This window comes from Chiloscyllium plagiosum, unplaced genomic scaffold (assembly GCF_037043375.1).
Source record: "Chiloscyllium plagiosum isolate Xiang-an unplaced genomic scaffold, Cpla_swu_hap1 HiC_scaffold_29, whole genome shotgun sequence".
In the NCBI taxonomy this organism is placed as follows: domain Eukaryota; kingdom Metazoa; phylum Chordata; class Chondrichthyes; order Orectolobiformes; family Hemiscylliidae; genus Chiloscyllium; species Chiloscyllium plagiosum.
In genome coordinates this window covers 11977951-12898135 of record NW_028270167.1, presented here as the reverse complement: position 1 = coordinate 12898135, position 920185 = coordinate 11977951, and the positions used below count along the sequence as shown (strand labels likewise).

The 920185-nt window shown below is 42.8% G+C and overlaps 11 protein-coding genes across 27 annotated transcripts; 4 read left to right on the top strand and 7 right to left on the bottom strand.

Annotated features, from left to right (window-relative positions):
* Positions 1-46508: 46508 nt before the first annotated feature.
* LOC148142251 (serine/threonine-protein kinase SIK2-like) lies at positions 46509-105079 on the bottom strand. 4 transcript variants are annotated; one of them, XR_015751974.1, is made up of 4 exons: positions 104334-105079; positions 98975-101888; positions 60005-60121; positions 46536-47210 (listed from the first exon to the last, which is right to left on the bottom strand). XR_015751974.1 is itself a non-coding variant. In XM_087976383.1 (4 exons), the coding sequence occupies exons 1-4, from the start codon at positions 104466-104468 to the stop codon at positions 47133-47135; spliced, it is 432 nt and encodes a 143-aa protein (XP_087832509.1). In that variant the 5' UTR covers positions 104469-105074; the 3' UTR covers positions 46871-47132. The 4 variants fall into 4 exon arrangements, 2 of the variants coding, with proteins under 2 accessions (XP_087832509.1, XP_087832510.1); XM_087976383.1 differs by lacking the exon at positions 98975-101888 and adding an exon at positions 79179-79280 and having other exon boundaries at positions 46871-47210; positions 104334-105074; XR_015751975.1 differs by lacking the exons at positions 98975-101888; positions 104334-105079 and adding an exon at positions 63009-65176 and having other exon boundaries at positions 46509-47210.
* Positions 105080-159900: 54821 nt separating this feature from the next.
* On the bottom strand, positions 159901-174594 carry trappc4 (trafficking protein particle complex subunit 4). The gene is made up of 5 exons (XM_043676641.2): positions 174388-174594; positions 166907-167081; positions 164109-164212; positions 163122-163248; positions 159901-160167 (listed from the first exon to the last, which is right to left on the bottom strand). Exons 1-5 carry the CDS (start codon positions 174560-174562, stop codon positions 160089-160091), a joined length of 660 nt encoding a protein of 219 aa, XP_043532576.1. The 5' UTR covers positions 174563-174594; the 3' UTR covers positions 159901-160088.
* A 3187-nt stretch (positions 174595-177781) lies between these two features.
* rps25 (ribosomal protein S25) lies at positions 177782-183917 on the top strand. Its single transcript, XM_043676643.2, has 5 exons — positions 177782-177839; positions 179155-179250; positions 182785-182968; positions 183325-183423; positions 183846-183917. The coding sequence occupies exons 1-4, from the start codon at positions 177837-177839 to the stop codon at positions 183417-183419; spliced, it is 378 nt and encodes a 125-aa protein (XP_043532578.1). The 5' UTR covers positions 177782-177836; the 3' UTR covers positions 183420-183423; positions 183846-183917.
* A 315-nt stretch (positions 183918-184232) lies between these two features.
* On the bottom strand, positions 184233-206828 carry cenatac (centrosomal AT-AC splicing factor). Its single transcript, XM_087976382.1, has 11 exons — positions 206631-206828; positions 200762-200928; positions 200450-200548; positions 199360-199426; positions 197945-198007; positions 194454-194515; positions 190612-190723; positions 188844-188877; positions 187689-187778; positions 185183-185315; positions 184233-184412 (listed from the first exon to the last, which is right to left on the bottom strand). The coding sequence occupies exons 1-11, from the start codon at positions 206778-206780 to the stop codon at positions 184361-184363; spliced, it is 1029 nt and encodes a 342-aa protein (XP_087832508.1). The 5' UTR covers positions 206781-206828; the 3' UTR covers positions 184233-184360.
* Positions 206829-209856: 3028 nt separating this feature from the next.
* LOC122540641 (E3 ubiquitin-protein ligase DZIP3-like) lies at positions 209857-328995 on the top strand. Of its 7 annotated transcripts, none has more exons than XM_043676635.2 (39): positions 209858-210013; positions 212369-212500; positions 216881-216914; positions 222135-222297; positions 233657-233744; positions 240778-240828; positions 243165-243294; positions 245107-245189; positions 253856-253950; positions 254977-255039; positions 256243-256297; positions 257972-258131; positions 262920-262956; positions 267939-268074; positions 268918-268972; positions 270825-270901; positions 272992-273026; positions 274028-274083; positions 276714-277025; positions 281079-281384; positions 282557-283246; positions 291826-292019; positions 295545-295616; positions 297200-297256; positions 298022-298086; positions 301583-301634; positions 303755-303865; positions 306286-306425; positions 306650-306718; positions 307876-307972; positions 309077-309180; positions 311114-311204; positions 313847-313948; positions 317215-317355; positions 317630-317787; positions 319130-319256; positions 320829-320981; positions 326370-326456; positions 328545-328995. In XM_043676635.2, the coding sequence occupies exons 2-39, from the start codon at positions 212477-212479 to the stop codon at positions 328623-328625; spliced, it is 4551 nt and encodes a 1516-aa protein (XP_043532570.2). In that variant the 5' UTR covers positions 209858-210013; positions 212369-212476; the 3' UTR covers positions 328626-328995. The 7 variants fall into 7 exon arrangements, 6 of the variants coding, with proteins under 6 accessions (XP_043532573.2, XP_043532570.2, XP_043532571.2 ...); XM_043676636.2 differs by lacking the exon at positions 209858-210013 and adding an exon at positions 210062-210164 and having other exon boundaries at positions 212369-212479; XM_043676634.2 differs by lacking the exon at positions 209858-210013 and adding an exon at positions 210062-210164.
* Positions 328996-333890: 4895 nt separating this feature from the next.
* Positions 333891-366274, bottom strand: LOC122540640 (glucose-6-phosphate exchanger SLC37A4-like). 2 transcript variants are annotated; one of them, XM_043676632.2, is made up of 10 exons: positions 366181-366274; positions 359608-360120; positions 357118-357350; positions 350426-350672; positions 346714-346872; positions 343504-343589; positions 341138-341251; positions 339643-339708; positions 338388-338526; positions 333891-336570 (listed from the first exon to the last, which is right to left on the bottom strand). In XM_043676632.2, the coding sequence occupies exons 2-10, from the start codon at positions 359747-359749 to the stop codon at positions 336404-336406; spliced, it is 1353 nt and encodes a 450-aa protein (XP_043532567.1). In that variant the 5' UTR covers positions 359750-360120; positions 366181-366274; the 3' UTR covers positions 333891-336403. The 2 variants fall into 2 exon arrangements, with proteins under 2 accessions (XP_043532567.1, XP_043532568.1); XM_043676633.2 differs by lacking the exon at positions 339643-339708.
* A 260-nt stretch (positions 366275-366534) lies between these two features.
* pcsk7 (proprotein convertase subtilisin/kexin type 7) lies at positions 366535-592281 on the top strand. Its single transcript, XM_043676630.2, has 16 exons — positions 366535-366972; positions 390799-391380; positions 392962-393096; positions 394576-394738; positions 398759-398849; positions 408993-409047; positions 435195-435333; positions 442948-443048; positions 514476-514643; positions 523380-523487; positions 528149-528251; positions 549276-549432; positions 571265-571359; positions 577087-577183; positions 578178-578295; positions 580207-592281. The coding sequence occupies exons 2-16, from the start codon at positions 390811-390813 to the stop codon at positions 580612-580614; spliced, it is 2508 nt and encodes an 835-aa protein (XP_043532565.2). The 5' UTR covers positions 366535-366972; positions 390799-390810; the 3' UTR covers positions 580615-592281.
* Positions 592282-600495: 8214 nt separating this feature from the next.
* On the bottom strand, positions 600496-618308 carry LOC122540638 (transgelin-like). 2 transcript variants are annotated; one of them, XM_043676627.2, is made up of 6 exons: positions 618164-618308; positions 607471-607669; positions 605471-605645; positions 603644-603746; positions 602788-602821; positions 601639-601779 (listed from the first exon to the last, which is right to left on the bottom strand). In XM_043676627.2, exons 2-6 carry the CDS (start codon positions 607648-607650, stop codon positions 601762-601764), a joined length of 510 nt encoding a protein of 169 aa, XP_043532562.1. In that variant the 5' UTR covers positions 607651-607669; positions 618164-618308; the 3' UTR covers positions 601639-601761. The 2 variants fall into 2 exon arrangements, with proteins under 2 accessions (XP_043532561.1, XP_043532562.1); XM_043676626.2 differs by lacking the exon at positions 602788-602821 and having other exon boundaries at positions 600496-601779; positions 618164-618307.
* A 14675-nt stretch (positions 618309-632983) lies between these two features.
* On the top strand, positions 632984-670756 carry LOC122540637 (palmitoyl-protein thioesterase ABHD10, mitochondrial-like). Of its 3 annotated transcripts, XM_043676624.2 has the most exons (6): positions 632984-633342; positions 640475-640779; positions 650663-650839; positions 658394-658505; positions 667915-668052; positions 670195-670756. In XM_043676624.2, the coding sequence occupies exons 3-6, from the start codon at positions 650667-650669 to the stop codon at positions 670540-670542; spliced, it is 771 nt and encodes a 256-aa protein (XP_043532559.1). In that variant the 5' UTR covers positions 632984-633342; positions 640475-640779; positions 650663-650666; the 3' UTR covers positions 670543-670756. The 3 variants fall into 3 exon arrangements, with proteins under 3 accessions (XP_043532559.1, XP_087832506.1, XP_043532560.1); XM_087976380.1 differs by lacking the exon at positions 632984-633342 and having other exon boundaries at positions 640430-640779; XM_043676625.2 differs by lacking the exons at positions 632984-633342; positions 640475-640779 and adding an exon at positions 648143-648265.
* Positions 670757-674501: 3745 nt separating this feature from the next.
* sidt2 (SID1 transmembrane family, member 2) lies at positions 674502-768880 on the bottom strand. 4 transcript variants are annotated; one of them, XM_043676618.2, is made up of 27 exons: positions 768281-768880; positions 761460-761581; positions 740301-740465; positions 737525-737570; positions 734774-734875; positions 733098-733181; positions 731577-731676; positions 730560-730625; positions 726971-727064; positions 723191-723246; positions 712298-712375; positions 710932-711003; positions 709234-709290; positions 704304-704419; positions 701583-701656; positions 700060-700126; positions 697209-697282; positions 696495-696618; positions 693390-693507; positions 691277-691413; positions 688926-689034; positions 686898-686974; positions 686622-686668; positions 684673-684778; positions 681949-682059; positions 681565-681678; positions 674502-680257 (listed from the first exon to the last, which is right to left on the bottom strand). In XM_043676618.2, exons 1-27 carry the CDS (start codon positions 768527-768529, stop codon positions 680195-680197), a joined length of 2628 nt encoding a protein of 875 aa, XP_043532553.2. In that variant the 5' UTR covers positions 768530-768880; the 3' UTR covers positions 674502-680194. The 4 variants fall into 4 exon arrangements, with proteins under 4 accessions (XP_043532553.2, XP_087832505.1, XP_043532556.2 ...); XM_087976379.1 differs by lacking the exon at positions 709234-709290; XM_043676621.2 differs by lacking the exon at positions 712298-712375.
* Positions 768881-780805: 11925 nt separating this feature from the next.
* Positions 780806-803272, bottom strand: pafah1b2 (platelet-activating factor acetylhydrolase 1b, catalytic subunit 2). Its single transcript, XM_043676616.2, has 6 exons — positions 803135-803272; positions 793285-793484; positions 791465-791554; positions 787470-787586; positions 787116-787238; positions 780806-785749 (listed from the first exon to the last, which is right to left on the bottom strand). The coding sequence occupies exons 2-6, from the start codon at positions 793363-793365 to the stop codon at positions 785471-785473; spliced, it is 690 nt and encodes a 229-aa protein (XP_043532551.2). The 5' UTR covers positions 793366-793484; positions 803135-803272; the 3' UTR covers positions 780806-785470.
* Between the last annotated feature and the right edge of the window lie 116913 nt (positions 803273-920185).

Below are 920185 nucleotides of genomic sequence, written 5' to 3'. Positions count from 1 at the left end.
GAGAGATTGAGAGAGAGAGAGAGATTGAGAGAGAGAGAGATTGAGAGAGAGAGATTGAGAGAGAGAGAGATTGAGAGAGAGAGAGAGATTGAGAGAGAGAGAGAGATTGAGAGAGAGAGAGAGAGAGATTGAGAGAGAGAGAGAGATTGAGAGAGAGAGAGAGAGAGATTGAGAGAGAGAGATTGAGAGAGAGAGATTGAAGAGAGAGAGAGATTGAGAGAGAGAGATTGAGAGAGAGAGATTGAGAGAGAGAGATTGAGAGAGAGAGATTGAGAGAGAGAGATTGAGAGAGAGAGATTGAGAGAGAGAGATTGAGAGAGAGAGATTGAGAGAGAGAGATTGAGAGAGAGAGATTGAGAGAGAGAGATTGAGAGAGAGAGATTGAGAGAGAGATTGAGAGAGAGAGAGAGAGATTGAGAGAGAGAGAGATTGAGAGAGAGAGAGAGATTGAGAGAGAGAGAGAGAGATTGAGAGAGAGAGAGAGAGAGATTGAGAGAGAGAGAGATTGAGAGAGAGAGAGAGATTGAGAGAGAGAGAGATTGAGAGAGAGAGAGAGAGAGAGAGAGAGAGAGAGAGAGAGAGAGAGATTGAGAGAGAGAGAGATTGAGAGAGAGAGAGATTGAGAGAGAGAGAGATTGAGAGAGAGAGAGATTGAGAGAGAGAGAGATTGAGAGAGAGAGAGATTGAGAGAGAGAGAGATTGAGAGAGAGAGAGATTGAGAGAGAGAGAGATTGAAAGAGAGAGAGAGATTGAGAGAGATTGAAAAAGGAGAGAGAGAGAGAGAGAGAGAGAGAGTGGTGTTTTAGGGGAGGCTGTCATTAAGCCTGAAATAAATAATCACATGACAGAAGCAACAGTGAAAGTCCCTTGGCTGTCAACTATTCTGCAGTCTGATTTGTATTTCTCAAGGGAAAGGAAGGACTGGGAATGTAAGGGTAAAACAACAGAAAAGAAACAATCCTACAACCTCCATGGGGCACCCGTTCTTTAAGAAGTCTCTCAACATGCTGTCTGGTTAATTGCACTGAAGAGTTATTACTCATCCCATATGCAGCCGGATGACGCTAATTCAAGCAGGATATTCCTGACTACAACACAATGTTCCCCGATTCAGATTAAACAGCAGTGATGGGAAATAAATGAAACAGAAAGAAGTTGTCTGAAAGATTTTAAATCACTCCACACTCCCAGAGATTCTACAGCACTAAATTTACTGTAAAAGGTCAGGTAGACACAGAATTGGACAAAGCCACATAAACATTAAGTCACCACTTTGGCCTTGACACTGCAAAAAAAAAGTATGTGAGCAGTTAATGCGGCTTATGCATAAATCCTTTATTCTACCTACTTTATAAAGAATTAACTGGCTTATTTTAAATGGATAAGCACCTACATTAAAATAGCAAGGACATGAAGGAAACTCCCTTTGCTGTTCGATAAAAAGAGGATTTTATTAATAGCCACCCAAATATAATATAGACAAGAAACCGGGTTGATTTAATGTTGGGATTTGGAGTTTCCTCAGACAATGCTACACTCTTTTGGTAGAGCATGCTTGTTTAAGTCAGATGAGTGAGTTATCAACGCTATTTCAGAGGGTCACTAGTGCAAACCGACTACTGCCCTTGACTAATGCTAAACTATGAAATGCAATGAGTCAAAATTTTGTTGTGCAGCACGCTCCATGAATATATGGTGCCACTTAATAAGAAATGGTCATTAACAGAGAGTTAGCATGACATGATTTGGGAAGTTATTGGTGTATGCCTCACTATGTCCCTTTCTGCGGCTCTCCTTCCCTTCCACCTTCACATGTTTGAAGCAGAGGTGGCACTTGATCATGTGCAAGGAATGATTCATTAAAGGCTATCACTACTTTCAGGTTCCAGACCTTCCAATCCCACAACTGTTGCCCACCTAGAGGGGCAAGGGCAGCAGATGCAGGTTCTGGTGGTGTTCCCGTGCAAGATCCCGTCCAAACCAACCACTCGCCATCTGAACTTGGACCTGTAAAGCCAAGGTGTCACTTGGTCAAAATCCTGGAACTCCCTCCCTAACAACATGGGTCTACCTACATCCCATGGTCTGCAGTGGTTCGAGGTGATACCCAGCCTACTCAAGGGTAACTAGGGACAGCCAATTGTTATTGACCCAGCCAGCAACACCCATGTCCCGTGTACAGATAAAGCATTTCACCTCTGGCTCTGCAACCATGACACACTGGCATCAAGCCTTTCGTGAAGATGTTCAGAGATGGAGATTTTGACCTGTCTTTGGACTGGCATTTTTATTTCTTTTTTGATACCGATCCTAAAGAGAGACTCCAGCAAAAGGATTCAAGGCAAACTGATGATGCAAATTCTTGTTAGTAGAGAATTCCGGATGCTCTTGCATTAGACAGAAATTTTACTGTAATGGCATTCCCGGGTGAGGCAAACGCTGTTGCACAAGTGTGGCTCCTTTCCATTCTTCCACCTCACCCCTATCTACAGGAGAACTAGAACGTTTCAATCAACAGTTTAAGAACAGACAACTAATAGTTGCTTGAATTCCATTTGCATATTGATCAACAGCAATTTAATGCTGCTTAAGTGTGCATAATAAAAACAATAAACACAGCAAGGACCAAATTATTGGCAGGTTCTAGGGCATCCACCCCCACCTTTGTTTTGTGTGTGGTGTGCAAGTTTACGGTAAGCATCAGACAATCTTTTGTTGCTAGAGCAGAGTTTTAGCTCAAGCTGACGACTGTAGAGATTCCATTTGGACTGAGCTTGGGTAGTCTCAGTTTTAGACGGTTTAGGGAATGCACTGATGCTGCACAAATGGGTAATTTCAGCCAGGAGCTGTAAACTGCTACAGTAAGTGATGCTGCAAGGGTGGGGCTATTGCACATTGCTGGATTATAACAGAGGCAGCATCTAAATCCACAATCTGCAGAGGTTACTTGAAATGAGAAAAAAAAAAGTATTTCACTTCCCCAGGATTACAATTCTTCACTTTATGAAACACAAAACTTCTCAAAGACAAAAGGTTCGATGTGCATTTGGTGTTGTTCCTGTTGCTGTGTGCAGTTGCACGTTAGTGTGGGTGCATTAGTACTGCACAATGCTAAGTGTATTGCACCTTTAATGTGGTTAGTGCATGCACTGGTGTGGCTGTGCACATGCAGTATGCATAATGATACTCCAAAAAAAAAATTCTCTTTTCCATCTTAAATGGGAGGTCTCATTTTGTAAAACAATGGGTTCAGGAAGAAGTGGTGGATGCAGGGACAGTCACAATGTTTCAAAGATTTTTGGATAAGTACATGAATAGGAAAGGTTTGGAATGCAGGAAGGTGGAACTAGTTTAGTTTGGGGTTATGGTCTGTGGGGAAATGACTCTAAACCCTCCATATCTCTAAAGAGAGCCATGGAATCTATTACCTTTTCTGAGACACCAGGTGGGGCTCTGGTTTAACGTCCTATCTAAAAGATAGTACGTTGTGCAGCACAGCACTCACTCTGCACTGTACTGAAGCACCTTTCTTGATCTTTCTGCACTGAAGTCCTGCTGTGAGACTTGAACCCACAATCCTCTGACTCAGAGCAAGAGTGCTACCAGGGGACAGCATGGTGACTCGGTGGTTAGTACTGCTGCCTCTCAGTGCCAGGGAGCTGAGTTCGATTCCAACCTCGGGCAACGGTCTGTGTGGAGTTTACACCCTCTCCCAGTGTCTGTGTGGGTTTCCTCCCCCAGTCCAGAGCTGTGCAGGTTAGGTGGATTGGCCATGGGGAGTGCAGGGTTGCAGGAATAGGATAGGGGGTGGATCTGGGTGAGATGCTTTTCAGAGGGTTGGTGCGGACTAGGTGGGATGAATGGCCTGCTTCGGCAGTGTAGCGATTCTATAGGTGAGCCACAACTAACACCGAATGCTAAAGCCACTGGAATCACCAACTGGCTAAAATCATTTCCAATGCTGTTCAGACTGTTTTAGAAAAGCAAAACCTGACTTCTTTACTAAATCATTTCAGAAGCCTTGCGCCTTTGAGATAGCCTAATGATGTTGACTACGCTCAACACTGGTGCTTTGTAATTTTATAAAAGAATTGTGGGCGGCACGGTGGCACAGTGGTTAGCACTGCTGCCTCACAGCGCCAGGGACCCGGGTTCAGTTCCCGCCTCAGGCGACTGACTGTGTGGAGTTTGCACATTCTCCCAGTGTCTGCGTGGGTTTCCTCCGGGTGCTCCGGTTTCCTCCCACAGTCCAAAGATGTGCAGGTCAGGTGAATTGGCCATGCTAAATTGCCCATAGTGTTAGGTAAGGGGTAAATGTAGGGGTATGGGTGGTTTGCGCTTCGGCGGGTCGGTGTGGACTTGTTGGGCCGAAGGGCCTGTTTCCACACTGTAAAGTAATCTAATCTAAAATCTAATCTAATTCTGAACTGAAATAGCTGCTGACTTTCAATTGTGCAGTTTGTTCAACTTACTTCGATTTCAATTATTTTAAATTGGGAGAGATTTTCATTTAACATAGGAACCACTCATGCTAATGTGTGCGTACACTGAAATTCCTGGTTTAATTCTTAGGAGATGCTTGGTAGCGCTTATGATTCCACAATTGCCAGGCTCTGCGGAAAGACAGGGGGAAGTCTGCCCAGCTCCCCATTGTGCTGAATGCAGTTATTGATAAATTAGAAGAACTTTTTGGAATGCATAAAAGCAATGAACTGGCAGCTTTAATGGCCTCTGCACCCCTCTCTGTGGAAACCTGTGTGGATTTGGTCATCAACAGGTGAGAAGTAAAAGAGCTTGTTAACTGCTACGTGAAGTAGAAAATTTTCAAAGCCGTGCAGATGACGCACACAAGCTGTCAACACTGCGGTGTGATTGTCTTCTTACAGCCAGGGGGCTGGTCTGTGCCAGACGGAACCATTTACATCCTGCTGGTTGCATTGCAAGATTTCAGAAAGCTACAGGAAGTTGGTTCTTTCCAGAGTCACCAAGACAGAGGATTTAAAGTGACAGCAACCCTTATACTGATAGGAACCGCCACAGCATTCAAGGCAGGTCAACCCACAGTATTTGGGGGAAGAGAGAGGTCTGCAGATGCTGGAGAAGTCAGTGCCGATAAAGTGCTAGAATGGCACAGCAGGTCAGGAAGCATCTGAGAAGCGAGAGAGTTGATGTTTCAGGATTAACCCGAAACCTTGACTCTATTGCTCCTTAGATGCTGACTGACCTGCTGTGCTTTTCTAGCACCACACTTTATCAACTCTCGACCCACAGTATACTTTGACTGACACACACACACACACACACACACACACACACACACACACACACACTTGGGTTCAACTTCTTTATAATGAAACCTCTACCAGGAGATCAGCAGATTGTGAGCTAGTGGATTAAGCTGCATACGAAATAGGAGATAAACAGTAGAGACAAACTGCCCTGGAATAAAGAAAGGTCTTTCATCTGGTTGGTGGGTTGGGTTTGGACAAACAGAGTAGATCAGTGTAAATTATTTCCCCTGCAATTCTCCCCCCCCCCCCCACCAACATACTCCCTTCCTTTCTCAGTTCAAGTAGCCTTAACTCTGAGGCAGAAAGCTTGCCCACTCCAGAGATTTGAAAACAAACGCTCAGCTGATTTTCCATTGCAGTGTGGCCAGAATGCTACACTGATAGTGTGGATGTTACAGCGAGGTCTGCCGTATTAGGTCAACATAAAAGATCCCATAACAAATACCTGAAGAACAACCAGTGATCTCTCCTGCTTGTCCCGGTTAATATCAATCCAAGGATCAACATAAAAAAAAACAGATTATCATGGTCAGTTTCACATTTCTGTTTATGAATCCTTGTTGTGCATAAATTAGCCGCCACCTATCCCTCTGTTACAAAGTGCTTAATTAGCCATAAAGTGCATTGAAACATCATGGAGGACACAAACAATGCTATATAAATACAAGTGCTTGCTTCCAAAATGCCTAAAGGTTCCAGTGGCCCTCTGAGATATTGCTTTCACGGTCATATCTCAACATATGAATAAGAGACTTGTTTAATCAGGGTTTCGTAACCCGTAAGCCCAATTCTGTTTTTCTGGAAGTATTTTCCAGAGAGCAGGACCAAACAAAACACTTGATTTCTTTTAAAATCCCCACCTTGGTCAGACTTGGAAACTTTGACAATAACTTTAGAGCCCACTCCAGTTTGCAACAGCTGCTTCAACACAGACCCACCCTAGGAAGGGATCTTGTCAGCCTGTGGGGATAAGTATTGTACTGCACCTGTGGACTAGGTCACTGGGAAGCCTAGTGATGCATTTTTTTTTTCCAAAAAAAAAATCTTGTCAAATAACTCCTTGAAGAGTCACCTTGTCATTAAAAAAAAAACTTGCCCCTCACACCCCTCTGCATCCCAAAGCAGTTTACAACCAGTGAAGCAATTTTGAAGTGCCAATTGTGGTTATGATGTAGAGGAAATGTAGCAGCCCACTTATACGTAGTGAGCTCTCACAAACAGCAACAACGTCACAAACCACAATCTGCTTGAGGGAAAGTTTTAGCCAGGATCTAGAAGAAAAGCCAGGATTAGGAGCGCATCTTCATTGAGCAGTGTCAGTTGGGAAGGGAGCTGACCCTCAGACACCAAATAATACCTTAGTTTAAGCTCAGAAATAGAAACCAAAAAATTGCTGGAAAAGCTCAGTAGGTGTGGCAGCAACTATGGAGAGAAATCAGAGTTGATGTTTCATGTCGAGCGGCCCTTCCTCAGTATAAGACCTCTTCATAACGACAGTGCAGCACTCCCTCAACACTGCATTGGAGTGGCAGCCTGTATTAGTCTGTATGCTGAAGGGTCTGAACTATTGGACTCAGAAGCAGGAGTAATACCATCGAGCTAAATCTGCCAGTCGGTCACTAAACCTGGCTGGGCTCTCTCTGATCAGTTGCCATTCTCATGTCAGTACATTAAAACCTTCTGCCCTCTAAGAATGGTAATATACATGACTTTGGTTCACTCACTAACCCAGTATTGGGTGAAACAGCAGTATGCTGTGCTATGATAGTATTGTGAGGCTGTACCTAACCATCCTATTAAGTTCTCAATTTCAGCTACCATACTTTGGGAAGGCACCATAGAGAGATAAAAAAGGTTAAAAACAAAAGAGCAGGAAAACAGTCTGCAGTAGCTACCACGTGTAGTCAGTTCAATGACCAATAGACGACACCTCAGGAGTATAAAACATACTCTGAGCAGGGAATCTGGAGCAGGTATTAATTCAGGAATCTCCGCGGGGCACTTCTGCTTGAAGGAGATTCTCAGCACACTGTCCAAATAATTGCACTGAAGACTCATTACTCATTTCACACGGAGCTAGATGACACTAATTTGTGCAGAACATTCCAGAATACAACACACCAGTCTTCAAAATGACAAAACGGAAAAATAAATGAAACAGAAAGCAGTTGCTTGGAAGAGTTTTAAAGTCACAGAACGCTCCCAGACGATGGTTAGGGAGGTTAGAAACAGGGTAACTGTTGGAAAGGAAGTGGGAAATTGGAAGTCTTGAAAGTAGAAATTTGAAAGGGGGGACAAATGACTTCAGCAAGCATCAGGCTGAGAAAAAGATGGGATGGATGGTTAATACTGGGTTAGGCCAGTACTCCTGTCTGTCTCAGAGACAGAGACAGTCTGTTTAAACGGAGGAAATCAGACAGCAAGGCAACGAAAGTTGCAAACAAAAATCGACAGAATGTAGCAGACATCGATAAGCACACATCCTGTTAGGGAAATGAGTTACATCCTGTAATATCTCCCCTCCACACTTAGACGGGGTGCAGTGCAGATCCACCTGAATGAAGTAAATGATGAGGAGAGTTGCCTCAGACTCTCTTTGAGTAATTGAAAGAAGGAGTTTGTGAAACTTCAACTCATAGAATACAGTACGGGAGAGAGAAATGACTTATTCTGGTGATTGAAGCCAGAACAAAAGGTGGCATAGACTTTTGAAATACAGTCAAGCCATTCAGGGGCAAACAGGACACCGGGGTGGGGTTAGCACTATTGCCTCAGTGCCAAGGACCCGGTTCAATTCCCGCCTCGGGCGAGAGCCTGCGTGGAGTTTGCATATTCTCCCAGTGTCTGCATGGGTTTTCTCTGGGTGCTCCGGTTTCCTCCCACAATCCGAAGATGTGCAGGTCAGCTGAATTGGCCATACTAAATTGCCTACACAGTGTTCAGGGGAAATGGTCTGGGTGGGTTACTCTTTGGAGGGTTGGTATGGGCTGAAGGGCCTGTTTCCATACTGTAGGGAATCTAATCTATAATTCACACAGTGGAAATCAGGAATCTTCTGAAAAATGTTCTTAGATTGGGTGTCAACTAAAGATATCAAAACAGAGATGGAGAGATGCAAGCTACTAAAGGGAAATGAAATGGAGGTGGATAATGAGAGTTGAGATACAAATCAGCCCTAACTGAAAAAAAAGGGATAAAAGGCCTACTCTTGTTCCTAAACTGCATCTGTATTACAGGAGTACAAGTACAGGCAAGGTTCCCACTCCAATTCCTATTCAGGGATTACTGTAGGATGGGTGCAGCAGCAATTCCACAGAAATGCCACTATATTTGCATCTCGGCACGGAAAAGAGGCTGCATTTCACTAACACAGGTGGGAAGGAGTGGTGAGAATGACACATGGAGTCTACACAGTGATAAACAGGTCAAGGGAGTGGGCAAAAACTTCACAAATGGAATAAAATGTGGGAAAAAGTGAGCTTGTGCAGGAAGAATAGAGGAGCTAAATATTATTTAAATGGAGAAAGACTGCTGAAAGCTATGGAACAAAGGGGGTTAGTGCATGAATCGCAAAAGTCAAACATCCACATTTAGCAGGTAATGGGCAAACCCTTGATAGGATTGCACTATAGGTCCCCTCCAATAATGAGAGGGAAATTGAGGAACAAACATGTATCTGAGATCTCAGATACATGCAAGAATAATAGGATTGTGATGGTCAGGGATTTTAACTTTGCAAAAAAATTAACTAGGACTGCCATAGTATTAAGGGCTTGGATGGTGAGGAATTTGTTAGATATGTTCAAAAAATTATTCTTTATCCATATGTAGATGCACTTGAGAGAAGGAGCGAAACTTGACCTTCTCTTGGGAAATAAGGCAAGGCAAGTGATTGAAGTGTTAGTGAGTAGCACTTTGGGACCAGTGATCATAATTCTATTTGTATTAAAATAGTGACAGAAAAGGATAGGCCTTGTATAAAAGTTAAAATTCTTCACTGGAGTAGGGCACATTTTGATGGCCTGAGACAGGAACTTTCACAAGTTAACAAGGCATTTCAGTGTACACACACATTAGCTTGAGTGGTTCATATTTTAAATGGAAACCACTCAGATTTAAAACAACTGAAATCAAAAGTAAGTTGACAAACAGCACAATTGCAAGTCAGCAGATATTTCAGTTCAGAATTCTTCTTTAAAATGTCTAAGCACCAGTGTTGTGAGTATTCAACAATGTTAGGTTATCTCAAAAGGAGCAAGACTTCTGAAACATTTCAATAAGGTGTGATTTTGTTTTTTAAATGATGAAAGACGCAATCACTGCTTGATGATCAGTGTTGGAAAGATTTTCAGTTTGTTGCTGATTTTAGTGGTTTAGCGTTTCGTGTTAGTTGTGGCTCGCTGTAGGGTGTGTGTGCGTGTGCAAAAACAGAGACCTGACATGACATCAGTACCATCCTCTGCCAATATTTACTCAGGCTGCACGGACACTGTGTGGGGTCATTCCTTCTGCTAACGCAATGACAAATTCACAATACAACTGGCACATTCATCACACCTGGCCCAATGTCACACCATGCCATCCTATTAAAGGTTTACACACCACAGTACTGTAAATCACTAATACCATCAGTATTAGCTGCATTATACCTCACTAGAATACAGGTCATCCTGCTATGACATGCGTTTCGTAAGTGAGAATTTGCTGTAACACGACTTACGAACTGGGGACACTGTTTCTAAAGTGCAAACTTTTTAAAAGTGTGTGTCGGCTGTAACACGATTACATCACCAATACTTTAAGCGCTGTTTCTAAAGCGCAATTTTTCTATAAAATGGGGTTGCAAAAGAACCGTCGCGCTATAGAAGAACTATCTGTATAATCTTCCTCAAAAGACTTCCACATAGCCATCATGTATGTCACAAAGACGGTGCATAGAAAAGAAAACTTCCCCGTATTCAGGAGAGCAGTAATCCAACAGCAGCTGTTGTAGTTTTAAGGGGAGTCGGAACTGTCTACAAACAATGAGTTGAAAGCTTGGCCTAGCTCCAGATGCATATGGAACATTGAGGTCACAGTGACAATGGGGAGGCCCAGGTCAAATGGCTGCATTAAAATCCAGACACTGAAACTCTCCCGTCAAGGCATTGCCTGGACACCAGCTGTTATATAGAGAGAATATTGAGGAATTAGCAAATTCTTCATTCCAGCTGCTGATGGGTTGGGCAATTTAACAAAAAAAAAGTAGAAAAATGTTAGTTGAAATAATGTGCAGAAAATGGAGGAACTGACCAAGACTAACCTTGACAACACCCACAATACTCCAGTCTTGAACAAGGAAAACAACTTGCATTAACCCTGCCCTCTCCTAAACAAGTGATACAAACTCAGGTTCATTCATGTCCATATACCTGACACTTGTGGATCACAGCAGACTGGCCATTGATCACCCCAAAGCCAAGTATAACCTCCCATTTTACCAAAATATTGGCACATGTACAGTTTCCAGCAAGTGCCTCAGATTGTGATGAGGAGTCAAGAATTCGGGCTAACTTATTTTCTCCTTCAGCTGTCGGTGACCCAGTGACCTGTGTCCTATCCTCCAGAGACTATGAAATAAATCTGAGACACGGTCTATGTGCTTTGAAAATGAAAACTCCTGGGAGATCACAGCAGGAAAGGCAACATTCATGGAGAGAAAGCAAGCCAACGTGGAGTCTAGATATTGCAATCCTTTCTTCCCCCAGCACCCACTCCCTATTCCCCTCCCCAACCCCTCTATTTAGTATATACTGCCCCCTCCATGTCAGCTCTGAAGAAGAGTCATCTTGACTTCAAACACTAGCTTGTTTTCTCTCCATGGATACTGTCTGTGTGCATCGTTACCCCACTGCATAATGCACTGTGCCACAGAGGGAGAAGGCAGTTGGTTTGACATGTTTGAAGTTGTAAGACTGTTGTCACAAATACCTTCTGAAGCACCTTCCACATGGATTGCCAGCAGTAGCACTGACACCCACTATACCATCCACAAATGGCACTGCTGTAAGGGGCACTTTTGGCATCTTCTGAACTCACCACCTCTACGACTTCAATGCACTAGGACTGCAGAGGCAGCTACCTGCATCTTGGAATAATATTGCTGCTTTTGCTCCAAAGACTGTTACGGCTTCAGAAGACAGCTCACCATCACCTTCAAGAGCAATTAAGGATGTGCAGTTAATGCTGGCTTTGCCAGTGACATCCACATCCCTTAAAATTAATAAAGAAAAAAAATGCAGTGAAATATTTCATCAACCAACAGCACAACAGCATGGATGTCCAAGTAAACAATTACAGAAAGGTTTACATCCACCATCCAAACACCGAGAGCACACACTGTCAGTATCGTCAGCTACTCTTGTACACTGTACTACAACAAAGGTCACAGTCATCCTCATCCTTTATGCTTAATGAATGCAGCTCGGTCCCTTTATTTAGAGTCATAGAGATGTACAGCACGGAAACAGACCCTACGGTCCAACCTGTCCATGCCAACCAGATATCCCAACCCAATCTAGTCCCACCTACCAACACCTGACCCATATCCCTCAAACCCTTCCTATTCATATATCCATCCAAATGCCTCTTAAATGTTTCAATTGTACCAGCCTCCACCACATCCTCTGGCAGCTCATTCCATACATGTACCACCCTCTGCGTGAATGAGTTGCCCCTTGGGTCTCTTTTATATCTTTCCCCTCTCACCCTAAACCAATGCCCTCTAGTTCAGGACTCCCCGACCCCAGGGAAAAGACTTTGCCTATTTATCCTATCCATGCCCCTCAATTTTGTAAACCTCTAAGGTCACCCCTCAGCCTCCCACACTCCAGGGAAAACAGCCCCAGCCTGTTCAGCCTCTCCCTGTAGCTCAGATCCTCCAACCCTGGCAACATCCTTGTAAATCTTTTCTGAACCCTTTCACGTTTCACAACACCTTTCCGATAGGAAGGAGACCAGAATTGCACACAATATTCCAACAGTGGCCTAACCAAAGTCCTGTACAGCCGCACCATGACCTCCCAATCCTGTACTCAATACTCTGACCAATGAAGGAAAGCATACCAAACGCCTTCTTCACTATCCTATCTACCTGCGACTCCACTTTCAAGGTGCTATGAACCTGCATTCCAAGGTCTCTTTATTCAGCAACACACCCTAGGATCTTACCATTAAGTGCATAAGTCCTGCTAAGATTTGCTTTCCCAAAATGCAGCACCTCGCATTTATCGGAATTAAACTCCACCTGCCACTTCTCAGCCCATTGGCCCAGATCCTGTTGTAATCTGAGGTAACCCTCTTCGCTGTCCACTACACTTCCAATTTTGGTGTCATCTGCAAACTTATTAACTGTACCTCTTATGCTCATATCCAAATAATTTATGTAAATGACAAAAAGTAGAGGACCCAGCACCGATCCTTGTGGCGCTCTACTGGTCACAGGCCTCCAGTCTGAAAAACAACCCTCCACCACCACCCTGTCTTCTACCTTTGAGCCAGTTCTGTATCCAAATGGCTAGTTCTCCCTGTAGTCAGTGAGATCTAACCTTGCTAATCAGTCTCCCATGGGGAACCATGTCAAACGCCTTACTGAAGTCCATATAGATCACATCTACTGCTCTGCCCTCAATCTCCTTTGTTACTTCTTATCCTCAGGATGTTGCTGATACAAAAGCCTTACTAGTTATTCTGGCAAATTGATGAGCCTTCATTTCAAATCACTCTGTTCGTACAGCAGTGGTACAACTGGCAACATCTTCCAACCTCAGGTGGGCATAAGAAACCTCAACATTGCCACAGCTGTGAAGGAGGTGGAGCGTCTTTGCTAGTATTCAGTCCAGCAATTATACCTTGAGCAGATTATCAGCTTGTGGATCTCTTATTTGTGGAAGCTTTTATGCAAATGGCTGTTGGCACTTCCTACATTATGACACTGACCATATCTCAAAAGTGCTGAACTGGCTGTTAACTACTTTGGAGGCATTATATAAATGCAGAGCCAGGGATAAGTATGACCAAATCAGGATGGCATAGAACTGCAAGTTATTGGCATTTTCTACTCTGCTTCTCCTACTTGATGGAAGAGGACCTCTGAGTTAGCGCACTGCATTGTGCAGATGTAATTAACCATTTAATTTAACAGGTGCTAAAAACAACAGAACTGTTACCTTGCACAAAAAGGAATGAGTGACATCAGTAAAAGGTGCTGTATTATGTAAAACAAGGAACTTTACACAAATACATTAACTAGCATTCACTTCAGCAGCTGCTGAAACTCTCGCTCATTTTAGAAACTACCGTTAGTCTTAACTATTCCCAATCTCCTGGCTGCGCGTCCATCTTAAAATCCTTCCACGACACCATTTCTCACCAATTATGGAAATGCCTTGGAAGATGATACCCCCGGACTGGCATTTACAACCCTCCAATTCCTGAGGATTGTTTATCCCCGCTTTATCCCACTGACTACCATTGGCTCCTTGGTTGTGAGGTCTGAAGTTTCTCCTTGACCTTTTCCACTTCTCAATTGCTCTTTGATTATGATGTTCTAAACCACTCCTAACCTTCCTTTATGTCAGTTGCTGTCAAATTTTGTTTGACAACACTCCTTTGACGGACTTGGGGATTTTTCCAATTGACACCAATATTAATTAAAGAGGCAACTTGTTATTTGCCTCACCATTTATGCCATTCAAAATAAAATAGGCTACATGCCAAAATAACTGATTTTTAAAATTAAAAAAAATCAGTAACAGTGTATTTAGCTTAGGATATAGACACTCAACCTTGAGTTTTTTTTTAAAAAACATGGTTGCATCGGGACTTTGTTAATTGCTGATACATTCTGCCTTTTACTATTTACCCCCGCTCCCCCCCCAACCACCCAATTTTCTATTTTTAATACTGTTCTTCCTCTGGCCTGACTCCAGACTCGAATTGTAAGCTCAAGTGCTCCGAAGCAAACTACAGCTTAGCATTCCAGTCTACTAAATATAAACAAGCATTAAACCTTGTCAATAAAAAAGGGAGAACATTTAAGGTGGCAGATTGATATATATTGCCTCAGTGCAGTTTACTTTCACGAGGAACACGAGGGGGTCAATAGCACATGACAATTCATCTCAACATCTCTTAGGCAGTCTCTTCAAAAAAGGTTCACACTACGTGTGTGTAGACTTGGGGGCAACCTGAAGGTTTCTTGGCAGCTAAGCATGTTGGCCAATGAATCACAGGCTCTGAGTGTGTACCCTCTCCGTTTCCCTTCTTTTGCTGTTCTAGCAAATACTCAGCATCTGTCGACGGAGTAGAAAAGATCAAATGCTAGTGGAGCAGCGGATTGTGTGTTTTTTTTTGATTTCCCGGAGCTGATCTGAAAGGCCTCCAACATTTTCACAGTCAACATGACAAAACTAAAATAACACTTGCCTTGCAAACTTTCAGATGTTTCCACAACAATTGCCTTTTTATTCTTGCTAGGTCTGATCATTTGGGAGCCTTAGTGTTCAGACGTTAGACCCCACTGCATCTTTTTATTTATTCATTCTTGGGACGGATGTGTCTCAGGCAAGGCCAGCATTTATTGACCATCCCCATTCGGTCTTTAACGGGTGGTGGTGAGATTTCTATAACTGAATGGCTTGCCAGCAGTTAAATGTCAGCCATATTGCTGCGGTCTAGAGTCACACATAGGACTAGCCAGATAAGAACAGCAGATTTCCTTCACCAAGAGACATGGAGTCATAGAGATGTACAGCACGGAAACAGACCCTTCGGTCCCACCCATCCATGCTGGCCAGATATCCCAATCCACTCTCGCCCCACCTGCCAGCACCCAGCCCATATCCCTCCAAACCCTTCCTATTCATATACCCATCCAAATGGCTTTTGAATGTCGCAATTGTACCAGCCTCCACTTCCTTTGGCAGCTCATTCCATACACATACCACCCCTGTGAGAAAAAGTTGCCCCCTTAGGTCCCTTTTATATCTTTCCCCTCTCACCCTAAACGTCCAGTTCTGGACTCCACCACCCCAGGGAAATGACTGTCTATTTATTCTACCCAGGCCCCTCAATTTTGTAAACCTAACCACATGAGCTTTTATGACAAATACCGCAGACATTATCAATTTGAAATGTCAAATAACTGAAGTGAAGAAACTCAGCAGGTCTAGCAGCATCTGTGAGCAGAGAAAGAGTCAATATTTTGAGGCCAATATGACTTATTCCATGCTGAAGTCATACTCAAAATATTCAGTGTTTCTCTCCACACAGATGTTGCTAGACCTGCTGAGTTTCTCTAGTACTTTGGTTTTTATTTCCCATTTTTATGATGTTGGTAGTTTCATGATTGTTATGAATGAGATTTTATCCCAGATTGTTTGGTAATTAGACATTCCTCATGGTGGGGTTTCAACTTATGTCATCAAAGTATCAGTCCTGGTTTCCGCATTACATCCCTGCTACCATCCCCATAATACTCCAGGTGGTCAGACGAGGCAGAGTGGGCTAATAATGTGTGCGTGTGAAAAAAAGTAGTGTGTTTGCGTGTGATGGACAAAGAATGTGTGCGCACGTGTGTTTCGGTCTGTGGCCACATGTCTGTGTGTATGTGGCAGAGAAAGACAATGAGTGTGCGCACCTGTGCAGAGGATACTGATAGGGAATTGTGGCCCAATAATCCCCTCACTCACCAATTGGAGAACAAAGCAATCAAAATAATACAGACCAGAGAAAAGAGGGAATGAAAACAGCCACAAGAGACAATAAAACACCCTCAAACCTTTTAAATCTAATAATGACTCTTCTGGATTGGAATTGAGCTTGGGTAACACTTAATTGTCATTCTACTGAAGGCTTTAATATTGTTTTTTTTGTTTTAACCAACCACATTCAAATATGAATGGTGGTATTTCACACAAACCAGTTATTGAGCAGTTACTAAGGAATGTTTGGACCCACGTGGTTCCAAGCTGCCCCATGGCAACTTTCAGCTGGACCTCCAACTACCCTTCGTTGATTTATGCAACAGGGTCAGGTGATGTCAAATATAAAAATATTGTAGATGTTAATAGTTGCACCCAAATAATGAACAACCGGTCCACCAGCTGAGGCCACAGAGCAGCCAAAATACAGTGGAGCCATAAAATGTGGCAGCTAGATAAAAGCAAACAGTGCACCTCCTTATTTACTGGCCCAGCAAGATTCTACAAGTATAGATGGACTGTTTATAGTCCACAATTGAACTCAAATACAGATACAGCTGAGCCCACCTTACCCATCTACAGAGATAGAATTTTAGCCTATCTCAGACTCAGACGCCTCGCAGCATGTGTACACTTTATATTCGCCTTACATATCTAAGTTCAATTGCATTATTTCAGACCTGCTGTGCTTTTATTAAATCAAATCTGGTTCCAGACTGGTTTGTTTCCTTCAGAGTTAGATGGTAGCTCACATTTTTTCCTGAAGATTTGTCCTCTCCTCTGCTGATGGTTTTCCTGTATATCTCCCACTTAGAGCCTGAACACTGGTAATTGCCTGTCCAGCATATACACTGGTAAAGCAATTGACTGCAGCAAGTTAACTCAATAGATTTGGATTGTGTCCATTGACAAGAATCAACAACATTGGGTTCAACTTACTGCCTGTTATAGAACTGTCTAATTTCCATTTTATAGAATGCTGATCCATAATGTCAGTTTTACGCTTGAGCAGCAAGTCAATTTCCGCATGCTAGATATTTCCTTGGTTCACCATCCCCAGCCACCGGCATTACTGGACATTATAGGTCCGCAAATCAAAGTATGTCTGACGTTTAGATAACTGCAGGGAGACCCAGAGGTCTTGTTACTGTGTTCCATTTTACTGGAATACTTCACATGCCACTAAATGATTTTTCCTTCAGCAAGGCATTTAAAAAGTACAGTCTATGCAGGCTATAAACCATCAGATGTAACATGCAGAATGTTTACAAAGCAAGTTGCTACAGTCCGGAATGGACAAGAGAGATACCAGGGAGAGGGTTTTCAGTCATGGTGGTTGTTCTTCCTGCAGCAAGGAAGGTTTGCAGGAGATTTAACGTGATCAAAACTATATGGGATTTTTGTTCAAGTAATTAAGGAGCAAGAGTCAGTCGGTAATGGCAAGAGGGTCAGTAATCAAAAAGATAAAGACTTAACGAGTTTTGAGAAGATTTGTAGCTCGGGTTGAGGTTCTGGATGTAGGTTTGCTCACTGAGCTGAAACGTCTGAAAGCGAACCTTCCAGCTCAGCGAGCAAACCCACATCCATAAAGATTTAAGATAATTGATACGAAGATCCAAAGGGGAAGGTGAAGATTTTTTTCAAACTAAAAAAAAACACGTAACAGTGACTGGTTATGATTTGGAATGCCTGGAAAAGTTGATTCACTAACAGCTTTCACAATGGGAATTGGAAATACTCGGGATGGGGGTAGAAAGGAGAGAGAAAAGGGAAAGATTTGGTGGGTTATAGGGGAAAAAATAGGGAATACTTCAGTAATTCTTTCAAACAATCAAAGGAGACCCCATAGTACAGATGGTAAAGACACAATGAGTCAAATAGAATCATAGAATTCTTTGGTAGTGTAAATTCTATGGCCTCTTTCTGTGCTTAAAGATACAATAATTTATTGTATGGTGAAAGTGTGGAACGTGCACTGGTGATCTATTTTTGTTTCATGTCTAGTTTTCTTTTTGCCAAGAAAAACAGAACTACTGAGTTGCTATTCAAGAAGAAGCAGATCGATCTCATTCCCATTGACAAAGCGAACATGTAAATTTGCAGTAGTCAGGGCAACCATAATATTCACAGAATGTGAAATAACAAGAGTGCCATCTGCTTCAACCTTTGATACAAAGCTGACCATCAAAACCAAAGTACTTTCCTCTTTTTGCAGCTATATCATCACAACAGGTTGAGTATCACATTTAAATATTTAAATTATTGCTTGCACCTTGCTAGAAAAGCCAGCAAAGACCGTCTCTGGGGATACTGGAGTCAGCCAGAAAGCATCAAATGGATAATACAGCAGGTTGAATGTTTGGTTTCCCTCATGTCCATTACTAAAAGTATAGATACCAAAATGTTGTTGTTTTTGTTGAGTCCCTGCATTAGAATAACATTCAATCATATTTCCATGCAATATACTCCCCAAGTACTGGATTTGCTATTTAATGTTAGCGAGGAAATTCAGCGTTCACGTGCTCAGTTGGGTTCTGCCAGGACCACTCAGCTGCTGATCTCATTACAGCCTTGATCATAGTATGAACCCGAGTGCGAGTGAGCGAGAGAGAGTGCGAGAGCGCGAGCGAGAGCGAGCTGAACTTCAGTGGCAAGGTAAGAATGACTACCTTTAACATCAAGGCAATATTTAACAGTATCAAGTCGCTCGAACAAAACTAGTCAATGTGAAAACATTCCACAAAGGACGTGGTTTTTGGAGGTCAATCACCTCAGTCCCAGACATTAATGCAAGAGTTCCTCAGGATAGTATCCTCAGCCCAACTATCTTCAGCTACTTCAATGACCTTGACACCAACATAAAGGTCAGAATGGGGCATATTCACTGATGACTGCACAATGGACAGTAGCATTTGCAACTTCTCAGATACTGGAGCAGCCTATGTCCATATGTAGCAAATCCAGACTGGGGCTAACGAGTGGCATTTAACACACGTACTATATAAAGTGCAAGGCAATTACCATCTCTGACAGGAGAGAATCTAGAAACTGGACACAGCATATAAATATCGTGGCATAAGAGGCTGAAAATTCAGTGAACAACTCATCTTCTGTTTGCACAATCCCTGTCCACGATCTACAAGGCACGGGAACGTATGCAGTTACCCACCAAGTCTCTGCAGCAGCACCTACCAAACCAGCGTCCTCTACCACCTAGAAGGGCAGATGTGTGGAAATACCATCACCTTACAATCTCCCTTTCACGGCCCACAATGTCGCTACTTGGAACTATAATCGGCTCTCCTTCATTGGCACTGGATCAAAAAAGTCAGAACCTTCCTTCCCAAGCAGTATTTTGAGAGTCCCTATACTTGAAGGACTATAGCAGTTCAAGACAGGTCACCAGCTTCTTTTCCAGGGCATTTAGAGTTGGACAGTAAATGCTGAGTTAACCAGCGATACCACATCCAGTGAACAAATTATGAAAAAAAAAGATCAATGCTCAGACCTGAATTTTCCCTTTTCAAACATATTGCAGATGTGCCATGTGGTTGCTAAGGCTTTCAATTTCCACGTGGTTCCTTTAAATAAATAATTGTAGCCAAGAAAAAAAAAACATTCTTTCACAATTTGTGAATGGAAAAGGGAAACATGCAATTCAAGTAATTTCCTTCTGGCTTATTTAAGGAATGATAAAAAGAGAAGGAATTATTGAAGAATTTCGAGAATCAAGTGAAACCGGACTATTTTCAACGTTTACTGGTGCAAATCATCACTGAACAGTTTCTCCAACTATGTAAAAAAAAACTTGCATGTGCTGATACATGGAATTTTCACAGTAAATAGAATTCCAACATCCAGAGCAGATGTGTGAAGTGCAGCTCCTCATAAAAACCCTAAAAAACTGAAGGCACACAAAAATGTGGTCAGGACAAGTCTACCAGGAGAGATTACCCTGCGTGTTGCAAATCACCAATAAACAGAAGAGGCTAAAAGTGAAGTACACAAAAACATCTGGATTTATCACGTGTTACTCTGATACAGAACACAAAATCCATGAGGAAAGGCCAGATTCTAGTTTCATGGTGCCAGTAACAGCAAGATTCCTAAACCCAGCTTCATCAAGGTACAAAGGCTAATCCTCTACTGATAGTACAATCATATACTAGACCTAATTTAGAGCTGTAATGATCCAAAGGGTGGTGACCTGCCAAGCTGAGGGTAATGGGATTGCAAACAAATCAGACTATTGGGCCTGGGCACCTGATTGTTTGGGTTACACAAGGCAGTGTTGTTCTCCTTGAAGCAGGACTAGGTCTGGCTCTGCAACTTGCAGGAGCGTTCAAGTAATAATATGGGTTGGATGGATGTGAAGCAAACCAAATTTGCCGAAATGGATCTCCTTTACATGGATATTAACTTTAAAATGCCTGACAAGACTATTAATTTTCACCCAACTGTTTCACTGTGGGACACAGTTTTCAAGAGCCATGAAAAAACCTCAAATCATCATCTGGTCCACTGATGTTCTTTCAGGAAGGAAATCTGCCATCCTTAGCTGGTCTGACCTGCAAGGTGACTCCAGTTAAACAGCAACACATTTGACTAGTGACTGTCCTCAGGTAATGAGGGATGGGCCAGATATTCCACAAAAAAAAAGCAACTAAAAACAAACTTTGAGAAACAGTATGAATGGAAAAGCAGTTAGAAGCCATAAGATTGGTATGTGACTTTATTTTCTACCCTCTAGCCTGCTGCCCTACCCGCTGGAGGCAGCTAACTTATCCTGAAGTTATGGTAACATAGTCATTGGGAACGCTGTAGTTTATATTCTTAAGCTCTTATTGTAAATTGAAGTGTTCAAGACATAGTAAATTAAAACCACTTTCCCCAAACCTACAAATCACTGGTGATCGAGTAATCTCCTTTAGGGGGATCATGAATAAAACTTGAACTGTTCTAGAATACTTAAAGATCACTTTTTTAGATTAGATTACTTAGTGTGGAAACAGGCCCTTCGGCCCAACAAGTCCACACCGCCCGCCGGAGCGCAACCCACCCAGACCCATTCCCCTACATTTACCTCTTCACCTAACACTACGGGCAATTTAACATGGCCAATTCACCTAACCTGCACATCTTTGGACTGCGGGAGGAAACTGGAGCACCCGGAGAATGTGCAAACTCCACACAGTTAGTCAGTCGCCTGAGGCGGGAATTGAACCCGGATCTCTGGCGCTGTGAGGCAGCAATGCTAACCACTGTACCACCCACTTGTCAAAAGCTTTAGGGAGGCACCTTTACATCTCCATTGAATTTTACATCCATTTAGCTCTCACTGAAATGCTACCTTTCCCACTCAAGCCCTCTACACAGTAGGAATTCTACATTCTAACCACTCTCTGCAAGTGAATGTTGCACCCAATTTTCCTACTGGGCATTTTTGTGACTTTTATATTTATGACCCTTTTAGTCCTGTAACAAATTGAGTTCTATGCATGAACTGACAGAACTATCTCCCAGAGTTTCTTCTGCAATGAACTCAATGCCTAAAGTTCTTGTGAAAAGTTACAGGTTTAATCATTGGCATCACATGTAACTGATAGTGCCACAGATAAAACGCTGTTCACAGATTTCCCTAGCGGATCAGACATTTCAGCTGGTGGTGTCAAGCATTCAGAAGCTGAAGCACTTATTTTTAATCTGGCTGTCGCTTCCTTACTAATTTACTTTGACATTGGGCTACCAGAGTCCATTTCTTCCGGCCTCTCAGCAGCTGCCTCAGCTCGGAATGCTTTCACCAGCAAGTGCCAAGCAGCTCAGAGCTGGGAACACAGGAACTGATTTACAACTCCAAGCTTCATCAGCTGAATTAAGCCAACAATGTGTAATTACATTTACTGCAATACACGTTATGCGACACACCAGAATTTATTTAGATTTGGTTCAGCGGATAACATGGAAGAGGTCACTAAGTCAACTTGCCATGGTTCGTATTGCTCCATTACCAAGCAACATCTTAACATCCACTGTAACCTCCACACAATCTCAGTTTGACATACAAGATCATTTTGAGACTCATCAAGGCTTTGGACAATGGCTCTCTTCTTAATAAATAAGGCTGAAAGAATGGAAGCCAACAAGGATAATAAACAAACGGTTCAAATGTCAAGAGATATTCTCAACGGTTGACTCCCACTCTCTCCCAGTCCTCCACTCCCCCGCTCCACTAAAGGCGGTGATTCATGCCCGAGGAATGATTTCTCAGGCACTAGCACTCTCCAGGCACTACATTCATACTTGACAGTTAAGTACGTGACATCCTACACTGTAACAGCAACTACACTTCAAACAAACATACTTCATTGTCCATCTGTCTTGGAAAATTCAAACATCATGAAATGCAACACACAAGTAGAAATCTTTTTTTCCTTCATTTGACCTTTCAGAGCCAAAGCTGAGGCACCCCTTATTCAAAGGTCACAGCAATAAATCAAACCCAGGAATAGTCATTGAATTTTCCCTCCTTTGGTCATTTAACAGTCAAACTTTAAAGTATTTGTGGAAGTTTCAAATATCACGACACCAGGGTCTTGCTTACATAAGGCACTAAGGGTGGCACAGGGATGCTGGTTTTGCACATTGTAACAGGCAGTTCAGCATGAGCTATTTGTCCAGAAAATTTATTGAGAGCCTATGGAGATGACAAAGTACATGTGGAAGCTCCTGATTCACATGGGGACCAGAATTGTGAAAACTTCAAATATGTGAATCCCACCACCAAACTTACTTCAGAGGTGAGCACTAGAATCCATCAGTGGTTGGCTTGTGACAGGTGAACTAGCATAAAGAGTGGCATAATGGTAAATTCAGATGTTGGTATACTCTCCATCATCTCTCAGGGTGTCTGGTGTGTGCTCCACCCTGCACAGAGAATTTTGATTTTTTGTCAACAACTGGTGCTCTGGATCTCTGCAGAATTATTTCATAGTATACTTGATACATCATAAAAGATAAATTTCCATTAATAGAGCACCTTTCACACCCAAACACTCCCAGAGCCAATTCAAGTACTTTTTTGGTGTAGCCACTATTGTAAAGGAACAGCTAATTTGCATATAGCAAGCTCCTACAATCTACAGTAAGGCAATAGTCATCAGTTAATCTATTTCAAATATTAGTTAAGCCGAGGGTTGAAATTTCTTGCAAGGCTTCTAACTGGTAATGTGGGACCTTTAGTCTTCCAACTGAGGGGGTTGTAATTTTATACCGTGCTATTAAGACACACAAGGCAGAGTACTGCGGGTTTTTCCAGTGAACAGCTGAGTCAATAAGGCAAGGAAGGACTTTGTTTTTCCAAAAATACTTTATTCATAAAATTTGTAAAACATTTGACTGAAACATTGAGAAAGTTCCAAGAAAATTAAAATTGTCCCCCATGCAGCAGGTTCCACTCTGTACGATTGCAATAATCTTTCATATTTATAAAATATATTTAAGGTCAGGTGCAGTCTGATGGCAAAGCATTTTATTAGTTATTTCAGAAAGAGCAAAAAAAAAAGTTCCTCAGTAGATAACAATCCAATTTGGATCTGCCTCAATACATTTGACTTACAACTTGGGTCAATGGCTAAGGAGTGGCAGACAGTTTAATTTGGATAAATGCAAGGTATTAGAGCTTGGTGAAACAAACAAGGGAAGTGGTAGATGTGAGTACAGACACAATAATTAAAACACATTTGGATAAGTTCATGATTAGGAAAGATTTGGACAGATATGGGCCAAATGTAGGGAAGCGGGACCCGTGTAGTTTGCGAAAACGGTCAGCGTGAACTGGTCAGATTGAAGTGCCTGTTCCCATACTGCATGACTTTCTGAATCTAATAACAGATTCGTTGCAAGACATACTTCCTACTACACTTTCCAGTACTCTTAATGGATTATGACTGAAAAAGGTCCAAAGGCAGCAACTGGAGACGAGGAAGGACAATTGAAGGGACACTCACTAACATAGTGACAGGCCAGAGAACCCTTCTCACGTTACAATGTGCCCATGTGGTGACACATTCCACAATCTCATCACTCTGAGCAAAGTCTTGCTGAATTCCCAGTTGGTTTTATTAATGATTTTAAATGTAGGGCCCCTTGCTTTGATATCCTCTAGAATGGCAAGTATCTTCATTATACTAACCCAGACATTTTCTTAACTTTAAATACCTTAATTAGAAAAGGTAGAGACAACCCTAGCCTTATCTGTCAATGCAGATAAATTAAGAGCTGTGCAGGGTAGAACAAAGGGAGGCAAAGAAAGGAGAATGACAGTGATGATCACAGAGCTAAAACTTTTAAGTTCTGCAAGGGAAATGTCGGTCTCTCCCATTTGCTGCTGTGTTGGCAATCCTTGATAAATCCTTTTTCACAAATAATATTTCAACACACTTCATAAGATGGGCACAAGGAAAAGGAATATGCTGAACAAAAGGAAGGGTAGAATTTTCCTTTCTTTGGAGGTGGTGAGACATGCAGCAAGAAGGGAGAATAATTAAGTGAGTTGGTCCTGAGCAAATACTGGCCTGCTTCTCAGCAATTAATTGACATTATTTGAAACAATCAAAATTTTGGTGAGAAGATCCATTAGGGACATTCTCGGCCTGTTAGCAGCTATCGCATTGAAATGGGGAATTAATGGTCACTTAAGGTCCTGAATGTGCAATTTGTCTGACTAAAAGAAAGATAGTGACTGATTTCCTAAATGGGAAACCAGTGAGATCCATCTGGCATACTGGAGTGAGGGTCTCCAACTGTCCCAATCTGAGGGCAATTGGAAACTTGGATGGAGTGGGTAGGTGGTAGGTGACAAGCCAAGGAGTTGGTCTCTGAGGCCACCCTCCTGACCTTGCATCACATTCCCATGTCTCTGTCTGCCAATAGCTCCATCTGACCAAGATGGAAAAAACTCCGTGGGGGTACCCAGTGGTGAAAAAGGGGAGTAGGCCTCAAAACAGGACCAATGCCCACCTCCTACCGATTGGGCAACAACTTCTGGTGACCTGGGAAGCCAGAGTCCTGGCCTGCAATAGGTCAAGAAACTGGCCCAATGATCACCTATCAGCATTGAAAAAACTGATTGGTGAGCAACAGAGCGTGCTGGCTCAGCAGTGGGAGTGGGATTGTTGTCACCTTCTAACAGAGCCACCAGCACACAGACTAAAAATGGGAAGTTACATCTGAAGAGTTTAAAAATGTGTAATGGAACACTCGGTCACTGATGATCTGCTCGAAGACTGTCTCATTTAAAAGAATGGAGAGGAAGGTGGAATGGTTTAATTCAGAAAGTCCAAAAGAGAATATTTCTGTTCTTCTGCTTTGCTTGGGCTATTCAATAATGTGAAAAATAGCAACAGGAGCTGGCAAAAATCAGTTGACATTCTGGCTCTACAATAAACTGTATTCCTTCCCCTGGCTCTGAACCAAACTCCATCCTTTCAAGAAAGTGCAAATTAGGAGAGAACCACCACAGAAATGGCAAATTAGAATTCACTCCGCACACGTTTGCACACTGGGCACCACAAAATCGTACTCCTAACCGTTAGGAACACATTTTAACGACATCGTATCTCATGCACAGAGGAAATCTTCCCTTCCCACCAATTACACAGTAAATTTTAACAAGGGCAATCGTAATTGGTATGTCACGACAATTATAGTTTAGCTAACTATCTAATTACAGAAAAGGATAGCAAGAAACTGGACTGGAATTATCCAGCACACAGTCCAAGATTCATGTCAGTGATTGAGCTTTAGACAAAGACATTGACCGTGCAAATCATCAACAACAGGAAACAACCCAAATGGGAATTATTCATCAAATCAGATAATTCTGTTCTTAGTCATCTATCTTCCAAAACTCCATTTTTTGCAAGCACCAAGAACACACATTTCACTCTCAATGCTGCCAATTCTTTATCATGAGATTGTGTCCATGAATTGGGAAAAATCTGAAGTAGTGTTCACTATGGTAGAACTCGAGAGTTATACAGCACAGAAATAGACCCTTTAGCCCAACATCAACCAGATATCCTAAACTGCTCTAGTCCTATGTGCCATCATTTGGCTTCTAAACGCTTCCTCTTCATGTTACCCACCCAGATGCCTTTTAAATAATCATCCCAGCCTTTATCACCTTCTCTGTACATGCCCCACCCATCTGCATGAACAAGCTGCCCCTCAGGTCCCTTTTAAATCTTTCCCCTCCCACCTTAAACCTTTGTCTTCTAGTTTTGGACTCCCCTATCTGAGAAAAAGACCTTGGTTGTTCACCATAACAATACCCCTCGCGATTTTATAAACCTCTATAAAGGATCACCCATCAGCCTCTGATGTCCCGGGGGAAAAAAAAACAGCCCCAGCCTTTTCAGCCTCTCCCTATAACTCAAACCCTCCCACCCTGGCAACGCCCTGGTAAATCTTTTCTGAACCTTTTCAAGTTTCATAACATCTTTCCGATAGCAGAGAGACCAGAATTTAACACAATATTCCAAAAGGGGTCTCACCAATGTCCTGTACGGCCACAGCATGGCACCCGAATTCCTATACTCAATGCCCTGACCAGTGAAGACAAGCAGGCCAAACACATTCTTCACCACCTTGTTTACCAGTGACTCTACTTTCAAGGAACTATGCATCTGTCCCTAGGTCTCTTTGTTTAGCAATACTCCCCAGGGCCCTACCATTAATGTAGAAGTCCTGCTCTGGTGTGCGTTGCCAAAATGCAACACCTCACATTTGTGTTAAATTAAACTCCATCTGCCACTCCTCGGTCCATTGGCTCATCTGATCAAGATGGCATTGTACTCAGATAACTTTCTTCACTGCCCACAATGCCAGCTATGTTGGTGTCATCTGCAAACTTATTAATCACCCTTTTATATAAATGATTTGGATGTGAATATAGATGACAAACGCAGTGAACCCAGCACCGGTCCTTGCGACACACCGCTGATCACAGGTCTCCAGTCTGAAAACAAATCTTCTACCATCACCCTCTATCTCCTACCTTCATGCCAATTTGTATCCCATTGGCTAGGTCCCCCAAGATCCCATGACATCTAACCTTACTAATCAGTCTATGATGCTTTTGAACCTTGTTGAACGCCTTTGGGGGAAACATTGAACCGAATAACTAATCGGTATAAAGTCAAAATCCAGGACCCGAAGGTACTTTCCAGCCTTTCCTTGGTGAATCCAGCATTAATCTGCAAACCAATCCCATAAAAAGAGATTAAAAACTAACCATTCCAATTATTGTGGGATCTTGCTGTGTGCAAAATATCTTCCACGCTTCTCTTTACAACAAATGGCTGTTGAAAAATAACGTATTGGGTGAAGAAGCATTTTGGTCAGGGTGTTCCTCTGGGCAATACAACAGGGATTGGAATTCTCTAATTACCCTTCCCTCTATGAAAAAGATGCCACTTTTTCCAGTGAGGAATGGGTCATGGTGATTGCCAATGCTGTTGGTCTTCCCCAAGGCAATACCCTCACCAGAGTCTACCTGCTTGTTCTGGATTTTTGAATCATTGTAACCTTGTGTGGACAGAGACCGCATGGTTCATACAGTCTGCGCATCAACCCTCTGAAGTGCATCCCAGCCAGACCCAGACCCTCACCCACAATCTTATCCCCATAATCCCTCATTTAGCGTGGCCAATCCATCTAACCTGCACATTTTTGAACTGAGGGAGGAAATTGGGGACCTGGCAGAAACCCACACAAAACGCGAAAACTCTGCACAGATAGCCGCCAGAGGCTAGAATCGAAACCAAGTCCTTGCACTGAGAGGCAGCAGTGCTAGCCACTATGCTGCTGTTCCTTTCAGCTTAAAAAAGAGAGATTGACAGTGAACAGCTTCCGCTGCATTTACATGCCAAGCATGGTCCAACTAATTAGCATCCTTACCTCATTTTGGAATATTTGGAAGATGCACAAAACGATAAATAAGTGCAAGTTATTTCATATTTGAAAAATATCATCAGTCCTAAAAAAGAAAGGGTGTAGTTGTTTGCCCTTCAGCAAACAGCCTCATCAGGAATTTGTGATTCATCTCAGGAAGGAGACACTAAGGCTAAGCTGTTTCACGTAATGCCTATTAAATTAACAAACACAATACTCCAAACACAAAGAAAACCAGTTTGGAGGCAGCCATCTCCACAGGCAAAACAGGCCCCAAATTGATTGCAACAATGAAAGATCACTGGACTGGAAACATTACCTCTGCTTTCTCTCCACAGATGCTGCCAGGTTTCTCCAGCAATTCCTGATCGTGTTTCTAAATAAAGAGGCAAGGATCTACACAGTGGCACAGTGGTTCGCACGCTGCCTCACAGCGCCAGAGACCCAGGTTCAATTCCCGCCTCAGGCGACTGACTGACTGTGGATTTTGCACATTCTCCCAGTGTCTGCGTGGGTTTCCTCCGGGTGCTCAGATTTCCTCCCACAGTCCAAAAATGCACAGGTTAGGTGAATTGGCCATGCTAAATTGCTCATAGTGTTAGGGGCAAGGGTAAATGTAGGGGAATGGGTCTGGGTGGGTTGCACTTCGGTGGGTCGGTGTGGACTTGTTGGGTCGAAGGGCCTGTTTCCACACTAAGTAATCTAATCTAACCCCCCATTCTTGGCATTCAGAGAGAGCCAAGCCCAAGTGTGACATCTGAGCTCACGGCAATGTCTCATTTAAAAAAAAAAGAACAGGTTTTATTAAAAAGTAACTAACAGATCCCTGCACACTGTATAAGCATCTGGATCACTGCACAACACACAGTGGCAAGTCCAACATGACCAAGAACTGTATTACATCAAATGTAAAAAGGGGCAGTGAGTTGAACAACATGCAGAGTCATAGAGGTATACAGTACAGAAACAGACCCTTCGGTCCAACTCATCCATGCCGACCAGATATCCTAAACTGATCTAGTTCCATTTGCCAACACTTGGCCTATACCTCGAAGCATCGATTTTCCTGCTCCTCGGACGATGCCTGACTTGCTGTGCATTTCCAGCACCACTAATCTTGACTATATCCCTCTAAACCCTTCCTATTCATGTACCCATCCAGATACCTTTTAAACGTTGCAATTGTACCAGTCTCCACCACTTTCTCTGGCAGCTCATTCCATACACACACTACCCTCTGCGTGAAAAAGTTGCCCCTTTCCCCTCTCACCCTATGTCCTCTAGTCTGGACTCCCCCCACTCTAGGGCAAAGATTTGGCCTATTTACCCTATCCATGCCTCTCATGATTTTGTAAACCTCTATAAAGGTGACCAGAGTCTCCGACGCTGCAGGGAAAACAGCCCCAGCCTATTCAGCTTCTCCCTATAGCTCAAGCCCTCCAACCCTGGCAACATCCTTGTTAATCTTTTCTGAACCCTTTCAAGTTTTCAAGAAACAGACAGGGTAAACAGGGTCTAATAATACATATTGCTGCACCTTTGCTGCTTTTATTATTCCTCCTTTTCTTTCAACCCCAGGCAGAAGAGAGTTTCATGGTGGGTCACTTTAAACAGCTCTCATTTCATCTCACCAATGATGAACACATGTCCTCCGCAAAAATTTTAGCCAATGCCTTACAATCAAGAGAGGAAACACCCAATTTACCAAAGAAAACACAACAAGTACTTAAGATTTTGTGAACAGGAAGCATGGATTACTCAAACATTAACCAAGAGGATTACAAGCACATCGCAGAATCTGCGCCCTCAATTATCTAGAGATTGACATTTACGCAAGGGGTCTTTCCTCTTATCCTGCCTGGTGACAGAATATAAAAGGAGAATCATGGGGGTTAGAGGGGAAAATGGGTAAAGCCAAAGTGGGCTGAAAAAGTGGTTCACAAATTCTTTCAGAAATAGATCAAAAGGTTAAATGTTTCACCCATTAAGTGAAAAGCAACAGGAAAAAGGAAGCAGTCTCCAACCCAGTGACTGAACTTTCCAGGAAAGCTTTTAAAAAAAAAATTGCATACGTGCCTTCACAGTGTTGCAAAGCGCAGGGTTCAAAAAACAAAACAGGCAAACTAAAGCAACGGCTGGTGTGGGAAACGAAAACGCCATGAACTGCCACTTAGGGCTGAGGCTATTGGTTGAGATACACGACTGGCAGGGTCATATACAGTCGGGGGGGGAAGGGAGGGAGGGAGGGAGGGATGGAAGGGAGGAAGGAAGAGGAGGGGGGGGGGGGGGGGAGGGGGAGGAGGAAAGAGAAAGAGAGAGAGAGAGAGAGAGAGAGAGAGAGAGAGAGAGAGAGGGAGAGAGAGAGAGAGAGAGCGCGCCCAATTCTCACCCTCCTACCACTATCAAGACTTTCCAGATGGTTCTTTCAACTATTTCAGGAGTGCTCCCTCTTTAATTCTACCCAGGAATCCACTCTTCAACCTGGTGCCAGGAACAAAGTTCCTTACACTTAGTCTACATTTTCCTTTTCGGTTGTACCGGTGCTTCTTGTCCCACTTGAAGTGCTTTAGATTTAAAAAAAAAACTGAAGCAACTTTTGCTCAAGGCTGATTAACCCCGCAATTACTTCGGTCTTTCCTGGCAACTGATTGCTAGAAGGACTTGTAGAATTGCAACTGCAAAACAAGCCCAAAATCAGATCATAAATTAAAAAAGGTTGAAGCTAAAGCAAGTTATACAGATGTATCAGAAATCTAAAGTTTTCATTCTAGCTTTCCACCTGAACAGGTCAAAGACCAAAGAGAAACTTAGTGTACAATTCATCCACAACCAAAACGTCAACTATTCTAGTGTCACTGCTCACCATGTAATGGCCCGCCAGCAATCCCTCCAAAACACCACTGGACTAGTCATGAGGACAGTAAATCACATGCTGAAAATGGCAAGTATCACCTTGACCAGCACAACGAAACCACACTATAGGCTGTTTCACACATTCTCATCAAGCTGACAGAGCAGTTCTGCTCAGACAGGCTCAGGAGCTTCTGGATAAACCTGGTAAGTATTCACTTCTGGTAAGTCACAAGGGTTATCTCGGAGACACTGAGTCCAACATAACTCCAGTGGCTTCCCGTGCTCGCACACATTGAAGGTGCCTCCTGGTGTCTGCGGGGAAAACAATTCTCCTCAAAGTTAAAAATCACAACACCAGGTTATAGTCCAAACAGGTTTATTTGAAAACACTTGTGTTCGGAGCACTGCTCCTTTATCAGGTGGTTACCAATTCTCCTCAAAATGTCACTGCTAGCCTAGATCAAACAAAGCCCATGTGTTGACATAAGACTTCAAAAAAAAACACTCACCTGTCTGAAATATCTTGGCTCCTACAGAACACACACCACACCCTTCAAATTGGCTAAAGCTCTGATGACACACCTCCCTATTGACAGTAACCATCACCAACTGCGGCCTGATAACTGACATGAACAGCAAAGCTCCAGGCTCCAGTCTTCTCCAGAAAGGCCAGGCTGAACAGTGACTAATGTCCATCCATGTAGAGAAAGAGTGGAATTAGAAAAGACATGGCAGGTCAAGCAGCATCAGAGGAAGAGGAGTTGATGTTTCAGGTAGGGACCTCTCATCAGGACTGATGAAAGGTTCCGACCTGCAACATTTGACTCCACCTTCTCCTCTAACCCTGCTTGACCTGCTGTGTTTTTTTCAGCTCCGCTCTTTATCCACACTCTCTAGCATCTGCAGTCCTCACTATCTCCATTATGCTCATCCATGCTAAATTTTCAATGTCAACGAAACTTCTGCTCTGGGAGATCTATACTTGATGGCCTCATAACCAGTGTCAGATGAAGCTCATGAATGGCTTATCGGCTTCAGCAGCAAACTATTACAGCTCCCATAGCCATTACTCCAACCTCAAAATCCTAAAGTGCCACACTTTACTACATGCTCAAGCCTTTTTCCTTTTTAAATTAAAAACTACTTAAAAATCTAGAAACCCAGCAGCTAAAATTGTTAACGGCAAGTTTGGTTGCTCCCCAATTGAAATATAAATCAACGTAGCATAAGAAAGTCAGCAAGATTTTCATATTTCTCAAAATCCAAGAGTGTATCTTACAGGAATGAAGGTAAAAAGACAATTAATTTAATAGTCACTCAATGGTCACGGTGTTCTACATAAAGTTATTTGAACAAAAGCTTTTTACAGCAATTTAATAGACAAGGAAGGAATGTATGAAAAGGATTCTTTGCTGCTTATCAGATAAATATTGCAATGTCTGTCACTTGGTTTTCCACCAACATAAAACAATCTTCAAAACCTCCCATTTGAAATTTTGGGCCTTTCCACAACCTTCACCAGCACTCTCACAACGGTTATAACTTTCTGCTGTAGCAAAGAGGAGGGGTTTGTTCTCAGTACAACCGGAGTGTTTTCAAAGAGGTGGAGGTAGATCTAGTTCTTGTGGCTAATCTGGGGCCCAAGGGGTTTTTTGGGGCAGAGGAGGTGCATGATTACGGTATTGAGCTCAATCACCAGCCACAATCATGTTGTACGGTAGAGCAGGGTCAAGGGATCGAATGGCCTCAGCCTGCTTCTACCTTTTATGTTTCTGAGCTAGCAGGTAAAAGCTAAGTGCCAATATTATTTGGCCTCAGTAGCTTAAAGTGCTAATAAGCATCTTACACAACGTGTGGAAGAGTGCAGCATGGATATGCACACAACTTGTAACCACATTCAGGTTAGTAAAAAGATATGCCAAGTCAGGAGAGTGATGCAATATTGCCCACTTGCCTGGGTGTGTGCAGCTTCAACAACGCTCAAGAAGTTTGTCACCATTCAGAACAAAACAGCCCACTAGATTATTACCACATCCATCTACTCCACACAATGTGTGTACTGTCTACAAGATGCACTGAAGAAATTCACCAAAGATCCTTAGTCAGCACCTTCCAAACCCACAGCCACTTCCATCTTGAAGGCCATCATCACTTGCAAGAACCTCGCCCCAAGCCAGTCACCATCCTGACTTGGAAATATATTGTCAGGGGTGGGGGAAAGAATAGAACTGAGGAAAAGGCATAGAAGGCAAAGCCAAGACCAAAAGTAACAATTACCCAAAGCGCAATGCAATTGAGGCTAAAAGGAAAGTGAGGGAAGTACAGTGTAGAAGTCTCCAAAGAAATTGAGGGATATCGTAGAATGTGAATTGGTGGGTTAGAGCAGGAAAGGCGATGAGTGCGTTCAGAGTTAACAGATGCTTCTTGCTTCTATAGATAGTTACACTCGACTGAAGACACAAACAGAACACAAGAGAGACTAGGTTAGTTTTTGGGAAAATAGAGAGGATATGCCAATTCCAGCTTCTTGCAAGTATGACCTGGTGATCTCACATGGCAGTCACACTTCTGCCAACCTCTTGCCTCAACAGGTACCTTCAACCCAGCAGAGACGGTGAGGTGGATCTTCCAGCTTGGTAGGTTGGAAGTACACTTCACAAATATGAATGCACTTAAATTTTAACAAGAATATGTCCACATTCTGGGCGCAGGTTTGTGAATAATCCAGCTCCTAAGAGAAAAATGCACACCCAATAATTATTTTAAAAACTAAAATTCAGCACCTTGAGAGACTGCTCATTAAAATGATTCATAAAATGAACAGGTTCTGGAATCTGTAATTCTGATGTGCTCTTAAGCCCCACATAAGCTATCCAGACAAGTTCTCATGTCACTATACATCTTATTGCTGTTATATTGATGCTGACATTTTTAATTTATGATATGTTTTGTGAACTAAACTTCAACTGAAGTAGTAGTAATACCTTATAAAACAAATCACAGCAACATTTACAGAAGAGGGACCTGGCATAAAGAAATAGTGCTTTGAACGTGCCAAGAACACAATAGTTAGTGAGCCAATAAAAACTGCCATAAAACTTTTTAAATGGTGATTTAAAACAGATAATCAATGCTTTTGCATTCGGACAAGATCCCCACATGGAAAAATTCAAGGAGTGGAGTTTTTATTGCTCCATAATAGAGGTTTAGTGTGTTGTCTAAGGCACAGGTTGTAAAGTTAGTATTAAACAATGCTGAGGTATATGAGGTAATCAGATTTCTGTCTTTGCAATTAATGCGTAACCATAGGTCTCGAGAATGCCAGATTTGTTTTTTTTTCTTGCCTGCTCTTTCAAATTTGTTAGCAGATTGTTATTCATATACAGTGATCAAAATAAACAAATACAGCCATGATCAAACCACTTCCTTTTGGGATGCTGATGCCACTTCCTAAAAGTGGAGAGATGTGATCCTTTGGAATCCACCCCTTTCTATAAGGAGGGCATTCCAAGGTAGCACGTTCACTCTCCGGTCACTTGTCAAGTGTATTCCCATTCACAGGGACCCCCTAAAAATAAGTTAGTCTTCAGAGGATCCCAAGGAACTTGCTCACAATCAAATCACTGAGTGTGCCGCGGAATAAACTCCCATTTGCAGGGCATCCCTAAAGATGGTCCCACCACTTGCAGAGGGTTCCAAGAAGCATGTTGCCATTTGCAGAGAGCCCCTAGGACTAGCGAAGATTACCTCAGTGTGGCACACTTTCCATTCCCGTTTAGGCTGGCAGCGGTGCTGTTGAGACTCCATGGAGGAGTGGGGAAATCTAGAAATACAGGTGGTCAAATCAGTGACCTCTGAAAAACCAGTTCCCTAACCGGGTGACATTTTCAGACCCAGGTCTAGGGAGCAACAGGGTCCAGTGCCCAATAGTCTAGAGTTGAGACAGAATGATAAAAGGCCAACTCACCAATGTACTGCTCAGGAGCTCCAAATGAATGGGTGACAATTTAAGCTCGTTTAACTGGGACTTCATGAACCCCGAAATTGACACATCAGGACCAAGATGGCAGCTGTTTTATATTTGTAGATATTGCGGTTACACTAGGGTTCTCTGTTTTACAATCCAATCTCAAAATAATTTGTTAATTCCGTGGCCAAGATTATTGAACACATTGACATCACATTGCTCATCATTAACCTGATTGGGGAAACAGAATTTGACAACACAAGTCCAACCTATCGTGGCTACGTTGGCTCTTTGGTAGACCTGTCCTTAGTTGAACACCATCACATCCCCTTACAGCTCTACAACTACATTCACTACATTAAGTACAAAATGTCTCCAGTGCTCGGAAATATTTACTTTTCACTTATGCCAAGCCATACTGTTCCCAGACTGAGAGAACATCAAGCCCAGTATTTGTAACCCTTCAGAAGGTGCTGGCAGCATGACCCAGGGCAATTCACACACCCCAAAATTATGGGGATGGAAGGCTGACTGCATCTAGCCTTTGCTCAGTACTCAGCTCTCAACCATTAGAAGACAGGAGTATGCAGAATGAAGACTGGGAATGCGAACACTTCCTGTCACCAATGTTAGGCATCGAAGGTCGACTTGTTCTGCCAGCCAGACAACCAGAGAACCTGATCTAGTGGTTGTGGAAAAATAGCCGTAGTTACTTCTCTGTTAGAGAGGAGCAAGTGGGGCACCACTCCACATTAGGCACCGGGACAAAGAGTCAGACAGCACAGGTGACATCATCCTTCACCATGCTCCACCTATCCAGCCAACTGAGCTAAACAGGGTGGGGGTAGGTGGCGGAACAATGGGAAAGTAATAATCCAGAGCCCCAGGCTAATTCTCCGCAGACATGGGTGCAAATCCCACCATGGCAGATGGGGAAATTTGACTTCAATTTCAAAACTCTGAAATTGAGATGATAGCTGACCTAACAATAACTGTGTGTCAATGGTTATAAAAACCTAACCTAGCTCACTAATCCCTTCAAAGAAGGAAATTTGCCAGCTTTGCCTGGCTCGGCCTACATGCGACTCCAGACACATAACAATTAGTTGATTTTGAACTGCCCTCTGGGCAATTCAGGATGGGTCATAGTGCTGAGGAGAAAGTGAGGTCTGCAGATGCTGGAGATCAGAGATGGAAATGTGTTGCTGGAAAAGCGCAGCAGGTCAGGCAGCATCTAGGGAACAGGAGAATCGACGTTTCGGGCATTCGCCCTTCTTCATAGTGCTGGCCTAGCTAATGAGGCCCATGTCCACAAGGAATAAAATAAATCTATAACTAAGACACAGGGGCTCATCAGTTACCAAAATTCCCCAGAAGGCAGATATTCCGATTTCTCTTTAAAAATATTGGCACTGGCAGGGAGCATTTCTACAGCATCTTTAACATACAGCAGCATCATCACAAGGGCTCCCTCCAGAAAACACTTCTCCAATGTTTCAGTTATTTAATGCACTGCATTGGATGAAACTCAATGCAAAGTCTGCACCTTTCTCCTTCAATCATCTCAGGAGCAGGGACAAAAGGTGGCTTAATCCACAAAATCCCAGAATTGTTACAGCACAGGAGACAAGACCTTTGGCCCATCTCACCAGCACCAGCTCTCAAAATGAGCAATGACCGAGTGTGAGTTTCACCAGAACCCTGCACGTTCTTCCCTTTAAAGCGAGCAGTTTCATGGCCTTTTGGACACATCGATTAAACCTGCTCCACCTCACTGGCCAAGTGAGCACTTCAAAACCTAACCATTCGCTGTGAGATAAAAAAGGGGTTTCCTCATTTCTACAATGGCTTCTTTTGCCAATCACCTCAAACCTGTAGGCGAAAGTGAGGATTGCAGATGCTGGAAACCAGGGTTTAGTTTAGAGTGGTGCTGGAAAAGCACAGCATGTCAGGCAGCATTCGAGGAGCAAGAGAAACGACATTTCGGGCAAAAGCCCTTCATCAGGAATGGAGGCAGGGAGCCTCCAGGGTGGGAGAGATAAATGGAGAGTGGAGGTAATAGGTCAGAGAGGAGGGTGGGGGAAGGCAGCAAGGAGATCATTAGTGGAGATGGCGAGGTCCAGGAAGGGGAGGGAGGTGCCAGAGATGGTCCAGGTGAATTTAAGTTCAGGGTGGAATGTGTTGGTGAAGTTGTGGTGCCGATGCAGTCATCAACGTAGCGGAAGAAGAGGTGGGGAGTGGTGCCGGTGTAACTACGGAAGATAGACTGTTCTACGAGGCCGACAAAGCGACAGGCATTGCTGGGGCCCATATGGATGCCCATGGCTACCCCTTTGGTCTGGAGGAAGTGGGAGGATTCGAAGGAGAAATTGTTAAGGGTGAGGACCAGTTCAGCCAAACGAATGAGTGTATCAGTGGAAGGGTACTATTGGGGACATCAGGAGAGGAAGAAACAGAGGGCTTGGAGGCCCTGGTCATGGCGGAGGGAGGTGTAGAGCGACTGGATGTCCATGGTGAAGATGAGGCGTTGGAGGTTGGGGAAACAGAAGTCTTGGAGGAGGTGGAGGGCGTGGGTGGTGTCTTGAACCTATTTGGGGAGTTCCTGGACGGAAGGGATTTGCTACTTTCCCCCACCCTCCTCTCTGACCTCTCACCTCTATCCCCACCCCCATTCACCTATTCTTTGCTACCTTCTCCTCAGTCCCACCATGCAATGCCACCCCCCCCCATTCATCTCTCCACCTCAAACCTGTGCCCACTTGATCCTGATCCTTTCATCAGTTGTCTTCCCTATCTACTCTGCTCACACATTCATGATTTTGAGTATTTCCAATAAATGTCCCCTCAAGTCTTCTCTTGTCCAAAAGCATCATCACTCCCTGGGCTGAGATTAGGAGTTAGGAGGAATGTCAACTTGGGTTTCCATTGCTATCCTGTGCATGTTCCCCAACCAAGTGCACTCTACTAGATCAAAAATCAGCCTCAATTATGATGCTCGCCACAGTCAAAAGGTCCACAACTACTCCTCACCAAGGTTTGTACATGAAGAATGGTCACTTGAACGATGAACACTGCAAAGTGACTACTTCCTCTGAATAACAGTCAACATCAAATGATTCAGCATAAACCCACTACCTTCAAGAGAAGAGATGACATTTTTGGGAGGTTTCATCATTCCAGAAATTGTTGGGTTAAAAAAGTTGCAAAGATGATTGAAGGAGGAATCTGACAGAGAAGTACAAAGTATGGCAAATTGGATAAGGCAGAGAAAGGAAAACGGGTCTCCATTGGTTAATGGTACAAGGACTAATGGGAAACAGATTTAAAACTTTGGGCAGAAGTGATGTTTTGAAAGTGAGTGCTAATGACTGGGACCTCACTGCCAATGAGGCACAATGGAAGCAGAATCAATGATTCTAAAAGCAAATTAGACACTTGAGGCAAACTAACTTGCAGGTCAACCGCAACAGAGCAAGGGAAGACTGGATTGCTTCACAGGGACCTGCAGGAACTCAACAGCCGAATTAAGTCTTTCTGTCCTGCAAACGACCACAAGACTAGAAATATTCTGAGGAAGGAGCGAGCAAATTTCCAGCATGGTAGCAGAGCACAAAAATTGACGTGCAGACAGCACTGAATAAGATGGGTCATAAAACAGCAGGGCTGAAGGTTATCGCTCAGTTTTGGATTGGAGTGACTCAGAGACAATTTTCCACTGCAGTGAGGCAATTGTGTTGCTGGCTGACACTGTAGTTCTGGAGTAGTGTGAATAATTGAACAGAACCCAAGGCAATTGAGCACAGACTGAGTACATTTTTCAGGCTGAACTCAAAGGTTAAAGTGTTCACCAGGAGGCACATGAATGTGACTGCTATGCATTCTTGACATTAAAAATATTTGGATCACCCCTGACAACAGGTATCGGTAGTCTGCTATTAAGAATGGCGGTTTTGTTAGAAATCTACTATTCCATAATTGGTAATGAATGCAATTTTCACCTGGTATGCCATACAAGTGCTGAAATTATTGTATCAGCAATTGAAATGAAAGAGAAAAATAAAGACAAAAAAAAAGGGAGAGACACAGGAACAAATCGTTGAAACAATTGAGTTTTCTTCTCTTGCATATTTTGACAAGATCCTAACAAAGAGGAGCGGTTGCAAAGTTTGGGGAATGAGCTATTTACATTACAAGATGACAATTTACATGTTTACATCACAATCAGATAATTCTGTATCAAAAACAGAAGTTGCTGGAAAAGCTCAGCAGATCTGACAGCATCTGTGAAGAGAAATCAGAGTTAACGTTTCAGGTCTGGTGACCCTTGTCAGAACCCAGATAATTCTGTATTCATTTGCTTTTTCATGCTTTCATGCAAAAAGCAAGCATTTATAAATGCCCCAACACAAGCCATATCGTGCAGGCTTCAATACTTATTATCTGCTCGCTCCATTGTTTACAAGTAGATGGAAGCCATGTCTGCATCAGTCAGCTAAAAGTCAACAGATGGTCAGAGTTCTGATTCTGGTAAAATAAATGTTAACTACCGTCAAGTACATACACAATTTGCACTCTGGACAAAAAAGCTTGCCAGAGTACAATTCTTGACTTGATTTATTATTGTCACATGTACCAAGAGACAGTAAAAGTATTGTTTTGCATGTTATCCAGACAAATCATACATTACCTAAGTATATCAGGGTGATAGACCAGAATATATTGTTACAGCAGAGAAGGTGCAGAGAAAGGTCAACTCTAATATGAGAGGTCTGATTACAACAGGGAGGAAGGTGTTCTTCAATCTGTTGGTACATGTTTTAAAACTTTTGTATCTTCTGCCTGATGGAAGAGGGTGGAAGAGAGTATAACTGGGGTGGGAGGAGTCTTTGATTATGTTACGATTTGGAGATGCCGGTGTTGGACTGGGGTGTACAAAGTTAAAAAATCACACAACACCAGGTTATAGTCCAACAGGTTTAATTGGAAGCACACTAGCTTTCGGAGCGATGCTCCTACATCAGGTGATAGTGGAGGGCTTGATCGTAACAGAATTTATAGCAAAGATTTACAGTGTGATGTAACTGAAATTATACATTGAAAAATTGATTGTCTGTTAAGCCTTTCATCTGTTAGTTTCACTTCTTTCATGTGTAAATCACAAAACTTTTTTTATATTAAAAAGTTGCATTCTTGGGTTAGCTGTTAACAATGGTGATAGCTAGACAATATGTTGAAGGTGTTGGCCCCCCGTGTTCTCTGTCTATGCCATGACGTTTAGATTGATTCTAATCTAAAAAGCGAGATAACGGAGTTCTACATGAATGCATGCAGTTTTTAAGCAAAGTACAATGTAACCCTGCAAATACAAATTCACCCCTCAAAATATGTGTGCGCATGTGGGTCTTTGTCTGTCTGTGCGCACCTGTCTGGGTTGGGAGGTTGAGTGTGAGAAAGTGTATGCGTGTGTGTAGTGAATGCAGAGTGTCTGAAGTCTGTGAGGGGGTGCATGTGAGAGTGTGGGAGTGTGTGTCTGTCTGTAAGGGTGTGAGTGCAAGTGCGAGTGCCTGCGCGCGAGTGTGTGTGTAGTATATATGTGTCTATATAGTGCAATGGTGGTCACCTGTAATGTGACATGTCATCTGTTAGAATACAGTGATAGTTTCACTTTGTTCTTTGCACTAGACACACACACACACTCCTATACACAGATACACATACACCCACACACACACACACACATACACACACACACAACCACCAACCCAGACAGACAGACACATACAGAGACAGACAGACAGACAGACAGACAAAGACCCACATGCACACACATTTTGTGGGGTGAATTTGTATTGGCAGGGTTACATTGTACTTTGCTCAAAAACTGCATGAATTTATGTAAAACTCAGTTATCTCACTTTTTAAGATTAGAATCAATCTAAACATCATGGCATAGACAGAACACAGGGGGCCAACACCTTCAACATATTGTCTAGCTATCACCATTGTTAACAGCTAACCCGAGAATACAACTTTTTAATATAAAAAAGGTTTTGTGATTTACACATGAAAGAAGTGAAACTATCACTATATTCTAACAGATGAAAGGCTTAACAGACAATCAATTTTTCAATGTATAATTTCAGTTACATCACACTAAATTTTTGCCATAAATTCTGTGTTACGATCGAGCCCTCCACTATCACCTGATGAAGAGTGTCACTCCGAAAGCTAGTGTGCTTCCAATTAAACCTGTTGGACTATAACCTGGTGTTGTGAGATTTTTAACTTTGATTATGTTGGCTGCTTTCCCGAAGTATAGACGGAGTCAATGGATGGAAGACCAATTTTCAGGATAGACTGGGCTGTGTTCACAACTCAGTATAATTTCTTATTGTCTTGGAAAGAGCGTTGGTGTGCTTTGCTGACTGTAGTGTTGATGTGGATGGACCAGGATGGATTATTACACTACTTGCACCTCATCCCCCATATTAACTCTGTTAACTATTACAAAACCAACATCAGCCACGGTCCTGCGGGTTTCTCCACTCCAAATCCCTTGTAGGATCAAAGCAGAGAATTTTGCAAGAGCTCAAATTTAAAATCCCCTTCCCCCACACTAACTCAATCACGTACTGGGCAGATCCCCGAGTTGGAGAAACAAACAGAGACCCAAGGTGACATTTGCAAATACCAATTGCGGCTTTTGTCTGGTTGGCTCAGAAAAGAAATCACCAGTCCACAGTGATGGAGTTGGTCAACCACTAACACCTCCAGATTAAAGACTGAGCAAACAAGCACATTTAAACAAAGTGAATTATTGGTGTGCAGGAAGTTTGTATGAACTGTCCTTATTCTTTTAAAAATCCCACTAGTGTAGACAGAAAACCCTTAACACTACTGATAATTATGAATTTCATATATCCTAAATTATTTTCCAGGAGTAAATTAAACATATGAAATAAAATAACCTTAAGTGGCAGAAGTACTGGGTAGCAGGTTGTCAATTGTTGCAGCATTAATACTCAACAACATGGAGTGCTGTTCTTCCTCTATCACTAACTGATCTCAGCCTGAAGGAAGCCTCTCCCTTGGAGACAGCACCGAACAGCTCTTTGGTAAAGGACTCTGATCGGACAGCTGAAGAGTGAATGATAGCAGGCATGCATGCAAAACAGGAAATGATAGCCCTTCAGTGGTGAAGCTACATGCCGCACAGGGTTCGTTACACATTCCTGCTGTTATGATTAATCTTGTGACCTGGCTGCACATCACGGACCACTTTGCTTAGTAAGTCAGCGCAGAGCTGAGGAATCTCACGCTGGACTGCCTCCGACACTTGACAGCAATAGGATGCAGTTGTGACATTACCTCAAAGATCTGGACAGTTGTGTTGTTTGAGCTGTTACTAACTGCCCTGGTGCAATAGCAAGTGACAGACGCTCCCTCTGTGTTGTTCACTGCTCAATGTAGGAAAGGGCACGAAGCACAAATCTGCTTTACAGAAGAGTAGCAAATTAAGAAGCCAGAGTTTTGACCAAGTTCATAGAGTGCCACAGTCCATTACGTAATGAGCATAGCATGAAAGGGAAAGGTGGTGTAGAGAGAACCATAACTCTCCCCTGTCCCCACCCCATGGTCCCCTCATTCTTAATCTCAGTGCTTTCATAGGAAGGGAAAGCACTTCATGGCAGGAACAAGTTTGCTGCAAGCTGCCATTTGTGAGCTGCAGAAGAGTCAGAGATGTACAGCATGGGAACAGACCGTTCAGTCCAACACGTCCATGCTGACCAGATATCCCAACCAATCTACACCCACTGGCCCATATGACCCCAGCACCAGGGATATATTTTCCTCCCCACCCCTTTCCGCAAAGACTGTTCCCTCCGTGACTACCTGGTCAGCTTCACGTCCCCCCAACAACCCACCCGCACCCCTCTTGGCACCTTCCCCTGCCACCGCAGGAAATGCAAAACCTGCACCCACACGAACCCTCTCACCTCCATCCAGGGTCCCAAAGGAGCCTTCCACATCCAAAGTTTCAACTGCACATGCACCAATGATATTTATTGCTCCCCATGTGGTCTCCTTTACATTGGGGAGACTGGATGCATTCTCACAAAGCGCTTTAGCATCTGGGACACCAGCACCAATCAACCCCACCGCCCCATGGCCAAACATCTCAATGACAAAGGTGAGGGAGCAAATTTTTGCAGATGCTGGAATCTGTATTGAAAACAAAAATGCTGGAGATCAGTGGGTCAGGCAGCATCCATGGAGAGACAACAAGCTAATGTCTCAAGGCTAGATGACTCTTCATCAGAGCTGACCTGAAGTGTGAAGGGGACAGTATTTATGCTATAGTTGAGGGGGAGGTGGACGAGTAGAGTGTGCTAGGGGAGAAGCAATGTTGATAGCTCCGATTACTTGGAGGAAGCTGGTTAACAGATCTATCAACAAGTGGGCACACTTGTTCTGATCGACTGTAATGCCAAACAGTCATATCCTGAGTGCAAATAAAAACACGCCAATGTTCAATGACAGCTCCGGGTGTGCCTGTGTACAATGACCACTGTTAAAATTTTCCCTTCGTAAGGTAGGGCACAGTTCAATTTCTTTTCCTTTTAAGCAGAAAGATTTTATCAGTATATATAATATGCACTTAAAAAGGTATTTGCACTAGTTGACAGTAGAGATAAATCTACTTTACATTATTCTTACCTCAATACAGGCACAAGTCATGTATTGTACCATTCTGCTTAATTATGACATGCTGTACTAAACAAAGATTAATATATTACTCCATTCCCTAATCTAACTCTATTTGTAGTATTCACTATTTCCCAGCTAAACGCGTAGGGCCACCATCCTGACCCTCAACAGTCCATCTCCATGTCTCCCTCCTGCCAAATCATCCTGGGCTCCTGACATTAGCTTTAATGAAGTGGGGAAGTGAATAACAAAAATACAAACCTAGGTAATCCAATATTTGATCCACGAGAGGCACAGTTATCTGAGCCCATCTGGGCCAACGGTGGGAGCGTTTTTCTTGACCTCTGAGCTTCGCTCACTGCCTGGCTCTTACCTGGGCTTGACAGTGACATGGCTGGATGAAGAATGGACCAGGTACGATAAACTTCCTCAACCAATACTGCTCTAGATAAGTGAGCAGGCAAGGAATATAGGAACAAAGACCATGGACAGGCAGATGGGATTAGTTTAGAATGGCATCATGGGCAGCACAAAGATGGTGGGCCTGTTCCTGTGCTGTACTGTTCGATGCTGCATGCTCATGAACAAATGGTCAGAAGAGAGAAGCATTAAGAGACAAAAAAACATTGCTGTCAAGCAGGAAGGAAAGAAAAGCAAATCAAAAAAGGAGAAGTATGTGATGGTAGAACAGATGCCTTGACCCCATGTGGTGCCATTATCAACAGTCAAGCCCACACTGAAGTTCCACCTAAAAATGGCCTTTGGAGCACCAAACGTCATGAAGAAATGATGAACTGTCCCATTCCCACTCTGGCTATCATCATCCTGAAAAGACCAGCTGCTGTTTTTTTTAAAAAGTTCTTTTTTGTTCATTCATTCTGGTTCAGCATTTATTACCCATTCCTAATTACCCTGAGGGCAGTCAAGAGCCAACCACATTGCTGTGATTCTGGAGTTACATGCAGGCCAGACCAGATAAGGATGGCAGTTTCCTTCCCCACAGGACGTTAGTGAAACAGATGAGTTTTTCTCCACCCCACCACCTCCCCCAACAATCGACAACGGATTCATGGTGATCATTAAACTCTTAAATCCAGATATTTATTGAATTCAAATTCTACTGTCTGCCTCAGCAGGATTCGAATGCTGGTCCCGAGAACGTTACCAGGGTAATTGGATTAACAGTCCAGTGATAATACCACTAGGCTACTGCCTCCCCTAAAATGTCAAATACTTTCTGGTGGAAAGGCCATTTTAAGAAGTGCAAGCCAGTGTCGAATCATACAAGTAGTCATCTAATTGTCACTTTGGGAGGTAACAGGCGCACCCTATCCAGTTTTGGTGACTGGTATACCCGAAAAAGGAATTTAAGCTGAAAAGTTTCCTTTTGTGGGTTCAGGATTCTTTCTTCAGCCCTTCACCTGAACACTGTCACTGTTGTCCTCTGCACTTGGTGTACAAAGGAAAAAGGAGCAGGTACAGATATTTGGTCAACCAAGCCAGTGTCGCCATTTTCCCCATATTATCCCCCAACATCCCTCAATATATTTACCGTCTTGAAATCTTAGAGTTGGTTGGTAGTAGAGAAATGGAGGACTGGTGGGGAAAAAAAAGCTGTTTTTCCCTTTTATTGGTATTTGTGCAAATTTTCCTGATGAATCCAAGACAAAAGGCATCGTTTTTCAGCAATACTCTAGAAGTCCACTGTTGTTGGTCTTCAACATACTCAGTGACTGAGCTTACTCAGCTCTCTCCCAAAAACCCAGCATCCTATGAGTGAAGAAATTCCTCATCATTCCTAAATGGCCTCTCTCTTCCTCAGAGTGTATCCCTTGGTTTTGGACCTTTGCAGCCAAGGGAAACATTCTTCCTGTATTTACCTGTCAGGCCCCGTAAGAGTTTTGTATGGGTCAATGAGATGCTTCAGCTCTTCTTCCTACAAGGTTTGCTGATCAGGACAGTGATGGGATTGTCTGCCTTTACAATGGCTCCAAGTGGGACACTGCATTGAACACTCAGCTGTGTCACAGTAATAAAGAATAAGCTGTCAAAACATAGCAATGCCATTAGCACCACAAGTCAGGTGACTATTCAATAGATAAAATTAACTCCTGCAAATCTGAAGTGTGCCACTGTGTCACAGGCAGCTCCATCATACATGTAATCATTTGCAGATTACACTCTAATACCAAGTACTTACAGGTCTCAAAATAAGCTGCAAGACCAGCAATGCTCACAAGGTCAAAAGGAAGTAGTTGTTAGTGTGGGTTCAGTTAATGTAAAGCACTGGTCTCTGGCAGGAACATATAATGGGATTATCACAACCAGGTCTTTGCCCTGTCTTCTAGATAGATCATTAGCATTACAAACCAACTTCAATGTAATACAAAGCTTTACATTCTTCAGAAAAGGTTTGTAGTTGCAAACTACAAATATTATTGAAGCAGCATAAAGTACAAGATGATTGTCTCCCTTGCACCTTCTCTCCTAGGAGGTATTTAATACCACAAATCCAGAACAAACTGGAAGCTACATGATGACATCTCAATAGATCTTTGGCCAGTTGAGTTCACAACCAATGAATTGCTTTTTTTTTGTCATCATTACGTAGACAAACAACAGACATTTCTGCACTCAGTATCCCAGTAACGAAATAGACCAGATAGGTGTTGTTCCAAATTATTGTGAATGCCAAGCGATGGCCAATGTGGCAGAGAACACTGGGGAACGCTGGTCTTCAAATGGTGCCCTGGCACAACATCCCCTTCAAGCTGTACAGCTGTCCAGCTTGCTCCAACATCCCTCAGGAGGTACTGTATACACAAGTCGTATACTGCAGAAGAATGTGGTGCTGGAAAAGCACAGCCGGCCAGGCAGCATCAGAGGAGCAGGACGGTCGACGTTTCAGGCATAAGCTCTTCGTCAGGAATAAGACCGGCTGTGCTTTTCCAGCACCACAGTCTTCAACTCTGATCCCCAGCATCTGCATTCCTCACTTTCTCCTAGTATATTGTCAGAAGGCAATCCTGCGACAATAATTGAATTAGAGTGCGTATTGGACCTATGATCTTTAACATCTACCTATCTGGGCAGAAGGAGCCTTGGCATCTCATGTGAAAAACAGCACCTCTGGCAATGCAGCACTTCTACAGTACAATTTGAAAAAGTGTTGCCCTGAATTATGTTTTCAAGTCATGCTGAACGGTTTGAACTGATGATTTACTGCTTCAGAAGTGAGAACATTGTTTGATGTAGTTGTCAATCAAACTTAAAAATCACAAGATAGGAAAAACAAACAATTCAAAGAAATAAAAGGTTTGGAAATTATTTCCTAACCTTGGAGAAAAAGTAAGTCGAATGGCATCACTACAACCTGGCTTTTCCAGACATCCCATAACTTTTAATCCACATCTGATACTTGGTAAGAATGGGAAAATGGGGTATAATCACTGAATGCCACTTCAAACCATTAAAAACAGGTGTCACAGTAGGAACCTAGCCTGCCTATTCAATTAATTCATTTTAACTTGAACACCTGCACCAGTAGCTTTTTGCACATTGAATTCTGCGGATCTGTTAGCCAGATGTGCAGGAAGTTGATATAAAAAAAATACATAATTAAAAACGCTTACCAAAGATCTCTCCATTCTTAGCGTACTCCGTCACAAGATACAGCATATTTTTGGTCTCCATCACCTGTAGAGAACAAAAGGCAGGAAGTCACATATAACACAATATATCGCTATTGAGTTTCTCCAAAAAAAAACGTTTACTGGTATTGGACATTACAGACCTCAAGAATCTTGAAAAATACATAATATGAAAGAACAACAGAAATAAAGGTTTCACTTTTTAGAGCTTCAATCATTTCGCTCAAAAACATTATCCCATTTCAACCAAGGGCCGAAAATCACCAGTTAGGAGATTATACATCAGCATGAAACAGCTTTAAAAGGAGAGAAGAAAGAAAACTATGTTTCACTCATTTCTCTTTCTGAAACCCAAACTCCACATTAAATTCCTATTCAGGAAATTTTAGACAATTTCAACACCACTCAGGAGCCACTTTGCTGGTGAGATCCCCTTCACAGGTTATAGGATGTGGCTGGAGGGAAGTGCATTGCAAATCCAAGTTCTAACCTCCACCCCTTACTCCAACCTGTAATAATGTTTAATTCTGGTGCCTTCAGGTGAAGGAACTTTGTTCAGAATGAGAGCAAAATGTTCTGTACTGACCCCTGTTGGTTTAACACAGAGTTATTAGTTATCCTTTGTGATCTCCACTGTTTTGTGATGAATCACCAGGTCCAGAAGCCTACTTTCAGACCTTCTGTTAAGCCATGCGACAATCAGCCAATAGGAAAGGGGTACATTATAGGGCACAGATTTGATTTTGGGACATTGAAGCCTGCGACACATTAAAGTCATCATACACTGGAGCAGACTCGATGGACTGAATGGCCTAATCTACTCCTACATCCTATGGTCTTGAAGTTAACTACAAACTGGAAAGCAGGCCTTTGTAGGAGAGGTGCAAACTCTGAGTTTACACTCAATTCAAAGATAGAAGAGAAGGAGTTGGTGCATGTTTAACCTGAGACGCTGTGTTCTCCAATCACCTTTCACACCTTATCATACCAACAAGTACCTCCAAACCCTTCCCCAACACGTCCCACACATGGTAACACGGCCCCATATCCAATCTGCACACTATTGATATATCTTCCTCCATCATCAACAAGACAGGGCTTTCTCACTTCAGATGCAAAACAGACAACCCTGGCTCAGCACCTTTCAGAATGCCCAAGGCACAAGGTTTGAATTCTACCCCTAAAACACATGCCAGGGCAGTAATTTTCAACCGAGATATTGAAATCTGGCAGTGACAGAGCAGCCATCCGTTTGGAACGTCACTCAAAGTTTTCCCATCTGTTAAACTCCACATGAAGCTCCAACCAGGTGCGAGAAAGGTGGCCGTTCTATTGCCTTCTGTTTGTAATTCAGCAATGACTGCCACCAGTAAAAACACACAGGGTTCGGGTGACGGAATTGACTGCATACAGAGTCACACAGTAATCTTTCAAGTCACATTAAATGCCAGCCAGACTAATGGAGCAAAAAAGTCTTCTTTGATGGCTAAATGTGGTTCTATTTGGATCATGTCCCTATTATGAATGCACCTATCGCATAAGACTATACTTCTTTCCCCACAGTTCAACACTTTTTAGGACTATTACCGAGGAAAACCAAAGGATGGTTGGGTGTGGGAAATAAAAAGAATAGTTTAGCAAGCAGTGGACATAATTTGTTTTTATTCCTTCAGATATCCTTTGCAAGGCCAACATTTGACTCCCATGCCTATCTGCTCCAAGTGGAGTAGCTTGCTAAGCCATTTCAGAGAGCAGTTAGGAATCAACATTTCTGTGGGTCCGGAGTCACACAGAAGCAATAGAGGCCAAGAATGGCTGATTTCTATCCCTGAAAAAGAACATTACTGAACCTGGTGAGCTTTCACAACAAATCAATGATGGTCAACTTTACAGAGATTATCTTTCAATTCCAGGTGGTTTTTAAATGGAATTTAAATTCCACCACCTACCATTTTGGGATCTGAACTCTTGTCTCCCTAAGTTTGACCTAGAATAGGTGTCCTCCCACTACGCAGCATCGCCCTGCGTTTAGGAGAGAGGCAGAGTAGACCTATGTCTAACTGTAGCTGAAAATGTGTTGCTGGAAAAGCGCAGCAGGTCAGGCAGCATCCAAGGAACAGGAGAATCGACGTTTCGGGCACAAGCCCTTATTCAGGAATGAAGGAACTTTGCCCGAAACGTCGATTCTCCTGTTCCTTGGATGCTGCCTGACCTGCTGCGCTTTTCCAGCAACACATTTTCAGCTCTGATCTCCAGCATCTGCAGTCCTCACTTTCTCCTCCTATGTCTAACTGCACTATGGCATTTGATACAGTTTCTGAAATTGGAAATGAGAAATCTTTGAGCAAGTTCACCAATGATAGGCCCAAGTATAAACGTGTGATGTGGAGGTGCTGGATGGACAAAGTCAGGGTCCTGCCCAAAACGTCAACTCTTCTGTCCTTCCGATGCAACACCTGTTGTGCTTTTTCCAGCTCAACATTTTATCATCTCTGACTTTCCAGCATCTGAAGTCCTCACTATTTCAAAGTCAGAAGTCACAACACTACTCCAAAAGCTGGTCATTTCAACTAAACCTATTGGACCAGGGGTGGGGAACCTGCGGCCTTCGAGGCCATTGTATGTGGCCTTTTGAATGAATCCAAATTTTGCAGAACAAATCTTTTTTTTATTTAATTTTTTTTGCCCTTTATTATTTTTATTTTAATCTTAAAATGAATGTATTTAAAATACCAGAGAGTAAAAAAAATTCAACCAAATAATCCTCACAGACTGACCGCCACAATTAAAAAATTGGTAAGTCATAAGGGCTATTTCGACACCTGCTATGCTCATGATTCCTACAAAAAGCAGTCACAACAAAGTCATTAAAAGGTTAGTTAAAAAAAAATTTAATTCTAAAGTTGTTAGTTAGTACATAGTAGTTAGATTTTTACAAAATTTTGAAGAATATATAATTAATGTTTCTTGGATGCGGCCTTATTAGATTACAACTAACATAATGCGGCCTTCCAACATGAAAAGGTTCCCCTCCTCTGTATTGGACTATAACCTGATGTAATGTGACTTCTGACCAAATATAAATGCATGCAGGTTTCTTGAAGTAGGGAAAAGCAGCTTTGGTCCATTGTAGACACAGATCCACAGTTTCACACATTCCACACAGCTTTAGCGCACAATGTTGCTGCACAAAGTCAGGGGCTTCACACATCTATCTGAATATTATAAACCTGATCATATCTGACCATTGCATAGGAACTGTCGACTTCTAACACAGACTTGGAGCATGCAGAAATTAAAAATTAATTGTCAGGATGTTACTGTGTGAAAGCCAGGAAAAAGCACAGGGTAGTTTACTTGTAAAAAAATAATTTTCTTCAAGTAATTTTACTTATTAGCCATAAATATACTGGGAAGAAGGGTCTTACAGATAATCATCTGGTAATATATAACTCGAGCATTGCTGAAAAGAGACATTTTAGTCAGAGTTATAGAACTCGAAAACAGTTTCTTGAATCTTTTTTATCTTGTACTCATCAGGGCAATTCACAAGAATACCAATTTAGGGGGAAAACCAACATTAAGACTGCATGAGAGGAAACCTGATTGGTCAGCAGGCGGACATTGACTTGTAAGAGGAGCTGCCTGCTTATCCTCCCATGAAGAATGCAGACAATGACTATCAGTTAAATGCTCAGCTTTGTTTAAAATATTGAGGCAGGCATCTTGACTCTGGCTGATTCTTAATGGCCATCCAACCATCACTATCCATGCTCAGACGGCTGGATGACAGCACTCCAAATGATGGGCCAGATTCATGTGGCAAAAATGAAAAGGTACACATCCAACTATAGTCTGCAACTCTGTGCATGTTTTGTTTGTGACGTGTGTGTGTTTGGTCTGTGTTTGTGGGTGTTGAGGAGGAGGGTGGAGCAAGGTGTAAATCTCAGAAAAACTGTTGCTATCTTGAGGTAAGATTCAGATGAAGGAAAGGAAAGGAACTCAGAAAGAGTAGGTGATTATCAGTCTTCACAGTCCAGAGGCTGGTGTGCAGATGCTCCACCTTCTCAGTCTCAGATGGACGAGGACAAGAGCAAGTGGGAGGAAAGAAAAATGGATTCATTAACTTCACCTCTCAACACTACTAAGAAAGCAGCCTTTCCCCAGGACAGTTCCCCAAACCCCCAGGAAACATCCATTGTCATAAGAGGTGGTGAAGGGAACAGAACTCATCTACAGCAATAGCTAATCTGATGCCAATTTTTCATCACACCCAGCGTTCTTTCTACTTAAGTTCTTCAGAAAGAGTTTGGACACTCATCTTGGACTCTCACGCATCCTTCTACTTTGTTTGAAATTGAAAATCTTGGCATTATTTTCCAAGTGAATGGAAAAGAACTGGCGCAGCGTATAACAGGCTGCTGCTACTTCACTACAAGGCCATGTCATTCTGCTGTCAAACCACCTTGCAAATAACTAAATCGAGTCATTAAAAAATCCACAAAGTGTATAAGATTTTGGCACAGAGTCAAGTCTTTGTTGTACACTAAATAATAGCTATAATGTAGGAGGGGGGGAAATGATCATTCATGACTATAACAGCTGGGCAATTGGAAGAGCTAGATGGTACCATCTCTGACAAACAGCATGATTCAAAACAGTATCACACTGCTAGCTATACAAACTCTCATCACAGGATGCTATTGCATAGGAGGCCATTCAGCCCACAGTCTGTGCCAACTCTTTGAAACAGTGACACAAATCAGTCCCACTTACTTGCTTTTTCTCAGAGGAGAGCAATTTTATTTTACCATTGTCTACCAGTCTTCAATTCCCGTCAGAAAGGCACTAAATGTATTTGCATCCACCACATGTATAGGCAGTGTATTCCAGATGGCAACAACTTGCTGTCAGACAGAGACAGAGACATTCTTCCAATTCGCTCTGGCTCTTTTGCCAATTATCTTAATAAACAGTGCCCTTTTGTTGCTGACCCTGCAATTTCTTTTCTTTATTTGATCAGACCCCATCATAATTGAGCATCTGTTAAATCTGCATGTAAAAGTTCCCTGCTCATAAAAGAGCAGAATTCTGCGCAGAAACAGAAATTGGCATCCTTCATCTCTGGTACCATGTCGATAAATCTCCTCTACATCCTTTCCAAGATCTTGACATGTTCCCAAAGTTTGATGCTGAGAATTATTTATGACATTTCAGCAGATGCTGAAGCAGTGTTTTCTAAAGAATTCCCTAAAAGATCACGGAATGTAGGAACAGAAATAGACCATTCAGTCCACAAGGTCTGCTTCACCAGTCAATGAGACCGGATCTTTTTCAACTCCACTTTCTTGCTTTTACCTTGGAAACCATAATTCTTTTACTGATTAAAAATCTCTCTCAGCCTTTAATATACTTAATGACCAGCCTCAACAGCGTTAAGGAACTCCATAGATTCACTACCTGCAGAAGAAATTTACCTCATCTGTGCCTTAAGGGCATGACCACTTACTCGGAGATTATGCCCTCTGGTCGCTGGCTCTGAGTCAAAGGGAAAGAACCTTTCTGCGTCCATCCTGTCAAGTCTCCTAAAAATCTTATGTTTCAGTACGGTTGCCTCTTAGTCTTCTAAACTCCAATGAGTACAGGCCCAACCTACTCAACCTCTCCTCGCAACAGAACCTCTATCTGGTGTAAGACTGTCTCCAATGCCAGTCAGTATAATGTTTCCTTAGATAGGAGGCCCAAATCTGTACACAGTACTTCAGCTATGGTCTGACTGGTGCCTTGTATAATTTCAGAAAAACCTTCGAGGGTTTATATTCCATTCCTTGTGAAATAAAGGCCAATCTTCCATTTGCCTTCCCTATTATCACTATACTACTATGCCCATTTCACTGGTCTATCTTCTATCATTCATCCTGTTTTTCCACAAGTTTTGTGTTAACTGCAAACTACACGCACGTTTATGCTATTAATAAATATCAAAAATGCAGTGGCCCTAAAACTGATTGCTGGAGACCACCACCATATACTTCCCTTCCATTTAAGAAGGGAGTATTCACCACTGATCCCTGCTTTCCATCTTTTACCAAATTTCTCAATCACACTACCACTCCACTTTAATCCTTAAGGCTTCAATTTTGCTAACAAGTCTAGTACATTTTAGACTAAACCTTCAGAAACCAGTACTTCACTCCCCCTTTCAGGGTTGCGGAGTCAGCACCAGTCATTAGACAAAGACAATAAACAACACAATTTGTACTCATTATGTTTGCTGGAAATCAAAAGTTGTACCAACATCAGTTTGTTCTGCCTGGATGTGTCACATTATTCAAATCACAGTTTCTCCTCCAGCCATCTGGTGGCTCAGTGGATAGCACTGCTGCCTCAGCACTAGGGTCGTAGGTTCGATTCCAGCCCTGGACATCTGTGTGAAGATTGCATATTCTCTGTGTCTGCGTGGGTTTGCTCTGGTTCCCTCCCACAGTCCAAAGATGTGCAGGTCAGGTGAATTGGCCATGTTAAATTGCCTATAGTGTTAGGTGCATTAGTCAGAGGGTCTGGGTGGGTTACTCTCCAGAGGGTCAGTGTGGACTGGTTGGGCTGAAGGGCCTGTTTCCACACTGTAAGGAATCTAATCTAATCATCTCTGTTCACCTCCCTTCAAGCCCGTGAGATGCTGGATTTCTGATATTCATTAGACACAACAGGGACCTAGCAGAGATGGCTGCACTGCAAAACCAGCTGGGTGACAATTGTTTCATGTTAGTCCCACATGTACATCCATATGATCCTATCCAGCTGGTTGGCACTGGCCAGCAATTGGTAGTGGGAAATGAAAACAGGAGTGCTGGAGACACTTAGCAGGTCTGGCACTTTTTTTTTGGGGGGGGGGGGGGGGGGGGAAGAGAGAGAGAGAAACAGAGAAAGTGTTGACAGTTTGAGTCCTATATTTGAAGTGTAGGGTGGAGAAAGCATTCGTAAGGCTTTGCGAGGTTTGTTACCAGCCTTGTTAAAGATCTTCTACTTTCCCAAAGTGATTTAGGTGACGAAGGTGAGGGATTGCAAATCAACTACCGCGTGGTGACCCACAGCTGGCAGAGTGACCAGAGGGTTCACATTTCCTCTCCTTCCTTCCTGGACAGGGAGGGATACAGAGACTCTAAGACCGTCAGACAGGCATCAAGTAAAAAGCTTTTCTTGCTATTGTATATATCTGAAATGTTACCTCTAAATATTTGTCCACATTCCAGATGCAGAAAGGCAACGTGAAGCAGCTCCAAGATAAGGTCACAGGGACCAAACGGACAGTCTCTTTTATGTCACCTTGGACTGAGGATGAGTGAAGGAAGGAGAGAGATTTATTCCGCGCGTCTCTGTGTTCAGACCATAGTGAACATCCAGGTGACCTCAGCATTTGCTAAAGGGAATAAGTAAGAAGCACAACAAAGAGAAAAGGACCAGAATTGGCAGCACGGTGGCAAGCATGCTGCCTCACAGCATCAGAGACCTGAGTCCAATTCCTGCCTCAGGCAACTCTCTGTGTGGAGTTTGCACATTCTCCCAGTGTCAGCGTGGGTTTCCTCCGGGTGCTCCGGTTTCAGCCATGCTAAATTGCCCATAGTGTTAGATGAAGGAATAAATGAATGGGTCTGGATGGGTTGCTCTTCGGAGGGTCGGTGTGGACTTGTTGGGCCGAAGGGCCTGTTTCCACATTAAGTAATCTAATCTAATCTAAAATCAGTGGGTAATAATCCAGGCTACCTGTGGCTCCCAAAGAGGTGGGAATCAAACTTTCGTACCTACGCTGGACAAAGTCAAGATCTGGTCTCTATTGGGTTTGGAAAGGCAGCCCCAACCCCATCACATGCAGGCACTGACTAATTAATTGGCTTCATATAAGGGCACCAGCCAGAGATTCCCACCAAACGGGGAGTGAAGTGAAACAGACATTCCAGGAGTTCCCAGCTGGGTTTCTCAGCTTCCTTTGATCCAAAAACCTGTTGCTACAAGTAAAGCCTCAAAATTATGTTTTAATTTAACCCTGTTGCACTGCATAGCAGCAAGTGGCTCAAATATGACCCATTAAGCCAGACACAGATGGAAATAATTGCATGCAAATTTGCCATTTTTACATGGTGACATACTTGGAGATGAACATTGCAGCATTGGCTGTCTCTCACTTCAATGGAGTTGCTCTCTTATTCACTCTGTTCCTGTTTCCAATCTGTTTTCTCTTCTTTCCAAAGCAGTCTTTCCTAGTCAACTGGATTTTCCCTGAAGATTGCAAGTCTCAGCACTCTCTCTCTATTAAGCAAATCTATAAATTGCTGTGGAAGTCTTTGGCTACAAGGGAATGAAGAGAAAGATCATCTTTACAGGGGTGGATGTTAAAGAGGCTTTTCTTTTCTCTGAAGTGTGTGCTCACTGTGAGAAATATCAATGGAGTACAGTGGATTGTGGGGCCTCAATATCACACCGATCTGTAGGGCCATTTACATTTTTAAAATAATATAATCTCTTATCTACACCATAACTGTTCTGGGAGCATCTGATGCAACCCTGAGGAGTGGACTTTCATGAACTCAAATGCCTGAAGATGGGTAGGCAGACAGAAAAAAAAAAACGTGGCGAAATGAAAAAGGCATGTAAAGTTGGTGTTCACTGGCTGCTTGAAGATCTCCCCCTACATGTGAGGTTTAAAGCAGGCACTCTGATGCTTCTGTAAGGTCTTCAACTCTGTGGATGAGCCTTGAAGTGCCCCAATTCCACACGCCTTCCACTGGTAGCCTGCTCAGCCTCATTGCGCAATCTCCTTCCTCACCAGTTGGAAAACGGCTCTGTTATCTAATCAGACGACATGAGACTGCCAGTCAACCTTTCTTCCCAATTCCTTTAAAATTTCCAAAATCAAAAACTTGCTTTTTTCTGCTCCTGATTGTTCTCAGTCATGTCATGGAGGTTCCAGGGCAATTCTAGAAGGTTGGCAGGCCTCAGATCCCTAGCAAGAAGCAGCTTTTCTTTTCAAAAAGAAATATGCTGTTTCAAGAACTGCTGACTATGAAGTTGGATGCAGAAGCAGCCGATACTTTTGCTTTTCCATCTTTGTGGAGTCAGGAGGAATCAGAGTGCAACTACTGACTGCACAAGAGGACTCCAGCCCAATTCCAGCTCCTGCTTGCCACCAGTCTTGAATCCTCTCACTTGTACCAGCCGCCGATTAAGTGTGGGAGCTAACCAATTTCCCATCCTCACACGGTGATCGTGGCTTGTTGGTTGCAAGCTGGTAGGGGTTGACCTTCCAAGTTCATAGCAATCTGTCACCATTGTAATTGGGAAGCAGTTCATTTGCAACATCTGCAGCTGTCCAATCCCCTCAGCAAACTAAAATCAGGCTCAGGGAAGGTTGCCATCATCACTCACAACAACACTCTCACAATGAGCCTTTGTACAAGACAACAAAAAAACTCAACAATTTATCCAAAGCCCTATAAATAATCTATGGCAGAGAATGTGACTAATGCATCAAGTTTTATGGCACTTGTCATTTACTGCATATTTCCTCGTTGCATCAAACCTGCCATGACAAAGTAATGTCAGACAGTCTAGTCAAGCTTCCCAGTAATTGGGAATCCACATAAAAGAAAAAAGAAAGAACTACTGGAATGACAAACAAAGTATTAAGAAGCACCACACTTAATAACTTGATTATAGGAGCCAGACGATTTTCTTCAGTAACTGGGTTGAGACATGACTGAAAGATTAGGTATTTAAGGTTATGTGCTTCGATAAATTCTTACTTTATCAGTTGGCACTTTACCGCTAGAGGAAATGTAATTGAAATGGATGTGTGGTAAATCAGAACAACCTGTCTGCCAAAAAAAATCCTAGACAAGATCAGCACAAACCAAAACATTAATAGTACAGACTGAAAACTAAAGCTTGTGAAAAGTCAAACTGAGCCCAATAAATGTCTGGTTCATCTCCTACTACATACTCTTTCAACCTGGTATAAATCTGTGAATAAAATGCACATCATTCAGATAGGACGATATTGGTAACGCCAAATGATTGAGTGTACGTTGAGACTACCAGGCAGAGATTGTTGAATTAATTTGCAATAGAAATGTAGAAGCTTCAATCCCATACTCAAAAGTTCTTTTTTTTTTCAGTTATTGTACCGACAAGTTTATGCCTGATTTTTAAACAGAAGTGTCTTCATCTCTTATGACCCCACAATTTATATTCTGTTTCCTGAACAGACTTCAAAATGACTCCAAAGGCCCTCAATGATGGTTCATGGGACATGTTCTTCATGAATGCGTCTTGGCATTACTCAAAAGGTAGGTGGTTGTGGTGGACATTTGAGAGATGTTGACACAACAAAGAAAGACAATTGGTGGGAGACTCTTCTGGGTTTGGTTCCAAAATTTATCTGCATTCTTGGATCATAGTGTTATTAGATGGCCTCTAAAGTTTCATCAGTCAATTGAAAAAAGCCCCAAAAATCTGTTTGGTTCCAAAGGCAAATGTAAAAGGAAGTATTCTGTATGCAAGACATATGATATGTTAATATTAAATTAACATATTATTCCAAATTAGATGAGTTGTAGGTATTCATGTCTGTAAGCATTGCATACTTGGCTCTATTCTAAAAAGACTGAGACAATCTTAAAAAAGGACAATATCCATTTAAGGTGATATATTCATCTCTGCAAATTAATAATCGACAGATGGAATAATTACATAATGCAATTTATATGGAAAATAGAACTGTTGCTAACAGCAACACCATGCCCCAGACAAAAAAAAAAGAGAGGTACCTTTTCACAATCTTACCAATTGCATACACATTGAATAGACTGGTCATGAAACAGGAAAATTAGACAGGAGACTAAACAATGGAGTTATTATATCCCATTATAAATCACTGTTTCGGCCTCAGCTGGCGCATTGTGTCCAATTCTGGTCACCTCATTTTGGAAAGGATGTCATGACCTCGGGAGACGGAACAGAAAACTTACTGAAGTGATGCCAGAGATGAATGATTTCCGTTCACGTGGAGAAGCTAGAATTGTTCTCCTTAGTGCAAACAAGCTATCGGGGAGATTTAGCTGCAGCTTTCACAACTAAATGAGATTTTGATAGACAAAAAGGAAAATTAGTTCCCACTAGAAAAACAGCTGGGACAATAAGAGGGTACCATTTTAAAAATTATTAGCAAATGAGCCAGAGGAGAGACTGTTTTCAACATGAGTTTTCAGGATCTGCGATGTATTGTCTGAAAGGATGGCAGATTTAATAATAACAACTTGAAAATGGGAATTTGATGAACATGAAAAGTACAAATACGCAGGGATGAGGAAAGAGTGAAACTCATTAGACAGCTCTTTCAATAGATCTGATACAGGTCAAATGGTCTCTTTCCAATAGAAACATTCCAAAGTTTGGTCACTTTGAATTTGGATGGACAAACTATGAACCATAAATCAGCAATTAGAATTAGTTTAAGCTTCAGTCTTTCTTGTATCCCATCAGCTTCAGTAGACACACAACTATTGCAAGCTTTGCAGGTGATTGCAATTGACATAATCAATCTTATTTTCAAACTCATTTTAAATACTGTGACCTATTCTTAACTTTTTAGGGCACACTTTCAGTCACCTTCCTCAAAATTCCTCCTTCGCACTTCCTGCTTAAGTCCTCACTTTGCCAGTAAATCACCTCGGGAGATATCTAATTTTACAAAATATGTATGGGTTAATAGTAGCAAAAAAACCCAAATGAGACCTATACTGTATATAGTGCTGTGGGCGGCACGGTAGCAGTGGTTAGCACTGCTGCCTCACAGCGCCAGAGACCCGGGTTCAATTCCCGCCTCAGGTGACTGACTGTGTGGAGTTTGCACGTTCTCCCAGTGTCTGCGTGGGTTTCCTCAGGGTGCTCCGGTTTCCTCCCACAGTCCAAAGATGTGCAGGTTAGGTGAATTGGCCATGCTAAATTGCCCGTAGTGTTAGGTAAGGGGTAAGTGTAGGGGTATGGGTGGACTGCGCTTCGGCAGGGCAGTGTGGACTTGTTGGGCCGAAGGGCCTGTTTCCACACTGTAAGTAATCTAATCTAAAATAAATGTATAGCCAGCGGTTTACTCCAAATCTATGCCAGTCTAGATAGGAATATAACATCAGATCCTTTTCAAATAACAGAACATTTTCTGAATTGAATTATGCTCTTGCAAAGTGAACAATTTCCCAGTCATTGAACTCCATAACGTCTCCTATTGACTGCTCTGATCACAGCCCACTTACAGTACAATGTCCCTGACCTGGGAACTGCACAGCTGGAAGTATATACCTGACCTTCAAGTGGCATGAGATTGGGTGGTGCACTGTCCAAACTTGCAAGAATGATACCAGGGTGGGAAAGGGGAAGAGGAGGATAATTAACTGATTGGACTCTCACCTCCAAAATAAAATTGTAGAGGGACGATGCCAATTGAAAACTTAGACATCAATTAATAGGTTTTTAAAGTTTAAGGGGGAAAAAAAAAAATCAGCAGATGGAATTCAGAAAACACAGAAAAGCTGTAATCTGAGTGAATGACAAAACAGGGGCTAAATAGTCCTGTTCATATGTTGTTTGAGAAGGTAATAAAATATACCAGATACAGCAAACAGGTTGGAAACAATTTTGCACAAGTCTAACTGGTTGGAATTGCTATCATCTTTGCTAAAAGGTTTCAGGGGAGTGTGGAACAAATTTCTCTGTCGATAGAAATTTCTACCAGAAGGAGGAGGTGACCATGCCAATAGCATTGGAATGATACATTTAGATGTGCTGTACCTGATAGAGTTTGATGATGTGTGGGTGATCCAGAAGCTTCATGATCTGCACTTCTCTGTAGATCTTCTCCAAGTTCACAGCATCCAGTTGAGACTTGTCAATGATTTTTATTGCAACCTGTGGCCGCCAATTGAAAGAGAAACTAAGTCAGTCCCAATTATTCTGAGCTACTGCTGTCTTAGGTTCTCAAAAATGTCAATGTCTCTTTCACCCTTCCACAAATATAAATTTTGAACATTAAAATTTTGACAAAAATTGCACAGCACATTCACAGAACTGTACTATAAGTCTGCATTAAATGAAAAAAAGTCAGAAAAGGTTGGAAACAGGAGAAATTTGACTGGAGTCAGGTAAGGCTTGCTTTTGTTGTTGTTACTTTTCTCATCAGAATTCAAACCCTAAGCTTGTGCATCCTGAAAACAAACTGTCTCCTACCATAAACCCAGAGGCCAAAACAAAAATCACACAAACCTGGTCAGTGGAGGTGGGGTAGGGTGTTGGGGCAGGGGGAGGGGGCAGTGTGGTTGGATCCGCAGCAGGGAGTGCTGCCTTATGGCTTGCAATGACAAGATTTCAGCTCGTGACCCCTTTTGGGTCCCCACTTTATTAACATTCTCTCTCCCTTCCAGATGTCATTTCCCTCAAGCATTCCCTATCATTTTCCATTTTTAAATGAGTTTTCCAGTATTTGCAAGCTCCTTTCTTTTGTTACTTAAAAAGGGAACATTTCTTTCAAGTTCATTTGTTCTCTTAACTGTGCCATTTACTTACAATTTACAACATGAACAAGATTAATTGAACTGAAATGCTTTATGCAAGCCAGGTGTGGAAACTGGAAGTGATGGAGTGTGCTCTCTGATACGGTGCTAGGTGACCCTCTGGCACCAGTTAACTAACAACACCAGGGTCCGAATCAATCCCAGCTCAATTTTCAATAATTTACCTTCCCTATCAGCATGCAGATCATTTGCTAGGACTAAAGCAGAACAGAAGAGAATGACTAAAGGCTATTTACTCTAAGTTGCCTACTTGGTGAAAGGCAAGTTTAATTAATTATTCACAGCTACAATTTGTTGCCCAGAATTTGGTGGAGGGCTTCCACAAGACATTCACATCAATTACGCAATGCAAGGTGCCTTGCTAGTGGCGTCCTGAACACTGGGACTAAAGGTTCAAATCTCATCTACCACAAAAGTGCTAGAACATGCAGAAACCGATTGATTAAAAAAAAACAATAAATCTGAAAACAACCCAAAATGGTGTGAGCACTGAACCAATTAATCATTCACTAGCAAGGCCATAAAGGCATTAAGGCCAGCGACAATGATAAAGCTCATCTCTTGGACTACACAGTCAGACCACAATGGAAACAAGAATTCAAATGTTTTGAATCTGAGCTCTGTTATATATCATGATTGGAGGTCCATTTTCCTCCTCAGTTTCCATCGGTTCATATTCATGAAGTAATGGGGGTACACCTTGTTAAAGCAGGTAAGCCACTGGTTTAGTGTGTCACCTAAAAAAAAAAATCCCTAATAGCATGACACCTCCACGCTTATGCTCGTTTACAGATTTGGGGGAGGGGGTGCTTGAAGCCACTATCTTCTCACTTAGAGACACCCGTATGACCTACTGAGCCAGTAAGTTTCAGTAATTGAAAGCTTTCTTTAAAATCTTTCCCCTTATTTTGACACAGATTAGGCGGTCAATATTGACTCCCCTTTGAGAACGGTGAAGGTTGTTGAGGATCTGTGTTAGTGATGGTGACTACATGTTACAACCACGGAATCTAGCACATAATCCCACACTGGCTGCACCTGGAACTTTCCTGTGTCCTATGGAGCAAATAAAGAATAGCTACTACACAAGATAAATACATTTGTGCAGAAAAAGGGATTTGTGAATATCCAGCACAGGGATCAACTCAGGGGAGAGCTCACATCTCCAGTTTCAAGTATTCAGTCGTCACATCGACAGCCCTGGAAATCATTTGGAGCAAGGTTAAACAGGCTACCCTACACACTCCACTCATTAAAAAGAGAAAAGTCAACTGAGTTGCGTTTATCTTAGACACTAAACAAAATGGCCAGCATTTTGATTTGATTTATAATCAGATGTAGTGAGATACAGTGAAAGTATTGTTTTGCGTGCTACCCAGCCAAACAATACCTTAAGTACATCATAGAACAGAATGCAGAATATAGTGTCATAGCTACAGAGAAAGATCAACTTTAATGTTTGAAAGGTTTGCTCATCAGTCTGGTAACAGCATGGAAGAAGCTGCTCTTACATCTGTTGGCACAGGTTTTCAGACTTTATCTTCTGCCCGAAACAAGAGGGTCATAGAGAGTATACCCGCGGTGGAAGGGGTCTTTGATTATGTTGGCTGCTTTCCAAAGGCAGCGGGAAGCATAGATGGAGTCAATGGGTGGAAGGCTGGTTTGAGTGATGGACTGGGTTGCACTCAACTCTAAATTTCCTGCAATCTTGGGCAAAGCAGTTGCCAAACCAAGCTGCGTTGCGTACGGATAGAATGCTTTCTATGGGACTTTTATAAAAATTGGTAGGAGTTATTGTAGACATGCTGAACTCCCTTAACTTTCTGAGGAAATAGAGAGAGTTATTGGTGTGCTTTCTTGACTGTAGCATCAACATGGATGGACCAGGACAAATTGTTTGTGATATTTACTCCTAGGAACTTTAAGCCCTCGACCACCTCCAGCTCAGCACCATTGATACAGACAGGGGTGTACCCTCCACTCCGCTTCCTGACGTCAATGGACAGCTCTTTCATTTTGGTGACATTGAGGGAGAGATTGTTGTCTTTACACTGTGGCCACTAAGCTGTCTGTCTATCCCTCCCTGTACTGTCTCATCGTTGTTTGAGATCTGACACTCTAGTAATGTCATCAGCAAATTTGCAAATGGAGTTAGAGCTGAATTCAGCCACACAGCTGTGAGCGTGTAAGGAGTAAAGTAAGGGGCTGAGTATGCTCAGCCTTACCGTGAATCGGTGTTGAGAATTATTGCAGAGGTGCTGTCACCTATCCTTACTGAGTGCAGTCTGCCAGTCAGGAAGTTGAGGATCCAGTTGCAGAGGGAGGAGCAGAATCCTAGATCTGAGAGTCTGAAGGTGAGTTTGGTTGGAATTATGGTGTTGAAGGCAAAGTTAAAGGAGTCTGATGTAGGTGTCCTCGTTATCCAAATGGGTCCAGAGATGAGTGAAGGGCCAAGAACGAGGAGAATCCGATAAGGTAGGTCATTGCCTCCAAACTACTCCCAAACATTTGGAAGGTAGGGGAGGGGTCCCCAGGCAAACATTTCAAAGTTAAAGATGGGTAGACTTTTGTGTAGCTAACTCTCCAGGTTATGGGGTATGAGTGCTATTAACTGAATGGGAATTGGACGACTGCATAACTGAAATACCAGGAGAGTCTTGCAATTTGGAAAAAGCAGCTGCTGCACATTTTTAGCTATGCAAAACAATATCGCATTTTTGGGGAGATGCTTTGAGCTGGAGTGGCAGCGAGCGGGAGAGTGAAGGAACTTTTGCCTGACAACAGCCCTCGGATTGGCTGTGCTGAGCAACAAATTGCAGCTCAGAGTGCAAGGGCAGCAGAGACAGCGAGACCGAATTGGAGGATATTTCTTTCTCTCTCTCCTCCTCCAGAGCAATAAATTCAAAAATCCTCCTTTTCTCAAACATCTATTACAAAGTGCATTATAATAAAAGGAAGTTTTTTTTGTTATGACAAAACCTGGGTGTTAGAAAGACCATACCTTTTGGTTTCTTAATTTTGGATTGTAGACAAAAATGGCAGTGAAACTGCATCAAACCAAGGAAACTGCAAGGTGACATTGTAGTTTTAAAACAGGGCACTGGTACTCTTTGTGAGTTGTATGAGACTGGTGCTTCAGGCAAGATGTGTGCACATGTGTATAGGAGGAGGAAGATTGCTGAACACATTGGCACCAGAAACATGTGCTCAGGGTAACAGCCCAGGGACAGGCTCTCGATTGGAAGAATCAAATCAGGACCAATTATATGGGTCAGGAGTCATCAGCCTGATGACAACTCTGATAGGCTCCCAGGTGGGTGGGCAGCCTGTCTTTGAACAGTACAGTGGTAGAAAGCCTCCAAATTCTAATAGGCAGTATCTTCATCTCTTTGAAAAAAAATTAACACAGAATTGGAAAATAGTTGGCTCTTCTCACTTGCCTAAAGGTTGCTGCCTGTAATCAGCAGAGACTGAACAATTAGTACATATAACAGAGGGCCTGCACTGCGCTGTACAGGCCCTTCAGCCCTCGATGTTGTGCTGGCCTAATTAGTGTGTTGACCTTCCTGTCTTTGCAGTAAAAAAAATTTTAAAACTTCAAAAAGATGATTGGTGATCAGAAGGATTTGCATGAAGTGAAAGAATATCTGAATGAATCATGTAGACTGCTGCCTTGTGAGTGTTCCCCGAAAAGTTTCCTTTCCACCCACTCCATATGTTTTATTGTTTGTCTATACCTGTCTGCATGTGCGTATAGGGGTTTAAGAATGATTAGAATTACAGGTTGATATTTGATATTTTGTTTGTTAAAACAGATTTATTTGTCATATTAAGTATGTTTTTAAGTAAAGAAACGTGGTCAACTGTTCTCCATTAACCTCGAGCTCATCAGATAGGAAAATTGTGACTCGAGTAATTTGATCAAATCTGTATCCATTGTGATGGGCTCAAATATCAGCAAACATTCCCAAATGGGTCATAACGGTGTTAACTACTTTTGCTTTTAACCGGTTCATTCAGGCAAATGGATAATCTTCACAGAAGCCCTACAGTGTGACAGCAGGCCATTCGGCCCACTGAGTTCACACCAGCCCTCTGAAGAGCGTCCCACCTGTACGCACCCCACTACCTTTTCCCTGTAAACCTGCATTTCAGAAGATAACCGACATCCCTGGACTGTGGGCAGAAACTGGAGCACCCATCGGAAACCCATGCAGTCATGGGGAGAATGGGGACTGTGTGGAGTTTGCACAGAGGCTGGATTTGAACCTGGGTCCCTGGGCATTGTAAGGCAGCAGTTCTAACCAATGAGCCACTGTGCTACCCCAATCAGATCTTGAGAGTCTGATTGGGATTCTATATATTTTAGGACAGTTTGTGGAACAATTGGGCATGGTTATTGGCGTCAAGATTAGATTAGTACTGGAAAAGCACAGGTCAGGCAACATCCGATGAGCAGGAAAATCGACTTTTCGGGCAAAAGCTCTTCATGAATCATTCCTGAAGGGCTTTTGCCTGAAATGTCGATTTTCCTGCTCCTTGGATGATGCCTGACCTGCTGCGATTTTCCAGCACCACTCTAATCTTGACTCTGATCTCCTGTCCTCACTTTCGACATGGTTATTAGATTAGATTAGATTACTTACAGTGTGGAAACAGGCCCTTCAGCCCAACAAGTCCACACCGACCCGCCGAAGCGCAACCCACCCATACCCCTACATGCACCCCTTTTTACCTAACACTATGGGCAATTTAGCATGGCCAATTCACCTGACCTGCACATCTTTGGACTGTGGGAGGAAACCGGAGCACCCGGAGGAAACCGGTTATTGACGCAGTTTTCCCAGTAAATTGTGACAGTGGATAAATGAGGTTTAGTAAGATATAGATCAGCTACAGTTTAAAAATAAAAAGCATTGAACTAGACTCAGGTGGTCAACTCCTGTTCCAACAATCCCAGGTACAGCTCTATTTGTTATATCGGCAAAGATGCCAGTTATCCTCAACGTTGCTACAAACGGTCAGGGGTCGAATTAAGTAGTTGTGTCTTTGGCTGGATGGTTGAAATTTTGCCCAAGATACTGGGAAGTATTAGTGATAATGCCTTCAGCCACTACAACCTTAAAGATGGACAAACTTCTCTACCTCTTCACAGAAGATGCTTCTAACAACACTACCTCATTGTCCAAAACTTCAGATTAAATTAGATTCCCCACAGTGTGGAAACAGGCCCTTCGGCCCAACAAGTCCACACCAACCCTCCGAAGAGTAACCCACCCAGACCCATTTCCCTCTGACTAATGCAGCTAACAATTTAACATGGCCCATTCATCTGACCTGCACATCTTTGGACTGTGGGAGGAAACTGGAGCACCCGGAGGATACCCACGCAGACACAGAGACAATGTGCAAACTCCACACAGACAGTTGCCCACGGCTGGAATTGAATCTGGGACCCTGGTGCTGTGAGGCAGCAGTGCTAACCACTGAGCCACCGTGTCACCCCTTAAGAAATGTGGGCTCGTCTGCGATTTGAACCCGGGATCTCTTGCACATCTGCGCAGTAGAAGACCCAAAGCGAGAATCATACCCCTAGACCAATGAGCCATTTGTTAAATTTTGCTTGCAATACACCTTGTGACATTTTACTACATAAAAGGTATGTGTTGTTCACTGTTCAATTAAAAAAAAACTTACTCAACACTCAGAACCTGCTCTTTGTTTTTAAGGTTTAATTCTAGGGTGGTAACAGTCCCAGCAGTGAGCCTCACTGGAAAAAATAATCTCTCAGGAAATCGCTAATACACAGACTGCAATATTCTGTCGATCAAAATGAAAGCTGGGAGATTTAGATTGGAACGCTATCCTCCACTTCAATCCCATTCAGCCATGCCTGTCTCAAGGGTTGATATTGCCATCTGCAGTGCAGGAAATAAGCCGCATAAACCTTTGTGGACAGTTAAATCCAACAAAAAAAATTAAAATATGAATAACATTGCTCTTCAAGAAAAAGGAATGGGCTGAATGGCCTCCTGCTGTGTAGGACGATTCTATGATTTTATGAAAAAAATAAAATGCTGTACTCATTCATGACAACAAAATGTTTAGTCTCATGTTTGAGGTTTCAAAGTATGGGAGTTATTGCAATCTAGAGGAGAAAACAAAATCAGATTTAACTGAAAGTGAGAGAGAAGCAGTGGGAGGGGGATTTACATGAAGCATATGCACCTGGCAAAGACCTGCTTGATTGAAAGACCCTTTCTGTCTGAGTTCCATTATGTGTAACGGTCTATATAATTCTATGACGTGTGAAAAGAACACAACCTACTTGTTCTGTAACTGATGGGTCAGTACGGAGAATACTGCATGAAGATTTCCTGGAAATGAGGGGATAAAACTCTTACTTTTCTGCCCGAGTCCAGCTACTGTATCTCTAAAATTTGTGCACTGTGAATCAGTTGAATGATTCATCCTTGACACAACATTAACTCTGAGAAAGTGAGGACTGCAGATGCTGGAGATCAGAGCTGAAAACATTAACTCTGCCAGACCTACAAATGTCATCCAACCCCTAGTAACTGGGAGAACTAATCAGAGAGGAGGAAGAACCATGAGTCACCACTTGGTCAAATCATGAGGTTTCAGTTGAAAACCCTGTGTAAAGCCAGAAGGAGAAAACTCTGCTTTTAACTGAACTTATTAAGTTCAAACTGAAGTTAAACAGCAATCTAATCTTCTGTGAAAGGTTTTTACAGTAAATTGTGGTGCATAAAAGAGGGAGGAATATATATAGTGTCCCTAACCACAGATTGCGGTGGCTCACGGACTTCCAAGCCCAACTGTTTGTTTTGTGGAATCCATCGACCACGTGTACATTGGTTGAGTGCTTCTAGTTACCTAAAGAGCCTTTTGCTATGTTCCTGTCTGCACTTACAGGCCCATGCTTCAGGGACCCAGGGGTGAGGAGGGAAAGGAGCAGGTCAGGGATCTCCTAGTGGGCCTGGCCAAACCGGCTACAAAAAGGCCCAAGCAGCAGGCCATGCTCACCATCTTCCCCTCTTCCGCAGCTATGCTCGTGCCCGGGCCTCACTGGAGAGGAAGCACACAGTGTCCACCGATGCGCTCAATGTCTTCAGGGAGAGGTGGACACGGTGGGGGAGTGGCTTTATTACACACACCCCCCCCCCCCCACTCTATTTTGATTAATCCCTATCCTTCCCCTTAAATTTCTTTCCCCTCCCATGTAAGCATTGTCATTATTGGGCTTTGCTTGTTACTGGATCCCTGGCCACATGGGTGTTTTCTTAGTGGTGGAAATATTGAATACTAAGCCACTGTGTACACACACACACATCCTGAGTGCTGTGGAGCAAAAATGCACATTACTGCTGTACAGTGGTAGTGCGGGGGGGGGGGGGGGGGGGGGGAAATTAAAAAAAGAGAATTGGTCTTTGGACAAGTTACTAACACTTTCCCCTCAGAGTCAGAAGGTCATGAATTTAATCCTACTTCAGGAACTTTAGCACCCATCTCAAAATTGCCCCTCAGCCCAGGTACAGAGGGAATACTGTTCTCTATCAGAGATGCTGCCTTTCAAAAGGGTGCGTTAAATGGAGGTCCAATCATCACTTCCTGCATTGAGATAACTACCCATCGCCTTGTTTCGGAGGAGGGAAGGTCAATTCTTCAGAGTCCTGGCTAATATTTACTCCCCCCAGTCAACATCATTAAAAGCAAATTATCTTGTTATTACTGTTTGATGTACCTTGTTGTGCATAGATTTGTGGCTGTGTTCGTGCCAGTACAATAGCAAACACACTTCAGGAGTACTTCATTGGCTAAGAAGTACTTTGGGTAGCCTGGGGTCATAAAAAGGTGCTATATAAATGCAAATTGCCTTTTCACTTTAAACAAGCAAACATCGAATTACCAGGCTGCTCCTCTGCTTGAAGTAGCAATTACTGTACTCAAGTGCTCAGGCTGACTTCAAGTAACACAGAAAGAATAGCTTTGATGGTTCATAAAGACAGTTTATTTTCCTCAGATTAGTTTCATTTTTTTGCGTGAAAAAGCAAGGAGATGCAAGGTTTTGACTCTCAATCCCATCCAGTTTCCAGCACTATTTTCTTTTATACTAAAAAAAACAGCTGTATCAGAGCTTTGGGGAACAGACTTGTTCTGAAAACTGATCATGTAATTAGTTCTCAGACTCAGGCGGGGGAAATCACTGGGGCAAACTGCAATGAAAGGAGAAACCTTTTCCTTATTTGATGTGTAAATCTGGATCACTTCTAATTTTGGGAATGCCTTACAGACTTTTACAGCATTGAAACAGACTATACTACCCGACAGGTCAAGTAATAGAGAGAGAGAAAAAAAAGAGGAATGGTTCCCAAAACGTCTCTTGCAGAGTCCAAGTGCTTTGGCAATTACAAGATCAGCCTAGAGACAGCTTTTCTGTATGGAATGACCTGATCTCTACTCCTGCTTATGCAGGCAAAGCAGCTAATGACAAACTGGATGTAGACCGTCTTTGGCAAGAACCAAGAAACCACAGGCTTCCAGGTTCTGGTGCACATAATAGTTACTCAACCTCCCCGTTTGACCGCAATTAATTACTTTTTCTTCACTAATTATCTTTTCAATCTTTGTTCTGTTCTTCATTCTCTTCTGAAGCCAGCCACTTGTAGATTTCAAACCTTGGCATCTCATCACATTCCAATAAAAGTGGACATTGGGTGAAGGAGCATGAATCTGTGTGCCAGCATATTTGATGTTGCAGATTTTTGCAACCCAATTCCAACTAGCCAGATAGAATGACTAGCTGAAGGAGCACCTTATCAAGGTCTCCATGCATTTGCCCAGCTAGCTAAGAACCGAAATTTCAGAAGGGAGTTAGTTAACATCCACTAGTTGGAGGGATGTCAATGGAAGCTCAACTGGAACTGAATTTAAAAGGAAGATAAACTTAACCAGGTTCCTGTTCCTGCTCTGTGATTTCTGCAGGTGAGGTGAGGATAGATAAGAAAAAAGGATAAGTCTCAGCTGAGAGACCAAACATTAAAAACGGAATGCGCACAGGTCAAGCTTCCAACTGGCAGACCTGTCATTTGGATGAGGGAAAGGAAGACATTAGTGAACCACAACAAGCAGTTTACAGTGTAATCTGATGGAGCCATTGGGCTGAAATTAATCAGGTATGGACAGTTATGGGCATGTTTAAATAGGGGCTCTCGAATGTTTCAAGGTAGCTACAGAGGACCCAGTTGCCCTTCATAAAGGAGGAGGAAGAGGGAAGGAAAAGGAGGAGGAAGAGGGAAGGAAAAGGAGGAGGAAGAGGGAAGGAAAAGGAGGAGGAAGAGGGAAGGAAAAGGAGGAGGAAGAGGGAAGGAAAAGGAGGAGGAAGAGGGAAGGAAAAGGAGGAGGAAGAGGGAAGGAAAAGGAGGAGGAAGAGGGAAGGAAAAGGAGGAGGAAGAGGGAAGGAAAAGGAGGAGGAAGAGGGAAGGAAAAGGAGGAGGAAGAGGGAAGGAAAAGGAGGAGGAAGAGGGAAGGAAAAGGAGGAGGAAGAGGGAAGGAAAAGGAGGAGGAAGAGGGAAGGAAAAGGAGGAGGAAGAGGGAAGGAAAAGGAGGAGGAAGAGGGAAGGAAAAGGAGGAGGAAGAGGGAAGGAAAAGGAGGAGGAAGAGGGAAGGAAAAGGAGGAGGAAGAGGGAAGGAAAAGGAGGAGGAAGAGGGAAGGAAAAGGAGGAGGAAGAGGGAAGGAAAAGGAGGAGGAAGAGGGAAGGAAAAGGAGGAGGAAGAGGGAAGGAAAAGGAGGAGGAAGAGGGAAGGAAAAGGAGGAGGAAGAGGGAAGGAAAAGGAGGAGGAAGAGGGAAGGAAAAGGAGGAGGAAGAGGGAAGGAAAAGGAGGAGGAAGAGGGAAGGAAAAGGAGGAGGAAGAGGGAAGGAAAAGGAGGAGGAAGAGGGAAGGAAAAGGAGGAGGAAGAGGGAAGGAAAAGGAGGAGGAAGAGGGAAGGAAAAGGAGGAGGAAGAGGGAAGGAAAAGGAGGAGGAAGAGGGAAGGAAAAGGAGGAGGAAGAGGGAAGGAAAAGGAGGAGGAAGAGGGAAGGAAAAGGAGGAGGAAGAGGGAAGGAAAAGGAGGAGGAAGAGGGAAGGAAAAGGAGGAGGAAGAGGGAAGGAAAAGGAGGAGGAAGAGGGAAGGAAAAGGAGGAGGAAGAGGGAAGGAAAAGGAGGAGGAAGAGGGAAGGAAAAGGAGGAGGAAGAGGGAAGGAAAAGGAGGAGGAAGAGGGAAGGAAAAGGAGGAGGAAGAGGGAAGGAAAAGGAGGAGGAAGAGGGAAGGAAAAGGAGGAGGAAGAGGGAAGGAAAAGGAGGAGGAAGAGGGAAGGAAAAGGAGGAGGAAGAGGGAAGGAAAAGGAGGAGGAAGAGGGAAGGAAAAGGAGGAGGAAGAGGGAAGGAAAAGGAGGAGGAAGAGGGAAGGAAAAGGAGGAGGAAGAGGGAAGGAAAAGGAGGAGGAAGAGGGAAGGAAAAGGAGGAGGAAGAGGGAAGGAAAAGGAGGAGGAAGAGGGAAGGAAAAGGAGGAGGAAGAGGGAAGGAAAAGGAGGAGGAAGAGGGAAGGAAAAGGAGGAGGAAGAGGGAAGGAAAAGGAGGAGGAAGAGGGAAGGAAAAGGAGGAGGAAGAGGGAAGGAAAAGGAGGAGGAAGAGGGAAGGAAAAGGAGGAGGAAGAGGGAAGGAAAAGGAGGAGGAAGAGGGAAGGAAAAGGAGGAGGAAGAGGGAAGGAAAAGGAGGAGGAAGAGGGAAGGAAAAGGAGGAGGAAGAGGGAAGGAAAAGGAGGAGGAAGAGGGAAGGAAAAGGAGGAGGAAGAGGGAAGGAAAAGGAGGAGGAAGAGGGAAGGAAAAGGAGGAGGAAGAGGGAAGGAAAAGGAGGAGGAAGAGGGAAGGAAAAGGAGGAGGAAGAGGGAAGGAAAAGGAGGAGGAAGAGGGAAGGAAAAGGAGGAGGAAGAGGGAAGGAAAAGGAGGAGGAAGAGGGAAGGAAAAGGAGGAGGAAGAGGGAAGGAAAAGGAGGAGGAAGAGGGAAGGAAAAGGAGGAGGAAGAGGGAAGGAAAAGGAGGAGGAAGAGGGAAGGAAAAGGAGGAGGAAGAGGGAAGGAAAAGGAGGAGGAAGAGGGAAGGAAAAGGAGGAGGAAGAGGGAAGGAAAAGGAGGAGGAAGAGGGAAGGAAAAGGAGGAGGAAGAGGGAAGGAAAAGGAGGAGGAAGAGGGAAGGAAAAGGAGGAGGAAGAGGGAAGGAAAAGGAGGAGGAAGAGGGAAGGAAAAGGAGGAGGAAGAGGGAAGGAAAAGGAGGAGGAAGAGGGAAGGAAAAGGAGGAGGAAGAGGGAAGGAAAAGGAGGAGGAAGAGGGAAGGAAAAGGAGGAGGAAGAGGGAAGGAAAAGGAGGAGGAAGAGGGAAGGAAAAGGAGGAGGAAGAGGGAAGGAAACGGAGGAGGAAGAGGGAAGGAAAAGGAGGAGGAAGAGGGAAGGAAAAGGAGGAGGAAGAGGGAAGGAAAAGGAGGAGGAAGAGGGAAGGAAAAGGAGGAGGAAGAGGGAAGGAAAAGGAGGAGGAAGAGGGAAGGAAAAGGAGGAGGAAGAGGGAAGGAAAAGGAGGAGGAAGAGGGAAGGAAAAGGAGGAGGAAGAGGGAAGGAAAAGGAGGAGGAAGAGGGAAGGAAAAGGAGGAGGAAGAGGGAAGGAAAAGGAGGAGGAAGAGGGAAGGAAAAGGAGGAGGAAGAGGGAAGGAAAAGGAGGAGGAAGAGGGAAGGAAAAGGAGGAGGAAGAGGGAAGGAAAAGGAGGAGGAAGAGGGAAGGAAAAGGAGGAGGAAGAGGGAAGGAAAGGAGGAGGAAGAGGGAAGGAAAAGGAGGAGGAAGAGGGAAGGAAAAGGAGGAGGAAGAGGGAAGGAAAAGGAGGAGGAAGAGGGAAGGAAAAGGAGGAGGAAGAGGGAAGGAAAAGGAGGAGGAAGAGGGAAGGAAAAGGAGGAGGAAGAGGGAAGGAAAAGGAGGAGGAAGAGGGAAGGAAAAGGAGGAGGAAGAGGGAAGGAAAAGGAGGAGGAAGAGGGAAGGAAAAGGAGGAGGAAGAGGGAAGGAAAAGGAGGAGGAAGAGGGAAGGAAAAGGAGGAGGAAGAGGGAAGGAAAAGGAGGAGGAAGAGGGAAGGAAAAGGAGGAGGAAGAGGGAAGGAAAAGGAGGAGGAAGAGGGAAGGAAAAGGAGGAGGAAGAGGGAAGGAAAAGGAGGAGGAAGAGGGAAGGAAAAGGAGGAGGAAGAGGGAAGGAAAAGGAGGAGGAAGAGGGAAGGAAAAGGAGGAGGAAGAGGGAAGGAAAAGGAGGAGGAAGAGGGAAGGAAAAGGAGGAGGAAGAGGGAAGGAAAAGGAGGAGGAAGAGGGAAGGAAAAGGAGGAGGAAGAGGGAAGGAAAAGGAGGAGGAAGAGGGAAGGAAAAGGAGGAGGAAGAGGGAAGGAAAAGGAGGAGGAAGAGGGAAGGAAAAGGAGGAGGAAGAGGGAAGGAAAAGGAGGAGGAAGAGGGAAGGAAAAGGAGGAGGAAGAGGGAAGGAAAAGGAGGAGGAAGAGGGAAGGAAAAGGAGGAGGAAGAGGGAAGGAAAAGGAGGAGGAAGAGGAAGAGGAAGAGGGAGGAAAAGAGGAAGAGGAAGAGGAAGAGGAAGAGGAAGAGGAAGAGGAAGAGGAAGAGGAAGAGGAAGAGGAAGAGGAAGAGGAAGAGGAAGAGGAAGAGGAAGAGGAAGGAAGAGGAAGAGGAAGAGGAAGAGGAAGAGGAAGAGGAAGAGGAAGAGGAAGAGGAAGAGGAAGAGGAAGAGGAAGAGGAAGAGGAAGAGGAGAGGAGGAGGAGGAGGAGGAGGAGGAGGAGGAGGAGGAGGAGGAGGAGGAGGAGGAGGAGGAGGAGGAGGAGGAGGAGGAGGAGGAGGAGGAGGAGGAGGAGGAGGAGGAGGAGGAGGAGGAGGAGGAGGAGGAGGAGGAGGAGGAGGAGGAGGAGGAGGAGGAGGAGGAGGAGGAGGAGGAGGAGGAGGAGGAGGAGGAGGAGGAGGAGGAGGAGGAGGAGGAGGAGGAGGAGGAGGAGGAGGAGGAGGAGGAGGAGGAGGAGGAGGAGGAGGAGGAGGAGGAGGAGGAGGAGGAGGAGGAGGAGGAGGAGGAGGAGGAGGAGGAGGAGGAGGAGGAGGAGGAGGAGGAGGAGGAGGAGGAGGAGGAGGAGGAGGAGGAGGAGGAGGAGGAGGAGGAGGAGGAGGAGGAGGAGGAGGAGGAGGAGGAGGAGGAGGAGGAGGAGGAGGAGGAGGAGGAGGAGGAGGAGGAGGAGGAGGAGGAGGAGGAGGAGGAGGAGGAGGAGGAGGAGGAGGAGGAGGAGGAGGAGGAGGAGGAGGAGGAGGAGGAGGAGGAGGAGGAGGAGGAGGAGGAGGAGGAGGAGGAGGAGGAGGAGGAGGAGGAGGAGGAGGAGGAGGAGGACACTTCTTAAAATTAGAGCTAGTCTAAAAGGAAAATTCACAAAGCACTTTATCCTCACAAAGGGTAGTAGAAATTAGGCACCCTCATCCATAAAAGTTATAGATTTTGAACATCTGAAGCTTTCAAAGCCTGATCGAGTTTTGTCAGAGAAAAAATAACGATGAAGATATAGATCAATTAAATGATAGATCAGCCTCAACTGGCTGAAAGGCCTCCTCCTGTTCCTGAAGAGGATCAATCTATCGTGGACCACTTTCGTTCTCTTCTTCCCTAAACTGCTTTGTTGCAATACCTCAGAAATCAATTTGGCTTCATTCTTTCAGTCACGTAGTTTTTCCTACTGTGCACAAACAGAATATTCACTCTCACCAATTAACTTTCCACACTTCTCAGCCATGTAAACTCTTCATGGTGACAAAAACAGATTTCTGGGAAAGCTCAGCAGGTCTGGCAGTATCTGTGGACAGAAATCAGAGTTAGTGTTTCAGGTCCAGTGACCCTTCCACAGAACTGATGGTAGCTAGGAAAAGGTTGGTGTTTATGCAGGAGACAGGGTTGGAGGGGAGGATAAGGAGTAAACAATAGGTGGGGATAGAGCCCAAAAGACAGGGAAGAACAGTCAGACTAAGGAGTGGATAACAATCAAGCTAAAAGAGTGAATAGCTTTTAATGGGGACAGTTGGCTGACAATGGATATGTGTAATTGCAAAATATGTGACAAGGCGTGGTGTGTGGAGATTGGGGTAAGGACATGGGTGAAACTCAAACCCTAAAGTTGTTGAATTTGATATTGAGTCCAGGAAGCTCTGCAGCTCCCAAGTGAAAAAAGTGAGGTGTTGTTATTCAAACGTGCGCTGAGCTTCGCTGGAGCACTGCAGCAAGGCTGAGACAGAGACATTGGCCAGGGAACAAACTTTTCGCTGTTATCATTTGAGTACATGTAACAAAAAAGCTAATTTATCAAGATATAAAGCACTTGGAGGTTTTAGTACACCTTGGAGAGATTTTGAGCTAGCAATCTTTAAACTCAAGAGTCAAAGGTTGGAAATCTTTAAATTACACTAGTCCAATTGTTTGGCTAGGAAGTACTGAACTATCCTTTATCCAACTGACAGATTTATCATGGATACAACCCTTCTGTTGGGGTGAAGGCTGGCATGTACAATCATACATGGTACAGAAATAAAAAAACTGAACAGACCATATTTTTAAGTCTCCTCAAAAATGACCTAAAAGAAAATATTTGTTGCTCCAAATTAAAATTTGAAGGTAAAGGATTAGCCATAATTGTCCTGAAATGATGGAGCAATCTTCAGCAGTCCTATAGCTCCATTTCTATTTTCATATACATATGATTAAAGTAAAATAAAAAGGACCATATAGACCCTTGCTAAGTTATCATAAACAAATGCTACACCTTCACTATATTCTTAGTTACATTTCCCTTGAGCAACAAAAATATAACTAAGGGCACAAGTATTCATCAGATTTATTCTTAAATGATCTACTTTACTCTTGTCTCAAAACACATGTGTGTTACTGGATTCCACTGCCTTATGACCTCATGTGAATTAAACTTCTCCCTCCCTGAGATGGAAGAATTAGACAGTATTTTTATTCGAAGAACTGATGAGGTGCCTCTAGCAGGTAGATTTTCTTTTGTCTGTACAGATACTAGTGGATCGATTGGATCCTGGGATAGTCAGAGATGGAGAAAACAAAATTCAGAGGAACTGCATTTGGTTTGCCAGCACAATTCTGTGATAATTTTTGTAAGCAGGATTAAGTATAAAAAGTAAGGATATCGCCCTACAATGGGATATTGGTGAGACTGCACCCACAGCATCGGTTATAGTTTTGGCCTCCATGCTTAGCAGCTCAGACTGTTCACCAAGCTGATTCCTGGGAAGAAGGGGCTGTCTTATGAGGAAATGTTGAGCAGACTGGACTTAGGCTCATTGGTGTTTTAAAGAATTGAATGGATCTTAGAGAAACATAATGGAGAGGTTCACAGGGTAGGTGCTGAGACAGTAGTAGTAGTAGTGGTGTCAGTAAATCCCTCAAGACATGGTTTCATTTCTCACCTCATTAGATGGTGAGATTCGAATTAAAGTAATTTAATGGTCATAGAATATCCTTCAGGGAAGGAAATCTGGTCTACATGGTACTCAGATCCACAGCGCTTGAAATGAATAGGAAGATGATCCCAAGACACAACAAGAATTTTGTTTGCGTCTAGATTAAATCTTCCTCTTCTGGACAACACAGTTTAAAACAGATAATTGGTCAGTCACCTGATTTGTTATTTGCCAGGAATTGCCTACATAACTATACTGCTAATAAATTCCTTTTGAAGTACCTTGAACAATATGGCAATATGTGATGTTCAATAGAGTACAAGTTACTTGTCTGAAAACTGCTTTATCTGGGAATCTACATATATCCTGGAGTCAGGTTGGGAAGGTTAATCCTTCTAAACTCCAATCCAACATTAAAATAAAATCTAATGCAAATTAGATCACCTGTGACATCCACCTCTCTCAGCATTTCTGAAATCTAGGTCACAGGGTTAATCTGCCAATCCACAATCTTTGGAAATGATACACACCTCACAGGCTCCTGACAGTGGTAAATACCCCAAAAATCAGCTCCCCAAAAAATGGGCAAGGTTCCACTTCAGAACTGCAGAGTTAGAAATCAAAACTGGCCTCATTTCTCCTCTCCACTTTCTTTAAAAGATTTGAGAGAGTTCTCACCAATTTATAACCTTAAATTCAAGAGTCAACTTTATTAATCACCTCTAAACTCTCAAATCTATCAAAGGCATTATCAAAGCTGGACTCAAATGCACACAATATTCCAAATGTGTCCTTAATGCTGATCTACACAAGGTTAGAACAATGTTTTTCTCAACTTATCACCAAATGTCCTTGGCGTGCTTACAGATTACAATATAGCCTTGTTGATAACAGTTTCATGTCAACTGTAAACTTAGACTGGATGGTCAGCTCTCCATTTGCCTTCTTACCTTTATCTTAAAGCACTGTCAAAGAGCAAAACTCTTAAGGGCAATTTAGCAAGTTAACAAGACAAAGTGGTTTAGCAGAAATAGTCGTTTGAGCAGCAGGCACAATAGCTGTAGGATTCATCTGAAACAACTGCATAATGAACAAGCACTAAACTGGAATCAGAGAAATGAGAAAAAAGGGTCAGCCTAAATGAAATAGCCTGGGTCGAGACCCAGGGAGAAAAAGCCATAAAACAAAACAACGTGTGGATACGATAATGGTCTGATTCGTCCTGTATTCTTCAAAATAGAGCTCCAAGTACTGTTGCTTTTCCTCTGTGGAATCAGTCAGAAATGATTATCTGCACAGAGGCACTACTGGGGAATTCCTGGAAGGATATGGTGGAAAAGTAATGAGGGCTGCAAAGTTCTAGGATAGCTGAAGTTTGTAAAAGGCAAAGGTGGGTTGGTTAGCACTTGGAAGACCAAATAATTCTTGAGGATTCAATTAAAAAGCCTCTGACTTTGAGCTGATTTTATGGAAGAACAAACTCCAAACAATTTTTTTTTGAAAGCAGCCTATAACTCATTGTTCCTTTGTATTGTTAATATGGTTTCTCACAAGATATGAGCTTTGACAGAAAAAAAAACTTGTAAATAGCCTTAGCCTATTTAGATCTAGTAAAAAAAAAGCTGCTCTTTTTGAAGATTATAAGGAAGCCATTTCTTTGGGAACGTGAAGTCTCCACATTAAAAAGTAATTAAGACTTTAGAATCGGAGAGAAGATTAATATTTCTGAGAGGTGACAGTTCTTGAAACTTAAGAAGCAGGGGCAGAAGGAACCTGGTATTAATTAAATTAAGTAATGACTAGTGGTGAGCGGGAAGAGGAGGAGTCCAGGATGGAACAGTTACAATCTAGATATTTTCTCACAACTAGTTTTAAATTTTTTCCTTTCTAAAGCATATTACAGCCAAAATAAAATACCTCTTAATGGAAGGATGACATTAGAAGATGGAATGTGTCCTTATCAAAAGCAGGAATCACAGGAAGTGTGTTCACAGTAAATGGTCTTTCCGCTATCCTAGCTACAGATTAAGTTAGAGAGAACAGATTTGTTCAAAAGGGATGTGGATACGTTTCTACAAACAGACTGAACAAATCTATCCAAATCACAAGAGTCAGTTTTTTTAAAAAAAAAATTCTCCTGTTAAAACCCTGATGCAGAGAGAGTGTTCAAACTACTATAAAACCTCAATTCCCTGAAAAGAAAGAATTCATAAGAATTCAGTAAAACAAGGAAGCGTTTTTCTTTCAAAGCCATGAAATCAAGGGAGTGGAAATCACCATTATAAAATGCATATTTTCACCACCACCACACCCCCGGGGAAAAGAAGGCTAGATAGTTTAATGCACACATTTTGACGTTAAAATTCCCCAAGGCCACTGACACATAGGAACTGTCACCAGTACTGGTCATTTTGGCAATGCGTTTACATACATAGGGGTTTTACTTTAAAAATAGAAATATAGATAAAAAGGTACATTCTTAAACCAGGATTTTAAATGGCTGTTGGTCCTAATTTGCAGGTCCATCTGGTCTTTGCCCCAGAGACCTCATTATGCTTGTGACATTCCTTCAGCCACACAGTCTAATTGGAAAGTACTTTTAGGATCTTTCCAGCGAGATGCAATACATTCAGTATCTTTTAAAAATAAGAAAAATGGATAGATTGAAAAAAAATTCAAAAAAGACTCATTTATGGATTTGCAAGTAAAACCTGTAAACCTCCACATCTCTATGGTTACATCAACAATATATTTCCCTGGCTGCATTAGTCACACAAATATCTGGATATTGCATCCTACTTGTGACACACAAGACTCAATTCATAGAACTAAAAAGAAAGAATGCTATACATACTGGGATGCAGCTCAAGTCTAAAAGACAGAGCATTGCTTCAAACGGACAGTTACTACAAACCAGCAGTAGTGTAAACCTCAGTTCAATGCTTGTGCAGAAGTTCTGTAGAATTAAAACAAAGAAAATACTTAGTTCTTGCTTTGCACAAGGAACCCTGAAAGAGCCAATTATGTCCAATTCTTGCACAAGTACAACTGCTTTTGAATTAGATTGTGTAATGGTGAAGAAAGGTTTGTAATTTGTGCATTTTCTTTTAAGAGTTGGGAATTTAAAGTAGTTGCTTATGGGTGTTGGTATTCTTTTGTTCAAAAAGGTTTAAAAATTAACTTGGTGAGTCTTTCCAGAAGCATGATTTCATACCAGTATGTGTTAAAAGTGAAGCATCGTCAGACTGGACTCAAAACATTAACTGCTATTCTCTCTCCACAGATGCTACCAGACCTGCTGAGTTTCTCCAGTATTGTTTGAGCTTAGCCCAGATTTCCAGCATTTGCAGTGTTTCGTTTTTATTCAAGTCTTTAAATACAATTTTTATTTCAAGCCTAATGCCTGCAACAAAGGAGATGAATACAAAAAGGTCCACTCCCAGGATCTTACCAATAAAATAATCCTGCATCCTCCCATTTGAAGAGATTGCAACTTAATGCATACCCTAAGTAGAAATAATGTACCTCAGTTTGAGAACAGATTGGAAAGAACTCAACAAAAACATGCCCTTTCACACCAATGCAGCAACATTAACACTCCATAGTGTGGCCCTTAGAGATTTACGCTCAAAAGTCCAATTTAGCTGTTTGCATTTTTTTTGCTACATATTAATAGAAATATGATTAAGACGTTCACTGTAATAAATGGTCCTGTAATTAACTTTAATACACTAATTACGTGGTGCATCATTTACAGACACAAGTAACTAAAGAGGCTACATGGTGGCAGTGGTTAGCACTGCTGCCTCATAGCGCCAGAGACCTGGGTTCAATTCCCGCCTCAGGCAACTGACTGTGTGGAGTTTGCACATTCTCCCAGTGTCTGCATGGGTTTCCTCCGGTTTCCTCCCACAGTCCAAAAATGTGCAGGTTAGGTGAATTTGATTAGATTACTTACAGTGTGGAAACAGGCCCTTTGGCCCAACAAGTCCACACCGACCCGCCGAAGCGCAACCCACCCAGACCCATTCCCCTGCATTTACCCCTTCACCCAACACTACGGGCAATTTAACTTGGCCAATTCACCTAACCTGCACATTTTTGGACTGTGGGAGGAAACCCACGCAGACATGGGGAGAACGTGCAAACTCCACACAGTCGCCTGAGGCGGGAATTGAACCCGGGTCTCTGGCACTGTGAGGCAGCAGTGCTAACCACTGTGCCGCAGCAATGCTAAATTGCCCGTAGTGTTAGGTGACGGGGTAAAGGTAGGGGACTGGGTCTGGGTGGATTGCTCTTCGGAGGGTCGGTGTGGACTTGTTTGGCCGAAGGCCTGTTTCCACACTAAGTAAGTAATCTAAAAAGTTTGTGCTCATTACATCTGTTCTTTATTGAGCTTGTGCCATAACGGGATTTTAATAGCTTTCCTTTGAAGCAAAGTATTTTTGAAAGACTTGAGTTTGCATAGTGCCTCACCCTTCCCATCAGGCACACTTGACAAGTGACAAATTACCAGCAAATGCACCTGAAAGTATGCGAATAAAGGTGACAATTAATTTGTTAATTTGGAAACTTCCATGCAAAGGAGATGCGAGATCAAATTGGTTTCTTCACTGATGTAGTTGAAGGAGCAAAGTTTGTCACCATGTCAAGCTCTTCACATTGTACTCGGGGTCTTGTACAAACACCTGGTGCAGAGGAGATTCTAGATTTGACATCGCATCCGAAAAGACATCACTTCCCATGGTAAAGCATTCCTCATTCTACATTATAATAAGAGCTAGACAGTGCACTCAAGTCCAATACTGAGTACGAAAAAAGAGTTTTTGATGGAAAGTGCCTGACACATTCAGTGATGTCCAGAATGTGATGCAGTTTGCTGCATTCATTCTTCACTCCATCCCAAGAGGGCACAGCATCTGTTGTACACCAACAAGTTGAACATTATACAGACTGGTTATGAAGATAGTTGGTATCAGACACGATGGAGCACTTTAGATTACTGAACAGTTTGAGTTATTGCACATTTCCCCACCAGATGGATTACTGTAATTAGCTTGGATAACTTGTACGAGAGGGCATAACTACAAATTGAGGGGTGATAGATTTAAGACTGATGTCAGAGGTAGGTTCTTTACACAGAGTGGTAAGGGCATAGAACGCCCTACCTGCGAAGGTAGTCAACTCAGCCACATTAGGGAGATTTAAACAATCCTTAGATAAGCACATGGATGATTTTGGGATAGTGTAGGGGGACGAGCTGAGAAAAGTCCACATGTCGGCACAACATCAAGGGCCGAAGGGCCTGTTCTGCGCTGTATTGTTCTATGTTCTAACTCTTGAACAACATAAACCCGGGTATTAAGTTAGTTATACAACATAATTCCTACTTCCCAATGTAACAAATCTGCTTTGCCTCTTCCATTCGAGGAAGGTAAAGAAAGATCACACCTATTCATGTCAATAGGGCACACAATAGCAGATCTCCATTTATTTATTCAAATGTGTGAGAAAGACATTCATAATCAATTTAGAAAGATAAATTCCTGAATTAGCAGCCCTGGTTTGCTGATGAACGAAGGGAAGGAAGAGTTATTGTCCCTTGTACTCTACAATGGACAACACAGTAAAGTACAGCGAAAAGCTTCAACTGTCACCACAATCCAGTGCTATTTTGAATATATAGCTGAAACAGGACTTCATTTTCATTCCGCCACCATGAGCCTGCTGACCAGCGATACCTCCACCCCTCCGCTGGACCATCAGTTGCCACTCTTCAGGCGCCATCTCTTCATCAATGGGCCCACCTTGCCGGCAGGCTGACAATGCCTGGTTGCATGCTGGACACACGCACCCCGGCACCATTGCCATCTCACTGATAACCAGGAGACCCCAGCTCTCAGCCTAACACAGCCATAAGCTACTACCACATTGATAACCAGGTTCTCAGTCTACCACAACCAGGAGCTACACTACCACCTTGTGAATAACCAGGAGCCACCCTCCAGCTGCACTGCCAACTCACTGATAACCAGGAGTCCCTGCTCTGGGCCTACCACAACCAGGAATCCTTGGCTCCACTGCCAGGCATTTAACTCACCAAGAGGCTTCTCTGGCCACATTCCCTGCCGACAGGAAGAAGAAGAAAAACAAAAAGAAAGACAACAAAAAGGTAACAGAAAGAAGGGACGATGCAGCTGGTCCAGTGTGGACAGACCCAGGAGCCCGAATATTGCCTACCTTGCTAGAGCCCCCATCTTGGTGGAATATGCCAGTGGAGTATTGGTTCTGTTTGTATTAACTTTAAACTCATCTTCAACTTAAAATTCTTCCATGGACTTCTGGCACCCCATATCAGTATTCCTTCCAACCAAACACTCCTACACACCCTCTTACATCAGCCAACTCAAATCCTCGCTCTGGGAAAGGCAGCTCTTTTAGTTACTTTGGAACTGCCTCCTGTAATCACTTTCCACACTACCTTCTTACCTGCCTTCAGAGGGCTCTTTAGTGTTGAATTCCACTGATCCCCTCCAAGCCCTTTCTCCAACCCTCTCCTTCATTCTGCTGCACTCTGAAGCAATTTTTGTATACATGAAAGAACTTCAGGAATGCAAGTTGTGGTATTGCAATTGAGTTTGACAAGTTTCCAAGTAAAATTAATTTTCAGGGAGTGGTGGAGAAAACGACAAACGTTGCATTGATGTAGTTGACATGTTGCATGGATCAGACTGCAGTTCAGAAACCCACACTGGTTAATGATCACCTTACGTTGGCTTCTGCAGAGTTAGCAGTCATTTAGATAAACTATGACTGATGCAAACAGAGACATGTTTTGCAATAATGCTGGCGTGAGCTTACTCAATAACCTAAAAGTAGGAAAGCTCTTCACTTCAGTCAATTTTTAGTTCTTCTGTTCAAACCACACTCAAAATATTGGAAAATGTTAATTTACTAATAAATCTGTCACTATTCATGGAAACTGAGGTGATACAGTATTTTTTTAACTCATCCATGGGATGTGGGCATTGCTGGCAAGGCCTGCATGAATTGTCCAAAGGACAGTTCTGAGCCAACCACATTGCTGTGCGTCTGGAGTCACAAAATCTGACATCCTTACCTGGACCAGGTCTATTTCCTAAAAGGTTAGTGAACCAGCTGGAACCTTTCCCCTCTCACAGCAAATGATAGCAATTACATGGTCACCATTAGGCTAGTTAATGTTCTGGATCTTTAGTGAATTCAAATTTTATCATGTGCCACAGTGGATTGAAACTCCTGTCTGCTGGCCGTTAACCCAAAGTTCTTAATCACTAAGCCAGTGACATTACCAATACACAGTGACTGCCCATTTGGGAATAGTGTTATAGACTGCATGTCGCACTGCTCAGAAAAGTTCTCATCCTGGTTTTCAAATCCCTCCACAATCTTGCCTTCGCTCCTGTAACACTGTTCCATCCCTACAAAGGGATTTTGGTGCTCTTCACTTCTGATCACATGCACATTCCCAATTTTCATCTCTCTTAACAGGAGCCCTGTCTTATCTGCTTGAATCCTGAACTCAAGAGAATCATCTCCCTAAACCCTTCCTTCTCCTTTGGCAAGGAATTAACTCCAAATAAATGTGAGGTGATGCACTTTGGCAACATGCAATGATTTGGATCTTGGGAAGCACAGAGGGTCAGAAGGACCTTGGGAAGCACGTCCACCAGTCCCTTAAGGTATCAGGGCAGCTGGATAAAAAAAAAGTGGTTGAAAAGGCATACGGGCAGCTTGCCTTTATTAAGGCACAGCGAGACAATTGCGAGCAGTTTTGAAATCCACATTGTAGGAGGATGTGTTTGCACTGGAGAGGGTGCAGAGGAGATTTACCAGGACACTGCCTGGGCTGCAGAGTTGTAGATACAAAGAGACCTGGTAGTCTGAGCAGTGGAGATGGGGTAGGGGGTGGAATATGATTGAGATGCATAAAAAGATGCAAGCCATTCACAGGGAGAGATCAATGAGTACTGATTTAAACGCAAAGGCGCAGGCAGTTTAGAGGGCATGTGAGGAAAAAATAATTTCACCCAGAATGGTGGGAATCTAGAAATCAGAGCCTGGGAAAGATGGTCCAGGCAGAAACTCTCATCGCATCTGAAGTAGAATTTAGATGCACACTTGGGATAACAAGGTATAGAATGCTATGGGCAAAGGGCTTGAAAACTGAATTAGATGAGTTAGGTTATTGTTTTTCACTAGCCCAAAAATGGGCTGAAGGGCCTCGTTCTGCACTGTCGACCTGTAACTCTATAAGATGCTCCTTAACAAGTTATCCTTAAATCAACCTGGTCAGACATATTTTGACACACCTCTGGAGCAGTTGGGAATTGAATGCTGGCCTTTTGGTCCAGAGGTCAGATCACTACCACTGCAACATCTGAACTCTCAGGACATTTCCAACATTATTCCCTTCACCAGGTTTCCAGTCATCTTTCCTAATATCACTTGTTGTTATGTAGCTCAATGTCAAATTACATTGGAAAGCAGGCCCATAAAGCACCTTGGGACATTTCACTACATTACAGTTACTATACCAATGAAAGTGGTTTCATTTGTCAAAACTTTGCAAGGTTATAGTGTTTAATTAGAATTAACACATTGCAGGAGTAGTTGTTGGGATGTGTCACAGAGAACATAGCTGAAACTTTATTGCTGGAACAGCACAGCAGGTCAGGCAGCATCCAGGGAACAGAAGATTCGACGTTTCGGGCACATGCCCTTCTTCAGGAATGAGCAGAGAGTGTTCAGCAGGAGAAGATAAAAGGTAGGGAGGAGGGACTTGGAGGAGGGGCATTGGAAATGTGATAGGTGGAAAGAGGTCAAGGTGAGGGTGATAGGTCGGAGTAGGGTGGAGGCGGAGAGGTCAAGAAGAAGACTGCAGGTCAGGAAGGCGGTGCCGGGCTGGAGGGATTCGGCTGAGACAAGGTGGGGGGAGGGGGGGATGAAGAAACTGGTGAAGTCCAAGTTCATCCCCCGTGGTTGGAGGGTTCCCAGTCGGAAGATAAGACGCTCCTCCTCCGACCGTCGCGTTGTTGTGGTTTGGCGGTGGATGAGTCCAATGACCTGCATATCCTCGGTGGAGTGGGAGGGGGAGTTAAAATGCTGTGCTACAGGTTGGTTGGGTTGGTTCGTCCGGGTGGCCCAGAGGTGCTCTCTGAATCGCTCCGCAAGTAGGCGGCCTGTCTCCCCAATATAGAGGAGGCCACACCGGCTGCAGCGGATGCAGTAGATAATGTGGGTGGAGGTGCAGGTGAATCTGTGGCGGATATGGAAGTTTCCTTTGGGGCCTTGGAGAGAAGTGAGGGGGGAGGTGTGGGCGCAAGTGTTGCACCTCCTGCGGTTGCAAGGGAAGATGCCGGGAGTGGATGTTGGGTTGGTGGGGGGTATGGATCTGACAAGGGAGTCGCGGAGGGAGTGGTCTCTACGGAAAGCTGATAGAGGAGGGGAGGGAAATATATCCTTGGTGGTGGGGTCCGTTTGGAGGTGGCGGAAGTGACGGCGGATGATGCGCTGTACATGGAGATTGGTGGGGTGGTAGGTGAGGACCAGTGGGGTTCTGTCCTGGTGGCGGTTGGAGGGGCGGGGCTCAAGGGCGGAGGAGCGGGAAGTGGAGGAGATGCGGTGGAGGGCATCGTCGATCACGTCGGGGGGGAAATTGCGGTCCTTGAAGAAGGAGGCAGTCTGTGTTGTGCGTATTTTGAACTAGTCCTCCTGGGAGCAGATGCGGCGGAGACGAAGGAATTGGGAGAATGGGATGGCATTTTTACAGGGGGCAGGATGGGAGGAGGTGTAGTCCAGGTAGCTGTGGGAGTCGGTCGGTTTGTAGTAGATGTCCATGTTGATTCGGTCGTCTGAGATAGAAACAGAAAGGTCTAGGAAGGGGAGGGAGGAGTCCGAGACTGTCCAGGTGAATTTGAGGTTCCGAGACTGTCCAGGTGAATTTGAGGTTTCTTCATGAGGATGAGTTTCTTCATCCCCCCTCCCCCCACCTTGTCTCAGCCGAATCCCTCCAGCCCGGCACCGCCTTCCTGACCTGCAGTCTTCTTCTTGACCTCTCCGCCTCCACCCTACTCCGACCTATCACCCTCACCTTGACCTCTTTCCACCTATCACATTTCCAACGCCCCTCCTCCAAGTCCCTCCTCCCTACCTTTTATCTTCTCCTGCTGAACACTCTCTGCTCATTCCTGAAGAAGGGCATGTGCCCGAAACGTCGAATCTTCTATTCCCTAGATGCTGCCTGACCTGCTGTGCTGTTCCATCAATAAAGTTTCAGCTTTGATCTCCAGCGTCTGCAGACCTCACTTTCTCCTCACAGAGAACATAGCCCCTCAGACTGTAATACTGGTTGCAGTGTTTGACTTACAAGGCTAGACATTTTAGACAATTATATCCTGGGACTCCATGCTTGGAGCAGAGACTTGCTGACTTACTCTTGGAGTTCACACAGGTAATTAAGAGAAGTTATCATTGTTAAATTAACATTGCTTGGGTTCATACAGCTGTCAGTTAAGAGATTACAGATGTGTTGGCTCTGAGATTTGTTTTTCCAATGAGTTACTTGGAGCCCTTACACTTGCAACATGAATGGAGAGGGTGACACTTGAAATGTGTCAGGCAGGAAACAAGATTCACTATTTCGACACAACATAACATGTTCTGCACAAAAACAAGCCATTTTAGCCTGACAGGTTTATGCCAAACATTTAGACTGCACACAAGCCTTCTCACCCAAAACGCTCAATGTAGTTCATCATGCAATGAACCAGCTTCCCACTGCATGAATATAGATCAATGCATGTGGTACAACTCCTCTACTGCAGAGAGATTGCCCGCAAACGCAACTACTTATTCAGATTTGCACGTATATATATATTTGTCTGTTAAGAGTACTTCTGTAGCACTGCAATGTTTGACTGACAGACTTGCTTGGCTAGCTGTACATTACTCAGCACTCGAATGTTCTCAATTGTAAAAAGAAATGCAAAAAAAAAAGAGAGACTTCCCATTCGATCGTATTTGGCTCAAGTGGTTTCACTCTTGACAATAAAGTATTGAGTTCACTGAATGCATCCATTGCTTCATTTAGAAGCAAATCTCACAGCTCAGAGGCAACTGTAGAATAGTTCAACAAGACAACAAAACAAATCACCCAAGTTTGTTCTTGGCTAATAGAGTGAAATAAACTTTGCGTTGCCTGTTCTGTGCGTCAGATCATTTGTTGAAATCCAGTGAGCAACCACAGTTTGTGCAGATTTGCATGATCTGTAAATGCTATTTTCTCTGTTTCTCTCAGAGTGGCATGATTGCATTGGGGATCAAGAAAAAGACAGAGGGGGTAGGAGAGAAGGGACAAGGTGGGAAGAAAGAGACATTTAGTCATGATGTTATGGTCACCCTGTTTAGGGACAAGCAAGCCTTTTACTGCCAGTCAACTTCCTAATGCTCATGAATTTGATATTGACACATACTCCTTTTATAAATCTCATCCCATCACAATTTGTTCAGTTCAGCACAATTGCAGTTGCTTAATAATTTGTCCAGCAGATAAGCAGGGGACACATAAATACCCTTTGGATAGTGAATCACAGGACTGTTTACAGTAAAATAAGGTCATTCAGTCCATCCTTTCGGTTCCAGCCCTCCAAAGGATTAACATGAAGTAAAATCCTCAGTGGGTTTTGAGTTAATTTGTGATCTCAATACACATGAAAAACCTGGAAACCTTGTTTGGATCTGACTGTTTCTTAGGCCTTTGTCCAATGTGGCAATAGAGTAAAAAAATGATAAAAAATTGAGAGATTTTCATTCAAGCGCTTTTCTGCAAATTGGCTCCCTTCCACATACAGGTTAAAAAAGTGCATTATTTACAAAATAGAAAGTGATTCCCACTATAAAACCACAGCTGAATAAAAACGTGTAATCTAGGTGCTGTTCTTCTGCTCTTACACCTCAAGATGGGACACACACTGACATCTTGCCCTAAAACCAATCACTGGGGCACTGAAGAGGAGCTTTAATATCTTGAAAAGGACATTTACGTCACTGGGTGAAATATCAAGCAATATCTTTGGAAGTCAGGAGACTAGGCATACATAGCGACATGACCTTCAACTATTAAAAGTTGGTTTTAAAAAAAAAACACAAGATTATTTCACGGAATACAAAATGGAACACATGCCAACAATGCAACTTTGTTCCAGTGTTTTATGAGCCTTTTTCAATCATTACTTAAGATAAAAAGATTGACAGAGGGCAAGAGGGAGAAGAAACAAAAGGCCTCAGAATGATCCGTCAGTAAGATAGTGCATTCGCCATAAAAGAATGGAGTCATGAGAATTACAGATAGCGCTCAAGTTGACTTTTCTCTACACCCCAGGCGGTTAGAAACATGCTAATTTGTTTCTCTTGAAAGAAAGGAAGACTAATCTCACTCAGCCTGCCTGCACCATCACTGGGTTCTATGTGAAGAGCAAAGCTTGCCAACAGTGCCTGGTGGGGCAACTGCAATAACCCAAACTAATCAAAGCTACGCTGGGGTGAAATAACCACTCCCTCAAATGGAATTGCTTGTGCACAGTTTTTGCTAATACACCATGTGAAAAGAAGCAATTTATTTCAGACTTATATCACTCGGGTAATTTCGTTTGAGGCTGTTGGTCTTTGCATTTACCAGCCACGCCCCTCAGATTGATACCAAAGTGACTGCAAGGCAGAACTCGCTGTGTATTACCAAGGAGTTGTGGGAATTGCTACTACAGAACAGCCAGAATTACATCACATGCCTATTAAACATAGCATGTGCATCTACAGGATGGTACTGTTACCTGCCTTTCTGGTTTGAGTGATACGTATAATGTACAGCAGAGACCTCAAATCCCCCTGGAGAAAGCTCATTGACAGCACCTCCACAAACTTCTGACAATCCCATCAGAGGGTAGCCCAACATCAGTGTTCATGCAGGCAAAACACTGACTACAGTGACTCGATCAGCTGGATTGGTTGGACCACACAACTGCTGTGCCTGACTCAAGACTGTCAAAACAAAAGATCCTTACTCAGACCTTCCTCACAGCAAGGCCATCCACAAAGTCACTCTGAAAAAGAAAACTCACTGAGTCTTGGAGTCTCATGGCCAAGATCGTCCAAACTGGAGAAGCAGCATCCAAAAAGGTGCCAACCATTACGCATGTGTGAAGCCAAGCACAAAGAGTAGAAGGAGTGTGTGAAAACCCATGCATCCCCATCCACCTGCCTCAAAAACAATACCACGAGCCTCAAGAGGTGGGGGGGGATTTTAGGCACCATTTCAGTCATCTCCAGAGCCAAAAAAGGACAGCTGATAGCATCTGGCAGCTAATTCTGTCTATGCCTCAAATTTTATACACCTCAAAATCAGATTCCCCCCTCAGCCTCCTCTGCTCCAAGGAAAACAAACTCAGCCTATCCAATCTCCCCACATGACTGGCAACATCCTGCTGAATCTCCAGTACAATAAATGTGGTGACCAAAAATGCACACAGTATTCCACATGGGCCCTAACCAATGTCTTATAAAAGGAGTAACAAGATTTCCTTGCCTTTACATTCAACGCTCTGGTTAATGAAGGGAAGTATCCCATAGGTCGTCTTCACCAGCCTGTCTACCAGTGCTGACACCAAGGGATCTATGAACTTGCACACCAAGGCCCTTTTGTTCCTCAGTATCATAGAATGCCTATAGTATGGAAACAGGCCATTTGACTCATCCAGTTCTCCGAAGAGCATCCCACCCAGACTCACTGTTCTACCCTATCCCTATAACCCTGCATTTCTCATGGCTAACCCAACTAGCCTTCATATTCCTGAACAGTGGGCAATTTAGCATGGCTAAACCACCCAACCTGCACATCTTTCGACAGTGGGAGGAAACCGGAGCACCCAGAGGAAACGCCCACAGACATGGTGAGACTGTGCAAACTCCACATAGTCAGTCTTCTGAGGCTGGAATTGAATCTGGCTCCCTGGTGCTGAGACAGCAGTGCTAACCACTGAGCCACCGTGCTGCCGAAGTACTCCTTAGGGTGTAACAACAGCACCCAGGCAGGGACTTGAAGCGCAGGCCCTCTGATTAAAATTCCGATGCTCTACAAACAGAGGTACCCAGACTCCCTAAGATGGGACATCAACTCGAGAAGTACTTGCTCAATTAAAGAGGATTAAAAAGTAATTTACAAACTGTCCTATCACGGCATTGAAATAGTTTATTATTTTGTTGGGAAGCTGTGATTCATTACATAGCTGGTAAAAGCAGTGTCTCAGTGAGCACAGACTTTGGTGCTCACAGGGATGGTTTTGGGTGGGTGTGGGGGGCCAGGAATGACTACACCCACACCAACCTGAAACATTAACTCTTTCTCCTTCCACAGAGGCTGTCAGGCCTCTTTAGTATTTCAACCATTTTTTTCCCTTATGAACATCACACAGTCTTTCGTGCTCCTGGTTTAGGTTCTAATTTGGGTGCTCGTATTGACCAAAGTTTGGAAAGGTACATGTCATTTGATGCCTTGGAGTAGGTATCCATGTATGAAGTTCTGACGGGGTCACAATTGGTGGTATACACACTACTCTGAATTAACAGCTTACTGCCTAGGTCAATACAACAACAACAACAACAACAACAACAGGTACTGGAACTCAAAAAAGGTTGTCAAGAGCATGAAGCAATACACTAATGAAAATTCAGCTTCTCTCTCTAGATGTTATCAGACCTGTTGAGCATGTTTCAGCATTTTCTAATTTTACCCCAGTATGAGATGCTGGTCTCCAGGGGGTAAATTAGTGAATTTAAAAAAAGCTTTAAAAAAAATATAAAACTGATTTTTTTTAAAAAAAACCTTTTCTCTGAAAATTCCAATTTTCAGGATGTAACCCCTTTTAAAAAACATTGAAACAGCACCAGAATGTTTACAATTTAAAAGTTCAAGCAGGACAGAGATTATTTTCCCAACTACTGGAAATAAGAACAAAGAGACACAGTTTAAGAGAATTATCACATGGGTTATCAGAGCAATGGAATGCCTTACCATATGCCACCATGGAAAAGGAGTTTATAGCATTTCAGAAAAAAACCTGAAGAATTTTAAAAGGAAGAAAAGAATACAGGGGTAAAATGTTAGAGGACAGACTAAAGGAGATAGTTTCAATTGAAGAACTAGCATAGGTATAATGGACAAATGACTTCCTTTTGTTCTGGTATTTATGATAATCAAGGTCAGACATTAGGAACAAAATCACCGAAATATGAACCTGGCATTAATATTTCCAAAAGAACGCAGTTTTTCCCAAATCTGTGGATGGGCATTAATAGCCAAGATACTAAACCACACTCCACTTCAGGATTGTTGACCCTCTGAGCTTCCTTAACTGAACACACTGGTTGATCCATGCATCAGCTTGAAGCGAGGGTGCAACTGCCCAACAAAGCACTAAGTTCACTGTTTTAGCCCTCAATTCCTTCTTCTCTTCTGGTTTTACCCAGAACTTAAAAACTGAACTGAACGAATACTCTTGGCCTGCCTGCTCAAACTCTCATTGCCTCATATGGATTTGAACAAAGACGTTTTTAAAAAGGTCAAGTTTTAAATTTGTGGTTCCAGTTTGGCCAGGGTCTTCATCGCAGACAAGAGAGAAAACACTAAGCTGAGCTTTCAAGTTTAAAATGTGTCTATTTCCTACCTGTACTCTTTAGAATGAGGTAAAACAAGTAGGAGATGAGATAATCTGTGGATGCAGAATGGTTTGGTTCCTCTGCCAAAAGTTAAAATCACAAAGTTTGTCCAAAAGTTCTGAATTGCAACACATTGAACCAAGTCTCTCATTATTGTACAGAAGCCAAATACAATCACCCTCTTCCTAACCCTAACCAAAGATTGCTGAGTTTTGCTTTTTATGAACAAGTACATGGAATCACGCAATCCCACTACCATTTAAATGGGGTTCACATCACTCTGTGGGGCAATGGATTGGAAATGGCTACAAGAAAAATTACTCATCCTGGAATTCTGGACAATGAAATGGTATTAGTCGTTTCAGTCACGGAACCGTTGCTCTGCTGATTACCCAATGAGCAAGTCGAAAGATGCAGCATCACAAAAGTAGCATATACATTTTTAAAATATAGTATTGTACATTTAACACTTAGTTCAGCTTATATATATTTGTTCATCAACAGAAATGGGATGCCCTTCCATATGAAAAATTGTATAAACATCTGCTTGCTTTTTGACTTGCCCGACAGCTTATATATCTGACAAGGGCTAGGAAGGAACTGGTCATGATGCACCAGGCATCAGAAGGATAGAATCATAGAATCCCTAAAGTGTGGAAACAGGTCCTTCGGCCCAACAAGTCCACACCAACCCTCTGAAGAGTATCCCACCCAAACCTGTTCCTCCATTACTCTACATTTACCCCTGATTAATGCACCTAACCTACACATCCCTGAACACAATGGGGACAATTTAGCATGGCCAGTTTGCCTAACCTGCACATCTTTGGATTGTGGGAGGAAACCAGAGCACCAGGAGAAAACCCACGCGGACACTGGGAGAATGTGCAAACTCCACACAGACAGTTGCCCCAGGCTGGAATCAACATTAACTCAGTTTCTCTCCGTACAGGTGCTGCCAGGTGAGTGGACTTTCTCCAGCATTATTGTGTGTTTGCGTTTATGATCTCTCATGTCCAATTGTCCCAAAATTCCACTTTCTGGTCACCCTGTTATCAGAAGAATATTATTAAGCTAGAGAGGGTTCAGAAGAGTTTTACCAGGATGTTGCCAGGTATAGAAGGTTTGAGTTATAAAGAAAGCCTGGATAAGCTGGGACTGTTCTCCACTGGAGCATTAGGAGGTTGAGATGTGACTTTATTGAGGTTTATAAAATCATGAAGGGTGTAGATAGGGTTAATGGTGGGTGTCTTCCCGGAAGAGGGGGCATATTTATTTTGAGATGAGAAGAGAGAGACTTTAAAAAGACATGAGGGACAATTTTTTTTCCACAGAGTAGGGTTTGCGTGTGGAATGAACTTATTGATGAATTGATGGATGTGGGCACAGTTGCAACGTTTAAAAGAAACTTAGGTAAGTACATGAATAGAAAAGGTTTGGAGAGATATGGGCCTGGAGCAGGCAAGTAGAACTAATTTAGTTTGAGATAATGTTCGGCATGGACTGATTGATCCGAAGGGTCTGTTTCTATGCTGTATGACTCTATGGTTGCTAAATTAGAAGTTCAAGTGTCCACCCAAAGTAGGCAGTGGATGCCTTCCTTATACTTATGAGGTTCCTCACTCCTGTCTCAAGCTCAGTTCGTACCCCATTCACTGTGTTCCTGGGTTGCATGTTGCTACGGCTGTGGACACTGAAGTAAAGTCTACTTTAGAACAGTTTTGTGCATCGGGGAGCCAGGCTTACACAGGAATGTTGCAGGCCAGGGTTAGAGTCAGTTAAGGTTGACTTTGCCTGCTGTCCGACAGGAAGAAATGTAAAGAAAAGTACAACCACTGCAGTAACATGGTGATCTTGGGCAGGGATCCCGTTGGGAAGTGGTGAAACCCAATCATGAAAATTGGGAGTAGAATCAATAGGAAACCTGTCACAGAGACATCACGACTAACAGACTTGAACAGCTGATGTCAAAAAGATTCAGAAGCAAAATCACCAGTTGTTTTTTTTTGAACACCAGAGTAATATGACACCGGTTGCAAGACCAACTACCCACTGAGGTGAATGAACTTTTGGAACAGCTTTTCTCAAATCTGAGCTGCACCCAAAAATTCCCCACTGGAGTTGGCTTCAACATTTATTACCTGAATCACTTCATCAGAAATCGGTACCATAAAATCTCATATTATTGCTTTGATGGAAAAGGTGATGTGAGCTTGGCTTCTCAGCTCCCGTCACGAAACCCTTGATCTCTGCCAGGGAGAACAGAACTAACCAATCCTCCAACTCCTCGGAGATGCGAGGGGAATTGGCGAGAGAAAGAGATCGAGTGGTGTGGGGAGCACAAGCCAATGGATGCAGTTGGTGGGGTGAAGCCGAGAAGGAAGCTGTTGCTAATCCATGGATGTTCTCACGAAGAGCTCAGTCTCGGTTTGCAATGACTCCTTTATCATGTCACCAGAGACCTGTTCTGTACATTGAAACCATGAGCCTACTGATGAGTGCTGAGAAAATGTAAGTTGGAAATCAGCCTATTGGAAGGCAGTGAAATGGAGAAAAATTGGCCAAGTCAATGTCACTCTAAGTGCCCATCCATCCAGTTTTCACCAGTTAAAGGGATAACATCTACAAGGATGGTTAATGCTAACATGAGTGTGGGAGAGAAATACAGGTACATTCAATATTCATCTCAATACAAGACAAACTTCCATAATATCAACAATGTCAAACTACTGTAGAAAAATAGGACAGATCAGAATTTCCTGGCACTGGTCACTTCCTAAAAAGCTGCAAGCCATCTTTGCAAGATCCATTCCGGTCTTCTTCCTATTGGAAAGATGTTGTGAAACTTGAAAGGGTTCAGAAAAGATTCACAAGGACGCTGCCAGGGCGTAGGACCCGAGCCACAAGGAGAGGCTGAACAGGCTAGGGCCGCCCCCCACTGGAGTGCCAGAGGCTGAGGGATGACCCGACAGAGGTTCACAAAATCATAAGGGGCACAGACAGGACAAATAGACAAAGTCCCCTCCCCAGGGCGGGAGAGTCCAGAACAAGAGGGCACAGGCCCAGGGTGAGAGGAAAAAGATACAAAAGAGACCCAAGGGGCAACCCCCCACGCAGAGGGTGGCATGCATATGGAATGAGCTGCCAGAGGAAGCCGTGAAGGCCAGCACAATAGTGGAGTCCTGATGAGAAACATCAGGAAAACAGATCCCCATTTATTCTTCATTATCTGCATAAGTTCTTCAGTCCTGCAATCAGTTCACAGGAAAATGAGATAATTTTCATCTATTAAAACAAACCTGTTTTATTCTTGAGGATAATGCCAGACCATCAACTCCAAACTCTTCTGCATTATACATCCCTCCCTTTATGGCTGACATAAGCAACCCCATATCATCTAAATGCCAATTTCAGAAAACCATTGAATATTAACGTGATTACAATCTTGCTTTGATTTCCACCTCTCAAACTCGATTGAGTTTTTTGAAGAAATAACAAAGAAGATTGATGAGGGTACAGCAGTAGATGTGATCTATATGGACTTCAGTAAGGCGTTCAACAAGGTTCCCCATGGGAGACTGATTAGCAAGGTTAGATCTCACGGAATACAGGGAGAACTAGCCATTTGGATACAGAACTGGCTCAAAGGTCGAAGACAAGATGGTGGTGGTGGAGGGTTGTTTTTCAGACTGGACGCCTGTGACCAGTGGAGTGCCACAAGGATCGGTGCTGGGCCCTCTACGTTTTGTCATTTACATAAATGATTTGGATGCGAGCATAAGAGGTATAGTTAGTAAGTTTGCAAATGACACCAAAATTGGAGGTGTAATGGATAGCAAAGAGGGTTACCTCAGATTACAACAGGATCTGGACCAGATGGGCCAATGGGCTGAGAAGTGGCAGATGGAGTTTAATTCAGATAAATGCGAGGTGCTGCATTTTGGGAAAGCAAATTTTAGCAGGACTTGTACACTTAATGGTAAGGACCTAGGGAGTGTTGCTGAACAAAGAGACCTTGGAGTGCAGGTTCATAGCTCCTTGAAAGTGGAGTCGCAGGTAGATAGGATCGTGAAGGTGGCGTTTGGTATACTTTCCTTTATTGGTCAGAGTATTATATACAGGAGTTGGGAGGTCATGTTGCGAATTGCGTGCAATTCTGGTCTCCCTCCTATCGGAAAGATGCTGTGAAACTTGAAAGGATTCAGAAAAGGTTTACAAGGATGCTGCCAGGGTTGGAGGATCTGAGGTACAGGGAGAAGCTGAACAAGCTGGGGCTGCTTTCCCTAGAGCGTCGGAGGCTGAGGGGTGACCTTATAGAGGTTTACAAAATTATGAGGGGCATAGATAGGGTAAATAGGCAAAGTCTTTTCCCTGGGGTCGCGGAGTCCAGAACTAGAGGGCGTAGGTTTAGGGTGAGAGGGGAAAGATATAAAAGAGACCTAAGGGGCAACTTTTTCCACACAGAGGGTGGTATGTGTATGGAATGAGCTGCCAGAGGATGTGGTGGAGGCTGGTACAATTGCAACATTTAAGAAGCATTTGGATGGATATATGAATAGGATGGGTTTGGAGGGATATGGGCCGGATGCTGGCAGGTGGGACTAGATTGGGTTGGGATATCTGGTTGGCATGGACGGGTTGGACCAAAGGGTCTGTTTCCATACTGTACATTTCTATGACACTATTAGAAAATTCAACAAATATGCTGAATAATTTTGGGCTAGAAATAAAGACATGGATATGTTATATGCAGTTACCAGCCTAATTCAAACCCCATCTACAAAATTACCTTAGCAATTTGTAGTGTACAGTATTTATAATAGGTATTTATATTCCCACACAAAGATACAGCAGTTTTGTTTGCATTGACAAGAGATTGCACTAACATGGTTGGAGAGAAATAATGCCAATTGCGATACTGGAACAGTTACTTCATTCAGCGCAATTAACTTCACTTCATTGATAGTAATTTTCTTTCAGCTGATTAATGACACATGCATTGAATCATGTAGCTCTTTGCCTGATTGACAGCTTCGCACGCCACAAATCTAGATAGAGTTCGCTCAGCAAATAAACCACAAACAGCTTTGTAACCTGCTCCTAACCACTCAAACATTTCAACCAGGATATTCATTACTATTCCAACTACCCATCAAAACCTGTACTGCCATTCTCACATTCTGATCAGTTAATCTGAAGTGTCAACATCCCTTCTCCCCAGCACACCCCAATCCCCCATCCCATCGTGCGAGTGTGCGAGTGTGCAGAGAGAGAGAAAAGACTACCTCGCCTTCTTTCCATGGATGCCGCCTGACCTACTGTGGTCTCCAGCACTTTTTTGTCTTCAGTACAGATTCCAGCATCTGCAGAACTTAGAACTACATTAAATTGGCTGGCTAAGTGTTGTACAAAGCCACTCCAGTTGCAACCAAGGCAGCATGCAACTAAGTCATAGATCAGGTTTGATTGTCAGCTTCTGCTGATCTTAGATAAGACAACAGTAGGGGTGCTATGACTGACCTTCCTACCTAGGTATCCTGGTGTGAGAAAGGAGATCTTGCTCTCTTGTTTACCACACAGTAATCTCTGTCAGAAAGAACACAGGATCAAACCCAAATGGAATACTCCCCAATGATCCAACAACACAACCATGTGAAATTTAATCCTATGACTGTTACATCATACAAGGATGACGAGTGGTCAGTGTTGGACTGGGCTGGACAAATAAACCTATTGGACTAGAACATGGTGTTGAGAGATTCTTAACATCATACAAGGAAACCATTCAGCTCATTACATCTTATAAAAAGACAGGAATATAAACCAAGCCATTCCCTCATCATCTCCTTGTTGTCATGCAATTTTCTCTTCAGATGATAATTACCCAACTCCTTTTGAAATCAATGTTCAAATTTGCCTCCATCACTCCCTCAGGTAATGTACCCCAGATCCTAAACACTGCATAAGAATGGATTTTCCCCATGTCACCCCTGGTTATTTTGCCAATCACCTTAAATTGGATAGTAGTCATGATTTGGAGATGCCGGTGTTTGACTGGGGTGTACAAAAAAGTTAAAAAATCACACAACACCAGGTTATAGTCCAACAGGTTTAATTGGAAGCACACTAGCTTTCGGAGTGATGCTCCTTCATCAGGCGAAGGAGCGTCGCTCCGAAAGCTAGTGTGCTTCCAATTAAACTTGTTGGACGAGAACCTGGTGTTGTGTGATTTTTAACTTTGTACACCCCAGTCCAACACCGGTATCTCCAAATCATGACCTTAAATTGGTGTCTGCTGGTTCATGCCAGTGGAAATAGTTTTCTCCTGGTCTACAATGCCCAGATACTTCATGACGTCAAGCACCCATATTGAATGTTATGTCAACCTTCAAGGAAAACAGCTCAGTTTTGCCATTCTACACACACAAAGTTTCTCATTACTAGAAATATTCTTGTAAATCTTTTCTGCATCTTTCCAATGCCTTCAACATGCTTCCATAAAGTTGTTTCCAGAACTGGATAGAAAATTCTAGTTGAGGCCAAAACAATGTTTTATTAATCTTCACACCAGAAACTAACCCTAGGAGTCCACATCCTCTTTCAAAAACAAAATTACAAAAGAATTTATGCCTCTGCATTAAAGTGTTTAGAACTTTCAGTATTATACAATTTGCGAAAAAGGAACAGGATTAGATTGGATTGCAGTTAGAGAGAAAACAGACCTCAGGTAGAAATAGAAATAATGCAATTCTACCACCATCTTCCATAAGAATGTATTCTCAGGATATCTACTTTCAAAATTGTATTCACCAAGCCTTTTTCTGAAATAAAAATTAGTTTGCATGTTGCTTCTGCACAGGTTTGAACCTAACTTATGAAGTATAAATCATTGGTGCTTACCATCTTGATTTGATTTGACTTATTGTAGTCGCATATACCCAAGCAGAGTGAGAAGCTTTGTTTTGTGAGCAGTACAGGCAGATCACAGCAAACAAGGTCATATAGATCATAGGGTGCTTAAACAGAATAAAGGTATACAAGTTTACAGCTGCACAGGAAGTGGCAAAGCAAGATCAATTTTATTTGAAGTTAGAGAGGTCCATTCAGTCTAATAACAGCAGGGAAGAAGCTGTTCTAAATTTGGGACAGCCACAACTTTGTTATCACAACCTTTCTACATACGCTTCTTATTTCAATCCCACTGTCTATTACATCTACTACCCTGCTTGAGTTTGAATATTATTCTGTGACTTTGGAGCAACAGGATTCCAAACAACAAATCCATGGGAATCACTTTGAAATACGTTCTTTTAAAGTTGCACGCACACAATTTAAATAAAGCACGATCGGAACAAAGTTTCTGAAAATTTACAGCTTTCTTATATCCATGGTTTAGAAAAAAAAAGGTCCGTGACATTCGAAATTGAAATTAGTCCAAATTATATTCTAAATTAGTTAGATGAAACAAGCTGTAATATAATAATTGATTCACTAATCAATGAGATATGAAGAATATATATTTCCCATTTGTGATCCGCTAATTTGAGCTTACATACACTGACCAAACCACTAAACAAGAAAGGGTTTGGAGGGATATGGGCCAGGCACTGACAGGTGGGACTAGATTGGGTTGGGATATCTGGGCGGCATAGACGGATTGGACCGAAGGGTCTGTTTCCATGCTGTACATCTCTATGACTCTATGACAGTGACACTAGAGTCCAGTAAACTGCTGTGGAGAAAATATTTCAACATTGTCCAGTTACTTCCCAAACAACCTGCTTTACTAGTGCATAAAAATGACTTTTAAAAATTGTGTTTCCTTTGCCCCTGTGGATTTAAAACATGTGCAACTTAACTGAAGGACAGATTGTTTTCAGCAATTTGCTGTCACAAGCTCACCACGTTTGAATGAGGGAATGTCTTTGTTTTTATATTTGACCTTTTAACCCAGCACAAACAAAATATGGTTAAAAGCAAGATTCTTTATTGAACAGTGACATACCCCTTCCCTCACAAATTTACAGAATTAATTGCAGGAGACAGGATTAATGCAATAAATTCTTTTTCCAGCACCAGATGAAATTGTAATGCAGCTTGTATGTTGTACAGTCCAAGAAAATCTAACCCTTGGTAATATACAGCACAGTACTCAGGCAGATTAAACATGCGTGAATCCATACTTATATCACATAACATTGTCGGCGGTTTAATTTAATATCTCCGTTCTATTTTCAATTCACTTGGGGTCGTGCGGGTCACTGGCTGGGAAGCATTTATTGCCCATCCCTAGTTGCCCTTGAGAAAATGATGGTAAGCTACCTTCTTAACCGTTGCAGTCCATATGCTGTAGGTAGGTTCGCAACACTGTTAGGGAGAAGATTCCAGAATTTTGTCCCAACAACAGTGAATGAGCAGCGAAATATTTCCAAGTTTGGATGGTGAGTAGCTTGGAGGGGAACATACATGGCAATTTAACTTGCACACTCCGGGCCACAGGAATAGATTAGGTCCTACTACAAGATTTTCAAAAAACATATTCCTTTTAGCATTTAGTATTAATACAAATTTTGTATTTAGATTTATATTTTCAACTACATGGGATTTTGACCTGGAGAAAAGAAAAGTTAATTATTTCAGTTTTAAAAATTTGGAAATGTCTTTTGAGAAATTTTGCATGCAACATGAGGGGCACGCCCACAAGGCTAGGACTCGAAAGAGTCTGTGGCCCTAGGCTGAGGTTGCCCAAGAATACGTCTTAATCCCAGAGGGGCGATAGAAACAAAAGCCACTAGACATAGAACTCTCCTCATTACGGATTCCCTACAGTAACAATTAACTAGCCTTTATTGCCTCGAGGACGCTTCCAGCTGTTGATAGCGTTCAACTTTGAAAGACTAGAGGAAAATTCCATTCCTGCAGCATTTTAAAAATATAGAAGCTAACTAGATGCATTGAAAACATAGGGCTGTGCAGAAAAGTGACCAACATTTGTACACACCTTTTGCAATACTGGTCTTGCATTGTAGGCAAGGGAATTTTGCTTTTATACCCTGAACTATTCCAATTGAAGGATAATCCCCAATTTACAGATCTGCCTTCTTCATTTGTTCAACGATTTACAGATTGAAGAAAATGATGTCCCAGGTACAAGTAATGGGAAAGAGGAGAAAAATCATTCAAATGTAAAGCCCTGTGCCATCAGATTTAGAAAATAAACAATTTTTGCACTTATATGCAATTCAACTGTAACTTAAAATCAACACTGTTCCTATATTAACCCCTATATAAAATGAAGATGGAAATCCTGCATATCTTGCATAATCGATTTTAGTCCATGAACATCCGGCTGAAATTCACGCTCATGGTGTTAAACGATTGGGCAGTGGGGTTGATATAAATAATACATATACATTCCTACTGCAAAAATAAAACTGAAAAACATCGAACCAGATCAGAGAATAATGTGAACACAATTGAGAGCCCTTTTTAAAAAGACGTGCCTCCTCACTCCTTAACGATATTGACTATGTTGCTGTGTGTTTCTCGCCGATAAGATGCAATCATTCAGAAAAGTACGGGGGGTTGGTGACATCTTTCACAGGTCAACTTTACATCCTCGGGCATTCCTGGTCATTATAAGTTTTGCGAGGAAATACTTCTGCAAAACACCGTGGAGCTTCACTGCTCATGTTTTAAAGGGATGGCTGCACTTTCATTCTCGCTGAGTCTGGTCCCTTCATTCCAATCATCTTTTGAGATGATCCAAATTAAAGAGTGCGTTTGATGTGTTCCACTCAACCAGAGACAGCATCTTTTGTTTAAAAAAAAGGGCGATGGGGGGGGGGGGGGAATGGGGTGACGGGTGGAGAGACAAAAAAAACAAGCATTTGGAACTCTGAGGTAACGTGAACACTCCCACCCACTGGCGACAAATTGAAACAAAGCGACTGCACCTTTTAATATTGAAACACTTGACAGTTACATTGAATTTTCAGCCTGTCTGAATAGGAAGGCTGCAGTTTATCATGAAACCCCAAGTCGCACATGAAAATCTAAACTCCTTTTGCCACATGAACTTGAAAATTGACGGACTTAAATATAAGTTGATCGTTGCTCCCCATTCATAAAATTGCCATAAAATTCGTGAGAACTCCCAAACCCAGTGAAAGTGTATTTTAAAAACAATTTTTCAAAGAGAGAGAGAGGTTTCAAGAGGTTGTTTTTTTTTCCCCTGCAGTTTTGAATCCAGAAAGTTTGGAGTCAAGTTTGCACTGTAATGTGTCGCTATCCACCTCAGTATCTCCATCAATTATTGAAAGGGGTTCTACCCGTTGGAAATCTGAGCGCCTCCCAAGGATCTCATCTTCTCAATCATCAAAATACATTGGGACTGTTGTTTAACGCACAGGGTAATCCTCACCTGTAAACAAATTGCAAAGCCTGGGAGAGACGCGTATAACAAGCAATATTTCAATCCCTGTGCGTGCCTTTACTATAACATAAATTGATTATCACGTTTAAAAAAAAGGTCAGTTTAATATGGCGAACTGGCCAGACATATGAGTTCATTAAAAATGTATGAACACAATGTTCAAATCCCTTAGACAGAAGGTTTCACAAAAGTAACTTTTTTGTTTTATTCCAAACTCTGTTGGAAAGTGTAATTTTCACATTATAGTTAAAGCAGTGGCCTGTGACACAAGGAAAATCAATTTAGCAGGAGTTACATAGCGTCTAATATCCCAGAACTGACATTAAAAACGTTTTACTGACCGACGCCCGCCCCCTCCCCCCAAAACATCATTTGTCCCACAAGTTTTAGCCAGACTCGAGCTCTCTATCGTTAGAAATTCTCTCGCTCCTAGGCACCACAGAACCCAGTAAAAACAAATCTTCTCGCACAACTGTTCCTTCCAACCTGCAGTACGACTCATTCTAAAGTTCGTTGAAGTATCGTCCCGCAGAGGATTGAAACGCGAGGATTTTTTTTAAGTCATCGTTTTATTTCTCAGCTGGCAAGGTTAACTACGATCGAAGCCGATTTATCTCCGTTCGGGCAAATTGATTTTGTCACCAGGGGATCAGCAGTCAGTCCAGAATTCCAAAAGAGGCACTCGGCCTAAAGTGGACCATCATTTCTACTGAGTAAATTGTGTCCAAAGAGACTACAACAGCTCCCACTTGCTAAAATCATTTTAACTTGCTACATTACTGGATACATGAGTACAATATAGGGTAGACAATTTTAAACATTGTTGCCTTTAGCCTCATTATTGCAAAATAACCGCCTTATGTTATGTTACGTACTGACGTACAAAGAAAACAAAACCAGACATTCTCGAAGTCAATTACATTTTATATCACGCCAAGAGGTGATTGACTTCAGGGTGACTGTCAAACATTAACAGTTTGGACAACTGGATACAATAAAAAAGCGAAATTAAGAACAATATTGTCTGAAAAACTAAAATTTAACAAGTTATGCTTTTGAGCCCAAAATAAATGCATTTCATTGTTATACTTTGATAAAGGACTCGGCGGAACCCTTTCCAGATATTGAATTCACCTACACAATTACGCATCGCTCTTTGCAACAACAAAAATCTACCTATTGCTGAAGGTGACTGTGTACTGGAGGGAAGAGCAAGCAAGCCATTGCCACAAGACCAACGTGCATGTACTCAGAATTAGTGTTTCCAATACAGACAGATAATCCATATATTTACAGAAAAACTCAAAACTACCAACACATTGCAATGCAGGGAGCACCAAATTAAAAAAAACGACTTCCCATGTTAACATGTGCAAATGATCTGAGTGTGCTCCTTTTGCAGAGAGAACTTGGCAGCTCTGAATTGAATGTCCCTGGCACGAGCAGACACACGACCGAATATGAACCAGGGTTTGCATCTGCTGCTCAAACACCGCGGCTGAGGAATTCTGAGAGACTCAATTCCAGTCCAAACCTGAAGCCCAAAACACTTTCAGAAACAAGAAGGCAGGGGGGGGGGGGGGGGGGGGAAGCGGTTTGTCGCAAGTGTATTTTTGGAGGGTGGGGAAGCACGTTCTTTGAGATTTTGTTTTAAAAAATGAAAACTCCTTAGACATGCCTCCCAACCCCAGTCTACTATCCTCGTTTTTTTTTGTCCCTATCCTCATTCGGCTGCGATAGTCTCCTTCCCCCTTTTCTGTCGACACATACACAGAAGCAAACAAAAGGCTTGATGCATTTTTTTTTAAAAATCCCCCCACTTACCTCAGTTTTGGTGATGCGGTGTCTGGCCAGCTTGACGACGGCGAAATTGCCTTTACCTAAAGTACGCTCGATATCGTAGAAACCCACCCGCACAGACGCCCGATGCAGTTGACTCGGGCAATCGGCCATGACCATGCTGGGAGCCGGTATAACACAGCTACTGCACTCATATACACAACACTGGACCCACAACAACAAACACACCAAAGTAAGTTTCTCTCATGTGTGTGCGTGTGTGGGGAGGGGGAAGCAAAAAAAAAGAAAATATATTAATTTTGGAAAAACAAAACAGGATCTAAGAAATGGTCGGAGGATACTTCAAGGAAGATGTGTGTGTGGGGGGGTGGGAGGAAAAAGGAAGCAAAATAAAAAAAAAAGGTGGGTGGAGGGCGGGATACTGGATAGTCTCAACCCCGATCTAAGAGGCAACAAAAGGGAAATAAGGTTCTAAGGTCCCGGTCGTTGCAGGAGAAATCATTGCTAGCCTGGCTGACGCATATTGACGTAAAAAACTCCGGACTAATGTGTGCAGAAGGCGGGTTCTGGAGCTTTTTCTCACAGCCCTGCGAATTTATCTCCATAGCAACCCTATCCACCTTTTACGTCAGAGACAGCCACTTCTATTCTCGAGGTTGTCAACTTTGAAGTCTAAATACTGCCACAGCGCTGCTGCTGCTCCTACAGAATGTGCTCTCTCTCTCTCTCTCACACACACACACAGGATTCAACACCTAAAGCAGGGGAGTTTCTGCTCTGACTTCACGTCTGCTGCCTCTTCGGAGATTTTGCCTCCTTTCTGCGCACTCACCTCTTCCCCCCCCCCCCCCCAACCCAAATTAAGAAACTGAACACCAAAAGGGAGTTGGAGACTTCTACTCTCTATTGTTTTCGAGTAACTTCCTGGTTACAAAGTACATCACGTGGCAGCAATTTGGATGTTCTACATTTTTTCTTGAAAAAAGGAACAAATGTTTTGCAACAGCGAGTCATCTCAAAATCCAGGCACAATGCGTTTCAGCCTCCCCTCCCCCCAAACACACAGACACATATCAGTGCACATGGTGATGCTGGAGGTTAGCATGATTGCCCAACTATATTTGAGTGAGCTCCAATTACTCTTTATTCTGCTGACCTTGCCTGCTTGGAAGTGGAAAAAGAAGCAGTCCTGCCGCGAAAGGAATGTGTGTTTCTGTAGCGCCTTTCACGACCACGGGCTATCCCCATCTTGCAGCCAATGAAGTGAGTCGTGAAGTACAGCCACGGATGTAATGTGGGAAACACAACAGCCGGTTTCTATGTGGCAAACTCCCACAAACAGCAAATATGTGATAATAATCCCATTAGGGTGCCTCCTCTTCAAAACAGCTTCATGCACAGTGCCTGAGCAGGCAAGGAGGATTCATGTGGCATTGTCCCGACCTCTGAGCCAGGAAGATTGGGTTTAAGTCCCACCTGCTCCAGAGATGTGTAATGCCATCTCTGAACACATTAATTAGGAAAATATACCTCTCAGGCCAAACAGGGCTTCAATTTAATGTCATATCTGAAAGTGAGCACCTCCAACTCTGTAGCGCTCCCTTGGTAGAACACCATCAGGTGAGTCTGTTGTGGTCAAGTCCTGAAGTAGGAGGCAGTTGAACTCAATGTTCAGATTCAGAAACAAGAGGACAATAACTGAGCTACAGCTGACATGTGACTGAGCTTGCCAATGAAGCCTTGTTGCTCAATATAAATGCCTCTTGCCTGCAGGTATCAAGTAAATATAGCCCATTTGTTCCACCAATGACACACTTCATTTCAGAGGGTGGTACAGTCGAGAGGTGATTAAAAACAACTCCATTATGCTAAAGATTAAAGGTATATTCAGATAAGCTGGGTGAAATATTAAAAACATTATTTTAATAGGGTTTGATCTCAGTGAATTCATCCTTCTCCTCCATGAAAGTGAAAACATGTCTAATGTACTGAACTTAGTAAAACACAAGAAAGAACTTTATCAAACAGTGAAAAACACACACATTTCCTCACATCGTAGTGCAATATAACATCCATAAAGTATTATAAGTTATATCAGGGAAATAAATGTACAAAAGTTCTGATGACAAATATTTCATAATGAGAGAAATGGATAGCCAGAGACTTTTCCCCAGGCCATTAATTGCCAGGCATGAGGGGTCATAGTTTTAAGATATTAAGAGAAAGATATAGAGGGGATGTCAGAGGAAGGTTCTTTACACAGAGAGTTGTGAATGCATGGAATGCATTGCCAGCGGTGGTGGTGGAGACAGAGTCATTCGGGACATTTAAGCAACAGCTGGACGTGCACATAGATAGCAGTGAATTGAGGGTTGCGTAGGTTAAGTGATTTTATTTTACATTAGGATTAGTCCTCGGCACAACATCGTGTGCCAAAGGGCTTGTCCTGTGCTGTACATTTCTATGTTTTATGTTCTATGTTCTACCTATTTCCTATAGTCTAAGAAGACATTTCGTCCCAATTTCTGCTTGCCAAACACTTCTGCGTACAGAATCTTTGCCACATTGTACAATAGCAACAACAACTTGCATTTATTTAACATGGTGAAACAACCAAATGGGCTGGACTTTATAGAGATGTTATGAGTCCTGCCTGCTGCCTGGGTGCTGGAAAGAAACCCGTGATGCCTTCTTTGACTGAAGTGGCATTTAGACATTTTAGACATTTTGCCACCAGTGAGGTTTTCCTTGGATTAAGATATACCTCCCAAGCCCTGCTAGCCAATCAGAGTAGACAGGCAGGAGGCTGGAAGAACACAGCAAGCCAGGCAGTATCAGGAGATGGAGAAGTCGACGTTTCAGGTGTAACCTTTCTTCAGGAAGGCCAATCAGAGGCCAACAAATCTTGGAAACAATAACATCACTGTGGAGGTAGCATTTGATGCCAGAAGACAATTAGAAGAAGCCCCCAAGAGTGAGGAGCAACAAATTACAGCTATGTAATGATGGGAGGGGTATGGGTGATGGGGAGAGGGAGTCAGGTGGGGGAGGGGGGATTCACCAGCAAGGGTTGGGGAGATAGCTCCGTGCAGACAATCCCACATTCCCAATGTCACATCTTTCACTGTGGCACTACTAAGACTGAGAGACAGAGCCAACCCTCCCTAGGAAACCGCAAGCAGTCTCCACGGTTTTACCTGTTGCTTGTGTAGCTTATGCCTTATGCAACTTGGTTAATACCAACAGTGGTGGGATGAGGACCTTAAGTCGCCATTAATTGCCAATCTAATTGCCATAATTGATGTCAGGGCAGGAGGTCCAAACAATGGGTTTCTGTCCTAAAGTCATTCTGTGGAGGAAGGGAGGCGGTGGGGTTCAGGCATATCACCACCCTGTGTAATTAAGTACCCTTCTGCCTCTAAACACAGCACAAGAGAGGCCATAAGCTGTTTTAACAGCTAAATTATTAAACAAAATTAGACACTGAGCCATATAAGGAGACATCAGACCTAAAGACAACTCAAAGTGTTATGCTGTAAGGGGAACATTTAAAAGGTGGCAAGTGAGGTGGAAAGGTTTAGGGAGGCAGTTTAATGTTTCAGTAGTTGAAGACACAGCCCCCAGTATTGAAGCAATAAAAGTCAAGGATGTGGAGGGGCCCAGATTAGATTAAATGTCTTTAACATAATTCAATGTACATAAAAAAAACATTGACAGCACTTTAAGTGATTGGATATGGTGCAACTTCTTCCTTCATAGTTATAGAGTCATAGAGATGTACAGCACGGAAACAGACCCTTCGGTCCAACTCGTCCATGCCGACCAGATATCCCAACCCAATCTAGTCCCACCTGCCAGCACCCAGCCCATATCCCTCCAAACCCTTCCTATTCATATACCCATCCAAATGCCTCTTAAATATTGCAATTGTACCAGCCTCCACCACATCCTCTGGCAGCTCATTCCATACACGTACCACCCTCTGTGTGAAAAAGTTGCCCCTTAGGTCTCTTTTATATCTTTCCCCTCTCACCGTAAACCTATGCCCTCTAGTTTGGGATTCCCCGACTCCAGGGAAAATACTTTGCCTATTTACCCTATCCATGCCCCTCATAATTTTGTAAACCTCTATAAGGCCTCCGACGCTCCAGAGAAAACAATCCCAGCCTGTTCAGCCTCTCCCTATAGCTCAAATCCTCCAACCCTGGCACCTTTTCTAACAGAAATGTGCATGCACTGCAAAGCATCATGTTTATTATTTTACTAGAACTTGACATCAGAAAAAGAGCCTCCCTGATATTTTTATGATACTGCTAATGCAGAGTGATCAAAGGAAAATTCCTGCAGACTTAGTAATTGGATAGTAATATTCACTTAGAGGTCTGTGACCAATTGCTATAAGAGCACTGGCATGAGACAATGATAGGTTAGGAGTGAAATAGTAGGCACATCGAAAATTTAATTTATATTGTAGATGGTCCCTCTGAGGCCTGTGGAGAAAGAGCCATGCTAAGCACCAAGATTCCTTTAGTCATGGGGCCACTGGGGGGAGAGGTTTTATGTGGGAGAAATCACAGACAATTTTTGCTCAGATCAAGATGCATTTGCAGTACAGATAATAATGGACAGATCTAAAATAGTTTGAGAGGAAGCATAAAGTTTGAACTGACCTAGCAGCAGGACCCATCTAAATATTTTATACTGAATACAGCATCCAATGTGAATCCACAGCAGACATAACTAGAATGAATCTGTCTTTATCATCACTATTAAGACATAGCTGTTTTATTGGATAAGCAAGAGGTTTGCCTTCTTTTAAAGCCTTTAACATCAGGGAAATTTTAGGAGTGAGATTTATCATTAAAAATCGTCAGACAGAATTAAAGCTCATTTTATAGAAAGCTATTTTTTTAAGTACTTTATATATTCAACAAAGTTGCAGTTTAGTCTGTATAAATGAGACATAGTAAGTTTGTTTTACGGTACATAAATCTATTTCTTTCACAGAGTACTGTTAATTTATCCATCAAATTGCCTTCCTAATTATGTCATGAGTACATTGTGGAAATGGCTTGCAATGAGAACGTAGAGCCATAGACACATTTCTATTATACTGTGAGATATGAACATTTTGTTTAAAAGAGGAGTGTTTTCAATGAGAATAGTTCTCAAGCTGTGCAATTGTTTAACCAAGTGGCAAAGCTTTTTAAGATGTTATCAACTCAATTCTGAATCTACAGATTTGTCTAGACATGTCAAGTTATATTCATTCACCATGATGTCTTTATAGTCGTCATTAAAGAGCACATCCTAATTAAGGGACTTAAGAATAATGTTTAACTTTAACATCCATATGTTAGTGATGTGATGATTCAGAACAATGTGTCATGGAGGAATTTAATGGAATAAGGTTCATTCATCTGCTTGACATATGGCACATTCCCAATTTTGGCTGGACTGTCTTAGTTTAAGCAGTGAGCATATCGATGATCATAGAGTCATAGAGTCATACAACATGGAATCACACATTTCAGACCAACCAGTCCATGTTAACTATGTTCCTAAACTAAACTAGTCCCACTGCCTGCGCTTGGCCCATATCCCTCCAAACCTTTCCTATTCATTAACTTAAACAAATGCCTTTTAAATGTTGTAACTGTACCTGAATTCACCACTTTCTCTAGCAGTTCATACCACACACAAACCACCCTGTATAAAAATGCTGCCCTCAAATCATTTTTAAATCTTTACCCTCTCACCTTAAAAATATTGCACCTAGTTTCAAACTCACCCACTCTAGAGAAAAGACCCTTGGCTTTCATCTTATTTATGCCCTTCATGATTTTGTAAATCTCAATAAGGTCACCCGTCAACCTTCTGCACTCCAGTGAAATAAGTCCCAGACTTTCCAGTCTATTTCATAACTCAAACCTTCCATTCCAGCAACCTCCTGGTAAATCTTTTCTGAATCCTATCCAGTTTAATGATATCCTTTTTATAACAGGGCAACCAGAACTGCACCTAGTACTCCAGAAGAGGCCCCACTAATGTCCTATACAACTTCAACATGATGTCCCAACTCTTATACTCAGTGGTCTGAGCAATGAAGGCAAGCATGCTAAACATCTTCTTAACCACCCTGGCTACCTGTGATGCAAATTTCAAAGACTTTTGTACTTGAACCCCTAGGTCTCTCCATGCCATTAATTGTAAGTCCTGTCCTTGTCTGTGTTACAAAAATGCAATACTTCACATTTATCCAAATTAAACTCCATCTGCCATTCCTCAGCCCATTGACCCAATTGATGAAGATTTTTTTGTAATCTTAGATAACCTTCTTCAAATCCACTATACCACCAATTTTGGTGTCATCTGTAAACTTACTAACTATACTAACTAAGGCTGGCACGGTGGTACAGTGGTTAGCACTGCTGCCTCACAGCGCCAGAGACCCAGGTTCAATTCCCGCCTCAGGCAACTGACTGTGTGGAGTTTGTACGTTCTCCCCGTGTCTGCGTGGGTTTCCTCCAGGTGCTCCGGTTTCCTCCCACAGTCCAAAGATGTGCAGGCCAGGTGAATTGTCCATGCTAAATTGCCCGTAGTGTTAGGCAAGGGGTAAATGTAGGGGTATGGGTGGGTTGCGCTTCGGCAGGACGGTGTGGACTTGTTGGGCCAAAGGGCCTGTTTCCACACTGTAAGTAATCTAATCTAATGCCTCCTAAATTCTGATCCACATTCTTTATATAAATGACAAACAAAAGTGGACCCAGTACTAATCTTTGGGGAACACCACTGGTCACAAGTTTCCAGGCCAAAAAACAACCTTCCATCAGCACTCTCTGTCTCCTACCATCAAGCCGATTTTGTATCCAATTGGCAAGCTCATCATGGATTCCATTGATCTGACTTTACTAATTAGTCTACTACGCAGAACTTTGTCAAAGGCTTTACTAAAGTCCAAGTAAATAATGTCTACCACTGTGCTCTCATCAATCTTTTTGTTTACTTCATTAAAAAAACGGTGGCTCAGTGGTTAGCATTGCTGCCTCACAGCGCCAGGGACCCGGGTTCAATTCCCATCTCGGGCAACTGTCTGAATGGAGTTTGCACATTCTCCCCGTGTCTGGGTGGGTTTTCCTCAGGTTTCCTCCCACAGTCCAAAGATGTGCAGGTTAGGTGAATTCATCATGTTAAATTGCCTGTAGTGTTAGGTGTAGGAGAATGGGTCTGGGTGGGTTGCTTTTCCTAGGGTTGGTGTGGATTTGTTGGGCTGAAGGGCCTGTTTCCACACTGTAGGGAATCTAATCTAAAAATAATCTCAATCAAGTTTGTGAGACATGGTTTTCCTCACACAAAGCTATTCTGTGGGAAAAACAAAGCACTGAAGAATGCATTGTCTTGCAAACTTTATAGTGGCAGGATTACAGCAACATTAGCTCAATCCTTGCAGCAGCTGATCTTTCAGCTCTCTCATATCCCGACTGATATGTATGGTCCAGGAGACCCAACAAAGGGAGAGATGACAAAATTAAAATCAAGCAGAGTAAAGTTCCCACTTTAGCCCTTGGCTATTTTTACTTCTCTTTTCAGAATTACCCAAAAAAGCTGGATGGAAAATAAACATTTCTGACATCATTAGAGGATTAGCTGGGAGTTGCAACTCATCCCAATTGTGTGATGCAGTTGAATTAATGTCAGAAGAGATGGTCATTAATTTAGGAGATGTTGCAATTAATTTAATGATGTTGTTATTTCAAATATGCACATTAATTCATCTCCCTCGTATCTCCTTGAAGCCAGCAGCTCAATTACAGTACCGGTATTTAATATTTAAATGAAACATTAAAAATAAAAACAGAAAAACTTGGAATAATATCAATGAGCTGAATAATTCAGTTTGAGTCTGTCAAAACATTTGTTTTCAGTGTGGGTATTGCTATGATCCCAGATTTGACCATCAAGTTCTTTATTATAATCACCAAATTCTGTTAACATCTGGTTAGGGGCCAATAGCATTTATTTTTAAAGTAGACAAAAGGGGAGTTACGAAGGGGAGTTAGACCCAGGGGAGTTACGAAGAGAATAAAGTCACATGTTTCTGTAATTTTGGACAAAATTTACTCTACAATGTTAGAATTGTAATACAGACAGTTCTAAAGAAAAGTCATATCAGAATGTCAATTCTACTTCTCGCTGCACAGATGCTGTCAGACCTGCTGAGTTTCTCCAGCATTTTCTGCATTTGTTTAGTACTTGGCTGTGATGGTAACGGTGGTTATGGACGTGAAGACATCAGTGACATGTAAAAGAAATTCCTCAAGCACTGCCTTCACGACTTTGTCTGGATTCAATAGGAGGACCATCAAACAAAAGTTTGTTTTCTTCTTCAATTAGCTCCACAAGCATTTCATCAACCATCCCCACAAAATCTGTTACAGTGGACTGGGCACTGAGTCGAGATGCTGAAATGTATCTCCGCTACCAGGTCTAATTTTCTCAATTCTTAGAGTCCAGAGTATGAGGAGAGAACAAAGGAAACCACCACAAAGAAACTCTAAATGAAGCACTGGCAACATTGACATTAATGACTGGACGGTGCTTGCTACAAATTGTTTAAAATGACAACAACTGCATCAAGTAGCCTAGCGCTTTGTGTCCAAACCCTATAATGATGAGGTCAAGCAGCTGCAGAAGAGGAAAGAAACGGAACAAAAATGCTGCATCCTGGATCCCCCACCTCATAGGATGTCTTGCTCCATGTGTCCAAAGATTTCAGAGTTAAGAATTAACATGTTCAATCACATGAAAGCCCACAGCAAAAACATATGACCATAAGTAGACATTGTCTTCAAATTGAGGGATACTCAATAACAAAGACAACAACAACGATGTTCATTGCACCATGTCCTAGTGTGAGACTGGAGAAAATTTGAGAAAATCGGGAGGGTGGGTTTAAATTTGTAAACACAATGGTGCAAATATTATGAGACTCTTCTCCTGACTAGGGTCCTGCTCGATTACTGGGTCAAAAGTAGCATCAGAAATTGGACACATTGTTAAATTCTCATTCCACATTCCATTGTCAAGAATGGTGTTTCCAAAAAGAAACATTGCAGAAGAAATATTTTCTCTTAGAGAGTTGTACTGGAACTCTGCCTCAGAAGTCAGAGAGTCATAGAGATGTACAGCACAGAAACAGACCCTTCGGTTCAACTTGTCCGTGCCGCCCAGATATCCCAATCCAATCTAGTCCCACATGCCAGCACTCGGCCCATATCCCTCCAAACCCTTCCTATTCATATACCCATCCAGATGCATTTTAAATGTTGTAATTGTACCAGCCTCCACCACTTCCTCTGGCAGCTCATTCCATGCGTGCTCCACCCTCTGTGTGAAAAAGTTGTCTGTTAGGTCCCTTTTATATTTTTCTCCTCTCACCCTAAACCTATGCCCTCTAGTTCAGGACTGCCCAATCCCAGGGAAAAGACCTTGTCTGTTTACCCTATTCATGCCCCTCATGATTCTATAAACCTCTATAAAGTTACCCCTCAGCCCCTGATGCTGCAGGGATCATTGAATGACTTCAGGCAGAGGTAGGATCCTGAGAATCAAAATTTATCAAGGGCAAATGGGAATGTGGAATTTAAAACGCCAACAGATCATCTCAAATTGTATTGACTGGGAGGGCAGGCTTGAGAAGCCAAATAACCAACTGACGCTCCTAATTGTATGTTCAAAGATAGAAGAAGTGCCACATTCAATAGCATCTTGTCTGTACAATTCATTTTGAATTGTTTATTGGCTCCTCAGGTTACAAAGTATTTCCTTATTGAATTCAGCAGGATGACTTAATCACACCCAAAACAAATGAGTTTGGGTAGGGTGCAATGAATAAACTCTACATTTCAAATTTGAATCCAATCTGCCTCAAGCCGATGTACTTCTGTTTTAAGGGGTCAAGATAGATGATCAACTAACTCTCAAGATACGATTCACTTGTTTGAACATCTAAATTAAGCTACATGCCTCTAATTTTATGCCTCTTTCAATTTTATTGCTGGTTAACCAAATTTCTTGGGTTTCAGGAAAACCCAGATGCTGAAGACAACTGCTACGTGGAAGAAATAAGTGTCGTTTCCTCATGGAAAGTGTGTTCATCACTCCAGCCTCTTCAAACCAACCTGCTTCGCTGTCATGCTGAGACATTTATCATTATGGAGTGCCTACCCAGAATTGGACCTCCTCATGCAGAGTACCTCTGCAATCATGGGCAGCCGTTTGATCACAACTCCCAATCATCTCATCTGTCTGGCTCCACCCAAACCCAAGCAGTCATACATAAATTCTCGAAATCATGCTGCTGCCACCACCACTCACCCAGTTGTCTTCAGTCCAAGTTGCCCATGCCGACCAAGTTCCCCAAACTAAACTAGTCCCATTTTCCTGCATTTGGCCCATATCCCTCTAAACCTGTCCAAATGTCTTTTAAATGTTGTAACTGTGTCTGCATCTACCACTTTCTCTGGCAGTTCATTCCAGAGATGGATTATCCTCTGTGTGAAAAAGTTCCCCCTTGGGCTCCTTATTAAATCTTTCTCCTCTTGCCTTAAAATAATGCCCTCTGGTTTTGAACTCCCCACCATAGGGAAAATACCTTTGCTATTCATCTTATCTATGCCCCTCATGACATTATAAACCTCTATAAGGTCACTCCTCAACCTTGACTAATTTCATTTACTGTTTTCATATTATAATGATGTATTAATAATTTTAGATAAATACATTTTCACTGTGTATATGTGTATAAAAAAGTTGTTCTGGTTTCAGAATAAAAGGTCCCAGCTTATCCAGCCTCTCATAACTCAAACCCTCTAGTCCCAGTAACACTTTCATTAAACTTTTCTGCACCATCTCCAATTTTAGATAAGATTACCTACAGTGTGGGAACAGGCCCTTCGGATCAACAAATCCACACCAACCCTCCGAAAAGTAACCCACCCAGGCCCATTTCCCTCTGACTAATGCACCTAACACTATGGGCAATTTAGCATGGCCAATTCACCAGTTCTACACACCTTTGGACTGTGGGAGGAAACTGGGACACCTGGAGGAAATCCACGCAGACACAGGGAGAATGTGCAAACTCCACACAGACAGTCACCCGAGGCTGGAATCAAACCTGGGACCCTGGTGCTATGAGGCAGCCGTGCTAACCACTGAGCCACTGTGTCATGTATCCTTCCTATAGCAGGGCAACCAGAATTGACTTCAGCTCCCTACATAGGGAGCAATGCCTGTCAGTCAGCATGGCTTTCGGACAGAGAACCAGGTAAGGAACCTTTGCAATTGACACGCTTCCAGATAGGGAAGCCCAGAGTTCCAAAACCCCTCCAACCTTGCTTGGGAATCTTGCCCCTGGAAATATCGGAGCCTAACTCCCTGTAAACTGTGTTAGATCAATGTCTGTAAATCCTGTGCCTGATTGGCCCCTGTATGAAGTTATATACTTTCCATTCTCAAGGGTAGCCTTGAAGTGAAGGTGCCGGTGTTGGACTGGAGTGGACAAAATTAAAAATCACACAACACCAGGTTATAGTGCAACAAGTTGGCAGTATCGTGGTTCAGTGGTTAGCACTGCTGCCTCACAGCACCAGGGACCCAGGTTTAAATCCAGCCTTGGGCAACAGTCAATGTGGAGTTTGCACATTGTCCCCGTGTCTGCATGGGTTTCCTCTGGGTGCTCCAGTTTCCTCCCACAATCCAAAGATGTGTAGGTTATGTTAACTGGCTATGCTAAATTTCCATAGTGTTCAGGGCTGTGTAGGTTAGGTGCATTAGTGAGGGGTAAATATAGGGGAATTGGTCTAGGTGGGTTACTCCGGAGGGTCAGTGTGGACTTCTTGGGTCAAAGGGCCTGTTTCCACACTGTAGGGATTCTATTATCAAAAAGTTTATTTAGAAGTCCAAGGTTTCGGAGCGCTGCTCCTTTGTTGAGTAGGCACCGGATGAAGAAGCAGAATTCCAAAAGCTTGTACTTCCAAAAAAAGCCTTTTGTACTATAACCTGATGTTGTGTGATTTTTTTTAACTCAAGGGTAATCAAGGATGGGCAATAATGGCTGGCTTAGCCAGCGACACCACCAAATCACGAATGATAAAATATTTCCTGCTGGAAACAAGCAGTTTCTCAGAACAGTAACAATGGGCTGGACCTTCCTTTTTTTTGAATAAGTGCCAATTGCTTTGAATGTTTTGGAGAGTTTTTCGCAATGAGGTCTATTCAGTTTTCACACCGTATCTTACCAAATCCACCTCATTAACTAGCTAACCCGCCCATTCCTGGAACAGCTCGCCACCGCTAGGATATCCTGGAATTAACCAGCATCCCCGGCACTGGTGCCATGTATAAAAGGCTGCTGCACACCTGGGCGACCACTATCAGCCTGATATTTGCTCCAGTTGTGGCAGACAGGGGAAATGTAGTGCCCTGCTTTGCAGACAGAGGAGTGGAGGTTCTGCCAATGGATTGGTGCAGAGTCAGAATGTTCACTTCCCCCAGGACTGGCATGGAGGCCACAACTCCAGACCATGTCAACCCATTGAGAGATTGCCACCTGTTTCAGTGCAGTCTTAGCATCTTAAGGAATGCTCGGAACTGCAGGAAGGTCAATGTCCTTCTCCATTCCTCCAGCATAACTGCCACCATCCTTCTCCTTGCGAACTCACTCTCCCCATAACTCGATTACTGGACTCACCTCTTACCAAGGCTCGTGCTCTACCACTCTTGTTAATATCTGTAACGTCTCTCTCGCTCATTATCATCCATCCCAACGTCTGACACCACTGCTGCTCACACCTTGTGAGGAGAGGATCCTGAGTCTGACTGTCCCAGGAACTCGTTCCAGGCACCTAGACTGCTTTCAGAGCCTGCTTTTCACTTACTGAGCAGAGATGCCCTGTGCAAAGGCATTCTACCTTGACTTGACTGAGGCCTGCTGATAACCATGAGAAGTTTCCTGGCTTTGTGTCTGCTCTGAACACCAAAGCAAATACCTCAGTACAGTGAGCCTGGTAACTCTGGCTGAGGGACAAAGTGAGATGGGGATGCTGTGGCGTGTGTTCCTGAGTGCACAGTGTCTTTACCGCAATATTATAATGGAAGTTGATGGTGTAGCCTGTGGCACAGTATTGCATTCAAGTGCAGAACTGTCCTGTAAGTGGATCATCAATGTGCCATGAAGGTTTTTAGAACCTGGTATGTCAATGTCCATGGATGTAGGGTGCATGTGGCTGGTGCCCATGGAGTGTTCCCTGAGATGTTGGCACCCAATGCCCAGTGTGGAGGTTCTTTGGAACAAGCAGTGAGGTGAAATTGCCAGGCATCTGCTCTGAGTTTCCTGTTGAGAATTCTTGAAGATGAACTTGTTCGGCATGCTTGGTAAGGTAGAAAGCAGAATGTTAATGAGGCAAGTTGTGCTGTTACTAAAGCATTTAACAAGTTATAATCCCCTATAATGGGGAACTTCTTAATTGCAGATGTTGTAAGTGGAGTTAATGAATCAAGGTATAATATACATCCACAATAACATCTGCAAGTAAACAATAACAAACAAGGGGAATCCATGTCTAGGAACAGAATGTTAGTGCAAACAAATGCACCTTGAAATGTCAGTAGTGTCCTTAGCTCAGAAGTAGCCAAAAATACCATGCACCAAGTGAACTGACCATTATCCCACAGCAGCTGTATGACAGGGTCTGGGAGTTTGAACGGTCTCTGAAGTGCCCAGAAAGAATATTGAGTGCAAGAAACAAGCACCAAAAATCTCCTGTTCATTTTAGGTACAACATGTGGTCCAGCAGTTGTTGATTCACTTACATGCAAAATGTATGACGAATATGTTGCTGTGTGACACAGGTGAAATACATTGCAAACACAAGTCAGGCTGATGTGCAGCAGAATAGACCTTTGCCTTATTTACATGTGCTTCATTCTTTACACAGTAGTTCTGTCTAGTCCGCTGGGTTGTTTGGAGATTTGTGCATTCCCTCTGATGCCTTGACTTGACTTTTGCAATTTCATGGCAGAACCCAATGTAACAAGAGAGAAATAAGTTGTCTTCCAGCCCTCAGGATTGTTTAAGAAGGCTCTGTAATGGATACAGTCAAAGGCTAATGAATTAGTCAATATATGGTGCAGACTCGAAATCATAATCCTATTTTTATTTCAAAGCCACTATTTCTCAATCCAAAACATTGCTTAGATAATTAAAAAAGGTTTTCTTTTCAATTTTCTTCTCTCGTCTCCCCTCATCAAGGCATTTGCTGTTGCTGCAAGGTACTTTCACAAATACCAACAATCCTCTTGTACCTTAGCTTTTGTTCATGTGTAAACGTGGACAATGAGTATTGGGAGAGTTTATTGCAGCTGAAAATGTGTTGCTGGAAAAGCGCAGCAGGTCAGGCAACATCCAAGGAACAGGAGAATCGACATTTCGGGCATAAGCCCTTCTTCAGGAATGAGGAAAGTGTGCCCAGCAGGCTAAGATAAAAGGTAGGGATTTAGTTCTTACCCTCTCCTTCATCTTTTTTACAATAAGCCTCACTGGCCCTATGCTTTGGAGAAAGTGAGGACTGCAGATGCTGGATACCACCCACGCACTCCACCTCCTCCATGATTTTCGCTTCCCCGGTCCCCAACGTCTTATCTTCACCATGGACATCCAGTCCCTGTACACCTCCATCCCCCATCACGAAGGACTCAAAGCCCTCCGCTTCTTCCTTTCCCGACGTACCAACCAGTACCCTTCCACTGACACCCTCCTTCGACTGACTGAACTGGTCCTCACCCTGAACAACTTCTCTTTCCAATCCTCCCACTTCCTCCAAACCAAAGGAGTAGCCATGGGCACCCGCATGGGCCCCAGCTATGCCTGCCTCTTCGTAGGATATGTGGAACAGTCCATCTTCCGCAGCTACACTGGCACCACCCCCCACCTTTTCCTCTGCTACATCAATGACTGTATCGGCGCTGCCTCGTGCTCCCACGAGGGAGTTGAACAGTTCATCCACTTTACCAACACCTTCCACTCCGACCTCAAATTCACCTGGACCGTCTCAGACTCCTCCCTCCCCTTCCTAGACCTTTCCATTTCTATCTCGGGCGACCGAATCAACACTGACATTTACTATAAACCGACCGACTCCCACAGCTACCTAGACTACACCTCCTCCCACCCTGCCCCCTGTAAAAATGCCATCCCATATTCCCAATTCTTTCGACTCCGCCGCATCTGCTCCCAGGAGGACCAGTTCCAAATCCGTACAACCCAAATGGCCTCCTTCTTCAAGGACCGCAATTTCCCCCCAGACGTGGTCGACGATGCCCTCCACCGCATCTCTTCCACTTCCCGCTCCTCTGCCCTTGAGCCCCGCCCCTCCAACCGCCACCAGGACAGAACCCCACTGGTCCTCACCTACCAACCCACCAATCTCCATGTACAGCGTATCATCTGCCGTCATTTCCGCCACCTCCAAACGGACCCCACTACCAGGGATATATCGGCATTCCGAAAAGACCACTCCCTCCGTGACTCCCTTGTCAGGTCCACACCCCCCACCAAGCCAACCTCCACTCCCGGCACCTTCCCCTGCAACCGCAAAAAATGCAAAACTTGTGCCCACACCTCCCCCCTTACTTCCCTCCAAGGCCCCAAGGGATACTTCCATATCCGCCACAAATTCACCTGCACCTCCACACACATCATCTATTGCATCTGCTGCACCCGATGTGGCCTCCTCCATATTGGGGAGACAGGCCGCCTACTTGCAGAATGGTTCAGAGAACACCTCTGGGACACCCGGACCAACCAACCCAACCACCCCGTGTCTCAACACTTCAACTCCCCCTCCCACTCCACCAAGGACATGCAGGTCCTTGGACTCCTCCATCGCCAGACCATAGCAACACGACGGTTGGAGGAAGAGCGCCTCATCTTCCGCCTAGGAACCCTCCAACCACAAGGGATGAACTCAGATTTCTCCAGTTTCCTCATTTCCCCTCCCCCCACCTTGTCTCAGTCCCAACCCTCGAACTTAGCACCGCCTTCCTAACCTGCAATCTTCTTCCTGACCTCTCCGCCCCCACCCCACTCCGGCCTATCACCCTCACCTTGACCTCCTTCCACCTATCGCATTTCCAACGCCCCTCCCCCAAGTCCCTCCTCCCTACCTTTTATCTTAGCCTGCTGGGTACACTTTCCTCATTCCTGAAGGAGGGCTTATGCCCGAAACGTCGATTCTCCTGTTCCTTGGATGCTGCCTGACCTGCTGTGCTTTTCCAGCAACACATTTTCAGCTCTGATCTCCAGCATCTGCAGTCCTCACTTTCTCCTCGAAGAGTTTATTGCAGACAAACTAATCCAACCCTCACCCTGTGTATTGGTCAGGACCAAATCCCTGGGTATTGGTCAGGACTGAGAAACTCAGTTGAGTTTATCCCTCACCAGTAACTGGCTGCTGAGACCAGGTTAGGATGCTGAAATAACTGCACAGAGGCTGGTATCTACAACCTAATCACCCTTTATTTAAGAATGCATCCGTGTATTGGCTGTGGTCAGCTAGCTTGGATTCAGTCACCTGATCTGAGGAGATTTTAAATTAAACTTTCTTTTTCTTCCAAGGAGATTCTAAACGTCCGGGTTATATATTTTTTCTTCTTCTTTTCTTAATACCCTACACTAGTGCCATGCAGCAATAGTGCTTATTTTCCCTGCAGCAACAGTGTTTTGTGTGTGTGTAAATGCAGGAGTCAGTAAAAACACAAAGTGCAAGATATCGTTATTCAACATTTCCACCATCAGTAGAAAAAAAACACCCATGCAGCCAGTGAATCAGTAACAGGCAAAGTTCTGAACAAGCAATGCTAACTTGAAAAAAGTGAAGGAAAGGTTCAAATTAAAATAGAATTGGAGGGGAAAATAAAGCACTCCATCCCCCGTGGTGACAGTGAGGATTGCTGATGCTGGAGATCAGAGTTGACATGGGGTGCTGGAAAAGCACAACAGGCCAGGCATCATCCAAGGAGCAGAAGAATCGACATTTCGGGCATAAACTCTTCATCAGGAATGAGGAGCTTATGCTCAAAACATCAACTCGCCTGTTCCCCGGATGCTGTTTGACCTGCTGTGCTTTTCCATCTCCTGTGGTGTCCACCTCTCCCATATCCTGATTATACATGTTTTCTTTTTATTTTGTGTACACTACACTGGCTATGGCCAGCCAGCTCAGAGTCAGTCCTCACCTGAGGAGATTCTAATTTCCTGATTATCTTTTTTCCCTTTGTCTCCCTCCACACTACTGTCATACAGTAGAAGTCCTCATATTTCTCAGCACCCATGTTTGTGTGCATGTAGGTGCAAGATACAGTGAAAAACACCCAGTGAAAATAACTTTATTAACATTCCACCACCAAGAAAGACACCCATGCGCCCAATGAACCAGTGACAAGCAAAGCCTTGAGCCAGGCAGCATCTGAGAAGCAGGAGAATCAGCGTTTTGGGCATAAGCTCTTCATATGCCCGAAACGTTGATTCTCCTGCTCCTCAGATGCTGCCTGACTTGCTGTGCTTTTCCAGCACCACGCTCTCGACTCTGATCTCTAGCATCTGCAGTTCTCACTTTCTCCAAAGCATAGGGCCAGTGAGGCTTATTGTAAAAAAGATGAAGGAGAGGGTAAGAACTAAATCAAAATAGAATTGGAGGGGGAAATAAAGCACCGCATCCCTCATGGTGTCCACCTGTCCCTATCACTTGGTTCTATATTCTAGTCAGTCCTGAAGTGAGGAGATTCTGAATTTCCTGTTCATTGTTTTTTCCCATTACCCCGACACTATCGCCTGACTGCGATATTTTCCCCAGCACCCACGTCGTGTGTGTGCAGGTGTGAGACACAGTGAAAGACAACAGGGTGTACAAATCTTTATTCACTTCCCACCACCCGGAAGAAAGGATACACCAGCGTGGCCAGTGACTAGCAGTGCCCTTCTCATCAGAGGGCAATGTTGCATTATCAAAACAATGAAGGGAAGGGTAGGGATTAAATTAAAATAGAGTTGCAGGGGGAAATAAAACACTCCACTCCCTGCGGTGCCAACCTCCCCCTGAACAGCCCGAGGGAATTGGTAGATACCGTGTGTTCCTTCTTCAGGGACACTTGCACTCGGATGTAGCCGTAATCACTTGGTTGTATTTCCTGGTTGGCCCAAGTTAACAACCCCAATCGAGATTCTTGTAGTCAATGAGATCCACCTAGCTCCAATCATCACAGGTAAAAACTGCTTTGATTGTTAAAATTAAGAATTTGAATTTACATCTTCAGCACCTCCCAAAGGATTTCACAGTTTTGACGAGTAATCGTAAATAATTTTGTTGGCAAAATCAGTGATTAATTTGCACACAGGCAAGATCGCACAAAAACAACAAGGTAACTAATCGGATAACCTTTTATTTCTTCATAGCATGAGTTAAGAGATAACAACAATGCATTTGCTATCCTTTAATTAATGCCACCTTTGAGATCAAAAGTACAGTTTTAGCATCTCATTTTCTGCAAGACTTGGAGTTAGGTTTGAACACAACTCTGTGATTTGGAGGCATAAGCATTACTTATCACTGAGCATTGCTAGATTTGGGTGGTTTTGCATTGATTACAAATCAAAATCAGGGCCTTCCGGTGTAGGGGATTTTAGAATCTCCCGTGTACAAAACCATTTTGGAGAGCGAAAGTGATTCTTAGCCCTGATCAAGGCCAATTATTTTCTGATGTGCTTACAAATTGGAATTTCTGTCAGGCACTTTCAGCCAAGCATTGCCCCTTCACCTCATTTGTAACATTCTAATTTACTTAAAACATTCAGCAACCTTTTCACTTCTATCAACTCCTCAGAGTCGTAAGTTCCAGAGGAGGCAAATTAAGATCTCAATACATTAAATCCCCTCCCCATCTAATTTAATCTTTTCCGATACTTGTTATGCATTGAGTTAAGTCTCTGTTTTGGAAAGCAACTTAATGACCATGATCTGATCATGATGAAGTGTAATCATTAGAAAGAAAGCAACTAGTTGTTACCCATAACAAGATCCCAGTATGACACAATTGATGCCTCCCATTTAAAGCACTATGAAGAAACTTACGCTAATCACACAATTTTTCAAGTTTTATTTCTTCACTTCACCTTTCTCTCCACTCTATTAAGCACCGGCTCTCACTGGGATACCGATCCACAGAAGCTGTCTTGTATTATACCCAAGAGTTCTCCTGCATAAATACGACTCTTAACAGGTCTCTAAATAGCATTGAGTCACTTCGCCAAAGGTAGTAAGGTACTATCTACACTGTCCTCTATATCAAAGTGCACATAATTCAAGTATGGGCCTAAATGTGGTCACGCTATTCAACTGTGGAAGCATCACAATTCAGCTTGATCATATCATCATCTGATGTTCTCCTATGTATTCTCCAGCAGCAATAACTTAATAGCAATCAAAAGAAGATTTCTGCTATCTATTGACTGATAGTATTTAAGTCATCATTGAAGAGGATTCAAACACTGGACCTTCCTCTTCATTTTATAGCAGATGGAGCCGAAGGGAAACTATTTGATTGAAGTATCGGCAGTTATTATTTTTAGAGGACAGGCGAGAGCTTAGGATGTCATCAAGCAATTGAGTGTAGGACTGATTGAATCTCCAAGTGGGTTGCTGATCTCAGTCACACAATAGACAGGAATGCCATTCACTTTGACAATTGAACACCTGTTATTCAGAAGTGTTCTTGTGCTCCTCTTAGTGGTCAGCTGTAAACACATTTCCTATGGCCTGACAGATGTATCCAACTCATCCTGTTAACCAGGATAACTGGCACAACCTAAATTGAACAGATGAAAATACATGTTAAACATGCAAGTGCCCTAATAATCCCCAAGGTTTCTGTTCAAGGTCTCTCACTGGCCATTTTGTAAAGCTCACGTATCATTACTGTGTACTATGAACAAGCTATACTGTACTCCATGAATGTAATGTATAGCAATGTGTTGTAACCAAAGAACAATCACAGTATTTAATGGAACATATAATTTCTCATCAAAAGACATTGCAACACACTGACGCATTAGTGCCTCTAGCACAGAATGGTCACACATCATTTCTCAGTAGTCTGGGGGGGATTTAGCTGCAGGGAAGAACAATTAGAGAGACACTGAGTTTATAAAACATGCCAACACCCTATGAAAGGGCAGAACGTCAACTCCCAGTGAACAGATTATTTGCTGTTTACAGTCAGAGAACAATATGTGTTGTAGAAACATGTAAAACAATAGGAGTACCAACAGGAGGTTAGAAGACAGGAGACGGGGAGCAACTAGTGCATACATTTTAATTTATTATTCCTTTAATTACTTTAGTTTTTTTTAAACAAGAATTCTAGCACAACCAATTATTCTCTACAGACCCCACTGTAATATAGTAGACAGGGCCAGTACTCATTTACAAAATATCATGTAATATTGGTTGTGATCTCAAGACATAATATAAACATGAAGCTAAGTTAAAGGATTCAGAAGTGGAAACACTAAATGCAATTCACCAGACCTTTCATTCCAAAATCTGAAAAATAAAATGGATTGAAAATCTGAAAATAGCTAGTCATTGTGTGACTAACTATGGGACGATTATTATAATTACAGTCCATGTTCCTCCCCATTTTAACCCCTGTATCAAGAATGCAACCATTGGTCCCAATTTTATACAAAGTAATTAATAGTGAATCTCAGGTTTTCCTGTGTAATCCCAAGGGTAATGGGACATAAATGAATGAGTTGAGATAAATGAATCAGTTTCTCTACTTCACCAATTTTCTGTCTAACCGTCTTATACTTGAGAAAGCTTTCATCAGTGCCTTCATCATTTTGATGAAATAGTTAACTAGGTTCCCATCTATTTCTGTTGATCAAAGGTTTAAATCATTTGATGCTATTTAAAGCAGATGGAGAGTGATTAACCTGGTTTCCCGACTAACTCTCTTTCTCAACCAATGTACAATGTATCCTGCACAGATAGAGGCCATAGTAGTATGTATGTATCACACAAGCCTCCTTCCACCTATTATCACCTCACCCTAACAGCCCATGCTTCTATTCCTTTCTCCCTGAAATATCTTCCAGCTTCTGCTTAAATGTATCTATGCTATTCACCCCATGGTAGCAACTTCTATAATCTCACCATCTCTGGACATATCCTGAATTTCCTATCAAGAGTTATTAGTGACCAACCTTAAGTCATAGCCCATGATCCCTTTTGCAATCATTGTCTTTGCCTTAGGGGAGACAGTGGGGTAGTGGGAATGTCACGCATGAAATTCAAATTCAATTAATAAACCTCGAATTGAAAACTAGTCTCAGTAAGGGTGAGCATGAAACTATCACTGATTCTCATTTAACAAATTCTGGGTCAGTAATATCCTTTACGAAAGGAAATCTATCATCCTCACCAGGTCTGGCCTACGTGCGATCTCAGACATTGACAATTTAGTAGACTCTTTATTGCTCCCTGAGCTGGCCTAGCAAAAGCCCTTTATGTAGAAAATCAATGCAGACCTTGCAGGGGAAGCTGACACCCCCTGGAAGAATGAACTTGAACAACTCCCTTTCCTAAAATCAAAGTCCTCCACCAGGTTATCCCTCAACCTCCTCTATTTTAAAAGAAGGAGCTCCACCCTGTTCAGTCTTTCCTGATGATTATGTTCATTCACTGCAGCTTAGAAGAATGAGAGGGAGATCGCACAGAAATCTATTCTATCAGAGTTACATGAGGTAAATGCAGGAAAAGGTGTCCCCTGTGACCAGGTGGTCATAGAATCATAGAATCCATGCAATCAGAAAGAGGCCATTCAACCCATCGAGTCTGCACTGACTCTCTTACGAGCTTCCCACCCGGACCCATGCCTCTACCCTGTCACCTAAATCCCACATTTCCCATATGCTAATCCACAACACATCCCTGGCCACTATCGGACAACTTAACATGATCAATCCACCAAACTGGCACATCTTTGGACTGTGGGAGGAAACCAAAGCAGCCAGCAGAAAACCATGCAGACATGGGGTGAATGTACAAACTCCACTATTATTGTGGCTGGACTCAAACCTACATCCCTGCTGCTGTGAGTCCAGAACCAGGGCTCAGTTGGTAAGGATTCAAAACTGAGATAGAGTCATTGTCATGTACAGCATGGAAACAGATCCTTTCGGTCCAACTCGTCCACACCGACCAGATATCCTGAACTAAACTTGTCCCATTTGCCAGCACTTGGCCCATACCCCCCTAAACCTTTCCTATTCTTATACCTATCCAGATGTCTTTTAAATGTTGTAATTGTACCAGCCTTCACAACTTCTTCCAGCAGCTCATTCCATACATGCACCACCATCTGCGTGAAAAAGGGTGCCTTTTAAATCTTGCCCCTCTTCCCCTATACCTATGTCATTCTGAACATCCAACCCCAGGGAAAAGACCTTGTCTATTTATCCTATCTGTGCCCCTCATGATTTTATAAGCCTCTATAAGATCACCCCTCAGCCTCTGACTCTCCAGGGAAAACAGCACAGCCTATTCAGCCTCTCCCTGTAGCTCAAATCTTCCAACCTGGCAACATCCTTGTAAATCTTTTCTGGGTGGGTTGCGCTTCGGCGGGTCGGTGTGGACTTGTTGGGCCGAAGGGCCTGTTTCCACACTGTAAGTAATCTAATCTAAGTAATCTAAAAAAAAACCCTTTCAAGTTTCACAACATCCTTCCGATAGGAAGGAGACCAGAATTGCATGCAATATTCCAAAAGTAGCCAAACAAATGTCCTGTACAGCCACAACACGACGTCCCAACGCCTATACTCAATGCTCTGACCAATAAACGAAAGCTTACCAAACGCATTCTTCACTATCCTATCTACCTGCGGCTTCACTTTCAAGGAGCTATGAACCTGCACTCCAAGGTCTCTTTGTTCAGCAGCATTCCCCAGGACCTTAGCATTAAGTGTACAATTCCTGCTTTGATTTGCTTTTCCAAAATGCAGCCCTTCACATTTATCTAACTTAAACTCCATCTGCCACTCCACAGCCCATTTGATCAAGTTCTTGAGGAGAAAGTTCCTCATCCATAGAGTGGTGAGCCCGAGCCATAGAAAGCAGTTGAGGTCCAAACATTTCATGTTTTAAAAAAGGACTTAGATATGATTCTTAGGGCTAAAGGAATCAAGGGTATGGGAAAGATACAGGAGCAGGGGACTGAGTTGGGTGATCAGCCATGATCATATTGAACGGTGGAGCAGATTTGAAGAGCGGAATGGTCTACTACTGTAGCTGCTTTATTTGTTTCTAATCTCTCAAAAAGCTAAATGGACATAGATCGTATTGTTGTTTTAATGTGAAATTGCAATGCAGAGTTTCTGTTATGGTTATCTACACAACAACTGCCCCTGCTCTCCAAAAGCTGATCGTGATGTGATGCAGTTTGAAGCAATTTGATGATACAATAACATTCCACAAAAACAGAAATACTTATTTACTTCTTCTTCATATTGCTGTGATGAACAACGTAAAGTGTCTTCCTGCCAATCAGCAAAAGGTGCAACACAGCACCTTGAGAAATTTCCAGCTACCCTTTGGTGAGGATTTCCACTCACTTGTTATGCTTGAGAATGCAGCTTTATATCGCAATGTGTCCCACAGTAGGAAGTAAAAATGAAATTGGGGAGAAGCAGGACCAGTTTGTATGGACTCCACTTGGATTTTGAATTTACCTGAGATAATGAGTAGCTAGTGACATTTACAAAAGGAGGCACCTCCTTAGAAACTATTTCACAGAGAACATTCTTCAATGCAATACATCATTTTGGCACAGGTATCTGTTTATCTTCCACAAAATATTTCTATTCCTTTGCTTTATGTCTAACATAAACAGCAATTTATTGAGGTGGTGATTCACTTTAGGAGGGAAATAAAAACATTTGTCTACATTTTAAGGCACTGATTGATGCTGGAATGTAGGCTTGCAAGTCTTGACCTCCATCTGCAATCTTACTGTAAAGTGCTATAAGACCGTTCTACACCAGGACTTATCTGTGTGATTCTGTCTTCACCTCAACATACACGCAGTCATGCACTTCCTATGATCACCTTTGAAAATGAGCCTGAATGATAGTCTCCATCCCTCAGTTGAAGATGGTGAGACCAGATGTAACATTCCACCTGCCTGCTCTGGAGAGCGATGGACTTGACATAGACTGGCTTTGTTATACATGGGTAGATGCCCCCTGTCACTAAGTAACCAGGAGGCAGTGCTAATTGTTATGGAGCCTTCTTAAAGTGATAGAGAATGAATATTGCGTCCCACAGTCCAGCTAAAAAAACTAACATCCCTGTGACATTGGATATAGATGCCCATGTTTACAATGCAACAAAAATGGCAATGAATTCTCCCTAAGTGTTTCAATACTAAGCCTGCATTACAGCACTGGGATTTAACAAAGGTAAGGTAAGCCCAGAACAGAGAAACAAAGAAAGAAAGAGAGAGAGAGAGAGAGAGAGAAAGTGAAGGAAAGACAGAAAGCTCTTTATTAGGCTGCTTATGGCTTGAGGATGTCTCAAAGCACATTACAATTAACTTTTGAAATGCAGTCACTGTTGTAAAGTAGGAAGATGCAAAAACCAATTAACGTACTCCCTGGTTGCACAACAGCAATGAAATATTGATCAGATGATAAGTTTCAGCAATGTTGATGGGGGAATAAATATTGTGGGATCTCGTCCTCTTTGAATAGTGTCCTGGGATCTTTTGACACAAACTGAGAGGGCAGAAACGGTTTATAATCTCATCTGAAAGACGCACCTCTGACAGTGCAGCACTCTTTCAGTACTTCACTGAAGTATCAGATATTACGTCAGGTTTCTGGAGTAGGGCTTGGAACAACAATCCTCTGACACAAAGGTGAAAGTGAATTGCTGCTTCGAGATTAAGTTCACATTCTGCTACACAGTCTGCCACTTATGACTCTGAAATGTGATTATCTGATCGATTAAACTGCTTTCATATTGCCATCATAAAGGTTGTCTTTTTATGTTAATGACCGTTCTGTTTCAATGTAATTATTCAATAACATCACACAGTGTTTTAATCCCTGAACAATGTGACTCCTTCTCTTTGCTATAAAATACCAAGCTTCAAATCATGTGTTCTTCAGTATATTGTGCGATTTCTCTTCCTTTGCCTAGAGTTTTTATTTTAGACAAATCCCTAGGAAAGCAGATGATCTACAGGATGCATTCTTAAAACAACAACAAGAACATATAATTATGTGGGTCTTTAACATAATATAACATCCTAAGGTGCGTCACAGGAACATTGTAAGACTAAGTATGGCGCTGAGCAAATAAGGAGATGTTACATGAGTTGAGGTAGGTCTTAAAGGAGGAAGGTGAGGTGAGATGAGAAGCAGAGAGGAGAGCATTCTGATCTCAGGACACAAGCAAGTGAAGGCAGTCAGCGATGGTCGAGGTGTTGTGTGACTGGAAGAGTTTCTACGAATGGGTAGGGATGAGGGCATGAAGGGATTTTTAAACAAAGATGAAAATGTGAGGCACATATTGGCTCCTGAACAAACATAGCTCTTGGGATTGTGATGAATTAACTCAATCTACCAACAGTTTGCAATGTCTTCGTTATAACATAACTAACCTAACATAGTACCATGTGGTAAATTGCACATTCTCTTTATAATTATATCTTATATTAATATGTATGTTATACATTTAAAAAAAACAAGATAAAAGGACTTTTTTTAAGAAAGGAAGGAACAGGATTCGGTAACAAGAAAGAACTCTGGTTAGTTTTCTGGATGGTATTCTGAACAATCTTAAGATTACTGCTAATGATTCGAGTCAAATTAACTTCAGAACAAAGCAACATTTTATGTTTGTTCATCCAACACAAGGATAGAGTTTTCTTTCTGTAATTTCCCCTCCCTAATTTTCAGCCTTCCCATTCCTGAAGGCTCAGATTCATGCTGCACAGCAACTCTCTGGAAATCAATGCCCTTTGGTATTTGAAAAGAGCCAAACTAATTGGGGGAAGATGTAACTTGTTTTTGTTCATTACAGATGTAGCAGACCTGTCTTACATTTAAAGCATTTTCTGTTTTCCTTCATCCTAATTGGTGTAATTATTTCCATTTTTGTAGAAGAATATGTTGTATTCTCATATCCACCCTCCCACAACACCATTCAAATCACTTATACCAATGTGTTTCCCTTCTGCCTCTCAGTTACCCCCAGGCCATGTTTTGTCCAGTAAATGAGTGGACAGACAAGTGATCTTTGTCCTGGTCAATGTCAATTAATGTATTGAACTTGTTGCCTCTGCGCTGAATTGCCTAAGGGTACGTCCAGCTGAAACTCAGGAGGGTTTTTAAAGACAAGAACCTATTTAGAGGTTGAAAGGAATGTGGGAGCTTAGCCACTGAGTTTATTCAAAACAAATCTCAATAGATTTCTAGGTCCTAGATACATCAAAAGATACAGGGATAGTTTAGAAAAATGGCACTAAGGTAGATGATCAGCCACATTCTAGAATGATGGAGCTGAATGTGTATTGCTGGAAAAGCACAGCAGGTCAGGCAGCATCCAAGGAGCAGGAGAATCGATGTTTTGGGCAAAAGCCCTTCATCAGGAAAGCCCTTTTGGCTTTTGCTGGAAACATCGATTCTCCTGCTCCCTAGATGCTCCCTGACCTACTCTGCTTTTGCAGTGCAACACTCTCGACTCTACTCTCCAGCATCTACAGTCCTCACTTTCACCTTAATGAGCTGAATGGCCTCGTGCTTCTATGTAATAGTCCAGCCTGCTGAGGGAAGGAGCCTTCAATTCTCCTATCTCTGAAAAAAACCCTCTTGATGTGAATCTAGTGTGAAATCTAATGGTCCTCTTGAAGAATGACGGGAAGACTTCTCAATACTGTTCTTCTGGAGCAAACTGCATCTATTAAGCTTCCAGGGAAAACTGCTTATGTTTGGTAACACCTGTCCACACATGTCAGAATGTCAGACCATCAGCTGCATATCCAATGCCTTATCCTTTTTGCATTCAAGGATTAACACTGATTGGCCAAAAGTGTTTTATTTTGCTAAGTGAACCCACTGTAAAGAGAAATCCTTTTGTCCCTCTTTGCTTGGTATGTATGTGTGTTTGTTTGTTTATGGGCATATTTAGGGTTAATTGGAGGGGTAAATGTTCATACTTTCATGTACCAAACTGAGTCTGTTAAACAACTGTGTGTCTCAGAGTCATATTAAACTCTTTAAAACAACCCTTCGGTCCAACGTATCCATGCCAACCAGATATCCTAAAGTAATCTAGTCCCATTTGCCAGTACTTGACCCATATCCCTCTAAACCCTTCCTATTCATTTATCTATCCAGATGCCTTTTAAATGCTGTAATTGTACCAGCCTCCACCACTTCCTCTGGCAGCTCATTCCATACACGTCCCGCTGTCTGTGTGAAAAAGTTGCCCCTTAGGTCCCTTTAATATCTTTCCCCTCTCACCCTAAACCTATGCCCTCTAGTCTAGACTTCCCCATCCCAGGGAAAAGACCGTGTCTATTTATCCTATCCATGCCTCTTATTATTTTATAAACCTCAATAAGGTCACCCCTCAGCCTCCGATGCTCCAGGGAAAACTGCCCCAGCCCATTCAGCCTTTCCCTATAGCTCAAACCCTCCAACCCTGGCAACATCCTTGTGAATCTTCTCTGAACCCTTTCAAGTTTCACAACATCCTTCACTGAATAAGTTTTGTTAATAATCTCTTAATTATTTTTCTGTTTATTACAGAAATACAGTTGATAAATCTTTTTGATTAAAGTCTAATATAGAGAGAGTATTTGATTAGCCATACCAGGAACTGAGAAAAACAATTAGATTTCTGTTATGACCATGGAGTAGTGGGATTACAGAAAGACAACGCATATCTCCCATCTTGGTTAAAATAAACGAGAGCACGTGTATGTCAACAAGCACCTCTGTTACCAGAGGCATGTCAAGTGTATCTCTGAATGTGATTAACAGTTGTCAGGAACAACAGAATTAATCGCATCTAAGTTGGAATTATGTTCATACTGACAGTTGGGGTTTATTTCTATTGATGTTAATAATCCCTGTAAGTGGGCTGGAGTTTAATATCTTGATGTTTATTAGATAAATCAGTGTTGTTTCTATGTCCAATTTAGGAGAGCTGGCCAAAAGTTTGGTAAATGAGGTGAGTTTTAAAGTGAGTTTTAAAATTTGGAGGTCCCAAAGACCGGGACTTCTACCAATTAAAGTGTTTGAGCTCAGGAGTAAATTAATTTGTTCAAACTGATAAATCAACAGAGGACTGGCCTGAAAATAACAAGGCAATATAAAAACATTTTTGCATGATGTGGAGTTTCGAGACCTCAGGCAGGTTTCTCAACTATGTGCATTAATTGGCACTGTCCTCTCTCCTTGGATCCACCTCCAGCTACAGTATGCTGTCCCGGCCAATAATCTGTCAGAATCACTCAGAGTAGTGTTTGCTTTGTTTCTTTTACGTCAGTTGCTATCCACAAATGTGAAAGGGACTATTTTTCATCCGCAGTGAGTAGAGGTTGGGTCACGACCACTGATGCATTTCCAAAAAAGGTTGGCAACTGCTGGAACAGACCATAAAATTATAAATTCGATAAGTTCAAAACTCAACGTCAAGCTAATTTGTGTTTGTAAACCAAAGGAACACGTATTAAAAGGACAATTTAGGACTGGCATGATGAAGTTTCTTAAGTAACAAACACATGGAAATCATTGTTGAGTATGTGTGTGAATGAGATAGCCATTAATGCTTTGATGGAGGATTGTTGGTTCTCTGATGAGTTGGAAATGTGTTGCTGGAAAAGCGCAGCAGGTCAGGCAGCATCCAGGGAACAGGAGAATCGACGTTTCGGGCATAAGCCCTTCTTCACAACATCATGTGAACATCACAACAAGGATGTTCTCTGATGAGTTGGCATGTGGACACCCTCAGCTCAATCCATTGCTCATGAAGTGGATAAAACAGCAGTGTTGTTTTTGGAGTAGAAAGGTGTAATGCTTGAACAGCTGAAAAGATTGGTAAATACTTACTCACAAACAATTTTAATTTATTATTTAAGAAGGAAGATAATTTAATTCAATTCCTCATCAGAAAAAACATGACTTTAATAATCTGACTCGCACATTTAAAAATGGGAAAAGCAATTTTGTCCTCAATATGCTTTCCCTTCTGGCCTCCTCTCATGGTGATGGTGATTGCTGCTGGGTGGATAAACCCTGGGACTGCCACAATTAAAGCTGCTCCTGTCCTTATTTAATATCCACACGTCATGAATCACTGCATAACAACTGGATTTGGAAAGGTTGGCAGCTTTGCTTTCCATGTCTAGATCAGAGATAAAAAGGCCAATTGCAGAGTTCCCACCATCAGCCCAGCTCTGACCACTCAAGTCAAGACACACTAGATTAAAATCTTCTATTTCCCACTCCCTTTGATAAGCATGCTATTGTACAGTACCTTTGGTTGTAAGATATTGATGTAGCCTTTGAGGTACAGTATCTCGGAAGAAGGAACTGGTATAATGCCAGCTCTTTTTTATACTAATTCCAATACAGCAATATTCCCTTGGCATCAATTATTTTCTACATCTGAAATAAGTTTAACACACCCCTGACTCAAATATCATTCAGGATGTGTTCCTCACAAAGAATCCTAAAGCTTTGCTAGAGAAGTACAATTATCATAAAGCCCCCACTAGTTCAAGAAATTATGACATGCCATCTTCTCAGGGCATGTTTGGATGGGCTACAAAAATTACAGCCTTTGTACTTTTGCCCATATCCCACGAACATATTTAAAAAGGCACTGCAAACCATTAAGATTTATTTCCATTTACTTTTATTAAAATCTTGCTTGATCCTTTAAAAAAGTGATCATGTATGATAATATTAGATTGCTATATCTAGCAAAGTTTATTGTAATTGAAAGTGGCACCAAAAATAATTAATTAACTTAACATAAAGATTTCAATACTCAGGTAGAAATTAAAATCACCTTTCTGTAGATTAAAATGACACAATTGGCCTTTAATAATTGTTTCTGATTCCACAATGAGTGGAAATGAGGACATTTCTTCAGACGCCATCTTGCCTTTTCCCACCTATGTTAAATTTGCCATCAAAAATCCAATTTTTTTTTTAATGAAGAACAGCTGGTGTAGTTTGTTTTTTGCTTTTGTGGACCTGACAGGATAAAGATTTGTTGGAAAATAAGAGAAAAAAATCACAGTCCTGTGGGAGAGACTGTGACACTATTGCCTTCCCATGTTAGGCTTTGAAAGATTTACTGATGAGACCCATTAAACTGGCAAATGAAAAAAAAACACTAAATCTATGAAACAAACATTCCCATTTAAAATAGTTTGTGTCACAGACATTTTTACTGTTTTGCACATCTACAAATATTTATTCTAGATCGGGGTGGGGTAATAACAGACGTCTTTAGATGTCTGATTCTGAAGGTCAATACCAGTGTGCAGCAGATGGACTGGTTATAAAGATGACAAATGTAAAACCTGGGTTTAATTTACAGCACACAGGATTAATGTAGAAATGATTGCTTTAAGGATACTCCTGAGCCCTCGCCTGTTGGATTACCCTGCTTCACCACCATAACAGATAGATTTGACCAGGAATTGCTCAGTCACTTTCCTGCTCTCCATCCTCACTTTAGCTTCGTTTATTTTCTTTAGGTCTTCTTTAAGATTACTCACCCACTCTTCCTCTCCCCCCTTCTGTGCAATAAACCATTCCATAGTGAACATAAGGACATTGATCTCATAAACTTGCTTATGTTGTTCTTCAGCTGATCAATAGAAAGTGCATAAAGGTGACACACAGCCCCATTTTGTGGAGTCAGTCATAGGAGCCAAGTGGCACAAATGATTAGCAGAAGGGCTTAGGAGTCAGGGATAGGTTCAAGAGTTCAGGGGCAATATGATGGCCATGGCCTCGGGCATTTTGCGAGAGTCCCAGGTAGCAAGGAGAGAGGAAGACTGAGAAATGAGGTGAAGGGAATGGTAGGGTCAAGAAATGGACTGAAAGAATGTAGTGTTGCATGGCTTTAAGATTGCAATGCTGTACGTAATGTTCACTTGAAATTGCACTATAGAACAGGAAAGCATGGAGCAATAGTTTACTGAAGGATCCTGATTGCTCATGCTCTATTAAACGCTGGCTTGTTTTGAGTTGTTCTCAAGTTCCATCAGCGTCTCGTTTGGCCAACAACTTCAAAGAGAGGCAGATTAGTGAATGAAATATTGGGAATAATGAGAGGAAGAAACTGGAAAGTATAGTGAAGGAATGGAGAAAAGTGGGGAATGGGATATTTAGGGGAGACTGAAGAATTAGGATAAGATCTCCTATTCCAAGTCATTCTTTGCCAGGTCTGGCACCTCGCGGTATATGCCTCCTTACCTTATTTAGTAGCTTCGTTCTATAATCTACAAGAATTTGTTGACCTCCTTCTCCTTCTTAAGCAGTCCTGCAGGATTGAGGATGACTTATTTGTGTTTTGATATGATCAGTTCAGAGATGGCTGGCCAATGTGTGAATTGTAGACCGCACTACAGTGTGAGAGAGGTGGAGCTCGAAGGCCTGGGCAGAAGAGCTGGGTAAAGGCTGGTGCACTCTGTCTGAAGTCTTGACTTTAACTCTACGTGCTCTCAACAAAATCTCTCAATTTGCTTGATATCTTCTCATATAATTCTTTTTGATTTTGGTTGGTTACAAGTCAGAGTCTCTCATGAGTCCGCTATAGCATGATTGACCTTATCACAAATGTCCGAACAGCATTGTCACTTTAGGAGTGCAATGTCAGGCATACGATCAACATGTCTCTCCTCAGCAAATCTGGATTTCTGGAGTTAACATTTGTGGCACCTATTGTCCATATGCATTGGCTCACCATGTCGTTTTTTTAAAATTCATTTTGTGGGATGTGGGCGTCACTGGCTGGGCCAGCATTTATTGCCTGTCCCTAGTTGCCCTTGAGATGGTAGGGGTGAGCTGCCTTCTTGAACTGCTAGGGAATTCCCAGATTTTGACCCAGTGACAGTGTAGGAATAGTGATATATTTCCAAGTCAGGATGGTGAGTGGCTTGGAGGGGAACTTGAAGGTGGTGGCAATCCCATGTATCTGCTGCCCTTGTACTTCTAGATGGAAGTGGTCATGGGTTTGGAAGGTGCTGCCTGAGGATCTTTGGTGAGTTTCTGCGGTACGTCTTGTAGATGGTATACACTGCTGTTGCTGAGCCTCAGTGGTGAAGGGAGTGGATGCTTGTGGATGTGATGCCAATCAAGTGGGCTACTTTGTCCTGGATGGTGTCAAGCTTCTTGAGTGTTGTTAAGGCTGCACCCATCCAGGCAAGTGGGGAGTATTCCATCACACTCCTGACTTGTGCTCTGTAGATGGTGGATAGGATTTGAAGAGTCAGGAGATGATGGGCGGCACGGTGGCACAGTGGTTAGCACTGCTGCCTCACAGCGCCAGAGACCCGGGTTCAATTCCCGCCTCAGGCGACTGACTGTGTGGAGTTTGCACGTTCTCCCTGTGTCTGCGTGGGTTTCCTCCGGGTGCTCCGGTTTCCTCCCACAGTCCAAAGAGGTGCAGGGTCAGGTGAATTGGCCATACTAAATTGCCCGTAGTGTTAGGTAAGGGGTAAATGTAGGGATATGGGTGGGTTCCGCTTCGGCGGGTCGGTGTGGACTTGTTGGGCCGAAGGGCCTGTTTCCACACTGTAATCTAATCTAATCTAGTCTACTTTGGAGGTTTTCCCACCTTGATCTTTCAGCTTGATGTCATAGGATCATAGAATCATACAGGATAGAAACAGACCCTTCGATCTGACTCATCCGTGCTGACCAAGTTTCTCAAATTAAACTAGTCCAATTTGCCTGCACCTGCTCTATATCCCTCTAAAGCTTTCCTAATCATGTACCTGTCCAAATGTTTTTTAAATGTTGTAACTGTACCTGCCCCAACCACGTCTTTTCGCAGTTCATTCCACATAAGAGCCACCCTCTGTGTGAAAAAAATTGCATCTCAAGTCCCTTTTAAATCATTTCCCTCTCACCCTAAACCTATGCCCTCTAGTTTTGAACTCCCCTATCTAAATTAGATTCCCTACAGTGTGGAAACAGGCCCTTCAACCCAACAAGTCCACACCAACCCTCTGAAGAGTAACCCACCTCCCTCTGACTAATGCACCTAACACTACGGGCAATTTAGCATGGCCAATTCACCTGACCTGCACATCTTTGAAATGGGGGAGGAAACTGGAGCACCCAGAGGAAACTCTTGCAGAAATGGGGAGAATGTGCAAACTCCACACTCACAGTCGCCCAAGGCTGGAATTGAACCTGGGACCCTGGCACTGTGAGGCAGCAGTGGTAACCTTTGCTATTCACCTTATCTGTGTGCCTCCCATGATTTTATAAACCTCTGTCAGGTAACCCCTCAATCTGGTCCCTCCATTTGTGTTTCTCCATTAAAATAAATCCCCAGGGAGGAAAATACTGACATTCTTTCATTTCCTCCCCACCCCCTTCCCCACAAGTAAATCTGCTGTGGTGGTAAACACTGCTAAATTTACAGACCAGATTTTGCCAATCCCAGTCTGAAGGAGGGTCACTGGGCCCAAATAATTAACTCTGTTTCCCTCTTGACAGATATTGCTCGACCTGCTGAGCTTCACCGGCAATTTTCCTGTTGTTGTTTCCCAGGCTCCTGTCATGTGGCAGCAAGTCTGTCAGACAGAAATAGGAATGACATGCGGGGCAAATCTCTGTAACACGGAGAAATGAACCAGTGAATTGGTGACTTCAGCTCGGAAGTCGCTCAGTCTCTTTGAACCTTTTCAAGATGTTCACAGCTTTCAGAGGAGCAATTTGCCTCCCGTGGCTCCATTTGCAGCTCGTTCTTGTGATGCAGAGCTGAGTCACAGAGATGAGGAAGATGCCTGAATCTGTGATGTGTTAGCCAATGCTGGGCCAGCAGAGTGGAGGAGATGAACGCTGACTCAGCTTGGCAGGTCAGGAGCAGCAGAGGAATTCAGACCCATTTAATAGGAATGGTGATGAGAAAGGTGTGATATTGATTCAGCTGTCCATGTAATTTCAACCACTTCAATGGATAGGTGAAGTGAACTGCTTGTCGACATTGTCATTTGGAGAATGGCAGGCAGCATGGTGGTTCAGTGGTTAGTGCTGCTGCCTCAAAGCACCAGGGACCTGGGTTTGATTCCACCCTCGGCGATTGTCTGAGTGGAGTTTGCACATTCTCCCCGTGTCTGCATGGGTTTCCTCTATGTGCTCTGGTTTCCTCCCACAATCCAAAGATGTGCAGGTCAGGTAGAATGGCCATGCTAAATTGTTTGTAGTTGTCTATGGATGTGCTGGCTAGATGGGTAAACACAAGTTAGGGTCGGGGGAGGTGGGTCTGGGTGGGATGCTCTTCGGAGGGTCGGTGTGGACTTGATAGGCCGAATAGCCTCTTTCAGCACTGTAGCAATATAGCATTGCCTGCACAGATTTGTGGGTGTTTGCCACGGACCTTTAAGTGACTGAACAGGCCAATAGTCAACGTGCCGAACTGTGGGCCTGTCAGGTGATTGGGACCGTAATGTGGGATTTGCTGTGTTACCTTCCCTTCTCTGTTAGCGTTCTGTCTCATTGCTGAGACAATGGAATTCGAAACACGATGCAGTTTGATGGATAGGTCCATCATTCTGAACGATCAGTAACAAGCTCCACCGAGACACTGCAGTCAGCGCTATTGTGCTTCAAACAGAGCTGCGGGTGGCTTTGAGCTATTTCTTCATCCTCCCTGAACCATTGACCCTTCGAGAGCTGAGAAAACAATATTCCTGCATAACATTATTTCTGAACATCAGAATAATCTCCCAGTATCATCACGTAAATACTCCAGCAGTGGTACATGTACAATGTGTTGGAAGGAATGAGTTTAGGTGTGAGAGTCTATTCATATATAATTGGTTGCACTGCCCTGGTATTGGTGGCCATGGAACTGTACATTGGCACAAATTAGCGATTTTTGAGAAGATTTGTAGCTCAGGTTGATGATTGGTATGTAAATTAGCTCGCTGAGCTGGAAGGTTTGTTTTCAGGCATTTCGTCACCATGACTAGGTAACATCATCAGTGAGAGTTTCCGGTGAAGTGCTGGTGGTATGTCCCACCATCTATTTTATCGGTCTTGGTTTCTTAAGGTGGGTGATATCATTTCCGGTTCTTTTTTTCAAGGGGAGGTAGATGGGGTCTAAATCGATGTGTTTGTTGATGGAGTTCTGGTTAGAATGCCATGCCTCTAAGAATTCTTATGCACAGATTTTACTTAAAGAATAATTAAAAGGGTGAAATTGGAGAACTTTTAGAGAAAAGATCATGGGCAATGATACTGTAAGCCCCATTTTGTACATAAATGTATTTGTCTGGATAAGACACTTAGCTCAGATTTCATTACCTTGTTGCCAATACGTTCATAGAATCCTTACAGGGCCACTTGGCCCATCGAGTTTGTACCAACCCTCCAAAAACCATCTCACCCAGACCCGCATACTTAGCATGGCCAATCCACTAAACCTGCACATCTTTAGACTGTGTGAGGAAACCAGAGTGCCCAGAGGAAACGCATGCTGTCATGTTCACCCGAGGGTGGAATCTAACCTGGGTGCCTGGTGTCGCGAGGCAGCAGTGATGACCACTGAGCCATCCTCAGGTACGAATCCACACTCCAACACCTTGATGTCCAGATTTTGGGACCACTCATGAGCGCAGGATATAGTGAGAACTGTTCCAAATGTCCAGACCCACCAAATTCAAACAGAAGAGGCTAACAGTGGGACACATACAAATGGAAACAGCAACAGAGTGAACTTAATGGCAAGAATATAGAGGTTACATGTGATCAATATACTACACCTTCCAGACCTGAGAACCTTACTTTAAATCATTTAAAACCCCGTCACTTAGATAGAGATAAGCCTTGAGAAATTCTTTCAAAAACAGAAAATTCATTTCTATTTGAATGTCCTGTGTCATCCTTTAAGCTGAAGATCAGGATAATGTATGCAACATGAAATTCACTGGGCTGATGGTGTGGCAGCAATGCTGGGATGACATCCATAAGACCCATAAGACATAGGAGTGGAAGTAAGGCCATTCGGCCCTTTGAATCCACTCCACCATTTAATCATGGCTGATGGGCATTTCAACTCTACTTACCCGCACTCTTCCCCATGGCACTTAATTTCTTGCGAGGATCCATAGCTGCCCTTGTATCCCTCGGTTGCATGGAAGTCTGGGTTGGGTCAATGTGAGAGTGGATTGCTCAGTCACTAACACCTTGTGTTCCAACCTGCCAGGAGAAAGTGATGATTGCAGATGCTGGAGATTAGAGTCAAAAGTACAACGGGTTAGGCCACATCTGAGGAGCAGGAGAGTCGACATTTCGGGCATAAGGTCTTCATCAGGAATGTGGGGGCAGGGCCCAAGGGAACTGAGATATAAATAGGAGCGGGGGGAGAGGGGTGGGGGCGTGGGGTGTGGGTAAGGTAGCTGGGAAGGTGATAAGTGGATGCAGGTAGGGGGTGATGGTGATAGGTCAGAGGGGAAGGTGGAGCAGATAGGTTGGAAGGAAGATGGACAGGTGGGACAGGTCAAGAGGGCAGTGCCAAGTTGGAGGGTTGGTACTGGGATAAGGTGGGGGGAAGGGAGGTAAGGAAACTGGGGAAGTCAACGTTGATGCCATGTGGTTGAAGGGTTCCAAGGCGAAAGATTGGGCATTCTTCCTCCAGTCATCAGGTGGCTTGGATTTAGCGGTGGAGGAGGCCCAGGACTTGCATATCCTTGGCAGAGTGGGAGGGGGAGTTGAGATGGTCGACCATAGGGTGGTGGGGTTGTTTGGTGCGTGTGTCCTGGAGATGTTCTCTGAAACACTGCATGAGTTGGCATCCTGTCTGCCCAATGGAGAGGAGACCACATTGAGAACAATGGGTGGATGGTTCTGCAGAAAAATCTCTGCCAGATGTGAAAAGATCCTTTAGGGCCTTGGATGGAGGTGAGGGGGGAGGAGTGGATGTAGGTTTTACATCTCTTGTGGCAGCAAGGGAAGGTGCTGGGAGTGGAGGGTGGGTTGATGGGGGACGTGGACCTAATGAGGAAGTAACAGAGGGAATGGTCTCTCATAAAGGGGTGGGGAGGGAAATATACCTCTAGTGTTGGGGTCTGACTGCAGGTTGGCGGAAATGGCGGAGGATAATGCACTGTATCTGGAGATTAGTGAGGTGGAAAGTGAGGACCAGTGAATTTCTCCCCTCCTTGTTGCAGTTGGAGGGGTGGGGTTCAAGGGCGGAGGGAGTGGGAAGTGGAGGAGATGCACTGGAGAGCATTGTTGACCATGTGGGAGGGGAAATTGTAGTCCTTGAAATAGGTGGCCATCTAAATGTTCTGGAGTGGAATTGCTCCTCCTGGAAGCAGATACGGTGGAGGTGGAGAATTTGGAAGTAAGGGATAGTGATTTTACAGGAGGGGTTGTGGGAGGGGATGGAGTCCAGGGAGCTGTGGGAGAAGATGGGTTTGAAGTAGACGTCCATGTTGAGTTGATCACCAGAGATGGAGACCGAGAGGTCCAGGAAGGGAAGGGTCCGAGATGGCCTGAGAAGTGTTAGTGAAGTTGATGAATTGTTCCAACCTGTCAGGTAATCAGAGTTCCCTTATCAGGTGCAGGTTGTTGGAAGGAAGACATTGAAAGCTGGTTCCCACAGCCCCTTTGTAAAGGAGACAAAGTAACTGTGGAGGAGATAGGGGAAGGGCCTCACCAAGAATCATTGGAGGGTCTCAAAGTTGGGACAGCTGTGGTCCCCACTTTTATCCATGAAATTGATGCCTTATACTGGTGCAGCAAATGCCAACGTAGCTCTGGGTACCTCTGAGGCCCAAGATCTGAACTCCTCCTGTGTAAAGAATCCCTGTCGAGCTCTTTTCAGGAGAGGCTGTAGGTGTCAAGGTGGTCCCAGCAGCTGCTGACAGCACAAGCGGGGAGCCCAGGAATTCAGGCTCCCGCTTGGTTCTTGTGCCTCCTGACCCCCTCCTATCAGTCACAATACGAATGTAACAGACGGTAGAATATCAGCCCCTTCAACCCCAGCTCAATGGGACCAACAACTATGGAAACAATTTCCGGGGAGTCCTGTAATTAATGTTCTCATACTGTTATATCCATGGTGGCTCGAACATTTCTGCCACTACTAACCTTGTTATTTCTCAACTGACGTGCAGGCAGTCACTTCACATCACACGAGAGATGAAGGGCAGGCAGTCTATTCAGCCCATCTTATTTCACCCACCCCAAGTATCACCATTACAGCATCCACTGTCTCAAATAGATTCTAGATTCTTCCTTCTCCTGCATTTATCATTTTAGATATTCATATATGTGAGGAAATAGTTGCTGACATCTGTTCTCTATATACTTTTGATAGTCTATTTAAACTCATGTCCCTTTATCCTATTAACATTGCATACATTGAAGCAGTGTTTCTGATTTTATTTTTCTCAACTGTTTAATGTATGGTATTCCTTGAGAGCAAGTCCACCCCATTGCCTCAGACCCAAGTTGTTCAAGTTTCCTTTGCATATTCTCTTCTTGGTGGTCATCCTCAGGCATTTAGGGCTAGAATATCTCCTGGTAACCAGAACTGAACACAGTAGCTGGGCTGTTATAATCCACATCAATAGACCAGAATGAGCCAGCAGTCATTGTGTGATTCATGGTCATCGCTATATCTCTCCCCATTAAATAAACCTTAAAAGAATAACAAATCCCATGACAATTAACAGCAATAAAGGTTCCATCATCAGTCTAGAAGCCATATAAAGCAGATGGTTCCAGGTTTAACTCAATGTTAATGTCATTAATCTCAATCTGGGAATCAATTGCGATGCTGCAGTCAGTGCAGGTACAGCCAGGTTTGCTATAAGCAGAAAGCACACACATAGTCCCTGTGCCCATGAAGACAAACCCTTCCTCAGCTGTGATGCCTACCACAGTCAAATATACTGACCTTTAGTGACTGGGTTCAGACACCAATGGCCAGTATAAAGAGAAACTGGAAAGCTGCTGACGCTGAGGAACTATGCATTGGTGGGAACGTTCATTTATAGGAATGAAAGGGAGATAATTAAGTGTGTTTGCGTGTTCGTGAGTGAGTAATAGTTTGTACATGTGTGTGTGCACGCGCATGTGGATGTGATATTTTGTGTGTGGGGATTATTTGATTGTGAGTGCGTAAGCATCTCAGCATTTACTGGAGTGTGTGAGCATATGTGTTTGTGCATGAGAGTGTGTGAATAAAGTGGGTATGTAAGGAGGGTGTGTATGCATATGTGTGAATGTCTCTGTGTATTCTGGTGTATGAGTGAGCGTGTGCCATGTGTGTATGTGAGTGTGTATGTGGGTAAGTATGAGTGTGTGTTTGTGTGTGTGTCTGTGTATGTGAATATGTATGAGTGTATATCTGTATGTGAGAGTCTGTGTGACTGTGTGCATGATTGTGTGTATGACTGTGTGCCTGTGAGTGTATTAGATTGTGTAAGTGTGTGAGTGTGTGTGTGTGAGTATATGAGTGTGTGTGAATGTGAGTGGTGTGTATGTGTGTGCACCTGTGTTTGTGTGTATACCTGTGTATGTGTGTTTGTGTGTATACCTGTGTATATGAGTGTGTGCCTATGCTTCTGTGTGTGTGCGCGTGTGTGTGACTGTGTGTGTTTGAGGGTTTGGTCATAAGTAAAGTAACCCAAGTCAATAAACTAAAAGGCATTAATGAAATGTTAAACATTCAGATCCTGTAGTATGATTGCAAAGCAAAATATCATCCTGAGATTTGGATAACAACGATAATATCCTCATTTATGAGATTTGAAACTGTAAAGAAATGAATTTCTTGTATTGGTTATTGGCCCTCAATGCACTATTAGCCTCATTCAAAACTTCTCTATCTGTTACATTAATAAAAGCCTGTTTATTTTAATGAGTTTATAAAACAGTAGTGGGGTGACTTTCAGTGTGAGACTACTAACATATTTGTCACTGTTAGCACACAGCACAAATACAGCCAGCTCTGGTTTTCTGAAGCAGTGAGTATTATGTGAACACACAATAACATCAGAAACAAAAGCTGCAAAAAAATAGGCAAGTGCTGTTAAACCAGGATCTTGGGATGTACCTGCCGTCAGAACCATACCTATTGTTGACATTTGCCCACATTGTCAAGTGAAAATTCTCTGAGAACTTCTCTTGCCTTCTGTTTTATTTTTGCTATTTATTTGCATTGTCTTCTTGATTTTTTAAAAAGTGAATTAAACAGTAATGTCAAGAATGAGTGGGATAATGTGGATCCGAATCAAGAGGCATTTACTGTTGCTAATGTTAGTCAATTCTAACTACAAGATCTTTTTAGAATTATGACTTATGTACCTGATAAGAAAATACTGAGGTACAGAATTAAATCCAATTCTAATTAAAATGTCAGTGGGAAAGAGAGAGAATAAAGGCTTAAAGCATAAACTCAGTATTAAAATACAATTCAAAATGAGATTTCTTTTGATGTGAAATTAAAAGTATGATTGCTGTGAAGGCTTTTGTCAGCAAACCAAGGACGATTTCAGCTCCAGGAAAAGTCCTGTTGACAGGTGACTGGGCTGTGTTTTCAGACAGCTCGTAGATTTTAAATGTCATAAAACGATAAGAGGAACAACATCATACATCAACAGCAAACACTTCAGTTACTCCAGTTCATACACCATATTTACAGAAAACGTTTTAGGATGATGTTTCTTCAGCCTATTTGACGACAAAATATTTAATCGGTTTCCATTTTCTTAATCTCTTTCCTCTCAAATACCTGTTCAGCCATCTCATCGTTCCACACAATCTCATTGTCTCTCAAATGAGTCCAGCTCATAGTTCGGATAGAGTTAACATTGAAGTTGCACTAAGCACCACTCAATCTGATGACGTCACAAAGCCTTTGGGTAGAGATTTGGGTGATGAAATTCCATGGTTTCTAACGCCTGACAGTCTGAAGTCATTATGTCAAAATCATTATGTTGATATCAATTGTAATAAGTTGTATCCAGCTCCAATCCCCGCTTCCCCCCCAACACCCCAAGTACTGTTGTGACATGGGCTGCTTTCGCACAGTCAATCCATTTTCCCGGGCTCATAACCCTTCCATTATCTCCAATCTAGCTTCCCTTCAGCCCTGGCTTACAATCAACCACCCCTTTATCTGCCCATCATTTTTTTTGCTCTCTCTCTCTCTCTCTCTCTCGCTCTCTCTGGGCTCTCTCTCCACCTCTCTGCTCAGCCAGCTTCCCACAACCTCCCCTCAATGGCAGACACACCACCATGTCCTATCAGTTCTGAAGAAGGGTCACTGGACTCAAAATGTTAACTCTGTTTTCTCTCCACAGATGCTGCCAGACCTGCTGAGTTTCTCCAGCAAGTTTTGTTGTTGTTTGTTCCAATTGTTCACCATTATCTGATAAAGGAATATTTCCTGGCATCTGTTCCTTAAGTTTCATTTCACAACCTTAACCCAGTGCCCTTTTGTCCTACTGCAGTGGTGTGCCTACACATACATAATTGATTTTAACCTTCCCCATCTATTCAGTATCTACTGTACCTGGATAAACTTCCCACAGAGATAGTACCTTGTGTTGCTGATTCTGCTAACTGTAACAGTGTCCTTGTTTGCCTCTACATCATTAGCTACTTAGACTGGCCTTTCTGCATTGGAAACTTGTACATAGTCCAACTGTTGGGATCTGACAAGATAATGAAAGTACAGAAAGGCTGTTGGCGTAATCTAAATGCATCAAACAAATTTCACTTACAAATCTCTTCGAGGTTGGGTTTTAACCTTCACAAGCCCATTTCCTTCAGAACTGCCCCAATGGAATTTCAACCCACAATTTTGTTTTTAATTTCAAAATATATTTTATACATAGAAAATGTATATACACACAGACACCAACATATGTGGGAAGCTGGCTGAGCAGAGAGTTGGAGAGAGAGCCCAGAGAAAGAGAGAGAGTTAAAAAAAAAGATGGGCAGATAAAGGGGTGGTTGATAGTAAGCTAGGGCTGAAGGGAAGCTAGATTGGAGATAATGGGGGGGGGGGTTACGAGCCCGGGAAAATGGATTGAAATTGGAACATTGGTACGACTTATTACAATCGATATCAACATAATGATTTTGACATAATGACTTCAGACTGTCAGGCGTTAGAAACCATGGAATTTCATCACCCAAATCTCTACCCAAAGGCTTTGTGACGTCATTAGATTGAGTGGTGCTTAGTGCGACTTCAATGTTAACTCTATCCGAACTATGACCTGGACTCATTTGAGAGGCAGTGAGATTGTGTGGAACGATGAGATGGCTGAACAGGTATTTGAGAGGAAATAGATTAAGAAAATGGAAATCGATTAAATATTTTGTGTCAAATAGGCTGAAGGAACATCATCCTATAAATGTTTTCTGTAAATCTAGTGTATGAACTGAAGTGTTTGCTGTTGATTAGATTATCCACAGGGTGGAAACAGGCCCTTCAGCCCAACAAGTCCACACCGAACCTCTGAAGAGCAACCCACCCAGACCCATTTCCCTAAATGATCCACCTAACACTATGGGCAATTTAGGTAACAGCAATGACTGCAGATGCTGGAAACCAGAGTCTAGATTAGAGCGGTGCAGGAAAAGCACAGCAGTTCAGGCAGCATCCGAGGAGCAGGAAAATTGACGTTTCGGGCAAAGGCCCTTCATCAGGAATAGAGGCAGAGTGCCTGCAGGGTGGAGAGATAAATGAGAGGAGGATGGGGGTGGGGAGAACTGCCCGGTTCTATCTCCTTCCCAAGATCCACAAGCCTGACCACCCTGGCCATTGTCTCAGCATGCTCCTGCCCCATTGAACTCATCTCTACCTACCTTGACACTGTCCTATTCCCCCTACTCCCCACATACATTCGAGACACCACCCATGCCCTCCACCTCCTCCAAGACTTCCGTTTCCCAGCACCCAACGCCTCGTCTTCACCATGGACATCCAATCCCTCTACACCTCCAACCGCCATGACCAGGGCCTCCAAGCCCTTCGTTACTTCCTCTGCCGACGTCCCAAACAGTACCCTTCTACCGACACTCTCATTCGTTTGGCTGAACTGGACCTCACCCTCAACAATTTCTCCTTCGAATCCTCCCACTTCTCTATGCTATTTTCTCCCCACCCCCACACTCCTCTCATTTATCTCTCCACCCTGCAGGCACCCTGCCTCTATTCCTGATTAAGGGCTTTTGCCCGGAACGTCGATTTTCCTGCTCCTCGGATGCTGCCTGAACTGCTGTGCTTTTCCAGCACCGCTCTAATCTAGACTCTGGGCAATTTATCATGGCCAATTCACCTGACCTGCACATCTTTGGACTGTGGGAGGAAATCGGAGCACCCGGAGGAAACCCACACAGACATGGGGGAGAATGTGTAAACTCCACATAGATAGTGGCCCGAGGTGGGAATTGAACCTGAGTCCCTGGTGCTGTGAGGCAGCATTGCTAACTACTGAGCCACCGTGCCGCCATGTATGATGTTGCTCCTCTTATTGTTTCACAACATTTAAAATCTATGAGCTGTCTGAAAACACAGTCCAGTCACCTCTCAACAGTTCTGTACTGTGGCATATCAGGAAAATAAACAAACGTTGGAGTTTGACTCCATTCAAACAAACCAAAGGAATCTCTTACTTGAAGCTGACTATATTTACATGCATTTGAAGCATTAGGAAGGTTCGATAATTGAATGGACCCCCATTTAACTTCAGCAAGCTGACCTCAGACAGTGATCTTTCCCCACTGTGCCTTGGCGGCAACTGCCTCGAGCTTTAGTACATCCCTCAGCACGCAGCCCTGGACCTTGAGATATGCCAGCCTGCAACACTCGGTCAGGGTCAACTCCTTGCTCTGGAAGACCAACACGTTTCAAGCAGGCCAAAGTTCAGAGGTGAGAATGTGACTACGGAACCACGGCTGAATCTGCAGACTTGCATTCCCTGTCAGATCACGTGAGGTTAACATTTCAGACATGGTCAGAAAGGTTTCACTGTTCTTCCTTCATTCATGATGTGGAGGTACCGGTGGTGGACTGGGGTGTGATGAAGGAGCAGCACTCAGAAAGCTTGCAATCTCAAGCAAACCTGTTGGTCTATAGCCTGGTGTTATGTGACTTCTGACTTCCTTCATTCAGACACTGGTTGACCTAACGTGCACCTTCAGCAGTATTTATTTCACCAAACACTAACATGAAGCTGTCAGAGTGCATTTTATGGAAATTTACACATAACCTGTCGGACAAATTAAGGACTAAGCCAACAGCGCAAAACCTCGTGAAATATATCCTACGCTCTAGCCCTCCCAGATAACAGCGCTGCTCTCTCATTAGAGATGGAGATTACCTGTGGTGGTCTAACCTGAGGGTCACCACACCTCATGTTGAGAAGGAGAGCCCTTCATATGAGCTACAGCTGGTGTGGGAATTGAACCCAGGCTGTTGGCATCATTCTGCAGCTATCCAGCCATATGATTTAATCCTGTATATTAAGCTGTAGGGATAAAATCAAATTCAATTGCAAACCATGTTGGTCTCCTACTTTTTATTCTTTATACAATAACTTCAATTGTATCAGCCACTGGTTCTAAAAAAGTTAATGTTGAGATTAAATTAAGCTCCATTCTTTGGACAACTTAGAGCAATGAAATCCTGATGGGGTCAGAAGAGTCGCCTCCTGTCTTTAAGTGATTATATCCGGTTTAGCAAGGACCAGGTTCAAAGTTCAAAGCCTGCCGTTCATGGAGAGGAACAGTCACAAGGAACTTATTGGTAATTTCCCATGTTTCCTTATCCTTCATCAAAAGGATGTGTTACTACACACAGAGCACCAAGGTGGACAGGTAGTAGATGATTGAACAAGTCATTGTGGACTGCAACATGGACTGGGGTATTTTTAGTAGAATCCCTACAGTGGGGAAACAGGTCATTTGGCCCATCGAGTCCACACTGACCCTCCAAAAAGTGTCCCACCCAAGCCCCCGCCCCCGCCCCATCCTTGTGTTTCCCATGGCTAACCCACCTAGCCTGCACATCCCTGGACACTATGGTGCAATTTCCCATGGCCAAACCACCCAACCTGCCCAAGTTTGGACTACAGGAAGAAACCGGAGCACCCGGAGGAAACCCACACAGATGTGGGGAGAATGTGCAAACTCCACACAGCCAGTCATCTAAGGCTGGAGTCGAATCTGAGTCTCTGGCGCATTGAGGCAACAGTGCTAACCACTGAGCCACCGTGCTGCCCCATGCATTTATTTATTCAGTCACTGGATATGGGCGTCACTGGCTGGGCCAGCATTTATTGCCTGTCCCTAGTTGCCTCCTTGAAAAAGTTGGGGGTGAGCTGCCTTATTGAACCACTGCAGTCCAATAATGCCCTTATTACAGAGGGAATTCCAGGATTTGACCCAGCGACAGTGAAGGAACGGCGATATATTTCCAAGTCAGGATGGCGAGTGGCTCGGAGGGGAACTTGCAGGTGGTGGTGTTTCCATATATCTGCTGCCCTTGTACTTCTATGGTCATGGGTTCTATTTTCAGTAAACAAAAGGACACTCCTCAACCAACCTACAAAATTCACATACATAATTTAGTTATCCAACCCAGAGTCCCCTTATGTGTCTGGTGCAATGTTTTGTTTTACAATAATCCTGTAAAATGCCTTGGGATGTTTTATCGCTTTATTGCATTAAAGGCGCTACATAAATATACGTTGTGGTTGCTGTTGCTATAGTTAAGCTGGAAAACAATCTATAAACACTGCACTATCTTCCAATTTATTTGCTGATCTTCAGCCTTGTTTACATGTAACAGTCATACCCTGCGTTGACATAGAAAGTGGAAAGGGAAATCTTCAAAACAACAGACATATTGTGACCATGTGATACTGTTCCATGAACTGCCTGTTGAAAGCACTTTAGGAATAGAGACTGTCAAGAGCCAGTTTAATAAGTAACCACCGAGCAGTCGAATAGTTGGTTATTTTTTATATATCATTTGCTTTTCACAAAATAAAACATTCTTTCCCATCGCAACTTCTCCCTAGTTGCAAAAAGGTCATTGAAGGCAAACAACAGTCCTGGATACACCTAGTCACTTACATTTGAAGTTAAAATCCACCATAATCACAAAGATTTACAAAAGATAACATTTAAGGAAGTTAACGGAAAATGGCAGAAGTCACACGATACCAGTTATAGTCCAACAGGTTTATTTGAAATCACAAGCTGTCGGAGCGCTGTTCCTTTGTCAAGTGAAGTCACTTCACCTGACAAAGGAGCTATGCTCCAAATGTTTGTGATTTCAAGTAAATCTGTTGGACTATAACCTGGTGTTGTGTGACTTCTGACTTTGTCCACCCCAGTCCAACACTGGTATCTCCACATAACAGAAAATGGAGCAAGGAAAATAGAAATACAGTAAAAATTGAGTTAGTTTATTATTTTAGCCATTTAACCATTAGCTTTAGTTAAAGAGATCCAATTATTTAATCTGTTTGTTGGATCAATGCCTATAAACAATTAAATCATTGAGGGTTGGTTTGTAAAATTAATGGATTATTACAAGCTATATAATAGGAAACAGAATTGGCAGAGACCAAATTAGTAAGAGCCACAGGCATTAGCGAATGAAACCTATTCAAAACCAGTATTTTTTTAAATATATCTTTGACCATGTGTACCAATATGTAAAGAAAGTTAATGAGAATATAAGTAAAGTTGCCATAGTCCTACTGGGCTGCCTTCTCATTGCACAGATGACTGGTGGTTGGTTTACCTGAGGGTCACTATGCCTCAGGTAAGGGGTAGAGGTTGAAAAGGTGAATCCTTCGTGATAACCAAAGTAGAAATCGCTGGAGAAACTCAGCAGGTCTGGCAGCACCTGTGGGATTAAAACAGAGTTAGAAGCAGAGTTCATCAGAACTTCACAGTAACCTAGTACAATTGTAACATTTAAAAGGGATCTGGATGGGTATGTGAATAGGAAGGGTTTGGAAGGATATGGGCCTGGTGCTGGCAGGTGGGACTAGATTAGGTTAGGATATCTAGTCAGCATGGACGAGTTGGACCAAAGGGTCTGTTTCTGTGCTGTACATCTCTATGACTCTATGACTCAACCGGTGCAGGAATGGAACCCATGCTGTTGGTAACACTGCATCACAAACCAGCCATCCTGCTAACTGGACCCATTAAATACAGAATATAAATTCATTCAAAACAAGGCTGAGAGTAGCTCAATGGATGAATATTAAGTACAGGAAAACCATGATTCAAATACACAGATTATAACAATTACCTGACAGGTTGGAAGAACATATTTGTGACAAAAACAATGTATCACAGCAAAATGAGTAAACAAGCCCAGTTTTTTCAGGCAACAGGCTGTCTATGGCCTTAATAATCATGAGTTATGAAGTACAACATCGCCACACCGTGGTTAAATCTGGTACTACGTTAAAATAAAATCTGGGTTTGTCCAGTCACACACACAGTCAGAGAGATGTACAACACTGAAACTCGTCCATGCTGACCAGGTATCCCAACCCAATCTAGTCCCATTCGCCAGCACTTGGCTCATATCCCTTAAACCCTTCCTATTCATATACCCATCCGGATGCCTTTTAAATGTTGTAATTGTGCCAGCCTTGGCCACTTCTTCTGGCAGCTCATTCCATATACGTGCCACCCTCTGCGTGAAAATTTTGCCCCTTAGGTCCCTTTTAAATCTTTCCCATCTCACCCTAAACCTATGCCCTCTAGTTCTGGACTCCCCCACCCCAGGGAAAAGACCTTGTCTATTTACGATACCCATGCTCCTTGTGAGGGTGGCACGATGGCTCTGAGGTTAGCACTACTGCTTCACAGCGCCAGGGACCTGGGTTTGATTCCAGCTTCAGGTGATTATCTGTCTGGAGTTTGCACATTCTCCCTGTGTCTGCTTGGGTTTTGTCTGGGTGCTCCCATTTACTCCCACAGTCCAAAGATGTGTAGGTCAGGTGAATTGGCTATGCTAAATTGCCCATTGTGTCGAGGGATGTGCAGATTATGTGCATTAGTCAGGGATAATGTAGAGTAATGGGGTAGGGAAATGGGTCTGGGTGGGATACTCTTTGAAAGATTGGTGTGAACTGTTAGCCAAGTGGCCTGTTTTCATATGAAAGTGGTCTGAGTTTCAATGATTTTATAAACTTCTATAAGGTCACCCCTCAGCCGCTGATGCTCCAGGGAAAACAGACAGTCTGTTCAGCCTCTCCCTATAGCTCAAACCTTCCAACCCTGGCAACATCCTTGTAAATCTGTTTTGAAACCTTTTCAAGGTTTATAACATCCTTTCGAGAGGAGGGAGACTAGAATTGAACACAATATTTGAAACCTTTTCAAGGTTTATAACATCCTTTCGAGAGGAGGGAGACTAGAATTGAACACAATATTCCAAAAGTAGCCTATACAACAGTGTCCTATACAGCTGCAACATGACTTCCCAACTCCTGTACTCAATACACTGACCAATAAAGGCACGCATGCCAAATGCATTCATCATTATCCTCTCTAACTGAGACTCCACTTTCAAGGAACTATGATTCAATTTACCCAGTTCATTGCTATTTCAGGGAAGTGGTTTGATGATTCAGTCCAGAGCAGGCCAACCAAGGACAGGAGAAGCCCATTCCGACATTTACAGGTGGGTTTCAAGGAACTATGAATCTGCACCCCAAGGTCTCTTTGTTCAGCAACACTTACCAGGACCTTACCATTAAGTGTGTAATTCCTGCCCTGATTTACCTTTCCAAAATGCAGCACCTCACATTTATCTAAATTAAACTCCATTGGCCACTCCTCAGCCCATTGGCCCATCTGATCAAGATCCTGCTTGTAATCTGATGTAACCTTCTTTGCTGTCCGCTACACCTCCAAATTTGGTGTCATCTGCAAACTTACTAACTATACCTCCTATGTTCACATCCACATCATTTATATAAATGACAAAAAGCAGTAACCCAACACCGATCCTTGTGGCACTCCACTGGTCACAGGCCTCCAGTCTGAAAAGCAACCCTCCGCCACCACCCTCTGTTTTCTACTTTCGAGCCAGTTCTGTATCCAAATGTCTAGTTCTCCCTGTATTCCATGAGATCTAACCTTGCCAACTAGTCTATCATGAGGAACCTCGTTGAACGCCTTACTGAAGTCCATATAGATAATGTCTACCAATCTGCTCTCGATCCTCTTCGTTACTTCTTGAAAAAGCTCAATCAAGTTAGTGAGACATGATTTCCCCCGCAGAAAGCCATGTTGATTATCTATAATCAGTCCTTGCCTTTCCAAGTACTTTCCCTCAAGATCCCTCAACAACTTGCCCACCACCGATGTCAGGCTCACTGGTCTATAGTTCCCTGGCTTTTCCCTACCACTTTTCTTCCTATCCTATTTTTACTGTCTCTCATTGGTGCAAAATGGGTTTGAATTCATTGTGAATGCAGCTTTCAAAACCTGAAATGATAAAAGCTGTGAGTAGAAATCTGAAACAGTATGATGAGATACTACAAGAACTGAGCTGTCTTATCTCTATTCAAAGAAAGTGTCCCTACTCAACAACTGAAGCTACATTTTCAAAGTCTCTTGTATCTGTTCTGTCCCTCTGACCTCTATTTCCTTGAAATATCTAGTTATTTCAATTGCAAGAACAGCTGGATAGAATTAAAATTGTCTGAATCTCCAACAGAATCTATGCCATAAGTTTAAATCTGAATGTGCAACTTATGCTGTTTACTTTGCATGGGGCACGTGTGCACCGGATGAATTACAATGGGACATGTGTGCACCGGATGAATTACAATGGGGCACGTGTGCACCGGATGAATTACAATGGGACACGTGTGCACCGGATGAATTACAATGGGACACGTGTGCACCGGATGAATTACAATGGGGCACGTGTGCACCGGATGAATTACAATGGGACACGTGTGCACCGGATGAATTACAATGGGGCACGTGTGCACCGGATGAATTACAATGGGGCATGTGTGCACCGGATGAATTACAATGGGGCACGTGTGCACCGGATGAATTACAATGGGACACGTGTGCACTGGGTGGATTACAATGGGGCACGTGTGCACCGGGTGAATTACAATGGGGCACGTGTGCACCGGATGAATTACAATGGGGCACGTGTGCACCGGATGAATTACAATGGGACACGTGTGCACCGGATGAATTACAATGGGGCACGTGTGCACCGGGTGAATTACAATGGGACACGTGTGCACCGGATGAATTACAATGGGACACGTGTGCACCGGATGAATTACAATGGGACACGTGTGCACCGGATGAATTACAATGGGACACGTGTGCACTGGGTGGATTACAATGGGGCACGTGTGCACCGGATGAATTACAATGGGACACGTGTGCACCGGATGAATTACAATGGGGCACGTGTGCACCGGATGAATTACAATGGGACACGTGTGCACCGGATGAATTACAATGGGGCACGTGTGCACCGGGTGAATTACAATGGGACACGTGTGCACCGGATGAATTACAATGGGACACGTGTGCACCGGATGAATTACAATGGGGCACGTGTGCACCGGGTGAATTACAATGGGACACATGTGCACCGGATGAATTACAATGGGGCACGTGTGCACCGGATGAATTACAATGGGACACGTGTGCACCGGGTGAATTACAATGGGACACGTGTGCACCGGGTGAATTACAATGGGGCACGTGTGCACCGGATGAATTACAATGGGACACGTGTGCACCGGATGAATTACAATGGGGCACGTGTGCACCGGATGAATTACAATGGGGCACGTGTGCACCTGATGAATTACAATGGGGCACGTGTGCACCGGATGAATTACAATGGGGCACGTGTGCACCGGATGAATTACAATGGGGCACGTGTGCACCGGATGAATTACAATGGGACACGTGTGCACCGGATGAATTACAATGGGACACGTGTGCACCGGATGAATTACAATGGGGCACGTGTGCACCGGATGAATTACAATGGGACACGTGTGCACCGGATGAATTACAATGGGACACGTGTGCACCGGATGAATTACAATGGGACACGTGTGCACCGGGTGAATTACAATGGGACACGTGTGCACCGGGTGAATTACAATGGGGCACGTGTGCACCAGATGAATTACAATGGGACACGTGTGCACCGGATGAATTACAATGGGACACGTGTGCACCAGATGAATTACAATGGGACACGTGTGCACCGGATGAATTACAATGGGACACGTGTGCACCGGGTGAATTACAATGGGACACGTGTGCACCGGATGAATTACAATGGGACACGTGTGCACCGGATGAATTACAATGGGACACGTGTGCACCGGGTGAATTACAATGGGACACGTGTGCACCGGGTGAATTACAATGGGGCACGTGTGCACCAGATGAATTACAATGGGACACGTGTGCACCGGATGAATTACAATGGGACACGTGTGCACCGGATGAATTACAATGGGGCACGTGTGCACCGGATGAATTACAATGGGACACGTGTGCACCGGATGAATTACAATGGGGCACGTGTGCACCGGATGAATTACAATGGGACACGTGTGCACCAGATGAATTACAATGGGGCACGTGTGCACCGGATGAATTACAATGGGGCACGTGTGCACCGGGTGAATTACAATGGGACACGTGTGCACCGGATGAATTACAATGGGGCACGTGTGCACCGGATGAATTACAATGGGACACGTGTGCACCAGATGAATTACAATGGGACACGTGTGCACCGGATGAATTACAATGGGACACGTGTGCACCGGGTGAATTACAATGGGACACGTGTGCACCGGATGAATTACAATGGTTGAAGGGAGCAGCTGACCCATCACCACATTCTTGAGGATAATCAGACGCATGGGCAACAAATTGTCAGTGATGTTCCAAACCATAAAATGATTTATTTATGACAAGTTACCACCATTTGTGCCCTGGTAATCTCAGGTACAAGAGATGTCTGTGCTCCCTGATGTCAAGCATTTAATGAGATTCAAATTAGAGGTTATATGGGTGATGGCAACATTTAAAGATTTAAACTACTGATTTCTGTATTACAATTAGATTAGATTCTCTACAGAGTGGAAACAGGCCCTTTGGCCCAACACGTCCACACCGACCCTCTAAAGAGTAGCCCATCCAGACCCACTTCCATCTGACTAATGCACCTAACACTATGGGCAATTTAGCACAGCTAACTTACCTGACATGTACATCTTTTGGACTGTGGGAGGAAACCGGAGCACACAGAAGAAACCCACACAGACATGGGGAAAACGTGCAAACTCCATGCAATGGCTGACAGATTTGATAACGACACATTTTTAGCTGGTTCGGTTGCATGGTCGCCCATTTTTATGGCTGTAAGGTGCAAGAGGTTTACTCTCTATCTGAAGTGGGGGCTCCAAGCCAGTGTTGAACGCCATGGTTTCCCACTCGAAACAAAAGTGAGCTTGGGTCAGGGTACAAGCGAAATGTGGTTAGAAGCTTTACTCAGCATTACGTGTGCTGTGAAACCTTGGAATTGTATGCAAAGGTCTCCTCCTGGCAACTTTGTAAACTGTGACAAAAAAGGGAGGAAAGCACATAATGAAATAATTTGTTCGCTGAATATGAACATCATGGGATGGCCAGCATTTGTTACCCATTCCCAATTGCCCTTGAACAAATGGTTTGCTCGGCCATTTCAGAAGGCCGTTACGAGTTAATCACATTGCTGTGCATCTGCAGCCAGGCCAGGAAAGACGGGCAGATTTTCTTCCTGACTGAGATGAGCTTTATACTTGAGATCTCATGAATTTCTTTTATATTTCACTGGGTGCGGTGAGATTCTGTATTCCCAAAGGGTTAGTCTGGGCCTCTGGATTACTGGCCCAGTAGGTAGGGTGAAATCTTTTCCTAATGGAGCAATAATCAGGGAGAACAGTTTGAAGGTAGGTTTTAGAGGGGATTTGAGAAAGATATTTTCATCGGGAGGGTGGTAGGCAGAACACACGACCAAACAGCAAGACAGAGGCAGGAACCCTCACAAATATTTAGGTGAGAAATTCATCTAGGGAAATCCTGAATTATCTGAGGGAAGACAATTTTAAATAAAATTACCTCTAGTTAGAAACAAATATTTAAGCTAACACTTTACGAAATGAGTTTGCTATAGTATTTAATTTACCAAAGTAGTTAAAATGTAAATCCACCTTCTGCGCTCACCCCAGCCCGGACGGAATTTCACATTGGCCCCAAGGTCCCGTACTTCCCACGGGAGCCTGTGCCCCACAACCTGAGCCGCCTCCGGGATTTTAATTTTGTCCCTTTTAAGGACGTAAAAAGGCGGGCCCTATATCGACAGTTGCTGCACACCGTCCACACCTTCTCCCTCATCCACCGTCTGGACATACCCATTTGCCACCAGGCAGTGGGGATCCCCAGTGGAGGGCTGTCTACACGGGAGTCCTCCCCCTTTCTCTCGGGGATCTGGGGTGGAGGGTGCTGCATGCAGCGGTCCCCTGCAACTGCAGATTGTGGTGGTTCACGGACTCCCAGCCCAACTGCTTGTTCTGTGGCGCTGTGGAGTCCATGGACCACGTGTATATTGGGTGTGGGCGTTTGCACTCCTTTTTTGATTTTCTTAAAAACCTCCTCCTCTGCTTTTGGTTGCACTTCAGTCCCACGCTCCTGATCTTCAGGCACCCGGTACGGAGGGAGGGTCTGAAGACCTCCTCGTGGGTCTGCTCCTGGTCCTGGCAAAACTGGCCATAAACAGGTCCAGGCAGCAGGCTGTGGAGGGGGTCGTTAGGGCCGACTGCCTGCCCCTCTTCCGTGGTTACTTTAGAGCCCGGGTGTCCTTGGAGAAGGAGCATGCAGTGTCGACCAACACCCTGGAGTTGTTCAGGGAGAGGTGGGCGCCGCAACTCTATTTTGATTTAATCCCTGCCCTCCCCTTCACTGTTTGATCACACAGCATTGCCCTTTGATATGAAGGGCAGTGCTTGTCACTGGCCACTTGGGTGTTTCCTTTCTTCCTGGTGGTGGAAATTGAATAAAGATTCGTACACCTTGTGTCTCTCACTGTGTCTCACACCTGCACACACACATAGGTACTGGGGAAAAAAATATGCACTTATGCAGTTAGGCGGTAGTGTGGGGGTTTAAAAAAAAGGAAAAAAATGTAAATCCACTTAATATTTTAGTTCAGCGTCCTCCATGAAATCCACTTTTCAAAAGCAAAAGAAAACTGCTTTTGCAATATTGTTGGCCTGCCTACTGGTGAAATCGCTCTGTCCAAGTGCTACATCAAGTGATGTTGGAAACATTCTCTTCTAAAACTTCTTGCTCGTTGCAAAAATGAATAATGATGTTCCTTGAATTCTGGTTAGGCCAGTCCAACAATGTGCAGGTCAGGTGAATTGGCCATGCTAAATTGTCCCTTAGTGTTAGGTGCATTAGTCAGGGATAAGTTTAGGGTAGGGGAATGGGTCCGGGTGGGTTACTCTTCGGAGGGTCGGTGTGGACCTGTTGGGCCGAAGGGCTTGTTTCCATACTGTAGGGAATCTAATCAGTCTATAGACACCATCAAGCTGCTTCCTTCCACAGTAGCCCCTTGCTCCTCCCTAGCGATCAGGCTCCAAACCTTTGCAGAGAGATACCATTCAAACATTTCCACTTGTCTTCCTTTTATTAGAGTTCTCTTTCAGCCTCACTCAGTTTCTTCTCTGATTGCTCTTTTCTCCACCCAGCTTATCCTGTACAGAGTAATAGTCCTAATGGCCTACTGTGATATCCTCAGCCAACTTGCCCTTGGGGTCACCCACAGGACAATGAGAAGGCATTCTCTGATTACGTCTTGGCTGGAAAGGTTGAGGTCTTTTAAGAAGAGGCTGAAAGTTGCACGAGACATTTGAAATTCAAGAGACGGATCTGAAAACAAACCCAGGTTGGCTGTGATTCTCCTCTGTACGTGATCAACCAGCTTGCTGACATCTACCAATCAATCGGCACAAATGATTGGCAAATTGGCTAAGGAGCAGATGATCTTTGTGTCCACAGAACACCAACTCCAGAAAACAAATGCATTCAGAAGATACAGAGAACCAAAGGCGGGGATTGGGGAAAGAAGAGATTAAAAAAAAGTGAAAACTTGTTGGTAACATTATGTTTATTCAAATATTTACATATCCCAAGTCCATATCCATATTACACTTTACTTGCAGGTAGGTTTCTGGTCAATAAGTTTCTGTATTTGCAAAAACTTTGAACAAAGTATATACATATCAATGCCAGGCACCAACCACTGGGAGGGTGAGACAGCCTCCCTCCCAACGAGATCAAGATCCTGCTCCGAATGTTCCAGCCTTTTCTGCTATCTCTAAAGCCACTTTCAAATTCTGTTCAAAGAGATCACACCTGCAGATAAAAGGCACTGTTTAAGTAAAAAAATAGATAGCAGTTGAGATGAAATGATTTACTTCAAATTTGACCACACTGTTTTAATCAATAACCTACATTTCTGTCACAGTTCCAACACTCCTGACTGATCCTGCGCTCTTTCACAGCCGCAAGTGTCTTCCACAAAAAGGTCAGCAAAAACCAGATGCTGTGTAGTTCCATCACTAACTGTGGCAAAGTTTTATGAATATTCCCCATGGGAATTTTCCACAGGAAGGACTAATGATGGGGAGCAAATCCATTGCCTACATGAGGGGTGCCCAACCTCCAGCTGCAGATCACACAGGACATGGCATTCCGTACAGCCTCCAAGGTGTGCTACTGGTGGATGAATTTACAGCTCATAGGTTTATATAACATTATACAGGAAGGACTGAAGACCAGGGGAAAACAAAAATACGTAAGATGGAAGTTTGCTTTCTTTTGAAAGTTTTTTCCCCCCTGTTTTATTTGAAGGTGGAGTTTCAAATACAGGTAAGTTTGAAGTGGCAGATTTTACAAGGTGTTGCAGCTCCTTGCCAATCAGAGGCTCTCTCTCTCTCTAGTGTGTACTCCAGGCTGACAGGTGAGTCCGTCTATCAGACAGAGATCCAGACTGTGACTGAAGGAGCAGCGAGCAGTCCAAGGCTCAGAGCCTGGGGCTGTGAGATGAGTCTGGGGGCCGGGCGGGGGAATAAGACGCTTTTAGGGGGACTCTCTTCAGGAGTAGGGGAAGGAGATGAGAGATGCACAATGCGGACAAGGCAATGAGTGTTAGATGATGGTGGGGAAATGCTGGTCAGGCCGTGATGGTGATGGGTTCAGGCAAGTGTTCAGGCACCAGATCACGCTCAGTAATTTCTCTTTCATTTTTAAAAATAAAATCACCTTTTACCAAGTTACATTGAATTCTCTCTGGGAAAAGAAACGTGGCCACTTTATAACTTTGATGCAATAGGATTGCTGGTGGGATTATAGGTCTGGTTGCAATTTTCAGAGTGGATAGTCCCATGGAGTATCCTTTTAAAGTTCAAGTGGACACATTAAGACAGAATGAGAGTGGTGAGAGAGATGCAGGAAAAGGTACGGGGACGGGGGAAGAGAAAGGAGTGAGAAAGAGGAAAGTAGAGACGAGTGAGAAAGAGGGAAAGGGAGAAGAGTGTGTGGGAGGGAGAGAAGAAAGGGAAAGGGAAAGCCAGCTGTGAGAAAAGGAAAGCCCCAAGCTAAACATCACCTTCCTTCCCTCTCTCATGCAAGTTTTGCCAAGTATGGCCTACTAAGAGTGAACCAAGGTCAGCATTAGTTAGACTGAACTCATTCGCTTGGCCCCAGCCATCACTCTCTTCCTGGTGACCATGAACTACAGCTGATTTTCCTTCTCTCTCTCGCTCTGCTTCTTAACCAAGCAGGCTAGCCTTGGCTTTGTTATTATATTTTGTTGTTTGACATGTTTTAAAATTGTCATTGCTATTAAATCACACATTTAAATGATCAATTGATTGTTTTTGATTTATTTTTGGCCAAGTTCAGATTTACTGTTGGTGGCGACACAATTCTTTCTGAAATTTACTCACCAGCCTTCCTGAGAAAAATAAAAAAATAATAAAAAAATGTCACTGTGTTATCCTCCACAATCATGTGAAAAGGTTGGACATCTGCTTGACAGTAATAGAAACCAAATCCCACTTTAAACCTGGTTAATCAGCAGGACAGTAATTCCCGATTGATGCTTGCGATCTTCGACTATGTCAATACCAAAGTGCTGTTGTGGTGGAGCCTAATGGCTTGGTTTCATAACACATTAAAGCAGCAGTACAGCTTGAATGACATTTCACCTGCACAGTTTTGTTTCCTTAAAAGTTGTGAACTTATGTAATTCTTCTAATTATCCCTTTGCCCTCAAATGGGTCTCAGGCCATGCAGCTGAGGGAACAGGCCGTTTTCCAGCTTGACATAACAAATATGGTCCCACCGTCCCCAAAGACAGTGCTGCCTCAAACAACGTACAAACCCCACCTCATATTCTCATGCAAAAATGCTCAGTGAATGGGATGTGCCAGCCTTTTATGTTCAATATCAAGTACACACTTCTCAAACGTCCTGGGTCCCCGGTCTACACACTAGTTTACAGAGCAGGACCCTTCCTCGGAGGATTTCATACAAAAGTGGGCCACAGCATCGTATATCAACCAACCCTTCATTAGGCTTTGCATCCACTTGGCACTTGTTTCAAAGCAGGGAGAAAGTGAGGACTGCAGATGCTGGAGATCAGAGCTGAAAATGTGTTGCTGGAAAAGCACAACAGGTCAGGCAGCATCCAAGGAGCAGGAGAATCGACGTTTCGGGCATAAGCCCAACTGCCGCCGCGACATTAACTGCCTCAACTTCTCCACCCCTCTCACCCACTCCAACCTCTCACCCTCTGAACGTGCAGCCCTCCACTCCCTCTGTTCCAACCCCAAGTCATTCCTGAAGAAGGGCTTATGCCCGAAACGTCAATTATCCTGTTCCTTGGATGCTGCCTGACCTGCTGCGCTTTTCCAGCAACTTGTTTGATGTTCTGAAAGAGACAGTGTTAACAGTGGGCAAGACTAGAAGGCAGAAAACAACCCCTACCTGTCATGAGAGAGAGAGAGAGAGAGAGACACAGATGGTAAGTCAAAGGAGCAATGCAGCAGGCAAAAGGAGTGAATCCAACTATTGTTGATACTCTGCTACTTCCCATTTGGTTCTCGTGTAAAATCTACCTAAAGAGGTAGCTTAAGCCAAAGCCTAATTTATGATGGTAACAGCAAATTGACGAAACAGGGCAAGATGTTGATCTGAATCTGTAGCCCACCTTTCATCAGACTGGTTAGTGGAAAACTGTCTATATATATATAAAAACCCTCCACACTTAAATTTCCTATTCACACCAAGTATTTCAGCCCTACCTGATGGGCATCTCAAGAGAGTAGAATGGATTTTTAAGAGCAAAGTCTGAATAAATTTCATAAATCTTCCGAAGGAGGGAATCGATTCCAGCTTGTCGAGGGTCTGCCAGCACAATGAACTTAATTCCTTTAAGAGTACAGGAAAAAAGAACATTTAAACTCAGAACATACAGTCAGGATAACTCACTTGTAATTTCAGCCCATTAGCAATAAACCTCCAGGACATGTTATAAGAATTACTTAGTATTTGATTGAAAATCCACTCAGAATGGAAATGAGAAACATGACTGGTCTTGATTCTCCAGCACATCATACTGCCTCACCTTCCACTGCATAGAATAATGCCACACAGGAGGCCATTTGGCCCCATATGTACCTGTACAACAATCTAGAATTAGGAATCACTGTTTAAAAATAAAGGGTCACTTATTTAAGACAGAAAAGAAACATTTTTTCATCTGACAGAAGGAACCTGCTTCCCCAAAAGACTGTGGGAGCAGGGTTTTTGGCCTTTGAATATTTTTAAATGCAAAGATGGATAGATTCTAAGTAAGGGGATGAACGATTGAGTTAAGCAAGAATGTGGAATACCCAGATCAGCTACAATTTATTGAATGACAGAACAGGCTACTTCTAATTCTTAGGAGTCCTCCTATTAAGGATATGGAGCAAGGCAGGTATAGGTTACAGACATGATTTCCTGTTTGAAAGTACAAAGGCTTGAGATTAACTACCCTCCTCCTGTTTCCTCAAATCATGACAATCACCTTCAATCAGTCTCTTATGGTCACTAACTCTTCCACCACTGGAAATAGTTCCCCCTTATCACTCTTACCAAACTATTTATGTTTTTGAACACATCACATGAAGAAGGGAGAACAAAATCCTTCGCCAAAAACATAACCACATTCTCTTTTCTACAAACAAAGAGAGATGGTTCGAGCTGAAGTAATCTGAAACTTCAGAAACAGGGAATGTACTACTCACCTGTCAGTGTTTGGAAACAATGCAGTTTGAAGGTGTCTGTTTCCAGCACTTCAATCCCAGAACTTCCAGGTTCAGGTGACAACTGGGAGCCAATTGCAAACAGCCTGAAAGTTAGAAATGGAAATATTTAGGTTCTGACATGTGGACAGTATAAAATCTCTTTAAAAAGCCTCAAAATGGAAAGATAGAGGTAATTAATACAATGTACTAGTACAACCATGTTCCGATCTCAATTCCAAACACACTATGTACAGAACATGATTTTTGCTGGTTTATAACATAATGAGGTACATGGATAGAGTAAATAGGCAAGGTCTTTTGCCCGGGGTAGGGGAGTCCAAAACTAGAAGGCATATGTTTAAGGTGAGGGCGGAAAAGATTTAAAAGGGACCCAAGGAGCAATGCTTTCACATAAAAGGGTGGTGCATGTATGGAATGAAGTGCCAGAGGAAATGGTGAAAACTAGTACAATTAAGACATATAAAAAGCATTTGGATGGGTATGTGAAGAGAAAGAGTTTAGAGGGACATGGGTCAAGTGCTGGCAAACGGGACTAGATTAATATCTGGTTGACATGGACCAGTTGGACCAAAGGGTCTGTTTCCGTACTATGACTTTATGGCAACTCTATGACTTTATGAAGTGTTAGTGTAACAGTGGTCAGGAATTTATGAGTCTAAGCAGAATATCCACAGGGACTGCTAACTTTTAAAAGTTAAGATGCTGGAAGCTTACAGGTCAGTCAGTACCTGGACAGAGAAGTCAATATTTCAGGTGAGATGTTGATCTGATGAAATTTCTCTCTGAAACATTAACTACATTTTTCTTCATGTGCTGATATGAATGCTGTGTATTTTTATTAATTTTGGCCTTTATTTCAGAGTTTCAACAGTTGAAATTTTTCTTTTTCATTCCTAACCCTGACAGGTTGGGTGTTCTCAGCCAGACCACCTTGTGAACGTGAGCATCTGCCTGACCCGATGTCTGTGTAGTTGAAAGGGTGAGACCACAGTATGACTACACATAGAACCTCCTGCAGTCAGTCCCTGGAATGTGCCAGGGACCATGCAGAGTTGCCGTTCCTTTTGCTGGGACACAGTGGAGCTTTCACTCTCAAATTGGCTCAGGTGAAAAATGGAGGCACAATGAATTTCAAATTCATGCTTTTTGCCCATTCTGAACACAAACCTAGCACGTTCATTTCCAACACAATATGCATTTGTGTCCTGAACACTGAGGAATAGTATAACAAGTCAGTGATAGGCCCTTTACAGATAAAAGCTTTAATAAGATCAAAGGAAAATGAGATTATGTTACTTCCCTGACTGTACAGGCATTGATCTTTCTCACAGGTTACAATAGGTCTGAAATCATAGCAAAGTTTAATTACTAGCACATTGTTCACAAAGCATTCAATTAACTCTCAGCCCCCATCGTTAGTGGTGCAACCTGATTCTTAAAGAGAGACGTTGTCAGCAGTTTGTAGCAGTTCCAGCTGACATCACTCAATTTTTGCAGCTTAATAAAGACATCTCATTGCATCTTCCTTGGGGCTAAGGAAATGCTAGAAAATTGTTCTCTCTATCAAAGCTGCCACATGGCACACATGAATACCACCGTAATTGGCTGTCGAGGGAAGTGCCTCAGCTTCTCACATGTCACAGTTGACAGTAAAAACAGAGCCACTGTAAATCCCATCATTCACGAAGCAGAACAATGGCTCACCCTCTGTCTGCTCAGACGGTTGAAACTTTGAGATTCTATAACAGAACGTATATGTAAAATCAAGGGGGACACTTAATTACCGGTGAGGACATGCTGCACTTTTAGAAGGATTGGACTTCAGAAAAGACTCTGAGCAAAGGACTTAAATGTTCATATGGGCACAGAGGTTTTAATCAAAAACCTGGGATACATACATTCTAAAAGACAAACATCAAAAGATCATTCAAACCTATTTTCAAAATCCCCTTTATGGAACATGGACACTGCAGGCTTGGCCAACATTTATTGCCCATCTCTAATTGCTTTTGGAGAAGGCCATGGTGAGCTGCCTTACAACTGATGGAGAAAGTGAGGACTGCGGGTGCTGGAGATCAGGGTCGAAAAGTGTGGTGCTGGAAAAGCACAGCCGGTCAGGCAGCATCCGCGCAGCAGGTGAGTTGACGTTTCGAGCATGAGCTCCTGAAGATGAAGAGTTTATGCGCAAAGCGTCGACTCTCCTGCTCCTCAGAAACTGCCTAACCAGCTGTGCTTTTCCAGCACCACACTTTTCAACCACTGCCTTGCGATTTATATCACATATGTTCTCTATTCCAAGAGGTGAACCTGTGGTTTGAAAAATCGGTAATTCTTTGAAACAAGAGGCTTGGGGGAAGAGGAGAGTGAATTCGACAAAATAGTCTGACATTGACCAGTGGAGTAACAAAATATTACACGTAAAGGTTCATTCACTTACATATGTTTGTCCAAAGAACCTTCTCTTATTGCCCACCAGTGCTTCTCTTTGAAATGCTCCACTGACAGTTTCAGTCAGTGATGGGTTGCGATTGCTTTCCACTCACAGGCTCAGGGGGAGGAAGCACATCCTAAGTGGGATATGGGAATGGGACTTAATTCCCATGGGAATTAAATCTGTGGCATTAGCATTAATCTGATCCCTATGCTAGATATCTATCCTGAACTAAGTGGCTCTTCATCACAGTTCATAGCCCATGTAAATCATACATCACAGTTCATAGCCCATGTAAATCATACTGCATTTTTATATTAACTATTTTCTCTGAAACAAAACTTACGAATGAAACATGGAGGCCAACATTAACTTCTCATTTGAGGTCAGGCGAGGGCGTCCGAAGCGAATGGCCAAAGGGTAATTGTAAGAGGTGTTCAGATATTCCAGCACATCTCGGTTATCTGCCGTGTACCTTCCATTTACATCAAATCCATTAATTGAAAGCACAGCATATCCAACTAAAGCAAAGGAAGCAAAGATGAACGTAGAATTTAAAATCAAAGCAACATTCAAAGTTCACATACACAGTTTGACTACCCTTATCAGTTAAGAAGTTTAGAATTTGACAAATCAAAGTACTTGAGAGTATTTACATTTAACTTGGAGATAGTGAGGACTGCAGGTGCTGGAGAGTCAGCATCGAAAAGCGTGGCGCTGGGAAAGCACAGGAGGTCAGGCAGCATCCGAGGAGCAAGAGGGTTGACATTTCAGGCATAAGCCCTCCATCAGGAATGTGCTCTTCCTATTGAAAGAGCTTATGCCCAAAACGTCAACCCTCCTGCTCCTCGGATGCTGCCTGACCTCCTGTGCTTTTCCAGCACCACGCTTTAAATCAGTATTTATATGAATATGAAAAATAGAATTTATAAACTGAAAAACGTAAATTTATAGATAAATTCAGGATCCCTCTCAACTAGCAGAAGTGTTCAATTCATGGAAAAACCCAAGTCAAACAGAGTTCTGAAGAACAATAATTTAATTCTGTGTTTGTAACCACAGATGCTGACCTCCTGAAATTCTCCAGCACTTTGTTTTTATTTCAGATTTCCAATGCCAGCAACATTTTTCTTTTAGACAAATCGAGCACTAGGTCTTAGTATTGTTTTGCTGTGGTAGGAAAACAAAAGAGAGAGAAAAAAAACAAATTTGTAGAGGACCTTTATATTTTTCAAGTGTATACGTTGAAGTGTAATCACTATTATTAGAGGCTTGGAGTCACTGTACTACATTAAAAAGGTGCCATGCAATTGCAGATATTTTGTAATAATCATGCATAACACAAGGTCCCATAAACAATAAAATAAAGCCCATTTTCAAAAGGAAATTGCCCATTTGCTCATATGAGGAGAATTTTTTTTCCCTCACAGGATTAAGCCTCTTGGAACTCTTCCTCAAAAGGTGGTAGAATATTTTTAAGAAGGTATAGGTGATAGACTTTGGTTAAGCAAAAGGCTGCTAAGGGTAGGTGGGGATGTGAAGTTGAGGTTACAATTAGATCAGCCATGATCTGTATTGAGTAGTAGAGTAGGCTGCAGTTTTCTCATGCACCGAAGGTATGTTGGGGATGTATGTCAGCCGAGATTGTGTGTTCCAGTGTCAGCTTGAATCTACAATATTCTAATTCAAAGGAAGTATGTGCTAGTGAGACAAATCTTACACACTTTCGGACAATTTGACATGTATTCCAACAAGGTAAAAACAAGGGCTGCAGATGCTGGAAACCAGATTCTAGATTAGAGTGGTGCTGGAAAAGCACAGCAGGTCAGGCAGCATCTGAGGTGCAGGAAAATTGACGCTTCGAGCAAAAGCCCTTCATCAGGATTCCAGCACCACTCTAATCTAGAATGTATTCCAACAACCCATTCATAACATTCCTGATCATTTCTTTACACTTACTGCAATCAGGGTTTAAGAAAAAACAGTAAAGGTAGCTTTACAAACTGGTTTGTTGAGATTAATGAAGTGACAATATCTACAACTAACCTCAACACCTCTCATTAATTCTGATTTCTCTCCATGGATACTGTCAGACCTACTGAGATTTTCCAGCAATTTCTGTTTCAGATTTCCAGCATCTGCAGTTCTTCAGGGTTTTTCATCTCGTGATTAGCTCACTGCCAAATCTCTCCCAGGCATGCCCACCTTGAAAAAGTTCAGCTCCTCTCTCCGAACAGATTTCAGTCCCAATCATTTTTCTTGCCCACCATCATTAATTGCACTGTCGCTCCTGGTGTTTGACAAGATATTTGCTAAAGCTCGTTTCCACTGCCACATCACATTCCTCAGTGACTGCCTCCAGCTCAGGCTCATTCCACATGGATTCCAACTCAGTTTCATCCTTTGTGTTCTGAATCCACCCAGGATCACAGGTATCTCTGTGATGTTCAACATTCCACAGACAGCTGCCCTCTCTGTATCCTGAGACCCACACACAGTGCCATGCTTCAGCAAATGCAGACTCTCGACCAGTCTCTCCAACAGCATCGTATCACACTGGCTCAGAGCTACACTGCTCCCCAGTTCCACTTCATCCTTCAGCTCATTCGACATGCTAACAAGAAACTTTTTCTTTTCTTTCCAGGCATCAAGGAACACAAGATGGAACAACTCAGAGATACCGACAGCCTTTCAGAACATTCCTCCCCTCCCCTGACTCAATCCTCTCTCCCAAACCCACCTTGTCATGTATTTATCATCCAATCTGACCTTCCACTCTCTGATGCTAAATATTCTGTCCTCAGCCAAGGCCTCAGTTTTATCCCTCTGCATCCCCACTCTAATGAATTTCAGGCAAGATATGACATTGAACTCTTCTTCCGCCGCTTTCACCTCTGTGCTCATTTCTTTGGGCAAGGGCCTCTCCCCATCCCATAGACCCCTTTCTCCACCTCCCAGCAGGACCCCTCCCTCTGGCCACTTACCTGTACTCCACCTGCTCAGGGGACTATCAACATGACATTGGTCACCTCAATTTCTCTGTTCCGTTCCCCCTACACCCATTCCAACCTTAAACTGACTGCTTTCCATGCTCTCAGATCCAACCCTGACTTTGTAATGTAGCCTGCTGACAAGGATGCTGCTGCTGTTGTCTGGCATACTAACCTCTGCATTGCAGAGGCTGAGTGCCAGCTCTCAGACACCTCCTCCTATCTCCCCCTAGACCATGACCCCACCATGGAACATCAGGCTACTGTGTCCACAACAGTCACTAACCTCATTTCACTTGGTGATCTCCCCCTCCACTGCCTCCAAGCACAATTTCCCAACACCGCAGTTCGCTTCTACCTCCTTCCCAAAAGCCCAGGCAATCTTGTTGTTTGTGCCTGTTTCTGCTCATCTCTTCCTACCTTAACTTCTTCTCCCTTGTCCAGTCCCTTAGCACTCACATCTGTGATTCCTCTGACATCTTCTATTAGTTTCAGAATTTCCAGTTTGCAGGCTCGAGCCCCACCTCTTTACCATGGATGTGCAATCCCTTAACAGATCCACCCCCCACCAGGATGGTCTCAGGGGTTTCTGAATCTTTCTGGAAAAAAAAAGGCCTGGACAGCCCATATCCACCATCACCCTCCTCCACCTGGCCGAGCTTGTCATCACTCTGAGCAACTTCTCTTTTCACTCCTCTCACTTTCCTCAGGTCAAAGGGATGGTCACGGGTACCACATGGGCCCCAGTTATACCTGTCTCTTAGTGAAGTATGTTGAATATTCCTTGTTCCTGTTGCATTCCAGCCCCCACCACAACTCTTTCTCCGGTATATCAATGACATCATTGGTGCTGCTTTCCACTCTCGTCCGGAATTGGAAATGTTTATCAATTTTATTTCCACTTCATATTCACCTTCACCTGGTCCATCACTGATTCCTCCCTTTCTCAACATCTCTTTCTATTTCTGGGGTTAGGTTGGCCACCAATATCCATTACAAACCCACTGACTACCACAGTTATCTTGACTATACATCCACACCCCCAGCTTCCTGTAAAGACTCTATTCCATTCTCTCAGTTCCTCCGTTTCTGTCACATATGTTCCAATGATACCAACTTCAACAAAGGGCCCTCCAAAATATACACTTTTTTCCCCAACTGAGGATTCCCAGCACCACAGCTGACAAGTCCCTCAGGCAGGTCTGACCCATATCCTGCACTTTGGCCCTTACCCCCTCTCTTCCCTCCCTCAACAGTGATAGAGTCTCCCTTGTCCTCACCTACCATCCCACCAGCGTCCAAATCCAGAGGATCATTAATTCCATTTCTGCCACCTTCAGTGGGATGCCACCACTAGACACATATTCCCCTCCTTTATCAGCATTCCATAAGGACTGTTTCCTCCAGGGCACCCTGATGCACTCCTCCTTCACTCCCAACACCTGTCCAGAGCTCCATTGCACCTTTCCCTGCAACTGCAGGAAGTGTAACACCCGCCCATTCTCTTCCTCCCTCCTCAGCATCCAAGGGCCCAAATGTACCTTCCAAGTGAAGCAGTGCTTTACCTACACTTCACTCAATCTAGTCTACTGCAATCACTGCTCACAATGTGGTCTCCTCTACATTCGATAACGAAGCCTAGGCTGGGTGACTACTTTGTCCTCGAGAGAGAGACCCGGAGCTTCCTGTTATCTGCCACTTCAACACACCAGACTGTTCCTTGCCCAGCATCTCTGTCTCAGGCTTGCTGCAGTGCCCCAATGAAGTTCAATGCAAGGTGGAAGAACACCTCATTTTCTGCTTGGGAACTCAACAGCTTTTTGGAATCAATATCGAGTTCAAACATTTTAAGGCTTAAGGCACCTCCTCCTATGTCCTTACCCCAGCCTCCACACACAAGGCCTTGTTCTCACATGGTCTGTTATTACACACTAACCATTGTTAGCCACAAAAAGTCCACATTAGCAGCCTTTTATTATTCTAGGAAGACTGTTATCCACTCCTTTGTCTGTCCAACTGTTCTTCTCTCTCTGTGGGCTCAATCTCCACCTAATATTTACCCCATAGCCCCTCCTCCAATCCTATCTTCTGCATAAAAACAAACTTTTTCCCAGCTACCATCAGTTCTGAAGAACAACCTGGAATGTTAACACTGATTTCTCTTTACAGATGCTGCCAGACCTATTGAGATTTTCCAGCAATTACTGCTTTTGTTTCTCAACACCTCTCAGTTCTCTGGTGGAGAACAAATCATTATCCAGTTGCTCTGTTGGAAATGCTTGTGGGTGTATCTTGGGTAAGGGCAGCATCTAACACGATCATGATGTTACACTGATAGCTGGCGAGATTCATTCGTAAACAACAACAATTGCAATGGAGATCAAAAAAGCAGCTACAAGAGTAGGTTACAGGCTGAAAATTCTTTGGAAAGTAACTCACCTGATTACCCCAAAACCTGTCCAATGCCACACATAAGCAGCTGTAATGGAATACTCCACATTAACAATACTTGAAAAGTCTCAACATCATCCAGGACAATGCAGTCCATTCAACTTGCACCATCACCTTCAACATTCGCTGCTCTGCCCATGCCACCCCCTTCCCCATAGTGGCACTGTGTACCATCTGCAAGATGTAGTGCAGCAACTCAAAGCCCCTTTTGACAGCCTTTCCAAACCCATAACATTTAAAAAGGCCAAGGGAAGCACATAAGTGGGCATAGCATTCCCTGCAAGTTCCCCTCCAAGCCACACGCTTGGAATTATATCCCCATTCCTTTCTTGTTGTTCAATGTGGGTAATTGTTTAGCTAGGACAAAATCCTGGAACTCCTTAACAGCACTTTGTGTGACCCTACAGCCCGAGTACTGGAATGTTTCAAGACGACTTTTGGATACAGAACTGACTCAAAAGGTAGAAGAAAGAGGGTGGTGGAGGAGGATTGTTTTTCAGAAGGAGGCCTGTGACCAATGGAGTGCCACAAGGATCAGTGCTGGGCCCTCTACGTTTTGTCATTTACATGAATGATTTGGGTGTGAGCATAAGAAGGACAGTTAGTAAGTTTGCAGATGACACCAAAATTGGAGGTGTAGTGGACAGCGAAGAGGGTTACCTCAGATTACAACAGGATCTGGACCAGATGGGCCAATGGGCTGAGAAGTGGCAGATGGAGTTTAATTCAGATAAATGCGAGGTGCTGCATTTTGGGAAAGCAAATCTTAGCAGGACTTGTACACTTAATGGTAAGGTCCTAGGGAGTGTTGCTGAACAAAGAGACCTTGGAGTGCAGGTTCATAGCTCCTTGAAAGTGGAGTCGCAGGTAGATAGGATAGTGAAGAAGGCGTTTGGTAGGCTTTCCTTTATTGGTCAGGGTATTGAGTACAGGAGTTGGGAGGTCACGTTGCGGCTGTACAGGACATTGGTTAAGCCACTGTTGGAATATTGTGTGCAATTCTGGTCTCCTTCCTATTGGAAAGATGTTGTGAAACTTGAAAGGGTTCAGAAAAGATTTACAAGGATGTTGCCAGGGTTGGACGATCTGAGCTACAGGGAGAGGCTGAACAGGCTGGGGCTGTTTTTCCTGAAGCATCTGAGGCATAGGTTTAGGGTGAGAGGGGAAAGATATAAAAGAGACCTAAGGGACAACTTTTTCACGCAGAGTGGTATATGTATGGAATGAGCTGCCAGAGGAAGTGGTGGAGGCTGGTACAATTGCAACATTTAAGAGGCATTTGGATGGGTACATGAATAAGAAGGGTTTGGAGGGATATGGACCGGGTGCTGGCAGGTGGGACTAGATTGGGTTGGATATCTGGTTGGCATGGACGGGTTGGATCGAAGGGTCTGTTTCCATGCTGTACATCTCTGTGACTCTATAAGACTGTTCATTCCCACCTTCTCCAGGGCACTTAACAATCGGCAAGAAATACTGTTTTGGCCTAACTAGTGACATCCACAAACCACAGAAATGTGAACAGACGAAAACAGAATTTACTGGATAAACTTAAGAAGTCTGGCAGCATCTGTGGAAAAGAAAACAGAGTTAATGTTTAGAGTGCTGTGACCCTTCTTCAGAACTTTTCTTAAATTAAAGTTTATTAAAGGCACAATAGCTCAGTGGTTAGCACTGCTGCCTCAAAGCACCAGGATCCCAGGTTCAATTCCAGCCTCAGGAGACTGTGTGGAGTTTGTACGTTCTCCCAGTGTCTGCATGGTTTTCCTCCCACAATCCATAGACGTGCAGGCCAGGTGAATTGGCCATGCTAAATTGCCCATAGGTTAGGTGCATTAGTCAGAGGGAAATGGGTCTGGGTTACTCTCCGGAGGGTTGGGGTGGACTTGTTGGGCCGAAGGACCTGTTTCCACACTGTAGGGAATCTAACAGAAGCAGGCATCCATGTAACAAACCAACCACCATCTTCAACACAGGAGAGTACAACTCATGAAAACATTGTAAGTATTTAACAGAGCTGCTTCCCTACAATCAACTGAAAAAAAATCCACACTTACTGAAATTCAGGTGCAGAACTTAGTAATACTGCCACACATTAAACAATCCAAAATACTTATCTTCAATTTCACAGAAACGAATATAAAAAGGGAGAGGCTGATACTTTTCAGACATTCCCCCAATTCCTAGTTGCAGGTGCAGCTAAACTTGAAGCGAAATGTTGTCACTTATTGGAAGAATGTGATGACTGAAAAACAGTAAATTAACTGCAATGAGAACATTTGGTATGATGTCTAACTCCTAGTGTCTCGTTAAAGCCCTTCTATCCACTAGGCCTCAGGATTCTAACGGTCTTTCCCAGCAGCAGGAGCCGCCGGTCGGTCCTCACCTTTGATACCGTCTCTCTGACCAAAGGACACCACAACACGCTCATCGTACACCTTGAGCACCAGATCGAGCGGGTAACTAAAGGTTTTCTCCACATCGTTGCGGGGCGAGTAATTGTCATACTGATAAATGAGGCCGCCGGCCTTATTCACCACATAAACACTGTAGACGACCATGGCTGCACCTGTCGACGGACGCCGGGAATTGTAGTCCTGCTCCGCGGATGCTCAATGGATTGCCTACAACTCCCAGGGGACAGCGGGGTGGTATTTTGAAAGCATGCTGGGTGATGTGGTCCACTGTCCCACATTCAACCAGCAGGGTGATAAGGTAGACTACAAATCCCAGGGAGCAGCGGGCAGCAGACGCTGTGGATGATGGGAAATGTAGTTCACACTCTCGATAGCGTTGCAGGGGAGCGTCGATCTCGTCCACGGACAACCAAGTCCCAGGAAGGTGGTGCCGGGAGATGTAGTCCTCTTGTTGGAAGCTGCACAGCACAGAGCCTACAAGCCGAAGGGCTACCGCGTGCACCTTGTAAGCTTTCGCATTGAATTGAAAACTTTCCATTCGTATAGCAACTTTCACGTTCACCAAAATCCCAAAGTTAGATTCCATACAGTGTGGAGACAGGCCATTTGACCCAACATGTCCACACCAATCCTCGAAGAGTAACCCAACCAGACCCATTTCCCTCTGAATGATGCAATTTAGCATGTCCAACTCACCTGACCTGTGGACATGAGAAGAATGTGCAAATTCCATGCAGTCACCCAAAATGGGAATTGAATCCAGGTCCCTGGTGCTGTGAGCCACCATGCTGCCCCACTTTTACAGCCAATGATTTAATTTTCAAGTATACTCTGTTTTAATGTCTTTACTACAACAGTTAAGTTATGCACAGCAAACTCCCAAAAGCAGCAATATGATAGTAGGGGTTATGTATTTATGATGTTTATTGTGGGATATATGTTGACCAGGCCATAGTCCATAACTATAAGCAAAATACAGAGTATTCTGGAGGTCTGAGATAAAACAGAAAATGCTTAAAAAACTCAGCAGGTTTAACAGTATCTGTTAAGAGTTCAACTCCAATTTAACACTTTTTAGTAGTTCTGAAGTATTATATCTTTCTTTCTCCGTACACAATGCAAGATCTGCTGATTTTCCATTTTTGCTACAGAGGTGAGTAGTTCGTTGCTTCTGTTTGAATAGGATATATTTTCACCGTGAGGGGCAAACAATGCCTCTACTTAATCCCTCATTTAAAATATGAAACTTGGGTCAATCTGTCCCTCTCAGTGTAGTATTAGGAGTGTTAGTCTTATTTTTTTCTGTTGTTCATCCTTCTCATTTGAGCTATGAAATAAGCCAGATCTGATTGCCGACTGGCTAATGCAGCATAGGTAATCCAGTCTGCCAGTAGCAGCTATCAACAAAACAACTACCCAAATAGTCCACTCTCTTCCTTCATCCTCATTTATTTTGCAACTCAAGTGTTTATCAATTAAAAATCATTAATATTTTATGTAAATTTATCAAAAAGCATCTTCAATACTTCCACTCATACTTTAGGAGCCATCTTGAAATATTGAGTCCCTTTTACTCAACGCAGTGTCATAAACAGGGTGGCACAGTGGCTCAGTGATTAGCAATGCTGCCTCGCAGTGTTAGGGACTGGGTTCAATTCCACCATCGGGTGACTGTCTATGTGAAGTTTGCATGTTATAGAGTCATACAGCAGGAAACTGACTTTTCGGTCTAACTTGTCCATGCTAACCAAATTTCCTGTCTGAAATTAGACAAAAAACAGTGGGCCCAGCATCGATCCCTGTAGAAAACTACTGAACACAGACCTCCAGGCTGGAAAACAACCATACGCCACCACTCTCTGTCTCCTACCAAGCCAACTTTGTATCTAGTTAACAAGGTCTTCCTGAATCTTGTGTGATCTAACTTTACTAATCAGTCTACCTTGTGAAATGTGAAACCTTGTCAAAGGCATATCTGCATGTGTTTCCTCCCATAATCTCAAGATGTGCGCGTACAAGGATTGGTTATGAGAAATGCAGGGTTTGGGGGCATAGGTCTGGGTGGGATGCTCTTCAGAAGGTCAATGCTAGAGGCAGAGCCATGTGCGAGGATAGTGGGCTGACTGGCATGTATCTACGCTGTAGACATTCTGAGGTAATGAGAAAATAAAATGCAAAAGATTGCAAGATAAATAGATAATAGGGGTTGGGGTAATCAAGAAATGATGTGGAGCTTGTACTTTAATATTGATGTTTATTGTGGTTTTCTTCCTGGACCAAGAGGCCTGGGTTCAAGTCCCACCAGCTCAAGAGGTGTGTAATAATATCACTGAACAGCTTGACTGAAAAACAGATTAATTTTTTTGGAGGGAGAGGTAAATATTAGGTAATTAAAGCCTTGGGGTGATGGGGTGAAAGGTCAATGTCAGGATCCTTTTGGCTGCAAAGTTAAAAATTACACAATACCAGGTTATAGTCCAACAGGTTTAATTGGAAGCACTAGCTTTCAGAGCGCCACTCCTTCATCAGGTGGTTGTGGAGGACACAATTGTAAGACACAGAATTTATAGCAAAAGTTTACAGTGTGATGTAACTGAAATTATATTTGAAAAATACCTTGATTGTTTGTTGAGTCTTTCATCTGTTCGAATACCATGGTAGTTTCACTTCTTTTATATGTAAATCCCAGAACTTTTTTTTTATAAATTACATTCTCAGGTTAACTGTAACAATTGGTGTTAGCCAGACAATATGTTGAAGGTGTTAGCCCCCCCCCCCCCGAGTTCTCTGTCTGTGCCATGTTTAGACTGATTCTAATCTAAAAAGTGAGATAACAGAGTCTTACGTGAATTCATCCGGTTTTTGAGCAAAGTACAATGTAACTCTGCAAGTACAAATTCACCCCACAAACGTATATGTGTGTGTACATGTGGGTGTGTGTCTGGGGTGGGGAGGTTGTGAATGTGAGAGAGAGTGTATATGTGAGTGTAAAGTGTCTTAAGTCCGTGAGGGGGTGCATGTGCGAGTACAGAGAAAGTGGTGGATGCTGGTACATTTACAACAGTTTGTTCAATACATTGCATCAGTTGTATGACACTTAGAATTTATAGAAAAAGATCAGTGTCCCATGATCCTGCCCCACTAACCACCTGATGAAGGAGCAGCGCTCTGAAAGCTAGTGCTTCCAATTAAACCTGTTGGACTATAACCTGGTGTTGTGTGTTGTAACTCTGTCCACCCCAGACCAACACCAGCATCTCCAAATCATCACTATTTGCTACAGGCTTGGGGGGGGGTCTATAGAGGGGCGTGACGTCATTTCCGCCAGGAGGACCGGAACTCGTCGCCGTGCTGGGGTTTCCCGGGCTGCTGTGGCAGGGGCTCTTCCTTTTCGGCTCCGACATCTTGAAGCAGCAACATGGTGAGGGAGCGGGGATCAGATACCGCGGCCTAAGGGGGGGGGGGGGGGAAACAGGCAGCCCCCCCGCAGTCAGGGGAGGGGGATTCAATAAGAGAGGGCCTCCCCTCTCCCCGGCCTCCCCTCTCCCCCGGCCTCCCCTCTCCCCGGGCCTCCCCTCTCCCCCGGCCTCCCCTCTCCCCGGGCCTCCCCTCTCCCCGGGCCTCCCCTCTCCCCGGGCCTCCCCTCTCCCCGGGCCTCCCCTCTCCCCGGGCCTCCCCTCTCACCCCGGCCTCCCCTCTCACCCCGGCCTCCCCTCTCACCCCGGCCTCCCCTCTCCCCCCTTCCCCCGGCCTCCCCCCTTCCCCCGGCCTCCCCCCTCCCCCCGGCCTCCCCTCTCCCCCCGGCCTCCCCTCTCCCCCCGGCCTCCCCTCTCCCCCCGGCCTCCCCTCTCCCCCCGGCCTCCCCTCTCCCCCCGGCCTCCCCTCTCCCCGGGCCTCCCCTCTCCCCGGGCCTCCCCTCAGCTCCATCCTCCGCCACCTCCTCCCGGGCCTTGTCTCCCGGGCTCGTGTTGGAGCTGCGGGGGGAGAGGCCGGAGCCACGCTTCCAGCAACCATCCCCTCCCCCCGGGAGAGCCAGCCTGGGGCCTCCCCTCCCAACAACCATCCGACTCCCCTTGGGCAGGGGGGGGGGGGGGGAAGTGCACGGCAAATTTAACATTTAGTTAATAATCACCGAGATGCGATTCGTTATGATCATTCCTTCTGTTACTGGGGAAGTGGAATACCACCTTGGGATCAGATCATCCAAGGTCTTACTGTATGGAAGGGCCAAATGGCCTCCTCCCTACGTTAAGGGCGGGTTTGGTTGATGTTTGCCACAGTATTACGGTCAGAAACTTGCTCAGACTCTCCCGGGACGGCTGTAAAAAAAAATTAAATCGAAGCCAGTCCCTTCAAGAGTGAAATGAACCAATATTCCTCTAACAATTCATCCACAAATGTCAGTTTTTTTTATTGTAAATTTTTAAACCTGTGATTTTCTTCAGTGATGAATCAAAGGGATGTGGAGGAAAGGTGAGCAGATGGGTGTTTGGACACAGGCCAGCTACTGCAAAACAAGCTGAGCAGTGTGGTCTCTTTCAAAGGTTTCTTAAATCACGTGGAAAAGGAGCTGATTTCCATGTTTGAACGACTGGTTTTTAAATGGTTACTTTGGGTTGTAGATTTAAGTTAATCCAGTTTTAGAAGTGTTTCTATTGAATGAGTGTGCAGTATGATTGTAAGTTGCTGTTATATGTTTGGTTTAATCTTTTATCAAATCTCTGATCTGCTCCTAGCCTCCAAAAGATGATAAGAAGAAGAAGGATGGAGGCAAAGGAGGCAAAAAGGATAAAGATCCAGTAAACAAGACTGGGGGCAAGGCCAAGAAAAAGGTTTGCATTATCTTGTTTGAGTTGAAAAGCAAAACATTCACACTGCAAACATGCAATCCAAAGTATTTCAGTTAGCATCTGCTGAGTGAACTGTGCCAAGAAAACTAATATTTACAATGCAAAGTGTAACCTGAGTTACCTTTTTCTGTCATTTTTTTTTTTTGCAGATGCTATCTGTCTTGTGGTTGCATGTTTATTTTCTGACCAAATGGGCGGCATGATGGCACAGTGGTTAGCACTGCTGCCTCACAGCGCCAGAGACCAGGGTTCAATTCCCGCCTCGGGCAACTGTGTGGAGTTTGCGCATTCTCCCCGTGTCTGTGTGGGTTTCCTCCGGGTGCTCCGGTTTCCTTCCACAGTCCAACGATGTGAATTGGCCATGCTAAATTGCCCGTAGTGTCAGGTGAAGGGGTAAATGTAGGGGAATATGTCTGGGTGGGTTGTACTTTGGCGGGTCGGTGTGGACTTGTTGGGCCAAAGGGCCTGTTTCCACACTAAGTAATCTAATCCAAATGCTGCTACATGTATGCAGATATCAACTTGAATTTCCTGACTTATGCTATGGTTGGTTATGGAATGGTTGGATCAATCAAGTTAGAATTTTGCCAGCTGAAGTAAAGGAGGTATAAAGTACATATGTTGCTGTTGGCAGTTTTCACTTTTTGATACTGCTTGTACCGGCCTGATTCTGGGTCAGGCATGGAAACTGGTGAGCTTTGTCTTCTGCGTTCTTGGAAAGTGTAACTGCAGGATCGCATAAAGTTGTAATGCCCACTTTATGTTTAAAGATAAAATCCCAATTTAAATGTGCCAATTAAATTCTTCCGTTAAATATGAGTACTTCACAAAAATCATCCCATATGTTGTTGTACAAATACTATTGGAAGAAAATATTGAACAAGATGGCACCAGTCAGCAAGGTTATTGGATTAGTCTTAGTATTGCTTACAAGATTGGGCAAACGAGTCTTAGGATCAGTTTCTTCATTTCCCTGTAGCCAGAGAGAGAAGAATCCCCTTCATGGAGAATCTTGAGCAAAGTGTTAACACTTCCTTTCAAATCTGTACCTTTTTTCTTTAAATGCGATTGGGCTCTGTGTGTTCTTTTGAGTAACGTGACCCATTCTTAATCTGTTGATTATCACATTGTTTAAATGTGGCTCCATCACAACTGAATCTATCCCTCTTCCTCCCTCAAAGTTAACCTAAATCCATTGTAAAATATGAGCAAGTGGAAGCTATGGTTATCTCATGACCACTTTTTGTATCCCTTTCCAACCAGTAATTCTTTACATGTCAGGATTGAACACTTAGCCACGTATACGTGTACCTAAATGTGTCTCTGAAACTTAAGTTTGAATTTATTTTGCTGCAGTGGAAGATGCCTTTCTCACGACTAGTTTCTCAAATGACCATTGTGACAAGTTACTCATAGTTAAAATGTGATGTCTAGATGCATACATGTCAGAGGTTTGACAGACCAGGTGTGTTCACTGGAGATTAGAGTAAGTAGTGTCTTGATGGAAATAAATTGAGGGTCCTTAACAGGGTGCATTTAGAATGGAATCATGGAGTCATACAGCACACACACAGACCTTTCAGTCCAACCCATCCATGCGAACCACGTTTCCCAAATTAAACTAGTTCCACTTGCTTTTGGGTATGGCCCATATCCCTCCTAAAACTTTATTATCCACGTACCTGTCCAAATGTGTCTCAAATGTTGTAACTGTGCCTGCATCTACCACCTCTAACCATTCATTCCACTGTGCAAAAAAGTTGCCCTTCAGGTCCCTTTTAAATATTCTCACCTACCCTAGGGAAGGTGCTATTCACCTTATCTGTGCCTGTCATGATTTTATAAACCTTGATAAGGTCACCCCCCTCAACACACTATGCTCTAGTGGAAAATATCTGTCTATCCAGCCTCTACTTATAACTCAAACCTTTCAATCCCAGCAACATCCTTAAATCTTTTCTGAATCCTCTTTAATCCTTTAATAATATCTTTCCTATAGCAGGGTAACTAGACTACACAGTACTCCAAAAGTGGTCTCACCAACGTCCTGTACAACCTCAATATGATGGCCAAACTCCTATACTCAATGATCTGAGCAATGAAGGCAGCAATAAACACCTTTTTTAACCAACCTGTCTACCTGTGATGCAACTTTCAAAGAATCCTGTATCTGAACCCATTGGTCTTTCTATTTGACAATACTATCATAACTGTATAAATCTTGCCCTTGATCGTTTACCAAAATGCAGTACCTCTAATTTATCCAAGTTAAACTTCCATCTGCCGCCACTCAGCCCATTGGCCCAATAGATCTAGATCCGTTTGTAATCTTGGATAATCTTCACTGAACCACCAAATTTGGTGTCATCTGCAAACTTAGTAACCCTGCCTCTTAAATTCTCATCCAAGTTATTTAATAAATTCCACAAGTGGACCCAGCACTGATTCTGGTGGTGTATCACTGGTCACAGGCCTCCGATCTGAAAAACAGTTCTCTTCCATTATCTTCTGTCTTCTACTGTCAACCAATTTTGTATCTAGTTGGCAAACTCTCCCTTACTAACCAGTCTACCATGTGCAATCTTGTCAAATGTGAGACAATTTCCCTACACACATATCAATTTTTTCCTCTTCCAAATCCATTTAAATCCTATCTCTCAAACCCCTCCAACAACCTATCCACCACTGATGTCAGACGCCGGTCCCATGTTCTGGCAGCCTTTCTTAAAGGCACAACAGTAGCCATCCTCCAGCACCTCAGCTGTGGCTGTAAATGATACAGACACCTCTGCTAGGGACTGTGAAATTTCTTGCATAACTTCCCACAATGTCCTGGGATACACTTGGATCAGGTACTGGAGATTTATCTACCTTTGGTTTTTTTTTCAAAGGACTCCAGCATCACCTCTTCTGTAATGTAGACTGTTTTCAAGCCATTAGTATATATTTCCCCAAGTTCTCTCTACAACCAGCAGTCACTCCTTAAAAATGAGTCACTCATTTCGGACAAAGATATTTTTCTCTCCAGTGTCAAGTTTTGGAAGTCTCCTTCAAAAATGGCAGAAGCAGATCCTTTGAATATTTTTAAGGCAGAGGTAGATTGTTGGCAAGCAAGGGGGTGTGAAAAAGTATCATAGGTAGGCAGGAATATGGAGTGATCTTGTTGGTTGGCAGATCAGGTTTGATGAGGTTGAATGGTCTACTCTTAATTTCTTTGACTATGCCTCAAGTTACAAACAATCGTGTTGTTTAGGGCATCTTCAATTCATTGATAAGTTTACCATGGTGTCAAATCGACTCTACTATAATGTTTTGGTTCGTTCAAATGGATCTGCTGCCCACTTTGTATGCCAGACAAATGTTAGCATGAACATGCTATTATATAGTGGGGTTGTAATTACTTGGTGTCACCAGATTTTTTTATTTCCAGTTGAGTGATCTGATCATTGTGTTTTTATTAAAGCTGTGGATGTGTTGCAGCCTACTAACCACAATCTGTTTTCTACAATTGAGTAGAAGTGGTCAAAAGGAAAAGTAAGAGACAAGCTGAACAACTTGATCCTGTTTGACAAAGCCACATATGATAAGCTGTTGAAAGAGGTACCCAACTACAAACTCATCACGCCTGCTGTTGTCTCTGAAAGGTTAAAAATCAGAGGTTCACTGGCTAGAGCTGCCCTCCAGGAGCTGCTTTCAAAAGGTAATCTTTCACGTTCCTATATTCTAATGCTACTTTTTCCAACATACCATTGGTGTATGATGTGGTTGAGGTTTAGCTAAGACCAGGTGTGGTCTCACAATTGGCGGAGCAGGTTTGCAGGGCTGAATGGCTACCTACTGCTCCTAACTCTTGTTTCTTTGTTCATGCCTCTCAAATGAAAAATTATTCAACCTGTTCATTGTCTGAGTTGGAGGAGATTAATCAGGTTTTAGCATATTCACCTGTTATCCTACAGTATTTCAACTTTAACTACCTATTTCATTTTGCACAGGCAGTAGTATTTGAGACTTGTATTCCAGGCCTTTTCAATATCGGTTTTGTTTTGTTCCCCCCAGGCATGATCAAGTTGGTGTGCAAACATAGAGCACAGGTTATCTATACACGAAATACCAAGGGTGGTGATGCACCTGCTGCTGCAGATGATGTGTAATAAGGTAGTGTTTCTAAATACATGCTAGTCATGATGCTTTTTAACTCTTGTGGATATGCTGATATGAGCAAATCAAGTTTGCTTTGGAGCTAGCTGTTAAATGTTTTACCCCTTTGAGGGATGAATGATATGCTCCTCTCTCATGAAGAGAAATGTTGTGTACATTCTGCATGTGTGTTCAGCACCCTGGGGCTGAGGGTCTCCTGCAGCTAGTAGTCTGTGTGACATAAATGTTACTATGGCACCTGCCCTCTGGTGGTCACCTTTTTTGGTAAAACTTAACTAACTTGGGACAGTGAGATGTAAGGCTATATTTGATGAATTAATTTACTTTATAGATAAAGATATTTATTAAATTGAACAACATTGATCACTTTTGGGTTTAGTTTTCTGCTAAACATTGATTGTAATTACTTTCTTTTTCAGGTTCTGGAATGGATTTCAAGTGATGCTATTTAGATATCAGTAAAATTAGAAATAAAATTGTCTTTAACAACATTTGCATTGGTGTTTTTTGTCACAGTCATGGGAAGTAAGTGGCACTGGCAAGGTGTGTATTTATTGCCCATCCCTAAATGTCCTCAAAGGTGGTGTATGGACATTTAGTGCTGTTAAAGGGAGAGTTCTGTCTTAAAGGTTAGTGTGCCCATGTGAGAGGTCATGGTCTACAAAGGACTTGGAGGAGCCTTGGTCAGTTACTGAAATGCATTATATTCAGTGAAGGGGGTGAATATTCTGGTTGGTGGCCTTGTCCTTCCAGATTAGTAGAGGTCATGGGTTTAAAGTGAGAGCAAGTGTCCAAAAGAGGTTAAATTGCAACTTAACAAAGGTTTTTAAACAGCTTATACAATGCATACAGCAGCAAGTGTGTAACATTAACATATCTTTAAAGCACAAGTCTTAACCACTTTCCTCTTGCCCCAACCCATTTTGTTGAACTGTCATCTCTTGTCTCGTTTTCTTTTTTTGCCTTCCTCTAATCTGAATTGATGCCTATAAAAATGAAAGCAGTCAATGAGATTGACAATACTCAACAGCCAAATAGCATCAATCAAGTACAAGGAAACAATCTTAATATCAGAACAATTAAGCCTTTATGGAAATACTATATTTTGGTAGGGCGAATCAGGTAACTTATACACTTAATGGTAAGGTCTTGGGAAGAGTAGCCAAACAAACAGACCTTAGTGCAGGTTTGGTTCCTTGAAAGTGGAGTCACAGGTAGACAGAACATTAGTGAGGCCACTTTTGGAATACTGGTCTCCCTGTTATAGGAAAGACATTGTGACACTTGAAAGGGTTCAGAAAAGATTTACTAGAATGTTGCCAGGGTTTGAGCTGTAAGGAGAGGCTGAATAGGCTGGGGCTATTTTCCCTAGAGATTTGGAAGCTAAGAGGTGTGGACAGGGTGAAGAATTAAGGTCTTTTCCCCAGAACTAGAGGGCATAGGTTTAAGGTGAGGGGAAAGATTTTAAAAGGGGCAACCTTTTCAGAGAGGGTTCTGCGTGTGTGAAGTGGTGGAGGCTGCTACAATTACAACATTTAAAAGGAGTCCAGATGGGTATATGAATAGGAAGGGTTTAGAAAGCTTTGGACTAGATTAACTTAGGAGTTGGATGGAAGGGTCTGTTTCCATGCCGTGCCATTTGGGAAAGGAAGATAAAACTAGAAATAAACAGGAAACCAGAACCAAATTAAAAGCAATTTTTATCTATTACACTGGGATCAGAAGCTATCCAGAACAACAAGAAATTAAAACTCACCTGGATTGCCACCTCCTGCCATCATTCCACACCCGGCCAAACGAAGGTAACCAGGAGTCGTCTGTTTCTGATGTGTGGTTGAAGTTTGCACCGACTCTATTTGGAGGAAGTTTCTTCAGTTTTTCTTTCTCCTCTAAAATTGAAATACATCTTGAATCAAGAACAATTAGTTAAACAAATATATAAGCTCAAAGCAAAGTTAAATATCAACACCCAGCTACAAGTTGAGCACTACTTTTACCTTCACTCGAGCTTGTTTGTGCCACCCAGTCTAAGCTGGTGTTTTAGCTCTGTTTAATTGAACACTTCATCTTATATACTCACCCCATTTCTTCTTAATACTTCAACCAGCTAACAAGCCTGGTTGAATGGTAATTTAAGATATGGCAACATTCACAGCTTCATTGGCCTGCTTTGCCCTAAGCCTCACCATTTTCATTTTAGACCCTGCTTACTGGGAACTCTGATCCTGACCATTTCTTTCCGAACACTTCCAATTCAAATTGAAGTCCCTTCAATAGCAGACAGCATTCTGATTAAAATAGGGTAGAGTACAATTGTATATGTCTATACAATGGAATGCTTCCAACTGTGGTTCACTATTGTTTAAGAAAGATACACTACTGCATCTTTTATATTTTAGCATTTGTGTAACCTTGTCACTGAATTAATAAGGAAACAAACAGTAAATGCTAATACCCTTACATATTACCCAAGTTTACACATTCAAAATGGAACTAATTTTTCAATGCATTTCCTCACTAAACAAAATCCAACTAAATCATTTACTTGGCCTAATTGTTACCTATTAGGTGGCTAGCATGGTGTCTCAGTGGTTAGCACTGCTGCCTCACAGCACCAGCATCCCAGGTTTGATTCCAACCTCAGACGACTGTGTGGAGTTTACACATTCTCCTCACGTCTGCGTGGATTTCCTCTGGGTGCTCTGGTTTCCTCCCACAGTCCAAAGATGTGCAGGTTAGTGAATTAGCCATGCTAAATTGCCCATAGTGCTAGGTGCATTAGTCAGAAAAGGGGTTTGGGTGGGTTGCTCTTCAAAGGGTTGGTGTGGACTTGGTGGGCCAAAGGGCCTGTTTCCCCCACTGTAGGGAATCTAATCTAAACAGGAACATTACAAAAGAACGTGCTTAACAGTGATAGTATCTACACTATGCAACTCATTCCCTTACCCTATATTTACCCCTGACTAATGCACCTAACACTGTGCAATTTAGCATGAATCAATCATTCACCTGACCTGAACATCTTTGGATTGTGGGAGGAAACCCACACAAACACAGGGAAAATATGCAAACTACACAGACAGTGCCTGAAGTAGGAATTGAACCAGGGTCCTTGTTGCTGTTAGGTAGTAGTGTTAACCACTGGGCCACCATGCTGTCACACCTTATTGTTTCAGACACAAATAGAAATGGGATGAGATTGGTCAGTTGAAAATCCAACAACAGATTTCAAAAATGGTAATTTAAAATTTAAGCTCATCCAAAATAGCTGCACCTTTCCTAACTCCATGTCCTCTTTACCCATTCACCTGTCATTCCATGGTATCCTCCTTCCCAGAGCTCACTGTGATGTGGTTGCTGGGTACACATTGCCCACTTTGTCTGACCCCAGTTGGCACATTGGCTGATGTGGTTTGAGACAGTATGCTCCTACATGCAATAGGGAAAAGGGGAGGACGGCAATCATGACGCAGAAATTGTGGAGCCAAAACTGACCCATATGACTAGGCTCAGAAGTGTGAGATGCAGTTGTAAAGAGAAAAGTAGCAAACAAGGTTGTCACTGTTGCTTCTGGGGAATCCACATGGTCAAGCCTAATGAGCAGGACTACAAAAAATACACCATTATGGTGAAGATTGTGCCCATGCAGACTGGGTTAATTGGGCGCTGCTGTTGGACAAAGGTCAGAGACCAAATCCTCGAAAGACAGAGACTTGCAGTTCTACCAGAGGAAGTTCAGATGGAGATTGTGACTGTGCAGCTGCCATAGATGTTGAGTAGACTGGTCAATAAATCAATTAAATCTTTGTTGTATCTACCTTTAGTGTGCAATTTAATGTTGATGCTAGTTCCCCTACTAATTCATGTTTAACAATCAAAAGGTTCACCAGGTTGAAAGTTCATTTTTAGGTATGACTGGTGCTGCTCCGGCACTCTCCAATAAATTATTTGGTCCATTAGTTTTTTTGTTGGGGTCATTTGGTTAATTTGCTTTTTTGAGTTGTGGTCCTCATAGGGGTTAGACCATCTGTCTCAACAATCTGGACAAATCTTGGTTACCTGTTCCAAAATCTCTTTCCTTGGCTTGGTGTTCAGTTTTGTTTAATGACAGATCCAATGAACCACTTTGGAATTCGTTTTTCTATTATACTACAAGCACTACACTAGTGTAAATATTGTTAGTGTATAAAACAATAAATGTTATTGTTTCATGACATCCTGGCCTGCTGTAATTAAGTGACCAACTATAATATCAAACATACTCTGTTGGATAAACTCTTCATAAGATGGCCCTATTGGTTTTGGCGCTGTGTCCAGATCATCATCATCAATAAGCCAGGGTGGAGTAGCACCTGAGATCAGATATAAAGATTAGTGGGAGAGGAAGATAGTCATTAGAGCATGATCCTAATTGAAATAAGTTCTACTTGGATTTTAACGTCCATTGCATATATAGTTATTTCCTAACAAAAACAAAAATAGTAAAACTTACCCGAAAAATGGCATATTTTATTATACAAAATAATTGGTATAATTTCTTGCATAATGCTCAAGTATGTTTGATTTACAAAAAATCTCAAATTGCAAAGAAAAAGATGCAAATACACACCAATACTATCTCCTACCAAATCCCACAACCCTGAAAACTCAAAATTAAGTTTGAATAGAAAAAAATTAAATGAGAAAAGTGATTTAAGTTAAGGCAGGGTAATTGATCACATTGTAATGTACAGCACAGGGATGGCAGAGTTTTCCTAGACTGGGAATATGCTATTATTCTGTTGAATGCAAACTGGGAGTACTTTCAGCACATGGATTATCATGGTTCAAATAGTCAAAATCACTCAATGATAATTCTCCTTGATTATTAGTGCTAGCTAATAAAGTAAATGCCAGTTTTGCTATTGACTCCCACATCCCAGAATACTAAAAAAAATTTTAAAAAGAGCAAGCGAAACAGAAAGAAAAATATAGTTGGCTAATTAAAAATGTTAAGTTTGTGTAGAATAGTATTCATGGTTCTGCAAAGACTCCAGAACAAAACTTTAAAAATACCTAACAGGATGCATCTATGACTTGTGTACAATGGTCTTTGTTATCCTCAATGAGGATAAAGGTGAAATTTACTCACCATATTTTGTAGTACTATAAACCAAAGTGGGCAATAATGCATTTGACTGTAGAGTTCATGTTGAATATTAATTGAGTGAAAGCTGCTGTTAAAGTAAGTATGCCAGACTAGTTTATACTCAGTGAAAAACTGTTAATTACTACTTCAGATGGAAGGTGTTTGTTTACCAATCACAGCTGGTTTCAAATATATAACACTTACATAATCATCTTTTGCCTAATTCCCACTTCAAAATACACAATCATTATATTACACAATTTAATCCCGCACAAAGTGACATCTTCACCTGTGTGAATGTTCTGAGTTTCTGGTTTGGATATCTGGAATTGTAGAAAGAGCCAGTCAGACACTAATCACAGATCCTGGCAAACAAATTGGTTGAAATATAAATTCGAAGTAAACTGTTAGAAGTTATCTTTCATATTTTCATACACCCAAATGACTAAGCTATCAGTTTTTCTTTTTAACAAATTCATTTGTGGGATGTGGGCATTGCTGGCTGACCAGCATTTATTATCTGTCCCTAGCTGCTTTCAAGAAGGTGGTGCTGAGCTGTATTCTTGAACTGCTACAGACCATCTCCTGTGGGTTGACCCACAACGTCCTTGGTAGGGAATTCCAGGAATTTGGCCCAGCAACAGTGAAGGAACAGGACTGAAAGGGAACTTGCAGGGGGTACCTGCTACCCTTGTCCTTCCAGATAGAAGTTGTGGGTTTGGAAGGTGCTGTCTAAGCATCTTTGGTAGATTTCTGCAGTGCATTTTGTAAATATTAGAATGTTGCTACTGAGCATTGGTGGTAGAGGGGGAGTGGTTGTGGTGCCAGTCAAGTGGGCTGCTTTGTCTGGTACTTCTGGCTGAAGATTGCTGGGCTCTTCTATTGTTGAGGATAGGGAGATTTGAGGAATCTCCTTCTCCAGTGAGTATTTTAATTGTCCACCATCATTCATGACTGGATGTGGCAGGACTAGAGAGCTTAGATCTGATCTGTTGGTTGTGTGGTTGCTTAGTTCTGTCTATCACTTGCTGCTTCAACTGTTTGGCACGCAAGTAGTCCTGTGTTGTACCTTCACCAGGTTGAAAGTTCATTTTTAGGTATGACTGGTGCTGCTCCTGCACTCTCCACTGAACCAGAGCTGATCCCCTGGCGTGATGGTAATGGTTGAGTGGGAGATAAGCCAGGCATGAGGTGGCAGATGGTGCTGGACTACAATTCTGCTGTGGTTGATAGCCCACAACCCCTCATGGAAGCCTTGTCTTGAGTTGCTAGATCTGTTCAAAGTCTGTTACATTTAGCATGGTGATAGTGCCACACAACACGATGGAGGGTATTCTCAATGTGAAGGCAGGGCTTTGACTCCATAAGGATTAAGTGGTGGGCACTCTTACCGGTAATGTCATAAACAGACACTTTCCACTCCAACAACATGAAGTGTTTTAAAATATTTATATAACATAACCGCTATGTAGGTACAACTGTATTGCTCGGATTTATTAAACATTACATTATAGAAATAAGTCAGAGGGCTAAAAAATCTACAAATCCCTTGTAAAGCTGACTTTATATTAGCATTATTTATTTCAGAAAGCCAAGTATTAGCACTTTCTCAATGCTTTATAAAATCCAAACAATTGATGTATGGAGTACATCTGATTTTTTTACACAAACCACAAAGGTTTGATTTGCATACTAACAAACTACCTCACCATGTTGGTCAAGTTGGAGTGAGAATGCAGTTTTACATAAGCCAGTGGGTCCTGCTCACACTTGGAGCACAGTTGCAGTTCAACTGTGATCAGCTCCAATTTGGTTCATGCAGCAGAACACAACAAGGCTTCAGAGTACAGAAAGGATTTGGATTAGCCAGTGCAAATGCTCTCCCCAGACCTGCTACAGACTCTGATTCACTTTCATTTAAATGTGATGCAAAAGAAACAAGGGTTTAGGTATCTTTGCACACAACTTGCTTCCATTTCAATAGGAATCAGTAATGTAGAATACTGTCACAAAAATACACCTATACTTCAGTATCTCAGGGAATATTTAAACATCACCTGGTCACCAATGAAAGTCAAGGTTTGTCCATTTGTCATGTCACCAGAACGGAAAGGAAAATTTACTCCACTTGGCCCAGGTTCCATCTCTTCAGCAATGTAGGTACCATGACTTGCACAGAAACAACAGAATTAGCAGAATAATTTCCGTAAAATGCATGCTTTCCCAATCCAACCCAACAACCACATCCCTGAAATAAATATTTGGATGGAATTTTCGTTTGAGAAAAATCAGCATTCAGAATACCACTGACAATTCAAACAAAAACAGTGAACCTATGCTCACTTGAAGTTTTGCTGCAACATGAATAGTGAAAACCAACATTTTCACCTCCACTATTTCTCCCTATCCCCCTGGAAGGCATGGCAATGCCATATGCTTTCATTAAGTCTTTACATCAGCAGCATCATCCAAGCAATTGCTAGACTCAAATTCCTTTCTTAGACACCCTTTCATCTCTGTGCTGTAGATCTTCTATTCTCACTGACAGTTGAGAATTTATTTTTCATGCCAATGTCTCTAAGTTGGGAAGTTTGATTTGGTCAGGAAGAAATGAAGAGGTAAACGTGGACATAGCCACAGAGCAGGGAGTTAGTTAATTTGTAGTTGGCCCGAGCAGAGTCAAAACAGATTCAAACCAGTCCCCTGAATTTCTCTCAATATTGCCCTTATTGTCGTTTAACATATAAAAAAATAAATCACAAAAACAAGAGCAGAGTCATAACTATGAATATTTTTAAGGCAGAGGTAAATACTATCCAAAAGCGAGAGAGTAAAATGTTATCAGGGTAGACATTTCAAGCAAGGTGGACCACGGGGACCCAATGGATGTGGTGTACCTAGATTTCCAAAAGGCCTTCGACAAGGTGCGCACACGAGGCTGCTCCATAAGGATCCATAGTTTTAGGGGTAGAGTATTAGTGTAGATAGAGGATAGAGTATTGGTTGACTGACAGGAAGCAAAGAGTGGGGATAAGTGAGTGCTATTCTGGCTGGCAATCAGTGACTAGTGGTGTTTCTCAGCGATTGGTGTCGGGACCACAATTATTTACAATTTATATGGATGATTTGAAGTTGGAGACCACATGTAAGGTGTGAAAATTTGCCGATGACACTAAGAGGAGTGGCAGAGCAAAGTGTGCAGAGGACTATGAAACTTTGCAGAGGAACGTAGATATATTGAGTGAATGGGCAAAGGTGTGGCAGATGGAATACAATGTTAGTAAATGTGAAGTCATACATTTTGGTATGAGTAACAGCAACATAGGTTATTACTTGAATGGTAAGAAATTACAGCATGCTGATTTGCAGAGGGACCCGGGTGTCATTGTACATGAATTGCAGAAGGTTGGTCTGCAGGTACAACAAATAATTAGGAAGGCAAATAGAATTTTGTCCTTTATTATTAAAGGGATTGAGTTTAAAAGCAGGGAGGTTATGTTGCAGCTGTATAGGATGCTGGTGAGGCCACACCTGGAGTACTGTGTGCAGTTTTGGTCTCCTTACTTGAGGAAGGATGTACCAGCACTGGAGGGGGTGCAGAGGAGATTCACAAGGTTGATTCCAGAGTTGAGGGGATTGGCTTATGAGGAGAGGCTGAGTAGATTGGGATTATATTCATTGGAATTCAGAAGAATGAGAGGGGATTTTATAGAAACATAAAATTATGAAGAGAATCAATAAAATAGAAATAGATAGGATGTTTCCACTGGTAGGTAAAATTAGGACTAGAGAGCATGGCCTCAAGACTAGAGGAAGTAGGAAGAAAGAACTAAGAAGAAACATTTTTACCCAAAGGGTTATTAATCTATGGAATTCCTTGCCCAGGGAAGTAGTTGACGCTACTTCACTAACCGCTTTTAAAGCTAAGGTAGATACTTATTTGAAAAATAAAGGAATTAAGGGATATGGTGAAAACACGGATAAGTGGAGCGGAGTCCACGAAAAGATTAGCCATGATCTTATTGAGTGGCAAAGCAGGCTCAAAGGCCTGGACGGCCTACTCCTGCTCCTAGTTCTTATGTAGGCGGCTACGTGGAGTAATTAAATCAGCCAGGCACTTGGTGAATGGCACCTCAGGCTCGAGAGGCTGAATGGCCTTGTCCTGCTCCTAACTCACAATGTTTCTGGATATCCATAAGGCACAGTCACAGAAGCAGACTATTGAGCCTGCTAATTAGCTGGTGGTCAGATTGTTTCATTGTGTGCCACCTTACCCTGTTTAACACTACTGCCATTCTTGGAAAAAGAAATAAAATTCCATCCATTAAAAGGAAAAACTTCTGGAAACCTTTAGGATTTGTGAAAATATGGATCTTCAATGTTATTGACTTTACTGTGAGTGCCCTTTTTATATCCGAATGTCATTGACTCCTTTTATTAAATAAAACCCAAGCAAACAAAATAAATCTGATGTTGGGGTTGGGGCATTTGATTAAAATGGCACTGCATTTTCTGTTGGTCAAGATATTTCAAATATAAGTAAAATACTGCAATTGTTATAAATCTGAACAGTTTTCTGATCTGTTCTGAAGAAGTGTCATATTGAATTCAATGTTAACTCTTTTCTCTCTCCACAGATCTTGACTGACCTGAGTTTCTTCAACTTTCTCAGCATTTGTTACAAGTTATTTTTCTCCCAAACCCTACACATTGGTCATCTGGAGGGAGGAGGAAGAAACTTTGAGGTGAATTCCAAGATTTGGAAGGAGAAATGGGAGAAAAGAATATGGTGACCGGGGTGAGGGGGGGAGGGGGGGGGGGGGGGGGGGGGGGGTGATGTGACAGAGAAAAGGAAAGATCACGATAGAGATTTGGAACACAATCAAATAACTCCAACCTCTTGTGGTTCAACCTGTAAACCCCAAGGGGCAACCTTTTCATGCAGAGTGTGGTGAGTGTATGGCATGAGCCGCCAGAGGGAGCTGGTACAACTACAATATTTAAAAGGTATCTGGATGGGTTTATGAATAAGACGCGTTGAGAGAGATATGGGCCAAATGCTGGTAAATGGCACTAGATTAATTTATATCTGGTCAGCATGGACAAGTTGGACCAAAGGGTCTGTTTCTGTGCTGTACATCTCTATGACTCTACAAACATGAAGGTGACTAGATTCAGATAATGCCATTGCAAAACCAGATGTCAGAAGATAAACAAGAGCAACCCATGGTTCTCACACATACTTTCTAACAGTGAAAGGTGAATAACCAGAGCCCAAATGTTACTCAACAACTAGCTGCTGGGAAGCACATGAACATAACTCCCTTCTGAATTAGGATTTTCCCTATTGAAGATGTGTGAATTTGGGATCTACAGCTACATATATCAACAGGGAGCGAAAGAAAAAAATACACACAAACCTTTCTGTATGGTGCTTACATGCTGACTTTCCAACATGGAGCACCACAATGGGTATTGCAAGTCTTTAAGGTTCACCCTACATGCTGACATTCAGCTAATAGTGATAATGTTGACTCGAAGCTTGCATGTTATAATTAGAACATAGGCAAAATTTACAAATATAAACAAGCATCTTCTTTAAGGACAAGAGATGGAGTGTGATATTTCGGGATATGGGATGTGTTGATAAAATTATAGCAGTGCCTCTTGATTGGTATGGTTACATCAAAGCCAACAGCCTTCCAGTACCATGTTAACCAATACCTGGCCCATCTTTAAACTCAAACGTTCCAATGTAGATCAGAAGTGCCTGATCCAAAACGTTCTTAATATTCACATATTACAAACTAAATCTCACAAGGAGCAGCGGCTTCAGCAATAATATTTAAGCATTTGTGCAGCATATCAGAAGAGAATGATTAAAAACAAGTGAATTTACCTCTCATAGTGGTCGACTGCAAATACTGGAAGTCCATCGATAGAATTCTGCTCTGCCTGTGGCTGGTTTTGATTCAGGAAAAATCAACACTTTTTTTTCTTAAAGTTTAAATATTTCAATGATAATTATTGCAATATAGAGATGAGTAAGCAACCAAATATTCATCTGTAAAATGTACTGCAAAAAAGCTATGCAGATTCCAGCTGTTTAACTTCAATGGTTAATATAATTAATATTTTTACAAGTCTCATCCCAAGATCAAGAGAGATGTTGGTGAAAAGGATTTAATCCACAACACATTCTACTTGGTTTTACAAATGCTGCCCTGCATTATTCAGGCAACAGGCTTCCAGGTATAAACCCATATTATATCCACCTGTACTGGCAAGATCTCAGGGCTGGGTACAGAAGCACATCTTTCTTACACTCCAAGGTTGTGTGAAGCATTGCTATATTCTCCTCATTTAGGTAACAGATATAGCAATGGTACCTCACCCAGCTTGAACCAGATGGCAACAGTGAATGCCTAAAACGGAAAACAGCAATTTCCCCTTGCCAGAAACTAAAACTATCCCAAATAGTGATCAAAGAGAAATAGCAAGGACGGGTAGGGTGAACATAAGCACTAGTGCAAATCATTGCCCAAACATTCTGATTTTGTTCTAGATTAGAGTGGTGCTGGGAAAGCACAGCAGGTCAGGCAGCATCCGAGGAGCAGGAAGATCAACGTTTCAGGTAAAAGCCCTTCATAACGAAACGTTAATTTTCTTGCTCTTCAGATGCTGCCTGTCCTGCTGTGCTTTTTCAGCACCACTCTAATCTAGACTCTGATTTCCAGCATCTGCAGTACCAACTTCTGCCATTCTGATTTTGTTTCATTGTTCTTTGTATAAAAGAAGATTAGTATTGAATGTACTGGTCAAGGAATATTTCCATGAATGAGTAATACACTATATAGAGTATTAGTGACAAATCATTGTAACCAAAGTAAGTAAGGTTTGCTTCCTGGAATTATCATATTGCAAATGAATGATTTTTTTTTTTACTATGCTGGCCCCCCATTTCATTTTTAAACACCTAAAGCAGAGGATCGGTTTTCCGTTAAACCCAGTGAAAGACAAAAAATTGTTTTGCATGAAAAGTGCACATATAAAATTTTAATTTGGAATTTAAGAAGTTTATCATTTCTGCTTCCCTTTAATGTACTGATTAAAATCTGTTTGTAGTCAAAGGTACTTGGTTTCCTTTCCTTAAAGTACACAGGTCAAAAACTCTAAATTCACACAACCTAATAAGTATATTTAGGAGCAATATTTCTACTGTAATAGGGGATACTGCCCTTTGTAATGAGGTATGTTCCAAAAACAATCCGTATGTTCTCATTCCTTAGATTCCTCCAGCACCACTTTCCTATCCCTAATACACTGAATCTCAACAGGTACATCCATTTTTTGCCTTTGAACCTACTGAAGTCTAGGATTAATCAGGTTGGGGGAAAGCAATTTTGCATGCAGGTTCAGAATTTACAAAAAAAAAACTCATTCAAGGGATATGAGCAGCTCGAACATGAACATTTGTACATTATTGGGTTTGAGGAAGACTTGGGACCACAAAATTGAGAACAAGGTGAGGCTATATGTGAGATGGTGGCTCAGTTGTTAGCACTGCTGCCTCTCAGAACCAGAGATTCAAATTTGATTCCCGCCTTGGAGTTTGCACATTTTCCCCATATCTGCGCGGACTTCCTCTGGCTGCTCCAGTTTCCTCCCACAGTCCAAAGATGTGCAGGTTAGGTGGACTGGCTGTGCTAAATTGCCCACAATGTCCAGGGATGTGCAGGCTTGGTGGGTTAGCCATGGGAAATGTGGGGTCACAGGGTTAGTGTAGGGGGGTGGGTCTGGGTGGGATGCTCTTCGGAGTCAGTGTGGATTCACATGGCCTTCTTCCATACTGTCGGGATTCCATGATGCAGCCCATTGGATGGAGTCTTTTAATAGAATCCTAATTTTCTGTTGTTTTTTTTATAGAATGGGGAAATAAAAGTTGGGTTGATACCATCCACTTCAGACAAGAAAAAAAAATAGTAGAAATCAAATGAATGACAAAACAAAAAAAAAGGAAAGATGTGAAGTTTCATGTATTAATAGAACTACATCCAGGGACATTTCTGCATAAAACTGCTCTAGTGTAAAAAAAACCCTCTCTTTTATCCTATTTTGTGTGAATTAAAGGAATTGCTTTGCATTGGAGACTTCTTTGTTTGGATCTGTTTTGTTTAAACTCAAGTGAAAAATGCAGTGTCACAAGATGTTTAAAATTCTATTTTTTTCCTTCCCAAAGGTGCCATTTCTAGGTGAGGGACATGTCCCTGTTGTCAATCAACTCTTGCTACCTCACTGAAATTGTCAAATTCTACAAGCAGTGACAGAATACATTGGGAGGTTGTGCTGAAGCTGATTAGAGCTGAATCAAGCCCAATCCTAGCTTTACGTATCATTCACTTTGACATTTAGGTGGTTTTGGGGGCACAGGGAGTGCACAGAAGGGCAATGGGAAAAATCACTGGATTGTGCTTGATGGAAAGATTCTAGTTTTCTGACTGTCCCCTCCAATACAAGTTCACTTGAAACCAATTGAAACCACCCTACACAGAAACAAAAAAAACTGCAGATGCTGGAATCCAAAGTAGACAAACAGGAGGAGGCAGAGAACCTCTACCAGCCTCCTGTTTGTAACTACCCTCCTGTTACCCTCACTGAAATTAGCTACAAACAGCACATTTATTTTATTCATTCACAGGATGGGAGCATCATTAAGCCAGTATTTATAATCCATCCTTAAATGCTCAGAGGGCAGTTAAGAGTCAACTACCTTGTTGAGGTCTGGAGTCATGTGGAGTCCAGGCAAAGACAGCAATTTCCTTCTATAAAGGACATTGGTAAACCAGATGGGCTTTTCCCAACAATATACAATGCATTCATGGTCATCATTAGATTGATTTGGAGACGCCAGTGTTGGACTGAGGTGTACAAAGTTAAAAATCACACAACACCAGGTTATAGTCCAACATGTTTATTTGGAAGCACTAGCTTTCAGAGTGCTGCTCCTTCATCAGGTGGTTGTGCTTCCAAGTAAACGTGTTGGACTATAACCTGGTGTTGTGTGATTTTTAACATCATTAGATTGTTAACTCATGATTTTTATTGCACTCAAATTCCACTATCTGCCATGCCAAGGTTTCAACCTGGGTCAGAACATTACCTGAGTATCTGGGATTAACAGTCCATCAATAATACCACTAGACCATCGCCCTCCTTTCAGGAATCAAAAATTTGAGGCTCTCTTATGACTTAGCCATGCATAGCCTTAAACAAACTGTCAAGAAAGCATCACTTAAAATGTTCAGGATTGTTATGTAATATACAGATCAGTACGTGTAAAATACAACAGTTGCCATGGATACTGTTCAGGCTCATCCAGGTAAAACCAACCTCAAAGGCAGCCTGCACTACTTCTTGTCTTCTCTGTTCCACTTCTCGAATATATTCTGCTTCCTGTTAGAGAATCCAAATAAATTAAGAATAATCAATCATTATTGGAGTGAAGTAATTAAGGTACACAACTGAATCAGGAAAGAAAAACAAGCCTGCCTTTGCAGACTCTATATATTATTCATAACAAGTATACTAGTGGATTGTATTAAATACTGCTACAGTATTTGAATGCCACTACAAGCACTGAAGAAAATGGGAACATTGAAATTCTACAAACGTTAATGTATCAATATGATTTTGATGGATCTTAATTATCAGAGACATCAATTTTTAATGAATCAACAAAGATGGTGCTTGAAAAAGCCTAGAAGGGCATGGGTTTCCTGATCAGCATTATTCTCATATGAACCAATGTTAATAAATACAGAGAACGTTTTTACAACGTTAATTCATAATGGTCACTGTGGTTTTATTTGAGTAATACTTTTTCTTCATAAAATTATACATCTTCTATAATTTTGACAATAAAAAAATGCTAAATTCAACAAGTTTACAGTATGAGAGAAACTGAGGACTGCAGATGCTGGAGAGTCAGAGTTGAAAAGTGTGGAACGGAAAAGCACAGCAGGTCAGGCAGCATCCGAGGAGCAGGAGAGTCGATGTTTCAGGCATAAGCCCTTCATCAGGAATGTGGATCATTCCAATTGTTTAAATAGTTGAGAAAGGCTTTGTTAGAGCTATTACAACAAGCAAACTCCTTTTATTAATAATCTGAAATTTTATTCTATCCAGATTCTCTCCTATTTTGTCTCTCCCCATCCATGCATCTCCTATGGCAGACATCAACCTATTTAGTCTTGTAGATGTTGCATTGACATGCCCAATAAAGTTACTGCCAATCTTGCCATTCCTCATTTTGGGGAAACCTTAGGATTCTGCTTGAGAATCCTTGCTACACTATTGTACAAGATGAGAAATATTATAAAGAGACATGTAGCACCCTTCACAACCCCAGGATCATCTAAAGTACTTTTCAGTTAATGAAGCAATTCTGAAGTGTCATCAGAGTATGAAGTGGCGCAATAAATTTGAAAGCTTCCACAGAACAAGGTAATAAAGGAAGATTTGTCCTTTTCTTTGAAAGAGTACCATGGGACCTTTTACATCCAATCAAGGTTTTACTTTTGGGTGGTTGCTTTGTTTAACACCTTATCTCAAAACCAACACCTTTGACCGAGTAGCAGACTTATACTCCTGCACTATGAACACATTCTACCCAGACACTCAAGTCTTTCGATCAGATTTGAACATTCAATCTATTGACCCAAAGGCAAGAATGCTACACAGGGCTAAATCTTAATAATAATACTACATAGAATGTCAACAAGTTAAACAGCTTTTACCTAACATACCTGTTTAATATATTCATCTTCCTTCTCTTCATAGCCTTCCACTGCCTTTGCAACAGCTGTTTTGAACCTTAACAAAACAAACAGAATTCTGAAAACCTGGGGAAAAATACACTTGGTGTATGTTTCTTTCATAATCGGTGAGCAAGTCCCCAGTTAGAATCCCAGGTTGGCAGTTTGCTCTTTAACTGCTGTAAAAAGTTTGGTGCAATCAGTGTCTCTGATACATAGTCAACACCACCATATGGGGGCAAAAAACATAGGAAACAGTTGCCAACTCAAGCAGCAAGCGTGAATTTGCTGCAGCAGTTCAAAAGAGTTGGAAGACCTTCTGCTGTACATAAGTTATCCTGGCAGTTATGTAGTTAACTTAGTGCTACAATGCAAGCCTGGAATCATATTACAGGGCTCCAGTAACAGATGATGTAGTGCATTGTGATAAGCTAGTTAAATCACTGATAGATGAGCTAATGCTGAAGACAATGGTGTTGTAATGATAGGTTAAGTGTAATGTAGGGAACCAATGCCACAGACGACGATTACTTTAGAAAGTCAAAGCAAGCCAGCATGATTGGTTATGCTAATGTTATCCAATAAGCGTGGGAACAACAACTGTATAACAACTGCAGAAGGAGAGATTGTGGGCAGTCAGGGAAGACATTTTGCTGGCTGCCACAGCTTTGATTTTGCAAAATTAAAGTTTAACTTCGTGAAGAATTTTCTGCGACTCCTGGTAATTTTTTTTTAATAGAACTTGAAGTGATTCTTCCACAACAGCCTGATGCCAATACTACTGCCTATACAGTTGGTTTACATCCATTGATAATCTTGTGAAATTTGTTTGATCAGAGTTAGGAAGTGGAATTTCCTGGGATTCCTTCAAATTAATTTTCTTCCCAAATAAAAATCCCTTTCTATCCGTCATCCAGGGGATTACATGGAGATGTGTCGTGAACATTAAAGACCATGATGCTTGGCTGTGGTATGTTTGTTAGACTAGTTGGTCACTCCCTGCCTGTCGCTTTCATATCTGTTTATCATCACTGTGAAACAGTGTGCTGAACGTGTGACTTGCGTGAAATTCACCACTTACTTCTCATAAGCCTCATCAGACAGAATAAACTTGTCTTTCAACTTGACGTCTGCTTTGTTTTCCCACCAAAATTTGTTGGTTTGCTTCAAGTGTTCTGAGCTATAAAAAGAAAAGTCAAAAAGTTAGTGTTTGAACAACTAACATATCAGTTGAGCAACTAGTGCTTTTGACTTTATTGCAAATCATGACTTTTGCAGCATTATCATTCCATGTTTATCAGTAGTGACCACTGGAATATTTCAATACTGCAGGAAATTCTTTATTCTATAATGGGATAGACGAGGTAAGAGGGATTTTCCTCTGATGCAGTACCTTACAAAGTGCTCCAGAAGCCCACCATACAGCACAGCAAGGCTCCCATTTGTGATGTGTTTCTTCACCTCCCTCTTGCAGCAGTAGCACCAGAAGTTCTGATCATGCTCAGTGAAGTCATATTTCTCCACTTGCACTGCTTTGAGAGACCGCTGGGCATCTTCAACCTGTGGGTTAACAGCAGCCACCTTTAGAGGAACCTTCAATTATTGGTGAGATGCATTATGTTATGCTCATGGAATACAGGGAGAACAAGCCATTTGGATACAGAACTGGCTCAAAGGTAGAAGACAGAGGGTGGTGGTGGAGGGTTGTTTTTAGACTGGAGGCCTGTGACCAGTAAAGTGCCACAAGAATCGGTGTTGGGTCCACTACTTTTTATCATTTATATAAATGATTTGGATGTGAGCATAAGAGATATAGTTAGTAAATTTGCAGATGACACCAAAATTGGAGATGTAGTGGACAGCGAAGAAGGTCACCTCAGATTATAACAGGATCTTGATCAGCTGGGTCAATGGGCTGAGAAGTGGCAGATGGAGTTTAATTCAGATAAATGTGAGGTGCTGCATTTTGGGAAAGCAAATCTTGGCAGCATTTATGCACTTAATGGTAAGGTCCTAGGAAATGTTGCTGAACAGAGACCTTGGAGTGCAATTTCATATATCCTTGAAAGTGGAGTCACAGATAGATAGGATAGGGAAGGCGGTGTTTAGTATTCTTTCCTTTATTGGTCAGAGTATTGAGTACAGGGGTTGGGAGGTCATGGTGCGGCTGTAGAGGACATTGGTTAGGCCACTGTTGGAATATTGCATGCAATTCTGGTCTCCTTCCTATCGGAAAGATGTTGTGAAACTTGAAAGGGTTCAGAAAAGATTTACAAGGATGTTGCCAGGGTTGGAGGATTTGAGCTATAGGGAGAGGTTGAACAGGCTAGCGCTATTTTCCCTGGAGTGTCGGAGGCTGAGGGGTGACTTTATAGAGGTTTATAAAATCATGAGCGGGCATGGATAGGATAAATACACAAAGTCTATTTGAGGTGGGGGAGTCCAGAACTCAAAGGGCATATGTTTAGGGTGAGAGGGGAAAGATATAAAAGAGACTTAAGGGGCAACTTTTTCATGCAGAGGATGGCACGTGTATGGAATGAGCTGCCAGAGGAAATGGTGGAGGCTCGTACAGTTGCAACATTTAAAAGGCATCTGGATGGGCATATGAATGGGAAGGGTTTGGAGGGATATGGGCTGGGTGCTGGCAGGTGGGACTAGATTGGGTTTGGGATATCAGTCAGCATGGACGAGTTGGACCGAAGGGTCTGTTTCCATGCTGTATATCTCTATGACAATGACTCTATGCTCACTGGATTCATTTTTACAAAAGCAATAAAGACAGAATCTTCTAAAAGTCAGGTAAATATCCTACTGCCAGCTTAACTCAATTACAACTGAGTTTGTTGAAAATTTGCAAGACTAACACCTTTCCCTTTATCTCCCCAAGCATTCCCAATAATCAGCTCTAAGTATGTTAAAATTGTTTTCACCTGGAGAAAGATTGCAAATGAGTATAGAAGAGTAAAGGGCAATCCAAGAGTAAGGGGTAATCCAATCAAAAGGCTTAAGATGATTTGCTTGGGTTGATATACAGAAACCATTTCCCTTTCATATGGAGTCAAAACAATGACGTAACCTTATAGTTCTAGACAGGCAATTCAGGAGTGCTACTAGGAACCACTGCTTCACACGCAAAGTTCTGAAAATCTGGAATTCTCTCATAAAAACTGTTGACATTGGGGGAACAGGGGTATCAATTAAAACGTTAAATTAGAAATTGATAGATTTTTGGTTAGGCAAGGTTATTAAGGTGTACAGAACTAAGGCAGTGAAACAGCTTTGATCTAACCAAATATGAAGTATTGTCGATTAATGTTCATCCTAATCAAGGGAAGTGCTAACAGCTATTGTGGAAATTAAATCAACTCGACTCAACTGCTAGCAAGAGCAAAGAAAAAGCTTTATTTTTCAAACCTCTTCATGCAGGGGACCGATACACAAGGCGTTTCCGCCAAGTGTAAGGGCCATGAACAAAATTCACATATTCTTTTATACTATTCTTATCACACGCTCAAGGAGAAGGGCTGGGAAACATTCAAGTTCTTATTTTCTCATTCCCTTGCCATGGACATAACTGTCTTTATGTTTTCCTTAGCTTTTTTGTTGAATTTGACTGCTCGCAGGGCCAGATTGAATGTTTACTAAGTTCAGCAAAGATAAGCTGTCTCCTTGACTAGAGAATACAGCAAAGTGTTTGCAAAGTTCAGCAAAGTATTAATTTAGCAAAGCATTCTCTTTTAGATTTCACAGTAAATATTAATTTTGTTAATTTTCCATTACACAGCTTTGGGAAGCACATGATTGAATTTCATACCCATTACCATCTATACAGTTTACTTCACAAACAGGCTTTGGGCTGGTCATTTTCATTGCAAATACCACACTTGGCACCCAAAAGGAACCAATGACAGCGTCTGGACACTCAACAATAACTTGTGAATCATTACACATCCCAATGCTCACCCTAAGATTTACCATGCCAAATTACTTATTCACTAGGTCACAAGATGACGTTTGCCCTTAAAAATGAACTTTTCACGTCAGATGCAACAGAGGATACCTGGAGCGAGGTCAAACAATCACATTGTGTTATTCTTTATTAGTTAACAAAAACAGATTTGTTGATCTGCATTCACGTTCACTAGGTAGTGACACTGAAATTGGATGTATATTGACTGAAGCACATTGACAAAGGTGCCTGCAGGAAACTACACCAATTTGTTGCTAAACCAAAAAAAATTCAAATTACTCACTTGTAATTTAAACAAAATATACAAGGTTGCTGTAAGCAATTTTTAAAAAAAACCTAACAACTGAAAATCCAATTAAGAAACTTCAGACTAAGAAGATTAAAAAAAGTGAAAAAAAGGCACTCAGCATACTAGTAGATTATTGACCTAAATGTAAGTGGGATGTGCAATTACATTTCACAAATCCCACAGCTGGAAAGGCACCAAGATGACTTCTTCCTGAAAGCTACAAGATCATATTAATCAATTACAATTTGAACTAAAAGTACTGCACTTGAATATATCATGAAGGTGAAAAGTGAGAATGATTGAACCTGACTAATGTAACTTGAAATGTCACAAATTGGTAGAGACGTTTTTTTAAAATGCTGGTTGATATTACTGAACAGAAAGAAATGAATTACTATTCATTTCTTGGTTAAAGCTGGCATTTATCATCCGTTCCTAACTACTCTCAAGAAGGCGGTGGTGAACTATTTTCTTGAAACACAGTAATCCGTGTAGAGTTAAGTGCATCCATAGTACTGTTAAAACAAACAAACTGTAAACCACTGCCCACAGATATCAGTTAAAAAGCAACTGGAAATTACTTTTTTCAAAGAACGTTGTAAACAGAACACAGTGGCATCTTGTACATTTGAAATAAGGAGCAAAGCACTGTGTGTCTAAGTTTAACTGCTAGCACAACAGTATTCATGTTCTTAGAGATACTGTCAAACAAGCTACAGTTGGTCTTTTGACAGCAGTAATGATAGTGGTCGGAGGATTCAATATTAGCGACCCTAATTTTCCAATTCCATTTAAAAACAGGAAAATGGGCATACACATTGACTCATCATTTGACTTGCAGAATTACATGATGGTCAGAGGCCTGTTTCAGAGTAACTCTGGTAAAGGTGTGGAAGACTGAGACCCTATCCATTAATCATTACACAAGACAAAATGTGTTGTCATGATTCCGTAGGCTTATACCATCAATTGTTGAGCTAGATCCAAACATCATTCTCTAGTCTGTGCTGAGGTGACAACAAAGATATGCCAACTAACCTCAGTGCCTTTGGATGACAGGAGGCAAATTAATCAGGATACAATCCTCTTCATAATTATTTAACTCCGTTTGCTTCGATTACACATGTGCTTTGTAAGGAAAAGATGGAGTTCAAATGTAATGCCCCTTGTAGTTCAATCATCAACACAGGCTTTATGAATCAATAATGACCATTTTGGGGCAAGCTTCTTGAAGAAATTACACCAGGAAGAAGTCAATAACTTCAGCCAAGATGAAGGTTAAAATAAATCAGGAAATGTAACTGGAGGTGAAAATACATTGAATGAAACAGATGCAAGTAGAAGATAAAGATATCTTAAAAGTGAGTCTCACTTCCATAAGTAATTGAAATCTAGTGGGCTGATATGTAAAACAGTCATTTTGTACATTACAAGCAAAGCTGCATATACTATAGATTGCCATTAATGTGTATCAGACAGTGACAAATAGTGGCAGACACAATAGGCTTGTGACAATCATTTCACCTTGCAGAGTGTGGGGGGGCTTGGTAGGGGTCACAGCAAAAACAAATCAATTTTTTGAGAAACTCCTGTTATTAACCTTCTGTTTTAAAAAATTCTCAAGGTCAAGGACCAGGCTCGCAGGAAAGTAGTCTGACACAGAACAAACAGCCAAGAGGCGAGTCTGCTAGAATATAAGTGTTTTATTCCCCGCAGCGTCGCCACAACCAGGTCTCGTACTTACAACGGGTCTGGTTTATACTCACTCTACGTGTTACCGGAACTGGGAGCCGTCAGTTCTCGTAGAGCGGTTGCCAACAACCCACGCTCGGCGGTTAAACGCAACCCCGGAGCAGACTCTACCGAACTGGAGACTTTTCCAGCTGATATACTCTTTTCCAGATATAAACATTCATGTGAACAGCAGAGCAAGGCTAAAAAACACATTCCATTCTGGTTACATACAGATAAGAAGATTCACACGGGAAGGTGTATAATAAGATTCACACGGGACTAAGCGACACCTTCCATTTTCGGTTAGATTCACACATGTATTGGGACACAATTTTAACCCTTTCACCACATTCCACTGCTTGGCCCAATACATGTGTTGCATTATGATTCACACATGTATTGGGACATAATTTTACACCACACCTTCCAACTGTTTTTTAAGATAGCAACCTGGTGAGGTTCCAAGCCACTAGAAAGTCACTAACCGATCTGTAATTGTTTCTAACAATATACTACAGAATGACATTCAGAATTGGCAACATCTTCCTTGATGAATTGAGAATTACAAAATGCAGACAAGTGTATTGATAAATAAATGACATAATATGATTAATTTACAGATTTTTGAAAATGCATTCTTCTGAAAGATTACTGGACCAAAACATTAACTTTGCTTTCTGGGTCCTCTTGTGGCACACTGCTAGTGGCCTAAGAGTCCTGGGTTCAAGTCCCACCTACTCCAGAGGTGTGTAATGACATCTCTGAAATGGGACTGGATTAATTTAGGATATCTGGTCGGCACAAACGAATTGGACCGAAGGATCTGTTTCTGCACTGTACAACTCTACAAGAGGGAGAAAATGACTCTATAACAGGTTGATTAGAAGAACAGGTTAAATTTTAAAAAAACCTGCTTTCTCACCACAGATGCTGCCAGACACACTGACAGTCTCTAGCAATTGCTGTTTCAAGCTTCCAGCATCTGCAGTTTTATTTTATTTTCCTTGAGCTTGTTATGTGCAGCATTGTGTTGGCTGTGAACACGAGAGTGGGTCAAAGCCCAGGTGTTGATCACAATGCTCCCCCAACTTCCCCTTTTTACCACATGTAGATAGAGCGCCTTTAAATGAAGCCAATCCACCAGCCCACACCATCCCAGTGAGGCCCGGCCTCCAGCTCCTCTTCCCCCCACCCCCCAGTGAGGCCCGGCCTCCAGCTCCAGCTCCTCTCCTCCCCAACCCCCAGTGAGCCTCCTGCTCCTCTTACCTTCTCCAGGAAGCGGCCTAGCAGCGCCCCGAGCCTCTCCTGGTGCTTCAGGCCGTACACATGTCCCCAGCCCCTGAACGAGGTCTGCCGGCAAACCTCGCAGTAAAAGGCGGCCTTCGACCGCGCCGCTTTCCTCTGCTTCTTCCCCATTCGGGAGACACCCCCCTGACACTCACAGCCTCCTGTCAGCCAAACCCTCCAACAGCTGGCCCAAGCCTTCACCGCTTACACCTCCTCCTCCCGCGCAGAGCGCCCCCTGGCCAGGAGGACCGCACCAACACTTACATTTCTATAGCGCCTTCCAGCACCCTCCTGAAGCATTTGGCAGATAATGAGATCTCACACACACACACAAAGATTGCACATGCTGGAATCCGAGAACACAGCAAGGAGAAAGTGAGGACTGCAGATCAGAGTCGAAGAGAGTGGTGCTGGAAAAGCCCAGCTGGTCAGGCAGCGTCCGAGGAGGGGAACACAGCAAGCCAGGCAGATTCAGGAGGTGGAGAAGTCCACGTTTCGGGTCGGGGACCCCTCATCAGGAATAACTTTCTGAAGGGAAAGCCCACACACCAGATCTTCTTATCACATTGTCTGCTATTACACACAACCCATTAACAGTCACCATTAATAGCTATTCATCCTCCTCACCAGATTGTTATCCACTCCTTTGTCTGTCCAACTGCTCTTCTCTCTCTTTGGGTAAAAACAATGACTGCAGATGCTGGAAACCAGAGTCTAGATTAGAGTGGTGCTGGAAAAGCACAGCAGTTCAGGCAGCATCCGAGGAGCAGAAAAATCGACGTTTCAGGCAAAAGCCCTTCATCAGGAATACAGGCAGAGTGTCTGAATGGAAAGTGGTTAAGTACCTGGAATGCGCTGCCAGATGTAGAAACAGAGACAATAGCAATGTTATAGTCATAGAGATGTATAGCATGGAAACAGACCCTTTGGTCCAACCTGTCCATGCTGACCAGATATCCCAACCCAATCTAGTCCTACTTGCCAGCAACTGGCACATATATCCCCAAACCCCTTCCTATTCTCTCTCTTTGGGCCCTATCACCTAGCATCATACAGCACTTACCATTTATTCCTTACCCCCTACCCTCACCCCGTCTTCTGCACATAAACTAACATTTTCCTAGCTACTATCAGTTGTGATGTCTCTCCACAAATGCTGCCAGCTTTTCCAGCAATTTCTGTTTTTTTTTCCTGATTTACACCATTCACAGTTCTTTTGGTTTTGCTTTCTGAAGTTTTGTGCCTGCTGTAAGGTGGGAGGCACAGCAGCCAATTTGCTCACAGCCAGCTCCCACAAACTGCAATGTCATCATTGCACTACCTGTTTTCGCAATGTTAGTTTGAGGATGAATATGGGCCAGAACATTGAGGATACCCATACATCTCCTTTGTCCCCTTGTTTTTCTTCCAAATAGTGATATGGGATATTTTGCATCCACTGGAGAGGGAAGAAAAGGCCTCAGTTTAACTTCTTATCTGGATGTCACTTCCAACAGTGTAACACTCCCTCAGTAATGCATCAGTCTTGACTTTCTGTGCTAAAACATCAAAAACGAACATCACATTTTATACAGAAAGTGGTTAAGTACCTGGAATGCACTGCCAGATGTAGAAACAGAGACAATAGCAATGTTATAGAGTCATAGAGATGTACAGCATGGAAACAGACCCCTCGGTCCAACCTGTCCATGCTGACCAGATATCCCAACCCAATCTAGTCCTACTTGCCAGCACATATACCCCCAAACCCCTTCCTATTCATATACCCATCCAAATGCCTTTTAAATGTTGCAACTGTACCAGCTTCCACCACTTCCTCTGGCAGCTCATTCCATACCCATACCACCCTCTGTGTGAAAAAGTTGCCCCTTAGGTGTCTTATATCTTTCCCCTCTCACCCTAAACCTATGCCTTCTAGTTCTGGACTCCCCGACCCCAGAGAAAAGACTTTGTCTATTTATCCGATCCATGCCCTTCATAATTTTGTAAACCTCCTCGCATTTATCTGAATTAAACTCCATCTGCCACTTCTCAGCCCATTGGCCCATCTGATCAAGATCCTGTTGTCATCTGAGGTAACCTTCTTCGCTGTCCACCAAACCTCCAATTTTGGTGTCATCTGCAAACTTACTAACCATACCTCTTACACTCGCATCCAAATCATTTATATAAATGACAAAAAGTAGAAGACCCAACACCGATCCTTGTGGTACTCCACTGGTCACAGGCCTCCAGTCTGAAAAACAACTCTCCACCACCACCTTTGAGCCAGTTCTGTATCCAAATGGTGTCTTGACAGATACATGAATAGGAAGGGAATACAGGGAAATGAATCACATAGAGACAATTTTTTTTAAGTTTAGAAAGACATCATGTATCAGTGCAGGCTTGGTGGGAGAACATAGTGACATAGAATGATTTTACCTTAAAACACTGAAGAAGACTATTCGACCCACTGGGTTTGTGCTAGTTCTTTGGAAGAGCTATCCAATCAGTCCCAGGTGAGATAGGGCAACCCCTGAAGTCGCTTGTGAAACAGAAAGTTTATTCAGGATTGGAGAGTCTAGTAATCCAAACACATAGCATACTCATCGGAGAGAAGATCAAAATTTCTTCAGGGTGGGCCAGAGGAGCATCAGAGGGAAGAATAGAACATCTTCCAGGCACTCAGGCTAATACTAAGGGGGACATGGGTTCAAATCCCACCACAGCATCTGGTACAATTTGAATTGTTAATAAATCTAGAATTGAAACTAGTCTCAGCAATGGTGGCTATGACAACAACCATGGATACTCGAATTAATCCATTCTGGTTTACTAAAGGCCTCTAGGGAGGGAAATCTGCTGGTCCAGACACAATGGGTTGAATAGCCTTTTTCTGTTCTGTAAATTTTAAATTCTACGGTCTTTACCTAGTCTGGTCTACAGGTGACTGCAGACCCACAGCAACGTAGTTAACTCTTAATTGCCCTCTGAAATGGCAAGGGCAATCAGGGATAGGCTACAATGCTGGCCTTACCAGTGACGCCTACATTCAAAGACAAAGAAAAATAGAAGTCACCCGATGGGAATTCAGTGGAGCTAAATCTCCTCTTTCAAAACAATCGCACTCCCTTTAGGTGACACCATATTATTTTTTTGTTGTGAACTGACCTGGAAGCAAAACCCAACCTTTCCTCTTTCAGAGGACGTGGGCTTTCACAAGAGGAGCAAAGCAGGATTGGCAGTCTAATTTCAGTCCGTGGACAGTAATTAAATCCGAGGGGTAAATTTAAAATAAAAGTGCCTCGCTAAAGCATGTAGATCGTTTCTTGAAAAAAAAATGCTAGAGGGAGCACATTTGGAGTTCTGAACAACAGAAGGTGCAATGCCTCTTTTAATCATTTTCCCTGTCTGAATGCTCGCGATAGCTTTAGTTCTGGTGTGTATGTGTATGTGTATGTGTGGGTTTTTCTAGTTGGATGAGAAGAGGAGAGATACAGATATCCGTGGGTGAAATTGCAGCGACATATGGTGAGGAGAGCAGGCAGCGTGCTTCAGTTTCAGAGCGCCGCGATGTATCAAACTGCCCGCGGGTTACATTGTAGCGAGTAGGGGGGAAACCCTGAAATTACCTCGGTCTCCCAGCGTGTGAAAGATTATCCACACCAACCTCCACCTTTCCCCCTCACTAGTCTCCTTCCCCCTTCTCAATTCTAACTGATCTAGCAGTTACAATTTTGTGAGATTCTCTCTCTCTCGCTTTCTCAAACCCCCGCCCCAACCTAAGTCCAATGTTTAAGGGTAGCAATTTTGTTCATCCCTCTTTCCATCTGAAAGTCATTCGGGGCTTTTATTTTGGAGGGGTGGGTAGGGGGGGGGTGCGTAGCGGGATTGATCTGGCCGGGTTCTGATGGATGAGGTGGAACGGGAAAGAGTTCTGCCCGAGTGCAGTTTGAATTTGCAGGAATATCTTCTCTGTGAGTGTTTTGTCTTTAAAGTCCCTCGGTTTCAGCTTGCATGTGTGGGGATTGGTTTGGGGGCATGACCTTAGCGTCTCTGGAACTCTGCCCCAGCACTGCCTCTCAGGTGTCGTGGAAATGCATAGGAAAGGAACAGTTGCATTTGTGTAGCGCCTTTTATGACACACCAATGACGTTTTTAAGAGCTTTGCAGCCTATGAAGTACTTTTGAAGCCTAGTCGCTTATGTATTGTGCCAAATGTTGGGGACAATTTGAGCTCAGCAAGCTATCCAGAAGCAACAATAGGAAAATGACCAAAAACAGATGACTTTGTGATGTTGATTAAGTGACCAACATTGACCAGGACACAGGAACACTTCTCTGTCCTTTTTTTGAAATGATGTCATTGGGTTTTTTTTCTATCCCAGCGTGTTCGGAGTTGTGTATATGCAGGTCTGTTCTTTCCATTGGTATTTCTAATCCAGGCCAGTCATCAGGAACACAGGTGCTGTTGTGCCAAGCTGGTTATATTGGCCAAAAAGTAAAATGCCAAATATTTTCCTGATTTGGAGGTGCTGGTGTTGGACTGGGGTGTACAAAGTTAAAAATCACACAACACCAGGTTTATTTGGAAGCACTAGTTTTTGGAGCACTGGTCCTTTGTCAGGTGGTTGTGTGGTATTTTCCTAGCACTGTACGGATCCCATATAAAAGAAAATACAATGTTGAAACAGGCCCTTCGGCCCAACAAGCCTTCACTTACTGTCCGAAGAGTGACCCATTCCCCTGACTAATGCACCTAACCTACACATCCCTGAACACTATGGGACAATTAAGCATAACCAATCCATCTAATTGCACATCTTTGGATTGTGGGAGAAACCCACGCAGACATGAGGAGAATGTGCAAACTCCGCACAGACTTGTCTGAGGTTGGAATCGAACCCTGGTGCTGAGGCAGCAGTGCTAACCACTGAGCCACCGTGTTGCCCTTTTGATACATACCACTGCCAATCCATGAGAATTTCACTCGCTATTGGAGGAAACAAACCATCCCAGGCATGGTGCAAGTGGTTTAACACTTGACATTTTTCCTAAATTTCATTGCTATATGTCATTTGCTACTTGTAAGTTACGTATTCATTCCTGCTTGCAAGTGGGCTTAAACAAAACCCAGCTATCGCCTCATCCCAGTGATGATTCCGTCAGAATAAAGCTAAACAACATTTCACATCTGGAGTCATTCACTATCCTGTTTTAAGCCTTCCTCACTGGAACGCTGTTATTCCTGAGACTGGTTAAAGTTTTAAAACCTCCCTTCAGAGGCTGAGGGGTGACCTTATAGAGGTTTACAAAATTATGAGGGGCATGGATAGGATGAATATGCAAAGTCTTTTCCCTGGGGTCGGGGAGTCCAGAACTAGAGGGCATAGGTTTAGGGTGAGAGGACAAAGATATAAAAGAGACCTAAGGGGCAACTTTTTCACACAGAGGATGGTGCGTGTATGGAATGAGCTGCCAGAGGATGTGGTAGAGGCTGGTACAATTGCAACATTTAAGAGACATTTGGATGGGTACATGTATAAGAAGGGTTTGGAGGGATATGGGCCGGGTGCTGGCAGGTGGGACTAGATTGGGTTGGGATATCTGGTTGGCATGGATGGGTTGGATCGAAGGGTCTGTTTCTATGCTGTACATCTCTATGACTCTATGACCTTACCTGGGCTCTCGCTCATTGCAATAATGAGTGTATCACGTTGTCATTTTTGAATAAGATGCTACACTGTGAAAGTAAATGATCTCCAAAAACAACATACTGCAGATGCTGGAAATCTGAAGTCAAGACAAAACAAAAAGCTGGAAAAGCTCACCAGGTCAGACAGATGGTGGGTGACTCACCTGAAATGGTAACTCTGTTTCTCTTCATAGATGTTTTCTGACCCAGAGACATTGTTAATGTAAAAGATTGCTTCTTGCAAAAGTAAAAATACAGGATAGTTTTCAAAAATAGTGCTGTTAAACCCAGTTGAAAACCAAAAAAACCGCAGATGCTGTAAATCAGAAACAAAAACAGAAATTGCTGGAAAACCTTCAGTTCTGAGGAAGGGTTGCCAGAGCTGAAATGTCAACTCTGATTGCTCTCCACAGATGCAGCCAGACCTGCTGAGCTTTTCCAGCAGCTTCTGTTTTTGTTTCTATTGAATCCAATGATCAGGTCATAGATCTCATTGCAATTTGTGGGAAGTTGTAACCCGTGCTGCCTGTCGCTTTTGCCTAAATTACAATAGTGATTGCACTTCAAACATACTTCTTTGGCTGTGGCACACTTTGGGAAATCCTTGGATTGTGGAAAAATACCGCTGAATAAATGCAAGGTCTGATTCTCAGATGGCCCTGGTGACAGAGTGGGTAAAGTCTCTGCTGCTGAGCTAGAAATGCCATGTTGCAGTCCTCCTCCAGGACATGATGGTTGAGGAAGGTGAGTTCATAACAAGATGGACAGGAAGGTTGCTTGTTAATCTGCAAGTCCTGCCCATATGTTGACAGCAGACTGTAAGAGTGGTCTACTGGTTTGCCATCATGCTTGAGCAGCATCACATCTCTCCTCCCTCTGGGGACAGGCTCGTAACCTGTGCTAAGAGATGCAAGCTACAGAAGCAGAGCCAACTCCTTTTTTTTCCCCTGCTTTGTGCATTACCAGATGATGAAAGCTTTCTATGTCTATCTTTCTTTGCTATATTTTCACGACCTGACGGCAGGCTCAATTGCAGAAGCTTTGGTGACCCCCTAGTTTTTTTCCACCAAGGGTTGGTTCACTCAGTTGGCTGGATCCCTGTAATCGCTGTGGTAGTTCATAGAGGTCCTGCCTGTTTATCTTATAGAATGGATACCCTTAAACTATTCACAAGCGATTGTCTCTCTTTAATGAAGAGAAATGTCTATGGTCCATTGTGGACTTGGTTCCTTACTTTACTCCATCAATCAGGAGTCTCTTTTGACGTGCCAGGCAAAACTAATCTGATATCCTCACATACATTTTTAACAGAGATGTTTGGCAGGTGAGCACAGAACATACTGCACAGAAACAGGCCATTCAGCCCAATTAGCTGTGCTGGGGAACAAAGCAGAGAAAACTAAGGCCCCACAACAAGAAGTAGTCTTTGGCCCGTCAACATTTTAATTGATTGATAAATCAATTGTGTTGTGAGTTTATACCTGAAATGGAGGCTGGTGCAATTGCAGCATTTTAGAGGCATCTGGATGGGTATATGAATAGAAAGGGTTTGGAGGGATATGGGCATGGTGCTGGCAAATGGGACTAGATTAGGTTAGGATATCTGGTCAGCATGGACGAGTTGGACTGAAGGGTCTGTTTCTGTGCTGTATATATTTCTATGACTCTATAAGCAGCACTTTGGAGATCTAACCCTTGTTTACAAATCAAGTGAAGAAATGACAAACAATGTTATTTTAAAAGTATTTAACATCCAGTCTAAACCTTGTCTGTTCTACATGTTTTAATTGTAGTCAAAAGTTGTATTGTTATTCTATTTATTTCTGGATTTATAAAATGGAAATTAGTGCAGAATATGTATTAATTTATGTTTGCTCTAACTGAAGGTTTATTCTTTAGCAGACCTTGGTTATCTGGTTTTAGAAATAAAGACTATTTTTTATCTAATTGGATGAATGCCTGTAACAGAGATTTAGAAGGGACAGTTTGGTCTTTTATTTGCCAATTTCCTTTCCTGTTGAGGTTAACCCTTTTACTGGGAGTATAGTTTCACAAGCAGCACAATCTCAGAACCTTGCTAAGATGAACATGATTCATTATGTGAGCCTTGACCATGAGTATCAGCCAGCTATTTGACCATGTGTGCATCACAATTGAATCTGATCCTTTACTCACTGTTTATCCATGCAGACCCTTTGCAGAAATTTCTGCTGAGTGATTCAGGACTTGTAATGAGCCTTGAAGCCCAGCTTGATATCTGCTTTGGCAGAACTCACCCAGTTTAGCCCTCACTGAGCATTTAACATCATGTCATTTTTGTGTTGTAGCTGTCAAGATATACTTTCTCCTTTAATTAAAAAAAAATTGCATTTGTGTAGTTCCTTTCACATTCTGAGGTTATTTCAAAGCATTTTACAGACCATGATCTGTTCTTGAATTGTAATCACTGTGAAAACACAGCGACCAATTTCCTCACAGCAAGATCCCACAAGTAGCAATGTGTTAATGATCACATAGTTTGTTTTTGTGATGTTGTTTGGTGCATTAATGTTGGTTACAACACTAAATGAGACCATTAGATATTGGAGCAGAATTAGACCGTTTGCCCATTGAATCTGCTCCGCCATTCAATCGTGGCAGATATGTTTGTCAATCCCATTTTCCTGCCTACTCCCTAAAACCCTCGATTCGTTTACTGTTCAAGAACCTACCATCTCTGTACCGAAGACACTCAATGCCTTTGCCTCCACAGCCCTCAGCAGCAATGAGTTCCATGATTCATCACCCTGTAGCTGAAGAAATTCCTCCTCATTTCCATTCTAAAGAGTTGTTCCTTCACTCTGAGATTGTGCCCTGTGGTCCTCGTGGAAACATTTTCTCCATTCCCTCTCTACCCAGGCCTCAGTATTCTGTAAATTCCAGTGAGAACCCCACTCATCCTTCTAAACTCCATAGAGTACAGACAAAGAGGCTTGAATTGCTCCCTATATGACAATCACTTCATCCCCAGGATCATTCTTGTAAACCTCTTCTGGACCCTTTCAAAGCCAGCATGTCCTTCCTTGAATAAGGGGCCCAAAACTGCTTACCAGGGAGAACCTTCCTGCTTTTCTGTAAAGCAGTCCCATGAGCGTTTCTTAATGTCTAACTAAAAGGGCAGATAGCAGAGATTTAGCACCTCATCTGAAAGGTAACATTACCAACAGTGCAGAATTTCTTCAAACCTGCACTGGAGTGTCATCTTTTAATTTGTTTTGTACCAGGCTCTGGCGTTAGTTGCTCAGTTGGTTGGACAGCTGGTTTGCAATGCAGTGTGAAGCCAACAGCAAGTTTCCATTCCTGCAATGGTTGAGGTTACCGTGAAGGACTCTGCTTCTCAACCTCTCCTCTTGCCCAAAGTGTGGGGACTCTTAGGGTAAACCACCACCTATGGTCCCTCTCTGATGACAGAGAAGCCCTGGTTAGACTGTGGTGACTTTTCCTTGTGTACACTGGCTTGCGGCAGTCTGTAATAATGTTCTACCTCCTCTCTCGTGCTGTTTCTAATTCATGGGACAGTTCAGGAATAAGGCCAAAAAGCAACATCTTGTGCCATTAAAAGAACCACTATAATATCTTGTGTATGTGTTATATTAGGTATAGAGCTATGCAGTATTACAGCACAGAATGAGGAATTTCATCCTACTGAGTCTGCACCAGTTATCAAGCACCTATCTATTCTAAGCCCATTTCCCTGTATTTGGTCCATAGTCTTTTATGCAATGTCATTTTAAGTGTTTGTCCAAATACTTTTAAGGATTTCTACCTTGATGAACCTTTCAGGCAGGGAGTTCCAGATGCTCATCACCCTCTGGATAAAATAAATTCCTTCTAAATACCCTCTAAATCTCTTGCCCCCCTACCCTAGATCCATGACCTCTGTTAATTGACCGGTCTACTAAGGGAGAAAGTGAGGACTGCAGATGTTGGAGATCGGAGTCGAAAAGTGTGGTGCTGGAAAAGCATAGCCGGTCAGGCAGTTCCTGCGCCTCAGATGCTGCTTGATTGGCTGTGTTTTTCCAGCACCACACTCCTTGGTCTACTAAGGGGAAAAGTTTATTTCTATTGACCTTATCCATGCTCTTCATACTTTTCAATCTGCTGCAAGGAAAATAGCTCTAACCTATGTAACCTCTCTTTGTAGCTGGGCGAGATCCTGGTGAATCTCCTCCGCACTTGCACCAGTGCAATCACGTCTTTGCTATAGTGTAGTTACCAGAGCTGCAAACAGTGCTCCAGCTGTGGTTTTACTAATGCGCTATACAGCTCAATCATAACCTCCCAGCTCTTGTATTCTGTGCCTCGACTAATAATGGCAAGTATCCCATGTCTTCCTGACCACCCGACCACCCTGTCCTGTTGCCTAACACATATTGAAGTGTGTTTGCATAATTTTAGAGCTATTTCAGGAAAACGTTTGTAAAGTTATAAAGTTGGTTGTTGATAGTGTCTTTACCTCCACTACTTGCAATGTTTGAATGCATTATTCTAACTTAGAACCTTTTCATTACAGAAATCTGTGACCATGAGGTCTTCAATATCAGTTGGTAAGTATTTTAAAAATCATTTTTGATATAATTTTGATATCATTTTTGGATCATTGGAATCTCTTTTGGGGTAGAAGTGATGAACTCAGGGCATGGTTAGGAACATGGGACTGGGATATCATAGCAATTACAGAAACATGGCTCAGGGATAGGCAGGACTGGCAGCTGAATGCCACAGGAAGGATCGAAAGGGAAGCAATAGAGGAGGGGGAGTGGCATTTTTTGATGAAGGATAGCATTACAGCTGTACTGAGGGAGGATATTCCCAGAAATACATCCAGGGAAGTTATTTGGGTGGAACTGAGAAATAAGAAAGGGATGATCACCTTATTGGATTGTACTATAGACCCCCTAATAGTTAGAGGGAAATTGAGAAACAAACTTGTAAGGAGATCTCAGCTGTCTCTAAGAATAATAAGGTGGTTATGGTAGGAGATTTTAACTTTCCAAACATAGACTGGGACTACCATAGTGTTAAAGGTTTAGATGGAGAGGAATTTGACTTACTCTTGCGAAATAAGGCAGGGCAGGTGACTGAGGTGTCAGTGGGGGAGCACTTTGGGGCCAGTGACCATAATTCTATTAGATTTAAAATTGTGATGGAAAAGGATAGACCAGATCTAAAAGTTGAAGCTCTAAATTGGAGAGAGGCCAATTTTGACGGTATTGGGCAAGAACTTTCAAAAGCTGATTGGGGGCAGATGTTCGCAGGTAAAGGGACGGCTGGCAAATAGGTAGCCTTCAGAAATGAGATAACGAGAATCTAGAGAAAGTATATTCCTGTCAGGGTGAAAGGAAAGGCTGCTAGGTATAGGGAATGCTGGATGACTAAAGAAATTGAGGGTTTTGTTAAGAAAAAGAAGGAAGCATATGTAAGGTATAGATAGGATAGATTTAGTGAATCCTTAGAGTATAAAGGAATTAGGAGTATACTTAAGAGGGAAAATCAGGAGGGCAAAACGGGGACATGAGATAGCTTTGGCAAATAGAATTAAGGAGAATCCAAAGGGTTTTTACAAATATATTAAGGACAAAAGGGTAACTAGGGAGAGAATAGGGGCCCTCAAAAATCAGCAAGGCGGCCTTTGCGTGGAGCTGCAGAAAATGGGGGAGATACTAAATGAGTATTTTGCATCAGTATTTACTGTGGAAAAGGATATGGAAGATATAGACTGTAGAGAAATAGATGGTGACATCTTGCAAAATGTCCAGATTACAGAGGAGGAATTGCTGGATGTCTTGAAACGGGTGAAGGTGCATAAACCCCCAGGACCTGATCAGGTGTACCCTAGAACTCTGTGGGAAGCTAGAGAAGTGATTGCTGGGCCTCTTGCTGAGATATTTGTATCATCAATAGTCACAGGTGAGGTGCCGGAAGACTGGAGGTTGGCAAACGTGGTGCCACTGTTTAAGAAGGGTGGTAAGGACAAGCCAGGGAACTATAGACCGGTGAGCCTGACGTCAGTGACGGGCAAGTTGTTGGAGAGAATCCTGGGGGACAGGATGTACATGTATTTGGAAAGGCAAGGACTGATTAGGGATAGTCAACATGGCTTTGTGCATGGGAAATCATGTCTCACAAACTTGATTGAGTTTTTTGAATAAGTAACAAAGAGGATTGATGAGGGCAGAGCGGTAGTTGTGATCTATATGAACTTCAGTAAGGTGTTCGACAAGGTTCCCCATGGGAGACTGATTAGCAAGATTAGATCTCATGGAATACAGGGAGAACTAGCCATTTGGATACAGAACTGGTTCAAAGGTAGAAGATAGAGGGTGGTGGTGGAGAGTTGTTTTTCTGACTGGAGGCCTGTGACCAGTGGAGTGCCACGAGGACCGATCCTCTACTTTTTGTCATTTACATAAATGATTTGGATGCGAGCATAAGAGGTACAGTTAGTAAGTTTGCAGATGACACCAAAATTGGAGGTGCATTGGACAGGGAAGAGGGTTATCTCAGATTACAACAGGATCTTGACCAGATGGGCCAATGGGCTGAGAAGTGGCAGATGGAGTTTAATTCAGATAAATGCGAGGTGCTGCATTTTGGGAAAGCAAATCTTAGCAGGACATATATACGTAATGGTTAGGTCCTAGGCAGTGTTGCTGAACAAAGAGACCTTGGAGTGCAGGTTCATAGCTCCTTGAAAGTGGAGTCGCAGGTAGTTATGATAGTGTAGAAGGCGTTTGGCATGCTTTCCTTTATTGGTCAGCGTATTGAGTACAGGAGTTGGGAGGTCATGTTGTGGCTGTACAGGACATTGGTTAGGGCACTCTTGGAATATTGCGTGCAATTCTGGTCTCCTTCCTATTGGAAAGACATTGTGAAACTTGAAAGGATTCAGAAAAGATTTACATGGATGTTACCAGGGTTGGAGGATTTGAGCTATAGGGAGAGGCTGAACAGTCTGGGGCTGTTTTTCCCCCGGAGCGTCGGAGGCTGAGGGGTGACCTTATAGAGGTTTACAAAATTGAGGGGGGTGGATAGGTATATAGGCAAAGTCTTTTCCCTGGGGTGGGGGAGTCCAGAACTACAGGGCATAGGTTTAGGGTGAAAGGGCAACTTTTTCGCACAGGGTGGTATGGGTATGGAATGAACTAGCAGAGGAAATGGTGGAGGCTGGAACAATTGCAACATTTAAGAGGCTTTTGGATGGGTATATGAATGGGAAGGGTTTGGAGGGACATGGGCCAGGTGCTGGCAGGTGGGACTAGATTGGGTTGGGATATCTGGTTGGCATGGACGGGTTGGACCGAAGGGTCTGTTTCCATGCTGTATATCTCTATGACTCTATCTGTTTTAAATATTTTAAGGTAGGTTATTAATTTCTGTTTGTCTGCAGCTGCCATATCAAACCCCATACTTCTGTGATTGTGGCTGTTTAAATGCTGCTCCAGGTATTAGCTTTAACCTGTGTGTGTGAGAGAAAAAATATTTCATTATATAGAGGCTGTTGTGCTGCAGCTACCACATGGTGATGGGTAACCAAGAAATTCTCTTGCTCCTAGAGTAGGCATCTTGGAAAGATTTATGGATTGATTTATCAATGTGTTTGGTTGCCTTTCACGGCCATCAAATTCTGAGGTGGGGCTTGAAGCCATAGCTTCTGATCCCGACGTAGTGGCACTACACACTGCTCCATGAGATCCAAGACCACTTAGTCACGACTTGTAGTGTCCATTCTTCACTTGGAATTATAGAATCCCTACAGTGCAGAAAGAGGCCATTTGGCCCATCGACTGTGCACCAATCCCCCAAAGAGCGTCCCAATGAGATTCCCACCCACCTTATTTCTGATTTTCCATGGTTAATCCAATGAGCCTGCGCATTCCTGGGCACTACGAGACAATTTATCATGACCAATCCATCTACTCTGCACATCTTTGGACTGTGGGAGGAAACTGGAGCACTTAATAGAAACCCATGCATACACTGGAGAAGATGCAAACTCTGCAGTCAGTTGCCCAATGCTGGACTTGAACCAGGGTCTCTTTGGTGTTGTGAGACAGCAGTGCTAACAGTGCCACCGTGCCACCTCATGTAGGTATGGATGGTACCTGAGACTGCTGTGGTCTGTGTGGTTCAGTTTTATATCAACCACAATTTCTATTGAATGTCAATAGATTATCTCAAGGTAATTTGCTGGAGCATTATAATTGCAAAATATGACAGTCATCCAGGCCAAAGAGACAGTTTTTAGAAGTATCTTAAAAGTGGAATGGAAGGTATTTCAGAGCTTGGAGCAAGGTAACTGAAAACACAGCTGTTACTGGAGGAGTGATTAACATCAGGAATTCTTCAGATACCAGAGTTACCAGAGATACCTGAGCAGATATCTTGGAGACTTGAGGGCCTGGAGGAGTTTACCAAGACAGGAAGGGATGAGGCCATGTAGGGATTTGAAAACAAGCAAAGATTTATAAAATTAAGGTGTTGTCAGTGTGGTCTGTGAGTGCAGGGGCACTAAGTGAACGGGACTTAGTGAAACTAAAGATGTGTGTTATACTTTGGTTCGCATTAATTTTATGAAGAGTTGAATGTCAGAGATGCTTCAGGAGTATGATGAAATAGCAAAGTATCGAGGGAATAAAAGAAGGAAAAAGAGTTTTGGCAGCAGATGAGCCAAAGCAGGGGTGAAATCAAATGATGTTACACAGGTGGAAAAAACTGGTCTTCTTGATGATGCAGCTATATGGTCAGCAGATTATCATGCGGTTACATAAGACACCCAAGGCTGCAAACATAGACTGGTTTAACCTCAGACAGTTGCCAAGTAGAAAGCTAGAGTCAGTACCTAGAGAATAGAGTTTGGAGCAGGGTGTGAAAACAATGTCATCAGTCTTCCCAACACTAATTAGAAGAAAATTCTGCTCATCCAGTTCTGGGTGTTAGAGAAGCAGTCTAATCACTTAGCAAGGCTGGGGGTGTCAAGAAAGATGGTGATGAGGTGGAGCTCAGTTCTGTCGGTATACACTCAACAACTAATTTTCAGGTGATGTCACTGAGGGGCAGTGCATATTTGAGAAAGAGGAGGGGGGGCCAATGATAGGTCATTGCAGAATGCCAGTTAATGACGTGGGAGCAAGAATTGAAGACATCATGGGTGATTCAAATCGCATGGTGGATTCAATAACCAAGTGAATTTGTCTGATTTGTATTAATGTGCCACATTCTCTGTTGACTGTTCTAGCCCAGAATTGTGCTGCAGCTGTTCTTTGGTGAGGATACTGCAGTTTCAGGGCAGACCACGAACCATTAAATAATTCAGCCTCCAGCACTGTATTCTATCATTAATCCAAAGTCTACAGTGTGAAAGATTATATTGTGTCCTGAATTTTGGCCTCAGAATGCAGGGCATTGCAAATTTAGTTTTGCAGGAGAAGAGATACTGTGTTCGACTGCCTGCTGCAAACACAGACTGTTGTGTGGTAGAGGCAGGCACAGCAGCTGAGACCATTGTTGTGCAATGTATTCTAACTCAATATGGTTCCACTATGAGCATATTGTAATAGCAGTGATTGAGAGAACATGCAAGCATCTAAGTTGCCAATTTTGGTACTTAAAACATAAGCCCCTGTTAATACACTGAAGTTGAAGGTGCCAGAGTTACATATGGGAAATATTAATATGCCATTTAAAACTCAAATGGGTGAACATAAAAGTCATTCTCCTCACATCCTGTTGTATTCAAATTTTCCCATGTTTTCTCATTTCTCTAGAAGAGATGGCTTCTGACTGGTGCAAGATGACATCAGAGCGCTATTTGCAACACTGTCACCTCACTTTTATAAATGCATTTAATGAGCTCCTCTTCAGTCAGCAACATGAGCCAACAAGATACCTCAAGTGGGCCCAGGAAGGACTGCTGCTCAGTAAAAAAGTGTAAGTTTTGTATTTTAAAAAAATGCACAGCACATTAAAGAGAGCTGTGGTCCAGATTGAAATTGCTAATGTTCTCCATCATTTCTTCTCTGTAACTGACAACATCTTTGGGAGTCACGTGTGTAGGACACTGTAGAAATACAGGTGTTCCTGTCAATGATTCCAGACGAATGAACTCTTGAGGTTGCTTCAGATTACAATTAACAGCAAAATTTGAATAAATGTGATCTTCCACTCTTAAATCCCGAGTCTCACTATAAACCGCTTGAATTATATTGGTGATAAGGTGGAAGTGACCTCATGGTTATAGATGTGACACATACACATGACTGTGTGTATTTGGTGTCAATTTCACTTGATGTCTAATTTCCACAGCAGTGAATACAAATCACTGGAGTCTTTGAAATTACATTCTTAGTCCTCAATGTGCTCATTAGTAATGCAGTGTTAAAGGATTCCTGTTTAGTGTGTGACTTTTCAATGGTTCCTGGATGATGGAAGAATCTGTTATCAGCTTTAATCTTTAGTAGATTCTAATAAATAAGAAGAAACACGTACTTCCAGGAAATGTCATTGTAAAGAAACCAGATATTTTAATTGCATCTTTTCATTTAAATCCTGATATGAATATGTTTTAATCCCTGTTATAATACAGTTCAGTTTCTAGTAGGAGGTCTGGGAATAGGGTGAAGAGGATAGGATTGATTCAGCAGGATAATACAATTGTGACAGCTTGAATGGTCTCTTTGACTGTGTTGTAAAAATGTTAAGATATATTCGTACATCTTCCATAGTGCAGGTCGCATTGAGTCAGAGAAGAGAGTGTTTTGTAGCAATAGTGGTGTTAAATGCCACGTATGAGACAACATCAGAGCCACTGAATTACAGTGGCTCAATAAGTCAAAGCCCATTTTTATGAAATGCTTTTGTAGGATTTCTAAAGGTTTTTTTTAGGATTGCATTCTGCGATTTTCGTTTTTAATTACGGTGTGAAACCATAAATGAATCAGCTTTGTTGTACATATACAATTCTTTTCCTATTTGTGTTTAATTGTTGTGTACTTTTTATTAGCTTTAGAGCTAAGCACAGACCGTGAAGTGCTGTGTAAGCTGCACCTGTTGGAGTTCGAAACAGTTGCATTGGGCTACTCTTGCGCTGGGGATGGTCTTGACCTTTGGTGGAAATGGGATGAAAGCCTTGGAGCTTGACAGCACTAGAGTCAGGTTTTGTAGATGCAGTGATACAATGGGTCATCCTTTAGTCTGAATATGACTTCCTTGTTATTTTGAGTTAATAAGACTAGAGGGTATGATTTTCAATTAGTGAAAGCTGCATTTAGAACTGATAAATTAGCAAGAATTTTTTTTATTGTAAGATAATGATTGTTTGGAATTTCTCTTTCCTTTTCCTCTCACAGGATGTGGGCCTTGCTGTCTAGGCCGGCATTGTCACTCAATTCTAATTGTCCCTGGAGAAGGCGTTGATAAGACACCTTCCTGGCCCTTTGCATTCTATATGGCATAGGGACACCCACACTGTGCTGAGGGAGGGAGTTCCAGACTTTTCAGACAGTGTCAGTGAGGAAATCGTGATATTGTTCCAAATCACAATGCTGTGTGGCTTGGAGGGGTCTTGGTGGTGGTGTCCCCATGCATCTGCTGCTCATGTTTTCCGAGGTAAAGGCCACAGGTTTGGAAGGTGCTGTTGAAGGAGCCTTGAGTTGCTGCAGTACTGTACATCTTGTAGATTGTACCAGCTGCTGCCACTGTGTGTCAGTAGTGGAGGAGTGAATGCTGAGGGTAATGGGCAGGACAGGACATTTAAAGCAGAGCTATTGGTCACATTCAGATCTAGACTGGGAAGTGTTTATGTATTGAGGGTTGAGCTTTGGTGGTCCTCTCCTTGGCTACCATGATGTCAGCACAGGATAATCTTTAAAATATCATTCTGGATTTGTCTTCTACACGCTATTTAATATGTTGTACACCAATGGTATTCACCCTTAACCTTCTCTTGAAACGCTTGAAGTTAATATTAAGAGTTGGTTTAGGAATTGAACAACGATGGCTCTGAATCAGAATAGGGAGCGGGGAGAAGAAAATAAAAACAGGATTCCTTTCTGTTGTTTCAGTCCAATTTTGTTAACCCTCCAGGAAGTGACGTGCTTTCCTTTTCCCCCAAGCGTCAGTCAAAGCAGGGCTCTTGATCCACTTGTGGGAATGTCCCTATGTCTGGACTTGGAGCCCTGAGCTCAAGCCCCAACTGCTCAAGAGATGTGTAATAAGAGATGTGATTAGGAAAATATCTGCATCAGTCAACTCTTGTCATAGAGTTATCATTAACAACCACTGAGTTATTAGGTCAGCCCTTAAACAATCCCTTACATAATTAGTCTAGTCCCTCTCTTAGCTTAAAAGCACTTCCAAAATCTCACCTTCTCCTGTTGCTGTGTTCCTTGGGAAGGCTGTCACTGTCCTTCTTAGACAGGAGCGATATCTTGGTTTGCACCGAATCTGTTGACAAAAGGAGCTGGAGCTGTGCCCTGAGCATTGTGGAGATTGTGTAGGAGTTCCAGCGGCAGTTTTCACACCCATTGCTTTATGTTAAAATTAAACACCCAGCTAATGACTGTGTGCAATAAAAATAAAATTCGTACCTTTCAACTCTTTGTCTTGTTAGTACACAAGGTTGCTTACTCTGGTTAGATGTATTCCTGGATCTTTCAGCACGTGAAGTCCCCCTCCCCCATCCAACCACCTTACCCAGTCAAATAGCCTTTATTCTCGGTCACCACTATTTTTACAACCAATAAACAAATTGAACAAAACCTCTGCGCTTTTTCACTCTGGCTGGTTGCGCCAGTGCTGAAGAGATTAAGCTTTAATGGAGACTCCAGTCTAGTCCTGGAGGGTTGTAAGTAGAGGTGGAAGTCTTTGTCCCCAGAGCATTGTCAAAAAGGCAGCATACAAGATTCTGAGGGGGCTTGGCAGAGTGGATGCTGAGTCTCCTCTCCTAGGAGATCCAAGGTTGAGGGGAGGCACACTTTCAAAATCAGGCTTCTCTCATATCAAAACAGGGATGACAAGGAATTACTTCTCTGATCATTAGTGTCTGGAATTCCCGCCCCCAATCAGGAGACTGGGTTCATTAAATATGTTTAAGGCTGATATAGATAGACTTTTGATTTTAATCCAGATATTTCCGAATCAGCCTATTCCGAGATGTTATTACACACCCTGGAAAAGGTTGCACTTAAACTCTTGCCTCAGAGATAGTAACACAACCACTGCACTGTCAGAACCCTAAAATAAAACCGCGCCTTGGTGTAGATATTTTTAATCAGCCTGTTCAGATGTGTTACAATATATTGTCTATGGTGGGTGAGATTTGAACCTGGACCTTCTGATCCAGAGGTAGGGACACAACTATTGCATAACATGAGACAAGTAGGAAAATGGAGGTCAAGGTCAGGTCAGATCAGCCATGAGCTTATTGACCAGTGGGCTAGATTTGAAGAGCCAAATGGCCTCCTCCTGCTGTAACTTCGTATTTTCTGAAGTTCTTACTCTTTCAAGGGTGATCAGCCCATGCGTCACAGCCTGGTCTCAAACCATGCACGCATTTTTCACCTTGCTTTGTTCGCTTGTCGTTTTTTTTATTTCCAAAGATGTGGCTCAAAACCTCTGGCAGCCTAAACTAGGCCCTGAATCCTAGATTGGTCTGCCCAAACATAAACATCCTTTCCCTTGCCACCACCACCCTCCCCTCAAATAAAATCCTGCAACTTGGTTGGAACATTGTGTTCCTGACTGAATTTAAAGGAAAACATTCTGTGGACAATTACTTTGCATCAAACTCTTTAGCTGTGACAATTGGGAGTTGGATTCTGTTGCAACCTCTCAGCAAATGCCATTTTATTGTCCCAAGAAATTTGGAGTTTGCACCCTGCCCTACCAGTTGGTGAGCTTATTTGGAGACTATATACTGCAGGAGACAAAGCCTAGGTAGCTCTGAGCTGGGATGGCCTTGTGCTCAAGTAGGGATTATGGACCTTTGGTCCGAGAAGGATCATTGAACAGCTGAAAGCAGGTGATTAATTAGTCTGGAAAAATTCTTCCAGTTGTTCTAAACTCTTCCCCAAAGGGGGTTGGAAATAATTGCAAACTGCAGGAGTTGGAAATCTGGATCCAGTTTATCTCCGTCCGTGCCAGTTATCTATCATCTTTATTTTATTCATTCTTGAGTGGGTGTTACTGACAAAACTAATGTTTATTGCCCATTTCTTGTTGCCCTAAAGAAGAGATTTTACTCGGTGACTCGCTACATTGCTGCAGTTAGGAATTTGACCCAGAGATCTGTGACTCTGAGCTGATGTACAGTATGGTGGAGTGTGTGTGTGTGTGTGTATGAGTATGAAAGAAGAAGAGTAAAGTCTTACATTTATGTGGCACCTGGCTTGAAATGTAGTCATTGTTGTAATGTGAGAAGCATGGCCTCAAATTGTGTACAGCAAGCACCCACAGCAGCGGTATGATAATGACTAGACAGGCAAAAGTGAGGACTGCAGATGCTGGAAACCAGAGTCTAGATTTAGTGGTGCTGGAAAAGCACAGCAGATCAGGCAGCATCCGAGGAGCAGGAGAATCGACGTTTCGGGCAAAAGCCCGTCATCAGGATTGGAGGCAGGGAGCCGCCAGGGTGGAGAGATAAATGGGGGGAAGGTGGATGGAGGTGGGGATGAAGGTGATATGTCAGAGAAGAGGGTGGAGCGGATAGATGGGAAGGGAGATTGGCAGATAGGACAGGTCATGAAGATGGTGCTGTGCTGGAAGTTTTGAACTGGGGTAAGGTGAGGGGAGGGGAAATGAGGAAACTGATGAATGACTCGACAGGCTGTTTGTTTCTTACGTTGAATGTGGGCTAAATATTGACCAGGGAATGAGGAATGTCTTCCCTGGTCGGCTTTGTGGGATCATTTGCACCAATCTGTGTAGGTAGCTTGATGTCTCCTCCAAAGGACACCGGTGACTCAGTGGTTAGCACTGCTGCCTCACAGTGCCAGGGACACTGGTTCGATTCCAGCCTCGGGTGACTGTCTATATGGAGTTTGTATGTTCTCTGTGTGTCTGTGTGGGTTTCCTCCAGGTGCTCCAGGTTTTCTCCCAAAGTCCAAAGATGTACAGGTTAGGTGGATTTCGCCAAACTAAATAGCCCATAGTGTGCAGGGTCAGTGCATTAGCCATGGGTAATGTGGGGTTACAGGGATAGCGTAGGAGGTGGAATGCACTTTGTGGGGGAGGGCCGGTGTGAATTGATGGGCCAAATGGCCTGCTTCCACACTGTAGGGATTCTAAGATTCTATGGCAGCATCTCTAACAGTGCATTATTCCTATTAACTTTTGAAAAAGGAACAGAATAGGCTGTTTACTCCAAGAGCCTTCTCTGCCATTCAGTAAGATCATGGCTAATCTCTGTTTTGAATCCCACATACCCACCTACCCCCATAACATTTGATTCCTCCTGCCTAACACAGATTTATGTATCTGTGCCTTAAAAATATTCAGTGACTCCACGTTTGCCCTGTTCTGAGGTAGAGTTTAAAAGTGAAACAAAAAGTCTCCTCAAACAAAGGTAAAGTACTATGTGGGTGCTGGAAATCGGAAGCAAACACGGGGAATGCTGGAGGAACTCAGCAGGTCTGGCATCATCAGTAGAGACAGATACAGTTAATGTTTCAAGCCTTGATTTCTCAAGAAGAGTCACAATGGACTTGAGACATTAAGTGTGACACGATCTTCAGTTTTGGAAATGGAATGGTACTTCCTGGTTCTGTACTGACCCACAAGAGGAAACATCCTTCCCACATCCACTTTTGTGAAGCTCACTCCCTCTGTCCTTGACTTTTGTGCTCAAGCACTGGAGTGGGACTTGAACTCTAATCCTTATAGCTTGGAAGCAAGAGTGTCACCCAGTGGAAAGTTGCCAGCAACTTAGTAATATCTCACCTAGATGCTCACCTAAAAGTGATGTGTGCCTTTAAGGGGATCTCAGAGGTGCTGATGTTTGCTTGCACATGCAATTGTCCTTCTAGCTAGTGGAGGTCACATGTTTGGAAGGTTCAGTCAAAACAACTTTGGCGTGGAGCAGGGTTTCCCAAAGTTGGCATACTGGGTTCTGAGGCAGCAGTGTCTACCACAGAGCCCTGCCTGAATCTCAATAACTGAGTGGCCCCTTTAAATCTTCTCAGCCATTTTTTAATAATGGATGTAGCCACAAATGGCTGTTTTTTTTTTTGTTTGTTTTTTTTTGAGGCCTATTGGTGCATTTTGCAAAACCCTCTGGAAAGGTGGGCTCTTTTTTGCTTAAAATATCTGGGAATTATACCATTCCATTTCCAATCGCAGCCTCCACTTTCACAGGTCTCTTAACCCTCCGATGCCATCCATCCCACTCTATGGTTGGGTTAAGGCTAATTTAGGCACTAAAATAGCATTAGAATTGGGAGACGTTTGGGAAACACTGGGGTAGGGTGTTCACAAAGGGGCTAGTCTTAGCTCAGTAGAGTTGTATGTGCGCCACTAGCCATCTGATCTCCAAGCCGCGTGTCTGAGACTTTTCTGAGACTTTGGGAGAGTCGAAACACGCCTTGAGTACACATGAAATTTGTTGCAAGTGTCACTAGAGAGCAACAAGGAACTAAGACTCCATGGCCAACCCTGAGATGATTGGTCTGATGGTAGTGGCCAAACAACCAACTGAGGTGAAATCTGCCTCATTCACTTTCACTGCTCTGTATTCAAAAGAGAATGTAAAAATCCCCCCCTCCTTTTTTAGGGACTGTCTGTTCTATAACACATAGGAGCAGAAATTAGGCCATTCAGCCCATCAAGTCTGCTCTGCCATTCAGTCATGGCTGATAAGTTTCTCAACCCCATTCTCCCTGTAACCCCTGATCCCCTTGATACTCAACACCCTGTCTATCTCAGTCGTGTATGCACTCAATGACCTGGCCTCCACAGCCTTCTTTGGCAATGAATTCCACAGATTCACCACTCTTCCGTTCTAAAAGGTCTTGCCTTTACTCTAAGGCTATGCCCTCGGATCTTTGTCTCTCCTATCAATGGAAAATCTTCCCAACATCTACTCTGTACAGTATTCTGTATGTTTCAATTCGATCCCCCTCAACCTTTCAAACTCCATCGAGTATAGACCCAGAGTCCTCAAATGTTACTCATGTTCATTTCCATCCTTAAACCACAAGCACGATTTGTTTTGGGGCTAGCTGGTCTACCACTTGCTTCCTGTCAGTTTCAAGAGAGTTTCCCGGCTGCATAGATAAAGTATTCCTGCACTCTGTGTGATTTCACTTTGTCCCCTGCCTTACGGGAAAATGCCCTCTTCTTCACAGTCTTGTGGGCTTGGGAGCTTGCCAGGCAGGAATTGAGTGGGCAGATAGGCATTCTGCCAGCATGTCGTGTGGGTTAGTGTTTCAACACTAGTGGGGAGCCTGTCATTTTATCGTTGCTTATTTTCTCTCCATTGTTGCATTACATCTCCCCCTGGAATATTTTTTTCAATATGACAAGTAGCAGATCTGCTGACAGCTGCCGAGAGGTACCTGTGAACAACCTTCCATTAGCATTTCATATCAAAATTATTTTTCTCTTTCTGCGGGGGAGCTGCTTGCAGCTCCCTCTTTCTTGATTTCGCTCTCGCCTGCAACTCAAAAGGTCGTGGGCTCCGGCCCCTACCCAGAGAACTCCACATTCAAGCTGGAGCTCCTATTGATGTCCTGTGGGAGTGCTGCACTGTCTGAGGCTCTGTACTTCAGATCAGGTGTGAAACCAAGACTCTGCCTCTGACCTGTCATGTGGATGTAAAAGGGCGACCTCCTACCACAGAATCATCAATGTAGAATCTCCTCAGTGTAGAGGCAGGCCATTTTGCTCATCGCGTCAACACCTGTTTGGAAACTGGACAGAGAAGTTCTCTCCTGTCTCCTGTTGGGGAAGGTGATGGCATTGTGGTGCTATTGCTGAATAATCCAGAAGTCCAGGCTAATGACCTGGGGCATGTAGAATCCCTACAATGTGGAAACAGGCCTATGGCCCAAAAAGTCCACACTGACCCTCCGAAGAGTAATCCATTCCCCATTATTCCACATTTACCCCTGACTAATGTACTAACCCACGCATCCCTGAACACTATGGGACAACTTAGCATAGCCAATTCACCTAACCTGCACATCTTGGGGATATGGGAGGAAACTCATGCAGACATGGGATAATGTGCAACTCCACACAGAGAGGCGGGAATCAAATCTGGGTCCCTGGCACTGAGAGGCAGCAGTGCTAACCACTGAGCCACTGTGCTGCACAGATTCAAGTCCCATCATGGAAGCAGGTGAAATTTAAATTCACCTCATAAATCTGGAGTATAACATTAAAATCTGTAAATGTAAATCTAAATCGATGGGTGTTGAAACTCATCTGGTTCACTACTGTCTTTTAGAGAAGGAAGTCTGCTATCCTTTTGTTGTCTGGCCTATACATGATTTCAAACCCACAGTAATGTGGTCGATGCACAGCTACCCTTTAGAAAGGATTTACCAGGATCTTACCAGGATTGGAGGGTTTAAGATATAAAAACAGACAGACTTCAATCATTGGAGGGTAGCAGGTTGAGGGGTGACTGTATTGAGGTATATAAAATCATGAGGGGCATAGATAAGGTAAATGACCAGGGCTTTTTCTCTAAGTGGAGGGAGTTCAAAACTAGGGGGCATATTTTTAAGATGAGAGGAGAAAGATTTAAAAAGGACATGAGGGGCAACGTTTTTTGCACAGAGGGGTGGTTCATGTGTGGAATGAACTCCCAGAGAAAGTGGTGGATGCAGATGCAGTTACAATATTTAAAAGACATCTGGATAAGTTCATAAATAGGAAAGGTTTGGAGGGTTATGGGTCAAAGTGTGTAGTACTGGAAAAGCTCAGTAGGTCAGGCAGCATTCGAGAAGCAGGAGAGTAGACGTTTCGGTCATAAGCCTTTCAGGAATGAATCCCTGAGGAAAAGTTTATGCCTGAAACATCAGTTCTCCTGCTCCTTGGATGCTGCCTAACCTGCTGTGCTTTTCCACATTTTTCGACTCAGCATCTACAGTCCTCACTTTCTCCTTTGGAGGGATATGGGCCAAGCGTAGGTAGGTGGGACTAGTTTAGCTTGGTATTATGGCTGGCATGCACTGTTTGGACTGAAGGATCTGTTTCTGTGCTGTATGACTCTCTGACTCTGACATTGTCTGCAATACCCACATCCCATGGAAGAATTAAGAAAAATAAAACATCCCTTTCCAGCAACACAATTGTCTGTCTGTCTGTCTGTTATGATGCTGCTATTTGTGGGATCTTTGTGCAGCATTTGGTTGGTGGGCTCCTTGTGTCACAACAGTGACTACACTTCCAAATTCTTCATTAGCTGGAAAGAGCTTTGGAATAGCCCTTCAGAGATAGGATACTTCGGCGATCCATGTTTTCTCCAGTGAAGATGATTTGATTGACTACTCTGGCTCACAATCTGATGTCCTCTTGTCGCTGTGCAATACATTTGAAGATGTTTCCCAGTGACCTACCACTGGCCAGAGGGTACCCAGGGACAAGGAAGAGAAAACCTGCCATGGATTGTATTGCCTTGATCACGTGTAGTTATAGGTGAAGAAGACTCATCATTCCACGCTTAACTCCTCCATCACACGCTCCTCATTTGTAGCCTGTAATTGTTCCTTAAATGATCCCAGTGCTTTTGCCTCTCCATAATTCTATTCCATATGTTGATCCCTCCTTTCAATGAAGAGTAGTTTCCTTTTTTGTCCTAAATGATCTGTTTACTAGTTCAAGCCTATCCCCTTAACCTCCTCTCTCAATATAATTTAAAATTGACAAGCTGGATTTACATTTCTCTTAAACTTAGGTTTCTGTAAGATCTCTGATCTCTCCTTCAGGCTGAAACACCTTGGTTTCTTCATTTTCTTTCTTCGCTTGTAACTCATTTTGAGATGAGGGTTTAGTTTGCTTTGGACTTCCTCCAGGTCACAGCAGCAGCTATTACCGGAGGTGGGTCTGTGTGGGTGTTAGCTGAGGGGGCACCCGTCTTTCAGCTGTGGCTGAATGGTGCCACATGGTGAGCTGCTGTAGGCAGCTGCTGCCCTGAATCCCAATGGATGGAGACAATGGGGTCAGGAAAGGAGGAGAGGGAAGCAACATGACCCGCTTGAGGATTCTGTATTGTACCATTCAAAGTATATAACAAGTATATAAAGGCTTCCTGACGATCCACACAGTGATTGTGAAGTGGTTGGAGAGTGTTTGTATTTTTTTCACTTTATTTTTTCAGGGGATGTGAGCATCACTAGCAGTGCCAACACTTGTTGCCCATCTCCAAGTGAATTGACTGGCTCTGCTATTTTCGAGCCCAAAAGGAAGATTTGCAAATGAAATATTGACTCGACCAGAATTGCATACAGTCAGTTTCACCACAACACACGTCCAACACGTGCAACCCCGTGCTGTAAGAAAGTTGTGTAATAGCAGTAACATTTAAACTAATGGGCCTGGAAATGCATTATAACCAATACGGAGGAACCTTGATTATCCGACATTCGATTATCCGAATATCAGATTATTTGGCAAGATCGCAAGGTCCTGATGCTTGGCTAAACAATGTTATTCGGCACTCGATTAACCGAATGAAATACTCCCCGTCCATGCCCTTCAGATAATCGAGGTTCCTCTGTATACATTTTAAACGTTCACGCTTTAGAAACTGTGTCCCCAGTTTGTCAATTGTGTTATAGAAAATTCATGTGAACGAAACGTGTGTTATAGTACAGCAACCTGTGCCTCCAATTAGAGTTCCAGTAATACAGTTATTTCCAAGTATTGTTAGTTCTTACCTATGGTTAAGAGTCAACCGCATTGCTATGGGTTTGGAGTCATGTGTAGGCCAGACTAGGTAAGGACGGTAGATCACCTTCCAAAAAGAGTGTTGTGAGCCAGGTGGGTTTTAACAGAAATCAACAATATTTTCATGATCACTATCACTGAGACTTGTCTTCAATTCCAGATTTATTCATTGAAATTACATTTCCCCAGCTACTGTGGTGGGATTTGACTGGGCATGGCATTATTGTGGGCCTCTGGTGTTACCACCACGTACTCGTCTCCCACTGTATATTGCTATATAAGTGCCCAGTTTGAAAATGGGGCTGTCGGACAAAGAGTAAAAAGTGGAGAACAATTGCTTTAGTTTGACTTTAACTTGGATTGACTTCGATTGAGCTGTGTTTTTCTCCTGTTTCTGTAGAAACTGCAAAGATGAATCTGTGGATTTAACTGTGATCCAGACCATGGAAATCTTGTGGACACTCTACGGGGAAATGAAAAAGAAGTGTGTAAGTTGGAACTTCCTATCTTGGTTACAGTTATGTCTCCATGCGGGTAACTGATGTATGTGCGTCTGAATTGTTCTCTCCCCCCCCCCCCCCCCCCCCCCCCCCACCACCCCTCAACAGGGTAGGTTTGCAGCCACCATCCTGTTTAATTGTAGGGATCTACAGGGATTGCTTGGTCTAGTGTGCGAGAGGAAAACTTAACTGGTAGTCTAAGGAGAAGTTGTTGGTGTTGTCTTAAACAAGATGCAGTTTATTACATATTAGTAACCAGTTACAGGTTACATTGATATGGATGTAGGCTTGCGAGCAAACCTACATCCAGAACCTCAACCTGAGCTACGAATCTTCTCAAAACTTGTTGTATTGATATGATTGCCATTGTTACAGAGACTATGAAGAGCCTGTGGGTGTTAGGTCTTACTCCTCCAAGATCCTACTGCCCCCAAGTCCAAATTATATCATCTTAAGATGCTCTGGGGACTCCTCAGTATTAGCTATTTCAGATGCATGTGCCTTGAGACAATATCTGCCACTAATCTTTCCACTCCCCATTGTTAACATTGTGCATTTGTGTATATAACCATTTGTACATCTCTTGGTTGGAGACTGTTGAAAGGGTTGTTTTTCGGGCCTTGTGAAGTGCCACAAGGATCGGTGCTGGGTCCATTGCTTTTCATCATTTATATAAATGATTTGGATGTGAGCATAAGAGGTAGAGTTAGTAAGATCACAGATGAAACCAAAATTGGAGGTGTAGTGGACAGTGAAGAAGGTTACCTCAGATTACAATGGGATCTTGATCAGATGGGCCAAATGGCTGAGAAGTGGCAGATGGAGTTTAATTCAGATAAATGTGAGGTGCTGCATTTTGGGAAAACAAATCTTAGCAGGACTTATACACTTAATGAAAAATTACCCGCACCAACCAACCCAACCGTCCCGTGGCTGAACACTTTAACTCCCCCTCCCACTCCGCCAAGGAAATGCAGGTCCTTGGCCTCCTCCATCGCCAGATCATGGCAACACGACGCCTGGAGGAAGAGTGCCTCATCTTCCACCTAGGAACCCTCCAACCACAAGGGATGAATGCAGATTTCTCCAGCTTCCTCATTTCCACTCCCCTCACCTTATCTCAGTCCCAGCCCTCGGACTCAGCACCGCCTTCTTGTCCTGCAATCTTCTTCCCGACCTCTCCGCCCCCACCACCTCTCCGGCCTTTCACCCTCACCTTAACCTCCTTCCACCCATCGTATTCCCAACGGCCCTCCCCCAAGTCACTCTTCCCTACCTTTTATCTTAGCCTGCTTGGCACACCCTCCTCATTCCTGAAGAAGGGCTTATGCCCGAAACGTCGATTCTCCTGCTCCTTGGATGCTGCCTGACCTGCTGCGCTTTTCCAGCAACACATTTTTCAGCTTATACACTTAATGGTCGGGTCTGTTTCCGTGCTGTACATCTCCATGATTCTATGGCTCTATTTGTTTCCTGACACTGAGGTAAGTGCCTTGCATTATCCATTTCCCCAATGGGGTTGTTCAGTTGAGCACTGGTGGATGAACAATCCGCAATGAGATGGGGTTCCTGTGGATCGTTCATGTGACCCCTTTGGCCGAACAGTGCAAACAATGTACGATCTTTGCAGCTCCTTGGATAATTGAACCTTTCCTCTTAAGATGCCTTAAATGACTTTGGAGTGGGGAAATTCCTTAGTAGTTTGAGTTTTCTATGGGTCCGCAATCATATCATATATCATGTTGAAAATGTGTCTCAAGAAATGAATAGATTTGTTGGAGAATTTACACATGTCATTAAGGGTGAGTCGTTCTTCTTGTAGGTGCTTAAAGGCACCACGCGTCCTCCAATCATCACCTTAACAATTTTCCAATGTATCAATATCCGTGTGGCATATGATTCCTTGAAGACCTTGTAAAAGTTTGGCACAGTTGAGAAATGTTTTGAGCTGAGGCGATCCCAAATGTTAGTCTGAAGAAAAATCTGAGTTGGTGGCCATGAATATGGCTAAAGGATAGAGGGATTGGTGAGTTCTTGTGCATGAATCACAAAAGGTTAGCACCAAGTTCAGTGGGTAATAGGGAAGGCTAATGTAATATTGGCCTTTATTTCAAAGAGGACGGAATATAAAAGTAGAGAAAGTTTGCTAAAACTATACAAGGCACTAGTCAGACTACAGTTGGAATACTGTGAACAGTCTGGGCCCGTTTCTTAGGAGGGATATTCTGGCATTGGAGACAGTCCAGATAAATTTACAGCCCAGGAACAGGCCCTTCTGCCTCCAAGCCTGAGCCGATCCAAGTCCACTATCTAAATCCAGAGGGATCTGCTCCCCACCTACTCAATTATCTGTCCAGACGCACCTTAAATGAATCTACCGTGCCTGCCTCTGCTACATCTGCTGACAACGTGTTCCAGACACCTACCACCCTCTGTGTAGAGTACTTTACGCATGTATCCTCCTTAAACGTTTCACCTCTCACCTTGAACAAGGTTCCCTAGGTTCATACCAGGTTTGGAGGTACTGTTTTATGAGGAGAGGATGGTGGGTTGGCTCTGTACTCATTGGAATGTAGATGAATGAGGGGCGACCTTATTAAAGTGTACAAGATTCTTTGGTTGCTTGACAGGGTAGGTACAGAGAGGTTTTTTGACATTGTGGGAGAGTCTAGGACCAGAGGGCATAATCTCAGAATGAAAGGTTGCATGTTTTAAACCAAGATGAGGAGGAATCACTTCTCACAGAGGGTAATGAATGTGTAGAATTCTTTACTGCAGAGTGCTTTAGAGGCTGTCTTATTGATTATATTCAAGGCTGAAATAGACAAAGCTTTAATCAGTAAGGTAACTGAAGGCTGTGAAAGGCAGGGAGATCCAATCAGTGTGATCTCATTGAATGGCAGAGCAGACCCAATGGACTGAATGGCCTACCTTTGTGTCTTCTGCGAAACAATTTTGATTGTTTGTCAAATGGCACCTTCTAGAGTCCACTGTTTTCATCAGGTATTGGGAAAACTCCGGTCTTGAATAACTTAGCTAACTTCTTGTTGACCATAGACAAAGCCGATTTCTCTTCCAACCACATTGTTGAGCTGCCTAAGGTCAACAGAATTTGGATTGACCCATTAGGTTTGAGTACAGTAACCATGCCCAAGTATCACTTGGTTGGTTTCATTACCCAGGAAAGGATGCTCTTCCTAGTCATCATTGCAAGTTGTTTCTCAACTTGTTTCATTAAAGGTGTAGAATCTTTAATGGTTTAGCATTTTTCTTCAGTGTCATGCTGTATCCTCTATTGAGCTTCCGTACCCCAATACAAAATTTAGGGTATTCTGTTCAAAGAAGATCTTTAGCTTTTGCTGTTTAATTCTTTGGACATTTAGAAGGTTCATGGAAACATGCAATCCTATTCGAGTGAGACTTCTTGTCATTGAAGTACATATGTTTTCTGCAATTTAGCATTCCTTTATATTAGTTTTGTAGCTTGCCTTTAACTGTAGACAGTGTTCTTTCAACTGTAGTTTACTATTTGATAATATTTACTTTGTATCTAACTTGACATTTTGAGACAGCCATTGAAATAATCAACCTCTTGCCAAAGAGCAAGGTCTGGTCCATCTATTTCCTCTAAGAGTATTTTGTTTTGTTCTTTTGTTGTAGTCTGTTATACCTTTTATTAACCTCTGTGTGGATAGTTTTTGACTTCTTGCTTCTTTGTGACTGTGTCCTGTTGGCACATTTTCTGAAAGTGACCTATTATATGATGGATTAAGCAGTCACTTTTAACAGTTGGGCACTGACTGTGCCTGTGAGGCTTTATTGCTCCACAGCGCTGACAAGGAGTAGTGTGATAGAGGAAAAGCACTTACTGGTCTAATTAGAAGAGGCTCTTGTATTGAACAAGAAACAAATTATTGTATGTTAGCAACTAATTACAGTTTACATTAATATGACAGACCTTGTTACAGAGACCATGATGTTGGATTCTCTTCCTTCAAAACCCTAAACTGTCCATCACAGTGGGTGAGATTGAGTAACTCCTCAACATAAACCCTATCCTTTTCTTAAACTCTTGTACAGCAATAACCATCCTGGAGCTAATTAATGATCTCGCATTAGTGTTCTTGCAGGAGGGTCTACTTTTTGTCATTTACATAAATGATTTGGATGCGAGCATTAGAGGTACAGTTAGTAAGTTTGCAGATGAAACCAAAATTGGAGGTGTAGTGGACAGCGAAGAGGGTTACCTTTGATTACAACAGGATCTTGACCAGATGGGCCAATGGGCTGAGAAGTGACAGGTGGAGTTTAATTCAGATAAATGTGAGGTGCTGCATTTTGGGAAAGCAAATCTTAGCAGGACGTGTACACTTAATGGTAAGGTCCGAGGGAATGTTGCTGAATAAAGAGACCTTGGAGTGCAGGTTCATAGCTCCTTGAAAGTGGAGTCACAGGTAGATAGGATAGTGAAGAAGGTATTTGGTATGGTTTCCTTTATTGGTCAGAGTATTGAGTACAGGAGTTGGGAGGTCATGTTGCGGCTGTACAGGACATTGGTTAGGCCACTGTTGGAATATTGCGTGCAATTCTGGTCTCCTTCCTATCGGAAAGATGTTGTGAAACTTGAAAGGATTCAGAAAAGATTTACAACGATGTTGCCAGCGTTGGAGGATTTGAGCTATAGGGAGAGGCTGCAGAGGCTGGGGCTGTTTTCCCTGGAGCATGGAGGCTGAGGGGTGACCTTATAGAGGCTTACCAAATTATGACAGGCATGGATAGGGTAAATTGGTATATGAATAGGAAGGGTTTGGAGGGATATGGGCTGGGTGCTGGCATGTGGGACTAGATTGGGTTGGGATATCTGGTTGGCATGGACGGGTTGGACCGAAGGGTCTGTTTCCATGCTGTACATTTCTATGACTCTTAAGTGGTTGCTGTTGAACTACAAAATGTCAGAATGGATCCCAGGATGAGCAGAAGAGCAAAGTTGTATACTTGTCTGATTTAATTCCTCCCTCGTCTGAACCTCTGTATATGTGTATTATGTTTCCAAAGTCAGTGTAGAGTCTTGGGAAATTAATACTGATAAGCTTTTTTTAAAAAATAACCCTTTCATGTGAGATTCCTGAATTTATTGCCCAACCATAATTGCTTCTTGTGAAGATGATGGAGAACTGTTTTCTTGAACCCTTGCTGTCTATGTTGTGGTAGATAACAACACCTTTTAGGAATGTAGAGAATTTCTCAAGATGATAAGCCTTTATTTGCAAGCAAAAGCTGTGGCCACCAGAGCAGACAACCCTGAAAGGCCGTGAACAGAGAGCATACTCTAATGTCTATGCTGTTGATGCGCTATCCCTGTCACATTAGCATAACCAATTGCACTAAGCCTACATTATATCCCCTTAACCAATCAGACTCTGCCACAATTGTCTTCTGGATTGTTGCCGACCCTCACATTGTGCCACGGTCATCTTTCTTCACCTTTTGTCACCTGACAGGCTGTAGTCACAGACCTTACACTTAGGCAACATCCCAACATGTACTACTTTGTAGTTATATATTCATTTTTACCATATCTGCATGGTGAAGGCACAGCCCTTTTGGGAAGGGACTTCCAGACTTTTGACCCACATCTGTAAATGAATGGCAGTATGGTTCTAAGTCAGGATGGTGAGTGACTTGGAGGGCAACTTTCAGGTTTTTTTGTTGTTCCCACGAATGGGTGATAGATATTGTGGGTTTTTGACGTGCAGTTGAAGGAGCCTTGGTGAGTTGCTACAGTGCATCTTGTAGGTGGTACACACTGTTGCTCCCCTATGTAAAGGCATGGATGATTAAGGTGGTGGTGTGAGTGCAATCAAGCATCCTGCTTTGGACTGGATGGTGTTGACCTTTTGATCTTGGACTGTCTCTGGGGACTCAGGAGTGAGTTGCTCACTGAAGAATTCCTAATTTCTGACCTGTTCCTGTAACCACAATAATATGGCTGGCTCAGTTCATTTTCTTATACATCGTAACCCCCAGGATGTGTTGCTTGTGGAGGATTCAGTATGAGTAATGCCATCACTGGTAATGCAAGACCAGTAGATAAGGTAGTTAAAAAGACATATAGGATACTTGCTTTTATTAGTGAAGGCATTGAATACAAGAGCAAAGAAGCTATAATGGAGTTGTATATAATGGTCGTTAGGCCACAGCTGGAATATCGTCTGCAGTTCTGGCCTGTAGGAAGGATGCAATTGCATGAGCGAGGGAGAATGCTCCAGCCCACGCCACATCCTGGTGCAACTCCGCTCTGGAGAGAGATTAGTAGACTGGCGTCATTTTGCTGAGAGCAGAGCTTGGTGAGTTGGAATCTGATTGACGTGTACATAGATCTGAGGGACACAGACAGGGTAGATAGGGAGAACCTTTCCCCTTGGAGGGGTCAGTATTAAGGGAAGGAGCAGGAGGTTTAGAAGAAAACTGGAGAAAGATGTTTTGACCCAGAGGGTGGTGGGTATATGAAGCTCACTGCTTAGAAGGGTGGTAGAGGTGGGACCCTTTAAGACATTGCCGAAGTATTTAGATGTACACTTGAAACACAATAGCATACAGACCAAAGGCTAAGTGCTGGAACATGGGATTAGAATCAATGCATGCTTGATATCCAGTGTGAATGCAATGGGATGAAGGGTCTCTTCCTGTACTGTGACAACTCTATTGCTGTATTTTTACTTGCAATCTTCTCGTTGATAAAAGCCATTCAACCTGCAGAACCCATCACCTCCATGTGTAATCTTGTGTTTACGCTACATTATTGTGAAATTTATAGACTACGAACATATGAAACTGTATCCTGGGGTGATTGAGATTATCCTCTAATTGAGGGGCTTTGTCAGCGGAGAATCATTTTGTTGGGCTGGGAGGTGTGGGACCGGTAAAGATGAAGCGTAAAAGGAAAACATGGCTTATTATATATGCAGCATGTCTGCAGTCAGAAGTCTTTGTCTTATTTTCTTTCTCCATTTGATTTCAGCATCATTGTGGTTTCGTTGCTGCCCTCCTGAAGACCTTTGAGCAAGTGAAGGTGAGAAATCAGGAAAGGAGCCGATTTTCAGCTATCCGTTCAGCTGGCTGGAGTCGCACAAGTCTGTGCGGTGTGCCCGACTCTGGGCATCTGCGGTAACTCAGGATGGAGAAAGCTGCCGTTCCAGAGCAGATGGCTTTCCCAAGAGATTATTGAGCGGTCACCCAGAGCATTTATTAGCGCGCAGAACTATTGGTCTGTCCTTTGACAGCATCCAGGAGAAAAGAGGAAAGTTGAAACTGTAGGTGGTTTCAGATGCTGCCATTACTGTGGTAAACACCAAGAGGATGAATCCAGCCTTTGGAGGAAACCCGTCCTGATTTGAGGTTCCTTTTGTGAGTGATTTTATTTTCCCTTGGTCCATGCCTCCTGAAGGTAGACTCTGTCTTGCTGCTGTTACACTCCCACAGTGAGAACCTGCAAAAATGGTCATTATTCATTTGTGACCCTCAGTAGTCTAAGATTCTGTGCCAGACACTTGGTCTTGGTGTCAGGAGGCTATTTGGCCCATCAAGTCAATGCTGGCTCTCTGAGAAATCCAGGCAGTCCCGTTCCCTGCTTGATCCTTGTACCTCTGAGTGTATTTTCCCCTCAAGTGTCCATCCCATTTCTTGCTATCATTCATCATCTCCAGCCTCCTCAAAAGTACTGAGTTTCAGTTGTGGTCATTGCTGCTTCATAACATTCTTCTCCCCTTGCCCCAAAGCATAAAAACTGGCGACAAAAAGAGAAAATACAGCAAATACTCAGCAGGTCAAGCAGCATCAGCAGAGGGAGAGAAGCAGAGCTAAGGTTTCAGGTTGATGCCCTTTCGCCAGAACTGGGAATTACCAGACAGGTTATGTGTAAGGGATGGTTGGTGCAAGGACAATGTAGGGTGGAAGGCTGCAGAGATGGACTCACTGACAGATGAGACAGTCCTGCATGACTACAGAGAATGGTATCAGGGCAAGAAATAAAGAAACAAAAAATGCACTGGGGCACGTGTGCTGATGGCTGGAAGGTGAAAATAATAAGAGAAAAACCGAAATGTGCAATGAAAAGGAAACAAAATGGGGTTACCAAACACAGATTGGGTAACAGCTGTATTCAGTCTACATGCATGATGTCAAGCTCCCCGCAGTCTCTCATTTTAATTCTCATCAATGGCCTGACATCTCTCTCCTTGACCTGAATGAAGATCAACTCAAGATTGAGGAGCATTGCTCACTTTCCAATGAGGCACTTTATATGGTCTTGGTCTAAACACCAAATTTAACCATTTCAGATCGTTCCCTCATTTTGCTCCCTCAGCAATAACGTCCATCACTCAGCCATGAATTTCTCTTGTCCAAGGTGGCCCTTACTTCAGGATGCTGTCCATATCACCTGACTTCATCTTTAGACCAGGCCAGAACCTAGCACAGGCAGCTGTAACTTTTCTAACCTCTGATTTACAAGGATACATTCCCTGCTGCCTAGCAACACTTGCTTGCCTTCAGTAATTTTCTCATTATCCCTAACCTACCTTGTCTACTGTTAATTATGTTATTTATTGTGGCATTGCAATTATAATATAAACATCACCCGTCAAAATTGAATCTATTCTATTACTCATGTCTTAATTTTATATTGTGCTTTATAACAAAACCTGTTGTTTCTCCTCATCTCAATAAAGATTTCAGTTACCTGATGACTGGAATGTTTTACCAATGTTGTCTTGGCAACCGCTCTTCACTGGAATGCTTGTCTTTCTAAGTCGAGTCAAACCCACGTTCCCACTGTACATATTATTTCAGCTATTATATGTCAAAAAATCTGTAGTCATTTTATATCCATATTTGTCTAAAATCTACAGTTGGCAGACCATTTGACATGTGGGGTCATCACAAACTCACCAAATTGATTCCCCATTGCCCTCAGACAGTGACACTTCCAAGTGAAAAGCAATAAGAATAATAATCGTGCCTTTTTCTTTAACCTTTCCTCCATAATTGTTGCCATGGTGACATGAGCAAGAAAAAAATATTTGGCATTGAAAGCTAGTCTCAGTAATGGTGACCATGAAACTAACATTAATTGTAATCAGAAGCACATCTGATTCATCCCTTAGAGAAGGAAATCTGCCATCCTTACCTGGTCTGGCCAACACATGACTCCAGACCAGCAGCAATGTGATTCACTCTTAACTGCCCTCTGAAATGGCTTAAGGAGCCTTTCAGTTTAATTGCAGCTAAGAGTAGGGTAATGACTTACCAATGTTTTTCCTGTCCTGTGAAGTAATCTTTTCAAAGAAATAACCCCTTTATTCTGACAAAAGAAGAATCTACTGCTTCTTTCTTGTGCCCTCTCTCTAGGATGACTCTGACCTGAAGGAGATCATCTGCTCTACCAAGCCTTTAATAAATCAAATTCCTATTGACAGCATAGCCCCTCATTGGACAGAACTTCAGAGGAACACAGCTCTCACAATACTGATGGCACACTGTAAGTTTTCTTCTCAGTCTGCCCAAAACTTATCATGCATGTTTTAAAAACAAATTGTAGCTTTTTGGAGATACTTTGGTGTTATTTGTCACAAATTTCCTCAAAGATTGTATCTTATTGAGGGATAAACTTGTATCAGAAAAAGTCACCTTTTCAGGAATGCTAGAACAATATTTTGGGATGTGTTGTAATTACTGTGGATGCTGGAAATCTGAAACAAACACAGTAAATGCTGGAGAAACTCAGCAAATCGGCAGCATCTGTGGATAGAGAAACCAAATTAACTTTTTAAGTCTGACGTGGTTCTTCAAACTGAAAGCTTTACTCTGCTTTTCTCTCCACAGATACTGCCAGACCTGCTGACTTTCTCCAGCATTCTCTGCATTTGTTATTGTACATGAGCACTTGGAGACGTGACACGTGGGAAGTTTAGAGTGTGTGGGAGCGACAGGTGTGTTTGCTCCATTGGGTTTTCGCCCCTTGTATTGGCGCCCCGGAGGAAACCCACGCAGACACGGGGAGAACGTGCAAGCTCCACACAGACAGACGCCTGAGGCGGGAATTGAACCCGGGTCTCCGGTGCTGTGAGGCAGCAGTGCTAACCACTGTGCCACCGTGCCACCTTGTCTGCGTGGGTTTCCTCCGGGTGCTCCGGTTTCCTCCCACAGTCTAAAGATGTGCAGGTAAGGTGAATTGGCCATGCTACATTGCCCGTAGTGTTAGGTAAGGGGTAAATGTAGGGGTATGGGTGGGTTGCGCTTCGGCGGGTCGGTGTGGGCTTGTTGGGCCTAAGGGCCTGTTTCCACACTGTAATGTAATGTAATCTAATCTAATCTAATCTCTTGACTAATGGTAAATCTCTGGGCGGGAATGCACGGGACCAATTAACGTTAACGCAGTAATGCACACGAGCAAACTTGCATGCCTTTGTAATCACACACACAGCTTTGTTTTCTCAGCAGCATTCACCAAGCTTTCAGTGTGGGTATCAGGGAGCACATGGGAAGCTTTTATTAAGTAACATAGCTCCTGGTCGTTGTTGTTGAAATACCAATGTGTTTATTTTTCTCCCCCAGTTTATTGGGGTCACTGAGTGATCCTGAGGTCATAGGTATGTTGTGAAGAAAGGCCATTCCTTCATGTACAATCCTTGGCAGCATGTGTTATCAGGGCCCTCAAAATTTCTCTTTGTATTTTCCTTTCCCAGTTGCTGAGGCCAATAGATTTTGGTGCCTTGGCGAATAAAGTGATATGGGGATTGGCCAGGAAGGTGACCGTGAGAAAGTCATCCATATCTTATTGAATGGTAGGGAAAGCTCTCAATGGTTAAATCGCCCACTATTCCTGTTTCTTAACAGAACAAAACCCAGTCTTGACTCCACACACACACATACATGCACACTACCTCTGTCTGTCTCTCTCTCTCTCTCTCTCTCTCTCTCTGTCTCTCGGTGTGTGTGTGTGTGTGTGGAGGTGGGCGGCGGGGAGCGGAAGGTTTCCATGGGGTGATAGGGAAAGGAGCCCTGAGGAAAAAGGTTTGCTCTGTCTGTTTTTATGACATCCATACAGCTGTCCTGACTGAGCAGGCCACTGAATACTGAAATGATTCCCATTATTCTATGCAAATGGATGATCAAGTGAAATTCCCAACTGAGTTACAAGGCAGCAAGTTACTTTTTTTAACAATGAAAGCCACAACTGGCAGCTCAGCTTAGTCAGGGAATGTACTCTTCTCTTCCATGTGCAATATCTCCATTCATAGCTATGGGACTTTGTTGCTGGAAGTAATGCCTTGCTATACCCTCTATTCAGTTGCAGATCACATCAAGAAATTTGCCACCGAGGGTGACTCTGTGCTCACTGACTTTGAAAAAAACTGTGAATCAAATGACCAAGTAGGTATCTTTTTGATTTCATGTTGGAACACAAACTGGTTCCATTGTGTTCTGGATTAGATGTTTCTTTGCCAATTCTGTTATACCTCACAGGAGTACTATGCTGAAAATAAAGCTCTGCTATTCCCAGAGTCGTCACAAAAGCTAAAGACTCCCCAGTTTCCCGGATATTTAGACCTAGAGTAAGCAAGGACTAGGTTTCTGTACTTAATGAGAATTTGTATTTATGCCAAGTAAATAGACTGTAGCTACAAGTAAATGATAATGAACTGTCAACAGGTAACACTAGTAGTTAAACCCCTAAACCCCTCCTTAAACACACACCCATATATACGCATTCACATATGCACCCACACACAAAAGAAAGGTGTTACGGATAGAGGGAGGACTGGGAAAGCAGTTCAGTGGTCTCTGTTCAAATGGTCTGCTGCGGTGATTCTTGTGCTGATTAGATTGCTGCTTCTTCTGATGCATCCACTGGTTTGCAAGAGGCATTGCGTAGCTGGTTCACTTATAAAAGGCATCTGACTTATTAATTAAAAATCACAGCTTACAGCAACTGCACATGGGAAGATAAACTAATTTCCTTCAAGCTGAACGTGGCTTTTACTGAGAACAGAGGGGATGAGTGAGCTGGTAGAGGTCTGATGACTTCTTGTTATCTTGCTTACAAGCCTAAGCTGTTCACCTGGCTGGCAGCCAATCACATAATTGTTGGCAAGCTGAAGGCCTTTATCATCAATGACTGCTCACTAGTTCACAGATCAATCAGCTACTTGTTGCTGGCTGAATCTTCATTTGTACACACCCTTGCCCCTTCTCCTAGTGCTTGAACCAGCAACTGTGTTATCAGTACTTACAAGGAGCATCAGGTGACTTGCTTTCAAAATCATGCATTAATCATTCAGCAGTCCTTAGTTTTTAGAGCAGTTCTTTTCCCATCTCAGTTCACAATTAAAAATACTGACAAATTAAAGACAGTCTTTACAATTTATAGAGTAATTAGAGCAGAGAGAGGCCATTCATCCATGGAGTCCATGCTAGCTCTCTATAGAGCAATCTTGTTAGTGCCCATGTCCTCATGTACTCCTGAGATATCTCCCTCAAATGCCTCAATTTCCTTTTGAAATTGCTGTCTCTGCTTGCTCCACCCTTGCAGACAGTGAGTTCCAGATTCTTGTCATCATATTAGTGAGGGTTAACAGAATGTTCCTCCTCAGCTCCCCACCCGCATCTCTTGCATAAAACCATAAATCGGTTTCTTCCAGTCCTTGTGCCATCAGCTTTTGGAACAGCTTTTCTTTTTGGCTACTTTATTTACACCTGTCATATTTTTGTAGACCTCAGTCAGATTTCCCATCAATCTCCTTTGCTCCAAGGTGAACAACACCATCTTCTCCAAATGGAAAATGGCTACATTCCCTCAATGCTAGAACCCTCTGTTCTTCACTCTGTCAAGGATCTTCACATCCTTCCTAAAGTGTAGTGATGAGATTCGAATGCAATATACTTGTACCCCAACCAGAGCTTGAATAGTGTGGGATTGTCTGAGTGGTGAAAACAGCCTCCTTATTGAGCATCTGCAGAAACACTGTTTGAGACAGTGATGGAATCCAAAGTACAGTTTCACAGTGGCACTTTTATACGGTTTTTACATACATTAAAATTTTAGCATTATGGTGTATTTATTGTCGACAAGTTTGGTTGACATCTGTCCTGGGGAAGCAGGAGGTGGTTTAAGTGCTTGCTATACACTGGCTGTTAATCCTGATGGGAATAGAACATCTGACAGTCTGAGCTTGCATAATTAGGAGGTATTTGTCCTTTTCTCTTTAAAGTTAGTAATGTTAGTAAAAATACTAGACCTTCATGATCTAAATAAGTGAGAAATTATATGTGTACAGCATAAAAAATATAGAGGATATTAAATTGATCTCCCACAGCTGGGTCATGAGATTTTATTTATTATTGCCGGTTTTGACAGTTCTTACACACACATTCATGCAGTTTCACAGAAGTGCTGTCGGATAGTAAGCTTAAATGGCTCTATTTAATACGTATTTAAAAAGTACATGCTAGTGGAGGAAACTGTTTGATGTTCTGCAACCTATTCAGGTCACAAGTGATAATTATTATGATCTTTCCATAATTTTGAGTGAGTTATGAAGGTAGGATGGTATTAACACATATTCAGCAATAGCCTTTGATACAGAAACAGGTCTAAACACTGCTTGCAGCATGGGACTAATAAGAATTGAAAGGTGTACAGAAACAGTAATGGTTTGGAAGGGATGTTTAATTTAGTTCATCTTGTAAGAGGAGAATGTACTGCAAAAATGCGGTTGTGTAAATGGAAACACAGGTATTGTAAACGTAATGCACTTGTATTACAATTCTCTTTACCAAATTAGTCACAATGTCAAACAATAGGTTCAGCTCAATGTTTCTGAGCTCAATGCCTCAGTCTGTGAAGCTTGAAGGTCCTGTATGCTTTGCTAACTGCTTTTCCAATGTGTCCTGAAAGCTTCAAAGTTCTATTCCCATCAATGTCTCACCACCCCCTTCTCAGGTCACAGAGTCATAGAGATGTACAGTTTGGAAACAGACCATTTGGTCCAACTCGTCCATGCCGACCAGATATCCCAACCCAATCTAGTCCCACCTGCCAGCACCCGGCCCATATCCCTTCAAACCCTTCCTATTCGTATATCCATCCAAATGCCTCTTAAATGTTGCAATTGTACTAGCCTCCACCACTTCCTCTGGCAGCTCATTCCATACACGCATCACCCTCTGCGTGAAAAAAGTTACCCCTTAGGTCTCTTTTATATCTTTCCCCTCTCACCCTAAACCTATGCGCTCTAGTTCTGGACTCCCTCACCCCAGGGAAAAGACTTTGCCTATTTACCCTATCCATGTCCCTCATAATTTTGTAAACCTCTATAAGGTCACCCCTCAGCCTCCGACACTTCAGGGAAAACAGCCCCAGCCTGTTCAGCCTCTCCCTATAGCTCAAATCCTCCAACCCTGGCAACATCCTTGTAAATCTTTTCTGAACCCTTTCAAGTTTCACAACATCTTTCCGATAGGAAGGAGACCAGAATTGCACGCAATATTCCAACAGTGGCCTAACCAATGTCCTGTACAGCCGCAACATGACCTCTGAACTCCTGTACTCAATACTCTGACCAATAAAGGAAAGCATTACCAACACTTTCTTCACTATCCTATCTACCTGCGACTCCACTTTCAAGGAGCTATGAACCTGCACTCCAAGGTCTCTTTGTTCAGCAATACTCCCTCGGACCTTACCATTAAGTGTACACATCCTGCTAAGATTTGCTTTCCCAAAATGCAGCACCTTGCATTTATCTGAATTAAACTCCATCTGCCACTTCTCAGCCCATTGGCCCATCTGGTCAAGATCCTGTTGTAATCTGAGGTAACCCTCTTCGCTGTCCACTACACCTCCAATTTTGGTGTAATCTGCAAACTTACTAACTGTACCTCTTGTGCTCGCATCCAAATCATTTATGTAAATGACAAAAAGTAGAGGGCACAGCACCAATCCTTGTGGCACTCCATTGGTCACAGGCCTCCAGTCTGAAAAACAACCCTCCACCACCACCCTCTGTCTTCTACCTTTGAGCCAGTTCTGTATCCATATGGCTAGTTCTCCCTGTATTCCGTGAGATCTAACCTTGCTAATCAGTCTCCAATGGGGATCCTTGTTGAATGTCTTCTTAAGTCCATATAGATCACATCTACTGCTCTGCCCTCATCAATCCTCTTTGTGACTTCTTCAAAAAACTCAATCAAGTTTGTGAGACATGATTTCCCACACACAAAGCCATGTTGACTATCCCTAATCAGTCCTTCTCTTCCAAATACATGTACATCCTGTCCATCAGGATTCCCTCCAACAACTTGCTTACCAACGAGGTCAGGCTCACCGGTCTATAGTTCCCTGGCTTGTCCTTACCACCCTTCTTAAACAGTGGCACCACGTTAGCCAACTTCCATTCTTCCGGCACCTCACCTGTGACTATCGATGATACAAATATCCCAGCAATCGCTTCTCTAGTTTCCCATAGAGTTCGAGGGTACACCTGATCAGGTCCTAGGGATTTATTCATCTTTACCCGTTTCAAGACATCCAGCACTTCCTCCTCTGTAATCTGGACATTTTACAATATGTCACCATCTATTTCCCTACAGTCTATATCTTCCATATCCTTTTCCACAGTAAATACTGATGCAAAATACTCATTTAGTATCTCCCCCATTTTCTGCGGCTCCACACAAAGGCTGCCTTGCTGATCTTTGAGGGGCCCTATTCTCTCCCCAGTTACCCTTTTGTCCTTAATGTATTTGTAAAAGCCCTTTGGATTCTCCTTAATTCTATTTGCCAAATGTATCTCATGTCCTCTTTTTGCCCTCCTGATTTCCCTCTTAAGTATACTCCTCTACTGCCTTTATACCTTTCTCATGATTCACTTGATCTATCCTGTCTATACCTTACATATGCTTGCTTCCTTTTTCTTTATCAAGCCCTCAATTTCTTTAGTCATCCAGTTTTCCCTATACCTACCAGCCTTTCCTTTCACCCTGATAGGAATATACTTTTTCTGGATTCTCTTAATCTCATTTCTGAAGGCTTCCCATTTTCCAGCTGTCCCTTTACCTGCGAACATCTGCCTCCAATCAGCTTTCGAGAGTTATTGCCTAATACTGTCAAAATTGGCCTGTCTCCAATTTAGAACATCACCTTTTCGATCCGGTCTATCCTTTTCCATCACTATTTTAAATCTAATAGAATTATGGTCGCTGGCCCCATAGTGCTCCCCCACTGACACCTCAGTCACCTGCCCTGCCTTATTTCCCAAGAGTAGGTCGAGTTTTGCACCTTCTCTAGTAGGTACATCCACATACTGAATCATAAAATTGTCTTGTACCCACTTAACAAGTTCCTCTCCATCTAGACTCTCAACACTATGGCAGTCTCAGTCTATGTTTGGAAAGTTAAAATCCCCTACCATAACCACTCTATTATTCTTACTGAGATCTCCTTACAAGTTTGTTTCTCAATTTCCCTCTGACTATTAGGGGATCTATAATACAATCCCAATAAGGTGATCATCCCTTTCTTATTTCTCAGTTCCACCCAAATTACTTCCCTGGATGTATGTCTGGGAATATCGTCCCTCTGCAAAGCTGTAATGCTATCCCTTATCAAAAATGCCACTCCCCTCCTCTCTTGCCTCCCTTTCTGTCCTTCCTGTGGCATTTGTAACCTGGAACATTAAGCTGCCAGTCCTGCCCATCCCTGAGCCATGTTTCTGTAATTGCTATGATATCCCAGTCCCATATTCCTAACCATGCCCTGAGTTCATCTGCCTTCCCTGTTAGGCATCTTGCATTGAAATAAATGCAGTTTAATTTATTAGTCCTACCTTGTCCCTGACTGTTTGACTCACTTCTGTTCTCAACTGTACCAGTCTCAGATTGATCTCTTTCCTCACTATCTCCCTGGATCCCACCCCCCCCCCCCCCTTACTTGCTTGAACAATTTTTAAAACCTGGATCATTATTTAAATTGGTTAACTGTCCACTTCTCCTCTTCTGCCAAAGTGTGTCATTTCACATGTACAAATGTACAGACTGTACCTCTGTAGTCTGGCAGCCTCCCTTGACCCAGTTCCCCTTTGAATGTTGCTACTGACTCTGCTTCTAACACCGTATAGGGGTGAGCGTTTCAGCCTGTGTTCCTACTCCTTCCTGCCCCAGCCCAATCAGTGCTGCCCCTGACCTATTCCCCTGCAAAACGCAAGCACTTCTTGCTGCGTCAGCCCTGCCCCTATCCTGAGCATAGCACCCCCTCCTGGACTGTAATGGAGAATGCTGGCTAAGGGCGGTAGAGCCTGTGTATTTTGAGCATATTTAATTGGTCACCAGATTCTAAAAGACTCCGCAACCTCATTTCATCCAACATACTTTTTTTTCTAGCAATTGTTTGGGGTAGTGTGTCAAACCTTAAAACTTTCTCTGCTGTCATTCATTTGTGGAACGCTGCTTTCACTGGGTGAGATTGCCTGTTGGTAGGGCAACAATATCCCCCATTTATTACCAGGAGTTTAGTGGGATTTGTTTTTTGGAGAGCATCAAGTCACAGACTTGCGTTCCCTGCTTCAGCATTTAATGGTGTATGCTAGAAGCTGAATACCAGGAGAAACATCAAGTGTCCTCTTAAAGGCTTAAGAGCACTTCACACTCCTGCCTCCCCTTTGAGTGTGCTTTCAGCAATTATTTGAATAATGCAGGCAGTGAGTCAATATTAATGGGCCTATGTTGAAATGCTTCCCAATGCTGCAGACTCCTATAGTTCCATTGAAACAAAATATGGCAGCAAATAGGACTCTATCTGGTCCGTTATGTCTCTACGGTAAAGGAATTTGATTAATCACACTCCCTTGCTCTTTTCCCGTAGGCCTGTAATGTATTTCCACTCCCTCCAAACATTGACCCAATTCCCTTTAGAATGTTGCTACTGACTCTGCTTCTGCCACCCTATAGTGGTGAGCATTTCAGATCATTATAAATCTGTGTTTTAAAAGTAAGTCTCCACAGAGTGACCTCAGTCTATTCTCTGCAGGTGAACCTTATACCCATGAATTGCTGTGAAATCTACTAGTTAAATATAGATGAAGATGTTCAATGGAGACTGCAGGAGAGCATACCAGGAGCAGCACTAGGCATATCTAAAAATGAGTATCAATTTAGTGTAGTTACAAAACAGGACTACTTGGATGCCACACACAATAATGCAGCAAGAGACAAACAGAGCTAAGTGAGTCCAGAACCAACAGATCAGATTTAAGCTCTGCAGACCTGCCACCTCCGATTGTGAGTGGTGGTGATCAGTTAATCAACTCACTGGAGGAGGCAGCTCCACAAGTGTCCCCATCCTCAATGATAGGGAGTGCAACACATTAGGGCAAAAGATAAGGCTAAAACGTTTGCAACGATCCTCAGCCACACGTGCCGAGTGCATGATCTGTCCTGGCCTCCTCCGGAGGTCTCCAGCATTACAGATTCCAGTCTTCAGCCAAAACAAACTCCATTTAATGTCAAGAAATGGCTGAAGACATTGGATGCTGCAAAGGCAATGGGTCTGGACAACGTTCTAGCAGTAATACAGAACTTGCCACTCCCCTAGCCAGGCTCTTACAGTACGGTTACAACACCGACAGAGTGGTAATTTGCCCAGGTATGTCCTGTACACAAAAAGCAGGACAAATCCAAACCGGCCAATTACCACACCATCACTCTACTCTTGATCATCAGTAAAGTGATGGAAGTTGCCATCAATAGTGCTGTCAAGCAGCACCTGCTCAGTGATGCCCAGTTTGGGTTCTACCAGGGCCACTCAGCTTCAGATCTCATTACAGCCTTGGTTCAAACTTGAACAAAAGAGCTGAGGTGATTGTGACAGCCATTCATGTCAAGGCCACATTTGACCAAGCGTGGAATCAAGGAGCCCTAGCAAAACTGGAATCAGTGGGTATCGGAAAAGTCTCTGGTGGTTGGAGTCATATCTGGGGCATAGGAAAATGATTGGAGGTCAGTCATCTCAGCTCCACAACATCTCTGCAGGGATTCCTCAGGGTAGTGTCCTTGGCCTAACCGTCTCCAGCTGCTTCATCAATGACCTTCACTTCATCTTAAGGTCAGATATGGGGATGTTCATTAGTGTTGTACAATATTCAGCATAGTTCAGAACTACTCAGATACTGGAGTAGTCTGTGGTTAAACTGTAAAAGACCTGGAAATATCCAGGCTTGGGCTGACAAGTGGTAAGTAATATTTGTGCCACACAAATACCAGGCTGTGACTGTCTCCAACAAAATCTGAACATCAGCCCTTGACATCCTAGGGCAGTTCCATCACTGGAAACCCCCACTTTCAACATCCTGGAACTTACAGCTGACCAGAAACTGAACTGGACTAGCCATATGCGTACTATAACTACAAGAGCAGATTAGAGGCTAGGAATCCTGCAGCGAGTAACTTCCCTCCTGGGTCCTCAAAGTCTGTCTACCATTTACAAAGCACAAGTCCAGAGTCTGACGGAATACTCTCCAGTTGTCAGGATGAGTTTAGCTCCAATAACACTTAAGATCCTTCACACTGTGTAGGACAAGAAGCTTAATTCTTCGTCTGTAAGTATTCTGTGTGATGCCATCATCCAAATCATCCTGGATAGAGAATGGAGTGAGCTGCTTGGCTATTCAATCCTTTCCTCATTTAGCATTGGCACTCATCTACCTTCAGATCAGGAGCAGGAACTTCTTCCTCTTCCTTGCTTTCTGTTGTCTTCCTCGCAGCCTATCATTCCTCATTCTCCATCAATAGTGCTGAGACACAGGTAGATTGCAATGTCCACTCTGCCACTTGAGTGGTTATCAGCCCATTCAGGACATTGGATCTCGTTGGCGTGTACAGGTCCAGCCTGTGCCTGGTTCTTTCATTCTCACCATCCCCATACCCCCCAATCCACAGTGAACTCTCCGTTTTTAGTTAAAAGCATTAAACCTGCACAAACTGGTGTACAACCATTCAGATTTGGAGGCTTTATCATTATATTCTCTCATCTGTTTTGTTCTTAGAAGATTGAGTATTTTCAGAGGAAAGGTGAAGATGAAGTGAATCTTAGCGAATTCAGAGCAGCCATTGCTACATACAGCAAGGCACTTGAAATAAGGTATGGTTCACCTCTGACACCATTAGTCTTTCTACACTGTTTCCTTATTCCTTTCCCAACATTGCTGATTTCAAGCACTGGTAATCACTTAAATGACACTTCTTCATTTCTTTGGGGCGGTAGTGGTGTAGTATTAACATCACTGGACTAGTAATCCCAGGATGCTAGATTAATGCTCTGGGCACCTGGCTTTGAATCCCACCCTCTAGGCAGAAATCTAAATGCAATAAAAATCTGGAATCAAGAACTGGCCTAAAGGTGAATATGTAGCCAATGTTGGTTGCTGTACAAAACAGTTGGGTTCACAAATGTCTTTTAGCGAAAGAAATCTGCAGTCCTTACCTGGTCTGGCTTAAATGTAACTCCTAACCCATAGCAATGTTGACACTTAGCTGCCTCTAGATAATCGGGAATGGGCAATAAATGCTGGACTAGGCATCGATGCCCACATCCCATGAACGAATTATATAACAAAAAAAATCTGAATGTAGATGTTGTACACCCCCAGAGACTGTTCAATGCACTGCACTTGAGCCTGTGCCTGTGCAAATGCACTTACAATGGGTCGTAGGCTATGTAATCACTGGCTGAGTCATTTTTCTTCATTCCTCTCTTAATCCAGATCATATTACAAGGCCATTAATAAGTACCTAGGAAGTCCAGCATTGTGTGATCCATTGTCCTAGTATTCACAAGGGACATTGATTTGTCACAAAATTGAGCAATTTTGCCTTTCTTTCCATACAGAATAAGTATGCCAAACTGCTCAAAACTTACTTGGTGTTGAATTCACAGCAGAATTTTCTCACCCCTCATTTGCACAATGACTTTGATATTTGTTTATGTGCATGTTCCTCACTTTTTGATATTTCTGTACTGCATGTGAGAAATAATAATTTAAGAACTTGACTATGTGCTGATTTTCATGATTTGCAAGGATGTTGGTGGGGGTCTTTGTCCTGGTAAATAATGGATGTTGCATTGTTATTATATCAGTAATTGCAATGCTTCCCTCTCCTTTCCTAGCCCTTATAATCATCACTTATACTGTCGAAGAGCCTGTTGTTATCTGCAGCTGAGTGATCACAGGTGAGTCCTGGTCGTGGCCACTTTACTATGCCAGAAATGTGCCATTTTTACTTCAGGGAGTTACAATGTGATTTGACAAAATGGTTCAGAATCACATTCCATGTTGGTGGAAGTGACTTTGTCTTTGGAACTTCAATATTTTGGCTGCTGTGTTGACCATACAGGAGTTTAAGTGGCATGTTGACTTGATGAAATTGCTCGAATCCTTTGTTGGCCATTGCCAATATGAACGGAAAACCCAAAGATCAACAACCTGGTTGAAGAGTAGAGGGAGCTGGGAGGTGATGACCCATAGACAAGGTGTCTGTTTTTCTAACACTGACAAGCTGCGCAAATACATTACAAGTGACAACCTGAATGATGTTTAAATCTCCATTTGAGGCTTAAACACTCAACTTTCAGTGTAATCAATCAATTCTGGCTATGGATAATTCCAAGAATTATGTAGCTGTTTTGGTGTCAGGTTTTTTGAAGAGGTAACCAAGAGGGTAATACTGTTGATGTGGTGCACGCAGACTTAGTGTTCTTCCTCACATTCCCTTTGCAAAGCAGACATCTCATATCCTTGGAGAAACATCCCCAGTGATGCCTTTGCAAAATTTGGCCAATCCAATGGCAGGAAAGGCACTGTAATAACATTATCCTCTCTCAGGTCAAAATCTCCATGGTCATCAGCTGTACTGGCTGGGCCACATTATTTGCATGCCTGAACTGCAACTTTTTCGATAAGATCTTAAACTAAGGACCAACCTGCCTGCTTAAATAGACGTATAGATCTTTTTATTGATGAAGGGCAGGAGTACTCTGCCCAATGTCCTGTTACTCCTCCACATAATGAAATGTCGATTATCTAGTAACCGACGCATTACAACTTCTGGGAGCTTGTTGTGTGCAAATCAAAGTGCTATGTTTCCTACATGACAACGATGACTAGATGTTGAAAGCACTTCTTTGGTGTAGAGTGCTAAGTGACGTCTTTGATAGTGACGGGCACTATATGAATGCAAGTCTGTCTTTTGTTAATAATAGTTGGAGAGGTAGAAAGAAACACATTTATATTTTACCTTTTTAGAAGGTGGATGATGCTCGGAGCAGATTCACAGTTTCACAGAACTGTTTGTATGACTTTTTCTCCTAGAGTTGGCTTTACTGGTGAAGTGTTTGGTTTGGTTATATTGGATGATGTTTTTTCTCTTCTTTTAGAATGGCGATACTAGACAGTATTAGAGCAACAGTTCTAAAGCCGGACTATTTTAAGGTATAAGTCAACTGCTAGTTCTCAAAAGGGCAACCTTACCTTAAACCTGTGAAAGTCTTGTGCCAACCTGTTATTCTTATGTTTCTTTAATACTCCTGGGCTCTGACCTTGCTCCTAACAAAAGGAACCTCTCTGTTTTTCACTAATTAAAATAAAATACAATTTACAATTTTAAAAAAACAACTCGGGCACAAATCATCACTTAGCAGGGATCTATATTAAATCCTCACACTGTTCTGAAAAGCTTGTGTGTTCATGTATCATGGGCCTCCTACTACTTGTTACAGAAAATTATGCATTATTTATAGATGCAGTTTTGCACCAGCTGGAACTTCCATTTTGCCTCTTGGCACGACTGAACTCTGTGTTCTCACTTCTTCTAGTTGGATAGTTTGAGGTCGTTATCATTCTCCCTGTGGAAACTTGCAGATAATAGCAGAGAAATAGATATACAGTTTGACTTTGTAATTTCTTTTGTTATAAAGTTTTAGTTCTCAGTTTAGATTGGAAAGGCTGGCAGTGGTGTTCTTGAAGTTGAGGTGAATGGGGCAAGATTTGATGGAGGTGTAAGAGGTTTTAAGACAAGGAAAAGCTAATCCCATTAGCTAATTCCGGCCTGGCAATGACCCAGTGGCGTTATTGCTCGACTGTCAGTCCAAAGATCCAGTAATGTTTTGGGAAACTGAATTCAAATTCTGCCATGTTAGATGGTGGAAATTAAATTCAGTAAAAATCTGGAATTAGGAGTCTGATGAAGATCATGAAGCCATTGTCAATTGTCAGAAAAACCCATCTGGTTCACAAATGTCCCATGGGGAAGGAAATCTGCTGTCCTTACCTGGTCAAGCCAACACATGACTCCAGACCCACTGCAATGTGGTCAACCTTTAATTGCTGTCTGGGCAATGAGGGAGAGGCAATAAATGTTGGTCTAGCCATCGGTGTCACATCATGTGATCGAATGTTTTTAAAATGTATGGCCCGGGGGATGCAGATTTTGGGCAAAAAGTGCAGGGGGGGTGTGAGGAAGAAGTTTTAACACATGACTGAGAATACTTCACTATCATAGAATCTCTACAGTGTGGAAACAGGCCATTTGGCCCAACAAGTCCATTCCGACCCTCCAAAGAGTAACCCACCCAGACTCATTCCCCAATCCTATTATCTTACATTTACCCTGACTAATGCACCTAACCTACATATCCCTGAACACTATGGGCAATTTAGTTTGGCCAGTTCCCCTAACCTGCACATCTTTTGATTGTGGGAGGAAACCAGAGCACCTGGTGGAAACCATAGCAGACATAGGGAAAATGTGCAAGCTCCACACAGACAGACACCCAATGCTGGAGTCGAACCCGGGTCCCTGGTGCTGAGAGGCAGCAGTGCTAACCACTGAGCTACTATGAGGGTGGCCGAAGTGAAGGTGATCAAAGATTTCCAAAGGAAATTGGATGGAAAATTTGAAGGAAATGTAGTTGCAGGACTACAGGGATAGTGGAGGAGGGATGGGGATTGACTAGATGGTTCCACAGGAAGCTGGCATGAAATCCAAATGGCCTCCCTTTGTCAGTATAGCTCTATAAAGCATGAATTATTGGTTGGAGGTTGGCTTTCTCCTTCGCTCTATGTTGTCTTTAGCTCGATGTCTCTTTCTGTTCACTCTGCTCCCAGGGTCATTATTTCTGTGCTAAATGTCTACTGTCGGCTGGCTACCCTGAATATGCTATGGTGGTGAATAGGAGAGGTACGGACCTCTGTCAGGCTGGAGGTGGCGATATCATAGCACTGCAAGAACAGAGAAGTGAGATTCAAGTGGAATTGAAAAATAAAGGTAATAAATATTTGTCTAATGTTGGTTGTATTAAAATTAAGGATATACTGATGGATGGTGTTGATTAATTAGGTACCTTGAGCAGACATAAAGAGAAAGAGGCTCCTCACGTGGCCATTGGGCACTAGGGTAAGAGTGCTCTGAAATGACACTTTACTTTGATAACTTTTTGATTGCAACAACTGTAAAGAGAGCTGCCTGGGTGGCTAGGAATTAATTAGAAAGGAGGCAAACATTTTGCAATATTATTTTCTTTAACTGGACTTAGTGTTAAGCAAAAGAATGGGATTTGTTTTCCTACTGGTCCAGCTGAGTTTGGGATTGTTACTGAAAAACCCTTTTCCATGGCTCTCTGTGGCTGGAAAGTGCAATGCACAAAGACTGAAGAACCTACAAAGCAGATATTCCCTTCTCCATAACTTGAGACTTGATTTTTTGTTGAGCAAGACCCACTGTCACGAAAGGAGCCAAATTGAGTTCTGTCAACTGTTTGAATGTTGTAGGTGTTTGATTAAACAATTTAATACAAGGACAAGACAGCCAGAAATGGGTTTGATTAAATGGCCTTTACATATATAAGGCTACAACAACAGGCCTACTAGCCTAGACCTACCCTGTATACACCCTTCCTACAGCTAGCCAAACGTTTGCCTACTGATGTCATCAATATCCCAGCATGCCTCTAGGTTTGTTTGAATACTTATCAGACCCCATTTTGTCAGGGGAAGTGGTAATGCAGTGGCGATATTACTGGATTATTAAAGCAAAGACCCAGGCTAATGCTGTGACGACACTGGATCAAATCCCATTATGGGGTGAATTTTTCAATGAAAAATTTTGAGTTTTAAAAAGATAAGCCAATGTAATGGTGACCATGAAGCCATTGCTGGAAATGTGTTGCTGGAAAAGCGCAGCAGGTCAGCAGCATCCAGGGAACAGGAGAATCGACGTTTCGGGCATAAGCCCGAAGAAGGGCTTATGCCCGAAACGTCGATGAAGAAGGGCTTATGCCCGAAACGTCGATTCTCCTGTTCCCTGGATGCTGCCTGACCTGCTGCGCTTTTCCAGCAACACATTTCCAGCTCTGATCTCCAGCATCTGCAGACCTCACTTTCTCCATGAAGCCATTGGCCTAGCCAGTGACACTGACATCCTATGAACAAAAACTACTGTAGGCACCCATTTCTGTGAGGAAACCAGTTTAAATCACTTGGATATTGTAGCATAGTGATAGTGTTACTGGAGGAATTCATAGGCTGGAAATGATGTTCCAGAGGCATGAGTTCAAATCCTGCCATGGCACCTGATGGAATTTAAATTAATTTAATTGATGTACATCTCTATGACTCTATGGCTCTATTTGGAATAGAATGCTTGTTTCATTGATTCTGATCGTGATTGTAATGGTCATTATTATAACTACTAGATTGTTGAAAAATGTTGATAACCAAAAGGGGGAGGAAGACTACTGACCCACATGTAATTCAGACCCACAGTGACAGGGTTAACTCTGAACCACCCATTGCTACCTGGTCAAGGGTGGTTTCTGGATGCATGGTAAATGTCAGCCTTGCCAATGACCATCACATTCCCAGAATGAATTTTTAGAAAGTTTTATTTAACATCCTGTGTGAAACTGCTCAGGAAGGAATTACCCAAAGTGCTTCACAAGAGCATTCTCAGATTAAAAAATTGACACTGAGCTAAAGAATGAATTGTTAGAACAAGTAACTGGGTAACAGTTAGAGGTGGGAAGGGGAGGAAGCAGGCAGTGCAGGGATCCCCTGTAGTCATTCCCCTAAACAATAGGTATACCGCTTTGGATACTGGTATGGGGGACAGCCTAGCAGGGGTAAGCTGCAGTGACCGGGTCTGTGGCGTGAGGTCTGGCTCTGAGACTCAGAAGGGAAAGGGGGATAGGAGGAGAGCGCTAGTTATAGGAGACTCTCTAGTTAGAGGGACGGACAGGCGATTCTGTGGGCATGGGCGAGACCCTCGGATGGTTTGTTGCCTCCCGGGTGCCAGGGTCCGAGACGTCTCGGACCGTGTCTTCAGAATCCTTAAGGGGGAGGGTGTGCAGCCAGAAGTCGTGGTGCACATTGGCACCAACGACATAGGTAGGAAGAGAGGTGGGAAGGTCATTCAAGAGCTCAGGGAGTTAGGCTGGAAGCTGAAAGCTAGGACAGACAGAGTCGTCATCTCTGGGTTGTTGCCGGTGCCACGTGACAGTGAGGCAAGGAATAGGGAGAGAGTGCAGTTGAACACATGGCTGCAAGGATGGTGTAGGAGGGAGGGCTTCAGGTATTTGGACAATTGGACTGCATTCTGGGGAAGGTGGGACCTGTACAAGCAGGACGGGTTGCACCTGAACCAGAAGGGCACCAATATCCTGGGGGGTAGGTTTGCTAGCTATCTTCGGGGGGGTTTAAACTAATTTGGCAGGGGGATGGGATCCGGACTTGTAGTCCAGCAAGTAGGCTAGCTGTTTGTCAGGATGTCCAAGTGTGTGGGGAGGCTGTGAAGAAGGTAGCACTGACAGGGAATACTTGCGGACACAGATGGGTTCAAGTGCATATACTTCAACGCAAGGAGTATCAGAAATAAGGTCGGTGAACTTAAGGCGTGGATAGGTACCTGGGACTACGATGTTGTGGCCATCACGGAAACGTGGATAGAAGAGGGACAGGAATGGTTGTTGGAGGTTCCTGGTTACAGATGTTTCAGTAGGATTAGGGAGGGTGGTAAAAAAGGAGGGGGGGTGGCGTTGCTAATTAGAAATGGTATAACAGCTGCAGAAAGGCAGTTCGAGGGGGATCTGCCTTTAGAGGTAGTATGGGCTGAAGTCAGAAATAGGAAAGGTGCATTCACCTTGTTGGGTGTTTACTATAGGCCCCCTAATAGCAGCAGAGATGTGGAGAAACAGATTGGGAAACAGATTTTGGAAAGGTGCAGAAGCCACAGGGTAGTAGTCATGGGCGATTTCAACTTCCCAAATATTGATTGGAAACTCTTTAGATCAAGTAGATTGGATGGGGCGGTGTTTGTGCAGTGTGTCCAGGAAGCTTTTCTAACACCAATATCCTGGGGGGTAGATTGTCCGACCAGAGGGGAGGCCATTTTGGATTTGGTACTCGGTAATGAACCGGGACAAGTGATGGGCTTGTTAGTGGGTGAACATTTTGGTGATGGTGACCACAATTCTGTGACTTTCACCTTGGTTATGGAGAGAGATAGGTGCGTGCAACAGGGTAAGTTTTACAATTGGGGGAAGGGTAATTACGATGCTGTAAGACGGGAGCATAGGCTGTCGGGGAAGGATGTCGTGGAAATGTGGAACTTTTTCAAGGAACAGATATGACGTGTCCTTGATATGTATGTACCTGTCAGGCAGGAAAGAAATGGTCGTGTGAGGGAACCTTGGTTAACGAGGGAGGTTGAATGTCTTGTAAAGAGAAAGAAGGAGGCTTACATAAGGTTGAGGAAACAGGGTTCAGACAGAGCAGTGGAGGGATACAGGATAGCCAGAAGGGACCTTAAGAAAGGGATTAGGAGAGCCAAGAGAGGGCATGAAAAATCTCTGGCGGATAGGATCAAGGATAACCCAAAGGCATTTTATGCGTATGTGAGAAATATGAGAATGACGAGAACGAGGGTAGGTCCAATCAAGGACAGTAGTGGGAGACTGTGTATTGAGTCGGAAGAGATAGGAGTTCCGCAGGGATCAGTTCTGGGTCCTCTGCTGTTCGTAATTTTTATGAATGACTTGGATGAGGGAGTCGAAGGGTGGATCAGTAAATTTGCAGATGATACGAAGATTGGTGGAGTTGTGGATAGTGAGGAGGGCTCTTGTCGGCTGCAAAGGGACTTAGATATGATGCAGAGCTGGGCTGAGGAGTGGCAGATGGAGTTCAACCCTGCCAAGTGTGAGGTTGTCCATTTTGGAAAGACAAATAAGAATGCGGAATACAGGGTTAACGGTAGGGTTCTTAGTGAGGTGGAGGAACAGAGGGATCTTGGGGTCTATGTTCATAGATCTTTGAAAGTTGCCACTCAGGTGGATAGAGCTTGTAAGAAGGCCTATGGTGTATTAGCGTTGATTAGCAGAGGGATTGAATTCAAGAGTCGTGAAGTGATGTTGCAGCTGTACAGGACCTTGGTTAGGCCACATTTGGAGTAGTGTGTGCAGTTCTGGTCGCCTCACTTTAGGAAAGATGTGGAAGCTTTGGAGAGGGTGCAGAGAAGATTTACCAGGATGTTGCCTGGAATGGAGAATAGGTCGTACGAGGATAGGTTGAGAGTGCTAGGCCTTTTCTCATTGGAACGGCGAAGGATGAGGGGTGACTTGATAGAGGTTTATAAGATGATCAAAGGAATAGATAGAGTAGACAGTCAGAAATTTTTTCCCCGGGTACAACAGAGTGCTACAAGGGAACATAAATTTAAGGTGAAGGGTGGAAGGTATAGGGGAGATGTCAGGGGTGGGTCTTTTACCCAGAGAGTGGTGGGGGCATGGAATGCGCTGCCTGTGGGAGTGGTAGAGTCAGAATCTTTGGTGACCTTTAAGTGGCAATTGGATAGGTACATGGATGGGTGCTTAAGCTAGGACAAATGTTCGGCACAACATCGTGGGCCGAAGGGCCTGTTCTGTGCTGTACTGTTCTATGTTCTAACTAAAAGTCTTGGTTAAGGAGGCATGTATAAAGGAGCAAAGAGAACTGGAGAAACAGTCAGAAATACTGAGAACATATGGGATCCCTGCAGTAACAAATATTCATTTTGTTTTCATAGGAAACTTTGAAACTGCGAATGGGCAAACCGGTTCAAGGTAAGCGGTGTGTTCAACACTTGACACCTCACTTTTAGCTCGGTCTGCTGCTGCACCTGTAGCATTGCAAAATTAAAGTCAGTGGAAAATGGGGCAATCTTTCCACTGGTTGGAGTCAAACCCAGTACAAACAAAAATGGTTGTGATTGTTCGAGGTCCGTCAGCTCCAGGATGTCTCTGAAGGAATTCCTCAGGGTAGAGACTTTAGCCCAGCCACCTTCAGCTGCTTCACCCAATGAGCTTTCCTCCATCATAAGGTCAGAAGTGGGCATGTTCACTGATGATTGCTCAGTGTACAGCATCGTTTGTGACTGCTCAGATACTGAAACTGTCCCATGACCAAATGCAGCAAGACTTGGACATTATCTAGGTTTAGGATGACATGTGGCAAGTAACATTCATGCAACACAAGTGTCAGGCAATGACAAGCGAAAATCCAACTATTACTATCACTGAATCCGTCATAATCAACATACTGGGTTTACCATTGATCAGAAACTGAACTGGACTAGCCAACTAAGTACTGTGGCTACAAGTAACAGGTCAGAGGCTAGGAATCCTACAGTGTGTAACTCACCACCTGACTCCCCAAAGCCTGTCTACCGTCTACAAGGCACAAGTCAGGATTGTGATGCAATACTCCCCAGTTGCCTGGATGAGTGCAGGGCCAGCAACACACAAGAAATTTGACACTATCCATGACAAAACAACCTGCTTGATTGACACGATATCTACAATCATTCAGTCCCTCCACCACCGACGCTCAGTGGCAGAAATTCTCCAAGATTCTTTAGGCAGCAGCTTTCAAATCCACTTCCGTCTGGAAGGACAAGAGTAGCAGGGACATGGGACCAAACAGGTGGATGAGGATAAAGCAGGTGGTGTGGTGTATATGGATTTCAGTAGGGTGTTTGCTAAGGTTTCCCATGGTGGGCTATAGCACAAAATACAAAGGCATGGGATTGAGGGTGATTTAGCGCTTTGAATCAGAAACTAGCTAGCTGAAAGAAGACAGAGGGTGGTGCTTGATGGGAAATATTCATCCTGGAATTCAGTTACTAGAGGGCTACCACAAGGATCTGTTTTGGGACCACTGTTGTTTCTCATTTATTTAAATGACGTGCTTGAGGGCATAGAAGGATTAGTTAGTAAATTTGCTGATGACACTAAGGTCAGTAGAGTTGTGGATAGCGATGAAGGATGTTGTAGGTTACAGAGAGATATGGATAAGCTGCAGAGCTGGGTTGAGAGGTGGCAAATAGAGTTTAATGCGGAAAAGTGTGAGGTGATTCACTTTGGAAGGGCCAACAGCAATAAAGAATACTGGACTAATGGTAAGATTCTTGGCAGTGTAGATGAGCAGAGAGATCTCGGTGTCCATGTACATAAATCCTTGAAAATTGCCGCCCAGGTTGATAGGGTTGTTAAGAAGGTATACAGTGTGTTAGTTTTTATTGGTAGAGGGATTGAGTTTCGGAACCATGAGGTCATGCTGCAGCTGTGCAAAACGTTTGGAGTATTGTGTACAGTTCTGGTCACCACATTATAGGAAGGATATGGAAGCTTTGAAAAGTGTTCAGAGGAGATTTACTGGGATGTTGCCTGGTATGGAGGGAAGGTCTTATAAGGAAAGGCTGATGGACTTGAGGCTGTTAGAGAGAAGAAGGTTGAGAGATGACTTAATCAAGATATATAAGATAATCAGAGGGTTAGATAGGTTGAACAGTGAGAGCCTTTTTCCTTTGTTGGCGATGGCTAGCACGAGGGGACATAGGTTTAAATTGAGAGGTGATAGATATAGGACAGCTGTCATAGGAAGGTTTTTTTACTCAGAGTAGTGGGGCATGGAACGTACTGCCTGCAACAGTAGTAGACTTGCCAACTTTAAGAGCATTTAAATGGTCATTGGATAGGGGCTTCAGATTGGTTCCACAGGTCGGCGCAAAATCGAGGTCTGAAGGGTATGTACTGCACTGTGTTCTATTTTCTAATGTCACCACCTGCAAGTTCCTGTCCAAACCACTTACCATCCACAGTTAGAAATATTTTTCTGTTTCTTCAGTATTGCTGAGTCAAAATCCTGAAGCTCCCTCCCCTAAAGCATTGAGTCTCCTTACAGCACATGGACTGCAGCAGTTAACTTTCTCAAGGACACCTAGGGATGGGCATTAGTTGCTGTTCAGCATGCTATCCCATGCAATGAAGTGAGGTGAACATATATAGAGGAACTTGAGGGAAACCCAGATTAACATCACAGGAGAGCAGAATAAACCAGGAGTACAGAATCTGAAAAGAGAGACGTGTTGCTGAAGGTTTTGTACTCATCAGGACAGATTCATGAATGCCACATTTTAAAAAAAATCACAATTAATATCACCGGGGTAAAGTCAAGTATTAATAATGAAAAGGACATAGATCTTGGTGTGCAGAGGTCAATTTCAAATTTTACAGATGACACAAAACATGGAAGCATTGCAAACTGAGAACAGTGTGGGACTTCAGAAGGACATTGACAAGTTTGGATAGTGGCCAGATTGGTGGTATTTGAAGTTTAATGCGGAGAAGTGTGAGGTAATACTGTAAAGAATATGGAGAGAGAGAGGGTACTAAGCAAAGGGTATTATTTGAAGGGTGTGCAGGAACAAAGAAACATTAGTGTATATGTCATTAAAAGTGACAAGATAGGCAGAGAGAGCTGATGATAAAACATATATAATATGTGGACATAGAGTTGAAGTGCAGAGAGATTATGTTGAACTCGTATAAGACACTAGTTGGGCCTCAGCTGGAGCATTGTGTGCAGTTCTGAGCACCATGGTTGAGGATTAAAGAGTGAATGAATTAAAGAGTGTGTAGAAGTGATTAAACGAGAATCATCCCATGGATATGAGGATAGATTGGAGATGTTGGGCCTGTTTTCCTTGGAAAGGCAAAGGCAGAGAAGAACTATGATGGAAGTTTTCAAGCTCTTGAGGATTCTGGACAGAGTAGGCATAGAATTCCCACTTGTAAATGTATGGAGAACCAGAGTATCAGTTTTACAATGTTTTGCAAAAGAAGTGAATGTGAGATAGGAAAAAAGTTTTTCACACGAGTGGTCTGGGTTTGCAATTCATTTCCTGGAATAGGGGCGGAGGCAGATTTTGTTAAGGTTTTCAAGACGTCTTTAGATGGTTTCTGTGTAAAAGCGTGTAGTGTTGTGGCAAAAAGACAAGAGTTTGGCATTGCCAAAGTGCTGAAAGAGTTGGTGTAGACCTAGTGGGCTGAATGGCCTCCTTTTATATGATAACCATTTTGTGGTTCCAGGGTTGATTGGCTGGCTGAGGCGTTGCCATGGAAAAATTAACAGGAGACTACAGGCTAACAAACCCCTGGGAAAGTCAAGCAAGGGACAAGGCTAAGACATAGATCACTTCTCGCAAGCATAGATGAGCCACGTTGTAAACTTGACTGATGTGGTCAAAGTTGGCTATTTGTATGGCAATGGATTGTTGAGTAAGTGCTCCCCAGTCACTTAACCACATTTGCAAATAGGTGATTTGTTTTGGGTTATAGAGTACCGTGGCCAGTCGAGAGTTGAGTTGTCAATCAGCAATCTTTTTCTCTTGCAATCTAAATTGTTGCGACTATTTAAAATCTGTCATTTTTTCATTTGTGCTGACTGGTGCAAAGCCACATTTTCAGCAATGTGAGGAGACAAGCGTCATAGAGTCATAGAGATGTACAGCATGGAAACAGACCCTTCGGTCCAACTCGTCCATGCCGACCAGATATCCCAACCCAATCTAGTCCCACCTGCCAGCACCCGGCCCTTATCCGTCCAAACCCTTCCTATTCATATACCCATCCAAATGCCTCTTAAATGTTGCAATTGTACCAACCTCCAACACATCCTCTGGCAGCTCATTCCATACACGTACCACCCTCTGCGTGAAAACGTTGCCCCTTTTCCACCCTAAACCTATGCCCTCTCATTCTGGACTCCCCGACCCCAGGGAAAAGACTTTATCTATTTATCCTATCCATGCCCCTCATAATTTTGAAATGTTGCTGAGGCTATATGATGGAAGGTCGGTGGCTCTGATTGAGCATTAACAGCTGTAAGGACACAGGTTGTCGGGTAGTATCTGCAGATTCATTGTCAGCAACTCTTCTTCTTCTTCTTTTTCTTTATCTTTGAGGCCTCTGTCAGGATCCTGCGCTCTGTAAGTGAATTCAGGAACTCACCAGCCTTGGACACTGAAGTTAAATTCCACAACTCCACATGCCATTTTACTTCCTGTTGTGAATGATTTGGTTCAAATCATTCGGGTGACTGACAGAGGAACAGTCCCATCCTTTAATTTCCAATTGTGCTCATTTCCCGTGGGCTGTTGGGGATTGTCGTCCAGCTCTAGTTGATTTGGAGAAACTCTCAAATAAATTTGAGCCAGCTGTTTTTTTTTATTCTTTCATGGGACGTGAGCAACACTGGTATGACCAACTCTTCCTGTTGCAGTCTGTAGTGGAGGTGGAACCACGGTGCTGAAAGGAATTTCCAATGTACTGCCCCAGTGACATTGAAGGAGCAATGATACAGTTTCAAGTCAGGATGGCTTTCAGGGGAACTTGAAGGGGAGTGTGTTCCCATGTAGCAGCTGTCACTGTTTTTCTTGATGGCAGGGATTTGGGAGGTGCTGTCAAAAAGTCAAGCGTGTAATCAAGAAGGGTTCATATGAAGGATTGTGGAACTTTTTTGTTTGAATAGATGATTGGTGATGGGTTTGTTGAAACTTTGAAGACCACAACAACATTTTGCTCGTCAACTCTTGAGGGGTAGAAAGCAAAGGCATGCAAATGAGGTTAAGGTGGAGATCAACATGGTCTAGTTCATTATCAGAGTTGGATGGCTGAATGTTTAACTTCTATCTTTGTGGTATCGTTTGATCCTGTCATCATCCAGGTCTGCCCCTATCCTATTCTCTCTGTTTTGCTTTGCTCAGTAAAAAGGGAACAATCTCGAGTGGTCAGGACAGCCCTATCACCGAGCTGGTGTCAGATTCAGATGATGGCCTGGATTATATTGAATCTCTAGAAGACAAGGAAGCAACCCGTGCGTTCAAAGGGGAAGAGTTCCAGGTAATGTTGCTGAAAAGAAAAATATGTCGCTGAAGCTATTTTGTTTGAAAATGCAAGAAGGCCAAATTTCAAGTGATCACAACAATATATATTGCAGGAGAAAAAGGTATTGGCTGGCAATTTGGCAACGAAATGTTCCGACTGTGAAAGCAACAGGGAATGATGGGCTCCCCAAGCTAATTCAAAAAAAGATGCAAGGCTTGAACATATTCCTTTTGTTTGCAGAAAGTAAGACTTATAAATGTATCTCACTTCTAGCCAGTGAAAGTGAGCCACAGTGACAAGGCTCGACTGATTAGCTTGAACTGGCTTGTTAATATAGCTATTAGCACACTCAGGACTGATCAACTATTGCTGCTCAATCCTGGAATCTGATCTAATAATAGATATTTTGCTTTCAGGCAAGGTTTAGATTTGTTTGGATTGAATTGCTTTCATATGTCCTCCTTCATTAAGTCAGGCCAGGCCCCTACCCAACTGTGAGCAATGGGATTGCAGTTTACTGCACCCTCTCACTAGTCAGAAAGCACAGGCTTTGTTCCTCATTCATTGGTACCTTGATCAGCTTTCAGGAGTGAACTGGTATCGAGCTGTACGTTAATTTAGATCGTTAGTGACATACAATTCACGCTTGGATTCAACATTCCTCTTTCCATTAAAATAATGGTGCTAACCTTTTAAAAATAAATAAGCTAAATAAACCCACATGAGAGAATGTGATGATTCTGAGTGGTTTGAATTGTTTTCATGGCAAGAACAAGTTTCCTCTCAGAGTTTTGGCGCCCAGTGATGTAGACTAATAAAAACAGATCATCCCACTTAATAACTTGCTTCTTTCTCCAGGCAGTCTGGGAAAACCTGATTGATGACTTAACAGAAAAAAATGTCAAAACATTTGGTGAGTCAGGAAGTAATATCTGTTGCACTTGCCCTTGTCTGTAATTCCGTTTTTCCTGTTTGCTAACTCATGCTCTCTCTCAAATTTTCCCATTTCTTTCCTCACATGATTTTCCACCCTCATCTATTCATATCTCATGTTGTTGCTGCGCAAAACTATGATAAGAAAACTTTCCAGTTGTCTTGCTGGGTGTTTAGCTGTTTCCTGTATCTCTGCCACAACTCTCAAACCTTACTGCGCACAGTCCCTCTGTTCAAATTGCCTGGTGAACCCATTCAGCTTGAAACTGTATGGGATACTCGTGCAGTTCATATGCTTGGCAGAAGCAGAGAGGGCTCCAGGTTGATGTCAAATGAGAGAAACTGCTTTCCTTCTCAACTATAGCCCCCTGCCCCGATAGCTGAGGGCAGCACTTATTGGAAGTGTGGATCCATTGCTGACACTCTCTTGTCTTGGAGTCAGAAAGTTTTACTCACTCCAGAGACTTGGAGATAATCCAGGCTTGCTCTTGCAATGCAACACTGTCGGGAATGCTGCCCTTTAGACATGTTGCGACTGTACAGGACATTAGTTAGACCACTTTTGGAATATTGTCTGCAGTTCTGGTCTCCTTCCTATTGGAAAGATATTATGAAACCTGAAAGGGTTCAGAAAAGATTTACAAGGATGTTGCCAGGGTTGGAGGGTTTGAGCTATAGGGAGAAGCTGAACAGGCTGGGGCTGTTTTCCCAGGAGCATCAGAGTTTGAGGAGTGATCTTACAGAGGTTTATAAAATCATGAGGGGCATGGTTAGGATAAATAGACAAAATATTTTCCCTGGGATGGGGGAAGTTCAGAACTAGAGGGCATAGGTTCAGGGTGAGAGGGGAAAGATAGCAAAAACCGGTACTAATGTAGGTCTTTTGTAAAAGCAAAGTGGCGTGAAAATGAACTTTTGAAAAGTGGGGTTACCTATTTCCTTTAACCACCGATTATCCAGTTATCATTTTGCTCATGGTGGGAGCTTGCTTGTCTGCAGCACATCAACTGCAGTGGTTTCAGAAGGCAGCTCACCACCACCTTCTCCAGGACAGTTAGGGATGAGAAATAAATGCTGACCCAGCCTGTGACACTTGCGTCCCAGTGAGTGAATAAAACTAAATTCAGCAAAAAACATGTGAAAGTACAGGAGAGAAACCAGAATACAGGCCAAGATCTGTCTGAATTGTCCTCAGTGCCCTTGTTACTTCAGAGGGAGCCACTTCATTGCCTCTTATTTTTCAGCCTCTCACCTTCCAGGGCGACCCCCAATAATTTTGAACTCCTCCAAATGTGTGTTACTTGCACCCAGGCTCCCATCATGTCCCATTCACCTGTCCCTTCTAGGTTTGGTGGCTTCTTATCTCCAAATGCGTTGATTTAAAATTCCTCTCCTCATTCAACTCCGTCCATTACCATGCCCCTCTCCAACCCTGTAAATTTGTCCAGTCCCATACCCTATTCTGTACGTCCCCTTTGTACCACCACATCCCCGTCCCTTTCCCTCACCTCCGTTAGAACTCAAACTCCTCCGATTCAGATCTCTTACACGATCGCTGTCTCCATTGCTCCATCATTAATGGTGCTTCCTCCAGCTGCTGAAACTCTGCCATTTCCTCCTTTTATCCTCTCCTGCCCCTCCCTGTCCTTCAACTCCGATCTCTTTAACCCAAGCCAGTGATCACTTAATATTTACTTGTTTAGGTGGTTGTCAGTCTTGTTTCTCTTTCTCTGTGATTACACCTTGTGACATTCCTTTGATATAGAAGTGCTGTTTGAATGCACACTTTTGTTGCCATACATTTGCCCTTGATTTTGTGTGTCTTGTTCTAGATGAACTTCTTGAAAAGGAGTCTGAGCGAAGTATTCCAAGCAAGAGGCCAGCCCCCAAAGCTGAAAAGACACAGCCGGTAAAAATACGCATTGGCATCGTGACCCTACCTTTTCCATCGTCATTGCAAAACCGGGGAAGTGTAGTCAGGTGTAATCAGCCGAGGCCAGAGCCAAATGCTGTAGATGCTAGAAAGCCGAAGTGCGAATCTAAAAGGCTGGATGTCTCAGCAGGTCCAACAGCATCTGCTAATGGAGGGAGAGTTAATGACCCTTCATCAGAAGGCAGGACCCTTCATGGGGTCAATTCTCCTGCTCCTCTGAAGCTCCTTGACCTGCTGTGCTTTTCCCAGCTCCGCATTTTATCGAGTCTGACTTCACAGCATCTGCAGTCCTCGCTACCTCCATGGGCATAGATAAGGTGAATAGTAAGGGTCTTTTCCTTAAGGTGGGGGAGCATATTTTTAAGGCGAGAGGACAAAGATTTAAAAATGAGGGGCAACTTTTTACATAGGCAGTCGTGTAATGTGGGTACAGTTACAATTACAATTACAACATTTCAAAGATTTAAAAGACATTTAGATAAGTAATGAATAGGAAAGATTTAGAGGGATATGGGCGAGGGACTAGTTTAGTTTGGAAACATGGTTGGCAAAGATTAATTGGACCGAAGGGTCTGTTTCCTTGCTGTATGACTCTATGATGCTGGGGAATAGACGAATGACTCTCTAAGAGTGAGAGTGTCTGCTCATCCTAGTGTTAAATTGATTGAGTCCAAGAACATTCTCTCCAGACTGCACTTCCCTCGATGTGCCCTGAGGTCTCCAAAACGCACTAGTGCCATGGAGCCCTCCTGCTGGGATCCCACTGCTCTTCATTGTACAGCGAGCCCCGTTGGGAACAGATTAACATTCCTTTGAGGAATGGGGGTGGGGAGGGTCAATAAGCCGTTCCTGCTGCCAGTGTGTATGTCAGTTCGCCGAGCTGGAAGTTTTTGTTGCAAACGTTTCGTCCCCTGTCTCGGTGACATCCTCAGTGCTTGGGAGCCTCTTGTGAAGCGCTTCTGTGGTGTTTCCTGCGGCATTTATAGTGGCCTGTCCCTGCTGTTCTTTGTTTCGCTTGCCCTATAATGGTAGTGTTGTCCCAGTCAAATTCATATTGCTTGTCGTCTGCGTGTGTGGCTACTAGGGATAGCTGGTCGTGTCATTTCGTGGCTAGTTGATGTTCGTGGATGCGGATCGTTAGCTGTCTTCCTGTTTGTCCTATATAGTGTTTTGTGCAGTCCTTGCATGGGACTAATGTAGCAAAACTAATGTAGTGTACAAAATCCCATGCAAGGACTGCACAAAACACTATATAGGACAAAGAGGAAGACAGCTAACGATCCGCATCCACGAACATCAACTAGCCACGAAATGACACGACCAGCTATCCCTAGTAGCCACACACACAGATGACAAGCAATATGAATTTGACTGGGACAACACTACCATTATAGGGCAAGCGAAACAAAGAACAGCCAGGGAATTCCTAGAAGCATGGCACACATCCACAAACTCCATCAACAAACACATAGACCTGGACCCAATATACCGGCCACTACAGCGGACAGCTGAAACTGACAACCGGAAGCGGCAGGGACAGGCCACTATAAATGCCGCAGGAAACACCACAGAAGCGCTTCAAAGGAGGCTCCCAAGCACTGAGGATGTCACCTAGACGGGACGAAACGTTTGCAACAAAAACTTCCAGCTCGGCGAACAGAACCACAGCAACGAGCACCCGAGCTACAAATCTTCTCACAAACTTTGAGTATGTATGTCAGCCTGACATCAGGTTCACAAAGCTCATGGTCCAATTCAGCTTGTGGCGTCTGAGAGGACATCATACACAGATATTTGTTTTTATCAGACAAATTCAGAATATCACTTTGAGTTAAATTGCTAGAAAAATGCCACAAATTCAAACTAGACAATTATTTTTATGGATTTTGGAGAATGGATCAAGGAAACAGCCTTAGAATAATTTTAATAATCTGCAGGAGCGGGTAGTTTTCAGGACTTTTGTAGCTGAACAAATTCCCTACCTTCACCTCGACCATTATTCTCTGGCCTCTTGCTGTATGATCTTTGTGTCAAATCATTAGCTGTATACTTTTATGTCATTTTAGGGTGAAGAACTTCCTCCAGATCCTAATGGCCACCCGTAAGTAGTGAAACCTGCCAAATGTGCAAGTAAATTATTGCTGACCTGTTCCATGCCTCCATCTCATCTCCCCACTGCCCTCATCTCCCCTTCCTCACTCCCCACCCCCCCCCCCGCCCCAGCAGACAGCCAGTTCCCAGCCTCTGTGACTGAGTTGTGTTACCTCGTCATTGGGATGGTAGTGGGTAGGTGATGGGGAGGGCGAGGGAAGTGAAGCAATTTCTGCCAGTGGTTCAGAAAATCCCCTGAGAAGCCTTGGGCACTGCATTCCTAATATGGCTTGACCTTTGGGAAGCTCCAAGGGGTAGGTAACTCTGTCAGCCTCTGTGATCCTGGGCTTAAGGTCATGCAGGATGCTGCTGTGTGTAAACTGCTGGTGCATCACAGTTCACTCAGAGTCTCTGTTGTAGTTGGGAACTACGGATGGTAGTGGCTCTGACTCGCACTCCATATCCTGGCTGACTAGGAATCTCTCCCACTCTTCCTTCCCGGCGGTGTGTGGCAAAGGGAGTTGCAGATCAGTACTTGACCAGTTTGTTTGCGTTTCAATCGCACCTTTGAGTGGCCAGGAGTGGGACTTGAACCCAGAGCACTGGGCTCAGGGACACTACCTATTGCGCCACAAAATCACCGCGATCGCTTCGCACAAGCCTGACTGGGTACAGGGTGAAGTCTGATTATTTGACTGAAGTGGCAATTGAAAACAGGAGGTGGGTTCAATCAAGGTTTTCAGCTGGGCATGGTTAGACGTGTGTGCAGGGTGTTGGGGGGGGGGGCGGGCGTGTAAAAGGCAGAGACTTGCACAAGGGATTGATGCTCATTCAAAGAGCTGGTGCAAACACGATGAGCCAAATAGCCTCATCCTGTGCCATGACAATTCCTATTCCACTGAGGAAATTAGTGCCGAAAAGTCAAGTGAAGGAGAACAAAGACGCGAAAAATAAAATGAAGGCGTTTTGTTCTAATTAGTTGCCAGAGCTTCACATATCTCTCTACTTTAGACATGTAGAGAAAGATGGATCGAAGAGGATGTCTCCCACAGAAGCCAAACCTGCAGGTAAATGAATCACCCCTCAGTTTATTTCTTACCCTTATATTCAACTACAACTTCTAACTAGCAAACTGAAAACCAACGCTACTTCTCTTCTACGTGCTTTCCATAGCGATTAAATTAAGCTCGGATTCCCTTTTTTTTTTGGAATATTCTTTCTGTACATCTACTCCATTACTTACTTTCTGCAAATCCTTATAAAAGTTAAAATTGGGAATGTGCTTGATCTGATTTTCTTGTCACACTTCCCTTTGTTCGGAGAAGTTGATATCTTCATTATAGTTTAAACTGGGAGAAAGTGAGGACTGCAGGTGCTGGAGTACCAGAGTTGAAAAATGTGGTGCTGGAAAAACACAGCAGGTCTGGCAGCATCTGAGGAGCAGGGGAATCGATGTTTCGGGCATAAGCCCTTCTTCAGGACTGAGGCTGGTGTGCTAAGTGGGCTGAGATAAAAGGTAGGGGGGAGGGAATTTGGGGAGGGAATTTGGGGAGGGGTGCTGGCAATACGATAGGTGGAAGGAGGTGAGGGTGATAGGCCAGAGAGGGGGTGGGGGCAGAGAGGTCAGGAAGAAGATTGCAGGTCAAGAGGGTGGTGCTGAATCCGGGGGTTGGGACTGAGATAAGGTGGGGAAGGGGAAATGAGGAAGCTGGAGAAATCTACATTCATCCTGTGTGGTTGGAGGGTTCCTATGCGGAAGATGAGGCGCCCTTCCTCCAGGCGTCGTGTGGCCAGGGTCTGGTGATGGCGGAGGCCAAGGACCTGCATGTCATTGGCAGAGTGGGAGGGGGAGTTAAAGTGTTCAGCCATGGGGCGGTTGGGTTGGTTGGTGCGGGTGTCCCAGAGGTGTTCTCTGAAACGTTCTGCAAGTAGGTGGCCTGTCTCCCCAATGTAGAGGAGACCACATCGGGTGCACCCCGCCCACTGCGCCTCATCTTCCGTCTAGGAACCCTCCAACCACACGGGATGAATGCAGATTTCTCCAGCTTCCTCATTTCCCCTCCTCCCACCTTATCTCAGCCCAACCCTCGAATTCAGCACCGCCCTCTTGACCTACAATCTTCTTCCCGACCTCTCCGCCCCCACCCCTTCTCCGGCCTATCACCCTCACCCTCACTTCCTTCCACCAATCATATTCCCAGCGCCCCTCCCCCAAATTCCTTTCCCCCTACCTTTTATCTCAGCCCGCTTGGCACACCAGCCTCATTCCTGAAGAAGGGCTTATGCCCGAAACGTCGATTCTCTTGCTTCTCGGATGCTGCCTGGCCTGCTATGTTTTTCCAGCACCACATTTTTCAATTATAGTTTAAATTGTTTACCTTGCACCAAAGAAACACAAATAGTTGCTAATCCCTTGGAGTGAGCCGATAAAACACACTGAATAGTTCAAATCTGCTCTCTGCCCCAGAGCCAATGGACCTTGGGCTACTTCAGAGGATCAACAGAAGAATCATAGAATCCCCACAATATGGAAACGGGCCAATCGGCTCATTGGGTCCACACTTACCCCCTGGAGAGCATCCCATCCAATCCTTGTAACCCTGCATTTCCCATGGCTAACCTACCTAGTCTTGCACATCCCTGGACACTATGGGCAATTTAACATGGCCAGTCCACCTAACCTTCACATCTTTGGACTGTTGGAGGAAACCAGAGCACCCAGAGGAAACCCACTCAGACACGGGAGAATGTGTGAATTCCACACAGACAGACACCTGAAGGTAGAATTGAACCCGGGTCCCTGGCACTATGAGGCAGCAGTGCTAACCACTGAGCCACTGTGCTGCCAATTGGTGTCAATTCAGCCCATCGTGACTTTATTTGGTCTTTGAATGAACCATTCAATCAGTTCCATTTCTCTACTGCTCCCTATAATCCTGCAATTTTTGTTTCTCTTTCTGAGTGCATGATGCTTTTGAAAATTACTCTTAAATCTACTTCACCCACCTTTTCACACAGCGTATTCTAAAACTTCATTACTAATTGCAAAATAACCCCAAACTTCTCACCATCCCTTGGAGTCACTATCATAAATCTATGTTCTTGGCTTGCGAACACTGCTGTTGAAGTAAGTCATTTCTCCCTGCCGACTTTATTCAACCCCAATAATCTTGAACTTAAAATTGGTTTTAAACATATGATTGCCCTTTTTAAAACATGACAGTTTGTCAGGAAGCTACGTGATCTGAATCGTTCTTTCAGATACAGAGTCGCAGGATTAGGGCGACACAGTGACTCAGTGATTAGTACTGCTGCCTCAGTGCCAGGGACACTGGGTCAATTCCACCCATGGGTGACTATTTGTGTGGAGTTTGCACATTCTCCCTGAGTCTGTGTGCGTTACCTCCATTACCTGTGTGCTGGTTTCCTCCCACTTTCTTAAGATGTGCAGACTAGCTGGATTGCTATGCTAAAAATTGCCTCATAATATCCAGGAATGTGCAGATTGGGGTGGGTTAGCCATGGTATGAACCCCATGTGGGGCTACGGGGATAGGGTGGATGGGATACTCTTCGGAGGGTCAGTGCAGACTCAACGGGCAGAATGGCCTCTTTCTGCACTGGGGAATTCTACGATTTCTCTGAATATGTGTTTGCAGCATCAGCCTTGTTTCAATCTCCTCTTTGACCTTCTCCAGATAAGATTGTATTTGACCCTTCCAAGTGTCGCCTGTGGAGGGCGGTGTTCTCGGAGCAGGAGCTGATCACCCAGGGCATTGAGGACGTCTCGTTTTTGCTGTACCGCTTGAAATTAAAGAAGTTTCTCTCTGAGACTGACCAGGAAGAGGTGGAGAAGCAGAGCAATGCCCCCTCAAAGCTTGACACCCTCCTTCGGGTCGTCTTACAGAAGAACTCGAACCTGGAGATACGCAAGTTCACCTCTGTACTGGTCGCAATCGACGGTCTCAAACCAGAACTCTCCAAATGGGTCCAAAATCTGGAAGAAATGGGTATGTGGGTAGTTCTGTCTCTTTATGAGATAATTAACTTTGTCACACAAAACGGATTAGAATGCAGCGTACCAAATTTGGGAAATGTATCGAAAAGTATTTTGGCAAAAGAGTACCCTAACAGCATCAGTGTGGTATACCATGTTAGTCCAGTGCTGGTAAATAATGGATTTGTCTCTCAGCCTGTGCTAGGTAACTCACAGGGGCAGATTTAACTGGTTAATATGCAAAATGAAAAATGCCAAGCCTGACCATTTGGATGTGAGCGTAAGAGGTACAGTTAGTAAGTTTGCTGATGACACCAAAATTGGAGGTGTAGTAGACTGCGCAGAAGGTTACCTCAGAGTACAACAGGATCTTGGTCAGATGGGCGAATGGGCTGAGAAGTGGCAGATGGAGTTTAATTCAGATAAATGCGAGGTGCTGCATTTTTGGAAAGCAAATCTTCGCAGGACTTATACATTTAATGGTAAAGTTCTCAGGAGTGTTGCTGAACAAAGAGACCTTGGAGTGCAGGTTCATAGCTCCTTGAAAATGGAGTCACAGGTAGATAGGATAGTGAAGAAGACTTTTGGTATGCTTTCCTTTATTGGTCAGAGTATCGAGTACAGGAGTTGGGAGGTCATGTTGCGGCTGTATAGGACATCGGTTCAGCCACTGTTGGAATATTGCTTGCAATTCTGGTCTCCTTCCCATCGGAAAGATGTTGTGAAACTTGAAAGGGTTCAGAAAAGATTTACAAGGATGTTGCAGGGTTGGAGGATTTGAGCTAGAGGGAGAGGTTGAATAGACTGGGGCTGGTTTCCCTGGAGCGTCGGAGGCTGAGGGGTGACCTGATAGAAGTTTTAAAATCATGAGGGGCAAGGATAGGATAAATAAACAAAATCTTTTCCCTGGGGTGGGTGAGTCCAGAACTACAGGGCAAGATACAAAAGAGGGTGAGAGGGGAAAGATACAAAAGAGACCTAAGGGGCAACTTTTTCCACACAGAGGGTGGTACGTGTATGGAATGAGCTGCCAGCGGAAGTGGTGGAGGTTGGTACAATTGCAACATTTAAAAGGCATCTGGATGGGTATATGAATAGGAGGGGTTTGGAGGGATATGGGCCGGGTGCTGGCAGGTGGGACTAGATTTGCGTTGGGATATCTGGTTGGCATGGACGAGTTGGACCGAAGGGTCTGTTTCCATGCTGTACATCTCTATGACCCAGTACCAGTGAGCTCTGTTGTGTTGCCAGAGAGAGAGCCTAGCCCCAATTTTGCCTCCATAAAAATCTAGGCTGGCACTCCAGTGCAGAGCTGAGGGCATGTTGCCCTGTCTGAGGAGCCACCTTTCGGATGAGATCTTAAATCAACGTTTAGCCTGCCTGCTGTGATGGATGTAAAATGGAAGTTAGTTTTTGAAGGGAGTTCACCGTGACATTCTGGCCAAAGTCCATCCCTCGGTCGACATCACAAAACCAGCTAACCTGGTCAGCCTCCTGGTCCTCTTTATGGGAGCCTGCTGAATGTGAATTGGTTTCCATGTTTCCACATGACAACAGAGAATAGACTTCAATACGTACAGCAAACCTTTTATTAACCATCACCAATGAGACCAAGCCAGTAGGTCAAATATCCTGGATGATCACGAGGTAGTTATAACCCTATGTGCCCTGATCAAACAAAACTTTGAGACATCAACATCTCTCAAAACATCAATGTAAAAATATCAACACACACCTCCTAAAATCAATGTGAAAACACACAATAAGTAGTAGAGATGTAATGCAAGGGGTATTACATCTCTATTACATACACGTCACTGTGATGTTTTAGTACAGCATAAATACTCACCATTTTTGAGGCATTTAATTTTTGCAGTATTATCTAGAATGCCGGTTCCACCCAAGTTTGCTGTAATTCTTCTGCTGTAAAGCACTTTGGGACAACTAGTGTCATGAAAGGTGCTATATAAATGCAAGGGTGTCTCGGGCACCTTTGGCTGACGGAACTGGGGAGCAGAGGAGGTTTATAATAGGGACAGAATACAAGTCCTCGCACTCCTGCCAACCATCACTGTTGCTCTCTGATTTTAAGGGAGGTGGGCATGGGGCCGTCAGCCGAAGGGTATATAAACACAGTGACACATTTCAGCCCTGAAGTGACTGTAATCTGACGAGTAAGACAAGAGACTCCCCTGGGGGTTTGGAAGGAGCAAGATTATTCCATTGGGACTCGACAGGAAATCCTTCCTTGCCCCTCCCGGTTCTTGCGTTCTTTTTTTGTCGTCCAGTGCCTTCCCTGCCCAACTGGTCTTCGCATTGAGGATCATTTGCTCAGCCTCCACTGCTCAGTTGCTTTGGGGGTAAGCGCCAGTTATGTTGGAGGGTAAAATGGCCCACACTCCAAGCCCATCTCTCTCTTGCTCGCTCTGTGCCCCTTCCAGTCAGCAACCATCCAGGATTAGCGTGGAGTGTCCAGGAATGGGAGGTCAATCTCCAGGACCCTACGAGAGAAACTGTGGTGGGAGAGAAAAATGCAATGTTGACATTTTCTTTACTTTCAACTGATTTTTAAAAACAAAATCAAAATCTGGGAAAGATGAAACTCTGTTTGGCAGAGTATCAAAGTTCCTCCAATTGGGTGATGACTGTTCCTCAGTTGGTGTCGGCACAGGGATGGATGAGTTCACTGACTAACAGTTGGAGTGTGGGGTTGGTATGTTTGAGTCTTTACTGTCATGAATCTGGAATTATATATTAAAAGAAATAAGAGTGTAAGTAAAGATGACCATAAAATTATCATCGATCATTGTAAAAAACCATCCGGTCAGTAATATCCTTTAGTGAGGAAATCTGTTGTCCTTACACTGGCTGGCCTACATGCAACTCTAAACCCTCAACTACAGGCATCTCTTAATTGCCTTTTGAAATGGCCAAGCAAGCCGCTCATTCAAGGGCAGTGAGTGATGGGCAACAATAGAGGGAGGCAATGGACTAGTGGTATTATCGCTTCACTGCTAATCTAGAGACTCTGGTCTTATCTTGGGGACCCAGGTTCGAATCCCACCATGGCAGATGGTGGAATTTGAATTCGACAAAAAAAGGAGTCTGGAATTAAGAGTCTAATGATGACCGTGATTCCATTGTCGATTGTTGGAAAAACCCATCTGGTTCACTAATGTCCTTCAGGGAAGGAAACTGCCATTCTTACCTAGACTGGTCTATATGTGACTCCAGTCCCATAGCAATATGGTTGACTCTTAACTGCCCTCTAAGCAATTAGGAATGGGCAATAAATGCTGACCTGGCAGTAACATCCTCATCCTATGATTGAATAAAAAAAAGCCACAAGTGCTGGTGTAGTCACTGACTCGTACATTCTAAGAAGGGATTTAAAAAAGAAATTCTAAGGATACATTTTGATTCCAGTTGGCAAAATCAGAATTGTCCATCTCTTCCCCCAGTATCCCAATGGCGTTCTTAGCCCTGTGTCCAGAAGTGCTTTAATTCTGAAGTTACATGTCAGAGATAAAAGGTATTTCATTCCTCACCCTGATGTGCACAGGATGAAAGCAACCAAAAGCCTCAGGAGCTGCTTCTTCGGGTGGGAGAGCCTGTCGCACTCCCAGCTTTGCCTCCAATTAAACTCTCCAACTCTGACTCTCTCACAATGAGAACATTCCGGCCTGTTCCAAGTGAGCGTTACAGGGGTGGAGCTGTGTCTGAGTGAGAATCAACGCTTTCAGGAGAGGATGGAAGAAGAAAATCTCATGATATTTAAAAAAAAATACTTGGATGAGCACTTGAGGTGCCACACCATTTAAGACTAATGTTAGAAAGTGGGACTCGTGTGGGTAGCAGTACGGACTCAATGGGCCAAAGGGCCTCTTTTGTACTGTAGGATTCTATGAATCTTAAAGTTACAGAGCTATAAGTCAGGCCTTAGAATGACACAAGGAGAAATGTTAACTCGGCTGTAATGTTATCAAATTAGGCAGAGTTCCAGGGTTTAACACAATAACTGTTCATTCTAAATGCTAATTGCTATTGACTTTGTTTTCATTTAAAGGGAACAGCTGTGCTGACAGTTTCCTGTACCTGTACTTGGAAGTCTTGGCAGAACCATTGAGTGGCCTCCCTTTAAGAGATCTTATTTACAGTCTGCAGACTCGAAATATTCTGACTGATGTGGAGAATGATCTGTTAATGAAGACTGCACCCATGCACAGGGGCCAGCGGCTGTTGGAAGTCATAGTCTACATGAAGTCAGCAGCGGAGAAAGCCGAGTTTGTCTTCCTGTTAGAAGAAGAGCGAGGGTCTTTCCCAACACTAAAAAAATATTTGGATGAGTTCCAGCAGGAGTTTGAAAAGCTGCGTAAGTAGCAGAGTGAGAATCTGACGGTGAGCTTAGAGCGTTGAAAGAGGTCATTCAAAATGTCAAACTGGCCCTCTGCAAGACTGACTCCCGAGTGCCATTCCCTCTTCACACTGTAAGTATTTCCTTCTCGTAAATACAACATGGAAACAGACCCTGCGGTCCAAGCCAACCAGATATCCCAAATTAATCTCGTCCCATTTGCTAGTCCCATTTGGCCCATATCCCTGTAAACAAGTTTCTGTTAATGAAACACACAGCCTAGCAGAATGACCTGTATATCTACATCTTTCTTGAAAGTCTTTTAATGCTCTGGCCTCAACAGTTTCCTGTGGCAGAGAATTCCACAGGCTCACCACTATCTGGTTGAAGAAGTACCTCCTCATCTCTGTCTGAAAAACACAGAGTTCTTGTTCTTAGGCTGTGACCCCTGATTCAGGACTCTCCAATTGACGAGAACATCCTTCCAGCATCTACGCTCCCTCGTCCCGTTAGACTGCTCATTCTTTTAAACTCGAGTGAGTATAGTCCGAACTCACCCAGAATCTTTTCATATGTCAATCCTGTCTGTTTTTTGTTTTTATTCATTCATGCGCTGGCTAGTCCAGCATTTACTGCCCATCGCTATCTGCCCAGTGGTTGGCTAAGAGTCAAAACACACTACAGTGAGTCTGAAGTCACATGTAGGCCAGACCAGGTAAGGATGGCAGTTTCCTTCCCTAAAGGGCATTAGTGAACCCAGATGGGGTTCATGGTCATCATTCGCCTCTTAATTTCAGATTTTTAAAAATTTGATTTCAAGTTTCACTATCTGCCGTGGCAAGATTTGAACCCACAGAACATTACCTGGGTCTCTGGATTAACAATCCAGTGATAATACCACTAGGCCACTGCCTCCCCCTGCCATCCCAAGGATCAGTTATCTTTACACTCCCTCAATAGCCAGGACACAATTGCTCCAATAAGGAGACCAAAACAATACTCTAGGCCTGTACAGTCGCAGCAAGACATCCCTGTTCCTGTACTCCAGTTCTTTCGATAACACTTTCAAAGAGCCAGCATGTGTATGATGGAATGAGTGACCTCTTTCAATATGCAACCTTAGCTACAGTTCAGCTGCATTTATTTGCCAGGTCAGTAACACTGTTGTCCTTCTCTCCCGCTTGCTCTAGGTGACGGTTACATACCTCGTTTTAAAAGGTACATGCCAATTAAAAGGCACCGAAGGCGCGAGGATTTGCCAGCTGACGAGCGGAACTCGTACTGTAATTTCTTCCGCCTGATGTACCTGGTGATCCTAGAGGGGACGCGGATAGCCCAGAAGGTTTTTGCTGAGCGGTTGCCAGTTAATGACCTGCAGGCGGAAATGAAGAAATTGAAGAAGCCGGAACTGCACCGCCACTTCCGGGAATTCCAGACCACCTTCCTGTCCCACTCCGACTGGAGTTTGCTGTACCCGCAGAAGTCGTCTCCACTGGAGTTTCAGAAGTACGACGTCACGCTAATCGTCTTTCTAATGATGCACATCAAGTCTTTCCCACAGCCGCGGAAAGGCTGGAAAGTGGAGCCCACGTCCGACGACACCTCGAAGTCCGGCTGCCTCCTGCGCCTGCTGTACTTGCGGAGACGCCTGGTCACCCGGGACGGCTACATGGGCGTGCCAGAGGCAGAATTTCTCTCCATGTGGAGCGAGGCCAAACAGTCCTTGTGCCGGCTTGGCAAAGACCGCGAGGAGATCGAGGACATTATGTTCACCCCCGGCTACTTACTGTGGAGGGACCACGAGCAGATTGCGGAACTCATGGGCAGGCAGTGCTCCGACATGATTGGCCAGTACATGGCTGCTATGAGGAACCACTTACGTAAGGACCAGCTCCTTTGGCTTTCTGTGCTCCTGGGTTTGTCTAGGCGGTGCGGAGCAAGGTGTTTGTGCTTGTATCGATATTTCTGACAGTGCAGAACTAAGCAAGGTGTGGAGGCAAGAGGAAGGTTGTGAATCCTGTATAAGACATAGGAGCAGAAGTAGGCCGTTCAGCCCATTGAGTCCCCTGCACCATTCAGTGGGATCATGGCTGATTTGATCTGATAATAGTCACAGGGGCTATACAGCAAGGAAACAGATTCTTCAGTCCATGCTGACCAGGTTTCTCAAACTAAGCTAGTCCCGTTTGGCTCATATCCCTCCACGCCTCTCCAATTCATGTACTTGTCCATGAAATGTATCTTAAACGTTGTAATCACCTGCATCTACCACTCCCTCTGTCAGTTCATTCCACAAGCAAAATCTTACTAATAGATAAAATGAATGGAATTTTGATGCGTGTTATTTATTTTGTATGCCCCATTTTTTAAAAAGCAGAAAAACCTTTAAATGCTCAGAAATGTCAGTCTAAAAAACGAAAAAGGATGAAAACAAATCATCTTTCAGCTTTGGCTGAAAGAGGACATAAAAGTGCAAGTGTTGCATCACTGCATGGAAACTTGCCACAGGACAGCACGGGATAGGTAGGAGAGTTTGAGGAATGGGCCCAGGCCTTTGAGAGAAAATAGTCCTTTTTGGAGTGTTGTGTGGGTAGCAGGGGGAAAATGGCATTCTGCACGAGGTGGTAGAAATGTCAGTGGCTGAGTGGTTAGCACTGCTGCTTCACAGCGCCAAGAACCCAGGTTCGATTCCAGCCTCGGGTGACTGTCTGTGTGAAGTTTGCACATTCTCCCCACTTCTGTGTGGGTTTCCTCCCAATCCAAAGATGTACAGGTTAGGTAAATTGGCCATGATAAATTGCCCATAGTGTTCAGGGATGTGTAGGTGTGGTGCATTAGACAGAGCAAATGTAATAGGGTAGGGGAATGGTGCGGGGTGGGTTACTCTTCAGAGGGTCGATGTGGACTTGCTGGACCAGATGGCCTGTTTCCATACAGTAGGGATACTGTTCTATGATTCGAACTACACTGTGTGTGAAATCTTTCTCCTCTCATCTTAAAAAATATATCCCTTGGTTTTGAACTCCAGTGAAGTAAGTCTCAGGGGAGGACTGTTGATGCTGGAGATCAGAATCGAGAATGTGGTGCTAGAAAAGCACAGGAGGTCAGGCAACATCCGAGAAGCAGGAAAGGGCTTTTGCCCGAAATGTCGATTTTCCTCCTCCTCAGATGCTGCCTGACCTGCTGTGCTTTTTCAGCAACACACTCTAAATTGAAATAGGTTTCAGCCTATCTAGCCTCTCTTTATAACTCACACCCTCCAGTCCTGGTAACATCCTGGTAAATCTTTTCTGCACCCTCTTCAATTTAATAATATCCTTCCTATAACAGAACTATCCACAGTATTGCGAACGTGGCCTCACCAACCACAATATAAAGTCCTAACTCCTATACTCAGTGGTCTGAGCAACTTCAGGTCCACTTTCTGCATCTCTTTATATTCAAGCTTACATTTTAGTGAGTAAAGGAAATTTCCTTTTTTTTATTTTGCCCTTGTTCAGGGTGTCCTGCTGTTGTCGATTTTCAGTTTGTAATCTGAGAGCTCTGGCTTCGCATCCCTTAAGAGTTTCAGACTCCGGTTCTATTCGATTTTTAAGAAAAAATGTACTTGACCACTTCCAAAATTCTAATTTGATGGAATTAACCAGCTGTTGTTGTGATGTAGCTGAAATTCTTTGCATGATATCTCGGATTGCCTTGTACTATTTCTGACGTTATGTAATCCCCTGCTTAGGAACTTAATAGCCCTTATTTTTGGAAGGTGAATGCAGAATGGGTCAGTTTTAAACAAAGAAGACGCTGGGTAATTCTGAGAGCTGATTTCTGAAGGGCTGGGCCTGATGACAACAGTAACTTCTATTTATATAGTGCTTTAGTGAGGTAAAACATCCCAGGGTGCTCATCAAACAAAATTAGACACTGAGACACGTACAATTCTATTAACTAAGAGTTGAACTAGGGAGGGGTTGCTGTTACTAAATGAGAGCTTGACTACTTAAGTCCAAGGAGAGGATAATTTTTACCTCCGTTTTGTGACTTTCAAACTTTCCTCACAAGACAATGGTATGAGTAGAGTCTTTGAATATATTTAAGGCAGGGATAGTTAGTTTCTTGAACAAAGAAGTGAGACATTGTCAGCAGTAGGCAGAAATGTGGAGTGATCAGATCAACTGGGAGCTTAGTGAATGATGCAGCAGGTTCAAAGGGCCAGGTGGCCACTTAAGCTTCTTGATTTGTGGGCGGCACGGTGGCCCAGTGGTTAGCACTGCTGCCTCACAGCGCCAGAGACCTGGGTTCAATTCTCGCCTCAGGCAACTGACTGTGTGGAGTTTGCACGTTCTCCCCGTGTCTGCGTGGGTTTCCTCCTGGTGCTCCGGTTTCCTCCCACAGTCCAAAGATGTGCAGGTCAGGTGAATAGGCCATACTAAATTGCCCATAGTGTTAGGTAAGGGGTAAATGTAGGGGTATGGGTGGGTTGCGCTTCGGCGGGTCGGTGTGGACTTGTTGGGCCGAAGGGCCTGTTTCCACACTGTAATGTAATGTAATGTAATCTAAATCTAATCTAATCTAATTTGTTTGACTTAAGGAAACTTTAGGACGAGCGATCAAAGGTTTGGTTGACGAGGCCAGTTTTAAACATTGTCTTAAAGGAGTCATAGAGATGTACAGCATGGAAACAGACACTTCGGTCCAACCCGTCCATGTCGATCAGATATCCCAACCCAGTCTAGTCCCACCTGCCAGCACCCGGCCCATATCCAGCAAAACCCTTCCTATTCACATACCCATCCAAATGCCTTTTAAGTGTTGCAATTGTACCAGCCTCCACCACTTCCTCTGGCAGCTCATTCCATACACGTACCACCCTCTGCATGAAAAATGTTGCCCCTTAGGTCTCTTTTATATCTTTCCCTTTCACCCAAAACCTATGCCCTCTAGTTCTGGACTCCCCGACCCCAGGAAAAAGACTTTGTCTATTTATCCTATTCATGACCCTCATAATTTTGTAAACCTCTATAAGGTCTCCCCTCAGCCTCCAACACTCCAGGAAAAACAGCCCCAGCCTGTTCAGTCTCTCCCTACAGCTCAAATCCTCCAACCCTGGCAACATCCTTGTAAAACGTTTCTGAACCCTTTCAAGTTTCACAACATCTTTCCGATAGGAAGGAGACCAGAATTGCACACAATATTCCAACAGTGGCCTAACCAATGTCCTGTACAGCCGCAACATGACCTCCCAACTACTGTACTCAATACTCTGACCCAATAAAGGAAAGCATACCAAACACTTTCTTCACTATCCTAGCTACCTGCGACTCCACTTTCAAGGGGCTATGAACCTGCACTTCAAGGTCTATTTGTTCAGTAACACTTCCTAGGACCTTACCATTAAGTGTATAAGTCCTGCTAAGATTTGCTTTCCCAAAATGCAGCACCTCGCATTTATCTGAATTAAACTCCACCTGTCACTCCTCAGCCCATTGGCCAAGATCATGTTGTAATCTGAGGTAACCCTCTTCGCTGTCCACTGCACTTTCAATATTGGTGTCATCTGCAAACTTACTAACTGTACCTCGTATTCTCGCATCCAAATCATTTATGTAAATGACAAAAAGTAGAGGACCCAGCACCAATCCTTGTGGCACTCCACTGGTCACAGGCCTCCAGTCTGAAAAACAACCCTCCACCACCACCCTCTATCTTCTACCTTTGAGCCAGTTCTGTATCCAAATGGCTAGTTCTCCCTGTATTCCGTGAGATTTAAACTTGCTAATCAGTCTCCCATGGGGAACCTTGTAGAACGCCTTACTGAAGCCCATATAGATCGCATCTACCGCTCTGCCCTCATCAGTCCTCTTTGTTACTTCCTCAAAAAACTCAATCAAGTTTGTGAGACATGATTTCCCATGCACAAAGCCATGTTGACTATCCCTAATCAGTCCTTGCCTTTCCAAATACATGTACATCCTGACCCTCAGGATTCCCTCCAACAACTTGCCCACCACCGACGTCAGACTCACTGGTCTATAGTTCCCTGGCTTGTCCTTACCACCCTTCTTAAACAGTGGCACCACGTTAGCCAACCTCCAGTCTTCCGGCACCTCACCTGTGACTATCGATGATACAAACATCTCCGCAAGAGGCCCAGCAATCACTTCTCTAGCTTCCCACCGAGTTCTAAAGTACACCTGATCAGGTCCTGGGGATTTATTCACCTTTACCCGTTTCAAGACATCCAGCACTTTCTCCTCTAATGTGGACATTTTGCAAGATGTCACCATCTCTTTCCCGACAGTCTATATCTTCCATATCCTTTTCCACAGTAAATACTGATGCAAAATACTTGTTTAGTATCTCTCCCATTTTTTGCAGCTCCACACAAAGGCCGTCTTGCTGATCTTTGAGGGCCCCATTCTCTCCCTAGTTACCCTTTTGTCCTTAATGTATTTGTAAAAACTCTTTGGATTCTCCTTCATTCTATTTGCCAAAGCTATCTCATGTCCCCTTTTTGCCCTCCTGATTTCCCTCTTAAGTATACTCCTACTTCCTTTATACTCTTCTCAGAATTCACTCGATCTATCCTGTCTATACCTTACATATGCTTCCTTCTTTTTCTTAACCAAACCCTCAATTTCTTTAGTCATCCAGTATTCCCTACACCTACCAGCCTTTCCTTTCACCCTAACAGGAATGTACTTTCTCTGGATTCTCGTTATTTCATTTCTGAAGGCTTCACATTTTCCAGCCGCCCCTTTACCTGCGAACATCTGCCTCCAACCAGCTTTCGAAAGTTCTTGTCTAAAACCTTGATGAGAGTGAGCCTTCAGATCACCGGAGGAAAATTTTATCTTTGCATCAGAAGGTTAGGAGGTTGCTCCAGTAAACATTTGGTCCCTTTAAGAGCAGAGAATGGATACATTAGCATGAGTGATGAGGAAACAGAAGAACAAATGGTTCCTGTCAGGGAGAGGAGTGAATCTTGAGACCACTGACATGGGATAATCACCAATATATCCAATTGGGAATTCAGAAGGACCTCCTTTACCCAAACTGTGGTGATAATTCAGAACTCATCACAACTGGAAGTGGTTGAACCAAATGTCATTGAGGTACACGATGACTGTATGAGGGAGAAGGGATTAGAAGGTGACGGTGATAAAGTTAGAAAAATGGGTAGCAGCTGGAGTGGAGCATAAACACTAATATGGACTAGTAGGCCGAATGGCCATATAGTGTAATAAATAATCTGGGATTCCCCCTCCTGAATTGTGTTCTGCCGTGAGGCCTTGGAATATAGTATGTCAGCCTCAGTGTGAGGCAAGACAATTCCTGGATGGAATTGTCCCCAGAAGGAGAGGGGAGCATCCTAAAGTTATAGATTCCACAATATGGCTTTCCCATAGACCAAGGGTTCAAATCTGTCTCAAACTTGTAGAATTTGGACCTTTTATATACACAGATTTTCAAAATATTTAGAAGCCTCAGGGTCAGCCGCAGCACATTTAGTAAGACACGCTTCTCTGAGTCATTAGCTTCTGGGTTCATGTTCTATTCAAAGGTTTGAACACAATGCTGAGGGGGCAACCCTCTGGCAGAGGTACCATATTCCAGGTGACCCGTTAAACCAAGGCTCCTGTCTGCCTCCTTGGATGATTGTGAAAGAAGGTGAGGCCACTACATTAAAGAGGAGTTGGGGAGTTATCCTCGGTGTTCATGCCAAAATTTATCCTTCAGTCAACCTCATTAAAAAGAGCTTGCCTGGACATTATCAGATTACTGTTTGTGTGGGAGCTTGCTGTGCACACATTAACTACAGAATTTTCCTGTATTGTAACAGTGGCGACACTTCAAAAGTATTTCATTGGCTGTGAGAGCACATTGGTGTTTGTGAAAAGGTTTTGTATAAATATCAGTATTTTCTTTTTAATCATAGGCAGCGCGCACAGGTCATCTTTGTGCTTGTTTATTTCTCAGACCAAGCCCCTTTCTGAGGTCAGTCAGAATTATTGCTGTTCCTCAGTGAACTACATTGAAGTCTCTCCTCTCTTTTGAAGAGGTGTTTCATTATTGTACATTTAAATATTTTCCTTCAGTTTCACTTTTTAGTTTGTTTCCTATACACAAGATCAGACTGTGCTCCTGTCTTATTGTTCTGACTTCCATTGATTCACACCAGGCTTCCCCTTGTTAGTCTTTCTCAGGCCATCACTCAGACTCGAGGAATAGTTTTGTGTTTCTGTATCTCCCTCTCCCTCTCCCTCTCCGTCTCCCTGGGGTCAGGGAGTCCAGAAGTAGAGGGTGTAGGTTTAGAGTGAGAAGGGAAAGAAATAAAAGAGACCTACGGGGCAACTTTTTCACACAGAGGGTGGTACGTGTATGGAATGAGCTGCCAGAGGAAGTGGTGGAGGCTGGTACAATTGCAACATTTAAGAAGCATCTGGGTGGGTATATGAATAGGAAGGGTTTGGAGGGATATGGGTCGGGTAGTGGCAGGTGGGACTGGATTGGGTTGGGGTAACTGATCGTATGGATGGGTTGGACTGAATGCTTTGTTTCCGTGCTGTACATCTCTATGACACTCGCTCTCTCTTTCTCTCTCTCTCCCTCTCTCTCTTTTTTTTCTCTCTCTCTCTCTCTCTCTCTCTCTCTCTCTCTTTTTCTCTCTCTTTCTCTCTCTCTCTCTCTCTCTCTTTCTCTCTCTCTCCCCTAGTAGTATCCATACTCACTTCTGCTTCAGAAGCTCCAGGTTCAACTCCCCTCTCAGGATGAATGAAGCTGTGTTATTTTGTGGCCACATAGGTTGGTTGTGAATCTGTAAATATATCTACAATACCCCTCTGGCAGACAGTAAGAAAAACTGAGTTTCTTAGTTAGCTAAAACTGTCTGGCAGCACCAGGGCAACAGTGTCTCCACACCAACAGAGTTCATGAACAGGCTCCTGGTGAGTTATATATTTTCTAATCAACCTGCTCAGACTTACACACCTCTGGATACAACGTTTTAATAAATAGATTAAAACAATGAAACGTGAATTAAACCAAATTGTGCCAAGTTAAACCGGCTTCAGGGAACCCTGTTAGAGAATTGAACATGTGATAGATGGGTATACTAACCACAAGAAACCAACTGCAATCTTTTGCCCAGTCTGTCTTTACACTTTTATGTCTCTCTCTGTGCGTCTCTTTATCTCTCTCCACCTCTTCCCCCCTCTCTGTCTGCGTCTCTGTCTCCTTATCTCTCTCCTATTAATTGTTTTTTTAAACCAGTTTAAACTAACTAAAGAAGTGATAGTCCTTTTAAAGGAGCACTGTAACAAAAGCAAATAGCAAAGCTGACAAACTTGATTTAGAATCAGGTTATGGCAGCTGATTAGACGTGCCAACCCCTACGCTGCAAACTGTTGGTGAATGGCCTGAAATGTATCCATGGACAATGCACACTCACTCTCCAAAGACACCCGGGTATTAACATAACCACAGAGGAGATACAGACAAGCATGTCTTACTACTCTGCCAGGACCTGTTTATCATCACCTTGACCAGGCCATAAACAACCCCCCCACCCCCCCGGCTCCCATCCCCCCCAAAAAAGGATTGTTCTCCCAACTTAGTCACTTCTCAAGATCAGTAGCTTGAAGCTGAACAAAAGCGGGTGTCTCAAACAAGTAAAATAGGGACTGAGATCATCAGCCTTCCTCTATATTATTTTGATCAAAGCAAGTTCAGCAAAATAAACAGTTGACAGCCACTTCAAAATGGAACGTAACAAAAAAAAAATCCCCAAAAGGAAACGTCTGAGTTTTAATTAGGTTATAGGGACTGATTATGCACACCAGCCCAGTGGTTGTGGGAGCTCGAAGAACACTGAAATGAACTGCAAACAAAACTTCAAAAACAGGCCCTTCAAAGAATCAATAAAATGGGTGCTAGTGCCTCAGTCTCCCTTCATAAGTTCTTAATAAAACAATGTCCTTCATTTGTGCTCCCTAACAATTGAACTAATACACCATTAATCCTGATTTGTATTTTGATTTTCGATTTTCTGCAGGTGTGGTTTCTTTTATTCCTGTGTATCTTTTTCTGCCTTTCTCATTGTCTCACTGAGGTAGTTCATGTACATCATCCACCATTTCCCAGCTCCTTTTACAAGAAAGACATATCTGATTGACCTGAGTAACTCTTGCAGTGGAATGTTTACTTCCCACACAATTCCCTCTTTTCTAGATCCCCCACCTGTCCTATCCTGTGGATTCTGGACAGCCCTGTAATGGTGCTCATGTATTTATTGATCTGTCCTTTCCTTTCTTCCAGGATGCTGACTGATCCATTGTGTGACTTCAGCATTTCCATGTTTTGCTTTTTCTAAAACTGACTCCTCCATTCTGAATGAACGGGAGGGGCTGGGCCTAATCGTGAAGCCCCAGGATTCCTCTAATGGTTTCTTTTTTACATATTGCAGAAATGGGGGCTAAACCCATGGAGGTTGTGAAAATGGGCGAGAGAAAAACAGAGTCCCCGCCGGCCGTGAAGGATAACCTTAAGCAGCTGAATGACATGTCCACCCACAACAAGAAGAGCCAACAGGAAACCACCAAGGAACCGGGCCCGGGGCGAGACCTTCAGAGTGGACCCGAGCAAGATATGACCGAAGAGGTAGGTGGAAACTTTCAGGCCTGATTCAGAGGCTTCTAAAACATGAGGTGGAGGTGTAACAATGTGGTAGTGGCACTGGCCTAGTAATCTAGAACCAGAGTTATTTTCAGAAGACATTAGCTCAACTCTCACTATGGCAGGTGGCGAAATTTGAATTTTTTTAAAAAAGAAGCATCTTGTGCGATGGCGACTGTGTAGCCACTGTCTATTGGTTATAAAAATCAACCTAATGTCTGTTAAGGAAGAAAACCTGCCATTTTCACCCGGTCTGGCCTACATGTGACTCCAGACCCACAGCAAATGTGGTTGATTCTTAACTGCCCTTCAGGTAATCGGGCATGGGCCATAAATACTGGCTGAACTGACAATGTGCACATCACATGAACAAATTTTTAAAAATACCCACTGCTTGGAGCTGCAAAAGTGGTCAATCAGCCTCATAAAGGGGCAAGTTACTGTAATGGGGGAATACATCTCTGTCTAGACTGGGATTCCACTAGTTTTTCAGGGCTTGTTAGTCTGCACTACCATTAGCAGCATGGACTGTGTACACGTGTTCAGTTTTAATTAACTCCCTTTTGTTCTTCAATCTCCTTGCACCCTCCAATGCTGTATAACCTCGATTCCCACCAATCATGCCCATTTGGATTGTGACAGAGACGGTGGGGGCAGACACCTGCCTCCGATGATTCGTGTGAGGAGTTTTTGCCGGTGGTAGTGGTGGGTGGGGCCAATGATGCAGGTGAAGCTATGTCTTCCACCACCTTCCTACCCCCACCCCCGCCCACTGCAGTAGGGACAGTATGCTCACCAATGGGTAGGCACCTGGCAGCAGACCATGGATGGACCAGCCCTCGTGCCAGGCTTAAATGCATCCCCTGTCCCCCAGGCAACTATAGCTGCACCTACGGATTTCACTGAGGTGTCCCCCTCTGTGGATGCTGGATCTGCTTTTATTTCAAACATCACAAAAGGTGGAGTGAGGAGCATCCATGAAGCAGTCAATGTTCAAATACAGCAAGATCTGGACAATGTCTAGTCTTTGGGCTGACAACTAACTTTGGTGCCACACAAATGCCAGACAATGATCGTCTCAAATAAGAGACGATCTAACGACTGCCCCTTGACATTGAATGGAGCTGCCATCACTGAATCCCCCACTATCAACATCTTGGGGGCTGCCTGAAGCACAACTGGACTTACTGTATACACACAGTGACTACATGGCCAGGTCAGAGGCTAGGAATACTGCGGCAAGTAACTCTCCTCCTGACTCACCATTACCCTTCCACCATCTACAAGGCACAAGTCAGGAGTGTGATGGAATGCTCCCCACTTGTCTAGATAAGTGCAGCTCTAACAACATTCAAGAAGCTTGAAGTATCCAGGACAAAGCAGCCGGCCTGATTGGCACCACATCCACAAGCATCCACTGCCTGCACCACCGATGCTCAGTACACAATGCTGCTCCTATCTACAAGATGCACTGCAGAAATTCACCAAAGATTGGACGGCATGGTGGCACCTGTGGTTAGCACTGCTGCCTCACAGCGCCAGGGACCCGGTATCATTTCCCACCTCAGGCAACTGTGTGGAGTTTGCACATTCTCCCAGTGTCTGCGTGGGTTTCCTCCGGGTGCTCCGGTTTCCTCCTACAGTCCAAAAATGTGCAGGTTAGGTGAATAGGCCATGCTAAATTGCCCGTAGTGTTAGGTAAAGGGGTAAATGTAGGGGAATGGGTCTGGGTGGGTTGGTCTTCAGAGGGTCATTGTTAACTTGTTGGGCCGAAGGGCCTGTTTCCACACTGTAAGTAATCTAATCTAATCTAATCTATTTTTGGCCATTACCTTCCAAACCCAAGTCCAATTCCATCTAGAAGGACAAGGGAAGCAGATAAATGGGAACATCACCACCTTCAAGTCTCCCTCTAAACCACTCACCATCCTGACTTGAAAATTTATCACAGTCACTGGGTCAAAATTCATGAATTCCCTCCCTAAGGGCATGGTGGGTCAACAGCGGTTCAAGAGGACAGCTCACCACCACCTCCTCAAGGGCAACTAGAGACAGGCAATAATGCTGGGCCCAACCAGTGAAGCCCACATCCCATAAGTGAATTAAAAAAAGATCCCTTTTAGGAACTTGTCCCACATTTTCCTGCCAGCACATTCTGCTGCAGCTTTAAAGTTGCTGGACTTCCGACTGGAGTTCTAGGTTGAAGAGCCTTCGTGCTTGTCTTCATTGACTGACTGGTAAAACCAGCTGAAAGGAAATAACAGAAATGGATGAAAACTAATGTACTGGTTCTACTGAAGATCCATTTTGATGTATACAAGATGCGTTGGACCAGTATGTGTCACTTGAGTATTATTTACTTGTAAATTTACTGGTAAGCCACATACCTTTAAAATCTAACCATGAAATGGTTAGTTCTTGAGAAATCGCCGATGAGAGACTATTTTGCGCACAGTACAGGCTTCCTTTCATGGTGGGCCTGAAAGCCTTTGAATCAGCATTGAGACCTGCTGGATGTCGAGCCTACACCGGGGTGACGCTGGGCCCAGGACATGTTTCATATTGACCTCCCATTCCACAGTTGATTTTATTTTTTGCCTTCCTGTTTGTGGATCATGAGGGAGCCTACATCATGTGTGATGTAGGAGTAGATGCTGGAATCCGTACTGAAAACAAAAAATGCTGGAGATCACAGTGGAGACAAAAAACATCTGCAGATACTGGAATCCAACGTAGACAGGCAGGAGGCTGGAAGAACATTGCAAGCCAGGCAGCATCAGGAGGTGGAGAAGTCACCGGTTCTGGAATTCCTCAAGGGTTACACCCGAAGCGTTGACTCTTCCACCTCCTGATGCTGCCTGGCTTGCTGTGTTCTTCCAACTTCCTGATTGTCTACTTTGGAGATCACAGCGACTCAGGCAGCATCCATGGCGAGAGAACGTTTAGAGTTGAGATGATTCTTCATCAGAGCTGAAAAGAAGTGTGAACTATTTACGCAACGGTTACGGGGGAATGTGGGGGTGATGGTGGGGTGGAGAGTGCTGGCAGAGAAAAGATGCTGATAGTGCAGATTAAGTGATCGGAATGTGAGAATGGCAGAACAATGGTGTATCTAACTGCCAGACTGGGAAGAGGAGACAGTCCCACTGGGGTGGGAGGAGGGGGGAGAGCACACATAGTGTCTGTTCATTCCAGTCTGGAAGTTGGATGCAGAATTGACCCCCATCCCTACTATTACATAAATGCTGCCCCCCCACACTTCACGTCAGCTCAGATGAAGAGTCATCTAGACTTGAAACGTTAGCTTGCTCTCTCTCCATGGATACTGCCTGATCCACTGTGATCTTCAACTGTGTTTTTTTTGTTTTAAGAATGTGACATGTTGTCTCAAGTGCCTTGGCCTTTGTCTTTGGGGGAATTTACCCTGGAATTTTCCAGGGCTCCCCTGTGTTTACCAGGATTAACTCACTGAACCACCAAGAGAGCTCACCCATTCTGTCAATCTCCTAGGAAGTCTCAACCTCATCGCAAGTGGCGGGGAAAGTGGAGGGAAGTTCGAGGCCATCGGAGTCACACAGTTCGGTGAGTCAGTCGAATGTCCTGTAATCCTTGGGTCATGGTAGCTCTTTGGGCAATTGGGATTGGATCTTGGGTAGGCCCTCTCTTAGTTGTCTTTCCTGTCTGTGAACATAGGAACAGGAGTAGGCCATTCAGCCCCTCAAGCTTGGTCCATGACTCAATGGCTGATCTGTGGCCTTACCCCATTTACCTGCCTTTGGCCCACATCCCTTTGTTGCTTTACAAAACTTTATCGATCTCCGATTTAATATCAACAATTGATCTATCATCCACCATCATTTGTGGAAGAGAATTCCAAACATCGCCCACCATTTCGTGTGTGGAAGTGCTTCCAAACATCTCTCCTGAACAGTCTGGCCCTAATTGTCGCACCATGCCCCCTAATTCTAGAATCTCCAACCAGTGAAAACAGTTTACCTACCCGGTTGTTTCCTGAAAATATCCCGGGAACTTCGATCAGATCACCCTTTAACTTTTCCAAGTTCTAGAGAAAACAGACCTAACAATCTCTCCTCGTAACTTTTAACCCCTGAAGTCCAGATATCATTCAGTTTGTGAGAAAGGCTGCCGTCCTTTACTGCCTCCCCCTCCCACTCTGGGAGCCCTTTCAGCTTCCAGCGGCAGAAGGTCAGAGACGGACAGGGACCTTCAGGATGGTGGTGCCACGCCCTCTTTGGTTTTATTTGAGAGTTTAAATTGCTTTTGCGGCCTTGTCACCCTTGGGAAAGCCCTTGAAGACATTCCTGGTGGTAGCTGCTGTTAGGCCACGAGGGAAGGCCTCTGGGTTTATCTGCAACACTGTCCTCTTCTGGTTAATGGTTGGAAGGCTGCCTTTGAGCTGTTAGACTGGGCCCTGACTCTTGGAGTTGGGCACTTGGTGGGTCAGGCGTCAAAATACCTCAAAAAAAGGAACAGCTCTAACAGCCACAATATTTTTCCCATCTTCCATCCCAAGTGGGACTAGATTAGGTTAGGATATATCTGGACGGCGTGGATGAGTTGGACCAAAGGGTCTATTTCCGTGCTGTACATCTCAGTAACCTATGACCAGGCCATTGTCGCTATCCTTAACCCTCGCCGACTCTGATCCCTGCCCTACTGGGGGCTGACAATTGAGTCCTTAAAGACAATAGCATCAAGGGTCCTTTCATTGCTTATTTTATCACTCCTCCAGCTTCTGCTATATTCCACCCTTTTTTTTAGATTAGATTAGATTAGATTAGATTACAGTGTGGAAACAGGCCCTTCGGCCCAACAAGTCCACACCGACCCGCTGAAGCGAAACCCACCCATACCCCTACATTTACCCCCTTACCTAACACTATGGGCAATTTAGTATGGCCAATTCACCTGACCCTGCACATCTTTGGACTGTGGGAGGAAACCGGAGCACCCGGAGGAAACCCACGCAGACACTGGGAGAACGTGCAAACTCCACACAGTCAGTCGCCTGAGGCGGGAATTGAACCCGGGTCTCTGGCGCTGTGAGGCAGCAGTGCTAACCACTGTGCCACCGTGCCGCCCACGATTCTGTTTTATTGGACAGAATCTTAATCTTTACATAAAAATTCAATTTTGAATTGCAGAATGACCCCCAGAAGGTCAGCCGGAGGAAAAAGAAGAAGAAAACCAAAGGGAGAAAGGTACTTTCAATTTATTTTTCTCTCCTCGTTTCCCTTGTCTTCTGCGAGTCATTGTGTAGTGTTGGGCCACAATTGGAAGGAGACTCAATGCTTTCTCTCTCTGTTCATCCAAGTGGTTCTTTGTTAAATGCAACTTGAAACAGTGAGTGCAGTGGACGAGTGTGTACACGGGATGAACCGAGTAAAACATCACTGGGACTGAACCGATAAGGGGATATCATAGTAAGGTGACTCAAATCTTGGTCACAGAGCTGGGTTTTAAGAAAGAAGAGTGGTGTTTCAGGGAGGGTGATGCACAGCACAGAGCCTCGGCAGATGTGGCCAGCGATGGACGGAGGTGACACAGTTTCAAGGAGCAGAGGCTCTGCCGCGTTGTCTGCTCCTCTGACTTGGCCTGCAGGTACTGAGGTCAGTTGGACCTCCCAATACTGGGGTCAAGCTCCCTCCCTAACAGCCCTGTATCTCCAATACATCGGCTGTAGCAGTTCAAGAAGGCAGCTCATCACCACCTTCCCAAGGACTGTTATTGATGAGCGATAAATGCTGGCACAGCCAGTGACACCCATGTCCCGTGAGTGAGCGAGAGAAGCTGATTCTGGGCAGGAATAAAGTTGCATGGAGCTGGGTTAATACTGGATCCTGGGCTGTGCATTTACTCACTCGGTCATCAGAGGGAGCTCTTCCTCACTGTACCTTTATGCTTTTAAATTATTGTTTTAAAAATAAAATACCTTTTTTCTTTCCCTCACGCTTTTTCTTCACCAGAAGGCCATCCATCATGTTGAGAACATCAGTGAGAAGGATGTGGAGAGCACTGCGGATGAGGACAGGTAGACTAACTGTAGTGAGGTAGACAGCCACTGCCAAGATTAAGTTATAGTTTCAATGTGAATCTCCGTAATGATGATGCTGGAAGTGAAGCTGTTGTGGTGGGGGGGAACGTGGCGTCATGTGTTTTGGAGTCCTGGACAGCCACCCCCCCAGCGCATGCATGCACACAAAAGTCGGGCATGAATTGAAGGCCATATGTCCTCTTTGATCTCCTCCATCTTTCATGACCATCATGGCTGATCTTCCGTCGCTGCTCCAGTATCTTCCCCATCCCCATGTACCTTGACTCCCCTGGGGCCCAGGGAAGGACACTAATAGAGTCTTCTCCAATGGGGAAGTGGGTCCTGCCCAGCGGGATCTGCTTGATCTCCTCTTGGCCTCCCCCACCTTCTGCCCATGGACACTGAGCACGGTTTCCATTCTCCTGTTCCTCCCTCTGCCCATCCAAGGCTGGTAGCCATTAGCTTCTCCCAGGTAGTGAGCAGGGCAGGACCGTCAGCACTGGGATTGACGTCTGCGCTGTTCGGTGTTGGCAGAGCCGCTTGTAATGCTGCTTCCAAAAGGTGAGCAACATTTCACCAAGCGCCAACCTAATCATCACCTGCAAATCACTTGTACTTCTCAATCTGAAATCAGCAGTAATTGGCCTTTCCTGGGGCATTGAAAGAGGTAGAAAGGGTTTATAGAGTGCTGTTGCCTGGGCATTGTGGATGGATCCCATCCACTCAACACTCTTTCTTTAATCTGCCCTCTGCTTTATAGAATCCCTACAATGTGGATGCAGGCCGTTCAGCTCATCAAGTCCACACCGACCCTCCAAAGAGCATCCCACTGAGACCCACCTCCATACTCTATCCCAATAACCCAATATTTACTATGGCTAATCCATAGGTTCCCTACAGTGTGGAAACAGACCCTTCGGCCCACCAAGTCCTCACCGATTCTCCAAAGAGTAACCCACCCAGACCCATTCCCCTGCCCTATTACTCTACATTTACCCCTGACTACTGCAGCTAACGTACACACCCCTGAACACTATGGGCAATTTAGCATGGCCAGTTCACCTGACCTGCACATCTTTGGATTGTGGCTGGAAACCGGAGCATCTGGAGGAAACCCACACAGACACTGGGAGGATGTGCTAACTCCACACAGACAGTCTCCCGAGGCTGGAATTGAACCTGGCTCCCTGGCACTGTGAGGCAGCAGTGCTAACCACTGAGCCACCGTGCTGACCCTAGGTTGCACAACCCTGGGCGCTGTGGGTAATTTAGCATGGCCAATCCATGCTAACCTGGGCATCTTTGGACTGTGGGAGGATACAGGGAGAATGTGCAGACTCCACACTGACTGTCTCCTGAGGCTGGTATCAAACCAGGCTCCCTGGCACTGTGACGCAGCAGCACCACTGAGCCACCGTGACACCGGTATGTCTGGCAACAAGTGACCCCAATCGAGACTGACTTGTTCTGTACTGACTCCTCTCTGTTATTCCCTTTTTTTTTAACTTGTATGAATCCATAAGGTGTGGGCATCGCTGGCTAGGCTGGCATTTATTTCATATCCCTAATTGCTCTTGAGGAGCTGAGTTCTTGAACCCAACTGAATAGCCTATTCTGCCATTTAGAGGGAGATTAAAGCTAGCCACGTTCTCGTGGGTCTGGAGTCACAGGTCAGGATGGTAGATTTCCTTCCCTAAAGATCATTCATGATCAAATGGATTCCTAAAACAATCCAGTAGTTTCACTACTACTACCAAAAGTCAACCTCGCTTCCTGTTATATAAGTTTATCAGTTAACTGCATTTAACATTCCCAGCTGCATTAGTGAGATCTGAGCTCATGGGACTGAGTTCAAATTCCCTCCAATTTTAAATAGGGTTGGAATCCACCCCCCTACCACCACCACCATGGTTCCAATCATAGCCCAGTCTTCTGGGTATGAACAGTTGATCTTCCGTAATTACACCGGCACCACTCCCCACCTCTTCCTCCGCTACATTGATGACTGCATTGGCGCCACCTCGTGCTCCCGCGAGGAGGTTGAGCAATTCATCAACTTCACCAACACATTCCACCCTGACCTTAAATTTACCTGGACCATCTCTGACACCTCCCTCCCCTTCCTGGACCTCTCCATCTCCATCAGTGACGACCGACTTGACACTGACATCTTCTACAAACCCACCGACTCCCACAGCTACCTGGATTACACCTCTTCCCACCCTACCTCTTGCAAAAATGCCATCCCGTATTCCCAATTCCTCCGCCTCCGCCGTATCTGCTCCCAGGAGGAGCGGTTCCACCATAGAACACACCAGATGGCCTCCTTCTTTAGAGACCGCAATTTCCCTTCCCACGTGGTTAAAGATGCCCTCCAACGCATCTCATCCACATCCCGCACCTCCGCCCTCAGACCCAACCCCTCCAACCGCAACAAGGACAGAACGCCCCTGGTGCTCACCTTCCACCCTACCAACCTTCGCATAAACCAAATCATCCGCCGACATTTCCGCCACCTCCAAACAGACCCCACCACCAGGGATATATTTCCCTCCCCACCCCTCTCCGCCTTCCGCAAAGACCGTTCCCTCCGTGACTACCTGGTCAGGTCCACGCCCCCCTACGACCCACCCTCCCATCCTGGCACTTTCCCCTGCCACCGCAGGAACTGTAAAACCTGCGCCCACACCTCCTCCCTCACCTCTATCCAAGGCCCCAAAGGAGCTTTCCACATCCATCAAAGTTTTACCTGCACATCCAATAATATCATCTATTGTATCCGTTGCTCCCGATGCGGTCTCCTCTACATTGGGGAGACTGGGCGCCTCCTAGCAGAGCGCTTTAGGGAACATCTCCGAGACACCCGCACCAATCAACCAAATCGCCCAGTGGCTCAACATTTCAACTCCCCCTCCCACTCTGCCGAGGATATGGAGGTACTGGGCCTCCTCCACCGCCGCTCCCTCACCACCAGACGCCTGGAGGAAGAACGCCTCATCTTCCGCCTCGGAACACTTCAACCCCAGGGCATCAATGTGGATTTCAACAGTTTCCTCATTTCCCCTTCCCCCACCTCATCCTAGCTTCTAACCTCCAGCAACTCGATCCCCTGACCTGTCCGGACTTGTCCGACCTGCCCAGCTCCTTTTCCACCTATCCACTCCACCCTCTCCTCCCTGACCTATCACCTTCATCTCCTTCCCCACTGACCTATTGTACTCTATGCCACTCTCTCCCCACCCCCACCCTCCTCTAGCTTATCTCTCCACGCTTCAGGCTCTCTGCCTTTATTCCTGATGAAGGGCTTTTGCCCGAAACGTCGATTTTGCCTGTCCTCGGATGCTGCCTGAATTGCTGTGCTCTTCCAGCACCACTGATCCAGCTTCTGGGTATCTTGTCCAGTGACATTGCTGCTACGTTTTTTCTATTTGCTAGCTCTGTCAGAAAATAGACCAAAGATTGAATACTGCGTGTATCTTGTGTTTCATGACAGGGAGGAGGATATTCCCCACATATCGCAGCAGGAAATCCGGGAGAAGAATGAGGTAGGAATGAAATTGGGGGAGTGGGATGGATTGATAGCCGGAGTGAGGTATTGCAACAGGCATGAGGGGCTGAATGGTCTCCTGAATATAACATGGAGGAAAATACTCTCTGCTTTGTCTAACTTGTCCTGCACACGTAATGGCGATATGTGCCACACCCAACCCCATCCGAAACTGTGTGAATTCTTGAAAGAGGTGAGAAATCAGATTTTTTAGAAACTTGGGCCAAATTGGCAGGGAGTATTCCAGTCTGTTCCAAACATTGATGGTTGGTGAAATACCTGCCTTCTCTGTAAGGGCTGAATCATCGTCCTGACCTGATACCATCCCAATACACATCATAAACTCGTCTGGAGCTCCCACTCCAAAGCAGGGGAGGGGTGGGGCGGAGCTGCCACTGGGAAATGTGTATTGGATGTAGGTCCTGGAGAGCATTCGTGAGTCTGTACCCCAGCCCAAATCAGGACCCGGGGGAGGAAGACTGTAAAAGAAAGGAAGCAGGAGAGAATTTTTCTTCAACTTCACAAAATAAGTGAAAGCTGTTCACTGGTTCATTTCTCAGGGCCGTGTTTGGGAGACGTCAGTCAACCTGCCTGATTTAAACATTTACACAAAGTGTGGCAGTTAACTGTCAATTGTCACAAACTGGTGCCTTCTCCATGGCAACACCTCCAATAATCTGAGGTAACTTGCCAGCCACAGTGCACTGATGCAGTATGTTTCTTTTTTTTTTCCCTTTGAGTCGATATTCTTACCAACTTTTCTTCCTTTCTCTTTTGTAAAGGATCTTGCTGGAGAAAAGTCCCATAATCTCATAAGCATGTGAGAATTGGCGGCCATTTGACTTTTTATACTTGTTATACCATTCAATGCAATCATGGCTAATCTACTTTAATCCCTTGGCTCACTTGGGGCCAAAATAAAATCTCTTGATCTCTTTCATCCAGCAGTTCTGGATTGGATAATTCTGAAGATTTGCCTCCTTTGAGTGAGGATGGTAATTTCCTTCTTTTAGTCTCCAGACTCCCTGTATTATGGTTTGATGGGACAAGGCATGTCATAGGATAAATGTATGGTTATCCACTTTGGTGGCAAGAACAGGAAGGCAGATTACTACCTAAATGGAGTCAAGTTAGGTAAAGGGGCAGTACAAAGAGATCTGGGTGTTCTTGTACACCAGTCAATGAAGGCAAGCATGCAGGTACAGCAGGTAGTGAAGAAGGCTAATAGCATGCTGGCCTTCATAACAAGAGGGATTGAGAATAGAAGCAAAGAGGTTCTTCTGCAGCTGTACAGGGCCCTGGTGAGACCGCACCTGAAATATTGTGTGCAGTTCTGGTCTCCAAATTTGAGGAAAGACATTCTGGCTATTGAGGGAGTGCAGTGTAGGTTCATGAGGTCAATTCCTGGAATGGCGGGACTAGCTTATGTTGAAAGATTGGAGCGACTGGGCTTGTATACCCTTGAGTTTAGAAGACAGAGGGGATTTGATTGAGACGTATAAGATTATTAAAGGATTGGACACTCTGGAGGCAGGAAACATGTTTCCGCTGATGGGTGAGTCCCAAACCAGAGGACACAGCTTAAAAATAAGGGGTAGGCCATTTAAGACAGAGATGAGGAGAAACCTCTTCACCCAGAGAGTGGTGGGTGTGTGGAATGCTCTGCCCCAGAAGGCAGTGGAGGCCCAGTCTCTGGATTCGTTTAAGAAAGAGTTGGATAGAGCTCTCAAGGATAGTGGAATCAAAGGTTATGGAGATAAGGCAGGAACAGGATACTGATTGAGGATGATCAGCCATGATCATAATGAATGGTGGTGCAGGCTCGAAGGGCAGAATGGCCTACTCCTGCACCTATTGTCTATAGCACAGTCCCAGTTCAGTTCTGCTGCTACCAAATCAGTGCTACCAAATCAGTGCTTCAGTCACTCAGTAGCAATTGGCAGAGAAACCAGAACCATATCCCCTCCACATTTCTGGGGAGCAGTGAGATTCATTGCAGTCACCCACCATTTTCAAGTTGAAAACCTCCCAGCCAACGGGTTCGGCCCCTCACTGTGTGAACTTGCTGAGACTGGTTGATGGGAAGGGGATAGGGATGTAATTAATGTAATTTATTAGTTTGCAGAGTTGGAGGCTGCAGTACGAAGGTGGAAGCTGTTGTGTGAAGAGAAGACCGCACAGTATGAGCAGCTGGTGAAACGGCAGGCAAAGACGCAGGACAGTCACAAGGTCAGTGCTGTAGAAAAGGGAGCCACTTTCCACATTACTGCAGACGAGGCTCACTCTGCAGAGGGCATGTTTCCTTTATGGGCCGACAGTAATCTCTTGACTGACATCAAACTATCTGATCATTATCATATTGCAGCTCAAATACAAACTGAAGGGGTTGCAACGGGGCACACTGAGGTTATGAAAGATGCTATATAAATAAAAATTGGAGAGTAGGACTCAACCATTCAGTTCCATGAGCCTCCTCAGCTATTTAATTTGATTGAGTGACCTACACTTTAACTTCATTTTACCCACCTTGCTTCCATATCTTTTTATACCTTGCTGAGTATAAGCTATTAAACCTGCTTTGAAATTTTCAGTTGACTTCCACTGGCAGGTTTGCTCCCGATTTAGAGTCCTAGATGTGTACAACATGGAAACAGACCCTTCACTCCAACTTATCCATGCCAACCAGATATCCTAAATTAATCTAGTCCCATTTGCCATCATTTGGCCCATATCCCTCTAAACCCTTCCTATTCATGTACCCATCCAGATGCTTTTTAAATGTTATAATTGTACCAGACTCCACCACTTCCTCTGGCAACTCATTCCATATATGCACCACCCATTGCTTAAAAAAGTTGCCCCTCAGGTCGCTTTTAAAACTTTCAAGTCTTCGCTTAAAAATATGCTCTCTAGTTTTGAACTCCTTGCCCTGGGAAAAAGACTTTGGCTATTTACCCTATCCATGCCCCTCATGATTTTATAAACCTCTATAAGGTCATCTTTGAGCTTCGACACTCCAGGGAAAATAGCCCCAGCCTATTCAGCCTTTCCCTATAGCTCCAACCCTCCAGTCCTGGCAACATCCCTGTAAATCTTTTCTGAACCTTTTCAAGTTTCGCAACATCTTTCCTATAGCAGGGAGACCAGAATTGAACGCAGTATTCCAAAAATGATCCTCCCCAAAGTCCTGTACAGCTACAACGTGACCTCCCAACTCCTATTCTCAATGCACTGACCTGTGAAGACATGCTTACTTTCACCACCCTGTCTACCTGCAACTCCACTTTCAAGGAACTATGCACCTACACCCCTCTGCCTCTTTGTTCAGCAACACTCCCCAGGACCCTACCATTAACTGTATAAGTCCTGCCCTGATTTGTCCTATCAAATTGCAGCACTTCACATTTCTCTAAATTAAACTCTATCTGCCACTCCTCGGCCCATCTGACCAAAATCCCGTTGTACTCTGAGAGAATCTTCACAAAAGTTCCGGGGTGAAGAAGCTCCAGTTATGAGGAAAGATTGGAATGGTTGGGGATGCTGTTCTTGGAAGAGGAGATTTGATTGAAATTTTTCAAAATCCTGAGATTTCTGGACAGATGGTCGTGGAGAAATGATTTCTGCTCGTTAAATGGATAGAGAATGAGATGGTACAGATGGAAGAGTAGTGAATGTGATGTCAGTTTAATGACTAGTCCAGCACTTCCCAAAGTGGGGGTCAGCAGCTGAAGCTTTGGGGGCGCGCGTCAGAGGCAGCAATGACTGTTGTGGAACTCTGAGTTAAACTAGCCGTACCCCTGCCTGAAATGGGTCGGTTGGCTGGATGGCTGGTTTGTGATGGAGGGTGACGCCAAAAGCATGGGTTGACTTCCCTCACTGGTTAAGATTACCATGAAGAATCCTCCTTAACCTCTTCCCTGTTGGTTTTCCCTCAGGTTAAACCACCACCAGTTGTCTCTGTCCGATGTGATAGCAGTCCGATGGCCCTCTGGTGCGATGGTGAAATGTTTTGCTTTACTGTTATCCCTGCTGTAACAGGCCCCCACTCTCTCAGTCTCTTCCCCCACCCCCATGTCAACCCATTCTCGCAGACATCACTGAGAAGTAACAATTCTTGAACCTCGAAATGGGTCACAGTTGGGAACGGTTTGGGGAACACCGACCTAACCTTAAAACAGGGGGGTGTTAAGGAAGTGCAGCACTCTGTCAGTAGCACACTGCCCTGTCAGCTTGATGTTTTGTGCTTGAGCAGTGGAGCAGGATTCAAACCCAGAACCTTAGAACACTTAGCAACGTGAGTGCTGCTGATTGAGCCAGAACAAGGTCATTTATTGAATGGTCATTGGATAAACACATGGATGAAAATGGAATAGTGTAGGTTAGATGAGCTTCAGATTGGTTCCACAGGTCAGCGCAACATCGAAGGGCATGTACTGCGCTGTTATGTTTTGTGTTCTAAGGACTATTCCTTTGAACCAAGGCCTGGGATGGGGGAAAGCCACCTAGCTGTAAATTTAAAACAAAAAAATGATTGCCATTTGTTTCTGTGTGGCCAGAAAAGGGGGCGGCCAGAGAGAACTGGAGGTTCAACTGCCGTGTCAGTCTGAGATCAGTCTTGAACTGTAGGGTTTTTTTTAATGTTCTTTCAGCATCAAACAGCAGAGCTTCAGAGGCTGAAACAGGAAATGGAGAACGAGCAGAAAGTGCAACAAAATGATAAGAAAGCTCTTCAGAACCAAATCAAAACTCTTCAAGATGCACTCCAGAGTAAAGAGGAACTGATCAAGAAGTAAGAAGGATTAAACCCCCCCCCCCCACTCCCCCCTCCCCCACCCCCAACCCCCCTGTTTAGCCAGAGCACCCAGGCTACAGTGACTGGGGTCTGTAGTGTGCAAAGCTCAATACTACACTCCCCAGCTGCGTGAGTGACTTGTGTTCTCAGCTTGTTTTGGCATTTTAGAATTTGGGAAGCAGCCAGAGGTGTAAATGGATTTTTTTTCTTTACTTGTCTAGGTCTGAGAAACAGATACAGGCTCAGCAGCAGGAGCTGGAAAGCCAGAAGGACCATTTCCAGCATGAACAGTGAGTGCCAGCTTCCCTCCATCACAGCAGTGATGGCAGTCTTCTCTGTAGTGAAACGGAATCTGTAAATGATGATGGTGACGTACCAGATGACGCTGCTGTAATGCCAGAAGAGCAGATTGGAGAGATGGGGAGAAGTGTGTAGACAGGTCCTAGACACTACACGAGAGAACTGTAGTCAGTAAAGCACGGATATAAATTGTGTGTTACTGTATTGAAGAGAACTTTTCAGAGGACTAGGGAGACACTCGGAAGAGGGGCAGTCAAATAGGGGAAGATAGTTAAGCCAGCAGCACCGTATGGTGTTTGTGGAAACATCCAGAGACACAAAGGAGACGTTTATATCTTGTTTCGAGGTCAGAGTAAAGCATAGAATTTTTTTTGTTGGTCCATAGGATGTGGGTGTGGCTGGCTATGCAAACATTGATTGTTTAACCTGAATTGTTAAGTCTCATCCATATTGCTGTGGGTCTGGAGTCACATATAGATCAGGCAGGTAAATATGCAGATTTTCTTCCCTAAAAGGGAATTAGTGATCCAGATGGATTTTTATGACAATCGACACGCTCACCATTCGGCTGCAGATTTTCATTGAGTTCAAATTATGCCAACAGCCGTGGTGGGATTCAAGCCCATGTCAACAGAACATGGGGACCTAGAGCTCACACATATGGTCCTATGATGTTGTCACTGCCTCCTCTTGCCTTCATGGGATCTAAAGCACTCCTGGATATTGTGAGGTTGTGAAGAATGCTAAGAAAACACTACAAGTCTTTCGTTCCTTGCAGTGCTCTGTGTGGTTGTGTACCTGTACTGTCCTCTGCTGTCTGATTACGGGTGGCTCCATGGCTGCTGGTGCTTTCTCTTTTTCTCACTCACGCATACTCTCTCTCTCTCTCTCTTTCCCTCTCTCTTTCTTTCTTTCTCTCTCTCTCTCTCTCTTTCTCACTCACTCACTCACTCACTCACAAACACACACACACACGTCCTCAGTTAAAGATTTACATGCAGGAAATGTGTTGTACCAGCAGTGGGAGCTGTTTCACAAATGCAGTTGTTTGCAAATGAATTTGAGCACGTTGCTAATTTTCGAGGCTGGTTTCTGTGTGAGTAGAACTGAACTGTACTCCATAACTATTGTGATGCTGTTTGTGCAGAGAACAGTGGGCACAGGAGAGAATTCGTTTGGAGAGGCAATCAGCGAAAAGCAAAGATGAGTTTATTGAGACCATGAGAAGAGCAATGGCTGCGGAGGTAATTCTTTAGCATGACTTGGTCACTGCAGCTAACTTTGGTGAAGTGTTTTGCTTTTACTCTCCCTCTGTCTGCCATGCGAATTGCGCTTTTTAGGTTTTGCATGTCCAGAACCACAGGTAGCTACACCCTTTCATTCCTCTGCTAGTAGAATCACAGAAAATTTGTGGCACAGAAAGAGGCCACTTGGCCCATCATGTTCCTGTCAACGTAACACCCCATCCGCCCCTTCGGCCATGCCTAACCCCACTGTCCAACATTTGGTGTGTAGCTGTATCTTTGGAGGTGCATGTCCAGACATCTTTTTAAATGAGTCAAGAGCTTTTGTTGCTTTTGGGCAGTGACTTACAGACCCCTAAAACCATCTGGGGCAAAGGTGTTTTCCTCAGCTCCCCGCTAATCGTTGTACTCAGCACTGACAGGTAACATTAGTAGCAAAAGCAAGGAGATGCCCCTGTTGTAATAGTTTTGAAATTTGACTGTGGGTGATTTCCTCATTGAATCAGATGATAAATGCATGGTGGTACTGAGCCACTCAGACCTGAAGAGCAGCAGGCTTGGTGCTGGCCCTGTGCAGGACACTTGATCGGCCCCCTCTCTCCATCCCTTTAACCATTTGCACCATCTGCGGCAGCAACCCTCCCGAGACAGCACTTCCAAATGTGTGACTACTGCCACCTGAAGGACAAGGTCAGCAGACACATGGGACCTCCACCCCATGCTGGTTCCCTTCCAAGTCACACACCATCCCAACGTGGGAATATATCGCTGTTCCTTCACTGTCGCTGGATCAAAACCCTGCAGCTTTCCAATGGCAGTGCAGCACTTCATGAAGGCACCTCAGCACCACCTTTACAACAGCAGTTAGGGGAGACCATCACTGCTGGCCCAGCCAATGACATTCTCGATGAAAAGAATAAATAAAACACAGATTATTGTGAGAGAGTGACTCAGAATAAATCGCCAAGCTCAGTGAGGGAATCGGGTGATGTACCTGGAGCAAACTATCAAATGTTGGTAGACTGATTTATTCAGTGGAAGGAAAGGATGGGGAGGTTGCATCCTGAATTTTTCTGAACCACAACTTTCTCGTTGTTCCTCCAGGTTCAGGTGCTGGAGGGCAGACGGGATAAAGGGATTGTTTTCCTTGAGCAAGCTGCAAAGGAAGGAGAGGTGAAACTGTCCAGCTTGAGGCAGAAGCTGATGAGGTAAGAGAGTGTGCGCCGAATGTGAGACTGTGAGCAAATCATGTCAGAGTCTGTATAGTTGTGTTGGTGACATAGTTAACACTTTGCAAATCATAATGACAAAATCTTAGATTTGATTGATTGCTAAAATTATGTTGCTGCGTCCATTATAACAGAGACTCTAAATATAGAGTGCTTTGATTTTGATTTGTTTTTTATAGTCACGTGGATGGTTTAGTAGTTTTGGGTGTCCTGAGGTTGTGAAGGGGTTCTGAGCAAGAATACTATCAAACTCGATACGTTAACTCTGTTTCTCTCTCCATGGATGCTGCCGGAATTGCTGAGTTTCTCTAGCAATTTTCTATTTCTATTTGATGTAAATGCACTTTTCTGACTTCTGTCTGCTATCCCTCCTTGTTTCATAGGCTCTCCACAGGACAGAGATTTTATTGCGTTTGTCATTCTTTTTGACCTCTGCTATGAAGTGGGATTGGCTGGGTTAATAACTAAAGAAACAAAGGCAGGCTCATTTGAAAATGAAATTTTCAATTCATTTCAAATGAACCAGGTTATACGTAGCCCCGGTGTCATATTTGACTGGGAGATGAGTTTGTGAATGCGTTATTAAGACCATCTATTTCCACCTCTGTAGCACTACCAGCCTTCTCCAGATGTGACAATCCTAATACTCACTTGGCTGGTCACCCACATGCTCTGCTTCATAAACTTGACATGCATTTGACACTGATCATTGTGTCCCTACTCATTTCAATGTCCTATTCACCAGTCACCCTAAAGCTCAGTGTAGACCAGAAATTCTGACAGGTTTATGGAGATTACCCAGCTATAACTTGTAGAATGTATCAGTGTAGAAGCCATGTGATGGGGTTCTTGTGGCTAAATGGTAGTGCTCCCACCTCTGAACCAGCAAGCCTGGGTTCAACTCCTGCATGCCCTGGAAGTGTGTCATAACATGTCCAACCAAGTTGCTTAAAATAACTGGAAGTCATGTTTTTAAAGAAAATGGGTTTACAGTGATAGGAAGCTTGCTATTTTTTGTGTATTTCCTGACTTTGATAACTCCACGCCCTTCTGAAGTTGGGGAGGGGGTAGAAACAAGGTTTTAGAAGTGGTCGATTTTTTTTTTTAATGCTGAAGATCAATTATGGGTTCATCAATATTTGTTCAAAAGATAACAGTGGGCTAACATTGCAGAGACTGAGTAAACTCTTTTTTTTTAAGATTGTGGTCACCCTGTTGCACATTTGCAGCTACTTCTCCGACTTTGATCTTGGATTGTGAGAGGGTAACCCCGGGTTTATGGTCACAGCACTCAGAGCGGTGCAAATGCAGGGTACAGGTTACTCAGAGGAGCTAAAAGAATCACACACAGTGGTGCTTTTTAAACCTGTTTGCACTGAAATCTCAAAAACACAGTTTCAAATGTTAAAATACTCCCCTTATATGAAGTAACAAAAATAAAAACATACTGTGACTCCGACAAATAGACAGCTGACTGTTTCCTTGTGTGAATGAGCTTTTACTTGCATTTATCAAAAGAAACAGTAGCAGGCCATACTGCCACTCAAACCTGTTCTTGTGTCCTAGTAGATCAGCCATGTTCTTATACCTCAACTGCACCTTTTGTGACCCAGTGACTTGTACATGTAGCTTCCGCACCTATATATTTTTGAATGCTGTTGTTTATTTGGATGCGTAGTACTCGCTGGTTCAGACTGTTGATACATCCCATGGGGTTGGTTTATCAATAAAGAGAAATATGAGCTGAACCATGCACAGCAACATTACAATCAAAATCGCAGGGTTAGTGCTTCGACTGTTTCTGCGTGAGCTGCATAGCCAGCTACATTAGCATTGACGGGGAGAGTGACCAGGATCTCTATGCTGTGAAGGTGAGGGGCTGGTTTTAAAGATCTTTCTTCTGTCCCCGCAGCACGCCTACGGTTCAGATTGACGTCAAGGCTGCGATGCTGGCATATGAGCTGGTGCTCGCTGACATCAAGTCAAAAATACACCAAACAGTGGTCAGTATTTGGTTTTACAAAGATTTTGTGGTCCGTTCTCTTGTGCGTCCTCCCTGTGTCAGACACGACTCCGTCGGTAGCACTGCGGTCTCTGAATCGCAGGGATTCGAGCCTACGTCCCCACTCCAGGGCTCGTAGCTCCGATTTGATCCCGAGGGAATGCCACACTATCAGCGCTGCCATCTTTCACGGGAAGTGTTCGGGTGGGACCATTCCTGGCTGAGATGTGAGAGATCCCAAATTGTGAGAGTGGAGGAATTATCTCTGGTGGCCTGGTCAATACTTATCCCTCCATCAACCATCAGAAAGACAGATTTTCTGTTCTTTGTCACGTAGCTTGTTGTGTACAAAATGGCTGATGGGTTTTCTACGTGGCAACAATGACGACACTTCAAGTACTTTATTGGTTACGGAAGCGCTTTGAGTCATTTTAGTGGTCATTTTTGTTTCAATTCCTCTGCTTTGCACTGTCTGGGAATGTCCTTAGATCCAGTGAGATGTGGAGCTGAGCAGTTTTTTTTGTTCCCAGACTCCTGTGGCTTACTGCGTCAAACATGGCCTACCAGAATGGAAGACAGAACATTCCTTTATCGCTTCCAACTAGCCCTCTGCCCCAACTCCCTTATCTTTATCACCGCACCTCATTCCTCTCCCCCCCCCCCCCAACTCAACTCCTCACCCAACACAATATAGTCTCCCCAGTGAAAAGACCCAAGGACAATAATGCACAATAACCTGGGAAACTGCCCTGTCTGTGTGAGGTCACCAACATTAGGCTTGAAGATTATGGACCAAGTGTTAACTATCAAAAAGTATGGTGCTGAAAAAGCACAGCTGGTCAGGCAGCATCCAAGGAGCCGGAGACTTGACGTTTCGAGCATAAGCTTTTCATCAGGACTGACATTGCTGATGAACAACTTATGCTCAAAACATCGATTCTCTTGTTCCTCAGATGCTGCCTGACTGGCTATGCTTTTCCAGCACCACACTTGTTGACTCTAATCTCCAGCATCTGCAGTCCTCACTTTCTCCAAATATTCACTATCCCAACGATTTCTGTCTGACACTGATCTCTGTTCTAACGTCTTGAGAGTTGACATTCACTGTTCCAATCGGGCAATACTTTCCAAAGACTCCATATCCTTGGAATATGAGAATCGGCCATATTCCAATCCATTTGTACTCGAACATCCCATGGCCCTCATTTTAGATTTTAGATTTTAGATTACATTAGATTATATTACAGTGTGGAAACAGGCCCTTCGGCCCAACAAGTCCACACCGACCTGCCGAAGCGCAACCCACCCTTACATTTACCCCTTACCTAACTCTATGGGCAATTTAGCATGGCCAATTCACCTGACCTGCACATCTTTGGACTGTGGGAGGAAATCGGAGCACCCGGAGGAAACCCACGCAGACACGGGGAGAACGTGCAGACTCCACACAGTTAGTTGCCTGAGGCGGGTATTGAACCCGGGTCTCCGGCGCTGTGAGGCAGCAGTGCTAAATCTGGAATAAGCTATCAGTCAGATCAGTATCCAGCCTTTTACTTATTTAGAATCCCTACAGTATGGAAAAAAGCCATTTGGCCCATTGAATATGCACCAACACTCTGAAAAGCATCCCAGACCTAGCGCCCACCCCCCCCGCCACACCCCACCTTGACCCTATTCCCGTAACCCCACGTTTCCTATGGCTAATCCACCTAGCCTGTACATCCCTGGACTCTACGGGGCAATTTCCCATGGCTAATCCACCTAACCTGTACATCTTTGGACAGTGGGAAGAAACCAAAGCACCCAGAGGAAACCCATGCAGATGCGGGGAGAACGTGCAAAATTCACACAGTCGCCTGAGGGTGGAAATGAACCCAGGTCCCTGGCACCGTGAGGCAGCAGTGCTAACACTGAGCCACTGTCCCGCCCAAAGTTAGCAGAGCTCTATACAACTCTCTTACTGTCTAAATCTTCACTGATGGAAGCAGACCAAGGTATGTGACCACGTCAGAGGTGGGTGAGATTCTTTAAGCTGCAAATCCCATCTTTATGATTGAAAACCTCTCAAGGTTCCCTTTTCTGTTTTCACAAGGTCACTCCCACTTTGCAAAAACGTTCATCCTTCTTCAAACCCTGACGTGGGTGTATTTTATGTGCCAATGCTGTACTCATTCTGGGCTTAGAACCTTGCTGTATCACACAATCATCACTTAAAATCTAAAAAGAGAGAGGGGGAAGACAGTGAATAGAAAACTGAGTCCACAGTTAACCCTTAGTGGGAGAAAGTGCTAGAGATCAGAGTCAAGAGTGTACTGCTGGAAAAGCACAGCAGGTCAGGCAGCATCCGAGGAGCAGGAGAATCGATGTTTCGGGCATAAGCTCTTCATCAGGAATGGTGATGAGGCGCTTATGTCCGAAACATCGATTCTCCTGCTCCTCGGATGCTGCCTGACCTGCTGTGCTTTTCCAGCACTACACTCATTAACTCTTAGTGATCCAGTTTCCATGATTTTCGAATGATTGGTTTAGCTATTGCAATAATAAAGCTACTTCAGCCAAATAAGTGGTAAGCATTGATTGTTCAAATAGTGCAAGAAATGCTTTACCTTTTGGTTATTCATGGTTGTTCTTTTGTTACATCAGAGTACCTTCAGTGAACAGATTGACCTGATTCGGAATGGAGCAAAGTTGTGTAACATGCCGCAGGTCCCTGTCTTCTTGCCTCCGTCTCAGACTGATTTCATGGTAAGTGTTGAGTTTGAACATATGGATTAAGAGCAGGAATAGTCCATTTGGTTCCTCTAGCCTGAACCACCATTCTCTAAGATTATGGCTGGTTTTAGCTCCACATTCTTGCCTATCCCGGTAACCAGCAACTCCCTCATTAGTCAAAAATTAATCTACCTCGGCCTTAAAACTATTTGATAGTTCCTGCTTCCACTGCTTTCTGGGGAAGAGAGTTTCTAAAAACTTGTGACCCTCTGAGAGAAAAATTCCCCGATGTCCCCGAGTTCCTCTCGATGCATTCTGGCAGTCGAGCCCCCACAGGATTTTGTATGTCTCCACATATGACTTGAAAATGTCCTAGAATCCCCTCCCTAACAGCATTTTGGGTCTACCCACAACTCGTGGACTGCAGTGGTTCAAGAAGGCAGGTCATCATCACGTTCTTGAGGGCAACTAGGGACAGGTAATAAATGCCCACATCCCATGAGTGAATAAATAGAAAAAAGGTCACCCCCTCATTCTTTTAAACTCCATTGGCTGTAGGCCCACCTATCTGATTCTTCTTCATAAAACAATGCCCCCAAGTATCTTCTCTGAACAAAAGTTCTAATAAATTAACATCTTAAAGGAGTCCAATTTAGTGAACAGTGATGTGGCCACATCAATACTCAATACAAATAGCCCTTCCTGTGCTATTCCATTGCCCTTGCAATAAATGATGACATTCTGTTTGCATTCCCAATCACTCACTGTAACTGTATGGACTTTTTGTGACTTATGTACTCGCTTGCCCAGATCCCCCTGAACTTTAGAAGTATATAATCTCTCCCCATTTAAATAACAGACTGCTTTTCTATTCTTCCCCTCAAACAGAACAGGCTCAAAATTGATGTCGAGGAGCGTACGGAGGTACAGGCTATTAGACTAGACAGGATTGAGGTTCACAAGGAGGGAGTGTTAGCAATTCTGGAAAGTGTGAAAATAGGCAAGTCCCCAGGGGCTGTTGGGATTTAGCCTAGGATTCTCTGGGAAGTCAGGGAGGAGATTGCAGAGGCTTTGGCTTTGATCTTTACATCATTATTGTCTGCAGGAATAGTGCCAGAAAACTAGAGGATAGCAAGTATTGTTCCCTTGTTCAAGAAGGGGAGTAGAGACAACCCTGGTAATTATAGACCAGTGAGCCTTACTTCGGTTGTCGGTAAAGTGTTGGAAAAAGTTATAAGAGATAGGATCTATAATCATCTAGAAAGGAATAAGTTGATTAGGGATTGTCAACAGAGTTTTGTGGAGGGTCGGTCTTGCCTCACAAACCGTATTGAGTTCTTTGAGAAGGTGACCAAGCAGGTGGATGTGGATAAAGCGGTTGATGTGGTGTATATGGATTTCAGTAAGGCATTTCATAAGGTTCCCCACGGTAAGCTATTGCACGAAATACAGAGGCATGGGATTGAGGGTGATTTAGTGGTTTCGATCAGAAATTGGCTAGCTGAAAGAAGACAGAGGGTAGTCGTTGGTGGGAGTTGTTTATCCTGAAGTTCAGTTACTAATGGGGTACCGCAAAGATCTACTTTGGGGCCACTGCTGTTTGTCATTTTTATAAATTACCTGGATGAGAGCGTAGAAGGATAGGTTGTTAAATTTGCAGATGACACTAAGGTCAGTGGAGTTGAGGATATTGCCGAAGGATGTTGCAGGTTACAGACGGACATAGGTAAGCTGCTGAGCTGGGCTGAGAGGTTGTAAATGGAGTTTAATGCAGAAAAGTGAGGTGATTTACTTTGGAAGGAGCAAAAGGAATAAAGAGTACTGGGCTAATGGTAATGGTACTTGGTGGTGTGGATGAGCAGAAACTTCGGTATCCATGTACATAGACCCCTGAAAGTTGCCGTCAGGTTGATAGGGTTGTTAAGAAGGCAAACGGTGTGTTACATTTTGTTAGTAGAGGGATTGGGTTTTGGAGCAATTAGGTCATATTGCAGCTGTACAAAGCTCTGGAGAGGCCGCGTTTGGAGTATTGCATACAGTTCAGGTCACCGCATTATAGGAAGGACATGGAAGCTTTGGAAAGGGTTCAGAGAGATTTACTAGGATGTTGCCTAATACGAAGGGAAGGTCTTACGAGGAAAGTCTGACGGACTTGAGGCTGTTTTCGTTTGAGAGAAGAGGGTTGAGAGGTGACTTTTTTAGACATACAAGATAATCAGAGGGTTAGATAGGGTGGACAGTGGGAGCTTTTTTTCCTCGGATGCCGATGGCTAGCACAAGGGAACATAGGTTCATTTCCAGACGTTTCATCACCCTACCAGATAACATCTTCAGTGGGCCTCCAGGCGAAACACTGCTGATAATTACTGCTTTCTATTTATATGTTTGGGTTTCTTTAGGTTTCAGTTAGTGTAACAAACACTACATTGGACGAACAGGCAGAAAACTAGCTACCAGGATACATGAACATCAACCAGTCACAAAACGACATGACCCACTCTCACTAGTATCCTTACGTACAGATAAGGAAGGACACTACTTCCTTATCTTCCGGAGGCCCACTGAAGATATTACCTAGTGGGAGATGGAACGTCTGGAAATGAACCTTCTAGCTCAGCAAGCAAATTTACATCCAGAACCTCAACCTGAACTACAAATCTTCTCAAAACTTGTCTTCTTCACTGTCCTCTCTACCTGCGACTCTACTTTCAAAGAGCTAAGAACCTGCCCTCCAAGGTGTCTCAGTTCAGCAACACTCCCTAGGATCTTACCGTTAAGTGTATAAGTCCTACTAAGGTTTGCTTTCCCAAAATGCAGCACCTCGCATTTATCTAAATTAAACTCCGTCTGCCACTCCTCAGCCCACTGGCCCATCTGATCAAGATTCCGTTGTAATCTGAGGTAACCTTCTTCGCTGTCCACTACACCTCCAATTTAGGTGTCATCTGCATACGTACTAACTATATCTCTTATGTTCATATCCAAATCCTTTACTCAGAGTACTAGGGGTGTGGAACACCCTGCCTGCAACACTTGTAGACTTGCCAACTTTAAGGGAATTTAAATGGTCATTGGATAAACATATGGCCGAGAATGAAATAGTGTAGGTTAGATGGGCTTCAGATTGGTTCCACAGGTCTGTGGAACATTGAGGACCGAAGGGCCTATACTGCGCTGTAATGTTCTAATGTTCTATAATTACAGAAATGTAAAAATCTTAAACATATACCAGATGCTTTGGGACTTTGCTGGCTAAGTAAAGCTTGCATATAAAAATTTTTAAATCTACTTTTGTTTAGCATATCTACATGGCAAAGCAAAAAGAGCTCCTGGCTGCCAGTGGATTTCCCACAAATAACACCAGCCAGGGAACATCCTCGACAGTGCCAGCATTTCCCCCGGGATTGGCTCCATTGAACAATCAAATAGGAATAACACAGGTAAGCCAGGACACGTTTCCATATGGATTTTATTTGTATTCTGATTGGGAGAAAGGAGTTTTACTTGATTCTGTTTTTATAGGAAAAGTCATAAAAGCTCAAGAGCCCATTGGATAGTAGTGGTTCTGGTCTCCACTTTTAACATAAAATCCATTCCTTTGTTCAATCCATGCTCTCCAGTTCCATCCACAGATGGCTGCTTCATTTCTGTGAACATTTACATTCTTAATTAGAACACTGCTCTCATTTAAAATCTGCTTGGAAATTGTTACAGCGCTCGATGTCCCCAGGGTTATCAGTGCAAACGTCATCTGGGTTACCGCATCAAACACCTGTTGGTCCGGGTAATCCCAGCCAAACTGGTGGATCAACTCAAAACCATTTGGAACGACTTCTGGAGCAATTGACTGAGCTGTTCCCGAAACATAACAGGTAAAACAAAAACTGGAGTCTGAAGAAGACTTGCTGGGACTGAGGGGCCCCATCGTGGATATTTATTTTTATAAGTCTCTAGATTGATTAGGAAACCTGACTGTTAGGAGTCAGAAGGGCAGTCATGTCTGTGGAAACACCGGGAGGTTTAAAACCTCCCTCTACCATCACAGGACCCAGTTATATTACCCAAGAGATGGGATTGTGAGCAGTGCATTGACTTCACTTTGCATTCTGAACTTGAGGCTACACAAAACTCTGTCTTAGCTCATTATGAACCAATTGATGGACTTGCACTCTCTGACATACATTGGCTCCCAGTCAAGCAATATCTTGTTTTTAAAATTCTTCCCCATGTTTTCAAATCCCTCTATGACCTCACCACTCGCCCTGTGGGTGTCCCCTCTCATATATTCGAAGCTTCCGTAACACCACTCTCTACGATCTGTGCTGCTGGAATTCTGGCCTTGGGAGCATCTCCAGTTTAAATCGCTTTGCCGTTGATGTGTTTTTCTTCACTTGCCTGAGCTTAGGACCAGCATTCCAAAGCCCCTCCCTTTCCCTTAAAAGCTGTATCTTTTACCATGTTTTCGGTTTCTGAATTAATCTCCTCGTGTGACTTGGTTTGGTAGTTTATACCACTGCTGTGAAGAGCCTTCCGTTATGTGAAAGGTGCCATATAAATGACAGTTATTATGAGCTACCTATTGGGTCAATCCAGTCTGTCAGGTGGTTTGTGAAGGTGTTATCTTCAGAATCGACTTGCTCCATTCACCTGTTTTCCTTCTCTCCTCTCTTGAAGGCACTTGGTTGTGCCAAGAACCATATGGTATGTCTGCTACAAGGCATTACCTCATCAGAATCCTGGTCAGACCATTAAACTATGAAGAGCGTTGCAGATCTGTGTGATTCTCCAATTTCCGGATCTACACGTACGGCAGTGGTGCTGATTGGGAGGGGCTGCTGTGGTGAATTGTTACTTCTCGGGGAGCTAACTGGATATGCTGCTGCGTGGTTGTAGCTGTGATGCTACTTATGGTGAAAGAGTCTGTATTGATTGCTTCACCTCACTCCTGAAGGAGTAAGCAAGTTAATGCTAGTTTGAGCAGGGGAAGAAACTGAAGACTGAGGATGCATTGGGTTGTAGTATCACGTCCTCTGTTTGAATCTTTTATGATTCTGTCCATTTCAATGTGCCATTTGCTCAGTAGTAGCATGTATTTTCCACAAAATTGTTTATTGTCTGCCCGGAATGGATGTAGTGAGAACTGGATGTATCTAGTCTGGAAGGAGCTTTCAGACATTAGCGTAGCCTCATGTTTCTTGATTTTTTTTTGGACAGGGAAACAATGATCATCTTACTCCGGCAGGTCCGAGCTATGAACAATAACTCATTGTCTGGACTGTCCTTTGAACAGATCATCAGCCAAGTATCAGTCCTTATCAAAAACCATCAGCCACTACTTGCCGTAAGTGTATAGGAGCTATTTGTGTATTATTACTACTTTAGATCATTAGTTTTTTTAAAATTTAGTCGTGGGATGTGGGCTTTGCTGTCTGGCTAGCATTTATTTTCTGTCTCCTAACTGATCTTGAACCGAGTGGCTCGTCCCATTCCCTCTCCGACATGACCATCCTTGGCCTCCTCCATTGCTACAGCGATGGAGAAACAACACCTCATCTTCCACCTGGGCAGCCCACAACCTGGAGGACTCAAACATTGAGTTTTCCAATTTCACTCCGTCCCTCTCCCCACCCAAAACCTTCCCCCACCTCCAGTCCTGAAGAATGGTGACACCCAAAACATTGACTTCTCCACCTCCTGATGCTGCCTGACTTGCTGTGTTCTTCCAGCCTCCTGCTCGGCCATTCTGGTTGAGAGTCCTTCACATTGCTATGGGTCTGGAGTCACATGTATGCTAGACCCAGTGAGGAAGCCAGATTTCCTTCCCTGAAGGACATTAGAGAGCGAGAAGGATTTTTCCAGCAATTGGCAATATGGTTTCATGGCCCTCAGTCGATTATTAATTTTGAAGTTTTTAAATTGAATTCAATTTCCACCATCTGCCATGGCAGCATTTGAACCCTGAGTCAAGAAGGTTAGCAGAGTTTCTGGGTTAATAGTCTAACGATAATACCACTAGGCCATCACCTCCCCTACATTACACCAAGGGAGCTGTACTCAGTTTGCAAGTTGCAATAAGTCTAACATTTGGAGCAGTGTTAAATGAAGTCATCCTGTTACACACAATGAAAAGAGTAATTGGTTGATTCAGTTATAAAATTTTTTAAAATTTTGTTTCTATTTGGATACTAGTTTTCACCGTAGTACTTAACATGTGCTTTATCGTATCTATAAAGCATGCAAAACTTATCGAGAAGTAGAATTTGAGCACTGTGCTAACTCTTGTTGGTCTGATGTAAGGGGACATGAAGGGTAATTTGCGCCTTTATCACTTGCGAAGTACATTGACGAAGAGAGCCAGCCATCAATTATAAAACTAGCAAGTTATAAGATCTATCTGATTTCCATCTCCATTGGTCTCTTTGATATAGCCAAAACTACATTCAGCAATAGGCACTATTTAAATACAGGTCGACTTGTTGAATATTCTGCTTGAGAGCATACAAGAACATTTGAGCCCCAGACCTGACTGACTCTTAGTCAGTCAGTGGCTCTGTGTAACTTTCCAGTTTAAAGAGCTGTTTGAATGTTAAATAATTTTGGCTTGTGAGTGATTTGACTGTGATGATGTTTCAGGTTCTTTTCTGTTAAGAAGGGAGCAGTCAGTTTGTCAGTCTTTTGTACAGGATTTACCTGACAGTGCAACACACCAATCGGTTGGGGGGATGGGGGGAGTGAAGGAAATCCCATTGCAGTGTGCTGAGATGTGGCATAATCTCCACACTGAGTTTCACTTTGGTTTTATCTTGGCTTACATCGGGCAGAATTCAAACTGATGTGTCATGTTAATTAGGTTTAATTACAGGTTACTGCATCAAAGTTGATATTGTTTGTGTTTCGTTTTGTTCTCCCACAGAACAGTAATCTGGACTTTTCGAGTTTACCAGCTGATCCGATGTTGCCTTCGACAACGTGGAGAAATATTACACCAGATTCCTTGACAAGTCAAACTGGATTTACCACAGGTTTGTCCCATCAAAGTGGGGTCAACCCTGAGCCAAGCCTTCAGGTATTCCTTTTTCATTTTACATGCGCATGTGTGTGTTTTTCATGTGTCGGTCTTGTTTCTTTTCCTGCAGTTTTCCTCCGAAACACATTAAGTTTGTGTCCCTCAAACTTGTGGCTTAAAACTGATCAAATTGAAAGAACTACAATAACCGGTAGAGTAATTTTTATTCCACAAACATGTCTTGGGTTGGAGTCTATGTGAAAGGATTCTATGCCAACTCATTATTACCAGATGGTTCCTCAGTGCTACTTCAATGGTGAGGACAAGTATCAGTAAGAATACCATACCATCAGATTAAAGGAATGAGGAATCATGCAGGAGGACATTTCTAACTCAGACAGAGAGGGTAGACAACAATTTAGACAACACATGAAGTTCTACAGATAAGATCATGGTCAACACAGGTAAAGGGAATGCCTAAATTCTCATACATTTACAGAAACCGAGATGCAGAACTTTCAGAGTGGAATTATAATTGGAACCAGGCAGTGAAAGATTAATTCCAAAGCAAAATATTACCAGTACTGGGAATGAAAACAGGAAGTGCTGGAAATTTTTAATACGTCTAGCAGAATCTGTGGAGCGAAAGTAGGATTTAATGTTTGAGGTTAATAACCTTTTTATCAGAATAGGTCTGATGAAGGGTTATCGACTTGGAATGCTAACTCCGTTTCTTTTCCCCAAGATGATGCCTGATGTGTTGAAGGTTTTCCGTCATTTTCTTTGTTGTTTCCTCAGAACAGGGTAGGTTGGATTCTGGGTCTGTACTCAAGACTGTTGAATCAGCAAAAGTAAGGAATTGGCACCACTTGGATTATTGGGTGTGGTTAAGGTCAAGTAAAGGTAATGGAACCACAGAAAATGACAGAACGCCAAACGTTGACAATGAAAACAGGAATGTGATGATACAGCTATAATGAGCATCTGGAAAAGTGAGGACTGCTTTCAGAGCAGAGAAGGCTAAAGAAGCAAACAAATGGAGCATTCGAAGGACCTAAGAGTTTAAATAGCAAAATATTATTTCCATTGGTTCCTAAGTGAATACAAGATATAAACTCCAGATTAGAATTAGAAGGATAAATGAAGTTAAAATAATTTTTGTACAAAAATGTTTGAGAATATAGATTGCATTACCACTAGCCTCCCTGGAAACCAAATTAATTGTAGCACTTGGATAGAGTCATAGAGATGTACAACATGGAAACAGACCCTTCGGTCCAATCTGTCCATGCCAACCAGATATCCCAACCCAATCTAGTCCCACCTGCCAGAACACAGCCCATATCCCTCTAAACTCTTCCTATTCATATACCCACCCAGATGCCTTTTGATGCCTCCACCACGTGCTCTGGCAGCTCATTCCATACACGTACCACCCCTTGCGTGAAAAAGTTGCCCCTTAGGTCTCTGTTATATCTTTCCCCTCTCATCCTAAACCTATGCCCTCTAGTTCTGGACTCCCTCACCCAAGGGAAAAGACTTTGTCTATTTATCCTACCCATGCCCCTCATGATTTTATAAACCTCTATAAGGACACCCATCAGCCTCCAACGCTCCAGGGAAAAAGCCCAAGACTATTCAGCCTCTCCCTACAGCTCAAACCCTCCAACCCTGGCAAACATCTTGTAAAACTTTTCTGAACCCTTTTAAGTTTCACAACATCTTTCTGATAGGAAGGAGACCAGAATTGCATGCAATATTCCAACAGTGGCCTAACCAATGTTCTGTACGGCCGCAACATGACCTCCCAACTCCTGTACTCAATACTCTGACCAATAAAGGAAAGCATACCAAACGCCTTCTTCATTATTCTATCTACCTGCGACTCCACTTTCAAGGAGCTATGAACCTGCACTCCAAGGTCTCTTTTTTCTCAGCAGCACTCCCTAGGACTTACCATAAAGTGTTATAAATCCTGCTAAGATTTGTTTTCCCAAAATGCAGCACCTCACATTTATCTAAATTAAACTTCATCTGCACTCCTCAGCCCATTGGCCCATCTGGTCAAGATCCTGTTGTAATCTGAGGTAACCTTCTTTGCTGTCCACTATATCTCCAATTTTGGTGTCATCTGCAAACTCACTAACTGTACCTCTTATGCTCACATCCAAATCATTTATATAAATGATGAAAAGAAGAGGACCCAGCACCGATCCTTGTGGCACTCCACTGGTCACAGGCCTCCAGTCCGAAAACCAATCGTCCACCGCCACCCTCTGTCTTCTACTTTGAGCCAGTTCTGTATCCAAATGGCTAGTTCTCTGTATTCAGTGAGATCTAACCTTGCTAATCAGTCTCCCATGGGGAACCTTGTCAAACGCCTTACTGAAGTCCATAAAGGTCATGTCTACCACTCTGCCCTCCTCAATCCTCTTTGTTACTTCTTCAAAAAACTTGATCAAGTTTGTGAGACATGACTTCCCACGCACAAAGCCATGTTGACTATCCCTAATCAGTCCTTGCCTATTCAAATACATATACATCCTGTCCCTCAGGATTCCCTCCAACAACTTGCCCACCACCGACGTCAGGCTCACTGTTCTATAGTTCCCTGGCTTGTCCTTACCACCCTTCTTAAACAGTGGCACCACGTTTGCCAACCTCCAGTCTTCCGGCACCTCACCTGTGACTATCGATAATACAAATATCTCAGCAAGAGGCCTAGCAATCACTTCTCTAGCTTCCCACAGAGTTCTAGGGTACACCTGATCGGGTCCTGGGGATTTATCCATTTTTATGCGTTTCAAGACATCTAGCACTTCCTCCTCTGTAATATGGACATTTTTCAAGATGTCACTATCTATTTCCCTACATTCTATACCTTCCAAGTTCTTTTCCACAGTAAATACTGATGCAAAATGTTTAATATCTCTCCCATCTCATGCGGCTCCACACAAAGGCCGCCTTGCTGATCTTTGAATGGCCCTTTTCTCTCCCTTTACCCTTTTGTCCTTAATGTATTTGTAAAAACCCTTTTGATTCTCCTTAACGCTATTTGCCAAAGCTACCTCATGTCCCACTTTTGCCTTCATTATTTCCCTCTTAAATATACCCCTACTGCCTTTATACGCTTTTAAGCATTCACTCGATCTATCCTGTCTATACCTGACATATGCTTCCTCCTTTTTCTTAACCAAACCTTAATTTCTTTAGTCATCCAGCATTCCTTATACCTACCAGCCTTCCCTTTCACCCTGACAGGAATATACTGTCTCTGGACTCTTGTTATCTCATTTCTGAAGGCTTCCCATTTTCCAACTGTCCCTTTACCTGCGAACATCTGCCTCCAATCAGCTTTTGAATATTCTTGCCTGATACCAGTTTAGAACTTCAACTTTTAGATCTGATCTATCCTTTTACATCACTGTTTTAAAACTAATAGAATTATAGTTGCTCGTCCCAAAGTGCTCCCCCACTGATACCTCTGTCACCTGCCCTGCCTTATTTCCCAAGAGCAACAGAATGTATGATATGGAAAGGAGGGGTTAGGAAAGGATGAGTAAATGGACAACTCCATTGTAATGTTCACATTCTCATAACTCTGATAGGAAGAGTATGCTGACACTTATATATACTATCCCATGAGCTCTCACAAATATAAATGACCAATTGAATCACTGGGATATTTAAATTGCCGACTTTGACCCATAGCAGGTTCTATCAAAAACAAGAAATCAAAAATTATTAATTATAAACAAACCGATTCTTTATTGAGTGGCAAAAATTGATTATTAACTACTGCTAAACAAAATTTGAACAACATGCCTTTTAAACCCAAATGCTCACGTTCATTCACAAATAGACCGCACACAAGCCAGACAGCTCTGTAAAATATCATGAGTGGAAAGCATGAGTCCAAGCCACAGCGTTGGAATGAGGTGACTTTCTCAGTTTTTAAATTTTTCATAACATTGCTTTGTTGCTGTCTGTGAGCGATCCTTAATTTGGTGGCTGGTCAATTTGCTTAAGTTAGATGTGCTTCATTTCAGAGGCTTTGAATTTTTTTTTTACTAGCAGAAAGTGAGGTCTGCAGATGCTGAAGATCTGAGCTGAAAAACGTGTTGCTGGAAAAGCGCAGCAGGTCAGGCAGCATCCAAGGAGCAGGAGAATCGGCATTTTGGGCATAAGCCTTTCTTCCTGAAGAAGGGCTTATACCCGAAATATCGATTCTCCTGCTCTTTGGATGCTGCCTGACCTGCTGCGCTTTTCCAGCAACACGTTTTTCAGCTTTTTTTTTTTACTCCTATTCAGAAGGTGAGAAAGAGACCCATATTTGCTTGCAGGGTTTCTGGAGGTCTAGGTACAGCTGACCTTTTCAAATCAGTGACAAATTGCAACTTAAAAATTTGAGAGCTGTTGCTAGGCAGCTTTTCAACCCAAAGACACCTGGGACCAGCTAGTCTCTCAAAAGTATTAAAGCCAGCTTCTGCAAAAGTTAAGTGACCTTATGTCAAAAATGTGAACCCCTTACAGTTCTGCTTTTTTAACCTTCAAGATTCATAATTCCTTGAAAGTGGAGTTGTAGTTAGAAAGGATAATGAAGAAGGCGTTCTGTACACTTGCCTTTATTGGTCAGAGCATTGAGGATTGGAGTAGGAGGTCACGTGGCAGCTGTACAAGATGTTGGTTAGGCTACTTTTGGAATTCCGCCTTCAACGTTGGCCTCCCTGCTAGAGGAAAGACATTGTGAAATTTGAAAGGGTTCAGAAAAGAGTTGCAACTATGTTGCCAGGGTTGGAGGGTTTGAGCGATAAGGAGAGGCTGAATAGGCTGGGGCTGTTCTCCCTGGAGTGTTGGAAGCTGAGGGATGACCTTCTAGAGGTTTATAAAATCATGAGGGGCATGGATAGGGTGACTGGACAAGGTCTTTTCTCCAGGGTAGGAGAGTTCAGAACTAGAGGGCTTATGTTTAGGGTGAGAGGGGAAAGATATAAAAGGGATCTAAGGGGCAACCTTTTCACGCAGAGGGTGGTGCATTAATGGAATAAGCTGCCAGAGGAGGCTGGTACAATTGCAACATTTAAAAGGCATCTGGATGGGTATATGAATAGGAAGGGTTTGGAGGGATATGGGTCAAATGCTGGCAAATGGGACTAGATTAGGTTAGGATATCTGGTCAGCATGGGTGCATTGGACCAAAGAATCTGTTTCTGTGCTGCACAACTTTGACTCTTAAGTTGTGAAACAAATGGTACATTCTCTGCAACACAGCAATGCCTAGTTTTTTGGATTATTTTCCAAAAAGAAAATATGCAGCCTTCACAACATAGGATGGTCACAGTGGCTTAATGGCATGCTGTGCTGAGATTTAGATGATACAGTGACAATCTGTGATGGTGTCAATGACCTGTCAGCACCTTGGTTAACATGTTCCTTGCTTCCTTGCAGGATGAAGATCCCTGTGTGATTTGCCAGGAGGAACTCACCGCCAGTCGTCTCTTTGTAATGAAATGTGGGCACAAATACCACAGAGAGGTAAAGGATTGGGCTGCTTTGACCTTTCTACTCTACCTCCTCCCCTCCTGTCCGCACTAACTCTCTAATTAGATTGTGGTTTGATACAGGGCGGACAGGCCTAAATAGCTGGGCAACTCAGCTTTGGATGGGGTCAAAGTCCAGTTAATCCGCCCTTCCAGAGGTACCTTTCCAGCAGGGTGTCGCTGTGTATCGATTGTTTGGGAAACACAGGTAGTTCCCATTCTCGGAAGGTGGCAGAGTTATGGTGGTATGAAGATGTCCACCCTTCTCCTCACGATGAGTAACGAACCCAAATACAGACCATAGGACAATTGGGATATGACGAGATCATTCAGCTCCTCCAGCCTGTTCTGTGTTCAGGGAATTGACGACAAAAAGCTGTTGAGAGGTTAGCAATGCCAACTCCTCCCCCTGCCAATGCCACCCTCCCACCCCAAAAAAACCATCTGGAGGGAGGCCTGATCAAGTCACAATTCCCCCTCGTGCCACATCGATCAGCAATTGGCCTAAGGGTGGGTGGTGGTGTCGTGATAATGTCACTCATAACCTAGAACCCCAGGCTAATGTTGTGAGGACATGGGTTCAATTCCCACCATTGGACAAATGGCCAAATTTTTTTTAAAAACCTGGTGGCTATGTAACCACTGCTGATTGTTGTAAAAACTGCTCTAGTTCATAGATGTCCTGTTAAGAGACTGAAGTCTGTCATCCTTACATGGTTGGGCCTGTATCTGACTCCAGACCCACCGTCCTGTGGTAGACTATTAACGATTAGGTAAGCGTTGGTCTAGACAGTCCTGCCAAGTTCCATGAATGAATTAAGAAGTTAATTGCGAAGTTCTTGTTAACAATTGCCATCTGTGTACCCCTTACTGTAGGGAAATTGGAAGCCACTGGTGTCATGATAATGTGACTCAGCATCCACATCCACAGCAAGGTGGTTGACTCTAATTGCCCTCTGAAATGGCATAGAAAGCAGTTCAGATCCAGAGAAATTAGATTTAGGCAGTAAATGCTGGCCTTGCCCAGCAATGCCCACAGCCCCATGGAAAAATCGGGTTCCCACCCATGTTCACTAAGGTAATAACCCTGTCTGGAGCAGCAGGGCTGTGGTTTTCATTGAGAATACGTTCAAATCCCATTGTTACCTTCTTCATGGTGTAATATTTTGTCAATGCTCAGTGACTCAGCACATGTTCAAAGAATGGTCACTGAATGACCAAGGACTGTATCTGTGATCTAATGGGAAATGAATCATTATGTTTAATAGAGGAGATTTAAAGAAAGAACATAAGCAATTTGGCTATTTTGCTGCTTCTATTCAGTGAGATCCTTCAAGCCTGCATCCTTAGTTTGTGTCCTTAGCTGGGGAGTTGATAACCTGGTTTAATACAGAGTGATACCAACAGTGTGGATTCAATTCTCATGATTATCATGAAGGTCCCACCTTCTGACCCTCTCCCCTCACCTGAAACAGGGTGGCCCTTAAGTCAAACCACCATCAGTTGTCTCTCTGTCTAATGGGAGAGCAGCACCATGGTCTTGAATGACTATGGAATCTGTTTTTATCCCTGCCTTGCACTTTACCTTCAGGTCCTTCAGTTGATTGTTTTCTAGCTGCCTCACAGCGCCAGAGACCCGGGTTCAATTCCCGCCTCAGGCGACTGTGTGGAGTTAGCACATTCTCCCCGTGTCTGCGTGGGTTTCCTCCGGGTGCTCCGGTTTCCTCCCACAGTCCAAAGATGTGCGGGTCAGGTGAATTGACCATGCTAAATTGTCCGAAGTGTTAGGTAAGGGGTAAATGTAGGGGTATGGGTGGGTTGCGCTTTGGCGGGTCGGTGTGGACTTGTTGGGCCAAAGGGCCTGTTTCCACACTGTAAAGTAATCTAAATCTAAATCTATTCTCCAAGCACAGGCAGGTAGGACTACTATAGTTTGGGATTATGGACTGGTTGGACTACAGGCTCTGTTTCCTGCGCTGTTTGACTCGATGGGCTGAATGGCCTGTTTGCATGCTGTAATTGCTTTGCAGATATTTGCAATAATTCCTCATTATGCTTTCTCTGTGCTTTTTCTTGGATACAGTGTATCTCTCTGTGGCTGAAGGAACAGAAGACCTGCCCAAGTTGCACACTTAGCTTTGCAACCTCGTTCTCGCAGTCCTAACCAGGTGACTGGAATCTGTGACCGTTGTCTGTAGGCTGACCCACCGGAAATGCCATCACTGGGCTTTTGCTCAGGAAACCTGTGACAGGAGTAAAGGCTCTTGTGGTGCAGTTACAGGAGTGTGTACGATACATTTCTGTTGGGGCAATGACTTTGGGGTTCAAGAAATAAATGTGGAATCCTGTCACTCGCATGGATTTCAAAACTATTTCATTGACGAGTTCCTATCAGACTTGATGATACTATATTGAAAGATTATTTTGTGAATTATATACCGTTTCCTTGGCTGTGCTACTGAGGCACATTTTACAAGTATGGGAGGGACCGTAATAATTTACAGTTTAAAAGAAATAAAGATTATCTAAACATTGGTGTAGACTGAGTATTGCATTAAACTTAACGCTGGATATGGAATCGCTTTGCTAAAAGGAACCTTCTGGAAAACGAGAAGTTTGTTTTTAACTTCCCATTCAAAAAAGGAGAGTTTATTTTGTTCCCAGGGTAGGAGGGATGATTGTGAGTAGCAACAAAGGACAAGCTTTAGAGCATGACTGGGTTTTTTTTGAGGTTTTATTCTTGCCTGTGTACTTGGGATCTGGCTCAATCCAGTGGAGTTCACACTAGAAAGGTTTGTGTTCTCTGCTTCCTTCCAGAATGCAAAGGACACTGCATCCTGCAGGGCCTTCTCCTGAGCAGCAGCTTTCGTATGTGGTTGGTCTGAAATTACATCATTCCATTTTGGTAAACTACAGCTTCTGTGGTCTTACACTGTCGGCAGCAGGTTCTGATGTGAACTCGTAGCTTGGATTAGAGCGCTTTCACTCCCTAGGCACTCAGAAGACCCTGATCTCATGGTACATCATACAGTCATAGTCATAGAGCTGTACAGCGGAAACAGACCCTTCAGTCCAGCCTGTCCATGCCGACCAGGTATCCCAACCCAATCAAGTCCCACCTGCCAGCACCTGACCCATATCCCTCTAAATCCTTCCTATTCGTATAACCATCCAGATGCCTTTTAAATGTTGCAATTGTACCAGCCTCCACCACTTCCTCTGGCAGCTCATTCCATACACGTACTACCCTCTGTGTGAAAAGGTTGCCCCTTAGGTCTCTTTTATATTTTTCCCCTCTCACCCTAAACCTATGCACTCTAGTTCTGGACTCCCCGACCCAGGGAAAAGACTTTGTTTATTTATCCTATCCATGCCCCTCATGATTTTGTAAACCTCTATAAAGTTACCCCTCAACCTCCGACATCCAGGGAAAACAGCTCCAGCCTGTTCAGCCTCTCCCTATAGTTCAAATCCTCCAACCCTAGGCAACATCCTTGTAAATCTTTTCTGAACCCTTTCAAGTTTCACAACATCTTTCCAATAGGAAGGAGACCAGAATTGCATGCAATATTCCAAAAGTGGCCTAACCAATGTCCTGTACAGCCGCAACATGACCTCCGAACTCCTGTACTCAATACTCTGACCAATAAAAGAAAGCATACCAAACGCCTTCTTCATTATTCTATCTACCTGCGACTCCACTTTCAAGGAGCTATGAACCTGCACTCCAAGGTCTCTTTGTTCAGCAGCACTCCTTATGACCTTACCATTAAGTCTATAAGTCCTGCTAAGATTTGCTTTCCCAAAATGCAGCACCTTGCATTTATCTGATTAAACTCCATCTGCCACTTCTCAGCCTTTTGGCCCATCTGGTCAAGATCCTGTTGTAATCTGAGGTAACCATCTTTGCTGTCCACTATACCTCCAATTTTGGTGTCATCTGCAAACTTACTAACTGTACCTCTTATGCACACATCCAAATCATTTATGTAAATGATGAAAAGTAGTGGACTCAGCACCGATCATTGTGGCACTCCACTGATCACAGGCCTCCAGTCTGAAAACCAATCCTCCACCACCACCCTCTGTCTTCTACCTTTGAACCAGTTCTGTATTCAAATGGCTAGTTCTCCCTGTATTCCGTGAGATCTAACCTTGCTAATCAGTCTCCCATGGGGAACCTTGTCGACTGCCTTACTGAAGTCCAATTAGATCACATCTACCGCTCTGCCCTCCTCAATCCTCTTTGTTACTTATTCAAAAAACTCAAAGTTTGTTAGACATGATTTCCCACACACAAAGTCATGTTGACTGTGCCGAAGCAGTCCTTGCTTTTCCAAATATATGTACATCCTGTCCCTCAGGATTCCCTCCAATAACTTGCCCACCACTGATGTCAGGCTCACTGGTCATAGTTCCCTCGCTTGTCCTCACCACCTTTCTTAAAGAGTGGCATATGTTAGCCAACCTCCAGTCTTCCAGCACCTCACCTGTGACTATCAATGATACAAATATCTCAGCAAGAGGCCCAGCAATCACTTCTCTAGCTTCCCACAGAGTTCTAGGGTAAACCTGATCAGGTCCTGGGGACTTGACATCTGGCACTTCCGCCTCTGTAATATGGACATTTTTCAAGATGTCACCATCTATTTCTCTACATTCTATATCTTCCGTATCCTTTTTCCACAGTAAATTCTGATGTCCCGAGTTCTGAGGAGCCAGCACGCTTGAAGCGGATGATGAAACACACACGCACGGTTGCCATCTACTGTTGTTTGAAACATGGAACCCCCACCCACGCAGAGTAGCCCGTACCCTCTGCAAGCTCACAAAGCTGCCCTGAGGCATGTTACTGACAGGCAAGCTTAGAAAGAAATAGACTGGAGGCCAACTCATCTAGTGAATGGAAGGATGCTACACCAGTCAGCTTTTCTGTTGAGAATATGGCAGACACATTGTTAGGGATTTCATTCCACATGGTATACGCAATGCCTTCGATGTAACTAAATGTCCCAAAGGGTTTCAAAGCAACAATTCAAAACAAAATATGACACCAAGCCATAGGAGGCAATATTATATCAGAGGCCCAAAAAACCTGGTTAAAGAGAGAGGCTTTAGTTACTTTAATCAACTTGTTATGACACACATCGGTGGCAGATGGGACTTTATACCAGGCCTCCTGGCTCAGAGGTAGGGACCACAGACCACTGTGGCACTTGAGGAAGATTTTATACAGTGTGTGAAAGGAGGAGACTAAGGGAATTACAAAACTTCATGTCCAGTAGGTAATGATGCCCATGCAACTGAAAGCATCAGATTCTGAGGGACTTGATAGGATTAATGCTGAATGTTTCGCTTTGTGGAAAAGACTGAAACTATGGGGCAGTTTAAAAATAAGGGATGTCCTATTTAAGATGGAAGACATTTTTCTTTCCATTCCACAGCCTCTCAACCCCGAATCCTCCTCAGGAATCCAGGACAGACTGGATCATTGAATATTTTTCAGGTGGAGATGATTGTGTGGAGTTGAAAGGGATCTGAGGAAAGCGGGAAAGTGGAGTTGAGGCCACAATCAAACCAGCAATAATTCCATCAAACAGCAGAACAAGCTTTCTGAATGGCCTACTGTTCCAGTTCTTGGGAGGTAGGTTAGCTTGGGTGGCTGTCTTGCAATGCAAGTGACGCCAACAGCACAGGTTCAATTCCCACACCAGCTGAGAACAAGAGTTCTTCACAGTAACCTGAACCCCTTCCCCCTTACCTAAGGTAGAGTGACCCTCAGGTTAAACCACCAGCAGTCGTCTCCCTCCAGTGAGAGCAGCTTCTGGTCCAGTAAGACTGTGGTAACTTCACCTTTACTTTACTCCTGCTGTTTATATGGTCAAGAGGCAAGAATTCAATGAGTGGAGTAGTTTTAATGGTGCTGGAGATCACAGAAATAGAGGGAAAGACTTTAACATTAAGATGGTGCTCTAACAGAAGCCAAGTCCGTGAGCATTAGGGTGAGAGAGGAACAGGATTTGGAGCGAGTTAAAACATATGCCGCACGATTTTAGATGTGGGGAAATCAGCAGGGATTCCTTGGGAATAGTCAGGTATCATGGTGATGACATGATTGAAGGTTTCACCATCTCTGTAATGGTGGAACGCATTGCCTTGAAGTCTGATGGAGGCAGGATTAATTGGGGCACTCAAGATGATATTGGATTATTATTTGGATAGAAATAGTGAGCAAGGATATGGGGATAAAGCAGGAGATTGGCACTAAGTCATGATGCTCATTTAATGAACTAGTGCAGGCATGGTGGGCCAAATGGCTTCCTGTGTCATGGCAATTTTGTGATGAGATCTGAACTGAGTGTTTGCTGCTGATACTGGGAACTCTGAAATAGAAAATCTTTCCATTCCTCAACATCCTGATGAGCACATTTTTTTTAAAGAAACTATTTGTACAGAGGTACAAGTACCAAACACATGTACACGTATTTTATTATGAGCTTTTTAATATCTTGTTTAAATTCAATATCTTGTCACATTGATTTCTACTCCATAAAAAAGTACTTATTGTACTCATACTTCAGCTTAATTGGTCAATACGGAGAATGAATTAATGAGAATGGTGTGTTCGAGCAGCACTCGTTATAAGTCTAACACGTTTGGTCTGATCACAATCACTGGGATATTTTCTTAAATTGTGACAGAGGGTGATTCTCAAACCATTCAATTAATCAATACCAAACTAAGCTGTATTGCCCAAAGTTGTTGGTCCAGTTCTGTAAAGTGGGGGTTATTTTTCTTGTACTCCAGTGAGGACAGCCAACTTCCATTCTAAGCAGAAGCGACCCATGTTTCTAGGGATTCTTGTGGTGCAGTATCCCTATCTCCAGACCAGGAAGCCTGGGTTCTCATCCTCTCTAGAGAGTTATAATAACATTGAACAGATTGATCTGAAAATATCTGTTCTGTCACGTTATTTAAAATACACCCATATCTAAAGGGCAGTACAAAATGTGATTGGAAAATGCGATTTCCAGCATCTTGTACCATACCTCATTCATACTGTAGTCTGAGCTCCAAAACAGTCACAGATGGAAAATTTGCTCAGCTTTTGGCTGCAAGACTCTGTTATTCAAGCCTCACTGAAGGATGTTGGCTCTGACACTTCTCACAGGCTTTACTGAACAGATTACTACATTCACTAGCACATACTGCAGTCTGGAAGCTGCAATCAAAATACTGTGTTGGTTCACTTGTATGTTTAAGGTGTAATTATTAATTCCTGTTCACATAGAAGTATTTTAAAGGTGTTTTCTTTTTAAAAAAAAAAATCGGTCACCCTCTTTCCTCTCAGTACAGTAAAAGGACTTTGGATATGTTTCAGTGTTTTCACCTCTTGCAGCAGCAGCTGGTATTACTTTACGACACTGACTACAGTTTCCTGTTTTTGTTTAATACATGAATTAAACATTAAAAACACAATTATATTTTCAGTTATTAAAACATTGAATCCTAATCAAGCATAATTTAAGAGTTAAAATTTCATTAATATAGTTAATTACAATTGTATGCTAAAGTGGAAATTCAAATTTAGGTGTACAAATGACTCTTTAAAGTTATTGCTACAATACGTAACTCAACAGGATTCGATACTCTACCCACCCATTCTCTCAATGTTTCATGTTCAATTGTACTAAGACGGATTTGACAATCCCCCTCTGCACTCTGGTATCTCAACACTGCCATTCATTTGTACCCTGGATAGGTCAAGTATTGAGACCAGAATCTCCCATCAGACTCGATATTGTCAATGGAAGTGGTGCAGAGTAGAGGCTCAACTACTTTACATTGAGAAAGCATTGGAAGGTGAGTCACTTAGCACTGCTTTCAATTGCCAGATGTACAACACAAGAATACTATTGACAGCAGCTGTGGGACAGAACGTCTGGCTTCTCTCCGGTACAGAATATGGTGTGCCAACAATCTTGCAAAAAGGAAAAGGTTGTTCCATATGGGACCAAATGGACCAACCACAAAAGTTACATGAATGGAGCCTTAGTTACTCCAAAGACGTTTCGCCGACACAGACTGTGATTGCACAGCACTGCATGACTTCTCACGGATGTTGAAATGCCATTTGTCTGCAATGGTTATAACTAGTGTTTGAATTCTTCCTGTGTGGTCAGGTGGTTCTTGAAACAACCACACATATTTCACGGAACTGTTAATATGACAAATTTTGAGCTAAGCTTGTCACTCCAGTACACATCAGACTTTATCCAAGCACCACCCCGAGGTAAACACACTCTTTCAACTGGATCACTGTTAAATTGAAATTAACTTTTTCTTTGTCCTTTAAGATGGTTGACTGTTAGGAAGAACAAGGTGTGGTTAATAAGCTCTATTTAACAACCAGACGGGAGAACAGACTGGGAAGAAATTGTGAATGGGACTGGCAACAAAAGTAAAAACTCACCAAAGGGAAGCTGCTGTCATGTCACATGGGTAATGGCTCACCAACTGAGCTTCACTAATTTCTGTTTGCACATTCCTGAGAGTGGTTATACTATCTGATGTCAGTGCTTGTTCGAATTACAGATTACACAGGCTGAAGACACCAGAACCAGAAATGAAATATACAAGACACAACACGGACAATCCTGAAGATTACATGTAGTGATCCACAAACTACAACATTTATCTCCCGCATTCAGAGTTTACTATCGTCGGGACCTATCAACAAATCTTAACTGAGACAGTCAAAGACTTGGACAGATGTGTAACATATCGAATGAAGCACATCACTATGTGGATATGATCACCTGATCCTACATTACAATGGCGACTATACTCCATTGGTTATAAAGTAATTAGGGGCACCCTGAACAACTATGGAGATGTAATTCTACTGTGTGATCTGCAAACTCCAAGGCTTTTCCTAGCGTGGGGTAGGGATTACAGATTATTAGAGTCAGTCGAGGATATATTTTCAAACAATAGCAGGAGTATAGACAGGAAATCTTATGGTGTCGTGGTAGCATCCCTGCCTCTGAACCAGAAGCTCAGGGTTCAATTCTTACCCCAGGACTTTACAACCACAGGAAATGCTGCAAAACAGGCTAATTAAGAGGATTTAGAGGGGGGGGGAGGAATTAGTGAAAAGTGGGACTTGAATGCATTGGTTATTCTGGAGTTCCATCAGTTGGACAAGTCAGAGCCGTGTGTCGTTTCCAAAGCTTGCTACTTCCCCCCCTTCTGGGAAATTAATCTAAAAATGCCTACAGCTGGCAGTAAAAACAGAAGATTCTCCAGGATAGTCAGGGCTGAGGTGGGGTCACCTCCAAGCTATAGCCTCTGGCAGGAAAAGCTAGCTAATGAAGGCAAAAAAGCGTATGCTCCTGTACATCATTAGATGTGATAACTCTTCCAAGGAGACAGATGGCAGCAAGGGGTTTAAGTGATGCTGGTGATGGGGTCCTATGGAAACCCACCCTTGACAATTGCATCCACCCCCATCCCCACCACCGTTATGTTGCTGTCTCTCCCACCCGCAGTGATTCCGAGCTCAGGTTACAGCAGTTGGTAGTTTGCACACTAGTAGTGAATGTGGTAACGATCAGGCCAGCCCAACATGACCAACCAAACCACTGAACTGGAGGAAGGAGGAACACTCTCATCTTTTAACATGAAGAAGAAATTTTCCAGGGCAGATCCAACCCACAGCACGAATACGTTACAAATCTCTTGGTTAACAGCTGAACCTTGTACAGCAAAGAGGGCAAAGAGTCTGAGATATAGATGTGGAAAATGGGCAAAAAGCATTTGGTGATGGGATTTGCCGAATACGGACTCGCAGTAATGAGGGTTGAGAATCACACTCTCTCATAGGCCTTTAGCAACGTGACAACAGCAGCAGGCTCTCTATTGGGTGAGTGTGGCTGAATTTCAGTCTAACTTCTTGGGAAGGCGGCCCATCTTGGTCCGGATGTTCCTCAGCAGGAAAAAGGCCACAGTGGTGACAGCACAGGTGAGCTCCGCGACCCAGAATGCCGTGTCCCAGCTGTAAAACTTGGCAATCGAGCTGAATGGGAAGCCCGCCAGGAACCCCCCTACTGCGGGACACAAAGCAGAAGGGAGTTATCAATGAATGTTGCAGAGGAAGAAAAACATTTGAATTAATTACATGGTCTGAATTCCCCCCAAAACCTATTAAAGAATTTCAATTTTTTAGCCACCACCAGCACCTCCCCTGTGAATGAGCGTGTGAACAGTGACGCAGCGTGCAAAGTATTATTGTTCAGGGGATGATGGCATTACTAGTGAGGCCAGCATTTATTGCCCATCCCTAATTGCCCAGAGGGCAGTTAAGAGTCAACCATGTCGCTGTGGGTCTGGAGTCACATGTAGGCCAGACCAGGTAAGGACGGCAGTTTTCTTCCCTGAAGGTCATTAGTGAACCAGATGAGTTTTTCCTTGAAAACCAACATTAGGTTCATAGCTATCATTAGATTCCTAATTCCAGACTTTTATTGAACTTAAATGCCACCATCTGTCATGGCAGGGATCAATCCCAGTTCGGCAGAACATTAACCAGGTCTCTGGATTAACAGTCCAGTGATAATACCACTGGGGCATTGCCTCGCTTAATGTTTGATAGAATCAAGGTAGATGTAACTTGGCCAGACACAAGGCAAAGCTTCCTTTATCCCAATAGCATGCAGCTTCATGTGTGAGCCAAGACTGGAGACATTCATTGTTAATTCACTGCATCAGCTATCTCCACAGTCAGTCTAGGATTGCTCATTGCAATTATTGGCTGCTGATTTTTTTGGTGCTCTGCCCAGCAGTGACAGGGTGAAGACTGACCAAACTACAGCCAGCAGAGGGAGCTGACATTTCATGGGCCATTGCCAGAAATGTGCAAATCTCTGGCTCTACAAGTAGCAACTGGAGGAAAGGGTTTCCATTAGTCGTATTCATTGAGGTCTACAGCACAGAAATAGGCTCTTTGGACCATCTATACACTCCCTGTGAAGAACTGCTTGATTTTCACTTTTTAGGCAACATGGTGGCACAGTGGTTACCACCGCTGTCCAACAGTGTCAGGGACCCAGTTTCAATCCCACCATTGGGTGGCTGTCTGTGTGGAGTTTGCACATTTTCCCCATGGCTGTGTGGGTTTCTTCTGGATGCCCTGGTTTCCTCCCACAGTCCAAAGATACAGAAGTTAGGTGGATTGGCCATATTAAATTGCCCACTGTGTCCAGGCTGGGTGGATTAGCCACAGGAAATGTAGGGTTGTAAGAATGGTGTGGGTCTGAGTAGGTTGCTCTTTGGAGGGTTAGTGTGGACTTGATGAGCTGAATGGCCTGCCTCCACATTATAGGAATTCTATGATTTTATATCCCAGCTAAGATGAGTAACTGTGTGTATCAGAAACAAGTCTCAGTCTGGCCTGGACTCCCTTCGAGAACACGCAGTTGAAATTTATTTTAGCCCTGAAGAGATTTGCTCTCTTCTTCACAAGCTTTCCAAAATACCCAACAATTTCAATTTAAATTCAGACTTATTCCTGCTCCACATGCCGTAAATTGCCAGACGCAGAGTGAAACTTTGAGAAACAAGTATGGGGATGGATTGGAGTGGAAACGGTCAGTCAGCTTCAACTATGTTACACACAGCACTACGTGTTGACATTAAATAGATAATCTTATGCAGGAATTTTCCTGGTCATCCACTGGTATGGAAGGATGTGCTGAAGAATCACAATGGAATTTCACTCAAGTCTCAAAAATGTGTTCCACTCCCTGTACCCCAGAAAAAATATTGAACCTCAATCTCTGCAACAGAAGTTGATATGAGTGCCACAGAATAGTACAATGCCAGGTATAAAAGTGAGAAGCTGCCCATGGCCACTTCCTGTTCTTACCATTTGCCATCAAAGCGACAATAGCATGAGACGTCCCCGAGAGGTTAGAAGGTGCAGATTCATTGGCTATCACTCCAAACAGTGCAATTGGCCCATAAGAACAGAAGCCAAAAATAGCTCCCAAGGAGAGAATCCACAGCTACCAGAAAAGAGAAAGGTGTTAAAAGTGCATCAAGATTGTACAACCCAAAGTTTGCTTTCATTACACATGGAGTTTTGGATCTCACTGGCAAGGCCAGGGCATATTGCCCACCCCCTAGGTGACCATGAAGATGGGTGAACCTCTCCAGTCCAATGTAGCGATGGCACAGCTCATCAGCCTCTTCTGAGGCAGCCCGTTCAGACTGAGGATGACTTCCTTCTACTCTGGAGTTGTGGGCCTAGAGATGACTAAGTGGTCCAACCCTGGATTTGTATCCGCAGCCTCGAGATTCCCACGTGTCGGTGGGGATGTTGCAATCTTCTCACGGAGTTGGCTTTTTAAGGATTTTCTCCTGGGAACAGCCCACTGTGACGAAGTGTGAAGTAGAGAGGAGCCGTCCTCGTGCTGCTCAATGAAGATCTCCACATTTCCAATCCAGCAGCAGTGAAGGAACAGTAATGGGTTTGAGTCAGGACGGTGTGAATCTTGGAGGGAAACTTCTCAGAGAGTGGGCTTCCAATGAATCTACTGCCCTCGTTCTTCTTGATGATTGAGGTAGTGGGTTTGGAATGTGATGTTGAAGGAGGCTTGGGAATTAGTTTCAGCACATCTTGTCGATGGTACGTGCTGCTGCCCCTCTGTGTCAGTGTGGGGAACAGGGTGTTGGTCATGTTGGCTGCTTTGACCTGGATACTGTCGAGTTTCTTGAGTTTATTTGGAGCTGCACCTATCCAGGCAAGGGGGCTGTATTCCATCACACTTCTGACTGTGTAGATGGCAGAAATATTTAGGGGAGGCAGCAAGTGAACCATCTGTATCTTGCTAAAATTTCCTCATGTTTGCTACTTCCATCAACCCTTGCAATTAATTTTTTTTGTATTTCTAAGCTATTGCATTTTAAGTTACAGTAAAGAACAAAATCACAACTCACTACATTGGACTTACAATCACTGATTGTAAGCTTTAAATAAATGTCGGGGAATGTTCATGCAAACAGATTTCTGCACATCTTGAAAGGTGACAAGGGTTTAGAAATGGAGGTAGAGAGAAAAAAGGGCAGGCAAAGGCAGAGGGAGCAAGCGATCACGGGGGAGAAGAGAGAGAGAGATAGACCTCGTCTTCAGTTAAGTTGGTAATTTGAGTCACAGGAAAGAAGATTAGTGTCCAGAGCTCAGTCTCCTGAGGAAATAAAGAGGAAGAAGAGGCAATCACACAGAGGCAAGGAAAGGTACAGCAAGAAAAGTTTCCACAAGAAATTTGGTGATTATTTGATCGATTGTGCCTCTCTCTGCATCAACTCAACTAGTCTGAATCTCGCACCGTTTCCCTGTTACCCTGGGCTTTGAAAGCTAGTGCTTCCAAATAAACCTGGTGTTATGTGATTTTCAACCCTGCAAATTGTTACTCTCCAGATATTGATCCAATTCCGTTTTGAAAGCCACAGCCGAATCTGCCTGTCCTACATTGTCAATCATTTCTTTCCAGATCCTAAACACTTGCTGCGAAAACCTCCCCTCCTCCCAATGTTACCTTTGTTTCCTTTGCTGGTCACTTTAAAATCAGTATCTTTTGATCCTTGACCCTTCTCTCTCTCTCTCTCTATATATTTTTGCCAGACTCCCACACAATTTTGAACACCTCTATCAAACTTCCTCTCAATATTCTCTTCTCCAAAGCCAACAGTCCTAGCGTCTTTAATCTATCTTGACAATTGAAGCTCTGCAATTCCGGAACTAATCCCAAAACTCTTTTCTGGACTCTCACTAATGCCTTTGCATCATTCCCAAAGTCCAGTTTCTTGAACGAGACAATACTACAGTTGAATCTGAACCACTGTTTTATATAAAGATTGCTATTGTACTGACTCCTTTATTTATAAACACCTAGCACTCGGAACGCTTTACTAACCAGTTCCTAAAATCACTGTAATATTGTCCTTAATTAGCACTGCTACCTCTTTTCCTTTCTTTCTTTCCCTACATTTCCTGAACACATTGTATCCAGGAATATTTAATATCTTTTTTAAAAACCAGGTCTCCATTATCCCTCACAATCACCCACCATCTGTCAACATCTTGGGAGACTCTGTTGCTCCCTTCCTTCCCAACACTGAAACAGGCAGGATCAGAAGCAGTTAAAATTTATGATAAATTCAACTCAAGGCCAAAAGTTTGAATCTGCTGAAATTCAGCTGCTCTGGAGTTGACCAATCTGGACCTGAAACATTAACCCTGTTTTCTCTCCACGGATGCTACCAGACATGCTAAGTTTCTCCAGCCGTTTCTGTTTTTGTTTCAGATTTCCAGGGTCTGCGGTGCTTTTTTTTTAAAACTCTGATGGCTGTCCATCGGCTCCATCTTGGTTAGATTCAATGAAAAAGCACTGACTAGCCAGGCAAAGGAGCTGGAATAGTTTAATAGACCCCTCAGGGTTATGGAGTGAGATTAATGCTGGTCAGGAAAATTCACCCAGACCATCCCATCCCACCCCTTGCTGAACCATAAACATCTGAGAAAGCTCAGACATCCACAACACCAGAGAAAACCAAATATTCTTTTGCCTTCGACAGAATAGGATCATGAATCAAAGCCTAGTTCATGATAGTTACCTTGGTAGACTCTGCAGTCACCGTGACTCTAAAGAGGTACATTGATATGGCCATTCCTGCCATCATGGAGAGCAAGAGTCCATGCCGAGGATTCCCATGGCTTCGAAGACCACTCTAGAAGAGAGATTGGCAGAAACAACGTTTTTCTTTGGGAAATGGTTTTGTTTTATGAAAGCGAGGGACAATGGCCTTTATAAAAACACAATACACAGAATAAATAAAAACTGAAAAAAACTGCGGATGCTTAAATTGGAAACAAAAACAGAGGTTGCTGGAAAAGCTCAGCAGGTCTGGCAACATCTGTGGACAGAAATCAAAGTTAATGTTTCGGTTCTGAGGAAGGGTCACTGGACCCGAAAATCTTTACTCTGATTTCTCTTCACAGATGCTGCCAGACCTGCTGAGATTTTTCAGTAACCTCTGTTTTTATTTCTGATACACAGAATAGAACTGTTCTATGTGGACGAGAATTTACTAACTAGCTTCAGGGACTCCCCCCACCCCTCTCCTTCTGGTAGTCTCTCAAAGTGAGGAGAATGCTTCCCATTGAACAAAGCCATGAAAAAAAATCTGATTGTGATGATTTCTAAATGAGGAAAGGCCATTGTGCTGCAGACACCAAATGGTTCTGACTGGCTAGGAGACTCGCTCCACCTTATCGCCTGTTACAGGTATATCAGAAGGGTTTACAGGTAGATAGTCAACCTGTTTGGCCATGTCATCAACACATCCTCCGGGAGTGGGACTCAAACCAAGATCTTCCAGCTTAGAGGTGAGATGCTTCCCGCTGCACCACAAGGCTGCTCAGGTGCATAAGCTAACTGCAGCTGGGTATGATTTGGCACATCACACTGTAAACTTTTGCTATAAATTCCATGACTTACAAGCTTATACTCCTCAACCACCTGATGAAGGAGCAGCACTCCGAAAGCTAGTGCTTCCAATCAAACCTGTTGGACTACAACCTGGTGTTGTGTGATTTTTTAAACTTTGTGCAGCTGGGTACAATTTCATACAAGGTCCCTTTGGTTTCAGTATTCCAGGCTCAATTGCAATGTGAACACAGTGGCCTCACCCCTCCCTCCGGCTAGGCTGCCTCTGCTCAGCCAAAGGAAGACTTAACAGTGTCTGAATAGGCTGGGGCTGTTTTCCCTGGAGTGTTGGAGGCTGACCTCAGAGGTTTATAAAATCATAAGGAGTATGGATAGGATACGTAGACAAGGTCTTTTCCCTGGGATGGGGGAGTCCAGAACTAGGAGGTCATAGGTTTAGGGTGAGAGGGGAAAGACTTAAAAGGGACCTCAGGGGCAGCTTTTTTCACACAGAGGGTGGTGCTTGTATGGAATGAGCTGCCAGAGAAAGTGGTGGAGGCTAGTACAATTGCAACGTTTAAAAGGCATCTGGATGGACATATGAATAGGAAGGGTTTAGAGAGATATGGGCCAAGTGCTGGCAAATTGGACTAGATTAGGTTAGGATATCTGGTTGTCATGGACGAGTTGGACTGAAGGGTCTGTTTCCGTGTTGTACATCTCTATGATGCTGTGACTGTAAATAATAGTGATAGAATCATAGAATTCCTATAGTGCAAAAAGAGGCCATTCAGTCTATTGAGTCTGTATCGGCCCTCCAAAGAGCTTCCCACCCAGACCTCACCCCCATCCCTGTAACTGCGCATGGGGATTTTACCATAGCTAACCCAGCTAAGCCATCTAAGCCTAGATGGGTTATCTATGGCTCTGCTGAGGAATGAATTCACCTGGTAGAACTAACCAAGAGGCACAGAGGCAGTGATGTTATCCCACTGAGGCTCCAGTTAACTGCCTGTTCCTTGCAGGAGCCCGTGATCATTGTTTAAGATTTTGAGCCAAACTTTACCAGGACTAAAATATACAATAATGTGCTTTATATCTGCTTGGAATAGCCAGAGAAATGAAGTGATGAAATATCCAACAGGAAAAGGATCATTCAGTCTCCACTGGAATACTGTGTCCAATTCCGATGCTTTAGGCAGGATGTGGAGGACTTTGAAAGGGCACACAGTGAATGGTTAGGATTCACAATGCATTTCCTGCATACCTTAGTGGCAGAATTAATCATGGCTTGGAACCGAATAAACAGCTGAAGAGAAAAAAAAAAGTAATTGCGGAGTTATAGGGTAAGGGTGGGAGAGTGGGGAATTGAATTAGCTAACGTGCTCCACCAAAGAGCCAGTACAGATATAAAAGGCTGAATGGCCTCTTTTTGTCCTGTTACAATTCCATGAAAACCGGTAAACACAGTTTCAGACTGTTGAACAGTGTAGATCTCTCATGCAATCCAATCATCCACCCAAAGCAGTCCAGCATGGGTCTGTACGTACATACCCGAGCAACAGCCTTGTCGGAAAAGTATCCAGCCGCCACACTGCCCAGCAGACCACCAACCTCCAGGGCACTCATGAATGAACTCCCTGCAAACAAAAGGAAGATGCTGCTACAGAGTTCACTAAAGTCAGGAAGGCCCAGGGTTTGATCTTCGTCAGCACCAAGGAAGGCACTATTAATGGTTTCATGATTGGGGAAAAGGATCAAAATACAAAATCAACAGAGATTGCTGCTGGTCGTCACCTCCCCTCGCCCTGAGATAAGCCAGCATGATCTAGACCAGGCAAGCAAGGCTGGATCTAACCTGTCTTTGTTACACATCACGGTCATTGTAAGAGCCTCGAGATCTTGTATTTGATTAATAAAAATAACTCATTCTAAAATAAGAATTGAATCCAGGTTTGTGTAATCTTTGCCTGGTATGTTGACCTATATTCAGTTACAATGCAACGCCACCACCAACAAACTGAATTTCCATTGTGATTTAAGGTTATAAAATGTCATCGGCGCTCTCAGTTCAGTGAGAAGGTTGTGAGTCCAAACTGTGCATCATGCTATTCGGAAGGATGTTGTGAAACTTGAAAGGGTTCAGAAAAGATTTATAAGGATATGGCCAGGGTTGGAGGATTTGAGCTCTAGGGAAAGGCTGAATAGGCTTGGACTAGGTGACCTTATAGAGGTTTATAATATCATGAAGGGTGCGGATAGAATGAGTAGACACGGTCTTTTCCCCAGGGTGGGGGAGTCCAAAACGAATGGGCATAGGTTTAAGGTGAAAGGGGGAAGAATTAAAAGGGACTTAAGGGGCAGTTCGTTCACTCGGAGGGTGATTTGTGTATGAGCTGCTAGAGGAAGGGTGGAGGCTGGTACAATTACAGCATTTAAAAGGGAGCTGGATGGGTACATGAATAGAAAGGGTTTAGAAGGATATGGGCTAAAAGCTACCAAATGGGACTAGATTAATTTAGGATACTGATCGGCATGGACAAGTTGGACCGAAGCGTCTGTTTCCATGCTATACATCCCTATGACTCTAGAGTGGAAGCATGGAGGAGATGCTTCAGCTATACAGGCCACTGGTGAGACCACATCTGAGTACTGTGTAAAGTAATTTTTAAAATTCATTTGTGAGACTGTTCAGCATTAGCTGGGCCAACATTTATAGCCTGTCCCTAGTTGCCCTTGAGAAGGCGGTAATGAGCTGTCCTCTTGAACCGCTGCAGTCCACCTGCTGTGGGCTGACCCACAATGCCCTTAGAGAGGGAATTCCAGGATTTTGACCCAGCAACAGTGAAGGAGCGGTGATATATTTCCAAGTCAGGATGGCGAGTGGCTTAGAGGGGAACTTGCAGGTGGTGGTGTTCCCATGTACCTGTTGCCTTGTCCTTCTCGATGGAAGTGGTCATGGGTTTGGAAGGTACTGTCTGCGAATCTCTGGTGAATTTCTGCAATGCATCTTGTAGATAGTACACACTGCTTCTGCTGAGCATCAGTGGTGGAGGGAGTGGATGTTTGTGGGTGTGGTGCCAATCAACTGGGCTGCTTTGTCCTGGATGGTGTAAAGCTTCTTGCGTGTTGTCAGAGCTGCACCAATCCAGACAAGTGGATCACACTCCTGATTTGTGTCTGTAGATGATGGACAGACTGTGGGGAGTCAGGAAGTGAGTTACTTGCTGCAGTATTCCTCGCTTCTGATCTACACTTGCAGCCACTGAGTTTCTGATCAATGGTAACCCCAGGATGTTGACAGTGGGGGATTCAGTGATGGTAATAGTAATGAATATCAAGGGATGGTGGTTAGATTGTCTCATATTGGTGATGGGTTGTGGCACAAATTGCTACTGGTAAGCCCAAGCCTGAATATTGTCCAGATCTTTTGCATTTGAACATGGACTGCTTCAGTATCTAAGGAGTTGTAAATTGTGCTGAACATTGTGCAATCATCGGTGAATATCCCCACTTTGGACTTTATGATGGAGGGAAGGTCATTGATGAAGCAGCTGAAAATGTCTGGGCCTAGGACACTACCCTGAGGAACTCCTGCGAAGATGTCCTGGAGCTGAGATGACTGACCTCCAACAACCACAACCATTGTCCTATGTGCCAGATATGACTCCAGCCAGTAGAGAGTTTGCCAACTGATACCCATTGATTCTAGTTTTGCTAGGGCTCCTTGATGCCATTCCTGGTCAAATGCAGCCTTGATGTCAAGGGCTGTCACTCTCACCTCCCCTCTGGAATTCAGCTCTTTTGTTCATGTTTGAACCAAGGCTGGAATGAGGTCAGGAGCCGAGAGGTCTTGGCAGAACCCAAACTGGGCATCACTGAGCAGGTTATTGCTGAGTAAGTGCTGCTTGATAGCCCTGTTGATAACACCTTCCATCAGTTTACAGATGATCAAGAATAGACTGATGGGGCGGTAATTGGCCGGGTTGGAGTTGTCTTGCTTTTTGTGTACAAGACGTAACTGGGCAATGTTGGGGTAGATGCCAGTGTTGTAACTGTACTGTACTGCTGCTGCTGCTCCTGGCGTGCCCTCCTGCACTCTCCATTGAAGAGGGTTGATCCCTTGGTTTGATGGTAGTGGTTGAGTGGGGGATATTTTTAAGACAGACGTAGATAGGTTCTTGATTAGCAAGGGGGTAAAAGGTTATCAGGGTAGGCAGGAACGTGGAGTCATCACAGCAGCCTTATTAAGAGGCAGAACAGGCTTGATGGGCCGACTGATCTACTCCTGCTTCTAATGTGCATGTTTGTGACCTCAACTTTTTAAGGCACTATTCCAGTACAGTGTGTGAAGATCCAATGTTGAAACTGCCTTTCTACAATATTGCTGTGTATATATTGTGGGGAGGGGGAATTTAAAGGAAACCAAGAACTAGTTCAAGTGGCTGATAGTCCACCCTCAAACAACACCAGCAAAGACAGAAACCTAAGCAGAATACTCCAGATGCTGCAGGTCTGAAATAAATGGAGAAAACATGAGAGAGAAACTTAACAAAACTGGCACTACCTATGGAGACAGAAACAGGGTTAACATTTCAGACTGAAGAGCATACAGCAAAACTGGGACAATTTAAAGATATTATCCACTTCCCTACATGCTGTTTCTCAGCGTGGAAAACAGAACTCAGCAAGACTCCTTTTGCCTTCTACATGATTTACATCCATTCATTTTAGTTAATTTGTCAAACCTGTGAGCCGTCTTACCAAGGAGTGCACTCTGTCCCTTCTCCTGAATGAGGAAGAGTTGCCCCCAGTCAGTGCAACAGGTCTTCACTCCAAACACCACCAGATACCCAATATTCAAGACCCACAGGTATGGGGTCAGCAGCAGTTCTTTCACAGTACTCTCATCCCCAGTAGATCCTGTGTCAAAGTAGGGAAAGGGGGTGGAACGTATAGATAATATGTTAAGAAAAGTAAATATTAATTGATTGATGATGTCCGATAACAACAAATCTCACAGCTTGGCTCTGCATTGGATACTGGGAAACTCACAGCAAATGTACTTTATTAACACATTACATACGTTTCCTGCCCACCTTAGTTTTGAAATCATGGTTTCTGGTCCTACCTTTCCATCAATATTTACTATAATGAAGAACTACATCAACATTTCCAATTGTAGTCAAACATTAACCAGCTGAGAACAAGACACTAACAGATCTGACCCTTCCCTTTGCTGAGTGACATATCTCAGTTATGAAACACCGTTCTTACTGATTTTTCCAGAGCAGTTTTTTTTTGAGTTTCATACTGACACGGACTAACAAACCAGGAAAACCAAGACAATCACATGTAAAGATTTAAAATCTCAACTGAACACTGGGAAAACACTTGATTCCAGACAGACCTGACCCCAGCTTTCAGCCATTAACTACTGTCTCGAATCCTGTCCCAAACAACGCTCTGTTCTCTTTATCAGAAAACTAGCTGCTGGCTCAATACCTCACCTCAAACGCTGACCTCCACCACCTCCTTCCAGTGTCTGTCCGTGTCCCCAGTACTTGAAGCTAATTGTTTATATGAATAAAGCAATGCTGGCGAACCTCCCTGACAGCACAATCGGTCAGCTTAACGCCCAATTTAATACTTGGGCAAAAACACAGGAGTTGTTACTGCACTCTGTGCTGAGTTGAATCCCTCAGCTGCTCATGAGAAAGGATCTTTCAGATGAGGAATTGCAACTTTGGTGAGCGCTTAACCAACAAGAGTCAGAGAAGTTTTACTCATTCCCTGGCCAGTTAGTGAATTATTAGACACTAATACTTTTTTTATTAGTCAGTTTATTTACAGAACACAGCATTACCTATGCCTGCTTCCTACATTGCAACCTCGTGTCCCATAGTCTCTCTTTACTTGCACTGCAATTGCAAAACTACACAATGCCCTTCACTTGTTTGGAATGGCAGAAATCTGCACATGGAGTCTTTCAGCCTTGGAAGCCTATTACACTGCAGCCACCATTGACCAAGAAACTCTCCTGCACTTAAAGCCAGCCGGAGGCATGTTGGATGGATCTGGAAGTTAATTATTGAACTGTTTGGCCTCATCACCTTTCTTCATCATGAAAGTCTTGAGTGAGACTTGAACCTGCAGATTCTGGCTGAGAAATCAGGACACCATTCGCTGTGCCACGTGGGCTTTTCACGGGCCGAAGCTAACTATGACAGAGTTAGCGATTGATGTTAATGACCAGTCTTTCAGCAAAAGGTGAAGTAGCACCATTTGCCTGACAACCCACCCTTCCCCCACAGAGAAAGGGGTACATGTGAAATTCAAACTCAAGAAATGCACGATACCACCTCATGTGCAACATCATAATATGTTATAAGGGGCAAAAAAATACCTTTATCACACACCAATAATTTTCTTATGAAAGTGGGCGGCACGGTGGCACAGTGGTTAGCACTGCTGCCTCGAGCGCCAGAGACCCGGGTTCAATTCCCGCCTCAGGCGACTGACTGTGTGGAGTTTGCACATTCTCCCCGTGTCTGCGTGGGTTTCCTCCGGGTGCTCCGGTTTCCTCCCACACTCCAAAGATGTGCAAGTCAGGTGAATTGGCCATGCTAAATTGCCCGTAGTGTCAGGTAAAGGGGTAAATGTAGGGGTATGGGTGGGTTACGCTTCGGCGGGTCGGTGTGGACTTGTTGGGCCGAAGGGCCTGTTTCCACACTGTAAGTAATCTAAGTAATCTAATCTAATTAACAAAAGGAGGGAGGACAGTGTCAGGACAGCATGGATGAAGAAGAGGTTCTGTTATTTACCATCCTCCTTGCCCCTCAGTGGAAAGGTTGGGTATTCCCTATGGGGTATACTAAAACCACTTCCATCATGATTAGTATCAAACAAGATTTCAATTTCCAATCCGTGCCAATATCCTCAACTTACATTAAAACATTCACTGACAAAATTTTTTAAAATGTGAAACTTCACCTGGAATTAACTCAACTCTAAGAACCCTCAAGCAAATCTCACAGGGCTCTCAAAAACTCCCCAGTAGATTTCAGAATAATCCTCACACAGACTTACCCGAACACTACCTACTAGACCACAATGCACCCACTGGCACAGTGATTCATGCAAATACCTGGAAAAGATCAGATGTTTTTCAACGGGCATTTCAGACAGACTCACTTGCCAATGCTATGTTATTGTAGGTTTCTGAGGGAACAAGGTATTTGTGTGGTTATGGATAGGGTCTTTGCCTGAGGAGTGGTTTGCATTGCTTTTCAGCTAATATAAGCAGATAGAATTTCTCCTCCTCCCCCTTCATTTTTCAAATGATTTTGTGGCAAAAGACAGCAGCACCACAAGCAATGTTTTTATTCTTGCAAATATTTGGATTCCTCAGTCGTCCTACTTTAACAGCCGGGGGGGGGGGTACATTTTTTTGTTTCTTACAGGATATTTCATACAATATTTCCCATTGGAAGAGTAGGCTATTCAGCTTCTCAACCTGTTCTGATGTCTTGGCTGATATCCCATTTCCAACAACTCCTCTGCCCCACTCAAAAAACACCAAAAAAACCGACTAACTTCAGACTTCAAATTAACAACTGATCCTGTATTAAGTTAAGATACATTAGTGATGAGGAACTGAAAGCCTATTCCTAAAGTGGACTTGTTTGGAAATTAGCAGAGGTCAGGATTGCTTTTGCTGTAATACATTTCAAATAATACTCAGTTTAAGTTCACATTTGTACAGGTTCTACTGGAGAAGATAGAGTCATAGAGTCCTACAGCACCGAGACCATTGACCACCAAACTGGCAATGCTGACTAAAATGTCTATTCACACTAACCCCATTTCCCTGCACTTGGCCTATATCCTTCTAAACCTTCCTTATCTGTGTATTTATCCAAATGCCTTTTAAACATTGTTAATGGACCCACCTCAATCACTTCCGTTGGCAGCTTATTCCATATGCGTACCACCCTCTGTGTAAAAATGTTGCCCCGAGGGTTCCCTTTTATTCTTTCCCCTCCAACCTTAAACTGAAGCTCTCAGAAATGGTGACCATGTCAACTGCCATCAATTACTGTAAAAGCCCAAAAGCCTTTAGAAAAAGGAATTCTCACCCAGTCTGACCTTACTCAAGACCCACAGCAATGAGGTGGATCCTAAAATGCCCTCTGAAATGGGCCTAGCAAGAAACCCCATTCAAAGGCAATTGGAGATGGGTAACAAATGCTGGCCTGGCGAGTGACACCCATGAAAGACTAAATAAAAACGGCTGGAGGGAGGGGGATATTAGAGAAGGAACAAACAGAACAATATTGATTTAAAACATTTGGGATAGGTTTGAAGGAAAAGTCTTGCAGGGCAAGAGGAAATGCCAACAGATGAACAATGCTGGGACAGAACTGGCACTTTAAATCACTAAACAATTTAACAATTGGCAGGAGCAGTACAGTACCTTTCTTATTTCCTTTCTTTAGGCTTGGTTCAATGTTAGGCAGTCCAACATCCATGGGCTCATTAACGATGAAGATCAGACATACGAATGCCAACCCAATAGCAATGGAACCAGAGAGTGAGAGGGTTACACGCCAGCTGTAGCTAAGGGCCATCGTGGTGGCGATGAGTGGGCCAAGGCTGCCTGCCAAATTCATGCTGGTCGACAAAACAGCCCACCATGTTCCAAACTGCGATGGCTCAAACCACTGTGAGGAAGCACAAGCAATCAAGCAAAAATAGAGAAGAATGTTTGCATTATATACACAGAGCTTGAACTGAATTCAAGGTGCTTTCTTCCCCATAATTTGGTCTGGTTGAGGTTTCAATTAATTTCCTTCCTCTTCCCACCATGTTTCCTGCCAACTCAGGCCAACAATTAACAATTGAGTCCAGTCTAAGAGACTCATCAGGAACTCTACAGCACCTTGAGTAACAAATTCAAGATGAACAAGGCCAATTATAACTAAGCTGAAAATGTGTTGCTGGAAAAGCGCAGGTCAGGCAGCATCCAAGGAACAGGAGAATCGACGTTTCGGGCATAAGCCCTTCTTCAGGAATGAGGAAAGTGTGTCCAGCAGGCTAAGATAAAAGATAGGGAGGAGGGACTTGGGAGAGGGGCCCCTCTCCCAAGTCTCTCCTCCCTACCTTTTATCTTAGCCTGCTGGACACACTTTCCTCATTCCTGAAGAAGGGCTTATGCCCGAAACGTCGATTCTCCTGTTCCTTGGATGCTGCCTGACCTGCTGCGCTTTTCCAGCAACACATTTTCAGCTCTGATCTCCAGCATCTGCAGACCTCACTTTCTCCTCAATTATAACTAATACTAGACTTCTTCCAAAAGGACAATGAAGAAGATAAATATGAGGGAGCAGAGGGTTAAATTACTGATACGGTTTAATGATTCTTACATGTACTTCATTGAAGATGCCTTAACCATCTCTAATGTTTTGTGGTGTGCCAGTATGTTAAAGATGTCACATAAATACAAGTTACTGTTATTGTCAAAATCTTTCACGTAAGATACTGTTAAGGACAATGTATAGCTTTTGAGTTTCATTTGTAGTTTGCTCTTGGATAAGGGAGACATGGATAATGTTGGGATAAAAGGAATAATGTGATTTTAATTTCTTTTTTTGGTTTTGTGATGAAGTCTTTCCAAACTTTTTCATCAGTGTATTATACCTTTATTTCAATCTCTCCCATTTAATAAATGTTTTACTGATTGAGGTCAAAGGTCTCCAGCAGCCTCTTGTGAATGGATTCATTGGCTGACCTTCATGGCCAAAAAACTTCGGGCCAAAATAGTCAATGATTGATTCTGGGATCTGATTGGTCCAGTTTTAGGATCCCAGCTAATGCTAACCAAACTACAAACTGAACAGGATGCAGAGGAGAAAACTGTTTCTTGAAGTACGGTACCTAAAACCACACAATATTCCAAAGCTGCGTAGACTAGCGTGTGTAGCTGTGGAATTTGAATCACATCCTTTACAGAAGGAACTCCTTACCTGGTCTGGCCTACACGTGACCCCAGACTCACAGCTGTCCTCAGGAATATCCCAGTGAGCCACTCAGTTGTGTCAAACTTCTAGCAAGTCTCAAAAATGAATGAAAGCAAATGGACCCAGCTAGCACCAACACACTGGCATAACAATCATGAGCTCTGCCCCTCCCCTGCTGATGAATCACAGCTCCACTTGGAGAAAACATCGAGGGTACCAAAGGTGTGTGATGTACTCCAGGTGCAGGATTTCAATGTCCACCACTGACAGTGTCTTGGCAGCAGCACTACTGAATGAGCAACTGGGTCTGTGACAGCTCGCCAAGGAACCAAAAGTAAGGGAAAGCATAGCTGACTTTACATGGACCAATCTGCCTGCTGGAGTTGCATCAGTTCATGACAGTGTTGATAGGAGTGACCACCACATAGTTCTTGAGATCAAGACCCTCTTCATCTACATCATATTGCAGTGCTATTACAGTGCTAAACGGGGCAGACTTCAAACAGGTCTAGCAACCCAAGACTGGATATCCATTAGGCGCTGTGGACTATCAGCATCATACTCCAACACAATCTGTACCTCATGGCCCAGCATATCCCCACCTCCAACAGGACCATCAAGCCAGGGAATCAACCCAGATTCAGTGGAGAGTGCAGGAGGGCATGCCAGGAGCAGCATCAGGCAGACCTGAAAAGGAGGTATCAATCTGGTGTAGTAGCTACTAAAGAGGACTACTTGGATGCCAAACAGCAAAAGTAGGCAGAGCACCAATGAATCAGATCTAAAGTCTGCAGTCTTGTGTGGTGATGGATAATTAAACAATTCAATGGAGGAGGTCCCACAAATATCCCCACTCCCAATGAAGGGGGAGACTGGCACATCAGTGCAAAAAGAGAAGGCTGAAGCATGTGAAGCTAGAAATGCTGAATGGATGATGTATCTCAGCTTCCTCCAGCGGTTCCCAGTCTCTCCAGCCTCAGTCTTCAGCCACTCTCATTCACTCCACATAATAGCAAGAAATGGTTCGAGGTACTGGACAATGGAGAGGCACAGATTCATAGAAATCTATAGCACAGACTAAAAGGCCCTTCAATTCATTGGCTCTGCGCTGATCAAAAATGACCACCTAAATATTTAATTCCCTCTTATTCTAATGGGCCTTGGCACCATTCCAGCAATACTGACTTGCTCCAGAACTTGCCGTGCCACTTAGCCAAGTTGTTCCAGTACAGCCACAACACTAGCATCTACCTGACCATGTGGAAAATTGCCCAGGTACCTTTACACAAAAAATCCAACTCGGCCAATTACAACCCCATTAGTCCAATTGCAGTCAGCAAAGTGATGCCATTAAGCAGCACTTGCTGAAGGTTGTTCAATGTTCAGTAACATTCACTACTCTTCAGGCACTAAATGCAAATGCAGCTTGACCTGGTTAAAATCCAGACTTGTCAATGCAAGTGTTAAGTAAGATTTGCACCATTCAAGTGCCAGCCAATGACTCTCTGCAACAAGAGATAACCTAACTATTGCCCTTTGACTTAAAATAACAATATCATTACTGAATACCCCACCATCAATATCCTGAGGTTACCAATGACCAGAAACCTTTGATTAGATTAGATTACTTACAGTGTGGAAACAGGCCCTTCGGCCCAACAAGTCCACACCGACCCGTCGAAGCGCAATCCACCCAGACCCATTCCCTTACATGTACCCCTTTACCTAATTTAGCATGGCCAATTCACTTAACCTGCACATGTTTGGACTGTGGGAGGAAACCGGAGCACCCGGAGGAAACCCATGCAGACACAGGGAGAATATACAAATTCCACACAATCAGTCGCTGAGGCAGGAATTGAACACGGGTCACTGGCGCTGTGAGGCAGCAGTGCTAACCACTGTGCCACCATGCCAGAACTGGACTAACCATATAAATACAATGGTTACAAGTGCAGCTGCCTCACAGTGCCGGGAACCCGGGTTCAGTTTCACCCTTTTGCGACTCTGTGTGGAGTTTGCACATTCTCCCATTCTGTGTGGGTTTCCTCCCACAGTCCAAAGATGTCCAAAGGTGGATTGGCCATGCTAAATTGCTCATGGTGTTCCGGGACGTGCAGGTGAGGTGGATTGGCAAGGGAAATGCAGGCTTGCAGGAACAGGGTCAGAGGGTTGGGTCTGGGTGGGATACTCTTTGGAAGATCAGTATGGACTGGATGTGCCAAATGGCCTGCTTCCACACTATGGCGATTTAAGAGCAGGCCCTCGGCCAGGAATCATGGTTGTCTGACTTGTCTGCCCAACATCTAAAAGGAGAAAACGAAGTCTACAGATGCTGGAGATCAGAGTTGAAAAGCATGGTGCTGGGAAAGCTCAGCAGGCCAGGCAGCATCTGAGAATTGGGCAAAAGCTCTTTATCAGGTGTGTGTGTGTGCGCGTGTGTGTGTGTGTGTTGGGTCGGGCGTCAAGCTGAAAGATAAATGGAGGGGTGGGGCAGGGTGGAAGGTAGCTGGGAAGGCGAGAGCTGGATGCAGGTGGGGGGTGACGGTGATAAGTCAGAACAGAGGGTGGATTGGATAGGTGGGAAGTGAGATGGACAGGTAGGACAGTTCAAGAGGGTGGTGCCAAGTTTGAGGGTTGGAACTGGGATGAAGTGGGAGGGTGGATGGGAAATGGGTGGGTGATGAGGAAACTGATGAAAATTGGTGCCATGTGGTTGGAGGGTCCCAAGGCGGAAGATGAGGCGTTCTTTCTCCAGGCGTCAGGTGGCTAGGATTTGGCAGTGGAGGAGGCCCAGGACTTGCATGTCTTTGGCAGAGTGAGAGGTGGAGCGAAGTGGTCGGTCACAGGGCAGTGGGATTGTTTGGTGCGTTTGTCCCAGAAATGTTCCCTGAAACGTTCTGCGAGTTAGCATCCCATCTCCCCGAAGTAGAGGAGACCAATCGAGAGCAACAGACACAGTAGATGAGGTGTTTAGATGTACAGGAAAATCTCTGGTCGGATGTGGAAGGATCCTTTGGGGCCTTGGATGGAGGTGAGGAGGGTGGTATGGGAGCACGTTTTACACCTCTTGTGGTGACAAGGAAAGGTGCCGGGAGTGGAGGGTGGCTTGGTGGGGGGGGGGGGGGGGGGGCATTGGCCTAACAAGGGCATCGTGGAGGGAATGGTCTCTACTCTGGAAATGAGGCATACAGCGCATCACCCTCCACCATTTCTGCCATCCACAGTCAGACCCCACCACCAAAGATATATTTCTCTCCCCACCCCTTTCAGCATTCTGCAGAGATCATTCCCTCCTGACAAACATCCAGGAGAGAGATGCAATATCCGGTCCATTAGTAAAATAATATTCCCTCAATGGTGATAGAATGCGCAACTCTCAGCCTCTCTAAAAATACTAGCAGCAAATGTCGTAACTTGAACTCTAGCCTGAATTTACAGTCAGCTATAGAATGCACTAGCAGTGTCAAAGTTAAATAGGAACGCTCAGCTTGGGTTATAGAGAACATTAGAACTGTGTCTATTATTTTCTCATACGTTGAATGGTCCTTCAGGTGATTTGTGAGGTCTCTTATGGAATTAGATTCTACAAACCATCATCTCTTTAACTCAATCAGCTGCCTGAAATCAGCCAATATAAACGCTGGGGACTTCAACTTCCCATTATCTCCCAGAGATATATGAATGGTTAATCAATAATGGCACCGGTGCATTGCTCCTTCACAGGGCCAGCTATACTTCAAATCAGTTCTAATCTTTAAAACTTTCCTTGTTATTTCCAAGGTTCCTTGCAAACACTTCTATAAACAAGGGAGGGAGTGCTCCCTGTTACCAAACTGTCACATATATGTTACACAGTTCCTACAATATTATAGTCATGATTTGGAGATGCCGGTGTTGGACTGGGGTGAACAAAGTTAAAAATCACACAACACCAGGTTACAGTCCAACAGGTTTAATTGGAAGCACACTAGCTTTTGGAGCAACGCTCCTTCATCAGGTGGTAGTGCCACCTGATATAGGAACGGTGTTCCGAAAGCTAGTGTGCTTTCAATTAAACCTGTTGGACTGTAACCTGGTGTTGTGTGATTTTTAACTTTGTACAATATCATAAGCAGCTTCAGCATCAGTCTGCTCTGAATCAGTTTTGGTGTCAGGCCATTTGGACCAGCTATGACAGTGTCTAAAATGGGGATAGATCAAAACTTAACTCCCTATAGTCAGAGGGAAGGGGCATCTTCAAACAACCAAGTGAACATCTGTGTTGGCTTCACCGTCAGAATTTCCTGCTAGAAAAAGCTCATAAGCTCTGATCTCAGATCATGCTCTTACTCCAAGGGGTCACCAATCCGCCATAAGTGAGTCACATGACATTCGCCAACTACTCATTCACTGCCCTCTGCCAACTGACTGGATTCAGATGCACATTAGTAAGTGTGGAAGAGTTGTTAAATGTGATATGTCCTCCATTCTTTCTAACAGTTGGAACTGGAGGTGTGAAAGAGAAAAGGACAGGTTTTGGGGACGCCATCTTGTGTGGGGCTTTCTTCAGAAGGTACAAAAGTCAGGAATTAACTGCTCCTGGCACAGAGCTAGATTGTGGCAATTCCTTATGGCATGAAATTACATCGGAAAATTGTGAAATTGGTTAGGATGCTATAACTGCCTCTGAAGAAATTTGGGCAATGCTTTTGGTGTAAAGTGCTAACAGAGGAATCAAAATTCTATTCTCATTTTAGGATGGATACAACAGACCATGCTGAGCAACTTTCCGCCTGTTAGAATTCCTGTTTTTGGTTGTCTCCGTGACTTTGACTGTAAATGTAACACCGAGCCATACTGATCATAGGATCACAATTTTTGACGTCCAGTCTGCACTCAGCTGGGCTGAGCCAGATGTCCAGGCACGACTGCTCCAATAGCCTGGTCCGCCTTTGTGTGGACGACAAAGTGATGTGGTGGTCTACCCTGCCCTGACCAAATACACTGCCACTTTTGTTCTGAAGCAAGGTACTGGAAGGTGCTCAGCAGATGTGGAGTCACACGCTGACCTGAGGTAGCACCCGCGAATAATTGCAAACATTTGTCACCCAAGCAAAACAAATTGACACCATGAGGTAACCGTGACATATCATTGGTGATTTCATACCTTGCGCAGTATTTTACCACAAGGAGGCCAACCAAAGCCTTGGGCCAAACCGTTAAAGAACCAGAGTACAGTAAAAGCAGTGACTGTGGAGCTCCATGAGAAGAACACATTTATCAGGCCGACCAGGAGCAGTCCAGAGCAGAAAAGCAGGCGAGCACTGATCTGATCAGATAGAACGCCACTGATGAATTTACTGATAGCGTAGGCTAGTGACTGGCTACTTGTTATCAGACCTGCAAGCAAAAGACAAACTCAGATTAGATCACCATCTTCACTGGACTCTAATTAATGCATAATTCCCTTCGCTCACTGAATAATTACTCAACCTCAATGCTGTTCTCCATGTTCTATTTAAGAAGTTCTGTGGTGTCTCTGGGCTGAACAAAGTGTATCTTTCAGTTCCTAGTTCGGTTTCAAAAGGATACCGGGTTTAGATAGGACTTGTAAAAGTTGCAATCCTAAAGTTATCTTTCTTTCTATTTGTCAGCCTTTTGATTATCCCTGAACCAAATAATATGCAGTCAATATTCTCGCGTGCTCTATAACCAGAGTGACAACATTGGATCCCTCTCCACCTTCCTCTCCTCACTCCCAACTTGGGATTCTTGATATTGTGACAATTCATATCATTACAGAGACCTACAACATACAAAAAGGTCCTTCGGCCCATCAAGTCTGTGCTGGTCAAAGACAACCACCTAACTAGTCTAATCCCATTTTCTAGCGCTTGGCAACACACTTCCTCAAACAAACTTTCAAAAACCTTTACTGCTATTTTTTGGTCAACAAACAAACATGATGTGATATTTATTGCGTGAATCCTCGGTTAAATCAATATTGGCTCTACCAATTCTCATACCAGACTTAACAACTGGCTTGAAAATATGGATCTTATTCAATTACTAATCACTCCACACTCATGCTTGACTTTCACATCAATATTGTATTAATTACATCAGTTTATGAAGAGGTTTTTCCTCTCATTCTTTCTTGTACTCTTTCCAGAAGTACCTCCTTGAAATTATGACAGCCACTTTAAAAATAAAGGGTCCCCCATTAAAGGTGGAGACATGGAATTTTAATTCTCTCTCAAAAGGGCCGTTGGTCTTTAGAATTCCCCTATTTTGAATATTTTTAAGGGTATAGATTCTTAACTAACAAGGGCATTCATGAAAATGGAAGCTACAAACAGGTTAAATGGCACAAGGGGCCGAATGGCCTACTCTTTAAGCTCATACATACATTCATGTATCCTGATGTATGGCCAATCACATATTCACGACACTTTCTTCCTCCCTGAGCTTTACCAAAAATAAAATCTAACCTCTTCTTCACCAGACTAATGACAGAATATGATTGTACAAGCATCATTAAACTCACTCCTTGGGGAATAGAAACCCAACCCTGTTCTTGGTACAAAAGTAAATTATTGCAGGAGATGGAAATTTAAAATAGGAACAGAAAGTAGTGAAATTGCTCAGCAGTGTCGGAGGAGCAACAAAAACAGAGTTAATGTTTCAGGTTGTTGAACTTTCATCAGAACCAGCTCGTGGATGCCAACAGCAGCTTTCTAATGGGCACAGGTCTCTTTTAGTTCACTACTACCTATCCAGTCATACAGCATGGAAATGGACCCTTTGGTCCATCCAGTTCAGGCCGAACATAATCCCAAACTAAACTAGTCCCATTTGCCTGCTCCTGGCCCATATCCTTCCAAACCTTTCCTTTTCACGTACTTATCTAAGTGTCTTTTAAATATTGCAATTGTGCCTGCATCCACCACTTCCTTAGATAGTTCATTCCACACATGAACCACCTGTGTAAAAAGAAATGCCCCTTGTGTCTTTTTTAAATGTCTCTCCTCTCACCTTCAAAAGGCCCCCCCGAATCTTGAAAGCCCCCATCCTTGGGAAAAGACACCAGCCACTGACCCTATCAATACTCCTCATGATCTTATAAACCTCAATAAAGTCACCTCTCAACCTCTTACATTCCAGTGAAAAAAAGTCCCAACATTTCTCAAACCCTCCATTCCCAGCCACATCCTGGTACATTTCTTCTGAACCCTCTCCAGCTTAATAATGTCCTTCCCATAACTGAGTGACCAGAACTGGACAATCAGAACTGGACGCAGTACTCCAGAAAAAGCTTCACCAATGTCCTGTACAAACTCAACGTGACTTCCCAACTCCTAAACTCAAAGGACTGAGCAATGAAGATAAGTGTGCTAAACACATTTTTAACCACCCTGTCCATATATAAGAAAACTTCAAAAGAATTATATAACTGAACCTCGAGGTCCTGCTGTTCTACCATACTACCCAAGACCCTACAATTAATTATACAAGTTCTGCCTCTATTTGTTGCACCAAAATGCAACATCTTGTATTCATGCAAATTGAACTTCATCTGCCATTTTTCACCCCATTTATCCATTTGATCAAGATCCTTTTGGAATCTAAGAAAGCCTTTTTCAAGTGATATACTCACCCAAATCATCTTTCTCCAAGGTCACTTCCTCCATAACAGAGGGCATCACAAATGAGAAGGTTTTTCTATTGAAGTAATACAGCGTGTATCCCACAAACATGGCTGTGAAGATGCTGCCCCTGTAGTAGCCATAAGAAGCCATCTTTGAATAGCTTTTGTCAATTGTTGACCAAGTCTGAAGCACAACTGGTGGCAGCAGGTTTATACAACACTGTCCTCTTCCTCAGTGATCAGATCAACCACACACGAGACAGATAACAGCACATTTAATGTCCCACGATGCATACAGTTTTTACGTAAAGTATATTTACGTTAAGTAACGAGGTAGGACAATTGTAACTTTGATAGTTAACGAGAGCAAAGAGAAAAATAACAAACGTCACTGTTCAATTCCACGTTATGTTTCTCTTGTCTATTTTCTGAGTTGATTGGATTTTTTTCTCAAAACAATCTTTGTTTGTTGCTGGCAAAACATTAACTCTGGGAGTCCAAGAGATTGAAGGAGTCATTACCCTGAAACAGGAACATTGAAAAAATAAAATAAATGAAAGATTTTTCAGGTTGTGAAAAATAATAAGAATTGTTAATAATTAGACAGCATCAATAAAGATGGCTACTGTAGGTCAAAGATGGAAATGCAAGGTGCAAGTCGGTCAATGGAATTAACTATAACAGCTCAGCCACAAGATTTTAGCTTATTTTCAACACTCTTTAACCTCACCAACACTTTATCTAGTTTCCTAATGAAGTTTTACAAAGAATCTGCAGTACAACACACTGGAATGGAATCATAACCAGAACTGTTTTAATGGGATCTATTTTTTTTAAATCTCAAAATAAATTAACTACATGGTTTAATTAACCATTCAACACCATTTGCACAGTGGTCTTAGGCAGAACTGCTACACACTAAGTTCCTGCTCTGAGGTGGTGACAATTTCCCATCACATAAGATGGCACATTTCTTTTGATTCCTGTGTGAGATTAATTGTTTGCAGTCAGCACCTAATCATAATCATTAAAGACACAGTATTTTCCTTCACATTTATATATGAAACACACAACATTGTCCTTTGCCAGCTCCCTCCCTGAAACTCTAACTCACTGTACAGCTTTGGGCTAATGGAACCTCTGTGACTTCACTCCAGTGAGAAGCAGTGTGGATGAAAGTTTGAAACGGAGTTAGCTTTTGGAGGTATCACTGCCAGTCCAATCTGATCCGATCCGATCCTCAACGAGAAGCACACCATCCAGATCAGGCATTTTGATCATCATCATCCTCACTCCTTTTCTCCTCAACCTGGATTTCAACTACAGTTTGAATCAGAACTGAGCCTGATTCTGTCCGCTGTTTGCCCACATGTTTCCTACTCACTATGATGACTGAGATCAGGAGCTGGAACACTTGCTCCACATAGGGTAACTGTTGTACATTCCATAATCAGCGCACTTGATGGGCTAATTGGCTTTCTTCAAAGGACTTCCTCCCTTTAAATGATTACAACATTGATTACACTTCAACAGTACTTCATTAGCTGCTTTTGGAACAGTATGATTGAAAGCAATTCTCATTTTGTGTTTTGATTTTTACTGGTGTTATCGAAACATTTAAAGATAGTTCCGAATGACTTAAACATTCCTTTCTTTAAGAGCTGTAAGGTTTTACAAACCAACACTTCCAGTACGGTGCAATTGAGTTGTAGCTTTGATCTCATGTTGCAGACAAACAGCATAACGATGGACTATCCGTATCTTATGGTTCACAGCATAGTCCCAAGTTGTCACACAGGTTCTGCTGCAAGCATCTGGGATGTTATTTCATGGTAACCTCGAGCAGTGAGTTAGTACAGGATTATTTGTGTAGAAACTGCTCCGAGAATTTGACCTAACATCCTGAGCAGCTTTTTTGATTTAAGTTCTTCCTTTCCCTTGAAGAAAGGTGTCTCACCTTTCAATGATCACATTCATTCTTACATTAAGTAAGGACTCCAGATCCTCTTACTGTCCATACAGTGATGGCTTCCTCCGTACGTAAAGAAACTTCTCATCTTTGGATCCCAGATTGTCCTGATTCCAAGGCAGAACTGTCAAATGTATTAGCATAAAGGATAAAGGTAAAATTGTCATAGTCTCAAAAGGACAATTGGGCTGCTGTCTCATCAGAGAGATTTGGAGATGATTGTGGTAGTTTAACCTGAGGGCACTAAAATTACACAGAAACAGCAAGCAATTCCACTCAAACTTCCTTTCTTTCCACATCTAGACATATCATTATAATCATCTAACCCCCTCCCCCTCACATGCTTGTCTAGCTGTCTCTTAATTGTATCCCCACTATTGATTTCAAGCACATAATGTGCTCCACTATTTTTTAGCAGCAATGGAGTTGGGAGCTGGGATCAAGAGAATGTGCTAGACTGAAAGCAAATATTATTTTTCAGGCTATAAAGTCCTACTGGAAAGGGCACCATTAAACCCAATCGCTGCAAAAAGGAGTCCCAAGGAAGGCAGCTTTATTACATTCTGCTGCTTCAGGGACGCGCCTTCCTCTCCCCTTCTGAAGAGGCGATGTGGTCAATGTACCAACCTGGAGTTCCGTTCTGGGTGCTAGACTGCAAGTTGCACATCTACAGACATTAGGTGAGGTCAGCATCAACTGTGATGGTCCAGCAATGCTCACAGTTTAGCAGTGACCATTTAAGCATATGTATTAGAATTTTGGAAGTGCCTTCAGGAAGGGAAATTCCCAAACAAAGACTAAAAATACAAGCTGTACCAAAAAAAATTGTAACACAACTGTATTATTTAAGATTAAAGACAAAATACTTATAAATTTCACACCCCCGCTCCCCCAGCCCACTGCTGTTGCTCTTGGTGAAAATGCACTGCCTCTAGTCTGAATTGGACATATTCATACATGTAAACGTAGGAATTAGGAGCGAGAGCAAGTCATTCATGCCATCAAACATGTTCTGCCATTCAATTATGTCATGGTTGATCTGATTGTCACCTCAAATCCACTTTTCTGCCTATTGTTAATAATCTTTCACCCGCTTCCTTAGCAAGAATGTCAGGAGAGAAGTTAAAATAAAACAGATTCAAGGAATCATAAAATGTTTAGGCACAGTCATTATTTCTTACATTCCAACAGTGAACACATTTGAGAAATATGTCAGTGACTGTGAAGTACATTGGAAAATTAAGCGGTTGTGACATGGACCAATTGCAGGACTTGCTTTTTTCTCTTGACACCTTGCTTTGCTACATGGGGTTACTGCGAAGCACCTACTCAAATATCATCAAACCAGAATCAGTTATATGTAGTAAAACATTGTTCAATTAGGAAGTTAGAGATGAGTTGTACACCACCTTGCACTGACAGCTTAATAAAAAGGACAGTAAAGTTGGACACTTTCTTTCTTCATTTTTCTTTCTTATTTTCTATGTTTTGGTTTTGTGTTTTAAGATGCTGCCAGACAGTGGTAACCCTATACAACACTTTTCACTGTATTTTCTAACAAGATACACATGACAATACATAAATCAAATCAAATATAATGCAATATTAACCGGTTCTCAGTTCTAGCAGAGATTTCTCTGTGGAACTCCATAATCAGACTGTTAATTGAACAAAATACAGAGTCGCTGCACATCAATTAATCTGACAAGGATGGAAAGACAACTCTGCCATCAGGATGACAGATATATGTTAATTATCTAGGTCACACTAATGATCTAAAAGACTTGGTGATGCAGTGTAAGATTTTGAATGCATGTCCTCATCACCAGCTTGTCACAGCCCAAAGTTACATTAACTACGACTATAGCTTTCAAAATGTCTCTCTTGCACCTGCTGCTGAGACTCTCAGTATTTATTATTGATAGTCTTAAAAATAAAAAGTCCATTCGGGATGGAGATTAAAACTTTCACCTTGTTCCTCTGGTTAAATGTACTACTGGTTAAATTTTCTAACTGAATTCAGTGATGCATTAAAGGATGCACACAGTGTCTGATTGAAATAAAGGATTCTAAAATCTCTAAGACATGAATTTAAAGTAAAAATGATTGATTTGCTAGATGAAGTGATAGATGCAGGTACAGTTACAACATTTAAAAAATATTTGGACAGATACATGGATAGGAAAGGTTTAAAGGGATATTGGCCAAATGGAGGCAAATGGGATGAGTTTAGCTTGGGAAATCTGATCGGCATGGATGAATTGAACCAAGGGGTCTATTTCCATGCTGTATGACTCTATGACGCTATACAGTGAGGGGGGGGGGGGAAGATTGAATTTAGAGTCACAGAGATATACACCACAGAAACAGACACTTCGGGCCAACTAGTCCAAGCTGAACAAAATCCCAAACTAAACTAGTTGCATCAGCCTACTCCTGATCCATAGTCCTCCAAATCTTTCCAATTCATGTACTTATCCAAATGTCTTTTAAATGTTGTAACTGTACCAGCATTCACCACGAGATCAGGAATTTAATTCCACATGCAAATCACCCTCTGTGTAAAAGAAATTTGCTCCCCATGTCTTTTTTAAACCTCTCTGCAATGATACAATACTGTACTGGATTAAATCACTAACCACAAACATGAAAATGGAGATAGTACCATGGTCAAAAATGGAAGGGAAGGTCAGACACCAATATTATGGCACCACATTGTCCAAGCAGCAGAATTAGTACATTTTCCTGGTCAGCACGATCACCAAATGTATATAACTAATTTCCAGTTTGCATTTCATGGCCTTTTAAACAATTATTTTCTTCAGCTGAAACACAACTACCTGTACTCAGGCTGTAAATTGTACAGCACTGTAACATGTCTTGAGCTTCTCAACCTCACGTGCAAAGAACAACTCTGAAAACAATTATTGTTATTATATAAACACAGTGAGATTGAACAAATAGTAATAAGCGGAGTGAACATTCAAAGCATTCATTGGTATTATTGGCTATTGAGGGAGAAATGGTTGCCATGGAAACTGGAAACCTTCCAGCTTTTTGAATGTGCTAGTCCACCAGGTCAGGTCAGGTCAGGACAAGGATTGGTTTGGATGGGTTGGAAATAAGGGTTCATGGGAGAAACATTCATCTGAATGATGCACTTCCAGTAATGGAGCACAACACTAGAGATTCACCTTAAATTATCAGCTCAAGCCTTAAAGTTAAAATGAGAAGCTTCTGCCTCAGAGGCAAGGGAGCTGTTAAAAAGGATGTCCCAATATTGCAAATGGGATCAGATAGATTGCAGGGTAGTAAGAGAGCTCATTGCCCCCATTTATCTCGAGCTTCCTCTCTTACCAATAATGTACAAGTTTGTTTTGTAAGTGTTCTCCGGACCACAATACATTGATGTCAGTGATCCTGATGTCAGTGATCCTTTTAAAAAAAAAGCTCTGCAACAATCAATTTTAAATACAGTTGCCCCTTAGGTCTCTTTTATATTTTTCCCCTCTCACCCTAAACCTATGCCCTCTAGTTCTGGACTCCCCTTTTCCCTAGAGTTGGTCAGTCATGTCCTTCACTAAAGATCTCTGCCACTTCCTGTGGCTCCATGCATAACTCCTCTCCTTTGTTCTTGAGTGGGCCTACTCTTTCCCTTGATACCCTCTTTCTTCTAATGCATACATAAAATGCCTTGGGATTCATCTTAACTCTGCTGGTTAATGACATTTCATGGCTCCTTCTAGCCTTCTTAATTCAATGTTTAAGTTCCTTCCTAATTTCTCTATTCTCCTCAAGGGCTTCGTCATTTTGTAGCTGCCTAGACCTATCGTCTGCTTTCTTTTTCCTTTCTACTAAGCTTACAATTTACTTTGTCATCCATGGTTCTTGAATCTTGCCATTCCTATCCTTCAGTTTTGCAGGGACATGTATGTCGTGCACTTTAATCAACTGGTCTTTAAAAGTCTCCCACATGCCAGATGTAGATTTGCCCTCAATAACTGCTTCCAATCTACATTCCCCAAGGGTCTGTTTCCATACCGTACATCTCTATGACTCTATATGCCACCAATCACTTAAATGGTCCGCTTTTCATCTCAAACACTATGTGATAGAAAGATCCACATTCTCATCGCTCCTTGTGTAAAACAAAACTTTTGAACTCTTTATTGCATGTATTGCTGACGATCTTACATTTTTAACCTAGTCGTGCATTAATACATAACATGCCTCCGCTAGGAATATTTAAAATGATCCTGATATTTAAGTTTGTCATCACAGGTTTTTGCCTGTGAAGTCAGATTAATTCATTTGACAATTCACAGTATTTTTCATACAACGGAAGCCAACTCTGGGAAAAGTTAATTGCATTAATAACCCGTTATTTGCATGCCTGAATACTTAGCAGCAATCATGCCAGGTCAGAACGAGGTCCATCAGAGCTGCACATGAAATATGTTTAAAAAAAGATCATAGTTCAGCCTTGTTCACTGCATTGCGGGAAAATTGCATCAAGTACATTAAGATTCCTCCTATACGGCAAACTGGGACAGCATGTTCTTCTCTGTACCGTTTCCCTGAAGTGTTTGAAGAGGTCTCTCACTCATTCTTACCTGTAAGAGTTTGTAAAAGGTCAGAACCCTCTGTTTCTGCCTGAGCCCCGGGATAGCGGCGGCTGCTCTCGCTTCCTTCCAGATCAGCACAACCAGCTGTCCCACCCACTCCACACGATTGGTCGCTCCGTCCGGGTATCTCCATATGATCGGCTGGGGGAGCTGTCAATCATTGACATACATGCGGGAAGTGGCCACTGAATGGATACAAAGTGTATCAATCCCAGGGAACCGGGAGCGGATTGGTCGGTGCAACACTTCGTTCTGTGTCAATCAAACTCAGGAAGGTGCAGAAAAGGAGAGATTTCAATGGGATTCTCGTTATTAGGGATTCATCTTAAACTGTGCAGGATTCAACTTAAACGGTGCATTATGCAGAATGCAACATTTTTCCACAGAATGGGGGGGGGGTGGGATTAAACTCCAGCCGCCCTCTTTGTTATTGGCGGAAATGAGTATTTGACTGCATTTCTCTCCAGTTTTATTTTTGCCAGGCAGGGTCGGAACTGACGTTCCCCGTCAGCGGAGCATCTCTGTACGTTGTCAGAGAGAGAGAGAGAGAGAGGGATCGAGAGAGGCAGAGACTTCCGCATCGGGATACAATGGAGTGGTTGAGCGAGCCTTAAGGGAGCCAGAGGCACTGGTTGCGGGTGTGTTCCCAGGCGATTCTGCCCTTCGCCCTGCTACAGCTCCCTCCTCTCCCTGCCAGCCTCCAGGCAGTGCCGTTGACATTCGGGGGAGCCGAGCTGAACTTGCCATTGATCAACCTCAATGCAGAATTCAAGAGGGCAGGTAAGTGCTGCGCGGAGCTTACCTGCTTGGGACTGACCCTATCCCCCCCCCCCAATGTTGATGCTGTTTTGGTGTTTTTGTTGAAAATAAAGTTCACATTCGGTGTATCAACTGGCAAGTTTCCAAGTAGTATCAATCCCTTTGCAGCCAGACGATCCGGATGGTAAGTGAGGTTTGGATTTGTTCCCCATTAATGCAGGCACACAGTTGCTGACAGTTGGGAAGCTGTAATTGTAAAGTATTGTGACTTTGAAATGAGTCCTATAACTGGGGAGTCAGTGCAAGAGATAAGACAATTGATGTCTTCATTGGAAAAAAATAGGATTTAATGGTTGCGATCACTGCCTTGAAGTAGGATTACATCAAAGGAGGAGAATTGACGTTTCGGGCATAAGCCCTTCATTCCTGAAGGAGGGCTTATGCCCGAAACGTCGATTCTCCTTCTCCTATGATGCTGCCTGACCTTTTCCAGCAACACATTTTTAAGCTCTGATCCCCAGCATCTGCAGTCCTCACTTTCTCCTAACAGTCAGATTAGCTCCACCCCTCAGCTACCTCACTGGAAGGGAAATGTTTTGGGGTTCACTTGCTTATTGAACGATACAGTATTCTTAGGTGGCTTGACACAACAGATGTTTTCTCTTGGGGATGAGTCTAGGACCAGCTGGTGTAATCTCAAAGAAAGAATCATCCAGTTTGGGCAGAGATAAGGGGAAATTGCTTCTCTGAGGGTGGTAAGTCTGTGCAGTTCTTTACTGCAGAGGTGTGTGAGACTAGATTCTTAACTATATCCAGAATTGAGCGAATTGTAATCAGTAATGGGATCAGAATGGCGAAAAGACAGGAATGTAGAGTTGAGGATTATCAGATTAACTGATATTTTGATGGACAGTGGAGCAGACTCAATAGGCTGAATGGCCAACTTCTGCTATGTCTTATGGCCTTATGGATCTGCATGCTGCTGCTCTGACTAACAGGCTCTCTCTCTTTCATTAATTCAGTGCTGCTTTCTTTTCTCTCATGGGGCCAAGAAAGCACTTGGTCTCTAGCACCAGTTGTTTATTTTGCATTTCACCAGGGCTGTTTTTTTAGAAAGTGTGGTGAAGCTGTCTGAATTTGAACAAACCCGTTTTCCGTGAAGCCAGTACTTTCTGGTTTCTCTTCGACCTGTATTTCTTTTTAAAGTCACACACAGAACTTATTTTATTAAACTAAAATAATTGATGGATGCAGGATCAAACACGATATAGCTTTGTTCTAATAAAAATAGTAAAGAATACAAGTAGGCAAAAATATATGTGTATTCCTTTAGTTCTGGTCTCTTGAGTATTCCAGATTTTAATTGCTTCATCAATGGCAGACATGCCTTCACCTGCCTTGTCCCAAAGCTCTGGAAACACCTCCATTAAACTCTTTGACTCTCAATATCTTTTAACCTTTTCCTTGAAACTCACCTGTTTGTTCAAACATTTGGCGATCTGCCTTAATATTACTGTGGATAGTGTGGTGTCATTTCAGGATGCCCCAGTAATGTATCAGACATTGTGATAAAATGTTTTAATTTTGCATTTGTCATACTCTTCTCTCTTTCTTGCTACTTACTTTTTGGTTTCTTCTCTATATGTCGTATATACCTTGTTTACTGCACTAAGTAGCAAATCTATTATCTCTTTAGTATTCCTCTCACTAACCTGTACATCTGTTTTGTAGAGTATATTTTTGAGATTTCCTGCAGAGAAATGCAGTGTGGTTTGTAGTTTATGATGAATATTGTTTCCTTCTGTGGCTATTTCTTTCTCAATGAGCTTGTCGTTTGTGCCAAACAGTTTTATGAATTCTTATGAACTTTACAAGCCAGTAATCTCTTGACTGACATCTTCCATCCTTACAATCTCGATCTCTGAATTGTACCCTGTATCTCTTTTGCTTGACTTTGCTCACAACTTTACCTCAGTTACTTGGTTTCTACATCTGCCTGTGTTTTTTTTAATGTACATTTTGTTGGCCGCCCTTTCTCCCTGTAATGGAGCAGTCTCTAGACCAAATGAGCAGCAGAATAAGGCAATGTTACAGCTTTAAATTTCCATCATTTCTCTTTCCTTTCTCTTGTTGAATCAAGTCCCATTCTGGAGGCTTGCCTTCTGAATTCAGGCTGACTGTTCAATGGAGTATGGACTCAGTGCTACACTATTATAAGTAATAGCGGCGGCACGGTGGCTCAGTGGTTAGCACTGCAGCCTCACAGCACCAGGGACCTGGATTCGATTCCAGCCTCTGGCGACTGCCTGTTTGGAGTTTGCACATTCTCCCCGGGTTTCCTCCGGGTGCTCTGGTTTCCTCCCACATTCCAAAGATGTGCAGGTCGGGTAGATTGGCCAGGCTAAGTTGCCTATAGTGTTAGGTGCATTAGTCAGAGGGAAATGGGTCTGGGTGGGTTACTGTTTGGAGGGTCGGTGTGGACTTGTTGGGCTGAAGGGCCTGTTTCCATCCTGTAGGGAATCTAATCTAATGCCCTTTTGATGTAGCATCAAATTAATGCTCTATCCATTCTCTTAGGTACAGGCATCCATACAATGGGGCATTATTTGCAAGAAAGTCAGGAGACTCTCCCAGAGTCCAGATCCATATTTAATCCAGAAACAACATCTCTGAAAAAAAATTATCTCAATGCAGTGTGTAAATTGGCATCTGTGTTTCACAACGTAACCAAATTGATTTAATATTTTTGTAAGGCACTCTGCGGTTGTGATAGATTCCTTGGAAATGGAATTTCTTTCTTGTACTTTTTTTGAATTCTAATAGACCTAGCGAACATTCTCCCCGCATCTCCCAAAGTTGTTGATATTTGGGTTGCTCCCTGTTACTTCCTTTCTCAAGTCAGCATGACAAGTGCATGATCCCTGATGGGGAGTGCCTGTATACAGTATTCAATCATCAAAGCAGCATTGTTAGCTTAAATCTGCCTTCACCCAAAACTCAAACACACGTGATTGCAATCAGTAGATACTGATCTAGATACTGATAACAGTCCTCTACCCAACACGATGAGGCAATTTGCATTTCATTTAAGACGAGTGACCTCTGTTCCATGGGTAGATCAGGTGACACTTATCTGGGTCGAGAAGGCTGAAAGGTGATTTGATCAAGAAGGGCCTGGATAGAGTAGAAACCGTTCCCATTGGCGGAAGGACTGAGATCTAGAAGACATTGACCTGAGGCCCAGTGGCAAAAGAATGTAAAATGACATGAGAGATGACGTTTTGTTGTTCTAGTCTGGAATGCACTGAGAGCATGTCAAAGACAGATTCAGTTATGGCTGTAAAGCATACCTGAGGAGGGAGATTTTGCAGAGCCATGGGGAAAGGCAGGTCGGTGGGAGCAGCTGTGTTGTTCTCGGATGTCCAGTTAGATGTGACCAGCCATAATTCATGCCGTAGTCATTCTGCTTCTGTGTCATGTTCTCCTGGTCCAATCTGGCACAGTGGGATGATTTGCATCTGGAGTCCCAGCCCAGGTATGGATGGTGGATTTATTTTAAGGACATTAGTGAACCAAAGGGGTTTTTATAATGATCAGTAGTGGTTGCTATTCAGATGGGTCTCAGGGTGTAGGTTTGCTCGCTGATCTGATTGGTTCATTTTCAGACATTTCATCACCATACAAGGTAACATCATCAGTGAGCCTCTGGATGAAGCACTAGTGGCATGGCCTGCTTTCTATTTATGTGTTTAGGTTTCCTTGGGTCGGTGATGTCATTTCATGTGGTGACATCATTTCCTGTAGTGATGTCAATTCCTGTTCTTTTTCTCAGGGGCTGGTACATGTAAATGGAATCCAAGTCAATGTGTTTGTTGATAGAGTTCCAGTTGGAATTCCATGCTTCCAGGAATTCTCGTGTGTGTCTGTTTGGCTTGTCCAAGGATGGATGTGTTGGCCCAGTCTAAATGGTGTCCTTCCTCGTCTGAATGTAAGGAGAGTGGGTCATATTGTTTTGTGGCTAGTTGATGTTCATGTATCCTGGTGGCTAGTTTTCTGCCTGTTTGTCCAGTGTAGTGTTTGTTACAGTTCTTGCACGGTATTTTATAAATGACATTAGTTTTGCTTGTTGTCTTTATAAGGTCTTTCAAGTTCATTAGCTGCTGTTTTAGTGTGTTGTTGGGTTTGTGGGCTACCAATACATTAAAGTCATGATTCGGAGATGCCGGTGTTGGACTGGGGTGTGCAAAGTTAAAAATCACACAACACCAGGTTATAGTCCAACAGGTTTAATTGGAAGCACACTAGCTTTTGGAGCGACGCTCCTTCATCAGGTGACAATCACCTGATGAAGGAGCGTCGCTCCGAAAGCTAGTGTGCTTCCAATTAAACCTGTTGGACTATAACCTGGTGTTGTGTGATTTTTAACTAAATACATTAAAGCAACAACTAATGAACTTGAAAGACCCTAATGTGTTGGTAGCTCACAAACCCAACAACACACTAAAACAGCAGCTAATGAACTTGAAAGACCCTATAAAGACAACAAGCAAAACTAATGTCATTTACAAAATATCTTGCAAGAACCGTAATAAACACTATATTGGACAAACAGGCAGAAAACTAGCCACCAGGATGCATGAACATCAACTAGCCACAAAAAGACATGACCCACTCTCATTTAGTAGAAGAGGAAGGACACCACTTCGACTGGGAAAACATATCCATCCTCGGACAAGCCAAACAGGGACACGCATGAGAGTTCCTAGAAGCATGGCATTCCAACCGGAACTCTATTAACAAACACATGGTTTTGGATTCCATTTCCACCCCCTGTGAAAAAGAACAAGAACTGACAGCATCACAGGAAAGGACATCACCGACCCAAGGAAACCTTAACACATAAGTAGAAAGCAGGCCACCAGTGCTTCATCTGGAGGCTCACTGAAGATGTTACCTAGTACGGTGATGAAATGTCTGAAAACCAACCTTCCAACTCGGTGATCAAACCTCCATCCAGAGCATCAACCTGAGCTACATATATTCTCAAAAGATAGGTCTCTATTTCAGGTTTTATTGAATTCACATTTCCTCACATTCCAAGATGTGATTTGAACCTGTGTCAAACCCAGGTTCCCTGGGGTTCTGGATTGCTAATACGGTGACATTACCGCAATGCCATCACCTCCAAATAACACAGTTTTGCAAAATGATAGTTCTCTGTGCTCCTCATTCAACTGTCCAAAATGAGTTCTGAATTTCTAACAAGCAGTGTGAAAGACCCTCATCCAGAAGGACATTTAAGTGGTGATATGCTTGTCTATTGACTGATTGGTTGGTTGTAAGGTAACAGAGGCTGCTTCATTCAATGGTGGGGAAAAAAATGTATTCTGTTGTTAAGAAGCTAAATATACAATTATGCCTCTTGGGCTTGTTTGTTCTGTTCTATTGTGTGATCAGTTCGTCCAGTGCTTGGCATCAGAAATTAAAATCAGCACTTGGATATTTTCTAAGTAGATCATAATTCTGATCTCCTGATGGGAGTTCATGAGTTTAAAAAAAATGTTTCATGCCAGTAGTAGGGAGGGAGATTGTGATGGATCCTAGGAATTGACAAGGGGTCACCTTTTACAGTTTGCGGCTGAAACTTACTGTTAATAGCATCTGTGTGATTTAGGTTCTGTTGAATTGTTTCATAACCAGTCTATTCTTTGTTTTACCCATTTTGCAAGCAGCTTTGTGATCATCTCTCTCTCTCTCTCTCTCTCTCTCTCTCCTTTCATTAATTCAGAATTAAACAAAACCTTCGTTTGGTTCAGCTGTCTTTGTTAATTCAGGAAATAATTCTAACTTAAAAACAACTGCTGCTAACATTCAGTATCGGCTGGGCGAGAAACAGATAATATTTCAGGTCAAAACCTACTTATCAATATTGAATTGCGCTACATAAAATGGGGAGATTTTATTTTGCACAAGGTGTTACAGTCTGAAATTTAGCTCAAAAGACAGACTGGCGAAATTGAGTATTTTCCCCGGAGAAAGAAAGCTGAGACGGAATCAAATCGTGAGACATCTCGGACAGAGTAATCCGGAGAAACTTTTCTCACTCATGAAAAGGGAATAGATTTGAACCAACTAACAAAAGAAGTAAAAATAACAAAATAAAACATTTTTCACACGGGTAGTTGGGCTTTTGGACTCACTACCTAAGAATGTGGTGGAGGCAGGTTAAACCAAAGCATTTAGAAGTTCTGATGAAGGATCAGTGGATTAACAGTGTTCAATGTGATCAGCTTTGTCTCAAACTGTCAGAAGTGCTGAACTTTTCCATTTTCTGATTTCCAGCATCCGCAGTCCTTGGTTTTATTTCAGTACCGACAGGATGAACCAGTGGCAATCTAGGCTGTACAATTGTAACTGGTCAAGTGGTCATTGACAAAGCCCTAAGAATAGATTGTCTGCTCACTCAAGTGAGTCATAGAGATGTACAGCATGGAAACAGACCCTTCAGTCCAATTTGTCCAAGATGACCAGATATCCTAACCTAATCTAATCCCGTTTGCCAGCACTTGGCCCATATCCCTCTAAACCCTTCCTATTCATATACCCATCAGGATGCCTTTTAAATGCTGTAATTGTACCAGCCTCCACCACTTCCTCTGGCAGCTCCTTCCATACATTTCGGAAGTGGAATGACAGGAAGATTGCATATTCTCTGAGTATTTGGACTACTTTAACTTAGCTCTTTTATTTAAAAAAAAATCCACAGCTAGAACTAACAAAAGTCAACAGAATTGAAGCTGCCATTAGGGGATCTGTGGCATAGTGGTACACTGAGCGAAGAGATCTGGGTTCAAATCTCACCTGTTTCAGTGATGTGTAATAACATCTCCGAACAGGTTGATTAGAAAATATCTTGAAACTGCCATGAGTACAAGATCAATTATTTTTGCGTTGTTTGACCCATGTCTCAGCTGCCTGTTCTTCAATACATCAGAGAATTGATGCTAGTATAAAGTGAGATGTCTCAGATTTGTGGCTCTTGGAATAAATGAGGAAAGAACCATACAAGTAAGTTGTGGGACAAATGGTGCAGTGTCAGACTTTTCCTGAAATCTGGGGGAAAAGCCATCAAGGAAGAAATGCAGGCTTCTCTGTGGAACTGGCAGAGAATACCTCAAAAGCTTGCGAAGCGGGAGAAAGACAATATTTGGCTTTGGTGTTTTTGAAGAGGCGTTCTGGTTTTATGTTGAGTAGCTTCCAATATTGAAAATTCCAACCAATATCCCCTCCAACCCTTGGTACAAATGAAGCAGGGTTGGCTCTGAGTTGATCTACAGTTGTTTGCCCAATGGTTAAGTCATGTTTGAAAACTTCAGGGAATCTCACTGAGGCCACAAGTTTCGACGAGAAAACAAACAATGCAATCCTCAATGGACCATTTACAAACATTGGATTAAAAATAGCATGTCACTTCTTCATTTACCATACACCAGTGGCCTTATCATAGATTTCTTTCCCCAAATGATAGAACAAAGTTATTATTTTTCTCTTTTTCTGCAAGAATCCATGACTGGACAGAGTCCGTGAGTGTGATTTTCCCCCCACACCACTGGTTTAAAATTAAAATGTAACTCATGTATAATAAGAGCAGAGTTTAACAATATCGATCTTCAATGAAATAGGTTCAGACTCTGCCTTTCCATTGGCAGTATCTGGGATGAGTAATGTATTGCTGCTACCTCACTCCCAACTTATTCGACTGGAATTTGCCACCCAAGTTTTATGTAGACATTTGACTCCATCCAGATATTCCTAGTTGCCATTTTTCATTTGGCAAATTGCTTTGTAGGGACTTCATTGGCCTTGATGCTGAAGAACTCTCGATACATGGTTGCTGTGATACACTGATTTTACTTCAGGGGATCACGTCTTCAGTACCTCCCGATCTTTACTACCACATCCACCATACTTTCAAACCCATCACCTCTACCACCTAGCAGACGAACTTGAAAAAACCACCACGCATCCCCTTCCAAGTCATGTGCAACTAACTTGAAAATATATCAGAGTTGAAAAGTGTGAACATGGAAAAGCACAACATGTCAGGCAGCATCCAAGGATCAGGAGAATCGACAGTTTGGGCAAAAGCCCTTCATCAGGAATGATTCATTTCTGCTTGACCTGCTGTGCTTTTCCAGCACTATGCTCTGGACTCTAATCTCCAGCATCTACCGTCCTCACCTTTGCCTTGGAAATGTATCACTAATTCCTTCGGGGTCACCAGGTCAGATTCTTGGAATTCTCTTCCTGGCTTTAGTTTGGATACATACTTTCCCTTTTGTGGATGTTCAAGAAGGAACTTTATCACCACCTTTTCAAGGACAATACATTTTTCCCTAACTAGTATTGTCCGTGTGCTGTGAAAGAGTTCAGGTGAAAGCACGTTGGATAATGGGTTTGTTCCATGCTTTGTGTGTTTTGAGGACCATTTGTTCCCCCATTCTAAAGGAAATCAAGTCATTTCCATGAAGATTGGCATTTGCAGGTGTCATGTGGCATGCAAGTTAGAAACTAATTGTCCTGCTGTATGGTATTTCCCACTGCTGGATGCATATCTCCCATTCAGCTGAACATGTTTCACTTTAAGGTAGAATTGTTGTTGGCCTGAAGCCTGAAACACTGCTCAGTTCAATAGTTTCGAATTAATGTTTTTATTTACAATAGGTGAAGGTGTCACTTTCCAGCCATTTCAAGGTTCCTGTTCTCCATGCATGAGAAGATTTAAATTCACTCCCTTTACAAGTAACAGGCAGCTGTCACATGGCGGGTTGCAGATTGGCGCCTGTTATTCCCTTTGCTCTCAAATTGCTGTTCTTTTCCTGTCCTCGCCCACAATCTCACCCTCACTATTGAACTGTACCAGATCTGATGGTAGTGAATGTGTTCCTGAGTGAATCATTGCAGAGTTGGTGAGGGTTTGAGGGCGTCTCACTTACCTCGCAGCCAATTTGAACTTGAACTGGAGGAGAACTCCCACCAGATTCCTGTCTAGTCTCTAGTACTGTGGATGGGGTAAGTTCATGGTAAAGGGAAATTGAAATCCTTTATTACTTAAAAATGCTGGGGCCTCTTCTGCAATTTCTCATTTCCATATGCTTCACTTTCTACATGATACTATTAATGTGTTTATATATCCTTCAATTTTTTTTTTGCCCTTCGATCTTCCTCTTTTGGTCACATCATGGTCTTTCAAAATGATTTTATGACTTGTTGTCTAGTGACCCAATCTGATGGCAAGTTGACAAAGGGCAGTTGCTCGTTATTATGTTTTCGAACCAAGTGAATTCCTCTGTCTCTGATTTGGCCTTCTCTCTTTCCCACCTCCTCCGTTCGATCATAACGGGGTTTTTCATTATTAAAAACATCCTACTTGCTCATTCTGTGAGTGGTTAGCTGTCCTCCCACTGTGATCCTAAAATAACTAACACGCACATGTTCTCGACATCGTTAGAGAGGGCAATACAACTAAAACTTGGGGTTTGTGCATTTCAAGAGTAGTTCATGTCTGCAAAATTACTGAGGACATTATCTCATGGCCCATGTGGTTTCTCAGGTTAATTTCCAATCGCCAACAGTTGAAAATCAGACGCTCGTCTTAAAGTATATGGGTCAAGAGCTGGGTGGTCTTTTGCATTTTTTTGAGGGGTTTATTACCTCTGTGTCTTCATAGAGTGGGCTTCTCTATTTGAGTGAGGTGGAACGTCTCCTGTGTAATGACACAAATAAGGGTAGCCTGTATATTTTTAGCTATATTCACTCATGGGATGTGGGCATCGCTGGCTGGCCAGTGTTTATTGCCTGTCTCTGGTTGCCCTCTTGAGAAGGTGGTGGTGAGCTGCCTCCTTGAACTGCTGCTGCCCATCTGCTGTGGTAGACCCATGGAGCCTATGGGGAGGGAATTCCAGGATTTTGACCCAGTGACAGTGAAAAATACACAGGAGAATCAATTTCTATTCTAATGGCAGAGAATAGTTTATCCACAGTGACCTATTTAATGAGTCATACTTTTGTTCATTTCAACTACCCTTCCATTCTATTCAGTAGGGAAATGTTTCCGGGCAATAGGAACACTGCAGTCTGTAGATCTTTGGGTGCCATAAGCAATGCAATGGTGGGAGATCAGTGAATGTGTGTAGAGTGATTTGTCAACATCTCTTGATGTGATACATCGTTGAAACACTGGATTTCCCCTGGTTTCTCGGGTTGCCAAGCTTATATCTTGGGACAGTTTGTGACGGTAATGAGTTAAAACTGAAGAACAGACTTGTCCCTTGCCCCATATGAGTATGATATTTGGGTATTGCTGAAAAAAACACACTGTCAAATCTTTTGCCTCAGTCAAATCAGGGTCGTCTTGCCAAAAATCAGAACCTTTTTCTCATGATGTATGAATTGCCGTCCCTTTAAAATTGGGCATTCTTGAATCTATCCCAGTGAGTGCAAGATGAAAAGCTTTGGCATGTCTGTTTTCCTGTACGGGTGAACCCCAACGTGTGGACATATTCAGGAATGCAATTTGTTTGTGACTTGATAGCCTGTACTATCAGATGACTATTTGGAATAATATTCATTGTGTGGAGAATATTGTAGTTTTGTTGCAATTCATTAAAATTCCACCATTTACTGTTCAAGTGGCGCCATTCAACTTGTGACAATCTTCCTCTCGAATTTATTCTACCATGGGTCAGACACTGAACAATGCAGTGTCAAAAACCTGCTTTACATAGTTCTATCTTTGTTTGCAGAGTATGCAGTGTGTGTGTTTCTAGCACTGAGCTATTTCCAACACTCTTGTTAACCATCCCCTCTACCTCTCTCCCTTTTCTTTTAAAACAACCTTCTTTATTTATCCTATTGCTGTCACTGCTGTGGTTCCATGTTTGGTAAATACAACTGATCAGTCTCACCCCAGGACAGGTAACATGAAAGTACAGAAGATTCTGTTTATTTGGAGATACGTGGCAAGATTACTCAGCATTATTTGTGATCAAGGTTCAACAACTGTTGTTCTGGGAAAACATACCTGTTACTCCTTAAAGCTACATGCTATAAGTTAGAGTATGGGCAATGTCTATTTGGGGAGAAAGTGAGGTCTGCAGATGCTGGAGATCAGAGATGGAAATGTGTTGCTGGAAAAGTGCAGCAGGTCAGGCAGCATCTAGGGAACAGGAGAATCGACGTTTCGGGCATTAGCCCTGAAGAAGGGCTAATGCCCGAAACGTCGATTCTCCTGTTCCCTAGATGCTGCCTGACCTGCTGCGCTTTTCCAGCAACACATTTCCATCAATGTCTATTTGGGTCTGGTTGAGAATCAGGCTGGGTGGGTTATTCTCTGGAGGGTCAGTGTGGACTTGTAGGGCTGAAGGGCCTGTTTCCACATTGTAGGGATTCTGTGATTCACAGAGTTTGGTGGTCACATGCTCCATGTTCTTTTCTGTCACTTTACATTTGTTTTACCATTTCATAACTTAGCAATTTCCTTAGTCATTTTTATTTTCAAGGGTATAATGTACCCTATCTCATTGTCACTGACAATGGGTTGAAAATGTGTTGCTGGAAATGTGCAGCAGGTCAGGCAGCATCCAAGGAACAGGAGAATCGATGTTTCGGGCATAAGCCCTTCTTCAGGAATGAGGGAAGTGTGTCCAGCAGGCTAAAATAAAAGATAGGGAGGAGGGACTTGGGGGAGGGGCTTTAGAAATGCGATAGGTGGAGGGAGGTCAAGGTGAGGGTGATAGGCCGGAGTGGGGTGGGGGCGGAGAGGTCAAGAAGAAGATTGCAGGTTAGGAAGGCAGTGCTGAGTTCGAGGGATTTGACTGAGACAAGGTGGAGGGAGGGGAAATGAGGAAACTGGAGAAATCTGAGTTCATCCCTTGTGGTTGGAGGGTTCCCAGGCAGAAGATGAGGCGCTCTTCCTCCAACCGTTGTGTTGCCATGGTCTGGCGATGGAGGAGTCCAAGGACCTGCATGTCCTTGGTGGAGTGGGAGGGGGAGTTAAAGTGTTGGGCTACGGGGTGGTTGGGTTGGTTGGTCCGGGTGTCCCAGAGGTGTTCTCTGAAACTGTCAACCAGAGGAATAAGAAAGTGTGGCAAGACTAAAGGCAATGGCAAGTGATGAAGAAGTTGTTCAGTAGTGCAGTGTGAAAGATTAAAAGCAGGAAAGTAGAATGGAATAGAGTTTAGAAAGATCTGGTGATGGTGAAACCTTTGTTTTGGAATACGTTATAGGAAAGTCTGGATTCTTTGTTGCCTTCTCAGCATGAATCAGTACGTTTTTAGTTTAGTTCTTTTTTGGGAGAGCAGAATTCTGAGAAAATTTGGAAACCCTCCTGTAAGTTAACAAGTACGTTTGTGGAACAGGTTATAGCAGATGCCAGAGAAATGAATTTCCTTTCTCAGGGCATCTCTCAGCTGAAGAATGAAGGCAGATCTGAAATGACATCATCAATGAACAAAGTAAGGTGTGATGAATCAGTAAATATAATTAGGCCGTGGCAAAACTGATGCCTGAGCTGTCTGCCCCCACAATATCCGGGTGAGAAGATCCACATATCAAACCAGTTACAAGTTCACTTCCATTGCTGTGGATCTGGGGGTCACGAGTAAGTGGGAATATCTGATTTCCTGTGAGCAAGATGGCAATCAATGATTGTTTTGTGTTCACTGTTGCTGAGACACTCTTTTAACTTCATGCTTATTAATTGAATTGATGAGCACAGCGAGAAGCTTAATATCATACAGCACAGAGCAGTTGGCTGGCTAGGCAGTTTCAATATTCAATCACTTGACCACCATCAGTACAGTAGCAGCCGTGCGTACCACCTACAAGACGTACTGCAGCAATGCACCCAGGCTCCTTCAAGAGCACCTTCCAAACCCCTGCCCCCATGCAACGTGGAAGGACAAAGGGCAGCAGATACGTGGAAACACCACCACCTGCAAGTTTGCCTCCAAGTCATTCACCATCCTGACTTGGAAATAGATCGTCGTTCCTTAAGTGTTGCTGGGTCAAAATCCCAGAATTCCCTTCCTAATGGCGTTGTGGGTCTACCTACAGGATATGGACTGCAGTGGTTCAAGATGGCAGCTCACCACCATCTACTCAAGGGGCAACTAGGGTTGAGTAATAAAAGTTGGCCCAGCCAGCTCCCACAAGAGAATTAAAAAAAGAGGTCATGCACTTGGAAACCGAATTGCATTTCCTTTACTGCTACTCAGTCAGAATCCTGGAGCTCTCTTCCTTGCAGCATGGTGGTTATACCTACCTTCATCTACCCTGCATGGATTGCAGTGGTTCAAGAAGGCAGCTCACCACCACCTCGTTGAGGGCAATTAGGGATGAGCAATAAATGTTCACCTACCCTGTGATGCCCACATTCATGGCCCAGTTTTTTAAAGAAAGCAAATGGAACCATCTGCTGTAGAGGACTTTGAATCTATGTCCCTGGAGCTAGAGCAGGGGTCTTTGGATTCCTATTCAGTGACATTATCACTGCACCAACCCATAATGTTTGTTGTAATTGCTGAACACCAAGACCAGTGGTTCAGAACATGTGTAAGCGCTTTTTTTCCCAAGGCATCAAGATCGTCAGGGATTGCAATGAATATATTTCTGGCAATCAGTTGATTAGTCCAGAACCTCCACGGCATTAGGTAATTAGGTAACCAGCGGTTATTAGATAGGGATGATGTTGGAGAAATATGCCAGTGAATGCACAGTCAGAAGAATTTTCTTTTCAGTGATAATGTAACCATGAATTAAGAGAGGGAACATATAGATGGAGAGTGAGAAATTGCAGCTTCATTGTGGTTTGAGTGACACAAGAATTTGGATGTCAGCTGCACTGCTGTGCTAAACACAGACTCCATGTGAAATCAAATTATAATTAAAGATTTGCATTAATTTAGCAATTTTCACAATCATTTGATTTTGAAGTGCTTCGCAGCCAGTGAAGCGCTTTTTTGAAGTTAAGTCACTATCATAACATAGAATGCAGAACAAGTGCCTTTTGAGGTACTCCACAAACAAATTTGATTTGATTTATTATGACTGTCACGTGTACCATGGTACAGTAAAAATGTTGTCTGCGTGTTTTACAGGCAGATTGTACTATACAAGTACATCAGGGTGATGGAACAGAGTGCAGGATATAATGTTATGGCTACTGCGAATGTGCAGGGAGGCATCAACATTATCATTAAAGAGGACCATTCACAAGTCTGATAACAGCAGGGAAGAAGCTGTTCTTGAATCTGTTTGTACGTGCATACAAACTTATCTGTAGCCACTGCCCGATGGAAGAGAGTATAGCTGGGCTGACAGGGGTCTTTGATTATGTTGGTTGCTTTCCTGAGGCAGTGGGATTATGGATGAAATTAATGGATGGGAAGTTAGTTTGCAAGGTGGACTGGGCTGTGTTCACAACTCTTTGGAGTTTCCTTTCAGTCTTGGGAACAACAGTTGCCAAACCAACTGGTGAGAAATTGTTGTAATCACTGTTGAACAGATCTTTCGGATTTATGCTATTTTTCATGTCTAGTTAAATATTAAAAATGTCATGGTAAGAACAGCTGACAGCTTGTCATATCAGCAAGCTTTGTGTTCTTAAAGCTAACCTAGTTAAAATCTGATTTAAGACGTCTTGTGGATGATACTTTTATCTGTTTTCCTTCTTAAATGCACCTGTAACCAGATTCAAAAAATCCTCACTGCACTGTATTACTTTGCAATGCAGTTGTAGCAGAATATGGCATTCAATTTGTGCACAATAGTTTTTGATAAGCAGTCATTGTAACAAACACTACATTGGACAAACAGGCAGAAAACTAGCCACTAGGATACATGAACATCAACTAGCCACAAAAAGACATGACCCACTCTCACTAGTTTCCTTACATACAGATGAGGAAGGACACCACTTAGACTGGGACAACACACACGAGAATTCCAAGAAGCATGGTATTCCAACTGGAACTCTGTCAACAAACACATTGACTTGGACCACATTTACCACTCTCTGAGAAAAAGAGCAGGAACTGACGTCACCACAGGAAATGACATCACCAACCCAATGAAATCTAAACACATAAATAGAAAGCGGGTCACTAACACCAACGCTTCATCCAGAGACTCACTGATGACGTTACCTAGTATGGTGACAAAACGTCTGAAAACGAACCTTCCAGCTCAGCGAGCAAATTTACACCCAGAACCTCAACCTGAGCTACAAATCTTCTCAAAACTCGCTAGTCAGTGAAATGCATGTCCCACCCAGTGGATCTGTTTAGAGGTTGTCGGTGGCGGATGAGCTGATGTGAGGTCCGCCACTGGAAATCGTGCTGTCGGCTTTTTTATAAATAGTGTCTTTTGATGTTTGCTTGAATCCCTGAAACAGGCAAGGCCAATTCCTGTTTATTGCTCCATTCTAAGTAGCCGTGTTTCTGATTTAATGCAGCACTCTCTCAGTATCGCAGCCGAGGTAATACTGGGTTCCCAAGGCACTGAGACCATTGGTGCAAGTTGCTACTTTCATTTTTTTGCCTGCAGAGGACAGGAAACCACCATTTTGACCACAAACCAAAAAAAAAGGCTGGTGAAGTCAGCCCACAGACCAGGAAAATCCCCACCCCCAGTAAGATTTGCTGCTTTCACCAGCCCAGGTGTGGCTGCACATTGGGTGAGTGGGTTGGTGAGCAGGAAGTTAGACTGAAGATGATCAGTCAGGGTTCCTGCATTGGCTACTGAGAATAACTCTTACTGGTTTTTGTATTACAGTGTTCCAAGTTGCCTCTTATTGTGAGCAAATATAGATCCCAACATTGAGTGTACAATTCTTCTTTAAGCATGAACTCTTCCTCCCAGATCATCATGAAATTATCATAGAATCCTTACAGTGTGGAAACTGGCCATTTGGTCCAACACGTCCACACTGACCCTCCGAAGAGTAACCCACCCAGACCCATTCTCCTATCTTATTGCCCTACATTTACCCCTGACTAATGGCCCTAGCCTATACATCCCTGAGCACTACGGGTAATTTAACATGGCCATAACCTGCACATCTTTGGACTGTAGGAGGAAACCTAAACACTCGGAGGAAACTCATGCAGACACGGAGAGAACATGCAAACTCCACACACAGACACTCACCCAAGGCTGGGATTGAACCTGGGCCCCTGGTGCTAGTAGGATGTGACAGTTGTTGGTGTTCAGCATTCCCTGGTTACCCTTAGAAAGTAGCAGTGAGGTAGATGGATAGGTTCAATGTTTCAAGGTCTAGTCACTGTGTTGTTTCACCCTGGAATATGTTCTTTACATTTGCTGCGTTACGTAGCTGTATTTATTTTAAGAAAAAAAAAATTCGGGTTCAAAGTTTGATGCTCTGTAGGTTGTGATCCTGACTGGGAGATTTGTTCTTGCACCAGGATCCCTATCTTTGCAAGCACCACCTCGGATTATTCACTTCCGGCCCTGTAGATGAGCTGGATTTCCTACGTTTATTCTTTCCTTGGGTGTGTGTCTGCATGAGCCACAGGAGGGGTGGAAGGGGGGCATGGGGGTTGCTTGTCCATCAAGTTAGTGACACCCAGAGCCCTGTGACCAAATGCATCCAGTCACAGAGCCCCCTGCAGTGCAGATAGAGGCCATTCAGCCCAGCAAGTTGGCGGCTAGCCCTCAACCCTCCACCCTGCTCTCCACATGTGAGATACAGACCTCCTTTAAATTTAATTGTTGAATTGCTTCATTTCTAACCGATGGTAGGATGTGGGAGTTGCTGGTATTTGGCAACCCTTGCTTACCTTTCGGAAGTGGCAGTGGGCTGAAAGCTGGATCTGTCGCAGTCCACATGGTGTATGCCTCACTGGGTGCCCGTGGTGGAGGTGTGAGGGCATGATGTTTAAGCTGGTAGGTAGCATACCAACATTAATGAACAGCTGAAACTAGGCCACAGTTTTAAACGTGAACTCGGCAACTATTGATGAACTTTCACCCCGATTCCACAGTAGGTAATTGTTCCTTTTTTTTTCCCCTCTTGATTCTGAGAGTAACCGCGTTGTATTTTTTCAAACCAGGGGATGAGCACGTTGACTGCAAAAAAATTTCCTTTTGTGGTTTTGTTGACGCAGAATGACCATGAAAGGTTATAATAGTCATGAGGTGACTGATGATGATCCCTTTTTGACTGAGAGCTGCTACCTTTGTTATCTGTAGTGTAAGGAATGTGTAGTTGTTCATCTGGAGCTGATCGACAGTTGCTGCCTATCTCTGTTTCCATCAGGTTTCTGTGTGGAGGTGAGTTGGCCTGTATGTAAAATCAGAGACATGAGAGGGATTGCAGCAATGCAGCACAAAGCTCTGAAGCTTTCCAGGGCTCTAGTGGAATGTTGCCTCAGTGAAGGAGGGGAGAGGTCCCAAACTAAACTATACTCACTCTCCCCTTTCTCAGAGAGGAGGAGGTGATCCAGATGTGCCCTCCCCAAGGTTGCCCGAGCCCAAGCCTATTTCATCATCTTGTGGTGAAGTCACCATAGTCCTACCAGATAATAAGGCTTGCTCCCTTGTGAGGTATTGGTGGTATTTTCTCCTGGGGGTCACCATACCTCAGGCAAAGGGAGATATTGAGAAAGACAATCCTTCATGGTGACCTCAGCTGGTGTGGGAATTGAACCCACACTGATAGCATCACTGTGCGTCACAAACCAGCAGTCCAGCCAACTGAGCTAACCGACCCCCAGCACCTTGTGCCTAGGAGCCAGGATAAGGGCTCTTTCATGTTCAGATAAAGGAGGCAGTGACCGTCTAATATACAGTTCTGGTCACTGCTCCATAGGAAATATGTGACAGAGAGAATACAGAGATGTACAAGGATGTGGGTGGCACGGTGGTTAGCACTGCTGCCTCACAGCACCAGGGACGCGGGTTTGCTTTTAGTCTTGGGTGACTGTCTGTGTGGAGTTTGTACATTCTCTCCGTGTCTGTGCAGGTTTCCTCTGGGTGCTCCGGTTTCCTCCCACAGTCCAAGGATTTGCAGTTTTGGTGAATTGGCCACTGGGAATGCAGGGTTACAGGGAGAGGGTAGCAGGGTGTGCCTGGGTGGGTTGCTCTTCGGAGGGTCAGTGCAGACTTGATGGGCTGAGTGGCCTCTTTTTGTGCTGTACGGATTCTTATGATGTTTCCTGGAGTGAGACTTCCAGTTATTTGGAAAGTTTGAACAGACTGAGGTTGCTTCTTTTCTGAGGAGATTAATGTAATTTTACACTCTTCACAAGGGGTCTAGTGGAGTGGATAGGAAGGTCCCATTCCCTATGTTGAAGGTTTCAACCCGATAGTAGAAGATTTGAAGGGATTTAAGGAGAAATGTTTGCACGATAGAATGTGCTGTCTGATAAAGTGGCAGAGGCAGAAAACCTCATAACATTTTAAAAAGTACTTTGATAAGGACTCTGAGTGCAATGACCAACAAAGCTGCAATCCCAAAGCTGGATGGCTGATTGACTCTATGGGCTGAGTGGCCTCACTCTGTGTTGTGCATTTTTCTCTGATTCTGTGACTAAGAAAATTGGGAAGAAACAAGGTCTGTGTCTTTCTTTTATGGAAAATAAAAGTGCAGTAAAAGGTAATCAAGTTCCCGAATACAAGAGCAAGACACTATGGATACTGCAAATCTGAAATAAGATGAGAACTGTTGAGGAAGTGTGATGACAACAGTGGAGAGAGAGAAACAGAGTTAACATCTTAGACCCTCAATTCTGATGAAGACCTGAAAATGCACATTACCTGGGATTTCATCCTTGCCTCAACATCCAGGCACAGATATTAAATCCAGTACCTTATTTTTAAATGATCCACAAATTTCTTTGATTTAAACAGCAAGTAGTTTTGACCCAATATGTGGCTAATGTGTAAAATTTAATGGAAAGTGCATGCAGTTTTTATTCCGTGAACATGTGACCTTCAAAAATACTCAGCGATTTGATTATAGGCTGTGGCCGCAAGAAAGGACCCTGCTTTGAGCCATTTGGGCCATTAAAGCAAAAATAAATTGTGTTTTTATGGTGTTTTGGATGTCCGTACAGTCAGTGAATTATTTCTGAAGGGTAGTGACACGAACAGCTGTGTTTAAAGGTGGTGTCGATTTGACTAAATATTAGCTGCTCTTTGAATATCACCACCAGGGGGAGCATGAGTCCACATTATACCGTCTCGAACAAAAGTTGACACCTTCAACAATGTAGCACTACATCTGCACTGTACTTGCATTCAAATATCCACAGTAACCAGCATTTATATAGTGCCTTTTAAAGCTATTAAAAATGACCTAACCACATTCCTGATGAAGGGCTTATGCCCGAAACATTGACTCTCCTGCTACTCGGATGCTGCCTGACCGGTTGTGTTTTTCCAGCTCCACACTTCTTGACTCTGATCTCCAGCATCTGCAGTCCCTCACTTTCTCCTGACCCGCATCACCCCTAGCAAAAACAGAAATTGCTGTGAAAACTCAGGAGGTCTGGCGGCGTTTGTGGAGAGAAAGCAGAGTTAACATTGACCCTGCTAGGTTTGTGATTGTGGCTAGGAAAGGGGTTGGTAGATAAATTGAAGGTGGGAGGGAGGGAGGATTGAATGATAGGTGGAGACAGAGCCCAGAGAAGGGGAACTACGCTTGGACAGACAAAGGAATGATTAAAGGTCAGCCTAGGACAGTCATGATGTGGAGGTGCCGGTGTTGGACTGGGTTTAAAAATCACACAACACCAGGTAATAGTCCAACAGTCTTATTTGAAATCATGAGCTTTCGGAGCAATGCTCCCTCGTCAGGAGATTCCGTAGCTGCTAGTGGGAACTATTAGTAGCTGACAATGTTTGTGGAGGCAGCCTATGTGACAAGGCCTGGTGTCTGGGTGTGGGTAAGGATGTGGAGGGAAGGTGCTCAGGCCCGGAAATTATTGAACTCAATATTGAGTCCTGAAGGCCGCGGGGTCCCCAAATGGAAAATGAGATACTGTTCTTCCAGCTCACGCTGAGCTTCGCTGGAGCAGTGCAGCAAGCCTGAGACTGAGATGTAGGCCAGGGAACAGGGTGGTGTATTGAAATGGCAGATGACTGGAAGTTTAGCATCATTTTGCGGATAGAACATAAGCGTTCCGTAAAGTGGTCACCCAGTTTACATTTTTATCTCCCCAGTGTAGAGGAGACCACATTGTGAGCAACGAATGCAGTAGACTAGATTTAGTGAAGTGAGTGGCTGGAACCTTGGATAGTGGGGACGGAGGAAGTAAACAGGCTAGTGTTACACTCTCTGTGATTCCATGGGAAGGTACTGTGGGGGTGCGAGGACATGATGGGACAGGAGGAGGAGTGGACCAGGGCGTCCCGGATGGAATAGTCCCTGCGGAAGGCTGACCAGGGAAAGGAGGGGAAAATGTGTCCGGTGGTGGCATCTCGCTGGAGGTGGCGGAAATGTCAGCTAATTATTCATTGGATGTGGACGGCAGTCGGTGATGTCAAAGGGCACCCTGTCACTGTTGTGGGAGGGAAGAGAAGGGCTGAGGGCAGAAATACAGGAGATGGGTCAGACCCGGCTCAGCAACGGTGACGAGGAATTCTCGGTTGAGGAAGAAGGTGGACATTTTAGAGGCTCCCTTGTGGAGGCTGGCATCATCAGCACAGATGAGGTGGAGAAACAGAGAATAGAGTAGTCTTTACAGGAAACAGGGTGTAAGGATGTACTGTGGAGGTCAGTGGGCTTGTAGGGGATATCGGTGACCAGCCTATCCCTAGAAATGGAAACAGCGATGTCGAGGAAAGGAGGCATTCGAGATGGACCAGGTGAAGGTGAGAGTGGGGTGGAAATTGAAGGTGTGAGTGCCAATGGTGGAGTGGTTTGGAACTGGCGATGAACAAAGACCAGACTTGGACGAATGTTGTAGGGCTGAATGTGGTTAGGGAACTAGGAAGGGGGCAAGGCCAGGAAGGCATTTGAAAATCAGGATATGGGGAATGGTCAGGCTGGCAGCAGTGTGGGGTGCCGGATGTGGGGCCCATCAGTGAACTAGACGTGGTCTGAGTGTGTTGGCTCAAGTGGAAAATGACAGATTTGTTGGGGAAGCACTGATGTAATCAAATGTATAAGTAAGAGAGATTCTGATCAGGGTTTTGATAGCTGCTGCGTTTAGGTTTTGAGCAGAGTCTGGTTGCGCTGTTGAAGTGGAAGTCCCCAGTTGTCTTGACAGAGCTGCTTGGAAACTCATCTCCCAGTCAGAGAGCATGTTGACCCATAACTAGCAATCCCCCTCCCAGCGATCAGGGAGCAGGGTGGAACCAGTGACAACCGATCAGAATTTGTCATGGGGACTGAAGCCGACTGTTTCAGTCTAGCCAACCTCTCCTTTAGGCGGAGGAAGTTCCAGGTCGGGAGAGGCAGTGAGAGAAATCCAAGATGGTATTCCAGTGGAATCTGCCACACTCCCATTGGATTCTGCAGGTGGGGCATTGTGTAAATGAGTAACAGGAAGGGGCCAAGCTGAAATCCTCATGGTCTCTGAAAAGAATAATGCAGACGAGAAACCGTTGGAGGTGATTTTTCTCGTGATAACTTTTAAATACGTTTTGTGCAGGGATGAATGTGTTAAAAGTCCTAATCGCTGATGAAGGAGCAGCGCTCTGAAAGGTTGTGATTTCAAATAAACCTGTTGGACTGTAAACTGGTGTAGTGTGACTTTTGACCTTGTCCACCCCAGTCTAACACCGGAATCTCCACATGGTAAGAGTCCTGGTGACCTAGAGGTTGACAATACAGCCCTTCGGCCCACCGAGTCTGTGCCAATTAAAAACTACCACCCAACTATTCCAAACCCCCTTTGTCTTGACTCAAAGTCTTGTATGCCTTGGCATGGCTAATCCACACCTGCATAGTTGATTTGATTAGATTAGATTAGATTAGATTCCCTACAATGCGGAAACAGGCCCTTCGGCCCAACAAGTCCACACCGACCCTCCGAAGAGTAACCCACCCAGACCCATTTCCCTCTGACGAATGCACCTAATACTATGGGCCATTTAGCATGGCCAATTCACCTGACCTGCACATCTTTGGACTGTGGGAGGAAACCGGAGCACCCGGAGGAAACCGACACAGACACTGGGAGAATGTGCAAACTCCATACAGTCACCCAAAGCTGAGAATTGAACTTTGGACCCTGGTTCTGTGAGGCAGCAGTGCTATCCACTGAGCCACTGTGCTGCCCCAAAAATAAATATTCTTGACACAATATGATTAGATTATGATTAATCTAATCATAATATTATTATGATTAGAATATGATTAGATTACTTACAATGTGGAAATAGGCCCTTCAGCCCAACAAGTCTACACTGACCCTCCAAAGAGCAACCCGCCCAGACACATTCCCTTACATTTCGACCCCTTCACCTAACACTATGGGCAATTTAGCATGGCCAATTCACCTAACCTGCTCATCTTTGGACTGTGGGAGGAAACCCACGCAGACACAGGGAGAATGTGCAAACTCCACACAGACAGTCGCCTGATTTTTGAGCGTTCTGTGTGTTTCTGCCTCTGCACTAGTGGGTTCCAGACTCTTGTCACCCTCCGGATGAAAATGTTTATCCTCACATCCCCTCTAAATTTCCCACCCCTTACTTCAATCTATGTCCACCCCACACCCTCTACACACCTCCCAACCTTCCGAGTCATTGATCCCTTTGTCAAGGGGAGAAAGTTTCTTCTTATCTACAACACCCCCATCAATTCCCTCTGTTCTGAGGAAAACAACTCTAGTTAAGTCCATTCTCTCTTCAGAAATAAGGCTCTCTAGCCCAGGCGACATCTTGGTAAATCTCCGAAACTTTAGATGCCATACTGACGAGGCCAGCATTTGCCCATTCCTGCCATCTTGAGAAGGTGGTAACAAACTGCCTTCTATAAACACTGTTAGCGAATGGACAGTGATGTAGAATTCCTGCAGTGCAGATAGAGGCCATTCAGTCCATCAAGCCTGCACTGACTCTCCAAAGGGCCTCCCACTCAGAACCACATCCTCCACCTTATCCCCATGGCTAACCCGCCTAGCCTGCATGCCCCTGGACACTACATTTCAATTTAGCTTGGCCAATGCACCAAACCTGCACATTGTTGGACTGTGAGAGGAAACCAGATCACCTGGAGGAAACCCACCGAGACACAGGAGAGAATGTGCAAACTCCACCTGGATAGTTGCCCGAGGCTGGAATTGAACCCGGGTCCTGGGCATTGTGAGGCAGCAGAACTAACCACTGAACCGCTGTTCCACACCAGGATAGATGAGACAGAAATGGATATGCAGGTCAGCCCAGAATCTGTGCTTAATTTCCGAAAGTTCATTCCTGAAGGGCCTGCCTCTCACAGGATTGAGGAGACTGGAGTAGACTGTAAGGGTTACGGGGTAGTTGTCAGAAATTGAGAGAAATTTGAGATGTCTGATGAAGTGTATCGCACACAAGGTGGGAACAGGTTGGTTCAATATGAGACAGTAAGGACTGCAGATGCTGGAAGTCAGAGTCAATAGATGTGAAGCTGGGAAAAACATAACCGGTCAGACGGCATCCGAGGAGCAGGAAAGTCAATGTTCTGACCTGAAACTCTGCTTTTCCAGCTTCACAACTATTCATTCCATATGACACTGGCATCATGAATATCGTCGGGTCTTGTGATAACAATAGTGGCTGGGTGTGTTTTTACATCCGATTTCATTCCCGCTATTTATTGTGACTCCTCTTGACTTGCAGTGATCGGATCTGATGCAGAATCTGAAGTGGACGTTGTCAATATGGCGAGCCGTGATGGGGACCCTACTGCCAACCTGCTTGTGCCTCTCCCTAGTAACTGTTTGGTTACCGCTGGTTACTAGGAATGGGTTTGCCAAGGCCTTGAAGATTGAGAGTTTGGGGTGCGATCCTGGGTCAGACAACAAGGGGGCACACACTGATGAAGCTGCCCGGGCCAGGACTGGGCTGTCGGACACTGGAGCGGGCACATTGACGTGGGCCGTGCACCTGACCCTGGCAGAGGGGGCGAGCGGCCGGGAGGAGGGGTCGCTGGATGAGCTCGCAGATGAGCTGGCACGGGCCACGGGTCTCGAGAACCAGGGTCAGATTGGAGAGTTGACTGGCCACTACCTCTTTGCCGTCCCCCAGCACAGACGGAACCGCCGGGGTCTTGAGGGGGAGACCGAGAGGATTCGGAAATCCATCGAGGCCGTCTTTGCTGGGCACGGCCGTGTCCGGTGGCACGCTGAACAGAAGCTGCTGAAACGTTCCAAACGCAGTCTGCATTTCAATGACCCGCAGTACCCCCTCCAGTGGCATCTGGTAAGTGTACGGGCCCAGCATAATCCAATCCGTGACTGTGCCCAGTAACGTGGTAATGGGTCAAAAGGTGTGGTGCTGAAAAAGCACAGCCGTTTAGGCTGTTACTGGCACCATTGAACTGAGAGGGTTGCCAGGCTTTTCAGCCCTGATTATAATGACATGCTGACTACTTGCCCAGGTACTTTTAAAGGATGTGAGAACCTCCCCTCTCCCACTCTCCCTGGCAGCGCATTCCAGACCGTCACCAACCCCTGGGTAAAAGAGTTTTCCCTCACATGCCCCCCTCCCCCCAATGACAATAGACAATAGGTGCGGAGGTAGGCCATTCAGCCCTTCGAGCCAGAACCACCATTTGTGATGATCGTGACTGATCATCCACACCTTGTACACCTCAGTCAGATCAGCCCTCAGTCTCCTCTGCTCCGGTGAAAGCAACCCAAACTGATTGAACTTTTCCTCATAAATTTCCCCACCCCAGGCAGCATCCTAGTGAATCTCCTTTGCAAACCTTCTCCAATGCAGTCACACCCTTCCTATGATATCGCGCCAGAACTGTGCACACCATACTCTAGCTGTGGTCTCACCAACGTTCGATGCAACTCCAACATGACCTGCCTTCTTTTGTAATCTGTGCTACGATTGATAGAGTCGAATGCCCCGCATGCCTTTTCTCACCACCTTACTAACATTCCTGTCTGCCTTCAGAGATCTATTGGCCAGCACACCAAGGTCTCTTTGATCCACAGAATTTCTGGTTCACCGAATACTTTCTTGTCAAATTACTCCATCCATACTATATCCCCTCACCCTTTTCAGGGTTGAATTCTATCTGCCACTTACCTGCCCATTGGACCATCCTGTTTATGTCCTTCTGTAGCCCAAAACACTTGCCCTCGCTGTTACCCTCCCACCCCGGTCACTTATGTTTTAATGACAAACAATAGGGAGCCCAGCACAGACTCTTGTGGTTCATCACTAGATACTGGCTTTCAGGCACAATCCCTCTGTCGTCACCCTCTGTCTTCTACAACCCCTCTGTCATCACTCTCTGTCTGCCTCCTACAAGTTAGCCAAATTTTGAATCCAATTTCCTGGGTGAGACTTGAACCCAGAATTGTCTGACCCTGAGGACCGTGCTTCAGCTGAACCCCTCAGATAAGACAGTAAGACAAAGGAGCAGAAATTAGGTAGTTCAGCCCATCGAGTCTATGCATCATTCAATCATGGCTGATAAGTTTCTCAACCCCATTCTCCCACTTTCTCCCCGTAACCCTTGATCTCCTTGACAATCAAGAACCTCTCTATCTCTGTCTTAAATATACTTATTGATGTGGCCTGCACAGCGTGCTGTGGCTGTGAATTCCACAGATCTAAAATCACTTGCCAATTCTAGGCTGCGGGCTGTTCTTGAAAAGGATTTGCCCGAATGTCTTTCCTTGGTTGTTTCTGAGAGACGATTTTGAGCCAGTTCTGTCAGTCGTTCGTTTGTTGATGCGGTTCACGGGGTGTTTTTGTCCTGAGAGATTGACACTTGGCAGAATGTGTTCACATGTTAAACAGACGATGTTCGTCCTCTTGCAGCACAACCGGAGAAAGCTTGGGATGGACATCAACGTGACAGGAGTGTGGGAACACAATGTGACGGGGGAAGGAGTCACGGTGGTGGTCGTCGATGATGGCGTTGAATACACTGTCCAGGACATACAAGCAAACTACGTAAGTTGTTGGTCACTAAGAGGAAACTGGATATTTTATAGAAGAGACAAAGTGATAGTTGGATGCACTGGTACAGCTGTGAGGTCAGGCTCTGACAATCTTGAACAGGAGAGAATCTAACCATCACCCCTTGCCATTTAATAGCATCGCCAGCACTGAATCCCCCAGTGTCAACGTCCTGAGGGCTACCATTGACCAGATACTGAACTGACTGTGACGACAAGAGCAGGTCAGAGGCTAGGAGTCCTGCTGTGAGTAGCTCACCTCCTGACTCACCAAAGTCTGTCCCCATCTACAAGGCAGGTGTATGATGGAATGTGCCCCACTTGCCTGGGTGCTGCTCCAGTAACACTCAGGAAGCTTGGCACCATCCTGGACAAAGCAGCCTGCTGGGTTAACACCACATCCACAAGCATCCACTCCCTCCACCCAACAATGCCCAGGGACAGCAGTGAGTACCATTGACAAGGGGTTGGTGGGTGTGGAACAGTGCAGCAACACCATGCACTCTCAATGTTTCAAAAAAAAAAGCAACCCATCCCACACTCCGATACTCAACAGACTCCAACTGTCTTTGTTATCACCGCCAAAAAGATGATAATCGTGTGTCGTGCAATCCTGCAGCACAGGATGGTCACACGGAAGTGCTTATATAAACAGCCAATTGTTTTGTGTGTGTTTCACATTGTGAGAAGGGCAAAGTTCACAGTGCAGACTGCACTGAGTTCAAATGAGTCATAAAGATGATAAGGTTCCCCATCAGTCTCCCAACTCCATAGTGAGCCCCTTTTTAAAACCATCCAGTGACCCTCGTATCGTCTTTGGTTTATCCGCCGTGATCATCTCGGGCTCAGTGGGGAGCATGCTTGCCTTGGAGCCAGAGGGTTGTAAGTTCCAGTCCCGCTTTAGAGACACTCTAGTGGACAAAATGGAACCCGGAAGCTGCAGCAGCAGCAGCAGCACCGTGAGAGTGCCGCACTGTCAAAGGAGCTGACTCTGAGATCGGGAGGACTGCAGATGCTGGAGAAATCAGAGTCGAAAAGTGTGGCGCTGGAAAAGCACAGCAGGTCAGACAGCATCCAAGGAGCAGGAGAGTCAACGTTTCGAGCATAACTCCTTGATGAAGGACTTAGCTCCCGATTTAACATGCAAATAGAGCTTTCTGATGGAGGGGTTTATGGGTAGAATGAGATTGGATTTGGTTGGGAGGTCCTCTGACCAATGTTTATATCTCAACCAATATCACTAAACCAGGTTTATCCCCTTGTGCTGACGCGGCTGTTTTGCGAGCTTGCTGGGCACAGGCGCAATTCCCATTTTCCAACAGTGGCTACACTTTGCAAAGTCAATTCATTCAAAATCAAGCATTTTCGGATGTCCTGAAGTCATGAAAAGTGCTACATAAAAGCAAGTTTAGTTTTGATGGGGATGTAATTAATGCAGTGGTTAATGCTGGGTTTTCTTTTTCCAATTTACCAGTCTCCAGAGGGCAGTTATGATCTGAACTCCAACGATCCAGATCCCATGCCTCACCCTGATGAACACAGTGATAATCATCACGGGACTCGGTGCGCGGGCGAAATTGCTGCAGCCCCGAACAATTTCTGTGCGGTTGGTGTGGCGTATGGAAGCCGTATTGCAGGTAGTTTAGTTTCTTCCCAAAAGAAAATATGTTTGAGCAATAAGTATGACTGTTGTTGTCTCCAGCAGATCAGTTTCCCTCTCTTTATCCTCCTTTCCTTTCCCCCTGTGTGACCGAGATGGCCAGCTACAGCTGATTTTATCCGATGTTGTGCCTTGGCCGAGTCAGGTCTCAGCTACTTTCACGAGTATCAGAAAAACCGAGGCAGTGAGTGTGAGAGGTTTGGGTTGGTCATCACTCTATGAGCCTTCCCCGCTTCAGTGTGACTGGGAGCGGGAACTTGGTAGGGATATTGAGTCAGTAGCTTTGTACTCAATCGACCTAGCCAGCTCGTTACCTTAAAGAAGTGCCAATACTGTAAGCATCAGAAATTGCTGGAGAAATGCAGTGGGTCAGTGCAGAGAGAAACATTTTGAATCCATTCTGGACTTGAAATGTGGACTCTGATTCTCACTTCATGAATGCTGCCAGACCAGCTGATTTCTCCAGCTCCCTCTGGTTTTATTTGCTTCAGCCAGCTTAGTCCTTGCTGCACTGCAAGCTGTTAATGGAATTTGAAATGAGAGGCTGATTCCTATCCTCAAATATTGCTCTTGATAAAAGATTTCCCCCTCACACCCAGTACATTCACCCAGTGAACTGTGCCCTGACAACAGAAGTCGGTCTCTTCCCGATCTCACTTTTAGCAAAATGACTCATCACTCGGAAAGGTGTAAACGATAAATGCGGCAAATTGATAGTGGTAAATTCTGCATGGTTAATATGATCGCTTTTAATGTAATATCGAAAGGGGCAGTGTGTTTTTGATCTGGACTGTTACTCCACAATTAAATTGTTGGTGAAATTCAGGTCAAAGAGGCAGCTTGCTTATCCAACTGGTGAAGTGACCGGAAGGAAAGTTAATTTTCAGATGTGGAGACGTGTGCAGTGATGTCGTGTATAAGAGTGACCTGTTCCTACTCCTGTCCTTCTGTTCCCCAGGAGCCAGCATTGGAACCCGCTGTTTAAATTGTGTACGTTTGACGTTCTGGTGGCTCAGTGAATGTTATGTTGAGTTGGGTTGTGAACAGTCTTGAAAAGCTGTCAACAGTGGATCAGGAGACAGCTGGGAAACACCGTGACTGAGTGAAGAGAGAGAGAGTTTGGCAGGGCGTAAGATCAGGGTTGGTAGAGTTCTCCCACACAGACATTCGAGAAGAGTGAGTGATGGTCACGGCTTTCCAGGCTGCGGAATGAATGAGAATATAAATAATGACAATGGAGAGCTGTTGTTGTAGTGTCTTTCCCTCTGGACCAGGGTTCAGGCCCCACCTACTCCTGAGGTGTGTCATAACAGATTGATTCAAAATATCTGTAAACAACAACAACTTGCATTTATAAAGCAAGAAAATTTATGAATTGGGAACAGACCATTCAGCCCCTCCAGCCATTCTGTAAGATCTTGATTGATCTGGTTGTGATCTCCATTCCGCTTTATCACCTACTCCCCCTCTTTTTCATCCCCCCCACTCCCCACCAAAAACATGTCTCACTAATGAGTCAAAACAAATCTCCCTTTGCTGTAAAGTGTTCAACGTCCCCTGCTTCCACCGATCTTTGGAGAAGACAATTCAAAAGAGTTGAGACCCTCCTTGAGTGAGCAAACATTTACTTAATTTCCACCTGAAATGGTAGACCTTTTTATTTTATAACTTTGTACCCTAGCTCTCCTGTCCCATGAGGGGGTGGGGGGAAGATTCGTTCAACATTCACTGACATGCCAAAGACAACGTCTGCTTGAGGAATCCGAGCAATTCATTTGAAATTGTCAGAGAAAGGGGTTAGGGGAAATCTTGGTCTTGTGAATTTGGAGTTTCAGGATGATTTGTCACGGGGAGTAGCTGAGGTGAAAATATTTTTAAGTGAAGATAAAAAGTTTGAACCAGAGGAATGTACAGGCTTACAGAAGGAACCATTGGCCGGTAGTGTCTATGTTAATGTTAGCTCTTCCAGTCAAACATTTTCACATCAATGTTTTTTTAAATACATAAATTGTCCAGGAGGTGGTGGTATTTACCACAAAATCTACAGGAAACCATAAAGCTGGAGCTTTTAGATTACTTACAGTGTGGAAACAGGCCCTTCGGCCCAACAAGTCCACACCGCCCCGCCGAAGCACAACCCACCCATACCCCTACATTGACCCCTTACCTAACACTACGGGCAATTTTAGCATGGCCAATTCACCTGACCTGCACATCTTTGGAGCTGTTAGATCTTTCCTAATATCGGTCTCGTGGGAGACCTTTCCGCCTTTTTAGTACAAACGGTCACTCTCCATCCAATATTCTTGAACCAGCTTGTCCCTTTTCTTGTCTGGGCGTCTTGACATATGTGAACTTCTTGGAGTTGGTGAATCTTGAGTTTTGTTGTTTTGCACTTGGTTCCCCTTTTGCCTGTTGTTCTATTTTTGTTTTGATTTATTATTGTCACATGTACAGTACAGGCAAATCAGACCATACAAAGTGCTCGGGTAATAGAACAGCGCAAGAAATACAGAACTGTTGTAGTGTCTTTCCTTCTGGGCCAGGGTTCATGCCCCACCTACTCCAGAGGTGTGTCATAACAGATTGATTGATTCAAAATATCTGTAAACAACAACAACAACAACTTGCATTTATAAAGCAAGCAAACTTATGAATTGGGAACAGACCATTCAGACTGAAGCAGGAAGGCTCACAGAGTGAAGACCAACCCAAACCTCTCACACACACTGCCTCGGCTTTTCTGAGGAATGTTTCGCGCGAGGAATGTTACAGCTGCAGAGAGCAAGGTCAACATTAGATTTGAAAGGTCCATTCAGAAGTCAAATAACAGCAGGGAAGAAGCTGTTCTTGAACCTGTTGATACGTGTGTTTAAGCTTTTGCCCGATGGAAGAGGTCAGAAGAGATTATAAGTGGGGTGACAGGGGTCTTTGATCATGTTGGCTGTCTTCCCGAGGCAGTGAGAAATGTAGATACAGTCAATAGACGGAAGATTGGCTTGTGTGATGGACTGGGCTGTGTTTACAACTCTCTATAGTTTCTTACAGTCCTGGGCAGAGCAGTTGCCATACCAAGCCGTGATGCATCCAGATAGAGTACTATCCATGGTGCATCTGTAAATGTTGGTGAGAATCTTCATTGACATAGAGTCATAGAGATGTACAGCACAGAAACAGATCCTTCAGTTAAACTCATTCGTGCCGACCAGATATCCCAACCCAATCTAGTCCCACCTGCCAGCACCCGGCCCATATCCCTCCAAACCCTTCCTATTCATATACCTGTCCAGATGCCTGTTAAATGTTGTAATTGTACCAGCCTCCACCACTTCCTCTGGCAGCTCATTCCATCACGTACCACCCTCTGTGTGAAGAAGTTGCCCCTTAGGTCTCTTTTATAATTTTCCCCTCTCACCCTAAACCTATGCCCTCTAGTTCTGGACTCCCTCAATCCAGGGAAAAGACTATTTACTCTATCCATGCCCCTCGAGATTTTATAAACCTTTTATAAGGTCAGCCCTCAGCCTCCGATGCTCCAGGGAAAACACCCTAATCAGTTTGTACTATAGCTCAAACCCTCCGACCCTGGCAACGGCCACGCTGAATTTCCTTATCTTCCTGAGGGTGTAGGGGCATTGTTGTTTTTGGGGGAGTGTGTGTCAGCCACCTCCACCTTCCCAGTGCTCAGCCCTGTCTCTAAGACAGAAGCAAAAAAAACAGAAACTCTCCAGACCTTAAAATGAATGGTCCCAGTGGCCGTCTCTCCTGCTGAGAGTCTCGGGTTGAGGTGGTCAAACGTGGGACTGTGTGTTAGGATTGCAGTTCCTGTCACTAGTGCCTTGAGCTGTGTCCAAACGGTAGGGAAATCCCCAGAATCCCCCAGCTGCCTCCTGAGAAAAGGTCCGGATTCATCTCATTGTGAGAATCCACGTCCTACCGCCCTCCTGCCTTCCTTCCGTTCCTAGTCACTGACGGTGTCTCTGTTGTCCTGTGTTAGGTATCCGAGTGCTGGATGGACCCCTGACTGACAGTATGGAGGCAATTGCATTTAACAAGCACTTTCAGATCAATGACATTTACAGCTGCAGGTGAGTGTCCCACATGGGGAAGGTAACAGGGTGGGCTGTAATGTATCTGGGATAGTGGTTGGGAGGTGTCTGTAATGGAGCTGGGTGCAAGGGACTGTAAATATCTGTGGTTACAGGGTTTTGCTGTAATATCCCTTGGGGGAGAGGGCCTGTAATACTGGAAGTGTCTGGGGGTGGGCGTGGGGTGGGAAGTTTGTTACAAAATGTGAGGGGTGAGTAGGCCTGTAATGTACTGGGGCTACACAGGTATGGGACTGTAAGGGGAAAGGGGCTGGATCGTAGGACTGTAATATTCCAGCCATACACATGACTAAAATGCAAGGCTGACATATTGCTATCACTAATTTAATAAATTAGTGTAATCTGAGCTCTAAATCATAGAATCCTAACAGTGTGGAAGCAGGCAATTCGGCCCATCGAGTCCAAACTGACGCCCCCCCACCCCTGCCAAATCATCCCACCTAAACCCACTCCCCTACCCTATCCCTGCAACCCTGCATTGTCCATGGCTAGCCCACCTGGCTGATCCATCCCTAGACATTACAGGGCAATTTAGCCCAGCTGATCCACCTAACCTGCACATCTTTGGACTGTGGGAGGAAACTGGAGCACCCAGAGAAGACCCATACAAACACTGGGAGAATGTGCAAACTCCGCACAGATAGTCAGCCGATGGTGGAATTGAACCTGGAACCCTACTGTTACAAGGCAGCAGTGCTAACCACTGAGCCACCGTGCTCTAAAGGAAATAATGAACTTTTACAGCTGATCATTTTAACAATGCACAAAGCATCATATCATATTTGATACTTGTGTCGTGACTCATGAAAGGATCACAGGAATAAGTTACAGTGATGAGGCACATATGTACGCTCAGTGAATAGTGTCATCATTTGCTGTAAGATTTTACTCTGACTTGAAAAATTACACATTGAGCGTTAAATTACATCCGTTGAACTTGTTACACAACCAGCCCTTCCAATTTTAGCTAGCCCATGAAAACAAATCTGTTCTCCTGACTATTGCAGTTTAAACAGAGGTCATTGTGCTTTTTAAAACAAATGTAATGTACTAGCAAGTTCCGGGACACAAACCATAATGAATTTAGGCACGTCCAATCCAGCAGCCCCTGTGCCGGGATTACAGGAACTCTCTGGGAGAGACATGAGCTTTACACAAACCAATGGTGTCAGGCCATGTGAACGAATCTTGAACACAATTCAATTTTCATCCATTTCCTTTACCATCAACCCTCCAGATAAAGTAAACTCTGACTGACTGCATTTGTCTCTCTCTGAGTGGGTTGTAAATTCTTCCGAAAGGCAGTTTGGTTTATTGGTTTGGCTCTCAGTGATTTATGAATAATGTACGGTTTGCTGCTCGGTCCGACTGCTCTGTTGGATTTGCAGCCTCCTGCAGAGACCGGAATTGCTCAGCAAGCCGAGCAGTGTCTGGGAAGAGAGAGTCCGAAGTCACACAACACCAGGTTATAGTCCAACAGATTTATTTGAAATCACAAGCTTTGGGAGCGCTGCTCCTGCGTTGATGCTGAAGACTGTAACCTGGTGTTGTGTGACTTCTGACTTTGTCCACCCCAGTCCAACCCAGTCACCTCACACTGGCGAGAGAAGAGAGAAACCTGATAAAGAGTTATTGATCTGAAACACACACTCTCATATCTCTCTCCCCACTCCCGATTTGGAGTGTATCTAGCCTTTTCTTTTTCACGGTCCATGCTGTTTATACTCCTCCCCTTCTTCCCCAGCTGACCCTATCGCCGCCTCCTTTAGTTTATTTCTCCCCCTTGTACATTAAGCCTCACCTTTCCTTTGTCTCCCTCAAGTCTTCATTCCCTTTTTAAATTTGTTTTTAATTGATCTATGGAGATGAGGGCATCGCTGGTTAGGCCAACATTTATTGTCCATCCCTAGTTGCCCTGAAGGCAGATCAGAGTCAAACACATGGCCGTGGGACTGGAAACACATGTAGGCCAGGCTAGGTAAGGATGGTGGTTTTCTTCCCTGAAGGACATGAGTGAACCGGATGGGGTTTTCTGACAATGGATTCACATCATTAGACTCCTAATTCCAGATTTTTATTGAATTCAAATTCCATCTGCTGTGGCAGGATTTGAATTCCGTTTCCCAGAGAACTCTCTGGGTCTCTGGATTAATATCTAGCTGTATTAACCTCCCTGCAGGGGCCTTGGCCACTCCTGTGGGAGTGAGTTCCGCGTTCTCCTGGGGTAAGAGGTTTCTCCTGAATTCCATTTTGGATTTATTAATGTCCTCCACAAACAGAAACATCTCTCTGTTAATCAGTCATGATCCTAATTGAATGGCAGAGCAGGCTCGAAGGGCCGAATGGCCTACTCCTGTTCCTATTTCTTATGGTCAGAGGGTCTAGTCCTTTCAAGCCCTTTCATTTCCGCACCTGACTCTTAAAACCTGACCCCTGATAATACTCACAGAATCATAGTCACTGAGCCGTACAGCACAGAAACAGACCCCTCGGTCTAACCTGTCCATGCTGACCAGATACCCTAAATTAATCTAATCCTTTTGGCCAGCATTTGGCCCATACCCCTCTAAACCCTTCCTAGTCATTACCCATCCACATGCCTTTTAAATGTTGTAATTGTATCTGCCTTGATCTAGAGAAAAGAAGACCATCATTGTCCTGATATCAAGGTTGTGAATCTTATTTGCATTTTTTTAAAACCAGGATCTTAATTATCACTTGAGCATGCGAATCAGGAACAGAAACAGACTCTTTGGCCTTGAGCCTGCTCTGTCATTTAATAGGATCACGGCTGATCTCATAAATCTATGTTTTCACCTCCCTTGATACTCTTTCACCTTGTTCCTTAACAAGAACCTGCCTACCTCTGGCTTAAAAATATTCAAGGTCTCTGCTTCCACCAGCCTTTTAGGAAAGGATTGCCAGTGACTGATGACTTTCTGTGACATTATAGGATGTTCATTAGTTTGTTCCCAGAGATGAAGGGTTTGTTGTATGAAGAGAGATTGAACAGTTTAGGCCAGTGCTGTCTGGAATTTAGAAGGATGAGGGAAGGTCAAATTGAGGCATTCATGATGTTAAAAGGTGTGCTTAAAATAGACGTGGAGCGAATGCTTCCTTTTGTAGGGCATTTTGGGACGAGAGGTCATAACCTTGGGATAGGGGTAACATATTTAGAATCATAGAATCCCTACAGTGTGGGAACAGGCCCTTCGGCTCAATGAGTCCATGCCTACCCTCCGAAGAGTAACCCATCCAGACCCATTCCCCTACCCTAGATTTACCCCTGACTAATGCACCTAACCTACACGTCCCTGAACACTATGGTCAATTTAGTATGGCCAATTCACCTACTCTGCACATCTTTGGATTGTGGGAGGAAACTGGAGCACCCGGAGGAAACCCACAGAGACACTGGGAGAGCGTGCAAACTCCATACAGACAGTCGCCCAAGGCTGGAATTGAACCCGAGTCCCTGGCGCTGTGAGGCAGCAGTGCTAGCCACTGAGCCACCATGCCGACAGAGTTGAGGAAAAGCTACTTCTTCCAAAATCTGTGGAATTCACTACCCCAAAGTGCAGTGGAGCTGGCACAGTGAGTAAATTTAAGGGAGTCAGACAGATTTTTGATTGGTAATGGGTTGAAGGGAGGTAGAAACAATGACTGCAGATGCTGGAAACCAGGTTCTGGATTAATGGGGCTGGAAAAGCACAGCAGTTCAGGCAGCATCCGAGGAGCAGTAAAATCAACATTTCGGGCAAAAGCCCTTCATCAGGAATGGGTTGAAGGGATATGGAGAGAAGGCAGGAAAATGGGGGTGAGGAGCATATCAGCCCTGATTTAATAGTGGAGCAGGCTCGATGGGCCAAATGGCCTAATTCTGCTCCTATATCTTATGAACTTGTAAAGTTCTCCTCATCTCTGTTTTAAATGGGTGACCCTTTTAATTTTAACCAGTGACTCTGAAACCTCTCCTCCACATCTCCCCTGTTAAGATCTTTTGTACGTCTAAATTAAGCCTTCTCTTACACTTCTAAACTCAGGCTATGTTTGAATCTGCTGATCTCCTTTTTAAAGTCGATCCCTATATCATTTTTTTACAAAATAGACATGTTCCCCAGTATTTCAGGACACCCCTTGATCGTTTTCTTGGTTAGTGTCCTGCCCAGTATGATATTGTGTGGTGCAGGTAATGTAGAGACATTGAATGGGTGGCAACCAGAGCAGGACACGCAGTTTAAAACCTTTCAGGAGCAGCCTTTTCCTGTCCAGAAACGTGTCGCCTCTAAGTGATGGAATGAAGGGGTTTTAAGTCCAAGTAAAATGGCAAAGTGGTGCGATTCCCTCAATCACTTGCTCAACTGTTTCCAGACAGAGTCATAGAGATGTCCAGCACAGAAACAGACCCTTTGGTCCACTCGTCCACACTGACCAGATGTCAGAAACTAATCTAGTCTCATTTGTCAGCACTTGGCCCATATCCGTCTAAACCCTTCCCATTCATATACCCATTCAAATGCTTTTTAAATGTTGTAATTGTACCAGTCTCCATCACTTCCTCTGGCAGTTCATTCCATACATGTACCACCCTCTGTGTGGAAAAGGTTGCCCCTATGTCCTTTAGCCCTATTCCCTCTAGTTCTGGACTTCCCTCTTCTTGGGGAAAAAGGCCTTGTCTCTTTACCCTATCTATGCCCCTCAGGATTTTATAAACCTCAATAAGGTTATTCCTTGTCTTCCGATGCTCCAAGGAAAACAGCCCCAGTCTATTCAGCCTCTCCCTGTAGCTCTCACCCACCATCCCTGGCAATATCCTCATAAATCTTTTCTTAACCCTTTCAAGTTTCACAGCATCCTGCCTGCAGCAAGGAGACCAGAATTGCACACAATATTCCAAATTGGCCAGACCCAGTAATCCTAGCCCAACTTCATTGAGTCCTCCCCTTCTGCTATTGGGCTCCCACAAGCCAATCGTGCAGATTTATGTTGTCCGAGCTGTCGCCGTGGTAACCAGCTGGAACCTCATCAGGATTTGGGAAGAAAAGGCTCATTTGCATGTAACAACGTTCCGTTTGGCAGCTCATCTCTGAGCAAAGAGAAATCTCCTGGAAAACATGGTCCTTCACACATCGCTCGCTGCTTCACCATAGATCCTACATTGCCCTAATCCGACAGGAGCGCAAGGTTCTGATAACAAGCAAACACACACATTTGGAAATTAGATCAGATTACTTACAGTGTGGAAACAGGCTCTTCGGCCCAACAAGTCCAGACCGACCCTCCAAAGAGCAACCCACCCAGACCCATTCCTCTACATTTACCCCTTCACCTAACACTATGGGCAATTTAGCATGGCCAATTCACCTAACCTGCACATTTTTGGACTGTGGGAGGAAACCGGAGCACTCGGAGGAAACCCACGCAGACACGGGGAGAATGTGCAAACTCCACACAAACAGTTGCCTAAGGCGGGAATAGAACCCGGGTCTCTGGTGCTGTGAGGCAGCAGTGCTAACCACTGTGCCACCCAGTTAGTGCGATTACAGCTGTCTAAGTAACATCCTGTGGCCTAATTTCTGCTAACGTGCCTCTGTAGGTCAATGCCCTATTTGCTGGGTCGGCCTGTTTCGAGTGTTATGACCTTGGAGATTTAGAAACTGCATTCGGTACACTCTTGCTTTTGTTTGTTGAGCAATCCGAAAGCATAGTGCCAAGGTCTGTTTGTGCACTTCGAGATGTCAGCAAATTCATCTTGTGGCTTTAAGGTTTATGAGGCCTTTTGGCAAGGACCAGGCACCTTGAGGGGGACGGAAAGCCCAGAGAAACACAGAAAGCATTTCAGGCTGAAATGTAAAAATCCCATTCTCTGCAAAGTCTAGTTACCCTCGGTAAATGAACAAAGCTTCTCTGTGCATTCAGTTCCTCTGCAGTGTATTTCAGTCATGCAACGACAAGCCAGTGTTGTCATCAGTGCAATCTACAAGGAGGTTCCAATGTAAAGCAACTGGAGCTTGTCACTCTATATCCTCAGTCTGGAGAGGGGCCAGTTCCTTCTTTGTAATTAATCCCATGAAAACTTGTTTTGACAATCTCTATTTGGCCTCCAACCAAAAGGAGACCTGTCTGGGAAAGCAGTTGTTTTTCTGACTCTCCTACCAATCTGCTGAGGGATTCATTGAACTTTTATTCAACGCACACACTGGTCAGTCAAATTTGGGTCATTCACAGGATGTGGACATCTCTGGTGAGATAAGTAATAAATGCCAATCTCCAAATAGCTCTTGGAAAAGCCGCTTACCAAGTGGCTTGCTCAGCCATTTCAGTCCCAACCCTTTTGGACTGGAGTCACGTAAGGCCAGACTGGATAAGCTTGGCAGATTTCCTCCAGTGAAAGTCATTTCTTTTCCCACAATCCCTCTGGTTTTGTGGTCACCACTGTGAGACTGGCTTTCTCACGGAGATTTACTGAAATTAAGATTCCCTTAAGCTGCTATCATGGGATTTGAATTCTTATCTTTGGACCATTTGAGTCAATTGGCCAATTGTTATGTCTCAGTGCAGACCGGTTGCAGCCATGATTACATTGTATGGCAGAGAAGACTTAGAGTCATAGAGATGTACAGCATGGAAACAGACCCTTCGGTCCAAACCGTCCATGCCGACCAGATATCCCAACCCAATCTAGTCCCACCTGCCAGTGCCTGGCCCATATCTCTCCAAACCCTTCCTATTCATATACCCATCCAAATGCCTCTTAACTGTTGCAATTGTACCAGCCTCCACCACATCCTCTGGCAGCTCATTCCGTACACGTACCACCCTCTGCGTGAAAAAGTTGCCCCTTAGGTTTCTTTTATATCTTTCCCCTCTCACCCTAAACCTATGCCCTCTAGTTCTGGACTCCCCGACCCCAGGGAAAAGACTTTGTCTATTTATCCTATCCATGCCCCTCATAATTTTATAAACCTCTCAAAGTTTGTGAGAAGATTTGTAGCTCAGGTGCTCGTTGTTGTGGTTCTGTTTGCCGAGCTGGGAATTTGTGTTGCATCAAGACACTATTCAAAAGGGCCACAACACACTGCAGTATACCAGAACTGCAAAAAGAGGAAGAAGAACACCTATACAATGTATTCGCCAAAAACGGATACCCACGCAATTTCATCAACAGATGCCTAAGGGAAAGACAACGGAACGAGGACATGCCGCAACCCAAAGGACTAGCCACACTACCATACATCAAGAGCATTTCCGAACTGACAGCCAGACTACTGCGACCACTAGGACTCATAACAGCACACAAACCAACAGCCACTCTCAGACAACTCACCAGAACAAAGGACCCGATACCCAGCATGAGCAAAACCAATGTAGTGTACAAAATCCCATGCAAGGACTGCACAAAACACTACAAGGACAAACAGGAAGACAGCTAACGATCCGCATCCATGAACACCAACTAGCCATGAAACGACACGACCAGCTATCCTTAGTAGCCACACACGCAGATGACAAACAACATGAATTCAACTGGGACAACACTACTATTATAGGATAAACCAAACATAGAACAGCCAGGGAATTCCTAGAGGCATGGCACTCATCCACAGATTCAATCAATAAGCACATCGACCTGGATCCAATATACCGACCACTGCAACGGACAGCTGGAACTGACAACCGGAAGCGGCAGAGATAAACCACTATAAATGCCAGTGGAAAGATCACAGAAGCGCTTCACAGGAGGCTCCCAAGCACTGAAGATGTCACCTAGACAGGGGACGAAATGTCTGCAACACAAATTCCCAGCTCGGCGAACATGCAACACAAATTCCCAGCTTTGTAAACCTCTATAAGGTCACCCCTCAGCCTCTGACGCTCCAGGGAAAACAGCCCCGGCCTGTTCAGCCTCTCCCTGTAGCTCAGATCCTCCAACCCTGGCAACATCCTTGTAAATCTTTTCTGAACCCTTTCAAGTTTCACAACATCTTTCCGATAGGAAGGAGACCAGAATTGCATGCAATATTCCAAAAGTGGCCTAACCAATGTCCTGTACAGCCGCAACATGACCTCCCAACACCTGTACTCAATACTCTGACCAATAAAGGAAAGCATACCAAACGCCTTCTTCACTATCCTATCTACCTGCGACCCCACTTTCAAGGAGCTATGAACCTGCATTCCAAGATCTCTTTGTTCAGCAACACTTCCTAGGATCTTCCATTAAGTGTACAAGTCCTGCTAAGATTTGCTTTCCCAAAATGCAGCACCTCGCATTTATCTGAATTAAACTCCATCTGCCACTTCTCAGCCCATTGGCCCATCTGGTCCAGATCCTGTTGTAATCTGAGGTAACCCTCTTCGCTGTTCACTGCCCCTCCAATTTTGGTGTCTTCTGCAAACTTACTAACTGTACCTCTTGTGCTCACATCCAAATCATTTATGTAAATGACAAAAAGTAGAGGACCCAGCACCGATCCTTGTGGCACTCCACTGGTCACAGGACTCCAGTCTGAAAAACAACCCTCCACCACCACCCTCTGTCTTCTACCTTTGAGCCAGTTCTGTATCCAAATGGCTAGTTCTCCCTGTATTCCATGAGATCTAACCTTGCGAATCAGTCTCCCATGGGGAACCTTGTCGAACGCCTTACTGAAGTCCATATAGATCACATCTACTGTTCTGCTCTCATCAATCTTCTTTGTTACTTCTTCAAAAAACTCAATCAGGTTTGTGAGACATGATTTCCCATGCACAAAGCCATGTTGACTATCCTGAATCAGTCCTTGCCTTTCCAAATACATGTACATCCTGTCCCTCAGGATTACCTCCAACAACTTGCCCACCACCGAGCTCAGGCTCACCGGTCTATAGTTCCCTGGCTTGTCTTTATCGCCCTTCTTAAACAGTGGCATCACATTTGCCAACCTCCAGTCTTCCGGCACCTCACCTGTGACTATCGATGATACAAATATCTCAGCAAGAGGCCCAGCAATCACTTCTCTAGCTTCCCACAGAGTTCTCGGGTACACCTGATCAGGTCCTGGGGATTTATCCACCTTTAACCGTTTCAAGACATCCAGCACTTCCTCCTCTGTAATCTGGACATTTTGCAAGATGTCACTCTCTATTTCCCTACAGTCAATATCTTCCATATCCTTTTCCACAGTAAATACTGATGCAAAATATTCATTTAGTATCTCTCCCATTTTCTGTAGCTCCACACAAAGGCTGCCTTGCTGATCTTTGAGGGGCCCTATTCTCTCCCTAGTTACCCTTTTGTCCTTAATATATTTGTAAAATCCCTTTGGATTCTCCTTAATTCTATTTGCCAAAGCTATCTCATGTCCCCTTTTTGCCCACCTGATTTCCCTCTTAAGTATACTCCTACTTTCTTTATACTCTTCTAAGGATTCACTCGATCTATCCTGTCTATACCTGACATATGCTTCCTTCTTTTTCTTAACAAAACCCTCAATTTCTTTAGTCATCCAGCATTCCCTATACCTACCAGCCTTCCCTTGATGGGCTGAATGGCCTCTTTTCTGACCCCACATCATTTATAGTTTTCTATAAGGTTGAGGGAAAAGGATATCCAAATAAGTTACAGCCCCAATTCAGTTTTCACCCATTATCCATACAAGGACAACTCTAGCAGAGACGTTGTTCTGAGCATAATCTCAAAATGAGGGCTTGAATAAATGTGAAATATGCCTCATTTTCTAGATTGTCACAGCCACTTTGAGTGGGAGAGCTCTGCTCCAATATTTGGAATCTGCCAGAATAGAATCTCTTTCCCCATCTGTAGCCGAACCACTTGAGCTGCATCCTGCAGCTGCTAGTTCCTGTGTCTTTTCTAAAAAGCTTTTCTGTAAATTGTCCTAATTTCTATTCCCAGAAAGTGAATTTCCTGACATGTTTTGAAAGGATGGGGGATCTTCCATCTTCCCCCGCTTGCCTTTCTAATTGTTCAGAAAGTTGTGAAGGCATGGATTTTGTGATAATTTCATTGGTTCGGTTCCCTCCTGCCCAGATGTCGGGCCTTGTCCTAACCTTTGGGAGACGTGATCGGAACATAGGGTCTGTTTGGTTGGTCCCTCACTTACCTCCTTTCTCTTCCCACAGCTGGGGCCCTGATGATGACGGGAAAACTGTGGATGGCCCACATCCCCTTGGGAAGGTAAGGCTCTGACTGGGGAATGTGGGCATGAGGGAAGTGAATCTGGAATTCTTGTGGCTGAGCTTTTGCGTATATTCAAGGCTGAGATAGATCTGGAATCAATCAAGGATTCAAGGGATATGGGGAAATGACAGGAAAGTGGAGTTGTGGATTATCAGATCAGTCATGATCTAATTGAATGGCACAGCAGACTCGATGGGCTGAATGACCTCATTCGCCTTCTGCGCCTTAGTGGGTTATGTAGGTTTGCAGAGCCAAGCTCTGGGTCTGTGATTGGGAGGAGAAAGTTAAACTCTGTCTGAATTCCTTTATCGCAAACTGCTTTGTTTTTATTTTTTTTTTGCATCAAAAGCCTTCGGGACTAGTTGACCGAATGAAATCATAAACAGCCGTGTCTTATCCTGACCTATCACACCCGTGGAACAGCACGCAATCATTATGAATGTTCACAGGACAGTGTCAACTGGCTTGTTTCAGTGTCCTGCGCCAGACAGGAAACAGCTGGCTAATAGGGGAGGAGACGTGATGCCACTGACACATTCTGTAGACCCTCCCCACCCCACAACGATAATTTCTATTAATGCTGTGCCTTTTAATGACCAAAACATCCCAAGTTGCTTCACAACAGTTCTCTAAATCAGACATTCAGCCACATAATCCATATCAGATGGCCCGAAACATGGTCAAAGACTTAGCTTTTGAGGAGCATTTGAATGGAAGAAGGCAAAGCAGGAAGACTGAGAGGCTAAGGGAGGAAATTCCAGCAATTGGTGCCGAGGCAGATGAAGCCATGGCCACCCACATTGGAGAATTCACATCAGGAATACGCTGAATACCAGGTTTGGCGGAGACCCAGATATTGCAGGTGGCAGCCCTGCAGGAGCCTACAGAGGTGGAGAGGACAGAGCCGACACAGAAGATGCTGGAGAAACTCAACGGGTCGAGCAGTATCTGTGAAGAGAGAAACAGAATCAACGTTTTGAGTCCGATTTGACTTCATAACTTCTGAAGAAGAGTCATACTGGACTCATTGTTAACTCTGTTTCTCTCCTCAGATGTTGCCAGACCTACAGAGTTTCTGCAGCATTCTCTGTTCGATTCAGATTTCCAGCATCCACCTCATTTTGCGTTGTATTTAAAAGACTCTCGTAGGACATGGGTGCTGCTGGCTGGGCCAGCATTTATCGTCTGTCCCTAGTTGCCCTTGAGAAGGTGGGGTTGAACTACCTTCTTGAACCGCTGCAGTCCATGTGCAATGCCCTGAGGGAGAGAATTTCAGGATTTTGACAGTGACAGTGGCAATTTTCCAAGTTAGGATGGTGAGTGTCTTGGAAAGGAGATTGCAGGGGGTGGTGTTCCCATGTATCTGCTGCCCTTGTCCTTCTAGGTGGAAATGGTCATGGGTTTGGAAGGTGCTGTGTGAGAACCTTTGGTGAATTTCTGCAGTGCATTTTGTAGGTAGCGCACACTGCTGCAACTGAGCATCGGTGGTGAAGGGAGTGGATGTTTGTGGATGTGATGCTTTGTCCTGGATGCTATCAAGCTTCTTTCGTGTTGTTGGAGCTGCATTCTCGTCTGGGCAAGTGTATTATCTTCGAGAGGAGCAGGGCCAAGGATGGATTTGGAAACGGGGATGAGGAGTTTACAATTGGTCTTTTCTGGAGGTTAAGGAAGATTAATGAGGGTGATGGGTGAATGGGACTTAGTACAAGTTAGGATCTGGGCAGTGGAGTTTCAGATAGCATAAAATCTCCGGAGGTTTGGATGTGGGATGCCCACCAGGGCTGTGTAAGTTGAATTCATCGGAAATCCAGGTAAACATTGCCTTAGGGAGCTGGGCACAATGGGGCCTTTTTATTCCTGAATAAATAAGATGTTTAATTTTCTGCAGCAATATCATCTGCTTATCATCTCACAATCCAGGGTGATCTGTCAGGGTGCAGTGAGCTCAGAGCTTGGGTGTTTTAGCTGAAGGTATGCAGATATCAATCTGACTCTTCAGTTACGCTGTAAATGTGCAAAAGACCAATCGGATATTCAAACTACCATGGGTTGACTGGGGAATTCAGTGTCTTGCTTTTCCCCTGATTTGATGCAAAAGACATGACAGTGCCTGCCAGGACAGGTCTCTTTACAAAGCACCACATAGAAATGCACTTATCTTATCCTGCATCAATAATGTTGTTCATTCCTAATCATCTCACATATGTCAGATGTGTCAAATACACCTTTAGTGACAAACTGAGCTCACTCAGTTGACAGAAGATTGTAATCACCCCACGGTCCGGGGAGATCTACCGAGAAATCAGCTCCTCTTGGGTTGAAAGAAACAGCAATATCTAAAGACTGAGATCAATTTTGAAAGGTGAAAGTGAGCAAGAAATCCCCAGTCGGGGTATTGTATATGGGGCTCCGAGTAATATCGGTAAGGTACGGCTGGAGTGAATAGGTTATTGGTGCCTTGGAATCACAGGGTATGAGGAATAGGCAGGAGACGCAAGATCAGCCATGATTAGGTCACGTGATCTTTTGTAAATAATAAGTTAAGCACAACACAGTTGACCTTCAAGTTCCAAAACGTCATCCAGTAAATTCTCAAAACATCCGTTTTCTGGTTTCATTCCAAAAAATAATATGGTTCTAACATTTGGCAGTATAGCCAGTCCCTGGGTGGCACAGTGGTTCATTGGTTAGCACTGCAGCCTCACAGCACCAGGGACCCTGGTTCGATTTCAGTCTCTGGCGACTGTCTGTGTGGAGTTTGCATGTTCTCCGAGTGTCTGTGTGGGTGTGCTCTGGTTTCCTCCCACAGTCGCAAAGGTGTGCAGGTTAGGTGGATTGGCCATGGGAAATTACCCAGTGCGTTCAGAGATGTGCAGGCTAGGTGGGTTAGCCATCTGAAACACTGGGTTACAGGGAGAAGGGGTGGGTCTGGGTGGGGATGCTCTTTGGAGGGTTGGTGTGGGCTTAATGGGCTGAATGGCCTGCTCCACTCTGTAGGAATTCTATGTTGAGTGCAGTGAGGAGTGCATGTCTCCTCTCTATCAGATTCTGTGTTTGGCCCTTAGTTGTTATTGGATTAGTTGACCTTATGGGTATATGGGATGTCATTACACTGGGACGACCTTTCCTGTTTCGTGTAACCTCACCCCAACCTTCTTTCTTTTCCCACAATTCTCTAGCCTTCTCCTGTCTGGAGACAAGGAGTGAAAGATTTGTGCTGAAAATCACTGTCAGCTTCACAGTTTGCCTCTAGGTGGCGTTTAAAGCTCATGACACCAATTTATTCTTGAGCCAGACCCTGTTTGCGTTGACTCCTGACAAATTACATCTTCCTCCGCTCAGAGTAGCCTCTTCCCCCTTTGATTTCCTTTTAAGCATTTTGAAAGCTGCACCAAAACCCTTCTGTGCTGCGCTGTGAGCTGCTGAAAATGAACAGCTCTTAATCTTCCAATGAGTGACCCAGACTGAGGTCTGTTTGCACTCCTATTCCCTCATAAGTCATCATCTGTAGACAGACAGTGCATTGTTTTGACAAGAGCTTTGCAAACTCGCTTCCCAAATAGGGAGGGAGCAGGGCCCTATCTCTGTACCAAATTTTTTTTGAGTGCGCCATTTGTAGATATAGCTGCAACGCGGAGGGAGGGAGCACAGAGAAGGTGAACCTGTTGTCACTCACCTCTTTGAAGACATTGCTTATCCCTTGAGGACGAGGGTGGCTATTTTATAAAGGAACTCCCCTTTCCTGTTCATCTATTTTGTAGGTTTTGGCTGTTTTAATCCCCAGCTGAGTGCAGTTAAAGCTGCATCCCTTCAGTGTGCCCATGCCAATGTTCAGGGACCTGATGGCATGGAAAGGAAGAATGGGGATTGGATGGGTGTCTGTTGGCAGAGTGTGTCTATAGTGCAGCCTTTGTAGGAGCCAAGACCTGTGTCTCCCCTTGTTACCAGCTCCACAGCAGGGGTTCAGTCTAACCTGGATCACCAGTGGAGTGCCACACATGGTGTCTCTGGGGTTAGCTCATAGCTATTCACCAGAACCTGCAGCAGTGGGTACAGATCCCTATCAATTGACACAATCTCATTATTAACTGTGTATTAATTGTGTTTGAGGGCAGGTGGAGGCCATGAATTGGGGTTGCTAGTGAATGCATATAAAGTGTCACATATTGAAACTGGTTTGGTTGAGGCAAGTGCTCGTCATATTTCGCTCTAATTAAATGTAAAACAGAGGAAAGATTAGTTCCAGTATTGTGCCTCACCTGCTGGCTTTCTGGACAGATGTCCGTTTTACCTCTAACGGGGTCTGCTACTTAGTGCGATAGTGTTTGTTATGCAATTTAAGAAACAGATATTGAAGGCTTCAGCACTTGGTTGTTGTGTACAGTTAGCACATTCACAGGTGCAGTGTCTGGGCTTGCATGAGGCTATTTGGTTGCAGTGGAAGAACATGTTTTTAGTAGCTTGCCGTGCTTCACAACGAATTTCGGTTGTGTAAGCAATCTTTTATACCTTTAGGTTACATGCCACTATATATTGATATTGGGGTCACGAGTGTGTCTTTTAAATAGATACTTACCCTGCCGCTTAAAGAGGCATAACACATCACAGATTGCAACACGCAGTCAAATTGTGGATTATTCAGGCAATGTTATAAAAAATCTTTGAGCTTTCACTTTGTGCTATTTGTTTTTCAGCTTCCCACTTGTTTTTTCACCTATTGGTTGAAAGAAGGGGCAGGTTTACAGGGAAAGGATGAGGGCTCTTGGACTTGTTCTCATTGAATAAGTGTCTTTGACGTAATTTTTCTTTCACTCACCAGGCCATTTCATTGTTTTGCAGAATTGTTACAGTGCAGAAGGAGGCCATTCAGTCCATTGTGCCTATGCCAGCCCTTCAAACGAGCATCATTACCTCGGTGCCAGTGTCCTGCCTTTTCCCCCATACCCTTGCCCACTTTCTATCCAAATGGTCATCCAATGTTCTCTCGAATGCCTCAATTGAACTTCCAGGTCGCGCTGTCCGTACCTTTAACTATTCACTGAGTGAAAAACATAATTTTCTTACATTCCACTTGCTTCTTTTGCATATCACTTTAAATCTATGTCCTTTCATTATTCTTTACTTTTTACAAGCAGAAACAGTTTCTCCCTATCCACTCTATCCAGCACATTCATGACTTTGAAACCCTCTATCTGATCTCCTTTCAGCCGCGTTCTCTCCAAAGTGAGCAGTCCCAACCTGGAGTCTCCTTATAGCGTCATGTACAGCCCAGAAACAGACCCTTCGGTCCAACTCGTCCATGTTAACCATGCCGATCATGACCCAATCTAGTCCCATTTTGCAGCATTTTTTCCATATCCCTCTAAACCTTTCCTATTCATATACCCATCCAGATGCCTTTTAAATGCTGTAATTGTACCAACCTCCACCACTTGCTCTGGCAGCTCATTCCATACACACAACACCCTCTGCGGGAAAATGTTGCCCCTTAGGTCCCTTTTAAATCTTCCCCCTCTCACCTTAGACCCATTCCCTCTAGTTTTGGATTCCCCTATCCTGGGAAAAAGGCATTAGCTATTCACCCTATCCATGCCCCTCATTTTATAAATCTCTATTAGGTCACCCCTCAGCCTCCAATGCTCCAGGGAAAATAACCCCAGCCTATGCAGCATCTCCTTATAGCTCAAACCCTCCAGACCTGGCAACATCCTTGCAAATCTTTTCTGAACCCTTTCAAGTTTAACAACATCCTTCCTATAGCAGGAAGACCAGAATTAAATGCTGAATTCCAAAAGCGTCTCAACTAATGTCCTGTACAGACACAACAGGACCTCCCAACTCCTATACTGAGTGCACTGACCAATAAAGGGAAGTGTACCAAATGCCTTCTGTACTATCCTGTCTGCCTTTTCAAGGATCTATGAACCTGCAGCCAAGGTCTCTTTATTCAGCAGCACTCCCCAGGACTTTACCATTAAGCGTATAAGTCCTGCCCTGGAGGAGGATGTTCTGGCTATGGAGAGATTGTAACAAAGATTTACCAGACTGATTCCACGAAGGCAGGACTGATGTATGAAGGCAGACTGGATTCACTGGAGTTTAGAAGAATGAGGGGAATATCAAAGAAATCTATAAAATACTAAAAGGACTACACAGGGTAAACGTAGGAAGGATTTTCCCAATGAAGAAGAAGTCCAAAACCAGCAGTCACAATCACTGCATACAGGCTTGACCAGTTAGATCTCTGATGAGGAGAAATCTCTTCACTCCGAGGGTGAGCCAGTGGAATTGTCAGCTGGCTCAGAAAGCAGTAGAGACCTAAACACTGAATGTTTTCAAGGGGTCAGATATAAATCTTAGGGCGAAAGGGATCGAAGGCTATGGGGAGAAAGCAGGAACAGGGTACTGAGCTGGATGATCAGCCATGAACATATTGAATGGTGGAGCAGGCTCGAAGGGCTGAATGGCCTACTGCTCCTCCTCTTTTCTACATGCTCCTTCAAACTGTCCACATAACTGAAGTTTCTCATTCCTGGAACCATTCTTATGAATCATTTCTGCACTCTCTGCAATGCATTCACATCATTTCTATAAAGTAGTGTCCATAACTGTACACAACAACCCAGCTAAGGAAGTAGTTGAGGTTTCTTTAGGTAGCAATCACAACTTCATTGATATTATGCTGCCAGCAGGAGGAGTGCATGAGCAGGCTGGGAAAACAGCCTGACTTTGGTTGTTTTTCATCCCTCCCTCCTTCCAATGACCCAGATAGGATTGACTTGTGTACTGCTGGGAGGAAGGCTAATGTTGGACATTTTAATTCCTGATTTGTGAAGCCTGAACAACTCATGGCATTGATACTGAATTGATCTTCAGGCAGTTCAAATATATCCTATATATTAAATTATATAAAATTCATTACTTAATGGGACATTTGTACACTGTTTTGTTTCTTGTGAATGTCGCCTAGGTAGCAATTCAGACCAGTCTCATCCACTTTGTGTTAATGAGTAACCATCGTAAAAACAGAACGCCTCCTCGATAAGGTCAGGCCGTTTAACACTAAACAAATCAAAGGGCAGTGCCAGATAATGAGATGTCCTTTTCCACACCGTCTGGTAGCATTAGGAACTTGGGATGGATTCAGCTGAGCTCCAGATATAAAAACTTGAGAAACACACGTTATTTTAATCAAAGTGACACATTTAGGAAGGCCTCACAAATCTTAGTGGAGGTTGTCAAAAGTTTTTGTTTTAATTTATTGGCCAATTCTCAATTGCTGTGAAATCAAACATAACCCTGTGTTCTATCTGAGAGTTCTCCGTTTAACAAATGGGAAGGCAGCCATCGTCAGTTTTCTGTTTATTGCATTTTCGAAATGCCTGTCTAAATTCTCACTGCACCTTCCTATCATTTTGATCTCTAGCCACATAATTGCAAAATCCTAGACTGTGCTGTCCTGGTCTGTGGTGAGTTAAGTGGGGCAGATGCTGGAGATCAGAGATGAGAGTGTGTTGCTGGAAAAGCACAGCAGGCAGCATCTGAGGAGCAGGAAATGCTGCCTGATCTCCTGTGCTTTTGCAGCAACACACACTCAACTCAAGATAGTGGAGAGGCTAGCATCTAACCTGTACTGCTTAAGCTTGTGTAGTTTGGCAGCAGTGACTCTGTAGGAGGTGGTTAAGGGTAAAATCCTCCTGATTTATAGCTCAGTGAAAAGTCAGGGGAAAGACAATAAAGCCCTTACCATCACCCCCTGGATTTTTACTCTACTTCTGGATATTTTCTAATCAACTTGTTCAGAGATGTTGTTACACATCCCTGGAGTAGAACCTGGGCCTCCTAGCTCAGAGATGAGGATGCTACCACTGTACTGCAAGACCATCTCTCTGAGTTTCTACACTGAGAGAACCCGCGAGCATTTCCCCTGGACATCTCACCCACCCTCATTACATACTGGTGGGCGTTACTGATCCGACTGTGTAGAAAAAGACATTTCATTAACTTGCACTGCACTCTCCACGTTGTGCGAAATATCCTGCTCTTATTGAGCAGCCATTCCATTTTCACAGAGGTCACTCTTAAAACTCCTGAGTGTGTAACTCAGCGCAAACAGGCAGAGACTGTCCTGCACTGCTACCTAGAGGATGTTCAAGAAGGAACAATATGCCCTATGGAGTACACCTTTTATACAACCCAACCTTGAATTTACTTGAATATGCTAGGTTGGAGGAAATCTATAGAAGATGGCTCTGTGTACAGCTTGTGTTTAAATTCCAATGTTTAGAGTTTTAAGGAGGTCTATACGAGCCTTTACAAACTGCCTTCCATGTGTAAATACCTGAGACAGGCAGCATTATCTCCCAAATGAAGCATTTAATTTCCATTTTACAGCAGTAGCAATACTGTGTTTAGTGGGTTTTTTTTGATAAGGTGTTACATCGCTAGTCATCCACTTACCAAAGCAAAAATCAGCTTTACTATTCCATAATTGCCTATTACATTTCAATACAAACTCCAGTCTGCTGTCTCTGCTTCAGGAAATTCGGGCTGGTTGGTGTCCCTGCACTTTTTTTTTTATGCTCCAATGACCATCAGCTGCTCTATCCAATCCCTGGGGCATGTCTTGGTTCACTCTTAAAGGGACCACCATTTTCAGGTGTCACCCAAGAGGTTATTGTATAACATTATAGCTCATGGAATTGGGGTAACATGTTTGTATGGATTCATGATTGTTTTGAGATGTAGAAGGAATAAGCAGGACGTTTTTAAGTTGGCAGGCTGTAACTAGCAGGGTACCGCAAGGATCAGTGCTGGGACCTCAGCTATTTACAGTTAGTGTTAATGAGGGGACCCAGGTATGAAATGCTTGGGTGTGATCCCAATACTTATGGATGCTTAGTTGGCAAATGAAATGAGTGAGCAAGAACATGACAAATGGACTATAATTTGGACAAATGTGAAGTTACCCATTGGGTCGAAAAAATATAGAATTTATTTTAAAAGGTGAGAGAGTCGGACATGTTGGAACTCAGGATGATCTCCTGCCACCCATATCACAGAATGTTATGGTGCAGGTGCAGCCTGCAGTTAGAGTAAATAAAATATAGGCCCTTATTCAAAAGGAATTAGACTATAATTATCCTGGGCTTTACACTGAGACTACGTTTGGAGTACTGCGGCAAGTTTTAGGTTACTTATGGTAGAGGAGTGGGCTTATTTACTTCATCTCTCTGTCTTTGACCAATTGTTTAACCTCATGAAACAGGGCTACATTCAATTCCTTCTGCTTTTGCTTCTGATTGTCTCTTGTGCCGAGTCTTATCAAATACCTTCTAAAAACTAATGTTGATGGTTTTAACAGCCCTCCCTATCCCCATGTCCAAATTCTCCTCAAAGCAACTCAGCCACATTAGTGAGAAATGGCCTAACCATTCCAATTCCTCGCTGAGTCTCTGATCACCTCATATTTGTCCAAATGCTCTGCCACTTCCCCCTATGTACTGGAGACGCTCAGGTTAGTAGTCACTATTTCTTTGCACACAATCCCTTCATGAGAATTATCAAGGGCTGGTGGTGCCTGCTTGTTGTATCAAAGGCTCGTTGTTTGGGGCAACATGGTGGCACGTTGGTTAGCACTGCTGCCTCACAGTACCAGGGACTCAGGTTTGATTCCAGCCTCTGGCGACTATGTGGATTTTGCACATTCTCCCCGTGTCTGCGTGGGTTTCCTCTGGATGCTCTGGTTTCTTCCCACAGTCCAAAGCTGTGCAGGTCAGGTGAATTGGCCAAGCTAAATTGCCCATAGTGTTCAGGGGTGGGTAGGTTCGGTGCATTAGTCAGGGGTAAATATAGGATAGGGGAATGGGTCTGGGTGGGTTACTCTTCAGATGGTCGGTGTGGACTTGTTGGGCTGAAGGGCCTGTTTCCATACTGTAGCGCTTTTAATATTCTAATCCCTAATAGTGCTTGCATGTACGGTTAAAATAGCTTAGCAGTGTTTTGTGAAGCACAGAAGCATTATGTATCAGCAATTGCCAGTGAACCCCATAGCGTGATGTAGAGTCATAATGACATAGCAGGAGGCCATTCAGCTGATTGAGCTCATGCTAGCTGTCTGTCAATGAACCTAGTCAGTCCCATTCCACTGTTCTTTTGTCACAAATTTGTTTCCCTCAAGTGCCCCTTCAGTTTCCTTCTACTTCCACCACTATTGTAGAAAGCGAGTTCCATTATCGTTATCGTTATCGCTTCCTGTGCAAAATGCTCTTCCTCTCAGTCTGTCCTGCATCTCTTGTTCAAAATCTTACATCTGTGACTGCGAACCCTACGTTAATGAGAACCATAGAGTGAACTGCAAGTAGTTCCAGATCTTCATTTAATTCATAGTGCCCTGTTCACCTTTTTTCTTGAGCTTCAGCAGTGTTTTAAGTGATTGTTCTAGATGCTTAGGCTGCATTTAGTTGAGTAGTAAATCCCCCCAACCTCAAGTCTCAGGTTAAATTTCAAATCGGGAAACACTGAAGTGGGTATTTGAAATTGCAATAAACATTGATTTTACACAACCCTTTAAACATCTTGTAGATATCAAATTAGTGAACATTGTAAATGTGCTTTTAAGTACCAGTTATTATCGATAGTTAATCCCTTATGGTTGGTTAAGAAACATTCCTCAATTTCAGATGTTCGAGCTGTAAAAGCCCCATGTCCTGTCTTCAGCATAAACGTCCACTGAACAATTAGAGTTTTCTTGGTGCCAAATGTTACAATTTATACTGGACTACATTGAACATATTGAAACCTTCCCAAAACTAAACGTTGCGCTCGTAAATGATTTGCAGGTAATTTGGCTCTTTAACTAATCAATCGTTTATTTTCATCCAGTGTTCCATTATGAGGCTGAATAAGCTCACATGCTTCGTAGGGAAGTAATTTTGTTTTGGGGGAACAGCCAAGAATCTGGTGGTTATTTCAGTTTAAACACAAGCTGCATGCTTCTATTAAACAGGCTCTGATTGTAGCATTGAAATAAGTCCAAACCAAACAATCAACAATTTTTGAAACAAGAAGAGGAATTGCTGGAAAAACTCAGCAGGTCTGGCAGCATCTGTGGAGAGAGAAACAGAGTTAACATTGTTGGGTCCAGTGACTCTCAACATTTAGTTTTTGTCTTTGGGATGAGGGACAAAATTAGCCATTTTGACCAAGAGTCTGACTGTTCAGAGGACTGTTCACTCTGCATCCGAAAGATGGACACAGTTATCAATGTAGAAAAAACAGATTGAGATCTGTCGTCAGACTAGGAGTGTCAATGAGAAACATAAAGTAATTATTTTTTTCCCAACTGCTGACTGTACTGTGCATTTTCCATTTTTGTTTTCAGCATTTGTTTCTTTGTTTCTTTTTCCCTCAACCTGAATTTTTCAATTTTTTGGGGGTTTTCTTAAATAAAAACGTCACCCCGACCGATTTCATTTTCCACTGTTTCACTGGAATTGTAAAAGAGGTTACACATTCACAATGGCTATCCACCTGAGGCAGCCTTGTCCCACTGTTCCCCAGAAGCGGTTTGTGCGCAATCGGCTTCAGACTTCAATCCTCTCATTGTCAAAGCCTGGCTATCCACTTACTGTAGCCAAGGAAATACCCTCTTTAGTGGAAGGCTATTGTAATTAGGAGGTGTTAGCATTCAAATGCCCCCTGTCTCTGGATAACTTCAAATGAATTGGAATCATGTTTGATTGGAACACTTGTTTAACTAGGCTGACATTAACATTTCAGCCACAGAATAAGTCCATGTTTTTTTTTTAAATTTGAGCCAGAGAACTATCAAATGATTCATTGTCTTGTGTATAAAGAGGGAAAAATAAGTGGTATAATTATTTTATATATTAATGTGGTTGACAAAGTGTATATGTTCCCTTATCCAGGAAAAATATTATTTCATTGGAGGCAGTTCAGAGAAGGTTCACTAGGGTGGTCCCTCTTGTGGAGGGATTGCCTTGTGAGCAAAGACTAAACAGGAGGGAATCCCCTCACTGGAGCTGAGAAAAAATGAGAAGTGATCTGGTTGAAACATATCAGATTTTTAAGGGGCTTGACAAGGTCAATGCTGAGAGGATGTTTCCACTCGTGGGGCAGTTTAGGATCAGAGGGCATAGTGTCAGAGTTAAGGGGTGCCAATTTAAGACTGAGATGAGGAGGAACTATCTTCTCAGAGGGTTGTGAGTGTTTGGAAATCCTTGTCACAAAGAGCCGTGGGGACAAAGTCCTTGTGTATATTTAAGGCTGAGATAGATTCTTGATCAGTCAGGGAAAAAAGCGGTAAAGTGGACGTGAGGAATGTCAGATCAACCATGATCCTATATTGAATATCGGAGCAGGATTGAGAGGCTGAATGGCCTTTTCCTGTTCCTATTTCTTATGGTCTTATTGCCACACTTTTACACATTGTACAGTTTAACTTTCTTTAAAAAAAAAACACTGACCTTCGGAGGAGCATTCCCACCCAGACCTGGCCTCCTACCCTATTCCCAGAAACCAGCATTTCCCATGGCCTATCCACCTGACCTGCACATAGAGTCATAGAGATGTACAGCATAGAAACAGACCCTTCGGTCCAACCCGTCCATGCCGACCAGATATCCCAATCCAATCTAGTCCCACCTGCCAGCAACTTGCCCATATCCCTCCAAACCTTTCCTATTCATATACCCATCCAAATGCCTCTTAAATGTTGCAATTGTACCAACCTCCACCACTTCCTCTGGCAGCTCATTCCATACATGTACCACCCTCTGCATGAAAAAGTTGCCCCTTAGCTCTCTTTTATATCTTTCCCCTCTCACTCTAGACCTATGCCCTCTAGTTCTGGACTCCCTGACTCCAGGGAAAAGACTTTGCCTATTTATCCTATCCATGCCCCTCGTAATTTTGTAAACCTCTATAAGGTCACCCCTCAGCCTGTGATGCTCCAGGGAAAACAGCCCCAGCCTGTTCAGCTTCTCCCTATAACTCAAATCCTCCAACCGTGGCAACATCCTTGTAAATCTTTTCTGAACCCTTTCAAGTTTCACATCATCCTTCCTGTAGCAGGGAGACCAGAATTGCACGCAATATTCCAACAGTGTCCTAACCAATGTCCTGTACAGCCGCAACATGACCTCCCAACTCCTGTACTCAATACTCTGACCAATAAAGGAAAGCATACCAAATGCCTTCTTCACTATCCTATCTACCTGCAACTCCACTTTCAAGGGACCTGCACTCCAAGGTCTCATTGTTCAGCAACACTCCCTAGGACCTTACCATTAAGTGTATAAGTCCTGCTAAGATTTGCTTTCCCAAAATGCAGCACCTCGCATTTATCTGAATTAAACTCATCTTTGGACAGTGGGAGGAAACCGGAGCACCTGGAGGCAACCCACAAAGACATGGGGAGAACGTGCAAACTCCACACAGACAGTCGCCCGAGGATGCGATTGAACCCAGATTGTTGGCACTGTGAGGCAGCAGTGCTAACCACTGAGACACCATGTCGCTATGGAGCCATATTTGCTACCATACCGAGACCAGCTGATGGAGCACAGGTTGGAGAACAAAGCAGCCCCTTGTTGTGCCATGCTGTGTGCTTAACTGCATCGTTTCTAAATAGCATGTGTCCATTTTCAGAATCCATCAGTAGCCGTAGTGCTGACAATAGGAAAGTAACATTTTGCGGCTCTTGTGGGTAGCAGTAATGTATCATTGGGGACACAAAGCATTGTCTCGCTTTTATGATGAGGCTGTGTTGGGTCACGTGCACAGCTGGGACCAATGGGTAAGAGGATAGAGCATTTGGATGCACCTGCTAATGATATAACATTCTTCAAAGAAAAGTAAATGAGTTTAGCCTCGAACAATAACAGAGTATGACTTTGTGTAATTTCTTTGAAGTTTTATTGTGGATTTTGCCCTCCTCTAACGTTTTGCAGAGAAATAATTAGGCAATTATTGAAACAGCTGGCCGTCAGAGAGCCTAATCACAACTTCAGATGTCGTGAGCTGACCTAAAGGAAATGGCTATTTCTGATATTTTTCTGTTGAAAGAAACTGTCAGTCATTTCCGATAGTGATCTAACGAATGTGCTATTTCCAAACATTGACATTCCTCCTTTTAATTCTTGCAAAAGAAAGCTTGTTGCCAAAATAGGTTATTAAACGTCTATCAAAACGTGCACATTACAAGATCTGGTGTATCTGAATACACAAGGGTTTTATTTCTTTCTGGTTGTTCTCCCTGACTTTGAGAGGGAGATGATTTGTGATGGACAGTCATTGCACAGACAACAATACTTCATCTAACTTTTATCTTCTTCAGACACATGTCTGGATAGTGAGCGCCAGCAGGCTGAGCGACTGCGGAGGGTATCACATCCCCATGTTGATTAAATAAAGTCAAGTAAGAAAGATTTCCATTGACAAAGCCACTTTCACCATTTCTCAAAGCACTTTGTACGATTAGCGAAGTGCTTTAAAAGTGTAGTTGCTGTTTACATTGGGAAGTCAGGCAACGAATTCATGCACAGTAAGCTCTCACAATGAGCACTGCGAAAATGACCAGATGATGTGTTTCAGTGACGCTGTTGCAGGTTAAATATTGGGCTAGACACCAAGGAGAACTTCCCTGTGTCTCCTTAAAATAACGCTGTGGAATCTTCTACCTCCTACCTCAGAGGGTCGGTTAGGTGAATCTCAAGCACAAAATGGCACCTCTGAAAGTACAGCACTTTGTCAATACAGCATATCTGTGCTGACAACCCTGGAGCAAGGCTTCAAGCCACACACTTGAAGTAGAGTGCTAGCAGCGAGGGAATGGCTAACCCTTGGTGTTCTAGTGCTGCAACATTAGCTGCACTCTGCACAGACATGGACTAATTCAGGAATGACTGGTAAAGAAAAGACAAATGCAATGGAGTGAGAGGAGCCCAGTTTAGACTTGCTTTATTAAAGAGCTGTGAGGGCAGCAAGGGTTTAATGCCCACCTAGTGTGACACCATTTCTGTTTTCAGAAATTGTTCTCAGAATATTGGTGGTATTTTGTGTTATTTATTGTCCATCTCTGGGCTACACTGATTAAGGATCAACCACTTTGTCTGGGACTTGTGGACGTGTGCTGACCAGAGTGGGTTAGTTTGGGGTTATTGTTATTATTTGACAAATGTAGATCCTCAGATCCAAGCGTAACCTCCTGGGTTTAAGATGATGAATCCACCACTGAGTCCAAAGAGAGGGCACTTCCTGGTAATGTGCAGCATTGTTTCAGAGTCCCCACAGTGCATGAAGGCTTTGTGCTGAGGCCCCCACAATGGATTTGGATTTGTGCAGCAGTCAGTCCTAGCTGGTCCTGAAACTTTTAACAAGGACCACTGTTGCCATTGCAATGGAAAGCCACAGATGGGATGTTCCCATTCAATAAATTGGAAGGGGATGATAGGTCCTTTATTTGACAGACATTGATGAACCATGATGACAATCCAGCAAGTTTTATATCTATTTTAACTAGGGTCACCTCACAAATATCATCTGTATTGAGTTCAGTTTCAGCAGTTGCCCCAGTTAATTTCATGACTCTCAAAACAAAACCGAAATTGCTGGGAAAATTCAGCAGTTCTGGCAGCATCTGAAGAGAATAAGCAGAGTTAACATTTCGGGTCCCATGACCTTTTTTTTTTAGAACTGATTGTAGCTAGGAAAAGTTTGGTATATATGCTGAAGGAGTGAGGGGGGATGGAAGGAGTAAATGATAGGTGGAGATGGAGTCGAATGGGTCAAGCTCAGCCTCGGAAAATGAATAGCTGCTTATGGGGATGATTAGTAGCTGACAATGGGTTATTTGTGGTAGCAGCCAATGTGATGACAAGGCCTGTGTGTGAGCCTTCTCCCATGGACACATTTTCCCATGTCCTTACCCCAACACACACACACACCCATACCATTCCTACCCACAATCCAGTTCTAAAGAAGGGACACTGGACCCGAAATGTTTTCTCTCCACAGATGATGCCAGACCTGCTGCATTTTTCCAGCAATTGTCAGTTTTGGTTCTGATTTCCAGCTTTCGCAGTTCTTTAGTTTTTGTTTAATTTCATGATTTCCGGGTTGCTCGTTGAATCAAAGACAGAAGTGGGAAGTCAAATGTGGACCCTTTAGAGATCAGAGAGGTGCTAAATGAATATTTCTCATCGGTTTTCACTCAGGAAAAGGAGAATATTGTAGAGGAGAAGAATGTGGTACGAGATATTAGACTAGAAAGGATTGAGGTTAGTTATGCACAGGTGTTATCAATTCTAGAAGGAGTGAAAGTAGACAAGTCCCCTGGGCCGGATGGGATTTATCTGAGGATTCTCTGGGAAGCTAGGGAGGAGATAGCAGAGCCTTTGGCTTTGATATTTGAGTCATCATTGTCTACAGGTTTAGTACCAGAGGACTGGAGGATTGCAAATGCTGTGCCCTTGTTCAAGAAGGGCAGTAGAGATGACCCAGGGAATTATAGACCAGTGAGCCCTACTTCTGTTGTAGGAAAGGTTTTGGAAAGAATTATAAGAGATGAGATTTATAATCATCAAGCAAGCAACAATTTGATTTCAGATAGTCAACATGGTTTCGTCAAGGGCAGGTCATGTCTCACAACCTCATTGAGTTTTTTGAGAAGGTAACCAAGCATATAGATGAGGATAGGGCAGTTTACATAGTATACATGGACTTCAGTAAAGCCTTTGATAAGGTTCCACATGGTAGGCTGTTAGAGAAAATGCAGCGGCATGGGATTGAGGGTGATTTAGCAGTTTGGATTAGAAACTGGCTTTCTGAAAGAAGGCAGCGAGTGGTGGTTGATGGAAAATATTCAGCCTGGAGTCCGGTTACTAGTGGGGTGCACAAGGATCTGTTTTGGGACCACTGCTGTTTGTCATTTTTGTAAATGACTTAGACGCAGGCATAGGTGGATGGATTAGCAAATTTGCAGATGACACTAAAGTCGGTGGAGTAGTGGACACTTTTGAAGAATACTACAGGTTGCAGGGGAATTTGATAACTGGAGAATTTGGTTGAGAGGTGGCAAATGGAATTTAATGCAGCTAAATATGAGGTGATGCACTTTGGGAAGAATAACAAGAAGGCAGTGTACTGGGTAAATGGAAAGTTTCTTGGTAGTGTGGGTGTGCAGAGGGATTTTGGAGTCCATGTACTTGGATCACTGAAAGTTGCCACCCAGGTTGATAGTGTTGTTAAGAAGGCATACAATGTGTTAGGTTTCATTTGTAGAGGGATTGAATTCTGGAGCTGCAATATTTTGCTGCGACTATACGAAACGCTAGTGCGGCCGCATTTGGAATATTGTATACAATTCTGGCCGCCATATTTCAGGAAAGATGTGGAAGCATTGGAAAAGGTGCAGAGGAGATTTACCAGGATGTTGTCTGGTTTGGAGGGAAGGTCTTATGAGGAAAGACTGAGAGACTTGGGTCTGTTCTCATTGCAAAGAAGAAGGCTAAGAGGGGATTTGATAGAGACATACAAGATGATCAGAGGATTAGATAGGGTAGACAGTGAAAGTCTTTTTCCTAGGATGATGACGTCAGTTTGTATGAGGGGACCTAACTACAAATTGAGGGGTGATAGATTTAAGACAGATGTTCTTTACTCAGAGATTGGTAAGGGCATGGAATGCCCTACCTGCCAAAGTAGTTAACTCAGCCACGTTAGGGGGTTTTCAACAATCCTTAGATAAGCGCATGGATGATGATGGGATAGTGTAGGGGGACGAGCTGAGAATAAGTCACAATAGGTCGGCGCAACATCGAGGGCCGAAGGGCCTGTTCTGCGCTGTATTGTTCTATGTTCTATGTTCAATGTTCTATCTGATACAAACCTGATCAAAACTTGCTCACCCAATACGAGCTAAAAACCGAACGGGGCATTATTTTGGTTTGTGTAGCTTTATATACCAGAGAGTAAGTGCACTCCTCACTCCTGTTCCCACTCTGTCTCATAGACAAATCTAGTAGACACTCAACTAACCTCCTGCTGAGGCAATGTGCTTATTCCGAGGACATAATTTTATCGGTCAGAGCGAAAAATGTTGCACAGTAACCTGAGTGATGGAGAAGTTTATAATTATGATGAATTAAGATCAATTAATTAGTGATTAAGGATTTCTACTTGGTCACTAAGGCAGTAATTGGCAGATATAAATTTTAAGATGAAAACAGAAATTAAGCAAAAACACAAATTTGTAAATTATTTGTTTAAACAGAGGATGGAGAGATTGTGAAGTTTTCTATCAGCCGTTGTTAAGTTCAGAAAGACTTCTAAATGGGACATGATGGTAAACAAGTTCATTCTATGGGGAAGTAACAGTCATTAGAAAAGATGTCTCAAATGATTGATGTTAGCTTGATGGATTGTATCAATTTGTGCTTGTGTAGACGACCTTAAACTGTGACACAACACCCTCCAAGGCAGAGTCATAGAATGGTTACAGCACAGTACCTTTCAGTTGTTAAGAAAGGCATTTGGCACACTTTCCTTCATTGCTCAGTCCTTTGAATATAGGAATTGGGAAGTCATAATGAGGTGGTACGGGACGTTGGTGAGGCCTCTTCTGGAGTACTGTGTCCAGTACTGGTTGCTCAATTATAGAAAGGATATTATTAAGCTGGAGAGAGTTTGTAAGAGATTTACCAGGATGTTGCTGGGTATGGAAGGTTTGAGTTATAAAGAAAGGCTGGATAGACTGGGACTTTTTCACTGGAGCATAGTCTGTTGAGAGGTGACCTGATAGTAGTTTACAAAATAATGAGGGGTATAAATAGAGTTAATGGTAGGAGTCTTTTCCCTAGGGTGAGGGATTTCAAGACCAGGGGCACATTTTTAAGGTGAGAGAAGAGAGATTTTAGAAAGACATGAGAGGTCTTTTTTTTTAACACAGAGGGTATTTCGCATGTAGAATGAATTTCCTGAGGAAGTGGTGGGATGTGGGTACAATTACAATGTTTAAAAGACATTTGGATAGGTACATGAATAGGAAAGGTTTGGAGGGATATGGAGCCAGGAGTAGGCAGATGGGACTAGTTTAGTTTGAGATTATATACGGCATGGACTAGTTGGACTGAAGGGTCTGTTTCTGAGCTGCATGATTCTATGTCTGGGCCAACCCTCTGTGAGAGCAACTCCATGAGTCCCATTCACCCACCACTTCCCCGTAGCACGGCTATAGTTTTTAGATTAGATTCTCTAAGGTGTGGAAACAAGCACTTTGGCCCAACCAGTCCACACCGACCCTCCAAAGAGTAACCCACACAGACCCATTTCCCTCTGACTAATGCACTTAACACTACGGGCAATTTATCATGGCCAATTCACCTGACCTGCACATCTTTGGACTGTGGGAGGAAACCGGAGCACCCGGAGGAAACCCACACAGACACAGGGAGAACGTACAAACTCCACACAGACAGTCACCCGGGGCTGGAATCGAACCTGGGATCTTGGTGCTGTGAGGCTGCAGTGCTAACCACTGAGCCACCGTGCCGCCCATAATTATACCTACATAACTATCCAATTCCCAAATAAAAACAAAGTACTGGTGAAACTCAGCAGGTCTGATAACATCTGCGGGGAGAGAAACAGAGTTTATATTTAGAGCCCATATGAGTCTACTTTGGAACCACGATTATTCAACTGCCCAGTTGAAAGCCTGTTTTGAACAAATATCAATTATTTTCTGGGGCAGGCTATTTCCAGATCCAAACCACTCGCTGCATTGAGGTTTCTCCATGTGGTCCTTGGCCATTCAGTGTCAGTTGGCATCTTGAACTCTTGATCTTTCACCAATGGTGGGGGAAGGGGGCGCAGTTTCTCCTGAATGCTGTGTCCAGACCACTCACAATTGTGCTCATCTCTCGGCAACTCTTCTCTCACAAGTCTCTCCTCATGTTTCCAGAATTTTCAAACGTTATTCACTTTGTGGTATAATGCATAAAAATGCATATTTTTTTTAAGAAAGAAAACCTTTATTTGCATTTGAATCCATTTGAGCTCAGTTACAGATTTAAGATAATTCTTAAGTAACCCACTAAGGATTGAGCCTCTCACCAGGAAGACAAGGGAAGAGTTAAACTTACAAACCCTTTTTTTAAATAAAAAAGTGGAAGTGCAAGGACAGGACTGAACTATGAGCTAAGAAGAGAAAAAGCTGTAAAGGTCACATAATAGAGTTTGGAACAGAAGCTTTTACATTTCTGATTAACTTACGCTAGTGTGCTTTTTAAAAAAGCTGAGGTTCAATGATAGGAATGTTGCATTTACTTCAAAGTCATTAATAACCAGACCAGCATCTGCCAACCCAATGACTAAGGTTCTTAAAGTAAACTGACTCCCTGAAGAAAGAGTCAGAAGAGCCACCGTAATTTACAAATGAGAACCCCATCTATCTTTTCAGGGAAGATGGTTTGGCAGCATTAGTTTAATAGACCAGATTTTCTTTTAGGAATCTTTATGGACTCTATTCCAGCAATAGTTTCTAACCAAAATTTGAACATTCTGCCCATCCTACCTATAAGGAAATGTCTTTCTAATCTCTCCCATTTGCTTTTTAATTGCTTTTATTTCTATTAAATTTAAATTTGTGTCCCCAGTCCTGGTGACCAGTAGTAATAACCAGTCACTATCTTATCTTAATTCTTCAAGATCTTTAAATTTGACAGATTTCAATCACAAAAAGCTAAATGTCTTTGTTTTTACATTTTAATGTGCTTCAGTATGAACCAAGACTGCCTTGCTGAAAAACTCTGGAACTACCTGGAAATTGTGTATTTCTGTAGAGGGAGGTGCAGCATTAAGGTACAGTGCTTCCTCCATTTACAGTGCCAGAGGGAGGTCACATAGGGAGATCATCCTGCAACTTTCACCACGATCCCCAGCTATTTGCCTGTGTCAGCATCCGTTAGATAATCAGTGTGACCTCCTGTTGGGCCGTTATTGTTCGGGAGGAGTCTGTCACTGGCAGAGCAGATGAATGTTTGGTCACATCGCTTCAAAGAGGCCGATTTTGTTATGAAAGGGGGTAGAAGCTCTCTAAATGCTATTGCACAACAAACGGAAAAGCGATGGAAGCTCAGTCATTGAGTAGTTTTCAAGACATAGATTGATAAATTTCAATGTAGTATAAGGATAACGTGGGGAAATGGTGTTGAAATAGATGATCAGCCAAGGTCTAGAATTATGGAGTAATTACAAGGGGGTGAATGGCCTACTCCTCATGTCTTTCACAGTGGTTAGCACTGCTGCCTCACAGCGCCAGAGACCCAGGTTCAATTCCCGCCTCAGGCAACTGTCTGTGTGGAGTTTGCACATTCTCCCCGTGTCTGCGTGGGTTTCCTCCGGGTGCTCCGGTTTCCTCCCACAGTCACAAAGATGTGCAGGTTAGGTGAATTGGCCATGCTAAATTGCCCCATAGTGTTAGGTGCATTAGTCAGAGGGATATGGGTCTGGGTGGGCTGCTTTTCGGAGGGTCGGTGTGGACTTGTTGGGCCGAAGGGCCTGTTTCCACACTGTAAGTAATCTAATCTGATCTAAAAAAAACTTGGAATCTGTCCACTTTCCAGTGATGAATCGTAGAGCTGCTGCTACACAACAAGAGGGCATTCAGCCCATTAGTCTATGGCTGCCCTTCTTCAGATCAATCCAGTCAATTCAATTTTCTTGCTCTATCTCTGAGGCTATGTAAGTTTGTATTTCCCTCGAATGTGTATTCAATTTCCTTTCAAAATCATTCTCCATGAGACTGGAGAGACAACGACTTCCAGTTGTTCACAGTCAGTAAGTTAAAGACAATGACTTCAAATCTTCCCTTCTTTCCATTACCTTCAAACTGTGTTACCCCCACCACCCCCCAGACTGGACACCACCAGCAAGTGGGAGTAGTTACTCCTGTCTGCTTTATCTACATCGTGGACACTTCCATCAAATCATCCCTCCAACCTCATGTGCTTCGAAGAAAGCCAGCTTCTTCAACCAAAGCTTGGAGCTAAAAATGAATCTTCCTCTCTGGAAACAATTCTGCCAAGTCTCTTGAATAGTCTGGAATTTAGTCGAAATGCAGACATCCACCTACCAGCCAGTCCTCCTGGCTTGGCCCCTCTCCAGCACCACCATCTTTTTTCTGAGCTTCTGTCACAGTAGGTAGAGTTGGCTGGGATGGGGGTGGATGGAGTCAAAGAGAAATCAACTAGAACCTTGAGGCCAGTCTTTATCTCCACACGCTGTAGTACAGACAAAAAAATGCGAGGGGTTGGAGGGACTTGTTTTATGGGGAATGCAAAATTTCACTTTATGGGTGGAGATTAAACAGTTAGTTTCCCATTTTCTTTGCTGAAAAACTCTGGAACTACCTGGAAATTGAGTATTTCTGCTGGAGAGTTCAGACCTATTGCTTTCAATCCAATATTTGAAATCACTGTTCAGTACATCGACATTTCTTATTTTGACTTGATTTAAAATGAGGTCAGATAAAAAGAACCATGAATCCAGTTACATATTTTTGTTAGTTCGTACTGATTTTGTGTAGATCATTTGCATATTGCACCCATGTCAAAATATTAAAAAAAGTACATGTGCTTGTGGCTATGAACAAATTTGGAAAAGTGCTCAGCTTATGCCTATTCTGTCTTGTAGAACCTCAGCTGCACCTATTTATAATGGAGACCATTTCAAGAATATTACGTGTATTATTCGTAATGTGCATATGTTTTCATTACCTGTCATTGCCAGTCTCATAGCAGTATGGAAGCTAACAACAGTTCATGTAATGATCAACAGATTCAATTTGGGGCTCCCTTCTGGTACACAGCTGTCAGATATTAACTCACAGTTACAAAGTAGATTTACAGCACATTGAAACTAAACACAGAAGAGCTAGTTGGTAAAATCATGAATTGTGACAATTTCTCCTAATGTGTATGTTCTTTTTACTGGGCAGGTTCTCTCCAATTCATTCTTGTTTTAATATTCTTGCATTGTGGTACAGGAGATTCATGTGAAAAGGAGAACTGAACAATGTTTTATGGTGGCATTTCTGACCTTCCTTTACTCAGTGATTGCTCCTGGTTTTGTAACTTGATCAGTTTCAAAGTGAGTGGTAGCGTAGTGTCGTCGTACATTGTCAACAGCCCAGAAATTGGAAGTATAAATCTCACTGTTCAATAGTACATTGGTTTGACTCAATGGACCTAGCAGGCTGCTTACTACTGAAGGTCTGCTATGAGCTTGTCAAGTCTGTATTAATGCTGCTCAAGTTCCTAGTACCAAAGAAATTTAAATGGCTCATAGAGTTAGAGGGCTGTACATAAAGGACCATCAAATTTCTCTTGCTGCATCTCTGCAGGTACAATGTAAATTAAATTTCATATTTATTATTTATTTGCTTTGTCTTTTGAGCTTTTATCCTCTATTACTTCTGCAGTACCCAGTTATTGCCTTGCTAAGGGACAATCATTTAGGACTGAGAATAGGAGATATGACTTTGCTCAAAGGGTTTTGAATCTTTGGAATGCCCTACTCCAGGGAGATCAGCTCTATATGAAAGCTGCATTGATGAATATACACAAGGATGGGAGATCCGTGGTTTCCCAGTGAAATAACAGGGAGCTGGTGGTGTAGCGGAGTTGAAACCCCAGATCAGCCATAATTGTTGTGAATGATAAAGCAGGCTCAGTGGGTCATCAGGTCTGTTCCTGCACCTATTACTGAGTTTCTAAGCTGTACTTTCACAGATACTAGATAATCCTCATCTTCTGGAAAGATGCCAGGTGAGTACTGGGGTTAGTTCTGGTGACTGCAATTCAGGAAGGATATAAAGACCTCAGAAAGACGTTTCCAAAAAGTATCAGGGAGGAAAGACTCCGTAGCACAGAGATTGGAGATGCTGATTTTGTTTCCTTGGAACAGAAAAGGTTCAAGGTTCTCTTTTTGTTTTTCAGTTTGTTTGTGTAATAAACTTCTGCTTTATTGTTAAAACCAAATGTACAGATCTAAAAGTGGTGTTTGAAACAATGAATGGTTTTGCTGGAGTAAGTAAGGAGAAACTGTTTCCATGGTCTGGAACCAGAAGTTGCAAATTTAAAGTAATTGGAGGGAGACACAGTCATGGGCATAGTTTTGAGAAGATAAGACCATAAGATATAGAAGCAGAAATAAGCCCATTGAGTCTGTGCCACCATTCAGTGAGACCACAGTTCATCTGATAATCCTCAACATCACTTTCCTGCCTTTTCCCCATAACCCTTGAATCTCTTTACTGAATCAAAATCTGTCCATCTCCGAGATGATCAAGAACCACTTTTAAAACGGGCTGTGTCTTGGTGGCAAATGCTTTAGGGTGTGTAATGCTGCCAACTGATGTTCTTACTGGACAAGTCATATCCCAGATTGAAATCTTACTTGATGGATCATGTTTTGGTTTGTTTTTATTTCTTGCAATGGCCATTCACTGAAATAAACACATAAGCTGGTTTTAATAATAAAGCAGAAGTCTATTACACAAAAGAAATGAGCAAAAAAAGAATAAACCAAGCTATTTATAAATAACTTAACGTGAAAGATGTCAAAATATGCAGTAAAAGTACAATCTCATCCATTCCCACCACCATCATTTTACAAATACCAGAGGGAGATCCCTTATCCATCATATCAATAGATTGGAATGATCTGTTTCCTTCATTTTGAGGTTTTGGGACATTGATAATCTTTTTCTTCATGAGTCATAAACTGGGCTTAAATTTTCTTGGCTTCAAAAAATCCCTTCAGGGTTCAACTCAAACATTTATGATCTGAAACTTTTAAAACAAACCCCTGTACTGAGTCACCTACTTCATAGATATTCTAAACTAATTCTTTTCTCCAGGAGGAACTCTTTCTTACATCTATTTTCCACCAACTGCTCTGAAAAGGCATTCAAAGCTGTTATTTTCCTTGAAGGAAAAATGTAAAATTCATTATTCATTTCAACAGTTAGATTTACTCTGTCCAATCGCAAAACGCTCACAATGGAAACAAGTTCACATCACTGCAGGATCTCTCCCTCTCTTCCACCCCCCTCCACCCTCTCCCTCCCCTGTCTCTCACGCCCCCTCCCCAACACCCCTCTCCCTCTCTCCCCCTTCTCTCTCTCTCTCTGTCTCCCCCTTTCAAGAACCATGGATGCAGAAAGCCTGAAAGGTTAATCAATAAACCCCCTTATATGCACACACTGAAACGCACATATCACTAGTTCAAAATCCAAACTCATGCTATTATGATTTATTTTAACCACACGCCTTATAAGTGGTAGCACAATGATAATGACATTGTATTAATAATCCCAAACCTTGATCTGAGGACAAAAATTCAAAACCCACCACAGCACCTAACTGAATTTAAATTCAGTTAATTAATTAACCTGGAGCCAAGTGCTCATGAATCATGATCATGAAAATGACCAGATTGTCGCAGAAACCCATCTGGTTCACTATTGTCCTTCTGAGGTGGGGGTCTGCCATCCTTATCTGATGTGGCTTCCGTATAACTCCAGGGCTACAGCAATGTGGTTGACTATTCATTTCTGTCTGAAATGGTCCAGCTCAACACTGCCTTCTCAAGGGTAGTTAGGAGCGGCCAATTGATATTAGTAAGCCCATATGTGAAGAGCAAATCTAAAGAAGAAGATGTAGGTTATAAGACAATCCCTGGCAGGAGCAATGTGACTACTACAAGAAAATGTCTTGCACTGCATAAAAGTCTATTGGCTTGTGTGTTTTGTTCTCTGAAACATTTTGATGCTCACAAACAATTGGCTAATACCGTTGCAACAATACAAAACTCCAAGTTATAAGTATAGTTTATAAAAAAAAGCTGGTAAAATAATTTTTCATTACATTCTTTCTCTCTCATTTCTTGGAATTGAAGCGAAGTGGTCTATTGCCTGCACCTCCTGGACCTTTAACCAGAAAAAGTTAGAGTAGCAAGAAAATACTTAAAACATTAATCTTATAGAAGCTTACACAATGAAAAAGGAAAGAATTGGGCATGTTTGACTCTACTTGCTTTTCTATGCTCCCCTCATGCAGGCTGCGTTACAGCATGGAGTGATGTCTGGTCGCCGGGGCTTTGGGAGTATTTTTGTGGTGGCCAGTGGAAATGGAGGCCAGTACGAGGACAACTGCAATTACGATGGCTACGCAAACTCCATCTACACCGTCACCATTGGTAAGTGGCAGTCTGAGGTTTCACCTAGTGAGGAGGAGGGTACTGAAGGAAAGCATTTCCTCGCTTGGACGGTATGACATCTCACTGACTCGTCTCTGAGGGGACGTGGGCATCGCTGGCTGGGCTGGCATTTATTGCCTGTCCTTTGTTGCTTTTGAGGAGGTGATGGTGAGCTGCCTTCTTGAACCTACCTGGTTGACCCACAATCCCCTTAGGGAGAGAATTTCAGGATTTTGTCCCAGCAACAGTGCCAGCCCCACCAGTAAGTGACTTGGAGAGCAATTTGCAGGGGATAGTGTCCCCATTAATCTGCTTCCCTTGTCCTTCTGGATGGAGGTGGTCATGCGTTTGGAAGGTGCTGTCTGAGGATCTTTGGTGAATTTCTTGCAATGCTTCTTGTTAATAGTACATACCGCTGCTGCTGCTACTATCTGGTGTGTGGCTTAACCAAAACTGATGGCTGAGATGTTTGTCCAACCCCAGCAATTCTAGACTGCATTGCTGGTGATCTTGGCTCATGGTGTGATTTAAGTAATTATACAGTCCTAAAGAAGGGTCACTGGACTCAAAATATGAACTCTGCTTTCTCTCCACAGATAATGGTGGAGCTTCTGAATTTCTCCAACGGTTTCTTGTGTGATATAAATAGTGTTGCCTGCTGATTCTTTCTGTTTAAAGGGCAAGTTGAAAATTAGGAGAAAGTGAGGACTGCAGATGCTGGAGATCAGAGTCAAGAGTGTGGTTGCCCTGCTGAAGGGCTTATGCCCAAAAAATCAATTCTCCTGCTCCTCAGATGCTGCTGTGCACCACACTCTCGCAGTTGAAAATTATATCCATATTCAAAGTCAGCATCTGCATATGTTGTTCAGAATGTTGTGTTTTGGACTTGTTTTGCTTCAAGACCCAAATAGAGCATAAACTTCAAGACCCTCCTCTCACCTTGTATCCTAATGGAAGTGGGAAGTCCCACTAAATTATTTTAAAATTCCCAATTTAATAGGTAATCTAGCAGAACTCCAGAGCACTGCTGTACAGGACTCAATCTGAGCACTTACATTGTTTGATGATCTTTCTGTGACCTGACAGAATTTGGACAATGATGTTGTCCTGGGATTTTGCATGGCTCCCAAACTCATGATGAGAAGCTTCTGTGCTGGAGGTATTTCTTTTCTGTCCATAATGGAGCTCAGCAGGCCAAATAATAAAGTTTGATCTATTCCCTGTCATTCCTCTTGATCAGAGGGCACAGCTGATTCTTAGCTTTGTGGTACCTTAAAGCCGTGACACATGGAATTTTTTGTGGAGAGTGTAAATAAGACACGGCAGAAGATTTTCTTAATGTTGATTGACTGGGAATTGTGAGGGAGCATAAAGTCATAGTCATAGTGATGTACAACACGGAAACAGATCATTCGGTCCAACTCGTCAATGCCAACCAGATATCCTAAATTAATCTAGTTCCATTTGCCAACATTTGGCCCATATCCCTCTAAATCCTTCCTATTCATTTATCCATGCAGATGCCTTTTAAATATTGTAATTGTACCAGCCTCCACCACTTCTTCTGGCAGCTTGTTCAATACATGCACCACCCTCTGAGTAAATAAGTGTTGTCCCTTAGCTCCCTTTTAAACCTTTCCCCTCTCACCTTAAACCTATGCCCTCTAGTTTTGGACTCTGCTACCCCAGGGAAAAGATCTTGTCTATTCACCCTATCTATGCCCCTTATGATTTAATTAACCTCTATAAGGTCACCCCTCAGCCTCTGACACTCCAGGGAAATTAGCTCCAGCCTATTCAACGTCTCAAAGCGGTTTGTATGTCTATGCTGACAACAAAAAAGACACAATGTGAAAAGTCTTCCAGATTGAACTTGGCTTTTACACAATGACCAGCAGCATTACCGACATTGTATAGAGCCTTAGCCTCCGTACCTTAGACAGGGTGTTATTGCCTGAGAGGGAGTGCAGCAAAAGTTCACTAGGCTGATGTTGGGAATAATATGACTATGTTTTAGGAGAGATTGGTTCAACTAGAGGGCATAGATTTAGGATGAGAGGGAAAGATTTAAAAGGGACCTCAGAGGCAACTTTTTCATGCAAAGGGTGGTGTGTGTATGGAATGAGCTGTCAGAGGAAGTGGTTGAGGCTGGTACAATTACAGCATTTAAAGACATCTGGAATGGTGTATGAATAGTTAGGGTTTAGAAGGGTATGGGCCAAGTGCTAGCAAATGGGTCTAAATTAATTTAGGATGTCTAGTTGGCATGGACAAGTTGAATTGAAAGATCTGTTTTTGTGCGGTACATTTCTATGACTATATAACTGGGTCTGTGTTCACTCAAGTTGAGAAGAATGAGAGGGGATCTGATTGTAATGTGTAAACTTCTAACAGGAAGGGTGTTTCCCTCTGCTTGGGGAGCCCAGAACCAGAGGTCACAGTCTTAGAATGCAGGGTAGGCCATTCGAACACAGATGAGGAAATTAGACCACACTGGGAGTGTGGTCTACCTGTTGAATTCTTGGCTATACAAGGCTGTGGAGGCTGGGTCACTGAATCTTCTCGAGAAAGAGATTTATAGCATTTTGGACATAACAGGCACCAAGGAATATGAAGAGAAAATGGGAATAGGCCATTAAGACAAAGGGTTGGCCATGATCGTATTGAATCTCAGAGCAAGCTCAAAGGGCCGAACGGTCTATTCTTGCTTCTAATTTCTATGACAAGCAGAATGTTGGACTTCCGTGCGGTTTGAAATATGAAAGTGAGGACCTGACATTTCCTCCCCTTCGTCAAGGCATCATTTGAAATACGGTATTTAATTTTGGGCATTTCACTTTAAGACAAGTACATTTGCCTTTTGAGATGATTCTGCATAGGCCAATCAAATAGACCAGAGCTCAGACAATTGGGGTTCGAATTAGCTTTAGTGTCACATGTACTCACATGAGAATGGTGAGAAATTTACAAGTCACCACCTGTGGCGCCATCTTAGGTACCAAGGTACCTAGCTACAGATTACCTTCCGTAAAAGAAAAAAACTGGAAAAATAAAGAATTGAAAAGTCCATCAATGAGTTAGTAAAATAGAGAAATAAGAGTTCAGAATAACAGTCCTTCCAAACCAGGCTGTGCCAGGCTTCACCTCAAAGCTGGGAATTGAAGTCCGCACTGGCTTTCACCCTGGACATCGCCAATGTTGCCTGAGGTAAAAAAGAAAAGGAAAAAAAATACGCAAAAAGAGAGAGGAAAAAAAAGAAACGTAATAGACGGAGCTCCCGCTCAGGAATCCTACTCCGTCACTATCTTGGCGATATGTTGTACTGGAAAGCTGGGTTAGATGTTACCGGATGAAGGGGAGATCTAATCATGGAAGACTTTTTGGGTTGCCCACCAAGCAGAGAAATGGTGAAGACTGATCCCCTGTTTTGAAAGTTCCAGGAGAGTAAAAGACCGAACAGTTGTCAGAGTGTGTGTGTTGCTTTCCTGAAGAAGGGCTTATGCCCGAAACGCGATTCTCCTGTTCCTGGGATGCTGCCTGACCTGCTGCGCTTTTCCATCAACACATTTTCAGCTCTGATCTCCAGCATCTGCAGTCCTCACTTTCTCCTGTGTGTTGCTTATGCAAGGCCATTCGATTATGCTCAAGAGACTGAGTTAAAGTTTTTGTTGCAAATATTTCGTCCTCTGTCTAGGTGACATCCTCAGTGCTTGGGAGCCTCCTGTGAAGCGCTTCTGTGGTGTTTCCTCCGGCATTTATAGTGGCCTGTCCCTGCCGCTTCCGGTTGTCAGTTTCAGCTGTCCGCTGTAGTGGCCGGTATATTGGGTCCAGGTCTATGTGTTTGTTGATGGAGTTTGTGGATGAGTGCCAAAACTCCATCAACAAACACATAGACCTGGACCCAATATACCGGCCACTACAGCGGACAGCTGAAACTGACAACCGGAAGCGGCAGGGACAGGCCACTATAAATGCCGGAGGAAACACCACAGAAGCACTTCACAGGAGGCTCCCAAGCACTGAGGATGTCACCTAGACAGGGACGAAACGTTGGCAACAAAAACTTCCAGCTCGGTGAACAGAACCACAGCAACAAGCACCCGAGCTACAAATCTTCTCACAAACTTTGAAGACTGAGTTAAAGGCATGCTTTTATCATAAAAGACACCAGAAGATTTGCAAGGAGGAGCAAGGAGAAGCTTTGGAGTGTAAACACAAAAATACATTTGGATGTGTTTGAGGAAAAGACTACAATCCCTTGGATACAGGACAAGTCAGCTCTTAGCCTCATTTGTGGCCTTCTCTATAGGAACTTGTAACAGGAGCTGATGTGCAGATGTGAATAGAGATTTGGAGAGGACTTGCTGAATAATTAATAAAAACTATTCTAGTGTAATCACATGATGTATTTTAATTAAAGTTATATTTCTGTGAAGGACCTTTTACTCTTATTATTTATTTATGTAAAAGAAATGAATGCATTGTCAATTGATAACTGTACGATTAACCCTAATCTTACCTCTATGGTGCAATGTATAAGTAACTCTCATTATTCTAGATCATATAAATTGATTGCTCGTCTAATCTAGCTTTAAAGCTTACAGCCTGAGTGAAGTGAAAGTGGAATGTGGAATTATTTATCAGTGATCTTTACATTTGTATGTACTTAAATCCTTCCCAAATGTTCGTATGAAAATGGTACAATCTCCAGTCACTCCTCCATTTATAATTCATTTTAAGATCAAATGACATTTTTATTATTTCTCCCAATCTATACTCGAACTGTGGGATGTCAGTCCTTTTGAAATATGCTCGTTGAGCTGCCTATAAATCGAATTCACTTCTAGCCATTTTCCTTTAATATTTAAATAAATATTTAAGCATGGTGAAGTATCCACTGAGAACAAGTCATATCAAAAACAATGGTTATTTTTAACGTGTGGCATGTTATACCCTAGTGTCGAAGTACCAAGAAGTGATGTACTGAGTAGTTGAGTCCTTTTGTTATGATTGATAAGCCTGCCACTAACTGAGGTAAAGAATAAGTAATCTGTGTAAGGGGTGAACTGCTCATTCTCTTTATTCAACTTGCTCAGTTTTAACATGAGGGAAATGGAGCTTTCAGCTCATTGTACTAACTTTAAGGCCAACTGTGAGAGAAAGAGAGATACTTGAAACCTGAAGTTAAACATAAAACCGGAAATAGGAATAAGAGTAGGCCATTCAGCCCTTTGAGCAAGCTCCACCATTCAATACAATCATGGCTGATTGTCTAACTCAGTCCCCTGTTTGGGCTTTCTCACCACACTCTTTGATCCCTTTAGACCTAATTTAACTCTTTCTTGGAAATATTCAATGTTTCGGTCTTAACCACTTTCTGTGGTGGTGGATTCCACAGACTCTGTGGATAAAGACAGTTCTCTGCATTTCAGTCCTAATTGGCCTGTCCAGTATCCTTGGGCTGTGACCCTTGGTTCTGGACTCCCCAGTCATTGGGAACATCCTTCCTGCCCTTTACCCTGTCCAGTCCTATTCATGATTCGGAGATGCCGGTGTTGGACTGGGGTGTACAAAGTTAAAAATCACACAACACCAGGTTATAGTCCAACAGGTTTAATTGGAAGCGCACTAGCTTTCGGAGCGACGCTCCTGATCACCTGATGAAGGAGCGTCGCTCCGAAAGCTAGTGTGCTTCCAATTAAACCTGTTGGACTATAACCTGATGTTGTGTGATTTTTAACTTAGTCCTATTCAAATTCTATAGTCTTCTATTAGATCCCCATTAATTCTTCCAAACTCCAATGAATATAATCCTAACTGATCAAGTTTCTCATCATAAGTCAGTCTTGCTATCCCAGGAATCAGTCTGGTAAACCTTTTCGAACTGTCCATAACCAGAACATCCTTCCTCCAATGATTCGCTTATTGAATACTGGAGCAGGCTCAAGCGGCTGAATGGCCTTCTCCAATTCCTGTTTCTTTGATCTTACGACCTTATAAGGAAACAAATGCTGGCAATATTGCACACAGAGCATCTGAAAGGGCAGGGGAGATCAGTACTTCAAGTAGGATCACTGTGGAAACGCATCCAAGACGTTAGTTCATCTGTCTTATTCTCTAACTCTCCCTCTTCATCACAGATGCTAGTTGAACAGTATACCTGCAGAGTTTTCTGTTGTTAATTTTAAAATCCCAACCCTACTTTGGCACTGTAGGGAAAGACTGTTCCCTTTTGCATGTTATCTGGGGTAGCCCTGACCTGTACATTGGAGGAAAGAATCCCTGAGGGTTAACATGGGCAGGATCACAACATCAGTATTGTTTTTCTGCTTCACATTGTGCTGCTGCCAGTCTCCTAATGAGGGAGCTAAATCAGTGGGAAGGCTGTAGTTTTGGAAAGATAAACGTAACTTGTGCCAACACTGTCTGTGTGTGTGTGTGTGTGTGTGTGTGTGTGTGTGTGTGTGTGTGTGTGTGTGTGTGTGTGTGTGTGTGTGTGTGTGTGTGTGTGTGTGTGTGTGTGTGTGTGTGTGTGTGTGTGTGTACCTCCCCTACATCGTTGTAGGGCAGAAGTGAATAAGGTTCCTCCTGGGACAAAGAAAGGGCTCCTGCACTTAATCCCTTCGCTGATGATAGTTCATCGCTGTGATGCCCTCCACTTAGGAAAAAATAAATTTTAAGTCCTGGCCCTATAAAATATTTCTATTCTTACTGTAACAACCACTTTTTTTGTTTAGCATCTTTAATGCAATAAAACAATGCACAGGGCTTCATAGGAGCATAATTAAAATGAGATTTAACACTAAGATACAAACACAGGTATTAAGATAAGGGGCCAAAAGCTTGGTCAAAGATGTATATTTTAAGGAGCATTTTAAACCTGGAGGGTGAAGTTTAGGGGGAGAATTTTTGGGCCTAGGGCCTGGATCTAGCCACCTGTGATAGAACTATTAAGATTGCCAGTGCTGCCTCACAGCGCCAATAACTATCTGTATGAAGTTTGCACATTCTCCCCGTGTCTGTGTGAGTTTCCTCTGGGTGCTCTGGTTTCCTCCCACCATCCAAAGATGTGTAGCTTAGATGGCTTGGCCGTGCTAAGTTGCCCCGTAGTGTCTAGAGGATGTGCAGACTAGGTGGATCAGCCATGGGAAACGCAAGATTGCATGGATAAGGTCAGGGGGTGGGTCTGGTTGAGATGCCCTTTGGTGGATCGGTGTGGACTCGATGGGCTGAATGGCGTGCTTATACAATGTGTGGGAATTCTGTGATAATGAGGCCAAAATTGCGGAAGAGCAGAGATACTGGTGGAAAAGGGCTAAAGAAAATGATAGCAGTAGAAATTACATGTTTTCTTTAACCTGGACAGCAATATTTTGTGTTGTCACTATCTACCTTGCCATTATAACTTATTTTTTTCCGTCAACAGTTATATTAGTAGCTTTTGTCATGGAGAGATCTTGCTACACCAAAAACATGTTTTATGGCATAAAGCTGCTTGAATCTGTGTTGGGATTTAATTCCTGATGTAGAATTAATCTCGCTCTTACTGCAGTGCACATGGGTTTCTGTCGTTCTAATGTTTAATGGTGTCTCCTTTTGTTTGTCCCTATCCAGGAGCAGTGGATGAAGAAGGACACATGCCATTCTATGCAGAGGAGTGCGCCTCCATGTTAGCGGTCACCTTCAGCAGTGGTGACAAAATGATGAGGAGCATTGTAAGTCTGTCAGTTGATGCTGTGCGCTGTAATACCCAGTGTTGGGTTAAAGCTAAGATCAAGGCACGAGTTGGTGGGGGGATTTGTTGAAATCATTCTCAGGTGAACGTTCAAGACCGTTATGGGTAGGAGTTTATAAAACCGAAAGGAAAAATTGAGAGCATTTTATAGGTTTCTGCCTTTAATATTGATGAAGAGAAACAGCTAGATGTATTGCACTTGCATTTCCAAAAGTCATTTGATAAGATGCCTCATAAAAGGCTGATACTCAAATTCCATCCTAGAGTTTGCGGATAACATATCAGCATTATGAAGCAAACCACATTGAACACCCAGAAACAACATCTCATTCACTTGGAAGGTGTGTTAGATGGTGAAACGGAGAAGCAAAGGACTGATGTTGCATCTCCTGCACTTGTATCAACTGCGCTGTAGGTAGCAGGGGGACTAGCTGGAGTGGCTGAACCAGGCATTGCAAAGGTACAGTCCCTTTCAAAATATTTGAGGGGAAGTTGTTTTTGGTGGTGGCATGATGTTAAAGACACCAGAGTTGGCAGAAGATAATCCACTGAATCAGAGACCGGTGGAGTGGAAAGTAAGGACTCCATTGTAGCTCTAGGAGGAAGGGGAAAGGAGGAAGGCAGATGTTATGTGACATTATCGAAGGTGTGCTGGCTCTGCTGGAACAAGGAAGAGTGGAGTTGAGTGGATGGTTACTTTGAAATGGATCAGAAAATGCAGGGATGCTGAAAGAGCATAGAATGATCAAACATTGCGCAGTTCTGACTTTTTTTAAATTTATTTTGTGGATTGTAGGCCTTGTTGGTTGGCCAGCATTTATTGCCCATCCCTAGTTGCCTATGAGGAGGTGGTGGTGAGCTGTCATCTTGAACCTCTGAAGTCCACCTACTGTGGGTTGGCCCACAATGCCTTTAGAGAGGGAATTCCAGTATTTTGACCCAGCGACAATGAAGGAACAGAGATGTATTTCCAAATCAGGATGGCGAGGGGAACTTGAAGGTGGTGGTTTACCCATATATCTGCTGCCTTTGTCCATCTAGATGGAAGTTGTCGTGAATTTGGAAGGTGCTGTCTGAAGATGTTGGGTGAATTTCTGCAGCGCATCTTGTAGATGGTACACACTGCAGAAAGACTAACATATTTGACGAGTCGTGACATTGGCTAAGGTGGTCTTGAGAATGTGGGCAGACTGCAAACCTGCCCACATTCAGAAAGACTAAGGTTTTTGAGGAAGAAATTTGGAAAAAGTGGGCTAAGAACAAACAACAACACATCGAGGGAATCTTGAAGCGAAGAAGGTGGATTACATTTGGGGCAGTTGGAAAAGCACAAAGGATTGAGAGTAGACTTTTCAAGGAAGGGATGATTGCACACTTTGAAGTTAAGGAGAACAATCGCTAACAAAAATATGCTGTTTATGATGTTGACGTTAGCCCATACCCAGTGTTGCTGCAGAATTACAGAATTTTGAAGCACCCCTTGTTATTAGGAATGATATGCAACATGTTTTACAGTCTGAATAGTTGGCCTATGTAAAGTACAGAAAAACAGACTGAACAAAACATTACTGCCTTATCTGGTCCTAGTTATTAAGTCACAGTGTTAAAAGGTGTATAAGGAAACTAAAGGATGCTGTGGTTTAGATTTTATTGAATATTATTGTGTTGTAATTGCATAGGCAGAAATATATGTATTTGAAGGGCTTGGCTAATCCTAAACATTATCTAATCAGTTATTGTCCAATCGAAATATTCCACTCCTGAAACGTCGATTCTGCCCATTCATTGTACACAATGATAGAAATTCTTGATATTCTAATTGTTGAAATTGCATAAGGTTTGTCTCATTTCAATATGCTTGTGTATCGGTTCAAACACAGCCCCTGTAAAGCTCTGGTTGAATTTCATTTTCAAAATCTTGTACCTTTCTCCACAGTAATCAGTTCAGGCCTGTGTTACAATAGAAGAGTGCTGTATTCACGTCGTTTCCTCTCCTGCTTTCTCCTTTTTTCTCTTCCCCTCCACCCACCCATCCCTACAACACCTCAGGCTGCTCATTTAATTCTGTCAAGTCATTTCACAATCTCTTCTCTTTGATTAGTTCCTGTTCATATTTAAACAGCAATGTTATCAAACAGTGGGAGAGGAAACTCACCAAGCACTGGCAAAAAAAATCATAATGACAGATCAGAGCTAATTAACTCTCTACTTTGGAAGTATTGTTCTAATCAGCTCAGTTGGTTGGGCAGGTGGTTTGTGATGCAGAATGATGCCAGTAACAAGGGTTTAATTCCCACACCAGCTTAGGTTACCATGAAGGACTCTCCTTCACAAACTCTCCCCTCACCTTAGGCATGGTCACCCTCAGGTTAACCCACCATCAGTCATCTCTCTCTAACGAGAGAGCACCTCTATGGTTTGGTCGAACTTCAGCAACTTCACCCTTACTTTTATTATAATCGAGGGAAATGGAATGACCATTTTATGCACAGCAAGGTCTCACAATCAGCATTGAAATTAATGGTTAGTATTTTATTAATGTTGATTTGAAGATAAATATCAAGGCTCTCAGAACTCACCCTTTCAATGGTGGAATGAACCTAAAGTAAAACTTTGGTTTAATGTCTCCAAAAGGGCAAAAGAGGAGAAGAGTTGGGAAGCGCTGATATCAATAAGATGTCAGCTTTGGCTCATTGATAACCATCTGATGGTGTGGAAAGAATGTAGAGAGTTCAAAATTCACTCCAGAAACTAGAATCTAATAGCAATGGACAGTCCGACCCTATCATTCAGAAATAAACTAGCGTGCTGTGGTCTACCTCTAACTTGGGCTTTTAAATCAAACGGTGTGAATCCCTTCTTTGGGAATATGATGGTGATTTGATCAAAATGTCCTTTTAAAATTAAAGCACAGTTCACTTAAAACCATGTCTTCAAGAGTATCTCCAGTGCACTAACCAGATCCCCAGTCTGTACTGAATGAGCTAGTTTCAGATGGGGCAGTAAATCAGGATATTTCATTTGAGGTTTTGCAAATTTGCAGAGCCATTTTGCCAGTTTTTTTGCTGTGAGCTTTAACACAGTCACTTCTGTGGAAAATGTGTGATACCCAGTGTTAGGGGTAATGCCTGTACAGTTCTCCCACCTTTTTCAGGATTACTTTTGAGGAAAATGGTCATTGGTGAAGAAGGGTTAATGTGTCAAAGAGAGATGGGGGTTTTGAAGGAGGTCAGAGATGATAAAATGTAGGGCTGGAAAGACACAAGAGGTCAGGCAGCATCAGAGGAACAGGAAAGTCGACGTTGCGGGTTGGGACCCTGCACCACGCAAGAAGGGGAGTTATTTGTGGTGGGACATTAATAAAGTTTAATGCATAAAATATGTAAAATATGCAGTGATAACAATTAGTGTGGTTTCTTGTTTAAACTAATACTCATGCCAGTGAGACCAGAGTGCATCTATCATCATTCCCCTCTATGCATCACAGATGTTGGACTTGTGTTGAGCAAGAGATTTATTTGGAGAATGGAAAACCAACAAAATAATGGCTTGAGCACTTTGGGATTCAAACTTTGCGTACCATGGAGTTAGGTGACAGATTTGAGTGGAGTTTCCTTGTTTAGATTTCAGCTATGAACAGTGTGGGGACGTGCCAAGTGAAGAATGGATTGTTTACTTGGAAAAGGGGAGGGAAGGGGAGAGTTGTACTGTTGCCTTGATAATCCTTTTTTTTTTGTACCCTCCTTTAACCAACTACAGATTAACAACGCTGAATGTTTAGGAGCTTGTAAGTCACTTACCAGAAATAGAGGGAATTGAACAATTCCTCAAAATACAAACCATCTGATTTGATTTATTTATTGTCACATTTTGTATTTTGTAACAAAATACAGCAAAAATGTATTGTGTCACCATTCTTTGGTGCCATCTTAAAACACAAAAATGGACCAAAACATCGTGGGCAGCACGGTGGCACAGTGGTTAGCACTGCTGCCTCACAGCGCCTCAGGTGACTGACTGTGTGGAGTTTGCACATTCTCCCCGTGTCTGCGTGGGTTTCCTCCCACAGTCCAAAAATATGCAGGTCAGGTGAATTGGCCATGCTAAATTGCCCGTAGTGTTAGGTGAAGAGGTAAATGTCGGGGAATGGGTCTGGGTGGGTTGCGCTTCGGTGGGTCGGTGTGGACTTGTTGGGCCTGTTTCCACACTGTAAATAATCTAATCTAATCTAATCTACTTAGATTATAATGGTATTATTTTATTGAACTACTTAAGCTTATTTGACTATTGAAGTTGATTCAAAAGCTTAAACGATGTAGATATAATAGCTGAAGTGGTAAAGGAATGTTTTTTAATTTAAAGAACTAAATGGACTTTGCTGCATATATTTCCTTTGACTAATTCTCCCCTTAAAGTGTTAGCATTGCTCGACCACTGCTTTTTTTATTTGTCCCTGTGATAAATTCAAATACAACACCAGGATTTGAGGTCATCTGAACTTGGGCGACACGGTGGCTCAGTGGTTAGCAGTTCTGCCTCACAGCGCCAGGGACCCAGATTCGCTTTCACCCCAGGGTGACTGTGTGCAGTTTCCACTTTCTCTTTGCACATTCTCCCCGTGTCTGCGTGGGTTTCCTCCCACAGTCCAAAGATGCGTAGGTTAGGTGGATTGGCCATGCTAAATTGCTCTTGTGTCCAAGAATGTGCAGGCTAGGACGGTTAGCCATGGGAAATGCCGGGTTGGGGGAATAGGGTAGGGGGATGGGTCTGGGTGAGATGACGTTCAGAGACTTGTTGTGGACTCGATTGGCCGAATGGCCTGCTTCCACACTGTAGGGAATCTGTGATTCATAAGCTAGCCTGACATTCTGAGGAAGCTGGGAAAGACCAGCTAACCCAATGAAAGTGGTTCCCTGGCCTACGAGAGCTGTCATTCAGAAGAGACATTAAACTGCATCTCTTTTGTGCAACAGCTTAAATGTTCAGCCACTTTTCACAATGTACCTTTTGGCCAAAGATTTACTTCTGAACTGTAGTCTGGGTTCTTATCAAGGCAGTTGCAAGGTCTAATTTGTGCACAGAAAGATCCCATGAACACCAACTGTGTTAGATCTGAAGCTGCAGAGAGGTTTGAGGGCATTCCCCCCCCGGCCCCCCCACTCAATCCCACATGATTTCCTATGTTAACCCAAACAAGCAGACAACGCCTCAAGTTAGCATCCTTTCTGACCAGCAGCTTTTCAGACAATGTAGCAGTCCCTTGTGAAGACACTGAAGTTTTGATCCTGAATTGTGCTAATGACCTGAAGTGAGACTTGAACCCACGAACTTCTAAGTTCATTTAAGAATTCTGTCAACTAGTTAGGCTGACACTTAGTAATTTGGTGGCAGGTTAAATTGAAGGAGAAACAAATGTTGTTTTAATGCTGTATGTCTGAGGCACCCCTTTATTGTAATAGCAGTCTGTTAACTCATGTATAAACTATAAAACATTTGCATGCTCCATCTTACACCTTTTTTTTCCATTTCATTCCTTTGAGACTTCATAATGTCCTATAAAGTTCAACCCAAAGAAAACCTAATTAGGTAAAGGTTCTTGGAGCCTTCAGCTGTGTGCATTTCAAAGATTTACTTAACAAGGTTTTTATGCTGTTGTCTGTACACTGTCACATCCACATCCATCTCTCGGAATGGTACATTGCAGTCAATTGAGATTTTAATTAAATGAGGGTTAAATGAGATGGAAAGCCAGCTCACAAACCTCATTTTAAACACCTTTGGAAAGGGCAATCTGGACTACGCGGGATATTTTTCATTTAACACCATATAAATAAGGATTCCAATTGGCGTACCATCCTGAAGTCTGCTTTCAACTGTTAAAGTGTTTTTAAAAATAATTTACAGTTTATTAGCTGTGATTTGTGAAGCGCGGCTGCCTCTCACATTCAGTTTCACGATCAGTCGATGAGACCATTAGTTTCTGGCAACACTGTACCTGCTGCTGCCTCCACTTCACAGAGATGTAATATGGAACTTCACGGCAGACAATGGCGTTTCTACTGATACTGACCGGGCCATTTAGTTTTGTGTTTTGAAACATCAGCCTGGGCTATTCCACATTGTAGAAATATAAGATTGAGGAGGAAGTGTTGGGCTACTTAGCTGTTCCTGCCTGCTCAATGTTTGATAGGATCATGGCTGGGCCGGTTGTGTTCTGCCCCCGCCACTTTCCCATCTAACCCCTTGACTCCTTCGTCCAACAAAAATCCACCTAGCTGAATCTTTAATTAACTTTAAGATCAGTCTTCGCTAAAAGTTGGGGAAGGGAATTCCTGATTCTGACAACCCTCTGAGAGGAAAAAAACATTCTCCTCGTCTTTGTTTTAAAAAGGCACTTCTTGATCTTAAACTATGTCTCCTAATTTTAGTCTCCCTCAAGAGAGGAGCCATGCTCCTTGTATCTCTTCCTAGCTAGCTTCCCCCAGCCACACCCCCCTCCCATTTATCTCTCAGTCCCCTTCCCACCCGCCACCTTCCTGATAAAGGGCTTATGCCCGAAACGTCGGCTCCCCTGCTCATTGGATGCTGCCTGACCGGCTGTGCTTTTCCAGCGCCACACGTTTTGACTCTGATCTCCAGCATCTGCAGTCCTCCCTTTCTCCATTATTCTGGTATCCGCCTATTTCAGTCTGCTTCATGCTAGGGAGCTGCCACGTGGACCAATGTATTCCAGATGTGGCCTCAGACTGGGTCAGGTTGGCTGTTCTTGTTGCAAACAGTAGTTCAGGTACAACTGTTACTTGGCGATATTAGGTTCAAGGAGAAAGTGAGGTCTGCAGATGCTGGAGATCAAAGTTGAAACTTTATTGCTGGAACAGCACAGCAGGTCAGGCAGCATTCGGGAACAGGAGATTCGACGTTTCGGGCACAGGCCCTTCTTCAGGAATGAGCAGAGAGTGTTCAGCAGGAGAAGATAAAAGGTAGGGAGGAGGGACTTGGAGTAGGGGAGTTGGAAATGTGATAGGTGGAAAGAGGTCAAGGTGAGGGTGATAGGTCGGAGTAGGGTGGAGGCGGAGAGGTCAAGAAGAAGACTGCAGGTCAGGAAGGCGGTGCCGGGCTGGAAGGATCCGGCTGAGACAAGGTGGGGGAGGGGGGATGAAGAAACTGGTGAAGTCCAAGTTCATCCCCTGCGGTTGGAGGGTTCCCAGTCGGAAGATAAGACGCTCCTCCTCCGACCGTCGGGTTGTTGTGGTTTGGCGGTGGATGAGTCCAATGACCTGCATATCCTCGGTGGAGTGGGAGGGGGAGTTGAAATGCTGTGCCACAGGTTGGTTGGGTTGGTTCGTCCGGGTGGCCCAGAGGTGCTCCCTGAATCGCTCCGCAAGTAGGCGGCCTGTCTCCCCAATATAGAGGAGGCCACACCGGCTGCAGCGGATGCAGTAGATGATGTGGGTGGAGGTGCAGGTGAATCTGTGGCGGATATGGAAGTTTCCCTTGGGGCCTTGGAGAGAAGTGAGGGGGGAGGTGTGGGCGCAAGTGTTGCACCTCCTGCGGTTGCAAGGGAAGGTGCCGGGAGTGGTGGTTGGGTCGGTGGGGGGTGTGGATCTGACAAGGGAGTCGCGGAGGGAGTGGTCTCTACGGAAAGCTGATAGGGGAGGGGAGGGAAATATATCCTTGGTGCTGGGGTCTGTTTGGAGGTGGCGGAAGTGACGGCGGATGATGCGCTGTACATGGAGATTGGTGGGGTGGTAGGTGAGGACCAGTGGGGTTCTGTCCTGGTGGCGGTTGGAGGGGCGGGGCTCAAGGGCGGAGGAGCGGGAAGTGGAGGAGATGCGGTGGAGGGCACCGTCGACCACGTCGGGGGGGAAATTGCGGTCCTTGAAGAAGGAGGCCATCTGTGTTGTACGTATTTTGAACTGGTCCTCCTGGGAGCAGATGCGGCGGAGACGAAGGAATTGGGAGAATGGGATGGCGTTTTTACAGGGGGCAGGATGGGAGGAGGTGTAGTCCAGGTAGCTGTGGGAGTCGGTAGGTTTGTAGTAGATGTCCGTGTTGATTCGGTCGCCTGAGATAGAAACAGAAAGGTCTAGGAAGGGGAGGGAGGAGTCCGAGACTGTCCAGGTGAATTTGAGGTCGGGGTGGAAGGTGTTGGTGTAGTGGATGAACTGTTCAACCTCCTCGTGGGAGCACGAGGTAGCGCCGATACAGTCATCAATGTAGCGAAGAAAAAGATGGGGGGTGGGGCCAGTGTAGTTGCGGAAGATGGATTGTTCCACATACCCTACGAAGAGGCAGGCATATTAGGTTCAATTCAGATAGGGGTGTTGCACACTCCTGATTGTGATTATTTCATGATTACTGGAGGAGCAAAGTAGATTGATGCCAACCAGGTAAAGTGCCTGGAAGGGTAATTGAGGTCGGTAACCTCGTAACCTATAAAAGGTACTTGGATAAACTCTTGGAAGTATCATAACATTCAAGGTTATGGGGCTAGTGTGTGAAAGTGGGACTAGTGTAGGTAGTAATGTATTTTTTTGTGGTACAGACTTGATGAGCTGAAAGGCCAATTGGATACACAATTTGTTAAACAGCAAGAGTGATGGTGGAGGGTTGTTTTACGGACTGGAGTCCCCTGACCAGCAGTGTTCCACCGGGATCGGTGCCGGGTCCACTCTTATTTGTCATTTATGCAAATGATATAGATGGCATGATTAGGAAGTTTGCAGATGACACCAAGATTAGTGGAATAGTGGAGAGTGAAGAAGGTTCCACCAGCCCTTTTAGCTTTTAAACCTACTGCGTCAAAGACAAATACTGAGGTTATCCCGCCCAGACAGCCTCTCACATCCTCTCTCTGCAGCCAGGCCAAAGTGAGCCTCCGGATTTATGGTACAAATTTGGTATTGGTAAGGTTTGGATAAGAATATGTGAGACATGGCTAGTACGTTTACAAATGTCGCCAAAATTGTTGTTTTACTAGACAGTGAAGAAGGTTACCTAAGATTCAAAGAGATACTGATCAATTGGGTCAATGGGCTGAGGAATGGCAAATGAGGTTTAATTTGGATTAATGTGAGATATTGCATTTTGGTAAAACAAACAAGGGCAGGACATATACAGTTAAAAGTAGGGCCTTGGGTCATCATAGAGTCAAACAGCTTGGAAACAAATCCTTCGGTCTGACTGGCTGTATGACTGTATGGCTTTTTCTGTAGTATATGATTCTATACAGTGTCATGCAGGTTTGTTTGTAAAGAATAAACATTGGTATAAGACATTGATTGGAGCCAGTGGAGGGTGAGCAACATTAAGGTGATGGAAAAAGAGATTTGGAGAGAGGAAGTGGAGGCTTTGAGTACCACCAATTGAAGTGGCTGTTATTTGTTTGCAAGTTTTCGATAAATAAGTGCCTCCTTCTATCTTGTTTGCTAATGTAGAATAGCAAGATCACTGAGATTCCAGATGTACAGTCTCCTGACATTACTTCTGAAGCCGGAGTAATGAATGTAGGACTGGTCTGCGTCCTATTGAATGATTCCTCTAAGAAAAAGAGGAGCTAATTGACTTTTAAAAGTACTTAAAGGCAACATCAATAAAAAGCTACTTCTGGAGAAAATGTCATAGAATAGAAGAAGCACTTCATAGAACCCCTACAATGTGGAAACAGGCCCTTCAGCCCAGCAAGTTCACACCGTCCCTCTGAAGAGCATCTCACCCAGGACTGTTCCCTAACCTATTATCCTATATTTACCTCTAACTAATGCACCTAACCTACACACCCCTGAATGCTATGGGCAATTTAGCATGGCCAATTCACCTAACCTGCACATCTTTGGATGGTGGGAGGAAACTGGAGCACCCCAGAAGAAACCCACGCAGACACGGGGAGAACGTGCAAACTCCACACAGACAGTCACCCACGGTTGGAATTGAATCCAGGTCCCTGCGGCTGAGACAGCACTGAGCCACCATGCTGCCATTCTTACAGTGTAGAGTAATCTTTCTAACTCAATGGAAAGGACACTGGAAAGCAATACCACAGTCATTTTGATAGCTTATTCTGTAGAATTTGAGGGAGTAAAGGTGGATAATTGACTCCATCTGGAAATTGCTGTTAATGAAATTTAGGTTAATATCTTTGGCAAATTCCCCTGTGAAAGCCAATGTACTTTCACTCCTGGATATGGTTCTGATGCCAAACTCTGCAAGAAAATGCAAGTGGAACAAAATATCATTTTTAGAAAAGCTTTACAATGAAATAATAACACATGAGACAGATTGCTTTTTACTGTGTCTACTCTCAGTTCCGGTGTCACTCTCTAGTCGTTACCCAGTTGAGACAGTCACTGAGATGGTACTTTATTTTACACAACACTATACTTTAGTGCCATAAACCATGATATGACTTTTGGCTTAATTTTATTATTTAAGCAATTTAATATAATAAATTTATATGTTCTATATGGAGTAGATCGAGTATCTAAGTTTTTAGCCTGTCATGTGATATATTTTTCTGTCATTCTCATGCTGTCTGTCGGTCTCTCTCTCTCTTTCTCTTTACTGGTTTCTTTCTCTCTCTCTCTCTCCTCTCTCCTTATTTTTAATTGTGTATGGTTGCCTATAGATGGTGGAGAGGGAAACAAAAGTATAACGACAAAATGTTTCCCACTGAAGCAAGGGAGGGAAAATCTTTTTAAGACATTGTTCCAGCCTTTTGGAATGGCATGTATACAATTTAAGCCATTTGTGGACCAATTGTATTTCTCAAACCCATTGACATTAACCACGTTTGGATTGTTAACGCATCATAAACGTGCCACAATGGAGGTTTCGCATTTACAGTGGTTTAACTGCAGTTTGTGGTTAGACCGAGTGACAGGGTACTGAAAACATTTATATCTTTACTGCTGTGTCTCAAGCTTAGATGCCTGCCTCACACTTCCATTTGCTATTGAGTGCCTTAACCTGTATGAAGCAGAATGATAATCTCAAAAATTCGGTTGGGATTTGCTGGAAAGGATTCACTCTGTAAAGCCTGAGTTAGTTTAGAGACTTTTCAGTCTGTAGAATTTAGGGAGAAAAGCTGACATTTGGTCCCAAATGTTTTGTTTTCATAGTGGTATTTGCCATGGTATTTCCATTCCTGGATTTATGCTGTTACTTACCTCTGTACTAACCCATGAGTGGAACAAAACATATCTTTTTTAAAAACCTCTGTTAAAATAGTAGCCCCAATCTATGTAATTAATCCACAAAAATTAACTTAAAAGCAATAATTTAATATTAAATGACATTTTGCCACATTCTCAAAATCCAAAATTTTTTTACCAATTAATTAAATATAGTGAAATGCAGTCATCTTGCAATGAAACCCCATAGCCAATTCTCTCAAACCTAAAGCTGACAGAGCAGCAAGTGAGATCGGTTAATCTGCCTTTCTTATGTTAGTTGAAAGACAGATGTTGGTCAGGACACTGGGAAAACACATTGATCCTCAAGCACTGACTATCCAAGAGGTACTGACAATGTAGCAATGCCTCAGTACTCAATTGAAAGTTACTGAGACTATGTGGTTCAGTCCTGGAGCAGATACTCACTTTAGACAAAGAAATTATAGGTATGGAAATACAGACCAATTAATCATTAACCCCCCTCCAATATGCTCAGAGTTCAAAACCCACATGGCACTAGTTCAAAATCCATTCACTCAAAATAAAAATATTAATATATATATCAGACATTATACCTCCCCCCGTAAAAGAATGAAAATGTATCTTTAAGACCTATTCTGATTACCTTACAAAATGATCTTAACATGACTTATATGTTACATTAATAGATGAACCATTTTGATGTTCAACATCCAATGAGTTACACATCAATCACAAGCTCATGGGCACCATGTCACTTGATGTCCATTATGCTCTCAATAAAGCAATTGCTACAACTCTTTCAAATTATGTGTATGGAGAATTAACCTCCAACTAAACTAATCATAACTTCTTATTTTTTTTTAAACAAGAAAATCGAAGGATTATGTTCCATATAAATCTATTTCTCATTGTTGATTCCACATACTTCCAAATGATGTAGAATCAACACTAGACTCAATGTCTCTTTTTCAGCTGTTAATTGTCTTTGTTGACATGCAATCAGTTTCTTTGTAAAGTAGACGACAGGCCATTCGATCCCCAGTCTGCAGTAGATCAACCTCCCACACCCTTGACCTTGGAGTTTCCATTAGCATTTTTCCTGTGTTCCCTAATTCAAAAAGTGAATTGTGGTTTTAAGGAACTTCTCATGATGTCATTGCAGCACAGTAGAAAGCCATTCAGCCGATTGAAGCCAGGCCAGCTCTCTGTAAAACGTTGTGCCCATTTTATCCCAGATCCCTGTCAAGTTTTTTCCATAAAATTCCAATAGTTTTATTTTAAAATATCGCTTTCTCAGTTTCCATCATTGTTGTAGATTACGAGTTTTACTTCTCATTGCTATTTTACTTTACCACTGAGTTCTCTAGGATATCACTACCGTACAGGAAATGATATTAGGGGGATGGGGAAGGGTGTAGGCATTGAGGAGATGGGGAGAGTGCAGAAGGATTTGGACAGGTTAGGAGAGTGGGCAAAGGAGTGGCAGATGGAGTACAATGTCTTAAAGTGTGAGGTAATGCACTTTGGTAGGAAGAATAGAGGCATGGAATATTTTCTAAATGGGAAGAAAATTAAAAAGTCTGAAGTGCAAAGAGACTTGGGAGTTCTAGTCCAGGATTCTCGCAAGGTAAACTTGCAGGTTGAGTCAGTACTGAAGAAGACAAATGCAGTGATGGCATTATTTTAAGAGGACTTGAATATAAAAGCAGGGATGTACTTTTGAGGCTCTATAAGGATCTGGTCAGACCACATTTGGAGTATTATGTACAGTTTTGGGCCCCATATCTCAGGAAAGATGTACTGGCCTTGGAGCGTGTTCAGAGGAGGTTCACGAGAATGGTCCCAGGAATGAAAAGCTTAACGTATGAGGAACGTTTGAGGACTCTGGGTCTATACTCTATTGAGGTTAGAAGGATGAGGGGGGAACTAATTGAAACTTATAGACTACTGAATGCCCTGGACAGAGTAGATGTTGGGAAGATATTCCATTGGTAGGAGAGACTAGGACCTGAGGGAATAACATTAGAGTCAAGGGAAGACCTTTTAGAATGGAGATAAAGAGAAACTTCTTCAGCCAGAGAGTGGTGAATCTATGGAGTTCATTGCCACAGAAGGCTGTGGAGGACAGGTCGTTCAGTGTAGTTAAGACTGAGATAGGTATGTTCTTGAGTAACAAGGGGATCAAGGGTTACAGGGAGAATGTGGTTGAGAAACTTATTAGCCATGTTTGAAAGGCGGAGCAGGCTCGATGGGCTGAATGGCCTAATTTCTGCTCCTATGTCTTATGGTCTTACAGTGTACTGGTAATTTCACTGGCTGGACTAATGCTCTGTGGAGACTGGTTCAAATCCCAAACAGCATTAGTGGAATTTGAAATCAATTAATACAAGTGGAAAAAGTCCATTACCATAAAACTCACCTGGTTCATGTATTTCCATTCATACTAGGAAGGAAATGTGGCATTAACTGGTTTGCCCTACATGTGAATCCAAAGCAATTGACAGCAATGTGGTTGACTCTGATCTATTCTCTGGAATGGCCTGATTAGCCACCCAGATCAAGGACAATTAGGAATATGCCACAAATGCAGACATTTTGGGCAACGCCTACACTTTGGGAAAGAAGAAAGATTAAAAAGGAAAGCCTTTGAAAGCAGCTACTCAGTCACATTATCACGATGAGAGGGAGTAAGAATTCGTATCAGTGAACAAAGTTACATATTTTCAACTTTGTCGAATGATGCTTTGGGGCATCAACCTGAATATTGTATTGAAAATGTAATAGTTCTCAAAGTTAGTCCAATTTCACCTTGGTGTTTTCCTAGACAAATCTTTGTAAAATCAAACACACCTACTTGCAAATGTAACTTCCTAAAAATATCAGAAACACCCCCAAGTACTTAATATCCAAATTTATCTCACAAAACCCTTCAACTCCTAATCTGAACTTCAACAGAGAATTTATATCTGCTCTCCAGGATTCTTCTTGATGCTAGAACTGGAGGAGACGTAAAATTTGGCAGCTTCTAGTTTCAAAGATTATAATGCCAACAAGCTTTAATATTACAACTTCTGCTGGCTTTGCCTCCATCACTAATGAGGACTTGTTCTAAAACCAAGTTGCTAGCATTTGCAGTAGTTGAACGATCTATTTAATGACTATTTTTATGAAGGCAGACTTGTCTCCTCGAGGTTTTAGTTTTCTGCTGCAGACTTTACCCAGTGTTTTGTGACAAATAGACTTTCTGTGAATTATGGTTATTAGTCTGAACCTATAAACACAATTTTCAGAGAAGCATTGAGTGTGTGATTTAAGCAAAGCTGGGAGAGAGCTAGCACATTATATGCATGCTGCTGCACGTACCACTGGAGGAGGGGATGGGATTGGAACCTGTCAGGTTTATCTGAGTACTTCACATTGACTTCTGAGTACAGCAAACTTTTTATTAATCGGCATTGATGGGACCAGGAGTGCGTAGTGGATCAGGTATTCCAGTTGATCAAGAGGTCTGTATAATCAGTGTAGAATCACACACTAATATAATGGACAGGGTATGCACATCACTATTATATTTTATTTACAGCATAAATCATTGAAATAATAATGCACCTTTGCCTTAAAACTTACTGGTGAGAGCTTTCTCACTCGTAGCCTCAACTGACTTTTGGACATAAGGATTAATACAATAAACCTCCGGTATTTCAGGTATATAATTTTTTTTTGCTGATTTATTGAGGGTGCTAGTTTGTTAAGGTGCTGGTTAAAACAAAGTTTACTGCATCCCCAACTTTGTTTCCCATTTTTCCTATTGCAGTGCATTCCCAATTTTGTTTTACCCAAAGCTGGTGAGTTGTGCTGCAGCTCTCAATGCTCCAGGATCCTTTGGTACCTAAGCACTTAGCTGACTTTTGTATGCTGGCAGAGTAATTCTCCAGGGTCTTATCAGGAACATAAGGAATAGGAGCTAGGGTGGCCTTTTATCCTCTGAGCTTGCACTGCCATTTGATCCAATTTTGGCAGATCTTTTGCATCCACTTTCCTTCCCTACATCCTTTGCTTCCTTGAGAGATCAAAATCTGCCAAACTCAGCCTTAAATATATTCAGCAAGGGAACATCCACTGAGATCGAAGGTCAAGAATTTTAAGGTTTCTCAATTCCTGGAGAGCGAGAATTTCTCCTCCTCTCAGTCCTAAATGTTTGACCCCCCTTTCCTGGGACTGCGCTCCCTTCTGATCTGGAATCTCTAGCAAGTACAGAAAAAAATCTTGGCATCTGCCCTGTCAAGTCCCTTCAGACTTTTCCAAGCTAAATGAGATGATCTTCCATTCTTCTAAATTCCAGAGAATTTAGACTCAATGGGAAATGCAGGGTTGTGGGGTTAGGGTAGGGTGGAGGGTTGGGGCAGAGGGTCTGGGTGCGATGCTCATCGGAGAGTCTTTGTGGACTCAATAGGCTGAACGGTCTACTTCCACAATGTAGGAATTCTATGATTCTACAATTCACTTGGCTTTTCATTACAGGACAGATTTCTGCCAATCCACTGCAAGTTCACTGTTGTGCCATCAATGCATTCTTTCTTTAGATATGGATGCCAAAATTGTGCACATTGCACCATGTGTAGTCTCTCCAAAACATTGTATGACTTGCAAGATGTTCTTAGTCCTGTGATCCAGTCTTCCTCTGTACAAGCTGACTTTGTGTTCATTGTGTGCTTGTGTGCACCCAAGTTTCTTTAAATATACGTCAACCTTAACACATTTCCAGCCCCTTTGAAAGAATGCGTTCTACTTTTCTATGCTCAGTCATGACTGAGATATCATGCTTAGTAATATCAACCTCCTTACGTTATACTCCATCTGCCACTTTGGGATTTTATTCATACCTGCCCCTTATATAATTGCAGTTTGCATTATAGCAGGGGTGAGGAATTAGGATCCTGACTGTATTTATTTTCTCTGCTTGTCCCAGAATAAGGTAGCTGCTTCCAGTTGCATTGGCCCTACCATTGCTATGAGTGGGATTGACTCAGAATGGCACAGATTAGGCATTTAAAGACATGTTCCTGCTCTAAATGAAACGAGAAAAGTCAAATCTGACTATCATTGATAATTTCTCCTTGGACATGGGCTATCTTTCACAAACCATTGAATGAAGCCCACAGCTTTCCCAATTGAAATAACAGAAACAGAAAATGCTGTAAATATTCAGAAGGCCTGACAGCATCTGTGAAAAGAGCATAAGAGGTAGTGGGCAGGATCTTCAGTCACATTCGAAGACAAGTACAGAGGTGGAGCGGCCACTTTATGGCCCACAGACTACGTTCTACAGCCAATGGGCAGCTCAGTAGAGTAAATAGTTAGTGAGCGGATGGTAGAGACGAACAGTAGGCCATTTGGTTGCTCGTCTTTACCCCGCCATTCATTAGGATCATGGCTATTCTGATGCTTCTGAAGACCCATCCCTGTAACCCTCAATTCTTTTTGTCTCCTCTCACTCTCATACGCTTGTGCGCTCTTTCACTCTGTCTCTCTCCACTGACGCTGACCTGTGTTTTATCAGCAGTATCTCTTTTTATTGTTTCAGCATCTGCATATTGTGCTTTCATGTCTATTGAACATGGCTTGACATAAAGTCAGTTGCTGATTAATACTTATAATAATCCAAATCTGTCATAAGTTTTTACTCAAGATTGTCCAGTGAAACAATGCTAGGAAATATTTCTAAAACAAGTTATGCACAATGGTACAGTAAAAAAGACTGCTGTAGCAACTTGACAAATATTGATTTCAGATGTGCTCTTCTGAACATGGACTGCCTTACCTTTCACACTCATTCCTCTGGGGAAATGTTCAGGTCTGCTATCAGTTAACCCCTACTGTGTTTTTCTCCCCTTTTTCCTGCTCCTTGACTTTACACCAATAGATTTAACAGCAACTCATTCATGTAATGAACTTTCTGACCATGACAGTTTTCTTTACAAAGGGGAACCGGCGGAAAAGTAAGAGTTGACCTGACACAATTAGTCATAGAGTCAAAGAGATGTATAGTGTTGTGGAGAAAATATAGAGAATCACCAGGAGATGCAGAGAGTTCTTCAAGAAGTAGGTCTTTTATTTGCAAACAAAAAACCATGACATTGAGAAAGCAGATTCTCAAATGCCCATGAACCTCGGGGTGCATGGATTTTTATATCTTTTTTTATCATGTTTCTGTTAGCTTATCAGCATGTCTAACTATATTAATCAAAGTACCTCACTCTAGCTACACAATAAACCAGTGATATTAGTTCCCATTATCTCTTTAGTTGTACATTCTACTTGATGTTATTCTAATGTCACGGTTAGATATTTATTGCTAACTTTGCTACAGTGATCTTCCATTACAGACTATTTAACTATTCCATCTGTTACAATAGTCTCCTGTCTCAAGCTGACTCTACTAACTATTAATTAGATATTTTAATGTCATGTCCCAAATATTTATTGTCCCAATTCTGTCATCATAACACTTAACAGAGAAACTTGCTTTATTACTTGTGTTATCTCATCTCGCCATAGTGACCTTTTAGCCTTGACCTTTCAGCCTTAAGCTTACTCTGCTAATTGGTGTAAGAGCATTCCACTATGGTTATCCCATCCTGCCTTCCACAGACCACAGATTGCCAGTGGTCTTCATGCTTTAACCCTTCCCATGCTTTCATGCTCTTTATTTTCCATAACAGCATGGAAAAAGACTCTTCGGTCTAACCTATCCATGCCAACCAGATATCCCAATCCAGTCCCACCTGCCAGCACCTGGCCCATATCCCTCCAAACCCTTCCTATTCATATACCCATCCAAATACCTTTTAAAATGTTGCAATTGTACTCCACCACTTCCTCTGGCAGCTCATTCCATACACCTACCACCCTCTGCATGAAAAAGTTGCCCCTTAGGTCTCTTTTATATCTTTCCCTTTTCACCCTAAATCTATGTCCTCTAGTTCTGGACTCCCCCACCACAGGGAAAAGACTTTGCATATTTACCCTAGCCGTGCCCCTCATGATTTTATAAACCTCCATAAGGTCACCCCTCAGCCTCCGACGCTCCAGGAAAACACCTTTCCCTATAGCTCAAATTCTCCAACCCTGGCAACATCCTTGTAAATCTTTTCTGAACCCTTTCAAGTTTCACAAACTATTTCTGATAGGAAGGAGACCAGAATTGCATGCAATATTCCAACAGTGGCCTAACCAATGGCCTGTACAGCCGCAACATGACCTCCCAACTCCTGTACTCAATACTCTGACCAAATAAGGGGCATCGATAGGATAAATAGAAAAAGTCTTTTCCCTGGGTTGGGTAAGTCCAGAACTAGAGTGCATACGTTTAGAGGGGAAAAATATAAAAGAGACCTAAGGGGCAACTTGTTCAGAGGGTGGTAGGTGTATGGAATGAGCTGCCAGAGGAAGTGGTGGAGGCTGGTACAACTGCAACATTTAAAAGGCATCTGGGTGGGTATATGAATAGGAAGGGTTTGGGCCGGGTGCTGGCAGGTGGGACTAGATTGTGTTGGGTTATCTGGTCGGCGTGGACGAGTTGGACCGAAGGGTCTGTTTCTGTGCTGTACATCTCTATGACTCTATAAGTGGGACTTGAAAAGGGGTATCCTGGCTAGAGGCAGGAACACTATTACTGCACCTCATAAGTTAATTATATATCATTTAAAACATTGTGCTGGCTAGTCTGGTGTTTTTGGAAACTTCTAGAGTTTTAAAACCGGATCTCCTTTTTGTCTCAATACTTTATATTGTGGGAGTTTGAGCAATTCAGAGTGTTGACTGAGCCTTGGTTGACAACTGAACCCAAACATGGGCATCCTGTTCCAAACTTTAACCCAATGCAGTGAACTGTATATTCATCTCTGACATCTCAGTACCATTAGATGCTTTGTAAGGCAGCCTGTCACTGCTAACCCTGGTGTAACAGAATGGGCAGCCTTTAGTAGCAACCTAGAATTATCACACTTATTGTTGTTTTCACAAATGTACAGTAGAGACATAGGCCTGTCAGTCAAATGGATCCACGTCAACATTTAAACTCCACCTGAGCCTCCTTCTCCCCTTCTTCATCTGACCCCATCTACATCCCATCCTAATTCTTTCTCCTTTATGTACGTGTGCAGCTTTCAATTAAATGAATCGATGTGTTTTACCTCAGCAAGTTCCACTGTCTGACCACTGTCTTGAGAAGGAGGTTTCTCCTAAATTTTAAGTGACAATATATAAAGTCTTGCCTGTTTGGTTTCAGTTATACAGGGTATTGGTGAGATAACATCCCAATAACTCTGTACCATTCAGGCCTGTCTATTTCAGGAAGGTTATAAATGCAATCTAGTTGGCTCAGAGGAGGTTTTCGAGATTAATACCTGGATTGAACAGGTTGTGTATCAGGAACAATTGGGCAGACTGGGCTAGTTCCCACTAGCTTAGGAAAAGCAAGCAGTGACTTGATCCTTGATGATCTTGAAAAGGTGGATGTGAAAAACAAGTCTCTTTTTGTGGGTGAGTCCAGATCTCAAGGGCAGCGTTTTAAAAATTTGAGGATGCAGTTTTAGGACAGAGTGGGCGGATGTTTGTTCTGAGGGTTTTGTGACTTTGGAACTCAGAAGGTAAAGGAGGCAGGGTTATTGAAAGATTTTAAGGCAAAAGTGCATAGATTCTTATTAGGCAGGGGAATCAAGGGTATATGGATTGGATGAGAATATGAAGTTTGGAAACAGATTGGTAATGATTTTATTGAATAACGAAGCAGGCTTGAGGGGCTAAATGGCTTAATTCTGCTCCTAATTCATAAGTATGCTCCATTGTTATGGTCTCTCCATCAGTGGAACTATTGATGCCTTTTCAATTGAACCCCTATTATAATTTTTGAGACCTCCCTCAACCTACCCTTACCATTTTTTTTCTAGTGAGTTGCCACCATGTTCAGTCTTTGCTGAGAGCTATAACAGAGCTGAAAATGTGTTGCTGGAAAAGCGCAGCAGGTCAGGCAGCATCCAAGGATCAGGAGAATCGACGTTTCGGGCATGAGCCCTTCTTCAGCCATAACACCTGAGTTCAGATATTAACTTGTAATAGCAAAGAGATTGCACCTTCTCCATTGCCTGTACTTCATGTCTATGTAATGACATGGAGCCTAAACTATGCAGCTCCATGTGTGGTCTAATTTAGAATAGACAAGGTTGGTGCAGGGAACTAACAACATTTGATTTACAAAGGCCACACACCATTAACAAATCATTGTGTTGTTTTATGCTTGTAAGCAGTTGGCTATTAGGAATATGCTGCTGACACGAACAGCAACACTCATTAAAGATTCACAGATCTGTGGAATGTAGTCCTAATCGGAACCCATCTGGATCCGAGTCAAGGTGATTTTATTCATTGGGAAATGGAGATGGATGCTTTGCTGTAACTGTTGGATACTTGCTTAGACTGTGGAATGAACAAAATCATGTGGATTTTCACATCAGGAAAAAAAACACCCCATTTTAAATTCCTACAGCCACATGGAAACTATAATGTTTTTGGCCTGACTGTTTGATAGAAATGATGCTTTTATTATTTGCAGAATGTAATTACCTTTTTTTCCTGGAAATTGTTCAATGTCTTGTGTTTTAGCATGAGGAACATTAATCCAGTCTCATAACAAAGAAAGTGGTTGAACAGGCTCATAATTACAGGAGAAATATTGATACAGTTGGGTTGTTTTAGATAAACTAGCACCAATATTATTTATTTTCAGTGGGCTAACATAGTTTGCAAAGTAGAATGGTTCATTCGCAGGGCAACGCCTTGATCAGAGTCAACCTTTAAAATTAAAAGAAGCCCTGGCAGTTAACTGTCAAGCATCATTAGCTGATGCATTCCTCAGTGCAACACCTCTGCAATGAATCAGCACCCTCCTCTCATTGTAGCATTAGTTTGAAATTGGTACTTCTTGTGAATTGTTTTGATGACTGCAAGATAAAAAGCTTTGATAAAACCTGTCCCCTTTTGGCGATGCTGAATAGAAATAGTATGCTGATAGTGGTCACTCAATCAACAGCCCCAAGTGCAGAGGAAAACAGGCTTTCACTTATTCTTGTATTTTGGATCTTACTCTGCACAAAGCCTGTCACACCTCATTCAGTGTGGTACTTTGAGTGAGAGGGTTGTGAGTTCTTGTCTCACTCTAAAGAACTGAGCACATAGACTAGGTTGGCATTTCAGTGCAGTATGCAGGTTAGGGAATTCACCTGGTATCCTGGCATTTAACTCTTAAAACCACCAAAGGCAGATGGGGTCACCTTTCTCATTGTTCTTTGTGGATGCGGGGGTCCCAATTTACGAATGACTAACTTTTGAACACTGGTACTTATGAACGAGACCTATACAGGGATGTAATTTTAAAATGAATGTTTCCTGTACTTATCAATGGCTGCTTTATGTTGTCCTGCATTATGTTCCGACTTGTGTACACATCAACTTGTGAATGGCTTCAGGAATGGAACCTATTGACAACCCAGTGCCTGCTGTACTGTGGCCCCTAGATTAATTATTTTGCTTGCCTGTAATACAATTTCAAAATCCATTTCAAAATCACAGAATTTCTTGTGAAGTGTTCTGATTACGTGAAAAGCATTGCATAAAATGAAACCTTTCTCTCAAAAGTTCTTCACACGTATGACTTCTATTTCAAAATAATTTCTTGGATTTGAGATGGTCTGGTGAAAGAAACTCTAGAAATATAGCTCTTTCCCTTTTGGTGGTCATCCTGAGGTAGTGAATTGTCCTCTCCTGTTCCCTTGTTTTCCCACTGCCTTAGCTTTGTAGAAGCTCTACTCTACACATTCTCCTGATGTTGGGAAGTCATAAATTGAAGAATCGCTTTGGGGGTTGGGGGGAGGACGGGGAGTGGGGGATAGCTTGGAATCTCCCTTGGTTCAGCACACATTGCCATGCCAAGGCACACTGAGGTTCAAAGAGGCTTGAGGAATCCAGCCTTATAATCATTCAAATCTCGTAAACAAGTGTTGTTAATCAGAAAGGCTGACAACATTGATGTAGAGAGGCAGAATATAAGTGGGTGGAAATCAGCGAAACAAAAACCTTCTTAGATCAGACACAGAGTCCTGTGAGCAGTCTGGGCACCAGCTCCGGGTCTACCAAGCTTGAAGGAAGTACAGCAGAGGTTTACTGTTGTGGTTCCCAGACTCCAAGAGGTAAATTATGAAACAAGTTTACACAAACTAGTGCCACATTCCCTGGCATTTAGAAGGGTTGATTTGATCAAAGTTTGATCATGGATATGAGGATGGTATAGGGAAATGATGTTAAAGTGGAAGATCTGCCATGCAAGCTTAAGGGACCGAATGGCCTATTTCTGCTTCTATGTCTTACGTATTCAAGGGCGAGTTACACTGAAGGGTCTGTACAACTCTCTAACCCTCTGAATGAAGGGGAAACAGGTAAGGAGGGTCCCATTTCTGCTGGTTGAGGAGTCTGCAACATAGTCCACATATTGGAGCCAGACCTTTTCAGAGCAAAACAAGGACACACGTTTTTAAGCACAAAATGATAGATGCTTGGACCTCTCTTCTGCAAATGGCAATTGATGCCTGGGCTATTCGTTAATGTTAAAACAAGGTTAAAAATCACACGACACCAGGTTATAGTCCAACGGGTTTATTTGAAAACACTAGCTAGTGTTTTCAAATACACCTGTTGGACTATAATCTGGTGTGGTGTGATTTTTGACCTCGTCCAACCCAGTCCAACACTGACACCTCCTCATCAATGTTAACGCAGACATTTTTAGGCTTTTGTCAGCCAAAGGATATGGGGCTGGGAGGTACAGAGGAACCTCTATCATCCAAAAGACACAGGGGGGGGGCAGTATTTTGTTATGTTAATTGAATTCCGGAAAATCAAATGCCGGATAACATAGTTTAGTCGAGCATCGGGACTTTGCAATCTTGCCGGATGACCCGATATTCGGATAACCAAATGCTGGATAATCAAGGTTCCTTTGTTGTATATAGAGTTTGCTCCACTGTAAGACGTAATCTGCTTGATTGGCTGAACAAGCTGGAGGGCCTGAATGGTCCCCGCTTGTTCCTTCCAGACTGTTTTGAATGTTGTTTCTCTGATCTGGAGGTTGCTGCTGCACTGGATGCAATTTGATGCTCACTGACTGAATGAATGTTGTTTCAATTGCTGTCTCATACCAAACCGAATCCGACCTTTGTGCTGTGAAATCCAGGAAAATGGAAAACTGCAATGTATGTTAGACAATATTTCTTTGTGAAGTCTTGCCAAATGTCATGACACCAGCCTGCTCATGCAGGATGCAGCTGTGTAACATACAACTTATTACAACAAAACTGATGCCTGTGCCAGAGACAGCAGGGTTTGTCTTCACTGTGACAGGGTGAAGAAACATAATCGACAGCTTTGCTGTGACTTTGTGGGGATTTTATTGCAGTTTTGATCAATCTTCTCATAAAGAGAAATCTGAAACTCATGCGTTCTGATTTTTATTGGCCAGTTTGTCTGATTAAAAGCACTTGCACAGAACACTGAAGGAAACATGGGGTAAATGTTGCATTTCAAGAACATCTGTTGGACTTGGCAAAGCATTTTCTTTGGACTAACCCTAACCTCAATGATAAAACTGCCAAGATGTCCACATTTTACTCCTTGCATTTTCACTGACGTTGGCAGATGGAAGAAAACAATATCCCTATTAATTGTTCTTCAAGGAATTAGTGCACGTTTTAAAAATGCACTCGGCAAGATTGTCACATCTTTAGCGGGTATTTTGTTGAGTGCGTTTCGTAGTGCCCAGTCCGCCAAGGGTTAGATTGAGTTGTCTCACCCACAACTTCCATTAATCAACCCATTAATTATGCAGCTTTGATACCATTCTTGGAGGGGTTGGGAGGGGGGTGGGAATCGCGTGGTGGAAGAGGTTACTTTCCTCGCTACTGCTGGAACTTTCTGGCGTTCAGACCCTTAATAGCATACTTAATAACCCTAGCTGCCGACCACTTCAGATACTGCAATGCAGGCTGACCTCACCAATTGTAGAGCTGGAGGCTCCGTGTTTAAGATATGGGCCAGAAGAAAGGAAATCTCACTCTCTGGATGGTTTGCTGGATGGGTTGATGGAGAGCAGGGCTATTATAAGAGGCCATGCGACTGGACGCAGTCAGCCTGGGTATCGATTGCAGACCCTCTGTTCTGTATTAATTGGAATGCCCAGTAGTGCAGGACAAAGTTCAGTGATCTGCATTCCCTGAGATTAGGTGCTACCATCTTCTCTCTGCTCCCTCCCACTCACAGAGCCACCACTCTCACACTGAGGCGTTTGGACAATAACTCTGGACAGGGTGCGCGCACTCAATCCCATCAATAACTCATCTCCCAAGCTACTAACCCTTCTGGCTCTCTGTGCTTCTTCCTCACTCACTGGGTCACCACACCAACCCTCCTGCTCCTGTCACAAAATCCTCTGTCCATTGCATTAACTCCCTCCCATTACTCAATGCAGGAGAAACAGTTCCATCTCCAGGACTGCCACCTCCATAGCAGCCCAACTAACCAGCCTGGAATTCCTGGCTTGTTGCACCTGATCTGTAGCACTGTCTGAAATAACTCCACAGAGGCCAATATCCAGTCACTAAAGCACCCTTTATTTACATGTGGCGAGTTCTTCACACCCAGCCAGTTCCTTCAGAGCCAGCTCTGAGTGAACACTCCTGTTGATATCTTCAGCCTGGGCTCCCTGATTGGAATGGATTAACATCCCCAATCAGGGAACTCATATTCTGGGAGGTGCACCTGGCTGATCTCGTTACAAATCACTACACTGACCATGGCCCAGTCCCCGGACTCTGGTCGGACCAAGCGACCGACTGATTGTGGTCGACCTCCTAGACTGTAATAGGACAAACTCCTGAACTGACTGTGGCAGTACACCCTGACTGACTGCAGTCTCCTTATCCCACAAAACATTTCATCTTTGAATTTCACACATTCCCTTTTGGTTAAATCACATACAGTGCTTTTTTTCATGTAAAAGTTTGATTATGCAGCAGATTTTTATACATTCACAGGATGAGGGTGTCACTGGCGAGGTCAGCATTTATTGCGCATTCCTAATTGCACAGAAGTATCTACCATCTTTACCTGGTCTGGCCTACATGTGACTCCAGACACACAACAGTTTGTGGGTCTGGAGTCACGTGTAGGCCAGACCGGGTAAAGATGGCAGTTTCCTTCCCTAAAGGACATTAGTGAACCAGGTGGGGTTTTCTGACAATCAGCAATGGATGTATGGTCATCATTAGACTCTTAACTCCTGATTTTCATTGAATTAAAATTCTACCATCTACCATAGCGGAACTTGAACCTGGATCCCCAAAACTCTTCTTGCACCATACCAGGGAGGGTGAGAATTTTGCCCTCATTGTTTAAGTATTCTTACTCTTTTATCCAGAAAATATCAAAAATCCTAGCTTTGGCAATTACCTCCTGACAACTAAGCTGTGTTTCTCACTGTCACTTTATTGTTGTATTTCTAAGTCAATGTTTTCCCTCAGTTAATTCCTAATAGGAATTTATTGGAATTGCCTATGTAAACCTGTCACACCGTGACTGTCCCTTTTGCCAGCAGTAGAGCTGCAGCAGGTCACTGTTCCTTCCTGCTCTTGATCAGCCTGCACTGTAAGAAACTCCACAAACAAAAGCTTGCATTTTGATAGCACCTTTTCACAAACTTGGGTTTGCACTTTTCAACCAACAAAGCTTTTTTTTGAAGTGTGATATAGGAAATTGATGCAGCCACTTTCCGCACAGTTAACGAAATGGGATAATGACCAGACACACTATATTTTTCTTGATATCAGGATAGATGTTGGCAATGGGTATAATTCCCCTGCACTTCTCAGAACATTATCCTGTAATTTTCCAGTATGCTCGAGGTTCAGTGGGGGCCCTTAGTTTAAAGTCTTATCTGAAAGTTGTCACCTCTGAGTGCAGCACTCTCCTGTGGAGTAAAGGGAATTGGACCTTTCTTCTGGAATGAGCCGGTATGAAAGGATCTATATCAGAGTGACATCAGATCACATGGTAGTGGATCCTGGGTCTGTTGGGCTCCAAGTAAGACATTAACTAGTCTGGACAGGACGAAATGTTTTGCCTTGGTGGAGGAATCTGTGACCAGGTGGCATAGATTTAAAGCAGGAGGTTTAGAGGGGATGGGAAGAAAAACATTTTCACCCAGATGTCGGTGGGAATCTGGAACTTGCTGCCTGTAAACGTGGGAGAGGCAGAAACCCTCATGTCATTTAAGGATTTAGATGTGCACTTCCAATGCCAAGTCCTACAGTGCTTTGGGCCAAGCTTTTGACCAATGATGAAGGGCTCCGGCCCGAGACGGCGATTCTCCTGCTCCTCAGCTGCTGCCTGCTGTGCTTTTCCAGCAACACACTCTCAACTCTGAACTCCAGCATCTGCAGACCCCACTGTCTCTCTGTTTTTGACCATTGCAGATTTAATGAGCTGAAGAACCTTCTACTGTACTATAGACCTCTATGAGCCTTGGGTGGAGTCACAGTGGGGAAATGTTTGAGAAACGCTGCCAAATGTTCAAATCTATAGTCACTGCAGTTTCACTTATACTCAGTTTGACCAATGGGTTAGAAGCATTAAGTTTTTAGATTAGCTTAGATTACTTACAGTGTCGAAACAGGCCCTTCAGCCCAACAAGTCCACACCGACCCTCTGAAGAGCAACCCACCCAGACCCATTCCCCTACATTTACCCATTCACATAATTTAGCATGGCCAATTTAGCATGGCCAATTCACCTAACCTGCACATCTTTGGACTGTGGGAGGAAACTGGAGCACCCGGAGGAAACCCACGCAGACACTGAGAGAATGTGCAAACACCACACAGACAGTTGCCTGAGGCAGGAATTAAACCCGGGTCTCTGGCGCTGTGAGGCAGCAGTGCTAACTGATGTGATACCATGCCTTCTTTTTGTGTGAGTGTGTCATATTCTTCAGAGTTCATTCATATAAAGCGTGCATATCCAGACTGGCAGACATCTACATTGCTCATCAACTCAGTTCATCATGCAGCAAGCTAACAATTCACAATCAGCCTACCTTGTCTATTCCAGTCTCCTAAACCCAGAGTCTCAGCCATTCTGCAGTGGCTATACAAGCTTGTTACACTGAGGATAACTGAAGTTTGCAATGGACGACCGTTACACCAGCTATTGAGAGAACTAGGTAGAGACATGATGTGTTCAGATGTGTTTGGAGCACCTCAATATTTCATTTCTGGTCAGTTAGTCAGAGAATTGCAATTCATTTTATGGTGCCTTATTCATTTTGTACAAAGGATCTCATGGTTCCTTGAGAGGGGCCTATTGTGGAGACTGTGGTTTTCTGTGTGGACTAGTCATGGTTTTGGGCAGGAGAAAAATCTGCCTCACTGAGTTTGCTAATAATAACTCATGGAATTTCTCAGCAATGTCATCTCCCTTTGTTCTGAATGGTTCTACTTTGTTCAGCTCCTTATAACCAAAGCTAATGGTGTCCAATCCAGCATATATGCCACAGTCTGTTTCCCTGAGGGTGGGGACAAACATTGTAAAGAGTGTGTGCAAAAGCTGAAATAAAAGTCACTTGTACACACCTTATGTGTCATTTGGGAATATAGGATAGAATGTGTAAATATTAAGCCTTAGTCACATCTGCATGCCTAGTTGCACCAGGATTGAATGAATTCCTGCAAGTTTAACATTATATGACTGGCAAAGCTCTGGTGTTATTGGTTATTTAGCATGCTGACCTCTCACTCCTCAGGTTTCCCTGAAAACCAACTTTGAGGGAATATAGGTGACAGGAAACGTTGTATGGTTGGGAACTGTGAAAGGTGTTGTGCCAAAAACTCCATAAACCTATTGGAACAGTCAAACTGACAAAATTGTCAAAGAACTGACAAACAATGTAAAATGTAAATGTAAGTTTTCATAACTGACTAGTTGAAGGAATATTGACATTTTGATTTTCTTTAATCAATGGGAGTGGTGTTTAGGTAGTAATGTTATTGAGAGATTTGTAATTTCATTTTATGTCAGTATTGCTCCTGCGGTTGGCCCATGATGAATATGAGGTGAGCAGACATAGAGGGGTGGCATTTCGAAGGGGGTCATTGGCACTAAGTTGGCATGGAGTCTATAATGGGCATGAATGGAGTGTGCAGGGTACAGATTAGCTACAGGGTGGGCCATGATGGGTTCAGGGCCTTGGATTGGCAAATAGCATATAAAAGTAAAATTAAAGCTGCCACAGTCCTACCAGATCATAGGGCTTGTGGTGGCTGGTGATGATTTAACCTGAGGGTCACCATGCCTCAAGCAAGGGGTGAGGTTGAGAAGGAGAATTCTTCATGGTTACCTCAGCTGGTGCAGGATTTGAGCCCATGCTGTTTACATTACTCACCAGCTGTCCAGCTAACTGACCCCCATATAGAATATATGAGATAATGGAGGAGGATAGAGGGGCACAGAGTTGTGTAAGGGTTAGAGAGGGGTCATGGGAGGGCACAGATTGGCATAGCAGGAATGAGGAGCCATTGCATTGGCATGGATGTGCTATGAGGTGTGTGTTGGAGGGGCAAGGTTGCAAGAGGTAAGGGGTAGGGGAAACTTCTTTATTTAGTTTTTCTTTATTATTAAACTGCAGCACAATGCATTCAGCAAGCTTGGGTCTCATTCTGGGATTGACCAACCCACCTCCCACATGATCACACACACTATCCCAGAATGAAATTCCAATCTTCTTTCTCCCAGATCAGGTTTGCGAAACCTGGGAATATCCCTTCTCTGTTCAGGAGTGGAAATTGGAAGTGTTTTGTGTGCAGCGAGGTCCCACAGGCAGTGGGGAAAAAGACTAATGGGGCAATACTGTAGCAGTTAGGTTGACCAGGCAATCCAGAAGGCTGTAGAGCAGTGGATTCAAAAACCTGCCGCAGTGGCTGGGAAAGTTTAATTAATTCATAAATCTGGAATAAAAACATTACACTATTAGACTGTCTTACGAATCCCTTCAGCAGGGGAAACTGGATATCCTGACTGGGTCTGGTCAACATGTGGCTCCATTTCCACAGCAAAGTAGTCGACTCTTAGCTAATGCCCAACAGGTCACTTGGCTTTATCAAGACATTGAAGAGCAAAGAACCATCAATTGTCCACAACATCTGGACATGAATGGTTCAAGGCCAGCCTCTTCTCAAGGGCAATTTGTAATGGGCAATTTATGTTAATCTTTCCAGTTAGGATAACTTATCATAGGTACTCCAAATTTAGGTAATCCATTGTAACATAGAAAGTGTAACATGGTATTGAAAGATCCAACAGAATCCAATCCTTCAGCACAACGCCACTGTGCCAGTCTAGGTTTTGTGTTCAAGTCTTAGTGAAGTCATCCAAAGCTGTTTGCAGTGTTTCCTCTGGTGACTCTGGCACTGATAAAGCACAGACCACCAGTCACCTTCTTGGTGGCACAGTGGCTCAGTGGTTAGCCCCACAGTGCCAGGGGCCTGGGTTCGATTCCACCCTTGGGTGACTGTCTGCGTTGTGTTTGTTCCTTCTCCCAGTGTCTGCGTGAGTTTCCTCCAGGTGCTCCAGTTTCATCCCACAGATGAAAGATGTCCAAAGATGTGCAGGTTAGGTGGACTGACCGTGCTAAATTGCCCAAAGTGTCCTTGGATGTGCAAGCTGGGGGGGAGGGGGGTTAGCCTTGGGAAATGCAGCATTGGGTGAGATGCTATTCAGGGGGTCGGATGGACTTGATGGGCAGAAGGGCCTGCTTCTACACTGCAGGGATTCTGTGATTCTATTGCAGATGGCCAGGAAGGACCACAGGAAAGCTGAACAGTTAACCTCCAAACCCTCCCAAACATCTGATGAAAGGGTTGAAGTCCGGGAAGCATTTTATTTCTGTTTAGTGACACAACTGGGAAACCCCAGGGAAGAAAGTAAAACATTTCAGATGTAAATGGTCTGCCCCGATCAATTACCTGAGTGTTTATTATTGAACTTCATTCTTCCTGTTTGTGGAGTCTAACCTTTTAAAATGATGACTTGTGTTGTAAAAATGTAATTAAATTTCTCACCCACTTTGAGAGTGGGAAGGGGAATGAAAGTAGACTATACATCCTGAGTCCAACATGTATCTCATACTTCAGCCCACATTACCTGACCCATTCCTGAATGCATTCTAAGCCAACCCAGCAGGGATCTCACTCTGATTTCAAACAGAATTTACTTTTTCAAATTCTCACTGTTGGAAAGCTATTTTTATTCATTCCCCACAGAAATAGTCCAGTCCTCGGAATTGTTTGAGTGATTTGGCAACTGAGAGTAACTGTTCCTTTTCCAAACTGCTTGGGAACATACAAGGTTCTAAGGGGATTTGACAGGGTCAATGCAGAGAGGTTGTTTCCCTTTGTGGGAGGGTCTTGGACCAGAGGCATCATCTCAGAGTAAGGAGTCACTCATTTAATGCAAAGATAAAGTGGAATTTTTTTCTCTCAGAAGGTCGTGTATCTATGGAATTCTTTACTGCAGAGGGCTGTAGAGGCTGGATTGTTGAGCATGCTTAAGGCCAAGACAGATCTTTAATCAGTAAGGGAATCAAGGGTTATGGAGATAAAACAGGAAAGTGGAGTTGAGCATTATCATTAAATCATGATCTCATTAAATGACAGAGCAGACTTGATGGGCTCAATGGCCTAATTCTGTTTCTACATTTTATGGGTTTATGGGAAAGAAATGTGAAATTAGGATATATAAATGCTACATCATAGAGTCATAGAGATGTACAGCATGGAAACAGACCCTTCGGTCCAACTCGTCCATGCTGACCAGATATCCTAAAAATAAACCTAGCCCCATTTGCCATTTCCCTCTATTCATGTACTGCCCAGATGCCTTTTAAATGTTGTAATTGTACCAATCTCCACCATTACCTCTGGCAGCTCATTCCATACATGCACCACCCTCTGCGTGAAAAAGTTGCTCCTCAGGTCATTTTTAAAAATCTTTCCCCTCTTCCCTTAAACCTACGCCCTCTAGTTTTGGACTCCCCATCCCTTCAGAAAAGACTGTGCCTACTCACCCTACCCATGCCCCTCATGATTTTATAAATGTCCATAAGATCACCTACAGGGAAAATAGTTCCCAGCCTTTTCAACCTCTCCCTGTAGCTAAAACCCTCCAATTGCAGCATATTGATTTTTAAGTGGCAATATAATATTAATGAATAACTGATTCAGTCCGAAGCCAGAGTCCAGTGGCCACTAATAAAACAGGAGGAAAACAAAACTAATTGTATTCATATAGCACCCTGCTAGACATAACGTGACCCAAAAAGTTTTACTTGTTGAAGAGATAAAACAGGGTCTTGATTTATTGCTGCATCTAACATATGGCACTTCTGAGAGGGCAGTGCCCCCTCAGTACTGCACTGGATAGACAGGATTACTGTACTTGAGGTCACTGGACTAATGACCTCCTGACTCCAAAGTGAGAGAACTACTCACTGAACCACAGTTGGAGTGGAAGCTTCAGTTGTGGTACTGCTCAGCAGAGGCAATGTAATAGCAGCTAGGAATAGGAATTCCAGATTTTGGCCCCAGTCTCTGAGATCACAGGGATGCTGAAGCTCTGCTTCCAACCAAGATCAGAAGACCTGAGCAGTCCTCATGAGTTGTCACTGGCCCTTCCAGTTACCATTCTAGTTTCCAGCAGAAGCATCCCTATCAGAAATTCAATGGTTAATACTAAAAGAAATGCTGGTATTCTAAACAGTGAAACGACCTTTGGTACTCATGTTAGGTATAATAATAAAATGACATACTGTTGAAGTTATCCGGTTATGGATAATTGAGGCATATGGCTTTAGTCTTTAATCTATAAACAGAGTGATTATGTTACTCTTTTAATCCTCATATGCGATTTAGTGTTTGAATTGCCTGAGATTTAATCTTGCCATTCTTTGAAAGCTCTTTAAAACATTTGGGACAAGTTTATGAGATAATATCTCATGGCATTTTTCAATAAGTTGAATTATGCACAGCACCCAACTTGGCTCTGATCTCGATGCTTCAGTCAGTTTTTCAGGTTGCTGTTTTGTTCAAATTACCCATAAAATGCAACGAGAGAAACGTTGAGTTTATCAAGCACTTTTCACATTCACAGTATATCCCACAGCAACTTGCAGATGATCAAGTATTTCTGATGTGCAGTCATCATTGTAATTGAAGAAATGAGGCAGCACAGTTGCAATGTGATAATGAGATTGAGGGATAAATATTGGCCTGGAGATCAGGAAGAGCTGTCCTTTGAAAGAGTGCTGGTGGATCAACCTTGATTTCTGATATTTCATCTGAAAGACCGCATCCTCTGTCAGTGCAGCTTTGCCTGAATTCTGCACAGAGACGTCAGCCCAGATTTTATGCTGATGGGTCTTGAGACTGATACCCATCAAGAAAATGCTGACAGTTCTGTAGGTTTAGCTATGACGAAGCGAAAAGCAACCAAGGAAGGCTCACTCAACAGCACCTTCCAAATCTATGACCTCTACACCTAGACTGGCAAAGGCAGCAGATGCATGGGATCACCATCACTTTCAAGCTACATACGATGCTGACTTGAAACAATATCACCTTTCCTTCACTGTCACTTGGTCAAAATCCTGGATCCCCCTCCCTTCTATCATGGTGAGTATATCTTCACCCCCAATGGACTAACGCTGAAAATTTGAAAAGTAAACTTTTCTTTAAAAAAAAAGTCCAAAGAAATGCAGGTGAGATGGATTGGCCGTGCTAAATTGCCGCAGTGTGCAGGGATATGTAGGTTAGTTGGATTAGCCAAGGGAATTGCAGGGTTACAGGTATTGAGGGGTTGTGGGTGGGGGTGTGAGCTGTCCGGATGGGATGCTGTGTATTTGATGGGCCGAATAACCTATTTGTGCACTGTATGGATTGTATGACTCAATTATTCCATTCTATGACTGCAGTGGTTTAAGAAAGCCACTCACCACCACTTCTGCAGAGCTATTAAAGATGGCGAGTGGATGCTGGCTTAGCCAGGAATGCTCATATCTCATGAGAGGATATCAAAAATTAAGGAACTTTTGTCATCTAAGTTCACAGGCATCATGCGTATTTGGAGGTGGGGATGGGTGGGATAGCAAACTATTCTGAATTTCTGAATAGTAGGCTTGAAATCAAAGGAGAGGAGAGATACAACAACTTTACAGAAGTACTTAAAATTGTTGGGTTTAGAACTTGTAAAAAAAGTGTTAAATTGAATGTACTCAAAGATTTTTCCAATAGGTTTAAGAATGTTGTCTCACTGGAATGATCCAATCGATTCCTCTTCACTTACTTTTCATTTTGTACTTATAAAGTTTGACGCGTCATTTAACCATTCCTGTATTTTATAACTTGAGAACTGTTGTAGCCTCTCTATTACCAAGTGAAAATCAGACCTCTGTTACACTGAAACGGTTCTTTGTAGATTCTAACAATGCAACCAATAAATTTGTCATTTGATGTCATGAACTAAAGCTTACTCCACACTAAAATGAGACACCATCTGGAAGAACAGATGATTTTTTAAAAAATGATTACAACAACTTGCAATTATTTATTGTGCTTAGGGTAGTAAAACCACCCAGGATACTTCACATGGAAATTGTTAAAATTTCACGCTGGGTCATATAAGATGTTAAGATGGAATGGATCAAAGAGCAGACTTTAGTGAATGCTTTAAAAGAGAAAAAAATGGGGAGGTTGGAGAGATTTAGGAGACGAACCCCAGTGCTTAAGATACACTACTGAAGACTTGAACTAATGGGGTCCCATTTTTTCACTTAAATTCTTTTAGCCGTCCTACATTTAAAGATGTATAACAACCAATTGTGGATGATCTGGTATACTGGGATTCTTTCAAAACTCCAATCCTCTAATTCAGTGCTAGGCACCAGTAGAGTCCCTCCATCCTACTACCTCACAGACCCCAGCAATCTCAAGATGAACGTTTTGGATTCACACTTGCTTTTCAAATGGCTTTTATTGAATGAATCTTCCAGTCAGTGAACCTGATGGGTTAACACACTTGGTGAGACCACTGCATTGGGAAGCTGTGATTTGAGGAACAAAAAGCTTGCTTTGTATTCAGAAAGAGGCAATGATTCATAGACTTTAATCATAGATCAATAACAGGCAGGAGTTCATTCATTGTAAAGACACCTCTTCCAAGAATTCTAATGTAAGGGTCGCCCAGCTTGACCTTTCATCCTTCGAGTAATTATCTTGAGCAAAGGCATTGCACAATTAGTTAATTGCCTTGCAACATTTTTTTGATTAGATTCCCTACAGTATGGTGTAGTTTCAATGTAAGTGAGCTGTAAAACATCAAATGATTCTTAATTTGAACAGTTTTTATTCGTCGAATCTGTTCCCAGTTTACAAATTACTATTAAAAGAGAGAGTGCTGGAAATGCTCAGTAGATCAGTATCTGTGGAGTGAGACACAAAGTTAACATTTCAGAGTCACTGACCTTTTGTCAGATCTGGAGGAAGTTGGAGATTAGATTAGATTAGATTAGATTACTTACAGTGTGGAAACAGGCCCTTCGGCCCAACAAGTCCACACCGCCCCGCCGAAGCGCAACCCACCCATACCCCTACATTTACCCCTTACCTAACACTACGGGCAATTTAGCATGGCCAATTCACCTGACCTGCACATCTTTGGACTGTGGGAGGAAACCGGAGCATCCGGAGGAAACCCACGCAGACACGGGGAGAACGTGCAAACTCCACACAGTCAGTCGCCCGATGAACTGGTTTTAAGAATATATTCCTGTACAGAATCAGACAGAAGACAAGGTGTAAAAAGTGTTAAAGGGCCAGCTAAAAATAGAGTGGAAAACCGGGGTAATTAAGTATTGTAAGGGATGTGTTGATGTATAACTGTTTATACTTAACGGGTCTCGTGGTCTGTCTGCTGAGGAACTAAGGAAAACTTGTTGATGCTAGAATTGCAGAGTCAGCGCCCAGAGAGAGCAAACCATTTATTATCTCAGACTCCAGGCCCTGGTCAGATCGAACAACATAAGTTCACTAGTTATCCCACAAGAGGTTCCAGCCGTGTTCTGTTTGTATTTTGGTTTTCAAATGGTTTAGAGCTCACACAGTAGGTTTGGGTGGCTACCAAGAAACTAATATGGGCCAAATGCTGGCAAATGGACGAGATTACACTAGGCTATCTGGTCGGAGTGGACAAGGTGGACCAAAGGGTCTGTTTCTGTGCTGTACATCTCTATGATGTAATAGATTAAGCTCATTCACTTAAACCTCTGTGTCCAACAATGCAGTTAACTACTGCATTGTTGGACACAGAGTAACCTTCCAAAAGGTAAAGAGCAGAATGCACCTTTCATAGTCTTAGGGTCCCTAAATGAAGTATTTTAATTAACGTATCGTTATAAGATAGGAACACAGCAGCCAATTTTACTCACAGCAAGCTTGCACAAACAGCAGTGTGTAAATGTGTGGATCATCTGTTTTTGGTGAAGCTGTGATAATGCCTCACGAGAAATGCCTCACTTTGAACTTGATTCCCAATGATTGAGTCACTGACCGCAATAGTAGCACCATGCCATGTATGAAACCAGAGGCCCAAATGAGGTAAAAGTTTTGTCTGTGTGACGTTAAGGGTGCCAAAAGCTGCTTTCCACTTCCTACTCATAGAGTCATTATCATATAGCAAGAGGTCAGGCTCTTCAGTCTAACCAGTCCACACTGCCCATGCTCCCAAACAAAACTAGTCCCACCTCCCTGTGCTTGGCCTATATCTCTCCAAACATTTCCTATTCATGAACTTATCTAAGTGTCTTTTAAACATTATAACTGTCCCTAAATCCACCACTTTCTCTGACAGTTCATTCCACACATTAATCACTATCAGTGTAAAAATAAAAAGTTGCCCCTCATATCTTGTTTAAATTGTTTTTCTGTCACCTTAAAAAAACATGCCCCCTAGTTTTGAAAACCTCACTCTAGAAAAGACCTTTGCTTTTTACCTAATCTATGCCCCTTATGATTTTATAAGCGTCAATTAGGTCACCACTCAACCTCCTACACTCCAGTGGAAATGTCCTTCCAATCTATTTTTATATCTCAAACACTCCATTCCCAGCAACATCCTTGTAACTCTTTTCTGAACCCTCTCCAGTTTAATAACATCCTTTCTGTAACAAGGCAACCAGAGCTGCACAAGGTACCCCAGAAGAGGCTTCACCAACATCCCGTACAATCTCAACATGACGTCCAAATTCCTTTACTCAACGGTCTGAGCAATGAAGGCAAGCGTGACAAATGTCTTCTTAACCACCCGGTCTACTTGTGACACAAATTTCAAACTATTATGTATCCGAACCCCTAGGCCTTGAGCTCTACAGCACTATCCAAGGCTCTACCATTAATTGTAAAAGTCTGTTTTACCAACATGTAATACCTCACATTTATCCAAATTAAACTCCATCTGCCATTCCTCAGTCCATTGATCCAATTGATCAGCGTCCCTTTGTAATCTTAGATAACCTTCTTCACTGTCCACTATACCACCAATTTTAGTGTCGTCTGCAAACTTAATAACCACGCCTCCTATATCCTTATCCATACCTTACCAATATCAAACTTGTGTCATAAACCTGGAGAGTCACCTTGCGTGGCTGCAGAGAGAAGCTGTGCCAGTCTGTCTGAATGGGATAACCTTACAGTGTTTGAGTCTGGCACAATAGGTTTAAAATGTGAAAAGAATGGCAGAACCATATGCAAAATCTCAAATGTAGAAGTGATATGGGGATGTCCTCAAATACAGTACCATGCTTCTTCTGACGTTGGACAGTCTTTTGAATTGAGAATGACTCTCCCGTCACCTCCACTAACCCTGTCTTCACATCGTTCCTCATTTAAAACTCTCTTGGTCCCTTCTCCTAGTGTCTCTGTCGGCAGCTGGCTGTCAAATGTTGATCAGTGATGCTCCTGAAAAGCACCCTGGGACGTTTTGCTGCATTAAAGAATTTTTATTAATGCGAGTTATTTTCGCAATTGGAGTCCATGTTGATTGGCTGATTTTTGTTACTTATTAAGGGTGTGATGGCATCATTGGCTTTGCCAGCGTTTATTACCCACCCCAAATCGCCCTTGAGAAGGTGGTGGTGAGCTGCCCTTTTCCAACCACTGTAGTCCATGTTCTGTAGGTAAACCCATAATACCATTTGAGAGGAGGTTCCAGGGTTTTGACCCTGTTGCACAGAGTGCTTGGTATTTGAAGATGAGTGAACTTGGGTACCACTGTCTCATCTGAATGCCCCCACATCTCTATTTTGTCAGAATTTTCGAGTTTGTGTCTTCCAAGCTTGACTCGCATTGTGTGTTTGCTTGGCACCTGCGCAGGGGTCAGTATATGACTGTACAATGTATACTGAGCTCATCAAAGCTCTCGACTTCAGCAATCTTGTGGAGCTCACTCAGTGGAGACATTTAAAAAGAGCAGTCCCTCTCCCTTTCCTCCAGTCTTACGGAGTATATAACTGGGGAAACATGACTCCCGTGTTGATCTGGTGCCTTGTGAACTACATATCGTGTCAAGCCCATGTGTTTTCAGTGGCATGTTAGGCCTCTGTGTTTCTGTTGACATCTTTAAGTAATGGAAATAAATATGCATAATATGTGCCGTGGCTTAGAACAAATTACTAGACCATGACAAAAATGAAATGAAATTATTTTGGGTTAGAAGGCATGACAAGTATATGCAGTTCTGTAATAAAGTTGGAGAAAAATCTTTCGCTGAGCCTTGATCATAAGCCATCCAGTTAACTTCCAAAATTGCAGCCCATGTTGTCTTTTCAAAGCAGCAACACATGTCGATCAAAGCAGCGAATGTAGAAGCCATTTGAACTATTCCAGATCTCCTCTAACTGGTGCACTTTTGTTGCTGGAGTTAAGGTTTGTGTGGTGTGTTCGGGGGATCACTGCACCATGGACAGTCCTTGGTCAGATACCTTCCTGACCAGGAGAAAGTGAGGACTGCAGATGCTGGAAATCAGAGTCGAGAGTGTGTTGCTGGGAAAGCACAGCAGGTCAGACAGCATCCGAGGAGAAGGAGAATCGACGTTTTAGGCATAAGCCCGTCATCAGGAATGAGGCTTGTGGGCCGGGGATAATAAATGGGAGGGGGTTGGGGGGGGGGGGTGAAGGTAGCTGAGAAAGCGATAGGTGGATGAAGGTCAGAGAGGGGAGTGATTGACAGTTCAGGAGGGCAGTGCCGAGTTGGAGGCTTGGGACTGGGATAATGTGGGGGAAGGGGAAATGAGGAAGCTGTTGAAATCCATGTTTATCCTGTGTGGTTGCAGAGTTCCAAGGCGAAATATGAGGAGTTCCTCCTCCAGGCATCAGGTGGTAACGGTTTGGCGGTGGAGGCGGCCCAGGACCTGCACATCCTTGATGGAGTGGGAGGGGGAGTTGAAGTGTTCAGCCACGGGGCGGTGGGGTTGGTGGGTGCAGGTGCCCCAGAGATGTTCTCTGAAACAATCCGCAAGAAGGCATCCTGTCTCCCCGAAATAGAGGAGACCACATCGGGCGCAACAGATACAGTAGATGACATTGGGAGAGGTACAGGTGAATTTCTAATGGATGTGGAATGATCCCTTGGGGCCTTAGATGGAGGTGAGGGGAGTGGTGCGGGCACAGGTTTTGTATTTTCTGCTGTGGCAGGGAAAGGTTCCAAGAATGAGGTGTGGGCTGGTGGTGGGGGGGGGGGGCATGGATTTGATGAAGGAGTCACAGACGGAATGGTCTCTCAGAACACTGATGGAGTAGGGAGGGAAATATATCTTTGGTGGTGGGGTTCGTTAAGAGGTGGCGGAAGTGGCGGAGGATGATGCAATGCATGCGGAGGTTGGTGGGGTGGAAGGTGAGGACCAGAGTGGTTCAGTCCTTGTTGCATTGGGAGGGCTGGGGTTGAAGGGCGGTGGTGTGTGAAGTGGAGGAGATGCACTGGAGGGCATTGTCAACCAGAACATCGTCAACCACGTGGGAAGGGAAGTTGCGATCTTGGAAGAAGGAGGCCATCTAGAACTTTCTGAGGTGGAATTAGTCATCCTGGGAACAGATGCGGCGGAGGCGGAAGAATTGGGTATTAGGGATGGCACTTTTACAGGAGGCAGGATGGGAGGAGGTGTAGTCCAGGTAGCTGTGAAAGTTGGTGGTAGTAGACGTCTATGGTTAATCGGTTGCCGGAGATGGTTACGGAGAGATCCAGGAAAGGGAGGGAGATGTCTGAGATGGTCCAGGTGAATTTGAGGTTGGGGTGGAAGGTGTTGGTAAAGTTGATGAACTGATCAACGTCCTCGTGGGAGCACAAGGTGGCGCCGATACAGTCACCAATGTGGCAGAAGAACAGGTTGTGGGTGGTGCCGGTCTAACTGCGGAAGATGGACTGTTCCACATACCGGACAAACAGGCATAGCTGGGTCCGATGCTGGTGCCCATGGCTACCCCTTTGGTTTGAAGGAAATGGGAGGATTAGAAGGAGAAATTGTTGAGGGTGAGGACCAGTTCAGCCAGGTGGATGCGGGTGTCAATGGAAGGGTACTGGTTGGGATGGTGTGAGAGGAAGAAACTGAGGGCTTGGAGACCATTGTTGTGGCCGATCGATGTGTACAGGGACTGGATGACCATGGTCAATATGAGGCATTGGGGGACGGGGAAATGAAAATCCTGGAGGAAGTGAAGGACATGGGTGGTGTCACGAATGTAGGTGGAGAGTTCCTGGACTAAGGGGGACAGAACGGTGTTGAGGTAAGAAGAGACCATTTCACCATGGACTCCCCAGTCATGAAGCACCCCCCCCCCCAACTCCCAAACACCTCCTGAAGACCATTTCCCACTTGCAACTTGATGAAAGGGTGTAGACAAATGACAAATTCCCCTGCAAGATTTATGTTTTTTATTTTTATGGTGAACTCTAGGAGATTCCAAGGTTGGCGACTGTGTCTATATGCCCCGGCTGCAAAAGAAGCAGCTGTTGGAGATTAAGTGTGCTTCGCTACACCCATTTCAAACCAATTTATAACTTATGGGTTTTATCATTTGGTGTGGACTCCATATCCCAGGCCTGGGTATAAAAGCTGATTGGTTGAATCATACTCTAGACGTCTTAAGCAGAATTAGAGCAAGAACAGTAAAGTATGGGAGTACAGATATTCACCCTGCCCTCTGAATATTACAGAACTGCCACCTTCCTGACCCAGACATCCTCTGACACTCAATAACGTAGCATTGTCAATGTCATAACGGGAGGTGGTGAACTCAGGAAACAATATAGATTCTGTATGGATCAGGATCACCATGCAATACTGTTACATTTAATTTCAGCCTCTCCATCTCAAACTGCAGGGTGAATTCTATTGTATGATGGTCACTGCCACCCAAGGTTTCCCTCCTAATCAAATCTGCCTCGTTACACATCACCAATTGCCTAAAAAAGCCATCTCATAGACATTCCACAAATTCTTTTTCTTGGGATGCACTACCAACCTGATTTTCCCAGTCCACCTGCACGTTGAAGGTGATTATTGTAATACTGTCTTTCTTATTTGCCTTTTCTACCTCCTGATTTATTTTCTTCCCCACATCTTGACTACTGCTCGGAGGCTTGTACACAACTCCCAACAGAGTTGTCTTTCCTTTGTGGCTCCTCACATGCTTAACCCACATGATGTGGATGGTTTATCCATAGTCTTCTGGGAAGCTGCTCATTTCCAAACAAAAGACTTATGACTTTGCAGATTGCTCTTGGCAGCTCTTATTTTTTTTGAGCGCAACTTACACTGGGGCTCATCATGCAGCCCATCTCCAAAATTATAGAGGGTGGGCAAGATTGGTCAGAGAAAAATTGGTGGGCAAGGTTGGTCAGATGACGTCAAACTTGGGTTTTGAAATATGGTCCAAATAAAGTGTTATTAAACATAATTAGATCTGGGAGTGAGTCAGTTTTTTTTTGCTGGCATGTTGTAATAATCATACTTGAATTTATTTAAAGTCTTGCCATGTCTTAAAGTGCAGCAAGCAATCGGGTGCACACAGCTACACAATGACGGAGCTGTAGGTATGGTGGCAGCTGTTTTGAACCAGCAACATCCCCCAAGTGGCAGCAGTGAACTCTGCTGTTCTTAACCAGGATAACAAACATGCCTTTTTAAAATGCCATCACATCCCTAAGACGTCCTGAGCAACATTTTGCTCATCATTAATTATAGTCATAGAGTCACACAGCTCAGTCTGATCAGTTCGTGCTGAACAAAATCACAAACTAAACTAATCCCACCTGGCCCATATCCCTCCAAACCTTTCCTATTCATGTACTTATCTAAGTCCGACCTGTGAAATCTTTGCCATGTCCTATTTCCCATTCTCCTGAATTGCTGGGGTTTTAAATGCCAAGTTTCATATCAGTGACCTGACTCTGCATTTTAACTTTGCCCTCTCCAAAGCCCTGTAAGAAACAAGAGTTACACACAGCATTGGTCATGCCATACCTGGAGCACTGAGTGCAGCTTTGGTCTCCTTACCTCAGGAAGGACTTACTTACCTGACAGGTGTTGTTAAAGACAGCTAGGACCTGAAAGGGTTTAACTGGCAACATGTGATGAGATTCATTTATCAAGTTATAAAGGCCTGTTCTTGGAAGGAACTAACCAGTTTCCTGTGACAGAATGTTTGGGTAATAAAAACATATCTCCAATCTAGAGTTAGGCCTGATGTTTCATGAGAGTCAATTGTTATCTTAGAGATAATATAGCTAACTAATAATTAATGAACCGTCATTGATAGTTTAGGTTGTAAGTTTGCTTGCTGAGCTGGTGGATTTGTTCTCAGACATTTTGTCACCATGCGAGATAACATTATCAGTGAGCCTTCAGAGACTCTAGCCACCCTACCACACCTCAAAGGCATCCCAGAGATGACAACCAGATTATTCCGGCCCCTAGGCATTATGGTAGCCTACACTGAAGCAGGTCCTGATGAATTTAAAGGACCCCGTACCAACAACCAGCAGAACAAACGTCATATACAAAAACCCCTGCAAGGGCTGCAACAAACATTACATTGGACAAACGGGCAGGAAACTAGCCACCAGGATACATGAGCACCAACTATCCACCAAAACGCATGACCAACTATCACTGGTATCTTCAGACACAGACAAAGAAGGACACCAGTTTGACTGGGACAATACATCTATCCTGGGACAGGCTAAACAAAGGGCATGTGCAGGAATTCATAGAAACCAGGCATTCAAACAGAACTCCATTAACAAACATAGATTTGGAGCCCATTTACAAACCTCTCAGAAACAGAATTGGAAGTGATATCACCCACCACAACAGACCGAGACAGATAAACAGCAAGTGGGACAGAACACCAGCGCTTCGCTGGAGGCTTACTGATGATGTTACGCAGCATGGTGATGAAGCATCTGAGAACAAATCTATCAGCTCAGGGAGCAAACTTGCAACCTGATCCACAACCTGAGCTACAAATCTTCTCCATAATCTCAGTCATAATAGTATTGGACTTGAGTATTACTAAAAAAAGACCATTTTTGTAAAAAGTTTTCATCAGGACATCTCACAAGAATACATATTCAAGGAGAGGAGAGTGATGATTGGTTGACATGTGGACTCTGATTGGAAGAGTTGCGCCATGGAGAATAATGTCTTTAAGCTGATTAACAGCCATGAATCAGTTAATGTTTGTTTAAATTTTAAACCAGGCAAGTTGACTCTGAATGGTCAGGGCTTGAGAAATGAAAGAGCAAATTTGATTTTCTTTCATGAAACAGGTGCAGTAAACGCAGTACACATTCTTTATCACTGTGAAATGCAGGTTCACTTCCCACACTGACTGAGGTTACCATCAAGGTCCTGTCTTCTCAATATTGCCCTTCACCTGAGGTGCTGAGACCCTCAGGTTAAACCACCATCTCTCTATACAGGTATTTCTTTTATAATGCGATGGTTGTGTTCTTGGACAACCCCATATTATAGAAAAATCGCGCTTTGGAAGCAGCGGTCAAAGTGTTGGCAATGTAATCACGTTGCAGCCAACGCACATTTTAAAAGTTTGCATTTTATAAATTGCATCCTCAATTTCTCAATTGCATTACAAGGGATTTGCATTGATGAAACGCAGTTATAGCAGAATGACCTGTGCTAGGAGAACAGTCCTACAGTTCTCTGGGATTGTGGCAACTTTACTTTTACTTTGCTTTGATCCATGAGGTGAGACTCGAACTGCCAGAAGGTCTATGCCTGCTCCTATTTCTTCTTATCGCCTAGTTTTATGGTCTTCAAGTACAATAGTCACTTGTCTATCCCTTCAGAGTATTTCTCTCCATAGAATTTTCAGAAAACTCTCAATGAATGTGACTAGAGATTCATTTGTTTTACTTTAATTTACGTTCATGACCCCCAGTCGGACTCTGGAGTGAGTGACCTCCTGCTGTTAGGTTCAGGTTTCTGGTGGACAGCTGGAAGGAGCTGCCAGTTGGGCTCCCTGGCCAGTGGTTTGCTTGGTAATATGGAGCAGCCTCAGGGTCTGAGATAGCATCAAAGCCATAATCTACTCCATGAGGTTGGAAGATCAGACCAAGATGTTCAGGAAATTAAGTTAGACTCTGTGCACGGTGTTGAAGATGATAATCATTGCGAGCATTGTCACAGAGCAAAAGAGCGGGTAGCCACAAGTATTGCAAAAACTAAGTAAGTAGCATTCCTGATTAGTTGTAAGTTTACCCTCCCAGATCTTAGCTCTGTCGACTTCATATACAATTCCCTGCAGTGTAATTGGCATCTAACTCTAGCATCAGGTCACAGGAGCCCAAGAATGTGAGATCATGTAGAAGATAGTGGCGCTATGGTAATTTCAATGGGTTTATAATTCAGAGGCCCAGGTTATTGCTCTGGGGATGTGGATTTATATCCCGTCATGACAGAGGGTGGAATTTAAATTTATTTAATAAAATATGGAATTGAAAGCAAGTGTCAGTAATAGTGAGCCTGAAGCTATCATTGATTGTCACCAGACCCCTCCAGGGAAGGAAATCTGCCATCCTTAACTGGTCTGGCCTAACGTGACTCCAGAGGTACAGCAATAGGGTTGCCTCCTTGCAGTTCGGGATGGGCAATAAATGGACCACGGCACTTCCTGCAGCACTTCAAAAGCACTACATTGGCAAAGTCAGCTCAGGTTCCGTCCAACTCCAAATACAACATGTGGGAGAAGACAGAGGTGCCAACTTTTCATGATTTTCCTGGAGTCTCCAGAGATGAAAGATCCAACACCTGCTCGCTGCTGTGAGTAACCCGTAGAGCCACCTCGTTGTTTTTATAAAACTCATTTTCCTCATAGTGGAGAAACTCAGCAGGTCTGGCAGCATAGAGCCATACAGCATGGAAACAGCCCCGTTCATCCAACATGACCACACCAACCAGACATCCCAATCTGACCTAGGCCCATTTGCCAGCATTTGGCCCATATCTCTCCAAACCCTTCCTATTTGTATACCAATCCAGATTTTTTTTAAATGTTGTAATTATATCCACCTTCACCATTTCCTCTGCCAGCTCATTTCCATTCATGCACCCACCCTCTGCAGGGAAAAAAAGTTACCCCTCAGGTCTTTTTTAAGTCTTCCCCGCTCACCTTAAACCTATGCTCTCTAGTTTTGGCTCTGGCTTTATAAACTTGTATAAGGTCACCCCCTCAGCCTCCGATGCTCCAGGGTAAAACGTCCCAGCTATTCAGCCTGTCCCAATAACTCAAACCGCCCAGTCTCGGCAACATCCTTAAATCTTTTCTGCATCCTCTCAAGTTTATCAACATCCTTCCCATAGAATGGTGACCAGATTTGTACTCAGTATTCTAAAACTGGCCTCACCAATGGCCTGTACTGCTGCAACATGACTTCCCAACTCCTATACTCAACCCGCTGACGAATAACATTACCTGCAACTTCACTTTCAAGGAACTATGAACCTGCACCCCAAGGTCCCTCTGTTAAATAACACTCCCCAGGGCCCTGTGTATTAGTCCTGCCCTGATTTGCCTTTCCAAAATGTAACACCTGCCATTTATTTAAATTAAACTACGTCTGCCACTCCTTGGCCCATGTGATCATGGTTCCTTTGTACACTGAGATAATCTTCTTCACTGTCCACCACGCCACCTATTTTGGTGTTATCTGCAAACTTACTAACCATGCCTCCTATATTAACATGAAATCATGTTTGTGTGTGGGAAATTGTGTCTCACTAATGGGTGGCACAGTGGCTCAGTGGTTAGCACTGCAGCCTTACAGCACCAGGATCCCAGCTTCGATACCAGGCTTGGGTGACTATCTGTGTGGAGTTTGCACATTCTCCCTGTGTCTGCGTGGGTTTCCTCTGGGTGCTCCAGTTTCCTCCCACAGTCCAAACATGTGCAGGTCAGGTGAATTGACCATGCTAAATTGCCCATAGCGTTAGGTGCATTAGTCAGAGGGAATGGGTCTGGTGGGGGTTACTCTTCGGAGGGCTGGTGTGGACTGGTTGGGCTGAAGGGCCTGTTTCCACACTATAGGGAATCTAATCTAATATAATGATGAAAAGCAGTGGATCCAGCCTTGATCCTTGTGGCACACTGCTGGTCATAGGCCTGCAGTTTGAAAAGCAACTCTCTATCTCCTACCTTTAAGCTAATTTTATTTCCAATTGGCTAGGTCCCGCTGAATCCCATGTGATCTAATCTTACTAACCAGCCTACCATGAAGAACGTTGTTGACAACATCTACCACTCTGCCTTAATCAATCTTCTTTGTCACCTCATTAAAAAGCTTAATCAAGTTTACTTAGAATCCCTACAATGTGGAAACAGGCCCTTCGGCCCAACAGCTCCACACTGACCCTCCGAAGAGTATCCCACCCAAACCTATTTCCCTATCTTATTACTCTATATTCACCCCGACTAATGCACCTAACCTACACATCCCTGGGCACTATGGAAAATTCACCTAACCTGCACATCTTTGGATTGTGGGAGGAAACCAGAGCACCCGGAGGAAACCCACGCAGTCAAGGGGAGAATGTGCAAACTCCACACAAACAGTTGTCGGAGGCTGGAATCAAACCTGGGTCCCTGGCGCTGTGAGGCAGCAGAGCTTACCACTGAGCCACTGTGCTGCCCATTAGTGAGACAAAATTTCCCACACACAAACTCAAGTTGACCATCCCTAACCTGTGGAGAGAAAAAAACAGAATCAATATTTTGAGACAAGTGGCCCCTTATCAGATCTCTGACTGGACTCAAAATGTTAACTGTTTTTCTCTACAGATTAGATTACATTACATTACATTACAGTGTGGAAACAGGCCCTTCGGCCCAACAAGTCCACACCGACCCGCTGAAGCGAAACCCACCCATACCCCTACATTTACCCCTTACTTAACACTACGGGCAATTTAGCATGGCCAATTCACCTGACCCTGCACATCTTTGGACTGTGGGAGGAAACCGGAGCACCCGGAGGAAACCCACACAGTCACGGGGAGAACGTGCAAACTCCACACAGTCAGTCACCTGAGGCGGGAATTGAACCCAGGTCTCTGGCACTGTGAGGCAGCAGTGCTAACCACTGTGCCACCGTGCTGCCAGATCTGCTGAGTTTCACCCACACTGTTTTTTCAGTATCCGCATTTCTTTGTTTCGATTTCTTTATGCATTTTCATTGATCATTCATGAATACTGGAGATAAAATGACAAGACATGCCTGGGTACAGGCAGGAGATTGTGCATTGGGAGTGTCTAGACAGAGTTGGCATCGCTGAAGCAGGAAGTATTTAATGTGAGGATTGGATAAGTTGCTGACACTTACTAAATAGGTTCTCACGAGAAGGGTGGGTGAGCTGTGGATGACTGTGGGTTTCTGTGGAATTCAGTGCAGGAGTGAGCCCAGTGCCCACAAGATGGGAGCAGCAACTGGGAACTAAAGTAATCCAGGAGGAGAGAGAGAAGAAAAATCAGTTCTGAAGCTATCGAGGATGCAGTTGCTCTGTTGATCTTGAACTTCACAAAACCAACCCCCGTGTCTCACATGAGGAGAAAAAAAAGACCCAATCTCAAGAAGTTTTATTCGTTTTGGGAGTTTATTAAAAAGAAAATTGATTTCTCAACAGCTCAGTTGTTGAAGAAGATTCTGTGTAAAGTATTATGTTCAGGCTTGGCTACAGTGAGAAAAATGCGCTGCCCCACCCTCGGGGGGATTAATTAGTGCCAGATGCTGGATGAGTTCTTAAAGTGGAATTTGTATCCTGGTTTGAGTTCCGAGGCATTGAGCTTTTGCCTGAGTTAGTTTCTGCCTTCCAGAGGCACCCACATTAGACGTGCAGTCCCATTGAGTACAGCGTTTAACAGAAACCAAGCACTTGCTTATTATAAGATTAAGCTGTGTTGGACTTGATTGCAAATATAGATTGCGATGTGGTGCATGTAACTATGACTACAGTCTTTACAATCAAACTGTCTAGGTCAAACTGACCCAGAACCCTTGTTTCAGAAATATTACTGAGATTTTCATTTGGCTTTGAAATAGAAGGGACTAGCATAGAAAATCTGTTTTTAATTTATGCTTTGATGTGGTATGGGCACTTTGGCTGGTCCAGCATTTGTCACCCATCCTTAGTTGCCCTTGAGGAGGTAATAATGAGCTGCCACCTTAAGCTGCTGCAGTGTGTTGGTTGAAAGAAGGTGTGGCAGTGTTGGGGAGGAGTTCCAAGATTTTGACCCAGCCGCATTGAACAGCGATACAGTTCCAGGTCAAAATCTTGATGTTTGACTCTTGGGAACAGGGGGAAATCTTGCAGGTGAAGGCATTCCCTGGCCTAAGACTAGATAGGCTTAATAATACATCATTTTTCTCAGAGATATGTTTCTGCTTCAAAGAGGTTGAGGAGAGAGAGAGAGAATTGCTTTGAGTTCTGAAAGTTGGGAATCATCCAAACACATTGTCCCATTAAATTACGCACAGGATATTAAGACAACTACATTTTCAACAAAACCGAAGCTAAGCGGACACTTGGAGAATTTGATCTGTCCCATTTTTGTTGGCTTTATTTGATCTAATTTGTTGTTGGCTTGTTAGCCAAGCTTGCTCATTTGCTCAGCTGGTGACGTATACTCCTATGTATGTAAATGTATTTTAACAAAAGCCTTACAGCACAGAGCAGTGTTTGCTAAATGGCTCTGTTCTGCGCTGCAAATTCTGTAAAACATGAGGAAAGGCTAACCCTGCAATGGGGGCAAAGAGAAGCACTCAGAGAGGTTCTACCCTCGGGCCAGCATTTTGAATGATTCTGAACAGATCCAGCTTCTGAGCAATTTGCTTATTTCTCTGGTCTTGTACAGTTGCCTGTGTAGGCTTGGATTGGTGCTATTTTTAGAACCAGATTCCTTTCAAAGGCCCTGAAGAATATTAACAATTACAATCGCCCTTATTTTGGGTAATGCCCATTTGGGACTTGGCACCTGTCATCTCTACTTTACCCCTCATGCCAAAAGGTGCAGGATAGGTGTGGACTGCAGACTAAGACATCTCTGTGTATTGACAGTGTTTTTGAATTCACTGACAAAAAATACAATTCCCCAAGCTAAGGCCAGCCTTTTCATTCTGCCTGAGAAACCACGTGGTTTTCCACTGGTCTTTAGTACAAACCCGAAAACTCCCAGCAGTTTTCAGTGCAATGCTTCCCTCCACTTCGCCATCTCTGTCTCAATGTTGTGCTAACTCTTGCTTCCTACTAGATTCATTGAAACATTCATTTTCTTCTCCGCTGAGGATTCCTCTCGAACAGAGTCAGCAAGACCCTCAACCCAATCCGTGATATTCCTGGCCTTGATATTTCCGTGGAATGAACATTCTGAGGAAGTGGTGGGTGCAGGTATAGTTACAATGTTTAAAGGTTGTTTGGATAGGTAGATGGATAGGAAAAATTTGAGGGATATGGGCCAAGCCCAGTGGGACCATAGACTGATTTAGTTTAGCATAGGTAGGTTGGTTGGACTGAAGGATCTGTTTCTATGATGTATGACTCTACGACTCTATCAACCACATTACTTTCATGACAATGATCATTAATTGTTGTAAAACCCTATCTGGTTTACTCATGTCCTTTAGAGAAATAAATCTGCCACCATTGTCTGGTCTGGCCTACCAGACTGCCTTACGAGGAAAGGCTGGATAGGGCTGGGCCTGTATCCTCTGGGATTTAGAAGAGTCAGAGGTGACTTAATTGAAAATCCTGAGAGGATCTGACCGGATGGAGGTGGAAATGACGTTTCTTTTTGTCGGAGAATCGGGAACTAGAGGTCAGAGTTTCAACAAAAAAGGGGTTGTCTGTTTAAAACAGCAATGAGGAAACTTTTTTTTTCTCTGAGGGTTATGGGTCTTTGGAATTCCCTTCCACAAAAGACAGTGGATATGGAACCTTTAATTTTGTTTTTCAGGTAGAAGTAGATAGATTCTTGTTAACAGGGGGATGAAAGGTTATTGGGGAAACGTAGGACTGTAGAGTTGTGGTTAAAATCAGATCAACCATGATCTTATCAAGTGGCAGAGCAAACTGAAGGGCTGAGTGGCTTATGTTTATTCTTTTTTTATATGTTTGTACATGAGTCTCCAGACCCACTGCAATGTGGTTGACTCTGAACATGGGACTAGATGTGGGTTAAAACGAGAGAAGCAGAGTTCTAGAAGATCTCAAGTTGACAGAAGTGGGAGACCAACCAGGATTAGGCAAGTCTTGCAGTAACAAAGGCATGTGGTGCGCAGCAGCAAATTAGCTAAATTTTTAATATACTTCATTCACTGCCTGCCTCAAACTTGGAGTGAGAATTGCTGGTACAACTGTCTGATTGTGTCAATCTAGTCTGTCATGCTGTGCCTTTCTAGAAGACTATAGTGAGATCTTGATCAGATGGGTCAATGGGCTGAGAGGTGGCAGATGGAGTTTAATTCAGATAAATGTGAGGTGCTACACAGGGGGAAAGCAAATCTTAGCAGGACTTATACACTTAATGGTAAAGTTGCTGAACAAAGAGATCTTGGAGTGCAGGTTCATTGCTCCTTGAAAGTGGAGTCGCAGGTAGATAGGATAGTGAAGAAGGCGTTTGGTATGCTTTCCTTTATTGGTCAGAGTATTGAGTACAGGGGTTGGGAAGTCATATTGTGGTTATATAGGACATTGGTTAGGACACTTTTGGAATATTGCATGCAATTCTGGTCTGCTTCCTATCGGAAAGATGTTGTGAAACTTGCAAGGGTTCAGAAAAGATTTACAAGAATGTTGCCAGGGTTGGAGGATTTGAGCTATAAGGAGAGGTTGAATAGGCTGGGGCTGTTTTCCCTGGAGCGTCGGAGGCTGAGGGGTGACCTTACAGAGGTATATAAAACCTCTGGGTAGGATAAATAGACAAAGTCTTTTCTCTGGGGTGGGGGAATCCAGAACTAGAGGGCATAGGTTTAGGGTGAGAGGGGAAAGATATAAGAGACCTAAGGAGCAGCTTTTTTCACGCAGAAGGTGGTACATGTATGGAATGAGCTGCCAGAGGAAGTGGTGGAGGCTGGTACAATTGCAACATTTAAAAGGCATCTGGATGGGTATATGAATGGAATGGGTTTGGAGGGATATTCACTGAGTGCTGGCAGGTGGGACTAGATTGGATTGGGATATCTGGTTGGCATGGACGAGTTGGACTGAAGGGTCTGTTTCCGTGCTGTACATCTCTATGACTCTAAGACACCAATGCAAGGTCTTGCCAAGCAATGATGTTAAAATGAAAAGTTGCTTACTCGTACACTGTTCAGTTACAGATGCCAATGAAAACCAAACTGAATTTATGTAGCACCTACATAGATGACATTTCACGCCAATGAAGAAAGGGTAAGCCAGGGTCAGAGAATGGAGCCATCAAATCATTCAATGTGTTTTGTGAACTGAGTTTGAGCTGGAATGATGAAGCAAGCTTACAAAAGAAATGTATTTTATATTTTGGTCTAGGTTTTGAATTGGGAGCGGCCTCTTTAAAACTGAGTCAGTGTGCAAAGGGAGTTGAACAAACAACCAGGGCCAAAGTCTTGGAGCAACCCTGTACTGTTATCATATTATTAAGTCTGTTGTTGTAGTTGCCCTGGGAACCAGCTTGAAAGAAAATTTTCCAACATATACAGACGTCATGATTGTTTCAGTTCATGTGTGTCAATTCCTGTGGCTAGTTTGCATAATCCATATATCACCCCCTTTGCTTTCTTTTGGATAAAAAGCAGCAGCGATTCTTGTCCAATAATGTGGTTGTTGTAAATTGTTTAAAGTAGGATTGGGCTTTGACAAACTCAGTGAGGCTTTAGAAGTTCTAGTATTGATGTGTTGCTGTTTGTGAGCAAGCAGGGAAGTATTCTGTATATTTAAAAATCAGTTAGAAAGAATTAGTTAATTTTGTTTGGAATTGCTACTTTCCATTGGAGTGTGGTGTAAGGTTTGCTATACAGTTAACTTATGCAGAGGTGTTACTTTACCTTTTGTAAAAATATTTAGTAGGTAAAATAATCCCTTGTGACTGATTCATCTTCATTGTTTTCCAAGTATTTGTTCCATGCCTTTATCTTTGTGTTTTTGTGTGATTATCCTGTAAATAAGCTTATTTTAGACAGTGTTTATAATATTTGCTACCTTGCAAAGCAAACAAGAGACTATGATGTGCTTCTGAAATATTCCCTATTGCAATATGCTGCTAATGCTGTGTAATTGGTACTCCTGATATCTAATTACTGTACTACAAGGTGCGGAGACTTTGATTCATTAGAGACTTGGTTGGCTGAAGGGAATTATCTTTCTGGTGTTGAGAGCTGAAGGATTCCAAACTCAAGCAACTAATTTTTCTTGTAACAGTAGAACTAGGGGCAGGAGCCTAGCACTCCCTGGAGCCTGGTCTGCCATCTGATACAATTGTGGCTGATATAATCTCGGCTTCAAATGCACTTTCCTTCCCGCTCATAATAACCCTTCAACTCATTATTAATTAATAAAATGTCTATTTCCTCTAGAATCATAAAATCCTGACACTGCAAATGGAGGTCATTTGGCCCATTCAGTTGGCACCGACCCTCTAAATAGCATTCCACCCTATCCCTGTATTTACCACAGTTAATCCATCCAGCCCACATGCTATGGGGCAATTTGGACATCTTTGGACTGTGGATGGAAACCAGAGCACCCAGAGAAAACCTACGCAGATGCGGGGAGAACACACAGGCACCTTAACTATATTCAGCACCCCAGCATCAAGGGTAGTGAATTTCACACATTCCCATCTCTATGAGAGAAGCAATTGCTCCTCATCTGTATTTGAAATCTGCCACCCATAGCCTGAAACTATAACCTGTCGTTCTAGACTGCCTTACAAGGGGAAACATTCTCTCTGCATGTACTTCATCGATCCCCTTTAACATCTTATAATCCTTAATTAGATCTATCATTCTTCTAAACTCTAATGAGTTTCAGCCCAAGTTACTCAATCTCTCCTCATATGACAAGCCTTCCATCTCTGGGGGAAGTTGTAGTGTAACAAACACAGAAAGAAAATCAGAGTAAAAGCCCTCTTCCCATTAGTACAGTTGCCATTTGAATCTGTTTAGATGTAATATTAAAAAGCTGTATTCAAGCTTGGTGCAACATCAGTGCCTGGTTTGGGATTTGCTAGATGAGCATCTGCTCCTGATGTTTCAACTCCTTCCAGTTGGCTGCAGCCAGTCAGTGCAAATCCTTTCATTTGTCTCTTGAATAGCAATTAAAATTGCCTTCTTTCTGAGTCTGATAAACAATAATCACAACTTGAAGCTGAAGGGATGGGCCGTAACTTTTTTTAAGAAAGACCAACAGGAAGACTAGCTACAAAACTCTATTTCGGAAGAGTTACAGCTACTTTCAATAGAAGCTTTGCTTCAGAAATAGCAAGGATACGTAAAACATCATGTATTGATCTTTATCCGAGGATACTTCAATAGTATAGGAGAAAGTGAGGACTGTAGTTGTTGGAGATCAGAGTCGAAGAGTGTGGTGCTAGTAAAGCACAGCTGGTCAGGCAGCATCCGAGGAGCAGGAGAGTCGACATTTTGAGCATTAGCTTGTTCCTGATGAAGAGCTTATGCTCGAAACGTCGACTCTCCTGCTGCTTGGATGCTGCCTGACCTGCTGTTCTTTTCCAGCACCACACTCTTCGACTCCTAGTTCAACAGTGTGCTTAACTCTAGATCAAGGGATTGCCCTTGAGTCACTCTAACTCTTTTCTATATAGAAGTACAACTTCCCAAAACAGAGCAACTTCCAACTTGTCACAAAAAATGGTGTAGGAGCGCTTGAATTTAATTGAGTTAAAAATCATACAACACCAGGTTATCGTCCAGCAGGTTTATTTGGAAGTACAAGCTTTTGGAGCGCTGCTTCTTCATCAAGCAGCTAGTTGGGCAGGACCATAGGACACAGAATTTATTGCTGTAGATCATAGTGTCATACAACTGATGCAATGTAGTGAACAAAGCTGGATTGCTGTTAAGTCTTTCATCTTTTAGAGTGGGTTGCAGTTTTCGATTCATTAATATGTAAATCCCAGAACTTCTTTCAAAACACATGGTGTGTGTTCAACCTGGGTGTTGTGTGATTTTTAACTTTGTCCACCACAATCCAACACTGGCACCCCCACATCATGAATTGAATTGAATTTGCTTTATTCCCACATATACTCAATGAATACAGTGAAAGGTTTATAGGTCACCACGCACAGCGCCATCTTAGATACAAAGCTTCCTCGGTACAGCTTGCTTGTAAGAGCTTGTATATTTTAAATTAATTCCCTGAATACTCTGTTTGCAGTTAGTGAATGTTCAGAAATAATTAAGAGCATTAAAGGTGATGCAGTAAATTGAAGGGATCTGAACTACTGTTTAAACTCTGTTTAAACCCCACATCTGGGTGGAAAGGATCGGAATCTTTCTTGATAACCTGTTTCTCAGAAAGTTTTAAAATTCTTCTATTGACCTGCGCTAATCCATGTGATCCTGATTACAAATGTTTGCTTGATTCTTGGCATCCCACCCAGTCCTTAAGTCATTGGTTTATTAAAAGGGATAGGTTTTTCTACTGCAATATAAGTAGACAATCCTTTGTTGTGTCTGTTTGATACTCGGCCTCTCTTGCTGCAGTAGTTGAACACACCTTAATTGTTGGATGAGATCACTCCTTGGTATAAGGTGATTTGTAATGAGAGTGACATAATATTGGGAGGGGGTGAATGGGTGAGAGAGAAATGAGGCAAAGTTGGAATGCTTTGACAGGAATTAGTAGTAACAAACAGCAGCAGGAAACATATGAGGTCATTGCTTCCTTCAAAGGAAAAGTGTTTCAGCTTTCACAGATGCAAATCCACACATCCTTTTAAGTGGAAAAGCAATTTGCCTGTGGCATGCAGTTTTGCTTTTCATTTCTGAAGACATTCTCACAGTGTAATAATTGATTTGCAATAGCAATTTCTGACACAGTGCTAATATTTATAAAATTACTCTTGTGTGAAATGTAAGTGTCGCTGGCAAAGCCAGCATTTTTTTTCCATCCCCTGTTTCCCCTGAACTAAGTGGCTTGCTCGGCCATATCAGAGTCAACCACATTGCTGTGCTTTTGGAGTTACGTGTTGGCCAGACTTTGAAAACTCCCTTAAACAGCATTAGTGAATTAGACGGGTCTTTATGAAAATTGCTGGTAGTGTTGTGGTCACTATTTCCAAGACTAGCTTTTCAAATCTCGATTTAAGTCCCATTCCCCGAGCATTAGGCTAGGCCTCTGGATTGCTGGTGCCATGACATTACTGCAAAGCTACCATCTCCTTACCCCAGCTTCCTAACTATCTCTCTTCCTGTATACAAATGCAACGTTATTCACAATGATAACAAGGTTTTACTTTTGTGGAGTTTGCACAGCCTTTTGCAAATTAGCACAGGAAATAGCCAAAGCTTTCTGGTTTCTCCGGGGAGTACATTAATATTTGCAGGGACCTCAGCATGTTATTATTTTAGAGGGATTCACCAGGAATATGTTAATATTTGTAGGGGCTGCTTGTAAGTATGTTAATATTTGCAGGAGGCCCCAGGAATGTGTTAATATTTACAGAGACCATTGCAATGCGTTAATATTGCTGGAGAGTGTGTTACAAGTTGCAGGGACCCCTGGGAGTGGGTTAATAATAATTCCGAGTGTCCTTCAGGATCGGGTGAATATTTTTTAAATGTCCCGCAGAGAGAAACTAATCAACATTTGCTTCTGTTTGTAAAAACAAGATTTTTTAAAAAGTGTGCTTTTATTTCCTGGGGTTGATGCAGCTCATCCTGGTCAGATAAGAGTGACATTTCAGGTGAAAGGAATGGGCCATCTAATTTTGAAATGTCTCTGAACGGTATCATCTCACATGAGGTGTATGTATGATCTGCCAGTATGTGCAGAATAGAATGTTAAGAGGATAGGTCCCATGTTTAGACGTAGAATCTCAGGACAATTCAGAACTTTCAAAGGACAAGTGATCAGAAAAGTTTCTTAACCTTGGACATTAGACACTAGTTTATATGAAGTTTCTCGCACCATCTGTGTGTTTATATCCCATGATATTTTAACCAGGGTCGCAGGGTCAGGGATTAACACAGATCAACAGAAGAACTTTGGAACTTTCTGAAAAACAGGGTATCAAGAAAGATTCCTTTCCTTTCCACCCAGATGTGGGTTCTAAACTGAGTTTTAAACAGAAGTTCAGATCCTTTCAATTTACTGTATTTTTTTTGCTAGTTAATTTGGAGATCTGGTGTCCCCAGTTACATTATACAAGGGGCCAACACTAAAGATAATGGGAAATATGGAAATGCTGATTATCTTCAACGTCCTTAACATTTTGAATCAAATTTCACTATTGTATTTCCATGGTTAAAAATCACACAACACCAGGTTATAGTCTAACAGGTTTAATTGGAAGCACTAGCTTTTGGAGCGCTGCTCCTTCATCAGGTAGTTGAGCATTCTACTTTACTGGTCTGAGGCCCTGTAAATTGTTGAAACTTCTACTCACTAATGGGTTTGTATCCAACCAGTCATTAAGGTGTTGCTTCCTGCAATCATAATTATCCACTTAAGACTGAGTCGACTTCCTGTTTATATCAATATTTATGTTGAAGATTGCACTCTGAAGTGCAGCAGTCGGTCTATAATGCTGGCTGTATTGACTGTTGTGGAATTGGAAGATAAATATCTATAGCAGGAAGTAGGCAAAGATTGGATGAGAGTTGTAGAGTTACTGTGAAAATATAACTTTTGTCTCTATTGACATTTGCTTGCAGTCCAAGATGTGTACAAGAAGGTAAGCTTATTGGATTTATCTCAGGAAATAAAACACACTAAATGGTGTTCTATAATTAATGGTGACTTATGCTTACACCTCACTTTTGAAGATTTCCCAGAAGATCAGTGTGAAGGGGAACAAAACAATTTAGATTCAATACGGGAGTGGAGCCTTATCAACCACAGAGGTAGAGGTTGACATATGTGATCAAAAGTGTGCTTGCAAAGAAGATTTTAAGAAGGGAGGGAGAGAGGTTTTAGAAGGGGAGTGAGAACCCAAGGGCTCTGTGGCCACTAGTGGGGACAAAGGGTAAGAGATGAGAGTGGTGGGAAGCCAGAGATTGTCGGAAATGTCTGAAGGCTGGGAGATATTGCAGAGATAAGGTGGAGTTAGACCATGGAGGGGTTTGACAAGGAGAATGAGCCCCTCAAGCCTGCTGCGAGATCATGGATCATCATTTACCTCAACAGCATTTTCCCACACTGTCCCCATATCTCTCAATGTCTTGTCAATCTAGAAATCTGTCAGTCTCTGACTTCAACATACCCTTGACTGAGTCTCCCCATTCCTCTGGGGTAGAGAATTCCCGAGATTCACCACCCTCTCAGTGAAAAACTCCCCCTCACCTCAGTCCTAAATGGTCAGCCTGTTACTCTGAGACTTTCATCCCTGGTTTTAGATCCCCCATTGTTAACCACTGTCAGAATGTTGATGTGTTAATGAGATCACCTCTCACTTTCTAACCTTGAGACAATATAGGCCTAGTCTCCTCATTAACCCAATATCACTCATGCACACTTTCTCACACACAAACTAATTCACACACTCTCTCACACGTGCACACATACACACAGGTACACTTACACTCTCATTCTCACATATGCGCTTGTGCACTCTCATACACAGATACTAACACACACACACACCATTAGATAAGGAGACCAAATAATCTCGGTGAGATTGTAGCAAGATATCTTTACTTGTGTAGTCAAATCCTCTGGCAGCAAAGGTCGCCATACTATTTGCCTCCAGAATTGCTTGCTGTACCTGTGTTTTAGCTTTCAGCAACTCATAAATAAAAGCACCCAAGCCCTTTCGTACTTCATCACTTATCAATCCCTCACCTTAAAAACAAAAGTACTTTTCAGATTTTCCTACAAAGGACAGTGGGGATAGACACACAGTCTGGGTGACAACAACTTATTTTAAAGGATGAACTTCCAGGGCTAGTTAAAGCCTGTCTCTTGCCTTAAGCACAAAATGACCTATGAAAAAAAGTGTGATTTTCGAAAGGCTTGTTCATAACATTTTGAGTCAAGAAGTAACAAAGTGTTCTTTTTTTTTCAAATCCCTTTGGGATTTAGTCATGTCAGTGCATTGAGAACATCTCACTGAGACAATTGATAGTCCATGCTGATGCCAAGCTCCTTTGACTTGTCTGATTTCTTAAGAATATCTACATGTATATGGTTGAAAAGCAGTAAACAGGAAAGTACTGAACAATCACTTCCTCTGCAGCAAGATTTATTTGAAGAGTAGATCCTAGTTTCTGTTTAACTATTAAGTATTAGCTGATACAGTTTTCCAAACTTGAGAATACCTCAGTCAGTAACTCTTCAATCCAACATTGACATTTTCCTAGCCTTGCTATTTGCGGAGAAAGCAAACATTGAGACTTCATACAAATTAACATGTCGCGGTAAATCTCGGGGTTCTTGAAGGAATTCGAATAGAGCAGCTTCCCCACACGAAGTGAAAAATCTCAGAGATGCATCTGAAAAAGAATCTCTTGTCCAAAGTTGAAAATAGTGCTTTTCCTTTTATGGGAAAATTGGGTAGAAAATGGAACAAAACAAATTCCAGTTAAAGCAGCATTGTTCTTTGGGACATATGCAAAGGAAGAGTGTCATTGTTAAAAACAAAGCTGTGTTAGAGACAAATTGTTATGATTCAACTGCACACACTGTGTAATGATACCTCTGCTTTGGTTGTTCTGTTGCTAGTTTCTGCTCAGCTTCTCTGCTACAGAGGATAAATGGATGGGTGTATTTGGGCCAATCTCCATACAGGAGAGATTTCTGTCCCTTCTGGCTATGACTTATTTATATTAGTTTTATTTTTAAAGAAAGTAACTATTAGTCCTTAAAATGACTTGTTTTTCTTGCCAAACCAAATCAATTCACAATTCTTCAGATCTGGGGTGGTGTGATGCATTCTATGCTGCTTTCATTGACACCATCTCCCTTATTTTATTTTTCAATCTCAAAAGGGATATGAGGCCCTAGGCCATGAGGTTTCCATAAATGAAAACAATTCCAATTTGCTTATTGTATCAGAGGATTCAGGGATACTGAGGTCAATTATAAGACCTCCAATTCTGCAGTAAGTTTGGACCTTGTACCTCCTAACTACACTGTACAAACTGAGCCATGAGAGTATCAGAGAATCTCCAGGATCCTGTTAAAAGTTATCCTTTCTAAATTGTGCATTCACCTCCCCTTGTCCCTCTCTGATTTCCATTGCCCTCCGTTACCTGGTTGGCAAGTTGTGGAATTGTCTCTCTAAAGCTGTTTGCCTCTTCCTGACTCTTCCTTGTTCCGTTGCCCCTGTCTACTTCTCTCTCTCTCCCTCACCTCCACTTTCGCACGTTCCCTCTCCCTCATTCTCCGTCTCTCCCTTTCATATATTCCTTAAAAACAGTCTGGTTGACCAAACTGTCCTATATCTTAATGTGGCTCAGTATCAAATCTCTCATTGATATCAGTCTTGTGAAGGTCACTGTAGCACTGCCAATTGATGTTTTAAAAAGAAGGGAATAGGGGGTGGTGGTGTGACTTTTCTCTGGTCTCCCACTGAAGAATGACATTCCCTAACTTTGTGGGGATTTCAAGGATTGCATATTGGCCCACAGATAGTCTTAATTCCTTCTCAGCATATGGGTGCCTCTGGCTAGGCCAATGTTTATTACCGATCCCTAACACTCCTGCATAAGGTGGTGGTGAGGTGCCTTCTCGAACTGCTGCAGTCTTTGAGGTATAGGGACACTCGTTATAGAGCGAATTCCAAAATATGACCCAGCGACAGTGGAGGAGCAGCAGTGTAGTTCCAGACAGGAGTTTGAGTGGCTTAAGAGATGAACTTGCAGGTGATGGTGGACCCCTGCATCAGCTGCCCTTATCCTTCGAGAAGTCTCTTCCCTGGCGTGGGGGAGTCCAGAACTAGAGGGCATAGATTAAGAGTTAGAGGGGAAAGATATAGAAGAGACCTAAGGGGAAACCTTTGCACACAGAGGGTGGCACCTGTATGGAATGAGTTGCCAGGGGAAATGGTGGACACTAATACAATTGCAAGGCATTTAAAAGGCACCTGGATGGGTATATGAATAGGAAGGGTTTGGAGGGATATGGGTCAGGTGCTGGCAGATGGGACTAGATTGGGTTGGGATATCTGGGCGGCATGGGTGGGTTGGACCGAAGGGTCTGTTTCCATGCTGTACATCTCTATTACTCTATGTGCAGAAGTCACGGGTTTTGAAGGTACTAGAACCAGGAGAAATCCAACAGATAATGGGAGAAACTTAGAACAGGAGACAATGGTGAATTTTGATTTCAACACTATCTTGTGAAATGGAAACTGAAAGAACTGCAGATGCTCTAAATCAGAGACAAAAATAGGAATCACAAGTAAAGCTCAGCAAGATCTGTGGAGAGAATCAGAGTTAATATTTCAGGTCGAGAGATCCTTCCTCAGGAAGGATTCTCTGAGGAACGGTCACTTGACCCGAAACATTAACTCTGATGCTCTCCTTGAGAAATGGGAATTTATTCAAATCAGCAATGTCAACAAATGTTCTCCGCTCAAACATAGTGACAGAAAGATCGTGAGTAGTACAGCGAACGAGAGGCCTGGGAACAGAATTCTCACTGACATTCTAGCCAGACACTAGGGAAATGAGACCCGAGGTTGCCATTTGGAAAAAAAAATGAGCTCAAAGTTGACAGTGAAGTGATGTATTGTGGAAGAATTAACTGAGGCATGATTTTTACTTAAATAAACTTAACACTGTTATAACACTGACATGTCGGTCAGTCATTGTTTATGGCTGAACTGAATAATGAGACCTAAATGTTTGATTTAATTTTTTTTGGCACTGCCATCAACAATTATCAGTACACCATCTTCATTCCTGATTGACAAACCTCATGACATATTAACATCTATGTGTTAATGGCGTCAGAGTTAATGTTGTCAAAGAGTATACCTGCAGTGTTCAATACATTAAATGTGATTAGTTACCCATCAGGAGTCATTGTTTTTAAGAGGCATTTGGGAACATTGGCTTACTGTCTCTGTGCTAAATGGACAATGTGGAAAAGTTGTTGGCAGGGTCTGACTAATGGTGTCACCCAATTCACGAAGTAGTGGATGTCATGTTCTGTCCGAAGGGTGGAAACCGATGACAGGCTGGGAGTGGGCTTTCATTGCTGCTAGCACTTCAGAAGCACCGTTTTGTTTTGCTCGTCTCCAACTTAAGAATCTATATTTAAATAATATTTCAATCTTTCATCCAGCCTTGTAAGTGCGTCCAGGGTTCTGCATGGAAGGGCGTTGTGTGGACACGTCATCCCTTTGGGAATGTGAATTAGTGGAGATTCCGGTGTTATAGTCCAACAGATTTATTTAAAAGCACAAGCTTTTGACTTCACCTGAAGAGTGTGCCTCACCCTCTACAGCTGTGAAGGTCCCTTCACCCCTTCCCTGCTTCCCTCAACTCCAGCTCTACCAGGAACTGCCTTTAAGTCCCTTACTCTCTGGAGAAACCTGGAGTTTGGCTGAAAAATCCCATTCTGCTTTCTTTAAGTAGCTTCTATGGGTTCGTAATAAACTTTGACAACAAGTTGACCCACACCCATGTTCCCCTGCCCCCTTGCCTTCATTTCCCTTGCAACCCATCCCACCCCTCCAAAAAAAAAACTGTAAGGTGGGATGGAGTTGATGAATTATAATGGGAGACTGAAATGAACAAGCCCAGATGCTCGTTGAATTATTTTCAGATGTTTGGAACTTGACTGTAGAATTGTAGAGAGCCGAGGAGCTGGTGGCTTTTTTTTTAATTTCAAAAATATACTTTATTCCTAAAATTATCTTGATATCTATACAATTGGTGATGCCATACATACGTATACATTCCATTTCTTTGCATAAAAGATCAGAATTAATCATTTGTATGTACAAATCTGTACATTGACTATCCAGATATTCTGCTGAAGTGTCAGCAGAGCCCAATTACTGGGTGGGCCCCCTGTTCTTCTTAGGCAGGCAGATGTTACACGGTGGTCTTTCCCCACCGCGCCTTGGCGGCAGCTGCCCCAATCTTCAGTGTGTCCCTCAACACGTAGTCCTGGACCTTGGAATGTGCCAGTCTGCAACACTCAGTCGTAGTCAACTCCTTCAGCTGGAAGATCAACAGGTTTCAGGCAGATCAAAGAGTGTCTTTCTTCAAGTTGATGATCCTCCAGGCACAGTTGATGTTCGTCTCGGTGTGCATCCCGGGAACAGGCCGTAGAGCACGGAGTCCCGCGTCACGGGATGAACCTTGACAAACACCACTGCATTCCTCTCCAGACTTCCTTTGCGTAGGCACATTCCAGAAGGAGGTGTGTGACAGTCTCGTCCCCCCCCGCAACCGCTTCGAGGGCAGCATGTGGTGGGGCAGAGAGTCCGGGCGTGTATAAGGGATCTCACCGGCAGAGCCCTTCTCACCACCAGCCAAGCCATGTCCTGGTGCTTGTTGGAAAGTTCTGGCAATGAGGCATTCTGCCAAAAGACCTTGACAGTCTGCCCAGGGAACCGCTCGACAGGATCCACCCTCTCCTTTTCCCGAAGGACACTATGTGCTGACCACTTCCTGATGGACTTGTGGTCAAAGGTGTTTTTCTTCATAAACGTCTCCACGAAGGACAGATGATACGGAACGGTCCAACTACTTGGAGCGTTCCGCGGCAGCGAGGCCAGGCCCATCCTTCGCAACACTGGGGACCGGTAGAACCTCAGTACATAGTGACACTTGGTGTTTGCGTACCGGGGATCCACGCACAGCTTGATGCAGCCACACACATAGGTGGCCATCAGGGTGAGGGTGGCACTGGGCATTTTTTTCCTCCCATTGCCCAGATCTTTATACATCGAGTCTCTTCGGACCCGGTCCATCTTTGATCTCCACATGAAGTGGAAGATGGCCTGGGTGACTGCAGCGGCAAGGGTTATGGGAGTAGGCCAGACCTTTGCCACATATAACAATACTGACAGAACCTCACACCTGATGACCAGGTTTTTTCCCGTGATGGAGAGCGACCTTTGCTCCCATCTGCTCCAGCCCACCAAACCAAATGCCCAGCACCTTCAGGTGGTCGGTCCTGACGGTGAAGAGGATCGAGGATTGGTTGGCCCAGTTCCCGAAGAACATGGGGGGGCCTTGATCTTGCCTCGGTTTACCTTGGTCCCCGAGGCCCGTTTGAACTGGTCACATATGCACATGACTCTGCATGGACAGCGAATCCAAGCAGAAAACGGAGATGTCATCCATGTACAGGGAGGCCTTAACCTGCAGGCCCCCCCTGCCAGGAACCCCTCTCAGGCTCGCATCCTTCCGGTTGGACTCGGCAAATGGCTCTATGCAGCACACAAACAAGGCAGGAGAGAGAGGGCAGCCCTGCCTGACTCCAGATCTGACTGGGAAGCTATCTGATTCTCACCCATTGTTGAGATTGCACTGACAATGTTGGCGTAGAGTAGTCTGATCCAATTGCAGATTCCCTCCCCAAAGCCCCTTTTGGAGAGAACATCCCTCATGTATGCGATATCCTGTCAAAGGCTTTCTCCTGGTCCAGGCTGATGAGGCAGTGTCCACTCCCCTGTCCTGCACATAGATGATCGTATCCCTGAGGATTGTGAGCTGGTGACTATTTTATGATCAGCTACCCACATGGGAAAGTGCATGAAGTTCGCTTTACTGTAGCTATAATCTCACAGTATTCCACCACATCCTAGATGTGTCGGTCAGGTGAACTGGCCATGTTAAATTGCCCCATAGTGCCCCATAGGTGCACTAGTCAGAGAGAAATGGGTCTAGGTGGGTTACTCTTCGGAGGGCTTGTTGGGTCAAATGGCCTGTTTCCACACTTTAGGGAACCTAACATAACCTAGTCCTCATCAGCCCGTCCCATAAACACACGACTCCCTGTACTCCACAAGCATGGTCTGTTAGAGAGAACCTCCCAACATTAAGAATGATGGATATGAAGCTGTTCTACATCACTCTATGTCCCAGCACACAGGAAATCATCTCCAGTTTCATGTTGAAATAAAACTTCATGTAGCAAAAGATCAATGGTTGAATGCTTCCCTCTGCTTTAGTTTTGGTAAATCTACAATTACATTTACCAGCAACAGCAGCATATTGGATAGAGCAATAGTCCCAGTGAAGACACATGCTTTGTCATGCTATTACTATGTCACATCATTTTTTTTAAAGTATTAACTTGTCATTTTAGAATATCGATTGAGCCAGTGGAGTAAAAATAATGTTCCTAATGAAACTAAAGAGTGGGAACAGCTTCTCTTCGGCACAGAATGAGGTGGATTGGCAGATCCCTGGTGTTAGTGAAATAATGGGGTGATTTCATTTATCCATGTAATACCGCCCTCGGGAGTTACAGAGCACATAGTGTGTTACTTTCAGTGAGATCACATTACCAGAAGGTTCAATACAGAGCTTCATAAACAGGAAAGTACTGCTCACTAAAAATCTTATTACAATGACAGTTGGTTCCTGTTATTGTGAAGATGTGCTTGAAAGTCAGACTTGACGTTTGACTCAATCTTTATTTGAATTCCTGTGGAAAATGCACATTAGGATAGATTAAACATGGGCCTTCTATGTCCACTACCGGAAAATTCCAGTTTATCAATTACATAATTGTCTCAGACTAAGAGTCCACAGATGAGCTTGAATAATCATCACTGTTTTTGTTACAAGAATTCCTGGAATAAATTACTCTGTACAGGATGTGACTAAAAAGCGTGTATTTTTGCTTCATGTTTCAAACCTGAGGTAGAAAATGGGAACTGATATTGTCAGTCTTTGAAGGATTTTTCTTTCAAAAAATATATTTTGCTCATTCATTTTTTTGAAATACATAACAGTTAGAATTTGGCATTATATCAAGTACAATGCAGTTTCTTTCAGTACAGTGCACGCATTCTGAAGTGTTCTCCAACACTTACATTTACAGGTCATATTTACAATATACATTGAGAAATGTAGAAAATAGGGGCAGGAGTAGGCCATTTGGCCCTTCAAATCTACTCCGCCATTCATTATGATATTGTCTGATCATCCAACTCGATAGCCTGCTCCCACTTTCCCTCCAAATCCTTTGAGTCACAGATCCAATATCCAACTCCTTTCTGAGATCAGACAAGATTTTGGCCTCAATCACTTTCTGTGTCTGCATGGGTTTTCTCCGGGTGCTCCGGTTCCCTCTCATAGTCCAAAGATGTGCAGATCAGGTGAATTGGCCATGCTCAATTGCCCATTGTGTTAGGTGCATTAGCCAGAGGGAAATGGGTCTGGGTGGGTTACTCTTTGGAGGGTCGGTGTGGACTTGTTGGACCGAAGGGCCTGTTTTCACACTGTAGGGAATCAAATCTAATCAAATTCCACATGCTCACCACTCTCTGAGTAAAAAGATTTTTCCTCATGAATGGTTTATCCGGTTTAATTAAACTGAGACCCCTGGTTTCGGACTCCCCAGTCATTGGGAACATCCGACCTGCATTTATCCTGTTTAGTCCTGTTAGAATTTTACAGGTTTTTATGAGGATCCCCCCCTCATTCTTCTAAAGTCCAGCAAATGTAGTCCTAACCGTAGAGATTTGATCTCTCCTCCTACATCAGTCTGGCCAGCCAGGAATCAGTCTGCCAAATTTGAAGTGCATCACTCTAGTGCAAGAATATCCTTCTCCTCTTAAGGAGATTTTGTGCCTAACACACGCTTGTGCACTGGTTTGTTTTCTTATGTGTTATTAGGTGACAAGGCGAGTTCAACGGGCTGAGCGGCCTACTCCTGCTCCTAGCTCATACGTTTGCATATAATTATTGATTTTATGTGATTTCCAGACCCTTGACATTCTCTGGTGGGGTGGGGGGATGGCATTCCACTGTAACCTCTCCCCAGTGAGACTTTACTACCTCAAATTCCCTCGGCAACCAGCATTGTACAGCATGTCAGTCTGTAATATACAATCATCAACACCATTTTGGCACTGGAAAACTGGCAGCCCAAAGAGCACTTACCAACAAGTTGATAAACGCCGACTGCGCCTCATTGTGTATTCCTGGCAACAGCCTGCACCATTGATCAACTTGGACAAGCCTCGAAGAAACCATTGCATCACTTTCCAGATCTGTTTGCAAAGTCACGTCCTAGAAGCAAATGGAAGATGATCATTTCCCCCAGCCGCTATCTCGGGGACAGCACATGGTGGTGCAGTGATTCAGGGTATCTGCATGAAGAATTGAGCATGGAGAAGCCTTCTCACCAATACCCAAACCCTGTCACAGTGGGACAAATATTGGCATTATCTATAATATGTACATAAGAAACACCCATATTGGCCTGAAACCTTTTTAGCTACCTGAAATCAAAAACTAATTGAATTGGTGGCTGGGCTGTCTGTCACAAAATATTAATATACGCTGTTCTGCCAGTGGAGAGGTTTAGAGGTGGGTGAAGAGACAAATTTATCATTGCCAATGGTGGGTTTCTTAAGGGAGACCCGTGGAAGGTATTAGCTCAACATTTGCACCAGCGGGAGGAAAAAAAAACCTTTTGCATAAAAACATTGAGCCAAAGACTGAACCTTGTGATGATGCTGTCACTTTAAGAGGTTGTTTTGTCCTGTTTTGTTTTAAAGAGAGATTGTAAGGCAGAGGTGGAGAGCCGACTCTAAGAAAGTAAATAATTTGTGAGGCCATGGGGTTTTAGTAAAGTTGGAACAATGGAAGCAGCCTGGGTGTAGCTAACTCTCACAGAACAAGCCTTTTAGGTTTTTTTTCATTTTTAGGTTTAATTTTGAGCAGAAGGCTTTGGGGTTTCAAAAGCATTGGAAGCTTCAGTGAATATCTCCCAACTGATACTTACCCTGAATTTTATTCTTGATGTTTCTTTCTGCTGAATTGGAGAACTGCATGTGAGAATCAGTGTCTGAATTTGCCTTTTTGCCAAGGGGTGTGTTTATGGGATGCTACTATGTTGTGGTTTTGTTCGCCGAGCTGGGAATTTGTGTTGCAGACGTTTCGTTCCCTGTCTAGGTGACATCCTTAGTGCTTGGGAGCCTCCTGTGAAGCGCTTCTATGATCTTTCCTCCAGCATTTGTAGTGGTTTGAATCTGCCGCTTCCGGTTGTCAGTTCCAGCTGTCCATTGCAGTAGTCGGTATATTGGGTCCAGGTCAATGTGCTTATTGATTGAATCTGTGGATGAGTGCCATGCCTCTAGGAATTCCCTAGCTGTTCTCTGTTTGGCTTGTCCTATAATAGTAGTGTTGTCCCAGTCGAATTCATGTTGCTTGTCATCTGCGTGTGCGGCTACTAAGGATAGCTGGTCGTGTCGTTTCGTGGCTAGTTGGTGTTCATGGATGCGGATCGTTAGCTGTCTTCCTGTTTGTCCTATATAGTGTTTTGTGCAGTCCTTGCATGGGATTTTGTACACTATATTGGTTTTGCTCATGCTGGGTATCGGGTCCTTCGTTCGGGTGAGTTGTTGTCTGAGTGTGGCTGTTGGTTTGTGTGCTGTTATGAGTCCTAGTGGTCGCAATAGTCTGGCTGTCAGTTCGGAAATGCTCTTGATGTATGGTCGTGTAGCTAGTCGTTTGGGTTGCGGCACGTCCTCGTTCCCTTAGGCATCTGTTGATGAAATTGCGTGGGTATCCGTTTTTGGCGAATACATTGTATAGGTGTTCTTCTTCCTCTTTTTGCAGTTCTGGTGTACTGCAGTGTGTTGTGGCCCTTTTGAATAGTGACTTGATGCAACTTTTTTTGTGTGTGTTGGGGTGGTTGCTTTCGTAGTTCAGGACTTGGTCTGTGTGTGTGGCTTTCCTGTATACCTTTGTGGTGAATTCTCCGTTAGGTGTTCTCTGTACCATCACATCTAGGAATGGGAGTTGGTTGGTACTATATTGGAACAATTAATTGTTAATAGGTCCTGTATCAGTTATTTGGTTAAGTTTTCCAATAGTTAGGTTATTCTGAATTCTTCTTTCATTTGTTTAGTGTTTAAATAAATTTGTGTTTTGCTTACTGTTGAGTTGTTTGACTCTGGGACATGGCACTTCCCATCTACCTTTACAATAAGAAAAAGTTATGGTCTAGGCTACCTTGGTAAAATATATTGAGGGGGCCTGGTCTGGTCTGTAACAACCTTGGCCCAGCTCCATTTGGGGTAGTTCAGCTGAACTTTGGGTCAACAAAGTAATCATGTTTTCCAAATTGGTCATTGCATGGGAAGTCCCCAAAAGTCAATTTCGTCCAAAATGTTCTTGATGCGAAGATAAAGTAACGTCTAATAACACTGACCTGTGCTGCACTACACAACCGAGACTTTGCTGCACTGTATTTTTATCCTGTGCCAGAATTTCCTCAGCTGACACCAAGAACCTTCCTTCCAGTACAGCATGTGACAACTTCACACACAGTACCAAGTCAGCTAAGATTGAAAGTAAGGCTGTTCTGATTAGCTGCTGGTCTGAGACTTACAGGAGACAGATTTAGGTTTTTGCAGAGTGAGAATGTGAGGGAGACAATTTTTTTACACAGAGAGGTAATAACCTGGAACTGGCTGCCCATGACAGTGGTATCGTATATGGTAATGGTTCTGAAAGGGTAAATGAAAAATCAGCACTGTACCTGATCTGATAATGTCATTCAGGGGCTTGAACCTGGACTTCCTAGTTAGGAAGTGTTAGGAACCTTCCTAGTGTTAGGAACACTAACACTGCACAACAAGAATTCCCCCATCCCCACCTCACAGTCATAATAACAATGTCTATCTTACTCATGGCACTTATACCTCATTACTATCGTGCAATGAATTACATCTTTTTAAAGTCAGGGGCCCCTTCTCATGAAGACTCAACTGATTCTTTGCCCACCGCAAATAAAATAGTACCTTAAGCCCAATCAAGGGAAGAGGAATGTGGCAACATTCTTCTACCCACAAGTGCCACAGATGCTGGAAGCAGACATGGTCAGTATTTGAAAGGAAATTAGACAGGCTGCTGAGGTAACTACATTTGTAGAACACTGTGGTGGAGGGTGGAGTGAGTAAACTGGAAAGGGAGCCAGCATATAGTCAGGTGGCTGAATGGTCTTCTTCTACATTAATATGACTTTGGCCTTTTTGCTGTCACACGCTCACTGGAAGTGCCACAGGCTTTGCTAGTCTTTGTTAAATAAGACACAATGAGTTTTGCTTACTTCCTTAATAACACTGAACACTGAACTTGTAATAACTTGTAACCCAATTTTTACAGGTATGGTTGAACCCAGATGACTTGCACATTCACTTCCATAGCTCTGGAAAAACTGGCAAACAGAGATTCCTCTTGGAGTTAACACACTCCTCTCCCTTTGACCTCAAAACAAGCACGCAATTGTTCAATAGTTCATCATATACAGTTGAAACAAGTTATCCCATTCAAGAGATGAATTGTAATCAGCATAAATTTATAATTGTGGTAGTCTGTAGGCAATTTGTCAAAGGATTTTTAATTACTTTATATGGAGATGAGGGAGGAGGGTTGAAAAGAAGGAAATGAATGACAACCAGACAGTAATAATTATTATTTTAACATTAAACACAGAACATGGAGTCTTCCTTTTCAACTATAATTTTTTTTCTGACTTCTCACCATTTAATAATTCTTGCCTTTTCAACATTACATGTTTCAATACCATGGTTACTTCGAGTCGTACAGCTGGGCAACCCTTTGATCCAACCAGTCAATGCCGACCATAATCTCAAACTAAACCAGTCCCACCTGCCTGCACTCAGTCCATATCCCTTCAAACATTTCTTGTTCATATATTTATCCAATGTCTTTTAAACATTGTAAGTGTACCCACATCCACCACTTCCTCTGGACATGCATTCTGCATATGAACCACTCTGTGTAGAAAAGTTGCCCCTCATATCTTTTCTCCTCTCATCTTAGAAATATGCCCCTTAGTCTTGAAATCACTCACCCTGTGGATAAGACACCAGCAATTCACCTTATCTATGCCCCCTCATGATTTTATAAACCTCTATAAGCTTCAATGTCCTACATTCCAGTGGATAATATTCCCAGCCTCTCCCTATAACTCAGACCCTCCAGTCCCGGCAACATCCTGGTAACTCTTTTCGGAACCATTTCCAATTGAATAATATCCTATACTTGTTGAAACGCCAACAGTTTGTGTATTTTTGACCTGGGGTGTGGGCTGTTGATGGCCGTCAAAAGTTGAGACCTCAGGGACAAGTCGTAAAGAAAGAAGAACATGAAGTTAGAATGCAATTCCTTTTTGCTGGTGAGCCAATATAAATTTTCAAATGCGTAATTAGTGAATTCAGTGATTCGGACGACTCCTTGAGAGTGGATGTCACACCTAGCACAACAAAGATACTAAAATGATGAGTAAAACGAATCAAAGCGAAAGTGCTTTTCCTCAGCCACTGTCACAAGCACTTTTCAGCCAGTGAAGTATATGTGAGCAGAGGACATAGGAGCAGGATTAAGTCAGTTCGCCATTCAAACTTGGTCCACCAATCAATAAAAGGATGTTTGCTATCTGACTGTGGTTAGGGTCTACTCTCCCGTCCCCCCACCCAACACTGAACTCCCTGAGTCGCCATTATATTATATACGAAATACAACGCCCAATTTGCACTTAGCAAACGCAGTGATAAACAGCAATGTAACAACTAGATAATACTTGCATTATTGACAGCTTCTTCCCACTGTTACCAGACTTCTCTCACATTTTAAATTTAATGTTGATTTCACTCTTTGTGCACCTTCTCTGCAGCAGTAACATTGTATTCCTCGCTCTCTAATTTCTATTACCCTAATGCACTTCGTATGGTATGATCTGCCTGTACTGCACGTAAAACAAAACGTTTTACTGTACCTAGGTATGTGTGACAATAATAAATCACATTTAAAAAAAGTAAAATTTTCAACTTATTTAATTAGATGCATTCACTTATATTACACATTCATTAAGATGATAATTTGAGTGTTCATGAGAAAATAGACACATTTCAGCTTGCACTCATCATGACAAATTCTAAAGAAATGTCAAAGTACATGGCAAACAACGTTTATACTGTTTGAGGGGAGAATGTTGACTGTTTGAGGTACACTATAATTACTAGGTGACATGCTTTTTAAAGTTGAAAGAGGTATGAATATTGTCCAGAATTGATTATTGTTGTTGACACAGGTCTTTCTCAAACGCAATGCTAATTAATCTGTCCCACCCTGTGTTTAATGCTCTAACTATTCAGGTGACCTCTGACTGGGATATGCAAGAGGGCACTGGCTGTACCGAGGGTCACACGGGAACCTCAGCTGCTGCACCACTTGCTGCGGGAATGATTGCACTGATGCTTCAGGTTCGTCCGTGCCTGACGTGGAGGGATGTTCAACACATCATTGTCTTCACATCGACACGGGTAAGAACCCAGCAAAACTGAACAAACTGCCATCTTTACATATTGTCCTTTACTATCTAACCCATTAGTTCCGTCCTGGTGTTCTTAAGTCACAACCTAGTATTTGACTCCATTAAGTCAATTTATCCTGACATTCCTTTTACCTTCCTGTGCTTATCTAGCTTCACCCTAAATAATTGAATACCACCCACCTCAACTACAAACCACATTTCCATCATCCTCTGGGCAAAGATGGTTCCCCTGAATGATTTATTAGTAACTGTTGCATATTTTTCTCCCTTTGTTCTGACAACCTTGCAACAAAGCAGCATCTCTCTACCAAACCATTCCATAGTGTTAAAGATCTCCATCAGGTCACTCTCCAATCTTCTCTGTTATGTTGCCCGTTTCTTAGCTGCAAATGTACTGATCACTCACTAGGATTGATGAGTTTAGATTTTAGAGCTAGGTTTTATTGTCATGTGTATTCAAGTATAGGAGCACAGTGAATGGTCGACATTCCCACTGCCAACTTAGGTACAAAGGTACCTCGGTACAAAAACAGAAAAATAAAGAAATAAATTTAAAAATTGAACACTAGTTCTTCGTAGTAAAAAGTAGAACAATAGAAATAAAGTTAAATGTTTAACATGACAGTCCTTTCTTAATTCATGGGCCTGAAGACACTCCACACTAGGCTTTCCCCGAGGGAACACTCTCCTGCACTGGACACAGACTCTCCCACATTGGGCACACTCTGTCCCGCACTGGACATGCTCTCTCCGCACTGGGCATCACTCTCCCATACTGGGCACGCTCTGTCCCGCACTGGGCATGCTCTGTCCCGCACTGGGCATGCTCTCTTCCACACTGGGAATGCTCTCTCCCACACTGGACACACACTTTCCCACACTGGGTACACTCTGTCCCAGCTGGGCTCGCTCTCTCCCACGTTGGGCACGCTCTCTCCCGCACTGGACATACTCTCTCCTGCACTGGGCACACTCTCTCCCATGTGGACACACTCTCTCCCATGTGGGCACACTCTCTCCCATGTGGGCACGATCTCTCCCGCGCTGGGCACGATCTCTCCCACACTAGGCACGCTCTCTCCAGCACTGGGCACGCTCTCTCGCACGCTGGACACACTCTCTCCTATACTGGGCACGCTCTCTCCCACACTGGGCACACACTTTCCCACGTTAGGCACACTCTCTCCCGCACTGGGCGCACTCTCTCCCGCACTGGGCGCGCTCTCTCCCGCACTGGGCGCGCTCTCTCCCGCACTGGGCGCGCTCTCTCCCGCGCTGGGCACGATCTCTCCCGCGCTGGGCACGATCTCTCCCACACTAGGCATGCTCTCTCCCGCGCTGGGCACGATCTTTCCCACGCTAGGCACGCTCTCTCTCCCATGTGGGCACACTCCCGCCCATGCTGGGTACGTCTCACCCATGCTGGGCCCGTTTTCACCAGTGCTGGGCTAAGTCCCACCCGGGCTTGCCAGTCGCTGCTCAGCTTCTGTAAATAGTCTTACCTTTGAATGATACTCACTGGGAGCTTAGCATTGCCCATCTTACTTACTTCACTGCTGCTTCTCATGGTCTAGTATATCATGTTCTGTTGTGGTGGGTACTGATTGATGGTAGTTTCGCATTCCCTTCTTTGGGTGTGTATGTACATCTTAGCCAGGAGTCATAGAGGTCTACAGTGCAGAAAGAGGTCCTTCAGCCCATGAAGTCTGTGCTGGTCAGAAACAAAGAACTATTCTCTTCCCATTTTCCAGCTGTCGTCCCATAATCCACTCTCTTGACCACTGCTTTGGTTTCCCCACTTATTGAGACTTGGTTGAAATCTATCTGTATTTCCCTATTAAAAAGAGCTTTGATCAACCAGTGAATGGACCTCATCGATCAGAAGTTAGCCTGTGCTATATTAGTTAATCTAAACTGGGACTGCAGCTGAAATTTCTAAGCTCCTTGGGTGTCATCTATGGCTAAGCAATAACACCTTGGACTCTGAGCAAGAAGGTTATGGGTTCACATCCCACTCCAGCGGAAACTAATTCACAGTATGATGTAGATAATTTGTGAGGATCTGCTTGCTGTGTGTTTTACCCTGTTTTATACAATCAGTTCCACAGCACCGTTGTACAGGCATTGACAGTGACTGTCAACCTGGATTTGTAATGGACAGATTGTTCTCCAATATAACAGATATTTCGGGAATTCAGAGACTGTAAAGGCAATGGGTGTATGTATTTGATACGCATGGACTTCTTAATAAGCATTTAATGAAAAGACATGGCAGAAACTTGTATTTATTTATTTTTTAATCTATACCTATTAGTACCCTTCACCCCATATTTTGATTGTACAGGACAGGATCACAAGACTGACTTCCTCCTTTTCGAAATGTAGAGCTAAGGTTTTGTGGCTGCAGTGATGATGAAACTGTCAGTATTCATGCTCATTACTCATCTGAAACTGAGAGTAATATCCTGAGTCCACATGTGCACAGGTTAGTGTGGAACCCAGGGATTCTTTGCATCTCCTAAGTTGACGATATTCATAGAACATTGAACAGTACAGCACAGTACAGGCCCTTCATCTCTCGATGTTGTGCCAGCCTTCTATCCTACTGTAAGATCAGACTAACCTACATACTCTTCATTGCACTAACTTTATCAGCAAGTGTGTGGAGGATAATATTTCATCCTCACTAACACTCAACGCTGGAGTCTCCCAGTGGTGCCTACTCAGCCCCCTACTGTACTCACTGTATACTCTTGACTGCGTCACCAAATACCAGACTAATGCCATTTACAAGTTCACTGATGACATCACCACAGTTGGTTAAATCTCAGATGGCAACGAAACAGACTACGGACGGGAGGTGGAAGACCTGGAAAAATGGTGCACTGAGCACAACCGAGCTCTCAATGCCGGCAAAACCAAGAAACTCATTATTGACTTTTGGCAGGATGTTACTCATGCCCCCCCTATACATTAACAGCACAGAGGTGGAACGAATGGAGAGTGTCAAGCTCCTGGGAGTGGTCATCCACAATAAGCTTTCTTGGACTCTTCACGTGGACTCACTGGTTACAAAGGCCCAACAATGTCTCTTCTTCCTCAGGCAGCTGAGGAAATTTGGCATGACGGCGAATACCCTTGCCGACTTTTATCGGGGCGCCATCGAGAGCTTTCTGTCTGAACATATCACTACCTGGTATGGCAACTGTACCATTCAAGATCGGAAACGGTTACAGAGAGCCTGGATAATCACAAAGACCAACCTCCCCATCTGCAGAATCCATCTACCAGGCCCGCTGTCAAGGAAAGGCCGCCAGCATTTTCAAAGATCTATCACACCCTAGCAATGTTTTTCTACAACCTCTACCATCGGGGAGAAGGTACAGAAGTCTGAACACATGCACCAGGCAGTTTCGAAACAGTTTCTACCCTACTGTTGTTAGAATACTGAATGGACTCACAAACTCTTAACATTTGCCTGTACCTGTGATTTTGTTTTTGCCGCTGTTTACCTAATATTTACTATCTATGCTACTTAACTCTGATCTGCCTGTATTGCTCACAAGGCAAAGCTTTTCACTGTGCCTCAGTACACGTGACAATAAATTCAATTGAATTCCATGTGCCCATCCAAGATTTGCTTAAATGTTCCTAATGTATCTGACTCTACTACCACCACAGGCAGTGCATTCCACGCACCCACCACTCTGAGTAAAAAACCTACCTCTGACATCTCCCCTAAACCTTCCTCCAATTACCTTCAAATTATGCCCCTTTGTGATAGCCATTTCTGCCCTGGGAAAATGTCTCTGGCTATCTATGCCTCGCAACATCTTGTACATCTGTATCAAGTCACCGCTCATCCTTCTTCTCTCCAATGAGAAAAGCCCTAGCTCCCTCAGCCTTTCTTCATCAGACATGCCCTCCAGTCTGGGCAGCATCCTGGTAAAATCTCGTCTGCACTCTCTCTAATGCTTCCACATCCTTCCTAATAATGTGTTGACCAGAACTGAACACAATTCAAGAATCCCTTACCACCCACCCTCATGTTCCCACCTCTGCTGGGCTGAAAACAATGGGGAACCATTGAACCATTGAGGACTTCAACTGTCATACTCTTGGTAATGTTGAAGAATCCTTGGATAAATGCGACACATTGTTAACTGAGCCTTAACTAGGTTTATAACAATGCACTAAGTTCACAGGTGCTGCTAAACAACCTCTCTAACTTCAGAAGATTAATTTCTTTATTTTAATTTGTTCATGGGATATGGGCATCACTGGCTAGGTCAGCATTTATTGTCCAATCCTAATTGCCCAAAGGGAAGTTAAGAGTCAACCACATTGCTGTGGGTCTGGAGTCACATATAGGCCAGACCCAGGTAAGGATGACAGATTTCCTTCCCTAAAGGACTGTAATGAACCAGATGGGTTTTTATGATAACTGACAATGGTCCCTATTAGGCTAATTGTTTTTAAAATGACGTATTTGTTGAATATAACATTTCTCCACTGCGATCAGAAATTCCACCTACCTTTTCAACATATTTTAAAAATTATTTTTAAAGTTTATGATATTTTACTTTAAATTCCAAAGGTATGGCCCAATTAATTGTGTTCTCTGTAAATTTAAAACTTAAAAGTGAATGGTTTGAGCGTTTTATGCTTGCTGGTTTGCTGTCTGTGCGATTACTTCAGTGTGATTGGCTGCTTACCCTGCTTGATAACATCACTGCTTCTTCATGATTGGACATCCCTTTGATGTGTTGCCAGATTCAATCTGAATTTGGGAAAGGGGAAGCCCATACCACAGGAATTACTGGGCCTTTCTCAAAGTCAACAACAAGTGCCATCACACAAAATCCATCTTTGTTTTTCATTTTGTCCTTATTTTCCCTCTTTACCTGGCTGGATTCGAAACATCGCTCAGAATTTAACCTCCTCCAAATGAGATATTCGATTTTCTAATAGTGCTCTGGTTCCTGCATATGCTTGTGGAGGTCCAAATAAACAAGATTTACTGGCAGTTAAAAGTGAAAAATCCAAAGGAAACATGATTTTTGGGGAAGTTGCAGGAAGTATAATTTGAGGAAACGCCATTGCCTTGGGCTATGGTTACATAACTTCCCCTTTAGATTTTATCATCGACACAGAAAATAAATGACTTCAAGATTAATTCAATATGTGTCAGTTCAAACATTTGAACCTATTTATTTGACTGGCCATGTCTGGTTTCAGTACAATTCAATACAATTAAAGAATTTATATTGTACAGTCCACGACCTCTGAAAGTGCCAAAGTATTTGACAACCAATAGAGTATCATTCAGGTGTACAGGGGGTCCCTGATTTGCAAATGCTCACACTTACAATAGTGATCCCATACAGGGGTGCAATTTTGAAGACCTGACTTCCAAACATTTCCTGTACTTACGAACGGCTGCTCTATCTGTCCTGCATTGTGTTCCTACTTGCAGACAAATCATCTCAGGACCCCCCTAGACAACCCAGAGACTGCCTGTGGTTGCTGCTGTAATGTCAGAAAATCCAGCCTGTTTGACTCATGGATGGTCTCAGCACAGAAGGAGCCCATCTCGTCAGCTCCAGTCAGAAATGATCTGACTACGCTAATCCCACTTTCCAGTTTGAATGCAGTGCGCTCACTCAAACAGTGATGAGTGAAGTGTCTGTTTTAATGGCGTTGCTCCTGGAAAAATATTGGCCAGGATCTCTCACAGAACTTCCTGGCTCTTCTGTTGAAATAGTGCGTTCAGTTTTTAATAAGTTCAACTGGAAAGGAGGATGGCCTCTTGGCTCCTGACAGCTTTTCAACAAGGGTAGGGCTTATACAATTAATGGCTGGACCTTGGGTAGTGTTGTAGAACAGAGAGACCTAAGGGTTCAAGAACATAATTCTTTGAAGTTTGCATCACATATAGAGAGTGGTTAAAAAAGGTATTTAGCAGCCTTCATTGCTCAGTCCTTTAAGTATAGGAGTCGGGACGTGATGTTATTCAAGTCACTTATGAGGTCTCTTCTGCAACACTGTGTCCCGTTCTGGTTGCCCAGTTATGGGAAGGATATTATTAAGCTGGAGGGGGTTGAGAAGAGATTTTCCAGGATGTTGCTGTGTGTGGAGGGTTTGAGTTATAAAGAAGGGCTATGACCTCTTTCACTGGAGCTTAGGAGGTTGAGAGGCAACCTAATAAAAGTTTATACAATAATGAAGGGTATTGATAAAGTTAATGGTTGTTGTCTTTTCCTTAGGATGGGGGATTTCAAGACTAGGGGGCACATTTTTAAGGTGAGAGAAGAGAGATTCAAAAAAGACATGAGAGACAAATTTTTTTACACAGAGGGTATTTCGCGTGTGGGATGAACTTGCTGAGGAAGTGGTGGATGTGGGTACAATTACAATATTTAAAAGACATTTGGATAAGTACATGAATAGGAAAGGGTTGAACAAAGAACAAAGAAAGTTACAATGCAGGAACAGGCTCTTCGGCCCTCCAAACCTGCGCCGATCCAGATTCTCTATCCAAACCTGCTCCCTATTTTCTAAGGGTCCATATCCCTTCGCTCCCTGCCTACACATGTATCTGTCAAGATCATCTTAAATGACGCTATCGTTTCCACTCCTACCACCTCCACTGGCAACACATTCCAGGCACCTCAACATAAAGAATTTTCCATGCATATCTCCCCTAAACGTTTCCCCTCTCACTTTGAAATTGTGACCCCTAGTAATTGAGTTCCCTTACTCTGGGAAAAGGCTTCTTGCTATCCACCCTGTCTATCCCTGTCATGATTTTATAGACCTCAATCAGGTCTCCTGTCAATCTTGGTCTTTCTAATGAAAATAATCCTAATCTACTCAACCTCTCTTCATAGCTAGTGCCCTCCGTACCAAGCAACATCCTGTTGAGCCTCTTCTGCACTGTCTCCAAAGCATCCACATCCTTTTGGTAATGTGGTGACCAGAACTGTATGCAGTATTCCAAATGTGCCCAAACAAAAGTCTTATACAACTGTAACATGACCTGCCAACTCTTGTACTCAATACCCCATCCAATGAAGGAAAGCTTGCCATATGCCTTCTTGACCACTCTACTGACCGGTGTTGCCACCTTCAGGGAACAATGGACCTGAACACCCAGATCTCTCTGTACGTCAACTTTTCCCCAGGATCTTTCCATTTACTGTGTAGTTCATTCTTGCATTGGATCTTCCAAACTGCATCGCCTCACATTTGCCCGGATTGAACTCCATCTGCCATTTCTTTGCCCAACTCTCCAACCTATCTATATTCTGCTGTAATCTGTGACAGTGCCCTTTACTATCTGCTATTCCACCAATCATAGAGTCTTCTGCAAACTTTCTAATCAGGCAATCTACACCTTCCTCCAAACCATTTATATATATCACAAACAACGGTGGTCCCAGCATGGATCTCTGTGGAACTCCACTGGTCACAGGTCTCCATTTTGAGAAACCCCCTTCCAACTGCTCTCTGTCTCCTGTTGCCTAGCCAGTTCTCTATCTATCTAGCTAGAACACCCTGGATCCCATGCAACTTTACCTTCTCCATCAGCCTACCATGTGGAACCTTATCAAACGCCTTACTGAAGTCCATGTATGTGAGATCTACATCCCTTCCCTCATCAATCAACTTTGTCACCTCCTCAAAGAATTATATTAGGTTTGTAAGACATGACCTACCCTGCAAAAAGCCATGTTGCCTATCATTGATAAGCCCATTTTCTTCCAAATGGGAATATATCCTATCCCTCAGTATCTTCTCCAGCAGCTTCCCTACCACTGACGTCAGGCTGACAGGTCTGTAATTACCTGGATTATCCCTGCTACCCTTCTCAAACAAGAGGACAACATTAGCAATTCTCCAGTCCTTCGGGACCTCACCAATGTTCAAGGATGCTGCAAAGGTATCTGTTAAAGCCACAGCTATTTCCTGTTTCGCTTCTCTCAGTAACCTGGGATAGATCCCATCCAGACCTAGGGACTTGTCCACCTTAATGCCTTTTAGAATACCCAACATTTCCTCCCTCCTTATGCCAACCTGACCTAGAGTAATCAAAGGTCTATCCTTAACCTCAACATCCACCATGTCCCTCTCCTCAGTGAATACCAATGCAAGGTACTCATTAAGAATTTCACCCACTTTCTCTGACTCCTCGCATAACTTTCCTTCTTTGCTCTTGAGTGGGCAAACCCTTTCTCTAGTTACCTCCCGTGTTCTTTATATATGAATAAAAGGCTTTGGGATTTTCCTTAACCCTCTTTGCTAAGGATATCTTATGACCCTTTTAGCCCTCTTAATTCCTTATTTCAGATTGGTCATACATTCCTGATATTCTTCCAAAGCTTCACCTGTCTTCCATTGCCCAGACCTTATATACGCATCCCTTTGGAGGGGTATGGGCCAGGAACAGGCAGGTGGAATTGTTTGGGATTATGTTCAGCATGGGCTGGTTGGATGAAGGGTTTGTTTCTGTGCGGTATGACTCTATGACTCTGTACTGTGGTTGAGGTTCGAAGGCATAAGTTCAGATTCAGAGTAAAGCAGGCTGTCCACTGAGTTGTGGCTAGCATCTGCAAATGGGATTTGATGTTGTACAGGGGTGTGGGGAGAATAAGAACTGCTGAGGGGTAAATGACTCTTAATTCACTGATCACAATGTCACCTTTATTCTGTTTTTTCTCTTTAGTTTGATGACCGCATCGCTGGATGGAAAGTGAATGGTGCTGGGTTCAGCCATAGTCACCAGCATGGTTTTGGGTTGCTGAATGCCTGGAGGATGGTTAATGCTGCAAAGGTACATAGTTATGCTGATATTATTTTGGTATTATGAAGCCCATCTAATGGTGTTAATTAAGCTTGAAGAATGGGAAGGTCAGCTGGGGTCCTTGCTGCTGGTTGACCGGAGCACATGCTAGACTTAGTGACATTATCGTTGCTGACCATCTTGCTTCCGCACTCTCCTGTGCTCAGCAATGTTTCAGGATCAGCTTCCTGACAACATAATCAATGAAGAGCTGCTAAATCAATAAAACAATGTTATTTTTTAAAGGAAGACATCATAACGTTGTTGTTATCGAACAGTTGGCTTGAACTGATGAAATGTGTGAGTCCAAAAAAATAGCCTCCGTCAAGTTATCTTCCAGGATACTTCATGTGTGCTGGGTGGCATCACTTGTATTGACTTTCTGCCCATTAGCACCATGACCTCCACAATGGGTCAAGTAAAGAGGCAGCTCCTGAATCCTCCCAGGCTGGAACGGGTTAAAACTTTGAGCTGTCGGGACCAATTACTAAAATTGGCCGTTCACCCAACTGAATCAATCAGAAACCACCCCACACTGTCACCAAATGGAATCACAGAGTTGTAACAGTGCCGAAGGAGGCTGTTCGGTCTGTCCTGTCTGTACTAGCTCTCCAAATGAGTATTGTGACTTAGTGCCATTCTCCTGCCCATTACACATAACCCTGAATATTGTTTCTATCCAAATAACCATCCAAATGCCTCCCTTGAATGCCTCAATTGAACTGTCTCCACCCCACTTTCAGGCAGTGCATTTCAGACTATCAGTACTCACTGTGTGAATAAGGTTTTTCCTCATCTCACTTTTTGCTTCTCCTGCAAATTAGATCATATCTGTGACCTCCCATTCTCGATCCTTTTCGTCTTTGGAACAAGTCACCCCCCCCCCCCCCCCCCCCCCCCCCCCCCGTCTACTCTGCCCAGCTCCTGTCAAATCCTGTCTCAGCCTTCTCTTTTCCAACTTCTCCACTCTTTCCTCATAACTGAAGTCTCTCATCCCCAGACCCATTCTTGTGAAACTCATCTGCACGCTCTCCAATGTGTTTACACCCAGACTTAAATGTGGTGTCCAGAACTGCACACAGTACTCCGGCTGACCTAGTGATCTAACTATAGTCTAACACCAGTTCAGCATAACCGCCTTGCTCTTGTACACCTTGGTCCGATTAATAAAGCCAAGGATACTGTATGTTTTATTAACTGCTTGATATAGATTTAGATTTTATTGTCATGTTTACTCGAATGCAGGAGTACAGGGATAATTGTACAAATTATCATTCCCTGACCTTTCCACCTTTACTCAATTATCCACAAAGCTGCTTGTCTGTTTCTGCACACTGGTTTAGGAAACTATATTTTGTATTGTGTCCCATTGTTCTTTGTAGCAAAATGTAGTATCATGTTTCTGCCTTGAATTTCACTCTGACACCTACCTGCCTTCTCCACAAACAAGGCAATACCTTTTGCACTGTACTCTTCACAGTTCCAGAGCTCCCAGTTTATCATCCACCAATTTGGCAGCTGACTCTTCACACCAAGACCTGAGAGTCCCCCTCTCACCCTAAACTATGCCCTCTAGTTCTGGATTCCTCCACCCCAGGGAAAAGACCTTGTCTATTTACCCTATTCATGCCCCTCATGATTTTCTATACCTGTATAAGGTTACCCCTCAGCCTCCAACACTCCAGGGAAAATAGCCCCAGCCTATTCAGTTTCTCCCAATAGCTCAAACCCTCCAACCCTGGCAACATCCTTATTAATCTTTTCTGAACCCTTTCAAGTTTCACAAAATCCTTCCTATAGGAGGGAAGTGCCCTAACCAATGTCCTGTACAGCTGCATCATGACCTCCCAACTCCTGTACTCAATGCTCTAACCAATAAAAGAAAGCATACCAAATATCTTCTTCACTATCCTATCTACCTGTGACTCCACTTTCAAGGAGCTATGAACCTGCACTGCAAAGTTTCTTTGTTTAGCAACCCTCCCCAGGACCTTACCATTAAGTGTATAAGTCCTTCCCTGATTTGCCCTTCAAAATGCAGCACCTCACACTTAATTAAATTAAACTTCATCTGTCACTCCTCTGATCAAGAACCTTCTTCGCTGTCCACTGCACCTCCAAATTTTGGTGTCATCTGCAAACCTACAAACCGTACCTCCTATGTTCACATCCAAATCATTTATATAAGTGACGAAAAGTAGTGGACCCACCACCTATCCTTGTGTTGTCATTTGTTATAACCTTTCTTCATTTGGGAAGACCTTTGTGTACTATGTTGTCCCATTCAGAACTGGAGTAGACCATTCAGCCCCTTTGTGACAGTTCCACCAAATGATTAGATCTTGGCTCAACTCTATTTACTCCCTACGTTGCTGCATCTTCTTTGAAGCCCTCATTTAATGGAATACTATCAACCACACAATTGGAATTCTCAATTACGAACAGCTGCAACTTTTTGAGGGGGTCAGGATTCCACATCACCACCCTTTGTGTTAAAAAATGTTTTCTTAGTTTCAATCCAAAATAGTTTCCTTCAGACTTTAAGAGTCTGTTGCCATATTCTATATTCCTTCACCATCTTCTCTATTTAGTTGCTTGAGCTCTTTTATTGATTTGGATGCATTGAATGGATCACCCCAAAATGTTCTAACCACAAAGGAATCAAAACCAAGGATGTGCACCATGTTCTCATAATTTAACTCCTTTAACCCAGAGCTCACACTGCACCACCAGCATTTATTGCCCATCCCTAGTTGCCCTTGAGAAGGTGGTGGTGAGCTGTCTTCTTGAACCGCTGCAGTCCACCTGCTGTGAGTTGTTCCATAATGCCCTTAGGGAAGGAATTCCAGGATTTTGACCTGGCAACAGTGAAGGAACGGCGATTTATTTCCCAGTCAGGATGGTGACTGGTTTGGAGGGAAACTGCAGGTGATGGTGTTCCTATGTATCTGCAGCCCTTGTCCTTCTACATGGAAGTGGTCATGGGTTTAGAAGGTGCTGCATAACAAACCATAATGAATTTCTGCAGTGCATCTTGTAGATGGCACACACTACTATCAATGCTAGACCAATGTTTATATTGGTTTATGTTAACCATGAAAGCTAACCTATTCACTCACTCAGCTGATAATGGGAGGCAAGTCATAACTTCTAACATTAAGTAATCCCCTGTTATATGAAAAGCACCTTCACTATCCTATTACATAGAATTAGGTTGAACTATATACAAGGTCTAGATCACCAAGTCTGACAGGCCAACTAGAACCAAGAGACACCATTCACCCAATGACATACGAGAAACTATAAGGAATGGAAGCAAGTGAAAAGGAATTATAAAAATCAGAAAGATAATTTGTTGATTTATTTTGTTCATAGAATGTAGCTGGAAAGGGAATAGCTGAGTAATTGGAAGAGGTTGACAGGTGTTCTTATAGAGGTTTTAAAAATCATGAGAGGTATAGATCAGGTGAATGGCAGGTGTCTTTTCCTTAGGGTGGGGTATTTCAAGACTAGGGAGCATATTTTTAAGGTAAGAGAAGAGAGATTTAAAAAGACATGAGGGACAGTTGTTTTTTACACAGAAAACAGTTTGCATGTGGAATGAACTTCCAGAGGGAGTGATGGATGCAAGTACAGTTACATTCACATTGTGGGAAAAGGTTTGGAGGGATGTGGGCCAAGCACAGGCAGATGAGACTAGTTTAATTTGGAATCATGGTTGGCATGGACCGGGTGGACTAAAAGGTCTGCCAAGGCAATTAATAGGATTTTAAGAATCAAGTAATAGTGTGAGACTGGCAGCCTGAATAGCTATGTGCCTGAAATTACTGAAACACTTGGATTTTTGCATCAATTCATGAGCTTTCATGGGCACAATTGTTTGTGGAACGACAGCTCAGATTCCCACATTCAGTTTCACAATTTGTTTTTGGGTATGATGGTGTGATGTCAATTTCCACCCCGTGCTGTGTTCATGATGTCCTCATCCCTGCAGTGAATAAAAAGGATTGTCTTGTGTTATCTTCTTAACGCAATCCAGGCTTACTTGCAGTAACAATGCTGTTAGAAATCTGTGAGTGGTTCCATGGAGTGAACTGTCATTTGATGCCTGCAGGCTCTTTTCTGATCTATTCCCTCTGTACATGATGGGAAGCTTAGCAATGTAGAGTAGATGAGAGTGAACCTATGGCCTCATATCATAAAGAGCTGGCGTGTGAAAATCTGCTCAAGCTCTGGAGCTCCACATCTCTGGGAGGGTAGGGGGACGACTGAAAGTGAAGATGAAATACAGGCAGTTGATAGCAATGTACACAAACCTAGTGAGTGTGTGTGTGTGAGTGTGTGAGAGAGAAACTGTGTGTGTTTATCACACTGTTAACATTTTTACTGAACCTGTGATATTTAGTGCATGCTTTTGAATAATTTTTAAAAATTTTCTCCTTTAGTATAAGTTATTACAACTGTGTGAAATTTTGCATTCTTGTGTTTGTCCTGATGATTACAAGATGAAAAGTTTCAGCAAAATGTGTGGTTTTTTTTGAGCAAGATTCAAGTTATTCCAACAAATGAATGAGCAGGTGTGTATTAATCTGCGAACATAGGTGGAGATCAGTGGATATGTGAAAGCTCTGTATGTGTGTCTTCCAATCTAGATCTGGGAATCCGTGCCAATCCTCAGCTCTTACACCAGTCCTCTTGAGAAAGAGGCCAAGCTCATCCCCTTACATCCCCACAAGCTGGAAGTTTCCTGGAATGGTAAGTAGGGATCTCTGTCGTTACTGGGTAGAAACTTAGAAAGTAGGAGCAGGAGTAGGCCATTCAACCCTTTGAGCCTCTTCCTCCTTGCATTATAATCATGCCTGATCATCCAACTCAGTTGCCTGCTCTCAGCATTTTCCCCCAATATCCTTTGATCCCTTTAGCCCCAAGTGCTCTATCCTAATATTTTGACCTCAGCTACTTTCTGTATAAGTGAATTTCATAGGGTCACCACTCTGGGTAAAGGAATCTCTCCTCAACTAAGTCCAAAATGGTTAACTCATACCCTTAGACTGTAGCCCCTGGTTCTGGACTCCCTGGGCATGGGAACACTCATCCTGCATCAGCCCTGTCTCGTCCAGTTAGTACAGGAAGGAGTTGAGCACCATGATCCCGGTTAAATCTGTTTATACCCATCTCTATGATCCAACCTTGATCTTTGAAACCTGCCCTACTTCCTTGCTGGTGTGACCTCTTTAGCCTTTTCCTTGTTGGTCTGCAGCATTTACTTCTTAAACTGCACATTTGTTCAAAACGCAATTGCCCTTTTATTGTTGAATACTCAAACCTGCATGCCTGTGACTGTTAACAAACTGTGTGATACATATACATCTGCACACTGTACTTTTGTTTAGGCAGATGCCAGTTGCCTGTATTTCACCTCCATTTCCAGACCTCTCCCCTGACTTTTCACCCTCCAGAGAGGAACAGCTCCAGTGCCTGAACAGATTTTCCTTGGCCGGCTGTTTGAATAATGTTCAGTACCTCCTGAGGCCAGATTCATTCACATTTGCTGTACATTGACGAGACTGCCACCACATACAGTAGCAACAGATCAGAAGCTGCACTTGCTTCCATCCCTGCACTATTCCAAACATTAGCGCCTGACCAGCAAGTCCATGCAAAATCTGCTTTACCCTATCTCCTCTTCCGACCTCAGTAACTCCTTCAACATCCATCTGCCCACTGACTTTAACATATTCCTCTCCCTTTGCCCTACCAATAGTGGCAAAGCCTTCAACACCACCCTCTGGCACTCCACTTGAGCTGACTGGTCCCTGTTACTCTCTGGACATTAAAAATAACCTCAGCAATTAAGATTTTCAATCACGCTTTCATCATTACTTCGTAGCTAGCTTTGTGTCTATTTACATTACTCTGGTTTCTGACCTTGAGATGGTTTTACGCAATGTTTTATTGTTCGTTTTATTTAGAACTGGGTTATATTTTTCACATAATTAGGGTATTATTTTGGACGAACTCTGACTTTCAGCTCAGGTAAACCAAAATGCAGCTACACTGACATTCCAGTATCCTGAGGATGTGCTGCATTGTCAAAGCTGCTGTCTTTCAGATGAGACATTAACTCAATGCCCCATGTGTACCGTCAGGTGAATGTGAAAGGTCCCAGTGCCCTACCTGTTATTTATCCCTTTCTCTCAGCAGCATTTTAGAAAAGCTTATTTTACTGACTTCACTAAAAGAGTCGAAAAGAGTGACGCTGGAAAAACACAGCAGGGCAGGCAGCATCCAAGAAGCAGGAGAGTCAGCATTTCGGGCATAAGCCCTCTGACTTCTCCAGCGTCTGCAGTCCTCACTTTGTCCTGACCTCACTGAAAATCTGTTGTCATTTTTTTCTACAATAGAAACTGCACTTCAACTTCATTGGTTTTAAAACACTTTGGAATGTCCTGAGGTCATGTAAGGTGCTATAGAAATGGAAGTTCCATCCTTCGTAAACTTATTCTAAGACGTGCCATCAACTTTATTATTTGGTGTTCATGCTTTATTTATTCGTTCATGGGATGTGGGAGTCCCTGACTAGGCCAGCATTTATTACCCATCCCTATGATCAGTTTAGAGTCAGCCACATTGCTGTGGGTCTGGAGTCACATGGAAGCCTGACCAGGTAAGGACAGCAGATTTCCTTCCCTGAAGGACATTAGTGAACCAGATGGGATGTTATGTCAATTGACAAATGTTACATGGTGGAGAAAGTGAGGACTGCAGATGCTGGAGAATCAGAGCCGAAAAGGGTGATGTTGGAAAAGCACAACAGGTCAGGCAGCATCTGAGAAGCAGGAGAGTCGACGCTCCTTGAATGCTGCCTGACCTGCTGTGCTTTTCCAGCACCACCCTTTCTGAGAATTGTTACATGGTCTCCGTCAGAAGAGCTTTTAATTCTAGATATTTATTGAATTCACAACTCGCCATCTGCCATACTGAGATTTAAAGTTATCTCCCCAGAACATTAGCCAGGGACTTTAAGCTGAAGAAGGGCTTATGCCCGAAATGTCGATTCTCCTGCTCCTCGGATGCTGCCTGACCTGCTGTGTTTTTCCAGCACCACATTTTTCAACCCCAGGGACTTTAATGTCTAGTCCAGTGACAGTACCACTGCATGAGAGCTCTATAATTCACCTCAATAATCCTGATGCTTTCTTTTCCCTTCAAAAAGCAACACCACTGAGATCAGCTGACTGATCAGCTGACAGTTAGATGTTTGATTTCCGAGGTGGGCAACAGGGACATGGTATCAGTCAGAAATACTCCCCAGGACCATTTCTTCATCGTTAGCCTCACCACCCCCTCTTACAGACTGAAGGAAGCCACTGTGGAAACTCATTGGCAGAAGTACTGAATTTCTCAACTTTTGACTAATGTGCATTTAGTAAGTTGTCCTTTGTTAACATCACCTGATGTCTGCAAAACACTTTGAACAAATCCTTCCTTCAACAGTCTGCATTCTTTGGCTAACTATTGTTGAGCAATTTTTACAAAAGATAGATGGTTTGCAGGCATGAATCATGGATGTTAGTCCATCATTCTGTCATCGCTGGAAGCAGCTATCAGCCTTTTTGTTATGATTTCTAAAGAATGTTTGAAACTGAAGCACGTGTTTTGAGTTTACTCTGCATCCTTGAGATTCTCTCTGTCTAAATCCTTTACTATTTTCTAATGCCCAGATTTTGGAACCAATGACTGCCTTTACAAAGTGAATTTAACAGACAGAAAAATGACAGCTGTATTTCAGTCATCAGGTTTTACTTTATATTCATTCACAGAGTTTGTGTATTGCTGGCTAGGCCAGCATTTGTTACCTTTCTCTAGCCTCCTCTTTGAGAAGGTGATACTTTTTTGTAACGCTGCAGTCCACCTGCTGTAGGTGCACCCACAGCTGGCAGGGAGAGGGATCTGGGAGTTTGACCCAGCTACACTGAAGAAGCAATGATATATTTCCAAGTCAGAATGGTGTGAGACCTGGAAGGGAATTTATCGAGGGGGGTGGTGGTGTTCCTATGCATCAGCTGCTCTTGTTCTTCCAGCTGGTAGTGGTTGTGATTTTGGAAAGTGTCCCTCTCTCTCTGGATTACTGGCAATGTCTGAGACTTGCTGTCTCCTACGAATTCACTTGCTGTCACACACTTGCCCTCTGGTAATTGTAGTCTCCATCCTCCACCTGCCTGGAGTCACACATGGGCCATGCAGTGTTAAACCAGCCAAAGTGAATGGAATACAGCATAGCATTAGTTGTATTTTTTTTTATCGATGTGAGGATTTTTTGAGGACCAGGAGAAGCGGGCGTGAACATTGCCTCTTGCTGGCCTCAGTTGGAAGACCATTTTCAGGTACTGCACAAAATACAGCCCAGCATTAGTATCTGAGTGAGCCTGGTGCTCCCACACTCACCAATTTTCCCTCCTGTTTTATCCTCTCTGACTTACTCTGATACCCTTTCAGACACTTACCTTTTTGACTCTCTGTCATTTTGTGTGTAAACTCTCTCTCCCTTTCCAATATGTTCCTGTTTATCTCTTTCTAACCTGCCTTCCATCTCTCTGTCTCTCCCCCTGACTCTCCCTCTCTCTGATTGCTCAAGCTTCATCACTCTCTGTCTCTCTGTCTGTCTCTCTCTCTCTCTCTCTCTCTCTCTCCCTCTCTCTCTCTCTCTCTTTCTCTCTGTGCCATACCCTTTCCCCTCTGTCTCTATGCCTGAATGGGTGGAACCATGTTGTAGTGTTGAAGGTTGGGAGAGCCAATAAGAGCCCACGCTGCCTTGGTCTATTGAGTCACAGGCCAGTCAAGCAGTGTCAAGGCCAGCAACAAACCTTGCCCCAAAATCAAGATGCCAAGGCCAGAAGACCTGTCAATGCGAACAACTGATCACTCCAAGCTTGACAGCATTGATGCTCAGCAGCGCCACTGGGATGCTATGGCCACTGCCAGAAGGACAGGCAGCAGAGCCCCAGGATCATGAAATGACCCAGGCCTCAGCTTGGCAATGTGGGGAGTGCAGACTGAGTTCATGAGCTGGAGTTCTCCTTGGCACCATCACTGGCCCCCACCTCCCTTCTCAATGTCCAGTGCCGTGACAACTAATCAGCTGCTGTGAACCAAGCATGGCCAGAAAGTGCCTTCTGCAAAACAGTTGATCCCAACAGCAGTGGGATGATGCCCTTCATTCCATAAAATGTAAAACTCAGAAACAGACCATTCAGCCCAAATCCAACTGCTGGTGTCTATGTTCAACATCAGCTTCCTCCTATTTTACTTCCTTTCAATTCCTTTTATCTCGCCTGCCTTTATTTACCACCTTGTTAAATTTATTGCTTTTATTCTCCCTAGCTATTCCTGATGGCAGTGACTTCTGCATTCACAGCATTCTCTAAGTAAATGTTTCTCCCAAGATTCTTGCTGGATTTATGGGTCATTCCTTCACTGTCACTGGATCAAAATTCTGGAACTCTTACCCTCCCAACTGTGGGTGCACCTACAACACATGGACTGCAGCGATTTAAGAAGGCAGCTCACCACCACCTTTTCAAGAACAATTAAGAATGGACAATGAATACTCTCATATTTATGACCTCTTTTTGTGTTGATTGTCTCTCACAAGGACTTACACACTTAATGGTAAGGTCCTGGGCGTGTTGCTGAACAAAGAGATCTTGGAGTGCAGGTTTATAGTTCCTTGAAAGTGGAGTCACAGGTAGATAGGATAGTGAAGAAGGCATTTGGTATGCTTTCCTTTATTGGTTAAAGTTAAAAATCACACAACACTAGGTTATAATCCAACAGGTTTAATTGGAAGCACTAGCTTTCTGAGTGCCGCTCCTTCATCAGGTGATTGTGGAGGACACATTTGTAAAACACAGAATTTTTTTCTGTCTTACAATTGTGTCCTCCACAACCACCTGATGAAGGAGCGGCGCTCCGAAAGCTAGTGCTTCCAATTAAGCCTATTGGATTATAACCTAGTATTGTGTGATTTTTAACTTTGTACACCCCAGTCCAACACCGGTATCCCCAAATCATGTTTATTGGTTAAAGCATTATGTAAAGGAGTTAGGAGGTTATGTTGCGTCTGTATAGGACATAGGTTAGGCCACTTTTGGAATGTTGTGTGCAATTCTAAGTATTACGGCTTGGTTCTGCTATTAATCGTTATCATTCCTGTAAAAGCATCACAAAGTTTGGTGGAAGTTCAGTTAGTAATGTCCCATCACATCTGGTGGATGAAGTGGTTATTAACAGGGCAGCTCAGGGTCTGAGTGGGCAGTGAGAAGATAGACCATGAGAAATCCCGCCAGAGCATGAATCTGATTGGGGGTGTGGGGTGGGGAATGAAGGTGGCGAGGTCAGCTTCACCATCACCCCCAAATCCCACCTAATTACATGTCGTTCCTGGCTCCAAGGTCACCACCAGCAGACGAATCCACCCCATTCTCTCCATCTCCCACTCATTACACTGTTCTCTCTGATCCACATCCTGACCCTCACGCATTCATTCTCAATAACATATTAGGACAACCTCTGAGAAATGGGTTAGTGTAGGTGTCCTGTTTAGATATAGTTTTTAATGCCTTTGCCACAGCGTGAGGGAATTTATTTCATAGCGTTGTGTGAACAGTTACTTACTGATAAATTTAAGTAATTTAACTCTCAGTTAATTTGCAGTGCAGTTTTTGATGGAGCAGTTTAATGCTTTTCGCATTGAGTTTTTATTCATTTAGTATATCTGAATAAATGTGCTACCTCACTTAATTAGTGACTTCACTTCAAAAATATTAAATATTTCTGAAACATTTGGTAATGCTGTGAGCATGTGATAAAGACCTTAATAAATTCCTGTACAATGTTCATTCATTTACTCAGATTTACAAAAGCGTTTGATTAAAGTTGAGGGGCAAAATCTGTTTCTTGTGCTGGAGGGTCAGTAACCAAATGAGACAGGTTTAAGAACCAAGCGTAAAATCCAAAGGAAATGAGAAGAATTTTTATTTTAACACGGTGAATTGTTATGATTTGGAATGCACTGCCTGAAAGAGTGACAGAAGCAGATTGACTGTTTACTTTCAGAAAGTAACAGGATATGTGCCTGAGAAGATGGAATTGGCAGGGCGAAAACAAAAGTTAGGGATTGGTGCAAGTAATTGGATAATTCTTTCAAGGAGTAGCAGAGCAAGATGTGTTGAATGGTGTCTTCCTCTGTTTAGGTCAGGAGTATTATCAGATGGGTCAATTGCTAGAAGGCACAGGTTCAAGGTGCGAGGGGAAAAGTTTAAAAGAGATGCATGAGGCAAGTTTTTCACACAAAAGGTAGTGAGAGCATGGAACATGTTGTCAGAGGAGATAGTGGAAGCAGACGCAATAGAAGCATTCAAGAAGCACCTGGACGAATACATCAGTAGGAAGGGAATAGAGGGATATGGATCCTGTAAGTGAGACAGTTTTAATACGGAAGAGCAAAATGTGACAGTGTGGGCTTGGAGGGCCAAAGGATCTGTTCCTGTGCTGTATTGCTTTGTGTTGTTTTGTTAACCATCCTGAAAAATGAGTCTGTTTTGGTACTAAGTTGCTGAAGAGCTGACAGTAATTGACGTCTTTGGAAGTGGTAATCGGAAAGTAAAATGATGTTCAGAGGAGCTGTGCCCCTTGCAACTTCTGCTTTCACTCCAGCAAACCTTGAGGCCCTGAATGTGAGTTACATTCATGCGGTGGCTGACCACTCAAGAAAATGGTGGAAGCTTTGCTTTGCTGCACCTGAAACTCTGTCCTTCATGATTGAAGTGATACAAAGTTGGAGGGTGGGGGCTTTGTCGGGGAGTTCAGAGGTCCCCACTTGCCGTTGCATCACCAACCATATTCACAAGGTTTAGTCATCTCTTATCTGTCTTGGCTGTGAGTCGCCAGTGAAGCCATTGCTTTCACCTCTTCACATATTGAAGGACATGACTACTTTCCCCGCACAGTTGCGTTTCTCAGTGTTCATTCACGCAACACCACCTTCCAAACCCTGCAGCTGCTGCCACCTAAACAGACAGGTATCAGACACATGAAGAAGACCAGCACCTGCAAGTTCCCTTCCATTCCGCGCACAGTCCTGACTTGAAATTATATCACTGTTCCTTTGCAGTATTAGAATCATAGAGTCATAAAGTTCTACAGCACAGTGACAGGCCATTTGGCCCAAACTGGTCCATGCCGACCAAAATGTCCATCCACGCTAACCCCATTTCCCTGCACTTGGCCCATATCCTTCTAAATATTTCCTATCCACGTATTTATCCAAATTTCTTTTAAATGTTGTTAATGTACCTGCCTCAACAAATTCCACTGGCAGCTCGTTCCATAATGTCTCTGGGTCAAAATCCTGGATCTCCTTCTCTAACAGCACTATGGGTCTACTTAAAGCACATGGACTGCGATAGTCTAGGAAGGTGGTTCACCAACCATCAGTGGATGGGCAATAAGCACTGGCCTCAGTAGAGACCGGTATATTGCAAGGACAAATAAACAAGGATTTGGCTCAGTGATAATTGACAAGAGGAATCTGAACCTGCAGCCACTAGTTTTACCTCGGCTGCCATTACCTATTCCTTCTTCCTGGCTTACCGTGCCTCACGTGATAGTACCTTTGCCAGCAGGGGATAAGCAGAAGAGCAGACCAATGTACAGTTGGTCAGCTCTTCTATACACCCTGGGGGCAGCACCATCAGCCTGCATTACAATGTTAAAATGAGCGCAAGACATAAATGTCACTATTTATGGTGAGTTGGTGCTTCTAGCACAGCCTGCAACAACCAGCAAAGAGCTTCCATGCTCTCCCAGAGCAGCTGAGGCAGGAAGATGTGCTACAGCTCACTGAGATGGCTAGTGACTCAATGACAATTGCAGGAAGATTGTGGCTCCGGGAAATGTGCATTCAGCGGTCCATCGACTCTGTAACTGCATGAGAGAGCCTGCCTGTACATTCCTTTGTGCCATAAATGTTGTGGATATCGAGTTTTGCAGGTTAACATGGGGCCTGATTGCTGTTGAAACGAGGAAATGGGCTTTGGCTTCCAAGGTGATTGTGTAAAGTTTTTGAACATTGTTACTCATCAGCACGAAGGGCAGTGAGCTTAAATGTAAAATTACTGCAGGAAATCCCAGGCTGCAATTACATTAAAGCGGTCAGAGGGGGGATCAAAATGAACAGGCCATGATGTCATCGGTACTGGGTGGTCTGCTTGCAATTTGAGTATAAACTGACATCTTGTTTGCTGTTGTGTAGAGCTGTTGGAGGTCCCAACAGTAATTGTGTTTCTCTTCCCACGAGATTCCAGTCTTTCAAATCAGGAATGTCCTGCTCCATGCTGCATTAATCAGTCTCACTTGAGTGGTAATAGGTGTGCTCATGCTGTCCTTTGTATTGCTAGTCTAAGGAGGAAGAGGAATGTGGTACAGACTGTTCCTTACCATCATTATCCAGCATCCTCAGATGGAAAGGCATGTGTGCATTGGAAGCTTGGAACACAGTCAGGTTCAGCAATGAAACCCCTGTGGTAAAATAGCCCATGAGCTCTTAGAGTTTAGACTTCTATTTGAAGATTGGCCACAGGAATGAGGTGTCAGAGCTGGACTGTAGGGACCCTAAATGTCCATCTCCAGAAAGAATAGAGAAAAAGAAAGACTTGCATTTATATAGCATCTGTGACAAGCAGTCCAAAACTCAACAAAGTTGTTTTTGAATTGTAGTCACTGTTATAATGTAGGAAATGTGACAGCCAATTTACACACAGTATGTTCCCACAAACAGCAATATGATAATAGCCAAGCTGTCTGTTTTTGTTCTGTTAACTGATAGATAACTATCAGCCAGGGCACCAAGGAATAATCCCCTTATTCTTCTTCAAATATATGCCCTTTTGGCAGCACAGACAGGGCATTAATTTAACATTTTCAAAAGATAACATGTCCACGACAGTGCAGCACTCATTCAGCAGTGCAATTTTCAACCTTGACGTTTTACGCTGAAGTCATGGAGTGGAACTTTAAGGGAGTGACAAGAAGCATCTGTTCTTGGGTCTCTGTCAATCTTCATCTCAATGCACCACAGGAATAACGTGGAGCTAACATTCCCCAGGGAAGCTTTTCTTGAAGTCGGAGTGGTTAATATTTTGCACAGAATTTTTGCTTCTCCCAGCCTCTCGCCCTTCCTGTTTTGCCTTTGGGCCATTTCATCCCATTTGAAAAAAATGTTTGGCAGTAGAAGCGTAAAGTATCCAGCATGCTTGGATTCATCCCATGTGTTTATCCATTTGGAAAGCTTCAGATAAATGCTGTAATTAACTCTCCGACTGCTGACTGATATTTTTTGTTGAAAAACTTACAGTAGGGCAGGTCGGCTGAACAAATTAATTTCACTGTCAATGCGATTCTAATGCCACAGTGACGCTGGTTCTTTAACGTGTATGGTCTTGAATCAGTAAACCAGGCATAATGAGTTTGAATCCCATCTCCCACATTCACATAAATGTCATAAGTTTGTTAATTAATACCAGGATTTGAAATGTGCCCGATTTGTTATAACAATTCAACTGGTTGACTAACGCCTTTTAGAACAAGCTTGGTTATTGTCCAGTCAGTGTAGCTTAGAAATGGAACTAATCGTTACACATTTCTCCAAATATTTATTTTCAGAATTACACATTACATGCTTACGCCTCTGAACTCAACAGTTGCAGCTTTATAAAGGTCACATGTGAACCGCTGGGTAATGCCATGACGTGTGTTCAGTTAAACACGATTAACAGAGATTCTGCCACCACGACACGTGATTCACGCCCACAGTACATTATTGACTCTTAATGCCCTCAGGGAAATTAGGAATGGGAACTTAAGGTGGACTTAAATCCATTTTAATTGACATTGTAATGGAGATGAAGATATATGTCACAGAATCAATTCCAAAATCCAACTCTCTTGAGCCTTAGTATATTCTTCACACAGCTATCAGAAACAAACATCCTCACAGCAAATTATTTCCAAATCATCTCTCAATTCTTGCATCAAAACTTTACTTATAAACATTGCAGAAAGGACAATGTGGGTTAGTTCAACATTTGTTGAAAATGAATTTACAGCAAGAACTTTCTGGGAATTTATCTTATCGGAATTGTGTAGGTGGGGACTTTCCATTGTCTCTGTCATTTGAAACAAATTTTTCATGGCTCTGGGGAAGCTAGCTTGCTGCTTTTTCTCTACTTTCCTGTGGGCTGGAACAGCTCATTCTGTTAAAGTGCAGGAACCGGTCCAAATAGTTGCCTTTCAACTTACAGCTTCAAGCTGATTGAAGCCAATTCCTCTGCATGATACAAAGGAGATGAAGTTGAATGTTTTGCGGATGATTTCAAAATCTCACTCTGCTGAGCTTTAGTGTACATTGGTCACCTCTCTAAACAAAACATGCATCTCCCCACTCCCTCTCTCCTCTCCATCACTCAGGAAAGACATTAGCTTTCTGAGGCACAGTTGGACTTGACCAGTAACACCTCTCTGACTGGTGTGTGATCCCTGAGATGCTATCCTAATATTCTCTACCACAGGGATTATAATGTTCTAGTCAGTGAAGCATAGATTGGGAGCCAATCTTTGCATACTTTAATAAGAATTTTTTTACAGAGTGATACAGTACATGCTTATGACTCCTAACCCCGTTGTTTCAATTTGCAACTATTTGTAGGAATATGTGTGAACCCCTGATTAATGTCCACATCTTGCTTAAAAGTTACCACAATTGTCGCACAATTAGCAAAGATCCTGCCATCACTACATGTAACGCCAGTTCCACAGTACATCATTGACTTAATGCTCTCAGGACAAGTGTTCAAAGGCTGTCACAATAGGCGAAGGTCAAGTATTTCATAGAGCATAGTTAAGTCACATTCCCATCTGATATCCAGCCATGCACTTGCCAGAGAGATTATTGATCATGGGTACTGGCCATTTCTTGCTTAAGTTTCTCGCTAGCTGTAGAGACTGAGGCCAGTTGTCATGGCATCAAGAGTATTCTACTGCCTTGGGACTTAGTCTCCTTTCTTTACTTGCAATTATTATTAGGTCAATATTTTAAAGACAGACACCAATGAAAGAGTCAGACTGAAGATTCCCTTCCCACGAAATCTCCTGGAAGCTGTCCATCAGATGTCCATGTTTCTGAGCTGCCTCAGCAATTAAACCAGAGATTCTCCTGGTCTATGCATCCTGACACACATCAGGAGGAGACTTTATCCAGAAAACTCTAATCTGCAGATCCTCCATGTTCCCATGTCTTATTGTTCCTTCCAAATTTGCCTTGAAGTCAGTTAGACAATAGTTTAATGAATAATATATTTTATAAATGTGTTTAAAACATGCAGATCATTTTGAAACAGTTTTAATTTTTTTTCTGATTGACACTAAAAGCCCTGTCATTATTGGTCATTTCTCAGCTCCCACCTGCTTAGCCTCACCTTAGGTCTTAAGCCAATAGAATTAGAATTAGATTTTATTGTCACATGTGGTCAAGTACAGGGATCCAGGAGCACAGTGAAAAATGGACAATGTCACCATTCCTGGCATCATCTTCGGTACAGAATCTTAGAAACAAAGTAGAAAAATAAGGAAATATAGTAAAAAGTTCAACATTAAAGCCCTCATTAGTATAAAGCAGAAAAATAGTAAAATAAAGTTAAAAGTTCAGCATTGCAGTCCATCTTAAGCACTTAGCAATGCTCCCCACAAAGGGTTGACCTCCTCCGCGTTAGGCTTGATCTTCCTGTACTTGACGTTACCACAGTGCCAGGAGACCTCGGGCTGGAGACAAGAAAAAAACTGCTGATGCTAGAATCCAAGGTAGACAAGCAGGAGGCTGGTGGAATTCTCCACCTCCTGATGCTGCCTGGCTTGCTGTGTTCTTCCAGCTTCCTGCTTGTCTACCTTGGAGACATCGGGCTTCCTGCTCTCACTGGCACCACAGATGCCGGGACCTCTGTTGGTCTCGGATATTTTGGACTGTGGGTGTCTGCACATGCACCATCCTGAGATTACTTGCTCCTCTTCTCTAAGTAAGGATCTTCAACTCATTAGTTAGTGTAACACTCCTTTATTTACATCTGTCAAATACAGCTGTCCAGTGTTATGTCTAAGATGTTTCTGGTATTTTTGCTCCCACTCCTATCAGAGCCATATCACCTGTTACCTTATCAGCATTTACCTAAATCTCACTGTATCACAATCCTCGCCAGATTTCATGCTGCCTGTAATGTTATGTCTCTGTTGAACTAGCTAAGCCCAGTGAGAGATTAGCCGGTGAGAGTAATTGAGTTTAAATGTTTGTGGCATCTTCTGAATTTCGCTGTGCAATCCCCATTCCAAAAATCCTGTCTTCTATAATCCGAGTTCCCAGGTTCCACACACTCTTCAACGACATGGAAGAAACACTCTTCATATTCCACCTGAAAAGGATGTAACAACAGTAAAATGTAGTCACTGCTATTTGTACAGCATTACAGCAATCAATTCATACACCCGGCACCCTCAAACACCAGGAGGATAACTCAGCAGTCAACTTGTTTTGATGAGGTTGATTGAAGGATAGGATTTGACACTGGAGGAGGTCTCCACACTTGTTTTGACCTCAGAACTTGACCAGATGGTTATGTTTTTAGAAAGTCTCCTTTAATTCAAGGGAAGAATGAGCAGTTTGGAGAGGTGGCATTAGTGACTTCCTACAAAAAACACCCAGAGACCAGCCCAAGGTGATCTGGTTGCCATGGGGATAGGCTTCTAGGGCAAAATGTTATTGAAAGTAAGGTGCACGTTTTCACACCTTGATGCAAAGGAGAGTGCAACTACTTTTGCTGTGACCAGAATATCAAGGTTCAACCTAGATTCAGAGAAAATAAATCATAAACATGTGTTGCTATGATTAGCACACAAATAAAGACTGTTTTCGGGGTTAACCAGGAATCAGAGTGCTGATGAGGAAGGCTCCCCTGTTTGAAAGCATGAGGCTTGTGGAGACTCAAAGGGCCAAAGAGTTACCAGAGGGTGCCTGGCTACTGGAACCACTTTTCAGTACGTTCAGAAGATTCAGTGAATGGTACTTAGTTTAAAAGGCCACTCATCTTCACCCTGGGGGTGACATGGGGAGGAGCTAGGAGGAGCGAGTAACTTTAAACACAAGTATATATCTCTGCTGACAGTGCAATATAATGTGTAAATTTAATGTTGGGAGTAGGTGAGTGGGACAATATCTGTTGCAAAAAGTAACTATTGGGAAAAATCTTTTCTGCAGTTTCATGAGCTAGTTCCCTGTTATCTATTAAGTAATGTTTAGTCGATGTTACTTTTAGTTTTATGTTACAGTAAAAGTCTTACAATGTGATCTTTTATTCTGTTCTTCCTTTGTATTCACTGGGAAACCTGTTTACTGTTTTAGAAGTGATCACTCTCTACAGGGATTGTAACACTTCTCAAATAATATTGTAGGATTTTATTACATTCACCTGAACTGGTAGATAAGAACTTGGCTTAGCATTTCATCTTAAAAATAAAATTGAACATCAGGGGAGAAAAACTCATGAACTAAAAAGACTAGTGCATGTTTTGTGGTCTTGCACCTTTTATTCTGCCTTCTAACTTTCCAGTTTGTATTTAATGTTGCAACATGTGTTAAATTACTTGCAAAAGGACTTGGTTTCGGAACGGCAATGAGAACTGACAACATTTGGGTTGCGATGCATTAAAGTCGTGTCTTGCCAAATAGTAATTCAGCGGAGAAGTGTTTGTTGCCATGAGTCGAGTGGTATTTGGCATCAGAAGATCAGTGGCTTCTAAGCCAGATCCTCTGTTTCAAACAAAGGATCCAGTCATTGCTTGTGAATCTACCAACCAGGAGCACCGACTGGCCTGATGATAAGAATAGGGCCTGACAACTGAGTCCAGTAGGTATGCGAGTTCTGTAGGGACTGTGATGATGTGTAAGTTCTTGATGTGACTGGCAAGGATGTTTAACCCTCAGAACAATGTGATTCCTGCTGCAGTGCTGTGTGTATGCAGAGGAACCTCAATTATCGATTATCCGAATATCAGATTATCCAGCAAGATCCCAAGGCCCCAGTGCTTGGCTAAGCTATGTTATCCGGCATTCGATTATCCAGAATTCGATTAACCAAACGAAATACTTCCCGCCCATGTCCTTCGGCCAATCAAGGTTCCTCTGTACTGCATAATTCCTGTTGATCTGTGCCAATTCACAAGTACATTAATTATTTTCCTCATTAGCACTGTGGTGTCCAAGTAGATGTAATCTACTATCCTGATCTAGAATACAAATAAATCCAGGCTGGCATGCTAGTGCAGCACTGAGAGAGTACTGCACTGGCATGTTAGCCCAGATTTGTTTGTATTCTGCATAAAGCCAGTAGATTACACTGAGAGAATGCTGTACTGTTTGAATGCCACCTTTCAAATGAAATGTTACAGTTAATACAGGTTTTCCCTTTCGGAATATTTCAGTGAATAATCTTGACAGGAGTTCTGCCACGAGTCCTGGCTGATATCTGCCCCATGTTCGACAGCACAAAAGCAAGCGTATCTAATTATTCTCCAATGGGAGTTTGCTCTGCACAAATTGGTTGTTGTGTTTCCTTCATTACAACGCTGATTACATGTCAATGTAATTGAGGAAGTGGAAGGCACAATGTGACTGGAATTTGACAGAGCCTGAGTAGCGATGACATTCCTGATGAAGGGCTTAAGCCTGAAACGTCGATTCTCCTGCTCGTCGGATTCTGCCTGACCTGCTGTACTTTTCCAGCATCGCCCTTTTCAACAACGACAGGATAAGAGTTGAGACAATGAAGGAGGGATTTTGCCATCTGGGAAGAGGGTAGGCACCTCTCTGCCCAGATGAAAGTCTGTCTGATTGAAGTGACCAATCAAGGGGCACATCCCCTGTCACCGGTACTTTACCAGCAGCGCGGAGCTCCCATGGTATGGCCAGGTTGCCTGGTGACCCCACTGTCTCCAATTATTCCTTCGGTTTTGGGGACTGGCCTTCTGATCAGGCAGTTTTCACTTACAGATGCCCTCCTGATAGCAATGGGGTAACCTGTAGCAGCCCCCATCCCGCCATTATTCCCTCCACTACCCTAACCCTATTGACCTTGTTCTAAAGATCACGTTCTCTTCTGCTTCTCATCAGCTGCAGTCCCAGCAGAAGCCACCACACCCAGCACCAATGGGACCAAAGAGCTGCTAACCCTCCCAATTGACTGGCAGCTCAGACCTGGAGATCTCATCCCCCAAAAGAATGGGTTTCCCAACTGCTACTCAGTGTCTGCCTGACTGGCACAAGATCTGGTTCAAGGTCTCTGAGATAGCTAAGTATGTCACTGCCATCTTCTCAAACTTCCAGCCTTTAACTTCAATTTAGTCCACTTTATTCCAAGAAAATCTAGGGTCTACTGACTGTGGATCATCCGTAAATCTGGGAATGGGTGGATATGGCTGATTCACTTCAGTTCCTGCCTACCCACATTGCACACCATTCACACCACATCCACAAACATCCACTCCCTCCACCACCAATGCTCAGCAGCAGCAGCAGCAGTGTGTACTATCTCCAAGATGCATTGCAGAAATTCCCCAAAATTCTCAGTGGGCATCTTCTAAATCCATGTCCACTGCCACATAGAAAGACAAGGGCAGCAGATACAAGGGAACACCACCAGCTGCAAGCTCCTCTCCGTACCACTCAGACTTGGAAATATGTCGTGCTTCCACTGTGTCACTGGGTCAGAGTCCTGGAATTCCCTCTATGGTGGCATTGTGGGTGGCAGGAAATATACACAGACACACACACACACACACGGTTCAAAAACACAGCTCACTACCACCTTCTCACGAGGGCAACCAGTGACAAGTAATAGAATGCTGGCCCAGTCAGTGTTGCCTCACATGCCACAAATGAATGAATACAAAGCACATTGGTCCTCACAGTTGGGGACCCTTTTGCCTTTCTGATTGGCTGTGTTTTGGGCCATGGTTCCAGGCCCTGAATAAACTTTTCTAGTTTTTCCAAGTTTCTTCTGGGAGATGAAGATACCTGTGGTATCTGACGAGCCACGTGATTACGTCTATGTGTGGTCACTCAAACTACCAGGTCAGTGGGATACACACTCCTGTTGCTGCAACCAGTCCCCAGTAACAGTCCTCAATTCATTCTGATCCTGGGTGAGGAAGAGTAAAAGAGCTCCTCTTTTTCTCAGTTGATCACAACAAGGCTAATTTAACAAAAGATTCTTCCCTCGTGAATGCCTTTCCTTTGCTCAAATGCATTTATGTTTTCACAGGAGCCAGAATTTCTTCAGTTAAAGAAAATTTATTTTGTTAACTACTAAAAACATGAGAAAAGATAATAAAATACGACACAAATGCACATAGATTAGAAATGTGAGTCCAAAGGTTCAAAGTTGAAAAAGGATATACAACTCAGTCTTTGGCATCTCCTTGATGGATCAATTATAAAACATTGTGTCTGTTGAGTTGGGTGATTCTGGTGACAGTGCCTTTTGACAGTTGAGCAGTTGTTTGGAGGTTTATAGTTTAGACCCACAATGCCGCAGCCTCTTAAACAGGCAGTGCAAAGAGACCGACTCTAAATAATCTCAGCTGTAGGGTGGCATCAAAGTCCTCAGTATAGGCATCCATCAGAATGCCTATATTCTGATAGACCAGACATTCCTCCATTACCCACTCACCCCCAACACACACACACAGTCTCTCTCTGTCTCACGCACACACACACACGTGCAGTCTCTCACATGCTCTCTCTCTCTCTCACGCACACACACACAGAGTCACTCTTTTAATAGAAATCACTGGGCCAGCCTTTATCTATCTTACACTTTTACCTGCGATAGATAATGATTGAGACTTCAATGTTGTACCCATCACATTGCTGACCTGGAATCTCTTCAACTCTTTACATTTCCCATTGGTGGGTATTAAAAAGATTGACAAGTTGGAAGTCAACCTGTTTTGGCCGTATTACGAATACATCTTCCTTGCTCTATCAGTCCTGGATTGGGAATTGAACCCAGAGCTTCTAGTTCAGAAGTACTGATAGTACCCTCTGCGCCCAAAAGCTCCTGTACAGACACCGCCGCGGTCATTCATGGTTAATGGTGAGGAGGGCTGATCTGCCATGAGGGATGTGCATTTTTTTTAAAACAGAAGGAACCATGCCAGGTCAATGATGTCATGCATGTCCAACGGTTTTAATATCTAGACATTATTTATCACTTTTGGCTCAACAGTGGTCAAAAATGACGTTCCAGTGAAAATTTATCGAGGAGGAAATGTGATGCAAATATTAAATTAGACAAGAAGCTACTCCAAAGCTGATGCTGGGCCGTAGCCAGGTTACTCTTTGCTTTGTGACCATTTAAGGCAATGTTACTGCTGCAAGCAGAAATATCAGTGAATGTGGACAGAAGAACTATCTGTCACTGGCTGTTGGACAACATTCAAAATCTGCATTATCAGATTATTTTTCAATATGCTCGACAGAAGATTGCCAGCTCATTGTTTTATCAGGAGTTAAAAAGAGGCTTAGGGCTTTTTTTTAGAAAAAGAAACTTATTTGTGCTCTCCCTGGCTACATAATAAGAGAACACAAATAAGATGGTGGATGGACTGTGGGGGGAGAAGTCTTGTTTTTTTTCCTGAGCTTTAGCAGTGACTGTTTGTTTTGGCCTTCAATTTCTTCAGACACCGCTTCTTTACTTCAGTGTTTTGGGATACTTCCCAAACTTATTTCCTTTGCTCCTGCTTCCCTTGGACACTGAGAAACAGTTTTGACGGATTCAGAGAGTCCTCAGCAACCTTGCGATTGTGGCCAATGGCGAGAGTCAGAATTATGGATGGCAAGGAACGACTTGACCCAAACGAGCCAGCATTTACATAGCACCCTTCATGTTCTCAGGACAACTCCGATTGTCAATAAGTTTTATTCACCATGCAGAGACACTGTTGTTACTCCTGTTGGTTTGTGAACAGCAAAGAATGAGACACACAAGCTGTGAATCTGGTGCTGGGGGCTGGGTTGGGCATCTGTGTTGGTCAAGAAACTTTCCCTCTGCTGCTTCAAATTGTTCAGTGAGATTTTTACTTATAGAACATAGAAAAATACAGCACAGTACAGGCCCTTTGGTCCTCGATGTTGCGCCGATCCAAGCCCACCTAACCTACACTAGCCCACTATCCTCCATATGCCTATCCAATGCCTGTTTAAATGCCCATAAAGAGGGAGAGTCCACCACTGCTACTGGCAGGGCATTCCATGAACTCACGACTCGCTGAGTAAAGAATCTACCCCTAACATCTGTCCTATACCTACCACCCCTTAATTTAAAGCTATAAATTAAGAGGGGAGACAGGGGCTTGGTTTAACGTCTCAGTCAAATGCTTTCACTGCAAGTGAGTTTCTTTTTAATCTACATTTTCCACTCATAGATGAATTCCTGGATAGGATCAGGAGCAATAACATTTTCGACAGGGAACATTCCTTCCCCTTTAGATTTGTAAACAAGGGATGGCAACCTTGAAATCAGAAGTGGGCCATCAGAGAGAGAAACACTTATTTGTACAAAATTGGAGCTCCCTATTCCCAAATGAAAAGACATTTGGTACTGGTTTTAAATTAAACAATGTGAAATTTGAGCTTGAGAGATTCTTGCTAGTCAAGGGTAATTAAGTGGGAGGCTGGAAGAACACAGAAAGCCAGGCAGCATCAGGAGGTGGAGAAGTCAATATTTTGGGTGTAACCCTTCTTTTCTGTCCCCCACATCTTTGAGAAAGGGAGGCCTATTTTCTGCATTGAGTGGAGAATAGTAGAGGTCCCCCACACGTTTGAAGCAACAACTGGGAGTTGAGATGGAGACCAGCCATTGTCATCATCACTGAATGCTGGGTTTGAGGGGCTGAATGGTCTTCACTGTTCCTCTGAGCTGATTTTCCTTTGTCCTGCTGCAGCTGGTATGTTGGGCATTGTGAGTGTAATGGACTATTTGATGTCAATCAGGTTCACCCCTCTGGACAGGCAGCCGCTGTGTAGGAATCAAAAGGTGAGGAATGTGATTCCCTTGACATAATTGTTGCCCTCTTCACTGTCCCAAAGCATAGAGAAAGAGCGGAGTTTATCAGCTAACAATTTTGTAAAGCAGTAGATTTGGCAGAACAGAGCTCCCTTGTAAAAAACATCAGCATGAAGCATGTAGGCTGGCATTTCCATCTGTGCATTAATGAGCCAAGGAATAAAAAGCAGGTTGGTCCTACATTGTCCGACGGCGAGTGTGTGAAAGTGGATGAAGGTGGACATGTGGCATGTGGTTTAACAAAGGAAGGAATTCAATCACCTCCAGGGCAAACAAGTCTGGCATAAATTGGTCTCCAATGTCTCCTGGTCCCCATCACGTCTTTATGGAGAGCTGACTGATTTAATTAAAATATGTTGCTTTGTCCTGTGTATATAAAGCCAGGCCACTGCCAACTTTTGCTGAACAAACTGAGCATTTTTGTGGCAGACTTTTGATATTTGAAATGCATTTTTGTTTTCACATTTGAAATGAGTCTTATGCAAACCTTTGGAGTTGAATTTGACCTGAACTGTAAAGTGGTTAATAATGAATGTCAGCCTGTTTAAATGTCTCACTCGAATTTTGTTTCTGAATTCACTAGGCCTTGCCCAAGGGTGAGGAGAAGCAGCTGCCTTTGCAGTTGGGTGGAGGGGAGGTGTGTGATGTCACTTCATCAACAGGAGGCAAATATATCCTCTACAGACGCACACACACAGACACAGAGCCTAACACACATGCACACACACACACATAAAACACACACACCCACATGCATGCACACACGCACACTATAAAACATGCATACCAACACAAACACACACCAACATACACAACACACAGTACAACACACACACAAACCACAATATGCACACACACTACAACATGCACTCACACTACAACACGCACAACCCACAACATGCAAACATTGACACCTCAATGCACACAGACCCCCCCAGCACACACAGAGAAATACAAACAAGCACACCAACACACACAGATATATACACACGCCAACATACTCATATACACATAAGCACATCAACACACAGATATACACGCACACCAACACACACAGACACACACGCAAACCAACACACAGATATGCACAAACACCAACACACACAGATACACACGCACATATTCTAACCCAGCAACTTGCCAGAGGCTGGTTTGGGGTTTGAAACTCCCTCCCACCCCACCTCTCCGTTGTCTTTATCGGCTGCCACAAAGTCAAAAGTACAAACCCTGTGAATCATACCAACACTTTAAACAGTCAAGCACCAAAATTGCAAGCTCCTTTTCAAAAGTTGGGAGGAGCAGAAGTGGAGCAATGTAACTTACCTAATTTACACTCCGGCCTGTGTAAATAAAGTCCCACACTAGAACTTAACAGTTCACACAGTGCCAAGGTTTGAGAATTTCTGTGGCCTCTTTGAATGCAGCTTACTATTTCGTGACCAGTCTCGAACAAATCTTGTTGCTTCTTTTGCAAATCAACATCAACTGGGTTTACCCTTGGCTCGCGTTATCAGGCTTCTGTTCACAAGAGTTATTGTTCTGCTTTCCACAGTAACCGCTGATGAGTTGTACTTGTCTGGTATGAAGACCCTGGAACATGTGGCAGTGACAGTGACCATTGCACACCCAGCTCGGGGCTCCCTGGAACTGACCCTGTATTGTCCCAGTGGGATGCCTTCACTCATTGGAGCCAAACGCGTCATGGACACGTAAGTGGGCATTTGCAGGAGATTTTCCAGAAGTGGCAGAGGGAAATCCTACAGCTCCAAGGAGCTGACCGTAGAATAATTTTAACATTCATCCACAGGGTGAGAGCGTTGCTGGGCAGGCTATCATTTATTGCCCATCCCTAATTGTCCAGAGGGTAGTTAAGAGTCAACCACCTTGCTTTGGGTCTGTAGTCACATGTAGTCTACAGACCAGGTAAGGATGGCAGTTCCCCTTCCCTAAAGGGCATTATGAAACAGATGGGTGTTTCTGACAATCAAAAATGTTTTCGTATTCATCATTAGATTCCTAATTCCAAATATTTATTGAATTCCATTATTCAATTCAGTTCAATCCAGTATCTGTCATAACAGGATTTGAACCCAGATCCAAGACCATGAAACCCTTTTTGAATGTTGGAAAAACCCAACTCGTGTGGGCACCAGTGCAAATTGCTGAAACCCCTTCCCTCTCATTTCTGGAAGCAAATTCGCCCTTCCATTTTTCATTGCTCAATGCAGTCTTGACACACATTTTCTAGACATCTGCCAAATGATTCACAACTAATATTTTCTTAAATATAAGTTGCCACCAGTATCCAGATACCATTGACCTTTGAGGTTCAAGGATTAAAAGTATATGCAGCCAGCTTTGCTACCAAGATTATTTCTGAATACTGCTGAATGACTATTAACCTAGATCAAAATAATATCACGTGGTAGTGTGATTGTAGAATTATTGGAGTTTCCACATTCAGCTTGTTGTGACTGTGTTGGCTTTGTAAAAATGCAGCTGTGTTCAGGCCCTAACTCTGCTTTTTGTTTGTAACTCTGTTTTTTCGCCTTTGATTTCCTATCCCAACAGCCTTTTCAAATTTTAATAGTATCTGTTTCTTCCAAAGCTTCAAATGTTCCAAATTCTGACAGCTCTCTCCCTGAAGAAACTGCTTATCCTTTCTACTCGAGTTTTTTTCAATGTCCTTAGGCTAATTCCCCACAGGGATTACCTTATTCTCCAGGTGCTCTGTCAAATTTGCTCAGTATTTTCACAGTTTTTGATGAGATCACCTCTGAATGCTCCCTATTCGGGACTAGGATTAAGTTAATGAGGGACTTCTTCACCCGAAGGTGAATCGGTGGAATTGTCTACCCGTTGAAGCAGTTGAGACTACCTCGTTGAATGTTTTTAAGGCAAAGATAGATTTTTGAACAGTAAAAGAATTAAAGGCTATGGTGAGTGGGTGGAAAAGTGAATCTGAGTCCATGAAAAGATCAGCTATGATCTCATTAAATGGCGGAACAGGGCCTGCTCCCATTTCTAGTGGTCTTACTTATTCCTGGGAGTACAATCCCAAATTTTCCCACCCAACCGCACAACTGAAAGTCCTCATCCCTGGTTACATCCTGGCAAAATTCCTATGTATCCTCAGTAAGGTTTTCACATCTTTCCCAGACTGCATTGTGGAGAACTGTTCACGGTGCTCCAGTTGAAGTTGCTTCTGTCATAAAGTTCTACATATTCTCAAGGTTGGAGGGGGGAAAAGAAATCTCTGTTGGCAAAAAGGGTACGTTTGAACTTTTGAGGTAATTTTGGCCCAGGGTAGGAGATTCGCAGGTTTTCATTAGTATGGAGTGAGTATGTTCTTTGATGTTCTTTTGTTAACATTGATTTAATTCAATTAACTTCACTGAAGTGGCTGACAGAATGTTTGGATTGCAGAGAATGTCTGGTGACTTACCTTTCTCCCATGAGGTAATTCTAACCTCATTGGCATGCGTGCACATGCTCGTGCCCCACACACGTCCAGCTTATGTTTGTATAACACACGATCCACCTCTAGTCACGGCAAGAAAAAAGTTTGCTTCAAAGCTCTGAAATTCACTCTTTAAACCCCCCAAGTCAAAAGGCGAGGCCTGTCTTACAGAACTGGTAAACCAAACATTGGTTCATGTAAGGGCTTTCTGAATTGTTTTTTCATTTTAGCAGATCAGGTTCTGACATTGATCTTGTGGCAATGAGACTGCTGCTGTTCAGCTTTTTCTGTTTGGGTCTTACAGCTGTTGATTGGTTTGAAAAGCTATTTATCTTGGTAAAAACAAGGACTGCAGATGCTGGAAACCAGAGTCTAGATTAGAGTGGTGCTGGAAAAGCACAGCAGATCAAGCAGCATTGGAGGAGCAGGAAAATCAACGTTTCGGGCAAATGTTTATCATGTCAGGTGACAGAACCATTGCTGTATGGGAGTAGCCAGTCATTCAGTGGAATTAAAGTTGTTTGGCTTTGAATATTTCCATCAATATTTTCAATGTTCACAAGTCTGCAATTGTAATTTGCTTCAGAAATCCATGTTTCGAGAACAGAGAATATATATGCATTCCTTTTTTTAACATAAGGCAATTTTTATTTTATTTGTTCATAGGCTGTGATCATCGCTGGGGGGGGGGCAGCATTTATTGCCCATCCTTAATTGCCCTTGAGAAGGTGATGGTGGGGAGCTGCCTTCTTAAACTGATGTTGGTCATGTGTAGGGTTAGGGAGGGAGTTAGGAAGGGACTTCCAGGAATCTGATTCAGTGACAATAAAGGAACAGGGATATCATTCCAAGCAGACTTGTGGTATGCAACTTGCAGGTAGTGGTGTACCCATGTGACTACTGCCATTGGCCTTCTAGTTGGGAGTACTATGTTTTCTGCTGTCATTTTCGATGCCTAGATCAGTGCCAGGTTGTCTGTCTGATTTCTGTTGGTTAGCTTTCATAGTGGCTTAATTCAATTGAGTGACTTGCTCAGCCATTTCAAGGGGCATTTAAGAGTCAACCATATTGCTGTGATCTGGAGTCAAATATAGGCTAGACCAGGTTACGATGCCAGATCTTATTCCCTAAAAAGCATTAATGAACCAGATGGACTTTTACAACAATGTTTATGTGGTCGCCATTAGTTCTCCTTTCTAATTGCAGAGTTTATTGAATTAACATTTCAACATCTGCCATGGTGGCATTTGAACCCATTACCTAAGAACAGAAAGCTGAATTTCTGGATTACTAGTGCAGTGAAAAAGCCACGACACCATCACATCCCACTAATGCAAACTGGAAACCTGCTCTTCCTCTCTCACCTCTTTTTTCAGCTCAATGTTTTACTGCCTCCAGTACCAATCCTTCAACTGGGCTGGGCTCTAAGTTTGCTAAACCTCTCTACCTCTCATCCTCCTTTCAGACACTCCTGAAAATTGACCAGTTTTGACCAAGCTTTAGGCCACCCGTTTTTGTGTTTCTTTCTGTGGTATGCTGCTAATTTTTGTCTGATAATGCTTCTGTGAAGCAGATCTTTGTACTGTATACACCACAGATGCTACATAAATGCAAGTTGTTATTGCTACCACCACATTCTCTGTCCTGTGATCCTCTGTTAGTCTTTTCGGTCTGTCCTGTTTATTTTTCATGGCAATATTCAATTGACCCCACTAATCACCAGACTTCAGCAAATGATCTATTATGTTTCAAAGTCTGAGACCTCTTAACATAAAATTGCTGTACATGTTTAAACTGGAGAATTTGTTGAATCGTGTTTGTCCATAACAAATCATTCACCCTGATGATGTCATAGTTTTGTTTTTAAACGGTGATTTACACCGCACAATTTTGCACAAACTGTAAAGAAGAGTTTATTCAAGATGTTTGAGGGACGGGTGAATTTATTTTTTGATAAGGGGCTTAAAAAAGAGGTAGGGATGTGTTTGAGAAAGGATATTAGTTGATTGACGTTGGGCAAAACAAGGATGATCTGTCGGATGAAATGGTCTCACCCCTTTCCTCTTAATTTTCTGTATTCTGGATTAGTGGTGATGGAAAAGCACAGCAGTTCAGACAGCATCCGAAGAGCTCAACAGTAACAAGGACAGAACGCCCCTGGTGCTCACCTTCCACCCTACCAACCTTCGCATAAACCAAATCATCCGCCGACATTTCCGCCACTTCCAAACGGACTCCACCACCAGGGATATATTTCCCTCCCCACCCCTTTCCACGTTCCGCAAAGACCATTTCCTCCGTGACTACCTGGTCAGGTCCACGCCCCCCAACAACCCACCCTCCCATCCTGGCACCTTCCCCTGCCACCGCAGGAACTGCAAAACCTGCGCCCACACCTCCTCCCTCACCTCCACCCAAGGCCCTAAAGGAGCCTTCCACATCCGTCAAAGTTTTACCTGCACATCCACCAATATCATTTATTGTATCCGTTGCTCCCGATGCGGTCTCCTATACATTGGGGAGACTGGATGCCTCCTAGCAGAGCGCTTTAGGGAACATCGCTGGGATACCCGCACCCCAAACAACCACACCGCCCTGTGGTCCAACATTTCAACTCCCCCTCCCACTCTGCCGAGGACATAGAGGTCCTGGGCCTCCTTCACCACCACTCCCTCACCACACGACGCCTGGAGGAAGAACGCCTCAGCTTCTGCCTCGGAACACTTCAACCGCAGGGCATCAATGTGGACTTCAACAGTTTCCTCATTTCCCCTTTCCCCACCTCACCCCAGTTCTAAACTTCCAGCTCAGCACTGTCCCCATGACTTGTCCTACCTGCCTATCTTCTTTTCCAACTATCCACTCCACCCTCCTCCCTGACCTATCACCTTTATCCCCTCCCCCACTCACCTATTGTACTCTATGCTACTTTCTCCCCACCCCAACCCTCCTCTCATTTATCTCTCTACCCTTCAGGCTCTCTGCCTGTATTCCTGATGAACGTCTTTTGCCCGAAACGTCGATTTTACTGCTTGTCGGATGCTGTCTGAACTGCTGTGCTTTTCCAGCACCACTAATCCAGAATCAGGTTTCCAGCATCTGCAGTCATTGTTTTTACCCTCTTAACTCCTTTTTGAAGGAGTTTGGAGTATATGATTCCATGAGGACATTCCTTGTGAAGTTTGCAGAACAACTGCGCAATTTCACGCTGTGTTTGACTGTTTTCATTGTCCATACGGAAAGCTAAATTAAATGGCCTTCCTGAGCTGCACAGTTGAGGAGTCGAGGCACTGGATGAAAAGCCTGATCACATTCCTATACATGAAATGGAAACCTCAAGGACGCTATCCGGTTACTTCAACAGATACACAGCCGAGGCACTTTGCTGGTCTCTGAGGAAAAGCAGGAAGGGAATTTCGGAGGCAGGAGATTTCTTTTTTTTGTGACCCCTTCTCTGCCCCCATTCCACTTTTTAATGTGATGTTAATCACAAGAAACATTCAAAGAGTTTTATGTTATGTTGGAACCTGTGGACTGGTGCTGCTACCAATGGGCGATGGTGGTGCCAACAGGTTGTGTTGCTAAGTGATAGTATATGGGTCTGAACTTCCTGACCATACAGCCTCCAGCCAAAAGCTGGTTGTTAATGAATGACAAAAGTGAGAGATGAGGAGGTTTCTGTTCCCTTACCTGCCGAATGCAACATTTGTTTAGGGCTGGTTCCCCATTACTTGGACAAGATCAGCAGCAAGAGGAAAAAATTACTGATCAGAAATAATGCATGAGGCAATCGATTGTATGTCAGGTAGGAGATTTGTAAGAAGCATTTGCTTGGTCACGTCCTTGGTGGTTTTCTTTGTTGATGAGCCTGAGAAATGCAAGTGCAAACTCCAGTAGGAACACAGCTTTGATTTATTTGAAGTTAGGCCTGTAGAAGTTGCATGCATGCGGTGTGATTAGTTCATGCTGTGTAGTCAGTCAGTGGAGAATGGTGATTGTTTTGGACAGAACATTCTGTCCATTGTCAGCGAACTGTTGGCTATTAATTCTCATGTTACTGTAATTAGCTGGTTTCAAATACAATGTAGCTGCAGCTGGCCTTCATTTCCGCTTGGGGAATGGGCTCTCATTCTCTGTGCCTCCTGGCCTAAATGTTTTTGTTTCACAGCTGTAATTGGGCCTGTTCTCAATTACCATGTGCTTTTTGCGTGTTTCTGCTTGAGTGTGATTAGTTGCTTCACTGCCAATAAGACTGCACACGTCAAAACCCTACCCTTTTGCTTCCTCCCTCGCCTGAAATAAATTAGTCCTACTGTTTCACAAGCTCTAACTTGAGCAGTTACTCTTGTGTGGGCACGGATGAAGAGAGCCCAATGGCTAATTGACCACAGAGTGCGTTATATGACTAGCTGACTATTCGACCTGGGCATGCATTATGGTGTTGGCTGGCTATTTAGCTACGGAAAGCATTACAACTGGGTTCAGTTCCATTCACACCCAGCATCTAACTTGCGAATGTTGTTGCCGGGAAATCACTGCAAAACATACGGAAGTCAGAGGGATTTACTTTTAACTCATCACGGCCCTATCCCCAAAATGCAGCCGTCAGTCCCCTGAGATTTACTGAGTGGCTTGCATTTGCACAGCTGGCTGATGGGCACCATTGAGGTGCACCTATTCCCACCCCACCTCCCCCTGAATACCTCATTCTCTCCCCCGCCAAAAGGCTCCTTTACTGTGACGATCCCTTCCCATTCTGGAGTCAGTTGGCCTCTGGGTTAGTCAATGTCTTGCATCCAAGGAGATGTGGAAGACAAGACGTTGAAGATTCTGGATGAGAGACTGTGAAGGGCAAACTACTGTGTAAGAAAGATGCTGGAAGGCGGAAATAAAACAAGACAATGATGCAAATGTTCAGCAGGTCAGGGCAGGATCTGTGGAGAAGGATGTTAATTTTTTAGTTTGGCGAGCTTTCATCTGAAGTGGTTTTGGATTGTAATGATAGGTCACTGTGCTGCCACGTGAACTCCGTTTCTGTCTCTACCTTGCTGCCTGATGAGCTGAGTAGTTCCAGCATTATCTGTCACATGTGACCTTGTCTAAAGAGAAGCTGATTAAGTAAGAATGTGAGGAATGGGGACAGGAGTACACCCAATGAACCTGCCCTCTATTCAATGGCTGTTCTTGGGCTTCAACCTCACTATTCCTACCAAGCCCCATAACCTTTGAATCCCTCAGAGACCAAACGTCTGTCTACCTCACTCTTAAATGTATTTAGTAACACAGAATTGTTGCAAGAGGCCATTCAGCCCTTCATGTCTGCATGGGCTTTTCAAAAGAGCATTATGACTTAGTTCCATTCTCCTATCTTTCCCCCATAAATCCGCACATTGTTTCAATTCAAATAGTCATCTAATAACTTTGAGAAAGCTTTTATTGAACCTGCCTTCACGCCAGGCAGTGCATTCCAGACCCTAACATCTTGCTGTGTGGAAACAAAGTTCTCATCACTGATGCTTCTTTTACAAATTATTTTAAATATGCCCTCTTGTTCGTGGTTGTTTTGTGAGTGGGAGTGATTTCCCCCATCTATTCTATCCAAATCCCTCATGATATTCAAAATGTCTGTCAAATCACCTCTTCAATGAAAACAGTTTCAACTACTTTCATAACTGAAATTTCTCATCCCTGGGACTAATTTGGAAATCTCTTTTGCACTCTTCCCAGCACTTTCTCATCCTTCTTAAAATGTGGTACCCAAAACCACTCAATCATCCAGTTGAGGTCTAACTAACCTCTTACACAGGTTCAGCATTTACTACTTGTTCTTTTGAGCTATGTCTCTATTAATAAAGCCTAGGATATTGTAGGTATTTTTAATCAACCTGTTCAGATATGTGATAGCACCTTGCAGCAGGTGTGACTTAAATCTGGACCTTTTGGCCCAGAGGTAGAGACACTACCATTCCATCACTGTTAGTTGCTCTTTCCACCTATTCTGTCACCTTTAATGACATATGCATGGGTCTGTCTGCTTCTGAACACCCTTCAGAATAGTATCCTTTATTTTATATTGTTTCTTCATGTTCTTTGTACCAAAATTTATTACCTCACGTTTCTCTACATGCACTGGACACTTTCCTACCCCTATCACCATCACTGTCCTTCTGAAGGTCTATCCTCCTTGCAGTTTACAAGGTGTCCGAGTTTTGTATCATTTGCAATCTTTGAAGATGTGCCAGATGCACCTAGGTCTTTTTCATTGATATGTATCAGGAAGAACAAAGGTCTAAATACCAACCCCAGGGGACTTCAGTAAAAACCTTCCTTCGGCCCAAAAAGTATTCACTAGCTCTCTGTATGTTATCACTCAGTTAATTTTTATCCACGTTGCTACTGCCCCTTTTACTCTGTGAGCTCTAACCTTGCTCAAGTCATTTGCATGGCACTGTTTCACATGTCTTTTGGTAGTCCATGTACATCACATCAACAGCATTACCCTCACCAACACTCCCTGTTAAAGAAACTCCAGCCAGTTAAACATGATTGCGAAATCAATATTGACTGTCTTTAGTTAACCCACAGTTGTCCACGTATTGTTAGTTTTATTCTGATGTATTGCTTCCAGAAGTTTCCCCACCACCGAAGTTAAACTGACCTGTCTGTACTTGTTAGATTTAAGTTTACAGCCTTTTATTTTATTAAAAATCACACAACAACAGGTTATATATAAAAAAGTGTCATCTCAGCTTAGACAATGCATTAAAGGTGTGAGGTCAGAGTCTGTCGGTACCCCAATCCTAAATAAGACTGGTTCTATTTCCAAAGTAGGAATTTATAAAATATTACATGGATTGACTGCCTTTAATACATTATCTGAGCTGAGATGTCACTTTTTTTTGTAAAACCTTGTTATCTCAAGAATGTGACTTAAAAGAAGTTCTGTGATTTACGTATTAATGAACCGAAACTTGCAACCCATTCTAAAAGATGGAAGACTTAACAGCAATCTAGGTTTGTTCAATATATCATTTCAGTTGCATGACACTGCCATCCTTTGTGATAAATTCTATGTCTTATGATCCTGCCCAACTAGTTACCTGATGAAGCAGCAGTGCTCTGTAAGTTAGTGCATCCAAACAAACCTATTGGACTATAACCTGGTGTTCTGTGATTTTTAACTTTGTCCACCCCAGTCTCTCAGTATGTCAGATCCCTTCAAAGTCTTGTATATTTCAAAACTTCAGAGTAAACTTCCCAATTTACTCAGTCTCTCATCGGAGGACAAACCGCTCATTTCGGGGACCTGCATAGTGAAGTTTTGCTGTACCACCGCTTTAAACATGGAGACCGAAACTGTATAGTTTTCTTGGTATTACTGCATCAGAGCCTTGTACAATTATAACAAGACCTCTTCGCTCCTATAGTCCAATAAAAGCAAACATGTAATGTGACTACCTAATTGCTTGCTGCACCTGCATGCTAAATTTTTGAGTTCCTTGTGTGAGCACTCTCAGGTCCTTCTGTGCAGTCACAGTTTTAGGGTCATGGGTAGCAGATTTAAAACAGAAATGAAGAGGAACTCCTTCTCTCAAAGTGTTGTGGATATGTGGAATTCAATACCCCAGAGTTTGGTGAGTGCTGGGATATTGAGTACATATAAGGAGACAGACAGATTTCTAACGAGTATCGGGTTGAAGGGTGGGCAGGAAAGTGAAGTTGAGGTCAAGATGAGATCAACCAAGGTCACATCTAATGGTGGAGTAAGCTTAAGGGGCTGAATTGCCTACTTCTGCTCCTCATTCTTATGTTTTAATGTTCTGAATATCAACAGTTACAAGTTTCACATCATTTAAAAATAAACTGTTTTTCTATTCTTCCTCCCAAGTGAGCAACCTCCCACTTGCCCACATTATATCCATCTGCAACTTGTTGCCCATTAAGTGCTGTTAGAAAACTCACCGGGAGTGGAAAACAGCCTCTGGCAGCATTGACTTGTGGTTTTTGATGGTTTACTGACTGACGGAGAGATCGAACAGTCTGTGCAGGACAGTCATTTGTGTTTGTTGCCAGAGAGTTGGAATCCCATCTGAGGCCACTGCTCAGAAAGAGGCTGTTGAGACAAGTAAGTCTGTACTGTCCTAGGAATGTACAAAGCGGCAGTAGATGTAGGCCATTCAGCCCTTCAAACCTGCCCCGCCACTCAGTTAAATCATGGCTGATCTGTTTGTGTTCTGAGTTCCACATTCCCAGCAATAACCTATGATTTCCCTGCCTGTGAGGAATATATCCACCACCACCTTAAAAATATTCAATCGCCCGCACCTCCCCCACCTTCTGAGAAGGGAGTTCCAAAGTTGCACTGTCCTCTGTGAGACCAACATTCTCCCCTTCTCTGCCATAAAAGGGTGACCCCTAATTTTAAACAGTGTTCCCCTTTGTCCTGGATTGACCCACAAGAGGAAACATCATTTCTATATTAACCTTGTCAAGACCCTTCCGGACCTTAGACACTACAATTAGAGCAACCCCTCACTAATCAAAGTTCTAGTGAAAGCAATCCGCTTAGGGGACACAATGGAAATTATCACTAGACTATGAGATTCAATGTTCTGGGGACCCAGGTCCACCAAGGCAGATAGTGGAAGCTTCAATTGAATTTAGAATTAAGTGTCTAATGATGACCATGAAACTGTTGTCGGGAAAACCCCATCTGGTTCACTAATATACTTCAGGGAAGCAAAGTACCATCTCTACGTGGTCTGGCCTACATGTGACTCCAGACCCACAGCAATGTGACTGATTCTTAACTACCCTCTGGACAGCTAGGGATGGGCAATAAATGCTGGCCTGGCCAGTGGTGAATGAATGAAAAAAAAAGGCCAGTTCAAATTTTCCTCAAGGGACAACCTGCTAATTTCAGTCATGTAAACTTCCTCTGAACAGTTTCCAGTTAAGACTAGATTAGATTCCCTACAGGGTGGAAACAAGCCCTTCAGCTCAACCTGTCCACACTGATGAGTAACCCACCCAGACCCATTTCCCTCTGACTAACACACTTAGCACTATGGGCGATTTAGCACGGCCAATTCACCTGGCTTGCACATCCTTGGACTGTGGGAGGAAACCCACGCAGACACGGGGAGAACGTGCAAACTCCACACAGTCAGTCACCTGAGGCTGGAATCGAACCTGGAACCCTGGTGCTGTAAGGCAGCAGTGCTAACCATTGAGCCACCATGTTCTCCATCTATTCTCCTGCTTGCTCCCAACATGTTTGTAACATTCTGCTTCGTAAAAGCAACTAATGCCTTTCAAATAAATAAATTGACTGTGACTGCATCACAACTAGAGAATGCCATGGTTTAACAATCTCCATGGAACTAATGTTTCTTTGAAACTCCTTTAATCTTTATGAATAACTTGTTACTGTCTCAAAAACTAATGAAAGCAGCCCATCAGTATTACCTCTTCTTCTTGATTTCTCTGCCTGAAGGCACATCCAACCCATAGCAATTCAAACTGCACCATGACTATGGCAACGTGTCAGATCCTGAATCCACCCCAGCTAGGACAGGGATCAAATCTAATTCAATTCCATGCCATTTGGAGTTAATTTATCCCCTAAGGAATTTGGGTTGCTATGACAACATGCACATTTTGTAGTCTGAGCTAATGGATACAGTTGATAGAGGCTCCAATTTGGCTCCTGTTGTCAGTGTGTGTTGGAAGGATTCACAGGTTGATAGTCAACCTACTTGTTCAGTCTGTGAACGCATTTTGACTGTGACATCCTGGAGTAAGACTTGAACCAAGATCCCTCTGGGTTAGAGGCAGGTTCCTATCTAGTACACCACAAGCCTTCCTTTCGCCAAAGTAAACTCCTTTACCTGGCCTGTAAACTGAGTGGAATTCACTATGTGAGCTGCTGCTGGTGATTTTGTTCCATAACTCAAAATGCAACAGAAGGTGACTACAGTGCAAAAACTCTTAATTGCTGGATCACCAATTACTGGATGGATCAGTTTGTATTTTTGATGAAAATAAGGGATGCTGACATTGGACAGAACGCACTTGTGTTTGGAGTACCATGAAGAAAGAGTACGGTTCGGCAGGGTAATACAGTGTCCCTGATAAATTGTAGGGTGCATTGGGTCCTCGGGTCCTCTCCATGGCTGCAGGTATCGGCAGCAGGCACTCTATCTCTAACTATCACCCCCTTAAAGCTGTCAACAATCTGAAAAGAGCAAAGGCACTTAGGCCGTCAATACTGTTTGCCACAAGACCCCGAGTGAGACCACCAGCCTGCTAGCTCCACAACCCATCAGCGATCAGAGTTCTCTCTTATATTTCCCAGATGGCTACAGCAGCTTGCTTACAAAGGACAGCTGTTACACAGTAATCCTCAAATCTTACTCTCAGTACTAAATCTCGACAACCATTATTCATCCTACTGTCTCTGTTTATCTCCTCCCCTTTGTCTCCCAGAACCTCATTTTATTCGTAATCATCAATTTAAAGATATAAACCAGCTGTTAATAATTCCTTTATTTGCATTAATTTGATTTTATTGGAAAAGTAATAAGTTTATATTTCTTCTTCCTTGATTCTCTGTCTGAAGGCAGGTCCTTGGCGATTATTCACTGAACCACAGCAAAGTGCTGTGTGTTTGTTTGCTGCAGGATAGGTTGAGGAGGTAGGCCGCAGAATGTGATTGAACCTCATTAACCCATTCACAGGTAGGCTGTCTAGCTAAGTGAGGTAGACAGCTCTTAGTCTGAACTACTCTACAAATACTTTGCAAAGTACTCATTCTATTTTTATTCAGTCATGGGACGCTGGCTGGGCCAGCATTTATTGCCCATCTGTAGTTGCCTTAGAAAGGTGGTGGTGAGTTGCCTTCTTGAAGCGCTGCTGTCCATGTGTTGTAGTTGGACCCACAATGCCCTTAGGGATGAGATGCCAGGATTCTGACCCAGTGACACTGAAGAAGTGGTAATATATCTCCAAGTCAGGATGGTGAGTACACAGTTGTAGCTAATGGTGTTCCCGTGTATCTGCTGCCCTTGTCCTCGAGATGGTATTGATCATGGATTTGGAAGGTGCCGTCTAAGATATGATTAATGAGATTCTAAAAATGAATAGATCATAAACCTGTATTAAGCTAGTTGTCCTTTGGAAGTAGCAAATGTGAAGAAGTAGAGTTGTTCCAATAGTGCTGTAGAGTCATATAGAATGGAAACAGATCCTTCAGCCCAAGACACTTTCCTAAACTGAATTAGTCCCATTTTCCTGATTTTGGCCGATATCCCTCTAAATCTTTCCAATCCAAAAGTCTTTTAAATGTTGTAATTGTACCAACCTCCACCACTTCCTCTGGCAGCTCATTCCATACATGCACCACCCTCCACATGAAAAAGTTGCCTCTTAGGTCCCTTTTAAATCTTTCTTCTCTCACCTATGCTTTCTAGTTTTGGACTCCCTTACCCAGAGGAAATGACCTTGGCTATTCACCTTAGCTATGCCCCTCATGATTTTATAAACCTCTATAAGGTCATCCCTCAGCCTCCGGTGCTCCAGGCCTCTTCTGGCTTCTTCTTATAACTCAACCACCAACCCCCTCCCAACAGTCTCAGTAACGCCCTTGTGAATACGTTTTGCACCCTTTCCAATTTAATAGTATCCTTCCTAGAGTAGGGCAACCAGAATTGTACTCCAAATGTGGCCTCACCAAACTCTTGTACAGCTGTAACATGATGTCCCAATTCCTGAATTCAGTACTCTGACCGATAAAGGCAAGGTGCCAAATGCCTTCTTCATCACCCTGTCTACCTGTGACGCTACTTTCAAGGAGTTATGTACCTGCATCCCTAGGTCTCTCTGTTTGACAGCACTCCCCAAGGCCCTACCTCTAACTGTGTAAGTCCTGCCTTGATTTGTCTTACCAAAATGCCACACCTCACATTTATCTAAATTAAACTCCATGCGGCATTCCTTAGCCCACTGGCCCAGTTGATCAAGATACCGTTGTACTCTTAGATAATGTTCTTCACCATCCATGGTACCACCAATTTTGGTATCATCTGCAAACTTACGAACCATGCCTTGTATATTCACTTCCAAATTGTTAACAAAATAACAAACAACAGTGAAACAAAAACTGATCCTTGCAACACACGTTGGTCACAGGCCTCCAGTCTGAATAATAACCCTCTACCACTATCCTCTGTCTCCTAATGTCAAGCTAATTTTGTATCCAATTAGCTTGTTCTCCCTGAGTCACATGTGAATTAACCTTAGTAACCAGTATACCTTGCGGAACCTTGTCAAAGGCTTTGCTAAAGTCCATGTTGACAGTGCCTACCGCTCTACCTTCTTCCATCTTCTAACTAATTTTGAGCCATATTCAGAATAAATGTAGTCATTTTCTTGTCTTATGCTACTGTAAAACCAAATCAAGGCAATGGGCTGAGGAGTGGCAGATGGAGTTTAATTTGGATAAATGTGAGGTGCTATATTTTGGAAAGGCAAATCAGGTCAATACTTATACACTTAATGGTAAGGTCCTGGGTTGTGTTGCTGAAAAAAAGAGACCTGGGAGTACAGGTTCATAGTTCCTTGAAAGTGGAGTTGCAAGTAGATTACGATAGTGAAGAAGATATGCTTTCCTTTATTGGTTAGAGCTTCAAGTATAGGAGTTGGTAGGTCATGTTGCGGCTGTACCTGGACATTGGTTAGGCCACTTTTGGAATATTGTGCGCAATTCTGGTTTCCCTCCTATCAGAAGAATGTTGTGAAACTCAAAAGGGTTCACAAAAGATTTACAAGGATGTTGTTAGGGATTGAAGGGTTTGAGCTATAGGCAGAGCCTGAATAGGCTGGGGCTGTTCTTCCTGGAGTGTTGAAGGCTGAGGGGTGACTTCATAGAGGTTTATAAAATTATGAGAGACATTGATAGGGAAAATAGACAAGGTCTTTTCCCTGGGGTGGGAGAGTCTAGAACTAGAGGGCATAGTTTTAGGGTGAGAGGGTAAAAAATTAAAAGGGACCTGAGGGGCAACTTTTTCACACAGAGGGTGGTGCGTGTATGGAATGAGCTGCCAGAAGATGTGGTAGAGGCTGGTACAATTACAACTTTTCAAAGGCATCTGGATGGATATATGAATAGAAAGGGTTTAGAAGGACATGGAGGAAGTGAGGACTGCAGATGCTGGAGAGTCACAGTCGAAAAGTGTGGCGCTGGAAAAGTACAGCAGGTCAGGCAGCATCCAAGGAGCAGGAGAGTCAACATTTCGAGCATAGGATTTATGCCGAAAACATCGATTCTCCTGCTCCTCGGATACTGCCTGACCTGCTGTACTGTTCCAGCAACACACTTTTCGACTTAGAGGGAAGTGGACCAAGTGCTGGCAAACAGGGCTGGATTAGTTTAGAATATCTGGTGAGCATGGATGATTTGGACCAAAGGGTCTGTTTCCATGCTGTACATCTCAATGACTCTAAATATGAAACATTTTCAACACAAATCTCCAACAAGCACCATTTTAGAAATTATCTTCATTTTGCCGAGGTGTTAGCTTTGGCACAGTTAGTCATATTCTCCTCTCTCCTCTACACAAAACTTCTGCCTGCCCTGTCATCTCAACGTGAAAGACCCCATACTCTGTTTTAAAGCAACAGTGGAGTTATTTCTGGTGTCCTGGCTGATACTTATCCCACAATCAACATCACAACAACAGATTAACTGGTTATTACCATAACACTGTTTGTGGGAAATTGCTGTGTGTATATAGCTGCTAGATTTCCAATATTACAACAATGACCGCATTTCTAAAAGTACTTCACTGTCTGTGAGGTGCTTTGAGATGTCCAATGACCACGAAAAGTGCTATACAAAGGCAAGTCTGTCTGTAGTCAGTGACATACGGCATATTTCGTGAAAATCTACGTATTTGGAACATTTAGCTACCATTTTGCAGGGTCTTTCAAGAATTGTTACTTTTGTTCCTGCCATCGAGAGTCTTAGTTGTAGAATCATAAATAATACAGCAAAAGAAAAGCAATTCAGCCAACTGAGTCTACACTGGTGGTTCATTGAACAATTCAGTTTGTGCGCCATCCCTGCTCTTTACCCTATCCATGCAGTTTCTTTTTGTCTTCAAGTACTTACCCAGTTTTATTTTGTAGGTTTCAATTGTTACAACACAGGGTAAACCCTCCTGCTTAATTTAAAGCCAGCAACACATAAAAGATTTATCCAGTACAGTAATCTGTAAAAATTCGAGTGGCCAAGAAGTGTTTAAAATAAACTATTTAAACTTTACTTCTTGAAGTATAACAGAGAATGATTAACTAACACTATTTACAATTCCTTCCTCAAACCTGTCTGTGACCTTCCCTTCTATAAAACTCCCAATTAAGATTTACAGGAAAATTCAAAATTTAAAACCAACCACCGGTCGAATCTTCATTGGTAGATTGTCTCTCCAGGTAAGTGTTGAGGTTTTTCTCTGTGCAAACTCCTTATCTAGACAGATACCTTTCAAAGAGTCCTGACTAGCAATCTACAGCTGTTGGTCTGGTGGCAGTTCTCCGCCCAACTATTCAATTTTCTCCAGTCTTATACCCCAAAGCATCAGATTGTGTCATTTGCTTTTAAGATCATCAATATACTCAATTCAAACTTGATTGGAATTTGGTATTTTTCGGGGTATAATTTAAACAGGTTGGCCTAATTCGAATCTGTTTTGTCGTTTCCAGGCAACCAGCTACCCCCCCAGTAGCTGGAGCACATGTTACATTGTATCTTATTGAGAACACTTGGTGTTGTCACTGTTAGTCACTGCTAGCTTTTACTCTCTTGAAGGTATAGTACATCCACATCTTCAGAACACAATTTTATCAAATAGAACATTCCAAGTCCTAACCACATGTTGTGAGAAAAGATTTTCTACATGTCATTCTGGTCACCTTGACAATCACCTTTAAAATGTGTCCTCTGTTTGAAGAGCATTTGGCCATTGAATATCATTCCTCTTTGTTTACTCTACCTAAACACTTCATGACTTTAAACATCTCCTGAAATTTTAGCTTTATCTTCTCAGTTTTGGCCATTTCTCTCCTTCCTGTTTGCTTATCTTGCCCCTGCTGCTCTGATAATTCCACAATTCCATCTACCACTGGTACCCGTTCACCCCCTTACATATTGAGAATCAATCTACCTTTGTCTTAAAAATATTCAAGGACACTACTGCACCCATCTTTTTAGGAATAGAGCTCCAATGACCCATGACCCTCTTTGAGAAAAAAAAAATTCCCTTCATGTTGATATTCAGTGGGTGACTCCTTATTTTTAAACAATGATCCCTAGTTCCAAGACTATTACAGTGTGCGAATAATCAGTATCCTATTACACTAGTAGTCAAGATCTAATTACATTAATTGACAGTTACTATTTTATTAATAATCAGCTATCCATTGCTTCAATTAACAGGAAATTATTGTCAATAATCAGACCCTAATACATTAATAATCAGAATTATTTTAATAAGTAATCAGAGTCCAAATATATTTAATAATCCATATAATTTATCATTAATCAGTTAGCTAATACATAAGTAATATGGATTCTATTGCAAAATCAGAGTCCAGCGACATTAATAACCAGATTCTAGTATATCACTTTTAATATGTGCATGTTCAGCTCAATCACATAATTGTTATCAGGCAAAAGGACACCATTCAGCCCATTGAGTCTGCACCGGTTTCTGAGCATTTTAGTTTCGTGGCAATCTTCTGCCTTTTCCCTGCAGTCCTGCACATTATTAAATCATCATCCAATATTCTCCTGAATGCCACAATTAAGCCTGCTTCCACCACATTTCCAGGCAGTGCATGTCATACCCACTGAGTGAACAATCATTCTTGTCATCTTGCATTTGCTTCTTTGGCAAAGTACCTTAAATCTCAACATCTTATCAGCAAAAGTGTCCTTTCCCCACCCCCCACCACCACTCTCCACCTACAAAGAACATATCCAAAACCCTCAGAAACATTCAGAAGTAGGGTGAAGAAAGTGCAAAAATCAGAAGTATATGTTTATATGCAGGATTATGAGGCACTATTGGGTTTGGTGATGGAGGCTGGGACTACATCAGCTTGTGAGAAGTTATTGGATGAACGATTCAGTGAAAGATGTACAGAAAAACGATGTGCATATAGGATTATGACCATGTGTTCTGTGCAACATACATACCTGCAATACTGGTTGGATTGAAGAGACCATTTCTGTGTTGCAATGCTATATGTGTTTTGATTGCTTTGTTTTAAGGCAACATGTAAGACCCTTGGCTTCATAAATAGAATTGTTAAGAGTCATGGAGACGTACAGCACAGAAACAGACCCTTTGGTCCAACTCGTCCATGCTGACCAGATATCCTAACCTAATCAGGTCCCATTTTGCCAGCAGTTGACCCATGTCCTTCTAAACCCTTCCTATTCATATACCCATCCAGATGCCTTTTAAATGTTTTAATTGTACAGCCTCCACTTCTTCCTCTGGCAGCTTGTTCCATACACGCACCACCCTCTGCATGAAAATGTTGCCCCTTTTAAACCTCTCCCCTCTCACCTTAAGCCTATGCCCTCTAGTATTGGAATACCCTGCCCTGGGAAAAAGACCTTGGCTATTTGCCTTATCCATATCCCTCATGATTTTATAACCTTCTGCAGCCCTCAGCCTCCAATGCTCCAGGGTAAATAGCTCCAGCCTATTCACTATAGCTCAAACCCTCCAATTCTGGCAACATCCTTGTAAATCTTTTCTGAACCCTTTCAAGTTTAATGGCATCTTTCCTATAGCAAGGAGACCAGAATTGTGCACAGTATTCCTAAAGTGGCCTAACCAATGTCCATTTGCTCTCAAGATCTCCTCAATGGTATGATACTTCATTATAATACTCAATTCCAATATGTCATAACTAGCATTAGATCTAGTTTGAGTACAGAGCCATTTTAGTTATTGTTAGGCCTTAATGTGATAGCAAGTTGGCAATCAAGACCTGCTGTACAATAGAGTATAAACAAGGAAGTGGTGCTAAGAAGATAATTTGCATTTATACTTCAGTACAGTAAAACATTTCACAGAAATTTATTAGTTGAATTAGAAGAACCTTTTTTAAAATCTTCCTTTTCTTCTTTATACTCAGCAGTGTTCTTATGCACAACTGAATTTTTTGCTTCCAACACCAGACCACCTGTGGTATTTCTTCTCTTCAATTAATCACCCCTGTTTTCCAACTGAATGATTTATGTCCAAATCTAATTAAGGCCAATGCAAAGTGAGGGGGAGGAGGCTAAATCAAAATGGAGTTGGAAGGGGTCGAAAAAACTTAAAATAAAATTCATTAATCCAGTTAATTGGTTGATTAAGCAGGTGAATTGTGTGTGGAATTGAACACCAGACTTTGGAAAGGCTGCTGATATCCTGGAGAGAATGCGAGCAGAGATTGATCAGAATGGTGCCCTTAGTGGGGAACATCAATCACATGAAGATTAGAGAAGCTGAGATTGATCTCCTGGGAACTCAGAAGATTGAGTGGATCTAGGGGTTTTGGAAGAGTTTCCACTGGCAAGAGGGTCAGAGACACCAGTTTAAGGGTATTGTTAAAGAAACCGTAGTGAGAAGCTGATGAAATTTTTTTTCTCTATGAGAGTGTGATTGTCCTCTGCTTAGTAACCCAATCTGGGTGTCATGTGACTTCGGATTTTGTCCACCCCAGTCCAAAACCGCCACCTCCATGTCCTAATAACCGTCCATGATCAACTGGCCTGCTAGCTGGCTCAAGCATGAGCAATGCTTTCTTGGCTGAGGTGCTAGAGAGTAACTATTACCCAATGAACTCCAGCCCAATAGGAATCGTTTCTTCCAGAAAGGTGAAGAACGATACCAGGAAAAGAAGCAGACTTTGGGCTGCAGTGGATAGTGTCCTTGCCTCCGAGCCAGAAGCTCCCAGTTCAAATCCCCGTCCAGGCCTTAATCAAGAAAGATGAATTCGTATTGTGGCTAAACAGGCTGCGTATCATCATGTAAATCCTTCTAATACACCCAGTGTAGGAAGGAGATTTTCCTGGTTAGCCAGAGCTCTGGGGTAGCTTCAACACAACAGTCGCCCAGGTTAATGACTTCATGATTAAGCTCTTGCCACCGTTTGTACTGTGTGACAAGTGCCCTCCTTGCTTTGAGGAAACTGCTAGTCAGAGGAAGTGAGAATCTTTATCTAAGAAAGATTTACAAGGATGTTGCCAGGGTTGAAGGATTTGAGCTATAGGGAGAGGCTGAATAGGCTGGACCTGTTTTCCCTGGAGCGTCAGAGGTTTCTAAAATCATGAGGGGCATGGATAGGATAAATAGGCAAAGTCTTTTCTCTGGGGTGAGCAAGTCCAGAACTAGAGGGCATAGGTTTAGAGTGAGGGGGAAATATATAAAAGAGACCTAAGGGGAACTTTCTCACGCAGATGGTGCATGTATGGAATGAGCTGCCAGAGGAAGTGGTGGAGGCTGCTACAATTGCAACATTTAAAAGGCATCTGGATGGGTATATGAATAGGAAGGGTTTAGAGGGATATGGGCCGTGTGCTGGCAGATGGGACTAGATTGGGTTGGGATATCTGGTCGGCATGGACGGGTTGGACTGAAGGATCTGTTTCCGTGCTGTACATCTCTATGACTCTATAAAAGGGTTTCCAGCTGAGTGAGCAGGGCAGTCTCTAGGGCCTGTGAATGATCTACATCCTCTCCTTTATCGTATGTTCATACAAACAGCCTTCTTTCTAGAGAATGGAATGATGGGTTGTCACTGGTAAAGTTCCCAATCAGCAGATTGTGATTAAACAAATAAATCTGAAGACAATTTGAAAATAAAAAATGATGATTAAGAAATAGTGAGTATATTCAAGTAAATTTCAAGTTTAGCCATAAGATGTACGAACCCACAAAGAATGTCCCGATATTGAGTCATGTCTGATACTTTACTCACTCGTTTTTCACCAACCTATTTATCTCATAAAGAGCAGTTTGAAAACAAAAGTTTGCCCAGAATCCACACTTTGATTTGTCAGTGTACAGTTTTGTAAGTTAACATCAGACTTATCTTTGTGCTTATTGTAAATACTCTTTTTGTTACCATACGCTGAAGGATAGGTGCATCATGTTACTGTTCATAACCTGACATCTCAGCAAAAATATTCCCATCCAGCACGAACGTATTTGAAAATCAGATGATTGTTCTTGCAGAGGACCACTGAGTATTGTGGTTTCCACTGCAAAGCTCTTCATTAATATTGGCCGTCACCCAGTCTGAAACATTTAAGACATCCTATTCAAAGGAACAATTCTGAAATCAGAACAGCGTGCATATTTGCTCTGAATATAGACTCAAAGGGGATGTAAAGCTTTCCGAGGATAAAATTGAGTGAAAAGGTCCTTTGAATATTGACTGTCATCAGCTTGTTTTATTTCTCATTTCCTCTTCTATGTCTAAACATTTGCTTTAAAACACACAGTGCAATCCTGCTTATTGTAAAGTGGAGTTTGAATTGTTGACAGGAATGATGTAAATTTGTGCCATTCATTTTGGCCATGAGTCCCGATAGGGCTGTTACTATGGAATGAGATGTAAAATGAAATACAGTGCTTCCCAACAGAGTTGAAGGGGAGTTGGTAGAACCTGGACAATTCTCAGTATTGCCCCGATCAACATTGTCTGCTTCCTGAATTGGCCCTGAGCAAGGAAGGACTTGGTATAAAATAAGGGATTTGAACTGGGGAAATGTATTGAAACATATGTTTTTGAACCAAGACTGGCAAGTGCACCCTATTCAATAGTAACCTTGATATAAAAGTCCCCATTTGCCTGTTTTCTAAAGCATATCTAGTCTGCTCCAGTGAACAGGTAATGGTAACCTCAACACATTTGGCAAATTGGTAGCCCTCGCCTTGAGCCTACCAAGGGGATTCACAGGTAATTCATTAGAAGTTAACACTAACCAGCTACACAATCTTTTGTCTTCCTCTGTACAGGGATGCCTCGGGCTTCACTGACTGGATGTACTCTACAGTGCGATGCTGGGGTGAAAAGGCAGAAGGTGTCTACAGGATGATTATCCATGATTTAGGTTTGCTGACTCCTTATGTTCTTTTATCCATTTGTGGGTTGTGGGTGTCACTGACTGGGACAGCATTTGTTGCCATCCTTGATTAAGAGTCAACCACATTGCTGTGGGTCTGGATTCGTGTGTAGGCCAGACCAGGTAAGGATGGCAGATTTCCTTCCAAAAAGGACATTAGTGAACAAGGTGAAATTTTACAAAAACAGACCACAGATACCAGGTTATAATTAGATGAGATTTTCATTCCAGATTTTTACTGAATTTAAATTTCACCCTCTGCCATGTTGAGACTGGAATCCACATCTCCAGAACGTTAGACTGGGATGAGTACTTTCCTCTCCAGAAAGCAAAGTTGCTAAATGCAGAATCAATGAAATATATTTCAGGTTACAGCCTTCCAAGTGAAGGCGAGAGTTGTACAATTTGTACAACAACAATTTGTGAGGTTATGGAGGAAGGGACTCGGAACAGAATTAATTGAGTGGCTCTTTCAAGGAACCAGTCCAGGAACAGTGGCCTCCTCGTGTGCTGAAGATTACATGACAACACATAAACACTGTGTTCCAAGGCTTAGACCTGACAAAGGAGCTTCGCTTCAAAAGTTTGTATTTTTAAATGAACCTGTTGGCCTTTGACCTGGTGTCATGTGATTTTCAACTTAGTCCACACCAGTCCAACACCAGCACCTCCACATCAAGGCTTAGACCATAAAACACAGGGGCTGAAATTAGGCCATTCGGCCCATTGATTCTCTCTGCCATGCAGTCATGGCTGATAGGTTTCTCAACCCCATTTTCCCACTTTCTCTGAGTAACCTTTGATCCGCTTGGCAATCAAGAACTTAACTCTCTCTGTTTTAAATATACTCAGTGACCTGGCCTCCACAGCCTTCTGTGGCAATGAATTCCACAGATTCCCCACTCTCTGGTTGAAGATGTTTCTCCTTATCTCCGTTCTAAAGGGTCTTCCCTTTACTCTAAGGCTATGCCCTTGGGTCCTAGTCTCTCTTACCAGTGGAAACATCTCAATGTCCAGTCTGTCCAGGCCATTCAGTATTCTGTAAGTTTCAATCAGATCCCCCTCATCCTTCTAAACTCCATCAAGTATAGGCCCAAGAGTCCACAGATGTTTCTCATATGTTAAGCTTGTGGGAAATAAAGAGATGGGACCCAAGATGGAGATCTCTTGATTGTCAGAATTGACGTTGCAGAATCTTTGCTCTTGCACAGGAAGCATGGCAGACGGAGTTTCCACACACTGGTTTGCCATCATCAGGCTATGTCCCACTTTCTGGGAAATACTACAAGTACCACCAGTACACCTGTTACTGTGAACCAGGCTACACTTGCCCTCTCAGAGAAAGTGAGGATTGCAGATGCTGGAGTGTATTGCTGGGAAAGCACAGCAAGTCAGGCAGCATCCGAGGAGCAAGAGAATCGATGTTTCGGGCATAAGCCCTTCATTAGGAATGAGGCTTGTGGGCCAGGGCTGAGATAAAACGGGAGGAGGGTAGTGTTGGGGGGAAGGTAGCTGAGAAAGCGATAGGTGGATGAAGGTGAGGGAGAAGGTGATAGGTCAGAGGGAGGAGTGATGGAAAGGTCCAGAGGGTGGTGCCAAGTTGGAGGCTTGGGACTGGGATAATGTGGGATCAGAGATTACAAGCTGATGCCTTTAAGGGATATGCTGTCTCTTCCAGGATTCTTTTGTCAATTATCTCTTGGGAAGGCAGTCATGTCTCAGGACCAGTAATCTAGAACCCAGGCTAAAGTTCTGAGGACAAAAATAGTTTGGCCAGTATTTATTTCCAGTCCCTGTTGCCCTTAAACTGAGTAACTTGCATGGGCCATTTGAGAGTAAACTTGTAAGTCAGAACCAGTAAGGATTTCCTTCTTTAAAGGACATTAGTACACCAGATGAGTATTTATGACAATCGGCAATGGTTTCAAGGTTGCCATGAGACTACCTATTAATTCCAGACTTTTACTGCATTCCCATTTCATCATCTGCCATGCTGGGTTTAGAACCCAAATGCCCAGAAAATTAGTCTGGGACTCTCAATTACTAATCCAGTGACATTGCCACAGTACTGCTAGGTCACCACCTCCCCTTTGCCTCCTCTGGCTATCTTTTCTTCCTGGTAATTTTGTTGCCAGTGGCAGCTCGCTCCACACAGAGTAGAAATAAAATCTTGGATCTTGCTGTTCTAACTCATGAGAACAGCCCAGTCAGGTACATCCATTGTTTTAGTCTTTATATAATTAGGACCCATTTTATTCACAACGTGCCCATCTCTGGATTGATGGCTGTCCCAACTTTTCTCCCATCCTCATTTCTGAGGTTTGGGGTGCAGTCTTCCATTGGATTTGGTCCGCACTTAATGGGCTGCAGTGGTTTGCTATTGCCTCCTCCAGACAACTCTGCTCCTCTTACTGCCTGCTGTCTGGTGTATCAGAAGGAATCACACACTGACCATCAACCTTTGGCCTTGTAATAAACATGCCTTGTAACATAGCCAGCAGGTGCTTTTGTGGGATTTGAACCCAGAGTGTCTCCTGAGGTAGCCGTGCTACCACTGAGCCCCAAGAACACCTCAAATGCAAAGTAAGGAATAAAATACATGTTTTTTTTTGTTAGAGTGTGAAAGTATGTACCCTGTCATTCCAGAGACCATTGCATTGTACACCAATGCCCTTGTGATGATAACTTATTGGACGAATGATATGCTAGTGTAAGCTTAGAGAAGAACAGGGTTCCCTCTCTACTGCTACTGTTAAACGTGCTTTGGACTGTGGTATGTTTGTCTGTTGTTCATTAGCTCTACCATACACTGTCCAACTTCTGTCTGAGCTCAGAAATCCCTTGGGCTTGGCCCCTTTCCATTTGTCATTTCTACTGGGGAAACTTGACACACTGGAATGGTCCTATTCTGTAAGCAATGACTTAAATAATTGGCCACTGTTCAGGACTTTATTTTCTTTGGGCTCAGTGTCTGTATTTTCATGTCCTGCCCTGCTCCTGAACCATGCCCTCTTTCATTCCCACTCGGCTAGCAATCAGTTTTGGCATTTCTCACCCCTCCTTCCCTCTTTAATTGATGACCCCTCATTAAGAAAAAGAGGATAGCAAGCTCATTGGCATCACAGCACGTCATAAATTAGTCCATTTTCTCTACCCTCCTCCTTTATCCTCACTTTTCTCGCTCTCTATCTCAGAAACAATTTGTATTCATACGCTATCTTGACATGTCCCAGGATATCACAAGGCACTTTGAGAGAAGTGCAGGATTTGGAAGTGTTAGTGTGCAAGCAAAAATTGTAGCAAATTTACATGCAACAATGTCCCAACAGACAGTGCAAAGAACAAATTGATGACCAGTTACTGTCATTTTAGTGGAGTTATAGGGGGAAATGTTGTCGTGGACATTATTGAGAGGATTCCCTGTAGTGTTGGGATGCTTTATGGTGACCTGAACTGGAGACAGAGCTTCAGTTTGATGTATTCTCTGAAAGACAGCATCTGTGATAAAGCAGCCCTCCTGCACTGAAACATGTGCTTAGACTGATACTCTGGAGTGAGGCTTGAACCCATAACCTTATGACGCGGCAAGAGTGATATCAATTGAGTTAAACTGGTTCTAATTTTTCTCAACTGAATAGAAAATGCACATTAAATCAACCACAAACTTGATTTATTTTTCATTTGAAGTTCATCTATATTACAAGAAATGCAGCTTTATCATTATTAGACCAACTATGCTCTTTATTTGAGTCTGAAAACTCAAGGAATTTATCCCCATTGACCTGGACATATTTTTTACATTTTTGTGCATTTGTCAGAGGCTGGATCTCCTCCAGAATTGCAAATGGTTTTGAAAAATAAATAAGTATAAAAGGTTGACTTTGTACCCTTATAAGTCAATAGAAAACCTCTGCAAGAGAGTTTTTTTTTGTCTCCCCTTTTAGGTCTCTATTGCAAAATCTCCCAATGTCATGCCAGCCAGCTGATCATACCCAGCAAGGCTGCAGGAGAGGGCAGAGGAACAGGAGGTAACCATCCAGCTCCCCAAGCCTGTTGCATCCTACATAAGTCCATAGACCATTAGAGATAGGAGCAGAATTAGGTCATTCAGCCCATCGAGTCTGCTCTGGCGTTCAATCATGGCTGAGTCATTTCTCATTCCCATTGCCCAGTCTTCTGCCTGTAACCTTTTACCCTGTTACTAATCAAGAGCCTATCTATCTCTCTCTTAAATAGACTTAATGACCTGGCCTCCACAGCCCTCTGCAGCAATGAATTCCACAGGTTCACCACCCTCTCGCCAAAGAAATTCCTCCTGACCTCAGTTCTAAAGGGTTGTTCCTTCACCCTGAGGCTGTGCCCTTGGGTCCTAATCTCTCCTACTATTGGAAACATCTTCTCCATGTCCACTCTACCCAGGCCTCTCAGTATTCATTCCGAATATGGCCAACTTGTATCCTATCTCCAGCCCACCCACATTGCTTCCACATCCTCCAATTCACTTGGCTAACAAATAAAAAATCTATCAATCTCTAATTTGGAATGTTTACTTGAGCTAACGGGGATGAGCTGACTCATATGATTGGGTGTCACAAGTATGCTGTGGGTTAAAGCCAGCAGGTTAAGCACTGTAGGGTTTGAGGTCATTTTTAGGGACCTGTTTCCTCAGCTTGTTCCTTGCTGAGTTAATATTTAAACCTTTGGGAAACGAAGGTACTGAATGGAGACAGTGAGGGAGAGCTGAATTAATAAGAATGAATATTGTCTGCCTCGCCCATTTCAGTGGTCACTGCTTCATACTTCATGCTGACAGTGCACTGAGGCCAAGCATCCAGTACATGTGACCACACAAGAACCAACACACCTTCAACACCTTTCGAGTGCTGGGTCTGAGGACTTGCTTCTTTTTCAGAAATAAACTTCTCCAGTATTTTACCTTCCTCTCATAAACCTCACAAACCACTTCCCAGGCCGCAGTCTGCCCTCAAGTACTTTGTCTGAATGGCCATAAGTGTAAACACAGGTAGTGAGCACCGGTGGACTGTTCCACTCTGGTGAGCATTCTCCTGAACCTGTTTGATGACCACTAGCAATCAGGAGTAAAGATCCTGGTGCGGTACACTCATCTGACTCCTGCCTTCCCCAAAACCGACTTGCATTTATATAGCGCCTTGAGTAAAACATCCAAAGGTGCTCCATTGTAGAATTAACAGGGAAAAAAATGACACTGAAGCACATAAGGAGAATTTAGGGCAGATGATCCAAAGCTTGGACAAGCAGTTAGGTTTTAAGGCTTGCCTTAAAGAGAAGCCGAGAAATTTATGGAGGGATTTCAAGAGCTTAAAAAGGCACAGCTTGGATAAGAGAAATGGAAGTTGTTGAGGATGTAACAAAAGCAGGAATTGGAGGAATAGTGTGTTCTTGGAATGCTAATTGCATTGCCTCTGTTATACCCAGAGTGAGATCAGTGAACTCATTCGAGACTGTTCATCAACTCTGACTAAGGGTCTCTGTAGTTGGCTGTCTTTAGTAAACTGTTTAATCCTGGACCTCTGTCTGTCTGGTTATTAACTCAATTCCCAAAAGCTGAGGTGTGTCCTTGGGTTGTGATTTGATACTGAACTGAGCTGATTGGGTAGAAGTGGTTATAATGTTTCTTCCAGGTGTTTGTATAAAGAGTATGGTGGTTCTCATCGTCTTTCTCTCTCTGCTCAGGGGAGAACCCTCAGCAGGAGAACGGCTTCCTCAAGCAATGGCAGCTCACTCTCTACGGCTCTTCCTGGTCATTTGAAGATGTCAAGGAACGACAGAGGTAAAGGCTTTTTTGTGTATGTTCACATGATTTGGACGTTACTTCCCCAAGATCTTCTCCGAATTGGCACGGGAGGGGAAGGGAGAGAAGAAGGCAGCACAGAGGCCTTTAGTGCTCTTGAGACAGCCACTGGCTGTGGTGTTCTTCTTGGAGACTCGCTGTAAACCCCCATATCTTTGACAGTGCGTTGGTCACCAGAACCATTGCTGTTTCTCAAAAGATGCCACTGAGATTAGCAAGTTGTCTAGGTCAGAGTAGGTGGAATTCCCATCTGACTACATTCAGCTGAATGAGAGGAAACTGCAAAAGGGACAACAAAAGATTAATGGTCCATCCAGTAAATGTGCTGTCTATTTACTTGCATATCCTTAGGAGATCCTTGCTCTATCCTTGGTAACATAGGAGCTCTGTGGGACTTCAGGAATAAGTCTCACCACCACCTTCACCATCAGTAGGGGGTGGGTAATCCATACTGGTCTCACCATCATTACCCATATCCCACTAATGAATTTTGTAATAAAAACACCTGTGTCCCAACTTCTGTGACGATCCAAAGAAGGTTCGTACAGTCCCTACAGTGTGGAAGCAGGCCATTTGGCCCATTGAGGCCACACTTATTCTCTGAACATCCCCCACAAACGCACTTTCCTATCCTATCTATGAAACCCACATTTCCCATGGTTAATCCACCTAGCCTGCACATCCATGGACACCATGGGGCAATCTAGCATGCCCAGTTCACTTAACCTGATCATTTTTGGACTGTGGGAGGAAACCCACAGAGACACGGGGAGAATGTGCGAACTCTACACAGACTGAGGGTGGAACCGAACCTGAGTACCTGACTCTGTGAGGGCAGCAGTGCTAACCACTGATTAAAAACCCAGTTTTCTCAGTGTGCTCCTTTCTTGGGATAGCCCTGGTTGGCCCAACATATCCACCAATTTGGGTGAATTGTTATCTTTTAACTGTGCATGTCTTTGACTTTGTGAAGGGTTGTTGAAGAAGCCATGAGTGGACAGTTCCTCAATGACAGTTTCTCACTGCCCTGCCCTCCTGGATTAGAAATCTCCGATCAGGAATGGAATTACATGACACCAAATACACTGAAGGTAACATTTATTGAAACACTGATACCATTAAGTATTTATGACTATTTGAATGAACAAATTATACAAATGGGTATTGTTGTTCTCACAGGGGTATTGTTGTGATATTTCCAAAATGCCAGATTTCAGGAAGGTGTTCACTAATCAACATGCTGTGTTGTGCAGCTGCTGAAATATTTCTTCCTTCCCGTTTCTCCTGTTACTTTGGAATTAGATTTCACATTCAAAGTGGTCCCAGATGACTTACATCAGGCTGAGTGCTGCGTTGCTAATGATCTTTGAATGGGTTTTCACAGCCAGGTAAAATTTGGATCATGTGTTACATCCCGGACTGGTTTTTAATGGAAGGACCATTCAGACTAACTAACCAGCTGTTTCTGTTTCTGGCACCCCCATTATCTGAACGTGAAAGTCCTCCTGGCAATCATAGAATTGATGTTGACCCTCAACCTTTCAGAATGAACATAGAGATTAATTCAACGTCCAGTCCATTATGATTGACAGGATTACTCCATGCATTGCACATTGAACATACAAAGTCTGAGGGTTGGTTAGCTCAGTTGGCTGGACAGCTGGTTCGTAACCCGGAGTGACACAACACTCAGGTTCATTTCCTGCTCTGGCTGAGGGTACGATGAAAGTCCCTCCTTCTCAACCCCACCCGAGGTGTGGTGACCCTTGGGTTAAACTCAGCACTAGTTGTCTTTCTCCAATGAGAATGCCAGCCCTGTAGTCCTCTGGGACTATGGTGACTTTAACTTTACATACAAATTTATGTGTAGGCCGTTCGGTTCCTTGAGCCTGCTCCACCATTCAGCAAGATGAGAAATGTCTCCGGCCAGAGGGTGATGAATCTGTGGAACTCATTGCACAGAGTGCTGTGGAGACTAGATCATTGAGTGTATCTAAGGCAGAGATAGATAGGTTCCTCATTGATCAAAGGTTGATAAGGGAGGATGCGGGAGAATGGGGTTGAGAAATGTATCAGCCACGATGGAATGGTGAAGCAGACTCGAGATACTGAATGGCCTAGTTCTTTTCCAATGTCTTATGGCCTAAGATGCTGGTTTATCTAATTACTCCACATTTCTGCCTATCCTCATAACCTTCCACACCCTTGGTTACCTCTGCCTTCAAAATGTTCAGAGACTCTCTTTTCACCACTTTTTCAGGAATCGAACCATAAATACTCTATGAGGGTAAATAACTTCTCCTAATCCCTTCTTTAATGAGTAACCCCTTATTTTTAAACAGGGGCTCCTAGATTCTGTCGAGAGGACACTTTTTGTCCACATGCCCTCTATCAAGACTCTGCAGGATTTTACATATTTCAATTAAATCACCTCTTCCTCTCCTGAACTCCAAAGGATACAAGCTTAGCCTGTCTAACCTCTACTCATAACACATCCTCCCCATTCCAGAAGATAACTTCCAATGCATTTACATCCTTCCTTGCAGAAGGAGACTATTACTCTGTACTAGTCCAGATGTGGGCTCGGTAGTACCGCGTATAACTGAAGCACAACCTCTCTACTTTTGTATCCAACTCCCCTCAGAATAAACAATAATATTCTGTTAGTTTTCCTGTTACTTTCTATACCTAAATACTAATTTGTTGCAGTACATGCATAAGGATACCCAGATCCCCCTGAACTGTTCAAACTCTCACCATTGTAGGGAATGTTGACACAATTCCCAATAAGTCTGTGGTTCATTAAGTGCACCAAGGAATTGGATGTTCCATTTAACCAATTTGAGTTGGTGTCTGCCCTCCACATGAGTGTTAATCCCAATTCCATGTGCTCACCAAGTTCCTATAACCCTTTATCCTTCACCACCTACTCAAACATAACCAAGGTAAAGAAATGGAAGAGATGAAAATAAGAAGTTATTAAATGTATTTTCTCTTCTCAGATGCTGCTGCTACTGGGATGTTTTGCTGTCTTCTGGTCTATTTATTATACACTGGAAGTTATATTCTACTCCCGGAAGCAGTTTGAGTTCAGCTTGCTGTGTAATACATCTACCCATGGATCTTATCAAACCTTACATAATGTTGAAAAGGATGCATCGGAATTGGTGCCACTGCAAAACATGGATGCAAATGAGGTAGACGAGCGACAGATGTTGAACATCGAGGAAGCCAGTTTGGAGAAAATGGGAGAGGAGAAAGATCGAAACTTAAAGTGCGAAGTGCGAAATGTAGCCATACCAATAACTGAGCCCAGACAGAGCTGGGATTATTCAATTCCAAACCATCGAGTGGGGCATAGAAACAGCGAGAACTCTTTACTTTTCTCCTGTGACAATGAGCTGACGTAATATCAAAGGAATTCATTGCGCACCTACTTGCAGACAAGAACATATAAGCCCTTGGAAAATCTAATTGGGCAGGACCACCCTTTATAAACAGATTGAACCTGGATAATCAACCGCCACATGAACTCTGCCTGTCAGATAATAGTGGCCTCCTCAGGGTCACGCATATTTGCATCCCTGGTTCAGGACTCTGTATCGCAGAACTGGAAGTGATCATCAGAAGATCTTTTCCCGACAGAGCGCATATCTTTCCCTGTCAGTGTTTTTTTCTCTCTCTCTCTTTCTTTTCTACTCCCTTCTCTTTATCGCTTAGCAACTATCTGTCCATCCATAATGTCAGTGGAGAACAAAGTTTAAAATCATACAACACCAGGTTGTAGTCCCACTGGTTTATTTGGAAACACTAGCTTTCAAAGTGCTGCCTCATCATCAGATAGTTGTGAAGCAGGACCATAGGACACAGAATTTATAGCAAAAGATTACAGTGATACAATGATACATTGAACAACCCTAGTTTGTTAAAGTTTTTCATCTTTTAGAATGGATTTGCTGACTTTGGTTCTTTAATATGTAAGTCCCAGAGGGTGACTGTCTGTGTGGAGTTTGCACATTCTCCCCGTGTCTGCGTGGGTTTCCTCCGAGTGCTCCGGTTTCCTCCCACAGTCCAAAGAGGTGCAGGTTAGGTGAATTGGCCAAGATAAATAGTCCATAGTATTAGGTGCATCAGTTAGAAGAAAATGGTCTGGGTGGGTTATTCTTCTGAGGGTCGGTGTGGACTTGTTGGGCCGAAGGGCCTGTTTCCACACTGTAGGGAATCTAATCTAAAAAAAAGTCACATTTTCAAGATAATTTAAGGTTTTATAACAAAAGGTGACATCTCAGCTTAGCCAATGCCTTAAAGGTGTCAGATTAGAGTCTGCCTGTAACCCCCACTGAAGTGCTCCCTCAGCGGTCAGGGCCATTTGGCCTCAGACCGTCGGATGACCATCCTCCAAGGCGGACTTTGGGACGGGCAGCATCGCAAAGTGGCAAAGCAGAAGCTGATAGCCAAGTTCAGTACCCATGGAGATGACCCCAACTACCCACACTCTCTCCGTATACCTTAATTCGTTGTGAGATCAAGAATTTATCAATCTCTGCCTTAAAGATACCCAACATCCCGACCTCCACTGCGCTCCGTGGCAACGTATTCCACAGGGCCACCACTCTCCATTATCTTGTAAGTTTCTGGTAGATCTCCCCTCAACCTTCTAAACTCTAATGAATGCAATTCCAGGATCCTCAGCTGATCATCATATGTTAGGCGCATCATTCCAGGGATCATCTGTGTGAAATTAACCATGACCCATACACTCACACAGACCCTCTCTCATAAACAAGCTCTCTCTCATATGCATACACATACACCTCACACACTCACACCCATGCACACACCCTCTCACAGGTTATACCCCATCACACTCACACACACACACTTTACCAAGCTTGCACACGTGCAAACACACACGCTCTTACATGCACTCGCACTCACACACACACACTCACTCTGTCTCTCTCTCTCTCTCTCCTGCACACGCACACACATTTAAGTTTATGAGGAGAATTTGTGTTTGGAGAATTATATTTGCAGATACATTCTATTTTGCTCAAAAAGTGCACAACTGCAAGCAGTCAACACAGGCAGTCAATCCATGTAATATTTTGTAAATTCCACTTTGGCAATAGAACCAGTCTGACTCAAGATGGGGATACAGACAGACTCACACCTTTAAGGTATTGTCTGAGCTGAGATGTCACCTTTTGTTATAAAGCCTTATACAGAAGAGCCTTGATTATCCGGCATTCAATTAACCAAACTTCGGACCATTCAAATAAAATTGCAAAGTTCGGATGCGTGGCTAACTATGTTGTCCGGCATTCGATTAACGGAACTAAATACTTCCTGCCCATGTCCTTCGGATAATCGAGGTTCCTCTGTATTTTCTTGAGAACGTGACTTAAAAGAAGTTCTGGGATTTACATTTTAAAGAACCAAAACCAGCAAATCTATTCTAAAAGATGAAAGACTTAACAATCTAGGTTTGTTCATTGTATCACTGTAGCTGTTTGCTATGAATTCTGTGTCTTATGGTCCTGTTTCACAACTACCTGATGAAGGAGCAGTTCTCCAAAAGCTAGTGCTTCCAAATAAACCTGTTGGACTATCACTTGGTGTTGTGTGATTTTTAATTTTGGCCACCCCATTCTTACACCAGCTCCTCTAAGTAGTGGAGAACAACGCAGACCTCCCTATTCTGGTATTTAGCATTGCCTTCAAGTTATTTTCCTGCTATTCAGACACTTTTCACTTGCCTTTAGATAAGGGGCTTTGGAATATCCACAAACAGCTAGTTTGTTAGATCAAAGGATCATCGAGCCTTCCTTCTCCTGATGATTGTACAGTAACCAGGGCTGGAAAGAATATGGATACAGAGCCGGGTGGAGAACAGCATCAGGTGAACCCTCCATTGAGTAGTTGGACTAAGACTTGCTACATGTTTTCTTAAATTGCACAGTTCATTGGTTCCATTAGCTGGAAAGACCTTGTCTATCTCCTGAAACTGGTTTTGAAGATACCTATTGTTCTGCCAGTGTGATTCGTTATTAGACCATTAGTGTGTTAACGATATAGATTTGTTAGACATGTAATAACTCGTTGCACTGCTGCAGTTACCCTGTTCATATCGAATAGGAAATTTACCCCCACAAACACCAATGTCCAAGCTTCTGTGTCAGGTTACCTGATCTCCGCAGATAACACAGGTGCTATATAATTAGTTTCAGTATCCTGGCAGCGAACAAAAGGTGAAATCCAGCTTCTAGCTTCTGATCACTTGAAATCAGGCTTATGCAACTGAAATGGGGCTCTTCGCAAGTCTTTTGGACTTAAGATTGAACTGACTGCCAGCACCACTGCTGATGGTGGTCATGTCAGCAATAGCGTAGCAACAATGCAAAATGAATAAAATTGTGTCTTTCATCAACAGGATCAATGTGATAGTGCACGTGGCTCGGAGCAATCACGCTGAGCAAACTCTAATGCAAATGTTCTTTTCTCTTGTTTCCAAGAAGAAAGATAAAATGGCTGAGAGGTACTTTAAATAATTAGACAGTTTGAGTTACTTTGTAAGGATCTGTGGGTACACCCTTCAGTATGTTCTCGATAAGGCATTCCAGACTATAGAAGCATGAGAAAAAAATAGTGAAAATTGATTGAAATACCTCAAAAGTGATGACGAAGCTGCAGGTCAGTCTTGACATTTGAAGGGGCAACATTTATATTTTTTCTAGTCTTGTCTTTATAAGTATGCTGCTTTATTTTTCCATTTCACAAATGGATTCTTCAGATTGCCAGTTAAACTTGATTTTAGATGCTGGAATGATTGTGTTTTCAGCACAAAAACAGCATTCACAATGGGGAAATTAATTAGTAAGCCAGGCTTAATTTTGGCAGCACTATATTATTATACCGAGGATAGAGAAATATTCATGTCATATTACCACCTCTGTAAAGTTGTAAGGAGGTGTTTTCTGTTTTCTCCAATATTTATGGGAATTCTCTCTTTCAAGAAGCATCATTGTCCAGCGAAGTGTCCCTCGGGTTTCCTGGTTTCAAATATATAAAGCTCCAGTGATGTCAAAGAAAGGAAACATCTGACAGCCTGTCGTTATGCCTTTCAAATGTGTCAATGGGCTTTACGCTCTGAATTATATTTGGAATGCGGGAACTGAAATAGTGCAGGAGCGAGAATAATTGGGTCCAGTGGCTAGAGCAAGTCTGGGAGTTGAAGCATTTCAAAATGGAAGAGCTCACAATGAAATTATCCTTTCTGCTCTGTACAACTTTGACCAGAACTGATATGCTCACTGTGGAATTTATAGCAGCAGCAGGAAGAATGCTGTTTTAATATTTTAATTGAAGCACTTACATTCTTCAGCTTATCTTATTCCCACTCATCATGGAATATGTTTGTTCACTGCAGAGAAAACTGTCTACAATTTTTAAGGTCTATGATGCTTTTCCTTACAATCATTATAACATTAATGTCCAACACTTTAATGCTCAAGCCTACCAGGATAATTATGCATCATTTTAGATTATGTGTTAAAACTGGATATATCAAACATTTCAAGATTTAGTAAACAGTTAATGATATGTAAAAACCGAGACAGTGAAGGTCATGTTACAGGGCTCACATTTTTATTGTTGATGTACCTCTCTTGAAAACTATAAGTTTATTCTACCAGTCAGGGGCTGCTAAATACTTTGTGAGCTGTGAGAGGATCTCCAAAGTGAGTAGTAAAATGCTGTAGATCTGTAGAAAGGGACAGACTTTCCTGAACTGCTGTGGTCTTCCAGCACCACTTATCCAGAATCTGGTTTCCAGCATCAGCAGTCATTGTTTTTATCTGCTTGTTACTTTACTAAACACCCAAGTTTGAACTGTTCTTTAGGGAGTTTTAATGGATACCTTACTTTACTTAAAATTGTGCAATCAGTCACCTTGCACAATGATGTAACACCAATATATCACAGAAGTGTTATGGTGCAGATGGAGGCCATTCAACCCGTCATGTTGGTACCAACTCTCCAAGGGGGCATCGTGCCACTCTCCTGTCTTTTCCACAGAGCCTTGCTCGTTGTTTTTATTTAAATAATCATCTAGTGCCCTCTTGAATGCCCTAATTGAACCTGCCTTGGCTCCAAAATTCTAGGCAGTGTATTCCAAACCCAGATCGCAAACACTTCACATTGTCTTTTTTTTTGCAAATTACTTTAAATCTGTGCGTTCTCATGCTTCATTTTATGAGCAGGAACTGTTTCTCCGTACCTGCTCTTTCCAGCTGCTTCAAGATTTTGAAAGCTTACATAATCTCTCCTCTTAGCCTTCCTCTCACCAAGGAAAACAGCCCCACCCTCTCCAATCCATCCTCACTTCTCATTTCTAGAATTATTCTTTGTGACTCTGTTGTGCGCTCCCTCCAGTGCATTCTCATTCTTCCTACAATGTGATCCCCCAACTGTACACAAGACAATATAGCTGAGGTCTAACAGGTTACTTATACAAGTCTACTATCACCTCCTTGCTCTTGTACTCGATGCCCCTATTAATCAAGCCAAAGATACTATATGTTTTACCAACTACTCTCCCCACCTGTCCTACCACATTCAGTGATCTTGAGTTAAATGAATTGTGATCATATACACACAGCACCCTCAGCTCTTTTTAGATTAGATTAGATTAGATTAGATTAGATTAGATTACTTACAGTGTGGAAACAGGCCCTTCGGCCCAACAAGTCCACACCGCCCCGCCGAAGCGCAACCCACCCATACCCCTTACCTAACACTACGGGCAATTTAGCATGGCCAATTCACCTAACCTGCACATCTTTTGGACTGTGGGAGGAAACCGGAGCACCCGGAGGAAACTCACGCAGACACGAGGAGAACGTGCAAACTCCACACCGTCAGTCGCCTGAGGCGGGAATTGAACCCGGGTCTCTGGCGCTGTGAGGCAGCAGTGCTAACCACTTTAGAATTGTACCACTTAACTTATGTTGTCTTTTCATGTTCCTCCTACCAAAATGCATCGCCTTCCACTTCCCTACATTGGAACTTCATCTGCCACAAATCCATCCACTTGTATCAAGTGCAAAATTTTAAGTTGTTCCCTACCCTCCATGATCTTGCACATTTCTGTGTACCAGAGAAAGCAAGGGTCCTAAAACAACCCCTGGAAAATTCTGTTTTCCCTGAAAAACACCAAAACAAAAAATATCCATTGACCATTTCTCTCTATTTCCTATCATTCCACTAATTTTGTATCCACTTTGTTACCATTCCTTTTATTCCGTGAGCTGCAACTTCTCTGACAAGTCAGTTGTATACCGAATGATTTCTGTTAGTCCATATAAACCACATCAACAGCATTACCCTGACTGAGCCATTCTGTTATCTCTTCAAAAAACACATGTACATTAGTTACAAATTATTTTCTTTTAGAAATCCACTTTTCCTAATCAACCAACTGTCTTCCAATTCTATCCTGTACAATTGTTTTTCGAAGCTTCCCTACCACTGAAGTTAAACTGACTGGGTCTGTAATTGCTGGCCTTATCCTTAGAACCTTTGTTGTTGAACAAGGGCATGATATTTGCAATTCTTCAGTCTTCTGAAATCTTACCTGAGTCAAGGAGGACGGAAAGATTATAGCCACTACCCCTGTAATGTCCATTCACTTCCCTCAAATTCCTTGGATGTATCGCATCCTGTCCTGATGCCTTGTCAACTTTAAGTACCAACAGAATATTCAAGTCTTCTTACATATTAATTTTGAACCCTTTTTTTTAGATTACTTACAGTGTGGGAACAGGCCCTTTGGCCCAACAGGTCCACACCGACGCGCAACCCACCCAGACCCATTCCCCTACATTTACCCCTGCCCCTTACACTACGGGCAATTTAGCATGGCCAATTCACCTAACCTACACATTTTTAGACTGTGGGAGAAAACCCACGCAGACAAGGGGAGAATGTGCAAACTCCACACAGTCAGTCATCTGAGGTGGGAATTGAACCCGGGTCTCTGGCGCTGTGAGGCAGCAGTGCTCACCACCGTGCCACCCATAACCCTTGTAGTGACATTCTTACCATTTATATGCTGTTGAAGACTTTGGGATTCCTCTTTATGTTAGCTGCCAGTCTTTTCTTAGAATTCTTCATCGTTTCTCTGATGTGCTGTTTCACCTCCCCGCTGAATCTTCTGTGTTCCTCTTGCTTCTAAACTGTATTTTCTCCCTGACGCATGTCGAACATACGCCTTGTCTTTGTCTTTGTCTTAATTTCTATCTCCTGTGTCATCCAAGGCGTTCTGGATTTGTTTGTCCTTCACTTTGCTCTGGAGGGAATAAACCTTGACTAGACCTGATCCATCTCCTCATTGAATGTGACCCATTTCTCATCAGTGAATGAAGATATCTTTTCATCTAGTGTTTTCAATGTCAGTCACTTGACCAAGTTTTCATTTCCTCTGGTAAATCTATTGGTTGATATGTCTGCATTAAATTCACCCATGCACAGAGTTTGTGACATTGTTTACTTCTTAAGTGCCACACACAGGAAAATGTGTAAATGAGTGTATTAAGCAGAGAAAATTAAACTACCAAATCATTAGCAGAAGAGGTGGTACAAATGTCAGTATGGTATTTGATGCAGTGTATGTAATGTGCGGCAGTATCTGTGCAATAAGTCTAACATATAGAACTGCATTATGAGATTGCATGTAGTGGGATGATTGCAGGAATTTGCTTTCACCATGTTTTAATGAAAAACTCACATCTTTGTGTTGCTTTGAATAGGGGTACAGTTTTTGTTGGTCGAACAAATTTGACAAAACATTGTGTTCGGGAAAACATATGTGGTAGGTGATTTTCTGATCGCAAACTAATTGTTCGGCTAGCCTTGATGACTTATGGAGTTACGGAGCACTGCAGCAGCAAAACATAACCCCATTTCATGCTGGGACATGGATTCCCACACATGAGACTCCCTCACATGCCCTTCTGAAGCACCTATCTCAGCCAACTCAATGTCATGTGATCCTCAATAGGGGACAGAGGAGAGATGGCAGCACTTAGCTGTTGAATACCCAGTGGTCAGTTTATAGTGTTGGAACCAGGCGTTTCCATCAACTGAGTTGGGCACTTGAGCCGTGGAGATTAGAATAATTAATTAGTGGAGCAAGCAATGGGGGCGAAGAGTATGTGTGTGTGTTCCAGTGAGAAGATAACATTGATGTGAATAAGTAAAGTTTCCTTTGAACATCTGGCAGAGCAGGGTGAGATGAAAGGCTAACTATGCTATAACTCAGAGGGGCGACATTGGGCTGTTGCTTAAAATCTGTGTGCTGTCAGGGGGCTGTGGGTGAACTGAAAGCAATGAGGCAGGCTTTTAGAGGAGGGAACACTTCATCAGTTAGCTCACTCTGTTGAGTCATATCATGACCAGGCGATGACTGATATAAATTGCACATTTCTGCATGCAGTTCCCGTTACATATGTGCTGCCGAAACTTAGGGACTTTCTACAGAAATGGCGACTTTAACATGAGGTGATAGCCTAGAGTGAACTTATAGGTTGATTTTTATTTCTGTCAACTTTGTACAATTTATTTTAAATAGAATGCTGCAAATGATGGTTGATCTGATATTTTTGTGTAGATGACACTTAGTAAAAGTCATCCTTACCTGTTAAAATGAAAGACTTTTTTTTGTAAACTAAATATTGCATTATTGATGGAAATCAGATTTTGAAACTGCAAACAGTGAAAATAGCCACTCAGCATCTAATCATTGCTCTCTGTTAAATGATCATTTAATATATTTTAGTAAAATTTCCCCTGTCCTCAGGTTTACTGAAGAGGTTAATGCACTACTGAACCTGTCATCAAAATATTGTGTTTATTTTCCCTTTCAAAGCTCCTTGAAACTGGTACTAATACCAAGACATCATTGTTTCTGCCTTATTTGATCTACAACATGCTTAAGCTATTCTGATTTGTGGTTTGAGGAAAATAGGGTAATAAATAGTTGAAATAATTGCAATGTGTTAAACTGCTACTCAATAGAATTGTATGTAACAAGTGTCTGACGTTACAGCTGAGGCAATTACAATACTCCAATTTACTGCCTTTCTGGTATTTATTTCTCTTTTCTCCAGTGCTTGGTGTAGAGTTGCCAATCGCCCTGCAGTCTCTTGTCCTGCCCAGGAATTGCTGTTCATTTTAGTACTTCCGATTTTCTTTTCATTGGGTTTTCTCCAATCTGATTTTGTCCAATGAATGATTTGCTGGGAGTTCCCAGTCCTACCTGATTATTCCTAGTCTCCGTTACTATGGTGAACTCTTCATGGCTATGTCAATGATTGAATGGATTAATAACAACCATAATGAAAGTGAGAGCTGAATTCCAACTACCCAGGAAGGGGAAGAGCATTTTATCATTGAATTCCTACATCAACTGATTTCGGCAACTTTCTGATTCAATTGAAGGTCAGCATTGCTTCAGATGGAAATAGAGTAAGGTTAGGGTTAGAGTCCAGCTATGACGGAATGAGCTACCTTAGCCTTTTAGAACAACACTTGAAGTGCATAGCATCCAAGGCTATGGGTCTAGTATAGGAAAGTGGGACCAGAATGTTTTTTTGGATTAGGTTGTATTGTCACACGTACTGAAGTACAAGGGTACACGTGTACAGTGCAAAGTGTACACAGTCACCATTTCTGGTACAAATCTGAGTTAGAAATGAGAAAGGAGAGGAAAAGCATAGCAGGTCAGGCAGCATCCGAGGAGCAAGAGAGTCAGGAATGTCTCCTCTCGTCGACTCTCCTCAGATGTTGCCTGACCTGCTGTGTTTTTCCAGCACCACACTTTCCATTACAGCATTACACTCCTTCTAAAGCAGCGAAAGAGGGAGAGAAAATAAAAACAGATGGAGCAGATGAGTCCGTGCTGTCCTTCACCTCAAGGCCAGGAGTCCATGCTGCTCTTCACCTCGAGACTGCACAGACTCAATGGGTCGAAGGGTCTTTTTTGTACTGTGTGATTCTATGAACCAGTTAGTGTTCTAACCAGAAAATAGGAATCTAAATTAGACATGGAAGCATTTGTATCACATTTCCTGAGTTGATTTTGAAAGAAGTCTGCTTTATATATGGATATATTTTTGGACAAATTCCACTGTCTTTTTGCCTGGTGTTTCTTGTTGCCTAAAGTGGGAGTATCAATACTGCTTAGCGATTCCTGGTTCGTTTAGGCCATTCTTCATCTCGAGTTTTGTTAATGCAGAGTTGAGAGTTAAGCTCATTTCAGAAAGGGAGAACGATGGTGGAAAGAAATACACATGGTGCACCCTGACATGATTCTGAAGCTTTTGTAGAATTTCTTGAGGTTGACCTGAAAGTATTCAGATTGTTTGTCCTTGATATTTTTCTCCTGTCTTTCTGGAGCTGCGGACCCATAACTGCAGGAGAGAGAAGTGGTGGGGATAAACCTTGGATTGTCTAACAAAGTGGAATACATTAATGTAGGGTATTTATTCAGCTTTTAGTGAGTGTGATGGGATTTCCTCCTAAGTAACATCATGGAGTAATAATGAACTACTCTACACATATTATAAGCTGGCATGCATGCCCTTCTATGTTCAAGCAGTTTTAGACATTGTACAGTGCTGTTGTTATGCCTGACCCAGGGTGATTAGTACTGTCTGGCTTAAAAACACAAAACCTAATTATACTGGAATGGTAATAAACAAATGGGGGAAACATGAATTCCATTTAGTCTAAATAGCTCTTATGGTCAACATTTTGCTATTTGTTTTATCTAACATACAGTATTTGTTAGGAATCATTCAAGGCAAAAACAATTTAGGAGGGACCTGTGGGCAACATTTTCACGCAGGGGGTGGTGTGTATATGGAAAGGCTGGTACATGTGCAGCATTTAAAAGGCATCTGGATGGGTATATGATTAGGAAGGGTTCAGAGGGATATGGGCCAAGTCCAGGCAAATGGGATTAGATTAGGTTGGGATATGGTCGGCATGGATGAGTTGGATCAAAGGGTCTGTTTCCATGCTGTACATCTCTGACTCTGATTCTATAACTGAGTGGCAATATTTGAGTGCACATATATCGATCAATAAAAATTCAAGAGTTTAGTGTATTGAATATTTCACAATGTTTTCAGTGGAATAACATTAAGAACAACTTTGTACCTGATGTACAAAGTTTAATTTTTAAAATACTATGCAATGTACTCCTCCACAGTGTTGCCTTCATTTCTGAAGTTACCAAGGAAGGTAATAGCTGTATTGGAGAAATTAGCCTTTTTTTTTTTCCGTTTTATAACGTCGTTCCTCGAAACTTGTTTCCGGATGGATACTGACCTGAGGGTATCTCTCGGCTGTGGGGTTGGGGAGAACCATTGAGCTTCCTTTGGCCATCATCAAGCACAGTCCACTTTCAGTGCAGAGTAGGCGCCTAAACCAACGCATGCAGCATCTGGTAACTCTCATAGGAAAGCTTTCCAGAATGAGGGCCAGAAAAATTCATCACAACTATGGCATGCAGACTGAAGTGGCAGGCAACGAGATCTTACTGCTGTTCCATCAGCTACCACTTGAGTTTTCGCCAGACATTTTGAAAAAGAAATATCAGGTTAACAACGATTTATTTTCTTTGAAGAAGGGGAAGAAAGTGAAACACCAACAACTTTAATAAATTGCAATCTATGATAGATGGTGTTTTTACTTTTAAATAAATACCTTGGTTGATCAATTTTTTAAAAAAATCTCTAAAATTTGGCTCTGGTTTATATATATATACTTGTGTATATACAGATGTCTCTATGAATAACTACATCTTTGCTTGTGCTACTTAGAGGTGCAGCAAGATATTCAGATGTAAAATAAATTATTTTGCTGTGAGTCCTTCATGCTTTTGTTTTTGAGAATTGAGTTTTCAAAATAGTCAAAGTTTTATCCCTTTGGTTCTGTAATGTTGCCAGCAAATTGTACGGTACTAACCACAATACTGTGACAGAAACTAAAGGCAATAAAGTTTATCAAAGCAACTCTGGCAGAGCCTGTTCTTTATGGAGTGACAGAAGTATTACTTTAAAATGAACATTTGAAATATGCACGTTGAATACAATTCAAGCATGTGGTTCTCCATTTCTCAGAGTTCATAAACCATCTTTGTTTACAGATTCTTAACACTGACAATCTCAACATTTGCCCAAGTGGAGATTAACATATACATTCTGTCACTCACTGTTCTGTGTATACCTCTGCCCAGAGCCAGTTATCAGTAAATGTGTCGAATGAACTTCCAGAAGAAGTGGTGGATGTACAACATTTAAAAGACATTTAGATAAGTACATGAATAGGAAAGGTTTGGAGGGATGTAGGTCAGGATCAGGCAGGTGGGACTAGTTTAGTTTGGGATTACGTTGGGCATGGACTGGTTGGACCGAACAGTCTGTTTCCACGTTGTATGACTCTATAGCATTCCTCTAAGAAGCCCCATGAAATGTGACACCTTTCAATCGGGTATAACTAGGTTTTGAATTGGGGATCTGTCTAATAACTATTGTTGAATAACAGATCTGGTATGGAGGCAATAATTTTATATTTTTGGAAGTCATAAAATGTCTTAATTTAGTTTAAGTTCCTGATCTTTAAAATGGTTTCATGATATTTCAGAGTCCACCCTCTCAATCCAATTTTTAAAGATCATTGATTTTAGTAGATTTTTGGCTGTGAGAATTCTTTATTGTGACTGCTGCTTGGTCAGCTTGCTATATAACTCCAGCTCGACATGGCAAATTACCATTAAAGATTGTTAGGACTTGCTACACAGTGGAGGGTGAAAATTCTCAGCATAAACATCATTAGATATTTTTTGAGGTTAACAGTATTTACTTTGCCTCCAAAGTCAACAGATTACATTGAATCATAGCAACTGCACTCGAGCTACAAATCTTTACAAAACCTTAATTTATTTCCTGTCCCTAGTTGCCCTTGAGGTGATAGTGAGCTCCCTCTTGAACTGCTGCAGTCCATGTGTTGTAGGTAGACCCACAATGCTGTTGGAGAGGAAATTCCAGGATTTTGACCAAGCAACGTTAAAGGAACAGCAATATGATTTGAAATCAGGATGGTGAGTGACGTGAGAACTTGCAGGTGCTGGTATTTTCATTTATATCTGTTTCCTTTGTCTTTCTGGGTGGCAGTGGTACATATTTTGGAAGGTGCTCTTTAATAGCCTTGGTGAATTTCTGCAGTGCATCTTGTATATAGCATACACTGCCGCTACTGAGTGTTGGTGGTGGAGAGAGTGGAAGTTTATGGATGTGGGGGCAATCACACAGGCTGCTTTGTCCCAGATGGTATCAAGCTTCCCTTACTGAATAGTCTCATTGATTGTGTTTCCTAGTAACAAGTATAAAATGCTGCATCTGCATTATTATTATAATATTACTCCAAACCTCTTAATCCACCCTTGAATATAATCACAGAATCGAGAACCAGAAGGCCTGATTCATCACACAGCCACTTATTCTGGAACTAGTTATAAATGTAGCATTAGCATACCATCACGATAATGTTTCAGTCAATTCAGTTAACTGTTGTGTTGTCAATGTGCTCATTCAAATAGTGATCGTTACCAATCGAATTTCTCTCAATGATTGTTTGATAGAGCAAGAAGCTTGCAAAAACTAGTAATCTGAAACGTCAAAAAATGCAAAATGCTGACAGCACCTGAAAAGAGAATTGATGAAGACTTATTTCCATTTATCAGACATATTTCTGATGTCGCAGTGTTTTCTTTTGCAAATCCTGCGAAATGCTGGAAAGTCGTGAATTATGGTGTCAAGCTTCGGGAATATTGTTGGAGTTGACTCACCCAGTCAAGTGGATGCATTCCTGACTTGTGCTTTACAGGCAGCAGGCTTTGGGGAGTTCAAGGCTGAGTTACTCAATGCAGGATTCATAGCCTCTGACCTGTTTTTCTAACTATTCATATGGCTAGTATGGTTCAGTTTCTGGTCAATGGTATTCCCCAGGATGTTAATAATGGGAGTCTCAGGGATGGTAATGCCTCTGAATGACAAATGGCAATGGTTAGTTTATCTCTTGTTGGAGACAGTCATGGTCTGATATTTGGTAAAAACAATAACTGCAGATGCTGGAAACCAGATTCTGGATTAATGGTGCTGGAAGAGCACAGCAGTTCAGGCAGCATCCAAGAATTTTTTTTTATTCCTGATGAAGGGCTTTTGCCCGAAATGTCGATTTCGCTGCTCCTTGGATGCTGCCTGAACTGCCATGGTCTGATATTTGTGTGACTCAAATGTTAATTGCCACTTGATAGCCCAAAACTGGATATTGTCCAGGACTTGCTTTATTTGAGCATGGACTGCTTCAGTATCTGAGGAGTTGCAAATAGTTCTGAACATTGGTGAACATCCCCATTTCTGACTTTATGATGAAGGGAACATCATTAATGAAGCAGCTAAAGATGGTTGGGTCTGGGACACTGCCCTGAGGAAATGCTGCAGAGACATCCTGGTGCTGTGATCTCCAACAATGGCAACCATCTCCCTCATACTAAGTATGACTCCACCAGAAGATTATCCCTTGGTAATTGATAAATTAACCAAATGTAGACAGTGAGCTATGAAGTTCTGTCAAATAGAAGGTTTGGAGCTTGTATGCATGAAGGGTCATAGCAAGGATAAAGGGATCCCATTCATATTGTTTGTCATTACAGATGCCCCAAGCATCCTTTTGTGTTAATATTTGAGCATGAAGTGAGAGGCCCTTTGAAATTAATGAAGAAAAAAATGACAGGGTCACAACAACTCTTCCTTTCCTGATTCCCCTCCCCCCACACACTCCAAACCCGCCAAAATATTTCTGATTCCTATCACTCAGTAAAGAACATCTGCACCACTTACCAAAAATGCAGGAAAGAGATCAATCATTCAATGTGAAATGAAAAGTCAACAGTCCGAATAGAATATTTCTTTTAATTTTTCATCTCATTTAGAGTCATAGAGTTACACAGCACAGAACCAGATCTTTTGATTCAAGTTGTCCATGCCAACAAGATATCCCAACTTAATCTAGTCCCATTTGCCATAATACATGGGTTAATTTAGCCTTTAAAAATCCCTTAACAATGGCTTATCCTGACACAAATTTCCAGGATCTCTGGGAGCTCAGTGAAACCTTTCTACAAAAATCATACAAACTGTGACCCTCCACCACCATTCCCCCAAGTCTAGCAATCTACCTTTTCAAAGCCCCAGGTATCTCAGACCTATTTTGAATTTCAAGAAAGACCATTGACCAGAAATGATAACTTTGTTTCTCGCTCCTCAGATGCTCGCAGCCCTGCTGAGTAGTTCCAAGTTTCCAATTTTACTTCCGATTTCCAGCATCCACAATATTTTGATTCTGTTTTTTAGTTGCTGATTTGTCCTCTTTGAGTTTGTGGATCTGGAGGTTTGGAAGTGGTTACTCTTAGTGGTGGATGGATGTTAAACTGGAATACAAATAACAAAGAACAATATACACATGAACAGGCTCTGTGGCCCTCCAAGTCTGCACTGACACATTTTGCCCTTCCATACTAAAACTGACTTCACTCACAGGATCCATATCCCTCTATTCCCTTCCTATCGATGTATTCGTCCAGGAGCTTCTTGAATGCTGCTATTGTGTCTGCTTCCACCACCTCCTCTAGCAGCATATTCCAGGCACTTACTAATCCTTTGTGCAAAACCTTGTTTCGTACTTCTATTTTAAACTCCATCCCCCACCCCCGCACCTTGAACCTGTGTCTGCATGACACTCCATCTGCCATTTTTCTGCCTATGCCTGCAACTGATCTATATCCTGCTGTGTATCCTCTGACAATCCTCCTCAGTATCGGCAACTCCACCAATCGTCATATTGTCAAGATCAGGTGTACCTGCCACTTGAGATAGATGATTCACATCACCACCTCAACTCTGTACATATGGCATGGGTTCTGCACTATGTTAGTTCATTCACCATTTCATTTCCCTCAGAAAGAATAGGAATTTCTTTAAAAACGTTTTAAAAATTTACAGAAAGCGTTATAGAAAGTGCAGATGATAAGAAAGCTTTGTATTCCAGTTAATGTTCTTTTTTGCTTAACAGACCTAACCACACAGTTTAATCAGATTAGTTTCTCTTCAAATGCACGTTATCTTTGTGAACAGTACCTCCTCTTTAGCAAATAACTTATTTTTTGATTGTCAGTACCTTGTCTTAATTATTGTTGCTTTAATTAGAGATTTCTGGTAACTTATGTTTCACCTGCTTGAATCTTGCCCATTTATATATGAGCATCTTAATATGTCTCCTTTATTCAAAAATCACCACAGATCAGTCACACAGTCCAAAGGTGCAAGTTGAGCTGAAAATGTGTTGCTGGAAAAGCGCAGCAGGTCAGGCAGCATCCAAGGAGCAGGAGAATTGACGTTTCGGGCATGAGCCCTTCTTCAGGAAAGGTGCAAGGTGCCTTCTTATAACATAGCTAGTGGCCTTTCTGAGTTCATTGAATCCTTACAGTGTGGAAGCAGGCCATTCAGCTCATCGAGTGTACACCAACCCTCTGAAGAGCATATCATACAGATCCACCACCCCCTACCCCAAGACCCTGCCTTTCACATAGCTGAACCATCTAAACAGCAGATAAAACAAGGAATGATCTGAATGATCAGAAATCAAATGTGTTCTCCCAAATGTGAATCATCGTTTCTATAGTTCTGATACAGATGAAGTAATGAGAACAACCCTAGGCTCAACCTCATATAGGGTAAGTTTGATACATACATAAGTTATTTTAACATTGAAAACTCTTGTGCTCTGTAGATGCCCTGTAGCCATATCTTAAGTTTATGAGCTCATACCAGTGTGAAGTCCAATAGGATTTAAAGTAACATTGTCATTGGCCTTGTACCAGCATTATCCTTGTGTAAACACTCAGCTAGGCATTCTAGCAACCAGCCAACTCATCATGCCTCTGCTCGTAATAAGTACTAACTCACCCTTTCTCTTCGTACAACCTCAGATTTTACCACAGCCCTAACTTTTCAGTGATTCTTTGATTCATTTTCAGAACAGTCACTGGGCTGAAATTCATTCCTTGATGTGAGTAAAACTTCGAGAAATCTGTCCAGATCCAGAATTGAAACCAAGAGCTCCTTTTGGAATTCCCCCGCAGCACACAACAAAGAACAAGCAGCTGACAGTTTAGCCTCTTAAGCCAGCCCTATCGTTCAACATTCACACATGACATTCTATCCCAATTGTGAGGAAAATGCACAAGATTGGTAATTGCCAATGATGGTGATGTTGCAGCCATGGGCACATTAGTGGAACATCCAAACTTGCATGAGGTGTAGTTTATATCACTCACCAATACAATGTTCAGCATTTAGGGACATTTACAAGCTAAGAGGACATTGGACTAAAATGTCCTCTCAGGGGCTTGAACCATATGGTACAGTACACACAAGATATTCAAACTGCTTACAACGAGTCTGACAGCATTATCCATCTCAAATGCTGATATGAGTCCTTGGGATGGACATGAGACACTTTACATTGTAGAAACAGATGGATCTTTTAACATCCAATATGCACAGATCAACACACTCACGAACTATGGGTAACAAACCTCGTCACTTGCAACACTAAAGATTTCAGACTGTAATATCAATCTCATTCATTCTGAGCACAACCAAGGGGAACATACACTCCTTCTGGTTTTTCAGAGGTGAATTAAGACTCTCCAAGAAAGCAATTTACACCAGTCTCAATACTCAGACAAAGCATGATTCCTGATCTGTCTTAAATAGACAACCCTTTATTTCAAGCCTACAATCCCTAATTCTAGAATCTCCCACATAAGGAACCATCCTTTCCACATCCACCTGGTTAAATGCCTTCAGGATCTTATATGTTCAATTAAGTCATCTCTGGCTCTTCGAAGCTCCAAGTGAAACTGGGTCCAGCCTGCCTAGAATTTCCTCATAAGGCAGTCAGCTCATTCCAGCTGAGAGACTAGTAAACTTTCTCTGGACTGCTTCCAATGAATTAGCATCCTTCCTTTAGTGGCCAATACTCCAGATATGGTCTCAGCAATGGCCTGTATATCTGCACATAACCTCACTACTCTCACATTCTATACCAGTCACAAAAAAAAACATAACATGGTTTATTTCCTGATGAAAGGTCCAAACCCGAAACACTATGTTCCTGCTCCTCCAATGCCACCTGACCTGCTATGCCTCCCCGGCTCTACATTTTATCAACTCTGACTTCCAGCATCCACAGTCCTTGCTATCTCCAAACACTATCTGTTAGGTTTTTTTGATTACTTGCGGTACTTTGATACTAATCTTCTGCAATTCATGCACTAGGAAACCCAGATCTTAGATTACAGGAAACTCCTACAAATAATGCAAAATGGTGGCTCAGTGGTTAGCACTGCTGTCTCACAGCACCAGGAACCTAGGTTTATATTCAACCCTCAGGTGACTGTCAGTGTGGAATTTGCACATTCGCTCCATGTCTGCATGGATTCCCTTGGTGCTCTGGTTTCCTCCCACAGTCCAAAGATGTGCAGATTAGATGGATTCATTATGGGAAAGGCAGGATCATGGTGGGTCTATGTGGGATGCTCTTCAGCAGATTGGTATGCGCAGATTAGGTGGATTGGCTACACTAAATTGCTCATAGTATCTAAGGATGTGCAAGCTAGGTGGATTAGTCATGGGAAACGCAGAGTTACAAGGGTAGGGTAAGGGAGTGGGTCTGGGTGGGATGCTCTTCAGAGGATTGGTATGGCCTACTTCCACACTGAAGCAAAGCAATGAAATAACATAATAATCTGTTTTCATGCTGTTGCTGGAACATAACATTGACCAGGATGAACTCCTGCACTCTTTGAAATACCATGGTAACATCCTCCTCAGAAAGCAGACAAGGCCGGTGTTTAATGGCTAACTTGAAAGCTCCCACAACCAACAATGCAGCAGTTGATATTCAAGTAAGACTTTCGTGCTCTAACTAGTGACTTTGATCTTCCTCCCACTGCTGTGGATATCCTGAGGAGTGAAGGGCTAATAAATTAAACTTCCTTTTACTCTGCAGCAGAGTTTCCAAAATAAACAGGATGCTCTCAAAGTGTCACTGAAACATAATCATAGCTTCTTAAAAAAAGAGAAGCTGACAGTTAAGTGCAAGGAAATTAATCAGTCATTGCTAAAGTGTAACTTTGCCCAAAAAAAGGTAATTAATGCCACAACCAATTGCTTTAGTTAGAAAGATAAGAGTCAATTAAGTCTGTTCTTCAAAAGGAAGTTACAGAAAGTTTTCAAATTATTGAGGGAATAAATGAGTAGAAATACAAGTGTTGTTTGCATGAATATTGATGTTTTTCCAAAAGGATTCAGGAATAGATACATGAACTATCAGGTGAGATAAAGCAAATGTATAAATGTGTATGGTTTTTCAGATGGCATGTGTTATAAAGTCAATCAACTAATGTTTTGCACTCATTCAAAATCAGTTATGAGCCACAGAAGGAAGGAGGTTAATGGACAATAGCTTGTAGAATTTACAAACCTGCACAAAGCTTTTACATGTGGAATTAAAAAAAGAGAGAAAAGTGTTCTAACGAAACCTGTCATACACACACCCCTTAATGCCATTTCCTCCAATGTGAACCTTGACTCTGCAGTTAGTGGTTTTAGTCTCGGTCAGAGTCACAGGTGGGCTTAAGACTCATTCTCACGTGGATGGAAAAACATTCCATCGGAAGAGAAGGGGTGCTTTTAGCCTCCCAAGTGGGCCAACATTTATTCCTCAAATTGTCACATTGTTACACAGAAAAAGTGCAAGGAAACAAGTGAGAACACATTGCCTGATAATGAATGTGTTGCTGTTTGTGGAATCTTGCCCTATCCAAATTAAATGTGTAGAAAGTACCGCAGTTATTTTAAAGAATTACCTCAGTGGGAGATTGTGCAATAGCTCCCTCATTGCAAGTTACTTTTTCTCCTTAAATGAAAAATGCAATAGTTAGGATGGGTGGCAAGCAATTCAGTAATTCCATGCATCGTTCGCCACAATCACTACGTTGGTCACCCCATTAAACAGCCGAGACTGGAATGACCAAATCTCTCACATCAATATTTAAAGTGTCAAATTCACTACCTGATGATTAATAAAGATGTCATCAATTCTCCATCTCAAAACTTTTATTTAAGTTGTTATGGTTTCAAATGACAAATGTACAAAATTTAGGGCTAAAAGATTCAGAATTTGTTTAACAAAAATAATGTACAACATAGAGTAATTTTCAAAAAGGACATTTTATACAAGATTTGTTTTAGAAACTTGCACTTCTGACCATAAATGGATCGTTTCCATCAGGAAATCTGCTTTAAAAATTAGCCCCACTAATTCTACAGCCATTTACTGCTCCCAACACAGATACAATTGTTGCTTAGCATCAGAGTTGCATGTTGCAAGTTAACCTTTCTTTCCCCACTCCTTGTGCAAGTTATCTTTAAAATATTTCACTTCTAATAGTAAACATGGATAATTTTTTGGAAATCAAAGAGTTTACCAGCAAGTAAACAACCACCCCACAGTGTCCATGGTGAGCAAGAGGGTGAATTTGGGAAGGTAACTATCAAGCACAAAAGTAAACAACAAAAAACAATTTTTTAAAAATAAAATAAGTCATTGGAATGGCAATGTAATCATTTCACTAGTTTGCTTTGAATTCCTTTGGCCATTTACACAGAAAACATTTAAATCTTTATTAGTTTATTGAAATTCATGTTTTGCTCACTTATTCACATGCCTTTCAAATGGTAATGAGTGGTTTCAAACATGGTGTAGTTTCTTTTTTTTTTAAAAAATACATAACGTACATTTTTAGTAACTAAGCAGATCAACAGTGACAAAAAAAAACAAAGCAGACTGGTTAAGCCATATGAACAATAAGCTTTGCCAACATGCACTATTACACTTGCACAATTTCACAAAGATGGTTGTAATTACAAGTTAGCCATGTGACATGCAGTCCTTGGCAACCCAGAGTGGGTATGTAGATTTTTTTTTTGTCTTGCAAATAATTCCAAATTACAGCCCATATCCAAAAGGGGTCTAAAAACACAAAACTGTTGTAAGAAATGCATTTATTTTAAAACTGCCAGATAATAAATAACCACTACTCATGTATATCTCACAATTTAGGTCATGGAAGGTTTAGTGTTATGAGCTGTTTGGATCATTGACTTCAAAAATGATAAATTCATGCTTTAGAGAGAAAAAAAAGAGAAAAAAGAGAAAGATCCATCAGTATTGTTATTTAGCTAATAATCTGTCTGGCTTGTCCATAGCTAACCATCCCAGCCTGTGACGCTCCTTGATTGCTTCCCATCTGCAGGCCAATAATGTTCTTTCCCTGGGCCAGTTGCTCTTCTGTGAACTCTCGCTTATTTTCTTGTGCTTTCCTGAAATGGACAAAGAGCAGAGAGTTATAGCTGATAAAACACATACCCAAGGAGGCTCCGCAAAAAAAAAAAGTACAATTCCAAAAAAAATCTCCACAATTTAATGGAACTGCTCTCTGAACAATTTTGAAATGAAGCAAACTAAAATCCAATCCAAAAAAAAAAGACACCAAGACACTCTACTGTTCAGGCTAATGCAGATTACAGATTGTAAAATAAAGTTCTAATTAGAACTTCACCTAAATCCCAAAAAACAAAAGGTTCAAATGAAAAATTACTAGAAAAAGGTGCAAAGCAAAGTCATGTCACAGCTACTACTAACAAACTCTATCCTGCAGTCTGGATTCAACTCGTTTTAATTTGTACTTGCTGTTAGCAGGCAGAAGACAGGGTCTGAAGTAAAAGGAAACCCTTTACACATTGTAAAAAAGGTTTGCCCCATGCCTGACCCACACCAACTGGAATCTAGTTGAACAAGAAAACCTAAGCTAGATCACTCAATGATTCACCCAGCACCCAGAGATTTGGTGTCTCAACATTTTTAAACATTGCAAAAACAAAAACTTTTACATTGGTTTAAGATTTGGACAACCCAAGATTGAATATGCCTCAGCACACCTGAGTAAAACACACAATGCAGGAGAAAACCAGGTTAATACTGGCTGTGCGGTTTAATTAGGGCTGAATATTGTGTACAAAGGCTGTACAATGACTTTCATGTAATTCACCACTTGGGATAGTTATGCTGAAGCTCTATTTTTTTTCCCCCAGTTGCAGGTGCAATGACTGGAATGCGGTCAGTGAGGTAGACATTATAGAAGGAGTTCCTTGATTAGACCAAGTTAACAGCCCCAAGCAGGGAACTCATTTCTTTGAGACCCACCTGGCGAACCTTATTCCAATCATTACAGCAGGTTACAGAAATAATAAAGTAACAATTACTGCTAATTTCCTAATGCAAAGAAGTAAACATATCTACTCAATAAAACTAATCTTACGTCAACCTACAAGTTTACGCTGGCTGGTTATCTTGTCACAAGATCTGGAATACATTAAAGTGATCATGATCAATAAACCATTTGAAAAGCAAACAATGTGTTCTCACAAACGTCAAAAGATTTCAAATTAGTTTGAGACAATTGAAAACAGGGATGCGGGGGATATTGGAAGGCCAGAGACGGCGTGAAAATTTGCTTTGAAAGTGCAGATTCAATTTCTGTTGCTACAAAAAGATTGAGAAATGTCAATTACATATTTTAGTTTAACTTTCGAGCTGAAAATGTGTTGCTGGAAAAGCGCAGCAGGTCAGGCAGCATCCAAGGAGCAGGAGAAGCGACGTTTCGGGCACGAGCCTGAAGTTTTGAAGGGCTCATGCTCGAAACGTCGATTCTCCTGTTCCTTGGATGCTGCCTGACCTGCTGCACTTTTCCAGTAATACATTTTCAGCTCTGATCTCCAGTCCTCACTTTCCCCCCTTAGTTTAACTTTAACCAATTTCCAACTTTGTGGTGCAAATTAACAGTGCATGCTTTTATTTTTGGTTGTGAACTCAGTGTTTAAATGAAATAATTCACCCAGTAATCATATCAAAAGATATCAAAGTGTGCTGCTCAAAACTGCTGCTAATATCTTGATTAATGCATAACAAGATTATCGGTAATAAAACTTATTCTTGCAAACTCTTGTTATGATTCAAGAGGAATATACTTGGTTGCAAATTCCACAAGCTCCTCAATTTCCACATTAATGGGAGAACGTACCCTCACCTCCACCTCACTGGAGAAGTTGTTAGTCAAATATTTGCTCCCTCAACCGTTCATTTCCCCTGATTGTAGTTGACCATAATAGGGACACGCCTACTCACTTGTGGAACCAGTTTAGATCACCATGGTAATGCCCATCATTCCTTGTTACGGCAATACTTCCCAAAGCCATGAGGGTTCTCTGAACAGCAGCCATATCCTTCGCTGGAAGGCAAATGAAAGTTCTTTTAATGTGTTCACTGACGATGTTCCATCAATACAAAACTGAGCCAGCAGGATGGAACTGATACATGACACCACACTAAACACACACTGGCCTGGAAGTGCACCCAACAGCTATTGAATTTAAAACAGAACATTTGGATTCTGCAATCCTTTGTGGTTATTTCAAAAAGCAAAAGAGATATTGAATATTCAGCGACAGCTTCCAGCACTATAAGTGTGTTTCAATGGAAACAATTGAAAGTTAAACCTTTTGGAAAAAGGATAATGTTATCATGGTGGCTCAGTGGTTAGCACTGCTTCCTCACAGTAACAGGGACCTGGATTCAATTCCACCCTTGGGTGACAGCCTGTGTGGAGTTTGCACATTCTCCCAGTGCCTGCGTGGGTTTCCTCTGGGTGCTCCTTTTTCCTCCCACAATCCAAAGATGTGCAGGTTAGGTGAATAGTTTGTGGTAAATTGCCCACATCGTGTCCACGGATGTGCAGGCTAGGTGGAGTAGCCATGGGAAACGTAGGGTTACAGGGGTAGGGTAGTGGTATGGGTCTGGGTAGGATGCTCTTCAGAAGGTCTACGAAAGCTTGATGGAAACAGGCTATGCAGGGACACTATGATTCCTTATCTTTCAAAAAAAATCTTATTTATTCTACTGCATATCATATTTTCACATAGTTTCATTTAACCCAGTTAGCGATGTAAAATCTGGTTACTCAGTTGGTGGACTAGGCACTAAATTACTGCCAAAAATCAGTTCAAATCATTGTGAATTTTAAAGCTGCATTGAAAATGATTCCTTTACATTCCAAAGTTACTGTCGCTTTCTACAGTTCTTACCATGAGAAATAAAGTTGGGTAGATTAGAAAACTTAAACATCAGCACAAGCAGCAGGCTGGATCACTCAACGCACAAAGCAGAGATTTTTCAAGGAGGTAAAGTTTGACATTTACCTCAAAAATGTGTGTAATTATCATTGGAAAGCTAATGGGCTTCCCAAACGGTGGGTTCCACCCCCAGTAGGTCAGGAGATAACTTTAAACGCAAAATCGTGGTCTCAGAGGCAGCAATGGCTTCCAAAGAGCTGAGCATCAACAGATTTCGAATTCTCTAAAATAGTGGGTATGCCTAACTGAACATGGATCTTGAAAGTCTGATTCCCTTTCTTAAAATAAAGCCTGCAGATCTCAACTCTTTAAAAATCAAATCTCTGCTCTCAAAACTTTCCCTTACCTTACCTCACCATTGGCTCTTACTGGGTGATGGCACTTTAAGCCTGAAAATGATCAGTGGGAGAAAAAAAAACAAGAGCCAAGATGTGATCATGCTCTTTGGATTTGCCTTGTCTTCATTTCATTAAGTGAAGAGTGCTCATTTGCTGATGTTATTTTGCTTATTTGCAGTTCCCTTCACCTCCACCTCATTGGGTGAGTAAGGGAAAACTGGCTGCTATGGTAATCTGGGGCCTAGACAGTGTATGCCATTCACCAGATTGGGATCACTTACAAAATGTTTAACATGAAAGGGAGAAGGTAAAAGGGATAAAATTAATGAATATGCAAGAGCGTACTGTAAACAATGATTCCCACTTCCAAAGCCAGTACAAAGTAACAACTCAATATTTATAGAGATGCTCCCAGATTGTCACCAAGTTCATCATTAAATACAGAAGCCATGAGTTCAAAAAGCACTATTGCTGCCTATACATACACTCCCATAGATCCACAGTCTGGAAGATGTCAGTTTTGTTGACTCCATAATTCTCAGCTGCCTTCAGAAACTGTGACACCTGTTCCATTTGTTTAAAAGCTTTGTCCGTGTCCTGAATCTTCTTAATGGGTTTCTGGTCCTCTGAGTAGAGGCTGTTAATCAGGAGACTCAGTACCTGTGGAAGATATACTTCAGGTGATAACTGCTATAGATGTTTCAGAGCACAGCTACAGTTCATGATTAAGCAGACACCAATAAACTGGCGTGTTGTGGTAGTGTACCTACCTCTGACTCAGGGGGCCTGGACACAAGTCGCAGCTGCTCCAGAGGTATGACATTACATCTCTGATCAGGGTGATTAAAATATCTACATTTCATTTGGAATGCGTGCAAGAAATATGAAGCGCACACACCAAACCAAAATTCCAATGCCAGCCGCAAAGGATGATCATTCATGTATTCTTGTTGATGGCGTGGAGCACTCTAGTTACTCATACAGGGATCAGGATTAAAAATAGTAATCTGTAGACAAGGTGTGACGCAGCCCACACAGTGTGGTTGAGAGATCCAAGACATCAATGCTACTTTATTGTATTCAGTATGAGCACCAAAGCCCCTATAAACCTCTGTGGTTTTGTCTTGGTGGGCCTGGCTCAGAGGCCAAATTGCTTCAAAATAAAAACAAAAGTGGAAAAAAAAATGTAGATGTTTAGGTTTTTTGGTGATTGAGAAAGGAGGAACTTTGCTAGCTAATTGTAATCTATCAACGTATCTTAAATTTAAAGACAACTGACAAGAGAAACTATAAATTTGTTTCTTCCTTCTCTGATGTACCAAAGATCTTGAACTCAGCCCAGTGTAAATTCCAAGCAAGCTCACAATAAGGAATAGTGGAAATACTTGAAAAAGCAAAACGCTCACAGGCAGGAGAAGTGGGAGAACTAACTAGGTAGTTCTTGCAGAGTGACAGCACAGGCACAATGGGATGAATGTCCTTCAGTGCTGTAAGCTTAAATGTATGATTTCACAAAACTCCATTGTGTCCATCCACCCAATCCAGAACTTCTCTCTCTCCCCAAACGTTCATTCTAGCGTCCAAAGTCTGAGACATGAAAACATGGTTAGACTGGGGTTAAAATTTGGGAAGCACTTGAAAAACCAGGAGAAAACCATGATTCCACTTGAGCAAGTTGCTTCTTAATAAAGCCATGGCCAAAATCTTCTACCTCAACTCCACTCCCTCAATTGTCTAAAAATAATTTATTGAATCATGATCTTGAACATATGAATGACTGAGTATTTGGAACCTTCTGGACAGTGACCAAAGACAATTGAGTCATCTGTAGGAACTTTTCAAAGATCAAATTTTGCAGCATATAAAACTTGTAGAACATATAATGAAAATGTGCCTACCACTTGCCTGATTTGATCTGCATATACCAGTAGTAATTTGTCAATTATATACTTTCCTCACCTTTTGGGAGATTATTTGGGCTGGATGATAATCCAATGTGTTCCACATTCAGATTAATTGGGTTAATCTTGTAAATGGATCAAAACAGGGACTACAGCAGAGCTCAAACAGATTTTAAAATGGCTGCTTTCTGTTTCTCATCAGGTTTGCCTCTTAACAGATCCAACAGCTGCCTGCTGGGAGTCACCGGATAGATTAATTAGCTTTTGTCCACATGTAGAAAGTTCCCCACATGATCAATGGTGTTAAAAGTTCATCTAACTATCTTAATACTGACGATATGTGGATTTACACTCAAAGCTCCACGTAGCTATGGAGATACAGCTAAATTGAAAGCAAAAAAAATCATATTGCTCAAGTGGATGTGCAATGTATGAGGGGCTAAACATTTCATTTAAATAATCTGTTAATATTGTAAACAAACAAAAAAAAAAATCACCGAATAGATTTTTAATTGAAAATGTAACCAAGCCAAAGGCTTTGATTAGCTTCAAATTAACACAACCTTGAAACATTAGATACTCACTGTGCCATCCTTAAGCCAAGCTTGGAACCCCATTCTTCCTGGCTCAGGTCGGCCCACACTCGCCCCACACTGAGCAATAATCCACTCCACTAGCCGCTCCTCCAGCTCAGGTTCATACTTCTTCTCAATCTTGTTCCGAATGTCCCTGCTAAGTCCGAAAGTAGGTCCCTGATTGGCCATGTTTATCAGTAAATTATACCTGTGGATGAAGTAGAGCAGGAAGAGAGTTAGGGACTATTTTTAGGAAGGCTTGAATTTACATGAAAAAAAACTTTTCCTAATGGAATGCTCACAGGCAATTAAACACCAAATGTAGCCATTGTTGTTGGATCTTGTGCCACAGTGGTACTGCCCCTACTTCTGAGCCAGGAGACCGGAGTCAGAAGTCCCACATCAATTTAAAAAAGTGCCATTACAGGTCAATACTTAAGGTAGCACTGTTGCATCTTTGACATTAAAACTGTCAATAGGGACTCAAGTTTTTACAAGTAGCAATATGATATTATTTTGATTTTGAGAGAGATATCAATTGAGGGATAAATACTGGAGAGGTTTAGTTAGCTCAGTTGGCAGGATTGAAAATGTGTTGCTGGAAAAGCGCAGGTCAGGCAGCATCCAAGGAACAGGAGAATCGACGTTTCAGGCATAAGCCCTTCTTCAGCTCTCCTGTTCCTTGGATGCTGCCTGACCTGCTGCGCTTTTCCAGCAACACATTTTCAGTTCTGATCTCCACCATCTGCAGTCCTCACTTTCTCCTCAGTTGGCAGGATGGCTGGTTTGCAATGCAGAGCACTATTGATAGCGTGGGTTCAATTCTCACACTGGCTGAGATTACCATGGAGAATTCTCCTTCTCAACCTCTTTCCCCCTTGCCTGAGGTGTGGTGACCCTCTCTCTCTCTCTCTCTGTAATGAGAAGGCAATCTTAAGATCTGGTAGGACTAAAGATAACCATCTTTAAATACTGGCCACAAATCAGGGATAACTCCCCTCTTCTGTGAAATAGAGATTTTTGCAACCAACTAATCAGACAGATGGGACTTGGTTTAAAATGTCTCATTCAACAGACAGTAGCTCTAGTAGCACAGAGCTCCCTCAGTGCTACACTGAAGTGGCAGTCTTAATTACTGCGTTCTTTGGAGTGGGGTTTGAACCTTGGTGCTCCACAGAAGAGAGTACTACTAACTGAACCACTACTGACACACTGGAGACTTAACCAGAGCCAAGAATAATATACAGCAATTCAAATACACATTTATGAACATATAAAACTTAGCAGGAATAGACAGGTCAGTGCCTCAGCCTGCTCATCATTTATACAGCACATTTAAACACAGTACATCATCTCAATGGGCTGAAATTGGGGGGCAGATGGAGTTTAACTTAGGTAACTGTGAAGTGTCGCATTTTGATTAAGCAAATCAGGCCAGAACATATACATCAAGAGACAGTAAGGATTGCAGATGCTGGAGATCAGAATCGAAACAAAAAAGTGTGGCGCTGGAAAAGTGCAGCCGGTCAGGCAGCATCCGAGGAGCAGATGAGTTAACGTTTCAGGCAGAAGCCCTTCATCAGGGATGTTCTTGTTGTTCCAGACATTCCTGAAGGGAATATGCCCGAACAATCAACTCTCCTGCTCCTAGGACGTTACCTGACCTACTGTTCTTTTCCAGCACCACACTCTTCGACATATATAGCAAGATCCTGAGGAGCGTTGCCAAACAAAAAGATAACTCCTTCAAAGTGGAGTCAGAGGTAGACAAGGTGGTAAAGGCATTTGGGACACTTGCCTTTATTGGTCAGTGCATGGAGTATTGGAGTTGGGATGTCAGCTTGTGGCTGTACAGACATTGCCTAGATTAGAATGGTGCTGGAAAAGCACAGCCGGTCTGGCAGCATCTGAGGAGCAGGAAAATCGACATTTCAGGCAAAAGCCCTTCATCATTCCTGATGTAACAATGTGAATGATGGAGAGGGGACTTTCAAGAAGGTCCAAGACTCTGAAAGGACGCAGCGGCAAGAGATCTTTGTATAGTTGGTGTAAAGAGGAATGGGTGACTGGTAGGTAAAGATGAAGCAGTGATGAACATGCATTGTGGTGACCCTAGATAAACCAGGATAAGCTGGAAGAGCACAGCGGAAACTATGGAAGCTCAAAAGTTTGATAAATTAAAAATAGTAAGACAGGAAAATAGCAATTCAATATGCAACCCCAACATCACAAACACAATCCCATTTCTCCAAAAAATGTGATTCATGAGATAAGAGGTGTCTTTTATTTTACAGACATATCTCTACCTGTCTTCGTTTCTAAAGATGTAGGCCCACACTGACAAGTACTCTTCCTATAAAAGAGACTTTGCTGTACTATACAGATCCTGTACATAAGTAACAATATTGACATCACGAATTGTGGTGAAATTTAAATAATAACTGCTTAGCTACTGGTGTTTAACTTACAAATGATTAACATTTGACTCACTTTGATTTGCATTCTTACTTACAAGGAACTGAATTTCAAAAAGACAAGTACCATTCCAAACAAGTTGCCACATCAGAATAATGTTGGGTACGACAGTGAGATATATGCAATCCAAGTTCAACTGGAAATAATTTCCTCATGACACTTTTGCGAATGAGAAAATAGCTGTGAACATGAAGCTTGTTTTTTTTTTCTATCACACTGCCTTATGCTGCTATCGACATGAGAATATAGGACCACGTATCCATATACTTCAAGTGTTGGTCAAGATCGGTTGCACTTGTAATCCTCCATTAGTTCTTTCAACGGAACAACCACATTGTTTTGCTATGTCTAGCCATTAGTATGCCTTTAAAGAGAGGTTTTCTTGAAATTGCCACTGTATCGCAGCATGAACATAAAGATCTCATACTCCATCTTACCTCTGATTATTTAAAGCATGGCATTCTACTTGAAGTATGCTCCTCTTTTGCAAACCAAAAAAAACTTAACATTAGCCCAGACACTTATGTATGTTCCTGGGAAATGGCATATCTATACTTAATAGTGATAGTAAATACCTGTTGGATTCTTTGATACCATAATATCCAGTTTATTAAAATATCAGGATCTTGATCAGATGGGCCAATGGGCCAAAATGTGGCAGATGGAGTTTAATTCAGATAAATGCGAGGCACTGCATTTTGGGAAAGCAGGCCTTATACACTTAATGGTAAGGTCCTAGGGAGTGTTGCTGAACAAAGAGACCTTGGAGTGCAGGTTCATAGCTCCTTGAAAGTGGAGTCGCAGGTAGCTAGGATAGTGAAGAAGGCGTTTGGCATGCTTTCCTTTATTGGTCAAAATATTGAGTACAGGAGTAGGGAGGTCATGTTGCAGCTGTACAGGACATTGGTTAGGCCAATGTTGGAATATTGCGTGTAATTCTAGTTTCCTTCCTATCGGAAAGATGTTGTGAAACTTGAAAGGATTCAGAAAAGATTTACAAGAATGTTACCAAGGTTGCAGGATTTGACCTATGGGGAGAGGCTGAACAGGCTGGGGCTTTATTCCCTGGAGCGTCGGAAGCTGAGGGGTGACCTTACAGAGGTTTACAAAATTATGAGGGGCGTGGATAGGATAAATAGGCAAAGTATTTTCCCTGGGGTCACAGAGTCCAGAACTAGAGGGCATAGGTTTAGGGTGAGAGGGGAAAGATATAAAAGAGACCTAAGGGGCAATGTTTTCACGCAGAGGGTGCTACGTGTATGGAATGAGCTGCCAGAGGATGTGGTGGAGGCTGGTACAATTGCAACATTTAAGAGGCATTTGGATGGGTATATGAATAGGAAGGGTTTGGAGGGATATGGGCAGGTTGCTGGCAGGTGGGACTAGATTGGGTTGGGATATCTGGTCGGCATGGATAGGTTGGACCGAAGGGTCTGTTTCTGTGCTGTACATCTCTATGACTCTATAAACATTGACATCAGCTAAAACCACCCTGAAGGCAAACTCAATTTTTGTTTCACTGGATATTTGCAAATAGTCAAATATGTCACAATAGGCAATGATCAAACTTTGCAGACCAACCATCTCACACCTGAAACATTGCTCGGCTCTGGCTAGCAGTAAACAGTAAAGGAGTTTGGTAGTTAACGGCAGTGCAGAGAGAAGAGGCAGGAGGTTACATCAATGAGCTTTTCAGGCTGGAAGATGGGGAGACAAGTCATAATTATTTTTCTAGATAAAGTTTATGGAAATGTTTCACAGGTTATGGTTAATTTGAACTGTGGAATGTCAAACTAATTTAAAAAAATCTGAACACAAAATGTTCAGGAACATCATCTTCTTAGAAAAGAGCAAAAAATAGATAGAAAATAACATCCAGATGTTGTAATTAAAACAAGCCATTCCTTACCCCTCACTGAAAACCACTGGATGCTAAAAACAAAGTGAATAATGGGTTAGACTGAATGAGTTTAGGAGGGTAGGGTGGGTCTTTGTTATTTTCTGCTAACTTGACTTGTCCTGATATTGCCATCAAGGGAAATGATTGCACAAGGTCAAATGAATCTTAGCACAGGAAATTGATAACTAAATAAGTAGTTATTTTGGGACATGCAAATAATGGAAAGGTCAAAAAGCACAACAGAAAATAACTGGCTTTCAATCTCCAAACAGCTTCAGAACTGCTTTGACATAATTAAAAATGCAATGTCCATACAACAATGAACACACTATCAACTCACTGCATCTAGGATACAATAAAAAAAGGGAGAGGTTTAAAAAGTCTATTTCTTTCCTCTATGAGATGTTGCTAACAGGTGACTTAATTTAAACTCCTAGTTCCCCTTTCGTTGACACAACATCCTGTGCACAATTTGACAACTCCCAGTTAAGATCCTGACATTTAAACAAGAAAGAAAAACATTTGAAATTATGAAGAAACAAAAAAAAAGCTTGCCAAGCCAGGGAGGGCTAGTGATTTGAAAACCTTTTATACACATTTCTGAAAACCGAAATTTCATTCAAATAATTGGAAATCTGAGTGCAAGCACTAAACTCCTCCTCCTGAACAATTCCAAATCAAAAGAGCCCACAATAGCTTGAACAAAATCTATTTTGCATTGAAAGTTTGAATTAGAGAAGATAATAGAATAGAAGAGATTTTGAATATCATGATCATTGCACCTTATTGCAGTAGTTAGAGTCACAAGTGGAAGATTTTGGATTTCTAAATACAAGGAACCAGTGTGCTGATAATATTGGGCGGCACAGTGGTTAACACTGCTGCCTCACAGCACCAGGGACCTAGGTTCGATTCCCACCCTCGGGTGACTGTGTGTGGAGTTTGCACATTCTCCACGTGTCTGCATGGGACCCCTCTGGGTGCTCCAGTTTCTACCCACAATCCAAACATGTGCAGGCCAGGTGAATTGGCAATGCTAAATTGCCCATAGTATTAGGTGCATTAGTACGATATTGGGTCTGAGTGGATTACCCTTTGAAGGGTCGGTGTGGATTTGTTAGGCCGAAGGGCCTGTTTCCATACTGTAGAGAATCTAACCTAATAGTGCAAAACCTCGATGCAATACTTTAAGATGGAAGTTATTTATACCCATGCCCTATTTTAAGTTGTGTACATAAGTTTATCAGCCATTTTCTTGAAAAGGGTTGCTGCTAAAGGTCAGAAGAGATAAGATACTCCTGTCTATTCCAAAGGCAAAGAACAGCCATTTAGATGAGAATAGCTCCTTTAAGACGCTAGCCAAAGTCAGCCATATCTTTACACAATCACATTCCAATCCATTTGTTGGGATACAAAGCAATGTTGAATTGCTGGTCTGAACACGCAGGGAACAAAAAGTTGCACAACATCAATACACTATCATCTAAAAAGAAAGTCTTGATGCTCTGCAAAATCCTGAAGATGCTGGAAATCTGAAACAAAACACAGAATGCTGGAGAAACTCAGCAGGTCTGACAACTGAAGAAATCAGATCTAATTCAAATCATTCTGGACTCAGAACATGCATTGTTTCTCTCTTCACAGATTCTGCCAGACCTGCTAAGTTTCTCCAGCATTCTCCATACTTATTTCTGATGCTTAGAAGTTGACCAGAAAATCACATCTTTCTCTGATCACAGATGCCGCCTGAACAACTGAATCTTTTCTGTTTCATTCAGCAGTATTTTGAAGCTTGGAAATAAATACACCTTTGACAGGTACCACCACTTGCCCCAGGCTTTGGAGCTGACAGAGATCAAGTAATGACAGCAGCTTACAGCCAGCAAGTATTGGGTGCTCCTGCTATCTCTGTGCTAAGAGAAGGACATAGGCTGATGACACACTTTACCATAAAAGATTGCCTCTCAATGGGTGTGTGATAGTTAGCATAAAAACAATTATAAATTCTACACCCTGCTACAATAATTCAGCTATTCACTTCTTAGAGATCATTTTGTCTAATGGATCAGTAAGTAAAATAGCAGCCCTGAAGATTCAACTAGGATTATCAATTGTAAGACAGCAAAACCCAAGCAAACAGAATTGGGGTACTATTTCATGCACACTAACATCACAACCATTTTCCCTGATTTTGAACTTGGAGTTGCAATTAATTCAACTGCAGAGGCAAATCATAACAGAGCTCAATCCTGGAGGTTTTAAAAATGATGGAAGAGATTGGACTCAGATCTATTTATGTATCCTAGAAGTCATGAGAGTGGAGGCAAAAAGGCTACCGTGGATGCTGAATGCCTCTGGCACAGACGTGCCATGGGTTTTGATTTACTGCGATCCTTTAAAAGGAGAAATGTCACAGCTTTGAATCAAAGAAGTTGTTTGCATTGATAGATGGCAAGTTGCCATTAGTTGTGAAAGTTACAGGCTACCACATTCCATGTTCTTGTGGAATTCACTGCCATTTTGCAGGTATTTGCAGAATTAGGGTAGCAAATAAAAGGGCTGAGTTGCAGGTCAGATGGATATTTTCCAACCCCCACTTCCATCTGTTCATAGAGTTTCCAGCAATAGTCACTGGATTACAATCCACCACTGATTTGCTGCAGCACAGACTAGAGACAATGGAGACTGGTTGCAGCATGTGGACTGCATCCATTGTGAAAGTGGTTGTCTCTCAATGCTCGAACCAGGGACTGTCAAATCTAGATGACACCACTGTTTCTGCATCAGAGTCTCTAGACTTCCTGAATCATGGATGTTTTGGTTTCAGAACATTTGAAAAATATTGCAAATTATGGCTTTCAAAGTTTTTGACCTTGTTTTGATTATAGTTTATAATATGGCTTGCTTTATTGGCCTTGATGTGTCTCAAAGCTTCCTACTTGATACTTCATACAGCTGATTAATCTAGTACAAAGTAAGGTTGTTAACATAGGGATCTGCATAGACCGCCATTTAATTCTGCAGCTACCAGTGTCCTGGAATCTGTTAATCCCATATCAACTCTGCAGAGAACAAAACTGACCAACCAGTAAATCTATTCAGAGTACCAATCTTTAATATTGGAGAATCAAAAGCTTTCCAAATCCAGTCTCTAATGCCTGTGCCCATTTAGACCATGCAAAAGACCAACCTTACTTCAGTTTTAATGAAAGCATTGAGTTACTCAGCACCAGCTCGATCATAGAGTGCACTAAATGTTGCAACATGACCTACCAGACTTCACAGGCAAAACTGACACACCAAGCCACATAAGGAGATGCAAGGACAATTGACCAAAAAAAGTGTGGTCATGAATGAGGTTACAATATTGTTCTCGCCTTGTTCTTCTCTTGCGTGCTCACCAACCTCTCCAGAATGTTGCTGAAACCAGTCTCTATTTAGAACAGTAGGTGTGTACATGTAATAATTCAGGGAATTTGGTGCAGCAGAAGCAATATCACTGAACTACTGTAGAATTCACATTCAATTAATGAAATTGGGAATAGAAGACTAGTTCCAGGAACTAGATTGAAGAATTTATAACTTCTTGGAGAGAAGAAGGAGGCGGCCAAGTGGAGATCTGATCGAGGTTTTCAAAATCGTGAGCAGGCTGAATAAGATATTTCAGCTCAAAAGGAACGAGCAGTTGAGAAAAAAAAACTCAGCAAGTAGTAAGCTTATAAAATGCACTGTTATGAAATGTGGTGGCCAGGCAGGAGGCTGGAAGAACACAGCAAGCCAGGTAGCATCAGGTAGTGAGGAAGTCAACCTTTTGGGAGTGTGGGGGTGGATGCTGCAGATAAAGGAGGGTGGCAGGGAGGGCAGGTGGTGCTGAGGCATTCAGGGTGACGTTGGATGAATATTTGAATAGAAATTGTGAGCAAGGATCCAGAGGAAAGGCAGGAGATTGACCTTAGGTAATAGAATCAGCACAGGCACAATGGGCTGCAACAATACAATGATTATACTGCCATGAAGCCATCAATTGTTGTAAAAGTCACTAATGTCTTTTAGAGAAGGAAATCCGCCATCTTTACCTGGTCTGCATACCCACAGCGACACAATTGACTTTTATAACAACTCCCTCCTGCAATGGAGCAACAAATTGCCTAGCCACTTAGGGATGGATAAGTAATACTGACCTCATCATTGCCACCCACAGACTATTATATAAATTAAGAGAGAAATTGCCCCTCTTCTATGGAAGTCAGGATCTGTGCTGTGCTCTGCTCAGCACCTTGCCACAGGAACAGGGTGTGACTCCAATCTATCTCCAGAAAGAGGGGGAGAGAAAATGTCAGATTCCACAGTTGTGGCGAGTAGGCTGGCCCACTCAGTGGCCCACCCAGCATCTGCAGTCCTCACCTTTTGCCTGGCACACTCAGTGCTGAGTTACAAAAGTGAGGTGGTGTAGGGGACTATAAATGGTACGGACATGATAATCACAGCATGAGGCTTTTTAAAGCAGCATTTGATGTGGTTTAAAACCTCCTCACGCAGTGACCCAGAGTTTTACAATCTCACTGTGAAACGCGTAATACACCCAAAGTCTCGATGTATTAAGGAACCGGTTAACATCAACTTTAAGATATACAAATAGTTTTTTTTGAAAAAAGGAATGTCAATCAAAATGTCTGGATCGATGCCAGTGCATTGTATCTGTAGCAACTTGCATTTAACCTTTAAAACATAAAATCATCTAAGGATGATGATAAAAATACAAACGGATGAAAAGTGGGAGATGTGACAACTTGTTAAAAGGCGGACAGAGGAACCCAAAGATTTAGGGAGGGATAGAGCGAGCGGACTCGCTGAAAGGTTACAGGGGGCAGTAGTGGAAAGGAACTTGCTGTCCAGTGTGGGGACTTGGAGAGCAGGGAGAGAGCCATCCCAGATCACAAGGGTAAAAACTTCGGGACACAAGAGGATATGCACGGAATTATTTACAACTTAATAAATACTTAGCCATCACATTAAATGTTTAAGCTTTGTGCAGGGGATTGACTTTGGGTAATAGAATCGGCGCAGGCACGATGGGCTGAATGGTCTTCTGCGCACCAAAGATTGAGACCACTAAGTCATCAACTGTCGTAAAAATCCATCTGATTCACTGGTGTCCTTTAGGAAAGGAAGTGTGCCAGCCTTACTCTGTCTTCAAACTTTGTGCATTGCATTTGCAACTGCTCGTAGTAACGATACAACCGCCCATTCAGAGGGGCCGGGGTTGGTTAATCACTGACATTAAAAAGGGGAGTGAGTTTTCGGATCAGAGAGCTCCGGTCAAAAAGGGAACAGTGGTCCCTGTCCTGGGGAGATGGTAGCAGTCGGGGCAAAAATAAAAAAAAAGGTCAGTCTTGAACCACATCTGGAATGGAGGGGCGTTTCATCCAGCGTGCGCATTTCTCTGGATTTCTGCCCCAAACTTTGAGAATTTCTAGAGTTGGCAGTGAAATTTCACCTCCTGACGTGTTTCTCAAATAATCGTTAACATCACAGAAGTCTAAAACGAGGGCTATAAAATGATTAATTTTGCGAGAATTGACTTTTTTTTTAATTCCTTTCGAATAAGAATGTCTGCGGCTCAAATTTAATCATTTTTCATTTCTCGCAAAAGCCTCGCGGGATTCGGAAGAAGCCACACCCAAGCCTTCAGCCACAAATCAATAGTTCCAGCAACTACCTTAACACTGCAGATCGTAGCAAATAATACACAGCACGATTTACCGTTCACAACGGACCCGCACCCGTAGATAGCCTCAGCCTGACATTTCCTTTTGTTTTAAAATAAGTTACTTGGAGTTCTCAATTTAAAATCTTCACTCCCAACACTTACTCATTAATTTTAAAACCACAAACCAAACTGTATTGCCAAAAGAGAATTCAATCCTTTACTGACTACAAATTCACAGTCGTTCAACTGGATTAAAACTAGGTGCTGGAAGAGCACAGCAGTTCAGGCAGCATCCGAGGATTAAAAACTAGCCCAGTTTCTTTCCCCTCCCTTTCTAAAAAAAAAGTAGCTGCAAACTGCAGATGCTGACTTTGTAAAAGTTACACTTAAAAATTGCTGGGGTGAAAGAAACTCAACAGGTCAGGCAGCGAGAGAAATAACGTTTTAGATTCTTGACTTTACAGACTAAAAAGTTAAGTCTGTCCCTCGTGAATAGGTGCCCAACCTGTTCAGTTTACTTTTCGGTTTGATATTGCTGAAACCATCCCTGCACAAGCTGTGCCAAATTAAATTCAAGCCCGAGTTTCAGTTGCAAGACAAGAGCTGTTACGACTTACTTTTCCGCAGGAGGAACAGAAGTTGCTAGGTTCACTGCTAACCAGAAAGTGTGGAGCTTCGGGCTGGAACTCAACTAAAAATGCTGTCCTTATCACCATGACGTCAGCTCGTCAAGAAAAAAGGAAGCAACGCCTGAAATGGACAATCAGTATTGGGGAAGCGTCCTTATTTGGGAAAAGGCGCAGAGAAACACAATAAGCGAGAGGCAGGTTCATGAAAATTGACACATTCCCCGCATTCCAAACTTCTGGTGATTTCAAAGGCAGAGCCTTTAAGCAGAGCGTCCATTTATGGACAGCAGACGTATAGATACTTTTGGTGCAGAATTTGTAAAACAAAAAGCCCACAGATGCTGGTTGGCTACTTTTTTGAAGAATAAGCGGATGATAGATTGCACTGCGGATGATAGTAAAAAGTGCACTGTTGAAAGAAGATGTTAAAGCTGTGTTCCAAAAGAGAGACTTATTCATGAGGCCAGTAACAATGTGGCTTGGTCTTGACAAGCTTCTGTAATAATTAGCCACATCAAATGTCTGAACATCTTATTCAATTTGTTAAAAGCTTGGTGACAAAGTATTATCCTTTAGACATTTCGCTAAAGTTATATTCAGAACCCGGGCGTTCCTTACTTTAAATTTCTTTGTTTTCAATGGTTTGGATGTGTTGCAATGATTTTGTTATCCTTGCTGCACTCAGTTTGCCTGCTGATCTTTACTACATGGGAAAAAGTGGCTGGATACTGTTGCAGTAGTTCTATTGGGGATACTGACACCTGCTGGTCGGGCCGCCACATAACAATTCCACTGGATGATATTGACAACCATTCACCCATCAGTAACAACCTGTGGTGCATTGTTCACTCAGGAGGGGTTCATGTGGTGCAACGGTAGTATTTCTACCAGGAGACCTGGCTGCAAATCCCACATGTTCCAGGGATATGTAATAACATCTCTGAGCAGGTTAATTAGGAAAATATCCCCCGATTCTGTGCTGTACATCTCTATAATTCTATAACCCTCTCAGGGAGCCCGAGTCACTGTGCTAACGTGTACAATGTCATCTGGAACTGTGCATAGTGATAGTAGAGACTCCAACTTACTTCCAGCCACATGGCAAAAAAGCTGCAACATAAAGGTATTTATGCATTGGAAACAGACTGCTAGTGCAGAGCAGTTAATCGGGAAGATAATGTTGGCCCTTATTTCAAGGGGTTTGACCTAGAACAGTAGGGAAGTCTTCCTGCAAATTTGCAAGGTGAGACCATAGCTGGGATATTGTGAGCAGTTTTTAAAGAAAATTATTAAAGAATTATTAAAGAAAATGTACCATTTCATTGGAGGCAGTTCAGTCAGAATAGGTAGAACAGGTTGGAAATCTACTCATTGGAGTTTAAAAGACTGAGAGATAATCTCATTGAAATATAGAGCCACAGAGTCATAAAGATGTACAGCATGGAAACAGACCCTTCAGTCCCACCCATCCATGCCAACCAGATATCCCAACCCAATCTAGTCCCACCTGCCAGCACCTGGCCCATATCCCTCTAAAACCCTTCCTATTCATATACCCATCCAGGTGCCTTTTAAATGTTGCAATTGTACCAGCCTCCACCACTTCCTCTGGCAGCTCATTCCATACACGCACCACTCTCTGTGTGAAAACGTTGCCTCGTACGTCTCTTTTATATCTTTCCCCTTTCACCCTAAGCATAGTTCTGGACTCCCACACCCCAGGGAAAAGACTTTGTCTATTTATTCTATCCATACCCCTTATAATTTTGTAAACCTCTATCAGGTCACCCCTCAGCCTCCGACGCTCCAGGGAAAACAGCCCCAGCCTGTTCAACTTCTCCCTATAGCTCAAATCCTCCAACCCTGGCAACATCCTTGTAAATCTTTTCTGAACACTTTCAAGTTCCACAACATCTTTCTAATAGGAAGGAGACCAGAATTGCATGCAATATTCCAACAGTGGCCTAACCAATGTCCTGTACAGCCACAACATGACCTCCCAACTCCTGTACTCAATACTCCGACCAATAAAGGAAAACATACCAAACGCCTTCTTCACTATCCTATCTACCTGCGACTCCACTTTCAAGGAGCTATGAATCTGCACTCCAAGGTCTCTTTGTTCAGCAACACTCATAGGATTCTTAAGGAGCTTGTGAGAGTACTTACTGAGATCCCCTCATAGGAGAATGTGGGGCAAAGGGCATAGTCTCAGAATAAAAAGGCACCAATTTAAGGCTGAGATGAAGAGGAATTTATTCTCAGAAGGTTTGCACTCTTTGCAAATCCTTGTTATAGAGAGCTAGAGGGACAGAGTCCTTGTGTATATCTGAGGTGGAGATAGATAGATTCTTGAATAGTTGGGGAATCAAGGGTTTGAGGAAAGGACAGGAAAGTGGATGTGAGGAATATGGGATCAGCCATGATCCTATTGAATGGTGGAGCAGGCTTGATGGGCCGAACAGCCCACTCCTGTTCCTATTTCTTAATGTGGAGGAGCCGGTGTTGGACTAGGGTGGGCAAAGTTAAAGATCACACAACACCAGGTTATAGTCCAACACATTTATCTGGAAGTACTAGCCTTTGAAGTGATGCTCCTTTGTCAGGTAACTGTGGAGCAGGACCATAAGGGTTATGATCCTGCTTTACAGCTACCTGATGAAGAAGCAGCACTCCGAAAGCTAGTACTTCCAAATAAACCTGTTGGACTATAACCTGGTGATGTGTGAATTTTAACTTATTTCTAAAGGTCTTATGGCTGGGAAGGAAGCTCCCCTGCCCATACAGTCTGAGCATTGGAAGGATTTACAAATGTATACTCACAACTTGTTTGGCTGCCTTACAAACATACCTCCCTTTGACTTCAGCACTAAGAGTAGGAATTGAATCTGAGGCCTCTGACTCAGAAGTAGGGACACTACCCACAGTGCCACAAGACATCCAAAGCAAATTGTACCATAGCCAGATGTTGCAGATGCTGGCAATTTTGAACTAATAAACAGAAAATGTTTGAAGTTTTCAACATGTTTAGAACCATCTCTGGAGGATAAAACAGAGGTCAATGACCTTCCACCAAAGCAATTTTCTGCTACTCTCTCCACACACCACCTGAGCATTTACAGCATCCTCTATTTTTATTTAACAGCAACTTATATTTTTGTAGCACTTTTTAACATAATAAAATGTCCCAAGGCACTTCACAGGTGTGTTATAAAACAAAATGTCACAGGGAGCTCAGAAATTCACCAAGGCTCTTTCACAGCATCTTTCAAACTCTCAACCACTTCCATTGACAAGGCGGGAGGATGGGGAGGTAGCGGATTCATGGGAACCACCTGTAAGTTGCCCTCCAAGCCACTCACCATCCTGACTTGGAAATATATCACCATTCTTTCAGTGTTGCTGGGTCAAAATCCTGGAGCTTCCTCCATCATAGCAATGTGGGTGCATCCACATCAATGGCTTGCAGTGATACAAAAATGGCAGGTCACCTTCTCCATGGCAACAAGAATATGGTGGTCCAGCCTGAAATAACTCCACAGAGGCTGGTATCTCCACAGACACTGATCCAGCTCTCTGTGACACTCCTTTTCTTATCTCTCAGCCAGGACTCCCTGATTGGACCAGATTAACAACCCCCCAATCAGGGAACTCATATTCTATGAGGTCCACTTGGTTGACCTTGTTACAATCACTACACAGCCAATGAAGCCTACATCTCCTGAATGAATAATCATTTTGAAAAAAATGTTTATCCTTGAGCAGACAGACTAAAGTTTGGTCAAAGGGATAGATTTTAAGGAATATCTTAAGGGAGAGAAAAGAGATGGCAATGTGGGGATGGGGGCAACATTTGAGAGTTGAGGATGCAGAACGCTGAAGACACAGCTACCAATAATGAAACAAGAAGTTTGACCAGATAAAGAGAATATAGTAGGTTGAAAGACCACTAGCACCATAACATATAAAATTGACTTAAAAGAAATCAATGAGAAAACTAAGTTACACAGCTATGACAATAACATTTGTTAATATCACTACGAGACCTTTTTCTTCATTGTTTTTTTACCCATGATTTTCTTACTTTATCTTCAGAAGGCAGCTTCAATTGTTGGAATTGGGAGCTTTGTTTGATCTTTCTTTCCAACAGTTCTTCCTTGGATGTTGAGTTCCACTGATGATGGGTGAGGACTGGCAGTGCTTACGAATATATGCTTAATGGAGGGCTAGTGTATGAGCATTAGACACCCCGAGCGAACCTTCAGCTTTGCCTCCCGTTCCACACCCCCCATAATTAGCTATAGAAAATGAGCACAGTAAAATAATGCTAACATTTGTTCCCATCAGTCACAGTCCCAAGCAACTTTTAGAAATGGTCAAACCCATAGGTAGGTGTTGTGCCTGGCCTGTTCTCCCTCTGGGGTCAGCCTCTGTCTATCTAACACCATGTTCCCTCAGTGTTACTCATTAGATTTACACGGTCAACACTCACATCACTTCTAAGTCATGCAAAAGTTTTCTGTTTAGTTGAGAATGTGGAACTCTAAAGTAACTGGCATCTTTTTATTAACAGACAGCAGCCATTCCTGGGGAAAGAGGCAGAAGGAAGCAGGAATGGAAAGGGACTTGCAACTGGCAGACCAAGGTGCACTTGCAGGGGGTGGGGTGCAAGGGAAAGGAAAGCTATGATTGGATGGTCAGTAAGTAGGGGAAGGAAATGGGAAGCTGTGATTGGAAGATTAGCTAACACTGGAGAAGGGAAGATTTTGATTGGTGGATCAGTGAGCAGCGAGAAAAGGGAGGTTGTGATTGGTGAATCATTGAGCAACGGGGGAAAGGGGAGGTTGTAATTGGTGGATCAGCGAGCAACGAGGGAAAGGGAAGGTTGTGATTGGTGGATCAGTGAGCAGCAAGGAAAGGGAGGCTGTGATTGGTGGATCAGTGAGCAGCGAGGGAAAGGGGAGGTTGTGATTGGTGGATCAGTGAGCAGCAAGGAAAGGGAGGCTGTGATTGGTGGATCAGTGAGCAGCGAGGGAAAGGTGAGGTTGTGATTGGTGGATCAGTGAGCAGCAAGGACAGGGAGGCTGTGATTGGTGGATCAGTGAGCAGCGAGGGAAAGGGGAGGTTGTGATTGGTGGATCAGTGAGCTGAGAGGGAAGGGCGATTGTGGTTTTTGTAATTATAGCTGTCTGACTTACTGAAATTATTGACACGAATTGTATGGTTAACAGAGTTGATTGAAGACGAATACGTCAGCTGCTTTAAGTGTTGTCAGATGTAATTTTGAGGTATGATCATAGTCAAGTGAATAGGCAAGCATCTAATGAACAGGTATAACATACTCCAGCAGATGGGAGAGAAAATTAGAGGGGAGTTTGTACCTGGGCAGTCAGTAATAAGGTGGTGATTTACATTACTGTTCAACAAAGCTGTCTGGTTGGAAGTTCACTTGGATGAGGAATAGCTTTTCAAAACATTCTTCCAGAGATGTGAGCAAGGTAGCATTATATTGCCGTTGAACTGTGTGGTTCTCTTAGAGAGTTAGAGTTAACATTGATGTCAGATTGGGTAGATTTCCATCTTCGAAAGGGGTATTAGAAAACAAATGTGTTTTTAACCATAATTGATTACATTAACAGTGAGGAAATAAAGAACTAATTGAATTTAAATTTTGGGATTTGAATCTACTCTCCAGAACGTTACGCTGGGTCTCCAGACGGCTAGGTCTAATGACCTGCCGGTCTATTATTATGATCCCACTATCATCCAAGATGCAATGATTGGTGATTTACAGGAAATACTTTTGAGGGTGGGAACCAAAATTTGACTGGGGAGGTGCTGTGGGACTAGAGGGCATCAGTTTAAGGTTAGAAGGGAAAGAATAAAAGGGAACCTGAGGGGCAACCTTTTTACACAGAGGGTGGTGTGCACGTGTAATGAGATGCCAATGGAAGTGGTTGAGGTGGGGACATTGGAGGGGTGAACTTATTCTACTGTCAGAACATTGCCAGAGTTCACAGATAATGGAGGAGGGAGTGGGCACTGAATATTGTCAGAGTCATGGAGATGAACATCTTTATCAATGGTGGGGGGAGGGGAAGAGACAAGGGAGTTGGAATTAACAAAAGAAAGTATGTTGGCTGTGTCAGACGCCAAAAGCCTGAAATACTGGAGAATATTTTGTTTAATATTCTTGGACGTGTTTCTTCAGGAATAGTCTAACAATTTCATCATATGATTATGTGTTTAGAATGAGAAGTAATTTTTATTTATACCCTACATTTCACAACATCATAAAGCATCTTATGGCCAACTAAATACTTTTACAATGTAGTCACTGTTGGGGAAAGACAGCAGACATATTTAAACCCCTACGAACACCAATGAGTGACCAGATCAACAATGATCTACTGGAACTGGTGAAAAGGCTCCAGAAGCTGATCAGAAGCTGATCTGCTTCTGCATCTGTACACATGATAATTATTGCTTTCAGATTGAAATATTGACCATATGAACTCACTGATTCTCTTCAAATACTGGAAAATTATGTTTTATGTTGCAGTTCCTGGAAATATATCACTGTTCCCTCACTGCATCCCTGCGTTAAGGTGTTGGAAATTCCTGCCTAGCATTACACCTTCCCCACACCACTGTGACAGTCACCCCCAGAGCCTCAAGAACAACTAAGAGCGATGAACAGATGCCAATCTTGCCAGCATTTGCACCATATTTGCAAGAACATTTTTTTTAAAAAAGAAGAAACTTAGAAGAATGTTGGCAGGACTCAACAGTCCAAGTTATAAGGAGAGGTTGGACAAGCTAGGAATCTTTTCTTTAAGAGTGTAGCAGACTGAGGGAGGAATCTTATAGAAGTGTATAAGATCCCGAGAGGCATGGTTAGGTTAGACGCACTCAGTCTTTTCCCCAGGGTTGGGGAATCGAAGACTAGAGGGCATCAGTTTAAGGTTAGAAGGGAAAGAATAAAAGGGAATCTGAGTGGCAATTTTTTTACACAGAGGGTGGTACGCTTTTAGAATGTGGAAGTGGTTGAGGCGAATACGTTAACAACATTTAAATGGCGTTCGGACAAATATATGGATAGGAAAGGGTTGAAGGATATGGGCCAAGTGCAGGGAAATGGGGTTAGTATAGATGGACATTTTGGTCAGCATGGACCAGTTTGGGCCAAAGGGACTGTCTTGGTGCTGTAGGGCTGTAGGACTCTTAAAAACCTTGAGATAATAGATAGCACTGTGTTTTCAGGTTTCCTCTGATGGACAGTATTTTCCGCAGTGCTTTGCCCTGGCTGTACTGATGTGGAGTGCCAGTGTTGGACTGGGATGGACAAAGTCAGAAGTTAAACAATACCAAGTTATAATCCAACAAGCTAATTAAAATTACAAGCTTTTGGAGTGCTGTTCCTTCACCAGGTGAATCTTCTCACTGAGAGACAGGAGTTTTACCAAGGGGTCAGGACGGACACCTGTTATTCCCCATATTCTGAAATTAATCTTTCTCACAGTTCCCTTGGTGTCAAATGTCAATGAGCAAGGAAAGGAGGTAATTCCTGCCCTTTCTTTTGATAAATGGATCCACAGTCGGATGATGAAGTATGAAACTAATATGAAACAAATCTTTTCCTTGACAGTTTCTTTATTTACAGGATGCAGCATTTGCCTCCTCAACCAATGTCTCAGCTGTTTCATGGTCTTCTGTTAATCTATTTAGATATCGTGTGATCAACACCTCCATGGTCGCTGCATCCTGAGGTGGGAGTTAAACTGGAGATTTTTCATAGAATCCCTACAGTGTGGAAACAGGCCATTTGTCCCAACAACTCCACAGCAACCCTCCGAAGAGTAATCCACCCAGACCCATTCCCTAACCAGTTAATCTACATTTACTCTACATTTACCCCTAACTAATGCAGCTAACCTACACATCCCTGAACACTATGGGCAATTTAGCATGGCCAATTCACCTAACCTGCACATTTTTGGACTGTGGGAGGAAACAAGAGCACCCGGAGGAAACCCACGCAGATGCTGGGAGAATGTGCAAACTCCACACAGACAGTTATCCGGTTGGGGAGTGGGGGCAATTGCACAATGCCCTTCAGCTGTAGCTCCCTCTAGTGGGGGCAGTGACAGAGCAGTAATGGCACTGGTCTGGTCGCCCTGGCCGACACGTAACTCCAGACACATGAAAATGTAATTGACCATTAACTCCCTTCTGGGCAATTAGGGATGGAGAATAAATGCTGGCCTAGCCAGCACCCATGGACAAAGAAAACAAAAATTAATAAATAGCTTTTTCCAAACCTCCATTAATTTCCCATGTTGTAACATATTGATTTAAAAATTCTCATCTTTGTATTCAGCTTCAAGATTTTGCCTTCACTTTAGTCTTCTTTGCATTCTTGTATATAACCAATACACTGTTAACTCTTGTCTACTATCCTACCCTCGACTCCAGTTTCTCAGCCATGACCTTCCTGTCCTCTGGCCTCCACTGTCTCATTCCCAAAGAGCTTCTTGAAATACTCCCCTGTGACACTTTCTCCACCCTCCCAACCTCAATACTCTGCTTGTTGCTTTCCTCACTATCTCCAGCTCAGTTTTTTTTTTCTGTTTCGTTGGTTTCTTTTCCTTCCTGGAACACTTTGACAAATTCCTCCTGTTCTCAAGTAACATCCTAAGGAAGTAATTTGGGTTGGATTCAAATTCAATGATTGCAGATTTGGGTCAGTCTCAGTAATGGTTGCTGTGAAACTACCAGCTGCCTCCCAGAAGTCCTTTAGAGAAGAAAATCTATCCTCATTCAGCCATGGAATGCAGTTATGTGAAGGAACTCGACATCTGAGGAATCACAGCACACGGTTTGTGATTTAATTTTTAGCTATACAGTGCATTATTGAAATGAGGGACTGCAATCCTGCAACACCATTTAATTTATTTAAATTCTGAGAACTGTGTGACTTTTTTGCTCACAGGTCTTCTAAGAACGAACAGGTTAATGACTAAGTTTTCCATTCTCTGTTATTTGTAAAAAGATTTGACCATGCGCTCTGTTTATTGGGATCTGTAAACACAACAAATATGATCCCTAGATACTTTGGATATAGGAGACAGAAAAAACAAAGACAATGTGGCTGCTATAGATAATATTAAAGATTTGTATTTTTGAGGCTCAGTGGTTAGCACTGCTGCCTCATGCACCAGGGTCCCAGGTTCGATTCCAGCCTTGGGCGACTGTCTGTGTGGGGTTTGCACATTCACCCTGTGTCTGCGTGGGTTTCCTCTGGGTGCTCCGGTTTCCTCCCATAGTCCAAAGATGTGCAGGTTGGGTGGATTGTCCATGTTAAATGTCAGATTACGGGGATAAAGTAGGACACTGTGTGGAGGGTCATTGTGGACTTGATGGTCTGGATAATATTTCGTAGGGATTCTATGATTCTAAACTTTAACTTCTGTATCACTATAACAAAACATGTTCATATTTTCATTTAGTTTTAGATGTTCATGTTTTGTCATTCAAAAAAATCAGTGCAGGCTCAAAATGAATATATATTCCATTTAATACCCTCTCTCAAGGGGGCTGGAGATGCAGGGGGCACTTAATCAGGCAGGAGGATGCCCAGTAGTGATTCTACTGTCTTTCAACCTTTGATGCCAACATGTGGGAAGGCTCATGGCCAGCTGACCAGCCCCAGCCCTGCTCGAGGCTTTAATGATATTCGAAACTTGTGACCTGCAGGACTGTCATCTTGAAGGAGAATCAAACTCTGCCTCCCAGTGGAAGGAATAGTTCAAAGGCCTTCAGTGCCAGATCCAAGCACATGGCATTGGAAAGGGTAGAGCCCAGTAAGATCTGATCTGCTGCCTGTGACACTCATCCCGTGGATCCCCTCAGTGATACCCCCACTGTCCAGAGGATCTCTCTTGCAGATCCTGGCTCTCTGGTAGGTGCTTCATGGGTCACAGCCTCCACTATGGCTGGTGATACCTGCCTTGGACAACTTGCAACTTCTGATTGGCCAGGAGCTTTCTGGGTCTGGGGTATTTCCATCTCCAGGATCCGCAATCCCAGGGAAGACCCAATGATGCAAGGTCACTCCCTGATCAGCATGGTTGTCTTTCCCCAAAGGAAGGGATGTGTGTCTCTCACCAGCTCTCCCTCTGCTGGGTTAGGCCAGCATTGTCTGGATTAAATACCACCTCTTTTTGAAAACTTCTTCTTCATTTGGAAATGGACAATCATAAAAGCAAAGCAGCATTTTAATTATGTTGATATTCTCTGCCGTAGCGCAAAATCGCAAAAGGAAAGCCAGTTGAGGCCATCATCTTGGTCCCACTTCAGAGACAACCAGAGCAGGTTTGCGTCTTTCCGAGCAATGTTAGTTATAGAGGAATAAAGTTTGTCTGGGCAGCACTGGTGGTATTATAGAGAGAAAGAGATTATCAGATTGTCATCAGAGGGAATGGTGGCATTGTTATAGTTCACTGAACTAGAAGCTAGTGGTCAAGCCTAATTCTCTGGGGATATAGTACTTCTCCTTTCATCATGGTTGGAGGAATTTAAAATTAATTTTAAAACCCAAGGTCAAGGATTAAAATCTAATCAAATTAATGGTCACCAGTACCTTTCAAATCAATTTGATGCTCAGTTGGCTGAATGGCTGGTTTGCTAGACAGATCAATACATACAGTGTGGGTTCACTTCCCACTCTGGACCAAGGTCCTACCCTCTCAACCTCTCCCCTCACCTGAGGGTGTGGTGACCCTCAGGTTAAGCTCACCACCAGTCATCTCTCTCTCTCTCTCTCTAATGAGAGAGTAGCTTTCTGGAACGACCATGACCTGCCATTCCTGTATTGTGACGGAAGAAAATCCAGTCTCCTTACCCTTTTATCTGATCTCAGGGGAATTAGGGATGGGCAACAAATATTGACCATGAATGTAAAGAAAGAGTTGACGATTAGACAGGGAGGGTCGGCTCATTGTGGAGGGGGGTAGATTTCCTTGCAGCTATGAATAGCAGTTTGGGGGGGGGGGCGGGGTGGTGATGGGAAGGGAATTGTTCATGTATATTTTAAAGAAGCAATGACTAGTGTGGGCTTTTTGGATAGATAAACCAATATATTTTTCACTTTTGTTAATTTTTATGTGAGGAATCTTCTGAAGTTTGACATTTGTATGTAAAGCCAGGTATCCATCTGTGTGGAATCAGTCCCCTACATTCTTTTGAAGTAAACTTCTGGTCGTCACTTGAGAGCAAATGGAAGAATTCAGGTTTGCATTGGGAGCATGGAATGGTTAATTGTAACTGAATATTTCTGGTCTGTTCTTCAGGCTCCATTTCCTTTCCCCAAACCATCAATAATAAAGCTTTCTTTGTTTATTTTGGCATTGGGATGGAGGTAATCAGCACAGCAGCATGGGATGTTGATATTATGGTCTTGACATCTTTCACTACTGGCATCAGGATTCCTGATCAGTTCCCATTCATGATGTGAAAATCAGCCTGTTGGACATTAGGATCGTTTGTGAAATAACTCTGCCAGACTCTGTTACGGAATTGTCAGGTTCTATAACTTCCAACTCCAAATCCAACATCACATCTGTAGAGCTTTGAACATAGTCCAAAGTTATCATTTATGTGAAAGCTGACTTCCTTTCGAACTTACCATCATTGTCCTTTTTGGAAAAGAGCTCACAACAATAGGTGTGAAATCAGGTGTCAAAGAGGGAGAGATACAATTTAGTAATGATCTGATTGAAATGACAGGGGTGGTTTGAGGGTCGGATTGGACTGCCCTCTCCCTAAGTACTGAGGTCAGCTGGAGAGCTTTAATGGGGGAGTCAGTTTACTCCAAGATGGTGGCAGAGGGGAAGGCTTCCATTGAAACTCGTCCATTCAGTCTATTTCTTTCTCTTTATTTCCTCTCTTGGTGTTTCTTTTCTTCTTTTCTTCATTCCCAATCTCATGTGGACCTAGCAAGGTGCCCTATTGATCTGGCCTGGCCGGTGGTGGTCTCTTGGCCCGGTCCCTCTGCAACACATGACAGTCTCTCGATCCAGTCTCTCAGTCTGGCATGGCATTGTCTTGGACAAGTATCTTGGCCTGGTGTGGTGGTCTCTCAGCCCAGCGTGGCAGTCTCTCAGTCCAGTCTCTCCGTCCTGTCTCTCGGTACAGTCTCTCAGTCCGGTCTCTCAGTCCAGTCTCTCCGTCCGATCTCTCGGTCGGTCTCTTGGTCCAGTCTCTCGGTCTGATCTCTCAATCCGGTCTCTTAGTCCAGTCTCTTGGTCTGGTCTCTTGGTCCGGTCTCTCAGTCGGTCTCTTGGTCCGGTCTCTCAGTCGGTCTCTTGGTCCTGTCTCTCAGTCCGGTCTTTCAGTCCGGTCTCTCTGTCCGATCTCTCGGTCAGTCTCTCGGTCCAGTCTCTCGGACTGATCTCTCGATCCGGTCTCTCAGTCCGGTCTCTTGGTCTGGTCTCTCGGTCTGGTCTCTCAGTCGGTCTCTCGGTCCGGTCTCTCAGTCCGGTCTCTCAGTCCGGTCTTTCAGTCCGCTCTCTCGGTCCTGTCTCTCAGTCCAGTCTCTCAGTCCGGTCTCTCGGCCAGGTCTCTCGGTCCGTTCACTCAGCCCAGTGTGGGTGTACCTTTGCTGGGCATCTTAATGTGCAAGTGGATCCTGCCAGGAATGTTCCAGAGGCAGCAGGAGGAGACGAGGGAAGCAGCAGCTTTAGCAGCAACAGCGGCGATGTCATCACGGCCCAGCAGGAAGAGCGAGCGATGAGGGTGATCCCTGGGATCTGCGGCATTAGGAAGAGGCAGCTAAGGTCTCCTGGAGAGCAAGCTAAGTGGAGGACTCATCAAAGTTGAACTTTTAACTTTTTCCTTTACTTTTCTAGTTTATATTAAGAAGGACTTTAATGTTAATTATTACCTCATTTCTTTACTTTTTTCCTTGTTCTGTGAAGATAATGCTTAATCTTTTTAACTTTTGCTACTTTCTACTGAAGTATTTTGTACCAAGGCATCTTTGTGCCTAAGATGGTATGTGGTGACATTATACAATTTTCACTGTTCTCCTGTGCTTCTGTACTTGAGTACACGTAACAATAAAATCTAAATCTAAGTTAGCTCAAATAGCAGGTCTGCAATGCAAAATAATGTCAACATCATGGGTTCAATTTCCACATTGGTTGAGTTTACCGTGAAGGATTCACTCCCCCTTCTCCTGAGGTTAAGCCACCACCAGTGTCTATCTCTAATGTGAGAGCAGCCCAATGGTTCTAGTCAGACTATGGTGACATTACCTTATACCTCCTAATAAATTGCTAGAAAATGGCAGGTGGGATATAAATTGCAGAGAGCAAGGGCTAGATAGGAGTGTGTCAAGCCACGGTTCTGATCACGAGGTCCGTATGAAGTCATTACCATTAAAAGCCAAATGTCAAGTTGTTTATGCCTGACATTTGAAGTTCTGAGGTTGAAGAATTGAAATTATTGTCTGGTTTCTGCTTCTGCTTGTGATCTGCAACTTCAGCGTTATGCATGAACTGTGTTCCAGTTTGTATGTGCTGTTGTGCCAGCAGCTATCAGTGTTTAAGTCTGTTCTGTATCTCATTGGTTTACTTTGATTCCAAAGATAATTTATTTTTATGACATGGATGATGTTGGTTTTTTGAGATCTATCTTCCAATTCGAGGTCCAGAGTTCAGCCCAAAAATCTGTTTATTTGACATCTTTACAAAGTTTACAGAGGATTGAAATGTTTCCAATATTTTATGAACTAGTGTCACAAAGCTAGTCCCTTTTTTTCTAAGAGCTGTTCCTTGGTTCAAGGAGACTCTGTACTTGATTTTTTTCAGAGGGGCAATAAACTGGGCTGGACTCCGATCAGTCTGGTTTGGTACAGAGATGAAAAGGATTTTGAGAGGCCTTTTGTTTGCATGTAAACAGATCTGACTTCAGGCCAAAGTGGTTATGCTTTAGAAGTATAAAGAGAGGGGAGTGGTCAGATCTCTAGCTAGCTGACTGAGTAGTTTTAGTTCAGTCTTGAACTGGGAAGTTCAACGGGGAGCTGTGTGGAAACTCTCTCTCTTACTCTCACTTCAACTTAAACCTGTAAGCATGTGTTCCATTTATACTGTTTTTTAAAGGGAGCTTGCTTATTGGGACTGTTGTGTGTATTCAGAACATCATAATAAAGTCTAGCTGGATAGGTTGAGTTCTGTAGGGGTTTTTTATTCTGTTCTTTGTGTTTCATTGTGTAATTTTGTGAATAAAGTTTTTGTCTGTTTTAAAATCTAGTTGTCAACCTAGCTATCTTACTCTGGGTAATTTTCACTGTACACTTACCAAAACAAATTGCAAAGTTAGGTTTAGGGCTATCTGCTTAAGAATGTTTTGAGTGGTCTGGCCTAGTCCATAATACTAGAGTAGGTTAAAAAGGTTCCAACTGTAAAAAACTGATGTCCTGAGTGAAATATCAAAGACGGAGAGTGTTGTTCAGATGAGACAACAGTGATTACTATCAAATAAACCTGCTTTAAATTATTTTTTTGCTTTAATACATGATTAGACTATTTGATACAACATATGCATTAGGATGTAGACCACTCAGTCCTTCATAGTTATTCCCCCATTCGATCAGATCATAGCTGATATGCTTGTGTTTTGGATTCCACATTCACATCTACACCTGATATAGCTTCATTCCCATGCCTAACAAGATTCTATCTACTCCCCATCCTCTCCCTTCTCTGGCAGAGTTTCTGAGGAAATGTGTAAGGCTACTCAATGGCAAACTGAACAGTTGGATAGGACAAGACAACAGCCAATCTTAGTGGGATCCAAGCTTGCGTCAAACCACCTTCCTTTTCAAATTTGAAAGATGGACGTCTGCTTGATCAATGCATGAAGAAACCTAGGAACATTTTCTTTATCGAGGTGTGACTGCTGAGAATTTGACAGTTCAACTTTGCAGCACAGAGTTAGTAAAGAACAATGGACTTGAGGAGATTGAAGTTGTCATTAGTCGTCCCTGACAAGTGATCATGGAGGATATCAACCACTTTGGAGACAAAGTTTCCATTAGCCAGGAGTGGAAAACTTGAATGGAGATCAGGAAGGAGCCAATCAGCACTATTCATACTGATGCCATGGTGAGTCTGATTATTCCAAGGAGATGACTTTATTATATCATGTCCTCATTGTTTTTATCATTTAATGTGTACTCAAGTTGACTTCCATTGTTGAACTCAATTGTCGTGAGATGAACAACATCGTGGGAAAAGTACTGTTTTCTACAATTTTGGTCATTAGTTTTGGGCAATACACATCTGAAGGGATTTTTTGGTTTTGGTGATGCAAGATTGACCCAGAATAATACTAGGGGTTGAAAGATTAAATTATGAGGTTAGCTTGCATCCTTTGAATATTGAAGATTAAAGGAAAAACTGACTGCAGTGTTTAAAACACCAAATGGACTTGAAAGGTTAGATACTAGTAGTGAATGTAAAGAAGTCAGCCAGGTGGACTCATAGAATATGAGTTCCCTGATTGAGGCTGTTAATCTGGTCCAATCAAGGAGCCCTGGCTGACACGTTAGAACAGGAGTGTCAGACATCCTGTTCACTCTGAGAGCTGGCTCTGAGAGAGCTGGATCAGTGTCAAGGACTCTCCGTGTGTAAGTAAAGGGGGACTTGGTGACAGGATACCAGTCTCAGTGGAGTTATTTCAATATTTAGAAATTTTTCCTCTGTTGGGAGAATTAAGAAAATAGTTAAAATAAGAACAAGGCTATTCAGGAGTGAAATCAGGAAGCATTCTTTTACATGAAAGCACTAGAAATCTAAAACTCCCTCTCTGAAAAGACAAGGGACACAAGGACAACTGGAGTTTTGACTGAACTAGGTGGGTTTTAGTTGATCAGGAGTAATGAGGCATATGGAGCAAAGGTAGACAAATGAGATAAGGTGCGGATTAGCCTTGAATTAATTGAATGCTGCAGTGCATCTGAGGGACTAAATGGTCTCTTCCAATTCCTAATATCATAACTTTACTTAAAAATCAACCCTGGTCACTGTGACATCATTGGAGCCAAACCAGATAGTACAATTGGCCATAGTTTAATATTAATCTACCTCTAAACATAAACTATGTTTATAATGAATGTATTTTTGCAGTATAAAAGAACATATTATGCAGAAGTCATGGAATATGATTCATATCCCATTTGTCTGGAAGAGTTCTGTCACAAGTTTGTCATTCTTGAATTTTGGATTAGCAAACAGATCATTCTTCTCTCTCCATTTAGTGCCAGCTGCAGTATCAGAAATCTTTTTGTAATAGTTTTGTAATCTCAGAATGCTCAGAAAACCTGTAACTTTTCCTGCATTCAGTCATAACTTTGAACTTTCATTCTACAATCCCGCCTCACTGCAGAAATTCCTCTTTGACACTATCTATGTCACAGGTTACAACTTCTATTACCTGCTGTCTGAAAACAAACGACCAATTTTATTTCGAGTTCTGCTTAACAGTTTGCTGACTTATCAGATAAACTCATGAACCTTGAGAGGTCAGCCTGAGGTGATAGGCTGATGATTAGGAAACTATACTTCCATTGTGACATAGTGGGCAGAAGTCATGATTGGGAGTGTGGATTTGAATGCTGAATTTAAGTTTAATTAACCTGGAATACAAACTGTTCTTAAATGACAAGGAATGGTATGGTGGCTCAGTAACGTGCCTTACAGTGCTGGGAACCCGGGTCCGAATCCAAATTTGGGCAACTGTCTACGTGGAGTTTGCATGTTCTCCCTGTGTCTGCATGGGTTTCCTTCCACAGTCCCCAGATTTACAAGTTAGATGGATTGGCCATGCTAAATTGCCCATAGTACCCAAGGATGTGCAGGTTAGGTGGATTAGCCATGGGAAATGCAGGATTACAGGGAAAGAGTGGAGGGGTAGCTTGGGCGGGATGCTCTTCAGAGGGTCAGTGTCAACTCGAAGGGCTAAATGGCCTGTTCCGCACTGTAGGGATTCTATGATTCTCTAAGACAATGCTACAAAACCATCATTGATTGTTGTGAATTCACTTAGAGTTCACTAATTCTCTTTCGAGTAGAAAATCTGTCATCCTCCCTGTATGAGACTCCAAATGTAGTCTGGTTGACTACCAACTGACCTCTGAAATAGCTGCATAAGCCATTCTAATTCAAGGGTATATATGGATAAATAAATTATACAAATCTTGTGTTCGACCACCTGGGAGGGATGGAAGAAATATCAAAGGGAAGTCACTCATCCAGGACCTAGCTGATAGCTTCAGAATAAACATGGCTGGAAACCTGGAAGTATGTTTTCCCAAAGCAATATGCAGAGTTGGAAAAGATAGGGTTCCCCCCACCTTGTCTCAGTCAAATCCCTCAAACTCAGCACCGCCTTCCTAACCTGCAATCATCTTCCTGACCTCTCCGCCCCACCCCACTCCGGCCTATCACCCTCACCTTGACCTCCCTCCACCTATCACATTTCCAAAGCCCCTCCCCCAAGTCCCTCCTCCCTACCTTTTATCTTAGCCTGCTGGACACACTTTCCTCTTTCCTGAAGAAGGGCTTATGCCCGAAACGTCGATTCTCCTGTTCCTTGGATGTTGCCTGACCTGCTGCACTTTTCCAGCAACACATTTTCAGCCCACATTACTTTTGCAGTCTCATATGGACAAGGATAACAAATTTTGATATAGAATGCCAACAGTGTGGAAACAGGCCCTTCAGCCCAACCCAACCCTCCAAAAGAGTAACCTACCTAGACCCATTCCCCGACTGCTCTACATTTACCCCAGACTAATGCACCTAACTTACAGGTCCCTGAAATCTACGGGCAATTTAGTATGGCCAATTCACCTGACCTGCACATCTTTTGACTGTGGAAAGAAACCGGAGCACCCAGAGGAAATCCACGTAGGCACCGGGAGAATGTGTATACTCCACACGAACAATCATCCGAGGCGGGAATTGAACCCAAGTTCCTGGTGCTGTGAGGCAACAGTGCTAACTGCTGAGCCACCATGCCACCCCCTAATTTCCTTCCCTAAAGAGTATTAGTGAACCTGAAGGGAATTCACAACAATTGATGAGGGCATTCTCATTGAAATTAGCTTTGTAATCCAGACTAATTATACTTAAATTCAGGACTCAAAACCATACTCCCAGACATTTATCTAGGTTTGTGGAACTAAGTTGGCTGGACACTGGTTTGTGATGGAAAATATTACCAACAGTATGGATTCAATTCCTGTAGTGGTCTTAGGTTACCATGAGGAACTCTCTTTTTTGACCTCTCCACTTGGATGAGCTGAGATGACTCTTAGGATAGACTATCACCAGTTGTCTCTTTCTAATGAGGGAGCAGGACTATGGTAACATTACTTTGCAGTCCAGTAATATTACCACAAACCACCTCCTCCTGCATGTCATGTTGTTTGCCATCAGTTCTGATAATAATATGTATTCACAAATATTGTTGAAGTATCACCTACAAACAGACCCCACCACCAGAGATATATTTCCCTCCTCACTCCTATCTACTTTCCGTAAAGACCATTCCCTCCGTGACTGCCTTGTCAGGTCCACCCTCCCCTCCTAGCATCTTCCCCTGCCATCGCAGGAATTGCAAAACCTGAGGCAACACCTCCCCCCTCACCTCTGTCCAAGGCCCCAAAGAGCCTTCCACATCCATCAGAGATTTACCTGCACTTCTACACATGTGATTTACTGTATCCATTGCTCCTGATGCGGTCTCCTCTACATTGGGAAGATTGGACGCCTACTCGCAGAGCACTTCAGAGAACATCTCCAGAACACCCGCACCAACTAACCCCACCACCCCGTGTCTGAACACTTCAACTCCCCTTCCCACTCTGCCAAGGACGTGCAAGTCCTGGGCCTCCTCCACCGCCACTCCCTAACCACTCGCCACCTGGAGGAAAAACATCTCATCTTCTGCCTCAGGACCCTCCAACCACATGGCATCAAAGTGGATTTCACCAGTTTCCTCATTTCCCCTCCTCCCTCTTTATTCCAGTTCCAACCTTCCAACTTGGCACTGTCCTCATGCCCTGTCCTACCTGTCCATCTTCCTTCCCACCCATCCGCTCCACCCTCCTCTCCGACCTATCACCTTTACCCCCACCTCCATCCAACTATTGCACTCTCACCTACCTTCTCCCCAACCCCCACCCCCTCCCATTTATCTCTCCACCCCCGAGGCTCCCAGCCTCATTCCTGATGAAGGGCTTTTGCCCGAAACGTTGATTCTCCTGCTCCTTGGATGCTGCCTGACTTGCTGTGCTTTTCCAGCACCGCACTCTCAACTCTGATCACCAGGATTTGCAGTCCTCACTTTCTCCTATCTTTACAAGATACCTTGTAAGTGGGTGCTGACCCTATAAAACAGGTCTCAGTGGCAATACTGCAAAATAAACTGGGCAGGCATCCTCTGGTGCTTCATTTTGCTGATGTACTACCGGTAAAAATGCATACAATTTTTACACATAATAAGCTTTTCAAGTATGGAAACAGATTTGTAAAAGGAGCTGTTTTCATTCCTTACTTCCTTATCACACCTAATGAAAGCCAGACACTCGCTGCAGAGTGACAACCATAACTATTAGGATTTCAAAACTAGAGGGCATAGTTTTAACGTGAGAGGGGAGAGACTTTTAAAGGTACCTGAGGGCAGCTTTTTCACACAGACGGTGGTGCATATATGGAATTAACTGCCAGAGAAAGTAGTTCATGCAGGTATAGATACAACATTTCAAAGACATTTGAATAGATATATGAGCAGGAAACGTATAGAGGGATATGTGCCAAACATAGGCAAATGGGACTGGTTTAGTTTGGGAAATGTGTGCAGGATCGCAGAGTTGGGATGACTGTTCTGTTTTCATGCTGTATGACTCTATGACTAACAGGTGTAATATCGACCTTTTCCAAGAGGAAACGTATGAAGGAATTCCAGTGAAACTGCCAGTATCAATTATATCTCCACATAACTTTTCAGTCCAACTGCTGAGTGTCACACTCAAATCTCTGCCTCTAAACCAAAACAGTTCCTGACATTAAGTAGGCAAAATGAGGGATTCTGGCATTGTCTTTGCATTATTTATAAGCATTCTTACATTCTTGTTAAAGATTAACTAAAATATTTTTACTTTAACAAAATAAATTAGTGGAGCGAGGAGCTGTAAAAGCAAACACAAGTTCTGCAACTCATGTTAGTGTAAAGTTTGAATTTACGTTACAGAAAGTCCTTTGAAGATAACATGATTACCGAATGATTCAAAGAAAGATTTATACAACTTCTAATGCTTAATCCTTAACCACCAACAAACTCAGTACTTGCCCCCTTCGTTTCCTGGAGTGTAACAACCTTGCTTGGTGCAGTGACAACCTTTCCCAAGTGCTTTGATGGGAAATGTTATCAATCTCGTTCACCATGGAGCCTAGTGCTGTCCCTATTTGATGATATCTACTCATACCTCATGAGTATGAATATTCTCAGGACTGTATCCAAGTCACACAGAAATTGAAGTCAGCTAACTTGACACATCTTGTAGTTAGAACCTGGTCCTCCATGTAGCTCATTATCATGCGGTGCCATATCAGATGCTGCATATATATCCATCAAGCCCTTGGGGGAGCATGAATTGAAGGAATGTCAGTCAACACAAGTGCACTGTGCTGGAAATTTAATAAGCCACAAGACATTGTTAATTGTAATATTACTATCGGAGTATGTTCCAAAATAATATTACATCATAGCCTTATATATCTATTGACAGAAGAGGTTGGGAACATTTTATAATACACAAAGCTATGTGAAGAAACCTGCAATCACTTTTGCTCCTTTACTTTACAGAACTATTGCAGGCAAGTCCTTTTCCAACATGAACCATTCTTTGAAAATTCCATGCATGTTTCCACGCTGAAGTACCTTTTCATCAGGCTGTGAATAATGCTGATCCTGAGAATGTTTTTATGACCATGGTCTAAAGAATTTGAAATTTGTGCATATTTTGAAAACCTAATTGCATTTCTGTCTAGGGTGATCAGCCCTCATGTTATCAGGCGTTCACAATGTCAAATATGCTCTGTTCTCTTTTATTGTACAGTTCACTGCACCGGCCACACTGGAATCACTCCCAGTAACCAGTACTTGGGTTTTACCTGCATTCCTGAACCACAATGACAGCATAGAAGGCTGACACCTGAAAAAAAAAATTCATTTCCAGGCTGGAATATTTCCAACTTCGGGTGCAGATGAGATTTTAGGGCTAGGCTTTATGTGCAACACATCCTCCCCTTTTCTGGATTATCCCCTGTTTATTCTGCATTCTTGCCATTGACTCTAAACTCTACTTTTACCAGTGACTGTCTTTGAATCCCTTTGTTTTCTTCATTTCTACATTCTACCCCAATTATTCCACACACTATTGTTCTTTGGGTGGAATATTAACTTACATATTACAACTGGTTCAGTTATGTTGAAATTATATTCCTAACCAGGAGTGGGGAGATGGTGACCTAGTGGTAATATCATTATATTAATAATCGAGAAGTCTCAGGTGAAAGACCTGGGTATGTTGGCTCAAAACTCACCATGGCAAGATTGTGAAAATAAGAATATCTTGTGACTTATTCAGTTTATGAAACAGTACACTTACGTTGATTAAAGTACTTCCACTTCATGCTAAATCAATAAAAAAGGTTGGAATTAAAAGCTAGCCTAATAGTGGTCATTTTTGATTATGATTTAAAAACTCATCTGATTCTCTAATGTCCTTCCCTGGTCTGGCCTACAGGTGACTCCAGACTCACAACAGTGTGGTCAACTCTTAACTGCCCTCTGGTTAACTGAGAATAGGCAATAAGTGCTGCCCTCACCAGCGACACCTCCAGGCCATGAATGAATAAAAAAAACTAAAACTTTAAATGAACATAACTGGGTATATTTAATGTTTTAGCAGATTGTGTTTTGAAGGACTGTGAAAAATATCAATTTATTTCAAGTGCCTGTTTTTCCATAAAATGTTACTTTGGACATTGAACTTTTTTAACAAGACAGTTCTTTGAAATCACAAGGTTTCAGTCAATGCTTGAGGTCACCAAACTTGGTTTAATGATTTCCAGTGAGTTACATTCATCAGCGTTTAGGATGTATGAGAGTTGATAGCCAGCCTGAGAAACTTACTCTTTCTGAAATAAACTCTGGTTGTGTCTCCAGTGTGGACATGGAATACCAATCAAGCTGCTCTTGCAAGAGGCCTCTGAGGACATTTGCCTCAATATTTCCTGAACGACTGCGTCAGCAAAGAACCTAGAGACAACTGTACATTTCTAGTGGATTGTCCACATGTGCGAGAACACCAGGACAAGAGCCATTGGAACTTTTCACACCCTTTTCCTTTTTGCCTTCAAGGACGAATAATTATTGGCTAAAAGTGTTTTTTCCCAAAGTGAATCTTTGCGGAGAAATCTGTTTTCCTTCTCCAGACTGTGCGTGTGTATATGTGTTTGCTTACTTAGAAGGTAAATATTTCCATATTATAAACAATGCATATTAAGCAGCTTTGCATCTTCAATTAGGAAATTGTGCTTTATAATAAATCTCAATTGTAATATAAACAACATTGAAAATTTGCAAGGAGGCAACTGCAACATGTTCAAGATTTGTTCACAATTTTATTTTAAAAAAAGGAGTATATATCTGAAACATGTTCCACAGTGTAATCTTACGATGTCCCAAATTATTTATTAATAAGACATTTTGAAGTGTAGACTGTATTTTAATGTAGGCAAGGTTATTAGGGGAAGGCAGAGGTATGGAATTGAACCACAACCAAATCAGAAAGCTGAAGGGGCTAAATGATCTACTCCTGATCCAAATTCAAATGAAATGCAGCAGCCAATTTATTCCCAGTAAGCTCCCACAGAAAATAGCAAACTAAATAAATTATACAAGAGAGATGGTTTGCACCTTAATAGGTTAGGGACCAGCATTCTGGCAGGCAGCTTTGCTACTGCAACACAGCTACGTTTAAACTAAGTAGCCGGGGGGAGGGGACAAACTGGATGTTTAAGAAGGAAATTGAAGGGAAAGTTAGAACAAGGGAAATCAAGAAAGACAACCGTATCAATGAAGCAGAAAACTCAGAAAGGGATCATGCTGTAAGGTTGAGCGAAATAGGAGTTGATGGGAAGGGTGAGGGCAGTAACAAATTAAAAATACTATACATGAAAGCACGAAGCATTAGAAATAAGATGGATGAGCTTGAGGCTCTTTTGGAAATTGGCAGATACGATATTGTGGGAATAACTGAGATGTGGCTTCAAGTGTTCAGTGCCTGGGAAATAAATATTCAAGGCGACACGTGCTATCGTTAGGACAGACTGATGGGCAGAGGGGGTGGGGTGGCCATGTTGGTAAGGGATGATATTCAGTCCCTTGCATGGGGGGACCTAGAATCAGGGGATGTAGAGTCAGTGTGGATAGAGCTGAGAAATACTAAGGGTAAAAAGACCCTGTTGGGAGTTATCTACAGACCCCCAAACAGTAGTCTGGACGTCGGATGTAAGTTAAATCAGGAACTGAAATTGGCCTGTCGCAAAGATGTTACTACAGTTGTTATGGGGGATTTCAACATGCAGGTAGACTGGGAGAATCAGGATGGTATTGGACCTCAAGAAAGAGACTTTGTGGAGTGCCTCAGAGATGGATTCTTAGAACAGCTGGTGCTGGAGCCGACCAGGGAGAAGGCAATTCTGGATCTGGTATTGTGCAACGAACCAGAATTGGTCAGGGACCTCGAAATGAAGGAGCCACTGGGAAGTAGTGACCATAATACAATAAGCTTCAATCTGCAATTTGAGAGGGAGGGGGTACAATCGGAAGTGACAATATTTCTGTTGAATAAAGGGAACTATGGAGCTATGAGGGAGGAGCTGGCCAAAGTTCAATGGTGCAATACCTTGGCAGGGATGACAGTGGAGGAACAATGGCGGATATTTCTGTGTATAATGCAGAAGTTGCAGGATCAGTTCATTCCAAAAAGGAAGAAAGATCCTAGGAGGAGGCAGGGGTGGCCGTGGCTGACGTGGGAAGTTAAGAAACATATAAAGTTAAAAGAGAAAAAGTATAACATAGCAAAGATAAGTGGGAGAACGGAGGACTGGGAAGCTTTTAAAGAACAACAGAGGATTACTAAGAAGGAAATACGCAGAGAAAAAATAAGTTACGAAGGTAAACTGGCCAAAAATATAAAGGAGGAAAAGTAAAAGCTTTTTTAGGCATGTGAAAGGCAAAAAAATGGTTAAAACTAAAATTGGGCCCTTGAAGACAGAAACAGGGGACTATATTACGGGGAACAAAGAAATGGCAGAAGAATTGAATTGGTACTTCAGATCTGTGTTCACTGGGGAAGACACAAGCAATCTCCCTGAGGTAACAGTGGCTGAAGGACCTGAACTTAAGGGGATTTATATTTGCCAGGAATTGGTGTTGGAGAGACTGTTAGGTCTGAAGGTTGATAAGTCCCGGGGCCTGATGGTCTATATCCCAGGGTACTGAAGGAGGTGGCTCGAGAAATTGTGGCTGCGTTGGTGATTATTTTCCAGAGTTCGATAGATTCGGGATCAGTTCCTGCGGATTGGAGGGTGGCTAATGTTGTACCACTTTTTAAGAAAGGTGGGAGAGAGAAAACAGGAAATTATAGACCAGTTAGTCTGACCTCAGTGGTGGGAAAGATGCTGGAGTCTATTTACGACACATCTGCATAGTAGTAACAGGATAGGTCACAGTCAGTATGGATTTATGAAGGGGAAATCATGCTTGACTAATCTTCTGGAATTTTTTGAGGATGTAACTCTGAAGATGGACAAGGGAGATCCAGTAGATGTAGTGTACCTGGACTTTCAGAAAGCTTTTGATAAAGTCCCACATAGACGGTTAGTGAGCAAAATTAGGGTGCATGGTATTGAAGGCAAAGTACTAACTTGGATTGAAAGTTGGTTGGCTGATAGGAAACAAAGAGTAGTGATAAATGGCTCCATTTCAGAATGGCAGGCAGTGACCAGTGGGGTACCGCAGGGATCAGTACTGGGACTGCAGCTTTTCATAATATATGTTAATGATATAGAAGATGGTATTAGCAGTAACATTAGCAAATTTGCTGATGATACTAAGCTGGGTGGCAGGGTGAAATGTGATGAGGATGTTAGGAGATTACAGGGTGACCTGGACAGGTTAGGTGAGTGGTCAGATGCATGGCAGATGCAGTTTAATGTGGATAAATGTATGGTTATCCACTTTGGTGGCAAGAACAGGAAGGCAGATTACTACCTAAATGGAATCAATTTAAGTAAAGGGGCAGTACAGAGAGATCTGGGTGTTCTTGTACACCAGTCAATGAAGGTAAGCATGCAGGTACAGCAGGTAGTGAAGAAGGCTAATAGCATGCTGGCCTTCATAACATGAGGGATTACGTATAGAAGCAAAGAGGTTCTTCTGCAGCTGTACAGGGCCCTGGTGAGACCACACCTGGAGTACTGTGTGCAGCTCTGGTCTCCAAATTTGAGGAAAGACATTCTGGCTATTGAGGGAGTGCAGCATAGGTTCACGAGGTCAATTCCTGGAATGGTGGGACTACCTTATGCTGAAAGACTGAAGCGACTGGGCTTGTATACCCTTGAGTTTAGAAGGCTGAGAGGGGATCTGATTGAGACATATAAGATTATTAAAGGATTGGACACTCTGGAAGCAGGAAACATGTTTCCACTGATGGGTGAGTGTCGAACCAGAGGACACAGCTTAAAAATATGGGGTAGACCATTTAGGACAGAGATGAGGAGAAACATCTTCACCCAGAGAGTGGTGGCTGTGTGGAATGCTCTGCCCCTGAGGGCAGTGGAGGCCCAGTTTCTGGATTCATTTAAGAAAGAGTTGGATAGAGCTCTCAAGGATTGTGGAATCAAGGGTTATGGCGAAAAGGCAGGAATAGGATACTGATTAAGGATGATCAGCCATAATCATATTGAATGGTGGTTTCAGGCTCGAAAGGCAGAACGGCCTACTCCTGCACCTATTGTCTATTGTCTAAATAACCAGGTCCTCTCCTTTTACTTCAACAACCCATGGTGTCAGCTTCAGTCACTACATTTACAGCCTCACATATTTATGGATTGAAAGAAATCTCCAGTTTTCATCTGATGTCCCTTTCCATTTTAACCATTTCTTTTAGAACTCTCCCATCCTATTATAATTATTGGTACTCAGTTGCAGCTGTGTGTACTACCTACAAGATGCAGAAATTCACCAAGGATCCTGATTTTAATGTTAACTATTATCTTATTTCTTTATTTTTCTACTTATTCTACGAAGGTAATGCTTAACTTTTTAAGTGTTGTTTCTTATACTACTTTATACTTTTGTACTTAAGATGCCACTATGTGTGGTGACATTATACACTTTTCACTGTTCTCCTGTACTTGAGTATATGTGACTGTATCAAACATATAAACATTACAATCTAGAAGGACAAGCAAATTCCTGGGAACACCACCACTTGCCAGTTCCCCTCCAAGCCAGTTACCATCCTCACTTGGAAATATATTGCCGTTCCTTCAACATCACCCTGTGTTAAACTCCCTCCCTAATAACAATCTTGGTGTACCCACACCAAATGGATTGCAATTGTTCCAGACAGCAGATCACTACTGCCTTCTCAAGGACAACTAGGGATGGGCAATAAATGTTGGCTCAGTCAACAAGGCCCACATTCCATGAATAAGTAAACAAAATAAAATAAACATTTGGTCAAACCATACCTTAGTCATACTTGTTCTTATAAAAACGCACTCAATTTTTAAATTTATTGTCCATGCATTAAGTCCCATTGATCAAATAAATAAACAATTCTGCAATAACATTAAAGATTCAATGTCCAATGTACAATTTCTGCAATTTAGCTTGTGCCATACAAGTTATTTTAATGTGTGGTGCTTTGGGAGCATTTAGGCTTTGCAAAAATGCCTTTTAGTATTGAGAACTGGAACAATATTTACTCAGTGTAAACATTCCCTAGCACAGAAGGGTTTGAAAAATATGTTCTGCATCACTTATAACAGTATACATTATCCCAGTAAATGTCAGTTTGATTCTGAAGATTATATTTTCGAATTCCACTCTATAACTAAGCAAGCAGTAATATTGCAATGGAGGAGTGCTATGTCATCGAAGGCGCTGTCTTTCAGTTAAGTATTTAACTGAGATGGTCGGAAATATTCTGTAACATTATGGTGCTTAAGGAAGTTGTGTTTGCCCAGGTATCTTCCCTAAACAATGTATTCAGACAAAGCGCTACACATATCTGGAGCAGGTAAGATTTGAAATTGAGTCATTTATCTTAGAGAGAGGGACATTACTACTGAACCAGAAGAGGACTCAGCTATAGATTTTAGATTTAGATTTTTATTGTCATGTGTACTCAAGTACAAAAGAACAGGAGTACAGTGAAAAGTGTATGATATTGCCACACAAGGCGCCATCTTAGATACAAAGGTACCTCGATACCTTAGAACAAAGGAAAAAGAAAGAACAAAGGTAATAGTTAAACATTACAGGAATTCTTAGTATTAATAGAAAAATAAAAAAAGCTAAACGTCAAACATCACAGTTACCAACAGAACAATTATGTGAAACACCTTCAGATGTTTAAACTTGATAAGGCACCATACACCTACAAGGTGAATTGGTTGACTGGATAGTTGGTTTGTGATGCAGAGTGATACTAACAACATGGGTTCAATTCACACAGCAGCTGAGGTTACAATGGAGGTTTTCCCCTCACTTCAAGTATACTGACCGCCAGGTTAAACTCACTGCCAGTTATCTTTCCAATGCGAGGGTGAAATGTGGCTACTTTACTGTGCAAATGCAAACATTACTTCACTTTCTATCTGTCCCTCTCATAACCGGGTAGATTTACAACATTGGACAGAAGTGGGTACTGCAGATGCTGGAGATTGGAGTCAAGATTAGAGTGGTGCTGGAAAAGCACAGCAGGTCAGGCAGCATCCGAGGAGCAGGACAATTGACGTTTCAGGCAAAAGCCCTTCATCAGGAATGGGGCTGGGAGCCTCGGGGGTGGAGAGATAAGTGGGGGGGGGGAGGGGTTGGGGAGAAGGTAGGTGAGAGTGCAATAGTTGGATGGAGGTGGGTAAAGGTGATAGGTGGGAAGGAAGATTGACAGGTGGGACAGATCATGAGAATGGTGCTGAGCTGGAAGGTTGGAACTGGGGTAAGGTGGGGGGAGGAGAAATGAGGAAACTGGTGAAGTCCACATGCTGAGGACATACAAGTCCTGGGCCTCCTCCACCGCCACTCCCTCACCACCTGACGCCTGGAGGAAAAATGCCTCATCTTCCTCCTCAGGACCCTTCAATCCCAGGGCATCAACGTGGACTTCACCAATTTCCTCATTTCCCCTCCCCCCACCTTACCCCAGTTCCAACCTTCCAGCTCAGCACTGTCCTCATGACCTGTCCCACCTGTCAATCTTCCTTCCCACCTATCCACTCCACCCTCCTCTCTGACCTATCACCTTTACCCCACCTCCATTCACCTATTGCACTCTCAGCTACTTCTCCCCAGCCCCACCCCACTCCCATTTATCTCTCCACCCTGGACGCTCCCAGCCTCATTCCTGTTGAAGAGCTTTTGACCGAAATGTCGATGTTCCTGCTCCTCGGATTCTGCTCGACCTGCTGTGCTTTTCCAGCACCACTCTGATTTACAACACTGCTGAAACCACTGACAGCTCTGAAGATGATACACTCAACTTTGGGAGACAATGGCCCAGTGGTATTATTGCTGGACTTTTAATACAGAAACCCAAGTAATGTCCTGAGGACTTGGGTTCAATTCCTGCAATAGTCAGATGGTGGAATTTGAATTCAATGATCAAAAATAAAATCTGAAATTAAGTGTCTAATGATGATTGTGAGTCAATTGTCAGGAAAACCCCATCTAGGGAAGGAAGCTGTTACCCTTCTCTTTTGGTGGTCATTTTTGATTATCATTTAAAAACTCATCCGATTCTCTAATTTCCATAACTGGTCTGTCCTACATATGATTCCAGATCCACAGCAACGTGGTTGCTTCTTAACTGCCCTTTGGGCAATAGATGCTGATGGAGACAGTGACACCCTCAAGCTGTGAATGAATAATTTTTAAAAACTCGAAACACTAAATCTGTTTCTCTCCACAGATGCTGCCAAACCTGCTGAATTTCTGCAACAATTTCTGTTTTTATTTCAGATATTCAATATTGGCAGTGCTTTATTTTTATAGTTATTGTTGAAATCATTTATTTTCAGTTTAACGAGATTTTTAAGTGTACCTTCGAGGGTTAATTAAACAAGGGAACCGACACAGAATGACTAATTATTGGTTAAAACAAAATAATAAATAATTAAAATGTGCAACAAATTAACAGGAACATGAATAGGAAGATAACCAACAAGAAGATGGTAATGACTACCAAAGATTTTATATAACTAACTCGGAAGGAGCTGGATGTATAACCACGTGCAATGAATGTGTTCATTAAATTTGTAAAACTAGTGAATAAATGAACACACTAAGAAATCAACAGTTTGATGCAAATTGGCGCAATTAAAGAATTTAAATTCATTTTAAAAGGCAACGACAGCAAATAAATGTCTCAATGCTTCCCCAGCAAAACACAATAAACAAAATTTAGCAGACGGGTGAACAAATCGCTGAATCGCAAAAAAAATACGACATTGCCCACTGAGGAAGGGGAGAAGTAAAAGTTGTTGAGCGACAGAAGCAAAACGAAAGGAACGCGAAAATGAAAAGAGCGAGAATGCGAGTGAAAGAAATCAAACCAAACATTCTTTATATTTTTGACCCAGTTGTGTGTCCGTAGTTGCTGTTTATCTGTATTAAGTTCAATGACAAGGCGTTACTTTTATTTTGCTTCTGGTCTGATCCCAGGTTAGTTCTTGTTCAGGAGCCAGTGGCTCGTTGCGTCTGAGTCCGGAGCTTCCGGAAGTCCCCGAGTGTGTGTGGTGTCCAGGGGGCTGGGGTGCATTGTCCAGGGGGTGGGTGTAGTGTCCGGGGGGCTGGGGTGCACTGTCCAGGGGGTGGGTGTAGTGTCCAAGGGGCTGGGGTGCACTGTCCAGGGGGTGGGTGTAGTGTCCACGGGGTGGATGTAGTGTCCAAGAGGCTGGGGTGCACTGTCCAGGGGCTGGGGTGTAGTGTCCACGGGGCTGGGGTGCACTGTCCAGGGGGTGGGTGTAGTGTCCAGGGGGTGGGTGTAGTGTCCAGGGGGTGGGTGTAGTGTCCAAGGGGGTGGGTGTAGTGTCCGGGGGGCTGGGGTGCACTGTCCAGGGGGTGGGTGTAGTGTCCAAGGGGCTGGGGTGCACTGTCCAGGGGGTGGGTGTAATGTCCAAGGGGTTGGGGTGCACTGTCCAGGGGCTGGGGTGTAGTGTCCAAGGGGCTGGGGTGCACTGTCCAGGGGGTGGGTGTAGTGTCCATGGGGCTGGGGTGCACTGTCCAGGGGGTGGGTGTAGTGTCCAAGGGGCTGGGGTGCACTGTCCAGGGGGTGGGTGTAGTGTCCAAGGGGTGGGTATGCACTGTCCAGGGGGTGGGTGTAGTGTCCCAGGGGCTGGAGTGCACTGTCCAGGGGTAGGGTGTAGTGTCCATGGGGCTGGGGTGTACTGTCCAGGGGGAGGGTGTAGTGTCCAAGGGGCTGGATGTACTGTTCAGTGGTTGGAATGTGCACTGCCCAGAGGGTGGGGTCGGGGTGGTGTGTTGTCCAGGGGTTGGAGTGCGCACTGTCCCGGGGGTTGGAGTGCGCACTGTCCGGGGGGTGAAGTGTGCACTGCCCAGAGGGTGAGGTTGGGGTGGTGTGTTGTCCGGGGGTTGGAGTGCACTGTCCCAGGGGTTGGAGTGCACTGTCCCAGGGGTTGGAGTGCACTGTCCCAGGGGTTGGAGTGCGCACTGTCCGGGGAGTGGAGTGTGCACTGCCCAGAGGGTGGGGTTGGTGTGGTGTGTTGTCCAGGGGTTGGAGTGCACCAGCCAGTTTGGCTGCATTGTCCAATGTGTGCTGAACTGCTCAGTTACCACAGACTTCCTAGAAACACATTGTCAAACGTTGCAGCTTGCACAGTCAAAGGCACAACCGCTTAAAATCTGGGATCCAAGAATCCCCGAGCAGCGCTGTGGGTGTAATGACAGCCTGTGCTTTGACTGAGAAGATAATAAGGGAGTGAGCTAGGCATTGCTGATGTCATGTTAAATACTCACTAATGTTCAGGCCACGATCAGAGAAAGGAATAGAAGTTTATGTAGATAGAGTCATAAATACATATAGCATAGAAACAGACCCTTCACCCTAACTCATCCATGCTGATCAGATATCCTACATAAATTGAGTCCCATTTGGCCCGTATCCCTTTAAACCCTTCCTATTCATAGGATTGGATAATGTGTGCTTGGAGGATATGCCTGTGGAGGACTAGGACTGTGTGGGCTTACAGGGCCAAATGGCCTGCTTTTGTGCTGTGAGTGTATAATGTTACTGCTCCCGTTAGCCAAGCTGTAATCATCATTGAGTCCCTATAGTGTGGAAGTAGGCCATTCAGCCCACCAAACCATTGCCAATCTTCTGACAAGCATCTCTTTCCCCCACTCCCCACCCTTCCATAACCCTGCACTTGCCCAGGCTAATCCACATAGTGTATCATTTGATTGTGGGAGGAAACTGGAGCACTTGGAGGAAACCCAAGCGGACACAGGGAGAATGTGCAAACTGCACACATACAGTTGTCTGAGGGTGGAATTGAATCCAGGTCCCTGGTGCTGTGAGGCAGTAAGTGCTAGCCACTGTGTTGCCTGGATACCTAGGAATTTTGCATAAATACAGCGGCATGTCAGCTTGTGAGAGTGTGAAACTTCAAATAGTGTGTCGCTCTGCAAATTTGCGTATTGAAATATTTTTATGATTATTTTTGCGGTAACTAGAAATTTTTTTTAAACATGAAAAGATATCAACTACTTTGAACTTTGGTAAAGTCATCATCGTCCTGCTCTCTTATTACAGACATGTTTAGTGTTGGTTTAACCTGAGGGTCACCATGCCTCAAGCAAGGGGAGAGGTTGAGAAGGGGGGACCTTCATAATAACTTAAGTTGGTGCAGGAATTTAACTCTCACTATATGTGTTATTCTATACCACAAACCAGCTGTTGCACAAACTGACAACCAGATTTACTTTAAGCTATACTGGTAATAGGACAGAAAAGAAAAATTGACTGCAGAGTGTTGACTCATACTTTGGGTTTGTTTGTAGCACTTCTTTATATTGCAACAAACTTTCTTTATATTACAGAGAGATGACTTCCATTCAGTTTCTCACAAGGCTGTCTTTGCCTCGTTTGGCCTACCATAAAATTTCTGGACGGAATCCCGGGGTTGTGTTCCTGTCAGGATTTAAGTCCGACATGAATGCAGTGAAGGCACTGGCCATGGAGGAGTTCTGTCGTTCAGCAGGGCACTCCTTTGTCAGGTACCATCTGAAAGTTTATAAATGATTTGGAGATGCCGGTGTTGGACTGGGGTGTACAAAGTTAAAAATCACACAACACCAGGTTTATAGTCCAACAGGTTTGCTTCCAATTAAACCTGTTGGACTATAACCTGGTGTTGTGTGATTTTTAACTTTAAAAGTTTGTAAAGACAGTCACATTAAACAAAAAGCACACCTTGGAATGTGCTTCAGGCCAGGGCAGTGATAGCAAAAAAAAGCAGCCATTGAAGTGGCAATCAGAATCAGAGGTCACAGCCTGAGGACACAGGGTAGGCCATTTAGGACCGAGATGAGGAGAATGTCTTCACCCAGAGAATGGGGAGCCTGTGGAACTCTCCACCACTAAACGTGGTTGAGTCCAAAACACTGACTATTTTCGAGAAGGAGTTGGATATAGCTCTTAGGGTTAAAGGGATCATGGGAGAAAGCAGGAAGAGGGTACTGAGTTGGATCATCAGCCTTGATCATGTTGAAAGGTGGAGAAGGCTTCTATTTTTCTATGTTTTGTGTTCTACATAAATTTGCTGGACTCTGTTTTTATGCAATATATGAAAGTGCAAAAAACATATGGGGTAGGAAAAGAACAGCTGTACACCAAGCCTGCCCACACTCAGGATGGTGAGAGCATCCGACTTTGGAGCAGGAATATGTCATTCGGCTCTTTTGAACCTTCTGCACCATTCGCTAAGATCTGGTTATGGCCTGAACTCCACTTTCCTGTCCGTCTGCTCCATAGATCTTAATTTCCTTGCCTACTGAAATTCTGACTAGTTCTCCCTTAAATAACTTGAAGAACATAGCCGCCTGGGGAAGAAAATTTCCATAGAATGTTGGCAATCACTCACTAATGAGTATGGTTACCCACTGAGGAAACTCCGTGTCACTGGTGATGGGTTATGTGGGTCGTTGTGTTACTATTGAGCCCAAACCTAGAGCCATGTCTCTCACCACACATTCCTGGGAGGTGGAATTGGTTTTTAGTCTTGAGATTATTGGTGTTCCTTCCTCTGGCTTCTTTTCCGTACTTCCTCTTGCCACTGGGTGTTCTTAAAGAATTGTGTTCCTTTGTACAGGAGCTTCCTCCACATTGGTTTAGTCTGATGGAGGGTCTTCCATTTATTGATATTAGATTTTTAGATTACATTACAGTGTGGAAACAGGCCCTTCGGCCCAACAAATCCACACCGCCCCGCCGAAGCGCAACCCACCCATACCCCTACATTTACCCCTTACCTAACACTATGGGCAATTTAGCATGGCCAATTCACCTAACCTGCACATCTTTGGACTGTGGGAGGAAACCGGAGCACCTGGAGGAAACCCACGCAGACATGGGGAGAATGTGCAAACTCCACACAGTCAGTCGCCTGAGGCGGGAATTGAACCCGGGTCTCCGGCGCTGTGAGGCAGCAGTGCTAACCACTGTGCCACCGTGCATTTCTCAAAGGAAACCTTCATGGACCCTTTGGAAAGCTTCTTTAGTCCTTCTCTCATTTGAGTGCTTTCCTTGAGCTGGTTCCCAGTATCAGCATGAATTCCACAACCAGATTTTAGTGAATGGTGGAGAAGGTTCAAAAGAGCCAGATGACCTACTCCTGCTCCGAAGTCTGATGCTCTCACCATGCTTTGGCAGTCAGAGCTCAGCATCCTCAGCACAAAGCTGGCCCAGCCGAGCTGGTTTTGAATAATCACGGCCTCGATGCTGGTGATATCGGCTGCTTCAAGGACACCAATGTTAGAATTCCTGTCCTCCCAGATGATGTGAGAATCCATCTTAAATAAGGTAGGTGGAACCTCTCAAGGGCCTTGAGGTAGTGTCTATATGTGGTCTAAGTTTCAAAGCCACGTTGAAGAGCCAGATGGGTGACTCTTTTAAAAAAGATCCTGGTATGAGCACAGTTTGGCAAAGACTGTGTCATTGCGTGTCCAAAGGCAGTGCTCAAAGATTAGATATAGTGTTGGGTTTTGCATTAATGTCAGCCTTAGGTAAGAGGTAGCTTCCCAGTTAAAGGAAATATTCCACACTGGAAGATTTTAACATAGATCTTGATGGAGAGGTGGACCAGAATTGTGATTTGATTGTCACGATTATTTTACAGTAAGAATACACAAATACAGTGAAGAGCTTGTATTTGTTGTCTTGAAATGGTGTCATTTTGAACAACTTAAGAATAAGGATGAAAAGAATGAAAAGATATAGCTCATCCCCATCGATGATGCCTGCGCTGCGATCCATCCTCCATCGCTTTGCTGCTGTCTACACTGCCCCTGGACCAAATCAATATTGAAGTCGCTGATTCTCAGGCGCCGTCTTTGGGCGCCGTCTTTGCTGCTGAGGCCATGTTCCTCCGTCTGGGGTGGCACAGTGGCTAGCACTGCTGCCTCACAGCGCCACGGACCCGGATTTCATTCCAGCCGCCTGAGATTCTGAACTTGTTGCTGGTATCCATTGTGCTTGATTTCCTATTCTACTGGTGGGTGGCATGAAAGAAGGAATGAAATTTCATTTACATAACACCACTCTCAGACTTTGGACACTTCAAAGTGTGTTTGAGGCAAGAAAGTGTTTTGGAGGTATAACCATGGTAGTAAGGTAACCCAGGTTCCTTTAGCAGTACTTTGGCCTCTATCTGCACTGTAAGGATTCTATACTGTTTTGTATAACTCACTGGACCTTGAGCTGTGCGATGAGTTCACAAACGTTTTTAAATCATTTTTTCATTTTGATGATTCTTTTCAATTTTTCAGATAAAACTGATCACTCTTTGGGCCCAGCTTCCTTACCAATGTTGGATTCACCCACATAGCAGTGTGCAATTCAGTTGTGACCCCAATATGGTTTGAGTGACTTCTCTCTATGCTGCACTTTTGTAACTGAGGTTGTGAGGTAGGAAAAGAGGTCACGGAGATAACCTGATGACAAAATAGGTTTTCAGGTATTTAATAGTTAGAAACATAAAGAAGGAAGGAAGTAAATGGCTTGATATGGTCGAGGACAATAAAATCATTGGTATATTTGATTGTACTCTGTCTGCTTACTGAGCTGAGGCATTGACATTTAGAAGTTTTCACAGCCAACTAACTTAGCTAATTAAAATAACCAATTCTGTAAGTAAACAAGGAGAGGAACCAACAGTTCACATCCTGTTGACTTGCTCTGTAGAATGCTTCAAATTTTATTTTATATTCCTATTTATAACAATTGCAGGCAATCAATTCAACATCTTTATTTTCATTGCTTACAATATTTGGTCACAGATAATAAATCTATTATCAGTTGCTAAGGACTTACAGGGCACACACTTGCTCTATGAACAATCCTGATTAATGTGTGAACTTTTAAAATGAAATTTACCCTCAATTGATATAATATCTGGTATTTCTTAACATCGTACTTGGTTCCTTTTTGTTAGGCACTTTCTGAAATGGTTCACTTTACAAAGTGTGGAAACCTTCCCACTAAAACATCCAACGTCTTTGAGACTCGGAAACTGTTGCTGGTATCCATTGTGCTTGATTTCCTATTCTACTGGTGGTGGCTTGAAAGAATGAATGAAACTGCATTTATATAACACTACTCACAGGCTTCAGACACAAGAAAGTGTTTTGGATGTATAACCACTATAGGAATGTATTTTCTAAACTCAGTACCATTCAGACAGGAGATGTATGGATCATCACCACTTATTAGTTCCTCTTCACATCAAACACCATCCTGTCATGGAACTGTCTAACTATTTCTTTACTGTCACTGGGTGAAAATCCTGTAACTCACTCCCCTAACAACACTGTGAGTGTTCCTACATCTTATGATTAGATTACTTACAGTGTGGAAATAGGCCTTTCGGCCCAACAAGTCCACATCGACCCTCTGAAGAGGAACCCACCTGGACCCATTCCCCTAACACTACAGGCAATTTAGCATGACCAATTCACATGCTATTAGCATGACCTGCACATTTTTGGACAGTAGGAAGAAACTGGAGCACCCAGAGATGAATGTGCAAACTCCACACAGACAGTTGCCTGAGGCAGGAATTGAACCCAGGTCCCCAGCACTGTGAGGCAGCAGTGCTAACCACTGTGCTACCGTGCCGCCCATGGACTGCATGTGGTTCATAGACTCCCTACAGCATGGAAGCAAGCCATTCAGCCCATCGAGTCCACGCCAACCTTTCAAAGAGCATCCCACCTAGACCTACCCCATTCCTGAAACCCTGCAGTTCCCAAGGCTAACCCACCTAGCCTGCACATCACTGGATACTACGTGTAATTTAGCATGGCCAGTCCACCTACTAGATGTCCTCTTGCACATCTTTGGACTGTGGGAGGAAACCAGAGCACCCAGAGGAATCCCACACAGATATGGGGCGAATGTGCAAACTCCACACAGACAGTCGCCTGAGGGTGGGATCAAACCCAGATCATTGGTGCTGTGAGGCAGCAGTGCTAACCTCTGAGCCACTGTGCTGGGTTCTGGATCTGAACAATTAATACTAGCCTTGCCATTGATCACACCCGGTGTAAATGTGTGCATTACAAGATTCTGCAAAGAACAATTAAATAATCTGCTTGCAGTTGTGTTGGTGGAGAAAAATGTTGGTGAAGAATGTCAGGAGAGCTCCCGGATCTTCTCTGAGGAACACCATTAGATCACTTCCATCCACCTAAGTTAGAGTATATGATTAGTTTAATGTTTCATCTGAAGACAGTACTTCCAACAGTATAGTTTTGAATGTCAATTGAACTTTGGTGTTATATCACTGCATTAGGGCTCAAACCTATAACCTTCTGACCTAGAAATGAGAGTGCTGTCAATGAGGATGGGTGCGTTATGTGGCTAGGAAGCCTGGTTAAGGCAATAACATTTCATTTTTAAATATCACTAAGCATCTGGTAGCTAGAATATCATTAACACTGGGAGAAAGTGAGGACTGCAGATACTGGAGATCAGAGTCGAGAGTGTAGTGCTGGAAAAGCACAGCAGGTCAGGCAGTATCCGAGGAGCAGGAGAATTGACGTTTCAGGTAGGGGCCTTTCCTGATGAAGGGCTCTTACCCGAAACTCCTCGGCTGCTGCCTGACCTGCTGTGCCTTTCCAGCACCACATTCTCGACTATCATTAACACTGGTCAAGGGTTATTAAATTATAACACACCCTGTGGTCTGGATCCATGGGATTATTACAGCACCAAACACTTCAAGGGAAGAATGCATTTTTGAATTGCATTTGTAGTGTTCAACGCCTGCCAAAGAAATCTGAGCCTTCACTTGTGTGCGAGAGTGCACAACCTTATTAAAACTCAAACCTGTGCTGGCATTGGATGGAGAGGCTGACGTTTGCACTGCTTCGCTGAGAAATCTTCACGGTTCATCTTTCAAATTTGTTCTGAAAGACCTTGAAGAGAATGACCGTCCTCTCCTAAAGGAAAAAAATATCTGTGTGCATTTTTTTATCTCTCCCTAATTTCTAACCACCTTGTATGTGAAAGATAGAGGCCCAATGGTCCCATCTCACCTGCTGCATCTTGGCACAGTCAGCCCTCTATTATGGGAACATCTGGCTCGGTAATGTGCATTTTGCACAGAGAGCAAACTTGCTAATTACAGGAAGAAATATACACCATTGGTTATGTGCTTGTGACAGGAATTTCACCCTTTTGTGCATGAGCTCGAGCCAAAGTTGATACTATCAACAAACGTAATGTATGCATGCTTTCAAAAGAAAACTTCAATTTTTAAAAAAAATGGCATCTGCAAAATCTTATTAAAACCAGACTCATCTGTTTGTTTCCTTTTGTGAACTGCAAGCTTTGTTATAGTTTCCACGGAAACAAGTAACTGCTTAATAATAATGCATAACCCTTTCCTCATTGAGTACTTCAGAGTCAAATTGAATGGCAAAACTTGGCAGAATTAACAGTTTGAGAGCCCTCACGGTCTAAGGCAATCAATACTGTGCAAAAGTGCCAGAATGTCAGAGTCGTCAGACACGGATTTGTACTCAGCTATTCCCTGTATGGCACGTTTCCAAATTTAACAGAACAGTGGGAGCCAGTATTGATTAGACTCCTTCCCTAGCAAAGGGAGGCAAGGTCTGATGGTAAGTCATGGCTAATTTCGGAGAATATTGCAGTTCCTTTTTATTTTTGGCTGCCTTGATGCTCACATAACTTCTCAGGCAGCACTGAATCCATTACAGACAGCAATCTCTGACGGTCTGATTTTTGCCAAGCAGAATAAACACAGCCTGGGTGTAACAGTTAATCCTGATTACAACAATTCTCACTATATGTCTTACTTCTTCGCAAACCTGACAAATTTAAGGAGAATTTCTGAACCCAGAAAGAACTTTTGATACCCTTAGTTCCTTTTTGGATAAGTGATTGTCAATTATACATGTTTAAAATAACAACGTTTTGATATGTGGTAATGATACTGATTTCTGTACTATTTTGTTACGTTTGTGCTATATATTATAAAAGTGTTCATAATGAGCGAGTGTACATACTGTCTGGAACTCAAGCTAGTTGAACACTTCACTGTCTACAACTCCTGGGAATGAAAGCACTAGTTGCTTACAATAATTTCAAAGATGTAATTTAGAAAACAAATAGATGAAAGAGTTCTGTGTCTCTAAAGTAGAAGAGTCTCTGAACAGCCACTTTGGATTTAAGTAAAATGAATGGATTTAATTTTTATTACAATTTCAGAACTCTGAAGTACCCTATAGAAACCCAGTGCTAACTGGGTGGCATAATAGCTCAGTGGTTAGCTCTGCTGCCTTAGAGCATGTGGGACTCAGGTTCAGTTCCTCCCTTGGTCAATTGTCTGTGTGGAGTTTGCACGTTCTCCCTGTGTCTATGTGGGTTTCCATTGGCTGTCTGGGTTTCCTTCTGCAGTCCAAAGGTGTGCAGGATAGGTGGATTAACCATGTGAAATGCAAGATTATGGGGTGGGTCTTGGTGCTATGCTCTTTTGAAGGGATGATGCGAACTCGATGGGTTGAATGGCCTGCTTCCACACTATAGGGATTCAATGATTTAAGAACACAGTGATGTAACTGAATATTTAATACAAGAGATTCTTATGTCCTTTGATCTCCTGAGCTGATTAAGGGGAGAGAAATTCTTTTATCCATCTCTCTAAGACTAAAAGCAACTTGACAGTGGTCTTGCCAAGAAGCCAGAGAAACAGGCTTTTGGTCTGTCCAGCGATGTCCCCTGAGAAAGATCAAAGACATTGCTCAGTACTGCAGTGGAACTCCAAGATTGTGCTGCCATTGAACTGTTTGGCCACCTACAGTATGCAGACTTAATCTACTTCCATATCTGATAAAATAGATTCACTAATCACTGCATTTAGCAACTTGCATGGTTTACTGATGCAAGTTTAATCCTTGTCAGTTAAAATGTAGCATTTCCATGATACAGATTATGTTTGTGTCAAATTTTACCTAAAATATGAATTTAGTTTGTTTTATTTTTTAATCAGGCTGTCTTTTATCTGAGCTAGTCTGTGCTGCTATCTGCAGGTTTGATTACACTGGCTGTGGCAGTTCCGAAGGTGATTCTGAGGACTGCAAATTGGGAGATTGGAAGAATGATGTGCTGACAGTCTTGGACACTCTCACTACAGGACCACAGGTCAGCACTTATACCCACGTGTTTATTTCCATATCGTTATCATTCATTTAACAAGTTGGGCCCGACTTCATTTCCCTATGTTCAATTGTGAAACAGCTACCATTTGTTTCCGTATCCCCATCTTTAGTCTTTCCCTCCTCTTCTCCTCTGATGATAGTCATTCATAGTGGGCTATAGCAGAGTTCAACTCCCCCTCCCACTCTGCCGAGGACATGGAGGTCCTGGGCCTCCTTCACCGCCGCTCCCTCACCACCAGACGCCTGGAGGAAGAACGCCTCACCTTCCGCCTCGGAACACTTCAACCCCAGGGCATCAATGTGGACTTCAACAGTTTCCTCATTTCCCCTTCCCCCACCTCACCCTAGTTCTAAACTTCCAGCTCAGCACTGTCCCCATGACTTGTCCGGACTTGTCCTACTTGCCTATCTCCTTTTCCACCTATCCACTCCACCCTCTCCTCCCTGACCTATCACCGTCATCCCCTCTCCCACTCACCCATTGTACTCTATGCTACTTTCTCCCCACAACCACCCTCCCCTAGCTTATCTCTCCACACTTCAGGCTAACTGCCTTTATTCCTGATGAAGGGCTTTTGCCCGAAACGTCGATTTCGAATCTCCTTGGATGCTGCTTGAACTGCTGTGCTCTTCCAGCACCACTAATCCAGAATATAGCAGAGTACTGCTGGCTCTCCTGTACCCTTACAAAGATGAATACTGAGTGTCAAAACCCAGCGGTAGTGTTAAGGTTCTTATCCTTGTGCTCCAGGACCTCACTACCTCCCTTCCTCTAATCTCCTCTGACCCTCGGAGATCTTTGTGTTTCCCAGATTCTAGTGCACCCCTGATTTCTTTCACTACGTTGGTGGCCTTCCCTTCAACCATTTAAGACCGAAACTCTACAGTTCCCTTCCTAAGCCTGCCACATCTTTACCCTTTTAGTCTACTTTTAAGAGACTCATTAAAGCCTGCTTCTTTGACCAAGCTATTGATCTTAATAGGTTTCCTCGGTTTAATGTTAAATGATTGTCTGATTATGTTCCTCTGAAGCAACTTGAGATGTCATGTTATGTTAAAGGCGCTATATAAATGCGTCTGCTTTTGGTGCTGTAGGCGGCTCCACAGGTGACTCATCTGAAGACAGATCTTTTAAATTTTTAAAAATTTGTTCTCCGCTGCGGCCTAAAATGGAAAAGGGCTGTTTTAAACCAAAAACTGACAAAAAAAGGGTGTACTTTAAAGATAATTTGAGAGTTATCTTGACATTTTTAAAATCCATTCATGGGGCATGAGTGTTGACAAGACCCAGCGTTTATTGTCCATCCCTGGTTGTCTTCTTGAACCATGCAGTCTGTTTGGTATTGGTACCCAGAATTTTGACCCAGTGACAATGGAAGGTACCGCAATTATCTTCCCAAGTCAGTATGATGAGTGGCTTGGAAGGGAACTTGCTGTAGTGTATTGCTGCCCTTGTCCTTCTAGGTGGAAGTGGTTGCAAGTTTAGAAGGTGCTGTCTAAAGAGCCTTGATTAATTTCTGTTGCTTGACGAGTGGTTTTGGATGGGAGGGAAAATGGCACAGCACAAAGTAAGGACTACAGCTCAGGGTGGCATTGATGAATAGGTCACTAGATTACCAACGCACGCTGTGTCAGTTCTTGGGAGACAGATGATGCCCATAGTTCCTCATAGAAGGCCGTTAATCTCGAGAAGAGACTACATGATTTATATTCATAAGGGAATCTCTGCACCCTTCTGTAGCTGTAGCTTCTAAACTTAAATAAAAATGACATTCTCTTTCAGTTGCACTCAGGCTTATTTTATCTGTCCCTCCTAATCAGCAAAAACAAGGTGGGCAGTTAATTAGCATAAAGTCAGAGAGTCATAGAGATGTACAGCACGGAAACAGGCCTTTCAGTCTAACTCGTCCATGCTGACCAGATATCCTAAATTAATCTAGCTCGCATTTAGCCCACATCCTTCTAAACCCTCTCTATTCATATACCGATTCAGATGCCTTTTAAATGCTGCAATTGTACCAGACTCCATCACTTCCTCTGGCAGCTCATTCCATACACACACCACCCTTGTTGTAAAAAAGTTGCCCCTCCGGTCTCTTTTAAATCTTGCCCCTCTCAACTTAAGCCTGTGCCCTCTGGTTATGGACTCCCCTACCCTGCAGTAAAGCAGTTCTGCCATAGACTGGAGGTCAAACCTCAAACCTCCTTGGTCTGTACCCTTCAGGATGTGGAGGAGCCAGTGTTGGACAGGGATGGATAAAGTTAAAAATCACACAATACCAGGTTATAGTCCAATAGGTTTATTTGGAATCTCTAGCTATCGGTGCTCCTTCATCAAGTAGCTGTGGAGAAGGATCATAAGACACAGAATTGACAGATAAATTCCTTGTCTTTTGCTCTTGCTCCACAGCTACCTGATGAAGGAGCAGTGCTCCGAAAGCTAGTGCTTCTGAATATACCTGTTAGACTATAACCTGGTGTTGTGTGATTTTTAACTTTGTACTCTTCAGAGTTGCAGGCTGAGGGAGCATTTTCTAATTCAAAACTTTGTTGTCCACTAATTAAAACATTTATTTAAACGCTTGTTTCTATTGTCTGCACCACCCCCTGCCCCTTTAGACTTGCAAACTTAAATGTGGATTAACAAAAGGTAAAGAAATTATATGTATTCCTTGTCTTCCTTAGTAATCACAGAATTCTAAAGCTGGGAGGGTAAAGGGGTGGTCTACTCTTGGTGTGTAACAGAGTCATGGCACAAGAAAGACTTCCCGCCAAACACCCCTCATTGTGAAAAGCTATTTTGGGAACTCCCCCATCCACTCATTTGATTTGGTTTGATTTATTGTCACGTGTACCTAAGCACAGTGAAAGCTTTGTTTATGAGCAGTACAGGCAGATCATAGTAAGCAAGGACAAACAGATCATAGGGTGAAAAAGAGCCTTGGATAGAGTAAGGCATACAGGTTACATGGCAAAAGACGTGCACTAAGCAAGATAACATTAACAAGATCAGCATTATTTGAAGTTAGAGAGTCCATTCATCAATCTAATAATGACAGAGAAGACACTGTTCTTGAACCTGCTGGTGTGTGTGTGTTCAAGCTTCTGTATCTTCTGCCTGATGGGGGAGGTTGTAGGAGAGCATTACCAGGGTGGGGTGGGTCTTTGGTGATGTTGTGTGCCTTTCCGCGGCAAGGTAAATGGATGAACGTTAACTTCTGTGATGGTCTGGGCTGTGCACACCACCTTCAGTAGCTTCTTATGGTTGTGGGCAGAGCAGTTACCGTACCAGTATGGTCAGTATGCAGAAAGCATACTGGTCAGTATGCTTTCTGCAGTGCATCTATAGAAGTTGGTGAAATGGTTGGGGTGGAAGGGGCTGTGGGGGAGAGTTCACCAGGTCAGAATTCTTGTTGTTTAAGATGTCCAAACTTCACATGTTATTAGTGGGCTGATTTGGCCACAAAAGTGTTGGAATCTACTTAATAGCTTCTTCCTAGATTTTCTCTTAAGAGGAGTTCAGAATCATAAAGATTCGGTGAGGAGGAAGTATTTCACTGACAGAGGTTTTATAACCAAGGGAAATAGATTTAAGGTAACTCTCTCAAAAGAACCAGGGATGGTATTAGGAAACATTTTTACTCAGTGAGTTACTAGAATGCGCAGTTGAAAAAAAGGTGGAAGCTGATTCATTCGTAACTTCTGAAAGACTATTGGAAGTATGTGCAGGAGGAGGAAGGAAAGATAGGGAGTGGGACCAATTGGGTAACTCTTCAAAAAGGTGACACAAGGGCGATGGGCTGAATGGCTGACTCCTGAGCTGGCTCATTCTGTGGAACTCATTGAGAAATGTGTGTACACTTACAGAATCTAATGTTCTTAAAGGGATATTTCTGTTCCTGTGAATTATTAACCAGAACCGGGGAAGTGAAGGCTTCAACGCAAAACAGTGTTCTTTTAATCCTCACGGTGAAAAATTCTCATGCTCTTAAAACAGGCAGCCACTCTGCTGAAATGTCATTGTGCTACTTGGATATGACAGGCTGGACGCAAAAACAGCAATGAACCAGCCAATGTACTAACCAGCTGGAAGCAGCTATTGTTGCTTTTTGGAAGGAGTATACTCCAGGGAGAGGCTGCCTACCTAAGGATTTGCCAGGAGAAATGAAACACTTCACATTAGCTCTCCAGTAGTTTTTGTACAATGGAAGCATTGCCCAGTCGGCTGCTTTTTTTTTTGCTTTTTCCTTGGGTTGTGCCACAGGCAAGGTCAACATTTATTGCCTGTCCTGAATTGCCCTTAAAGATGGTGGTGAGCCACCTTCTTGACTGAGTGACTTGCTAGGCCATTTCAGAGAGCGGGTCAGACTCAACCACATCAGTGTCGATCTCTTCATATGTAGGTACAGTTGGCAGATTCCTCCCCTAAAAGATACGAGTGAACCAAATTTTATGTAAATCCAGTAGTCTCATGATCATTAATAATTTGACTAATACTTGGATTTAAGTTCCACCAGCTGCCTTGAGGGGGATTTGAAACCGTGTCTGTAGAGTGTTTACTCCAGAGCTGTAAATTACTGGCCCAGTGATATTGCTGCCATGCCACTACCCTCCAAATGCACAGCAAAAGCTTCTTGGTTATAATGGGTTCAACTTAAGCTAGCTCTGAACTACACATTTAATCTCAATGCATTGGACAAAAGTGAGGAAAAATCACCAGGGCTGTTACACCTATTCCACAATCTGTCCCACAAAGTACATTAGTCTGGCTTTCAGATCAGGCTTGATCACAATGCCTCTTCGAGGTTTCAAAACTAGACAGCACGGAACTATATATACATCTCGGGTGTACAGTGGTAACTTGAGAGAGTTGCTGTAGGGTAGCCAGCATGTGTGGAATTGCATTGAAGAAGAGGATGGTGTTTTGAGGAGAGGTTTGGGGTGTTCGATGGTGGTTGATGAATGCAGGATTAAAACTATTTTAACAATTGTCTTTATTTTATTGTTGGAGTGTCTAATCTCAGAATTGCCTTGCCACAGGGCAAGATTATAATGCATCTGTGATTTCTGGTTTGCATATCAATGATCAGGAAATCAATATTTAATTCCTGGAATTGCCAGGACATTGCTGGAAGATTGGTATTCCTGATAAAGATAACAATAGTGAGCTTATATGTATATAGCTTGTGTAGAATGGTTAGTATGTGTAGAGTGGGCAGTACTGCATTGTTTGCATTATTTTACTCTTTACGCCTTCCTCCAAAATAAGCGTATTCTAGAAAATGTAGAGATTATTCTTCAAAGAGTAAAACTTCTTTTCCACATTTAGCACTCCTAATATGATCTGGTGCTATATGAAAGCATGCTAAAGGACAATTGCTTCCTTTTTAGAAAACATATCTTTATGATGCATTAAATGTAATTTTCAGGTTAAAACTTATTGGTTGCCTTGAATCTAAGTGCCCTAAATCTCCACTTACCAGCTCTTATTAACACTTTACTATCTCTTACTGACACTAACTTTTACTAGTTCTTACTAACTTACCAACTCTTACCAGCACTTACTAACTTTTATATTAACTACCTTTTTACTGATACAATTCTTAATAATTTATCAACTGTTGCTAACTTATTAACATGTATTGACTCTTACTTATTAACTGTTGCAGCTTCCCTCTGAACATAACTAGGATGAGGCCATTCAGCCCCCGTGCCTGCTCCACCATTTAACATGATTCTGACTGATCTCATCCTAGCCTCAACTCCACAACTTTGGATCCACTCCTGAACACCAGTTCTGAACACTTCCATCTCTCCCTGGCTTCTTCTCTCCCACTTGGTTTCTTCCACACCCCAAGTCATCTCGATATAGGGCAATGCTGCGTGATCAGACAGTGAAGGGCTGGGCAGGGATTAAATCAAAATAGAGTCAGAGGGGGAAATAATACACTCCATTCCCCGCGGTGCCCACCTCTCCCTGAACAATTCCAGGGTGCTGGTGGACACCGCGTGCTCCTTCTCCAGAGACACCTGGGCTCTAACGTAACCGTGGAAGAGGGGCAGGCAGTCAGCCCTAACGACCCCCTCCATGGCCCGCTGCCTGGACTTGTTTATGGCCAGTTTGGCCAGGCCCAGGAGCAGACCCACAAAGAGTCCTCTGAGAGACTCCTCTTTCTTTTTTCTCCCCCACATTACTGCCTAACGGGGTAGTGCTGAGACTCCTGTTTCTTTTTTTGTGTGTGTGGTGTGTGTGCAGGTGAGGGACGCAGTGAAAGACACCAGGTGTACAAATCTTTATTCAATTTCCCACCACCAGGAAGAAAAGAAACACCCAAGTGGCCAGTGACAAGCAGTTCCCTTCACTTCAAAGGGCAATGCTGTGTGATCAAACAGTGAAGGGGAGGGCAGGGTTTAAATCAAAATAGAGTTGGAGGGAGAAATAATACACTCCACTGCCTGCGACACCCACCTCTCCCTGAACAACTCCTGGGTGTTGGTGGACACCGCATTGTCCTTCTCCAGTGACACCCTGGCTCTAATGTAACCGCGGAAGAGGGGCAGGCAGTCAGCCCTAACGACCCCCTCCACGGCCCGCTGCCTGGACCTGTTTATGGCCAGTTTGGCCAAGACCAGAAGCAGACCCACGAGGAGGTCCTCTGAGAGATTCCTGTTTCGATTTTTTTCTCCTTTGCCTCCCACACTATCGCCTAACAGGAGTAGTTTTTTTTCCAAACCCCCCACATTACTGCCTAACTGCGGTAGTGCTTATTTTTTTCCCCAGCACCCATGGTGTGTGTGTGCAGGTGTGAGACACAGTGAGAGACACAAGGTGTATGAATCTTTATTCAATTTCCACCACCAGGAAGATAGGAAAACACCCGGGTGGCCAGTGACAAGCAGTGCCCTCTACAAAGGGCAATGCTGTGTGATCAAACAGTGAAGGGGAGGGCAGGGATTAAATCAAAATAGAGTTGGAGGGAGAAATAATGCACTCCACTTACTCCGGTGCCCACCTCCCCCTGAACAACTCCAGGGTGTTGGTGGAGACCGCGTGCTCCTTCTCCAAGGGCACCCGGGCTCTAACGTAACCGCGGAAGAGGGGCAGGCAGTCGGCCCTAACGACCCCCTCCACGGCCCGCTGCCTGGACCTGTTTATGGCCAGTTTGGCCAGGACAAGAAGCAGACCCACGAGGAGGTCCTCTGAGAGATTCCCATTTCTATTTTTTTCTTCTTTGCCTCCCACACTATCGCCTAACAGGGGTAGTGCTGTTTCTTTTTTTTTGTTTAACCCCCACACTACCACCTAAGTGCGGTAGTGCTTATTTTATCCCCAGCACCCATGGTGTGTGTGTGCAGGTGTGAGACACAGTGAAAGACACAAAGTGCACGAATCTTTCTTCAATTTCCACCACCAGGAAGATAGGAAAACACCCGGGTGGCCAGTGACAAACACTGCCCTTCACATCAAAGGGCAGTGCTGTGTGGTAGTGCTGTTTCTTTTTTTTTCTTTTTTTGACAAGCACCCTCCTGATTATATATTTTTTTTTTCTCTTTTTTTCTCTAATTTTAACCCCCACACTACCACCTAAGTGCGGTAATGCTTATTTTATCCCCAGAACCCATGGTGTGTGTGTGCAGGTGTGGGACACAGTGAAAGACAAAGTGCACGAATCTTTTTTCAATTTCCACCACCAGGAAGATAGGAAAACACCCGGGTGGCCAGTGACAAGCACTGCCCTTCACATCAAAGGGCAGTGCTGTGATCAAAACAGTGAAGGGGAGGGTAGGGATTAAATCAAAATAGAATTGGAGGGAGAAATGATGCACTCCACTCCCTGCTGCGCCCACCTCTCTCTGAACAACTCCAGGGTGTTGGTGGACACCGCGTGCTCCTTCTCCAAGGACACTCGGGCTCTAACATAACCGCGGAAGAGGGGCAGACAGTCGGCCCTAACGACCCCCTCCACGGCCCGCTGCCTGGACCTGTTAATGGCCAGTTTGGCCAGGCCCAGGAGCAGACCCACGAGGAGGTCCTCTGAGAGATTCCCATTTCTATTTTTTTCTTCTTTGCCTCCCACTCTATCGCCTAACAGGGGTAGTGCTGTTTCTTTTTTTTTGTTTAACCCCCACACTACCACCTAAGTGCGGTAGTGCTTATTTTATCCCCAGCACCCAGGGTGTGTGTGTGCAGGTGTGAGACACAGTGAAAGACACAAAGTGCACCAATCTTTATTCAATTTCCACCACCAGGAAGATAGGAAAACACCCGGGTGGCCAGTGACAAACACTGCCCTTCACATCAAAGGGCAGTGCTGTGATCAAAACAGTGAAGGGGAGGGTAGGGACTAAATCAAAATAGAATTGGAGGGAGAAATGATGCACTCCACTCCCTGCGGCGCCCACCTCCCCCTGAACAACTCCAGGGTGTTGGTGGAGACCGCGTGCTCCTTCTCCAAGGACACTCGGGCTCTAACATAACCGCGGAAGAGGGGCAGGCAGTCGGCCCTAACGACCCCCTCCACGGCCCGCTGCCTGGACCTGTTTATGGCCAGTTTGGCCAGGCCCAGAAGCAGACCCACGAGGAGGTCCTCTGAGAGATTCCCATTTCTATTTTTTTCTTCTTTGCCTCCCACACTATCGCCTAACAGGGGTAGTGCTGTTTCTTTTTTTTTGTTTAACCCCCACACTACCACCTAAGTGCAGTAGTGCTTATTTTATCCCCAGCACCCATGGTGTGTGTGTGCAGGTGTGAGACACAGTGAAAGACACAAAGTGCACCAATCTTTATTCAATTTCCACCACCAGGAAGATAGGAAAACACCCGGGTGGCCAGTGACAAACACTGCCCTTCACATCAAAGGGCAGTGCTGAATCGCTGGTTTATTTATTTATTTTTTCTTTCTTTTTTTTTCTTAACCCCCACACTACCGCCTAAGTGCGGTAGTGCTTATTTTATCCCCAGCACCCATGGTTTGTGTGTGCAGGTGTGAGACACAGTGAAAGACACAAAGTGCACGAATCTTTCTTCAATTTCCACCACCAGGAAGATAGGAAAACACCCGGGTGGCCAGTGACAAACACTGCCCTTCACATCAAAGGGCAGTGCTGGGTGGTAGTGCTGTTTCTGTCTGTCGGCCAGGGCTCCCTGATTGGCCCAGGTTAACAGCCGCAGTCAGGGAGCACATACTCAATGTGATCCACCCGGCCAATCTCGTTCCAATCACTACTTCATGCTAAATTGAAAATGTGGTGATAATAGAACGAATGAGACCTGTACTGGTTTGTGCACTGGTCCTTTAACATCTCCACGTTTTGGGGATATTATCATTTATTTGACTGTTAATTTCATGTCTTAGCTAAATGTTTTTCCTTCTCTATCCTCATTATTTCAGGTTCTTGTTGGCTCCAGCATGGGTGGTTGGCTTATGTTATTGGCTGCCCTTGCAAAGCCAGAGAGAGTGGCCGGATTGGTTGGTATAGCAACAGCTGCTGATCATTTTGTAACTCTTTTGGACCAGCTCCCCTCCGAGGTAAGAGATTGTAAGTGCACTAATGTTTAAATAGTTGAATGAGTGAAAAAAACAGGCGAGAGAGTACGGCATATCTGAAAAAACAAGTCAGAAAATGCTGAAATTCGTAAAAATCTGTAAAGAGACAAGATAGATGAATCTTTAGAATTTGTGACAAAGGCCGTGTGCCCTTTTTGTTTTGCAGGACTATATTTGCTGCAAATTCTGCTTTTATTGTGAATAATTATATTCCTAGCTAAGTGATGATTGTCGGTATATTGCCCCCATTCATTCTCTTGACACCCTCTCCAAACTGGGGGAAAGTGAGGACTGCAGATGCTGGAGATTAGAGTCAAGAGTGTGTTGCTGGCAGAGCACAGCAGATCAGGCAGCATCCGAGGAGCAGGGCTTTTGCCTGAAACATAGATTCTCCTTCTTGAATACTGACCTGACCTGCTGTGCTTTTCCAGCATCACACTCTCGACCTTCTCCAAACATACTATTTCAATGTTTAGTTCATATTTTGCACTCTTTTATTTTTTTATGGCAGCCTGCTTATTCACCAGGACTCGGCTATTTCAAAACATTCCAGCTTCCACCTCTGTATGACAGAGCTCACTCAGAGGTTTTTCAGAGTTCTGAAGAAGACATTGACTCTGCTTTCTCTCTCCACAGATGCTCCTGGACCTGCTAAGTCTTTGCAGCATTCTGTGCATTAGAATTCTTTACCTGATTTGCTTTAGAGCTGACCGGAGGGGAAAGGCACACCCCAAGTGTAAAACATTACAGTGGTGACATTTCAAAGTATTTAATTGGCTGCCAAGTGCTTTGAGGTGATCTGAGGTTTCCAAAAAGGTGCTACATAAATGCACGTTCTTCCTTTCTGAGACAGCTTTGAGCCAACAGCCTGTCATGGCTGCAGGGGCTGATCCCAAGCTGGGTAGAATTTCAATGAGATACTTTGCACCTTATTTGTGGAATTTCCTCTCTGTGCAAACTTGACGAGGGCTTAAGGCAATTGGATTGGTGGCAAAACATGGCTCGCTTCGTGCCCTCTTGAGCTTTTTAAGATTTTCCATTATTTTTAACTACAGCCTTATAGGTTTATTGGAACAATAGTTTTTGGTTTGGTGCAGACAAGGTGGACTAAACGGGTGCCTTCTGTACCATAACAATTCTGTGAAGATGTGGAAGGATTGAGGTGGACAAAGGTAAAAATCACACAATACCAGGTTATAGTCCAACAGGTTTATTTGGAATCAATAGCTTTCAAAGTGTTGTTTCTTCATCAGTTGGTTGTGGAACAGAATCATAAGACGCAGACTTTACAGCAACAGGATTGCACAGTGATGAAGAAGCAGTGCTTCGAAAGCTAGTGATTCCAAGCAAACCCGTTGGACTATAACCTGGTGTGCTGTGATTTTTAATTCTGTGAAGTGTAGAGATGCCATCGCAATTTTCAGGGAGTTGACACCAGCTGACGTCAGCTCCCAGGTGCTCTTTTAAATATTGCCGAGTCAGCATGTTCAGAGATGTTATTACACCCCTCTGGAGCAGGTGGGACTTGAACCCAGACCTCCTGGCTCAGAGGTAGGGACCCCTAGGTGCTTCTTACTCCAAGCACTGCCCTGCCCAATTCAACTGAAGGAAAAGATACACGCAAAGGATGTTAATTGGACAACGTGCCAAGCCCTGTTTGTAATGCTATGTTTTGAGAAAATTACAGGGTTGCTTAGTTTCAATAAAGGTACTCCCTCCGAAGTCTCACCTTTTCTTATAAGTGGCATTGAAGTATTTCTGCAGTGTTGATGGATTCCTTCCATGTCTGGTCGGGCAGCATCCGAGGAGCAGGAGAGTCGAAAATTCAGGCATAAACCCTTCATCAGGAATTTCAATTGCGCCCACGTGCCCTACCAAGTCCTTGCAACTTTTACAGAACAATGAACTGTGGACGCTCAAAATCTGAAAAAAAAACCATAAATTGCTGGAGAAGCTCAGTAACATCTGAGCTTAACGTATTGACCCTGCTTCCAAAGAGCCTCTGCTGAGATTTCTGCAGCAATTTCTGTTATCAAGTTTGTTAGAAATGGATGAGATTTCTGTCTCTCCTATTGCATGTGCCTAATCTGTGTCCTTTCCCTCCCTCTTTTCTTTCATTGTCAGGCCAGAGCAGATATTGAGAGGACAGGCAAATACAATATGCCATCCAAGTACAGTGCCAGTGGCTTCTACACCATGAGATATAACTTTATAAAGGAGTCAGAGGAGCACTGTCTGCTACAAAGCAGCATCAACATCTTATGCCCAGTGCGGCTCTTGCATGGCATGAAGGATGACGTGGTCCCCTGGCATGTTTCCGTCAAAGTGGCAGAACAACTTGTCAGCAATGATGTGGACATCATCCTCCGAAAAAATGCAGAGCACAGGTTTTCAGAGGATGAGGATATCAAGCTTCTGACTACTGTCGTTAGTGAGCTACTGCAAAAGTTAACCGAGAAAGATCTAAAATAAAAGAAACATAGTTGTGTTGGAATTCATTGTCAGTTAATGTTAACCAAAAAGATTAAGCAGGGGCTTCACCTCTGTTTTTGTTTTGTGCTGTCGTAAATCAAGGGCGAATGTTAGAGAACTGCGGCTGTTGAATTAGAATATTCTTTATATTTGAGGAAATGTGATCAGACATAATCTCCACAGCGAATAAAGGCTTTGTATAACTGCCAAAGACTTTGCAATGTTTTGCTCCTCAGTTATTTCACCGGTGGAAAGGCAACTTCAAACAGCTTAGAAAGGATGTGGAATATATTTTTTATATATGTGTGGCTCTTAAAGTTCACTGTTTATGTACACAATACTCTGGGTGCTCAGAAATCTGAGTACTTTAAAGTGTCATAGTTAATATTTCGAGTCAGCTGTGACTTCAAACTTCTTCAGAAGGGTCATACTGGACTTGAAATGCTAACTCTCTTTAGATGCTGCCGAATCTGCTGAGTCTGTCAAACAGTCCCTGCATTAGAATTTCTTACTGATTTGTTTTGGAACTGACTTAAGGTCTGTTTCCTCTAGGTCCTCTAGTTAGGGGTAAATGTCGAGTAATAGGGTAGGGGGAATGGGTCTGGGTGGGTTACTCGTTGGGGGAATCGGTATGGACTTGTTGGGACAAAGGACCTGTTTCCATACTGTAGGCATTCTAAGGGGAAAGACACTTGCCAAGTGTAAAACATTACAGCGGGTGACATTTCAAAGTATTTAATTGGCTGCTGACTGCATTGAGATGATCCAAGGTTCCAAAGGTACTACATAAATTGTTAAGACACAGAGGCAAACCTTCTGTTAATTAAACCAAACACCCAGAAAAGCTCACATTGCCACATCTTGTAATCTGTTAAAATATGAGTGACGGAGAACTCCACTATTAACTATTTAAACAAAATAACATGAATTTATTTTCTAACTCTAAAAATGAACATTAAACAAAAACCATTCACAAATCTAAGCCCCCCTTTCTCTTAACTGCTTACTATCTGCCTCCAACTCTATAACAATAACCTGTTCCAATAAGACCCTTACTAAAACTACAAGAACTAAATTTCAAAACCACACAGTGCCTTTTCTTCTGTGTCTGCACTCTTCTAGCTGCTGAATTCCCCGGGTCGTCTTCTTTCGTTTTACTGCGAGTATGTTTCAGATGAAAAGGTACCTTTGATAGAGAGTGTTTTCTAATTTCTTTGCGAGCAAGACGTTAGATTGGCAATTAGCTCTCCAGGGGTTTTTCTCTCTCTATGGCAATTGCTATCTGACCAATTTTCAAAATGGCTTGCAACATCAGATCATCTCATTGGTTCGATGTTGGCAAAACAATAAATTCAAACTCTATTGCATTTTAGTATCTTGAGGCAAAATTTAAACTGATTTGGTTAAATTCAAGTTGTTGTCAAAACATTAACCAAGACTCAGGTATCTATTTCACAGCCAAATGTTACATATTTTGAATTTTCTGGTACACTCTAGGACTGCCATTAGTCATATGCACAGGTCTTATAAGCTCTCAGTTCAGAAGAACATTCAGTCTCTTAAAGGTAGAGTACATACCTTAAACTTCATAAGAAAATGCATATTTTTCCCTTCCGGGGCAGCTTTGAGTTGAAATTCCCACAATTTTGCAAAAGCTGATCCCAGATAAGTTGCAGCAAAACTGGGGAATCACCTCCCCTTGAAAACTTGGCAGTGGCTTAAAGTGGTTGGAATACTGGCATGACAGGGAGTGAAAAAGAAATTCAAACGTGTTCTTTAATACAGCTTGATGAGAATCTCTACGTTAATGTCTGAGGCTATAATTTCCCCTGTCCCTTTCGATCACTTTATCTTGACAGAAACTAGCAGTTTTGTTTCATTACAACAATAGTCTCGCCTCTGGAATGTGTGAAACATTTTGCATTAGGAATGGCCAGCCCTTCTGTATTTTTTCATTTGGAACAGCTAGGCATCTTGACAATACGAGCTCAGTCCTCTGTATTGCACTTTTGACTTCACCATTCTTCATCGAAACGACCCTCCCTCCATTTCCCACAACACTCCCAATCAAAAACCTAATCTGGTGGGATGCACATCATGTCCTTTACAGATTCCTATTGAATAAGAATAGGAGGGGATTGGTCCAACAAGGGAATAAATCTACCTCACTAGATTATGGCCCCCTGCTGGCCAAGGTTAAAAATAGCACCCATCATATGGAGAAGTAACTGTAAGCAAAATTAAAATTGTCTTCTGGAGTGTTTAACAAAGTTACTGTGGGGGGAGGGGCGATGGGGAGTGAAATTCTTTGTTCATAATGAGGATAAAATGCAACGGTCTCTGCATAGCGATGAGGGATAGAGAACCTGTCTGATGCTCCTTCCCAGTAAGGAAGGCTGTGGCTGTTCTATTACCTTTGATCAGCTAATGCAATAGAGCTCTGCAATAGGAGCTGCAGAATATGGTTCACGTTGTCAGCTAACAAACTGCTTACTGGTGTACTCTGCCCACGGAGACGGATTCAGTTTAATAAACCATCTAACTGGCATTTATATCCAATGAAGTTGTTACTGATTAGGCTGAGAGGTAAGGTAAGTGGCTGGTGAAAACATTTGCAAAGGTATTTCAAAGACATCTGTGCAGAGACTGATTGGTCCTGGGGAAATGTCATGCCACTTTGTACAACGATCGCAAACAAAATGTGACCCGGTAGCATTGACCAAGTCTCAAGTTCCTGTTGAAATCATTATAAAGTTGCAGGTGTTCATCTGCAATGCTGTTTCAGTCTGTGTGTTGTTTCCATGTGAATATATCGAGGATTGATGGCCAGTTTTCTCTAGGGGGGGTTCTCCCAATCCCTTGTAGCATCTTCAGTGGAAGGGTAGCAGTCAACTCCATTAAGATCAAAATTCTCAAGATTGGGGACAATTATGCAAAGACTATTTAGGCTTTGACAGACCTGGCCTCTGAACAGACTTAGTTCCATTCCTCATACCAATTAATAGTTTTCATTCGGAGCAGCGCTCCGAAAGCTTGTGATTTCAAAGGCTATAACCTGGTGTCATGTGACTTCTGACTCTCTCTCTCCGCCCCTCCCCCCCCAGTCCAACACCGGGACCTCCTCATCATGGCTATTAATTCAGTGACATTATTGTGACTATATCTCCACCATTCCACTTGGGCCAGAGCCACTTACACTTCTCTTCAGCTTTCCCTTAAGGATCAAAATAATAATTTTTCCTTTTAAAAGTTATAGCCAGATCTCCAATGAGCATTCAGTAGTGGATCTCCACCAATATCCCCAGGTTATTACAGGAGGGAGCCCTGCACTCATGATCCCTTGGATACTAATTTGTATTGATTTGAGAGTGTCGCTGGCAAGGCCAGAATTTGTTGTCTATTCCTAATTGCCCTGCACTGAATAGTTTGCATGGTCATTTCAGAGGGCGGTTAAGAGTCACACGTAGACCAGTCCAGGTAAGGGCGGCAGATTTCCTTTCCCTAATGGGCATTAATGATCCAAGTGGGTTTAGACAATGATAGTTTCAATGGTTACCATTAACAATACGAGCTTCCAACTTCACATATATTAATCAGGTTACCCGATGAAGGAGCAGCGCTCCGAAAGCTTGTGATTTCAAAGGCTATAACCTGGTGTCATGTGACTTCTGACTCTCTCTCTGCCCCTCCCCCCCCAGTCCAACACCGGGACCTCCTCATCATGGCTATTAATTCAGTGACATTATTGTGACTATATCTCCACCATTCCACTTGGGCCAGAGCCACTTACACTTCTCTTCAGCTTTCCCTTAAGGATCAAAAAATCTAGTGAAGATTTACTTTCTGGATTGACGCATGAAGAATAAATATCTGAGACAAGCCCCGGACAGCAACCAATGCACATGGAGCTTTAACTGCAACTGGAAGCGGAGTTAAAAAGTTGGAAATTTAAAAATATAGACACAAAATGGATTTTGCGTTTTATTATATCTGAACAGTTTCGCGTTACAACAAAAACAACGCTGTACAGTAAGTTGTAAAATTAAATAACAGCATTGAAACAGACAATTTCTCATAAAGGCCCCAAAACTGTGAACCACTGCTACATAAACAAAGGCAGGATCATTATTCTTTGCATGTTTTGTAAACATAAAGTGAACTCTTCAACGCTTTTGCCTTCACAAGACTTTATTTTAAATAAAAAAGTATGTTAAAGACAAAGGTTAAAGACAGTCCTGGTCTTTGGATGATGTGTACACATCAGATTGCTGACAGTTAATACAACTGAAGCCTGAACTCTAAAAATGAACAACTCTTATCACTCAGAGCTTGTGGCAAATTGAAAACCGCTCAGAAAAGTTGTAAGATGCCCGAGTGAGGAGTAGTTAAACAATAGCATGGACCAGCTTAAATCTGCACTCTTCTCATAGTGTTTCAATAATGAAGTTACCCACCTCCACCATGAATGAACCAAGTCACACGACACCAGGTTATAGTCCAACAGGTTTATTTGAAGTCACAAGCTTTCGGAGCGTTGCTCCTTCACCTAACGTTACTCCAAAAGTTTGTGATTTAAAATAAACCTGTTGGACTATAACTTGGTGTCATGTGACTTCTGAAATGTCCACCCCAGTCCAACACCAATACCTCCACCTCCACATCCTGAATGAACCAGAGATTCCCTGCTACAACAGACAACATTAGCAAAAATCTACACGTCGATTCTAGAATTATCTAAACTTCTAAGTTTTGCGCTGCAATCTGAATGGATTAATTTGACTCCTACAGAAAGACTTTGATTATGATGTTCCCAGATGCAGTCCTGGACGTATAATTCTTTGACCTTGTTGCGGTACACTGACCTTCAGCAACCATCTCAAGGTTGGATTTAAAGTCAAACATTTGTTACACATAAAAATTCAGCAACAGTCCTTCGTGTTCAAGAGCAGCATCAATCTTATTAAACTAATTGCATTGGGAAGAGTGGAACTGTTCTATTTGTCAACTCAAAGTTTAAAAAAAATTAGAATATGAAGATACTAATAATCTTTATCTTCTGGTTGTCCCTTTCAGTGATATCTCCAAATAATTGAGTAGAGGAGAAAATGGTTTAACTTTTGTGAAGAAACATTAGATTAGAATATTTGGCATTGGCTTTTAGAAGTAACTTTAAGATTGAAAGTCTACAATTTTGTTTTAGGTGGGGGGCTGTGGTGTAATTATACTGCCACACTGATACTAATGTAAGACAATGCTTTACAAACGTTTTACTGCTATGACCCCATTTTAATTCCTGATGTTCAATAACACTGGAGTGAAAATTCAGGAGGTAAATCTAGTTCGACTAAAACATGCACACTTGCACGTTATTTTGCAACAGTAGTCAGACCTCAATGACCTGTCCATCAGGTCACACACCCCCCTAATAAAAAAGTACACAAGGAACCTTGCAGCTGTGAGCATGCTGCCAGCTGATGCCTCAGGGCCCCCGAAATCTCACAATATAGAACAATACAGCATAGGAACAGGCCCTTCGGCCCACCATGTCTGGGCTGACCATGATGCCATTCTAAACTGTACCCATCATGCAGGATGTCCCTAGAGAGGGGAATAACAGTGTTTAACAGTACTTTTGAGACCTTGCATAGCCAGTGGGCACCGCAGGAGTCGGAGCACATTGTCTCTGCCATCAACAACATTTTAGTTTCAAATATAAATTTCCTTTAAGGAACCTAATTTTTGGGGCACAGTTTCTTGAGGCCAGTTTGTTACTTGCTAATTTGTTAGGTTTTCAGAACAGCAAAAAAAAACACAACTTTGATTTCATCTCTCAGTTACCATTTGGGAAGACCTATAGTCAGTAAACGTTAAAGCCAAAACTTACACTCAAGTCTCCTCCCATTCCATCAGCAGAAGCCTCTCTCCCTTGTCCCTTCATATGTTCCTCTGAATTCCACTTAAATTAATCTATGCTGTCATCACACGGTATGATTAAGATGAACAAGCTCCACACTCTCACCATTCTCGGGGTCAAGATGTTTCTTCTAAATTTCCTGTTTGATTTGTCAAAACCCTTCATCCTTTTAAATAACTTCATTAGGTCAATCCTCATCCTTCTCTTTTCAAGAGAAAGTGAACCTTGCCAGTTCATCCTTTCTTGGCAGGTATGGCGCTTAAAGATTTAATATCATCCTTGTAAACTATTTATGCATCTGTTTCAGCACATCTGTAACCTTTTAATGTTGCAGGAAACATGACCCAATACTCCACATTTTAAATTACATTCAGCTACACCATGGAACCCAAATAAGACCTTAAGACATAGGACTGGAAGTAAGGCCATTCAGCCCATCAAGTCCACTCCACCATTCAATCATGGCTGATGGGCATTTCAACTCCACTTACCCGCACTCGCCCTGTAGCCCTTAATTCCCCGAGAGATCAAGAATTTATCAATCTCGGCCTTGACGACATTTAACGTCCTGGCCTCCACTGCGCTCCATGGCAATGAATTCCACAGGGCCAACACTATCTGGGTGAAGAAATGTCTCCACATTTTCGTTCTAAATTGACCCCCTCTAATTCTAAGACTGTGCCCATGGGTCCTAGTCTCACCGCCTAATGGGAACAACGTCCCAGCTTCCACCCTTTCTAAGCCATGCATTATCTTGTATGTTTCTATTCGACCTCCCCGCAGAGGCTATGAATATAGCTCTGGATCTGACTTCAATGTACGACATACATATACTAAAGGGAGAACAAACCTACATTCTTGTCACAATTTGCAATGAGCCAGTCAATGTGACTACTCCAATCATGGAAACATGTCCTGATTTCCTTAACTGCATTTTATAAATCATACTTGAACCCTTTTAAAAGCAACCACTAAACTAATTCAGTTCTAATGTATTCCCAGTCCTGAGTTTGATTGTTTGCAAACATCTGAAAGAATACATCACTGTCTGCCAAAGGAAGACTGACAATACCTGATGACTGGATCCATGCCAAACCCATCCCTCAGGCTATTCGGGGCAGTGGTACCAATGTTCATTTATAGCCAGATCTATCAAAGGCAGATACTCTGCCAGTGAAATAAGTACAGGACTCTGTCTCCTGATTACTCCTTGCCTTAGTCTAGGTGAAGGAGCTCACTCTCCTCCACACCAAGTCTAGCCAACAAGTTACAGCCCTTACTCTGTCAACCCTCTATGTGTGGTGTTTAGAAAATGGCGATCGCACTTAAGACCCTCAATAGGTGACTGCACAAATGCCAGGCACTATAATCTGTAAAATATTCCAAAGCATTGTACTGAACTCAAAAGGAAGATTTAAACTAAAAATCAAGAAACCTGCTATCTGATTCCTTGAGGTAACCCAGAGTAGAATGTTGTTACTGAGTAGCTTGACACTTCACAATGACAGCAGGACGGTACATTAAATGTAGCAGCATTCAATTATAGCAGCAATTACTACTCATTTCAGTTAAAGATCAAGTCTAGCTATTTGAATTATGATTAACATTATTGTTCTTTGCAAACAGTAGCTTTGTAAGAATCATTTTCTAACACTCTGAATCGACACATTCCAATTATTATGAGTCTAATGTGTGAAAATGGATAGGGATAAAGCAAGTGCCATGGCAAGAGACCTGAAAACACGAACAGGTGTTTGCATTGTCCTTGGGGAATGGGTTATCAAATGTTGGGCAACATGTTGTATAACACTTGGCAAATTTGGAAGTTTGAAGGATCTCTTGTCACTTGTCGTATGTTGAACTAGAGAATAAGTGCAACAATACAAGGATATATACATCCAAAAGCACCATTCTAGCCCTTCAGTCACATGTCCTAGTGGGTGAGCTCCTTAAAAATACACTGTCATCGCCATCAATCCATTTCAAATAGAGTTGCATCATCACTAAGCTGAGTAAGCGGATGTTCTAAGTCTTTCTAAAAGCTCGACTCTGAGTTACAAATGCCTACTACATAAAGCTCAGTATGAAATTATCTGCCATTACAGAGAATTAGGGACATTGACCAACTGCAAAGTGCACTTGATTTAAATGGATAAACAGATGTTATTTGTGCTATAATGCGTGTCTGCAACTGACATATCGACAACATGTAAATATTCTAAGTAACAGGCTGCCAGTATCGCTGGAAAGGTTTAGGGAGGTCACCTGAGCACATTAAACAGTGTACAATGATAAATCCTAGATTAATTATGTGCTTGCTACAATGCAGAATGTACAAAAGGCAATTCCCTTACTGTCCCACACCATAACATTAAGATGAGCAAGGAAATATTTTCATACATTACACTGAGTGATAGCACCAAGTATTCCCAAATTACACACAAATCAGATAAAATGTAAAGGTACACTTTCACTATCTGCCAATTGGACATTGGATTTCCATTTACATGAACTCTCAGTGTCGAATTCAGCCTTCATGTCACAACAGCACCAGTAGAAGTTTTTGTTTATTGTGGATCATAGCTTCCTTATTCCTTTTTAGACAGGCAGGAGGCTGGAAGAACACAGGACTGAAGAGGAGTTACACCCGAAAAATCGACTTCTCCACCTCCTGGTGATGCCTGGCTTGCTGTGTGTCCTTCCAGCCTCCCGCCTGCCTACTTTGGAGTCCAGCATCTGCAGTTCTTTAGTCTCATTATTCCTTTTGGCAACATTGAGCATTGATTTTACGTCCGAGTCTGGATTGAGATGTTTCACTTTAGGTATGACCCCGTAACCTTCAACAGAGAGGTAATTCTGCCTGAGGTAATGAGGATGCAGGGCTAATGTTGTGAATTTACTATCCTTGACACTAATTCCACGCCCAAATCCCCCAGCAAGCCACCCCTCACCTGTACCTAACTAAACTTCTAGAACTCTGGGTCAATGTAGTTGGCACAGATTCCTCTGTCACTTCTAAAGCTAGTGTTTCCCCAGCAACAGGAGCTCTATTGTGACTTAGCTATGGTGAACAGGGTCATCAGTCTTTCACTTGGTGGTTGTATTCAGCACAATAGCGGAGTGTAGTGCGAATCTACCATCAAGACGTATGCGCGCAAACACAGGAACATTACCAATGGGAGTAGCAAAGCCCAGAAAAAGCAACTTTTTGCTTTCAAAACCAGGGGTGCCTTCCTTTTCCTCCATTAGTGCAGTTTTGGATAGAACTGGCAAAATAAAACAAGTGCAGAAAAATTGTTTTTCCAGCGAAGAGCATTCATTTCCAGTAGCCACTCAAACCTGATTTTATTCCAAGTAATTATGCATGAAATGAATTTCAAGAGCCATTTCTTAAAAGTAACCTGGTAAAGGAGAGGGTGATGATGCTATGCCTTACAGGGTAAGGGACTGATCGAGGCAAGAGAAGCCAATAGGCTCTCCATCTCTTCAGCACAGCGTTTCAAGTTGAAGGTCAGTGCATTGGCACAAACATCACCACTAGCAAATGTTGCTCTCAATGCCAGAGCTGGCAGCTGAAGGGCTACTGCAGTGGGACTGGCACTTGAGGTCTCCCATCACCTCCATAGTTCACTCACAGCAGCAATGCTAACCCCATGTCTCCTTTTCTCCAGAGGAACAGGCTTCAGGTGACAAAAGGCAGGAAGTCTGCTGTGCGGTCACTGTTTTCTCCACTAGGAATTAGAAGACATAGATTTTGTCTCTTTGCACGTGATCCAGGTCTTCATCCAGAGTCAACAAGATCTAAAGGAGGAAACGAGAGGCACTAAGACTGACAAGAATGAAACCAGGTTATCACCACCAGGAAAGGCCAAATATTTCAGTCTTAAAAAAAAGCGAAGATCAAGAGGTGAATTGAAGGATGCATTTTAGACAATGTAAGGGTTTGGTAGGAGAGAGAATATTGTTCTTTTTGTGTGGAAGACCAGAAGCAGAGGCTTTAAGCACAAGAAATACACTTTTAAAAATCCAATTGAGATTTCAGGAGAAACCTCTTTACCCAGAGAGTGGTGAGAATGTAGAACTTGCTACCACTGAGTGTAGTTGAGGCAAATCACATGGATGTATTTCAAGGGAAGTGTGACAAACACATGAAGAAGAAAGAATTATAAAGTCATGTTAATAGAGTTCGATGAAGATTGGTGGGTGAAACCAGGAACCCTCTCTCTCTCTGTCTGAATTACCATCTCCATCCTCCATCAGAGTAGCTGCTCCCTAATGATTTTTTCCTTTTGTCATCAGTGTGCTACCTCACTCATTCACTAAAGCCTTGGCTTCTTATGTTCCAGAGTTCTAGAGTTAAATTCGCAGCATTAATCAATGCTAGCTATGTCATGCAGTTATCTACACTGAATACCACATACAAAAAGAAAGCATGAGTTGTGAATCACAGAGATTCCAGGGCAAAGAAGGGGAAAAAAAGCTTTAAAAAGTTTGATAAGAGTTGGTCACATCGAATAATCGTTGAACTGACACAGTAATGGGAAGTGTATTTTTAGTAGTATCTGAGCAATTGGGCAATTTACAACAACTTGCAACTATATAGTGCCTGTAATGTAGCAAGATGTCTGCCAGGAGTTTATCTAACCAGATTTAATGCCAAGGATATTGAGGAGGGCATCAGATGATAATTTGAATAGAAATAATATGCAAGGGAGTGGGGAAAAGACAGGAGATTAGCACAGTCATATTGCTCATTTAAAGAGCTGGTGCAGACATGATGGGTGGAATGGTCTCCATCTGCATCATGACCCTTCAGTGATTCTGGGATGTGTTAATTAAGCACAGGAAAGGCTTATAAATATTCATATGTCAGGCAGCATAAGTAGAGAGAAACAGTAGAAGTTTCCAATCTTTCATCAGATCTGTCTGGTCTGAAACATTTACTCTGTCCCTCTCTCCACACATGCTGCTAACCTCTGAGTATTTCCAACAGATTCGGATTTTACTGCCAAAGATATTAGAAGAAGCCAAAAGTGAGGCAAAGAGGAAAGTCTCAAGGAGCATCTTAAAGGAGGAGAGGGAGGTGGAAGGTAGGCTAGGTTACTTACCAGGAAAGATCCAAATAGTGCTATAGAGGACAAAAAATGCCAAATGTCATGATCATCAAAGAAGTCAAGCAGGATACATTCTCTGTTGTGCTCCCTGGACTCTGCTGGGGTTTTCTGTAAAATAGGAAAAGAAACAAATATTTATTCAGCATTAGATAGTGGGAGATGTTAAAATGATAACATTAATTTATTGAATCAATAGATGAAGACAGTTGTAGAAACTGGTTCTCAGTTGTGAAAGTAGCTTGTGCCGAAGGAGAAATGTAGGGATAACATTTCAGGTTAAAGTCCTATCATCACAATTAGATGTATGTTAGTAGGAGCTACAGGAAAATAAGTGGACACTGAATCATGGCCCACTGAGCTGATGGAGGATTTGCTTACCTGCCACGTACTGAGGCCCTGAAAGAAGAAAAACAGAGCAAATCCCCAGACTACAGCTGTGCAGATAATACAGATCAGGGGAATGGGCCTGATCGATTCACCACTTCGGAGCTGGGGACAGAGAGAAAACAGCAGTCAGCTATAAAACATCCAATAACTTAGAAAACACTCAAGGAAATTGTACCTAAGCAGCTTCACTTTACTGATGTGCCTTAAACTCCAACAAATGCAACTTTTTTTTAAGATTAGATTACATTAGATTACATTACAGTGTGGAAACAGGCCCTTCGGCCCAACAAGTCCACACCGACCCGCCGAAGCGCAACCCACCCATACCCCTACATTTACCCTTACCTAACACTACGGGCAATTTAGCATGGCCAATTCACCTTACCTGCACATCTTTGTGACTTGTGGGAGGAAACCGGAGCACCCAGAGGAAACCCACGCAGACACGGGGAGAACATGCAAACTCCAGGGAATTGAACCCAGGTCTCTGGCGCTGTGAGGCAGCAGTGCTAACCACTGTGCCACCGTGCCGCCCATAAACTGTTACAGTTACTGTTACAGATTAGACAAGTAATCATCTGTTTGGACATGGGGTGACTGCTCATCAGATCTTCATCTTGAAACACCCACCAAGCTGAAGATGGGCAGCGTGATGGCTCAGTGGTTAGCACTGCTGCCTCACAGCACCTGGGACCTGGGTTCGATTCCCATCTCAAGTGACTTGTCTGTGTCAAGTTCACACATTCTCCCCGTGTCTGTGTGGGTTTTCTCCCACAATCTAAAGATGTGCTGGTTAGGTGAATTGGTCATGCTAAATTGCCCGTAGTGTTAGGTGCATTATTCACGGGTAGGGGAATGGGTCTGGGTGGGTTACCTCTTCAGAGGGTCAGTGTGGACTTGTTGGGCCAAATGGCCAGTTTCCATACTGTAGGGTGTCTAATCTAATCTTGCCTTGAAAACATATATCTTCTCCTGATCCCTCGCCTTGACTCATCCCAATCAGCTTCCAAGCCTTCGTGAAAGCCTGCTCTAGGTCTCTAGTGTATGTTTCATTCATCAGATTTCTTCCCCAGCTCTCTATAGAGAGCCATCTGGAGGCATTAGCCTAGTGGTATTATCACTGGACTGTTACTCTGAAGACCCAGCTAATACTCTGGGTGTTTGGGTTCAAATCCTGACGGGACTGATGCTGGAATTTGAATTTGATCAAAAATCTGAAATTAAGAGTCGAACGATGAACATGAAATCATTGTTGACTGTCAGGAGAAAACCAATCTGGTTCACTCCCTTAAGGAAGGAAACTGCCACCCTTATCTGGTCCACATATGACTTCAGACCCACAGCAACAGTGAGCTTTCTCCTGATACTAAATCAAAAATGTGAACTGTCGCCCTCTCTCTGCATGAAGTATTTCCAGCACTTTCTCTCTCTGCCTGTCAAAACCCTTCACCATCTTAAGAATATTATCAGGTCACTATGCAGTTTTCTCTTTTCAGGAGAAAAGACCACCAGACACAAATGCACACTCATCTTATGATTGAATAAAACAAAAATCTGCCTGGTGCCTCCCTCTGATGACATGGGGTAAATAAGTAACCAATGGGTTATAGGCCTAAATCTTCAGCCTCCCTATAATTTGCAAGAACAAGCGAGCTGAGTGGTCTGCTTCAGCCCAGCGGGAAAGTGAATAGGATCAGGTCAGATGTAGCATTTTAACTCCCATTGACTTCAGAGGCCCATTTGACCCTCAGTTTCTCAACGGTTGAGCTGAGGTAGAGTTACTTTCGCTGTGGCAATCCACAACAGAAATTAACTTAGAACGGTTAGTCAACAAAATACCAACATAACTAAACAAACATAAATAAGTCAGAAGTATAATTGCTTAAGCAAATTGATTTGAAAAGTGGAGATAATAATTAGTACAAAGTGAAGACTATGACCACCTAGTATACAGAGAGGTGCATTCAATAGAGACACCGGACACCTAATCAGAGAACACACTATTTCCTAACAGTGTTCAATGTGAATCAAGCCAACTATTTTGAGTGTGCATGTGTCTGGTGGCCTTTTCTCTTGACCTTTTATCAGTGACCTGATAAAATTCTGAAGATGGTGAAGGGTTTTGACAGGCAGAGGGAGAAAGTGCTGGAAATACATCATGCAGACAGAGGGCGACAGAGTTCACATTTCTGATCTCGCATCAGGAGTAAGCTCACTCTGACGAAAGGTCACAGAAATGGGTCTGGGTGGGTTACTCTTCGGAGGGTCGGTGAGGACGTGTTGGGCCAAAGGGCCGGTTTCCATATTGTAGGTAATCTAATCTAATCTAAACTGAAGGATTAAACCTAGTTCTCTTTCCACAGATGCTGCCAGACCTGCTGAGCATTTCCAGCACTTCCTGTTTCTATTTTAAGATTTCCAGCACTTATGGAGGGAAAATTTCCATGAGGACTGAGCGAGGCTAGAACCCGCAGTCGGAGCAAATCTTTTCGGGAATTTAGGAGAAACAACTTTAGCAGACGGCAGCTAGAATGTAGACATGCTGTCTACATTGGGACAAACAGCAAAGATATGTTTAGAAGAAAGTTATTTAAACACATGAAGGAGATTGCTGAATGAAGTTGGGAAGATGTGGAGCATAGCTATTAGTAGAAACCTGATGGGGCAAATGGCCTATTTCTGTGTTGCAAAAACACTGATCAGCCATTCTCTTACCTTCATGATGATGTAAAAAGCGAAGTAGAGGAGTAAGTTGCAGATTCCTATTGCCAGCAGGTAGGACGCAAAATCTTTGGGTCTCAGAATTAGTCCGTACGCAGCTCTGAAAAATAAACGTCAGCTAATTGACAGCATGCCAATGTCAGGTGATGAAACCACGCAGTGTACTACAACACGTTCAACAGCCAGTGGGCTGTTTCCTCACACAATCACCTTCCTTGTCCCATCTCGGGGACAGGCGTGCCCTCCAGAGACCAGAATCAACTCGTGAGCTCCCATCTATTACTGCCTTTCAGGGAGTGAGTACAGACAGGACAGCCCTTCAGTAACCAGAGGAGCATCTCAGTTTGAAGTTTTCCTTTTGACAGGGTGCTGACCATGACCCTCTCAACCCGGAGCAAGCAGGTCATTTGTTTATCAACGCTACATTCCAGAGGCTGGAGCACAGAATCCAGGCTGCAGTAGATGTTGAATTGAGGCCTTGCCTCTCCAATTGACAAAAGCAATCCCATGATAGTGCTCTAGGTATGGGCAGGGCAGTTTGTCCTTATTCCCAGGACAGTACTAAGCTGCACAACTCAAGCAGTTTACCCGACTGTTAACTACTCAGTGTTGTATGTAGAATCATAGAATCCCTCCAGTGTGGAAAGAGGCCATTTGGCCCATCAAGTCTGCTCTGACTCTCTGAAAAGCATCCTACCAGACCCAGCCCTCCCCACCCTATCACGGTAACCCCCCATTTCCCATTGGCTAATCCTCCAAACCTGCACATCCCTTGACAACTCGGACCAATCCACCTGTCCTGCACATCTTTGGATTGTGGGAGGAAACTGGAGCACCCCGAGGAAACCAATGCAGACACGGGGAGAATGTGCAAACTCCACTCAAGACAGTTGCCTGACACTGGAATCGAAACCGGGTCCCATGTGCTGTGAGGCAGCACTGCTAACCACTGGGCCATCGTGCTGCCCCACTGCTTGTGGGAGCTTTCTGAGTGCAAAGGGGTATGCTGTGTTTTCCAAAGTGATTATGGTTACCATACTCCAAAAGGGCTGTGAAATGCACTTCCTCAGATTAAGAAAGATGCTATATACATGCAATCTTTCTTCTTTTACTTCTACATCACCTTTACTTCAACTAGAACTGTCTCTCCATTTACTCCGCCAACTGACATAGGTGCACATGAGCTGCTCCAGAAGATCGTCTCCTTTGTGATAGAACAGCAAGAGAGAACAATCTCACTTCCTTTCTGTGTCTCCCCACTCGGATCAGTTTGAAATGATAAAATGTTGACACAGGGAATCTGCAGCTGCAAGACACCCCTTTACTAACAAGACATTAAAAGTTTGAACGAGATTTCCCTGGGGTCGGGGAGTCCAGAACTAGAGGGCATAGGTTTAGGGTGAGAGGGAAAGATATAAAAGAGACCTAAGGGGCAATTTTTTCACGCAGAGGGTGGTACGTGTATGGAATGAGCTGCCAGAGGCTGTGGTGGAGGCTGGTACAATTGCAACATCTAAGAGGCATTTGGATGGGTATATGAATAGGAAGGGTTTGGGGGGATATGGGCCGGGTGCTGGCAGGTAGGACTAGATTGGATTGGTATATCTGGTTGGCATGGACAGGTTGGACCGAAGGGTCTGTTTCCATGCTGTACATCTCTATGACTCTATATGAGCATGTTTGGATGTAAAATCGACCAATTTACCAACACCACAGTAATAAACATCACAGAAAGCCTGTAAATATGGGTGGCTGAGTGAGTGGACAGGACTGAAGGTTTGAATATTCTCCCAGTGCCCGTCACACATTTAGATAGCAGTATGGACTAATTTTAGAATTTAGCATTCCTAGCACCGATTCTTGTTCAAGGTATTCAGAGATTTCATGATAACAATGAGCAAGATGGACATGGATTAAGAGGCAGTAGGCAGTCTGATACTCACAGTGACCAGTTCACAATATTCCCCATAATAAGTAATACCATCCGATCCTGAGAAGAGAAGATGAAAGATTTTAGCAAGAGATGAAAACAGAAAATCAAAGTTCAGACCATTCAACCTCCCACCTGCCGTGCTTTGTCAGGAACAGTAATTTCACCTTGTCATCTCTTTTTGTTTGTTTGCTTGTGTAGTGTCACTCGTTGCTCTTACATCACTGCCAAAAGAAAGCAGTCCTCTTTGCCTGCAATTGTGAATGAAGAACTCTGAAGGAGCACTTACTATGTAGGCAGGTCCGCTGCACTGTCGGATATGGTCAGTGTAAATCACATGAATAATCCTTCGGCAAATCCCTGTATCTGTAAAAAAAAAAATCCAAGATTTGAATATCACTGCAAAGAAAGATATACGGCCAAAGCAAAAATTCTGAATTTCAAACTAATACAAGTTTCAAAATTTGTTGTGATTATTTGAAATTTGGCATTATTGCATTTGTCCTGATAATTACAATCCAAGGTGCTAAAACAATCTGTGACGATTACACATTTGTAGCGAATACATACAGAAGCAGGGTCAATTACTCAAGTCACACAATCCATGATACTGTCAGTCTTATGGGAATTACACACACTCCTGGCTAACCCCTGTAACTTAACCATTTGCATCTGCAGGACGAAGTGTCCTCCGGGGGACTGACTGGGGTGGGAGAGGTGAATGATTATATGGGGCAAAGAAGTCGCTTTTGAGAAGGTCTTGAAGAGGAACTTAGGTAAGAAAATCTCAGCACTCCTAGAGGGTGAATCTGTTCAAGATTTGTTTAGCTGCAAGTAGGGTTTCTGCTGTAATTATTATTGACTGTGCAGCAGCAAAGCCAGGTGGAATTTCAGCTTTCTGGGGCATGTTATAATTGTGCAAGGCGTGTCATCCTTTCGGAATGTTATTTAGATCATTTCACAACATGCTTTTTTGACCATTATTGAGTTGTGCCCTCTGCATTGGCACAACCTTACGCATTGCTCATATCTCTGAATGCTTAATACAAGGTTTACTTAATGCTGCATTTGTAACTTGTAGAGAGGCTTCAGAATCCATATGGTTATGCACTGCATGTATTCACTCCAAAGCAACACAGAGAAAGTAGCATGTCTCGGATGGGAAGTTAAAATAAGATTGTGTTTGTCTGCTCTGGTGCCGCAATATTAAACATACAAGATAATCATCTAAAGAAGAACAAGGTACATTTCAGAAATCCCCCTGACATTCCCCCTTGAAACAACGTCAAAGTTGCATCATGCTGGGCAGTTCACTGTGATGTCTTAAAAGATATTTAAGGAGTAACAGTTACTGCATTTCTGTAACAATTGTAATTGCATTTTTAAAATGTATGTAGTTTCACCCTTCAAGGGAAGTTTGACAATGTTTGAAGATGTCAAATAAAAGCAAATACTTCTTTCTAAATAAAGATTTCTTTTGAGTGTAAAATGGCGGTATCCAGGTAGCATCCTCTGTCTGAGAGTACTCAGACTCAGTGATAGTCTGTGATTCTTCACCTGGTTCTGGAATGCTAGGGGGAAATGGTAGTGGTATGGTAATATCATTAGGCTGGTTTCCAGAGGCTTGGGCTAACGGTGTGAAATATAGCTTAAATCCCACTTTGACAGCTGGGAGAATTTCAATGAATTAAAAGGAAACCCCTGAAAGAAAGTTAACAACAGTCATAGTGACCCCAAGAAACTGTAATCAATTGCTTTGTTAAAACCTATCTGATTTGCTATTGTCACTTATAGAAGGAAATCTGCCTTCCTCACCTGGTCTGGCCACATGTTACCCTAGGCACACAGCATTGGGGTTGATTCTACTATTTTGAACTGAAATTAAAGATGCCTCTAACCTTTTACATTGAAATTAAATCTCACTCTATTCTTTCAAACTGAAATTAAAGCTTTCTCTACTTTTTTAAACCGAAAGTAAAGCGTATGGGTTGACTCTATCCTGTCCTCTGTGATGGTCAAACAAGACACTTTATTGAAAGTAAATTAGGGATGAAGGAGCAAACACTGGCCAAGCCAGCATCATCCACATTCCTTCAAAGAATTAAAATAAAATGAAATCTGTCTTGGATGGAGATGCTGCCTGGATAACTGGGCACAGCTCTTTGTTTCACCAGCTGATAAATTGCTGTAGAAATGAACAGGAGGTCGTAACAGCCTGTCCTCTAGGTTTGACACCAAAAAAGAGACAGAGCGGATGGACAGATAAAGAGAAGATTTATTTTCTGTGCATTCCCAGTGAAAAGAAGGTAGTAATTACCGAGTTTCCAGCGGCCCATGTAGTACAGTTGTATACTGAGCAAAAGTGTCGCCAGGATGTGAATAAAGGAGAAAACGGCCCAGAACACGATGTAATCCTTCCCGAAGACCTGCACAGAAGGAAGCAAAAATAACCAATGTTGTTGTTTCCTTCTTCCCAGTTTCTGTAATGCTCCGTGAACACTACTCTCTTATCTGACCCTACTCTGCCTTTACCCTTCCTCCCGCGAGCCAAATGGAATCTGCCTCCACTTGGTGCTGATGGTCTGGTCAAATCATAGGCCCTTCTGCAATCTCAAGACTAATAGCCTTATTGGCCATTGTACCTCTAAGGTTGGAAGGACCGGTACAATAGACAGCAGGACCTGTAACAGACTGGCTTTTTAAAAGAATATATATTTGGTCATTGGATGTGAATGTTGCTGGGCTAGTATTTATTACTCATCTATCCATAATTGCCCCACGGGTGGTTGGTTAGGAACACTTAGAGGGCAATTTAGAGTCATAGGGTTGTACAGCATGGAAACAGATCCTTCAGTCAAATTCTCATCCATGGTGACCAGGTATCTTAAATTAATCTAGTCCCATTCTCCAATATTTGGTTCATATCCCCTGATCTCTTCCTATTCATGTTCCCATCCAGATGCCTTTAAATGTTGCAATTGTACCCACTTCCACCATTTCCTTTATCAGCTCATTCCATACACGCATCACTGTGTGCGTGAAAAAGTTGCCCCATAGGTCCCTTTTATGTCTTTCCCCTCTCACTCACCTTAAAACTATACCTTCTAGTTCTGGACTCCCCCACCCCAGGAAAAAACCTTGTCTATTTACCCTATCCATGCCCATCAGGATTTTATAAACCTCTATAATAAAGTCATCCCTCAGCCTCCAACAGTCCAGGTAATCAGCCTCTTCCTAAAGCTCAAATCCTCCAACCCTGGCAACATCCTTGTAAATTATTTCTGCACCCTTTCAAGTTCCACAACATCTTTACTATAACAGGGAGACCAGAATTGAATGTAGCATTCCTAAACAATGTCATGTTGAACCGCAACATGACCTCCCAATTCCCAGTACTCAATGCGCTGGCCAGTAAAGGCAAGTGTACCAAACACCACCTTCACTGTCCTGTCTACCTGCGACTCCACTTTCAAGGAACTATGAACCTGCACCTCTAAGTCTCTTTGTTTGGCCACATTACCCAGGACCCTACTATTAAGTATATGAATCCTGTCCTAATTTGTCTTACCAAAATGCAACACCTAACATTGATCTATTCAAGTACATTCAAGTAGTTTAGGCAAGGCCAACAGATTTCACTCCCTAAAAGAGCATTAGTGAACCAGATGGGTTTTTCCAACAATCAATTCATAGTTGCACTTGGCCAGCTTTTAATTCCAGATTTTTATTGGATTCAAATTTCACCATCTGCAATGGTAAGAATTGAACTCATTGAAGATTTGAACAAAGCTAAAAAATTTCCTTAAACGAAGGGAAGAGGGAACAAATCAATCGGACACAAGGCCAAAACCTCCAGGAATATGTGCCAACTGTCAATGACCTCCGCTATTGTTGCATTTAAAAGGCCAGTATTCGGTGAGATTCCTCTAATCTACAGATTAGTGCACTATAGGAAGTCTCTGCCCTTTGATCAGTGCCAATGCAAGATGACTCTGGGTGGGAATGAGAATAGATTTTGGTAAGGTGTCTCAGGGATAGCCCAGCACAGAACCATTCATCCAGATACATTCTTGAACAAACACAGATAGTTCCCTTCAGTTTTATATAATGGAATTTTAAAATCAACGTGCTGCTTGACCAAGAGTTCATTTGGTGGTGGTGGTGGGGGGAAGAGATGGGAATGGGGTGGGGTGCGGTGGGGGGGAGGGTTATGGTGGTGGTTGGGAGGCTTCAACAGCTCCCAGTGATCAGGGCCTAGCACTCAGGCCCAGCTGGACTTGAGCTTGGGCAGAGCCAGTCGGGGCAAGTGAGGGTCCGATTCCCTCGGGGTGAGTGAGGGTCCGGTTCCCTCGGGGTGAGTCAGAGTCTGATTCCTTCGGGGTGAATGAGGGTCCGATTCCCTCGGGGTGAATGAGGTCCAATTCCTTCGGGGTGAGTGAGGGTTTGATTCCCTCGGGGCGAGTGAGGGTCCGATTCCCTTGGGGTGAGTGTTGGAGACCAACTTGCTTGGCATGATGGCCAGTGGGACCTGGGGTGTGAAGCAGGGATTTCTGACTTTGCTCCCGCTAACAGGTGAGTGGGGTCAGTGCAAGTTCAGACACAGGCAGCAGAGCTTTGGCTGTCCCCAAGTGAGAGTCAGAATTGCTTCTCAGTGAAAGCTGTACTCACCACTCCCAGCACAGAGAAGAATATGACTAAGGCAAGACTGGCATAAGCAGAATAGGCACTGGCATTAATGTCCGGGTGTCGCTTCTCATACAGCTTCAGCATACAGAGGCCTGCTATCATGTACATGAAAGATGTGTCTGTGTGTCAAACAGAAACAAGGGTCAGAACACACTTACACATTCCTAGATCAACACTCATTCTCAGTCTGTAGTGGTCATTGCAGCATCCGAGGAGCAGGAACGTCGACATTCTGAGCATAAACTCTTCATCAGGAGCGAAGAGCTTGGTGAAGGGCTGATGATCGAAACGTTGATTTTCCTGCTCCTCGGATACTGCCTGAATGGCTGTGTTGTTCCATCACCAGACTCTGATCTCCAGCATCTGCAGTCCTCACTTTCTCCCTGTAGTGGTCACTGTTGTGTTTTCTCAGATACACTAAACCTCTGTGGGTAATGGAAGTTTTATCCAACGTGTCCTAACAGTTGCTCCCTTCTGTTGTCAGCATCTTGCCTACAATTCTGTTCCTTTTTCTCGAGGTGACCACACCCAGGCTTAACAGTTGCACACAGAAAACAAATACCAGACATACATTATCGAATAACAAATGGTTGAACTCTCCAGTCTTTAAAAGGATTCTCCAAGACTAGGTCCTTACAGTGCAGACCGAGGCCATTCAGCCCATCAAGTCTGCACTGACCGTCTCAAGATCATCCCACCCAGACCCCCACCTTTTCCATGGCTAATCCACCTAGCCTGCATAGTGTGGGCAATTTAGCAGGACCAATCCACCTAACCTGCACATCTTTGGATTGTGGGAGGAAACCCAGACAAACACGGGGAGAATGTGCAAACTCCACACAGACAGTCAGCCAAGACTGGAATTGAACCTGGGTTCCTGACACTGTGCGGCAGCAGTGCTAACCATTGAGCCACCGTGCCACCCAAGGACAGAAATGCAGCAGTCAAATTATGTGATGCGTTTAACTAAAAGTTTCAACTGAATCTCCAGTCATTAGAAATGACACAAGGATGATAAGGCCAGTGATAATCAAATATGTTAAAAGATGTTATACATGTTAGCCCAAACACAAGTGGTAGCATTCTCTTCTCTGAGTCTGAGGTTTGTTGGTTCAAATGCTGGTCTGGGATTTAAGATCAGCAATTAGGGCTGACCCACGTAAGTGCAGTGCTGAGGGAATGCTGCACTGTCGGTCTCCCCTCAGATAGTGGCAATAAACCAAGGCCTTACTTTCCACTTCAAGTCAACATGAAAGATTCTGTGGCTCTACTTCAAAGAACAGACAGAATGTGATCCCCTCAATCAACACAACCAAAACAGATCACTCTCTCATTTGTGAAAACTGATTAACTGTTACAATACAACAGTGACAACACTTCTATAGAACTTTACTTTCTGTAATGTATTTTGTGAAGTCGGTGGTCTTGAAGGTGCTACATAAATGAACATTCTTGCTTTGCTTACTTTGAAAGATATGTCTGACCTTTCTCCAGCCATAGCTTTGTCCAAATATACTGGACCAAGAGTGACCTGTTGTTATGAAGAGTTACTAAAGATGCATTTCATCGATTAATTATTCTGTTGCAAATACCAAAAAGAAATCTTTCTTTTTGGACCCTTCAATTTCTGGTCAAAAGCAGGTCACAGAGTCATAGAGATGTACAACATGGAAACATACTCTTCGGTCCAACTCATTCATATTATTATCTGTTTGGAGACTAATGCAGAGCTGATCGTAATAACTCAAAGCCTGACAAAGTAGTCGGAACTGATGTGTATTCCATTTCAGCCTTTGTCATTCTAAAGAACTGTCACTTAATCTCTCTCCCGGAGTCCATATGTTCTGGATTGCAGTTTCAACCCATTTGCCCACCAAAATACGCTGAGATGGCAGGTTATCCAGATGATGTTTAAAAACAAGTTTATTCACTTTTCTAATCATTTCTGAACTTCAAGATGTGCAGCAGTCAGCTATGATCATTCTTAAATGGACAATCAGCAAAGCTTGAACACACATCCAGAGCCAACAGCTTGCCCTTGGACTCCAGGTGAGATGTCAATTCTTAGAAACATTAGAAATGGGTGTAAACTCACCAAACTGGAAGTTAGTGTAGTTTGGACAAACATGGTAACAGGCACTGAGTAGCCCTTCCATCATCAGAGCAGTCCCCATCGCATAAAACAAACCAAAATGTTTAGGGATTCCACATTCCTTCAAAGACAATCAGAGACAAGTCCAATATTACTCAGTGTTTAGTTAACTGGTGGATTTGCTTGGGTGATTGCTAATCTTAATAAAACGCATAACTGACTGTCAATCAGATCAACGAGATCAGGTTCAATTCCCTCAGGACCAAATTAGGTTGGCGAGATCAGCATTAGAAAGGGAGAGAACCTGCGCATTGGGCATTTGTTGTAATTAAGCGTCACAGCCAAGTCTCTCGTGACTATCAGTGATGATTGTCAGTGGTGGCACTGTTATCTCAAAGAGAGATGGATGTAAAAAGTCCCATTCTACTGTCTCCTCACCAACACTTCACACTCAAATAAACCAACTGCTCATTCATCTTACTATTGATAGGAGTTTTAAATATCTACCCTTCATTCAAACCCCTAATCAGCCCTGCAATTTTCTCTCATCCCAAATGTTTTCTGAGATATCTGCACTCCTCTTGACTACTTGATTTTAATCATTCCACAATGCTGGTCAAATCTTTTGCAGCCAAGACGCTAGAATTATTCTTGAAACCTCAACTACAACTCAGTACCTTCCTGGAGACATTTCTGAAACTCCTACTTCTTTGAACAAGTTTTTGATTGTCTGCTGTAGCATCTCCTTATGTGGTTCATTGTTCAATTTTGCTTTATAACATTTATGAGGAACCTGGAGGCATTTTATTACCTTAAAGAAGCCATATAAATACAAGCTCTTGCTGCGTTCCTCATTAAAACAACTGGTAGGAAAAATAAGACAGTAATTCACTTGCTTCTGAGACATTCTGAGTTATATAAACTGCAAAACAGGTGATGGCTCTTTTGTTCTGTTGTATTAAATCAAGCAACATCCTCACCTATGTCTGTTATTTTAAACCAGGTACTAAACAATCTTTTTAAGATGACTATCAAAATCATTTTATACTTCGCTTGATGAAAAGGCACTGCAATATTTGCTAGACTATTTATTCATGCCTCCATTATTTACAGTTTTGAATATTCGAGCACATTCCTGTTTCGTGTGTCAAATTCGACCCTCTATAAATTTAGATCATCCAAAAGAGTGTTGTCCATGTCTCATGGATCTCCAAAGAAAAATGCTGAGGTGCATGTCACATTAACTCTGGTTTTTCTTTCCACAGAGGCTGCCAGACCTGCTGATTTTCTCCAGCCCGCCTTGTTTAAATTTCAGATTTCTAACATTCACAGTATTTTGCTTTTATCTTAGCAAGCCTTATTCGCCCATGCTCCTGTTCCCCCATTCTCCTCCATTCCTGTTCCCCTGTAAGGAGAAAGTGAGGTCTGCAGATGCTGGAGATCAGAGATGGAAATGTGTTGCTGGAAAAACGCAGGTCAGGCAGCATCTAGGGAACAGGAGAATCGACGTTTCGGGCATTAGCCCTTCTTCAGGAATGAGGAAAGTTGGTCCAGCAGGCTAAGATAAAAGATAGGGAGGAGGGACTTGGGGGAGGGACGTCAGAAATGTGATAGGTGGAAAGAGGTCAAGGTGAGGGTGATAGGTCAGACTGGGGTGGGGGCGGAGAGGTCGGGAAGAAGATTGCAGGTTAGGAAGGCGGTGCTGAATTTGATGGATTTGACTGAGACAGGCTGGGGGGAGGGGAAATGAGGAAACTGGTGAAATCCGAGTTCATCCCTTGTGGTTGGAGGGTTCCTAGCCGGAAGATGAGGCGCTCTTCCTCCAACCGTCGTTTCGCTGTGGTCTGACGATGGAGGAGTCCAAAGACCTGCATATCCTTGGTGGAGTGGGAGGGGGAATTGAAATGTTGAGCTACAGGGTGGTTGGGTTGGTTGGTCCGGGTGTTATCCTTGTAACCCCATTCCCCCGTTACCCCCATGCTCGTTGATGTACATTTTCTCCACGTCAAGCAATGTCTTGATTTTAAAATTCTCATCCTGCTTTCAATTGTCTCTAGAACCTTCCCCTCTTTAGTGCTAAAATCTCCTCTAGGCCAGAACGCTCCAACAACCTGTGTTTCTCTCATTCTGACCACTTATAACACCCTCAATGTTAATCACTCCATTGGTGTCCATGCTTTTACCAGGGCACTAAGTTCTGAAATTAAAAATCTGCACCACCTCCCCTCTGCCTTGCATTTCTCCTTTAAGGTAATCCCTCAAACCATTGACCAATCTCTGGTCTGACCTAATATTTCAGGGGAACAGGAATGCAGGAGAATGGTGGAACAAGGGCACATGGGAACAAGGTTTGCTAAGATAAAAGCAAATACTGTGAATATTGGAAATCTGAAATGAAAACAGAGCATGCTGGAGAAAAATCGCTAACCACTGACCCTATAATATTTTGTTTTACAATGATCCTATGACGTGCCTTGGGATGTTTTATTACATTAAAGGTGCTGTTATTAAGGGAAATTCAAACCGTTAAACCTGCCCTCAACACCACCACCAATACCCTTTCCACCCTATCCCAGCACATTACCAACTCTGTCAGTCAACTGGAGGCAGCCCAGGGAAGGGTCACTAGGTTGATCCTGGGTATAGAGAGACGGTCTTGTGAGGATAGCCGAGTAGGTTGGGATGTGCTCATTGGAGAAAGAAAGATGACATAAGACTTATAAGGGACTTGACAGGGGAGATGACCTCAGGTCTAGGACCAGAGGGCATCATCTCAGAGAAAGGGGCTGACCATTTAGGACAGAGTTGAAATAGAAATCCTCCTCTCAGAGGGGAATGTGCCTGTGGAAGTCTTTATCTCAGATAGCTGTCAAGTCTAGATCATTTGGAATACTCAAGGCTGAGAACCTCAGATTTTCAATCATTAGGTAAAACAAGGGTTATGGGGAAAGGGCTGGAAAGTGGAGTTGAGAATGATCTGACCAGCCATGATCAGATTGAATGATGGAGCAGAGTCAATGGGCCAAACGGCCAACATCAGCTCCTACGTCTTATGGTCTTATTAATTCAAACCTGACAGCTAAAGAAAACCAGGAAGGAGATTGGTACCAATGCACAGATGTCATTCCGCATTAGGGCCCGTTTGTGCAGAATCTCACGTTGTAAGACAATCAGCAAGAACAGAAGACCCAACATCAGGTATCCAAGGTTACTCAGGATATTGTTAAATGCACTGTTGGATGAAAAGCACACAATTAACTCTGAGCACACAGGCATTAAACGAAGAAAGCGACTGACAAACAGTAGAGTGTTGGGTAAGCCACCAAACACCATCTTTTATCAGATTGTGCCGTACATAATTGTTTATATTTCTTCAGCAGGATGTCCCAAACCCTCAGCAACCACCATCCAGAATAACAATGGTGACAGGTACATGGGATTATCTTTATTTCCAAATTCTCTTCCTAATTTCACTGCGTTCCTTTTTGGGAATGTATCGCTGTTCCTTCATCAAAAGTCTGGAACTCTCTTCCTAGCTGCATTGTGCTTGTGCCTACACCACATTGACCGGAGTGTAGTTCAATAAAGAACAACTACCAGCACTTTCCGAAGGGCAATTATAGATAGAGACTGTGATGAATTTGCCATTGGCGTCTATTGCAGGAGAATGAAAATAACAAATTGCACTCTATAAAGATGGTACTATTCCCTGTGACATGCAGCAGGACAAAAATCAGGGACAGCAGATTCAACCAGGGAGATTAAGTTCTGCCACCACAGAACCTATGTCTTTAACATCATTATTTCAGCATAGTCACTGACCTGAGGACCCCAAGAGGATGAGCACACATGAAATTGTAGTAACAGATGTCTTGATTTCCCGTGATATTGAAAACCTGTTGGAAAAGAATGATGAATAAATCTGTCAGTGACTTCCTGCTGACAATGACATTAGGTCAACTGATGTTCTTTGATGCTTAGCATATGGTGAAAGCTCCTCTGCCTCACAATCTTTTCACAGGATCTGATGAGGAGAGGTCATTTATCAATTGAGCAGTTTCTAAGTTATTTGGGTGACAATTTAGCATATATTGGTGGAATGTTGCTTGACTCAACTTTTCTCCATTTCTATAACAGCCTTAATGTAGTAAACTGACCCAAGATATCTCATGTAAGATAGTGTGAATAACAAGCAGCGACATTTGGAGAGTTGACCAAAAGCAAGGTGGGGAACATAGGTTTCCAGGAGATTTCTGAAGGCAGTGAATGAATGAAGATATTGAGAGTGCGTGTCCTAGAGAGAGGGGATGAGATAGCTGAAGTGTTGCCCTCTCTACATAAGCAGTGAAGGAGGAAGAGACAGATGTTGAGAGGCAGAGAAAGCAGGGACACGGCTAGAAGAATAAGTTACAGCGTTTGGGAATCGAGGTAAGGGTTAGTAAGGGAGAACAAGGGCGGGAGGAATTTTGAACAATCTATAGTTGGTATGAGCAGCAGTGTGAAGAGTGTCTATCAGGACCTTACTGGATTAATACTCAGTATGAGCTGAAAATGTGTTGCTGGAAAAGCGCAGCAGGTCAGGCAGCATCCAAGGAGCAGGAGAATCGACGTTTCGGGTGTGAGCCCTAACTTGGCAGCAAGTTAATGTTGTAGGTCAGGGCGGAACAAATTTTAATTTTAGATATCAAATGGCAAATAGAAATTAGCCATTCCTCACATACTCACCCTAACTGGCAATGCAGTAACTTTCCATAAGTATGAGGCAGATACAGTCTAAGATTAGAGTTGACAAAGGGTGGTGCTGGAAAAGGCACAGCAGCTCCGAGGAGCAAAGAGAGTCAACGTTTCGGGCAGATCCCTTCTGCAGGACGTCCTGCCTGAAATGTTGCCTGTCTTGCTCCTCGGAAGCTGCCTGACCTGCCGTGCCTTTTCCAGTGCCACCCTTTATCAACTCTGATTCCTCCAGCATCTGCACAGTCCCCATTGTCTCACAGTCTAAGATTGTCTGCACTGTCTGTGGCCCACAAGGACTGAGCCAATTTCATTCCACATTTTCTTGGTTCCTGCTCCTTCAATGAGTCTGGGAGGATCTCAGCTGGAACTCCAGTTACTGGTTGTTGCATTCCCAATTTGGAAACCCACTTTGGAGAATCAGCTGTGGAATTCTGCAAAACCAATTCATTGCATCCTCAAAGATTCTGGCTATTAAAACTTTTTGCTTTAAAACAAAAATCACACTGATCTCCAAAGCTAATCTCTTAACTGTGTTTCTTCACAGTAAACTTGATGTTTCACAAATGTACAGATTGAAATGCTAACTTTTAGTACTGCATTGTCAGACTGTTGCCACCAGAGGGCTAACTTTCAATAGTATCTGTTTTGTGGCACCACCAGGCTATGCTCAGTCAACTAAGTGATGAATTTGTGATCAGAATACACTCACTTTGAATCACAATAGACTTTACTCAGATTCCATTCTTTGGCAGTAAATTAAATGAAGATAATTTTTTAGTATGTGGGGAAGAAACATGAGATTAAGCAATTATATCTCATAATGTGATTAGCTGACCTCCAACAGAGGTCCAATCTCAATCACTGTTTTCCTGACACCTTTGATGGCTTCCTTTGACAGCACTTACTAAATCCACAACCCCGTCTACACAGGTTCTGCATCACTCTATGCCCTTTTATACGAAGGATGTTGTGAAACTTGAAAAGATACAGAAAAGATTTAGAAGGATGTTGCTGGGACTGGAGGGCTTGAGTTATGGGGAGAGGCTGAAAAGGCTGGGGCTTTTTCCCCTGGAGCATCAGAGGCTGAGGGGTGACTCGGATACATGGGACCATCACCACTTGCAAGCTACCCTCCACATCACAGTCCACCCTGACTTGGAAATATATCAGCTTCGCTTCCCGTCACTGGGTAAAAATCCTGGAATTCCCTCCTTAACAGCACTGGAAAAGGGTGTCCCTACACCACATGGACTGCAGCGATTCGAGAAGGCAGCTCAATGCCAGCTGTTTGGGAAAGGGTGACAAAGGTTGCTTTGTCCAGAGATGCTCGTATCTCATGAAAGGATAAAGAATGTTGAAACTGTAACACTATAGTATCTTTCGGTTCTGTTCTTTCCTCAATGAATATATTTCCCATTCAGGTGCAGGCACCTTGAGAACTTACACCAGATTTCTCTGTGTGCTTTTTTCCGCTGTTTGTTAACCACTTACACAGCTCGGATGTGAACATCCCCAATGGGTGGCACGGTGGCACAGTGGTTAGCACTGCTGCCTCACAGCACCAGAGACCTGGGTTCAATTCCCGCCTCAGGCAATTGACTGTGTGGATTTTGCACATTCTCTCCGTGTCTGCGTGGGTTTCCTCTGGGTGTTCCCGTTTCCACCCACAGTCCAAAAATGGGAAGGTTAGGTGAATTGGCCATGCTAAATTGCCCGTAGCGTTAGGTGAAGGGGTAAATGTAGGGGAATGGGTCTGGGTGGGTTGTGCTTTGGCGGGTCGGTGTGGACTTGTTGGGCTGAAGGGCCTGTTTCCACACTGTAATGTAATCTAATTAGAAAGTCTATCCCGAAACTGTCCTGGTTAACCACTCACAAACAATGAATCACACCATAAACGTTCACAGTGTATGAAATCAGTCTGAATCATTCCAATTCTTACCGTCTGATATGTGATGACCAGTTGAATCACTGGCAGTGCGTAGAAAACTGCTATTGTCGCGATATTCCTGAGAAAGGAAACTATCACAAAGTTAATTCTTGAATAGATAATACAGTCTTCAATCTCTGGAAATTCAGCTAAAAATAAAACAAGTTACATACACATTGGAGGTTTGCCCTTGGTTTTCTACATCCATCCATCCCGAAAATATACTCAAAGTTTGCAAGTGCCCTGAAATGTTTGGTGAAACTAAACCTTGACATAATCATAGAAAACGGAAACAGACCCTTTGGTCCAACTCGTCCGTTCCAACCAGATATCCTAAATTAATTTTGTCCCACTTACCAGCATTTGGCCCATATCCCTCTAAACCCTTCCTTTCATATACCCATCCAGATGTCTTTCAAATGCTGTAATTGTACCAACCCTCACCGCTTCCTCTGGCAGCTCATTCTGTACACCGCCCTTGGTGTGAAAATGTTGCCCCGCTGGTTGTTATTAGATCTTTCTCTTCTCACCTTAAATGTATGCCCTCTAGTTTTGGACCCCCGCGACCCTAGGAAAAAGATCTTGGTTATTCACCCTATCTATGCCCCTCATGATTTTATAAATCTCTATAAAGTCACTCCTCAGTCTCTGATGCTCCAGGGGAAAAAGCCCCAGCCTTTTCAGCCTCTCTCTATAACTCAAACCCACCAGTCCCAGCAACATCCTTATAAATCTTTTCTGTATCTTTTCAAGTTTCACAACATCCTTCGTATAGAAGGGCATAGAGTAAGAGAACCATGCAGAGCAGAAAAAGGCCATTTGGTCCCAATGAGCTAGAAGCATCTGGATGGGTACATGAAGGAAGGGTTTAGGAGGATGTGGGCCAAGTGCTGGCAAATGGGACTAGATTAATTTCGGATATCTGGTTGGAACGGATGAGTTGGACCAGTGCTTTATAACTGTATGACTCTATAAATGTAATGACATTGAATGTCAAGAAGAGACAGGAAGATTCTCTTGTTGGGAGAGGTTTATTGCCTAAAAGTGTGCAGATTAATGTCACTTGCCATTTATTAGCACAAACCTGGATGTAACCCTGTGTCCTATTAGCTATATACCTCTTAATAGCCTGACCTCACTTGAAATCAACAAGAACACAATTTTCACAGTACTCTGTGTTATTTCTAGACTGCAGATGTGTTTCATGGATTATTGGTTTTATGAATTCTTTGTATAAGGGTTTACTTAGTATCATCACTGCACAGTGAAAGTCAGTGCTAGTTCTCAGGCTGAACTGCAATAGCAGCAGCAGCAGCAGCATTGTGGAGCTCGGAATGAAGAAAGGGTGATTTAGCCTAGTTAATTAGCCTGCTCAAATAATGGCAACATGACCTTGTGTCACAGGGCAGACAGTACAATGTCCCAGGTGGTATCAGAGCCTCAGGGAGAGAAGGGGTGTAAAAACTGGAGGAGAACAATTTAAAAAAAAACCATAACATTTGCAGCAAATCTCTGATATTAGAAACTTGACTAACCAGAAATAAATTTTATATTTTTTGCTGAGAACCCGCTTGTCCTTCCGTGCAAGGTCAGAGACGTACAGAAACCTCTGCAAATATAGAAAGAAATGAAGAGTTTTTATTTAAGAAAGGGTTACTACTCTTTTCCTTTCTGGAGGATTGTCCAGGGAATGATAAGTGGCAGGTATTCACCTCAGAATATGAAGAATATAAACAAGCACCATGAGGTACAATCAATGTCCAATTCTATAAACTAGAAGCAGTTCTGACCTGTCACCACTTACCTTTCTGGTTTGCGGTTAATTCCTTTCTCTGTGTGTGTGCCTGTGAGAGAGAATATGTGTGTGAGAGAGAGAAAGGATGTGTGTGTGAGAGAGAGAGAATGTGTGTGTGAGAGACTGTGTGTAAGGGAGTGAGAGTGAGTGTGTGTATGTGTGTGCTAGAGTGAGTGTGTGTGTGAGAGACAGTGAGTGTGAGAGAGTGTGTGTGAGGGAGAGAGAGAGAGAGGATGTGTGTGAGAGAGAGTGTGTGTGTGTATGTGTGTGAGTGAGAGAATGCGTGTGTGTGTGGGATTGTGTGTGTGTGTGTGTGTCTGTGAGAGAGAATGTATATATGTGTGTGTGTGTGCGCGCGCGTGTGAGTGACAGTATGTGTGAGTGAGTGTGTGAGTGTGAGAGAGAGTGCTTGTGAGAGAGAGACAGAGTGTGTGTGTGTTTGCGCGCGAGAGAGAGAATGTGTGTATGTATGTGTGAGTGAGTGAGTGTGTGTATATGTGTGAGTGAGTGTATGTGACTGAGTGTGTGTGTGTGTGTGTGTGTGTGTATATATCTATGTGTGTGTGTGTGTATATATATATATGTGTGTGTGTATATATATATATGTGTGTGTGTGTGTGTATATATATATATGTGTGTGTGTGATGGGTTGATTTGGAGGAGAAGACTTTGGTGAAAATCAGCAGAAACCTACAGGAAGTGGTGGAAGTATAATTCACAGAATTAATTCAATAATGACAACCAAGACTGAACAGGTAACGAAAGACTTCCTGCTTCAGACAGTCATGGGTTCAAGCCTCAATCCAGATACTGGAGCAGTTTGGAGCATGGTTATAATTGCTGTCCTTCAGATAAGACATTAAAAGTGAGGGTTCACCTCAGGTGAAGGCAGCTGATCCCAGGTCACCTTTCTTTTGAAATTGAGCGTGAGAGTTTTACCAGTAGCCACAGCAACATTAATCCCTCAGCCAGCAAACAGGTTAGCTGCTAATGGTGGGAGCTTGCTATGTGCAAATTGGTTTCCGACATCCTAAGTGAGAACAAACTTCAAAAAGTATTTAATCAACTCATGAGAATTTCATGAAAGTCACTTACTTTTCTCAGGTTATAAATGCTTTAATTTTAAGTGGGTTTGCACCTCACCTTAAATAATTCTGGAAGACAATGCATTAAGGCCTGCGACACTGCCCCCACATGGTTTTTACATATTACGGCTCATAATTACAGTGTTTAGCAGAATGTTGTAAATTGCAGACCACAACTGACGCGAAAGCCAAGAGCAGGAGATAATGTAACTAAACCTATAGTGAGCATAGTAACTAGGGCTCCAATAGTATAGTGGTTATGTTACTAGATTAGTAATCCTGAAGTCTGAGCTAATAATCATATTCAAAATGTTAGTTCAAGTCCACTCAATGACAATTTGACACTGTACAAAATCTCAAAAACTGTTCTCAGTAAAAAAAAAAAACTTTACTCTTCAAAACATTTTCCAAGAATATAAATTCAAGGGGAAACCAATATGTATACTTTCATAAAGTGGACTCTGATTGGTGGAGGCATTGCCATAGAGAATGCACCCATTAATACTGATTGACAGTCTTTGTTGACATTTTAAAACAGGCAAATTGACTCTGATCGGTCAGGGCATTGCCCTGATGACTGCACAGTGAATGGCTGTCACCTATTTTGTTGAAACAGGTGCCATGTGTGTCAATGTTCTTTCTATCTGCAAGGATCAGAGCCCTGTATATTAACGTATGTAGTTTCTGGTACACGCCAAATGACTCACATTGTGAGCCTAACTGGCAATTCTAAAGTGGCTGTCAGCATTACTTCCTCACACATCCAGGATTATCCAACAAATGTTGTCCAATTACAAATTCTAATGTCAGACAATGTATTGCAGGGGAGTTTGCAAGCACAGGCTGGCTGGGTATAGTCAGTACCTTTCTTGTTACAAAAGGCTGAAAGGACATGCTATTTGTACGATCCATCAATCTTTGGAACACACAGTGTACATACCTGGCATCACACCAGCACTGCAATTCATACACCACATCCCTCATTGTCTGATGGGTAAGGCTTTTTCTTGGCTTGACAGCAGCATCCTGGCATTGCTACTACATACTGGAAGCATGAAACAGCGAGATACCTTACCATCTGGGTAACATGACGTAAACTGGACACTGTTTAGCACCAAAACTGACTGCTTTAGAGACTTGTATGAGTTTATATGATAGTCAATCAGAAATGATCAGTGGAGAAAAAGCTACAATATTCAGGTTGCTGTAAAAACTCCACTTAGGGAAGGAAACATGTCACTAACTTCAGATCAATGTAGTTAATTCTGACCCTCTTCTGAAGTGGCCTAGGAAGCCACTGAATTGTGAAAGGTATGGGCAAGACATACCAACACTTTCAGTGATAGATGTTTTGTGGTGAATTTCAAAGCACACACCTTTGTTCTGATGACATTTTTATCGGAATCAATGTCTGCCAGGGTGTCGTACTCATCTTCCTCGATGGAGCTGAGAGAATCGAGACGTGGACGGGTCACATTATCCAGAGGCCTTTCTGTGAAGGGACAGGGGGGGGTTAACGAAAAGGTCAGCATGCAGCCAAGGTTAGTCTCAAAGTACTCAGTTCACAAGGGAAAACGGAACATGGATCTTTGACAATAAAACACTTTCCAGAGCCAAAGAGTGCTGAATGCGAGGGGGTGAGGCAGTGTCATTCAGACTGCGTTGCACGAGAGGTGATAGCCCCAGTCCCAGAAATTAACAGCAGCTTTTGCTGCCTGGCACTGGCTTTTGGCTGGTTCTGTGGAAGGCATCACATCAAACAGATTTTGCTCTCACCCATCATGGAGTCTTCAAACACTAGATCTTGAATGCTGACTAATTTAAGCCCACATCACTACCCCCCCACACTAGGGAACTGAGGCCCATTAACCTCCACAGTTCAGCCAGCACACCATAAATCTGAGGATTAATGTGGGATCCTTTCAGAGACGTTGAGTCATACAGCACAGAAACAGATAGGCAATTCTAAGTAATGTACAACTCCTACATTAATATTCAGGAGTATGTGCAGCCCATTTAATCAGTTAACAGGAGCTCAAATTCCACACATCTAATATATTAATATTCATATGATTGTCCTCATTTCTCATGTTGACCTGAGAATATAGTAACAATTAAAAGTCAAAGCTGCTCAGACATTAATTTCCTCTAATCCAACACTAGTCAAGAATGATTTCTTTATGCCCTATTTTTATGCAGATGTTAACCTGGTTAACTATGAGTTAACAAGTACCATGTTTAACAAAATTTGATTTTCACTAATGTGAGGCTACCTAATGCTCTAAGCTCCACTAAGCTTCTGACTAAGATGTGTTGCTGAATCATCCACCTAGAACTATCATTCATCAACATGTTTTAAAATGTGTTCTTAGCCAACAGATGATAGAGAGACCATTTTAAAATTGATGACTGAATACCCTTAAACTGTGAACTACAGGCTAGCTGTGTAACACATGTGTTTCATAGAATAAGCTGAGGTTACCTAAATTCAGGCACTAACTAGAAGAGAGGGTTGAGAAATAATAGTCCTTGGAAGGAAATTGCTTTCAAGTTTGTATTTGAACTCAAATGTCTATAGAGGTTAGATCATGATAGAAACATTTATGGAGTGCCGCCACTTATTCAAGATAAATTTTAAAATCTAATTGAGTACGTCATAGAGCCACAGAGATGTACAGCACGGAAACAGACCGTTCGGTCTAATTCGTCCATGCCGACCAGACATCCTAAACAAATCTAGTTCCATTTGCCAGCATTTGGCCCATATCCCTCTAAACCCTTCCTATTTATCTACCCATCCAGACGCCTTTTAAATGTTGTAATTATACAGGCCTCTACCACTTTCTCTGGCAGCTCATTTCCTACATACACCATCCTTTATCTGAAAAATATGTCTTTTAGGTCATTTTTAAATATTTCCCCTCTCACCTTAAACTTATGAACTATAGTTTTGGAGTCCCCCATCCCAGGTAACAGATCTTGTGTACTTAGCCTATCCATGCCCCTCATGATTTTATAAACACCTATAAAGTCATCTCTCTGCCTCCAAAGCTGCATGGAAAGTAGCCCAGCCTTCTCAGCTTCTCCCTAGAGCTCAAACCCTCCAGCCCTGGCAACACCTTTGTAAGTCTTTTTTGAACCCTTTCAGATTTCACAACGTCCTTCCTACAGCAGGGAGATGGAAATTGTATGCAGAATTCCAAAACTGGCCTAACTAATGTCCTATACAGCCACAAATCACCTCCCAACTCAATGCACTGACCAATAAAGGGAAGCATATTGTATGTCTTCTTCATTATCCTATCTACCTGTGAATCCAAGGAACTATGAACCTGCACTCCAAGTCTCTTTGTTCAGGAACACTCCACAGTACCTTACCATTAAGTGTATAAGTCCTGCCCTGAGTTACATTTCCAAAATGAAGCACCTCACATTTATCTAAATTAAACTCCTCAGCCCATTGGCCCATCTGATCAAGATCCCATTATATTCTGTATCTTTGGAAAGACAGCAGAAATCACTATAATAGTATCAGGTAGACTATAACCTCTAATACAGGATTTTATAACCCTTTAAAGTAAGGGTTTTTAAAAACATGATGAGCCCATTTGCCCAAATAAGACATTCCATTTGGATAGATCAGACCAGTCAACTCAAATCAGTTGTTAATTTAAAAGGGAGTTGGGCTTACTTCAGCATGAAAGTGAAGAGAGAGAGAGAGTGTGTCGTGTGGGGGCGAGAGACAGACAGACAGACAGTCAGGGAAAGAGAGATGGGGGGAGAGAGAGAGAGTGACAGAGAGAGAGAGAGAGAGAGAGAAAGACAGAGAGAGAGAGAGAGAGGAACAGCGAGAGAGAGAGAGAGAGAGACAGAGAGACAGAGAGAGAGAGAGAGAGAGAGAGAGAGACACAGACAGACAGTGAGAGAAAGAGAAGGAAAATGTTTTGAAAATTATATTAGTTGCCCTGGCTCACAAAAAGGTGTTTTGTCATTGGAATGAAAGCTCAGCTCATGTTCTTATGTTTCTCACCATCTTCCTTATCTATTTCACTCTCCAGAATCTTACAATCACTTGAAACCTGTTTATAGCATCTATGGTAATGTTCTTCCACAAGAACATTACTACCCATAAGGGAGGAGTTCCAATGGGCAGTTCTGCTTAGGTAGCAGTAACTGCCTCATTTTTACCTCCTACCCTGGGATTTGACTGCTTCACTGCAGCTAACGATTTTGTGAATTCTCTTCTTAAACCTTGATGCTATAATTACATAATCCGCAACCACACATTTTCAAGCAACATAACCTCACCAATTTAGTGAGTTTCCAAGGAAAGCAAAGGGTCTGCAAGGTTTATTGCATTTTTGTGACTGAATGATTGGAAATGACAATCAGTATTGGGTGCACAGACTTAGCAAGTTCAATTTTAAATGCATTAGTATTCCCCCAAATCAGCCAATATCACACAGGCCAACCCATACACCAGACAAGTTCATATGGCTTTTACTTTAGCTTCTCCCCGCCAACCCCATCACTACCTCCTCATACCTACATAACAGCCCTGTTCACATCCATCAACATCAACCTGGCCAGGGAAACACTGACCACACTATTAGAAGAACCAAAGACACATAGACCAAACACCACCAACTTCATCAGCAAGGACAATATCATCAAACTAGTGGACCTATGCCTTACCACCCACTTCACCTTCAACAACAAATCCTAACAACAAACCAACAAAACACCAAGTGATCTCCGATAGCAGAGGCAGTAATGCAGACTTGAACAAACAGCTCTGCCAACCATCCAACCCAAACTTTAGGTTTGCTACGTGGATGACACCTTTGTCATCACTAAACAAAACAAATTAGAGGAAACTTTCAAGACCATCAATAATACCCTCATTGGCATAAAATTCACTAAAGAGGAGGAAACCAACAACAAGCTGCCATTCCTAAATGCACTGGAGTGAACAGCCAATGGGGAACTTCAAACCAGCATCTACAGGAAAACAACACATACAGACCAAATATTGAACTACAGAAGCAATCATCCCAACACCCACAAACGAAGCTGCATTAGAACATTATTTCAATTAGCCACCACACACTACAGCACAGAGGAACTATGAAGAGCAGAGGAAAATCACGTAAACAGTGTATTCACAAAGAACGAGTACCCAATGAACACAGTCCGCCAATTTCTCAGCAACAAACCCAAACAAGCAGACAAAATGCATCCAGAAACCCTAGCCACTCTCCCCTACATCAAAGACATCTCAGAAATGACTGGCAGACTACTCGGATTCCTTGGCATCACGGTAGCCCACAAACCCACCAACACACTAAAACAGCAGCTAATGAATTTGAAAGACACTATACAGACAACAAGCAAAACTAATGTCATTTACAAAATACTTTGCAAGAACTGTAACAAACACTACATTGGACAACAGGCAGAAAACTAGTCACCAGGATACGTGAACATCAACTAGCCATAAAAAGGCATGACCCTCTCTCACTAGTATCTTTACATACAGATGAGGAAGGACACCACTTCAACTGTGACAACACATCCATCCTAGGACAATCCAAACAGAGACACACAGTAGAATTCCTAGAAACATGGCACTCCAACCAGAACTCTATCAACAAACACATTGACTTTGATCCTAACCACATAAATAAAAAGCGGGCCATACCACCAGTGCTTTCCTGGAGGCTCACTGATGAGGTTACCTAGTACGGTGACGAAACATCTGAAATTGAACCTTGCAGCTCAGTGAGCAAAGCTACATCCACTACCTCCTCCTGTCATTCAAAAATTCTCCACTTCTGAAGTTACTGAGTTTTACTCGGATTCCACTTCCAGGAAGAGGTCACTCACCAGCATCTGTAAACCTCTGGGGACCATCATATTTTAGCCCTTGGGCACTGCCTATGCACTTTCCAGAGAACTAGGGAAGGCTAACAATCAAACGTGGCACTATGGCGGATTTCAGTCTGCCCTAGCCCTCCCTTTCAATGTCCAGCTAATCAGCATTATTTTAATCCAGCCTCAAACCCTAGAGCAAAACGTAGTTGGATACAAAAGCGTATCCCCAAACTGATATTACTGAATAAATTACGCCCAAACAAAACTGCCAATTGTGTGAGCATTGGTCGTGTGAAACTGCTAAGTCTGTGCTTCAACATGACAATGGGATTAAAGAATCAGGGGCATGTTGATCAAATCATCACTGTACATTGATTGTCTTGTGATTCTTTTTGCAGAAGAGAACTGTTTATGTTCTTATAAAAACACTACCAATATCGAAACCTCTCAGACGAATACAGAAGTTCTGCTGTTTGAATTGGTCTTGTCCTGTTGAGTAAAAAGCAGTTTTAGGGAAAGTTAAACAGTGGATCAGAATGAGAGTACCTAGACACATCCTTGGAGCCAGACAAATCAATAACATGATTGTAGATCAACTGGTTTTAGTATAATCTCCTCATACATTCCATTAACTCCAACAAAAACACTCCAGTGATCTGAATGTGCTTTCCACACTCAATCCTTAATGCGCCTGCTTCTCTACCTCATTACTAATAGAAGATCTTGTGGCACAGTAGGTAGCATTTTAGGACTTGATCTCCACTGAAAGCAAATCATAATATGGTCAAACACTCTGGTTATCAATTTGTAAACCCTTCTGATTATTAGGTAACTGTACATTTCCTGGTCAGTTCAAGTGTGTGGTAGCTACAGTACAACATAATCACAGAATCCCTACAATGTGGAAGCAGGCTCTCCAAAGAGCCCAGCCCAACACCCCTACCCAATGCCTGCAGCCTTGCATTCCCCATGGCTAAACCATCTAGCCTGCACATTCCTGGATAATGGCAGTTTCCCACGGCCAATCCATCTATCCTGCACATCTTCGGACAGTGGGAGGAAGGCAGAGCACCCAGAAGAAACCCACACAGACACAGGGAGAATGTGCAAACTCCACACAGACAGTCATCAGAGGCTGGTGTAGACCCCGCTCCCTTGCACTGTGAGGCAGAAGTGAGCCACTGTACCACCCTATGCCTCCCCATTAAAATAAAATTGCACACTCAGGTCCCTCATGTGAGCAAGTGCCATCCTTGGTCCAAGGGCTTAGCATATACACACCCACACACATCGCCAAACCTGTCTTCTGAAACCCATGAGATATATCCCTTCTGAATAATGGTCACACTGGACTCGAAATGTTAACTCTGTTTCTCTCTCCACAGATGCTGCCAGATCTATTCCCCACTCCTGTCCTAATCACTTCTTCCTAATCCTGTCCTAATCACTTCTTCCTAATCCTGTCCTAATCACTTCTTCCTAATCCTGTCCTAATCACTTCTTCCTAATCCTGTCCTAATCACTTCTTCCTAATCTAAACCATCCTGTCAGTCAATTTAACTCCTCAATCAAAAACGGAACAGGGGGAACAAATATTCTCATTTCTGCTAGCCCTGGAGCTAATGCACTTATCTCAGGAGTGATGGAACAGTCACAGATACAGAGGACAATTTGTGCTCCATAGTGGTTTCTATTCAGTAGTGAATAAACTGCTGATTAAATGCATCATTTAAAGAAATAAACAGAATATTACAACAGCCTGCTCTCCGGAGTTGATGTGGTGGAATTTTTCATTGATCAACATTCTCTGCAGTTGCTGAAATGGTCAACGTGATGTCATCAGGACTTGCCAACTCTAATTGAACGTATTCCTGGAGAATATTTCCAATATTTCTGTAAATATTAATCTAAAAGTATTCGAAGAATGGGAAAGCACATCATTTTGAAGGGCCCATTATTTCCGATCAGTTTTGTTGACATCAGTGTCCTGGAAATTAAGAACATCATAGGAGCAGGAGTAGGCCATTCAGCCCTTCAAGAATACTCAATGAAATATCCTGGCCCAAACTCTGAGAGCTAGATTGTGTATTGAGATGTGATGATAAATGGCAATCTGAGTTAATGCCTTACCCATGTAACCATAGGTGGAATCTGACTCCATGCTATCTGTGATTGCTTCAGATCCAAGAATGGAACCATTCTCTGCAAAATCCAAGGAAGATAAGAATTATAAAGTATCACACATATTTACCATACAGACCATTTAACCCAACAGTTCCATGCTGAATTCCATAAGGCTTTCTCCCAGTCTCTTATCTAATCCCACCAAAATAGTAAACTGATTATGTGATCTTCATGTAACTAACCTCAGTAACTAATCCCCTTTCTCCCAATCTGGGTCACAGTGAGTAGGGAATACCAGCATTCAGGAATTACTATCTACCAGTGGGACAGAGTGAGCCCAGCATTTGTGGGTCCTGATGAAAAGGTCAGTGAAGCTGTCACAAAGAGCTATCCACCCACTGCACAACTCAATTTCAGCAGAATACAGCAGATATTAGGAGTTGCTCAATAGAAACTGGTAGCATTTCAGATAATGCTTGGATGTTATAAATACAATAAGGTTGTGTTAGTTACTGGACAAGTAATTTAGAGGCCCGATGTAATCATCCGGCAGATATGATTTAAATCATGCCATGACCGTTTAAGAGATTTAATTCAGAATACAAGATATAGTATCAGAAAAAAAATGACAATGAAACAACCAGGTTCACTTTAGGGACGGGAATCTTCTATCCTTACCCAAATGCGACTCTGATTCCATACACCAACGTGGTTGACTCTTAACTGCTGTCTGAAGTTTAGCCTAACAAGGTGCTCAGTTGTAGCAATCCACAGCTAAGAACATGTTTGGAGAGAAAGGAGACCTACCAAATCCTGAGGGCATTTGAGAAGGATAAGAAATGGTGGCTTTGCCAATGAAGCCCACATCTCAAGGATGGGGTTTTTATTTTTAAACAAATTGCCAATTCTTGAAGAATCTGCTCCAATGGGCACAGGACAATGGGAGCAAGGATTAGAAAGTCAACCGTTTTAGTGATCGGAAAACTGAACACATTCCAAATCTAACCTCCATGCCAATCACAGTGACATTAAGCGAGATAGGTGGGTGGCACAGTGATTAGCACTGCTGTCTCACAGCGCCAGAGACCCAGGTTCAATTCCCGCCTCAGGCGACGGACTGTGTGGAGTTTGCACATTCTCCCTGTGTCTGCGTGGGTTTGCTCTGGTTTCCTCCCACAGTCTAAAGATGTGAATTGGCCATGCTAAGTTGCCCGTAGTGTTAGGTGAAGGGGTAAATGTAGGGGAATGGTCTGGGCGGGTTGGGCCGAAGGGCCTGTTTCCACAACGCAAGTAATCTAATCTAATAATGCTGTGGGAGCATTCTCAATATGTTTCACATTAGCTCTAATATGTTATTAATCACTGGTCTTACCAAAGGAGCCATAGCTTTGACACGCTGAGCTTCCAGTGTAGAGATCAGGGCTCTGGGGGGTGTAACTACCAGCTGAAACTGAACAGACACTCAGTTTTAATCACTAAATCATAGAATGGTTATAACACAGAGGAGGCCATTCTCTGCTGATCCTCTGTAGGAACAATTCACCTAGTGTTACTGTCCCATCTTTTTGCTGTAATTTTGGATTATGATGCAATTCCATTGTGAAAGCCTTAACTAAAGCTGCCTCTACCATATTTTCACAGAGTACTTTTCAGATCCTAATTATTCGCGTGTGAAAAGTTTTTCTTTATGTCACCTTTACTCCTTGTGCAAATTACCTTGAATTGGCACCCTCTGGTTCTCAATATGTTCACCAATGGAGACAATCTGTCCCTAACTACTCAGTGGAGAAAGTGAGGACTGCAGCTGCTGGAGATCAGAGCTGAAAATGTGTTGCTGGAAAAGCGCAGCAGGTCAGGCAGCATCCAAGGAACAGGAGAATCGACGTTTCGGGCATGAGCCCTTCTTCAGGAATGATTCATTGCATCCTTCTCTTTTCCCAAGGAGAAGTTCCTACTTCTTTTGACCTACTTACATGATTCCACAATCCTCACAATTGTTTGTTCTGCACCCTCTCTGATGCCTTCCCAGCCTTTCTGAAATACCGTGCCCAGAACTGGCCATGATATTCTAGTTAAGGCTGAGCTACTGTTTTATACGAGTTTAACATCATATACCTCACAGTGATCTTGGCCAACTGCACCTGCCCTGGGTCACTAAAGAGAAACATATAACTTACTACATGTGATTACAGACTCACAGCAATGTGGTTGATTCTTAACTGTCCTCTGGGAAGGGCAATAAATATTGGACTACCCAGCAACACCCACATCCCATGAGCAAATGAAACTGATAACATGAAGGCTTCCTCTCTCTAAAGGTTGAAAAGATGCCCGTGGTGAAATTGTCTTCACTGGTGGCACAAACTAGTGACAGTGAATTAGCAACTTGCCCTTCACCTGAGCCAAGTCATTTTTCCAGTCACTTCACTGGAAAGAGACATTCAGTTGTGGTGTGAGATGGGATCCTGGTTCATTCACGCCTGTTTAGTCTCACAGGTGAAGGTCAATTTTCTTTTAGTATGTGGCTTGATGCCATGCTATGAGTTCATGCTCGACTGGAGGGCACACAAAGTCAACAACTGTCTTCAGGCTTAGGCGTCAAAGTAATTCATTAATACTAAATACTAAAAACAGTGACTAACGAACCTAAAAGATCCATTAGATACTACCAGCAAAACTAATGTCACTTACAAAATACAATGCAATAACTGTAAAAAACACCACATCGGACAAACAAGTGGGAAACTGGCCACCAGGACACACGAATGCCAACTCGCCACCAAACTACACGACCCATTATTGCTAGTTTCGATATATACAGACAATGAAGGACACTACTTTGACTGGGATAACACACACATCCTTGGACAGGTGAAACAAAGACATGCACGAGAGTTCTTAGAGGCATGGCATTCTAACCAGAACTCCCTCAATAAACACATCGATTTAGACCCCATCTACCTCCCCTTGAGAAAAAGAACTGGAAATGACATCACCCATCTTAAGAAACCAAGACTTAGAAAGAGAGAGGTGGGACATACCACCAGCACTTCACTGGAGACTCTCACTGATGATGTTACCTAGTCATGGTGACGAAACATCTGAAAACAAACCTTCCAGCTCAGCGAGCTAACTTGCATACATACTAAAAGCTCCTATACATCTTTCTCACTGATATACCAGTCTCTGATTTATAGATACTTTTGGTAAGGTCTGAACTACTTTCCTCATCTGTCCATGTCCATATATTCTCAAACATTTCTCAGGTCCAGTGTTTTGCAGTGAGAGGACGGTTCCCCTGTCTCGGAGTAGATGGCACAGTCTCAGAATAAAGGGCCATCAATTTAAGGTTGAGATGAGGAAGACTTTCTTCTCTCAGAGGGCCTGTGAGCTTTTGGAATTCCTTGCCACAGAGAACTTTAGGGGTGTGGGGCACAAGCCTCCTTTACTTAAGGTTGAGATAGACAGAATCTGTACAGCAATGAAGGGGACATGAGGAATACTGGATCAGCCATGATCCTAATAAATGGTGGAGCAGACCCACGGGCCAAACAGCCGACTCCTGTTGTTATTTCTTATTGTCTTACAGTCTTCCTTCCAAGAGTTCTAACACCACCCACTCCCTGTGATTGCTAGGATTAGCTATTAGCGTATGACCTGCTTTGGCTGTGCATTAAGACAATGAGTTTCTTATCTTATGATCAAATTGGCCAGTGAATGGGACATTGAGCTTCTACAAGGACACATCAGATTGAGGAACATGTGCAGGTCCATGTGAGGCCCATCATCACCATTAACTAATTCAATGCTTCCAATAAACTAATTATAAAGACATAGCGAGACCACACAGCTTCAGCAACAAGAGACACAACAAGATAACTAACCATGTCTGATTGCAAGGCTGAGAAATCAATAAGCATTCCATTACTTTACGCCAGTTTCAAATTCCCATTTTGCAGGCTGCAGCCACCTTCCATTAACCGTGGAGGTGCAATCCTTTTACACGTACGTCCCTCACCAGGATGGTCTCCGCTTCTTCCTGGAATAAAGGCCTGAACCATTCCCCATCGACCTCCGCATGGACGAACAACTTTTTTTTTAACTCCTGTCATTTTCTTCAGGCCAGCGGGGTAGTCATGGATACCCACATGGGCCCCAGTCCAGTCCATTTCTTTGTGGAATATATGGAACATTCCTTGTTCCAGTCCTATTCCAGCTCCCACCCACAATTCCTTCTCCGGTATATCGATGATATCATCGGTGCTGCTTCTCTCTCTCCTCCAGAATTGGAAAAGTTTCTCAATTTTGCTTCCAATTTCCACATCCACCTGGTCCATTTTTGATCTCTCCCTTCCCTTCCTTGACATCTCTGTTTCCATTTCTGGGGATAGGCTGGCTACCAATATCCAGTACAAACCTACCGGTTTCCACAGTTACCTTGACTCTACATCCTCACACCTTGCTTCCGAGAAAGACTTTATTCCATTCTCCCAGCTCCCCCATGTCTGTCACATTTGCTCTGGTGATGGCAACTTCAACAAGGGAGCCTCTGAAATGTCTACCTTCTTCCTCAACCGAGGATTCCCCAGCACCATTGTTGACAGGACCCTCAGCTGGGTCCGACCCATCTACCACACTTATGTTTCTCTTCCCTCCTGCATCAGCGATAGGGTTCCCCTTGTCCTCGTCTACCATCCCACCGGCATCCTATTCCTGAGGATTGTTAGCCACCATTTCCACCATCTCCAGCAAGATGCTACCACCAGACACATATTCTCCTCCCATGCCTTGTCAGCCTTCTGTAAGGACCATTCCCTTTAGGAGACTCTGGTGCTCTCTTCCTTCACTCTCAACAACCCCCTACAGCCTCCCTGTACCTTCCCCTGTGCATTCCCTTCCTCCCTTCTCACTATCCAAGGGCTCAAGCACACCTTGCAGGTGAAGCAGTGCTTTACCTGCACTTCAGGCAATCTAATCTACTGCATTTGCTACTCACAACGTGGTCTCCTCTACATCGGGGAAACAAATGGTAGACTGGGTGACCACTTCACAGAACATCTACATTCTGTCTGCAAAAAAGATGCTGAGCTTAGAATCACCTGCCACTTCATCACCCTGTGCCCTGGTCAACATCTCTGTCTCAGGCTTAATGCAGTGCTCCAGTGAAGCTCTGTGCAAGCTGGAAGAACAGCACCTCATTTTATGCTTGGAGACCCTGCAGCCTCCTGGACTTAATATTGAGGTCAATAACTTTACAGCTTGAGCTCTCCCATGTCCTTATCCTCAACCTCCACAAAACAGCCCTTATTAACACATAGCCTGCCATTATGCACTTTACTTATTGTTAGCCACTATCAGTCTCCATTAACAACTATTCACCCTCCAGCCAGATCATTATCCACTCCTTTGGGCTCTATCCTCACCCATTGTTCACTTCTTACGCACCCCTCCACCCTATCTTCTATATATAAACTAACACTGGATGTAGATTTGCTCGCTGAGGTGGAAGTTTCATTTCCAGACGTTTCGTCACCCTACTAGGTAGCATCTTCAGTGGGCCTCCAGGTGAAGCACTGTTGAGGCTGAAGATGTTATCTAGTAGGGTGATGAAACGTCTGGAAATGAACCTTCCAGCTCAGCAAGCAAACCTACATTCAGAACCTCAAACTGAGCTACACATCTTCTCAAAACTCGCTATAAACTGACATTTTCCTGGCTACCATCAGTTCTGAGGAAGAGTCACTCGACCCGAAACATTAACTCTGATTTCTTTTGAAAGATGCTGCCAGACCTGCTGAGTGTTTCCAGCAACTTCTGTTTTTGTTCTGTCAGAACAATCTGGATCAGTTTACAAATATATGAGTATTCTTCCCTAAAATGTTTGGCAAAGCAGGCAAGTTAGATGTGGGCCAGGGACCCCTCACTCAAATGGCTCAATAATGGATTTTGACCCAAGGCAAGTCCATTCTGTCAGGTGTTGAAAGCAAACTAAACAATATATTCTAGAAAAAAAGTGGGTTGATCTTATTGTGGTGTCTACAAATAAGGGTGTGTCTAGCTCATAGATGTGAGTGGAGATAATTTCACTTGAGGTGTGATGAGAGTTGTGTGATATAGACAGTTTGGATTTCAAAATAGTGACATATGTGTGCTGGCTACTTCTATGAAATAAAGAAGAAATACGAGGTCAGATAGTCCTTCCAGAACATTGTCCTCATCCAATATGGTTCAGGGAGCATGTAATTGTGCTTTCTGCAGTGTTAGTTGGAAAATAAACTTTGTATCCCATCAACCTGTTCACAGACATTATTACACATCTCTGGAGCAAGTGGGACTTAAATTTAGATTTCCTGGGTCTGAGACAGGGCCACTACCACTGCACCGCCAGAGCCCTAACAAGATAGGATGTGTGTACTGTGCTGATTTAACATGGGTGGCTAAATATTGAAGCCATTAGATTGTTTTCAGTTCTGAATAATCAAGGATTCATTCTAGTTTAGAAAACTCAAGAGGCTGAAACAGTTAAAGGCTATTTGGAGGAGACCGGACTGGGGTCAGAAACAGTTTCATTTCCCTCTTAGAAACAAGTTTCTTTTAAACTGTTCAGGGGATTCACCAATACATCAATATTTTTGATTGTGAAACTCCCAAACCCAAAAGCGTTTGTTTAAAATCTACAAGTTATAAACAGCTGAAACTTTCAATTTTGACAGCATTTGTGTGAGGGCTCGTGTAGTGCAGTGGTAATGTCCCTACCTCTGAGCCAGGAGGGCTGAGTTCAAGTCCCACATGTACTAGTTGTATGTAAAACCACCTCTGAACAAATTGGTTAGAAAAATATCTGAGTGTTTGTGTAAGATTATTCCATAGTTTACGGGACAGAAACTGGGGAGTCCATGGAATGGACAATATCGAGAATAGGTTGAAACTGTGTGTTGTCAAACTGTTAACCATATTCATAATATAATAGATTGAAATAGCTTGGTGTTTTATTTACTTCTTCTTTTGTGTAATTTTTTGTTCTGTTGTTACAAAATGTCTGCAGTCTTGTGTGACGATATTTCAGTGATTGATCACCATGTTAATTAAAATAATGAAAGTATATGATTTATCAAACCAGATTTCATTCTGGGATCTACCTTGTCCAGTCATACCATGAGCTAGAATGAAAATAGTGGGAAGCCCAAAACTCAGTGACCTATGACCTAACTACACAATAAAACAGAGAATTTCAGTGCTCCCTCCCCTGACATTATTAATGATTCTGTCATTAACTACTTTAGACCCACTCTCTGGAAGTCATAGAGTCATAGAGACGTACAGCATGGAAACAGACCCTTCGGTCCAACCTGTCCACGCCGACCAGATATCCCAACCCAATCCAGTCCCACCTGCCAGCACCCGGCCCATATCCCTCCAAACCCTTCCTATTCATATACCCATCCAAATGCATCTTAAATGTTGCAATTGTACCAGCCTCCACCACATCCTCTGGCAGCTCATTCCATACACGTACCACCCTCTGCGTGAAAAAGTTGCCCCTTAGATCAAGTCCTCGTGAACTATTCCATCTTCCTCCCTTCCTTAAAATTGATCTGTTTGACCAAATCTTTGGACACCCTTTCTCATGTCTCATTATCTGTCTTGGCATCCATTTGTACCTAATTATTCCTCTGTTAAATATGAACACTGTACACTATATAAGCATATAAGCAAATGCCAGGAAGAAATGTGTTTCATTAAGTTACTAAGGTTCCCATATTCCTTTCCATTTCTGAGGTTCAATAGTAATATTGTGTTATCCCATCCCCTTCATGAAGACATTGGTCTATGCAATGCATGAATGGTGTACAAGGAATTTCAATGAAGATTTATTAATGTCTACAATCTCTCATTACATTATCATAGACAGACTCCCAGGTATCATTTAGTCATGACACATGAACATGGCATTGAAAAAACCAAATGCAGTCAGAACACAAAGTGTCCTTTCTTGCCAGTACAATGTTTTTGAGAAATAAAACACTGGAGAGCACATTAACTCCATTTCCACTGTACAACAGGAGGGCAAGGAATAGTGTGAGCGTAACTGGTCAATACTAACATCGGGTTACTGTGGGGTATACACCTACAAATCTCATGAAGCAAGTAACACAAGTTAACTTTAAAAAAGCTCAGTATTCAACTGGATAAGGGTGCTATCTTGTTCTTTGTGTAAAGCCAGCCCGGCGAGTGTAACTTTGTTTATCTTTTTTGCTACACATGTTACCACAAGTTGTCCCAACTATATCCAGCTCTTTCTGCATTATCTGAACAGCGCATTTTAACTCTAGCCTCGAGAGAGTACTTATATTGCATCAGTATGACTTATTCTATTTCCTGAACCATTCACTCTGGTCTTCCTATTTGACAACACAGGTCAATTTTGTGTCAATTAGTCAAGAATTATGGGCAATTTTACTGTACTGGTCTGAGAATGGTCTCCATTATTTCACTTAAACCACTAACAGTCAACATAAAATCAGAAACGGAAATTACTCTGGGCTGTTCTAATGTGATTAGAATTTATTTCATCTATCTCTTTGTTTTCGTTGGGTGGAAGAACAAGGAATGTAACAGAGAATATCCTGAAATACAGTAGACTGTTAAATATGAAATAGTAGCATATGACCAAAGCTTTGGACTACTTCAATAATTTCTAGACTCAGAATAACTGTTTCCAGTTTTGACAAACATCTGCTTAATCCATTCCTGTGAGTTTCATTTCTCCATTATTTTGTTGAGGGGTAAAATTAAGTGGGCATATTAAAATAAAAGATCAAAGGAAGCCATTTGAAAAAAATAAATGCTCATTTCCTAACAGCATAGGTAGTGGGGTCTATCTATGCTTTTATTTCACTTAATATTGGAGTTTGGTGTTCGCAACAAGATGTTATAAAAGACCTTGAACACAATAAAATGTTCCAAAGCACTTCACTAGGTCAAATATTAAACAAAATTTGACACTAAGCTACATAACGTGACTTGAGAAAAGGTGACCTGAAGGTTTGAAATACAGGTAGTTTGGGAGCTTAAATGGAAAAAGAGGCGGAGAGGTTTTCGGTGGGATTTTACACCCTACAGCCTTAGAGACATGGTCACCATTAACAGAATGATACAAATCAGGAACTAACCAGATTCCATGAGGAGCTTTTTAAATTAAAAAAAACCTTACATATTTTGACAGGATAGATTCAGATACATTGAAAAGTATTATTGACTGAAAATGTTTATATGAAAGAGACATGACACTCTCAATATAATGTCGTCATGTTTCAAGCAGGTTTTGTTTGCACTGACGGATAAGAGGGTGTGGTGGAGGTCAGATGTCAGCAAGAGAAACAGTAGCATTCATTAAAATAATGACAATGGAATTCACTGAAAACAACAAATGCTGGAGATCACAGCAGGTTAGGCAGCATCAAGGGTTCAGTACAGATTACAGCATCTGCAGTAATTTATTGTTACAATGAAATTCAGTTAAAACAATCACTGCTTATGGATGATCAGTCATTTGCAATGATCATTTCCTCCTCCCTAGCTGTAATCAAAACATATCCTTTCAGTTCCATTTAGTTTTAATGATCAGCAAAGTTCAGGAGCATTGATCACATTAGGAGTCACATTGCTTTTTTAATTATTCCTGTTTTCTCTTGGGGCATGATTTTGTACCTTAGCAACATCCCATTTACTTGCACTTGCAGGATAAAAAACACTGGCTTTCCCTTCATCTTTTTTGAGGGTATGGGGCTGGTTGTAACAAAAAGAGACACATTGGCATTGTCTGCATCTTCCTATTACTTCTACACAAACATGTCTCAATGGCTGCTACCAAGATTCTGTTTGGAATTGGATTGGACGTGAATCTGTCATGATAACCAAAGTCCATTAAGCATTATCATTAGGTATTGCGAATTGAATCTTACCTAATAATGGATCTGCACATAAGAGAACAGCAGCCAGATAATAAAATGGAAAGAAGAATATAATTATTGCTGAGAATCACCAAGAGGAGAAACCAAACGGCAGTTAATCATCAGCTATTGTGAAGGCAAATGAAAAACAAACAAACCACAAATCATCAAAAGGCAAAGTTCATGCAGAAGAGGAAATAATTTAAATATATTTGCAGTAGCTGTCCCAGAGAGTTCCCTCAGAGTAGCAGGATGGGGTTTGATAAGAGATTTTCCTATCACTACTGGGATTATTCCATTTCACTCAAAATTCCCAAAGATCCTAAACATTAGCTTCAGGCAAAAAAAAGTTCTAATTTACATTGAACGGGCTTTTTTGTCTCCAATTCGTCACTGTGCATGTTATGGTCAATTCAAACCAATTGCTCTGTTTAGGGTATCCTTGATGTCAAAGTGAGTGAGAATTGCCCAAATTTTAACATCAGGTTAGATGGCTGAATGTTAATCTGGAGGCAATTTTCTAAAGGACTTCCCATTTGGGTGCATTTTAACCTCAGCAGAAGATTGGAGAAAATTCTGCTAGCCCACATATTCATGTATCAACATGCTGGGGTGTGTTATGACATACTTCCAGGCCAGATGGGATTTGAAACCTGACCTCTGGGCCAAAGATAGGGGCCTTACCATTACATCACAATTTAACAAAAAACTTTTTGCTCTGTTTTTATGTTCTTGCCTTAAAGTGGATGCAACAAAGCTTCACTAGATTGATTACTGGGTTGTGGGAGCTGTCCTCTTAGGGAGATTGGGTAAAATAGGCCCATAATCTCTGCACTTTAGACAAATGAGAGGTATTGTGATTAACATTTTTCAGAGGACATCAGAGGGCTGATACTGAAAAGCTATCCTCTGGCTAGAGTGGTCTCTGAGATCACACTGTCAGGGAAAGGGGTTAGACTGGGATGGAAAGGAATTCCTTTACATGGTGAATTTCTGGCATCTTGTCCCCCCCAGAGAGTTCAGAGATTGATAGAAGGTGAATCCTGGGAATACAGGGACAGCACAGGTAAGTAGAGCTGATCTGAAGATCAACTGTGACTTCATTAAATGGTGGAGAAGGCTCGAGGTGGGACGATGGCCTCTTCAAGTGTGTATTTCTCTGTTCCCAGGTTCAGCTAAAGTGACAATGTGCCAATCAGGAGAACACCACAACCCCCTGCCCAGCAAGAAAAGGTGAAAGCCCAGGACAGTTTGCAAAGGTTTCACCCTCTCCAAAATAAGACAGCCTCCAGATGGAGGGGAGACTTGACAGAAGTTTATAAATTTATGAGATGCATAGATATAGACTGACGGTCAGAATCTTGTTCCCAGAGTTGAAATGTCTAATACTAGGGGGAATGCACTTAAGGTGAGAAGGAGAAAGTTCAAAGAAGATGTAAGGGGCAAGGTTTTTAAACACAGAGAGTGGTAGGAGTCTGGAACATGCTGTCAGGGGTGGTGGTGGAAGCAGATATGATAGGGATGTTTAAGGGACTCCTTGATAAGCACATGAATACACAAGAATGGAGGGACATGGACCAAGGGCAGACCGAAGGGATTAGTTTAATTCAGCACAACATCATGGGCCAAAGGGCCCATTCTTATCCTGTACTGTTTTACGTTCCAAAAAGCAAAACTGTTGGAAAAACTCAGCATCTGTGGAGAGAAAACAGAGTTAACGTTTTGGGTCCAGTGACCCTTCCTCAGCACTGATTGCAGCTGGGAAAAGATTGTTTATGCTGAAGATGAGGTGGGGGAATGGGGGAGGAGTAAACGATAGGTGGAGATGGAGCCCAGCGAGACAGAACGGCAGATGGGCAGACAAAGGATTGGATAAAGGTCAGACTGGGAGAATCAATAGCTGCTAATGGGGAGCATTAAACCTGCTGAGTTTTCCCAGCAATTTCTGTTTTTTTTTGTTTCTGATTTCCAGCATTCGCAATTATTTGGGTTTTTCTTTTGTCTGGTGGATCAGCCTGGACTTGGCTCATTATGTGCATTCATAGCCCACTGACACCCAGGCCAACAATGCATCTGTATGCCTGTAATTCATCCCTGCACACATATCCTGCACATGGAACAGCTACAGGCTGTTCAATCTTCAAAGGGGTCTTTGGGCACTTCAGAGTAGGAAATGGTCACCTGACAACAGGTGTGGAGAACGACAGAAAGGATTATCTATTCATATCTGCTGGATGTAAACATGCAGAAAATACAAGAGAAAGTCCCTACTGACTCTTTCCAAAACAGAGTAATAGGTGATTCTTAGTTACCACACTGATCAGATGAGATACTTTTCCCCAGAAGTCTCTCTCTCTTCTTTTGCTGTCTGATGAAAAAAAAACACATTCATTAGATATTGGAAGTCCTTATTTTAAAGGAGGAATAATGTTTACAATGATCATTACAGTGTCTCTGGACTACAAGACACTAAAGTGCTGAATATGCTCCAATGTCCCAGTATTATCTACCCAGTCATACACTAATAGTTTTGAAATAGCTCTTCGGAGGCTGGTATCCCATCACCATATCACCCTTTATTTACACATGTGCAGTATATGCACTCTGACCAGCTACCTCAGAGCCGGTGCCTGGAGTGAGGAGAATCCCTGAGACTCCTATTTCTATCTGTTAGCCAGGGCTCCCTGATTGGCCCAGGTTAACAGACCCAATCAGGGAACTCATACTCAATGAGATCCACCTGGCCAACCTGATTCTGACCACTACAAATATAAAAACTAACAGTCACTGGGTAAACCAGACTAACTGGGACATCAAACTAACTAACCAGTTAGACTGAGATGAGAAAGAATTTCTTCATGGTGAATTTCTGGAATGTTCCACCCCACAGAGCTCAGAAATTGACAGAAATTAACGAGGGTAACAAACCAACTGAGGCAGGTATTGTTCAGGTATTAAGGGACAGATATTTTGTCTTGCAAATTCAAACAAAACCAGATTTTCTCTTCCTTGAAACTGCTGATTGCACATCAGCCCAAGTCAAATCTTTGCACTTCTCTGAAAATGGAAATCATCCTCTTAAAAATGTGGGTCAGTGACATCCACTCAGACATTAAAATATCTTTGAGACTTTTTCTCTAATATTTTCTCCTTCCCATTCCAAAAGCACCATGACTCTATGATTCTATGTGTGAACACACACACAGGGAGTGTCACTGTAGAGAAATAGACACATAGGACTCCGGGCTTTGCACCCATGAAAGGGCTTCCATTATATCAGACAGCAGCTCCAATGGCAGTGAGCGTCTGGTAACAGCTGAAAGAGGACAAGATTTTGAGATAAAATGGATGTTTGAGAGGTGGTTTGTGGTGGGGTCAGGGTAAGGTTCAAATTGGCTGTGAGAGAGCAGTGGCCCCAGAAGTGGGGTGCAAACCTGTTCCTTCCTTCCAACTCGACAGTCAGAGGTCTTAAAATAAAACAAAAAATGCCGATGTTGGAAGTCTGAACCAAAACCAGAAAATGCTAGAGAAACTCTGCAGGTCTGGCAGCATCTGTGGAGAGAGAAACTGAGTTAACACAGGACATGAGACATTAACTCTGTTTTCTCTCCTCAGGTGCTGCCAGAATTGCTGTGTTCCCCCAGCACTCCCTGTTTTTGTTTCAGAGATATTATGTTGACTTTGGGATAATTCCAATAGTTTACAGGCAGTACTTCCTCAGGCCTGTTTAATCCTGCTTCTTTCCTCTCTGCTAAGTATAATCAAAAACTTGTTGTTTCACTGACAGCCTGCAGACATCATGTTAACGAGCACAAGTTAGGCTAGAGGTCAGTGTGGTTTACCTGAATGTTCACCAAAATCACAGGGAGCCTCCAGGAACCACTGGGCCCTCATTTATTTATAGATAGGGCCTTAGAATGGATAAATATAAGTATATAAGTTAGCTCACTGAGCCGAAAGGTTTGTTTTCAGATGTTTCGTCACCATGTCTAGGTAACATCATCAGTGAGAGTCTCTGGTGAAGCGCTGGTGGTATGTCCCGCCTCTCTATTTATCGGTCTTGGTTTCTTAAGGTAGGTGATGTCATTTCCTTTTTTTTCAAGGAAACGTGGATGGGATCTAAATGGATGTGTTTATTGATGGAGTTAAGGTTAGAATGCCATGCCTCTAAGAATTCTCATGCATGTCTTGGTTTCGCCTGTCCTAGGATTTGTGTGTTATCCCAGTCAAAGTGGTGTCCTTCTTTGTCTGTATGTATAGAAATTAGTGATAGTGGGTCATTTTTTAATTGTCACATGCATTTGGAAAAATGCAGTGAAAAGTGTTTTGTCCTCACAATCTGGTGCCATTTTGGATTACAAAATGATTAAAAAGAAATTACTTAAATGGAGCTTGACCTTCTGTTTAATTGACAGTAAAATATAAAGGCAGAAATGTAAGAAATATCGTTCAGCTTTAGTCCTTCTTGGCTCCAGGTTTCCTAAGGTCTCCAGAGTTTCTGTGAAGTGTTCTGGACCACAATAAGTCTCCATTCTAGGTCCAGGCAATGCCCTAAGAGTCCCAGGCACTGCAGCAGCTGTTGCCTCACTAACATCACTAGGAGTCCCTAGTCTGGGCCTAATGCCTCCATGAACCATTGCTACCTCACTACCTTTGCCACAAGTCCTGCTGCCAGCCTTCTCCACCACGACACCTCCTCGATATCATCGCTAGAAGGAGTATCTTCAGGTCGTGTTCTGTCAGCTAAAGGTTCTGTAACTTTGACCGCCATAAATCTTTCCACTGAATCCTGAAATTCTGGTACTATTCCATGCTCATATCATTTCCCAGCTTTGACATAATTTGCCTGTATCTTGATAGAACGTAGTGCTACATGATAGCATAGCCGAGATCTGAACATTTTATGGGTAAACTCAGACCCCACATTGCCATTCATGGAGTACAATGCTGGACTCCGACTTTCTAAGAATTTGTTGAGAGTCATACAGCACGGAAACAGACCCTTTGGTCCAACCCATCCATACTGACCAAGTTTCCCAAACTTAACCAGACCCACCTGCCTGCGTTTAGCCCACATCTCTCTAAACCTTTCTTATTCATGTACCTATTTCGAATGTCTTTTAAATGTTTTAACTGTATTTGCACCTACTACTTCCTCTGACAGTTCATTCCACACATGAACCACCATCTGTGTTAAAAAGTTGACCCTCAGGTCCCTATTAAATCTTTCTCCTTAAAAATATGCCCTTATTTTGAACTTCCACCCACCCTAGGGAAAAGACCTTTAGTATTCCCCTTACTTATGCCGCTCATGACTTTACAAACCTCAGTAAGGTTACCTCTTGATCTCCTAAGTCCAGGGAAAAAAGTCCCAACCTATCCAGCCTCTCCTTATGTATCAAGACCTTCTGTCCTGGCAACATCCAGGTAAATCTTTCCTGAACGCTCTCTGATTTAATAAAATCCTTCCATGACTGGGCAACCAGAACTATACACAGTACACCAAACGTGGCCTCACTAATGTCCTGTACAAACTCAATATGTTGTCCCAACTCCTACATTCAATGCTCTGAGCAAGGAAGATAAGTGTGCTAAATATCTTCTTAACCACCCTGTCTCCCTGTGATCCAAATTTCAAAGGACTATGTACCCGAATTCATAGACCAAAAGCGAGGACCCTGAATGTCTATTTTCTTGGCTACACCAATAAGATGGATAAAAATTTGTATTTCCTACATACAGTCCCACTCACTATATTGCAGATTTAAACGCAAATACAATGTCTGGTAAATGGGTGTGGCTCATCAAATTTCTAGACTAGAGAATCATAACAAGAGGCAGTGTTGCTCTTGCCTTGTGACAGTAAACACACTCATTTCTAGAAGGATCTCTGCCCAACAACAGATTTCAGGGTGTGTGGAGCAGGTAGTGGAAAGGAACAGAAATATCTTGAATAGGCGCAAGTGTTATTCTCAATGATTTACAGACAAATATTTGTTCTCGGGTCTGGAAACAGCGTTTGAAGCAGCTGCATGGGAAAAATGGACACTGATTGTTCTCTAAGCCAGCAAAAGTGTTCCAAAGCCCCTTACCGACTGTGCTCCCAGCAAGCGATGAACAATGTGAGCAGGTAAAATGCCAGGAAAATTCCCAGACTGAACAACGTCCCTTTAACATAGGCCACAGCTGTCAAAGAGGAAAGCAGACTGAATTAGCAAGAGCCCTGCAATTACAGACCAATTTAACATTCCCAAAAAAATTGTACGATGTATAGAGCATCTCAAGATTAATGGAGATCTCAAACTGCTTTACAGCCATTGAAGTGTTTCTGAAGTATAGTCCCTGTTGTAATGTAGGAATGACACCAGCCAATATGTACACAGCAGGCTCCCACAGACATCATTGTGACAGTGTCTTTATAGTCTGTTTCTGCAGTCTTGATTGAGGAGTGAATATTGTCCAGGAAACCAAGAATAACTCCCCTGCTCATCATTAAATTGGTGTCATGGGATCTTTACATTTGCTTGGAAAGGGCAGAATGAGATTTCATTTAGCATCCCCTCTAAAAGACAATATCTCTGATAGTGCAGCATTCTCCGGGTACTGCATTAATTGGTCAGAGTGGATTTTTATACTCAACTCCCTGGAGTAGGACTTGAAGCTGGAAACCTCTGACTCAGAGACATAGCATCACACACTAAACAACGTAGGACATAAATTCAACAGCAACCAGGGCCTGGTGCGTATTCATTAATTTCCTTTAACAAAGAGCCACAATGCAATCCAATGTTTTTCTCAATATCATGCTCTAATGCACAATGAGGGAGGTGGGTCTCTTGAGTCCCCAGACACTAATCTCCTTTTTTAATAAATTCAATTGGACAGACCCAGTCATTTTGCCATATGCGGAGTAAAAGAAACAAATGGTTTCTCTTAAATAATGCCATTTTGACTTGCTGTGCAGTAGCTGGAATAATAGAACTCTTATGTCCTCACCAGCTCATAAATGAGGAAATAGAAGGGAGGGAGAAACGCAGGAAAATTACACTCACCAGAGAAATGGTACTGAACAGATTGCTGGAGTTGTGATCTGTTAAGTCCCCCACTCCAGTCCACTCAGACTTCATCTTCAGGTGGCCAGTGAGATAGTTTAATTTTCCAAAACTCCACTAATTTAGGGAATGTTCCATTAGATTGGAAGATAATGAATGAACTCTTTTATTTAAAAAGGGAGACAGGAAATGAAAAACTACAGACCAGTCAGCTTGACACCTGTCGTAGGGGAAATGTAAGAAGCCATTTTTATAGCAGTTATTGCAGGGAGCTTAGAAAAGTTCACGGTAGCCAGGCAGAGTGGACATGGCTTTATGAGGGACAAATCATGTTTAACCAATCAAAACTGAAAGAACTGCGGATGCTGGAAATCAGAAACAAAAACAGAAATTACTGGAAAAGCTCAGCAGGTCTGTGAAGAAAAATCGGAGTTAAAGTTTCGGGTTGAGTGATCCTTCCTCAGAACTCAAACTGAAAGGTTAATTCTAATTTCTCTCCACAGATGCTGCCACGACTGATTGACTTTTCCAGCAAGTTATGTTTTGATGTTTAATCAAATGTTTGGAATTCTTTGAGGAAGTCATGTGTGCTGCCAATAAAGAGGAACCAGTGGATGTACTGTACTTAGGTCTCCAGAAGGCATCTGATAGGATGCCACATTAAAGGTTACTGTGGAAAAACAAGCTCATTATGTAGAGGGTAGCACATTAGCTGGGACTGAAGATTGACAGACTAACAGAAAGCAGGTGTACATGGGTCTTTTGCAGGTTGGCAAGATACTAACAAGCAGTATGCCAGAGGGATTGATACAGGGACCTCAACTGTTTACAGTTTATAAAATGACTTGGATGAAGCGATGGTTACCAAATCTGCTAATGATACAAAGATAGGTAGGAAGGTAATTTGTGAAGGGAACATAAGAAAGCAACAAAGAGGATATAGGTAGGTGAGTGGGCAAAGATCTGACAAATGAGTATAATGTGGAAAGATGTGAAATTGGCCATTTGAACAGGAAGAACAAAATAAAGCATTTTATCTAAATGGTGAGGGTTTGCAGTGCTTTGAGATACAGAGGGATCTTGGTGTCCTACTGCAAGGTGCAAAATGTTAGAATGCAGGCACAACAAGCAAATTGGGAAAGCTAACAGAACAAAATTATTGTGAGGTTACGCTTCAATCATACAGGGCACTAGTGAAATGACATCTGGAGTAAATGTGTACAGCACTGTTCTCCTAATTTAAGGAAGGATGTAACTGCATTGTAAGCAGTTCAGACTAACAAATGGAATGGGTGCATTGTCTTACGAGGAAAGATAGTCGTGAACAACTGTGGGCTCTCAGTCAGTCAGGCAATTATCAAATACTCAGGCACAAGACACAAAAGGAGAAATTTAAGACTGTTTACCTTGAAGAAAGATAAATTGAGAGATCTCAAAAAGTTAGTATGCATGTAATCAAGAAGAGAACTGGATGTTTTCCTTTATTACGAGAGGAATTGAACAGATGAGTGAATGTTATGCTTCAGGACATTGGTGAGACCACATCTCAAATATTATATGCAGTTTTGGTATCCTTATTTAAGGAAAGATCTAAAATGTATTGGACGTTTACTAGTCTGATGGTTGAAATGAGTGGGTTTTCTTGTGAGAATAGGTTGGACAGGCTAAGCTTGTTTCCAATGAAGTTTTGAAAAAATGGGAGGTGACTTAATCAAAGGGTATTGGATACTGAATGTTCTAGATAACATGGACTTGGAAAGGATGTTTTCTCTTGTGGTTCAGTCCAGAGCTAAGGGGTTACCATTTTAGGGCAGTGATGAGAAGGTGCCTCTTTGTCTCTCTGAGGGTTGTACAACTTGGGAATTCTTTGCTTCAGAAGGCAGTGGAGGTGGAGTCATTAATACCTTTAAGGCAGGGCTTAATGGATTCTTGCTAGCCAGGGAAATCAAACGTTATTGAGGGTCGATGGGAATGTGAAATTTGAAACACATATGTCAGAAATGATCTTATCGACTTGTGGAGATTTTCATCATCTGAAGCATTGTTTACTCTTGAGGCTGAATGGTCTACTTCAGCTCCTATTGCAAATGTTTCTATGTATTCGACAAGAGTTATGCAAAATCATGTGCGATTGGTACAGAATGCATAGGGTGAAACTGTTCCCAATTCTGAACGCATCAGGAGCAAGAAGGTAGAGATTTTTAAAGCAATTCATAAAAGAAGCAAAAGTGATATGAGAAAATTCTTTCTCACACAACGAGTGGTTAGGATCTGGAAGCACTGGTGCTGGAGGCAGGTTGGATTGAAACTATCAAAAGGAAGTTACATAGTTATCCAAAAAGGAAGAATGTGCAGGTTAACCAACAGAGAGCAAGGAAATAGCATTAAGTGAGTTGCTTATTTAAAGCACTGGTACAGACATGATGGGCCAAATGGCCGTAATAAAGTCTGTGACTTCTGATTCTAAGCGGTGAAGGGAATCGCTTAGGTGAAGCTTTGCTCTGACCATAAGAGTTTGGATTATTAAAAAGTTGGTCAAGTAAGAATCCACTGACACTTAAAACATTACTGGGGTTTGGTGACAGAAGCTTTATACTCTAGGTTAAGCATTCCAAGCTGAACTGCTTACAATTCACAGCAGGCATCACGGTCACATTCAGAATCTTACTCCGGTTCCCTCGATCTACAGGCTCATCTGAAGAGAGACCAAAAGAAAGTAACACTCAACTGTCGGTATCAAAGTATCTGCAAAAGCAGCAACAGGGGATAACCTGGGGTTTAGATATGGACTTGCCAGAACATAATAGATGGCAAAACAGGCTTAAAAGGCTGAATTGCTTGCGATTAGTCCTGTATATCAGAGTGTCGATTTTATTCATGGGTGGGATGTGAAGGCCATTGGTGAACTGTCTGGAAACACTGCAATTGTGTGCTGCAGCTACACCCACAGTGACTCCTTTCTCTTCTGAGTTTGAACAACTGGGCTGTTTTAGAGGATCCAGGAAGAGATGGAGGCCATTCATCCTGGCTCTACCACACAATACGATCGTGGCTGATCTTCTGCTTAATTCTTACTTTCCCACACTGTCACAAAACCTTATGGCAGGGACAGCCAACCAAATTGTTGTGGGTCGGGAGTCACATACAGGCCAGATGGCAGACTCTCTTCTCTAAACTGAACTGGATGTTTTTTTGTTAAACAGTAATCCAGCAGTTTAACAGTATGCATGACTGACACTACCACTTTATTCCAGATTTTTTAAATTATCTGAGTTTAAAGAAGGATAAAATGTTGAAACTGGCCTGAACCCCTCTTGTATATCTTGAAATGGAGTGGTCAGAATGGTTATTTCCATGTTTTAATTTTTTTTTAATCTAAACTCATTGTACTCAGATCATTAGCCCAAGCCTATGATCCACTGACATAACCACTGCACTACCACAGCAAATGTGTGAGTTCCCTTCACTTATTTAATCAGACACCCTTTCTCATAGTATTTTAATCTGTCAAGATGAGCTATGTGCTTTTCTCGGGTCATCTTTCAGCGAGTAATGAGTCTTATTGCTTTTTATGGATTTTAATGCTTTGATACCCTTGACCAATGACAGGGGAAGGGCAACGTGGTGATGGATGTCTTCCTCATACCTTGTCTTAATGGGTAAAAAGGCAGTGCTCCACCACAGGCCTCATCCTCCGTCTTCACCACCACCACCACATAAAAGCTGCTGTTTGGGAAATCCTTTTTCTGACAGGAAGTGAGAAAGAAGAGTAATAAATACCTCATTTTATCAAAAGGAACTCTATATGTTCTGGATAAATCATTGGATGCAACTCAGTTTTCTGCCTACTTTCCCTATAAACATACTCTTTCCCAGTTGATTCCTCAGTGTGTATGTGCATGTGAGTGAGTGAGTGAGAGAAAGAGAGAGACACTCTGTCCCTTTGCTGGCTCAAGGAACTTAGCAAGTGGATCCCAAAACTCAGCCCAACACACACTGAATGACCCCCATGGGCTGGTGAGTGAAAAGGACGATTATTCTGGAACGTGTAGCATTCAGCACTTAATGCGCTCAGTGGATGAAATTTGAAATGTTCAGAAGGGAGCATGGCTTTGGGCAAACCTTGCAATGAATTTTGCACGACGTTCAGCAAGGCTTTATTGCTTGGGCATCCGAATAGATGAGGTGTGTAACATAACTGGAGCTCACCAAATCCAACAACATAGAGCCTTGAATAGAGCTCTATCGATGACTGCTAATGCCAGGCTTTTACAAATATCAACACTCTCACATTTGTTGTCTCTTCTTCATAGGAAGAAGCAAAGATTATATTTATAAAATGACATCTCAAGTTCAGAACACCCAAAGCAATTCACAACAATTGAAGTATTTGAATATGGTCACTGCTGTGATGTGAGAACATCAAGATCCCATTAACAGCAAATGAGGTGAATGGTGTATTACAAGATCTCCTACTTTGGTTCTGTTTTTCTGGATTGAGAGAACAATTTCAGTCAGGGACACTGGAACAACTCTTCCATCTTCTTCAGATTAGTCTAACCAATCATTGGTTTAACAATTCATCCAAGTGGTGGCATTTCTGACAGAGTAACAGTTCATTCAGTCATGTCACTCTCAACAAAATGCTCAGGAGCAAGAGTGAGACTCCTGATCACAACCTTCTGATTCAGAGGCAAGGAATGTTGGGACTTCAATAGATTCAGGAGGGATTTATGCATTGCCTGATTCAAATTAAGTGAAGGGGTGTGAGGCCTGGTCTGCAGGTGATTGATGAAGATTGTGTGTCATTAATCAAAAAGAGTCTGGGATTTTATTTCAAAGATTAGTTCACAATGTTTTACTATTCAGCATCTTCATTAAAACTAGCGAGCAAATATGAAATGAGGCATTTTACTGATATTGCCAGAAGAGAGTTGTCATGAGGAAACATTTTCAGGGCCGGGGAAAAATATGGAGTGAGTGCCACAAGGGGAATTACTCCTGCCAAGAGCCAGCGTGAACAGGATCCGCCAAATGGCCTCTTTTTGTGCTGCAACCATTTTGCGATTTCATTCAATGCTTATCCCAAGCTGCACAGACGCTATGGAAGACACACTGGTTATCTCTAAAAACAGACTACAGTTGGCATGCGCAATACTGAGCTTACCTGTACAGTAATCGCTGCTTTTTTAGTCATTGTTTGATAGGTGCCAATAAATGCAACATTATTATCCAAATCATTGACTGGACACTGAAAAAAAGTTGAAAGTGAGGAACAGAAGTAAGTCTTCAGTGAATGAAATTCAGGTTTCAGCAGAAGGTCCACACCTCTTGATAATCTCTTAATTATAAAGGTTCATTGTATCCTCATGTTTTCCTCATGTAAATTCTCAATAAAGAATCTTCATTTGTTCAAAATGGCAGCTTCTCAGCAACAGACTAGTTCTAGTGAGTGATCAACATGTGTTTGGAAGCTAGACATGAAACAGTGAGCCACTGCAGGCTAAGAGGCTAAAAAAAGGTGACCAGTTATAGAGTCCTACAGTCATACAGCAAAGAAACAGGCCCTTTGGTCCAACCAGTCCATGCCAAATATAATCCTAAACTAAACAAATCCCAACTGCCTTCTCCTGGCCCATATCCCTCCAAACCTTCCTAATTCATGTACTTATCCAAATGTTTTTTAAACATTGTAATTGTACCCACATCTTATCACTTCCTCAGGAAGTTCATTCAATATGCGAACCATCCTCTGTATAAAAAACTTGTCCCTCATGTCTTCTTTAAACCTCTCTCCTCTCACCTTAAAGATGCCCCCCCCCCTGTCTTAAAATCCCCCATCCTAGGGAAAATATCCCTCATTATTTTATAAACTGCTATCAGATCACCTCTCAACCTCCTATGCTCCAGTGAAAAATGCCTCAGCCTATCCAGCCTTTCTTTATAACTCAAACCTTCCATACCTGGCAACATCCTGGTAAATGTCCTCTGAACCCTCTCCAGCTTAATAATATCCTTGCCATAACTTCTCCCTGGCCACTGCCATCTTCAGGCTGATTTTTCATACGATTCTATGAAGTTGACCTTGGTTGCTACCATAGCTCAAAGTGTTCCACTTATGCAATGGTAGCAACCAAGGTGCAGGCATTAGGTTGGTATTTAAGTAATTAAATGTTACTGCACTAAATCCTATCGCAACAACTGGAGGAATTTAAATTCAGTCAATTAATAATCTGGAAATAAAATGTTAGTGTCACTAATAATGATATGAAACAACTGTCTTAAAAAATTCATCTGGTTCACTAAGCCATCTTTATCTCATCTGGTATCCATGTGAATCCAGATAAGCAGCAATATTGATTTCTAAATAGCCTAACAATACACTCTGTTATATCAAACCAGCACAGAGGGTGCATCTACACCATTTGGATGATAGTGTTGCAAGAAGGTGACTCACTTTTGAAAAGGCTGTTCGAGATGAACAATAAATACTGGCCTTACCTGCAATGTTCTCATCCCAAGAGTGAATAATAAAAACGAAATGCATGGGAAATGAATAACAACACAAAAATATTATAGAAAATTAAATTATTTGATATATTCTGTTGCACTTTAGCTGTTACTTCTTTCCTGAAGAAATTTCTTTCTATCCAATGAACCAATTGACCCTCAGGTTGTAACTCACTCCTCAAGGAGCCTAAACTGCACATTATATCATTCACTTGCATCGAGAATGCGCTGAATACTTTTGTCTCAATTCTGAAACAGAAACTGGTATAGCCTCTCACACTCGAGTCCCCAGCGTACAAAATAATGCATCTCCAATTTATATTTCTCACTTACCAGGACATCTTGTATGGAGATAACTGAACAGGGAAATGCTGAATCAGATGTAACCTTCACTATTACTGAGTCCTCCCCATCAGGAAACTTGTACTTAAAGTACTACAAACAACAGGGATAGAGAGAGTCAATAGGAGTTTCATAGTTCGTCTCAAGCTATCAAAAACACCACATCATTTGGGCATGCATTCTTATTATCACAGAAAGTGCTCCAGAGTATATAATGTAAATACTCTAACCGGGATAACTCAGACTGCATGAGGTCTTTGCAATGTCTTTTAGTGTCCTAGCTTAGGTAAAGGAAAACTGACTGGGTTTTCTGCTCTCACTAGTTAGCCAGTGACCCCTGTGGACTGTACAGTGCATCAATAATAAGATGCTGCTCATATTTATAATGGAAAGTTAACATAAAGTAATGTCCAAGGTTCTTTCACAAGCACAAGTATGGAAATGGTGTAGTCACTGAATGAAGTCAGTGTTGGAATGGCTGCAATGTCCTCAGTCAGAGAGCTTGTTATTCAATGCTCATTATCAGTGCTCATCATGTCAGTTACAGCCTTTTGGCTATGGATCTCACTCTCAGCAAGACAGTCAAAAGCTTCAAGAGATGTCAGGGACAAACTCTAAGGAACTTACTGTGGAGAAAGACATGAACACTTGGGAACTTGGGGAAGTTAGAAGTGATGTCTTGTGGACAGTCCACGTTGAGGTAGAGGGGGTGTTGGACATATTCGAATGTATGAAGGTGGATAAATGTCCCGGTTGACCAGATACAGAGGAACCTCGATTATCCAAAGGACACAGGCGGAGGAGCATTCATTCAGTTAATCGAATGCTGGATAACATAGTGAGCCAAGCATCGGGACCTTGCGATCTTGCTCGGATAATCTGAAATTCAGTTACTCGAATGCCGGAAAATTGAGGTTCCTCTGTTTATCCAGGAACACTGCAAGAGGCTGGAGAAGAAATTGTGGGGTCCCTGGCTGATATTTTTGCATCGTCATTAGCCACGGGTGAGGTCCCGGAAAACTGAATGGTAGCGAATATTGTGCCCTTATTCAAGGAGTGCTGCAAAAAAAACCTGGGAACTATAGAGCAGTAAGTCTACCATCTGCGGGTGGTAAGTCATTGAGAAGATTCTGGGAGTTAAGATATAAATGCAATTGGAAAGACAGATTTTGATTGAGAGCAGTCAGCTTGGCTTTACGCATGGGAGATCATACCTCACAAATTTGTTAGTGTTCTTTGATGAAATAACTAGAAAGGTTGATGAGGACAGGGTAGTAAATATAATCCATATGGATTTCAGTAAGGTCTTTTGATAGGTTCCACATGGTATGCTGCTGTGGAAGATTAGATCGCATGGAATCCAGGGGGAGCTGGCAAATTGGATACACAATTGGCATGATGGTAGGAAGCAGAGGGTAATAGTGGAAGGATGCTTGTCAGACTAGAGGCCTGAGACTAGTAGAGTGCCTCAGAGGTTGTTGTTGGGTCCATTACTGTTTGTTATCTATATCAATGACTCGGATGAGAATATACAAGGCTGGATTAGTAAATTTGCTGATGACACTAAAATAGACAATATCGTGGATATTGAGGAAGGCTATCAGAAATTGCAGCAGGCTCTTGATGAGTTGGGGAATTGGGCTGAGAAATGGCAAGTGGAGTTAAATATAGACAAGTGAGATAATTTAAGAAAGTTAAATTAAGGTGGAATTTCATGGTGAATAGTAGGGCCTTAAGGAGTGTAGTGAAATAGAGGGACCTTGGAGTTCAGGTGCACGGTTCTCTGAAAGTGGAGTCCCAGGTAGACAGGGCAGTGAAGAAGGCTTTTGGCACACTGGCCTTCATCAGTTAGGGCACTGAGTATAGAAGTTGGGAAGTTATGTTGCAGTTATACAGGATATTGGTGAAGCTGCACATGGAGTATTGTGTTCAGTTTTGATCACCTTGCTAATGGAAGGATGTTATTAAACTGGAAAGAGTGCAGAAGAAATTTACAAGGATGTTGCCAGGACTTAACAGTCTGAGTTATAGGGAGACGCTGGACTAGCTAGGACTTTTTTCTTTAGAGCGTAGGAGACTGAGGGGGGATCTTTGAGAAGTGTATAAGATCATGAGAGGCATGGAGAGGGTGAATGCACACAGCCTTTTTCCCAGGGTTGGCGAACCGAGGACTAGAGGGCATCAGTTTAAGGTTAGAGGGGGAAGAATAAAAGGGAACCTGAGGGGCAAACTTTTTTTACACAAAGGATGGTATGCATATGGAATTAGCTGCCAGCTGAAGTGGTTGAGGCGGATACGTTAACAACAGTTAAAAGACATTTGAACCATTACATGGATAGGAAAGGTTTAGAAGGACATGCAAGGAAATGGGGTTAAGATCATTTTGGGCGGCATGGACCAGTTTGGGCCAAAGGGCCTGTCTCTGTGCTGTGAAACTCAAAAATAACTGAGGTGACTGTTTCAGTTTCTCACCCCTATGATATATCCCAACCTTTGACATTTGAGCATCACACCTTGTCTTCTCTTCCTCACTTTCACCCATCCTCTCCCCCTATCTCTGAAGATTTCCCACCTTCCTGACTGAGACTGTTCAGTAACAACATGGGACAGGCCGCCACTGGTCGTGTAAGCAGAGCCTTTTCACATCAATACCCACATCATACAGGTACAATTCTGAAGGAGATGACAGATCCTCCATGCGGCAAGAAACCTGAGCAGCAATATTCAAGTCTCAGCCCTTACCTGGGGTTGTGCTGGTGTTGCATTGAATCGGAATGGTTCTGCAGTTCTGTGGTAGAAAGAAAAATATTTGAAATAATAATTGCAGAATTAAAATTCACGTGCCTCCACCTGTTTTTTTAAAATAAGGAAATGGGAAGATTTATGGTTCTGCCACTTGGGCCCAGAATTATGCTTCTTCTGATTTGCTTTTTACTTTATTCTTTCATGGGATTTGGGCTGGGCTTTGCTAACAAGGCCAGTAGTGATTGTCCATTCCTAATACCCTTAAGTGTCAACCACATTGCTGTGAGTCTGCAGTCACATGTGGGCCAGACCAGGGAAGGACATTAGTGAAAAAGATGGACTTTTATGACAATAATTTACTATTACTGAGACTAGCTTTGAATTCTATTTTTTACAAAAACGCTTAACAGAGCTTAAATTTCACAAGCTGCAATTTGAACCCATGACCCCAGGCCTCTAAATTACTTTTCCATTGACATTACAATTATATCACCATCGCTCGATCAGAAAATGAAAGACAGCAGCAATGAATCAGAACATCAGTTGTGAGTTGAGATCTTCACCGTTTGCCAGATCATGGCTGTGTTACAGATCCAGGCATTCCAATTACCACATCTAGCTCACTATGAATTTGCTGTTCAAAACATGAGCCATTATTTCCTGATGTTTCTGCAGAAAACCAATTACAAAGAAGACTTTAACTGGTTTGTTGCAAACAAATCATAAAAGGACATTCACTCCACCCCACCTTATGGAACTGATGATAGCATAGGGAATCACCAAGAGGAGCTCCAATTTCATCTCCTAGCTCCAATAAACAAATTATTCAGATATGAACCTGATAAGAACATTTAAAGGAAAGGCCGAAATGTTTTGGAAGGAGTGTATGGAATGAGTTGCCAAAGAAGTGGTGGAGGCTAGTACAATTAGAACATTTGAAAAAGCATCTGGATGGGCTTATGAACAGGAAGGGTTCAGAGGGATTTGGGCCAAATGCTGGTAAATGGGACTAGATTAGGTTGGGATATCTGATCGGCATGGACAAGTTGGACTGCAGGGTCTGTTTGTGTGCTGTACATCTCTATGACTCGAAATGGAGGAGAAATTGGTCCTCAGAACATGTGAAGAAAATTGTTATCAACTCACTGATTGCAACATCGTTGAAGGATACTCCATTATTTCTACCATTTTCTTTCACCTCTCTCAATTGCCCTCCTCCCAGCTCCACCTTCTGTCTCCTCTCTGTCATTCAGCTTGGCCTCAGCATCTTCATGTTCCTTGCTCCTGGTTAGTCACAATACTCCTTCTTACCCATATTCTGTTCTTTCCCTTTCCCTCTTCACTTTAATTAGTCTGTGAAGCACTTGAAATCTCTACCCTGGAGAGCTGTAGAAGCTCAGCCATTGAGTATATCAGCAATAGATTGCTTATTCTAACTTAATTGAGGGTTATGGGGACAGCTGGGAAAAATGACATGAACTAATGAACAGCCATGTTGCAGTCAAATGGTGCAACAGGCTTCAGGAACTGAATGGACTATCCCTGCTCTTAGGTTATTATATTCACCACATCCCCATATCTCCACTTTTTGTCATTTCTAGAGGGCCTCTTCTTTTGTCCATTCCCCATGTCCTGTACCTTTGCCTCACTCCAACTCCCATCTTTCTCCTCAAGCTTTTTCATTCTATCTCCTCTCTGTCTCCCTTCATAGGGCGGCACAGTGGCTCAGTGGTTAGCACTGCTGCCTCATAGCACCGGGGTCCGGGGTTCAATTCCAGCTTCGGGCAACTGTCTGTGTGGAGTTTGTACGTTCTCCCAGTGTCTGCATGGGTTTCCTCTGGGTGCTCCAGTTTCCTCCCACAGTCCAAAGATGTGCAGGTTGGGTGAAGTGGCCATGCTAAATTGCCCATGGTGTTCAGGGATGCCCAAATGTTAGATACATTAGTCAGGGGTAACTGCAGAGTAGTAAGGTAATGGGTCTGAGTGGGATACTCTTCAGAAAGTCAATGTGGACTTGTTGAGCTGAAGGGCCTGTTTCTACACTGTAGGGATTCTAATTCTAAAATATTGCCCTCCCCTCTTTTCCTCCTCCCATGTACTTTATCTCCCTCTCAAGTACCCTCCATTACCACACACCCTGCTTGGTCTTGACTCCCACATTAAGTATAATTTTAAAGATTAATTTTAAATTTATCTAGGGTGCATGGTGGCTAAGTGGTTAGCATTGCTGTCTCACAGCACCAGGGACCCAAGTTCAAATCAAACCTCGGGCGACTGCCAGTGTGGAGTTTGCACATTCTCCCCGTGTCTGGGTGGGTTTCTTCCAGCTACTCTGGCTTCCTCCCACAATCCAAAGATTAGGTTAGGTGGATTGGCCATGCTAAATTGCCCATAGTACCCAGCGATTTGTATTTTAGATGAATTAGCCATGGGGAATGCAGGGTTACAAGGATAAAGTGGAGGGCTGGGTCTGGGTGAGATGGTCTTCAGAGGGTCAATGTGGAATTGAGGCCAAATGACCTGCTTCCACACTGTATGGATCCTGTCCTATAAAAATTACACAATCAAATTGTCATGTAGATAATTTGATTTCAATATTTAAGGGAGAGAAGTAACATTCATACCCTTGTTCAGAACAACCAGGCCCTTAGTCTACATAGAGATTATAAACATGGTAAAAACGTCCTGGAGAAAGACCGTCACGACCTTATTTGGAGAAGCAGATCTGAGTAAGGAGGAAGGAGCTGAATATTTCACCAGTCATTTCACCTACCTTAGGACGAAATGTTCTATGCGTTTAACAGAAAGTTGGACTGAGGTGTTTTTCTTAGATAACGTTGAGACATCCACATAAAAATATTGCATTTGTGATTCACTCTTTATCTCTGGTTGACAAAGCGTGCGACTCACATCCTGATAGGCGTAATTCCTCTGGTAACTGCAGGAGGAAGAAAGAGGTTGTTCTGAGCTTTAGCTGAAAAATAAAATCTGTAGCAAGCAGCAGAGTGGTCCCAGAGAAAGGTGCGGTTATAAGTTTCACCAATCAACCAAGCAAACAGAATACTGTAAAGTTCCATTGTCCACACCTTCACCATTCTGAATTTCACTTAATATGAAGCATTATCTGTACCATATCACCCACTATACCTTTAATGTTTGTTTAATCATGACTTTTGGAGTCAAATTTGCCACAAACACATTTTTAAAAATGGAATAGCACCCGGGGAATAAAATGGATATAATGATGTAGTACTGTCTTTTGGGAATGGAAATTGCACACTGTGCATGTATTACCTGCCACGTTGTATGTGCATATCATTTTAACTGGTGATTTATACTTAAGTGCACTGTATTTAGCTGCAATAATGTAATGGTACTATGTCCTCCTATGCACTCGTCTAATTACATTGCACCATTTTTCTGCAAACAAACTTCTTTATATTTAACAAAAATGTTGTCTTTAAATAATTGTATTGAATTTTATCTTCTACTTGTGTGCTTTAGATCTCAAAATGGTGGACAGTTTGAAACTATGCAATTGAGTTATTTTATGAAACATGTACACCGTTTGTGAGATATCACAGGGACACAACCACCTGTGAATGTTAGACTTTTTAGTGTGCTATGCAGTTAGTTTCGCTTCCTCTTTTGATGGATACAATTACAGACATTTTAACAGACACTGGCCACATTCTGCTTTCTCACCAAAGTTACCATGCTTCATGTGTGAGTTCATGCAATGAACATGTGCAAGCTGATAGACTGTGGAAGCCATCACAACTGAGTTCAATCCTGAACTCACCCAGATACAGATCTCAAAGCAGTTTAATGGTTAGGACTCAGGAGGGAGTGCACTGTCTGGCCTATTCCCCACCTCAGTAACCTCAGAATTTAAGTCCATTTGCCACATTCACTTGACCAAACAGCCTGGTCAACTATTCTCAGGAAAGAAGAAGGCTGAGATAACACCTAATAGAGATCATTGGAAATGTTTTGATAAAGAAGGTATAAGAAAACATATTTATACTTTGGAGACCAAAACTAGTGCCAAAAAGGCTGTCACTAATAAACACGATAGGAAATTCGAGAGAAAGGTCTTTTCCAAGAGAACAATTCAAATGTGAAACTTTATTAATGACATTAATAATATGACTAGTTGTCCATCTTGGCAAAAAGAAATTTAAAAAGCATTAACCTCAATGGGGAGGGATTGGAGAGCTCTGAAATGCAGAGGGATCTGTGTGTCCTGGTGCATAGGTCATAAAAGGTTAGTAAGTAGGGGGTACAGCAAGTAATGAGGAAAGCTAGTCGAATACTTTCATTTATTGTGAGGGGAATTTAATGCAAACATTGGGAAAGTATGCTTCAGTTATCCGGGGCATTGGTGTGACAATATCTGGACTACTGTGCACAGTATTGATCACCTTATTTAAAGAAGGATGTAAATTCCCTTGAGGCTGTCGAGCGAAAGTTTACCAGACTAATAGCTGGAATTAGTACATTGTTTTATGAGGAAAGCTTGCAGAGGCTGGGCTTATATCCTCTGCAGTTTAGAAGAGAAAGAGACAATTTGATTGAAACATATAAAATCTTGACAGGTCTTGACAGGGTAGATGTAGAGACAATGGTTCCTCTCACAGGTGAAACGAGAACTAAGGGACACTGTTTAAAAATAATGGATTGACCACTTAAAACAGCGATAAGCGGAATTTCTTTCTCATGGAGTCATGGAGTCCTTGGGACTCTCTTCCCGAAAAGGCAGTGCAAGCAGAATATTTTTAAGGCACGCAGAATTATTGGTAAGATTAGATTAGATTCCCTACAGTGTGGAAACAGGCCCTTTGGCCCAACAAGTCCACACCGACCCTCCGAAGAGCAACCCACCTAGACCCATTTCCCTACATTTACCCTTTCAATTAACACTACGGGCAATTTAGCATGGCCAATTCACCTAACCTGCACATTTTTGGACTAAGCTAGGGAATGAAAGTGTATCAGGAATTAGCAGGAATGTGGATTTGAGATTAGCCATGTTCTTATTAAATGGAAAAGCAGGCTCAAGGGGCTGAAGGGCCTATTCCTTTACTTGCTTACACAGTAATTCCTCAGTGTCTGCAAAACTGTGAATCGCGATTTCACCCATCCGCAACAAAAAAATAAGCGACAACAAAAATCAATATCCGCAGGCGAAAGTCACATATCGGCATCTTTTAATGAGCTTCGCATTCTCAAATTTCATCATTCCCGGGAGCTCTCAGGAAGGAACCCTCCCAAATATGGAGGGATGATTGTCAGGGTAAAGACTGTTCTGTGTGAGCTCAAACACTGCTCCCTGTGAAATTTGCTGAAGATGTTAGTGACACTTGATCTTACTAACAGGACTGAACAAGCACATTTTTGTAAAATATTAGCCTACAGAATAAATGCAGGTTATTTATAAACTGGAAGCATACTGCACTGACAGGGTTAGCAAGTAAAGACTAAAAAAATGGCAGGGATCATTAATAATATTACACCCATAAAACTCAACATTAAAAGTACAACTCCCTAACAGGGAAATGAAAATGGAATCATATACATTTAGTCAGGTATAGAGACTCAGCAGCAGTTAATGTTGGTAAAACTCAAACCTGGCTCATGGGCCTCTGAGGGTCCCTGAAAGGACCCTATGAGTCCTTGATATCCTTAAGATTCCTGAACTGAATGAGTGAACAGTATTTCTCCTTCCTGCAATAATAACACTTATTTATTTGTGTTTTTCCATGCTGACTGAGCTCACAGAGTGTCCACCAGAAAGATACAATTGAAATTCTCTGCTGTAAGGTGACAACAACTACCTACATGCGCATAGCATCCTAAATATGGTAGGAACATCCAAGACACTTGATAGGCTCAACTCAAGTCATTGCGCTTTCCAGTTTCCTTCACAATCTTGCCATCCTTCACTGAAATGACACATCACAGCTCATACTCCCTTCTGTTCGAACTCTAGGTTAATGCTCAAAGTCCACTTATTGATCTCTTCAACTGGAGCACAATTTCTCAGTTAACAGCCCTCCCCTTTACTCTGTAACTATCTTGCAAGATTATACCCCACCTCTTGCGAACGACTTTATTTCTTAAAAAAGTCTGGAGAGAAAGAGAGGATTTGTTTTTCTTTGAATTTTTGAAAGAAGATTGAGCAGCATCAAAGCCAAAGTAAAACAAATCCTCTCTTTTTCTTTACAATTTTGTAAAAACAAATGCATTTGTAAAAGGTGAGGTCACAGGCAAGGTCAGCAATTATTGCCAGACCCTAATTTTTTTCTCTCATTTATGGGATATGGGCATCACTGGCTGGGCCCAGCGTTTATTGTCTGTCCCTAGTCGCCCTTGAGAAGGTGGTGGTGAGCTGCCTTCTTGTACTGCTGCAATCCACCTGCTGCTGGCTGACCTACCCTGCCATTAGGGAGGGAATTCCAAGATTTTGAGCCAGCGACAGTGAAGGAATGGCGAGATATTTCCAAGTCAAGATGGTGAGTGGCTTGGAGGGGAGCATGAAAGTTGGTGGTATTCCCATGTATCTGCTGCCTTTGTCTTTCGAGATGGAAGCAGTCATGGGTTTGGAAAATGTTCTCTGAGGATCTTTAGTGAATTTCTGCAGTGCATTGCCCTTGAGAAGATGGTGGGCAGCCAGATTTTATACACAACTGAGAGGCTTGGTTGCCCATCTCAGAAGACAGCTCTGGATCAACCTCTTGCTGAGGGTCTGAAGTCACATATGGATTGGATCGCATATTGACGGCACATGTAACATTTCCCACTTTGTTGATCATACAAAATAAGGTGGAATTGTGAGTGGTGAAGACAAGAGGCCTTCAAGGTGATTTGCTAAACTGAGTGAGTGGGAAAATGCCTGCTAGATGTGATATAAAGGGATAAGTGTGAGGTTATCCGTTGTAGCAGGAACAGCCGAATGGCCAAGTATTATTTAAATGGTGATAGATTAGGAAATGTGGATCAATACAGCAGGATGTCCTTATCCATTAATCACTGAAAGGAAGTGTGCAGGTTCAGCAAGCAGTTAAAAAGGCAACTTGGTATGTTTGGCCTTCATTGCAAGAGATTTTCAGTCCAGGAACAAGTTTTATTGCAGCTATACAGGGCCTTGGTGAGACTACATCTGGAGTATTGTGTGTGGTATTGATCTTCTTATTTAAGAAAAGCTTTACTTGCCACACAAGGAGTGCAGCAAAGGTTCACCAGACTGATTCCTACAGTGTGGAAACAGGCCCTTTAGCCCAAGTCCACACTGACCCTCCAAAGAGTAACCCACCCAGACCCATTTCCCTCTGACTAATGCACCTAACACTATGGGCAATTTAGCATGGCCAATTCACCTAGCCTGCACATCTTTGGACTGTGGGAGGAAACCGGAGCACCTGGAGGAAACCCACACGGGGAGAATGTGCAACCTCCACACAGACAGTCACCCAAGGCTGGAATCGAATCTGGGTCCCTAGTGCTGTGAGGCAGCAGTGCTAACCACTGAGCCACCTTTCTGCCCCACAGGTTGGCAGATCTGTTGTATGGGAGAGATTAGGTTGATTGGTCCTGTGCTCAAAGGAGTTTACAAGAACGAGAGAGGATCTTACTAATAAATATAAAATTCTATCAGGGCTGAACAGACTGAAGAGGGGACAATGATCGCCCTGGCCAGAGGGTTCACGAATAAGGAGCCACAGTCTCAGGATAGATTAGATTACTTACAGTGTGGAAACAGGCCCTTCGGCCCAACAAGTCCACACCGACCCGCCGAAGCGCACCCACCCAGACCCATTCCCCTACATTTACCCCTGCACCTAACACTACAGGCAATTTAGCGTGGCCAATTCACCTAACCTGCACATTTTTGGAGTGTGGGAGGAAACCGGAGCACCCGGAGGAAACCCACGCAGACACGGGGAGAATGTGCAAATTCCACACAGTCGGTCGCCTGAGGCGGGAATTGAACCCGGGTCTCTGGCGCTGTGAGGCAGCAGTGCTAACCACTGTGCCACCGTGCCGCCCACGATAGGCTTTGGGCCATTTCAGATTGAGATGAGGAGAAATGTTTTCACTCAGAGAGTGGGTGAAAAGCGCTATGACAGAAAACTGTAGAGGCCACGTCACTGAACTTATTTAAAAAGAAGTACACAGTTTTCAACAGACTAAAAAGTACGAAGAGCTATGGGGAGAAAGAAGGAAAGTGACACTGAAGTACACAATTATCTATCTTCATGTTGAATGGCGAAGTGCACTCAATAGGCTGAATGGCCTTCTCCTCGGAGAAAGTGAGGACTGCAGACATTGGAGTATCAGAGTCGAGAGTATGGTGCTGGAAAAACACAGCAGGTCAAGCAGCACCTGAGGAGCAGCAGAATCAACGTTTTGGGCATAAGCCATTCATCCTGATGAAGGGCTTATGCCTGAAACGTCGATTCTCCTGTTCCTCGGATGCTGACTGACCAGCTGTGTTTTTCCAGCACCACTTTCAACTCTAGCCTACTCCTACTCCCATTTTCTATGTCTAGGTTTCCTTCCCTGAAGGATATTAATAAAGCAGTTAGATTTTATAACAATCTAACAGTTTCATGGTCTCCATTACTGAGACTATCTTTCAATCCAAGTTTTAATCAACTACTTGAATCAGCTGCAGTCATTGAATTTGAATCCATGTCTTCAATTCATTCGGTTCACTTTTCCATCTTCTCAACTCACCCTCTCACACTTGAAAAACACAGAAGCCATTTCCATCTACAAGGTGTACTGCAAAGGGGCAAGTTAGTAATGGAATGTATTTGAGGATAGATAGACTGGAGTCAGAAAAATAGCCTGGCTACCAAGTTCAAAACGGTGTTAAATATTAACAGAACAGCATTCATGATCAGGATCCTGTCCAGAGGAAACGTGGTCAGCCTGAAACAAAAACTCCATTTCTCACTCTGCAGATGCGCGTATTTTCAGAATCCCCGTTCTTTTTTAACATCAGGACAGAATCATTGAATCCCTACAGTTTGGAAGCAGGCCATTTGGCCCACCTAGTCCACACCGACCCTTCGTATAGCATCCCACCCAGATCCATCCCCCTACCCTATTCCTATAACTCTGTATTTCTCATGACTAATTCACCTAGCCTGCACATCACTGCACACTACAGGCAATTTCCCACGGCCAGTCCACCTAACCAGTACATCTTTGAAATGTGGGAGAAACCAGAGCACCTGGAGGAAACCCATGCAGCCACGGGGAGAATGTGCAAACTCCACAGACAGTTGCCCGAGGCTAGAATCAAACTTGGGTCCCTGGCATTGTGAGGCAGCAGTGCTAACCACTGTGACACCCTGGGATCTGACCTGCTCAGGATTTAGCTCACCAGTAGACTTGTGTCACTTAAGAGTTGCTGATCTGGTTTAGAACTTGTGTTTCCTTTATTTTGGTGATAGGAGTCACAATCAATGGCCTTTTTAATTTTGATAGACAGGTCAACAACAGGTCAATATCAGTGGTGGAATTAGACTAATACAATCAACAGGGAGGCAGTGGTACAGTCACTGGACTAGCATTCCTGAAAAATACCCAAATGAACTGTAGATGCTGTAAATCAGAAACAAAAACAGAAATTGCTCAGCAGGTCTGGCAGCATCAGTGAAGAGAAATTAGAAGTAACGTTTCAGATCCGGGATCACTGGACCCTAAACATTAAATCTAATTTCTCTTCACAGATTCAGCCATACCTCCTGAGGCTTTCCAGCAACTTCTGATTTTGTTTCTGACGTACAGCATCTGCAGTTTTTTTTTGGTTTTTATGAAATTACCATTGATGTGGCAAAAAAGATATAAGGGAAGGAAATCGGCCATCCTCACACAGTCTGTGACTTCAATCTCACAGCAATGCAGTTTAATCAGGGATGGTAGTGGTAATGTTACTGGGCTTGTAATTCAGTACCCAGGTTAATGTTCTGGGGCCATGAGTTCAAATCCTGCTGTGGCCAATGTGAAAATTCAATCAAATCTGGAAGTAAAAAGGTGAACTAAAAGCAGTCATGGAACGATCGTTGTTGTGGTTTTACTTTTTTAAAAAAACGTCAATAATGTCCTTTACCACAACAAAGCGGTTGACCCATTACTAAATTAATGCTAACAAGTGACACTCATAAAAGAATATCAAAACACTTTTAAGCCACTCAGTTCAGGGGCAATGATGCATTGCAACAATGCCAGTGAGACCCTTGTAGACAGGCAGGAGGCTGGAAGAACACAGCAAGCCAGGCAACATCGGGAGGTGCAGAAGCCGACATTTCGGGTGTAACCCTTCGTCAGGATTGGGGGAGAGGGTGTGGAGGGAGCTGCAGATAAAGGGGGTGGTGGGGGCAGGGTGGTGAAGTGGGGATAGGTGAAGACAGGTAGAGGGTATTGGTCACCGGGTGGTGGCAGGGAGCAGAAGAAGGAAGGGGGAGGGGCTGGTAAGGGAGTTGGGGGATGGTAAGGGAGGTTAATTGAAATTGGAGAACTCAATGTTGAGTCCTCCAGGCTGTAGGGTGCCCAGGTGGAAAATAAGACGTTGTTCCTCCAATTTGCGGTGTGATTTGTTTTGGCAATGGAGGAGGCCAAGGTCAGTCAGGTCGGAAAGGGGGTGTTTGGGGGAATTGAAATGGGCAGTGACTGGGAGGTCCAGTTGGCCCCTGAGGGCCCAGCTCCGATGCTCAGTGAACTGCTCCCTAAGTTTATGTTCAGTCTCCCCAATGTAGAGAAGACCACATCGGGAGCACCTGATGCAGATACCCTTGTCCCATGAAGAAAGGAAAACCAACATTGCCCAATTGTGTGGGTGAGCAGTTGACAGAAGCTAATATTGGGCACACTGGGGCTTCTGTAACCACATTTTCTCTTCCTTTGTCCTAATATTGCTTAATGCCAAAATAAGATACCACAGATTATGGAAATCTGAAATAGAAACCAAAGAATGCAGCAAAACGTTTGATCATGGATAAAGTAACGACACAAAGGGTTTATCCAAACGAGGCATGAATTACTACGTAAAAGAAACCTCTAAATGTGCCGTGGTGCTAAATTTTATTTGATAATGTCCTATGACACATCCTGAGACATTGATATTTTGCTAATGATACCTTACCACAATGAACAGTTGTTGAGCAAACTCAATGAATTCAGAATTTAAGTGACAAGGCTACATTCTGCCACCAATCTAGATGTTGTCCAACAGAACACATGTCTCAGCAGCAAAAAAAAACAAAAAGAACAGCACATTTCAGCACAAATCCTGCCCCTGCTCTAAAAATGAGAGAGGTGGCTTGCTATCTTCTGCCAAAGTGTTGACTCACTTACCTCCATACTGGTTACAATTCTGACTGAAAACATATAGACTACTAAAGAGAGACAGCTCAAACAACAAACAGGAGCATTTAGGACTGCAGTCAGAAGATGAACATCCCGTGAGTTAATGTCAATAGTGCAACTAACTTCTCTGGGGAGGATTATGGGGGAGGAGTCTGATAGAGGTGGAGAGGAGACGGCAGTTCAGAATGGAGGAGTGTGATCTCGAGAGGGAGGAAGCAATTGGGAGGATTGTATTCAGCAACTGTCAATGGTCAGCTGCAGTGCAGTGCAACTTAGAGAAATATAGAATACTAACTAACTCTGAGCTCCAGGTGCGTATTTTTAAGAAGTGTATGCCAATGGTGGTGGTTCCCCAATGGTTTCTTTAATGATCTTTGGTGATATCACACAGAGACCTACATTTTGTGCACATCATCGTGCAAAGGTGGCTCCAAACAGGTTTTAGAACCTGCGCCCAGTTGCATATGTAAAAGGCGCTGTGTCTGTTTTGGGAAATAGGCCTTGGACACTTCTATTCCTACCATTCCCAATATGGTAGATAGGATTCTTTTGATCTGGAATGTTGTTCAAATGTTACAAATGATGGATGCTTTGGACCTCAAAAATAAGTCAACATGAATTTCTAGACTATTAAGCTCTACTTGGGATATCATTCGTTCTATAGACAAATAACTTAATTTAACCTGGGGCAGTGTTTGTAGAGGAATAACACGGTGTTATTTTCTGGGTCTGTACACTGTGAAGGAGCAAAAATGGCCTTTGCAGTGATATGTATTTCTTGTTAGATGTGGGAGTTTAAAGAGAGTTTAAGGGTTACTGCGAATTATATCTGCCATAAATGCTGTTGGAAACGAATCTTATCAGATCGAGTGGATCGGTTAAAGAGACAGATAGAAGCGATGAGGAATTTGCAACAGCAACAGTATGTGATGGATGGCAGTTATACGAAGGGGGAAAGTCTCAGATACAGTCACATAGATGGGTTAACTCCAGGAAGGATGAGAGAGGTCGGCACCTAGGGCAGGAGTCTTGTGTGGATATACCCATTTCAAACGGGTATGCTGTTTTGGAAAATATAGGGGGTGATGGTTTCTCAGGGGAATGTAGCACGAACAGCCAAGTTTCTGATATTGAGACTGGCTCTAAGGCAATGAGGGGTATGTCGGCTTCCAAGAGATCAATTGTGTTAGGGGATTCAGTAGTCCGAGGTACAGACTGACGTTTCTGTGGCCTGCAGAGAAAAAGCAGAATGGTGTGTTGTTTCCCTGGTGCCAGGATCAAGGATGTCTCAGAGAGGGTGCAGAATGTTCTCACGGGGGAGAGGGGCCAGCAGGAGGTCATTGTCCACAATGGAACCAACGATATAGGAAGGGAAAAGGTTGAGATTCTGAAGGGAGATTACAGAGAGTTAGTTAGAAATTTAAAAAGGAGATCCTCAAGGGTAGTAATATCTGGATTATTCCCAGTGCTATGAGCTAGTGAGGGCAGGAATAGGAGGATAGAACAGGGTGAATGCATGGCTGAGGAGTTGATGTATGGGAGAAGGATTCACATTTTTGGATCGTTGGAATCTCTTTTGGGATAGAAGTGACCTGTACAAGAAGGATGGATTGCACCTAAATTGGAAGGGGACTAATATACTGGCAGGGAGATTTGCTAGAACTGCTTGGGAGGATTTAAACTAGTAAGGTGGGGGGGGGGGGGGGGGGGGGGGGGGGTGGGACCCAGGGTGATAGTGAGGAAAGAGATCGATCTGAGACGGGTACTGCTGAGAACAGAAATGAGTCAAACAGTCAGGGCAGGCAGGGACAAGGTAGGACTAATAAATTAAACTGCATTTATTTCAATGCAAGGGGCCTAACAGGGAAGGCAGATGAACTCAGGGCATGGTTAGGAACATGGGACTGGGATATCACAGCAATTACGGAAACATGGCTCAGGGATGGGCAGGACTGGCAGCTTAATGTTCCAGGATACAAATGTTACAGGAAGGATAGAAAGAGAGGCAAAGAGGAGGGGGAGTGGCATTTTTGATAAGGGATAGCATTACAGCTGTGCTGAGGGAAGATATTCCCGGAAATACATCCAGGGAAGTTATTTGGGTGGAACTGAGAAATAAGAAAGGGATGATCACCGTATTGGGATTGTATTATAGACCCCCCAATAGTCAGAGGGAAATTGAGAAACAAACTTGTAAGAAGATCTCAGCTATCTGTAAGAATAATAGGGTAGTTATGGTAGGGGATTTTAACTTTCCAAACATTGACTGGGACTGCCATAGTGTTAAAGTTTTAGATGGAGAGGAATTTCTTAAGTGTGTACAAGACAATTTTCTGATTAAGTATGTGGATGTACCTACTAGAGAAGGTGCAAAACTTGACTTACTCTTAGGAAATAAGGCAGGGCAGGTGACTGAGGTGTCAATGGGGGAGCACTTTGGGCCCAGCGACCATAATTCTATTTGTTTTAAAATAGTGATGGAAAAGGATAGACCAGATCTAAAAGCTGAAGTTCTAAATTGGAGAAAGGCCAATTTTGACGGTATTAGGCAAGAACTTTCGAAAGCTGACTGGAGGCAGATGTTTGCAGGTAAAGGGACAGCTGGAAAATGGGAAGCCTTCAGAAATGAGATAACGAGAATCCAGAGAAAGTATATTCCTGTTAGGGTGAAAGGGAAGGCTGGTAGGTATAGGGAATGCTGGATGACTAAAGAAATTGAGGGTTTGGTTAAGAAAAAGAAGGAAGCATATGTCAGGCATAGACAGGATAGATCGAGTGAATCCTTAGAAGAGTATAAAGAAAGTAGGATATACTTAAGAGGGAAATCAGGAGGGCAAAACGGGGACATGAGATAGCTTTGGCAAATAGAATTAAGGAGAATCCATAGGGTTTTTACAAATATATTAAGGACAAAAGGGTAACTAGGGAGAGAATAGGGCCCCTCAAAGATCAGCAAGGTGGCCTTTGTGTGGAGCCACAGAAAATGGGGGAGATACTAAATGAATATTTTGCATCAGTATTTACTGTGGAAAAGGATATGGAAGACTTTGATTGTAGGGAAATAGGTGGTGACATCTTGCAAAATGTCCAGATTACACAGGAGGAAGTGTTGGATGTCTTGAAATAGTTAAAAGTGGATAAATCCCCAGGACCTGATCAGGTGTACCCGAGATCTCTGTGGGAAGCTAGAGAAGTGATTGCTGGGCCTCTTGCTGAGATATTTGTATCATCAATAGTCACAGGTGAGGTGCCGGAAGACTGGAGGTTGGCAAACGTGGTGCCACTGTTTAAGAAGTGTGGTAAGGACAAGCCAGGGAACGATAGACCGGTGAGCCTGACCTCGGTGGTGGGCAAGTTGTTGGAGGGAATCCTGAGGGACAGGATGTACATGTGTTTGGAAAGGCAAGGACTGATTCGGGACAGTCAATATGGCTTTGTGCGTGGGAAATCATGTCTCACAAACTTGATTGAGTTTTTTGATGAAGTAACAAAGAAGATTGATGAGGGCAGAGCAGCAGATGTGATCTATATGGACTTCAGTAAGGCGTTCGACAAGGTTCCCCATGGGAGACTGATTAACAAGGTTAGATCTCACGGAATACAGGGAGAGCTAGCCATTTGGATAGAGAACTGGCTCAAAGGTAGAAGACAGAGGGTGGTGGTGGAGGGTTGTTTCTCAGACTGGAGGCCTGTGACAAGGATCGGTGCTGAGCCCTCTACTTTTTGTCATTTACATAAATGATTTGGATGCAAACATAAGAGGTAGAGTTAGTAAGTTTGCAGATGACACCAAAATTGGAGGTGTAGTGGACAGCGAAGAGGGTTACCTCAGATTACAACAGGATCTGGACCAGATGGGCCAATGGGCTGAGAAGTGGCAGATGGAATTTAATTCAGATAAATGCGAGGTGCTGCATTTTGGGAAAGCAAATCTTAGCAGGACTTATACACTTAATGGTAAGGTCCTAGGGAGTGTTGCTGAACAAAGAGACCTTGGAGTGCAGGTTCATAGCTCCTTGAAAGTGGAGTCGCAGGTGGATAGGATAGTGAAGAAGGCGTTTGGTATGCTTCCCTTTATTGGTCAGAGTATTGAGTACAGGAGTTGGGAGGTCATGTTGCGGCTGCACAGGACATTGGTGAGACCACTGTTGGAATATTGCGTGCAATTCTAGTCTCCTTCCTATCAGAAAGATGTTGCGAAACTTGAAAGGGTTCAGAAAAGATTTACAAGGATGTTGCCAGGGTTGGAAGATCTGAGCTATAGGGAGAGGCTGAACAGGCTGGGGCAGTTTTTCTCTGGAGTGCTGGAGGCTGAGGGTTGACCTTATAGAGGTTTACAAAATTATGAGGGGCATGGATAGGATAAATAGACAAAGTCTTTTCCCTGGGGTCGGGGAGTCCAGAACTAGAGGGCATAGGTTTAGGGTGAGAGGGGAAAGATATAAAAAGAGACCTAAGGGGCAACTTTTTCACACAGAGGATGGTACGTGTATGGAATGAGCTGCCAGAGGATGTGGTGGAGGCTGGTACAATTGCAACATTTAAGAGGCATTTGGATGGGTATATGAATAGGCAGGGTTTGGAGGGATATGGGCCGGGTGCTGGCAGGTGGGACTAGATTGGGTTGGGATATCTGGTCGGCATGGATGGGTTGGATGGGTCGGCATGGACGGCATTGAAGGGTCTGTTTCCATGCTGTATATCTCTATGACTCTATAACTTGAGTCATTTTCCAGTCAACAACTCAACAAGATCACTCCTTATACTGATCACAGAAGCATAGACTTAACTGCAAATCCAGTCCTCAAAATCCCTGAAAAGGCAATTTTAAAAATGAAATTGCCTCTTACTAGAAGAGAAAGAAATTACCCCAAGTAAATCAGCTCCACCAGAAACACCTTGAAGTCTATAATGAAAAGGTGAGAACCAGTAGTAAGGTCAAATGTCTTGACGCATAGCTTTGGAAATTAAAACACAACTAGGCTATTTTTGTTACACCTTCCCATTACAAATATCCCCAAAACTAGGAGTATGAATTTGACCAATTCTATCACTCTGAACCACTTAATTTGAGAATCAGTTTACCTGGTAAGGGAATACTTTACACTTGTGCATTAGCCCTCTCTGCAAAGGCTGCCTAATCATGAGGAAAATGAGAAATTGGAAGGAGAGAATGGAAAGCACAGGGATGAGAGACAGTTACAGTTGAGGAAACAGGTCTTTAAGAGGTTAAGTGGTAAGACAGAAAGTGGTTTAGGAAGAGTTGCAGAGGAAAGGCATATGGTAACTGATATGTCTCAGGCTAATAATTAGCAGAGGAGACGGGTTATGATCCCATGCTCTGTGTAGGAAACCTGCCTCATTGGGATTACATTGTCAGAAAATTGTAGACAGTGTTCCCACAATCCCAATATTTGTTCCCAGTTGAGGCGGCTTCGTATTAGGAGCATATACTCATACATTTGCCCCACCGATTACTGTATATTTAATTTAAATCCTAGATAAAAACACACAGCGAAGAATTGTGACAAAGCATACAAGTTTATCAGAATTCTATTCATTGGTTTAAACATCACCCAGGCAAAAGAGAGTCCTGCAGATGCTGGAGATCAGAGTCAATATTAGAGTGGTGCTGGAAAAGCACAGTAGGTCAGGCAGCATCCGAGGAGCAGGAAAATCGACATTTCGGGCAAAAGCCCTTCATTTTCTGCTTTTCCTGCTCCTCGGACTCTGCCTGACCTGCTGTGCTTTTCCAGCACCACTCTAATCTTAAACATCTCCCAGTCTATTCCTGGCACACAGTGGTTGCAGTGTGCACTAAATACAACAGACACTGTGGCAACTTGTCAAAGCACCTTCAGCAGAACTTCCCCAACCAGTAAAGCACACCCATCTAAAATCACGGGGTGGAAGGCGTATGAATCATAGATTCCCCTACAGGATGGAAACAGGCCCTTCGGCCCAACAAGTCCACACCAACCCTCCAAAGAGTAACCCACCCATTTCCCCCTGACTAATGCACCTAACACCATGGGCAATTTAGCATGGCCAATTCACCTGACCTGCACATCTTTGGACTGTGGGAGGAAACCGGAGCACCCGGGGGAAACCCACGCAGACACGGGGAGAATGTGCAAACTCCACACAGACAATCGGCTGAGGCTGGAATCAAACCTGGGTCCCTGGCGCTGTGAGGCAGCAATGCTAACCACTGAGCTACTGTACCACCACACTACAGTGCGGAAACAGGCCCTTCGGCCCAACAAGTCCACACCGATCCACTGAAGATTAATCCACCCAGACCCATTTCCCTACCCTATAATTTACCCCTAACTAATGAACGCAACCTACACATCCCTGAACACCATGGGCAATTTAGCATGGCCAATTAAATTAACCTGCACATCTTTGGATTGTGGGAGGAATCCGGAGCACCAGGAGGAAAGCCACATAGATACGAAGAAAATGTGCAAACTCCACACAGACATTCGCCCGAGGTTGTAATCAAACTCAGGTTCCTGGTGATGTGAGGCAGCAGTGCTAACCACTGAGCCACCATGCCACCCATGGGCACACTATTGTCTCCAACCTACCCTCCAAACCACACACCACCCTGACTTGGGCATATATTGGGCATTCCTTCATTGTCACTGGGTCAAAATCCAGGGACTCTCTCCCTAACAATGATGTGGGTGTACCCACACCACATGGACCACAGCAGTTCAAGAAGGCTCATTACTACCTCCTTAGGGGTAGGTAAAGATTGATAATTAATGCTATTCTTGCTAGTGGCACCCGTATCCCCAGAAATGAACCATAAAAAAAAACAACAGGTATGTGCGGCAAAAATAGCCTGGCTGAAATTCAGTTTCCAAAATTCTGCAGCAAGAAATTCGACCCAGCTCTTGGATCTCGACTCTTTATCATCCACATCAAGCTGTTACACAAAACCATGACACAGTTGATTCATCACCTTGAAGTCATTTCTTTCTGTCCTCGTAGAAGCCAATTTATTTTTTTTATATAATTGACTACTTTGGGGTTTCTATTTGAATCTAAAAAAAACAAAACTTGTTTAAAGAACCAGAATTATTGCATCTTAATGTTCTTTGAAAATATGATCAAACAAATTATTAACTACATAAAAATCATATTTCTTAATGAAATTTTCCAGTACTTAGATCAGAACTATAATATATATTTATTTCTGGAAGGGTTTATGATCTTATTCAGCAATTTTTATTGGTGTTTCAAAATGGCAAATTTTCATTGACAGAGCAAAGTTTATTTTTATTAGATATGGGCATCACTGGCAGGTCCAACATTTATTGCTCATCCCTAATTGCTCTCAAGAAGGTGGTGGTCAGTTGGCATTCCTTTTGCTTTCACGAAACAGAACATCATGCGCACAACGTTAATCTAACTCAATGAACAAAGAGATCATCAGCAAAAGTCAATATCTACTTGTAGTGTTTTGTGATCACCTCCCGGTGGAATAAAGCCAGATGATGATGTATGTATGCCACCCATTCAATAAGTATCCATGGAGTCACAGCTACTGTAAACATTACACTGTCTGATTCCATGTGTAAACCTGCAGATTGTGTAGGGTCACGCTCCCAGGAGTTATTAGACACAGCACCATTGCACAAACATTAACTGCAAACTTGGTCAGAACAATGAGTTTTTTTCTCAGCTGGAGGTCAATTTCTCGATGGTGTTAATAACTGATAAATAAGAAGGAACCTATCATCTGTTTTACAGCCAATGATTACCACAAACAGACAGACACACACATATACACAGCAATTGGTCAATCTGCTTGGGTGGGGATTTAGTATCACTCATTATACAAAACACTTTTGACAGCATAAACCTTCTTAGTACTACACTGAATCATCAGTCTGGACTGTTTTAGATTAAAGTGCCTGAAACGTGGAATAGGTGTGAATTGCAGTCTTCTGATAGAGACAATAGTGTTACCAATGACAATCTAACAACTAAAAATATCTTATTATTATTTTCCTTGAATATGCTGAGTCAAGGTGGAATATGTTAGCACATAGACTTATTGAAAGGTGGAGCAGACTAGATGGGCTGAATGGCCTACTCTAGCTCTCACCTCTCATGTCCTTATATTATCATTCAATTGTTCATGTATGACTGAGGACAATAGCTATAAGACCAAAAGAAACAGGAACGGAAGGAAGCTCTTCGGCTCAAGCCTGCTCTGCTAATCGATAGGTCATGGCTGGTCCGACATTCGTGGCCAGTTTCCTGCCCTTTCCCCAGAAACCTTGATTCCCTGAATGATCAACAAATGATTTATCTCAGCTTTAAACATAGCCAAGGAGTCTGCTCCCACAGCTCTCTGTAGCAAGGAGTTCTAAAGACTCATAACCCTCTGAGAGAAGAAATTACTCCTCATCTCCATCTTAGAATGGCACCCCTTTATTCTGAGACTATGCCCTCTCGTCCTAGACTCACCCATGAGGAGAAAGTATCCTCTCAGTATTTACCCTGTCAAGCCCCTTAAGAGTCCTTTATGTTTCAACAAGATCACCTCTCATTCTTCCATCAAATACCATCCACTATGCAACATTTAATTGCAACAAAAGTCACTGAATAGGAACAGGATTTCCCCTCCTATCTCTGATGGGAGTTAATGGTCAATGGTTTCACCATTGCAGCTCACCAGGACAAATTTAGCTGACTCATGCTTTCACCACCGATTCAGGAAAATTGTGGGTTCAAATCTTTAACACAAAGCTTGGAATGTTATTTCAGTGCAAAGTCATTAAGTTATACAGCACGGAAACAGACCCTTCGATCCAGCCAACCAAGTTTACCAAATTAAACCAGTCCCACGCGCCTGTGTTTGGACCATATTCCTCTAAACCTTTCCTATCCAAAACCTAAACAAACGTTTTTTAAATGTTGTCACTGTACCTGCATCTAACACTTCCTCTGGAAGTTCATTCCACACACAAACCAACCTCTGTGTGACAACGTTGTCCATCAGGTCCCTTTTAAAAATTTCACCTCTCACTTAAAAATGTGCTCCCTAGTTTTGAACACTCCCATCCTAGAGAAAAGACCTTTAGAGAGTTTTGAGAAGATTTGTAATTCAGGTTGTGGTTTGAGATGTAGGTTTGCTTGCTGAATTGGAAGGTTCGTTTTCAGACGTTTTGTCACCATACTAGGTAACATAATCAGTGAGCCTCCAAATGAAGCACTGGTGGTATAGCCCACTTTCTACTTATGGGTGTGGGTTTCCTTGGGTTGGTTATATCATTTCCTGTGTGATGTCATTTCCTGCTCTTTTCCTCAGGAGGGGTGATAAATGGGATCCAAGTCAATGTGTTTGTTGATTGTGTTCCGGTTGGAATGCCATGCTTCTAGGAATTCTCATGCATATCTCTGTTTGGCTTGTCCTAGAATGAATGTGTTGTCCCAGTTGAAGTGGTGTTCTTTCTTATCCTGGCTAAGGAAACACTGACACACTATTAGAAGAACCAAACACCAAGCACCACCAACTTCATCAGAAAGGATAATATTGTCAAGCTAGTGGACCTATGCCTTACCACCCACTTCACCTTCAACAACAACAACAAAATCTGCAGATAAACCAACGGCACGCCCATGGGATCTCCAATATCAGGGTTCTTAGCAGAGGCAGTAATGCAGAGACTCGAACAAACAGCTCTGCCAACCAACCATCCAAGCCAAACTTTGGGACCGCTACTCAGCTGACACCTTTGTCATCACTAAACAAAACAAGTTAGAGGAAACCTTCAAGACCATCAATAATACCCTTACTGGCGTAAACCTCACTAAAGAGGAGGGAAACAACAACAAACTGCCATTCCTAGATGTCACAGTACAGCGAACAACCAAACCAGCATCTACAGGAAAACAACACGTACAGACCAAATATTGAACTACAGAAGCAATCATCCCAACATCCACAAATAAAGCTGCATAAGAACATCATTTCAACGAGTCACCGCACACTGCAGCACAGAGGAACTATGAAGAGCAGAGGAAAATCACATATACTGTGTATTCAAAAGGAATGGGTACCCAATGAACATAGTCTGCTGATTTCTCAGTAACAAACCCAAACAAGCAGACAAAACACGTCCAGAAACCTTAGCCACTCTCCCCTACATCAAAGACATCTCGGAAATGAATGCCAGATGACTCAGATCTCTTGGCATCATGGTAGCCCACAAACCCACCAACACACTAAAACAGCAACTAATGAATTTGAAAGACCCTAAACAGACAAGCAAAACTAATGACATTTACAAAATACCATATAACGAACACTACATTGGACAGTCAGCAAACTTGTCACCAGGATATATGAACATCAACTAGCCACAAAAAGACATGAGCCACTCTCACTAGTATCCTTACATACAGAGGAGGAAGGACACCACTTCGACTGGGACAACACATCCATCCTAGGACAAGCCAAACTGAGACACGCATGAGAATTCCTAGAAGCATGGCATTCCAACCAGAACACCATCAATAAACACATTGACTTGGATCCCATTTATCAGCCCCCTGAGGAAAAGAACAGGAAATGACATCATCACAGGAAATGACATCCCCAACCCAAGGAAACCCTAACACATAAATAGAAAGTGGGCTATACCACCAGTAATCCGGAGGCTCACTGATGATGTTACCTACTATGTTGATGAAACGTCTGAAAATGAACCTTCCAGCTTAGCGAACAAACCTACATCCAGAAAAGACCTTATTCCTTCCACCATCAAAATAAATCATTTTGCTATTCACGTTACTGTTCGTGCTATCTTGCTGTGGATTCAATTCAAATTATTCATTGCCTATTACTGATATTGAGAGAACATGATAGGATTCTAAATGACTTTTTCCACTGGTTTATAGCCAAGAAAAGTTTGCTTTTATATAACATCGTATCCTCTCCTCAGGACATTCTAATTTGCTTTGCACCCAATGATTCTTTAGGAACAGTGGTCATTTTTGTTCTGTCAGTAAATATGTGAAAGAAAAACCAATTTGTGATCAGAAAGATCCCAAAATCAACAAGGATAAGAATGGTGATACCTGTTGACAGATAAGTTTCAGTGAAGGGTGCTGGGAGAAACTCCCAATTCCCTCATCCAAAAGAAGGAATTAGCAATAATGTGACACCTTTCCAATATTCCATTTAAAATGTCCTTCTACAGGATGTATTAAAATCCTGGGCCAAGTCCCTGTGATGTGTGAACTTTGGCTCAGATGGTAGAGCATCCCTCAGTCAGAAAGCTGTGGGTTTGATCCCTGTTCTGAGGAACTAAGCTCCTCAGCTAGACTGCAGCTTCAGTGTAGAGCTGAGAGAATGTTGCATTGTCAGAGGTACTGACTTTTTGATGAGCCATTAAGACTAGACCCATCTGTCCTCTCAATGCATGTAAAAGATCCCAAGGTACTAAGAAGGACAGGGTCCTAGTCTCTGCACTCAGAAGGAATATGTGAAGGGCTTTTGCCCGAAACGTCGATTTCGAAGCTCCTTGGATGCTGCCTGAACTGCTGTGCTCTTCCAGCACCACTAATCCAGAATCTGGTTTCCAGCATCTGCTGTCATTGTTTTTACCCAGGAATATGTTTAAGCCTTGTGCCTTTTTTGAATTACCCAAGTGTTTGGAGAATCTATCATTCCCCATTGCTTTCGCCATAGCAATGCCTCAGCCAATCAGTTGCCTTGGCACTAATCAACACTGTCTTCTTTTGTGGTATAATTTGTTGTGACCATTTGAAATTTAACATTCTCGTGGATGTCCTGAGGAATGCAAAATGGAAAAACTTTGCCATCATGACTCTTTTTTAGCAAGAACCAAGAATAGGAGTCTTCTCCTGGTATGTTACTAGAGATGAATCACTGAATCACAGGCTGCTTATTCAAGTACATAGGTTGTAGATCACAGTATTAGGTCTGTGCTTACATTCTTCCTATACACAAGCCTCCTCCCAACCTCTTCATCTATTATGAGCAATATAACTTCCTAGTCTTTTCTGCATCATGTACTTACCTAGTTCCTTCTTAAATCCAATGCATTAATCAACACAACCATTCCTTGTAGTCACAAATTCCATTCTAACCATTCTGACCTCAATTTGATAGTGTTATGGTCACATTTACTGGTACCAGCTTTTCATTGCTTTTGTTTTGTTGTTGAGCTAATTTCAGGTCAATTCTCACTCTTTGGATTACTATCCAGTTGTAGGAGTTAGCTGGGTGCAAGCTAGCAAACCGGGTGCATTTTCTACACTACTAAAGTGACCTCAGTTGGACAATTACTTAATTGGCTGCAAAACACTTTAGAACATCCAGATGTTGTGATGGGCACTATATAAATGCAAGTATTGAGTGGGAGACTGGAGAGACATTTTTAGTGAGTCTGAGGTGCCACTTAAGAAACAGTAGGAAGGAGATACTGGGGTTTCAAGCAACAACGGGCTCCTCGTACTAGCAGCTGGGAGTTGTGTGATGATCTGAAGGTCTTGTGATACTCACAGCCCCCTGAGGATCAATGGCACCTGGAAGGAGAGCACTGCTTTCTGTTGTCGGATGACAAACAACACCGGGTTTTTGGACTGCTCGGAGAGAACATTCACATGGACGCGGACCCCCTCTGTCTGCAGAAAGAACAGAAAACAATTAATTCAAATAGTTAGGCAGAAATATTCCTACTATAGGGTGGAAGGTTTATGTGCAACACTGCATCCATCACAACGCTGAGGACCCGGGCTCAATTCCAGCATCGGGTGACTGTCTGTGTGGAGTTTGCACATTCTCCCAGTGTCTGTGTGGGTTTCCTTCGAGTGCTCCGGTTTCTTCCCACAATCCAAAAGATGTGCAGATCAGGTGAATTGGCTACGCTAATTTGCCCATAGTGTTAGGTGCATTAGGGAAATGAGTCTGGGTGGGTTACTCTTCGGAGGGTCGGTGTGGACTTGTTGGGCTGAAGGGCTTGTTTCCACACTGTAGGGAACCTAATCTAAACACACTTTCTCACCTTTATAGAAACCAGGAGCAGAAGTAGACCATTCCATGATGACTGGTCCTTTATCTCAATATCATATTCCTGCTTTTTCCATTTGCCTCCTGATGCCTTCAAAATCTAGAAAACTGATCTCCTTCAAAACTTTCCACAGAACCTAAGACCTCTGTTCAGGAAATGCTGATCCGTTTTAACAACGCAAAGTCTAAAAAAGGAGCAGGACGTTCTTCCTCAATGGAGTGACTGTCCATGAGGCTGAAACAGTACCTGCATTCACAGAACTGGCCACAGCAAGACAGGCTGCACCAGGAGTCCGGAGCGCGGAGCAGGGTGGGGTGTTTGGCGAGAACCTGGAGTCCAGAGTGGGTGGTGGGGAAGAGGCCTGGAATGGGAGTGAGGGAGGGAGGTTTGCACTGGTAGTGAGGGTGAAGCCTGGAGCAGGATGAGGCCTACCTCAGGATCGAAGTATCCAGTCTCTGTTTGCCCGTTTTGTGCATTATATTTTCATTTTTAAAAATTCAAAATCTGAAGAACTTTTCTAAAATCACACTTCCTGTGGTGCCATCTTTGAGACTTTCCATCGATTACCAATGATATTGGCTTCTCAGAGATCAAAGGGGCAACTTTTCTTTTATGCAGAGGGTGGTACGTGTATGGAATGAGCTGCCAGAGGATGTGGTGGAGACTGGTACAATTGCAACATTTAAAAGGCATCTAGATGGGTATATGAATAGGAAGGGTTTAGAGGGATATGGGCCAGGTGTTGGAAGGTGGAACTAGATTGGGTAGGGATATCTGGTCGGCATGGATGGGTTGGACTGAAGGGTCTGTTTCCGTGCTGTAAATCTCTATGACTCTTAGTGCAAAGTAACTACATGCACAACCTACGGGTGATGGTTATACGAATCACAGCCTTTTCTCAATGCTAATCTCAATCATTTGCATAGCTAACGTTCAAATGCATTTCTTCAGCTTAATGCAGCCATTTGGATTTTTTCAAACAATCAACTGGATTCTGACCATCCGCTGACTATTATCAGAATTTCTCCAAAGCCGTTATGAGAGTTTGTCAAAGAAATACAAATTAGGAGTGGGAGTAGGCCATTCAGCCTCTGACCTGCTCAGGAACGAATATCTGAACAAGTGGTGAAAATTCACAGATGGAGCAACTGATGCATAACAGCTCATTGAGTCTGTGTCTCTGTGAAGATATCTAATCAGCCCCATTCCCCTGTTTCCCTGTCAGTTTATTTCCCTCAAATGCCCATCTAATCTTCCACAAGCACACGGGGAGAAAGTTTAAAATCAATTTAAGCAGAAATTGAGAGGAATAAAACAGAAAAGTCAAATCTGAAAGACCACTGGAAATGAGACAACTCATTCAAAAATGGCTCTCCACTCTCCAGGCAAAAATATAGAAAAAGTAACAATGGAGCACACACATGATCGCCCTGCTACAAACCTTGTCACCTGCCCTCTTTGGTGCTTATCTCTGCTCCATGAAGAGGAGAAACTCACCCTGATCTATGTGGTACAGATTATTCAATAACCGAACTGAAATAAAGACTTGCATTGATAAAGTGCTTTTCACAGCCACTGGACATCCCAAATCACTTTGCAGCCAAAGCGGTATTCTGTTTGTGATGTGTAGACATGATTGTGCTGCAGAAAAACAAGGCACTAATGTGTGCACAGAGAGCAATACGAAAACCAATCAACCACTTGCCAACCAATCAGTGCTCTCCTCTCACAGACTATAAAAGTTGTTTTCCCTTTACATTGGCAATTCTTGCAAATTGCCCTGACGAATGCAAGACAAAACGCTTTAAGAAAATGCATCTTGTTTCAGCAACACAGTTAATTACCTGGATGAGTGCAGTCCCACCAAAACTCAAAAAGCTTGACATCAGCCCCACTCCAGGTCCTAGATCCCGGCCCTGCCATATGTTCACCATTCCCCCAGACCTCTTCCTTGCAGAGGACAAATGTTTAGTCCTCATCAAAGGCCTCACTTTTATCCCTTTATACTCAATAGATTAATGAGTGCAACACACTGCGACCTTGAATGTTTCTTCCGCCACCTCCACCTCCGGGCCTACTTTTTCAACCAAGACACCAGCCCTCCCAGCAAGGACCCCTTCTCCCACCTCCAACACAACCATCCACCTGGACACCCCGTGCCATCCTGTTACTTGCCCTTGACCTCTTCATTTCAAACTGCCACTGTGACATTGACCACCTCAACCAGTTTACTGCCATCCCCCACTCCAATCTCCTGTACTCGCAATGCGCAGCCCTCCACTCCCTCTGCTCCAACCCCAACCTCACCATCAAACCAGCGGACAAGGGGGGGGGGCGCAGTAGTAGTGTGGCGCACTGATCTCTGCACTGCTGAAGCCAGGTGCCAACCCGCAGACATCTCCTCCTACTGCCTCCTTGATCATGACCCCACCTCCCATCACCAAACCATCATCTCCCAGACCATCCACAACCTCATCACCTCTGGTGATCTCCCACTCTTAGCCTCCAACCTCATTGTCTGTGAACCCCCAACTGCCCGATTCTACCTCCTATTGAACATTCACAAACCTGACTGCCCTGGTCAACTCATTGTCTCAGCCTGCGCCTTTCCCACTGAACTCATCTTTTCCTACCTCGACACCGTCCTGTTCCCCCTTAGCCCAGGAAGTCCCCACCTACTTTCGTGACACCACCCATGCTCTTCACTTCCTCCAAGATTTTTATTTCCCTGGCCCCCAATGCCTCATCTTCACCATGGACATCCAGTCCCTGTACACATCGATCCGCCACAACGAAGGTCTCCAAACCCTCCATTTCTTCCTCTTCCACCGTCCCAACCAGTACCGTTCCACTGACACCCTCATCCACCTGGCTGAACTAGTCCTCACCTTCAACAACTTCTCCTCCTAATCCTCCCACTTCCTCCAAACCAAAGGGGTAGCGTTGGGCACCCGCATGGGACCCAGCTATGCCTACCCGTTTGTCAGATATGTGGAACAGTCCATCTTCCGTCGTTACAATGGCACCACTCCCCACCTGTTCCTCACCTTCCACCCCACTAACCTCCGCATACATCACATCCTCCTCTTCCACTTCCAGATAGACCCCACCACCAAAGATATATTTCCCTCCCTACCCCTATCAACGTTCTGGAGAGCGCATTCCCTCCACGACTCCTTCGTCAGATCCATGCCCCCCACTCCATTCCTGGCACCTTCCCCTGCTACCGCAGGAAGTGCAAAACCTGTGCCCACACTACTCCCCTCACCTCTGTCCAAGGGATCCTTCCACATCCTTCAGAAGTTCATCTTTACCTCTACCAATGTTATCTACTGCATCCATTGCACCCGGTATGGTCTCCTCTACATGGGGGTGACAGGACGCCTTCTTGCACATCGTTTTAGCGAACATCTCTGGGACACCCACAGCTACGAACTCCACTGCCCTGTGGCTGAATACTTCAACTCCCCCTCCCACTCTGTCAAGGAAATGCAGGTCCTGGGCCTCCTCCACTGCCAAATCTTTACCACCCGCTGCCTGGAGGAAGAACACCTTGGGACCCTGCAACCACACGGGATAAACGTTGATTTCAACAGCTTTCTCATTTTCCCTCCCCCCACATTACCCCAGTCCCAAGCTTCCAACTCGGCACCACCCTCCTGACCTGTCCATCACTTCCCCCTCTGACCTATCACCTTTCCCTCACCGTCATCCACCTATCACTTTCTCAGCTACCTTTCCCCAAACCCCACCCCCTCCCATTTATCTCTCAACCTGATGAAGGCCTTATGCCCGAAACATCGATTCTCCTGCTCCTCAGATGCTGCCTGACCTGCTGTGCTTTTCCAGCACCACACTCTCGACTCTGATCTCCAGCATCTGCAGTCCTCACTTTCTCCAAGGTCAGACTTCACCAAGGCTCCTTCCACAGCACCTTCCAAAGCAATGACCTCTATTCCCATGTGAACATAACAGATGCATGTGAACTTAAACACCTATGAATTCATCTCTGAGCCTCACACCATCTTGGCTTGAAACCACAATACCATTCCTTCATTGTCACTAGGTCAAAGGTCTGGAACTCCAATGTGATCTCAATACAGGTACATAAGAACTGAAGTCAGCCATTCCGTTCCTGTTCCTTTATTCAATAAGAAAGTGGGTCATCTACAAACATGGATTACCACCTCTGTCTTGCCCATTTGCAGCATTTACTAATTTCAGTCCTGATTTACTCTTTTTTAAAAATCTTTTTGCCAATTTGACTGTTCTCTTGCCTCATTTCCATTGAATTCCCAGCCCTGTACCACAGAACTGCTTGATTCGGTACTGTGTGGATACTGTCAGATCTATGGAATCAGGAACATATCGCCTCACAGTCTGCTCACGATATGCTTGCTATCCACAGAGTGGCTAAACATCAGGGACTGAAGTTTCTTCCTTGGTTGCAAAATGAAGGTAAAATTCTGACCAAAAGTGAAGCAATTTTGCCAAAGTCAAATTACACCCAAGTATCTTCCTAATCATATTTTGATATACTCAAAGTGAAAATGGGTGTAAATAAGAATAAAATCTGAAGTCAATGTAGTGCCCAAGAGCAGCAACTTTGGATTGAACCAGCACCTTTAATCCATTAAAATATCCCAAAGGTCCTTCACAGAAATATAAGCCAAACAAGGAGATATTAAGTCAGGTGATCAAAAGTCTGGTCAAAGAGATGAGCCTTTTGGGGGTCATTTGGCTGGTTGGTGATGCACAGTGACATCCAGAGCATGGGTTCAATTCCTGTACTGGCTGAGGTCACCACAAAGGCCTAGCCTTCTCAACCCTGCTCCTTGCCTGAGGTATGGTAACCCTCAGGTTAATCTCAGCACCAGTCATCTCTCTTTCTGATGGGACAGCAACTCTCTAGGCAGACGGTGCCTTTTACATGCATTTCTTCCCATCTTGAAATGAAAACCCTCAATTCATTTCACCATCATTCATTTCACCATTTTGCACTCATCACAGGTGCTGTTGTGCCAAGAATCTGTAATTATTCTTTCTTAAAGAAAAAAAATCCAAAGAAACAACCAACTTAAAGTAAGCCCTCAAAAATTCCAATTGAAAAATTCCTTGACGATCCCGTTGCAAAGTTGCAATCCCCTTTGCAAGCTCCACACAAACAAGAATAGCTGGAAGGTATTGGCATTCGAGAGTAAAGTGCACTAACAGTTTTGTTGCTTAAGATTTGTTTGGATTGAAGGTTTGAAAGATGAATGTAAAAAGGTACAGGAGACTTGTACACACTGTCCTTCCATGTGCAGCTCACTGATACCCAAAATTACAGAATCTTTTTAAGATGCCTCGTTAATTTTCACTTAATTAGCCTGCTCCCAGATTACTTGGGTGCCCCTGGTCGCAAATGCATGGGACAGGCAGGGTCCAAAGTGACCAGGAGTTTACTGGAAAGGAAGTCTCTTGTTCTCAATGTTTCATTTCTCCACTAGTGCCAACATGGCCTATTTAGCAGTCATTCATGTCTCTAATTCTTCAGGTTCGAATCCCACTCCTGGGTTTATGCAGTACAGTGGGAATGCTGCATTTATTCCTCAATCGATATCACAACAACAGATTATCATGTTGCTGTTAGAGGAAATTTGCACATGAAAATTGGAGACTGCTTTCTCTGCCTGCGTTACAACAACTCATTGTATGGAAAGCACTTGGAAAAGGCCAGTGGTCATATGAGGCAATAAATGAATGAAAGGCTTTGAGATATTTTCTAACCAACGTTTTCACACCTTTGCAGCAAGTCGGATTTGAACCCTTGACTACTCAAGAGGCAGGGGCACTCCTACCTCTGCACCACACGAGTCCCACCACAAGTCTTTTATAGTGCTCCCCTTTTACTGGTTGCTTTAAGCTTAACGTTAACATGAAAGTGAACCGGAGAGATTTTAAACCAGAAAATGAGCAGCAACCACTAGCACAGCTTTGATTTAATATTTGAAATTTTTAGAGGGTCTGAGTATTTCTCTTTTCCACCTCACAGGAATAAAAATCAACCAACACCACGATTGCAGAGAAATCAGCCTGCACTTGGTTCTGTCTGAACTGTGCAAGATCCGGGTTGGTATTGGGCAAACGCTGGGATCCGGCCCCTTTCAGCTGTTTCCTGGCCTGATGTTTTTACTGTCACAATATAACATCGGTTCACGTCTTGTGACTTCACCAAACAAGAGGGGGATGGGCAACACAAACTTTCTTATAAATGACACCGGCGAATGCAGCAACTGAAACGTGAATGCTTTAATTTTTGCTTTTGTTTTACCTTGTTCCGTGAAACGGTGTGATTGAAAGCGAATATATTCTGGACATGGCTATTGACAATCACCAAATAGGCACGATCGAAGACACCGTCCACTTGGATGATTTCTTGGGCCAGGGCTCCCCTTCCATTTTCCGAAGGCAGGAGGCAGCCCAGGAGAAAGGCATTCCACAGGAACATCCAACTCGCCCCTGCCCGACTCCAGATCCGCCGCATCGACCCGCCTTCCGACCTCGGAGAATCCGCCAGCATTGCAACAAGCAAACAGCCCAAAAAAATAAATAAATAAAAGCCGGGCTGTGTGGGGTTGCGAGCAGATCACCGGCCGGTCTGTACAAACGGAGAGATTTCTAGCTCAATAAAAAGCCATCTCACCGACAGAGTCCAGAGGTTAGCGAGATAGGAGAACAAAATGTATCCAACCTCTGAATCCGCTACATCGACCGAAGAATGTTACATTTTGCCCCTTGTATCCAGTGCTGGTCGATTGGTTACAATCGGCCTCCCGCTGTCACCATTTCTCAATGAACCTGGTCAGTTTCATGTCTGGCCTTATTAATTTCAGCCTGGCTTGCCCCTCTCTGTCTGTCTGTCTGCAATATTTCCCCCCACCCCTACTCTCCGTCCACCAAGCCTTTCTCCCTGTCCCTCTCTGGTATAAATGGAGTCTTGTTTGATCACACAGCCGGATGGTTGAGCTACAGCAACAAGCGGCCCCTCTGTAAACAAATACTGACTGGGGATGAGTTGACGTCACCCACCAAGCAGCCTGTCCTTCCTCTCTTCAATTCCAACCCTCGGTGGAAATATCTTCATTTTTCATTGGTCCAGCTGCTGCAGCAGCACGAGCTTTCTCCAAGGGCAGTTCTGGTGCTTTTTTGATTTTCTTTTGCACCCGGCTCATATGTGATCCCCTGAAAAAAAAATTTGGATTTTTTTAACATCACAATATTGATTTATGATGAATTTTATTTTGTCCTGTGTTTCTTTCCAGTTTGCGTCTACCAATCGTTAAGTTGAAATCCAGAATGGGAATTGTGGGTTTCTCCACATACAATCCCTTCCCTTTCTAATGAGGAAAATCCTGAATGGGACAACATTTACTCCAGACTTCAGTTCACCAAAGTAATCACTGTCTCTCACTCCTTAAATTCTATGCATCTATATTGATGCCTTTAATATGCATGCTGAGTGCATGTCTTATCTTCACGACTTTGTCCCTCTCTATCGTTGTAATTTCCTCAGCCCTGGCCATCTGAACCAGCTGGTCTCCCCAGCATCCTTCATTTCACCACGTGCGACTGTGACTTCAGCTGTCAGGACCCTAAACTTTGAAAATCTCTTCCCAAACCTCTCTGCCTTGCCTCCTTAAAGGTTCTGTTTAAAACCTTTTAACCGAATCTTTGATTATTTAATTGAGCATGTTCAAGACAGAGTTGGATAGATTCTTGATTGGTGAGGGGATCGAGGGTTTTAGGGAGAAGGCAGGAGAATGGGGTTGAGAAATATGATCGAATGGCAAAGCAAATACGATGGGCCAAATGGACCAACAGGTTCAAGAACAGTTTTTTCCCCACTATTATTAGACTGCTGAATGGACATCTCAAATTTCAAATCTAATGTTAATTTTGCTTTTGTGCAGCTTCTTTCCAACCGCAACTTTGTATTCCTCACTCTGTTCATCTTTGTATGGTATGATCTGCCTGTATTGCACACAGAACAAAACTTTTCACTGTACTTAGATACATGTGACAATAATAAATCAAATAGCCTAATTCTATTCCTGTATCTTATAGTTTTATAAGCCACCAGTTTTATGGAATATTCCCCACTTGCCTGGAAGGGTGCAGTTTCAACAACACAGAAGCTTGTCACCACCCTGGACAAAGCAGTTGGCTTGATTGGCACCACATCTACAAACATCCATTCCCTCCACCATCAGTGCTCAGCAGCAACCGTGTGGACGATCAACACGATGCACTGCAGAAATTCACCAAAGATCCATAGACAGCACCTTCCAAACCAACGGCCACTCCCATCGAGAACGTCAATGGCAGCAGATGCATGGTAACACTATCACTTGCACGTTCCCCTTCAAGTCACTTACCATCCTGATGTTCAAATTCATCTCTGGTCCTTCACTGTCACTGGGCCAAAATCCTGGAACTCCTTCCCAAAGGGCATTGTGGATCAACCTAAAGCAGGTGGACTGCAGTGGATCAGAAAGGCAACTCACCACCACCTTCTCAAGGGCAACTTGGGATTGCCACAAAATGCTGGCCCAGCCAGTGATGCTAAGTCCCACGAAAATATAAATCTACCATACCATCTCTTTTAGTCGATAAGTTTCAAATTTTGTTTGATAAAAACTGTGAAGCATCTTGGATATCCTACAGCGATAAAGATGTTATATAAATAGAAATTGTTGAAGCAAGGGCTTGGGAACAGGCTTTTGAATGAAGTTAGGATAAGATCCTATGAACATAGGAAATAAGAGTAAACATAGAGCATTCAGCCCTTTGAGTCTGTCCTACCATTCAATAATCTAATGGCTGATTTATTGGTGTTTCGAATTCCAGATTCCAATCGACCTCAATAACCCTTGATTTTCCTGCCAAAAAAAACCTATCCACCTGTCTTAAAATATTCAATATTTCAATATTCAATATCTAGCTTTCACTGTCCTCCAAGGCAGAGAGCTCCAAAGTTGGACAACCCTCTGAGTGGAAAAAGAAATGAACTTTATCTTACTCAGTGCTCTTTGTGGTTTGGTGACCCTTACTTTTATAGCACATAACTGTATAATGAATTACCTTCAGTAAAAGAGTTTGGTTGGAGATGTTGTAGGGTAATGGCTATGGAAGTGTTAATGTTGAAGTTGCATTAGCACTACCAATTCTATTGATTCTACAGAGACAGTGAATTTTACACGAGCCTTCATGGAGAGCAGATGTGCAGCTTTATAGAATCCCTACAGTGTGGAAACAGGCCCTTCGGTCCAACAAGTCCACACTGACCATATGAAGAGTAACCCACCCAGACCAATTTCTCTACCCTATGTTAACCGCTGACTAATGCACCTAACCTACACATCCCTGAATACTATGGGCATTTTAGCATGGCCAATTCACCTAACCTGCACATTTTTGGATTGTGGGAGGAAACCGGAGCACCCAGAGGAAACCCACGCTGACACGGGGAGAATGTGCAAACTCCACACGGACAGTCGCCTGAGGCTGGAACCGAACCCTGACACTATGAGGCAGTAGTGCTAACCGCTGAACCACCATACCACCCCACTTAATTTTGACTTACTGCTACCCAAGAACAGTGCCCCTTCTGTAAAGTGTCAATGCTGATGTATGTTTTACCTCTGATTATGAGATAGGACTGAGAGACAATATAGATGAACCAGATGGTAGTATCATGGATTGGTGGCAGCAAACAGCTCTTATTCTGAAGCATACACTGGTAGAGATGGCAGATACCATGAGATGCCGTAAGATACCATTCCAGTTGCCTATGGAACAATCCAGTCTGTTCCATTCCCCTGTTCTATCCTCGTGATCTTGTAAGTTTATTTCCTTCAACTGTCCATGCAATTTTCTTTTTAAAACATCAATTGTTTCCATTTCCCCTATCTTTGCAGATAGTGAGTTCCAGGTCATTACTATCCCACAGTGAGTAAAAATGCCAGGGATGAATGGTAGAAGAGGCTGGAAGGGCTGAAGGACCTGATCCTGACTCAGTAAAATCCTCTGTACTGGACAGTGGAATAAGGTACCAAGGAAGGTGTGATTTTTAATTTTGTTAAGAAGATCCATCAATACAGATTATTGCTTGCATGCTCTTAATTGTTTGTGATAAATGTAAACCAGATTTTCCACCAACTGCACTAAGTATTCTTTTATCCTACTCAATGCTCTCTGTGGTTTGGCTCATGTGAAACAAAGCAGTTTACAAATAATATGTCTTCTGACAGATAGAAGAATGTGTATAATACATAAAGATCCAGTCCAAAACATAAGATCCTGTTACCACACCAGTACAGATATGCAGTGTCCGAAAGAAGCAAATGAGCTGGCAATTGAAGGGAATAGCTGATACCTCCTGATCTAACCAGAAATCGGTGGCAAACATTATTGTTGCCTGTACATGTATTTTATTCTGTGCAGTGGTTCTGATAAATGTGAAAAGACATTAGATGCCAAAAGCCTTTAACTGATGTATTTTTTACAGTTACACTAATAAGAATACATGCATAGATTATTACTTGTTAAAATTCCAAGGTAACAGGATGATGTAACATCACAAAAAATAAAATATTTGTTTGTCAAAATTTTAACGTGGCAGAACACTTTCAAGGTTGAGATATTGCTGGGTGATACATGACCTTGTGATAAAATAGAATTAGGGAATCAATAAGCACAAGGTTTCTTCTAAGGGAATACGTGCCACACAGTGGGACCTGCAATGTTAACTGCAATTACTCAACTCCAACTTCTATCTTCACATACAATATCTGCAGATATTAAGGTTTCTTGGCACATACTGTAGTTACTCTTATAACGTAGGATATACAGGAGTAAATTTTGGTTATAGCAAGTTCGCACAAACTCAAATATAAATATAATGCAATACCAGGAAATGCTAGAAATGGGAGGTCTGATATGTGTCTGGGTCCACAGTACTGCCATGTCCACTGTGTATTTTGAGAATCTGATGTTTCTATTATATATTTTGAGCAGCTGCTGTGTTTTGTTTTCGTACAGAGGTAGTCGTGATCTGATAGTCTGCTAAAAGTGATTTTAATTGAAGAATAAATGTTGACCAGTCCACCAGGAAAACATCTTCCTTGTTATTGTCAGGAATCGTGCCCTGGGATTTTTTACATTCACCGGACAGGGAAGATGGGTCATCATCTTAATGAAAGATGGTACCTCCAATAGGTACTGCATTTCCTTGAAATTCATTTCATCTAATCTTCAGGTCATTTTGTGATTGTTAACTGTAAGAATTTGGAAGTAGTCGTTGACTTTTCATATCTAGGCTGTAAGATGAACAATCAATGAATCTTACATTTTTGGTGTATGTTGCTATCAATTTCAACATTTGTTGGCAATCCCTTAATTGCCCTTGAAACAAATGGCTTATGAGGTCATATCAGAGGACAGTAAAGAGTTGACCACATTGCCGTGCGTGTAGTGTTACATATATGCCAAACCATGTAAGGATGGCAGATTTCCTTACCTCAAAGAGATCGGTGAACCAGATAGGTTTTATAACAATCAATTGTAGTATCATGGTCACCATTAATGAAATTAGCTTTCAATTCCAGGTTTATTCATTGAAGTTAACATCTCACACGATGGGTTTTCAACCCATAGGCCCACAGCATTACCTTTGGCCTCTTGATTACTAGTCCAGTATTATTAGCCAGAGAAAGTGAGGACTGCAGGTGCTAGAGATCAGAGTCGAGGAGCGTGGTGCTGGAAAAGCACAGCCAGTCAGGCTGCATTTGAGGAGCAGGAGATTCGACGTTTTGGGCAAAAGCCCTTCATCAGCTCTCCTGATGAAGGGCTTGTGCCTGAAACGTCGATTCTCCTGCTCCTTGGCTGCTGCCTGACCTGCTGGCTTTTCCAGCATCACACTCTTCGACCCAGTATTATTATCACTAAGGTACTGCCTCTCCATAATTAAATAATAGTAAGCAAAAGTCAACACAAAATGGGAAAAGCCACATGAAAAGTTAATATAGTGGAAAGGTGATTCTCTGGAAATTGACTAAGGTTAAGCTTTCAAAGCATTTATGTTTCCTGTTGTCACTATAATGCAGAATGTTGGACCATGAAGAAGGTGACATGAAAAAGGTCAATTCTTTTGAATGTTGTTATTTTGTAAGGATGCTGAGGGCAAAATGCACTGGTGATGCACAAATGAGTGAGTATTACAATAGTTGGAAACTGTCAAGGCAGTTGGTTATGATTGATGAGTGGACAGTTGAGCATGGAAATTCTTTAGGAATGTGGCACATAGCAATGGTGTAAGAAACTAATGCTTGAGGAAAAATGTAGAGCAGGTGGGTAGAAGATGGGACTGAGTGATAACATCATGGATCTTCCAAGCTTGAGTTTCAAAAGGGTGCTGAGAGAGACACAAGATCAATGCTGCTGCATATGCTGCTACAGCCACCAGTCTTATCTGCACCAACCCAATCACCCAACCCCTCCCCCACACACATACACACTGTCTCTCTCTTTCTCTCTCTCTCTCTCTCTCTATCACACACACGCACACACACACGCATACAAATGCACACACACAGAAAGAAAGACAACATATACTTCATACATCGACCAAACATTTGCTGTCTGTTCCAAAAGTGTTCCTGTATCTCACTACCTCTTGTCATGACTTGTATGGCTGCAGTACAAAGCAGCTGTGTAACTACTTCGGAGGAAGAAAAACAGTACAATTAGATGAAGTAACAGCTGACTTGCAGATTGCACTAATATCATTTGTTTACATCATCTGAAGCCCATGGAAGATACGCTCAGTTCCTCAAATTTTCTTTCGGTTTAAATGTTGATGGAATCTAGACTGGGTCATATTCTGCAGGGTTAGCAGGGTTAGCATGGGGGTTTGCCGTTATGGTGGTTGTCGCTGGGTGGGGGGGGGAGGGACGTGAGGGGCAGGGTAGTTAACTCAGTTGGCTGGATGGCTGGTTTGCCATGCAGAGTGATGCCAACAGTGTGGGCTCAGTTTCTACAACAGTTGAGGTTACCAGGGAGGACTCTCTTTCTCAACCTCAACCCTCAACTGAGGAGGTGGTGATCCTCAGGCTAAAACAGCACCAGTCATCACTCTCTAAGAGAGTGGGACGATGCTGACTTTAGTTTGTTACTGCACATATTATCTTGAGGCCTACAGTAATAATCTAGCAGGACATAAAATTAAATTCCATCAATGTGGCTTGGGTGTTTGAAGAGTTTTTAAGAAAAATGGCTTTCAGCGCATGTGACCATGTATTTGTTGGAAAACTCCAACTAATTTACAAATTGAAACCTGCAATCCTTAGCGGGTTTCATCTATTTATGACTCGACAGAAATTTGTTTGATGTTTAACGACATTCAAAGCAAACCTCAGAGCTGTGTTAAATTGCTACAAAGTGACATATCTTTAGACAACATTGCTGAAAGGTTGTGGGATTCTTGCTTAGGTAGTTCACTGCCACCAATCCTCCTTCTGCAATGTTGAGTCTAGGCTCTGTTGAATTAGCAGTGGTAGGGGATTAGACTGATATTGGTGAGTCTAAACAGAACAGGCACTGGTCTTTGATAACAAGGTAGTTTATTATATGAAAGAAATAGGAGCAGTTTACATTACAAGTGAGGCATAATTATTAAGTACCCGCGGGAGATGTACAAAACACATCTGCTCCCTTCAGGTACATGTACAGAACTCAACTGTCTCTACTGGAAGCTATCATCAGATTGGGTGGAGTTCAATGTAACATCAACACTGTCTCCTTCAAAACCATTACCTATATATCATGTGGATTGCATCGCATTACCACCTTCTCAAGGACAGAGATTCAGCAACAAGTACCCCACCTCGTCAAACCCTCCCCAATCCTACAAGGCACAAATGATGGAATACTCTCCACACTTCCCTGGATGAGTGCAGCTCCACCAACAACAAGCTCAATACCATCCTGGACTTAGCTCCCTCCACCACTGATGCACATCCACAAGATGCGCTGCAACAACTCACCATCTCCTTTGGCAGTAACTTACAAACCACGACCTCAGACATCTAGACACATAGTAAATAGACTATAGGAGCAGGTACAGGCCATTCAGCCCTACCAGCCTGCTCTGCCATTCAAGATGATCATGGCTGTTTATCCAACTCAGTCCCCTGCTCCCATTTTCTCCCCATATCCTTTATTGCCAAAAACTAAAGCTACATCTTTCTAAAAGTCTTTAATCATAGAATCCCTACCATGCAGAAAGAGGACATTTGGCCCATCAGGTCTGCACCGACTCTCTATAACAGCATTCCACCATATCCCCCTAAGCTCACATCTGCCATGGATAACTCACCTAGTCACCACATCTCAGAACACTACAGGACAATTGAACTTGACCAATGCATCTAACAATGCAAGGTACCAAAGCACCCAGAGGAAACCTACGCATAGATGAGGACAATGTGCAAACTCCACATAGACAGTCACCCAAGGGTGGAATCAAACTCAGGTCCTTGATGCTGTGAGCCACCGTGTTTGACCTCAGCAGTCTTCTGTGACAGGGAATTCCACAGATTGACCACTGTCTGAGTGAAGAGATTTCTCCTCATCTCTGTCCTAACTGACCTACCCTTTATCCTGAGACTGTGACCCCTGATTCTGGACTCCCAGTCATCAAGAAAATCCTTCCTGTATCTACTTCATTTTGCCCTGTTAGAATTTTATAGATTTCAAAGACATCACCCCTCGGCACTGCCCTCTAGAATTTCTTCCATCTGTCCATCTTCCTTTTCACCTATCCACTCCACTCTCCACTCCGACTTATCACCATCACCTCCCCCCCACCCCTCCATCTGCATCCACCTATTGTTTTCCCAGCTACCTTCCACCCAGCCCCAAACCCCCTCCTATTTATCTCTCAACCCCTTTGGGCCCTCCCACATTCCGGATGAAGGGCTTATGCCCAAAATATCGACTCTACTGCTCCTCAGATGCTGCCTGACCTGCTGTGCTTTTCCATCACCACACCTTTTGACTTTAGTCACTATAGTCCTAACAGATTCCTGTAAATCAGTCCCATCATCATAAGAATCAGTCTGGGAAACCTTGCTTGCACTTCCCCAATAGTCAGAACATCCTTCCTCAGAGAAGGAAACCAAAACTACACATAATTCTCCAGGTGTGGTTTTACCAACGCCCTGTACAGTTGCAGTAAGCTATCCCATCGTACCATTTTCCTTCTTCACTGCCTATTGACCTGCATGCTAACTTTCAGCAACTAGTGGATAAGGACAATTGGATCTCATTGCACCTCCGTAAACTATCACCATTCAGATAATTATCTGCTTGCCTGTCAAAATAGATAACCTTACATTTGTTCACATTATACTGCACCTGCCACATGTTTGCCCACTTATTTAACTTGTCCAAATCACACAGAAGCTTCTACGAATCTTCTCTACAGCTTACCTTTCCAACCAGCCGATGGTGGTTTTAGTCTGAAAATGCCCAATCTCAGCTGATATTTGAAGCTAAGCAGATGCAGCCTTGGTTACTACGTCCACCCTCAAATACCTGGTGTGACAGTTTTCTGTCAGCAGTGGCTGCTGATGTTATCCCTCCGCATTTGTGTGCTGCCATTGAAAGGCTATTTTGGAGGCTCTGTGATGCAGTGGTAGTGTTGAACCAGGAGGCCCAGCTCCTGGTTGTGTAACAACATCTCTACAAAGGTTAATATAGAACATATCAATCCTTCCACTCAGATTTGTGTTGTCTGAAAACATGGGAATATGACACATGGTTACCTCATCTAAATCAGGAATATATATTGTGATTAGCTGGAGTCCAAGCACTGAACCCTGTGGTACCCCACTAGTGACTGCCTGCCACTCAGAAAAAGACTCATTTATTCCTATTCTTTATTTCGTGTTTGCTAAAGAGTTCTCAATCCATTTCAATACATGACTCCAATCCCATGCACTCTAATTTTGCACACTAATCTCTTATGTTGGACCTTATCAAAAACCTTCTGAAAATCCCAAGTAAACCACATCCACTGGCTCCCGTCATCCACTCTACTAGTTATGTCCTCAAAAAGCTCCACCAGATTTGTTAAGCACAACTTACCTTTCATAAATCCGTGCCGACTTTGTCTGATCTTGTCACCATTTTTCAAATCCTCTGCTTACATTTCTTATAATGCATGCTAGCAATGTTCCTGTTACCGATGTCAAGCTAGCCAGTCTATAATTAGCTGTTTTCTCTCTGCCTCCCTTCTTAAATAGTAGGATTACATTATCTAATCCACAGGAACTGTTCCAGAGTCAATAAAATCTAGAAGGACAAGGGCAGCAGATGGGTGGGAATGCCTCGACCCGCAAGTTTCCCATCAAGTCACAAACTGTTCTGACTTGAAATGTCATCAGTGTTCTTCATAGTCGTTGGTTTAAAATCCTGAACTGCCCTTGCTAACAGTACAACGGGTGTACCTACACCATATGGTTCGAGAAGACAACTCACCACTACCATCTCAAGGACAATTAGGGATGGATAATAAATGCTGATCTTACAAGCGCTTCCCTTAACAAGGGTAATGTTAGCCAGCCATTCCATTTATATGCACATCATGAAAATGCATAAAAACATCATGCACTTCCAGTCCAAAGAGGAAACAATGCAGAATACGTTTGACTCCTGAATTCAAATTTATTTACCATGTATCCCTATCTTCCTCCAGAAAGTAGTCACTCTCCACCGAACATGACAGTCCAATGCCCTCGAACCATACAAAACAACAAGAGCTCAAGCATGAGCTTGGCTATCATTGTGGACATCTGTATGACCACATATAAGGGCAATCATAGCAGGGTCGTATCTCAATCACAGCTGGTTACTTTGCCCTTGACATAACTAAATAGTGAACAGCTTCAGAATCTCTGGCCCTTTTTCTTGGAATAAGATCAATGCCACGTATATTGCATCTTTTCATTGTCTGACAGTAGCTGTGCACACAACTGAAATCCTCCTGTTCTTCACATCTCAGTTACAACGTACAGTCACCCATTAGCCTAGAATGAAGGCACACTGGTTAATGTTCCACCAAATTTAAAATATTGTTCTTCAACAAAGCATTTTGTACCAATCGATTGCAGGAAGAGGTTAAGTTACCTTTTTTCCAATGTTTCCTTTACTTGTGTATCTAGAATACTGGGAGAGCTGTTCCCAGTTCACCAAACCTGCTTTTATGAAACTAGTCACACGACCTGGATGGGTATATGAATAAGAAGGGTTTGGAGGGATATGGGCCGGGTGCTGGCTGGTGGGACTAGATTGGGTTGGGATATCTGGTCAGCATAGACGGGTTGGACCGAAGGGTCTGTTTTCATGCTGTACCTCTCTATGACTCTCTGACATCGAGGAGGGGCAGGTCTAGGGAGTTGTGCAACAGCAGGACTGGTCACGATCTTCCTCGGAAAGGGTTTGACCTTCACTCTATTCTTTCTCAACTTGGTGTGGTTAAAAAAAATATCAGTGTGACAGACAGCTTTCCCGAAACTTTACATTTCAGCCAGTGTTGCAGTTGGTGCTTCAAGTCCTTGGATTTTATTTTACTCCAAACATTTTTACTTGAATCACTTGGTGTTTGAACTCTTCATTCTGTGGATAATTCTGGAGATACTGGAAATCTGAACCATAAAAAGGAACACTACAAAAGCTCAGCTTACGCAACATTTTACAACTCAAACATTGGTTCCTCACTCCACAAGTGCTGCATTACCTATTGTGATTTCAGCATTATCTGTTACTTTTAGTGAAAAAGTTGCCCAAATCAATTTTGAGAATTTTCTCCACAATCTTGAAACACTTCGATTGTGTAAAACCTCCAAGTAGAAGTGGATTTAACAATACTCAGCATCGGTATATATTTTAATATTCTACTACCAACTCCATCCTTCTCTCCAGCATCATTTTGATATTACCTCAGTCGGTTTGCAATCTTGTTGTCACATTTGATCTGGAATTGAACTTCTAACCTTGCATTTGTTGCAATATTGAAATAGCCTATTTCCAGCTCCACAGCATTGCTTGGCCTCACCCAAGTCTCAGTTCACTTGCTACTCAAAATCTCATTCGTGCCTTTGTAACATTTAGACTCAACTGTTCCAACACACTGCTGAGCTAGTTTCCCCCATAAATTTGGGGTTATTCAAAACTCTGCAGCCCATGTCTCAACTTGCAGCAAAGCCTCTAGCACACCTGCTCTCACTGGCTGACATTGACTTCCAATTAAGCAAGGTTTTGATTTTAAAATTCACGTCTTCCATTCCACCTCAAGAGGCGTGTGTGCTACTCCAGTTCTGGCCTCTTGTACGCTCCCAGTTGTAATCACTCCACAGTTGGTGGCCATACTGCATGCTTTCTTCAATCTTACACGTAGCTTTTAGCTGCATTTGCTCCAAACTCTGGCATGCCCTCTCTCACCTCATTTTCCTCCTTTCAGGTTCTGCGTAAAATCTAATTTTATGTCATGTAAAATGATATCACCTTATCACTTTGTGTCATGCTGATTGATAGTGCAGCACCTTCTGCGTTTATATTCCATTTAAGCAGCTACATATTTGTTGTTACAGTGTATTTGCAAAACATTCCAGTTTGCTTTGCGATTACTAGATGTGGATGGTATTGAGCTAAATACAACATTCATCAGCATCATTATAAAATCGTGAGAAGAAAGAAGGCTTCTAATTTTGAGGAAGTATTGTACCAAACAAACAGGCAGTTTTAACATTTCTTAATTTTAATACAGTACATTAAAGCATAAATTACCAGTACATTTAAGCATAACACACCACTGCTGTCAGGTGTCTGATAACAGCTACACATTCTTTTTTTTTAAATAGCATATATACTACCATTCAGCAAGTCATCCAAACAAGTAAGCAGTACTGTATGCCTTCTTCAATCTTACATGTAACACACATGTATTTGGCTACTGCACAGAGTTTTATCAAGCATTACTATACAATGTGTTTCTGGAAGCATAACCTTGCACAGAGATCATACATGCCAATATCTGAATAGTAAAATATGAGAATGCAGGAAATATTTTCAAAAAAGCCTTTTGGTGAATCTTTTTTTCAGCATAATGTAGTGTGCCTACAGTCAACACATCATGGTTCCAGAAATTCTTCTTCAACATATCTTTGTAAAAACAGTATGAAAAAACTTTAATATGGAGGGGTGGGAAAATAGGAGTACATCTTTTGGATCAGAGACCTGCTTAACGAAATGAGCAGAGTGTAAATATGGCTAAGTGGTTCTTTTGCTAAATAGAAAATCATAGAGCCATCCATGCATTGAGCTTAGGGTGTTACTTCACATCCTCTTAATTCGATCAGGACAAGTACTCCACACACTGTACTTTGTGTCCTGTTCTGCTGTGTTAAATCGAGGACAGGCAGTTGTATCAGTCACCTCTCATAAATCTGACTGCAGAATTGAACATGGGAACAAAACATCTTCAGCTGCTTCTGTAAATTCTTAGCATTTTCCCACAACTAGTTTAACATTAACATGGCTGGCAAAACATAAATGACATACATATTTTAAAGGTTTTTCAGGGACGTTCGATGCAGAAGATGTGCATTAAGTTGGAGGCACGTTGGATAACAGTGAACAGTAACACAGGTGATGGGAAACAAACCAATCAACTTTGCATGAAAGCATTTATGGATTTGAGAAAAGAAATGGAAGCAGCCGTTGCATTAGATATGATCCTGTCCTATCAATGCTGGGCTTATGCTCACAGGACTTGATTCAGTGCATCTACCAGTCCGTCAGAAGGCAATATGCCAGAAAGCCTGGGACTTCACACAGAATTATAAACCCAAACAGGAATATAACTCCTTTCATTGATATTACCTTCTCTTCTTCCTTCATGCCTCCCAGCTGGACAGTTTGACAACTTGCAGTTTGTTTATTTAGGTCAAGCAAATGGCTACATAATTTGCACCTTAGTTTTGGGTAAGCATTACTGCAGACCATGCTACTTCTGATGCCTAATCTGTCCTTGACTAATGCAAGATAGCATTCAAGTTACAGAGCAGAGATTTTTAAACATCAAGAAAGAAAGAAAGAAAGAAAGAAAGAAAGAAAGAAAGGAAGAAAAAAAGCTCACAATGATTAGAATATTAAAGTCCTAGTTGTTCAGGCCACTGAAGCAAAGTGCATAATACCAGCCCAAAGGAATTCACAGGGCATATTCCTAGCTACAGTGTTGTTTACTAAGAGGAATTGTTGACTGATGTTTAAGTACAGCATTAATTTCACTTCTCTTCTGGAATTGGAGTAATTTTAATTACATACATTTACAAACATAAAAACTGAATGTGAGGTGCTTATCCAACCCTATTATGTACAATTCCTGATCCCTTCCAAACCATGTTGGGCAAACTGTCTTACACAAGGTTTTCCAGCAGAACTCTCCTTTTGACTATTCTCAGGGACACAACCCAGTTTACACTGTAATCAGTAACTACTGCTTTGTCGGGTTCAGTCCCACACACTCTACTTCGGTCAGCCTGTAAATATCTAGGTATGCAAAACTGCACAGCGGTTACCTACTAGCAGGAGATGGCACGCGTGTACTAGTTGCACCACCTTCACAACTGTAACATGGAGGATTATACAAAATAAGTCAACTTACGAACTGAAAAGTGGGGTTTGGAAATGTCAGAGATTTACAAGAATTAAGCTAAAGAGGGCATTGTGCAGTGTGTTCAGATCCAGGTGGCCAGGTTAACAGATCATTTCAGTATATCATTACTGCAGGCATTTCAGAATGCAGACAGGTATTTACTTGTGCAGTATTAATGGAGTAAACAGCCAGGGATAATACTTCACGATGTGTACATTTCAAAATGGAACAATATAGCTAGATCTCTGTTAAGTTGCATCAATGCAGCAGCATATAGAATCCTGCAATTCACTCCATGCGGCATATTAGGATCAGGGCTCCTCTATCAATAGCAGTTGCTTTTGTTGTAAGGACAATATCCAAATCAGGACTTAAAAGGAGAATTCACAAACTTTCTTAAAATTTCATTAAAAACAAAACTGACAGGTGTGGAACATGTTTTTCCTGCAATGTCAGTTGGCAATAAAGGTCACTAATCTGATAGTATTTACCCAAGATACCGCTGGTACTTTGGTTAATAGTTTCACAACTACCCCACCCATTCCAACTGGTCTCTAATATTTGGAGTTGCTTTCAGGTGATCCCTAGTGCCTTGATCACATTAAATTTGGGAGTTGCTTGGTCACATTCTGCCCAACATCAAGGGTAAGCAATGATGTAAATATGGCTGTTCTAAATCACTGAGACCAAAGTCATTCATTGGTTCTGAAATAGTGTTTGAAGCTGTTCACAAACTAGCAGCCAATAGATTAATAAAGATACGTCACAATGAAGAGTCACTTCAGACTCTGCTGGTTTCAAATATTACTCTTCAGTTACCTGGGAGTCAGATGACGTGGCTGCCACCATATGTGTGATCCAAAGTTCATTCATGAGACAATTGAAAGAACAAGAAAGGAGGTCAAATGAGAAAGTGCAGATCAATTACATGATAAAAAGTTCCTACAAAGTAAAACCCTCTCCTACACGTCTCTATTGCACTGCCAACCTGCACATGGCCTCCTCTCTCTCCCTTTCCCATCATATAATGCTATTAATATTGGTCAAAGCCCAAGTAAAAGTGTATTGCAAATTATATTCTGGAACCAAGACACCCACATCCTCTGGTTTTGTTACATATTCCCCACTGGGAGCAATGAAGTTAAACAGAATTAAGGTACAAAACAAATAAAAATCTGAAAAACTGATACTAATTAAAGATAAACTGATCCTGATAGGTAAGCTAGCTCTAGAAGCAGGGTTTATATATTTATTAAAACTGAATATATGCAGTGTCCTCACACAGAAATTTCCTTCACCAAGTCATTTCCAAGATTTCCTCAGCAGGGAAAGCCACATAAATATTGTACTTTACACCCAGTAACACATTAATGAACCTTGCCTGTTTCCTCGTGGCACCAGTTTCACAACCAACCTCAAAGATAGCAAGGCAGGGCCTACTCAGCAGCAGGTATCGCAGCCCATAGATCGGGTTCAGCAGGAAGCAACACTATCACCTCTGCTGAGAGGGATAGTAAACATCCGACCTTTTTGCTGTGCTATCCAAAACACTCTCCCTTTTAGTTGCTAGGAATACTCCTAACTTATGTGGTGTATTATTAAATTGTCAAATTACTGACTGCATGACTTCCTGCAACAACAGATGTACGTCTCTAAAGAACAGGTGGATGTTAACAGACATCTTTACTCTGTGGAAAACCTGCTCTCAGTGATGTTGGTGGGGAGGGGATTTCTTACCCTAAATGCAGTGCTACACCCATGATCTGCTTCTGTGGCAAATAATGTTGTGAAGGTGCATTCATGTTACAAAGGCATCAAGACATGTACCAAACCCATTCACACACAAAGCCAATTCCTCTAGAGTTCACTGAAACAAAACAAAAGTAGAAGAGTGTGGAAAGAGACCGACAAGAATTAAAACTATATAAGGACTCCTTTGTTGTTCCTCTCCCTGTGCTGCATGACAGACTCTAATTAAAGAAAGTAGTAGCAGAACAGGATTCTCACTCACAACATGGTGATTGGCAACCATAGAAACAGAAAGCCTTTCCATTTCAAATATGACTAATTACATTAAGAATTTGAAGTCAGGAACATAAAGACATCAAATGTCTTAGAATGGAAGCAAACATGTCAGCTGTACTCAGCAGTGGTTAACCCAAAATGAAAAGACAATACTCCTACTACCACTAGAGGTCTCCACAGCTCCTTACCGCAGTATTTACAAAGTACTGGAGACTAACACGCAGTGTTGGAAAAATCTGAACGAGTCAATTTTTGTAAAAAGAATATCTGTACCATACAACTACCAACAGGCTATCTTCTGTGGCCACTATATCTATGCTTAAAAGAGATTTGGATGTAAATAGGGGTTCGCATTACACCAAGTCAGCGATAAAATCAATGGAAGACAGGTGTCTTTATCTATAGTAGATGGTGTCCAATGGCTAATTATTGCAGACGCACAACTATATTCAACATGAATGACCTCATTATGCCAAATGACAGTAACAGAACAATGCATATATAAACTGCACTGTCTATTTCAAATGTAGCCTAATGCTTTGATATAGAACAAACAGTGTCCACTTCACAAGGGAACCCTGCACTTCAAAATATTGAAACAAATCAGGGTGCCTTGACTCAAATGTTCCAGGCAGGAGTGTTGCAGGATTCTATATGTAGCTCTGGTCGGATCCCAGTTTAAAAGAGATGGCAATGACAATATGAAGGGTTTGGATGCAATCACGCCAGGGTGGCTTGTTTCTCCTCAGGTGTCTCCTCCAGGAGCTGAACTAGCAGTTCATAGACAGGTTTGCAGACTTTGGCATAGCCGATTTGGGTGAGGTGCAAGTAATCAAACATGTCATGATGGGAGATGGTCCCATCGGAATGCACAAACTCTGCATCAACATTCAAGAACTGCATATTCGGGAACTTCAAGACAGATCTCTTCAACAGCACGTTCACCTCCGCATTCTTCTCTCGCAAAGGATTGGGCTTCTCACCACGTGGCAGGAGACCCTGAAAGAGAACCATCACAAAGTAAAACAAGGTGACAAACAGCGATTACCCTCTTTTGATAGAAAGGCTCTTTCTCTTTGCTTTGCACTTTCCAAGCAAACTGTATGCTGGTTTGTTTGGGATTTGCTATTAAGTTCTCCCAGGTCACAGATCGTCAAAAGCAGATTTCCCCCATAGTTCCTGCACTGGCTGAGGTTACCATTAAGGTCCCACCTCCTCAACTCTGCCTTCTCCTAGCGACCCTCAGGTTAAACCACCACCAATCATCTCTCTTCCTCTCTCTCTCTCTCTCTTATGGCCCTCTGAGACTGTGCTGATTTTATTTTATCATCATTTTTGCAAAATGAAATAAATTCATTCTCTGGCTTCGAGGTTGCTGGGGTCAGAAAGGCAATAGCTGAAAATGTGTTGCTGGAAAAGCGCAGCAGGTCATGAGCCCGAAACGTTGATTCTCCTGCTTCTTGGATGCTGCCTGACCTGCTGCGCTTTTCCAGCAACACATTTTCAGCTCTGATCTCCAGCATCTGCAGTCCTCACTTTCCCCTCAGAAAGGCAATAGCTCTCCTGTTAGTGGTTTACTCTCCCATCTTTCTCTCATGGCTCCACACATCATTTCATTCACAGCAATTAGCTGCCTGTTTGTTAAAGGTCTCTGCAGATGCTGTTCTGGCTCCAGCACAATCCAGGTCTGTTTCTTCCTATACTTCTCCCATCCTTCCCCAGGGCTAAGCACCAGGCAACACAGCAGTTTTTCACAGATGACTGTGCACCCACAGCCTTCATGTGGCAATATACTAGCAGCTCTGCAACACACCATACTATGTTTTCTTATTTAACACCCTGTGCACTACCAGCTATTACCAAGAAGAGAGCATTGACTGAAAATTAATCTGTTCTCAGGTCTCTTTTTTAAATTAATACACGGAATGTGGGCCAGCATTTATCATTAGCCCTAATTGCCCAGAGGGCAGTTAAGTGTCAACCACATTGCTGTGGGTCTGGAGTCATGTTCTTGTTTGATAAACAGCTTGCAGGAGATATATGACATTGGGTCTGAGGAGATTGAAACACCCCCAAAGCAGAGGCTGTCACATTTATCTCAATCAGTCCCCGAGGTGATCTAGGAATCCACCTTATGAGAAAATACGTCAGTCTCAAACACAAAATGTGCCGTCCTGGTGATTGGTTAATCGAACAACTGCTCTGCCATTTGTGGGGTGTACAAATGACTTCCAAGTCACAATCCTATCAGCCTTTGGAACAAAATGGTAAGACGGCAAACAAACATGCCGCCTTTTCACTCTCAAAGAAAGGGAAGAGGCAAAAGCAATTTGTACACAGGAACAGAATTTAAAAATCCACTCACCAAAACCACCACTTTGGCCTGAGGTTGCCTTATGTTAATGAGGTGCACAATAGCCTCGATCCCACCAACTACTTCCTCAGCTGTGTGTTCATGGTTGTTGGTCCCCACCCAGAGGACAATTACCTGCAAACAGTTTGCACTTTTACTCAACCCTAGTATTCAACTTCATTAAAATTAGAACAATCACATCAACCAAGCAGTTAAAACTTTACATCTAATAATTATTTCAATCTGATCAGGTTAGCAGATTGAGGGACCAGCAATGTATTTTGCATGGATAGATATATTTCAAAAAGGACTTTAGTACAATCTATAACAGGGTTAAGTTGGTTGGACGTCCTGTTCTCTCCTTACCTTGGGTTTGATGTTTTCTAGTTCTCCATTCTCAAGCCTCCATAAGACATGTCGTGTGGTATCTCCTCCAATCCCAAAGTTAAGTGCATGCAGTGGCGAGAACAGGTCCCTCCAGATCTGTCCAAACAAAGAAAACTAAACGTAATTGCCATACCAGCCTTTCAAGATTTTTATTTAGATTGAATCAAACTAAATTGACATTAAATGAGATGCAATCACTCTGATCTAGTATTACACTGGGTTTGCATTGGTCCTCCATGAAACAACTGGGGATAGGTAATTAAATTTTAAAAAAGGGCGTTCAGTGTTCAGCGTATGCAAGTAACAGTTATTCGGGTCTCCTTCATTCACCAGACATTAAAAGGAACGAAAAAGACTTCCAAAGTTTTACAATGTTACATGTATGTGCAAACTGGAGATAGGGACAAAGGTACACATACCTCCTCCATCAGAATACTTTTCAGAAACAACATTTTTCCCTTTGGTTTGACAACTTTGCTCAATTCACAACACCATCGATTTCCCTCCCTCGGACCATGGCTATTATTTGCTACCACCCTCCAGCTGCTGGATGGTGGCAGAGAGTGCGCCAAATTGGAGAGATGTCATGGCTCAGGAAGGGAAAGCACTTTTCTTTATAAACGACCTCAGCAATAACCAAATCTTGCTCAGGTGAATCGGCCAACAACTAAAACTCTTTTAAACAGGAGGCTTCCTATTTTTAAGCTGAGTCCCCTAGTCAGGTTTCTCCCAGAAGAGGAAGCATCCTCTCAGTATCCATCCTGTTAAGTGCCCTCAAGGTCTTATATCTGAACACGACCATCCCTCGCATTGTTCCAAATTTCAGTTCACAGAGGCCCAACCCGTCCAACCATTCCTCATTAGATAAACCCGACACCACAGGAATCAGTCAGGTGAATCTTCGGTGCACTGTTTCTAATGTAGTTATGCCCTGAGATAAATGAGACCAAAACTGTACCAACATCCTGCCCAACTGTTCGTAACTTCTCTACATTCTGTTGCCTTCCTAATCACTTGATGCACCTCAGTATTCACTTTGTGCTTCGTGCACAAGGACACCCACATCCCTTGAGTCGGACAACCTATCACCTGCTGTTTTTTCTATTCTTCCTGCCAAAATGAACGAGTTCACATTTTCCCACATTATACTTTTTCCAACTCACTTAAGAGATCTCCATTCCTTTGTGGACTCCTTATATCCTCCTCACAACTTCCTCTCCCACCAACGTTGCAGTATCAGCAAATTTAGCAAGGAGACATTCAGTGTCTTCATTTGAAGTCATTGATACAGATTGTAAATAATCGAGCCCTCAGCACCAATCTCCACGGCACTCTACCTGTTAAGTGTTGTCAACCTGAAAATCTCAGTTACACTCTTCATCAGAGCACGGTGGAGGCAGGGGCAGTGAATATTTAAGGAAGAGTTAAATGGATTCTTGACTGACAAGCAAGTCAAAAGGTGTAGGAGCGTTAACAGGAAAATAGAGCTGGATCAGCCATGACCTTATCAAATGACTAAGCAATCTTGAAGAGGCAAATGACTTACTCCTAACTCATATGCCTGTGTAAAGACACTCTGAAAATCTTAACCCCAAGGCCAGGACATCAGTCCTCCTCAGTCTATGCATCACTTCAATTGCCTGAATGAGTCTATCAATCCAATGTGCAACAATTGAGAAGCTTGACTGATGGGCTAAGAGCTTAAAGATGACAGACTTTCACCCAATTAGTTGGGGGCTGGGCGATAGGCCGAGTCTCAAGAATTAAGGAGCAGGTTTGTAAACCAGAGAGTCATTCACCCACCTCGGTATTTTAAAAAAAACTTTACACTTTGCCAATCGTCCCTGCCTGTCTAGCAGCATTAAATATTACAATTTCCTTAAAGTAGCAAACTTCTTCAGGGCACTTCCTCTGACGTTTAAAACAAAAAATGTTAAAGTCCTTTTAAGCTGTGAGCAAAACTGATGAAATGTCAGAGGCCTGAGGCACTCACTATTTCTTTCCCACAGGTGCTGCCTGATCTGTTGAGTATTTCCATTTTAATTTTTTTTTCAAATTGCTAGTATCTGCCACATATTGCTTTTACTTCCTCTATTCTGTGATCCATGTCCATATGTAGCTCATCCGAGCCATGCCAAACATCAGCTTTTCAAATTACACTCATCAGACTTTGTCTGAGGTCCTGGAAACCCTAGCTTAGGTAATGGGCAATCCCCATGGGGGGGGAAATGTCGCTTATGCAATTATACTTCCATTTAAATGTTATAGCAATTAAGCTTCTTGTGACATTGATGGACAGTATGACAATTTATTGGCCTTAAGAGGGCTGTTTTGTCCTGATTTCATTGAGATAGAGAATAGGGGACAGGTACCGATGAGAAGATAAAAAAAACTTGGTGAAGCCTTGGGTGATGTTCTTTGAAAGTTAGAAAAACAGAAGCAGCCCAAATGACCCTGGTCAAGTCCTTATAGAACAAGGGCATTTAGGTTTAGCTTTCAGCTGTTGCCATTGGGGTTTTGTCCCTCTCTCGATTACAGCTAAAAGCTGGGAGTTCTTTGCCTGCTATGGAAGCTGCACATGAGACAATCTGTTTCTGAATTTGCCTTTTTTGCCAACAGTGCATTTACGGGAGGTTACTATATTAGAACAATTAGAGTCATAGAGATGTACAGCATAGAAACAGACACTTTGGTCCAATCCGTCCATGCCGACCAGATATCCCAACCCAATCTAGTCCCATTTGCCAGCACCCGGCCCATATCCCTCCAAACCCTTCCTATTCATATACCCATCCAAATGCTAGTTACTGGATCTATTACTCTTAAAATTTTCCAGCAGAGTTATTCCAATTCCTTCTTTATTTTGTTGTCTTTTAACATAGTGTTTGAATAAATTGCATTTTGCTTAACATTGAATAGATGTCCAATTGAATTGCATTGGGAAATCTGCACCTCACATTTACCTTTCAGATTAAAAAAAATTAGGGTCTAGGCTATGGTCTTAATATATTTTGAGGGGGCTTGATCCGATCCATAACTACAGCAAGGGGACAAATGAATGGACTGAATGACATTGGCATTGAATAGCACATGATACCAAAGCCACATCATGTGCTGTTGGAGTTGCACAAGGATTCGTAATAACCCGTATTAATTTGGAAGTGCATAACTTGAGAATTACGAAAAAACAGACACATCGTGTCAAAGTCTTTCCTCTTTTACTCATCAGGAAAATTTGCAAGAATACCAAGGTAAAGGGTGAACAACTTCCATACTATTTGGAGAACAGAGCGTTGATTAGTTGGTAGGTGGACAATGATTGGCAGAGATGTTGCCATGGAGAAGTCATGGCCTACTTCATTCTCCATGGCAACACTTGTGAAAAGGTTAAAGACCACTCACAACGGATCCGTGGACTCTTTTGAGGTATATAAGATGTAGTTCCTCCTTCACACTGGTATTTTTGTGAATTATGAAAGTGAAAGCTTCCACAAACAAATGTGACAATTTTCAGCAATACTAAATGTTTTATTCATTTATTGAGGACTTCCTTGACCTTGGCAATAGTAGTTGTGAGAGTTTACCAATAAATGGAACTTCAGAGGACAGGGCAAAGAATTCAGGGCATTCAAGTCAAATCCCCACCAGCAAAATTTAAGCATTTAAATTCAGTTTCAAAACAAATCACAAAATAAATGGATTCCAGTAAAAATGCCCATGACACTGGGGAATTGTACAAAGTCAACTGGAACACCAATGTCCGTTAGGGAACTTTCTTCCATTTTTACTCAGTAGTCATTCTGGTCCCACACCAATATGTTTGACTCTCAAGTGTCCTCTGAAGCAAGTCTCAGGGGATCAAGGATGGGTGGCAAATCGCAGTCTAATCGGCCACATCTGCATCTCAAGAATTGAATGAAAACAAAATGATTACTGACAATTGACCCTGAAAAGATAATCAAGAGCTCACTTACCTCATATTGCTGCAGAAGTTGCACCATGGAATCACCTACAAAAAGGACATCAGGCTCTTTATCCTTGCAGTCCAGGACAAATCGGTTGTGCTGTAGGTGTAAAAATCTCATTGAAACTTGCACCGTTCTGCTCAATAAAGTATCTCAACCGTTTCAGATAAATGCACTAGATACCACATGGGGGCAGCTACATTTTTTTCCTGAGTTGATTATTGACAGAAAATGATCCTGGGTTTAATCAAGTCAATGCAGAAATCACAAGATAAGCTGAAACAAATAAGTTGGTTTATCCTGTTAGAGCGTATTGTTCCCATCCCAGTTTCTTACTGTTCCTTAGTTAGCTTTGATCAGTACCTTTTATGGTAGTCAATGATCAATTGGGAAATAAGTGGCTACAACAAGACACAGAAGAAATAATTGGTGGGACAGATAAATATACATGTGGCGTGTAGGGTGAAGTATACCTTTATATATCAACACTATGAATTCGATGCAGCTCTGATTAATTAAGAGGAATTTTTTGCAGTTAAAACACACGACAATGCTTCCCAATGTTTTACCAGTACTGTTACAACCTGATCAGAGCTCCACAGCCACTACCACTGCATCAGAGTTCAAGACCCCACTTGGATATCAACCCCCACTCTGAGGCAACCCTTGGTTTTCAGAATAGCTTCTCAAACTTGCACAACACCTATAAACCTCTGCATTACTAATGGCATTAAGGGAATTTTTACGTAACATGTATACCCAAAGAAAACTGGATCACAGTAAGTCACACGTGATTCAGAAGTGAAGGCATAACGTTCTGGCTCACTATAATAATCACTGTCAGGCGAGATAATGAATTTAAACAAATTTTCTTGAAATGTCGTTTGAGTTGTGCCAAAGTGAGCAGGAAGTTACAGTTTTCTACTCGGTAAAGAAGTCAGAAGGTGCAGTTTCACAATGACTACTGTACACCCTCTGGTTGCTGACTCAATCTTGCACAGGGTCTTAGTCATCCAGTGTTTATAATGTTATAGAAAAATATCCACTAACCATGACTCTTATTATGTCATAGAGATGTAGAGGTGTTCCACTCAAGATAAACAAAGAAACAATGAAGAACGAGACTTGGAGGATCACAAACCTTGCTGCACTTTCAAGTTGATCTTTCAGAAAGAGTTGGATCCAATCATTAACTCTATTGTACCATAGGAAATGACATTATATCACAAAGAAGTTGGATTTATATAGCACCTATCATACTTTCAGGACTTTCCAAAGTGTTTTACAGCCATTAAGGCCTGACCTGTTGCTCCTCCATCTTTCACTTTTCACAGCAATTGTAAAAACTACTTTTAAAAAATACTCCTAATTCTGAAGTTTTGTGTTCTGCTACGTGTTGATACTTGGGAGAGATTTAAGGGGCTCAAAATGAAAACTTTCCAGTTGCTAAGTCTGCAGATCAACTGTGTAAGCTACCAAGTGGTGGGGCCTCTTACCTAACAGGAGCAAGTGCAAAACATGTCACTTTCACTCACCGATGATTGATCAACACAACAACAGTCAGGATGAGATGAAGAGGCAGATCTGCTACAACAGCTGCCTTACCCAACGTTTTAGTCTAGTTACTGTTTCTGTTTCAGATGGCCAAGATGGTGTGTAACCACCAAAAGAAAAACTGTAGCATCCTGGGGAGGGGACAGAATTAATTTAGTGGTGAGAAAAATTGCACAGAACCTCAGCGTTTAAAAGGCTTGTTGCTATTGGTGTTGTGATCAAACTCAGCTTCTTACGATTACTGGCTGCTCACAGACGCGCGCTGAAATTCTTACCAGTGACTTCCAGCGACCGTCTCCCTGGACATCCTCTGCACAGAGTGGGACTGCAGCGGAGTTTAAACCCTCTTGGCTCATTGTTTTCCTTGAGGTGGTTTCCAAACCGGAACACCAGGAATAATGCTGGGAGCAGCGACTCAAGTGTGAAATCAGCACTCAAAGCTGGGGTGCTCAGTGCTTCTTGGTTAAAAACAGCCCTGCAGAGACAACAAAGAAATAAACAATTAAACTTCCTAGCTTCAATGCTCAGTTTAAATAACTTTAGATTATAGACACTGCTCCCATTCACCCTGGCATTGGTAATGAATGGTTCTGTTACTATCATTTACACCTCCTCTATACCCATCTTTTGTGTCTCTATTATTCCATCACCACCCTATTTTATCTTTACCTTCCACCTCCATTTCCTGTCTCTACATGTCCAGAAGTTTCTTCCAATTTTGAGGACAGGTCAGACTTGAAATGCTAACTATTTTCCTCTTTACCCATGCTGCCAGACCTGCCAACTATTTCCAGCAGGGTGTGTTTCTAACTAAGTGTGCAACTCCATTTTATGGTTCAGTATTTATTAAAGATAGATTCAAGACTTGCCCACTCTAGGCCTCATACCTATGATGAGAATAATCCCTGTACGTTTGCCTAGGTTATGGGTCACTCCCCTGGGGAGTGTGACTGATATTTTCCACCAAATCCAATCGCAAGGTGATAGCTCCCAGCTGGCTGCTGGATTCACGAGAAAGCCAGTCTCAGCCTAATTTCATTTATCTTTATCGAATTCTTATTCTTTCTAAATGGAAAAGGTCAGATTTTCTAAGGCTCAAATCTTGGTTGAATCAACATAAACCAAACAGAGCACAAGCTAGCTCATCCCAATTCTTTCTCCTCTATGTAAGAACCACTGATTTTATCTTTTATAAAATATCCCACACCAAATCTGCATCCTGGTTACCCCTTGCCCTTGCTTGAATTTTAAATCAACCTCAGAAGACCAGATCAGCACACAATGGCTTAGTTGAAAAGACTAGATTTATTCCAACAGAGAGCGATGGTGACTGTGCACAGTGATACACTGGAGACCTGTACCATCATCTCTTGTGTCAGAATTTTGTGGTTCAAGTCCCATTTCAGGGACGTGAGCACAAATTCTAGGCAATCAGTCCAGTGCAGGAATGAAGAAGTGTTATGCCCGTTAGAGATGCTGTCTTTCAGGCAAGATGGTGAGCTAAGGTCTCATCTCAAGTGGATGTAAAAACAAAGCTGTGGCATTATTCTGAAAGAGGTCAGGGAAATTCTCCCAAACACGACTGAGCTATTATTTATTCTTTGACCAACATCAGTGAGGCAGCGTATTTGGTCCTTGTCTCGTTGCTGATGGGGGGAATGTGTTATGTGCAAACTAGTTCCTATCTTTCTCGCATGACAACAGTGAATCCATTTCAAAAATATTTAAATTGGGTGTAAACTCCTGCGACATGTCCTAAACTTGTGAATGTTGATATATAAATGAAAGCCTTTCTTTACAAATTTAACCATTCTTTACTCAAACCAACAAATAGTTGCTGCTACAAGGACAATCTCAATGTGAACGTTTTCTTTGGTATAGGAATTCATTATTTATTCAAATATATTGCTTCATATTTAACAAAATTAAATCGCATCTGTCATTCTTGCTACAATCATATTACCAATTCTGCTGTTAAACCTCAGGTGAGCAGCAAATTCCGAGGTCATTCCAGGGCGAGATCATTCATACACACAGCCAGTATAAGCACGGACCCCTGAGCTGCATCATTTCCAATCCACCACTAGCCTCAGCAGCTCCTAATTGCACCAACTCAAGTCTCCTGTGGGTGAAGCAGCTCTCTATCAGTGCTGCTCACACATTCTAGGAACATTCCAATAATCCTTAGGTCTCATCAAATGCCTTCCGTCTGTCACTTAATCCCAAAAGGCTGCAATTGACAATGTCCAATTTAGCAGGAGACCACTGTGGTAGCTTAACGCCCGTGACAAGGATACCAATTATTGTTCCTCCTTGGACTTTCGCTGAGTAAAGGATAACACTAGGATCCCGGGAAAACTCAGAGATTCCCGGTCATTAGTATTCGGCCTCAGTTGAAGCTTCAGGTTTTGCTGTCAGAACTAGCAGTGTCTGCAATGAATTTCTTCCAGAAGGAGAACATCAAGGGGCATTAAAAAGGGTAAAAAAAAAATTAGAAAACGAGGGATACAAAAGGAAGGGAGATGTCAAAAGGACAAAATGAAAACCTGACAAAATATGAGGGGGGAGGCTGGTGAGGTGAGAGTCAGAGAAAGGACAGAAAAAAAGGTGAAACTGGTTAAGAAAGGAAACTGAAAGGTACCCACAGACCCTTCTCCCCACATCCAGGATTTATTTGCACATATTAGTGATTTGACCAGTCAGTCAAATTCAGGTACTTTCTGCCATCTGTGTGCTCTGCATCAGAAGCCAGCATACCAGCACTGAGGACAAACAGAATGCATAAATCATGGAGGGGAAGCTGGCTGCAGCATTGCAGCACTGAGAGAGGGTCAGAGGCAGAGCACAAATGCACATACCCCAAACGCTAAGCATTAAGTGGCTTGGTCATCGGGTCAGGGGTGCCATGACTTGTACAAGTACCCAGGCAGACCTCTATAGCATTGGACGGCCAGCACTTGGCTAAATGCACCACTGGTGAGATCCAGCAAGGCAGGTCAAAACACATCTGGGAGGTATAGATCAAGGAGAGCTAAGACCACAACATGACAGCAAGATTCATCACTGAGCCTACTGTCAACATTCTCAAATGGGAGTTACTTCGCTCCTAGTACCTGTCACTGAATTATGCTTTTCCTTAAAAAGAATTAATTAAATAGGGGGCTGCCATTTTGTAGATTCTGCAGTTTTAACACCTCAAATTCTGTTGGTGCGATGCAGTAGACAAACAAAAAAGATTAAAAACACTCATCATTCTGCACACAGAACATTACAGATATTACATATAGAACATAGAACATTACAGTGCAGTACAGGCCCTTTGGCCCCCAATGTTGCGCCGACCTGTGGAACCAATCTGAAGCCTAACTAACCTACACTATTCTATTCTCATCTATAGGTTTTCCAATGACCATTTAAATGCCCTTAAAGTTGGCGAGTCTACTACTGTTCCATGCCCCTACTACTCCGAGTGAAGAAACTACTTCTGACATCTGTCCTATATCTGTCACCCCTCAATTTAAAACTCAGTCCCCTCGTGCTAGCCATCACCATCCGAGGAAAAAGGCTCTCACTGTCCACCTTATCTAATCCTCTGATTATATGTCTCAATTAAGTCACCTCTCAATCTTCTTCCCTTTAAATGAAAATAGTCTTAAGTCCCTCGGCCTTTCCTCATAAGACCTTCCTTCCATACCAGGTAACAACCTAGTAAATCTCCTCTGTACTCTTTTCAATGTTTCCACATCCTTCCTATAATGCAGTGACCAGGACTGAATGCAATATTAATTATCATTGTAGCAATTGCGATTAGCTGGAAAATTGTTGCGTTTACTATAAGCTTATTAAAAGCTTTGGTTGCACCAAACAATTCACTCTTACCCCAATAAGCTTTAACAATAATTTATTGAAGTTGTTGTTTTTGAAATAATATTGGTGATGAAACAGCTAGGATAGTGAAGCTTTGGCATTTAGTATGCTTGCCTTTATTGGTCAGTGCATAGAGTATTAGGAGTTGGGAGGTCATGTTGCGGTTACACAAGACATTGGTTAGGCCAAATTTAGAATACGGTGTACAATTCTGGTCACCCTGCTATAGAAAGCATGTTGTGAAACTTGAAAGGGTTCAGAAGAAATTTCAAGGACGTTGCCAGGGTTGGAGGGTTTGAGCTATAGGGAGAGGCTGAATAGGCTGGGGCTGTTTTCCCTTGAGCATCAGAGGCTGAGGGGTGACCTTTTAGAGGTTTATAAAATCATGAGGGGCATGCATAGGGGAAATAGACAAGGTCTTTTGCCTGGGGTTGAGGGAGACCAAAAGTAGAGGGTATAGGTTTAGGGTGAGAGGGGAAAGATTTAAAAAGAGACCTATGGGGCAACATTTTCATGCAGAGGGTGGGGCGTGTATGGAATGAGCCGCCAGAGGGAGTGGCGGAGGCTGGTATACATTTGAAAGGTATCTGGATGGGTATATGAATAGGAAGCATGTAGAGGGATATGGACCAAATGCTGAATAATAGGACTAGATTAATTTAGGACAACTTATCAGTATGGACGAGTTGAACCGAAGGGCCTGTTTCAATGCTGTACATCTCCAAGACTCTTATGTTATATTAGGCTCCTGCAATCCTCGGGCATCTACACCATATAGTTAGCCATACAGTAAAATTCTACTCTGCCTTAATACATGTGTCTGCTTCAGGATAGAGCACTCAAGTGCTCTTCTTTGACCTTTCCCATTCGCAGTCTCTGCCAAAACTAGTGTTAGCTTTGTTTTTTTTGAAAGAAAATGTATTTCGTAGATGTGAGCACCACTGGCAAGGTCTGCTTTGTTCCCCATCCATAAAAGCCCTTGAACAGAGTGCCTATATCAGTGGACAATTCACGTCAGCCACATTGTTGTGGGCTTGGAGTCACATGTAGGTTGGACCAGGTAAGTATTGAAGATTTCCTTCCCTGATGGACATCCATGAACCAGATGGATCTTTACAAACATTAATGATTGTCAAGTCTGGATTTAATCATTAAAGTAAATTCCATGATGGGATCATGCCCCAGAGTATTAACCTTGGCATTTGGATTACTAATCCAGGGACATTACCACAATGTCATCACGTTTCCCTGTTGTCTAGGCTGATGGCCTACAGAACTGGACTGAGATCATTAAACTCACGTGATTGGGAACGTCCATCCTGTCTATCCAGACTAGACCGTGAACCCTAGTCTTAGATGTGAAAGACCAATGCCCAAGTCATTGTAGTATCTAGACCATTGTGTGCTATCCTAAATTCATTGCATAACATTGTTCTGCCCAGCATGTAGAACAGCCCAGCATCTAACAGTATTCTGCGCAGGGCTCAGAATGCAACTCAGAGACACAGCACACGTTTAAGAAGTGTAAAATCTGTACTGTTGTATTTATTCCAGGTTCAAAGCGTCACAATTTCACACATCTACTAATGTATTTTAGCAAATTGAGTGCCAACTTCACAGTTGATGCCTCTCTACCATATCGGGAGCTGCAAGAGAGGTCGAACCAGCCACTGAAGGAAGTAGGTTTTGGCATCGTGACATTCTGCATGAGGTTTAAGGTTCCCCTAATAGAAGATTATTTTTATGCAGTTCCCAGTAGGATGCTCAGTCTCCTCTCTGCCTCGTGCTTTTGACAATTTTCTTATTGTCAAAATGACACAGCCATTCTTAGGAGCAAATTACAGCAGATGCTGGAATCTGTACTGAAAACAAATAAATGCTGGAGATCACAGAGGGTCAGATAGCATTCGTGGACAGAAAGCAAGGTAATGTTTCAAGTCTAGACTCTTTCAGTACAGCCATTCTTCGGCCACACAATCCACAGGAACCATATGATACTTAAAACCAGTTAGATACAGTGCATTAGTTCTACAACAGAGTAATAGGACTCAAGGCAGCACAAGTAACTCTCACACACAGCCCACAATAAGGATCCCTCAGGATGTTACCTCCCTGCAAAATCGAACAGGAAGAGTACATGTGGAAACAAAAACAAGTGACAAACCTGTCTCACAAACGCCTCTTACTGGGGAAAGAGAGCACTGCTCAAGTCTCCCCACCACTTGCTCCAACCCCAACCTAGACAACGATTGGGTGATAAGAAAAATTAGGAACTTGGTCACTGTATGTCTAATTGCCCAACACAAAAAAAAATCATAAAAAAAGACCTAGTTTATGCAGTTTTAATTGAGCTGCTAGAAGGCACAATGAGGTGATTCCCTATGATATTTTAAACACACACACACAGCCTGACCTTCATTAGCTGCTCATGACTGGTGGCATTTCCATTGTTTCTGATCCATTACCAAGAAAATCAAACAGCCTTAACCTGCATTTAACTCTCAGCCCACTTACTTTTAGAACCTGCTGATTTCATGCTTTTTAACCTTTATATTCCTTGGAAAATTATCCACATTCCACGTGATTCCTTAAATACACGTGCATATCTCAAATCAGGCAATAACAATGAGGTTTTGTTGGTACCTTTTTACCAAGTGTTGAGACCGAATCTTTGACATCTACAAAACATTGAGAAAGGCAATTCACGTTACTGAACTGTACTATACAGTAGCTCTGAACCTTGAACACCATCCAAGTACACTGGATTCCACCATCTTGACAACCATCTCATGCTGCAGCATCTGCACTGACGCAATTATTGACAGAGGATTTACAATTAAAACACCAGCCCGGAAAAGTGACCATCTGTTCATCTTTAACGAGAAACCTCTCATACCTGTGACTTTACACTAATTTGTCTCAACAAGATACGCAATGCTGCAATTTTTGATAATAGGTTGGACCTCTTAACATCACACTTGGAGTACTGTGCACAGTTGTGATCTCTAAAATAAAATATAAAGATGCAATGGAAAAAGCTCAAAAAGACCATACAAAGATGCCAGAGATAAGAGATAAATGACAATAATCAAAAAACACTGAACAGACCTCACCTGAGACCAACTTCTGCCTAAAAACACTCAAGTCCTTACACCACAATGATTGCAGTGATTCACGAAAGCAGTCTCAAAGGGCTTTGGGGATAGGCAGCAAGAGCAACAACACTCACATCTCACAAACAAACAAAAATCAGGAATTTTCACACAGGCAGAAACATCGGCATTGAACAGTTGGGACAAACAGTCTGTTTCTGTACTGTCAATTCTACGAAATGCCCAAAGCAAAGAACAGAATTTAACAGAAGAAGTGAGTTATTTTCAGTTTTTTTTCCTGTTGTTGACTAGTAGATTTGATTGCTTTCACGTGCACAATCTGGCCATTCGCAATTATCTGGAAGTGAAATTCAGTCAGATTCTGTAGAGTTGGATTATTCTCACGATTGGTTAATTATCCAGAGAGTAAAGTTAAAAATAGCCTTCAATTATCTCCAGTGTTGAAAAATCTCACACAGCCTCATCCTCAAGCATGTTCTTCTACAAAACCTCAAAGTTGGAGTCTATCTTTCTCCCCGAACTCCACCTTCCACACATGGACTCTTCAGATTTGTTAAAATTATATTTGGGCGTCATCCAATCATCACTGCCTGGTTTACTAGAGTTTCTCAGACACTTTTCAACCCTGTACTGCCCTGACTCTTAGGGTCTTGAACCTTCCTTTCGGGCTCTTATTTAAAAACTAAACCAGTCGATGGCGTTATCATGCCCTCTGAGGCTTGTTGGGCACTCTGAAAAACCTCATTGCAGTCAGAAAATTAACTTTATGCTATATCATACTTTATTTTGTATACGTCTGTAAAAAAGATCCTGGGATGTTTCATTATGCCAAAGGAAGTTGTTGTATGAAACTGAACCAGAGGCAAGAGGAATGCCTTATGAGGACAGACTGAGCAGACTGGGATTATATTCATTGGAATTTTGAAGAATGAGGAAGGATCTTATAGAAACATATACAATTATGAAGGGAATAGATAAGACAGTAGGAGAAAGGATGTCTTCACTGCTCAAGATTAGAGGGAGCAGATTTATGACTGAATTGAAAAGGAATTTCTTCACCCATGGAGTTCTAAGTCTATGGAATTCCTTGCCCAGTGAAGTAGTTGACGCTACTTCAGTAACGTTTTTAAACCCAAGACAGATTTTTTTAATAACAATAAAGGAATTAAGGGATACGGTGAAAGTGCAGGTAAGTGGAGCTGAGGCCACGAAAAGATCTTTTTGAATGGTGGAGCAGACTCGAGGGGCCAGACAGCTGACTCAGTCTCCTAGTTCTTATGAACCATTTCTCAAATCTGCTTTTACACAACAGATTCTCATTCAGAGTCAGAGAGATGTACAGCAGGAAATCGACCCTTCAGTCCAACTCGTCCATGCCAACCAAATATCCTAAATTAGTCTAGTCCCAATTGCCAGCACTAGGATTCATATCGCTCTAAACCCTTCCTATTCATGTCCCCCTCCAGATGCCTTTTAAATGTTGTAACTGTACCAACCTCCACCACTTCCTCTGGCAGCTCATTCCATATACATACAACTCTACATTGAAAAGGATGCCCCTTCGATCTCTTAAATCTTTCCCTCTCACCCTAAACCTATGCCTTCTAGCTCTGGACTCCTCCAGTCCAGGGAAAAGACCTTGTCTATTTACCCTATCCATGTCCCTCATGATTTTATGAACCTCTATAAAAGGTCACCCCTCAGCCTACTTTTGTCCCACTCAAAAAATAATTTAGAAAGGAACATTACACCTTTATTTTTGTCAGTTGGTTATATTTGATTTTACAATCATTTAACTTAGACCATTAGCATCCCTGATGACAGAAGCACTGCTTTAGAGAGGTTTCTTGTTCACTAACACTGAATTGAGATGGGATAGACTATTCAATTATCCCAGGGTTATTGATGATCTGCATTGATGGTAATCAGATATGTAAACTCCCATCAGTTGACCTTCATGACGGTTAAGATTTGGTGCTTTCACCGCTGCAGCCTGGATTCAATTCATGGTCAGGAATAACATTTTAGGGTGGTGAAATGGTCAAGTCCCTATATCTGTGCCAGAAGGCCAGGGTTCAATTCTCATCAGGCCCATATGTGTGGCATAAAATGCCCAAACATGGGCAACAAAAATAAAATTAAAATAAATAAGAATTAAAATATATATAACATAAATCAGAATCATTTCCTTCCTCCTGATTACAGCACTGTTTAAACAAAAGTAACAAAGTAAAGGGTGGGGGGAAGAAATACAGGTTTTATAAGAAACTGTTTCACATTTAATTGGACTTAATGCTGAGGCAATTTTTAAAAAATTTCAAGAGCCAAAATCCATATTGACTGTAAACAAATGATCAAAATCTGTCATATTTCATCAGACCTTAAAGTAGCAACATTTATTTCCAAACGACAAAAAGCATTAAACTACAGAAAGATACCTCACACCAATTTGAAATTTTTGGGGACCTAAAGATTTTTAAAATTTACATATGCTTGATTCATGAACAATATGACTGCTGGGAAATGAATACTTTCCCATTGTAAACAACCACAATCAATATCAAATAATCTTTTGAGTTCCAACACCGATAGGTGCAAACTCTCCTCTACTCTGGCCCACCAAACGTCCATGATCCAACTATGACATTGTACAATTTCCCACCCTAACCACGCCTGAACAGGACAGATCATTTCCCAAATGTACTTTCCACCTCAAAGAAGTCAAAAACCAGTGTTTGCTCTCTCCAAGGAAACAATAAGAAACGCCAACGACGTGGTGTTTATTTGACTTGCTGTACCTGCAGACATGTTACCCTGCATCCTCCACAGCCAGCACCCAATCATCATTTTCTGAAACAAAAATTCTGAAATGGTTTTCGTCAGAAACCAGCTTGAGGCGGCAGCCTGACCTGTAGACGTCGACAGACTCCGTACAGTTTGAGGGGGGGGGGGTAATAAAAAAAAGGAGAGTTACCCTTTTATTTCTTTTAAAATAAAAGACGTAACAATGCCACAGAATTGGAATGTGCATCCTGCTTTTGCAGGCCATCAAGCATTAGGTCTTGGGGGGCAGGTCTGGAAGGAAGAGCTGCAGATTTCAGGGAGGGATGGGGAAAGGCTTGGACAACCACAAGGTGGGTGATACCTGCACTGGAGGGAAGTCAGAGTGAGTTGCGACTGCTGGTTCCCTCTGTATCCACTGGGATCTCCTTCTGTCCTGGGGCTTCTCCTCCTCCGCTACAAATGTATCCAAGCTGGAGCCACAGCATTCCATCGACTTCCGCCTGTGCCTGCCAATCAAACAGGCAGAAGTCCCGCCCCCGCTTTGCACCCCTATTGGCCCCGACGTCTCGGCACCCCATTGGTCGACCTCCCCGTCAATCTGTCAGGGGCGGCGCCCCGCCCCTTTCCCAGCGCATGTGCGCAGATCACCTCCCACCCCCCCCTCCTCCGTGGCAGCGCCCCCTGGTGGCGCTCCAGCGGAACAGCGCAGGCTGCAAGGAGGGACAAAAGGACTGATGTGGAGGTGTTGGTGTTGGACTAGGGTGGACAAAGTTAAAAATAATCTCAGCAGAAGTGGGTACTGCAGATGCTGGAGATTAGAGTCAAGATAAGAGTGGTGCTGGACAAGCACAGCAGGTCAGGCAGCATCCGAGGAACAGGAAAATCGATGTTTCGGGCAAACGTCCTTCATTAGGAACCCCCCCTTGATTAAGGGCTTTTGCCCGAAACGTTGATTTTCCTGCTCCTTGGATGCTGCCTGACCTGCTGTGCTTTTCCAGCACCACTAATCTTGACTCCAAAGTTAAAAATCACACACCAGTTTATAGTCCAACAGGTATATTTGGATGTGCAAGCTTTTGGATTGAACATAGAACATAGAACATTACAGCGCAGTACAGATCCTTCAGCCCTCGATGCTGCGCCGCCCTGTCTTACTAATCTGAAGCCCATCCATCTACACTATTCCATTTACATCCATAAATCTGTCCAATGAAGACTTAAATGAACTTAAACTTGGCAAATCTACTACCATTGCAGGCAATGCATTCCATATCCGTACTACTCTCTTGAGTAAAGAAACTACCTCTGACATCTGTCTTATACCTATCTCCCCTCACTTTAAAGCTGTGTCCCCTCGTGTTTGCCTTCCCCATGCTTGGAAAAAGGCTCTCCCTGTCCACCCTATCTAACCCTCTGATTATCTTGTATGTCTCTATTAAGTCACCTCTCAACCTTCTTCTCTCTAGCGAGAACAGCCTGAAGGCCCTCGTAAGACATTCCCTCCATACCAGGCAACATCCTAGTAAATCTCCTCTGCACCCTCTCCAAAGCTTCAACATCCTTACGGTGGCACAGTGGTTAGCACTGCTGCCTCACAGCGCCAGAGATCCGGGTTCAATTCCCGCCTCAGGCGACTAACTGTGTGGAGTTTGCATGTTCTTCCCGTGTCTGCGTGGGTTTCCTCCAGGTGCTCCGGTTTCCTCCCACAGTCCCAAGATGTGCAGGTCAGGTGAATTGGTCATGCTAAATTGCCCGTAGTGTTAGGTAAGGGGTAAACGTAAGGGTATGGGTGGGTTGTGCTTCGGCGGGGCGGTGTGGACTTGTTGGGCTGAAGGGCCTGTTTCCACACTGTAAGTAATCTAATCTAATCTAATCCTTTTTATAATGCGGTGACCAGAAGTGTACACAATACTCCAAGTGTGGCCGCACCAGAGCTTTGTACAGCTGCAGCATAAGCTCCTGGTTCCGGAACTCAATCCCTCTATTAATAAAGGCCAAAACACTGTATGCCTTCTTAACAACCCTGTCAATCTGGGTGGCAACTTTCAGGGATCTGTGTACATGGTCACCGAGATCCCTCTGCTCATCCGCACTCCCTAAAATCCTACCATTAGTCCAGTACTCCGCATTCGATTACTCAGTCCAAAGTGTATCACCTCACACTTGTCCACATTAAATTCCATTTGCCACCTCTCAGCCCAGCTCTGCATCCTATCTATGTCTCTCTGCAACCAACTACATCCTTCATCACTATCCACAACTCCACCTACCTTCTTGTCGTCCGCAAATTTGCTAACCCACCCTACTATGCCCTCATCCAGGTCATTTATAAAAATGACGAACAGCAGTGGACCTAACACTGACCCTTGTGGTACGCCGCTAGTAACTGGACACCAAGATGAACATGTTCCATCAACTACAACCCTCTGTTTTCTTTCAGTAAGCCAATTACTTATCCAAACTGCTATGTCTCCCACAATCTCATTCGTCCGCATTTTGTATAATAGCCCACTGTGGGGAACCTTATCGAACGCCTTGCTGAAATCCATATACACCACATCAACCTGTTTACTCTCATCTACCTGTTTAGTCACTTTGTCAAAAAGCTCAATAAGATTCGTTAGGCACGACCTACCCTTCACAAAACCGTGCTGACTGTCCCTGATCAGATTATTCTTTTCTTGATGGTTATAAATCCTATCTCTTATAACATTTTCCAACACTTTACCAACAACTGAAGTGAGACTCACTGGTCTGTAATTACCAGCATTGTCTCTACTACCCTTTTTGAACAGGGGAACCACATTTGCTATCCTCCAGTCCTCAGGCACTATTCCTGCAGACAATGAAGATATGAAGATCAATACCAAAGGCTCGGCAATTTCTTCCCTTGCTTCCCAGAGGATGCTAGGATAGATTCCATCTGGCCCAGGGGCCTTGTCTATCTTCACATTCTGTAATAATTCCAATACCTCTTCTTTATGTACCTCAATCTCTTCTAGTCTAGATGAAAGTATCTCTGTATCTTCCTCCAACATTGTCATTTTCTATGTTGAACACTATTGAAAAATATTTATTTAGTGTTTCCCCTATCTCCTCTGCCTCCACACACAACTTCCCACTACTATCCTTGTTTGGCCATAATTTAGCTCTCGTCATTCTTTTATTCCTGACATACCTATGGAAAGCCTTAGGTTTAACCCTGATCCTATCCGCCAACAACTTCTCATATCTCCTCCTAGCTCTTCTGAGCTCTCTTTTTAGGTCTTTCTGCTTCTTTATTAGGAAGCTAGTGAGGCAGGACCATAGGACACATAATTTATAGCAAAAGATCATAGATCATGTCTGGTAAAGGGCTTATGCTCAAAACGTTGACTCTCCTGCTCCTCGGATGCTGCCTGACCTGCTGTGCTTTTCCTGTGTCACAAAAGATCATAGTGTCATACAACTGATGCAATATATTGAACAAACCTAAGTCTGTTATGAAGTTGAAGGCATATACTGTATCTTTAAGAGAGAGTGAATGCTGTTCTAAACTGAGAGCTGACAAGCACCTGTGATGGCTAGCTAGCAGTCTCAGTGTGTACTGGAAAATTGAAAATATATAACATTTGGCTGTGAAATAGATACCTGAGTTGGTTGCTGTTTTGACAACAATTGGAATTTAACCAATCAATTTACTAAAACCCAATCGAGTTTGAATTTATTGTTTTTGCTAACATTGAACCAATGAGATGATTGATGTTGAGGGTATAAAAACACAGGCATTTTGAAAGTCAAACAGAGCAACTGCCATCAAGAAAGACTGCCATTCAAAAACACTCTTATCAAAGATACCTTTGTCATATAAAACATCTTTGCAGTAAAAGGAAAAAGATGACCCAGGGAGATCGTCAGTCGCAAGAGAAAAGATACCGGAGATGACAGCCGCAGAATGGTTTTGAAATTAAGTTGATGTAATTTTAATAAGTTTTTAAAATTGAAACAGTATACAGAGGAACCTCGATTATCCGGCCTTTTTATTATCCGAATATTGGATTATCCAGCAAGATTGCAAGGTCCCAATGTCAGCTAAACTGTTATCCGGCATTCGATTATCTGGAATTTGATTAACCGAAAGAAATACTCCCCGCCTGTGTCTTTCGGATAATAGAGGTTCCTCTGTATTGTTATAGAGTTGGAGGCATATAAAAAGCAGTTAAGGGAAAGTGATGGCTTAGAGTTGTGAATAGTTGTTGTTTACTGTTTACATTTAGAGTTAAGGAATAAATTGATATTATTTTCTTTAAATAGTGGAATTTGGGAGTTCTCTGTCACTCAAACTTTAACAGGCTATGAGGGCAGCTGAGTTTTTCTTGGTGTTTGGTTTAATTAGCAGAAGGGTTCACCACAGTAACAGTTTGGGGGCTCGGGTCCGTGGTTTGGATGGTTTGACTCCGCAGAAAAGGCGAAGGACTTTTGAAATCTTTGAATTGAAAGACCTGAGTCGAGGTGGGAGGGGAGGGGGCATCATTGCGGACATTGGTTTGGGGGATATTTTTTATTACTCCCCTTTTTACTTTCCTCTCCCTCTTTCCTTTTTTTGTGGTTATTGATTTTATATGCACAGTTTTGTTGTAAAATGATAAAATTGTAATTATTTTTGATACCTGTAGGTTGGGTTTTATCTAGGGCTGCTTTTTTCTACTGATGTCCTTTTAATTTTGTATTGGGGTGGCTATATCTGTGGTTAAGATGAATGGGGGGCGGGCGGGGCATCCATTGTTAACTTTCAGAATGTAAATAACAGGTTTTCCTCATTCGTGAATTGCCTGGGGCGAGGGCATGGCCTCAGCTAGAGGGAGTTAAGATGGTAGTAAGGATTGGGAGGGGTGCCCCCTATGGGTAAGGGGGAAGGTCTCGAGCGAATTGGGGGTTATTTGGGTGTTTGCTTCAATTAGATGTCGTGTTCTTTTTAGTTGTAGCTTTTTTTTAGATTAGACTCCCTACTGTGTGGAAACAGGCCCTTCGGCCTGACAAGTCCACGCCGACCCTCCGAAGAGCAACCCACCCAGACACATTCCTCTCTGACTAATCTACCTAACACTACGGGTAATTTAGCATGGCCAATTGACCTAACCTGCACATCTTTGGACTGTGGGAGGAAACTGGAGCACCTGGAGGCAACCCACGCAGACATCAGGAGAACGTGCAAACTCCACACAGCCAGTTACCCGAGGCGGGAATTGAACCCGGGTCCCTGGTGCTGTGAGACAGCAATGTTAACCACTGAGCCACCAGTTTTTATAAGAATAGTTTTTGGATCTCATAGAATTAATATCTTTGTAACTTGTCACACCTCAGATAAGCTCCCTCTTCCTGGGAAATCACGAGCTGCCCTGAATGACCATGGCTAGTAATTTGTTCAGGTGGTGCACCTGGAATATAACAGGGAGCCATTCTCCTATTAAAAGAAAGAAGTCTTAACAAGCCTCAGGAAGGAAATGGTGGACATTGCTCTGCTGCAGGAGACACATCTAACTAATAAGGAGCAGAGCGGTTTATGACAGGGTATTTTTCTCATCCTTCAGCTCTAAGAGCAGAGGAATGGCTATACTGAAAAGAAGGAACCTCCCTTTAAACTTGAACATGGACAGTTTATCATTCTTAAAGCCCTAATACATGGAGAAGAGCATAGCGTTTTGAATGTATATTGTTCCCTAATGCACCTCTTAAATTTCTAATTGATGCAATGGCTAAATTAATGTATCTTGGGGTTTGCCGAATGATTATTGGAGGAGATTTTAATCGCCTAATAGATCCAGAGATTGACAGGATGTCAAAAGACCTGGCAGGTTCGCCCACACATTCTAAACAGTTGGTGAACATGTGCGATGAGTTGGGACTAGTGGATGTGTTAAGGTACCTCCACCCTAATCGAAGAGATTTCATGTTCTATTCCAACTCACACAAGTGCCATACTCAAATTGACATGATTTTTATACCAGAGTCTAGATTAGAGTGGTGCTGGAAAAGCACAGCAAGTCAGGCAGCGTCCGAGGAGCAGGAAAATTGACGTTTCGGGCAAAAGCCCTTCATCAGGAATGGAGGCAAGGTGCCTGCAGAGTGGAGAGATAAATGAGAGGGGAGTGTGGGTGGGGAGAAAATAGCATAGAGTACAATAGGTGAATGGGGGTGGGGATGGAGGTGATTGGTCAGAGAGGAGGGTGGGGGAAGGTAGCAAAGAGTACAATGGGTGAATGGGGGTGAGGATGAAGGTGATAGGTCAGAGAGGAGGGTGGAGTGGACAGGTGGAAAGGAAGATAGGCAGGTAGGACAGGTCATGAGGGTGTTGCTGATCTGGAAGGTTGGAGCTGGGGTGAGGTTGGGGAAGGGGAAATGAGGAAACTGGTGAAATCCACATTGCTGCCATGGGGTTGAAGTGTTCCTAGATGATTTTTATACCAACTGATGGTCTGGACAGTACATTGACCTGCAAAATTGGGAATATAGCTGTTTCTGATCATGCACCAGTATATTTAGATGTTAAAATCAAAGGTAGTGGAATAGATGCACGTCACTGGTGCATGGATCCGTTTTTTTTAGGGATAGCAAATTTGTTCAATATACTACAAGAGAGTTTGGGGCATTTTGGGATATCAATTCAGGCTCGGCTAGTAATCCAGCAATGCTTTGGGAGGCCAGTAAGGCATATTTATGAAGCCTGATCATTTCATATTCGATGACTAGAAAGAGGCAGAGGGAGGACTAACAATGGATGCTGGAGGCCCAGCTGAAGGGAGCTGAGCAAACACATTATAATAGGCCATCATTGATTAAGTTGCAGCAGGTCACAGCGCTCCAGGCTGCTCTCGACTCAATGCACACACAAGTGGCTAAAAAAGAGGTCTCCTTTGCCAAACAAAGATTGTTTGAATTTGGAAAAAATGCCTAGTCAAATAAGCCAGTAGATATCTGGCTTATTTGACTAGGAGGAAAAAAGCTTCCCAATCTATTGCATCTATTAGGGAGAAGGCTGGTACTATTACCCATGATTTGAAGAAGATCAATGTTAGGTTTAGGGAATACTTTGCAGAGCTATATCGGTTGGAGCAGGGCGAACACGGTACAGTGGGAATGCAGTCCTTTTTTTGAAAATCTGGACCTCCCCAATATAAATACGGAATAGGCTTCTCTTTTGAATGCGCCTGTAATGGTGCAGGAAGTGCAGGAAGCAATAAGGCATCTCCAGGGTGGGAAAGCACTGGGGTCAGATGCATTCCCAACTGAATTCTATAAGATATTCATAAACATGTTAGTGGAGCCACTTCTGGGGATGTACAACTATTCTTATACACAAGATTGTCTACCACCTTCTCTTAGGGAGGCTAATATCGCCCTCATTTTAAAAAAGGAAGGACCCTGAAGAATATACTTCATATAGACCAGTTTTGCTGTTGAATGTAGATTTCAAAATTTTATCCAAGATGCTGGCTCTGAGGTTGGAGAAGGTCCTGCCCCTTATCATAAAAGAAGACCAGATTGGTTTTGTTAAGGGCCGTAGCTCCTCCAACAATATTAGGAGAGTACTGAACACAGTGTAGGTATGCCAACAAAGATTGATCCCGGGTTTGGTGGTCTCCCTAGACGCAGAAAAGGCATTTGATCAAATAGAATGGCCATATCTATTTGAGGTCCTAGAGCGCTTAGGTTTGGAGGGATCCTTTACTAGATGGGTAGCAATACTGTAGAATGATCCTAAGGCAGCAGTGATTACAAACAGTATTAAAGTCAAATAATTTTAATATTGGAAGAGGTAGTCGAGAGGGGTGTACTTTGTCACTGCTGTTATTTACCTTTGCGATAGAACCGATAGCCGAAGCTCTCAGGAGGGATCTTGAAATAGTAGCGCCAAAGGTGGGAATGGGGGAGCATAAGATCACCCTATATGCTGATGAAGTCCTTTTATTTTTGGCCAATCCGGGGAGTCTGATCCAAACAATTAATTCATATGGTGGTTTCTCGGGTTACAGGATCAATTTTACAAAATCAGAAGCCAAGCCGGTAGGAGGATTAGTGGAGGTTCTGGATCAGTGGTGCTGGAAGAGCACAGCAATTCAGGCAGCATCCGAGGACAGGCAAAATCGACGTTTCGGGCAAAAGCCCTTCATCAGGAATAAAGATTAGTGGAGGTGCCTAACCTGAAGGATGGAATGCAATTCCCGTTTAGATGGTCGCCAAAAGGCTTTTTTGTATTTGGGAATTTTTAATACCCCTTCCTTCCACCAGCTATATAAAGCTAACTATGTGCAACTACTAGAGAGGATTAAACAGGATTTGCAGCGGTGGGAGGGATTACCGTTATCATGGTTAGGCCGAATAGCCCTGATTAAGATGAATGTTCTTCCTCGACTGCTGTACCCCATGAGAATGCTCCCAGTGTTGTTACCTAGACAAGTGTTACGGAGGATCAATGTTTGGGTAAGGTCTTGTATTTGGTGCCACAGTTGTCCTCTAATTAAATTCACTAAATTGTGCCTTTTGCAGGCTGAGGGAGGGGTGGATCTTCCGGATTTGAAAAGTACCAAATAAATGCTCTGTTGACATATATTGGTGACTGGGTACGGGGGAATTCAGAGTTGATTTGGCTTGATATTGAAGCCTCACAGTCGAGATGTACTTTAATTATTTTATTATTCATGGACAAGATCAAATCCGTGACCCAGCAGTGTTAAAGTGCAATTATTTTAAGTACTTGGAGGATAGTGAGGCAAGACTAGGGCAATTGGTCTAAGACTCCGCCATTTACCCCGTTGATGGGAGCCCAAGGATTTAAACCTGGGGCAATGGACTCCGGCTTTAAGGCATGGGAGAATAAGGGAATCTTCTGTCTGGGAGACTTATTTGAGGGGCAGGTCCTGACGTCATTTCGTCAGTTAAGTCAGAAATATGGATTGTCGAAGAGGGACCTTTTTCAATACTTCCAAATAAGGAACTATATACAGACTATATACATGCTCCTGGTCCAGTGTTACAAACCTGATGTAGAGGAAAGCTTACTCCGGTGTATGGGTGCTCTTGCACTCAGTACTTTATATCATTTACAGAAAGATTGTGTCCTGGGGGACATGGAAGGACTCTGTAGATCGTGGAATCAAGAGTTAGGAGAGGATACTTCATCAGAGGGATGGTAAGACATCTGGGGGAATGTAAGGAAAATCTCAGTATGTAACAGAGCGCAGGCCATGCAATTGAAGATCTTACACAGAGCTCATATGGCACCAGAGATTAGATTAGATTAGATTACTTACAGTGTGGAAACAGGCCCTTCGGCCCAACAAGTCCACACCGACCCGCCGAAGCGCAACCCACCCATTCCCCGACATTTACCCCTTACCTAACACTACGGGCAATTTAGCATGGCCAATTCACCTGACCTGCACATCTTTGGACTGTGGGAGGAAACCGGAGCACCCGGAGGAAACCCACGCAGACACGGGGAGAATGTGCAAACTCCACACAGTCAGTCGCCTGAGTCGGGAATTGAACCCAGGTCTCTGGCGCTGTGAGGCAGCAGTGCTAACCACTATGCCACCGTGCCGCCCAGCTAAGTTCAAGAGAGGAGTGTCATCAGGGTGTCACAAATGTAAAATTAGTATAGACACTCTTATACACTGTTACTGGTCCTGTTGTAAGATCCAGAGATACTGGAGTGCTATAGTAAAGGAGCTAAAGCACATCCTGGGGATTGACATTAACGTGGATCCAGTGTTTCTTCTTTTGGGGTTGCCAAATTTGCTTTCTCTGGGGGAAGACAGGAAGAGATTGTGTAACATTCTTACCCACTGTGCGAGGAAGAACACTCTGGTGAATTGGACGTCAGAAAAACCACCAGCTCTTATGGGGTGGCGTAGGCTGGTGATGGAGCATCTCCCCCAAGACCACCTCACAAATATGGTGCACCACAAAACAGAAGTTTGACAAGACCTGGCGGCCCTTTTTAAATGAAATCGACGCCGACTTATCAGCGATATTAGGGCCATGGTATAGCCGTGGGAATCCCGTGGGGTCCCAGGAGGAGGAAACTGGGGGAAAAAGAATATAGATGGTGCTCCCAGGGATGAGAGCCTCAGTGGAGGTGTGATGAGTGTGATGAGTGAGATAGAATAAAGTAGTGAGATATTATTTAAGTTATTTGAATTTAGTTTAAGTTAGTATTTATTTAATATGTTTGTAATTCAGTTTAAGTTAAGTAGATATGTTTGTTCTGGTAGAATATTAGGTCATTTATTAACAATTGTACTGTGTTATGGCTTTTTGTACTGCCTTTTTTCTGTTTTGATGGTATTTGTTGCATATAAATGTTTTGTAAAAGATTTTAAAATGTTTTCAATAAAAATATTTATATTAAAAAATTGCTAAAGAGATTCTGGGGTTTGAAGATGATTCCCAAATTTGCTGAGAAAGTTTAGAAAGACAGAAGAAGGCCATGCTTTTAAAATTTGCAAATAGGTTAGAATTAGGTCTAACCAAGAGCAAAAGGAAAGCTGAAATTGTGAGGGAGTTAGGTGTGTCAGAGAAAGAGACAAGTGCAGTAGAGTTAGAAAAACTTAAATTACAATTGAGGAAAATGGAGTTGGAAGATAAAGGGAAAGAAGAGCCATGAAAAAGAGAGAGAAAGAGACAAAGAGGGAGAGAGAAGAAAAGGAGAGAGAAAGTGAGAGTGAAGGAAGAAAGAGAGAGAGAGAGGGGGAAAAGAGAGTGAAGGTCTTAGCTGAGCAAAGGGAGAGAGAAGATAAAGGGAGGGAGAATTTGCACTTCAGAAGTTATGAATTAGTCAGGAAAGTCAAACTAACAGGATGGAGATGAAGAGAGAAGGTAGTGATATATACAAATATGTTAGTATATTGCCACATTTTGATGAGAAAGATGTTGAAGTCTTCTTTATTTCATTTGAAAAATTGCCTAGGCAGATGGAGTGATCAGAGAGCTTGTGGGCAATGCTAGTTCAGATTAAGCTGGTAGGCAGAATTAGTGAGGAATTTGCAGCACTGTCAGATAAGGGGTCAAGAGATTATGCAGATGTCAAACGGCTATTTTAACTGCTTAATACAGTTTGTTCTTGGGAACAATTTAGCAGGATCCAAGTTGGGAGTGACACCACTTGTTCTGGAGAAGCCAAAGAAAGACCAGGGAACTGAGGAGTTAAAAGAAAAATACCCTGGAATTTGTTTTCCAGACTGTGTAGTAACAAGATCCCACTATCGTAATTACAGCACAAAGCAAAAACTAAAGAGAAAGATGAAGGAGTTGAGGTTCAGTTAGCAGACACGCTGTTTGAGGTAATTGTGCAGGAAAAACCTGTACAGGCAGAGGGTCAGGCAAAGTGTTTAGTCCTGTCAGTCTATTAGCCTTTCAACAGAAAAATGAGACAATAAAAGGTATGTATGGGTGCATACTCAGAAAAGGAGTAAGAATATATTATTTTAAAGATAGAATCCTAAGACGAAAATGGAGACCGCAGCAGGTTTGTGCAGAGGGGAAATGGGGAAAGGTGCACCAGATTGTGTTGCCAGTAATATGCAGACAGGAAGTGTTACGGGTAGCACATAAATTACCAGTGGGAGGTCACCTACTGGTGACTCAGGCTAAGGTACAAAAACATTTCTATTGGCCTAGAATGCACAAGATAGTGGTTAACTTTTGCCGTACATGTCATACATGTCAAATAGTGGGTAAGCCACAGGCAGTAATAAAACCAACATCTTTATTGCCAATTTCCACATTTGAAGAACCTTTCATGTGGGTTATGGTTGATAGTGTATGCCATCTTCCGAAAACTAACAGAGGGAACCAGTACTTGTTAACCATAATGCATGTGTCTACCAGAATTTCTGGAGGCAATTCCATTACAGAGCCTTCATGCAAAAAGGGTGGTAGAGGAGCTAGTAGCTTTCTTCACAGGGTATGGGCTACCCAGAGAGGTTCAGTCAGACCAAAAGTCTAATTTTACTGCTAGGCGTATTGAGGAAGTCACGGATAGCTTAGGTATACAGCACTTTAAATCAAGTTGTACCATCCTGAATCCCTGGGAGCTTTGGAAAAGTGGCATCAGACCCTGAAGTCCATGTTAAGAGCATACTGTCAGGATTACCCGAATGTTTGGGATAAAGGTATCCCATTCGTATTGTTTGCCACTAGAAATACCCTAAATGAATCTACTCAATTTACTCCCTTTGAGTTAATAGTCGGACATGAAATTAATTAAAGAGCAATTGACAGGACTGAAGTTGGAGATCTCACACACTTGGATTATGTATCTGAGGTGAGGGAGAGATTAATTCAAGTAGGTGAGTTAACTAAACAGCACCTGAAGAGGGTACAGCATAGAATGAAGCAAGTGGCAGATAAGAACTCTAAAATTCAGATGTTTTCCCATGGCAATGACACGTTAGCATTGGTACCAGTGGTAGGAGATCCCTTCAAAGCTAGGTTTAGTGGTCCCTTTCAAATTGAGAAAAAATTAATTCAGGTAAACTATCTGGTAAAGATGCCAGATAGAAAAATAAACTGTATTGGGCATGTCGTATGAATATGTTGAAACCTTATTATAATAGAGAGAAGGAACTGGAGAAACAGGTGTTAGTTTCCCATCTGCCCCATCAAATCTAGATGTCATGAAATTTGATGTATCTCAAAATAGGTTAAACAATGAGGAGCTCCTTGAGGATTGGGCTAGGCTAGTGAACTATCTGTCTCAGGGGCAAAGACGTAGTTGAAAGGTTTGTTGCAACAGTATGAGGACATATGCAGGAATAAGATGAAGGACTAATGCATGAGGTGGAAGTTAGGAATGCTGTTCTGGTAAAACATCACCCCTACAGACTTAATCTTTTGAAAGCCACATAGGTCGAGGAGGAAATGGATGTGATGTTCAATGGAGATATCATTGAATTGAATCAGAGTGAGTGGAGTTCGCAATGATGTTAGTTCCCGATGGGATTCAACGATTTTGTGTGGACTACCGGAAGGTTAACGCCATAACAAGATTGGACTCATACCCAATACCAAGATTGGAGGACTGTATAGAGAAAGTTGGACAAGCCAGTTACATCGTAATGCTGGACTTATTGTGTGGTTATTGGTAGATACCTTTATCAGAGAAAGCGAAAGAAGTTTCTGCGTTTGTAATCCCAAATGGGCTATATCAATTCAAAGTGATGCCTTTTGGAACGAAGACCACACCAGCCACATTCCAAAGACTCATGAACGGAGTTGTGGCTGGATTAACAAACTGTGCAGTTTATCTGTATAATGTAGCGATTTTTAGCGAGTCATGGAAAGATCACATGGTACAGTTGGCAGAGCTCTTAGATTGGTTAAGAGAAGCAAAACTGGTAATAAACATAAAGAAAACAGAATTCGTGAAGGCAGAGGTGACGTTCTTGGGACATAACATCAGTCATGAAAGGTAGACCCCAAGGAAGACCAAGACGAAGGCCATCGAGGAATTTCCATGATCATCCTTAAAAAAAGAGGTGCTTTGATTTCTGGGACTTAGTGGATTCTACTGGGAAGTTTGTTCCAAACTTCAGCAGCGTGCTGGCACCACTAACAGATTTACTGAAGAAGAACACAACATTTCAGTGAACAGAACAGTGCCAGGATGCATTTGACAATTTAAAAGCGGTATTAACCATGGCAAAAGTGAGGACTGCAGATGCTGGAAACCAGAGTTTAGATCAGAGTGGTGCTGGAAAACATCGATTTTCCTGCTCCTCAGATGCTGCCTGACCTGCTGTGCTTTTCCAGCACCACTCTGTATTAACCACTGCATCAGTTTTAGCTACACCAAATTTTTTGAAACCCTTCAAAGTTGCAATCGATGCTAGAGATATAAGAGTTGGGGTTGTAATGCTACAGAAAGTTGATGGAATTGAACGGCCAATTGGCTACTTTTCAAAGAAACTCAACACCCACCAGCGAAAATACTCTACCATCAAAAAGGAATTATTGAGTTTGGTACTGGCCTTACAACATTTTAATGTTTATGTGATGAACAATGTGTTGGAGACAGTTGTGTTCACAGATCACAATCCTCTTACATCCTTGGAATGATGTAAATAATATGAGACAATTTTGTTGGAGTCTTAGGTTACGGACTTTTACTTTACAAATTGTACTTATTGTGGGTTGTAAAAATGTGATAGCAGATGCATTATCGCAGATTTAACAGGTAAAGTCTAGATAAAATTGAACAGATACCAATGTTATATATGTGTGTGCAAAAATTAGTATGAACTTAGATTAATGTCCTATGTATTTTATTGTAATGGGATTAAGAATTAGAAAAAAACCTGAAGACATGTCTTCATTAGGATGGTTCATTTTTTTCTTAAGGGGGGAGGTGTTATAAAGTTGAAGGCGTGTACTGTACCTTTAAGAGAGAGTGAAAGCTGTTTTGCACTAAGAGCTGACAAGCACGTGTGATGACTAGCTAGCAGTCTCAGAGTGTACTGGAAAGCTGAAATTATAAAACATTTGGCTGTGAAATAGATGCCTGAGTTGGTTGCTGTTTTGACAACTATTCAAATTTAACCAATCAGTTTAAATTGTGCCCCAGGATATTGAAACCCAATTGCGTTTGAATTTATTGTTTTTGCCAATATCGGACCATTGAGACAATCCAATGTTGGGGCTATTAAAAAATGGTACTTTGAAAGTCAGACAGAACAACTGCAATTGAGAAAGACAGCCATTCAAAAACACTCTCTATCAAAGGTGCCTTTTTCATATGAAACATCTTTGCAGTAAAAGAAGGGAGATGACCCAGGGAGATCTTCAGACGAAAGAAGACTGACACTGGAGATGGCAACAACTGTATGGTTTTAAAATTAAGTTGATATAACTTTAACAAGTTTTTTTAATGGAACACTCTATTGTTATTGAGTTGAAGGCAGATAATAAGCAATTAAGAGAAAGGGGGGCTTAGAGTTGTGAATAGTTGTTGTTTAATGTTCACTTTTAGAGTTAAGGAATAAATTGATATTATTTTCTTTAAATAGTGGAATTTGGGAGTTCTCTGTCACTCATATTTTAACAGGTTATGAGGTGAGGTCAGCTTTTCTAGATGTTTGGTTTAATTAGCAGAAGGGTCACCGCCCTGTCATAATAAGTTTTTTCTAGATTTGGTTAATATATCACATCAGTTGTATAACACTATGATTTTTTACTATAAATTCTGTGTCCTATGATCCTGCTCTTCTAGCTTCCTGATGAAGGAGCAGCACTCCAAAAGCTTGTATTTCCAAAGAGACCATAAGACATAGGAGCAGAAGTTAGGCCATTCAGCCCATCGAGTCTGCTCTGCCATTCTATCATGGCTGATAAGTTTCTCAGCCCCATTCTCCCATAACCCTTGAGCCCCTTGATACTTAAGAACCTACCTATCTCCGTCTTAAATATACCCAATGACTTGGCCTCCACAGCCTTCCGTGGCAATAAATTAAGGCAATGGATCTCAATCACTTCTGTTGCAAAGTTGTATGTATAAAGAGAAGCTTAACAGCTGAGAATGTTGCTCAACTGGAAAAGGGTAGACAATAAAACAGAAATTAGAGTCATAGAGATGTACAGCATGGAAACAGACCCTTCGGTCCAACTCTGACCAGATATTCTAAATTAATCTAGTCCCATTTGACAGAACTTGGTCTATATCAGAAATTGTTAGGAAAGCTCAGCAGGTCTGGCAGCATCTGTGGAGAGAGATCAAAATTCAGGGAAATCAGAAAGGATAGAGTCACCAACATGTGAACTATTTTAATTGCTCTGTTATTGGTGCCCTTGGCTTCAGTCACCAATTCTTTAAACTGTGGACTTCTCCACCTCTCTCACTTCTTTTAGAATGCCATTAGTATGCAATGTGTTCAAGAAGACCTTCAGTGACTATTTGGATAGAAATGCTGTACAGGGATGTGAAGAAAAGGCAGGAGATTTGCACTAGGTGGTAGAACCGATGCAAGACACAATGGGCTGAATGGCCTTCCGCACCATGATGGTTCTGTGATTCTGTGATACAAACAGAAAGGGCTGGAGAAACTCAGCGTCTGTGGCAAGAGAAATAGAATTAACAATAGAGGCCAAGCTGTGAGTCCACAAGCTGTCAGGAGAATTACTCATTGCTTTTCAACTGCTCCAGTATCATTTGCCTGGAAAAAGTAACACGTTTTTTCCACATACTAGGCCCAGTCTTTGACAGCAGAATCGAACAAGTCAAGGTTCCCAACTAACAGCATGATGCCAGAAATGCTTACCCCCAAACTCAAAGACAATTATTACGAGCAAATTTCATCAGATGCGTGCTTTTCTCTTGTCTCCACTGATGGTGATATCTTGTCACCAACTCACCCATTTATTTACACATGGAGAGTCCTTGACACTAGTCCAGCTCCCTCAGAGCCAGCTCTCAGAGCACACTCTCTGACACTCCTGTTCTTTTTTGTCAGCCAGGGCTTGCTAATTGGACCAAATTAACAGCCCCAATCAGGGGCTCCTATTCTATGAGATCCACCCAACTGACCTCATTATAATCACTACACATATGATTCCTCCAGTCACCTCTGGTACTTGTCTTATCACATTCAATCACTATCCTCTTGTTACTGATCCCCAACCACTAGAACCAGTTTATCTTTATTTATTCTGTCAAAACACTGCATGATTTTGAATACGCTATCAAATGTTGTCTTTACCTACTCTCCTTTAGTATTTCTTATTTTCTTTGGAGGTAAACCAGATTGTGTAACGTGAATTCAGTTTACCCACAAATCTCGTACAGGTTTATTTAACAGCTCAGCTTATAGCTTGCATTCACAGATAACTCTGTGTGTATCCACGTGCTTCTGCTCAGCAGCAAATGGCTGTTGCCTGTGTGACTTCCTGCTGGTCCTTGGCTCCTTCGTATATTCATCTCTTAAAGCAACTGTTATGCCTCACTGGGTTAGGGCATTAGAAAGCAAGCCTTGCTAATCCTGGAGTCATCACAAAAGTTTTTTTTAAAATATGAAAAATTCTCCAATTTCCCTGATGCCTCTGTCCAGGTTGACAGAAAGCATGGACCAGATTCTGTACTTAACAAGAATGACTCATTCTTGCAAGTAAATAGACTGCAAGTTAACAATTATGAATTGTCTTCTGAACATAAAACTCTACTAATTAACACTTTAATTCCTCCATAAATACATGCTATGCTTGCTCACACACAGGGAAAGAGAACATGGATGTTACAGACAGAGGAATAACAGTGAAAGCAGTTCAGTGGTCTCTCACAGGGTGTGCTGAGATGATTCTTGTGCTGCTTCTCAGTTTTCATTTTTTGGATGGTTTGCAAGAGACACAGATGGCTAATTCACTTAGAAAAGTCTCTGACTTATTAAGTAAAAATCAAAACTTTTAGCATGTTTGCCTTCATTACTCATTCCTTTGAGTGTAGGAGGTTGAGGTTGGACAGGACATTGTTGGGCCTCTTCTGGAGTACTGTGTCCAGTTCTGGTTGCCCTGTTATAGAGAGAATGTTATTAAGTTAGAGAAGGTTCAGAAGAGATTTGCCAGGGTATTGCTGGGTATAAAAGGTTTGAGTTATAAATAAAAGCTGGATAGGCTGGGACGATTTTCACTGGAGTGTAGGAGGTTGAAGGGTGACCTTATAGAGGTTTATAAAATAATGAGGGGTATAGATAGAGTTAATGGTCATTGTCTTTTCCCTAGGGTGAGGGACACGTTTTAAAAGGTGTGAGGAAAGAAATGTAAAGAAGGTAAAAGGGGCAACTTTTTTACACAAAGGGTGGTTCATGCAAGGAATGAACTTCCCCAGGAAGTGGTGTATATAGGTACAATTACAATATTTAAAAGACATTTGGATAAGTACAGTTTGGAGGGATATTGGCCAGGAGTAGGCAGGTAGGACTTGTTAGTTTGGGATTATGTTCAGCATGGACTGGTTGGACCGAGGTGTCTGTTCCCATGCTGTATAACTCTGTGCTTATCGGAAGGATGTTGTGAAACTTGAAAGGGTTCAGAAAGAATTAACAAGAATGTTGCCAGGCTTGGAAGATTTGAGCTGAAGGGAAAGGCTGAATAGTTTGGGGTTGTTTTCCCTGGAGCATTGGAGGCTGAGGAGTGACCTTACAGAGGTTTTAAAATCATGGATAGAGTAAATAGACAAAGTATCTTCCCTGGGGTGGAGGAGTCCAGAACTAGAGGGCACAGGTTTAGGGTGAGAGGGGAAAAATTTAAAAGGGACCTAAGGGGCAGCTTTTTCAGGCAGACGTGCATGTATGGAATGAGCTGCCAGAGGAAGTGGTGGAGGCTAGTACAATTACAGCATTTAAAAGGCATCTGGATGGATAAATGAATAGGAAGGGTTTAGAGGGATGTGGACCACGTGCTGGTAAATGGGACTAGATTAGGTTAGGATATCTGGTAGGCATGGACAAGTTAGACCGAAGGGTCTGTTTCCGTGCTATACATCTGTATGACTCTATGATAATGACTTTATAACGGATGGACAAAAAATAACCTGAAGCTGTTCAGCTAACTAGGAGCCAATTACATATTTCCTGGTAGGCAAAAGTCTTTGTCATCAGTAACTGATAGCTAGTTCAAAGACCAATCAGCTACATGAACCAACTAACAGACCATCTGTACCAAACACTTGACTCCAGCTCATCTGCAAACTCCATGACAACTATTGATCAATCCAGCAGCCATGCAAACAGTATTCACAATGAGTGTCTGGTTACACGCTTTCAAAACAAGCTGCAATCCTGGTTTTCAAAACAGTTCTTTCTCATTTCAGTTTACAATTAAAATGCAGATAAAGATCATCTTCACACAGCCCAGCTCTTAAAAATAATAATAATACATTGTTTCTGAATGCAACTACATACACCAAAAGTGAAAATATACATTAGAGCTGTTCCATTACTACATGCATGGAAACAAGAACTGAAAAGTTTAAGAGTTGAAGAGTCAGTATAACATATTTGAAAATTCTTCTAGATCTTGTAATGATATAATGTTCTCAAGATCTAGCCTCCACATTTGGTGTTCTTGACTTGTGGACATGTTGGAACAGATGTGTTGTTCGTGGGTTGATTATCCCCCTCATGGTTCTGTACACCTTATTATCTAAAGTGATTTTTGTGTGTTTTGCGGACAGTTACGGTATTATACAGTTCCCCAGGTTGGATTCTGTTTCTCCCCAATGTTGCTCCATTCAGTGGCATGACTTTGTAAAATTAAGGCTCATTGCACAGTTTGGGTATCTCTACAGATCACCAGGCTCCAGGTCAGAGCTTTTTTCCAACATTCAGATTAGACATTTCTGCATCTTCATCCTCCCTCTTTTTGAGAGATTTCTCTCATATTTCTGAGAATTTGGATGGGTGAAAGTTTGGCAGGGTTGTCCTAACTTGCCTTCCAAACACAATCTCTGCTGGTGACAGTAAGCCCGTGTCTAGAGGTGTAACTTTTAGGTGTAACATAACAATAAAAAAAATTGTTTTGTTCCTGTACTCTTTATATGATACATATTTTGACAGGGTAAACCATTCTTTCAGTCAGACAATTAGCTCTGAAAGAATGTGTTGAGAATATTAGATCACTCATGCCCCATTTGGCACACATGACCCTGAAAGGTTTGCCTGTGTCCTGTGACCCATATTATTTCTTCAGTGAATAGATTGAATAAAGCACTGTTTAGTCCTGCCATGACTGTTTGACAATTGGAAATTTGGAAAAATAGCAAATCGCCATATGTTTAATGCATTAATCTGATTTTGGACCATTGTGTCTGACAGAATCCTGTGAGTTTGTAGAGTTTCTATGTGTTGTTGTGGACTCTGACACATCTTGGATATCTCACTGTTTTCCCTGTGTCACTGTTGACCTCTACTCAATATGGAATCCCGCACCAAGTTTTTTATTTGCTTTGTGTCATTAGGCTGGAGTAGCTGTGATAACACATCATCCTGAAAAGGTTTGGGGGCATACATTTGGTTCCCTTTTGAAATTACTCCTCCTAGAATGCTTCATTCATCTCTGAATGAGCAAAATTATTTGACAGTGTTGGTCACCTTTCATATAGATATCAGGCTATCTTTGTTTACTAGCTTCCCATAGTGCCTTCGATCAGGGCTCAGCTGTTTCTTCCTGATGTTGGTTGTGTTGGTAGTGACCAAAATCCAGAGTTGAAAAGTGTGGTGCTGGAAAAGCACAACAGTCAGGCAGCATCTGAGAAACAGGAAAGTTGACTTTTTGGACATAAGTCCCTCAGCAGGAATGTGCCCGAAACGTCAATTCTCCTGCTCCTTGGATGCTGCCCAACCTGCTGTGACACACTTTTTGACTCTGATTTCTGCAGCATCTGCAATTCCCACTTTCTCCTGACCAAAATCCATCAAAGTGACCACATGTACATCTTCTACCTCAACGTACGTGTTGTTTGCTTGTACGTCTGGTGGAATTTCTGTGTTTTTAGTCAGATTTGGTAGTCTGCTCCGGGTTTCCATGGTAACCAATTTGGTAACAGCTTTGTAATAGACGTCAAAGTCGTATCCCTGACCAGAAGTTAGTGTAGTCTCAGTGTTGCACTTGTCAGTAGCGTGCACCAAATAATTTCCACAGTGAATTGCTTTTGACCTACCACATATGAAATCTTGTGATACTGACTGCTTGAGCAAATGTTTCACACTCTGTGTTGGAACAGTTGGATTGTGCTTGCAATAGACATTTGGATCTAAATACAGTTGGTTTACCATCTTGCCTAATGTATTCCCCCAGTCCTTTCTGTGATGCATCAACTTCCTGGATTTCCTTCTTCCTTGGGTTGGACATATTTCTGCTGATGATTGTTTGAGTGATTCAGACATTGAACATAGAACATAGAACATTACAGCGCAGTACAGGCCCTTTGGCTCTCGATGCTGCACCAACCTCGTGGGCGGCACGGTGGCACAGTGGTTAGCACTGCTGCCTCGCAGCGCCAGAGACCCGGGTTCAATTCCCGACTCAGGCGACTGACTGTGTGGAGTTTGCACGTTCTCCCCGTGTCTGCGTGGGTTTCCTCCGGGTGCTCCGGTTTCCTCCCACAGTCCAAAGATGTGCAGGTGCAGGTTAGGTGAATTGGCCATACTAAATTGCCCGTAGTGTTAGGTAAGGGGTAAATGTAGGGGTATGGGTGGGTTTCGCTTCGGCGGGTCGGTGTGGACTTGTTGGGCCGAAGGGCCTGTTTCCACACTGTAATCTAATCTAATCTAATCTAAAACCTGTGGAACCAATCTGAATCCCATCTAACACACACTATTCCATTTTCATCCATATGTTTATCCAATGACCATTTAAATGCCCTTAGAGTTTACTACTGTTGCAGACAATTCATTCCATGCCTGTACTACTCTGAGTAAAGAAATTTCTTCTGACATCTGTCCTATATCTATCACCCCTCAATTTAAAGCTATGTCCTCTCTTGCTAGCCATCACCACCTGAGGGATAAGGCTCTCCCTGTCCACCCTATCTAACGCTCTGATTATCTTATATGTCTCAATTAAGTCACCTCTTAACCTTCTTCTCTCCAATGAAAACAGCCTCAAGTCGCTCAGCCTTTACTCATAAGGCCTTCCCTCCATACCAGACAACATCCTAGAAAATCTCCTCTGAACCCTTTCCAAAGCTTCCATGTCCTTCCTATAATGCGGTGACCAGAACTGTACACAATACTCCAAGTGCAACTGCACCAGAGTTTTGTACAGCTGCAGCATGACCTCATGGCTCCGAAACTTAATACCTCTACCAATTAAACTAACACACCGTATGCCTTCTTAACAACCCTATCAACCTGGGTGACAACTTTCAGATATCTATGTACATTGAAATTGAGATCTCTCTGCTCATCTACCAAACATCCATTAGCTCAGTAGTCTGCATTCCTATTGCTCCTTCCAAAGTGAATCACCTCATGCTTTTCTGCATTAAACTCCATTTGCCACCTCTCAGCCCAGCTCTGCATCTTATCCACGTCCCTTTGTAACCTGCAACATCCTTCAGCACTATCCACAATTCCATCGACCCAAGTGTCATCCACAAATTTACTAACCCATCCTCCTACGCCCTCGTCCAGGTCATTTATAAAAATGACAAACAGCAGTGGCCCCAAAACAGATCCTTGCGGTACACCACCAATAACTGAATACCAGGATGAACATTTCCCATCAACCACCACCCTCTGTCTTCTTTGAGCTAACCAATTACTGATCCAAAATGCTAAATCACACTCGATCTCATGCCTCTGTATTTTCTGCAATAGCCTATCATGGGGAACCCTATCAAACGCCTTACTGAAATCCATATACACAACATCAACCACTTTACCCTCATCCACCAGTTTGGTCACCATCTCAAAATCGATTGTCCTCCTTCCAGATACTTGTTTTCTTTTTCTTAAGAGCTTTCTTAATGGGTCATGCTTCATTGGAAATGTTTGCTGTGATTTACAAGTAGCTCTACAGGTTGTCTTTGTCTTGGGGAGTAGACATGTGTTATACATTTTCAACTTTGCCTGCGTCTGGTTGGATCAAATGTTGGATAAATTTGAAACAAATTGACATCCATTAGGCACTTCTTGCTGTTGAGGATGAGATGCTGCCATTGGTGAATGTGGATTTTGATTGTACTCTCCTTGCCATCACCACAATATCATCAGCAGCACACATCAAAGAAAACTCTGTGTAATTCTCCCCATTTACTGCTGGAATTAATCCTGACTGAAAGAGATTGAAGGGCTGCCTCTGCTAGCAATCTCTTCTAAATCTTGTAGTTTTTTTTGTAATTGTTTTGCTAAGCGAAGTGACAAGTATCCATGTTTGGTATCCAGCTTGGAAAATAATTTAGCTTATGGGAACTTGGGATTTATTGTTCCAATGTGGGAACTTTGAAAGGTCATCTCTTTAGAGAAAGGCTCAGATGCCTTGGGCTCAAATGCATTTTGATTGTGCCATCTCACTTACTTACACACACACACAAACACACACAATTATGGGTGAAAGTAAGCACTGCAGATACTGGAGGTCAGAATCGAAGTGTGGTGCTGGAAAAGCACGGCAGTAAGACAGCATCCGAAGAGCAGGAGAGTCAATGTTTCAAGCATAAGCCCTTCATCAGGAATTCCATTATGTTCCATATCATCCACCTCTTAAGTTTTTCTTGTATGTGAACACTCACTTTCTGGGAGAGTTGATTGATAGAATTACATCTCTTCTGAGGTGCAGTATAGCATCTCATTTGAAGTTTCCTATTGTATTAGACTAACTCAATGTGAATATTCTTCAATTGTTAGATTGATGATCCTATGGATGGTCACAATATTGAGATCCAACCACACTGTTACTCCTGCTATTGCTGAGTCGCCAATATCTCATCGGTAAAGTTCTTGTGATTTCCATGCCAAAGCTGTATTTTGTCCTCAATGTACCCATGCAAGGGACAAGTCTCCCAGTACATGCAATTAATTTTGCTGTTGTAGGTTGAATTCTAATGACAGAAACATACAATTGAGAGTTGTGAACACAGCCCAGTTCGTCTTGCAGCCAATCTTCCATCCATTGACTCCATCTATACTTCTCATCACTGTGGACAGGCAGCCAACATCATCAAAGACCCCTCCCATCCCGGTTATAACTTCTCCTAACCTCCTCTGCCAGGCAGAAGATGCAAAAGCTTAAACACACATACCTACAGCTTCAAGAACAGCTTTTTTTCCCACTGTTATTAGACTTCTGAATGGACCTCTCACTTTTCAAATTCTTGCTTTTATGCATCTTCTTTGCAGCTGTAACATTGCATTCCTCACTCTGCTCTATCACTTTACAATCGTATAGTATGGTCTACCTATACTGCACGCAAAACTGGATTTAAACAGTACAGAAATTACATTAACACTGGGACCCCAGAAAACCAAATCTGTACAGAAATAGCGAGGACTTGATTCATGAGTCTGTTCGCTGCAGCTGAAAATAGCACAGACCAGTATTTTTTTTAAGATGCACAAAAGTACAGCAGCTGTGTTGATGAGTCTCCACATGTAGTAAACTTTTCACTGTATCTAGGTACATGTGACAATAATAAATTAAAAGAAAAAAGATACCCTTGGGAATTCTCACTGTAATGTATTTGCACTAACCCCCTTGTTGACTTTGGTCTCGAGTGTAAGTTCACAAATTTCTTTGGGAATCTAAGTAATAACGGAAAAAGCTGCTAACTGTTTGCAGGCACTCACACAATACGTCTCATACACAATGAGGAACACCTATTTGCTGTCTAGTTGAATGTTCTTCCACTCTGAATCTTCACCCTGTTTAGTCTTGCTGCTAAGCTCAATGTACATGCTTATGTGTATTTGCAGATCTGTGCTGTACATCCTGTTGTTACTGGCATATGCTGCATGTGCTTTTTATTTGGTTAGATGCTAGTCATAGTTTCTAGTTGTATCTTTGGAACCTGATTTTCTGCTTGGGTGAGTCCGGTGTCCTCTTGCAGCACATGCTTTGCAAAACTCTTGGAGCACAGGACAGCCTCAGAATGGATGCACTGATCACATTTCCCACACAGTTTGCTTACTTTCTGCATTCTGGCTACAGCAGAAGTGTTGGTAACTGTATCTAATACTTGTAGACATTGTTGTCTGACTACAGAGGCTTCATATTTTGTGCCATCTTTTAACGCATTTTCTTTTTCCAAGGAGTATTTCTTGAAAAACTGTCCTAGATGTTGAAGCTATAACCTGATTCAATATCTACTCAAACAGCTCAGGCAATTCTGAAGTGTTGACTCAATGAAACTCTGGTTTCCAATGGCTATCTTATTTCCACTGCTTGCTTATGTTGTTTTGCAACAACTAAATCATAGCTACATTCTTTGCTTAAATAGCCTAAATTCGGTAAGAGTGCTTGGGGCTTTCCAATTCATGCTTGGGAATTTATCAGTCACCTTTCTGATGTCTCCTGCATTTTGGTCTCAGTATCTAGACAATTTATAGTAATCTTTCTACCATAAGGTTACTACACGTGGAGGCTCATCATTACCCCTGCCATACTCCTTCTGCTTCTTCAGAAAATTCTGGCCTGTGCTATTTTCAGCTGCAGTGAACAGACTCATGAATGAAGTCCTCTCTATTTCCGTACAGATTTTGTCTTCTGGGGTCCCAGTGTTAATGTAATTTCTGCACTGTTTAAATCCTGCCTGAAGTCTTCTGCTGTAGTTTTCAAGCATGTACCACTGCTTTTGTTACTTAAGAAAACCTATTGCTGATCACCATGACATATTTCTTACACTATTTGTAAGTAACACAGATCAAGTATCATGTATTCAGTTAACTTATACAGGTTTAACAGCTTAGACTGCACCTTGCTGTTACAGATAACTGGATATACACTCAGACTCTGGCTTGGTTTTGGTGGATTACATGTGACAGTTTGACTTGTGGTTTCACCCGATGTTTAGCTCATCAGCTTATCCAATTCTTAAAATAACACATTTCTTAAAGAAATAAAACAAGGAACACCAGTTTATCTATGTTGACAGCTGAAGTGGATTACTCCAAAGAAAACTGCAACAACTATCACTTTAACCATCATAAAATAGAGAGAGAGAAAATATACCAAGTAGTAATGAGAGGGAGGAGTTTAATTGTAATAGACCAGCACATATAATGCCGTACCATTTCTGTTTGCAAATCCATCTAATTTTATTAATAGGATACCGAATATCTTAGACTTTAAGGTAACAAGAGATATGGTACATCACAAAACTGAGAATTTTTATAAGACATGGCAGCCCTTTTTGGAATACTTTGACACAGATTTATCTGCCACACTAACAAGGGCTTTTATGTAGCCGTAATGATTGTGTTTTATGAGTCCAATATCCAGGGAGGAGGAACTGTGAATGTATGAGCATTTTGTTTGGCTGGGCTGAATTATTACTATTTATTAGTTGGTTGTTGGTTATTTGTTTATTTAGTTAAATAGCCAGTTTGGGTTTTTTAATTCTATATTTTTCTATATATGTTTATACATTTGTGCATGAGGGTGGGTTGGGTTATTTTTTAACTTGTGTTTTTTTTTGTATTGTTTTGAATTGTATCGTTTTGTACTTTTTGTAATATTAAAATGTCTATTTTTCAAATAAAAATATATTTTACAAAAAGATAACGAGAAACGGGTGTTGAGAAACAATTAGATAAAGTATTGAAAGGCAGTTGAGAAAGATCTAACCCAGAGGCAGGCTGGGCATTTGACTATGGCAACAAGCTCTGTGTGGGAAAATACCACAGTATATTGTTGTCTGTAAGTGCTTTACAATAGCCTCAAGTCACACAGTACTGTAGCCCTCTATGACTCTGAACATTAGTGGTAGAAGATGATTGCCTAAATGTAAAGCTGGGAAACTAAGATTTACTTTCAAATAGATTATTTGATTTAGAATTCAGTTTAATTGGCTCTACTAATTAACAGATTAATAAGATTGTAAGAAATTCCTTTGTGGCCATTCTAAACGCAACACTGAACTGGCTAAAATAGTGGCTTAAAAGCATTTATTGTGAATTATTTAAATAATGCCACACTACTGAAATCAAATTTTTTTTGTTGTCAACTGTAATTGAAATTTTGTCCACGTATTGGATGGTGCTGGGCTAAATATTCAAGGGATCACAATTAAAATAGAGTCTAGTCAAGTAAGTATTAATCCTGAATGTGCATTGCAAGTTGGTTCAGGCAGGTGAGGGGTATTCCATCACATGACCTGTGCCTTAAAGGTGGAGAATCATGAGGTTATTATATTTCCTAGCCGCTGACCTGCTCTTGTAGCCACTGTATCTATATGGCTCATCTAGTTTAAATTTTTGGTCAATGCTATCTACCAGGAAGTTGAAGACATTGGAGAAGGTAGCAAATTAGGTTAGATAGAAGGGGAAAAGGCTCAAATTAAGAAGTGAGAGTGATTGAAGGTGTGGAGTAATGTCCCATCAATTTTTGTTGTTTTGTCAGCGTAACCTTAAGTACTTTAAAGTTGTTACACTGATTCATTCATGCATATTGGATCATATCATCCACGGTTAAAAAACATAGAAAATTTGACCAAATGCTTTGGGGGAAAGTTGTTCCCCTTAAATGTTTACAAAATCACCTTGATTTTGATGAGAGCTTGTTTGTTGATGGATTGTAGGAGCCGAAATAAATTTTAAGTATTATGCAGCAATTTAAATACGCACATGACAATGTGTTATTAAAATTTATTGCCAAATCTGTCACATTTATGTCAAAGAGCATTATTTACAACCTCCTGTGTAGAATAGAAACATGAATCATGAGTTTTATTTCTGTACAGTCTTGCAGTGATAAAGCTGACTCTATTAATTGTCTGTGCATTAGCATTGAGTCACATAACTGATGATTAATAATAGCTTTGTGACTCACTGCAGAAACAGATCAAAACCATGAATGATACTTTTTCCACGACTTAGCAGTAATCAAGTGGGAAAGTTTGGAGTGGTTACAGAGACTGCGAATCAATCATTTTAAAATTCCCTGATAAAGGTATTTCTGGACTGAAACCAAGTGATGTTAGTTTCAGAGAAAAAAAAATCCCTTCACAATCTTACATCTGTAGAAGTCAAAATGAGATACCCTGAACAAATATGAGATAAGTATTTCTTTAAATTCTGTTCCAGTTCAGTCTCTTTTAGATGTTGCCAGCGTAATTCCATGACGCACCAGGAGGTGGCAGCAGAATTCACAAAACCAGTGCAAGTCTGAAAGCAAGAGTCGGTTTTCTAACATTTATTAGATTTTTCTGTACAATTAAATATTAATTATTTCCCTAATGTGCTGTCTCTAATATAAAAACTGTTTATTTTCTAGCATATCTTGTGTTCAAAATCTCATCCTTCTTTCAAAATCCCTCTATGATCTCACTTGCTTCTGTCTCTGTAACTTTGCTGTCCAATTTAACATATGGATATTGGTGTATTCAGCAGTTGTTAGGGTCATTGTCTTAATTTGGATGGACTTAATGGGGAAAAAGGAGACTAATGTGAAAATCTGGAATGAAAACTGGAAATGCTCAGCAGGTCTGGCAGCATCTGTGAAGGAGGGAAGATCAGAATTAATGCGTAACTTTCATTGGAATCTTTCTGGATTTCCAACATTGTTCATTTCCAGTTCAGGAGGCAATCTGAAAATCTATTCCAAGCAACAGTAGGCCACGCAACTGCAGGAAGATTGATAGATGTTCAATATTCTTCACCGATGTCCAATTCTAATAGGGCTGGGGGGAGATCAGACACAGAACTGAATGAGTTGTTGTGATTTTCCTATTCCCTGCCTGGCCAATTGAATTGATTTAGGTGAGAAAGCTCTAACAGATGCTGGGATCCACTGCCTAGGTTCATGCTCTTTTGGGTACCTTGCCAATGTTAAATGGAGTGATCGGGCTGCAGCTTTTAATGTGTCTGAGAACCCACTGAAAACCCCAGCAAACACATACCCAACTGGGCCAGTCAGTTGTGTGAATCAGAGGTTCCCATAAACTAAGAATAATAACCACTTGAAAGGTGGTTGTCTGTTTCTAATTGTTGCTCAGAAGTTGACTGGGTTCTCAACACTATCTGTGAACTAATAACCACTGTGAAAATGTACTTCCTCTTACTTTACTGGTTTATCAAACTGCTACCATTGCTGGGAAAACAGTCCACTCTGAAGCTTTTTTTAAACACTGCATAATTGCACTTTGAGAATTTTCTTTTGCAATCACAGTGGGTAGTTCTGTACTTGTCCTGATAGAAGTGAAATACATTTTTCCTCTCGTTTCCCCCTTTCTTCAGCCTTTCTCAAACATCCCCGAACAAAGAGGAGGCAACTTGGTTCTTTGAGCCTGATCTATGACACAACAGGATCTTGGCTGACCACCTACATCAACCTCCCCTCCCCACACTATCCCATGTCCTGTAACACGTCAAAATCCATGGACCATACTCAATCAACCATACTCAATGACTGAGAATCCACAGGTCTCTGCAGAAGAAAAATCCAAATGCTCACAACCACTTTAGCAAATAAACTTTTCCTCATCACTGTTCTAAATGGCTGATCACTTATTCTGAAACCGTCACCCTATGTTCTAAACTTTGCAGGCAAGAAAGGTTACAATTCTGCCACATACCCTCAATTATCCACTTTGACTGAGATACACAGAGCATGTTCAGCATCTCCCATGTTCAGACCCTATACCTTGCTGAGATGGTAGGATAGGGGAAGAGGTTGGGAGGGAAGAGTAATTGAGCTCCTAGCACAGGGTTTAATCACAGGATCAACTTTTGGCTTGATAGTAGATACTGGGTAGCTAGTTCAGGTCTCAACTAGAGCACAAAATCTAGACTGACTCTCGCATTGCAATGTGCTGTGCTGTTAGATAGTCAAGATGTCACATTAAAGATGAAGCTGCGATATTGTCTGGCCTCTCAGGGAATTTAAAATTGCCCCATGACGCTATCTGAAAAAGCCTCTATGAATTTTCCCCAATATTAATACAAAAACTAAAACCAACTACCAGATCATTAGAATCTTGCTGCTTGTGGGTAGTTGTTTTGTATAAATGATTTGGAGATGCCGGAGTTGGACTGGCGTGCACAAAGTTAAAAATCACACGACACCAGGCTACAGTCCAACAGGTTTATTTGGACCTGATGAAGGAGCAGCGCTCCGAAAGCTAGTGTGCTTCCAAATAAACCTGTTGGACTATAACCTGGTCTGTGCGTTTTGTATAAATTAACTGTAAATTCCTTCAGGTGTGGTCTGAGTTTGTGAAATAATTGTATTGTTTTTTTCCCAGTTATGTCTCTAAAACATCCCTATCCGCTACGTTGTACACTAGGCATAAATTCTCCAACCCCACCCATGTCCCTCTCTGCCCCTGATTATAATGCTTACTCATTGGAAAATCAGGAACCTCACAAATGGATTTACCAATCTTTGACCTTGCAAAACCAAACATGGCAAAGCTTACAATAACTAATAATGGATCACACAAACACATCATATTTCCGAAACATGGGGGAGTGAGACAATCAGTGTATATCCTACGAATGTACCTGAAACAAAGTGTGAGCTGGAAGAATGTGATTTCTGGTTTTCGTTTTACATTGACCCATCAATACAAACTCCTCTCAGAAAAAGAAAGATTTGCACATTGTTATTCCTGACTCCTAACATCTCAAAATGTCTTACAATCAATTAAGGGGGGTGGTTCCCAGTTATACGAAAGATGTTATTAAGCTTGAGAGGGTGTGGAAAGGATGTTGCCAGGGTTGGAGGGTTTGAGTTTTAGGGAGAGATTGAATAGACTGGGGCTGTTTTCCCTGGAACATCAGGGGCTAAGGGCTGACCTTATAGAGGTTTATAAAATTATGAGGGGCATGGATAGGGTCAATATCCAAGGTCTTTATCCCAGGATAGGGCAGTCTAAAACTAGAGGGCACAGGCTTAAGGTGTGAGGAGAAAGATCTAAAGGGACCTGAGGGGCAACTTGTTCACCCAGAGGATAGTACATGTTTAGAATGAATTGCCAGAGGAAGTGGTGGAGCCTGGTACAGTTACAACATTTAAAAGACATCTGGAAAGGTATATGAATAGGAAGGGTTTAGGGTAAATGCTGGCAAATGGGATTAGATTAATTTAAGAAATCTGGTTGGCATGGATGAGTTGGACTGAAGGGTCTGTTTCTGTGCATACATCTCTATGACTACAAGATTCTAGAGGAGATGTGAGGAGACAGTTTTTCACCCAGAGATGGGAATCCAGAACTCACTGCCTCTAAGGGTGGTGGAAGCATAGCATTTAAGAAATACTTGAATGTACATTGCAAAAGAGAAAGTGAGGACTGCAGATGCTGGAGATCAGAGCTGAAAAATGTGTTGCTGGAAAAGCGCAGCAGGTCAGGCAGCATCCAAAGAGCAGGAGAATCGATGTTTCGGGCATAAGCCCTTCCTGAAGAAGGGCTTATGCCCGAAACGTCGATTCTCCTGCTCTTTGGATGCTGCCTGACCTGCTGCGCTTTTCCAGCAACACATTTTTCAGTTTACATTGCAAAGGCATACACAGCCATGGGCCAAGTGCTGGAAAAAGGGATCCGAATAGTTAGGTGGTTGTTTTTAATCAATGCAGATGGAGCAAAGGGCTTTTTTCTCAATGACTCTATGACTTTCCAAGTCCTTTTCAAATGCAGATATTTCTGTAAAGTGAGAAATACTGCTGGCAAACTGTACATTGCAAGCTCCCAGAAATAGCAATGTGACCAGACAATCAGTTCTTGTGATTGAGGGATAAATGTTGGCTGGGACCCTCCCCAACTCTTCTTCAAACTAATGTTGTGGGATCTTCTGTGCCTGGAAGTGTAGACAGGGCCCCGAATGTAAGTTCCCCAAAATTGCAGCAGCACCTTTGACAGTGTTGCATTCCCTCAGCATTGTACTGGAGTGTCAACCCAGATTGTTGTGCTCAGGTCTCGGGGCGGGACTTAGCATAGTAAATATTTAATTGTATCGCTGTGTGTCAATGATCATGATGAAAATAACATCAGGATTTAGAGCCTACAGCAGTACAATGATTCAATACATATACACAACAATTTCCCACAATGAGCAGTTAACAGCGCAGTGAGCTATGTTATAAAACAGTCATTGAGGATGACCAGGAACATCCATTTAAGTAACACAGAATGGTCAGGTGATTGAACAGTTCCTCACACTCACGCAGACCTTCTCTTAGACACACGCTCTCTCTCGGGGACACACGCACACGCACACTCGCGTGCACACTCTCTCACAGGCATATAGTCCGTCACTCTCATGCAAACACATACTCACACTCTCGTCCTCTCTCTCTCTCCCTCACTCTCTCACACACACACACACACACAGCCACACGCACACACACACACACACATATATATAAGTCTATGGGGTGAGTTTTCATTTGCAGATTTGTATTTGCAGATACAGTCTATTTTGTTCAAAAAGCACACAATCTGTAGGCAGTCAGTCCAAGTGACATTTTATAAATTCCCACTTTGAAAATCAAACCAGTCTGACTCAAGTATGGGAAACAGACAGACTCTAACCTCACACCTTTAAAACATTGTCTGAGCTGAGATATCATCTTTTATATAAAACCTTAAGTTATCTCGGGAATGTGACTTGAAAGAAGTTCTGGGATTTACATATTATTGAATCAAAACCTACAACCCATTCTAAGTGATTAAAGACTTCACAGCAATCGAGGTTTGTTCAATACATCGCATCAGTTGTGTGACACTTTAATATTTCACTATAAGTTCTGTGTTCTATGATCTTGCCCCACCAGCTACCTGACGAAGGAACAGTGCTCCTAAAGCTAGAACTTCCAAATAAACCTGTTGGACTCTAATCTGGTCATAGAGTCATAGAGATGTACAGCATGAAAACAGACCCTTCGGTCCAACCCGTCCATGCCGACTAGGTATCCCAACCCAATCTAGTCCCACCTGCCAGCACCCGGCCCATATCCCTCCGGTGTTGTGTGATTTTTAACTTTGTCCACCTTAGTCCAACACTTGCACCTCTGCATTTTTCTAGAGAGTTGGGAGCTACTGGAATGGCAGCTGGTGTTGGGGGTTTGGTGACTGGAGCATTTGAGATAGAACTGGACCTGCTTTTGATTGGGGTTGAGGTTATATTGCATAGAAAGAAAGTGGATTTATAGTTGACAAAATCCTGGTCCATGTGACCACCTCCTACACTGGCGTTAATTTACTGAACGGGTTGGAGGAAGATTTTCCACATTTGTTTTCTATGATTGACCGTTATTTTTTTGACCCCTTATTTTCTCCTGTTGCTTAGTTTGGGGGGATTGGGCAGTTGGTGGTGGGGGTGAGTGGGGGAGAGAGCTTTATAAGGAGCGTATGGATGTGGCAGATGATGGGATGAATGAGTCACATGGTACTTACTAGCTGCTGTGTTGGTGAACATTCTGTTTAATTTTGGGTTGCGTCATGAGCTAAACATATGCAACACAGAAACAATTTATTATGGGGACTGCAATAGATAAGCAAAATTTACAAAGGCATCAAGGTATAATTCATTCAGTTAAAGCTAAGAGAGCTTTTGATTTAAAAAGAAGATGGAGGCAAACTTTGAGTTTGAACAATGACCCTGTTTTATTTTCCTCTTTGTTTTGTAACTGTTGAAACTTTGTTCTTTTATTGATTCTTCAGATATGGTAATGAAGCTTCAAACAGCACCAGAGAGGGGGATGTGTTCCAGTGAGAGATTTATAATGGCATAGACCCTGAAAGGATGCCGTGTGGCACTAACAAAAGTAAGGAGGTGGGAGTTATCTCGTTTCTGTTTTAACAAGTGTACTTGCAACAGGCTGTCAGCTCAGCTCTCAGTGCAAATACCCACTTGCAGCAATATGAAAATTGACCATAAGTGAACTCATTGATCAGGTTAACATGGACACTTGCAGTTGAAATGGTCACCGATTCCTGCCCCTTGTGAATCGATGCAAGAATTCCTATGACATTATTCAAACATCCATGGCCAATATCCATCTCTCAACCATGATCATGAATATAAATTATATGGTATCACAGCATTGTTTGTGGGAGTTTTCTCTGCACAAGTTGTCATTTACATTTTCATGGTAACAGTGACTCACTTTCAAATGTTAAAAATCACACAACACCAGGTTATAATCCAACAGGTTTATTTGGAAGTACTAGCTTTCGGAACACAGCTCTTTCACCAGGTAACTGTGGAGCAGGATCATAAGACACAGAATTTATAGTAGAAGATTACAGTGTCATGCATCATGAGCTAAACATATGCAACACAGAAACAACTTATTATGGGGACTGCAATAGATAAGGAAAATTTACGAAAGCATCAAGGTATAATTCATTCAGTTAAAGCTAAGAGAGCTTTTGATTTAAAAAGAAAATGGAGTCAAACTTTGAGTTTGAACAATGACCCTGTTTTATTTTTCTCTTTGTTTTGTGACTGTTGAAACTTTGTTCTTTTATTGATTCTTCAGATATGGTAATGAAGCTTCAAAAAATGATATATTGAGCATCAACAGCGTAAACTATTTTGGGAAGAGGATGGGGAAGACGCTATATAAAGGCTACATTTTGTTCATTGAGAGTGAGAGACAGGGTTGGATTTTTTTTAAACCCTCCATCGTGTTCCTCAGTAACTCAGCAACTCAGACTGACACCTCCCCAACCTTTCCACGGCCAAAATCATTGAACTCAGTGCAATACAGAAACAATCCCAGTGTAAAGAATGCTTCAGTGAGTTTTGGGAATGTTGAGTGGGCACATAAATGACAGTTAAAGTATCATGTACATAAATGTGAAGTTATCCACTTTAGTGGCAAAAAAAATGGGGTTCAGAAAAGATTTAAGACCATAAGACCATAAGACATAGGAGTGGAAGTAAGGCCATTCGGCCCATCGAGTCCACTCCGCCATTCAAGCATTTCAGCTCCACTTACCAGCGTTCTCCCCTTAGCCCTTAATTCCTCTAGACAACAAGAATCTATCAATCTCGGCCTTAAAGACATTTAGCGTCCCGGCTTCCACTGCACTCCGTGGCAATGAATTCCACAGGCCCACCACTCTCTGGCTGAAGAAATGTCTCCGCATTTCTGTTCTGAAATGACCCCCTCTAATTCTAAGGCTGTGTCCACGGGTCCTAGTCTCCTCGTCTAACGGAAACAATTTCCTAGCATCCACCTTTTCCAAGCCATGTATTATTTTGTACGTCTCTATTAAGTCTCCCCTTAATCTTCTAAACTCCAACGAATACAATCCCAGTATCCTCAGCCGTTCCTCATATGTTAGACCTGTCATTCCAGGGATCATCCGTGTGAATCTCCGCTGGACACGTTCCAGTGCCAGTATGTCCTTGCTGAGGTGTGGGGACCAAAACTGGACACAGTACACCAAATGGGGCCTAACCAGAGCTTTATAAAGTCTTTACAAGGATATTGCCAGGGTTGGAGGGTTTGAGGTATAGCGTGAGGCTGAACAGGCCAGGGCTGTTTTCCCTGGAGTGTCAGACTGTGAGGGGTGACCTTATAGAGTTTATAAAATCATGAGGAGCATGGGTAGGGTAAATAGACAAGATATTTTCCCTGGGTGGGGAGTCCAGAACTACTGGGCATAGGTTTAAGGCGAGGGGGGGAAAGATTTAAAAGGGAACTGAGGACATCTTTTTCACGCAGATGGTGGTGGTGTGTATGCAATGAGCTGCCAAAGAAGTGGTGGAGGTTGGTATAATTACAACATTGAAAAGGATTCTGGATGGGTATATTTTTAGGAAGAGTTTGGTGGGTTATGGGCCAAGTGCTGGCAAATGGGACTAGATTAGGTTAGAATATATGGTCTGAAAAATGTGTTGTTGGAAAAGCGCAGCAGGTCAGGCAGCATCAAAGGAGCAGGAGAATCAATGTTTTGGGCATAAGCCCTTCTTCTGGAATGAGGAGGGTGTGCCAAGCAGGCTACCTAGATTACACCTCCTCCCATCCTGCCCCCTGTAAAAACGCCATCCCATATTCCCAATTCCTTCGCCTCCGCCGCATCTGCTCCCAGGAGGACCAATTCCAATACCGAACAACCCATATGGCCTCCTTCTTCAAAGACCGCAATTTCCCCTCAGACATGGTTGACGATGCTCTCCACCGCATCTCCTCCACATCCTGCTCCTCCACCCTTGAACCCCGCCCCTCCAATCGCCACCAGGACAGAACCCCACTGGTCCTCACCTACCACCCCACCAACCTCCAGATATATCGTATCATCCATCGTAATTTCCGCCACCTCCAAACAGACCCCACCACCAAGGATATATTTCCCTCCCTTCCCCTATCAGCGTTCCGGAAAGACCACTTCCTCCGCAACTCCTTCATCAGGTCCACACCCCCCACCAACCCAACCTCCACTCCCGGCACCTTCCCCTGCAACCGCAAGAAATGCAAAACTTGCACCCACACCTCCCCCCTCACTTCCCTCCAAGGCCCCAAGGGATCCTTCCATATCCGTCACAAATTCACCTGCACCTCCACACACATCATTTACTGCATCCACTGCACCCGATGTGGCCTCCTATACATTGGGGAGACGGGCCGCCTACTTGTGGAATGTTTCAGAGAACACCTCTGGGACACCCGCACTAACCAATCCAACCGTCCCGTGGCTGAACAATTTAACTCCCCCTCCCACTCCGCCAAGGATATGCAGGTCCTTGGCCTCCTCCATCGCCAGACCATGGCAACACGATGCCTAGAGGAAGAGCGCCTCATCTTCCACTTTGGAACCCTCCAACCACAAGGGATGAATGCAGATTTCTCCAGCTTCCTCATTTCCCCTCCCCCCCACCATTTTTCAGTCCCAACCCTCGGACTCAGCACCGCCTTCTTGACCTGCAATCTTCTTCCCGACCTCTCTGTCCCCAACCCCTCTCCGGCCTATCACCCTCACCTTAACCACCTATTGCATTCCCAATGCCCCTCCCCCAAGTCCCTCCTCCCTACCTTTTATCTTAGCCTGCTTGGCACATCCTCCTCATTCCTGAAGAAGGGCTTATGTCCAAAACGTCGATTCTCCTGTTCCTTGGAGGCTGCCTGACCTGCTGCGCTTTTCCAGCAACACATTTTTCAGCTCTGATCTCCAGCATCTGCAGTCCTCACTTTCTCCTAGAATATGTGGTTGGCATAGATGTGTTGGATCAAAGGGTCTGTTCTCATGCTGTACATCTCTATGATTCTATGACTGTATGATTCTATATGTGCTCAGTACCACACCACATCCTCCATTTATGCATCCAATTGTCAGGAGAGAATTTTTACCTTACTGGAATTTTGAATTTTGGTCTGCTTTAATGAAGGCCACAAGGCTTGTGACTGTTTCTCCTGAAATCATTAGGCATCGTACATTATCCCTGGATAATCTAAATGAGGATATTTGAATTTTGTATTCATTGAAATCCATACCTTAAAATCATCCAAAAAGTACTTTAGCCTGAAATTGCGCAGGCCGGGAAATGTAGAAACAATGTGCACAGTCCCAGCAATGAAAAGACCTTCCGGCAATTTTGGAGATCACGTCAACATTAACTCATTTAATGAAAAACTTCCTAGGGGCAAAAGTCATGGTAACTTAAAATCATTAAAGTGGGCATATCTAATTAAGCATTAACCTGTTTAGATCCAAGGATGACAGATGGAAGTACTTTTATAAACGGTGTTTGATGTAAATAATTTGTAGATAAAGGGGAGAAATATGTATCGCAAATAGAGTCGTGTGATAAGTACAGCTGGCGTGTGAGAGAGAAATTGATGCAATAAGAGAAACTTCTCTAAAGTCTCGGTAAATTATTTGGACCAAGTAGCTGTGGCCTTGTTATGTGTCTGAAACTAGCCTGAACTTGCAGTGAATAGCCAAAAGATGTTTCCTTTCCAAAACTGACACGGTTCACCTCGATTAGCATAAAATGTGTCAAAAATGTACAAATGAAAAAGGTAAGAAACAGCAAAAGTTTCCAAATCAACTTCAATGCAATCTCAGATTGGATAAAAGGAAGGTCTATCACTTGATCTCTGTTCAGTACTCTCTCTCCAGACCTACGCAATGCAGTTGAATCTCATCTGACCTCTGGGCAATTAGGTATGGGCAACAAATGCTGCCCTAGACAGCAACACCCTCATCGTGTGAATGAATTAAAAAAAAACAAAAAAAACTATGGAAACTCTAAATCAGAGGCAAAAATAGAAATTGCTGGAAAAGCCCTGCAGATCTGGCAGCATCTGTGAAGAGAAATCACAGTTAACATTTTGGGTCGAGTTATCTGAAACATTAATCCTGATTTCTCTCTGCAGATGCTGCCAGACCTGCTGAGCTTTTCCAGCAATTTCTGTTTTTGCTCTTCCTTAATGCTTTCATGACTACTTCCTGCAGCAGTTGGAGAGTTACATCTTGTTGTGTAGTTTGTTTGATTTGAACAAGACACATGTTTTTCAGATTTGACGTCTCTGCTGGGATAGTGGCTTCCAGGACATGTCAAGTGATGTTACTTGTTGAATCTGGAAGATTTCTCACCATTTTCGCATCCTCAACCTCTGGCATGTCAACATGCTCTTGACAACCTGTTAGTAGTGTTTCCCTCGCTTCTATTTCATGTCCGTCGATATCTCTGCAAATGAAGTATCATTCTTTGAAGGGCAGCATGGTGACTTAGTGGTTAGTACTGCTGCCTCACAGTGCTAGGGACCTAGGTTCGATTCCAGCCTCGGGTGACTGTGTGGAGTTTACATGTTCTCCCTGTGTCTATATGGGTTTCTTCTGGATACTCTGTGTGGAGTTTGCACATTCTCCCCATGTCTGCGTGGGTTTTCTCCAGGTGTTCCAGTTTCCTCCCACAGTCCAAAGATGTGCAGGTTAGGTGAATTGGTCATACTAAATTGCCCATAGTGTTAGGTGCATTAGTCAGAGGGAAATGGGTCTGGGTGGGTTACTCTTTGGAGGGCCGGTGTGGACTTGTTGGGCCGAAGGGCCCGTTTCCACACTGTAGAGAATCTAATCTAATCTAATCTACTCTGGTTTCCTCCCACAGTCTTAAGATATGCAGGTTAGGTGGAATGCCCATGGGAAATTGCCCATAGCGTGCAGGTCAGCCGTGGGAAATGCAGGGTTATTGGGTGGGATGCTCTTTGGAGGGGAAGTCAGGAGTCATTGGGCCAATTCTATGGCAATGTAGAAGAGATGGAAGTGGTTTGAGCAAATATATTTCAAATGATTTTTGCTCAGAATGCATTATCACTTTGTCTCTCCCCCATGTAGATATTAATTTAAATGCTTGCACCAAAGACTCTTTCTACATCTAAGAGTTGCATTGTTGAGTTTGCATTAATGCCCCAAGATACACATGCAGCTGCTTATCTTTGCTGGTTAAGGATTCCTCCAAGTCATGTCCCGTCGGCATCCCACTGTAAAGTGACATCATCATTGACGTAGTAGTATCTCAGAATATTATCGTCACGAGTTGTTTGACTCTAACGAAAGGTGCTTCTTTCTCTGTGCCCCAATACCACTGCCTGTTCATAGCATGGAACTTGCATGGACATCAAATTTGGCAGCTACTTTGCTACGCTTCAACTAATCCAACAAGTAATTCATCTGTGTGCAAATCATGTTGGTTACTGCATCTCTAGCACATCTCTCAACTTGTCAGGACCGAGGTGGAGTCTTTTGATTGCTAATACATGACTTTTGGGCTCGAAAAGTCATCTTCGTAAATATCTATTTCTTCATCTGCTTCAGGTTTATTTGGTGAGTTCTCTCTAGCTGTCACACTAGATTCTGATCGTGGTCTGTGATGTTCTCATCCATATAGACTGTATTGTATTCAGATTTGATCAACAAAGCGCAAGAGATATTTCAGCAAGGAAGAATTTACTAACCTGGTCTCTAAAGTCAGAAGGCTAAGTTAAGAAAAGCTAGCAAAACATGGCTTTCCCAATTTACTGACAAGGTGAACAACACACACCAATAAGCTCGTGTGACAGGGCAGTAATTCTTGATCTGCAGCATTTCTTCATTAAACTGTGGCTGTAAGGAAAGAGTCATTGTTTACCAATACTGAAAACCAAATTTAAGGAAATTACAAGAGTCTTTATAAGGAGTGTTCAGCATTTACAATGGTTTCCTGAGGACAGATGTGGAAATGAAAATTTGAGAATCAATTAAGAACCATTGAATGCTGTAATGAAGGGACATGCACAAGATTTCTGCTTAGATAAAGTAAAATAGTTTGAATACCTTCCTTGAATGGACCTACTCTGTGACCTTGTACTTTGAGATTTTCCTCAATGACAATAAGTGCCAAAGTAATCCATCAAGATTGATATGATAGGAACCCATCAAGATCGATGCCAATAGGAACCATGGCGACCCGTTCTACACCTTAGTGACCTTAGAGACCTGTTCTATACCGTAGGAACCACAGAGACCTGTTCTGTACCATAGGAACTATGGAGACCTGTCCTGGACCAAAGGAACCACAGAGACGTGTTCGATACCATAGGAACTATACAGACCTGTTCTATACCGTAGGAACCATACAGACCTGTTCTGTACCATAGGAACTATGGAGACCTGTCCTGTACCATAGGAACCACAGAGACGTGTTCGATACCATAGGAACCATACAGACCTGTTCTGTACCATAGGAACTATGGAGACCTGTTCTGTACAAAAGGAACCATAGAGACCTATTCTACACCATAGAACCAGAGAGACCTGTTCTGAAAATGTTGTTGTACTTACAGGAAAAATAACATATACAGCTTTCAAGAAGGAAAATAAAGTTTGTGATATATTTTGAAAAAATATGCATCCCCAACACAGAGTTTGAACCTACTGTACAGGGGACATGGAATAGAATAGATGATGTTCATGCATCAGCCTTGTAACCAAGCAACGCAGTCATGCTTAGCATCTGACTGTGTGGGAGAATGAATCTCTATCCTGTAATAGTGTGGACTTGCGCATGGACAGCTTACCCATACTCCCACCATATCACACAGTCAAGTAGCACACCCTGATCTTGTCACTTTAATGTGCTTGAACACAGCTGTGAAAGAAAAGATCAATTAAATGTGGTTCAATGAAGATAAATGAAGGTATTCTTAAGCAGAAAGAAAATATGTGTATCACGCTCATTATGACCTCAGCACGTGAGCAGCTTGTGATTCAGTAGAACTGAATGAATCTTCTATGAACTCTAAGTTTTAAAGGGGCACTTAGTGTTTGGCAAAACTCTTTTGTTATTCACAATATATTATCCATTCAATGATATAGTAGCAGTGGAACAATATGCCACATGCCAGTATTCCCAACTTTGCGCACAAACCTTTCAGTAATAGCTATGGTTAAATCGCTGGCACACTCATCTCTGAATCACATGATTCTGGCTTCAGCTCTCACTCCAGGTCTTGAGCGCAAATGTAAAGACTGACACTCCAATGCTGGATTGTTGGAGTTGTCATCTTTTGGATGACATGTTAAATTAAAATTCCATCTCCCTGCTTTGACGGATGTAAAAGGCCCCTCAGAACTTTCTTAAAGAAGAGCAGATGAATTATCCCTGATGTCATGGTCAATAATTTCCTCTCAGTAAACAACACAGGAAACTGATTATCCAGTCATAATGAAGCTGCTGTTTGGAATTTGCTGTGTCCAAAGTAGTTGTCATGTTTCATGCACTTCCAAAGCACGTTATTGTCTGTAAAATGCTTTAGGACATCTGGTGGTTGTGAAAAGCACTATCTAAATGCAGACTTTATTTATTTTTACTTTATCATGTGTGTGCAGCTGTTGAATGTAAACTGGATTCAGGTTCTGCTGTGATGACTTCCAACGCTTGAATGACACCACATCCGAGTGCAAGTCCACAGAATAGCAGGCAAAGAAAACTTGGAACAAAAAGTCATGAACTGTGCAAAATCCCATTGTGTAACAAAGATTATTAGAACCATTTAATCGAAATGTATTTCAATAAAACCACCTTGCTCTCATGCTAATCTTCCTGTCCTGGACCTGTTGCAATGTTCCACAAACTAGAGGAACAGCACCCCATTTTCTGCTTAGCCACTTTACAGTCTTGTGGTGTCAGTATTGAATTCAATAACTTCAGAAACGGACGTCTTTATGTTTGCTGTCATTTTTCTTACATTCTCACCCTCCGCTCCGTGAGTGTGTCTTGTTTAATCTACACTTACTGGGAAGGACCAAATCTCTCCCTTTCACATTTTATATCTTTTTTTTCTCCACAATTAACAACCCCTTTGCCTTTTAGACTGGATCCATACACAATCTGCCCTCCTGCTCCTCCCCTGCCCCTGTCACAAGTATTTTTTAAAATGTCTTCCAATGTCTTTCAGTTCTGAAGATACATGGAGTTAACAAACTCTGTTCCTCTCTCTGCAGTTGCTACCTGATCTGCTCAGTTTCTCCAGCATTCTTCATGTTTGCTTTGATCTAAATGCAAATTTGCAATGAAAGTTTTAAACATTCATACATTGATATGATCTTTTATCCATTATCATTATTTCACCAGCATGGCTTTAGCACGCAATAGTGTTGTTAACCATTTTATTTGCATGTCAGAGCTTTAGATCCAGAACCCACCTCAGATTTTACATGTTGAATTATTTAGTCATCTCTGAACCCCCACACCCATTAGGAACCATGGAAGCTGCTCTCTAATTAACCGACAGGTAGGTTAATGAATTCAGCTGCTTGAAAAGCAGACATCTCATGGGATGTAGGTGGGACAGAGACAGAAATCATAGGCTCCTCACCACATTATCCCCCTCTACCAGGAGCCGGGAGCCAGGACTGGGTGAAGTGGTACTTGAGGGCCCAAAGGCTTGGGACCCTGTACCCATTCTCTTGCTGCAAACTCGGGCACGCTAGACTCTTGGTTTTTGGGCCTTGAGGTAGCATCCCGCTCAGTTTTGGGTCCTGGTAAGGGGATAATATGATGAGGAGCAGTGTGGCTTGAAAAGTCTCTTCTCATTTTTTCTGCATGCTGGTTAATTCAGCAATGCTTAAATCACACAACGTTCCTGATCATGAACTCCCCGTTAGTGACACTGAAAAATCAGTTTTATGCACAACATTTTCACTTGCCATTTGCTGGCTCATTGCTAAATATAAATGAAGATCTTGTTGACCAAACATGAAAAACTCAATGTTGACCAAAGAAGAATTTACCAACCTAAACTCTAAAGTCAGAAGACTAAGTTAAGACAAGCTAAGAACGCAACTATCTCTGTTACAGATGCAATATGGACATGTGCTTATGATCGAACTACACAGTGAGTTCTGCTCTTGGTTGAGTTGGCAGGGCTGAGGGGTGTTAATGGTGGTTTGCTCATCTAGAATGGTATTTGTAAAGGCCTGGAGTCCTGGCACTTTATCAGGCCAGGAAAACCACAGAGTACAGGAAGAGAGGCCAGAAGGAAAAATAAAAACTCCAACAGGAAGAAGAGGAAAAATAATCTTCACTGTGTATTTTCAGCCTCATAAAAAATGATTAAAATTACTTAAAGGATGTTCGACAAGAATGGTATATTTTGACAACTTGATTTCTGAACTGGGCTTAATAGAAGAGTGACAGGTAGCAGAATGTCAGACATTCAGTGGTGAAAATGTACACCCTCACATCGTAAAACCCCAATTTAAATGGCAAAGATCTATTTCAAACAAGGGATTTTGCAGGTCCAACTTACATTTTCACTAATGTCTGGATAACATACGCCCCAAATTGACAGGCCCAAAACTAGACAGACATTGCTATTTATGGTTTATTTGCTTAGCTGGATGTTGGAAATGGATCAAGGTTTATTGTCAGGTTTAAGATTCCCCAAACTAAACTTCTGAGAAATCCACAGTGACCTGCCATTTCTTCAATCTGGAATGCACCCTATTCCCCCAGGGACATCGCCCAGATTCTGACTTCTCTATAACACCCAAGACCAAGTCTACAAAGGAGTTCTACCAGTTCAAATCTCACATTTTAGTCTTATACTGGAGGTGAATATCTCACTATCCCCACCCAGGGCCATTGTAACAGATTGAGCTTCTTGCAATTCCATGCCCTGAGGGAAATAATCCACATTCAGATCAAGATGCTATTTATAATCATTGCTGACTAGTCAATCACAAACAGAACTGCTGTAGCCAATTGTTGGTTTTTGTATTGAGTAGTCAAATCATCTATAAAGATGATTTGATTCAATTTTGTTGTCTTGGAGCTGAACTTGACTTCAGAGCTAGATGGCCTCTGTTTGGACATCAGACTGAAGGTTGGAGCTCTGACTCAACAGATACAAGATCGCCTCACAAATGTCAAGATCTGAAGCAAATTTGATTATTACGCAGCCAATGTCATAACATTGATACCACTATAGAATGCTGATGCTAGCAGTTGAAGTAATTGTTTCAATTGTTTCTTTCAGCCTGTACTCCAAACAAGGGGAGAATCTTGCCACCTAGGTGCCTTTCTTCCAAATATACCATTATGAAATTTGGAAAGGTACTTTCCAATATATTCCAATTTCAAAACTACAGCAAGTGCAGTAAAATGCACCTTGTGTCTGTGCAGTACATTTCATGCTGAGGTGTTTCAACAACTTTGTGAGATCCAAGATTGATTACAGAGTGAACAAACAATTTCTAACATGTATTCATATATCTATCTTGGTAGCAATTGTTTTATATATATATATATATATATATATGGCTACATATTATATATACATTATTTCATATAGAATGACTGTTTTTAAAACACAGACAAAAACCCATGAAGATGACTATTTCTTCAGAGAAGCATGACTGGAATTAGCAATAACCTTCCAAGAAATGTCCCTGAAATCAACTACAGCCAAGGAATTAACAACCAGGTGACTGCTGATAGGTTTCTATTTCTATTGCAATATACCATAGAAATGATCATCTTCAAGAGAAATCCTTTACACAATAGAATCACAAGTTGCATCCATTTTACTGTAAAAGGTGTTAATAGGTTTCATTATCCCTTGGAATTGACAATAGACAACTGGTTCTCTGTGAAGCAAGCCCTTGTTTTGAGGTTGTGAAACAAATAAGAGCAGAAATTGCTGGAGAAACTCAGCACATCTGGCAGCATCTGTGGAGAGAAAACAGAGCTAACATTTTGAATCCAGTGAGTCCTCTTAAGAACCTCTGGGTTCTCCAGCAAATTTTGCTTTTGTTTTTTTCGGTTCTCCAACATCCACAGTTTAGTTTTGCTTTATTTGTCTCGAGGGTAACTATGTCTCCTTCCACCTTCAGGACGATTGGTCCAATGAGTCTCACAGTATTGAACTGTTTTTTGAATCTACGATTTTAAGGCAGATGTCAGTTCAGGGGTCAGCACGCAACATCTACTGAATATCAATACCCATAATGGCAGGCTTCAAAAGTCAATCCTTTGGCTGTAAAAAGCAGGTAACAACCTGTATGAGCAAATTATTGCAGATGCTGGAATCTATGCTGAAAATAAAAAATGCTGCAGATCTCAACGGGTCAAACAGCATCCATCGAGAAAAAGCAAGCTGAGGTTTCGAGTCTAGATGCACTGAAGATGCTGCAATCTGTACTGAAACATTGGCTTGCTCTCTCCCCATGGCTGCTCCCTGGCCTGCTGTGATCTGCAGTATTTTTTTGTTTTCATGCATTTATGCTCTGCAAGTGAACGTTTCTTTCACTGAAACAGCGAAGAAGCAGTTACAATTTGGCAAGAATTCCTCAGGAGTAATTTGAAGAGTTTTTTTAAACTCCTCAACTGCTAGATGGCTAATCAACCATTTCCCCAAAGGAATTCCAGCCAACTCACAGCAACTTTGGACTTTATGGACTATTCTAAACAGCAAGGACATTGTTAAATTGGCATCCCTTGAATTGGTACTAATTCAATAATCTCTTGATCTTTTACCGATTCTACCTCTCCCTGCATGTTTATGTGAGTGCCTGTGTTATGAAGCATTCCCCTCAACCCCTGCATCTTTGAGATGTGAAAAAAACCTACTTCTGCTTTTATCTTTATCACAGTGATTTTGCAGTCCTTGCAAAGTCAGAGCCCACAGACTCAGAGAGTGGGAGAAAAAAAAACTTAAAAATAAAATCACAATTTGCTTATATAGACAGGTGGGAGAAAAGGCAGAGGAATTTGTTTTGAAAATGGCTATCTGTAAATGTACAGTAACTCATTCCAGCAACAATAACAAAGCAGATTGACTGCCTGTTCTACTGTGCGAGCGGAGAGGAACATTTAGAGAGGTGGAGTGGGTGGTGGTGGTGGTCAGGTGTCAAAAGTAAGAATGACACTCTCCACCCCCACACCTACTAGAATTTCAGAGTTTTCTCATCAGCTATATGGTGAGGTGTAGACTTTTGTATAATAATCTATACAGCACGATTAATCAGTGTAAAATAAATACCTAAACTTGTGCCTCCAATCCTCCCAGTTGTGAAAGATGGATGTGTTGGGTGAAAGTTATCCAGGAAACTACACACAATAGAAACAAACTAAATGACAAATTAAAGCATGATTCATGATGTTTTTAATTGTTAATGTTGCTCATCAAGCTCTTGCATTTTTTTTGGGTGCTGGATTTGATTAAAAATAGTGATGGTCGACAAAAGGAAGTAACTGTATATGGCATCCAGCAAAGCTGAAGCCCCCAACAGCATTAATGTTGATGTCTTAATGAATTATGCGTTTGTAAGCTATTTACAGTTTATGTTTACCACGTGAACAGCCAAAGTGAAGTTTAGCGTTGTGCTGAGATGTTATCGTCACCTTGTATTGTGTGAGGCCATTGTGTGTGCTTTGGTTGAGAGTGCCTGTGGAAGAGTCCAGTGAGGTACTGAGGAGCCGTGCCATTTCCATATTACCATCATCCTGGCTGTCATTCATGACAGAGACATGCAGTCCCAGAAAGCATGGAAACAAAAGAAATTCCAACCTAGACAAGGTGCTACAATTCTTATCTCAGCATTTTACTGTTGCTTGTGTTGCCACGAGACTGATAGCTCAAGGTTCAATTCAACATGTTGGAGAGATGTCTGTCCCTATCTCTTTGATAATATATGGTCAAAAATGGATTCCCCTCACCTACGATTGAGTGCTGTCTGGTCTGATAAGTTTTTGCAAACTCTTTTATTCACACAATTACAGATGACATTGTTCTCTGTTAAGTACACCTCTCACATATGCACAGACTGTTCCATCACCTTCATGTTTCTCGTTAATGACTGCATGTCACTGTTAAATCATCATCTCATTATAGCCACTCTTATTGTACTACAGATAGTATGCATACATGCTATAGACTGCATAAGATGTAGCAATTATGTTTAATTGATGCTATATATGATATAAGGCTCTTATTTGTTTGTTTAACACTCAATGTGTGTCTGTTTCCAGTGCATTTAACAGAGGAAGAAAGGGCAGAGACCTGGAAATGATGAGTCTTCATGCAGTTTGTATTGGCTTGTGAAGTAAGCCTGGGAATTCAGATAATACTGAGTGCTAGTTTCAAAGCTTTCCACATTATTTTCTTTCATTACTATAGAACATTGAACATAGAACAGTACAGGCCCATCAGTACTCAATGTTGTGCCAGCCTTCTATCCTACCCTCAGATCAGACTATCTTACACACCCGTCATTGTATTATTTTCCATGTGCGTATCCAAGTGTCTTTCCTGTAGTGTGATGTTAAGAACTGTATGCAATACGCAAGCTGAGGTCTAATGAGTGTCTTATACAAGTTTAGTCTAACCTCCTTGTCTTCTATGCCTCTATTTAAAATGATTCAGGATACTATTTGTTTTACTAATTGCTCTCTCCACCTGTCCTGCTGACTGAGATGTCCCTAACGTATCTGATTGTACTACCACTGCTGGCAGTGCATTCCACACACCTACATCAAGGTTGTCCTCACTAATGAATACTGAAGCAAAGTATTCATTAAGGACCTCCCCTACTTCCTGTGACTCCAGGTGCAAATTCCCCCCACTGTCCCTGAGCGGCCCTACCCTTACTCTGGGTATCCTCTTGTTCCTCACGTGAGTGTAGAACGCAATCTACAGAGATCAAAATGACCTTCCTCCCTAATAATGAACCCAGGATTGCTAACCGCTGAGCACTGCTCTATTCAGGTCACTAACTGGCTTCCCAATGGGAAACAGTTGACAAAAGGTAAGGCCACTATAGAGATGGTGTGTGAACTGGGGAGTGGAAGAGATGGTTTATGTCTGCCTACATTATCTAGAACATAGAACATAGAACATAGAACAGTACAGCACAGAACAGGCCCTACAGCCCACGATGTTGTGCCGACCATTGATACTCATGTATGCACCCTCAAATTTCTGTGACCATATGCATGTCCAACAGTCTCTTAAATGTCCCCAATGATCTTGCTTCCACAGCTGCTGCTGGCAACGCATTCCATGCTCTCACAACTCTCTGTGTAAAGAACCCACCTCTGACATTCCCTCTATATTTTCCTCCAACCAGCTTAAAACTATGACCCCTCATGTGAGCCATTTCTGCCCTGCAAAATAGTCTCTGGCTATCGACTCTATCTATGCCTCTCAATATCTTGTATACCTCAATTAGGTCCCCTCTCCTCCTCCTTTTCTCCAATAAAAAAAGTCCGAGCTCAGTCAACCTCTCTTCATAAGATAAGCCCTCCAGTCCAGGCAGCATCCTGGGAAACCTCATCTGAAACCTCTCCAAAGCATCCACATCTTTCCTGGGCGACCAGAAGTGGACACAGTATTCCAAGTACGGTCTAACCAAAGTTTTATAGAGCTGCAACAAGATCTCACGACTCTTAAACTCAATCCCCCTGTTAATGAAAGCCAAAACACCATATGCTTTCTTAACAACCCTGTCCACTTGGGTGGCCATTTTAAGGGATCTATGTACCTGCACACCAACATCCCTCTGTTCCTCCACACTGCCAAGAATCCTATCCTTAATCCTGTACTCAGCTTTCAAATTCGACCTTCCAAAATTCATCACCTCGCATTTATCCAGGTTGAACTCCATCTGCCACCTCTCAGCCCATCTCTGTATCCCGTAAATGTCCTGCTGCAGCCTACAACTGTCCTCTATACTGTCAACGACACCTCCAACCTTTGTGTTGTCTACAAACTTGCTGACCCATCCTTGAATCCCCTCATCCAAGTCATTAATAAAAATTACAAACAGTAGAGGCCCAAGGACAGAGCCCTGTGGAACACCACTCACCACAGACTTCCAGGCAGAATATTTTCCTTCTTCTGTTGGCCAGCCAATTCTGTATCCAGAGAGCTAAGTTCCCCTGTATCCCATTCCTCCTGACCTTCTGAATGAGCCTACCATGTGGAACCTTATCAAATGCCTTACTGAGGTCCATATACACCACATCCACCGCTCGACCCTCATCAACTGTTCTAGTCACAACCTCAAAGAACTCGATAAGGTTTGTGAGGCATGACCTGCCCCTCACAAAGCTGTGTTGACTGCATTTAATCAAGCCATGCTCTTCAAGATGGTCATAAATCCTATCCCTCAGAATCCTTTCTAACACCTTGTAGAAGACAGACGTGAGACTGACTGGTCTGTAATTGCCGGGGACTTCCCTATTTCCTTTCTTGAAGAGAGGAATTACATTTGCCTCTCTCCAGTCCTCAGGTACGACTCCAATGGAGAGCGAGGATGCAAAGATCTTCGCAAGTGGCGAAGCAATTGCATTTCTCGTTTCCCAAAACAGCCAAGGACAAATCTGATCTTGGCCTGGCAACTTGTCAATCTTAATGTTTGTCAAAATTTTCAGCACATCAGCTTCCTCAATCTCCATCCATTCCAGCATGCACACCTGCTCTTCAAAGGTTTCATTCACTACAAAGTTCGTTTCTTTCGTAAAAACAGAAACAAAACACTCATTTAGGGCTTCCCCTACCTCCTCAGACTCCACACACAAGTTTCCTATGCTATCCTGATCAGCCCTACTCTTTCTTTGACCATTTCTTATTCCTCACATAAGTGTAAAATGCCTTTATGTTCTCCCTAATCCGTTCTGCCAAGCCTTTCTCGTGCCTCCCTCTGTATGCTAATTGCTGCAGAGTGACATCTCTTTCAGACAGATGATTATTCTAAGTGAAGATTTCCACACTCAGTCTTCAACAGTCATCTTTAGATTATCACAGAATTGCTTACAGTGCAGTAAGGGGTACATCATGACTGCACTGGCTTTTCAAATGAGGATCATGGTTCGTACCATTCTTCTACCTTTGCCCTCTTCCCTTGTGTATTCTTTCTATACGAATAATCGTCCAACATCCTCTTGAATGTCTTAATAGAAACTGCCTTCACCACATTTCCAAGCAGTGCAAGTTCCACTCATTGTTCAAAAAAGTTTATTCTTGCATCTTATTTGCTCCTTTCACTTTGAACCTGTGCCCTCTCATTCTTGATCCTTTTACAATAGGGATAGGTTTCCCCTATCTATCCTGACCAGTACTTCATAATTGTGAAAATCTCTTCCAGGTTTCCTCTTAGCTGCCTTCTCTCCAAGGAGAACAGTCCCAAAGTCTCTAATCTATTCTCATGACTAAAGTTTCTCATCCCTGGAGCCATTCTCATAAATCTTTTCTGCCCTCTCCAATGTATTCGAGTCTTTCCTATAGTGTGATGTTTAGAACTATATGCAATACGCAAGCTGAGGTCCAATAAGTTTCTTCTACAAGTTTAATCTAACCTCCTTGTTCTTGTTTCTATGTCCCTATTTAAAATGATTCAGGATACTATTAGGGGCAGTATGGTGGCTCAGTGGTTAGCACTGCTGCCTCACAGCACCAGGGTCCCAGGTTTGATTCCAGTCTTGGGTGACTGTCTGCATGGAGTTTGCACATTCTCCCCGTGTCTGCGAGGGTTTCCCCTGGGTGCTCCGGTTTCCTCCCACAGTCCAAAGATGTGCAGGTCAGGTGGATTGGCCATGCTAAATTGCCCATAGTGTTAGGTGTATTAGTCAGAGGGAAATGGGTCTGGATGAGTTACTCTTTGGAGGGTTGGTGTGGACTGGTTGGGCCGAAGAGCCTGTTTCCACATTGTTGGTAATCTAAAATAAGTTTTATCAATTGCTCTCTCCACTTGTCCTGCTGACTTTAATGTTCTGTGCATAGAAACTCCAGGTCCTTCTGAACTTGCAGCTCCTTTTAGAATTGTTTTGCATATTTTGCATCATTAGTCCATGTATTTCCTACCAAACTGTGTCATTTTACACTCTGCATTGACCTTCAGCTGCCACCCCATCGCCCCAGCCCACCAACTCACCTTTGTCTTTTTGAAGTTTTTCATTACCCTTCAAGTTTACAATGCTTCCAAGTTTTGCATCATCCGCCAACTTTGAAATTATTCCCTACACACCAAGATCTAGATCATTACTGTGCACCAGGAAAAGCAAGAGTGCCAATAACTCTGCTACAAACCTGCCTCCAGCCTGATAAATGTCCATGGAACATTACTCTCTGTTTCCTATCATTTTGTGTCTGGGTTGCTGCTGTCCCTTTTATTTGCTGAGCTTTAACTTTTCCAACAAGTATGTCACATGGCAGCATATCGACTACCTTCTGGAAGTACAAAGTCAGAAGTCACATGGCAACAGGTTATAGTCCAACAGGTTTATTTGAAATCACAAGCTTTTGGAGTTTCAGGTGAAGTGTGAAAGAGCACACAGACACAGAACTTATAGGCAGAGAGATCAAGGGCAGAGAGATCTGGTGTTGTGTGACTTCTGTCCTTGTCCACCCCAGTCCAACACCGGCTTCTCTACGTTTTGGAAGTAAACTAAAGCAACAGTGTTACCATCATTGAGCCTTTCTGTTCCTCTTCAAAAAACTTTAGCAAGAAATATTTAAAACTCCACCTCCTTCCAAGTCACTTCTAATTCTACCTGAATATTTGTTTCCAGAAGCTTCCCTACCACTGAAGTTAAACTGGCTGGTCTATATTTGCTGTGCTTATCCTTATAAATATTTTTCGGAACAAAGGAATTTTTTTTTCAATTCTCCAGTCTTTTGACACCTCCTCCGAATCGAGGGAAAACTGAAAGATTATGGTCATTACCCCTGCAATTCCCACTCTCACTTCCTTCGAAATCTTATGTCTTATCCTTTCCCGGTGCCTTGTTAGCTTTAAGTCCTAAAAATCTACCCAACACTTCTTCCTTATCAAATTTGAACACTTCTAGTTACAGAGTTCCCTCCTCTGTCACCATGACCTGGGTAGTGTCTACGCCCAGGTAAGGACAGTTGCAGAGTATTCATTCAATATATCAGCCATGCCCCATGCCTCTATATGTAAATCCCCTTTTTGGTCTTGAATTGGCTCTCTTTCTCCTTTTACCACTTTTTTACTATTTCCATGCCTATAGAGGGCATTGGGATTCCCCTTTATGTTGGCTGTCAGTCTTTTCTCAATTTCTCTTTGCTTCTCGAATAGGCGTTTCAACTTCCCTCTGAACCTTCCATATTTCTTTTGGTTTTCAATTGTTTACCTGATGAAAAAACACACTTTTTCTCCATTAATTTCAATTTCCATTTTCACTTAGGGACCTTTGGATTTGTTTGTCCTACCTTTCCTTTTTGAGTGAATATACCTTGAATATATACTCAAACCAACTTCTCTTTGAAGGCCCTGTGGCCGACTACTTCAATTCTCCCCAGCACTCTGCCAAGGACATGCAAGTCGTGCACCTCCCCCATTGCCAAATCATAGTCACCCGACGCCTGAAGAAAGAACACCTCACATTCCACCTTGGGACCCTCCAACCGCATGGGGTCAATGTCAATTTCACCAGTTTCCTCATCTCCCCCCCTCATCCTCCAACACGGCACCACCCTCTTGAACTGTCCCACCTGTCCATTTTCCTTCCCACCTATCCACTCCACCCTCCTCTCTGACCTATCACCATCACCCCCCAACTACATCCACCTATTACCTTCCCAGCTACCTTCCTCCCAGCCCCATCCCCTCCTCCTATTTATCTCTCAGACCCCTTCCCCTCCTCCACATTCCTGATGAAGAACTTATGTCTGAAACGTCGACTCTCCTGCTCCTCGGTTGCTGTCAGACCTACACCATACTTTTTGACTCTGATTTCCAGCATCTGCAGTCCTCGCTACCTCTTAGCTAGTTTAGTTGCCAATGTTTTGTTTTGTCTGGCTCAGTTGTGTTCTTCCTCCATTAAAATTGATTCTCCGCTAATTTACTTTTCTTACTCTGGAGCGACTGTTGTCACTTTCCACCATCATCCTAAACCTTATGATACCCGTACAATGAAATGTATCTCTTAAATGTACCTCCATTGACACCTGACTGATCTACTTGGTCAATATCATTTCCAGGAATCAGGTCCAACAGTGCATCTTTCTTATTGGACTGGATACATACTGCTGTCGGAAATTCTGCTGAATGTAATCTCAAAATGTTGCACTTTGGCGTTTATTACAATATCAATATCCCAGCTTTTAATTGAATAACAAATATCACCTAATACAACTACTCAACAATATTGAAATCTTTCTGTAATTGCACCACAGGGTTTTAGCGTCACATAGCATAGAAACAGACCCTTCGGTCCACCACGTCAATGCAAACAGGCTTCCCAAACTAAACTAGTCCTTCAAGGCTGTGTTTGGCCTATATCCCTCTAAACATTGCCTATTCATGTACCAATCCAAATGTCTTTTAAATATTGTAACCGTACCTGCATCTAACACTTCCTCTGGCATCTCTTTCCACTCAAGAACCACTCTCTGTGTGAAAAGGTACTCCCTTAGATCCCTTTTAAATCTTCCTCCTCTCATCTTAAAAATATGCCACCTAGTTTTGAACTCCTCCACCCCAGGGAAAAGACCTTTGCTATTCACACTATCATGATTTTATAAATCTGTATAAGGTCATCCCTCAACCTCCTACACTCCAGTAAAAAGCATCCCAGCTTATTCAGCTTATCCTTATTACTCAGACCCTCCCGGCAACATCCTGGTCAATCTTTTCTGAACCTTCTACAATTTAATAATACCAATCCTATAGCAGGGTGACCAGAACTGTAAACAGTAATCCAAAAGTAGCCTCAACAACATCCTGTACAACCTCAATATGATGACCCATCTCCTACAGTCAAAAGTTTGAGCAATGAAGGCAAGTGTGCTAAACAGCTTCTTAACCACCCTGTCTACCAGTGGTGCAACTTTCAAAGAACTATGTACTAGAACCTCTAGGTCTCTCTGTTTGACAACACTACCCATTGCAATACCATTAACTGTATAAGCCTTGTTTGTTTTACCAAAACACAATACCTGACGTTTATCATAATTAAATTCCATCTGCCATTCCTCAGCCCATTGGCCCAATTGATCAAGATCTTTCCGTAATCTTAGATAACCTCCTTGTTCGTGGAACCACTCTTGTGAATTTTTATCCACCTGATCTAATCCCTTCATTTTTTCCCCAAAGTATACTGCCCTTGATAGGATGCAATGCTTAATTTGAAACAAAATCGTGTTTTATAAAACTTTACCATAACCTCCTTGCTTTTGTCATTCCAGGCTTCTGTTTATAAAACATGGGGTCCCATTAACCACTCCCAGAGTATTGCATGTACCAGTGTTATGCAGTTTAAGAAGAATAGTTAACTTAAGGAGAGCCAACTTTTCTGGGCAGTGTGTATGAACATTGACAATGTATGTGACCCAGATAAATTGAAAACAATGATTTGAGGGTATAACTGTAACTGAACAAAAAAACTCAAGCATGGTAGACGAACATTAATAACTCACAAACTCATGCAGATCCTCTCTCATACACACACATACACGCCACACACTCACACCAAAGCACACACTCTCTCACAGGCTTATACTACATCACACTCACACACAAACTTTACCAAGTATGCACACACCCAAACACCCACTTTCTCATGCGCACACACTCACACTCTCCCTCTCTCTCATGCACGCGCACACATGTACAAGTCTATGGAGTGCATTTACATTTACCAAATTATATTTGCAGATACATTCTATTCTGCTCAAAAAGCGGGCAATCTGCAGGCAGTCATGCAGGCATAGGACCCAGACACAATGCAGGCAGTCAATCCGTGTAATATTTTATAAATTCATCTTTGGAAATAGAACCAGCCTGACTCAAGGTTGGAATACAGACAGACTCTAACCTCACACCTTTAACGTATTGCTTGAGCTGAGATGTCACCTTTTTTAAATAAAACCTTAAGTTATCTTGAGAATGTGACTTAAAAGAAGTTCTGGGATTTACATATTAATGAAACAAAACCTGCAACCCATTCTAAAAGATCAAGGACTTAACAGCAATCTAGGTTTGTTCAATATATCATTTCAGTTGTATGACACTGTAATCTTTTGCTATAAATCCAGTGTCTTATGATCCTGCCCCACAGGTACCTGATGAAGGAGCAGTGCTGCGAAAGTAGTTCGTCCAATTAAACCTGTTGGACTATAACCTGGTGTTGTGTGATTTTTAACTTTGTACACCCCAGTCCAACACCAGCTCCACTACATCATTAATAAAAGACAGAGAGTGCTGGAGAAACACAACAGGTCTGGCAGCAACTGAAGAAAGAAAACAAAGTTTGTCTCCCTGCTTGGACCACATTAACAGCCCCAATTGGGGAACTCATATTCTGTGAGGTCCAGCAGGCTGACCTTGTTACAATCAATACAGATGGCTTCAGAGGAAAGGGAAAAGATATCAAAAGGAAAAAAATAATAAGGTATGAGACAAGACTAGCAGTTAAGGGAATTCAAAACTCTTCTATGGTTACATAAATAGTAAAAGTATTATAAAAGGAAGAGTAGAACTGATTGGGAACTAAAAAGGGATTTACAATGCAGACGGTAGACACAATGGAAGGAGATGAGACAATTGATGTGTTAAAATTTGACAGTATTTCAAGTTGACTGGTCATCAGGATTGGATGAGATGAATCCAAGGATCCTGGGTGAAGAAGGATGGAAATTGTGGAAACACTGGCTATAATTTTCCAATCCTTCATTGATATGGGAGTGGTTTCAAAAGTGGCGGTTAGGAAGGCATATGGCAGACTCACTTTTATTAGTTGAGGCATAGAATACAAGAACATTGAGATTATGGTGGAGTTATATTCGACATTAGTTAGTCCATAGCTGAAGTACTGTGTGCAGTTGTGGTCACCACACTGTAGAAAGGATGTGATTACACTAGAGAGGGTGCAGTTGAGATTCACTGGGATGTTGCCTGGACTGGAGTATCTCAGTATGAAGACAGACTTGGATTGGGCTTGTTTCCCTTAGAGCAGAGAAGTCTGAGGGGGATCTTATTGAGATATAGATAATCATGAGGGTCATACATAGGGCAGATAAGAAGATAATTTTTCCGTGGGAGAGGGGTGAATAATCAATGGGTATAGATTTAAGGTAAGCGATAACAGGTTGAGGAGGCTTTAAAGAATAGATTTTTTCGCTCAAAAATAGTTCATAGCTGGAGCTCACCATCTGAAAGAGTTTCAGAGGTGGAAACTATCACAAATTTAAGAAGTTAAAAGTCACACAAGTTATAGTCCAACAGGTTTATTTGGAAGCAATATTTAAGAAGTATTTCAGTGTTCACTAGCTATGGCAATGGGCCAAGCGTTGGAAAATGGGATTAGATCAGACAAGCTCTTGATGGCCTCTTTCCATGCTGTAAAACTCTAAAACTGTATGACTGGAGATTGGCAAATGTTACATCCTTGTTCACAAGAGGGTAAGCCCAGAAACTGTAGGTAAATCAGTTGGACCTCAGTGATGGGAAAGTTTTAGAAATGATGATGTGGGTCAAAATTGACTGTCATTTGGTCAAATGTCAATAAATGACGAATGGTCATTGGACTCAAAATGTTAACCCTAGCTTTAATTAAATTGATTCTGTTCTTGAACCCCCTGGGCCATTTACCATTCCAGCACTGCAGAACTCTCCTTAACCAATACTGTCACTCCGCCTCCTTTCCTTCCTTCTCTATTTTTTTTGAACACATTGTATCCAGGAATATTTAACATTCAGTCCTGCCCTTCCTTGAGCTAGTCAGCATATTTCCATGTGGCAATCTGGGCTTGTAAGATTCCCCTCCCCACCACCACCACCACCCAATGTATTCACACACAGACACAGTAACTTTGATTTACGTTCCATTATTTTCTCCCTTACTCCACCTCACTTGTGAACTTACTATTTTCTAGAGTAGTACTATCCATCTTTCTGATGATTTTGTGGACGCTAACATTGTTCTCTAATATTCTGTCTTGGTTCCCAAATCCCTGCCAGATTAATTTAAAGCCCCCCATTGGCAAAACCTCTTTCTAGGAACTCAGTCCCAGTTTTGTTCGGGTGCAACAGATTCGGTTTGTACAGGTGCCATCTTCCCCAAAGGCAGTCCCAGTGACCCAGGAATCTAAAGCCCTCTCTCCTTTACCACTTTTCCAACCTCATGTTCATCTGCCTTTTCCTTCTCTCTGTACTCAATTGAATGTAGAATTGGGACTAAACTGCAGATTGCCATATTTAGGGTCCTACTTACTAATTTTCAACCAGCTTCCTAATCTCTGATCACTGTCATTCTACGTCATTGGTGCCAATGTGGATCACGACATCTGGCTGTTCATCTCTTCCAGAGGAATGTCCTGCAGCTGTTTTCTGACATCTGTGACCCTTGCACCAGGAAGGCAACATGCCATCTTGGAGTCATCTCCATTGCAACTCAAACCCTGTCCATTTCCCTACATAATGAAGCTATTATCATTACTGTTTCTGCTGCTCTCTTTCTCTCCTCCTGCACAGCCAAGTTGTTCATGGTGCCACAATTGTAGTTCTGACTGCACTCCCTTGAGGAACCAACACCCTCATCAGCTTTCAAAATGAAAAGCCACTTCACAAGTGGAACATGTCGTGGATTGTTGCATTATTTGCCAGTTTGATGGTCACCCATTCTCTTTCTACCTCCAGGTGTTGAAGCTGCATTTTAACTACCTAACTCAATGTACTTGCCACCTAATTCTCAGCTTTATGGATATGCCTCAGAGACTCCAGCCACTGCCTGAACTCTGAAACCGTGAGCCAAAGTTACTTCCAGCACATGTTGTAGCCTGTGAAACCTTGCCGCCAGCCCCACCCCTGAGGCTGCCAGCCTCATTCTGGATGAAGGGCTTTAGCCTGAAAGGTCGATTTTCCTGCTTCTTGGATACTGCCTGACCTGCTGTGCTTTCCAGCACTATACTGGGAGAAAATGCAAGCTGCACACAGACAGTCATCCAAGGTTGGAATCAAACTCAGATCCCTGGTGCTATGAGGCAGCAGTGCTAACCACTGAGCCACCATGCCACTCTATTTGGCCCTGAAACATCCTTATTTCTGTTTTTTTCTCAGTTAAATCCAGGTGGCCCAGTGGGGGTGGGGGGTGGCATGGTGGCCCAGTGGTTAGCACTGCTGCCTCACAGCACCAGGGTCCCAGGTTCAATTCCAGCCTTGGTGGCTGTCTGTGTGGAGTTTTCACATTCTCCCCATGTCTGCGTGGGTGCTCCGGTTTCCTCCCAGAGTCCAAAGATGTGCAGGTCAGGTGAATTGGCCATGCTACATTGCCCATAGTGTTAGATGCATTAGTCAGAGGGAAACGGGTCAGGATGGGTTGCTCTTCAGAGGGTCAGTGTGACTTGTTGGGCCAAAGGGCCTGTTTCCACACTGTAGGGCATTTAATCTATAGCTATTTCTTTAACTTACAGCAATTTAAAGGCAGCCCCTTATATCAGACTCTTATCTAAAGAACTTACTGAAAAAGAACGGAAGAAAAGAAGGATCTCCTCCCTGTCATACACCAAACTCCACTCTCAGCACACACCCAACAAGCCTGATGTAAGAGCTGCCTTTCTCCCCTTGCACCACATTCCTACTTGGAACCAAATTCCCAGATACACTGACTCAGCTTCTACCTCTGTCTAACTCAGGCAAAGTCTCCCTCACACTGACCAGGCATCCTTATTGACTGTGCACTTTAAAAGTTCCTTTCTTATATAGACCTGCAATGAGTCACTTTCTCCTCTTTTAAATAAACTTAAACGTAAGCTAGACAGCCACTTTAACAAGGCCACAAATTAACAACTAATGGAAACTTGCATGAGGTGAAAAGAAACTTATCAAATCTAAATTACATTATTTGAGTGATGATGTACCCCAGCCCTTGTGGTGCTCCCTGGTAACAGTAATGTACAGTTATTCTTAAATTGAGCCTGTTGACTCAGAGGACACTATAAAACATCAGGTATGATGTAATTAGAAAATAAGTACAATGATTGTTCATTAAGATTGAGCCGACCTTCTGCCAATGACTTTGTGTGGGCATCCTTTCCCAGTTTGGATCTGTAGCTCAGACTAAGGCTAATAAGAAGGATTGGTGTCAGCAGTTTTTCCCAAACTTTCTCACTCATTACAAGTTGGCAGCTCGGGCACTCTGCATTATGAAATGGTCATGGCATGAAGATTTTGCCAATCGCGATAATGCTGACACAACCAAAGCAGAGCCAGAAGATATGATTAACATTACAAGTCAGATACATCTAAAGATTTGTATGTTTCCTTGAAAGTTTTTAAAAATCAATTGCATAATATACAAAGAAATCTCTAGTCCGGTAAATTTAAAGCAATGGTTTTTGTACCTTCCATGTTGGACATTTTTGTAAATATTGACACATATCCGGCAGCCAGTGTAGGTGCTACTGAGATGGCCAGAGTCCCCTGATTTGGTGCCTGGTGACCTAAATGTTTAGAGCTGAAAATGTGTTGCTGGAAAAGCGCAGCAGGTCAGGCAGCATCCAAGGACCTAAATGTTTACCCAACAATGGTAACTATCCAGGGTGCTACAGAAATACTGTGAGTAGATTGTTAAATACAGACCTTTGGTGACAAAGAGGAAATAATCTGGTGACTTTACAAGTGATTTGTGACCCATAGATTGAAATCTAATGACCTCTGGTCTCCCTTAAGATACCCATTTAAACTCATGCAAGGGGAAAATTTTGTGCAGCTGTCCTCATGCTTGGAAATCACCGTAAACCATTATTTACGAATGAATCATTGCACCATCATATATAGAGCAGTGTTATTTACTGGTAATCCGCCCCAGAATAAATTCCAATCGCTTTACAGTGACATGACAGATTTATGAATGGAATATTAGTATCAGAAATAACATGTCAATAGTAAAATCAATAATGAATTATAAAAGAACGAGTGGGTATCTGAACGTTATCAGATTTCCTGGAATACCTCAAACGGTGCTTTTTCTGTAATCCAGCCACCCACCCATTGCTAACAATATGACTCATTGCCAGACTCCTTGTCACCTTACATTTAATGTACAAGTTTCAGTTTTGCCTCAGTATCATTGCTCTTGACTCTGAACGAGAAGCTTGTAAGTTCAAGCCCCACTCAAGTGATGAGCAATGACCTTTATATTGAAATTGCATCGCTGAGGGAGCAATGTACTTTTGAAGGTTCTGTGTTTGGGTTGAGATGAGGTCAGCCCTCACAGATGAATGTAAAAGTTTTAACTATTTTCTCTACTTCAAGAACAACAAGTGTGCCCACTATTCCAGATAATACTAAGCCCTCAGCTGATGTTACTGAATCTAATTATTTGGTCATTAATCTCATTGCTGCTTGTAGGCCTTGCTGTGTGAGAATTGGTTGTCTGTTTTCTGTTACAATCTTGATAACACTTCCCTAAGACTCCACTGGTTGCAAATTTCTGTGGGATCTTTGAGATTTTGAAGGACATCTTATAAATGTAAGCCCTTATTTTATTTCCATTGATATTTTTCCATTTTCCAAACCTCCTTCCTGATCTGATCACTAAGTAGATGGGTGTTGGTGAGCCTGAGCTAATAGAAATGTCTCTGAAATATCGCTGGAAAACTTCACTTCTGCTGAGCTCAGTTTCTCTCCCTGTGTATCAGGGAGGCTTACGTTGGACATCAGGAGCTAGTAGCTGGCGAAAGTGTTCTCAGATGCTCTGTAATGTACATCATTAGGACAAGTATCAGTCCACAGATGTGTGAGTTTCTTTTAGATACAATTGTCTTCAAGGAGGCAGGAATGAAAACTCACCAACTATTTATTAAAAACAACTCCTTGGAACAAGTGGAATAACATGAATATTTTGACAAAACAGTGTAAATATACTGTTTCATCAGCTGGAGCAACAAATAGATAATCGTGTACAAATGTAGTTCCAACAACAGCTTTACAACATGTGATGAAGCTCCTCAAACATCCAACTTAATTTTGCCAGTGGCTGGATTGAACCTCTGCCACTAGGTGGCTTCATGCATCCACCCCCTCATCCCAAACAATTAGGAAAAGTACATTAATAATTTATAGCTCACTTGGTTACCTGGTAAATACATTGCAAGCCTAATTTACAGTTTACATGTCTTGCTTACTGTGCATATGAAATATAGGATTCTAATTTATTAAAGGTAAAAGTCTACTTGTGCCAAGTATATTGTAATAGGTATGCACCTGGTGTGACATTTATATTAAATTCTGTAGGTTGAATCAGGACCTAGAGCCAGAACAAGAGAAGATATTTATTTTGGAACATTTTGCTTTGCTTTACAATGCAGCAAATATTAAAAATGAAACTGTTTTGTTGCTGATTATTTTTCGACGATTAAAAAAGAGTGGTTGAGAGACGTTGGCTGTTGGATTATTTTTTATTGTTTGTTCCTTTCGGATTCTCTTCCCACTTAAATTGAAGCAGTTTGTTGCTATGAGTAACAATGAGATTATTCGGGTTAATTTCACAGTTACCCCGGGCAACCTGCGTCACACCAGCGCAAGTGACAAATATTTTACTGACAAATGGACAACCCGAGAGAAGTTACTCAGAAAGGGAAAAAGGAAAGTAGGCTGGGGTAGGAGTTGCCTTTTGTTCTGAGCATTTAAAAACCAAAATGAAAAATATCAGATGTTTAAACACATACACTTTATTTTGTGGAGAATTCTGCAATATTAAACTCAGAAGTAACATTCAATGTGTAATTGTTACTTGCAACACTGGGAAGTAACTGGTTCTTAATTGACCTTTTCTAACATTATTGCTCAAACAATGGACTTTGCTGCGTTGCCCTTAAGCCTTTTTGCTGAAACAGTGTTTATTCTTCCTGGTGTAATTGTGTTTGCCCTAAATACATTCATTACCTCACCAGTTATTTCTTTCTTTCAAGAAGATTTATAAATGCTGGAAATTGAGACAAAACCAGAGAACACTGGAAATAAGCATTGAAGTCAGTTAACGTTAGTAATGAGTTAGGACAGTTAATGTAAATCCTTTGAAACTGAGAAATGCAGGGAAAGCAGTCATTTCAGAAATGCTGGTTAACATGTAGTGAGAGTAGTGTAAATGCTATAATGTGGAATTTGTAATAATAACCAAACTACTGCTCTTTGACATTCAATGATGTTACCATCATACATCCCCCACTATCAACATTCTGTGGGTTACCATTGACTGGAAACTCATCTGGAAGGTCATATAAATACAGTAGCTATGAGAGCAGATCAGACGTTATGAATCCTGTAGTGAGTAATTCACTTCCTGACTCCCCAAAGTTTGTCCAGCGTTGACAAGGCAGGATTGTGATGGAATACTCCCACTTGCCTGGATGGGTGCAGTTCCAACTACACTCAAGAAGCTTGACACCATTCAGCACAAAGCACCATGCTTCATTGGAACCACATTCACAAACATCAGTAGTATGTATTATCTACAAGATTCACTGAAGAAAATTGCCAAAGATCCTTAGATAGCACCTTCCAAAGCACTTCCATCGAGAAGGACAATTTCACAGATAAATGGGAGCACCACCACCTGAGAGTTCCCATTTCAGCCACTACTGTCCTGACTTGGAAATATATCACCATTCCCTCACTGTTGCTGGGTCAAAATACTGGAACTCCCTCCCTAGGTCAACTTACAGAGCATGGACTGCAGTGATTCAAGAAGGAAGCTCACCACCACCATTTCAAGGTCAATGAGAGATCCATTTCTTCCTGTCTACCCTATGTATGCCTCTCATAATTTTATCCATTTCAATCATGTCTGCTCTCAATTCCTCTGTTCTATAGCAAACAAAGCAGACTGACCAACCTCTCTTCATAACTGAAATGCTGGAATCCAGGCAACATTCTGGTAACTCTCCTCTATACTGTCTCAAGTGCAATCACATCCCTCTTATAATGAGGATTCCAGAATTGGTCACAATACTCTAGATGTGGCCTAATCAATGTTTTATACAGTTCCAGCATAACTGCCCTGCTCTTAAACTCTCTGGATTGGCTAATAAAGGCATGCATCCCAAATACCTTCTAAAACCACATTTATCCACCTCTCCTGGGCGGCATAGTGGCTCAGCGGTTAGCACTGCTGCCTCACAGCACCAGGATCTGGGTTTGATTCTAGCCTCAGGTGACTGTGTGGAGTTTGCACGTTCTCCCTATGTCTGTGTGGGTTTCCTCTGGGTGCTCTGGTATCCTCCCACAATCCAAAAATGTGCAGGTTAGGGTGAATTGGCTATGCTAAATTGCCCGTAGTGTTAGGTACATTAGTTGGGGTAAATGTAGAGGTCTGGGCGGGTTACTTTTTGGAGGGTTGGTGTGGACTTGTTGGTAAAAACAATGACTGCAGATGCTGGAAACCAGATTCTAGATTAGAGTGGTGCTGGAAAAGCACAGCAGTTCAGGCAGCATCTGAGGAGCAGCATTTGTTGGGTCAAATGGCCTGTTTCCATACTGTAGGTGTTCTAATCTAATACCTTAAGGTACCAGTGTACATGCACACTAAGATCTCTTTGATGCTTGGTGCTTCCCATTGTCTGACCATTCATCATGTATTTCATCACCTTGTTTTTTTCTGCCCAAGTGCATCACTTCACATTTATCATATCTAGACTCTTCAGTACTGCTTACCTACACTTATATTGAAAGGTTACTGTCTCCAGTATAGTATCTTACTCCTGCTCCATAATGCACTTCTCATTGACCTTTTCTGTTCTGAGAGAAAGTGAGGACTGTAGATGTTGGAGATCAGAGTTGAAAAGTGTGGTACTGGAAAAGCACAACAGGTCAGGCAGTATCCGAGGAGCAAGGCAATCGATGTTTCGGGCAAGAGCCACAGCAACTAAGGAGGTCTTATGCCCGAAACGTTGACTCTCCTGCTCCTCACATGCTGCCTAACCTGCTGTGCTTTTCCAGCACCACACTTTTCACCTTTTCTGTTCTGCTCTCCTGATTAGATTAGATTACAGTGGCACAGTGGTTAGCACTGCTGCCTCGCAGCGCCTGAGACCCGGGTTCAATACCCGCCTCAGGCGACTGACTGTGTGGAGTTTGCACGTTCTCCCCGTGTCTGCGTGGGTTTCCTCCGGGTGCTCCGGTTTCCTCCCACAGTCCAAAAGATGTGCAGGGTCAGGTGAATTGGCCATGCTAAATTGCCCGTAGTGTTAGGTAAGGGGTAAATGTAGGGGTATGGGTGGGTTTCGCTTCGGCGGGTCGGTGTGGACTTGTTGGGCCGAAGGGCCTGTTTCCACACTGTAATGTAATCTAATCTAATGTAATCTAATCTAATGTAATCTAATCTAATCTAATCTAATTACATTACAGTGTGGAAACAGGCCCTTCGGCCCAACAAGTCCACACCGACCCGCCGAAGCGCAACCCACCCATACCCCCACGTTTACCCCTTACCTAACACTACGGGCAATTTAGCATGGCCAATTCACCTGACCTGCACATCTTTTGGACTGTGGGAGGAAACCGGGGAGCAAACCGGGGAGCACCCGGAGGAAACCCACGCAGACACAGGGAGAACGTGCAAACTCCACACAGTCAGTTGCCTAAGGCGGGAAACGAACCCGGGTCTCTGGCGCTGTGAGGCAGCAGTGCTAACCACTGTGCCACCGTGCCGCCCACTAACATGAGTTAGTTATAACTGATGTGATCAATTATATCATCATTATTTACATATTCCAATTTGCTACACAAATTTTCTTCACCCTCATCAGTTGTTCCTCCCTCATTGAGCTTGTAAGTCAATCAAATGCATTAATTATCCAAATTGTTTATAAAGAACAGGAAAAAAAAGTATCAACACTTGTAAAGGTATTACAGTCACAATTTAGAAACCATACATTTTGTCTTTATCTTTATTTTTTCTGTTATAAATTCCAGTGCCCCCATTTCTAATGGAATCTACCTATGTAAACTTGTCATGCTGTGAGTATACCCTCCCACTGGTTCTGCTGTTAAACGGTTTACATAAGCCGTTTCCATTAGAATTACAGATGTAGGAATTTAGCACAGAGTTGACAGGAAGTCTAAATGTTTATTATAGATTTTGTGAAACTGTGTATTTGTATCTTTTTTTGTTTAATGCACCAATTTGATACAAATGATACATTTGGCTTATATTTGTTGCAAAAAACACATGTAAAGTTTTGTATCTGGTCTGAGTTCTTCATGAATATCTGAGACACAATTTAATGCATTCCAATTCATTTGCAGATGCAATGTGACATGGTGTGTACATGATAGGACATAAAGAGATGAAAACAAGAGAATGAGGAAAGCCTCTTTGCATATTCAAGCTTTGGTTTCCACTGATCATGTTACATTTTGCACAAGGAGAAATGGTTGTTGCTGATATTCTGTTGATTCATCAGAACTTTTATTTCAGTACAAAAGAGGGAACTCAGTTTGAGAAAAGTTGTGTGACAATTGACTCTTTGCGAATGCGCATTGGACAGAGAACAGTAGATTTAATTATACACTTTCAACAGGGTCATTTCAATGATGGGGAAGTCAGTATTGCTGTGATTTAATGTATTGATTCTAATATCAACCCATTTTGTCTTTTGGTTTTGGTGCCAGTCAGTGAAATTCTGTAGCGTTTCACAAAGTCATTCCTCATCTGTATGAAATAGGAGCCAAAACCCTAACGTAATAGGCTTAAATATTTTGCACAATATTTGCATTAGTACAGTGTGGTGCCTGCACAGCATCTCAATGTGTTTGACACAACAAATTTCATTTGAACTGTCATCTCTGATGTCCAGGCAAATATTAGTTAGAAGACTAATTGACTACTTGTTACAAAACAGAGATCTTCACCATAGCTGTGTATTTGAGTTAGTTATTTACAAAGAGAAATATGTGTTATTTTTCAAATGTATATTGTAATTGACTTTACAGATGGAGCATTAACAACTGGTAACATCTATTCTTAATTCAAACAATCACATAACAAATTGCATTATGTTTTACTCCAGAAGATAAAAGGCAGTTAAAGAAATTTAAAAATAAAATGAAAAAAATGTTCTTTTATGGCGTAATAAGCTGACGTATTTTCTCTGTTAACATGTGGATTGAATAATTAACAGACACAAGACAATTCATTTCATTAACTTCTTTCATGCAATTATTTTAGTTACAAATTTTAATTTACCGATATTCACACAATTATTTTACCAGCCAAAAATAATTCACAAAGAATATTTTCTTTAACAATGATTTTACTTTAATTTGCATTTTTTACTTTGATTCTACTTTAATAAGATTTACAATTTTTACTGTATGTTCTCCACTATTCACTTTGTCTCTGCGTGCCTCTCAAAATCCTCAAGATCAAAATGTGCATCTAGACCTATATTGATGGTGTTTACTAATATTCTGAATGATTCAGCAGTGTCATTGTCTGCAGGGTCAGTGTTTCTTGAAACATTAAATATTTAATGACAGATCACATTAGAAGTTCTTCCTTCTTGAGCCAAATTAACAGATTTCTTGGTGAAAAAAACCCAAAAGAACTGCAGATGCTGGAAATCTGAAACAAAAATGAAATTGCTGGAAAATCTCAGCAAATCTGGCAGCATCTGTGAAGAAAAATCAGAATTAATGTTTCAGGTTCAGTGACCCTACAATTCGGGGTTAACTCTGATTTCTCTCCACAGATGCTGCCAAAGTTCCTGGTGATTCCACTCAACTGTTACATTTTCTAATGTGTTCGATATAGTGTTTTGATTTGTTGTCATTCCCATAAGAAGACTATTTAGTGGTTAAGGTGGTTCACTTAAGGGTGTAACTGTACTTCATTTACAATTGAAGGTGAGTGTTTTTCCTAAATTTTTGCACTACAATATTCCCTCTGATCTTGAGGGGTGACCTTATAGAGGTTTACAAAATCATGAGGGGCATGGATAGGATAAATAGACAAAGTCTTTTCCCTGGGGTCAGGGAGTCCAGAACTAGAAGGCATAGGTTTCGGGTGAGAGGGGAAAGATATAAAATAGACCTAAGGAGCAACTTTTTCACACAGAAGGTGGTACATGTATGGAATGAGCTGCCAGAGGAAGTGGTGGAAGCTGGTACAATTGCAACATTTAAAAGGCATTTGGATGGGTATATGAATAGGAAGAGTTTGGAGGGATATGGGCCGGGTGCTGGCAGGTGGGACTAGATTGGGTTGGGATATCTGGTCGGCATGGACAGGTCGGACCAAAGGGTCTGTTTCCATGCTGTACATCTCTATGACTCTATGACTCTATGTTCTGATGCCATCATTAATTCATAATAATGATAAGGAAGATAGACTAATGCTTCCTTAAAAAGTATTGGTCTCCTACTTGCAGCTTTGGTTCTTGCATTCTCTGTCAAGTCTCTTCATCTCCTCTTTCCCTAAATGCTGTCTATCACTTTCTGTCAATATCGTAGCTTTACACTCTAGCTTGCTCACCTTTCTTGCCACTGCCTCCTGCCTGTTGCTTTTTAAAAAAATATCCATTCATGGGTTGTGGATGTTGGCTGGGAAAGTATTTATTGCCCATCCGTAATTACACTGATAGACTTGAAATGCCTTCCTGAACTCCTGCAGTATCTGCAGTTAGGTACGCCTACAGTTCTATTTGGAAAGGAAATTCATGATTTTGACCCAACAGCAGTGTAAGAACAGCAAAATATTTCCAAACTATGATGCCGAGTGGCTTGGAGGAGCAGATAGTATGTGTCTGTAAATGGTAGGTATCACGGGTTTATCATGTTGTGTCTCAGAACATAACATACACGAAACAAATCAAGTTGAGAAAAGACATCAGAGAAATAAGAAAAGATGTCTGTATTTAGAAGAAGGAGTTGTCACACTCTTTCTTAGTTTCTGTGGAAAATGATGTTTAAAGCATACCTGATTTATGATGTCTGTGGTGAACAGTGTAGATAGGGCTGTGACATCCCCTGCCAAGAAACAGAGGCTTTACCCTTTCAGTGTAGGTGTTAGGTGCGAACTCCCTGACGATTGCCCTTTGCTCCAAGGTATTGTCCCACCACCTTTGTTTGCAAATGACTCAAACACCTCTAAACCATTTGTGAACAAACAAACTGACACATCTTTCCCTTTTAAATATGTGCAGATATAGGGATTTAATGCTTAGCATTATACTTTATAATATCTTAGGATCATTGCAAGGCTGTGAAGAGGATGCAGAAAAGATTTTAAAAAATTAATTTTTCTAATCTGTACATCATGGGCAATCACAGCATTTATGGCCTATCTTCAACTGCACCCAAGAAGTTGATGCCATACTTGGTGAAATGCTGCCTTCATGCTATGGAACAATCATTGCAACCTGAACTCAGCAATTTTGACCATATTTGGACCTGTTATGAAGTCTGGAGCTGAGTAGCCTTGGTTGAACACAACTGATCATTAGTGAGCGGGCTGTTCCTAATTAATTGCCATTTAATAGCACCAGGAGTAACACCTTCCATTATTTTGCTGATGATTTGGGGAAGATTGATGGGGTGGTTTTTGGTGGGATTGGACTTTGCCATGCTTTTTTTGCAGACGGGACATAGCTGAACAGTTTTGCATGTTGTCAGGTAAACGCTAGTGTCGTAGCTGTACTTTAAAACCTTTACTAGAATTAAAACATGGATAAAGTTATTTAGTTATATGGAAAAATTAGTGAAATTGGTGAAATTGCTGTTGTACTTACAGCAGAAAAGGTTAAGAGGTGATTTAATGGAGATGTTCAAGATTATCAAACATATTTATTAATATAGTAAATAATAGAAACTGTTTTCACCAGCAGAAGGTTGGTTTGCCAAAGGACAAAAGTTGTAAGATATTTGACAATGGAATCAAAGTGTAGATAGGGAGAATTCTTTTATAAAGAAAGCTGTTATGATCTGAAATGCGTTGCTTGAAAAGATATTGGAAGCAGATTCAGTAGTAGTGTTCAACAGGGAATTTTATAAAGATTAAAAAAAACTTTGTAGGGTATTGAAAAGAACAGGGGAATCTAATTTCTGGTTTATTTTTCCAAAGAGTCAGCAGAAGAACAAGAGGCAAATGGTGGCCTTCAATGCTGTAAGGTATAATGAAGTTCCCACTGCGTTTCTAATTTACTCAGTTCACAATATTGTACAGTTTATATGTTTCAATGCAAAATTACTTTGTTTACCGGAGCAGACTGAATTTCCTCTGATGACTTGAGATGCTACAATTTGTGACATTCTATCATGTACAAATGGGAGATCTAGTGGTGCAGTGGGTAATGTCCCTGCCTCTGAGCCAGAAGCTCTGGGTTTAAGTCCAACTCCAGGAGTTGGTAAGAATTCCCCCAAGGAAGATGCATCCATTATATAGTCAAACAGATTGAGTATCAATTGTAAATCATTCCAACACATTCCAATGGAAGGCAGTCAGAGCAGGTGAGATTACTGGCCAAACAGAAAGTAAATTAGAGTCTCTGCTATCAGTATGCATAGTTCTGGACTACAATGTCCGTGTTGCCACTGCAACTTGAATCCCTTTGTGTGATTGGTTGTCCTGACTGGTTGCGATGAATCAGATTGGTGCCGACAGTCCATGGTTCAATCCCTGTTCCGTCTGGTGTGGATTCAGGCCCTACTACCTTATGTTATCAATGGGGGAGGTTGTAGTTTTGGATCTGACATCAAGTAGGAAGCTCAAGAAGGCTATTCATCTGCACGCTGGATATTATGGACAGAATGTCAGTTTTATCCCTATAAAAGTAGCATGATTTTAGTGAAGAAGCAAATAGATTTTAAGATTTGGGCTTATTGTAGATCATGTTTTCCCTAGAGTGTCTGAGGCTCAGGGGCAACCTGATAGAAGTACTGTATTATGAGAGTATGAGTAGTGTGGATGGTTGGAATCTCTTTCCTGGTATGGAAATGTCAAATACCAGGGTGTATACATTTAAGGTGTACAAAGTTAAAAATCACACAACACCAGGTTATAGTCCAACAGGTTTAATTGGAAGCACACTAGCTTTCGGAGCTCCGAATCATGACATTTAAGGTGAGAGGGGAAGTTTAAAGGAAGGTTTTTTTATACATAGGATGGTAGGAGCCTGGTAGGTGCTGCCAGGGGAGGTAGAAGAAGCAGAAATGTTAGCAAAGTCTAAGAGGCATTTGGACAGACACATGATCAGGCAGGGAATAGAAGGATTTGGACCAAATGTAAGCAGATGGGGCTAGTTTAGAATATCATCATGGCCAGCACAGACAGTGGGCCAAAGGGTGTGTCCTGTACTGTACTATTCTATGTTTTATGTTTGTATGTAGTACATAATTTAACTATGTATAAGGGCAGTATGAGCAGTATATGTGAACAAGAAGAGCAAACACCAGTTTTGATCAAAGTCAGTTTTGGAATAAATGCTTGGTTTCCACAGAGGGACATACCACCGGGTGAGTAAGGCAACTATGGAGGCCGTTGCCTTGGTTACGATGCTCCTGACATTTACATAAAGGGCTTTGTTTTACATCAGTGCAGGAATTCCTTTCTTTTAAAAAAGAATTTATTTACCCAGAATAGGTGAGGGAGCTTCATTATTTGTAGAATTGACAGAGTGAAATCTTGTTGAGATGTCGTTGGCTAGTGACTGGTAACTATACAGATGGTAAGAGACCCACAAACCACAAACCTTTCAGTAGTGTCAACTGGTGGTAGTATCCTAGAATCAAGTCCCTGGAGACTGAGGAGTGGTCAGGTTAGGAGTTCCACATATCAAGAGCTGCTGGGTAACTCTTGTGCGAAGCTCTGGCTGCAGATGAAAGCACATTGAGTGGAGTCCCATGATTGCACAGGTAAGTAATGTGGATAGGTGAGGGGTTGGTGTTTTTAAAATGGGGATCATGAGATGCAATGTGAGTGGGTTGGCAGCAAGGGCAGGAAGTTGGCTCGCTGTAGGCCCCTGGTTCCTGACGGTCAGTAAGGCATTGAATATGTTTGATCAAAGAACCATCCCCCACCCAGATGTGACAAGATGTTAGCATACCATATGCCACCGGTTCATCTCTTCTCTGATGGATTGAAACTCTTAAGTGGTCACTGGATGGCACAGTGTTGAGTGTTGAATCCCCCTCTCTCTATCTCTCCATCACCTTTGGTAGTCTGCATTGGCTTAATTTTTGCATGCAAATTAATCAATTAAAGAATACAAGTGATTCACTGGTGGTAGTGAATAGATGAGAAAGTACCATGGGTGATTAGATAATGAAAGAAAAGTAACGAAAAACATTCAGTTGTGTGTAAGTGCTCTTTTAGGTATTAGATATTATAAAAAAAAGAAAGTTGAGCCTTAATTTTGGCAGATACAAGAAGGTAGTGTGGTTTGGGATGAAACTATCCTGCCTTAATAAATGACCTTCCCACCTCCAAGCTCATTCCCAACAATCATCAAGGATTCCCTTGAACCATTTGTGCTGAAATTGTCACATTAAGTCAGGATTTTAAAATATTTATTAATGCAAACATAACCTGGCTATGTTGCATAGTTTGCGTTATAAATCCCTAACCTCCCTGGCAACAGCAAGAAAATCTATTGACATTAGACTTTGTTTCCAAAATGAATTTAATTCTGTTGGGAAAAGGTGGTCTTCCTGAGTGTTCATTACACCAGGAATTTATATCACTGTGTTTTTTTCTACTCAGAACTTTAATGACCTAACAATGTCATCATATATTTTAAAGGAAATTGTTTTAAATTAATTAATCTAACAGGTTCACAGGATTCATATTAGTAAGAAGTTTGTATAATGGAGATATTTATTTTTATCTCAATGTTTTGTGCCACAAAGTGACAGTATATGTTCCGAATATTAATGTGAACTTTCTGGGATGTCTCATCCAACTGAATCCAACGTTGTATTATGTTCAAAAGTGGAAGATGTGTCTTGCGGTCAGTATGTCAGTATACCTTTACAAGACAAGCTGCTGATAGCATAGCTTGTGATCAGAAGCTATAGAAGTCTCATAATCTATCTTACCCAAGACCAGTTTAAGCATGACATGTAACTGGAGCACACTGTTATGTTGTGATCTATTAGTTTAATATTAACCCGGACACTATGTTGGAGGCAAACATACATCATAAAGGAATAAAAGAATCTTTCTCTAACTTTTAGCATCCTCTTTTAATTATAAGCTTCCTTGTATCCCTAGAATTTTCCACTTGCTTTCCTGCTAAACTTCAAATGTACCCAATACATGCTTCCCTGTCCCTGCATCAACATTGTGACCTCATCTTCTACTCAAACTCAAAATTTGCCAGGAGTTCAAAATGGTAGAAATTCCCTCAACAATGCTTTCAACAACAAGGAGTTCTATTTATATCTGACAAGTTTTGGAAATGCAAGCTTAGTGTCACCTCAGTTAATCATGAGTGACCTCAGGAAGAGTCTTATAGGGGCCTGAACGATGTGCGCTATGGTGGGATTTATGGCAGAATCAGGTTTGATGTCTGGAGAGGCCTATCTCAACATTGGAAGTAACTCAGTGCTCCTTTTATGAATCTGCCAACTGCGAGGTGTGTTTATCACTAGGCAACAGCTAGTTTCCAATTATACCAATTCCATCTAAAATATTTTATTAACTGCAGATCTTGTCTCATTCGTTTGCAGTTTTCTGTTTTAAATATACTGAACAATCGCGATGTGGAAGTCAGAGTAGATATTTGTTGACTTCAGTTCACAGCTAGCTCTGAGGAGTCTCCATGTTGTTCAGTATGTATCAGCAACTCAGTCAATGGCCACCAGCCACACACACAGATATTGGCATCTGACACTTACAAACGCCTCATGGTCCTCACGGCATCTGTCTGATCCAATGGCAGATTGTTTAGGAAGCACAAATCTGCTTCACATCGAGCAACATTAACTAATGTTGAACGGCTTTATGCACAGGGCCAGGAACCCAGCACATTGATTGGACCAAGATGCATGTGAGGACTGCTTATTTGGTCATTTTGCGTTTATCCACTGAGCACCTACCTGCATACTTGCTGCTTCCACACCTTGCCTTGCTTTGCCATTCCTGTTAGCATGCTGGTGTTTCAGCGGGACCTTAAAGGCTCTCAACATTGCCGTATCGACATGCTCTTGTGCGCAGTCACACAGACAGGTTGCTTGTCAGTAAAGATCTCTGTGGGACGGTGGGCGGTGTTTTATGGTGCACCAAGATGTCAATTTTACAGCATTTACAGCATGAGCCGTGTCATGCGGCAAACACACTGCATGTTTATTCAACCAAATGGCCATGTTGGAAAATGGGAGTGGGGTCTAATCCTTCGTCCATTTGGGGGAGGGGGATTCCACTGTCAGGTAGTCCTGGTAATATCAGTCACTGGTACAGTCTGCACACAGACCAGGCACCTGGCTGCAGTCAGTACCTACTCTGGTTAGGCACAGTCAAGGCCCATGTCCAGCTATAATCCAAGGAGTGGGCATGGTCAGTCCTGTATGGCTGCCACGATCAGTCTGGGCAATCATGCATCATCGTGCAGGGAATGGCAAACATAGCGGTCAGGAGTGTACTCTGTCGTGTGTAGGGGCTATTCATCAAAGTCAATCAAAGGTTTGGGACAAATAGGGTCCTGGGTCTGTGCATTAATCGTTCAGGAAGATGCAAGGGTTGGGAAGTGAAGACTGGGGAGCAAAGCAGAGGCAGGTATTGAGGTGGGGACAAGGATGTTGATCAGGAAAATCTCTTGACATGTTTTGTAATATTGACCTTTTAAAAGAAACAAATTCAGGTTGTGTGATATGGATAGTCCTTAGACCAAATGTACAATTAAAAAAGAATGAAATATTGTGAATTATAAAATTTTCTATGTAGCAAACCCCCTTGGCGGTGAGATTCATTTTGTTGAAGGTATTTGTGCCTTACTCAGTCATATTGCTAATCTGATTTACATACCTGACAGGTTGCTTCAGGACTCACAAAAGCCGGTGTAAAACTAACTGCTACAGGGAGTGCACACGATGAGGGCAGGGATGATTCATTCTCTCATTTCCCTTATCTGCCCAAGAAGAAGAGAGTTCTTTGTTCTCCAGCTTCTCAAATGGGCACAGGTTATGAGACAAACTCAAGTGTGCTGCAAATTATGAGATGAATCTTTCTGGGGTGCACTGTGGTGGTATTCCAGTATGTTGCATACTTCAGCCTCTATGTTCTACATGTAATGCATATGAACTCTTCTTTCAGTTACCTTTTGGTATCCTATGATTGTTCTTTCCCTTATGTAGGTATTTGAAATGATTTGTAAACTTTTGTGGGATTATAAATTAATTGAGGCTCTGATCATGTAGGCTTTATATGTGTTTGCAGAAAAAAGAATCATGAAAATCTTTTGTTTTAGTCAGATGGTATTTTCAGCCCCAATATTTCACCATCTCGTAACCTTCACGTAAAGAAAATATCATGAATTAATCCTTTCCTTTCTCTTACATGGGATGTGGATATTGTTGGAAAGATCTACATTTGTTTCCCATCTCTAATTGCCCTTGAACTAAATGGATTGCTTAGCCATATCAGAGTCAACCATATTGCAATGAGTCCTGAGTTCCAAAAATGGATTAGATGGCATTAGTGAACCTAAGGGTTTTTAAAATGACAACCAACAATGGTACCACTGGTGTAGAATTCCAGATTTATAAATTGAATTTAAATTCCATGGATGGCATTTTGGAATTTGAACAAAACGATTATTTAGAGTCACAGAGTCATAGAGATGTAAAGCACGGAGACAGACCCTTTGATCCAACCCGTCCATGCGGAACAGATATCCCAACACAATCTAGTCCCATCTGCTAGCACCCAGCCCATGTCCCTCCAAACACTTCCTATTCATATACCCATCCAAATGCCTTTTAAATGTTGCAAATGTACCAGCCTACACCACTTCCTCTGGCAGCTCGTTCCATACACATACCACCCTCTGTGTGATAAGGTTGCCCCTTAGGTCTCTTTTATATCTTTCCCCTCTCACCCTAAACCTATGCTCTCTAGTTCTGGACTCCCCGACCTCAGGGAAAATACTTTGTCTATTTATCCTCTCCATGCCCCTCATGATTTTATAAATATCTATAAGAGTTAACCCTCAGCCTCCGACACACCGGAGGAAACAGCCCCAGTCTATTCAACCTCTCCCTGTAGCTCAAATCCTCTAACCCTGGCAACATCCTTGTCAATCTTTTCTGAACCCTTTCAAGTTTCACAACATCTTTCTGATAGGAAGGAGACCAGAATTGCACGCAATATTCCAACAGTGACCTAACCAATGTCCTGTAACATGACCTCCCAACCTCTGTACTCAATACTCTGACCAATAAAGGAAAGCATACCAAACAGCTTCTGCACTATCCTATCTACCTGTGACTCCACTTTCAAGGAGCCATTAACCTGCACTCCAAGGTATCTTTGCTCAGCAGCACTCCCTAGGACCTTACCATTAAATGTGTAAGACCTGCTAAGGTTTGTTTTCTCAAAATGCAGCACCTTGCATTGATCTAAATTAAACTCCATCAGCCACTCCTCAGTCCCTTGGCCCATTTGATCAAGATCCCATTGTAATCTGAGGTAACCTTCTTCGCTGTCCACTACACTTCCAATTTTGGTGTCATCTACAAAATTACTAACTATATCTCTTATGCTCACATCCAAATCATTTATATAAATGATGAAAAGCAGGGGACCCAGCACTAATTCTTGTGGCACTCCACTGGTCACAGGCCTCCAGTCTGAAAAATAACCCTCCACAATTTGATTTATTGTTGTCACATGTATATCAGTACAGTGAAAAGGTTTGTTTTGCGTGCAGTACAGGCAGATCATAACATACAAGGACATACAAAGGGTGAACAGAGCCAGGCATACAAATTTACGGTTGTACATGAGTGCCTTTGAATTACCAGGACCAGTAACAATCCCATTACCCCGCCACTTCCCCCAATAATAAACACCTGACCATAAATATTAAACTTGCTATTATTTATAAAACTATCGGAACTACTAATGATGAAATCTTTTTGCTTATGACTTGCTGATTGCCTTTATTATTCAATGTTACATCAATAATATGAAAATCTCATTGTATTCATCGTGAAGCTTACAAACTAGCAAGTTCAGTACTGACACAGTGTCCAACAGGTTTATTTGGAAACATTAGCTTTCGGAGCACTGCTCCACAACCACCTGAAGGAGCAGTGCTCCAAAAGCTAGTGTTTCAAAATAAATCTGCTGGACTATAACCTGGTGTTGTGTGATTTTTAATATTACCCATCCCAGTCCAACACATCAGTATTCAACAATTCAACTCTGTTGTAGTTGTTACAATACAGTTTGTATTTACAGATTGACATGCTGGCTCTAAACCTATAAAACACAATGATTATTTTGAACGCCCTAGCAAGCACAATATGCCTGGACCCATCTTTCAGATTTCTGTGATACTGCGGCTGTCAGCAATGCCACAACTGTGATTCATGTAAACAGGAAGTTCTTGACAATACAGCTCCCTTTGAATATCCTCACGTCAATGTAGTAAAATGGCCCTGTGTGTCAGCCCCTATTGTTCCAGTTGTTACAATATAAGAATGCACAACTTCAGTCTGATGTTAGAGCATACTAAAATTAGCTGTAAAAGAGTGTAAGTAAAACAATCAGTGGCAAAAAGTCAATGCAATTTTGTTACATCTGCAGAAGCTGCATAATCATATAGGTTTGACCTATTTTTTTCCATCTCTTTTCCCCATCCCAATATTCTTTTGTTTTCTGTTCTTTCTTCCTTGCATTGTATGTAGTATCAGCTTAGAATGAATTTCCTTTGGTATTTATTCTCCAAACTACATGAAAACGTGTTAACCAAACAGTAAATCTCCCCAACAGATTGTGGCACCGTGACTCTGATGCACTGTTTGAAGTGGAACAATTGTGTAACACCATAGTCATTTACTGAGGAGTAGGGAGAGAGAGAGAGAGAGAGAGAGAAAGATGGAATCTAACAATAAGTTCTGTTCTGTCACCATCACATGGTGAATGATCAGCCAAAAGCGTTAAAACCAGTGACAGGAAAGAACTGCTTCCAATGATGAGATTTGTCAGGCTCAGAATGCTGTAGAACTCATATGCAGATTATATTGTGGATGGCAAAGACCATGGTCATTTCATGAACAAATAATAAGAGCCATATGGTATAGAATGATAATCAGGGACACCTGGGTGGCTGAGAAAAGGACAGTGGGACAAGAAAGAGGAATGGGAAGTAGGTTAAATTTTAAAGTATAAAATTGGCTATGTGGTCTCAGGAAGTGTAGGTGAGACAACTGGTCTTAATGTTATAGGTGACTAATTTGGCCAATGTCAGACTTGTTGTGACCTGCAAGGGGAGAGATGGGCTGTGTCAAACAATATTCTTTAAGTACAGTTTCTTCTGAGAGCAACTGCTTTTCATAATAGGACCTGTATTGGCTTGAAGAACGTACACTGTTGGGTTTGTTCAGCATTGCAAACCAGCCATCCAGCCAACTGAGATAGCTAAGCCCTTCTTCAGGAGTGAGACTCGATGAGAAACATTTTATTTATAAAAGTAATACCAGCTGCTTCTCACTTTTAATTAATAAACTCCTTAATAAGTTATGGATTGCTATCATCAGTATCAGCTTCAATATCATACTCGTATTTGGGAAAATTTGCTTTATTCCATTTTTCCAATGTAGTCTGCTAGTTGGAAACTACATATCTTAAATTCTAGATTATTGCTGAAGAAAATGCATTGATAAACTAGATGAATAAAAAATTGCAGCAAGTTATTGCAGAATACCTTACCAAAAAACACCAAGGATTTCATTGTAGTGCTTAAAAGGGAATTGGATAAATGTTTGAAAAATACATGTTTAAAGGCTATGAGTGTATCGCAAAGTGTTAATTTTACCACTAGCTACCAAGCATGTTACACAGGAAACCATGTCATGATGATGTCAAGAGTACATGGGAATGAGGAGAATGTGATAAAAGGAGCACTGACTCAGCCCACATGTTTATTTATAATGTAGAGAGTTAACAGCATGTATATAAAGGTTACTTTGAAAAGCTCTTTGCCTCTATTCAGACTGCTTACGAAGATACAGCACCACATACAACAACAAAAGAATGGGGAAAGGAAATCTGAGAGGGACCAAGTGTCTAGCTGCTTCAGAAAGTTGACAACGACACAGTGGGGCTGTGGTATAAAATCTGATCACTACATGGGCATCATAATTACATTATAAAATACATTCATTTACCTTGTTATGTTTATAGTCAGAAGGTCAAACCTTTAATTGATGTGTTGTAATGGGCTTGATATTTACTAATACTTTTGACATTACTCCAGTGTTTCTTTAGAAAGAGACTGAATTCAATCTGCTAATGAATCAGGGGTGAGATCAATTACAATGATCTCTGATGTCAGTTTATTATTTCCAACTGATTCAGTTTTGAAGAAGAGTCATATCAGGCTCGAAGCGTTAACTTTGTTCCTCTCTGCACATTGCTGCCAGCCCTGCAGAGTTTCTACAACACTCTCCGTGTTTATTTCAGATTTCCAGCATCTGCAGTATTTTGCCTTTATTCAAGTGTCATTTCGAGATCTGCTTTCTATGACAGACTGGAGATGGGTGAAGGCTAAGGAGAGGAATTCAGGGAGACAGGAAAACTAGGAATATCTTTTCTGAGAGATTCTGGATTACTCTAGACAGCCTCAAACTAATATTGCTGAGGTCCATTCTGCTTGAGGAGGGACATTTAATTTGCAGCCTTAATGCATTCTTTGGCTTTTATGTCGGGTTTTGTGTGGATGTACAGTTGGTGACAATTTAATTGAATGTGTTATTATTATTTTCAATACAGTGAATCATTACTTGTTTGGTTAAGTAAAAGATAATGTTCAGCCCCGGAAGACCAACATCACTCCCACAGAATAATTTGCAGTGAAATGAATTATGAGTGCTTCTGTGGTACACTCAACTTCATCCAGAGAAGTAAATATTGTATTTCACAGAATGGTGTTGAATATTCCCATTATCCCAAATTCTACATTTCTATTGTTTGAAGAACATTTTGCATTTTGTTTTGTTTAAACATCTGGAGAATCAGGGGCATGTGATTACATGACTTTATTTCCCAGAGTGTTGTTCCTTCAAGTGAGCAGTTGGCAATTAGTAAAATGCCCCACGTTACAAATCTTCAACCGATCTGGAGTTGGGAAGGTGGCGTGGCTGGCTCAGTTGACTTGATAGTAAGCATGTGGTTCAGAAGTGGGTTTGCTTATGAGTCCTGTTCCACCTGAAATAGATTTAAGGGCAGCTCCCTCAACCTGCCCCTGTAAAGATCACAGCAGAAGCCATGGTTTGGCATTGCTTGAATTATCTTTGAGAAGGAGAGTACCTAAATTAATTCCTTGAAGGAGAATGAATAATGCTGCCTTTATCCAGCATGTAGCGACAAACTGTCAAGTCAAGTTGACAGGTCTCTGGTCGAAATACCAACCTTGGAACTTTACTGAGCTAATGAATCTATTCCCCATCAAGGACAGATACCAAACCCAATATCAACATAGCAATAAGTAGTAAATGTAGCAATCGTTCCAACAATTGTGGAAATCCCACCTGGGTGAGTCTTCACCACCCACCCTCTCTAGCAATTGGCAAAAAGAGCATTAATGCAGTCAAAGAGTATATTGCATTCACACTAAATGATATAAAGAGTTCAAACTAATCTCTCAGAAATATCCCAAAATGCTTCATATGCAATAAATTATTTTGAAGCAGAATTACCATTATTGGGTATTCAACGCATCTGTATATTGTGTGGACTGGGATCGCACAAAGCATGGGGTTTTTTTTGGCTGTTTTCAGCTGAAATAATTTATTTCAGCCAAAACACTGTTAAAATTTGGATAGCCAGGTGGTGAATGTGTTATGTTCCTAGTCATGAGAACACTGGATACACCAGATCTGTGTTATGATTTGGCTTGACAGATGATAATTGTTTAAAGAATAGAATGCATTGAAGAAAATAAGTGACAGGATTCCAGGGTTGAATTGAAATGCCATTACAAAATAATCTTTGAATTGAATCTTACTTCTTTGGCTAAGTGCCAGTTGCATTGAAATTTTTAGAAGGTTTTTTGCTGCAAGGCATGGTAGGTTTTCCTGCTGTGTCTTACTAAAACACTCACATCAACTACTCACCTACCCCTATGGCATTCCTTTTGTCCAATTCAAGCTCCATTTTACCACACACCATTCCTGCAACAACCTGCCACTCAGCGGATATCCTGGAAGTGAACAGCATTTCTTGGACTCTGCAGCACACTCGGTCAAGAATCGTCAGTCTGCAGCCTCCCTGCACAAATCCTGGCATTTGCCCTGGACATGGTAGACAAGGAAAATTTGGTGTCTTGCTTTGTGCATAGGAATCTGGAAGCCTTATTGGATGGTGTGATACAGAGGTGGGACATCTTCTTCTCCCAGTACCTCCAGGGGAGGCAAGGACAGCACACGATGCCAGCTTGCCCTAGCTCGTACAATCTCAGCCATCTGGAGGATTGCCCAGCAATAAAGTAATAAAGTCAATGTCCTTTTCCACTTTATCAGCGTAAATGCCAACATCATCTCTCAGCTATCATTCACTTTATCTGTGCAACTGTATCCACCTCCCAACAAGACTCATGCCGTACCACACTCACTGTTGCCTATTACATCTTTTCTTACTCATTATCACCCACCCCAATGTCTGATACCACTAACTTGCCTGCCCTCTGTGCTGACTACTCACTCACTTGGGAGACTTCCCCATCTCCACAGACAGTAACAGCTGTGCCACCCACTTTAATTTCCTTTAAAACCTGCTTTTCTCTCATTCCAGGTGGAAAACAGCCCACAACAGGACAGAAAGAGGCAAGATGGGTGGTGGATTGCCTTACAATTGGCTCCTCATCCCCGAGACTTGTATAGGAAGCTGCCCTTGTCTCAGTGTGCCAGCGCACCCCAGTGTGAAAGCTGTCTTCCTTCACTTGACTGAGGACTGCTGACAACCATAATATGGGGGTGCCGGTAATTAGATGGCGGTGGACAAAGTTGAAAATCACACAACAGCAGGTTATAGTCCAAAAGGTTTATTTTGAAGTACACTTGTACTTTCAAATAAACCTGTTGGACTATAAACTGCTGTTGTGTGATTTTCAACTTTGACAGCCATAACAACTTCTTGGCTTTGTGTCTGGATTAAAACACATGACCACACATGAGTCTGGTATCTCTAGCTGAAGGGGAAAAGCACAGCAAGGCAAGGCCAATCAAGGCAAGGCCAATCAAGGCAAGGATGCAGTGAGCATCCAGGTAGCTTCAGTGAGAGTGAGTGGAAACAAGCTGGAGATACAGCCTGGTCCAGCCCATGAACTGAATGTGAGTTCCCGAGTGCAGAATGCCTTTGCAGCAGGAGTTACTGTTTCACCCCTGGGGAACAGTGTTGAAGTGCAGAAGTGTACTATAAGTGGATGGGAGATGTGCCATGAGGCTCCTGTGTTGCTGGCACATAGAGTCATCGAGATGTACAGCATGGAAACAGACCCTTTGGTCCAATTCAACCATGTCAAACAGCTATCTTAAATTAATCCAAGCCTACTTGTCAGCATTTGGCCCATGCCCCTCTAAACCTTTTATAATCATATACTTATCCAGGTGCCTTTTAAATGTTGTAATTGTACCAGCTTCCACGACATCCTCTGGCAGCTCATTCCATACACTCAACACGCTCTCCCTGAAAAAGTTATCCCTTAGGTCCCTTTAAATCTTTCCCCTCTCACCTTAAACCTATACCACCTATGTTGGATGTCACCGTCTGTGAACATGGGGTGTGTGTGGTTAGTGCACATGGAGTGTGCTCTGAGAATATTGGTACGGTGTTCAACATGGAAATCAGAGCAGGTACCCAGGGACTTGAGCTCTCTGCTCAACATGGAGCAAGCAGAGAGCTCAAGTCCCTGGGTACCTGCTCTGATTTCCATGTTGAGCTTGTTCAGCACGTTAGGTAAGATAGGAAAACTGAAAATTGATGAGGTGAGTTGTGCTGTCAATAAGGCGTTTAACAACCTAAAAACCTTTTCAGTTGGGTAACTCATTGCCACCTAACCAGAAACTAACCATGCCACACAGCAGATTTACAAAATATGGTCCTGACATCGAGTTGGCCACAGCAGAATTCCCATGCAACTTGGTCACAAATTGCACCACAGTCCACATTGTTCAGGACACTATAAGATTCTGCCCTTAATTATACAAACTGGAACCAAATTAATATGACTGATAATGACAAATACACTGAATAGGTAAGATAATGATTCTAAACCATGGGTATACAATATGGTCTCAAACATTTAGGATTACCACAGGGCAGACATGCATTATCACACAAACTGTGGTCAAACGGCCCTCAACATTTTAAATGGTTGATGTGGTCAAGACAGATTCCAACCAGTTTTTTGTGACACTGTGAATCACCAAACCTCATTAAAATACTCTTCCCTCCAAAGGAATTCCATTTCTTCACTCTCGAAGAATTGACCAAGAATGCCTTCAAAGCCTCTCAGACACAGCCTGCCTCAATGACTGCTCACTTCTTGGTACTTTTCCCAAACACCTAATTATTGACAAAATTGGTTTTGTTTGCTTTGTTTGAATTTGTACAATAAAAAATATTTTTAATGTCCTTTTTAATTTTCTACTGTTAAAATTTGATTCCCGTAACTGAAAATTGTGTATGAAAACATATGAACAATGGACTAGATAATTATAACATCAAATAGAATGTTAGTGTTTAGTCTTCCTTCAATTACAGAGTTTGTTTATGAATATAGGTGGGTGTCCAATTAATGCCCATTGCATGAATACAATTAATACCCAATTTATACAGAATGATAAAGGGCTTGTTTGGTGCAGTCGTAATGCCCCTATCTCTGATTCAGGACGTCCAGGTTTAAGCCCACCTGCTCCAGTGGTATGTAATAACATCTCTAGATCTCCAACACTATATGTCCGTCTTTATATTACCATCTCTATATCTCAGGTTGATTAGGAAACATCTATAAGTACTGCTGGCTGCCCACTGGGGCTCTTATGGCACAATGCAAGTCTCCCTATGTCTGAGCTTGAAGGTTTGCATTTCAATCCCATCTGCTCCAAAGGTGTGTAATGACATTTCTGAACAGGTTGGTTAGAAAATATGTGCACAATTGTCAAAGAGCTCCTATGTTAATAATAATGTCTCTATCTCTGGATCAGGAGACCATGGGTTCTGTCCCACCTGTTCCAAAGATGTGCCTGAAAAGTTTGATTAAAAATATCTACATAATGAAGAAACAGTAGGGCAATCTTTTCTTTGAATAGTGCTGCAAAATCTGAAGATCTGGAGAAGCCAACTAGTTTGAAAATCCCATCCCAAATGTTGAGTGGTACTTTATTCCAATGGGTTACTACTCTTAATTCTCTTAACTGAGATTGTACCTTCAGACTGCTGACTTAGAGAATCATAGAATCCCTACGGTGTGGAAGCAGGACGTTTAGCCCATCAAGACCACACCGACACTCCAAGGGAATCTTTGCCCCCAAAGTCAAATCCTGCCCCCCCTTCCTATCTCCACCGCCATCACCATCCTATCCTTGTAACTCTGCATTTCCCATGGCTAACCCACCTAGCCTGCACATCATTGGACACTACGGCGTAATTTAGCATGGCCAATTCACCTAACCTGTACATCTTTGGATTGTGGGAGGAAACCCACGCAGACATGAGGAGAATGCGCAAACTCCACGCAGACAGTCATCCAAGGCTGGAATCAAACCTGGGTCCCTGGCACTGTGAGGCTGCAGAATATGCTCTACAGGATCTTTGTTAGACCCCACCTAGACAATCCTATGTAGGTTTGGTTTCCTTACCTAAAGAAAGATATACTTGCCACAGAGGGAGTGCCATGAGGTTTCATCAGACTGATTGTATGAAGAGAGATTGTGTCGACTGGGCTGTATTCATTGGAATTTGGAAGAGACATAAAATTCTGATGGGATTGGATAGACTTGATACAGGAGATGATATTTCCCCTAGCTTGGGGAGGAGGGGGGTAAGAACAAGAATTATAGTCTCAGGGTACACAATAGCCTATTTTAGCACGAAATGAGGAGAAATTTCTTCACTCAGACAGTGGTGAGACTGTGGAACTCTCTCCCACAGATGGCTGTGTAGCCGAAGTAACTGCATATATTTAAGAAAGAAACATAAATTTCTAGAGTGTCAAGGGGTGGAGGGAGAGAAAGGGAGTATGGGATTGTGATCAGCCGTGATCCTGTCTGAAATAACTCCACAGAGGCCCCTATCCCATCACCAAGTCACCCTTTAGTTACAAATGAACAATCCTGATTACAGTACTGCCTCATACAGAGTCAGACACCAGACAATCAGTGTCCCTGACACTATTTTGTGTCAGCCGGGACTCCCCAATTGGACCAGATTAACAGCCCCAGTCAGGAAACTTGTATTCTATGAGGTCTAGCTGGTTGACCTTATTACAATCACTGAGGAAGGAGATGTGGCTGTGGTAGCGAGTCTGTTTGAGAACGTGGCTGAAGAGCTTCTGGGCAGAGGAGATGACCTGGGGTGTGCAGTGAGAGAGGGACTCACTGAATTCCTTGTAGAGGGAGGAAGAGAGCTTCTTCAAGGAAGGCATCCTTGCAAGAGGATTTGCAGTAGGTTAAAATCTTCGAGGAGAAAGTGAGGACTGCAGATGCTGGAGATCAGAGCTGAAAATGTGTTGCTGGAAAAAAGGGCTCATGCCCGAAACGTCGATTCTCCTGCTCCTTGGATGCTGCCTGACCTGCTGCGCTTTTCCAACAACACATTTTCAGCTCTGATCTCCAGCATCTGCAGTCCTCACTTTCTCCTTATTACAATCACTCCAATGTTGAATTGTGAGGCTGCCTTGATGGGCTGAATAGCCTTCTCCAGCTCCAATTTTCTGTTTCAGTCAATACGAATGTTGGTCTTCACTCATGAAAATGATCTACATAATGGACACTTAAAGCTGCATAATTCCAAACAGTACTGATTTAAGTGGCCCCTAAAATAACTTAGATGTGATAAACTACAACCTCTAATTCTGCTTAATTACTGAGATGTGATAAACTATGCAGTTTATTTTTTATGTTTACCTTTAGGATTGGTAGTTAACCACAGCGGGAAGACTGGGGATGTGTGTGTGTGTATGCGTGTGCGTGTGTGTGTCTGTGTGATGGGCATGGGGGAGGGTGGTGTGGTGATGTGAAGAAATAGCTAACTTCAAGAACCATTTGATTGTAGCCCCAGGATCCTAACCACATCTACGTGGCTAATAGGATCTTTAATAGAAACATGGCCAACTTACAATCTTAATAATTAAACAGAACTGGAATTAAGGACTTTGGTCAGGACAGTTCTTTTAGTTTTGTTGGTATTGTAAGATTAAATAAGGATAATTAATAAAACTACCAATGGTATGAAACTTTGTTTACTTTATGTTTTAGCTCCATTAAAAAGAATCCTAGATATAATCTACATTTTTGAAGCTAATTTTCATTCTCATTTAGAAATTGCAGCTTGAGTGCCACATTGTGAAATGAAATGCTAACTGATCTTCTCGGGGAAGTGCTGTCTAAAGGCACATCCTGGGTCATTTGGAGGCTAATTACTGCTTCAGAGAGAAATTTCTCCAGATTGGCAACTGTTCATAAATCTTTGATCATGGTTGTTGAGGTCACAAAGTCCAAAAGGAAATGACCGCCTGTCATTATGAAAAAATGTTCATTTGTGTTTTGTTGCTACAATATAATAATGTTTTTTAAATCCATCAAGAAAAGAAAAAAACTTAAGGTGGGGTCATCTGTTTGCATAACATACTCGCACAAATTAACTTTCCTTCATGCATTTATATATAAAACCTTTCATGACTTCAGGACTTCCTGAGGTGCTTGCTGGTCAATTAAGTGCTTTGTGATGTGTAGCAGTCACTGATATTGAAAATGCAAGAATCAGTTTGGACACATTAAGGTTCCACAAACTGCAGTATGCTAATTTTTAATCAGGTCTTTATTTTAGTGATGTTGGTTGAGGGTTAAGTATTTGCTGGGACACCTATGGGATCTCCCCTGTGTTTCTTAAAAACAAAATGCCATGATATTTTTATTTGCATTCAAGTAAGAGGGCAGACAGTGTCTCAGTTTAGTATGTAATCTAAGGGACACTGCCTTCAACAGTATAGCAATCCCTCAGCACTGCACTGGTGAGCATTTCTTATCCATCTCTAAGAACTCTCACAATGAACAGCAGCAACGCATTTGATGTACATGTCCCGACAATGCTGTTGAAGGGAATTACAGCATTTTGACACAGCAACAATGAAGGAACAGTGACATATTTCCAAATCAGGATGGTGAGTGATTTGGATGGGAACTTGCAGATTTACTTCCATATGTTTGCTGCCCTTGCCCATCTAGGCAGCAGAGGTTGGGCATTTGGAAGATGCTGATGAAGGAAATATTCCTCTGTAGGGTTCCTATTTCATGCCCTGGCAGGTGATCTTTAGTTTCCCGGGCCTCTGCTGGAGCTGCACTCAACAAAAAATCAATGTGATGCTGAAAGCATGTAAAGGTGAGCTTGATTTTTCCTATCTGCTTGTGACTTAGTGTAGGCAGTGGTAAATTAGGACACCAACATGGCGAATAATTGTCATGAATCATTTTCTGCCACAATGTGACAGCAATTTGGACTTCCAACAGGGCACAACCACAAGACAAATTTAAAAAACTACCTCACCTCATTGCATCTATTGAAACCTTAACAAAGCCAAATGGAATTCCAAGGCATCACTGATCTATAAGCATTCATTATAGGGGCTGACTGATACAGCTTGAACATGATGCTGAATAAATCTTCAGTTAGTGCATCAGTGGGTAAATGGACTAGTCCACTACTGCACTAGGCTATACAAACCAGGAATATTCCAGTTTGGATACCTGTTTGCAGAAGCTGCAGAAGTGAGAGTCTAAAATTGACCTAATGGTCCCTTGGTCTGAAAGATTTCTGCCCCTGAACAATATTCCTGGTATAAAGTATTGGACATTGACTAAGGATAATCAGAAGAAGATCTCATAGAGAGTTACCTAAATGAGTTGAGGATGTAGGACTGAGGTTGGCTATGTGGAGATTGTGTTTGTTTCAAAGACAACCAACTTGTGGAATAGTATCTAAGAGGATAGAATGGAATTTGTCCTTCAAACAGTGGAATGATTTGTGATAAATGAGTTGATAGGGGGAATGATGCATGCACCTCGGTCACTCAGTTGCTTGCCTTGTCACTAGGCCTTAAAAGAATGGGGTTATATTGAATGTTACCACAGCTGCATTCATCCAGCCAAGCAGAGAGTATTCCATTATACTCTTGAGTTATGCTGTGTAGATAATGGATAACCATAGTGAGTCAGGAGATGAGCTACCTGCCACAGAATTCCTAGCCTCTGATCTACGTTTGTAGCCACAATATTGATGTGGCTGGTTCAGTTCAGCTTCTGATGAATGATAATGCCCCAGGATGTTGACAGTGAGGGATTGAGCAATGATAATGCCATTTAACAGATAGGGATGAAAGTTAGATTCATAGAATCATAGAATCCCTAAAGTAGAGGAAGAGGTCATTCAGAAAGAGGCCCTCAGAGATTCACTCTTATTTGAGATGGCCATTACCTGTGACTTATATGGCATAGATGTTACTTATCACTCATCAGCCCAAGTCCATATGTGGTCCAGATCTTGCTGCATATGAACATGAGCTGCTTCAAAGTCTGAGGATTCTAAAGAATTTGGAATGGTGACTATGAAGCTACTAGACTGTTATTAAAAGGCAATCTGGTTCACCTTCAGGATTGTAATCTGAAATCCCTACCTAGATTTCCCTATATATCACTCCAGATTGACAGAGGTCTGATTGACTCAATCAATTGCCCCTCAAAAACACCCTAGCAAATTATTCAATTGAATTGAACAAATTGGGTTATCACCACCCTCAATCAGAGTTGGGCAACAAATAAGACAGAAGCACGGCCAGCAATGCTCATATCCGAAGTAGAAAAGAGGAAATTATGCATTGCTGAATGTGATTCTTGATCTTTTTCTCCCTTTCTAAAATGTGGGGAACAGGAAATTGCTTGTGGATTGGTAAAGAATGCGCTATCAGACAATGTATGGGCCTAATAGTCTTTTTTCAAGACATTTTAGTGGGAGAATCAGACTGCTGCAAATTGTCACTGCAATCACATATATAACAGAGAGAAATAGTTACTATGGACACAAATGCACCTCCAGTGTGACAATATAAAAAAAGTACACCTAAAATTTTGACAGAACAAATGGCTGCTCTACAATATAAAGGAACTGAATGGAGACTCTACACAACAAATGCCAAAGGAAATCCATGTATTTACCTATTTATTTTGGACGTGAGATCAAAATTACTATCAGAATATTAAAGCAGAGAATACAGTACTGCAGTCTCCATGAAGAACAGCAAGTTATTGCAAAACATCCTCCACACAGACAGACAATCTGTAGAGAACTAACACTGCTTTCTCCCCAGTGGTTTTCAGTGTGGAATATAGAAATCAGAAATAAATTTGTCAGATCTTTCAAAAGAAGAAAATCCAGCTACAATCCAGCCACAGCCTTTGGCAGGAGTTGGAGGTGGAGTTTGTTGTTTGGTTGGGGTGTTGAGGGGGGGGGGGGGGGGGGGGGGGGGGGCGGGGGGGGGGGGCTGGTGGTGGTGGGATGGCAGCAATATTTTATAAAAATCAGCAAGGAGCAGTTGTTGTGTCATGCAATGTTACAAAGTGTTAAGCTGACTGCACATTTTACTCATCCATGCTAGGATAGAGTCACAAAGCTGTTGCAATAGAGTGTATGCAGGGATTGGTTGTTAGTAGAGTGACTGGATGTCGGAAATTTGCAAGAACAATCTGAGATTTTCAATAAACACCCCAGTGACTTGGCCATTTTCTCAAAATTGTTCAAGTGTCTTTGTCTTAAGCTTTTGCCTTTTTGGACAACTTTTAAACTACGTCAATTTAGAATTTGCCTGAGAACGAGGCAAAGTACCAACAGAGCTAGAATATAAACTAAGAGGATTCAGCTGAAGGGACACACAAGGATGACTGACAGCTAATCCCAGGGTGATACCAGCTTTAAACTCTTGCAAGATCTGTCCTGGCCATTTGACTGACAGCATCTCTTAGTAACCATGAGCTTGCTGACAGACAGAGGAACTGTGGCAGGTGATGCAGTTCCAGATAGAAATCTTCATTGTGGGGCCTGGAAGAAACAGCCTGGTACCATATTGTAGTGTGGCATTATTATACAGGATCTCCAATCCTCCTCATGGGAAAATCAATATTACATCACTGCCTCCTCTTAAATTGTGCATAGCAAGTTCCTACATTGTGATAATAACCAGATCATCTGTTTTAATGGTTGAGTGTTTTATTTGGTTGAGGAATAAACATGCCTCTGCCATTCTTTCAACTTATTCCATGGGATCTTTTACTTCCATCTGAGAGGCTAAATAGAGTATCAGTTTAACATCTGATTGAAAAGACAGCATCTCTGACAGTGTAGTACTCCCTCAGTACTGCACTGGAGTGTCAGTGTAGTCTCAGGAATTAGGCTGGGACCACAGGCATCTGACTCAGGCAAGTGTGTTGCCAACTGAATCACTGCAATAAGAGAAGAATTTGAAAGGACATCATCTGAGAATGTTTAGTCTCATGGACCAGCTAGGAGGATACCCTCTGCTTGTTATTAGCTTCCAAGGATGTGAGTATTTCCCTGGACTGCTTTGCTTGAGTGCAAGTTTGGAAAAGCAGCAGCATCTCGAAAGAGAAGACAGCCTAGCGTATTGCTTGAAGACATGTGAAATATTCATCTGTTCATTTCTCTCTTCACAAATGCTTACAAACCTTCTGCAGATTTCAAGCATCTCCTGTCTTTATTTTAGATTTTAATCACATGAATGTAATTTTCTATTTATCCATGACTGTTTGAAGTGGGACAAGTTGGACCTTAACCTATAGTTTGAAGTTAATAATGGTGGTCCATGGTTTTTCTGGATGGCTTGTAAGAAAAACAAGGCTGCTTATAAAATAGTGCCTTGATATAAATTACTTGGAAGACCCCCAATGTATTGTCTTGTGATCTTCCCCCTTCCCCAGAAAATATAGTTTACCAAAGATGGCAAATGAATACATTAAGCTCTAAGTCTTTCTGTTTGCATGTACCTAATATAAAATCGCAAACAGCTAAAGAACAGTGTACTTACTACATAAAGGAACAAAAATGTGAGAGTTTGGAGATGAAATTCCTCACGTGGTGACTGATTGGGACTGATAGTTAGCTTAAATGCAGAACCCAAGTGCTGTTGGCTCCGTGCCTAGACACAATTGGGCCGACCTTCCTAGATAAAGCAAGGTCATTCTATGTATACAATTTACTGCTGATCTAGGCTCATCTTACATGACGTGTGGGAGCACCGCGACCATATTTCTAGGTGCCAGCAGCCTGCTGAAGGCTTGATTGCTACCTGTTATTCTCTGACTGTATTTCTGGGCAGGTATCAAAGGGGTACCCAGCACTGGGGAGAGGGCAAGGCAGGCAGAGTGGGCAAATTGAGAAAGAGGTTGGAATGGTGCTGGGGGTTGGAGCACAAAATACCTGACTTTCATTTTTATAATGTTATTCCTTCGTTCAGTGCCCATTACAAATGTCTTAGTGTGGACAGAACATTCTACTTGAGCTGTAATATAGATTAGGTGTGCATGAGCCAGTGACCTAATAAGCAGAGGAGACAACTGGTGCATTGATTCCCTGCCTCTTTTGTGCCCTCTACCCATCTTGAGTATCTCAGATGTTTTGCAGATGACTATGCCTCATTTTGTTGGGAGATGGCACATGATATATTTCAGCATTATACTATTTTCAATTGTCCATCGTCCCCCAGTCACACACAATCCCATTAATGGTCAAGGTGTCAATATTAGCTCACAGGTAATGACCTGGTCCCTGAATCTGAAGGTCATGTGTTCAAAGTCACAGTCCATGAGGCTTTGAGCATACAATCTCAACTGCAACATGGTAGCCAAGGACTATTGGACTCCTGGAGGGACTTTGTTTTGAATGAGGCATTAATCCAAAGCCTGGTCTGTCAGATAAATGAAAAATATCCCAGGTCTCTAACTGAATGACAGCAAGTTCTCTTCACAGTTCTTTGGCCAGTATTTATTCCTCAATTTAACATCATTAAAACAGATTCATGAAAATATCAATGTTATTCATGAAATCTCATACTGTTTATCTTAAACAGGGACCACAATTCAGAATTATCTCACTGATTGCAAATTGCTTTGGGTTCTGAGGTTGTGAAAGATTCTGCATAAATGCAGATTATTTCTCCCTAATTCTCCAAAGGGCTATTTTATAAATGGGAGGGGGCTTCAATCGTTGCAGACTGCATCAACAAAGGATTAACAGAAGTCTGATGCCTGATGTTTTGTCTTGAACAGTGTGGAGGTAACTCAAAACAAAAATGGAACAAGGGGCATGAACATTATCAATGGTCAGTTGGTAGACCAATGGAATTGTGGAAAGTGACATTAAACCAAAGATGAAAGATGAAAAATGACCTATTAGTAGATTGACAAAGTCAAATGTATGAGCCATCTTGGTGAGATGTTTTGATTGCCATTCATGTGATCCTGTACAAGTGTTTCAATTGGGTTCAAGAACTGTGCTTTAGAGAAATCAAAAACAACTAGGGCTTGCTGTGTTATATAGTAGCCCCTTCTCCTTACTGGAAAGCTATGTGTGGAGGATTGGGTTCCCAAATTTGAATAATCCGCTAATGCCCGTTGTATAGACTTGTGCATGGAGAATAGTAGCTCAGACAAGGGAGGTACTGGTGTGCATGGAAACATTTCCAGCAGGAGTCAACAGCTTCAGAGCAGGAAGAGTGAAAAATGGGAAATATGCTGACAAGAAGAGAAGACAATTGAGAAAGTGCACTTGCTGATGTTTATAAATAATAGACAGAAGACACAGATCAACTATGTATTTATCTAGCAATTTTGTATATGTCACACTTCAGGCATCACGTGAAGTGTCAAACTTGGTTACAAATGCTGAACACTGCAGAAAAATTATAAAGAAAAAGAATACTTGCAAATGCAAATCTATGTTAATTACCTTTTGGAACTGTTTAAGGGCACCAAGCCTCTAACTGACCTCAGGATGTGCAATATAATTTTAAAGGTGCAGACAAGTTACACCCAGCTGAGTCTGAGCAGCAGAATCATACATCTCAGTATACAATCCTGTTGTTCAATTAGTAGGAGCTGTAAGATAGGATATCTGCTCATGTATAATAATCAATAAACTTGATCAGCAATATCAAAGGATAAATGGACAAAATTGGAAAAATTAGCAAAATACGAAGAGAAATATAAATTTGGAGATTTTGTGGAAAGCTAAGGTTAACAAGAGCAAAAAACATTGGCACATATGTAAAGAACATTCAAGATAACCAGCAGTATGTCACTACACTGAACGGCTAAAGTTCCTTGAAAAATATCAACAACTACAGTGCACTGAACATCAAGGAGTTCACCACCATTTATGACTCCTCAGTTGCTGGAGTAAAGCATATCTATATGCAAAAAGAAATTTGGACAACATCCAGACTTGAGATGGTAAGTAACATTCATATCTCACATGTGCTAGGCTATGACTATCGCCAACAGGAGTGAATCCAACCATCGCCCTTAGATATTCAATAGCATTGCTATCTCTGAATACCTCACTATCATCATCCTGGGGGTTATCATTTCATGTAAAAATTTAACTGGACCAATTATAAACTACAAAACCAGGTCAGAGGCTGGGAATTGTTTTCCAAGTAACTCACCTTCTTAAGTGTCCAAAGCCTGCTTATCACCTACAAGTAGAAATCAGGAGTGCAATAGTATACCATCCATTTGCCTGGATGAGTGCAGCTCCAACAACACTCCAACAGCTTGATACAATCCAGGACAAATCAGCCTGTTTGATTGGCACCACATTTACCTTCAACATTTACACCCTTCACCACCGACACATAGTGGCAGCAGCATGCACCATCTACAAGTAGCAATAACACTTCAATACTCCCACAGAATCTTCTGAACTTGCAAATTCTATCACCTAGAAGGACAATGGCAGCATATGTTTGGAACACTACCACCTGACCTGGAATTGTTTCTTTCCAAGAAACACCTGACCTGGAATTGTATCACCATTCCTTCACTGTTGCTGAAACTCCCTTCCTTGGAGCATTATGGGTGTACCTACACCACATGAACTGCAGCTGTTCAAGAACACAGCTCAACATCAGCTTCTTAAGGGCAACTAGGGATGGGCAAAAAATGCTGTGCTAGCTAGTGATGCAGGTATCTCATGAAAGAATAAAAGATGAAAGTGACCTGTATGAGACCTGCTCGATCTATGCCTGAACCAAATTAAATAAAACTGCACCAGATTGTTGAACTCAAAAAAATGTAAACAGCGACATGACCTTATCTTGTATAATTGCAGTTACAGGAAATACCATTAATATCAAAGGTCATCTCGCCATGAGACACAAAAATAGAAAAGATATATCATAGCATCAGACTCTAGTCAGAATTTTGATAAAACACATAGTTTTTCACTAAGAAAATGATTCCAGTTCTCTTTAAAAAGGAGAGTGCAGAATTAAAACATGTTGGGAAAATGGGTTTGTCTTATTTATGGTAACACATATTAGCAATTTTCTCAAAACAGATTGGGTCATAAGTGTTCGTGCATCCAACTCAATTCAAATTGGAACGGGAAATACTTGCCATCTTTCTCAATTTGCTGTTGATTGTTATATAAGGGGAAAACTGCTCTGCATTTCACAGAGAGCTGAATATATTCCATTTTTTCTTGATGGAGAAGAATGTGGAATGAATATGCATCTTTGCAAAAATTGCACCTTTCCCATGGTTAGGTGCATATTACTTTACATAGTACCCTATGTCAACTCTGAGACTTACTGCTACTGAGAGGAATTCTACTTCATCAACATGTTACTGGCATGTGACTGTACAAAGGGAGAAAGTGAAGTCTGCAGATACTGGAGATCAGAGTCGAGAGTGTGGTGCTAGAAAAACACAGCAGGTCAGGCAGCATCCAAGCAGAGGGAGAATCAACGTTTCAGGACAGAGACTGGTGAAGGGTTCTGGCCTGAAATGTTGATTCTCCTGTGACTATACACAGTCCATTTTGTTGTTCAATATCTAATATCCTGGCAGCAGTCATGATGTCATTACTCTGCCCCAGTTGGCTGTGCCATCAGTAATTAAGATGCTCGGTACACTAGAGCTGGCTGATGGGCAACAAAAGCTAAAATTGATTCAAGAGTCTGGTGTATAGCTCAGAAAGACTTGCATAGCACCCGTATAATAAAAACCATGTTGCCATAGGAAACATGATCGAACAGGCAGTTGAGGTGCTGAAATAACACATCCACTACCCGAACAACCCCAGTGGGGCCCTTCAATATCATCAGTTTAGATGGCAAGATTCACAGTGGATTGCTTTTGGTATATCGGGTTACTTTTCCTGAGGACTCCACTTGAGATGTCTCAAGGGCTATTTTTGGTGTTCAGAGGCTCTTTTTCCATTCTTAATAACTAATTTATTAAATCATGCAGAAAGATTAGATTAGATTAGATTACTTACAGTGTGGAAACAGGCCCTTCGGCCCAACAAGTCCACACCGCCCCGCCGAAGCGCAACCCACCCATACCCCTACATTTACCCCTTACCTAACACTATGGGCCATTTAGCATGGCCAATTCACCTGACCTGCACATCTTTGGACTGTGGGAGGAAACCGGAGCACCCGGAGGAAACCCACGCAGACATGGGGAGAATGTGCAAACTCCACACAGTCAGTCGCCTGAGGTGGGATGTTAACAATACTTTCTCTAAAGTATGGGCATTTGGACTCAAAACGGAAACAGAATTAAAATAATTCATAATTGGTCTCAGTAATGACTGCTCCTGCCCGAAAAGTTGATTTTCCTGCTCCTCGGATGCTGCCTGACATGCTGTGCTTTCCCAGCACCGCCCTAATCTTGACTCTAATCTCCAGCATCTGCAGTCCTCACTTTCGCTCAGTAATGGTCAACCCATCATCAAATTTAAATGTAGAACTCTCAAGGAAAACATTGATTTCCTAGACATAACTGTGTTTACATTGACAGAAAGACACAATCATAAGTTAGCAACAAATATTTATATATTTTGAAAATAACTGACACAGTTCCACATACAAAAAAAAAGCCATCACCCTAAATACATATTATTGGGTTGGTGAGGTACCAGCCTATGTGTTTGCACTGCATATTCACAAAGCTAAAATCTTTAAGCTGGCAATTACTGCTCTTTTTACTGTATCTCATTTTTCAATTCAGATTTAGCAATTGACACAGTATTAATTAAAATAGCATCAATTACAATTTTTCACGCATTAGCTCCTGAACATATACAACAGTAAGGTAAAGATTTTATATAAATTTGAAGTTTAAAATTGTTCTTCCTTGTGTTGCAATCTCCTTCCAGCCCCTCAAAAACAAGCAAGCGGTCTCCCCTTTCTCATCCCTTTCCCACTGCAGTCTTTCTGTCTCAGCTGCCTCTTTCATAACCCCCTCCCTCACTCAAACCCATTCCCCTCCCTAAACCATGAAGCTGGCTGTCCTGACAAAACAGTGGCTCTCAGGCATGACACAAAAGCAGATGTCTCCTGTTCCCAACAAAAAACTGTTTCTGCTTCTCCCAATCATAGAATTCCTACAATGTGGAAACAGACCATTTGGCCCTCCGAAGAGCATCCCACCCAGACCCATACCCCGACCCTATCCCTGCATTTCCCACAGCTAACCCATCTAACCTACACATCCCCGGACCCTATGGGACAATTCAGCATGGCCAATTCACCGAATCTGCACATCTTTGCACTGTGGGAAAAAATCATGAGGAAACTGGAGCATCTGGCAGAAACCCACGCAGACACGGGGGAGAACATGCAAACTCCACACACAGTCACCCCAGGGTGGAATCAAATCTGGGTCCCTGGTGCTGAGAGGCAGCAATGCTAACCTCTGAGGCACTGTGCCAGTCCTCAGCAAAAAGGTGGCTCTCACTTCCATTAGCCTTCACATAAAGGTGGCTTGTTCACAGCCCCAGCCTGACCTTGTCAAAAAGGCAGACACCACCGTACCCTTGCCCGTTAGCCTTGGCAAAAAAGCAGCTGGCTCTCCAGCTTCTAGGCTCTCAGTACTCCCTTCCTGTCAGCACTTACCTAACTGCTTGCTGCTCCTCCAATCTCAGTTTGTCTTGATTCCAGGCCATCTAGCCATGAGCAACAAGAAAAAAAAGCATATCATAGCATCAGACTCTAATCAGAATTTTGATAAAACGCTGTTCTCCAGCAAGAAAACAATTCCAACTCTCTTTAAGAAGGAATGTCCAGGTTTGTTGAAAGAGAACCAGCCATTTCCTTCCATAGAATTTCCAAAGAGCAACCTTTTTCTGAGTTCTCGCACCCAGAAGTGAAACTATTCAACTTGAAGATTTTGTGAGCAAATTCACCTGTCGCCTCCAGTGCTTTGAGCCATGTGCAGCATAACTTCATATTTTGAGGGCACAGTCCTTGCCATGGGACATAGAGTTGAGCATCAAAATGAAGAGGAAAGGAACAGGATACCTGTTGAGTTATTGCTTTCAGAGCTGAATATGCAAATAGACAGTATTCCCTCTTAGCTGTCAGAAAAAAAAGGTCACTACCCAAACTGGCCAAAATGTGCGTACATGAGTTGTGAGCTGGCCGGATGATCGATGAACAAGTTTGTTCTGAATTGGGCTATAGAAGCTATAGGGCCATCAAGACAATCATGGATGCTGTTCCAGTGCAAAACTTGCAAAATAAAAGAACTTGAGCTGTAGCCGAAAACAGCATGGGAAGAAACTTTTAAATAAAGCACAGAAGGTGCATTGCTGAACTCCACACTGGGTAGTCTTATAATTTTGCTACTACAAACACCCTACACATCAGGCATGTTTGCAATGGGTAGTGTGGACCAGAAAGATGCAGATCAATTCCTTAGTATGGATTGGAAGGTCCCAGATGTCTCATCTGAATTTATGCCTATTTCATCAAAGGATGGAATTATGCTTTTCAGATTTAGCCACTGCAGAGCTGGATAAGGAAATGGGGAAAATAAAGAGAGCTATTGGAAATGAAGATTTGCACAAAGTCAACTCTTCAAGTCTTTGGAAGAGGATCAGAGAAATCCTGCTACTCTATGGGAAATATTAGAGTATCAGCTTAAAATAAACGTCAATTTTGGAATTCACCACCTGGAGCTAATGTCTTATATACAATTGCTAAAAGAATCAATTAACTCTAGCATTTTTAGATACCAATTCAATAAGCAATTCACTGTGCAAATTGACTACACTGGAAATACTTGAAGCCCATTACTGACAAGTGCACCACCAAGACTACAACAACTTCTGGTAAAAGTTGATATGGACTAAGCCCCAGACCACTCAAAGCATTCTTCAGCAGGCAACCCCAGACCATAGCTTTGCAATTTATTTCAGTAAGTCTACAGTGAAAATTACCCGGATTGAGTTAGCTAGGTTGACTACAAGATTTTAAAACAGACCAAAAAAAATCAAATCACACAATGTAACACAAAGAACAGAATAAAGAATCCCTCCAGAACTCAACCTATTTAACTAGACTTAATTATGCTGCTCCAAATATACACAACAGTCCCAATAAGTAAGCTCCCTTTAAAAACCAGCATAAATGGAACATAGGCTTACAGGTTGAAGTTGAAGGGCAGAAGAGAGAGAGAGTTTCCACACAGCACCCTGTTGAACTTCCCAGTTCAAGACTGGACTAAAAACTGCTCAGCTCAGCTAAAGAGCTGACCACTCCCTTTTCATTATACAGGTCATTTCTAAAACATGACCACTTTGGCCTGAAGTCTCATCTGTTTACATATAAAAAAAGGCGTCTCAAAATCCTTTTCATCTCTGTACCAAACCAGACTGATCTGAGCCCGTCCTGGTTTATTATCCCTCTGAAAAAAAATCAAGGACAGAGTCTCCTTGAGCCAAGGAACAGCTTTTAGAAAAAAAGGACTAACTTTGTGACACCTCCCGCCTTAAAAAAAAAGAACCATCAATACCAAATGGTGGCTTCATTGTTAACCCTTCAAAAACCCAGTTAGTAGTCTAAACACACATATACACTATACTAACTATAAACATGCAAACTTGCACAACCACATGCAAATTCAAGCCACCCACCAAATGCCCCTGTATCTCATTCGAATCTCGATAACACATCGGCAATCATGTTTTCGCGACCTGCCACGTGCACAATTGTCAAATTGAATGGCTGCAACAACAAGCTTCATCTAAACAGTCTGGCATTTTTGTCTTTAAATTTTTCCACAAATGTCAATGGGTTGTGATTAGTGTAATCCGGTGTGGTTAATACTGGGGCAGTGGTTAACACAGTTTTTAGGCTGTCAAATGTCTTTTGACAGTCCCTGTCCAATGAAACTTCTTGTCCTTTCTTTTAACAATTCAGTGAGTGGAGCAGCCACACTGCTAAAGTTCAGCACAAACTTTCGGTAAAATCCACTTGACCCGAGGAACGGTAGTACTGCTTTTTTCATTGATAGTGTGGGAAATTCCCCAATTACATTCATTTTTGGATCTCATGGAGCCATTTATCCATGTCCAATAACATGGCCCAGGAAGGTGACTTGGGCTTTGGCAAATTCACTTTTAGCCATGAGTGACTAAAAATCACCAGGTCATCAATATACACCACATAGTTGGGTAATTAGTCAGTCTCTGAAATGTGGCTGGAGCACTTTTCATACCAAATGGCATGACTTTGAACTGATATAGTCCATTTGGCGTTACGAAATTGCCTTTGTCCTCTCTGACAGAGGTACTTGCCAGTAGTTTCTGAGCAAGTCCAATTTAGAAATGTAAGTTGCTTGCTCCACTTTTCGACACAGTCCTCCAATTGTGGAATTAGCTTTGCCACCATGACTATGGGTGAGCTCCAGTCACTGTAACTCACTTTGATTATGCCATCTTGGAGCATGTGCTCTATCTCCTACTGAACCTGTGCCAACTTTAGAGGGTTATGCCTATAAGGATGTTGCTTAATTGGAACAGCATCTCCTATACCTACATTTTGCACAATTAGGTTAGGAGTTCCCAGTTTAGTTCTGCATATTTTCCCATGTGATAATAATAACTCTTTCAGGTCATTTTGATTTTCTTGTGTACGGTAACTCAATAATTTATCCTAATTTTTGACAACTTCCTCCTTGTCCAATTTAATTTGAGGAATGTCCAATTTAGAACCCTCTGAACTTGGTTCTTCCTTCTGTGCTGTAATCATGAACACCTTCTTCTCTTGCTTTCCTTCCCTATCAAAATACCTTTTCAGCATATTCACATGACACACTCTGTGAGATTTCTTTCTGTCTGGAGTCCTTATCACTCAATTTCTTCTCAATTTGATACAGTCCAATAAATCTTGCTTTTAAAGGCTCACCTGTTACTGGAAGTAACACCAATACCTTATCCCCAATTGCAAAATTGTGAATTTGTGACTTCTTATCCACTTCCTGTTTTATTGTATGCTGTGATACTTTTAAATGCTGCCTAGCCACCTCTCTAGCTCTATTTAATAGCTCTCTAAAATTTGATGTATAGTCCAAATGGATGATCGCTGAATTCTGACTTAATTTCTCCTTAATCAATTTTAACACTCTTCTTACTTCATGCCCAAAATTTAATTCAAATGGATTGAATTTTGTCCATTCTTTCGCTGTATCGCTGATCACAAAAAGTACAAACGGAATTCCCTTATCCCAATCATCTGGACAATCCTGACCATAAGGATTGGTCTTTAGTGTTTGATGCCATCTCTCTTGCCCTGCCTGCGATTCCGGTTGGTACACAGTAGATTTGAATTGCTTTATTCCCAAGTTATCCATAACCGCCTTGAACAGTTTGGATGTGAAGTTTGATTCCTTGATCTGACTGGATCTCTATTGGCAGTCCGTGTCTAGTAAAATATTTAAGTAATTCTTCTACACCTCTTTTAGCTGTGATGTTGTTTAGCAGAGGGGGATTACCTCTGGAAATCTAGTCGACACATCCATTATTGTAATAAATACTTAACCCCACTTTTTGTTTGAGATCGGGGACTTACACAGTCAATCAAGACTCTTGTGAAAGGTTCCTCAAATGCTGGAATAGGTATTGAAGGTACAGATTTTATTACTGCCTGTGGTTTTCCAATTAGCTGACTTGTATGACACATCTAGTAAAATTCAATGACATCTTTGTGTAGTCCAGGCCAATAAAAAAATGTCTTTGTATTTTAACCTGTGTTTTCCTCACTCCTAAATAACCCCCAAGTGGTAGTTCTTGCGCCACTCATAGCACCTCCTTTCTATACCCTACTGGCAAAACAATTTGATGAATCTCTGCCCATTTCTCATCTGCTTGAATATGTGATGGTCTCCATTTCCTCAGTAAGAAATCTTTTGTTAAGTAATAACACACAGGAAGGCTTTCACTTTCTTTCTCTGTAAATGCCTTTTGATCTAACTGATTTAACTCCTCATCTTTCTGTTGTAATTCAATCGGCTTAGTAGAGCTAAAGATACTGGCATGTTTACCTTTTTGCTCCTTCTCTGTTCCACTTATCTGATCAAAGAGAGTTTTGGATAACTCTATGTCAGCTTCCTTGTCTGTGCCTTTTGATCTCTTCTGCTTCAGCTTGTAACTCTGTGATCTTGTAATCACACAATCAGGGAAAATTCCTGGATAAACATTCTCTATGTCCTCAGTTGTCTGCGTCTCCACTGACCTTTCAACTAGAGTAGGCAGCACATCTACCGGTGAATCAGCTATATCATTTGCAAGGACAAATTCTACTCCTGGAGCTGAGAGTTTGTCCAGTACTCCTACCACAAATTTTCCACTCTTCTCTGGACTCTCATGCCTCATTTTACATAACTGAGCATTTTTTGTCTCATCATAAATTCCTGTTACCAGTACCTTCTCTGGCAATAGGCCCTCAGGAGTGCATATCTCCTTATCTTTTAACATTACAGAGGGAGAGGATCTTGTGTCGCTTAATTTTGTAACCTCCATACCTATTACTCCTGGCTTATGTGAATAAACCTTACCCTTGCATGCATATTTTTTAAGCAGATCTGGTACTTCCTCCTTTTCCAACCTCTTGTACACTCTTAGGCAGTTGACTATTTTCCCTTGTGCTTTTTATTACTAGTCCTTGCAGGCTTGTCTGGTGTTCCTACATCTGGCTTTCTCCTAGCCCACCAACACTGTGATTTTGTGTGGCCCATCTTATTACAATGAAAACACCGGAGTTTCTTAACTTCTTTGTCCCTCTCAAGGGTTCTTTTTTACCCTGTGGTAAGTTATGCTTATGATCTTCACTGAGATCTACCTTTCCCTTTCCAGGTGACGATTTCTCTTTGCCCCAATTTCTATCCCTCATGGACTGAGATTGATTCTGGAAGACAAACCGAGTTTTATGGACCAGCTCAAAATCATCAGCCATTTCAGCTGCTAACCTTGCTGTTTTATCTCTCTGCTCTTCCACATGAGTTTGCACTACTTTCTCACTGAGCCGACCCTCACCCTTTGTCTCCAGCCTTTTAAACTGACTTTCCTTTTCAAATGTCAGTTTTTGAAGTTCAAACACTCCCTCTTTTTCTTTCTCTGCTCTTTTTCCCTTTCTTCTGCTGCTCTTTTATTCTGTTTTGCTGCTCTCTCTTTTTCTCTCTCTTCTGCTTTTAATCGTAACTCAAACTGCTTCATTTATGCTTCCCTTTCCTTATCTCTCGCCTATAACTCAAGTTGCTTCATTTGCAATTGAATTCTTGCCATCTCTATAGATTCTGATGGTTTCTCCAGCAAGTTTAAATGCTGAGCTACTGCTGTAATTGTCTCTCCTTTCCTCACAGAAGCAGGCTGTTCCAATTCCAGCTGGTCTGCTAATTCCTGCAGATTGGTCTTATTCACCTTTTGTAAAACTTCCAAAGTCACTGCATTCACTTCCAGAAAACTTTTGGTGACTGAAAGAGCCATTCCTATTCCAAGCTTTGTCTACCCACCCAAACCAACACCCGAAATAAAGACACTTGCTGTTTAAAATCCCACAAAAAGACCCCAATCTTTATGGACTTAGCCAGACCACTCTAACCATTCTTAAGCAGGCAGCCCCAGGCCATAACTTTGCCATTTTTTTCACTAAGTGTACAGTGAAAATTACCTGGTTAAGTAAGCTCAGTTGAGAACTAGATTTTAAGACAGACAAAAACTTATTCACAAAATTACACAATGAGACACAAAGAAAAGAATAAAGAACCCCTACAGAACTCAACCTATCTAACTAGACTTAATTATGCTGCTCCAAATATACACAACAGTCCAATAATTAAAAAACAGTATAAATAGAACACATGCTTACAGGTTGAAGTTGAAGGCAGAAAAGAGAAAAAGTTTCTACACAGCTCCCTGTTGAACTTCCCAGTTCCAGACTTAACTAAAAACTGCTCAGCTCAGCTACAGAGCTGACTACTCCTCTTTCATTATACAGATCACTTCTAAAACATGACCACTTTGGCCTGAAGTCTCATCTGTTTACATATAAACAAAAGGCCTCTCAAAATCCTTTTCATCTCTGTACCAAACCAGACTGATCTGAGCCCGGCCCAGTTTATTGCCCCTCTGAAAAGAAAATCAAGGACAGAGTCTCTTTGAGCCATGGAACAGCTTTTAGAATAAAAGGGACTTTTGTCACAAAGTGCATGGATACAACTGTGACATCTGCTGGAAAGCTGGTATCAAAAGTGGTTCCATTGGACACATGGAACAGGTGACAAAATCTGAATAAGAACACAGAAAATTCACTAGATTTACCAGTTGACAACATGTGCATTGAAGTAAAAATCCATTTAAGGTTGATTTGATGAATATTGGTCAGTACTGATGCAATCAACCTCATGAAGAAACAGCTAATGAACCATGACTGAAGGCCCAAAGGAAAATTATTGAAGAAAGATAGCCTGATATAACACGAGGAATGACAGACACTTTCAGTTGCTTGTGGTTATACAGAGGAGAACTTGGTATTTCAAAAGGCATAACTTTTAAAAGCAAATGAATTGCTTATACCTGTATTATTTGTCAGGACATATTGTCACAGGGATATATGGACACAAAGAGGACAGGACACCTGGTGTGGGATTTTGTATTGACTAGGGATCAACAGTGTCACAGGAAGACACAAGGTGTGTCAGAGTCACCAAATACAACAACACAAAGAAACTCTCCACCCTCACCTAATTCTGTCCCAAATGGTCCATGGTTCAAGAATGCAACAGATTTATTTCTTGTACATGTGATGACTTTCTCCTAGTCATCTACTACTTTTCCAGATCTCCAATTCCATGTGAATCTGGGGCAGACACAATTGTATTCAATATTCAGTCTATTCAGTGCATCTGAAGATATCAATTTGATAGTGGGCCACATTATGCAGACAGACCTTTTAGAACATGTGCACCAAATTGGCATTAAGCACATGAGACCCAGCTCACATTCTCCAAGATTCAATGATCTTGCTGAGTGAATGGTTTGCATCATTAAAACATTGATAATGAAGAGCAGTTTGACAAAACGAGATTTTCATATTGTCATGCCACACAATAAGCACTATATCTCTCAGTATGAAATTATTATCACCAGCAGAAATTACGGCTGGAAGGTACGTTAGGTTAAATCTGACCAAGTTCTCAGAAATGTTGGAGAAACTTTCCAAAAGACAAGGGAGAATGATGATAGTACATGATCAACATGTGTGGAAATGCTTAATTTATGCATTGGACGGTAGATCAGAACCATGCACTGTATCCAAGGAAACCTGGTTACCTGCAGAGTTAAGCAATTAAGAGAAACAGAAGCCAATTCAGGTAACGCTTCAGTATTCCAGTTGAGCATATAACACACAAAAGGGTCTGATTGGATACTGAAGATATGGAAAACTATCATGGCAACAATAAATATTCAAATGATGTACAAGAGCTATCAACACATAAGTCTAAAACATCCAAACATGATGTCTTGATCTCTGGAATATTGCACCATCACAGGGTTCTCAAACTGTCTATGCATTATGCAAATGTTTAGAACTTAGAACATAGAACAGTACAGCACAGAACAGGCCCTTCAGCCTATGATGTTGTGCCGACCCATGATCCTGATGTGAGGTAAACCTAACGTACGAACTCTCAAACTTCTGTGACTATATGCATGTCCAGCAGTCTCTTAAATATCCCCAATGACCTTGCTTCCATAACTGCTGCTGGCAACGCATTCCATGCTCTCACAACTCTCTGCATAAAGATCCCGCCTCTGACATCCTCTCTATACTTTCCGCCAAACAGCTTAAAACTATGACCCCTTGTGTTAACAATTTCTGCCCTTGGAAAAAGTTTCTGGCTATCAACTCTATCTCTGCCTCTCATTATCTTGTACACCTCAATTAGGTCCCCTCTCTTCCTTCTTTTTTCCAATTAAAAAAGTCCGAGCTCAGTCAACCTCTCTTCCTAAGATAAGCCCTCCATTCCAGGCAGCATCCTGGTAAGCCTCCTCTGAACCCTCTCCAAAGCATCCACATCTTTCCTATAATAGGGCGACCAGAACTGGACACAATATTCCAAGTGCGGTCTAACCAAAGTTTTATAGAGCTGCAACAAGATCTCATGGCTCTTAAACTCAATCCCCCTGTTAATGAAAGTCAAAACACCATATGCTTTCTTAACAACCCTGTCCCCCTGAGTGGCAATTTTAAGGGATCTATGTACCTGCACACCAAGATCCCGCTGTTCCTCCACACTGCCAAGAATCCTGTCCTTAATCCTGTACTCAACTTTCAAGTTCGACCTTCCAAAATGCATCACTTCACATTTATCCAGGTTGAACTCCATCTGCCACCTCTCAGCCCATCTCTGCATCCTGTCAATGTCACGCTGCAGCCTACAACAACCTAAACTGTCAACGACACCTCCAACTTTTGTGTCGTCTGCAAACTTGCTGACCCATCCTTCAATCTCGTCATTCAAGTCATTAATAAAAATTACAAAAAATAGAGGCCCAAGAACAGAGCTCTGTGGAACACCACTCACCATTGACTTCCAGGCAGAATATTTTCCTTCCACTATCACTCGCTGTCTTCTGTTGGCCAGCCAATTCTGTATCCAGACAGCTAAATTTCCCTGTATCCCATTCCTCCTGACCTCCTGAACGAGCCTACCATGGGGAACCTTATCAAATGCCTTACTGAAGCCCATATATACAACATCCACCGCTCGACACTCATCAACTTGTCTAGTAACATCCTCAAAGAACTCGATAAGGTTTGTGAGGCATGACCTGCCCCTCACAAAGCCATGCTGACTGCCTTTAATCAAGCCATGCTCTTCCAGATGGTCATAAATCCTATCCCTCAGAATCCTTTCTAACACCTTGCAGACGACAGACGTGAGACTGACTGGTCTGTAATTGCTGTGGATTTCCCTATTTCCTTTCTTAAAGAGAGGAATTACATTTGCCTCTCTCCAGTCCTCAGGTACGACTCCAGTGGAGAACGAGGATGCAAAGATCTTCACAATTGGTGAAGCAATCACATTTCTCGCTTCCCAAAGCAGCCAAGGACAAATCTGGTCTGGCCCTGGCGACTTGTCAATCTTAATGTTTGTCAAACTTTTCAACACATCAGCTTCCTCAATCTCTATCCGTTCCAGCATGCTTACCTGCTCCTCAATGGTTTCATTCACTACAAGGTCCTTTTCTTTAGTAAAGGCAGAAACAAAAACCTCCTCTAGGGCTTCCCCTACCTCCTCAGATTCTATAAACAAGTTCCCTATGCTATCCCTGATCGGCCCTACTCTTTCTTTGATCATTCTCTTATTCCTCACATACGTGTAAAATGCCTTTGGATTCTCCCTAATCCTTCCTGCCAAGCCTTTTTTCGTGCCCCCTCCTGGCTCTCCTCAAACCATTTTTGAGCTCCTTCCTCGCATGCCTGTAATCCACTAGAGCTGAGCAAGACCCTTGCTTCCTCCACCTTACGTAAGCTGCCTTCTTTCTTTTGACAAGAAGTTCCTCCGCTCTCTTCATCCAAGGTTCCTTTATCTTACCCCTTCTTGCCTGTCTCAGAGGAACACATTTGTGCATCACTCGCAACAACTATTCCTTAAACAGTCTCCACATGTGTATAGTGCCTTTCCATGGAACAATTGCTCCCAGTCCATGCTTCCCAACACACGTCAGATAGTATCATAGCTTCCTTTTCCCCAATTAAATATCCTCCCATTGTGCCTGCTTCTCTCCTTCTCCATAGCTATGTAGAATGTGAGGCAGTTGTGGTCACTATCACCAAAATGCTCTCCCACCGCAAGATCTGACACCTGCCCGCGCTCATTTCCGAGCACCAAATCCAAAATGGCCTCTCCCTTCATCAGCCTGTCAACGTTCTGAACACATCTTACAAAAACAGCTCCTTCCAAACCATCTGCTCGAAGGAGGTTCCAATCAATATTGGGAAAGTTAAAGTCACCCATTACAACAAACCTACTACATTCACACTATTCCAAAATCTGCCGACCTATGCTTTCTTCAATCTCCCTGCAGCTATTGGGGGTCCTGTAGTAAACCCCTAGTATGGTGACTCCTAAACTCATAAATTTTACAATTCTTGTTTTGGTGTAAACTGCTTTGTGGTGACCTAGATATATATTTTTTCATTATTTATTCATATAACTTTATCTTAAAGAAAAGGCAATAATGTACTACTGCTTTAAGAGTTAGTTTTTCTTTATGAGATATGAATGTCATCGGCTGAACCTGAATTTGTTGCCCATCCCTGGTTCCCCACGAGAAGGTTTTTTAAAAATTTATTCATTTTGTGGGATGTGACCATTGCTGGATGGCCAGCATTTATTACCCATTCCTAATTGTCCTGGAGAAGAGTGTGGTGAATTGTCTTCTTGAACAATTGCAGTCCACCTGCTGTGGGTTGACCCATATGCCATTGGAGAGGAAATTCCAGGATATTGACCAGTGACAGTGAAGGAACAGGAGTACATTTTCAAGTTAGGATGGTGAGTGGCTTGGATGGAACTTGAATGCTGTTCTAATGTATCGGCTGCCCTTGTTCTTCTAGATGGAAGTGTTCGTGTGTTCAGAAGGTGCTGTCTGAGGATCTTTGGTGAATTTCTGCAGTGCATCATGTGGATAGTATATACTTCTGCTACTGAGTATTGGTGGTGAGCTGCCTTTTTGATCTGCTGCAGTCCATGAGCCAAGGACTAACATACGAACACTAGACCAGTAGCCATGAGGAGTCCATAGAGCAGCATGCTGGACTAAGAATGTATGCGTGAAGTACTCTGTAACTGCAAGCTATTATTTTGCCTATTAAGTAAATCTCCTTAAGATTTTCAAATAAATTGAACCTACACTTCTCACTAATCAAGTATGTGAGTAATCATTTGATGTGAAGGAACAACAGAAGAGATAATTTGCTATTTCAACAGGTTAATTGTTCAATCTCTAAATTACCTGTGTAAACCATGCTTGTCAAACTTTCTCAAGACTTAAAATTTGTTTTAAATAGAACAACAGGCTTAGTCTTTGCAGTCTGTGTAAAGCTAAAATTATTTTTGTGTAACTAGTGGAGTGCTGAAATGGACCCAATACTATTTTCAACCAATATCAATGACTTGAATTAAAGAACTGAATGCATGGAAGCTAAATTTGCTGATGACACCAGAATAGTCAGGAAAGTAGGTTGCCCAAAGAAGATAGACAGTCTGCAAAGGCGTATGGAAAGGTTCAGGGAAAAATTTCACAGCTTTCACTTCTTTAGGGGTATAATGTGAGAAAACAATTAATCTGTTTATGGATTTTCCTGTGCCTAGGACAAAATGCGAAAGTTTGCAAATGTTGGCATGAGTGGATTTTATTAGAAGCTTAGTCCTAACTTCAGTATTTTTGTGGCTCCTTTGACAAATCTGTTAAAGAAATGCAAAAAATTTGAATGGACGCAAGAATGTCAAAGCTGAACCTATTTTTGCAGCATTGAATTATGAAAAGGCACTTAAACTTGCTATTGCTGCCAGTGACATCAGTGCAGATGCCATTTTACTACAAAATAATGAGATGAGGATTGAACATTTTCCAGCATAAAAGACTGCATGTCAACAGAAATATTCTGTGGTGGAGAAGGATACGTTGGGTTTTGTGTTGGCTATATATCATTTTGAAATATGCATCACCAGAAATGTAGAAGAAACTTATTTACATGGACCACAACTCTGATTTTTTTAGGATAAATTTCAGCACATGAACTTATAGTTCTTCCAGTGACAATTAATCCTCCAGCTATACAAGCTAAAAACTATTCATGTGCCTGGAAAAGGCAAGGTTAGAATGGATGTTTTATCAAGAGCACATATGAAGGAAACAAAATGCTGTAATGCAAATGGTTTTGCCATGTAATTCATTGCATGTTTTTAAAGTAAATGTAGTATTAGAGTCATAGAGATATACAGCATGGAAATAGACCCTTCAGTCCAACTCATTCATGCCAAGCAGATATTCCAAATGAACTTAGTCCCATTTGCCAGCATTTCGCCCACATCCCACATCCCTTCCTATTCATGTACCCATCCAGATGCCTTTCAAACCTTGTAATTGTACCAGCCTCCACCACATCATCTGGCAGCTCATTCTATACATGCACCACCCTCTGTGTGAAAACATTGCCCCATAGGTCCTTTTTAAATCTTTCCCCTCTCACCTTAAAACTATGTCCTCTAGCTTTGGACTTGCCTACGCTGGGGAAAGATCTTGGCTATTCACCCTATCCATGCCTCTCAAGGTTTTATAAACTTTTAAAAGGTCACTTCTCTGTCTCTGATGCTCCGGGGAAAATAGCCTCAGCCTATTTAGCCTGCCCCTGTAGCTCAAACCTTCCAGCCATGGCAACATCCTTGTAGATATTTTCTGAATCCTTTCAAGTTTCACAACATTTTTCATATGGTAGGAGGACGAGAACTGAACGCAGTATTCCAAAAGTGGCCTACCTGATGCCTTGTATAGCTGGAACATGACCTCCCAACTCCTTTACTCAATGCACTGACCAATAAAGGAAAATTAATGAAACACCTTTCTCATTAACTTATCTACCTGCGACTCCGCATTCAACGAACTACCAACCTGCACCCCACCATCTCTTTGTTTGGCAATATGCCCCAGACGTTGCCATTAGGACCAATATGACATAGAAATAGTTTTAGAAATATTTTTGATGGATAATAGAAACTAATTTTTAAGGATACATGATCACTCTTCTTTAGGGGTGCATGTGATGAAAGGTGTGTGATTTTAGAATCATAGAGATATTCAGCATGGAAACAAACCCTTCGGTCCAACTTGTCCATGCCATCCCAATATACTAAATACATCTAATCCCATTTGCCAGCATTTGGCCCATTTCCTCTAAACCTTTCCTATTCATACACCAATCCAAATGCCTTTTAAATGTTGCAATTGCACCAGCCTTCACCACTTCCTGAGGCAGCTCATTACATACACACACCACTTTCTGCATGAAATAGTTGCCACTTAGATCTCTTTTATATCTTTCCCCTCTCACCTTAAACCCATGCCCTCTAGTTTTTTTCTCCCCAACCCTAGGGAAAAGACCTTGGCTATTCACCCTATCCATGCCTCTCATAATTTTAAAAACCTCTATGAGGTCACCCCCCAGCCTCCGATGCTCTGTGCAGCCATAGCATGACGTCCCAACTCCAATTCTCAATGCACTGGCCAATAAAGGTAAGCATAGCAAATGCCTTCTTCACTATCTAATCTAACTGTGACTCCACTTTCAAGGAACTATGAACCTGCACTCCAAGGTCTCTTTGTTCAGCAACACTCCCTCGCACCTTACCATTAAGTGTTTAAGCCCTGCCCTTATTTGTTTTTCTAAAACTCAGCACCTCATATTTATTTAAATTAAACTCTTATCTGCCACCCCTTGGCCCACTGGCTCATCTGATCAAGATCCCGTTGTACACTAAGGTAACTTTCTTTGCTGTCCACTACACCTTAAATACATAAATAAAAATCAGGCCATACCACCAATGCTTCACCGGAGGCTCACTAATGATGTTACCTAGTATGGTGATGAAACATCTGAAAACATACCTTCCAGCTCAGCGAGCAAACTTACATCCAGAACCTCAACCTGAGCTACACATCTTCTCATAATTAGTCCAGTCTTTTCAGGGCCATGATTTTAAACCAGTATACATCAGAGAACAGACAACTGAAAGCACTCTGTATTGTTAATGCAAGGTTATTTATATTCTGTGCTTTATAATAGCAAAGGAAAACAAAACATGCAGCCAAATCTAGGATGAGGAAATCTTAAAAGTTAAAAGATTTTTGACTACAGTTTGGAAGAGACTCGATGCAAGAATAGTTTCTGCTCGGAAAAGGAGATTCAGAGCACTTGAGGGAATAAGTTACCGTAGTGCAAGGGTTTCAGTTTGTGAAAACTTCCAGACCAGAAGTGTTTCATTGGTTGTACAAAGCTGAGAAAATCTAAGATCTCAGTTGTGTGAATCAAAGGAGAAGGTTTTGTAGCTCAAAAGACCAGAACTGAGAAGAAGCAGTGAGGTCAACCTATAGCCTTGATAAGGAAATAAAATTTCTCTGCATTTTAATTAAATGCAAGTTCCTGGGGGCGTGTATTTGGAACTTTTTTTTGCTGGTGTTTGAAATATTTTAAACCATGTTATATGTTGTTAGTTTGGTTTGTTTTATTTTAGTTTTATTTCATTGACGTAATAAACTTCTGTTTTATTGTGGAAATCAAATCTGCAGATTCTGTGCTTATGTTTCAGTTTAAACCATTACATGAAATTAACGAAAAACAAAGATATGATCTATCAGGTCAGATTTCATTTTGAGATCTGATTTATCTAGTGGTAACATCAGCTGAGATCATGAGTGCTAAAATCTCAACAGAAACCTCCTCGTGGTAGTCAAGTAATTCTTAGTCATAGAGTCATAGAAATGTACAGCATTGAACCAGACCCTTCGGTCCAACCCGTCCATGCTGACCAGATAGCCCAACCCAATCTAGTCCCACCTGCCAGCACACGGCCCATATCCCTCCAAACCCTTCATATTCATATACACATCCAAATGCCTCTTAAATGTTGCAATTGTACCAGCCTCCACCACATCCTCTGGCAGTTCATTCCATACACGTATCACCCTCTGCGTGAAAAAGTTGCCCCTTAGGTCTCTTTTATATCTTTCCCCTCTCACCTTAAGCCTATGCCCTCTAGTTCTGGACTCCCCGACCCCAGGGAAAAGACTTTGTCTCTTTGTCCTATCCATGCCTCATAATTTTGTAAACTTCTATAAGGCCACCCGTCAGCCTCCGACGCTCCAGGAAAAACAGCCCCAGCCTGTTCAGCCTCTCCCTGTAGGTCAGATCCTCCAACCCTGGCAACATCCTTGCAAATCTTTTCTGAACCCTTTCAAGTTTCACAACATCTTTCCGATAGGAAGGAGACCAGAATTGCACGCAATATTCCAACAGTGGCCTAATCAATGTCCTGTGCAGCTGCAACATGACCTCCCAACTCCTGTACTCAATACTCTGACAAATAAAGGAAAGCATACCAAATGCCTTCTTCACTATCCTATCTACCTGCGACTCCACTTTCAAGAAGCTATGAACCTGCACTCCAAGGTCTCTTTGTTCAGTAACACTCCCTAGGACCTTACCATTAAGTGTATAAGTCCTGCTAAGATTTGCTTTCCCAAAATGCAGCACCTCGCATTTATCTGAATTAAACTCCATCTGCCACTTCTCAGCCCATTGGCCCATCTGGTTCAGATCCTGTTATAACCCGAGGTAATCCTCTTCGCTGTCCACTACACCTCCAAATTTGGTGTCATCTGCAAGCTTACTAACTCTACCTCTTATGCTCGCATCCAAATCATTTATGTAAATGACAAAAAGTAGAGGGCCCAGCACCGATCCTTGTGGCACTCCACTGGTCACAGGCGTCCAGTCTGAAAAACAATCCTCCACCACCACCCTCTGTCTTCTACCTTTGAGCTAATTCTGTATCCAAATGGCTAGTTTTCGATGTATTCCATGAGATCTAACCTTGCTATTCAGTCTCCCATGGGGAACCTTGTCGAACCCCTTACTGAAGTCCATGTAGCTCACATCTACTGTTCTGCTCTCATCAATCTTCTTTGTTACTTCTTCAAAAAACTTCTTGAATTTCATGCAGAGGAGAAAATACGTCCCATAATAAGAACCCATTAGATATAAAACCCACATTTGCTGCAATGGCAATATTTATAACGAATGTCAGAAGTTTGACTATTGTGCTCCCTGATCCTGCAGTGACAAATTTATATTGCGATTTGATTTAAGAATATTAGATTGGGAACAATATCAATGGATAGCTACAAACTACTTTTGATTGTTGATTTCTGCAAGAATTCCAACCTAATTTATTTGTTTATTTATTTATATCTGGTAGCAAATAAGAATGAAAACTTGATTAAATATTTCCCCAAGGACAAAAGGTTCTTTTGCATCTCTCACATTGTACCACTAGGCAATGGCTGATCCTGGAGATTTTACGAAGTTTGCTGTATTTCACTGACAATTGATGTCAGAAGATGAATTTGAAATAGAATTGCGACTACAGTAAAATGCCTATAAATCATGTTTTTATATATATTTCTATTTTGATTTCTACATGCTCACCATTTCCCCGCTACTCTGCTCTGCATTAGTCACAGCAATTTTACTGTAGCAAAACCATTGATTTTAATGGAACCAGAATTATAATGAGGAGTTCCTTGGGAAATAAGGCAGGGAAAGTGACTGACGTATTAGCAGGCAAACCCTTTGGGACTAGTGGTCATAATTCTATTAGTTTTAAAATAGTTATGTAAAAGGATAAGCATTCATAAAAGTTAAAGTTCTTAATTGGAACAAGGCAACGTATAGTAGTACGAGACAAGAACTTTCAAAAGTTGCTTGGAGTAGACTATTCAGAGGTAAAGGAATGAGTGACAAGCAGGATGTTTTGAAACGTGTGATAATGGGAGTTCAGAGGCATTATGTTCCTGTTAGAGTGAAAGGTAAGGCTGGTAAGATTAGGGAATTTTGAATGAATAAGGATATTGAGGTTCTAGTCAAGAATTAAAGAAAGATCATATATTCGATGTAGACAACTGGAATCAACTGAATCTCTTGAAGAGTATAAAGAGAGTCAGGGCATTCTTAAGAGGGAAGTCAGGAAGGCAAAGAAGGTATATGAGGATAGCCTTGGCAAATAAGGTGAAGGATAATCCAAAGAGATTCTACAAGTACATTAAGAGCAAAGGAGCAACTAGAGAGAGTAGGTCTCTTAAAAGATCAATGAGGTCGTCTTTATGTTGAACCTCAGGAGATGGGAGAGATATTAAATGAATATTTTGCATCAGTTTTATACAGTGGTGAAAGAAATGGAGTCTAGAGAACTCAAGGAAATAAATATTAATGTTTTTCAAACAGTCCACATTTCAGAAGAGGAATTGCTGGAGATCTCAGAAAACATAAATCTCCGGGACCTGATCACATATATCCTAGGATTGTGGGAAGATAGGGAGGAAATTACGAGGCCTCTAGCAGCTAACTTTGCATCATCTATAAGCCAGAAGGTGGCTTATGTTGTGCCTTTATTTAAGAAAGGCTGTAAAGAAAAGCTTGGGAACTACAAATCTGTGAGTCTGACATCAGTAGTGAGGAAATTCTTGCAGATGATTTTGAATGATACGATTTACATGCACAGAGGAAGGAATGATTAGGGATAGTCAGTATGGTTTTGTGTGAGGGAAATCATATCTCACAAACCTGATTGAGTTTTTTGAGGAAGTAACCAAAATGATTGACAAGGGTAGAGCAGTAGATGTTGTTTATTTGAACTTTAGAAGCGCCTTTGATAAGGGTCTGCATATTAGTCTAATTAGTAAAATTAGATGACATGGGATTCAGGGTGTGCTTGCCAATTGGATACAAAATTGATTTTACCATAGGAGACAGAGGGTGGAGGTGGATGGCTGTGTTTCACACTGGAGGCCTGTGACCAGCGGTGTTCCACAAGGATCGGTACTGGGTCCACTTTTGTTTGTCATTGATTTTGATGACAATATAGGAAGCATGGTTAGTATGTTTGCAGATGACACCAAAATTGGTGGTCTAGTGGACAGTGAAGAGGGTTATCTAAGATTAAAAAGAGATCGGGTCAATGGGCTGTTTAATTTGGATAAATGCAAGGTATCACATTTTTGGCAAAACAAACAAGGGCAGGACTTATAAAATGATTAGGGCCCAGGGGTTTGTTGCAGAACAAGGAGCCTAAGGATTCAGGTACATAATTCTTTGAAATTTGCATCACAGGTGATAGGGTGGTTCACAAGACATTTAGCATGCTTGCCTCCACTGCTCAGATCTTTGAGTGTAGGAGATGGGACGTCATGTTGAGATTGTACAGGACATTGGTGAGGGCTCTTCTGGAGTACAAGGATTTGCAAGGATGTTACTGAAACTGGAAGGTTTGAGTTCTAAGGAGAGGCTGAATAAGCTGTGACTTTTTAGCCTGAAGTGGAGGAAGCTGAGGGATGACCTTATGGAGGTTTATAAAATTATAAGATAGATAAGATGAATAGCAAAGGTCTTTTCCTTAAGGTGGGGTAATTCAAAACTAGGAGGCATATTTTTACGGTGAGAGGAGAAAGATTTAAAAAGGACAAATCCAAATTTAAAAAGAGTGGTCAGTGTGTGGAACGTACTGCCAGAGGAAGTGGTGGATACAGGTATAGTTACAACATTTAAAAGACATTTAGATAAGTGCATGAATAGGAAAGGGTTGGATCAATATGGGCCAAATGCAGGCGGGTGGAATTACTTTAGTTTGGGAAAATGGTTGACATGGACTAGGTGGACCAAAGGCTATATCACTCGATGAGGTTAATTTGACAATGACAAAGTCAGAGCTGTACAAAAATCTCAGAAAATTGTGTTATGGCATAAGTAATGGACTGAGCCATTTCTGAAAGTAATAATGGTTTGTGCTTACTGTGGAACAAGTTTCCTGTATATTCCACCTCAATACGTATGAGAAGCACAAGTTATTTTGCACTTTCACAATCTAGTATATTGCTTCTGTTTACAACATATTGATATTAATGCTTAAAATACATTGCTTCTGCTTTCTTGAAAATAAAAATTGCCAATGAATTTAAATAAACAAGTAACATGGAAAGAAGTGTAACATTGTGTCCAAATGAAAACAAAAATATCTGATACTAATCTTTTATGGAGAATCACCTGGATCTTGGAATTGGTTTTAAAGATGTGTACCATTTTTACCATGATGACTTTAGGGGGAAGTGACATGTTGCAATTACATAATAATCAAGTGACGCATATTTGTAAGGAATGCAAAAGAAACTGAAAAAAAAAACATTGAGAAACTTTCTAAATGAAGATAATAATGCAATTTAACATGCAGTTAATTCCTAGCAAATAAACCAGCATAAATATGTTTTATGAATTAGTAAATAGTATTTTCCTTTCCTGTCTGACAAGATTGTATTCATTATTCTACTCCACTTAACCTAAAGACCGAAGGAGAAAACTACGAAATATGGAGTAATGTGTAGGGATGCCAAATTCTATTCCTTAAACAACATTGGTGAACCAGCTGAGTTTTTAAGAACAGTTTTACAGCATGGTTCATTTTGTGCTGAGCTTTAAATTTATCAGATTGATTGCATGCAGTTTCCTCCTATGATAGGACTTTGAATTCCTTGTTCTAAACCATAATGCAGTGCTGGGATTTTAAAAACGTTCAGGTCTCAGCAAGAAGGATGGAGCAAGGAGTCGGGGTTTGAGGAAGAGTGGAAACATTAGCAACCACAAAACAGCAACTTATAATTGTTGTGCCTTCGAAGTAATGAAAATATCTCATAACACTTCAAGGGATTATTATAAAGCAAAGCTTAAAATCAAGTCCTATTAGATGATATTAGTTAGGGCAGATGGTCAAAACCTTGGTTAAAGGGCTAAGTTTGAAGGTATGTCCAAGGAGAAAAAACAAATGGAGTGGGACATGAAGAGCGCAATCTGACAGTAATCGCAACTAAAAATAGAGGAAGCTCAGCAAAGTTCCGTTAACAGCAGGAGACTGATGTTGGAAGCACAATCTGGAGAAACGCAACGGATTTGGCAGTAGCTGTGGCTAAACAGAGGTAACATTTCGAGTCCAGTATGACTTCTTCTAAACTCAGCATGTCAAGAAGTACAGCTCAAGAAACCTAGCAGGTCTGGCAGAATATCCGTTCCGGAGAAGAGTCATACAGGACCTGACTCGGAACATTATCGCTGTCTTTCCACAGACACTGCCGAACTGGCTGAATTTCTCTTAGCACTTATATTCCAAATTTCATATTTCCAGCATCTCCTTCCACCTGACCTTCAAAGGGTCTGACTTACAAAATTAACCTTTCTGGTTGACCTGCTGAGCGATTGCAGCATTTTCTGATTTTCAATTGAGTTGCATAGCGGGAAATTGATTGACGCACGATAAAACATTTCGGGCATGGGGAGAAATCATTTTAAAAAAAACTGCAAACTTTGAAACGGGATGCTGTGGACTTATAGCTCCGGGGATGGAAAAAAAAGATAAGGGCACTTGCATTACAGTACACGATCAATGAAGTGCAGGCTAGCGCAGCTCACTGATAAGATGCAGGAGACGCAAAAGGAA

Excerpts from the sequence above, each read along its gene's own strand:
- sidt2 (XM_043676618.2), bottom strand. The coding sequence starts at position 768,529 with ATGCTGGCGGATTCTCCGAGGTCGGAAGGCGGGTCGATGCGGCGGATC. Across the intron at positions 734,876-737,524 it reads CAACACCAGCACAACCCCAG|TACTTTAAGTACAAGTTTCC; the intron begins GTAAGGGCTGAG and ends TGTTGTTTGTAG. Across the intron at positions 682,060-684,672 it reads CTTTTTACATCATCATGAAG|CTCCGAAGTGGTGAATCGAT; the intron begins GTAAGAGAATGG and ends CTCTGTCCCCAG.
- LOC122540637 (XM_043676624.2), top strand. The coding sequence starts at position 650,667 with ATGACTTCCATTCAGTTTCTCACAAGGCTGTCTTTGCCTCGTTTGGCC. Across the intron at positions 650,840-658,393 it reads GCAGGGCACTCCTTTGTCAG|GTTTGATTACACTGGCTGTG; the intron begins GTACCATCTGAA and ends TGCTATCTGCAG. Across the intron at positions 668,053-670,194 it reads TGGACCAGCTCCCCTCCGAG|GCCAGAGCAGATATTGAGAG; the intron begins GTAAGAGATTGT and ends TTTCATTGTCAG.
- LOC122540640 (XM_043676632.2), bottom strand. The coding sequence starts at position 359,749 with ATGGCTTCTTATGGCTACTACAGGGGCAGCATCTTCACAGCCATGTTT. Across the intron at positions 357,351-359,607 it reads CTTGGAGAAAGATGATTTGG|GTCTGATAACAAGTAGCCAG; the intron begins GTGAGTATATCA and ends TTTTGCTTGCAG. Across the intron at positions 341,252-343,503 it reads CCGACAAGGCTGTTGCTCGG|AGTGGTCTTCGAAGCCATGG; the intron begins GTATGTACGTAC and ends TCTCTCTTCTAG.
- LOC122540641 (XM_043676635.2), top strand. The coding sequence starts at position 212,477 with ATGGTGGGTGACTCACCTGAAATG. Across the intron at positions 281,385-282,556 it reads GCAGGAGTTTGAAAAGCTGC|GTGACGGTTACATACCTCGT; the intron begins GTAAGTAGCAGA and ends CGCTTGCTCTAG. Across the intron at positions 301,635-303,754 it reads AAATCCGGGAGAAGAATGAG|TTTGCAGAGTTGGAGGCTGC; the intron begins GTAGGAATGAAA and ends GTAATTTATTAG.
- trappc4 (XM_043676641.2), bottom strand. The coding sequence starts at position 174,562 with ATGGTCGTCTACAGTGTTTATGTGGTGAATAAGGCCGGCGGCCTCATT. Across the intron at positions 167,082-174,387 it reads TCAGAGAGACGGTATCAAAG|TTGGATATGCTGTGCTTTCA; the intron begins GTGAGGACCGAC and ends CCTTTGCTTTAG. Across the intron at positions 163,249-164,108 it reads TTGTTTCCAAACACTGACAG|GAATTAAGTTCATTGTGCTG; the intron begins GTGAGTAGTACA and ends GTACTCTTAAAG.
- cenatac (XM_087976382.1), bottom strand. The coding sequence starts at position 206,780 with ATGGGGAAGAAGCAGAGGAAAGCGGCGCGGTCGAAGGCCGCCTTTTAC. Across the intron at positions 187,779-188,843 it reads AACTCAGAACATTCACACAG|GTGCTACTCCACCCTGGCTT; the intron begins GTGAAGATGTCA and ends ATCTGATCTCAG. Across the intron at positions 185,316-187,688 it reads TGAAGAGTTTATCCAACAGA|AGGAGAAAGAAAAACTGAAG; the intron begins GTATGTTTGATA and ends TTTCAATTTTAG.
- rps25 (XM_043676643.2), top strand. Across the intron at positions 179,251-182,784 it reads GGGGCAAGGCCAAGAAAAAG|AAGTGGTCAAAAGGAAAAGT; the intron begins GTTTGCATTATC and ends ACAATTGAGTAG. Across the intron at positions 182,969-183,324 it reads CCAGGAGCTGCTTTCAAAAG|GCATGATCAAGTTGGTGTGC; the intron begins GTAATCTTTCAC and ends TGTTCCCCCCAG.
- pcsk7 (XM_043676630.2), top strand. The coding sequence starts at position 390,811 with ATGCAGAATCTGAAGTGGACGTTGTCAATATGGCGAGCCGTGATGGGG. Across the intron at positions 394,739-398,758 it reads GTATGGAAGCCGTATTGCAG|GTATCCGAGTGCTGGATGGA; the intron begins GTAGTTTAGTTT and ends GTCCTGTGTTAG. Across the intron at positions 443,049-514,475 it reads ACAAAATGATGAGGAGCATT|GTGACCTCTGACTGGGATAT; the intron begins GTAAGTCTGTCA and ends CTAACTATTCAG.
- pafah1b2 (XM_043676616.2), bottom strand. The coding sequence starts at position 793,365 with ATGAGCCAAGAGGGTTTAAACTCCGCTGCAGTCCCACTCTGTGCAGAG. Across the intron at positions 787,239-787,469 it reads TAGAAAACATCAAACCCAAG|GTAATTGTCCTCTGGGTGGG; the intron begins GTAAGGAGAGAA and ends AACTGTTTGCAG. Across the intron at positions 785,750-787,115 it reads AGGCCAAAGTGGTGGTTTTG|GGTCTCCTGCCACGTGGTGA; the intron begins GTGAGTGGATTT and ends GTTCTCTTTCAG.
- LOC148142251 (XM_087976383.1), bottom strand. The coding sequence starts at position 104,468 with ATGGTCATGGCCGATTGCCCGAGTCAACTGCATCGGGCGTCTGTGCGG. Across the intron at positions 79,281-104,333 it reads ACCGCATCACCAAAACTGAG|AACTTCTGCACAAGCATTGA; the intron begins GTAAGTGGGGGG and ends TTAATTCTACAG. Across the intron at positions 60,122-79,178 it reads TAGACTTGAGCTGCATCCCA|GTTGCAATAAAAATCATTGA; the intron begins GTATGTATAGCA and ends TGGCGGCCACAG.
- LOC122540638 (XM_043676626.2), bottom strand. The coding sequence starts at position 607,650 with ATGGCCAATCAGGGACCTACTTTCGGACTTAGCAGGGACATTCGGAAC. Across the intron at positions 605,646-607,470 it reads CTTGGCTTAAGGATGGCACA|GTACTGAGTCTCCTGATTAA; the intron begins GTGAGTATCTAA and ends TATCTTCCACAG. Across the intron at positions 601,780-603,643 it reads GATCTAAACTGGTTCCACAA|GAAAGCACAAGAAAATAAGC; the intron begins GTGAGTAGGCGT and ends TGTCCATTTCAG.